Raw genomic sequence first — 978,403 nt, 5'->3', positions numbered from 1 at the left:
GAAAAAATACAAAATATTGAAAATATATAAATGGTACTAAAGAAATTGAAAATTATTAATGTATCGAATCGCGTATAAAAAATTTGTGGACTCTTTTAAATTTTATTAATTGCAGTAAAAGTGTTCTTCAGTATTTTTAAACGATTTCTTTAGTGTTAATTTTTTTTTTAAATGTTTACTTTCAATAAACTGAGATAATAATGAAGCAACAAATGCAATAAAAGTACAAATAGTACAAATGAAACATAATTTTAAATTTACCCGGAAAGAAATATTATACATATAATTATATATAATTATATAAAATATTATATAAAATTATATATATATATATATATAAATGTTATATAATTATATAAAATTATATATAATTATATAAAAAGTTAATGTATTTTATATACAATTATATATAATTATGTATGTAAAATATGTCCATATATAACATTTTTTCTCGGGTATGTAAGTGTCAAATGGAGTTTATAAAGTACCAATCTGTCACCGTTGTGTTTATAAAAAAGATTTTATATGACATGTTTTTTGTTTAGTTTTTATAAAAAAAAAAGAATGGTTGGAGTTACCTTTTAGTTTCAGATAAAAAAAAGGATGAATAAAATGCAGCTAATATTTTCTCTGATTCAAACTGCCGTAAGAAGCGACCAGTTCCAATATTCATGTAAATTCATTTTAAAATGCGTTATAAATTTATCAGATGATACATTGAGCAAAAACATAACTAAGGGAAATAGTTTAATGGAATTGGTGCACGGAAAAAAAATTAATTGGGTGGTACAGCAAACCTATAATTTACTATGCGAATTCAACATAACTAAGAAGATTTGGTTTAACATCGCTAATGCTATCAACTTTGCTATTTTAACATAGAAAATTAACTCTCTGTATATTACGATGGTAGATTTGCTGAATCAATGAAGTTTTCAGCTGTGTTTTTTTCCGTGTAACTGTTATCATCGTTTTTTCTTGGCTACTTAACTAAAAAGAGGACAAAAAATTTAGTATCTGGCTCTTGTTAAACAGTTTTCTTTTCCACAAAATATGAGAAATCAGATATAATATAAATATTTTGAAAAAAAGAATTTCATTTTAACATCAGAATTAACATGAGAATTCGCATATACTGTAGCTTACTGGAAGATAGTAATTTACACTTAAATGAGAACATAAAAAGATATATTCATAAATAATGACAGAAAACAAATTATTTCATTAAAAGATATTTTTTTCGATATGCGTTTTACATTTCGTGTATGCCATCATTTGTCAATTTTTACTTTTTTATTTATTTTATTTATACAACGCGCGCATGTTGCATATGTGAATTATAGTACTCCCATTTTAGAAAAAGCTTCTGTTTTAAAATATCACGTTTTAATAGGAGTTTCTGTCTTCTTTTCAGTATTAGGGAAAGGGTGCGAGCTGTCTACATTAGAAAGAAAACAGATTGCGTTTGCCAAAAAAAGAATCTTTGAATAATAACGCGAAACATAAACTGTGGATTTTATATTCTTTCGAAATTGATTTAAATTAATTGAGAGTGAATTATAAAATTTGTTTGTTGATACAAAATTATTGCTTTACTTCTCATGTCTGTTGATTATAAATTAATCTTTCGCCGGCGAACGCAGGATCTCGCGAGAGGAACTCGTGAGTTAGAATTGTTTGCTTTTTCCAATTGTAAAGAATTAATAAATATTTGATTCTATGATAAATATGTGTTTTTATTTCACCTTCTACATATTTGAAATAATTTACAATGTATTATAATAAAAAAAAATTGCTCTTCAAACGTTTTAAAATAATATCATTCTTGGTCACAACTCTGTATTCGCCATTGCAAGCGGAGCTACGCTGCGTCCGAGCAATTCGAGGGTTAACTATTTTTTATACTCTTTCAAATTTTTTTACTCAAAATAATGCAATCAACATGTCGTACACTATATATAGTAATATATTTAATTTTGATTACTACATTTCTACCGCTAAAATTTTTTATCTTTGCAGAATGTTTAAAAAATTTATAGCTTTAATTTTAATAATAGATTTTTTGAAAAACTTGAAATTTCATATGAAAACATTATTGTAATTGTACAAATTTTATTGAAAATTATATATAACATTTTAGAAGTAAATTAATGTTAGACAAAAAACGTGTATCTTAATTGCAATTAATAATTTTAATGTTAAAACATAATTTGTTTTTGTTAAAATATACATAATTTGGTATTTCTTAAAAAAGAAACGTAATTTATATTTATTGAATAATATTTAAAAAAATATATATTTTAAATAATGCATCATTTGTTAATATTTATCTTTTATTTATTTTACTTGCCACCATACCGCAATTTTGACTATTAAGCCAAACTTTCTAATTTAAAATGGCCAAGAAAAAATCGTACGGTAAAATACCGGTTCTATAAATATATTTATGAGAGAAACTAGCGACCACATAACAGTAGTGGTTAACGGATTCATAACCCTTGAATCATAACCCCGGAATCTTTCGTTAAAAGAAACTCCAGTTGTAGTAGGAAGCGAGGGTGTGGAACAAGGGGTGGGGATTTACTTGTTAAATTGTACGATCTTGCTACTATTGGACAGATGGATTCGGAAGAGAGGGTAACTGCTCTAGGACAGGACCTAACGTTGGGACTTATAAGTAATGTTGTTTCAGTTCGATTCGTTCGTTCGAGATATTCTGAGTTTTCTCATGTATTTTGATATGTGCTGAGATTTTTGCTTCCGGGAAGCAAACTCGATTCGGATTGTCTAAGTTCTCAATTTGGATTGTCAAATTTCTGCTCGCGATAATTTGATTCGTGTTAATGCGAATCTACGTCGTGTTAATGCGAAGTCGATCCAACATTTATCCAATCGACTTTTTGCATCCTTAAGAAATTATAATTTCAGATCTATTATCTTGTGTATTAAGATATTATTGTCTTGTTATAGACGTTAAATTAATAAAAAAAAAAACGTATACAAGTAAAGAAAAATCTTTGAAATGAGTTGATAGTTTGTGTCTTCTGAATATTTTGACAACATTATGTAGTATGATTTATCGTGGCTTTCATGGCATTATAAAAAGACGAAATATTTATTAAAAGTGTATAGTGAAATATATCAGTATTAAATCTTTATTTGGAGGCGAATTGAGGAATATATAGCATTTTAAAACATCTTGAGGACGACGAATTTAACACGTATAGTAAAACAAGGTATAACTGTAATATTATTCTATTTTGATTAAATTCTTTATAGAGAGAAGTCTAAATTTTTTACAGATAAAATTCTTTGTAGATTAAATTTTGTATAGATTAAATTTTTTTTATAGAGAGAAAAAGTATAGAGCTAAAATTGCTTCACAGTTAATCAGAGATTAGTTTCTGTTTAATTAGCATTTGAGAGAAAACTTAGTCGTGGTATAAGTCTCTTTTTTTTCTTATTTCTTACTTTTTGCTTATTTGTTTTATTTTTTTTTTACTTACACAAGAATGAATAATAGTGTGGTAAATTTCTTTATAGCGCGGTAGATATTTTTCATGTAAAAAATATATAAAAAATTCTTATTATTTAGAAAAAGTGTGTCATTATAATATATTAATTTTATTTATGTCTACAGATTGATATTCGAAGACGTACTGTTTGTACCTTTTTATCATCTTCTCAAATCAGTATACCATGCTATTGTAAAAAATAAATATGACTTATGTTCGAGATCGGTAATTCAAAAAAAAAGATAACAATTATTTTTTAGAATTTTTTAGCAACTTATGAAGCTGTTATCTTTTTTATTTTTATATAAATAAGATTATTTGATTGCACTGAGATACATTTTATTTATTATCTTTAATTTAACCATTTTTCAGTCACATTACATTTCAATATTTGACTTATCAGCGATTTTTCTTCACCACGCTCTATCACGTTGTTTCTATTCTATTCTGTATTGTTTGTCGATTGAAATTTCGAGTGTTATATTCATCGTTGCTTTGTCGTTTTCTATTTATTATTATGATCTTGACGTACGTGTCGCTCGGAATTTCGAAATACCAACGTCGTTTGACCTTTAGAGAATAATGATATTTGTTCGGATTTCGGAATTTCAAAGCAGGAAAACGGTTATTGTTAAATGTTAAATCGAGAAAAATATTCAATTGCGTATTAGCCTTAAGTTATTGGTCTTAAATTCGAAGCAATTGCACTTGCTCTCCAAGAAAAAGTACTTTCGAAGAAGAGAGTACTCCTTCTTTTTATTTTCTACACAATCAAAAAATGCATTTCTTAACAAATAATATTTATCAAATAAATAAGATATTTTTTATTATAGAATTAAAATATAAACTTTTATACGATCTGGCTCATTATTGTAAGAATTATTGTGAAAATTGTTATTATATAACTTATATTTAGATTTGAGCAACAATTATAATAAATATTAATTAAAAAATAATACTGTGCAAAAATTAATATAAAAAAATGAATCTCATTCCTATTTTGCATGTGCTCACATTCTTTACTACGGCATTATAGGGTTCGAATTCTAATGAAAAACCTTCAAAAATATATAATTACGCTTTATTTATTATTTTTTATTTATTACTTTTTTCACATTAAAACAAAAAAGTTACTTTTGCGTTTAATCGTGTTGTCGTTATCTATATAAAATCGCTCAGTTTTTGCACACTTTCCTTAAGAAAAAGGGTATAGCGGTTCTAATTTTTTTTGCGTAGAAAGGGGAACAATTTCAAAGAGACATCAAGTTTAATTTATGATTCACAAGTATATGTACCGGATCTAATTTAAATGAAAAATCAGTAGGGTGACTTTTAAAAGTAGAATCCTACATTTTTGCTCAGTTAAATAATGCAACCCTAAAGTGAAGTGTGAATCGTTTCTCATCGGAAGGGATACATATAAATCATTTTTTTGTTTTGTTTAAGAATACGAAATTTTCGTATTCGTAAAAGAGAAAGCGAAAATAATTTGTAAAAAATTGGTATCAATGAAAATGTGAAATAGAGAAGCATTACTCCAAAGTTGCTATTTCTCTCTATAATTATTTAAAATATTAACAATAATTGATGTTTGAACAACAATTGCATTTATATTTTCATAATTGAAAAAAGATAAATCAAATAAAATAATACAATGTGTAAATTTTGAACAAATCAAGCAAAAATAAAATTATTTTTAAATTTGAAAACATTTAATTTAATATTTTCCATACATTTGTTTTAAATATTAATATTATATTAATGTTATTATTTTTATATCTTCTTATTTAAAATTTTTTTTCGGATTTTAGATTTAATTATTTATAAGTTAAAAATTATGTACTATTAATGATTACATATTGTTCTGTACATAAAGTAATAGAGTAGGTTTTTATAAACAATTATTTTTTAATAAAGTTACATTTGATTCTAATTATTTGAGGCTTTAAAATTAAATTGTTTTTATTCGTTACACGCTGCAATATTATCTAAGAAAAAGGTCTTAGAAATGCGTAAGTGTTGAAAATTTACAAAAAACTGTCGAAAATAACATCTAAAGAGATTTTTACCCTAGAATTATGGTAGGTAGATGTCATTTTTTTAAATCTCTTCAGAATGCGATGACAACTAAAGTGAATGTACTAACAGGGCGTATAATGACCAGACAATTCACACGGCCATTCAAGTATATCCGACTATATTGAAAAATAATATTTATTATTCACTTTAACCATTACAAATGAATATAATAGTTACGATAAAAAAACCTCCTTAAAAAAATATCATAAATTATATTATTTGTTGACAACTTACGCTTAAATGCCAACCATTGGAACATTTACCTTAAGTTTTTTTTGTTTCATTCGATACAATTCGCTACAATTAATTAGATCAAAATTATTCGTGTTTTTAAATTTGCAATATTTTGCCAAGATTTATGCTGATGAGAAATTTTACATTGTCATTATCTAATGAGAAATAACGTGTTTCCAACATGCACAAATTAAAATATTATTCATAATTGTGCTTGCAATTAGATTTATCGTTTCTGTGAATGCAATCTAAAAATCTTGTTGAAAGTGTGTATATGCCGTTACGTTGTTATAATAATAACCATTATTATTCATTATCTCTCTGGTCTAAACAATCTTAACAATTTGAAAATCGTAGTTTTTATTTATAGTGGTTATGCATGCATAGTTTATCTAACAAAAGTGTGAATGGTATAATTTTTGTTAACAAATATTAGAAAAACGGAAAAATTTAGGAGATTAAAGTAGAAACAATAGATTCGACAGATTTATTTCAAATGGAGATTTTTATCTTAATAATATTAACTTATTATTAATGGAAAGCTCCGAAAATGCAGACAATTATTAACAACAATAGCGAATGAATTTAACTAATAAAAAAGCATCGTAATACTAATTTAGTATTAATTTAATAAAGTGTATTTTTTTCATCTTTATTATAATAAATAGTTTCAGCAAAGAGAGAGAGTTATGCCGAGTTATCACGCTTTTGTTATATATATTATGTGTTATTATTACTAAATTATTTATTACTATTTGCAGCGTTGATCAATAAATTATTTTATATAAAGCTTAGACTTACGTCTCTTGAGAAAAAGACTGACAAAATATGCGAATAATCTTAGATTAAAAAAAAAAAAGATTTAAGATTTTTTATTTCAAACATTGATTTATTGATTTTATTAGTCATTTTGTTAAATAATGAATATAAAAAATTAAAATTTTAATCGATATTTTCCGTTGCAATTTCTCACGTTTCGTTTAGGTATATCTAATTCGTTATAATCTCCAATGAATGTAATCCTAATCCTCGTCTTTCTAATCTTCTTTTTATCCTTTTTTCATGTTTCAAAGATCGTCAAAATGAAAAGATGCGAAAAAAATGTAGAATTCCTGAAACAACAACGGGAGCAACAACAAAAACAACTTCAAAAACGACAACAATATCAAGAACAGGCCATTGATGAACAGGCCGAGGACCAGCTATGTTCCTTCCTTCAGTCCACCACGCCCGTTTGGGGTGATAGAATGGTGAGTAATCGTGCAACCCCTCTCCGGATTGAGCTTCATCTCCCTACTTCTTTCTTCCTTTCCGCAATACGCGTCGTACTTTATTCATTCTCTCTGGATTCGTCCCCTTTTATATTCAACAAAATGTCGGCGATGGAAGTCGTATATCGATGTTGTATCAATCGTGTCTTCGAAGTTCAAACGTGAAATATTTTTTTTTGCTTGCACCTATTACGTTTTTTATTCTTTATCTCGCCGAGTATATGTCATTAATGAAATAGATACAAGGATATAAATTTTAAATATTGATTTGTAAATTACATTCAGAATATAAGATCAAATTTTAATTCATTGTCACTTAATGTTTTAGAAGATTTTTTAAAATATGAAGTTCTTTATCTTGTAGTATATAGGTAATTAAATCATTTAGCTCTAAATTTTTAATATATTTATTTTTTGTAAAAAAAACTTTCTAAAAATTATTATTTTTTTCTATAGAGTGAAACCGGTGAACAACCGGCAGAGGAAACTAATAATAATTTTAATTACTCGTTCAACCGTTCGATTCCAAGCACGTCCGATATGAAAACGTGTAATCTATCGTTTTTGAAGAATAATAGCTTATCATCTATATCCAGTTTAACCGAGAGTACTATGAACAGTAATCAATCATTCAGTGATGCACAGTTACCTAGAAGATGTAGACTATGTACCTACGTTGCGAATTCCAGGTATAGTATCTGATATTAATTTTTTTATAGCTTATTTCGATAGTTGTGCTATATAGAGCTATATGTAAAGCGCTATATGAGAAGATTAGTCGGTTGAAAAAAGAAAAAATTTCAAAGAATTGCGTATAATTGCATTCGCTATCAACCTCAATAAAATAGACTATTAGTAGATTAATTTGGAAAATTTGGGGAGGATTATTAATATTTCAGATTGATTGCGTTGAAAGTCCGACAACCATATCGGCACGTAATTCATAATTATCATTTCTGAAATTAATTCATTTATATGAATATATATATTATATATATTATATTAGTTCAATATCTCAACACTCAAATCGTAGTGGCGCTTCGTATTTAAAGTAATGTTATTTAAAATAGACTATTATTTAAATTTAATATTTTCAGAGTGGAGTATATCGAGCATATAATCACTCATTCCATGTTCACAAAACATTCATATGTGGAAAATGACAATTTAAATGGATACGTTGATGATGAAGAGTTCGAGGATTCCGGTAATGAGTTAGTCAAAGGGAAAAAGAGAAATAAAACTTCCAAGCCGAAACCATGCAGCAAATGTGATTTTATGGCGAAGACGAAATTGGCGCTTTGGATGCATTTACGTCAGCACTTCGTACAGGAAGAATGTTCCGGCTTCGTCTGCAACTCGTGTCCATTCGCCACCACGCTCAAGCATCATATGACATTTCATTGGTTTAGTGCTCATGATGATTTTAAAGCATACATGTGCTCAGAATGTTCCTATGCATGCGTGAGTAAATCGATGTTAACTAGTCACATGAAAACGCATTCGGAAGTCTACCAGTACAATTGCGGCAACTGCTCATACAAGACTAAATTCTGCAATGCAATGAAAAAACACCTAAAAGATAGTAAGCATCAACCAGGCTTGGTATTGAATCCAGATGGTACGCCAAATCCATTCGCCACCATTGATGTTTACGGTAATAAACGCGGACCCAGACGAAAGACGTTTGTAGAAGAAAAGAAAGAACTGACAGAAACCATCGAGGATATACCGACAAATTTAAGAATGACTCCCCCAATTTCATCGAGTTCAACTCCGTCAGCTTCGGTTTTATCAATTCCGATTTCATCGACTACCTTAGACTTGCCGGATTTAAATGAGGATCAGCCATTGGACCTTAGTATGTCCACAATGACAAAAAAACAAAATCAGTCACAATTGGTCACCATCAATCACTTTTCAAAACGTAAGCGTAAAGCGATAAAGTTAGAATATCCCACAATAACAATAAGTGAAAAAAAATTTCACATAGACGACAACGTCACACAAACCCAAAATATAGACCAAACCTGTACGGAATCTTCTCTTTCAGCACTTCTAACAGCAAGTCAATCTGATCTTCAGGAGACAAATATGACACATAATATAAATATATATAAAACATCATTTATTTGTTATCATTGTTGCATTATTTTTGCGAGTGAGATCATGTACGCAGTACATATGAGTTTTCACAAAGTTAAAAGTCCTTTCACGTGTGCAGTGTGCGATCGGAAATGTTCGGATCAAATTACATTCTTTTTACATCTTATTCAAACAAAACATGAGTAAATATTTAAAAAAATGGCACGCCATAAAGATTACCTAAGAAGAGAAGTAAACTAATCTAGTCAGAATGTATTAATTAGAGACATATAAAAATCATATCGATAAATTAGTTCCTATTTAAAACTATTTAAAAAATATTTAAAAAAATATTTTGTAAATGTAATATTGCCTTCTAATTTTGGCGTCATTAGTCGAAAACTGTGGACTGATCTGTAGATTACGGACTCATATTTTCATCCGTTGCCGACTGAGGATCGGAAATCAACATCGTTGATGTTCAGGGATTACCTTAGTAGAAAGATCTTAGTAGAAAGATAATCATTAGCATCAGTCGTGTTAGCTACGTGTTTGACATGTATATCATTCTATATCATTGAATAAATATCTATAGGCACAGGAAACCTGTTTATTACAAAATGCCTATAGATATTTAAACGGCCCCTGTTTCTTGTTATCTATGTTTGAACGTATTGCGATATTTTGGAATAAAAGGCGACATAATACGTTAAATGGATTATCTTTAAGCGACAATTGCCCATTAATGTTTGGATATATTCCGTTCTCATTGTTCATTTCATTAAACAAATTATTCAACGTATTAGCTATGACTAGAGAATGAAGTGTGACTGGAATTGATATCTGGACTGGCGATCTTTGAGTTGACACTGGGGACGGACAGGTATTCAAATCAGTATAATTACTGGAAATTTAATTACTTTTTTGTGATAATGGATAGATTTTTATTTGAAAAAGTCTCATAGATATATTTATAGAAATTGCGAAATTAGTTCCAAGCCTGATAATGATAATAGAAAAAGATATAAAAAGGGACTGGTTTCTCTTTTCTTCAATATTTTTTTAATAGAATATAGAAATTTCGCACAAAAATTTGTATAAATACAATTTTTAAAACATTAAAAATTGATGTACTCATATAAAATTAATCGATTAATTTTCATTAAAATTTGATTTTAATGACTATATGGAGCTCTATCAGCTTTCTCTGAAATTATATAACTTTCCTAATACCTATATCAAACTACAAATTGAAATTGAAATTGAGACTGAATTTGACTAATCAAAGCAAAGTTTACTAAACTTAATATTAGTTTTCTTTCTTCTAATTTGTTAATTTTGATCTCAGTCTCAATGCCAATATTTATTCTGATACGAGCATAGTCTGATACGGACATAATGTTATATAATCCAAATTTTTTGCACGAAATTTCTTCTCGTATCTTACGCAACATGCGTAATTATATACGTAGCAATAAAAAATGTAGTCACAAAACTATAGTGTATTATTAGACGGAATTAAGTTTATTTCTCTTGATTTCATACATATTATATTACTTTTTTTTTACTATTCTTTGTCTTTCTACATTATTACTATTATTATCTAATTGCTGATCTCTTTTTCTTTTTTCGCAATAATATCGATTATTAAAATAAGAGCAAATATGTAAATTATTTTAAAATGCTTCGACTTTTTTCTGAATAGAAAAACAGAAGAAATTTTTTGGACTTCTAGTATTATATTTTTATATTTCTTTTGATAATTCACGATTCAGGATAAGATACATACATCTATGTGGTGCAATTTATTTAAGGTATTACTTTTATTCTTTTCTGTTGAACTTATCGATATTATGCGAATTTCTCTGCATGTAAAGATCTAATAGCGAAATGAATATATAGTTTAAGTAGAATATTTTATATTATTCAGTATTTTATTCAAGTACGTAGCTATTCTCTCTTATCTCTTACTTTTCTTGTGTATCAACTATTTATTTTTGCCTTTTAGACTGTTCAGACTTGGCATAAAAATATTATTACAATATTATCATCAAGAGATTAACGTTTCTTTATAAAATTTATTGCACAAAGCAATAAAATTTAAAGAATTGGGTCTAATAAATATCTATATGTAAATATGCTATAGTGAGAGTGTATAGATTATAATCAAATGCATGTATATCTTGTGATAAATTTCCAAGTATTGTACTTATCAACAATTCTTTGGTAGCTAATGGACAGTAATGTGCAATTTTAAATTTATATAGATCGAATAAACTCAAGTAGTGATCAGATCCTATCTTTATCAAAATTACGATGCGTTTAGTACATTGTGTCATATTTTATTTAAAAATCACGCGATACATCAGGATACACACGATCAGGAACGTGGATGAATATTCTGTTTGTTAAGAAACGCTCAAAAACTTTTATAAAGACGGTGTATATCAAACATATAACTGCTTTAAACGTGCCGATGAATCTGATCTTCCTGACGGAAAATTGGTCTATAATTAGACAGATTGGATTAGATTAGACGCTAATATAAATAGTTGTTTTATACGTCACGTGCAATATAATATTATTGATATTGAATGCAAATTTTATATATTGATTTATAATCAATATCGTGCAAAAATAGGTATACAATGATAAGAAGAGCTCATGGCATGCAATGCATTAATTCTTTTTTTAATTTGCAGGCATAGAATAATCTAATAGACAGCTGCATATGTTAGCAAATACGTAAAAAAGAATTAAAATAATATTTTGCTGGAAAACTTTTACAAAATATTCAAGTTTATTTAATTATATAAACTGTTAATTGCTTTCGCATGTTACGAGCTAACTTTGAGTGAACAAATAATAAAATCGAACTCCCAAAATTGCAAAATATATCAAATCAGAATCAAGACAAATATAAATTGAATTTTTTTCGTAAAGTTTTACAAATAAATTAGATCGAATGTTCGAGCGTTATAACAAATATTTTCTGAGTTTCTACAATATTTTATTAGCTAGAATTCACATTGTCCATTTATTTACTCAAGGTATACCAATACAAATTTTTTATGAGTTATTTCCAAGATCAAATTAAGATCTTTTGCTTAGCACAATGGTTCATAATATATATCTACGACATTAATAATAACCGATTATAACACTGGTATAATATTAATTAATGTCGTATTGATATAAAATACAGTTAAAAGTGTTTAAGCAGTTATATGCACATAAAGTTATAGTTCTTATAATAGAGAACTATCCCGATGACATAAGTATTATTTAAATATCAAAATCTTCGATATAGTAATTGACATTTAAACAAATTGTAGTCGTAAACAAGAAAATTTTGACGCATTTTTCTTCCTTTATACATATACGTATATACCGAAGTATTAATAATATCAGAAATATAATGCCATTTAATTAAATATTTTTCTCATTTTTAATGATTAGTGGATTGGATTCAGAAAGCGAATCAGAAACACGTTATTACAACAAAATTAAAATTTACCTAATAAATCATTTATTTGTTACTGCATTCTACTTAAAAATGAGATTTACTGCATACACTTTATATCCATTTCAAAGTTTAAAGAATAAGTTCCTTAAGTCCAAAAAATTCTATTTTATATAATCAAAGCTTTGTATATATAATTATATTTTTATTTACTAATGAAATATCACTTGTTAAAATTTGCATACAAGATCTAGAAATTTGATGAAAATTATATATTATAGTCTTCGGTGTATACACACACACATATATATATATATATATATATATATAAATATATATATAAAGGATTATATTAGTTATTATAACACATTTATGTATTTCGATTTGAATTTAATACTACTTGTAGTTACGAGATTCTTTAATCTCAGTATGCTTTACATAAATAATTATTTACAAATTACATTTTTGTCATTTAAGACATTTTTTATTATGTTCATATATATTTTGAGTTTTTGTCGAAACTTTTCAATAAAAAAAGAAATTTAATACGTATCACAAAATTTTTTTCTTGTAAATGTTTTCCTAAAATTTAAATTAATATCCTTGTGATTAACTTTTATTTATAAACCTAAACATACATAATAATGCACGTGTATTTGTTTTTGTTTTGTATAATGTATTTCCATCATGTTTTGTGTGATATTTGGACAATTTCAATTTTATGTATTATTGATGTCATAAAAGTCTTACTTATAATTTATTACATAAATTGTTCTCAGTCATATCTTAAAAGACACAGAAATTGTGTGTATATATATTTTTAGTATTCAAATATATATATAAGGCAAAAAAATTATTTTAATTTTTGTTTGGACAAGAAGAATATTTTATTTACATATGATGTCAATGATACAAAAATGTATGTTGTTTTATAAATCTAGTAAAATATAATATATATCGAACACATGATAATTGTTACTGACCAAAACTAATTTTATCATAAAAATATAATACAATAGAATATATTTTTATTAATTATTTGAGATAAAATATTAAAAATAATTTCGTTTTTTTTAACGAAAATAAATGCAAGATATAGATATACTACTTGTATAATAAATTTTTTTTAATGCTTCCTGTTTAGACTCAAATTACTGTGTGGCTTCTTAACAATCCTTGGGGTCTATCATGTGCAACATCAACTGCCTTGCGTTTGGAATTGTATTGTCAACTGAAATGCTGAAAATCGTCACGAGATGGACGTTTTTTTGAATCACACATTTACATCATATTTAAATGAACAATCTATAAAATTTTATAGATTAGATAAAAACGTGCTAATGTCTTATAGTGAATTCGATCAGAATATTAATAAGGTAAGGTCGCCTATTATGGGATAAACTAATATGAGATAGCTAGGTTTCTGCTAAACTATTAGGTATACAACTTTGCTTTGTTTTCCTAGATGGCTTTAACGGTAAGTGGTGGTCGAAATAAATAGATAGATCATAGACGTCATACAATAAACTTGGGCATCTGTCAACATAATCCCATAGAAACATTAGTCGATTTGTGTCTGCATCATAAAGTTATTCTCGATTGAAAATGTTTACGAGCCAAATTCTCGTCATTTGTGGGAGGTTTTAATTTTCTGCTTCAATATGAACAAATCTGCAGCTGAGGCTCATCGAATGCTCTCAAATACTTGGTGAGACCACTATTAATGAAAGAACGTATCGTGAGTGGTTTCAACGCTTCAAGAACGGTGATTTTGACGTCGAAGATCGGCAAGCGGTGGAAGAGAGAAGGTTTTCGAAAATGCAGAATTGGAGGCATTACTTGATCAAGACTCGTGTCAAAATCAAGAAGAATTGACACGATCATTGGAAGTGATTCAATAAGCTATTTCAAAACGTCTCAAAGTCATGGGAATGATTCAGAAGCAAGGAAATTGCCGTACGAGTTGAAGCCGAGAGATGTTGAACGGCGTTTGCTTGCTTGTGAACAGCTGCTTGAAAGGCAAAGACGGAAGGGATTTCTGCATCGCATTGTGACTGGAGATGAAAAATTGGTTCATTAACCCCAAGAGCAGAAAATCATGAGGAGTTCCCGGCCATGCTTCCACGTCGACGGCCAAACCGAATATTCGGCTCCAAGATTATGCTCTGTATTTGGGAAGCGGCGTAGTGTATTATGAGCTGTTAAAACCGACTGAAACAATCACAGGCGATCAGTATCGAGCGCAATTGATGCGTTTGAAAGACAAACGGCCGCAATACAACGAGAGACACGATAAAGTGATTTTGCAGTATGACAATGCTCGACCCCATGTTGAGAAAATGGTCAAGACATACTTGAAAACATTGAAATGGAAAGTCCTACCTCACCCGCCATTATATTCTCCAGACCGTGCTGGCACACGGCCTGGCTGACCAGCATTTCCGGTCTTATGAAGAAGTAAAAAATTGGATCGATTCGTGGATCACCTCAAAAGATGACCAGTTTTTTCGATGTGGGATTCGTACGCTGCCCGAAAGATGGGAGAAAGTAGTGGTCAGCGATGGACAATACTTTGAATCATAAATGTATAACCAGTTTTTTACAATAAAGCCTCGAATTTCGGAAAAAAAACGGCGGAAGCAAAATTGTACACCTAATAATAAGCGCATATGTTTGATTCTATCATGAACTTTTTACTCTTAGCATGAAGCTTGTTTAGTAGAAAATTCATTATTAGATCATGTGTGTAATTGTTGCAAAAAAAGATTTGTAAAATTGAATGTTGTCAAATTTTAGAGATTTCAAATTTTGTTTTATAATATAAAAATAAATATTGCGTAATAAATCAGTACATGCAGTGATCGAGTAAGATCATATTCATAGGACAACATATATAGTGATTTGTTTAACTGTAAAGATTAGATTTGATGATCGTGAAACACATCGCAAGGCATGGAAGTCATAATATGAGATACTCAGAGTATTCCTAACTAATATGAGAGCATCTAAACAATTTAATATCTCAAAGTATATTTTATTGTTAAGATTACACACACACACACACACACACACACACACACGCACGCACACGCACGCACGCACGCACCACACACACATATACACATCGAAAAATTGTACGATTATTGTGTATAACATTTAAATTCTTTGTTCTTACTTATATATAATATAATAAAAGAATATAAAAAGCTTATCTTTATTTTTTTCTTAATTTCCTGTTATGAGATATCATCTCATACAAAAAAATCTTTATATCTCATATTAGGAATCCTTTTTTTAAATGATCAAAATCGACACTTTTGATAAAAGTTTCACATACAACAAAGTATAATTATTACCGACTGCTAACTATTGGCGATAAAATTTAAATATATTTCCCATAAATTTGACATGAAGGCAGAAATTCAAGTTACATTCAGATAAATTAAATAAATTATAAGCCTTTAAAAGAAGTATCTCATAATAGGTGATTTTATCCTATAGTGCGTACTGCCGTAATGCATATTAAAAATTGTATAGTGATTTAATTTGAGTGTAAAAGTAAAAGCAAAAATTTCAAATTATATTAAGACTTTCACGACTTAAAACGTTTCTATATATTAAATACATATCTTTATCGTCAATATTTGTGTACGATGGCTTTAGTATCGGTGCGTATTGAATGCGTTCAATTCAATTTGCTGCTCAGAAAAATGTAAAAGATAATTTTGAATATGGAAGAAGAATATCATTTAATTATACAAAAATTACACAGATTAGATTTAGTAGAATATTTTTTAGAAACTTTCCTGAGTTTGAAAAATAAAAACGTTGACAAACACATTTATACTTTTATAAATTATATAAATTATATACTTATTTATATATAATTTTATATATTTTAAATAGTATAATTATATAATATTAAGAAAAAGCAAAATGTGTTTTCGTTAAAAAAAATTACAAATATCAATTTGACAGCTTCGGAAGGATGATTTCAACTTTGAAATGAAATTATGTTGTTTACATTTATTCTTCGAAATGACTTAAAGACTGACAATATTTATACATACATGTCATATTTTAAAAACCATGGTATATGTTCCTATTTTTGATAATTTGCTTTTATAGAGAAATTAATGATTAACTCTTTATAATAATTAATTACTATTTGTTACAGTTACAATTGGCAAATTGTCATAGTAAGCCAGTACCTTCGAAACTATATCAATCTGTAACATTGATCTCCCATTTTAGGAGATTGATGATATCTGATGATGAGACCTGTATCATCATTAATATATATTTACCTGTATCATAATAAATAGTGATATGTTTTTAATTTATTATTTTTTATTGTTAGGTTTATCATTATAGAAATAAAAGACATTATTGATTAAGCGTGAATATATAACAAAATATGTATAAAAATATATATTTAATATATTATATATATTTAATATATTATATATTTTAATATATTATAATACTAAATTAATTTCATATTTAATATAATAAATTAATGTAATTTTTTTTTCCACAAAAGACATATGTATAAAAGACATAAAAAATTATATTTTATATGTCTATCTATTTTTCGATATGTTTATCGTTTCTCTGCTTATGCAATAAATACTTGCAAAATTAATACAATGTGTTCTAAATTAATGAATCCTTATTTTTTACAAATCTTTTAATCAATTTACAAATAATTCTTTTTGCATAGTAATGTTAGGACAATTTGAAATAAATTTATTTCAAATTTTCTTCAATATAAAATATTTCGGAAATAAATCGGATTAAATATTGTTTAAATATTAACAAATATTTTGATCTTTAACAACAAAAATTCGCTGAAAATTATCCGATTTATTTAAATCAATATTTAAATTTTATAACATACATAATTTAAATAATCAAACTAGATAAAAATCAACGAATTTTTGCATAAATTATGAAACATATTATAAAAACAAATGAGTTTATATTCTTAATTTATACTTGTGTGTACATACATCTTCGATATTTTCTAATAAAAAGGTTAAAATAGTTTGAAATTCAATTTTATTTGCAATTTGCATGCACTACTTATCTTAAACAAAAGCTGAAATGCGCAACAGTAGAATATATATCTGTACAAGAAAAAAAATAAAAAAAATAAAATTATGCAAATCGATCGACAGAAAATTGATTTTAAAGCAATGGCACTTAAACGAGGGAGAAACGAAAAAAGTATTGCCACAGCTTGGACGCCGGATTTATTTGGACCTGTTTTTAAGAAAAAGATTTTGACAGTAAAGCAGGTTAGATCTGACAGTTAAATAATCTGACTTCTTTACATAATATTTTGGTCCCTTTTTATTAATATAAACTTTGTTTTTAATTTATTAACTTTATTCACTTTACGTATTTTAATCCCAATTTAATTTTTTAGGCCTTGCATTTGCGTGATGTAAACGAGCTGATTCATCGTATGGCCACTTTCGTTCCCGATGAGATAATATACGGAAATTTATCAGAGAAAAGTTTACAAAGCTTCAAAGCTGTTTTAATGTTTTTAAACATTTCAGGTTAACATCATTGTTTTGCGTACGCATAAAAATTTGTAAATTTGTTTATATTAGAGTAAACAAAAATATTTTTTTAAATTAGTGTAGTAACACCTGATTAATATAATAGATTTCTCGACAATATTTAACAATTTTTTTCATGATAAAAACGGAGGATGTATGGCTTTAACTAGTACATTAAATGATTACATTCGTATCGTGGTTCGTGAAGTATACTGTAATAAAGGAGACATACTAAAATTTTCTGGTAAGAGAGAATACCGTTCAAAATAAAATACATCAAAATAAAATACATCAATAAACAAATAGTTTAAAAATATTTTTTTATAATAAATGTTTCTTTCCAAATAAACATATTATTTCGCACAATTATTTTTTTTTAATTTGTAAATTGAATATAAGAAACATTACAATTATGTATAAAATAAACATTCAGTCTAATTTGCTATAAAATAGACCATATTATATTTGTTTATTGATTATATTTTAATATAATCTATAATAATTTAAAGGAACAATTAAATCAAACATAAAATGTAAAAAATTATTATATAAAATAGATTTAAAGTAGATTTGCTGATATATATTGACTCATACACTTATATGCTCGATCACACATACATACAAATCATTTTATAAGAGCTTCTATTAAAATAAATATTATGTTAAAAATAGCTGAAGGGATATTAACAGCATGGAAAGTACACGATGGCGAATTCATATATAATATTGTGCAAAATGTAATAGCAAGAGCAATAAGTATACAAAATTCTATAGCAGGTTTAAAAGACGGTATTTATAAAGATATTTGCCATATATAATAACGTTCTAATTAATATGAAATATTCAAATTTACACAAAGTATAAATTTAAATTTAAAAAATTATATCAAAATTGCATAAATTCAAAATAAAAAACCAAGAGCACACATTTAATTTCTATTTAGCTTCGTGTATATCAGGCGAATTTATATAACGTATTTTTTTTCGTTGTGAATCACAAATTTTAATTAATAGCGAATGTGGCTATTTCTGCCGGGGACGTAAAGTTCTCGGTGATTGGTGACGATGAAGCTCGGCATTTCGTGATATGTGGTGTGCCGATCGAAGAGCTAAAAAATGCGAAAAAGATTTCTCTGCCGAATGACTTGATACTATCACTTAGTGCATGGCAGCATTGTCAACCAAGTCAATATGAATATGTCATCAAGAATCCGTATAATATAAAGGTATGATGACATTCTAGTTACAGTTCGAAACTCTTAACGTTAACGTTTTCTCTCTTACTCTCTGATATTTTATAAATTAGAAGCTAAAAACAAATACTATATCTCATTTCTTTTTACTCGGTATAAAATTGCGTAATTAATTATTTGTATTTAGATGCAAATTAGTTCAGATGTAAAAATCTATTATTAGAATTTAAAGATTTATTTACTAAAACAACAGTTATTGATGTGAAAAAATTTTGTTGTTGCTTTAAAGAAAAGAATATACTCTTATTTTTACAATACTGATTCATTGCCGATTGTGTTTTAAATTGAATTTTGTTATAAATTTATTTTATAAACAACGATTCTGTATAAATTATTGATTTTAAAAACAAACTTTTATATTATAATTTTAGACAGTTCTCAAAATAATCCCATTTCAAAATAATCTTATTTCAAAATAATCCCTTTTTTTTTTAAGTAAATGCTTCTGTAAATTTATGAAGATGCGCGTGTTTCAAATTTTTATAGATAATAAGAGTGTTAAAGTCAGACATAATATCAACTTACATGGCACCGATATTGCCGAATAATCGCGACGATCCAAACTATGAACCATCTATGGAGGAAAAATTGATAATAAATGACATCAGACCATCATCATTTTACAGAACACACTTGATATCTATTAACGTAGAATCTGAGACAGAAATTACTAAACAGAAAAGTACGACAGGTAAAAATAAATATTTATTCCATATTGCATTTATAATTTTATTATGAACTGTTCTATATCCTCTCTGTATCTATTTGTATCTTTTTCTTTATCTATCTCTTACTTACATTTCTCGTATTTTATTAGCTGTAATAAATATTAATGTGTTCTATTAGAATCAAATCAAGTTTTTCTTTCTCATTTCCATACAGCTATTAAAATATAGTGTATAAATCATGCGTTTAATTACTTATTGTAAATCTTTTTTTCTTTATTCCTAATAATATCTTATATGAATCTTAATCGCCGTTTGTTTAGAATGCGTAAAAAATAATATTAAATATTTTCACTTTATATTAAATATTTCCACCAGCGATCACGGAGATAGCAGCAATAAATCCGAATTTCAGCACACATTTAAGAAGTTATTTGATAAAGCCGGTGATCCAACAGGTATCATTTATCGTAAATCATAAACTATTTTAACTGATAAAATAAAAGAATTTATGAGTATGCCTTTTCCAGAATTATTTATTAAGTATGCCTTGCTTTTCGCAGATCGAAAAAGGTGAATCATTAAGATTCTTGGCGGAGATTAGACGAATTACAATAATATCTATTAATATTGTTCCCAATGAATGTTCAGACAACGAATTAATTCTTTTGATAGATAATTGCTTTCTACTTTTGCATAGGTACTGTCATAATACTATGATTAATAATAGATATTATTTTCTATATAAGAAGATTATTATTTTATAAATATTATAATAAAAATGCAAAATTTCTCTTTAAATTTTAATTTCAAAAATATTTTGTTATTAATTTCATGTATAATTAATATATTGCTGTCTTTTCAGCAATATATTACATAGCACTTTGTTACATTTATAGAAAGAATAAGAAAATAAATTGTTTCAATATTTATTATAGTATAATTACGCAATACGGAGGTTGTATTAACATAATGAATCTGTATGAGAAGAATATTTTTTTTTGCATTGGTTTTGGTATACGTGGATGCAACAACGAGAACCAATTTAAAATCGATGAAACTTGTAAAAATGGAATTATTTGTGCGACACAGATATTGCAAACAGTGCAAACCATCGTAGGGGTTCAAAGCATTTTTATCGGCATATCAACAGGTAATAATGCACTTTTGTTCGAAGATATATTAGTCCGTGTATAGTAATAGCCCAATACATCCTCAATGTATGCCCGGTGTATAACTAATTGTGCTATGACTTTTATTTCTTAAAAGGTACCTTCTGGAGAGAATTAGGACTAAAACAGAAAAGCATTACAATAACGTTAATCGTTTTAACATATCGTTTACAATATTTACATCGTGCGAAATTATGATTCTGTCGTAATATTATCGTAATTCTAGCATTGTGATACAAATATATGTGCCGTATTTGTATTACCAATTTAATTTCAGGAATAGCTTATTGTGGCGTGATCGGGCATATCGCTAGAAGATATTACGCAATTATTGGACCGCCTATCGATAAAGCTATAAAAATAATGGATATTTCCTGTAATAAAGTAATTAACAGCTTGACTGAGATACTTAAATTTTGTTTACAGTTTAATTTATTCGTTAAAAATAACCACATTATTTTATTAAATTACATTGATAATAACGTGCGTTTGTAAAACGATTTCCTAAAAATTAAAAAAAAGGTTTAATGATGTATTTTTTCTACCTATTCAATAATATTGTCGAAAATGTGTAAATATAATTAATTAATAAAAATATATAAGCATATAAATTTTTTCCTGAGTTATTTGCAATATCCCAAGTAGAACACAAAATCATAATAAAATTAAGATGACATCAAGTAGAAATTATTTTAGAAAAATCATAATTATGTTTAATTTTTTTTAAAACTCACTTGACATAAAAATAATTTTTATGTCAAGAATTCATCACAAAATTTTGTCAAAAGTGTATCAAATGACATTATTTTTCATAAAATGACTTTGACTTAATATCATTACAATGTTATTATAATTGTATTTTATCTGAGACCTGGTTTGCAGGTTTCCTGTGATTATGACACCATGTTGCATAGTCATTTTAGAAAAAATCAATTTCGTTGTCGAGGCATAAAAATTTTACAATTGGAAAAATATCACATCTTTGAATATCTTGGTGATGTACCGTGAGTATTTGAATTTATTCCTTCGTTTAAATGCGAATAATAATAAAATAAATAGAAGTGAAATTTTATATTTGTTTCTTCAAATACCGTGTAACATTTATGTTTGTGGCTGTAACTGAAAACAATGTAACGGAAGCAAATAAAAAAAAAAATTTATCCAAATAATCGATTAAATTTTTACTGCATAATTTTATTAAAATATGTTGATCAACATAAATATTACAAATCTGTGCGGTGCATTTCCATTTTCATAGTAGCAGTGCATTTCTATTTTATTTATTAAAAATTTCAGGGAAAACGATCAAATAATTAAAACTGTAACATTATGTTAAAACATATTAAACTACTGTTTTTATCATTTCTATTTATTTTAATATCGATCTTTATATGTTTAAAAGATAAGAAATAAGTAAAATTAAACTATTAAATTATACATATATTTAAAAATAAGATATAATTTTTATGCAAGTAATAAAATATGTAAATCAAATTTCCCATAATATCTTTATAGAAATCAGAAAGATGTACCTTTGTCTTTGGAATATGGTTATCCTATTTTGGGTAGACTGCAAGAGTTGGAACACTTCAATGAGATTCTGGACAATATTGGAATCGCAGATCGAAAATATTCAGGATTGTTGATCGAGGTTTGATTCAAAGTTCCGAAAATAAAGTGAGCGTTTGTAAAATAAAATTGTCACATATTATTGTCTAGTACATTATAACTCTGATAATTAATTTGTTTAATATTTATAATTATGTCACATTTTAAATAAAATTATTTACAAATTAGTATATTGTGCCTTATATAATTATAAAGATAAAAAATAAAAAGTAAAGGATTTGATATTATGATTAATTTATTATGATTATTTTTTGTAGCATTTGCACGCTTTATAAAATCAATTTAATCTGTTATTTATTCAGGGAATCGAGAGGTCAGGAAAATCTAGACTTTTAGATGCTTTCGTCATGAACGTTTGTAACAGACAAATAAAACCAATCAAACTTTCTCTTCATGTGACATACGCGGAGAAGTCTTATTCAGTTATATATCATATTATTTTGCAGGTACAAAATATTATTTGTTTTATTTTATAGATTTTTTTGTTAAAACTTTTTATAAAAATTTTATAAAATGGCTGGAACTAAAGAGAAGAATTGAGAATTCTGTTCTATCAATTTTGTTCTTTAGATTTTTAATCTACAAAACGTAGGATAAAAAAAAATTAATTTTAATATTTTTTAAAATATTCCTATTTTTTTGTTTTTATCTCAACTCTTTTTTAATATAAATATTATAAATATTAATGCTAATATATATAAAGAATAAGGAAAATTAAATATTTTAAAATTAATTCTTGATTTTAAAAAATGCAATTAATTTTATAGAAAATAAATATCTATCAGTTTTCTTTACTAAACTTAGTTTTTGTAACAGAGACAAATTGCTTCAAATAACTGAAATTCCTTGCAGATACTTGAAGCTGAAGATTGCGAGACTGTTGAAGAACGTGAAGAGAAGTTACTTAATAAATTGTGTGACGTTCTCGCCTTGGAAGATTTTTGCTATCTAAATATTTTAATGAGAGTTCGTTTTCCTCTTTCCGATTCTTATTGCTTAGATACCGATTCGCAACGTCATATGAAGACTATCGATATCTTTAAAATAATATTAAAGCAGGCAATGTCATTTTTATCTTATGAATAAAGGATTCGGTACTATTTCTAAAATTGCTTTTATATGAATTAATGTAATCATTTATTACAGTTGAAGAGTAAAATCTGCATTTTGCTTGATGACGTTCAATACCTTGATCACAGATCCTGGCAATTTTTATCGTCGGCTCTTGATAATTGTAATATCGTCATAGCGATGACGATAGTGAGGCATCACTCTTGGGAAGATTTGTCCCATGTGGAAGTGGAGATTTACAAAGATAAAAGGCTAACGAATCATAATTTGCTCGGTCTAGATGTAGATCTACTCCCGGTATTTGCGTGTCAATTTCTGAATGTCCTTGCAATACCCACAAAATTAAGCAGGTATTGCCGCCGTTTGTTTTTACTCGTTTAGCTCAATATCATAAATTAGTTGAACAATGATAGGATTTCTATTAGGATTTTGGAAAAATGCCAGGATGGTCATCTCGGGTGGTGCGAGGCGTTGCTGACGTTGATCCTTCAAAGTAATGGTCTGAATTTCATTCAGATATCGCCCAGCAAAGCGTTACAACAGGATCTTGTTTTTCCAAATGGCAGTCTGGTGACAAGGCTACCGATAGATCTGACACCAGAGGAATTGGCGCCACCTTTATCCTGGTTGCAAAGGGATCTTTTAGATGTCTGTGTCATAAACGAGAATTTCGTTAAGATTACCAACAAAAATCGCGACATAACAGGCAAATCTAACATTTTATTAATCCTTTCGTATTACTTCTTAAGGCATCATAAATCTTTCATTATTTAATTACTTTATTTAATTTTTCACGAGACGACGAATCATGACGTATCGAGTGCAAAAACAAAACAATATTAGATTCGAAAAGATATTTTAAAATATACGGAACGTCTTTGCAATTATATGAAATTGCGCCGATCATTCTACATTAATTTGTTTATTAGAAATTTTCTCTAGAATTAAGAAACGAGATCTACAATAGAATGAATCCTTATGAGCAAGATTTCATTAAGTGCGCTGCCACGTTGGGCAGAGTGTTTAAACGAAGCATGATAGAAAATGTAATGTTGAATGCGATCCCACTGCACACCATTAAAAGTGAGTATCATTAATTGCAGCTCTCAGATGTCTTATTATAACTGAATTGCATGCTAGCTTAGATGAATCTCACGTAATTTCACAGCCGTTTCCGAAATGATTCGAATACGGATATTAGAATGTGCTTCTCTGCAGCGACGGGCTTTCTACACTCAGGATCTTATCCTTTGTATAGATAAAAAGCGGCAAACGTTCTCCAATATGCATCATTCGTTAGACTGCAATTGTCATGATTCACGTTAGTTCCACCTTTGAAAAGGATATAAAATATTTAATAATATATTAAGTAACATGATAGCGTCGCAACGTCAAATATATAAAGAAGGCGATAAGCCATATAATATTTAATATTAAAATTATAATTATTAATATACAATTAATAATATTAATAAAATTTAATATTTAACAATATCTAATAATATTTAATATTAAACTGATGAAAAGGTGCGCTTTTTATAAAGTTCTTATTAATAAAAACTTGAATCTGTGAAAAATAAACAATAAAAGAAATTGTAATAAAATTCGCACAATTCCGTAAATTCGTGATTTATAATGAAACAAATAATTCTGCCTCTCTAGGAGTTATCGTTAGCCGTTATCTCTTGCCTCTTCATGGTCATTGTAAAATGTTAGAGTTCAAAGTCAATGCATTTCATCAGATGATGTATGACATACAAACAGATGAAGAAAAGCAAGAATATCATACGAGAGCAGCTAAGATATGTGAGCCGGACGCTCGAAAATGTAATTCTTGCGGTAGCGGTCGTTTTCTGAAAATTCTCAACGAAGATGTACTTACAGAATTGAAGGTTATTTAGAATGATAATTAATTAATTATATTTTGAGCATGTGCTCAGAAAATAGATTTTTAAAATTTATAGTAAAGTTTATAAATAAATTAAAAATTAAAGCACTTAAATACTTCTTAAAAATGAAGTTTATTATTAAATTTCCTAATTTATTATTAATTTTTCTAACTTTGTTGAAAAAATTGATTCGTTTGATATTCTTAAAAGGAACAAATTTCAAAACCCAAAATTGTGTTGGTACGTCGTCGAACGCTTATCGAAGATAAATGGATGAAACCTATGACAATACTTCCAGAATCGACAATACAAACAATTTCTGCAAAGAAAAAAAGCAATTCTGTTAATATTTGTAGGATATCTATTATGCCGTCAGATATTGATGATGAAGAAACTGAAGGTAATAATTAATGAATATATTTACTTTAAAATTCAATTTTTTAATTTTTTTAATTTTAAACATCAATATATTTTTACAGTAATTTTCAAAAACGGAGACAAGAATAAACATGACAGAATAATGTTTAAAAGGCGATCTAGTATTTTTCCAGAAATGACAGATCCTTCTGATCCAAGCTTATTAGAAAAGTTTAATCATATCGATTATCGTAATTGTCGATGCAATAATATTATCAGCTATCTTTTTTGGAAGTTGCGTGAGCATATTGAAAAAAGTGGTAAATTAATAATGTTTTAAAAACAAAATTTAAAAAAAATTAAAAAATGTATTAATAAAAATAATCAAAATATTTTAAGCACAATTTTACAATACGTAAAAGATTGATAATATTACATTAATTATTAGATTCTTTATTAAATTATATTCTTTAGGAAAAATCGACAAATTACTCGAGTTTTTTATACAGTACAGCGCCGGAATGATCCAAATTGCGCAACCTCTTTATGCCATTAAGTTGCTTTCAATTGCCGCTGAAAGAAGTAAGGCCGTCGAAGTGAACGAGTCGATCGATAAGAATACAGAAGACAGTAATAAAGGAATTATTCTAGCTTTAATGGGTCCGTAAAACTTTACGAAATATTCTGCATAAAATAAAATATTCCTATTTATTAGGCATCGTTCCGCGGAAAAATTTCTTCTAAAGAGAATATATCATTATTTGTCATATATTTTAATTATACTTAGGTGATGCTCACAATGCATTAGGAAATTATGATCAAGCTAAAAAATATTACCTCTTGGCGGTGAAACTGCGAGGTGGAATTCCATTTAAAAAAAAAGACATCTGTTATAACATAATGTTAAAAATGTTTTGTAAACTACATGATCTTCCTGATAATTATACATTTGATGAAAAATCAAATCAACTCATTATAAAGAAATTGGAATTGGCATCGTACTTACGACGTCTTTGCGTCGGATTCATAGTACATAGCTAATATAGCTTTTTATTTTTATGTAAAGGATTTAGTCAAGTAAGATAAAATTGAAAAGAAAAAAACGATTAAAAAGAAAATATACGCTATATAATTTTTAGGAATTTTTTTATTGTTCTAATGATTTTTATTATAAAAAGTGTAGTGAGAATAATTTTTGCGTAATTTTTTCTAGAGAGAAAACAAATTGAAAAAGGCGCAGTCGTTTGCCTTGAGAAGTTTCAAGCTCGCGTTTTTAAATATTAACAGTTTTCTAGAGAAAGGGGAAATATATCTCGCAACAATACGAGTTTTGCATTGCACAAGAAACATTAAGTTAATACAACGTATCGATAGACTAATGCTAATCACAATACAAAGAAAAGATATTTGGAATGATGTCGAGGAAGTAACGATGGTGGCAAATATTTATTTAACGATGTATCAATTTAGGTATAACGTCTTAAATTTGATGCATGAATTAATTTACATTTTTTAAATCATTATTTAATTAATTTATATTCCTTAAATATTTTGCACATGTGAAAATAGAGTATTAAGAGGTAAATTGGAAAAAGCCGTATTAATAGGTATAAAGGTCTTGAAAATATCTGAAACATTGCATCTTAAGAAACTAATGCTGATTATTATGCCCTCAATAATTCAAATAATGGTATTGCTTGAAATTAATATCTATTCTCATAAATCTTTTGTGTATCTATGTCATTCAATGTAAATTTCCTAAACAACGCAAAGATCCAAAATTAAAAAGAAATTAATCTTCCGTTTGTGTATTTTAATATTTTTAATTTTAAATATTTTTAATATTAATATTTTTAATATTTTATGTAGACATCTTTTGGATCTTTTCACGTTATTTAGGACGCATGTCGTTGTTCATTACGTATAATATTTTTTGCTTAATAATTTGATTAGCTATGGACCAGACGTGTCAATGAAGCTGTCGACTTGATGCGGGAATTATATTTTTTGGCAGACGAGGATATAGATTTGTCAGCTAAGACATGGTATTATGCTCTTTCTTTAGATCTCCTGCTGGATGCAGGAATAGTATTGGAATTGTACGAGACATCTTATAACTATTATGTGAAATTTATTGGTAATAACTGTAATGCAGTATGTATAGATATTATTAAAATTAATAAATAATTACCTATTTATAATTTTTTACAGAGGATGTCCCGCAATCACCATACAATATTCTAATATCATATTTTAAAAATTATTTATACGCATCAAAAATTAAAAATAACATAATTTTCAAGTTACGAATGATCAAATTAATATAATACCGCGCACATTCAGATTATATTTGTGTTTACACATGTATCAATTTGTCATATAATACTCTTATAACAATATTTTAAGATTTCCAATTCTCTAATTAATATTTTACATTAAAAATTCTGATTTTAATTAACTTAATTATTAAATTGTATTGTAATTGTGGAACAGTTCATAAGTATAAATTATTTTTAACACTTTGACTGCTAAACTGATTTCGGCATTGAGCTTAATTAAATCTAATAACCATTTTAATATTGGACTATTTTTTTTTAATATTTTAATATCTTTTACATTATTTCTTTGAAATGTCTTAAATTCTTAATAAAATTATTCTTAATGTGGAAAACGAAAACATCATTCATAAATGAATAATGAAATTCTCGTGAGTGTTACAAATTTTGCATCAACCAAATCTAAGTGAAACGGCAATTAAAGTGTTAAAATGCTGTATTATTTTAACTCAAAAATTGTACAGCTTCCAGAACCAAATTTCGCGTATACCGTGATCCACAAAGCCTGTGTCACTTATTGACAGGTCTGTGGATTTACCAGCTTAGAATGTAAGTATTTGTTTTTTATGCTCGCATTTACTAGCTATAAATCAAAAGCTATTTAAAAATGATAAACTTTTTCTTATTAAGAAAGTGAACCTTTATAATTCCTGTCTTCTAAAATTTCCTAAAATTTCTAATCCTGTTCTTAATCTTAAAAACTCATTAATTTTCCAAGAGCCTTATTTCGTCTTTGACTTTAAGATAATTGAATATATATTGTTTGAAGTGTTGTACTAAAAAATACATTAATATTATAATAGGAATCAAACGGTTTCTAATGCATTTGCATGCAGTGCGGAAAAATATGTGAAAGATGTCACTTGGGATGACTTTTCTCGAATTCTTATTTGTAGCAAGGTATGCCTAAACTTTCAAACGTTTACAATTTTATACTTCTTATAAATTAAATTCTACAATTCTTTTTCTTGGAATAAATTTCTTTTTCTTTGAATAAATTTAATCAAATTTCTCAAAAAAGTTGTAATTTTACAAATCTATCATAAAGAATCCATTGTCTTTTGCTCTCGAGATTAGTTATCAGATATAGTAATAATAATAATAAATGTATTACATACAATATGAGAAGTAAACAATGAAAATAATTGTAAATAAAACGATACAATTAAATGACGAAAATAAAAATAAATTATATTTATTTATTACTGCTCTTCTTATCTATATAACATGGAAAAATTATTTTGTTTCAATGCAATGCTTTAGTGCATTTTTTTTAGGGATTCGAGTGTTACTTGCTACTATTACTGCACTGCATCAATACGAAGTACTCTAACGAGCCATATAATCTTGTTCAAGATATTTCCAAAATTAGAAAATGCCTCAAAAACATTTCTAAGTATGCGAGATTTATAAAATCACGTTTATATTTGTTGATGGCATATTTGAATGTTCTTCGGAACTGGAAATCGAATACACGGATCTATTTGTACAAAGCACAGAAATTCGCGATTTTACAAGAAAACCAATTGATGAAGGCATGGATCATACAAAATAGAAGGGTAATAAATTTAATTAAAAATAATTAGGTTTTTTTAGTTGACAAATAAAATAAGTTAAACCTTTACTTTTCAATTAATTTATCTTTAATGGCAATATTGGTGGATAATAATGATTGATGGATAAATAAGTGTTCTATGTGGTATGACAAATTTTTTGTTGCAGACGTGGAAGGAGAAACTTTATGATAATATGGCGCGATACTGGTTGGAATACATTAATTCGACAGATATCGTGCCTTGGCAATATATTCGTAACTTTAACGTCGAAACGTGGTCCACTATTCTTTATTTTTTACCAATGCCTGATGCACACTCGTAACGAACAATGAAAAGCACAATCTCTTATGTAGCATATTATTCTCCTATCTATTGCAATCCATTATCTTCATAGATACTGGTTAAAAACGGAAAGAAGATGTTCTAGCGAAATATTTATTTATTAAAGGCATATTACATTTTTATGTTCTAAAAGATAAACACGACGATCCCCTCGTGCGCACGATCTTCGTGTCGAGGAAATTTTTTCGATCCTTTTCTATTTTCCACAAAATGACCTCCGCGCATGATGAATCTCGATCTCGTCGCGAGTTCCGCTTAAATACGAACGTTTCCGGTGACCAATTGTTTACACTTACATCTTGACGATTAATTATTACGTATTGCGATTTAATTAATTGCTCTATTTGGCCGAATTTGGCCGAGTACGCCAAGGATATTTGCGAATATTCGAGAAAAAAGAACGTAGAAAATGAGAGAAAAAGAACAAAATAGAAAAAGACAGAAATTGTGAGAAAAAAAATGAGGAGAAAATATAGAAAAGCGTAACAAAGAATATATTTAAAAGATAATTTATTGACTGCTCTACTTTCGTAATTTATTGACCGTTCTACATTGGCTTTGAAAAAGATAGAAAGGAAAAAGGATACAGGTTACAAAAGGGATACAAAAGGGATATTTTAAGTTTTAGGTATTGTCCACGCAATCTTACACACACGATCTCTCTTTTGTCGGTATATCATTAATTTAATTTAATTTATTCTTGACATTCCATCACTCTCTAATTCAATTGCTTCACTTATCAATATCAATCCACCGCCCAACTCGCAATCGCTTATAAAAAAAAATTTAACCAATTTAATCTATGTGTTATAATCACTTATAAGCTAAATATTTTTTTTCCTTCACAAAATGAATTTTAAACTGCTACTGATGAACTTCCGTTCAGTTATAAATCTGCTGATTAATAAATGTAACAATATTTCGATTTGTTTAAAAGTTCACGATTGCGAACGCGATTCTGATTTGATCCAGCGTGAAACGGGAACTTTGCGAGATCCTACTCATCGTCAGCATAAAACTTGCATCGGCGTACTCGGCCCGAATGTGTCCGTCGGGACACGCGCGTGTAATACTTGAAGTTACCTATCCGAACAGAAGAGTATCTCCCCTCGCGCGCTACTACAATGCTTCCCAAACAATGCGAAAGTCCAAAAGATGTGATCTAAATATTAGTTTACAAGGCTGTCTAAAACGCGGCGTGACCGAAAGATTCGGATTAGACATTTGTTTCTCAGATGTCTTAAAAGATTGGAAACTTCTTTCAGATCTTTGAGAAACTCTCACGTTTGGAAGATTAAGATCTCGTTTAAGCATCTCTTTTAGATATTCGCGTTGTCTGGGTCCGTTGCTCGTTCGATGGGACTCTCCCCGATCGCAACGAAATTTAAATCTTCCCTTCATGTAACTCATTCGTGGGCGTCGACTTCGTTGTCGATGCGACTGCTACGTATACCGGTCTTGCCTGTCCAAGGATAAATGTCCGGGCATGCTTGGCAGGTCTTCATGTATCTTACCCCACTCTTATGCCAAAGATTGCAGACCTTCGCGTTATTGCATTTCTTGGGTCGGTCCTGCATCATATTTGCCGTAATGTAATAGAGTTCTTATAGACCGCGCAAAATTACACGTAAATTAAAGCTAACTCAAGAATTGTTGTTGTTATTATTATATTAAAAAAGATTTATAAAATATTATTATTGTAAGATAAATAATGTTTATGATAATTTTAAGGTTAAATAATTATTAATTACTTTGCAATGTTAATTTATCACGTTTTAACTACAGTTACCGAAATGTAATAAAATTGATATTCCAATTTAAGAAATAATAAAAAATAATGTTTCAAATTTTTTAAATAAATTGTTTGCAAAATAGCTCTAGTAAGGTAAGAGTTAAAAAATTGCAAAAAATCTTACCGGATAATGGCATCCAAAAGGTTCGAACGTGTGTAAAAGCGCCAGAGGCGTTGGATTCCTGATCCATTGTATGGCCTGCCAATTAGTAATTACCCATACGTCATCCATCGCGACAATGGTGTCGAGAAACGATATGAAACCTTCTTTATGATGCGGCTGAGTAAACCATGCGGCATGATAGAACAGACCGAAAGGCGCCCTACGGATCGATAAAACGCATCGATAAAACGAGTTACGAGAATATTAGTACAAAAATAATTATCAAATTAAGAAAATTTATAAATTTATTTTACTTTAAATTATTTAAATTATATAAAAAGGAATTTTTTTTTATTCAAATAATTATTTTCCGCAACTTAAGAGTTTTATTGAATTTTATGAAAAGAAATTAGAAATTTGTGTGATGTGAAAGAAATAATGTTAAGAATACAGATATTGAACAGAGAAATTAATTCCATCTCATTTTTTTCAATTGTTGTCTAATAATCGCGTATACGAATAGCATGAATCACTTTACCAACCTATTAGTCGTGTAATGCCTTTCGAAGTTCTTAATGAGCATCTTATATACGCCGTCCGGAGTCGGTGGGTTACTACAAGCATCTCCCATGGAGCATCTACCTCCATTGAGATCTTGCCACATTACCATAGGAACTTCCCACAATCCTGGATAGGATCTCGTGGGACAGGGTGGTATCATACAGTCGTGGAAGAGCTTGTAATCTAGCGTGTACGGCCAACTGGGCGGTCGGTTCTCATAGATCGGCATGGAGGAGTCGTACGTGAAGTTTGTGTCCCAGAGCATTTTGAACATATTGTTTCCCCCGACCTGCGTCACAAATAGCGTACAATAGCGTTACACAGCCGCAACTTGCTCTCGTGAATGGCGAAGAAATCCTTTATGATCTTACAGAGAAGTTTTTGTCGAAAAGAGTTATTCTATGATTGTTACCACGTACATTTTACATAATATGTTTTTACGAAAATAAGAAATGATGAAATGATTATTACAAGATAATTACCGATAAGAAGGGTGCTCTCATTCCTCTGACATCCTCCAATTTGACGCCTCCGTATGCAGACAGAATTTCGCGCTGTCCAGCAACTTCTCGCGCCCACTTTCGCGCCGAAAACTGTTCGCCGAAACTGTGCCTATTGCAAAGATTTATCGTCGTGTCAATCACTTGCGGGTTACGAAGAGTTAAACTCTCTCACGACGCACCGATCCATGGCTGACAACACGTCGGAAACGCTTTTCTTTCTTTTCATTTTTTTCTATTTTGATTACGTAAAGACGTCTTTCATTCGAACGTTTGGCTTTTGCAAAATGACGATATCGACAGCTGACGCATAAGCAAAGTTGGAGATGATTTTGCAAGAACCAAACGAGCATGGTTGTTATGTCATTATGTTACGTACATTATGTGCCTTTTATATTTACGTATCTTTTATAAACTTGATAAAAGCGAAAAAGGTATCGAAATTAAATACAAGAATTTCCGAACGTGTGTCGAGCGTCACATCAATCATTCAACATTCAAAGCGGAAGCGATTTGTTGATTGATTCAATAAGCATGAATGTGACTTATTAACTTCTTCATTAGAAAACCAAGCTAGTGTTAGCTTCATTATGTAAAAAAGAATTATGTAAAAAAAGACGATAACTATTTAACGCCTTTAAGACGATTATAATTAATTTGCATCTGTCCGCGTGATGTTAAATGACAATATGAATGATTGTTGAATAAGCATGATTACTCGAAGTCGAAATGCACTTGATTTCATGAATAAGAATAATAACAAAATCTCAATTAACTATTAACTTTGCATATTTTTACGTATTTATTTATTAAATATTATTGTTAATATACTACCTACTAACATAAATTGCAATATATATAATGGGAGAAACGATTGATATTTAATTGTGTAATTATCGATCCGTTTAAATGCTAATTTATGTGTATATTTTCTGATTCAAATGTGTTACATGAAAACATAATTACGATAAATAAATATCAATGGCAAAAGATTGAAAAATCTTCCGTGAAGAAATATACATCGGGCAATACATTAGCAACCACGAGATTATGTAATTTATGTGCGCGTGGCGCTCGTTTAATTAAATGAAAATAAAAACCGTGTGCTACTTCGCCTGCCCGGCGGCGAACACTGTTCGCAGATCTTAATGACGATTCGATTACTTACGAGACCGTGTGGGAGGCAATCTCGTGGCCTGAGGCATAGAGATTTTGAACCTGGCTGTAGTCGGTCCATTCGTGGGACACGTAGAAGGTGGCCGAGATGGGACAGCCGTTGGGATTCTTTCGTCCCTTCTCGAACAGATCGGAGTAAAGACCCTTGTTCAAGTCGTTCACGGAATCGTCGAATGTCAAGAGGACGATTTGCGGTATTTCCTCCGGTAGGTAGTCACCTGTTCGTTACAGGATCGCGTTTAGGATTTAGGAAAGGAAGGGGAGGGGGGGAGAGGAAGGCGAATACAAGAGAATTAGGACACGCGTTCGAGATCGTGTTGAAATGTGTGTCATAAATGTTTTTTTTTTTTTTTTACGGACGTGAATATCGATGTGATAAGTTTTTTGAATGTTTTTTTTTTTTAATGACATACGTGTGAAGATGTGTCGGTTAGAGTGGCGCGTGATGGGAATGAGGAGCATGGCGAGGCGTGAAATGAAAGAGAGAAAGAGAGAGAAAGAGAGTGAGAGAGAGCAAGAAAGAAAGAACACAAGAGAAGGCGTTAGTTATGCATCATTAGTATACACGACACAGGTGTGTCGTACGCGCCACTGGCGTACTGGTGAAACCGCGGTTTACGGCGTGTTGCTATCGGACCTCGCGATCCCTCATTTGAAAGATCGTCAATCTCCTATTTGATGAAGGTACACTTGCGGTTTCACCAGTTGTACGCAGCAATATGCATTTTCATCGTCCCCACGGAGGATCCTCTAATTGCACGATGCCACTTTCGAAGAAGCTTTCTTAAATAGTAGGCAGAAATTCGCGAACGTATTTCGCGAACGGTTTACGGCTGAGAAGTGCTCGGAGATACAAAGATTCATTGAATCTTGAGCAATTGAAGGTCTCAAAGAAATTAAAAAAAAAAAAAATCTCTCCTTTCTAACAGTAGTTTAAGTATTAAGAACTCACTCCACACAGATCGGCAGATTTCAGAATTTAAAAATTCAAGGGAAACCAGGAGAGATTTCTCAAGATGTTTCCAATAACCGAGAAATTCGAAAAACTTGACGTTCAAGAATTAAAAAATAAATAATCCCGTGAAATATTAAATAGCCCGTGAAATTGACGAAGCTCGAATAATCTAGTTGTACAATCCAATCGAATTAAAGGATCCTTCGTGAACGAATGCTTTCCCGATTTAACGCCCGTTTGGAACATTCTCCAAGAAAAGATGAACAAATAGAAATCAGTACGTTAATTGTATACATGTGATCAACGGAGAACAGACGTTCGATGCGAGCTCTTTTGGTTAAAATAGTGCAATAATGTATGATATCCCCCGATGTTAATGCACTTGCTTTCGTAATACATTTTTATCGACTTACGAGACCGTGTGAGACGCCATTTCGTGGCCGTCTGCATAGAGATTTTGCACCTGGCTATAGTCTGTCCATTCATGCGAGACGTAAAAAGTTGCTGCGATCGGGCAGCCGTTCGGATTCTTACGACCGTTTTCAAACAGCTCGCTGTATAAGGGTTTGTTAAGGTCGTTTACGCCATCGTCGAAAGTGAGCAGTACGATCTGCGGCGTCTGCTCGATCGGAATACCACCTGTGCGTCACAGTTGCATTATGTAGCTCGTGATACGATCACCAAAGCTGTGTCATGTTCCTCAGCGAAATCAAGAAATATTATTTCTATAATGATTAATCACATCTTTAAAAAAAAATACGACGCCGCGATTTCTACAGAGATTAACTACAATTAGATTAACAAGATATGAAGTAAAACAATCGTTTAAGTACTGAAAATAGCAGAAATTAGCATTTGCTAATACATAATCTTGTTAGTATTTTAATGTTCTATCTTCGTTACTAATTACAAATGAACTATTTATACAAAATTAACAACGCCTGCAAATTAGTGCAAATTAAAATCTTGATTATAGCCAAAGCAATACTACTTGGTACGAAAGTTGAATTAGTTAACAGTCTTTCTTAGGCAATAATTCACTTGCAAGAATTTTATAAATCCACAATTCTTATGAACGAATGTTCTTCAGGTATTAAAATTTTTGAGAAAATCCGAAACTTCTAGCAGTGATCGTAACACGTGCTCCTTTATTCTCGAATGCAAGAAATCGTGTTCTCCAAACGTTATCTCGTCGAGCGAAAGTAAGGCGACATTCAATGATCCGATATCGAAATTTTTCTGCTGCATTTTATGCTTAATAAATAAAGTAATCGGGCATATTACGCATCTATTGATCATTTGATAGACACCTTCCGGAAATGCAAATTGTTTTCAATTTCGAAGGGCGACGCACGCTACGAGTGTATCGGGCGTAGATCTGTTTCACTTTCGAGCGTACTATGTAACGGTCGGTATGTATGTATGTAACATTAGAGAATCGGAGAAAGTCACGGCGAGGCCGTCTATGTCTAAACCGTTCGTCAAACTTAACATTCGCGGCGCGCGATCGTTTGCGTAATGCCCGGATTTTTCGCCTGACATTTCGCCCACACGATCAAATCGTGCCTCGTTACATCCTCGCCCCTCTTCAATCCTTCCGTTGGAAGGTGACAAAATTCGGTGACCTTTAAACAAGATCTGTTTTGCAAAACGTCCCACTTCCTCATTTACATTCAGTCGGCAAGCGTCCAGACTTCCGGCACGCGGAATGCAAACTTTTCCGTCTCGTGTTTCTCTAGCTCGCAGAACGTCATTTCCGGTCTACTTAAGTAATCGGAATGATCAAATTGATCGTTCCAGAAACGAGAATTTAAACCAGTTCGTGTAGCATCCATTGAAGATATTTGCAAAAAAAAAATTTCACGGTTATTATTAATTTACTTCGGTCGCGGACTTTAAACTTTAAATCACGTAATTTTGTGTTTATTTCTAGATGTAAATAATTACAAGCGAGTAAGTTGAGTCAATGTTTCCAGGCGAAGGTTTAATGAACTACACGAGTGGTTTTCACGGCAAGGCTGATTATCACCGTATCGCTAAATTACCTGGTATATCGGAGCCGCCGCAGCTGCAATCCGGAAGCAAACAGACATCTCTGCGACATTTCGCCGCCGGTTTGTCCACCTGAGGCGTTGGATAGATAGGCGCCGGTCTTATCGGAGGGTACCTGTAGATGTCAATGAACTCCTGTGCCTTCGAAACTATCTCGGTAGACGGCTTCAAGGTAGGTCGAGATCGACTGGAACGTTTAATTAAAGTTGAAAGGATTGAACAGTAATCCTTGGGTCATCGTATCCTACATATTTCTTATCTTCGAAAAACTCTCTTCTTTTCTTCAAAGGACTTTCAAATAATTAGTTATAAAATTTATATAAATTTTGTTTAAATACACAACTTTATAAATATTTTCTAAAGACGTAAAGTATATCTCTCAATAATTTTTGTATATTTGTTGAATTGATGAAAATTAACTCAGAATGATCCATCGTGTGTAGTAAAAGACCGGAAGATCATCGTGTGTACTAAGGATTAAAGAAATTGTCGGATAATATATACTGTTCTGCATTTAAAAAACAAATTGAAAGTGAGTAATCTCAATACTGCGGTGTCATCATGAAACGCTTGCGGATTTATGAGTGGCACGAGTTGTACGTCAGCTAAATCATGCCTCGTTGAAGAAAGTGAATTGACAATGAACTTACGGCGGTGCCGTGCCTCGATGAATCTGCTGCGGCCGATCTCGGCTGAAAAAAAGAAGAAAGAAGGAAAATTAGAGCGCAAGATAAGATCCGAGAATTTCCGGTGGCAGTGAATAAGGAAAATGTTCGTTTACTATGTCGCGGAGAAAGCGACGGACTTCGTTTTGCCGAGAGACCGAGAGGCGAAATCGGGTCTCGGCCGACGGAAATCGGCACAGGGCCGTCTTTTTCGTGCATTGCACCATGCGCATTAGTCCGGTATGAAGATTAAAGAAAATTGTTCGTCGTGTACGAACGTTACGTGATTCAACTCGACGAAGACACTTAAACCTGACAGGCGTAACTGGCGTCCTCGAAATGATATAATTCAAGAAGTTATTCAGAACAAACAAAGAGTTGACGAGGTTGCTTCATAAAGCACATGCAACGCGATAAATTTGTTTGAGTAGAAATGAATCTCTTTTACAACTTCATATTGAAGATCGAGACAATGAGTTCTCTAAAATTTATTCGTCCTTATATGTGATAGATATATAGTAAATTTGAACATGTTTTACACTATTTAAAGCACTTATTGTGGAAAAAGAATTAATTAAATGCTATACCTCGGTGCATTGATGGTGTAGGGTCTGCCAGTCGTGCTCGGAGTCTGCGTGCTCGTAGTCAGAGGTATAAAAGTGTCTACGATGACATTTGGTGTCGTCACGTGAACCACGGGATGACTGAGCACGTTTGTCCTGCATTTGCAAATGAATTAATGGAATCACGACATCACGTAATTGCGAATCTTCGATCTATTCCGGATAAAAATCGGCGGGACAGGTCTTGACCGACTTAGCCTCTTACACGCGGCGATTATTTTTAAACGGTGATTAGACGCGACAACCTCGCGCGATGGTGTGAACATCGACACTTTTAAATGATAAATCTCAATATCGCGCGAGAGAGATGCCATGTCCATTAGCGAGAATGCGGTAGATACTAGAGAAATCATTTCTTAAAATAACAGCGAGTTTTTAAGAGAAAAGATGTATATTGTTAAACACATGAATGACAAAGAAGACACGGGAATCAATTAAGTCAGGATTTTACTCGTATATACCTATATTACTTTAATCTTCTTGAAAAGAAATATGATTTTCTAATGATAAAGTTCGATAATAATTACTATATTTAAATGCAATATTAATTATATAAATATCAGTATAGGATAAAATCACTTTTGAATATTTCAAGTTGCAATAAAGTTTGCCAAACGTGCGAAATTCTGTGTATATTATTATATAATAGAATGAAGAAGCAATTTTCTTACCTGAACTGTTGACCATCGGAAATGCGGAATTTATTCTTGTTCAGCTGAGCCTGAAGTATGAAACAAAAGAAAGTATTCTTAGATATATGTGAAACATTCCTTCCAACAGGAACAAAGCAATTTTAACAGTCTTGTTTAATTCGTTGTTGCATGTAATACGTATTCATACCTGATTTTCATAGATATCATAATCTTGTATGTCGTGATTCAAATTATACTTGTCTGCCTCATTCACGGCGATCTTCTTCGGTTTCTGGTATTGCTTCGTGTTTACCTCGCTAATTTTCACGTTTGGCTGCTGCACCGGTACTGATTGATTGATTGTATATTGATTATAATCTATGTAAAATAATACAAGATCATTTAAGATTATGCCAGTAAGATTATTTATTTGCAAAACATTAAGATAGATCTCATTTATCACTATCATCCATATATTATGAGTTATATCTGACGTATATTTATCAATTCTTCCAATTAATAAAAATTAATTTTAAAAAAGATTTAAAAAATAAAATATAGATCAAAATTTAACAAAGATTTTTTGTCTTAGTTTTTCAAATTCCCAATTTTTGTTTAATTGTAAAACAAAGGTTTCGATATATCGACTAAAAATAATAAAACACAAAATTACTTTATACATTAGTCTTGAGTATACAAATTTTTCAAAGTAATTCAGAAGATTGCTTACCGTCATCTTTATAAACAGAAACATCATCGTCGTAAATCGTGTAATATGGATAACTCTGATCTGGATCACTATAGTAAGCCTTGGACAAAACCGGTGCCACGGTAGAGGCTAGTGTTTTAGCAAGCCTCGATGATTCAGTGGTTGGAACAGGCGTTCTAAAGTGTGGAAAGAAATTAATATAGTAAAAGATAACGTAAAGTACTCTGTTTGTGTTACAGTGCTTTCGTGATGAAACGTGCTACATATCGGAGTATCATTTTATTATGTAAAATTTTAATCAACAGAACGATACCATCAGAGAGATGGCCGATTATGCATTACTGCGGAGTATTAAAGTTTTGCAGAGAGAAATCACGGCCAAATTAAGAAGTCTTACTTCATCGCGATGAAAATTATTCTCTTTTCTCAAGTGATTTGTAACTTCATTACTAACCTGTAATGAGACTCAGCTTGGGCACGTGAGTTTACCAGACTATCCTTCTCCCTACCCTAAAACACACACAACACTGTAAATTCAATAGCTAACAGTATCCTTGAATCGCATATTCATGGCTAATTGATCAAATTCACTTCGATATTAAATGAAACGTATCACCTATTGAATGCAAACTTTCTATTTGTATTTTCTCTAAAAAAGAACCATTAATATCTCTATAATATATGTTTACGCAGTTAAATCACAAAGCATTAAATGTTTTTACTAATAAATCGTTTAATTTATTTAATTGTTTAATTGTTTATTATTTCAAACTACATTTCGCGCAATTAGAGAATGTTTATTTTAAGAAGAGGATTATTTGTTGTGAAGTGCACATCTTTGGATATTATTTAAATAACAATTTTATAAATTAACTTCTAGAATTAATGGACCGTCAAGAGACGTTAAATAATAAATAAAAAAATTTAAATCACGAGGGCTCAGTAATTATTGTAACTCACCGATATTATATTCCGTCGCAGACCATCGCGATCTCGCTGCACCTGGCCGATCGTCGAAGGTTGTCCCCGGTACACTCGTTGCTGCCGATCATTTTCGACTTCCGAGGCGGGACCGTACTCGTCATCATGGTAATTCGTCCTCGAGTGCTGTCGTCTCAGTTGCCTCTCGGTGATCTGCGAGACCGACGGCGATGCAGTTGTAACCGTGATCGGCTGTCTCTGGATCGGTCGTTGTTGTTGCTGCTGTTGCTGCTGATCTCGTAACTGTTGCCGTTGTTGGTGTTGCTGTTCTTGCAGCGTCTCGAGTTTCGCAGATCTACGATTGCGACGGTTCAATTTTAAGAGCAATTCGATCGCGAGAAAATTGATTTTTCAAGAAAACAAAATTGAGCGCTAAAGCAATGAGATATCTTCTTTGTCAACATGGAGAATTGCATGTAATGCCAATGCTAATGTAAGACAATTGCATATAAATATGTGGTAAGCGAGTGGACCTACATTTCCGTACAAGAGTCGCATAGAAATAAACAAGATAATAAATATACTCAGCCGAGGAAGAGACAATTTTAGAATTTCAAGTATCTGCTTTCTATGCCGTTTGGAAGCTAACAGTGAAAAACGATTCTCCTGTTAACATTCTTGCGGAAACGTCGCATAATAAAGATTATATGTTACCGCGTAGCTATCTTCCTAAGGATTTCTTTTTAAACGGTAAGGACACCCGGAATTCGAGACGAAGCATACAGTTGAGAAACTCTTTCCCGATTGCTCATGCACAATACAATTAATGAGTATCCAACTTGCGCGTTGCCCAACTTCGGTTTTATGTAACGAGAGACCTGGCTGTCGTTCTTGCTCGAAAAGATCTCCAATTTCGTGTACAAATACGTACACGTTTTATTTATACATGTAACAAATTAATTAATGATAAAACGAACAACTCGGTTGCCCTGTTTTGCCTTCTTTGCGTTTTTACCTGTCTAAAAGTAACAAGAATGTCACCTGTCTTGTTATATATTTTTTCAATTTTCGTGATCTGTGATAATGATAAACGGTGAGTAACAAAAAAAAAAACAACTATTCCTGCGATACTATTTTCTGGAATACGCGATTGTTCCGACGGTGTTTATTTTTATTCTAAAAAGTCATAATTAAATTTAAAATTAGAGTAATTTATGTTAGAGAGTAATAATAATAAGAAACGAAAGCGAATCCGTGAGGGTTTACAGGCGGAACGAAGTGGCCTCCAACAACAAGCCTGTCGTTTGAATGTACGTATTTTTTATCAGCTAATACTCGTCAATATCTCTCTTCTTTCACGTCGAATCGAGAGTATTTGAGGATTGCGAGCGAAATGCTTATTCGATGTGTCTGTAATCGCGAGAAAACGCGATCGCGAAGTTGTTCTATCGAAACTAATGGTTCTCTCCGCGGGTCTCCCCCGTACGAGCTACGCTATCCAATCCAATCGCCTTAATCGACTACGCTCGCGCTGTTTCTCTTTCTTTTCACTCTCACTCTCGCCTTTTTCTACAATTGGCTGTCGCGAGCGTGGGTGAAGCTCGCAAACGCGCGTGTGCCTGCGCGAGCGGACCCATTGTTTTGCAATCGTCTTGAAAATTAAATCTCACGTGTGGAATGCAATGCTACTACTCATATCATTTTTGTAGTGAAACACACTTTGCAAAAAAAAAAAACGCTTTGTGTACGTGACGTTCTTATATTTCCATATTGTGACGTGGCATGTAAGCCATGAGGAAATGCAAAAATAATGCCAGGGTACATATAGATATTTTGAAGACAATTTTATAATAAAATAGATTGTATATATTTTTGTAACCTTCCGAAGATGATATCAAAATCTATAACACAGGCGCTGAGTCTGTCAGATCCATTTAGTTTATACCTATATTGATAATAAAAGATAATAGTTTCAAAGAATCAAAATAATTCAACTTGTATAAAAAAGAATAATTATTAACAATAAGTTTATTTTAATAACGATAATTCAAATTTACAGACATTCAAATTTAATAAAGAATATAATTGAGTAGATTCAACTAAAGTTCTAGATATATTAAAGTATTCCATTTTCAATATCAAAGGTCCTCCATTTTTTGTCTTTCGATTCGCTGACTATATCATTGCATCTACCAATAAGCATTTATTGAATTACAGACTTAGATCCAAAATGGCTATTGAAATAGTCAATAAAAAAGTTGTCGGCATTTCGGCTTAGAAAAAAGACGTGCACTACTTTGGTATATCTAGAGTCTTAGGTTCAACCAACTCACCGTCAGTTCCGGAAAGTTAATGCAGGTTTATAATTATTAATATGATTAAATATTACACTGTAAATATTTTTCAAGGTATTTTATCGATATAGGTAGATATCGATATAATTATAACTCACCTTTCCAGCAGAGGATCCTCCTCGACCTCCTTGTTGGACGAATCTCCTTCTGGGCAGCCTACGTTTCGCGGCCAGTCACATGTCTGCAAATCGTGGCTGAGGAAAAGAAGGCAAGCGATTCGAATTTTTCAGTATCAAATCGTTAACATTCATTAGAATCATTAGCTACTTACAAGCACAGCTTTACCGGCGATCACGCGAGTTCTCGCACCCGTCGTGTCATTAAAGTTACATTTGTACAACGCGAGACGTATCATTTCCCATTTCGCTTATTTTACGTTACGTTCCCTTACACACAACTTGACATTTTTCCCTCGGTTACGCGAAAATTATCCTACATGGTTCTCTTCCGCTACTTACGCGTCACGCTAATTAAGACTCATTTACTTGCCATAAGTAAATGTACGTGCGACATACATACGACGTAAAAGAGCAAAGCTTTTATTTTCGAATTAAGGAGAATATTCTTGGAGTCATCTGTAATGTATGTGACATTTCAATAGCATTATGACATCTAAGAGTATCTATGGGAATTCTAACTCCTTTGATCTAATCGCTCGTTATAAAACCTTTTATTGGACGTGTAACGCCAAAAAAAATTAGTAATTAAGTGGTAAAATGTTCAAACGATTTATGCGAATGCAGAACAAGCGTTTCCCGTTTTCTGGACAGACACCCGTCTATCATCGAGAGCCACGTTTGGTGCGTCGTTCATGGAACCACCGTCAAGTTTACCCGTACTTGGATATCGCGTTACCATTAAACACCTTGGGCTGTATTAACCGGCTTCAACACGGCGAACTCGTTCGCGCTCGTTCGTATCGGGCAAGGTGTGGCTGATCAATTTTTTTCCTTTTCTCCAGGGTTACGCGTACGACCCCCTTTTACCGTGCAAATCCACGGTGGATTGAAAGTAATCCATTGCGCTGATATTCGGCAAGACATTCTCGAATTATTTGCAAAATGTATTAAGAGCTGGATTACGTTCTTATTTTTATTTTTATTTTTATTAAGATACATGATCGCGTTATATTTAGCTTTAAATAAAGACTTCATTTTATCGTTTAAACTCTCGCTCAAAAAGCGAAAAATTCGGATTCAATTTGCGGATTCTATTCGATCGCGCTTTCTTGCTATCTCAAAGAATAAAAGACTCCTAATCGTTTAAACTCCATTCTTAGCAGGTATTCTGAGGAATTTTCTGCAAAGCGTCGATTTTTCGATTAGCAATCTCGCACTCGCGGGAAAGTTCGCGATTTCGTTCGCGCGGCAACGCGAGATCTCACGAATCTCGTAACGTTCATGGGAGAGCGGGACGGATCGCGCATATCCGGCCTTCTCATATAAGTACGCTCAACAATTGCCTGATTCGGCGCATCCATTATCGCACTTGTTTGCCTAATTTCACTTCACCGCTAATCCATATTAGTCGATCAATCGTCAGGAGCGTGGAATCGTTTCCACGATGTTTTTTTCCTCTCTTTTCTCTCCAAGAGTCCGCTCCGCGACGCTGATCGCGAACGCGGGGGGTCGTTGACCCCGTACGATTATACATCAACAGAAACTTCGGTAAGCAGAAGAATTCCTTACGATCATCTTCCATTATCTCGCACGTAATCTTAGAACTCGCGAACGCTTACACGCGCGATTTTTAATGTTTCGTTAAATGTTAACGTTGATGCGGCAGTGTTTCGCAGCGAGATATCAGCGAGCAACATTTTTTTCTATGATAGAATCATAGATTTTCCATGAAATTTTCTTTCGCATAGGAGTAGAATAAAGACGAGACGCGTTCGATTTCTCCACGCTAAATATTAACTCTGAAAAACATTCCGATATGAAATGTTGAGTCGTACGCTTATTCGTAACGATCGTGATTTTTCTTTTCCCCTGCTTTCTCCATTCGTATTCATATTTCTGATCTCGCATACCTGTACATAAGGCCTCCCGTACAGGATTCCAGTAGAGCGCCGCCGAAAACGCACACATAATATTGTGTGCAATCACGTGGATGAGGGTAATATCCAAATTCTTCGGGGCATTCAAATTCCAGGACTGCCTCATTTCTGCTGGCTCTCGCACTTCTCGGAGTATTCCGTTGGCATCCTAAACAATAAGTAGAAAAACAAATTTAAAATGTTATGATATCTAAATGCAAATCTAAATGTTTAATTTTCAAATCTAAAACATTATTCAGAGCCCTTCAATCAATACATACATGATTAATTTAATGTTATTAATATTCCTAAAGACTAGCAAGATTTTTTTCTATTCCACAAATTTCAATTAAATTATCGTCAGATCAAAATTCGAGCCTGAAATCCCCTGAGGGCTCTATCCGATTATACAATATATATATATCCGAATCGGACATGCATCTGATCCTATCGGAGCTTATATGGCCTCTTGCATAGTTTATCCAATCCTAGATCTCCGCGGAATTGCGAAATAAAATTTTTATGCAGTCCATATTGCGAAACAGTAAAACAAAGAAAAGTTATAGAAATTAATAGGATTAAGAGGCCTCGTACGGATATACAAAACCAACAACCATTGTTATAAGACCGACAAAGATTGTTTTTGATCTTTGCGATCAGATTATCGTGCAAGATAAACCTTTATAATTTCACACAAGACTTAGAATGGGTGTAAGATTTTTAAAATCTATTTGTTCCTCTCCATAACATCTTCCTTTACCATAATAATGTATTTTGGTAAAATTATCATCAAATAAATTTTTTTTAAATATACATTACTTTAAAAAATTAATACACAATTAATAATAATAAATAAAGCTTAAATTATATAAGTAAATATACTCTTTCCCAACTGATGCACATTTTTATTACCATTCACACTTTTGTAGACTCGTACTCTAATTTGAAAATTCATTCCACTCTAGAAATTAAAGACGCGTTATCTATTAGCCAATAATATCGACTAATAATATCAGCCGATAATTTCACCTGAGAGAACTCGATGTATAAATGTACTTTCATTAATTATACGAACAAAGCGTGCGTCAATGCTGATGTGAATTATGATTACAATCTATTTATTCCGACGTTATGCAGGGGCGAGTCGGGCCGTGAAATGTCGTAAACATTTTCAGCTTTGAACGAGCGTGACATGATTGCCTGCCGTATATCATCGCGTACCGCATGTCGTACTTGCATGTTGAAACGCGAGCGCGATAAATGCAGCGATGGATTGTGCAATGGAAAAGTAGTCGGATTTTTGGTCGACCTTGTACTCACACGCACAAGCTGTTATGTACAACATATGTATAATGCCCAAACTTGTTTACCGGACTGCCCTAACTCAAAAGGACTTAACCGCTCATTTATGTGGAATCTACAATAGAAGTCGTAGCGGTCTTAAATAGAAAATTGATCAATTATAGTCGATTATTCTTCTCACATTCGATTGTAATTAATTAATTTTCTACGACCGCTACGACTTCTATTGTAGACCTCGCATTAGAGAGAAACGTTTTTACGACAGTAGTGTTTACTCAGAGAGGATATCGGGCGAGGTAAACGCGGAGAACGTGCAAGACATAGAAAATGCGTCGCGCGTGGAAAAGCCGCAACAATGCGGAGGCATTAATTTTCCCGAACGCAACGTAAGATATACGCAAAAGAAACGCACGAGGAAAAACGTAAGACGCGCGTGCATCTCGCGTTGCACAGATTTCGCAATCCGAGCCTCTCTCGCAAGAGGAAGTTCGAGCCGGGGGTCTTTCACGGCGAAGTTTTCCCTCTGATTATAGAGCCGGGTTGATTAATAAGCGCCCCTGGAAATCGAGATAATTGCGACTTAATGAGAAAACGTGCAATCGTGGCCGAAGAATGGATATCAGCGTTGTCGGAAGCGCGTTCGCGCATTCCATTCCTCAATCATCGGTAGAAAATAAGAAAAAAAGAATAAAAAAAGGGAAAAGAGATGAAAAGCGAACCAACGAGCCGAGCGAGAGAATCGGAGATAGGAGTGTCGTGAAAGCGAGGTGAAACAGTGCTCGAAGATGCGCGCACTGTTGATGTATCCGTGTTTTCCAATGTCTCGACGAGACGTTGGAACCGGAACGAAGCTGGATTTTTAGTCACGCGACACAAACGCGGGACAAAAGTCGCCATTACCGTTATTGCTCAACGGTTTTTCGCTTTCCAGAAGTCATCACCGGTTTACGCGCGACGCGAATTGCGACTTGCGGGCCACGCGTGGGTGCCTCAGACATGTCCGCGCGGTCGAGAAAAGCGAATGCACGTCTGCTTCCCATACGCATAGAGGACCGTTGTGTAATCATCACCAGGTACCCGATACGCGTTCTAATGACGAGCAATAACGAATCTACTAGGCGCGCGAGCGCGTATTATCGTAACGGCGATTAAAATTAGGTAACCGGAGTGGGAAAAATGGGAAGATCGCTCGATCGCTGGGAAGGAGAGATCGAGAATGCAAGATTGATTTCCAAAGAATGCGACTAATTAAGTGCGCGCGCAACCGAGTGCAATGAGCGAGATGGAATTAATTACTTCATCACCATCCCTCCTCTCTTCCAGCCTCGTTAATTCACGATGTCCCGGTATAATGGCGATGAGTTTCGTACGGTATAGCGTGAGTTAATGCAGTTATACATTTTACGAGACTAAAAACGTATGGTAACTATTCGCTTAACTTTCCGTGCAATTTAGTTTCTTCTTGCAGGAAAGTACGTCCGTTTACTAAATCCCTCTATAACGTAATTTCCTGTACGTATATGTACGAGAGCTTCTTGTTCAGAAGAAGGACGTTTATTATTCAGATTGCAAGTGCAAGTCGTGTTCGAAACAAAATTGCGTGACAGATACACGGGTGTTTATTTATACACGCCGTATAATTATGCATTTGGCGGAGCACGTTGTCTTCCTGGCGGCATTGAAGGCATCGGCCAGCTGAAGTATTCGGTTGCGAAGGTCGCCGGGAAATGCTGGAATGGAGGAAAGAGGTGGATTTGAACGGGATATGAACGTCCTCGACCGTACAGATGCAGAAGGACGCGTATACGCGGCAATTGACGTCAGGGGATTTAATTTCAATGCAGAGATCCCGATCCCATTCTCTCTTTCTCTCTCTCTCTTTCTCTTTCTTTCTGGTTATCGTTGGCGATTGCTCTCGAAATCCTTCACTCGTGACCTTGAAAGCGGCCTCGAGATCGCTACCTGTAGGGTGATCCAAAATCTTTCAGCTATTCTTGTTGTCCCAATTACTAATTAGGGCGATTCCGTTTTGAAGAATGCGATAAGAAATCATGAATATTCAATGATACTTTCAAGTAGTTTTTTTTTCATTAATCAATCATTCGTTACGTCAATGATATTTTGAATATTTTTTAATGTTAGAAACTTTTGTAATGTCCGGAATATATTAGATAACTATTTCTAATTTAATATATTATTTTTTATAATAATCATTTATAAAATTCCAGATAAAATCAATGACAATTCATAGGAAGCTGTGGCTCACCTTGAGGTCTCTTTTTTAAAAATATTTAAGCAAAATGTTACATATATATTTTTAGTATTTCTGAAATGTTTAATCATAATTTTAATATTCCAAAAATATTTTTTAATTTATGATTTCATTATATTCTCTCTTATGTTGATAACATTTTAAATAAAACGTTTTACGAATTATATATATTTAAATAATTTCTTTCAATATCAATAATAACTCAAATATTCTATTTTTTTATATTTAATCTTAAAAAAAATTTCACTTGTGGAGCACCAATGACTTTCTCCCTCTTGACAAATGTCTGAATCCAACAATGATAGAATGTATTAATTAATGTATTAATTTTTAAGTATAGGTGAGAAACTAATAAATTTTTCTTGGGAACATACCTTTCAACTACTTTGTGTGTACATATCTCATTACATAAAGAATTCACACTAACGCAATTTTCTATCACGTCACTGACATTTGACGGTGGAAATGGAATTATCTGCAAAATATAATGCAGCCAGATATCTTTGATGGGTAGCGACATTCTAGTACATTGTAGTCGACGTGTCATCTACAAATAATATGTTCCAAGAGTATGCCTAGCGAATAATGTTTGCGATGCGGACACATACAAGAACGTTGCACCCGGCGTACTAAATGTCAAGCAGAACTCCATGCAGACGCATTGTCGACCTAGAAATTCTCAAATGATGCGTCGCGATTGCTAAAATGACACAAAGTGCGTTGCAGCCTTTTACGGTTGGTAAATACGTATCCAACGGCAGTACTAATCCACGTTTCACTGAAATCTCTGATCGCTAATTACACGACCATATCACGTTTCACGTTGCGCTGATTGTTAATTGCACGATCACATGCCATGTCTCATATTGTATACGAATCACATTTTCCACTATCTCTAATCAATATTGCAAAATCAGTGCGTAATTTGATATCAACTATATTATTGTTCGATTTTCAAGTAATATTTCATTATATCGAGACATGTCTTTCTATTTTTTAATGCCAAAGTATTCATTAACTTTTTTTCAAAATGTTTATTAATTAATTGTTTTAATTCCTTTTTTTTATTGAATTTCTTGAAGTCCTTTAGTTCAAGACTTTTCTCGAACTATAATACAAGCAGAACTTTGAAGGCAAGCATCTTTTTACGATAATAAATGAAAATAAATGAGGAGTGCCAAGGCTCATGTAATGAAAAATTGCAAAACTTTTTTTACACCTAGCGGCTATTCCGTAAGAAACTGCGGTTTGATGTCGGTTTTTTGTAAAAGAGAAAGAGACAGACACTAAACAATTTTTACATAAAAGGCTGTGGATAAAATGTAAGCGCAAATCATTAAACGATACAGAATCACGAACGCAACTATACGTTGCAACTCTGTGATAAAGAAATGACAGGCAATCGTTTCACTATATAAACAGCTCTCTTGTAAGGATTTTTACGCAAGTCATATAAAAATATCATTTGCATATTTTTTTTATGGAGAACGTGTGATGTCGAAAAGACAACTTCCAACGAAAAGATGTTGCAAAAATTGGTCGGAAATTTCATGCACCTTACGCGAGCAATTATTTTACTGCAATTAGGCTCTTTAAATCCGGAACACCGGGGACGGGTCCTAATTTATTAGTGTTTAATATTTATTGTGCGTTTATGCAATAATGGCACCCGGAGCAATTCATGACCGGAACCGCCGCTATCGAAACGGCGTTACCAGGAAATCGTTCTGCTATTGGCGCGCTCTCCTTATATACTACTATAAAATCACCGCCTCGTAATGATCCATACGATTATACGTATATACGACATATATGAATATAAACACGGTTTTTTCCATAGCTTTTCCTGAGGCGGCCCCGCACGGTGGCAGTCCATACGGCGACAGAACGAGACGCGCGACGAAAAGAAGGACTCTGCAAAGCTAAGAGAAGTGAAAGTCATGCGAACGGAGAGAGAGAGAAAGAGAGAGAGAGAGAGAGAGAGGGGAGGGAGATACACGCGTAATGAGAAATAGAGACGGGAGAGAGAGAAAGAGAGAAGGGGACTCCCCGACATATAGGATAAAAGAGTCGACGAGTGAATGAGTGAAAGTAAGCTGGAATACCAAAGCGGTGCTCTGAAACTGGAGCGCCGCTTGCATAATATTGGACAGTTTATACAGTTTAAGGCGTTCCGTGTTGAACGGGCGCCCCGGTGTATATAATGTATATATACTGCGCAAATCAATAAATCATTGTGTACGCGACGATAATTCGTAATTATGTCGGAAAAAGAATATTCGCAGACTTTCGCGGTTTCGAGAAACGAATGATCAAAGAATAAGGCACCATATTTTATCCCTTGCTCAATATAAAAAGCCTAGTATTTGTATAATATTTTTTGTATTCAATATATAATAGCTGTACACAAATTGAATTTTTTATATTGAGATAATTAACGTTGTTATTTCTTTATTACTTTTTCTGTAATATTCTTGTAAATTTTATTAATCATACCTATAAAATTTTTCATTATATTAAAACGCCACGATTTTCCTTCTGCCCATAATATTTACCATATTTGAAAAAGAGAATTAAACGACATTTAAGAAAATATATCAGTTGCGAGCAATTTAACTCTTTATTCTATTATATAGTCGTCACTTTGTAGTTGCTCGGATCGATGGAAAGGAGAAAAAAAAAATGATCCGTCTGTCTATGGCAAATCAACGATTAGAGCAAACATGGGCAACGCTCGATCTCCATTAATGGTGGCAATACACATGCTAGGTATCACGTGGAAACTTGGAAGGAGATTAACGGGCACGTGACGAAGAACTCGTAGATCGTTTTAAATGGCCACGGGAAGCAATGTATTCGTTATTATTCGAGAGCGTCTCACGGTGCCGTTGTACTCGCGATATTCGACGATCAAATTTACAATCTAAAAAGCGCCCATTATCGCACCACCGTGGAATTATATGATCTCTCAGTTGCGTTTTCATCGTCGTACGCACGTGCGCGCACCGCGGTTTTAAGTTCCCATTCTCCATCGCAAAACCGCACCGGAACGACTTGATTACTCGTTACCTATTCGGGCGGGGCACTTGATTGTAAAGGAGATTTGGTTCACTCCGAACTCCGGTCACGCGTCTCATTACAGCGGTAAAAGTAGGTAATCAAAAATCCGACGGTTATAATCGACGGCGCTTTCCGCCGGTCCTGGCAAAATTTTTTTCGTGAGACCTTGAAAAGTCGGACAAAATCGAGCTTGCATAATAAGCGGCGAAAGTCATCGTAAATTAAGCCTCGAATATTTCGTCAATGATTTCTGCTTTTTTTTTCTTTCTCTCGTATACGCAGACTCCTCAAATCATTGGACCGACAATTGCATGCTTTCGTAGTTCCATGAAAATACCAGCGGCACTACAATTTGCCTCGATCCCTTTTTGTGCATGCGATTAATGAGATTGTTGGCAGTTATGCGTGGCATAGGCGTCTCAATATCTTTTACAAAAACGACATACCTTGGGTAATAAGACTAATAAGAAAAACTATGTTTCGCTAGCGGAATTCCTAAAAGGATTAGATCTGTGAAATTTAACGGCATGATAGCGACTTGATGATTATAAGTATCAATTAGGATAATAGAGTTAATGGGTTATAAAATATAAAATTAAACATAAAACGAAGTTTTTTTTCTTCCTTAATCAAACAATCTTAGAGAATTTCTTTGAGAATTCTAATAGAATAAATAGAAATTGTTAAAATACGAATTAAATATGCATATAACGTCTTATTTCACATAGTCTAATAGCTTTTAAAGAGCCTTCAAGCAACTATTAAATATTATTTGGTATTCGTGAAGAATGATTATTGCAATCGAATGAGAATTATTACGTAAAGTCGCTTGCTAATTCAGAGATTAAACGAGAAGGCGCGATAATGATGAGGAAATTTATTCGTACCGAGTCTATCGATTTTGTGAATTTCAGTGCCTACGGCCTAGGAAGTTCGTTCAATCTCGCCGTTCCTGACTCTAAACTTTCTTCGCGTGACTTCGACAACCGATTCCTTCTTTAAGTAGAGCATCGAATCGTAACCGCAACCGTAAAATCTCTATCTTTCGTGTTTAACAAAAGAAATGTTCCGGCAATCTCGGATATAGGATAAATTATGTTTCCGAGACCGTTAAAACTATAGAAAGAAAGACTGAGAGAGAAAAAGATCCTTTCTAAAAAAATATTTTCTCAAAAGATATTTAATGCGTTGATAGATTACATTAAATATAAAATCGGTTAAAGAGTGGAAACATTGGTGTTGTGATTAATTTATTGATAATCCCATAACGACTTATTGATTTTGACTTTTTCGTTTCGCAGGTACAAATTTACGACACATAAAATTAAAATAAATATCATTTGTAATAGATGATAATTACATTTATTTTACATCCTTAATGACGTTAACTATGACAAGATTACGTGTAATGTTTCGTGTATCGCTAGTGTCGTATTATTCCAACGTTTTCAATCATCGCCCACATGACATTACGTCACGCATTACGTATTCATCAATTATCATTCACGAAGATGCATCCCGACGTACTGGTTTGTTTTCTCTTTCGTCCATGAAAGGTCACGGGGGCTGTTTAAAGTATCAGTAGAAGTCGATGCGCTCCAAATTATGCCGTTACATTGTACGTCATACGACATTGTTATCCGAGACTGAAACCGCAAGATTGAACTCATCTTAACAACGAGGCGTTGTGCAAAAATTGTTAATGCGAAAAGCTCATCAGAGACGACAAGACATATTTGGTAAGATATTTTATATAAAAACTTTCTGTAAAACATTTTATATAAAAATAATGAGAGATGTAGAGAGATACGATAACGTAATTTAAACGTAATTTCGTTTTTTTATTCTATATATATTTATATGTTGTTGTACACGATGACACATCTCTTCGTAATATTCATAGAGGTCGATGTACAACAAATCCCGTATTCTTACGGCATCCTACACAATTCTACTGTTAGGTATTGTTACGTTAGAATACAAATTATTTTAAATTTTCTATCTAAAAGAAAAATTGTATTTCTGCTATGAAGTTATCATAATATTTTTTTAAATCAAGATTATAATTATTTAATTAATGATTGTATCATCGCATTTATTTGGCAACATTTAGTTTGTGAATTTACACTTCCTCCCTATATGGAAGGTAGCTCGCGATTTACAAAGATGTTTTGTACGGTACTTGTCTCTCGTATACAATGTATGGCATCAAGATCTTCTCCACAGGACATCCTGACACTGTTTGGCATTCAATGTCTCCGCTTGCACAATCTCTCGATTTTAATCTACCCCCATCCGAAATGCTCAAGCAACTCTCGAGGAGTACACCTTAACAGATTTCGATACGCAAACGCTCGCAATCAGCGTGACTTGACCTCGCCGGAATTACATCAGCATTCGTATAAATCATTATGCGAGTCAATTATTACAGAATCTTCGCAAATATTTTGCAGTACGATATGAAAGGACAATCGCGTGAACGGAGGCATTTGATAACGTGATGGCATTTGATATTACTTGTAATATAACGACATAATAATTGGCAAGAAAATCAATGGTTTCTGCAAATCATTATTAATGAATACACACACACACACACACACACACACACACACACACACACACACACACACATATATATATTAGCAGTATTATTGTGATAATTAGAGATTAAGAATATTTTTGCTATTTATGTAGATATTCTATATAGATAACAATTTCGTAACGCGGGTAGAGATCAGAGGTGACAAGATCGAGAGGTCTTTACATTAATCAGCGCCTCCGCCGATTGTGACGCGCGAATGCAAGTACGTAACGGTTCTTGGACGCAGCTGATGGCCTTAAGAAGTGAAAAGACACCCGGCCGGTGAAAGAGAGAGAATTCAGCGGGACTCTTGGACGCGGTGACGCGGTTGGATGAGCCGCGACTTCACGGTATCTTCACGATCATTCAGCGAGGTCGTCTGTGATATAATAAGATTTCAATTTCTTGAAGAAAGTCGAAAGAAATAATACGTAGACGCAGAGATGCGATTCGTGAAATTATGATTAGCCTAATTACAAACTGTATAATTCTCAACGCATTATCTCAGGTCGTAGAACATAAGATTATTTGATTGAAATTATTATTAGTCGTGTAAAAATTGAAGATATAATCAAGAGCGAAAGGACACCGGTTTGCTACGTCAAACATGCGACAGCTGCACATATAATACCTGTTATTTTTCTAGAACATGTAAACGTTTACCTCCTTATTTCAAATGTCTTCATCGCATTGAATTAAAATGTTCATGTAACAGAACATACAGGAGATTAAAGAGTTGAGAATTAAATAGGCATCGAGTCTCAAAGGATTGAACAGCTCCAGCATCGAAATTACGAGGTGATAACCTCCGGCGTTGAAATTGCCGGCATTGAAGTCCCCGGACGCAGCTTGTTAAGATCTGCATTGAAGTTGCCGGTACGTTGAAATCTGTGGTATTGTAATCACCAGCATTGAAGTCTTTTGAACATTGTAATCGGCGCCGTAACAATCGGCAACGGGGAAGTTGTGCAACGTAATATCAATTTTACATTTTATTCGAGAAAAAATTCAATACAACATGAATAGGTTTAGGGCGATTCCGCCACATCGTGAGCCAGAAATCGTACTTGTACTGTCTTGTACTTTTAAGAATATAAATATAATGGCGAAATATTGCTACAAGCAATGTGGTATTATCATGGCGAAATATGACTTCGTATGACGTGTTCGCCGTGTCGGATGTGCGACGAGCGAACGTGAGAGCGAGCCTCGCCTCGTCCTGCAAGATTAACGGCGCGCAAAAGTGCTCCGAAATGCCAAAGTTTACGTCTGACTTGCACACTAAACCGTTATCCACAATGCAATGGACTAATTAATCCACCGTTACATGAAATCAGAATGTACGAGTATGATGCGATGCATCCACGTTCACCGATGGAGGATTCCGTGGGATAAGATTCCCCGTTCCGTTTGCCCTTTCAGTCTGACTAATCGCTAGATTCATGAGAAAGACGTGCGGGAAGGAAAGAAAGGGAACGACGGTGAGAGAAGGTTCTTTTTTTTTTGCACGTTAAGAGCAACGGGAACTTTGCGTAACTTACTTCTGAGAACGAAGTGGACACGCGAAGCTTCTGACTTTTCCAGTAACGTCTGATGACAAAAAATAATTATAGATCTGAATTAAACCTGTTTCATCTTTCTTCTTGTCCCTTATTTAGTGCTCGTTTTTACCAATGTAGTTTAATTTTAATCTCTTAATTTTAACTCTTCATCCTTTTCTAGTTCTAGAAATAAAAAAAGAATGAAGAATTAAATTAAACCAATATTTTAAAGTTAATCTACATTAGTAGAAATATGATAGGAAATCTTTATGATGGTAGGCTCAGTGAATTAAGAATCGAACATATGGGGGTTAAAGAGAAAAATAGAGAAAGAGAGAGAAAGAAAGAGGAACAGAGAAAGACTGCTCGCGAGATTACTTCCACCTTTAGTCATATAACGGTGAACGCCCTGATATTCTGCACCCTGCGGATCAGCTGGGGAACACCCACTCACGATCGACCAGGTCTTTGAAGATTACTAAAGACAGCTCGCGACCTGCCTGGCATTCGTTCCTCGATCCCACGATCCTCTCCGCGCACACGTAAGAGAGGGCTTCTTATTAAGCCAAAGATGAAAATATCAGAAAGAAAGAGCGCGCGCACTCCGCCTGGGATAATATCCGCAATATCGATTATCTATCTCTGGATGGATCCTTAAGGATATATCCTTAACCCCGCGAACTCTCGCGTGGGTCGATCAAGTGGAAAATGGCTCGGGAAAGTAACGAGGTTCGTTAAAGCTAATTGAAGGGTCTGGAAATTAATCGAGCGTTTGGAAAGCCTCTAATATTTTTTTGTTCAATATCAAAATTCTCCCCAGCTCGAAAGTTCCGCTGTTTGTAGTTTAAGAGACACGTTAATTATACTATATAATCTTATGATCGGTAATGTATAAAGTTCTACACGGAAATGTATAGAACTATTCGCGAAAGTGACAGCCTATTACGTGATTATAAGATATAAATACCGCATTTCAAATCTTTTATTAGAGATACATATTATACATGTAAAAAGGAATTGATTTATCAAATCATAATGTCATTCTGATCAAAAAATTATCTATACTCAATCATAATATTTCCTTAAAATAAAAATAGAGTAACAAGTAATAATGTAATGCATTACAGTTTCATCAATTAATCATAGTAATACAAATAATAGTTCAATTTTTCCGAAATTATTCGCTAAGTTTTTATTCTTCGCTACACGATTACACTGCGGTGTGCCGTTATATTCTTGATAGAAAGTCGCATTGCGATATATACGTAGAGAGGTTAATTTGATCCGAAAGTAATTTCGCAAGAGATTATGTAATTATTTAATTAGGTATTCTTGATATACAGTCGTACAGCTATGGGAAGATTGATACGACTGGAAAAAATAGAGTCGATGAGGGACGTGCATTCTAAATTTGCGAAATGCAAGTCGCGATCGATAACTAACGCACTATCGGCCGTGAAGGCTATAGTTGATCGCAAGAGTGTGTGCCAGTAACGTGTACGACCTTTGTTATTTTGCGCGTGCAATTGCGAAAGCGCTGGAAAGGTACGTAACCGATAAGGCCCTGATATCATTTTCACGTAACCGCGCATTCCATGAATTGTTCATTTAATGCGAGAAAACAGAAATATTTTATATACGTGAGCATTGTATAGATGTAATAATTTTGAGAGACAGAGAGAGAAAGAGAAATTGCAATAAAATTTTTAATACGCATGAAAGTAAAAGTTCAAAGAATAAAAATTCTAAAATTTATTCATATAATCGGTATCGATCTTAGTTTTTATTTATGCACAAGTTTAAAGATGATCATTAACCTTATCTTTCTTAAACGTTTCAAACATGTAATCTTAAAAGGAAAATAAAAGATATCTCTGTTCAATCAAGTAGGATAATTTTAGACTGCAAAATTGAACAAGTATGACGCGTCAATGTAAATGGGCTTACGCCACGTTAAATATCCAAGTGGTTCAAGATTCCACGGACAATCTATGACCGGTTAAAGAGGAGGAGAGGTGAGAGACGTATGGAGATAAATTTATCGTGACGATCCCTTCTCGCGGTAAATTGACCGCGAGCAGCAATAGGATTGGAATCGCAGCGTGAAGGTTACGCGTTCTCGGGGGGGTGTGAGAGAGCGATGTGTGTAACCTTTGCTGTCGCTTATAGCCGGACGTTTGCTTTAGAAAGGCACGATATCAAATTCATGCACGGGGAATCGAGCGTTTTACTCTCGAGACGATCTCGGACATGGGATCTTGTAGAGAGATAGGAAGGACGAATCGGAGCAACCTCTCGGCTTCGCACGATTTGTGTCGAGTCCGCGAGGGAATGCAACATAGATTACACAGTTTATAGAATAGAAACGAAACGGACAGTGAAAATATAAAAATTAATCGATCGGATTATCATAATCTCCCTTTACTTCTTCGTCTTCGTTGCGCTATGAAAGTTCCTCGTTGCTGGAAGATTAAGTTCGCGAATAACGCTCGGTGAAAGATACGCAAAGGGGTGTGTACCGATTGTGAGTCTAACCTTTCAACGGCTCTCTTGCACGTAAAAAGGTGTGGCAATCGCGTGCCAGAAAAGACAAATCTCAGGTTTATTAAACCACCTTTTATTTATATTTACATTTTTTTTTCAACAAGTTTGAAGACTCATTTTTTTGATAAATACGTCAAAATTTTAGTCATATAAGTCATTAAGTAAATCACTTTCTCGAAAGCTAACCGTGAATGCTGCAAGCAAATGTATAGAGTGCGTAAAATCTCATTCATATTTTATAATTCCGTATAGATTTTATCTTTACGAAAGAGTTAATTAGAAAATTTGTGTAGCGCATTAATGTATAGACGATTTTTCTTCCTCGATTTATTATTATTTATTATTATTTTAACTATAAAAGAATTGATTCTAAACTGAAGATAGAACTTGTCGAAAAAACTAGCATGATAGGTCTGGGACATCGTATATACATGGCTGATAGAGCGGACAGTAGTACATGTATAAGGATGGCGTGGTCGGGTACGGTAAGTAGAAACAGGAGGTGGTGCTCAGACACAATGGAGCAGGCTGAGGCAACCGAGTTCTCATTGCGTCACGTCACGACCTAGCCGACTTTCCTTCTCTTTTCTGCTCGTTAATTGCAATGAGCGACGGACGGCAAACAGACGAATTAAGAAACTTGACGTGACAAATACATGACAAAATTAGAAATAAACATTTATTTATATATTAATTAACGATCACTTAACTTTTTTGACTGAACTTTGATATTTTTCGCAGAATTCCCTTACAGAAAGTGACCGCTTTAACTTCTTTCTTTTAATTAAGCCTCCGCTTAGGACTAATGTAAATTATAGCTTGTCTAGACGGAAAGTTACCGCCATACGTTACAAGAAAAAATGTAAATGCAAGATGTAAATACAAGTTAAAACGCTAATGAAATTTCTTGGAATTATAATAGGAATTATAATTTACTATTAATTAGTAAGTGTGAGACTGAAGCGACATATTTCGAAAGACATAACATTTTATAGAACATAAATCTTATGTTGTAAATCTTATGTCATTGTTAGAAATGTCATCTTCAATAAATCTCAAGTAATTTGGGCTCGTTTACTTCTGTGTGTCTGTATCAATTATTATAATATATCTACAATCGCTGTCCTCTTTCTTTATCTAATCGTGGGAAGGATATAATTTGTGTCGGGTATTAGTCGATAATGAAACAAGACGTGCACTGCGATTGCGAGTTCTGACAGTTGAAACGGCAGCGTGGGCTGCCCTGAGTAATTCCGCCCTTCTTAATCCGGATGTAGCCAAACGTGACCGCTGATATTCGCGGGGTGACGGGGAAAAGGAGGACGTTTCGTCACGAAGTTGGGAGTCGCTCTTTGTGGAGAATTTTCAAATGAAAGCGGAGAACAAGATTCCCGATCGTAAACGCGCCGCCCTCGTACCTCGCGATTGCGAACGCGGCTTGTCCTGCTTCGAACGAAAGGTCACTGTTAAACAATGATAATCGCACTTTCGACGACTGCCTCGTAAATGATATCGCGAGGCCTGCATCGACGAGGCTTCCCATGGAGGATTCTAACGGACAAACGCGCGCGTGACTCCTCGTTTGTAAAGATCACGTTGGCGTTTACATCGCCTCTGTATTGTGTCCGCGATAAATACATATAATTAATTAAGAAACACTGAAAGAATGTTTTACAGAGGATGTCGCGTTACGGTACGAAATCGCAGGTGATATTATAGTAATCTAGAAGCTCGATAATGATACCCTTTATGCTGTCGCTTCTGACGGACCGTCGATACGGTCCACACGCAATCGTGTCTACGTCGTTAAAGAGCCTTCAGTGCCCACTCTACCCGTATAAAATATGAGATTTGTGCATATACCTCGAAGAACATGAATATATCGACATCTTCGATCGAAACTTTTAAACTTGCCGGTTTGGTGCAACCTCCTTCATTTCTTCGTCGAATATCTCCGCGCATCTCGGAACCGACGTACGATAGCGTGAAGTGTGCGCGCAAAGTGTGAAGGCTACGAGGGGGCGTGTGGCAATCAGAGCTCCGTTATTCTCGCCTCGTATGGAGTAACGAGCGCCGATACAACTGTGTGCATGATGCTGTGCGTATGATGCGTGTGGGCCGTACGACACGTTGTCCGACGCGTGTCTCGTCAGAACGGATTTCGTTCTCCATCGTCACTGTGACGAGAGCCGCTCCTCGTTACGAGACAACATTGGAAAAGCAGCGTAGCCACGTACTCACCCGCATGCATACGCACAGTGTATATACAGTCGTACGGTGTACAAATCACGATGCATTTTGCTCGGCGAGCGCTTGTAAACCGGGCGCGAGAGAGTTCTTGCATCTCACCGCGTACCTCTCTCCATCGAACGTGCGAATAAACCGACCGACCGACCGAGGACAAGCTGGAAAGCCTGGCTCTCGATATTTCGTAGCTCGTAACACGAGCAGCCTTGCCTCGTGGTGTCAACAGAAAGTAATGAGCTGGTACAGCGAGCAGCCGTTCGGTGAAATTGTTCTCTCGCGTTAAAAGCAGCGACACGCGGCGCTTTAGTGTAAAGCTGTAGACATAAAAAGAGCAAAGGTCCAGAGTTTAGGTCCTCCATTTAGGTCTTCCATTTTGGAAAATCTAAATGGCGAATCTTCTAATCATACCAATAATGCTATGCTCTTATTGGACCACAGGCAAAAATGGATTAGGTTCAAAATGGCGACTGAAATAGCCAATAGGAAAACTTGTTGGCTCAGATTCACATTTCGGCTCAGATAAAAAGGATGCGTTACTTTGGTATACAGATTGTGTTCTTTGATTATTAACACATAGATTGCCAGTAGCCAACTTCGGGCGTGTCGCCAAGCTGAAAGATTAGGCTCCGCCCCAGACAGTAATTTTCTGCGGAGTGAGAAGCTTTGACTATATATATGTACGTTACAGTGTGCAACGGTTTGTAAAGATCTCGACTCTTTTGCATGGTATTCTGATTCTCTGTACTTGAGTCAGAAAACCAAATGAGGGGAAAACAAAAGAAGAAGAAGAATAAGAACGGTCAGTAATGGTCAACACTTTCGTATTTAAACTTGCCGATCTTTATTGTTCGGGGCGGAGCCTAACAATCTTCAGCCAACTTCAATTCGGCAACACCGAAAGTATGCTCTTATAGCAAAAATAAGGGACCAGCAGTTCATGTGTTTATAGTCAAAGGTCGCGTCACTTCATATATTTAAGAGATAAAAACAACTGCACATGATAAAGTTAACATCAATTTTTCCAGAACTACCGATGTTTCAATTACACGTGCACACATAGTTATATATATAGAAAATAATTGATTTAGGTAATTTTTCAATTGATTTAACTTGGAATTTGATAAAAACAGTTACTACACTGGGACGATTCATTTAATTTATATATATTAATAAAAAGGTAATAATTAATTTTTCAACAAACTAAAATAACATAATTCGTATAAAAAGGAGTGAATATGAAGTGTATTTTAATAAGAATAATTCAAATTTGCAGATGTAACAAAGAAAATTGAATTACATTTTTGACAAAAAGATTTATTATATAATATAATTGAGTGAATCCAATAGAGATCAACCGTTAACTTTAGAGAGCTAAGAAGAAATTAATTCCGAAGCTCCTCGTAAAATCCGTAAAACATTCAACACGAGATCATTTGCACAACATATGAATAGTAATTAAATGTACAATATGGTTATATTTCTGCAGATCATGCATTTACAAGGACAGTAATAATCCCGGAAGCAACGATTAATCCACCAGCATTACTCGAGACTTTCGTAAGAACGTTTTCTTCTTTTCTGCGCGACATCGAGCGACGGAGATATTAATGGGCGTTTTTAAATATTAAACGCAAGACAATGGTTAATTTAAAGTTTCGCAAGGGGCCGCTTGCGACAGCCTTCGCTTCCATTTTCTACAAACCCCGTATCCTTAATCGCGTTTCGTCGTGCCACGTCGCGCCGCATGAGCGGCACGATTCGCTAACCGACGACGGCGCGAAAGGAGCGAATTATATTTTAATAATTATCAGCGTGAAGGACGTTCGGGAAACACATGGGGAACGAGCGCCCATGTTCCTCCCTCTCGATCCCCCACCCTTAGAAAGGTTACGCGCTCTCCCGCACGTAACACGAACGCGCGGATTACGCAAGTGACGCGTGTGCGTTAGCCGGCTGTCCCAGACGGAGAATGGTGGTCAGATCGCTGCCGCAACCGTATCGATGGCCGATCGTTAATTTCCAAGAGGCAGCCCCGGTTACACCCGGCACACTTTGTCTCGTGGTGGGCCTATAATTGAAACCGGGCCTCTCCTTCCCGCGGTTTCTCTCGCTTTCGGCGAGACGGCTTTCCGACGTGTTACACTGTATCAGATCAATCATTAACATGACGGAATTTTCGCCTCTCATACGCGAAATTGCGCAAATCGTTTCTTCCGCTGTTCCCTTTCCCTTTGTCCCGGCGCGGTATATGAGTTCGCAATAACGGGGGCGTTCGTTTTTGATACTCGAGAAAACGGAAAAAATCTGATATCGCACTCAACTCGGCTGTTGTGATTCGCAAGAGACTTGCGAGAATGGACTTTTTCTTTTTTCACGGTGTGAATTCGCCGTTTCTGTATTCATCTCTTATACTTTTTTTTTTTAATAAATCGACTTTGTAAGTTAAAATGAAATGTAAATCTTACAATTTTATGTACCCGAATATAAACATGTTTTATGTAATATATCACGGGATTTTATATTATCCTTATATTTCGTTGATTATATAAACATTCTGGCCTGTTTACTTTTGGAAATATATCTTCTGTACGTTATATTAAGAATTGTTTATATAATGTTTCTTTCTCGAACTTCTTAATAAAGAGACTCTGTTTGATGTATTATGTTATGTTATTGTATTGAAATTAAACCATGATGAAAGTTTGTATTGTCCAATGAACCGAAATTGTATTTCTCAATCAATCTTATACCAGTGCTCGATCTCAAAATTAACAGAGCATGTCACCTGGATGAAAAAGAGATATGCAAAGGGAAAGCGAACAGAAAGAATATATCAGAACATATCAATGTTGCAGCAAACGTCTCTGAATTTCGTACAAATTTATATTTCTGTTGTAATTTTATGCGACACTTCGCTTTCACTTATATATATTGGGACTTATCGGAACTTTCGTTTTCTATCACGAACGTGCGTCGAATTGAATGAAGCTCTTGTTTTTATCTATATTTTTTATTTACGCGCAAAAGAGATAATTTTATTGTACATGTGTTGAAAATTCTTCGACAATTTCGGTACAACTGGTGATATTCACGTCATAGTTTTAAACTTTCAAAAAAGTATTTCCGGTTTCTCTCCTTTACGGTTGCATTAATGCATTAATTAATACTAATCAATTGTTTTTTTTAAACCAGATTAAATGCGATTAGTACCGGACATTTCTGGCGAGACGTACAATTTTATTTCCGTTTTCGATCGAGTAAAGATTCTCATTAGCCTCTCGTAGACATTCGGTCGGTCCGCTTTTCCTCATCGTCCCGCTCCATTTAATCCGACTACGTGCCTAAATATGCGTCATCGCGTTTCACGCGTTTTGGAGCACTCGAGAGGGAAAGTATATTGTAAGGCCCGTTTCTTATTTTGATTTCGAAAGTTCGCCGCGAAGGTTACCCAACCCGTTTGATAGCCGACTTTTCTTCGCGCCGCAAAGAACAACTTACACGCCCCTCTCAACAAGGAAATTTCTGATAGGAAGAAACGCCAACTTTGCGGAAAAAGAGAGAAAATATTTACTAAAATAAATAAATAAATAAATAAACAAATAAAATTCTGCAGCATTGGAGAAAATAAAAAATTCTTTAAATTGCTTAATTGAACAACAACACGGATTTGTCGCAATTTTTGACAAAAAAGATTTCTCTGTCCTGGCAAGATTTCTTTGAATATGATATACGAGGACTCCCGAATATATTTCGAAAGAAAAAGTTTGGGCGTGTATTTGAAGAAGAAAGTTACAATTATGCTGAATATCACGGCAGGATCCAGGATTATGTAAAGAGTCGCATTGCGAAATTTACTGAATGACACTCACGCTTATCGCATCATTCCATGTTCCTTTATTCCACGCCGTGTATTAAATCATTCCTAATGCTCTCTCCGATTGCGTTTATTATTTACTTGAGATTGAAAATGTTGTGGGATCGATCGTATTAACCATATGCGTGATACGAAAATAAATTGCGGTACCAATAATTAATGAAAAAGCTCGCCAATCTTATATCGCGTGCGCAATCATGAATACGCGGAGGCTGAAAACCTCATGGAAGAGCTATTATTTATCCCAAGTAAAATCTATCCCGCCTATATATTTTCGCGAAGGAGGAACTCATTTCGTGAAAACGCGGCGCATGATCGAGTAGCTCGCTGCTCACTTTACCAACTTTCTCTGCATCACAGAATAATGCGCTATATTTTCAATATGGATGCAATTTCAATCGTATTAAAGCTCGATCTAGTCGTAATTTCGATGCCATTGAAGAGATACGCGATCATTTTCGTATATACCTATTTAAGTTCGAGTATACGATTGGAAACTAGAATCTAGTTAAGGAGCACGTGCCAGGAAAAAAAATAAACGTATCCGGGGAAAAAATCACGTTTCAGAGATCGAAAATGTATAAAGTCTATAACGATAAATAAGAATCCTTTTTCGCATTCGAATGTGTAATTTCTCCTCGTTATGACACGTTCTCTTTCTAAACCGACTCAATTATGTTATACGGGATCCTTTTTTGTCGGCCGGCTTGACAGGAGAAATGCTCCAATTACGCAATGATATCGTTCCGGTTGGCGGCGCGATATCGGACGGATCGGAATCGCGATCGCGAAAACGTTATCATCTCGTGCCGTTTCCAAATCGGTCGCGACCTTCGACTAATTTACGACGTTGCGTTGGAACGAGCTCAGACTCACCCATATCGATCGACAAGCTGAAAATCGTGACCGGATTTCTTCAGCGGTCCACTTTCAATTGCGTTACGTCGCGGTACTTTCGAGCGCGTACAAATCCGATCGTGTTATCTTAAAAGTGCATTATCGTAATGGTTTTTGCTAAGCGTTATCGGCATTGCGAGTTTCGTGAAACCTCCCCTCCATCCGAGAAATTGTGACACGCAATTCCTCGCACGGCACGGAATATCCCGTGAGACAAAACGTTCATTTTCTTCGTTCTGGCATAACACAGGTAGTCATCTCGGTTATGCTAACACAATTATGCCGTAACTTTCGCAGTACAATAGATCATGATGCGAATAAAATGAATTTCATGCTTTTGTTCGTAACTGTATCAAATTTTGAAAGAGTAAGTAAATAATTACGAGACTTATAAGAGCATTTGACTTGCATAGTAAAAAAGTGTTTTCTGTAATTTTTCGAGATACACGATATCATCACTTTGTAATTTTAAAAAAGCATTTTCTATGGCAGACAAAAATTTCACTCTCGGTTTTCATATTTTTGAAGTGAAAATAATTTTATAAAATATATTTATAAAAATAATTTATAAAATAAGTATCAATAAAGAAGTCCGCTTTGCACTAATAATACACGCGAAATGATGTATCTAAATTACGAAGAACATAAGAAACTCAATATAAATTTTTGAGATAAAAAATAAGAGAAGCATCTTACAAAATTCATTGCCAAGTTTAAGGTCAATTATCTTCTTCGAGATTGCGCGTTGTTCGTATTTTTCCACGTACATCCGCATTACTCCCTGAGGGATCTTTACACGCGCAAAGTACAACCCCCCCGGGGCGTCGGTACACGATCTACAAGGGTAAGGATCGATAAGACGTCGCCGCAAACACGCTCGGTTACTGTTCGTCCGCGTTAACACTTCGTGAAGAGATACGATCGTGTACGTATTCTCTCTTTATCTCTCTCTTGCCAGAGCTGATTTAACATACCTCCCGGGATAAAACCCGGGTCATCTCAGAGGCCGAGAGCTCGCATTGCCCTTCGCATCCGGCTGACTCTCATTGCATCGTGTTTGCCACGCAGGAGGAAGACGCGAATTTCTCACGGCTCGTCCGAGCCTAATTAGACGGGAATAGGGAAATAAAAAAAAATCGAGATATTTTGTACATCAAAAGAAAAAGCGAAATTTTAGAGAAATATAAAGTGTGTCTAAGAGAAATATAAAGATTTTTACCACGTTTTTCATATGAAATTTATATTTAATGTTACTAAAAGTGCAAATATAGTTTGAGATATAATATTTTAATAAATAAAAAATATAATCGGAGGCGTTACTTTGGCGCTCTACGCTGAAATTTGCTTTTGCGTTTCATTACAAGGATTGTTAAATCTCTGAAGCAATCCTCCGCCAATGGCAATGAACTAACAACTGAAAAAAAAAAGGAATCTCTATCAATTTGGAAATAATACAGGAATACAAATACAATAAATTTCATATTTTCTTTTGTAATAATATGTATATTCGACGCTTAATGCAGCATACTATTATATTTTCTAGCTTTAGCTTTTGAAGATATTCTGATTACGTCTTTAATTGTTAGGTAATTAAAATTGATTACGTATTCGCCAATTCTTTTTTAATTGATATCACAGCTAAATCGCATGACTGCGTCTGCGTCGTTTCTCAGATAATTCTTTATTATTTTTAATTTTAAAAAAGATGCTTCTGCAATTGTCACAAATATGGCACAGTTAATAAGATCCATAATGCTATTGCTAAATTTAAAAAGATTTCCAGAAAACCACTTTTAACTAATTCATTTAAAATCAAGTAAGATAGAACTTTATATTTATAAGAGTAGCATTTAATAAGCCTATTAAAATTTTGTGCCCCTCCAAATTTGGCGTCCTACCTGCTTAGTGCCTCGTAATGCCTCCGAATATAATGAATATAATGAATATCGTATTGTTAGTTTAAATAAAGCATCAGAAAATTTTTTTACGCGAATAAAAGTTAATAGTTGTTGCACATATTATGAACGTACATCCTGACAAGCAAAACAACGCTAATTAGGAGAGTAGGTTATTCTCGAACTCTACTTAAGCAACCTACTAATCTATCTTAAACATAATTATTGTAGTTTTGTTCGAGCTACTGCGCATAATAAACTGCAAACGGTTCGGTGAACTCTCGACAACTATCATCCTTATAAACATCAGAACATGCGAGAGAGCTTATGTAACACCTGTTCGTCTTTTCAAGATGATGTGCGCAGCTTAGATGATTGCGATATGGAGGATTGGGAAGACTAACGGTGTTAAAGAAGAAAAGATGCGGGACATAAATTTGTACGCGTATCGAATTGTTACGTCATCGAATTAAATTAAAAACTTAGCGAAACTTAAGAAATGACGTAATCCTTCTTTTCACAAAATATTCAAAACATCGTGTTTTATGTATGTTTCTCGATTTTTATTTTAATTTTTACAAGTGCATTTTTCAAAAACAACTATCAAAGAAGAAGAAAAAGAAATGCAATGAATATTTGCAGAAATTTTCTTCAACATCTAAATTCATAACAGATAGATTATAAATAAAATCCTACAAAAAAAATACATCTCTTTCACAATTAATCGGAAAGTCAAAGTTGAAGGTTTGACTAGCAATTCGAAGAGTCCTTCCAGTGACATAACAAAGTGGCGTAAGATACAATAGCATCAATAAAATACCCAAAGTGTATTATTTTCTTCACATCTCGACAATTCGGCGCTCGTTCCCATCGCGCGTTTCACAGTTTTCGCGCTCTAATTTTATTAGGCTGTACACTTAAACGTTATATCATCAGCGTTGGTGAGCGTGGCATCCTCGGTGTTCCTTTCGCGTGTACGACGTATGCAACGAATTAATTTGCATGGCACGCACTATACGCCCACCTAAGCATCGTCTCTCCTCCATCTCGTCATCTCTCGAATGTAGACTTACATATAAGCTTCATAGAAACTTCGATCGAACGGAGAGACATCGTAGATCGCGGATCTCGCTTAATCATCGTGTTTACTCTTCTTGAAACGGATGTCTCTTCGCGCCCTTTCTCCATCGTCTGAATCGCGCGAGCGCTCTTGTGGCACTCAATCGCTCCAGTTATCCCAATGAAAATCCCTTTTCCTTTCATTTGCGAAACGAGGCCGCCCGGATAAGAATTGTATCACGAGTGCAACACGTCTGGGAGGGGAAGAAAAAACAGGCTTGCGGTCGTTATACACCGCGATAGCGTACAAGCGCGCACACATTTTGTTTTTCTTGTCACTTTTTAACGTACACGGCGTTATGCAGTGGAGACTTTCCGTGGGAGTGCAAGCGATCGGTCTCACGGAGCGATCAAGGTTTTGCATTGCCGATTGTGATTGTGAGCCGCTCGAGAAAGGAGCGTCGGTTGTTTCTCGATCTCATAATCCTTTTTTTATTTCTCTCGTCGCGAAACTATCGACGATCCTGCGATAAGATCGCGATATCTTGGGCCTATGAGTGTAAGAAAATAACGGTTCGTGACGTCGATTTGCCGGAACGTGTGAATCGCGCGAGCGCGTGAGAGCTTAACGCTGACTTGCGCGATTAAATTTGCGGAGAGATCCGATCAATGAACTCTCTATTATACAGTTTGATTGTATATACTTTCCTTGGTAATGTAGAATGAGTCGCGGTAATTACGATAGGAGAGTAAATGTTTTGCGTTTGAGGCATTTTTCGATTCAATAAACATTATATACGAATTACGAAACCGTCATAAATCATACTCTTATCTCACGGATATTGAATCACTTATGCCCGTTTCTGCCAATTTAGATTAACTTTAATCTCGGTTCAACTTCATCTTCTAATTCTTAAAATTAGAAAAAGATGAAGAATAAGTGGAGATTAAAGTTAATCTACATTAGTGGAAATGGGTATTAGACTCGATTTTTCATTTTCTGGTTAACTTGTGGTTTACATTTATTTAACCTGATGATAATATAGAGATGTTTTTCTATATTTGATTAATCATTAAACTGATGATTTTGTAGTGATAACTTTAAAGGTTACTTATTATCAAATCATCATTTTGTTATTTTTACCATAATTAGAAAAATACTATTTTTTATATTATCATCAGATTAAGGCTTATATATAGTTCTACCAACGTAAGATTAACTCTGTTTAATTTACTCTTTACTCTCTTTAGAAAAAAAAAATATGAGGTAAATTAAAGCAAGATTAAAGTTAATCTACATCGATAGAAATGGACATGAGAATCTAATTGCAACTTAACTAAAAAATGAAAAACCGGACTTTAAACGACTATTGTGAGACAGCCAGAGACGTTGAGTTTCGTTTCGAGGTTTCCGCGACGCATTCGCGAACGTAATAAGCACGTAGGTGGTTCCGGGTATGCTATTCATAATGATTGAGAACGATGATGGAGAAATAGTCAGGCTTCGCGATTGTATCTGGAGTGAAGGTCGTCGTTGGCGTGGTCGATACGAAAGGAAAAGATAAAGAAGCGAGCGACGTTTGTTGTGCACAAACTCGTGCTTTCACATAACGACTCGACCATCAAGCTTCTTGCGACACGGACGCTTTTTACATATTAATAATTAATGCTTTTTGAGCATTATCATGCTCGTCAAGGTTGTGAGGAAAAGAAATATAGAACGGATGATTGACAAAAAAAAAGTGAGCGCGAGAGTCTATAGACAACTGTATATAAGACCTATAATCGAGGCTGCGAATCGTAACAACCTGTTACGCAATAGTGGAATTGTCGACGGGCACACCCACAGCATCCGGAAGCGGGGTCGATCGCCTAGTTTCGTTTTGTTAACGAAGGTCGACCGGGTTTAATCTCTCGGGCTTGTCGTCGCCGATAATTGAAGATTGATCGACGAGGTCATTAAAGAAAGCAGCAAAGAGAATGTTGCTGTCTAGGTACGAGGTATGACAAGTGTTGCAGACCGAATACGGTCTGACCGATAACCATATTTTGAAGGAAAAAGAATCGAATCAGACGAACGAGATCCGTTGTGATCTAAATATTTCTCTCAACAGATATCGGAGGGACATGCAAGAGTTAAGTCTCTTAAGAGTGTCTAGATAGTGATCGTCTCGTTTCAAATAGAACGTTTACGGAGAAAGCGAAGGCCGTTCACGAGACGTCGACCTTGATGGCATTTTTTCCCCTTCGACGCGAAAATAGCGCGAAGAAAAGGGGGTCGACGCGAGTCTCACGCCTTGAAAAAGAAGCGGGTTCCTAGGTGAACGCCGACTCGACGGCGCTATGTTCTGAATACTGCAGGATTTTGGAAACTGCAGGTTCTTCTGGCCGTAAAATTTCATTTTACGTAGGAATGCAATAAAAGGAGCAGTGGCGCCAGGCGACACTCGCATTGCGCTCCTTTTATCTTCGCGCGACCCGACATTTACAACCGCGCCGAAATAAAATCCCGGATTCGCGCGGGGAATTCTGCATTCTCTTGGGTGTAAAGCCGGGTTGATGTCTCGCTCTTAGAATTTTGTTCGTTCCTCGATCTATTTCTTAACTTTTTGCAGACTGATAAAACGAGATTGAGAGGCCCGTAAATCGGAATAGCACTTGAAACGGTTTGAGCAGTCGTGGAACGGATCGCGAATTGCACTGCTTCTCGTTATCCTGATTGTTTCGAGTAATGCGGCCGTCTTGTCTCGAAAGCGAATCACAATTAATCTAGACCGATTAGATCGTAACGGACCTTGAATCTTTTAACGTAGGATGAATCCGACATGGCGTGGCGTGCCATCGACCAATTAGAATATTATGGCAATCCCCGATTATGCACTGGAGACAGTAAGTGCATAAGTACCTTAATCGCACTATTATTACTCTCGATTGTCTGCGAGAGACGACGCGCCACGGTAATATTCGCGTCGAAGGCAAAGTGTCGTTTTTCGAAGCTTTCTCTCGTAACACGCCGACATCTGCAGACACGAATCTCTCAATGCTCAGTAGTTATCTTTATCCCGAAATACTATAAGATTATATTATCTGAATTAGAAATTGTAAAAATTCATACATATTATTAAGTACTAAGACCTGGATCGAATGTGACTTTTTTTATTCATTTGTGTTGAACATTTCTCGATTTATTTTTATAATATATACATATGTATAAGATTATAAATTATAATTAGAGAATAATTAAAATTAAAATAATTTAAAATAGAATTATAAATTATAAATAAAATTGTATAGAAAATTTGGCAATTCACAAAAATATTGCTAAAAAGATTATAACAAATTACAGAATAATGTTATTTCAATACTGACATTTTAAAGTCGAGTCTTTCTCACGCAAATCAATTCGATGTAATATCTAGATAAATAAACACAGACAGACGAAATCGTGCTTTAATTACACAAATTTTGCGAGGCATTCTATTTTGCAATTGTATGAAATCGTCCGCATTCTTCTCAATACGGATAAAAGATCCACAAACGCGTTTCTGTTCTTCGTTTCGGATAATAATTCATGATTCGTCTTCACCCAGAGATTTTCTTAGGCAATAACACAATCCATTTTGTAACTGGCAATCTTACCAATTACCTCCCAACAACCTTTCGCGTTTGCTCTCTCGGGTTGAGACGTTTGATTACGCTGCTGCTAATAATCGGTACGCAGAGATCCATTTTCCACCCGCACGACCTAAACGTGAATTTCGTCAGTGAGCGATTTTCCACAATAAAAGTGGGCGATGGATATCTCTATTTCCAGCATGTAATTTTTTTTTTCAAATGCCTTAGGTATAAGAATTTTAAAAACATCAACCTTTATTAATCTTTATTAATGTGTTATTAATGCCCTGCACATTTCTTTTCTTCGAAAAACTAACCGCATCAAGTAATTAGTTATATCATTTATATGACTAATCACTAATTACTTAATGTGCAGGACATTAATAACCCAATTGTTTTTTAAACACGCAATCTTATAAATACTTTCTAAAAATGTTTAAGTATAATCACTTAATAATTTGTCAAATCACTTAATAATTTTTATATATTGAAAAAAAATAAGCCGGAGCACGAATGATCCATTGTGTGTGATAAAGGACTGGAAAACCATCGTGTGTACTAAGGGTTAAATTAAGACTTTTCTTGTTGACAACCAGAAACATTATTATGGAAAATAATGCCGTATAAAACCATCGTCCATTCGCCACGACGTTCCCGTAATCGTTCACGCGCACGTGCGAAAGTCGCGTAAGCCGGATTTCGCTCCAGCTGTTCTCGATGGAGGTGGACTTGGACGCGAAGCAGCCTACGGGAAAGGTGAAACCTCGTTTCTCATCTGCGCTGGCAATTTCGAGGGCACGCGTTTTGTTTACTCTTCTAAAGCATGATGCCTGTCGCCGATCAATCGTCGGATGAGACGCAGTAAATATTTTATTAACTCGTATTGCCATAAAATTATACTGGATAATAAAAAAGGTTAAATGCGTCCAGAATTACGATCGTACGTCCTATTAATTTGAAATTAGTCTTCTGAAAGGCAAATCATTAAGCCACATAAATACATGTATGTTGAAGAAATTGAAAAAATTAGGTCATTGATTTTTCAAGTCTGATATATTTTTAGTGAAGAAAGAGAGATTTAAACAACTTATTAAAATGCATGTTTAAAATGCAGTTTTAATATATTTCTGTTTGTTTTCTATTTATATTTGATATTCGAAATATCAAGTAATCTGTGTTAAACTCATTCACGACCAACTTTAAAGCACGGAATTTAAATTGCATTATTTGCATTTAATTTCAATTTACCCAAAATACGATCTTCAAATGTCATTTCAAAATTAAATAACTCATGTAATGCAACTGATTTCGCATGACGTGGGAATAAGGTGATGTAATAACTAATAAGCCGAGGTTGCAAAATTAATTCGATCAATGAAGCGTAATAGAAGAGGCGAAACCTCATTTCTAATTACGGCGTGAATGTGAATCGCGTAACTATAGGAGCTAATAAGTTACAGCCTTTAAAAATATGAACACGTAACTTTTTACATCTGTTATAATTTTATTATTTATCCGCGTGACACGTTCTAGTAATAACATTATTATGTATGAAAGTAAAATTTTAGATCCTGCATAGTAAAAAAAATTGAAATACTTTGTATTGTAATTTTGTTTACGTCGAATTTCGAGTAAGACTCGTTGGTGTAGCCAATCCTCCTTTTCATTTTCTGCGAGGTGCTCGTGCAGATGGATACTTTAATGTGTGTTTGGCAAGCGTAGAAAACAAGTATACATCATAATTTCGCTTCGGTAGAAGTATGCAAAGGAGGTGAAGAGTTCCGTCGAAGGAGAGTGTGAAACCTCGTTTCTCAATGCGCCATAGTTTTGAGGGCAGTGGGGAACGTAGAGATGCAACTACGTTACATTGACGTAGCATTTTTATTGAGAGTGCACGCGAAATTAGATATTTTCGCAAAATTCTTTCATACGATAGTAAAAGAAGAATAAAATCGACTTAACATGTCAACGAATTATATTCACTATACAGGTCATCTTACAAATCACTTTCGTTGATATAATATAAATAATAAAAATTTACAAGATATACGTTATTTTCAAATCTCTGTTGTACAAATTTTTCCATCCTAAATTTATCTATTGTGATACCATTTTATCACACGAACGCATTATAGTACGAACAGAGTACTCTATTTTCTATTTCAAAATAAATTCTCTTTACGTAATTTATATGCCTCTTCGCTTCGAAGAACTCGTAGTATTTAAAAAAATAAATAAATAATTTCCAGCGCGCAGAAATGTTACGCAATTAAATATAGTATACATAAACGAGTTTGCGTAATTAAATAATACTCCGCTCCTTCGTTGACGCTTTCAAAGATCGAAAGCTTGATTCGTTCCCAGGTAGATCCCCATGTTTAAGGCGCGCAAGATCACGATAGTAAGGTATTAAATCATTACGCTGCCGAGGCTACGAGCGTAGGCGGCGGCCCTACTGCAAAAGGATTTCTGACCTACGACACGAGGAGCCTTCGCGAGGATCGTCTGCTGAGGGCAGTAAACTCTTCTCGACAGCAGTAACCCTTCGCAAGTACGGGCTACGGGCTTTAACGAGAGAGAGCAACTCGCGCATCTCTTTCGCGTCCGTCTAATTTATGGTAAATGAAAACACGGTTGGCGGGTACGCACATCGGATGAACGTAGTCTCGCACAGTGTTCGCGATATGATCTATGGGTTTCCAATTAATTTATAACAAACGCCTCCTCGTAATACACGCCGATTTTTCAAGAATCTCCCGGCGAAAAATCCGAAACTTGCTTTATAAAAAAAATTTGGAACACGACATACCCGCTTCGAGCCATTGATCTTCAAAGTCTCCGATTAAAACGCTCTTATACGCGCACGATCCGATAAAAGTAATTTCTTCAATAACAGAATATCCCAGAAGAAAAAGAAACATAAAAATATTCGTTCTTTCGTATTTTTGCTGGAAAAGAATAAGCTCCTGTTTTAACGAAGTGGAAACGATCGATTTACACATTTCCTTTTGTATCACCGGATTGTTTCCGTTCGCTTTTCGTTACGTACTTTCCGTGCATTCAGATCGCGAACGATAACATTCGACGCCAAATATCCGTTCAGTCCCATAGATGTATAGAGAGAATTATTATTTCGTCGGTGTATGTAAGAATCTAACAGCCGCAGGGCTACGCTCGCGTATCAGGCATTGTAACTCTTAAGGATAACGACCGCGCAACTCGCGTTATTACCACATTCGGTATTAACAATTAACCGTTTCTCAGAGAGTAATGATCGTTCCGAATAGTTTACGACGTGGGCAGGGAAGTATATCGCCTCAGAGCGGCCACTTTCGTACGATACCGGTAAAGAACGATTGATTATCTACGAATTTACAACGCACTCGTAATAGGCGTTAATACGTTATTGGTACGCCATCACTCATTGCCTCACTAAAATTACACACGACGGTTCCGTAGTGAGCCTATAAACAATCCTTTTATTCGTCCCATTAAACACAAAAGTATACTACAAAAAGAGAAAGAGAGAAAAAGAAAAGAGACTCAAATACATAACTATACGTTTCTCGTGACCCAGATAATAAAATCTTATTTAACTGTCGACAATAACATAGCGTAATATGTTCATTAACGCGCGAAAGAGAAACAATTACAGTTTCGTAATATTTTGCCGTAGTCCCGCGAGATAATAGATCCTTAGACGATAACATTTTTTTCTAGAATTTCTTTTCAAAATGTTAAAGGATGAAATGACGTGATGAAACGACGTTCGTGCCACGAAATTACGATTTTTAATGAACGCGATCGTATGTCGTTGGATTTTCACGAGCATGCTCCGCGGTTTTATGTTTTCTCCTTCGCATACCGCGAATGTTTCACGTTGGCGGAGTGGGAAGTGTGGCCAGTCGCTGGCCAAGGATAATAGACGGGCGAGCGGAGGAACCGATATCGGTGCATTGGCTACGGTAAATTCTCCGGGTAATTGCCAACGGGGTGAAACTCACGGCGGCGGAGTCGCAGAAGAACATAATGGGCAATGCGTATAGCGCTCACGCACGGTAAATCCTCTAATTGCGACGCGTGGAGGAAGGCCACCCTGGATGCCGATATGTGCGATCCTGCGGGATCTGCTGACGTAACGGATCAACACTGATTCAAAAGACATGATTAATTAGAACCGCGGCTGTGCCATTTTTTACTCATATGATAGATCTTTCTTTCCAATTCGTTGGGTTTACCCGTGGAGCTTTAAATTTTTGTGATTTTTTAATAAATACTCGTAATTAATTATCTTGAATCGCGATTGGATTAATTTATCAGCGGTTCTAATGTTAATCTTTCTTATCAATGAGTATCCAGGTATATTATGTATCGAATTTTAAATAGAAAATATTTTATGTTTTTGTGCGAATTTCATTGTGCTTCAAAATCCCTTTGAACAACATTTTACGTAAGTTTTACCCCGCTTTCATTTTTATATTTTTAATTGAAATTTTGAAACAGGTAGTGAAAAATTATATGCATTGACAGAAGGGTTAAGTTTAGCAAAAATAGAAAAATCAGAGTTAGAAAGGTCAGCTGCATAAACGACATTATTTAGAATTTCAATCATCCAATCAGTTTTATCCACGCTACTTGCTCGTTAGTTTATAGATACATTTGAACGAATAAAGTAGAATTTTGTACAAAACTACTTTGAAATTTATTTATACGTTTATTTATACGAAACTTTAAGGATAATAAACGAGGACTAAAAAGTTAAGCTAGAAAGATATCATTGAATTACAATCTCTTTATCTGCTGTCTAACCGTTCGATTTACGCACAGCATTTACGGAATAGACCGAGAACATAACAAAGGAGATGCCTGTGGAATAATATACGTGCACACCCCACGGTAAATTCTTCTGGTAATTGCAACGCGCGTATACGCGCGTGCGTTTACCGATGGAATCCTCCAGAGAAGGGTAATAATAATCAAGGAATGCTTTCAGCGACATAAACGGATAAAGATTGGATGAAACGCGCCGCCATGGAGATCTTTATTTTTCCTCGTCGTGTATACTCGTTTTCTCAGCATAAAGTACCGACCGGAGAAGGAGAGAGAGAGAGAGAGAGAGAGAGAGAGAGAGAGAGAGAGAGAGAGAGAGAGAGAGAGAGAGAGAGAGAGAGAGAGAGAGAGAGAAAGGGATCTATAACTTAATTCTGCAGTGCAGTCTATTTCTGCGCAATCATCGCATCGTTGCGTCATCGATTTGCTACAGCTCATCTTTATGATTGCTAATTTAACATACCTAATAGAACAGAACACAACTGAACAAATAGGTAATAGAGTTGTAGCGATTAAACGCAAGAAATGACTAATTTTCGTATAAAGAGAACACAAATTTGAAGCTCCTAGGAACCATATATTTTACTTTCAATTGTTTACGAATTATATTTTATCGCTTTCTAAGTATTATTTACGCACTAATAAACCGCAGAGATTTATATAGGCAATTTACTTATGTTTGATTTATTCATCGAGCCACAAAACTATTTTTATTTTAATTTAATGCTCTTGAGTTAAGGGATATCCTTCGTGAAATTCATTGAAGCTATTTCGTTGCCTGCGCAAGCGAGGGTGTGTCCGGCAATAGATACCAACGAAAGGGAAATCTCGTGTCTTACGAATATTACGCTCGTGTTCGATAAGCCGTGTCCAACGTCGTATTCCTCGGGCTAGACGCTTATGCGATCGCGGGAACCTGAGATACATATTTGCGCTCACGGTAAATTTTCTCAGTAATTGTGGTGCGGCGCGGCCGCTTGCGTGGGTGCTGATGGAATCCTGAGCACAGGATAATGGAACGGGGCACATTTCCAACGGAGTAAAACTGTGAGAGCGAATTCGTAAAACGAGGAATGCGAATGTGTCTCATGGAGACATCAGAGGCGAATCTCCCTCTCGCTCGTTCAAATCTATTTTGTATAATCCGTTGCTAATAATAATTTTTAATCATTTTTATTATGCATGAAATTAACTGGTCATTAACATAGACATTTGTCATGCTTCGTTACACTAAAAAAAAAAATTAAATTAAATTAAGTTAGTTCGTCTTTACTTCTTTCGATAAACAATGTAAGTATTTAAGTCAAACATATCGTATAGTGACTTAAATACACACATTATCCAACGAAAGAAATACAGAAAAACTAAATTAATTTAGTCAAATGAATAATTTTTTTTCTCAGTGTACATCAATCTTTTGATTACAATTACATATTAAAGCTATCTTAAAATAGTCTCGAATTCAATATTATGAATCGATTCGATTTTTCTATTCAAGGAAAAGAGTCTCCCAATATTTTTTGTAGTCAAGTCAAACATTTTTTTTTCATCGACCAACACCCATAGATCTGTCCCTTTCAACCGCAAGTGGGCATTTGGAAAATCTACAATTGAGGAGATATAAATATAAGCCGCTTATCCTTCCTTCTCATTTCGAGCCGCGGAATATTTCCACTTCAACACGAACATAGTTGGGAATGTAGCGGTTTTTACGTGTCGACGTGCAAAACGACCGAGGGGTTGCCCGTAATATAAGAGAGGTACGTATGCCGCCGGTAAATTCTCCTGATAATTGCGTAGCGGCGCGGGTGCTCTTGGGATCCTGGAGAAAGGATAATAACTGAGGGAGGTGGTTTTCGAGCACACGGCTACGTGTGTAATGTATGTGTGTGTGTGTGTGTGTGTGTGTGTGTGTATCCAACGCGGGATTACGAGTCCACGGGAGAAGTATCGATTTTATTACCCTGCACGATCGTAGTTCCCTCCACTGGAGGACACTGACGTCCCGCTTGGGTAACGTTAAAGGATGTAAATTTAACTGACTCGAATAGCGGTGATTTATGTCCGTGCGTTTGCGATGGGTACGTCTACGGATTGGTCGATATGCATTACATAAATTATATCGATTTTATTTGCCAATATAGTCTTCTCGAATAGCGAAGTCGGTGTGAGATTGTCGAAACTTGGAGAACGTTGATAATTCAGATCAGAATCGATCGTTGATCGAAAGCTAACAAAATGGCAGTGCAATTTAATTTAAGAAAGCAGCATTAAGAAAATAACGTAATTTGAAATACTATACGTTCCATAATCTTTTTATAATCTTTAAACAGAAGAATCGATCATAGTTCGAGGATACACGACGTGCTCTCGTGTTGCTTCGCGAGCTATAACTCACGGCTTTTAGAAAGGATAATGCGAGCACTTCGACAGCAACTGCAATTCGCAGAGCCCTTGACGCTGAGATATCTCGGCGACGTGTAAATCATGGGGCGTAAACTGCATTCCGGCTGCTAAATTACTTCGCTGATGCGAGCTGACGGTATCGCGAAATGGCCCGCCTACGCACCAAATTGAGTCCGCCTCTCTTATGTATATGTACGTGTATATCCCTCTAATGGATATATGTAACGCCATACGAGAAAGATTGCATCGTATATTTCAGACTATCGAAGTGGTTGACAAAAGATTATTGCAGGATCGTTGTATAATCTTATCGCAATACGCCATTCATCCTGCACTACTTTAATACTTTTAGATAAGTCTTTTTTTAAATAATTACATTTAAATAGAAACACAAAATATAAATACTAAAGAAATCTTACTTTTAATTCATGGAATGTTTTTAATACATATTATATATGTGAATTAAATTACATTTCTTGGAATTTTATTAATGAATAAAAAAAAATATGCGATTTCTATTATAAGTCACCATCGATTTGATTAATGGAGAAAAGACTGAGAATTAAGAATATTTTTCAATTAATCCAAGCATTAATCGCAAAAATCGCACTATCTTATATTTAAAAATAAATACAAGATGTGCGGCCATGAAATAACATAGAAATACCTTGGACGAATTTCGATCAAAAAGCCACTGACCTTCGTCAAATAAAAAATTCAAATAGAAAATTCATTCCAACTGATAATGTAAATGAGATGGCGTCACTATGTGTGATAATTGTGTAATTCATATATATTTGTGAATCGCGACATCACTATTTAAGGATATGGTTATGTGAATTCAACTAGTATTTTCATTAATCGATAATTTAACTAACTATTGAGAAGTAAGTGGTCATCGCACCCTCCGCTATTTAATTTATTATCCGCTATTTAATTTGAATACTGGTCAGATGCTATTTCCATAAGTGAGATATTTTTTTTGTTGAAAAAACCGAGTAACGCACAAAGGAATAATTATTGATCCTAATTATTGATTTCATCGTGGCTTAAGATAGTACTGCCTCTCTGTTCTTACTCTCTTACGCACATCGATGCAACTCGTGAATCAGAAGAGAATATGTATCATATAAACGGTTCGAAATGATTTTCGATCGAAATTATTTCGTTTTCCCTACTCTCTAAAATTTTTAGAGTGAATCTCACTCTAAAGAGTAAAATTTCACTCTTAAAAATTGAAAATTGAGCCACTCTTCTTGGCTCAATGTTCACTCTTTAAAATAAAATTCTATTCCAAAGAATTTAGAGAATATACGGAAAGAACGGTTTTGCTGAAATATCTAAAAATGTATCTCGTATGGAATGTTAAAGATCCGGGTTCAACTACCGGCCGAGGTAATATTTTTCGTAATAAATTAATTTATAGTTTTTAGCACATTAACATCTTTCTAATAGGATGCCTGACTGAGCATTAAATTAAGTAATGTCACGATTAAACTGTTTGTCGATTTAATCGTGACATTACTACAATAGTTTAACTGCATTTACAAGTCCGAAAAACCAATTCGGCGCGCAGTTCAAAATAACTACATATGTGATATATAAATTCACATGAAAATTATTTAAGCATCTAAAATCCAGCTTCAACCGTTATAGACTTGAAACTCTTATTTGTTGTGTATTCACATATACGGTCTTAATCAATTGTTTATTATTATTATAAAAATTTAGCTAGATACAGATCTGAAAATAATTTTATCAAATAATTACGTATAAATTTCAAACATGATAAGCAATGCTTCGATTAAAAAGTTTTAACGCTCTAACAATCAGTTTGAGCATCCTATATATAATTATTTTGGTGAGCAAACAAAATTATTACAGATCTATATCTATAATAGTTACATTTTTAATAAAAACGTTCGTATAGGAAACATAATAGAAATCTAGGAAACAACTAAACAATTCCAATCGAAATCCATTTCCAATAATTCCACAATACCTAATAATAGTACTCGTAATAATTCCATAATAATAGTTCAATAATAATAATTCCATAATATCCTATTCACGCGAGAGAAAAAGGTCACCGTCCGTCAGCGTAATCATCAATCCCGTAATACAACGGAGCTTAAGAGCCTTGTAACACCTAGAAAAACTGACGCGTTCTTCGGCTAACGTTTGTGGACGCAAACGTGTTACGGAAGAACAGAACGCGAACAGGGCAACCTAACCCAGGACGCGACGGTCGATTGCATGTATCCGCGAGTCTCCTCTTGCAAAGAGATCGGTATTTCTTTCTTATTATCTTTCATCTTAACGCGCCGCGATCTCTCTCGCGACGGCGGATACACGTCTCTCTTGCGAGACGAGACGAGTCCCCCTTGTCCCCGGTAACCGTCTCGTTAACCGATGGGAACAGATTTCTGATTACGTCCCCTTCCCGTTGCCTTCCGAACGCCGTCGTCCTGCCCGCCTGCGGTGTACACGGTGCAACCGAGCACCTCCGGGTGGATTTCGCAAAGGGACCATTTCCACGCCGAGCCGGGTCGTCGTGGTTATCGAAATATAGCAACAATACCGTTCGGTTAAAAGCATTCTCCTTTTGTTCGGATCCACGTCGCGCCCGCTTCGCCGAATGATGAATTCTGTTTTATATCTGATCCGGCCGAGATACGCGACCGAGACCGACGTGGATCACGACAGCGTTATGGTCACTTTCGGATTTCGCAAAATCGTGCAGGCTGATTCTGTTCCGCGAGAAACCTGCGAGAAGCTCCGTTTGGCACAACTACTCGTCGGTGGGATGAAGCGGCGCGATTCTTTGATGAGAATGCACGAGCGAAGATGCGATTGGAGTCTCCGACGGTACTCTCAGTAGTTGCCACTTGTAATGTTATTACGTAAACTAAATCGACAGGCATAAGCGGATTTACTAGCAGGAGTACTAATCGGTTGCTTCAGGCAACCGTTTTACTACTTGAGAGCCTCCTAATTGTTTAGTCAATTGGTAGCCATTCATCTAGTAGTAAAGTTTATACTTATATGTACATAAAAAAATAACCGTTAAGCAATCAAAGAGTTGTAAATCTTATCCATCGAACTGGCACGCATCATTGTTTGACAATTGCGCAATTATTAATTTTATAAAGTTTCGTCTGCCTTGTGCTGCAATCAGTCAACCAGTAGATTAACTTCTCTACTTGATCGATATTTTCGATCTTATATTTTTCTTTTTTTCTTTTTTTAATAAATAAGTCGAGGCTTTCCAAGCAAGATCTTCTGATGACCAAATTTTCCCCGAATATACCACGAATTTCCCGAGAGACTCGCCGTTTCGCAATTTCGCCTTTTCAATGAAATATTCACCGGAGCGCTCGACTCTATCCAAGCTCGGCCACTGCTGCGGCGAAGTTTCGCAAATCGGTCTTTTCGCATGCGAAACCGACCTACCGTGCTACCGGATTGCAAAAGGCTTCTCCTCCCTCCCCGAAAGTAAGAGACGAACGTGCAGTACCGCCCGCGGGAGATTTCTGCATTTGGGAATGTTAAACCGTCGCTGTGTCGCGGGAACGTTTCTTCGGGGAAGGAACCTCTCGCGGATAATTATGTATTATGTAGACACGTTTAATTACTCGCAAACACAAACAAAGCGGCACACACATTCACGCACTCGTTCCACACACTCAAGATTCTTCACTCAGATATCGTAAATCTCATAAACGAGATAATTATAATGAATCGTTTGCTTTTATCATTTTTCTTGGATCCGAGTGACTTACGACGTGACAGTAAAGTATGAAGATGCATTAATAAAACTTTAATTAACTAACATTCCATTTGATATTACTTTGTCTCTACATACAGAGAGATTTATTTGTCCTAAGCATAAATTTATCCTAAGCATAAATTTATAGAAAGAAATATTTATTTTGAAGAAATTATGTTTTAAATTTAAAAAAAAAAGCACAAATGTTCAAATTACAGAAGTCAGTCTTGCGTACGCGGAAAGACTAATTTTGCTGAAATATCTAAGAATTTAGTTAGATACAAATCTAAAAATGATTCAATTGGGCCATCAAAATAATTATGTAAGAAATTCAAACATAAATAAACAATGCTGCAAAAAAATGTTGATATTCAACCAGTTCTACATAATTATTTCTACATAATTTAATAAAACGATTCCAGATTTATTTCTAGCTAAATTTTTAGATACTTCAGCAAAATCGTTCCGTATATAATTATACAGTTGATGTATTCAAATCGAAAGTAATAATTAAGTAACATCCCACTGAAATTAATACTCATTAATTTTACGCTAGTACCTCCATATATAGTTTTGCTCGAAATAACACTACTTATACGACATTTATCGGTCTCCTGGAGTAATTAACTCGGCTCGAAAGACAAGGCGCCGTGACAGCGCGGATTTGAAAGAAAGAAAAGTGTATTCGTGCGTTTCGGTGCGCAGCATTCGGTCGCCCATGCGGGACATTCCTGTCAATCAAAGGATCAGGCGCGACGGGAAACGAGCTCTTGGAGAATATAACGCTACCCTCGGGCGCACCCCGGGGGATCGATGGGCGCGATAGCTTGATTTCCGCGTGTGCCAGTTATCCAACGGCGCGGACATTACGTAAACTGACATTTTCGCAGCTAATACGAGCGAGCGAGCGAGCGAGCATGCGATTCCAGCCCGAGTTAGCAGCGAGTTTTACCGCGATAGCCTTTCCCGCGCCGCGCGGGAACCCTCTCGAATGAAAAAACTTTGTCTCAATAAATTGTCCTGTCGCGCGAGACCGCGCAATCAATTCTCCGTCCGGTTGATCTGCAATATTCCTTATTCGTTACGATTACCTGTACACTCTAAAAAATATCGGTGTGGTTTTAACACCATGTGGTGTCTACATAATTCTCACCGTGTTGGTGTAATATTACATCGACGTGATAGGGATTTATGATCCCTGGTATTTACATCAGAAGTATATTTACGTAAAACTCACATGTTTTGGCGTTAACATTAACAACAATTGTGAGAATTATATAACGCATACTGAAAAAAAAAAAAATAAATTTTGATGACATATTTCTTTAAATAGTATAAAGCAATCTTAGAGTGAATAAATATTTACTCAATGAAAAAATGATAGTTAAATTGAGTTTTTGTATCAAATAAATATATGTTTACATTTACTTAGAAATATTCAAGTATATATTTAATTTTTTTTCAGTTCATCGTTAAATTCACACTGAATTGTTTAGAATTTACCGTTGAGCGAAATGATCGATTGAAATATTCCATTAACATTTTTATGATCTTGATAAGAATAAAATTCTTATAAAAGATTTCTGTAAAAAATTCGTTTCCAAGGATATCAACGGATGATTTTAACGCGACTGTACATTAAAAGTAAAATTTTTAATTCGGTACTCATTAATAATGAACTTGTTAAATTGTGAATACTAAAGATTATATAAGAGGTAAAGTGCAATGACACTTGTGTTTTGGGTATCAAAGACCACCCACAAAAGAGAGGCAAAGTGCGACATTCAACGACTTCGGATGTATAAAGTTAGTTAGCTTGACCGCGTTTATGTGTGGTCTTTAAACGTACATCCTCCCGGTAAAGAGGAGCAGGCACGCAACGATTAATCAGATACTCACCCACTCTTGACACGACCGCCAGGATCAGCAGCACGCTGCTCACGATTATCATCTTCCCTCGTAGTCGTTGGTCGCTGGCGTAGGAATCACGACGTGGTATCGGTGGTATTGGTCGAAGACGAAGGGGTGATTGCGACTGTTATCCTCTTCTCCTCTTCACGCGGACTCTCACACACCCCGACCGCACCGAAGGGAGGCGAAACCAGCGCGGGGATTTCAAAATTCGTTCGAGTCCTCGGTGTCTCCGGATCCACCGGACTCGGTTACCCGCGGACTGACCTCGCGCGGGTCGATCGTCACTCCGAATCTCCGTTTTTTTTCCTTTCCTCTTCCTCTTCCTTCCGACGAGCGAGTCTACGAGAGCCACAGCAGCAATGCAGCGTCGTTGTTCAGAGCCGCGAATGCGCCATGGACGTCGCAGAACATATGCTACGGTCACGAAGAGAGAAAGGTGACTGCGAGTATATACGCGAGGCGTGCACGATGCCGCCCGTCTTCATGGCATAGTCACCTTTCTAGCAGAGCGAGCAACAAAGAAGGGAGCCTTGGTGCTATACCCACCACCGCGCGCGTTGCCCACCACCTCATCAGTGCGATAGACGTTCGCGATCACCAGGGATGGAGTGGGGACCAGGTGGTGGACACTGGTCGTCTTCGACGGTTGTCCAAAATCCGCGTCACTCGAGCTTTTCTTTCGACGCCGCACTGCGATTTTAACCCCGAATCCGTTCTCGGTTTCATGTGGCCAAAGGGGCTGCGCGATGACGAGATGCATTTCAATCTGATGCATTCAACGTGATGAGGCCAGTTTCCTGTTAGAATAGCTTTTTAGAAACAAGATAGAATCCTTGCTCGTTGCGGAAGAAAACTATAGATTACCGATAATGAAAGCTCGAAGAGCGACAGCGTGGAAAAATAGTAAAGTGAGTGAACATAGTAAGCAGTAAAGTGACTGAACATAGCAGTAAGCGAATTGGCCAATCATAGTTGAGGTAACTATTTTAAAACTCGCGGCTCTGATTGGCCGCGAGTTTTAAAAATGATTCGCTTACTGCTTAAGATTTACCATGCTTGTGTTTTTCCTGTTATGTTATATGGTACAGATAACAATTATAAGTTACAATCAGACAATTATTATACGGAGTTATAATCATTCATTACGGTATAAATGAAAATGATTAATATTATTTCTTTAAATATATACTATGCTTCTATATCTTGGAGGACGAATCAACGTCCTCCCAAAATTAGTAAGATCTATAATCACATCACGGGATCTACTACTGAATGATCAATAAAAATAATTATGTTATCTTCAATAGCGTTTCTTTTTGTACAAAACAGTTTATTTTTTCCCCCATATAAAATGACTAATACTATATCTTATTACCTTACATTATTTTTTTCCGCAATACGATTATATGGAAAATGTTTAACAGATCGGAACCATCACTTCATATCGGATAGAATCAAAATATCTATGGCCACTGTATAGGACTTTTTTTTTTGTACGAAGAATTATGCTTGCCTTCAGTGACCGGTAACGATTGGAACATATTTGATTAGGATTGTTCGCCGAGCAATTAAAGGATACAGATTATCCTATCACTTTCTATATACACCCAGATACTAATTTACATTTATCAATTGATGCAACTCAAGGACAATCGTAAAGTAGATCAATCATTAGAATTAATGACAACACGAAATTCTGGATAATAAGAATTTCAATTAACTCGCAGTCGCTTTTGATTCTAACGCATACGCATACCTCCTCAAGTTGCAGAAATATATTGTGCATAAAAATTATGGAGCTTCTTTAATATTTCTCTAGAATAATAATGGAACGCACAATAGAAAAAAAACGTATCATATATATAAATAACTTTCCGTCTTCAAGACACATGCAGATGCCACATTATTGTACAATCCTTCTAACCGAGGGGATTACAAATTATCTTTCTCATCGTGTAACAATGTATTGCATATCGGTGTAAACGACTAGATATTGTTGCGACGCCTTGATAAAGAAAATTTCTTTTTTTCTTCTTTTTTTTCAAGCATGTTCCTGAGAACTCGGCAGTATTCAAATAGATATGCTAAATAGATATGCTGAACTGAATAAATATGCTGATCAGATTCATTAAATATACTTGTAAACCAATGCGATCGGTAGAACGTGATTACCCATTAAAACAATGCAGCGTACACAATAGTTGCACATAAATAATTGTGTATAATTAGATAAATTGACAGAATCTTTTCGGATATAAAATTTTATCAACTTTAAATATGTGATATATATATTTTAAAAAGAGATTAAAAAGGGTAAAAAGGGGAAAGAGGTTAATAAGGCGACGCTTAAAATTATATCGTATTAAATTAAAATTATTTGATAGCAAGAAAAATCAATATCGATAATCGCATTAAACTCTAACATCTTTACAATCATTTTAAATATAAACAGATCTTGCACCTCGTCTCAATATAAACATTGACTTTCACGTCATTACTATCAAAGCACTTGACGAAGTCCGCCTTAAAATTTTAGATTTCTTACGTATCCCGAATCTAAGAAGAATTACATGAAATACATTTATTCAAATAGAAAAACATTCGCAAATCTCTATGATTAAAAATATTGTTATACATACAAATATGATACCTTTTTTGCTTCTGTTTTCCTCTTCAGCTGCAAGATAAATTACGTATGAAAACACGCGCGTAAGAAAAATTTGATTTTTCTATCTTTTTTTACATCAAATCGTTTAAACGATTTCAATGTAGTATATGAAAAATTCAAGTATTTCTTAAACAACTTTTTCTTTTATTAATAATTACGAAATAATTTGTATGTACATCAATTAAATGCCCGCAGTTAATAATAGCTGCGCAAGACATCGTCAAATTGAAACGGCGTCGTTACGATTCTACAATTTGTACAAAATTACTACAAATAAATCGCAGGGATATCACCGTGCGTCCTTGCTGGATAACGGACTTTGATTTGCTGCCCGACAATACCGATAGCTTAATATGGCATAGCACGCAAACGGGCAAACGTGTCCCGTACAACTGTATATGCACATTCGCACGGCAAAGACGGTAGATCTGTTTTTTTAGCTATATTTATTGCACTTATTCACATTATTCCGCTCTTTCCTTTTTCATTCTCTAAAATTATGTACATACATAACTTTTTTGACTCAACTTTTATCGTAAGTGCGCTAAAAAAATAGATCTAGTATCGTACGCAAAGATTTTGCGTTATTTGGCGCGCTTAAAAAATTAAATAGTCATGCGTAATCGAGCAGTGTGTACAATTCTAATTACTAACTAGTTCAATTTGCCTATACTTCTTGCGCAAATTGCTCACGGAATCTTTGAACAGAACGGGGTCCAATCGCATGTTAGATCGCAACAACGGCATATATCCGAAGACAGCGACAAATGTATTCATGCATGTTTGTCGCTGTATAAAATGATCCGGGTCGTTCCACGGAGATCTGAAATCCAACGTGAGTCAGAAATCGATAATGATATCGTATATATATGGTCTCAACGATATCTACCTAATTCCAGCTACCGTGGTATCTTTGTACAATTTGCGCTGCGTCACTTTGATAGGCGGCCTTCGAGTTACGTGACTCACCAGGAAATTCATGAGTATATCCTCACAATTCTGTGACTGCTCCACGGTCTTATGGAGAGTCGAGCTTAACAACTCGGTATATAGAGTATTATAATAACGGTGGTAAAAAGCGGCACCGGTGAGAATGATACTGTAGTCGTTTGTCCACTTACTGGTATAACCCCAGGAACGCTACGTACATAAAAGCCAGATTAGTTCGATTACGAAACAGTTACAGACTGAACGGAAATTACTTAACGCAGACTGCATAATACCTACCTTTGAATCATCCCAATAGTGAGACCTCGCTGGATACCCTACTATTCGATCGGGAAATGACCGCCAAACAGTAAAAGCGAAGTCAATCTCATCGGTATTTAGAGTGGCGTCCTCGTCGAGCGACAATATGGCACTAGTTTTGATTAACGGATGAGGATAAAAACGTTGAGATATGCCGTCAACCGCAACAACGTGGATTGACGCTCTGATACCTTGCCAACGTGGTTTTCTTGGCACCGGAATGTCCGAGTTCCACATAAGTATTATCTTGAACAAAATAATTTGTTAGCACAAAGATATATCGCAAAATGCATAGCAAACAGAAATAATAAGAAATTAGCAATAAATCGGCTTACCTTATCTAGGTACTTGCTTTTCGCGAGACTCCTAAGTAAACGATAAAGTACAGCGGTGGATCCCAATTGCGAATAGATTATGGCAGTGAAAGTGTTACCAGGATTACTGTTCGAAAAGGGAAGTTCTTGCTGGCTATCAGTGAATTGTGGCAAAATCGCCAATGCTCCAGGACTAGTATTCCAGACGATTCTCTCCCGCGCACCTTCCCATGGCAAACGCTCGCGAATATTCTAAATTAATAATTATAATTAACGAAAAACTGAAAATAAGGTTCTGATAGCTCATATAAGAATAGGCAATTACCTCGAACACGGTGAATACAATTTTTTCAATAGAGGAAAAATATCTCTCCCATAAAAATTGTGTTTGTTGTCGTAGTTTAAGAATTTGTACATTAGACACGGATCGTAATATATCTGGAATCTGTAAAATTCATGAAATTTAATCATTCACTTTAAAACAAAGTAACAGTGAAATTAATTCAAAATATGCATTTATGTTCCTTACTTGGAGTAATAATCTTTCATCGGAAAATATTACAGCCTGATTCCAATCAATACGTTCATGAAAGGGAAGAGCCCAACTATTACTTAAAATGACTGGAATACATCCCGATCTCAGAGCTTCTAGAAACCGAAAGCTACCTAATCGTCGTCCTCGTGGAACCAGACAAAACGTAGCATTCATTAATAAAATTTCATAGTCGTATCTGCAAAATGAAAAATATGAGCAATTACATTTTGAATAATGTCCATGTGATTCAAACAATTTAACTACTTATAACATTTTTGTTACTTACGTATCATATTCTTGATTATCCTGCTGACAATGTTCATCTTGGAATTCTCTCCAGGTCTTCCCATGCCGGCAAGTTGTAACAAACACCAAATCTTTACCATTATGCAGATGATAGAGAGCGTTTCTTGTCTCAGATCCAATGCCATGTACATATCGTTTTCCCTTAAAAGCTGCCACATACTTTTTATTATTAGGAAAATTATTTTCTAACGCTTGGCCGGGTTCTCCACCACGTTCCGGATGTTGTTTGCCAAATAAAGGTATTGACACATCAAAGTCAGGTCTGTGTTTAAAAATGGACATGCTGGCCTTAGCAAGCATGGCATAACCCACGTCGAAAGCCAGTGATTCTTCAGCATAATCGGGCCACGTACCAGAATATAAGTTAAATATCAGATGATTCCTTCCGTTATTCCAATATGGCAGGTGTAATAATTTCAAGGGAAGATTGTGTACAAATTCAGTCGATAAGGGATCTCTATCTAACGTATCCAGGGCTAAGACAAATATACATGCCCGTGCTGGGTCCGACGTGTAATATCTCGACTCCGTGATAACATTTAATATTTTTTGGTATAGTGGACTTATCACATCCTCGACCGGGTAAACATACACGGTGAAACCTTGCTTGCATCTTGTAAAATCGAAGCAAGTTTCCATGCGGCAATACCGTGTACGCTGAGACATGACCAAAGCCCCGCTGGATGTCTTTAAATCTTTGTCATAGAACTCTTCATTTAGACTTAAATATGAAGGCAATCGCTCATAAGGCAACTGAGATCTGCCTGTCCATTTTTCGCTTTTTAAACGATATCCACCGAAATAGCAATAACCAAGAAACGCACATGTTACAAATAATAATAGATAGCGTTTCTTGGCTTGCATTTTTCGATACAGTCAGGTTATACAAAGATATATGATAGTTCTAAGCATTATTTACTTCAATGTAAAAGGTCTATTCAGTCACAAACACATTGTAATAGTTAACTATATTATCTCAGAAATTTCTCCAGGATATAATCATGCCAGTTCTTTCATATTGCTGTAACAAAACAAAGATTCTATGTGTCAATTATAAATAATTTTTCATTAAAAATAATAAAAATATATTTACAACAAAAGAAAAAATATTTTACTACTAAATTTGAGGAATATTTAAATAATAAACTTAACAAAAATTTAAAGAGAAATTACATATGTTACTAAGAGAACACTTGTCATAGTGACATAGCATCTCGTGACACATATCTGCGATATCACACAATTCTCTCCATTCCAATAAAATTAAACAGAAAAAAATTCAGAAATTTAAATGACACTCGCGAAGAAAAATTATCACCTGTTCAAAACTAAGACAGAAGGTAGCTATTGACAGAAAGGGCTGCTCGATCTTCACAAGATGCATGATGGATCGGCGGGACGATATATAAATCCGTTGACAAAATTCTATCGGTAGTGCGCATAACGCGACGACAGATCGTGCAAATAGATCCTACGAATCCGTGGCGACGATTCGGTCGATCCTCCAGTCGACTTGGGATAACCTATAAGTCGCGCGAACCAAATCCCACGCAATCGGCGATCGGCGACCTCACTGTAATTCCACGTCGCGATCAGATTAAATGGCACGCGCAACCCATAATGATATCCTACGCGATACACCCGTCTTACGACACGGTCACGTATCGCCGACGCGACGGCACCACCATCATCCTTCTAGGTTATCTACGGCGCACAGCAATTCCGTCGGCCTCGGCGGCGACTTTACGCCCACTCGCATTTCGGGCCGATGCCGGACGGACACGCGTGGCATCGATCGCCGAGCGCCCACGAGTGCAAAATCATTGCACGCCGCGGCGCATTGAAATAATTGTTCTAAAAAAGCAAACGCGAACACTACTGTGACGTCGCGGATGATTAGTAGACTGGCACACCGCCTACCGTCCTGCACTTTACTTCACGTCACGCTCGCGAGTCGCGAGTCGCGAGAGCGGCGGCAACTCGCAAACAGCGGCGAACTTAACGATGCATCGCGTCGCGGCGCAGAAAATTACTTTGCTAATTAACGGACGAATGTCGCATATGTATATGATAATAAAACTTAATGACAGAATTTTCATACTTATTTGTTTTATATAATGATTTATGTAAAGTACATTATATAATAATTTATATAATACATAATGTCTACATAGTGTTGTGTGCGTTCGCAAAAATGATCACATTTATGCACAATATTACATGCGTGTGTTCCAAAATTTTATTGTGTAATTATTTTATTTAAATTTTAACATATGTAAATACGCGAAAACTGTATTATTTGTTTTGAAATAATTTCTAGCATAGAAAGAGAATTGTGAATGTTTTTAAAACTCTGCTTTTGCGTGCAGCTTTTACATTTCGCATAATTTGCAACTTTGCACGCATGTGCAGATATTACACAATGTGTCGGGTATGCACTTTATTCTTGTCAATAATGTTCGAAATATCATTCTATAAGTTTTCGTAAGTTGTTAAGAAAAATTAGAAAGAAACTTTAATAAGCAAATAGTAAGCGAAAGCAATAAAGTTTTATTTAAAGATTAAAAAAGTCACAGAAAAATTAGTATTCTATTTTTTTCTTTCAATTACTAATTTTTAGATTTATAGATATTTACTCTTAAGGAAAAGTGTTTCAATATACTTTATTTAACTATTCAATATAACACTTTTTTGAAACACTTTTTTCTAAGGGTACTAATTTATAAATTTATGGATATTTAATTACTAACTAATAGAAGCTATATTAGAATCATCGCTGGAACGTATCATCGATTAGTAATATTATACGAAGTTAGATATAACACCTTATTAATAATCAAACATATGTAAATCGATGTTCCAAACTGGAATAGTCGGTATATCTTTATCGATCGACTCCCAATTTCTGACCAACTTTGAACTTTATAAACAGAGTGTAATATACAGTTTGTAGCGAGAGAGAATTTCCGTAGGAGTGCAAGGCACGTTTCTTGGAAGAATGCAATACTCGAGCGAGTTATACAAAGAGCTTTCGAATCGAGTCGACAATGCATGAATTCACAATCAAATGCAAGACGTCAGCTAAAACAAGAGGACAAACCAACTGGAGATGTTACACATATATACACATTTAATGTCGATCAATTCTTGACGTAGTTCATTATTGGTATCATTATTATTGGTATCGATAATTATAACTTTTATGCATACACGAAAAGAACGAATTTGCAGAGGTATCAAAAAATTTACAGATCTGAAATTAATATTGTTAAAACAACATAATGCAGGAATCTCAAGCATGATGAGCAACGCTGCAAACTTTGACATTTCAGCAACCAATTTGGGTGACCTACATAATTATTTTGATGATCCAACCAAATGATTTTCAGATCTGTATGTATCTAGGTAAATACTCGAGCAAAATCGTCCTTTCTATGTAGAGGAAAGATTATTCTCGTCAATATCTGCGCTAAACTTTATATGCACTATGGTGGTGTCACAGTGACGCATAAGGCGGCCCGTTGTTCGCAGAAGCGGATGTGGACGATTTGCAATTTAATAACCATTTCTCGTTAGCGCGTCGGAGCGAATCGCGAACAAGTTCGAACGATTTCGGATGCATGCCGACGCGCGATCGGCTCGCGAGAGTTTCAATTGACTACTTACTCATGAAGACGATCAGCTCATGAAACCGATCGAATCGGTGGCTCATCCCTTATACAGTGTCCGTCATACCTTCGCTCGCGAGTAGTACTCTCGCGAAAATAATTTAAACGTCACGAAAGAGCAGCGCGTGAATCAGTGAATCAAACGAGATAAATTAGAGATCAGCACCCTTCGGTATCACTATGGATATAATAAATCCGACATTTCTTTTATTTTATACGTTATAATTTCTTTATCAAGCCTACAATGCTATCCCTATTGAGTGATATTGCTATCAATATGTAATTTTTATGAACAAAAAAGGTTGCTCTTAATTAACACGATATATCAAGTTTTTTATACATTTCATACTTTTAATGACAAAATATTTATAATCTAGATTTTTATAGACACAAAGATTATTACATTTTATTATTAACTTCAAAGGAAAGAAAGAATAAGCGCATTATTTATTAAATTCAATGTTGAAATAATACGGAATATATATAGTTCAATTATATGTATGTGTGTTTCCTCCTACACTCGAATAAAATATATAATACAAAGTTATAACACAAAACTGTTTTTAAAAAATTGAACTCACTTATCACTGATATAATATTGACCACCTGGCAGTCCAAACTGACGTGTGTATTTGTGTGTGTATATAATGGAGAGAATTTTTGAAATCATGTCTCTGTTTGTTCTACCTTTTAGCAGATATTAGCTCTCCTATTTCATTAGGAGATATACATGTAACTATAACTTCACTGAAGGTATAGTTTAACACTCAATAAGCTCGCTCACTTATACGTAAAATTTACGTATCGATAGTATTCTAGGGTTAATAAAGGGTGCTTTTTAGCAAGAGGTACAGATGACTACATATATATAGTGTAACACACATTCTACAATAACCCATTAGTAATAAATCAAAAGTTAGAAGATAGAAATTGACCAATCATAGTCGATTATTTTTTTTTACATTTAACTGTGATTGATCAATTTTTAGCTTCCGATTTATTACTAATGGCTTGTAGAATAATATAGTAAATTATTATATCTTAGCGTTTGCTAATATTAATGAAAAATGAAATAATCACTACGTTGCACTGTGTTTCTTGCTGAAAACCATCAATTAATACTATATTCGTTCGTTACTTTTATATTCCTTAATATCTCTGTTAAAAATAAATTGTTATAATATATTCATTTTTATACGATATTTTTAAACAATATGCAGTATGTTATATATGTGACACGTATGTGATACCGAAGAGTTAAAAAGTCGAAAGAAATAAATAACACTCCACACAACATGAGAATAAAAGTTAAAGAAAAATTAAAGTAAAAATACTTCCGGCAACAGACTGACGCGGACGCGACGATATCGATTCGTGAGTTCAAATGTTTCTCTATTCAAACTCATTCGGAGAGGCTCATCTTCCCGATCGTGCAGCACTGAACATCGTGTTCCTTGATGAGTGGACGTCAAGGCATCGGAATTATGAAATTCTTACCTTGACCACACAAGATCGTTTCTCGGCACACATTATATATATATATATCTGTATGTGACTATGTTACTCAACGTTCGCGAAGTAAACTTTTTTTTACCGGCCGCGCGAGGAATTTGTACCTTATTGTTATGCATACGCGAATGTTGATCTTTTGCGTGACGAGACTCTCTTCGCACATTGGTGGAATCCTCGCGCGATCTTCCTGGACTCGGACGACAGAGAAATAACGAACGCTATTGATTTTATTATCAAATGCTTAATTATCACGATAAAAATTAACATCTGGATGTATGCAAGCTCGAGCCTCGTCCTGAATGTTATCTAATGTGCGTCAGAGTGTATCGTTTAACTGAACAGTCATGTTGGAATATTTTTATTTAAAAAAACCGTTACAAAAAGAAAACTTATATTACAATTAATAGTAAATTATATATATCATTATCAATAGCCTTCCGTGATCTTATAAAAAATTGCGTTCGTGTCAAAAGTCAATTATAATCTATGATTTCCGTGAATTCAAATGCGTCAACATTATTTATAAAAGAGGCAATTATAAAATCTTTGAAAAATTACTTATGCAATCGTATTGAAAAATAAATTTTTTTTGCTTGCTCGAACCGACGCTTAAGAAATTAGGCAATTATTGTAATTATTGTAAAGTATTCTTATCAATTGCTTAGATCTATCGAGTTATACAACAAGATATTACAATTTGATAATATTCGATTGATATGTTCTTGAATCACTCGCTTGTGCGAAAGTTGCCTCACTAATATTTGAGTTGTCTTTTTTTTCTTCTTTTATAGCTTTTATAGTATAAATAAAGTATCTGTTTAGATACTTAGAAAATATTACTTTAGGTCTTTATCTTTTCTTTATTTATACTTATTCCTATTAGCCAAAACACAACAATTTAATCATAAAGATGATTTTGTCCCAGCAAACGAGAATGGATTGAAATGAATTGAAATGGATTCAGATTTTCAGAAATATTGATTCACGAATGTTAAAATGAATGCTTTTCAATCCTGAATGCCTTTTATTCATTTATAGGAATTGCATGGAGCATATCTCTATGCCTTTCAATCTAAAAATAATATTATTATTATATTAAAAATAATATTATAATATTTTTCTGTGCAAAAACACACAATTGTGAATACTGTTCGATTCAAAATTTTGAATAGGAAATGCAGTTTTTCAATTGTATCCAATTGAATCTAATTGAATCCAATTGAATCCAATTAAATCCAAAAAAAGTATTCGCTATTTATAAAATACACATTTGGATAGAAAAAAAATTTCAATTCATTTTAATCCATTCTCGTTTATTGAATCATTATTTGACATAAAAAGAAAGATTGAATTAGGAATTGATTAAAGTTATGCATATACAAATTGTGCTACAACTAATTCTTTTAAATTAGTAATCGTCGACGTGAAGTTAATCAATATTTAGTCATTTCTAGGCATATATTATGGAATTGTCCAAAATAGATTCCGATCCGGAATTGTTCAATTATTTCCTAAATTTCTGTTGTATTTTTAGGGAAAACGGAATAATTCTGATCCATTTTAAACATTTCCATGATACGTACTTTTGAGATATCATTATTCGGGAACGTATTGTGAAAATTTTTGGGAAAGATTCTTACAGCCGCAAAGAAAAGTTGCTAAATTAAATTCGTAATGTGTGAATCAAAGGTAAAACAGAAATCGACATTATCGACGAATGAGTCCAACAGAATTTATTTTTCATTCTCGTGTTCTTCAACCGATGGCGACGCGGTATTCGAATCGAGCAATACAAAATCGTCAATATCGATTAATATTCTTCATCGAAGTAACCATAGCGTGACGATTACAGTTCATTAAAGTCGTGACACACAAAAAAATTTAAACAGTAAAACGTACTCTCTAAATTCTTTAGAGTGAAATCTCATTCTAAAGAGTAAAAATTGAATCAATCTTGAAAAAGAGTGACTCAATTTTCGATTCTAAGAGATTTTACTCTTTAGAATGAGATTCACTCTGAAATAAAGAATTTAGACAGTAAAGAGTAAGCGAATTGGCAATCACAATAGAGACTGTAAAGTCATAACGTTAACAGTAGTAAACCCAACAGCTGTATGTTGATTTCCTTACTGATTATATGTCTTAGGCTCGATTGCACCAACTTACTTTGATTTTAATGGTTGTTGTACAATGTGCTCTTTCTTGTTTCCTGTTTCTTACTTTTTACCTTTTGCTTTTTGCTTCTTTGTGATCGTTTTATCAACAATTATAATTCTTGATATGTGTTTTCTGTTTTTTCTGAAGTTCGTCAACGTTTATCTCGAGCAACAGAAAAATAAGAAACGGGATAAGAAACAAAAAGAGAAAATACAATAAATAGCAAAAAGCAAGAAACAGGAAACAAAAAGCACATTGTAGATCAGGCTTAAAATGAGGCTTAAAAGTCTTTCTGTCTCTGTCTCGTTTTGGCTTTAAAACAAGACAGATAGAGTTTTAACTTTCGCTTAAAGTCAAAGCGACATCGATGCAATTAAACCCTTACTGTTTAACTGTACTATTTTATGTATTATGGCCCTTATACGTACGTACGTGATGTGGAAAACAAAAAATAGAACTATCGTCGTAACGCCGCAAGTGATGAATCACGCATCCCTCTTGTCCAGCGTATCGTGTAGGCCTCGTGACTCAGGGGGAAGTATCTACATCCCAAGGAACAAATTAAAGGATAGCTCTAAAACTTTTATACTACATTCAATGGCGCTTTATTGTTTCATTATTAGCGAGGGACGCGTTATTTTTAAAAAGTTTCTTTTGCCAACACCGAGTAACACCGTTTACGTTTGTACTTCCTCTGCTTTCAGGCGAGCTATTACTGAAACAAGGGGGGGAAAAAAAAGAGAAAGAGAGAGAGAGAGAGAGAGAGGCAGAGAAGGAGAACAAAGAAGGAGGCTGTGTTGACGTTAAGATATTTCGCGCGCAACACAGTGTTTTGATGGTAATCGGTATATCAGAAGGAACGTTCGAAAGGTGCTTAGTGGCAATGAAACATCCGCGTACTAGTAATCGCAACGTATACGAGATACGATTCATTTCAGCTCCGTGATTTCGCTCTACCCTTCCGGCAGTCTGTTCTCTCCCCTCGCTTCCGTATCCCACCCCCGAATGTCCGCGAAAATATTTCGCTGACGCTTCTTCCCTGATCGCCGGCGATGGCGATCCCTCCAACCCCCGCCGCCCAACGCGATACAGCGACGGACAGCGACGCCTCCGCACGGCGTCGATCAATAACACCGCCGTCGGCGACGCCGACGTTGAGAGCGTCGTCGCGCTTGCGAGGGAACGGTGGTGCGACGCGAGGCGTCGCGTTATCCGCGACGATATCCGTTACGCCGTGCGTCGTCGACGGTTCAGCCGTGCAGCAGCGTTCCGGTGTGAGCCTTTCGCGTGCGGGTACACGGCGATGGATATGTGACTTGGGACACTCCCGTTCGAATCAGTTGCAAACGAGGAACGCACATCTGGGAACGACTGAGGGGAGCCGAGTACCGAATCGTCGAGGTCCCACCCACGACATGGCCAAGGTAAATTTCCTTCTAAAAAGGGTGAGAGAGAGAGAGAGAGAGAGAGAGAGAGAGAGAGAGAAAGAGAGCGAAGGAGGAAAAAAGAAAAAAGTGCAGTGGAAACGTCGAATCTCTCTCTCTCTCTCTCTCTCTCTCTCTCTCTCTCTCTCTCTCTCTCTTCCTCCGCCAATCGTAATATCGCCGATTCGCGGTAAATGGATGTTTGTTGTTATCGAGAGTATCGTTTTCCCGGGTAAACTCGCTTCCGATAGAACGAGAAAAACCTTCGGCGGCGTCGAGTGAAATAGTTGTAAAACTATTGACGTTGTAGGTCGCGAGCTCGAATTAATGCGAAGAGAGGAAGAAAGGAAGGCAAATACTTGGATGAGCAAATAACAACGAAAACATTATTCATTACTTTGCTCGTATTTGTATTTTTCGTGTTTCGCTGAATCGCGTAGAATCGTTTGCCGAGGAAAAGGTCACTTTGCGATTTTCGAATCGCATGATCGCGTGGATTCTCGTTACAACGGTCGTGTAGAAGGTGGTTGTTCAATTTCAGTACGTCTCCGACGTCGCTGAATCGCGTTTCGTTCGCGCGCAATCCGAGGTGCTTCAGGGAAGAAAGAACAAGGTAAATGGCGATATGTCGTGAAATAATATCACAGCTGGATCGTATGCACGAGCGAGGACGAGGTACGATGCTACTTTTACATAATTTAGAGCACGTTCCACGGCGCAGACGCGGATAGATAATCTGGACACTGGCGAATTTCCCAGTGCTCCATTTACCGCACGCGAGAAATACGCACGATACACGCGCGCCAACAGTCCTCCAACGTGACAGACGCCGGATAATAAATGTGTCGGGGCCTCGGAGATGCGATCAAGGAAATCGTGTTTCCTTTTATTTATTTACTTTTTTTTTTTTTTTTTTTAATTAAACCAAAGGTCGACTTTAAGAAAAGTCCCGCGCGCTTCGACGACTAGATTAATTTCACAGTTAACGTCAATTTCACAGTTAACGCGTGGGAAGACGTAAAGAAGATTCTTGAAGATTCCCGAGACTTTCTAAACTGAGCTATAGATGCGTACATTATAGCACGAAATTGCTACAGGCACGCATCTCGCGAATTCTCTAATCTTTCCTTCTCAGCTAAAATAGATAAATGATGCAAGAGACACAGATAATTCCGGAGGTAAGCCGAAAAAAAAACTTTACTTTGGCGAAAATAGAAATCGGAGTAGAAGTTAAATGTAAGAGCGATATAAGGCACACTGAAAAATTTGTACAATAAGTGAATTGGCCAATTATAGTAAAGACCGTAAGGTCACAATGTAATGGGCTGTCTACAATGAGAGTAATATTGTGTAGTAAATCGTTAAGCCGTAATCACACTAGCGATTGCGCGATTGGATTAACAATGGACGATTACTTCTCAATCGAAGTAAGGTAGTCATCGATTGCTTTGCTCTAAACTTATTGAAAATCGTCAATCACAATTGCGCCATCGCTAGTGTGATTATAGCTTAAGCTGTAAGAAATTGGCTAATCATAGTCGATTATTCTTCTTACATTCGACTGTACTTGATCGATTTCTTACATCTTATTATACCATATTACTCTCATTGTAGGCCTCAAGCAATAGCAAATCCAACATGTTAATTTTCTTACTGCTTAGTTTTTTTTGTGTCTTATAAGCCTAAGGGGAAAGTGACAGAAGCGTAAATGAAGGATTCTAGGACTGGTATTCATAGCCGGTTCTTATATTTACTTGTCTTAAGTACATAGGCTTTTTACAATAAGCCATTACCTAAGTTTTAACTCTTAAGCCATAAGAAATTGACTAATTATAGTGGATTATTCTTCTCATATTTGACTGTGACTGGTCAATTTCTTACGGCTTAAAACTTAAAGCTTAAGTAACGACTTGTTATAGAGCATGCGACAGACTTAAGATGTCATGAGCCAATCAGAAGGGTCGTATCAGCATCTTAAAAAATTACCTAAAACAGTCTTAAAATAAAAGGAACTACATATACGAATATATGATCTAAAGTTCCAGTTTTACAACTCACGGTTAACTTCTAACCGAGGTTCATCTTATTTCTCATTTTTTTTCCAATTCTAGAATTGAAAAGAGTTAATGAACGTGAATGAAACTGGGCCTAAGAGGCGAAAATTGAGGCAAAACGTATTATATTATACAAAAAATTTCTTATCGTGTCTTCGTATCATTATCTCAATTTTCGCTGTTTAGAAATTCTCATGTACATTTCTATTACTCTCCCCTTACACTCGACTTGCTCCAGTTTGTATTTTCGTCAGGATGTCCTTGAAAACTGCCACGTACGTCGCGATGCGACGATATCGAGCGGTCAAGCAGCCTGCTTCGCATAATGACGATAATTCGACGTTGCTCGTGTACAGTGTACACAGTGGCCACTCGGCGGCGAGCGACGCGACGCGCGGATTCACGGCTTGGTGAATGCGAATACCGGCCGTGTTCCGACAGGATAGAGGATAGAATAATCGTCATCGTCTCTCGCTCACTCGCTACGCGCCTGGCGGTCGCAACGGCGGCGGCGGCGGCGGCGGCGGCGACGGCGGTGTAGGCGGTGGTGGCACGCGGCAGGTGTAACCGGGGATCGCGAAGCGAATCCGAAACGTTTTATTGTCGTACACGCCACGCCGCGTCGACCGCGACGCGATCGCGGCCTGTCGTTTAGTCGCTATCGATCCTCCGACGCTTCGCGAGCTCAACGCGCCGCGCACCGCGCGATTGTTTTGCTTTCCTCGTCCTCGCTTCTTCTTCTCTTCCTCCCGTTCGTTTCACGCCGCGGCGGAAAAACGGAACTCGGCACAGCGCCGCGTTCAGCGTGTTGCCCGTGGGGAGATCCGCGACCTGGTCCGTGGTCACTGGTCAGTGCCGCGCAGTGAGAGATGCCAATGACACAGAGTACGCTTCTTCCTCTCTTCAGAATATCGCGTGGTAACTTGTTGCGAGTTTCGTCAATGAGAAATAGTGACGCGACTGGATAGGATAAAACAAGTAGCTGCCTCCTCGCATATGGACGATCTCGTCAAGAAAGTCTCAATGGGTTCTATTGAAATTAATTACGATTTTACGGCGCGTGCTTATAAATGCACACTGTGTCTTTATATGCATGCTCGGAGACGAGCCTGGCAGTCGGCAGTCTCTCTATCTATTGGACGGTTGTCGATTTTATTTCAACTCGTGACAATCGTAGACACGCGAAGAATGTTAATAAATAACGACAAACAACTTTTGCGATAGCTTATCTCTACGAAGATTATATGATTCTGATTTATTTTATTTACGTGCAGTTTGAAGTGTAGTACTCGGTTAGGTGTGTAAAATTTTGCCACGCTCCCAATTATTAACTGCACAATGATGAAACTATAATATTTAGTGTGCATTGTTGACATTGACACCGATAACGCGGTTCAACACTCTGTCTTACGTAACGTCTGATAAGTGAAGTCGCTAATATACGGAGACGCAATCCTCTGCCAAGATTCTGGAAATAGACACAACTTCGAGCTTATCCGTTCAGCAGGTAGACAAATGGTGTTTTTCAAGAGACAATGTAACACAATGGTCGTTTCATCTTTCTTCAAATTAGCAAACAAGGATATAATGATTCATTGTATTACACTGAGTTTATTCTTTTTTTATCTGATCTTACACAATTAATCTTTTCCTTTTTTTTCCTCTTCAATGTGAAAAAAAGAGGAAAGATGAACCATGCAAAATATTCAACTAAGAACAGATTGAATGTATTCTCTCTGACGTGACAAGAAGTTTTTTTTTCAATTTTAAATTGCTTTTCATTTAGTGACACAAGTCAACACCAGTTTTATTCTGTCTTTGTTACTCATTGAATGTCAAAAAACATAGAATGATTTTATGTCATCAACTTGTTGCTCATTAATATCCATTTCTAATTCCAATGTAATTTAATTATAATTTCGATTCAACTAACTCTTCATCTTTTTCTAGCTCTAAGAATCAGAAAAGGATGAGGAGTAAGTTGAACCGACATTAAAGTAAAAACGGATATACATGGAAAGCACTCTCTGGCCAGTATTCAATATTTTGATTCTTATATAAGACTCTTAAGTGCAGTCTTAAGATGTCATGAACCAATCAGAGAGTCGTATTAGCATCTTCATATTGATTCTACAATGAGTTGGAAGTCTTGATCGATGAAGTTGGCCAATTAGTCGTACAAATTGGTTATTGATTAACTTCACCGATAAATAACACTTAGGATTACCAACTCATAGAATCAGTATAAGACATTACTTAAGACAGTCTTGAAATAAACAATGGATCTTGAAATAACTCTGAATACCGATATGTCTCTTGCTGGAAAGTACTGAAATTTAAAACGGAAAAAAAGGAAGCTATCACAACGCTACTCGCGTCGTGGTAGCTTTCAATCTTTGTTGGATCATGGATTCATGAACAGGGCTCGGCGGTCGATCGTAAACGCGTGCCACGGACGCGGGAATGTATTCCATTGGAATTATAATCAATTGCCGTGGTACTCCGCGCCGGCAACTACGCCGTCGATATATAACCAGTGTTACAAGTCACGCTGCCGCGCGCATTATCTTAATTGCGTGACATACAAGTCGATAATTGCGGCATGAGAAATTCCGTAATAAAATACGGTCTTAAGTTTCTACCTGAATAGAAATATGTGGTACCGTGTACGCACGATATTATTTTCTCCGCGATTTCGCCTCTGGGCATGAAAGGAGAAGAGAAATATTTTGTATCACTCGACGACTTTTAGTCGCTGTAAACTTGACGAGTGACGTAAAAATTAGATTGCCTTGTAATTCCATCCAAGAGGCGCGGACGCACTAGGCTGCACTTGGCACATCATTAAAGGTGGGCGGTTTTTTTCCTCGTCTTTTTTTTTTCGTCTCGAAAAGTAACAAACCACGACTGTTGAACACGCGTCGGCACAAATTGGCTCGAATTAAACTTCGTGGATAAACCCGTGCGAGATTTAACCTTTTGCCACTTTATTTTGCATACCGGGCATGGCCGGCTCCTCGCTCGGCATGCAAATTTTATTCACAATTTTTTAATTCGCGGCTCACACATTCGCTCTCCTTTCCTCGCGATCGCGGCTCTACCATTACGCTGACTCGCCGTCAGCGTTTTTTTTTTCCGTCTTAGCATTTTATTGTCGTGACAACATGTCGTCGCCTCGTGCTGCGGCGCCCGCATATATTATACTTAGGCACACCAGCGCGCGGAGCACCGAGAAAATGGATATTTCGATAACGATGGAGAATAAAATCTAAGGATGTGAAAGGCGCAGGCGGGAAACAGGTGTGACCGTGATGATTGCTGACCCATTACGTTGCCGCTCTGCGTAACTTCTGTTGAGTCTAAATGTATGTACACTACAGCGCGGATCATTCCAGTGGTATTGCTGCAACATTGCCAACGTTCGAACAATGTTGCAGCAAACTTCTGCACTATATGGATGGACTTATCAACTGCAATTGTTTTTATACATTGAAATAAATGCTACGTCAATAGCATTATTTTAATAAAAAATTAATTAGTTATATAATTCATACGCACAATAATACTGTTAATGAAATATGTCATGCTCTTATTTTAATTAAATTTTGTTTATTTCATTAATGCTATTAGTGAATCCGTAAGATTATTTTCAATTGAAATAATGCTATTGATGCATCTAACATTTTTTCAATGTAAGCAATTTACTTATATTTGATTTGTACTCTTTGATACATCGCTATTTTTACTTTAATCTATAACTTTAAGATTATAGATAATACAGTCTGGCTAATTTTGTCAAAATTCTACGAGAGAGAAAGATATAAATACTTTCTCCCTGTATATATGTATGTTAATTCACTCTAACTTTTACTGTCTTACTTCGTAATTAAAGTTATAGATTAAAGTAAAAATAGTTTTGTAATTCCAAGAATAAATCAAAGATAAGTAAATTGCCTATAAGAGCGAGTGCAATTAACTTCATTGATAAGAACATTTCAATTTTTTGCAAATTATATCTTATCGCTGTATAAATGTATTATTTACGTATTAATAACCACGGAGATTCTTACAGGCAATTTACTTACATTCAAAGTTATAGAATGAGACAGTATAAATTAAAGTAGGATTGTAATATATATGCAAGGTAGAAGTATATATACCTTTCCTTCTCGTAGAATTTTGATACAATCGCTCATGGCCGGATTCCGTTAGAGTATCCAGTAATCTGATGTAAAGAGATGAAGAGAACGTCACGCTCGTGCGTAAGCTCGAACGAAGGATATGTCATGATATTAAAAAAAAAAATACGTACTTCCGCTACGTTGTTTACACTTTGGCGCCTCTAGATAAATTAGCCTGATTACCTTAGATAAATTGGATAGATTATTCGACGCCGCTGCGTGATGAGCAGAACTATTACCACTGTCATTTATATCCGTGCGTTGTTTTTTTTTCTCTTTCTACCAACGGCACGGTGACGATCGGTTACGAAAATTTTAATTTAACGCACGGTTCGGCAATAGGAAAAGAGAGGATCCGTCAGTAATTCACGGTCGGGAGCCCGACCTGTGTAGCGGTTCGCAGTAACCTAGTTCTCAGTCTCGTCCACATACTCAGCGTTCTATCGTTGGTGAACTCACGCACGCACTCGTCGATTACGTGCTGTCCCGTTTCTCGGAACGGGGAGAGCTATCGACGATATCTGCTATTATTCGTAGACACGCTAGCACAGTTTTGCCTCGTTCTGATGGTACACTTTGGATCAACGGGGAAGAAAGAAAAATAACTTTGACGCCGAGTTATTGAACATTTAAGTGGCGACATTAATATATCTCGCGTCTCTCCGAGAAAAGAAAACGAGCTTGATAATAAGTCTCGTAATTATCTCGTGTTCATCGTCGCTTAGCGTTACATGTATCCGTTACATAGCGAAAAGAAGGCGCCGCAAACAAAATCGCGCAGTTATCCGCGTTTACGAGAAAAAAGCACGAAAGCAAAAGAGAGAAAGAGAGATATGCGCTGTTATGAACTCAAATTAAATTAACCAACTGTCAGAGACATTTCTGATTCATTTCCACGAGGATAGAGTTATTATTTTGGAGGTAGGCCAAGGGCAATTCACTTCGCATCAAATTGAACCTGGTTTTGAAAAAAAGAAATAAATAAATAAATAAATAAATATATATATATATATTTCTAGTAGTAATTATATATATATATATATATTATTTATATATATATATATATATATATAAAATTACTACTCTAGTAATTAAGCAGTAATTAATTGTAACTAGGGAGAAATTTTTTTTTTTTTATCATTTCTACCATGATGATCTTTGCGTGACTCAAGAAATTGCGCGCTCATACCTCGTTTGCTGTTCTCTTGTTCGCAGAACGTAGGGGAGAGTCGGATACCTGTTCCACGAGCAGCACGACCGTCGTTCTTCCCGAAATCGAGAGTACTCGAGGCATCAAGACTCCTGACGGGAAGTCGCCGATCAACTATCTTCTCAGGATGCTTTCAATTTAACAGCGAGGACGAATCCCCCACTCCGCGGGAATTTGCAGGATTCGCAACGTCTTCGCCCACCATCAAAAGTAATTCACATTCACATTTATAATTAATTAAATATGTAGATATATGATCTGATGTAGTATTAACACAAACGAAACGCAATCTCGTCTTTCAGCTGATTCGGCGATAGACATACACGATCAGACATACACGATCTCACCCGCATGGGACATCGACAAGAATGATGTGCAACAATTGGTGCATCTCAGCGAGGAGAAAAGCAGTTTATTCAGGTATGAATATCATACACACGTTTCAAGTGCGATTCTATTACGAGACACACGAATGCTTCATGTTGTACATTGTTTCGTTGATGACAGGCTACTTGAAGAATCTCAGCTGAGCATGATCGAGGATGTCGGTGACACCTGTCTCGTAGAATCGACTCTGAGCAGTTACAATGATGCGAGCGCAGCTCCGCATTATTTGATGCTGAACAAACAGAACTCCTTCGAACACGACGAGAGTCTCGGTATATTGACGCCGGACCAGATGACAGATTTCACGGTGGCGTTGGAATGCTCCAGGACACCATCCTGTGAGAATCTCACTGGATCGGCTGGCTCGAAATTGGCATTAACCCGAGCGTCCGCTTCGACGAGACCATTAGTCGACGTGGAACCCGCCGAAGAGGGCTGTACCGAGAGAACACCATCGCCGGAAGAACTACCACTCGATCCTAAACCCGTGGAGCCGATCAGAGGTAACACCGTGCCGGTAAGCTTCGTTACATCGGTCACAAGCATCACTAGTTTGGAAGCGGGCTACCAGGGAGACGGCGAGAATTCGAGACCAGCCAGCCGCGGTGCGGATCCACCATCTATGGCAGTGCCGCCGGTCAATCTTCCTGCACCTTGCCGACAAGATCCAATGACTGATTCGGATTTCTTTACCGAGAGTGACGCGGATGCACACGAGGAAATTGTGCGGGGCGACAGGAAAGCACAAGTAATCGATGGCACGCTATTCTGTGCACCGGGCGAACGCGTATGCCCTAGTTTCACCGGAGAAGAAATGGATTCGAGCGGAATTTACTCGGACTTGGACAAGCTACAGGCGCCTGGTGAACAAGCGCCGGAAGAGAATGATGACCATACCCCTGATACCGGAGATACCGAACTCTCTCAAAGGAGCCAGCCTTCGCCTATTGTGGCGAACGTTATCATGGATTACTTACAGGTACGTTGACGTGAAGGCGAGGTTTAAAATTAGTTATAAGAAAAGAATTTTTAGAATTTCAAAAAAAATTGTATGTGTGTGTACGTGTGTGTGTATATATAGAGTCCCGCGAAGGCATCAGATGAAACAAGCAACATGAATGACACAACGACCTCTGCTGAAGTCACAACGATTGAAAAAGTTGAGAAGAACGAAAACATCAGGCCCAAACCACAAAGCAAAGCCGATACGATGCCTTTGAAAAAATATAAAATGCCAAAGAGAAACGTTGTCTCGAAAATCAAGGCTATGATCGAGTCATCTTCGAAAGACGATGCAGAAAAGGAAGCGAGACGTTCTCAGAGATCCGCCAGAAAGGGTGGTCGCTGGGACGCTGTGATGAACAAGATAGAGGCTGGTAAAAATGAGCAGAGAACGAGATCAGTTAGAAAAGAAGTAAAATCAAGAGTATTGCAGAATCTCACTTTGTCACCTTCCACGAGACCAGCGTCGAAGAAAGCAGGCGATGCGAATAATAATAATAATAAGGATAAACGGTGAGCCCAACTGAAAACTCTATAATAAAACTCCATAATAAATATATTATATAAATATAAATTTTATTTTTATCAATAAGCGAAATATTTTTTGATATTAATAATTTTGTCAATCCAATCCCAAATATTATATAATTGTCGAGCAGTGATAAAATAGCATTTTTTTTCTGTATCATGAATTATATTGGAAATATCTTTGTCTTAGGAGGATGCGTGGTTGGCAAGAAATGAAATCACCGACGCAAGAAACAGCCAGGAGTTCTGTTCGTAGTTCCATGAGTGACCTCAGTAGTGGCCCAAGTAAGGACATGCCAAGTAAGTAGCATCGATATCTATATTTGAAAAATTTGCAATGTGCTAGGTGACATAGTAGACGTGATTAAAATTATATTATATTTATTGAATGAATTTTTAAACATAAATTAATATGCGAGATACGTAAGGTTTTCTCAATGTGACTTATTATTAGTACAAGCTCTTTATTTGCATTCGGGAAAGTAGATACAAATGTTGTCTTGTGTGAACTTTATGAACATATTTCTGGCTATTGTGAATAATTAATACTAATCTCTTCGCAATAATAAAAGCAATCTTAAAATCAGTCTCTTCGCAATAAAGCGATCTTAAAAGCGATCTTAAAATCAGTCAAAACGAATTAGAAATTAATAGAGCCGATTTTATCTCGCATTGAAGATATAGTAAATAAATTAATGTGATCTCACGGGTTGTTCATACAAATTCGGAAAGCGGAATTGTCCCAATTTGTAAAGGTCAATGTTTTACCCCGACAAGAAGGATATGCGCGAACAGAAGAGATCTCCAGATTCTCCTTTACGTGCCGCTTACCTACCGGAGAGAAAGGCGAGGTCTCTTTATCGACCCGAGAGTAAAAGCTCGAGTCATCGAGGACGCTGAAGAACTTTATTGCCCCTTTTGTCGGCGCCAATGGGGAACATAAGGCGTCATTTTGCTTCCACTGTAGAATAAGAGGAAACTGCGTCGAGCCGGCGCGCATCGCGCAGCTTCGCCGCAGTCGCATTCAACATCCACCATCCGGTCGGCAGTCCTCGGTGGCTCTCGTGCTAGGTCGTACAGTGTAGTGTACACATGTGTACATATATAGACGGACATGTACGTACATGTATGTGTATTTTCCAATGCATTAGCCGTCTATCGTCGTCCTTCTTCCGCGAGACGCGCACCTATCGTTCCTCGCTCTCATACGCTTAAAATCGGGTCACCGGATAGTGCGTGACGGTGCGTAAGGAACCCATATACGGGGGAAGGAAAGACAGAAAAGAGAGAGAGAGAGAGAGAGAGAGAGAGAGAGAGAGAGAGAGAAAAAGAAGGGACAGCCGCTGACAGCCGATGTCTCGTTAGCGAACGAGTTACCGGAGTGCGCTCGGTACATCCAGGCGGTGGCCCGGATTGAATTGACTCTCGTTCTCTCGTTTGGACACATTCTCGTGGTAACACCTTCGACCAGATTTCGTTCCAGTCGCTTGTTCTTCGACGACGCGATTGTGTGCGAGGACAAGAGTGTTTCCAAAGCCTCGCCTCTTCCCTGACCTATTTCCCCGTTGCGTTCCTTTGGCCCTTCTCTCTGCTCGCGCGCGCGCGCGCGCGTGAGCACGTGCGTGCGAATTATACATGTGTGAAAGCCTACGTTCTTGCCTATCACCCGTTTTATGAATTTCTGTTACGGATTTTATTCCTCTTAAACTCGATCAATCATCTCGCACGGTGACGATCCGACTTATCCACTACCTGTCGCATCGGAAACGACGTCCCCGTTACACAGCTGATTATTTATGTGGCCATATCGCGTTGGTCTCACTGTGAACGGTAAAACGGAGGTGTCCGTGCAAGGTGCAACCTACACTGGTGCATCCACCTGCGCCCAGATCCAACGATATCTGCCTTAACGGCACCACGTCGCCCGGTCGACAATTGCACAGGTCAACGCCACTCGGCGGCGTTATTTCCGGCTACCTCGGACCCTTTTTCGTCGTGCTTTCTTTGCACCTTCGCGATTCGCGATGCATCGTCGTGCACCTCCGTCGCTCGGTGAGGATGCCTGTCACCCTTCTTCACCCGTTTTCCCATCCCCACTTTCATCAGCGGCGGCAGCATCAGTGGCACCAGCAGCAGCAGCAGGTGTACCCGACCAAGCGACGACCACGTGCGTTGCCAAGGTCGACGACTGTCGATACGCGACTACCGGTCTCTCGATCCGCCCCGCGTGGTCTTACGCAATCGCCATCGGAATCGGCAGCCGCTGAAAACCCACGCGAAGAAAATCGTAGATCAAACGTCAGAGTCACAAGCTGTTCGTGATCTCTTGCACGCTGGAATTCGCCGGGGTATGCTTGTAAGGTAGGACACGCGTAGTTCGACGCGTGATCGCCGTGTGACATAACGGAGCCACGCATACGATCCTCGTCGATCGGTGTCAGGTGTCCGGAACGAGATAACGCTCGACGTGGGATACACGATACGGGACCAAGTACAACATAATAGCGGCGGCTCTCTCGCGTGCCGAAGGAGAACGGCAGCGTCGCGATCGATCGGCGCCAGCGGCGGCGGCGACGGCGGTGGCGGCGGTGGCGGCGGCACTCTGAAAGGCGGAAGATATACTCGTTGTATACCGTTGTTTATGCTGATGAACAACGTCGACACGACGGCATACACACGTACGATTGTGATTCTCATGCTCGGCTCACGAGTTACGACGGCGAAAGGATGAAGGTAGCGCGCGCGGGGCCAGTTGCGCCGCCGTCGACGGGGATCACGGACGACCTCACTTATGGATTGTAATGGATAGATGGTGAACGGAGGGAGCTGACGAGATGGGCCAACAAGGATCAAAGGACAGGACCGTCCCGATGAGGACGAACTTCGCCCGAGACTCGGCGAAGATGCGTCTTGGCAGCTTCAAACGAGGTAGAAAGAGTTGGATTTGGCATAACGGTGATCTTTCCGGTGTGTATCATGCGCGGTAAAATCGACTCTATCGACGACCACCTGCTGCTTTCTACAACCAGTTTAATCGCTTGTGATCTCCCGTTTTCCCCCGCGGATAATATTAATCTCTTCTCTCTGAGATTCCGCGCATTTTCACTTCGCATAATAGGTCTGTTTTTTTGTAGCTAAACTGTAGCCGTAGAAAATACACTTTTAGAACTTAACGTGAGATAGATGTATGCTTGATATTTGGCGAAAGTGAGAAAGAAAGTTCCAGCGTAGTCTGATACAGGAATAAAAAACAGACCTTATGTTTCACGTCGCGAATGTTCTCGTTATTTATTTTCAGAGAGATCACCGACGTCCGCGAACCCGCCCCGGAGATTCGTCTCGAATGGCCATGTCAATCACCATCAGGTTCGCGTCAACAGTTTCGACGCGAAGAAGAACTGCATCGACGTGGCGACGGTGGAACTCGGTAAATATATACATTATACACTCGCCAGTCCTGTCATTCTAGATTATTAGGTAACTACGCCGTGTAACGCGCGTATATATGCGCTTCGGTATGATAATCAGGAGAGGGGAGGGCAAAATGCGCGGCGAGGAACGGGAGCACCGTCGCGTATTTCCGGTTGGAGCACCGCTGCCGTGACGAGCGACGATGAAAAGGGAGAAAGAGAAAGAGCGTCTCTTTGGGACTTGACTACGTTTACCTGTTTACGATTCACGAAACAATGCGTTAGAGTCGATAAGTAATACACGTCTTTGAACATTTTCAAAAAATTACTCTCTTACGACCATTTTCCTGTTATTCGCTAAATAGGAAGGCGCCTGCAATCATCGTTACGGTCATGTTAACAAAGTCTACTCGTGGCTTTTCACCTTGCTACTTTCCCCCTCAAGGCACGGCGAAGACCAGGAGAAATCCTCTGACAGGTCTGCCGCTTGACGCGATGAATATTCACGCTGAATGAACGTTTCAGGGTCATCATTTCGCAGATTAGATTTTAAGGGCGACTCCGAATTTAATCAGCAATTAATTTATTAAATAATCTGTATTAATTTAATAACTGTTTTATTTGGACAGATTACTGATTTTTTTTACATATGAAAAAGTTAGGAATAGTAGATTATGTAATCAGAAATTTCGCAACAAATATCTTAATCAAATAAATAATAATTAGTGTTTGTACTATTTTGTTACTGTTGAAGGATTTTTTGATTGTTTAACAAATACGAAAAGATTACACTGAAAAAAAAAATGATAGTAGTTATCATAATTTAATTATAATTTATATAATCATTTTCGTGCCAACTATATATTTTTTGTAGAACTATAATTATTATTATTAACATTATTAACAGCAGTAATAACCATAAAAATGGAGCTTCTAATCATAATTATTTTGTTATAGACATGTCATAAATATCAAGCACTTACAATGTAGATTGGGGGCAACGAATTATGTAGTTAGAAATTTTGCAGCAAGCGATTTCCCTGGCTGAATTAATCGCTGATTAATCGTAATTTCGTCAAAATCACCCTTAATAATGAAACCATTTGCGTTATGTTAATTATAACATTAATAACAATCTAATCCAGTTACTTAAAACGTAGTTAGTCTCTCGCGCGTTAAATCGTATATATATTATTAAACGGACAAAATACAATAATAACACACGAGAAAAAAGACCTTGGACAGAATAAACGTTCGTACTTTATATTTGAACTTCAATCTCGCACGAACGATAAAACGGTTCTCGCCGTACGGTACTCGGTATGCTCGCTGGCAAGTACGCAGGCTCAAGTACTACCGTTTAGTATTTAACATGCTCTCGTTAACGCAACACATTCTCTTTACAGAAAAAAGTCCGCCTTCGGCGCGAAAGCCAACAATAACGAGGAGATTAGCAGCCAATACCAGTGTGAAACAGAAATCCTCCGTGACGTCGATAAAAGGTACGTTTTTGATTCTACCTTGACATGGAGTTCCTTTCGCGAGATCTTCTTCGTCGTCGACCAGTTCCACCGGTATCAGGAGACTCGATCAGGCCATTAAGACTTTTGTCATTTTGTGAAACGACAATTAAACTCGTTTTACAAAAGGATAAGATAAATCGAGAATTCACGTTTCGCGCGTTGTACTTTCCAATCCATGAGCCGTGCCACTTTAATGGACAGCCGGTTTCTAAAAAAGTTCCCACGTTCATATCTGCGACGCACGCACACACGCACTCGCAGGCACGGTCAAGCGCATTAATTCGCCGGTGCAATAAAACGCATCGCACGCGCTCGCCCGTGCATCCGGATGAGCCGCCGCGATGTCCTCGCTCGCGTATTGTAATGCGTATATGTGCGTCCTCCTCAGCGTACGAGTCTTTGGCGTTTCGAAGAAAGTCACGGCTTTCACCCTATACAATCCTGAGCACTAAAATCAACCTGTTTACCCGGCGCCTTGGTGCTTTCTTTTGGAAACTCTTGAAAAGTTCATTTCGACTTAGTCTATCGCCGGCGCTGGAAAGAGCGAGAGAGGGATTGCTATCGAGAGCAGCCGGCTGTTTGTCCCAAATAGTAATGGAATAGCGAAAGCAGTGTTTTGCGCGTTCAATTCCCGCGTCTGTAGAGCGGAAAAGAGCCTGAAGAGATGCGCCGTGACATGGGATAATCGATCGCGTAAACCTCGCTCTCGCGTTTATCGCGGTATTCTGAACATAAGAGACGTACGTTTATATACGATCACATCGACCATCGCGACCCGCGATGCTCGACGACCGTAAGTAAGCGCGAACACGCGCGCGTCTTCTTCCATCTAAGGACGGCTGGTTCCAAATCGGAAAACTTGAGTTACTCGACGGTTTTGGCATCCAAGAACGCCGGAAGTACAATACGATCGTCACGGAGGACTTTATTGAGCGACGAGTAGTTTTAAAAGCACTTTCGATAAACCTAGCGAGAGAGTTTTCTTCAAAGAAGGGGAGATCTTTTATTTTTTACAATAAGCCATTACTACTCATACTAATGGTAAGTTAGAATTATAAATTATAAATCTTAGGAAACTTACACATTCAGAATAAATCATATTAAATTGTTACGTCACAATATTTTAGCCAATCAGAAGGGTGATAGTTCTCAGGACACATAATAATAAAGTTTTAATCGTAAGATTTGGAATTCGGTTATCTTCACGTAGTCCCTGGATGGCGAAGACGATGGACAAAAAATGGTCCATCGTCTTCGCTTATTAATTCTGGCGGTTCTACCTTGTGGGGAGGTAGGAGAGTATTTAGGAAGATGGCAAGGCGGAATGAGCGTTGGGGTGGGAGACATATAGCTCTCTGAGGTGGCCCGTGGCTCGTGCTAATTCAGTCGAAGCGCGAACTTGGCCAGCAAATTGTTACGAATGACAATCCTGATTAGAATCAATCAATAAGTCTATCGGTGAACCGACCGTTCTTGCGGATAGCCGTTGAATGTACCGTTCGAATGTCGCATTCATTGTGGAATCGAGCGTCAAGGATAATTGTTGATATACGGATCTGTTTACGTCGCTCCTTTCTTGCGCGCGTCGGGGATAAACATCCCGACGCGACGTAGATCCGTTCCCAAAATACTTGAGTTTTTCTGACGGATGACGTGACGAAGGAGACGGCAGGTGCTAGAAGGAACGTGTAGGAAGCGAATTTTCTTGGCCCACAACTCGCAGTCTTTTGGCAGTTCCGCAACTAGAACTGCGCGTCGCAACGGTTGACCTTAACCCGGTGTCTCTTCATTGAGCGGTGAACTTGAACAATAATCACACGCTTTGATTCTTGAAGAAGAAAAAAAGAAGTCCGCTTCTTCACGTGAAATCTCATAAATCAAAAATGCAATGTAAACGTGGGAAATTTATCACTTAGATGTCGTTGGACGATTGTACCGTTCGTTCTAATTTCTCTGTGTGCGCGCGTGTCATGTCGTCATGTGTCAAGTTGATGGGAAGTTGACATCGATTGGACTCGACGGCGGCAGGACGAGTTTCGACTTTCCAAGTTCTTTCTTCCCATCGAACTTTCTGCCGAACTCTCTTCGATATGGGATACAGTCTGTGCGTTTAAAAATTTGCTAAAGTATCGAGTGAACGAGCGCAAACGATTTATTACCGTCGGGATTATACGTTGACCTTCCCGCAATAATTAGGGTGGTTGCGGATGATATAGAGGGTAATAGGGACAGCGCGGCGTCCACGTATATTACGATCAAGATACTTATGTAGATTGACGGCACGTGGGTCGGTTTATTGATACGGCAGAGCGGGTAGGTCAGTCTGGCCGACGACGGACGACCGTGCCCGCGTAGCGATTTTCGGGAGTAAACCGATCAGGGGAATAACTGATGCACATCCATGACGACGCTGATTGCAGATCGTGAGTCCAAAGAGACTCCTCACAATAGCACCTACACAGTGACGGCGAGGACATCGCTGGAAACGCGAGATCAGGCCGCGCAGACCATCGTGCCCTACGTGGATTTCCGCGTGGAACAAGCGGAGCGGGCCGCACAAGCACTCGCTGTGAGCGTAGGCTACTTGGCGTTCGAGGTATGCATTTTGTATACACCCATGGCAAGGTTATTGCCTTAGGTTCTCTATTGTGATTGATTAATGCCCATTTTCACCAACGTAGTTTAATCTCGGTTCAACTTACCCTTTGTCTTTTTCTAATCTTTAGAATCGAGATTAAAATTAATCTAAGTTGGTGGAAATGGGCATAAGACCCAGTTCCTCATGGTTAACTCTTAGTCGAGGTTCAACTTATTCCTCATCTCTTTCCAATTTTAGAATTGAAAAGAGATGAACAATAAGTTGAACTTCGATTAAGAGTTAATTTATGAATTGTAGAACTGAGTCTAATTCGCTTACTGCTTTACGTTTTTCTATGTATTTCTGAGTTTTATTTTTCATTAATGAATTGAACAGAGCATTGAACAGAGAAAGCAACTGTTTTGTAATTGTTCTAATATTTTTTAATATGATTGGTTCAAACATTTAAATTGAGAAACTAAGGGCAAGATTAATCAGAAAATTTGATTTGAACAGTTACAAAGTTGCTTTTTCTGCTGAACGCTGCCGTTGTTTGCCATTTAACATAAAACGAGAGAGATCTTCGCGAATCAATGGCGTAATAAAACTGCGTGTCTTTCAGTTGGACGCTTTTGCCACTCCTAAATTGAAGAAGGATTTTGAGAAGTTGAAGGCCGATTGCGAGGAGATGAAAAACGAACGATCGGCTTTGCTTTCGGAGATCGACGTTTTACGCGCGAGATGTGTCAGTATGGAGGAGAGACTCGAGGTGGAAAGGGAGGATCATCGTAAAGCTCTGGACCAGCTACGCGATGAGTGTAAGTCTTATGTAACATATCTATTTATTTTCTTCGGATCTTTCGCGGATATATACATATGTATATATACACACGTCGCAATGATGCAATATGTGGTTGAAAAAAAGATAACTGAACTGTTCACTGGTATGTGCGCCACGAAACAAATACGAGAAAGTGTATTGTTCAACAGACACAAAGCGTCGCCAGTAGATATTACACTTAGTGTTACTCACGTGTTACTCAACGAGCGTAATCATCCTAATGTCGGTGCACGACACGCCTGCACGAAGTGGAACAATTATTAATTAAAGTGGACGACTCAGTAGTGCCTACGCACAACTCAAATATTTGCGATTAATCCTAATAATATGCCTGTCGTCTTTTTTCTTTTCTTGCTAGAAAATATTTCGAACTCTTCGCTGAAGGATTTGGTTCTTAATTTAGTTCTCACGTAACGTTCGACGTTTCGATAGCCGCTAATTATAGATTCAATGTGTGCTCTTCGCTTAGCTTTGTATATACTTTTGCTTTTCAACTCTCAGGGCCAATATAAAATATATTTATATTACATTATAAAATTAGAATCATATTGAAACATGAAATTTTTATTTATTATTTATTTAATAATGGGAAAATTCTTTTTTGGTGCATATTTAACGTGATAAATAAATACTAGTAGACGAATTAAAAAATAAAAGAGATGTAAGCTAAAAATAAAAAGAAGAATAAGAAAGTAAAGTGTGTGTGTGTGTGTGTGCGTGTGCGTGTGTGTGTGTGTGTGTGTGTGTGTGTGCGTGTGCGTGTGCGTGTGCGTGTGCGTGTGTGTGTGTGTGTGCGTGTGCGTGTGTGTGTGTGTGTGTGTGTGTGTGTGTGTGTGTGTGTGTGTGTGTGTACACATTATATATGCAGATAGCATTAAATATATAAAAATAACATTGACTCTTTATCGGCAACATGAATTTTAATTCTTTCATCAGTAGGTCTTCGAAAAATAGAATAAATTTTTTGCTCCGAATTACATAAAAAGCTAAAAAAATTCTATTTTTGTCAAAACTTTAGCAATGAATTGTTATCATTATAGTCGAATTGTATTGTACTTATCTTTTTATAGATTTGTATTTATTCAAAATTTACAATCAAAATATCAATAGTGTCTTTAAACATCGGAGTCTCACGTTGTCGGCAAAGATTATTAATGTGTATTAATTTGTTATAAAAAAATTTGATTAGGAATACTAGAATAAATTATATATTTAAATTTTCCATAAAATATGATAAAGATTATAGCAGTTTGCCATCTGAAAATGAAAAATTCAAGTTAATATTTTGATTTTCCAGTGGAGGCTCTTAGGACAAAACAGGTTGCCACACTCGTCGAAACTTTAAAAGAGGAGAGACACAAATTCGACATCAGGCTGGATGAAGTCACGAGGGAACATCGTGCGACAATTGCGAAATTACGTGCCGAGCAGATTAATGAGCTGGCTCGCAAAGAAGAGATGAGAAGATCCGTGGTTCACGATCAGGGTGCCGCGCTGATGGCGGAGATTGAGTCACTGAGATCTGTGCTCGAGCTGAAGAGTCAAGAGAATGCGGCTCTTCGATCAGAGCTAGACAGTTACAGGCGAGATATCGAGGAGAAGGACGCTTTGCAAATACGGCTTGATATGGCGGAAGCCAGATGCGAGGACTTGAAGGCTCAGCTTCAAAGGAAAGACTCCTTCGAACGACAAATCTCACACGAGAACGAAATGCTTCACGAATCGATTCATCAAGTCTCAAAGCACAACAAGCGGCTATCCCAGCGGAACGAGGAGCTACAGTGGAAGCTACGAAACAAGAACGACTGGGTGAGCGTTCTTGCGAATCAGCTTAATCCACGGTTAACTCGATCCGCAGGTTCGGAACAAATGGAACACAGCTATTCGCTCGAAAAGAATGGCGCTCATTCGTCGTCATCGATGGTGAAGTTCATGGTCGAGAAGGGCGCCTCCGTTTCTTGGACGCTGGAAATCGACGATTTATCTAAGGGGGGGACGTCTGACTCGCTCAGCACATTGCCGAAAGTTGCCAGGTCCTCCGAGGGCGCAACGACAGTGTCTAGGCAAGGATCACTAAGGTTGACGCCAAACACTAGACCTACCATAGACACCAGAGCGAGATCGAAAAGTATCTCTACTACGTGTGATTCGGCGCGGACCACGGCAGTGGAAGAGGCGGCCGCATGGTCGCCTTCATTCAGCTCGACGCCGGTCTCGCGGCGACGTCCTAGGAAAGATCAATCATCACCTTCCTCATCATCTTCTTCATCGTCTTCCACGTCGTCTACGACACCTGCCGTAAATTCTGCAGTGGCCGCCGCAGTGGCGGCCGCTGCAGCGGCAGCAGCAGCGGCGGTGGATGATTGCAACGTCGGCGGCGGTCAGAGACCACAGGAAGCTGGCGGGGAAGCGATGATCTCCGAGGAAACGTCGGCGTCCAGCAGCGAGGACGAATCGTCCACCGGCAGCGATATCCCCCGGCTGGGAATACAGTTTGCTTGGGGCAAGCCGATCAAGTAACACTCGAGCGAACAATCGCGGCCTGCTACTAACTGTTTACGTGTTCCTTCTCCCGCGTAAACAACAGTGTTGTTTCGAATCGCGAATTATCGTACGGCCGCTGTCTCTGTTCTCTTGCCTACAGTGGAGCCGTTCCTCGACGTGTATTCGTTGCGGATCTTCGTTGATCATTCCCCTTCGTCCGTTTGCAGATACGTTTCATGTTGTGTAACGCCGGCACGCCTCTTTCGTTTTTTTTCTTTTCCAATCGATACATCTAGCCGAGATTTAGAGCGAGAAAAGTGGCGTTTATGTTTTAAGCAAGCAAACGTGCCGCACGATAAAACGTTGTAAGTTAGTGAAATGTTTAAGGATGAATTCCACGATGTATTTTAATGTTACGACTGTATAAATTAGATTAGTACGATTGTTTCCGTGGTTTTTTCAATTACGAGGACGTTTCATCTTCCCCGACACACGTTTTGCATTGCGATTTAAGGCAGCGATTTTTCGCGGTGGATTTAAGATTAGGATCTTCGAAATCCATTACGTAATAATTTTCCGACATGCATACAACGAAACTGCTTCGTTTGCTGTAATCAAGGCAGCCGTGCCTTTCTTTCAGGCAATATTCGCCTACAAAGTTCATAACGTGCAGAGTCACGCAGGAGTTTTCTTTTTTGTTTGTCTTTTTTTTGAACTTTGACGGACATTGAAAAAGGGAAGTTCAATGTCGTTTTGGCTAACAGCTTTTATTGCGATTTTTCCGAGAATTTTACCGAATGTTATTCGGGTACTTTTATAATTACGTGAGTACGTTTTATAAGCGTCACCTATTTTTTGTTTTTGGTACAGAGACCACGTAGTATTGCGAAGATTAAATATACATATATTATATATAAGAACATGACAAAAGAAAAATATTCCTCGTTCCTCGCGATCATGCCGATTTTCGTACTTGTAAGTCGAATTCTTTTTCAGATGATGCGCGTCGTCTCTTGTGTTTTCCGTTTGTTGCGTTCTCGCAGAAAAAAAAAGGAATCCGATTGCCGATTCTTGCCGGCACTTCGGACGGCGTTTGTTTGTAACGCATTTTCGCGCGCAATAACAACCGAATCATGGATGATCTACCTGGTAGATGCAGCAGAGCAGTGATAACCGTTAGCAACAAACTTGTAGCACGTTCCGATAAGAGCGTTAATTTCACAGTCCGTTCCATAGACAAGTCGTAGCTTTTAGATTATAATGAAAGAGAGAATTAATCATCGCGCGCCCAACATACGGAAGCCAAGTATTACTCATCGAGAAAGTATGTTTTCTTTTCTCATGTGTGCTGATAAGATCGATGTATTATATACTTCTCGAATAAATAAGTATCATCTAAATTGTAGAGCAATCTGGGGAGATTTCCGTTTGCCTTTATCGCTACTGCATTAGTTAAGTCAGAGATTCGTATTTCGATTCGACTTTACTAATTAATCCAAATTTAAACAAAATTCAGTTTAATAAAAAAAATGTTAATATTAAAGAAATTTAGTGAAAATTTATGTTAAATTAATCGGCAAAAACATCGCGAGAATTTACGCGTAATATTTTTGCGAATAACGAATGTAAGGAATCGTGAGATGAATTATGCAATTGCATGATTTATAATTCACTCGCACAAGTAGGAGATATGATTAGACTGTTGAGATCATTATTAATTAGATTATCTTGTTGATTACACTACTGTGATGTCCTTTTTGTTTGAAGATTAATAAAGCGTTTTGTTATGCAAGTCGCACGCGTTATCTCATTTTTTTTCCCGCGATACTTAATACAGAGATATCGTTTATATGTATAATTTCAATTTTATTTATTACGAAGGAATAAAGTAAGAATAAAGATTACAAATAAAAATAAACTTAAAATTTTGTTATTCGTATACGATGAGTTTATCGAAATCACATCTCGATATTTATAGTCCGATTTTATATTAAACTCATTTTCATAGTGCTGGATATCTGGAACGTAGTTTTGTTTACTGTTTCAAAAGTTATTAGTAAATTGGCGTAAAATTTAAAACATACGTTTGTGTTAGCAGACTCGTTAAAAGATGACGTAAATATACACTTAATTATATAAGAACGCTATTCATTTAATTTTGTATTTAAAATCATTTTAGGTGATAATTGATTTTAAATGGTGTTTTTTTTTTATTCAGATAATTAGTAGTCCAAAGTCGAGATATTTTACGATAATTGTCTTAGAGCTGTTTAAGGTTCCAATTTTAGACTTTATTATTGTATTAATTATCTGAGAAGATAATTTATAATTGAAAATAATCATATAGCTTCTCTTGAAATGATTTAAAACCCTTTGGTGTCTATGGAAACAATGTATTTTGAGTATCGCACCCAACTAACTTGATTGCTTTCATAAAAATGAATGTATTGTAAAAAAAACCTTTTAATCGAATGCAGGTGTTAAGGAACATAACGGTATCAAACAAATGTATGTATCTTTACTGATAAAAATGTGATAAACATGGAAAAAGCATCGTAAAAAAAATTTTTTTTTTTAATTTTATTCAAAGCGATATCGTTTCTCTATCCTCGTGTCTAAGCTTCTTATCTCGCAGATTTTCGAAAATCGCTTGTACGAAACCAAGCTTAAAATCCATATCAGATTACTGAACTTGCATTGTGATTGGTTGAAATAAAATTGAGTCACAAGTCTGATACGGGCTTAAGGATTGTCCCCGGTGAATTCGCGAACGCTCCATCAATCGCACCATCTACGATGGCCGACAGTCGAAGACTCCGATACACCTCGGTTTTGTGGTTACCTTAATTTATTGACAAAAATGTAATGCTCTATTTTGAATTGGCCATGCTACCGCCTCACATGGCATGACGATCGTCTCCTCAACCGTGTTTATGTTATTCTTGTTTCTATAAATACCTGCACGCGTGCTCTTTACTTGAAATCTCCGGGTCTGACATCGACGCGAAGATGTCTTCAAAGAGGTACATTTCGATTGTTTTTGCATCTTTCTTTTTCTTTCTCTCTCTCGCTCTCTTTCTTTCTTTTTTTTTTATTTTTCGACACGCACTGGTTTGACTGTGCCGAATTGTCTTTGAGATATTATTTATAGCGACGAAATGGAATGTGGATCCTCCGACGAATGATTTTTAGCTCCCCGACGATTGACCTCTCCAACTCTTTGTCTTTTTAACCTGCAATCAAACGATTGTTTACCACATTACAATCCTTTCTTTGGATTCTTTCTCGTGATGAAGCAATGAATTTAATTCACTGAGATTTTGAATCATTCCAGCCTTGAAAATAAGTCTTTTACAAAATATATAAGAAATTCTTTTGCAAATTCTAGCAGCATGAACGTAAACATTTGTTGCAGAAAATCATGTACATTTTTATTTATATTTTTATATTTTTTAGTGAATTAAAAAAATTATCGGAAGAAAGTCTGACGAGACAGCCAGAAGAAGTGTTTGATGTTATATGCAAACTAGGAGAAGGGTAAATTTGATATTTGCTTTAATCTGATATTTAAGCGGCAGCTTTTTTTCATTATTTCCAAATATGTACTTCTGTACAGATCCTATGGATCAGTTTACAAAGCATTGCATAAGGAAAGTGGACAGGTACTTGCTATTAAACAAGTACCGGTGGATACCGACCTACAGGAGATTATTAAAGAAATTTCAATAATGCAACAATGTGATTCTCCATATGTTGTTAAATATTATGGAAGTTACTTTAAGAATACAGATTTATGGGTAAGTCAATATATGCTCTGTTTTATCGTTCCAAACAAATTGGACTATTACTTGTAGATCGTGATGGAGTATTGTGGAGCTGGTTCTGTTAGTGATATCATGAGGTTAAGAAAGAAGACTCTTCAAGAGGATGAAATCGCAACAATCCTGAGTGATACTCTAAAAGGGCTGGAATATCTTCACTTGAGAAGAAAAATTCATAGAGACATTAAGGCTGGGAATATCCTTCTTAATAATGAAGGCCATGCAAAGTTGGCTGATTTCGGTGTGGCGGGTCAATTAACGGTGAGTTATGAGAAGATACTTTTAAGTCGAAATTTATCAAATCTAAATTGTAAATTCTCTGGAATAGGATACTATGGCTAAACGTAACACAGTCATTGGTACACCATTCTGGATGGCACCAGAGGTAATACAGGAAATCGGTTATGATTGCGTGGCGGATATATGGTCTCTGGGAATAACGGCCTTAGAAATGGCCGAAGGCAAGCCGCCGTACGGCGACATACACCCGATGAGAGCAATATTTATGATTCCTACTAAACCACCACCTAGTTTTAGAGAACCTGATCAATGGAGTCCAGAATTCATCGACTTTGTCAGTGGGTGCCTTGTAAAAAATCCTGAAGAAAGAGCTACTGCAACCGAGCTTTTGCAGCACGAATTCATAGGTGAGTAAAATATTAAAATTTATATTATGATACTTTATCAATTAACAAGTTTATGTTACATGATATAGGCAATGCCAAACAGCCAAGTATCTTAAGTCAAATGATCGCCGAGGCTCATGAAATACGAGAAAAGCAGAATGCGCATAGAGCTCACATTATAAACAATGTGGCGATTAAAAGTCAAACCCAGGCAGAGGATTCGGTACACACCTTTAATTAGATACACATGGACTGCTAGTTTCATTCTGATATGTTGCACTCTTATTATCTAAATGTAAATCAATAATATACATCAAAAAATATTTAAAAGTACCTAAAACATCAAAAATATGTATCCATTATTTGACTAAAAATGATTTGAATTTATGTGATCTAACTGTGCAATATGGGATATATGGGAAATATGGGAAAAATAGAGATGCTAGTAGTTCATATGTTATATATATGTATTTCTCGAATAGTTTCGGGTCCCGAATCAAGTATTTTATCTCGACATTCGGGTACCCGAATTTGGGTACCCATCCGACTCAACTCGATTATTATCCGATTCGACTCGAGGCTCGGGTATCTGAATTTTATCGCATATCCCTAATATATATATATATATATGTATACATATATATATATATTAGGTGTTGGAATTAATTCGTAGCGTTTTTAATGAAAGAATGTTATTTATTTCACATGAGCATTAAAAAATACATTAATGAAAGTACTTCCCATCACTTGTAAAACGCTACGAATTAATTCCAACACCTAATATATATATATATATATATGTATACATATTTATCTAACATTGTATCTCTGTGTAAGGACGAGGACGATTGTAGTGGAACTATGAAACCATTACCGGAAGATAGTAGGACTTTAGTACCGAGTCATGATCTTCCAGACACGGGTACTTTAGTTTCGGCGATGTTGGACTTGGGTACAATGGTTATTAATAGTGATACCGATACCGAAGCTACTATGAAGAGTTAGTAGGTCTTAATTAATCTTCAAATCTCCACAAAAAAATGGTTCACAACTAATTGACATTCTTTTCAGGACATAATACTGGTTCTGTAGAATCCAGCAAAAAATATCGACCATTATTCTTAGATCACTTTGATAAGAAAGAAGCGCCTGAAATCGGAAAGGTGATCTTCCTTTCTCATATTCGTTTAAGTTACCTAGATATGATCTACGTATAAAATATTAATAATATTGAATAATATTGTGTTTAGGGTAATGGACAGATATTGGGAGCACACAATATGGAAAATGCGAACCAATTGGAGCAACAAAGTCCAATCGAATCTCATAGGTTTCAAAGTCATCTGCAACTACAGCTACAGAATCAGATCTCTCATCCCGTGCCGGAACAGCCATATAACAATATATCAAAGTTTCAAAATGTTTTCACGGAACGTGATTTTGACTTTGTGAGTAAAATTTTTTCCAACATTCTTATTTTAAGAATTTATATAATTGATTTACGCGATATGTTTCTAATTATTGATGTAATGGGAGAAAGTGATTTATTACTTTTCATTTTATAATAACAATACACATTCTGTGTACAATTCACATTCTGTGTATCAAATTATTTGGAATAATGCCACTTCAGGCATTATAAAAAAACGATAACTTGAATATATAGAGAAGCCGTATCCTGCAGTTGAAGTTTCTCTCTTACGAGGAACTACAACAACGAATGGCTAATCTGGACGCGGAAATGGAGCGAGAGATCGACGAGCTGAGAAAAAGATATCAAACGAAAAGACAGCCTATTCTGGATGCCATTGACACTAAGCGGAAACGTCAACAGAACTTCTAACAGTCCTCCTTTACGCGAATAAGTGATGACGAATAGACAAAGGGTGTACAGTTGTATAAATGAATAGATTTTATTCGCATCATCTCTGGCTTCATCAAAGAAAAGAACATTGTTCCCACACCGTGAATATTTTACCTCATAAATGGACAAACGTTTAGCGATTGTGGTTTCCTGTTTACTCGCAAATCACAATGTTGCTTTTCTTTATGAATTCTAGGGTATTAGAGTAATAGCTAATAGCCTTACGTCATCAATGTAAATTTTACGTGATTTAGGTGAAGAAACAATCACAATACTTAATTTTTGTATTATGTTTACCTACATTTACTGTTAAATATATCCTATTCTTGTAGGAATATTCTGAGAGACTCCTCTAGGGTCATTAGAAAATAAAAAGAAATAGGAGTGCAGAGATAAATGCATCATAATTACAGTCATTTTTATCGAGAAAGAAATTTTATATTTACTTGAAAAGAAATCGGTATTTCGTATCGTGCTACGCTAGTCATTTATAATGCCATTTTATCCAGAATATAAAAAAGATCATTAATTCATGTAAAATGCACTTAAACAGCTAAGCAGTTTCTTGAGTGTGAATGCTCTATTTAATCATGACAGTTTGAAATAAGCGAACAAGGCTGTAAGATTTAATTTACTTTTTATTCTACTGCCATAGATAGACTCTCTACTCTCATTCGTTTACTAATACTAACCACTAACTTTAGTTTATATTAATTCTCTAAATGATTATATTTACTTTTCAAATTGCAAACATGTCCAACACCAATATGATCGCAATTCTAAAGTAATGAATAGTGTTCTTCGGTATGCAGCACCATGACGAAAAAATGATGCCGCATTCTATGAGATATTTCATAAATGAACTTACTAGTATTAGAGTCTTCCGCGCACTATATATTAGAAAGTATTCTCCAGTATGCTCTAATTTACTTTGTCACGATATGAAAATTGTTGAAACTGAAATTTATCAGATTTCACTAACAATAATGATATTTTTAGAATAATATAAAAAGTTCGTATGGGGTAATGCCTTAACAATAATTATTTTATGTATAAAGCACTAAAAATTTTTGACCGCATATTTTTTTGTGATCGTTACAAAATAAATATATTTGTAAGTGCCATTAATACATATGGCGAATAATCATAGTGGAAGAATAATTCCTTGCTGACGTCTGGGCTATTTTGCAAGTAGTGAAAATAGAGCTATACTTAAATGCGCTATAGCCAGAATTGATCTTCAATTTTCTTTTAGAAAATAATACAGAATAACATATTTTTGATATAGAAGGTTGCACATTGTCAATGAAATAAGGTCCGAATTTGAAGCATATATTATTCATAATCTTGATACTCGTAAACAGAAGTATAATATTAATAAGATTTTTAAAGAAAAAATAATGAAATTGTTTTACAAATAAAATTATGCTCCAATATCGTTTTATATACAAAATGCAATATGTAAACTGTATATATTTTTTTTTTAGAAATCCTTTTAAATAATTTGAATGGTCGTATTCGTTCCATTATTTGTATATTTGTTAAAATTGTGATGTTATTATACTCTCATTTTATAATTCATATACAATATGAACATGAAAATGTTTGTAAATTCTTTACATTCTTACATAAAATTATAGCTTTACAAACTTTATATTTCTACATTTTATGCTGTTATAAAAATCTTCCTTGAGCTTACGATGTATGTTCATAATATTCTGCGCTATCTATTCTAAGAGTAAAACAGTAAAAATTTATAAAAAAATGTCACAAAGAAGTACACTAATGCATTTTCTACACGATTGTCAGTCATTTAGCCTTAGCTCGCAATCACTTTTCAATACAGATTTATAGTTATATATTTTATAGGGCAATAAATCCATAATAATTCGTTTTTATTTTTCCACTTGAAAATATGGCTTTGTATTCATATCTAATCATCACGACAATTTTATAACTCCATGATTTTACATTCGTATTGTGTATTGTATAATCTATTACAGTGTTTGGCTGAAATATAGAGACTGAAGACAGAAGTATGTTTTCCGAGTGAATGATTTAGTGAAAAATATAGTCTGATAATAGAATGTAACAACATATAGAACGATTGCTGTTTAATATCGAAGCGAGAATTATTAATAGTTTTGTTTAAATAATAACTAAAGCAAATATTAACATGCTGCCTTTTCAATCAGTTTGTTTAATTATAATAAAACATTATACAAACTATGCGCGTTTGATCTCTTTAGTTTGATTTTTTTTATTAATGATACAAACGTATTATTAATACTAATCCTATTATTAAGTACTTCGTGCACAAGTATTTTTTGTATATAAAGTTTTGATGCAAGTTTATTTCCAGTTTATATCAGATCGGTTATCACTGAAATTGGACGGTATATAAAAATGTATAAAGAATGTTTTATAAAAAGTTATCAATAAATATAAATGCATTTTAATCACATACAAAACACACTAAGCACGCATCATTCAACAAAATCTTGAATACCCGTACCGTTAATTTTTTAATTGGAAAGAGTATTTTAACGATTTGTAAAATATCTTAAAATATATATATTTTTTATATTTTAATAAGGCATATCCTGTTACTTTTTATTACTGCTTTCACGTCAATCTTTAAAATTTATTTGGCTCATAAATCGTCATCTCCTATCATATGAAAAACATTGTTTTCCATGACATCAAGATCAGTTGTTTGAGTTTTGTCAATAACACTTCGTGAATCATCTGATTTTTTTGATGTCACAGCCGACCATTTGTTAGCAAGTTTTTTTATAATTGGTCCCGATTTAGAATGATTATTATTCACACATTCTTGCAACGGCGATCCTGTGATGGTACGACTTTGGCCGTCCCTCATAATATACGTCCACGATTTTCCAGACTCTGTCTATAAATCATACATTTATGGATGAAGAAACTTGACAGTATTTACGTAATTTAAAACAGTTTATGTAACAACCTGAGTTTTACTCCCAACTACACATTTCTGCAACAACTCATCAATCATAGCTTGTAGACAAACAGACATTAAAATCGCTTGTTCGGACACAATTGTAATCCATTGCAATTCATTTCTAGCAATCAGATATTCGAAGGATAATTCCAAATTGCACTCGTTATTATCTTTATAATGCTCCGTTCCCTAGATATATTCATTAATAAATGTTATTGACAATCTAAATAAACTTTCCACTTTCTAAAACATTCATAACACTCACATTTTGTATAGTAGTTATACGCCAGCATCGCATTCGTGATACTTTAAACGCAATTTCATGCTCTTCAGACGATAATACACGTAAATTCAATTCATTTTCACCTATAGCAAGCAATACTTTCGAGCTACGTTCGGGATAATCACAGTAACATGGTGCAAATTGTATGTAGCCATAGTACTTCAAGAGACGGACTACATTCAGGTACTGAAATAATGAAGATAACATCATAAATTACTTAGATATTATTTGAAGGATATTATTTGCCTTTCACAATGAACGTACCTCTTTTTTACTCTCAGATTTTTGCAGATTTTCCAATTGATGCTGTACCTCCTTCGTAATTGGAATCCAACTGCTGCGAATTTCCACAGCCGCTTGAATGTATAGTAAATTTAATGTTACCGGATCGTTCAATAACTCAACATCATATGCTGTATCCCAGTAATTTTTTCTGAGAACAATTCGCGTATTCGTAGAACTCATATATTTGTACGTTATAAATGGTGATTCAAAATTTTGTAGTTTTCGCAGTACTGATAAAAAAAAATAAATATATAATAAAATACATATATTAAAACAGAAAACAAAATATGTAAATATATTACACTAAACTATAAAAGTATATATACTTACTTTTGATACTACCGGATGACTCGTCTTGTGTAATAATAAACAATGCAAAATGAAAATGATATTTTTCTGCTAACTTTATATGTTTGTATACCCTCTATAGAAAAGAAAGTATTTTAATAATTGTCATATTTATGTAAAGTTACCTTTTTTTATGTATATTAATTATGCAAATAGTATACCTTTAAAACTTTACCAGAATGCTCTTCTGGCGAAATATTTAATGAAATTTTAGATCCACTCATAAGAAATATATCTAAAATTTCTTGCTCGGACAGGCCATTTACACTTTCTTGTTGAGCACTCAATAAAAATCCATTTAATATTTCCGAGTTATTGATGGCTATATTTTGCCCAATGGACTGAATATATTTCTCTAAAGCCAGCCGCCGTTCTTCTTGCTGTGTAGCAGTCAAAGGAAAGAATTTCTTTGGAGGAAATATAGGTAACAACATGTCTAGGTCTTTTGACAATTGTACGTGCAGATTGTATAGTTGTTTGTATCTTGCAGTACAATGAAATAATCCATTGATATGAATATTATATCCCTATAATTTCATGAGATATTATTACATAAATCTATAAATTAATTAATTATTTTTATAATAAATTTTTATTCTAGAAATAATTAAGCACACAATATAATATAATAAATAACAAACAATTATATCACTTACGATATACGTGTTCCCAGCACTATCTATAAATTCCTGAGTATCTGGTATGGAAAAGTGCATCTTGACAGTACAAGAATATATTGAAAAGATATAAATATTATCATAACATTACATTATCTGTGGCAAAATTTGTTAACTTTGTGGTCCTCTTCAACATAGCAGCATCTGTGAAGGAAAATGAAGTATTAAACTAAAGAAAACATAATTTTCAAATCTTCCGATTTACTAGAATAAAATCTGCGACTAAAATTAACATGTGGGATCTTGCAAGTCGCTGTACAATGAGTCATTATCGTTAGGGAATGACGTTTCCGGATAAAAGCGATTCAATCCGCCCACCGGCCGAACGTGTCTTGTCTCCTTATTTTCTTAGAGAGGAACGACTCCGAGATCCGGATCGCGACGGAAAGATCGTAGAGAGAGATGTCCCAATAATCTCAAAGCTACGGTGGAAGTCATGGGATATTCTTTCCCGAACCGGAGACATCCGTTCACATCAGCTAGTTCACATCGACATCCGTTACGGGTTCCCGTACTCACATTGCTGTGTGACTTTCGTCGTTTGCGGGACCTCATACGTGACAGCGGATCACTCACGCCCACTCGCGCGTTACGTTTCACGCGATTATTACTACTGACATGCATTTAAATCCCAGGACAGCTCGCGGCTACTCCGCCGCGAGCGAGAAAACGTGTCATATGTGCTCGCGAGTTTGCGCATGAATGACGTGCGTTCGCTTCGCACTGTTTCTGTTCGCAGCAATTTATAGTGTTCGAATTGCAGCGAATGCGGTTAGCGTGTCACACAGAGGAATGAACTCAATGAACCGATATAGTCGATAAATAGTGGCAAAAGACTCTTCTCGTATCAACATATGAATTAAAAAAATTTATTAGACAATATGCAACGAGAATATCTTACATTAGCTGGAATACGCGTTTTTCGCGAAAAATATTGTCACAATTATTTTTGATAGAATATATTAATATTAATAAATATTGGGTCATCTAAAAAATATCCGCGGTACTTTGTCACTAGATATATGACCATCAACACACATCTAGTGACAAAAAACCGCGGATACTTTTTAGATGACCCATATATCTTGATCCAATAATTAATTTTGCAATGAAAATGTGATGAATGGCGATATGTTAATTTTTATACCATATGAGCTCTTAGTGCGTTTAAATTTAATTTATTTGAAATGTAGTAATAATTTAATGTTAACATTAAAAAATTATTAATATTCAAATCGGATTTCTTTTTAAATCATCAATCACGAATAATGAATATTTAGATGAAATTTGATATAAAAAAATTATTTATTCGAGTATTAAAATCACTGAACAATAATTCATTTTTAATTCTAAAGTTACCTTATTTTATAAAATTGTAAAGAAAAGATTGAAGACAATCGATCGGAATTAGCGAGTGGCGATGATGGACTATGGAGGATATTATCAGAGCGATATTATCAGAACTCTTTTTTACTGATGGTCGAAAACAGTGTTACCCATGGAAATATCTGTGGTTACGTAGTTCCGTGTTCACAAGGCTGGGGCACTAGTAAACGAGTTTCATAAAGCAATTTTGAACATGTTCTTTCTTCTGTTTGCCACTGTTTGCTGATATTTGTATCTTTTGTGAAAGAATTTAATGAAAGAACGTGATTTTTTATATATATACATGTATATATAAAATACAAAAAAGAAATTGTTAGCTGAAGACAGTTGATTTGATAAAATAGATAATATAACGTTTATATGAAATAAATCTTGATATATGGAACTATGCTTGCACTAAAAGATTATGGTAGCAGCGATGAAAGTAGTGAGACTGAAAACGTCGATTTCGCACCCACGTTTCCCGGTGACAAATTCACGACTAATCTCCAAATTTGTTCGGCCCCAGAAGTCATACCTACTGTAAGTATTTACACGCGTTTGCTCCGTTTTTAATTGTCGTTTTTAAGGTTATGAATGACGGTGTAATGAGTGCTTGCCATTTATCGTTCTATCTTCATTATTCGCTGAATACCAAGAAAGATAGAATAATATAATAATAATTATATAATATAATAATAATAATATAATATAATATAATATAATAATAATTTGTGTCAACTTGTGTCTAAATAGAAAGCACTCACTATTATTATCCGCACTATATAAATATTTTTACTTTTTTTGATGAAGAAGAAATAAATAGTCACTTGATATTATTTAGGGAACAGAATTGTGTGTAAAACACGTAGATCCGACTGCAACGGAAGTTGCACATAATCCGAAGTATGAGGAACTTTTTGGACCTGAGATAGGACCAGAAAATCCATTTAAAACACAGCAGCAGCGCGCAGTGAAAAATATACTGTCTGGATATGTAGAACGCGCGCATATAAGTGAATTTCAGTTTGAAAATCAGAGGAGAACATTTGCCAGTTATGGTACATATAATATAATATACAATTGATGATTAATATTTTTTTATCTCAACGAAATCTGGATTCTCGAAACTATTTTTACTCTATAACTCCTATAATCAAGCAAAATATATTTATTTATATCTGAATATTTGAGATATTTGAGCTTAAATCAAATAAATTTAATGTTGAAGTTTTAATTAATATGTCTTAAATTTTTGTTATTAGGGTATGCACTTGATCCAACTGTGGACGGTAGTGCAGAGGAAGGTAGAATTATGATTGGTGCAACGGAAGCTGCAGAAGAATCAGGTGGTAAGACTGTTTTCGAAAATACTACTCTGAGACCTTCAGACAAACGAAAGAGACATAGAAATAACAATCCATCAGATATAGAAGGTTTTTTGGGTCCTTGGGGTGGTTACATTGATGAGAAACGAGTAGTTAAGCCAAGTGATGAAGAAGCCGCTGAATTGGAAGAAATCTTAGCCAAACGAAATAAACGAGGAAAACAGACAGAGGAGAAACCACTTGAAGAGAAGACAGTATTACATAGTAATGTCTTTATATATGCCTCATATATATTACAAATATATTAATGTATATATTAGTAACAAAGTTGTCTCTTATAAAAATAGCTTTTAGAATTTAATTATCTAGTTTTATTAAGATAACATTTAATCAATATGAATATTGTTTTAAAATGTGTACTTATAATATTTAATTTACATTGCAGTCAAAGATAGTGTGGATTATCAGGGACGCTCATTCTTACATGCGCCTCAGGATGTTGGCGTGAATCTCAGATCAGAATCACCACCCGATCGTTGCTTCTTACCAAAGGCACAAATTCACACGTGGGAAGGCCACACAAAAGGCATCTCGCAAATTCGATGGTTCCCACGTACAGCGCATTTATTATTGTCTTGCAGTATGGATTGTCGAGTAAAGGTATTCGACATAACGATTATTTTAATTTAATCTATGTTACGTATTATTTATGTATAAAAATATCACTAATATGTCTTATTGTATAGTTGTGGGAAGTATATAAAGACAGAAGATGCGTTCGTACGTACTATGGACATCGACAAGCTGTACGAGACATAAGTTTTGATAATGACGGGAAGCGATTTTTATCAGCGGCTTATGATCGCTATGTAAAACTTTGGGACACAGAAACGGGAGCTTGTATTAGTCGCTTTACGAGTAGGAAAATTCCATATTGTGCCAAGTTTAATCCTGATCCAGATAAACAGCATCTCTTTGTAGCTGGTACCAGTGATAAAAAGATTATTTGTGTAAGTAAAAAAATTAATTTATCGAAAATAGTGTATTAATAAAATTTAAGATTTCTATTCTATTTCTGATGTGAAATGCATAAAAATGATCTTATTCTTGGTAATAAAAGTGTAACACCAGTATAAAAACACAACGCATTATTTAGTAATATATAATTTATTTAAATATTAATAATTTAATATCTGTTGTAGTGGGATATACGATCTGGCGAAATAACACAAGAATATGATAGACACTTGGGTGCTGTGAATACTATCACATTTGTTGACGAAAATAGACGATTTGTTACAACCAGTGATGATAAAAGTCTCCGAGTTTGGGAATGGTATGAATCCATTAATGATTTATGCATAAAAAATTATTTCCGAAAAATGGATTGATCTATTATTAACAATAAATTTTCTTTTATAGGGACATTCCTGTGGATATGAAATACATAGCTGATCCATCCATGCATTCTATGCCGGCGGTAACACCGTCACGAAATCAAAAATGGCTCGCTTGTCAAAGTATGGATAATAAGATCGTTATATTTTCTGCGTTAAATAGATTCAAAATGAATCGAAAGAAGACCTTCACAGGGCATATGGTTGCGGGATATGCTTGCGGTTTAGACTTTTCACCAGACATGAGGTAATTTATTTATATTAAAAAAGTGTGCGCTTTTTTTAATGAAATAAATTTGTAATAATATTTATAAAACTTGATTATTTTTATAAGAAATTTTCAGTAGTATTATACGTATTCTCTTATTTCAGTTATTTGGTATCGGGCGATGCAGATGGTAAATGTTACATATGGGACTGGAAAACGACAAAGTTATACAAAAAATGGAAAGCGCATGATGGAGTGTGCATTGATGTATTGTGGCATCCACATGAGCCTTCTAGACTTGCTACTGCTGGCTGGGATGGCAAGATCAAGTATTGGGATTAAAATATTTCCAATGAGCCGTAAGCCACAGTTAAACAGCCTTGTCAACAATAGAGATTTTGTACATTTGTTAATAAATAGATAATAATTATAGCAAAATATTTTTAAACATTAATTAATTGCTATTGACAATGCTTTTAAATGTTGAATATTTAAGTGCTTTTTCATATTATAGATTATATATAAGTAATATTAAATTATTTTTCTAATCTAAAAAAAAATTGCTTTTATTTCTTAATCCTTTTATCACCTATTCGCTATATATCTTATCCAATTGAATATACAGAGTATTTGATAATTCTGCTGACAGTAGATAGTATTTGAGTAAACAATTATTAAAAACCAATATTCAGTGATTTTTAGTAAATATTTTGGTAACTATTGCGAAAATAGTATTTGCAAAATAGTAGAGGATTTTTCGATTCAGTTTAGTCCGCTCTACCTACCTACGAGTGTTGCCGGCAGAATTATCAAACACCCTGTATAATCAGAATATATCATAAATATTGGGTTAGGGAAAAAGTATCTTTACAAGTTGGTAAAAAAACCTTTTTCAATATCTTTGTTAAAAATAATCAAAATTTAAAATTAAAAAAAGGATTTTAAAACTTGAAATCTCTACTTTCGAATGGTTACTATATTTTTTTAATTTATGTGAGTTTTGTAATTTTTACATATAGAAAACGAGCTGAAAAAAATGAAAAATTTTCTTTTCACTTTGTAGCGTGCCCAAAAAAATTTGAGCAAATTTTCGACTCTATCGTGAACGGTTGAAGCTTTCCCTACAAAATTAATTTTTTAAAAATGTTCCTATGATTTTTTGTTCCTGAGTTGCTCGCGGATTAAGTAAAGAGGAACATTCAGACTTTATTGCTCGTAACTCCGTTAAAAAATTGTATCACAATTAAAAATACAGATTCTCAAAGCCGAAACGTTGCTCGATCAAATGATGTAATTGCAAATTTAAAAAAAATAGAATATATGGGTTGCTAAAAAAATTTTTATCAACTTGTAAAGGGACTTTTTCCCTAATTCAATATATGTAATTAAGTTTGATTATTTCAGTAAAAGACTCATTGCTATATGACAATTTATTGCGACATGTATAACGCGCAATATCGAATCCCGATATCTAGCTACATGAATATACCTGACATTACTTATTTAATATATCGATTGTCTCCCACCCTCTCCAATATTAGCAACCCCTGTTCCGTGGGATGTGATGAAAAATCAATAGAGCCAGCGTCAGGGTACGTCGTACGCAGTACGCTTGTGCAGTCACTCCCATATTTTAGCTCCGGTTGGAAACGCGAAACGAACGTATCGCCGAGAATCCTTCTCACCGTCTTCCGTGCCGGACGCAGCATCCCACCCATGAAATCGCTCGTGAACTGTATGCATTATGCAAACACCAAGTATTTTCTTCAAGACTGCAGGTAGAAGTAGTGTCCATTACACGCAATAAAGTGGAAGGTAAGTTTCCCGTTTACATCTAACGCATCGTACGCGTCGCAAATCCAACATTTAGAAGCGTATTTCGCTTTATCAATATTTATTGAATAATATAATATTTCATTTTAATAAATATTGATGAAGAAAAAAATTCTTGATTAAAAAATGGATTTTCCTCGTATCTAAAGTATTAAAGTAACATGTATCTTCTCTTTGTTGAATTTTCTTGTTTTAATATTGCGCGGACAAATTAGATGAAATAATGGCTGCGTTCAGCAGAGAAAGCAGCTTTGGACTGTTGTAAAATTCTTTAATATTGATTTTGCTCAATTCCTTAGATCTAAATATATAAATTAAATCATATAAAGAATTTTATAACAGTTACTGCTTTCTCTGCTGAACGCGACTAAAATTTATCCTTTTTTTATGAAGAGCTTAAATTTCGAAGTTAAAAGATATTTTGGCTTCATTTAAGTCATTTATGTTCATAAAGTAAAATATTCTCGATGTAAGTAAAACTTTTTATAAAAAGGAAACTGCACGATAATTAACACGCCCACAGATATATTCAAATTGTTGTAAATCTTTGTATTTTTTCTTTTTTAATATTTTCACGATTTTTACTTGAAGTTATGATATATTATACTTGCTCAATTAAGATACAAATATTTTTAGAATGTCATATGAATATTAAAAAAGATAAATAATATTTATATAATATTCTAGGAATATTGCATGCGCGCGCGCGTGTGTGTATTTATAGAGTATATGTTCATTAATATTTAGAAATAATTTTCTGAAATTTCGTAGAGTGTTTTCCTATAATATGTCGAATTTATATTTTCTGTAAGCTTTACAAAATATATTTGTGCTCTAAAAAAAATTAATACTCAAATATATATTAATAAATATATATTAATACATTGATACAGAAACATATAAAATATAATATATAAAAATCAAGTCGTATCACGTATATTTTATTGAATGTAATTATTGAATTTTTTGGCTGTGAAATAAAAGAAATCATACAATCGGTATGTTAAAATGTAGGAAAAGTATTCTTAAAGAATGGACGGACCCGGATTAGGATACTCGTATCATCTTCCATCTGCTGGTTGGAATCTCAAAGTCAGAAACGCATTGTCGCAGTTTAGTGACCTTTTTAGCGAATTTAACAAATACATTGCGCCGGCTTATCATCATGATCGCTGCGAAAGGTACGTGATCTTTTTGGAAGATCGCTTAAAAAATGAAGATTAAATAATAATAAAAAATTACGACACAAAAGCTGTTTCATTAAATAATAACTTTACTAAAAATATCTCAATTCTAATCCATTTCTTTTCTTTTCTATTAATAAACGAGTAGAGGAATTATAGAAAAAAAGTGAATAGACTTTTTAAAATTGACAATTTTATAATTATTTGTATTTATACAGGGTGTTTCTTAAATAACTAATTACGCTGAATGCATGGCATTGAAAAAGTTCGCACTCAATCCGCAGTCTGTCGAATTCGCTATAATATTTCGTTAATCATTGCGAAAATTGTAAAATTGTAGAGAACTTTTCGACTCAATTTTTAATCAGGAATAGGACTACGTAATTAGTGTCCGTTATTTAAAAAACACTCTGTATATATAAAAGATAGAATATGCTCTTTTTATTATTAATAAATAATAAATATGTTCACTGTTAATTTGTGTGAATTTGTATACACATAATAACAATTTGTATGCATCAGTATATTGTTAATTTGAACTGTCATACATTTGGCCTATAGATCCGTGCAGATGCGTTTGTACTCGATGCATAAAAGGGAATTTGTGATGGTATTTGTTGCCTTTTTTGCGTGTTTCGGATTGGCAATTTTTATCGGCCTCGCCGGTGAGTATCACCGCAATAATTTACCGCTTACTTCGAAGTAAAAAAAAAATCGACGGCACTACTATCATTAACCTCATCAAATATACTGAGAGATATCGTTGTATTAATGTTTTTAAAGGACCGCCTATAACGTCGACTAGCGAACAGAAAGCACATTTGAACGGTAGCGAAATGGCCACTGGTCCATTCATCATGAAGACACCTTTATTGTCCACGTATAGCCAGCAATTATGGGTGATTGCCAAGTTATCGACATCGAATAATGATGGTACCGTGTAATTTCTGATCATTTGAGCTGATAATATAGAGAAAAGCATTTATGGAACGTAAATTTTGTTAGACAATAAAGATGTTTATTTCTTTATTTAGATGTTATGATAATCATTCTCGGTATCAATTTAAAAATAATCTTTTCTTTTATATAAATGTATTCAGTAAAAAAGAAAATAGATTAAAGAAACAAATTTTTTCATTTTTTAATATTAAAGTTCTTAGGACTATGATTGAGATAACAAAAATCCAGATATACATGCATCATATATCTGTATTTTATTTTAGATTATTTACTTTATTTATATTTATTCTATCTTTATTTTACAGCTTTGTTATGTTTGAATGTTATTTATGAATAATAATTTGTAGATGAGAGGTACGATAAAGGATTTCAAGTTAGCGTCTCCATAGATGGTATCACTGCTGATCGCAAGCTCGTGTCCGTACTACCTCCAGAGGGTGGACATAATCGGTAAAGATGCAATAAAAATTGCGTTCTCGAAATTTTAATTTAATTTAAAACATAAAACGAGAATTGTAATTAATAAAAAAGATTTTTTTATTAACTATACATTTATTGCTTTAATAATAGACGATCAATAAAAACTCATTAAAAAATCATTAAAAAATAGAGTTTATATTACATTATTGAGTGAAATGCATAAATTAATGCAGATAGATCTCTCGTGATCCAGCAATAATATACGAAATTACGACTGTTATTATTTTCTAGAACCAGACATTTGAAGTGCGAAAGGCAATCCTGCGAGGAATTGGTTGTCGCCCACCTAGGATTCCTCGATTATAGCTACTATATAATTACTGTCCGCTTCCATGGACTCGAGAGCTTCCATCAACGATACACGATACGAGAACTCACATTCTACGTCAGTAAGCACTGCATGAAATGATCACATTCGTTTGGATACGATAATTCCGAGATTCGAGTGTCTCGATCTTTTCTTTACGTTTCTCCTATTTTTTCCTGTTCACAGTTCAAGAACTACAATCCAGCATTCACGCAAATAGAAATCTGGTTCCGACTGATCTTCTTGTTGACCACGTTTGGAGTAATGGTAATCCGTGACCGCTATGATAATGATGTAAAAGCTAGATTAAAACGAGTCGAAGGTTTTTCGTTTCTGCGAAATTGAACAAACAATAGATTAGATGATTGATCGAAATTAAAGATTAGTTTTAAAACGATGCGTAATTTTATTTCTATTATATTATTTTAAGAGTAAATATTATAAAAAAATTTAACTCATTGTATCGTGTCGATTTCGAGTAACAAATTGAATACAATAAATATATTTTGCTAATTAATTAACTATTCCTAATCCCTGCGATTTCGATGATCGAAAATTTCATAAAATGGATTCCTCTCTATTGCTTTTTAATTTGACTCGTTTTTTTCCGCGAATATCTAGAGTCTGTTCTAGAAAACGAAAGGAAAAATGTATTGCTTTCAGTGCTGGTTCGGCCATTCGCTTAGAAAGTATCCACTGCACGATTGGTCGATAGAGCAAAAATGGATCTCTATACTTCTTCCATTACTGATTCTGTACAATAGTAAGTTTTCCAGATTCAGATATTTTTTATCAGTATACATGTATCGACGTTTTATTGAATTTAAATTAAACATTTTATTGAATTTATATTAAAGATCCACTATTTCCTATGACGTTCTTGGTGAATTCCTGGGTACCCGGAATGCTGGATGCAATCCTGCAAACAACTTTTTTGTGCGCTATCCTTATGTTCTGGCTTTGTGTCTATCATGGCCTTAGACAGGTATCGTAAAAAATTGAGAAATATTGATTGATAATTCTAATGACAAGATTATAATGATAGAAAATTAGTTGATCAATTCATTATATATTATTTATTTATTACTAATAGAGTATTAACATTTGAAATCACATTTTTGTTAAAGAAATAAAATAAAAGAATATACTTTTTATTTTTAATATTAATATATTTTATTTTAAATTGCATAATCTTATATCTTATATTCTGTTATCTTATAAGAGTTTTACAATTAATTAATTTGTTTAGAACGAGAGACGGCTCATCACATTTTATTTGCCGAAGCTCTTAGTTGTTGGTATGTTATGGGGTGCGGCATTGACTCTTGCTACGTGGCTCCGTTGCACCGAATTGGAGGACCCCACTTATAATTATGTTCTTGATACATCGAATTATTACGTAAGTTGAACGTGCTTATTAATATAAATTATTACAATAGAATATTAATTCATTTATAGATCATTACAATACATTACTAAAAATATACTAATGTTTATTATGTTAATGTATAAAAATGCCTTCTTATTTCCTTTATCCTTTTTTGACAAACACATAGATCATGATCGAATTTTTTTTATTTTTAAAACTTCAAGGATTAATTTAAAAAACAATGCACCATGTTTTTCCTTACGATCTCAGCAACTCTGACAATTCGAATTGTAAGGCCAATTGCATACCTTAAGATGTGGGTCAAAGTGTAATCCGGTAGGACACATTTGCAATCGAAGCATTCCCCAATTACACTGATAGAATCGATCACACAAAAAGGGATGTGGTAGTAACAGCGGATCCGAATAATGAATTGGACATTGTGGAAACGGTCGAGGGCAAACGATTCTGGATGAGTTGCAACCGCCTTGCCAGGGCCAGGTGCACACCTGGAAATCGGAGTTGAAATGCATTCCTTCTGGACACCTGAAGAGCATTGGCTTGCCCCAGTTGCATTTGTAGAACTAAAATTATAAAATTATATTCTCTATATACGAGGGAATCCAATATTTGGAATATCACAGATAAATCTCTGTAGTCTCTATAATCAAGAGGAAAGAGCGAAATTTATAAAAGATATTAGAACATTGATAATATAATAAAAAATGAGGCAGTCACAATCGATTTTTTACAATTCATTTGGTTCTGTTCTACCAGAAGAGAAAACTTACCAAGCTACAGTTAGTTGAATGAGGTAGCAATACTGGATGTTCGTCGTATGAAAAACCAGAGCACGGATTTTTCTCTTCTATTTTAATTGTGCTTATGCTTCTCATGACATTGATCTTAAGCTTCACTTCGCATAACGTCCTGACGTCAGGGTCATTCTCATGCATCTGGTAATCTCGATCACAATTCTCGTGATTTGTCGAATCTTTCGGCGGACACAAGAGTTGCATTGTGCAGCTTATTTGCAGTGGCTTCGGCTTGCTGTATTTCTCAATGTCTTTTTGTAATTCCATCGGACATTCGACGATCGTGTACAATCCGCTGATCTTTAGCGAAGTTTGTAGTATAATAATACCAATCGCTAATTGAGTAAACAGCTGTTTATTTGTTGATACAAATGATTCAACTTGTTAATCAAACGATTAAGCAGAGCAGTAATATAAGTTAGTTCTCTTCATTTTGAGAAAGAAAAAAAAATTCAGAGCAATTACTGAATTAATGTAAAATATTTCGCTATTTTATTTTAATATCTTTTTATAATTCTATGCGGAAGAAAAGAATATATATATATATATATAATATTTTTTATTTTAAAAAAAAATGTTTTATATTTACTTAAAATATATAAATTTAAAATATATTATATGTCTAAATATATGTCTAAATAATAGCATTGCACAAATTATAATATATTATATAATATTTTATTTTTATTAACTTTTATATATCAAGATTAAAAAATTTACTGATTTAAATATCTTTCCTCAAAGAAAAAATTGAAAAAGAGTTAAGGATAAATACTCACTGAATTGTCTCATGTTTACAGATGGATAAGCCAAAGATAATTTTACTGTAACTGTTATCAAACGCTTACTGTTTCCATACATTTAATGTACTTGCAACTCTTTTCTTCTTGTACGCACAGATTCGATCGCAGTTCGATACTGATATAGATAATTTCTCAACGGTCAGTAGTTCTCACATTATACTTCAAGATTACCGGTTCTTGATCTTTATTTGGCATCGTATTGAAAGTGGTATAGAGATCGAAACTAGTCTCTATTAAAGAAGAGCGACAAAAAGATGTGATATCGCAATAGAGAAACGATCAATATACGATCACTTTTTTTTTTATAATGAAAAAGATATATAAAAGATGTGTTAAATCTGTACTTCTTAACATATACTTCTGTTTCCAGGGCTTCAAGGTATTCTTCTTCACGGTGGGTGGTTTCTACATCGCGTATCTGTTGCTTCTTATATTAAGAGCATATAGCGAACTACGATCTATGCCATACTTCGGTAAGCATATTTCTTAATTATGACTAATAGAATATACAATATTATTTGGGTGGAATATACATAATATTTGCGTACAGTTGAAAAAGCTGTTGAAGATTCTTATATATTCTTAAGGTTATACTTAATTCCAGCGAGGAATTAAGAACCAACTATTAGAGAATTTTATAATAGTTGTAAAGCTGCTTTTTGTGTTGAATATAGCCATTCTTTTGTCTAATATTTATGAGCACGTAAAGTATGTGATCATAATTATTAACATTGACGTGCAATTTGAGGAATTTAAATATAATTGTATATCTATATAATTAACCAATTTTTAACCAAAATATATGTCTCAAAAATTATTCGGACAAATGATGAATATTTTTGTTTTATTTTTTCGAGAATTGTCTTGCTGTGATATTTTGATTTGCGAATTTTGGGACATCTTGTTTTTATAGGTATATAAATAATATTTCAAAATTGAGCTGGCAGTAGATGATTTTTATAAAAAAAATCTTATAGTAAACTATTATTCACCGCGTGTTATTTATTTATTTTAAGCGAAACGAAGCGATGCAAAACGAAAGACATTTATTATATTCATTATTAATTTTATTATATTCATTTTTATATTGCTTTATATACAGAATCTTCTCAATCATAAATTGATCTTAAGACTTTTAGTATAGTCAATTTAGCGTAAAAATGCAGTTTGTTACATGGAATGAGTGTCACGTGATTTTTAATATATTATAAGAATCGAGGAAAAAAATTATTCCCGAAAAACTGATTTTTGCCGTCATTTTTACAAGATGACGGAAATTTGCACACACCTAGGAGATCGAAAACTTGGAATTAGCATTAAGACCTCGATTCCTATAACATATTAAAAAATCACGTGACACTCATTCCATGCAACAAAAAATGCTAGATTGACTGGATTAATTCATTTTCGAATAATCTACAATTATTTAAGCGTACGATTCTTTTTACAGATTTACGTCTGCGATTTTTGACATTGCTTGCTGCGGTGGTTGCCGGCGTCTGCAGTTTGGTCACTGCACGTCAATTCGGAGCTGGTGTATTAGAAGATAGCTTTGCTTCTCGCCTCTCCACTTATTACCGCACATCCGCGCAGTTTATGGCTCTTTACGGTCTCCTTAATTTTTACTTGTATACCATGGCGTATGTTTACGCACCTGCATTGCAGCAGGTTTATGGGCAACGTGAGTATCTACGAAGAAACAATTATTGCACTCCATGCATTTAATCTTCGATATAAGATTTACTTATTGGCAGCATTAAACTTTAAAATTTTACGAAATAAGATGAAGATACTAACAAGGAGACTTTATGAGGTGATCACATCAAGGACATTGAGAATACACAAATTCTCTGTTTTATAAACACAAATTCTCTACTTTAAAAACAAATTCTCTGTTTTAAAAACACAAATTTTTTGCTTTAGAAATACAAATTTTCTTCTTTAAAACACAAATTATTTTTTATATAATTTTTGAAATTTTCAACTTTGATTTTCTCGCAAACGCTTGAGAAGTGACTATTATCGTTTTACCTAGTAACACTCGACGTGAATACCTATTGCTACAACGAGTTTCGTTAAAATCGATTAGTATCACATCGTGAAGTCTCCTTGTAAGAATCAGAAAAAAATTAAAAAATTTCTAAGTAACATTTATTTATTGAATGAAAAGAGTATGCAGATTTATTCAGTACTTACATCACTAACGTTATTTATAAAAATTTATAAAATACGTTACACTTGTATCGTTTTTTATTATAATTGGCCTTATTACTGGTTTTTTTTCTCTAACTGTCCTCAATTATGAAGTATAATTGTAGAAAAGAGTAATTATAAAAAGATTTCATAAATATAATTTTATTTTTTAGTTTTTTCGTTTCTTGTGTAATACACTTATAATTTATATCGTTAATTCAAATATGTGAAATCATATTATTCGTATTATGAACTAATTATGAAATAATTTCTTTGTTACATTTATTACAGATTCATCGATAACGAAAGATAGCCCTGCGTTCTCGATGTTCAATGATTCGGAGGAGGAAGTAATATACGGATCGGATGAGGACAGTCGGCGACCATTAACTCGCGCTCTACGAAATGCAGAGGACAGTGATTGAGGGCCTTAAAAAAATTTCATATTTTATGCTAGTCATTATCGAAAGATAAATCGTTACATAAAAAAGTCATCGAGGAGACTTTCGATTTATATTTCTATTCTGATTCGTAGTCATACTGCCATCATATTAAAAGTTGGAAAAAAAACAAACTAAAAAGTTCATGTAAGTAGCTTGTTGATCAAATGTTAATTGTAAACAAAGACTTTGTGTCATGTTTATGCAGACTCTAAGGAAGAGAGGCATATTGTACATAAACTGTGAGTATATACTAATATGAATTTATTAAGATTGGAAAGTAACGCGTTACTTGTTTTTATTATAAAGAGAAATGGATACGTATCACATTATTATATTGAAATTCAGATTTTCAAAAGTACGCATTTGCGAACATTGAAATGAATCCTTTTCAATCTCAATATATTTTTATTCATTTATAGGAAATGCATAACAGCACATTTTTATGTCTTTCAATTTAAAAAAAATTCAGTTCTATAAATATATTATGAATAATACTGCTTAATTCAATATTCTGAATACAAAATGCAGTACTCCAATTCAATTAACTAAAACAAAAAATGAAAATGGACCGTTCTCGTTTACTAAGTTACGTTGTCGTTTACTATTTCTTTTTGGTAACGATTGTTGCTTTTTTCTGTCTATAATGGTAACGATAATAGGGAATTTTTGCAATAACGTGAATCCAAATGTATTATACACACACATATATATATATATATATAAAGAATTATTGAAGATTTATTAAAGAATTTAATGAAAAGAAAAGCTTACTATAAGACTAGCTTAAATTTTTAATTTTAATATTAATATTTCACGATTAATATTGGTTATTAAATAACGTAATTTTTTAACTTAATATCTTACTTTAACGTACATTAATAAAATAAAGAAAAAGTAACGAATCGTTATCTTCTAAGTCCTAAGTAATGGTAACATATTATTTTTTAAAATTGGTAACGGCAATCAATTACTTTTTACAAAAAGTAACGGTAACGCGTTACTTTTATGAAGTAACGTTCGCAACCTCTGGAATTTATGTAGTAAGAATTGATTGAATGAGGAAAACACGAATGGAACGATAGGAGTAAAAAAAAATTTTACAAATTTATAAAATGTTAAATGTTGAAGAAAAATGTAAGATAAAATTTCTATTGATTTGTTTTGATTTATATTTTTATGATAAAATTTTACAAATGAATAAGATAGCTAAACATAACAAAATTTTATGTTTCGCAATATTAAATTTTATGTATTAGTTCATTTATAACTCTAAAACTATACAAAAGTTATTCGCGGGTTATTTTCATGTCCATTTTTGTCGAACTTAGTGAACATTTTATATGTATCTTTAATTGTTGTGATTATTTTATGGTAAGACTTTTTAGGAATCCTGTCTGTAGATATTCTTTGTCAGAGATGGTAAATACTTTACAAAATTTTGTAACAAATTGATTGTTGACTATTTTTATGTTGAGTGATGGTATGACTCAGCATATAGATAAATCTTTATAGCAACGTTTACATTGAAAGATTGCAATATTTCGTAAAATATTGCTGTATAATATTGTATCAATATTTCTATGTGCTAAAATAAAATATTGCTACAATATTCTACGATATTGTTGCAATATTTAGAAAAACATTGTAAATATATTGTTGCAAAATTATGCAATATTTTAACATTACTGTTTAGCATCACATTTCAAGGTACACACGATAAAGTTATGATCAAAAAATACTTGGAGGCCTAGAAAGCACATTAGAAAGAGCTTGGAAATTTCTAAATTCATTTTGCATATGCCTTTTATAAACTTTTTATAGACTTCCTGAACGTTTTCTTTTTACGAGGAGCGCATGTCGTGGTGAAGCTCATGTATTTATGTATTAAATATAATATTGCAACAATATATTTCAATATTTCCTAAGGTATTGTTTTTAATGACAAACATTCAAGAAAGGGAATCTTCCATTTCTTTCTATATTTTGAATAAGGAAGATATTGAGATGTTGAGGAAAATTTTTATTTTTTGTTGAGGAAATGCTTTTGTTACGTCCAAACTCTGGTTAGCTGTGTGGTTAAGTAGAGTGAGAAGGAATGTGAGAGAAAAAGAGAGTATGGAAGGACATTTATAGAAGAACAGATGCCCTCGCAGGTATAAAAGTGAGTTCTACTAAGGCACCATAATATGAGTATTCGCATCCGTTATTTTTAGTTTTTTCACTCTCTTGTTCGTTTCCTCAATCCCTTGTTCTCTCTCCATTCCGCTGCTAAACTAAGAAAATTGAAGAGAGAAGAGAGAAGGTTGAAGAGACAAAGAGTGAGGAAAGGACTAGAAATGGCGGATGCGAATACCTATTATATTATAATGCTCTACTTCTACGAATTGAACGCACCTTTTATTATTTTGGAAAATGGGTTAACGCCCTGAAAAGGACATTATGACACCTCTTCCCATGAGCTGTACAATCGACGATCCTACTTCTGTAGGATCAAGGAAATCTAATCCTTCTGACTTGGAACAAGATTACGTGAAAACTCAGGTAGTGAGAACTGAGATGAGAGGTATTTTAACTCCACTCTTTATCCAAGATATTCGTTTAAAAGTAATAAATTTACTCTAATATATTTAGTTTACATAAAAGAAAAATTAAAACTAAATATAAAATCATACATTTAAACGTGTTACATGAAAATGCAATTGATTATATTACAAATACAATGACATAAGTTTACAGGGTATTAAAGATGCCAACCGCAGAACTTGCATAAAATTATTTTATATACACAGTGCATTCAAAAAGTTCCGGGACTATTTTTTAAAACAGAGAAAAAACGAGATAATCAAAAGATATTTATTAGTTTTCTACATATAGGCCTTCTCTTTCCACACAAATTTTTGAACGTTCGTAGAGGTGTCGGAAGGCGCGTTTAAACTGCTCAGCTGGTATGGAGTTCATAATACGCGTCACATTGCGTTGAATGTCTGGAACATCGTCAAAACGGCCCCCTTTCATAGCGTTCTTTAGCTTGGGAAACAAGAAAAAGTCTGCCGAGGCGAGGTCCGGAGAATAGGGGGGATGGGTGATGACAGTCACCTTCCGTTTGGCTAGAAACTGCGCTACCAAAATCGCGGTGTGCGCGGGCGCATTGTCATGAAGCAAGAACCAGTCTCCGGATTTGTACTGGTTGGGCCGCACGCGCCGTATCCGTGCCAATAATCGTTCCAGGACACTTTTGTAGAAGACCGCATCCACTTTTTGCCCTGGAGGCACAAATTCTCTATGGATGATGCCCTGAGTGTCAAAAAATGTGATCAACATGGTCTTGATTTTCGATTTCACCGCGCGAATTTTGGTTTCACCACTCGAACACTTTACTACGACTAAGACATTCATTTCCATACGCGGTTTGTAACAATTCGAGGGTTTCACTTGGAGTTTTCTTCAATTTAAAACAAAATTTGATGGCGGCTCTCTGCTCCATAATTAAAATTGTGACGCGACAAAAAATCACAGCTTTACTCTATCAGCCAAAACTCGCTACTGAATCGAGATAGCTGTTTGAAATTTTAACAGTAGCTAGCCAGAAGTCGGCGGAAAGTAGTTCGCGCGTTGGAGCAGAGATAGCGCCACTTCCCGATTTTAGCGCGCGGTAGTCCCGGAACTGTTTGAATGCACTGTGTATCTTAATGATAATACATAAATTTAGATGTTCGAACCTATCCTCTTGATATGTTTCGGCTGCTTGATTGAGCATTCATCAGAAAATCCAAAAAATTTTTAAATTACAGTTGTGACTTCTTCTCAACATAGAACATTTTTTCGCATTGTTTCCATAATAATTAAAGCTGTTCACAAGACGGTTGGAAAATCGTGTGAAGAATCTGATTAGACGATCGTGAATAATTATCAGTCAGTCGAACATAACAGATGTATACAAAAAAGACTTAAAGTCAATCAGTGTAATAATCATATAAAACTCAATATAATAAATAAATTAATGAAAATGTGTCAAATTGATAAAATTGTATAATAAAAAATAAAAATAATAAATAGTATGTCCGTAATCGGAAGATAAAATCGATTGTAATAAATTAAATAAGTTGTAATGAATAACGTGAAACACGATAATAGACAAACGCTATGATAGTTTATAATATATTTAACATGGGTATGATAAAGGGTAGAGGGAAATGATGATATATTTTCGTTGTCAGATACAGGTAGAAGATGGGGTCTGAATAGGATTATATCATATAGTTCGGGAAAATTTTGAGATTGAGCGGGTTGGAAATCAAGGAGTTCTTCAAGGTTGTGGAAATATAGATAGGGGGGAATTAGGGGCCATTTTTTCAATCGTATTTTAGACGTGGTTAAACAATACAAATTTTACATATCAACAAGGATATAACGCACACGAGGCGTTTCTGTAACATATTATCAATGATTGTCACTATTGTTAACAGGAAATAGAAATAACTCGTTATTTGGATTCGTTCTCCGATCTCGCCTTCATAAGCTGAATCGTCAGGATCTAAAAGGTAGCAACATATTTTTTAAATGGAATGCAGTCTACACAACCAAGCGATTGGCTTTTATTTGACATTTTATAAAAGCGATGACACTATCTCTATGTCTTTATGTCTTGTCTCCTTGTCAGTCAATGTTATACCGACTCCATAGTATGTTACTCCATAGTTAATCCCTCAATATGGCCATGTTACGTCATTACATGTCATAACATGGCCATCGTGTCGTATTTGCATGGGGCGCCGAAGGCGTTGATATATTGTGTCAGAGAATAATATTAATTTTTTCAATATTATCAGAGAAATATTTATATATTGAATTACGAAATATATATGAAAATAATCCATGACGAAGGAGCGATCTATGACAGCTTGGCTGGACGAACTTTGAGGCCTCCTTTATGGCCATCAGGTAACTGATTGTCAAATTCACTGGAATATCATTACTTTTCGGCCACAAAAACCTTCTTAATGGATGATAATTGGGGTGATGATAAAATGACAATGTCATTATATGATCTATCGAGTACTATCTCAAAGGGGACGCTGCAAAAAACATACACAATTTTTCATATTTTTCATTGGTTATAGATTTATCGCAACATTAACGCAAAATTTCTGGAAAAAGAAAGTTCTTGGATATCAGGGTCTAGGATTATAATTTGTCGATAAGGGGAGAATCTAGAAAGCTCTGAATATTTAAAATTGTAAGAAAATAGAAGGTTTTAAATTTGAAGGAAATAATTCTTCTAAATCATTTGAATTAGAGAGAAACGAGTGAGAGATATAAATTTTTATTGGAGGAAGAAACAAAGGATTATTTTCAAATGGTTTGAAAGTGGATGATGGGCTGGAAGGATTTATGTGAGATGAATGGTCATTTGGAGAAGGTTCAGGGAAAGTTGACGGAATATTGACATGTGTGGTACTATCTGGGTTTAAGGTTGAAGAGTAAGAAATTTCGAGAGGAGATGAAATCAATTTTAGCCGAGAAATGGAACTAGTGGAATCAAAAGAGTTTCTAATTTCGTGTTCTCAACTTGATTTTCTGTTTGTCTAATTACTTGCAATAAATTAAATTTTTTATAAGTTTTAACTAGACGACTAGAAGCTCGCGACTTTCTAGACGTCGCGTTTGCTGGTGTTGTGAAATTTTGTCGTAGTATAGGAAAATGCAACCTTGAATTTAGAAGTTCGATGTCTGGGGAAGAATAAGAAATCATAATAATGAGTGCGAGGAGGTAGACACTCAGTGGAGTGAAGATCAGAATTCAAGTACAGAAGACTGTACTTATACTGTACTTATAGACTGTACTATATAGGTTTATTGGTTACAAATACTTGGGTTGACCTTCAATTTCTGAAGGTAGCATTAATATTTTCCGAGTGCATTCTCCGTGATGACGGATATCACTAACGTATTTAAGCGTGGAGCGCCGAAGATGTTGAAGTTGTGTCAGCGGATAACATTTTTTCAATAATATCTGGGGAGTGTTTTTCATGTATATCGAAATATAGTTCCATTGGTTGTCATTTCACAGGTGGATGTCCATTTTTTGTAAGTGGCATTAATATTTGCCGAGTGCTTTCTCCGTGATGAAAGATGCTGCTAACGTATTTAAACGGGGGACGCTGAAGGTGTTGTAGATGTTGGAATTGTGTCAGAGTGTAACATATGTGTATTCTTAATAATATCTCGGTCGTTCAGCTTTTGGCGAGCAATTTCGGTTCCTCTGTAGAACATCCAATTGGTCTCTCGTATTACGTATATAATGAATATAGTATTTGAAAAACGATATAATATTATATAAATTAATTATATAAAAGAAGCGTCAAAGTTAGATTCTAGAATAATAAAACACGTATCTTCGCAATTCTTTACAAGTTTTAACAAGGGCAGGCTCCGAAGTGGTTGTCACCAATTTCAATGAAATTAGAATTATAGGGGAAACAGAATTAAAGAGTGTGTTCCCCTGAATATACGTACATACACAAATGCACATACGCGCAAATACAGAGCTTTTAAAAGGAAAGTGATGTTTCAAGTTATTATGTATCAATACGTTTGGGTACAACATATATGTGAGACAATTCAATAATTATCAGAGTCCGGATCTTGGTGTGCTAATCATCGGCTGGATCGTTCTCTGGGAAAGTTCTCTGAAAGTTTTCAATCCATCCGAATACGTATTTGAAATCCATAAAAATGGATTGGATTCTATATAAAAAAAATTTTATACATGTAAAAGTTTAAATAAATTAAAGTAATAATTATATGAAATTCTATAGTTATTATTTTAAAACTTTTACACAAAATATATATCTCAACTGTTTAATAATGGAAACGTATTAATATGTATATAAGATATACATAAAAGTGATTAATTTATTAATTAAAAATAAAGAATTTATATGTGCAACATTTATTGTGCATATTTACGTAGTGCTTTTTATGTTTCTTTTAACTATTATACTATATAAAGCAGATTTAATTTTTATAATATATTTCTTAATTCTTTGGAAACGAGAATGGAATCATGATAACGAATGCCAGGAGTAAACACTCAGCGGAATGGAGGACAGAATCCAAGTAGAAGACAATATATAGATTTATTGGTTGCAAATACTTGGGTTAACCTTCAATTTCTGAAGGTAATATTAATATTTTCCGAGTTCTTTCTCCGTGATACTGCTAATGTATTTAAGCGTGGAGCGCCGAAGTTGTCGATGTTGAAGTTGTGTCCGGGGATAACATTTTTTCAATAATATCTGGGGAGTGTTTTTCATGTATATCGAAGTATAGTTCCATTGGTTGTCACTTCATAGTTGGATATACATTTTCTATAGGTGGCATTAATAGTTGCCGTGTGCTTTCTCCGTGATGAAAGATGCTGCTAATGTATTTAAACGGGGGACGCCGAAGGTGTCATAGATGTTGGAATTGTATCAGAGTGTAACATATTCTTAATAATATCTTGGATATCTCGGTCGTTCAGCTTTTGGCGAGCAATTTCGGTTCCTCTGTAGAACATCCAACTGGTCTCTCGTATTACGTATATAATGAATATAGTATTTGAAAAACGAGATAATATTATATCAATTAATTATATAAAAGAAGCGTCAAAGTTAGATTCTGGAATAATAAACGTATCTTCGCAATTCTTTATAAGTTTTAACAAGGGCAGGCTCCGAAGTGGTTGTCATCAATTTCAATGAAACTTGAATTATAGGGAAAACAGAAATATAGGGTGTGTTCCCCTGAGTATACATACAAATACAAATGCATGTACGCAAACAACTTTTAAAAGGAAAGTGTTGTTTCATGACTCAAGTTATTACGTATAAATACGTTTGGGTACAACATATATGTGAAAAAGTTCATTAATTATCAGAGTCCAGATCTTGGTGTGTTAATCATCTGCTGGATCGTTCTCTGGAAAAGTTCTCTGAAAGTTTTCAATCCATCCGAATCTGTATTTGAAATCCATAAAAATGGATTGAATTTCATATAAAAAAATTTTTTATACATGTAAAAGTTTAAATAAATTAAAGTAATAATTATATGAAATTCTATAGTTATTATTTTAAAACTTTTACACAAAATATATACCTCAACTGTTTAATAATGGAAAGTATTAATATAAAATATACATAAAAGCGATTAATTTAATTAAAAAATAAGGAATTTATATATGCAACATTTATTGTGCATATTTACATAGTGCTTTTTATGTTTCTTTTATCTACTATATAAAGCAGATTTAATTTTTATAATATATTTCTTAATTCTTTACAAAGAGAATGGAATCATAATAACGAGTGGAGTAGGCACTCAGCGGAGTGGAGGTCAGAATTCTGTATACAGAAGACTGTATACACATTCATTGGTTCCAAATACTTGGGTTGACCTTCAATTTCTGAAGGTAATATTAATATTTTCCGAGTGCATTCTCCGTGATATCGCTAACGTATTTAAGCGTGGAGCGTCGAAGGTGCCGAAGGTGTTGAAGTTGTGTCAGGGGATAACATTTTTTCAATAATATCTGGGGAGTATTTTTCATGTATTAGGTGTTGGAATTAATTCGTAGCGTTTTTTTAATGAAAGAATGTTATTTATTTCACATGAGCATTAAAAAATACATTAATGAAAGTACTTCCCATCACTTTCTACTACTTTTGACCATCTTTCGGGCAGTGAATGAATACCGCGTCGGAAGAACTGTTCATCTTTAGAAATCCAGGAATCGAACCATTTTGTACAATCTTCGTAAGATGTGAACTTCTGCTCGCACAAGCTATGAGCTAATGATCGAAACAAGTGGTAGTCGCTAGGTGCAATATCAGGAGAATACGGCGGGTGCGGTAGCACTTCCCATTTAAGTGTTTCCAGGTATGTTTTTACCGGTTTTGCAACGTGTGGGCGAGCATTGTCGTGCAGCAAGATGACTTTATCGTGTCTTTCGAAGTATTCCGACCGTTTTTGCTTCAATGCACGGCTCAAGCGCATCAGTTGCCGTCGGTAGAGATCTCCAGTAACGGTTTCATGCGGTTTTAGCAGTTCGTAGTATATGACACCCTTCTGATCCCACCAAATACAGAGCAGGAGCTTTGAGCCATGGATATTGGGCTTTGCCACTGATGTTGATGGTTCGCCGGGCTTAACCCATGACTTTCTGCGCTTTGGATTGTCATAATGGATCCACTTTTCGTCACCGGTAACAATCCGATGCAAAAAACCTTTTCTTTTCTGCCGTTGAAGCAGCAGTTCGCACGTGAGAAAACGTCTCTCAATATCCCTTGGTTTCAATTCATATGGGACCCAATGTCCTTCCTTCTGGATCATGCCCAAACTTTTAAGACGTTTTCCTATTGTTGAGAAGTCAACTTCCAATGACGTAGATAATTCTTTAAGTGTTTGACATGAGTTTTCATTGAGCAGTGCCTGCAAATCGTTATCTTCAAATTTTTTCGGCTGACCAGGTCGCTCCTTGTCATCCAAGTCGAAATCACCAGCTTTAAAACGTGCAAACCACTTCCTACACGTTTGCTCAGCCAGAGCATGTTCACTATACACATCCACTAAAATACGATGAGCTTCAGCTGCACTTTTGTTCATATTAAAGTAATGAAGCAAAACTCCCCGCAAAAACACTTTATCTGGCACAAATTTTGACATATTCAATGAATTATACAGTATTGTTATTTATGATTTCAAGAAAGGTTATGTACGGCAAATGACGTCCTATGATAGATGTTTACAATGTATACAGAACTATAGGTAACAACGAAATAGTGTACTGCTTGTGCCATCTCTTGTAAAACGCTACGAATTAATTCCAACACCTAATATATCAAAATATAAATAGTTCCATTGGTTATCACTTCACAGGTGGATGTCCATTTTTTGTAGGTGATATTAGTATTTGCCGAGTGCTTTCTCCGTGATGAAAGATGCTGCTAATGTATTTAAACGGAGGAAGATGTAGACGGAATTGTGTCAGGATGTAACGTTTTCTTAATAATATCTTGCATATCTCGGTCATCCAGGTTTTGGGGAACAATTTCTATTCCTCTGTGGAACATCCAACTGGTCTCTCATATTACGTATAGAATGAATATAGTATTTGAAAAACGAGATAATATTATATCAATTAATTATATAAAAGAAGCGTCAAAGTTAGATCCTGGAATAATAACACACATATCTTCGCAATTCTTTACAAGTTTTAACAGTGACAGGCTCCGAAGTGGTTGTAACAAATTTCAATGAAACTTGAATTATAGGGAAAACAGAAATATAGGGTGTGTTCCCCTAAGTATACGTATAGACACAAATGCACGTACGCGCAAATACAGAGCTTTTTAAAGGAAAGTGATGGTTCACGAGTCAAATTATTACGTATCAGTACGTTTGGATACAACATGTATGTGAGACAGTTCAATAATTATCAGAGTCCAAATCTCGGTATGCTAATCATTGACTGGATCGTTCTCCGATCTCGCCTTCATAGGGCTGAAGCGTTAGTCTAAAAAGTTGCAACATGTTTTTTAAATGGAATGCAGCTTATACAACTGAGCAATTGGCTTTTATTTGACATTTTATAAAAGCGACGACATTATCTCTATGTCTCTTGTCTCCTCGTCGGTTATTATACCAACTCGATACTATGTCATTCCATAGTTAATCCCTCAATGTGGCCACGTTATGTCATTACATGTCGTATCTGCATACGAGTTGCATGGGGCACCGAAGGTATTAGAATTGTGTCAGAGAATAATATTAACTTTTTCAATATTATTAGAGGAGTATTTATATTGTATATTGAATTATTAATATATTGATTTTATACATTAAATATACATGGAAATATTCCATGACGAAGGAGATTGGCTGGACGAACTTTGAGATCTCCTTTATGGCCATGAGGTAATTGATGGTCAAATTCACCGAATTGAATATCTCTACTTTTCGGTCACAAAAGCTTCCTTATTGGATGATTACTAGGGTGAAAATGAGATGATAACGTCTATCGAGTACTATCTCTATGGGGACGCTTCAAAAAACATATACAACTTTTCACATTTTTCAATGGTAGTAGGTTCATCATACGTACGTATATTAACGCAAAATTTCTGAAAGTTCTTGGGTATCAGGGTCTAGGATTATAATTTATCGATAAAGGGAGAATCTAGAAAGCTATGAATATTTGACACTGTAAGGAAATAGTAGATTTTAAATATGAAGAAATAATTCTTCTAAATCATTTGAATTAGAGATCGATGGGTAAGAGATATTATTTGTTTATCTATTGAAGGAAGAAACAAAAGATTATTTTCGTATGCTTCGAAAGTGGATGATTAACTGGAATAATGAATTATGTGAGATGAAGGTCACTCGGAGAAGATTCAGGGGAAGTTGATGGAATATTGACATGTGTGGTACTATCTGGGTTTAAGGTTGGAGAGTAAGAAATTTCGAGAGGAGATGAAATCAATTCTGGCCGAGAAATGGAACTAGTGGAATCAAAAGAGTTTCTAATTTCGTTCTCAACTTGATTTTCTGTTTGTCTAATTACTTGCAATAAATTAAATTTTTTATAAGTTTTAATTAGATGGCTGGAAGGTCGCGTTTCTAGACGTCGTTTGGAAACAAGCTGGCGTTGTGAAACTTTGTGGTAGGAAAACGTCTTCTGTACTTGAATTTAGAAGTTTGATGTCACGGGAAGGTATCATAATAACGGGTGCCAGAAGTAGGCACTCAACAGAGGTCAGAATTCAAGTACAGAAGACTGTATACAAGATTATTGGTTGCAAATACTTGGATTGACCTTCAATTTCTGAAAATAACATTAATATTTTTCAATGCTTTCTCCGTGATGTCGAATATCTAACGTATTTAAGCGTGGAGCGCCGAAGGTGCCGAAAATATTGAAGGTCAGAGGATAACATTTTTTCAATAATATCTATTTGAGGAGTGTTTTTCATGTATATCGAAATATATTCCATTGATTGTTATTTCATAGTTGGACGTCCATTTTCTGTAGGTGGCATAATATTTGACGGTTGCTTTCTTCGTGATGACGGATGTCGCTAACATGTTTAGGCATGGGATGCCTAAGGTTTTGCTGTTGGAATTGTGTCAGAGGTTAACATTTTTAAAGTAATCTTTTTTTAATATCTTAGATATCTGGATCATTCAGTTTCTTGACGAGCAATTTCCATTTGTTTTTGGGAACTTCCAACTGGAAAAAAAATTCTCTCATATTACGTATACAATGAAGATAATATTTGAGAAACGGGAGATAATAATGTATCAATTAATTATGTAAGAGAAGCGTCAAAGTTAGATCCGGGAATAATAAAATATATATCTTCGCAATTCTTTACAAGTTTTAACAAGGGGAGGCTCCGAAGTGATTGTCACTAATTTCAGTGAAACTTGACAGAATTGTAGAATATGTTTTTATTAAATACTTGAATATGAACGTTTTAATAAAAATCTAAAGAAAATACTATTAATCAATCATGTTTAATATTAAAACATCTTGGAAATGATAGATCGTCTCCGCCTAAATGAAGATTTATATACTCAGAGGAGTGTTTATCGAAACATCTTTTGTGTTTTAACACACCTTGATCGTTTTGCAGGTCTATACGAGTTAATCTTCAAGAAGATTCCTCGGTGATGAGTAATGGGAATGTATTTTGATTGGGCGCCGAAGGTATTGATGTTGGAGTTGTGTCAAGGGGTAACATTTTTTCAATAATATCTGGGGAGTGTTTTCCATGTATTTCGAAATATAGTTACATTGATTGTTACTTCATAGTTGGACGTCCATTTTCTGTAGATAGCATTAATATTTAACGAGTGCTTTCTTCGTGATGACGAATGTCGCTAACATATTTATGCATGGGACGTCTAAGGTTTTGATGTTGGAATTGTGTCAGGGGTTAACATTTTTTAAATAATATTTTCTTAATATCTAGGATATCTGGGTTGTCCAGCTACTTGGCGAGGGATTTCCGTTTTTTTCCAACTGGAATTTCCAACTGGACTCTCATATTACATATACAATGAAGATAGTATTTGAGAAACGAGATAATAATGTATCAATTAATTATGTAAGAGAAGCGTCAAAATTAGATCCGGGAATAATAAAATATGTATGTTCGCAATTCTTTACAAGTTTTAACAAGGGGAAGTTCCGAAATGGTTGTCACCAATTTCAATGAAACTTGACAGAATTATAGAGTATGTTTTTTATTAAATACTTGAATATGAACGTTTTAATAAAAGTCTAAAGAAAATGTTATTAATCATGTTTAATATTAAAACATCTTGGAAATGGTAGATCGTTTCCCGCCTAAATGAAGATTTATATACTCAGGGGAGTGTTTATCAAAACATCTTTTGTGTTTTAACACAGCTTGATCGTTTTGCAGGTTTATATGAGTTAATCTTCAAGAAGATTCCTCGGTGATGGGTAATGGGAATGTATTTCGACATTGGGCGTCGAAGGTATTAATGTTGGAATTGTGTCAAGGGATAACATTTTTTTCAATAATATCTGGGGAGTGTTTTCCATGTATTTCGAAATATAATTCCATTGGTTGTCAAGTTCATAGTTGGACGTCCATTTTTTGTAGGTTGCATTAATATTTGACGAGTGCTTTCTTCATGATAACGGATGCCGCTAACGTATTTCGGCGTGGTCGATGAAAGTGTAGATATTGTAAGTGCGTCAGTGTAACATTTCAGTAATATCTTGGATATAAACTATTGGTTGGTGAAGGTATTGATATTAGAATTATGAAGGTAGGTAACAATTTCTAAAGGTGACATTAATCTTTGTCTTGTGCTTTCTCCTCGATGATTGATAACGGGTGTGTATTTTAGCGTGTGGCGCCGAAAGTATTGATAGTGGAGTAGTTGTGTCAAAGGATAAGCGTAGTTTATCGCATAACTTTCACATTGTTGTTACATCCAACCCCTTGAAAATTTGGTCAAATAAACAATGAGGGAGAATGGAGAGGGTATGGAAGGACGGTTAGACTCAATCTCTGCATTTATATGCACAGAGGCGAACAACTGTGAGTAGTACGCACCTTTTTGGAAAATAGATCAACGTCCCGAAAGGGTGCTATGATACCTGTTCCAAACGTCGGTCCTACTTTTGAGTCAAAGAACAATCCTTTTGACTCGGGACTGGACCTCGTGTTATCTCAGAGAGATATGTGCTATTAAAGAAAATGGGCTATGAGTGGTGGTTTAAAAATAAATTGAAGCTAGAAGGATCTTTATTTAGAATATAAAAAAATTTACATTTATTCACAAAATAATTAAATCTAAGTTACATTAGAAAGATGATCATTTATATTTAATATTAATTACAAAATTTTATTAACAATATGAATTAGTGGCTGTATGTGTAGATGTATCGCATTTTACATTAGTTTGGACCTGGAATTAAACAAGCAAAAATTTATGATTGTGTGTGTGTGTGTGTGTGTGTGAGTGTGTTTTAAAGAAGAAGAGAATTGTTTTATTGATTCGATAAGATATTCCAGAGATTGAAATATCTCATTGTAGGACCAGTGTCTTCCGGAGGGAATAGGAAATGGGAGGGAAATCCAGTGGGGAAGGTTCTAGAAAAATTGGAACTGTATTGAATTGATTCTCAATCTTTGGGCTAGATGAGGATTCCTGAATCAGAAGGCCTATTTTGATATTGAATCCGTTTATAGGCCCTTCGCAATTGGCGGTCTCTTCGGTAATTAAGATTTCTGACTGAACCCTGATATATGATGATGAGTATGTTTCTGTTGCATAGAACCTCGATCTTTGCCCTTTTAGGTACCCTGGTCCGCACGATACCGTTTACGTTTGTCCATCTAAGTTAGAAATTTTTTTTATGTAAGGGTCACGGTATTGAAATAAGTAGGGAGCGTTTACATGGGAAGCAGATGAATATGGCTGGAAAAAGAAATGGGAAAATGAGAATTACTCAAAGCATCTTACAGCTTCAAGTAATCACAAGAGAGAGAGGGGGAGAGAGAGAGAGAGAGAGAGAGAGAGAGAGAAAGAGAGAGAGTAGTGAATTACTCAAGCGCTTTACCTCTTCGAGTAATTACGGAAGAGAGAAGGAACGTGACTTACTCGAGTTGTTACTCACGTTTGACCGCTTCAAGTAATTACAGGAATAGAGAGAAAAATAAACTACTCAAAGCGTTTTACCACTTCAAGTAATTACAGGAATAGAAAGAAAGATATCTTACTCGAAACGTTTTATCAAGTAAACATGGAAAGCAAGAGTGAATTACTCGAAGCGTTTTACCGCTTCAAGTAAATACGAAAGGAAAGGGAATTATGTCAAGAGTGGGAATATCTCAAAAATTTCTATAGATTTTGCAATAGAGATGAAAGGCAAGAAATGTCTTAGATGGTCTCTTCAATAAATAAATGTTTAAATGTTTTCAAACGGTTGAAAGATTAGTTACTCACTATTTCTGCGATAATTTCTTGGAAAACGGTTGAAAGTCTCGGGAAATTGGGTCAGGTGAAGAGCTACTAGTAGTGAAGCCTCGAAGGTGATGTTTCTCCAGGTGGGCAGGATACCTCAATTTGATCATCTCAGAAAGTCTCCTTACATTTCGCCGATCACGAGAACTCCGAATTAAGAATTTACACGGTTTAATCGAGCTAGATCGAGATTGGATTTGTACTACGACGAGTCCTCTCAGAGGGCATATATTTATATTCGCGGGGGACGATATGCCCTTTTCTTTAAAAATTTTAAATTATTTATTTATTGGAATAACATCCAAATCCTAAATGAAGAACCACGTTATAATAATTTAATTTTGGAGATGTTAAATATCAAGAAATAAACAGTCTTCAAACAGATATGAAGGACTTCCATGAGACATGTATATATATATGTTTACTGATTATAAACAAAATCTGACTTTGCAATAGAAACTTTGTCAAGACTATTTTCAGTCTTTTATTTTTCTTCAGTCAGCATTTGTCTGCCTTGACAGTTACATATTTTTACAAATTCTGGACAAATTTCAATAATACTTTAATCTAATTAATGTTAATTTAATTTTACTATAGAAATATTACCTTTTTTTTCTCTAGAAAATTAATGTTCTATGCGATTGTATTTGTTGGATTTTTGCCAAATTTTTTGTATGTTAATTCTAAGAGGAACTTTTATTTTTTTCTTATAATCTAAATATTCATGTTTATTGTTGCCTTTGCCGATTGAAAGCATGATATGACGTCTTTATTTTTATTCAATTTTTTTTTATTTGTAGAAGAAACATTTCAGTAACGAGATCATTAGGAAAATAGATGATATCTGAGAGAAGAAATATCCGATAGTGCCGATTCAGCAGGTCAATTAGATTTTTCTCCTTTATCGTATTGACATTCTAATAATAATGTATTTGGACATGGAAATAACTTGCAAAACGCTTGTCCTCTATATAGAATATTCCCATGAAATTTCAAAAGTATTTTAAAGTTATATTTGAAAGTTTATTAGGTACCGGAAAAAGTTCATGCGGTTTTTTTTCATAATAGAATCACTAAATACAATATATAAAGTTCGTAATGTATGAAGTAGATATCAGTAGAAATTTATGTCGTATATCGGTATACATGATGCGCAGTTCTCAATTATTGTTATAATATTTCATTGTTTGTATGATGTTAAAGATAGAGAGCAAAAAGTTAAAAATTCATACTTTCATGTTCTACTATATAAGTTTAAATTTGAGAAAAGAAACCTGATCAACAAGTGCAGCAAACCGCATTTGTAGTGTATGTATAGAAGATTTAGAAACATCCATCTGTGTTGAAGATGATGACATGAATATATATGCGTTCAAGCTCACAAGATGTGCAGACATCGCACAAGTACTCCAAGTACTGTGATGAATCTATAGTTAGAAAGAGATTTTTTTTTTTCATTCATTTGATTTCCATAAAATATTAAATTTTTATCTAAAAAATCTGCACACAAATCTTTTCCACAAATTTTTTCCGATACCTAATATTTATTTATTTTGATTTATCATGACATTTATATTTTTTACATCAAATTACAAATGTACTTTTTACGATGTATTATACGTACATAAGCATTAAAAAAATGATAAAGATTATTAGAAATCCAACTATTATTTTTAAGTACTTGTAAGACATTAAGATAGTTTTTATACGAAATGTAATTTCTAATAGATTTTTCAAAAATCTATTTTCTGGGGTCTAACCATCCTGACTCTAAAATAAGCATAAATTTAAGATTTTTGTAAAAGTTATATAGTTACTGCGTAGAATTAATTAATATTTTATGAATATAGTAAACAATATTTAATATAAAATTTGTAAATTTGTAATAAATTACAAATTTGCAAATTTTTAAAGAAATTGATTAAAAAGTTAAAACTGTGGAACAATTTCCACAAAGAGAGAGAGAGAGAGAGAGAGAGAGAGCACTTTCGTCACGAGATAAGACGGTAAGTGTAAGACTTCGGGCAGAGATGATCTCAAATCTAAAGTAAAATATTTTCTTAAAAAGATGTAATATCTATCGTGTAGTGTAGGAATTTTTTCTGTTGAAAAATATGGAAAATAATTGATTTGGAAAAAGAAAACTTTTTGACCTTAAAATATGTACTTAAAATATTTGTTATAAGTAAATGGATTAACAATTGAAAAAATCATATACTGATAGATAATTAAAAATATTTCTGCCAGAAATGAAGTCAATCGGATATTAGTTTTGAAAAAAAGTTTACTTATCTTGAAACATGATTTCGAAAAGAACGCAAAAGCAGATTCAAAATGACTTTTTTCAAATAAAATGCTCTTATCTTTAATCTGCTATGCTAACACTATATTCTTAAAAGTTCAAAGTTTAAAAAAATAGAAAAAACTTTGGCGAAAATTTTTCTTATAATTTTTATACGAATTGGAACATTTTTCAGAAATACTCAAAAAATATTCGGAAAGTTTACATCTTCTCTCAGAATTTTTCATACAAGTAGACTCTGAAATGTTCTGAAATTTTTCATCCTATATAATTTTTAAAAAATATTTTTAAATTTATTAGATTTTACAACATTTCATCAGAAATTACAAAAAATTTTAGAAATCTTATGATATTTTATAATTAATATATATGAAAAATTCTGAGAAAAGATGTAGATTTTCTGAAAAATATTCCAATTCGTATAAAAAATGTGAGAAAGTTATAAAATTATATAGAAATTCTGAAAAATTATATGAAAAATTCTGAGAAAAATTTTCACTAAGAGTCGATTTTTTTTTTAAATCAGGGTGATCAGACCTTTGTTTGATACATATGACAAGTTTAACACAAATAATAGATTAATATCTTTACATATTACCAATAAAATATTATTATTATTAGGTAAGAAATATGCGCATAAGAATATGGACATAAATATGTGTTTTATACTTGGAAATCCATTACACTTAAACAGATTTATAAGGACAAGATTTTTATGAATTTGCAATATTACACAACTATTTTATTAATAATAATTATCGTTTTTCAGTTTTTTGACTATGACAAAAATGTATCATACAAATAAATATTTGTAAAAAAAAGATGTAATACTATGCATTAATGACAGTCATTTGTTATATTGTTCACATGTCTAAACAACACTTGCTATATATTTAATAAAGAAATCTTACAAATCTCACTGGAATGTTTATTATATCATCGTTAAATCTATTTGCGTTCATTCAACCAATACTCCTATCTGACTTCTTTATTTTATAATCCTGTTACTTCCCATTCTCATACCAACCTACAAACGAAACGTAGAATTTCGCAAAAGCAGAATAAAAGAAACAGAAAAGTAAAAATTTTATAAAATCTTAATATCTCAAGAAAATATTATAATAAAACTTTATTTCCGAAGAAATAATTTCTGTATCATTCTGTAACACATCGAATATATCTAGCGCATTAAACTTTATGAATTTTAAATAATAATAAACTATAATTATATATTTCTGCATACTATAACACGAATCTTTAATGCTCAAACTTTAAAAAAAAAATAGTACTCGAATTCTTTTTTAGTAAAAAATTTTAACTGGAGACCCAATTTAATCATTCAAAACTTTCAATCTTCTAGTTGCATGCGTATTTAATTTTTTAAATAACTTCTATTCTGGTCGCAACTCTGGATCCATCATTTTGAACTTTCAAAAACACCATACGGCATCGAAAAATGGTCGCTTCAACAAAAATTTTAAGCCTTTTTTTAGAGCATTTTATCTCAAAAATTGAAATGGATAAGATCCTTTTTGACAGAAACGCCCTACACACGCGCGCACACGCACACGCACGCGCTCGCGCAGCCACACACAAAATATAGTATTGATATTTCAAACGACGTCAATATAAGATAATGGGGAATAGGAATAAAACTCACATACTTTTGCCATTCAATGTATGGTTTTATATCATAATGTTATTACAGAAATGGTATTTCATAATTAATTAAAAGTAATAGTAGTTTTATTGGTAAATCACTCGCGCGCGCGCGCGCACGGGTGCGCCGACGAATTGACTTTATCGCTTTCGAAACGTCGGCGTTCACATCAATCGACGCGCACACACGATTTCTTTTCCATTTTTTTTTGTTCAATTACATTTTTTTGCATCAAATCTTCCCTTTTTTTCACCATTATCATTATCATCATACATAATGGAAAAAAATGTTACATTTGTACAGCCATCATATACATGTTACATTTAGAATACCGTTAATCCATTATCCACTTTTTTATCTCGTTAAATGTGTATAGAGAGTGTCATGTGTTTCCTTTCCTTTTTCTCTCGGCATGTGTATGATCTTGATATATGTGGGGGGATGTGAATAGGTGCTTTTGTGTGTGTGTGTGTATGTGGGGGTGTGTGTGTGTGTGTGTGTGTGTGGATATGCCTACTTAATGAGTGAAAAATGCTATTTAGTATCAATACAAACTACCAGTATGGCTGTCTGCATCGTATCGCTAGGAGGTAGATCCTCAGAGAAATTTCCATGAAATTCGGAATTACATTTTCGTATCTATGTATACGTATATACGTCCAATACATCGAAATGGGAAATATGAAAAACTCACTTTCGCAATACGGGGAAATCGCGACCTCCTCGACCTCCCGCTAGCAATGTAGATCGCCCTACGTGTAATTTGTATCAAATTTATAAAATGTGGCGGAGAGAGAGAGAAAGAGAGAGAGATATGACAATAAATAAGATCTAAAAGTAGATAGATATTTTCCGCTGCGTATAAAAAAGAAACAAAACTCAAGCAAGACGAAAGCAATACATGTGTGTAATTATTTGTAAACGATTAATCAATACAATAATCACTGCATCTACTTAGTCGTAATACGTAGCCATTTGCAGAGAACAAATAGTATTTATCGCTATAATCAAGTATATGTATAACCTTTCTTAATTGATTATTTATAACTTTATTTACTTCATTATTTCAATGCGCGGCGGACCGCTACCGAGACAGTTCTAAGATAATAACTCGATAGATGTCTAAATCCTCAGTGTTTTCTGTGTGTGTGTGTGTGTGTGTGTGTGTGTGTATAAGTGTATAAAATGCAGTTACATTGTCGCAACATTTTTTTTAACACGAGAGGGCGAGAGAGAGAGAGAGAGAGAGAGAGAAAAATAAATTAAATCAATTAAAATTAGAGGGATGTTCGCTTCTGCGTGGAAAAAGTTTTGCAATAGACAATTAAATTGCTAAAAGGAATGAGATCGAAACGCAAATGTATGATAAAACGTTCGAGTCGATGGATAATCGTAAAACAAAACGAACGAAATCGGTTTATTAACGATTCATGACAACGTATGCAAAGGATTCGCAGCCGATTATTACGAAAATAAAGAAAGCAACTCTTAATAACTGCGATGGAAACCGACGCGAAGTTATAAATATCGAGAAATTTTTTCGGCTCATAATATTGAATAAACATATTCAATATTACGAGCCGATGCTATGCGTCTGAAAAAAACTGACACTTAATAATAAGACATTAAAAGCGACAGTTAAAATTGTAAATTTCCATTCAGGTTTATTCCAGAAATAAATCCACATAGAAAAGAAATCCGAATAGAATTCACGCTTTTATACAACGAAATCTGACCTCTCAACTGCGATTTTTATAAGCTCGATTGAACAACTTGACAATTAGATTCCCGGAAAATTGAAACTTTTTTGTATCGCAATGCATTTTTAAATACTGCGACCTTACTCGTAATGAATTTTAATGTAAAACATTAAATTAAAATTGATGTTAAAAAAATACTCAAACTAAAATTGCTATTGATATATCACGTGAACTAGCTAAGTCATTGATGATGTAATTTCAAATGAGATATTCACATTCAATACTGCTTAATATTTCTCCATTTCTGTTTAATTCTATATACATTCTCAGAGATGATTACAAACAGATTACAATTGCATAAAGGCGTGATAAGTGATTATTATATATAATCACGTGGCGAATCATCGCGCTAAGAATGATTAACAACTTTGTTTCAAAGTAAAGCGAAGTGTAAATCAAACAGGGACAGAATGAGAAACAAAATTGAAAAGAAACATTCCTTAAACATAAAATAACAATAGCATTTTCTTTGTCATTCTCAAATAATATGTTCGTTAAAACGTGTTTCGGAGATTCTGTGAGTGTAGTCGAGCCCTATTGTGTTTCCCATCAAACGAATCTAAAGTTTTTTTTGTGTACGCGTAATTTGCTCGTGGCTTTTGTAAAGTAGCGGAATAACGTAGACTTCGCCCATTCTGTTTAACGCATCTGATGAGATTGCCTCGGAAATGAATGCTCTCTCTCGCGCGCATGTTCCTTCTTCCTTCCTTTCTTTTCTCGCTTTTAATGGTACAATGACATTTTTCTCTCTTTTTTTTTTATTTCTTTTGTTTAATCTACTTGCACTGTTCTGCCTGTTTGTAAAAAACATTGTCGAAAATGATTCTTTTTTTTTTTCTTCAATGGCTATTTCATCGTCTTCTACGTTCTATACACTAATATACAAGTTATGTGATCTTGCGTTTTTTTTCTCTTTTAAATCCGTATGTCTGTCCGTCCCACTTATCTAATTATGTTCTAACATGGAATACACTTCTTGCGACTGATTTTTTTCTTTTATTTCCCTCTGCATCTATCGTGTGTGTCTCAGACAGTACCACCGGCTCGTATATCGTCGTACGTCCTGCACGAGATATTCCTCTCGGCGAAAGTCCCTTTGCTGATGTCGAAGTATTTTTTACGCGAAGCAAATTCGATTCAAATTACGAAATTTCATAATACCGGCATTTCCGATCGTTTCAAAGATAATTTTTTTTTTTTTCGAAATATCCCGCGTTTTTTTCGCGGGATAACGCCATGTTTTTGGGTCGCACTCTTATAGGAGCCGGTGATTGATACGAACAGTGTTACGCGTTACATATATGACATATATCAGACAAATATATACGAGATATTTATATATATATTCAATATATATGTTCTTTTTTGGTATATATACGAAATATATATATACTTAGTTTAGCCCTGCGATTCCGTATTGTTGTGTTCGTGTTATTCGCGAGTGTGTGAGGCGAGTGATGTCTCGGCGTAGGGAGAGAAGAGCGGTGGAGGAGCATGACTCGTGAAATGATGAGAATAGCGCGCTACTGTACATCAGTCTTAATATCAGGGCGCACCATTCCCGCTGATGTTCGCTTGCTTATCCCTCATTGCGGTTTTATGTATCGTCGGTCTCAAGGCGGAAGCTCCAAAAGCATCTGTCCCTCTCTAAACGGATATTCGTTCACGGAGCGAGGGATAGACCAATATCCTAAGGTCTTTGCAAGTTTGTCTTTATAGATCAGATACAATCGAAACAAAAACTGATTCTTGAGCAATTCTATTACGTCTCTTCCATTATATATTTTATAAAAAAATCAATTAGACGACAATTATGCCAGTCGAAAAAATGTAAGATACGCAACGACAGAAAGACAAAATTTCTGATGTTGAAGTTTTAGGAATTAAATTTATAATTGAAATTTTAGGAAATAATTTTTGTCAACAAGCTTTCCCTTAAGGCCGATGATATTCCAGAAAGGGCCGGAGAGGCCCTTCATTCGAACAAACAACTGTTCATATACCAGCGCCGTGGCAGTTGAATCCGGTGGGCATGAAGTGAATACATGGGCAATCGAAGAATGTCCGCGTGTCGACTTCTTTCTGTTTTAAAATTGCACAATCGTCTTTTGCAAGTATATGCGTGTATGTGGTACCGTGTGTACATGTCTGTGTGTTAAGCGTTTGTGGTCGTCTATGTGTGTACGATGTGCCCTGTATGTAACGTATGTGTGTGTGTGTGTGTGTGTATGTGTGCGCGTGCGTGTGCGCCTGCTGTTTATGTACTTGCATGTTTGTCTGTATATGTCTGCAAAGTGGGAGGTCGCAGATCCTTCATATATATATGATACAATTAGCGTGTAGTATTAAAATCATATACAATTGTTACAATATTTAAATAGTACTTATTACATATATATATCATACCGATAAGGCTTAGATATACATATACAGATATATATATGTATACATATATTTATATATATGTATAATCAATATTTATAGGGTTGCTTAATCTGCTTATACTTAACGTTTTAAATGTCCCGGTGAGAAAGGGTCTTCCGGTCGTTTTGCAAGTCGATTCTCAAAGAATAGAGCAGAAAGAAGAGAAAGACAGACAGACAGACAGAGAGAGAGAGAGAGAGAGAGAGAGAGAGAGAGAGAGAAAGAGAGAGAGAGAGAGAGAGAAAGAGAGAGAGAGAGAGAGAGAGAGAGAGAGAGAAGGAATGGGAAGAAAAAGGAAGGAGAAATAGCAGAAAGAAGAAAGTTTATCCAGAAGTACAAATGTTCGAAGAAACAGAATGATTTTACATAATAGTTTGGTCACGGCAATGCTGCAGCTTTTTATGCAATATTGTCATATATACAACGAATTCAATATTTCATTAAAAAAAAAAAATATCGTGTAAGTATCGAAAAAATTAGTATTATTGTCAAAAAGTTGAGGATTATGAAACTCAAAATATTTTGCAATATTTAAAAATATAACTTCAAATACATAGATTTAAACACACATTCAATAAATCTCTAAATAATTAGATTTATCATCCGTGTTTTAACACAAAGAGTGACGAAAAATTGTAAGATTCATAAAATTTGTCCTTCCCGTAATTCTTCTTTTTACTGGTTTTTCATATTGGTGAACATCAACTGAAAGTTCGTTGTATAATACGGCGATATTTCATGGATACAATTTTTCTGTTTTTTTCACTCAGATATACCTTCACTCTCGGAGATGCGCCATTATGGGAGTGCGATGCTCTAAAGTGCTCTCGTTTCGCAAAAATCTCCGCATATCATCACACCAAAAGAGCAGCAAAGACGTCCCAGAATTTATGCGGAAAAATTGGGATAAATCGCTTCTCTCTTTGCTTCTCTTTCGCAGATGAAAGTTAGATCGAATTTACAAATCACGGTGTTCGAGACTGCTGTCAAAAGCAACAAACAAACATAACACAACGTCATCATCAATTTAGACACTCATTAAAAAAAAGAAAGGAAACGAATTTTTTTTACGAAGTCGATCATAATTTGAAAACTGGACCCAGTCTGGATCAACGTGATTCATAAAATTCACTTCTAGGAAGAGTGTACAGTTGACAGAAAATAATAAAGATCGGATAAAGATCGAATGAAGATCGTATGATTTCACCGGTCACAAGTTCCTTTCCTTTTTTTTCCGCACTCCATATCTTTACACGCAATAAACGCATTTGCTCGGACAGCGTCTCATCAGCGATATCGCATTTTTTTTTTGCACTATATAAAAAATTTACACTATTTATAATTAAAAATCGATAAATTCTTTTACTTTTTTTTCGTCTGGTACAAGAGGGAGGCTTAAGTAGATATATGACGACAGACTGCTAGATTAATGCGATTTCTATCCCTAAACGTTCATACCAAATTTTCGAGAGATTTTATCATGGGAAAAGGAGGAGAAAAAGAGAGAGATAGGAGAAATGTGGATCGGAAAGATTAATGACAAGTGTACTTGGAACATGTTATATCATATTTATAAATGTGTGTTACATGTGCCGAGCTTATACATGCGTATATGTATATGTATATGTATATATGCGTGTGCTCATACGTATATATATGTATATACATGCGGATTTATATGCATATACATATATTTACATATGTCTAGCGCGATTAGTAATAGCGGAAATGAATAATCAAATAGGGAGAGAAAAGAGGACCGTTAATCAAACAATATTCGATAGCATAATAATAATAGTAATAATAATACAATATCATAATATAATGATAATAGTACTAAAAATACGATAGATAAATCGATAATCTTACGTTAGCTGATAAGACATGAGATATTTTGCGTTCGACTTACGCTTCGTGCCGTTTTTCCTTTTTCGCAACATTTTTCTCGCTTAATTTATACCTTGCTTCCCTTATGCGCAATTTTGTCAGGTTCTATCGATGGAATCTATTACAGATGAGAGGCGTGGTCTTCCCTTTAACGACTTTTAATTTACAGATGAACGCGTGATCGCGATTTATCATTATTACGGATGAAGGAACTATTTTTTTTCTTCTTGTCATAGTTTTTTTACAAGCACGTTTTACACGTTTCTCGCGTTTTACGTAATTCGTTACTTTTTTATTTTTAAAGCGGTTTTTACAGGTCCGGCGTCCTGTCGATTGAAGATGAGGCGGCGACTGGAATGTCTGTCTATATATTCACGAGAGGTCTATCGTACTTTTTGCCTCTTTACAGCGTGTCAATTACATATGCATGTGTCACTCTGCGTGTGTGAGTATCGTGTAAATATGTGTGATACATAGAGCGAACGTGCAGCCTCAGCGATTTTCGAAAGGGTCACCCGCTGCAAGGAAGAAGCGAGAGTCAAGCATTTCGTGAAATTTACGCATCGTAAACGGCATCGAACAATGAAATACCGCGTTTACTTTCGTCGCGTGTTTGTCCGTCACCCACCCCCTTAACGGCATTTTGACAAGGATAATCTTTGTTTCGAACAAAGAGAAAGAAAGAAAGAGAGAGAGGGAAAGAATGACAGCTGAGGGGGGGGGGAGGGAGAGGACAAAGGGAAAGAGAGAGGGAGAGAAGAGGTACTTAAGAATTTGTCAATTTCGTTAATAAATCGTTATTTACAATATCTTACAAAGAAAGCTGCTACGTTCTTCCCTCTTCTTTGCTTTTTCTTTTTGTACAGAGTCGTGCGACGGGCGTTTAATCTAATTTGCTGGCGAGTTTTGTGAGTTCTTTTATTTTCCTTTTTTTCCTTTGATTTCTACATATTTATCATCTATCTCGAAACGAAATATATCACATCATTATACACGAGAGGGCGGCTGATAATCGAAAGAAAGAAATACTAAGTTATGTATAAAAATTTATCTGAGAAAAGAGCATCCTTACATCACAGTAGCATAAAGTACGCGCGATCCCAATGAAAATGGCTGAGTGTGCGCTCTTTGTCCTCCAACGGTCTATAATACAATTGAAATATTCAAAGTGTGGTGTGTGTCTGAATGTATATATGTATATCCGAAGAGATAATGGGGAGAAAATGGCGCGAACGGATTATAGATACACATGCGTTGTGCACGATCTTCTGATATTTTTGTTTCTCGAGAACGCGTTTTATATCATTTATACAATGTACAATGGTTTTCGTCTTTTACGTTCCAAGAATGATAGCTGCAAATTATTTAAAAGGGAGGACAGGGAGGGATATCTCTCTCTATATATATATATATATATTTATATTTATATATGTATGTATATATAATTTCTTTTTGCCTAGTGCAACTCCATGAAATATGTTTATATCTTACAATTGGATACTTCGGAAAAATGTGAAATCGAATGAGTTTGGTTAGAGGGGGAGGGGGAGCGTAACTACGGTTGGGACAGCAGCGTTTAGAACGTAAATCATAAATTTAATATAATTAGTAATTATTATATAATACATAATATTCACAGACTCCGTCAAGAAATAAGGGAAAATAAAATATTCACTGAATTTATCGGTCCTCGCGTATTTCGGATATTTGTACCTATACACATTTGTTATTTATATCACAATTTACAAAATTCGAGGATCTCAAGAGGGCTCAAGGGACGGGAGAAGAATATACGGGAAATGATAGAAATAAAAAAAAGAGGGAAAGAGTGAGAAAAGGCCGTGTTCCTTACTCCGGGAGCTACGAACGTGAAAAAATTAACAAAGGAGAACGCGGTAGCGTGAACAGTTCATCTTGTTGTCTCACTTTGCTTTTTCGTATCTGTTTTCACTTCCCTCTGTGTAGGTTACGTTCATAGAAAATCAAGGCGAACAAAAAAGGAAAAAAAATTAAACCTTTTTTTCATTTTCAAGAAACTTTTTAAAGATTATTTCGACGTTAAAAAAAATAAGAGGAAAAATAGAAAAGAAAAAAATCGAATAACGAAATAATCGCTCCTTGTGTGAACGTTCCTAATAGTCTCAAGGGGACAGATCGATGGTCAGGTCAGAGGTCCAGATCCAGGGGTCTATGCCTGATTTTTTTCATTCCCATGTCAAACGCTACGCTACATTTAAACAACATATCTATAACTTCTAAAAAAAACTTCTATTTCTCAAGTTTTAATCTTATTTTCTTGTCTGCTGACTCGTCGATCGGGCGCATACCGTGCGTTTAAAAATAATACTAAAGCAGGAGCAGTTGCGTGTAAAAGAGAGAAAACGACCCGGTATACGCGAGATCGGGAACGTCACACATTATTCGCGGCGTGTGTTTATCTCTGTGTGTGTGTGTGTGTGTGTGTGTGTGTGTGTGTGTGTGTGTGTGTGTGGTGTGTGTGTGTGTGGTGTGTGTGTGTGTAATGTGTTACAACCCTCGTACAATTCGATATAAATGCATGCAGCACTAAGACCTAACTGTCTCTAAAACTGTCCGTGATTTTATCGCGTCGCCCTCGTAGAAGCTTGTTATTAACATTCTCGCCAAATATAATTTTTGACGAGAATCGCGCTTCGCACATTTGTAATGCTCCATTTTATTCACTTTTACCAGAGAATAAAACCCTTACATACTTTTCCTTTCTATGTGCTGAATTGAGGGGACGTAACGTATCTAATAAAACCAGCGTAACTGCTCTGCACGATAATTTAATAATCGAGTGATCCTTTTTTATGGATCTGTACGAAATTTAATGCATTTTTATGCGGCACAATAGCTAATAGCTTAGCTCAATGTGCACCGATTGGTCATGAAATGTACTTGAAACTCGAGCCGATCGTGAGAAACATCATCGCTTGTCAGAAATCAGAAATTATAGTGCAACACTTCTATTCAATATGCTCGATCGGTAATGCGAATATCTCTACGTGATACTCTTCCAAGTAGGGGTACATGTTGCAAACGATAGAAAAATGCGCTATAACGTATCTATCCTCGTTTCTACAGAAGTTTTTCGTGGGATTCTCATTAGAACGGATTTCGCCATAATTTGATCTCGCATTGCCCGAGTCCCGAAGAAAAGCTGGTTTACTGTACAAATATCGTCGACTTCTTGATTGCAAAAATAAGAAAAATCGTTACATTAACAAATTTCTCACGAGAAACAATCGTTAGAACAGTTTATTTTTCCGCTTCTTTTTCTCTTATCTTCGAAGGACATGGGGCAAAAACGAGAAAAGAAACACATGTGGGAAATTCGTTGAAATTCGTGATTCCCGTCGATAGGTAGAACAGATCTCGCTAAGGTAAAAAGATAAGGTAGTATTTAACGCGACATGCGGTTTTTCTTGCCTACTTCGTGGATCTTTTTTCTTTTTCCACGGAGGGAGGCTATTCCGTGCATGCGCGTTTATAAAACCTGCGTTGATTGTTGATTAGACGTCGAGACTGGACCAGACGCGGCGGACGCGGGCGGTCCGATCGGGCCGAGATCGCCACCTCCGCTGCTTGTTGATGTACCAGCAGACGTCGCTCCTACTCCCATTGCTGAAGCGGTCTTCATGAAGAACTTTTCCAATTTAACAATAATATGCTTGCCATAGGTGTATTTGCGTAAACTTCCCAAATGCGGCCGGATCTTATGCATCAGCACCTTGCGCTGCGCTGGCTCCGCAACATCAATCATCTTTTGGACGACGTAATTGGCATATTGATCCTTCATCATCACGTTTAGTGCACTGTCCGATGAGAAGAGAAAAATAAATAAACAATAAACATTAGACTCTTGAGAATATGTTTTAGATCTTTCAAAAATGCACTCACTTGTCATTGAAACCGCAAACTTCTTCAATCAGTACAGCGCGTTCCTGTCTTGTAGCATGAGTCACGCATTTTTCGACGACGTTACTCGCAAACTTGTGCTGGGAAAGAGCGAGTACTTTACCTCTAACGCTGCTAATTAATTGTGCTTTGTCCTCTGGCTTTCCGTGCTCTATAAAATAGATAATTTCATTATTAATATATTAAGAATTTTAAGCATTCATTATTAATATTATCATATTTACTACATAATAACATTTGAGTTAAATTAATAGTAATATAATTTTTTTTTCATTAATAATAAAAACAGTACAAAATGATAAGAATAGATAGAATTGTAAAGATGATACCATTATATACGATCTAGTAATAATCCGTTTATAGTCAATTATCAAAATTGGCAATGTGAATTGAAATTTTTTAACTAATTTCATTTAAAAAATCTTTAGCTCTTAATGATAATCGCATCGATATAAAATAAATGATATTTACCAAGCACATGTTGAATGACGTAATTGCCATATTGATCTTGAATTAGTTGATCAGTGGCAGCGTGTAATTCTTGCAAAATTCCTTGAGTTTGTTCAGCGGTGCAATGTTCGAGGATACGCTGGATTACTCGGCAGCCATACGGATGAGTACTCAAAGAGTACACCTGTCCCGCAAAGGCTCCTATCACAAACTGCAATGCTCGGGGTTCAACGCACTCGATGCATTTCTGCACAACGTGATTCCCGTTTTGATCCTTAACGCACTTCAACACATGCCCATCCAGTTCTCGTACGATTTCCTGCTGCTGTTCCGGTCCGATCGACTCGAGTGCCTTCTGTATAACTCTGCAGCCATACATCTGCAGCGCAAGTGGTAAAACATGTCCTCGAACCTAATATAAAAAAAAAAAAAAATAAAACAAAGGTACTCATAAAGATATTTTTAATATAATTAATTGTTAAATTATCAGAATATTTCATGTCTAATCACATTGAATCAGATGACACGCAAAATTTTTTTCATCATATTTAATATGAGTCATAATAAAAAGTAATAGTAATAATAAAATAACAATAGCATTAATAATCTGAAACTGATCTTTCGAGAATGTATATAAAAAATGTTTTGCATGAGATATAGATAATAATTTAAAAAAATGAAAAGACTATTCACAAAAAACAATATAAAATCAAAGATATGATTGATAAAACCATTTATTAAAGCGTTAAAAAACGCTTTAACACATGGCCTGTTCAGTATTAAATTATCGGAAATTATTAGAATCGGCTCTAATCAATTCTTCTGGATAAAATAATTTTTTCAGGTATAACTGAAATTTACCTTTTGTGCGAGAGTCGATTTCTGTTCTTGTGTACCATATTCAAAGAACTTCTGTATAACATAATTTCCGAAGACATCAGTCATGAGAGAATATGCGGAGGAAAGGATCTCTTGGAATACAAGCTGTTTCTCGCTGGCCGAGGCCCGCTCCAATTTCTGTTGAATGAATCGTGAACCATGTTGATCTTGACTGAACTCGACTATGTGATTAGCCAAATCACGCAACTGAAGACTCGGGAAACTAATGAGAAAAGAACGTGTATTAATTTATTAGCATATTGTTCATTTGCGCGCTGGGATAAAGCTACTGATTACATCGTCAGAAGCAAGAGATCATACGTAATTTTTTCTCACAATATATATATTAAGTCATTTTCTTTTTTCTCATGCACCGTTTGTGCTTGAATTTAAAGTATATCTCTTTCTTAATTTTCTTAAATTAATAAATATCTTAATCAATTGTTATAGAAATCTATTTTCAGAGAAGACAGAACACATACACGAAGATTTAAACTTGATTAAGCAAGATAATCCAAAGAGAGCCTGCGTCATAAATTTGTCTGATCTATTCTATTTATATATTACATATCTTCAGGAAATTAATTTATTTTAATAAAAGTACGAAAAATTGTATAATCCTTCGTTGTAGACATTTAAATACTGGAAAATTGTGAGAAAGTCCATTAATTTTTTACCGATTATTTCGAAAATCTTCCAGTAGACGAGATCGTCCTCCAGAATTTTTGTCGTTGATGTTAGCGGCACCTCCACGACCAGGCTTGCTTACGAGATTGGGAAACAGAGAGCTACTAGAGCCAAACACTCCGTTGGCTGTTAGGGTGGGTACTGCGCTGGCGCGGAACTTCGCTTCGGCACCGGGGGCCGCTGATACTCGACTGGCACCCCCAACAAGACCACCCAATGATCCTCCTAAAGTTGGCGGCGGTGTTAATGACAAGCCTAAGGGACTTGGTGACGCAGTAACTGTACCTGCATAATAAATCAAAGCACTTAATGACAGATTCTTTGATAAATTTGGAGTCGATTCTTCCTCGAATATCAAAGATCGCTATCATTTGCAGCGATCTCCGATTTCGAATATCACATGTTTTAATAAATAAAAATTTTGCTATATTTATTTTAAATCAAACAAAGAAGATTAATTATTTTAATTACTAAAAAGCTCAGTTCTAATAAGTTTCTTATCTTATATTATTAATTACTCAAAATATTGTTGATTCTTGGACATATTCGTTAAACAAAAATCGACTCCAAAATTTCTTAAAATTACATGAAGAATAAGAAGCCTAAGCGCTCGTATCTAATTATGCTCGATCTATATCTGTATATACCTGTGTCTGTATATTCTTTGCAGGGAGTACCTGCATTTGTAGCTAAATACACTCTGTCCCAGGTACCTGTATCTAGAGAAAATAGTACTTCTTATCTCACTGATTGTGAATGATGCGCTGTACAATTTTGTACAGAAGCAATGTACACTGTATAATGGCTAAGTCTAATCCCGTGTGTTATGTTAAAATTGTTACGGATTGCAGTGGCGACACTGATCGCTCTCTAAACCAGTCGTCCTTGCGGACGTTTACTCACTCCCAATTAAGACGTTTTCAAGCATCAGGATAATTTATACGTTGGAATCAGTTTAGAGAGAAAGGGTAGTGTTGTTATCATAGCTGAGTTATGTATACAAAAGCACGTGTACAAATGGATTACGATATATTATTAAGACACAATGTACAACATAGATAATCGAGCGTCTATGACGATTCCGAGATGCCTCACAGCCGTCGTGTACAGGCGTCTAAAGTGATACATTTAAATTTTTGAAAGTATCTTTCATTGCGTGTCAACGTATGGTGAAAAGAGAGACGATAAAAAAGTTGATAAGGTGAAGATAATTCCTCTTTCAACTTTCATTATAAGTGCTTTCCATTTAGTGTCACAAGTTGATACAAATCTTATTCTATCTTTCTTGAAATTCCACTATATAACAAAGATAAAATGATATTTATATTGACCTGTGTTATCAAATGGAAAGCACTCTCACTTACATTTCTCTGTACGTTTTCTACACAATGAGAACATTCGAACATGTTTTTCTAGACGCCTTACACCCCGTATATCGGAGTACATTTCACACACAGCAAAACTGTTCTTACCGAGGGCGCCGTAACTCTGAGGCCACTTCGCCCGGCTATATTCCAAGCTTGGACTGAAGGCTGAAGTATTTCTATCAAAGGAATCACGTCTGCCGGTTGAAGACGCACCGAGGCCTAAACCTGCACACAAGACGGACACCGTCATCTTAACACGGGATGCTCGAAGGCAACCGGTATCGAGCATACAAAAGACGTGACGGTATCAAATAGATTACTATCAAATAGATTAGAATCAACAAATCGGCACAAACGCTCTATTGAGAAAGGCACGTCGCTGAACGAAAGTTGGCTATATTCAACACGAAAATACAAATCAATTAGATTGTATGAAGCATGCAACACCTTACGTTATTCTTTATTTATTTTTTTGTACATGAAAATCCGTACACACCACCACTGTAGAGAGCCAAAAGGAATTTCTCTGGTCCCAGGAAAAAAGCACTCGAGTTGAGCTCAATATTTCAAAATGTCTTATTTTCCATAACACAAGATAAAGTAAAATATACATATCTCCATACAATATTTTTACATAAACTTAATCTAAATATTCCTACGAGAGATATTATGTACTAAACAATGACAATTATCTTACTATTTTCTTCCATTAAAAAAAATTTTAATAAAGTTGTGCAGGTTTTTCTCATAATTAGTACTTATCATACATTCCTCTGACACTTTAGAAGTTATCGCTATTACATTGGTTTATATGTACAAGACTTCAAAAATTGAGGAGCTCGTTTCAATCTGTATGCTTAAAAACAAGATGTATGTATATATATGTGTGTATATATATATATATGTTATAAATTTATGGAAAGTTCCGTAGTTTTCAAGAGCACAGATATGAAACTTTTTTGCCTGAAAACAAATTCGCGGATTTAAGAAATCAAGAAAGCGCTGTTTTCCTGGAAAATAGAGAATTCACCGGGAACAAAGGTGCCCGAGGAGAAGGAAGAGGAGGATCGAGCACGATCGCGGATGATATACCTGTGTTTTGTAGTTGGGCAGGCGAGCCCAATGCTCCGAGCGGGGAGCCGCCATATCCTAGAGCCGCTAAACCTGCGGCAAGTCCTGAACCTTGCTGCTGCGCCTGTTGCACCGCAACTGCCTGGGCTTGCGCGACCACTGCCGCTGCACTGCACGCTGCCAGACCTGCACCAAAAGCCCGCAACCCACACGCGCTTTCTTAGTCGTCGTAAGTGTTGATTAGCGTATGTTACCGAGCCTTATACCGTCTACGGAGAAGCCTGGCGGTCTACATATCGCAATCGCGTGTCCGTTCCGTGTGGGCGTCGGAAATAGGAAAGCCCGAAAGAAGTCGAATTTCAGACCATTGCGTGCGAAACATCGATTCTGCGCCGCGATCGTGATTGTGATTGTATCGTAGACGATTTCCGAGGAAAGATATGTGCAATCGCAAGCGGTTAGTTGTATTATTCATATATTTAAAGTAATTGAAAGTAATTATAATAATTTTATAAAATAGTATAATTAAACGTAGAGAATTTAAAAGCAGAAAGGATTAAAAATAAAAAAAAAAACGCTCTTAAGTTCGTATTCTGAATGTTGAATTCTTTGTACAGCAATATTTATTTTTTCACGTTAATGTAATTACTATTCTTAATTTATATTATTTTTCCTATATCACATCTGACTTTAAATCATAATGTACCACTGTAGAACCTCTTTTTTTTTACATTTCTGTATTTACTAAAAAGAGTATTCGCAAAAATTCCAGAAAAATGACACCGTAATTTTATGAGAAAATCATGATGTAATAATCGATTCTAGAAGATATTAATTTATTTGTTACATTTAATTTAAAATCCGACATTTCTTATATGCGATGATTTAATAAAATTATCCTCTTTTTTTTCTCTGCTATTATGTGCAGTATCCTTTTTGCGGTGATGGACCCAAAGGCGTTGATCCTCTTTACTACTCGCGCATATCCTTATCTGCGACTCGGAATCGTGCCGTCAACAATAGTATCTGTCCTCTCGTTTTTTCTTAAGTGATGTTACATAGGTAGTGCCGGGCGTGTTTTACGCGTATTTACAGGGAACGAACGAGTCAATCGTGAATGGCAAAAGTGGACGTTAACGATAATAGCACATATTTACGTATCATAATCGAACGACTGTCATATAATTTCGCATCACACAGTCATGCATTATACACGTATTACACGATGAGGGAATAGATAAGGGAGGGATAGATTTTTACAAGATACTACACACAGCATGACTTTACAAGACTTCTTACAAGTATGTTTACAAAGAGGATCATGGTCATACGGCATATTGGATTCCCGTTGGACTCACCTAGACATTCGCCAGGCGTAGCGTTGCTGTGTGATGTCGGAGTTGGTTGAGAATATAAATTTGGCGGTGGCGGTGCCGGTGGACCCGGTGGTGGTTGAGACGGAGCTCTGTTTACGAGAACTGGTGCGGGGCTGACTAATCTCATGGGGGTCGCTGCCGAACTTAATCCGCGCACGCCTCCCATGACGATGGAACCGTTCTGATCGTAGTAAGCCGGTATCACCTGATACTGACCCTGTACCTGCGGAAAGATTAATTGCTACATCAATTATCCGTACTCTAACAAAAATATCATTATATAATAATATATATATAAATCAATCATTAAAAATAAATCAATAATAGAATTTGGGGTAATTTATATTAAAATTGAAGAGATTGCATTTATAATAGATATTGTATAATAGTTAAAAAGAAGTGAATGTACAACAAGTTTTATCTTCAGAGTTTCAAGGTTTGAGAGACTTCATTCAGAAAATATGTGACAATCTGAAACATCCGATCTTAAACGTCCGTTTAAGTAAACTCCTCATTTAAATCGCCGAGATTTCTGTCGCTTTCATTTATGTCGTTGTACATAAATACAATAGACGTAAGACTTGCTCCAAATTGAATCTAATTTTATAAGTTGGGAACATCACAGTGCAGCGCGTTCCTACCATTTCCTCCACTTGTCACACTGGTAAAATATCTAAGAGGACAATGTGGCAATCTCTAATTGGTACAACGAACGGTCTACGTCTTATGTCAAGCATAAAAAACAATCATCGGCCACTCGCAGAACAGGCGAGCGAGAAAATAGCTTTACAGAATTAGAAACACGTCTAATTCGCGGTACTCGCTAATTCGTGAGCACTCTATCTACCCCGCCGTCAAACTTAAATTTAGCCTTTATTTAACGATTATGCATGATCACGATACTCGTAATGTATACGCGCGGCTTGATTTATTTCGAAACATCGCACATCGGCACGCACACCTTCGTTAACTCAAAGATATCAGAACGAATAATCAATAAAAAAATTTCTTAAAAAATCGCAAAATTCTCATTTCTTGAATTTTCAAACATTTAAAATTAAAAATAAATTTATGTCAATATTCTCCGAGAATATTTGCTCGCAACCAAGTCGTGACAAAGAGATCTCTTCTATTTTTTTTTATTTACAAATGCGTAATTTATAAAAATTATCCATTTCTGTTCTTTTGTATTTTTTACGGATTTTGACGATTATTGCTGGCGACTGCCTTACCGTTTGTGCCAGATTGTTGGCGGTATCCTGCGCGGCAGCAGCCGCAGCCGCTGCCGAAGAGGGAGTGAGTGGTCGTCGGGGTGGCGGTGGTGCGGCCGCCTGGGGTGGTGCCTGCGGCAGCAATCCAGCCGGATAGACCCAGGGCCCGACACCATAGTATTGCGGTACTACAGGAGGTGGTGCGCCAGCTATCAGCGCTCCTACGTAAGGTTCCTGTCCACTGATAACAGTATAGGGGGCAGTAGGAAAGTTTTGTTGCTGTTGCTGCTGCTGTTGTTGCTGCGCTTGGGATGCGGCTAGATACTGTTGCTGCTGTTGTTGTTGCTGCTGCTGTAGAAGTTGTAGTTGTTGTGGTGTCGCACCTTGCGCTTGACTACGGAACAATGTCTGAAAAAAGAAAAAAAAATTGAATGTGACACCAAGAAAGAATTTTTTTCTTTGATAATATTAACGTTTTCCAAATAATGCCATAAAAATGATGAAATTAATAAACATTAATAAAATAAAACGAAAATAGTCTTGATCTCGATGTTACATTTTTTTTTATATCATTTATTCAATTTTTATTCTTATTCTGTTAATTTCTGTATAGAAAACATGAAATTAAATGAATAAAATTTATAAATTATCAAAATGGAATTAGAATATTGTCGACAATATAATACTGTTGATTGTCTCGGAAGATTTGTTATCATTATTTTTGGAATGGAGAAAAATCTGTCAGTAAAAAGTAAAACAAATACAAAGATTACTAAAATATTATTTCCAAATCCAAGAAAAAAGATAAAGGTAAATTAAATAAAAATTAAAAGTAATCTACATTGACAAAAACGAGTGTCATATCAATTTGCTAAATTCTAAATGTGAGTTTTAAAGTGCTGGCCAAGCTACTTAAAAATTGAAGAATCTTAAGAATATATAGAGAACTTATCTCAAGAGAAAATATTCTCACCCATCCAACATTACAAGCAAAAATTTTCAAAATTTCATCATTCAAAACACTAACATGAAAATGTTACATGTTATAATACAACAATATATTTTCTAGTATTATTTATAATGCTCGTCTTCGCACGTCTCTATATCATAAGTACGAAGTTGCCATATTTATTACGTAAGACTAAAAAAAAAAAATAATTAATCAAAACTTGATATGTTAATATTATGACGGACACAGATGATAAAACTAAAAGTTAATACCTTTGTAAACCCTTTTGTTTTTTCACGACGATTTGATACCGAGCTTTCCTGTTAGAACATTATGTATATTATAAGGAGGAACCATATCACGCGCAAATCACGCCGGCGGTCGAGATGACCTTTCGGCTTCAAGGCTCGGTGACGGCATCATATTACTGGGATAATCATACAGACCAGTTTTCAACATGAGGATCAAGGCCGGAGGCAGGCGATGCCATTGCCTGAAAGCGGCGGAAAAGACAACTCGGCATTAAAGTCGAGGAAGACGACCGAGACCATCACCTCCTCCTCCTCCTCCTCCTCTCCCTCCTTCACCGCCTCCTCCGGTTGGTCGGCCTGGGTCGACGACCCCCCGCGGACGTTCACCGACATGCGTTCGCTTCTTCTTCTGCGTTCTCCGGACCGGTAAGATCGTACCGTGGACTTTTTAATTGACCGACAAACGTGCCGTGATTCGGCACGACGCGACGTAGAAACAGCGATAAAGTTACAACGGAAACATCAAATAATAATACTCTTGTATGATAAACACGTATTAAAAAAAATGAGACTCTTCTCTTAGTTATTTTTTATCGTGCGATTTATTTAAATCTCTCCTTTCGCATAAATTAAAATCTTTTAATCTTTTTTTTATCAAAAAAAAAAAATAAAAGTAAATTTATAGAATATCGTCACTCCGTCATTAAGATTATTAAATTAATGAGTGTGATCAGCGGAACTTTTTTGAACTTTTTTTCTCGATACTATCGGTCATCTACGACATATTATGATATGAGTTACACTGTTTGTGTTTACATACACGGTTTGTATTTACTGACGATCGATAAATTTAATAACATTATTCGAGACCGAGTTCCTTTGACCTTTAAAGTTACGAGAGCTCGGAAATAAATAGGAACATCAACCGAATAGTTGATTCCTTGCACGAAGCGAAGAAAACTTAAACCATTCACGACACGCTCCAACCTTAAGAGGCAACGATGCGTTTCGGGTATTAACCTCTTCCGGAAACGTCGAGCTTAAGTCAAGGCCATAGTTAGCACCTGACCATTGCTCTTTACAGGAGAGCGCTATTTCTCTTCGGACATAAGATATTAATATATAGAGCAGAATTTTTTAATTTATTAATATATATATTTTTATCACACATTTTAAAAAACGAAAGTAGACATTTATATATTTTAAAACATAACTTGCTAAATTAGTTTATAATTATTAGTCCAGTAGCACATTTAATATTTAATTTATTTATTTTACACAAAATATATTTTATTTGTATTCAATTAATAGAAAGAAGAAAAAGATAAATCACAGGTCGTTTATTCACTTCTTATCTATCGGTTTTATATATTCTTATATATATCGATGCATTTTAATGTAACAAAAATTTTAGACAAAAAGAATAGTATAATAAGAAATATTACATTGTAAGATGCACACGTGTGAGATGCGAACAGCTCATTAAGGTCAAATATCGTGTTCAAAAGATTTTTTCCCGAACGTTGAACCGTTAATCAAAGAAGCTTCGTCATTGATTGAGACTCGAATTGATATACAGCGCCGACAGGAACAGTCTCATTAAAACGCTAATAGTATATCCTATCCGAAGCAAGTCTGTGTTTATCTCATCGCTATTTGTTTAATAAAATCGTTATCTTATCGTCGACCGAATGGTTACCTCGGAACTAGATCGTTATTTCTTCTCTATATCATTCTTCTCGAGTATCTGATTAATTACGCATATTTCTTCTTGTATATCTGATTGTAACAATTACCATTCGTTTGTAGTTTGTTGCAAGTATTTTAAAAATCTGAATTTTCCGAAATTCAAATTTTACCGATTATCTCTTTTTATTAGTGTATTATTTAATGTCTTATTTTTTAAGAGTCGGAAATATCACAAAATCACTCAAATGAAATTTCACCTCAAATTAGTCTCATACGAATCGTTACAGTCATCACCGCTCTTGAGAAATGAAGAGAACCGAAACAAACGTCTAAATAAAAATTGCGGTGATTTCGCGTAAAAATGGCGGAGTGTCAGAGAAGAGAAAAAAAGGAAGAGAAATTGGGTGAAGCACGTCATATCAGAGGGACAGTCGATCTCGGGTGAAGAGGCGAACAATGGCGCGGTACATTGTCGTGGGTGAGAATAGGGGTGAGTTACACTCCTGGAAATGTGAGTCATTGTTGAATATGTAAGGTTTCTGCCGGCGGCTGCAAATCGTCGACCAGCGATATGGAGTCTGATTTCCTAGCTGTTAAAAATATCCGTCGCGATTACCGTCGCGCTTTTCGAAAATACTTCGACGGGAATAAATGGAATGCCGCACTTTTAATTAGAACTATGTGACGTGTAATAAAAACACTTAAGACATTCAAGAAAGTATAAAAATATTTTCTTATTAACCAGAATAAATTCTTATCGAATCTTTTCAGAGATGTATAAAATGAGAAGTATTTTTAGATTAAATGTCAATTAGTGTCAGTTGTATAAAATCATTAAAAGCTCAAAAATATCGCACGTGAAATGATTATCATAAAAACTAATAAAATAAATCTATATCTTTGGTAATAAAATAAACATTGCATAAAATTTTATCAAAATTTGCTTAAATTAATAAATTAAGAATAAATTGTAATCGTATTAAAATAAATATAAATAAAGCTAAATCAGCAAATAGTGTGGAATAAAAATATTAAGTTTGAGATAAATTCTTCGTCAATAAATAAAGAACATCCATAAATAAAGAACAATTTCAAGTTTTAATTTGTCATTTTAAAAATCTAAAACAATCATATCTAAAACAATCGTAGCTAAAAACATATATTGTTTAGCTTCGAATAGCATCCTGGGAAGCCTTTATCAAGTAATAACGCATGGAAAGTATACGTCATTAATTTTAATAGAAGTTACTGCGAAGGACTTTCTAAGCGAAAAAATCGAGGAGCGTATCCGATTACGTAATCAGAAAGGAATCAATTTTATATATATATATATAAATATGTGCATATATGTATGTATGTATGTATATATGTATATAAAGTCTCTTATCAAGGTATTATTGTCCCGCAATAATTAACAGAGTACTGACTTTTCTCCTGCACTCATCAGTATCCGGATAGACTTTCACTGATCTGCGATAACCTACTTATTGTCTTTATTTAACTACTTTTTGCACTCTCCTTCCAACGAGTGCAAGATATCGCATTATACCTAGCACGTGTCAGTGTATTTCCGCGATATTTTAATTGCCATACGAACAATCATGCACTTTCTTTCGTTGAAAAGAAAATCTTTCCAAACATTTTTAAGTCTCCAAACTAAGAGAAAAGTTCTTTTTCAGAACAAAATTTTCAATCCTGTTTTATCAATAAATTTCTTCTTTATATTTTACTTATATAATTGCTTGTTACAAATACAATTATTGTAATGCTATTTAGGCGAGGCACAAAAGCCGGATTTTTTTCGCGAAAGCGTCAAGCACAAGTCGGAAGGTTCAGCGAAAGGTTTTTGATTACAGACTTACGAAAAAGCGTAGCGTAACGAATGATATAAGAACGATTAGGTAAGAGATATTCCGTTGCTGAATTCCTTGCGAGTCATCCGCGGAAACGAGTTTGAGAGTGACGAAGGTTCGACGACCTTTCTTCTCTCTGCCCGTCTCTGTCGTTTACCTTTCATAACCGGTGCGTTTTAATATTTATCGTTGATTCATCTCTATCGTGTCGCGTGCATACATTCTCGGGAACGTCAAACATTTCAATTCCGATCGGCTATCGATTCGTCCGATTTTTTATTGTTGACTGCCAACATGATCGTTTCCAAGAAATTTGATTTCGACAACACATTTTTTTAAATTGACAATAAATAATCTCTTTTTAAATTTGAAAATAACGTGTCTACTTTCGTGATACATGTTCGCTACTTTTTTTTGAACCTTCAACTACTGCTATAAATAATCCAAGTTATTCCAAAGCGTCTTATTTGAAATATAGAATGCAAGCGAATCTCTACTTTGCGGTAATTGATAGAAAAAGGTTCAAAGTTTTTTTTACTTACAATTTAGAATCTCATAGTATCAATCATACAGACAAGTATACAATCATACAGATAGTATCAATCGTACAAATTGTACAATCGTCTAAAAATTTTTGCTTCGTGTCCAAATGACCCGTTACTGTAGTCAAGAGTTAAATACGAATTTATAGGCAGTCTAGAAAGGATAAAGGATAAGTTCTTCAATAATGGACAAAAGTTTCTTATTTAGACTGTCAGATATTAATTATTTATAATATTTTTGTAATACTACATATTACTGATATTTTAGCGCGCTGACAATGATTTATCACGTAGATTATGTTTTATTCGGAAGCTTGATTCTACGCTCTATATAATAAGGCGTCGCAGCCACTTGGAGATCAGGTCATCAACACCGTGTGCATCCGATGTAGGTATTGTTACTAATCTCGCATAGGGTATGCATCCGTTACCGCGTCTTATCGCATCACATTGTCACAATCGCGAAAATTAGTAATAATAACGCGGATGTTTCACGAGCAACGGAGATCGTGGCAACAAGATTCCGAAAAAAAAAAAACTTCATCCGAGAAAAATTCCATCCAGTAAAAAATATTAAACATTTGAAGCAAACTATTTTTCTTACTCAAGAATGAAGCATACGTAACACGAATACGTAATGATGCGAAAATAAAAAAAATATCAATATAAATTACGCCATCGAGAGTAACATATAACGTATATTGTCTCGATCAATGTTTACTTTTTCCTCGAACAAATTTACGATTCTCTCGTGAATTGCGTCCCCTGTCATTCACAAACGTGTACAGACGCGTATAGACTTTTCGCGACAGTACCATGTGAAAATCAATAATTTGCACGTGAAAGATACGGGGTAATGTATACAACGAAATCTGGATTCAATTCTAATTCAACGTTATGGAAAGTTCTGCCGACTAGTTCTCGGTGCATATTACCGCTCACAGATGCATAAACGTTTCACCGCCATTCATTCCGAAAACTCTGGCTCGGTGGGCGCATGTGTGCATGTGAACGCGTCGCGGAAGAACAGTTTAATGCCTGCAAACGATTTATCTCATTCACACAGTGTCAAACAATCTTTGCGCATTTTAAGCTACTATTTTTATCTAAAAATTTCTCCGATAAAATGATTCAACATATATTCGAACGTGTAATTTTATTAAGTAACAAAATTCTACTAGCTACAATGTAAATATTATTTATGTAATACGATTACGAGTATACATATAGCGATTGTCGATGTAAAGCAAGAATAAAATATACGACTCCATTCCACCTTCGGTACATCTACGTGAAACTTTTATTAAGTTCCAAGAGCGACCAAACTTTCACGCCAACATGTGTGTGAGGGAAATTAAACAGTCCTAATCTCTCTCTAAAACAGAACGGTACCGTATATCAAAAGATCGTTTGGTTTTATGAGAAACGAATGAGGCACGATATACATTCTCATGAAAGTTGGGGTATCCGCGTGAAATAAAAGTACAGCGACGACAAACCGCGGCGGGAGCCCGTTATTTCACCGCTCCGGAGCACCGTTAGCTCACCTGGCTGCGTGTACGGAATATACAGGGTGCCGCGAAGAGAAAGAGGTCCGCAGTTCGTCGTACGAGATCCGCTTTCCGCTTGCATGACGACGTGCACCCATACATCGTGCGATTCGTGTCATTTTGATTGCGACGTGGAAAATGCGGGCTGAGGGGAACGACATTAACCCGCTTGACTATGTCTTTCCTCTTCCGCATGTATTGATGTACTGATTCGCATTGAACACGGTTTCAGTCCGGTTCTCTCTCTTTCTCTCTCTCTGTCACGACCGCCTCCTCTATGTGGCATTGACCTCCGCAAATGACAGATTGAGAAGCAGTAAATCCGACAAGTCATCGAGTAACGATATAAATTGATTTTATAGAACGTGATATGTAATAATATTGATGGAGTACGGAATTTCATGTATTTCTCACGTTGCTCTAGTAATAATTCTTTTACAATATCATATAATTAGCTCTCGATTCATCTACAGAGGTATTGTATCGTTGTGCTCAATTTATTGTCCTAGTTGTCATGATTGACCTCATAGAATGCAGGAACAATTGACGATACTCTGCATTGAGGACAGTACGAATCTACTGGTATATAAGCGAAGGGACTATACATATCCGGAGATGTTTTCGTTTCCATGCGAAGCCTTATGACGAAAATAACGAGGGCAAACATTCACGTTGCATTTATTACGACAAAAAGAGGTCAAGGGTCAAGGCGCGAGGCACATGGCAATTTTGAGATGACTTGATGCAACTGCAAGTCACGATGCAATATGCCTCAGCTTTTCTCCATTGTCGAGACAGAATTACTCAGAACATAATTGAGTTTCGTTAAAGACGTCTATAGAGTGAACTTAAACACTCGCATTAATTGGATTACTAATATAAACTTGATGTGTGATACTATCAAGTCAATTGTATCGTTTAAGTACAGAAACAAGTCACTAGAGATATAAGTAAAAGCTACTACAATTCAGCAACGTTTGAAAATATAAAGATATACGTAAATATATCTGCAAAAAAAGATACTAGATACAAGAGTAAATCTGGCTTTTATTAAATGAGAAATTGTCAAGAAGAAACAAGATTTGACCGAGTCACGAACATCACGATTCCCTACTCTGCGTATATCGATCGAGGTATTGTCGACCGTGCTATGACCGTATTACGAACAATAAAAAGCCAATCTGATCACATTTTTGAAGCGCACAATCTTCTGCACGAAACGTGTGAGTCAAGTGAACATCACGAGATTTTGTGACAAGCCATCGCACTACAGTGGCACTGTTTTCGCGTGAGCAGGTATAAATCATAATTCTGAAGAAAGTCTATCATATATGTATTCGTTATTTCTCAACTGTCGCGCTATAATTTATCCAACGATTTTTATATTAATCGTACTTCGTTAATTTCGAAATCTCGTTAGCTCTATTCTGTTTAATGAAAATTCTAAAACACGTATCTGTTTATACATTTAGTTCGAGTTTCATGGTCGAGTGACGGTTCGCTTCTACAGAAATTTGATAAAATTCCGATGGATAAAATTCAATTATTTTAACATTTCATTGAGTAACAAATCGAATTTAATTTGTGTGTAACGTTTACTTTTAATTGTTTTAACTTATTTCATTTAATCCCAATTTTGTAATCTCTGTATATCGGAATTACGGATACATATTCCATATTCCACGTAATATCAATTATGATCGCTAAGATATATATTGATTTCGTACGTCCTCGCAATACTTCTTCCTTCGGTTTTACAAAAATCATCGATGCATCACTTTCCGTTGCGCTATTACATAAAATTACGCTATCACAAATCAGCCGAGACCGTAAATCGAATTGCTTCCCCGGGGATATCCCGATTCTCATAGCGCGCCAGGAATATCGTCGTTGGTTGAGCGCGGTTTGCGAAATCGTCTATCGCGGCGCGTTCCAGATTACGTGTCGCCGGCAGCGGCGGGACGGCGGCAACTTTCTAAGTGTACAGGTTGCGACGAGAGCACCGATCTCGTTTTTTTTTTTTCGAGCAGGTAGATAGCGGTCGTTAATCGCGCGGGCGATGGATGGAGAACCGCTGCTGGCCGCCAATGCTCCATAGCGGAAACCGGTTCCATCGGCATCGCGAACCGATCGATTTGACCCGAGTACACGGTCGATGTACAAACACCCCTCCCGCCGTTCGTTCTTCCCGCTGCCGGCGGTTGTACCGTTTTACCGGACCACCGATGACTCGAGAACTCTAAGAACGGGAAGTTTAACGAAAAATGCAGTAAAAAAATAAAAAAGCGGTGGATGACAGGGAACTATGTCCTAAGCGTTTATCGGCAAACAGAAAGTCTGATGTATCCTGACTGTTAACGTTATTAATATTCCGCTTATAGAGCTTCTAAAGATATAAGTACGATATAAGTAGGATAAATAGAAAATACGAAGAATTATAAATGAAGGAATTATCGTAAAGCTAACGGAGATCGTAAAACTAAAAGGTAACAAAGATACCTACACACGAATTTTTAATAGTATATACTTCGTGTAATCTTCTTACGTAGAGTAACTTGTCTTTTTTTCTCTTTCTTTCTGCACAATATTTTTTTCTTTTCTGTACCAAACCGCAGTGAGAACTATGGAGAACCGATTTGCTCCGAGGAGATTTTTTATAGTCACGGGTATATCGAGAGAGGCGCGAACGTTCTCTTTTGTAATAGGTGCCTCGACCTGAACGTTCCGATCAAGCCAGTCGGTTCGAGAAATAATAGCAAGAAAAATTTCCGCATACAACAATCTCGTCGTAGCTACTACAACACGCGTGTGAACTTACAACGGATAAATACATTTGTATCTTTTTAGGAGGCCTTTTACTTTTCCCATTGAACTGATACGGAGTATACCGCGTCCGCAGTATCGAAATTTCCGTCAGCGACAAAGTTCTGCGCGGAAATATCTTAAACGGTATCCGCGCGACTCGTTTAAAAATAGCGGGAAGCACCCAGCTTAAGTATGACGGACTCGGAGCCAATAACGGTCAGAAATACGAAGCAATGAACAATCAGCGGCTCCGAATGGAGAACAGAATGGCCAGGAAAAGAATAGAAATTCGCGAAAAAGATAATCACGAGGAAGGAAGGGGAGAAACATCCGTAAAGTGTCTGCGGCATTAACGAGCCAACCCCCGTGGTGGACGCATCGGAGACTCTTTGAACAATAGCTATTGTAGTCGTTTATATCATCAACGCAGCTATCCCTGTTATACAGAAACGCTAGCCTAGTTGCAAAATTCAATTATAATAAACTGACCGTTCTCGCGCGCGCACGCATTTACCCCGTGGGGTAAGAATGAAGGAGAGGAAAGGGAGGGAAAGATACGTAGGAAACATGGTTCGTGCAGGGTGGGTACAGGTCGCGTGATAAGGGTCGCATTGCCACACCTTGATACTAGATACCCCTCTTCGTGGTAGCTTTTAACCAAATGACGCGGATTTTATTATTGGATGGTGCCTCTTACAAGGGTGCGGCCGAGCTATACCGTCATCCTCCCGATATTAATGCGCCTCCACCGTCGCTAACCGGCCTCGCCTTACTCGCGTTTTTGCCCTCTTTCTGATGAGTGTTATCGTGAAGTCCGACAAATAAACTGTCTACACGCGAGTCCGTTAGAACGACTCAAAGACTGACCGATGTGGATGACCTGAGATAATGTTTGGCGACTGCAATGATGTTTGGCGTATTCGCAGTGAATATCTACCGCGAATTTTACGAATTATCAGAATTATAAGTAATTTATAAGTAATTAAAAAATTAGTACAACAAAAGATATGTACAGATCTGTATAAAAGATATTGAAAATATCCTCTAGAAATTAATAATAATAATAATAATAATAATGATGTTATTGCATGCACTTACAAGCTAGATTTAAATGTTTAAAATTATTTAAAAAAAAGAAAAGAAAAAAGAGAAGAAAAGAAAAAAATTAAGTGCTAGCAAAAGGCAAAATATTCCGAGGTCTCTAAAAATACATCTCGCACTAATTATTGTCGAGGAGTGTAAGAGATCACTTTCGCGTGCGTCGAAACCGCGATTATATCGCAATGGTATATTAAGACCCACGCAATTGCGCTCTCGAGACATTACTCTTACGAAAATTTCTCCGCGCGCAATGCTCTACGCTGCGTAAGAACAGTGGATTTAAGAGCATTCTCGTGAGAATCCGCCGAGCGGGAGAAAACGAACGTTCGACGAATTTCCTAAAATTCTCATGGCGGAGCAACACGCTTCACGGGTCCTCTTCATCTTCATTTAATGAAAATAAACGCGTGGAAAATTGCTCAAGAAAGCGTGTCGGTGCACGAGTGCCCCGGGCGTTTTGTAAAGCGTCAACGATTTTCGATTCGACTGATGAACAAAAAAATTGGAAAGTTCAAATCTCTAGGCTCAATAAACAAGACGAAATAATGGAAATGCAAAAAAAAAAAGAAAGGATAGGAAATGCCAGCGAGAAAGCGTATAATCGCATCAAGCATTTTTCTCATTATCAACGAAATCGTAAGTCGCAGCCTGTAAAAAGTAGTTCATCGTCATTAAATAATTCATAATGTATTTTTATAATTTTAACGCTTTTTTCTTTTTCAACTCGTATATCTTTGCCTTATAGAAATCGATTCAAGAGCTAGAGAAACTAAGGACAAGGAGAACGTAAAGTTTGAGAAATAAGTTAAACAAATGACGCGTAAATATACGTGTGTCTAACACAATTCAAGATGGAAGAAGCCGTGTTTAATTTTCCAAGAAAAACGCCACTTCCCTTAAAATTCTCTCTGAGTGCTGAGTGAGTTAACTATTCCTAGTGACGTACATGCAGAGAGGCGGGGGACAGACCAATTAATTTTATTAAAGGGGACGAGAGCCGCGTGACGTGGGCGCGCGGTGTAACGTTATATGGCCACGCATCTTGCAACGACGCAACGTCGATTTTATTAGGCCGTTATCGTACAATAATGAAACGCTCTCGTGTTCACCATCCCTGTCGCCGTTTCATCGTAGAGACAATACATTACCGTCCTTGCGAACTTTTACTGCGCGCGTACACAGGTGTATCTCAAACAAACCTACGAAAAAAAGCTAATCACAAAGCCGGATTATTTCTAACAGAGAAAGATATTTTCTATTTTTCTTTTTTTTTTATATAACACGTCTGTTTCATTAAAACAGAAAATCGAAGAAAGAAATCGTACGTATTTTAGTACTTATCCATATTTAATGCTAAAAAAAATAGGGGAAGAAAGGAAATTTAAAAACTATGCGAAAAATACGTTCGCATTTTTCAATATCATAATTTACGTACACCCTGTATGCGACACGCGCGATGTACCTATCACCGCCAGGCGATATGATTCGATTTTTCCGGCAAGAGAGCACCGAAGTTGTCTCGCGTGGCGATATCAGATTTATCATTCGCCACGGCAGGGGCATGTCGATAGATGGGATATATGTAGATGGCCAGGTAGTGGATGGATAGATGGATAAGGACGAGGCCAGGATAGCGTTCGCATTCGCGCGTAGATCCACCAGCGATCAATACGCATAAAGGCGTCATTACGTCTCACGGAGCATCACGTGGTCCCTTATCAATTTTTTTTTCTTTATAACAGGAAAGAAAGCTTGCCGATCGTTTTCTTTAATTTGTTCGAAGCCGCAAGCTTAGGGATTAAAGAGCTTCTCGAAAACGCGATACTTAATTCTTCTTCTCGCTATCTACAAATTGAATAAAGTGTCTTGTTTAGAAGTAATTTTAAGTTGGAAAAAAATATTATAACGTATTCGGTTGAATAATGTTGCCTTCGACATTAATTCCTGTGAGATCTCAATATACAAAATCCCAAGAGGGTATATAGTGTTGTTACACGCTATACCACCCTCGTTTCGTCAATTTATGCTTGGAGGAATAAATATGCGGTTTTATACGCGCGTTTGTCGTGACGATAAGAGTATAAAAATATAGATGCGATAACAAAGAGAGAAAAAGATGAATAACCGATTACGAGCGAAAGATATTGACGTAGTTAGATATGCCAGAAAATGGAGACCGCTGAAGAAGAAAAGGCCGGCCCGGCCGCTCGCGCTATGCGCTAAATGCGGCTGTTGGGGGTTGATTTTAATACCCTCTCTTGGTAGAGAAACATTGTGACCTTTATGAAATGCTACAACCTTTGTAGATCCTGATTGCACTTCTTCACGCACACGAACACATGTTCGTGGACATGTCTCACACACACACTCATCGCCTATACATACGAATGCGATGCGCGTTCATTGGCGAAACGTAAATGTATTCTAATCGCACTTCCACATATCCGCCACGTAGGCAAAACGAACCTGCACATACGCTGTCTTACGGATGCCCTGACAGTATAGGAGCCATTGTTTTTGCAGTTACATCCGTGCGGTATACCGAGCGATCCGTTATTAGCGGTACCTAACCGGAAAGAGGACTTTCTCCACGAAAAAAGAATCAATGTAAAAAAAAAGATCATTTTTTTACATAAAGCTTTATTTTCTCTAGAAGATCAAATTAAAAAAAAAAAAGGAAAATTGATAAGATTTTTCCTTTATTTCCGACTCATTCTATCAATAATTTATTTCTTTTCTTTTTTCATTATATAATAGAAATATAAATGAGATTATCCTTACAATTTAGAAATACTTTATCCATTAATTTCAATTACTGCATTTTTTTTTGAAAAAAAAAACAGAATTAGTGTGTTGCTCGATATTTTTCTCTTTGAAATTTAGAATATCCTCAGCGTGAAAAATCTATAATTTAAAACGCAAGGCTGCACTTTTCCCTCCGTACAGTCGTAAAGAGAAACGTTAACAGGAATCTATTGCATCGTACAGATAAGCATCGTTTACATTTTCCACTTCGTCCTTTATCACCTCCCGCCGCGATTGATATTACCTTTCGATACACCCCGTATATATAGGGCGTACATATATCACGCTCGAGGCGTTAGCACACATCATGAGAGAAAGAAGGCGAGAGCACGCCCGCACATGTGTACGTGTCTATGTATGCGTGGGGGAGGCTTTCGTGCCAACCCCCGATGTATACTCGTCCCGGAACCACCGACGTTAAGTCTACCATGTTGCTAGACGTGGCGCAAACCGTTAGAGAACCATCGATCGATGAAAATGTGGCTCCGCGCACGATGCTAGCCGTTTACATACGTTTACGTAAGTTTACGCGCCGCCGCGAGGAGCCGGGGCTCAGTTGGAAATTGCCGGTCGTTTGTAACTTAGCCCAGGGGGTGGGACTCGGTAAATTCGATTGCACCGCAAATACGGACTGAGTGACTTCATTCTCGTGGGCGCCGACAGATCTGCGAAAATTTCTATGATTTCGATCACGATCGAGAATGTTGAAAGATTTAAGAAGTATTGATGGCGACGGATATAATACGTGCTTTCAACTCGAATAAATATCGGAGGAATATATCGGAATAATAGGCGGGATCAAATGAAAGATCGAAAGCGATCTAAGCCCGTGTTACCGATTCATCCAATACCTCATCCAATACTTCATCCAATACAACTTATGTTGCTTCATAAAAATTCGGTAATTCGTCTGTCGTCTGTATGCCACTTGTATCATCACGCATGAAATAACCCGGCGAGTCTCGCAGGAAACGGAGAACATGTCGATCGCCGTCGAGTAACGGTACTTTGTTGGTCATAAATGTTGGCTGACCGTTAAGTCGACTCTTTTCGAGTCTCCATTACGTCGCGTCGAGACGTTTCATCTCTTTTCGTATTTTCTGCGTGGCCAAGTCTTCGAACTAAACATAGTCAGGAATCAATCAGGGAAATAAAAATCCTGATTTCATAGATCGGAGTCAGATGTGAGATAAATCATAACCGTAACACAAATGAATTAATATATTACATACCGATGTGCGTTTTTGAATTCTTATACGATTATGTCACGTTATTCTTTAACAAATTGGGATTTTGAAATTTAATAATTTCCTGACGTCTCTCGCTCTCTTCCAAGTAAAATTAATCGCGCAGAGAATGTACGTATTGTATCTCATATTTTTTATAAGCAAAGAGAACATACGGAAAAAAAGAATTTTTATTGTTTTGCATTCTTCTATATATTCATATTATGTAGGTATTATTTCAAATGTTTTATGTAACATTAATCATTTCTCGTTTCTTTTACCACATTTATCTTGAAGCAAGCTGAATATAAAACCCATAATTACGTATATAAAATTAAGCACAATATTTTAAAAAAATATAAAAAGTGTATTTATACATTGAAAAAAAATTATCAAATCATACTTTTTAAATTAAAATTTCTTTGAACAGTACTAAGTAAACATTTACTTGTAGTAAATATTTATTAAAAAAAAATGACAGTTAAATCAAATGAATGGTTTTTATATCAAATAAATATTTATATTTAATAAATATTTACTTAGAACTATTCAAACAAATATTTATAAAAATTTAATTTTTTTTCAGTGTGTTTAAATGATTTTTAAAGAATTATTTGTATTCGTCTCGATAATAAAAAGTCACAAATTTTTTTACATCTGTCCTTTTTCACTCGAAAATTCTTTAGAATTTGTTAAGCGTTGAATTATACACTATGCGATAAGTAAGCAGCTGTTTATAAGTCAGCCTTTGACACCGTCGCTTTTGTAAGACACACCGTTTCGAGCTGTAAATTCATGCGATTCAAGCGGCAGAATCCCGCGCTTGTCCCTTAGTAGTTCCCTCTCGTAGTGAAACCTTGCTCTTGATATTTACCACCTGACGCAATATAATGCGCGCGCGAGAATTAAACGGAATGTGGAGCAGCGCGGTGCGGTGTCGCGCGCGCCAAGAAAAGCGATCGAATTTCACGTGCAACGGGTAGTTTACGCTACTCTGCTGCATCGAAATCGCGAACGGCGATCAGTGGCTATGAACCTTGATGCGAATTACCAACCTGCTAGGGTTATTCAGCGTTAAACACTAGCAACGGACCCGTAGTTAGCTGGAGTTTTGGACTAACAAATTCCGTGTGTGATACACTGAAACGTCAGAGAACAGAATGTCTACTAGAAAATGATAAAGAGGATGTACTCTTTCCCAAATTTTATTAAAACTGCATAAAATAATATTTACAACGTATCGTTATTATTGTACGTTTATTTGTTATTTAATTACCGTTTTAAATGATACAAATCCAATTTGCGAATGCGTGCAATAAAGTTGTCATTATTATCATTATATTCTTCTCTGATGAATAAATGATCCCTTTTGTAAAATCCACTTTGGACATGCTTTCGAGTTAAAAATGACTCTCATTATTACGATCACATCCGTGCCATATCTTTTATTCCAAACTGCTCCGACCGCTGATGAAGCATTGCCGAAATCTCGTGAAGACAAGGAGAAAATGCCGTTTCGGCATTTTGGCACGGTGATAAAATTCCTGACCACAATCCTGACCGCCAACGTCGCGATTATCGGTCAGTTCGCACACGAGCTACCTCGGGCGATCGTTATGAATTATCGTTGCGACGCTGCACGATGCCGCGATGGCCTGACAATCCCTCTCTCCGTTTTTACGCCCCTTGTCGTTTATTGTCATGTTGTGTGACGCGCGGTCGTATGGTCGCGCGATCGACATTTATTATTTATACAAATCGTGCTCGTCGTGCATGCCGCAGCTCTTTTATTCGAAGAAAGAGTTTCGCCCGCGTTTGACCCGACTCTACTCTCCTTCTGGTCCCTTCGTAAAGTGGCGGAAGAGGCGGTTTCCGGAGAAAAAGAGAGAGACGGCCGGTCGTCGGCGGAAATTCGTCACGATAAGTATAATCGTAGATCGCGTTGTCGTGACGTACCGAGAAATGCATCGCGCTTTGCGTGGCTGAATAATATTCAGAAGTTCGGCTCAGATAATGTGTAATTCGGAATAAACTCTATTCGTATTTTTTTTTTCGTTTACACGTCGTAAGTTGTAATTACAAAAAACTTTTTGTTACACTAATGGCAAATTATAATCCATTTACATGCGAATGTATAATTAAATAGTCCTATCGCAGTTTATCGCTGTTAATCCATATTTAATTTTATCTTTTAATTTTCCGGATTAATTCTCATTTCTATCTCGTAATATCTCGCCTATTAGTGCAACGTTGCGTTTGAGTAGATTATGAAATTCACTCGCAGTTGGTCTTCTCTAAAATATCTACTCTAAATTGTCATTTAAAAAGCATTCCTGTTGATTAATATCCTTGTACTTTCGATCGCGTGTTGGCATAATATTTCTTCCATTTTTCATGCAAATTTTATGACCTGTCTTGTCCTTGAGAAACCGACATAAAAATAAAACAGCGTGTTAAAAAGAAAAATTAAAATCACTATAATTTCGCCAGAAAGTGATATTTCATCACAGAGAAGTTATCAAACTGCCGAACTAACATACAAATCATGAAATATTAGGGTACGTAAATTTTCAGAAAATTACGTTTCTAAATACATGAAAGGACTCTGAAGTCCTAGATTCTTCGTGATTAAATTTACAGATGCTAATATCAATCAATTTTATTAATATTTTTCTCAAACAACAATTTATCGCCAAATGATAATAAAGTAAAAAAAAAAAGAAAAAAAAAGTTATACGAACGAAAACCGTAAAAATCACACGGTTCATAACGGAAACATTATATGAAGACATTTTCCGTTATAATATATCATGTGATTTCACGCTCGTTGTTCGTACTAATTTTCCATACTTATTTTACACGTACGCCACGATATCTACGTGACTTTAATCGCGCGATCCTCGCGATTCGCGAATCGTTCACATGGCAACAAAGGGATCACCGCACGCAACTGTGTGTTAAATGACTAACTAGGCGCGCCTGATAGCTGCATCTCACCGTGCGTAGAACAGAAGCTAATGCGAGAAGCGAGGGGGATCATCGCTAAGGCATGGCTGGCCCGCGCTATCTCATCGCCGTGCGCCGACTACTCAGCGGTAATGCGAGACCTCTAGCGTAATAAGAGACGCCCCGGTAATTATTACATTCCCGCGCGTTGCGAGACGCGACCAAGCTAGAATCCGTGGAAGGCAGCGCGCGCGTCGAGCACATCCCCCGAGAGGAGAAGTAATGCAACCGTATGGGCGAGTTTCGCCACTGCACACACGCGAGGAATGTTTTCTCTCTCCTTTTTCGTTATTCTCTATTCAGTTCCACCCCCTCACCACGCGCAATTTAATTAGACGCCTCGGGGAGAGAGTGACTTGCGTTCTTCGTACACAAGGCGAGACCGACGACGCTTAATCATCGCTCTCGATTCACCACGAAACGAAACGCGCGGATCCTGTCGTATTAAGGAACGCAAACTGGGTACGGAAACTGAGAATAAATCGTGAGACTGGCATGAATTCACGTATAGGGTGACACGTTTACCGAGGGCGTGACTGACTTCGCTTGCGCGTCAGAAGCGGAAAGTTAATATCGCGGAGTTTGTGTCTCCATGGAATTTCCCGAATTCGGGACGGCGACGTGATCAAAGCTCGTCGGGTCATAGCGTACAAGTATCAAACTTCGTAACAAAGAGTGGCATCGAGATGATGCTCAACGCTCAACGCACTTATTCACAAGCTCTGTTAATTACACGAGCGACAGTATATTTGAAACGTTCTCGAAGTAATTTTCACTTTTGTGAAAACGTTACGATTGAGATTCCTCCCTCGTCGAAACAGCGGAAAACGCAGCTGAATTAAAACCAGCCGAGATGGAGAAAAGTCACGAATTTTCGGAATCGAGGATCTCGCGAAACATCCGAAGAATGCGCGTGATACACGCCTCACTGTTCCCTAGAACATTAATAGAAAAGCGTTGGTCTCTGTACATTTAGTTGTCCGCCTATATTTGGCCAGGAATTTCCTGACAGCGGAGCTTTTGTACTTTCCGTATAAATTGTATAATTAAAATATACTCGCTGTGACTCGCTGATGTTACGCGAGAATTTATTTAACTGAGATACCTGAAATTATGGGGAAAAAAACTTTGGGCGCAAAAAGCGAGCGGAGTATCTGAAGAATGTTCGCGGCTCGTACCGTATCGCGTGGAGTCGCGTTCCGTGGAGATTACACTAACCGTGAAAAACAGTGGTGAAATCTCAGCGCAGGACAGAAATTACATACTCCTTGGTGATATCGTGACACGATTGAATTGCACGAGAGGAAACAGGAGCCGCGAGAGTTGGCCGGCTGATTCGGTCTTACAGACGCGCGGCGTCTACGACAGGATGCGGAGTAAAATGTAAGTAAGTCTCGTTGTAAATCTGTCGTATGCATAATAAAAGCGTGCGCACTATATCGAGTACATTCGCCGCGGCCTCTCTTGCGGTCCGACGTTTCCTGAAGAATAATCTTCCTCGCATAGCACACCTTTTACGCTCCGGCGTCAAAATGAACTCGACACCAGCACTTCGTGGCGGCCTTTTTCCGCATAGTAGTTCTTCAAAATATTCGAAACAGTATGTAATTGTATTCAGCCAACTGCACCTGCTTTTAGAATTTATATAGGTATATAAATTCCTCGAATAATATAGATTAATCATTTTATGTTAGACCAATTAAGTTAAATTGACGACGAAATACTTGAACCTAGCTCGTTTATTAGAAATAATGATCTAATAATGAACTTTAATCTTAATATATAATAACGTTATTATATAATAACGTGTATTTTGTGTAACGTTATCATGTAGAACGAAAGTAACGTACTATTACTCTAATAATTAATAATACACAGTAACGTTATTGCAATTTGTATTCATATAGAGGAAAAATAATATACTTACTATTATTCTAATTAAAATTTTAATAATCACATTAAATAAATTAAATATTATTATTTTATATATATTTTATTTTACATTGAATAATATATTATTCATCAAACTCAGATAAGAATATACATGAATCCAGATTGTCGCCTAAAAGAGTGATAAAATCGACACTGACGTCGTCTTAAAATTAAAGTATTCTAAATCTTACAGTCATTCAGTATCTACCTACATACATCCCATTTCGAATACTCCACTTCACTGAAGTACGATAAGGACATGTCAAGCGAAGACGAGAGACGAGTATGCAATAGAAGAGCACTGGAGCTGATTTTCCGCACGTGTCGATGTTGACAATGAGCCATAGAAATCAGCTGATGAACCCAGGACAAGAAATGCTGGACGATAATATTGAATACGCGACGGAACGACGTTTCTCTGTTGCATACGAAATACGACCGTCCCACCCACCCTCGCACGATTTCTCACCGCCACCGACGCCTTCTAAACGACGAAATGTTGCGTCCCGTGAGTTCGCAAGCTCGACGCCTAAATTATGGACAAGATGGTCGTATATTAATGTTGCCGCGCGCAAACAAAACGCGAACAAACGGAGGAGCGTGGGCGCGAGAAGCTTCACTTTACTTTCGTCGGAAGAAGCGCGAGCCGTGAGAATTTTGAGTACCTGCTGCACTGGAAGCGTCAGGCGAAATAATCTTTACCGCATTTTAAGCGCGTCCGTTCAAATATTAAACGATACAAAATTTGCAGGACAAAATTAAAAGATAAAAAAAAATGACGGAAGAAAAATTAATAACGAAAATAAGAATTCGGCACAAGTGTAATGAAAGAAAAAGATTCTATCGTTAACAAAAAATAAAATAAATTACACGGATAAACATGAAAGGAAATAAATATTCATAGAATATCAAATTCAAAAGAATTGAAAGGAAATAAAGAGATTCACAGAATACCAATTTTAGAGAAATTCGAAGATAAAAATACGTCTCGAAAACTTTTAAGATCTAAATCTTCCATTTACACTTGATATTTCAAGTTGGAATACATTTCATTCATCGAAAACATTTTTAACTGCGCTGAAGTGATGTCGCATTGCTTCGAACCGCCACTTTTATCGGTTTGTTTTCTCTGCTATCTGCAATTGTAGCACGTTCCGTATGTGCATCCGACAAGTGCCTGCACGACAATCGAACGCGTCGACATTGGCAGTCCCTGCATAAATCCACGCTGCATAAATAGGACACTCATTTACATGGGAAAGATTGTACACGGGATATACTCGGTGTACCCAGGTGGTAAGATCGACTGGCGGAAAGATGCACTGGTCGTTTTACTTCGCGATATACACCCTGCATACACCCCCCCTTCGAAATATAACACTCGGATACGCTAAGACTCCAAGACCTTCCGACAAGGATTCATTTACAAGGCATCGTGCGCAAATGTGTACTCGGCACAGCCTTATTTTCCGCGTTTAAACTACACATGCTGCGATATTGCATTAAACTTTTAACGCCGTTTATTAAACGTATCTCTCCCCATTTTGTACATTTCGAAACAAAATTATGAAATTTCAAATAAATAATAAAATATTATTTTTGATAAATAATAGATAATAAAATTATTTAGGGTAACTCCGATATATACGCCACACCTATCGCACCTATCAAAAACTTAATTTATTAAGTATTATATACTATGTTTAAAGTAAACGAATTATATCAGAAAAAACTTTGTACTGTCTACTATTATAAAAAAATGTTAGAAATCTGAAATATTTTTATTTTATATTAAAAAAATGAATTTTTTTTAAACCCTTGCATTTTTGTCCTATATCCCATAAGGGTGGGATATATGGTTACTCATAGGGGGAGGAGGATATATATGGCTTATACAAAATTTACAAATAATGCATATAATAAGACGTAAAATGATACAATAACTTACAAAATGTGTTTATAAAGTTTTATTAAGGAATAAAAATGATAAATATGTATATGAAATAATAAATAATAATCTTCCCAGATGTATTACAAGTGTGACATAAGATATATATTTCATGTAATGCGTTTATTGTATACGCGCATGTTTAATGCACTGAATTCAATCTGTGTACTTTGTATTATATTTTTGGGCATAAATCTCGCCTGTTAAAAATGCCATATATTTCAAACAGGTGGAATATACAAGACTACACAAAGAATACAAAGCAAAGTATTGTACTTGTATTTTGTTATACAATACACTTTACTACTTCTCTATACTCATGTATCACGAAATAACCATTAAGACTTTAGCATGTCCTACAGTAATCATTTTATGGAGATTATAATTTATGGCGCTACTTAACAGTGACAAAATCGATTCAACTCACAATAATTTCATTAATAGTAAGAAACTGAAATAACACAATGTCATAATTCTGATTTCTGCGGCGTAAATCCCAGCGCGACGTATTTGCCGGAGTTACCCTATCAATTATTTTTATATAAATATTTTCTTTTTATCTTTGCTTTTAAATATTTAAACGCTCTCTTATACGTAGAGAAATACATACTAAAATAAACGGAAACGATATTAATAAAAATTAAAAAGAATTAAAAAATAAAATGATTTCATTTAAAAAAAAATGTTATTATAAGAGATATATTTGACATTAAAATTAAAAATATGTATCATTTAGTTTCTTGATGAAAAGAAGAATGTTATCTTTTATTATAAACTAATTTGTATGAAATTTTTTTTATTATGCATTTATTATTATGCATTTCTCCGAGCTAAGTATTTAAAAGTGCAAAGTACAAAAAAATCTATATTTGTAGCGTTGATTAAGCTCTAATTATAAAAGAAGATTGACTATATCTTTCAGTTATCTTTTCATCGGTATGCCGGTCGAAACCTCATTTTCGATATCCGTAGCCTCGCAGGCGCATCACGATGGTTTGTGCCAACAGTTGGTGCAACGGTATCGCGGCATCATGGAACATGAGGATAAAGGGACGAGAGAGGACGAGAGAGAACGAGAGAGGATGGACATGGAGAAATCTCGTACTGTTCTCAGCATTCCATCAAGAATCACGGTTCGTGGCTCGTCTAACAGTTGAGTAAAACGGCATGCTGGCACGAGAAGAAGAGGTCACCAACGAAAGACGATGATAGAATCACATTACTGCTGACATTACAACGCGCCATTGACGCCACTAAGTATTCCGAACTTCCGCAAATTCTCGAAACGTAATTGGCCTTAAAGACGATCGCGTATTTCAATAGCGATTTAGAACGTTTCCGATTTAGAAACATTTTTTCATTTCTCTTGTCATGCATGCCTAAAGATGACACATAATGTTAAAATTTCACATAATTCCAAAATAAATAATATGTCAAACTTATACGCTGCTATCTCACGCGAACTCAATCGTAAGAGTTTAGTAAAACAACTAATGAACGGAGTTCATACGAAAGCAACGAGTACAGCTCATTATCGATATTACTTCGTCGAGGAATGCCTTTCCGCTCGACATGGCAGGAATTGACGGACAAAGCTACGGCCGCTATCACGACTAAACTCGATACGCCGTCCACCTCGGCCATCCGTTTCCTATTCTGACATCTGCTTTGAATCATTGACCCACTGGGAAACATCACGATCTGTTTCAGCTCGTCGTTATTTAAAGACAATACTTAAAAAAAAAAAAATCGTCCCTGGAGAAAAATAATACCGCGATACATTCGTGAAATTACTTGCGAAGGGAAGCTTCATGTTTTTTTATTTATAATTTTCTTGGCGTAAATAAAATCAGTCTAATTAAACATTTCATCTAAATGTATGTCCTCTAATATCCCTTCTTGTAAACATATTCTTTGCACATAATATGAAAATAATAGTCGGCACAGTGCCTCACGAGAAATCCTGGTGAAACCAAGCGGTTCACGGCTGGTTCTGTGTGCATGAGCGACCAAGCTCGGTTGACGCGATAATTAAATTTTCACCAACGTAGAAAAACGTTGGAAAGAGACGTTGCGACCGCGATATCCATGGGAGGACGGCTTGAAATTAGAAAGAACATTCCGCGAAAGCTCACGCGTATCCGCAAGCCGGCGAGAAGATGCGTTAACCAGTTAGGTAAACTTACACGCGCACGCAATATTCCTGCGCAAATTGCAAACCGGAACAATTTTTATGTAAACCATTCAAACAGTTAATTTTGCAGTTATAATTGATTTAACCGTCGATATGACGTAATGAATAATAGAAAAAATATGATAGTTTAAAAAAACAGGGAACAGATTTCACGTTTCATGCACATTTCACGCTTGATTCAAATTTCGTAAAAGACAAACGTTTCTTTTTAACAAGGAATATCGTTCTGTACGTATGCAAGAATTCGGCGAGTGTTAATAAATAACTTAATTACGATTAATGCATTGTTCTTCTCTTATATTGTAATTTTATCATTACAAAAACGTATTTGATATCCTTCTTATTAATCAGATATTAATACTCGTAATATGAATCAAAAGAAGAAACTATCAGTTGTCTAAAAGAAAAATTAAACAAATATTTATTTAACAATTTCGGCTCACATCAAATTAGGAAAATACAAGAGACAGAAAAATGTCGAACGAAATAAAATACACTGTTGTTTATATATTTGCTGGCGTAAGACTACTTGGTTCCAACAATGTAAGATTAACTTTGATCTCAGTTCAATTTCCTCTTTATCCTTTTCTAATTCTAAGAATTAGAAAAAGATAAACAGTGAATTAAACCGAGATTAAAGTTAATCTTACTTTGGTTAGAATTAGGTAGCCAAGCGTTCTTTCAATTAAAATGACTAATATATTAAAGAAAAAAAGATAAAAGGAAAAAAAAATGACTGAAACAATTAAATATTTGCGTCGTTGGTTGGTGTTAGCAGGGCGTTTCTTTTCTCTCGATTAAGATAGCCAGTATGTTAAAGAAGAGAATGGCTTAAGACGGAGTAAATTAGATTTTCAGGGTCGAAAGAAGCCAACGGCGGTAGGCGATGGGCTTCACGTATTACGCCACTGCGTTCGCTGCGTACAAAGATTCGAGAGAAAAGAGAAGTCGAGAAGCGAGCGAGAGAAGTAAGCGTATTGCTATTTCGCCTCTCTCCGGACTGGCGGTATAATAATTTTTGCGGTCGGCAGAGCGGCGTACGACACGAGGGAAAATCATTAACGTGTGTATCGTTCGCCGAGCGTAGCGACGTCGACGAGATAATTAAATTCCTATTAGCCGAGGTGCTATTGGATGAAACGGCGAGCAAAATAGAGTTACTAAAGGAAAAGGAAAAAAAAAAATGGAGCGTCGCAACAAAATAATTTTGAGACGGTTTTATCGGGCGATCCTTTCACCGCGCACAAACAATTCCGAGCACCGGGCTTGACATGCGGAAGATGCGGAACGTTCGAAAATTTACCGACCGGGTCTAAAATCGCGTCGTGGAATACGCGTACCTTCACAGTGGCGTAATTATTAGTTTTCTAATTACTCTGCGCGCAGCATTTCGTGCGCAACTTTTCAGACCGAAACGGCGCAAAATAGAATTGTTGTTGCACAAAAAAAAAAAGGATCAGGGACCATGGCGAAACAATTTTTACACGGTTTTTCCATCGTGCATGAATAATTCTAGACGGAATTTGGAAACTCTCTGAGTTTCGCTGATTTTCCTAATTAGACAAAACGCCCTGTTATCCTTAAATAGCTTTTAGAACGTTAATGAACAAGCTACTATCACTACTACTTCTCATGAATATCTCTCTGATGCTTTTTTAGAGTAGTAGCAATTTCAAGATCGGTCCATCGCCTATCACAGATTTATGCTCTCAGGGAGACGATAACCTCGAAGAAAAGTGGGTGTTGTTGCGCCTCGCAAAGCTATCATAGAAGCGTGTATCATGAACGTTTGCGAGCTTACCAAAAATTCTCATCAAAGTCTGCAGGAGCGATAATGCACGCGCGCTTCATGGCCACGTAATTAGAGTTTCCTAATTTTTCCACGAACGTGTGCAACGCAGTAAACGAGATTACTCCTGTGCACGGAAAATTTTCTGTGTACGAAGAGGGTGGAAATAAAAGACTGTGCGAAGACGTGCGCAGGAAGATAACGTATGTGTTGTTTGTATTTATTTATATCATATACATGGTTGTGTGTGTGTGTGTGTGTGTGTGTGTGTGTGTACGCATAGAGAAGATAACTATGTAACCATCTCCGTGTGTGGTAACGGCAAAGAAACCGGCATACACGACAAACGATGTGCATGTGAGGCAATCTCGATAAATTATAGGTGCAACCTCTACAGATACTTAAACATTTACGCCTTAATGGAATATGTTTTGCTCACTGCCGGGGCATCCCGGACGACCGGGCAGAACCGGCCACAGTGTGCCAAATAATTCGCGCGCGCGCAGAGCGTCTTAAAATTTTATTACGGCAATAAAGTAAACCTCTCGCGGAGTCTGTGAAAAATAAGGCAAGTATAGAGCTGTGTGGTAAAAAGGTACGTCGGTGTTATTATACGGAGTACGTACGTCACGTGATGCGTAGGAGTACTCTCTGGATATAGAGAGAAGAGAGGAAGAGAGTATATCTGTATGCTGGAACAAATTTACGTGATTTGAACGTCCAACGCAATGTAGAATTTTCATTATTTTTATCCTGAATATTTTTCGGAAGATATGTACGAATCAGCTAATATAATTCATCAAACGCATACTATACTTTCTTCATACCTTGAATACTTGTATTATTATGCGACATCTTGTATCGTGTAGAAGCGATGGAATGGAAATCAAGCGATTGGGAAACGTACCGAAAGTAATTTTCTAGTTTAACATTCAACGTTCTTCTCGATAGCGACGATTTCTTTGCATATACAGGGTGTATGAAAAATTTATTGATAAAAAAGTAATAGAAGGTATTATAGTTTCAAAAAAAAAAAAAAAAAAAAAAAGTAGAAATATTCTGCATTTATTTCCTATTATTAATGTAATACTAGACTACATTATAATATAAAGATTATTATAAATTAAATTTAAATATTAAAATTAACCGAATATTTAAAGCACATCTACCCAAGTGACAAACAGTACGAAAAAAAATTCACAAACATTTTTTTACCGTAAAGTTCCGCGCTATCTCTTCGTTGGTCAACTTTTGGTATTTCGGAGGCGGAAACTGGAGGTATCACTAACTGCAAACCGATGAAACCACAGCACGCGCAATAGAGGAACAATTCCGTTGCTGAGAGAAGAGGACGGCGCGTGCGGTAGTTACAAATGAAATGAGAACAAAGCGTGGAAAGCGCTCGTACAATTCGAGAGCTTTGCCGCGACACCACAAACCGCAAACGTTGCGTCGCGTCGTCTCTCTTCGTGCCCTCATGTCGGAAGGTATTGGAAATATTAGCATATCGCGTGCGCTTTCACCGAGGTTATCGGCGATAGTCGTAGTAACCCGGCACAAGTTCGCGGGTTAAAGTCGCGCGAACCTGTCCGAAACGTATATTGAGGCACACGATCTCGACGTATGAGCTGTAAACTTCAGATCCGGTAGCACGCAAAAATAATCCCTCTACCTTTCCACTTGTGCGCCGCAATGTTTCCGTGAAAATGACGCTCGTCTCTATTCGCGATTCGACGTGAAATGCATTCCTCCGCCGAAGGGAAACTAATTTTACTTCCTGGATTTGTTGACTCCATCCCGCCAACACAGTGACAAATTTACGAACAAAATTGGACATATATCACGATATATCATGATATGTCATACGAATCGGATGCTATTGAATTAATTTCTGTTTGTATGCTAATATTAGTTCGCAAACTAATTGTCAAGTTGTTTAGGCTTACAGTTTGTGAAGAATAAAAATTTCAATATATATATAAATACATTAAAGAATTCATTTAAAGCAATTTTGAAGTTGCTAGAAATCTACTTACTATTTAATTTTTGTGTTTTGAATTTAACGAACCAGTGTAATCATAATTATGTCATAAAAGTCATAAAGTTATCATTAGTGTGTAGTTAATTTAATATTATTCAAAGATATATTAGCAGACACTTCATTTTGTTTTTCGTTTCTCCATCATAAAAAATTAAATTCACTCTCTTGTAATTACTGATGACTTATTTAAAAGAGTATTATTGGTTTAACTAGAAATCTATCGTGAAATTCGATATTCCATATAAAAACGCATATGTAATCGAGCGATCAAATATTTATCTTGCGAATGTAGATCGATCGTGTCGCAAAATTCCTCGTTTCAGCATATCGAGTGCGAAGCTCCAAGTAAAAAAAAAAATTATATATATATATATATATTATATATATATATATGAGCAGCGCGCTGTATTCAGCAGTGATTCGCGCTCTCGTTTCCGGCTGGTCGAATTCAAGCCGAATTTTGTGGCGTAAGACCTTTTTAAACGATGTCTAGAACACAAATACGAATTAGAATGGACGGAGCAGCGGCTGAGTTTCTTAACGTTATTAATATTCGAGATTAAAAAGGATCAAGTTGCGCTGTCATCGACAAAAAATTCCTACGGCCGGGTACGGGAGGACACTTGGTAACACGATTAGGGAACTCTCTTTGCTGGCTGGCGAGCCGAGTCAGCGAGAATGAATGCCGGGATTACACGTACTGTTACGCCATTACTGTACGGCATGTATCACGTCCACCTAAATATTAGAACGTAACAAAACGCAATGTAACGCAAAGCACCGTGCCATTCCTATACTCATTTTCTCGCTTAATTATCAAGAATCTCACGGGTCTCCCCTCACGGTTCGCAGCGGCGGCTGCGCTCTCTACCTCACGTTTTCTCACGAAGGGTGAGAGAGAAGAAAAATGTCTGTGGACGTCCGACAGCCAATCTTCTTTTCAAGGGTAAATACGAGTAGCGGCGTCTACCTTCTTTCGTCGACAGCGCGAAGATTGCCCTTAAGGCTACGAGGATACTGGCCTTAAAAATACTGATCGAGCGAAAACGAAAGGGCGCGAGAAATAATATATCGCGGAATGCACGCTTACGTTAATTTGACCATCTACGGAGGTTTTCTATGTCAAGGTGGACTTGGTATGATGATTTTAAAGCAATCGATCGCGCATAGTTCTGCGAACACGTCAAGTGGAAAATAATAGCGTTATATGTGGTTATAGTTGTGATCATATAAATAGATTTTATATATATATATATATATATATATTATATATATAAAACATATAATTTTTTGTAACTTTGTATATATATGTATAATTTATATAATACAATTATATATATATATATGTATATATATATAAGATTATATATATATATACTTATATATATTTATAATTATGTATATTCTCAAGATTAATAGAAGGACTTTCAAATAACGGAAAACAATTCTTATTAAAGCACAATCAGCTGATAGAGTAGCTCGCCCACTAAATTCAAGTAAAATGCACATACGAGGGCTATTTCCTGTTTATTAGATCTCTTAAAATAAAAATCAGACTTAAAAGAAGTGGAGAAAGGATAGAAGGCGAACAAAAGTTCCGTTTGGGGCGCTGAGTTTCTTGCAGCATTGGTCCTTGCATCCACGTATACTCATGAATACGTGCTCGTGCACCTTTTCAATCTCCATCGTTCAGTCTCACCGCGTTCATTCATTCTCGACCGACGTTATCGTCAAACTGCGATTATGAGGAAATTTCAACGTGGTTTCGTTTGGCAGAATTTCCTCGACGGGTATTATACATTCGTGTGGATACGCGCTGAAGACGCTGAAGACTTCAAAACGGACGTTTTTAAAAAACGAACAAGTGGACAACTCGGGAAAAAAACTCAAGTTTGCAAAACGACGTTAAACACAACTATACCAGTCTAAGAAATGCGAATGGCGTCAATGCGCAATCAAGAATATTGAATAAAAAAAGAATTTTTAGTCAAAAAATTCCTTTTAAAAGATAAGGGTAGTTGAAGAATAAGTATTCGATTAAGCATTCCCTTTAGGCACTGAAAGAATCGTGCCGTTATTAAAATCAGAGGAAAAGTTATTCGGGAGTAAATTCGGGAGTTTTTATCCCCGATTATATCTAGCGTAGTATAACTAAAAGAGGTACAAGCGATGTTTCCAACCTAATGCGAATAATGCACGCAGGAATGTACGTAAAAAATTGAGCAACATCAGTAAAAGTTTAATATTTATATAAAAACACGGAAAGTTTTTATTACGTGTCCGACTAAAATGGTTAACGTCCGATGCTTTAATGGAAATCGACCTATCGTACCTAGTCTCGGATCCTCGAATAGCATCGATTCATCGTGCTCAATTAATAACGGTCCACTCCGGAAATCAGGCAACATCGTAAAAAATAACAATTGAACGGTTTAGTCGATCCCTTTTCGATAGGTGAACCAAAAATCTGTGAAAAAAATTCTACAACAGAGTATCAATTTATATGTCGATTTGCGAATCACGAGACGATTGTTAACGACGATTCATAGTTGTGCACGAACATCCACCGAATGTTGAGGTCGACGTAAAAATATTTAATTTTCAACGTATAAATACAAAGCGGCTCATGCATAAAAAAATGAATTAAAAGTATTTTTGTAGGGAAACCAATCGTCGCGTTTTAATATCACAAATAAGCATCGAAATTATTTCCGCGGGTCTATCTTTGTGATTCCAAAATCGAAACTTGTAAAAAAATATTGGATCTTAATACAAGAGTGAATTTTAAGCGCAAATAATTTCGAAGCTTCCTAAGATGTTAATTAATAATTGCCTAATCTTTCCTCCATCTTTTTGCACCCTCGTTTATATTTTAATTCGTATCGATCTTATGTCTAATTTTACACGTTAGTATTTATTTGTGTGTTATACGTGCAACCATGTTTCTACCGAAGCTGAAGAATGTGGACCTTTCTACAGACGGCGTAAAAGAGAGACCGACAATTAAATTATTTTTAAATCCTTAATACGCAATCCTTTCTTAAATGAGTAATAAATTTTCATTTATAATACTACCTTGATCTTCCTTATCGAGATTTTTCAGCAAAACGAAACATAACGAATAAACTAAATGCCTTTCAAAAGTACATTATATTATATAATCCTTTTACGCAATGATCGGTCGTACGGTTAAGGACGCCCGGAATAACGAAAATGTTAAATGACCATTCACAAAAACGTGTTTCAGTATATTATCGAGAGTTGGGAATGTCACTGATTAAAATCTCGGAATCAACAATCGACGTCGGTTCTCGATGCTATAGAAAAATGTTTTCAAATTTGTTCAAAATATTCTCTTCTAATTATAAATCAATATTAAATAAATGTTTCTCAATAAAACAGACACATATCTGTGGCTTTCAAATAATCAATGATTGAAACACCTTTTTGGCGAGAAAATAAATGATAAAATTATATTCCTTAATTTCAACGAGTGAACGTTAATGGAATGGAAGAATTTTGAAATTTTAATAAAAAGAAGTGATGTGTTATTATTGCCACAGTTCGATAAACATGATCTCATCTGAAGGAGAAAAAAATAACGGAGAAATTGTCTTTAAGTTAGTCGCTGTTTGATAAAACGAACGGAGGATTTCTTGTTACATTCAACCTGGTGTTTGCATTCACCGCGAAAGATCGTAGAAAATCAACGAATTTTCAAGATTCGTAAACAACGACACATAAAAATCGACTTTGATTACAGGGGCTCTCGTACCTTGTCAGCCGCGAGTCGCGCGACGAGAGCCTCCTTGAGCGGTCCCAGCCAATGGTGGGCCCCGACGAAACGCTTGTTCAGCAGTTTCGTGTGCGGGGCTGCCTGGGCATAGACCGCCTCCAGCTCGAGCACCACCATATCTTCACCCCTAACCTCCTAGTTTCCCTCCTGTTTCTGGAGCTGGTCAGCCGGTTACGGTGGCCGTCCCGCAACGCACTGACATTTATCACGCACTCGACACAATTCTTCCTTCGTATCCTCGTGCACATAAGTCGTTTTATCACACGTGGAGGCGCACCACCGCGCGACCTTACGTTATACTGTCAGACGTCCCACATCATCCCTTCGGAAGGCGCGCTATATGCGAACCTGGCCGTAGCCACGCACCTCGTTAAATCGCACCATCATCACGTGTCGATTTCTCTTCCGGCCCAGATCATCGAAAGAAAAGAAAGAAGAAAAAAAAAATCACATTCTCATCAAAAATATGTCACGTTGAGAATTCGCGTCGGTGGTTGCACGTGCTTCGTGAAATTTCTAATCTTTCGACGGTGTCGTTGCCTCCACGATTATCTACACTGCTATCGCATGCACACTTTCAGAAATTCTTCGTGATTTTCCTCGTCAATCCAAGCGAATCGCAAATCCGGAAAAAAATATCGAACAGATTTCCTCTCCGTCGCCGAGGCAACGTTCGATGCGATCTCTCTTATCCCGTCGCACGAATCACTGCGTTCATTCGGCACGATACGGCCCGGTCGATTAACGGAGAGGAGGAGGGAAGGACCGGAGAAAAAGCGGATGATGTAAAAGCCGGGGTGAAGAGAGACCGCGCGGCGAGTAGTTAAACCCGGCGTGATCCGGTAAACCGCGCGCGCTCGCAACGGCTGCCGCGTAGAAAGGCAGTTGAGAACTGACTGCCTCCTCTCTCAACGAGCCTCTTCGCTCCCATAGCCCGAGCTTTGAGTGACGCGAGGCGACGCGAGGCGACGCGAGGCGACGCGAGGCGACGCGACGCGCCGTGCGGCCGGTGTGACGTGTACATCCCTCTCTCTTGTGATCTCACTCTCCCTCTTTCCTTCTATTCTATTCTCTCGCTCCTGCTCGCTCTCCTCTCCAATCTTTCTCTCTCTCTCTCTCCCCCTCTCAGTTCGCTGCTCCGCTTTTCTCCCTCCTTCTCCGTTTCACGCACTCTTTGACCATCGTCTCGTCTCCGTTGCTCCTGCGCTTCGAGTGTCTCGGCTATCTCTGTCCATCTTTCAGCGTGCACCATTCCCCCTTAGCTTGCATCACGGATGTACATGTGTGTACACGTATATGTATGTGTGTGTATACATGCACCATGCGGCACGGACTACTAGAGCTCTATTCGTCGCAGGACCCACCGAGAATACGGACCTGTCGCCCTCAGCTTCTTCACCCTCGACGCCTACCCCGGCTCTTCTGGGGCTTCTATACTCTTAGTTGAGCAGCTATGACAAAGCCTAGAGCTTCCACAATGTCGATTTGCCATCTCTCTTACTCGCATCCGCCGTCGCCAGGATGTGCGTTTCAAGGATCTCTCGATGATTGAAAAGAATAAAACATAAAAAGAGAAAGAGAAATAGTTTCGACTTCTCTTTTCGCGTACCGTGGGATTACTCGGAAAGTTATTTACTTGTACAAGAAGATTTGCTTCAAGTTTCTGAAATCTGTGTCTAAAAACTATTCTCTATAAGAGTTTGTGTCATTTTCGCCACTTAAATAGCGTTTGTTTAATGTAGCATTCGAAGTGATTACGTTCACCTAAATCTAGAGAATAATATTACAACTTTCGCGTTAAACAGGTTTTGTAAATTATACGCAATCGAGGTTGTGGGGATGATGTAGAAGCTTATGGTAAAGTATACGTTCCAGGTACTATTTACCCTCTTAGTGTCAACGATACAACTAGCTTCTCGAGAAAATAATACGAAAGGAATTCTCGTGATTTTATAAGTATTTGTCTTTCATTAAACCGTTTTCGTTCTCTGTCTATTTTATTTTTATCTTTCCTTCCTCTCCTCTCCGACTTGCTCGCGTTTAGATACATTATTTAATAATTGAAATTGATTGGCAAAAAAAAAACGAGATGAAAAATGTAATATATTTTGATTAATAAACTCAAAAATTTTTAAGTTAAAAAGAATCTCGTCATAATAATTAAAAAATACGATTGTTAATTTTGTAACATTGATACAAAGACATCCTGTACAATTCGTTATCATCGTCATTAGTAAACTGATAATTAAAACTCCGACGTTGTGTGTGTTGCTCGAATTAGAAAAAAAATACATTTCGAAGTAAAAATATTGCGCAAAAAGTATATTTTTTAAAATGTTTAAAAAACATTCGCAAAATATTGTTACAAGTCGCAGTACAGCAACAAAGTATGCTTCATCTGTCATTGCCCTGCAATTTTATACTATATTAATGTTTATGTATGTTAATATACACCGGATAATTTACACGATTAACGATTATCCGTTAATTAACACTTAACAGCTAAAATCCATTTCCACAATTAATATAACAACCGAACGATTCTCAATGCAAAATGAATAACGGGATCCGACGAATTGGGGTACATCGTCGAGAAATTATTGTGCTCGGTACTCTTGCAAAGCCTTCACAAACGAATCGCTAACGCGAATCGTTTCTTCTATGTGAAAGTATGAAAAACGATATACTCTTTTTCCAATAAATCCGCAATTCACAATTCGCGAGTAATTGCTTTAATACGAATGACCTAAAATGGCTGTTGGAACGTAAACTTATTTATTTAACGCGGCGTAAGCGACCACGCAATGTTCTTGGATAATCTTTCGCTATCTTGCAAGAAAATACATATATTATACGTGCGCACCATCAATTAGATAATAGAATTCGTTATAATCGCGAATTAATACGCGCCTATTCGTAGTACAAAGCACTTCGGTCACCCATAAATTTAAATCCTCTGATACGATTATAAATGCGCGTGTAAAAGGGAAAAAAAGAAGAGACAATTGTGGCGTTCGTTCAAAACCAACACGATCAAGTCCTTAATCCATTTCGATTGAGAAGAAAAAGCCACCTTATCTCAACGTAATTTACTTATGTTTTAATTAGGAACGTCAAAATTATTTCGTAACATTTTCACAAATTTATTTGTGCTTGAACGAAATTTTCTCAAATTTGAAAAATCTTTTTATAAACAACTGACGAGTCGCCATCGCCGGATCGTTAAATTATCGCGCCAAATAATTCAGACTCTGAAATGAAGCTGTTACGTATCACGTATCCTGCGTAATTTTCAATATTGACAGATGTGCCTCGAGACGCCTTAGAATGCTTCTTCTTTCGCTCCCTTCGTCGGAGCACGTTCTCGTTTTCTCTTGCTGCTTTCATTCCCACCCGAAGTGCCTTTGAGAAGCGTACGTACCTCACCCCTACCTGTACTTACGAGGGAGAAACACGAAGGCGCGAGAGTTTCACGAAATTCAAAAGAAGATGGCTAAATCCTTCTTGCGTTCTCCCCTCTTCGTTGAAGTCTGTATTGCTGCATCGTCGAGTGGTCTTGTGCCAAAAATTAGTAATTTGCTCACAGGTAAAAATAGTAATGACCAACGTCGTGGTGAAAATCGGTAAAAGGTTAGTCGGTGATCGATCACCCGTGTTTCTCGTCGGTTGCAATTTCCACATCTCTTCTCCCCCCCCCTCTCTCTCTCTCTCTCTCACCAAGTTTTTTTTTCCTTCTCAACATTAGCGATTATCGCTTTAGAGACATGCAAGAGCAGCGTGATAAATTAACTAGATGACTATTACGTGCATAAAACGATCTTAATTAATGTTCGATAATTTTTGAATATTCGCATCCAAAAGAAAAATTATTCGAACGAAATTATCTCACGAAAGTTCTTCTTTTTTTCTTTCTTTATTATCAATAGGAGCTCAAATGAGTGACAAGTATTATACGAAAGTGTGTGACAATAAAAGATTTAATCAAATAAACGAAAAAATTTCGCTTTTTCGTAGACAAATTGCAGTTTCCTCATGTCATGTAATTTCAATAATACGACGTATTGATCATACAAAATTGCAAAATCCTCAAGAACAAAGAGATGTAAAGTGACAGTAGGGCACAGAAGGGAGTGAGACGCAAATGCACGGTCTCGCCCCCCCCTCTCTCTCTCTCTCTCCTTCTCATCATCGATATATCTTGTCGACCATACGCAACAGTCTATTGTCTCTCGAGAATCCTCCCCTTTCCCTCACGAGCGTGGCCTCATATACATCAATATAACGAATAACCGCGAGATGGACACAGCCGCCATGAGCAAGCTAGAGCGATGACGTTATGAAAGGGAAGCAAAGGATACTCATGGATGGAAAAATTAGAAAAGAGAACAAGAAGTATGGAAGGGATTATGTATGTGTGTGTGTGAGAAGAGGTAAAATAGAATACGTGAAACGGGATGTAGCAAAAATGAGATGAGCAATACATATTTTGACTTCATAAAAAGAATAATAAAAATATTTCGAAAAAAGAAAAACGAATTTTGGAGCATATAAGTTTAAAAATCCCCGAGCTTCCCTCTATTTCTTTCTAAGAACTAATAAACTTTCGCATTGCGAACTGAAGTCTTTACTATTAAAAATTAAAACGCTTAAAAAAGGAAATGCGGGGAACTTTAAGATACATTAAAGAGACTTGTGTACACAAGAAGGAAACTAACTTCATCTCTTTTCTTTTTCTTCGTCTTTTCTACAGTTATTTTTATTAAACGTGGCTCCTAATGGCGAATAATACTACCGCAGCGAGAAATTCCAGAAGTTTTTCGCAATTTCCCGCGCCCTTCTTCCCAGGGTGTTTTCAATTTCCCCGACTCTTCCCGATTTCCTTGCAGCAGCCTCGATAAAGAACTCGGAGTATCGTTGGCGTGCATTGCGTTGCAGCGCCGACGAAAAAAAAAAAAAAGGATGATGAAGGGATGAGACGAGATGAAACGTAATGAGAAAGGAGGGTGAGAAAGGTGAGGGAGGGTAGGAAGGGAAGAGAGGGCGAGACGGGATGCCGCGGTCGGTCCCTATCGGTCGCAACTACTCCATACCGTATTATTTACACGTCGGCAACTTTGCAGTGCTGTGCATCGTCGACGAAGTACATAAACGCATAAATATGCTTACCCGCGAGAATGCATCGCGATGCACACCGTGTACGAGAGACGCGAGTCTGATGTATGTACGTGCATACTGGGCGACGACACGTTTAAATTCCAACATGATTTCTGAAAGGCGAGACATTCGCGACATCGGAGATACGCCCATCCGATACGCACACGCCGGACTCACCGAGGTGTGGTCATTGATTCCGGGCCACCCCTACATGACGCACGGGGGAAGTACGCTTGTATACTCTATTCCAGCGTGCTTTAAAGGAGCAAATAGATATACCATCAAAGATTGTAAATATACAATTTATAAAACATAAAATTAATCAAGTTTACACAAGGCGCACTATTTTGCATGTTTATCGCTCTATAAATTTCAACCCGCGAGATTCCGCTCCGTAAGAACGATGGTCCATATCCACGGAATGTACCTGCTTTTAAACAGATCTCAATTGAACAGCAACGCGATATAGGAGACGTCGCCCTAAGCATCGTTCACTCCTTGTCGATGGATGATTAACCATCCCAGAGAGATGAACGTCGAAAGTTGAGAACCCCCGCATTCCGAGGGATGGATCAACACGCTAGTTCGCGTGTTATATACCAGGAGCTCTTTGTTTCTCTCTCATTCTCCCGATATCTCTTTCTCTCTCTTTCTCCCCCAGCTCTCGGTCGACCTCTCCCTTTCACGTTCTTTCTCTCGGTTATACCGCTTCCAACCCTCACGTGAGACACGGCCCACCAACAGCCGCTGCTGCCACCCTCTAGAGTCTCTTATTATAATAAAAAATTTCCACGTGAGCGCGGCTCGCGTATATAAATATACTTGGTGGTCGCGCTTAACTTAAAGTACCCGACTGTATCTACCTACCTACCTACCTATCTACCTATCTACCCTAGCTACCTGTGCACATGCACCCGTGGTGTTGGCGTAATAAACGTCCTAGCTGGAACGCGCAGCGGGAGTTTTAATCGTGCACGGAAAAAGGGATCGACGTAAAACGGCCGACCGATATTTCCCCATCGTTTTCCCCCTTTTTCTCATCGTTCGTCGACGACGTTATCACCGACGACGTGTACAAATTTCATCGTATGCAACGAGTATTGAGGTCGTAAACTAGTTAGAAGAGAGGATCCCAATAACATCAGTTGAGTCATATATGGATGTCAGCGCGTGATCAAGATATACATTCACTTAAAAGGATGTGATAAATTTTTCTGATGTAATTTTTAATCATTATCAATATCAGCATTAATATTATTATATATAGGGGAAAAATTTCGTGGAATAGTAATTAATTCGAAAGATCTTGATTATATTCTTACATTGGTTTCTTGCTTGTCTTATTTTTAATTTCTCTAATATTTCAGTCTCAATTTATGCAACATATTTAGATTATAATAAGAAATAATGTATTTTGCAAAAACAGAAATAAAAACAAATAGACATAAGAAATGTATTTAAAAAAAGATCACAATTAAAAATAGTTAAAAATAGTTTCAGCATAAAAAAAGCGATCTATTTACCGTTTCAAAGATCCTAAACAGATTTTATTTGTAATTTTTAATTAGTGACAAAAAAATCTTTAGAATCCAATTTCAATGCAAATTAAAGCGCCTTTAATCGGACTAAACGGATGCGTTACTCGCAAAAGAGAGCCCTGTTGAATTAGAAACGTAAAATCAACGCGCTTGCCGCAAAGTCAATAACACACGCATTCTTCCACGAGCCTCAGATTTAACAGAAAGAGAAAGAAGCAGCGCGACGGTACTTAGTCACGATTTCCGAGGTCTTTGTCTTTCGCCGAAGGGACAAAAGAGGACGCGAATATGGGATCGCGACCGAAGAAGGGTTGGAATGAAGGTGACTGCGCGGCTCAAGTTGGTCTCTAGCCTAGATCTGACTCCGCGGGTGATCCAAGGTTTTAATTAGGATCCAGCCGTGGGAGAGACGCACGCAGTCGTCTCACGTTCTTTCGAGACTAATGATCTTTCCGTTTTGATTAATAACCCGTAGGGTGACGCTCTCGTCCAGATCTATGACACGTTATGCAACAATAATGAAGTTGTATTATCGATTCGCCGATATTTCACTGCCGCTTTCCAAGATTAGTCTCGAACGCAGACAGCAATTAAATGTTACTAATCATATATTATCAATATTTCATCCGGATTAAAGAATTAATTTGACACGAGGCTGCACAAGATTTGTTCATAAAATAAAAGTGTTTCTTCCACGGTTATGGTCAGTTTCTGGTTCTATATAAAGTTCCTCCCTCCCCCCTCCCCTCTCTCTCACTTACAAAACAATCCCTTATTCAAAATCTGTAAATGTGTAGAGATAGAAGAGACAGCTAAATTTGAGCGTTCGGATTCTTCTACATCGATAATGCGTACAATACAGACCCATCAACTTTTAAATTTGTACGATTTGACTAGGTGAGTCATCGGTCGATTTTCCGCGCGAGAAAGGTACCATGGCAAGGTGATAAATTTCAATAAGGTTCAACCTTGACCTTCCTTCATCCGTCCCGTCTATCTGGACGCGAAAAGCCGGCGAAGAAGTTATATGACGTGATTTCAGTCTGGCAGATCCAATATTCGATGTAAACAAACTGAAAGAACTGATATTGCAACAGATCTATATAAGCAATATTTAAAATTTCTTTTGACGTTACAGCAGAAATATTTTTAAATAGAAGCCTCTTCTTCGCCGAAGAGACAATAAAATATTTCAATGTATTTTCTATTTTAAAGTTCAAAAGCTCAAAATGATGAGATAATCAACGACTTCAAATAAACATACTTAAATATTTTAAAGCGGACTTTTGTGTATCATTTGTTTCATAATCATCGATTGTGACGATAAATATTTTAGCAATAATATTACTCAAACTGAGGAAGTCTCATGAAATAAATAACGAGCGCGTTTGTAAGAGTAAAAAATAATGAAGTAAGATGGTACATGTTTGTGTCTGTGCACGTGCAGCTAAAATAGCATACGTCAAGAACATCCAAGTTTCCAATCCCTGTGTGTGAAGCCGTTGTAGCGGCTCAATATAGTCAACAAAGACCGTCATAATAAAGCCTCTACAGTTTGCTACTCCCGCTTGATTATTTATAGAAAAGAGTTCACGAGGGAAAAAAATTATATCGTTACTTTCCAATTCTCTCGCTTAATAACAATAAAGATATAGACATAAACGTTTCACATTTAATCGTCGCGAATTGCAATCTCTGCCGAGAGACTCGTTTCTATAATAGAGAAGGGCTTCTCCTGATCTTCGACTCACTCCCATCCCTCCACGGTCGGTTTTCGCGTCGGCAAGCTCCAAGTGCGTAAATTTTCAAGACGATGACAAGTGCTACGATGCTGGAGCATTGAGGCAGGTGCCGGAAAAATGAAGAAGCGCGTTTGTCTGACTCGGTAAAAATTACTGCATACAGCCCGTGGAATGCAATCCATCAACGACAGATCCTTGGGTGCATCAAAGGGGGCGGAAGGGGTAAATGCCCCCGAGCACTACAGGGATACAAGCAAAACGCGAAAACACTTCACGCGCTTGCGCATTTTTACATTTATTTAATAAAACCTACCACTAACAAAATGATAATGTAAATTTATTTTAATAATTCATATATGTGTATCATGTAAAGAGATATGCGAACAACAGACACATTTAAAATTTTCATTTTTGTCGCGATAGCATGAATCAAATTAAGCGGCATTTCTCTCGCGAGTAAAACTTCGCGAGGAAAAATTAAATATCGTTGATAAATTGAGAATGGCACGAGGAAACGGCGGCACCTCTCGGTGGCTCTCTTCCGGCCACGTCTATGTCAGAGTGAATCACTCAGCGTGAAAAATGGCGGAACGGCGACGAAGGCGCGAGGAAAAGAGAGCCAGCTAGCTTTACCGTAGTTGAGGTATGGCCGGTTATGTTATATAAGGACGCCAAAAATATCACCGAATGAGTGACAAGCACTTGGCTTATTCGTTTGTATTCGTTGTCAGACAAATCGAGACACACAAGACGATTATTTGCAAAGATGTGCCGGTTCCTGCCTGGACCAATCTAAAGCCAGGTACAAAATGCATTTGTTAGATCTATACAAGAAAATCGCTTGTTTATAGAAAAATATCTTCTCTAGTAGAATTAGACATTGAGATTAAAGTAAATCTTTTTATTAAACCTAAAGAATTTGATGAAAATTAAATCGATTATTTCAAAATTGAAACGTGAAAAATTTTGACAAAATTTCTTTAAACTGAGTATCCTTTTAAATATAGCTTTTTTGAGGACAGTTTTTCCTTAACGAGAATGTCAGAAGGAATCATTGTTCCTCCTCTATTTTTCAAAATTTTTAATATCATTTATATTTTCAACGCTAATATCGAAGTTAGAAGTCAAAATTTTGCATTTCAAGATAAAATTTCCTTGGAATCGATTGAAGAATGTGATCATGTTAGCTGGTTTGAAACTTAGAAGTATATTCGCAATATTCAATTCAAATATTCCGATTCTTTTATTAGATTAACTAAATTTTACATCGCACACGACGGATCCAAAAATCGCCTGACACTCGTAAACTAACGACAGCAAAATTTAGTTCTGACGATGCACGACGAACTTCATGTTCGACTGTCAATCGCAGCGACTGGTTTGGCACGGTTTGAATCCAACGAAAAAAAAAAACTGAAGGTTGCGAAAATTAGTTTGTACTTACAACTTCTAACAAAAAATATTCGCAAAGGGTAATACCTGATTTTCATAAACCTAAGTAAATTATAACAAGCAAGCGAAAACAACGATTTATCTTTAATTATGCTTATATTTAATTATATAATACTATATATTATATAGCAAATTTTCAAAATGTAATGTTTTTTAACATAAATTTATAACAAAAAAGAAATTATATTTCCAGTTTCACATTTAGGTAATTATATTTCAAAGAAAAAAGAGAAGAGGGGGGGGGGGCGGCGAAGAGAATAGAAAATTGTAATATAGGAAGAAAATATTACGAAATTATATTTGTATGTAAAAAAAAAGGGATGTATCTATACGTTTACAATCTGTCGATGGTCTTAATCGATGCGACCAAAATTATACGCTTTACAGAATATCTCATGATGGAAGACAGATAAAAATGTCAAACGAGAAGAGGCACGAGCCGACGATCTACGAGGCGATAAATAAAAATCGGTGAGTATCCAGCAAACGATGTAAGAAGCAGGTCACGCGGAAAATCTAAGATCGATGGGAGAAATGCACGAGCGGAGGATATGTTCAACACTTCGAGATAGAATCTTCGAATTCCCGGACGCAAAATGCGGGATAAAACGCTGGTAAATGATTTCGTGCCCTGAAGATGGTAACCTTCGGGCGATGATACAAATTTTCATCGGGAAGAGGAGTCATTGCACTTTATGCTGAATGGGCAGCGAGTCAACAACCCGGCTTCTCTCTCTCTCTCTCTCTCTCTCTCTCTCTCTTTCTCTCTCTCACTTTGTCCATGTATGCGTTACACCACATCTTCATGGTCTCTTCTTTCCTCTCTCTTTCTCGTTCTCTTTCAGAGAGGAAGAGGAAAAACGCAACGTGGAGACGGAAAAGGGAGAAGAAGGAAAGGTCGGGGGGAGTTGGAACGGGGGTGGAGAAGGGGCTGGAAGAGAAGGTCTGGGAAACGCTTCATGCATCGGAGAGCACAAGCGCTCACGTAATAACACGATCGGAAAGCGAGCGAAGCACCGTCTCACGCGTGTACGCACTTTTCGTGCGCCGACACGCGTGGCTCTTCTTCACGTCGTATGTGCCGGTATCAGAAAGAAAGGCACGAGCGTGCGCGGCTCCGAGCGTGCTCGTCGAAACGCGCGTGTAATATTTATCCTAGTACGAGCGCGAACGAGCATCCTATTTTTATATGTACATCGTACACAGGACGCACGTCGCGAAAATCTCAGCGCGCTTCGGCGAAGGGAGACTCGAAGGTCGACCTTTTTTTACCGAGTGAGATAATTCAAGATATGAGGTACGCGGTTTGACGATTAAAGCTCGTGGACAAATCTCTTTAAGCTCGTGATCACAATATCCATTGGAGATCGAGGATTGCGAATTAGAGATTAGAATTTGACCATTCAAATAATTTTAGTCCATCTCATTCTGATTGATTAAATTCTCATCTCCAATTTGTAATCTTCAATTTCCAATGAGAGAAAAGTGTTTTTGGAACTTGTTACTATAATTGGATGGTAAAATCATTATAATTAAAACTTCCATTTTTATGATTATTGCTAATGTTAACAATAATAATTACATTTATAATCCTATGTACCAAAAAGAATATGTAGTTGTTTCCTGGAAACGATTATAAAATTGTTAATAATAATTACTATTACAGTAATAATATTATTTTTATCAACATTACAGTAGTAATAACAACAAAAATGGAATTCTTAAGCATAATTATTTCATCATGCAATCATAGTAATCACAAATATCAAACTTTTCTCTCAATATAGTGGGCTCAGTATCTCTATCTCGAATTATAACGGTGATGGCGATTCTTCTGAGAAAGTATCATTACGAGGAAGAATTCACAAAACATTTTTAAGAATATTCTCTTTTTCACTTTTTATATAAAAGAAATATTTTTGCATTACTCCAAAGATAATGATTATTGCAATTCAATGTTTTTTAATTACAGGAAAATAAAATATAATTTTTTGTTGAACTGACTTGAAGTAAAAACATGTGTTAAAAATTCAATATTTTCTTTTCCGAAAAATTCTTGATGATTGAGTTGAGAAGATTTAACGTCGTGTCTCTGACTAGAAAAATGGGCTTCCCTTACTCTAAGCAATGCGTGTATCCACGGAAGTAGAACTCGCTCGTCGAGTAAAATTAATACCGAGTGCTGTGTCGTTCTATCTTTTTCCAGACATCTAGTCTCGGCTCATGGTCGCCGGCAACTTTACGCCGCATTTTGCGTTCTCATCGAGGCGTAAGACGTCGAGTGAAGAGAGAGAAAAACCGGGAAGATCGACAACGCGAGCAATTTGCTCTATGTTTAGCAAAGTATCTTAAGTGATGATATTTTCGAAACATAATTACGGAAGTATATGTCAGATCAACAGATAAGATAAACCCTTAAGAATTGTATTCTATATACAACATGTCTTAATAGTTAAGAGAGAAACCAACAAATATTCCCAACGTAATGCAGGTACTATTGCAGACAGTCGACTCGTTGCGCATACGAGTCCAGTTCTTCGCGCGGAAGCCGCTGTCGCGGCTTTTTCTTGAGAACAATGGTCGCCGGTGGTATCATTTCCGTAGGCGGGAAAGCGCGTTACAACTACTGCTTCCCCCATCTCGGTCTTCATTCGCGACGATTCTACCATTTCAATTCTCAGTCAATACGAAAGTCTCTGGGATACTTTATGAAAAGGAACTCCGAGCTTGGGATATTATCGAGAGAAAAGCCGCCGATAAGATTTTATCAATTTTCAAAAAGATAATCGCTCTCGGAAATTTAATACAATTTAAAAACAATCAAAATATTACTAATGATATATAATAATTAATATCGCAACAGGAATGCGCGGATCTGCACATCCTCCGCGACATGTCTGAGTACGAGCACTTGACGAGATGCAGAAACGATCGGATGGTACCAATATATACTTGCCGTTCTATTTTCTGAATAGCCACTCAAAGTAGACACGTCAAGAAGCTGTCACTCAATGATTTATAAGTTCGTCCACAATCGCCACTCGGCGTTTCTCTCTTTAAAACCCGTGCAGATCGTCACCCATTATCGACACGAGGTTCGCTTTTGTGAAGGTAGAATAGAAAAAGTATGCCCTCGAGAATATACGACATCAAGGTCGTAAGGATATCATTGTATTCGCCTGCCGATCGAAAAGATGGGCAAAAAGCATAGTGGCCGAATGCGGTCCTAGTTAAATGTCATAAGAAGCCTATCTCGTTTCTTACGTCATTAAAGCACAAACAATGCATATGCTAAAAATAAGATAACGAGGTAGAACAAAGCATTTTCATTTAGAAACGCGTGTTTCAAATAACTAAATAAATGAAAATAAATGCGAGAAACGTATAGTCTTTTGATAATACAGCCTGATTACATGTGAAAGACGAGGAAACGGTCGGATAAAACGCGCGAGTCGAAGCCAAACTAGTCGGTTCTGTCATCGAGAACGGACGAATGAACAGGACGTCACATGACGCATGTGCGCAAAACGACGTAGCTATTTTCTCTGGCTTGGCTATACTCGAAAATAGTAATGCTTTAATCACGTCTCAATTGAGTGCGGCTAGAGACTACAAAGTAATTCACTATTTGAATTCTACAATATTTTGCATTCAAACTGATAGAATCAGTCATTTTAGTTATTTGTTACAAAAGAACAATGTTAAAGTGAATGTCATTAGAATACGTTGTATATTGAATACAGTAATGATCTTAAGGATTAATAACAATTATATTGTGCAATTTTTTTATAAATGCGTAATAAAAGAAAATAAAAAGACTAAAAAATTTTTTCTTATCAAGAAGATTTGCTGCTGTTTCTAGAATAAATTTTCCTAATTTTATAAGTGTGTAACATTCGTGATAAACGTTCATTGCAAAATTTAGTTTTATGTAAAAAAAAAAAGAAAAGAAAAATACTAATTCAAACTGCAACAAGATTACTTTAGTTGCAAATCATTTTTTCATTCTGAGAAATGAAAAAAAGTTGATAAAAATACCTGACATAAAAACTAGATGCTTTATAGGAAGTTCTGCAATGTCTTTTGCATGATTACATTTGAAATCTTCAGTAACTTCGGAGGATTGCGCAAAACTAGGAAAATTTTCTCGGAAGAAAAATCTTGCGGAAAAAGTGCGACGACAAAGCTAAGCGGTACAAATCGGGAGTATGCTTCTCAAGAATGGGGGAACATTTACTACATAATCGAGATTAATCTCTCCGTAATAACCGCATTATGGAACTGCAACGCGGCATCGTAACCGTTTTATAAGAAGTCTGACAAGAATTCTTTGTAAACTAATGTTATTAACATTCACAGAAAAGTTCGTTTAATCGTCATATAAATACTTGGAAAGATATTTTTGATCCTATCTTACATATACTTATAATTATATTGATGTAATTGCGCAAACCTTGAATTCTCTTTTCGAGTACCAATAAGCATATTATAGCGGAGAAAAATTTACAGGTTTCCATTTTTAATAAACAACATATGATTCTAATAAGAGAGTGTTGAAACAAGGAACGTTAACGATCGCGAGTGTAAGTATAGGTTTGATTCTTAAATAAATACAAGTTACGCAGATCTGAACTATATAAAGGAATTTTAAGCACAATCGGTATATCCTGCAACATTCATTTAAACATATTGCATCATCAGTTTAGTGTTTCGTTTACAGTTGTGTAAAGAAATAGAATCATGATATTCCCGCGGCAGCAACACAGAGAGAGAGGGGAGGGAATTAGTTAACGACAGGCCATGGGCATCACGTGTATTGAGAGAGTAATAAAGATATAAGTTATTCGGTGTTGCTCATCTACACACCCAGACACATTACATAACAACAGTAATATTTCAAACTTAATGCATGGTAAATTTTATTTGCAAAAAAGATTTGCATGAAGATAAATTGAACGATTCTTTTTGTACTAAATTATATGACAATTTATGTTGTCAATCCATTCATTCAATCTCGACTTTTCATTTACTAAAATAGAACTAAATAAAATTCTATTAAAATAATTTGATCAAGCTTTAGAATCTTTTATATAATGTGTTCTCCAATTTAGATTTCTTTAGATTTTCATTAAGTATATTAACTTCATCGCACGTTACTCTCTAAATTCTCTGGAATGGAATCTCACTCTAAAGAATGAAAATTGAATTAGTCTTGAAAAAAAGTGGCTCAATTTTCGATCTTTAAGAATAAAATTTATTTTAAAAACTTTAGAGAGTATTCTTGAAAATTTGTATATTTTGAATTTTTATAATTTTCCTAACGTTAATTAGCAGATAGTGTCTGAATATTCTAATACGAATAATATAACGTCAAAAATTCGCAATTTGTTCAACAATTGGTACAAAACTAAGAAATTCGAAATCTGCGTTTGCAAAAAATATAACAAAACTTCCTTGCAGTTCCAAATGATATCGATAACATTTGTTACATTTAGCGCTACGACGGACACACAAGTCCTTCTCCGTTTGGTAGTATCTAAAAAAACGAAAAGTTGACAACTTACCCCGACATCAAAGGGTGCGGTTTCTTGTGGTTGCGGAGGACCTTGTTGTTGTTGCTGTTGTTGCGAGGGTGGTGGACCTTGTGGCGGCGGCGGGGCTTGCGCTCCGAAGAGTTGCGCTGCTGCGTGTGAATGCGGATGTTGTAGATGATGAGTCGGTGGCGCTTGATGATGCTGCAGATGATGCGGTGGTGCTGGAGCAAATGCTGCCATAAAATGTTCCTCATTGCCGACAACATCAATCCCAGGTTTTAACAGAACAACGTTATTGTTCACCAATGCGGGACCAGCGTTCTTCTGAAACTCTTCTTCGCCTGGTGACGGTTGACGACTACCAGGTGTGCGGCTACAACATAAATGAAAGAATCAATCAGATTAAGTAAGAAATGTAGCCTAGCTAATTTACAAATTAAAATATATATTTTATACAAAATAATTACGTAATAGCTTTATCTACAGCTTTGATAATGAATATTTAATAATAGTTGAAATAAACCTAAAACCTGAATAAAACTATAATTTTATTTTCTATATAAAAAAATTGATATAATTTTCCTAAGAGTGATTGAAATTAGCAACCGTAAATGTCAAGGACCTCATTGTAAATAACAAACGTGCACGATATGCTCAGCGAGCATAAAATTTATTTTCAAAATTCTTGATTTTTACACAATATATTTTTAAGATGTGCTTTTTTCAGATTCTACCTCTTTCAGATTTTACCTTAAATTTTGGATTTAGACTAAAATTTATTTAGACTACAATTCTCTTATAAATATTTAATTTTAAGATTATATTTAACAGAATCATTTTCTAATTAAAATAAATTTAGAATGATTTATTTTCATTATGTATGTTAAAAATTAAAAAGCTTCTAATTTGCTAAATAATTTCACAAAAAAACGCTAATCCAAAATTCCACGTATACGCAATCAATTACACGTATAACGGTGTACTTTGCATAATGAGACGCACGTAACAGGAAGCAGTCCGCTCGTTAGACGACTCGTGTTACTGATCTCGTGAGAAAAGAAAGTATAATACATAAACATCAACAGCGTCCGTCCAACGATAGAGTTAAATATCATTATTAAAATAATACAGAAATTAATAACCATTCCCTTTGCTCGTATTATTTTCCTTTCGAATATATCGAGAAAATCCAAATAAAACGCAAGCAAGTTTTTCTTTATTTAAATCTGAAATCCTTATGAAAAAAGTCAAAAAATCATCATCAGAAACTTCATGTAATGTTTTTTTTCCTTTTTATTATTACGATATAGAAGTAAAATTTAGAACTGCTTAAAACTCTTAAATGTTTTGTAAAGACCCTAAATTACTGAGAATTTAATAAAAATAGTAGAAGTACTATATATGAAATGCGAGCAAATACACACGCGGAGAGACACAACAAAATAGATAAATAATGTCGGTAACGTCGTTGTCGAATGTGCTTTCTATTGTACGCTACTGAGGGCGCAATATTACTGAGACTCGAGTGAGGAGCTATCGCGAAAGGAAACGAGAATATACGATATCATCAGGCGCGTGTAGAGTATACCTTTAACAGCTATCATTATTTCACTATTACGCTATTTCACTATGATAATTATAGTAGACATAATACATTAAAAAGTTATATATCTCTACAATAGGATATAATAAAAAATATAATGAGAAATCATATTCTTGCTGCGCTCTATACACTTGTAAATTATTCAACTGCTTATAACTAGTACTATTAGGTCATTTAAAAAGTATCCGCGGTTTTTTCAATTTTTGAATGAAAAAACCGCGGATACTTTTTAAATGAATTTAAATATTATAAATTCCTGTAATTTCTGTTTTCTAATTTGTTAACTCTTTCTAGATTACATATAATTTTTCCTAGAAAAGTTAAAGTAAACCATTAAAAAAATTAGCAGAAAGATAAAAATAGATGTCAAAAATTAGTCTTCATTTAACCACTTCACCAAAATTTCAATTTTAAGATTAAGATAATTATAAGCTTTTAAAATATTGAAAAAAAATTAAATTAAATTAAAATTTGAATATTGGTCTGTTTGAAAAAAAGTTAAGCAATTAATTAGACATATTATAATATTAAATTTAATATTAAGTAGTTCGATCTGTAAAATAAAACTTACTTAAACCCTTTGTCGTCGTCTAAACCATTTTGGGACGCTAATCCATTTCCCTGTGGTCCAGCATCATCCTTTGTGTTATCAAAGGGACTTGCTGAACCTTTTTCTTTTTCTTTCTTGTCTGCATCAGTATTCTGTGTATATAAAAAAAAATCAAAATAATATCGATGTACATATAAACGTAAACTGATAACAAACTTTATGCTATTATGTAGTACTCACCAATCTTAGAGAAACCATTCGTGGTTCTAAATCTTTTGGTGTAGTGGGACTCGATCCAAGAACGTATTCAACCATTTTAACTCCCAAACCACCTGTTTCGCTGCAAGAAAGAGAATACATTGTTAATGATATCGTTATCGAAATAATACAAGTAAATATAAACTGCTAAAAATATTACACAAACTTCAAATCTTTCTCTCGGTTATAAACTTTTTTTTATCAAATCTATAAGAGTATTAGTAAATAAAAGTTTCATTAATATTTTTGTATAATTATAATAATTAGTCATTTAACATTTCTTTATTAAAATTGTATTAGAATAAAATCAACTGGATTAAACAAGGTATAAAACTTATTGTCTGTATGTAGATGTCATCTTTAAAGTTTAATTCGTACAAATTTTTGCGTTCTTACAAGTTGAAATTATCAATGCCTCGACATCGGGGCAAATGTCGCGTGTTTAATCTGGCCTTCAAAATCTATCGACAAAGACGTGTAATACCCGGGAACAAAACAACATATAAAAACACACGAACCTGCTTCTAGGACTAAGCACTGTTCCGACTTCTGATGCTTGGTGGTGATATCCCGTTCCAACTCCCACACGTCTGCCCGTACCCATTGAAATTGGCTGTGACACGGCATGATCTGTGAAGAACAAACGTAACAATATTTATGTAGATTACTTGTGTAATTCAGAGCCATCTCTCTTCAAAAAAGAAGAGTTGGCACGATTCAAGTTACGAGTCCTAATAGTGGCCGAACCACTTTCCTTCGATCGATTTGTATAGAAACCGAGAAATCAATTTTTCGTCCTTAGATAAGTTTTTCCGTAAGATACCTTGGCATATATTTAAAGCTCTTAATCTTGAAAATCATCGAAAAACCTCTACCCAATTCTAACGGTTAATCAAATTAAATATAAGATGTATAAATGATGATGAATAATAGTGTTCAATATACAAAAAATCCGAGTGTATATATGATGCTTCCGACACAGCTGCGAGTCAATACAAAGGAGGATCAATAGATACAAATATATATACATATAACAAAGTTCTCCCTCCAACGGAATATATATTTCCGTCGAGAAATGGCCTTGTCATAAAATTTATACACGATTTCGCAACAATTTTTTATTTGAATTTTACATTTCCACGCGCTTTTACCATGCGTCATTATATTTCTGTGTTTTATAAAAACAGACGCTAAGAAAAACGTGAATAAAAAGATTCGTCTTTTATTTAAGACGAAGAAAATCACACGTTACAAAATTTTTCGCAATTTATTTAGAACAGAAGTAATCTTCATTTTCCATAAATTCAGAAAATCATTCTTTACGGTTGTATTGGATTATAAAATCACAAATTTTTTTTCGTTGGCTTCGATAAAGGAAAAATAAGCCCCTCGATGAATTGCGATTCTAAGACTGTGTTTGATTTGAATACTCATGTTCTTTAAACTTATAATCATCTTTATCGTTTATTAGACGTAAAACAAGGATGAAAGTGTTAAAAGCGTCCAAACCAAACATAGTTTAAATTTCGAAAGATATTTTGATAAATCTAAATCGTTCACACCCATGTATATGGATAAGATCTATTTCAACTCTGAATCTGACAAGTTTCTCTATCAATATGAAAAGACAGGAAAAACAGAGAGAACAGATGGAATTTATTCAAACAGCAATTTGCTATCGCCGAGAAGCAGCTGCAACCATGAGCATTATCGAACGAGATTCCGTTGAGGGTATTCCCATATAGATAGAAAAGTTTTTTTCCGCCCTTTCACGCGCGCGGCCCCACATGACGCCAATACAACAGTGCGGCAGCCCAGGTGGACGATCGGTTGAGAGGGTTGGTGGTCGGTCGGGGTGCTCGCTAACGGGGTGGATCAGTAGGTACGATCCTGACGTTGGGACGTTGCCCCTACTGCCGCCTCTGATGCCGGGCGTCTGTCGCCATAGCAACAGCCGCGTTGCACCCATCGCGGTGTGACGCACACACGACGACCACCATCACCGCCGCCACCACATCCACACATCCATATCCGCATCCATATCCGTATCCGTATCCACACTCGCATCAACTGTTGTATCCACGTCGATATGAGTATACATACATGTTCACAGCTACAATTACGATATCCATATTCACATTAACATCCTAATCCACATTCACCGCCACAGACACAACCACAGTTACAGTTGCAACCATAGCCGCAGCCACAGTCATCGCTGCCACGATATTATATGTATACCTCTAAATAAATACTTGTAAAAAATCAAATGTTCCGCGCACACCCGGTGTATACATCGCGTAAGTCTTAATATCATTAAATACGCATTAATTTAATATTTATTAGATCAGACTGTGATACTTGTGTATTCAGAGACATTTGTATTTGTGGCATTAATAAAAGAATAAAAAAAATAATTGCGTAATGTTAAATTGATAAATGTACATATCTAGATGAATCTATCCGATTTAAAATCCAAAAGTGTCAAAATGCATGTAATGCCCGGTGTGCATGAATATAATAATACATTCGTTCGACGTGTTTTTTTTTTTCTGAAAGAATTTTGTAAATATGCATAAAATATTTACATCTTTTCCATATTTCGTAACTTTAAAGTTCATTCATTCAAACTTAATTCATTAAATCAAAAGATTCATTGAATACTAGGCTTTTTTATATTTTGTGAACTTTTAAAAAATTTAGAAATTCATAGTAATTAAATAATAAAATTTGAATGTAGAATTACATACATATACAAACAAATACACAGAATTATATATAAATATTTTCAAATATTTTTTTTCAACTTTTACAGAAACTTTATATTAAGCAATCAATCGCCTTCCTCTTTTTCTCAACTGAGTTCAGATTTTCAATATTTTATGTTCTACTCGTAAGAGAATTTGCAATTTTAAAAACCAAATCTCAATTCACATAATAAACGTTCATTATATTAGCATCTGGTAACATTTAACACGTAACATATGCAAGCAATTTACATATTAGTCATTACAAACAATATGCGTTAGAATTGTTAAGATATCAATAAAACAGAATTTCCTGCAAAAAACTTTTCTATACATTTTATAAGCAAATCAAGAAGTTTATGTGTTAGTACATGTACGTATATAGGTATACTTCCGTTTATTAACGTATCACGTGTTTAATCGATCAAACGAATTATCTGGTAGCTAAACCAATTACAATATCACACGAAACGATGGTACCAAGCTATCAAGTATAATTATGATTAAATATTAGAGATAATGATAATTATCTTTGGAAATGACGGGCATCTAAATATATTAAGATTTCGTAAAAATCTCCGTAAAATATTTTTTTCACATTCAAATAAAACATAAAATTTTCTCCAATATTTCTGCCTTTTAGGTGGTAAACTTGTTTAAGTTATAACATATTTTTAAAAATATATCAAAAACATAAAATAATAAAATAATTCTATTTCAAAAGAATTAAAGTAAAAATGATATAGGAAGAGCTTTCAAAATTATTTTCAATTTTAGTCGGTGTTGTCATTTAATCGATCGAATGCGCTGTGAAAAAGCTTGGTTCTATCCCCTTCACTCCATTCTAACCCACCCCTCAACGGAAGGTGATGGCGACGGCGAGCGAGTTGCGTATATGTATCTACGTGTTGTTCTTTTACTGCTGTATCAATCAATAAGCTTGTACGACGTAAAATACGCGGCATCGTATCTCATGTTTCTTACCCGGATACATCGTCTTTTGCAAACAGAGACATCAGTCTATGATCGATCGACACATACGTCTAACACCGAAAGCGATTTTTCTGATCCAGTTTGACAACTTTCCTTTGTTAACAACTGTTAAACTAACAGTCAAGTTTCCAACGATTCGCACCATTAAAAGATACGATTCAATTAGCACAATTTGATTTTTGTATAATAAATTAAGTAAGAAAAATCTTATTTTCAAAGTGAATCTTACACTGAGAGAAAAAAATGGTTGTAATTATTATAATTTAACTATACTTTATAATTAAATTTACTTTTTTTAACAACTATATATTTATAATTATAATTATTTAACAATTGCAAATATAATCAATTGTGCTATTAATAATAATCACACTGTTTACATATTTTTAGTTTTGTCTTAATATAATATATTTTTTTAATTATTACTACTACATAAATAAAAATGAATTTAAGAAAAACATTATTATATTTATTATAATTGCGATTGCATTTACTGAATAAAAATGTTATTTTTATTTACTATTTATATTTGGATATTTTACTATATTAATATTTAAAATTATCATAATTTATAGAATCATTTTTTCATGTTTGAAATATACATGATTATTATTATTAAAATTATAACAATAAAAATCAACTGCTAACCATAATTATTTTGCCGCGCATTTAACCATGCAATTATAGTCACAAATACCAAACTTTTCCCTCAATGTAGCGCTTAAATTTTTTGAAGTGAATTTATATACAATTCTGCAAATCGTACGTGTCGAAATAGCTATTTTTTTTAACAACCATGAACAGAATATTAGAGTAGTAATATTATATAATTTATTAGTATCAATAATTAACTTGCCAAGCAATTTAATACTGATGCTAATAAATATCTTATAAGAACATTATTGATGTTAATAAGAATCTGAACAACTGTGAATAATTTATTGCGAAAAATATTACCTCAGCTGGGATTTGAACTCGGATCTCCGATTGATTTTTCAATCATTAATACTTGGAGCAAGTAACGCATAAAAAAGAAATATCATGCTGTAGGAATACATGTGCTGTAGGACAGCATGGAAATTATTCGAAATTATCGTCGTTGTTACTATAATAATTTAATAGCTATTGCATCAATGGTGCTGTGTACTCGGATTTAACCAGCGTAGACGTTCTGCGTCGGCTGTTTGCGACCCTTGTGCTTAACCAAACGGTTTCGATTACTCTACTCGACATGCTCAAGCTTCGTAAGCACTTCCGTCGTCTGTGTCGATCGAAATCCCACTAACGAACGATGCATGGGCAATGTGATTGAGCGCAAATCGTACCTGACGTCGTACTCCAGGTGGAATCCCGCCACATGGTGGTCGGGTGGTCGCCCAGGTGAAGCAGGGTCCCACCGCCTTTTACACCCCCTTCGTCCTTGGAGCCACCCTCGTCCACGCCCCAGAGCTTTTTTGTTGAGGGAGCGATCTGAAACATGAAAAAACAGAACAGGTCGTGAGCCTTTGGAGGTCAGTGAACACGCTGAAACGTGTGTGTTGACACGAAACTCCCAAGAGTTCTCTCTCTATCTATCTCTCATCTTCCTCCCTCTGCTGCATAAAGGGATACGAGGAAGCGCACCACTTACATTAGAAAATTAAAAGTTCCCAACAAGATTAACGGTTTCATAATGCAGTACTCAGTCTATTAACGCATCAGCAAAATTCTGCTTCCGTGATAAGTGCGATGTAATTAACATCGCGTCCTACTGACCCATCGTGCACGCGCACACACGTTCATATAGCTCTGTTCTTGAAAATATATATTTACGTTGTATATTTCGGAACGGGGATAATGTTTCAGGGACAGATGCCGCTCCAAATCAATACCTCCTGTTGACGCAGTTGTCAAGGTATCATTTACGAATGATAAGTCCATACGTTTCTACAAGAATAAAATTCGTGAAAACTAACAGATTTGTAAGAAAATAATTTCAACACATTACCATTATGTGTGTTAGACTTTCGTTTAATTTTGCTAATATCTATCTTTATACTATTAAAGAAAAATTAATTCCATGGATTTTTAATTTATACCAATTAATTCTTCATATATTGAATTGTAACATCAGAAATAATAAATTGAGTAAACGCTTTCTTCTGCGCATCGTGTTAAAATCGTTTTAATAAACAAATATTTTCATCATCTTCAAAATCATTTATCAAGAATTTATTTCACAAATCTTGCCTATATTCGCCTATTCTTTATAAGCGTCTGATAATAGCTACCAAATGTTGGGTAAAATAATTCTAATTAAACGTTCAGTTAAATCATCAAATATAATTTCAACTTTTTCAAATAATTAGTATTATCAAACAATTGGTAATTATTATGTTTTGTAACTTACTAAATATTTAGAAAAGTAAAATATTTTTTGTTATATTAACCGGACATTTTTTTTTTATTGGAATTATTTCACTTAGCATCTGGTAGTTGTTACCAGATTCTTTTTCCAGTATATATATATATATATATATATATATATATATATTTTAGGTGTTGGAATTAATTCGTAGCGTTTTTTAATGAAAGAATGTTATTTATTTCACATGAGCATTAAAAAATACATTAATGAAAGTACTTCCCATCACTTGTAAAACGCTACGAATTAATTCCAACACCTAATATATATATATATATGTATGATTAAAAAATTTCTCTAAGATAAAAAAAATTCCGTGTGAGATACGTGCATCCATATCTAATATCTTGTTTAATATAGATAAGATATTCTGTCTGACGTAAAATGTTTAAGCTCTCCGAAACCTGACGTTCAAATTATAGGTTCGGTTTCCGAGATATCAACTTAACCATGAGTGTTCCACTCTAAAGTGGATAAAGGCGAATCGTGACCTGGAGCCCGCGCGCTGCACTGATCCCGACCTCGCCTAACTGAATGCTAGTGACATAATCTCCGGGGAGATGAGGACAGGGGCTAGCGCTCGCGGATCGCAAGACACGAGTGCAGCGAACGCATAATGCGACAGCGAGTTCAAAGTCATGATACATCATTCCTCTACTTACAATCGAAGAAATCATACCGATTTTACTTCTCGCAATTTGCAAAGCAATTCCATTTCTCGCGAACGACTGGAACTTATAAAACAGAAATAACAGAAATTGAACTCGATTCGGAAAAAATATCGTGAAGAATTAATTTCTTCACAAATGAATTCAGGACATCGCCTTTTTCTCTTTTTTCCTAGAAAATATTCCACGATTTCAGAATCTAGAGACGCGTGGAAAAACATGAAATCCATAAATTTATCGTCATATTTTTTTTTATTATAAATTAAAATTCTATAAATTAAAATAATATATATGTTTATTTATTCGTTTCAATACATGTTTTGTAAAATTTATTTAATTATGCTACAATGGAAAATACACAGATGATAGAATGAAATTCACAGGTATATGATAAAAAATTCAGATTTTACTATTTAATGGAATTTGAGAAATTTGCACGCAAATAAAACTGAAAAATTGAAGCAATAATAACTGCTATTCACATAAAAAATCTTATGGAATTACAAAATACATATATTTTTATACATATAATATTTTAATTGTAAAATCATAATAATAAATGTAGTAACTATACGCGGATACGTTTTGCATATTTTTTTATAGTCATCATTATAATCTATGAAAATACAGGCAAGTATTATCTCTATCTAACCTAATCTAGTATTTAACTAGAGAGATGGAATTATATTTAGCATAAAAGTCTTAAATGTATTTAAGTAATGCAGAGATTAAAAGGGTCTATATTTTTATTATTAATTAAATATTTATTTGACGATTATATAAAAAATAACATTTATAATATAATAGCAATCTAAAATAAAGCTAATTAAATGTAAATTAAACTATAAATAAAATTGAAAAATCTTAAAATTTTTTAATTAAAGTTTTACATCTCTTGAAAAAAAAAATGAATTAAAAATCATACATAAAAATGTCATGTCTACATCATCACTATAGAATACAGTTAATTTACAATAAATTAGATTTCGCATACTATAAAATTCCAAATTAATTCTTCTCATGTAAACAAATAACTTTATCATTGTCAGAGATGTAAATGACAAGCTGTCCGAAAAAATCATTATCGAAATAAAAAAAAATATTCCGAAGTTTCTATTTCTGTAACTTTTTAATAGGCTAAATTAATTCCACGATAATCAATTATTTCAATTAAATTGAAGACGAATCAATGGCAATATGCAAATATAGTGAATTCGAACGTGTTATTGCAAGTCTGGAAACCGGTCGGACGTCCCACGAGAGAAAAGACTGTCTAAAAAGAGCGATAGCGAATGCCAACGAGTTCGAAAGCGAATCTCCTTTTTGGCTTTGTCATTGAACAATGCTATTAGCGGCAGATTCACTGATCTAAGTAAAATAATCTGGTCTCGCTTAAGATCAGATTAATAAATTCTTTCAAAATATTCATCCCTTTTTTGAAAGTATATATATACAAATATCAAATCGTTTTAAAAGTCCTAATATATTTTTCTGCAAACCTTTGTATAAAAATAGATATGCAAGAAAAAAATTAATCGTTACAGTTACATTTATTTTTATTCCTCCTATTATTTTTACTAGTTAATCTATATTTCCTTTAAAAAATTTAATGGATTTCGAATAAAAAAATCTTTCATAACGCGTATTTGAAATAATAGTTAAAAGATTAAATGTCATAGATAAGCAAAAAGATAATTTTATCAAAAAACGAACAATTTGAATTCACAGATATCGAAGGTGTCCATAAAGCTCATTTATCGATTATCAACAATTTATAGCTTCCCTATATCAAGATTTACTTCATTCAATCAATGTTTGTCATGCATCCTTATTTGTTTTTCCTGCTTAAATCCTATAGATACGAATTATTTAAGTATATTTAATTGTTATCTTGTATATTGGCAAAATTCTCTTTTTCTGTTTCAATTATATTTTTAATTCTATTTATTTTAAATATTAACTATCTTACGGATTGTAATCGATATTTTTTTATCGATATTTAAAATGACGATTATATTTGTGAGATTTCACATGGAATTCAAACTGTTTGTTTTTTGATAAAATTATCTTTTTATTTACCTACATTTAATCTTTTAATTATTATTTCAAATACGCATTATGAAAGATCTTTTTTACCTGAAATCCATTAAATTTTTTAAAGGAAATATAGATTAACAATAAAAATGATAGGAGGAATAAAAATAAATGTAACTGTAACGATTAATTTTTTTTTTATGGAATTATTTTTAATTTTATTTAATTTGTCAATTTTCACATGCGTCGTTTAATTATATAATCTTCAGCATATCCTGAAGTCCTTCCCACACGCAGTCGGTCAACGACATGTGAGCAATACTTTGACCAACATTGGAAATGATTCGTCACAACCTATTAATGGACTTACTTCAGGAATATGTATTTTGCGAGGAAGTGTCAAAACGTGAACCGAATATATAATCGTCGAAGTGTGAATTATTCTTTTTTTTTATTATATTAAATGTATTATAATATATTAGTGCTAAGAGTCAAGTATGGAAATTATCGCATAAAAATCTTTTAAAAAACTATGCGATAATTTCCATACTTGACTCTTTTATCTTTTATTTAATCAAAATAATAATGTTAATAACATTTTATACCGCTCATTAAGACCGCAGATTATTTCTCAATAATATTTAATATTTTAACATTTGGTGAGTCATTAATTGCTTCAGATTCAGCAAGATATTTCTTTTCTATGAATTCTTAGAGAAATTTGAATCTTAGAGAAATCAACGTTTCTTCTGTAAAGAAAGAAAAGAGAACGAGTTACCATTATAAATATGTAATTCTCATTATTACCTACATAAAGAGTTAATTCGATAATCGGAGAAAATAATCGAGTCTCTCTCTACAATTTAAAAAATTTCACTTATTGCTAATTTCTTGTATTTTTTTCGAAAAAAAAATTCTTCAAGTGTTTCCGATTCCTTTCTAGAAAAATAACTATTGAGAGATACCAGCTGGGTACGTCGCTATATATATCATTGCTTCGCGTGCAGGCGGAAGAGCGTTACGGTGAAATGATGCAAGGAATAAGGTGGTGGATTTGTCTAAAGGTTCGGTAAGGTAAGGGTGAAGCTCGGTCAGCCTCGGGGGCGATACGCCATGAGTATCGACCGCGTCGACGGTCGCCAGAGACGCTTTTGTACGTTAAGCGCAAATGGAAAGGGAGATCGGGAAGAGAAACGCATGGCACCAAATGAGAAGGAGACGGATATATATATATATATATATATATATATATATATATATAGAGAGAGAGAGAGAGAGAGAGAGAGAGAGAGAGAAAGGAATAGGGTAGAGGTAAAGAGCAAAACAAACGAAGATAAAGGCCGTTTTGCGCAAAGTGATTTGTATCATTCAACGTACAAAATGATATCTCTCAATAAAAAAAAAGAACTCATTAATTGTAAGGTCGAAAAAATTCCAACCTTATATTAATCAAAATTTTCAGATTGTACTCTAAATTCGAGTTTGAAAATATCTTCAATTTTATGTTTTCGACAAAATCTGCTGATGCAATTTTAAATTTTTTACAAGTTATCTGAGGTATCTGAGGTATCTAAAAATAAAGTAAAAATAATATTGTAGGGGAAGATGAGAAGTATAGAGTCTCATAAAACATGTAATATAATTTGGGAAGGAGAAGAAATCCTTTTACTTTTTAAAATTTGAAGAAGAGTTGGATGGAATACAGAACAAGTGATTATCGTGAAAAATCTAACAGTCATTTATAAACGACATAAATTATTCTTCCAGCAAAGAATATGACAAAAAAATATCTTATGATTTATAAATCAACTTAAAATTTTCTGAATTCTACAGATAGCGTTTGAAAACAGTTTGAATTCTATTGAAAAGTACAAAACAAGGAAGTTATCACCAAATTTCATTTAAATACGCATTTATTTATCTGGAATTCTTTTTTGTCAAAAATTCTTTGGAAAGATATACAATTCTATCTTATATCGAAATTCTGAAAATGTTCTAACTGTATAGAACGTGACAACGATCGATCAACCTCTCGTATATCACGGTGTTCGCTTTGTTATGCAACAAATGGATGAGGGGTTAGTCGTCCTATTGAAAGTGACCTCGCTAGAACAATCCGTATGTTAAGCGGAGAGGAACCGCAAGATCGACTCGTGTAGAGAAAGAGAGATAGCGTTATTACGGACACGTGGACAAGATGACGTTCATGCAGAAAATGAGGGAGCTTTAACGGATAGCGAATCTAACGTTCTCAAATTACGTGATCGATTTCGATCGTTCCCCTATCGCTAAGTATTATCGCAGAAAAGCAATCATAAAATATCAGCTTCCATTATTGACTCTTTTCTACTTTTAACAATAATTGAAATAAAATGTATTCTATTGTGTGTGTAATAAACATGTATTTTCAAAATTTATATTTCTTATATATGTATATCTCATATATATCTTATGCAAAGATACACGAGCAAAGAATGAGACTGGAATTTTTGATCTACATTCAATCTATTTCTCCAACTTCCAATCGATCAATTTAGACCTCAATTAAACCTTTTATTTAATTTGCGAATATTACGTGCCTCCTAAAATTCTAAATTCTTTTTTTTTTTTAATTATCCTGTGTAAAGTGCTACGTGTAATAGTCGGAAAAAGAACATATAAGACGCAAAACACGAAGAATCGTCCGTGTAAAAGTTAAAAACTCAACGACACAGTTCTTGAACCTAATTTTCAGTGGTGTTCTCTCTTTATTTTGGTTTTTAACGCGCAGTGCATTATGTATACAGAGCTCGACTCTAATCTCAACTTAGGGAATGACGCAGAGAAGAATGCTAGATATCTATATGCTAGAGTGCGAGCTTGCCGGCTCGATCCTCTCTCTATCCAGGCAACGACCAGACCAGACGGACTCACGCCGGTTCGTCCCACTACTACCCGCACCAGCCGTCCTCGCTCACCCCGGTCCCCCTTCAGGTCTTCGCCGTACTCCCACGTTCTCCTCGACGGTGTGGCGCGGCGTGGACGTCGTTAAACTGCCACGGGGCCACCGACTCCTCTCCCCGGTACCCTCGGCCACGGGTCACGGCCACTGTCCTCTAGTCTACTCGCGGGGAATCCGTCGCACGACGAGAGAAGATGAGTCCCGCGCTCTATGGGTCAATACGCACGCACAGGATGTCGTGCGTATCGTACGTACCTTATCGCGAGGGATACGCGTTCACCCGTCACCGTGCAAGGTGTATTATACGTCGCGATGGAAAGTCGACGAGACGGGTAAAGTAATTTTTTCCGCTCAAATTAAATCAAACTTCACTCATAAAATGAAGTTGACTTTGATTAATTAGTTGTACTGTCTACATTAATATTAGATGTTCTATTTAAAAAATATATAACGTATTTATACTACGTATCCTTATTTTAAATGAGCCAGTGATTTATTAGAAAATCATAATATTCAGTTTCTAACGTTCTATAAAATTTCTAAAAGATCTTAAGCTTTTGTCTGATAAAATTTTGTATATATATATATATATATATATATATATATATATAGTGAGTACAAAAAGTATTCGTACAGAGAAAACATTTTTAAAAAAAAACTTTATTTTTAAAAAGTTAATTAAAATATTATCCAGCGAGAAATGAGTCATCGAATTGATGTCGAATCGATATAAATTCGATGATTTTAATACCAATTTGATGTCGATTCGACGTTTAATTAATGATCATTTCTTGTTGCATAATTAATAATTTATTCATAAAAAATAAAAGACTGTATGTTTCTTAAAATTATATATACCAAAATTATGTGTATTAATTATACAAAATATATCATCCGAATAATCGACAATTAAAAATTGTATTGTTTGAATGCTCAAAAAGTATTCATACAGACAAGAAATTTAGCTTCTAAAATCAGGGATACATGCTAAGCTCATTTGTTTATATTATATTAGAACGGAATGTATTCATTGTATAAAATTGCCAATTAATGTTTATTTTCTATAAATAAGGCTTTTTTTAATAATAACATATTATATTTGTGTTTTGTGTGTGTGTGTGTGTGTGTGTGTGTGTGTGTGTGTGTGTGTGTGTGTGTGTATTGACAGTTCCTATTATTTTCCAGACTGAAATGTTTGTATTTATATCACGCGTTACTTTTAGAAAAACTGAAGCTTTAAGACAACAGAAGCTAATAAATTTTCAGTTGTGACAGTCTCTTTTTCAAGCCAAACAAAATATTTATCGAATGTAACATAGTACTTCGTAAGAAATCTTTAATATTAACATAGTTTCTAAGATCAAAATATTATTCTAATAATAATCACATTAAATTCGATCGTGCTAGAAATAATTCACAACTAATAGAAAGATAAGAATTTTGACTTATGCTACTAAAATTGCATTACTAAAGACGTACAAAAATAGCGTAAAGTTTCACATCCTAGAAATAAATTGTCCATCATAAAAATAGATAAGTTCACGTAATTCGATCGCTGCAGTAAGTAAATGTGAAAAGGGGGGAATGTACCGGATGACAGAATTTACGGGTAGATAACGAACACCGCGAATGCTCTCTATGTATACCGGTCAGCAAAGAGTCCCATGTGCATTGAATTCGCGCTGATAATGAGCACGCGACTCGTCTCTCTCGCCGCCGAACTTCGAGACTCCAACTCGGCACAACCAACTATCGATTGTCGATACTGTTACGCATAAAGTTCACTGACACGCGTCTATTCCGCGATAAACGAACCTTTTCGCACGATCACACGGAAGCACTCTCAGAGGTACCGTAAATTTTCGCGAAAATTTAGAGTCGGGGAGAATTTAAGCGGAATTTCAACGCGAGAAATGACACATAAAAGTAATTCTTTCGAAGCGAAGACAAACGTTCAATAAATACGTTCAATAAATATATTTTTTGCAGCAAACTACATTTTTTTCGCACTCTCTCAAATGACTCTTTTCGTAAAAGTTACACAAAAATAAATGAGATATAAGATTATATTTATAAAAACGTGATATTTGATTCGCTTTATTTATGCAATTAAAACTTTCGCGTTTATTTTAAGATTTAAAGTTCGTTTTCTGTGACTGAATTAGTGTACATTTTTAGAAATTAAAGTGAAATAGGTGATACATGTTTGCTATTTATCGAAAGCAAAAAAAGAAAGTTCTGGTGCAATCTAATGCAGAAACAGAAAATAGACCAAAGATTTAAAATCCAAAGCATTTGAAAAAGTGCAGCTGTAGATTCAAATTTATAGAACCATGACACTCACAAAAATTTAAGTAGTTTAAAACATAAACAGTAAAGGAATTTAGTCAATAATATAAATTGAAATTTTTATACAATTATGAATGGCGATTAACGACTACTTTTCATCAATTAGAGCAAAGCAATCGGTTATTGTTTCGTTCTGATTAATTGAAAAATAATCACCAATCGCTGGTTATAATTGCGCAATCGTTAGTGTGACTTATGAGTTTTCTACGATAAGAAAAATAATCGACTATGATTGGTCAATTTCTTATGGCTTAAGCCTTAAGCTTAGATAATGGCTTATTGTAGAAAGCCTATTAAGGCCATAACATATGCAGTAGTAAATTCAATATGTTGATTTCCTCACTGCTTTCCTCTTGTTACTAAATTTTTCTGTATGTCATGGCTCTTACACGGAAAAATTTCAAATTTTGTTTCAAAGAGCTTAAAGTATCACCTTACATTTCAATTTTAATCGTAACTACTCGTCCGAAATGTGTACATGACGATGACGCGATGACTCAGATTCCTTTCGGTCTACTGTCCCAGATAAAATGAGGAAACGATTATGAAACAACGTAATCGGAGAGTAATAGTGATCTTGTGTAATGTTTATCAGACGTAAATTTCTCTTTTTCGCGCGACGTAACAGCTGACTGCGTAACTGTCAGTAACGACCGTCTGACGTCGTAACGAACCTCCATCAGTAATAACCAACTACGTCAGAAAGAAAGTTCGTCTCGGAATATCTCGGAATACAAGTATCTTTCATTTCACCGCAACTTTTACTTCATCCTCCACTCCATGCCTTTTCTCTTTGTTCTCCGATAGAGATTAAAATGAAATTATTCAATTTAAGATGCAGAATACCCGATATTAATTGCATTTAATATAATTTAATATACAATTTATATAAATTGCAATATTTATTGCGTATTTCCATTGAAAATGGAGATATTAATAGTCCCGATAATTTCGAGAAAAACGAACATGAAAGAAAAAGAATTAAGTTCATTTCTTGTTCGTTCTCTAAGAATATTTATTTCCTTTTAAACGCTTCTTTATAAAATTCAAGAATATAAATACGTGAATACTTGAGTCTCATTTCGGGTGATTCACCTCATATGATTCATTCAGAAGACATTATCAATAATGAATTTGACATTTAGCCTCTAATATGTGCGACTTAAAAGTCACGGCAGATAATATATTGCAAATGACCAGGGTAAGCGAAATCGGACTATGTCTCGAAGTAGAACATAAAGATGAAGCGGATCAAGCAAATCGATATCTTCCCCCAGTTGTTGTTTGTCACTCATGCGAACATATGCGACCAGCAATATTGTATATTTGATCCTGCATGTATATTGGTTACGTCTCGTTTCTCCTTATATTAGTGTTTAAATTCAAAAATATTCGAAAGCTATTTAAAATCGTGATCCCTTTTTAAATATCTCAACATCTCGCGGCCTTTTTTTAATCTCTGAAATGTATAAAATTGTAACTGCATAAAAATAACTTTAATTTTAGTTACAAAGACAAAAATTAAAAATTTTAAAGAACGATGTGAAAGATATTTTAAGAATTTTATTTTTATGGATGTTTAACCATCTATATGTATCCATATTTGGCCATAATACATTCTTCATTTACGGGTCAGCGTATTTAAATTGTAAATAAACACCGCATTTTCAGAAAAACGTTTTCTTACGCAAGAATTTTACACAAAGAATATTGTTACGTTATAAATAACTGTTCATTTTTGTTTTTAGCTTTTTAAAATAATATATAGACGGGTGTTCAATGTGTGTATATAATCTATACATATATTCTATATCCTGTTTTCAAATAATTTTCATGAATCACAATGTAGATTAATTATAAACAATTGTGTATGAAATAATAGGAATAGCGTATTTATGCCATGAAAGTAGTAACGAAATAATTTCGGAATAAATACGAAAAATAAAAAAAAGAAAAAAATGACGCTTGGCTTTCTAATGACCTTCGTAGTTACAAAGTAATATTATTAGGTAACACTGTCACTAACTATTAATAAATTACAAGGTTAATGGAATATGAGAATATTTGTAATATGAGTAACTCTGATTGTGAGAAATAGTTCCGCCTAATCTTAAATGTTTGTAATTCTAAGTGTAGTAAGACTTTGTTTTTTAAAATATAGTCAAATCCTTGTACTCTTTTAATTCTCTTGTATTCTTTTATTCTAATATTTTGAATATATTTTTAATATTTTCTGTTGTGCTGTCTCATTATTCTATATTTATTTCTAAATGATTTCCACAATTCTATATTTTATTTCCGAACAAACTATAATTTCATATTTATCTTTAAACTATTAAAATTTTATATTTGCTAAATATCACCACTATCGTACTAACAGGAGAATAATTCGATATATATTGTTAGCAATTATCAATATAACAAATATTAATAGCATCAGAATAATAATAATGCATTATAATTGGCATTTTCAATATTAGCAAAATCAATAGATTAATATATACAGTCAATAATTACAAACATATACGTGACCATATTTTGCGATTTGTGTCTTCTTATTTTTTACTATTATTTGCTGTTTGCTTTTCTGCATTTTTACCTTCGCTTTCGAAATTACATCAACTTTAATATACAATAAATTATGCACAATAAACGTTAAAGTTCTACTATCTTATATTTTCTTACATACATCTCTCAATGTCAGTAATTTATTGGAGTTCCCTTCTTATTCTCTTCTATGAAAAAATTTTTGATTTTTTCTGGAATGTTCAGGAATGGAAACAAACTAAAACGTAGTACTACAAGAATAAGCTACAAGCATTAGATCTGTTTTCTATACATTTTTGGAACTTAAGATAGATATACGTTTAATGTTTAGATATAATGTTTAGATATGTTTTATCTAAAGCAAGAAAGAGAGTTCTAAAACAATCTAGTGCAGGAACAGAAAACAGACCTAATTGTGGAAAAAAACAAAAGAGCATTTCTACTGGAATAAAATTTTTTCGTGTGTAAGTTAAAAAGTTATGTAGAATATTTATGTAATAATAATAATCTGCGTTTCAATCGTATGATAGGTTTATGTTAATGTATACACAATTATTTTTCTTTCTGTTCCAATATTTATAAACAATACGTTCGTGCTATATCTTAAGTATAAATATAATAACATCATCAAGAAGAGTAGATTTCATGACTAGATACATATCGAATCGATCGAAAAATAACATTTTCGTCAATCACATAACGAGATTGTAGAAACGTAAACACGTGACGCTACACGCTTTCATTGCCACTCTACGTTTCTCGAGACGAGAGGTAAGTGTACGGTCGAATTGTCAGTGGAAAAATAACGGAAGAGAAGAATCTGGAACAAAGAAGATGCAGGCGAGAGGAACGGATCTACGGACGCGCACAAAGAATACACCGAGTATGTCGCGTTCATTGGAACGCACGATGAACATAACCTATAAATGATCAGCCGGAGGCTACGAAATGCGAAGGTAGGCTAGACTACACCAAACTAGTGCTAGGCTAGGCTAGAGATACTCTGTAGTTTGATCACGAGCGACTCAAAATCCTACGAAAGAGAGAGAGAGAGAGAGACGGATACATATACATTCCATGTACCGTCTCACTTTAACTTATACTGTTTCACTTTGTAACTTTAATTAGGGTAAAACAGCATGAGTTGGAGTGAGATAATATGTGTACATGGAGAAAGTATATATATCTTTCTCTCGTAAAATTTTGATAAAATTTCCCTCATAGCTTCTCTAGGGGTTCTGGCTAGGCCAAGCGACACGACGCCACGGCGCGGAGCTGCCTGGCGCGTCGCGACGAGGCGGGCGCGGTTTCGAAGTGCCGCACGACGTCGAGACTCGAGTCGCCCGGCGCAACGACAACGGTGGAATAACGAATAATGTTATGACGATGATAATAATTATAATGAAGATGATGATGATGATGATGATGATGATGGTGATGATGATGATGATGATGATAATAATACCATGTCCTCCACGGATCCCGTCAGATCCTTCATGTCTAGCGTAGGGTAGAGAAAGAGATTCCCCGGTGGTTTCATCCAGTTGCCTGTGCTCTCGCCCGCTCCCTGGCCGTAACCGATTCCGAAACTCTCCACTGTCTCCAAGGTCGCGGCTGTAGCGGTGGTGGCGGCGGCGACGACGGCGGCGGCGGTGGTGGTGGCAGCGGCGGCGTCGTCGGCGCGGTGCGTCACCTCCGAGAGATTCACCGTTAACCCCGTGGTAATACACTGATGGCAACGTGTAATACGGAAAACTCGCGGGTGACACGCGGCGGCACTTTTTTCTCCTCCTCCACCTCCCCCCGATACTCCACGTCGTCGTTGTCACTACACGCGCACTACTGTTGTGCCCGGCGGATCGGTGGCCGGCAATCGATGGTGATACGACAGCGACAGCGGCGGTGTCGGCAACCCCCGTCGCGGCGCGCTGAACACCAAAGGCGGCGGCGGTAGCGGTGGTGGCGGCGGCGGTGGTGGCGGCAGCGATCGACGACGACGACCACACGGACGAACGAATCGCACGGATATGTCGGTAGCGGCACAGCTACTACCCCACCCCCAGAGCGCCGCCGTCTCGCGTTTTCGTCTCGTCTCTTCGATCCTCCACGCGATTGCCCCTATACGATGTTGAATCGTCGTCGATGCTGATCCTTCCTTTCTCTCTCTCACTTTTTTCTTTTCTTTTCTTTTCTTTTCTTTTCTTCCTTTCTTTCTCTGTCGCACAGTGGACCGGAGCAGAGCCGCGTGCGAGCAATGTTGTATCACCGCCGGTCAAACAATACGAATCGCAGCGCAAACGCGCGCGACACCGGAGAGAGAGAAAAAGTCACAGTATCACCACCTCGCGTACGCACCTCTCTCGACGCGACTAGATAACGAGGAGAGAGAAAAAGACAGCGAAAGAAGGGAGACGGAAGGAAGAAGGCGGAAAAGCGTCGAGACTCCCGCTGTCATACGCGCGCGCCCTTCGTCACTTCGACACTTCCGATATCACCACCAACCACCACCACCTCCTCCTCCTCCTCCTCTTCCTCTTCTTCTCCCGTGACGCCTAATCCACGATTCTTCCCTCACCCTCTTCTTTCTCCTCTCGCGCACACTTTGCACACTCACTCGCGAATAATACTCGGCCGTTGCCGCTTATTTACAGAGGGAGCATTCGATTGTTATCGCGGCAATGCAGTTCCGTTCAAGAGCATTCCTTTCCGCGCGGAGACGCGCCGTCCACCCAGGGGACCGAGCTCTGGGGACAGGCGTCTCTTGATCGGCTCCGGTCGTTCCGTCCCTCTCGCTCCGATCACTCGTTGCCGCGCGCCACGAATTTTCGTCAGCCGGGCTCTGCGCTTCGTCGGACGGAGACTGCGCTCCGAAACCGAAACAAAGAACGACGCTCCCGAGCGAGGCGCCCCTGGCGGTCGCTCCGCCAATCCGCCGGACGCGCCGCCGTCTCGTATTCTCGTCCAGCGAGCGTAGAAGCGAATAGAACCTTCACGGCTCTCCTTACCGCATGTCGCGCAACGATATAAATCCAATAATAAATAATACAGAGTACCTCTTGATCGAGAAACGCGAGACGAGGCAGTTTTCCGTTGCTGTACGATTAATCGCGAAAACATTTAGATGATCCATCTCATATGCAGCATTGCAGATCCGAGATCGAAAACGCGATCGATAGAATTGTATGTTTAAAAAATATCCAAAAATAAACTTACTGATTTTTTTATTTCTTTATCCCAACACCTTGTAAGTCTATTTTGTATTCAAGAAACACAACGGACAAAAAGAATAACGATGAGAATTGCTCCATATATTTTTGCACCTCCATAAATAAATCGAGAGCGTATTTATAGATTGGAGATGTAAAAGAAGATATAAATGCGTAGCTCAAAAGGTCTTTTAAAATTTTCAATACCTTCTTCTTTTGTTTGATATTACTTTTCACAGTGAATTATGGAATAGAATGATGAAAGATAAACTGTTGGTAAACATTTGATACAATGACATATTTAAATGGTACAATAGCTATTAATAAACAATAATATATCATTAACATGTAAATATACTTCAATTAATTTCTATTGCACACAAATAATTTACGTGCAGATTATTTCAATTTTGATTAAAATTTTTTAAAAAGTAAAAATTAAACGAATTTATATGATAAAACATTTTTTCTAAAAAATGTACCGTCTAAATAAAAAGTCAAACGTTATTGATCAATTAATACCGCTTTTATATTCCATTAAAGTATTAATTGTTACTAATATAAATTTTATAGAAGTCCATCAATAGTTTATCTTAAACTGCATTAAATTCAATGGAAATCTGTAAAACATCGATGCAGTCTTCACTTCCTATTCTGAATTGTATATAATTTTTCACACATTTACAACGATGACGTAATTCTCGTTGCAAATTTATATTTCAGACGAAGCAAAATATAATTCGATATGGTAAATAGAATATGAGACATGTAATATCAGGAATGATGGAGGATTTATTCATAAGCTAAGTGATTCGCTTTCCTCGCATTATTCAACAGAAAAGAAACGTAAACGCATTCAGATTGGGAGCCAATATTGCTGTCGAAGTCTGACATTGTTTTATATTACGAAGATAATTATTTCAATTATAAGTAATTTTTTAACATAATAGCTTGATACCGAGGTAAATGTAACAATGTAATATTTTTTAACTGCTCATTACTTTCAATGTTTTAATAATCATTGAAATGCATTATTTTTAAAAAATTTCATAATTACTTTAGTTATTGAAAAATACTGCAGTATCATATACGAGATTATATACGATGACTATTAGTTAATCTAATTGACCCGTAACATATTCGTGTCAATAATATTAAATATAACATGATTGAATACGATTGATGTCAAATAGAGTAATATGTTCTCTGACAAATTTGTTAATTAAACAACTGGACCTTTTACTCAATTTTTCATGAATATCTCAAATAATAATGCTGAATTTAATCGCTGATTGAAATTCTATTTTATTAATGTTAAGTAAAGACAAATCACTATGCTACAATAAAATGAATTTGAAATTATCATGTAATTTTATATTTTGTTGACGAGAGATCATAATAGCTAATATACATAATCATAAATATTTTGATATTCGATACTGAAATTTGTTAATCCACATGTGAACGTATAAACAATGTAAAATAAAATGAAATAATTAAACATACAATGCTGTGCTACACTTGATATTAATTATTTATGATCTAATGAATAAAGTAAAAAAAATTGTCGCGATATTTTTCAATATATCTTCTATTTTCATTACAAATTTGAAATACAAACAACAAAGGTCATTAAAAATGATAAAATAAAAATTCATTTATATCTGTCAGAGTCTTAACCCTGACACAGTTTTAGCAAAGCCTACAGTATTTAAGTCTATAGTACAAGGTTCGTTTATTAAATGAAATTGTTGAATTGAACTCCTTCAATCGAAAGATATAACGTATTTAGATTAATTATGTATAAAATTTTTATGTAGTCATAAGACGTTATAATTTCATATTAATTAGATAATTCTTAACGAAATTGTATGTTGATTTCGGATCTTCAATTATTCATAATCTATGTTAGATATTAATTATAAACAACAGAAGTTTTTTTAAATATTCTTCTGTTTAATTATAATTAAATGTTGCGTATATTATTTTTTGCATGAAGCAAGAAGTTGATTGTATTTTTCTTTATTGCGCGTTATGCGGTTTTGTGTATAATAATCAATAGGTTTCAATGCAATTTTTTATTATATGGAAAAACTTACCTGTCCATTCCTGAATTGTTGTTGCTGCTGCTGTTGGTGATGAAAGAGAGCAACTTGTTGTTGAGCAGTCATCTGATTATTTAGATAGACCAAATGTTCTGCACCAGGCGCACCACTCTAAAAAGTAAATGTAAAAGATTTGTATGAGTGTATAGAAAAATATTTATAATCATTTAGAATAACTTTACAATCATGTATAAAATATAATCGTTGATATTTATTACTTACTTTTAATTGCATAGGATGTATCTCATAAGGTACATTACTCAAATGTACATTGTTCATAGTCAATCCCAGTTGTTGAGATTGACTTTGTTGAGGTACACTAAGCTTAGTCATAGAATATTTCCATTTTTCTTGATTCTGTAAAATAAATTATTTTAATTGTATAATTTACTGTATTATCATATCACTGCCTCAACGCAATATATATGTACAAATTACAATTGTATTTAACACTAAATGCATAGGTTTCATTGTCTTCTTTAGATATACGCTTGAGATATATGAAACAATATAAACATATTTGGGGTGCTAAATAACTTAGAATAATATAAAAGTTGCATGTCATTAAAAATGTTTCACAGACTTTGTATCAAAAAATGGAATATATTACCAAACTTAACATCCCGAATATAGAAGATTCTTAGAAAAATTCATATAAAGTTTTCTTAGAAAATTCTTATATAATGTCGTAAATATAGAGATAGCCCAAGTCCAGAAATAATATTCCACTTTGATAAAAACAAAATCTACAAAACATATAAATTTTGAATTAGGAAATAAATCGCAATATCGCATTATCTTTTGAAGAATAGAAACCTTTAAACAATAACAATAATTTTAAAAATAAACTTTGAAAATAAAGATGAACAAAGAGCTGAATTCTTTTAAAAGTTGTAATTATAATAAAATCAGTTTGTAAGTTCTGATTCTACATGTAATTTAACAAACTGAAGACTACATGTAATGAAACAAACAAGTACATATTTTTATTTTAAAATTATAATGAAAATTATCATGATATCATATTAAACTGATGTGTATTTTGTCATACATACATTATCAACAATAACGTCATCCGCCAATGCCCAAGCTCTTGGAGCTTGCTTTGCTTGGAAAGTCGAAGATTGGGTGTTAAATTCTGGTTCTGTAGGTCGTTGAAACACATAACCAACCATAGCGTCGTCTTGAGTTCTACTCACTCCAATTTGATGAGTCTGACCAGGTTGGATTCGCATATTATCGCCACCAGCCATAACTTGCCCACACTGTTCCGTATCCTAATAAGTCATACATATCAATGTGATCAGTGATGATCATGGCACATTTTTGAAATTTAAAAATATAACATACAACTATAATCTTAAACTTCATATTAGTGATTGTCTCAGCAAAATTTGGTTACTTTTGTATTTTTATATATAACTTGTTAATTATTAAATGTTACATTTAAAAAAAATTTAAATTAAAGCCACGTCAAACGTCATTGCAATTATACTTGGATCTTTACTTTATTCAACCAAATTTGATTAATCAAGATTTAGGGTCTGTTTTCTGTGACTAAACTAGTGTACACTTTTGGAACTTAAAGTGAGACAAATATATGTTTCATATTTGGTAAAAGCAAAAAAAAATCCTAGTGCAAGAATAAAAAAACAGATCTTTAGCTTGTTAACTTAATTCCTCTGTTTTTCAATTGTTTACAACTTAAAAGTTATTAATAGCTAAACATATATTAAAACAAACAATTTTTCCCCATTCTTGTCTCTAGAATTTCTAGTTCGGAGAAGATATCAGATACATTATTTTCATACGATCTTTACACCTTGTATTTGAGCCACTCGGCACATTCCTCTCGCGCATCGTACAGGACCGAATCAACATTCCTATCGATACTTTAACACTCATGCTGACATTAGCAAATGCTCATATTCTCAGCAGGGCTACTTGTCGAGGTTATGGCGTCTCGTGCGCCGCAATTGTAGTCACATTCGATTCGTGATCGGCGTATTCTCCGTATCGAGGAAGCCGATCGCGAATGGCGAGGAGACAAATGATAAAGAAAAAAAAAAGAGAGAGAAAGAGAAAATAAACGGAGGTTGTACCGTGGGTATGTGGCCGTTGGCGGAGGTGTGATGCAGCTGCATGGAGGATGCCGGTTCGCCTCCGGCGCCTCCGCTGCTCGCGCCGAGCCACTTCATGTCCTCGTGGTGTCAGGCCGCGCCGCTGTCCCCGGGCACGGCGAAGGCGGTACGGCCAAACGTGCTGGAGGGGAAGGTGCACCCTCGGCCTCTGTAAAGGTTAGCTCTCGCACGGAGAGAGCCGGCGGCGTCTGGCGAGATGCCGTAGAGGTTGCCGCTTGCTACGGCCGTTGCGCGAACATGATCTGTAGACGCGTGGTTGTTAACGGCGGCACATCCTCACCAACCGTTTCCACGACGACGACGAGGAGGACAACGGCGAGGACAATGACGAAGGCGACGACGACTACGACGACGACGGCAGCGACGACGGTGACGGTGACGAAGCGGCTGCGGTTGAGACTCGAGATTGCCGTTGCGGTTGCGACAGCGGCGACGACAGCGGCAGCGGCGGCGGCGGCGGCGGCGGTGACGGTGGCGGCGGTGGTGGTAGCGGCAGCGGCGACGATGACGGCGATGATGACGAACGGCACGCTGATATCAGCCCGAGAGAGATCGTAGGAGCGTATTTACCGAGCTGCGAGCGTAAACCAGACAGTTACAGCAATGGCAGCTGCGTGCACCTCCGGCGCGCTGCTGCCGGATTTTTGACAACACTGTGTGTGCCTGGTGTGCGCCGGATATGGAGCGACAGAGAGAGGGAGAGAGAAAGATAAAGAGAGAGGGGCGAGAGAAAGAGAGAGAGAAAACACAAAGGAAACCGTCGTGAACGGCGGGCGCGCACGATGACCGCGGGCTCGCTCGCTCGCTCACTCGCTCACTCGCACACACGCTCGCTCGTAACACGTCCGAGCGAGATCCTTGGCTGAAGCGATGAGGACGGTTCTGACGCACGCACCAACTGACCGAACCAACGACAACACCACGACTCGCGAACAGATCGAGGAAGGAAGAAAAGATGAAACAAGCGAGAACTGCGTGCACGAGAAAGGAGAGGGAGCGAGAGAAAGGGAAGCAAATCGTATATGAGAGAAGGACAGGGGAAATGGACGGAACAAGCGAGCGAATGAAAGAGGGAGAGAGAGAGAGAAAGAGAGAAAAAAATTAGAGACTCTGAGATCTCGTTCTCGAAGATTCGAGAACGTAGCAAGCTCGAGATCCCGGTGAACGTTTACCTCGCCCTCGACGTGTGGTCGCTTCTCGACGACGAGGATCGTTCCGCCGTCGATCAACCGTCTCTCTTTCTTTCTCTGCCTGCGCCTCCCTCTTTCCCTCTCTCTCTCTCTCTCTCTCTCACCCTCTTTCTTTTTCTCCTGTCTCGACGTTGCACTCACGTTGCTCTCCGTTTCACTCTTCCTCACACGTCTTCTTCCTTCACACGGTCATTTCGTTAAAACTAAGGCTTAAAATACACTATTCACAGGTATGTACAGCCACGCGAGCCACAGACACACGACGTGCGTCCACCGGCGTACGCGTGTTTCGCGCGCAAGGATGCTGCGTGCGCGATTTTCGTAGTGGGAGGCGTCGGCGCGACGGAATAACGAGGAGGGGAGAGGGAAAAGGAAGACGGACGGCTATCTATGTGTCATATTGTCTCGCTTTAGCCTCGTAATAACGTGCTCGTATAGTCGTATGTACCGCGTCTCCTATGCGGGCCCTTCCCCTCCCTGGTCCCTCTTTACTCCCTCGCTAATTTAGAGTGAAGAATTGAGATTCTTCTTCGCGTTCGATATCTCCTTTTGCTTCGGTTTACCTCGATTAAACGTCTCGCATTTGCGTCGACATAATGCATCAAACTTGTTGAGATAAATCAAGATAAAATCGCGTCGTGCTTGGCTTCCCTTCGTGGCCGTGATGAAAATTCAATTTTTATGCTACTGAAATGCGACCGAGCGACGAACCGTACAGCGCCACCTGTCGTCGTGCGTCCGTCATTATTTTATTCCGATTGTTGGCGTGGCGGGGCGGGACGGGGGAAGAAAATGGCCGCACGCGCGCGAAATTTTTGAACGTCGATTTTGTGACGTTGATCATATTCGACTATAAATGATCCAGATGTTGGTCGACTATTCAATAATCGGTTTTTATTTTAAGACCATCTTAAGCAGTGCTTTAAGATACTAATATGGCTTTATAATCGATTTATGATATCTTAGGCGATATTTATATTATAGTTGATTCTTATATATTTGAGGCCGCCTTAAGTATCTTAAGATAGTCAATCTCGTAAGCCAATAAGAAGGCTATATTAGCATTTTAAGACGATCTTAAAATAAGAACTGACTATAAATACCGATCTTAGTCCCGAAACACAATAGATATATAGGGTGCTTTCCATTTGATAACAAATCGATACAAATATCATTTTATCTTGTTACTCATCGAATGTTAAGAAAGGTAAAATAATATTTGAAAAGCACTTATAAGTCTTAAAAAAATTCCAATCATAGTCGATTATTCTTCTCATATTCGACTGTGATTAATCAATTTCTTAAAATTTAAATACTTACTACATTTATTGTGTACAGGACATGACATCAAGATGTCAGTTATTTTTGATCCATAAAAAAATGCAGCTTTGTAGAAATACATAAATTACTATATGTACACTATAAATATCTAAATATTATTATTATTTATTACTATGTTAACATATTATAGTTAATATCATTATTGAATTGTATTATTCTGTTTATTACTTATTTATCATAGTTATTATTAATTACTAAGTATTATGTTGTACTAATAAATAAAACAATAAATAATCAATTACTATATTACAATAATAAATAATTCATTACATATTATACATATAAATTGATATACCTATGAAACATTGTGCGCCAACTATTACAATGCAATTCGATAAGAAAATGGTATGAAATGTAAAAAAACTTGTCAATCGACACTCGAAGCGAAATCACTGAACTCATGATTCTGGCGCTCGTGTAACGCAATATTTGATGTGTTATTACGACAAACCTCGAGTCGACTTTCCCAGACGACATTTTACGACGAAATAATTTTTCGCGCGTGGGAAGATTCACTTTTAGACGACAGCAATCGCGTGAAAAGTAGAGGAGCGACTCTGGCTGGTATTCATAATCGGTTCTTATTTTAAGATTGTCTAAGGTTAATACGATTCTCTGATTGGTTCGTGATTTCTAAAAATTGTACTTAAGATCGTCTTAAATATAAAACTATGAATTCCACTCTTTGCGATGCGTTTGGGTGCGTTTTTCGTAACCGACGCGACTCAATAATTGTTTGTTGAGAAACGACATTGCGAGTCTCGAAGTATCGAAACCATCAAACAATATTAACGCCAACTTCATGCAACGGTTCTGTTCAATACGGAAACGAAATTTCGAAATATCTCAATACAAAAAAAGATTATTATAATAAAATATTATAACAAAATAATAAATTAATTGTTACAATTTGTATGATTTTTTTTGTATGGAATGCATTGAATAATATTGAAACGTTGGAGCATTGATATTAATATTGATCGAGAGATTTCGTAATTAATTCATACGTGGAAATGCGTATAATACTATAATATGTCATATCATAAATATTAAATATGCATGTATTAAAAAACATATCATTTTTCATACTTCTTGTCATATTAAAAAAGTTTTTTCAAGGAAAAAAGAATAAATTGTGAAATTTATGTTTCATTATGAATTAAGTACTCAGATAATATGACAAAATGTGTTAACATTGACATGAAATGATCTTTAATGAGCATAAATGCCTGTATTTGATCACTGAATTCGTTCTATTCGTTCTATTCATTATACTCATGTTGCTCACGTGAGATGTTAAGGACTTCGCTTTATAAATTTATTGTAAGCTTTATAAATATATAAATGATATTTATATACATAATTATTATATCTTTGTTTTATACCTAAACATGAAGATAGAATGACACAAATAGCGCTAATATATCTCACCGAATGCACCTTATACTTAGAGAATTTTTGCAATGTCGTTTATCCAGATACGGTGAACGCTAAGGTCACACATTATCTTTTTCTTAACAACTAATTAAGAAAAGAATAACGTGATTTTACTATTTCACCGTATCTGGATCCATATTCATTGCAAAAACTTCTTATTATTATACAATACATATTTAATGCAAATTCTTTCACAATTTAGAAAAAACTTTTGTATTTATCTTTATCTATTAAAGGATGTAGATCGAATGTTATTGATCTTTATTTAAATGTGAATAATAAAAAACAGAATTTGTTATTAGTCACATGAATATAAAAGAAATGAATGAAGGATTAAATTAGGAATTAGGAATGTACAGCCAGAAATGTTGCAATTCCACCTGTTCGAATTAATCAATTCGAATTAATCATCTGCCAAGTAAATCGGAGTTTTAGCCAAATTAAATTACCCTGGCGTTGAACACACGGTAGCCAGCCCTCCCTAACCCGACTTGTCAAGCATCAGAGTAGCGCGGCAATGGAAGGGAATCAAGTCAAGAATAAGTGGCACAGCGGACTGGACATCTCTATTCGTGCGTTCACAATCACGCAATAGTAGCGGACAGATGATAGATAATCGCCATACCGTCTTTCATAAGTCAGCGAGTCGCGCGGCGAGCGGTCGACACCGACACGTAAGCGTGAAAAAGTGGTTGGACCGGATCGCACGAGGAGGCCGAGGAGGCCGGAGATCGAAACCGGTAATTGATATCCCACTTCCCAGTTTCCCACTTGAAGTCTCCCGAGACTCGAGGAGACTTGGATGACGTTGGCGCGCGCGCGGCGACGATGCCGAGCGTCTTCGAACGATCGGCGTGAGATCTTTGAATCTCTCTCGCGTACCTGCGCCATCGAAGATCGTCACTCGTGACGATCTCGCCGTCTTGGTTAACTCTCCGATCTTACACGCATCCGATCTCGCAACGGTACACGTTACGCACTTCTATATATTTTCTCCGCGCAGTGTCTCTCGTATAATAATCGCCAATCATTTATTTTACTGTTTACGTTATTCGCTTGCGTGCTCGTCACACCGGACACGAAAAGATCGAAAGGCAGTGATGCAGAGGTTGGAACGATCCAGAGATTGGCACGAAGCGATTGCATGTAACGGAAGTAATTAACGCTGATCCGCTCCGTTGGCTCGTTTGTGTCTCGAAATCAGCTCGCGTTAGTCATCAATTTTTTTACCTCGCGACGATTTTTGGTATAGTGATAGTTTCAGTGAGACACCGTGCGAACGAAAAACTATTACGTCATGATTGAGATCTCCGAAATGTCAAGAAATCGTTTTCTTCATTGAATGACACTCGTGTAATTATTTATTTCCGTAGGAAGTGATTCGTGTTTAGATTTTATAAGTTGTATGTCATTCGAGAACACTGAAGTTACTTGGACTGCTTTCTTTTTAGGAGACAGTCGACATAAGTGCTGTTCTGCCTCTTATTCATTGAATGTCAGGAAGAATAGAAAGACGTTTGTGTTGATTGCCTTTTAAAAAGAAAGTAGCCTTAGAGTAAAGACTGTTGGTACTTTCTAACAAGAGATACAAAGCCAGTTCTTTTTCCAAGTCCTAAACTTCTTGCACAGTTCATCTTTCTTCTTTTTACATTAAGAAGAAAAAGGCAAAAGATAAAAACTGTATAAGAAGTTCAGTCCTGGAATATGGAAAAATAATAAGTCTACATGATGTTATAATAACAGGTGTAACATGATGATCGTTTCACTTCTGTTTAACATTGGCAAACAATTGGATGTAATAATTCACTGTTGTATTGTATTATACTGTCAACTACATTTCTTGTTGAAAAATATTCTGTACAAAATTTAAATACGTAAGTAAAATATCTTCATGTACAATAAACTTTGACATTATCTATTATATTTACAGATTTCGTAATGTGACACATCGCAGATAGAAACAATCTGTTCAAAATGGCAGCAATTTGTTCTGGACGACCTGGCTGGTTAGGAAAACTTGGCATAGCGTTGCTAGCCGCATGGTTTTTAGTACTGATTATATCCATGATACATATATTTAAATCCAACTCATTGTCAAGCCGCGATGCTGACACTGCCAACAAAGAAAATACACAACGCTTAGCACAAATGGTTAACGACTTTGAAATTCTAAAGAAGCAGAATGACGCGTTAAAAAACTTTATATTAGGGTACGTTTGCGAACAACATATTGCATATATGAAAAATTCAGCGATGCTGAAAATGCGACATTTGAGACATAGAGTACTGCGTTCTTTTTATTGTATAGGCTAACATAATTTCCAGAGAAGGGTCGAAATCTATACAAGGGGATCATTTAGGCTCCGTACAAGACAGACTCGAAAAAGCATCGGTCTATTATGATCTAATAGATCATCAAGATGGATCAAAGCATGGTGTTCCTTCCTTGGAATATGAGGAACTGCGACGGCGATTGAGGAACGATATTCAGGAGATGTGGTAAATATGACTATCAAAATTGAAACAAATTATGCTTAACATGTTACATGAAAGATTACGTGCTTAGTTTTAAACTACAGGTATTATATTAACGCTGAGTTAAATAAATTCAAGAAGCACATTGATGAATTCACATATGATCAAAGAGAAAAAGAGATACAGGATGTGATAAAAAATGCATGGGAGCACAAAAAGTCACTTATAATAAATATCGATAAGTTGAAGAAGTCAGATGGTTATGATGAATGGCGAGAAAAAGAAGCTAAAGATTTATCCGATCTTGTTCAGAGAAGATTTAGGTAATGCAGCCTTGATATATAATTTAATATATTAAAGTATTTAAGAAAAATTATTTTAGTCTTACTAATCTAATTTATCTCATATTTACTTTGAAGATATCTACAAAATCCTACTGATTGTAATAAAGCAAAGAAGCTAATATGTAGCTTAAATAAAGGTTGTGGTTTTGGATGTCAGGTAAAAAAATTAAATTAAATGATAATAATCGTTAAATGATCAAATAAAAGAAGTGTATATATTTTGCAGATTCATCACATCACGTATTGCTTCTTAGTGGCTTATGGTACAGAAAGAACTTTAATAATGAAATCTAAAGGGTGGAGGTATCACAAAGATGGTTGGGAATCTGTTTTCAAACCTCTTAGCGACACTTGCTTGTCTACATCTGGTACTTCACATTCTAATTGGCCTGGAGATCCCTCTAAACAAGTAATATCTCTACCAATTGTAGACAACGTTTATCCTAAACCAAGATTCCAGCCACCCAGCGTACCTGCAGATTTAGCGCCGAGATTAGAGAAGATTCATGGTCATCCTTTAGTTTGGTGGGTAGGCCAAGTATTAAAATACTTAATGAGACCTCAGGATCACGTGAGGAGAACGCTAGAGAAAGCGAAAGAGAGGCTCGGTTTTAAAAAACCTATCGTTGGTATTCATGTGCGTAGAACTGATAAAGTAGGTACAGAGGCAGCTTATCATGACATAGATGAATATATGATTAAAGTCGAACAATATTTTGATGAGCTTGAAACAAAACCGGACGTGAGAAGAGTTTTTTTAGCTAGTGACGATCCGAAGGTGATAACAACAGCTAGAAAACGTTATCCAAATTACGAGATAATAGGTGATCCGGAAATCGCGGAGACGGCATCCGTAGCGAAACGATATTCAGATACCTCGTTGCAGGGAATAATTATTGATATCCATCTTCTGTCGGAATGCGATTATTTGGTGTGTACATTCAGTTCTCAAGTATGTCGCGTCGCGTACGAGTTAATGCAAACCTTTTACGCGGACGCGTATGACAGATTTGCATCCCTCGACGATATATATTATTACGGGGGACAAAATCCACATCCCCACGTTGCTATTTTAGGTCACAAACCGAGAAAGAACGGGGAATTAGAATTAAAAATCGGAGACCTGATCGATGTTTTTGGTAACCATTGGGATGGTTTCTCCAAAGGTTACAACACCAGAACTAGCATGACAGGATTATTCCCCAGTTTCAAAGTTAAAAATCCCGTTGATGCTGTAGATTTTCCCAAGTATTCGAATATTCCTTTGCTGGAAAATAAAGAAGATTAAATTAGAATGGCCGAGCCAAGTCATTGTCTGACAGTGAAGTCTCGAGTGAATCGTTATTTCTTTAGATCGATTTCTTAAGATATTAGCAAAGATGACATGTATATATTTTGCTATTGTAAATTACGATTTTAATGCTTGTAAATTGTCACAAACGCCATGACTTGTCAAATAAGAGATAGTATTTGTCTTTTATGATTACATTGGATTTTAAAAAGATTCCAAGTGTAATTTTAGCATAATATAGCATAATGTGGAGACACCATTTTTCTAACATTTAAAAGATTCCTTTTATATGAAATTACATTATAAATTAATACTGTGTAGATATAGCACTTATGGATAAGATAAATTTGCAAATATATAGCAGTATTGTAATATTTTAATATATTTTCATTGAAGTTATGAAATGTGATTGTTAATTTAATCAAAAAGATTTAATTAAGAGAGATTGGTTATGCTGAGTCATTATATTTGGAAATATAATTATTCGAAATATATAATATTTCGATATTCTATCGGCAAATCAAATTTGTTCCATATGTATATAATATAGATATGATAGACTGAAAAAAAATTTATCACTGCGCGTATTAAAATAGCTGATATTCGTGCCAATGCAATATCGTGGAACATTGTTTACATTGACTGAAATTTAATGTCCCTGAAAAATACGTAATAATGTAGAAATTTCTCATGTATTGCGCGCTCCTTTATACTTTGTAAATAAGAGCCTGAAAATACTAGCGAATAACTTATATCAATGTTTGTCACAAAAAAATGAATTGTATAATATGGGATGTTCCAATGAAGTATTGTATATTTTGATGAAATAGGAGATTCATAATGTCGCTAAAATGTACAGACTTTTGGGACATTCTGTATATTTTACATACATATATCATTTAAACAGTTCTAGCTTAATGTATTATGCCATGTAAATACATCATATATATGTATATGTATACATATATGTATATATGACATTTTACATATGTAAGTGTATATAATAAGACATTTGCGCGTATAACATTGAGCTAGGCTTGAGGCCTATATTCAATATAAAAGAACTTTCCTTATATGCATATATTGTAATATATTTTATACGCAAAACGCAAACGAGAATTGTTATTATAAAATTCGAATTTGATTTTGACTAATAAATATTTAATTCATGAAATATACTATGTATGTTTTTTTAATGTTAAAAACCGTGTAAAGTAAGTTGCTTTAAATAAGAATAATCTTAAAACACGTTTATTTGCATATTACATTCCAAAATATTTGATAAATTTTAATTATAGTATTGCGACTTTTATGAAAAAAATCAAAATTTTTTATTATATTGCCAATTAATTTCTGTATTACAATACTTTATATACATAAAAGATAATCATTAATAGTAATTCATTATACACTGATATAAAACTTTTTACATTTATTTTTAAAGAAAACTAGATTAGTAATCACTTTTAGTCGTGCATGTAAGCTATGCCGGATGGGATATTTAGTGTTACAAATCATTGTATCTGAAAATATGCGTCGAATCAAAAATATGTTTGAACAAAAGTTATATGATTTTTCAAGGAAACAAATTCGATTCAATCAATATTGATAAAATCAATTTTTTCAAAAACGACTTTTCAACATAGAGGCTTCTGCTTTTTTGTAATGAAATGATCTTTTTTTTACATAATTTCCCTAATTATTCTGTATACATAAATACTAAGATAAAAATATCGAAAAATTAATAGTTTGTGAGATATATTATACTTTATTCTGACACATTTTGACATGAAATAGAAAGTACCTCATAAATTATTTTTTGATAAATATATCTTACCTTTATGCACAGAATAATGAGGTGAATCAATTAATGTAAAAAAAAATGGTATGTAGTTACATAACTTGTAACATTTTAAATTTCCTACTTTGTGTAAAGAGAAACAATCTTATATTCTTCTTTTCAATCAAAAAACTTTGAAAATAAAATTAATTTCAATATTAAAAGTAAGCAACGAAAATTATCAAATAAAGAAGCACGTTTTCGCAAATAATTTCGCTATATTAACCGAAAAAACCCAGTGCAGGTCTAAACACATGCGAAAATAGGCAACACTAATCATCTCGTGCACAACGTGAATATTTATATTCAATTATTATTAAAGTATTCAGTATTTTTTTCTCTCTCTCTCTCTCTCTCTTTTTCTTAACTTGCGATCGATATTCATTTATATAAAGCTCGAATTACAAAGTCCTTGCAATACAATAAATACAATAATTATCTTTACTAACACTTTATAATTTTCGTTTTATACATTGTTCGATAATAAATGGCAAATTAATGAGATCATAGTGAATTTAGAAATATTTACATCTACTTTAAGTCTTCAACTCACGATAAACTAAATTTTTAAAGATATAAATAACTTGTATCTCAATATAGAAAGTATCCTTATAATGAGCATATAACGATTTTACTTCGAATTTATGTAGATCAACATTCCTCTTTTAAGAGTAAATTCAATCGAATTATTATTCCCAACTGCTTTCAATTGTATTTTCATTTGTATTTTCTTTTAATATTCAGTCATGTAGTTGCAGTCATGAGCTCACGTTCATCAATAAAATAATTTATTTTATCAAGCGGAATTGAAACTGTTTTTTGTAGACTTTGTATACATTTTGATCGCGGTACATAAAATGATGTAATTTTATCGATAAATCATAATATATGCAATTGAAATAGTCAGATCAATTTCCAGTGTGAAAGATGTAAATACCAAATACTTCACAAATATTGACTAGGTTTTTTTACTTTTACAAGATATGATGCAAACATCGAGCTGATCATAACAATCAGAAACAAGAATTTTATATATATAATTAATATCATTTTTTATTTAACTTATTTTACAAATTCAAAATATATATATATCATCCATCGCAACTGGATATTTTAACGATAGATACTATACATAAAAAGGACCAATGATTATTTTAATATCGAGAGATTAATATATTTTTTAATCAAAAGCGATTAAAAGGTTTTTAATGGATTCTAAGTTTTGGAAATGTAAATAAATAACAAAACGGTATTCTCTGCTTATTTAACTTTATTTAAACAGAATTATTTAATATTTGTTTACGCGATAAGTGATGTTAAAAGGTAAATAATTCCGATAAATTATAATCAAATTTTTATTCAAAAAAAATCGATTTCGAAGTTCCAAGATCTATCATTAAAATATTTTTCGTTGAAGTTAGATTACTTCGTAGTGAATTACAATTTATTGTCACAATAATACTACTACTAATTTTGCAATTTTCTATTTGAGTCTGTATGTTATATATACTGAAAATGAATAATTTCATAATCCTAAATTCTAAAACTTCTGATGATTTTGTAGAATCACTGATAACATGTTCCTACAAAATCCCCGACAATTTTATCACAAAACTATAATATAACTAATTATCATTATAATGTATATATATCTATAGATGTACATGTATTTTTTACTATATAAAGATAATTTTACGAAACAATCATGATCAAAAAATAACTGCAGACACGTTAAAAATTAGCAATATTTGTTTTCAATCAATTTAACATAAAAAGTTTTTATGTTAACATAATACACGGAAAGTGTAATATGTTGTGTTTCATCCGTTATAATCCACATTACATGACTTCCATTTAATACGGCTTGAAAGACAGTTTGGTAAATCATAAATTAACAGAAAAAAATAATCTACTCTGATAAGATAAAGGTCAATGAGAAAGGAATACTGGAAATTGAATTCTGACTTCGCATTAAATAAGATTTACAAACAACATTATAGCATCCTTACATAATGTGAATGATACATTATTGGGCCCTTCCAATTTGCTAGAATGACTATACCTGAGAAACGAACGTCTCATATTTATGCTAAATAGCCAAGAGATTGGCTTTCATCTGTTTCATATAGATTTCTTCGCTTTTTGCAAATCAATTCATATACAAATAAAAAGCAGATTGAACACACTTTTCATCCTCATAAACTTTAATGTTGTCACTCTACCACATTCCGCTTATTGATTTTGCGTTCGTCGTTCTCCAATGATATTTTCTAATTTCCGTGCAACAAAAGTTGTAGTTTTTTTAGGAGGAGATGTACTTTCTGTCATTTCTACATCCGTATCATCAGAAAGTAATCGTTTTCCTACACTCTTCTTTTTTGCGTCTACACATATCATCATCTTATTGATAGCTTCTAAATCCTGAAAAACATTAATCATAAAGAAGAGTTAATTTTCAGATACTTAAAGAAAAGCTAGTTATAAAAATTATATTTTAGATTATATTTTTAAATTATATTTTTTACAAAATATTATTTTACCTTGGCAGGGCTACGACTGAAGCAATAACTTAATTGGGGCGCCGGTGACGCAATTATAGCCTTTGGATCTAGAGTACGTGTCATAATACTACCAGTAACACGTCTTACTGGAGAATTAGCAGGTGCTTTCCCTTTCGGTAAAGGACTGAGCGAGAGATTCATGACGCTACCGCGAGCTGATCCAAATTTGTTTGCAAATTCCTTGACTTGCGGGACATACATCGTGTTATAGAACTTGATTAGATCGCCGCGTATCTCCCCATCGAAGTTTTGCGATGTCCCGGCCATATTTGTTGGTGTCGGTGGAGTTACATTTTCCGCTACTGACGTGCTATTGTTTTCCGATCTTTCGTTACTATTTGTCTTCGAATCTCCGTCATTAGAAACTTTTTCGATAAGCACCGATCTATATATATGCGATTCAGCCTGCGGCTGTAGACGATAACACCGCATGATTTCAGTGAATGAGTTTCTCTCTATCCTAACCAGTTTACATATTACATAAATTGCACACATTAAGATCTGATCAAGATGCCGATCCTTCATCAATTTGGTACGTTCTTTGACGGAGTATTCGAAAATCGTCCAGATCTTTTTCTTATCATTGTCCGATATTTCCAATGAATTGCACAAATCCTGCATGCGTACACACGCAAGATTGTAGAACTTTCGGAAGAACAGTGCGACAGAGCCCGTTCTCTTCGGCTTAGTCGCGTCTTTGTTCGCTTGTGTGGAATTATTTAACGCTTGCGTGCTTGATGGTTTAGAAACGACAATTTGTTCAGGAAGCAGAAGTATCCTATGACCATTGTCTACTAACATTCTGTTAGTGGATAATACACTCTGTCCGACACGAAGGACACTTTGACCGGTGACCCTAGTTTCGGAGAATAATCGCTTCTTTGCTGTACCAGATGCTGGGACAGGAGACTGAAATCTACATATATAATACAATATATATTTATAAAAAAAATTTTATGGTAAAGAATACTCAAAAGTTTATAATTTTTCAAATCGTTAGATTATAATTTGAAGAAAAAAAGTTTAATATCTATATCATTATTATTATATTATATTAAAACAATTTTCATAATCTTTCTCTACGTCGTGTATACGTTTATTTATAATTTTTGGTTAAGCACAGAATGATTAAGTTATACCTTTCAGAAGCGGATGAAATCGGACTTTGTTGAACATCATGTTGAGTACGTTCTCGATCTAAAGCAATTCGTCTTAACACAGGTTGGCCAGGCGCGTTTGGATCAGCAGTTTCCAATGTACCAGGTAAAGAAACTTCCTCGCAGCTTGGCACACCATCCAGCAAAGATTCGATGGTTTGCCACAAAGGGCTGTCACTTTGCCACGCCAGAGACTCCAAAATCTTTTCCTCGATATGATTCAAGTGCTTAACAACATCTCGTGACAACTGATCCTCGGCTCTTACTATAATTTCTATAACTTTATAGAAATAGTAAGCATCCAGATTCAGAGCCTTCAGTATCCAAGGAAATACCTTATCGTTACTTTTATATGAATATATAACTATTTCCAGACAGCAAGCAAAAAGGCATTGGATAAAAACTGCATTCAAAAGAAGATTCTGTAACAAATAATTATTATGATATGAATATACTATACTTCAATACTATACTATATACTATACTTCATGATCTTTTAGTCTATAATTATCTTCATTTATATATACATACACACATATATACATGTGTGTGTGTGTGTGTGTGTGTGTGTGTGTGTGTGTGTGTATAAACTTACAGTTATATCGTCATTCGGCTTTTTACGTTTCTCGTCGTTTAGAATCATTTCTAAAAGCTTGTAAAACAGGGTTTGTCCCATGAGAAGACGCTTTTTTCCAAAATCGGATGCTGAACCATCATTTACATTGGTGATATTTGCATTATTATTATTATAGTTTGCGCAAAATTGCTCACCAATTTGTTTAACTTTTGCCTCGAGTGAGGACTTAACATCTTGAGAGCAATTGTTCAATATCTGTAATAAACTTTCACTGGGAGCAGATTGCCCAGCTATCAAAGCTTGTAACTTAATGACGCTTTGAGTGGCTGTAGTCACTGGTGTTATATTAGACATATCCTTCGATCGAAGATATTTACGTCCAGTTAATGGCGTGGGAGGTGCCAGATTATATTGCTAAGAACAATAAACAGTTATACATTATACATAAGAAAATACAATATGCTTGCACTAATCAAATAAAAATAAATGTCTTTAAAACTTACCCCAGCATGCTGTTCTCTCTGCATTTGCAATTTTTCATGAAAATCATCAATGTTCATCATTTGTGTAGGGGAACCAATATTTTCATTAGCGTTGTGGCCTGAAACAAAAAAAATCACATATTATAAAAATTTCTGCTTGTAATCTGAAAAATAATAGGCACAGGGCAAGTTTGTTTAAGAAAATATATGATTAATAGAAATTAGTTCGATTATTTACAAAACAGAAGCATTCGCAAGATATAGACCCACCTTGTAAGATTTCATACTTAATAAATTGACCATGCTTAGCATTGTTTTGCCCAAATATATTTGAAATTGATATATTGTTCAAAATTAATCTCCTCCATTCTGCTACAAAGCAATCACAATAAAGCAAATACACAAATTTGTTAAAAAAAAAATAAATAAAATAAAATAAACTTAACAGACTAAATAGGTTGCTATTATGAATCTTCTTTCTTTATCTACAATCTACAAGTTCAGCTTTAGTGTAAAATGTTAATGTTATTAGGTGTTGGAATTAATTCGTAGCGTTTTACAAGTGATGGGAAGTACTTTCATTAATGTATTTTTTAATGCTCATGTGAAATAAATAACATTCTTTCATTAAAAAACGCTACGAATTAATTCCAACACCTAATATATAATTAATGTATGTAAATTTTTATTTGACATCAATTGGATGCACTAAGTGTACACTGATGCATCCAGCAAATGATGCATCCGAATTCGCTATTAGATTCAAACTACTAAAACTGCGTTTGGAGAATACATTATCAGTATTGTCACGTCATTCTATTGTTTTATGTCCTTGTACATCTAAATGAACGATAGACTGGACACAATAGTATTGACAGCGCACTCTCTAAACGCAATCTAAATTAGTTACAATTAGTAATGGTGCAGTATATACATTTTTGCTTATCAAGTCACGCAGACATTTACAGAAGCGAAATAAGCCAGTAGAGACCATGCAAGATTATAACATAAGCACTTACAGCAATGTATATATATATATATATATATATATTTTTTTTGTTCTTGCGTCAGTTATTACTATACATAAAGCAAAAATATATCTTAACTTAATTATAAATAATTAGCATACCTAAGAAAATTCTTTCATCAAAGTCTCCAACACTTAGCATACGCTGTTCATAAGACTTGTTAATGGCTTTGTTGTTACCATCAAAATTCAATGACTCTAGCATACCAGAGAAATTTGACTGATCACCACGTAAGATTTTCTCATTAAATAATTTGTTAATGTAATTTTTCATGCAGTATTCTTTTATAGCTTTAGCTTCAACAGCTATTGCATCGTGACGCTCACACAACAAGTTAACAATGCAATTTGCTGCTTGTGGCGGGGTATAATTGTCATCGTTAAAATTTGTTGGTAAGCCTGCAATACAAAAAACATGAAATGAAATTGTTCTTATTGAATCATGATTATTATATATATATATCCAATTTAAGACTAATTCTGGAATACTCACCAGGAAAATTAGGATTCAACAAATCTTTTCTGTTAGATAACAGAGCATTACTATATATAAGATCGCAGCAGACTAGTAAGAGATGATAAGAGTTAACAAGATCGTCCGAGATATCATGAATTGCACCTTTTATGCATATAAACAGTGTCCAGCAAAATTCAAAGACCCTGGTGGGTGTACAGGGCATTGCTTTGTGTCTTCTAGATCTATGTGGTTTCGAGGTATCTTCTCGTGGATCTTTGAAGATATCCGCAAATATTGGCTGATATTTTTTAAAGATGACCATAGATACCGAAAAATTAGCCTCTAGCTTTTCTATCCTGGCTCGGAAATCCTGAGGCATATTTGCCATATCTGCCCATGATTTGCTCTTTGTAAAGAATTGTATCAATGGAAGATTACACAGTTGCAGGAGCCGAGTCAATGACACACAATTGCCCTCCACATTAGTACCTGGTCTTCCTACAGTGGGTATAGAGAATTTTCTACAAGCGACATATACTGCACACCCTATCCAATGCAACTGATCACCCTGCAAAGATACATTTACAATATCTTTCTTGAAATAATCATACACAGACATCAAATATATTAAAGTATTATTTGGGACTAAAATAAAGTGAAATATTATTAATAGAAGTGGGATTCTATGAAATAAAAGAACACAATGGAAGATTGTCCCTGTATATACAAGCATTTACACATATTGTAAAAATAAAATCAATCGACAATTTCTACGAAACGATCTTTTTGTAATTCACGGGCTAAATAAGTCTGTCGCGCTTTGAGTAATCGGTCGAGAGGTGAATGAACGCCCAAACGTCGCCCGCTTGTCTCGCAGGGATGATCGGCGATTCGAGGACATGCATTAGGACATCGTCTTCGACATCTTATGCAAAGCAATATCGTATTTGCCGTCGGGACGGCTGCACTATCGAAAGGTAAATATTACCTCGAGGGTATAATTCTGCCGAATAGTCTCATACGATTTCCAAGCCTCGGACGCGGCGGCCGCGTCCATATTCAGCTTTTGGCAAAGATCCTGGTGCCGACCGTACATCGAATCCTCAATATCATCCGACTGCCCCATTTTTTCACGACGTTATCCAGCCAGATGAAAAATCAGAAGAAATACTGCGAGAAAAACACTCTTTACACCGCCATACAAAAACTTCGTCGCGCTCTAACGGGGTTGTGCTGTGAAGGATTGGCGGGAAACGACCGAAACGACACAAGCGCCGACATATTTGCCATGTTGGCGGGAATATAGCGCAGAAGTGTACCAAGTGCACCAAGTGGCACCACCTGTACACCTGCGTGCATAGGACTTTTAATTGGACATCGTCTTCCGATTGGTCGGAAAATTCGAGATGTTGGCGCTATTCGTTTGATTCGTTTGTCTAGTCTGATCAAACAGGATAACGACCTGTTATCCCACTTTTTCTACGATTGACTTCGGTTGATGACGAGTTTCGGTTTTACGATTTCCTCCAATATCTCTTCCTGTTTTTTATTTAAAATGCGCGGATGCAATGATAACCGAGATATGCGTGCGATTAGGAATCATGAATCATGAACATTTTTGCGGAGTCCGTTGAGACTCCTAGAATCTTAGAATGCTTCCTTATGATAATCAAAATTTCGGAAAATGAAATATCAGAAAAGTCATACGACCAATTAGAATCTTTTTAAGTTCGCAGCAAACGAGAATGGATTAAAATGAATTGAAATGGATCCAGATTTTCAGAAATATTGATTCACGAATGTTAAAATAAATGCTCAATCCTGAATGCATTTTTATAGGAATTGCATGGAGCATATCTCTATGCTTTTTAATTTAAAAATAATATTAGCTTTTTCTGTACACAAACACAATTGTGAATACTGTTCAATTCAAAATTTTGAATAGGAAATGCAGTTTTTCAATTTAATTATATCCAATTGAATCTAATTGAATCCAATTGAATCCAATTAAATCCAAAAAAAAAGTATTCTCTATTTAAAATATGCATTCGGAAAAAATTTCAATCCATTTTAATCCATTCTCGTTTGTTGGGTTTAACAAGTTATACGAACTAATAATTCTGATGGTCGTATGATTTTTTTGAGAGTTTATGTTTTTCGAAATTTCTGTTTTTCGAAAATTTATAATATCCTGAATCAGTGAAAAAGTTCATGATCAATTCGTACAAATTGAACTGATGAAGTAGCATGGCGACTCTATTATTATTTATGTATATAATATATAAAATGTATTATATATCGTTGGAAAGATAACTGTCACAGATATCGTTTAAGTAGAAATCTTATAATCAAAGTTTGGCGAAAACGAGCACAACTTCTGATTGGTTCTTTGAATAGCTTCGTACATTGTCGAATAACAAATGCGAAGAAAAAAAAATAGATAGCTACAAATAGACGAGTAAAACTTGTGTCAAAGAGATTAATAATCGTTCTGAGATCTCGAACAAAAAAAAAATTAACAAATTACAATTGCACAATTCGGCCAATTGATCAACTCGATTGGTTTCGTCAGGTATTGTCGTCACGTATTGCCTGTTAGGAGTTCTGCACAATAAAAGGAACAAGAAACAGAGAATAGAGAATAAGAATTTCAACCTATCAGAAATGTATTGTGGAATACACAGTTTCTAATAGGTTGAAATTCTTATTCTCTATTCTCTGTTTCTTTTATTGTGCGTGCGAAGCCTCTAACACTTTTTGCGCATGTGTTCATAAGAAGAGAAAGCAATGGCTGCGTTCAGTGAACGCAACAGTTGAGTGAACACTCGCTGTTATTGGTGTATTCTTTTAGATCATCCAATCAGCATTTTAGATCTGAAAGAATACATCAATAGCAAGCGCTCACTCAACTGTTGAGTCCGCTGAATACAGCCAGTATCTATTATCTCTTTAGGCCTGTTCTTTTTGACTGAACTTTTGCATTAGTTTATCTTTCTTCCTCTTCTTTCTTCCTGGAGAGAAAAGGATACTACATTTGTTATTTACAAAAGACAAGAAAAAAAACAATGCCCGAGCTTGGTTAATCGTAGAGGTGTCATATTCCACCGCCAAACCACACTTCGAAAATGACTTTGGACAAATTGAAACAGTTGAAATGGAAAATCTTATTTCATTCATCATATTCTCCGAACATCGCATCTCCGATTATTTTTTTTTTTTTAGTTGTTACAAAACTATTTAAATGGCAAGAATTTCGATTCTGTCGAGGCTATCAAAAATCACATCATCGCGTTCTTTGACATAAAACCACGCGATTTTTTCGTGGTATTTATAAATTGATTAAACGTTAGAAAATGATTGTCGAGAACGATGGCGAATATATCATTGATTAATAAAGAAAGTTTTTTACAAAAACAACTGCTTGATTTTTATTTACAAATCGAGCACGATCCAATATGTAACGTTCGATTTAGACACTCATGCGTTTTGCGCATATAACTTTATCATTCTGTATGGGCTGCGGTCAAAGTCTCATTAACAAATTTGTCTCATTAACGCTCTGAACCGTTTGATTGACCAATTAGAAAAAAGAATTTTACAAATTGACTAATCAAAAATTGCTTTAAAGCATTTGTAGCATCTCATTGGTCGTATTTTTATTTTACCTTTATTATTCATTAGACGCGATAAAACGTAAAACAATAGAAGTTGAAAGCATCCAAATCGAATGCGAGATGAAAATGACAAAAGTTAGCAAATTTTATAGGTCAATAAATTCTATTAACCAATAAAACAATAAATATTTAAATAATTTTGCTCATTTTTTTTATTTTCATACTTCAATTTCAAGATACACAATAATCGACTCCCACATCTTCCTCTTCTCGAAATTGGCTTCTTTTTTTCTAATTTAGGATTTTCAGTATTTGCATTCTTGATGTTACTCATCGCTATTTATCGTGATTACGTATTAAAGCGAGAAAGTAATATAACCACAAAGTAATATAAACGAAGATCCGAACGTCCTACGTTCTTATTCGCATAAATAGAATTTGTGAAGAGAGATTTGTGAGAAAGTGAGAGAGATTCTATTCTAATATTTATTTAACTTATATATTTACTTAATATATTTAAAAAGTTTATTATTTTCCTACATTTAAAGTATTATATAATTATTAATTTTTGTAAATTTTTGTTAATTATCATCGATATATTTTTATATAACAGACATTAATTATAATGATAAAGTATCATATACAATTTTTTAGAAAAACATTTTACCTTTTTTAAGGTTTATTTTTAGTGATATTTATTTCAATAAACTTCTTTTGAATAAAAAATCAATGGAGATAAACAATTGCTGAACTCTCGGAACAACTTTTATCGCACCGGAAGTTTTGGACAGTGCGGTCTGCTTAGGATACAGTTGGTTTTTGATAATAGATATTTATATAAATTTCTTTAATCGCACGTATGTCATCCTTTTATGAACAATTTTCATATTATATTCATACATACAGATTATAACATATCATAGCAGCACAAATAGAAAATATAAATTCAGAAAATAAATTTCCTTATACATTTTAATATAAAAAAATAAGATTAAAACATTAAATGTAACATTTGAAAATTTATCTTTAACAAAATTTCGAAAAGGCATCATTTTCTCGATATTTAACATTAAACTTTGTATTTAAATGTAATATTAATTTTTATAATAAATTAATATTTTGCACCGATAAATTCATTCTTTTAGAATTGATTGTTGCACGATTCGATGAAAGTTTCATTTTCTTTCTAATTCCATTATGTACAATAAGAATACGTTATCTGTGGTTTTTTTATCTTAAAATCGCTTGATTCATTCCCTAACAAAAGATAAATAATTTCGTGAATTGTCCTCAGTGACGTTCGCAATCAGCGGAAATAAAAATAAAAAGTCCACTGATGCGGAACTTCAAACCGGGCGGGAATTACGTTTTTGACGCACCGCGCGATACACATTTATTCTACGAGGCGTGATGTGCAAAATAAATAATTCAAACATAAAAACGATGTATCGTCAGAATAATATATCACATAACATGTTTTACTCCGAATTCTGAAAGTAGTATATAATATAAATACATACATATGCACATGGAGTAATTGATAAGCGACATTACGCGGCGATAACTTATTTTCTGTGACGTAATAATCTATGGAATTTTATTATAGATACTCATTTCTTTATCATCGCCCGTCTCTGCGCAATTTATTTGCCGTGTTATCGCTATTACGATATTATAATCTAACGTTTGACATCGTTTGCAGGAAAATTGTTTTCTCATAAAATACACGCAATCGACTAATGATAAATGATTCCTTTGCCCCTATTCTTTACCAGGGTGCCTGCATGAACTCAAAGTGGATCGAGCATTATGCAGAACGAGTACGAATGTTATTGAACCTTGCGCTTAACATTCATACAGTGTCCAAATAATCTTATTTTAATATATATTTTTACCAGCAATTCTTTAATCGCTTCTCTTTCGATTTCAACGGTGGTATCAAACAGATGCGCTGAGAGAAGAAAGCATTGTTCAAACCAGGAGTAAAGCGCGAACGGTGAGTCAATGTCAGTATCTGCATTCAGTTATGCGTGGTGTGCATGCCATTCTTTAACGTCTCTCCCCGCTAACGTCTCATCACGCTCTTCATCGTCGTCGTCACATCATCGTCGGTTCGGCTAACAATAAAAGAGATCGGCGAACTTGTGCCCCGTTAGTATCCGCGTGTTCCCCACAGCGAGTGAGACGTGTTTCTCGGCTGGAGAGTACCGCTTTTGAAGATTATGCCCACACGATGCTCGACACATTCGCGTCTATCAAGTAGAAACATCGGAATCGTGTGATTCTACAAGGCGATTAAGTGAAACTGAACTTGACCTATATCCAGGGTACACCGAAAGCGTTAGCGTCGAAGTAAATCGATTGAGACAATCCCATTGAGCTTCGATAACTTCACGAATACTGTCCTGTGCTTTCTCTCCTCGTATTTTTACTCAGGTTGGTGTTAATTGTTACCTATTCAGATTTCGATTGGCTTAAAAAAAGTTGCACTGTCGAAGAATATCATAATTATATTTCTTTTTTACGCTTTCTATCGGTTGTATGTAGAGAAAATTTTTATTGCTGATACAAAACCGATAATGAAACATATAACAAATACGATATTTTATATATAACTTATATGTAATTGTAAAAAAATGAGGACGCTGGGAATAAAATGCAATAAAATTATTACAATTTACAAAAGTATAATAATTTGTAAATTTTAATAATTAATATTATGAGTTTTTCATGAACACTAAATTTTGGAACAGTACTCTGCTTTTCTAAAACTGATTGACGTAATTATTGTTCCTTATTTATTAATTACCAATGCTTATCAACTAACAATTAAAATTACACTATTCTTTCACACAAAGATTTCTCATTATTAAGATAATTATGATGTACTTCAATAATTTTCATAATTATTAATAATTACATTGTCGTAATTATTGAGAAGTGTTCCACTGAAAAATAAAATATGTTAGTATTTTTTGATAGGATATATTATTATACGTATACATAAATACTATTGTATACGTAAATCAAAGAAGACGAAAAAAGCTATACGTATAAACTATTCATGATGATTTCACTTTTACATATGGCCTTCGGGATCAATTCCTGTCTAGAAGCAGCTTTTGGTAAACGATTGGGCATCTTTTTTTTTAATGAATTGATAACGTCTAAAGATTATAAATATAATATAAAATAAAGCAATCGAATAAAATAAATATTATGTATTTAATAAGGAAGCTGAATTTATATATATCTCTAATATTTAAATAATATACAATAATTTCCTTCAATTTTGTTTTATAAAATGTTAATTAAATTAATAGTTGTAATTATGAATATTCTGATCAATTAAAGTAACTCTTTAATTAAGATTATTAATTGATAGACGTAATGATTATTAATAAGAAACTTTAATATTCTTATAAAAAATAATTGATACAAAAGAAATTTCATTTGTAAAATAAATACATCAATTAATTTGTCGTCTTTATACTCTGTAAAAAGTCAAATCTGCAGTGTTATATATTTAGTGAATTTAACTTTCACATATTAAAATAAATTTAACAAAATTATATTATTTTTAGTACAATATTAATGAAAAAATTTGAAACGTTCCAAAGTACGAAACGTGTTAAATGTCATCTGACAATATACATCTTCGCATGATAGGAAATATATATTATAAATATTAATATGCATTACTATAGATAAGTATGAAAAAAACTAGCTCAATAGAGTGTAATTGTGAAAATAGCTAGTTTGTTTGATTATGAAACGGAAATTCCAACTATCAGAAACGTCACTATTTAATGTAAATGATATGCGTCAGCATATAGTACTCGATAAAAAATTCATCTTGGGACGCCACATGGAAATTGACTTTTCTTATCTTATTTGATCGTATATATATATATATATGGAAGATCAACAAACTTTCCCCTTCCTTTTAAATATGGATTTCTTACGGATATACGAATATAGGAAATTCATATCTGAAAGGGAAAATCCACATTACATTTTTAACAAGACTTTTCTTGGAAAGATTATTTTATTTAGACGTCCTCATCATTCGAATTTTAGGCAAATGTACAGTATTTATTAAAGTAAATAGAAAAATATTAATATAAACATAAGTTTGAAAACTATTTATTTTCTGTCGAGAACAAAAGACATCTTGAGAAAATAGTTTGATAGAATATTGAAGTATTGTTTATATGCAGCTAAACCCTAATCTATTAAACGTGTCAGCCACTCCCTTGGGAATTTCCAACGATTATACGTGATGTTTCTCTTTTAAAAGACACGCAGGTATTATTCTCACTCAAAGACACTGCTATTCGATATGCAGCCACAAGATTCGCCTTAGTATTAACACAAAAGAAGTATTGTAAGTTTACTAATGGTTGACATTGATTCATTGTAAATTCTAGGCATAAAAATATCTTAAAGAAAAGACCTACTTAAAGACAATGTTATAGAATATTGTAATAAAAAGATGAATTAAAATTTATTAGAAAATATTTTTTAGATATGAAAAAGTTTTGTTTTTTTTAAATTGATTTAGTTTTGAACAATATTTTTTTTAATTTTCTTTTATTATACATATATTTATATTTTTTCTATTTATATATTATCTAATTTTTTAAAATATTTCTATAAATTATTTCTATTTTCTAAGTTCATGTATTAATAATATTTAATATATAATAGTTTTAGTGAAATATATATAATATTTTTGACAAAAATTAAATGCACACAACAGTCGATGTTACATGTCCATAGTTGTTATTTCTAAATAATTAGTATTACTCGAAGCAATAGAGTAGATAATTCTACTACGTTGAACACACTGGATGAATGATTATTGGACTATTACTGTAATGAACACTGAAAAAATTAAACATAAATTTTCTTGCGGTTGCACAAGATTATAGGTATCTCATAAATTATACAGAATATTTTTGGTTTACCGATGAAAGATTTAAATTTTACCATCAATTCAATGTTGCTTTTCTTCCTTTAAAAGAAATAAGCTTCTCTTTTGCTTCAAATAAGCTTTTGATATTAAATATTTCATTGATTTCAAAATATGATCTAAAATACTTAAAGAAATAAATTGAAAATTGCATAAAAATTATTAATCGTAAAAATATAAAAATATAAAAATTATTAATCGTAAAAGTTTATAAATGAAGTTAATATCTCATGGGTTTATACATAAGTAATAAATTGAATTAAAATTAAGTAATAAATTAATTAATAGAAATGGAGATTTGTTTATCAATTTGATTGTATTCAGTGAAAAATTCTACTTTGCGGATATTTCCTGCCTGATATTTCTATCAAATTGCTTCCTGACTACATATCTCATATATCTATGTAATTAGCTAGATGCACTTGACATAGTTGATTTCGTTATTCCAAATTAATATCACTTGGAAATACGTATCTTGTATGCAGCGTAGCGTATATATATACAAAGTATTTTTGCACATTTGTGTCGGATTATTATCTGCATAAATGTATCGCAATTCTTGATGATATACATCAATGATGCGAAATGAATTGTTATCACGCCTACAAGTGAAATTGTATGTTTCTCGTAACGGTTCGTCGCTCGTTTATATACGCACATAGCAAGTAATTATATAAAGTACATTAGATGTTATTATGTTTACGAGACTTCGCTATTCACCATTTGCAATAAATGCGGTATTCGTATTCATGGTCACGAACCAGTAACTGTGATTCCGCAATCGTTTTTTTGGGAAACGAATGCCCATTCATTCTATACCTCTAAAAATATCTGTACGATTACAAAATTGTTTCAATCTATAATTAGAAATTATTGAAAGAAAATTGAAAAAGAGGAGAAACAGAAATGCAAAAGAAATAGGAAATATAAATATCTTTAAATAAACTTTGTTTCTCTTTTTCAAAAATCAATATAATAAATGTGTTTTTTTGCAGATACTCGAAAGTATGATGCGAGTATGGTTGTTGTTGGGTGTTCTGGCGTTGGCTAGTGGCCAGATTGTTTACCCGGGTCAATACAACATAATGACGCCTAACTTTGGTCGTGCCTCGGCATTATCTGCTAATTATCAAGCGGACAGCAGTAGTCAAGCCATCCAAATCAATCAACAATTCAATCCAGGATCCGCTGTTGAATCAAAGCCGGTAGAAGGGCAATTTTATCCTACGACTACACACTTACCTTTGTACTCGTCAGCAAATACTGTGCTGACAGCCAGCCCGCAATCGACGTCGGAAGCTTGGCGCAATCATGTAAATTATTGCTATTTGCACACAGCATCATGATCATTAAATCTTTCATGTATTCTTCTAAACTCTTTGTATCTCATATTTCCTTGGGTTATCATATGGTTGGATTTAAGTCTTCTAAAAATATTAATGAATCAAAGAAATGATATTTGTTGTCAAATAATCATTTCATTAAAACTATTGATTTCAGGTAAACAATATTATATATAAGGGAATCACAAAATTTGCTCTGGATTTGGATAGAGCGATTAATAAAGCCTTAAGTATGACAAATAATAGTCGCGAGAACGTGATCTTCTCTCCGCTCAGCGTTTCTGTCGCATTGTCATTAGTCCTATTGGGTTCCGCTGGCAAGACCTTCGACGAAGTTACCCGGATACTCGGCTTAGAGACTGGTATCGATATATCCCAACATTCCGAAATTGTTCATCAAATGTTTGGTCAGCTCCTGGGTATCTTGAATCATAGGGTTGAGAATAGCGACATGCCGCACGTGAATTCTGCCAGTGGTATCTTCGTCCAGGTAAATTTTAATATTCTGATTATTTTTATTATAGAATAATGAATTTGCATCTAATTGTAAGCGCAACAAAATGTCGAAGCTGATTAAATAAAGTCTGTAATAAAGAATTCTTCTTCACGAAAGAATATATCGAAGTATTAATGATCTTTAAGTTATATTAAATAATTAAAGTTAAATTATTAAAAATGAAATTCGCGGATTGAACTTGAAGAACGCAAATAAATAAAAATATTTTTCTTTATTTCAATACAAAATGAAAGTTTCTTTTTAATATACTTTATGAATTTTTAATTCTTATTCTAGCAAGGATATCCGATTCGACCAGAATTCCGCGCGATCAGCGAGAATGTATATAATAGCGAAGTGATAAATTTAGATTTTCGTACAAAAGCCAGAGAAGCGGGAGATATAATTAATGCATGGGTGAAGAAAAGAACAATGGACAAAATTGATAGTATATTGACCGAACCGCCACGTCCAATGACAAATGTAATTCTTTTATCAGCGTTGTATTTCAAAGGAGAATGGAATCAACATTTCTTGGAAGGTATGACACGGAGGTACGTTTTGCTATATATTTATTTAGTCCGAATAACAAAAAAAAAACGTCTTTATTTTTATACTTTTGATAATTGAAAAATTTTTTTATTGCAGGAGACCATTCTTCATCGAGCCGAATAATACAGTCGAAGTAGATATGATGTATAACGGTGGTAATTTTCCCTTCTACGAGGACAAATCGTTGGGCGTTAAAATAGTGGCTCTGCCTTACAAAGGTTTAGAGGTAAACAAAAATATTAATTGTATTGTTATTCTTTAATTTAATAATGAGATAAAGTTTAAATTTACAATATCTCTCAAAATCTTTCAAATATTAAATTCCTAGACTGTTTTCTTTAATATTATTATTTACGCGTTAATGAATATAAATATTTCGCTTCTGAAAATTTCCTCTTTTAAGTAATAATTCATATGAAAATTTGTTCCTTTTATTTCCAGATGTCTATGTATGTACTTTTGCCGAAAGCTGAAGGACTCGACGCATTAAAGAATTTCCAGAATCAGTTGACACCCGATACTATTGAGTACCTAATAAACAGTACGAAGAACGAGACATGTGTCATCGGTTTTCCCCGTATGAAACTTTCTAGCAAATTGAATTTGAACAATGTGCTTAAAAATCTAGGCTTGCATTCATTGTTCAGTTCGAAAACTGCGGATTTAAGCATCTTGTCAAACGGATACGGTCAAGCGCCACAAGCAGCAGCAATTCCACAAGTAGAAGCTATGCCGATTCCACAACCATTTGCCACATCGATTCCGCAAGGACAAGCTGTACTAGATCCACAATCATATGTTGCGTCGATTCCCCAAGGACAGGCTGCGCCAGTTCCACAACCATTTGCTACATCGATTCCACAAGCGTCATCGCAAATGCCACGGCAAATTCCTTCCGAGCAATCGCTGAATACCAAGACTGATCAGATTTTAATTTTCTCGCGATTTGGGAATAATAACAGTCAGAATGCAAAAAGGAATTACTTCGCGTACGACGATAAGAAACGCGGTGTCAGCGTAGAACAGTGGAACTCGGGCTTCAGTATCCAAAAGATTGGTAGAACACGTCGCGACGCTGAGAATGTAAGACGACGTAATAACACGAAGTCATCCCATGCGACGTACGCCGTGGAGAACGAAGATCTTAAGAAAGTCGCGTCAATGGTTGACGATGTAAATACGAAATACGTGAGCTTGAAGGAGAACAGACATCGCTTTGAAAATGTCGAAAAGAAAAGCAGAAGGAGACGGCAAAGTCGACCCATAGACCAGAACTTCTTGAGATTCATGCGGACTCAAAATTTCCCTTCTTACGGTCTAGATATTTTGCGAAACAGCGCGAATCTTGTAAATCCAGGCCTATATGCTGACGAGGTTCTACATAAAGTGGAGATGGATATAACGGAGAAGGGGACGGAAGCTGCTGCGACGACTGCGGTGGTTCTACGCCGAGATGGTAATCAGAAGAAGTTGATTGCCAACCGGCCTTTCATGTTTTTCATCAGGCACGATCCCACGAAGCTCATCCTTTTCTGGGGAACGGTGAACAAGCCGACTCCACACTACGTCGTCGTTAGATGAAATGCACTATGAACGTTTCCCTTAGACATATCAGAATTTGCTTTCCACGCAAATAATTCCTACTTATTTTTTTTTATATATTTATATATTCGTCCTTAATTCAAACAAATGCGGTTATTTTATATATGCCTTTTTTAAATAGATTTTGCATTGCTGTAACGCCATTTCCATGCAACATATTACGGTCACTGAGTACTGCATTGCAATATATTTGTAACACGTGTGCGTTGAAGCTTATTTCGCGTAGTATGTTTACTGTAAGTTAAAACGATATTATAATTATATTATTTAAGTATAAATAAACATAATATTGCATTTTTAATGTAACGACTATTGAAACACGATTTATGCAAGGAGATAAATGACAATGACTTGAAATTTACAAAATTATGGATAGGTAAATCTCCAATGCACAATGACACTACAATTGATTTAATAGAATTGCTGTTGATGCGTACGTTTTAAGTTTTTAATACTCCGAATTTAGTTTTCGAGCCATACATCTTGCTTGTAGTAATAAATAATGTTCCTTCAAATTTTTGAGAATAAATATCGATAATACACGAAATCAATAAAATCTTTCTTTCTTTCATATTTCTTTCTTTCACATTTCTATATTATAGATATTAATTTAAATACTTAATTATAAAAATAAAAATAATTGTAATTTAACTAACACAATTTTCTTTAATATAATTCTCATTGTGATTACATTTTACCAATGAAAAAAATTAAAATTAGCAAATAGTGGCTTCTATTTTACTTATAGCAACTTTAATTAAATATCTATTGATTTGAACATTGCAACAAGAATTGAAATAATTGCATATAATCACGTAATTAAAAATATATTAAGACATATATATATAATTATATATCGCGATTGTCAAACGACATAATCGAAAACTCTCAATTATATTTACACTCTAATCTGGATTAGATAAACTTTGCAATAATCTACAGAGTGTGCAAAACATTTAAAATTAACACATAGGACAACTATAAGACATGCTTAAATAACTTAAAGATTTTTCGTAAAGATATCTTTTAAAGATATCTTAAAGTTGTTTTCTTAATGTCGATTTTAGACGTTCTACTTATTGGATAGAATTTACTCTAAAATTCAAATAATCATCTATAGACTAAATTGTAAACTCGAAATCGCTTGTTTCTTTAACATTATTTTATTGAACGAGCTTTTAACAGACTTGTAAAGTTTTTGAACGATAATCACGTAACATTCGAAATCGAACAAATCATATTGTTACTCAAAGATATCAAAATAATCATGCTGATCTATCGTCGATTTTGCCAAACGCACCTGATTGTGACAATAAATTTCATAATCAGATGCATAAATCTTGAGACTCGTTTAAATAAACTAAAATATTTCGCACTCATTCGAAACACGTGCGCAAGACTAGCACGTATATCATTCGAAATTAATTCGTTAACGATATTGTTGTTTAGAAATCGACAGTCGTGTCCTAGCTATACATAGATCATTGTGTGTATTGTCGTCGTCGTCGTCGCGTCGTGCCGGTGTGAAAATAAGGGACCCCGACCAACGGATCCGAATATCTCGCGATTTTCTATCGCATTGTAATTAAATCCACCGTGCCATTGTCGCATCGCGTTAATTACCACAAGATTATAATTATTTGCTTTATTTATGTGATAACCCTATTATCTATCCAAATCGACGAACATGTCCGATAAAATGCAGAACATAAAGGACGATGGAGACAAGCAAAACATAAATAAATCTATAAATAATACAAGTTACCAATTCCATGGAATGGAATTACTTCCATATTCACCCGCGCTTACATCACCGTTTAATTACATGCCTGTAGTTACAAGTAACTTTCAACCACCACTTCAACCATTCTTCCAACTTATACGTAAGTACATTAAGCTCTATCATAATCATTTATTATGATTGTTCAGTTATTCTATGCAACAATCGCATTTTAATTCAAAATAAGAAATTTGTTTTTTAAAATGAAATGGAAGTCTCTTAATTGAAAGTCTCGAAATCATTAAAAAAAATTTTTGTGAAGTTTCGAGATCATTTTTTAATTTTTCTATGATCTTCCATTTTGATTTTCTCCAATCAGGATTCAAAATAAATCGCTAAATATAAACGGAATTACGATTATATCAAACCTCATTCCTTTTGCATATTTGACGTTTGTTTAGAAAAAAAATCCAGAACTTTAATTTTGCATAAATATGGCATTTACAAATGTACTCAGTAAACGAGAATGGATTAAAATGAATTGAAATTTTTTTCTACCCGAATGCGTATGTTAAAAATAACGAATCCTTTTTTTTGGATTTAATTAGATTCAATTGGATTTAATTAGATTCAATTGGATGCAATTGGATTGAAAAATTGCATTTCCTATTCAAAATTTTCAATTGAACAGTGTTCACAATGTGTGTGTTGTGCACAGAAAAAGCTAATATTATTTTTAGATTGAAAGACATAGAGATATACTCCATGCAATTTCTATAAATGAATAAAAATGCATTCAGGATTGATTCATTTTAACATTCGTGAATCAATATTTCTGAAAATCTGAATCCATTTCAATTCATTTCAATCCATTCTCGTTTGCTGGATAATTAGTGGTTCATATAATGCTGGTTATAGTTGATGGCTTTTACAGTTTTTGTAGATTCTCAATAAAATATCTCCAATATTATATACTCATTCATTGAACGACTTTATTTCTATTAATGTAGATTGATTTTAATCTTTTTTTAATTTACTTTTTTCTAAGAATCAATTTTAAGACTAGATGTTTATTTCAAATTCTTAGAACCAGAAAAAAAGTAAATTAAACCGACATTAAAATTTAATTCTAGTGGTAGAAATAGATAAGTAGCAATTGAATATAATTGGTTGGATTCGAAGGTAACAACCAATCATATTTGATTGTCGTTTAGCCACTCGCGAGTAAAGTGTAAATGGTGTAGTATCGACTGTACCACAAGTGCTAATGCCGCCATGAGCTGCTACCGACAGAATGCAACACATAACGACATAACCTAGAACTTGCTTGCGTTTATCTTTTTTTTTCTCGAGAGCTGTGATATAAATTGAGAAAAATTCGGCAAATCTGGAAACACGGTAGTGTCTTGGCGCTAAGATTGTATTGACTTAGCAAATCAGCGGAATATACTGAGAGACGCATCGATGCCGAAATACTATTGTGACTATTGCGATACTTATTTGACACATGATTCACCGAGTGTGCGGAAGACCCATTGCCAGGGTCGCAAGCACAAAGACAACGTCAAGTATTTCTATCAGAAATGGATGGAGGAGCAGGCCCAGCATTTAATCGACGCAACAACGGCTGCTTTCAAGGCCGGTAAGATTGCCTCCAACCCTTTCGCAGCCAACAAAGGTGCGGCAATACCACCGCCACCGAACCTCGGCTCCAATCTTGGCTCGAGATCCGGAGTACCACCTCAGGGACCCCCGGGAATGATGCCACCACCGGGTATGCATCCAGCTGGTCCGATGGGTCCAGGAGGCCCAATGATGATGGGACCACATGGACCAATGCCACCTCCTATGATGGGCATGAGACCACCTATGATGGGACCGATGGGGCCGATGGGTCCTATGATGGGTCCTATAGGCCCTATGGGACACATGAGACCACCAATGAATGGACCACCACCTCCAATGGTTGGTCCACCACCAATGAAAAAATAACATTTAGACTAAGGACTTTTATTTCTCGTTTGTTGTATTTCTCGGATATAACTGAAGCAAAACCAAACTTTGTTGTGGATGTGCTTATTAGAGTGTCATTAAGAATAATTACATACATTATATATTTAAGAATTGTACAAACTGTAGAAGTAATGATTAGGAACTTTCTACAATTTTCTTTGATTTGTATCTAAATGATCTATAATTTTTTTTTAGTAAATAACAGTAATATAACAGTTTTCATGTAGTATATTTTATTTTACGCCTATTATTTAATATTGAGTTATAAGTAATTAAAAAAGTATGTTCTTAAGTATCAAATACAATATATAATTTAAATTTTAAAAAACTGTTTTAAATTTTATTTTTAAATGTAATTTTAAATTTTATTCATATTCTCAAAGTGACGATGTAAATACAATAGTATAACATTTAATAACCGAATTAAAACATTATAATATTGAAATTAATTGTATTGATATATATATAGAATTTTTAAAATACGAGACAAGTTTTTTTGTATTTAATATTAATTATTTAACTTGTAACAAAAGTAAAATGTTACAAAATAAATATTTTAAGGTAATGTTCATTATTATAATAATGAATATAATTAAATAAATAAACTGGCAGAATTCTTCAATAACTTGTAAAAAGATACAGAATTATGAAAAATAATTTTTATTTTATAATTATTATAAAATTATAATATATAAGCCCATATAATATACTAAAATGTTATTCTAATTACAATTATCAGGACAGAGCAAGGAATGTAAAGATAATGGCAAGATATATTTAAAGTTTTATTATAATACACATATTTTATTTTCTTTCAAATATACTTATTTTGAGTAATTCAAAATATCATTTTTCATAACTAAATATACACAATGGGTACTTTTCAATTATTTAACATATCTTGACATAAACTTGCCTAGAAATGCACAAAATGTAGCAATGTGCACGATTCAATTGATACAGAAGTTGTACAGTTTAGGATAGTTAGATTAACTGTAGCTTTTTTCATTTGTATTGAATTTAAGAAAGTACAAATATCAGCCATCCAATGTCTTCCAATCTCATTTATAATCATCGCGATTAGTAATATGTAATTGTCTAGAAAACACAAGTTTACATCGTCATTAGTAGTCTTTGGGCTAAATATGTATATGAGTATGTATAATTTGGATGATTACGGCAATTGAAACACGATTATCGCCGCGTGTCTAGTGATTTTACAATTGGAAAGCACCCATTATCTTCTCAACAATTTCATATATTATACGGATGCATGTCAGATAATGATACCATCGTATCACTGAACGCGTAATTAATTTTTACAAACTATTTCTTCTTTAAAAAATTGCAAAAATTAGTAACGGCCTTTTGATGATTCTGCTCTATACGAATCAATTTATGCAATGACCGGAGATGCTTAGCTTTAATTGTCCGCTTGTTAACTTGTCTTTGTATTTCATCTGCTGCCTTCATCATATGTGGTACTTTAAGAGCACGAGCTGTTTTTATAATATTTAACGCGGCATCATATATATTTTGGCTTTTTAGCATTTCATTCAATTTGAAATAATTTAATTTTTTCTTCTCCTTTTTCGATAAATATGGTGTATTATTTACGTTTATATTCGGTTTATTTTTCGATACATTGGAGTCAACCTTTTCTTCGCTTGTTGATAATTGAGTGAAATCTTCATTTGGTTCAAGTTCTTTTGATTTAACCGGCGACATTATTTGTGCAGTATTTAATGGTATAATCTCAGAAATCTGCGCTAGAGGATTTTCTATTGTTATTGTTATGTCATCGTAATTGCAATTGGTTAGTTTGTTTATCTCAAGCGAAATATTATTCACATTTGGTTCGTCACTTAATATCTCGTTATTCTGTTGATCAATTACGAAGAAATTATCGGAGTTGATATTCGGCGATGTGCAAGGTGTCGCGGATAAGGTATCTGTAGAGGTACATATGAGGTTTTCTTGGTTTGCTGGTATGTGACATATTTCTGGCTCCTGTTGCTTTTCTGATACGTGGCATATTTCTAATTCCGGCTGCTGTGAATCTTTAAACTTTTTTTCTTCCAACTCGATGCGTTGTAACAACCCGTGTACATTCTCGGATGTGTGAGGTACAAACAGTTGATTATAAAGTAGATTAAGTCTAAGATAAGTTGCAGTATCCAGTTTTTCATTCGTTTGATAAAGTCCTGATTTGAATCTTCTCATTATGTCTTGAAATGCACGTACGTAAACATTCGGTTCAGGCTCGGTATTGGTAATCACAAGAAGTTTAGTTTGCAAACGAAATAAGTTTCGACGTAAGCGATTATACGATCCTCTGGCTTGTTTATTATGTCCATGCTGCTTGTAATGATTTTTCACTTTGATTTTTTCGGAGTTTATAGATGTTAAAATCAATCGCGGATGATCTAGTCCTCCTATATAGTGGATATAACGTCTGAAACGCATTTTATTCAGTTGTGCTTCTCTTGATTGCAGCACGTTCAACATCTTCATACAACTTACAGGTAGATCCACGTCTATCCCATAATCTTTTTCATCCTCTGGGAGATTAAGCCAATATTTCAACAAGTCATACAAAGGCTCTATGTAATCTTTCAATGCTATTAGTTGTAATGATAGAATTTTGCGATGGATATAGCCTATATTCACTTCAAATTTTATGTTCACTTTCGCTAGCAATACTGTCAAAAAATTCGGAGCAGTCTGATGCTCTACTAAATTCCTTACCATAGTAAAATCTTTTTTTGTATGTGAGAAGAATGTATTAAGAGTAATCAAGACCATCCGTGCATTTTTGTCATTTTTATTGGAAAAAATACCATAAGAATATATTAGCTTGGAAAATTTTATATAATCCACTTTGGTTGGTTTGAAATTTGTTTTTACTGTGGGCCAAATAAAAGGAGTTTGTGAGATATGCTCAACTTCTTGTGAAATTGGTGAAATATAGAAATTAATATTTGACAATGTGTCTACATTTACAGAAGATTCCACGTCTTCAGTAGTTATTGTTTGTTGTGTATCAATAGTATATTGTGGAATCGATGTTTCGTTTTCCATCGTCTCAGACAACGAGAGATCGAGCTCAGAATCAGGTCCAGGATAACTTGATATATGAGGATTTGATGAACGATATATGGGTCCATCTGTATAATTTGTGACGGCAGCTGGAGTGGGAAAATTCTCAGACCATCGATATTCCTTGCATGTAGATGATTCGTGGCCACGCTTAGTACAATTACAGCAGTATAACAATCTCGATGGTTTCATCACATTGCCCGGATCCTGCGGCATGCTACTCATGTCGGTCGTCTGATGATACCGTCGCCAAAGATCGGGACATTGATTTTGCTCGTGTCCTACTGAATCACACATAGTACAGTAAAGAACGCGACAATATTCACAAGTGTTACGAAATGTGTTCTGCGGCTTACCACATGTCAGACACATCTTCTGTGGACATCGAACCTCTACATGGCCTTTCGTGCCGCACATGTAACAAGATGGTGATCTAAATGGTGTTGGACAATCGTACCGCCGATGGCCATCCTGCTGACAGTTAGTGCATTTGACATTCCAGAATCTAAAACGTCTGCTAGGGGGACATGGCATTAAATCTTCATCCAGAATTGTCCACATTCGTGGATCCTTCGACATACTTTGTTGCAACTCTCCAATATCGAAGTTTTCTTGACCGCGACTCAAATTATAATAGTTTTTCATTTCTTCCGACATTGGCTCGAAAAACTCATTCGATATATTTCTTTTCTCCCCAGTACTGTTGGATTGCAACACAACATTTTGATTATTCTGCTGATTGATGCATTGTCGCTTCAGTTTATATTGATCATCAATCTCGTTGTTGCGTCTCTTTCGGTCAATTACTAGATTGTATGGCTCTATTGAGCTATCTGAGCTTTTGTTTTGCTCTAAATGCATAAAATATACATTATTACTTTTGTCAATATTTTGTTGCATTTGCAATTTTTTTCCTGTCACAGATATTTCTTGCTGAAGATTAGCATTTTTGTTATTTCCTTTTAACAGTAAAGTTTTTTTAGAGTTTTGACTTGTATTTTCTGTTGATTTACTTCGTTGTTTTACCTCTATGCTTTTAGATAACTGTTTAATTTCACTTATATTTTTAGCACCTCTTGGAATTGTTGTGCAATTCAACACAATATCCATGAAAATATCTTCCTGTGTATCCGTTGATGTTTGGATACTTTTACCAGAATTTACAGTATCCTTAGTATATGATCTAGAAGTAGTCTTGCTTTTGGAAGATGTATCTTGAGGATTACTCTGTAGAATTTCTAATTCGTAATTTTTTAATGGGGGTGCTCTTAAATATGTCTTTAATGAAGCACCATTCCAGTTTTTTAAAATCAAATCATTATCTATCCTAGAATTTGAACCATTTTCTTCATCAGAATCTTGCAAGTCTATAAGTGGTGGCTCTGGTTTCGGTGGAACAGGTACTTCAAATATGGATTCTTCAGAATCAGAATTATCTTCATCTTTATTTATTTGTTCAGCTAAAAACAAACGTACCTTTTGTTTTGTGTCTTTTGAAACAACATTATATTTTGAATGTTCTATATCATTGTCATTTTTATCAGGACTTTCTTTACGTGCAGTTTTTGCATGTTTGGAAGATTTGTGTTTCTTGGAAGAATTTTCTTTCTTCTCTTTTTCTTGTATGACTGAAGGATCTTCTGAATTCTTATTGCCATGTGCAGAATTCATTTCTCTACTCGACATAGTCTCAACTTGAGCAAATTCTGACTGATGTGTAGAGGGCATCTTCTGAGAATCTGCTGAACATTGTATACTTATATTATTATATATTGATATTTTTGTAGTGAAACTCTCTTTTGGAGTATTCAAATCATGTTTTATCAACACTTTAGATTTATTTTTAATTTTATTAGATTTACCTCCAGTTGTCTTAGATATCGAAGGTTGTTCCAAATATTGTTCCTCTGATTTGTGTTGTATCTTTTTTAATTCAACATTCGTCTCAGTGGTCATGCTATCGAATTTAATTGTCCTCGAGCTATCCGTGGTTTCTGACTCACCCTCGATATTCGATTCGTAATAGATTTCTGCATACAGTCGAGCTTGCAATTCATTAAAATTATCGGTGTTATAATAATCTGTAACATAAAAAAATAATTATTCACATTGTCATCAAATAAATAATGTAACAAATCATAACTTTTAACAATTAAATTATGATGAGATTTTTAACAAATTTTTGTTAGTTATTCACCGTCGAATGAATTGTTCTTCTCAATGTTGTTTGACATGATGCCTGTGTGTGAGTGTTTCTTATATTAATCCTGAAATAATTAAAATTTTTGAATGTAAGCGACTGACGTGACGTGCCGTTGAAAAATAACAAAAAAATTTGCAGCGAACAAAGATGATACCCGCAAAAACTGTGCACGTGCTACAACGGGTAGGAATATATCTCTTATAATCTTTACGTTCTTTGGTCTTTCGTTATAACCTATTTACAATAAAGCGAGGCAACTGGAGGCAACATTTCCTGTGATATGGGTGTAGCAACTGACGTGATTAAAAATTCCTAAGATGCGTTCCACTTAACGCACTGAGCGCTCGCTGCTATTGATGTATTCTTCCAGATCTAAAATGCTAATTGGATGATCTAAAAGAATATACCAATAACAGCGAGCGCTCACTCAACTGTTGAGTCCGCTGAACGCAGCCAATCTGTACGCCCAGGACCTGCACGAAAAACTAAGGAAATTCCATATGTAACACATATTACAATATAATATTTCCCTAGTTTTTCGTATGCGATATTTTTCAAGAATAGGGACCCAGGGAGTCGATTCTGTATCTTCAAAGGTGAAAATTACAAAAGTGAGCAAATTTTTCTAGGTATTGACCAATAAAATTATCAGTATTCTAGTAAATTCGCTAACCTTTGTAATTTTCACCTCGTTTCAAAATACAGAATCAATCCTCAGATCCTCATACGGATAACAGCGCTTTGACACTGAACGTTAATTGGTGAAAAACGATGATAGGGATATTTTACCCTCAGTTTTTCACCAATCAATGCACAGTCGAGTATTCCCTTGTTACAGTCGAACAACAGGGGAATGCTCTACTGTAGTTGGTTGATTCTTACATGCTGATCTGGTTTAAACCCTCGGTGGAAACTAGGTCATTGATGCAATTGGGCTTAAGCCATCAAATAAAGTTTTAAGCATCTTAATACGGTCTTCTGATTGATTCACGACACATCTTAAGACAGTAAAATATAAGAATTGACTATAAATACTGGCCTGTGATTGTGACTTATGTTGTGTTAAGATTTAAGACGGTTTTAAATGTATAACACTAATTATGAATACTGGCCATAACAATGATAAATGGAATATCAAGTTTTGTTTAGAACAGCGTAATTAATATCATTTATCAAGGTGAGTTTATTATCAAGATGTATTAATTACATTCAATTTGCTTGAATTGAGCTTTTTAATATGCATCTTCAAATCATTTTATCTCTTAAAAATAATATAGAATAAATCCTCGTTTAAAAATAAATTAATTAATCACGCGTGTAACATAAGAACGTAGCTCTTATGTTGCATAAGTATGAAATAAAATTTCTTATTTTCTTTTAATATTAGAGTTACCGATTGATTTGCATACGTTTTATATAAATTCTCTAGATCTAGCTGCGCAAAATAGCATCGCAAAATCGTTTACAAAAATTTCTAACTGTATATTACTCGATAAATTAATTGTTGATTAATACTATCTTAGTCTTTTTTTGCATCTTATAGATAATTATGCGGACTCTACAGTATGGTCGCATTTTAAAGTCGAAACTCATTTTAAAGTCGAAAAAGCGGTCGCGATAGTCAATCAGAAGCCGTAACATTAACTAGGTTGCATTCAAAAACTCATTTAGGAACTTTGCACGGGTATATCATTTTATTTTTGTTGTCACCGAAACAAAAGTCAAACAAAGATAAAATGATACATGGGTGACCCGAGTAAAGTTCTTGAACGAGCTCTTATTGACTCTTCTCTGATTGACTCTTCTGATTGGCAAACTGTTCTTGTGGCTTTAAAATAAGTTTGCGACCAATTGTAAATTCCTGTGTAAAAATTAAATAATTTGTATGTGATTTATAAGAAATTATAAATAGTGTGATATATAATAAATAATGTGAATTATATTAAAATTAAAATTGAAAGGTTGTACAATAAAATAATAATTTTAATAACGTTAAATTTCAATTCTGTTTCGCGTAGTCACTCAATGTGTAATAAACCAACAAATGTCGCAACAAATGTAATATGAAGTAGTGCAGCAAAAAATCAAAGTTTGAAAAAGTTAAGCTCTTTGGTTTATCCTACATTTATTTAAAAAATTTTATTGACCTTAAACTTTGATCTCTTATTTATGCAGTTAATTAATTTAATCTATATCTTGCCTCGATAAAGCTAATTATTGATCCTTTGATATTTATTTTTGGAAAATCGGAATTTGAAACCATTTTGAAGAAATTTCGCCGACGAACAAATTGGATGAACGAACAGACGGATAGACAGATAAACAAACGGACAAATAGACGGATGGACGGACCAATATCTTGAAATTATGAAGTATATAATTTGTTACGTTGTATTATTTAATAATGCACGGAGAAAACAACTAGGTATTCAAAGAACATGAGATTTAATTAAGAAATTTTTTTTATTGTAGCGTTTCGTCCATTGAAATATTCTTTTTTGATTTTTTCGTGCATTTGTATTATGCAAGTCTATTTGAATAATGTCTTTCAATAATAAATGCTATTATAAATTTTATTTTTAAAGGAAACCCGATAAACATCGATGTACATCGACTACAGGATGAATATCATTTTGCGCATTCTATACAACAACGGAATATGTTGCTTGCGTATAAACCAAAGCCATCATTCATCAACATCACACCATCTCATTTGTTTCCATCTCTCTCGGTACCCATGATAGAACCTGCACCAGGACCATCAAGTAGTCAACTGCATAATTCACAGTTATTGGAAGTGGTTCAAGTTACAAAAAGCAATAAAAACAATTTTGAAAATGTTAAAAAGAATAAACCGAACTGGACGAAGAATAATAAGCTAAAACTGTTGAAGTTTGTAGCTAAACCTCACAATATCACAAGGAAACTCAATGTAGACGCTACAGGTAATGAAGATAAATAAAAATTGTAAAAAGCCGAAGTTAGAAAAATTAAAATCGAAAATCTCAAGGGAATCGAAATTTATGTAGAAGATAAGAGGTCGATATTCACAGTGTGTTCTTATTTTAAGTAATGTTTTAATTATGCTAATATACGGCTCTGTGATTAGCTATTATATAATATATTAAGACTGTACTTAAGACAGTTTTAAATGCAAGCTCAAGATTGCGTTAATTCAAGATCGAAAAAGATTTCGGTGCATAGTTTGTAGAATGAAATATTATAAAATATAAATTTGTTTAGAAATATTTAAGTAAGATCTGTTTTGACCGAATAAAGGATTTCTCTTATTTAATTAGATTTATCTCATCGATTCTTTATTGTATCATATTATTAAATATAAGAACCCACTATGAATATTGACCCTAATGAATTTGTTCACTTTTGTCATTTTCGTTTCGAAATACACAATAATTGACTCCGAGGTCTTATTATTGGTCGAATAAAATCTCTTAGAATTCCTAAGATATACCTAAAATAATCTTAAATAGAAGATTAAAGTGTAAATAACGCTCTAAGAAAATTCCGAGTTTGAAGTTGCGGTCGACGCTGACGCGCTTTAAGCGCTTGTAATTATCATTTTGTCTTTATCGTTCATTAGACGTAAAATAAAAATAAGAAATAAAAAGTGAAAAGCGTCCAAATCGACCGCAGCCAAAGTGTCGCGACAACTTCACACCGCTTCGACGCCCTTCCATAGATTTTGAATTAGTAACGAACGCGTCGCGACCGATATGGATCTGATTTTGAACCGCTCCGTGTTTTTCGCGATTACTGTCGTCCGATAGCGAATTTCTCGTACGCCAAATATCGGAAATGTTTGCCGTAATGTGTCGGAACATCATTATAATACGCCATGGGCGATCGAAGTCACCGCGATCTCAATCGTTGGAGATACGTTTTTTTAACCGTCGGAATTGATCGAAATCGTACGCCATGTTACTTTTCGATAGGAACGCAAATTCGTGACTACCGCCAGGTACATATTTCTTCTATACGTTTAGCTTATATGTACATTATACACATGTATATTTGTATGTAATCTCTTTTTTTTTGCAAATCATGCTGATTATATATTTTGAGATTATTGTTTCAAATATCTAATGTTAATGCGTGATTACTTTCAGAATTCAATCGCGCGCGATTTATTATTTATTATATTATACCATGTCATCTATGTATTTTGCTGGAAAATTAAAACGCTAAAAACATAGAAAGCTTGAAAGATCGTTCGTTTCTGAAAATATTTTATTCGCGATGAAATCGTCTTCTAAAGGCAATGGGTTAATCGTACTCTAATTAATTGATTGTCGATCAGTTCAATTGGCGAATCACAAATTTCTAGGTGTGTGAGTGTGTGTGTGCGTGCGTGCGTGCGTGCGTGTGTGTGTGGTGTGCGCGCGCGTGCGTGTGCGTGTCGTATGTATGTGTGTACGCGTATGCGTGTACGTGTGTGTATGCGAATAATAGAAAGTCGATAATTCTATTTATCTCAATAAAATAGTGTAGGTATTATTTGAAGCTGATCGCTGATAAGTTAATTGGAACTATCGAGGACGCCCAAGAAGATACGCGTAGAAAAGTAGAAAGTTCGCCTGATTCGCCATGAACATGGCGCCAAAGAGAGAGTCAGGGCTCTCACCAGTGTCTCCGTCACTCGCGAATTTCCCCCAGGGACCCCAGACTCCCAGACCCAGACATCTCCTGATCTTCCCTAGCGGCGCGCGCTTGTGGCGGCGCGGCATTCGCGCGTGTCTTGTGCAGTTGGCGCGACGTCGCGTCGGCTGCTTCGGGAAGTTTCGGCCAATCGGGCAGCTCCGTTCGGCGCACGATCGGTGCAGTTGATAAATGGAGGATCCGTGTTTGTCAAGGTAGTTTTGTTTACGCGGAAATTTTCACTCGGTAACAACTCCCCGTGCGTCTCGTTTGTGCGGAAGGGGTAGATGAAGGTACGTAACGATCGTCGCGCGTATGAAAATGCCGCTCTCGGCGGCCACCGTCACGTCTACGGTGTGGAAATTGGTGGAACGCGTCGGCTCGTCCTCGCGAGCGTACAGGCCCTCTCGGGCAGGATGAGTGGTTGACGGTGAAAAAATTCGCCACCGCCTAGCGAAATTTGCACCCACGTGCGACCGGACCGTCCCCGGTTGGTCCGTCGTCGCATTTCGCGTCGAAATCGTCGAGTTTCTGGCTCGTCCGGCCGGAGTGGCTCGCGAAAACCTTGTTTCACCGTCATAGGTTATGAGCTTGTATCTGATGTGCCTGTCGTGCGGAACAAACAAAATCCGTTTTCTTATGATCAACATCGTTCTCCTGCACTAATTTTGCGAGTTCGAGAGGTCTGCTCGTGCCCGATATGAAGTTAGAGTCACAAGTTGCTACATTTTCTGTTCTCTTTTCTATGAGACTGAGGCACAAGCCTGGTTGTTCTAATTGACTGATCATATCAAGAATATTAATCCAACTACGTTGATCCTGTTATATATCTTAGATACACATCTTTTCTTTTTTAATTTCTTCAAAATAATATAGTCTACATACACTAGTATCTAATATGCTGTATCAAGATATGGGAATCTTTACGTCAACTGTTTAAATTTTAATAAATGATACTTGTAGCAATGTGAAATAACTTCTTTAAAGATCCTTTTATTTTGCCGTCATATAAAAAATTGTATCTGAGAGATGTGCTTTGACGTGTGACATTAAAACTGCAACAGATGACAAATACAGTATTTCTACTTTAACAAGTCTTTTGTTCTTTTTTTTTTAGAATTTAAGATGTCCCGCAATCACAAGGAAAAGTATGAGAACTCCAACCCGCGTCGTATGTATACACTCATGTGCCCTGAGGACTATCAATCGGGGAAGAAATCTCATTGGTCGGAGTTGGAGATAACAGGCAGTATACGAAATTTGAGCCCCAATTTGTGGCAAATGACTCATCTAACAGCTCTGTATCTGAATGATAATAGTCTGCAAAGGTTGCCATCTGAGATCGGCCGTCTTGTTAGCTTGCGTATTCTAGATCTGAGTAGCAATAAGCTGCGCAGTCTGCCTGCTGAACTAGGAGAGCTCATCTATCTCAGGTATGATAAAACAGAAAGTATAATGAGAAACATTTACTTCAATAATGAGCTTATTCAATAGATCTTTTCTTTTTTATGGTATAAATTTGTTATTATATTGTTCCAGGGAGTTGTTATTGAACCAAAACTTCCTTCGCGTGTTACCATACGAACTAGGGAAGTTGTTCCAGTTACAAGTGCTAGGACTTCAAGGAAATCCACTCAGCAAGGATGTGATGGCGTTATATGGAAATGGAGAACCTACGGGGACGAACAAGCTGCTGACGTACATGTTGGACAACTTACAAGGTAAGTGGAAGGCTTTTATTTGTTGAGTGAGTTTTCGAAGACATTTGAATCTCTTCCCATAAAATTTCTTTTACGTATTTTCTATTCTGTTAAAGTAGTAAGACATGCACCATCTGCTTGATAATAATGATAATAAATATTGAGAGAGCAAAGTATCCAAATGATTATAAAAATTAAGAATTTAGAAGAAAAATTTCTTCTCAAAGAGTTTAAACTTATTTGATTTATAATTTCACAAATAAAATGATTTAATTGTAATCTTTTAAATATAATAAATCGGCATGATTTGATGCACACACATGTATTCACATAGCATCCAAGAAATCAATATCGAATGGTCTTTTCTATTTATATTTGCAATGTTTTTTTTCTATTTGTGCTGAAATCGTGTATGGTCGTCGGTATAAAAAGCGACTGTTTTATCTACGTGACATTCGACATATTCTCATAACAGTTTAATGTCGTTTGTGACAGATGACGCCACGTATCTCATTTAGATGCTTAAGAAAAGCTTAAAAAATTATTTAAATCTTCTGATTTTTATAATTTACATATAATGTTACATTTGTGTGTGCGTATTAATATCAATTTCATGATAATATATTCTTATTAAAGTTAGAAAAAAAATTCTTTTTGGAAAATATGTAAAGGAAGTTTATATTTCTTACTTGAATTAAAGTCTAGAATGTAATTAGTTTAAAAGATATTTATGTATAAAAAATATCTTGTCAAAATAGATAATATTGATGTGAGATTAATTTTTCTAAGAAAATAATTAGAAAAAAGCCAATAATGTTCCGTAAATGTTTAGAGACCTTTGCAGTACTTCCAAACTTTATAAACGCTTCTTTGAATATCAGATTAGTCTTTATCAAAAGAAAATCTAATTATCATCGGATAAGCGAGCATTAATCTTTCGATTTTTTCTTTTTTACGCTCAAATGGGTGGATGGGTGGGTGGACGATTGAGCTTGAGTTTACGCTCCATGGAAAACGAATGTTCATGAGAAGGAGCCGCGATTAGAGAAAGAGGTGGGGGAGGGAGAGGGAGAGGGGAGAGAGAGAGAGAGAGAGAGAGAGAGAGAGAGAGAGAGAGAGAGAGAGAGAGAGAGAGAGGAGAGACTCGTCGGAGGGCGTGATCCTATCCATTGTGTTGTGCGCATTTTTGCCGGTTACCCGATCGCCTGAAAGGTCTCGGCTGTACCATTCCGTTTATCCATTGTTCTCTGGAACTTTTACTGTCTGATACCGCAATACCACCGTATATCGTTGCCAGTCATTTCCCCTTCGTCGCTCCTCCGCGGCATCGAGATGTTCTTGCTCGTCATCCTCTTCGTCTTTCCCCTATCCCTCCCCAAGTCTACTCGGCTCTTCTCTTCCTCTTCTTTTTTTCATTTCGTATGGAGTCACCCTCTTATCTGAAATCACGCAGAAAGCATCTGAATTTCACCGTTGTCAAACATGTCTTGTACACCTGTCTTCGTCGGGATGATCTCGTTTCCGTATGTTGTGTGAGATGAGTGATGGTACGCATTCGAAAAGGATAAGTTGGGAATTTCTGTTGGAAAATTCGGCATTGCGAATACACATTGTCGAGATGAATTAAATAAAGAGTTTATATAAGTAAATTTAGTTAAAAATCGAGATTTATTAGATTGACTTATATAATACTTTTTATTTCTTAGATGCATAATTCTCATCTTCAATACATAATTCTCTCGTCATGAAACTTTTCGCTTTTCCGATTATTACAGGATAAATAATATTAAAATTAATACATGTTTTGGACATAATCTGTTAATATATTAGGTGTTGGAATTAATTCGTAGCGTTTTTTAATGAAAGAATGTTATTTATTTCACATGAGCATTAAAAAATACATTAATGAAAGTACTTCCCATCACTTGTAAAACGCTACGAATTAATTCCAACACCTAATATATATTGCAGATATAGAATTATATTAGATTGAAAGAGGCAACTATTATAAAATCGAGGAACGTTTGAGATGATCTTTTAATTTATTATTCATAAATTTATCATTCATAAAATTTAATACAAAGTATTATAATTTTTATAGGTCCCTCATGAAAAAGTTAAAACGTTCTATAAATTTTTATAGTACGCGTATAGCTCATAATTCGTGACAGCTTAAGAACGAACTTGAACTAAGAACATTTAATATTAATGGTCTGGTATTTAGTGGCTGGGTCGAAGGGGTTAAAACTCGCTCGTAAAAACGGCGGTTCCTTCCCCTAACGGTTAACGGGGTATCTCTCATATAAGGTTGCATGCAAATTTGTTTGCCTTTGAACGTACGCATATACATGGCAGAGTTCGCGCATTGTTACGCGTAGTTTTCCGCGAGATCAGCTGAATACGAGTGTGTGAAAGTGCATACACGATGATTTATATAGACGTATTTGGCAGAGCACCGCTGCGTTGTGGGAGCCCAGAGTCCCGGAAACAAATTTATGCACATTGTATCAGCGAGGATCTCTCGACGGCATCGTTGTCACGACTTCCCAGAAGTAACGTGACTACAATTGCGCCATAATTGGCCTAAGTGTGCCCATTGTGTTCGTGTCACTTGCGTGTCGCCTACAGGTGTCTCCTCCACTTTGTTGTGTCTCGCGATTTATGTTCATCGAATTGCGAAACATCGGAGACCAGTTGCTTGCATCGAAGTATCTTTTTGTACTGTCTTCGTCTATTTTCTATTTATATTTCGCAATGATTTATTGTAAGTAAAAACCTTCAATGTCATCATCAGGTAATTGGAACAATTTTTTATGGATATAAATAAGAGATTTATCTATATTATAAACAAAAAAGAGTTATTAGAAATTTTTTAATACGATTACCTGAAGTCCAATGAAGTTTTTTTTAACATTTATGAGCGAGTTATTCTACGTTAAAAATCTTTTATTTAATCTTTTTCCTTTTATTTTTTTGTTATATAATATATCGATTAATATTTAAGTTTAGTACATACATATATATTCAGGGTCATATTTATAGCTGTCTGATAACATTTGTGTAACGAAAATAATTCTGCTTTCTTGGGTTGAAAGGAAACCGGGTCTCGCGCCAGCGGGCCCAGTGAAAGGGGTCTTTGGACCCTCCGAAAAAGAAAATTGTTATCCGCGATTCACTTGGCTGCCCGCGGCCCATCGAGTCATCTCACCGTGTAATTACACAGGGGCCCGATCCGGGATAATTGAGGACGAAACTGAGGGGAGAAAGTGAACCGCCGTCACTTCGCGTATACGGCATGATTCATTCGTTATTCGGCGCTTACGGTGTGTACACACGCAAGGAGATGGGCCCAAACAGGTCCATAACTAGGGCGTAACGAAGATGGCACCTGCTGCGATTGCATAACTCCATCGGGGCGCCAATCTGTCGATAGCATTTTGATCTTAATATAATACAATTTTATGAGAATGCTATATACGATTATGTACTATATATTTTATAATGTTAGTTGCATATAAATATTCAACAATATAAAGTAAATATAATAGCATGATCTACAAAGAGAACTATTTCTTAATTAACTGTTGAAAAGAGTCAGGGTTTGATTGCCATACTTTGTGTGTTGTAGTTGATTTTATTTTTGAATATATTATGCTTTTGAAAACTTTATTTAAATTTATGTCCGTCATGGGCTCTGTCACAAAAAGAGAGAGAGAGATTGAAATGACACTGGGCTTCTATTTTTAAAAAGTATCGTGTACAAAAAACTAGGGAAATGCTATAGTATATACGTAAAGCATATTATAATATTTCCTTAGTTTTTGGTATGCGATATTTTTCAAGAATAGAGGCCCTGATCTCGACTTTGAAAGCAAACACGAGCATGAATTGCAATTGCACGCTCTAACAATTCGTATTACTTGGATGTCCTCATTAACTCATATTCGTCTACTTTTTCCTCGTGCATGGAGGTGTGATTCAAGTATCGTGTTTCTTTAAAAAGATAAGCTTTTTTAAATAAAAAAAGAGCTCAATTCCGACGTCACGGTATTAAATAAACCTTCGTAACGTTGGTAAATGAGAGCTTTCATAAAATTAAGTAAACGTTAAGGACCTCAGATTAAAAAGAGATTTACATTGTCCTTTGACACAGCTGGGTTTATTAAGAATCGTCGCTGCAAAAGTTACTGCAAGCGGTGTATAATTATTTTCGTATTTCCACGTAAAGCTAGAAATATATTTGTTTCCTTAGTTTATTTTCGTGTAATTTTGAACTTAATATGAAACATTGTTGAAGAAGACGTAATACTTTGCGAATCCATTTTTTCTTAAGGGAAGATTAATTTAGAAGAACGTGATATTTTTTGTCAAAGCGTGGGTTTAAATTATAGGACATTCTACTCTGTCATCGTTACGCTATTTTAATCCTTATAGAAACAGTGAGTATAATGGCACGTCCATGAAATAAATTCGTCACTGTTTCCGTTATGAAAAGGAAAGCATTTGACGTGAAAGTAATTGAAAGTAGCGTTACTGGTACGTATTGTTTTAGGTCATCGATTAATATTTCAAAGTCACGCGTACTCCTCCGGACATGAGTCATGTATAAATCCGAGAAAGTTTCAAATCATTTTCACATGGTACTTAAAGTCAACTATATTTTTTGAATGCATTATTAGAAGTTACAAAATTATTTTATCATAATACAGATATTTTATCGATCCGACAACTTTTTATTATCCAACTTTTTTTTTATTATGTATTATTAACTATTGTAATTATTTATTGTTATAATATACTATTTGCTGTTAACGCGCAGTTTGTATATTAAATAATTAGATTTACTATTCGACTTTTATTTTTGAGACAATTTGATATTCGCTCTGTTCTATATATATCTGTTCTATATATTCTTTTTTAATTTGTTAGGTCTCTTAGTATACGCAAATGACTGCTTGTATTTCAGTTCATGTTTATCCATTGTTTGTCATGTTTGTCCTTCGATTATACTGTTTGTCGTAGAATGACACGGCTATTTCAGTCTCGAGTTTAGTTATATACACTGGCACTTTGTAATAATTGACGACTGCCGTTTTTTTTTTGTAGAATTATGTAACTCATTGTGCTTAAGGACATCGCGATGCGCATCGATTACGTTTCATTTTTATGAACGGCATTGCGCGATGCTATTTTTGGCTCAACACTTACAGCCGATGGTTCTTCGCGTACTCGTCGAACGATTCGGACGTGGGAAAGCATGGAGTGTTTCCGACGAGAAAACTCGTTTTTCTGTCCGGTTTACTCCTCCGCAAAAGTTTCGTTCTTTTTATAGCGGCCCTATACTCGGAACCTCGAACGAAAATTACTTCGTTCGTTAAGATGAAAGGTCTGCTCCTAGCAAAAATTGTATCCGCTGCTCTACATTCTACCACTTACTAATTATGCAGGAGGTTGGATTACATTTCCAGATACTCGATCCTTTATCGAAGATAGATAATGAAAATTTGATAGCATGAAGAAATTTATTTATTACGCTTATTGATTTAATGTTAATAAACTTTCTCACTTAGGCTTCAGGTTAGTGATCTATTAATTTATTTTTTGAGAAATTTGTGTGATATCCTGCTACTAAAAAAAAGCACATTAGTATATATTCGATTTTTATTTAGGACAAATTTTATTTGTACATATAGCTCAAGATTTTTATGCATTTTATCCATTTTATTCAAAATTTCTTTATATTTTTTTGTAACTTTTAATTTATTTTTGTCAGCCAAAATGTGTCACTGTAAATAGATTACAGTTGTAAAGTAATTAAAGTAATTAAAATCTAATAACAATAAATACTTTATATTGGGAAAAAGATTCACACAGATTTTAAAATTTTAATAACCTATATGCTATGTAAAAATTGATGTCTGTGTCTTAATTTGATTAAGTCGATTTACAATATTAATAATTGTCAACCGAGTCATTCTGGAAATTTTACAAAATATATAAAAAGTTATATTTTTATGTGCAATGCATTATTTTAAGGAGTAAATTTTGTAACGGAAATTATATTTTGAATGATATAGATTTTTGACATTTGATGGTTGAAGTAGTTTTATTTAATAGAAAGAAATATTAATGACATATAATTTCTCTTAAAAAAAAATATATATATATATATATATATTTTTTTTGTAAAATTATTGTTATTTTTAAAACATTGAAAAATTTCTAAAGAAAATCATTATTACTTATTATAATTATTTTTTTCAAATATTAAAAGACTTTCTGTAGCTTAATTTATTGATTGATTTTATTATTAATTTTTTCTAGTCTGTTGATTCTATATTCGCGATGTTGAATAATTTAATTAACTAAAATTAGCGTGTTAATGAATAATAATAGAACAGATGACTATCGAAATACTGATGAATGAAAGAGAATTAATGCTATCTTAATAAGAATTATTTAGCACTAATTCCCGTCTACGTATTTCCGAAATAATCTCTCGAAATCAGTTCTCTATAAACGTCAATCCCAACGAGAGGGAAGTCGATTCCTCTCCCCGCGAGCTGAGTAACCCGAATTCACGTTTAGCACGTCGACAGCCCGAAAAAGATTCTTTTATTTTTTAATTCCCCAATGTATGAACGAATCCGCACCTACGACACACGCTCTCATTCGCGGAGAGGTCTCTTTATGTCGGCAATAACATCGGGACGTGCCTTCTTGATTATAGTAGGACACGTTTCGAGTCAGTCGGATCCCCTTCTTGTCTTCCCCTGCTCTCATCGAGCCGGACCGACTGGTTACGTTCTCGTTCTCTCGCGAGTTCCAAGTACACGGTTGGTTCACTTTCTACCGAGAGCACCTGACCCGCGTGCCACCCATTGGGCCCCGCCGCCACCGCCGCCACCGCCGTCGCCACCACCGCCGCGAGTACTTTCCTCGCTCGGGCTATCATTAACCCGGCCGAGCAAACCCGCCGTTAAATCGTTCCGCGAGCGGCGGATAACCACTAGCTCGTTTCCTCTCGCGAGTTATCGCCGCGCGCTCAAAGCCGCCGACGTCCGTGGTTAAGGAGCATTCGAGCTCTTTTTCCCTCGCCCCCTTTCCGCCCCCTCTCCGCTCCCTTTGCCCCTCGCTCGCGCCATTATGAACCGGTGATCGGTGTTCTTTTCTGGTCACCGTTCTCCACTCCTGGCTGATGGATTCATGATCAAATCGCTAAACTGTCATCGAGCCTCTCCCATTCTTCGTCGGAAAGTCGATCCGCGCGAGACAGGTGGTTGTTTCTGAAGAAGAACATTCGTTTCAAGATTAATACGTTCTGCATTATCAAATGGATAATAGATATAGACAGATTTGACATATATTATTTGACATTTATGTATGTATGAATCTAAAATTCGCGCTCGAAATCGACGTGTGTTCGCCATCGCTTTCGAAATATTATGGAAGATCTTAAAGGTAAAATTTCTCGCGAATATCGGCTTTGAGCCGGATATTCCGTCACGGGCGCTTCAAAATTGTACTAGCGGAATCGCATCGGCATACACCTCCCGCTACTAAACAAGTTTATCGAGGTGAACAAGACTTACACGGAGTGTGTGCATCCGATCTGCCAATCGAAATAGCTTCGGCAATAATGAAAGTAGGGCAGTCCGTCGTTTCGCCCGTTGCTTTGGCAACGGAAAAATATGAAAGGAACGAAAGCAGCCGCGTCTCTCTGAGGTTACCAAAGCTTTAAATGGATGTCGTGGCCTCCGTGCTAAAAAGAGGGAAAAATGATTAGGGTATGGAAAGCATACTTTATGGTGAGCGCGTTTGGCTTTTTCATCTCTTTGACGAAAAGAAAGCCGTCTGCTATGTTCGATCTTTCGTGACAAAATAAAATAAATAGTGAGCAGAATTTTGTGGCTTCTTACATTTTAAATGTGTAAATTACTATGAGTATAACTGAATATAAGCTTATATATTTTTTATATTTTAAATGTAGCTTATAATGTTTAGCTTATTATGCTGTTAATAATCGTAAATGTATCAGACTTTTAAATTATTTATATCATAAATATATCGAATTTTTATGGATGTATTTTTATTGGATGTATATCAAGCTATAAATCATTTAGTCTCATCGTTTTAATTTGTTTATGTAGGAAATAATGATTTATCAACAATTCAGTCGGCCTTCGATTTCCTATAATCCTTAGCAATTCATTTCGTGAGAAATATTTATGCGATGACCTACTCCACGCTTTTTTTGTTAATATCCATATAGACTTTAGATTTGTATTTTAATAAGGGGATTCGAGAAATCGATTTACGATTTTTGTTCAGGTTAATGTGTCAGTAGGTTTTTATTTCTTCAACATTTCTTGGGATTACGGGCCTAATTAATTTAAATGAAAAATGCTGGCTTATTAAATGGGCTCCTTTTAATGATGTTGTATAATGCAAATTATATTTACATCTATATATAATGCTATAAATTATACCGTTATATAGACGCAATAACATTGGAAGCCTATACCTAAAACTTTATTGAATTATTCATAGGTACGTTAAAAATACTTTGTATTTAGACATAGTATCTTGTTACGAGAAAGTATTATCTTGATATTTCCTTAGTATTATGCAGGCTAGAATTATTCCATAACATGAAACTCAAAAAGGAAGTATAAGATACATACGCAATATTGTGATAAGATATTGAAATAATAATGTCTTCGTCTCTAAAGAAAGACCGGTAATATTTCTGCAAGAAGTTCTTCATAATGCTCAAATTCTGCTGTATCACTTGGATCCACTTCAATTTCTAAATAAAGGAATAAATTTCTATAAGGTATTCGTGGCAAGAGCATTAGCTTAACTTCAGCAACTGCAGCGCATGTATATTCAGCTCTTCACCGATTGTACCTACTATGCAGACTACCTACTATATGTATTATGTATGGTTCTGCGTTTCCCTGCGAGCATATTGCGTGATGTCGAAGAATACTCACCTCGGGATATCATTGTTCCGGCAGTTTGCGTACGAGTTACAACTTTATTCGTCGACCCATAACCTCGAATCTATTCTGATCGACAAATCCGCTCGCTTCCCTGGTCCCCTGTTTCTCTCTCTCTCTCTCTCTCTCTCTCTGTCTTTTTCTATCTCTCTGCGCCTCTCTTTGCGCCCCCGTGAATCACGTCGATGTATGCCCTAAGTACATGTGTACGCAAGCATAACGCACGCGATTTCCTGCCTTTCTCCAGACGTGGTGGTTCAGGCAACAAACGAGGCGAATCAAACGATAAGGCATTCACTTGCAGACTCGTGCACGAGAGAAGTGTGTGGGCAGTGAGCAGCGTGCCTATTATAATGAGGCTCTCCTCCTTATCTCTATGAACTTGCTAGCCCTACTCTTTTTTACGTTTTGTCGTCTCTAGCCCTGAACATTTACGGTTTCAGGAAGTAGAGTATAGTCCGAAAATATAGCCCAAAGATTTAGCTGTGAGAAATTTTGTTGGGAAAATTTCGTAAGAGCTTAAGAAGTTTACTTCACGAAACATTTTAATTTCTGAAAAGAGAAGAGTAAAGATAATTTATTTTGCAGTAAAATTTTTTTAGATGTTAGTAAATATTTACTCTGTTATTTGTGTTTAAAACGCTTCTCGATTTATTTTACTTAACATTGTTTGTCATACGTCATCTGAAAAAACATTTTTCCATATATTACGATATATCATCATATGTTTCGATAATCGAATTGGAAGGATGCCCGCTCAGAATTTGAGAGATCCGGGTTCGAATTCCATTTGAGGTGATATCTTTTGTAATAAGTTATTGACAAATTTTTCAAGATACTAATAAAGGAAATTCAGCAAGTGTAAATTGAAAAGATCTGAAACTTTGCATAAGTTTAGAGTAGACAGTAGATTTAATCATGAAAAAAATATTTTATCTGTTACAATTTGATTTTAGAGGTGTAACACCTTCTTAATAAAATCGATTTTTATATTTCTAATTGAATATTTTGATTTTTTGTTTAACATTTTTAAAAAATCCGAATTTCCCTTATAAGTGTTATTTATCATATTATTAAATCAATAGTCAATTAATTTAATTGTGAGATTATTATTTCAGTTTATGATTGTGTTTCAAGTTCGATAAACCGAATTGGCATACAGTCTATAGAACTGATAATTATATTTGTACATTTAGATATGAATATCGTTAAGCCAAAATCCGAATTTGACCGAAAATTAATAGTTTTCTATTGTCCTATTTGTGTTTAAACACTTTTTGGTTATTTTACTTAATTTTAAGTATATCTTATCTTCTTTATACTTTTTTTGGCTGAACCAGAGTTAGTTTGTTCTAGTTTTTTTTGATGTTTTGTTGTGACTTTTATTTACGGAATTCGGTAATTTAATATGTGCTTATCTTATTTTTAGATTTACGTGGAATAACTTTAATCAATATTGAGAATTTCATATTACTTCGTAATAAGATCATGTTGATTGTAAAGTTTTTTAACATAATTATGAATAATTTGATGATGTCTTAGGTACATTTTATATTAGATTTTCTTTTTCTACTTTTCATGAATTTCGTTATATTTTTAATTATTTTATATTTTTACATATAAATGTATAAAATATAGAAAGATACGAATGTATTTGATTAATATTATCATAGCTAATAGAAATCCATTTGAAATTAAATGCACTATGTATGAGAAACGGACAGATTAATAATAAAGTAATTATTGCTTTAGATAATGAAACTGTTATATATTCTTGATTTATTTATTATTAAACAATTTATTTTATTATATAAATAAATCATGAATTAATTTAGTTCGACTATTATTGATTAAATTTTCATCATATTATTACAGTGGTGATAGTTTGGTAATAACAGGTATAATAATTTACATTAATTATTTGCATCGAGAAATTCATTCAAGTTCTCAATGGGGGTATCGATGACCACAATAACCGCCAGTAACTAGTTGTTTGCTGCATAAGGAAGGTTCAAATTTCGCTCTATTCTCTCATTACCGTTTCTTCTGCTCTGCCCGCCTCGCTCTTTTCCTAAATTCTTCCGATCTTCCACGAGACCTCGAGTTACCACCCTCGCCGACCTTTTATTCCAAGGGGAAAGTTTAATGAGGGGGTTTTTCTCAATTGCATACCAGTCGGTCTCTCTAAATTCGAGACCTGCTTAAGTTTCGTCTTAATGACGTTACTTTCGCAGAATGCCGCCGAGTCGATCGTGAAGAGGAACCGCTCGCGAGCTCGTAACCGTTAATAGTGCGGCGAGCGATGGAATACGATTGGAGAACCTTTATGAAGTATTCATTTGGCGCGATCGATTCAACTCGCTTCCATTCTTGCCGTAATAAAAGCAATCGCGCGCAATCGAACGGGTCGGAAAATGGTTAGAATTCTGCCTATCTTTACGTTTTATTGTTATTCTCGCTGTTACATCTATTGTATTTGTTATTGCATCACATAAGAAAGTTACAATATTTACTTTTTAGATTTGCGTTCTGCGTTTAAAAACATTTCTTGCATACACAGATAAGTTCATTCGGATTTTTTTCATACTTTGAAATTGATTTAAGAAATGCTAAACATATTTTTGTTGCATTCTTTTAATTGGAAATTACGCGCGATGATGTTATATATAAAATTCTTGTTTGTTTTTAATATACTCAATTTTGGGAAAAAAAGAAATCATCATTTTATAAAACTTTATGTGCTTCTTTACTGCACCTTACTCGCAATAATACGCATTGCACTTGAATTAAAACGTTGAATTGAAACGTAAAATGTTTTTACTGTATGCTTCTATAATCCTATTGAATGTTCACCTCTTTTATCCCATTATCGTTCTCGCACTTCTTCATTAAATATCGCACGATAGAGTACACCAAGTGTCTTGTTAAATGCAGTCGAGAGATCCCATCGTCCTTAAGGCGGGATTATTAATTAATAAGTTTCGGGACGAGAAACTTCTCAGAGTTTCCTCTCGCCGCTGTACCATAAATTTGCGGGGTATTCCAAGAATAACCGACTGTTCCGAGGAGAGATTGCGTCTACTTTCTATTCCATAGCCGTCGCCATCTTCTGAATCCGCGTTAGGAAGACCGGAAAGATCCTAGAGCGCTATATGTATAGAGAAACTAAGAGTCTGTCGCCATAATTTCAATCGTGCGCGTTTCTCAACTTGGCTGAATTCTCGTGAAACAACGCGGATTTATGTGGATTATGTTGAATAATTATTTAACAGAATATTATAGTACAGAATATTATAGTATTTCTATCACTAATTACAAATTTATGAAAGTTATAAAACACTGCATTAAAATAAAAGTAGGATAATTGAAATTGTGACTTAATAACGCATATTAAATTGTTATGTTGTCAGAAACAAAACAAATTTTAATTTAATTTCAAATTTTATTATTTTATTGAACTATATTTTTATCCAAATTTTACTCAAATTTTATAATATCTGTGAAGTAGTTAGCATGGCATTTTTTATTTTTGATTTTTTGATATTAAAAATGTAGAACATTTTGTTATTTTTGAAAGATCAGTAGAACAATGGAAAGTGCTACCGAAATAATCATTATTTTTTGAAAATTAATAATAAACTTCACAGATACAATGTTATATGTATTGAATTGTAATAAAAGTTTGTAATTGAACTTCAAATTTAAGCAGTAACTTAGTTAAAAATAAATAAAATTTAAATAAAAAAACCGGTTTTAAAACTTGAAATCTCTACTTTTGGAAGATCATTACGTCTTTTAAGATTCTGTAAGTTTGGTTATTGGCACATATAGGAAACTACGAGCTGGACAGAATGGAAAATTTTGTTCTTACTTTGTGAGCCTTGTCACGTGCTCTCTCTCTCTCTCTCTCTCTCTAAAAAAAACTCACAAAAATTTTGCTTTAAGCTTTCTAACTCTGAAAGCTTAAAGTTTTTTCTATAAAATCATATTTTTTAATCTTTCTAAGATATTTTTACTGAGTTATGTGGGTTAAATAAAATGAGTATTTTTTGACTTTTTGATTGCTCATAACTTTGTTAAAAATTATTGTATTCCAATTAAAAGGATAGATTTTTAAAACTAAAACTTCTCCATCGAACAGCACAATTTGAAATTTTTTTTAAAAAACATGTAGACAAGTGTGAAGTAACATTACAAACTTTTGTTTCAACGCGATAAAAAGTTTGCTTATATTAAACTTTTATTCTTATCACGTTATGGCAGATAATATTCCAAAAGAATGAATAAAAATTTATGTACCTGTAAATATTTCTTCTTTTAACCTTTGAATATTTAGACTTTGAATTATTTATATCTAACCAATAATATGTGGCACGTATCTGTAGTTAAAATAGAAACGAGATTTTCTTTGTTTTGACCTTGTCTGGCGCGAAATTTCATTATGAAGGAAAGACACTGCAGTAGGGCTTCGGCGACTGTTTGCCTTAATACAGGCTGATCTTGTTAGAGACGTCGGTCGATTGTTGCGAGTAGTTTTCGTGTCCGGCAGCTCCCCTCCGGAAACATGCTGAATCCGGAGACACGGTAACTCCGTTACTAGCGCGTCGACAACGCGACTAGAATTACCGATCGTAATTTTCCAACAGTGCGACACTAACGAGGCAAAGGGAGACAGACACGTCTTCTTCGCGAATATCGCAACTCCTAAATCGAAATCTCTTATACCGAATATTAATAGCATGTTGAATAGATACGGTGACCATAAATGTATATACACTTTTGTATTTGTGGCGAGACGCTTTCTTTGTATAATTTTTTTTATTAAAACAACTATATTCTGCTTTCTTATTAAGTCGAAGACTCAGGCTTTTTATATGAAGCAACAGAGTTCTTTAATTAATTTTTACATCTATTTTAATTGTATAAAATAACTCAAGATTTTCTTGATTCAATTTTGCAATTAAATTTCGCTTTATAAAAATATTCGAGTGTCAATAGTTTTTTAATTGCGAGGACTTTTTGGAGATTAAGTTGCAAGATTGTTAAAAAAAAATAGACAGGATCTGTGTGTTAATGTTTTCAAGTATATTTTAATATATACATAATTATTTTCAAGTATATTTTAATAATCATTCAATTGAAATTTAAATTGACGGTTTATTCAATGTTAAGAACCAAATACTTTCAAGTGGAGGTTAGATTAGTTATTTGTGGACTGTGTATACTACAACTACATAGTACGATAAACGTGATTGGAAATAATTCCTGCTTGGAATACGTATAAAAATGCGTGACGAGTTTGATAACGAATTAGTCGCACAAACGGATGTCGCACAAACACATTTTCTTCGCTGGGTATTCGTTATGTACTCAGCGTCATGTTTCTACTTTTTACGCTCTCTGCAATTATAATGAAGTGAATGTAGTTCACGCCTTTCGAAAGAGAAACAAAGGATTGGAGTCTCCAAGAAAGAATACAAGTTTTTGTTTTTTTAACATAAACTCTTATTTTTTAATTACCATTTTATTCTTCATTATTATGCATAGCATTGATACTCTACGTTTTCGTTTTATTTTGCATATTTTTCTATTTCCTTTTATATACTTAAATATTTATTTATAATAGACGAATTAAAAAAACGTAATAAGAGCAACGTATATATTTTATTAAAACTTTTTTGCACGCGTTAATTTAATTTGTATTATTACTTTACGACGATTAATATGAAAATAATAAAGCTGACAATGAATAATACGCAGCATAATGGCGATAATTTCAACACATCTTCACGTGTTATAACTAAAGGATTACGGCACTGCGAGTTTTCCATTCTCTCATTTAAAATTCCATCGAGAAGGACACTTAATCCCCCGCGTATCCTGCTTTCTCTCTTGTCTCTGGCGCCTCTATTATATCTTTTGTAGTTATTACATGAAACATAAAACCGCAGGTAAGAGCATCGTCGTATTTGCGCTATGAGGAACGGCAATCCAAGCGCGTCGGAGAGGCAGGTCTTTCTATCCTAATTTCCGCGTTGTCTCTCGTAACTAAAAGCCGATAGTTTTCTCAGGACGACGTGCCATCGTTGCCTTTGTAAGACGATGATGACAATAACGACAATGATGACGACAACGACGATAACGACAACGACGACAACGACGATGACGACGGTGGCGCGGCGATGCAAGTGGTCGGAGTATCATGAAGCTCGTTCTTACCGCATCTGGATCGATTACCTAATCGGATCATCACTCGTAATTATCGATTAGATGAGGACGATGCCACGGATGCGTGGCAGCTCTTGAACTTATCGCTGTCGAGAAAGCGTCGATGTTGAGTTGCCTCATTTATAATTCACGCTAAAACGCTCCGATCGCGATCAGTCGCGACGTGACGCAGACGGCGACGCGATTTTACCGGGTTTCACCTGCCACTTTAAAGCCCTATTCACACCGTGTTGTGTCCTGGATGCGCCCCATCGCTAATCAGCGATGTCTCCTCGAAATTGATGTCGAGGGACTATAACGGGGATCTCGACCTACTCGGATTCCGACTATGGCTGAATATTTCGCGATATGTTTCGGAGAATTATGTATATATGTGAGACGTTGCTGGGATTCTATTATTCTTTCTTCTTTCTCTCTGATTTTTTGCAAAGTCATATTTTCTTTATAACTATTATATAATGCAGCAATACACGCGACTCATTGATGCGCGTATAAAATGTAGAAATTGATAGTTACACGCACCAGCGATGCAGAATTGATTGAATAGCGATTGAAAAGCGAATAAACGTATGCTAGAAATTGCTTTTATATTGGCATACGAGCTGTTATTTTTCTATTAATTTCTGTCTGAGATTATATTACGTTTTTTTTTTAAAAGGAAAATAAGAAATATTTTTTTCTAGAAACTGTTAATTATTATAGTTGATTCATAAAAATTAATTTAATATTTATTTCAAAATATTAATCTTATTTTCAATTTTGTTCAACTAGCAATGTTCTTGATTGAGCTTCTGCAATATTAATCGTAGCGATCCATGTTTTACATCAGAGATTTAGAGACTTATTACATATAATATCGAGTTTCATCAGGTACGGATCGCGATGATTACATCGATGCGAGATTATTAACAGGAATTTGAATTTCCCGGAAGACCTAAAGCAATTTTATTATTTTGCAAAAAAAAGAACAAGACTTTAACATAGATATTGATACTAATTTTGAGGTGGTTTTATCACAACTAATCGACGCGCTATCTTGAGAATTTTCATTTGTTAGCTTATCAGCATGCGCGTTTGTTGCATCGAAATTGCCTCCATCGAACGTAGCTAATTTGCTTCGCATTTAACGAACGGAGAGTAGCGCTCCGCGCATAAAAAAAGAGTCAATATTGTGCGTTGTTAAAACTCACGAGACATTCTCGTTCCACTATGTCGCCATATCGCTTCATCCGTTTTGCTCTGTTTGCGCATTTCCCTTTTTTTTTTAGCCCGTCTTTCTCTCTCGTTTTATCGTATTCTTTTTTCGTTCGTTGGACATTTGTCGGTGTTGCAACGAAGTTTATGAGACACATTCTTGTTCCGTTTCTCCCCGCTTCTCTTCTGTTACAAAACGAATCTCGCTCGTCCGCAGTTGCAGTCGGTGGCACGTTCGCATTGTTGCATCGAATTCCCGTAAAACTAATTACAAGTGGCGAACGGGCACTCGGTTACTTGATTCGCGCGACGGATTCGTGACCGGCCTTCCGAGCTCGGTTCGGTCATTCGAGATTCGACCTGCACCCGTTATCCGTGACCCGATATGTCTATTGGATATCAAGCGACACGCTTGCGTGACGTCGGATTAACCTCGACGCACGTCGCACGCGCGTTTAATTGATTAAGTTCACTGAAACTATCGGTGACGCCCAGTGAATATAGACTTAATCCTGAATGAATGATATTCGAGATGAGGACTGTCTAGATAATACGGGGTGCATTTCTCTTAAATATAAAATATAATTATACTTAGAGCTGATTGTTCCATCTTTAGATAAACTACGGTAATTTTTACTTTTATTTTATAAACAAAAGAGTAAAAGAGTAAGAAAGTAAGACAGTGAGCTGAAGTTTACCGAAAGAACAATCCAGCCTTAGACTGCGATTGTTTCAGAGGTATTGTTGTAATCTTTATAGGACAGGAAAGCCACTATAGTGGCGCTGAAACAATTATATTTTAGGGCAATGAGTACAATGAAATAATGAATTATAGAAATCTTATTCAAGAAAAAGCTATATAAAATTTAAAAAAATAGATCCCCAGACTCCAAAAGTTAAATACTGTATTTTTATAGTAGAAGAAAGTATTATTGTTTCAATTTGGTTGGAAATTTTAAAACTGCCTCAACTTTACGTATATCCTGCTTTGCATGACTAATTTAAATTGAATTGGCTTTGAATGCTTTTCTATTTCTCCAATGTACATAATTAATTTTTTGCTTCAAGTTTAAATTGTTTCAATCTTCTATGCGGTCAAGAACATCTCTTAAATATACGATCAGACCAATCTTTATCTTTGAATAAAAAATGTAGAATGAATTGTAAAAAAATGAATATTATAATAACCATGGATACCATTGGGAAAATTTTTACGAGTTGAGTAAATAAGACGAAGATTTTTGTCGAACGATACTATGGAGTTTTCCCCGATCGATGTGCTATTAGGAATATCGTCACGAAGATCGCATTTGGAGGATCGAAGGACCGCGTTTTACCGTGTCCTCTTTTCTTGAAGTTTCGATTATCCTGCAACGGAAGAGAGCTCAGAAGATCCGACAATATGGATCATAAAGTTTTTCGGTCCGTCACGTCTCGTGCGCATTGATGCAGTGCGTAATCCGGATCGCAATATCATCCTTTCTTCTTGACCAAAGTTGGAAAGGACATCCCGGGAAAGAAGTAGTCAGTTTCCATTCGCGGGAAGATCGTGCGTGTCCAACTGAAGGGACACAGGGGGTGGTCGACCGTAAAAGTCGCAGTACGTTCTCCCGATCGTCCTCGCGATGCAGAAGAGCCTCACGTGCATAATAAACGCAAGACGTACGTGTATGGATTGGCGGATATCGGTTTGGCCTGACCTTGGCATTGGTAAACAAATTGTGAAAAAATAGAAAGACTTCGCCTCGTTGTCATATGAGATAGGCTTCCGAGAGCTTTTTTTTCACTCGAGGTTTTTTTCTAATTGCGTTCTCCAGAGAGAGGAATGTATTAAACGCTAGGAAGAGTTATAGAGTAGAAAAAAATACGGAGGAAATTTTTTAGAAAAAAATAAATGAATCTTAGACGAGATTTAATGTAACGTTATTGTAATGGGGACTATTAAAAATATTTAATTTTTTAATAAAATACGTTTTATTTGAAATAAATATTTGAAATATAATAAACTAAACTAATATTATAAAGTATATCCTTGATACGTAGTTTATAACTTTAGTTAGTAGGTTAATGTAATACTGCACTCTCTCTGTTTCGAGTAGTAGGGTAGTAAAAAGTCTTTTTTAGACTCGAGCGCGTCGACGACGCTTGATCTTATCTTGAGACATTGTTGCACGTCATTGTTCCAGTCAGCGTTATCGTGTTTTACGATACCTCCTTAGGTGTTACGATACCATAATCGAAGTCACTTGCGAAACTCGGGGCTATTTACCTCGATTCTGGCAGGTCGCATACGTCTGTTCACGTCGTCTTCGTTGCGTCGGTAAAAGCAAGTCGGCGCCATTGACGGGAGAATATCAGTATCAACGCACCAAGGCATGGCATCTATCGCGTTGCTGTTGTGTTGTCATACATATAGGTACATCGTGCCGTCGATTCTACGGTACCGAAAGCAAGCGTCTTCCGATGCCGCGCTACGTGATTTCAATATGAAGGAGACAGTCAACAGCTCGAAACGTGTCGCTTCGAGATACGGGGAAGCTCGCGTGGCTGACTGAGGCACGAATGTACATGTATGTATGTATGTATATATACATATATGTACAAGCTGTTTGTATCTGTATGAGTGCATTGCCGATATTCCTGGGCTTCCTCGATATAGTGTCCGTTACAGGCTTCCGGAATATTCACATGCGCTTTTATTCGCGTGCTTTTCTTCGCGCGTTAAGATCACCGTGCAAATATTTATCCCGACCTCAAAAAATCGCTTGTGACGACGTTTACGAAAAAGCTGTTAGATTTGAGAATTGCACTGTGTGGAGAAAGTTAACAACATTGAGAAAATTAAATGGTATAGGAGTATAAAAAGGAATGAAACCTGCAATGAATCATTTTCTTGTTTATCTTATCTGTATCGATTTAAGTTTAGTAATCACATCTAAAAGAAATCATATATTTATAAAAGAAATTCATACCTCCAAACCTGTTTAGAACGTGTTATCTAAATTGGCTGTCACAAATTACTCGGAAAGTTAGACCTAGTTTTTCTACAAAGAGAGTTTATGTAGTGCTAGCTATATTAAATTATATCTTATAAATCTCAGACTTCAGAGATAAGAGGGAATACTTAAATTACCAACGGATTTGTAAACGCCGGCTTTCCATCCATAGACAGACTTCTGACGTTTGCGTTGCGCAAATCTAATATCTAATTAATACCAGGCTTCGGACGTACGAGAGAGTGGCTTAGGTTATTAAGCGATCTGTAAACCGGGCGCCTCTCTTCCACGGCGGATTTCTCGCCTGTGCGTGTTGCGCAAATCCTTCTCGTGAAAATCGTTCACGTGTAATTTCGTAATTTCTAGATAAGGCGGAACGGCGGGAATTTTTTGATCGCGGAATGAAACATGAAGCAGATTATCGCCCGATGAACGAAATAACGAGCATCTTCGAGGATCCTCTCGTGCGCTCAGGATATCCTTTCGACGTCGAACTATGTCTCGGCAACGTTCTCGAGGATCGCAACATTATATCGGTGCGCGAAAGCGAGCGCGTGATTCTCGTATGCGCGCGCTCATATGATGTGTATGAGAGCACTCAGGTAACAACTCGTTGAGCGGTGGTGAAAGCAGCCAGGTTAACTAAGTACGCTGACATATGTAGGTGCAGCGCACCGTGCGATAGAGAAACCCGCGCAGCGGAGCCGCGCGTTTATGCTCTTCTCACCGGAACGTTCCTCTCGCTCCGGCGGTCTTTTTTGAAGTCTTGCTTTGTTCCTCCTCGTGACAGCACATACTTTTCTTTTGAATTAGTTCTTGCTTTCCATTTTCACACTGGTGACGCTGTGTCTGAAGTTATGTATTTTGTACTTAGATAATGTCCACTACTTGCTTACTTTGGTGACAATTATCACATAACAGTAGTTTTATAATATGTAATGTAAGTTAACAAGACTCAGTAAAATACGGTCTTGGGCAGATCGCAAGTAAAAACTCAGTTGAGTGTCACTTGTCAGTATATAAAGGAATTAAATTGTATTAAATTGAATTGTATAAATGAGAATTATCTGAGATTTGGTATAAATAGAAAGCAAATTACAATCATCTTTGCAATTGATTTATTTTATCCTATGTTTCTTTTACGAAACAAATGAAGATTATGATAATCTACGATATATATAATTTTGGATATCGAATTTGGTTGCACCAACAATTTCAGATATAACTGTCGTAAATAAAACGTGGCCAACATTTTTAATTTTGTAGTGATAAATTTGACTAAAGAGAAAATTTACTAAACTAAAATTATCAAACAAAATGGTTGTTTCAAACAGTTATTGCAGTTTAAGCATTTAACTCTTTAATTGGCATTACACGTTCGATTGTAGTCGTAACCAACGTATTTTGAAAAGTACAACGTAAAGAATTTTAAAATGGACATAAAATTAATACGAGCGAGTTTATACTCGAGCGCAACGGGAAATTTCTACAATTCTCGGCGTTTTTCCCAGCCGACGAGCGCATCGAGAGTGGTGCGGTAAATGTTGGGAGGTTTAAATTCCTCTGCCGAGAGGCTCCCTCCCCTTCAAAGGAAACTGCATTTGTAGTTGCAGCTCGCTGATTTACAACGCTGCAGTCTCTCACTGACGTTTAATCCTTTCACTTAGCTCGCCGCGATAAAGACGCGCGCGCATAGGCGCACGGTGCGCCGCGTCTGAAAGCCGTAGCGTAGAAAATTACTTACATTCAGTTAGAAAGTAATACAATGACACACTTAGATGGAAACTGTGCGTAAAATATTGCAGGAAAGTGCGGCGCGCGCGTTCCAGTTTGCGCGACCGTGTGATGCAAATTAATTTTCGGAAGTATAAAACGAGAAATGTCTCCAGGGAACAATTGTCTCTTCTCTTAACATTTTTTACGATTCGATACTTGTAATGATGCAATATTTATACACACTTTGTATACACAAATTTCGCGCAACGACTTTTCAGTCTTTTGGAGTAATTATATCTGAATGCAAAAATTGTGCGACATTGAGCAACAGAAAATACGTTTTTTCCGGTATTTCCATACGTGGAATGCTAAAGTTAAGAGAGAAAAATATTCCTATAACCTGACAAGGCAACATCCTGCGGGTAGCAAACATTTTTTTATTTAAAAAATTTTAAATTTTTTGTTATGTACGTGAGACACATAGTTCTTTGTTTTTATAAAAAGCACTTTGAATGGGAAAGTTGAAAGTTTACTGAGGCAAAAGTTTCGTTGTAATAAAATTTAAAATATTTGTTGTATGCAAATATATTTTTTTTTTTTTTACAAAAGTATAGGATTATGAATTTAACACATTCAAGTTTTTTGTTTTTAAAATCTTTTCATGGAAATATTTCTTTTTACAGGAGTTTTTAAAGAAAATAAAATATGCCCTTTTCTGTGTTGTATACTCTCTGAATCAGTGGGATACTTGGCACTGATGTCAGTGATTATCCACTGATTCAGATTTAGAGAGTACAAATATCAAATATACGTAAATACAATAATTTCTGCATGTAAATTGTCTAATTTTGTATTTTATTTTTTTCATTTATTAGATAAAATAAAATAGTACGACGTAATAAAGTTTCACATCTTTAGTGGATTTATTCGATATAAGGAGACAATGAAAAAAGAACTTTTATCGCTTGAGAGATCACATCTTTCCTAAATTGCGAAACGCGTGACGTGGAAGACGAGAGAGAATCGTTCGAAGCTTTAACTGATTCCCGTATGTGGGGGTGACTACTTGACGCCCAAGATCTTCCGCGTAAGCTCGATAGAGTTGAAAACGAATGGCCATCGGACGTTACGAAGCGCTTAGTCAGCCACTCAAGGAAGTGCCCGCCTGCACGTAATGTCGAACGTTGTACGATTCGTAGGTGGTTGACTTTTCACAAAGAAAATTGGGAATATACTAGAATTCTTTCATTCTATCTTCCTCTCCCCGCTTCTCTCTCTCTCTCTCTCTCTCTCTCTCTCTCTCTCTCTCTCTATCTGGCGACCGAGACACGTCCGACCGTATCTTGTCCCTTTTATTACTGGTCAGGTCGATAAGCGACCGCCACTTCCTTCTCCGTCGTAATTCTAACGAGTCCTTGTGTTTGAATCTTAATGACCTGCCTTCGGAATCGCGCCATACTCGCGAATTACGTCGACAGGAGACTATTGAGTCGTTGGGTCGAATTGATGGCGAGCATAATACTCGTAATTCGTGCGGTTGGCCCCGAGGAAAATGTTAATAGCAAGTGTAGGATGATGAAGGGTTTGAAGAGAGGATTTTAAGCGTGAGAACGAGAAAGACTTAATCAGCACATTGCTATTTTCAATGGAAAAAACGGTCATTTGTAGCACCATTAGCGAAATAAATCGAATAATGAAAATAAAATATATTCTTAAAATATTATTATGTATGCAAGTCTGTGTTTTTATTTATATATAGAAAGAGAGGATAATTATGGACGTTTGAAGTAATAAATTGAAACAGTAATGAACAAATAATTAATGAAAATCATTGCATTTGTCAGAAATATTTTCTAGTATTAAAAATTCTTCTAATAATTCATATTTTTATCTATCACACATAATTGTAATTAAACATAATTAAATAATTAAATATGTCTTAAATAGTTATATGTTTGTTATTTATTAGAATGTAATTTAATAGTTATTTACAAACGCAATGTACAAAAAGGAGCAAAACAGTCATAAAACAGTTAAATGAAAAATTAAACAGTGTCAGTTGAATTGAAATTGACGCTTAAATTGAAATTGAAAACATTTATTGATCAAAACATGCATAGAGACGTACCCAAACAAGAATATTCGTGTATCGCGACAGTAGTGGGGCTGAACACGTAAATAGCTTCGCTTAAATTGACGAAGTTTCATCATCCGATTACAATTCTGTTCGTGGGATATGCGAGCGGATCAAAAGTTTCCGTACGGCGCGTGTAACTTTACGAGCTACCACGGTGGTTCTCTTATCGCAAAGGAAAGAGAGAGACCGAGACCCGCATTGTACATACTTAAACTCATCGCGCGCTGCCGCGTGTTTAAACATTCCAGTCATCTCCTTTCAAAATATTCCGTACCGTAGCCTTATGACGCAGTTAACCAGCATAACCGACGCAGGTCGACGATGGCGAATGCCGTTGGATTTTGTGTTCTCACCAGATGCGTTTCTGTATATCGCGAGTGTTGCAAGTTGAGCGGGTGACTCGGTCTCGCCGAATTATATTCTCTCACAAACGAGGGTTGCGTGTAATAATTCGTATTATACGAAAAGCTCTGTAATCTGAGACGACATTTGATTTAAACCGTTTTGGAACTCAGACGATGCGATAGATGCAGCTTAAATATCCTTAATATCTAGGATTTAATCATGATTTAAGTGCAACTTCTCTGGATGTTATCCGGTATCTTAATCGTAAACTTGGAATTATTTTTCTGATGAAATACGAGTCTGGATTTTTTTTTTCAAACGATCGAAACAACGGATATTTGACATTTGGTTATTGCACGAGATATGACGTAACCGGACTTCAACTCGTCAACCGACGCGGGGAAGGCTTTTGAGAAATTAAATTTCCTCGCCACAATCGCGTTCCAAAAATACAGATCGCACGCGAAGAGTATAGAAAGGTCTTTATAAAAAAAATATATAAAAATCTCGTGTAAAGCGAGGCGCTCTTTGAGCCAGGGAAATATCTGTTATTGTCATTCGAATACGAGAGGGATTGGTGGCCGGGAGCGGATGGTTCGTTGGTGGTCGGTGTTTTTGGGACGCAAGTGCAGCTGCACCCCGCAGGCGCATGCATATGGAAAGGCTCGCCGTGGCGCGCGGTCGTGCTGGCATTTGGCATTGCACCGCATATTATCCAAGGATGCACGAAATACCGTGGTGTTTGTACGCGGGGCACACGCTTGTTTGCCGCTATCGCACGTAGCCGTTCACCGTCATTCCTGCATGTTTCAGAGGCCTGTGACACGGGCTCTCTCTCTCTCTCTCTCTCTCTTCCCCCTCTTAAGAGAGAAAGAGACGATCATCTGTGTCTTCTTGTGATAGTCGGCGAGGCGACACGCGTGCAAACGCGTAAAATTCTTCTAAGAGATCCTTGTGAAGTTTTAGATTCGTGGACGTGTTCTCTTTAAATAACTATGAGTGATTTTGCAAGCGCCCAGAGAAAAGGTTGCTTCGATTTAAAGAAATTTTCCTTGTTACACGGTTAAAGAAACAATTTCTTTGATTTGTGAAAAAATTTCTCTGATTTAAACATTATTTTTTTTTTAATCAAATAAAATTTATTTGATTTAAAGAAATTATGTTCAAGTCCAAGAAATCATGATTTGAACGTCATTTCTTAGATTTGAACATAATTTCTTTAAATTAAATAAATTTTTTATTTGACTTTAAAAAATAATGTTTAAATCAGAGAAATTTTTTTCTTTAACTGTATAGCAAATTTCTTTAAATCGAAACTACCTTTTCGCTAGGTGAGATATACAACATAGATTCCTGTTTCTTTGTATCTCAGGGATTTATACGATAAATTGTCTGAATTTATATTAATATGCAACACAGTACAGTTATTACAGACGCGAAAAATCATTGCTCCTCGATCAGACGTTACGGTCCTTCCTATTTTTATCAGATATGCCAACTAGTCGGTAGTACGTGGTCGTAACGCGAGAATTTACTGTATTCATAATTCAACTTCTGTAATCGGCGATATTTTTCGTTGGCAATAAGAACGAGTTACTTTTTCGTTGGCAAGTTTGCATATTGCGTTTTGAGTTTCGTTGTAACTTCAAATTGCGCTACTTTATGCTGCAAGTTGACGCAAACTTATCGGATAAGAAGTTATCGTCGTAATTTACCTGCGCGAGGCTATAACCTTCGTCCGATAGATATTGTCGTTTAAGCTCGGTGTTGATCAAAAACGATCGCCGCTTATGTTCCGTGAGGTGTTAAGCCTGAAGTTTTATGGAGAATTTTATCATAATTATGCTTGCGTTTGCCGCCCAACACAGAGAAAATATTTTTCAAATCAGGACTTACAAACTCGCGCTACTTTTACAAAGTACCACGCCCCAAGCGTATACAGAAGCTAAATAAATTAATGCGATTAAGCTGTTTAAATGCAAATAGTTTTAATTCCTTAAAAGGTTAATTTTACCAACCACTCTTGCGCATACAGACCTTGTGGAATTTAAGATGTTACTCCCGTTAGATATGTTGCTAACAATCTTCGGATAACTAGTCGTCATTATTTTCACGAGTTACGGGCTTAACGAAATACGATGTTGCCCTCGGGGAGGGAGTTTTACCTTCAGCAGGCGGTAAAATTTACAAGGAACGGCCAGGACGCGCATAAATTCTCGGTGGCGAGGAAAAATTCTGCATAAAGCCCAGGAAGAGAGAAAACGAGAGAGAGAGAGAGAGAGAGAGAGAGAGAGAGAGAGAGAGAGAGAGAGAGAGAGAGAGAGAGAGAGAGAGAGAGACAGCGTAGTCGAAAATTCTAAAACTCATGGCGTAGAAGAACCCTTCTTGCGCTCTTGGCTTTTTATCGCAGATAGATAGCAGTCGAAAACGCGGACTTGGTAACCAATTCATAATGTAAATTCGTTCGCGCAACGACGAGGCAACGCATTTTCGCAAATTGTTTCGTAAGGAATCCATTCCCTGTTATTTTACGCCACGCGCGACAAATTTGCATCTGGTTAATTATAATAGAATCGCAGGAATCTTTACATTAAGAAACAAAACGTTTAATCAATTGTCTGTAAATTGTTGAAATATGTTTTTTAACAGCCGTCATAATTTGTCGTATGATTTCCATGCCATGTTGAATTACGGAGACTGTAACGTTGGCGGGTGGTGAGAGAATAATTCTGTTTATTGAAAACGTGATTTATATTGACTAATTTTGATGCAGCACGGCGGCAGCATGAAGAATACATCGCCAGATGCAGAAGTTTTCGAAAATCGCGACTGTTGTTTAGATCGTCATTGGCACGCGTCACTGCTGTTAATTACCACCCTCGAATCGCAATATTAATCAGCCCACAACTACCTATCCGGTCGGGCAATCAATTTTGAATCGATCAATCATCATACCGTCGTATTGATGAATACGTACTGAATGCATTCGCTTAGCGCACCTGCGTTATGAATACAAGCGTTAACTATTAAAATGACTCACTGTCTATATGTCGATGGTATTAATAATATGTCGATGCTATTTGCTTACAAACAGGTCTGTTGACTGTTTGATGCTTGAATTGTGTTTATAAGTATTTTTAATGCAATTTTTCTGGTTAAAGATAATTAGTGGTTTTTTTTTTCATATAGTACAAAAAATAAGAAAATATAAATCTTTCTAAAATTTCCATTCGTTTCCAAAATTTTTACGAATTTTTACATTTTTATTCCATGTAAATCTTTTAGGATGGTATTGAAAATGGAATAAATTGAAATTTAATCTGTTGTACACATCTGCTGTACACAATAGAGGCTAAATAGAGAGTTAAACTTGTATATTTTCCAATTTTTTTTCACATTGAGTTAGGAGTGTAACTTTATTCCATATCTCGTTATGCGTTATTTCCAAGTTAAACTGCGCATTAATGTCTAACAATTCACACACGCGATTTCAATTATAAAATGAAAGAAATCAACTTTATCAGAGATCCTGGGAAGTGGAAAATTGGAGTGGAGCTGCGCTTCTCTGTTACCTCTCAATTAGACTGCGTTCAGCGTCTCTCTTGATAAAGAAGATTGCCTCTAAACGTTGATAACGATTAAGAGCAGATTTCTCTCAAGATAGAAGATTGCACCACGAAAGGAAGCCGCACGGTGGGAAAAGCGGGAAAAGATACTCGAAGTGGCTCAAGCGGGAAATCTATGCTAGTCGTGTAACTCGAGGCACGTCATTAACCACGCTCAGTTGTCGGCTATGGTGTGCGTTTTTTTTCTCCTCTCGTATCTTCGCCTGGGGCTGCTCGGGAGCTCGGCTGGCATGAATCCAGTCATTAACGACTCCGTTCTAAGACGCTTTACCCCGAAATAAGACGAAAACAAACCATTCGGCGCGAGCTGTCGGTCGTTGCGTAATTAGTATCATTCAAACCGCCGGGCCGAGTGCTCGTTTCTCCTCAGAGATACGCCGAGAATAATGATCTGCCTCATTGCCCGCGTAATCATGATATCTTATATGCAAGCATGATAAAACGTGAGGATCGTCGACGTAGGCGCGATTCTTTAGTCGCCACCGGCGACGATACGTTATTTCGCCGCGAGTCGTTGTGTTAGCGAAATAACAACTCTAGAAATAATCACTTAATTTACGCATCGATGGTAAATTGATGCTAGAATAATTACTTAATTTTATGAGCACAACGATAATGATATCATCGAACTAATTTATTTGTTTAATAACGCCAAAATAATTATTCAGTTTATAGACTGGAGATAATAATGCTGAATGATTAACGTTTGCAAATTGGTGGCGAACATAGATATGTTATATCTAATGTATGATATTCGAGGCATTTACACTGAATATATGTGAAAATTTATCTGAAAATTTAGCGGTAAATTTCACGATGTAGAATGTACATTTCGAGATCTCGTTATATGAATTACATTCAACCTCTTCAATTTGAATCCATATATTACGAGAATAAAAATATGAACTCTCTCATATTTTTTCGAAAGTTGACACGTGACACTTTGAAAATAAAAAGTTCTTACCACCTTCGAGCCGCGGAGTGAGATTGATCGTTCCAGCCGTGAAACCACGCACGTATGGCGCAGTTGTGAAATATTAGTGGCTCGCATTTTCCGTCCCTTGGGTACCCGTGTGCCAGTATCGCCTTGCAAAAACGTAGTATCACTCCAACTAGCGCAAATACCGGTGCCGTAGTGCACTCCCAGTTGCCACACTACAAAAATCCACTCGAACGTTGCATGTGTCGTTTGAATAAAACAAAAGACGACGAGGCATCCACAGCTATTCATGGCATCGGGCGCAGTTTACGTCAAAATAAAAAAAAAAATATATATATATCCAAGCATGTGTTACGGAAAGCGGAATACCAAAAACCGCGCGATATCCGATTTGCGTATGTATTATTTGGAAAAATACACGTGGACGCGCGCGTTACCGTAATGTTCCCCGTCCGGTATTTTGCGAATTATCCGTGAGCTCCTCGATCATCTATCAGCCCGATTATCTTTCCCCCGAAATACAATAGATAACTGACCTATTTCCTCGCGTGACCCTAGACTTAAAGTATTATATCTGGCTTGGTATCGCATGCACATGCCGGATTAGGTCAATGCGTTGGAGTTTCGTATTTCGAGCAATTCAACTGCGAACGGTTATTACCAAAGTGAATACCACAAATATCGTAATTGATTATTACATATATAGTTGAGTTAAGACCGACGTTTCGGGAACCACGTCGCGGGAGGTCAGTATTGGATTTACATTTGTTAACGCGAACGCGGATAAACAGTAATGTCAGTAATGTCAGTAATGTCAGTATGCTCGGTCAATGGGAACAGTGCGAATTAATGATGCGCCGGGACAAATGCATCATCTACATGTTGATTAGCGGTCGGCCTATTGCCCGCAGCTTCCTTTAGGACGCACTGGAGCTGGAGCTCATGTGTACGGAACGGGAAGCAGTATTCGCCTGTTATTAACATTCTCGATGGTGGCCATGAGTTACGTTTACCGACAACCTGTGTTGGCTGACGTCTGGAACACGAGTATATGAGTATACGTCCATCGACCGGCTAATATTTTCATTGTCAGTCAATTATCGCGCACACGAGCTGCATGAGCGCGACGAACGAGCTACGCGAGCGTGCATTTGGAATTTCATATTTGATGATTGGCATCACTTAGAAAATTCAACACGTTCGCGCCGGAAGCGGATACAATTATGCTGCACATTTTGCCCGTGGCATTGTTCGTAAATTTTTATTCGCAACTCTCTGCCCCTACCAACGTTAATAACAATTTTGCGTAGTTTTTTTTTTTTCACGAAATTCACACGGTTTCGCGACATATTTAATTATATATTCACGAGCTTTTAAGTGAATGATTGGCGGTAGTGTAAATATTTAATTACGAGTAAGTTTAATTAAAATTATTTCGAGTTGATGGATTTAAAGGTATTAATTTTTTACTCTAATGGAATTGAGATAATGATGAGGAAGAATATATTATTTGAAAATATCTATAGAGAACTTTTTTAAAGTAAAATATCAATATTTGATAAGTTAATGCTTTATAATATCATATATTTAGTCATATATTTAATGGAGAGATTTTTTCTTAAATATGCTATCTTATTTATCATAAAATTGTAATATCTGAATTTTTTATTAGACCGCATGCTGTTATTATAAATCGTTCTCATTTCTCTACATTGATATACTGACAGGTACATTTAAAATGTCAGCATTTATGCGAGTAGTAAAACCATCCTGGCAAAATTCCGGGGCACGCCTGGCGAAAGGATCTACGACTCTGGGAAATTCTCTCGACACGATTCCGACGTGGCGGGGCGTAGGAGAAAAAAAAAACGATTCCGAGAGTATATCTCTCGAAACGCCGAGGTAAATTAACCGTTAAATCGAGGTTTCGTCCGTGACGTCTTCGAGAAACTCACGAAACGAGAAGCCACGCTCGTCGTCGCCACGAAAGAATTCTCTCTTTCTCTTCCAATCTCTCTCCCTCGTCGGGAAATGTATTTTCAGACCGCGGAGAACGTTAACGACCACGTTGTTCCAGAAACAGATTTATTCTGTCAGCGCATTCAGCAACAGTAGCAGCAAATCTATTTCGAAGTTTTGCGAGCGCGCGCGCGTGCGAGCGTGCGCGCGCGCGCGCGTGTGTGTGTGTGTGTGTGTGTGTGTGTGTGTGTGTGTGTGATGCGCATCGAACAATATTTTGTTTCTTTTTTTGTAACAACTTGTCTATTATGGATAGCGAATGACGATACATGCGAGAGCGATTACGCGCAGTACCGTGAATCAATCACTGTTACGAATTAAATTTTGATAGCTCATCAATATATCGTTAAACATGAAAATTTACTGAAGAAGCAGTACAATATATGAAAGAATTAGTTTGATACAGGAGATATCTGTGAATACTTAATTTATGTATGTACACTCATTTCACATTACTTTATATCTGACATAAGATATCCAACGTTTTTTCTCTCTTCTTTCTCTCTGTCTTTATTTATTTTTCTGATAAGCAATTAGATGACTTTTTTTTATAATAAATGAATCTTGATGAAAGAATTATGCGATATCAAAAAAACATGGAAAAAATATTCAGTTATACATTTTTTTGAAAAAATAAATTTTTCGCGAGCCATATATACGATATCAGGCAGATGAATTTAACCACAATGCAATGCGATGGTTTTGATTTCTCATGGAAACCGCAATAATTTCGATTTGAGTATTCACTAGAAGAGAGAGAAGTGGTTGTTTATTTTTTTATATTTCACGTGTACGTGTAACATATTTTGCATGTCAAGGTTAACGATCACACTAATCTTGTCACACGAACGAGAAGCCGAGGAAATATCTCGCATAGCTAAGCATACCGTTTTTTTTCCGCGAGTAATAGGAGTCATTACGTTCGTCCGCTTGTTCTAACTTGTCGCGATCGCGCACGAAATTCAAACTCGACCCGCGGCTCATCCTTCACTCCGCCGGGCCTCGGTGTTTCATTAGTCACAAAACCGAGAACGGTGATTCAGCAGCGTTACTGCGCGAGAGACAGCGAAGTATACGGTATCGGGTGCAAAGGGGTCGTGCGAAACGGGCCTAAAAGACCCGCGATCAATTTGTAGACCTCCACGGCACGTTCCTTCCCCGCCTCTAATCCCCCGTCTCGCACCCTCTTGTCAATCTATCTTGTCTATCTTTTGCTCTGGCACGTAAACTTACATTGAACCTACTTCGCAACGCGATGTAATTTTCTTGTTTTATACTTCGCATTTGACTAGTGACTTTAGTTTATCTTAATTTTATTTCATGTCGCAATACTTGCAATAAAATTTAAATACCCGAGCTATTAATTATATCTTTTTTAATTGATATTATTTCACTTATATATATTTCGTAACTCGTGTCATTGATCGTTAGGAATATGGAAAAGTCATTGATTTAATCTTGACATTTGAAAATATATACAAGCCTAATTTTTTTCTAAATATATAAACATTAGCAAGAGTCACATAAATATAAAATAAAACATCGTTGAATATATGAATGTAACTAAATTCGTAAAATTGAATTTTTATTTCACAGCGAGAATTTAAATCAGTCCTTCTAATATCTTAAGAGTTGATAAATTTTTTTTTTCCCGACTGACTTTTCCCGATTTAATATTATAGTAAGGAAGGGAGGGGGGATTTTTGTCTCAGAAGATATAATAAATTCTATTTCATTCAACTCAACGAACGGTATTCTCTATTCACGAAATTGTCACGGCTATAACGGTGTCGGGATGATCCTGACACGCGAGATTAATTGCCGGCAATCTCGCATTAGATTATCGCGCGCACGTTAAAGACGTGCGAGCGCAATATCACAAGTCCACCATTATCGCTTTAGAAAAAAAAACAAAAAAAAAAAAGAAATGTTCGCTACATAAAGAGCAGCTTGGTGCGAGAACGTTTCGTTCTTAGAACGCTCATCGCCTTGATCGCCGCAGAGTATATACTTACGTAAAGGAATATCGCGCGCGCAACACGTAACTAATGTCGCCGCCGTGTGTCACTTTACGTCTCCTTAGTAATGTCTTTCATGCAAGTCGTCGTCGTTACGTGATTCCTCGCGCGTTTCCTCACAAATTTCTAAACAGTTCTCGCTCTGCTCCACCAGCGATATCTCTTTTCGCGTTAATAGCTCTTTATATAATTGTCCCTGGCTCTGGTGGGAGTATTGAGCTGTCAATTACACGAGGCTTACCCAAGTGTATTTAATATCGCTCGAGTCGTGCGAGGTGATGCAACAAAGGCGATCCATAGGAGGCGAGGTATGCGGTAATTAAGGTTACGCGGGATTACTCACGCTTAATTTGGGTCCCAACCACAGACATTTGTCAGATCTTGTCCCGAAGGGTCGCGGTCCTTCAAACTCGGCATCGACATGCCGCTTTGCTCGTTCGCTTCGGAATTAATGCCGGATCGTTCACAGCATATGAAATTCCACGGCGAATGGATGGTACCTTCCAGCTGATTTGCACTGCTATCGACCAAGTGCATCCTCTACGGCGTCTAATATCGTCATGACCGAAATCGAGGTATAAAATAGGCGAATTTGCATGGTTTTCGGTTGACGACCGCGTTCCTTGATGAATCATCCATGAATAAGTTGTCTCTTACTATCTTCTATCTTCGCCTCTTCTATCTTCTTTTCAATCAGAAGTATTCTCGCTTCTTATACATTCGTATTATTTATAATGATGTACACCTACGTATACTGGACGGATAACGTGGGTAGAGCTCGGTTCATGGAATAGATTACGAGAAGTTATGAAGTGAGAATCATCCAGATGCTATACATATAAAATGTGAATAAATTTATAAGATAGAGGAAGATAAACTATAGAATAAGAATTGATTGAGTGTCGTAAAATATAAATGCGTCGCGTTGCATATTACAATTATAAACTGAAGTGTCTTCTTGAGGGTCGGTATTCCTAGCTCGCTGTTTCCATTAATACGTTAAGCGAACGCAGCGATGGGCGTTACAATCCCTGACGGAGGTCGCTATAATTAGAGATGACCCGGCTTGATATCGTACTGGCGAAACCCCCGAAGATTCTTGGCGATGTCTTTCCGTGACTCCTTCGCTCTGCTTTTCCAATCGTTCAGCTTGGAAATTAATTTACTTTGAATTATTCCCTATAGGATGGCGGTTATCTTCGAATTGATACTCGCCCGCTGCAATTAACACAGATTCTGTTTGATGTTGATGCTTTAATAGAAAATTGTTGAATTATTTGAGAATACAAGTAGATGCACCAAAGAATACATAAAATAAGTGCACCAATAAATAACTCGTTTCCCAATAAGTTTTCTCATTAATTTTAATAATATACACTTCCGATTGGAAATAATTATGAAAATTCTCGAATATGTAAAAAAAATTTAATCACGATGACGCATGACGATAATTATTAAAACCTCGTTAAAAAAATCTACGAGTATCGAATCTACGAGTATTGGAAACCATTATTCACCAATATTCCTTCTCATTATACATTATTAAACAAATTCTATAATATATACGTGAGATCTTAAAATATTTTTGAAAAATCTCGTTTTCAGCGCACATTTTGTGCGAGATTAAAATTACTTTTCAAAAACACATTTTTCGCTTCGGCAGTATGTTATCGCAAATTGAATACATGTTATACTCCGTCAATGGCGTTTAATCAAGAGACGTGACAGCATCTCGACACCGAGTGCATAAATCAACTAGCTTAATTAACCTTTTCTGATACGCTTTACCAGGGCTCTCTTCAAATGTTCCGGACGAACGATCAATATCGTGAATCCTAAACACAGTGATTTATTCAAACTCCCAGTACCGCGCGCAGCTTTATATGTGGCGCATGATAAACTACGGAGATATCCCCTACATATACGAGGGGGGCGTGTACTCGAATCGCTGATCCGCATGTTCGCTTTGACTCTGCTAATTCAAAGGCCGCTGTTTATTTTCGAGCTACACCGACGTAGACGCAAACTCGATTATGAACAAAATCCAGAACGAGACGGACGCGTTTAGCGTCAAACGAACGAGATAAAATGCACGCTGCATTATACGTAGTTGTAGACCTGCAGGCTTATAATCGTTACAGTTTTTTAGTTAATTAAGCGGCCCTTTTATCAACTTGGACAGTTAACCCGAAGTAACGAAAGCTCCATTCCACGATGAAGAATTAAAACTTTTTTTTTTTATCTACTTCTTTCCCTCGAGGGCGCAGAAAACCACAAAGTGCGATAAGAACTACTCGAGAACGGCCGATAAAGTACTCTATCTTTGTTTTCCGGTAATTTTCTTGTAACTTAAAGTATGGGTGCGCACGTAAAATGAGAAATCGTTAGAAAATGATCGCATGATGATGAAGAAGGTCAGGAAAGTTGTTTATAATCGTTAATCAGATTTCGCTGTTTTGATCGATCTTTGATGCAATTAACATGACTGCTAATTAAATGCCTGCTTTCTAAGATAGTAATCGGGACAAATGGACATGACCATTCACCGATTAATATTTCAACGCGTGAACGAAGTGAGTGAGTGAGAGAGAGAGAGAGAGAGAAGAGAAGAGAAGAGAAAAGTATTAATGTACTGCATTATAAGATAGTGACGGTAATGATAATTTTCACGACGGCGACGACGCGAAAGTCGGTGCGACCAACGTATTCATTATTTCGAGCTTGGAAAGTGGACCGGCCGTTATTAGCTTTCCACGTTCTTTCACAACCGCCTACATCAGATGTCTGTTACTACGTTTACGTGCGCACTCGGCCATGAAAGCTGTGGACATCCCGTCTTATTACTGTATAAACCTCCGCGGTAATAGAGCATACCCGCTGGCTTAAGCTCCTTGAATTCGTGAGTGATGTTTCAATTACACTCGCCAATACCGCCTTCTGATCGCATTAGATGAGGCATGATGAGTTATTTCAGCTTTCTAATTGAATAAACGTTAATTTAACTTATTATATAGAGAGTATTATTTCCGTGACACAGTGATAAATCAATATTCAGAATGTCTACAATTGTTCAACAAGTTTTTCACGTATAATTAAAATCATGTATCTGTGACAATTTAATATTTCGTCATATTTAAATAATTTACGGGTCCTGATTTTTTTTTACAAACGAATCTATAGATAATTTATATGCCTTAACATTTTTTTCATTTTCTTTTAAATAAAAATTAATTTTCTTTTAGAAATCTTTATTTTTTGAGTATTATCTTTGATGTTTTAACTAGTACTTTGTATAAAATTGGTTAACAAGAAGAAATTGTTTTTTGTATTTGCATTAATTACGCATTTCTATAATTAGAACTGTAGTTTCTACAATTAATTGGTCGTTTCAGTTATTATCGTGCGGCGCTCTCTAAGTAAGTGAAAACTTGGGAGGATGTGAAAAGTCAGCGGAAAATTTCGTTTAGTTAAGTAAGTGGGCGGAGAGAAGATCGTCTCTTTGCCCAAAACTTTGGCCCTCTTCGCAGTTATTTCTTTGCTTCTTTTTCCTCTTTTTCTTTGCTCTTTTTCCCCACTCTACCAATCTGTGAACGATGTCGTTTCATAGCCATGTACTTCAAAATCAAAGGCACCTCGGGGAACAATAGTCGACGTCCGAATGTTTATTTTTCCCTTTCGTCTCATTCTCTTCAAAAAATAGAGAGACATCAAGACGAAAATTGCTTCTAGATGTATCCTAAATGTTACAAATATAATGTACTCAGAACACATTTTTATTATATTACGAAGCTGCAAAATAGTATTATTCATCGCATAATTGATGATTTATCTCAAAACATTTTAAATGGTAATTTTTCAATTTAAATCAAAGATGAAAAAGCTAGTTGCAATCGTATTATGTTTTTTTTTTTAAAGATGTTTGAGATTAAAAGATATCGCAAAATTGAAAAATAAATTCTTTGTTTTGACAATGCGTTATCGGAAGTTTAATGTACTCATTGCGCCTTGTCGATAATATTTAATTAAACTTTTCTGATATGGGCTGGCGTCACGTATTTATCGCTCATGCGATGCTTTGACGCATTATTTATGCGTTGTATATCGACTGTTGTGTTCCAAAACGTAACGTCATACAACGACATTTTATTTTATGTAACATCAATATCGGCGCTTGTAGACATACAGTCAATAACATCCGCGCGACTAGAAACGAGACAGATGATGTTTCGACATCATTTGAAAATCCATTCGCGAAACGCAATATTTTTTTTCTTCTAAACAAAACGAAATACGCAATATCACAACATGAAAGCGGTAGTGAATATGTCAAATACATTTCCTACTTACTCGCTAACGTGTGCAATAATATTTGATGATAAATAATGTGAACGTTACTACTTGCGAATGTCAGCGGCGTATAAACAAAAGTCAATTAGTCATGTATAAGTTCTTGATTAAAAATATGTACAATTTTTCAAATAAATTTAAATAATAATGTAATATATTTATTACAATAATCGTATTCTCTAAATCTGAATCACTGGATAGTCACTAATAAGTAACCAGTGGCATACTTGGAATTGGATAATCAGTGAAATTCGACTAAAAAAAGAAAAATGTAGCATTACATAATTAAAATACTGATATTTGCACACTAATTTCAATCTTCCAATACCATATTCGTTAAATTTATGCTAAAGCAAGGTTAGTTAGACACAAAATAAAGATTAACTAAGTTAGGGATCTCACATTTCAGTCACTAAATTACCAGTGGCATACTTTCCACTGATATCTCAGTGATTATTCACTGATTCAGGTTTAGAGAGATACAAAGTAACATAATTTGTAATTATTTCTTTTTACATAATATTTTTATTAGAATATTCCTTTCATATACGGACATGTGATTTATTTTAGAAACGTTTTTGTATAGGAAACATGTCTGCACGCGCAATCACAACTTTCAGAGTTAACAATAACACTGTGGCTCGTCGTATTTGTTCAATCGGTCGATTGTGCGTTTGTACTTTTCGCTGTAACGAGTCGCGTTGCAGCGGCGAGGGATGAGGTGCATTCCTCTTTGCTCCACCGAATCCCCGAATCGTAGCGTAATCCTGTCGAAAACTCACGACTACGCTCGAGCGCTACGCTTTCTCTCGGATAAAAGATAGGAAATGGAGGTCAAATTGAGTCGCGACGGAAGACAAAAAGAGTCGCTAGAAGGGAAAAGCGGTGAGCGGATGTAGGAAATAAAACACACATACACACACAAATACGTGTATACACACACACACACACACACACACACACACACACACACACACACACACACACATACATATACATATATAGAAATTCTCGACTCGATAATATCGCGGTTAGTAGGACAATCATCGGAGAAAGTTTTCTCCCTCCTACTCTTTCTTTTTTCTCTTCTCTTTTTCCCAACCGACTTTTGCTCTTTTGCCTGCTTCTTCAACGTGTTCTTTCAATTCTTTGTCTGCTAAAATTCGAAATAATCTATGACAAATAATCTTTGAGTCTCAATGTATTATTAACGACAAAACACGAAAAGCTTTTGTCCACGGTTAAATCAATTGACACCGAATATACATCGATATTTATGTTATATGTTACATAAGCAAAGCGAAACTCGTTTCGTCGTAACACAATTAGATCGTGTTTCGTTTTCCGCCGTTATTTATATTTACTTGGGGCATTCAAGTGGGATTGATTGAAATTTGGTGCGAATTTAAACATAAAGCGACAGAATTGCAATTCGTAGTTATTATGTACGCAAATATTTGAGACGAACGTTGTTAATTTTAACCTTTACGAGAACGGAGAAAGCCACAGTGGCGCTGAAATAGTATCATATTTTGAAGCAAGAGATGTGAAGGACAATGAAAAATAATCAATTATAACAAATCTTACTCAAGTAAAAATTGCAAGATTAAAAAAAATAAATCCTCGTCCTCTAAAGATTAATAACGCAGGTTTAAATAAACTAGATGAAAAGAAAGCGTCACGAGCAAACTCTAAATCACTTACATAAATGCTACTAAATAAGAAAAATGCTGAAAAAAACAGGAAAGAAAACTAATAACCATAAAAACTAACGGTTACAATGTATGTTGACCAGATATTACAGCGATTAGATGTCAGCTACGGATGCATACTTTCCACTTTCAAATATTAAACGGCCCATTTGTTAACCGATCGCATTATTGATTTTGAACTTGTGCGCGGGAATGTAAACCGCGAAGGTAAATCAGACGCGCAAGTTTCTCAGCGATAGAGCGGAATTAACGCGATAGAAAAGTGAAAGTAAGTAAAGCCGTCGTGTTTGGTACTCGATCGCGCCTCGCGATTGGAACCCGCGCGGAGAGTCACGGAGCAATTAATAATTATTCAGAGGAATTAGATTGTGATGGTCGGTCGTGGTGGATGGTACTCGCGTCACAGGCGGGTGAGTAAAAATAAACCACGGTAAAACGAATATTAATACGCTGTGACATTATAAAAGGGGTCGACCGTTATTTCGTGCGTGGGCGGGAACAATGCGTGCCTATCAGATGGATTTTCAGTTCAGCTCTGAAAGGGAACCATGGAGGACGAAACCTTCCTCCTTTTCTCCTTTCCTTGTTCCGTGAGAACGATATGTTTCAGGACTTAATTGCACGGACGTCGTATGCCCCTTCGAATCGATGGTATCTAAATTGAACAAGGTCGTCGGAGGGAATGGATAAGGCGCTGTTTCCTGTCTAAGCACCTTTCGCGATTCATCTTCCTTAGGGTAACTGGCGGGGAGGGAAACAGAATTTCAAGCGTCTTTACAAGTACCCGTGAATTTGTTGAGTTGAAGAGTATACTCGCGAGAGATACATCTTAAGTAATGTTTCTTATTTCTTACATAGCGTTGCTGGCAGAGCTTTCTGACTCTTCATTTAATCATACCGTAGCTATTCAAACTTTTATACGTACTTGCAGCATTGTGAGAATTAATAATAGAAATATTTGTTTTTTTTTTTTATAAATTTGCAATCTCTTTTATTTTAATTACGAATTTATGTTTTACATCTTCTTAGACTATCGACATTAAATTTCTTTGCGATTAAATTCCAAATTCTGAAAATTTATTTAAATTTATATCCAAAAAAGATTGAAAGTTTTAATGCAAGTGGGGCCACGATTCATAAATAGTTGCTGTAAATATGAAGACATAAAATTATAGATTACAAATTATAAACTCGTCTCGTTCTTTTGTTAGAATTTTAATTAGCAAATTAAATGACTTGATTGATTAAATGACTTGAAATTAAATGTCTTTGCAATAGGAGAGAAGACTGTCAGGTTAATTCAAATCTTTCTTGTCGCATAGGATGAAATTGTCGAATAATCTGAAGATAAATGTTTCTTTAACGAAGTGAAATCTAAGAAAAGTTTGAATGAAGAAATACTGTAGGAACGATTGGGATTTGTAAGCATTCGGTTACGCGAGTCGTACCATTTGTCTGTCTCGTTGATTATTTTCGAACTATCCTTGGATTGTCCGAAATCCTACGATCGACATATAGAAAACCCCTGGAGGACGATATATTTGCAGACTTAATTGAGTGCACGTCGCGTTTCCTTTGCTCGTTTAGAGACCCAGTGTTATCTAAACGGAACAAGGTAGTCGATCGATAACACATCGCTTGCGGATTAAGCCCTTTCCCTTCCGGTGCGCACGTGCATCAAATGCAGACGAACAGTTTGCGGTCAACAGGAAATTCGATGCTCACCAATAATTGACAATGCATATTTCGCGCGACAGTTAATATTACGTTTCTCATTATTAGAGAGAAATGTATTTCAATATATATATATCATGTTATATTCACAAGTTATGCTTATTAGATAATGTCACAATGTTTATTTGTGATTTAGAACCATGATTTAACATGACTTTGTAATCCGATATAATTTGATGTATAACTTTCAATGCGTTTATCAGATACATTCAATATATCATCTAATTGTAAGTATCGATTTTGTTTTCCATTAATATAATACATAGTATTTACGAAGTAAAACTAATAAATATTTTATTTTAGTAATTTACAATATACCTATTTAGAACGCTTTACTAATTTTCTATAATTTGTTAATTTGTCATTTTGTCGATCATATTTAAGTAATATCATATTCTGCATTAATTAAATTCGTTGACTTATAAATTATTTAAAAATGCGGCTTGAAAGCAACATATAATGTTACATCTTTTAATTATCCGTACAATATCTACAATATTACTCCAATTTGTTATTATCATTATCGCAAATCATTATTTTATCGAATACGATTTATCATATTGAATCTTCCATTCATTATTCTTCTCAAGCTATTTCAATGTTGTTAATTTATTACAGCGAATTGATGCGGTTCACAATTTCTTTCATTTTGCTAAGTGTACACAATCAGTTTATCTTTGTTATTACAACAATTGATACATTTCAATAATTAAAGACGCCAACAAGCTGTCGTAATATACAGTTACAGCGTGATATTGAAAAAAAATTTGTGTGGTTTTACCCTTTCAGCTTCCCCTCTCGAACCCCGTCCAACTTGCAAATGCGAGGAAAAAACGTATATCACAACTTAATCGCGTCTACGCCCCTCTTGACAAAGCGCGCACGGTCTTCGATAAAACTACGTTCTTGTCGAGCTAAGTAAGCGCCTACCTACCTATCTACCTACCCTCAACAGCTTCCGAGCAGCCAGCCCGTCGAGCCAGGAAGTAAAACGGGGATAAGATTACAGAGGAGGTAACTCTGTGCGTCACGGAAGTAAAAAAGCTCTTAGAGCGATTTAAGTATCCGGGCGAGTAATCCATAAGCTTTAGTTTCGATTCCCGTGGGATATCTTCTCTGTTGGCTTGTTGATTATTTTCCTGGATGGAGGAACCGCCCCTGGGGTCCGCTTGTTCGCTGCACTCACTTTGATTAGCGCTGCTCCGTTCCTATCCAATTCTACCTCCCTTTTTGTGTCTATCCGCGATAATCTGCCACTGCCAGCTAAAAATTTAATTTATGTGCCGTAAGAAGATATGTCATGTGTGTTGCGTACGTGTGATTTAAACTTCTCAAGAGTTTTATTTTTGATACTAGCGGTGACAAAATTACGCTTGTTGGTACAATTTTCTCCTACCTTCTAAGGTTCCTTCTAAACACATTGGCAGACTTGGCGCTATCATGAATCTCCGTCTAGCTTAATTGGAAAAGTCCACCCTGTACTTATGTCGAAACGGCGGGGGGGGGGGGAGGGGGGGAGGGCGATTGAAATTTCCGGGCACGTAGCGCGTTTGTTTCCACTGGGAAAAATATCCTGCATTTGCGCTACCTTCTTCTTGTCCCGCTTTTTCATCCAGCGCGTCGCGTTCTGACGCATCCCGAGGATTTTGTGCCACGTGCCACGATTCGTATTCAGCGTCGTGAGACGCTGGGAAGGATCGGAGGATCTGCCTCTACGATCCTTCCGATCTCGCCCTTCGCATGCCCGTCAATTTTTCGAGTCTCTCGTTTCTTTGTCGCTCTCTCGATTTGTACCTACCTTCCTTTGCCTTTGGAAAACTACTGGAATTCAATTCCACGTAGGTAAGCTTTTCTTCGAAAGCGAAGAGGTTGCAACATTAAGCAAACACTTGCAGATAACTACACCTTTGATATCTTCTTCTGTGTCGATTTTCTCGTTCTTGATAGCATCCCCAGCAGAATTCGAAAGTTGAGCGTGTATATTTTGAAGGCATCAAGTGTATCGCTATGTCACAGGAAGAAAACTGTTTTACCTTCGATTTGATCTACCAAATTTAATAGACCCTTATGAAATTTCAACAAAAATTAATTTCTGAAATAATTTATTAAATCTACAAAATTCTAGTAATTTTCGTATAAAAAATATTTATGTATGTTAACATATTAAATAACTTCCTCTTTTTTAGCAACCATAATAAGTATAGTTTGGAAAATATTTGAGAGATATTTTATCATTTTGGATTGTGAATTATTCGCTCGGAATTTTGCTCCACAATTCATGGGAATGTCTAGATCGCATGTAATTGAAGTAATCTGCACTGTGCAGCAAAAACTTTCTTTTAGACAAATGATTGCCCAGCCGAGAAAGCGGTTAACTGCCTTACTGATTCGTTTACTTTCATAAAAACGTTTTCACGCGGTCTAATAGCTGTTCGAGAGAAGTGTAGACGGATAACAAATTGCCATCCTTACTGTACAAAAGAGGTACTTGTTTGTTGTAATAAATCAAAACATTATATCCGTATAAGTTAATCTCTTAGCGAAACTCGACCAATAAATCGTACTTAATGTAGATGAGAAAATAATGTACTCGAATCCTATTGCCATTTGTTTAATTCATCGGATTCTCTGTTACCGTCGTATTCATTTTTTACATGAACAGGAATTGTATTGAAAAATTGCCAATAATCTGCGGGATAAGCAGGGCGAGAATTGTGGCGCGAACGCGCGAATGTCGATACATTGGGAAAGTTTCTCCCGCGCGCGGAATAAAATTTCCTGCTTCTCGTTCCTTCTTATTTTCTTTAAATGGGAACGCTTTGTCCTCCCACGTGTGCGTCCTCCCCTCCCCGCGAAGAAAATTAAACTTTAGAACTATCGTAGTTTAGGGGGATTATTGGGAAATTGCGAAAGTTCGCCATTCCTCAAAGTTTACGACTTCACCACCTTAGTACGATTCGACCGGGCAATTTAAAAGTGTAATAGTCTGTTCGCGAATAAGAACTCGGATAAGTGAGAAATGCATAGTAAAGTAGTATCGACAGCTCGTGTGGCAGGCTAATAATATTGTCACCGATGGGTTTTAGCTGAAATTTTTAGCTCGAAATCGATCACCGTGCGTTAAATAAAGTTATCGGACGATTGTTATTACGGCAATATCCAAACATGTCGTTTCGAATCATTTTTTCCGTCGCATTACGTTTTTTTTTTTTTAAACTGTGCAACATGATGCACAGGCACGAAAGATATATTGCGTGAAATCGTCGATCCCCCTCGGGGACACGCAACAACACTCGTGACGTATCGTGTATCGATCGTCAGAGACGCAACCATCACCGCGGCCAAACGTATCGTCACGTTCGACAAACAGTCATCCCTATCTTTCCTCCCCCTTGAACTGATGATCCGCGACTGCTCATAGAAATTCAAACGAGTATTGTCTGGCGGACGATCCCCTCCTCTTCAGCTTCCGAAGGTTCTGATTTCTATCGGTTTCCCGGACGTAATTACCGCGTAACAACGACGCTAAGTGAAGCGTTTCAGGATTCAGGATGGATGAGATGAAAGCGGGTTTACGTGTTCGTTTCAAGATTGCGTGAGTTAACAACGTTAGTTAATGCACTGTTTACAGTGTGACTAGTTTTCAAATATCTCCCGAAATCTCTCGTCTGTGATGCAACCATCAGTTTTCTCCGTTTCATACATTATGGAAATTACTTTACAAGTACGCACTCGCGACTTTAAGTCTTTTCTGAACGGTTTTAAGACAGTTTGAAAAAATGAACTCTTTTAACTGGAAGAAAAAAAAAAGTCAGACTAAAACTTACTTCATTAGGTATTGTTACCGAGTGTATACATCTCGATGCAAATTAGCTAAATGCAAATTCGTTCATCCGTGCACTCTGAACGACAAGCGTCGAGAACTGGAATATTCACATTTACCGTATACAGAGGGAGTGGAATTACGAGATGATCATACAAGAATAGCCCATTTTGTTAGCTGCTTTGTTAATTTATCAGGATAGCGTAGCCGTCTCTTCCTTTCTCTTAGCATTAGCCTAAATATACTAACGAGTTTTGATACGGCTCTGCTGGAAACTTCCTCTTAATAGTCTCGGAAGTAGCGCCGATCCTTTTTACCTTAATGGATCCGCCCTCCGATCTTTGTGTGCTGGGGTGGAAATTACTCGAGTTGATAGGGATCGCGCGTTTATCGCCACGTTCAGAATAACGGAGGGCACACACGGGGCCCTCCGGAAGACAAGACAGCGTTATTGCTGTGTGTTGTTTGTTTGTTGTAAGAGAGACACCTCGAGAGGAACGATACTTGGCGAAAAGTGTGAGGCCAACGCGCATAAATTCACCGGCGAGATGCGCATGTCTCCCGATTTACATAATCCGTTTTCAAGTGGCGGCGCTTTGCTCCTTACAACGAACGGAGCTCTTTTGTTATCACGGTTAGGACGGTCTGTAATGCGATGCGAGCTGAGCTCCGTAGAACTTATTTTAACTTTATTTTTAAAAAATGTAAAAGAGTCACGCGTAAATGATAAACGTTTGAATACTTGCGCATGATGGATGTTAAAAAAGAGAGGATACCAAATAATGATCATGATCGCATTATGAGCTTCACGCTTCATTGTTTGATACCGTGAGATAACTTTTTTTTCATTGAAATGTTGATTTTATCGATACAAAGGCAGATACAACGGCGTTACGTTCGCGAAATGAAAATGGGAAAGTCGACGATCAAAAGAGGGAAAGAAAAAGAGAAAGAAGCCACCGCGGGAGAAACGCGGTGGTGTTCGAATGACAGGTGGGACTTTCACGGAATAATGGTATCACCGGAGGAAGAGCGTCTCGCTCCTTCACAAAATACGCGTTCCAAGATTCGAGACTGCGACAAACAATAGTACGAATCGTGGAACGCTGAGAGCAGCGAGATACGGCGGCGAACGAGGAGGAGGGTGGAAAATAATGATCGCGTTATAACGGTTATAAGGATTAGACTACAATCCTCGAAATCTCAGTTGGAATGTCCCTTGCAGTTTTATGCGCACTTTCACTCGACATCGCGTGGCTGTTAACGATGTGTTTGGTGCACGTCGGAATTTGTAGAGGCGATATTTTTTTGTCTACACAAATGGTTTTCCAAACATTAAGGAGATTTCGAAGTTGTCTATTTTTTTACCGATTACCTTTTAAATTAGTATTTTTTTGATGATGTTGTTGGCAACAATCGTACGTATGTAGGTCCTACTTCGGTAAAATAAGATGACTTTAAGACCTTAAATCTTTATATCTTTTTTCTATTTTCTATTTTAACTTTATAAAATACGCCATTTTTTCAAAAATATTTTGAAAGTTATCTATGACGAATTTATATTTTATATTTTCTGTATTTTATATCATCGGGTGATTCAAATATTGTTTTACGATGTAATATTTGAAGTCAATATTTTATTTATTGCTTTATCTTTTTTATTCCTCTTTGACAAGACGTTTCGTAAAAAGGATGTTTGATACGATATTAATACGTTTTGTCGCTCCCGGGCTGCAATTTCATCGATCTGTCAAGTTGGTGAAAAAGATGACGCCCGTATCCGTCCCGACATACGCGGAGGAAAAAATGAATATTCGGCCTCGTCCATAACAGTCACGACAGTTTTGTCGATCGAGGATTATCGATTCGCGTCACGGAATGGAGCGGCACCGAATGGAGGCAAGGAGGAAACGGCGATGATATCGACGAAGCGATTGTCGTTCGGCCGAGACGTGGAAGAAGGACAAAGAAGTAAGCGGACGATGAAAAACGCGTTATCTAAAACGTGACGTGCGATATTAGCGTGATACTTTTAAGATTGATCGGTCAGAAAATTTACCATGATTGATAAGGCGTCGCGTGTACCATCGCGATTTCGTTGTGAAGTATGTAAAAAAGACGTAAAAGATGCTGCTTTTCGGTTTTACTTTCGCAATCGTTATGTAATCAATGTTTAAACTTTGATTTTCTTTGAATATATATATATATTTTTTTTTATTACATAGAAATTTGTAGTCTTGTCTGTGAATTCACATAAATATTTCCGCTCAATTTTTATTATCTCACGGTCCTTATCGACACGAATATAGAAACTGTATAGTCCACGTTCAACGCCAAATGTGAGCCGAAAAACGTCGATGTATTTCCATTCCTTCGAATAATACATAATTTATCGTTTCGCGCGATTCGTAATATTGCGATGCGGCAAAAAGTGAAGTGCGACATTATCAAGAGTGCACCATGATTTATTTAACAAATAGATATAGGCGACTCAATCGCATTAGCCCGCTACTGCAGTTTTCCACGCCACGCTCGACGGTCGCCACGTATAAATAGTGATAAGGTAAATTTAATTTTCTATCGAGCAATCCATTAACCAGACGATTCTGTGGCCGATTCTGTGCATGATGCTCGAAGAAAAGCAGATCGGGACCAAATTTCGATATCCAAGGAAAGGAGATTGCTCCAATTTATATTACAAAAATTTTACTTCGACAGGTTGTTTACCTGGAAATTATTCAGCAGAATACAGTACTCATTGGTATCATATTTTAGTGAGCCTTTCATTGCGCTATCTCATATTTTTCACGGCTCCAATTATAGAAAATGATTTAAGCCTCGTGCAGGAATTGTCTTTTATTAATTTTTGTCTTCTATTAATTTTTAATATAATTTGTATGCGTTGCTTGCACAATTTATTTTACAGTTGCATCAAAAAATTCTCTAACCTATCTGAAATCTTTAACAGAAATATCGAGAAAATCCGGGAATTCTTAAGGAATTCAACTTATTTAAACTGGGAACAAAACACGTGAATTAAACAGCTAAAAAACATAAATATAAAGAGCAGAAATATAAACACGCAGGATCGACACACCACAAATATCAACAGCAATAAAAGAATCGTAAGATTTAGACAGCATTACGTTACTTTCACGTTATATATGGAAGAGTTTCATATCAATGTTCGACATGCAGACGCGCGTTCTCGAAAGGACGGTCCTCCATCCTGGTATCCATAGGATGATTTCGAGGCACGTGCCAGGGTACGCGGTTGTCGGCCATCGATACGGCCATCGTCAAATGCATCTTCCACGAGGGTGAGAGAGGTAGACGATTATTCGTCCAAGTTATGCGCCGTTCCGACCGCGGAACCATCGTCCGCATAGAATTGCGGAGTCTCCGTTCTCGCATCCCCGACAGTTGTCTCCGTCTCTACCGTATTTCAATCTCCGCGTGGATCGATCGATCGAACCTGTCTCTGAACAAGGCTCGTTCTCGTACGTCCAACCCTACTGTACGTCTCTACAGTAATTTCAACCGCACTTTAGCGGATGCAGTCGAGAGTGCGGCGACAATCTGCGCACGAATGATGTACCGCGAAATGTCGCCACGACGTCGACATGGAGATGTGACGGGACTGTTCGATTAAGCATTGACGTCGATCCTACGATGTACTGGGTGTCATGCAAAATTTCATAGAATAAAGATCGTGAAATTTCTCTAAGTGAACAAAAGAAGAAAACCGTTTTTTTTTTCTATTGAATTCGGAGTAATAGTCGGTTGCCTATTTACGCTCGATTGCATTACAGCTTTGCGATCTGCATTTGTCATAATTGCAAGAGAGATTGTCGTAACGGTAAGGCTGTCAGCCGTGTCGTGTTAATGGCCATTGTAATCGGCATTAGAACTCTCGTAATAGTCCGTGAGAGTTTACAGGAACGAGCGCGCTACGCTCGAGCACCGTTTAAATCGCAGTTCCGGGAAATTAATATGATGTGAAACCAGGTTGAGAGACAGAGAGATAGAGAGATAGAGACAGAGACAAAAGCAGAGAGAGAGAGAGAGATAAATAGACTGCGCGTGTAGCTGCGGCTATTCAGCTGTACAAACGCATTTGATGTAGCATTGTCGTCGCATCAACACCGCTGTGCATTGCGTGGTAGCCCAATCATTCGAAGTCATTCAAGCTCATTGAGCTCCGCAAAAACAAGCAAACTACAACCGCAGCTACATCGATATTTATCGCTTCTGAGTGAACGATTCACGTTCAGTCTCTGAATTGAATTGTGAAATGGCTTTGAAAGAATAAAATATTATATGCTTTAATAATATATGCTTTTAAGCTTTGATGAATTAAAAAAGTATATGTACATATAATATAATTTTTAAGCCAAACGATAAAATAATATTTAAACGCGTAATGTAGAATTGATGTAACGTTATTATTATCCATTTGACTGTTCATTACTCATTTATTTATTGTTTGTTAAAACTGTATGTTTATTAATGATTGTATATATTGATGATTTATTACTATTACTATTATTATTACACGGAAAGGTAGAAAAATCCAGTTTCGCAATTTTGCACTTTTATTGCGTCTTTTAAATAAAATTTTTAGCATCAAGTATATCAGACGATCGTACTTGGTGTACATCTTAACTAAATATATGTTATATATTTATTTCGGCGAGATGTGCGCTAAATGCATATTCCATTAAATGGCTCGATACCATCGAGGGTATGACGTTATACGACATTCTTCGCGATGTCAACGCGCTCCCGATTCAGATTACAAAAGCATTTTCCCTCGCGCGGAAGCTGACGTCTACATAATGACGGACGCCGCGAGTGTGGTAGTCGACAAGGGAGGAACAGACAAAAGTATAAAACGAGAGTAAAATGGGTTTAGAGAAAGAGGAGAACGCGGAGGTGGAGCGTCGCGCATAAAGAAATCCCATCCCGACAGAAACATAGCGTGGTGAAGGCACTCGCGGAAGCTTCTTTCTCTAGGGAGATACGTCTTCTCGAATCAGCCCGCGGAAAGAGAATCGCAATGGAAAATGGTGCTCGTAATAATCCACGACGCAATAATGCCACTAGACAAATCGTCTCGGTCGAGATTTCTGTTTCTGATGTGTGTCTCGTTAAAAATCCGATGGTTATGCAAATTACGAGAGCGGGAAATTTTGAAATTTTTTACATCATTTTTGTTAATTTTCCGACTACTGTGCATTTTCTCGTATGAATACATAATCGAATTTTTATTTTATTATTTTTTTTATATTAAATAGAACGTCGTGCTAACTTCACAGATCCATGTATAAATGGATTGGATTGTGAAGTTATCACACAGTTTTATTAATATAAAAAAAAAAGTATAATAGTTCCAGTGGCATTTTTCATATTTCAGTTTCTTATCAAAAAAGTTTTGCATTTTTTTTATTCTAAAACATTAAAACTAAAAACGACACTTTTTCTTTAAAATACGAGACAAAGAAAAACATTTTCACTTTTGACTACAGTTAATATTTATTTACTGTAAGAGCAAATGTTTACTTAGTGCTATTCAAAGAAAAAATGTATCAAGAAATTTAGTAAATTTCTTTTTTAATATAAAAGTCTATAAAAGTCTTGATAAATTTTGTAAGTTGTATGACAAGAAAAGCTCTTGCGAGAGAGCAAGCAGGATCATTTTGATTTTCGTAGCGCGTCAGTGAGTTAAATTTCAAACTTGAAGACACGACTTGGAGAAAAGACGGATGAGATAGACACGAGACGGGTCGAAGCTGATAAATTATGCGAATGAAACCGCATGCGCTCCGTAAAGGCAAAGAAAGATTCCGTAGGGGGTGTAGAATAGAAGCAGCTCACACGGAAAATCGCAAAGTCGAGCGGCGCCTTGTGCCTTACGTTCGCAGATCGTGGTCGCGATACGGGCTATTAAGCGTATGCAAAGCGGAGTTAATTTCATTGAACTTTCCGGGCAGCAAAGTTTCGCGCTACCATGAAATGTGGCGGCAACGGTGGTGGTGGCGGCGGTTTAAATGGGCTGGTGGTGGAATACGTAATGAGAGACTGCGGGACCGAAAACTATAGATATTCCCGTCGCTGAAATGTCTCTCGCCGGGCAACGCATCGCACTTAAACACTGATTTGCATCGTGCGTTTTGTCGAGGGATTCCGTCCGGATAACATTGGGAACCTGGGAAGCATAATCTTTTTGTTCGCAATTGCGCGAGCTGTAAATAAATGCAACTTTGATGCAAATTAATTTCATACGCGCGAGCGTGTGGAATGAAACGTGTGGAACGTTGCGTTGAAACGTTTCAAGATACGCGTGTATTTCTCAACATTCTAACTTGAATTCGCAGATTTTTTTCTAAAATAATTATATTTATAATTATTTTTATTGTTAATGCACTTTTTTATAATATATATGTATACAATACCTTTATTTTTTTCTTTCTTTTTATATGGGTGCCATATATAATTGTTATTATATTTGTTTAAAGTATTTTGTATTACAAATTAAAATTTTGCTTTATATTAGTCATAAATGTCCAGACTTATTGGATTTAATACTCTCCGAAATATACCATGTACATTGACGTGAAAACAAGAAAGCACCAGGAAACTCGTTTGTGCTGGGAATTGTTTGGTGCCGGAAAACAACATCTCGGGTTATAGCGTGCGTTTCTTTCTTTCTTTTTTTTTTTGCTACATAACACAGTCGCGACTTATTTCCTCGCCTGGGCGACTTACGGCTTCAACTCCGTTTTCCATGACGTTCGCGTAATACATTGACTGCTTGCCGGTATTATTCCATCCACTTATGTAAATGGGATGCGACTCGCACTCGTTCTCGCCGCATTCGCGGAAACGGGAGAAAAAGCGCCGACCGCGGAAAAGCGATGGTCTCTTAACGCGAGTACTTGTATAAACTTCGATCCTCCTCGTCACGTCGTAAATCGAGTGACTCGCGGACAGTTTAACGCATCGTGCGCACTTCGTTGCCGCCACTGCGCTATATCGGGTTCACGTTTTATGGACTGCGAGAGTTCTGCTCTGGCCCGCCCGCGAGTGTTTTATGCGTTCGCGCTGCTTTATCATCACTTAACATTTATTTAATACTATAGCGAAGGAAAGTGAGAGAGAGAGAGAGAGAGAGAGAGAGAGAGAGAGAGAGAGAGAAAGAAAGAGAGAATTTCCGCGAAAATGCAAGTCTCGTAAATCTCGAAGAATTAAAAAAATGACGTTCATCAATAATTTCCTCAAAAGTGATTTTTTTTTTTAAGAATATAAAACTGTATGCATTGTCGGATGTTGCGTTTAAATCATATTTATAATAGAGAAGTAGTTACCTTTGTTGTACTATTTATGATGTCACTATTTCAATGGCAGCTGTGCATGAAGATGTATTTTAGTTCGTTCCAGGGGAGTTGTTTCACTCGCAATAAAATTTGTCCTCTTTCCATCCCTTTCCCTCCTTGCTCCATGTAATAAATATTTCGTCTTCTCTCCCTCTCTCTCCTATTTTTGCCCCGGCAATTTCCATAAAATACTCGGGCTGGTGCTATGCAAATGGCGGTCAATGCGTTTCGATTATACATACATACCCTTTGTATCGTCGCGTGCCCGAGGGAGCGAGAAAAAATAGGTTGCGTTTAGCTTGCGGTACATGCGGCCAACAATACGTGCGGCCATTGTATTTTATGGCAGCAACGGTCGACCGACCGTTGTAGCTCGGACGAGTGAAAGTTATGTTTTTGATTATCGCCAGCGAAGTTTACAATGTTGCCCGACTATTTACAGTGTGATGAATCGCCGTGGACAACTGCCGGGAAACGTCGTTTGCTTCCGTTTTTTTATTCAACTCCACGCTACTTTGATCGCATTCGTTTTCCACAGGTAATTACATGACGGCTGTAAATCGATCTCTTATTAATTTTCCATCGAGAGCTCTCTTTTACACATCAATCAAATATATCAGTTTCATAAATTTGTGTGTATTTGTATTATTACGCCTGCGCAGTCGCACACATTCTCGTTACGATTAATTTCCAACGAAAATTTCACGATTTTATGAGATAAATGACGAAGAACTGCGATGGAAAGAGATTACGCATTTGCAAACGAGTGTCCTAATTTTGGTACTGTAAATACGGATTTTACGGAAAAAATTCATTTCTCAGAGTCTCATCTTGATTCCACCTGCGATTTTCCGTCGATTCTGCGCATTATGCAGTATCGTATCGCTCTTCGATTACTATCCTATTCGTATAGTTATAGGTGGAACTGTGTTAAGGCGTGCCGGAGCAGTTCAGTTGGGGTTACGTGCGCTGCCAGAAAATTCTGCAAGAATTACCGACATCGAGTAACTTTAATAGACCGCATCGGGCGGGTGCGGTCTAACAATCGGTCGTTCTTCAGCAAGGCGAAACGATTTTTTGTATTTCCCGCTGAATTCGATGTACGAAAAGACTTGACAATCAGGAACGACTGATATTTAATCTTGTTTAAATTTATCTTTCTCAATACGACGATTTTTGAATTAATAAGTTTGGCTGGTGTTTATCAATAAGTTTTGAACTTATTCACAAAAATATAAGTATAAATATAATATACTGAAAAAAGTAGTAATAGCTATCAAATGTTTTTGAAATAATGCCAATTAAATGTTTAATTAATATAAAAAAAATTATTGTACCTTTTTAAATATTGAAGCATTATCAAACAGTCTAAATATTTAGAAAAGTAAAATAATTTTTTATTATATTAACGAAACACTTAATTGGCATTGTTTCACTAAATATTTGGTAACTATTATTAAATTCTTTTTTCAGTGTAAGTATGAGATTAGTCAATCATCATATACAGATTAATCAATTACTGATTTATCCATCGACTTAGATTAGTCAACCACGCATAACGTACGCTGGAAAATTTCAATCTTGTTGAGCGATCTAACGATTATGCCGAATGGTATGGCGATCGCTGTGGAATGCGAATTTACTGATCGAACCGGTTAATTGAACAAGGTTGAATCGAATGAGGCGGTATGATTTTGTGCTCACTAGGATGCTTGCTACATTGCTTAGAGAACCTTATGCCTAACTCGTTTAACAAGCCGCATAGACCAAGGTATGCATTATCGATGACAGTCCTGAGACGTGTAATTGCTGTAACGACTGACAAAAATAAAGGAACGATCTTGGCCAGTCACTGCTTGCGCTGCCCTGTGCACTTCCGCGGTGCGTCCCTACGCAAGAACGTTCGTTCCTTCGACATCGAATCCTATTCGCGATGTATCGACATTCACAGCAATAAAATATCGTTCGGTTTATGTTCCCTCGGTTACATCACTGGGATATCTTCCGACCTTTTCGAGGCATTCGCTTGCCGCGTCGTGGCAAAAGCGATACATCGCCCGAGGTCGATAACTTTCTCCTTAATGCACCTCACATTCAGGTTCGAAAAACCTATATTCACAAAAATCGTGAGTGTTGGAGAACGTTAGGAGAAAAATTAATGATCTGTCTGCAGGAACCACGAGAAGTATCTTACATGTGTGTGCGTTTTGATTAATCAAAAAATGTTCTTTATGTATTATATATATACACTTTATGTATTATATATATATGATTGTTACAATTTTTCCTTAAGAGAATATCTTGATTAAATATTTATTTCAATTTTGCAGTAATTTCATTCTTTTAACAAACCGTAAATTTAGTTATTCATTCTCTACATCACTTTTACTTTAATGTGGTATATGTTTAATTATACTTTGATATATATATTAATATTTAATAAATATATATATATGTGTGTGTGTGTGTGTGTGCAAGGCTGAAAGTTTCAGAATGATTGCATAATTTAGTCATATACGATATGTATAAACTTCGAAGCGTTAACGTCTGATATTCTATTACTTAACCACAACATTACTATTAATTTCATCTAATAATCTCTGTTTCAGGTAAGTTATGATCTCTGGCTTAATCACGGCGATGGCGTATGATTGACCTCGTATTGGGTGAGTAGTTTACGCGTGGCGTATACACGGTATCGATATTTAATAACCGCAAGTTACTCCGGGGATATTAATCCTAACTTTGACGCGTCCAAAACGGATCGTTTTCTCCGCAAGTAGTATGGATAAATGAAGGTAATACCGCTAATTACACGTATGACTCTTTGTAGCATGCGTGAATTGTTATTTTCTTGCAATTTTTTTTTTATCGGGTGAGTGCAAAGTCTATATGTAGGCGTACAAGTACATATATGCATACATATATTTTATATATATATATATATGAAACTTATATGCAACAAGCGTTTGATGGTACTATTAACTGACGACGTACAAGTGACATGGATTTGCATATGCCACGAGATTACGTATACACTTCCCTCTCAATTAGCGTCAAACGTTAAATTCAGCAACGGCACGTAACCGAATCAATAATATGTAAACATCATTCTATTATCGGCAAGAGTCCCACAGGACCGAAATGTACGGATAAACATCGGTTAATTTTCAATGGTTTGATAAGCTTGTTAAATTAGCTGGCCACTTCAATTTATATTATATTTTACTCTCTTTATTATGATTTTATGCTATTTAGTCTTTAATTAAGGGGATGGGCGGAATAAAGGCACAATTCTACTTAGATTCTTTTTTTTCCGGCAATTAGCTTTTTCATATATTATTGATTGTAATAGAAAAGTATTGTAACATGTAACTTCTTAAAGACATTACATAGATTTATTTAATATTGTACTTATTTGTGTATAATAAAAAAGTAGCAAGTTATTTAATTTTTATTAATACTAAGATTTTGTAATTAGGCTTTTCCGCTCATCCCCTCGATTATTACTGACTTACTTATCGGTAAAATTATTAGTGACTTATTGGGAATTAAAGTAATACTCCTATATACAGATACATTCTGTATCGCTTTGGTATTGATGTCTACTTATTTCGTAAAGCCGATGAGAAGTTTCGCGTAGTATTAATAAATCTGCCTTACTTAGTTAATATTAAAATTCTTTCTGTGGAAAAATATCATATCTTCATCGTCTATCGAAAATGGATATTGAAAGCTTGCATAAAAACGAATTTAACTCCAAACGAGAAGCAACTCTCGGCGCTCGTCATTCATGGCAAATCATCGTGCATTTGAGTAATGTATAGAGCTCGATATATATAGAGTCTAATTAATAAACTATGTAATGATTTTTATCGTGATCTTCTCTAATTATTCTAATTATTGCAATGTCGGAGCTTGATTAATTGATTCTGGATTTGTCTGTCGTCGATTTTTGCCAAATCTTATTTTAATAAATCTGATTGCCAAATAAATAAATAATTGTTCGCTAATTTACGTAGCAATTTGAACGTTACTTAAAGCGAAAAAAACTTTCAAAAAGTTCTAAAAATTCAGTGGAAATAGGTTATCAAAAAATAGAGTAAAATCTATATAATAATAGAATTATAATAAATTAAATATAATGTTAAAATAGAATATATAAACCAAAGCTATTATTATTATATACTAAATGAAAATTCTATGAATAAGTTATTATTCCTATTCTCTGCATTACCTCATTTGAGAAGTAATTTGAAATTGAAATGCGTTACTATGATGGTAAAGTTTGATATAAAAACTTGTTATGAATGATGAAAGTAATAATAGATGTTATTTCTTAAAGTTTTATATATATTTATTAATAATTTTAATCCTATAAAAGAAGTAATATCAAATCAATTTTTAAGATAATCATCAAATAAATAGCGTAGCATCACGTTGCTTTCTGCCGCAATATTAAATCGCTCCTCGAGGCATAGATTTTACGCGATATTCTGACGGGGTGGGTGTTTCATGGTTCATAAGTCGAGGTTTTATTTTTTTTCCTTTCACTATGGGTCATGAAAGTTGCTTGATTAAAACGAGGGATTTAGAATATTTCGCGGTGATGCCGTAATTGTTGATGAAAATACGCCTCATAGAGCTTTTAACTTTGAAATTTTCCGCCCACTCGCCTGACCTGTTATCCCCATGCAAAATGAAAAAGCCCGCGTGATCGTTAACCCGAGGAATTAGACCGTGTTAGGAGAGAGGCAGTGCATCTTACGTGAAGCTCGGAAACTCGCCAGATTTTTCTGGAAAGACAGAAAGAGCATGATCTCTTGCCGCAGATTAGAGGTAACGAACGATAATGAAATGATTGATGGAGAATGCCGTAAAATGGAAAAATATCTCTTTTTCTTTGTTATTTGATTTAATTATTATCCTCGTGAGTGCGTTTAGCTGTCGTGTCGCTTTCTCGAATTGTTACGATAACTTTTAATGATCGTTCTTTATAGTAAAATATATATTTTTTATTCAATAGCTTTATCGTATCTGGTCAAGTCCAGCTTGCAACATAATTGCAATTACGTGTCCAGCGTTGACGTCATAACGGCGATCTTGAGTTAGTTCTTAAATGGAAAGGTTAATATCGCGTAAATAACGGTAGATGAGGCAATTTCATTAACTCGGGATGCGCACAAATCGAATAATTCTTACAATATAAAAGTCACGAGATAGGAAGAGAACGAAAAAGGGCGTGGATGGTTATGCGAAAACGTTAATGGCTCGTTTTCTCTTTTTTATCCGTTCATTTGCCGCGTGCACGTATTAAGGGTGGATCGTTACTGTATGCGTTTTAATAACGACCACAGTAAAGCCCGCACGAGTCTCTTTTTCGCTCTTTGTATGTCTCTTTCTCTCTCTCTTTCTCTCTCTCTCTCTTTCTCTCCCCTCTCATTTTCTTTTCTCGTATCGCGTTCTTTTAACATGGAAAAATGAAGGGAAGGAAAACAAGACAAAATGACTTTCGACACTAAGCGAATTGGATGTGCGCTTTACCGAGGAATAATGTTCACCAATCGTGCGCGCAATTCGAGTGTGTTACACCACCCCCGTGCGCTGCTGCTGCCACCGCCGTTGTTGCACGGGGATGGTACGATGTTTATCGAAAATCGATAATAAGGCGAATGCGCGTGCGACGTAGTTTTGCTCGTTTTCGCATCGTTTGTCGCGGCTTACGATCCATGATGCTCTTTCTCTCACGAATTATCCGCGACACGAGCTTTGAGAAACGATCCCGAGTTATTTCAAGAGAAAGAGAAAGAGTGACTCGAGTCAAATTTTAGCGCTACGTATTTTTTAAAAAGAAAGTAACGCTTGAGATCTTTTTTTTTTATTCAGGCATTTTCGAATACATCGATGATATTTGAAATATCGTTTATAAAAGCGACGCAATAGTTATGTTTTATTGTCTTCTGCGAGAAAATATTTCTCTCGTAAAAAAGAAAGAGTGTTAACAATTCAAAGAGAAATCGAATTAGATTCGATTTGTTTACAAGGGAAGTGCATGTTTCGGATTGATCTATAAATTTCACCCTGTAAAATTGAGTCGAGCTAATATTTTTTATCCGCGGGAAAATAATTTCGCCATAGCGAAGACGCGCTGTTTGCATTGCGTCATTGCGATGCACATTTTATCGTCGCGTAACAGCACCTCGTTATTCTCGTTATCTCGGGCGCACCATGTCAAAATGCGTGATACATGTCTCACATTGTCGCACATTGTTCAAACAGAGATTTCAATTAAAAGTGGTATTTTTTTCCCCCGGTACTCTCCAAACAATGAACTCAATATTTGCATTTGCTTTACGCAAATCCCGCCATTTTCATCGTTGTTAATACGCGGTGAGCGATTTATTCGGATCTTATTAGCATGTATGCTAAACGATCACGAAATTCAAGCGAATTTGGAAATCAACGCACTTATGAGTTCATTTTTAGTTATATATAATTCCAATCACGACTCTTCTGCAACTTTGTCATTACTGTTTTCTGTATATATTTATCTCTAAATAATGTTTCCGAAATAAGTAATGGAATGGTATAAATTTTAAAGCTTTTAATCAAGAAAATGAGCGAAGCGTGAACTAAAGTAAAGTCTTATCTGATGGTTTCGATGTCCATTATCGTGATGGCAATATCTTTATTTTCCGATCGGGATTACTATTTCTATCTGCAGCGATAAAGTGCGTTTCGTTAGGGACTCGCGTTTAATCCCGTGAGGAAGTTGGATCCATCATCTCCCGCTGAATCTCGCGTTCTCGCGGGTGTCGTAAACGTCAAGAAGGATTATTGCAGCTGTGCCGGGCGATAAGATATTGCGAACGCGTGAAAACCCTGGTCGTCGAAATGCCGCCTACACAGTGTTGGTTGATCGCCGACTCGTTTCGTCTTTCCGGGAAGACGCGTGTCAGCGAGGATCACCGGAAAATCACACCTCCGTTCACTATTTATCATCAGTCAGCATTAATTGACCATTGCAATCGCGATATCGCGGCATAGTTGCATCCAAATTCTTAATAGATTATAAGTTAATTTCTTTTCTTTGTAATACGTCATTATTTATATCCACTTACTTTTTACGTAATATATTGTGTTTTATTACTGTAGCGATATTTGACATTGATTTTATGTTGATCTTTGTGCTGTCAACGTACATCTACTTCTCTTCAAGAGAAACTTTTTATAGAAGTTTTGTAACACTTGCTTTTTTTTTTAATTATTCTGCGATCTATCAAGATTTTTTGTGCCATTAAACTGATAATTAATCTTCACTTGATGACAAAGATTAATGTGGTGATAATTAATGTAATTGTACATCGATGCAATTAATACAATTAATATAATTAGCTTTTCATGTATTGCATGTTAAGTATGGCAGTATTAAATTTTAATTACGGACGCTTCGGCGAAGTCAGCAGCTCTTCTAATTACGGAAGATCTCGCTTCCCTCGTTAGTTCAAAATAATATCGGGTCGTCTGTATTTCGGGAGCGAAGTTTGCGCAGGAACTGGCGGAGTTTAGGCTATTTATCCGCCGTGAAGCGTTATCCGCAGTTTCGTCTGTGTGCACATTTCGCCGCGATTAGCGCATGTTCGTTAGTGCTTGGGCGTGAACTTGTACGGAGGCCTTCGGCAATCGGTCGGCCAACAGATATTCCTTCCCGAGAGATCCTCCGGGATCCTCCAGATCTTTAGGCAAAGAGAATCGGTGTCCTCGTGACGAAAGTAGAACGCGGAATAGATTGTCGTTTATCGATTTTGCGTCCGGCCATAGATAGACTCGTTATTTTACTTTATAAATATTTAATTAAACACACGGGAAAGTTACTCGGTATACACTAAAGATCGCGCTCGATCGATTGGCGTGTAATGGAATAATGAAATAATTCGTGAATGTCATAAATCGCATTTGAAATTCCCTTTAGAGGAATGTCAAGCGAGTTAGATTTTTACGTCGCGTGAATACTTTTTTTAATTGAATTTATAAAAGGATCATATATATTTTTATATTTTATGTAATTTATACTATATTTCATATACGTAGATGTAACATGAGTACGTAGAAGTCTTTGACAAAATAATTGCAGAAGAATGATTTATTGGCTCGAATTTTTATGTTACTTCTTTGAAACACTTTTTCCCTTTTGATATTGCGTAGTACAATTATTATAATTTATGATCCACGTTTCAGTGCCTTGATAAGAAATGATTTTGCTGATTAAAAATATTTCGCGATCTGCACGAACACACGTTTATGCATAATACGTCGCTATTATGTCACTATTGTGATAAGCACGGCCTCTTAGTTTCTATAGGGAATACACAACATCAATGAAATGTCACCCTCATTTCTGTTGTCCAATTAAACATGCCAAAATGTTAAACACTATCGGAAATATTTATTAGATGAGCGTTTGAATGTATTGTTATTTAATTTATATTATTATATATCCCCGTCGATTATGCCCATAGCGACTGATCGATTTGCGAGCGAATATATCACGTGTCACTTCGAAAATTACTTGTAATCTTCGTGAATCGATCGTTCGTTGATAATCTCTTTGATTTGCGTCCGATGAAGAATTTTTCGCTGGAATTACTTTTCAAACCGACGAAATTTGCCCAGAAATACTGTCATTGTTGGACAATAAAATCTCTGGTTTCCACGTGTTATGAATAAGGACGGAAAATAAAAGTAAAATATCATGCTTTAACACGCTTGTCAGAATTATTCGCATTATTTGCGTCATCAGATTAGTTGGATTTCGTAACAAATAAAATGTTACGCAAACTTATAATCTGATGTAGTATATTTTATTTTAAATGGAATATTTTACGCGAACACGTTACTTATTCACGTCTATAAGCCAGATCGAGCCGAGAGGAGCTTTCTAGGACGATGAAAACTGAAATCCCTATAAGGGCTGCTGCCCTACGTTTCTCTTCGTTTCCTCTCTTTGAGAGGATTCGCTAGGTAGTTGCACCGCGTCGACCGTAAACTTGCGAACAATCACGATAATGGATGCCTTCTAGGAAAAGTTATAGTTGCGGTGGCGTAATAATCGACAGACCATCTGATAGGAGAGATCCTTGAGAGAAGGAAAGAGGGTGAGAATGAGAGACGAGTGGTGAGAGGGGGAAGATAAATCTTTTGGGCGGACTCGGAGGAGACAGATTCAAGAAAAAGCGGAAACGTGCGCCATGGAAGTTGTTTTCGTCGGAGATACAAAATCGAATTGATTTGCTCTCCTTGTTCTTTGTTGCAATTTGGTTGTACAACGATTGCAATAGTAGCTACCAGTGTTGCGTGTTTCATTTAAAACGAGAAATATTTGTTTTTGTATGTGTCTACGTACGTTTGTTGATTCAAGCTGAAGCTCTTGATAGCACGTCACACATGTCGCGCGTAATTTTAACATTCGAGCAGTCACGTGGAGATCGAAGGCTTCGTCGCAGGAAGTGAATCTCATAATCTGTGGAGTTGATTTTAGATAGGCTTCTTCCTCCTCTCGACGTGAATCTGAAATGAAGTTGTATCTAAAATTAATTCTATGAATTACGAACTCGTGTCTTTACAGTCCTCCAATCTTTAGTTGTGTAATAATAGTTGTATGAATGCGGCTCTTTGATGTTCACTGTTTCTTAATTAAATTTAATTTATGTAGGATTATTCCTTTCAACTTGCAACATTTGCCTAAAATATAACTTGAGAAATATTAACGAGCGTTATCTTGTAGTAAAATTTAAGCACGTACCTTATTACATAACTTGTAATAAATTTAAGCCATGTCTTATTATATAACGATTATTTAGATTATTTAGATTATTGCCATTAATAATCGATAGCTTACAAATCACGGATTAATCTGCCTTCCTCCGGTTACTATTTTTGTCGTTAATTTTTCACGTGCACGCTAATCTTCAATTTTCCAGGCGTCCGGAGTCTGGTGTAATGATCTAGAAAAACGACCTCCACGGTCTCAGGTACACATAATGGGCATGGGATGTTAGTTACGTATTCCCATTACAGAGATGCCCGCGTGCATGCCGCGGCCATAATGCGCACAGTGGATTTCTCATTATCGATGCTCGTGATTTATGCTCTGTTATCGTAAGGGACATTGTACACGTAGAGTAGGACCTAATTCGGATTACGCTAAGAAATTACCGTGTAGGTAAAGCATCGGTTTCTGTTGGTAGTTTCCTATTGATCGTGAACGCCTTGTATCCTTAGCGTTCACATCGGCATGATCGGTCGAGCATATCGATTGGAAATTTCCAATCTCAAGTGGACTAAGTCATACATTTATTACAATTAACGTATTTGAGAATACAAAAAAAATGTCATATCTGCCTGTACTTATAACAAAAAAAAAATAAATTTTTTTGCCTTCACTCATTTCTTGCAAATCTAGCATGTTTGTGAATGAATATATTAAAAAAATGTACGTAGAAATATTATTATAGATTTTAGATAAAATATTAATTGTGTAAGTCTTTTGCTTGATTAAAAAAAACATGTTATATATAAATTGGGTCTTTATAGAAATTTGTAGTACTACATGCGTGTTGCGGTCAATATCGCGCTGGAAATTGGAATTGGATTGGATTATATTGGAATCGTTTTGAACTGACAAAGTTACTTTCGTTGAACATCAATATTTCTAAATGAGGTTTCCGTACTTGAAATAATGGACATTCCTGCCATTTGTGTTCGACACAATGTATTTTCCAGTAAGCGAACCGCAACTGTATAAACTGTTGAAAAAAAAAAAAAAATTATCGCTCGAAAATATCGCTGCGTGATCAAAGTTATTTCGCGAGATCAAAGCAACCCCATTTTCCGCGGTACGTGCACAAGTTTCACTGTGGCTCGCTGAACGTTTTTGTTCCCGTCTTTAGCGAAGTTGCGAATTTTTCTCGCCATTATCCAATAAATTCCTCGGTGTCGAAACTGTTTGATGTTTATCTACGATGGCGGCCGCGTTTACAGGATGTATATTCGCACGCGATACTGTTACGAGATCTCGCGACGAGAATCATCCTGTAAAGCACCCTTGTAAAGCATTATTAAATGCTTCTCCGATCTATGTGCGTATATACTGTCGTTTCTATTACAATTATGTAAAATCGTTGCTTTCGTCTATTTAAAATGGAATTTTCTTGCAAGATGTTCGATGTCTTAAGAGGTATTCGATGTTTAATGAATTTGAGGTTTTGCTTTGAAATATTTTATAAACACTTACTTGTTATGCATTAATCTAATCTATTTAATAAATAAGATCGATGAATCGTCAAGACATCTTACATGAATGATAGATTTTATTCCTTTAATGGAACAATGTTTCTCTTATTTATCAAAATTCGTTCGCTGAAGCAGTTCTTATTTTTATTATTTCACTTTATCTTACATCTCTATCTTTTTTTCCTTCCGATTTTTATCGCGTATAAATCATTGTTGTAGTCGCTTTCACTCAGGAATCGCTCATTCAAGCGTACTTATCGACCAAGATTTTCTGAAGTACGCTTGTAGCGCACTTTCACGTCGCGCTTCGTCTATTTTTCATTATTTCCCGACGCGCTTCGTTTACCTTCGACAAGAAAAGCGCCTCCGCGTCTCTCCTTCATCCTGAACATCTGTGATGGAGAGTCACGGTGCTCAATTTCGGTCAGAGCTTTTCTAGTTTAACCGAGAATCAGATCGTCATATTTATCTTTAATTTAAAAAATGTTTCGACTTCTAGAATTTTGTTTTAATTTATTTTAATGGACAGAGACTTCACTTTTTATTTATATTATGTATTCTGCGACCCCAGCAAAAGAAATTTACTTTGATTACTAAAATATACATATTTTCTGAATATTTTCTAAATAATTCTTAAACAGGATTTGATTTATCTTTATAATATTGTAGAACTGATATCAATAATAAAATGTGATAAATTCACAAATAGTTTGCTTTTAACCTGTTTTTTTGATACCATAAATTTATTACGCTGTATACTTGTCTGGTTATTATCAGCCAACCGATCAAATAAAAATGAGGCAATAATTATAACGACTGTTTGTTTCTAGCGTGATAACAATGTCGCGTTGTGATTTAATGGTTCGACACATTTCACAATAATGCCAATCTATGGTGGTGCTAATCGCGGATAGTCACTTTATCGAGCGACTGATCGCGCGACGGGACATCAAAATCAGTTTGTAACAATCGCTAATAGCACATCCTCGATCGGGACGCGCGATAGCTCGCGCATCGCCATCGCATCGCAATCCTCTTATCTCTGATCAAGAAACACAATTTATCGTACACTAGGAAACGCCGTGACCCTAATCTAAAAATAAACCATGCCAAGAGAGAGCTCCACTTTAGACTCTATTTCGTTTATACAGGTGCACTTATCATTGAGGCAACACGAAAAAACCAATATATATTTTTCCACATTATTTCTTATAATGTCTATGATATATCAGGAATAAAATTGAGAACATACTTATGATTACATTTTCTATATTCGTAATAGCTGATAGAAAATGTTTATTGAATAATATTTAATAAAATGAAAAATATATAGCATATATCCTATATTAGGTAGAGTTTTAATATATTTCCAGGTAGAGAAGATATTTCAGCGAAGAAAAAAGATTTAATCTACTTCGGAGCTAACGGGAAAAATGCTTGCATTCGAGTTAAAGGTGGAATTTTCGGAATTTTGCATGCAATATACTTCATTTGCGTTCGCTTGAATGAGAAGTGTAATAATAAAGCGCTAGGCAGCGAACTTTTTTCAGACGTGTGTAATAAACGTGCTATTTGAGAGAGAGAGAGAGAGAGAGAAAGGAAAAAAAGTGCTTTCAGACTTTTCTTTGACGTAATAATAGAGCGATCGTTCCAAACACACTCTTTCCTGATGTATCTAATAATAGAGAGAGCCAATTCCGAACTTCTTTCTCCGCAAGTGCAGTAATAACAGGCAAGCGAAAGCCTAAAACTTGCTCTTAATGCGTGCTGCAGTAGAGAGGCGCTTTTAATACGTGTAATAATGGGGAAACGTAATGCCAAACTTTCCTGATGCATCTAACGATGGAAAAGTTTCGAACGATGAGAAAGAATTGAACCACCCTGCATCGCAACAGACGTTTCGGATAAGAGAAAGTGGGTGGAAAGAGATCCAACTCGAGTGGCGTGCTGCGAGGGATTGATGACTTGTGACCCACTTTTCGAGCGGTGACCCAGATGTGAAGATGCCTTGGTGTAAGATATTGGAGTTCTCCTATCTACCTCTCTTTCTAACGCGCTCCTCTTCCGCACTCTCTCCGCTCTCGACTGCCTCGCGGCTGACAGTAGTCGGTTAGTTCGCTCCGACACCGAGAATGTATAGCCGATTTCGTTCCTCGGGTTGAGAACGACCTAAGTTACGAGATTTTCAGGAAACCGATAGCCGATTGTTTCGAAAGTGACATATGTCAAATTCGGAACGCGCGCCTAATTTACTTTACTTTTATTTAAAATATATTCGAATATTTGACTTGAATCTCACTTCAAAGCAAACAATTTACTTTTTGCACATTTTTTAACAACTTAGATAAGACTTTACTTTAGATAATTATTTAAAAAGTGACATATAACGATATATTGTTAAGTTATTTAACGCTATTGCGCGACAAAACATGAGTTTGCGTAATTTTCCTGAGAACTGAAGTTACGTCATGCTATTAGTCCGACCTGTTTGACGTGAACTATTTAAAACTGGCGTAAAATAAAAAACGTCCTTCGATAGCACCGATGTTTTGCATGCGAAGAGTTATTACTACGGATATTTTAAGCGAAGTGCATTTTAAACGAGCGACTTATCGCTCGATGAATCATCGACATGATCGTTACTCCATTTTTCTCTTATGATTCATTGTATAAGTGAAGGTGATATCGGTGGAACGCATGATGTACATTATTGTATCACATAAAAATAGCCTTGATATTGAAGAATTTATGTAATTGCCCGCAGGTCTATGGAATGTTAAAATACCCTCGGACTAATCGTTTCTCTTTTGATATTTCTACGAGATTACATCATTTTCCTTGCCTCTTTCTAAATTTACATTTTCTATCCAATAGTCCGCGATAAAAAGCTAGCAATTTTTTTTAATTTAAAGAGAAAATCTATCAAAATTTTTTTTACTTTATACATTCCATGGGAATTTGATTAGACTTTATCCGCTCGAAAATAAGATCAGAAAGTCATAAAATTCTTCTTTCCCTCTTTGTAATCTACCGTTTTAAATTCACTCATATTTCACGCTGCAGCAAGCGCAAGAGAAGAGAGAAAGGGGGGGGGAGGGAAGAGAGATAGAGAAAGCAGGTTTTGTCCAGGATTTGTTTATGAAATTTATGCTAAGTCAGAGTATATATGAAACCCGGATAAGCATCGGGCAGACAGGTAGGCAGGTAAATTCGTCTTTGTCAGTCAGCGTTGCGACGGGTATACGACGATGCTCTCCGACTTGTCTCGTTCCCGCTCTCCCTCCCTCGCTTTCCTAGCTTTCTCCTAAGATCCTCTCACCGAATTGTGACAGCGTCGTCGTTTGCCGGAAGGATACGACACCGTGCCGCGCGTTGTATATACCCGCTGTGCGCGGCGTCATATCGAAAGAAGGTAAGGAGTGGGAGATAGTGCCATCGACGGCAAGGGAGGGAGTCCGATGCTCGTGGTGGTGGTGGTGGTGGTGGTAGCATCGAGAACGGGTAGGGAGACCTCCACGTCGCAGAGGACCGAGAACGGTGTAACGTTGCTCCGGCCAACACCACCAGCTTCAGTGTCGTTTCGGCCGCGGTCTCGTTCGGTCGTTCTCTCGGTGAAGGATCACAAGTTTATGCTCCTTCAACACATCACCGCGACCGTCTCTCTTCCCGGCCTACTTTCGATCTACGGAATACGTTGCGGATCTTGTGCCGAACTTGGTTGCTCCAGCCATCGTCGTCAAAGCTTATTATGAATATGGGCTAGTTTGTGATTATCCTTATCCGCTTAAGGATCAGGATCAATGGAGTAATGTGTCACGACAAGTAGGAAGAGAATCTGAACGGAGTTGATAGTGCTCGAGTGCAGGTGTCGTATTTATTTCGTATTGTTGAAGATTATCGCGATCGTGCGCCTGGTAACATTAGTGGCGCGGTCCGCGGATATTGTAAGATGAGCCCGGCCTCCCAGGGCGCCCTGGAAGTGGAGCGTTACATCGGCAGTTGTCTAATCTCGTCCAACGTGCGCGCCGGACTGCACGGCAAGCCCGTGTCCGTTTGCCGAAAGCAGGAACAATCAGTAACGGTACGCGGCGGCAAGACGCGCGGCTGCTATAATGGAGGGCAGAATTACCCCGGGCTGGCCGATCAGCAGCAATGTCAGGTGCAATACGGCGGTCCGGGCGGCTGGACGGGTGCGCCGTTGATATCAATGACGTCGAGTCCGCGCAGGTGTAATCAACGCTCATCACCGTCGCTCGGTCAACAACAGCAGCAACAGCAACAGCAACAGCAGCAGCAGCAGCAGCAGCAGCAGCAGCAGCAGCAGCAGCAGACGTGCACTGATCAGCAGCAAGTGCCACCGGGGGGCGGTCATCTACATAAAAGTCCTCTGTCAAGGTTGGCGATTCATACGCAGGGCGCACCCCTGATTCTGGCCGGACGATTTTACAATCGTGGCAAAGTGCACAGCAATAACAGCAATAACAGTGGTAATTCTAATGGTAACACTAATACGCCACCCTGCGGCAACATCACCGGCAATTATGTTCATAATAACGCGAACCCGTCCATGACGAGCAACGTGAACGGCACGACGAGGTGTCCGGCGTCGCGAATCGCCCCTCAAAGGTCGATGGAGGCTACCGCCAAGAAATCACCGACGACGGTATCTTCGAATTCCAAGACAGCGGCGACGAACGCCGATTGTTCTTCCGCAACGGCAAAAGAAAACACCGGTTCCTCGAATATCGCGAACATCGATTCGCTGAGTATCGCGAGCGACGAGAGCTCCGGCTCGAACAATTCGGAGAACAGTTTGCCTCGCATCATCAAGCCTCGCAAGCGCAGAAAGAAGGATCGCAAACCGCCGAATAACGTTGTCGCGAGTGGCGTCGACGCAGCTAAACCGGAGGAGTCGCAGGCGCACCGGCAGCAACCTGCCGGTTGCGGTGTCGTAGCCGGGGAACAGTCCAGCGTCATCGGTGTAAAATCGTACGCCCCGACTTGTTACGAACCAAGAATCTATGAAGCGGTCACGCCGCATCTCAGGAACTATCGGAGGCCACCGGTCAGCCATCGTGAGAATATCTACGGCGGCTGTAGAGCGCCGTCGATGCAGGCAGAGATGGCGGACATTAGGCAGCAACGGTACGCGCATCACCGGCATCACGTGCAAGTGAAAGTGTTAGACGACAACCGTAACGTGATCGCGGCGCCGATTCGTGCCACGGCTCCGCCCAAGGGCTACCGGCATCATCACGCCAACGATAGCGGCAACCTGTCGCGACGTTACGTTCATGAATACGCGGGAGAATCCTGCGAGACCGTTGCCAGAGGAGACGGTTTGGGTCCGTGTCAATGTCGATATTGCGATCCGGCCGGTCTGATTTGGGACGTCGATCGGAACGGGTACTCGCCGTTCCTGACGACGACGTTGCCACCGCCACCGCCACCGCCACCGTCGTCCGGCGTCGAGTATTGTCGCAGTAGTCATTTCGGCCAAATACCGCTGTTTTTGACGTCGCCGTGTACGAATCTTCAGGAACGCGCGCTCGACAGATTGTTCGACGAGCACTCTCGACTGCACGACGACAATAGGGACGCGGGGCCCGTCGCCGGGCCCGGTGGTGTAGTGTTGAGGCGTAGCTGGAGCGATCCGACGAGTTACTTTAGTTACGGCGAGGAGATCACTGCGCCGACGAAGGACGTTGGTGTCATCGGCGATCGAGGAGGCCAGTCTGAAAGTGGGAAACACAAACGAGCTCTTTGGCGTGGTGACAGCATCGGCAGCGCGCCAGCGAGCTCGCCAGCGAACGCGAATGCGGTGGGCCCGAATGCCGGTGGTGGGTCCATCGCGTCTCCGAAGGGTCTAGAGGTATCTACGGAAATCATTACATCGCCCAACGGTCATCGGGATCTGGAGATCAAATTCTACTCGTCGCCGTCGCCCGCCGAACGTCTCGCCGAGGAAGACAAGTCGTCGTCGAGTTTCACCGGGGAGGTCGACGACGACGACAACGGAGATGACGACTTCAGCGATATATGGAGTTACCACGAATCGAAGTTGCAGCAGGATTTCCGTACGTTGCTGCAGGCGGAGGAGTGATGGGTTGTCGTTATCTAATCCCGAGCGCAACGACCGCTTGCGGTCACACGCGGACTCTCCCGGTGGAGTGTGAAGTGAGAGCAAAACGGCGAATGCCAGAATGCGAACGGCAGTAGAATCACCGTGGAGAAAAGGAAGAGGAGAGTGCGTGGGTGTTGTCGACGATTTGGTATTTGGCCCCATTTCCTAAACGAAGTGACACGAGAGAGAAATACGGACGATGTTAACCTGGTCGCCCGTCATGCGCAAACGATTCGATTGACGTTCGCCTTAGTCTTACGGTGGTCGCTCTTACGTGTGGTCCGGGATCTCAAGGGGGTCAGAGCCAAGCGTCCCCGTGCGAACAACGGTGCCGCTAAGCCTCGACAACAAGACGGCGTCAAAGGCGACAACGAGGAGGGGCTTCTCACCGCTAACGGTGTTCGTAGTATACGTGACGTGACGCGCGTGCACGCAATGCCGCACGCGACTCACCGTCGCGGCTCACCATCGACGCTTCATCTGATGTTCCACGTCTAGCGAAGTGAAATGACTTCAGCAACCGAGAAACGGTGTCGATCAGCCTTGTCGCGAGCGTGTTAGTCTTACGGGATCGGGAGAGCGTGCACTTGCGCGCGCGCGCGCGCATGTGTGTGTGTGTGTGTGTGTGTGTGTACGTGTGTACACCGGAGCGTGCTGAGATGTGCTAATACACGTGACCATGCTGTCGGGTCTCTTTTAGCACATGAATTTTCCTTGTAGTAGGTTGTGACACGATGATCGGTTAAATCGGTACTTTCTTCGTATTTTTATAAGTGTTTTTGTTCTCTCTGGCACGCGCAAGAGTACTCGCTCGGAGATCCGAAGGTGACGGAACGTTAATTGAACTAAAATGCTGTTGAGAAAAATCACCAGAGAATAATAATACGCTCCGTATTTTTAAAACACGGTCCGTAGTTTTCAAAATCAATTCGTAGAATTCGTGCAATCGATCCATTCAATGTTTCTATTTGCACCGACGAATTGGAGGGCACTAGTCGATTAATTCTGTTGATTTATAAATACCTATCAATAGAAAAGATTTAGATGTTTAATCGTCTCATTGTTTTTTAATCGTACGCACGATTCTATGTGCGAAAATTAACAATTTTCTCTCTTATTTTTGTTTCTTCAACGATATTCGTGGTACGACCTACGGCGAGAGATTATATGTAAAAGAAGTCTGTGAGCCACAAGAAACAATGAACGTATAGGAATAAGGCGGAAGGGACGAGGAATAAAATGTGTATAACGTTCCTGATATTTTATGTATTACCAATCGGAATATCGGAATGCCTTTACTGTGCCCTTCTGTAGACGTGGGACCACTCATCTTTCTTATGCTTCGACTATATCTGTTTTCCGATCGATTGCCCCTACACAATGATTATCTTATCATGAATTTATTCTATCTCATTCCGCGATCCCACGCCCAATTCTTATACTCCATTGTGTCTTGGCTCCGACCCGACGTAGACCCGAGATCGATGCGTAGAATACTAAACTATCGCTTCACGCGTAATTAGACAGCGGCTATTTTTCCTCGATGTCCATCAATTTGCAAAATAACGATTCATGCGTACTTTGATATTCTCTTCTCTACATTCTTTGGAGTAAGGTACACTCCAAAGAATTTAGTGAATCCTTTTGCCGTTTTGCGGCTTGACTGATGAGCAACAGTTTAAAAATGCTAAATCGTCAATCGAATCTAACTTTAATCATGAAACATTTAGAGATATTTCTCGGTTACGCATCGCGCCATTCATGACGGAAACGCGAGACGTCGCGTGCAGTGCTTTACAAGGCGCGTCCGGGAAAAGTAGTTTCGACCGCCGTACTAGCCACAAGGGGTTAATCACGAGGGTTAAGATGTATACTTGCACGTGAACGCATGTCTCGTCCAACCACGCACCAACACGCTCGCATGATTGCGATATACGCCGGCTTTTTCTCGCCGTAGTCGTTGCCGCCGCCGCCGCCGCCACCACCACTACCACCATCACCACCACCATCACCATCACCATCACCATCACCACCGCCAACTCAAGACGAGTAGCGGCGACGTGACCGTTTAAAACGTAACGTAGCAATTAATCGGAAGAACGATGAACGGTTCGGTCCATCGCTGGCCGCCGCCACCGCTGCCGCCGATCGTAATCGACGTCTGCGCCTTCTACCTCGCTTCTCCCTTCGCGCCCGATCGCGCGTGATAGTAGGTCGAACTATTCCCCCGGCGGGAGAGAGAATCTTCATCATCATCATCTTCTTCTTCTTCCCGCTAAAGGGGCCCGCCTCGCGTGAAAGGAGCTACCGTCTCTACTGGTAACTGCGTTTAATCGCGCACTATCGCCGCGTTTTATCGGATAATTCGATGCAACGGTTCAGCCTCGGAATCGAGCACCGATAACCGAGCAGCTAGCTCACCGAGTTCGTAACATTGTTTCGCTTTTCCCTCTATCTCCCCCATGCACGTCGTTTACCGTTGTGTCTGCTAAATAACGGCAAGCGGACCAGATAAACGCGTTATTGATTTGTACAATATCAATACAATCAAGTGGAACTATCGTTGCCGTCATTTCGCTTCGACCCGCTGGAATCGGACGGCAAGATATTGTCACGCGTTCCGTTATGCGATGTCCAGAATTGACGATCGGTAGCTTCGAAGTTGCATTATTCACTCTCTGTCTCTCTCTCCATTCTCAAATCTACCTCTATGAATTAAATTATAGTTAACGTTAGTTAATCTCGATCCAAATGAAACCTTGCGAATGTTTGATATTTAGACTTTCTTTTTTTCATCTCATTAACGAAACGTCATTGGTACTCAACATACTGCCTAAATAAATGCGAACTTCAGGATTCTGATATTGATAGCGATTTTAACTATAGTTATAAAAACTTGGGTGAAGGATCTCATCGTTAATTCGTTAAATAACTTTTGTCAATTTTTTCCGGTAATGTTACAATCGATTGGTCACCGCCACGGAGCGATTATCACGGCGATCGAAATGTGACGGGTCGAAGCGCTCGAGACCGAGCGAGGGTGGAAGGCGCGGCAAGGAATTACGCGGCAGGATTCAGGCGTTCTAAAGATATACTATATATCTACATTAGCGAAAGGCCATCGCGCAGATTTACACAGAGCGTAGAAGCGAGTAAACGTAGAAGCGAGTCGGTCGGTCACACCCACACACATACGCGCGCACACACAGATATGCCGTGTCTATTACGAGTCGCGTCGTGATAGGTCGACTTGTTCTTCTGTAAATCTGCGCTCGATGATCGAGAGAGCCTCAGTCGAGAGGACTGAGATCGCGCGACGAATCCTGTGAATCCTACGTCGTTTTGTATGCGTTATACGAAGACTATACCACCTGTACCCGTTTCCCTGCGACATTATACGTCAGCTAAACTGACAAGACACGTACCACGAGCCACCCAGCGTTATTACACGGCGTTACATAGGATACACGTACACACATGCACACGACAAACTCAGCAAGCCACCTATCGTTAGATAAGTCTAGAATCTAAGGCGATCCATTTAGATTATTATCTCCGTTGTCTATATGTGTATAGAAGAAACTGCGTTTTGTTGTCACGATTTCGGAGCGCGCGATGGAAAAACACGACGACGATGACGAGGTATGATTGGGGAATACAATGGGTGGATATTTTGAATGGGTGTTTTTGCGTATGATACGCGTTTCGTTTTGGAGAAACGGAAGAAGATGAATACATATTCACAAATAATGGAATAATAGAAGTATTTTTTTCGTTCGTGCTAAAAAAAGAAAAGTTCGAAAGAATACCGCATTGTTTTTCGTTACAGTTACAAAACGTGCAGTTACTAAATAGCTATGTATATATTACAAATGCAAACGGCAATCGGAGAGACACAGGTTTGGTGTTCCACTTTTCCGAGATATATAACGCGGTGGAATTATTCATGAATATTTATATATAGTAGCCGTTTCTCCAAAAAGAAGCGCACGCGGATTAAACTAGGAGGAAACCGATGAAATCTTGTTAGTATTCAGTACGTTCGCGGTGCTGGGCATACGAAGGGCAGGCCATAAAAATTCGACAATGGCGACAACGACGACGTCCGTTTGGGTTATAACGGGTGTGCGCTTTGTGCCGAGTTTGACGTACGTGGCGAGCTCGTGTTTCCCGAGCGAACACGAAGAATGATATTAGCAATATTGCTTTCCTGCCGACTAGTCGCACTTTGCGTGGCAAGTTTTATTGCCGAGTGGCGACAGATAAATATTGTTCTTGGTTCCTTGTTAAGACGTAGCGCGCGCACAAAGCATCGATAATGCGTAATCGTGCAATGCGTACACGAGGAAATTGCACGCGAGAGAGAAAAGAGAAAGCTAGAGAGAGAGAGAGAGAGAGAGAGAGAGAGAGAGAGAGAGACTGCTTTAATAACATCGTCGTTGATTTTTCTTCGAGGATTCCTACAAATCGCATCCGAAGAAAAAGGCCTGCCATTCGCAAATGTTCGTTTATGTTTTGTCCGATTGCGTGCGATGTTTGTCGACGCTGTTGTATCGACGTATTTTCGGTTGCTGCATAAATGCGCTATTTGACTTTATCGGACGTAACGTACGGCAGGAAAAGTAAAACACTCTTGGGACTGATTCACGAGCGACTACAACCAGGCCGAGCCTATTTTAAGACTAAGTCGTAAAAACGTTCGTATTTATACACATAAGCAGCCTTTCTTAAAGGCCTTTCTTATCTAGGATTTTTAATAAATATGCCCGAGTTGTCTAGTAAATGATAATTGAATGAAAAATTGAATGGAAGGATTAAATGAAGGAAAACGTCATGTCTTATACGTACTGCACTTATTCATTGTCAACAAATTGTCGCTTTTGCTACAAATGTTTTTGCACAGATTTCCTTCGTTAGACCAAAGTGTGCAACTTTGGTTTAGACAATCTTTCTTGATTACTCAACAGCGTAACTTATAGCACTTATTTTTGCGCATTACATTATTGTGAAAAATATGCAGCTTCTATAACGCATCCACGTTCTCGGATGACGAACAATGCAGCGATCGTAAAATTTTATTTGAGAAATAACGAAGAGATAATACCGCGTATTTGTTCTATGTACCTCTTTGCAAGGAATGGCGACTTTAGTCCGGGAAGATTCAAGTGTTTTTCGACGGATAGGAACGGTGAACGACGTCTGCTGATTTAGCCGCGGAACCTGTTACGAACAGTTTTCTGGCGATGCATCGGTGGAAGTGACCTAATTTATTTACCGTTCTCTAAGCGCATAAAAAATTTGTTAAGACGCTTACGCGAATGTCGCGGCAGAGAAGTGAGAATTGACAAATAAACAAAAGAGAGAAAAAGAACGATGCGTATAGTCGTGTTTTTGAAAAACAATCCCAACGTCATCAAAGATGCTCTCGAACGGAATCCTCACCACCTGTTGACCGACGGAAATCGCGATGTACGTGAAAAAAAGAAAGAGCAAAAGAAATTTTCTTTTTTTTTAAACATTATTGTTCTAAATATTTAGGATTTTTATTTATATTTACCGAATGACTGCAAAATACGAGGACGAAAAACTGGCAAATATTAGTAAAAAAAAAAACAGCCGCAGCAAATATTAGACAAACGAGGAACATGGAAGGGATTAAAAAAAGGATGGAAAATATGAAAATATTGATGAGAAACGTATGACAGCGAAACACTTGATCGACATATCTTATGGTTATCAGAATTTTAATTTCTGACATTAAGAATCTGTAAAAAAAAAACCGTATTTTTTCCGTTTCTCTTATGAAACCATATGATTCAGTTTACTTACTATGCGTTTATAATAAAATTCTAGAAACGTAAAAAAAAAAGCGTTAGAGAATGGACTCGCTGGATCACATCGACATGTGTTTGTTTCGTATTTTTCTAGCCAGGATTTTCTCGGCTTTGATGATTTTGCCTTTTCCGATTGCCTGCCCAATGTGATCGCTTCAGAAATCGTGCTTTCCGTTTGATTTGATCTCTGACGAAGACAGAGGGAGAGACTCGAAAACAGCCGAAATGGAGGGAGTTCAATGAGCGCGGTTTTAATGATCCTAATTTTTGTTCTCTTTGTTCCGTTTCTTTTTTTTTGTTCCCCATGTCGGCCGTCGATTGTTTTTTGATTCTCTCTTCCTCCTGCTTCTCCTTTATGTATTTATTTCACTCATCGTCAATTGACGTTAATAATGTATTGTGATAATGCAACGATATAACACACCATATACACACACGTAAATACACACACCGATACTCGGCTCCGCTTCGTCGTAATAGACTGATCAACCAAGCCGACTTACCAGCGTCGCCCATAGTGCTGTGTTGCACTAATTCGAATCACACTGTTTGGAAGAATCAATAAAAACGTCTTTAATTTATTCGTGGTTACTACTTTCATTGAGTCCCGTTTACAAATCCGTATTATAATAAATTATGTATATGCAAAATAAAATATAATAATATCTTTATAAATATCTTTTTTAAGAATAATATTATAATATTATAATAATAATATCATAAATATCTTTTTTTAAAAAGTAATATGTATAATGTATTACAAACTGTTTTATTATTATTTTGGATGATGAGAGATATGATAAGAGACAAATAATTTATAGGTACATGAGAAATTTATCATTGCTGTTTAAACATAATTTTGGACCTATTTGAATAATAATTATAAGTAAGGAAGATTTAAAATTGTGCGGGATTTGAGCAAGTGGCACTTTCTTAATTTTTGTTTGATGAAACGTGTAATATACTTCTGATATTTTCTTTCTATCAATTAATCCGAATGTTGTCTTCTCTTTCTGTAATCCATTATAGTTCGTTAAAGTTGGTTATAATTTTCCTAAATGGAAAACTAATTTTGAAGGGCAAAAATTGAGTTACCGCATATCCTATTTCTTTTTCTTTTGGACCGCGAGCATCAATTCACTTGCGAACGAAGTCACGCAAGGATAACGATAACTCAATCATCTCCCCCATGCGTTTCTTATTCGTTCACCTTTCTTTTTCTCACGAGCGAACGGAGGTTGAGTGAAAATAACGCAAGGCATTCAATTTACTCGTTTATTCAGATGAAAATTACTGAGATGGCAATTTTGCTTTCCGCTCGTTACACGACGAAATGTACTGAACCGCATGACGTAGCGCGTATTATAACGAGTTTGACTTATGGTAAGTACGGTAACAGAGTTTGATACGTATTTAAGATTATACGTATCCCGTTGGCGAGCTGATTTATCACGCGAACAGCGATTTAATATCCCCGACAGGAGTAATGATATAAAACACTTAAGTCACGATCGCTCGACATTACAGCATAAACATAACGCTTAAAGTAACATAAGTATTAAGCGAACGGCCGGAATTAAACATAAAAACGTCAAGTATTATTAGGATGTAAATTAGCCATTTCAAGCAGATTCTCATAGCATTGATGCTACTTCTTATCGATCATACATGACTGAAGTATGGATCTTAAAACTCCGCGTAATATCCCGTAATGCGAGGCATTGCGATAAGGGATTCTTAAGTGCAAGATTCCTGGTTAATTACTCTTTTTAGAAATGTCTTTCTGTGATGATTATGCAATTGCGATCTCTCATCGTGGGTGGTGCGATATTATCTATTCAAGTGCCGTTTACGCGTCGTAATTCCTCGAGAAGTCCTGCCGACTTCATCGCCGGTGGTTTTGCATCGCCGCCCTCGACGCCTCCGCGTTAACGAACGCACTGATTCTCTCGGTTTCCCCGGGAATCGGTTTATGCACTTGACCGACGCTAGACCGTCATTCGACGGCGGCGAACGTAATCCGACAATCTCCTCTTCCTTATCTCGGAATTGAGTAATGGCCCCCCTTGGTCGGTTTGCGTGTGGGTTGGTAAACTGCTATAATTCGCCCACGTTGCCGTATATCCACTCCCTGGTGCTGTTAACATTGACTCTTCACGCGTCAAGTGTGTTCTACCGCACCTCTTTTTGTCATCGATGATCCTTATGATAGTGTTGATTCTTATGATTTACTTGTTGCTGCAAGTATTGTGTGAATCTCTGTCTTTAAGGACTAGAGGAAGAATTCCGTTGGATCTCTCAAACCTTGATCGCAAAAGGGAAAGAAAAATGCGAAAATTCATATTTGCTTTATGCTAGGCAAATGTATTTTTATAATTTAGTCTTGTTTGATTTAAGAGAAACAGAAGGAGAAAATTTTCCACTTTTATTGAATTATATTATTTAATTTTCTTTTTAAATATAAACGATATTAAGTTGAAATATTCTAATATTTAAGTTATTTTAAAAACTTAAAAATTTTTCTACTCAAATTTTTTGTTGGAGATAAGAGACAGCCGTGTAAGTTACGCCGATTTAGGTTACGCTTATGATTATAATCTCTTGTCTTGTGCCAAAACGAATGTTCGTAATCAATGACATCTCATTAGCTGGTCGACGCTTTGCCTAACAGCCTGCGGCATGCTGTGTCGATTGAATTAGCTATCGTCGACGTCTGTACGTGTATGTGTGTATACGCGACGTAATCCGTCTGTCTTATCGTGCGCGCCGTTGCTGATGAATCATTATACCAGTTGAGATTAGGGACGTCAATCATGATCGGAAAGAAAAAGGAAAGAAAGACATCAGAAATACGGAACCGGTATGCCGATGTCTACGACAGATTCTTCTGAAGAGAAGTCAATTGAACGAATCGATCGAACGTGGCGTCGAAGTTTGCAAATGACTAACCATGAGATTCTTGCAATTCACGCTTGTTATTGCATGACGAATACAGAGCCGTTCGTGCTGCTATCTATTAATTCGAGTTCCCTCGTGAAAAAATTCATGAAAAAGTACCACACGATGTATCGAATTATTCAAAGAGCAGATTAAGATGCGTCCATTGCGACTTGTATTTTCTGTTGCACGCAGTGCGATATACAGTCGTTTGTGCAACGTCGTAGATTTAAATAAACAAGATGATGAAACCCCGGTGCTAACGTACGATTTAAATTTATACGCGAAAACAATTGAGATTAATTTATCGACATATATCAATATGTTACTTTATATGCACATTGTAACATATATATATATATATGTTGATTCTAATTTATTTTTCAGCCACTGATCATTTAATTATTATACTTGACGCTTCGTATTAAAATATTCTTTATGGTATTTTTTTATTAACACATTCTTTATGATATCTGTACAATATTTTTAGATTGTACACGATGTTGTATGAACAACGCGCATTAAAGACAAGTATAAATTTAATGTCATAACGCAAGAGGAATTATATAAGATGAATATAATTTATATCATTAATTATGTAAAAGTGGAATTAACGCGGAGAATTTTAAACATTTCGATTCCTGTGGCATATAATTATTTTCTGCTCCATCTATATAATTTGCCAGTGAAATTCAGTGATAGTTGATCAGAGCATTTATATTTCATTACATATATAAGTATATAATTTTGTACTATTTTAATATTATTGCATGACAGTTGTCATATATTTTGACTTTGTTGTATATTATTTCTGTGGAATTTAATTTCTCTCTTATTTATGATTTATTTTTGAAAATCTTAATCAAAATTTTATCGCTAATTCTGCATTTATTAAGCTGATTATACAATATTATGAATTCTTATTTTTCTGCCTTAGATTATTTGTATAAATTTTCTCTTTTTATAATTTTTTAATCTAATAATAAAAAATCAATTACTATTTCAATCAGATACATATATAAAGTATAAATAAATCCTAATTACTTTATTAATTGACACATATAATGTTGTATATATATATATATGTTTTACCGAAGGAATTAGTAATCTTGAAATCTTCACCATTTTTCTACACGTAAATTTTTTTCTTGAAAGAGAAAATCGAAATTCGTACGTATGGTTACGCACCGAGAGATCGTTTGAGGATCGTTAGACAGAGTTTCACAGTGCGCTGGCGTAGTTTCTCGCTAATTATGCGGCCTGTCATTAAGACGCTCGCGAAACCCACCGACGTTGCACCGCATAGTCTTGCTGTTTTTCATTCTCGGTCATAATCACGCACGCTTTGTATCGCCGCATTGGCACCTTCTGTACTCGTTAGTGCTCCTTCGTTTTCACTCGCTCATTCGCGAAAAGGACGGAAAGAGAGAGAGAAGTAGAGAGCCGTATCTCGACGACGCATTCGCGAGTCATAAGTATATTTTAAGAGACGCGCCATTTCCAGCCAATTTGCATCTGAATACGAGCGTCATAATGACCTGAACTTTGCATACGTGACCTTGTCGCGTGTATCACGGGCAGAATATGCCTCGAAGAACATCGTCGACGTTCTACCGCCGGTACGGTTGCTCTTAATTACGACTATTAATACAGAATGGAAGCATCCTCGCCGCGCGGACGAAGGAGTTCGGTTGCTCGATAGAGTATACGTGCTTTATAATTTATAAGATGTTACACTAAGATACGGTTTCTAAAGATAATTAATTTCTGATTTTTAATGTTTCTTATCTAGTAGTCGATAATATTTCTCGTCAAGTCATAACATTATTTTACGTTTCAATTTAATAATGGATGGCCGCGCAAGCTTTATATTCTCATGTATTTTAGTATGTATGTTCCGTAATACTACAACGTTCGCTTCGGGCATTACTCGCGAATAATTGATATCCATTAGTTATTCTGAGTAATTATTTGAATAACTATTGTTAGGTTGGATGATATATTCGGATCATAAATATTCATTATATCCATTATTGTCCGCGAAATGCAAAAAAGTGCGTTGCCGCAAATCACATTCGCGATTTATTTTTTTCACGAGAGATTACGTAATCTAATCTTTTTGAAATTAAGTTTAATTCATATAAATTGCTTTCGATAAATATGCGAAAGGTCCGCACGCAAATTTACGCACGAGACAGCTCGTATAAGCGCACCGCAATCGAAATATAAGCAAGAAAACTTCCCTCTGTAACGAGCGGCAATTATTATAAAAGCGATAAGTATGCGGTGCTTGGGCAAGGTGGATCTCAAAGCGGCGGTGGCGAAAGAAGTGCTTAACTTCCATAAAATAATCGGCGAGTATTCTCCGGTTCTACTTTACAACTTTGAATGCCGTCATGTTTTTTTTTAGCCTCGTACTTTACCATAATTGCGAGTCAAAATTGAATTTTGGAACAACTGTTCTTCTGTTTTACTTGTTAAAAATTTCGAAAGTTAAAGGAAAAATTGCTAAAAGGAAAAACCGCAAACACTTATAACATCTTTCATCAGGTTTTGCTTATCTATTAACTCTAATATTAAGATATTCAAATAGACGTTATTCGCATTTGTTAATTACCACCGACGCTCGTTCACATAGTGTGTTAATTACCGTTACACACATTTACTAGACTGTTAAATAAATTAACTGTACCGAGTTAAAGTATAGACCTGCTGTAACTTTCAGCTTTTTCGCTGACTCCTCGCAAATGTGTTATTTCTCCGGGGGAAAACTTCTATCCGGGGATTTTGCGTAGAATTTATTGCCACCGCACCGTTGCTGGCATAAATCGCGAATTTAACGGGCACGTTCATTCGTCGAAATTCGTTCGATGAGCCTCGGCCCGCGGTGGAAAAAGTATCGGGTTTTAACATTTTTTTTCCCAAGAGGCGGAAACGCTGTTGTTTCACGCGGCTTGTAAAAATAAGGTTCGTCTAACAGTATTGAAAAGTTTTTAACGATTCATCAATGGAGCCGTCAAAGCCGTAATTCCTGCCCGTTTTACTCCTCGATCCCGTACTACTCCCGTCGATACTATCGAATGGGATGCTGTCGGATTAAGTAGATCGACCGCGGTTAACATTGCACGGCAAGTATTCTCTGCAAGTTGGTAGGTATACAGCCGCGGCTAGAAGTAACTTTGTAGCTTGAATAGATTGCATTAAGTCGAGATATTCTATTCTACAAATCAAAAGATATATAATGAAATTTCGTATGGATTAACGAATAAAAACATTGAAATGCGATGCAATTATTTAAAAAAAAGAAGAAGACATGTTTTTTTTATTTATAATGTCGACTATTTCGTTTTCGTTGAGATTTATCACAGAAGGAATTTAACACTTTTGGCCAAGACTGTATCTAATATCCACATCTCGAAGCCTATCTTGATGGTACATTAGCGCATTATCGAATACAAGATAATAACAAGATATTACAGTCAGTTTAGTTTACTATAATTGCAGATAAGTGGATTAGAACGTTCGTATTAATACAAATGCTGAGCGTATGAACGGAACAATTGTTGAGAAATATCGAATTAAGCGGCTTAGGTACTTCCTTTCATTATGAAATTTACAATGTGGAAAATAACTTGAGAATATTCAATTCAATGATTTTAAATTCGGTGTTTGAATTACGGTTGAAGCCTCTTTAAACCAGACATATTTTAATTAATATTAAATACGGTTGTTAATTTAAAATTTTAATTAATATTAAGTAAGAGTAATCCGTTAATATCTCGGCAAGTAGGTTTCTTTTTTGTGAGTATCGAATTTAAAAAGAACCAGTAGATGCAAATTATAAAAGCTGATCCTTATACAGAATTAAAAATCTGTTTTTAGAATTTTATCATATTTAATTGTTCGTGATGATTCAAGTAGCAGAGTTAATAATTGAATAGTTTTAAATAAACGAACAGCGTGTTCACACGAGATGAGAAATTCTAGAAAGATTACATTAACGTATCTGTTTCTTTTTTTTTTCTTCTAAAAATTAAATTCCTGCATTCAACTGAACGTTGAGAGTAAATTATCAAACATACCGAGAAAATTGTTAGGTGAATATTGACTGTTATGATCGAGTTTTCAGTTCGGAATGGGTCCGAATATCAACTTTACGCAGCTTGGTAGTATTACATAGCAGAGAGTCATTGGATGGCACCAAGCACGTTACGAAAACCGACACAGTTTACGAGCGCGCGCGACGATGCACATGTTATTACAACGCGCGGTAAACTAATGGTAGCGGAACGTTATCAGGTGGGTCGCGTCGCGTCGCGTTGTTGGCCACGCTCGTCGTTGCACATCGTGCCGCACTTATGCCGCCGGGGTTATCGTGTTACGCATTCGCGTGGCATTCCGACCACCTGGCTCTCTGTCGGTGGCACGTTAGTGACGTTACACGTAAATCATCACGCGGAGAATGGACGGAGTCACCGCTGTCGCTCCGTCCACTTCAAATGTCGGTCTGTAATCGTATACCCGGCGGGTAGCGAGCCCGCTTGCGGATTCTGTAAAAGTGACTCGGGTTCAACTTTTCTCATCCTGCGACGGTAAACGTTCGGTCAGAAGTATCATGTTGAAGTGGCAAAAACGAGCGATCATTTTGAACCCATAGAACGAGGATACTTTGACAACCTACAGTTTTTTCGTGTAGTAATTTTCCTGGTAATTTATTTTTTAAATAAAATAAATTCTTGAATTCACATTTTTAAAAAATGAAGATTATTCAATGAATTACAAAGCAATTTATAATTATATTTGTCAGAGGTGCCGAATATTGTATTCTGAAAATTAGCTGTCGGACAATTTGAAAATGAACCTTTAAATTTCATTTTTGCATCACTACTCTGTTAGATGTCAAAGGAACAATGGTAATCTAATCCCTTCAGTTAAATAACATTTCGTTATGTTTAATTCATATACGTCAAAATGTAAATTAAGCCATTTCAAACAGAATTCTGTGATCAGAAATAAACTAATGTCTGTATTTATACTGATTAATGTATATATTTATACTGATATGAAATGTTTTGTGATGATATGTGATTTGTAAATTTTTCTTCTTACCTTTTAATTTAAAAATGTTGTTGTTCTCTGATCAAAATTTGATCAGAACAACAAAATTTAAATGTTTTAATTAAAAAGTAACAATGTTTTTGTAAGTCACGTATCATACAAAACATTTCTCTCAGTAGCAATAAATTAAATTTGAGTCTAATTAAATATATTTTTTGAATTAAATTAACTTTATTGTTTCAATTCAATTAATAACATATTAGAATGGGAGCAATGACGATTTATATAAATGTTTAAAAATACAAAGTTTAAACTGAATCTAATTTGGCATTATAAATTTAACAGTGTAAAGTGACTAAAAATATATTGCCAAAGATGACCTTTGTCATTTATTATCTAACAATTTAGTTTCATTTTCTTTTGTTAGAGAATTCTTAAAGTTAATTTGCTGGACGAGGGAGAATAAAAACAAGTTATCTAATATGATATATCACACGCTTGTAAAAGATGTTATTTATATGTTTGTAAAAGATATTAGTATAGTTTCGCTAATTCTAGCGACGTATTATTATTATTATTCCTACGATATTTCTGCCTTTCTAGTGCTCATAAAACCTGGAGAGATTTGCATTATAGGACGCAAAGAAACATTTGACGCATACGTCATACTTTACTGATACGTATCTTATATTGTTGCGAGTGTCATAAAATTCCGTTTGACTCCTCATCCGCTTTTGTCGCGATTCGCTTTCCTACCGTTATCGTTCCTCGATTCTCTCAATAGTTATCAACGGGATTATACTCAACACATCCGCGGATTTCCGAGCGTGTCGATAATCACTCGACACAATCTGTACGCATTAATCGTCGCTATTGTCGGTATCGAAATTTCGTGCGGCTTTCGGCCTTCGATTTGGCGGTTATCTCGAAACATTCATTGGGCTGATTTCATAATTCTTCAGTTTTGCGGCCGCACAATCGCGGGAATATATCTTCCTTAGCACAAGGTAGCAATGAAACGAACGGTGGTCGCGCGGACTTTATGATCGCTAGAATCTCCTTCCTCGCGCGATTCCTCTTAATTCCTTTCCGATATCGCGAATAGGCATTTATTTCTCTTTTGCGCGTATCACCCATGACTTGCGGCTTACGTTCCTCGTAACCCATCGATTACAGTCTCCGTCCCGTTGGGAAGAGAGAGAGAGAGAGAGAGAGAGAGAGAGAGAGAGAGAGAGAGAGAGAGAGAGAGAGAGAGAGAGTGTTTCTCATCTAAGGGGAGCGACGTGGGCTCTCCGCGCTTGCTGGTTAACTTCCAAACGATTGAATCCGCGTGCCGCGCCGACTGCCTATTAGTTTCTCATCGGCGTATTCCTTGAAAATGCTACCTGCACGCCGAGTATCTTACATGAGAATTTATGACCGCGACTCGTAATTCAGTGAGCTCGGAAATGCGGCGAAGGTGGCAAGCCATTTATAATCGGGGAAATTACGAAGGCGGTGAATCATCATCATCAGCAGATAACGAATCCGTCAATGCATCGCGACAGACTCGTTCGTTCGATGTACCTGTTTCCAGTATATACGAGTAACTGCAAAATTTATTGGAAATAGCGATAGGCATTAAGGAAGTTATATGATACTTTAGAGAGATTGTCATCTTCAATTTCATATCGCACAGAAGAATGGTATGCCGCTTAGATTGAAAGATGCGGAGAATATTGCAAGAAACCTCTTGGAAAGGAGAATTCTAGGGGAGATGAATGAGAATATTTTTATTTTTACAAGTTTCAAACATGCTTTCCTCCATGAAATCCTCGATTGAAGGGACTTACCGTAGCTCGTCGACGATGGTATTGAGCACGATATACCGATACAAAATATGGTACATTTGATTAAATTTACTTGTCTTTAATTTAGTTGTCCTTATTTCTTTTGTTGGAGAATATAAATATTTAAATCAAGTATAATCTATAATAAATGTATTTGACTTAAATATATACATTTTTTATCGAGAGAGATAAAAACAAATTAAATTAATTTACACAAATGAATAATTTTTTTTCCATTCTGGGCAGGTCTTCGTTTAACCGAGAACCCGGGGCTTGTTCTTTCCCGCTGTTTCCGTGATGGCTTTCCGCGGTATCCGCTGCATCAGGAATGTAACGGGCGAGGATCAGGAAATCGACCGTATGGCTTTTTAACACGGTGAAGCGGTTGAATTATCGAGAAGGCGCGAATGCAATGCGCGGTCCGATTACATGCCTAGAAACGTGCATCTCGAAATGCGTGCGCTCGGTAAACGAAACGTAAAGCCGTCATCGCGCCGCAATTTCCGGCAAGTGTCGAACGGTGCGTCATGCCGGCACGTACGAGCTTCTTCGGCGTGTTAATCGTTCCTCGCTTCTGTAGATAGATCGTAAAAATAAAAGGCATACGCGCATGGATGTGCATATACATACCGAGTGCTTTTATGCGCCGCATCGGGGCTCGTCGCTGTTTTATTACTGAGCCACTCTATCGTATATCACTTTTATATGCATCGGTGCATATCTATTCTCTTTTCCGTGTGTTGTCGAACGACGGCGGTATAATCGATTCAAAGGTGGCATGGCTATCGAAGTAATAAAATTGTCCTTTCTTTTTCGCTTTGTAACTGCTTCATGTTTTGTTTTCATAAGTGCATTTTTTTACGTCGCATATACACTCCACTTTTTTTCGATTTAATCTATCAAAAGTTTATGGAATCATAATTTTTATTTTTATTAAAGTAGACTTGTATCGTTACGCAATTAGCAAAAAGGTATTAATAATGTTCGCGTTTTCTAAGTTATTAAAATTATTTAACATATCGAGGAATGAATTTTATAATGAAAAAAAAAAAGAAATATTTTATATATCGTTTAGTTTGAGGCAAAATTTCAAGTATTATTTGAGTATTTAAGGTAATAATATATTGAAAATAAAATGTCGATTTTGAGATTTTTGTTAGCAAAAATTAAGCGTAGATTTTACAAGAGCGAATATTTGTGCTTTTTTCATCGATTCTAGAATTCTATTTCGAGTTTCTAGAACATTGTATAATCAATCAACTTCGATGAGTGCTTTCGGGTCGATGTAAACTTGCGCAAACAAATATTTCCAAATGTCGATCGGTTCTGCTACAAAACGAGATAACGCGAAAATGAATAGCGCACGATTCGAAGGATTAATCGGATACGGATTCAAGTGAGAGAGACAGAGAGGGGGGAGAGAGAGAGAGAGAGAAGTGCTTCAGTATTCGATTTTGTCGAAATCGTGGTCGTCGAGGAACGGCGGGGAACAATATCGTGGGAAATGTCGGTAATGCTACGCGAAACAGAGGTTTACAATCGTAAACACGACCACTCCCATTTGATCAAATTTTAATTCCGCTCGTGTCTGTTTAGCATAAGCGGCGGCAATGCCGTTACACAATACGCTGGTTTAGTAGAGTCGAGAGTGGCTGATATTCATCTCATTTACTCGACGATCTCCAGATTACCAATCCACTCCGTGCATTGTTTGCCGCTGCAGGAACCAACAAGTTGCATTATCGGGAGTTGCTGCTGTACAATTTAATGTTATCATGAGAGATAATGCACGGAGTGCCTACCATTTCTATCGAATGTACTGTTAATTTCTTGGCAAATGTCAAATAAATAGATCAGTAAATTTTAATGTGCTAAGCTATTCTTTTCTTCGTTAAATATCTAAATTGGACAAATTTATTTATTTGGTTTTCCGATCTTCTTCAATTTTAGATGAGCGTGATTGGATTTTGGATAAAAATATGATATTTCTTTACGCTTAATTGATTAATTTAAAACAAATTAATTATAAATAGATTATAATATATATTTATTAATAGTTTCAATATATTAACATCTTTATAATATGATGATTGACAATGTTGGTAGCATCAAATTATTAAAATTGCTTGTCAATTTAATTCGCGATTACTAGAATAGTTTTAATTGCGTTTATAGTCCGGAAAAACAATTCGGCGCGCGCAGTTTAAAAAAGACTACAATATGCAAGTACATATACAGGATTGGCCATATTCGACGGAAAGATGTTTTTTTTTCAATCGTGGGAAAAAAACACATTTTTTGCTGTTCATTTTAAAAATCATTTAATAGGGTTCAAGGTCTTTCCGTCGAATATGGCCAACCCTGTACAGTGTATATTAGTGATTGAATTATTCAAGATTGAATTATTTAAAGCAATGAAAATCCAGCTTCGACGTAAGAGACATTTTAAATTTCTAGTATTGATTGTGTTTCTCACATATGCGGTCTAAAATAAAGATTCTTCATATTGCTTATAAATAGATTAATTTTAAAAGGAATAAGCTTAGAATATTGATTATTTTTTTTAAATTGAAAATGAGGCTCCTTTTTAATGGTCCTTTTTAATGGTTTTATTTCGAGATAAGCCAAGGCATCACTCGCAACTAATCGTTGCGCAAACACAGTCAGTGAAGGAACGCTAGGTGGCAATAAACGAGAAGGGTGAGGGAAGTGAAGGGATATATCAGCGAGCTAATTAAATCGCTTGAGGTCGCAATACGAGTTTAGACGCGTAGGCGCGTTACAGCGAATTCTTGGCCTCACCTTAGCAAGTGCAGCTTATTTACCAGCGGCAACGAGCGAAAGCCGGTGCGGCTGCTTCAAGAAAGGAGTTTGCAAATAGAGCGAAAGACCGAGACGCCGAAGCGAAAGAAATTTATTAGAGGTGCGCTGGAATCTTAGGATTTTCCTGAATTCTAATACAACGTCGTTTAATTGTCGAGATATCTAAAAGTGCACGTGTACGAAGAAAATCGATAGACAAATTTGTCAAATTAACTGCTACTCGAGGTAAGCCGCGAGCTTCTCGAACATTCTGTATAATCGTCGATGCGTCTTTATCCACAAATACGTCGACTTTGCGTTACTATGTCGGCCTCGGGAACAGCTTCGTCGCAATTTGAATGCAGATTATTGTGCATTATCTAGACCATTATCGTCCTCCTCATATCGTCGTCGCCGCCGCGTAGAATTTTTCCGGGAACATTAAATGCGACCATTACGTCTACCTCAAGTATAAACGAGGGTAACGATCCAGCACCGCTCGATTATAGTCCTCCAGGACTGTGAGGACGTTCTTTTCGCGATGTCGATCGCTTCCGAAGCCGAAACACGTTATAATTGAATTTTATCAGCGCGTTCTTATAAATTCAAAGTAATCCGTATAATGACAGTAGGAGGGACAGTATTTCCGATGAAAATAACAACGAGAGGAAGACCATTACTTGCTAACCGTCAAAAAATTACTGAGCAAACTTGATCAAAAGTAGAAAGCGGGACAAAAAGTGCTCTTATGAAAAAAAAAGTGCTTTCTTCGTAGAATTTTATTGCTATGTGAGATTAGTTTTAGATTCTACTTTAAAAAATGTATTTTATGGTATTTTATTGATTGATGACGGCATTTGAAACGCTCTTTTCTTCGCAATTTTCTACACATTGGCAGCAAGAGAAACGTGAAAGTTCCAAAAATTCTCAGAGTCAACTGCGGGACGAAAAGTTGAAGATTTCTCGCAATTACTTTGTGCACGTCGCTATCACTCCATTATCTCAGGTCGCTTTCAAAAGCGGAGAAAGTTGCCGATCTCAACCCACGTGTCTTGATCTTTGCGTGCATCCTGCCTAACATGCGTGCGTAAATTCACGCGTTTCGGCCGTTGCTGTCTCTAACATTTGAGCTCGTTGCATTCGTTTTATCCAACTCGCCACATCCTTCTCTTCGACGATAACACGAGACACTTTTGCGTCGCACTGGTTGGTTATCGCAGACTCTTCGTCTTCGTCTTTTTTTTTTTCTTCCTGTAATTTTTTTGCTCGAGCAACACTCGGCCTGCTTCTTCAGGAATTTTATCTTAGGTTTACCTTTTATTAACGGATTCTATCCTCGGAACGATGATAATTGCTAGGTAATGAAAATATCGTCTACCTTATTAAACTGAGAATCTAATTATTATGTTTTATGATAGATCGAGACTCTGAGTTATAGTCATATTAAGACAAGTATTGTATTGACAGGCAGAGAATCTGGTTCCTGCAGCAAAGAGCTGCGGATGAGATTAATCCGGAATTATCAGTTTAATCTATCTATATTTGATTATAATTATTGGGAAACAAACTTTGTGAGTCATGCAATTAATAAGTGGAAGAATTTAAAACAATATAATAACGAAGCAAAATGTTACATTAAAGCATTGCTATGACTTTATACAAACGGACGCATTTCTTTTAAACAGAAATTAAGTCAACATCAAAGATCTATGTTATTTTATACATTTTTTACACATTACATATTTTTCTTATTGAAATTTTAATTTGTTAATTCCTGAAAATATGCTTTTAATAATTTTAAGTTCCTATTATTTTTCTCTCTTCTGAAGATGTACTGAATTTTTTATCTTTACGTCTTTATTTTTTACTTGAAAGTAGATATATTGAAGATGCTTTTTTACCCACTATATACTAATGATTATATCAGACAGTCTGAAGCTTTAGGGTCAATAAGGGATGACTGGAGGAATTAATTTTGAGAAATGGTTTGTCGGTTATCCATGAGATACGGGCGACAAGTGAATCGTGTTTGCATTGCCGGCTTCTCCGACAATACCCGCCTTTCATTCGAATTGATTAAGCGAACGATGATTGCATATTGATGCAATAACGGTGGATTCCTGAGACAATGAAATCTTTGTTCTTAAGCAGGGAAAGGTAACGCTTGCGAAAAGCGATCTTATGTAACTACTACGTCGTACCCATCGGTTTACTCCCATTTCATGAGTCGTATTTTATGCTCTATAAATAATCGTGAGCGCTTTCTCTCGATGATTCATCGGCCAGGTTATTATTAGGAAATGCAATTCCGAAGCCAAGTGAATTATTGGAAAATCGGAGATCCCAAACAAGTTGGTAATATAAATGATTCCTTATTTATATTATATGTTGAAACATGAATTTATAGAATCCATATTTTACGAACCAAAAATAACTGCAGGACAAGAATACAAAAATAAGTAAATTGATAAATCGATCTTTTTTTGAGAGATAACTAAAATGTTTATGTATTGTATATAAATGAATGATTAGCATATTTCCTGATAATTTGTAAAACTTTAATATTTAATTTAGCGTACTCTCTAAATCTGAATCAATGAAGTTCAACTAAAAAAGAATGTTTGATTATATAACTAAAGTATTGATATTTGCACGTTAATTTCAGTCTTCCAATACCATATTCATTGAATTTAAATATTAATACAAGCTTAATTAGATCACATAAACTATAAAGATTAGCTAGGTTAGGGATCTGACATTTAATTCACTGATTACCTTGACACTGATATCAGTGATTAGCCACTAATTCAAATTTAGAGAATATTAATTATTTTTGAATCTCTCTTTTGAATTTATCTGACGTCATTAAAATTAGAACATCGTTTCTTCGATTGATAATCAAGGTCTTCTCGCAAAGCAGACATTTAGGAATGTAATCGATCAACGGTAGAAGGGAGAAGACGACGGTAAATGGACGTAGTTAACATTTTTTTGTAAACCGTGTTTCGAAACCGGATGAGCGTGAAAAACATTGCGGCCCTTCATTCGTATTTTATCGGCGTGTAAGAACTTTTAAACGTAAAGCAAATGCTGAATTATTCCGATCGGTTCGGTATGCGCTACTTTATTCGAGGCGCGTGCCGTCGTTGACGCTGAGGTTTTAATTCTTCGTCTTCACATGACGCACGTGCGCACACGCAAGATTTATGGCTGCTAGCGCTGCACAGAGAAAATACAATGCGGTGGCTATTATCAATTCGTTGTTTGCGTTGTCGTGTTGCTTGTTCCGCGAACTCGTCTCAAACTTCATTGGAGTTTATCAAGGTTGAAAAACAAAACGCGATAGCACGCTTATCAATCGTGAATTCATTTTACAGAGCTTTTGCTAGAGCCGCTTTTCCTCGTTCTCTAAATCCACGAGTCGTTCGCGACGTTCGTCGCGTTTAAATCGACTTTATCGGCTCCGGATCGGATTTCGGGCCGGAATTATCTGAAATCAGACATGGGCGCGACGCGATGCAAATGATCGTGACGGGCTGCTGCATCGGCGATTTATGCTAACTCGTGTACGGCTCGCGTCAATCTCACGTCACGATTCTGGATCTCTGTCTGCCGATTTAACGAAACGTCGACTCGAGTGTCGACCGCAAGGTAGACACTCCGCCAGCTGCTTTGTATCATTGGCTTTCCACGTGTGACTACTCGCCGGCGAGAAAGCATTATACTTTAAGTACGCTAATGCCTCGGCTCATGTTTTATTCAGACGAGCGAGCAAGCGAAAAATGTTAAATGCGCCGCGCGGATAGATAGGTTATTTATTATTCGCGCCACGATGTATATCGACTGGCTCTATCGAACAATGTCTACACACGCCGATCGTGCAGTATTTAATAACAAGTAGGCATTGCGACGTAATATATCGCATGTAATATCGACTAGAAACGACATATATATAGGAATATAACGATCATAATCGAGTGAATAATCGTTGTGATACGGAGGATCGTAATTGTTTATAAAAATGTTTTAAAAATTTCCATGAATGTTTGAATTAAATATAATTTTATAAAGTGCATCCATGACTGTATGAGGAAAAATTAATTAATTGAAGCACGTTTCTGCGCTAAATACGGCTTATGTTTACCCTACGGCGATTTAAAGTTTCCAACTTTGAAAAATTTGGGAGAGAAAGTATCGCAGTAAACGCCATGATTTACTTTCCCATGTCGACGAAGTACGTATAACTTCCTCGTCTGCCTCTAACACCGCTAGCAGACATAGTAAAGCACTGAGCTTTACGCCGCGCCGTTTCTCTTAAAGCTCCCAAGCGTTCTTCTCGTTGTAATTCTTCGCTGTGTTGCTCGAAAAACTTCGCTTTAATTAATCCCTCTCCCTCTCAATCTCGCCACACGTGCTCGCCGCCTCTAAACCGTTCTGTACAGAATTCGAATGCATCCCTGCGGCTGTTTTCTTGTGCGTTTCTTAACACACGCCAGCGGATACATATTTCACTTAAATAAGAAATACTTCGAGAGAAGCGCTCATTGATACGAAAAATTTTATTTTTAGAAATGCAAATACGAGATTGAAACATTTCTCCATTTTAACCTTTTAAAAATAATTTTTTCGTTTTAAACTGACAGTTGCTTTGTTAAATATACTATGTCATGTTTAAGTAATAAAATAAGAAATGGAAAAGAAATTGCGTAACAATATGCGAATAAAAAAAAAATTGTTTCAGCAAAAATAAGCTTCTAAAAATAATAATTATTAGAATAATTATTAAAATAATTTCTCTCTTGAATTAGTTAATACATCATTTCTCTCTTAAATTATTTATTAAACTGAACTTTGTAATCTTGTAAGTTGGATATATTATACTATATATTTAATCTTGCATGTATTTAATCTGCAAAGTTGATGTAATTTATATCTCTATGGTTAATCGTATCTTAGCGTCTGTTTCTCAATGAGGAAACATTATCATTTTGTAGTTTTACTACATTTTGCACGACAATGTTTATAGTCGCGTTTACCGGTATTGAGAAACACGGTGCCGCCGTTAACGTTCCGTTCGTAATGTTGGCGCGTACGGTAAATAATTCGCGCGGGCAAATTATGGCGGGCTTCATATATGGTAATGCATCATGCGTTGCACTCCCAGTTCTTTTACATACACTCTTGTATTATCAGGTGTGCAGCATCCACCGCCCGCGCCATCTTCATCGTTGCCCATCGCCGTCCATTCTCGCTGTATTCGTCGCGTATCGCGCGCAATCACCTTCGTTTCATTACCGTTCCATTCAGCAGCAATTTCGTGTTTCATCGCCGATGGCAGCCGACGACGACGTGGATCCAATCCGCTTTAACAGACGATGAATTCCTCGACCGAGGGGACCGCATTTGCATCTCGCCGCGCTTTCACGCGAGAGGGAAAAAATTCTACTTTAGAATGAAGCAGAGTCGATTTTCACTAACATCCGAACTATTAGGATATATTATTTGTACAAAATGTATAATTAACATATTTGATTTTTAACGAATCAAAATTCTATTCTAAATTTAGTAATGGAATTTTTTAGAAACTTAATTTTAATTTTTGAGATATATCTCTTATATTTTTTTTATCATGGACATTTTACAGATAATTTTTTTTTTTGCAAAAATTACAAAGTTATAATATAAATTCAAACATTCTTAAGAAACTTGTCATAAGTATACGTGATAAAGTGTAATATAAATGTATAATTATTTATATTGATTATGCAGAGACAATAAGTGATATAAAAAAAACGAGAAAAATATAATTTATTGAGAGAATATCAGATATATATATATTATTTTAATATCTATTCATTATTAAGAAAATTAAAAATTGAAGTCTGTGATATTTTATTAAAAAAGTGTAATGCAAGTATACTTGAAGGATATCAATTATTATATCGACTCAATCAAACATGATTTCGTCTTCACGTCACGTTTATTTTCGTTATTGAGACTGGATGGAATGAGCAGGATAATGGTTGGTAAAATATTCCATTCGTATATTTAAATGAAAGCGCATTCACATCAATCGGTCCGGTTTCCTGCTGACCCGACCTATCCCATTCTGCCACCATCGTGATGTGTGAATGCTCTCATTTAAATATATGAATGGAATATTTTATCGCGATGCATCTGAATAGTTAAGTTTTTTTTTTAGAGTAGAATATATTTACTACACGGTTGTGTTTAGAAACTGCGGTTTCTCTTGGAATGCAATAAAAACGCGAATATATTTTTTGATTGTGGTACAAGAATCAAGGTATCATTTACTTCACAGAGAATACGATAGAAAATTTATGAAAGAAATGTTAAAAAATTTAAATATTAAGTAGTAGTGTAACTTATTGAACGTAACGTCTAATAAGTTTTTAATTTATGATAATTTATTATAATAAAGATAAATCTTTTAATCTGTTTTGAATTAAGCAGATCAAAGTTCTTTTTATTAAATGTTAAGAGAACTAATGGACAAATCAAGAAATAATATATCGATGCAATTGATAAAAGATGTTGCAGACTTGAACAAAATTGATCCATAAATGACAGGACGTAACCGCGGGGAAATTGCTTTCGCAGAAAAATCTATAATAGTTCTACGAAGTATAAGTAGGATAATATTGAAAATAGTAGAGGTCATCTATTCATGTAGTCCGTAGGAAATGTAAATACGCAAGCTAGTAAATAGTCAGCAGTATCTATAAATACATAATCTCACATCTATATTTCGTTTTCTAGTTAACGACTTTTCAGTTCCTCTTTAAAACGGCTTCCAAACATAACAAATAGTAATAATCGTTGTAAGTCAAGATTGGAGGGCGAATCGGAACCTAAATTAAGCACTCACTTGCTGACTCACTCGTGCTCGCTTCGAGAAACATTCCGTTAACCCTGCTGGTCACCAGGAAGAAGCGGTTACTCGGTTATGCTCAGTCACTCTGTATCTTTTTCCAGCCCTTTAATCCCGTACTCCAATCCCTTTTACGCACCATTACTGTACGTTTCCTTGGTTGCTTTCCGCTATGCGGTGAGCGAACGGCTCGTTCGACGTATCATTCGCAAGAAACGTATAATGAAACGTAACGAGCAACACAAATACGATAAGACGAGGGGCAAGCTCTCGATTTTGCGGATCGTACGTACGTTGCGTGCTTATCAACGAGATCCATTAATCTACGTTTCCACGATGAGCCATCATAGATCACGCGCTCGTCAGAGGAAGGAAGAGAGAGAGAGAGAGAGGGGGAATGATTTCTTGTGGTTCGTTCTGCATCTTCTAATAATCCAAGCTTCCGGTGGGCACCACAGCGAATCCCATTACTATGTAGAGAGTGCTTTATTTGCACGTGCTACGTTAAACGTATAGAAGTTGCAAAATTGATTCCGCAAAAGGATTTCCAGTAGGAACTCAAGTTTGGATTGTACGGGAGAAAAAATGTTAAATTTACTGTTAAAAAACAGAAAAAATAAACCCCATTAAAATAGAAATGTATTATATGTTAGAAATATCTAGTGTATGTGTGTATGTTATATACATTATAATTACGCAGAAGCAGTTATGTCATGAAAATTACAAAGTAGTAAGATTAGTAGAAGATCTCGACGATACAAATAGAATGTCTGGTATAAGGATAATAAATTTGAACGGATTAAAGTTAATGTAATGAACGACAAAAAACCGTCCCTTTCGGCGCGTTTTCACTCCGAAAAATGCAAACGTCATCTAAAGTCTACGACTTTAATCGGTGCGATTCGACGGACCGGTTACGTCTACATTGTTATCGAATATCGTAGATCAACAGGGACGCGCACTGTTGTCAACGAACACGACAAAATGCGAGTATCGTGTTACGCAGGAAGCGACACGCTGCCGGATGTGTCCATCAATACCGATTATAAAAGTTTTTTTTTATCTGCGATGTGATTTGCATGCATTACACTAGGTGCACTGTGATACGCGTTGCCGACTCGCGAGATAAAACGAACCTGTTCACCTGCCCACCGCTGCTGCTGGTGAAGTGATAGGCATCGGTCGCTATAGGGGAACGTGTAGCAATCAGTGCCGATACTTATATCGATATCGACCTATTAATGCGAGCATATCATCGTCTTGTATATCGACGATCGGCATGCCGTCAAATAAATGTACGCGTAATGCGAGCGCGTTTATTTTAAAGCCACGACGCTAAAGTGCATCTCCATCTTTGCCGTAATCGACAATTGCTACTCCTCGGTATAAAACGAAGGCGTCGTCTTACATCCAAAGTAGCTTCCTTATTTTACAAGCAGTCACATTCATAGAGGAGAGAGATATTGTAATTTTTATTTATTTAATCGTTTTCATTTAATAATGTAATAAAAATAATCGGATAATTAATGCTTTATTTTATATAATAACTATTATAATTATTTCTCTTCAACATTTCTTCTCTCTTTAACAGTTCCTTTTATTTTACATACTGCGAAACAATGCTTGATAGTTTTTATTCTAAATTCAAGAATTAACGGTTAAAATTATGCTCACAGAAAAGATTCTAATTTGGATCTAATGTTATTACTTTTCAATCTATCATATATTTTATGTTTTATTCTTAAATGGAAAATTCTTAAATCTAGAATAAAATGATCTTGGACATCGCGGTTTAGTATCAAATACTCTGGCGTTAGAATCATGCATTATAAGTAAAACACCAGGTAAAAGTTTATCTTACGTAAGAATATATCATAAACTTATATTTATATGTGTTACTTTTGTTTCAAGATAATAAATCAATTTCACTTAATTCAAGAGGGGAAAATAGGAATTATTGATCTAATCTTTTAATATTACTTTAATTTTGCACTACATAAGATTGTGAGAAGATAAGATCTACATAAGATTTAAATCAAAGATATTTTTTATCTTGTTATTAGAAATTCTCTTTGAGAAGATATATTCACTGATTCTAAAGAAAAAAACTTTTCCTGCACACTGCAGTGAAGAAAGTCGCTATCACTATAATAATAAAACAAAGATAAGCGTGACATCGAATATACAATACACAAATATTGGCCATTTTTATGCTAATGATCCGATATCGTTACGCCAGTATTGTTACCGCTTGGTGGTGAATTAGAGTAGTTGTGAAATTTAAGCGACATTGTACAATGTCCATTTTAGTTGCGAATTTAGTTGAACTTAATGTTATCCCCACACGCGAGAAGGAGGAGGAGGAGAAAAAGAATGAAATGAAGTAGAAGGAAAGAAAAGGAACAGCAGAGATACATGGAAAGAGGGAAAACTGCTACGCTCTTTCATCGATCGCTATGAGAATTCGCGCTCTCTGGGCTCTGTAATAAAATTAATGGAGCGTGGCGAACGTCGCGAGGAGCACAAGACAGTATCTTACTTTCTCTCTCTTTCTCTCTTTCCTTCTCTTTCCTCTTTTCCTTTCCACGATTTCTGCTTAAGCAATTCCACGCTTCGATTTCCACGCTGTTTTCGGTGTGTGTGTGTGTGTGTGTGTGTGCGTGTGTACAATCGCGCGCAGAATGTTCGGTGATATAGTAGCGTAGCGAGATACGGCGCCCGATCAAACGAAAGCAATTGCGGGCTTTGATCTCGATTTAAAACCGGTAGACCTGATCGGCTATTAGCGCGAGCGTTGTAGCTTTATAAAAGAATTCTTTAAACTGATTGCTCACTTTTGCGACTTTTTTCTGCAGCACGTCTATTTCGCGATGCCGCTCCAAGGCAAATCGTATATCGTTCGCGCGCGCGTGTCCCTTTAGCGAAGTAGGAAAGCGTGTTGGCGTTACAATCACAGCGCAATTATCCGGCAATTACGCTGCTTTCTAGCGATACCGATACATTGTAATTACATTTGCGCGACGATCGTTAACAAGATAGAAAAGCTTTGATTAAGAACAAATTGTCGTAACCGAAGGGGAGTCTGGAAAAACGACGCCACCGCCGTGCTACTTTCGAACTTCGCGTTACAGTAAGAGCATCAACTCCGGGAAATATTTTGTTGCGCTCCGACAGTGAGAAATAACAGACAAGCGTAATAAAGTAGAGTGCAATGGAATAAAATAGAATAACAAAATGGAGTAAATAACAGAGGAGATAACTGAACGGAATAAAAAATTTCAAAATTGCACAATCTTTTGGATATTGATATTAAAAATGTATACAGAGAATATAGTTGTACAAAGGATTCTCGTTTCAGAGGGGATTAAGATTAATAAAGACATTGGAGGAAGACGTGAGATCGAGACGCGGAGAACGATATCAGTGATTTATTCGCGAGACGAAAATTAGATGAGGGAAGGAGGGAAGGAGGAGAGGACGAGAGGCGTTTCTTACTCGTTCTTCTTGTTTTTTTCGGCATCCGCTACTGATGTTACTCTACTTGACGGTGATTTTAAATCACGACGCGGCGGCGTCCAGTTTCGTCGTAAGTCACTTTGCGGTCGCCTTAACAGGAAAATCAGGTTTTCGAGTGCACGCGCGTTGCGTAATGTCGCGGACGGGAGCTTCTCGCACGATAATAAATTGCACCGTGGACTGCCGAGTTACGTAAATTCAGTAATTGCCGTCGACCGAACGCAATATACCAAATGCAAAATATTTATGTTATATAGATATGCATATGTGTGTACATAGCTGTAACGTAAGAACGTTTGATGAACTCGATTTATTTTTCTGCAGTGTTTTCCGAAACGATTCCACCGTAATAAACATACGTGAAAACATGTGAAAATATAAACGCGTTAATAAGATATTGGCTCGGAAAAATATTGTGTGGGAGGAAAAACTAATTCGTTGCAATCTATCGAATCAATAACAACCGCCGGTAATTTCTGCAATTTTCTCTTGAAAAGAGATACGTATTGTTTCTGGATGGAAAATATGCATGAAAAATAATGTTCGCCTTCGTGAAATATTAGATGTTTGTCTCGACAATTCCGGGGACGTTTCTGTAAAATCCATGAAAATTGTATAGTCTTGCGACATGAACGGTGACGAAACGATGCATTAAAGTGTAAGAAACTCTTCTGTACCTCGTACTAGCGATGCTGATATTCTGCGAGATGATCATTATCGAGACACTTTAAGATTTCCACGTCTCTGCGGCTGGAGAAGAGTGCGGTTAAGTCGCGGCTGTAACATGAATAACAAACAACGTGGATAGCCCGGCGTCGCAAAAAATGCTAGTCGACCAGTAATGTAAAATAAATAGCAAAAGTACCGCTCTAACGTTGCAACATTTTTATCGCGAGTTTCACACGTGGCAGGAAGACGAATTTAACGCGTAGAAGCAGCTTTTGCCTAATATAAGCAGATGAATAAATAAACACAACACATTTTCAGTAAAAACAGCGACCCGTTTTGACATTTGATATTCCAAATTAATTAAATATAAGTAAATGAATAATAAAAATAATAAAAAAGCTAAATAATCAAAAATGTATTTACAAACAATACTTACAAACACAATATTTGTTAAGTATTGTATTTGGTTTTTCGACAAGTGAAAAGTCTGCACAGTGCGTTTCATCATTCACCCTCCCTCTACGACGTCCGCATGAGAAACTGTTCAGGTTTCGCTTTCGTGCCAACAAAGTGGATGCACCGGTATAGACGGAAATGTATTCAGCCACGTGCAGCCTGTTTCAAAGCAACATTGACGTTTTATGGCCGGCGAGCTCTTGCAATCGTGTGCAGTCGGAGTGAAATCTAAGTTTCCGCATATCGTAGCTATTCTCTCTCTTTTGAAAATTTTGCCGATTAATATATACGCCCACGCTTTTATCGATTAATATCCGGCCGGTTCGATATTAATTGCGAAACGGTGCACAAAATTCAAACATCGTTTCGTAGCCATTTATTTTAATTAACGCGCACGTATTACGCGGCAGAAATAGCTCGCAGCATCTCGCAATCTGCATTTCGAGCTCCATTGTTCACGTACAATGTGAATGTATTTTAGTTAATATTGTTGACAAATGTAATTTGCGTGAACAACTTTTTAAAAATGGAATTTTCATTAGATTTCAGACTAAATTTTAATAGACTCTATAATAATTTTTTGGAAAATTTCTAAAATACTTCCTTTTCAACCGAGGAGTACATTTTTAGGAATTAAATTTTACAACAGATAATTAATTTACTTTTAATTCCAATGGAGATTCCGTATATATCTTAGATTGTATTTCTGTCAAAAGATTCAACATTGCGGTTTGTATTTCCAACGAATAAAAAGCAATTTTGCATTTCGCTGCTTCCTGACAGTAGTTTTTTCATTGGATCTGGTATATTCGGTATTATTGCGTTACCGTGACGCGAGAGTAAAATTTCGCGCGAAATACTCCCCATTGTTCACCTGTTGCTAATAACTTGGTCACGCTGAAGAATGACAGTGTCGAAAAAGCAGCATTTATGCATGCAACTTCATTCTCGCGTGTAGACGCTTTTACATATCCTTGCCGCTCGTTTGTCCTCACGAATCGCATAAAAACGTGTGTTTTTAGCGCGAACACCTTCATAAGGATATGCGCAAAGAATTAAGCTACGCTTCGCCGCGTTCTGAATTAGGCTCTCGACATGTGTACGCGCCAACACGTGTACATAAACGTACCCTACACGCCCGTGTGTGACACCCTCGTGCATAAAACACGCTCGTATGTTCCGCATATCGCATTCGTAGCATGGAGCGCGTTTCTCGTAATTCCAAACGACATTCCCAGCGTTTTTTCCTGACACTGTCGCATATGTAGAAAGTGGATGTGATAAATAAACGAAATGGAACAGCTGAGAGCGGCTTCGTCGTGGCTTTTGCTCGTCCTTAAGGTTTTCAATGGTAAATCGGACGCAAAAGCTGGCTACTTGCTCTTTAATTTTAGATCTTTCGACATTTGAATTATTAATGAAACCGATTCAAGAGAGAATCTTTAACAGCACTAAGACTTCAAAATAATTATCGCGTAAGAGGCTTCGAAAGAATTACGATCAATTTTCATAGAAGATGTATAGTGAAGTATAAAGGTACTTGAAAACTCTCTCTCTCTCTCTCTCTCTCCATTGAAATGCAACAAACTTTCCCTTTTTCTTATTTCATTTTATTTTCATTCTTAATTACATTAATTCATTATATCTCTGTTAATGTAATTGTAACTATCTATAATATTATATTACATATTTTACTTTCTCATGTAAAGCATAATGAAAATGACATATATTCCAGATTGTAAATATTTATTAAATCATCTGATCTGAGCTGTCTGCATCTCTTACCTCCTTCTCTCTTTCCATTTCTCTCTTTCTCTCTGCCGTTTCTTCTTTTGAACGGATATACACAGCGGTATAAATATGTATATACGGTTATGATGAGAAAGAGGAGGCATAACTGGAGAGCGGCACAGTTATCGTATATGGGCACAGATCTCACTCATAATAACCGCGTGTACAGCTATCGTGCGTTCCACATACGGGGTGCTGCCGTGTAGTAGATGTGAACGGATGATCTCTCCATTCCCTTCGTTGCAAAAATTAAAATGGATTTTACTGCAGAAAAGTATAACAAAACGTACGTTTCGTTGAAAATTAATATTGCCGCGAATGAAACATTTCTATCTCATCACGCGATGTAAATTTAAACTCGCATCGTGAATATTTTTGTTTGTAGCTTTAGCTTTATATTTGCATTTAAAATTTTTGACAAAAAGGGGGCGGGAATATTTAAATAGCGTTATACTTTCAACAATTTTAAAAGCTTACTAAACCATATATGAATATTTTGGTAAACATTATAAATTTTTAAATTATGATTTTATCAAGTTTTATTTAATGTGACATAAAAAAAAATAGCATTTTGTTATTTATTCAATTTTCAAAACGCTCGTTTGTCGGAAGATCTTTTTTTAATTTTTCTCGACTCGAATTTTTTATTTTTCGTTGAGAAACTTCCGTTGAAAAGAAAAATTGGTGAGAAACTAACTACAGCCAATCGCCGAACATTCTATATATCCGCTACAAACCACGCTTGTCCATCTCTTTCCATGTCTCCCGCGTGTCATGCCTGAGGACGATGATGAACGACTGCGATTGTAATTCCTATTGGCTGGCAATTACTTAACGCGAGATGAAGCGGTCAATGTAGGCGTGTATAGTCCGACTTTGGCTGTTACTTAGCGAAATTAACGACGTGGCCGCGGTCACGTACATGTCCGCCTTCTGCATAAGCAATAGACAGAGCACTTCGTTGTCGTCATCGTTCTCTTCGTCCTCGTCCTCGTAATTTACACGTACGAGATAGAAGTGTACTAAATGAATGTTGATCGTGTCGTCGGTAACGATTAATAAAACGAAACGAACCAAGATATCCGATATTCATCTCTTTTTAGAACAAATATAGATTTCACACGATAAAAAAAAGTAACTCTTCAAACGCGTCATTTCGTATTCCGAAGTTTCGATATTTGAGTGGTATTTAAATTTGAACAATAATAAAATTGACAATATGCTCATTTAAAACTGTCACTTATAAACCTACAGGTATTGCTCTACTTAAAATTTATGGATTTTTGAATTTACGATTGCTACGCGCTAAGAATTAGAAAAAAGATAGAGAGTAAGAATTGAATCGAGATAATTAAAATTAATCTATATTGATAGAAATAGACATTAACTTATTTTCCTTTGAATTATTTATGTTTAGAATGGTTATAAATGTTTTACGACAAAAGATAAACGAATAATAGATTCAGTGTTGTATTTATAAATTACTATTCGATTTATGATCGAGGAACGTAATCCCGTAAGTAGAGCGATACCTACAGTATTGTATGATGTAAAAAATTATAAATGGGGCCATATTAAAAGGTTTAATAATGGATTTTTGTTTTAAAGGTTATTTTATATGAGATATATGAATATATAAAAAATGATATTCTATAAATCTAAAAGATAAAAAGTATATTGAAAAAAATTGGCTGCTAATTTGGGTGTAGAATATCACGTTACCTTATTTTTTTATTTTACTTCCTTTTCTTTCCTCTCCTTTTTTATTGTTTTTATATGTTTTATTTGTTTGCTGCCAGTTGTTATACAGTGCACAGGTCTATGCATAGTCAGAACTTAAAATGAGCTTTTGAGTAAGAAAGACGAGCTTGCGGACGTATAATACGAGCATAAGCCGTTCTTCAAGGTATCGCTTTAACTCGTCCTTTCAGAGCTCATCCAAAAACACAAAGCGCTTTATTTACCTTGACAACCGGAAAACAAGGTTTCATAGTGGCGTCTCGCGAAGATAGTGTAAGAACAGCTAAGACGAGCTTAAACGTCAATACTCTGACCAAGTGCGCTCCTCCTTTTCGACGAAATTAGAAATGATTTAAGATAAACCTTTTGTATAAAAATAAGTCTTTTGTAATTATATTCTCAAGATTATTGTGTGTAAATCTTTATTATAAATTTTTCATTTTTTTTTTAATAAAATAAAAAATGTCTTAATTTGCAGTTCTCGCGTTTGAAAAATAAATCTATTTCTCGAGCAATTTTCGAGGATTTTTTTTCGATCGTTTTTTTATATCTTATGTACCATATTTGAAAGAGCACTTTAATAAACTTTCAAGTCTCGACGTGTTTCGAGATTAAGCTTTGCGTGATTTAAAAAATAATTCCAAGTCGGTGTTTCCCGGCTGTACAGAGCGCTCGGCACCGGCCGTTACGTCGATGGGGTGTTGCTGGATGCAGAATGCGCGCGTGTCATAAAATACCGCGCGCAGCACAAGCGCGTAATTACTGAATGTTTAAGCTCGCCCGTATGCCACACGCGCGGTTCGCGCGATTTTTCCGCGTCTCTGAATATTCCACGATCACCGCTACGTTCCCGGAATACGTCGACGAAAAACCTGTGTAATGTCGGCTCGTAACTTCTTCCACGTTGAATAATCCGACCTGTCAAAATTATTGGAAAGTCATTCGGCACCGGCGCTCGCAAAAAAAAAAAAAAAAAGCAAATTCGCCGAGAAATGCAAAATTCGCGTCCTCAAAAACATGAATTATTTCGACTCGTTAATCGTACTTTTGATATCTCGATGAATTATGACGTTTTGATGAGCTCTCCCGTTAATACCATCTGCAAATCGTTTTGTATACTTTTCACAAAATGCCAGGAAAATTCTAGAGAATAACAATTTATAGGAATATTTAAAATTAAAAAAAATATATATATATATATATATATCCACATGTATATATAATTACGTATAATTTACAGAATGATATTTTTCTGAAAATTATATAAAGAAAATCAAGTTTTAATATAAAGTTTGTGCTTTTACTATATTAATAAACGTGGAGAGGATGATTCAAACTTAGTTGAAAAATCCGGATGTGTCTCTTTCCGGTCGTAAGTTTCTTTCTCGCTGCTTCAAATGCGGCACTTCTTCACGTAGTTTTACAGTGCGATAATGGCACACTCCCGAGTACCGAGTGAGTACCGAGTATCAGGCGTTCCTGCAGATAAGACCGATCGTATCTAAAACGTCGAAACATACATTCGCAGCGAACATACAGCGTGTGAACGAACCGCTCGTAAATCGCTGTTATCATCGGTAAAGGAGCGCGAGTCATTAATTTATAATTCTAAAGAAAGCGATACTTATTCGTGGCTTCTACCTTCGACATTTCGCTTCTTCTCTTTCTCTTCGCTTGACACAAATTCCGGCATAGTAAGAGAAAGAGAGAGAGAGAGAGAGAGAGAGACAGAGAAAGACTCCTCGAGGATACCGTGGATCAGGATGTGTCTCGTTTACGACAGGATAATCCTGAAAACTTTTATATAGTCGCTTGAACGTGCACCTGTCGTATCTTCGACTCACCTTCGACGCCATTAGTCGTCCTACCAGTGATGAAGCTCATTAACCCTTACGCTCATGGTCTTCTCTTCTTCGTATATAATATGCAAATATATTGCGTAAAAGTCTAACAGATATCTGAAAGGTAATTGAACACGTCTCGATATATCAAGTTTTTTGTTTTTGTATGTCTTGTAAATGCAAATAATGAATTAAAATGATCCTTTCAATCTTCTTTCAAAGGAAATATTAAATCTACAACTCATTAATTCGCTACAAAACAAATCTTGCTTATCTCACATCATCAGCATCTCATTTATTCAAAAGAGTATTCTTTATTCAAGAATTTTTTTTGCAGTTCGCAGACTTTCATTATTCACGAGTAGTCGAACAACATCCAGCGATTGTATGATACGAATGCTCTCGAGGTACGAATTGCTTTCGCAAAACTGCTCCAATTTGCGCGCTGGGAGGATTGCCCTTTAACTCGACCGCTATAATAAGAGCGGAGCGACGGTGTATAGTCGGTATTATGGCGAAACCTTTCGTGATATGTCACGGCGAGGAAACCAAAGAACGGGATCGCATTGCACTCGTAACTCTCATTTGTGCGCGTGTGTATTTGTGTCGATCGAGAGCTTTGTGTTTTCATTATTAGGTCTCTCTCGACCGCGTCGTCCCTCTCTCTTTTCATCGTTTCATCCGTCAACAATGCGGTGAGCGCAGCAAGCTGTGCATTATTTGCAGTAAGATAGCTGCCATTATCGCTGGCCGAGTTGATATTATTGGCCAGCTCGGATGGACATCGTATCCAGCAGGGTCGATATTAATTACGATCGAATACACTGATGGCTCGAAAAACGCCTGTTTACGGAAGCACCTGCATGATGTGTCGTCGATCTACCTCGCTTGGCGTTGCTCAGTTCAACGGGTATTGAGTGTGGTTTAATTGCGACTTAAAGAGCTCGAGATATACCAACGATGCACTTCATTCTAGCCGGATAACGAAGAGTTAAGTCTTTAGGTCGTTAAAGTTTTCAAACACTTCTTTCGTTTTGTTAAGTTATCTCTGCACTTAAGACAAGATGCAAAAAATTAAATACGCTTAATTTAACGAAATCCGGTAATTGATAAACGATAATTGCACTTAATAATATATATTTTCATCTTCTACGTTGCAATATAAAAATGATGTCCAACGTATTTCTCTAAATGGTAAAATTATTTTGCAGCCACGACGTTCAAGGCAGTAAGTCAGTTCGTCCTAGTTCGCTGTAATATCCAAATACACTTACGTGTTGCAAGTTACAAGACCTTGCGCTAAGTGCAACATCGTCGATGTCATAATGTCGGTCACGGACCAGTTTGAGAGTTAATGATTTATGGTGTTTCTGGCGTTGCGGTGGTCTGTGTAAAATTCGCCGCTCTCGTGACTTAGCACTTCGGTGCACGCTCGCCAGTCCCTCATCTTCGAGAGGGCCGTTACAAGATTACTCGTGCGGTCGTTTCGAAATCACGGAAATTTCTCGCGTGCACCGAACGAAACCTTGCTGCCGTGCACAGCCATTCTATTACATATGTAATGCCTCGATCAAAGCTCGAACCGCGTCCTTTGACGGCTACGTGTTTTGACGTACCGAAACTCGGACGTTGATAGAGTCCATCGATTACCCTAATCTCACTAATGGCGTTGCAAGAAACAAAAGCACGCGTTTTTAACACATTGTTGCTAGGATGATGTTGACGCTTTTTTAGACTGCTTAAAATATTGAATAAAATCGTTAGTTTCTTCGAAATAAAAAAAAAATAAAAATAGAAAATGTTATCTTAATTAAAAATCCAATTTGCAAGATTTGATACAACGATATATTCTTCTGTTTTTTTTTTCAATTTGCTAATTATTGCTAATTACTTCGGTTTCAAAACGGATGAAAAACTCGATGGTACGAAGTAGACTAAAAAAACATCTCGTAATGAAGAATTCATTCAGTCACGAATACGAATGCGAAAGAAAGATTCTTTCCAGGTCACGAAACCACCACGTTTCAATGCGTTTATCCGAGTGAGGGGAAACGCGGTACGCGCATTATCGCCGTGCGATTTATCGCGAAAGTAGGTGCGGAAACATCGCGATGAGGCGCCGTTTAAGAGACCTGGTACACGAACGTAAGGAGGAGAGAGAGGAGAGCATGACTTTCTACTCCGTGATGCATCGCAAGACGCGTATACGAAACGCAGGCACGCGCGAGAAAAATCTTCGTTTTCGAGCTATCGATCGTCTCAAGTGACAAACGAGTTGCAATCTCTTTGTCTCTTTTTTTTTCTCTCTTTTTCGCGCCGAACGTTTCTTCCAGAGAATATAAATATTAGTCGCAGTCGTTAGAGATTAATTGCCGTCAATGACCGAGTGATAAATTGCAAAGTTGTACTTTTTTTCTTTTTCTCTCGTCGACTGTTTGTCCACCCGAATTTATTACGCCCTTTCGACCAACGGAATGGTTCGTATTCTGTTTCCGCCTTGGAGCATAACGCGTTTAATTCGCTCAGCGATAGATAGCTAGGGTGTATAAATGTGGGTGCCCGCAGTTACGTGTGGAGATCGAAATCTGGCTCTTTACTCTAGATCGACTGATCGATTAGAGTGCATCCGGGCAATGCACCGAGCTGAAAGATTCGCGATACGAGATATAAGCTGACGTAAGTTAAGTGACGCTGAAATATTAACTGGAATTTATGATAGGAGACGAAAAATGATAAAGCATATTAGTTTATAATTTTAGCGATAGAATTTTTATCGCTTATATTGGGATGTAATAACGTAAGGACAGCTAGCACGTAATAAAGCAATATAAATGAATAATACAAAACGATTGAATTAATAATTATATGTTAATAAATAATAATTAGAAATCTCTCTGAATTTTTCTGTGTATTATTAAGTCAGTTATATTAAAATCGGTTACTTTGTGTGCGATATTTTCTACAATTATAAAATAATTCTTACTGTAAAAGCACGAAGCATTTCTAAAAAAAAAAAAAAAAAAAAAATTTTGTCCAGTTTTTATCATGTCACGACAAATTGTTTCATGTGCAGAACAGGATCCGATATAATCAAACTCTTAAATGTGTATTCTCGTTCATTAATGTCAGCAGTGGATGCCTGTAAACATGCACATAAAAAGCTCGCGGAATTTAATTAGCGACACGATTACATGGATTACGTTTCCGTCTATAAATGGGACTCCATTTAGATGTTATGTCGGAGGGTTGGCGGCGGCAATCGAATTGTCGCGTGGAATCGCTGAAATATCAGGAGATCCTGATAAAAGAACATGTATCCAGATTAGAACTCCATTAAATAGCCTGCTCTTGGAGCTTCTAAAAGCTTTGTCCCATTTATTCTATGCCATTGAACACTTTAAGAATCGCGGCGGCATTTCTTTATTTTTCGCACAATTGAAGCTTGCGCAGTGTCCCTTTTTATAAGAATCGCAATTTGTACCGAGTCCAAGCTATTATTTTAAAGTAAAAAAAATCTTGACGTATATATTGCTACATCTAAGGAACAGTAAAATTTTATGACGCCTGCAAACTCTAGAATTGTGAATGCGCATCTTGAAACACAAATTAAATATGAATAAATAAATATACAGTCCGCTTGGAACTGTCATATAAAATAAATTCTCGATGTCAGATTTTTATTATTAAACACGTGAATATTAAACTCATTTCCTTTGATGTCCGAAAAAAATCTTGATTGACCGTGATAGTTAAATTTGCGACTTTACAATTCTCATTTCCTCGAGCGACTTGTTTTTACGCGGAAAATTTTTTGTTCGGTCTGTAAATCGGCGTCGCGCCTCCGCGAAACCACCATCGTCATTAAGCCACCGCAAGGTTGCATATAAATGCCGCCGGCGCGGCGGTTTCGAGTGCAACTTACCGAAGAATCATTCGACAAAACAGCGTCGGCAACGAAGAGCGTTCCGCTAAAAGCGTCCGCCGTCCTCGCCTTGCCGTTAAAACGACGCGAACTTCGACGCCAGCCGTTTATTAATGCTAATGATCCGTCCACCTTCGCCTCTCTTCTTCGGCTCGAGCTCTCGAGAGTTGTAAAACTGACGCCTCTCTCGTGAATGTTGATATCGCGTTCACCGAAAGGGGAAAGCCGCACGCAATAAACTTTATTGCAACTTCATGGCGCTCCTTTTATTGAACTTTATCCTTTCGATGCCAAGCTCAATGTACAAGTCTTAGAACCTTTCTCTTTTTTTCCTTATTGTTATCTGGCTCACCTTCCGGCAATCTCAAACTTTTACTCGACAGTTTGGATTGTCTCGCGTAATTAATTTAATGAGAAAGGACTCGTACGTATACCTACGTAGAAAATAATAACTGTGATATGATAAAATGTTATTATATCTTCCCTATGGAACTGACCTTCTCCTTTGGCCAACGAGCGTGGAAGAATAGCTCCGCGTTTCAATTACCCAAGCCAATTCCATTGTGGATTCGATGCGCGAGAAAGTCCCGCGGCGAAACGCGAAATGAGGCGTTCGTTCGCCGACAACGTTGACCAACCCCTGTAACCCCGGTTTGGTTGCAATTCGTTCACTTCGATATAGCAGCCGTTGCGTGCTCGGCATTCGATAACGTCACGGTTATTATACTCTGATTAAATTTCACAACGTTGGGGAACGTGAGCGAGAGTCAGAACGAGAATCACGAAGAAAGAGAGCAAGAGTGGGAGAGGAGTGAGAAAGCAAATGAAAAAGTGAGAGAGAGAGAGAGAGAGACCCTCCCGGAGGGGAGAAAAAAGAAGAAAGAGAGACAGATGGAGATGTAGGACTTTGTAACAGTCACTCTATTAGTTTTACGAGAGGGATTTTCGTTACGAGAGATTGGCCGTTAGAAAGTTCCGCGGGATGAACTTGGGGGCGAGTTACAATTTGGATTCCATCCGTGTCGCGATACAACCGGATGAGTGCGAGTTAGAGCGGATGTACAACAAGATGTGGTCGCGAACGAATGGGAATAGGGACGAACTATCTTTGGATTTACAATGTGTAACAAGAGATCGATACATATGTGTGTGTGCCTGTGTCTGTGTGTATACATTAATGTAATTTAGCATAGTAAACGCGGTCATTTTAATATAAGCAATACCAGCGATGTTATAAAAATTTCAAATTTATTCATAACTGACATAAGATTTCACATCAGTTACTGCTAATTGATAATTGAATTAGATTTAATTGATAAATTTCGTAATTTCATCAATATTCTTTATTGTTTTTATAAACAAACGTAAAATTTTATGCTATTTTTCAAAATTAAGTTTTGTAAGTTTACACACACACACACATTCGTCGAGCAGCTACTTTTGGACTTTCTCCGATTTCCAATCCATTAACCCTGTTTAAAACGAGCGATTCTCAAACATGCCATCGAATTTCGCACGTTTGATCCAATGAATAAACAAGTGACACTCTTATCCCGCCAAGAGAGACATTTGTGACATGAATTATAAAGCGAACAGTCGCGATTGTCTGTTGTAGATCAGGGCAGAAGCAGATGTGTTTATGTGGGTCGAGGGTAATAAGTTGCGTTCGTTCATGTCTCGTCTGTACTTAAACAGCGTGAAGGAGCGTGAATCGCTCTCGCATACGTAAAGGAGAGAGCTAGAACGAATAGCTAGCTAAAATAATAACGAGCGAATTACCCTCTTCTGTGACGGTATAACAGAATTCATCGCCTTTATGTCCCCGTAAATACTTGTTCCATAAACTCGCCACGTTTGTGTTATATGCCAAGTGCCATTGCGCCGCGAGCTTTTATAAATGCGAAAATATTAATGTTTCATTTCCGCCTACTACCTGCCTGCGTCATGAATCCGACGACAACGACGATAACACAACTTTTAATTTAAGCCAAACTGCCAGATATTATTCTGCCGTGACCTCTGACCTCTGATCTAGAAATCCGCTCTTGTTGCCGGCATGCCGGTTCGATCGTGACATATATATCGAATGCTTCATAAAGACGCCGATTGTTTGAAAGTTGAAACATCAGTCGCTATTGAGTTAAACCTTTGTGGAGCAGCAGTGTAGCTACAATATTGAAAGAGAATTTCTCGCAACAAACAATTAATTTCTTGAATAGGTAATTTCTTTTATTAGAAATATCTTCTCTGAAAATTGTATTTGCTCCTCTAAAAGAGTTAAACTCGATTGAGAATTAAATAATGAATTTTTTTAGTTGTCAAATTGACATTCTGAAATTGGTTGTAACAACTTTTATTTTTTAATAATTTTTATAATTACAATTTCTTCAATTAATGAATTAACTTTTGATGAACTGATTTTTGATAATTGTATTTTGAATGAAAATTTCAATAAAATGAATAACGTTAATCGAAAAGTAGGTATGTGTGTAATTTTTGTTTATTTGAAATGTCTATTAAAAAATAATTTCTATCGATACTTAAAAAATGAGAATAAGCGAAAAGTATGAGAATAAATAATAAAATTCAGCTCCTCAATTAATATACTTTACTAAAATAATATTTTTGTTGATTTTTCGCAATGAGATGAGATGAAAGAAAACTTTGCTCTTCGGCTTCCAAGTTTACCTTAGTAAAACTTCTCATTCGAGACATCATTACTAAGATACTTAAATCGTCGAGGATTAAGAACCGTGTCGACAGATCCTAACTGAATCATAAAAGTCACCACTGCAAGAATTTCAGTTCATGCGTTGCAATTAATCCGGCCTGATACCAGCCATTTTCGGTATCAATTAACGAAAAAAAGAGCACTCGTCCATCATCGCAGGCGTTCGTTCTGCAGCAATCGTTTTTCTTGTCTCCCGGACACCGGGAGTGCGCGTTTTTCTCGGCGCGTCCTTCACATCCTGAAATTGAAAAATTAAGCGAAAAACTCTCGCGGCCCCGAACAAATGGCGGCTCTTCGGGACTTATGACGGCGGGCGTCCCGGCCGGCGCGGACGCGAGCGACGAAAGAGGAATTCGAGGCGCATTATCCTTGACCGCGTGCTGCGAGATAAACGAGCGATGTACCAGGCAGGATGAGGCGAAATGGCGGGTGTCGGAGATTGCAGGAAGAAATTCGGCAAGAAAGTTTGCCTTGTTCCCGTCGGCTCCGTCGATCGACGGGTTATACGTTTTAATGCGGGTAACGGCGAATCCCGAGCGAACGATCGATGGATCGTTTGATCGGGATCGATCGATCGTGTACAGGGGACTGCTCTATGAAATAAGCAGCTCCTGTGTCCGGACGGAATCATCGTTCCGACGACGGTGGTTTCCCGACCGATAACGAGAAAGAAACCAAGGCGACAAGACTGCAGTTGTCCCGACTGCAGTCGCGGCGGCGATCGATTGCGTGCAAAAACCGCTCTATCGCCCGGAAAGAAAGGACGCGAGCGGGCGCCAATAAAGTAATTTACTCCGTGAAATCGCCAAGGAGGTTTATGGGTCGGACATCGATTCCCGCTCTCTGCGCTCTGCGATTTACCGGTAATGGTATATCTCTCGACGAGGTGTTTCTCGATCAGTTGCTTCCGTCACACTTTGTTCTCATACATTCTTATTTAGAACAATGATTCAGTAAATCCTAAAACGCATCGTCGCGCATCGTATTTTGAACGAAGTTCAGTTACGACAGTTGGAACTTTCTATTTGTCTTTTTGCTTTACTGACGAGAGTTTAGTAGCGTTGCACGCCATGTGAATAATTACGCGAGTGGTGCATTGCGAATGGCGGCCCGGGCACTCAAGGGATGCCACGGGTGCGTGTATGAATATTCAAATGTCCGCATAAATGAACACTGGGCTGTGTAATTAGGTCGTCAATCGCCGCAACGCACAGAAGGAAGTCTCTATGGGTCATTCGACGTGCGACCGGCCCATATGGTGCATTAAAGCGACCGCGTCCACGCTCCAGGCTGAGCTCATAAACGCCGCAATATCGTCAGTCAACGCTTTCCTCATAAACGTCCATGAGTGAGCGAAAGAGAAGTGCAGTTTACTCTGGAACACGAGCTTCCTAAAAGCATACACAAAAAGACAGAGATACGATATCATCAAAGTAGATATGCACACGTTATGCTTATACAAGGAAGTAATTATAGAAGAAACTTCGCAAAAAGATAATTTTTTTTTAATATAACGAGAATACTGTAAAAAGCAACTTACCGAATATTTTCTTTTTAGCTTTTGGGAAATAAACTCCTTATTGATAGGACTTTTACTACCGGACGCCGTGTGCCAAATAAAAATAATATTTTTATTATTATGTGCTTTTTTGGGGCGAGGTGTCGAGATTTGAAAGAAAACGAAGAAAGGGATTTGCCAGGAGAAGAATTGTGAACAAGTGAACATGGACAAAGGCGATAAAACGTAGAAAAGAAAACGCTGAGGGAGAAAGAGTGAAGGTTGGGAATGTACCCTCTTGCGTATCTCTTCTCGTTTTCTTCATTTTATCGACGGCGTCTCCGAGAAGGAAATCTGACGTGGAAAATAGAAATAGGCGCCGATATCATCGCCTTCGGGCGATAATCGAACACATTGCACCGAGCGGGTCGTAATCGACAATCTGCTCATCGACCAATGTTCCTTTTTTTTTTTAACACAAGAGAACAAATAAATTGCCTTTCTATCGGCACGCGCGATCACTTTTCTCTCTTTAATTTATCGAACGTTCCTCAGCTCACCGCATTCTCGTTACATAGGCTGTTTCGCTTTGTTCATTAAACGCAGCTGCTGCCGATTCATACATCGTCGAAAAAAATATAAGAAACAAAATCGAGTGAAGTAACAATAAGAAAAAAAGTAAAATTATATTATTTATTCGTATCCGGCGAAATGAAATGGCACGTAAACAATAAAACTACAATTAAGCAAAATTAATATATATAATAATGATAATTGATGTAATGTGTACTTTATGCTATAGTGTTTCTTGAATAATATGCCTTACGTTGCTATAAAATGTTTCTAACCGATCATTACAAATAAAAGAAGCAGTAATGTTAATTGCGATACGTTGGAAAAAAAACAAGATTCCCATCTTGCGTCTGTATACAAATTATTTAACATTTATGTAATGAATTTATGATCCTTCTTTGGTGATAGATATACATGGATAAAATCATGCGTGCCACAATTATTCTTGACTAACCGGTACTTTCTCTTTCCACTTGGCACCGTGTACATCTTGTTGCCACCGCGTGACCAGTATGCAAAACCAAAAGCAATAAAGCTTATTTGAAAATTCCTGAAACGATATAACGCACTCTGTTATTCTAAATAATTCTTTAGGAATAATAATTTGTCCGCGCGTATTTTGTGGTGCTGTTACAATGACCATTCATCAAATTCTGTTATCGTTGCTTTCGCATTAGCTCTCTATTGTATTATTTCGCATGCATGTTCAATGCGCCGATATTAAGACCTCATCTCTATCTTCTTGGTTTCAGGTGAGTTACGAGCTGTTCTGGGATTATAGCTGCGCGTTGACTTAAAATTACACCGACGTAGTTGGTGAGTAAGTAAGCGATAGATAACATCGAGATTTATAGTCGAGAGTAAAGCGCCTGAGAGCCTTTATCGGTGCAACGATTCTATCGCTGATCGTTCGGCAGAATTTCGAACGGCAGAGTCGGGTCTCCTCCCAAGCCTGTAAAGCCACGCGAAATTCTCTTTATTTGCCACGATCCGCCTGCTAAAAGTATTCATGATGCCGCCCGCGACAACCTGCGGCGAGGAACGTCGGAATTTTCGCGTTTTGCAACAATCAGACCCGAGCCAAATACGTCAATCACCCGTGTATTTTTTCGCGAATGTCCGTTGAATTACGAGCGATTACCGAGCGGCATTCGAGCGAAGGCCCACGGCGAAATACGGTTACCGAGATTCTTTCCCGTCCATATGTTACACCGGCAGATTACACGGTTGGCGGTTTGCGAATTGATAGTTGCGTCAACGGAGAATCGTTGACGAGTCGTTGGAAACAATCAGTTTCTTCCGAGTACCACGGGTTTCGATGAACAAAGTACGAATTTCATGGAGGAGAAATACGCGATGCCTTATTCTCGACTACTTAGTGTTAAGACGTTCGACTTAATCTCGACAAATTAATGATGTTATTAATGATACTAAAGAAACATATTGAACATGATAAATAACACTGAAGACGAATCTCTCTTTTATTTCTCATTATTCCGAGATATGAATAAGAAATAAGTATAAAAAAAAATTAAGAGACCGAGGAAATTAATGTTTCTGAAGATCTTTGATCTTTAAAGTCTTAATTTTTTTCTATGGAAATCAAAGATAGATTTTAAATTGGCTAAAGAATTTGTCGTTGAAAAATCCACTTAAAAACGGAATGTGTACGCCACATATTCTTACGAAAAGAAAGAAAGAGATACGAGCTGCAGCTGCATACTTATTACACGGGTCACAAGAAGCGTGATCACACTATCAGTGGAATGGGCGGCAGTGAGGACAACAGTGAGTCCGTCTTCCTGCATTTATTCCTAATACTTAACGTCTTACCGCGGTCTCACCGTCATTATCACCATCGTATGTATCCACGTAGGAAAGAGAAAGGAAATGCATGCCGGGAACCGCGGCGGTAACGAACGCTTAAATCTACAAGGCTGATTATCGCACTTCACAATGTTGCGTGTCCGCGTATACCCGACGATTTCCGCTGCGGAAGAGGCTGGACTGTCGTATCCGTCGTGTTTTCACAGGAAGTGGCTCACCTCACTGTGATTATACGAAGTGATTTCTAACTACAAAACATTACGGGCAGTATCCTTCCTTGAGTCTGAGATGAAAATTTTTACGGAAGAATGTCGAGGAGAGATACGATTTACTATCGTCTCTCTCTCTCTCTCTCTTTCTCTCTCTCTCACTGCACTTTCTCATTTTTGATATTAATTATCTTGACTTTGTGGGGAATTAAAATTATTAAATATATAACATTCGCTTTTTAAATTAAGTGAAAAACGGAGTTTTAATTGTCTTTAACTTAAAAGCTCTCTACCGACGTCTCAATATTTCTCCAAGAACTTCTATTTTAGATTTAAGTAAGAAATTTAATGTGAGCTCTTTCTTGATATAATCTAACTACATTCAGCTAATTACGAATTTTTCTTTATAATATAATCTACATCCACGTTTTATAATTTTTCTGTGATAGAAGAATACGTATCAAATATGTATTCATTACATTTCCGTTATTGTAATTTAATTTAATTATGATAATGTGATGTTTCAGAACTATTGTGGAAGCTTGTAAGCCTTTCAATATACGCCAGTGGCAGTTTCGATTTCGATCAATAATTGATTTTAAACTGAATCACTACGTTAGTAACATACTGATAATTACCAATTAAAGCATCCTTTAAACTGGGCGAATTCGACATAAATTGGTAACTCGATACGCACGATCGTGATTAACCCACATCGTAATGCTTCAGTATGACTTAATTAGAACGTGTCCGCATAGTGCGTATTTGATATTTGACGCAGAGTATACGTTGCGCGTGAGCGATCGCGACTATCGTTACGTTGTACGAACGTAAAATGTTGAGCGAGCTAGCGAGAGCGAGGTAATTACTAAATCTGTGTTAATTAATTTCACGACGATCGAAAAGCCGGCAGATGGGAAAATTAATCATTTTCTCTCTCGCACACGTGGCTTCGATAACTTTTAAAACGTTCACGTTCTAACGGAACATTCGCATTGCGAAAGTAAAACGACAGTTATCTCATCGACCGATTCATCGCTATCGATTCTTGCAAATGTAATCAAAAAATAAGAATAGCAACCAATGTGAAATTTGACCGCATTTTTCAATATCAATTTTAAATAAATCTTCGTTTATTAAATTTGAGTTGTTTTCCAATAACTTTTTTAATCAAATAAATATTGTTAATATTTGCAAAAGTTTTTTTGCTTTGACATCTCATCGCTGAAATATTGAAAATTATAAATTGAAAGGTTACGACGAATATGATGCGTTTTAATAATATTTTTACAAAGAGAAAATTGCTTACAAATATTTATTGGAAAATCGATCGGTGATTCGAAATACTCGATACACTTTGCCATTATGCCGTTATGAGCAAAAGGAGTCGGATTGCATTACTAATTAATTACGCATGCTGTGTATTCGTGAGAAGTAGGTTCTGCCTATGAAAGTCGAGAGGCGGAAGAAGAGATGTGAAATGGAGGGAAAGAGAGAAAGAGAGAAAGAGAGAGGAGGAAAAAGTAATAATATTGCTTGATCCTGGCCTGGTCCACTTTGTGGTGGATATAATAGTTATTGTACGACGACAGGCAAGATGGATTAGCGCGCGAGAAGCCAGCAGGAAGTCCGTGATCTTCTCCGTTCCAATTTAACTGTTCCGAGCGCGCGCGAACACCGTTTACACATAATAATTACAACGATTTCTACAAGCAAGCGAGCTACATGCGCCCGGCGGCTCCCTTGCTTTAGCTCTGACTAGTCGCACCTGTTTCCACCTTCCTCGTTCATCATCGATTACAGTACATCGGATGCATTACGCGATGGTTATTATTACAATTGCCTCTGCTACTATGAATATTCTTCATCACAGTGATTATCGTTATTACACTATTATTATATCATTAATCTCGTTATTATGGCGAGTACTTTGGTGAGAGTGAATTATAATCTTTACACAACTGGATCTCTTTTGAAAAAATGATCTTAAAAAAGTATATATAAAAAAAGTTTTATATATATATATATATATGTGTGTTACATATTTTTTGTGATTTTACTTGAATGTAACAAAATTATATTATATACGATTTTATGACTTTTATGGATGATTCGTCTCGGCATCCTTAGGCATCCTTAGACAAACGTATCGCCATATACACATCGCTAATTCAACACCAACTCGCATTAGGTCTCTGGCGTGTGATCGATGAAGCGCAAGTGTACGTTAGGCGGTTATATAGGCGGCCGATTGAACGGCCGTCGTAATTGCCAAGATGACCGCGATAGCTCGTTCACGAGTCGTTACGTCAAGCGGGCGTTATGAATACCGCGAGCCATTGTAAATATTCCTGTTCTTTGCGCGCGCTTCTCATCCGGTCGGCAGCGTGATTTGTAACGCTTATCGCGTGTATCGTAAGGTAAAACGCGCCGCGCGCCATTTGCGAAAGTCTTTTCGCTATTTGCGATATCTTACAAGCTGTCCGTATAAATACCGGAGATTCGTAAATTTGTTTTTACTATCGTAGTCCATCGATGTAATAAGAATAATCTTTCATTGGCTGTACATAAAAGCTTTTAATAACTATGATATTTATCACTTTTAAAATTACAATAGTTTCTATTATTTTTTTTTGTGAATTTTAGAAAAGACACGGATAGTTTTGCTGAAAAATTGAGTTAAATACAGGTCTGAAAATAATTTTGTTGGACCATCAAAATAATTATGTAGGCTCAAATTTGCTAGAATGTCAAAACTTTTTATAGGTCACCATGCATTACTCGTACTTGAGGTTTCTACATAATTATTTTCAGATTTGTATTTAGCTAAATTTTTAGCTAAACTTACTCTTTTCGTGCAGTAATCTATTTTAATTTTAGTTTAAATAAATTATATTAACAAACGTTGAAATGTTATATACGTTTTTAGCGTTTATCATAATATAATTTAATATCTTTCTTGTATACTTTATTTATTTTTTTCGCATGTTATTTTGATCAAAGTTAAAGTTAGACTAATTTTTGTTTAACTTTAACTTTGATCAAAATAACATTAATTAAATTATTGCATTTTCTAGAAAGAACATGTTTGGGTATATCAGTGTATGTATCAGTCTATTTTAATTCCAATTTATTTTGTCCTTTCTATCGATTGAAGCTAATTAAAAAGATCAAATTAATCTCAGTTTACAATAGTTACATTCGCACAAGTAGAACAATCAGTCTAAATCTAGTTATCGATGTCGTGGCGTCCGCCAATGCGTCTCCGTAAAGGGTACTTCGTGACACTTTGAGGAATTGTGCCTCCCACGGGCATCCTCTCCGAGTTAACCTGGTTTCCGAAGTTAATAGGTCTCTGTTTTTATTCTTTATTTTTTGACCTGATCGGTCCAGTCTTTTTATAACAATGAGATTTTTTTTAGCAAAATGACTCACTACTGTTTCTCTCTCTCTCTCTCTCTCTCTCTCTCTCTCTCTCTCTCCAAGAAAAGTTTTTCTCCCTCTCGAAGGAGGGTCTATGATTTTCTACACTTCCACGCGGCAGCTCTTTCATTAAACAGCGAGCACGGCCAAGCGGAAAATCGTCCGACGGCACAATAGTCGAGAATTCTACGGCGATTGGAGAAAAATCCGATCCATGTAACTTCCTCCTCCCCCTGATGTTCAAAGGGTATTGTTGTTCTTCTGTTTGGCTGAAAAGGCGCGTCCCCTTTTGTCCCCTTATGAAGCGACACTATCAAATTGTTTCCCAATAGCAGCGACGTCGACGCGAAGTTAACGTAACTTTGATCTCCTTTTTTATTTTTTGCAACAACGTTATTTCCGATTAATGTTCGGCATACAAATTACTGATGACTGTGCTGCGCAGAATCTTACGGCTTTCATTGCGTCTATTGTAAGTCAACGAATGATTACAAGAATCTATGAAAACTGAAATCTTTTATGAGACTTACAATTAATGTAATATTAGGTTACACTTAATTACGTAACACCATTAAATAAAATTGTATCCATTTTCCAAGCTTTTTATCCTGATGAGAATTATGAGAAAATAATTGATTGCACACGTTATATAATTCAATTAGGTATGGACTTGATATTTTTCTCGTAGGATAAAAAGTTGGTTCAACGATGATTCTCTTTGTATATAATTATGAGAAATAATTTACGTTTCACGATTTGTTTTTATCTTGTTTTGAGGAACTTAAAGTTCGGGATTTATATTATGATAACTTTATCAAGTTATGTTTTCGAATAGACATACATGTGCATTAATTGAATTAATACATAACATTTATATTCCTAAATGAATATTAGCTCACAAAACTTTGTATCATTTAACAAAACTTTGCCGAGTATTAATACTGAGATTTGCCAGAAGATATTTAGAATAATAATAATTTCGATGTGACCAAACACTGATGTGACCTCCGGGCCGAATTTATTGCGGTATAAAACTGTGCTCGTTTAATGACAGCATATTCTCTCTGCGAGAGGTTTTAAGTCGCTGTTCGCATTCGACGTCGTTGCTCTTTAAAGACGTGCCGTCCGGTTATCCGGCAATAAAAAGAAAAAGACGAGAGACATATCCTCCTTTCTTCGATTGCTCGGGGCGCATCGATCTCGAGGCTCCTTGTGGAACTGGGTCGACGACATCTCTTCGAGGAGAAGAACCGAGAGGACGGGTTGTTGTTAGCTCCGCAAGACGGATAGGATTTGTGATAGGATTTTCGCCTACAACCGGCTGCCGACAAATCTTCTCCAGTAGCTACGAGACATTTTAGACATCGAAGGGATCACCTTTTACCGTGCACTCTTGTCCACATGGCTATGTCTTCACCACGTTAGCACTCAGTACTTCGCCTCGGAAGGATGTACTGACGCGACGACGACACGATGTGCACAAAGTCGTCGGCTTTCGAGCCACGAGAACAGCCGCTCACTCGAGGTGTTCTATTTCCAATGTCTGAGATCGCTGGGTTGTCGTCTCTTTTACGGTAGACGTCCAACAGAAACTCTCGACATCTCCGAGGTGTTCTATTTCGAAGCCAGGTGGACTCGTCGTTGAAGACGTTCTATTTCAGTTGTTCGAAACCGATCATTTCGGCGAGAAAACGTCACCATTTTGAGCGCACAAAACCGCTGAAGATTACTGGGATTGTCAGGTCTGCAGATTGCGGTCCGTCGACAGAAGTGCGTTCTATTTCAAATGAATCGATGAAGTCTGGAATAGTTTTCCATCTTGCTATCCAAAGCTCTTTTTATTTCGGATTTTCGCAATATAGTACGTCGCGCGCGGTGCGTCCTAGAAAACTGATTGATTTTTATTTAAACTTGGCAGCGAAATGATTCCGACTCTTCGAGACGATCGATAAACTCTGTCGTACTATTATCACTTTTGTAGGAATATTCTTAACTATATTAGATATTCTAAATTAAAATTTATAATTAAAATTTATAAATGTCTCATATCTTTTATGTGTGTTCCGTAAATGTCAGTATTTAGAGTAACAACCGATTAATGATAAGTCTACGATACGGTTTTCTAACGGTGCATCGTGTAACATCTCTGCAATTATCATTCTTTCTTACTTACTATTTTTGCGAAGGATATAATTATGTTTGACATACTAAACTATGTTACGATATTGAGGACGCAATGCATTAATTATTGATGCATCCGGGAATAACGATTTCGAAGAAATTCATGTAATTTCTTCATTTGATAACATCGATCATTATTTTTTTATTAAATGTTCATTTATAGAAACAAAAATAGGATACATATTTCTTGCAACCAAAATTTTGAGAAGATTTAAATTCGAACATATTTTATCTCGTAAAATAAATGCTTTTATTATTTATTTTTACTCGTATATGAACGTAAATGCACAATCATCTATTGTGAAATCTGGATCAGTTATAAGAGGTATCAATTAAGCGACGAATTCAAAGATAATTGCAAGAGACGAATTTGAACTTACCAGGATGCATTTCGAGATGCCACTGATGAAAAAATAAGGGAACTCATTCCGACCCTTCGTCACGGATGATGATGGAACTGGTGAGATGGGTCCAATTTCCTGAATGGCCAGACTGACGACGACTTCTACGTGCATTACGTACGGGTCGCCGGAAGTAGGTCCGTGGAGGCCTGGATTAAGGACGGAAATCGCTTCGTCGGTGACTACCATCGTCACTCGCGTAATGATGTCCCTCTAATTTGTTCCCGCAGCAACCCGAAGGCCCTTGTTGCTATCGTGCGAACTCAGGCATCTTAGATTATAATGTCAAATAGAATTTAAGAACCGTCCAAAATGTCCTCGACAAATTAGATCCTCCCCCTTTTTCTGCCTGTTTCAGACCGGAGAACATTTTTTTATGACGACTATTAAGTTTGTGAGCGAATGTCAGTTTATCTCCTTCATTCTTTCTATGCGTTGACCAATTCTCTTTTCTGAATTTGCGGTGTCTGAGTTTCTCTACAAAATTTGTGTACTGCTATAAAAAAATTAGATTAAAGATAATATTATGAGTATGTATACAATATGTACACACACACACACACACACACACACACACACACACACACACGCATGCACGCACGCACACACACACACAGAATTGGATATATGTGAGTGCAAAAAGTATTCGTATACAGAGAGAAAATATTTTTTAACAAACTTTATTTTTAAAAAGTAAATATTATCCAGCGAGAAATGAGTCATCGAATTGATGTCGAATCGATATTGATACGATGATTTCAACCAATTCGACATCGATTCGATGTTTAATTGACGTTTATTTTTTACTAGATAATTAACAATTTATTCATAAAGAATAAAATAGATTGTATGTTTCTTAAAATTATATGTACCAAAAAAATGTGTATTGATTATAGAAAATATATTATTTAAAAAATATAAATCGAAAATTAAAAATTCTATTGTTTGCGCGCTCAAAAAGTATTCATACAGTCGAGAAATTTAGCTTCTATTATATTAGGTGTTGGAATTAATTCGTAGCGTTTTACAAGTGATGGGAAGTACTTTCATTAATGTATTTTTTAATGCTCATGTGAAATAAATAACATTCTTTCATTAAAAAACGCTACGAATTAATTCCAACACCTAATAGAATTAGGAATACATAGGAAGCTCGTTTGTTTATGTTAGAACAGAATATGTTTATTGTATAAAATTGCTAATTAATGTTTATTTTTTACAAATAAGACTTTTTTTATAAAAAATTTTTTTGTACGAATACTTGTTGCTCTCACTGGATATGTACAATTCTCTCGCGACATTAATTTTAATGGTAGATTAATTTTCTCCAACTTTTCTCGTACACTTAATTGGAAATTCTTAATTTCCTTTTTATTTTCAAAATATGTACTTTTACTAATTACATATTTATATTGACAGATCATTCTGTTTAGAGTGAAAAGTAAAAAATAATTCAACACACATGAATGGAAAACGTCATATTTGATCAAGGTTCTTCGTGAAGTAATAGTTCTTGTGAATTTATATACAATTTCCAATTCAAGCAAACTGTGCGCCAATCAGATATAATTATTTACTTAATAATAATTATTTACAATATCTTTTTTATGTAAACTATACTCTTCCTCTTTCTTATTTCCAACTCCGATCAAATTGAATTGATTTTGTAAGGACACTCTGTATTTCCGGGTGAAATCCCATGCCAGGGCAATGCCAGTTGCTCTGGTTTGATCCTTGCGCCTCTGGGGCCACACTATAATTGAGTGGTTTGCATCTCGGTCGGCGAGACTATGGTTGCCCCTGAGCATGGAGCACGCGAGCGGGAAGAAGCTCCCGTTGCGTCTAAGAGAGATCAACAGAGATGAAGGGAAGGGAATCTCGAGATCGAGAGAGAGAGAGAGAGAGAGATAGAGAGAGAGAGAGAGAGAGATAGAGAGAGATAGCATGACCGAGTCGGAGGAGTAAGAAGGGAAGGGATAGGACCGTGCATCGGGCGAACATTGATTGAACCGGGAGCACTTGCCCCCGCATACCAGGATAATGCCACGAAATTACGGGATGCGCTGTGTGCCATAAGCCGCTAGACGTGTCGCAATTAAAGGGAAATTCGAGAGAGAGAGGAAGCGAGAAAGAGAGAAAGATTGATAGCTGCCACACGATTCCCCGACCACCCAGCGATTTTCGGGAGAAACATTTCAATGAAACGTAATATTTTTCTTCCAGTGATATCGCAAATAATATCAAATAATGCAGTGAATTATTATTGCCTCTCTTGTGAAACGCGCATGTTTTCCTGTTTTGGTAGGATTAAGAAAGGATTAAAATAATTTAATTAATTAATCGAGGTAGCATTTTCAATACACTGATTATTTAATTGATTATTTAATTGATTATTGAATAAATAATTGTGATTATAAAATATTTTTAAAGCGGATATTGAAGGATTTCGAATATGAGTTTGAGAATTGAAAGGATTGAATGGGTACTGTTTGAAAGCAAGACATGTTCATGTTAGATTGGATTGTTTGCAGGAAACAATCGATACGCAGAAATTGAAGGGTGCAACCGCAATGCAGTATTATTTTGCTGTAGCTGCTTTCTGGTCTAGAAACGTGGAACAAGTTTTATGGGTCAGTTTGTTTGTACGGGATTTTTATCCTGTTTCAAATTAGACAATTCCAGCATGACGGTAAATTAAATCGATTTATTATTAAATTAAATTAAAATTAAATTAAATTAAATTGCTTGTTTAATAAACATCGTATATTAGGATGAACTTTATTTTAAAAACTAATGGAAAATGAAAAATGAATTTAATATTTTTTAATATCACGGATTTTTTAGACGCATTACGCCGCTGATGGATGTGATGAAATGAATTAATACGGAGAAATGCGCGCACATTTAGATTGATATAAATGTCGTTAACGGAATTAACGAATTTAAATTAATTATAGGAGACGGCTAAATCGCCGCACCGTCGACACACGTTTGACGCATGAAGCGCGCGAATAATGACGTGACCGATTTTTAATCTGGTTTTTAACCGGTTTTTTAATATCTCTCGGGAATTGCTCGAAAATTGCATCGCCGTGTCATTTCAAACGTTTGATTCGGCGAATAAAAAAAAAGGAAAATTTTCCCGACGCAAACGGGAATTGCTTTAATCAGATTAAGGTGGAATGGCTTTTATCAATTAAAGTGTATGGGGATGCACCGTGCAAAAATTGTGCCGCACACGCGTGATTCGCCTGAGTAATCAACGACGGTGCGGAAAAAGTACGCCGCGATAGATGTTGTTTCATGTGTCGTTGCATACATTGCTTTTACATTAACCAGAACGCGCGATTAAACACATTGTATGCCTCATTTTGATTTTAGATTACTTTTCCACGCACGTCCTCCGTCTATATCCGCAATTGCGTCACGCGCTCCATTACGACGTTCCGATTAGGTTGTCAAGAATTGTGGGATTCGACTTTGTAGTAGATTATTGCCGTAATACCCGGTAATTGTAATCAAGTTGTGCCAAGTAATGAAACGAATGTTGCACCATCGTCTTCCAATTATTTTACATTCAATTTTTATAGCATAATTTGCTCACGTCCTCTTTTTTTTATTATGTTTTTTATTATGTATCAAAATAAATCGCGTATTAGTTTTTTATTTTAAAATTTACTATTCATTTATTATCTTTCGATTTTGCATATAATTGTGAGAAAAAGAAAGAATTGCATTTCGATCAAATGGTATAACGATAGTTTTTCTTGCGACAACTTGCGAGCTTGCAGTTTCGATGAATCGGATTCTGCTTTGGTGATAAGAACTCATGGTTCTCCAATAACCATTCTTGTTCGATCAGGCGACGATGACGTATAATTCAGTGATCTTGTCTTCCGATCATCGATTTTCAGACACTGCAATGCTAAGCATTTCAGTGATACGAGTCCCGGGAGAATCCTCTAATTCCGACTCGCTCTAATACGCCTGGCGCCAGCTGGATCAAACCAGCGTGCGGTGCAAACTTTCGAAATGTGGCTGAACCAAGTCGGCGTGTCGGGCCCGTGCTAACGTTACAACTTTTAGGCAAAAACGCCGGTCGAAAGAAGTCGGGATTAGCTGCCGCTCTTCCAGAGCAGTTCCGACCAAAGTTGCTTATTCACCCTTAATATGGGAAGAGTTAGGGAAAATTTCATGTCCGACGAAAACGCAATTTAAATGTAGTTTTGATTAAAATGCAGTTTACAAAAGCAATGAAAAACAATTTTAAAAAAGGACGAATCGATATTCAATTTTGAACTCAGAAATTTAGTTAGCGTTACACATTTTTTTTTTTGTTGAAGCTCTTTGATGAATTTCCTGGAACTTCTCATTGAGAGTACACGTTACGTCACAATGAAGACCAATGAAAAATGAATTTTTATTAAAATGTTCACATAACTGACGCAACACATTTTGAATATTTTTTTTTTTAAAAGCTCTTGAAAATATCGTAAAATCTGTGAAGGCTCTTCTTTATGAGCTTTAGAGTTCGCATTTCAATACGCAACATTCATAGTCGAATAACGAATATGAACAAGTTGCCTCACAATTTCGTAATTCACAGAGACAAGATAGAGAGATGACACAATCTATTCGCGTAATAAACTTATATTTACGAAATAATAAATTTATTGATAACTGATACAGTAAATTCTAACTCTCGACGAGGAACGACGATTTATTTTTACCACGCACTGTTAGATGTTAAAGGAGGAAATCCCATTCCTTGAGTTAAAAAACAAATTTTATTATTTTTATGTGTCAAAATGTAAATCAATCTATTTCTGTGTTTCAAAGTAAACATCGTTTATATTAATGTATGCATTAGAGTCAAATTTAATACATTTTGTTAAGTTAAATTGTTGACTACATTATTTTAGTCAAATTAACGACACATTGGATAGGAGCACTGGTGACCTACAGAAATAATTAAAAATAAATCATCAATTTAACATTATAAATTTAACAATATATTTCTCTATTTATGGATAAGAAAATGATTTTTGCGAAATAGCGATGCTTTTATAATTCAGAGTTAGTTCGTTAATATTGTATTATCCCGCGAGTAAATCGAGAGTTTATTTCATTCCAGCCCACAGACGACCGCTTCGGTTATTAACGACCGAAGTACAAATGTTTCGGGTATGCGTGACGGAGAATTAGAAGTGGTTAAAGGTTGGCGTGATCTATTCTCGTTGGTATCTCTCTTATTAAACAACATATGTTTAATAAGCATGGTGCAGTGTATGATAAATGCGACGAATTTACAACATAATGCCGCGGGAGAAACTATGAACTGAACTTCAGTGTTTGTGGTATAGGAATATTATTGTATATAATATACAATATATGTATTAATTCTCTGATTAATTCTCATAATGCCACAGAGAAACTATGTTAACTTGTGTTAATACGATAAATAGTTAATATTGAATATACCAAATGTGTTCTAAATCCTTCATTAAGAAATATTTTGCAAATTATTTATAACTTATTTATACATAGCCGTTTGTCCTTTTTAAAAAAAATTTTTAAAAGCTTTCCAAATAGATGTATCTATATTTTCTAATTTATTTTATATAATTTATAATTTGATTAATTTTTATATCCGTCAAGATAGACGTGCTGATAATATAATATATAGTTAATATATAATATATAGTGTAATATATTAATAGATAGTTGTAGTACATATGAGATATTCCAAATTTTCGATAAATATTTCGTAGACTTGCTTTCAACCGTAATGTTAGTGCACTTTACTCTCAGAAACTTTTCCGGAACGAATTTCTTCAGTCGCAAAGATGCGAGGCGAGAGATCGCTCCGCGAATTTCGCCGGGCTGAAATCGTTCACACTTGGATTTTGTCTCTTCTTCCAAGAAATCTCACACAGATAATCTTGTGCCAGACGCTCTATTCCGTCGCGTTACGTTGAATTCTTGCCAAAATCGCGGCGGGCGGTATGCGAAATCGATATCGTACCGATTGTGAGGGCACAAGTGATTGTTTGCGATTGTACAGCTTTTATACCTGCGTATATTAAACGAGTTTTTTAAATAATATTCACAAAATACCTTTCAAAAATTTATTGATTTTATCGTCAAAATAAACATATTTTATATGTATACCGATATTTATTGCAAAAATTATTTACATTCTTTTGTGTATCAATAAACAAATATGGTTGAACAAAAATGTTTATACTACGAAAATATTACATGTCAATTAGTTTCAATATAATCATTTCCGATTGAATTACTTTCCGATTGAGATATTGGCGCGATGTGGAGCTCAGCCTCTGAATTTCATCGTCGGTGATAAATTTTCATAGGCTTTTGTCCGACAAGGCGATAAGAGAGGGTAGATTCTCTCCATCTGGACCCCGACTTCGCGCGCATTAAACACGTAAAGGTAGATGAGAGAGAGAGAGAGAGAGAGAGAGAGAGAGAGAGAGAGAGAGAGAGAGAGAGAGAGAGAGAGAGAGAGAGAGAGAGAGAGAGAGAGAAAGGGGCGGTGGAGGGGAAGGAAGAGAGAAAAAGCTCTGGTATATGTTAACCGAATGGTAGTCATGTCTTTCTTCTTCTTTTTCTTTCTCTCCTTCTAGAGAGCATTCTATCTTCTTGCATACCCCTGACTGCTTTATCGATTACTATCGGGCCTCACATATCAATACTCGTAGCCGACACATCTGGACCAGCCACCAGCGCGAGGCTGCGTTCTACTCCCCGTTGCTTGATATACTCGCGCCCGGTTAAGCGAACCGTTACGTACGTTGGATACATAATGATTATCTCTTGCATTACACCGAAACTCGCCGACATTATAAACAACATTGATGTCGTACACCCCGATATCTTTCTTCCCGGCCAATCTTTCTTCATTATTAACGATAACGCGTGCACTCTCCTCGATTTCTCTCAAGTTATCTCTCTATCATAGGTAAAGGTTTACTGCGGTCTACACAGGAATTACTCGCCAAGAAAATAAGATGTCGATAAGGATATTTGTTATAGATCGTTCGCCATGCATTTCCGCTTTTTGTAGATGCAGATAAATATGAAATATCGACATATTAATTCTGCTTTTATCTAAGACGGTGCTACTTATACCATAATTGACGCTTTTTATAAAAATACATGTAAAATGTTTTTTCTAAAGGAAGGTGTTAAAAGCGGGTGGACAAAAAGATGTAAGTAAAAGAAATATTTTTTTGTAGACCTTCTATACGATGAAATTATTAAAAATTTTGTAGCGTCTGAGAAATACCTCGAAAATTAAGCAAATTGAAATATTGATAAATACACCATGTTCGTACTTAATTTTTTAAGTATTCCCCAAACGCTATGAACTTTTTAATAATTTTATCATATCTATCTCAAAACTTACGAAAAAAAAAACACTACTCTTTTTACTTAAATTTTTTTGGACAACGGTCCTTTTTTGTTAATATATATGTTCTTTGATTTATATTTATGTCGCGTCATTTCGATTAAGTGTGCTTCTTGACATGGATTGAACACGACAGTAATGCAGAAATATAAAATGATCTGGATCTACGATGGTATCATTTCTCGCGCAATCTACGAACCCACGCAGATCGCAAAAATCGTAAGAAAGTTCGCTGTTGCGGAATGAATTTCACGCAGACGATTTTATTCGATGAAAACGGTATCAGGTCCTGTTCGGCGCCCATGTATGATCCCGCAATCTGGTTAGCCGACGTGAGATTGCGCGGAAATAGCGAGGAGATCGGGATGCTGCTTGAAGTGGTGCACAACGACGACGACAAGGATGATGGCATCGACGACGATATGCATATATGAGAACGCCGGAAACGTCTCTGAAGTCAACGCGGATGTCTTTTCCATACTAGAGAACGAATCAGACGTGAATCAATTATGCGGCTCATTGTCATCCGGTAATTTCCGTTCTTCATTTGAATTTCTCTCGTACAATATCGTATTAATTTTTTTATTTAAAATTACTTTTGCACAATATAATTTTGTAATCTTATGATGGTTCGCACACATGGGTTTTCTTTTCTTATTAATTATATCTAATTCTGGTTTAATATAATATAATTTATAAAAAGAGTTTAAATATTATAACGTATACAAATTAAGAAATAGGTTTTGAAACGCTATACAAAATATATATATATATATATATATATAATTTCCTCATTAATATTTACAGCAGGAAATAAAATCGGCCGTTATTTTTCTATTAATCTAATTTTTATAGATTATTATTATTATTATTATCGTATAATGTCTCCGATTTAATGAAACGTGTGCAAGCGTCACTTTGTTCACGTCTTTATCTCAAGTTAAGTATCTCGACTATTAAGGATCGTCTGATAAGTCAATTCGCTTCTTAATTAACGCCCATTCACTCCCCATTTGCATCTCATCACGCCCGCTTATCCGATCGTACTCCAACGTCACTTTTATATCTCGCGTTATCTATTCATGCTGGCTTATCGGCCTACGAATGGAGTGTACACAGGCTCGCAAACATAAAGAGCCGCATATTCAGGCCATCATTAAAAGGTCGATATCGACATAATGTTTCTCCCCCGATCTTTTTTTTTTCCCGTGGGTGGCTGACTTGTTTCGCACAAAGGGTCGATTCAGCATCGATTCAGTATCCTTTCGCTTCTCGATCACGATATTCCTCGCTTCGCCTCGCCTCGCCTCGTCTCGCCTCGCCTCGCCTCGCCTCGCCTCGCCTCGCCTCGCATCTCGCCTCGACGACTCCATTTACATTCGAGCGACGAGCGAAGTCCCGGTCGTAGAGAGGAATGAGTCGTTGCACCGCTCACTGCTTGCATTTACGCGCGGTGACAGGTATGATGGATGTTTCGATTTTACCCATGGCCGCCGCCGTCGCTGCTATGATTACGGTTAACAGTACGTACACGCGCAACGGGCTACGAAATATTCAATCGATATCTCTCTCTCTCTCTCTCTCTCTCTCTCTCTCTTCCTCCCCCTCTTTTTCTCTCTTCGATCTCGGCGTTCCCTTCGAACTAATCTGTACTAAATTATATTACAAACATTGGCCTTGTTTCTCATCTCCGCGAGTTATTCTATAGCAAATAAAAATTTCATACAACAGAGATCTTTACTTAAATTAAAAGTACATACGATATATATTGGGTCATTCAAAAATTGAACAAAAAACCGCGGATACTTTTTAAATGACCTAATATATATATATAAAATAATATATTTATGCCTTTATCATGCTATATATACAGAAAATTAATTAATTTTGAAATATTTATTTTTTTTAATCGTTCAACTATCAAATTATCCTTTTATGCACAATGCGATAAAAGTATTTTTTCTGTAGAATGGGAGAGACAGAAAATTATTAGATTCGCAAGATATCTTGCACGATAAGAACTCACTTTCTACACAGGATTCCTCCGCGGCTGTCGCCTAAACTCGTCGTTATGTAATCGCGGGAAATTACGAGGAGGAGCGTCGGCAGTCCCAGTGACAGGAAGTACTTACCGGTCGTACGATTCTCTAGCAAATGCTCGTTCTGACTACCGCGGCGAGCTAATAGCTACCGACAGAGAGATGCATTGGCGGCGATGCGGCGTGCAGTCGTCGCCTTCTTGCTCCGTTGATTTCGTCGGCGAAAGTCGATGTCTGGCGACGATAGCACATGCACTTGTCCCGACGTCTCCATCATTGGACTCCATAATTCTGCTGCATAAGAATTTATTCTACGGAACGAAGGTTCAGTAGTCTTAATTTATTTCACATTTTGACTCCTTTTTTTCTTTGGTTAGGGTTCAAAAAAAATCTATTTGGGAAAAAAAGGAGAAGGTAAAAAAAGACCGAAATAATCAGCTTTGAAAAGATCTATCTTTTCGAAATCGATAGAACGAATTCTCTCTCTCTCTCTCTCTCTCTCTGTAAGATGCAAAATAAAATCAAACTACAGGAGAAAATAAATATAATATATAAATTATATATTTGTATATTTTATTTTTCTTGAAGAACTTTGACGTGACGTGCTCACTCAAGAAATCGTCTTGACATCGATTCGGATTCAAGTTCGTTTCGTCGAGGCACGATCGAGAGCACGTGAAGATTCACGAAAGTTGGATCGCGACAGGTCGATCTGGTCGCGGCAGAACGATATTAAAGTTTGTCAATGATATTCGGTGTTACTCCGTCGCGCCCGGTGCTCCAGAAGTTTTGCGACCAGAGAGCGACTGGTATACATAAATACACCTCTCTCGCTTCTTCCGCAGCATCATTGCGGAGCTTGAGAAAAGTTCGGGCTGTCGCTTTCGAGAGAGATGAAAAAGGAGGAATATCCATGTGGGACGAGGATGTGTAGTTCGAAGGAGATGATTCGAGTGAGACAGGACAAAGTTTCGAATGGAGCGAGAGCATATTCTCGAGATTGAATTCGGAGATACGAACGTCTGCGAGCCAAGAAGAATGCGAGCGTGTAATTTCTCGCGACACACACGACACGCGAAGACCATCGCTCTCGGAGAAGTATGACGTGGACTTTTTAAACGAGGAACTGCCGCGGAGGGAAAACAGCTCCGCAGTGATGCTGTGAGACATTCTCATTGGCTTGGATGGGGAGACGACAGAAGGAGACCCAGAAGCGAGAGAGAGAGACAGTTTGAGTTTGCTTTGATCGGGGAGGTGCAATTGAAAATATATGTTCCGCGTTTCCTTGCTCCAACTTTTCCCTTCGGACAAGACGGTGGTTAAATTCATGCTCACAGTCGAAAAGCGACGTAAATCTTGGATCGAGCGTTCCAATTCACTCAAATAACAGTACAAGATGTATTACAAATCTATAATTTGTATTTACAATTCTTCTTTTTGAGGGAGAAAACGAATTATTCTATCTTTATTTATATTCGCATCCAAGCTGTCTCGTCGTTTGACATTCTTGTCGGGTCTTTGTAAAATGAAATATTCATTTAGCTTACAAGTAAGAGACACACAAGTTGTCGCGCTGCGATGATAGAATCTCCCCTTCACTCGTTGAGTTTTCTCGATGTTTGTTAAACGTTCTAATCCATTTTTCACAACCTCCTTCGCACGACGACTAACGAGAGAAAGAAAGAGAGAGAGAGAGAGAGAGCGTCTCGCTCTTAGACGAGATTAACCCTGGCGGGCAGCAGGAAACCGCATTTTGACGTAACGCACGTAAAATGCACTCCCGCGGCTTTACAGCGTCATAATGCGCGCGTTTCCCATCTACCGTTATCCTCGAGAACGCGCGTGCTCTCTCTTTCTCTTTTTCTCGTCGCCCTGTTTGCTTGCTTGCCGCCCGCTCGCTCTTGTCCAAGGAGATTTACATGCCTTTAACGCGGTAAATGGACCTTTTAAGACCGCGCTTATTATTTACGAAAGGCTGCGTCCCTCTCGCTCATCCTTGTGTATAACACACGCCGCGATCCTAACGAGCTTTTTATCAAGCGTTACCTTCCGTGACACGTGCATGTGCATGTTTCACTTTTGAGAGGGTAAATGCAAAGGATAATGATGTGAATTGATTTTCTACGATGGGAATTTGCTCGTTTGACTTTTATCCGTATGTTTATCCGTTCACAATATATTTTTAAGAATGCTTGCTTGTAATTTTGTGAAATGTACAATTAATTTATATAAATCAGATTTGATGAGACTTTGAAATAATTATTGATGTTGATAACATTGTATGTAATAACAAAAATATTGTTTATATTTTTTATAATTACGCTCACTGAAAATTTAAATATATTTTGTTGAATCTGCATTAAAATTTTGTTGTGTTTTTTTTTATTATTATGTTTATGTACAAACATAAATTTATTGTTAATTCACTAGCGATTCATTAAGTTGCTGTTTTCGCAGGATGAACATCGTTATTGCTATCATAAAATTCTATAAGCCAAAAGCGATTAATATTTCGATGAGCTCGGTAACGTGTTCAAACATTCTCGTAATTATGGAATAATATTTTCTCGTCCGAGCAATCGCACGACCGCGTATTGATCGATAGCGGATTGAATTACAATATGCGCTGCGGAAGTTTGCGAATTATAATTATATAACGCATATCAAAATTTATGTCCTTGATCCAAACAATATGTAGAATTTGAATTTTGACGCAGCCGCAATCTAGAATTATCCGGAACTATAACGCATTAACTGTTGCATCAGAAATTTGCGTTTATCCTCTCAGTAATGATGATATATAGGGTATATTTGAAATAATGCCCACTAATCATACACTGCTATTCCTAATAAAAAAAACTGAACTGAAAAGTTCTCTATTATTTTACAATTTTTGCAATATTTTTTTTAGTTATCCAATGAGCAACATATCTAAAAATCATCGTATAAGTCAACTTTAAGATATCTATAAGAGTTCTTTAAGAAACAAAATATTTCACAAAGAACACTGAATGATATCTTAAAATTGTCTTATATATTTTATCCATTTATTCGATAATCTTTAGAAATTAATATCTCGTTAAGTATTGCGAAAATTGCAAAATGATAGAGGACTTTTCGACTTAGTTTTTTATTATTAGGAATAACACTGTATGATTAGTGAGCGTTATTTCAGATACACCCTGTATATTAATACACTTTAATTTCAGTGTATTTTATAATAAATATTTACTTTTATAAAAATTATCGATCTTTCTCTCTCTCTCTCTCTCTCTTTCTCTCTCAAATCTTTCATTTACCGTGTTTGGAATAATTTATTATAATCGACAAGATTCATTAGAGATACATAGTTTAAGGGAGAATTGAGTTCACTGTGTTTTAAATACATAAATATTGTAGATAACCGGCTGCGACAACATACATACGTAACATATACGGAATATTTTATTCATATGATGATAACGCTATTTCTAACGCGCGGTTATCGTTAATCGCCTTTCGAAAGTTGATACCGCCTGTATTATTTACGAAATAATTTTAACGAATCAGATTGCTCAATCTGATGATGGGTAGGAACAAGCGATTATTGTGGCTTCTACAAAGTTCAATCCGCGATAAAAAACGCAATGCGCGCGAATAACCGAGTTGTTTGCCTATCAGATAGATATACCCAGGCCGCTCGTACGAATTTCATGAATTCCGATCGCCCGGCCCAATTCACGGCGTAAAATTCAGAAACGCGAGCACACGCTCGGTAAATGATCTGCTCTGTTCGAGCTAGTCGCCGCCGGCCGGTTGAAAACACGAACGTTGAGTATACACGGTGCATCGACAGCAATCTAGCTTCAAAATAACTAACGCACGTATAAACAACGTGTACACGCGATATCTATGAAACTTCCATACTCAAATTTTCATCATCTACAGAATCGTCGAACGGCGTTGAAAATACATTCGCCCTTAACGAAGATATAATAGGTCGTCGTTTGCGCTCGTGATTTCTTAAATTACAGTTATATACACGACGGTTTTCCTGAATAGCGAATACTAGCACGTCACTAGCACGAGATACTTGCGTGCGTTTAACGCGTTCTTCAGCACCAGAGTTTTCCGACCGTAGATTGCGTTTTACAGGCGAACGGACGTGCAAAAGGATTAGCGGGAATGTATAATTAAAACGATACATAATTATATTCCGCACGAGCGAGCAACTCTTTTACGGACGTAACGTAGAATTAATTTCATTATCCGCCCGAATTGCGCGGTACTACGTTAATGGAAAATCCCCGTAAACGTCATAATCGCGCTACGAATGCACGGATTTACTGGCGTTTAATATAAATGCGGGTGGCTTTTAGCAAAACACGCAGCTCGGAATACAAGCCAAAAACGATTAGCTCTCGAATCGATTCCGCCATTTTCTTTTTCCAAAATTTATGCGAGTAACCAGCATAAATTTTACGCGTTGTTCTTATTGAAGTAAACTAAAAATTGATATTCCACATTACGCTATCACTCGATGAATAATAATATAGTGAAACGCATATTTTTCACTGACAATTTTTACGAATAGACAATCGGCGTTAGTTTTTACCGCGGAATAATAGCGAGGAAAGGCTATGTTTCTCGACACACTCGCATTTCGTATTTATATATAAATAGATATTGCAGAAGACATAAACACGGAGTAAAAGAGGGCGAAAGGAGGATATTGAGAAAACACGTGGTGCTCTCAAAAGACCGGATATTATGAGGAAGAGCGAGAAGAAGAAAAAAAAAGGGGTGGGCAAATTTAAAGGGGTGGGAGGGGCAGGGTCGGTAAGAACAGGGTGCATAACGATAAGTACAGTCGCGAGTGTCATTTGCGGTTTGTTCTGAGCCATTTAAAATGCATTCTCAAAGGGAATCGCAAGCGCCGCTGTAATTTTCCGCGCGAAACGGAGCATGAAATAAAACGGGGGGTGCCGTACAGCTGCAGCACATTCCCTCCCTTCCTCCCTTCCTCCCTCTCCCTCGCTCACCCGCGTTGCATCCTTGCTGCACCATCCGGCTCTCTGATACGTCCAGGTTTATTCTTCCCTTCGGTTGCCCTCGACGCTCCTCGACGAGGAGAGCTTTAACGATAATCTTTCCGGGAGAGGCGAAACATCCCCTCTCTCCCATTTTTCCCTTTTCGCTCACTCCTTTTCCTGCGTGCAATCCCCGGTACGCTATACGCGGTAACGCCGACGAAGCGTTCCGAGCTATCTCCCGGCGTTGAGTATTAAAGATAGAGAAGAATGCTCGACGTGAAAATTGCGTCTCTTTTTCTATTTTCTTCGAGGGGACGAGGAAAGTGCACTGACCGAGAAACGCGCTATTTCCACGTGGCACGCGCGCGAAAATACGCGGCGAAAAATTCAACAATCCCATAAATTTATTTGATAAAATTTTAACTATTTTTTTAAACATATAATATGTGATAAATTATGTCGAATTAAATTAAATACAGTTTTATAATTTTGTTATTCGCGAATATTATTATTGTTGTTGTATAATAATTTTGATTAGCGATATGACTGAAATTGTAATAGAGTTACAATTATTCACGAAATATGGTTCGTCTAAAATACAAAAATGAATTATAAATAATTTATATTAACGTTACAGCTAGAATAGTATTATAATATGACATCGTAAGATATGTCAATTAAGAAATTCTTATTCTTTGTCAGAATAATAGTACCAATTAATGTTTCCTTCTTTATGAATAATTTGGCGCCACTCAAATACGAGCTCGCGCGAGCGCGAAATAATGGCCTTTCTCCGTGGCCTAGTGGTCCATTTCTACGGGATTTAACGTGCAATTAATAAGAATTACCGTGCAATCTCCAGTCCTCTCGTGAATGTTCATCCTTGCCTTCTCCTGGATATTAAATCCTTTGCGAGCGAGCGAGAACGATTGTATGTTCTTGAGGATGAGGAAGCGTAAAGAAGTCAAAAGCGTGGAATATTAGCTGCTGTGAATTTATCCGTCTTTAGCGAATATGAGACTCGCATTTTTCGCTGCTTCTGCAATCCGTTTTTACATCGAAATTTTTGTCAAACGTATACAAAAAGCGGCAGAAGTGGCACATTAACTAAACCCCCATAATGCTTTTCACGCGTCCAAAATGACACTGCTGTTCGCTGCGCATAATTGAGAGGTTCGAAAAAGCGGCGGCAGCAATTTCCATTTGCCGACATTAAATAGAATATAATACACTGTATTTTTTGTCTCTCCATAACAAGTCTATTTTGATAACTTAACGTAAAATTGTCTAATTATATTGCTGGTATTTAAAAAAAAAACTGATATTTTTAAAAGTTTTTTTTTTTTAATTAACTGATTCATCTTTCATTGTGTGAACTAAAAATTGATTTGTTTCATTAATTGTGTTTTAATCAGTTACATAACTTTTACATTGAATGAAAATAACATGAAATGTTATTTTATTTCGAAGAAAAGATACGTGAAATTTTGTCTACATCTTTTCGTATATAGAAACAAATTAACTTGCCGATGAGTTAATCCGCCGGTGAATAATTGCACTTCTTTGATGATCATTTATCTCAATGGGATTTAATATGCAATTGGGACGGCTAAAAGTAATTCCTTAATTCAGTGCGACTATTAAAGCGAGAGATGGGATGCATTAAACGGAAGAATTGCTCTTGTCGACTGAAAATACCGACAACTAAAAACGGTTTTCTAAAATTTGCCGATAGAATTTCAATTGTATAGTACTTCGTAATACAAAGCAGTTTATAATATTACGTATTTATTCACAATTCGAGATTATTAAAATTATCCTTGTTGCTATTACATGATTATTGTCATTAATACATTCATTGTAATTATTACATTAAAATATAAGATAATTCTCTCTCCGGATGAACTGAATATTATTTAAAATAAAATTTATGTCGCAAGTACATGACTGCACAAATATTTAATAATACTAAATCCAAACACAATAGTGCCAGAACTATAGATCTAACTGCCATAATCTATTCACTCGGCAATCTGATATCGCGTTTCTGTTTGATGACGCACAATCGATGATTTCGTTTCGAAAAGAATGTCGCAACATTGCTTTAATGTTTCTAGTCACGTGACATAGCTCCGTTTTCTTTTTGGTTCTTCCCCATATATACGCTATCCGTGGCGCGATCCAAGTTTATCGACGCGCGATTCGTTGAATCTATTATTTATTTGTTCGGAAACATTCACTCGGCGCGATTTCTCGCGGGCGCGGCGGCGCGTCCGCCTCTCTGCGAAGGATATAAAAATAATCCTCTTACGTGTGTATGTGTGTGTGTGTGTGTGTATGTGTCTCATAATGCGCCGGCCTTCCAATATCGGAAAGAAATTTTCAGCACGCCTTACATTCTTACTCGTTACATTTTCTGACAATAATATTCTCATCATGAGGACGAGAAATTCCGCCGTGTATCCGGTAAAATTCTTTTGTATGAACAAGCTTGAGGATAATGCACACACATACACGTACATATATTAGGTCATTTAAAAAGTATCCGCGGTTTTTTATTCAATTTTTGAACGAAAAAACCGCGGATATTTTTTAAATGACCCAATATTTAGTTTTTTTTAATTTTGAAATAAATTTATTTATTTCATTATTTTTATTTCGTGAATTTACTAATGTGAATTATTAACTCAAAGAAAATTCATTTATTTATTTGACAGCAAATTGTTTATTATTCTTTATTATATTTTTTTGACAAACATTTTTATTTAACAACTCTAAACAATTCACTAAGCTAAAAAGCTAATTGTTTTGTACAGCTATAGAATTTTTAGATCAGATAATAGTTGCCGTCGTCACTTATTTACTCACCACTTCGCAATTGAATTTCTGTCAATTTTACGTTCAAGCAACTCAATGTCGATCGATAAGACACCACACGACACCGGGTAACTACGCGAGGTTTATCATAGTCTGAAAAGAAACTGTGACACGTGGGAATAGGGCATCACCCTATAGACGTTGTTTTGCATACCGAACACTGACAACGTCTCTTCGTCCGTCTGACACAGCGCGAGCTGTTATCTCTCGCCACCGCCGCCGTCGCCGCCGCATAATCGGCGGAATAAATGTTTCGTACTTCGTACAGCGATGTCTGCAAGCCACCTTAGATAAGAAGCGGCAAAGACGTAGAGTTTACGCGAGCTTTTCGCCTTGTGTGTTACCGAATCGTCAAACGACCGACGCAATGTTAGCTTTGAACATTTATGCATTATTCATAAGCGGTTGCGCCATCAACGATAGCCACAAAAAGGCCTTACGTAATCGCGCGTCGTGAGAATTGATATTGTGCAAACGATAACAAAAAATAAGCGGCAAAACGCGTACAACCAATTTAGCTGACAAACATTTCGAAGTTAAGCAGGAAAAAAAACATAGTATTTTATTTATTCTGTCGCATTATATTTTAATCATTATTTGTATATCACAATAAATGTACTTTATGTAATAAAATATATAAAGTCTGTCAGCGCATTTTAGATCTTGACATTGTAAATCTATGCTTCTCGAATTTGCCAGCAAAAATATTGCATACGGGGAATATGTTTGAGTAATATATCTTTTGTATCGTGAAGTTTAAGATTTAAGTTAAATCTTTATCATACGTATGTGTGTGTGTATATATATGTATATATATATATATGCTGATTCGAAATACGCTTGTTACTGTCCTTTGCATATTGCACGTGGCGAACGTGTTGCATTTGCATACGTAGTATATGATGATACAAATTCATTCGTATGCGTAATTCGCACATATTTATGCGCGCCTCTTGCGCCATCGCGAGTACATCGGTATGCAACCAGCATATCAGCACTTTCAAGTTGCCACAATGTGCAAGGAATTAATTCTCACAGATTTTATCTTTAACTTTTCTCATATATGGACTCTGTTAACATCTTTTACGATAACATTTTACGAGACATTTATTTTAACATTTCTTTTAACACTTATTGTATAATATTTTTTTATAATTATTTATTTGTAATTAATTTATAATTATTTATTTATAATTTACTTATAATTAATTATGAATTAAATTTTAATTATTTATTTATAATTATAATTTATTAGTTATAAATTACTAGTATATATAATACATATATGGAACGGAAAGTATTGAAAGTCTCAATAATTTAATAAATGCTCGAAAGCAAACAGTTTTTGATAAATAAATAAATGTTTATAGAAATTTTATTTGTGTATATATACATACATATATAGTCGTCTTTTTTTTATAAAACTAAATAAATGATTATATAAAATCAGTCGATTTTATATAAGCCCTTATCAAATTATTTCGTTACGTACTCATCGTACACAACTCTCACGCAAATAGTTTGAGGATTTCAGCTTATTCATCAGCAAACAGCGTGCAGTTTCTGCTCGATGAACGACGTTGACACGCGCATTTGTTTGACCACCATGACACAATGCAACGTATACAACACGCGGAAGGTAAAAGCGTTGCATAAGTGCGCGCGCGCGCGCGGTAAGTATAATAGCTCTTGCGTAAGGTACAACATTGTTGATTACGAACAACGCGGTGGTACATTGTGCTCGGCTTCGGGATAAAGTCCGCGAGTGAGTACTGTGGCGGCGACGGTGGAACTTATTGTTCCTCTAATTAGTGCATCTCTCGTGATGTTATGAACGTGCGCGCGCGTCTGTTGAACGTAATTTGCATCTCGCCTGCGAGAGAATCGCGTCGACGAGTTCTCTCTCCATTCTCAATGCGACCAGCAGCCTGTATTTGTCAATAATCAGCTAAGCGCATTTTCCCCGTAATAATTTGTGTTCTCCGTTCAGGTTTAGCGATATTCGTAGCGGTACGCCTGGAGTGTTTATTGATCCAGCAATTGGAATTAACGTTAAATTCCAAATCTGCAGATAGCTATATCTAGTGATAAACATGGCTGTTTGATTTTTTATTTGCTTTATTAGATAAATTGTATAATCGACGGCAATAATTTATATTGCGTTTAAATAAGCAAAACTATATTTATAATATATATCGACAGATATATATTGACGCGCGAAACAAAACAAAAAAAATAGTGATAAACGGGCATATAATAATGGAGAATATCAATTTAATATAATTATATAACTGTATAACATAAGCATTATGTATATAGGTATATATATTAGCATTAAACGTAGATCAAACAACAAATTGCGCAAGTTTGTTAACTATAAAAGTACGGTTAGTTTAGAAAGTTGAAAATTTGTAGTAACTTGATATAAACACGAATATAATCATGCGATGAGAGTTGGAGAGTTCGACGCCAAATGAAAGCTTAGAATTGAGTTTTAGATTAAAACTGTCAAAGTAATTGTGCTAAAAGCGCAGACGAGACGTTTATGTAACATAGAGCGCTAATTCGTCTCGCATTTTGACTTTACGATTCTTCGAAGGACTTTCAACCGTTATCGAAGTTAGTTCTCGAAGCATAACGGAAGTTTGGAGAACGGTCAGGCATGCGAGTCATTTAATTGAACGAGAAAATACTTAACAACACGAAAAAGTTTGCTCATTTATAGTTTACTAATTGACTAACATTATTCAGCGGATCGATCATTGTGATGAACACCAATTCAATGATTTAAAGATCCGCTTGCGCAATTATTTTTAAATTCTCTCGTTATTATAGAAAATCTTGAATTTCTTGCAATTAAATTGTTAGAATTTCATAGCTGTTTGCAAAAAAATTTGTTTTTGCGATGCCGTAATAAAAGGAGAAACTTGACCGTTTGGAGATGCATTAATCGATTACGAGGATACTATTCTGTATCTGTCAACGAGTTAGTGTACTTTCTAATAATGCACTCTCTTTCTCTGACGTTACGCGACAAAATCCTAAATTGCATAATCGTTCGATCGAATTTCAAACTTTCTATTGTATCGTTTCTTTTTCCTTCAGAATCGTTAATTTACAGTTTAATTTAACATTTATGACGTTTTTGTCAGAACTTTCGATCTGTTGACACAGAATATTTCGATAAATGAAATTAAATTGCCGGATTTGTGCGAATAAAAATTTTATTAAAACAGTATCATTTTCTTGTTTCAAAAGTTACACAATTCAAAGATCAAATTTTCCAGAATCTAATATGATAATTTTTTAAAGTACAAGAAAACGATAAATATTTTTTTTTTGCAGAGTTCTTGATAATATTCTTTCTATTTGAATTCTGTATATACAATTTAAAAATAAAATTTTACAATTAATTTAACAATTATCAATTTTTATATACACAGAATTAAGGAAAGTGCTGCTACCATCATTATTTTTTTTATATTAATAGAATGTGCTTTTACTTCATAGATCTTTATTTAACTCATACAGTAATAATTATAAAGTTATGTTTTTTTTTATTTGTATCATTTTTTAAATAAAGGAGCGATCTTTTTAATAGAAATGAAGACGGAGTTACTACTTATTGTTAGAACAGATACTATATTTTTTTGTAGATGTTTCAAAATTTTTTATGATGTAAGAATTATATTGCTTTAAATTATTGCAGTTGAATTATTATTTCATCATACTTGCGATCTTTAATAGTCAAGAAATAATTATTACGAGGCATTTTGTGTCTCTATATGAGAATTCTCTCGTTAATATAATATGTTTTGTTAATCGAGAAGTGAATGTGGTGCTTATCAAGCTTCTTACAAAGCTAAACAGCGCGGAAGTTGAATTTTGCAAGCAGTTACTTATCATTTTCCATGAGGGCTTTGAAACTACTGCCAGGCAAATCTAGATTGCAAGATCAATGTTAATGGAAAAAACCGCTATTTACGCTACTCTCGGCCAGCCGTCCAAGCGAAATACCGCGAACATGCTTAACGTTTACCGTGGAGTGCGTATCGGAAATGAGCTATTACGCCGCTGAAAGGCTTCCCTTTAAACGTATTCACGTTCAAATATTCTTTCAGACTATCCCGCGACATGTTCTTTCCTTCCATGGCCATTTCCTTTCTCGTTTCCTCTGAAAACTTCCTCGGAACTTTTCTATCCTCTGTAATTTCTTTGAATTGTATTTGCATTGTCAAGTTAATTATTCGCACATATTATTTACCACTAAATTTTCATATTTTTTTTACTCGCTTTCCTCTTTGAATATCCGTTGGAAGATGCACGATTTTATCCGCGGCAAATCATGTACCGTATCTCGTAATAAACAGGTAGCAAATATGATCCTGACTTACTCTCTCGCTTACATTTCAGAGTATAAAAGTAGCGATACGGTATTTCGCCCAGACAATGGCCGCCTAATGTAATTGCGTAGCATCAGGCGGGCGATTGTAAATTTCAGCCCAGTTTCTCACAAGCGCGGAGAATCCCATCGACTAATTAGCGGTAGAGCGTCGAGCGATTGTTTTCTCATTTTCTTTCCTCTTTTTGCGCTCAATTAGCCGGTCGCGCGGGAGGATAATTGAAAATCTAATTTCATTTATTTCTTGTTGTTTCAGGTAAGTGGCTGCCAAGAGAGACAGTTAGAGACATAGAATTAGAGAGATAGAGACAAAGAGAAAAGAGATGTAGGAGGGTAAAAAGAGAACCAGAGACGAGAGAGTTGTAAGTAATCATCGCCCTTTATCTCCTTTTCGTATTTGCCTTTTCCTTCGTTGTTACCATCTACCGGCGCGTGGAGTAAGGTACACGAGAGAGCGCAAGTTCTCCCTTTGGGAATTATTAGTAAGCTAAATTTGCCTCGGCGATTAAGTGCATTTAATCATCGGCAAGGTAATTTCGTTACTTCCGAAGTGCGCGAGCCTCCGCCTTAGAGATATTTCCTTCCGTCAAGTTTAACGAGCGAGCGTTTACGCCCTTTTTCATTCCGATCCGTTTCTACTGAAAGTGAAAAAGAAGGATTCAGGTGCTGTCGTCTCGTCTTTTGCCACTCGCGTTTGTACTCGTTCGGATGTTGGATCATCCATATTTTAAGATCTTTGCATTTTCTCATATTTCTGTTTCTAAATGTAAAAAATGTTATCCTTTCTTTTTTTTTTTTACAAAAAATATTCTTGTACGATACGAGATATTCAGTAAGCTGCTTTTTAAATCGCGGAATCTTTATGAATTTTTTTCTTAATGGAAATTAGCACATTCGCGACGCGTTAAAACGTTGTATAAGCGATATATTTGTTGATATGAATTTTGCTGTTGAAAGCGCGTTCATTAATCTTTCCATTTATTTCGGATTCATTTACGTGGTACGTTCTATAGTATGTTACTCGCAAATTGTAAAACGACGAGAAAAGCGCAGGGAGGGTCGCGAGGAATCAGAATCGTCGATTTTCCGCGATTTTTCCATCTATTTTGTACCATCCCAGTCAGATCCGGCCCGGCCCGGCCCGGCCCGGCCCAACCCATGGATAAATACAATTAAAAACGCGAATTCGTTCGTGATAATGTATCGCGCGCGGTTTGCGACCGCGACGAAAAATCATTCGTTACTGTACAAAATTAGTACCGTGTACATGCGTGTGTACGCGACAGCAAAGAGAAAGAGAGAGAAATTAACCGTGTTAACCAGATATAAATTACATTCCCGTGTGGACATGGAGTAAATTCTACCGGAGCGGTTTAGCGCGTGCTAGCGATAACTAACAAACGTCCAAACCGGTGCCACGTTTTGTAAAATGCTTGATTGTAACTTATGCAACTTCATTACACCGGCCGACGCGTCGTGATGCGATTGTGTCGCGCGTGCTATTTTTCGCAATTTTGCATCACCGTCGACGGTATCCGTTGTCATAGATTTTTTTCCCCCCTCTCCCCCTCCCCCCCAGTTTAATCGTCACGTCGGTGCGATATCGCGCCAGTCTCGTGGAAAATCCGATCATTTATTAACATCTTGCTTTACGATGTGCGCATCCGCTTGCCCCCGGTACGCGTGATACATCAAGTGAGGTATTAAAAATTATCCTATCGGTCGTTTGCGTCGTTTGCGAAATATATAACATTCGCAAAGTGCTTCCTTCGCGGTTAACGCGCCATTTATGCGCAATATTGATGGAATCGCTTGTATTAATATCACGTTGTTTATTTAAAACACGCCCTGTTATCAAAGAAAATAAATACAATCGTCGTCGGCGCCATGATAAAACGATAAAAACCACAGAGCATGATTAAACTACAAAAATTCACTACTCAAAAACAAGAGACTAAATGTCTGTGAAAAAGTTCGACCGCGACGCATAATCGGAATTATAAATATTTATAATTCCGATTATTATTGAAATTATTAAATAATAACTGTATTGCCAGTCATATAGGCATAAAATCGTAAAACTAACACAATTTGCGATATAGTTATGAGTTCATATTAGAACCTTTATTTCGCCTCAACTATTTCATTTTCAATCTTCCCTCGCGCAAGCACATAATGAACATTTGCTCCCATCTTGACTTCCCTCTCTAATTACTGTTTAATTAATGTACAATTCTCGTGTTGCTCGGGAAGGGACTAATGTCCTGGAGCATAATAAACGTTCCGTCTGCATCTATGTCTCCCTCTCCGCCTATTAGGCACCCGCCAACTTGGCTTATACAGGGTGGTCTGAGCTATAAATCATATTTAGCTTTCAGTCGTGTTTAATTTTCAACGACAGAAATAAATTCTTTTTTTTTTTCATATGATGACGTTCTTTTCTGAATTAGATATTTTAAACTATAAATTTTTATAGGGGAAATAACGTCAAATTCATACAATAAATAGAAAATTATAACGTCAGGCATCGATTAAAAGTATGAATAATAATTTATGTAAGTGACAGTGGCATAAATCAAAGCTTTCACGTAAATGCAACACCAGCTTCGATTTGTAGCTGTAAATTAAATTCCTGTGTTACGGAAATTTCACTCGCCGCGTCGCTTTCAAAATAAACGACCGATATATATGTTAATGCGACGCGGTCGCCTGCGATTATCGCCAGCGCCTAATTCGCATGATCGAGTCGGGGGCTTCCGGTGTTTTCGTGTCATCGGCTGTGTTATATTGCGCCATGCTATCGGACGACGCCATGGATAAATCAATCGAATTATCCACACGCCACATACGAGGGCGTCGCGACGATCGTTACTGCCAATATCGTCACTCCGTCATTATGATGGCTATTTCGTCGGAAAAGAAGGAGGAAGAGGAGAGAGAGAGAGAGAGAGAGAATTATTAATTAATAGGAACACATAGTTCTTTGTGCTTTGAATTCGCGCGATAGTGCCTCTAGCGTTAATTACAATATTTACTTTTAATTTTTCTTATGTAAATAACAAAGTACTGCTGTAATATAAATATAACACAGGTAGACAATCTGGATGCATAGAAATTACTATATAATATTTCTTTTAGTCAAATTATGACACAGATTATAGAAAATAACATCATTTTTATTTTCTGTACAATCTATTTTTTAAGATAATACCAAACTGTTTAAACGCAGATTTTATTGATTGACTTTATATTGTAAAAAAAAAACAAATGCTATAGAAAATTTTAATTTTTGATTTTTTTGAAACAAACGAACAAATAAAGAAATTTTCTCATAAAATCTCTTTGATATTCTCGTTGATATTAGTTTTTAAATTATTCGTGTTTGAATTATAATTGCAAAAATAACAATTTGGTGATATTTTTAGCGCGTATATTCATTTTTTATTGCATATAAACACTATCATATATAGAGAGAATCGTCAGCGAGATCGAAACCTTCAAATGATTCGTGGTCTATTTTAATTGCGACAATAATGCATTCAGCGGCACCGTCAGCGATGAGACTCGATTATCGTCATTCATCGAGGGCGATAATGTTATGCCACAGTGGCCAGTCGTCTCTGCGAAATGGCCATCGAAATGCATCGGAAAGTCATCGGTCGATCGTTAATTTGTTATTGGCCGTTCGCTCGATTTATTTTTCATACAAACGTCGAGCTACGAACGGATGATAATCAATCTCACGTAAATCATTTTTCGCACGAAAATCAGATATTCCATTCATAGGGTAAAATATGAGAATGCGAATTTCATAATGAATGAGAAAAATTGTATGTGATATTTGAAATTGAATTAAGGATGTTGATTTTACATTATTAAGTGTTTCTTAAGTAATTATACGTTATTAAGTATTTATTGTATGAATATATTCTGAGAAATAATAGATATTATATAATTCAAAATAAGATTATATTTGCAAGTAAGATTACATCGATCTGATCGTGAGTCGTCGACTTAATTAACTTAATTAACCAGAATGTTTTATGTTTCTAATTTAATACTGTAATAAAAAAATCAGTTTTTTAAGTTCTTTATATTAAAGAGATACTAAAAATTTCAATTTTGAACACATGTATATATGGGACAGGTGATTGCACTTTTTAATGGAGAAAAAAACATCGTGGTTTAGAGAAATTAAATCGTCACGCAATCATTGAGCTCTAATTTTTGGAGCAATTCGCTGTCATTTCGTGACGCTTCACGCTCGCTCTTCGAGGCATCGTTTCATCTTCGGGCTAATAAAAACTTGGAGTATTACTCGAAGCCTGACAGATTTATTGCCTCGATCCTCCTTCTATCCGCGTTAATTACGAGATTTTACCTTCACGCGAGCTGCCGGCGACAGAGAACTTTGGATGACGCAAAACTTTATCCAAGCTTGACGATTTCGCAAGATTCATCATCCCATCTTGCTCTCGTTATAGAGCAAACGCTGTCGCGTTTTATTATATTATTCGCACGCATCCGCTCGTTGAATCGCTCTCGAAATTTTCTTCGCAAGATTATTCGGCAATTTTTTCTCCTCCTATTCTTCGTTTCCATATAAGCGGAATGATAAAATTTTGACTCTAAGGCAATACTCAATAGAGCCTATTTAACGTATACAAAATGATTGCCAATCATAGAAAATGATTTATAATTGTGCCATTGTATAATAAGACAAGTTTTTTTCGCGGTAAAAAACATCTTTTTTGGAATGAATTATGATATTGAAATTTTATGGATTTTACATATTATTTAGGATTGTTTTTTATTGCCGATTTTGTTGCCGATGTTGGTGACAGCATTTAATAATACAGGAATAATGAGATTCTGATACTATAAATATCTCCTCTTCACTTGATTGAAAAAATATTCTTGTATGAATAGAAATCAATCATAGTTTTAACGGCAGAATATATTGCCGTCTAAACTAGACTTAAAAGATAAAAATTTCGAAATACAAATGACGCTTTATTTATTTACTACACACACGCACACACACACACACGCACGCACGCACGCGCGCGCATAAAATATATCGCAGATATCTTCATATTTCAAAATCTGCTTAAAATAGTAAATAATGTATCTGTATGATTATAGAACGAAAGATAAAGTTTTGTCAGAAAAAAAGAATAATATGGGATGGAACGATTAAAATAAGATTTCCGATTCGGATCTGTATTTATAGTCGATTCGATCGCTTAAATTTAACTGATTTATTAGCGCATCGACATATATGTCATTTGTCATTCCTTTCGCAATAACGCGAATACGTTAACGTGAAATATGTATAGATCCCCTTATTTTTGAATTTGCTAGTTTTATATATACAATAGTGGGGTACCTGCATATCTGGAATTTGAAATTTAAATATTAATACTGAGACTTGCATTAGCATACATTAGGCGTGATCTACAAATTCCAAGTCGTCGTGAAACATTTGATACATTTTTGTCGTGGGCGAGAGCGTACGTTAATGGAAACGTCGACCATAATGTGGTTACGCCGCGTGGGACTCGCTTCTCACTTTCGTATTATCAAGTCTAATGTATCATCCACACGTGCGGGCGTACAGAGGAAATAAAGGATTGCTTTGCATACTTCAAGCATCGTGTTATTTTTCTCATGTAAAGTAAATATTTGCTTGAGAGGAAATCGACGGCATCTCCGTGGTATCCAAATTTATATCTGGAAGCATAACGAGTTCTTCATCCAATATAAATATAAATATTTGTTCGGCGGAAGATCTTTTAAAAACATATTTCAAAAAACGTGTCTTCCTATTTAAAAAAAAAAAAAAAAATCTTGTATGAAACCTTATCTTTTTATATACGCGAGAACAAATCTAGAGTACATATTTTTTTTTCAAACAGAGAATTTCGTCGACAAATATTCCTGATACGAGCGAATTTTTAATATTGCAAGGCAATAAAATATAAAGATGTGCTCTTTTAGCTTGGACCACAGTGCACGTATCTTTTTTCATTCTTTTCTCTTCTTTCAACCGCGTTTGTCGGGTAAACGAACGACCGAAAAATTTCGTATATTCCCGTAATATCGGAATGGGATACCCGAAAGTTTCGCGCGGAAATTATTCGGCCACCTTTTCCCTCGCATTTTTCGCGAGCCGGATGCCCTGCGATTGCCGCCACTGGCGGGGCTGAACTTTTTTATGAAAATCCAGTTGCCGAGTCTTATTGGAATTGGCAAGCGATCGCGCAGCGTAGTAGAGCCCTTCACAGCGCGATACCGCTCTCCCGTTTCGCAATTTATAAATCGAGTGGAAAATGGCGTCATGCCGCGCATAAAAGTTCGTTTCGGCCGAATTTTCAAGCGGTGGTAAATGACAGTTTCGTGTAACTTCGCGCAACAGCTCGGAAGGGTTGCGATTTTAATTTATTTTCAGCGGATGGAAAACAAATCGTGCGCATCATTTCGTGCGTAACATCCGCACTTGTCGTTACGCATGATGTTATAAAACTGCACGACACGCCACATTTTCGGTGGAATTTTATGCAACCGCTCGCGCGTGTATTTGGCATTTGGTTGAGTACGCTCAAATGAATTATATTCAGTGATTTGCAGCTGTTAGAAAAGCTGTTAGAGATTTCTCTTCATTTCGAATAATATGAATTTTTATTCTCTTATTAACTGGAAAATATATTCATCGTCCTTTTATGTGATATTGTCAATAAATACTGGAGAATTAAAAAATATTAAATGTATTGTACGATTAAAGGAAAAATGAATGTATGTAACTTAATACATTTTAAAGTGCATGTATTTAAAGCAAAAACTACAATAACAAACATGAGAATCTATATTTTATTTACATTTTTTTAGCCTAAATCAAATTTATCTTTTCATTACATTTATTCGGGAAGCTAAATAAGAGAATCGCCAGTTATGGTCAAAGTTAAACGTTGGAATAATATTTCCATTTGTTTTAAATACATTTTATCTCAAACATATGACTACGCGCTGATTACTTTCGAACTTGCAACACAATCAAACTAAAGTAATAATAATTTAACAAGTTAATCAAGTAAATCTGACAGGTTAACATTTACAGGTTTAACATGCTAGGTTTAACATTAATTGACGAGCAAATTTAATTTGTGAGATTATTATTTCAGTTTAATTGTGTTGCAAGTCCGAAAGTAATCGGCGCGCACACAGTCATTATCTGAGATAAATACATACAGAGATATTATTCCAACGTCTAACTTTGATCGTAATTGGCGTTTCTCTTGGTGTATTCAGATAAGCGCGGTTTTGTTTTAAATTTATTGTTTATCTGGAGAGGTCATTCGCAGTTTTGTAACTTGATTCAGATTCTCCTCGAAAAAATATATGAACATACGTTCGTTCTTCGGTCTCGCGTGCGTGCATTTGCCATACGGTCGATTATATAACTGGCAGCAAGACGGCATCGGGACGTCCTCGAACAATACTCGAATACGCTATTTCACGGCTGCGATACGCAATTGTTCCCCAGAAAAGGTGACGAGCGCTCATCGATCCATGTCCCGCGCCTCACGTGCACGCACACGCGCACACGCGCACACGCGTACACGCGCACACGCGCCGCCAGCTCGCCGATTAATTATCGAGATATCTCACGTCGAACGCGCGCGTTTGCGGTCGCGTTCAGCACGTGAACCCCGCAATGCAACGTCCGCGTGATGCATTCATGCGGGCCCGCGTATTCAGTCCGACTTGCATATAAACTTGCAGCAAACGGGGTCGCGCGCGTTGAGTCCCGAAAGCCGTCTCCGCCACGTAAGTCTTTCGAGCTTCGAGATCGAGGTGAAATCGAAAGAAAAAAATGGAGAAAATTCTGTGTTCGCAGTTACGTCATCGCGAAGATTTTAAACTAAGAAAATTATGTTGTAAGATGATCCTACGCGCTCTCGTCAAGTATTAACGACGCTCACGTTGCGGGGTAGATATGTATTGAATTTCCCTCTCAATCTGATTTACAGGATACTACCGAGGATACTATAGAGTAGTTAAAAGACATAGACACGCGATGCCTGTCTCGGAAAATCGAATTCTTTGCATTAGCAAATGGACCGTTGCGCTCATCGACTCGTTCTTCGTTTCCGATGGGCGTCACTCGTCGAAAACGAAGGACTGTGAATCAGTTTAATTAGATTAATGGATCTTCCGCATAGTCCAATGCCTAGTGTAGGCTTTAGCGTTTTTGTCATCGACTCGTGCTTTCCATACGTTTTTTTTATCAGTACATTTACATTTCCTCTCGTTGGTGGGAAAAAAATAGCTAATATTATTCGTATTTTCTACGTAAAGATCAATATCTAACGAATACATTTTCTCTTGAATAATTTTCTCTAATAACAGCGAAATAACAGAAATGTAGAATAATATTTTATATCTAAAATAAATTACTTTAATTAAAATAAAAGTTTTTATTTATGAGAAAATAAGTAGTTCAAAAAGTCTATAATATATTACGCTGTGTAATAAAAGGCTTACAAAATAAAATAATATTACTCGTCTACGTTTGGAGAATACTTTGCCTGAAGAGTTAACTGGCGGTACATATTATATGTAATATCTGAGATATAGTTGAATAATGTCAATATTAGTTGTTCGGACGAGGCAAGCTGGCAACGTGAATGTACGGTGAACGTTGTGCGTGGATCTAATTTAATTTCCAAAACGCCCAGGAGCGAACAACGGGCTCAGGAAACGAACGGCTGTGTCACACCGACTAAACTTCGGTGACTGTCATTAAAACTTGACGGAAAACGCCGCTTGTACGCCGACGGCGATAGTGACGTCATTGTAGATCTTGATACCCGACCGTGGAATATCGGCGGTTTATTGTAATGAAAATTGTGACGGAAATTTTCAACCTGTAACTTCACGAAGGACGATGTAATACGAGAAGAAAACGAAGTCGAAAAAAATTTTTCTCAATCCTATTCATCGAAATACAATTTATATTTATTTTATAGGTATTTTATATGATTTATTTTATTGTCAATTATTCTCGCAGTGTATGTCTCACTTTTCGTAACTTGAGACATAATTAAGTAGAAGTTAATTAGTCCTCTAATTAATTTCACTGCTACTTTATGGCGCTTTAAAAAGTTATATCATTTAAACTCGTTATATTACAGAAAAATTAAGAGAGTCAGAGGAAATACGATAGCTACGTGGACATAACCGAGAACTCGCCACAACCGTTAATGAAATAAATTCCTATTTAAGAAAGATAAACTGACAAACGAAGACAAACGAAGATGAACTTTTATGTTCAATACTGTTTGTATTTTATACTCCCGATGGCTATATTTATGCGATTTGAATAAGAAGTGAAAGAGGAAAATAAAGAGTTGAAAAAAGAGAGAACGAGAAAGAGATATCTTGGAAAAAGTACCAATGAATCATTTGGGGAAAGCCTTTTTCTTCGAGATTTAAACGTTATCTGATATTAAACTGGTCGGACAAGGCGGCACAGCGCTGTTCTTGGAAAATGTCGAATTGACTGATTTTAATATCTATCCTACTGATACTGGTTCAAAGGCACGATACGTATTTATGCAATTAGTCACCGTGATTCGCTCTTTGTACGAATTTGTCAAGCGGTATCCTGAATGTGGGCTCTGTCTCGAAAGTCCAGATGGTTTCTCAAGTATTTTATTGAGAGGATAATTAATTAAAAGGCAGGTGCAGCGGTAAATGAGCGCTCGTCAGTAGAAAATCATATAAATGATTACTGTGAAGCCTATTATTCGCGATTTATCTTCTTAAATGAATAATTTTTCCCGGATATAAAAAGATATTAAGAGTATCGAACGGTTACACTATATTAAGCTATCAAGAAAGAGTAAATAAACGTGAAATTTTTACCACGTCGTTTTTATACGTCTAGTAAGTTAAATTTATAATCAAGTATAAAATAAGCAACGAATGATAATTCTGTATTGTTTACAAAAATATAAAAAATAGAAGAATTCGAGTTAATTTATAAATAAATAAATTAAAAAATGGAATTCACGTTACAATCTAAATTATAATCTTTATTTGACGAAATAGCCTTTCATCTATCGGATTGTTGCATGCAAATTGCTTATATTTTCAATTGCAGTTTCAATAGCGATATTGCTCAGCGACGCACGTTAATCCTAGCGATACGTCGAGCTGAGTTATCGTCTAATTCTGAGTTGCGCGCGCGGAAATTTAATCCCTCAATCGGTTGTTTGTCAAGCGGCGAACGGGAAGAGAAGACACGATCCGGAAATTATTGGACGCGTGTGATTACGTTAATTTCTGGCCGAGATTATATCGTGTCTGTATTGTGCGCCGGTAATAATATCACAATCGCGCGAGTTCGGTCGCCCGAAGTTTCCGTAGAGCGATAAACTCTAGGATTAGATTTATTTTCTAATTGCATGTACATGTTTGCTGCCCGCATAACATTCTGCCTGATATGCATATTGAGATATTACGTACGCCCGATGCACAAATTTAAGCCATACGAAATCGTATAAATCTTTGTAAAGCACAGTTTATAAGTTCCCTAATAAATAATTACTTTCAATATACCCATACATATAACTGATATTTAATATATCAGTAGTATAAATATTGTGTAGTTAATTGTTATTAATTAAATATTGATAATTAAATATTACTATTATTAATATTATATTTATTTCCAATATTTTTAAAAGTAAATAGTGATTTTTGTCAAAGATAAAAATTTTGAACATTTCTGAAATTTCTAAGATTCTGTTCTTGCACTTTTTTATTTAATACGAAAGCTGCAAATTTTTTTGATCGACATAACTTTCAAATTTATAAAAATATTTCATAAATTTTGAAATGTTATTCGCTTCTTATCGATACGAACATATCAGGATATATATATATATATTTTGTTTATCACAGCAAAATATGAAATTACCGAGTAGTATTCGAATTTATTTTTACATTGACATCACATAGACGATACTTCTATTTATGTAAACCAATTTTAAACTGACGAATCAAACAAAAAATTACAACCTCTTTTCCTCCTTTCTCCCTTTTTTCCCCTTCTCCTTTTTCTGTTTCTCTCTCTCTCTCTCTCTCTCCTCCCTTTCTCATTCAAGAGATTTAAACTAGTAGATTTATAATTAGAGAGTCTATATACAGCTATGACATCCGCTTTTGATGAGACGCGACGATCGCATCCTGAAATAGAATACATTTTTAATTGCGAGAATCCAGAAACACAGGTCAAGCCGCATCGTAAATTATACGAGTGGAACATCTGCCTGCCGAGATGAAAACATCGCGCGTTCCGGGCGTAAATTTACGAGATATTATTTGATACACTTCTCGTGCAAACTCCGCGCACGCTCGCATTGCGATTATCGCGGTTGTAAAATAAGAGAAATACGCTCGTAAAAGATAGAGCACGCGCGACGCCAGGCGTGAGCACGCTTTTTTTCCTCGTGTATTTCGTATAACTAGACAAGAAAGAATGATAGATCTTGTGTAACTGCCGTATGTCGTGCGTTATATGTTTATCGTACAACAGTCTAGTCAATCTTGTTATAACGAGGACTATTTTTTGAGAATTGAATCAAATTTTTAGAAGGAAATTAAATTGTCACCGAAATGAAATATTCTCAGAAAGAACTGAATAAACGGGCAAAATTTATAATCTTTCACAATAATTATAATTTATGATAATTGAATATGAAAGAATATTTAATATTTGTGATGTATTTCTATGATTATATTGTAATATTTATAATATCATATTTCTATAAATTAAATTAAAATGGTAGCTCACGACGTTTTCTTCCTTTACATTTTGATTGTGTATAATATTATTTTTCCACTTTATTTAAATTTCACAAAATTTAATTTATCGAGAATTATTAAAAAAAGAAAGAAAGCAGATTCTCTTTATACATGTTATATCTCGCAGTTAACGCAGTATATAAATAAATTTATAAACAGGACGAGCGCACAAATATCACGGGATTATATCTAAGGAAAAATTGCCTTCTATACTTTACTGTATTACATGACCGGCGACTATTGCATGTAATTTCGGTGCTTTGCGATTTGATCCACATGGCTCCGTTGATGTACACATTTTGGATAACAAACACGATGCCTGATATGCAACGAGAGTCGTAATTCGAGTCGCTTGTTTACAATACCCACTAAACATTTTTTTTTTAATCCTCCCTTTATTTTCTGCGCCATTCTTTGCGTCGGAAAAATAGAGGGGGAAGGGCAAGACAAAGGGAACGACGAATTCCCAACAGTGTGTGTAACATTTCCAACGAGGCTATCTGCGAATAGTCGATCTGTTTGTTCGTCCATGCACAGTGTATTTACGTGCGCCTTTGAAAGCGTGCTCATTTGAAAAAGTACGAATGAAAGAGGGAGGGGGGAGAGAGAGAGAGAGAGAGAGCGAGAGAGAGATCGGAAGAGAGAAAGAGTTGAATCGAATGCAATATACCGGATCGCGGATTCGAAGCGAACCCGCGAAAGAAGCTACATAACCCAAGCTATTCGGATGTATATATGTGAACGAGCGTGGTCGAATGAATATCGACACGCCACTTTCGATCTTCGATTTTCAGTCGCATTTAGCACCATTGCATTCGATAAATGCAACAGCGATGAATGCACCACTCGATACGGACAGAAGCCCCTTCCTCCGCTTTCGATACGAGGCGTAATTCCGATTCAGCCGCTTTTAGCAAGATCGAACACAGAGCGGAAACACGGTGTAATTTTTCCACCGTTGCATTTTGACGTTAACTCGAAAACTGGAAATAACATGTAATTAATTCTAATGATAATAATATCAAGAGTTATCCAAAACGTAATTACACACATGAAAAGATAATGCAAAACAATGAATATAACTAGAAAAAGGTTATGATAATACATGTAATGGTGGAAATAATTGCTTCACGATTAATAAAATGATTACAAAAAATAATAAAGTTTATTAGCTGGAATTATAGAGTGATTAGTGATTCGTACTGTAGAGTGAGAACAGGTGGATTATTAGATTTAAATTATTTATAACGTATAATTGTACTATTTATGAGATAATTATATGGAATTAATATTTATAGGATAGTTATAACAAATAAATATTAACAAGAACATTAATTATCTCTTTACCCTATATTCCGTTTCTTTTTTTTACAGTCTTTTTAGAATCTATTTCTATGTGTCGCATGTGAGAACGATCTATCCATTAACCATTCTCCACCCGATCTCGATCAAAGCAGTTTTACTGCCTATAAATTCCTGTTAATTGCCCGCGACTCATTCGCGCTGTGTAAAAAAGTGTGGCACATTTACAATGGGCTGCAATTCTTCTACCATTTGACGTATTCAGACCGAGAAAAGTGGTTACATACATAAATCGTAGGAAACAATCTTTTCCGTTCAAGTTTTTACGAAAATTATAACTCAAATTACAATTCTTCCTAATTTTTTTAAATATTAGGTGTTGGAATTAATTCGTAGCGTTTTTTAATGAAAGAATGTTATTTATTTCACATGAGCATTAAAAAATACATTAATGAAAGTACTTCCCATCACTTGTAAAACGCTACGAATTAATTCCAACACCTAATAATTTTGAAATAATTTATAATTTCAGATATTATTAGTTTAGTATAATCCGTTCAAGTATAATTTTAAACCAAAGATTTTTAAATCGTCCATCCTCCTCCTCTCTTTAAACGATTAATATGAAAATATCGCAGTCTTCATCTTAAACCGGTTGACAATTTATGGAGGGGAAGGGGAAACGCGCTCGCGGCAAAAAGCGCTTATTTAGCAACGTAAGAAACAAGAGTGGACCGCACCAGTGGCGACGACTCGATCAGGAAGTAGCGCTATGGTACAGTAATCGCCGCCAGACTTTTTTCCATCTAGCCATATCCCGTCGCGTATTTTGCGTAATTGGCTTCTCCGAAGAGAAGCTTCTCGAAGCTGCGGAATGGCACGAGCCCGAAAAAGACGCAGTTTTCCTACCGCGTCTCGGCGATCAGCCCTTTTTACGGTAATCGCATAACAACGGGAGCGTAAAATTCATAAGCGGCGAAACGGTCTCCAGGCTTTTTAATATAACGACGTATAATACCTAAGAAGCGTCTCTCTTTTTTTTTAGCACACTTTTTTCCTCTTATTTTTATTTCTGCAACTGTTAAATGTCAAATTTGCATGTTTCAGAGAGCTTTTCGCGATTATAAATTCAATCGTAATCAGTATTATAAAAATATTTCACAATCTGATATGATAAATTTTATGTAGCAGTAACTGTAATATATTTCTCAATAAAACTTGCTTGATTTTACAAAGTTCGACGCAAAGAGCGAATCTCCGAAGAAACTCGTCTGAGAAACGTTACTTTTGCGTAGAACGACAAACTGGAATGACGTCAAACTGTCGACGACGTTTCCCTCCATTATATGCCTTTCACTGACATGTGTCTTTTAGAGGATCCATTCCCCAAGGTCATTTCTCCTCGTTGACTCGCACACTCGGCTGCGCGATAAAACGCGATAAAGACCGAAACTTACGTACACTTGCGTGCGCTTTATATTGTCCCCCGGGACAATTACTCGGAAGGATCCATCTACCTACTCGGTACACGCTGTCGCTTTATTATTCCGTATGTTCACGTATATAATACGGCCTTAACCCAAAAAAGTACAACCTGAAGTGAGCCGTAAAGATATTATACTTCTTTTTAAAATTTTGATTGCGTAACAGGAGAGATGAACAGTCATTCAATTTGAAAGTTAAGTTATAAATTTTTTAACAAAGCACTTCATCTGAAAAACTTCATCAGAATTTTATGAATAATTAATAATTTTATATACTTCACATGAATTTTTAATGCCAAGGTTACAAGCAATCAAATTCAAGTTCTCTTGAACATAAATAAAATTGATTACGTGTCATACGAAGTTTTGTTTAGATTAGAATAATTATATATTTACAAGAAATAATAATATATGCAGATTATTTCACTGTTATCGCATGATTGATTTCTTCACTAAATATACTTTACCGAAGTATTACTCACAAGACAACACGTATTCTATCGTGTTACATTAAATTTCATTATCCTTGTAAAAACCTAGTGCCGAATCTATCGTTAAAACATAATGCGGATATCCTGTATCAAAGTGTCTTGCTAATTGAAATTAACGAATGGACACTGCTGTGATTAAAGACATCCATTGAAGGTACGAAGGCAAATGTGTTTCTCGTTAAAAACCGAGGAACACAGGAGAGGGAGGACATTTCCATCTCTGCGAGAAAGATTTAATTTCTTTTCTCAAGAGCTTCAGATCGTCTTTCATTCAGCGCGTCGCTTTCTTTGTTAAGTCGCGAGATATTATTTAACACGTCGGAAGAGAGACTCGACTTCTGTCCGGCACAGAAGTTTCTCTTGAGCTTGAAGTCACCTAGGCGAACCGACACTAATCTCTCCTTACATAATTAGAAGTTAGAGTATGCAATCCGTAAAACATATACATTGAGAAAGAGGGAACGAAAGAAAGAATAAGAAAATAAAAGAAAAAAACGGTAGAAAATGTTGCGGGAGACAAAAATTCTGATGAAAATGTAAATTGCGCAAGCGAAACTTTTTGCAACCAGGATTTTTTCCCCACAACGCGCTAAAATAGAACCGAGAAAATAATAACTCTTAAATTTTTTTTTATTTAAAAACTTGTATATCTGAAAAATATTTGTTTTGTATTTATAGATACATTTGAAGCCTATAAATCGATCGTGCTTTGGTGAAACGAGAATTATCTAACAGAAACCGCGATTCCATGCAACGACTTAATAGGATCGAAGCCCGAAATATCGGAAGTTTTCCGCTCCAATTCCAGAACGCTTTGACAAAGTAAATGTATTTTTATATACTACATAAGCGGCAATCGTAATATTTTCAGGTATAAATCGTTCTACTATGTTGCGAAACTGAAAAAAAAAAGAATAATACGGAATCGAAGTATTACACAAAATAAACGTTAATTCTCAAAGAGGATTAAATCGATTTGGTCAAAAATATCGAATGCCATTGGTTGATCCTGCCACTGCTTATCTTGCGGATATATAGGATGACATCGATCGATATCTCGTTTATCGCGGCTCTTCCTCCAAGCATACTGGCAAGCAACGGGGAATCGGAATGTCGTTATCGAGCGAGCGATACACCCCCGCAATATGTTCGATAAGATCAGGACAGCACTAACATTCTTGCTCTTTTCATATTAGTTTCTCCCTCTCTCTCTCTCTCTCTCTCTCTCTCTCTCCCCCTCTCTCTCTCTCTCTCTCTCGCATTCACTCTGTTGATGTCCCAGAATCGCAATTTCAGCAATTCAACGCACAATGGCGATCGAATCCGTGCGCTCAATCGTTCAGCGCTCAAATCAAGATAAGACAGCGTAATTGAGGCGACGATAAGGAAGTTAATTTACGCCGCTCAGAAGTGTTTGCGGTATAAGAGTCACAGACCCCCCGTGAAGAAAATATAATAAAATGCTCGGTTACGATCGTCGATCGACACGCGACGTTCGATCTCGCTTCGTTATGCTGATTAAACGGCTCTATGCTGCGAGGAATCGCGATTTCTTTCTTATTTATCGCTCGTTGCTCACTCGTAAATGTCTTCATTCCGAGTATTTGCTCGATGCCTGCTTCGTTCGATCGAAAAATTAATTGCGAATTCAATTGGAATATCCTAGTCACTCTACTGATGATTATCGATATTCATCGGTTATAAATAAAATAACCTTCTCTAAAGTATGACAATATTTTTTATGAATTCGAATTTTTTTTTATTTTTATTAATCAAAATGTTTTTTCTATTTTTATGAATTGATATATTTTTATAATATAAATTCGAAGCTGATTTAAAAATGCAAAAATTGATGACGAGATTGTCGAAATTTAAGAATGTCGGATAACTCATTATATTTGCAGAATCACAATTGCATTTCTCAAGAATAATGATTTTAATAAAGAGAAGTTAAATAGTGAAGTCGAATATCTTGATAACTGTATCTTTGATTAAAATTTTTTAAAAATTAGGACAGCTAATTTTATATGTTATAGAAATGCGAAATAAAAATAAAAATCTCACATAGAACGATCTCGTAAATGATTTAAAGTAATTATGTTAGTAAGAAGTGTAACATTTATTGATCTAGAAACTGGACACGGCATGCTTTTAATTCTTGCTTCTTGGATAGCATACTTATTAATGATACTTATGACGTATGTTCACGAACTAACATCATTCATCATTGGTCACCGTCATTGGTCACCGGGAAGCATTTTATTTTTCTTATCAACCGCCTGATACATATGACGACGCATTGCATGCGATTGGCGATCGGCGGGATGTTGTTAACAAGTAATTTGCGGCACGATAATGACCATTCTGCTGTGGTAGCCTTGAGCCAGCGATTCTGATGTCGCATTATACCTGTTCCATGTTCGTGGTAATTCATGTAACACTCGTATCTCGAGTTTACAACTGCGAGTTTACAAGTACGAAAATCCTCGATATAGGATGTAGCTCGAATCGACGGATCTGTTTCGCTCTGTTGTTGCATCGATCGAAGCTTAATTGTTGTTAGAAACCTTTATACTTTTAAAAACTATCGAACTTGAAATTAAATTACTAATTATCTTGTTGAATGAAAATATCGAAAAGCCAGTTAGAAAAAAATACGCGTAGTCTCATGAAATCCTGCGTACAGTAGTACAGCATTTACATCACTTTTTTTTTTTTCGATTGTTCAAAGTTTCCCATACGGAGGAATGAATTTCTTTTTCGCGTGTGATAATTTTCTAATAGCAATCTCATGACAACACACCGTAAATCGTCGTCGACAGGATGAGAAAGAGAGGAAAAGAAAAAACGCGTGCCGAACGCGCATGAACGAGCGAGCGTGTTGCGCCGAAGGACAAAAATGCCGAGTCTGAGAAACGTTTCCATTATCGTCCGGAAAAAGGACACGCGATTCCTCAGCCCGGAAAGGCAGGCAAGGAAAAGCGCGATTCGCACGTAATGACGCGCTCACAAGTCGATAATGGGGGTTTGCGAGCGGCGTCCTTGAGTTAATGAGACCTCACCATGGTACCGGCTGTATCCTGCGGCACGGATGTAAGGAAGAACGACTTACGTCCGTCGTCGTATTCGAGAACGGCTCCAAGCATCCATTTTAATCTAACTATTTATATTCTTGTGCCATAATAAAAGAAAAAAAAAACAGGACGGTTATTTTCAACAGAAATACACATTGAATACTGCATCCAAGAACAAAGTATTAAATTATACGCAGGTTATAGTAAAATTGGAATGTACGTCAAGGCATGAATAATTCAAGTAACAATTCTGCTTATTTTTTCAAATGAAATTCACGATTGACAGTTTATTTCAGATAAAGAAATATTTTGAGGACTTTATCGAGTTTCTCAAAGAGAATTTTTCTATATTCTACCGTCACTAAATCTAATAAGATTAATGACAAAAATATATGGACATTTTTAGAGCTTCATATATGATCTGTTTTCCCAGAAATTATAAGAATAAATTGTCGATAGTACAGTTTCAATTTTATCGATTATGATTAAATACGATCAAATTACGCTTCGAAAAGATTAAGCCGGCCCTGGATGTACCATTCGTGTATGTTGTAAATCTCATTCACTGAAAAACAAAGAAAAAAGAAAAAAAAGGAGGAAGAGAGGCTGAGAGGAAGGAAGCAAGGAAGAATCGCTTGTCGATTCTGCCGGCGGTGCGCTGTTGGTGGTAAAGTGGACGTGTTTTTGCGGACGCGAGCCTGCCACGCTCTCTCCTCTTATCCTTTCTCCACCTCATTTTCCCGCGCGCTTCTTCCATCTCCTACTCTTCTCGAGGCATCTCCTCCACCCTCTCGTCTTTCTTCGCATCCTTACTCCATCCTCTCGTCTCTTTTCCAGCATTCCATAACGGCCGAATGCTCTTACGGTGATCCTTTCGCAGCGCGAGGCACTTTCGGCCTAACGGTCTCTTCTCGCGCGCCATGGGATTATGCAAATTAAACGAGCGTGACGGCCGATCGGCCCGGCTCGCGAAAACGGATGGTGGCTCGTCTTAGGTTTGAATAGATGAGGCCGCCTCCAGCCAGCCGTTGGAATCCTGCACAGGTATACTTATCGGCAGCACGCTAATTATTACTACAATGTCAACTACGTTTATTAATCAATGTCATTTTCGCAAGATCGGAGATTAAAGCTGGTATTTCCGTACCTTCCCCCTTGGGACATTCATTTTCATCTGTACATAGATCACAGAGAATCGCTGGGGTACAAATCGTGGGTGAAACCATCGCGAATGAGGTTGTGCTTGTTCAAGATATAACAAATTTACCGTGGAAACGTGGGAAGCAACATGGATGAACGGTGTTTTATTGCCGCGTCCGCGATGGTTAATAATCAAATGGTGATTAATGGCGCCGAAATGATGCTGATTTACGGCGATTTGTCATGTCTCGGGGATAAGGATTGGTCGCTCGGTAGAATTGCCGAGTCTGGTGGTCGGTGATGCGATAGCAATGTGTGTGTGTGTGTGTACGTGTATGCACGGTATGCAATTCGCTGACTTTGTATGGCAATCGGTCGGAGCGCAGGGGAACGGAGTGACGTTTGCATGATTACAAAGTAGAAGTAGAATAACGGTTCGGCGCACGACGACAATGACGAGTGACGTTCATTAGAAAGTTAGGTGCTGAAATTAGATTGCGCTACTTCGCGAAGTCATACCGTAACTTCCTCCGATGTTGTTACTGTTATAAATCTACGAGGTGACCGGAAGGTACTCGACCGTAGGTCACCTCAAGTATTTTTAACATTGAGTGTCTTATAATAATTTAAACGTAATTAAAATTTCAAACGAATATTCCTGCCACAGATTTCTGAAATACTTGCGATAAATCACGAATAGTCATTTTCCTTTCCTGCATTGTGCTTAGTTTATTAATAAGTCAGGTTCTATCAAATAGCAAAGTAGGATGTTAATAAATCGAAGATATATTAATAATAAATTCTATAGTTTCCGTTTAATTGTTATACTCATATGTCGAACCATATCGTATAAAATTGACAAATACCCGTGGAAGAGAGGTTCTTTATGCATCATTTATTTGCTCCGCGGGAAAAGAGAAAGGTGCGACAAAAACGAAAAGAAATGGCAAGAGAAAAGGAGATATGGATAAAGAAAGAATGGGCGAAGCGAGGGACGATGGAGGCGGATTACTATGTCTACCAGTGTGGCACGTGCCTGGGTCCCACGACGTAAATCAGCGCACGTGCCTCTCTCGCGGCCGCGAGCTTTTCCTCAGACAGGTTCAACGATCGATATCGAGAGGTATGATCGATGCCCCCGCGGCTCGTAATAGCCCCCGTATATCGTCTCCGAGGATGAGAAAGCTTCACGATAGAGAGAACAATTTGTATAAACCCAAGGATTTTTATATAGGATGTCTCAAACATTCCGAATGTTTTTTTTTTTTCAAGATTGATTAACCGTTTTAAAATTATTCCTTGATGAAATCAATTTATCCTGAAAATCACTTGTATTAAAATTTTCGGTTAAATTAAATCTCTTATCTTGAGATATAAAATCTATAGTCAAACATTCAATTGGAATATATGTTTTTATCATTTTAATTTTTATTCTTTCGATATTTAAATAACTTGAATTCTTTCTCACACATTGTTGAACAATTCATTCTTCGACGTCTTGTTGTCTTTAAAATAATCATTATTTTTTACAATCCGCTCATTATTCTGCGGGATTAAGCAAGATACGTGATGGTTTTGGGCCACCCTGTGCAGACACGAGCAATCTGTGTACAATCTGTGGGACCTACGTATTACCGGCTATTACTCATAATTACTAAACACGATGCGCTTGATCGTATGTATCCATAGTGTAACGCGATATAACACGTCTCGTAATGAGCACATCTAGTAAACGCCGATGAAGGAAGAAGAAGTCGATGACGAAGTGAAGGAGATATTTTGTTGGCAACGAGCCGTCGTCGGTCACGTGCCACCGAGTGAATCAAAAGGTTGCCGTGTACGGTCATTGAACGAGAGAGCAGGTTGAAACTCTCACGTGCTACACACACACACATACATGTGCGCATGTATATGCATATTACTGATGGAAAGACGTAACGGTGTGTGTGCGTGTCACGTGATTCACTCCTCTGTCAAGCAGTGCCGAGATGTGCGAATGAGACTGTTACATAAGAGGTGTGTTAGACTGCGCAAGTGCAATTGTGAAAGAACGAGAGAAAATCGAAAAGGAAGAAATAGGGTGATATTAAATGACCCGGAATGAAATTCCCTTGTGAGCGTAGAAGTCAAATGCGAAGCGTTACAGTTGCGGCAAAGATCGCGACCGAGAAGTCCAAGAGTTAATGATCGTGTCGAGCTACGAAGTTGCATTTGAATAAGTTATATCACGAGAAGCAGAAACCTACTGTTAATTTAAAAATAATGTAAGTACCGAATATGAAAGAAAAATCTGACAAAATCAGCTGTGTCATTTTTTTTACACAAAGTTATCCAATTTCTATAAAATTTGTTTACCATTCCTCGATTGTGATTTTATTATAATTACAAAATGTTGCATATTCATTAATTGCGTCAATGTGATTTTTGTATTTTCCGGTCACCTTGTAGAGTTATAACAGTAGCAGTAGCGGAAGTTACGGTACGACTCTTCACGAAGTAGCGCAATCTAATTTTTGCACGCCTAACTATCTAATGAACGCCACTTGTCATCATCGATGTGTTAAACCGTTATCCTACTTTTGTCATGATCGTTTCTTCGATCACTAATTTACTTTGAAAAGAAAATTAGAAATGTGCGTGCCCAGAGAGATTTGTGGAGGAAATCCGTAGAGGAAGGATTGCTTTACTAAAAATAGCGAAGAAAAGAAGCAGCAACAGAAACGAATGATTAACAATAAGTGAAAGTAACGAACTGTATAAATCCTGAATACATGAAATTGGCATGGAGCAAGATAAATGGACAGGGAAAGAGGATGCATACCGTACGGAATGCATGTGCAGAGTGGTGAGAGTGAGAACGAGAGAAAGGAAGAGAGCGGCGGTGGATAGGAGGAGAGGGAGGAGAACGTGTGTATGTGTGTGTGTGTGAGAGAGAGAGAGAGAGAGAGATATTCGAGGGAAGTGATTTACCGCAAATTGCCCCGTTCGCTGGAGTCACATTATAAGCATTGGGCAATCGCGTGCATACGGCCGATGTCATGTGCGGCGAAAGAGCACGTGAGTCCCAAGCGACTCGCGAGAAGAAAGCTTCTTCTTGCCCTTAGGAAAGGAGGCGAGAAACCATCTCCCAAAGATGTGGAAGATGAGAAAAGTATAGCCCAGAAAATTGTCGCAAGTGATCTCGAGCGTTGCAATCGCATTGCGGTAAATGTTTCATTTATATGACTGCAGAGAATTGCGGCGAAGGATAGTTAAGCAAATATTTAATACTTTCAGTTTTTAGATATTCATTAATTTAGCATCGAAGATAGAAAGAAGATGTATTTAATGATTGTAAGACGATGATTGGGCAAATTAGCGAGAATTATTATCAACGTAAAAATATATAATACATAATTTCGTCTCTCTCTTTTTTCTTATATAAATGTATGTATTTAAAAAAAAGAATTATTGTACCTCTCTCGATGTGCTTCTCGATTCTTTCCTGTGAAAACTGACGGCGGACGGCTTCTTATCAGTTATTCACATCGACGAATTTCAACGCGTAACGACGCGCTCGCTCGATTCCTTGCGAGGCTGTCGTAATTTCTTTACAATGCTACACAGACACGTGCTTCATGGGCGTGTTCCGTGAAAATAAATCCAAGCCTCGCAGTCTCAAGCGAAATGCGATTTACTACTTCCGAGTGTGTGTGCGTCTGACCCGCAAAGAGCACGGAGGCCGTGATCCTCCGCTGCTGTCTTCCGGCATCTGGTTGTATTGCGAATCTGGTGCAACTTAGATTCTTCTCACGGCAATTATGCGTTATTTAACTCTCTCGTTGACCTCCTCGTTGTCCTCCACATGGCGGTCCTACTTGCAACGTCGTGAACCACTTAACTTGGCGTCGGCATAGCTTTGGAAAATCATTCAAAATTAACAAAAATTAATAAAAATAAAAATTAATTTCATTACGAAAGCATGACAATCAAACTGAACCGTGGATTACGAATTGAAAATCGGCTAGTCATCAGAAAAATATCGAACTATGAGAAAAATGTTTTTATTTAATAAATTTTAAAATTAAATCCTCTATAACTTTATAAAGAAATATGTGTAGAAATTCATACAGATTGTAAATAAGTATTTACCTGTCGAGAAGGTAATTTAATTGGAAATCACAGGATTTAATAATATATAGAAAAAAAAATGAATAATTGGCATTTCATGATTTTCCATTTATTATTAGCTTTTAATGATGTAAGTAACTGACTTGGAGGTCACGTATTGCACACGCTATACCGATGTCAATTATTATCGCCGACACAGCGGCACATATGCAAGTGCAACGTCGACTAACTCATCGCCGAGTATCTCGATGCCTTTTACGAGGACGTATTCATCGGGTCGGATAGACCGCCGTCTGTACGGTACGTGCTTGACGAAACGAGGTCTATCGCTACCGAGACAGTTTGCAAGTTAGCAAATTTCCTCGGTTGCAATATCAAAAGCGGCGAAACTTGGCTGGATATCACCGAGGCGACGACATTTGCCCTCGTATTACACGAGGGCTTCTCGCACACTCTCTCTTTCCTACACACACACACTCTCTCTCTCTCTCTCTCTCTCTCTCTCTCTCATACACACTCTCTTTCTCCCACTCAGCTTTTACTACTACTTCTCGCTGAATATTTCCGCGTCGCGTTAAAATGCCCGTCTCCTGCCGTATCGCCCGTGGGCGATATACACTTCTCAGTGGCCCTAATCGCCCTGTACGCGAGGTTAACACCTTTAATCCTTTGTACAAGCGGACGTCGTGCTAAGCTCCCCTCGAGGATATCAGAATTCCACGTTGAAATTTATCGTCTTCCATGCTTTCTCTGCTCCATTCTTTCGTCGGTATTACATTCATATATTAATTGTACGTATAAAAATATTGCACAATTTATCTGCTATTGATTTTATTGTTTTTCGATGGAATTCAGCTGAAAGAAATATTTAATATTTGTCAAAAGTATTAAAAGATTTTAGTGGAGATTTTTCAATTAAAGAAATTAATTTCAAATTGTTATTTTCAAAGTTGTGCAATTTTTTTATAAATAAGATTTAAAAAAAAATTAATTTTATTTTTTATCATTAATATAGTGATGACATTTATACGTGTAACGTGATTTTATATAATACATATAATATAATTATATAATTATAAAGTCACTTAACAATTATAAGAAGTATATTAATTATAAGAAACGTAGAAAGTCCTTATTAGAGAGTGTAAATAAATTATGAGAGTGCAAACGGAAAAATTTAAATTTCTTCAAATAATTGCTAGCATTCATGAAATTAAATTCAAAAATTTTAATTATTAAGTTTGTTAATCGTAAATATTACAAAATCACGAACGCCAGCCTCAGTTTATTATGAAATGTGTGAGTGTCGAAAGGTAGAATGCGATTCCCATGCCGTGATACGCGACGGTACTCTTCTGATTTGTGAAAATTGCAGCTGACCGTTCGTGCGAATAAAATGCGAATAGTAGTTTTCTGGTGTGAAAAATTACTTCGCACCTCGCGCGCGAGTGCGAGTTCTGGCAGATCTGTCGATACATCCCGAGCTCCTAATTAATGGCCGTAGTTCGCCGAGACCTCGCGTTTCATTCGTCGATAACGTCACGTAAGTCTGAAGTTTCGCTTCTGTAGTAATTCCATTAGAGGGAGTGAAAAAAAGGGCATCATTTTCTCCACGTATAATTACGGAACGCTCATTTCGCTTCGCTTCCGGGGCTTAAGACAGCCGAATGACCCACGCGAGAGATTTATGTCGCGTCAGCATACGACGCCGCCGCAAGGTATTATACTTCCTCTGGGAGGCCAGCACGTGTCTTGATGACGCTGACGCTACCAGGCGAATGTAACAGGTATTGTATTACGTGAATAAAGCGAAACGAATTCCTTCGCGTCTATTCATTGAAGTGAATGCTTTGAGAAATATGAGCAAGGACATTACAATACATTCGCTTAAAACGCAAACACTTTACTTTGAGTAAAGAATTATGCCTCAAGAAGATATATTAATATTACAATATTATATATATTATAATATTCATTTCATTTTACATATTTTTTTATTTTATTTTTTTATTTTGTTTTTTTTTTTGTAGATTAGTGAGTGATATATATTAATAGAGATATACCTTCTTCAGCGGCGATGAATAAACGAATATTTTTAAATATAATACGAAGCAAAATGCTACATACTAAAAGCAAGAGATTGAGATTCATGTGAAATGCACAACGTGCTTCTATCTTCGTGCTTTTATCTTAAAACAAATGTTCCTGGCTCCGTTTCTCTAAGCAGTATTTTATACTTAGAGGAACATATTTTATTTCATTTATAAAACTTACCATTTTTCTACATAAAACCGCAAAAAATCCTAGTATTGCATTGATGCAAAATTGTCAAATCAACTAACTCATCAAGTGCAATCTTCAGTCTCCATTACGCGGAATTGCTGTTCGTTTCGAAAGATAAAAACTGTCGCTTTCCACTTTCGGTCGCTCACGTGTCGTCCTAATTGCAATCGCGTATCTCGCGATCATCAAAGAAGTTTCTCCCTTCGTCAAAAGCGTGGAATGCAATGACGAGCAATGACGATGTAGAGATGCGCATGGCGGTCAGTAAATATCGAGACCGACGCGGCATGCCGCAATCTCTCTCAGACGGGAACCGGGCCGTTCTCCTCAAAGCTTGATATCCTCGGTATAATTACAGGTAATTAGCTGTTACGCGCAATTGGTAATAATAGCCATGTCCAGTCCCTGGCATTCCGTGACTGTCGGGATGCAGCGCGCGGGGGAGATGCAGTTTTCTCCGTCGACTGCGTCGCCGCGATCCTCGTGGATGTGCAGACGTGATTTGCCGATTTCTTCTTTCTCGCGTAGGAAGAGATCCCCTGCGATTTAACCCGGTCTTTAGATTCACTAAATCCTTTGAAGTTTAACTTCTTCGCTTCGACCGCCAAGCGAAACAGCAGTTTTTCACCGAATGTTCGAATCCGATTATATCGTTCTTGTACAAGGGTACGTTTAAGTGATATTTCATCTCGTGGAATCCTGTGCGACAACAAAGCAAGAAGCGAGCTATTATGTGACGGTACGAATAAAATTCTTGACGGCAATGGCAGAGTTTAATTTAATTTCTCGAATGCAAGTGCAATGGATGAGAAAATTAAGTAAACTTGTTTAATTTTTAATAAGAATGTGTAGGTCGATTTCATGAGTAATTCTCAAACGAATTTCAGAGCAACGTAATTTATGCTTATCTAATGCACGAAATAACAAGCGTTTGTAATTCCGCGATTTACACGAGAGGCGTCAATGGATAAATTGTAGACAGTCCTCGATAAACTCTTACTTACTCAGAAAGTCTGGTCTCGATACTCAATTGGAATATATCTCCCCGATTGCTTCTGAAAGCGAACTACGAAACTCCACCGTGCCGGCTATCCGGAAATGCGCGGCGAAACTTTTAGCACAGAGAGTTACTTTCGTGTTTTGGTTTTTGCCCGATCGTTTTGCTCTCACGCGGCTCGACTGCCACGCCGCTTGTAAAGATTTTCCCGGTGGAACTTCCGGATCGCTGTACATGCATTCTCGCGAATTCCAGTAATGGCATTTCTGACAACTCAATCCTCCAAATGCGAAATGCCATCTTTTTCGGTAGTGCAGGGAGTTATGAAGTTTCATATTGAGAAAAATCGGTTGAGATGAGTTCGAAAAGTATCGATTTAAAAAGTAGAAACTTTGTCGTTGGAACGAACTTAAAATATATTATATAACAATAGGATAAGGGAAAGTATTATCGATCGTAAGCGGTACCGAGTTTAATCTTTATTTTAATGAGGAAGGAATGGAGAGGAAAATTCAGTTATTGATTTATCGGAAGCGAAGTATACATATTTTCGCTAGCAATGCTAACTTTTTCGAAATATCGAATCGACAGAATTGTGGCGTTATATTATCGAGGGTAGCGTAAGACGGAAATTACGTAGTGTCTGGCGAAAATTGAGAATTTCCATATTGCGGGAGTGCGGAAATAAAACACACCCGGCGGTATGCTTCGACATTTATCGCCGTAACTGTTCTTGCTTTGAGTACACCGTCCGCCGCTAACGTTGCCCGATTCGGAGTCGCGTAATGTCGGGCCGCGTTGTAACTTGCCTACTCAACGGAAAAGCCGGCTTAAAAGTCGATAAGTACCTTGCTAGTGGAAAAGCTGACTCGATCCACTAGCTAGAAAGCAAGTATTACTTCTGACACATAATAGATGTAGTAAGTTTTAAGCAGTAAGAAATCTACCAATCATATAGTCGATTATTTTCCCCATATACGACTGTGATTGGCCAATATCTGATCTTACGACTTAAAGCTTACTACATCTATTATTGTATTCTTTACCAGAACTTACTTCAACCGAATCGAAGGCTCTTGTTCCCAAGATATTTTCCTATATTTCTAACAACGAAATAAGGATATTTTTAAATAATTATAGGCGTATGTTGCAAATACATCTCTATCAAAATTATCTAAATTTTTTTCTTGCGTTTATCCGTAATATTAATATTAAGTACGAATGTACGAGAAAAGGTATATATTGCTCAATTTCAAGTTTTACGTCGTGCAAACAACAATACAGATTCTCAAATAGAACTTCTCGTATAAACTTCGTTGTTGTCTTTAGGTAGGAAGTACAATATTATTCCAAATAAAAAATAGAGTAAAAAACGGGCAATTAAGAGCCTTAATACGCGGTAATTGATGCGATTATCACATACACATATATTTCGATTGTATCTATTAATCTGTTACATAATATACGAAATTGAACGTTTCGGCTATATTCAAGCCATCCTCAGCAGTCTCCAATCATAGCAGTGATATAATTACCACGTATTAAGGCTCTTAATTGCCCGTTTTTTATCTGTTTGAATACTTCAAGAGCCCAATTTGAATTATTCGTTTTTATTTACAATATTATTCATTAGCTAAACGTTTATTGTCGAAATCTTGTGTGGATCAACTGAACGTATATTCCTTGAACGGGTTTTACCCGGAACGGGTAAGCTTATTGATTTGGAATTTAGGTCGACGCGAGCAATTATATAAGCAATGACAAAAAAGCACGCGGCTGTAATCTGGTTACGAGAAAGCAACGAAGTAGCGGGTGGATCAGAGTTCGTCCGTGTCTTGTATCACGGCGTTTGTCGAGGCCACAATTCGCGCCACGATTTCCGGTGATACCGTTACCACGTTTCGCATTTCCGCCGTCGCCGCGCACGCACCATGTTTTGTTTCGAGCGGAGTGTGTAATTTATGCGCGACGGATAATCCGCAAGCGGGCGATAAATCATTCATCGCGGCTGAGTCGTGTCACGGCGCTGCGCTGGTCTCCTCCTCCGTTCGTACTCTCTACTTGCGCCGAATCGTACTCGTTTACATGACGAGTACTCCGGAGAGGGCGGAAGTTTCAGTCGAGAGCGAGAGAATGCATTAGAATAGAATGGAATAGAATAGGTAACTATGTGGAAGTTAAAGTGATTCTTTTGAAATGCAACCAGTCGAAGAAGATGTTTGAAACGACAAAAATATTTAGATACATGAATAGATATTTTGAATAAGTTCTTCAAATTTTTTATAGGTATATACATATTAGGGAAGATGGAAATTAATTTTTCACGAAAAATGGTTAATACATCTGTAAATATATTTACTACAATATTTACAACTAGATAAAACAGAAGGAAAATTCTACTAGTTTAATGTTTAATCTAGAATTTAGAATTATAGAGAATAGAAATTTTTTAATAGACCTCTTCAAAAATATTTCTATAAATCTAAAATTGAATCGGATAAATGAATCATTAATGAATCATTATTAAATTATAAACGTGAATTAATAAAAGATATATAAATTTCATTTTAAAGATATTGTCTTAGGTGTGCCACATTTCGTATAAATAATTTATTTGGTATAAGCAATTCAATTTTCAATGAAAATTTTACTTTTAAACAATACTTTTAAAAAATACGAATGAGATATATTTATATACTTTGAAGCTTTGATAAATTTGAATAGAGCTCAGATTCGCCTAGGGCCTTCGAGAATGCTTCTAGAAACATAACGCGTCCTCGGAAATCCTGATCCTACATGCTTCGAAATTTCCGGGATTGATCAGCTCGGTGCGTTCGCGGGTCATCAGCCGATCGCGGGATCAGGGCAATTTGACCGTGAAGAGAGGATGAGAGCAGGCGGAAATTGTGCTCCGATTGACCCGCGAGACCCCCGTCAACAACGAGGGAGGCGGAAAGAAGAGTGAGAGAGAGAGAAAGATTGTCCCTTTTTTTCTCGTCGGAAGTAGCAGCGTGCATGCACCTACCTACCTACGTATGCAATGCGCGCGTGCAACAACGTTGCTGCACTCGTCGAGCTCGTCCTCTCGCTCGCGCCGCGCCGTTTCAGATGCTATCGCGGCGCCGACCGGCGGGATAATGCTACTCTCCGAGGATCACGTAGAAGAGTTCTCTCCCACTCTCACTCTTGTTATTTCCCGCGTGGACCGTCCCTAGCGGTTATTTTAGAGGCCAAATACGAAGTGCATACATCGTGCGTGTGTATCTCTCTCTCTTCCTCTCCGTATCCCTCTCTTTTTCTCTCCCTTTCTTGGCCATCGTGATCTCTCACGATATATTCTCGTCTCGTATAAAATTCCCACGAGAAAAGGCTCGTTATGTCGCGCGTTTATTCATGAGTCTCACGAATTATGACTTTCGTACCCGTGCGCACTACTGACATCGATGTTTTTGTCTCCGCATTGTGTTTTTGTATTCAGTATTAAGTGAGCCATTTATGTTGTTCGACGTTGGAATATTGGCCTTTTTATTTTAACTCACGGCTTTCGTCAATTACTTATTTGAAAATGAAGCGCTTCACTATTTTTAGACGCTACATAGGCTCTGTCTGAAAAGAATAGATTGAAAATATGTCATTATCTTAGATTAAAACCGCCAATGTCATTTTGTGGTTCGGAAGGAGGAGAAAAAGGAGGAGGGAAGTGTCCTAGATGGAATGTAGAACGTTAAAATCTTTTATCTCTAAACCGCAAAATGACGTTGATTACACAATACTACGTTTTCAAGGCACTGAATTAATGAGAGTCATATCCTATTTATCAGAAGCACGTATCTATCAAGATGTAACTGAGAATGATAAAACCCGTTACTTTGCTTACTATCATCACTATTGTGAAAATTGCACAATCATAGATTATGGTCTAAGCAAATCACGCATTATACGCTATAAGTGTAATTCTACTTTGAATTTCATTTGAAAATAACGAAATGCTAAATGGAAAAAAATCGAAAGTACATTATTAAAAGCTATAATTGGTAAATAAATAGTGAGACTATTGAATAAAACGAATAAAAAGATGAAAATGTACCTGTAATGCAAAGAAAATGAATTTCTCTGGCTTATAAAATGTCTTAAAGAAAGGTCAATAAAATTTGCTTATCTTGAAATTCGACGTATTCGAAAATCTCACAAAATCTCTATGAATTTAATAAAGAATTTTGCAATCGATGTTATCGTAGTACGAGCGGCATCAAACGACGCATTGGCGTTTAACGACAATCATCCTCGCGCGGAGACTTGCTTATCCCCATTGTTTGTTCGCACTTGTTTTCCCCTTTCATTTATATCGGCGAGGTTATTGTCATTCAAAGGGTGGCCGAAACGAGTTGCCAAAGTACTTACGGGCTGCGGTCGTACGAGAGCGGAATTCATATTGGTGGGCAAATCCAAATTCCTCTACACCTTCCATCATTCTTGGGAAGAGATAATATCTCTGCCTGCAAGAGATTACGACGAATTTCCCGACCTGTGTACGAGATTTATGTATTAATCGATCTCAATCGTTGTTTCGTGCACGTTTGTGTGTGCGCGCGTGTATGTATGTATATGTGAGGATGCCGATCTTCGAGATGCTCTTCTCAACGAGAATTCCTCGAGAACTCAAGAAGAGAGAACAGTCGAAGCGTCATAATACGAAGGGAAATCGTCTCGTTCGAACTCAAATACTACTTATTTCTCCTTAAGACGTTTCCTTTTCTCTCGAACTTTCAAGAAGTAATATAGTAGTACTTGTACTCTACGTACGTGCCTTTCAAGTTGTATGTGTGTGCCTCTGTTTCTGTAATATGTAGAATATCATATATATAATATGCAGAGAAATATTGTGCACCTCAAATTATTTTAAGAAATTTTTTTAATTCACCTTCACCGAGTATATATTTGATATGAGGTCCATTATAATATTTTATCATTTGTTAAATATTTGCAGATCTCTTTTTATTACTAATTATCTCGCTAATTAACTTCTAGATGAAAATTCTGTTTGAAATTAAATGGATATCAGAAATTAAATCTAAAATGATACTCCTATAATATTTTATCTTTTACATTATTCTTTAAAAATAATATATATCACTTTGCGCAAATATTAACATCATTTTGAAGATAAATAAATGTATATTTTTTTAATAACAAAGCACGAGTCTGCAAAATAATTAAAAAAAAAATGTATTCAAACATTGAAGTCTAAAATGCTGTACCGTTTTGTTTCTATCGAAGGGATAGAGAGAAAGATTTTTTTTTCAAAGCACAGAGTCATTATAACTGACGATTTTCTCATTTAAGCATGAAATAATAATAATCATCATCACCTTTTCTTCTCTCTGTTTCAGGTAAGCTTCTCTTTTATCCATTAGCCGCGAATGCTGCCAGATACGTCGGTGAGTCGGTAAGTTCCGGCCAGCTGTTACAGTTAATTAAATTTAATCGCCGCTCAGCATTCTCATTTTGCGAGGCGGACAATCAAAGTGGGAAGGAGCATAACGCACAATGATAATCTCGCGGGGGAAATAGATGCGAAGCGAGGTCTTTATGCGAATAAACGATGCACGCTGATGATTTTGCGCCTGTTAAAGATCCTCCCGTGCCTTATATGTAGATCTAATTGTTTCTCTCTCCTTCGCTCTTCCACCTTAATGCCCAGTAATGTTTAATTGCGAGAACAGAGATAGCAGGAGGAATGGTATCGCAAGAATTGGCCGTATCTTTTATATCGGATGCATCCGATAGCATCCCTACTACTCTCATTCGTACGCCGTTACGCACTTTCGAGAACCGACGATTTATCGGAATTGCAACGGTTCAGAAGGAACGTGCCGCTCGTTATTTCTTCTCTTCGACTGAGTCGAAGAGTACAATTAACGCGGAAATAACAGTCTCCTGGAAATTAAGGGATAGCGGTTTGCCTTGCTCCGCAATGTCACTCCCGAGATATTCCTTCGCGAGCGCATTGACCCCCTTTTTAGCGCGCGGTCTCTGCGTCGTACTTTCGCCACTTCTACATTCGCGAGAATGTAAATGAAGCAGACATTATTAAAGTTGAGCCGTACTTGAAAATGCAACGCCTACCGCTATATAGCCACTTTCATTAATATCATTAAACTTTCCGTATTAAGAGCGCGTCCCCCGCCTCGTCCTTTGCCACTGCCTTTCATTCTTTTCCTCCTGTGGAGTTTGCATTGAAATTGCCGACCACTGCCTCTTCTTAATTTCCTTTTTCCTAGTGTCATTTCCGCAAACGTGCAATTAAGCTTTCCTCAAATATGCACAAATCTTTCCGCTTTACTCTTGTTTTTTTTCTTCTCATTTTCCTCTGCATTGCGTACTTATAGATTTTTAATTTCATTTGTGCACATATGGTTAATAATTTTCTTTTTAGTTTTCGTGTATAATCGAACTATTTTCTGATGCACACGTATATTTTCTCATATATACTCGCTTTATCACCGATCTCATTTGATGATTTAAAATTTTTTTTTTTTATATTACGCGAATATTTAATTTTATGATTGATATAAATGATTAAAGATAATAACGAATGATAACGAATAAAATTTTATTTATCGACTATGGCTAATGATTCTCGATGAACAACGCAGCGATTTATAAACAACCACAGATATAACTCGTAATAAATATCTGATATTTATCGAACGATCGAAATTGATATTACATTATTCAAGCCGCATTGCATTTCTCGTTACTTTCGAAATAGATTCTATCTCCTGTAGAATTCAGTCTCTCGGCCATTCTCTTTTCATGATTCATCTCTCAAGTTTTCCGTAGGCTACGTTCAGTAAATCGTTCGCGTAAGCGGGTCTTTACATTTCTCGTGAATCCACTCGACTCCTCGTACACCTCATAGAAGATAAAACGCGCGAAAGTGCACACCGCTCACCGTTCGCGAGTTTATGCGCGCCAGCAGCTCGCGTGCGACTTCCTCCGTAAAATAACGCGATGGTAATATCGCACGTATCTTTCCTTTCCACAATATAGCCAATATCTAAAAAGTATACATATTATACTTTAAGTTCCAACATGGTAATAATAATCAACTCAAATCTTTGGTCTTGCATTCGGTTATATTCAGGCGAATTTAGCAAAATGCACTTACGAAATGCTTATAAAAATGCTGATGAAAATCATTTGTTACATCAACTTCAATTGTATATCTCCCGATTGCTCACCAATCAAGAGATATTTTTCCATCTCGCGATTATTTATCATTAAAATTCTAAATAGTTGTCAATGATGGAAAAACAATTTTTGGCAACAGTCGGAAGATAATAAATATGAAAAATGAAGTAAATGTAATAAATAAAAATATTTTTTTTTAATATTTTAATATTTTTATTATTTTTATCAATTATTTGTTAAATATAAATTATTAAACTTGAATAATTATTGAAAAAAAGTGTCACCATGTATTTTATAGCCAGTTTCTTCTCTCTCTCTCTCTCTCCCCCCTCGCTTCTTTCTTCGTCTATATTTATGCTTCGATGAACTGTATCGCTCGTAAACAAGACTTCCTAGTCTCGAACTCCATTAATTCGCCATCCATCGGAATATCGCAGAGAAAGAGAGAGCTCGCCTCTCCGTTAGTGCCTCAATAATTCGTGGAGGCATTTCTCGCGAGTAACCGTACATCTAGTATACGCTATCGCGCGAGTTACCATGCTTTTTTCCGTCGTCTTTTTTTGAGGGAGGGGGAGGGGAAGCAACGACAAACAACGACAACGAAGACGGTGACAACGACGTCGGTGAGTTGCTAATTAACGGCGCACAGCCCGGAAAAGTATTCCCTTACCGTTATTTCCGAGACTGCGAGTAATATCGCGTTGCGATCGGCTTGTAGTTTCCTTTTTTTTTTTATAGCACGAAGTTGCCAAGCGCTTTCTCTTTCTCTTCCCTCGGCGTTTACACTCTACGTATTGCCGTTGAGTGTCTTCTACCTTTTCTTAGATAAGAAGCATTTTCCGACCGACCGCGTCGCGCTTAGATAATTGTACCGTTCGTAATTCGATAAAATAACAACATCGTCTTGGAATAATATAATAGCTTAGCGGTCTCGAGACGTTCGATATAAATACAAAGATACGGTTTTTTTTATATAATGTTAATTTTAATCGATTTTCTATTGTACGAGCGGACGGGGATGTGAATAAACGTGGTAGCGAATGGCAATTGTAAATGCAAATACTATTCACCGTTGTCTTTATCGACCCTATCTTTAACGATGAGAACAAATGCCACGATGCATGCTTCGTTGCTGACTCTTATACTTTATAATATTAAATGGAGTATCTTATTCCAGCTATATCTGTAGAATCTTTTAACGAAACTCATTCTCTTACGAAGAAGAGAAATTTTTATATAGAAAGGAGAGAAAGAAAAAGAGAGCGAGAGAAAGAGAGAGAGAGAAAGAGGAGTGATGAAAGTTGGAAAATAAACAAATATATTCTCTATTGCAAAGTATAATGTGTTTCATTAAAATAGAAAAGACATGCAACTGTTTCATTAAGTATTAAAAAGCACCTATTCTTACAAGTAAAATAGCGAAATAACAATTTATTTATTAAAGTTAATTTTTTTGTAACAAATAAAAATGCGTAAATTTTAGGATTTTATTTGCATAAAAAAAATTGATTCAATTTTGTAGAACGAAAAATACATAAAACTAAAGATTGTAGAAAATGTAAATTATTCATCGAAATACATATTTGACAATTGGCAGTTTAATTATTTAGGATAGAAAATAAATACTCGCAAGAATCGGAGAATTGGTAACCGAACGGGCATCAAACTCGTGTAGTGACAACCACAATACAGTGTGAGAGAGAAAAAAACGGTACAAATTTATATCAGAATCCCTGGTGAAAACTTTACCGTTCTGAACGAAAATTGATTGCGCTGGACGTTTCGCCGTATAAAAGCCGGCGCAGCTGGTAATTTCGAATCGAGCCTTTTCCGAAATCGATAGTGCCTTCAACGCAACGTAGAGACGCGAGGTCGGTGGCATTTGACGTGACACTTGTCACTTGTCAAAAATTCGCCCTCACGTTCAATCGATGGGACGCGCACGTGAGAGAAAGTCGAACCGTCTTTCTCTGTTTCAGCGTATAATAAAAAGTCGGTTTTTGTCCGGCATCATAGTCTCGCTGTCATATACATTTTCCCGTAACATAATTCACACAACCGCATGTTATGTCCATCGTCTATTTTTTAATAGCACAGAGGCGACAGAAATGATCGTTGTTTCTCCGGAAAACGAGACGCTCTCACTGACACACACGTATACATTTTAATACTGTCATTTCGACATGAAACTGACTTGCTGCGGCTTACATTGCTGGGTAACGAGTGTTTTTATTAAAACATTAGTAAAACTGAAAGATATTTACATTTTTTATCGTGCTCATATTCCATGGTCATTGATGTACACTGCACCAGCTTTAAATGGTTTTTCGTATTTACGTATGAAAGGTGGATTATTAAATGTTGATCTAGAGAGTAATTTTACGTTAATAGTGAAATGAAGATTTCAATTTAATATAATTCTGAGAAGATTTAAATAAAGATTTTATAATGTGAGTTTTTAATATTTTAAGTTTTGCATTAATACGAAAGTGAATGTGACATTGGATGTAAATAGATTGTAAAAGAATTTAGCATTGATTTAATTTTTTATCTTAAAAATTGAAGTTTCTATTAAAAAATTATATCTCTCTCTTTTTAAATTTCTCTCTTTCTCTCTTTCGACATATTTTGGCACAACTGGCCCGGAAACTGCCGGATTAGGGTCCGGCTGCATTTTACGTTTATTCAGTTACGGCACATTGCTCTCTCTTGATGGGATAAACGATTTTATGTTTCGACGATAATTCATTTTAACGTAATTTCGCCATATATATATATATATATATATATATACACGTGACTTGTCGTTGTGTAAACAGAACCGCTGCCAGATTATATCGCAAAATACATACACGATGAACTTTTATGAGCATATTAAGTTTATGCGAAAACGATATATTAATGTTTTCTCCAGTATTCATTGCACGAGCGTATACTTTGTAACTGATTAAAAACGTGCCTATATCGATGTTACTCTACTTCTCTTATATAGCATCGCAAATGATGCATTTTTTTGTTTTTCATCCGCATGCGACAAGCTTAGATATATTTATTTGATGAAGTATGTAACGGGAAATATGAGATGAGAGATGAAACGGCATCAAAGGTAATGCATAGGATTTCATTAACGCGTAGTAGACGCTATTTCTTTTTAAAAATGACGCAAATGCGTCGTAAGTGAGTAAATATGTCGATAAGAGCGTAAAATAACATCGTAAAAGAAGTTGTGAAATAGGGAGATTACGATGAGGAAAACATAACATTGCAACACACTATGAATGCTCGAACTAAACATTTAATTACATTGCCGCTTTTTTGCACGAGAACAACTCTTGAATAACGCAATCTTAGAATTGATTTAAATGATGTTTTTAAGCAATTGATAAAATGCATTTATAGAAAAAGCTTTACACTTTTATAAAAAAAATTTAGAAATTTTAATTAATTTGCAAACATGTTTAAAATAGCAATTTTGTGTACACTTCTTCGTCGTGTATAAAAAAATAACTCGCATTACATTTTTTTGTGAAATAATTGCAAAAGTGAATAATGTCACTATTATTATGAGTTTTTTAAAAGACAAAACTAAGTTGAAACAAAATATTAGACACGATAAATAGTTTTTTAAAAAATTACAACTTTTTTAATATTTCTTGAAAAGACTTTGAACATTTGAAAAGTACTTTCGTTGCATATTTAAGAGTTGGCAGATAAATCAAAGATTGGCTTTTAGAAAAGAAGCACAAGTCACGATTGTCAAGGGTAAGTAGAGAATGGGTAGGAGGACGAGAATTCAATCTTTCCTAACGGAAGATTTAAGGAAGAGAACGCGATATTTAAAGTTTCCCGTCGTCGTTGTCTTGAGGACTTTCTTGTCGCAAAAGCGACTATTCTGCATTGATTCGCGAGGTTGGACGATCGATCGTGAGATCGGCGATTTTCCAAAGCGAGCGGAGACAGTTCGAAAAAGGGAAGAAAAAGAAAAAAGAAAGAAAAGAGAAAAAGTAGAGGAAAGAAGGAACAAGTCGCCATTCAACGACTTTTTCTTCGCGCCGTTTAAAGCCCGGGCTCGAATCGATTGTGCAATCAAAACGCGAACGGATCTTAAGAAGTAAGTCCTCGCGAAGAATCCTCGGAAGTGCTTCGGTGAACTCCTTGGCCCTTCTACGAGGTACTTAGGTTCTCCGCCTCTTCCTTTCGATAGTCTCGTGCGCGGGAGAAAAACCATCGCGGATCACCGGAAACTGGTTCGTAAAAGTGGGAAGTCAGCGATTATATACTTTAGCAGTCACGGAGATGACTGGCATGGTTTCAATGGACTTTGAAGTTGGAGTATTAATGTTCCATCGATATCTTCTCACTCGCGATACTCGTTTCAATCTTTCGTAGGTAACTCTAAATTCTAGCCTCTTTTACACTTTTCTTTGTCTTTCTAAAAATTTTGACACAACTGAATTGACCAAAGTGAATAAATTCTTCTACTTACACAATCAATGACGACCGCCCGTGCGACTTCTCGTGGAAAGTACAATCGAACGTTTCAATTCAACTTGTCAGAAAGAAACAGAGGAAGGGGGGGGGGGGAGAGAGGAGAGGAGGGAGAGGGGAGGAGGAGGTCTCTCAGCATGCTGGTGGTAGCCGGGTATTCTGCGATTTACATAGCGGCGAGTTCAAATATTGATTCGCCGCGCTCGCGCGCGGCGTCCCCCGGAATCGACTTCGTCAGCAGCAGCCAGCCGGCCGCGACCCCCGGAAAGCCCGCCCTTCCGTCTCTGATGTGGGGCCTTCTTCGGAGTAGAAAGCGTTCTGGAGCGTATCATTGCTTGTTTGCAGTGTACGACGTCGAGAAGGTACATATATATATATAAAGGAACATATATAGGAAGGCGCATGTGTTTATACACACATACACACACAACACATCCGAAAGAAGTAAAAAGCATTCCGACAGGGTGACTTTCCTGGCGACTTTGCTCCCTCGCACAATTACTAATTACTCGTTAGCGAGTGATGTACAAGTAGAAGAGAGCGAAGAGAAAGAGGATGGAAATGTAACGACCTTTTATTTTAACGACTCTTGGAGAGAACTGGGTCCCTTTTAACCAACTTCCCCTCTCCCTCTCTCTCTCTCTCTCTCTCTCTCTTTCTCTCTCTTTTGCTCAATCCTCTCCTTTCTCCCTTTTGCTCTTTTCCACCCTCCTGAGCTACGTATCCGTTTGCTTTCTCCTCGCTCGACTTACTCGCTCCTCTTTCGTCTCTTCTCTACCTGCCCTCTCATCCTCTCTTGTATTCTCTGAGCTGCAGCTGCACGCTCGATCTTTAGTTATCTTCGAGCGAATTCCTCGCGCCGCCAAGAGATTTATGGCGGCCCCGCGTAAGAAGAAGAGAAGCACGCTGTAGTCATCTTCTCGTTCCGTGGAGGAGTCTTATCTACTATTATGTGCTATTTCATTAGCTATAGCTGTGGCGCGCTCGAATTGTGAATTACGGCTTTTCGAAGCGTCGTTTTACTTTGTTCTCTGCCGTGAGAGATATACACGCCCTAAAAATATTTATTTTCCTCGTATTTTCTCTCTCAGTACATTGAGATATGAATCGGAAAAATGTGCATAATAATGGAATGATTTGCTAGCGTTTGGAAAACAAGGTATGTCATAAATTTAGATGTTACGTAATCTTGGACATCGTATTACGTTACGTAATCTTAGACATCGTATAAATTTTGAAAAATTTTAAACATTTATATGGTTTCAGTTTAGGTCCATTAGAAAAATTTATTAATAAATTATTAATTAATTTATTTTGATTGTTTCTTTCCTAATTTTGTCAGCGTTAAATACACACACATACACATTACAATAAAATTTTATATTAAAACTATTGTTCAATTCCAAGATGATAGGATCTTTTATCTCCCACAATTTTACCTGAAAAGATTAGAGTAGTGTTATCATGTTAATTTTATCTAGCATGGCCATTCGCAGGACATATTTGCGTTACGAGGCGTCATTCCGCAGGAGAATGCGATTCGGACGGTTTACCTGGTGGCATTACCTTATCTTTAAATACGCGTACTTAATCGTGATATGCATCTCGAATTCCGACGTGGGTTCGCGAGAAAGAGAGAGAGAGAAAGAGCAGTAACCGAGATGCGTCACATTATCGCCGTTCGAGGAACGTTAAGCCGACATCTCACGGAATGTAAATGTACTTCCGGCATATCTAGATTCAATCATGAGCGTGTGTATACATTTGTGCTACTTTACTGGCTACGTTACATTACGTTGGCGACGGTATTCTCAGGACCGTCCGATCGAACATGATTTACATTTTTATTCACTATGTTTAAAAATGAATGAAGAGAGATGTGCATCATAATGCCGTGATGACGAAATGTGAATGGTTTGTTTACAAAATAAATATCGATTCGTTTTTCATTAATTTCGAAAATTTATTTGCATACGTAATCTTGCAAATTAACTTATGAATAATTTTAGAAAAGAAATTTTAAAACTTACCTCTGAATTCCCTATTTCTTTATAATTGTTTAAATTTAAGAATTTGTGAGAAAATATTATTGTTAATTGAAGTTTATTAGAAAATATTATCAACTTTTGACAATAATTATGGAGAACGTCAATGCAACGCGACTAATAAATGAGGAAATTATATCTCGAGGTCGGCTTATCACTGTTGTACGTGTACTAATCGATGTAGATAAGCAGCATTAATTTGATCGTTGAACATTTGTCAATAGAATAGCAACTATGTGCGCATGGATATTCTTAAATACACGCAACGGCTTTTCTATCTTTACAAGTTTCCGTTGCAAGATTGCGTTAAATAGAGCAAGAATTCGCTGGCGGGCAATATAAATGTCGCTCCATCCTGTACAGGATATAACGCTACAGCTAATAGCATTACGAATATACTTGACAGGAGAATTTCATTATTCTCCCATTTAATATTTGTGACGATGTAATATTTTGTTAAACGTTCGCTTTTATTATTTTTACATTTATCATTTTTTTAATTTTTATCACCGTATCATGCATCGTTAAACGTAATAATGTTTGGCTGCAAGTTTTTTCGATAAGCGAATTGAGAGCTTCCGCGGATCAGCACTTTTCTTTTAAGCTTCTCTCCAATTTTATTTTCTATAATTTTTCCGCCAACATGTGAATATTATTTTCAGATATATTTACGCACAAGATAAAATATTTATTTTAATTAAATTAAGCATGTTACAAACACTTGATTTTACAGTTATTTTTCAAAAAAAAAAAAATAATATGAGCAAGATAATAATCTGTAAAAAGCAAACGAAGTTTAACTTATAAAGAATTATTTCTTTGGATTGCGAATGATCCAAATCTGATAGAATTGATATTTTTGTAGATTTCTTTTCAGATACAGAAATAATTTTTAATAATTTCTCTCATCTCGTCAGCGCTATTATTAATTGCCACGCGAACCGACGTCATAATTTATTTTAGAAATTCTGGGATAAGAGATAAGTCTGCCCATCTTTGAGCGACTACGCACCGTTCTTGCATTTATTCGCGATCAAATGGTATTATTATAATCGTCTTAGGATCACCGAAAGAGCGTCCTATATACAATATGTATATCAGGCAACCGACATTTCGCCGGTCGACATTGGATACGGCTTTGCTAGGTGGCATTTCTATATGCACAATATCACGCACTGATCTTTCATGCAATATATCCGCTCTTCGGAGACGTAAGACGACTTACCTTTGTCCTGATAAATCCAAAGTTGCTTGCCGTTTCTAAAGGACGCACAAAGAGCGTCGTGGCATTACGTCGTTCAGGATAGACTATCGGCTTCATTCGTATTTTTCGTTTTTCTTTCCTTCCGTAGCTACGTCTATTAAGCGTAACACGAGCACTTGGCCTGGGTAAACATCATTCTGTTATTTTCTCGATCAATAGCATCCCCAAGTCGAGTCTGCACGAATCGATTTCGGTCTAGCCTTTTTTTTTCCTTTTTTATCCCTTTTCGCGTTACATGTTCGCGCGGCATGGAGCAGTTTTTCTAATATTTTTCTGCGATCTTTTTTTTTGCACAGTTGGAATGTCATATGTAAAAATATATTTTTTACATCAAAATATATACACAGAAAGGATGGTTTTATTGAAATAGCTATAAATTTAGCTAGATATAACTAGATATTTACAATATAGGTACACAACACATACAAAGTCTGTACACACACGCACAATTTTTTGCATATAAATGCGTAAATTTTTTTATACAGTAAATGATGATATTTTTGATTATTTTATTTACTTTAATATTTCTTTCTTTCCCTTTTAATCGAAATTTTGCTCATTTTTAATTTATTTACTCTCGTTTCATCTATAAAAGGCGGTAGTTTTAGGTAGTAACAGGCACGTGCGTGCGATAATGTCTTTAAATAATAATTAGTTATGACACTGATCTTCTCTCATCCGTACGAAAACGAGCGTGGATGCGAGATAAGCACGGTCGTTTGCAATTTCGGGACAAAGAGAACGGTGCGTCGTGGTACTTACGGTGCAACTTACGGCACCGCTGCATTCGCGGTTTACGGTAGTCGCATTCCGACGCGTATCTAATAATGTTCAGTGAAAGTTCCTCTCTTATGCATGGTCGCCCATGTTTACAAGAGTGCCCATGCGGACGTGCTTGCAATTCGCGCGCGCTGGTCGCTCACCATGTAGCTGCAGCCAATATATAAACGCGTACGCATATGTAAATACGCAACGTACAATATAAGCACACCGTATCCCTTTATTAATGTAACAGGAGGAAAACGGGAGGGGGGGAAAATAATGGGTGGGAAGGGGAGACACGCGCGGGGGGATCATAATTTTCGATGTCGCGGTATTTCGCGCTGCTGTCTCGTAAAGCCGTTGGATTATTTTACGTCGGTAATAGAATATTATTTTCACTAGTCTGCTTTCCTTTATAACACGCAAGGGTTGAGATATAAAAAAAAACACATTAATCAACGATGAATTACGTTTATTATTTCGATTTCGATCGGCTCGATTTCGTAAGAAATAATTCTTCGACTCTCACTATAAGATTGAATTTCAAATATATCCCATTCACCTTTCATGTCACACGCATACCGCGCGACACAACAAACTGAATTATTCTCACCTATTTCCCGTCAGTCCGTATTCGGCATTACTCATTCTATATCGCGTTTTCTTGCCTCCGGATGGGGGGGGGGGGATATTAATATTTAATGCGGGCCTCGTAATTCAAAACCGACAGTATTGAATAATTTACGTTCACGCATCTCATGCATTGCCGTGACGTCTTCGATAGGATGGGGATCGATAAGACATTACACGGAGATGAGTAATGCCTCCGTGCACCGATATATGTACAACGACAGTTTCAATTGACTATGACGTATCGCGTGCAACCGAGCATAGATCGAGCTTTACATTTGCTTTGCACGATACCGTTCCGTCGACAGCTGGTACGCGCATTTTGTTTTTAATCTCAATTCTCACTTGATAGCATATATTTGTATATACTAGAGATAACGTCGAAAAATATTGACTTTGTTATTTTCTAGATTAAACATGAATGATTTCAGTTATTTCTGTATAGAGACTGTTCGGAAATTGCGAGAATTTGCCAAGGAAAATATTTTAATGGATATCCATGAATATGCTTGTAAATTTTGCGACAATTGCTTCGAGAAACATCACGTGTAAATATTTGACAAAACATTTTGCTAAAACAATTCTGTTGATTATGTTCATTTTCAAATAACTGAAACCGCCGCTTGTTTCTTTTTACGTAAAAACCATGCGATTGTATGATACTTTTAGCATACCGGGGGATAACTTTTATTTTCTGTTTTTATTGAAGACCTCGCCAGAGAAGTGTCGTGCGGATTGTAACTTGAACGAAGCATGTAAATGCGATAAAGGAAACGGGTGTTTTTCTGCGATCGATTTTCCATCTCTTGTGCGGTACTGATCGTCTAAAGTCTCGCGAGCTTTCCTTTTTCTTTTTTTTCCTTTTTTTTTCACGCTTTTCTCCCTCGCGAAGTCATTGCCGCTCGATTCTCGGTGAACATCGTGAGCAAACCTATTCCCGATGTGGTATATTGGATGTGGGGGTATCGAGACCGAGGCATTTGAGAAGGGTGGTACATAAACCACGATCGTCGCCACTACCGTTGATGGGTTGCGCCCAGAGACCGACGTAACTGGCTTTGCGAAAGACCGATTGCGAACGCGCGCGATCGATCGCGTTTCTGCATCAATAGCGGCCGCTATTTTGGCGGAGTGCTTGATATCCTCTTCAATTTAACATAACCGCAAATGTAAATGGAAGATTTTTCGCTTTTTCCGAGTGCATTAGCTCATTTCGAATGAAAGCGTTCTGATGAAAGCGTCTACATCTAAGCTGACAATACCGGATTACAATTACAATTATAAATGTCTCAATTTTTGAGAGTACCTTATACACGAAAAACATTGCGAGACGTGATATATCATAATTTTTATATTTTTCATAATTTATATAATAAATTTGTCTATTATATTTTCACACGCGGCCAGGATCGTGACTTCTATTTCGTCCGGTAGAGATTAACTCACGCATCCAATCAAACTAGTCATTTGTAGAGATTAAGTAGTCGAGTTAAGAAACTGAATCAGATTTTAAATGTGTGTGCGTGCGTGCGTGCGTGTGTATTAGCTGATATTTTTCTAACTTCGCGGGTTAATTCGGTTCGCGAATCATTTCTCCATCGGTTTTTTTTTTTTTTTTTTTTGCGAAGATAAACGCGGCGGCGGAAGATCATGTCGATGCATGATCGATGGCGTTTACGCGCGAAAGTGATTTGACTTCATGGAAAGACCTCTCGATAGAGAATGTGGGAACGGTCGTGTGTGTCCGTGTGTTGCATCGGTGAACGAGTTAATGTTGCGTAATCGACGCTTGTATACTTCAACGCCAGGTAATTATAGTTAAATTATCGGCCCGCACGAATGCTTAGTCAGAACAGTTTCTACATACATAAATAGAAAATACGTTGAAACTAATAAAGCTGTCTCTTTTTATTATGGCATCGATAACATTCCTGCAACCCAGAAATGCTAATAATCGTAAAGGTATTGAAAGGTTAATGAAATAATATTATTTCTCTAAAGAAAAATTGTAAAGCATTCCTCAAGTACGTAGAATTAAATCTTCTGTGTGCTTATAAACATTTTGCAACTATAATTCCGCGCTCCATAGCGTAATTACATCATATAAATTCTTGTCCAAGTATAGAAGTAATATTTTTATATAGAGATTAGTCTACACACACAACATGTTACGTGTTGTGGTTGTACCAGCTTAATTTTCAACAAGATAGAAATCGACGAATTTCCCGCAGTTGGAATCCTCACGAGATTGACTCGTTTGCTCGATCGCACTTCGATCGAGATCGATTGTGTTCGCGGTGCCGATGGACGCGCTCGTTAATTTTCAGTCGCGATGAACGCTTGAAACACTTCCTCTCAGGGTGCCGATTATACGAAGTGTTCGTTCAGGAGAGGGCGAGAAAGAGGTACAGTCACGTGCAACAAGTGTGACTGCTTCATCAATCTCTCCGCGTGCGTGGGCAGGCGTGAGAAACCGTACTCTCGAGCTCTCTCGGTGGTTTGGTCGGTGCCGAGAGAAAGAGAGAGTTAAGAGAGACTCACGCGAGAAAGGTCACATTTCTGAGATTTTCCCTGAGTTCTCGGTGCTGAGACCTGGAACAGATAGTGGGAGTCTGAGGTCTCGCGTTGAGGGTGATGCACTATATATTCACAGGGTTGTCACAGACCTGGAAAACCGGGAAAACCAGGAAAACCGGGAAAAGTCAGGGAAAATGTAAAAAAATCTGGAATTTTGAAATTTGCTCACAATTTCCTTAAATTGCTCTTATTCCAGATAATTGTTATAATTTTTTAATATTATATCTGCCGTTTATAGTGAAATACGTTCAAAATAATTGAATACGTTCAAAACTTGCACACTTTAAATATGATTTCAATATAATATTTAAAATTTATATTTTATTCAGTATTTTTATTTGATCTTCTTTTTCATAACTGAATTCTTTTTTCTAATACTAATTTATTTTTTGTTGGCTTGAATTTGTACCCAAAATTTTAGTATGCTATTAAACTTTTTTTGCGTTTTTAATGATATAGCTTTCCTACAATGCTTGAATCAAAATGTTAAAATTTACATATTTTATACATATTAAAGTTTTCCATTTTTATCAGGAAAACCTGGAAAAGTCTGGGAATTAAAAAATTTATTTTCTGTGGTAACCTTAATTCACGTATACAATGTCCACGTATTTATTAACGACAATTTTTGTGCAATCTCGCCTGCCTTACCGCGTCGTCATCCCCACAAATCGAAAATAAAATCGAAAATAAAACATGAACAGTAGAGCGATAATATAATTTTTCGCAAAAAAATTATATTATTTCTCCTAAAATATATGAAACAAAATAGATTTCATCGGTAATATTTTATATTTTGTATTAATCTTGCTTTGCATATATTTGATAACGGAGATGTAAATAGAAGACACTGTAATAAATATTTTAAGTAATTATTAAATTTTCACTTAAAATATTTACTCTAATACATTAGCAAACACGCGACTTTAAATATGATCATCGTGCTCGCTCGCTTCGGTAAATTCTTGACTTTCGCACTTGACAGTCGATTACTTGACAGCGAATAACCATCCAATCATCACGAAAGTCTGTTAATCGTCAGTCGTGAAGCATCAATCGAACACGTCCACTTAATTCGCGAGTTATACGAATCATTTATCACTGTAACGAAGGGAAAATACACTTTACACGACAATAACCATGAAGTACCGTGTCCTGCAGAGCATAAATCCCTGTAAACTCGTGTAAATATAGTTGCATCACTGAGACAGAGTAAAAAAAATATCTGTCTTTCTCTATTTCTCTTCCTTCTCTTTATCCGCCTGACGTTACAATAGGCAGCTGTTCGCGAGAATCGATTCGCATCAGCATCCGTTCCGTGAAAAGGCCGCGAGCGTATTCGCGATTATTTCCATAAATCTGCGCTTATGCCGTCTGCCGTCTGCCGTCTGCCGTCTGCCGTCAGCCGACGCATTTGTTTTGCAGATGCAGCCGGACACGTGCGCGTGTTACGCGACCCAGTTTTACCGCCATGGAACACGTCGTACAACAATCAAACACGACAAACGATGTTTTTTGCTTTACTTCCTTTAGCATCCTGCCGCGGCATCTTGATGATGTTAAACTCACGAGCAAACCTCGGCATTAAGATCGTAAAATGTGAGCGTGCAAATTTGTGCTCCTGAGAATATCGCAAATAATTTTGCATCTCGCGAGTTTAGTTTCTACGTGGAAGAGGAAAAAGCGACGCGTTCAACCGTGCGAAACGGCTGAGCATAAATGCCGAAAGTAATTAGATTCGTGTAACGGTAGGGGTCTCGCATCTTCTGGATTTATGGATCGATAGACCCGTTAAATTTGTTAGACTGTTAGCTTCATAAATCGCTAGATAGATCTGCAGATTGCCGGCTTCGTAAATTGCTAAGATCTATCGGTCGGTCAATTACAAAATCATTGATCCATAAAATCCTCACGCTTTCTCACTACATTACGTGTGTTTACGTGCACAATGATCTGAAATTGGATCGATTACATGCTCTCTTCCTCATTCTTCGCTTTCTATTTCTAATAGACGAATGTAATGATCTATGAATGTACGTATGTATGTACGTGTATGTGCGAGAATTCTTTAATGTTTTTCCAAAATATGACAAAGCAATGAATTGTAAAAATAAATTGAAAAATTGATAAATATTGTTTATATATGAATTTTAGTTTTTTTTTTACAGAAAATTTTATTGTAAAAAGTTTGTATACAAAAAAAATTAATAACAATATTATTGATATGAAACCTACTATAAAAATTGTTTGCATCACTAAACTTAATTTTTAGAATTAAAAACGGTGAAACTATATAGCGTAGGAAATTAAAAAAATTGTTTGATTTATATAAAAATTATTCTCGATGAATTTTTGTGATTTTCGAATAAAAAAACTAAAATTTAGATTAGATATCCGTCAAGTTCAGTGTAGTAAAAAATTTGAAAAATGATAAAAGTAATTGAGATTATAATATAGCTTCACAAATACCGCGAGATGTAGAAGATAAAATGTTATTTAAATTGTTAAGTTTTGAGAGACGGAACGTTTGTAAAAGTTTCATTAGCGTTTCATTGTAAAGATCCAATATTGTGAGTATTAGATCGAGCGCGAGATTTCGCGGTCGGAAAACTCGGTATTTCGCATCTATTTTTCCGACGACACTCGCGCGTAATCCGTCGCTGTCACGGCGCGCGTCCAGATGACGATCGATGGCGATGTGCTCTGATTGACGTTCGAAACCTAATATCCGAAATGCGTCAGAGAGACGAGCCTGGAAAATGTATGAGGCCGCCAGTCGCGCAACTCGAGAGAAAGGGAACTTTTCTACAGGGTGTTCCAGAATGAATGAGTCGGATTTCGACTCAACTTCATTTTTTTCTTAATAAAGATCTGATGATAATAGGTTTTTCTCAATAAATTTTTTTAATCACTTAAGTTTGCAGGCGAATTGATAATAAGATTGTAGTTAGATTTTAAACAACGCTTTAATACTAAAACTTGTTAATACTTGCTGCCAATAATGTCGTCTCATGGAATTTTGTATTTTTTTAGGAATTTATGTATAAATCGCTCGAAAAAAAATGCAACATTATTAATATCGATGTATTCATTTTGAAACAACCTGTACAACCGAAGCTCTATAAAGACATCCCCGCGACAATAATCGACTTTCATGTCATTTTCTCGCACGGATACTTATATGACGAACTGTCATTCGAGAAAACTCGATTCAGCGTCTCAATTGAGAGAAGTGTCTTCGGATATAATCTTTCCAAGTTATATCCTGTGTCTCGTTGCCATGTCGCGTCGTATCTTTGCCGAGAATAAATTAAATTGATAAATTAAATGAGGGTAAAATGTCCAATAGTTTCCGAGTTGAATTTATAATATGCTAGGTGTGTTCAAGAAAATATGTTGACGCAATAGAAGGACCTCTCTCTTTCGAAGTCATTGCAATCTAACTACGAGCTGTTCTTTATTAAAACTTATTCTTTTAGAATCATTAAAATTTCTTAAAATTTCTTAAAATTAATAAAAATTTAACATGAAAGTGTAAAATATAAGCTCTTAACATGCTATAAAAATTTTATAGGTATGTTTTATAGGGATCTTACAGTTTCGATTACGCAATTGAGCGGTATTGAGATTTTGGCGAAGGTCAATTGACAGACTGGTTAAAAACATTTAACACTTTAAGAACGGTACAATGTAATATGATGACAAAAAATGACACAATCAGTACAGTATACATTTGTTCCCAAGACCCGAAGAGATTTGTAATTCCTATAAAGAGAAAGAGGTGCACCGCACTATGAAATGTGACGTGACGCAACACTTGCTCGTAATCCGCAACCAATCTCCCTCTCAGCTCCAGGAACGTGTTCGACGTTTTCACGTGCCTCAGTTCATCATTAAAGTATTGGGTAAATAATCTTGAAAAAACATGGGACATGCAAACTTACACTTATTTTTCAACGAGATGTACGCCTTAAAAAAAAATTACTAATGATCTATTTAACATCTAATGCATATAAATGCATATACATATATATAAATATAGATATAAATATAGATATAAATTGTACGATTGTACAGTTTAATTGCGTAGCATCTGTAATTAATTAGAGTCACCTTGGTGTGAAACTTCAGATTGTTTTTCCGCGATCGCATAAGTACGTTAGTGCGATTTACGTGTCGTGTACTCACTGCCGTCGTATGACGATGGTGCGGCGCACGACGACAGGTTCTGTCTGTGTAAGCACGTTTACGAGAGAGGTTGGCCAACTGAGACTCGTAACTCGTTGGGAGTAACGTAACACGTTACCTAATCGCGCTCATGGCCTCACCACGCTCCGTCTTACCTCATTTCCTCGCGTTACGATGTGTTGAGCTTTAAGTTACGAGCTCGGTCAGCTAAGCTGATTAATTTTATGAAAACAATTACGACCCATGTAATACACGTTATAGGTACCAGACATAGATCATATCAGATCTAGATATCGCGCGTCTGAAAATGTCCGAAAATTAATTTTTGAATAATTGCTAATTTTGGATAGACTATTATTGTATCGCAAGTGCAAAATTGTGTGAAATTTTAATCTTATTGATTTATGTATCCATACCTAAATTTATATACTTATCTTAATTTACTTAAATTGTAACTAAAAACTCGTTTTTCCTCATTGTCATTTGATCGTCATAAAAGAGAAATGTTAAAGTTGAAATTATTCTGAAATAATGTGTCTTCTCTCTTGCAAAAACAGAAGTAATCTGGAATAAAAACTTTCAAACTTCGAACCTGAATTGATTTCATTACATAATTTTATAAAAAGTGCTCTGTTTAGTAAGAACTGTGAAGTAATCCTTCATGCTGAAAATTTTTAGCCACGATGCGATGTAGCTGGAGTAATTGTGACGACTGCTCATTGGTGGGCGGTAATAAAGATCAGTGCAATACACGAATTGCAACCGCAAATAAATTCTGCATGTATTGTCTCTGAGTCACCGCTAACTAACCAATGGTCAATCAAAGTCGCGATAAATTCTCTTATGCCCGGTAATATTTCCGCACTGTAGCTTTTAACTTTAATGCTAACAATTTACGTTGATTATTGGACGACCGCGACATGCTCAACAAATTTGCGTGTATCAAGCGATACGAGGAGCAGGAGGTTTCCTTCTGCTTCTCTCGTAGCAAACTCTCAACGTTGTGTGTTGTTACAGACCGCAAAATGCGATAATAAGTTATGGTCGCTCTTGTCTGAAGACGGGAAACTGATGTTGTATCAACGCAAGTCAAGCATCAGGCTCGCTTGTGAGAAACTTGCAAACTTGCATTAATATGCTGTTACTTGTGCAATTAGCGGCGCAATTCTGTGATGCGAGTATCATTGTTGGCACAGTACAATTGTACTGTGTTGCTATAATAGTTCTTGTGTAATATTCCAAACTTTTCAATAGAACGACAAAATCATTTTCATTCATTATAATAAGAACAAGAATATTTTTAGATTGATCGAAAGTAAATCTGTATGGATAAAATTCTTGTTTAAACACGATGAATATGTCGAAAATGAAATAATATCTATCTGATTATCACGTGAATTATTCGCTCGGATCTTTGAATAGGATTGATTCCCTAGTCAAGTGGCACGTATATATTCGTTACAACACCACGCTGATAGCATCTAGCACACAGGAACATGCGTTATGGAAATTGCGATGCGGTGTAAAAGGTTAGGTATTGACTGATAGAGTGTGTGGTTTTCTGATAGGATCAGAAAGAAAGGTACGTATTATCGAGCTGATGTAATCGGCGCCGGCTGACCGTTACTGCTAAGTAGGTTAACAGTGTGTCTAATGGTTTCGCTCGGCTTTGACAATAGGCAAACCACCTGTTGTAGGAAATCGCCTATAAAGAAATGTGATCGACATTGATATCTTGAATACATTAACTTGCTTTTTCTGTTGTGAAAACAAATTTTGTCGAGATATGAAAGTACGATTTTTTTTCGAATGTTTGATTTTCTTTTTGTCTCAGAAGAATCAATTGGATTCTTAGATTGGAAATAATGTAAAAGTGGAATTATTTATTAAAAGTGAATTATAATATTCTATACAAAGTTTTTCCCGTGTTTGCTTTTATGAATTTAATCACAAGATAATTTATCTCTATTTTTTAATTTCAGTAAGTAAATGCTAATTGAAACATCGCAGTTGATTCTTAATGGAAGACATTTATTTTTATTTTTTACGAGTTTTATATTACTTTTATGCTAATTATCTGGAGATTTTATTATCCATGTGTATATAATTACAAAAATCAGAGCATGGAATGTACATGTCTGGAATTGAACTTTGTTAAATCATTTGTTGATTACCAAGTTAAAAAGTAATAATTCGTTCGAATTTGCATTACACAAGTTTAACAGCAGTTGCTGGACAATACAGATCTCATTGAGCGTGTTGGCCTGTTGAACACCGTGGAAACAGTTGATTGACTACAATAACGAAAGCATCCAGTCTATCTTTCTTTCTTTTATTTGAAAGTCGATACAACGTATTGCAATAGACTGGACAAAATTATTTACTGATATTATCGTCACACATATTGCTGTAGATGATATTTTGTGATATACGATATTTTTCTTCTTACTTAAATGTACTTAAGAATAAATCAATATGAATATTGCAAACGTGAAACTTCTAGTAATAGCTGTTCTCAAAACTTTTATAAAGGGAAGCTTGATTTGAAATTATAACCAAAGGATTTATCGTTGAAAAAAATAATACAGTGGGACCATTCTCTCTATTACAGCCTCATAAGCCTTCGCGTGAGAAGCAGCCTCGGGATCATTATACTTATCAATTTAATCTTTCTGCCTATCCCTATCAATTTAATTCTCTTTTCCCATCCTAAATCGAATACAACGATGTCATCCGACGTAATACCACATAAAATTTTTTGCTGAAAGCGTCAGGAGATAGGATCCATCTGGTCATATAATCGCGGTCAGTAGCGACATGTACACATCTGAAGACACGTCGTGAGAACGGGAAAAACAGAAGTGGAGAAAAAGAAAGAGAAAGGGAGAGTCAACGACGTTGTCGGATGGGATAAATTGGCGGCTGTCTCCTTCGAAACGGCTCCCCGGGGTCTACTGCGACGTGTTACACCGCATGGACGAAGAAAGACGATACCTATCTACCTATCTACCTACCTACCTATCTACTTACCTACCTACCTACCTACCTATCTACCTACCTACCTACCTACGTACGTACCTACCTACCTACCTACCTACCTACCTACCTACCTACCTACCTACCTACCTACCTAGCTACCTACCTATCCCTCACCTGCACTTCCGGCGCCACAACAAGGGTCGAAGACATCGGCATCCGTCGCGCAGACCAAATGCATCCTGTTTTTTTACCGTTTCTCGGCGTACGTGCGCTCAACTACCAACCGTTTCCTTTCATCCTGCCATTTGTCACGTTTTTCGCTTTTGTTCTCTTGGATTTTTTATTTCTCAGATTTTCTCTCATGTAGTTATCTTTTCCGAGTGTTCAGTCCGTTTTCCTTCCAGCCATTTCTTTATTTCCAGCCATTCTCTTTCGAATTCTTCCCTTAGTGACTATTAAATTAATGAAAAAGAGTGAGAAATAAATTTTTTTTATTTATTTGTATTATAAAAAAAAGTATCAAAATTTAGAAAGCAAAATATATCTATCACAAGTCTTGAATAATTATGAAAATCTCGATTACTTATTATAAAATAATTTGCCTTTGTTCAAATTTTTTTACCTAAGAATTTGATAACTTGAAATATCCGGAAAGACTCTTTTCGGCAACTCATGAATAAGAGAATGAAGTTGAAGTTTTTACGATGAAAATGGGTGAGATGTATATTTCTCACAAATATCTCTTGGAAGTAAGAGCGAAAGAGGATCTTTCATGTCTACGAATTGCCGAGTGCGAGCGTTGACTTGGTGAATTCACTGAAAAGCATTCGCAGAGACATTCCACGGCGCGGCTGGAGGATAAGTCAAAGACTGCAACCGCAGAGCATGACAAGGACTCATCAGAGCCGTGCGAAAGTCCTATGAGCGGGAGATGCGGAGGCTACAACGCCAAACAGATAATGGAGAGAAACGCCCGGCGGCAAGGAGCAAACCGCTTGCTTTCATTCTATCCTTCCGCTCCGGGCTTCCCTTCCTAGGGTGATATGCACAAAACGAGGATTTTGCGAATTGAAATTGTAAGGAAGCGACTGGATAGTTGCATCCATCTTAGAGATATACGATTGTATTATATACATTAAGCGTTTTGCTGAAGACCAAGGATATTTAAAAATCAACATATCTCAACAGGAAGAATGCCCTACGCCCGGATAATAAATACATATATTCAGGATTTGTGTTATGTTTTTGTTTATTATAGTTAATTCGTATATTTAGCATAATTAATTAACTAATTTATATATAAATTGATCGTTGATCTTCATTAACATACGTTGTTTTGCGCTACTATTTTGTTAATACTTGTCGACAGCATTTGAAAAGCGTCATTTTTCGTTATCGTGGGAACAAACAGCCTGGAATAGTATACCGACCCATCTAGAGATTGTGGTTTCGTGTTTAATGGACGAGGCAACTATTCCTCCAGCTCCACCTTCCGCGCGTTCGTCTTTCTCCCTCTTCTCTCTGCACACGAATGAAAAGGAATTCGTAATTTCATTATTTCGGAATTTCGTTACCACGCCGTTCTCATGCTATACGCGAAGCCGCGGACTTGTTGAAATATCGCGTGCCTGCAGGAGCTCGGAACTCCTCACACTCTCTCGCGAAAAAGCGTCAGGATTAACGAATATTTCGTTATGAAGTTTTATTAGATCCACTTTGTCCGAAACTGAATTCAACAGTTAATAATTAAATTGTTAAATTTCATAAAATACTGACAGTATATATATATATATATATATATATATATATATATATATATTTACTCTTACCGTATTTCTTTACATATAATATCACAATTTCTGAAGATTCAGTCTCTGTAGTTATAAGAAGATATAATTTTTTAAAAATAATTTTTATCATATATATATACATACACGATTTTTATGTGTGTATATATTTTTGCATATATTTTTTTACACATGTGATACTTGTTTTACATTTTCAATTATATATTTTAAATTTTATTTCTTTCTTTTTCTTTTCACATTTTATATTACATTTGTGTGTACATATATTTATTACTTCTATTATATATTTATATATTTTTGTCTGATTTTGGCGAAACTTTCCAGCACTGAAGTAACGTCTTTTTTACAACTGCTATTAACAATAGCAATTAGAGAAACTATTACAGTATCGGTGTAATTACCTTGAATTGTATCAAACATTCGTGATTGCATTTTACGAATTTCACATGATTCTTAATGTAGACCGGCACGCGCGCAGAATGTGCAACTCCAAAATCGCCGCGGGAAACTTATTAATTGGGACGCCGGAAGCATTTGCGTGATTCGCCCGCGATGCTGATTGAAGTAGTTTACTACTCTTACTCTTGTTGCAACTTTGGAAAGTACGAAACTGATGCGAGAGAGAGAGAGAGGAGGGGGGGAGGGGGATAGCAGCCGCTGGTATTCATCGTATCTAATACCTATCGTAACTCCATAATTTCTCGATTCGGCACGCGGAAATGCAGATCGATCGCAGTTTTAACATCAGATTTCAGGGATTCTGCGATTCCCTTTCTCGTCAAAATCGCGGCGGCCGAAAATAGCACTCCAAAATTCATTTCAGTGGATTAAGTAACATTTCTCACGTGCGTTATTTTTTCCCGCGATTTTATGCGCTTATCAGGGTAAGAGATAAATCGAAAAACGCGATCTTCATAAAAAATGCTGTCGATCACATTAGCTTTACGTGCATTATCGGCTTTCGCGAGCGCTTTAGTGAAAGTCGGTTAATGCGATTGTGATTTCGTGATTCGAATCCGAGAAATTTGTGACGAATCCGTGGAGGTCCTCCATGTCGTGCTTGTGTCCGTAAATCACGCGGGAACTTCCGTCCGACATGTTTATTTCGTTGCTGCTCGCGTTAAGCGCGGATTCATAACTCAACCGCCGACGCAATATGTTCCGTTGGACGGATAAATACGGATCGGTTATACTTCTGATACGAATGCCAATCGACAGAGGCCGAGCGAACAAAAAGTATTGCGAACAATCCGCTGCCCCGCGTGCATGGTTTTTTTATCACGCTTATCCGCTAAATATCGATTTTGCGTATGTGCTCTCGCATATGTGTTTACTCGCGTCCTCCCCTGCCTCGTTTCGATTTGTCATAGGCGATATATTAACCACTCGCGTTCTATGAAAATTATACAGAATTAATGTCTCACGAGGGAAAATTCTTTCTCAACATCTCGGTGAGAATCCAGTCCAGAAGTTAATTTTGAAATACGTTGTATTTTACTGCAGATTTATCTTTCAATGGTTGTTGAAGTAAAAATTTTTTAAGTGTATAAACACAATTATAATTTCGTGCAGTTTGTTATTTTTCTACGTAATTATGATTTCGTGTAATTTCACGAGAACTTGCGTCATTAAACTGAGAGACTCCGGGTACTTAACCACTTGGTTACACTTCAAGCGAGAGGTTTGAGATATTTACCTCGTTGTCCGGCAAGATACAGATTACATTTGCAATATAATGACGTCGAAAGCAGCGTTCCTTCTTCTGAGTCGAGTGGAGTAATCTCTTTCGCGTATTTCGTGTTTCTAATCTTCTCTCAGCTCTCGGTCTTATTAAAATTCTGGGACGATCCCAACGCCATCACTGTTATCTCTCGCAATGAGTATTTGCGAGAGGCGTGAATATGCGTTGAAATTTTAATTCACGACGGCTTATCATAAATTTTTGAACTCTGAGAGATCTATTTTAATTTTTTTTTTTTGTAATTCGCGACATGAAAAACACGACAGTAAAAGAAAAAACTAATTATAGTATAAAACGTTAAAACAATAATGTTTACGTTATTTCACAATTTAGTTTGTGTTTATTGAAAATGAGAAAAATATTTCGGTTTTTAATTTTTTTTCAAAGTATGCTTGTAAGATATTACAGTTTCTTCATATTCAGTCCTACATGTATTTTTTTTTAATGTATTGGTAAAATATGTAAAAAGTTGCATTGAGTGCGTTTAACAGACTGCATTTGGCCGTTTGAATTGTGCATAAATACAGAGAGATAGAACCGGAAAGAGAATGAGAGAGGGGAGAGGGGGAAGGGAGGACTCAATCAATGGTAATCGGAACTGCAGACGGGAATAGTCCGACAATATATACATATTTGCATAATGCGCCGAATATTACCAATAACGGGACCAATCGACTGATCGTAATTCTATAGCGTAGAAAATACCGTGCATTAACGAACCGCCCACCGCTGACTATGGCTTTTGAATCAGTCTAATCTCACCTGGTACGTCGGTATTACGATGAAATATTTAAGCGGCACTCAACTATTTCCGTTACGTCAACGTTGTGCGAAATATTGTAGTCAGTTTGAAATTTTGAAAAGTGCTTTACATTTAAAAGCTTTACAAGTCTAAAATCTATTTTCATTTTTTATACTCCGGACACTGTGCCGCGATGATTAATGAACCATTGTAAATTACTAGGAACTGTTATGTCTTATGCAGTCATACTTTCCTATTGCATACTCAGAAATATCGTGATTAATACCATTACCGACATTACGCGCGCATACGCGGGCGTAATTTTTGCATTGAAATTACGGCACGGTAAAAAGATCCCGTTGAAAGGGCAACGCGATAATCATTTCCTCGGGTCACATGCCATGCCAAAAGTCTAATTAAATATACGGAAAAACCGCAGTTTACCGTCCCGGATGTTTTCTCTTGTAATGAACGCATATTGTCTGAAAAGTCACATTCGGAATGCGAGCGCTTCTGTTTTTTGTTATAATACGAATATGTATGTCATAGCCGCTTTGTGTAACAGGATTTTCAAGTTATATGCTAATACTTTGATATTGCTGGCTGCTTAAAAGCAGATTTTACAGCGACATTATTAAATCTTGATATAAAAGGATTGTAAAAGTGGCAAATATCATATTTTATTAATTTGAAACAGTATTGTTTTGTATTCCGTAATTTTGACTGCAAATACTTTAAATTGATAATAAGATTTCGCTATTTGAACGTATTTTGTGAATATGTATGAGAGAGATAGAAATAATTTCAGCTAGATTATTAAATAGATTATTAAGAGAGTGAAGCAAATGATGGTTACCATATAGCAGAAATTATTGAAACGTTCCTACCTCATATTCTCTTAGACGAGAACAATTTAATCGGATTAGATGGAGATTAATAGAAAGAAAATTGGTTTGTATTGAGTGCTGATATAGCTTATCAAAATTATACGTTATAGTCATACGCTCATTAAAGGTCGACGAGAGGATAACGCGGGAATAACGGGGCCCTAATGGCCGCGGGCTCATGAATTACATTATAGTTGCGGCAATAATGTCTGCTTTTACACAGCTAGTCCGTAGACAATAAAACTTTTACAAACGACAGTTAATTTCCACAGGAAGTACCTTCGAATCGATTTATGACTCATCACCCTGTCCTCTGGCGCAGCGCGGCGAATAGGCCTCGTTTGTGGGCTTCGCGTAGTTGTTATAGCTTAATAAACCACAAATTCTAGCATCTCTAAAACAGAAGGGACAAGCGATGTGTCGTTACCATTTCGAGCTCTCGTTTAACCGTTCAAATAGCAGAATTATCTTCGACCGAAACGAATATCGCCATTATTTGTGATTTTCGTCCGTGTCACAGGCTGTCGAAATCGATCGACGTGACCGCGATAAATCTTTCAGATTTAACATCCAGCTACGATTGTCAAATATCTTATTTTGATCGTACAATTTATAATGTTTTTAAACGTATCGAAAGCGTATTCCGCTGATGGCACGCGATAAACCATGTCGAGAGCCATTAACGCGCGTGTATTGACCGTGGAACCGTAAATGTACCATTGCCGATAAACGCCGAAACGTATCGAACTAAAATCTGGCGCGATGATGGTCTGCGATATGAAAATAATGCGAAAATTCCAATGTATCGAGCTTTATCATCCCGATGGGTATCCCCATTCGTTTCCTCTCCTACGGTTTTGCCGCATAAAAAAAAATGAAAAAAAAAGAGATGCAACCTCTGATCTGTGGCCTGACATATTGGTTTAACGGTCATGGAGTGAAAAATATGCGCGCATAAATGTACACGCGAATCGCGCAAGTGAAGAGTTACGATCGTAAGCGCGTGCACGATGGGGAGTCGATGCATTTCCCAGCAGCTCGGTGGATGCTCGCACGTAGCAAATCGGCGCAACATCGGATAATCGTAATGACATCTTCATCGCACACCGGTGTGTTACTATCCTCGGCGATGATAATGTACCGATTGATATAATTTATGACGCACGCTGCGTGACTAATGTCAGTTTCATTCACGTCGTCGCGTCGTATAGCCTTGAGTTTTATTTTTACGAGACACTTTGCGACTTAATATTCTCTCCGAAAAAGATATTCAGTCAGATAGTAGTCCGATAAATTACACGTACGTTTCCAAAAGTTAAGATTTATTAAAATTATTTTCTCGCGGAATATGATATTTGTTGAAAATCTAGTTTCCATTATTTAATTGTATTTTTACACACCGTATTTTCCACACATAACCAGGAAAATTATTAAATTACAAAAATCTAAAATTTAAGTATCCAACATTAAATTAATATTCCAAGCTTTTATTCCAATCAGATATAATTTTGAAACGATGCGCGTATTTAATGCATATAACATTAATTTAAAAAAGTACTACCATTAGCGCCATTATGAATGTCTCATCACTCGTCGCCTACCATACGCGAATGATTTACAGAAGTTTATAACAGTCTCCCGTGGTTGGCTGTATACGTGATGTATTTTTAATGCCAGATACGCGGTCGTTGCTTCACCATGTTTCCCGACGGGCGAAAGTCTTGCGGAACTTTTTTATCTGCACACAGTTATTCGCTCTCGTGAAACTTTCGACATACTGTGGTGGATTTTAAGACAGATTCCATTTACCGCGCGTATCTTATCGCGCGATCCCTCTAAGGGATTAAGGCCGGTATATCAGTTTTGGTCGACGAAACATAAATCTGTATCCCTTTTAGCCGATGCGTTTTTATCCTATCCTTGCCATATAAAAGTACATGTATTTTTTGTTTCTTTGACATATATCTCATTGTATAGGAAACACATCGTAATATATGGGATCATTTCCAGGAAGAAAAATTGAAATCAACTTTTTCTCAGCGAAAAAAATCAAAGCGTTGGTAATTTTCGAATTACAAGCGAAAGCGCATAACGTTTCGTGAATTAAATTTTAGCAGTATCTACTCTCTAAAAAATATGGATATGGATTTAACATGTAACTAAATAATTCTTACTGTTGTTGATGTTAATATTAATGCTGCAAAGAGTATTGATATTCTATCGATTTGAGTAGATGGTCGATTAAGGGGGAGATTTAAGTCCGGACGAAGAATAGAAATACGTTCCGATCCGAAGAAGACATCCCTTTCTCCCTTCCTCTTTTTTTTTGTCTTCCTCTAGATACGGAGACATAACACAAAATCTTTGTAAGTATGGAAAGAACGACACGCCAGTTTTCACGCATCGTTTAGAATAATTTTGATAGTTTAATAAAATTATTTTTAAATCTTTATCTAATTAAATTTTGAGATACTTCCGCGAAACTGTTTTTTCCATGTGAATGCCCAATATGGTACTGATTGGTTGCTTAAATCGCATGATCACAATATGAATCTTATCTAAGATTCTAAAAAATCTTATTTATTATTTGATTTTAAGCCAATTCCATTTTAATCTTAACTTAAATCGATTAAGATATCGTGAAAAATAATCCAATAATCCAATTTTATATAATAATATTTCATAAAATAAAATATGAAGATAAAAATGTTTCTTACAACGATATAGAGTTTTCATAACTTTTACAGAGAATATTTAATTTTTTGATGTTGATTTTTAGCTGTGTATTATTTTTTAATTATCTCACTGTTGGAAAATATTTCATATTTTTAATTGCCTCGACCATGTTGGGCTAGTAATTTAATAACTTTCATCGGTTTCATTTAATAAATTTCGCTGAGATGACAAAGACGGCTGCAAAAGCTGTCCAATGTATCGACGTTTCAAAGAATCCCGATCTACGTTCCAGTTATTAATTGCACTTTAGTGGAAGTAGTATGAGGAGCAGCATCGACATATTGGCGAAATAATATCGCGAAATGGTCCGCACAAAGAGACAGAGTTATCTTGTGGTAAAGCCGGTTAGGGGATGGATCTTGTCTCTCCTCTTGTCCTCTATTTGTCTATCCGTCTCGTTTTCCTTGGTCCTTGTTCAGCGACCAGGAAAAATCAATATAGTCTCGTTGTGCCTTCGAGAACGATGTCGATACACTAGGTAAAGCGTGAAAACTGGCGTGTCGTACTTTCCGGCGTACTTATAAAGTTTTTGTATTACGTCTCCGTATCCGGAGAAAGATTAAAAAAAAGAGAAAGAGAGAGAAAGAGATGCCTTCTTCGGATCGGAAGGTACTTCTATACTTCGCCCAGACTTAAATCTCTTCTTTAATCGACCGTCTACTCACGGAAATGCCCGCTTCATATTCTGCGCGAACTTCTACTTACCTCTGTTTGGAAAAGTTCGTCTCTTCTTTCGATCGCAGTATTGAGATTTAACACAGCTTTCGTCTTTCCGATAGCGAATTGAACTTGTTATATTTCTTGACGGAAAAAGAGACGAATTCTTCTTCGCATAGTTTATTATATTAAACTCTAGAATTGGAATTATTTTTCCTCCTACACAGAGAAAGAACGGTTTTGCTGAAGTATTTAAAAATTTAACTACACACACACATACAGATCTGAAAATAATTTTGTTAAACTATTCAAATAATTAAATCTAATGTAGAACGCTCAAGTTAGTTGTTAAAATATTAAACTTTTTTTACAGCTTTGCAAATTATACTTGTGATAAATTCCCTACATAGTTACTTGGTCCAATAAAATTATTTTCAGACTTGTAACTAACTAGTTAAATTTTTAAACATTTTAGTAAAATCATTCTTTCCTGTAAGTACTTATAGGTCTCTTTATATATTCTACGCACGTATGTTGAAAAAGTTTGAATAAAACTTTTATTAAGGAATCGTGAATCAATCCAAGCAATGTATTGTCAAGAAGAAGTAATTAGGAGGTACGAAGAAATATTTTTCACGCATTGCTTACCATTGTTCCTTGACACGGCAGTCGGTGCACCATTATCTTCTTATTTTCGACGCAATCTCTGAATTGCAATTCCGTTTCTCATTCATCGGATGTAAAGCGGAGAGTGGTTTTCAAGAGCGCGGCTTTCAAAGTTCGGCCGGTGGCAATTAGCGATGGCATAAATTGAGACAGAACGCGACGGATGTCGGCGAGCATGTTGAGCAGCACGGCTCGTTGCTGAGGAAATAGGAGCTCATGAATATGAAACGAATATGAAACAAGCCCTTTTGTCTCCCGCGTGTCCTGCATCGATCGTCATGCGCATCTCATGAACTAGGTAAGCCTAATCTCATTTCGTTCTTTCACGGTCGAGGTTGGTCTTATGCCGTAGGCGATAGGCACAATTCCGGTCGAATCTTTCGGTTTCGTCAAACGTTTTCCCGATAAAGATATCTTATTATTTTAAACGTGTTGTGTTTGAATATAATAGAAAAAATATAAAAGCAATAGAAAAATAAAAATAAGTTTATAATACAATAAGATAATATATAGTTGGAAATGAGAGAAAAACGCCGAAATAACCAATTGAGGATGCAAAGTATATTTTTTGACATTTTACAGTTAAGAATAAGATGTTAATAAAAATGGCTATTTTTTTCATATTAATTATACTATAATAAATGTAACTAAAAATATTTGCTTTTAAAGCTACATAATTTTCTTTCTCGATCCCGATTTTTATAGGGAATGTACTTTTTCTGGAGCATACATTTATATCCCATTATGGAAGATTGACCTAGATATCTTTGCCATTATGTATCTCGTTTCTCTAGAAAATGCCCTTTATCGTTTCGTTGAAAGGACAGAAGAGTCAAAGTAAACCACCTCGTCGACCGGGGGAATTTCGATTTTACGTTTATTGCTGGAAAATAAGAAACCGAGGTAATAACGCCTTCAGGATGATGATACCCTCGGGTAATATCGGCGTGAATTTGAGCTCCGGCTGTTATCGTTAAGATGGTAATTAAATCTCGCAATAGAGTCCTTTTTATATTCTTTCCTGCAGGAAATGCGTTTAATAATGGCAGTCGCACTGCACAATGCGCCTGCAAAATGTAATTGCAATAATGAGTAAATGGTAACTTTAATTAAACAGTAAATTGGATGATATCTCTCTTAAACCCAACATTTATTTTACGCCTTTAGTTTATTTGAAAAAAGATTGGCAAAGAATTAAAATAATTACAATGACTTAATGTCATTTGTTTAGCATTTTATGTAATGAATGTCGCCCGTTCAAATTTCGAATCAACCGCGAATTAACTGAGATAACTTAATTACTTGACCGACTTATCTCTTAATCAGTATTCGTGAAACGTTTTGGGGGTTCCGCAGTGGTTTTAGGAGCTTCTCTAGGAGCTTCCACGCTGATAGAGATGTGCGATATTAAGAAACCCCACCGCGGTCATTAAAGGCGTGTCTCTTTCGTGCGGACTCCAATGTCTTTAATTACAAGATACGATTAGTACGCACGGCGTCGACGGCGGCGGTGTAATTAACGCAATATACCCGGCGACTATAATTCCGCGAGTCATGGTGGAACCATCTCTTGCAAGAGGGGATAGTTAAACAGGCGCGGTCATTACCGGCGATGACTGCCGGCGATAAAACTTTGATAGAGCAATATTATTCGGGTAATTTCGCTTTCGCGTATCAACAGCTATTCGTTTGTGTGCTATGGAACGGAAAGTCGACGCTCCGTGTATTTTGTCAACAGAGCACGAGATACTCGTAAAAAATGTTCAGACTTTTCGCTTCAGTGTAACAATTTATCTTATCTTACACGTTTACTCAATGTAAAGAGTTCGACGTTATTCGAACAAATTTTCACCGAAGATGATCATCGCCATACTTATCGCGGAATTTGCGATAGAGAGAAAGCGCACGATTTCTGTGAGGCACTTTTGAAAATTGACGTGTGATATGGGTTGAACGGATTAAAGTCAGCACGACGACACGAGAGAGAATCACGGTGAATAATCGAGCGCGAAATCCACGACTTAGAAAAGGATGATCGTTATTCTTTGCGAACGATATTCCTTCCCGATAGTGACTCAATCCCGATCGCGATCACGATTTTGTCTATTTCCGCAGTGATTCCTATGCAAATCGGCTTAGGAACCAACCGTTGCTTCTTCGCGGACGATCGTTGAAACGACAATCCGATATCTCTCGTCTTGTCATGTTTTTTGATAGGTCGATCTGATGCGAATTTTAACAGTGATTTCTCATCATTCTGTATTCAATGCAAACTTATTGCCGCTATTATTTATTTTTTCTAACATTAAAATTTATAAGAGTAACTAGTTCGGCACAAATATCATAATTTTTATCTTAGTAAGTACATTTCCTTTCTTATAATTCGCAAAAAATTGAGGCGTACTAAAGTAAAACATTGTGCTATATTTTTTAATTTTTCAAGTGAAAGAACTTATTTTCTATCATTTTTCGAATTTACAAAAAAGGTTATTATATTTTAATTAAGTTCTAATTGAAAAAAAATTACATTAAAGTTGTAAATCTAAGTAAAAATGCTCCAATTAAACAATAGACTTTCAACGTTTTGAATTATGCTATCTATTTTTCTCTTTGTTTGTTGCTGCAGCACTTTCCACATTACAATGTTAGTACGTGATAACACACAGCATTTACAACTCGATTATATAATAAAACGCACAATTTTAGTACGTACAACGTTTCATCGTGGCTTCAATTAAATAACAGAAAAGATGAAAAATTTATTAAATTAAAAAAAAATTAAGTTTATTAAATTTTTATTAATTTCTGTTATTACTTGTTATATTAGTTATCATCTTACTATGATTTCGTGAAATAAATCTGTATTCTTGGATGGCTTGTCCTTAAACGAACGATAGTTTAAAACTATCAATCGATTTATCCATTATCTATTATCTACATCCGCAAGACTTAAAGCTGAGAAACCGTTTCCACTTTGTAATTTCATTGCCATTAGGATCGTTTGATGTGACACAAGACTGTCGCGTGCTGTATCTAATTTACACAGATGGCTGACGACCTATACCGGGATATACGTCGTAGGAGTTTGCACAGTAAATGACGCACGGTATCATCGGCGTCGACTATTGCAGATAAATCGCGAGAATTAATTGGTAACGGTTGAAGTATTACTAATTGCGTGCCTAAAAGCCTTCTAATGACAAGAAGGAATTTCCTTTGACATCTGAACCCTTTTGAACTTTTTATCGCGCTTTATGATCGTGTACAGATAGGAAGTCACCCGACTTGATCCATTAGATTTTTAAGATCGTCTCGATCATACATTCAGGCATGCTCGACTTCCGTCATGGATACCGTATCAACAGCGCCATTAACCACTATACTATGGGATGCACTGCAGTTTCTATTCACTTTAATGCACGACACAATTCACGACTCACTCGTAGACCTGCAGTCGTAAATCCAGAGATCCGTAGACATATAATGGTAATTAATAGCGTAATATACATAGCCTTTCGTCTTGAGTTTCAAGATAGCATATCTTGAATTCTAAAACATAAAAAAAAATATTGTAGGAAGAGAACTTTTATTCGAATAAACTCGCAGTTAACTTGAAGTAATTTAGAGCAGAGAGCATTGCACTAAAAATAGGTTATCCGCGTAATATTGCTTTAATTTTGATTTTATTTATTAATATGTTTTGATATATGAAAATAAACAAAATAAAATTCATAAGACAATTCGTTAATTCTGTTAAATACGAAATGTTTTATCAACAATTATTACAAGTTAATTATTTTTGCATCATGTTTTAAGCATTTTTGTTATACATTTTTATTATATAATTCTTAATAAATTGGTTAATTTTATATTTAAATATATTAATAATTTTATCTTATTATTCTGTTCTCAGACAAAATGCATTTATACTTGAAAGAAAATTCTCTTGCATGAATATTTCAAGTGTGTATCATCAGCATTTACATACTTACACATGCATAAAATTTGCCGCGATAAATGCCAGCCACGTACTCGTATATCCTTGCGTGCGAAAAAAAAAGCCGTTTCGTTGTGAGATAGCTCGAAAAGCTTCATTTTACGTTTATGCTACTTTATATGGCAAATTTTTTACGAGAAAGCGAGATTATTGAGGAATCCTGATGCCAGCTTCATAACATGACCCATCAATCTAATCCGAGAGCTCGACATTTTTCTTTTGCGGTCGTGTCACTGTCCACACGAGCTGCATTATTTAAACAAGGCCGACCCGAAAAGTTGAGCATTGGAGATTAAAACGTCGAGACTGACATCACGGGAAACTGGCAGCGTTTGTAAACTATTTCGCCGCGCGATAACGCGCAAAACACGGCGCGGTCGAAATTTTTATCACGGCGCAACGAAGCGTCCTAAAATTTTGATTACTCGGGCTTTTTGTGGAACGCGCTGTTAGCTGTATCGAGGTAAATTCGATCGGGAAATACGCCAGGAAACATATGTACGTAACTCGATGGTGCGGGATGGTGATCACTCTTCACTCGGCAATTATTTTTCCATTTGATGGCATCGAATCGGATCAATCTTTAATACTTGCTAATAATTCTGTTAGTTCTATCTTTTACGAATTAGTATATAATGATTTTTTTATACATGTATACATTTATTTATACATGTGGAGCTGAGGAAATTAATTTGAGAATTTTATTATTTTTAAATGACAATAAACGTCATTAAATCGCATATGAATACAACTAATTGTAAATAATGCGAAGGCCCAAAGCGAAAATTAATGATAATAAACATCTCAAAAAGTTGTAAATAATTTATTACAAAAAGCATCAGATATATGTAAACATATTGTAATATTATTGTACAATATTACAATATTTCAGTTTCAATTTAAGATGGCCATCCAGTTTCAAAACTGGAAGTATTTCGGTGCGTAGTTTAGAACTACTAGATATGTGTATAAATTCACATAAATAATCGAAATTTTATTTAAAATACTTATCCAGCTTAGCTAGATAAGGCTTTTTTGCTACTTATTGTTTATTTTGTTATCCTTGAATAAAAGAATGAGAGCTTATAACTCAACGAGGAATCTTTATCAGTAATAAAATTTTGATACATCTTCAATTTTAAGTAGATTTTCTAGCGAACCATAACAACAAGAATGCCATTTCAAAGAAGGCACGCTACGTCACGCAATAATCCTAAAGTAAACCCCACGCAGTGTTACACTATGCATTAGAAATTGAGGATTGCGAATTGAAGATTAGAATTCATCTAATCAGTTCCTGATCGAGAGACTGTCTCGTAAAGGCTCGCCTAGCGGAAGGGTGCGAATCTTTCTTAAATGTAGTGATAATGCCATCTCGTAAATTACACCCGGCAATTATCACTAGACCTCTCGACCGGATGGGCACGCCCGGTTCCAAGCCTACATATCTGGTTGCTCGGTTGGTTGCATTCACGGTAGTAAATCGTAAACATAAGCCGCGCGCATGGCTCATTCTGAGAACATTGTGTACGGAGTACGAAGGCAAGGACTTTCATTCTCGTTTATCCTGATCCTGGAACGACGGCGCAGAAAGATGGATACGCACGTATTTCTCCGATGGCGCGGATATATATATGCCGAGCGAGGTTATCATTTTCATAAATCCACCGTCGTCGGCCGTAATTGCAATTTGCTACCATGCTAGTCGCGACGACGTTTCGGTTAAGAATGACACATCTCATTGCTCACTACCAAGATGCTGTCAAGAATCCGGCTTTGGATGCGCTAAGCAAACGGGTGATAAGCACGATTCTAGTTACATCAATCAAACGAGTCGCGATCAAGTATTACATCCTAATGATATTGCATATTTTATATGAATTGAAGATATGGAATACAAATTAGCATCGACGTATTCATTGGCACTATATGAATTGTATAATATCTAATGATATTATAATACAAGACTTTTAGATATGCAACGAGCGAAAATGAGAACATTAACTTAACATAATTATTTTTTTTATTTTACGCCAACAATTAAAATCTTTGTTTTTTTTTTAAACAAATAACATTTTTTATAGTGACTTTTTAACACTCGAAAAAAGATTAGAGTTTACTCAACTTGAGATAAGTCGTGAAAAGAATGTTACTTGCGAAAAACAAGAGTAGAGCTATTTTGAACAAAGATCTAGCAACATAACGTACGCGAGTGGTGCGAATGACACAGTGATATGCGACTGTAGTATAAATCGGACAGGTTGGCCCTAAGGCAGAGTCATTATGTCTGAGCTCTTCTCTTACGAAGTCGAGGTCGAGTTTTATGCGCGCACCCAAGTCGCGTTAACGACGCGCGGATGAAACTAACGTTCTTATAATACGACTTCAAAGATTCACGCGACTCGTCTATAGTTGTGTCCTCTAAGCAGGTCAGGGAATTTTTATGGATCCACGGGAGAGTAATCATGTCTCGCGTAATCTCGCGGGATAAGTATACTACTCGTGCTCGTCCTTCAGCCTTTCATGACTCTTACGGCATGCACGTTTATTTGGTGTAAAGAATGCCGCGAGGAAATTTTGATTGAAGGGAATCTCATGAATTTTTTAGTTTTTACATCTAAACTTTTGCCGCACTCGTAAAAATAGATTTTATTTTAGGGATTGCAATCTCTCGGTATGAAAAATTGAATTACAATTCTTGATGCGTGCTATTTAACTTTTAATATTATATATTTATACTGAAAGAAAACTTATACGAATACAATTATACAGATTAATCTTGATAATATAACTTTTATGTGTTATCAAAATACCTTGTATCGGTTACTCTCGCAGTACGAAATGAGTAAAGCAAGAGAATCAATTAGAGTCGCGGAAAACAGGCAACAATGAATTGGACTATTGATTTAACACGTAAATTTTATTTCATAGGACAAAGAATCGAGCGCTTATCGCTATATTTAATCCAAAGTCTAAAAAAGATATATATTCCTGATTATTACATTTAATTTCTTTGTTGACTTCCGTCAAGTAATTTTGTACCGCAACGTTGTTTGCGACCTATTTCGAGTTCGTTGAGCTCCTCGAGTAAACCTTCATGAGTCTGTTCTGAGACATTAGTACGTCGTTGCAAGTCCAGCGACCAGTGGTGCTGCGTAACGCAAGCTAGTAAGCAACTGGCAAGCAGCAAATTATCCTCGGATCATTTCCAGGATCACTGCCTCGCGATATATGGGACGCGATTTTGTCCGTCCGGATCCTTAGCTGTTTTCTTGCCGCGAAACACGCCCAAGTGTAGTAAACAACCGCTATGCTTTTCTCTACCCTTTTCTTAGCCGCTGCAACCTCGTTAGTGTGCACGCGTTAGATGCAGTGCATCTAGATCCGGACTAGCGTGGTGTTAAATCGTTACTTTGATTGCGTGCGTGCATCCCGGACGCGTGCAACTCGAGCGGGGCGCGGCGTTAAAGCGAATTTACACGGTTGCATTCTGAACGATGAATCGTTCAGAAAATGAAATCATCGCGAGTAGAGGAAAGATATTGTGAATCAGGTGGGTAGGGCATTTCTTCGAAAATGCGATCAGCCTGAGGGAGGCGTTTATTGTCCTTCAATCAATTCCTCAGGAATAAATCATCCAAGTGAAGTCATACAGTTGAAGTAAACGACGATGAGAACATTACAATTGCAGAAAATAGCGGCAACGAGATAAGATAATAACAATTCGCAATACGATATATTTCTCGGTTATCCGTAATACAATACAATTACGTTACGTAATATCTGTTGTACTGGTCACTTGGCATTTTTCAATAATTTGAGACACTGCAGTAGATATTACGTTAACAGAATTTCGCAAAACGAAGGTGTAAAAGAGCCTTAAAGGACTTAGCTGATCATCTCCGGTTATGCGCGGTCGCATTTTCACGCGGTGCGAATTTGAGTAACGCGCCGCGCCTCTCATTCCCGGCTTCTCTCTGAAGTCGTGCATGCGTCTTCTTATCCGGCTTCTCTTCTTGCCTTAACGAGATCGAAAGTGCGCGAGAGAGGATAACGCGGGAATTAAGAGGAATAAATGGATATGAAGAAGCACACCCCGGTCGTACTTCTAATAAAGGCAACATATACGGAAAGCGACATTTTTATCGGACTCCTTTTATTGGAGGCTCCAACTCGTAATATGCGAACTTGGTGCGCAAATACGAAATGCGCGGATTACACACGATTATGACTGGAACGCAGCACCGCCTTCATTGTTGATTACCTCGCTACTGCAATCTTTGCTACATATCGGTATAATGCATAAGGAAGATTGATGAAGGAAAGAAGTTGTAGTACCTAATACTTTCTTGCAAGGACTGAATTATTACTGTGAAAATTTACATTATTATATCTTTAATTTATAATTATATTTTTAATTTGTTAATGCGATTTTTTTTTACAACGTATTGATTTTAACAATTTTATACGAAATAATTTACTCTTCTTCCTTTTCGATGACTTTGAAAACAAAATTAAAAGGAACAAAATTAAAGGAAACAGAATGCTCCCGAAGTCTTTTACTATAGTTCTTTGTCATATAAGAGAAAAGAGAGGACTATAGTATCGAGAACGTGCATTATCCTTGTAGCCGGATATAATTGCTGTTTATCGCATGCAAGATCTCGCTATTATATTGTATCGATTGCAGTGCTTCCGCATTGCGTTATTATCGCATTTTAACGCGTTTTTCCCGCAAAGATGTTTATTGCGTTCACAGGATAGCGATAATGCATCATTGGCTGCGATCTGGTATATTCTCGCGCGTATAAACACACGAAACTGCTGAAGCTCTTGCGAATCAGCCAACTGGCGACGATATTTCTACGTGACGAGCGTACAGCATCGCGATACGCAACCGTCAGTGATTTCGCGGTCAGTTCGCAGGATTAGATTCGGCAGATTAGATTCGCTCGCGCCATTCCCACGGAATTATACAGAATGATTCTGGCACAAATGGAACCTCTGGTATCTAAGATAGGAGAAACGGTAAAGAAAGATATTGCATGGTTTAGTGAGATGTAACTTCTTACGACACTGTTCTTCTCGCAGATGTGTCTACAAGGTACAATTATTGCTTTTTTTTAATGTAACCGAGTGTCCTTTAATGTCCAACGAGTCTTGCTGTTTTTTTTCTCTATTACAGTTAAGTTATTGTTCAATTATTTTTGATTTTAAAAAGATTAGATTTTGATATAAAAGAGGTATAAAAAGAAGCGAAAGGTAAAGATTTTTGAAAAAAATCATATATTCACGCGCGTCTCGTGATATAATTATTAAAAATCGTAAAAAATTACAAGCTCAAAATATCCTTTGATAACTGACAATTTAATTTCCAAGTGATTTCGGGCATCGCTCGCCATCTCTCGACGTATATAATCTTTATCATCATCATCCGCTAATGACGCTCACCCGAAAATACCCGCGTTAAATTTAGCGGGGAAGCAATTTCCGACACGTCACATGTGCGCGCTGCTACTGTTAACGGGCATGTAACGGGAGAAAACATGGGTAGCAGGAACTTCCCTCGGTTCCCAGCGGTATGGCAAATGTTTGACTAACGTAGAAATAACAGCGCGGACAAAGAAAACTCGAGCGAAACTTCATCGCTTCGGCAAACATTTAATTAAATCAACAGCCGTTTTCTTAAATCAACAACAATCCAAGTTGAAAACAAGGTAACGCACACCGCCGGCACCTGCCTTCTTCGCGATATTGTAGTTTCCTTAAAACAAAATTGGAGCACGGACGTGTATCCCGAGTTAAGTTCTTTAAGGTCTTTCTGACGAGCAGCATGATGCAAATGTATCGATCGGGGAATTTTTGAATAACGATTTATGCGAAAATTCATTTATTATTTAAGACTCGGAGCGAAATTTTATAAAATGCAAAAAAGCTCGAAAAGAATTAAATCGTTATTTACAAAACCATTTATCGCTTTATGCGAGAAATTAATAAAAGAATTCCAGCATAAATCAGAAATTTTCTTCCGCGACAAAAATACCTATCCGTGATTTATATTGCAATTGGCAAGAAGAACCTTTCCTACCTTCATCTCATCTTTCCGACGTCAGTAAAACTCGACGTCAGTTCAAAAAAAGGGTTCTATAGATAGAAAGAAATTCACTCATGAAAGGTTGCGATACCTCTTTTACCGCGATGGACCGTGCGAGATGCGGAAGATAGAACTGGAGGTGATCAGAAAATACGGTACGGACATTCCGGCGTTACGGGTCGCAAATTCGTTTTCAATACCGCAGAGCCATGTCCGAACGCATTAGTGCTTTTCCCGTGGCCTCCCTACGGGAACGACACTCGGGGGAGGTTCTTTTATTTTCAGAAGCACGTATAACACACAACGGCCACCGTACACGCGGTGTGTCGCAGTTAGCCGGCCACGGCGATCCGTTATTCCACGCTACCAGCTGGCCGAAACCGTCGTGCACTAACGACTCACTAAATTTCATCGCGCTCGCTTCTATACCTGTGGCGCCGTCTCGCTTTTTTAATTCGTCTCGCTTTTATTTCGCCTCCCGTAACTCCTCGCGATTTTTTCCTGTCGCTTTTGCGGCTTGTTCATGCCGTCGTACATCTTTCTCTTCTCTGGCCGACGTTTGCTCGTCTTGCGCGTGGACATTCAAGATTTTTTACTCGAAATTTTTCAGACGTGCTGACGTACATAAAAAGATACATATTTGTACATAAAATATTTTGTAAAATTTTGTTAGTAACAACTTAATCTTCAATTTAATTGTTAAAATATTTAATATGGAATTTTAAGAGATTCTGATAACATAATGTTTAACTTTCGTGGAAATTAAAATTTATAGAAATTATAAGGAGAATTAAACATCATCCAAAGAAATCTATTATTATGAAAAAAAATATTTTCTGTGGCATTTTATAATAATAACAAAAAGTAACACTTACTTTGTGACTCAAGTACTTTTTCTTCTCTTCCTTCTTTTCCTTCTTAGAGAATGTTTTCTTTCCACGCAATTACATCGGATGTCATTTTACGGTATATTCAAAAGAAATATTTAGAAGAACATTTACATTTAGCATCACCCGCTACTACAAAAAGCCGCGATGAGACTTACTCGTAGTCTTCCAAGCGAGAGAGACGTCTTATTTTGGAAAGCGAACACAAAACGCGACTAACGTAATTTACGCTAGCAAAGCAATGTGTTTGTGTGGCGCAAAAAGACCTTCATCGCGCTGGGGATTACCGCGCTGCCTCATATCGTCTGTTGTTAGCAACATCTTCCGCCTTTCGCATAGAGAACGCAGCTCCGCCGTTGTTACTAACGTTGTTTAGTTTTTTCTTACGCGCGATCTTGTTTTTCACCCCTCTGAACTTTGAAGTTCGCCGACCCATGAACGAACGGGGAACGAAAAAAAAAAAAAAATTCCGCTTCCCATTATGAAATAAAAGTAGCCGCAAATTTCAATGACCGTCCCCAGCACGGAAAACCCGGAGCTTCCTGATATCGCGGCGCGCCAAAGCTTTGTTCCATAAACCGGAATACACGTTTTGTCATGAAAATAAAGTCTGAGAGGCGGAACGAAAATTTAACTCGGCCATTTTTGAGCGCACGCGTGACGGGAACCTTCCCGCGGAAATGCTTCTATCGGAGCTTTTACCGTATACAGCTGCTCTCGTTATTTTTGTGTGTGCGAATTTTGTGTATCGACTCTATTCTTTGCGCCTTTAACCTCACGAGTGTTAGAAAATATATTCGCTTTTGTGTCAAAAATGCTTTCAATAAACGTGTTAGTCTATCTATACGAAATCTAAAAATATTTTCGGAATCTTTTAGGATTCTTGTTGAATTTATATTTGTGAGCAAAGCGAAAATATATTTTAATTTAAACTTAAATATGCCTTGGTTTTATATTGCGCGGAAAATTCTGTACTATGTATCGTCTCGATTTTCAAGTTTAAAATAGCTTGAAAAAATATAGAGTGGAATGTCCGAAGTCGTGAAAAATCTTGATCTACAATTTACATTCTCCAAGTACGAAATCTCGTCTATATACAGAAAATTTGTTTTCTTAGTTTAAATTGTAAGTGTCCCATGAGAATACATAAAAATTCACGTAATAATTTTTAATAATATTAGATACATAAACTTTTTTCATATGTCGTGTACAAAATTCAGCAAGAATTCTCTATGACGACGGAAAGAGCTCGATAAACTGATATGCATTTACTTAGAGCATCGTAACCTTTTTAATCTCGCCGACAATAGCTGTGTCTCTATGGAGAAACCGGCAACCTTAGGACGAGCAAAGTCGGACGTCGGATGGGACGAGAGATGAGCTCATTTTCCATTTTCACGTCCGCGCCGTTACGTATACACGGCCGTTGGCTCACTCGTGAAACAGAATATCCACTGCCACGATATAACGCCACGATGCCGGTGGACTATAGCGACGGGCAATGTTTTTGAACAGTCCCAGCATGAAATTTGAGCACACAGGTCTCGAGCCGCAGTCTGTCTCGAGCACTCGTGCTGATAATTCCCGGGAGATAAGTTAGAACCGGCTTATCATCGTTTTATCACTCGCGTAACATTGTTACGAATTAACCTCGTGGATAAACATCGACCGCCGCGAACGAGCCTAGCACGACTGGTGTTTCGCTATGCGACTAGATGGATAACGTCCCACATTTCGTCCTGCTGGTTTTCCAGTCGATATACGACGGAACGTGGTTGTGATCGTGCAGATGTTATATTTTTTACGTTAATATCAAGGACGGAAAAAATAGGAGTAAAAATAATATTATATATATATATATATATATATATATATATAGATAGCAGTTTATTATGTTAAATATTTATTTATTTGTAACTCTCTTAATATCTATGTTTATGTTTGATAATATCAGAAAAATATGTGTTTAAATATAAAAAAATTATTTTTTCTTTCTTTTAGATTTTAAACTAATTTCTTATGATTTTTATATCAAGTACTATGAAAATTGCAAGGTGCAATGTTAACTAAAATCCATGTTACACATCTGCACTGATCAGATCAATCCACGTTTTTCATTTTCTTGTTGGAGCGTTAATCGCTGGCTTATAGATAAAATGAAAGAAAGGATTTCATTTCGGAAAGCTGAGAAAGATCTCTCCTTCCGTTCAGATAACCGCGATTCGGTCCCGGCAAGCCGATTATCCGTGGTATCCACGATTCGATCGATGCACCTGAGACCCACAGGAACTGTGAATGTCGCCGGCGGCTTAATGAATGTTACCTCTCGGTCTGTGTCGAGCGGGAAGAGAATGAGAGGTGGAGAACGAGAGTAAGCGAGACGACAGATACGGGTGAGCGGGCGGGTCGAGCTTTGCCACGCGCTGGGGAACAATAACTTGGCCATCGTGATCTGACGTGAATGCGGCCGCGGCTATTAATGTCCGATAATACGCTGTCATTGAATCGCGCGCGGACAATCAGCCCGCGGCTGGCCGTAATTTATGCGCGGCATTATGGCCGACGTGTGCGGGAAAGAAGAGGGAGCCAAACGGCGCCTTCGCCAAGCACACGTCAATGGCTTGCTAATGAAACAATACCGACCGATGCATCATCGGGATTCTCTTCCATCCTTCTCTCTTTCTCCCTGTGTATCTATCGCTCGTATGTGATCCGTGTCTTTGTCTCTCCTCGATATTCCATTCCTCGATCTTTCATTCCACTTCTCGTAAGCTCAATGTGTCTTTGTCCGCTGATGGCAAATTCGAGCAGTTTAACTGCGCATTTAATCCGATATATGATTACGAAAGGTGGCGTCTGGGTCGAGGCAATGGAGAATAACATTGTTTGATACGCGCTCAACCATATGAATTATTAACAAGCATTTTTTCATTTTTATTAATACAGGAACGAATACAGGAACAATTAATTAAGTAATTATTATTAAAAACGAAATTATACATAACTTTTAATTAAGTTTTACAAATATTATGATTACTAAATTAAAAAATTAAAAAAACATATAAATTAAAAAATTAACGTATGTAAATTTTACAGTTTGTTCTACATGTAATGTCAATAATTTCGAATTTTCTCCCTTTCCGCTTCTCGGGATAGAGATTTAATCATCCGATGCCTCCTATCGCAATTCGATGGAGTAAGCATGACGGGCATCCCGTTCCGTTCCACTCGTTCTTACTGTTCCACTGTTCGCGATGAGCGAAGTCGTTGTATGCATTGCAGCATCAGGCCGCACACATTCGCCGTAATGACGTTGCAGCTCCGGGTTGTACCCACCGTCACGTGTGCATCGCCGCCGCCGCCGCCGCCGCCGCATCGCGTTGTATGTAATACATTGTTGCATCTCGCACGTATGCCGGGAATCGTATGCATCGCGCCGCGTAATCCTTGGAAACAGCGGGTGCGCCCGCTACGAAGAAACGAGAAAAAGGAACGTGAGAGAGAGAGACGAGAATCGCGTCGTTGCTCGTGCATGCATCTTTTATATATCACCGTCCATTCTTTCTTGTTGTACATCTTACTCGAGCTTGAATCCCAAAGTGGAGCGTTTCGCTTTTCCATTCCCCCTCATTAGCTCTTTATCTAATTCAAACTTGCGGGAGGAATTCCTGCATTATTTGGATTCTGAAAATAATTTTATGTAACATTTTGCATATATTAACCCTAGATTCTAGCCAAATTTACAAAAAGCGTTTTTAAACGTTACCAAACAAAATTAGCTTGAAACTAAATGTAAAAGGTTACAATTTTATTATAATTAAAATAATTATTAAATTTTTAATAAAATAATTTTAATATTAATTAAATATGAATTTTGTCAAATAATTAATTGTCAGATCTTGCGTTACTAAATTTGTTTGGAAAATGTGCATATTCGAGACAATTATTTTCTACAATACTTTTTTATCGTTAATTATATTACGACAGAGTAATTGTTCAGTCGTACGATAGTTGATGGCAGAAGCAATAATGCAATTTCTACATGCCGTAATCATAGTCATCAGCACCATAAATATGTAAATGTGCGCGATGTAGATGCTGCATTTTGTACGAAGAGATAATTATCGTCGCGTTGACTTATTCATTGCAGGACCACTAATTAAGGCAATTGTTATGTGTTCAATTAAGTTCAACGAAGAGTCGAGCAATGTTCGCACTGATTATGTTGCGATACATTATCGTTGTTGAAATTATTACTGATTGATTGCTGCTTCAATGTGATAGCTAATTGGATGTCGTGATCGATGTTTGCGTTTTTATTGATTTACCATGTTGCATTTATTACCACATGTTGGATTACTGCCTACGCATGTACTTTGAAATTCTACACGAATCGATAATAAACCATTACTTCATCTTCACGTAATAACAAACTCACTCGATAATAACTCACTTAAAATCATGAAACATTATTTATGTTACAGACATTTATGTATACCTACATATTTTATAACTTGACATTAATAGGCCTATAATGGCGTAAAATACATATATAACTATTGTATAAATGTAACAATGTGTGTTTGTATGCGTTTGTGTGTTTGTGTGTGTGTAGGAGGAGGGAGGGGGGAGGGAGGTAAAAAAGCTTTAACCTTCTGTTCAAACTTTCTTCAAGTCTCTCATCTTTTTCCTCTCTTCTTTCTTTTCTTCGTTTCAAGAAGTGTGTTCCTGGATTACAAGGCGAAGTTTACGCCGAAAGTGAGCTTAGCCAAATGAGGATTTACGATCTGCCGTACCAAAAATTCTCGACTCGCCGTGCTGGAATCTTTCTCACCGTTGACGGTATTACTGTTACATGCGGCGAGTCTGCATACACATACTCGTGCACACATATTGGCGCACCGCTTTATATATCCGCGAATCTAATTCCTTTTCTCTCTTTATGAGAACAAATGGATACACCACCTCACTCGCTCGTTTCGCGAGCTTTCGCCGAAAGTGAGCCTTAAAGAACACCACTTCCTCAATTTGGTACGAATCTTCCTTTTTCTCATTCTTTACGAGCCCACCTGTACGCCTTTGTTTCCTTCTTCTTGTATACATACATATTCTAGAAAAGCCGTTTATAGGAAGAATTTGCTCTTTAATGAATTTGGAATTGACCTTTCTTTCGCTAAGATTTAGAGTCCTTTTATTTGTTCACTTGAACCTTTTAAAATTTTTAACACTTTACGTGTCTTGGAAGTTAAATTCGCTATCAAAAAATTCACTTAAAATGAATCCCAGGAGAACGTCCCATATAAACTCTGGAAATTTATTTATTCTAAGAATTTTTAACATCTACGTAAATACAACGGTATGAAGAATTATTATTTTCTTTCAGGAAAATAATAGCTCTGCAACTTACAGCAATTTAATTTTCAAAAATTTGTTAATATTAGATATGCATACGGATAAAATAACAATATAATAACTCATTCAGGAAAATTTTCTCTCTTGGGAAACAATTACTTCTAAATCTGTTAAATACTCCGTCGCGCTCTCATTTCTCGTGACAATCCTCTAAAATTACGGATGAAATTCCATTTTGTCGCGATAAGAGCTAGCGAAGCATCTGTAGGGAACATTCCGGTTGTAGAGGAAATAACGTCGAGAGGGAAATACTGTTCAGAAGCTGAGAGAGGCTTTCTGTTCCCTCCTTCTCATGGAGGGAGTCTTGGAATCCTTCGTACTGCTTGCGGGGCGACCCGTTCTCGTTGCTTTCATCCGCCATCGCCGTCGCCGTGATATCTTCTAAGGCGAAGTTTTAAATGACCAAGTTTCGCCAAGGGAGACCGATGCATATTTACGCGGGCGTTTGTCGTAAACTTGCGAACGAGATTACCAGATAAAAAGCAATATCGAGCGCGATCGTGAGCGCCCGCCCGCGCCTAGCCGGACGCTCGCCGGTTGAGTACAAAGTTATCCTGCAGTGGCTTCCGGTAACGATGTTAGTTTATATCGTCGTGGTAGCTGTGTAGCGTAGTAAGTGCCTCCTCGTTCCTCACGAGAAAGCGGATATCCGAGCTGCCATGGAAAAATGGAAGCGTGAAAAATGCATGCGCTGATGCGCCAGCAACGGGATAGATTTATCGACCGGTAAAGATACGAGGCACCGCGCCATTTAAATGGTAATGGAAACGCGGTTTGTACATAATGTCGAGCAGAGTGCGGATCATAAATTTTAGATAGAGTCGAGTATACGAGATGTTACGTCACGTCGAAAGAGCTAGGTGATATCTTAGCCACGAATAATTTGACGAATTTGAACATTTTTAGGTGAAAAGCGAAGAAATCGCGATCAAAAGCGTAAATACTAATTTCCTTTCATTTCGAATTTTATTTTTCAACTTTTTTCTCTCAAGGAAAATTAATAAACATCGGGGCAACTTGTATTTTTGGAAATTGTTAGTTATTCTAAATTTAATTAATTAGTTGTTCGACAAAACGCGATAATTAATTAAGCTTGAAACTTGTAGATATTGATTTCCTTTAATTTCGAATTTTATTTTTCAATTTCTCCTTCAAAGAAAATTAAATATTGGGGCAAATTGTATTTTTGAAAATTGTTAGTTATTCTAAATTTGACTCATTAATTATTCGAAAAAATGTTAATTAATTAAATTGTTTTTGGAATGGGCGATAATTTATACAACGAATTCTATTATCTTCTTTATGAAGTTTATCGCAGATTCCGGCGACAGGTGAAAAGATTTAAGCGAGGGACCGTAGAGACGTGAAAGAAAAAAATCGGCGGTTTTTGCGAATTCGCATCGCGCGCAAATCGCGCGAGCGTTAAACGCTAATAACATTAACGGTCCAGCGAGATTAACAGTTATTAAGAAACGTGAGAAAACCGATGTTCAAATAGTACGCCGTGCGTCGGATATCTTAATAGGCGGGATATGAATACGGCCTCGTCGCGGCCTCACCGGTAAATCCCGTCGTTCCGTCCCGAGGCGAACAGATAAAAAGGCAAATCTTTCAAATGGGCGCACGCACGACGTGCATATATCTTACACGGCAAGCTGTACAATATATGTGTACACGCACGCGTGCCTATATCCTTTTCATTCTCAACAGGTCACACAATGAAAGCCCGCGTTCTATTCGAGTCTATTGAGAAATCAGCTCGGAAACGAAGTGAGAGAAAAACTCCGTATTCGCAAGCTCGGAGTAATTAGAGTCTTTTTCAGAGCGAGACTTCCGTACGAGATATTACGTGACATTGTTGACGACGGAAAATCTCGAAGGAAATCCCTATCTATGAAGGCAAGATACACTATAGCTTTCGTGAAGAGAGCTTGCGCCGAGTGAATGCGGCTAACCGTAATCTCCGGTAATATTCGAAATTGTTCGAAAGCGAGGGCCTTTCCGCTGGAAATTTCAATCTTGATGCTCGAAGCTTGTATCTAACGGAGGATAATTAATTTTATACGGTGCCTATGAATCGTTCAATGAAACGTTTATGTGACATTTATACCGGAGAGAAATTAAATTTTAGATTAAATAATACATTATACGCGTGCGGGCGTATTTGATCGATATGCTAAATATGTATCGTGTGTCGCGGAAATACATTTTCTCTCGTGATATATTAATACCAGATTTTCATTAAACATCATAGCACAACAAATTGCGATTATCGGCAACATCGTTCGCAGAGAGCCCAGCCGTTCTCCCGATAAAATCATCCTCGATGAGGCGTCATCCGAATTTATAACAGGCTTAAGAACTTAAGCGGTTGAAAAGCCGCGACTGCGCGAGAGTAGCTAGTAAAATAATATCAAAATAATACCCAACTAAATTCTGAGCCACGAGTTTTACGCTCGCCATAAATAAATAATTCGGGGAAGCTTTCCGCGCGCGGCGACGTATCTCGAGGGAGATTTCACTTTGTCGCGATAGAAGAGAGGAAAAAGGGAGAAACAGAGATATAGCTTCTCTTTCACCGGAAAATCTCGTGTATATATATTTTCTACGCGAACCGTAAAAAAACTGGCGAGTTCATCTCTGTAACACGAACGTATGAATGTACGGACACGTGCAGCATGGCGAAATGAATTTCAATGAGCCATTCATCAATGAAAACAAAGAGATAATTTGCGAAAATATTTATGCCTTATAAGCACTTATTACGCCGCTTCTTCGGCTCGGTTATTCTTACAGCAACTTGAACAACATCTCTAATTGTTTGCTAACATGTGTTAATATTTCAACCGTGATAATATTGCAAATATCGTAACATTGGGACAATAAAATATAAGAAAGAATGGTTTTGCTGAAGTATCTAAAAAAATTTAGCTAGATATAGATCTAAAAATAATTTTATTGGATTATTAAAATAATTATGTAAGATGCTAGAGCTAGAATGTCAAAACTTTTTGTAGCACTGCTTATCATGTTTTAGTTTTCTACATAATTATTTTAATGATCCAATTAAATTATTTTCAGATTTATATCTAGCTAAATTTTTAGATATTTCAGCAAAATCATTTTTTTCATGTATGATTGTTGACTCGTACAAGAAATGTGTAATGAAATTGTTTTATTACAATTTAATTAAATATGAAATAATATTCTTACATTTACATTGCTATCGTATTGACACACTCCCGTTTACAAACATATTTTATTTTTCTATCGTCCATATTTTGCTCAGGAAATACGACATAATAATCTAAATTGTAGCAGCATCAAGAAAATAATTGAATCAATTTTTATTGTGAACAACAATTGAAGAAATAACAGTCGCGTTTTATTAAAATATCACTTCAGGAGCACAGCTTTGTTTTCGGAGCGCGATTGAGAGAAATGTGTTTAAGAAAGCTTTTTGTGCGGCATTCATTTCGACAGTTACTCGAAGCAAGAAGCGAGAAATATCGTGTCTGTCACATAATTCCTAAAGATAAGGTCGCTTTTGCCGCCAGAAAATATATTCTGTCATGATTCGCGGAAAATTCCCGCAAGTATTAAAACATCTTATCTCGCAGTTGTGCAAAAGTGTCGGAGAGACATTTCGGTTTGAACGGCTTGACGACATTTCTCGCTTGCTTCGAGTAATTTTCACAACGGTGGAGCCTAAATTTTACAATAATTCGCTTCAAGACAAATCGCTCTTTTAATCTCCCGTTTCTAAAATTATAACAGTTCGAACTGAAGTATAATAAGTATAGAATATAAGTCGAAAAAAAATTCTTGCTCGTGACGTGATAGTAATGTATTGACGTCGAGCGCGATTCTGCGCGAGAGACTTTTGTAATCAAAATATATATTGCCGATTGTAATAATAATATTTTTTTCGGGCCGACTGCCGCAAAGTTTGTCACGAGTGCGATCGACAGGTATATACGCGACTCGGTCCGCGACTTACAATGTGCAGGGTGACGGGGAGGAGGAGAAGGGAGATTAAAAGTCACGCAGCGTGTACGACGGACGGCGATGTGCACGGTGACTTGAAGCACGACGGATGTCGAACGTCGATATCGACAAGCATTAATATCAAGCGCAAAAGTCGAGGTCGTTGCGCGCGACAAAACACCCTTTCTCTCACTCTTCGTTCCTCCGCGCCCGTCGCTGATCGCGAGATGGGTCGTTGATCGGGAAAATGTCGATAAGTGTTTGTAACTTGCAGCAGTGTTTCCGTGAGCGTGCCAATAGCACGTCGGAGACGCAGTATTATAAGATAATCGACTGCCAACCTTTCTGCAGTGTCTCGATGCCGACGTCGACGTTTAAATTGCACCTGCACGAACGTGAGTTTCGCGTCGCGAATGACGTGCCAATACCGGGAGCGAGATTTTCGCGAAGATTAACCGGCCCATAAAACTTTCAATCCCGCGAAGGAAAATATGAAAAATTTCCCTGCTCTCCATCACCTATTTCTATCTGCTAAGATATTTTATTTCTCTGCATTTGCCTGATATAACGTAGCTCTTTGTATCTCTCGAATTACAATCGATCACGAAAGTATAAGAAATGAATGTTAAATTAAATCGCAGAAATTTAATACTAATTTAATGTAATTTAACCGCGATATTGAAAAATGATATTCAAACTCCTATTTTAAAAATCCTGAGAGTACAACAAATATTTGTAAATGGTAACTTCGGGAGCTTCCATTCGGGAGCTCTTATTATTGCATCGATCGTCATCGAGAAACGGAGATTTTATTTATTTTATTTTTTTTTAATTCGAAAGTAGACGGAATGCCGATTTATCGATGATGGGAGCGCGTTATGACATGGATGGGGAATGGAAAAAAGAGGACGGGAGGCCGAGAGGTCGGAATAGTCGAACAGACACAAAAGTGCATTGCGGACCCCTCGTTAACGCCGGGCGGAGACGATGGAGGGCCATTAGTCCGCGTAATTGGCCGTCCCGTTCGTTGTCTCCCCATCTTCCATTCGGCCCAACATTTTCCAGGCGACGCCGTGGCAAACATAATATCCGCGTGGGCTTCGAAAGAGGATAAAGTGCTTACCCCGATTTGCAGCACGGCCGGCTGGATTAATTGCCGCGCGTATTTGAACGTACAAACGGCGACGGTGGGACGAGACGGTCGCAATAAACCCCAGGTGATTTGCAGGTTTTGCGCGTAGCGGACGCGGATTGTTTTAATCCGTCGCGCGAGTGGGAAGGCATAGTCTTGAAAACCGCGGCGCGCCTCTCGTCGCGTGACGGGACGATCATCGCAGGTGACGTATCGCTGGCTTATTCATTTGCATATTACAACCAGCCTCCCACGGTTGTAATCGCGGGTAACCGTAATGGCATGCCTTCGAAACGCAACAAAGTGTACACAGGGTTATAAATTATTCCGCCGTTAAATCCGCGCTGTGTGCTGCGCAACGAGAGAGGCGGGTCTATACATTTATGCGAGCGCAAATTGTATTTATTTCGTCCTTTAAATATTTGAGCGAATTTGACGCTCGATATTAAAATCCTCTAAAAAGTCAACCTGAAATAGCGCATTCGAATTAAATCGACGAAAATCAATATTACTCGCGAAACGTTAAATGTATAATTTTTATTTTTTTTTGGATGGAAAATTGGATTAAAGATAGCATGGAAAATTGGCTCCGCAATTTGTAGCGAGAACGAAGATTAATTAATAGCGGCAAGTTTAAAGAATCCATAGATAAAAGTTAGACTACGTTAATGTCTGAATACGTAATTAAGCTCAGCTTTAAATGATATAATTGAAATTTTAAGTATCTATAATTTTATATATCGTAATATTTTAGATATACCTATGTGTGTTTTCACTCTGAATATTTTTCATTTTACACAGCATATAAAGTTACAAATGGAATTTTGTCTTGATTTTTTATCGAAAATGGATTTTGATTACGATATCTGATACCGACACAATGAATGGTACTCTATTTACATTATGCACGGCGCAAAGCCGTAAAGATAACATAATTAATTTTAAAGTAAAATTTAACTTATCGAGGCGTAAAAGTGTTATTACATGAGAGAATTAAAAGAATTGAGCATCTGCGTATAAATTTATTGTACTTTAATATTATACACTATCCTAACATATAATACTCCAAATTTATATTTATGTGCATTATACAATGCACAAGATTTCATCAGCAGTGTATATTAAATTCAATACAGTTTATAAAATTATTAAACATGCCATAAAATTATTAAACATGTCACTGCGCATGCTTTAACATACAATGCTTGACGCATGTAAAGACACCTTCATTGTCAAGAAATGACGTAGAGCCGAGAATATAAATGTCGAGTCGGGTAGCAGGAAATTGTTATAAGTCAGGACAAGAACACACGATGGACAAAGCCACTATTACATCATTTTTGGAAAACAAAATTTAAATTGCGTTGCACTCATAAGCGCGATTACATAAATTGCTATGAATTTTTCATAAACGACTCAATAGTCGGTCGACACTTTATCTATTTTATACTCTTTGCCTTTAATTGACGCGATTTCGGTACGAGACAAGTTAGTTAAATTTCAAAATTTGGAGGGTTGGCGGTGCGCGACCGCCAACCGCCTGAAGTAAGCGTCAATCGCCTGAAGTAAGCGCTAAACGCGCCGCCATTAGTCAGTCGCCATTGCATCTCGCTGCGTATTAACGTCTCTCCGTCTTTCTCGCGGAATATAGCCGACTAAGGTGAGTCGTATGTGCGAACTGATATCGAGAGTGCTCGATGAGGTACCGTGTGATTGTCGTTCGATGTTTAAATGAACTTATAAATGCGCAGAAACATTCGAGCATTAACGAGTGCTGACTCATCGGTTGATCGATAACAAACGAACCTCGCCATTGATTGTTCGCGAGTGTCGCAACTCACACGCACGTCCTTCAGGCACGGAGACGCCTTTGTTTTTTCATGGATTTCTTTCCGAGAATGAGCAGCACGCGAAAATCGATCAGGTAATCCGAATTGTGTTTATCGAATATTTGTTGGTAAGATCGTATTAGTCGCGAGTCGCGACATAAACATACGTGCGTGAAGGACGCAACGTTCGTGTCGCCACGCGATGATTTCCGTTGCTCTTTGTCATTTTATGTCAGTCTTACGCTACACGTAGCCATTCGTAAGACGTAAATAACGCATAAAGAACGTAATGTAAGAAGTGGCGAGCTTATACTGTGTTCTTTGTACGCTCTGACGTAAGACGGCATAAAGCGGCGTCTACAATGAAATTTTAAGGCGTAAATCTTAAGCTCTAAGAGAGAATCTTAAGCTGTAAGAAATTGAACAATCAATCAAATATGAGAAGACTGATACATAATACTTGACTGTGGTCAGTGAAATTCTTACGACTTAGGACTTAAACTTGTTTTATACCTTAAAATCTCGTTGTAGACACCACTGTATACGCGTCGTAATGTCGTAACCGCGGGCTAGTCGATATCGGGAGCGTCGCAAATTGGGGAGTTCGGCTTTTCATCGCGCAATTTTCATTCGCCAACGGTAAATCGCGCGTGCGAATATCGGGAGTGCTCGGAATACGTGAGGAGCGATCGCGCGTGATTGTAATTGGTCACGAACCTGTTTACACGCGCGGAGTGTCGCGTAGTGTTGATCCAGTGCTTCCGAGGATTACCACTTTCCACGTCCCGAATCAACGGATCGGTACGTCGTGTGAATCGTCGAGAGATCTCCACGTCGTGTTAATTAAGGTAACATCAGCATTAAAATAATCATTTTCACCGATTGCGAGAGTGTTTTATTCGTTTACTTGTTAAACAACATAGAGTGCAGTCCAAATGTAACTAGAAAGCGTTTGAAGCATTTAATCGACCAAGCAGAAGGAAAAATTTTATAAAATGATCAATCGAAGAATGCTTCAAAACATTTGTTGTATTACGTTGAGCGTAAAATAATATTTTCGTTTATTCTCTCTTGAAAAGATAAAACAAAAATATTCGAGGGGAACGTTAAAACATGACAAATATAAATGATTTCGTATAATAAATTTCATTTTTTAATTGAGTTTATAATAATCTCTTCTTAATTACCTTCGAAATGCATTACAACGAAATATTATTTCTTCTCTTCGAATTTGTATTTAATTATTTTTCAATGGAGAAAAATGTAAATTTATAATATTATTCGAGAATATCTATATTTCTTCGAGGGAAATATTTTTCAGAAACATCGAACAAACATATTGCAAATCCGACACTCTTGTGGCTCGTGAATTTTTATATCTGTGTCGATACTTTAATTGTACGTTAAAACATGTTATGAATTTTTCTACCATGTCGATTCTCAAATAACACGTTGTAATTTCTCGTACGGTGGAAAAAAAATAGAACAACGGATATTAAAGCAAGGGAAGCTCGATGATTGATGTAAAATCGCCATTCCGCCATTCCGTTCGATCTCGTTTTCAACGCGTAATAAAGCGGTTTTCGTGCTCTTCCGGAGGAGCAATTCATTCGAAACAGCGAGGACATACCGATCAAAGTGCGTTTAACCAAAGACGCTCCATTGATTTGCGTCGATCGCGGGATTCGAATCGGTGGCGCATAAAAGTTCCCAAGTCTCTCGCGCGTTCTCTCAGCTCCATCGCGGTCGCCGATAAACGACGAAAGTTCCAGCAGGTTGCAGTTTCCAATCAGTCAAGCGAATCCGGAGCGGCGCGGCGGCGAGTTCGCAAATCGGCCGCAGGTTCCCATGCCATTATTTCGCCTCGCGTTACTTTTGTCTCCGACCAAGCAGAAAACGGGACACACATTCACGAAGATCATTTCATTGTAAAGAGAATTTATCGTGTATACACCGCGTAGGCGAATTGAAATACGTTGTTAGCTTAGGAGGTGTTGCGCGAGAGCAATTTTACGAGGGCACGTGTTATGTCGCGAATATATATAATTCTGCAGAAGATATATTGGATAGATATATTGATACATAATTTACATAAAAATAAATGTAAAAAAAAAAAGAAAGGGAATAATATATTTAATTTCTATTAAATAGAATAATTCAATCTTATATATGTGCAATATAACGAGAGATAAAATTTATTCCTTGTTTTTTATTTCCAGAGAGAAATATAATCTGATACAGCTTAAATAATAATTAATTACTGTGATATTACAGTTGATATATATATTATATGTGTATCTTTGTCGTATAATAAGTATTTAATGCTTAATATGTTATTAATTATTATAAATTCTACATTTATTCCTATTTTTAATGGAAGGATAATCATATTCAAGCGCGACGTTTTAAATTGATTTCTGATTCCTTATTAAAGACCCTGTAATAAGGAGTGGAACACATTTCTTTCTCTCTCTCTCTCTCTCTCTCTCTCTCTCTCTTCAGAGCGGTACTTACGTTGCGGTATTATATTAACATTTTATTAAACGTCGTCTCCCCGATCCGACTATAGCCGGTGAGTTAAAGCGGTCGATTTGCATAGTCATGCCGCGTTATAAGCTCGGAAAGCCGCGCCCGGCAACCGTCGTCGCTATGCTCATCGTCTCCCGTTGCTGGCCTGTTGCTAGTTCGTATCTACGCTCGGCGAGTACTCGCATTACAATACCGTTTGCAACTAGCGCGTGACTTATTACTCCAAGCCAAGAAGTCATTCCGAAGTTCAAACGTTCCACCCATCCGGCAGCTGCCACGACGGCAGCTTCAAGATCGCGATTAGGATATGCTGCATGTCGAGGCAATCTCTACATCGGCGATGATATCAGAAGGAACGTGTAACGTGTCGAAACATGATCTTCAATAAAATGCTTGCAAAAAAATTCATTGTATTATTTTCAGTCCAAATTCGTATCATATTGTTCATTTGTGCATTTTCATTTGTGAACTTTCATTAATTTGATTCGCTAATTTTGATTCAATTTTGATAAATTATTACTTCTCTACATTATACTGTACATGCGTATAACATAGTAATTGATTAAAATCGTTTTTCGTTCTTTACTAGACTATACAGATTTGTTAAGTCTTAAGAAACCTTATATTCACGATGAAACATGATTAACAGCAAAGGCAAACGGTTTCAAATTCTAAATAACGATGAAATTCTTAAAGCTGAGATACCGTAATGTTAAAACTAAAGTTTCAATTAACATTTCTTCAGTGCTGAAGTATCGTAAACGTTTCAAAATCGAATCGTTTTCGCGAAATGGGCTCCCGACGAAAGTTTCGATGGGAGTTTTGCTCTTTGCCATCGTTGTCGAGAACAGACTGTTTTTTGAAGCGTGAATTTAATCGAGCTTCCCATCGACTGGCCGGATGGACTTAAACGACCAGATCCGCCGTCTTCCTGGTACATAAATCCCGCGGCAATCCTCTTCCACGTCAGGTTGTAACCCTGAATGCGCTCTATCGCGAGATACGCTTCACTACCACTCTGGGTGAGCACAAGTGGTGTTATACCCTGCAACGGTTCCTCGACGGACTTACTTTCCGCGCGTGTCCGCGTCCGGAAATTGCTTGTCCGCGGTCGCCGACACCCGCTCGACCCGAAAGACGACACTTTCTGATTATGAGTGATATTCGTAATGACGGATATTCGGAAACCTCTAACTGCGAGAAATCCAATTTATAATATCTCAATCATCATGCATTGTCGCGGTCGCCTTTTATTCGACAATTAAACATTTCGTAAAATATAATTATTTTATAAATAAGGTGAAATTTATATGCATATTGATATAAATATTATAAATATGTAATGTATCGAAAATTTGAATTTTATATTAATTTGAGACGGCACTGCATAATAAATATCATTCTTAGTTTTATATTGAATATCAATTATTTTATAAACGGTAAAGTTTGGAGTAATACGAATTTAAAAATTTAATTAATCTTCAATTATAAAAGATTCTTAGAACACATCTAAAATGCTCTCAATTTATTCATGTATTTGTATAAATCAATATTGTAAATATAATAATCCTTATACTCTTTTCAATATATTTTTCCTTGCAAGATTAAGAAAAAAAATGATATATTTATATATGCAGCTCTCTATTTCTAATAATCAAATGTCGGAAAACTTGAATATAGCTTTTGCTTGAAAAGAATTATAAGAAATTACAAGGAAAGAATTCTGGAGAACTACAATCTGTAATGTTCTAAATATTGTATTTTCGTTCGATTCCTCTGCAAAAATTCTATCATTTCTTTTGATATTTTAAACAAGGACAGATTAAAGGCTCGAAATGCAGAACTTCACAGAGAATCCATTACTCGGTTCTTCTCTAGAGCGAGCTTTCCTTTAGAATCGCCTTTCAGAAAGTTGGAAGCCGGTAATGTCTAACAATCAATTACCATTCCAATCGTCATGCAATCTAAAATGGATCCGCAGCATTTCATCATTAACCTTTTCTCCGCGCGATGAATAAAAATTCTTTGTTTCTTTCAACATTTCTGTTGTTGCGTTTTGCCTATTAGTCGTTGCGATTGTTTTCGAGAGAGAAAAACTGTGGGTTTGTTATTGTTCTCCTCGACAGTGCCCGTCGCGAAAAAAACACCTTCAAACATGGCTCGTTGCAGTTTACCACAATCAACGTGTCAGCATGCTCTTTATTCGAACCTCTTTTCTCTCTCAATTTACGATTTTATTCTTCAACGTGAATATATGCAGCTGCACGCTATTATGCGTCGCTTGATTAAGCGCCAGAAGCAGATTTATTCGGATGAATGCGAAAAATCAGATGTAATATTTTTGAATAATGTTGTGTGTGAAAATGTATAACTTATTATAATATGCTTAAAATACTTAATACTTAATTAAATGAGATAATAGGATATAATATATATGAATATGTAACGAATATAATGATACAAAACGAATTTCTTTGTCATGAGACGTGAATATTAAACTATTCGTCATGTGATCCAGATTTGTTCTTCTCATCACTCAGTTCTCTTAGATGTCTCCATTACCGTCGTACAATTAGGTGAGAGTGTAAGCGGGTCGGCGTTTGTTTCTGCTGTTAATTGCCGACGAGCGTTTGACGTAACGGGAGCAGTACGAGATGTCTCGTGTCTCAGAAACCGCGCGAACTTACACGAATCAACGGAACACCTGTAGTACGTTTGTCCATACATAAGTTCGGGATTAGTTAATATATTTTATAGAACAGATGAATGTTTTAGAAGACTAATAAAAATCGAAAGATTATTCAAAATTATTTACTTTATATTTCATACTACTTTAACAACAGTTTTCAATTTCGATTTAGATGAATAAAATGATCAACTTAATATATCCATTTGATATAAAAATTTTCAAAATACCTAATTTCTAAAAAATTAAGTTACATATGAAAAAAGAGAGGTCACTAGTGTGTTTTTCAATTACAGTTTTAAAAATCTAGTTTGTCATTTTTGAACTACTCGGATCACTATCTTTAAGAGTTCCATGGATAAAGGATTAAAAGCACATTACATGTCCCTGAACGACTTCCTTCATTCCTCTGCTGCTCCTTGTTTCTCGTGTCTTTCTATTGGTCGCACATCTTCCTCTCATTATCCTGTCGCGAGACTTCTCCCGTGCTACCCACGCACGACAGGGAGGACCCGTTGGCAAACGTTAATGCCCGTATAACAGTATTTATTGCCCAGGCTCCGTCTTTCTTTCTCTTTTTCTCGATCGTCTCTTCTCCACCCATAAATACATACGCACAATACGTCGTTAGGCGATCGCTCGGCCCCGGAAATAGACCGTGACCGAGTGCTGCGCCCGAGACAATCCCCGGAAGAACGTTCAGACGACCAACACTACACCACCACCATCACCATCACCATCACCATCACCGGAAGATTAACCACCGACGGCGTGCCTACCTGCATGCGCGCAGAAGTACAAGTCTTTCCTCTCTCTTCCACTTCTCCTTCTTCTCCTCCTCGTCTTCCCTTATCTCCGGCTTTCTGGATCGTCTAACGGAAGCCCGTATTAAGTTACGCTCTAAAGATACCGCTGGCCATCTCGTGACGATGATATTCGCTACGTGAACACTCGTGCGATCAACAGTAGTAGCCGCGTCCGCCTGATTATTGCGGATGGGATAATACCGTCGGCGTATCGGAGTCGAGTAACTTTAATGCGACGGACCTCTCTTTAAACGGTATTTCGTCTGTTACGTTATGCTACCGATAGTGAAACTATGCCGAGCGGAAACTGTATCGTGAAAACGCGTTAACTGTTATGAAATTAACTTCTCAGTTAGATATCGGTTAGAAAAGTTCGCGGAATTAGCAATGTAGTAGGTATCTGAAAATAAATGAAATTTTGCATGAATAAGTTAAAATTTATTAGAATTTAAAATAATATGAGAGAGAAAATAATTTGAGGGAGAAAGAGAGGGAGGGGGAGGGAGAGGAGGATGAGGGAGATTTGTTGTTGCAAACGTGTAATTTCGCCAATTGTAGCGGTTTCTCTTAGCCGGAGAGATATAGAACAAATAGAACGCTCTTTGTGAAGAAGTGTTCTAAGACATTAGGCTGAGCTGCGATCTAGGCGCGCTACTAAAAGGTAATCGCGAAATAATACATAGCGGAATTACATTCCACTGTACGGGGCCGTGCGGCTTTTGCCGGTGTATTATTACGAATCGCCCGGAGAAACATTGCGCCGTAGTAACACCTATTTCCAACGTAGAGAACGAAAGAGCGTCCGTCCGCGCCCTTGTTCTTAATTAGCACCCTGGAGGGATGCTTATTACCTCTCATTGTGTATCTCGACGAGAAAGGGACGCGAAATCCGTGCCAGAGGACGAACGCTGTGCGGGCTGCAATTTCTTGCTTCAGCAACAACACTCTTCAGCGCTCTCGTTACTCTACGTTTTGTTAAAACATAAGCGCGCCTCGTAATTTTCTCTGAACGCGATATCCTCATATAATTGTGCGAGAGACTGCGGCAATCAATGATCGAACTCGCAAAATGCATCACGTACAGGTTGCGGCTCGAGATCGTTCTGTTCATCCGATCGAATTCTGTTTCATCCGTCAAGATAAGCCGCACATGTAGCTTGCGCGAATAACCGCACTTTCACATTTATCGCGTCACTTACTGTACTCTGATAAGGCTCCTTTCCTGTTATCTCCCTGTCGTCGCTTCGTCATGCAATTCCATGGTTCGGTAACACATCGTCATGTAATCGCGAGCAGCACCATAATTATTATAAACGTGTTTAATCAGTGCAGGTGCATTCTGAAAGAGACTGTCATCATGATCGATGAAGACAGTACCGACTTCAAACGGTTGCTGAAGAGGAAGAGCGAGACGATGCGTAGTTAATTAATTTCTTCTCGTCTACATACCTCGCGGCTTCGTAGTTACTGTTGGTTTTATTATATACAGCGGTCGTACTAGTCCCCCTAATTAATATAGGAGAGCCTGCGTCTTGGATCAACGTGGGTGCCGCCGTCGCCGCAATTTCTATTTCTTTCCGCTCGGTGTTTAATGTCGACGTTCGTAGAACCCTGGGACTCGCCACGCCACATCGTGCAGCTCCCGATACACCACCGGGCGTAATGCGTGTGTTATTACGTTTATCATACGAAGATTTACCCGAGGCAAAGGCGAGAGTGTGCATGCGCAAGTCGCGTGATGGTAGAGAAACAATTTCTTATCCCAGGTCCTAATTAATGCGCGCCGCGGCGGAACGCCGCGCCGCACCGGCTGGGATCTTGATCGAAGATGCCGCGCCGCGCCGCGCCGCGCCGCGCCGTCGCTGGCATGTATGTGTGCGGTCGCGCGGGCGAATTAAACATTGTTGCTAAATTAATGCCGCCTATCCGTGTAATTAATGCCCGACGGAGCCGGACATTTTTCGCCGGGATATCTCGTGTCGAGCAAAGCATAGCTCGACTCGGGGCGTCATGTTGCTTGCGTTATCGCGGTCGAACTCGTGCAGCGTGTCTGCGTAATACTACCCGCACAGCGCGTTTGCCATTAAACTCGTTCCAATTTAATTAAAGTTTGTGTTTCGATGCGGTGTTTTCAAATCCACAATGTGTAGATTAAACCTTTCAGTTTGGAGTGTAACATCTAACGAAATCCAATCTGCAGATCCGCATTTATCATCTTAAACATTAAATTTTATCTTAAATCGTATTGAAAATATTGTTTCAACTTTATTTTGAGCTTTAATAAAAATATCATATACGGTTTTCGAGCAATTTGTTCATTTATTAACTAAAATATTTGAAAATTTTATTTATAACAGATTTGTATGATCTATTAAACGTTCATTTACACGTGCACTCGTGCGAAACAATTATGGAGAACTAAACGTTGATTTTCCACTGAAAATCAGTCACTCTTGGAATTTCAGCAACTTTAACCGCGCTGTATTAACATTCAACGGGCGGTGCTGCGTCGCGACGGCGCTATGCTAAATTACTCCAACAGGAAATAGCAACTAGGTCAAATCGCTAAACGTGGCGACGGCTAGTAGTCCAAAAATTCGATGGAAAAACGCGTTCGTGCAGATATATTCGTAATTGTTGTTTTACATCCACGGAACATAAGATTTTTTAAAATTTATATATATATATAAAATACACACACACATTATATATATATATATATATATATATATATATATATATATATATATTTATGGATAGATGAGGAAATGAGGGTATAGAGGATGATCCTGGCAACTTCCCGTGAGAAGTTTCGGACGCGCCCGAAGGCGCGGTTTTCCGGAGGAACTGCTTAACTATAACGCATCCGCAATGTTGCTCGTATATGCAAGTAGTGTACTGCTTCTGTTCTCTCTCTCTCTCTCTCTCTCTGTTCATCTATCTATTTCTCTTCCTTTCTCTCTCTCATTCATTCACTTCGGAGTTCCGTACTTCGTTATGGAACTTGGACGCTCGTCTTTCCGAAGTCGCTACAGGCTTTGTTTTCAGTTAACTCGCGGAGTAACCGCCAAAAGTTGAAGCTCTGTGCGAGTTTAAAGAGGCCGCTGCCACCATGTCGGTGACGTAATGTAAACTTGAGAGTTTCTTCTGGTTATTCCGATTATCCACGTTACGAAAATCAAGTCATAGATGTATATAGTGCATAGTGGTTATTATTATGCTAAACGATTTATTATGAATACAAGATAAAAGTACCTAATACAAAATACTTCTGTACATTACTTCAGATAGTTTAATTTAATACATAATCTTTTATGTATATCTTAATGTTAGTCTTGGATTTTAAAAAATTTCTATTTTATTTCCTTCTAAATGAATTGAATATATATTTTGATTAAAAATTAAAAATGTAAAATAAAAATTAACACTTGTTAGAAAATTAAATTTTCAATAAAAATTATAGAATCCTAAAAGATTATAAATTTCAAAAATCGTGAAATCCTTTATAACAATGAAAAAATATTTAAAATTGAGATGTTGGACTCAGAAGTTTAAATAGAAAATAATACAATAAATTTTAAAAGTGCAATTACATTGGTTTAAGTAAAATGCATAAGTGAATCAATAAGATACCAAATTAACAACATTCTGAGGATAAACAGTAATATCGCACACACATGATTGACAATTAAATAGGCGAGAATACTTCACATGAAACAACTCATTTAACTCATGTTCGATAAATAGAACGTAATCGTAGCGTGCAAGTGTACGGTATTAAGTTTCATCATTCAGTAGTGAGAGATTTATGCTCAATTCGAGGTTAAGATAGCAACTATTCTGTAGGCGGCTGTCCTAATTCCGGATATAATTGCTTTTCTCTCGGGTATTTAACCGGAATGAGTGGTGGAGGAGATATCTCGCAGCGCAATGTGAAAATTCAAGGCGTGGGCGAGAAATGCCAAGACAATACGTTTTATTGCGCGCAACGTAGACGAAGCAAGGCAACTCGACGTAGATGAAGATTATGCCAGTAATCTTTTAATTACCTTGTTTTATTTTTTCCTCTGCATTGTTGCTTTAAAGAGACGGCCGCCAGAGATGCATTATAATAATGGAATATGCACGCTTGCTCTTCCGACAATGAGCCATTTTTGAAATGCGTGTGTAGCGAGCCTTAAAAAACTGCTGAGATTTTGCAACAAAGACACCAATTATTTATTTTTTACGAGTTTAATCATGGTTGCCACAGACCAGAAAACCGGGAAAAGCGGGAAAAGTCAGAGAAATTGAAATTGGTGACCGTGGAAACTGAGAAAAGTCAGGAGAAAATGTAAAAAAGTCTGAAATTTTGAAATTTACTCACAATTTCCTTAAACTGCTCCTATTCCAAATAATTGTTATAATTTTTTAAATATTATATCTGCCATTTATAGTTCAAAACATGCACTTTAAACGATTTTTAACAAAATAATTCAAATTTTTATTTTATTTAGTATTTTTATTTGATCTCTCTTTTTCGTCGTAACTACATTCTTTTTTCTAAACTAATTAATTTTTTGCTGGCTTGAATTTACACCTAAAATTTTAGTATGCTGCTAAGCTTTTTTTGCGTTTTTAATGATATAGCTTTCCTACAATGCTTGAGTCTAAATGTTAAAATTTACATATTTTATATTAGTCATGGAAAATTTTCCATTCTTATCTAGAAAAGTCAGGAAATTTTTTAATTCTTTTTCTGTGGCAACTCTATTAATGTTGAGTTGAAAAAGTCAAAATATTTTTAATCTTTTATGTTCACGGCATAGTAGATTACAGACATTAAAGCGTAAAATATGTTAAAATGTTTCTATATATGTTATGTTTTTATAAAAACAAAGTTGTAAATGTATGCATTTTTCTGTTTCAGGTACGTGACTGAAAGAAACTTTTATGGAATATATGTGGTGAGCGAATTATCATAGTTTTTGTTATTGCATATTGTATCATTTTGTAAGAGCATGATTGTGCGACAGCGATATGCATTTTTATTATTTCATTCGATCTGAATAATGTACGTGTGACCGGTACATTGTGACAGAAATATTCCTAAATTATGAATCATGTTTGATATCCTTTCTTTTGTTGCTGCAAGAATCCTCTATTATTCTTGCACAGCGTTTTCGTTTCATGACGGTTTAATTTCGAATTTGGCACAGTTTCAATGGCATCCACTGTCGCACATGGAGAAGTCTTTATGTCTCAATTTTCTGTGACAACATATGAATATCTGGCTTTTAAGATCGCCGACCACTCATAACTGATTTCATTAGTCGGAATTTATCACTGCGACGTAAATGACATGCCGATTTCCAACGAAAACACTTTGCCACAGAATTTGAGCAGTTATCGTATTTTTAACATAATTTAAACCACGAAAGTTGGAATTGTGATAGTAAGAGTTTGATACAAGTTTAAACTGTAAAATAGAATTTTTAAAATATAAATAGATAGAGTTACCGTCTACAAAATACAATAATTTAATAATAATAATGAAAATGATAATATAGATGATATTACAATAATGCAAATCTAATTAATTATTTATATATGGATTGTCTGAAAATTTTATTGGACCAAAAAAAATCATGTCGAACACTGAAATTGATTGCTAAAATGTTAAAACTTTCTGTAACATTGCTTGATATTTTCATGTAATATGTAATTATTTTGATGGTCCAACAAAATTATTTTTAGATCCGTACCTATAGCTAAATTTTTAAATAATATTTTTTTCAGTAAAATCGATTTTTTTTGTACGAAAGTATCTGGAATTTTAAATTATAATATTATATATCTTTTAATTTATAAAGCAGCAATAAAAATTTAAAATATTTTCTTGTAATAGATATAATTTTATAACTATTTAATTAATGAGTTATTAAATTTTGAAACTTGAATTGATAAAAATTCTCTTTGGACATATTTCCCATTGTGGAAACTTTCATGCTATGCAGAAAATGTCTAGTCGAATAATATATTCATTAAAACGCACTTCTCGTCGCAAAGATATTTTTTTTTAGTTCTCGCACGCGGAAAAACGCAAGATTTTTTATGCCGATGTTTATTTTGAAGCAAATGGGCGTTCTGTTTCTTCACTTTTTTTTCTATTCCATTTCGGCGTTATGGCAAGCTCGACGATGTGAGAGAGCATCTTCCCGAGTTTTTTTTTTCTTTTTCATATTTTTTTTTGTCACGAGCATCCACGCGTTTCAATATTTCTGTCTAGAGCAACGTTACTTCCTATGCATTCGAGAGCCATGCATCGCGTATATACGTGTACTCGTGCCGCACTTGAACTTGCATTCCACGCATGCCACTCTACGGTTTCCACACAGGCACTTCCTTTAACTTTCCCAACGAAACCCGATTTTCATTTCGCGGGTGACATGTCGAGTCGAGTGACGACGAGAGCTACACTAGTGGAATTAAAAATACATAAATTATGCGAAAGAGAAAGACGGAGATAGAAAAGCACATTTATTAGTGTTTCAGGAGAATTATTCGAGGACGCATCGACAAATTATAAAAGTATAAGAGACTTTAGTAAACACGAGATTTTTAAGTGAATTAAATTTTGCAGCAGTTTTTTTATGAACGTAATGTAAAATGTTTGAAAAATCCAATAATCTACGTTAGAAAATTGTAGAAGGAAAATAACATTCTAAATAATGGTAATTAAAATTATTTTAAGGTCGTCTTGGTTCATAACTAAGCATCGTTCATGATTAATTTCCTAATTTGGAACAATAATTTGATTGATCGAAATTTAATTCCATCTCCAATGACGTTCTCCAATTTTGTGCATAAACTGATGGGGTAATTTTGATAAATTATTACTGCAATATTAATCCGGTTGCCTACCGGATTGTGAATTGCAAATATAGACGGATATAATCAATTACATTAGCAACTAATTAATCTTGAATCGTGCGCGTGTTCACGTATCGTTATGATTAAATACGCAGTCACGTCCAATAGGGGGAATTAAAACTCAATAATTTCCTTGTTATCGTTAATCTACAAGAGATATTAGAGAAGAAGAAGAATGTCAAATTGCAATATTAACGGATCAATCGAGTGCATGAAACTTAGGAGATGAAATGTTACACATTAATGATGAAAAATCTGATTTGAAACGTCTGATTTGAAATTCATTTAATTTTTGTAATTTCATAAAAGGCTCATCGAAGGCTGCTTTCGCGCAGTGTTAACAAATTAACGTGACCTCGGACATTATTCATGTCACGTGGCATAAATAATAGGATCGAAAAATGATAAAGTTTAAATTTGTATTCGCGTTTCGACACTAGCAAGACGTAAATATATACGAGCGCGATACGCCCGCGCCGGCATGATGTATTATCGGGACCATTCGGGAACGCGACACCGAAACATCTATCACGACAGGGTGGGGGCAGGGCAGGGCAGGGCAGAGGAGATCTTTGGGTATTATCGAACAACGCCATTGTCCACGTTTATAATGATCGAACGAATTGGCCAGCGGCGATGTATTTTGTCGCCCGGCCCAGCGACGCACACGCGCGCAGCTGGCTGCACGTAACGAGCCCCGGGGTCAGCGTATTTTTAAGCAGCCTTCATTTATCACGCTACCGTAAACAACCCACGCGATCCGTGATTCAATTTGAAACACGATGCGTATTATAGATTGGTTGCGGGCCAGTTCATTCCGTTTCGTATTCGATCTCACCAATAATGGTCGCGATTGAGGGGGACTGATGTATTGGATTAGTATTACGAGGAAGGGAAGATATATTAACGGTACACTAAATAGTATAGTAAATATTTATTCCACTTTGGGAATATTTTTGTAAGAATAAAGAGAATTATTTAGATATCTTTTATATCATATGTATTATATCTATGATAGATTATAGATTATAGATATTAATAGATAATTATATGTCTTGCATAATTAAATTCTTGTTTTGTATCATATAATAATATGATTTAATATATATGTTAAATTATATATTTTATACATGAGCGCCGGCAGAATCACTTCCAGGGAGGTGCACTCAAAAGAATTTAAATTCGAGCGCCGACTGTAATAACTTTTTTAAACTGGAAGTGTGCAAATGAAAATTCGAAATGTGCAATCGAATGAGCTATAGAAATTTTATTTTTTTTTTTATGTTGAGGGACTAACTTTACAACGGTAATATGACGAACAAATTTGGACAGCAACCAGATGATCCGAAGTTTTTGTTTCAACATTGATTTTTATAAAATGGATTTCCCAAAGTTTTATTACAAATGTTAATTAATATTTGCATTGAGTTTCTTGTTCCATTCCAAAAGTTATTCCATGTTACGCGACTTCTTTTTTTTCTTTGGATCTTCTTCTCTCTTTCGAACTTATTTTATAAACCAAGAAGTGCAAGCACACCGCCTTGTACCCCCTCACGGTGCCCATGATTTGATATATACTAAATTATTGTATATATATATATAAAATAATAAAATACAAAAATAATAAAAATAATTTCTAAATGATATTTTTAAGTAAAAATAAATGTCTTAAAATTAAATGTCCGATTATGTAGTTACAAGGTTTAATCAACTTTTCATATCGTTACCTTTTCTAATTGTTATATGGAAGATATCCTGTTTTGATTATCTCAGAATCGCGTTTCCCGATTACTTCTCTTTTTCAGACACGCGTATTAAAGTACGAAAGTGCTCATGTGAGAATTGCCACGTTTGCCCTCGTCGTAAGAGTTCGTTCAACAATTCTTAGCGTCGTCGGCACGCCACATGTCGTGTCGCTCGCTCGCAAACTCACTGGCTCGTGTTAATAATCCACGGAAGCGTGCACTATCGCCAAAGCGAATACCGGACCTAACGCTAATTTAAATATTAAGCCATGCGAAGCCGATGCTAATAACAATGGCGGTTGTTCGCGCGTGTGCGCGTGTATACGCTGTTTCCTCCCGCAGCAGTTACATTTACATAATTGTATTCTTTTTTTTTTCTCTCTGTATTTATTCGTTCTTTCCGGGCGCAACGGATAACGAAGACCGCGTGTCTATGAAGTTAGCACGGTATTTTATTAATTTTCAAAAAATAATGATTGCTTCGATAGCACACATGTGCCGATAGCGATAGCTAAAATTGTTTAAAAAATGTTTATAAGGCGGAGCAACCTTTGATAATAATTTATTCATATAGAACTGAAGCGGAACATGTCAGAACTATTGTCAAAAATTCTCAAAATTATCGACAGAGTTCCGTGGAGTTCGAATATTCTAACCTGTGAAAAAATTATTAATTATTGGAATTTTGTTCTGAAATAATAATCATATAATAATCAATCTAGCTTAAAAGAAACGGAAACATTTGACAGAATATTCGATGGCATCTGGTACTTTAGAGGAAGTTATGGTCGTGCTGGAACGTGAAGTTAACGCGGCATTTCTTTATTTTTGATTTTTTTTATATTAAAAATACAAATTATTTTGATTTTTGTTATTTTTGAAAGAACAGTAGAACAATGGCAAGTACTACTGGAACGATCATTATATTTTGAAAATTAATAAAATGCTCTCTTCTGTGTGCTGTCAAATGTATATCACATAGGTCACGATTCATATCCGGTATCCCATTATTTCATGCAGTTTTAAACCTGGATTTAACTTCTTTTAATTTATGAGAAACATGGGATTCTGGTAATAGATTCTGCGAAATATTTAAAATCGATTTTCAGTCTTGTGAGATATAAGCGTATAAGATAAAAAAAATAAAAGATATAATATTGCTGAAGTGCAGTCGGCCATGAGATATTCTTCGCTATTCGATTAATAATAATAATCTTAATAATAATCGCATCCATTCTTATTGAAGTGTCGCGATTGGGATCTCGTGATTGAAGTAGCCGCATTCCCCTTTGAATGTGCGAATAGGAGAACCAATCCTCGCCATTGATCTTGTCATATTCTCATTGTGTCAGTGTGGCAAGCTCATTAATATCTCGCGATATTACATCGGCACATCAAATGGCATCGAGATAAGTAATCTGTCAATTATCGATCCCGTTGTTCGTTCTAAACAGTATGAATGTTTCCTCGCAATACGATCTCGTCGCGACGAGAGTGAACAGCAACGAAGCTTCCGTAGATCAACTATATATCTTACTTCATTTCATTTTATACAATATAAGAATATGTCTAAAAATACGTGCTTACATATTGAAATAACGACATTTCGATATTTTGTACGGAATTCTATCTAGAAAGAATGATTTTGTCGAACTATTCAAAAATTTAACTGGATATACAGATCTGAAAATAATTTTGTTGGATCATCAAAATAATTACGTAGGAAATCTCAAGCATGGTGAGAAATTCTGCAAAAAAACTTTAACATTTTAGCAGTTTGACCGTTCTACATGATGATTATTTGATGATCAAAATTATTTTTAGATCTATTTAGCTAAATTTTTGAATGTTTCAGCAAAATTGTTCTTTCCACGTAAAGTTTATGCATAAAAGTCTTGAAAATTAGAACAAAGACTGTATAATTAAAATATTTCTCTCTCTTCTTCGTAACGACGATTTTCATACCGCGATGCACGATATTAATCATTGGAACGATTCCCGGTCTCTGTATACAAAAGCAGCCTGATTGCGATCCGATGTATTGAGCCGCGTCGACAAATTCATTAGTTTTCATTCGACGATCGTGAGTGGAACGTTTTCATGTCCCCTCATTTCCCTCCCTCTCTTCGAGCATGCATCACGGCCGTATTTAATGCGCATTAAGCGAGTTTCGCAATATCGTATCTATGGGAATGGGTGTAACGGCTATTAGTAGCGGTATTAAAGACAAATCCTTCCGATATCTGGTAACTGCGATTGCATATGAAATAACGACAGGGCGAGCAATCCTGTGAGCCTTTCGATTTTGGTGGATGGCAATTTGTGTGCGTTATGATCGTTTTTTAATCGCATCCTGCGGAGATCACACATTGGTTGCATGTACACAAGACACAAGACACAATATGAAACAAATCCTGGAATCGGCGGATATCAATTTGCGTGGAATTATGATTGTGGACGACATCGATCGGCGAAATTATACTTCGCGGCCGACCTCGCTCTCCAGGACGCGAGGCCATTAATTAACGCCGCAACAAGGATCCTTCCGATAAATAAAACACTTCCCCATCTTCGTGCGAGATATATGTGATACGCACATGCAACGTGGTAACTTTCGGTTATGCTCGCGTGATAACATTTAACGTACGACGTGCTTCGTAAGCCTTCGAAATCTCAGATTTAATTTCTCATTTAATTCGAAATTTCTTATTTTATCAATTTTCTTATTTTTTTTCGTATTAAAAAGTGTAACGATAGAGAGAAAATCGTTAGAGCTTGTGGATTGTAAGTAAGTTAAGCGAATATCTATAAATTTATAAATGACAAAATATATTTTACAACAAATGAGCAAAGTTTGAAATTATTATTTGAATTATCAAGACATTTAATTTAATGTCGAACATTAAAATATTGTTGTGCGTGTTGTATTGTTCTCTCTATGAATATTTTGGTCTTTAATTTTGATAAATAATCTGTTCTTAACTTCCACCAGACTAGATTCCTCTTGTATACTGCGTTGTGAGATATATTTTCGAGAACGATTTGTTACTAATTCTGCGTCGAAACAATTGCGACGAGATGAGAATAATCGAGCGGTGGGAAGTTCAGCAGCGTCATAAACGTGCGGAAATGAAACACGTCTGCGATTGTAGGACTTCATCCTTTGTTTCTAACGTAGAGGTATTGAGAGAAAGCGTCTAAATGAACCTCCCAGTGAATGAGTTGTAGACTGAATACATGCACATAAAACCGGTAGATACCAATGTTAGTCAGTATATAAGCGTACATGTGTACGATTGCACGATTAAGGTTACCAGCATATTTGACTTTCGATTTTCACTTTGGCAGCGGATTTAATAATTCAACTTCTTAATACAGTTCTTCCACGCATAAAATTTTTATCTTCGTCGAGCGTCTAAATTCAATAGTCATTAGATTTTTTTGCTCGCTGCTTTTTTGATTCTACTTTTTTTCTATAACAACAACACAATAACAACACACAGCAGTTTCATAAATGTTGCCGTGATTTTTATTTTGCCTTGATCGAAAATGCCTCCTCGACTTTACGTTTTATTGTATAGTTTCCAAATTTTTTGTTGATAAAGTTGTAGCCGAGTGTAGCTATATTATTTATTCATCTTGATAGGCTGTCTCATGTGACCAAAATATATTACGTAATGTACATAAGTATAAATAATTGATGTATACAAATTTACCTATGAAAGTTGTACTGTATCCTCATTTGCTATTTATTTATGCTTAAAACCTGAAAAAAAAAGCATTTTGTTATTACATCTATATTGACATTTTTACTTTTGTTTGTCATTTTTTAATAAAAATTACGAATGTCGTTTTAAAAGATATAAACGACAATATCTACAAATACATGTGACTCGGTAATACTCGTTGCTCGTTGGTCCCTGTTTCTCGATTAATCTTGTGAGATATTTTTTTTTATCGAGAAAAACAGCCGTGGCTATTGATACGTGTGTAAGATACACTTCGCAAGACACCGTGCAAAAGGAACGAATCGTCTCGGGATCGTGTCTCTTCGTCATGCCGCGTGTGTACGACAGATCGCTCGGTTTTATCTGATGCAAGCATGACATCTCGTCGTTGATCCTACCGAACGCCACATCTTCGGACAGACATGTCTCTTACGAGGGAAAACTACCGATTGTGGATAGATAGATTGAACGAAAGGACGAGAAAAGACGACAATTAATCTCGTCGTCGCCGAACGTCGCAATGTTACTTAATCTAATCTATAGCATTACTATTACTATTAGCTTACTCCGTACGAATCGATAATAAATTAATCCTCTCGGATCGTTTCTGAAATAAGCAGTAGCGCGGTTGCGTTCGACATGCCGGCTGATTTATTATGTCGCCTCCAAACGTATAGATATGTGCAGTGTGATTCATGACGAATATGTCAAATATTGATAACAGATATGTTGCTTTTTTTGTATAGGTTTTTTTTGTGGAGAAAATTTAGACACAAAAAATTATTTTCATCCAGAAATTTGATCATGATACTTTTATGTATTTTAACGTTCTGAAATTGAATCCGATGTTCAAATTGCTTCATTATATTACATTTTTTTTTATCAACGAAAAAGTAGTTCGTTTTTCTATTTTTAACTTATCAGCTTGCATATTAAAAACTAGATCATAAATGGTTTTAAAAATACTAAAAAATTAAGCTAATTTTCGTCAATACAAAAAAATTGTAACGTGATGGAGCAATTTAGACATCGCATTCAATTTCAGAACGTCAGAAAAATATATAAGAATGCTATGATCTATCTTCGGTCTATCGTCAAACAAATTAAATTGTTTTAATTAAATTTTGTTTTATTAAATTTTGTTTGTGTTGTCGAACGAGGTTATTGTTTATTTTTTAGTATGCCTCAGTATATCTTAAAAGTCAACCTGAAATAAACATTTGATTGAAGTAAAATTAGATCGATCAGCTAAGTTGTTATCGTTTTCTCCAATCAACCTGAAATTTAATTCGCAAAAGAAGAAAAATTCGCGATATATCAAGATCTCCGCTTATCCCCTTGTAAACATTTTTTCTCTCTTATTTAAACAAAGAATCTTCTGTTAGTATTTTATAATTATCTCTCTCTACAATCTCTATAACCCTTTTCTCTCTTTTTCTCTCGAAGACATTTTGAAAAGTTTCTGACGTGAATTAAAAGCGCGAAACTTGATTTCGCGATCATCACTGGTAGTAATAACGTTGTCGAGTCGACATACAACTTGTCTGGTTCTTTTTTTTTTACAACGTCAGTTGTTTGTACATGTTTCTCTTTCAAAATGCGAGAGTCGTAATGACAGAATCATCTTTCAAGTAACGATTGCTTGGGTGCTTTGAAGTGAAAGGAATCACGCGTGTCGCAGGAAAATGGACTGCGATATAGACTCACGAGATAGTCGAGAATTATAGATGTGAAAGCGATAGGTATCTCGGAACCGAGCACCAATCGGGAATTATCTGGCCATCTTCTTATTGAATGATAAGCGCGTTTCACACGATTTCAATAGTGAAATTATTAATTAGACTGATAATTAAGCGCAGTTAAACGCTATTATTCTAATAGCGCGTTGACAACATAATGTGCATACGTTATTGTCAATCGAGGTTAATGACTAGGCGAGACCGATGCGCGTAACGAGCTGTTATGCAATACAGCCACGTTAAAAAGCTTCGGATCAAATAATTGGACGTGCTCGGATAATCATTGGTCACGATATCGATGTGCGCGTTCGATAAGCATCTCTAATTACTATTGAATAATAGGCGCACTTTAATGATAGAGACGTTACATGAGCATCTTAATTAGGTATATTACATAGGCAACATGTCAAGCCATATGCTAATCCTGAACATATTGGCCACTATCTCCTTTTTTTTTTTCATTCATAGAAAACTCGTCGTTAGCCAACGATGCGTGTCTTACGTACGTGGATATCAAAGGAATAATCTAATTGACCCGTGATGAATCGTGTAGTACGCGCAAGATCTCTTGCACGAGGATAATCGTCTGCGTGCACATATAAATATTTTAAAGATATTTATAAATGCGTCTTTTTACGCATCAGTAGCATTAATGCAACTTTCTACGATAATACTGCTGAAGGATGGTAAGAAAATATTTCAAGGAGACTATTTTTATTTATTTTTTTTATTAATTAATGACAAACATTAAATCAGGATTATATATCATAAATGTCTTCGTTAACGGCACTGATTACTTCTTACAGTAATATTGTCAGGAAATGTATTTTTTAGTATATCGTTATTAGTCAAGATTCTTATTAATTAATTTACAATTTTCTTCGCAAGATCATTAGTCAACCGACTAACATCCGTTTTAACATGCGATAAAGTAGGCGCGTTTGTTTGCACAAGATCCGTGATAGCATCGCTATTCTCTACTTAAGCATTCCTGACTAATCATTACCGATGATATCGATGATCGCTAAAGTCGGCGTAGACGAAGAGGATAATTTATCGCGTTTTCACGTCGTCTTCTCAACCGAAATTTCATCTTGGCGATCGCGCTCGCTATCCTCTCGGATTCTGAGCTCGCGCACTCGTCCCTAAGTGGTTGATTTATGTACCGCGTTCGCGCGAAGTACTTCGAATCATGAATCAAACGGAACGGAACCGGTGATTTAGACTGCCGTGAAGTTATTTGTTTATTTATGCGCGTTTCTATCACACGTGGATCTTGCGCGAGAGCCGATTTCCTTGCCGATTATCTTGGGGCCGCGCTTAGGCACATTGCGCGTTATCGGCATATATTACACGCTCGAAGTACATCTTCCCGCGTCTTCGCTCGTCCGGGAACAGGAAGTGCCGTTACTCCCCGAGCGGCTCAAGCCGATTCTGATCGTCCGGCCATCATCGAATTCCCCGGAGAAGACTTTCCCAGAGAGTCCGAAGTGAGCGGTGCCTTAAACCACCGCGCATCCCTGTAATTAAAGATGTCGGACGCAATGTCTTGTCGCGTTTTTCATCGTGAAACTGTAAATTCTCTCTCGATATGCCCGTGAGATTTGTCTCCGAACGTTATCCGTAAGACGACGTTGTCTTTATTAATAAAATTTTATTATATAAAAATACAAAAATCTTGTGCGAGCTGGAATCATAAATAATTCTTACATTTTGAGTCTTATAAGCTTATAATTAACTTCAAAATTGTTCGGTTTCGAATAAACTTTTTTTTCGAACGAAAACAATAATTTTCATTAATAATATCTCGTACACGAGTACTAATGATGTTCTTTTATTTTTCATTTTTTTTTGTACCGTTACGCGTACATATGCATGGAAACGAGCATATTGAAATTTTCGAGCTTCTACCGCAAATAGCAGGATCAGGACGTGCTAAATCACTTGTTACGCGACACTGGATTCAATAATGAAGCCAGAGCAAGAGGACGACACGCTACTGACCCGGGGATATTTCAACACAATCGTGTTACTAAACAAATCTCTCTTTCTCTGTTTCTCTTCCGTTAACCGTCTATCCATCTATTTATCTTTCTCTTTAGATTCCATCATGATTCATTAGCGAGACAAAATATCGTTGTGACGTCCGAGAGCGACATTCCAACGCCAGGCGCGATCGAACTATGCGAACGTTGCTTCATATCTCATGTGCAGACAATATTATAATTAGCCACACAGGCAGATGCGATGTGTGTACCCAGCGTGTGTCCGATGCGTATCTCGACATCGGCATCTTCACGTTGTTTTAGTCATTTTCACATTGGCGAAAACGAACACGAGATAAGACTGCTACCAGGACTTTGCAATTCTTTTAACTATTGACATTTAAATGATATGAAATATATCTAAGAAATTTAAATTTAAATAGAACGGAATAAGTTATCTACCTATATAAATCTATGTTAAGTTTGATTTGTGGATCCGCATTACTAGGTATCTGTTATTTATATCCGCGGTCGTATGCGCCTCTGAATTCTTCGACCTGTTTTTAGATCCCGCAAATATATGTATCGAGGAATTGCACTTGGAAGTCTTGGGAACCTCTTAACACCTCCGGTTTGAGTCGCGTGTACAGCTTCTCCTTCGAGATTACAATTGATTTATACGCGTGTCGCGTGGCGCGACGAGCACACGCCATCGTCAGGTGGATGTTCCGTGGAGGAACGCGGGCTCGTGATTTAACATGCTCGCTTCGCTCCCTTATTCGCTCCGCGGACGCGAGGAAAAATGCGCCAGGACATTTTCCCAACGTTTATAACGAGTACGCGTTAACCGCCGCGTGAGTAATGCGGTTGCGGCCTCGAAAGGGCGTCATTTTCGCGCGCCGCCGGTTCCCACCGGCTCTCCCACCGGCTCCTGCCGTCGCCGTGACGGTGCATTATATTCTGTCGCTCGTCCGCGAAAAATGGAATCCGCGACGGTGATGATAACAAACGCGAGAAACATGCGGTATTCTCGCTCGTAAAATTCTTCCTCCCCCCCTTCTTTTTCTCTTTTTTGCGGCTCCATCGCTCTTAATGCGGCTATAACGCATTTCTCGGTGCGCATTCATAAATCGTTCGGATACAGAATGGCCACAATCAGGTGCAAACTATGTTTAAGCGATTTTTTGGTTATCACATCTCGTTATCACGTTATTTAACTAAGAATTGTGCGATAATTATCCTTTAATTCCAACAATTAAGTATTCTATCTCAATGGGAACAAGGAACGATTGAAGTATCTAAAAATTTAGATACAGATATTTGAAAATAATTTTGTTGAACTGTCAATTTAAAAAATGAGGATGCTCAAGTAATGAGTCATACTGCAAAAAGTTTTGATATTCTAGCTTGAGCATAATAAATCCTACATAATTATTTTGATGATATTATTAAAAAATTTAATAATATTATTAATATTATTAAAATAATATTATTAAAAAATTTGTAGCTAAATTTTTAGATACTTTAACTTTTCTTTTCATAAATTTTTGAAAGTTAACAATTTGGAAATTTTCAAATAGTTTATATACATTTCTTTATTGCTCATGTAGTGTAATAAAAAGAATTTACGCACGAGTTCAATTCGATTATCGTAAAAAGTGCTGCGTCCTCTTTTATCTTGTCTCTTCAATTCGCCTCGATTTATCCCTCTCTGTTATTTAATAGATCGCATTGAAATCTGCGTCGATCGTTCATCGTGAATTTATTTTAGCCGTACGTAATAGTCGTTGATAATTTTATGCCAAAAGGGCATCTTTTTCATCGGATCGTGTGCGCCATACCTGATAGCTTGCCGTTATCGTGCGTGCCCGTATAACGCGAGATCGATAAATCTTCGTAGGAACATACAAATTGCGCGTACAGATGGCGAAATTAATATCCAATGAATAATGCGCGCGTCGCGCGCGCACGTATCTCTGCGCGCTTACGATGCCGATCGACGCTTCCGTATGTAATTTATTCCGAGTTAGATGTCGCCTGGACGAGACAGTTACTTCGAGATACCTGCACGGTGATATGACGTTTACGGAGGGGACCGACGTTCTCTGGAAAGACATGTTCATCAAATATAGTAACACGAGTAACACGAGTACTTTCTGCGATGACATCGTGCGCGATAATACATAAGTTACGGCTGCGTTCAAAGAATGAATATGTAAATAACACGCCTAGTTATACACGCATAAGTTTAGATAGACTATCATCGAGGAAGACATTTGTTATCCTTGGTAGTCTTACTGTAGTTTAAAAGAGATTTCAAAGAATTCAAAAGAATTCATGTAACCTAGCGGTTGTTCTCTCGCATCATCGTTTCGCTATAATCGTAGTTCGTAATTTATAATAAAATATACGGTAGGTAAAATATACCGTAATAAACGATAACGCAATATAACGAGTCCTGGTAACGATGTACATATTTCGTGTATAATCATAGGGTTACATTACAATAATTCATCGTGTCAAAGTTCGTTTGCGAGATCCGAAAAGGCCGTCTCGAAGGTGAGGAGAGCGAAGGAACGGAACGAGCGAATGTCTATACACGCTATGTCTTTCTCTTCGCCAACTGATTGTGAGTCGATCACAGGGGCTACGTTATTAGTAAATAAAGACGCGAGGAAATTCTATTTGCGGGCAAACACATTGTGGCGGCTGCGGTGTGTACAGAACCCTCGACCGCGACCATCTCTGGCCACCTCTCCTATTCGAGTAATGCACTCGAGGAAGGCGCCCGCGTCTCTATGCGCTTTCTCGGTTTCTTTATGGGACGCGCCGATTTCCAGGGATAAGCACGGGAGAGAGACACAGCGCGAAAGAAAAAGAAGGATTCTCTTTATCTATCGTTACACGACTAGCACGATGTAAACGTTTTTGCGAGGGCTCTCGAGAGAACGTTCCGCAACTTTTCTCTCGTCTGACCAGTCTCTCGTACGAACCACTTACACGTCCGAATAAACCGACGCTTTTCATTCGCGATCAACGGGTGATTTGAGTGTTTACGCGACGATCCGACGGTAATTACTGGATAAGCGAATAATTTGAACGAGCCTTGGTAATGAGACATATTTAAATCAAATAAACAGGAAATCGTAGGCATGCAAAATGAGTAATGCTTGGACGATTGTCACTGAGAGAAATGATTTTGTTATAGGAACAAATCAAGGGAAAACAAATGTGTTTGTTTAAAAAATGATCGACTTTTTTACAAATTAATTCGTCAATGTAACAAATAATTAATAGTATCACTAGCAAATAAGAGGCTCATATATATATATATATATATATATATATATATATATATATATATATATAAGTCGTAGATGGTTGCAGAGTCTCAAATCGTAAAAAATTGACTAATTCTAGTCAAGTATTCTCTCTATGTTTGACTGCGCTTGGTCAGTTTCCTACGATTTAAGACTCCACGGTCTTCTATATAAATGAGCCTAAAGTCTTTCCAAAAAATAGGTTAGATTCTATATAGGTTGCTTCTGTTACTAATAATTGGTATAGCAAACTAACAGCAATCACAACAAACAAAATTTGTTGTTACACATTTACCGATCACTTGTTAAAAGTATTGATGGCTTGTTAAATTAACAAAATCCTTTCTCTCGTAAACTAGGCGAGTATAAAATTACGTTTATGATGATAGAAGAGAATTTATAATAATTTGAAAATGCCTAATAAGGACTGGCTTTTTAAAAGTCATCTAGATGAATACATATCATGATTATATTGATTTTTTTTCTGTTTGAATGTTCTAAGTCATAATATATTTATAGTTTTCCTGAATATTTCTACTGAGAGATCGTTAAAATTTAAATATGACCTAAATCCTTTGCGCCGATTATTCCGTTATCGATCATTATGTATTGCGGCCATGTGAGATACTAATTTCTCGGTCCATTCTTCACTGTCGTTCGTTGCGCAAAAATCTTGTGCTCTTGGCCGAGTAACGAGAGGAATAACGCGCTCGTTAATATGCGTCTTCGGCACTTAGTTATCTTAAACGGTGCCAGACGCACCGAGCCGACTAGGAGCCAACGATAAATTCTCCTGTGGTTTTAATTTGCCAGTGAATTCTCGTTGGAGAACGAGGGATAAAAAGTGGGAGATGAGGGAGGGTCAGGAACACCAGGGTATTATTAAAACGGTCTGGGCATATATAGCTGCAGTAAATTATATCGTTTTGCACGGCGGTTTGCGTTAGTGCTTGCAAAAAGTGTGCCGAGAACGAAACTTTCGGATAGAAACGTATAGCCACTTGAGATTACTTTTCCTCTCTAGAGCTGCGTGTCGCATCCAGGGACACATGTATTCCGAAGCAAATTGCTTTTTTTTGTGTAGTTTCTCCCGTAAAAAAGTTAAATTTAATCAAAAAATTTATCCACGTTATTTGTTCTTATTAATCCAATTAATTTTTAAATATTCTTTGCCACATAATCTCTTGATACAAGAAAATAGATCTTTTCCCTTTCAAGAAATAATTAAATTATGTAAATATTAATTTATGCTAACACAAATTTTGAAATGCTTGCTCATTGTTTGAAATTTGTAATTTTACTATCAAATTAATGAAGTTAATTTAAAAGTTAATCATTTTTTTTAAATTAAAATTGTAATATAAAAAGAATAAGCTTAACTAAACACTTTTTAAAATTAATTTTACTAATAAATTTTATTTGCGACACAAATTAATATAGTTAAATAGCGTGATAAAATTTTTAATTTCCCGTACGATCCAAATTTCTGGGGATTACTAATTGATGCGGGCTTTGTCGGAAGGTTTTCAAAAGAAAATGCACCAAATTTAAAATTCTCGATATTGACCGGATATCGGATTTTAAATGAAATGACGAGATGAGTCATAAATTTACAATTAAGAGGAGAGCGGATCTTTTTGTCCGGATGTTCCTCGCTGCTCTACCACACTGGATCAGCCCTGTTTATTACTGGTAGCTCCTCGCTTTATTTCACACTTCACTGCATTGGAGGGACTTCTGTTTGGAGCAAAAAATCCAAGGGTTTAAGAAAGAAAGAGTCGATATAGGAGCCATTATATAGTAGCCATATTTCCAAGCCATTAAAATCATTTTCTAAATATTCGAAAGAAACAGAAAATGACTAGAATTGATAAATTATTCTTTCGGAATTGCTATATAATACAAATTCCTACATCAAATAATAAAAATTCCTTACATTCTGTCTATATCTTTTCAAGTGAAAATCTGTCATTCTTGTTCAAAAATGAAAATATTTTTATACTTTTTTCAAGACTGATTTATTTACAATCTTTTGGAGTGAGATTTCTCTCTAAAAGATTTAGAGAGTTATTATTATTTATTAGATTATGCTGTTAAATTTTAAACAAGATATCTATTTGCACGCGATGAGATTTATTTGAATCATAATTTAATTTATGAACTTCTAATTTCAATTCTCATCTTTCATTATGCATGTCTCGTCTGTATCTATCATTATCTTGATTGTGGGAAGCAATGTTAGATGATCCAGCTCTATATTTAAGTATGATTTTATAAATAATTTTGCGATTTTTATTGCGTCCGTTGCATACATATAATATCCTCAGGTCATTAGCAAACCTAAATGTTTCGTGCTAGCGTTGTCATCGCAGGATTAATTAATAGAGCACGCAGGTACATGACAGACGTTAACGGATGGCCCCGCTGTCATGAGAACATGACAGCGTCACGATTAACGTAAGTGGAGACAGACAAGCTGCCTGTGATGCTGCCTATCAAGTGCGTTATCTTTAACTATACATATAACGATACATACGTGAAGATGCGTCGAGGAAATAATGCATGATGCTTCGGAATTAACGTTCAAATCCCGTTAAGAAAGAGTCACACCCGTTATATTGCGGTACACCAGTTTCGTGCCTATAAATTATGTTATAATAAAATAACGTTTTGCAATATCATAATTTATCTTATGTAATGTCTTTGGTATAGATATATCCATGATATATAAATTCACTTTAATGCGAATTTGTTATTTCGTTCAAACAATAAATATCGCGAATCAGATGGAAGCGTACAGTCGTCGGTTTTATATTTCATAGGATTACAATTATCCGAACAATTTATAACGAGATTTCCACGGAATCATATATGCACGATATGTACATCGGAGAAAATATCATAGTAGTAAATATCGAGAAAAGATATTGCGTTCTCCAATGGATTAATAAAATGAAATAATAGATTTCGCGTAACAGAGATTCTTCAACAATTTGTATATATATTTGTATATATTTTGTAAAAAAAAGCATATTTTCCAAAACCTTTGGAAATTAAACTTTACTAATTATAGAACACGATATTATTTGCAAAATCATACCAAAATAATATCTTCCATTTAAAGCGAAGAATCGATACGACACAATACACTGTGTGAAGAGAAAATATTTTTGAGCGGTATTATATTCATTTCTCGATGAAAATTGCTGTCAATAGATAAATCTGTATACCGTAACGAAATTCACAATACTTATTGTATATTTTACAATGCCTCTCCTACTTTTGTGTATAGTAGTCGTGGAACAAATATTTTTACCGCGTGATTTCGTTCGTTGTTTTTCGACTCTAGTAAAAAGTTACAGTGACGATAAAAATCCGGCGATTGGCGTAAATCGCTGGCGATAAAAATCTCATAAATCGCTATAAACCGCGAGATCAACTCTCCATTTCTCTCTCTCTCTCTCTCTCTCTCTCTCTCTCTCTCTCTCTTTCGACACAATGTTCATTGCAGCTTACGGCTTACAGCTCAATAAATTCGTTGGATGGAAACGTAAACGTAACGCTCGCGCGGACGCGATTTAATTAACATTCCCGCTGCGGTGGAATGAACAGGCGGGCGAGCGGTGCAAAGTTTGATCGGAAAAATATGTAGGGAGAGAAAATGTGCCTCGCCTATGTCCGGATGCGGTCTAATGCGAACGATCGGACGGGATCGAAGATCACGGTTTATACATATATATATATATATATATCTCTGTCTGAAGATGCGCCGCGACTCGGATATACTGCTATTAACATCTTGCAAGTCTTCAGGGTTTTCGATTAAAGAGACATCTTCAGACTTAATTTTTAATAAGCAGCGAGAATTACAATAAAAAAATTTTTTCTGAAAAAATGTAATTTTTCGCTTTATCTGTATGTGCTTTGCTTATAAAAAAAAAACTAAACTCTCAATATCTTCTTACAATATTGATCACAGGATATATAATGACTTATTAGACAATAAACAGTCGAGCTTTATGTATGAGAATAATACATATATATTTAATATTGACGAGCTAAACTTATATCTAAAAAATCAAAATTATCGTGAAAGACACAAATAAAATCTACAAATGAAAATCCATAGGCGAAGTTTATCAATGTTGTTCAAAGACGTTTTGTAAAGTCATCGGGTCGACTGAGACAGTCATTCTCGTCGAGGGCGCTGAGAGGCTCTTCTCTTTTTCTCAAGTATGGGGGAGAAGAGTCTCTTTTTGAAGATTCACACGCACATTGTATAGTTCTTTTCAGTCTCTTTTCGATCCGCTTCTAAATATATATGCACATTCCGTACTATAAATAATAATCATGTCTACACATTTTTATAGGAAATGCTAGAAGGTAATATATTTGTTTAACGAATTTGCAAGCAAATTGTATCTATGTCTTGAAATAAGAGTTTCAAAGATAAAATGAAAAAAAAATGTTTAAATTTGATTAACGTATTATTAATATTCTAGAAAACTATTTTTAAAATTTTTCGCGTAATAAATACAATAATACGTTATTATTTTTTTTGCATTTTATTTTTAGCATGCTGTTTTAATCTTAAAGCAATCTTATCCAATCTCGCGATACGGCATACGCATATACATATAAGGAAGTGAAATTAATATGAATTTACCACATATGTTCAGCTTCACTCCGCGCATAAACCAACAACGGCAGTCGGCGCTGTTTAGAGCCACCCTCGTATAAATCTCTCTCTCTCTCTCTCTCTCTCTATCTTTCTCTTTGTCCCTCCCTCTCTGTAGACAGGCGGTATCGATCCTGTGGCTTGTACGGCCCGTGCTTCAGCGTCAGCCACTATTGTTCCACTAGATACACGTACACGTATATATACACACGTACCAACGTCACGACGTCTTTCCAAATTATGTAAGTTTCCGCGCGAGAGACGCGAGCGGTTCTCACAGCGCAGAAACGAGGCTCCTTTGTGCATTCTCTACCAGGTCGCTAATTGTTTCCGAAACAAAGCGTCTTTAATAAATAAGAGTCACATTGCGTAGGGAAATGCGCTGAACGTCGCGGTTTGTACGATAGCAATTACCTCCGCTCTGTCTTCAACTCAAACATTCCTCTACATCGCAGCATTTGACTCGATACATTGTTGCAGAAGACGCGCAACGCGCGTGCGCACTGTGAAAGTCTGTTAATCCAAATAGATCTTGATATGTTCAAATTAATTATACGATTATTATTGAAATGAAGTTTCAGAACTTCAATTGAGATTATGATATCTCCATATGAGAAACGGCTCATTTGCTGAATAATTAATTATTTTATAGTTATATGATGTTACTATTAACGTTCGTTTAACTAGATTTATATGACTTATATTAATGAAAATAATTATATATATTTGATAAATTATTTAAACTCGTTTCCATATTTTGCATTCCTAAAGTAGTGTCTTCTTATCATTGCAAGATTAATTATACATTTTAATTATAATAAATATTGTAGAAATTTCGCAACATAGTGCTCATTCTCGTGATGTGAAAATATAATTTATAAATGATAAAAATACTTTTCTCTGTAAATTAAACTTTATTCAGGAAATATAAATCAGGTTCTATGGAATATTTGTGGAAATATGAAAAAGTTATTGTTATGAGAATTTAAAACACGTTGATCCACCGAATATCTGGAACGCTTTTCGCCAATGTCGTTCTTCTATTAGACCTTCTCGATGTTTGTCCGCGGATTCTGGATTCCTGCGAAAATTCCTCGGGCGCGTTCTGAGTGTCCCCTCCATTCGCATTCCGTGGATTGATCCCTCATCGTCATTTCTGTGAACGACGGCAATCCTACGCTAACAAGCCGTGGCCTGTAAACCTGGCGCAAGCTTGACGTAAATTTAATGTACATTTAACGTCTCCGGTTGCCAGTTGCTCCGACTCGGAGCTAGGCGACCTCGTCGATGAATTAACTTATTTACGTGCTTCTCGCGCGGAGTTGAAGGTCCGCATATTGTTCGAAACGATGTTGCATCGTTACCGAGGGATAGCTGGAGGTAGGAGTCATCATCCTAACGAGACGCACGATGTTTCATCATCGCCCAACGCGACTGCTACACAAGCATACGGATAAACGGATAAACACGTCGATAAATAGACAAACCGCTACCGAAAAATTCTAATTGGTATTATCGTAAATTCGAAAATAACATTTATATAATTCATAAACGTCATTACTTTTCCTTTTTATCTTGCGTGAGTGATTTATACACTTCTTATGGGATTTTATTCGTATTTCAAGAAAATCTGATTTTTGTTGTGAAATTTCCATCAATAATTTATCATTTATTTATAGCTATGTTTAATTGAAATACAATAATCATTGAACACAGATTGACGAAAAAAAAAAGACGGAAAAAAGATTTGCAGGCGCGTTTGAGTGCTTGGAAGCATTTGAAAAACTATCATTTTACGTTTCATCGAAGCTCGATTGGCGTTTCTTTTGTCGATTGCTGAATGCAAATTGATCGCAATCCGACTCTCGCTTTCCCAACGAATCTCTTTCTCTTGTCTTTTCTTTCGTTCTCACAAGCTTGTCGCGACGTTTTTCATCTGGGCAGGAAGAGAGCACTTGGAACACCGTCGGTCTGTAACTATGACCGCTCCAATGATAGCTTCGCCATCGATGCTTTCTGGGAAGGAGGGTGATCGGGCTGGAAAAATACTTCGGCGGAAGTCCGAAGGAATCGACTCCGATAGAACTGACATTCCATGCTTGAGATTCGAGACCGTAATCGTCGGAAGCGAACATGATTTTTAGTGTAACAATAAAAGTTATATTCTGAAAAATGTATCCTCCATGCAAACAAAATTCCGATTAAAAATATAAGATGTCAAGGATTGAACGATAATTTTCATTAAATAATATTATTAAGAATGTCTTCTTAGCCTGTCTTGAAATTTTTTTATTTTTTAAAATAAATTTTGAAAGCTGAAATTATAATTTTTAAATATACAATTATTAAAATTTACAAGACAACAAAGGCATAAAAATATGTAAAAATAAGAATGAATTAAAGAAGTTGAACTGCAATTTTATCGCTCATAGAGACGCGAAATATGAAACTGTGCACTTTGTCGTAATTACTTTGTAAATATTATGCAAATTTTGTGTTTGTGAGTTCATTGCTGACATAATTTAAAACATCAGCGTGGAGTTTTCATAGTAGACGGTATTTATTTGTTGTATATTTTGTGGTTTTTGAAAATGATTATTATCTATTATTTCACTGTTTCTACTATCGTTTACTTTCGTAAACGTATTCGGGTAAACGTATTCGGGTTCCCGCAGATGCAAAATCGTTTGCATCCTGCATCGACAGTCGGATAAATACACATTAAATGGTAATAATCTTTTATTAAAATGAATCGGCGGACGCAACTTCAAAGCTATACGTTTCATAAGGTATCGCCAGCTGACAGAACCTTTTTTAATTACGGATATTACATTGAACTAACAAATGAAAAATATGATATTTTATGCTGCCCGTAAAATACTTAGGGAAAAAAAATTTATTTCATTCTTTATGTTCTTTTGTGTCAACTTCGACCATCGGTGTTACGGTTTGTTATGGTCTATTTAGAGAGGTAAATTGTTTCCGCTCTAGCTGTGTCGCGCGACAGGAAAGAAATCACTCCGAAAAAGTATCAGAGCGCGAGCGGTGCGCGCATTTTGCGGTCGCGATGCTTTTCGGACCGCAATTTTCCGCAGCTCTTTCGTAACCGGCCGTAACCGTTGTTCGCTAACGTCGCGGATATTCCGGCGTCTTTTATGCAGCTCGTTAACCCTGCACCCGGAACGGCAATGTAGCCAGCAGCCAGTTGCAACGTGCATACGTACTTTACATCGAGCATTCGTGTTCTCAGGAAGCTTGTCCATCGACGCGAGGATTCTTATCCGCTTAGATAAGGAGGGATTTAACGGATCAACAGATAGCGTCTCTTTCCCTGCTTCTTTTTTTGCTTTTCTCCATTCCGCAAAACTTATGGGTCATTTTATGTACTGTTACTGTCAAAAAAATTGACCTATCTAAATTTTAAAAATTATACATACAGATATTCCACTACTTACGACGAGGATACGTTCCGTGTTGTAAGTCGAATAGTGATCATATATTATTATAAACCTATTATTTTTTTCTCTGTTAGTAATAATATTTGTATTACTGTAATAGCCATTCTAGGCATAAGTAATTATATAAGATTATGTGAAAAAGTAAGCTAATGCTCGTTTCATTGTAGATTAATCTTAGTTTTGATTCAGTCGACTTTCTATCTTTAAGTAATTCTTAGCGCATATCGATCGTAAGTTCGAAAATTTACAAATCGCAAGTAGAGGAATACCTCTATTTATACCTACATGGTTTAACGATAATGATATCCACGAAGACGTAATTCCTTAATGTCGATATACAATCAAATATGAGCAAAGTGCTTTTATACTTTAGATCTTTTCTAGAGAAGTATGCAATCATCTCTAAAGTTTATTCTATATCTTTTTCCTCTTTCACCATGAATCATATCTGTGGATTATCGCTGACTGTACAATTCTTGGAAAGCTTCCTTAAAGGCGGAAGCCAATTGTAACCGAAGGGCTTCTCCGATTGTACTCAACTTCTCGCGTAGAAAAGACTAGAGCGAGGATGCGATCGTGAGATACACGGAAGAATGCGTCACTTTATTCCGCGATAGTACTCTTGCGAGCGGCGGCGTTATTATGGAACGTATTTCCGACTAATTAATGGGGATGTATATCTGCTTAGAGATAGTTGCATCATCCGGTTTTAACCCCGATAGTACCGAGGGTCAATGAGCAATCGACGTACAGGATAATTATGAATTGTTGAAACGTTATTCCCACGGACTTGGAGAAGGAGGAAATATTTTGTGCTCGCAGAAGTAAAGTGAGATATCACTCACGAAATACATACGTAGATTATTACAAGATATATATGTATTTTGTCTCGTCAGCTGAATTTTTTTCTAAAATTGCGTAACATTTAATTATGTAATATTCCGTCTCCTCGCTAAAAACAAAAAAAAAGAAAAAGAAATATTTTCGTAGAAAACGTTACATCTCGTTGTCCAACTCGTGAACACGATTCCTCACCGCGCTGGTCAGTGTTGCGTTCCCACCGTTTCCGCTCTGCGGAAAAATTCGCGCGCGCGTCAAAACGTCGCGCTTGTCGTGCGCTAATCGCCGGGATAAACTCTGCAAGTTCTCGCAGAATCTCCTCCTCCTTCATCTCCTTCTCCCCCGTCATCCTCGTGGCAAACACTTCTCCGAGAGTGCGAGCCTAAATAGCAGCTTCTCCGGCGCGAGAATCGCCGCTTTCGAGCCGTTGTGGGCATTAACGTGAGTAACTGTACGGCGGACAGCTGATGCCGTTATCACGGCCCACGTAGACTAGACTCCACCGTAGGTCCCGCATAGGTCCTCGTAGAGATTTTTCGCAGCCCTGAATAATCGTCCCAGGTGGGCATGCGTGCAAGACCGGCCGATTCGTCGTTTGTCACGCGGTGCATAACCGGCAGCATAACACCGTCCAGTAATGACATTACACTGCGTGCATTCGCAATAATAATGATCGCCGTGGCGCGTGGGCCCGACAAGGAGACTCGCGCGTATAACGGTAAAGACCCTCATGTCGAATACATTTCACTTGGCATTTCACTTCTATTCGTTTCCTGAATCTCTCGCCTAATGGCGATGTAAAGCTTTCTATCTTCAGTGAATGCGCGCGATCGATAGACGTGTTGATTTGCGTTGAGCGATCTCGCCAATGTTTTCGCAAAGCTTATCGGTCACTTACTTCCGATCGCTAGATGTCATCGGCGTTAAGTCTTAAAAATTCCAAGTCTTAAAAATTTTTTGATTTTTTTTTTTTAATTAAAACTAACTTTCATAAATTCAATATTTATTCTCCTTATTTTCTTTCTGTAGGTATTTATACTATTAAGAATTGTACTAGTTGTATCTCCGATTAATTCTTTTTTTAATATTTATACACTTCTATTTAGTGTATCATGCTGCAAAGTTAATTATTATTATAAGCAGGTATCGCAGGAGTTATTGCGCGATAAAGAGGAACATTGTTTCCTCCTAATTAAAATGCTACTGTCACGTTTACGTCAATATTATGCCATGCGACGTTGTAATGAAATTGTGAGGTTTTGAGACGTGCGCCGTGCGGCAAATTCCGAAATTGCGTTAATTCTGAAATTATGTTAAGTATGCATATATCAGCTTTCACGGTACGGAGAGTTGATATTGCAGGCTTTGGCTGGTATAACTATTTGCACCACAACACGGTACGCCGCCGGCGCGTAATTTTGAGCCAACTAGTTTACTAGAGTTTCTACTAAGCCTTCAGATTTCCTACCGCCCTTAATTGCTTCGCTTTAATGAGTTTTTCGTTATTGTGAGTTTTTCGGTAAACAAGGGGTCAGTATATGCCCACATATAATAAGCACCTTGTTCGTATTTTATCACGAATTACGCGAGATGAATTGAATTTTGTTTTACACCAACAATATTCGCTGATATTGCGGCATCGTCACAAGAAATGACTCTCGTTAGTGCGAATATTGTTTTAAAAGGATTACAGAAATATTTTATTAAATATAAAATTGAAAATTTTTTGACAAAATCAAGTTAGGACAAAATTAAAATATAAAGGAAAATTATATTTTCAATTTTCTAAAAATATTCATGATAAGAACATATTATTTCGTGTTATGTTGACTTTTTTTCCAAATGGAAAAAATGTGTACGTTACAAATGTCGTTTATATTTACAAACACACGAGAAGGAATTGCATAACATAAAATTACGGAACATCTGAAGCTTAAAACTACATAGAGACATGGAGGTGAAACGTGTAATCATGATTTTCTCGCTTTCGCTACTGCATAACTAGATAGACATAGATTGAACAGTCAGTATCTTCAAAATGAGAGATACGAAGAATTATCTGTCGTCATAAAAAAAAAACGTAGATATTAAGTATCTGACGGAACCTAAGAAAAAGAGCAATTTTTCTTAATGCAGCAGTTCTTTATTTATACAAATGATAATCGTCACACAAATTTTTTTGCTTAAAAAAAAAAACCATCTACAATTGTAACAGAAAGAACAGTTTTGATGGAATAAATTTAGCTACATACAGATCTGAAAATAATTTTATCATCAAAATAATTACGGAGAACGTTCAAACATAATAAACAATGTTGCAAAAATTTTTCACATTCTAGCAATCATCATACATAATAACTTTTATGGTCCAACACAATATTTTCAAATTTATGTGTAGCTAAATTTTTAGAAATGCTTTAATAAAACTGTTCTATCCATGTAATAGAATTTCTGTCCTGAAGAGTAGTCTTCTAAAGCTTCTGTTTTGATTGATCGCAACTCAAGAGCTATTCACGTCTTAACATCTCGTCGACAAAGAACGTTATCCACATTTTTATACATCAGTGTCAATGCAAATGCTTTCCTGGCTCTGTCCCTTTACGTTTGAACTTCAAAGTTCGTACGTATAAGGAAATGAGCGGACCCTGTGGGTTAACGGTAATCGGACCGTGTCGAGCCCACTGTTGGAAGGATATCCCATGTATATGGCACCCGGTGTTTCATTGATAACTCATCCCGCTCTCCCCCTCCCTCCTTCCCTCCCCCCTGATCTCGGCGAACCACTCGGTGGTCCCCCTCTTCGCACACACGTGATGGATGCGCCGCGGGGCATCTCGCGCGGCACGGCACGGCACGACACGGGACGGGACGGGACATGCACGCACGCTGCATTCCGGGAGCAGTACGGGGTCAAGTGCCTAACTCTAACGGGGAGGAATCATCGCGCTGCTGACGCGAACTTAGACAAGCTTACGTCACCTTGCCAGTTTACCAGGCAATAACATAAGGGAAGCTTTGAGTAGGTATGTGGTTCCTCGGGGTCGGTTTACGTCATAATCTCAATTTCCATTTTGAACAAAGCAATTTTAGCTAAGTGCCGCATGCAGATTTGCATTCGTGTATCGTTCACGTAAATACAAAATTATCTGTGTATATATATATGTATATATCTGCTAGGAATATATAACTTTCGAATAGATTTTAATGAAATTTTAATAATGTGATATTGATTCATTTTCGAATACAATTAAGCGGATGTGTTGTTTATATTGTATAATTTTGAAATCTGAAAGCAGCAGTTAGTTCAACTGAAAATTATTTCCAACGCTATTTAAAGAACATTTGTCATGTACTAATATAATTTTTAAGAAACTTATTTGGATGTCATAATGACTGCGTTTGTGAAAAGGCAAAAACATCGTCGGTGTGAAATGAGTATGAGGTGAGGGTATGATTCGTCACGGTACAGCGATTGCATTCAATTATGCTTGGTTATTACGACAAATGCAACGCGGTTTCTGCTATTTCGTGTACTAACACGTTTTCCGCATTATGGCGTCGTGACCTGAAAACTGCGCCGAGATATCCTCCCGCGAATTGGCCGCGATCCAACGTGGGCGATCACATAGATTGAAGAAAATTCTAAATTCTTCGTCCGGCGTGGTCTGAACTCTAATATGTCTGCAATATGCAACGAGAATTGGAGTAATCTTCAAGAATCGCTGGCACGCTCTGCCGTGCATCGATACTACCTATGATTTAAAAGCTTGCGTGGCTTCAATTTTGGAATAGTGTATTCCTGGAAGGTACCCTTGGACAAAAATATATCTCCTAAAAATGCAAATATTTAGTAAGTAAATCACGAGGCACGTTATTTGCATCTACTCGTGATGATAAATATTTACATTATTATTACCATTCAATTATCTTTGATTTAATAATTGTTTAGTTTGCAAGTTAATGTCTTGAAATTTGACGATCGGTTAACAAATTAAACATAGTTCCGTGTTGTGCTTAAAATCATTTACATTCGTGTAAAGCCGCTCGTTATTTCAATTGCCGCGCCGGTTATGAAGATGAATATGTATGCACTGAAGAAGAAGATAATGATATTTATAATTCATTCTTACGTGTGTATATCGCGCATTTGCGAAATATTTAGGAACGTGGGAATCGCTTTGCATGTCACTTTTCAAGAATGCGGTAAGGGAGACTATAAATTTGTTAGTTAATCGAAATAACTTGATCTTATTTATACCACGAGTCCTCTCTCTAAACTGAATATAAGTTGGCTTGATCTACTTCGTGGCACGTACTATCCTCTTTGCTTGCAAGAAAAATAAGAAGTAATGCATTGTCAAAATCTCTCTTTATTTCTCATTATTATTTATTTAATTAGGTATGTTATTGTCATGATAATTTTTATTTCATACATTATATAGAAAGTTTCTAGATACTATTTTTAAAATTTTACTCTTTTATCCTTTCTCCTGAAAAAAAAAAAAAATGTTTTATCAAGATGATAAAATAAATTACACGTAAAATTTGTTCAAATCCTTCAATCGTAACGATCATTTAACTTGAAGTTTGCCTGAGAGCGGGAAATAACCGGTATCACTAACAGTACTTGGGATTATAACCGCAGAAATGAAAGGATCATTTACTGGTGCACGTATGCTATATGTATCTCTCAACATCGATGATCGAACAGTTTACGACAAAGTATCTGTTGTCGAAGCTGTCGTCGAAGCTACTGTCGCCAGGTAGACACTCGCTCAATAACACGGCGAAATGACAGTTTCCAACATCGTATCAGTCGCCGGTCGCTCGTTCGCTGCGAATCGTTTATGGATTTATAAACGTCAGATGGATACGAGTACGTCGATTCGAAGAACGTGAACACGCGACGTGACGCCAACGGATGACCGGCGATTACATCTCCCTCGCTGATGATGTGCATTACCGTCGTCCGTGCGCGGCAGCGCGACGAAAGAAACCGGCGGCGCCCTGTTGTGCCGCGAATCGGCCGGCGAGTGCATAAAAGCAGCGGGATACCGCGCGCTTTAATTATTCCCCTTGTACGCTTATTCCCCTTACGCCATCGTGGAACCCAGATTACAGCCGCCTCGGTGATTAACCCTTCCGCGATCCGCCTGGGAAAGTTCTAATAGCATGTTTACTCTGTGAACCATTTTCAAACCCCATAAAATCGGCACACGTAGGTGTGCTTGTAGATCGTGTGTGCGGAAGGATGTAAATCTGAAGCGTTGTTTCCTACAGTATCCGAATTCTTGGAATTTTACAAAATAAACGAAACAAAAAATGATGAACGGGACATGGAAAAAAAGATAGAATTAACGTAAATGAAAAAAAAAATATATTACTTTTGAAGTTAAATACGTAGCATACAAGTTCAACAATTGACATTGATCGATCATCACTTTCGATGAGCTGAAATTAATATTAGCACAAGAAATGTGAATTTTATCGTTGTATTAGAGTTGCTTGCCAGCGAAGTCAAGTTAAATCAGGTGGAATATTGACTCGGGGAAGATCGTCGTCGCTAATGCGTCTCGTCTCGCAATCCAGCCAGGATCACAAGTCACACCGACAATGCACTTGGAGACTCTGATCTAATCTGTAAACAGAGAAACTGGCGGTGTACGCTACGTGCACATGAGAATCACGTGCGAATAGATTATGCGAATACGCATCGCCGGACGCAAATGTTTATTTAGGAAGCGGTGCGTCCTCGCGATATACGGCATTATGATAATCCGCCATGCCTGGCGTGAGTGCATGCGGATGCACTCACTAACGCCAGTCACGTGAATGAATTTTGAAATTGTTTGCTAGTAAAGCAGAAGTGAAGAAGACACCAAACTTTTACTATAGAAAACACTGAAGAAGTATAAAAATTATTTACCTATGTACTTCGCGCCGCGATGCGTGGACAAGTAGAATCATCGACTTATTGACTCGAATTGTTTGCCGATATTATCGAAGCTTCAATGTATGCGTTATTTTCCAAGATATGTACAAACGCATTTTATCCAAGGGAGGAGAAATACGATCGAGCAGGTGGTTATATGTTTGCGCACGGTAATATGAGGTCGCAAGACTGGAATAAGGCAACGAATTTGAATAAAGAATGCGGTCCATTTTTACTTCTATATTACTCGGGACTCAATTGTACTTCAGGCAAAGGGATGCACACACACGCACACATACACATACACACTGACTGCGCGTAATTCTGCTTTAGGAAACAGAGATGAAGTGACTTGGTCTGGCTTACGCAAATGCGGGATATAAAAAGTAATGTCGCCAACTGCGAGCAAAAGAAATTTAATTAAGAAATTTGTATACAAACTCCCATCTCTTTTTGCAAAGAAAACTTAGTGATCCGTACATCGCGTACCTTATCAAAATTTTATTTTACATACGCTTCGCTTTTACGCGCTGCCATCGCTGTAAAAGTTTATTGACATTGCCTAACTTTTGTTAAATAAGTTCAAATAAGTTAAATAACTTTTGTTAAACTTTTTTCTAAATTATTAAGAATATGTTTGTAACTTTTTAATAATTTTTACGCAACTGTAGGAATATTGTATTAAGTAAATTATTTATTAACCTACATATATATATATATATAATTTTATTCTGTAAAAAAATTTTAATTTTTGCATAACATATATCTTTTATTTTTTCTCTTTACATAAAAGCAACGAGAATCTAATATATACATGTCTGAGAGTCTAATATTGTATATATATGACGAAAAAATAATTAACCTAATAAAGTACATAAAAAGTTACTCTTTTATGATGAAAAAAGTAACTAACGTGATAAAATATATTCAGAGTTACTCTTAATAAAAACATATAGAGCGCATTGCGTTGTCGCGTCATCCCGTCGAATCTCCAATGGCAACGAATGTAGCAGCGGTAACCGGATCGCGTTGCGCGCGTTATTCCGTTGCGAAATAAGAGAAAAAAAAATGGAGACAAGCGGGGAGGCCGGGTCGGACCGGACACACGCGTGTACGCACAATGGCGATGACCGTTAAATTCAAATCAGCTGAGATATATAACGGCCGATGGTTGCATGAACGCGCGCGTTCTAACTAGAATGAATGCGGTCTGCTCCGACAGGGAAGTTAGCGTAACGTTTTGCAGGAAGAGCGCAGGCGACGATGCGACGGGACGATGATGCCGCAATGGAGTCCGGTCTCTCCTTTTCCTCTTCTTCTTCCTTCTCCATAACGAACGGGAAGGATCCCGGATCCCGCAAGACACACGAGAACGATTTATAAACGCGTGGGCGAGAATGGTCACGTCGAGAGCGATACCGGTACACGGTATACGGTATACATGAACACTTGGTGTATCTTTACCGTACGTGTAGTATGCACAAATACTCGGATCGATTCCCGCGTTATCGCATCCGAGAATTGCGCGAACAATTTGTAAAATTAAATAAGAAAAATAAAATGAAGTAGAGACACGATACTTTGGAGATATTCTGATGACGTAAATACAAGCAGAAATTTTGAATTTAAATTTTTGTTTCTTATTTTTAGAAATGTGATTTTTGGCCACATATCTGTTTTTTTTTTTATTTCTATACGTAGGTATGTATATTCTCTTATATTCGAATTGTAAGCTTGTATCTTCGATGAGCGAGAATTAACTGCGGTAATCCGATATTTTTAGACCGTAAATCTTCCGTATCGGATACTTTTTTTGATATCGCAAGCGATTTGTACGAGAGACCCGCGAATTCCTCGACCGGAAAGGGGAATTCACGGACGAAAGGGTTAACGGATGGCGGGATACCACAGCATAGCGATAGGGTTTGTAACGACCGTATTAATACTCATAGCATGGTTCGCGTACCCCTCCGGTTCGGAATTCCGGCTTGTGTGTATGGAAATCCATTAGACTCGCTGACAAATCAATAGGCGCGGTCGTTACAGCGAGGCGAGCGTTATTCCTGCCTTGCGCTACCATTAGAGAGAGGCGGACAGGTGGACGATTAAGAGATACCGAAACACGCGCACGGAACCACCATTATCGCACAAGATGAAGGGGGAGAGAGAGAGAAGAGAGAGAGAGAGGGGGAGAGAGAGAGAGAGAGAAAGAGAGAGAGAGAGAGATTAATATCCTTCGGATCGGATCGCCCGCTACATTGTGCCGATACGGTCCGACGGACACCACCAGCGAACGGCCTGCTATTGACAAATGAACGTGTAATCGACATCCGATATTCGACCGCGCGAGAAGATATAAACGCTACGCTCACGGGGATGCGAAATTGCACGCAGGTTAATTAGCTTCGCAGATTTTATTAAGATATTGCAAGTTAGTAGTATCGCGCAATAATTCCCGGAACGATTCCCGCAATGGTTCAGCAAAAGGTGCACCAACTGCCAAGTGCAGAGAAAGACTTCTTCTGCTTATTAAATTGTAATATATCTTGCGACTTATTGGATTACTATGTCGGGAGAAATTGTTATTTTACTATTTTTTATTAAACTTTAAGTAGGTAGATTGGTTTAAAGATACACAAGTTGGTAAATGGAATGCTCAAACACTCCAAAAAAACTTTAACTTTGCAGTTATATTTTTTAATAGTTATACATATGTATAGAGTTAAATGTTGACTATAGATTGTATTATGAGATAGAGAAATGTAATGGACTTTAGGTAATTTTACTTTTTGGCAATACTCTTTTTCCAGAATAAGGTAACTGTGCCTGAGGTATTGTGATTATCTACCTACTTAAAAGCTTAAAATATGCTAGTTAATAGATGTGATGCTCAGAACACTCTGAAAATTGTTTAATTCTTTAATTACATTTTTTTTTACTAGTATAATATTTTATAGTTAAATTTACAACATTTAGTTTAATTATAGGAATGTAAAAATAATGAACTTTAAGACTTCTGGGCATCTGAGCAATATTTTTATTTTATATTTTCAGCACAAGGTTTTAAAGAAAATTATAACTGAAATGTTCTAGCCACCTGTCCATTTAAAAGTCAATACTTCGTTGAAATTATTCTTTTCTCGCGTCAGCTCATTTTAATTTTCTATTTTTGTTGACTTAATGCCGTTGCATGAAACCATCCTTATCTGAAAACGATAGACGTAAGTCGGTGAGGATTTTACTTCACGAACGAGGAAAAGCGAAATGAGACAGGCGGTTCATTGCCGCGAACGGCGCTCGTTTCGAACGAAGACGACCGTCAGCGTGCGCTCGCGACATAACAATTATTTGAAAGAACCCGCCGGATGGAGAATACAAAGTGCGTTCTTAGGTAAATGCGCGATGTCCGCTTCTGACGACAATGGTTGTCCTCTGCAGATACGAAGACAACCTATTGGTCGTCTCGTGTCTTATCGTTATTCCTTTGTGCTCGTTGCTCTTCTTACCGTCTTCGTGATCCTTGTCGCACATTTATTCTACACTCTATTTCTGGTATCTCTGTCTTAAAGAAAATACAAGATCTTATCTTTATAATTTATAGAATGTTATATACAAGTTTGTGTAAATATTTTCACAAATTTATAACATATCAACTTATAAATACATTTACATGAAATTGTATGTAACATGTATGTTGCTATTAATTTATACATGTCACAGTCAAAGTGTTAACTTAGTAAATGTATATACTTACTGTAGTCTGCTGTAGTCAGTGTATATATACATTTACTAAAGTTAACACTTTGACTGTGACATGTATGTGCGACGTTATTTTGCTTGAGAATTTGTATAATCAACATCGTGTCAATTTGCTCCTAAAAAGATATAATCTTTGCATTTTATTTGTGGATAAGTCAGAATTCGCTTAGTATGCCTGTTATCGGTACGCAAATTGAATCAAGTTACGCGCCATCACCATCTTAGTTAAGGGGAGGGAATATAAACTTATGAAAGATTGATTTATGAAATCTCCGTGAAGACGATTAATAATCGCAGGGCTCTGCGAATCGATATAAGATTTTTTTCCGCGGTCTCACGATTAATCATCCGTTTTCGCGCGCGCCAACTGAATCTTATTGTTGGAAAGTTTTATCCGTCACTCGGTTTCCCCATCGTCGATTTTCCTTCAATCGATCGAAACTTTCTCTCCTGTAAATCTAGGAATTTACGTGAATTAAAAACAAAGTGAAACTGCGACTCCTACAAGAGTGATGGATGAAATTTATAACTTCTTGATGTCGCTCCGGGACCACTCAGAATTTAGACTGCTTTATTACTGTCTTATAAATTTGGACGCACGCGATTGTCGATTTATTTTTAAACATTATAAATGCGACGAAACCTTATAATACAATATTCATTAAAAAAACACAAAGTCAAGGAAATAACTCGTTTGGTAAAATATTTTGTTAACATTTTCCTCGAGATCTCAAGTCGCTACGAGTAATATCGACGATCGAAAGTAAAGAATACAAAAATTGTGGAGAAAGTAAACTGCGTTATATATACACAATGTAAAATTATTCATTTATTATGTATCTTAGTGAGACTTAAAAAAATTGTTGGAGTAGATGTTTAATTTAATTATATTTGTTAAAAAAAAATAAAAATCGATCATGATTGCAAAATTTAAATAACTTTATGCAAACGAAATAATATTATTTTTATATACCCTCTTAGAAATATCTTCTTCAAATAAATCGGTTGGAAAGAATTCGACCGTTACTTTTGCATTAGCCTGAGACTCCGAGTGTAAAAGTATCATCATTGTCATGATCGTGAATGATACAGACTATACAACAAAGTTCAAAGATCCGACAACTTCACAGTTAGACGCAATTACACGATCGAATGGACCGCATAATGGACGGCCAAGTGTTTCTCTGTCCGACCGGGTAATTGAAATCCAGAGATGCCGCCGGTGGGCGCGATTTTATGGGGTTTCCCGGTAAGATCCCGGCACTCTACCGATTCCTCGATCGTAAAATCCCCTTCGCGCCTACGTGACAAAACCACGAGTGAATGGCACGTCCTGTAGCAGCAGGCTATGCAAATAAAATCGATCGGGCAAGCATGAAGCGGTAAATTCCGGGGCGCCTAGCGCTTTAAAATCATCTAATAGTACACGCTTCCGTCCGAGGGCGGTATTCGATCTCGGTGTTCGAAATACCGTTAGAAGAATTATTTCGGAGAAGATCGGTGAAATTCAAGACGTTTACGGCTTCACGCGTTATCGATTTCGCTAATACTAATAGGGTTTCGGTAAACCGAGAGACCGACGAAAAATTGCTTTTAAAATAAATTAAATTTTATGCCGAACAATTTTAGTTTGTAGTTCTCGGGATATTTTTTGAAATTTTTAAATAATCAAAAATTGATTTTCAAAACGTCAGAAAGCAGAGTTTTCAATCAACTGTGATTGAATGTTCAAAAATTAAAACTTATGATTTTTTCAAAAATATTAGAGTATTGACACCAATTTCACCATTTTATATGTTACTCATGAATGTATTTGCGCTTGAAACAAAGCTCACTTTATGAAGTTTAGACATTGAAATGTTTGTCAAGCTGTCAAGAATGTTAAATTACTATTGCACTAATTATAATATATTTTATTTTATGGAATATAATATTATTATTATATATTAATGAACAATCACGAGAACATTATTAGAAAAAAGTGTTCATTTTTTAAATTAAATTAATGTATTAGTTTCATTGCTTTGTTATGTAGTAAAGATAATTGATTATTCTTGAGAATCAATCAATCGATTATGTGGTTTTTTTTTATTACGGTTTTATTACGATAGTAAAAGGCATAGCGAGATCGTGTGGAAATGTAATTGAAATGTAAAAACCGTGCTCTCCTTCTCTTGCAGAGCAAAGTGAATTGTCTTGATTCCGCCACGGTTAAATGCAACGTTAATTACATTTCTCTGTTATCTGCATACTTTTGCATAGCGAAATGCTCCTTTGTTTAATGCAATTTCATTAGTCTTTCGTGAACTTTAACGCGCTATACATTTTATCCCCCGCCGCGCCGGGGATAAGCGTATTTCTCTTTTCATTTTCCCGTTTCTCCTCAGAAGCGGTAATTTTAGACTAACAAAAAGTTATCCCAAATCCTGGCAAGCTGTCGTTAAAAAGTCGAGTAAATAATAGTAGTGTTCTTTTAAATTAAAAAAATCTCTTTCAGCAAATATCTAAATAAAAATATTTTTACAATATTTTTTTATATTAATCAAATATTATAGAATAAGCATTAATTGAGATTTCATTCATTTATATTAATAATCATTAAATCCTGTTTTTTTATTAAACATTCTATGTAAATTTACTTGTCAAAAAGCGAATCTATTATTTCGCTTTCGATTCTATTTTAAATTAATTGTGATAATTTTCGTACGTTGTCTCGCTTTCGAGTGAAAGCACGGGATTTTAAAATCGCTTCATTAAGCAACGAAAGGATGTTATAATACGTAAATTCGTACGCGAATTAAATTAATTGCGCGCTTGATTTCGCATAGCTTTCGCGCCTTTGCTCAATAATGAATATATCAAGCCATTTGAATTTCTCTTAGCATAATTATAATCGCATAATTATAATCCGGTATTTTTATAGAAGAACAACGAGTCTTTGGGAATGTTAATAAGTAATTGCTCATTCGAGTATAAATAATGGGCATAACTATGACTTTTATTTGTGGAAAACTTAACTATAACGACTCGATATTTTTGTCATTTGCTGTTCTCGAAAGATATGAATAGAACTGACGATAACTTGGTTATTTTTTTTCTTTACTGAATTAATCAAGGTATTATATCGTTTTTTTAGATATTAGTTTCTAAATATGGGAAATTTATTGAATTGATAATATTGATGCTTATTTTACCATTATTCAATTTCGATTGTAATTATCATTTTTAATTTCCCTTATTTTCTTTTCGTATTCTTCTTTATAAAATCTTATCTTTCTTTTCTTGTATCTTAAATTCCGAAATAACTTAAGATACGAATAAAGTGTGCTGTATGCATACGTTAATAGGCACCCTAAGGCTCTTGTCATTACTTGCGATCGCAATGGCGTACAATATTGACATAAACATATCGTGGAGTTTAAAAAAATTTGCATACCGTTGCCTGTCGGCAACTCGGCGCGATAATTTGATATTCAGTGTATTTTGTTAGCATCTTCGATCTCGTACGGAGTGAACTTTGACTGCATGCGCGCAGTTATCTGCTACCGTCTTTCTGCGGCGAAGTGGGTCGAATTTCTAACGAGGCCTGCTGACTGCCTGACATAAACTTTGACGGCAGATATGATTAGCCAATTAAACGGGTCCGCGTGTAAAAGGCGAGTGCCAATATCATGTCGTAACTTCCATCAACGAGTTAATAGGAACATCCTATCAGCTCGCCATACTAACCTTAGAACCTTACCTTACATTCGATTTTATTACGAGTAGCAGTACTGTAGATTTTAACTTAACGTCATGAACTGCTCGTTCTCACATTAAACTTTAATCGTTATTACGTAGTAACTTTTTCGCGATTATTGTGGTGTGGCTGATATTTTTATCGCTATCTTTAAAACCGTATTCCCGTATTAAAGTTATCGTCTTTATATTAGAACCGTTTATTGAACTATTAATTATTTACTATATCTAAACTTACCTCTCTTTATTATTAGTTTTTATCTCGCTATGTTAGTATCTTTATATCTTCGTAATATGTGGTTTAAGGCTCGCGAGATCTATTTGTTAAAGGGATTTACACATTTGCGGAATAACAAATTAATTTCCGTGTTTAGAAAGCGTAGAATGCGTCAGCATTCCTCCCAGCTCCTTTTTAGGAAGGAAGAGAAAGAAAGAGAGAAAATTCCTGTGCATTCAGTGGAAGACAATAGATTGGAGAACGTGACTGTACTGTCGTCCTCTCTGAGCGACATTTCACATTGAAACAATACGTCTGCGCGTCGACAATTTTCCCTTTTCTTTGATGTAGCACGTCACGTACCGGACAAAAAGTCAGATTTCCGCTTATATGATTTTACGTCGTAACGTAGATGTTGCACAGAATTGTTACGATTTACGGTGACACATATCCTAACGCAAACTCACGTCGCAAAGCAAGTGAGGGAGTTACTTTATATCGAGACACTTTCTTGACAGCTTTAATACTTTATTTGACAACTTTGATATACTTTCTTTTCTTGTTCTAATATATAGTGTACAATATATAAATATATTTGTATGAAAATGTGAATATTTCCTAAATTAAATATTTTTCTTACACATATATATTTGTGAAACTCTTTGCACGCAAAAAAAATATTTTGCTGCTCCAGCTAGAATTATAGCTGTTTTTTTTTTGTATCTGATAGAAAATTATGTATCATACGCATAGAATAGCACAAATCTAAATTCTATCTCTATCATCTCTATAATGCAATACATATCGCAGTACTTTCTAGAAATTTATCTATTCCAGCTATTTTTCGTACTTAGATAATTTTCGTTGTAACTGCAAGATCATTTTTTTTTTTTTTTGAGTGCGTGGAACGTCTCATACATTACGCAGATGTTGACGGTCTTTATGAAAAGATTTCTTAAAAAGACTCGAATGCCGACGGTGCACGCTAATATCTCCACTGTCGCGTAAATGCGATCCACCGACTAAGTATCCTTTCGCTTGCGATTTATGCGTCAGCAACAGGTGTCGAGAAGGCGCGACGCGACGGCGATTCAGTTGCATCGCTCGAGAAAATCGGATAAGAGCCGGGGAGAGCGAGAGAAATTCGCGACTGGAAATTTTCGGTAAAGGGCGAAACAGGGTAGAAGCTTCTCGTTAGCCGATGCTTCTTGCGTTTATATATATAAATGGTAATCCTGGTTTCTAGACTGGATCGCCAGGTCGGGGGAGGAAAGAGGGAAGGAAAGAGAATAGGACGAAGACATCCCTCGACGACGAGGAGCTAACAGTTGTTTCGGTCTAAATGGGAAGTCTGATTGCGCTTTTGTTTTCGGATGTCTCCCTTTATCGTTTTTCGTTTCTCTTCAGCAGTCATCGTTAGTTGCGTTGTTACTGTTACAGTATTATATACATCTCTCATATTCATTCTCTCATAGTATTTTATTTATTTATTTTATTATTAAAAATGGAAGAATTAGCGATTTTTAATTGAGCAGTTTATTACATTTTTCTTTTTTATTATGTATTTTATGTGAATGTAAATATTTTTAGACAGTTAACTGACAGTTAACTATCATAAATAGGATAAGCTTAATTTATGAATAACTTCGGTCGATAAGAAGAATATGCTTTAGCGAATGAGATGGTTTTTCGAGGACGTGTGAAATATATGCGAAGATGAAGGCACAGATGGGCAGAGTCCGCTTTTTTTACCCGGCCTGCAACGGTGAAGTGACCTGCCAGACACCCATCAACGCCTCAGACATAGACGAGCCGTAATAATCGTCCTCCTCTCGCTCTGTTCTGCTCCCCTTTCCGTTTTTTACTTTTCCCTCAATTGACCTGACTTGACTCGACCTGTATTTAATTCTTTGATTCTTTTACGTCTTGTCATTATGATTAGCGTTCAGAGTATATTACAACGCATCGATGTAAAAGAAATTTTTATCTCATTTAGAATCCCCTCTTCTCAGTCTTCTCCCGATGCGTTGATCAAACTTTTCGTTTTGTTTCTGTATTTGTTATTACGTTCGAATTATTATTATAATTAATTAATTTAATAAGAGAAAAACAGTGTTTCCATAGAGAGAGAGAAAAAGAGATAAAAATAATGGGAGAATTAAAAAAAGAGGGAATTGGTACGAATAAATTTTGTCCTGTCCAATTTGTATGAAAAATCAATTATGAAAAAAAGTCTAAAAAGGATATAAATGCAAATACGAAGTCTCTTTAAATTGATATCACAAATAATTTTTTATAAGAATATACTAGTAAAAATATTAATTTTTCTCTACTATTCCTGATCTATTCTTTTGTACAACGTGATTGTACAACTAAGATGATAATCAAATCTCTTTGTTAGCTATGCCTTTATCTAGATATAATAACATAAAGAATCAGCGTTCCCACCCACGTCCGTTTGTGCGAATGCATAAAAGTGGGCGATTTTTCAGACCGTGAAACCGGGTAGGCGCCACTTCGTCTAGAACGAAACCTCGAGGCGATTATTATACGCGTTGCATTCTTCTCGTATGTAGGCTAGTAGTGATTTCCGCCTACCCTCCTCCTCTCCTTCTTTCGCGTTCCTATCCCCAATTAGACGTTACATTTTGTAATTGTTTCCTCCAGACCCCGCTCGCTGAAGTTAATTATTCGGATCCGTTATGTTCCCGTTTGCCTTTACTCGCTAGGAACGAACACGCGGAATGTGGTGCAAGCCCCGCCGCGCGCATTATGTCACGATCATTACCTCTAACAAGCATCTAGTCTAATAATTAGCACCGTGCGCTAAATTGCGCACTCATGAAACTTATGAAAAAACTACATTCGTACGTTTAGTTGCGGTATTGAAAAAAAATCAGACCTTGAAATGTGATTCATTTAAAATCTTTAAAAATATTAGTACACATTTTAAATTAGTAATTAGTAAACAAAATTAATAATTGTTTTTAATGTAAAGAGCTCATATAACAAATAGACATAAATTAAATTTAGAGACTATAAAATATATGCATGTTTACAGAATAATTTTGATTTATTTGTTGAAGATGTCGAGACTGTTTATGCTTTCACGCAGCATGAGGAATTACTTAGCGAGGTATAATTTACAGACAGAGAATAGGTCGTGTCTCTGTGCTGTGTGTTTTCACGTATTTATCTTTCGCCGAGAGATGAAATACAACCATGTATCAAGATTTTTTTCACAGGGATCAAAGAGCGAAGCGTCTTCTTCGATGGTCCCTCTCGTGGGCGTTGTCGATATATGCGTCGTTGCAGATATTAATCTAACTGCTTAAGCTCGTGCTTTACGATTCAGTTTCGGGACCGTAGGCGAAACACAAACATTATTCGTATATATTCGCCTTTCATTGTATGGAGATTGCAATCACTGGGACATCAACTTGAGAGATGATCTCAACTTGGAGCTATATTCTTAACATGCAATTAACGCCAAATACCTGATCTACATTTCTTATTGGTGTCGAATTAAAAAAATAGATATTTAAAAAATAAACTATAATATATATAAGAAATTAACATTAAGATTTAAAAGTGGAAGTACATAGACGGAAGTACAATCACTGAGAGTCTCAAAAGTCACACGTTGAATAAATAAAACTCAGAATCTGTATCTTACACACGATATATTTTTTTTCTTCTTGATTGCGTTTTAATAAATTAGCAGAAAATCTGCGTTCTGTGTTGTGCAATTCTCAAAGTATCTAATTTATTAAATTAATAAACAAGGAAAAAATGCACTGCAGATACGGGTTCTGTTTTATTCGACTTGTGACTTCTTTTCAACTCTATATACATTTCACAAATATTTCAATATTAATTTTTTATCTATATATTTTATTCTTGTAACTTAAATATATTTTTTTTAATTTCTACCTATGTTTTTGATTGACATTTTTCTTTGACGCCAAAGAAATGATAATTAGCGTTAATTGCGGTATTAAGAATACACCTCAAGTTGATAGCATCTTTTAGATAGAGAGATCAGCCGGAAAAATATATATCGTGTTCCGTAGGCTTCAGATAAGTAAAATTCATATCCGGAGTATTTAAAAGTGTTATGAGAATATTGTGCTTCGTTAGAGAGATAGAAAGAGAGAGGGGGGGAGGGTGAAAAAGGCTATAAAAAAAAGTTACACGTAACTTTGTTCGTTGCGATCGACGATTCGCCGTCGATGCGGTTTTCCGGAAATAATATCGGAAATACGTGACGCTTATTTCAAGCGACGGCGCTTAAAACCCATCTCATCGAGAATGTGGGCGAACTTTTAACGCGTTGTTTTTCTTGTTTGTTTCAGGTAAGCCACCTTCCTTCCTTCCTTTCTTCCTTCCGGTCGGTTCTTCTTCCCGAAACTTTCGTCATGCTTTCTTTACTTCGATTCTCCGAAGTATATATATCTATATATGGCCAACCCCCGGGTAAGTTATCGTATCACGAAGTTTCCTGCATCCCTTTTTCCACTATTTTCTGAACTTTAACACGCTACATCGTTTCGTTTTATTAAACTTTTGATAGAAAATCGTGATCGGTGATATTAACGATAGTTATGACGATTCTCGAACGAAAAAGAGAAAGAGATCTCGGAACGCGTCGAAGAGGCTATTCCACCTGAGTTATTATTAACCCTCCGACTTCGAAGTATTTCCTTGATAAGACACGACTATACACAATGTTGTTGCTGGAAATTCAGTTCTTGTTTATTAAGCAAGATAAAATGCCAGGAAACTTATTTATATTCTGCAAACGAACTTGCTAGAATTGAATCAGAGCGCCATGAATAGAGATGATAGAGAATACTGGTCGTTACTATGCATTCTCTCGGTGGCGTTATTAAATAAGAAAGCTTTCTAAAGAATCGCAATGAATCCGCGACGTATAGAAAGTAAAGATTCCGATGGTCCGTGTCGAAATTCGAATATCATGTGAAATGAAAAAGTCCGTTATTACTACCGATGAATTTCACTTCAATTGTAATAAGGCACGAACGAATGTAGAAATCGTCATGTTATAAAAGTATAAGGGAGTTCATTTTTACGTGAATTTTAACTAGTATTAACGATTTCGTTTAAAACGATTGGAGTTTTTAATTATACGATCATATAATCGGGTACGATCAAGTATTTTAACTGTAATCATTAATTCTCGCTTTAATTTAATTTCGTTTAACTCAGATGAAGAGAATCTGATGCGTATGTACGAGATTCAGGTCTTTAATCACGTCGTGTCGTTATATTAACATTGCACTTCCTTGCGGCGAAGCTTTTGTAATCAGTTCATAATGACTGTGCGACAATTTTGCGTCGCGTCCGATTAATGACGGATTAAATGAGCATCGGTATCACACGCGACACGTAATCGCGTTACCGCTTGTTCGCGTTATTAGCGAGTATCCATTGATTACGTCGGGCGAGGCGTTATTTTATCATAATTACGTTGATCCTGTTATTGATTGGTTATTCAATTATCGATGTGCTTCAATTAGTGTATTCGCTTAAGTTATATGATTTATCTCTTCTCTAAGTCTATATAGATTTTTTAAGATATTTTTAATGAATGATGATTGATTAATTATCCCGATATGGTGTTTCGCTGTCGCGAAATTGTCCGTCGATTTCTCCGTTCGCCTATGTTGTTACACTACTAACAGAAACGATGGGCACTCGCTAGTTTCGCGAGAGTTACTCTAATAGCGGTCAGAACTGCAGAACTGCGACGTGCTCGAGGGCTTGCTAATCGCGGGATAATTGCATTCTCCGACCTCCGGCCAAAACAGTAATCTGATTCCGCAGCTAGTCGTCTTGAATCGGCTGTATCTTCTACTAGAGGCTAGAGAATTTGTCTACTTGAACTTTGTGCATAAAAGTGGAGTCATACACTGAGAGAAAAATGCTGTTGATTCAATTAAAGTCTGTATTACAGGCTGTCACTAACATAAGCGATTAATTCATGTATATTTTTATTGATATAAAGGCCTTGATTATGAAACAATAATTTATGCCTTTATGTCAATAAAAATATACATGAATTTGAATTAACAACATCTTTTTCTTAATGTACTGAATAAAACTTGCTAAATTAATTTTTTGTTGCATATTTAATTTCACAATTTATTTACAAAAAATGTATAATATGTTTTCAATATATTTTTACCCGTGTATACTTCTCAGTTATTTGTTAAAAATATTATGGTCATCACACACCCACCTCGTAAATAGATTAAATTTAATCTCAAATTCTATAAGATTGATTTCATAATGCCGTAAGAAAAAATAAGTGTCAACACATGGTTGAAACTTGATGTTAATTACAGCAATTCGATCGATGTTGACGTTGACCCAAGGCACATATCGTAGTTTCCGGCGCGTCGTCGTGATCGTCGTGATTCATCAGAGAAGAGCCGAGGTGCGGAGCGGCGGTTAGGTTGTATCTCGTCATTGCGATAGTGCAAGCGAGACTCGATTAACTCCAACAACTTAACCGCCGCTATACACGTGACAATAAGGGTTGGGTCCTTGTCGGAATATTGTTGCGAGGGGAGACAGGGAATACTAACGCGATTACCCTCGTGTGTCATATCTTTTCTGGGTCGCACTTTGTATTAAGATGTTCTTGCTAAACAACGAGATTCACATCTCAGTACAATTAATAGCAAATTGCAGTTTTGTTTTAGTGCGATAATTTTCAGATTCTGCTAATTTTTTTTACCTCTGGACGTTGTTTCATGAAATAACATTTCATTCTTTTCTTCTCTTATTCACGCTTTCTTACAATACTTAATTAATATTAAATAGTACAATACAACTTTTGCAGAAATGGATTTTAATTGCAAATTAATATTAAATTATCTCAGTTGCGTGAGAATGAGAGAGAATAGCGATTATTATTAATTTATTATTTAAATGCAGTCTACTTGGACTACCTGGTATTAATTAAGTATCACAAATGGATATAGAAAAAAGATTATTTTTAAAAATAAAAAATTTTTAACTTAAAAATATTCATAAAAGAATATCCAACATAAAATCTATATATATAACCACACCTAAGACTGCGCAGTTTTATCGATTATATATTTAAATATTATTTTTATGATATTTATAAATATTTTATGTTATAATATTTTTATTTGTGAAGAGCACATACCTATATTCTTATTATCTTTTACAAGATGCTGTTTTTGGGATTACGAGAATTAATATACTTATAATAGTGATATAAAGCCTTGTATCGTCGGTTTAACATATATCTACGTAAGTTTATTAGTGTGCTCAAACTAGATTCAATTAGGGACAACGTGTATATACTCCTGTGCTCATCGATATTCATCCCGCGGCTAATACCTGCACGCTTCTCGATGGCGTGTAGCGTGCATAAGAAACAACATAGCACTGTATGCATTACTCTGTGAATCCGTGTTAACATTACAAAGATAACAGAACATTCGAGAGACAACTTTCCCTTATAATGCATAAATGATAACTAAATTTGCATTAATTTTCAGTTAAAAGCATAAATTCATTACACGTTATTAATATAAATAAAATTTAATAATCCGTTTACTCTAATCAATTTTACTTAATTTTTTAATTTAATTAATTCTAATTAATTTTTCGCGGTATTTTGCGAGATTTGAGCAAAAAACTTTATTTGTTTTTTTATAATAATACAATAAATAAAAAATTATCAAATAAATAAAAATTATCTAATAACAAATCAAAATAATGCTCAATCAAATATAACAAAAATTAGTAGAAAATCATAATAAATGTTCAAACGCTATTACTATAAAATTATCTCGAAAATAATTTTTTTATTATTATATAATATATTATATAATTATTTATTCTTTGTCTATTTGTGGAAGTTGGCTATTTATGAGAAACGGAATTCATATTCCTTGCTAAGTCTATGTTTGTCTTAATTGTTAGTATTCATTTCACGACTAATAATATTTTCATTTGATACCGTATTTTGACAATAGCATTGTGTGCATAAGAAATAGCATAGTATACGTGATGCATTATCCCGGCAATTCGTGTTAACATCACAAAGACTTGATAACAGGGCACCCAGAGCAGAACTTCCCTTACTCGTCCGTATCGTCACGTTTAAACCACAACCAGTGTTTGCGGTAAATCACTTATTAAGAACCCACCCTCGGCTAACGAGAATGTAAAGCAGTGATATCACGGTAAGTATATGCGCATAGTAATCGCGCGCGCGCGCTGAGATTAATGGCGTCTAACGAACTGATTTGTAACATTGTTGTATCAAGCGAAGATAATTGAGCGCAATACATCCGCCCTGTGCGCATTCGTGTAAACAGTGCGCTGCGATAGATAAATTATCGATGTACTGCGCCGACGTACGAGATATTCAACTGGCTTGTTAATTGACTACCGCCACTAACGTGGCTTATCAAGACAGAACAAGGTACTACTGTATCTAACCATCTAGTCATCGAGTTTAAATTATGCAGCGAGATAGATAATCCTGCAATCGAATAGATCATAGATATATCTTTTAGCGCTATTGAAACCTTGTAACTTCAAGGATCAAGATTAGACGTTATGAAATGGTAAGCTCAATCCTGTGTTCTCATTATAGTATGGAGATAAAAGAATGAAGATTATCTAAATGAAATGAAAATGTGAAAACTTATACGATTATTATACTGCAATTTTTATATTTAAGACTAACTTAGACAATTTTCTATGTTAGTTTCATATTTAACTATTTCTTTTCAAAAAATTATAAATATAAAAAGTAAGGATACAAATATCATGTCAAGCAATATGGAGATAGAATAACAAATCTTAACTTAATTAAAATAATTTCAATATTACAATCAAGATTACAATAATTTTCAACTTAGACGTAGTGAACTTAGACGTAGTGAATATTGTGTAAAATTCAATTTGAATTCATAACTATGTTAAATGCATACTAATATGTAGTTTGTTAATTTTTACAATAAATATAATATAAATTTTTATTGCTTAATTGATGTTATCTTTTGGGTTTATTTTATATTTAATCTACTATATCTACTATAATAATCAATTAATATTGATAAATTGATTACCAATATCAAATTTCATATTACGTGCAATTTATTTAGTTTCTCTCTTTTAATGAAAATTTGAATGAATGAGTAAATTAATAAAAGAATTATTAAATCTAATGTTAAATATGAATCTGAAAAATAAAGTTTGTCTTTATTTCGCGATCGTGCAGAAAATGAAAATTATTATAATTTTGTATTATTTTATCTCCAAATTTTTTTTCACGTTCCGAGTTGAATGAGAAATTCTGAATTGTTGATTTTGATAAGAATTCCAGGTCAATTTCTGTTTCATAATTTATTGAAATCGCGCAATTTCATTTCTTTTGAAACGTGAAAATTTTTTCATAAAATAATAAAAAATCAATTAACGTAAATATCTTTTTTCAATAAAACAATTCTTAAATAAATAATAAGATTGGAAATAAAAGACTGTTTATGTTAAATACATTACTTTAAATACGAAGCACTCCTACGATCTGAATATTAAGATGTTGAACTATTATATATATTCATTTAAATGAATTAATTTAAAAAATGATAATCGCGTGTCGATATGATTGTCGGACTTTTAATGTTATCAATCTGAAATATTAATTATCCCCCCAAATTTTCCAAATTTAAAAAATTGTAATAAGTTCTTAAATAAATGTTAGAATGCACGATAATAATTAATTAATTAATTGAAATAAATTTTATATAAATGAAGGCACACTCAAGCGCATTTTACAATATAAGTATGCACTTTACACAATATTTTTTCTAACTATTTATAATTCGAAATACATATTGTAACTCTCTGATGTAGCCGTATTAGAATGTTCAACATGGTCAATCAATTAAACTGGCAATAACAGTATTCGAGATTGAGTCGTTTGTCTTCGCGACGAGTAATTAAGATGTTCGATCATCCAGTTGTGGGTTCTATCTTGTTCATGACGGCGGAAGAGCTTTCTGTGGAGAGCTGGCACGATGCCGACCGTCGTTATGCACGATCGACGACGAGGAGAAAGACATAATCGCGATTCCTTCCATTCGAAGACGCGAGTAAGGACACGCGTGTCTCAGCGATCCCACGGAGTAGACAATGAGCCTACTCTTCATCCTGTCGATTCACGTGCTCCCTGAAATAGTCAGCCCATTATGCTCTCTTCCTAGTCTTACACCTCGGTAGTTTTCTTCCAGAATCTTGTGAGCGGGTGGAAGGATAAGGAAAAAAGAAAAAATATAGAAAGACCGATACCGAATCGTTACATTCGTATAAATGTCAGTTTTATATTATAATAACGTCCTATAAGCATATAATTTTTGAACGAATAAAATATACTTAATGAAAAGATCTTATACACTTAATACTTAGAATAAAAAACCGTTTTCGTAATTGTTCTGACTAAATATAAATATAGTTTAGCGAGTGAAAAGGAGGAGAAAGGATTGAAAATTGAAAGTTTTCTCTAAAAGTGAATCAGTGTATTATTACTGAAAAGTAATAAATATTCACAGATGATTATATCAGTTATAAGTGTAGCATTGAAGTCAGTAATAATACATTGATTTACTTTTAGAGAGTAGTATTTCTGGCTTCGCGTCTCGCATGTTAAATTTCGAAAAGCATTTGCGTCACCGTGACGTTTATTAAATGTACAACATAAACTGTTTTTATAATGTCATGGAATAATGTCACATGAATTTATTAATTCCCTAAATTTTCAGTTTTACTAAAGATGCATTTTTAAAAAATTTAAGATATTTTTGTAAAATAAAAGCTCTATTTTTTTCTATTTTTTGCGAGATTGTATTGCTTGAGTATCGGAGAAATTTATTTTATAATAATGTTTTGTGAAATTAGTACTTTCAGAATTTGACATGCAACGATCCGATGTAACGATGATACATTTCTAATGAGTATTATATCGCGACCTCTCTCTCGTTGATATCTTTGTACAACAATGGCGATGATGACTCACATCGTTTGAGATCTTTCCCAGGAAGAGCGCGGCGGAAAATCTGGATTGCACTCTTAATGCGGCTCGGTTAATGATCGTAGATCATTATTTTCTTTTTGGAGAATGTACTTGTGTTTCGTGAAATAAATTTCCCACGGGGATATCCAATACAAATGCGTTCGTTTATACTACATGAGATCTTTTATTTAAATTTACTCTTTCATTAATATCATTATATAAATAATGATAAAAGAATATATCTATAATTTTCTGATTTAGTATAATTCTTATTATATAGTATTATTTTTTTTTATTATATGGGACATCGATTTTTGCTTCTTATCTTCAAAATATTCTTAACATGTTTCCTTATTTGAAGCCTTATTTGAAATTTTGTAATAATCAAATTTAATATCTTTTTATATTATGAACATTTTTTAAGTATCTAGTATTGTAAGATTTATTTAGATCGTAAAGCTAACAGATTTATCTTATATACTTGTGCGTAATCTGTTTTAAAAAATCTTCTTTCACTTTATTTGAAAAGTGAGATATTTGGACTTATGTCTTGTATACCATACGCCAAGATTTTCTTTATTTCAAAAAACTTCACTTGATCGTCCGTTTTCGATTCTTTAATAAAGAGACTGTCTCTTCACATCGATGTGAAAAGAGATAATTCGAAGGATCCTCGTGTATTGTACGATGACCTCTCGAGCAAGCGAAGCAACCGATACTCCAGAGCTAACAATGGGCGATGAAGATCTATCGTGAGAGCCATTATAAAGTTCTTATTGTGAGCGCTCTGTCTCTTTTTTGGTTGGTATCAATACCCGCCCCGCGAAAATCGACCGCGAAAATCAATAAATCTCGTGGCTCATTGAACATCGACGGAAAAAGTCGCAATCACAAATTCATTAACATCTTGAAATTTCATTATTTCTATCTGACATTTATCAGTTCATCCAATTGTGTAACTTGTATGTTACTTTTCGTACGTGATGTACGAATAAAAATGAAAAATGATTACTTATTATATAAATACAAATTCAAGAATTATAAGAAAAGATCTTTCATTCACTAAACATTATTTAACTACTAAACTTTTTTTTTATCTTTACTCATAATTCTGATAAGAAGTTTACAAGATATAAACATACAGTTTTTAGACTCCAACATTCTGACAGTAATTATTATCAGAAAGAGAAATAATATTAGATGATATTTTAATTACAAAAGAAATACACGTGATTACATAAGTGTATATAATAGCAGAACGCGATAAAGAAAGCAGGTTAAAGGACACAAGAGTTTACGATAGTCGGAAATTGTCATCGCACATTGCAAGTTTTAACGGTTGCACCGAAAGCTATTAGCGCCAGGGCAGGTGCGGCGATTCGAAGTTTGTTGAACCGTAGATAACGAAGTGGCGCGACGCGTTGCAGGTTGGAAAGGTAATGACGTGTGATGCGATACGAGTGACACGTGTAAACGGGCCACATAACAGCAGCCGACTATGCAGCCGCTATGCATTCGCTCGCTCGCTCGCTCGCTCGCTCGTACGAGACACGTCGATACGATGGCACGCGTACAGATCTCACGGTGCAACGGCGTTAAACAGAGCCGTAACGTGCATTCTAACGGACCCGATGAGGTCCACGCGCGGCTCGTTAAACGTCTGTGAATCCAATTATGTCGTCGCGAGCCGCGTAATCGAGGACGGAAGGTCTTGACGGCGCTAAACGACGCGTTAAAAGCTTTACTTGAGATACTATGTATCGTGAAATGTACAGGAATGACAGAAAGAGAATACTCACGGGATTTGTATATAATATTTGTATCCCAAATTATTATATTTATATATATTTCTAATTAATTAAATATTTGTAATTTAATGTAATTGTAAAGTATAAGCGTAAATTTTTAAGTTTTATAATATTTTGTACAATATTTGTTTATGTTTTTAAATAATTACATATACAGATTTGTATCATATATTAATTATAGGTATATAAAATAATGTATGCATTATTTACGACATTTTAATGACGAACATGTAATAATCATATGCATAAATCTTGTACATAATTTGCACGTTTCGATATAATATTATTTCCATTATTTTTTTTCACAGCTACGGTATTTTTACCGTTGCTTCTCTCTCGCGACGTAATTTCCGTATTTAGAATTAAAGCTGAGTGTTGGTAATTAGAGCGGGTATGGTTGAATTAATTTCTGCATTAGCGCGCACCGGTTTTTTAATGCATTTTCGAACGCGTTATACCTGGAAATGTTGGCCGATCTCCGTTATTTCGGTCTATGGTCTATATTTCGAACAAGCTTGTCGGCGTAATTAAGTTGTTATGTTTTCGATGTGCTCTATGTTGGAATTTTAATCTGATTATCACTCTCTCTCTCTCTCTCTCTCTCTCTACTACTACACTACTACTACTACTACTACTACTACTATTACTACTACTAAAGCTAATGAACGCACCATTCGTTACATCGTTTGTACGTGTCCTCTGAAATCGAAGATAGATGAGATCCTAAAAAAGCATCTGGAGATACTATGACATTTTATTTGATAAATTTTATTAATTAAAAACAGCAAATAAATTTAATTTATGATATAATTAATTAACTCATTACGATATAATTTTCGTAATAAATGTCATAATAAATTTACAATTCTGTTCTGTTATTTTGATTATAAATTATAGGAGATTTACAATTATTCTGAGACACATATTTAGAAAATATTGAAATACACATTTGATTTTAATTTTTCATTATTAAGTAATTAAAAAAGAATTGTATTTTTTAAGAAAATAACTGTACAATTTTTTAGTTCATCTCGATGTAAAAAGAAATTTAATGAAAGCATCATCAACTAGATATCGTTGGCTAGTAAATTAACATCATTTATCATTTCTTAATCATTTCTCAAGTTTTTTTATACGGCCTCAGAATCACACCGTCATTTCAAAATCGAGGAAAAAGTCGACGAAGGTAAAGTAATCGATCTTTATGATAGGCCGACGGCTTTATGATAGGCCGACGTCACGTGAGGCGCGTTTAGGTATTATTATTATTCGTGCATTTGATGGAGTCTTTTCCAGCTCGTCCCGCTTTGATCTCGCGGATCGATTCCGCAGTCGTTAATTATCTTCGCCGACTGCAGTTGATTGACTTTGCCGCAGTGAACCGATTAATTACGCTGCCAAGATCGAGGGAATGAATCATCTTGCTCCGAGGCTTCATTACGAAACTGCGAAGTTTAACAAACTCGTCTCTCGTTCCTTCTCTCTTTGCTCCTTCTCTCTGTCTCTCACTACTGTAAGTGTCACCTTTGAAGTTTCGCTCAAGTACTCGATTCGTCATATTCGATCGTGGGAAATTCCTTTTGCATTGTGTAAAATTGGATTTATGCATTCGCTATTATTTAAAACAATGTATCCGTCTTCGCTACTATTATTCTGCTGCCCACACAACGTAATATATTTATTCCCACTATTATTTTTGTTATTTTGCATTTAAATAACACGGTTGATATAATATCCTATATATATATACATTTAGATTGGAATATAAACACAGAAGGTGTTTGCGTTAAATATTCTGAACCAGTTTCCATGCAATAATACAAAATTCCTACGTAACGTGTGCATACTTATTCAATTTCGAGAACCGAGGTGAGGTGCATTCCGCTTAATAATGGTTTAATTATATACAAATCTATTAATTTATTTCTATACTTCTATGAGAAATTCAGGAAATAGGACGGAAAGTTCTCCATTTCCGTGGTTCTGTTTCTCGTTAACTAATAATTAGCCTTCCTGTTATACACGTAACGCAACATAGTGGCATTTCGTTTCCATGAACGCACACTAATGCGAACCGCGCATCGCACAGTCTGGCATTACATTCGCCCAGATTCTTGATTTCATTCATAGTCAGCATCGCGTGCGGCCTCGCTCGCTCGCTTGCTGGAAATTCTGGACGCTTTGGCCTCTACCTTTTCCCTTCGCTTCTCTCCCCAACCCAATCCCCTCTAGCTTCAATGCTACGGGCACAGTATCGTGTTTCACGGCAGAAATACGCCGACCCTATAACAGAGAGTACACGCGAGCGAGTTAAAGCGAATCCACGCGATGCTTCACTCTCGATAATCCTGCCGAATGAATCATACGCATATATCGGATGAGCAGATTTCTACTTTTGTAGAGTCGATTATTTAATGCTACTTTATTGGTATTTGTCGGTTTTTCTTAGAAAGAAATTAATATTTGTATATACTATAATAAAGCGTTTTTCAATTAATTTAAAATTTATAAAAATTTTATCATTGCAAAAATTATTATCCAGTACTATTTTGCTTTAGTGATTAAATACAATCTTTTTTAATCATTTTTCAAATGTAATTACAATGATTACTGAAAATGCGGTATGTAAAGTGAGTTTTACGTTTGTCGAGCTCCGGCATGTGTGTGTGTGAGAGAGAGAGAGAGAGAGAGAGAGAGACTGAAAATCACGAGTGTTCGTTCCGGTTGCAGCGCAATGCAGCAATGTCGCGTTTGTTCCGCTGCGTTCGTGCACACGAGATGTAACGCCGGCCGCTGTGCCGGAGAGGAAATATACTACTTTGCCCATTAAGCAACAACAACGAACGCGACATACCTTTTCTACTCTCACTCTTCTATAATCAACGTTAACCAGGAACGAAAATCAGATGCACTCTCTTTCTTTGGACGCGAGCATAATCAAGCTAAGATTCAGACTACATGTAACTTATTATTATTTGATGATTCTATTCTTTAGAATAGAAGCCTTTACATCTTTTTAATGAGAATTTTATAGAAAAGAAAGTTTTGAAAAAGTCTAAATTATTCAATTTCAAGAGATAAATCACATGAATGAATTTATCATTGATCGAAATTCGTATAATAAATGTGGATTTCCTTTATTATTACGTTATTTATTTTTAAATAATTTTATTTAACTGTTGCATTATATTTATTTGCTTTTATTATATTTGTAGAATTTCTTTAACAATGGTAGAGAAATATATGAAAACTGACATATTTTTTAAATTAATAATTAGAAGTTATGAAAGTGTAAAGTATGAAAAAAGTAATGTAAATTGTTGGAATAAGTGAAAAACTGACAAAAGCTGAAACGTCTGGAATTACTACTAAAAATAGGATTAAATGGAGTAGAAAAAAATTGGGGCATTTCCATGGTAAAGACACAAGCTTTCCATGTGATAAAAAAGTTATAAAGGATACAGAATTATATACATAAAGAATAGCGCGGGAGGTACGCAAATGACTTTCACGCAAATTTGTAGAGAGATTCTGCTTAAAAGAGAGGAGCATCATTAACCGGCGAGTGGCATAACTCGACGATGTCATCATGTCGCATGTGTGTATGTACAGTGGATTCGAAATACCGAGCTTCGTACTTATGTATGAAATTAAGCCGACGAGGATGTCTCGTTCCCGCAGCAAAGGGCGCGAGAAGCTTTATGGTATTATTGGAACAGCCTCGTGTTCGCTCATGATACGCTTTCTTCGCGCGCAAGATATGCTTTGCAGCCTTCGCAGACGCTTGCTACGACGCATGAGGGTCACGTATATATACATATTGTGCGTATCAAAGTACATCGCGCATTTTTTACAAGCTGAAGAATGCTGGTGAGTCATACGACGAACGCTTTCCGCCGTTTCGGAATCGCGCGAATGCACACGAGACGAGCTTTTTCCCTCGCATCCCCCATCCGCGGGTTGCCGGTGTGCCGGTGTACCGGGTGTGGATCTGCCACAGGGAATGGATGGTGTCGTTAGGGACGCGATATTGGTGCCTCTCCGAGTAGGCACACGTACGGTCACGTGGAAGGTAACATATTTAGTCGTGAATAAAGATGTTTGCAGCGTATATCGTATCCCACGGCTTCAGAGATTGCGCTCCGTATCTAGGCACAGAGAGAAGCTTTATACGCTCTGTGTGTAAACCTATTGGAAAATATTTTTCCGCTTATTACGGGGAGTACGATAATTTATGGTATATATGAATTGCACGTGCAGCAATTTTACGTCGTAAATTATCGCGATATTAAAGTCTCCGTATGCATGTACGATTACTTGGAAAGAGTAACGTATCTGGTCGTGAGAATAAAGATGTTTGCAGCATTGTATCAGTGAATTGAGAGAATCTTCTAGTAAGCACTTTTGGAATTGAACAGATATAAATGTAAAAGGAAAATATTAAATTAAATATAAATATTAAACAGAATGGAGATTATATAAAAACGAGAATTAATCTGATCTTTTATCGTAAAATACAGCACGTTGAAATTAGGGATAAATAATTAATTGGGATAATTAATTGCCAGTCAATGTACGATTGTTTAATTGGTACAGCTTGATGCATTCTTACGGAACGCGAGCGCTGTAACGGTTCCGACGTTTAACAACGAAACGCTAATACAGTCGACTCTTGGGCTTCTTTTATTTTTTCCTCTTCACGCCGCATAACGAACGGTAGCATTGTCGTTTTCGACTTACTCTTATCCTTCGTCGATATAGCAAATAGAGTGGAGTGGAATGTCGTTAAGTCGATACGGTGGTAAGAGCGTGGGCGCGAAAGCATCGGTTGGGGCAACCGAGCGACGGCTTGTAATTGTACATGTTTTCTGCCGTGTGCTGTACCGTTAATGTAAGTGGACGGCGTCGTCGAACGATCGCCGATACGCTCTAGAGGGTGTCCCGGAAATTATGCGCCGGATTCTCCGCTGAATCCAGAATTGATCTTCTTTCGGCAAACATTTTATCTCCGTGTATTCGTAATTTCCATTGAGCATGAAAACATTAAAAAAAATATTTCACTTCAAAGGAATATTCGACAACAATAAATAATAATTAACGATAATTATTGACAACTGCAAGTATAATAATTATTAATTAATGTTGTAATTTTTATACATAAATATAATTTTTTCGTACAAAACTGTAATATTATTGAAAATAAAATACAATTAATGAAGTATAATTGAAATGAAAAGATTGACTTCGTCAAAATAGATTTTTTTTGATATTTTCTTATTTCTATCCATTCTTAAAATAAATTAAGTGTCAATTATTACATATTTAATTAAGTTTTTGATAAAAACTTGATAAAAACCGTGATTTGAATAAATAATACAACTTTTGCAACACCTTGTATACGACTTAGCCACGAAGCACCGTAATTTACGAAACGATTGACTGCATCGAAAAACTCGGCGATTGAATTATTATTATTACTTACGAAATCTATCGTACTTTAAACGCCTAGTCATGTCCGTTATATCTGGCAGATATATCGAATGTATTATAAATTCGTATTGATTTAGGACTTTGAAGGGAGGAAATCCTATGTAATAATCGTAATAATGATAATAATGAGCATAATGGTAGCGAGAGATTAATCGTTCTGTCTTCACATCTATGCATCTCATGCTGATTATACAACTGACTTAAATCCACACGATCTCGACGTCTCTTCGAAAAAAATTCAAAGTGAAGTAAGATCGATTAACCCTAATCACCGTACGGCTGATCAATCATATATTACGAATTAAACTATATCGCTTTATCTTCTCATTTATTACCGCTACTTTGCATCATGGCATATATCGCTCTATCTTTCAATTATCGTTTCAACGCGATTATTCGTCCACCGCCGTTAACATGCTCCGCATTTATCAACCCTCGCAAATTGTTGTATGAGATCTCAGGGGACCTGTCACATACCATAACGAACTGTCCGCCCATCTGTCTATTAGCGAAATTCTCCAGGAAGGGCATAAATCTCGCCTCCTACTCCCCGCGGTTTCTTCGTGATCTTCCGCCAATGATCGCTAGTCGAAGTTTATCATAAATACTTACGCTCGCTGAAGTATACCAACGAACGTTGTATACCAGTGAAGGAGGCGCTTTGATCACGATCGTTAGCGAAGTTGGCTCTCGTATGGTAGTCGCGTTGAACTACATCGAGGAGGGGTGTAGTCGGAGCCGATAGTCGATCTAGGAAATGTATCGCTCGCGATAGGTAGCTGGCTGATAACGGCTTCACCATCTTTGTCTCTCTCTCTCTCTCTCTCTCATCTTCCTCCGTTTTCTCTATCGCTTTCTTTCTTTCTTTGTCTCGCCGCGCCTCACTCACGCTCTCGGATCGCGAGATAACTCGTACGTGTTGCGTATGCATAATGTCCCTAATTACTTTACATTGTTGCTGTTGCGCGTAATAAATGCGCGGCGACTTGCGCGCGAGCGAGTGTACTCGGTGTCTTCCGCGCGAGATTTACTGCCCCGAGATTACGAGAGTCCGAGAGACCTTCCTACCTCCTTCTCTCTCTCTTTCTCTATTTCTCGATCTCTCTGCTTAGACGGGCGTTTCTCGGGGTTCCTTTTTTGCTTCTTTCAGTTATCAGCTATATCAGTTCTACACGGAGCTTGACCGCGCGCGCCTCTCGTTTCTGTCGTTTTCTCTTCACAATTTTTTCCCACACTTCGTTCTCTTGGAGAACGAAGGGCTGGGAATAAATCCTCGTTTGATTGTTACACATCACGCGTTAGAGCTTGCAAACCCAGGGTGGGCTTACTTTATTTGCACTACGCAACTTTCAATATTTGCGACATTGTTACATTATGTCAACGAAATTCATCAATGTTCGATCCGTGGCGTTAGACTGACGCATCACTTTTTTCTTATTTTATTTTTTGTTAATCTATTTTCAAGAGAAAAAAATAAATATACTCTTAAATGTTTTCCATTATTTATTTTAGGAGTAAAAGAAACTTTTTTTATTTAAGTACTATCGAATCGTAATAATAAGACATGATTTGCAATTTCTATTTAAGATAACCGATAAGTACGAATTTTTTTGAAAAATCGATTATATTATTTTTGTGAAATTTATATGTTCCGTGCAAGGTATTATCTTTCAACAAGGACAATACAGAATACAATACCTTTGTACATCGCCACAAGCAGTGGCACTCAAGGGGCCACGGGACCCGCTATTCACGCGTGTGTTATTTAAAACGCAATTTACGTTTTATTCGCATCAACATATTCGCATTTCCTACGAGACACATTTGCACGCGCACGAAAATAACTTTACGGCACGTCCAGGCCACGCTGTAATCGCGCTCGTAATTATCGCCGCGCTTCCCGATCTCGTTCCATATTCCCAGAAGATCCGTCCGTGTCATCGCGCGGGCCGTGCGAAAATAGATATGCCGTATAAAAAGCGATTAAACGAGCAAGAACACGTGGGGCGAGTGGGGCGAACATATAGAACTCATTTTAGCTCGCATGTGGAAACCGCCAGTAATTTCGAACTATGTTGCCGACTACGTTTTCGACTTATAAAAAAAAAAAAAATAGGTAAAATAAAGTGCTAGAGATATAAATATGAAAAATATAAAAGCGAAATTCACATTTTTAATTTTTTTAATGAATTAATTTTTTTTAATCTGTCTTATCGCGCGTCATTGTTTAGATAGAAATATGGTGGAAAACATTTAACATTTTTTCAGAATTAATTTTGTCATATAGAAGCGTCCAAATCCCAGTAATTCATTCAAATCTACATATACAAGAGATTTTTAAAAAATGTTGCAGCAACAACGTGAATTTTGCTTTTTTATATTTTTTAATATTTTTTTATACAGTATATTTTTATTAACGAGAGTGTAATACTATAGCTATACGAACGGATGTACGCGCATTCGTCGAATGCAGCTGGAAACGGAGTTAAGCAATGTTCGATAAATTAAAAGAGAATATTCGCAGTGGTTCCACGTACAAAGCTCGCGATGACGGAATTTTTCGCAATTACGACGATTTTAAGCTTCCCTTTGGCGCGCACGTTCCGTATCACCAGGGGTCGCGTTTCCCCCTTTAATCACGCTAATCACCGCACGCGCGTGATCCGCGCAAAAGAGAAGATACACGGGTTACGTTAATGAACAGATTAAAATCGCGATGTTGCCAATCCGTATGCATCCGTTTTTCTATTGAACATCGCGTTTGATCTTCTCGTTGCTTGCGCGACCTGTATAGATCATGACGTTTATGTGTATTACACTCAAAAATATTAGAAATAATATTTTTTGTGTTCAATAATAAATGAGAAGAGGAGATTTGATAAAGATAAGTACAATCGGTTCACCTTTTGTAAAATATTTCGTAGTCTTTGTGAGAGAGACGCCGTGTAAACATCACGTAGACAAAACGCGACGAAACCATTGGAAATTGCGAATTTATAGCCTACAGAATTTATAGCCATAGAGCTTGGTTGCGAAACTCACGTTGCGTAGCGTTGAAAGCGAACTGATGTCGTCGTCCGACATGCACTTAGCTTACTTGCGACGCTAAGGACAGACGGAAAGCATAAGGAGAGGGTGGAAAGACGGAATTAAATATACCGGTCACGTAGAACCATCTCCGACCGTAGGTCGGAAATTTAAAGAACCTTTAAGTGTTCCGCGAAACGATTTGCCCGACCTTGCCTATAACAATCTCTACCTATTTAAAGACGCTGATATTGAAGAATGCTTCTTCAATAGCATTTTGACGACTATATCATTCCGAATTGGTCGGTTTGTCGAGGAAGGATTTGCATCGAATCCGGACGCAGAAACGCAAAAAGGCCGAATGGTTAAAATTGACTATTAAGATAACGTACAGCGTGCATTCATTCGTTTTTCGCATTAATTAGAAGAACTTTTTGCCGCGCTGTTCTTTTTACTTCGAATATTATGCTGCAAATTTACTGCTGCAATTTACGGTGTTAATTAAAATTATCGGGTCATTGAATATGAAATGTATACATGAAATGTCATCATAATATTAAAAAAAAATATTAAATAATTTTGGCGAGACAGCAAGAGCTATGTTTAATGAAAAAAGTTTGCGCGTACGAGGTTTAAAATAAGAGGTTCCTCCGGTTTAATAAAAAAAAAAAAAAAAAAAAAGAAAGATCTTTATAAAGAGCTATTAACCATCACGTTGCACTTAGGTAATAGCTAGCTCTAAGTCCAGAGATAATCGATTTGATAGCTCCTCTCTGACATCTCCATGTTGCTAAAGAGGAATTTAATGACGCCGAAGAGTCTGACGTGTTTTAAATCGACTCATCCATCCAGCAGCGCTCGATCTCTCTCCTTCGTAGCGTGCGCTATTATTAAAGCCTGTTGGTCTATTTCGAATAGCTACACCGCGTGCTGTGTTGCAGAGTGTGCGGGCAAAGCAAACGCATTGTTGGCTTTATTGTAGGTATTCCGCTCGCTGCGAAACGCTCGCTTGGGCCTCAGCAGGCACCACCTGAGTACACTAGCTGTTGGAGAAACAGCACAAGATCAGTTGAGATCTAGCATACCAACGAACTCCTCTCCCCCCCTCCTCTCTCTCTCTCTCTCTCAACCTGTTAGATCAGACGGGTTAATATTCGCTCAATGTGGGGTAATTCGCTCAATAGGTTACGTTAGATATGAAGACAAGGTTAAATCGCTGAGACGGATGCTCTTTAATGGCTATTCTCTCTATTTCTCTTTTTCTCTCTTTTAGACGTGTAATGCGTGTTGTAAAAGCGTGAACAACACGTATACTAATCATAAGTTACGAGGGCATAGATCGTAATGGGAATCTGATTGAACGCCACGCCTTTTTTCGTAGGTTTTTTTATTTTTAATTGATTTTAATCAGGTATCTCCTAACGATAAAATAAAAATTTGTTGAAAAGTTTACTTGAGAAATTGAACTAACAATAAGAGTAACGCCATTTATTTTTATTTAAGTTTAATTAATAAAGATTGTTAAAGAACAATTGTCCATTCGATTCGAGAAAAGAATCTTACGTTAAGAAAATATTGACTTTAAATCGATCAAAAAATACATTCTTGTATACCTTCTATTTCCTTTCTTTACATTTTTATATGAACCATTTTGTGGGGCATGATCAGGAAGTGGAATCTTGTTCGCGGTGAGGATGACGTATCTGTTAAGGACCGGGGCTATGATAGGGACAAGGACGTAGACTTGCCTCGTGTCCTGGACCGCATCCAAGCCACGAGGAATTCGGGAGTTCGCTTTCCGCGCGCGCAATGCCGTCTGCGGAGTCACCATTATGCAAAGCATTCCATTCCGCGAGGGCCGCAGAATCCTCGAACTCAACACCTAGCTATACGCGCCCCAAACTCTTGTGGCGACGCAACGTCGACGACGAGGGCGACACATCGATGCTGTCACATTGTCTTTTATAGTACTTCCATATTTTTGCTGAATATCGCTTCCTTTTTGCTAGAAGGATCAAGTCAAATCTTTAACACATTTAAATTATCATATTCACGTTTTAGTTAATTTTTCGTCTTCTTATAGAGATTGTCCATATATACAATTTTAATTTATTTAATTAAATTTATTTCAACAAGATATATATGTCGGACCAAATAAATATTTCCTTAGAAATTTATTGTATCTCGAAAGGGATTGTATCTGAAGGGATTATCCATCGTAATTATCTGTTATTGATCATTCCTGACAGCATTCTGACAGCTGCATTTTCGATGTACATGTGTAAACACAATTCTGATATCAACGCTGGATATCACACTCGAAAGATCCGTCGCTACTCGAGTTGCTCGACTTCCTGTAGGAATTAGCCACGCGTTGACATTTGCAAATTGTAAATATTTCGACATCGTCGATACAGTTCGCGCTCCACGGTGAGATCGTAAAAACTTAACGTGTTTAATGCGAGGGAGCATAGCACGGTGTTTGAAATAAATATTATATAGTGCACGATGACCGTTCGACCATGCGTGTACCCGTCTCTGGGTGCATCGTAGGTCAGTGCACCGGTTGGAAATGTACATGCAAGAGAGAAAGAGCGAGTATTGCATTTTTGCGCCCGGTGACGATGCTGGCTTCAACATTTCCCGCGACACGAATATGAATACTACATAACGTCGCTAATATAATCCATCTACGCACTCTCGTAAATCTCTGCGCTGGAATAAAAGTTTACCGGAATTGTAAATGCCGTTTATCTATTATTTCAAATTAAGTAACGTTACAATTCATTACATTTAGATGTTTCTAAACGATAATCCGATTTAATTTATCATATTTATTCGACTGTCATCGATAAAATAAACGATATTTTCAGAAATCAGATATTGATAATGTTTGATGAAAAACAATTACGGGATCACGTAAGTTTATAAATAATTTTAATTTTTCTCTGAACATATATATAAAATAGATATTATAATTGTATTAAAAGTTATATGAAATTATTTTTCGAAAAAAAAAACAGAGATAAAAAGTATTTTCAGTGGGAAAATATTGTTAAATGTAAGAACGATTGCAGAAATACTAATATTTATTCTATTACTATTATTGAAATAGATTTTGTCGTTTGATATCAATTTCAAGATGGCTTCGAATAAAGATATTTATTGTCAAAGATATTGCATACTTCCCACGCCAAAAGATTCGCGTTTGGTTGAAGATTTTCTGCTATGTCAGTGCGATAGTCTTTTTATATTTTCCTACGCCGATTTTCACAGAGAGACGTTCATCCTACGTTGCTTTTTCCTCTCCGCTCTCTCGCGCGTATAGACGATAGATACTGGTCATTATTATTTTCCATTTATCTCCTAATCGAAATATATATCACCATCTTTCCAGAAAATATCCAAGAAAGAAAACCTGCTCGCGAACGTGCTTCAGCACGTATAAATCATTCGCTTCTTCGCAGCGCACCGTATTCCTGCCCATCCATTTCAAGAGCGATGCAGATCAGATTTCGAGAGTTCTACTGAAATATATATATATATATATATATATATTTCGCAGCCGTGTTTCACCTATATATTAATTACGTTTTAGAGATGTGCTATCTTTCCTTTCCGTTAAAATGTTAAATATCCTTAAAAAGTATCATTATTCTTCAATTTTTTAAAGAATTATTCAGTCTTTTGCGATAAATTATTTTTGCGTAAATTATTTTTGATCCGCAAAATCTTTTCGGTGAACCATAATAACGAAAGCATAATAGCGAAAAAGACGACTATATTCGTTGCGAATACCTACCGGCGCTGCGGTGTTAGAACGCTTTTCGCAGAGGAATAGTTTCGCTCTTTCGAGATATTGGATATCGCAGCTTCTGACTCTCGCATGCTCGAAAATGCGGCAGGAATAATCGCATAATCGGATAGCGCAGGTTGCTCTCCATGCATCCTCTCCGGTATCCTCTCGTTTGGTTTTCATGCCGGTCTCGCAAGTTCGCATGTGATCCGGCAATTACGAAACTAGTTTAACTCCGTCCTGTGGAATTGTTAAGTAATCTCTTATCTGTGCGGATTATTCTCCGATTGTTCCTCGTTTTTTTTTTCTATTTGTCGTGAACAAAAAAGAAACATTTATTTATTAGATCCTGCATATACCTATATTGTGATTTGAAATCTCATCTTTTTGATCTGTCGAAAAATATATAATCAATTTATAACACACATATTTAATTTGAAATAAATATAATGTTTCTTATTTCTTCTTAATTTTTCTCGCCAAGTTATTTAAAACTTGACAGTTTATACTAGAAAAAAACTAAAGACGGAAGAATATTTTAATTCCAACTTGATTATCTTCTAATTGTTCTTTCCAAATTAAACATGATTTTGCGCAAGTTAATACATTTTATTCTAATTATCTTAAAGCTAAAGGGATAAATATATAATTGAACAATTTTTCTTGCTTTCTTATTTCAAGATATAAAGAGTGTATGGTAGGGAATTAAAATGCAGGTATATCTTCGCTACAAATTTCTACAATATTATTTGTAACTACCGTACTGCGAGAAATATCGACGTCGTCGTCATCATGGCTCGAAGTTTCGCGCCACGGGAATTTCATGGCGTAATTGTAATTAGGGACAGTTAATGTTACATGGTAGGGGGACAGCTGGCGGGGTTATTCGGAAATTATGAGGCGGTGGTATATTCCGGTGAATCTGGTCCGAGAGGACCTCTTGCCGGCAGCGAAGAGAGTCTTATGAAGAGCATTCTCGCGGCTCGGAAGTTGGTGAGTTACCAAGTACTCGCCGCCTCAATCGACCGGATAATCTGCCAGCCTGTCTCGTTCCCTCAGGGCAGTAGTCTGTACCAGGTAACTACGCTTACGAGATAACGAAAGAGAAAGAGAAAGAGAATGCGAGTAAGCGAGAAGACGAGGAAGACGGGGAAGAATATGGTTGTCAGTGAAATACGCAGACGACACCGCGATAAGTCCTCTCCGTCGTCGTACTATTTTAAAGTTGGCTACTCGAGGGATTTCGTATTTAAATGGCATGTGAGAAAATCTATGCGAGGCATCCCTTGCGTATCTATAAGACTTTAGTAGTATTATCAATGATGCGGCGAAACAAAGGGAAGCAAGACAATGATTCTCTGTTACATAAATCCGTCACTATCGAAATTATCTTTAGTTACTGTTCATTATGGATGTATCGTTCAAGGGAGGTACTTTTCTTTGAGCGAATGCGCACTTGACTAAGCTAGTGCATCAGCGATAGTGATGAGTGGCATAGTGGTTATTGTTCGGCCTCGGAGCGAGGCTATTAAACGACTAGAGGAGGATTATGAGAACCCGCCTTTCCTTTGATCCCTTGAGCATGACCGAGAAGAGCCTCCTCACCTTCTTCGCGTAGAGACCAAAGAGTTAGTAACGGAAGGACTCGTCGGTTATACGTCACGGGCCACGGATTTCATCCTTCTCTTTCTCCTCTTATAATTCGCGGCTGCTATTATTTCGCCTTCAACCCCGTCTTCGGAATAATGGTGAGACGTCGATTCTTACGATGACCACGCTCGGATGACATTGGAAGAGATTACGTATAACGCTGACTGCATATTTGATAGCAGCATGCATGAGTGGTATCGGATTTGAATTTGCTGCGATGCTATATTCTATGAATAGAACTGTATACTTCTTAAAAGTAACATTATTATTAACTTTACATTATTTACTTTTTTTTAATGTATATGTTTATAGTCGCGTCGAGTATTTCTGACATCCCAGTATTATATTTAAATTTTCATTATTCTTTTATACAACCGAAGATAAATGTAAAAAAAAAGATTTTTAATCGTGGAACAATTTGTACTAAATATAATAATGTGTATAAATATGAAAGCATTTATTAGGTGTTGGAATTAATTCGTAGCGTTTTACAAGTGATGGGAAGTACTTTCATTAATGTATTTTTTAATGCTCATGTGAAATAAATAACATTCTTTCATTAAAAAACGCTACGAATTAATTCCAACACCTAATATATATTTAGAGCGAATTTATAAGGCTGGAATATCCTACACGAGTATAATAAGAAGTAAATATTTTAATTATTAGAGTATCACACGAGTTATCGAAACTCGAAATTAAGATATTATTAAGATATAGAAGATATCTAGATATACAGAAAATATATATTTTATGATTATTGTCGGATCAAACGTTCGTGTGCTAAGATCTTTCTTTTTTGATCGAAGACATCGCAAGTTGTCATGCAACGTCATCGTGCGTGGCGATGTCTGCCTATAGTTCGAACTTCGATCTCCGATCTCGTGACCTTGCGAAAATAAACACAGACGGTACCTTTGTCTTCCTTTTCCCCGGGCTATCATCGAAGAAGCTGGTGCAAGAGAAGCGCGGACGTATGTCGAAGGCACGGATACAACGCGCGAATTGTGTATTATACCGCATTGAATCCCGAAGGAAACCTCATTGTCTGACGCGAGGTCCTCGTCTCCACCGGAATCTTGAATATTTATGATATTCACTTAAGCGAATGCAAAGTTCCATGGGTGAACGCCGAGGTTCCAGCGAGTTTCGGGTTCGTCTCAAAGGCGGAGCCGAGAGAAATTCTGTGCTGCTAGGATCTTGGATACGGCGAGCCTTAGACGACGATTTATCACGGTCTAGGGAACCTTTCACGTACGATCCTATGATCTTTGTTGATACAAGATACCAACGCACGAGAGAATCTAGCGAATGTGGGTCTTAAAATACGGAAAGAATATATCTTTTATTTCGAGAAGAATTCCTTAGACAAAAATATTCTGAGAACCTATTTAGAAAAAATAGGAAACCCCTAAACTTGTTTGGTTCTTACCAAACAGGTAAATCTAAATTTCGTATTTTGTATTTACCTTATAATATCCTGGGAAAAAATGTTAATATATAATGGTGTATAAAATATGTCAATTTTTTTTATATAATTATATATAATTTTATATAATTTCATGTAATTATATGTAATTATTATATATGAAACATTTTTTTCGGGATTTTACATTCATATTTTTTATAACATTTAACCCTTAAGCGCCACACTATGGCAAAAACATACACTTAGAATTTTCTACGCTATAGAACATGCTATCCCTATTTAATAGCTGATAATTTTCATAAAATAAACAAATAATAAACAAAAATAAACATAATAAATAATTTTTCAATTAAAATGCTAGATATTAAGGAATATAACGATACTAAGCAAATTTATGTATCGTTGTTATTGGTCAACATATTGGGAATACAATTTTTGCTCAATATTGAGAAATATTGGAAAGACAATGTATAGCCAATATTGGCCAAATATTGATTCAACAATATTGGGCCAATATTGGGAATTCAATTTTTACCCAATATTGTCGAAATATTGGAAAGACAACGTATAACAAATATTGAGTAAAAATTCAGAGTATCACTGAGAAAAATGGTCTGATTGAATGGTCTGAAATTAAATAGTAATTCTGGTGGAAAATGGACGAATCAGAATTTTATGATTTAATCTACCAGAATTCTGGTTCAGATAACTAGAATTCTAATTGTATAATTATTCTGGTAAAAATAAGAATTCTAGTAAATTTTACCAGAAATATCAACCAAAATTCCGATTATCTCAATTGGAATTCTAATAAATTTAACCAGAGAATTCTCATTCGTCCATTTTCAACCAGAAATTTTTTTGATGCAATATTTGAAGATGGAAGCCGCGCAATCTTGCTTAGAAAGTCACAAAGTTATTCTAGAATACATAAAGAATAAGTTATTTATAAATAAAGATTAAATATTATTTATTTTTTGCTAAAATTTTTCTCATTCTTGAATTAATTATTTCATTTGATCGTAAAATGATTTTTTTGAAATATAAATATTTCCGAGTTTTTAACTTTTAGTTTTCTGGTTCTTATTTTCTTTAATTGTACACCATGGCACTTTTATTGAATTGAAATTTCCATAAATTGCCGGAATATGACTAATTAATTTTGATGGTAGAAAATTCGTTTTATTTTTCAAAAAAATATTACTCAGTTCGTTAAGTATTCCTATTACCAAACATCTTTCCTATTCCTTATTACTTTCTCTCTTTCAGTACTAAGACTGTGAAAACACGTAAACAAACTCATCGTGAGAACGAGCGGAAGCTTATAGTAAATGGTTAAAATTTAGCGCTAATGCCATTCCCTGGAGAGTACGCGAGAAAGCGAAGAGTCCACGGCGAAGTTTAGGCGGCATTAGCTTTTAAGCCACTTCCGGCAGTAACGTAACGTAACATGGGCAGCGGTTTGCGCGGGCATTTATATTTAAAGTTCCGCCACACAGCAGTTTGCATTAATTACGCTTACGAATAAACGCCCATCGAGAGGACGACCATGCCGTTCCATTCCAAGGCCGAGCCAAGTAAATTCATTAATTCCCTTCTTTTATGTGTTCCTCGTCCGTTGTTTGGGAATTACAATGTTACGAGCGAACTTTGTTTCGTCGCCGGCGATCTATCAGTTTTATTACAGGTTGGAAAATATAAACCGGGTTGCTGCGTTGACACTTTTATTCCGCGATACGACACATGTCTTATTTTACATGCGCGATTTAACCAATTTTTCATCGTTCTTCCTATGAATATGAAAAAAAATATATATTCTGACTTCTAAAATGACTATCGTATATTTAAAAAATTAAAAAAGTTCAGTTATTTAATATTATGTGATCATCGTATAAATATTTTAATATTTATTTTATTAATATTTATCTTTTTCTGTTCTTTACAGGTAAGGTTTTGTTCATCAATGGCCACATTAGTATTGTTTGCTACTGGGTAAGTGAAACTTTGAACGGGAATTTATATACAGACTTCTTGTATACAGAATTTGTAGCTCATTGGGCGACGAGAAAATGATTTTTTGTGATTTCCGTAATTCTGCACGCGATGATGTTCTTCCGTGAAAAAGTTGATCGTTGCCGGTAGATCCGCTCAAATGAATCGTAACTGGCGCTCGTCGATACGTCTCCGGAAATGGCCCATAATGAAGCGCATCGTCTACGATGTTTATTTTAAGCGATACTGATTTATCAAACTAATGACTAGGAAGCGATGTGGCGCTCCCTTCTTCCGGAAACGCGTGATTATATTCCCGTACTTATCTCAATACGATTACAATGCGACCGCGATCTTCTATATTTAATCACGCCTAATTGACACGAGCAAAAGGAGTGAAGTAATAAACGTGTTATTTCAATTGTACAGTTTTTCCAAAAATACAATATATTCTTTATTTTTTGTTCTGTGTAAAACTCAACAAAAATAGAAATGGAATATTTTTCATTTAAATATCTAAAGAACAATAAAAATATTTATTCTGTTTATAAAAATAGAAATATTAATTTTGTATATTAACAAAAATTATCGACAATTAATATTTCTATTTTTATAAACAGAATAAATATTTTATTTTCTTTAGATATTTAATGATTAAATGAAAAATAATTTTAATAAAATTTCATTGAAGTATATATATATATTGAGAATTAAATTTTCAATCACATTTTTATGTGAAACAATCTCACATGATATCATTTAAAAACTTATTTGTGTTAATAATTGGAAAATATTAAATGCATTTGCATTTTATTCACATGATTTTGCTAGATTACAATGAAATTAAATATAATTTTCATTCTCCTTGTTTTTTATTGGAAATAGAGTAACTGCTGATGCAATTTAAAACTAATATAAAAATATTCTGGTATAAAAATATCAAGTAAAGCATAAAGTGAGGTATAAATGTATTCAAAAATCTTTAATTAAACATATGTTTGATAATTAAGACAAACAATGTTCGTAATGCATATCAAATATGTGTCTAATTAAAGATCGAGTTATAAAGTTCGTCTCTAATTGTTGACAGTCGAAAACATGCAAATGGAAAACGTGCATATCGTCGATACGTGGTTTTTGACATGGTGCTTTTTTTATTTATTTATTTGCGCGAACAAATATTCACGCGTCGTTAAATTACGTGGACTTATAGGGGCATCATCATCCCCGTATCTGCATGAGAATGACCGCGATTCGTTACATATTCATATCGTATCAACCCCTCCGGTTTAAGCAAATAGCTCGCCAACAAAACACACTGAGCGATAGTTACGATTATAGGCGAAAAACGCTACCGATAAAATGCACTCCTGCGAAAAATCGTGGTCGCGTAAATATTAAATCCGCTCTGAGCGGCGAACACTCTGCGTCGCCACTCTTTTAAAAACGTCGGCGTATTTTCACGCTCGCCGGAAGAGTGTTAATTTCCGCGGTTTTCGCTTCCGTTCGTCATCGCGTTACGTTTATAAATAATACTGTTTATAAATAATGATATATTATTTCAAATCGATATTTTCTTTAAAAATGTGAATATGAATATTATTACAGTAAAATGAGAGGAGAGAGAGAGAGAGAGAGAGAGAGCGAGAGAGAGAGGGAGGGTAGAGAGAACAATTGATAATAACTACTACTTATAACTATTAATAACTATTAATTGATAATAACTATTACTTAATAACTATTACTTAAATACATAAATGTGAAACAGTTTGAAAGAGCAAGTTTTCTGTGATTTATGTGTCTATCTACCATATTATTACATGGGGTCAATAATAAGATTTGGAAGAGCAACATTTATTCAGCATTGAAGAACGTTACAAAACACGATAAACCTAGAGATATATTTGGATTCGCCATTTTGCGTAATGTAAATCGGAGAATTAAATCGGTGGATTATCCCGTTTCCGGGTTCGCCGCACACCGTGAATTATTAATTATGACAAAATTTCGATTTGCTAATTCGTATTGTTACGTTAAGTGTGCGAATCCATCCACGTTGGCAAACGCACAGTTATTATACATTACTCTTTGTTCGTAATCCGCGAAACTATCGCAATATAATTTTACAGTGCTCTTATTCTAATAGCTCAATCCATTATGTTTGGTTTACATTTCGATGGTGATTCACGTGACCGCAGGCGATAAACTGCGAACTGCAGTATTTATCTGCCGATATCAGCGAATATGTTAAATTAGCATAATTACGTGCGCCTGTTTATACAAATGGCTCGTGTATGTGTGTGTATATACATTAATACTGGAAGTATCAAAATATCGGGAATGAGTACGTTATGTTTATTACAATTTCGGAGTTGATGGTTGTGTGGTGTTACGTAACACAACATTTAGCTATTATAATTTAGCTATGGCCGAATTTCACCGAAAGCTATTATCACACCGCTAAGTTGATTGATGCCACCAATGATCAAACATCGCGCATTCTAAACGCATTCCCAAATAATTTAACTTTGGCGGAAATTACATTATCGTATGACATATTTTCATCAAAACGTGATGTTATGACGCTCCTTCCTATTTTTTTCTGTATTGGCTTTATTTTTTGTCAAAGTCGTTTGATTAATCACTACAAGAGAATTTACTGCGAAAATCGATAAGGAATTTCGTTTTGTACAAGTTAAAATGTGTAATGTATGTAGCAATGTTAGATAGCAATTATATGCATTAATACGATTACACACATTATAATTGATATTAAATAATAGTTTATTGTTTTATCAAGACTTTATTTTGAAATATAGTAAATTTTCGATAAACGAGAATGTTACGAGACGGTTTTAAAATTTTTTTTATACTGACAGACACGTTTATTTTTTGTCAAAGCCTTTTGATCTACCCATGTTTTACTGTAAAAAAAAGCTTGCAGAAATCGATAGAGTTTCACGACGACGTTTGAGTTGAAATCTATCAGGCATTACATGGACGTCAACCAGCCGTCCGAAACTTTTGTAATCAAATTCTTTTTTTTCGCGCGACGTTTAATCAATGCTCAGTTGGAAAAAGGTCATAGAGAGAAAGAGAAAGAGGGAAAGAGAGCGTGCTTATTAATTAAATTATTCCTTAGAATAGCACTGCGGGCTGATTCGAGCGTAAATGTCTGCTTTTCCATTGAAACTCGCTCTAGAAATAGCGTAATAGCGTTACCGCGATTTACTCGATGGGGAACCATCTGGCGGGTTCATCGTAAATTCGGTCGCCTGATTTATGCCGTGCTATATATTTCGGCGTGTGTTATATGGATACGGCGAACTCGTCGCCGTAATCATTTATGGCAATGTGCAATTTATCTTAATTAGGGATTAAATTAAAAAACGATTACAATAAAACATGGTTTTTAATCTCATTTTATTAAAAAGAATACGTCCATTTGTTGACGTATTCTTTTTATTTGTGGACAACTGTCATATATTCATTTTTGAACAAATATAAACACAATAAATTATTTTTATTTAATTGTTTTTAATTAATTTTAGTATATTTAAAGATTATTTTTAGAAATTTTATGATTGATTTTACAAGATAAATCATGCAGATTATAATAACAAATATAACCCGAATTCTAGTAATAACAATATATGTAAATATATTATTAATTCAGTAAATTAATGATATATTATTCCAATAATTTGTATTATTTATACAGTTACAAGTTCGAGTACATAGAATTCTTTATAATTTTCTATTCATTTTAGTAGTTATGCTACATAGTTAAACACGTACGTTTGAATAACTTGGGAATAATTACAAATAATTTAAATATTATCCTAATATTTGTAGTCTAACACAGCTGTTATAATATTGATATAAAGAAACAGATTCTGAACAACTTCAATATATTATCTATATATTTATAGCCCTAATGTTACATACAATATACATATAAAGGGACGAATATATAATAAAAGAAATTTTAATATTGGTGATACTAAATTAATTAATAAATAATTAATGAAATAATTAATTACATGCTTATAAAAAAATCAATGCTTAATTCATAATATCACTTTACGTTACGTAACAACGCAAATTACTCGTTAAGAATATTTGTTCATTCTATTTAAAACCAAAGTCATTGCTCTTGCTTATATTGCTTAATCAGCATTGATGGTATCTGCAGTAAGAATTTCATGTTATTATGAACCTTCAAAGAAATTGATTAAATTTTTATTTTGAAATTTTTTTTTCTTTTTCTATTTTTATTATTTATATAACCGACTAGAATATCGCGAGATTATTCTCACTATCGCCAATGTAAATACGTATATGTGTGCATAATCATGCGCAGGATAAAATAGATATTTTTCGAGAGCGGGATATTGCCGATGACGTTTGCATATATGCATCGTAAAATCGCGCGAGTTTATTCGCACGGAAATCCTACAAAATCGTTGGAAGATTAAAATGCCACCTAAATCTAACGGATGGGTGGTCACTTTATCTTCGAACAGAAATGACCGTCGCAATCTTATGGGAAAATGTCTTTCTGCGGATTTGGCTAATTTTTGAATATCTAGTAGTTCTCTTCATTCTGAACAAATATCTCAATGGACACAACGACTTGGTCCTATAAGCCATTTCCGTTACAAGCCTTGAAGAGTTCAGATTTTACATGATTACTGGACCTTTCAATGCTTGTAGCGCAGAAATGGTTCATAGGATCAAGTTATGCTCATTGAGACATTTGAGAATGAAGAGAACTACTAACCAAAAATTAGCCAAATCCGCAGAAAGACATTTTCCCATAAGATTGGTGCGGGATTATTTATATTAGTCTTTCTTTTTTTGCAGCGCGCACAGCGTATTATCGGTAATGAGAACAAAGCGCGGCCGGCGTAGGTTCATTTATCCGTTTCGATCGGAACGCTGCATTATTAACGAGGGCATTATCGCGTACCATTATTTGAAACACTTCGCGCTGCGCCGCGCGACCGGAAATCGACGTTTGTCGCGAATTCAATGAATGAATGAATGAATTTATTCGCCGGTTGCACACGCTCGATTTGTCATCGCCGGTGTTTCAGTCTCGCAAGCCATTATTTCCTTTAATTCGCTTTCGCGATCGGATTTAAATAATGTCGGATTTTCTGACGATTACAATGAACGAGAGAGTTAATACGTATTTAATTTAACATTATGTGGAATCATGGAGGTTATTTTATTTGAGATTGTCTATGAAATATAATGTAATCATGCGAGCACTGAATATTTCTGACTGCAAATAGAGATATACCATTGATTTTTTTAATTGCGGTTTTAAAGCTGTCGTGTATTAATATTTAAATTTAACACTTTTTAGCCCTTGAGACGCTGGATTTGTTCGATTGAATTCCGAAATTCTCGTAAATCCGTAATAAAATTTTTATATTGTACTTTATGCTTTTATTACACTGCCAGTAATTCATTGAAAAAAAAAATCAGTCGCGAAAGGATTAAATAGATTAATTTACATTATTTTATCAGTAATTTGATTTCTCTGCACTTTCACTTTCCCGCTTTCGTATTGTATTTTCATTTATTAAGAATGACATCTTGCCAGTCGGTGCGTTTCAAGCAGCGTGAAAAATCCTTGCATGGGCTTCGTTAAACGTCGACATGCCTTTATTCTTTCATCGCCCGTAATTAACGCCGTCCATTGTTGCTTTGAGACAAGATATTTCGCGCGATTTATCGCGCAGTCATTACCGACAATGGACGGCGCGGAATGAAGACAGACAAGAGAGAATTACTCGGCGGCGAGACATAACGAAAGTAAAAATTTTGCTGGAAACGTCACTCGACTGGGAGCAATTCAATTTGTCGTTACCCGTCGTAATTTCGCACGATAACGTCGAATTTACATTTAATGACAGCTTTGCGCGACATTATTAATGCGTCTCTCATTCGGTTTCTTTCGGTCGTGGATGGGTCCGTTAATTCTTGTTATTAAATTCGTGCAGATGACTTGTCGTCTTTCTAAAGAGATATTAAGAGGGATTATATAAAATCTCAATCTACAATAATTTCTCTTCCATTATTTCCCGACTGATTTTACCGTTTCAATAATTTTCCCCCTTTCCGAGCTAAAATAAATTTTATTTGACATTTTCAGCGTAGGTAACGAATGTAATTTAAATTTTCTCGCGATAAAGTCGTTTCTGTTACATACAACTCGACCCATGATATTTATAATAATTGCAGCACGCGATATCCGTTGCAGTCCCGGCATTATCGAAAAAAAAATCTTCCCCGCTCATCTTTTTTTTTCACCTTTTTTCCCGCATCACAGCCGCGCAGCCGGAGCAACTCTCTTACGTCACGTTATCTCTTATCGTTAATAAATTTTCCTCTACGCTTCATCTTCCTTTTTCCACGTGTCTACATCCGGTGCACCGATGAGAAGCGATCTTTCGATGAAAAAAGAACGAACAAACTAGCAACGTGTACCGGGATGAGTTACCCGTAAACCTGCCTCTCAGATATCCTCCAAGCCGATTTTTTCGCTGCTTTAATTGTAAACGCCATTTTTATTGTTCGTCGCTAATATTGTACGATACGTATCGCTGTAACGTTGATTTATGGTAGACCTAGAATTATTACCAATGTTCTCAAACTTTTTCCCGCCGTATTCTAAATTTTTTTATTCTTTCGCTATACTCCGATAAAAATTTACAGATGAAAATGTTTCAAATGAAAAATTTAAATTCTAAATTTTCTAACATGATAGATTTAATTTTAAAAGCATAAATTTTTTAATGAAAGCTGACGTTTTTAGCTTTTTCTATAATCGTTTGATAAATATTTTGTAAAAAAAGATAAAGAAGTAATTAAGATGAATTTAATTTGATGTATTTAGAAGTTTTTTAGTGTTTTTAATCGTGTGAATTTATATTTGATATGTAGAAATTTTATTTATTCTCGCAACACCGTGTACCCTTTCCGGTTTCTTGATTGAAGATACACTTAATTTAATGTTTTCGAAATTGGTATGAGCTATAATTGAGGTCTTGAATTAGTGATAGGCAAGTAATAATGAATGAGAATATCAGGTTTGCGAGCAGCTTCTGGGACAGTTTGTATGAACGTCACGGGAGAATGCTCATCTCGACAATACGACGTCGACCGAGGTCGCTGCGTCATTTACGAATATCTAATTACGGGGAACGGTCCGTCTCACTCAAGGGAGGTAACTTCGCTGTCCTCGGTGCTCGCTCGTAATGGAATTGTTGGCCCGGTTATTCCACTGCGGCTGGTAGGTGTAATGACGAGATACACGAGATTCCGACGCGCTTGTGAATCACATCGCTCGACGTGAATACATCGCGTGCGTTAAGAATCCCAACGGCCCCCAAATTTCTCTCGCTGTGTGTATAAGATATTCCGACATCTCGTCAGATTTAAATGTTGATTATGTAATGTCCTCTGAATGTCCCACAAATATATATATTTTACTACTTGCTCTACTGGAATAATTCGGTATCTCCTGAAGATCTGGAGACACGTGTTAAGCGGCGTATTTTACATATAAATAAGATTAGCCAAGTTGAACGGCGGATTAAGTTGGTCAGAGAAAAATCATGTTTCCGCCGTTCGAATTATCAGCTCTTACGATCGCCTCGTTCGCGCGCGAACCTCGAGATTTGCCGTGAGAACACGTAAATGCGGCAGACGTTTCTCACTTGGAGATCACGGACGTGCCCCGAGTCTAAAGTCGTCGCCGATTCTCATATAAGTTTGGATTTCTTTATACGAATGACGTGGCGACTTTGTTTCGAAATGACTCGGATTTTAAGTCTTCTGATGGACACACATACGCGTTCTGAGACCGCCACGTTCTCTTTTAAACGCGTAAAGAAGAATTTTCTGAGAAATTTTTTTTACTGAATCGTGGATTTTCAATCCTTAGTACACTCGATTAGGTTCATTCATTCCTACACATTTTTCTTCGAAAAACTAGGATTGGATAATTATTTATAATATTTATATATAATCTTTTTAAATACACAACCTTATAGATACTTTCTACGTTAAAATAAGACTCACTTAATAATTTTTGTGTATTTGTTAAAGTGATGAAAATTAATCTGGCGCACGAATGACTTATTATCGTATGTAGTAAAGGAAATTATTATGTATGCCCGATTTTTCATTATCTGATTAATTTATTTAAATTTAGATTTAACTTTACTTGATAATAATTTAATAATTGTGTTTTTCTGTAATTAGTCACTAATGATTAATTACTAAACTAATGATTTTGCAATGGTAACTTTAAAACCATTAGTTTAGTGATTAATTATAGACGGAAAAATACAATTTTTACATTACTACCAGGTTAAGCTTAACAAGTTAACAAACAAATGAAAAACCTGGGGCCTAATGGTTAATCTTCAATGAAAATATACACGTGAATTAAAAGAAAACAAAGGAGAAGGACACTTGTCCCTCGACAATATTCTCTGTCTTTGTTTCCGTAACTCCACTCAGGGGGGGGTGCCAAGTAATTTAACGTGGAAAAAGTCGCGTGAGCGCGCGTTGTGTTGGCGTCACCGTGAAAAGTTGTTCATTCGCGTTCTCTCGCGTGCCATGCTTAATGGACGTCACAATTTCTCCGGAATTCAATTAGAGAAACGACCACCGGCGTCTTTGCGAGTTAGCGCGAGTCTCGTGGCAGAAATGGGAATTCGGACGACGAATATAACTGCTTTACGCGTCGTTCCCCGATAATTCGACGAACAAATAACAGTGGGGGGGAGAGGGGGGGGTATGAGTTTACGTCCCACCACGGACGATTATCCGTAGCTACATTTATGATCCTCTCTCACGCTTGTTGTCGAACTACCGCTTTAGCGAAATCATAAATTAACCTCGCTAAATTCTGTGCGAGCGAGTGAATTATACGCTCGAAGTGTCACTAATGAATTAATTACTACGTAAATTAATTACAGGTGATACTAAAGTGATAGGAAATTGATACCATTTAGCTGTTACCGTTGTATGACCGTAGCAACTTTCTATAATATGTTAACTTTGTAATTACGTTTTCTTTCACGACGCCTTCTTAAAATTACTAGAAATTTATTTGCAGAGGATAATATTTCACACAGTTGTATTAATGTTCCCTCACCTTTTTGCTTCGCAAATTTATTTTTACGCAAACCTTTGTCATGTCGCGCGATTCAATGGAGGCATAAAATGCTTATATAACTCAAGTTGTAGTTGAATCACTTACATTGTCTTGACCGCAGAGACTTTCCGGTCGGCGCGGATGGTGGACATGCGACGCGCCCTGGACCATTATCTTTTCCTTTCTTTTTATCCTTCTTACACAATGTTGTCGGTAGGCGGTCTCGATGACAAGATCTAGAAATGTAGATATATATCCGACGCGTCATGTCCACGCACTCCTAGTAAATAATTCATCGACATCTCGCAGAGCGAGACCGCCCCCGGCGACGTCACGCGGATGTATCTACTCGTACTGAAGTCCGCGGGGAGTTTGTATACAGGGTGGTCGTCTGAAAGGGTGATATTTATGATTCCTACCTGCTTTAATCATTTAATTCGAGACTTTATTAACTCTTAAACAATCGTGATTTATTGCAGGCACATTTTTGATTCAAAATGCGGCATATAATGAGAACATTCTGTACCTATATGATTTCTATTTTATGCATGAAACAATATCGTAAAAAGATATCTTGATGCTATATTTATTTATTAAAATATATATAATAATTAAAATCTGTCTTAGAAAATGTTCTGATATGAATTAAGTGCAATAAAAGTCGAAGGTAATAAAACAGCAAAGATGAATTAGAGATTATATATTTCTTATTATTGAAAGCTTACATTTTGATAGTTTCCATAATTTGAAATCGCTGAAGTTTCGAATTATCTAACTAAACTTGCATTTTTTCTAAAATTGTTAAATTTTCTAACGATGCATTTCTTGATACCGACCGACGTATGCTCGCACACTTTTGTTCAACCGTTTAATCAGCACACCCAGTACAATTGGGATTTCCTCGTATCGCTTTTTTTCGATCGGATGCCGATACAGCATACGATCTGTAGATAGTAGATCGTAGTCCTAAAGGGGGAGAGAGAGTGCTTGTTTCTCGAACAGCGATTCTCGCAGAGACAACGAGGAGAGCCGTTTCGTTGTCCAGTCACGTCGTGGACACTGGAACTCGTACTGGGACGTAAAGCAAGAAAAAACATCGCGAGTTATCTAGCCTACACGTGGAAAAAAAACCGGAAGGCCGATACGCGACGTGCATAGGCACTCAAGAATCGAGAATTAATCCTTTGTTCCTCGACGGGATGTTCGTAGTAATCACGAAATTATTTTCGGCTTTTGTGTCGTACCGTCCATACAACGAATAACAATAGCGAATTTGAAATCAGTAGAGAATTAGTTTCCGGCATGATCGAAGTGATGAGAAATTCGATCATAATCGTCGTGATGGCGCGTTGAATAGCGCACGTTGAAAAATTTGGTTGAAAAATTTTACGGTGTGCAGAAATCTATGCTTTGAATAGGGCCATATTTTAAAAAGCGTTCGCAAAATAATGCGGCATGTGAAATTTTCCGATACGCCGTTATCATATTTATTATCTCATGTAAATCCCCGGGTTCGCATTATAATATGTAAATTTCTCTTCCGCGCAATACTTTTCTTTAGCAAGTCCGCTTGGTGGATGCAGATGCAGTTTGCTGAAACTTCCTACAGCTTCGTCGCCCGAAAGTTTCCTCGATTTTCCACTCGACGACCTTCGACCTGACAAAATCTCGCACTGCCTATGCACAATCCAGCGACGCGACGGATCGATGCTTCGGAGAGAAGTCATTTTCCGGCGGCACGCGTCTGTGAATTAAATTGAGGAAAATCCGAAAGAATATCTGAAATTCTCATTGTAACTGAAGTTTAGCGTGAAGCATGAAGAAGAAGTGTAAATAATAGCGCTTTGGGAAAAGAATTCGTGAAAGAACTCGAGAAAAAACATTGCATTTTGTAAGAAACTATTATATGCTGATAGAAAGAAATTTCTTAAATGTTGAAATTACAATTGAAGAATAGAAGCAGAAATTAACTAATTAATGTATCAGAACAATCTCAGTTACATTTTTATATAAAATTTTAACAAATTGTTCATGTGTTCGTGTTCATTATATAATTCTACCATTCATAAGTTACAGCTTCAATAATTATCTCCTTTAGTGATTATCGAACTCGCTTGTCACTTTGTCGGCATCTGCGTTAACGAATGCCTTAATTACGTGATAATCATTTCTGTGGTACAAAGTAATAATTAAATCGGACTGGCTCAATGTTGAATTGAGAACTTTTTTATTGAGGAGGCGGGGAGGCATCATGTGATGCAGTAATCATTTCCGCGTGAAATTAATGCACGACGCTCGTCCGAAACTGTAATTCAGAATGCTGTTTTAATAATATGCTTTCGTTAACAAGTCTGTTACATTGAGAAAACAGTATCCGCGCATCGTGAATAATTCATATAATTTTCATTTCTCAAGTAAAATTATCTCTCGCACACGCCAACTATATAGATTAGCTTAACTATATAAACTTAAAAAAATAAATTCTAATTGTAAGTTATGTACAAATAAGTATAAAAAATGAATGTGATAAAACAGGAACTCTTGATATTGAAATATGAAGAAAAATGTATAATTCTTAATATATATTTTCTTAATATATATTTTAATATCATTTCCTTGGATATAGGAAAAAAATTGTTTAAGTGATGATAGTGATTCTTTCGAAGTATATCGAAAATGGAACGCTATTCACTCGCTTTTTTTATCTCGCGCTCTCACTTATATTGTTGCGTCGTCAGCGAACGTTCAAAATGGCTCGAGAGGGACGGACTATTTTCGACAAACTACCGCAACTAGCTGCTCGGGGGCTGCTGGTATAATGCCCGCGCAAATATGGGTCGTAGGGCTCATAAGTCACGTTTATCTTCGAAATATGGCCCTATTTTTGAAAGGTCCGCCGGAGAAGTTATAAATCCCAGATGGTAATTCGGCCGTACACAGCCCCTTTTTCCCCGCCTCTCTCCTTTTCGGGATTTATAATGCCAGTTTGTAAGTGACACGCCGACTAACAACGCGTCGACTACAAAATCAGGTTGGGAGTGAAAATTTGGTTAACAAAGAAGACTTCCTTCTGCTCCGGGGCATAAAAGATACGCGCGTTTTCGGATGAAAGATGCGCTTCAGCATGCTATTCTTACCGCTCGTGATGCTTTAAGTCCGGAAATGGCACCGCATTACAATACCCTTCTACGGTACGGTAACATCTATATTATACAACTAACAGATTTGGCATCGCACAAAAGATTACCTATTTAAATGTTCGATTTAAATGTTTTAAAAGAAAATTTAAATAATAATTTAATTTAATTTAATAAATTTAATAATTCTCTTCAGATAGAAAGAATACATTAAGATTGATTATAGAATCATTTTATATAACAATAATTCGAAATCTTATAAATTGCGAAGTATAACGATAATAGAAATAAGAATTATATAAATAGTCGACTTAAATAATAAACCAACCACATAATTCTAATCCTAAATAAAATATTGATTAAGAATTCAAGAGGATAATAATAATGTTCAACTGGGATTATTTATTATCCAAGATATCTTCATTCGAGATAACTGGATTTGGTATTTAATTTGAAAATTATTTAAATCTAATTGAACCGCTTTAATGCTAAACTACGTTATTTAATTTCGTCGTTTTCTGTAATGTAATTTATTCAGTAAATTCATTATTTCGATAGAACGAATTCGTAACATTTGAATGAATGCAAATTAATTTCTCGGAGGTACCTAATTGCCGAACGCTTCTGACGTTGCAGAAGCGAGGATCACAGTCGATTCACATTATATAATTAATACTAAGGAAGAAATAGACTGGTGGTTATTGAAAATTTTTAACGGTTAGTTTTTACGCGAGAACAACATTAAAATTGAAGTCTCGGTGATTCCGAGACTATAAAATTAAGGGTTATTCAAATTCATTTTAATCCATTTAAACGCATAGTACCTATGTTAAACGTGGTCGTTTCGTTCCACCATCTTCGAGTAATAATGGAATTCATTATGCGGATTCATTATTGCCAAGGAGAACAGACTCATGCGCGACTATTTAATGGATCATAAATTAATTCCTCGTGGGAAAGTGTCTGCGTCAAACTTGGCGGATAGGCAAACTCGTGTTAATCTCGATCTAATAACAGAGATTAATTTATAATTAGTCGGGGAAATAAATTGTCTCGTATATCCGATCGGAAAATATAATAACTCCACCGATCGGGAAAATGTTTGCTTCCGGCCAGAGTGAGCGAACGTTAACAACGGCAAATGAGTATATATGCACAACGTAACCACGTTTCCCGATGCAATTCACGTGCGATATGATGCGATGCGGGACGCAGACGCGCGCGCGACTGTTTTCGCGGTGGATCGAACTTATCGAAATTCAATATCGCACGATAATAACGGGCGACGAGCCCGCTAGTTTCATTCACATTCTCTATACGGGGAAAAATTGAGGCTTACGTCCTCGTGGATGAGGACGTAACGGCTGCGTGCCCGTAATGAAAGGGACGAGGATACCGCTTCCGCCGTATCTCCGATACGTTATTCCAATATTTGAGAATAACCGTCGCCACTGTTGCCGTCTTCGCCGCCGGCATGATTTTCCTCTCACAGTCCACGTTCCAGTTTCCGTTTAGCACCCGGTATTCTCGACAACCAGGTCGTCGAGCTGGTTAGGTTTCATCCGACGCGATGAGCACATCTAGTAGTTCCTTCTGATTTTCTGATACACTCCTTCCGTCGCAATTATTAATGCGCGTCGCGCGTTTATCGTCGCGTATATGACAGTTAATACGTTACAGTCCGCGCGCGACATGAAAAGCTCATTTCAGGAATTGCCTATCGTCGCCTATCGGACGCTCGCTCTTCGCTACTATGCAGTATTGAATTTATTTCTGATGATTCTACGTAATGTCAGGATTAATGGAAGCTCTCTTCGTTACATATAGATTTTACTCGGAAATAAATCATCTTTAATTATAGAACGGGTAATTGCGCGAAAATTTTTCCTCGCAATTTCACGCATCTCTTATTTAATCGCGGAATTTTCGGAAAATTGCGTCTACATTATTAAAACTTCTCTAAAACGCGAGATATTTTGTAATATAGATTTTATATTAACGCAGTTAAAAATTGAAAATTAATATATTTATTAAATTTATAGAAATTTGATACGTGAAATTCGACATTTATGTAAAAACTTTATATGAAAAAGATATGAAAATATATAAAAATTTATATAAAGAGATATTTACTTTACATGATTATTTGTATCAGTTTGTTCTGCTACTGAAATTTCTTGTAAATTAAGAGAAGATACATCCGCCGTAGGAAAAATCGGAAAAACCTTATTCAAGTTCGGACAATTATTCAAGTTCGGCTAACAAGACAAATCACTGCTAGAAAATCGAATTGGGAAACGCAACGCGGCGCAACGAAATAACAAGGAATTGTTTTTCGCTGTCGAGAGTTCAAAGAGCACAAATTACAGAGACACAAGCAATCGAGATAATTTGCTTCTGGGCAATAACTGATTTCTCCAACTAACAAGGAGCACGCTTATCGACCCGTAAATTCAAGAGAATTTGAAACTTTATACGAATGCAGAGCATGTAATCATTTGTTATTACGGCTACATTTTGTACAAGCTAAAAAAAATTAAAAAAATAAGTTTCTAATAACTAGAATAATTTTTGGAATTTTTTCCTTAATTAACTAGAAATGCTTAAAAAGTGCTTAATTGATAGAATTGCTTAAAAATAAATAATAAATGTTTTGACGCCTGTTATGAGAACGGTGGCAGAGATCGGAAGCATCTGTAGCAAGGAAAGTGAGTCGGCGACAATCGATAAGAAAGCTGGCCATAATTCCAACAATCGCACACGACCATAATCCACCTCTGAAGGAAAATCGATCGTGGTAGAAACAGCGAAGAGCCTTCTGCGATGCGCTCTTTTACGAGTCGTCCTCCGATCCTTTATGTCTCCGCTGTTACGCCGCGAAATCCAATATCGGGGGGTCCGCCTCCGCAGTCGACGGTGATTCTGTCTGGGGAAAAAGACAGCGTAGTCGAAACAATTATGTAAATTCACTCGCAAGATCAAGATACATTTCAATCCCGTTGTTTCTTTTCTTCCTTTCTCTTTTTCTTATCTTTCTTTTTCTCTCCTCGTTGCTGTCGCCCGTCTCTAAAAGCAAACCTCGGGAAAACGTTCAGCCGTGCACATAATATAAAGATATTGTTACGACCGTTTCGTTTTCTCCTTTCTTCGTGGCTGACTTTATACACCCTCCTCGGTACTCTTCTTCACCGTGTCGTCTGATTTTCCGGTATCCTCTCCTTCTACTCCTCCACTGTAAATTGCATAGAACTCACGTATTCATCATTTTCATCGGGGCGCGCAAGGGCGAGTAACGATGAGGAGTATTCCTTCCTTTTTTTCTTTTATTTTCGTCGCCGCGGAAGAGCTCGTTCTCCTGTCTCGAATGGAAAACGCACGTTGACGCGTTCGACTCGCGGATTACGTCCCCATCGCGTGTATTACGATCGTACGAGGTTCACTCCCGTTTCCTCCTCTCTTACATTTCTGTTTACAGCTTTTTTTTTTACGACTTTAGCAACGACGAAGTTTGCTGTCAGTTCCCTGGGGTCGAAACAGAAATTACGGAGAGAGCCGCGAGTTCTCGCAGAATTGCGACGACAATTTTATTTTCCGCCTATGTCGATCTCCGAACCATTCCAATTTCTGAAAGTGTCGATAATGTGAATGCACTGCGCATGCAAGGATATTACTTAACGGATATACCGTTTATTTAAGAGCATTAAGGTACCATACATCGAGGGAATATTTTATTCAGAATAGAATTAAGGAATTAGAATAGAGGAGACAGTTATCGAATTATCTTCATTATTTGTATTGTCGCAAATTACAAATTAAATTCATTTTCTCGTGACTCTTAGACTACCTTCGAATTACATAAAGTCTCCATAAAATCATTATGAGCTTCCGTTTCCCAATTACGATGTTTATCCACTTCTCTCTCGAAGTATGACACGTGTACGAGCTGCATGGTATCATTTTACAACTTGGCGTTTCAATCTTGGCCGGCTATTAGCGACTGGTTGCCTCCGTTATGTAATAAACGCTAGTGAACGCGCGCGCGTTGTCGGTAACGTCTCTTAACATCTCGTTACAGTTGTAATGATATAATAAGTATCTCGGAGCGGGCGCTAATAACGCGAAGACGAAGGTATTCGAAGTGCCGAGGGCAATAACGCGCGAAACAACCGCGCGAGTTGTGCTCCACTCCTCCTCGTCATTTTTCAGCACGTGACGCGAAAGCGTAAGACCTCCTCGAGTGTTGCTCTACTTCCGTGTAAATCTCTCCCAACCGCGCTCGTAAGGACTCGCCGAACGATTCCTTACGCTAGGTGAGAAATGGGATATTAACTCTTCTCTTTAAAGATGTGGCTCGGATTCCTCGTCGATTGTTCCGTCGGACAAATGAGAATGCCCCGCGAAAATAAAATGCTCTCTCGTTTTTATTACGGTGTTATCATTCTTATATTCTTTTGAAATTACCGATCTTTCTTGTTCTGTTCTTATATTCGACTATCGCTCGGAAATATCGATGTGCACCATAAAAAGTATATAGCTCGCATCCGTAACCCCCATATGCAGCCCTGATGCGAGGACGCGCCCTTCATGTCGGCGATACAAACGGCGCCTTAGGTTCCTCATTGCCCGTAACAAATGGCGTCGTATAGCGGCGGATCGATTCGTAGCGCTCTCGAGCGCCGCGAGAGCTCTTTATCCTCGTTGATATCTTGTCGCGATAAATCATGGGAATCCTATTCAGCACGGACGGGGAGGAGCGGTTCCTCTACGATTTATCACGCTCGGTGCACCCTTCTCTCGTCATCTTCTTTCGCCATTTATCGGCTGGCCTTATTTATTAATGGCATCCGGAAGCGGTCACGTGGGTAACATGCTGCACGAATAACTATCCGAATCCTAGATGTGTATAATAAACAGGGATATGTCAATTGTTGATGTTATCTACGATTGATACAGTTTTAAAGCTTTTTTAATTTTCTGTTATCTAAATGATTTTTTTGGAGTCTCTCTAGAAAGATTTTTGTCCAACACGTGTATATTAATTAAGTAGAATAGATAATTTTTTAAGGTTTATAATTATATTACGAAGAATTTTAGTCTCATCGCGATTACGTTTTTCACAGGTCCTAATATATTAATACTACATAGAATGATAAATAGGAATTTTTCATTAAATTTGTATACAAGAAAACGTTATTTTATCTTTGAGATATAGAATAATAGAGTAATCGAAATGGCAAAAAATATTTTTTTGTCTCAAAAATGAGATCGCGGTCGTTATCGTATTGAGTCATCGACAAAAATATTCTGTGAGCGAAACTGTATTTCAACCGTATGTGTTTTTAAATAGTCCATCCGGGCTGTATGTGTGCTCTTCGCGCGACGGCATATCGGAAGATTTGCATTCTACTCCGGTAACACCGGCTCGTTGCGCGAACGCCGGGATTTACGTTATTTTCTGAGCTCCCCTAGCCGTTTCATAAACATGAAAGTTTCGTGACGCAGGTGGAATAGCGAAACGAGTCGAAGTGAAATCTCATCCGCCCGCTCGGCCGGCGGAGACAAATGATGGCGATGATATCGCTCGCTCGGTTATGGAGAGGCATAATGCTGCATCTCGCGCGACATGGAGTTTTTTTCTCCACGTTTTTTTCCTTGTCTCTTCTTTTTCTTTTTACTTTATGTAATATCTGTATAGTTACAAATAAAAACAATTGTTACAAGTTGTTCGATCGGACGATAAATACTCCATCCGCTGTATTCAAAGAAATTGAATATTTACTTCATGATAACTTTCCTATATAATTTGAAATCTATTTATTTTTTTTTTTTAATTAAAGATTATTGGTCAAAAAAAGTTGCAGAGAATTTTTGTCTAAATAAATAGAAATTTAAAAAGATATAAGAAAATTATGGATATACATAGAGTGGTATAAGATATGCTGAGGTAGAGTAAGTCGGAAATGTGAAATAATTATCAAATAATTACAATCAAATTATAATATAATGTAATAAAAAAAGAGTGAGAAGCAAAATTTTTTAACAGATTTTTTTTTTGCCTATTCGAGAGAAAATCTCTTGTACCTACAATATTTCTTTATATATCGTACATCGTATCGAAGCTATACAGCCGCAAAAAATTGCAAAAAAGAAGCACGATGGATTTCGGCTTCTCTAAAATTCCAATATTCCAATATCCGATAGCTCGCAAGCGATACTTGAACGACCGACAATTCAAGAGCCATCGGCTTGCCGAAATTTCTTGGTATACATGAAGTATCTCGGAAATTCCGGCTGTGTGTGATGGATCTCGGATTAAACTTGGCACAAGTGGGTCATTTGGTGTATACGTAGTGTACTGGTAAAAACTTGAGTAATGGTAATAGAGCTCTAGCCTCATCGTCCCGGAGTGGCCGTCGAAAGGGTTAACAGGAGAGAAGGGGTATAAAGGACTACAGTGTGAGATAAGCTCTACTTAACAAACAACGCCGCGCGCGCAGGACGTTTCTATTCGTGCCGCCACATCGTTAATTTCGGAGCATCTCGCCAACCTTCTCTCTGTATAAACCCTGCGCGAATAAGTACCTCTCAACATGATTTATTGGGCTGTACAAATCAAATCTAGTCGTGATTTTATGTTTTCTTTGAATGTTTTTCTAATGATAATTTAGTAAGAAAATATCTAATTTTTTATTAGGTGTTGGAATTAATTCGTAGCGTTTTACAAGTGATGGGAAGTACTTTCATTAATGTATTTTTTAATGCTCATGTGAAATAAATAACATTCTTTCATTAAAAAACGCTACGAATTAATTCCAACACCTAATATATTAATATGTTAATTATTGAATTCCTATTTAGAAATTATATTGTTTAAAACGTTGTTTTCTTTATCTTTTAAAAGATATGTACTCCAATTTTTTTTTCAATATATTTACTTATAGAAGTGGTTTAGTTCTAAACCATTTTACATTTTGATCTCCAATTAAAACTCATTTTTAATTCACTTTTGTAACAAAAGAAATTTAAATAATTAAGAATTCTTTGAACTCGGAAATCTTGGAAAGTAAATAAAATTCTACACTTTTCGAAATTTTATTAGTTTTAGAATCTTCTAAATGTCATTAAATCATTAAGATTATAAAATAACTAATTTTTTTATCTTTAATTCAGTTTAATACTAAGCGAAAATACATATCTCTATTATATGTATTCTCGAAAATACCAACGCGATGGCAAGAAATAATCGAGAAATAATCGTTATAATTAACAGGCGCGGCGTGTCGAAGCGTATAACAACCGTAGTAAGAAACTTACCCAACTACGAAAGCACTCGGCATTAATTACGTTGAAACGCCAGCAAAAAAACAATGGAGTTCTTGCTGTGAATTCGCGATCTCTAGATTCGAATGATCGCGTGGAGCGTCATTTATCGCGGGTGCAAAGTCCCAGGTGACCCTACGTATGTCTTTTTGCCCTGCCGTCGGCTGGATATCTCTCCTTAGAGACCGCGAATTTTCATTAAGCGCGCAGCGGAATTGGGGCGTCGTAGGGCACAAGAAGAAATTAGGTTACGCTTACGCGAAGAAGGAAATTTACGTCGGCGACATAGTTCGCGTCGCGCGCCGCCGCGTATTACGAAGCTTGGACCGGGAATTTACACGCCTCGTGAGCGTTAAAGTCGTTATCTCGCTCTATCCAGCTAATTCCAGCGTTTGCGCCCTTAGTCTCTGGATTCTTGCATTATCTCGGACTTCAAAGAGGAAGGAATTGGATGTTTCTTCTTTCGCGTTTTTACCCATTGCTCGCTGATCGACTTTCAAGCTATAGCACGAAAACTCGTTTCATGTGGCAGATCTATTTCTCTTTGACTTTTATTTAATTTGTTTCTAAACCCTCCTTATTTTAACCCGCCGCTAACACTTAGGATCTTCAAAAACACCACCAATATTTTTATTCGGAATTGTGATAAATAAAATTTAATTCTGTAAAATTTAATTCTGTAAAAAATAAGTAAAATACAATCCAATTTCTATGATGGCAAAAACTCGATGTTAAAGTTTCAACAAATATACCAGAATTTTTATGTATATAATCTGGAGCAATAAAAAATTGTAATGTTTCTCGAAGATTCCTACGTTTATTGACGGAAGAGTTAAATTTTATATTATCGGTGGAGGATAAAAAGTTCTACATAAAATTAAAGAGAATAGTTCGATGAAAGATTAAATTTATTATGGACTAAACGACTTATGGACGGCGCGCAGCTACGGTGCAGAGTTACGCGAACTGTTCCGGTAACAAAATCCATCCATATACTTGTCGTTGGATAACTTCTGATTCCCAGCTACTTAAGAAGCGAGAAGATTAGAGTTGACGTTCTGTATGTGTGCGAGCAGATTAAAACTCGTCGGTAACGGTACGGTATATGCAAGTACAAGTACAAAGTGGAAAGCAGAGAGTCATCTTACATTTACGGAAGCATGGATTACGCGACGCCGCAGTGTAATGTGATCGAAAAAAACGTAAAATCTACATAAAGACCGGGCAGGAAGATCAGAAACGTCGGCTAATGTGTCAGGTGACGCTAAAAGAGGGATTATCGCTAACAGTGAGAGATCATTGCGCAATTTCAAGACCGTTAAAGTGTTGGCATTGCATCAATTCGAGAAATGCGAATTCACATTGATGTATTCGAATTCTTTATTTATTGGAGCATTGCGGAATGTCTTGCAATATCTATTAATGTTATTACCGGACAGTGAAATATGAAAGGTATTCTGAAAGCCTCAAATTGATAGAATTAAATTTATACAAAATTATGTATGTATACATGGTATATCTATTATATTATAGAATTTGGAATTATACAATTAAAAAAATATCTTATTGTTAGCTATTTGTCCTTTTATAAATTAACATATACATTGAGTAAATAAATCAGTTTTATATTATTTTATTAGTTATACAATAATGGAAAAGATATATATATATTTATCAATTTAATCTATTATTTTTAACCAACGCATTTTTTATTTAAAGTGAAGCTCTCGTGATTTAAACAATAGATAAAAGTTTTCAAGTGTTCTTTCCGACTTTAGAGCAGATTACTTTGTTAGTGAAATTGGTCTACTTCTGACCTCTCTCGACTAGCCAGAACGAATATCTTCGAGGCTCGAGCAACCGGGACGGCGGAAATCTCTCAAAGTTTCCGTGAAATCACGCTCGTGAGTTCGTGCCCGTACATGCGTGTGTTGCAAGAATATGTACACACGTGCAGTGGCATACGCACACGTACGCACGCGTGCACGTCTAGACTGTGAAAATTACGTAGGTAAGACAGCTATCCGCTGCAGATGTAACAATCTTTCGTGGACGGCATCTCGCGTGGGAGGTAATTACGCGGAACTGATGAGATCTTCATCGTGCGGCTCTCGCATTATCTATTCAGAATCTGCGAGCTTGTCGCCCTGCATCACGCAGAGTGGATTCTCCGCCGCCACGCCGCCCACGTCTACCTCGCTTCCGCCTGGAATCCGCGGGATACGCCCCGACATGAAATTAATTTTCCGATTTTACCAAAACGCTTGCGGTGGCCTGAAGAGAAGATCCCGTATGCCGGAAAACCGCGACGGCCGCGGCGTGACAGTACACCGCGCTTCGAATCGAAAACGCGGGAATTATTACATGATATTGACCAGAGAAGCCACCATTGCAATATTGCAAGGAATGTTAATAGAAGCCAATGCATCAAAGAGATCGAAGATTAAAAAAATCGAGGAGAGAAGCATGAAGGCCGATACGAGTCAGATGCAGATGAAAGTCCAGTGAAAAAGTAATAAACATTATCTATTGATGTTGTCGAACATTCGAGATCTTTTGCGTCACTTTTATTTACTACGACTCTTTTGACAAATGCAAAATTGGTTCCTCTTTTTCCCTTTTTTTTTTCAAATTGCTGAAATATAAATAATTTTCAGCGTTCTGAAAATTATATTTAGAGAAGTGCAATTAGATGATTAAATTACGTTCATCGTTTAATTTCTTTTAAAGCTTACTTTAACGGACTAATAATTTTTTAACGTAATTATATAAATTACGAAGTAACTTATTGGAAATTGAAAACTTGCTGTGGACGTACAAGAAACTTCTCGGCGATTTTATAAAAAAAGAAAAAAAGAATCTTTACAACAGATGCTTGTCGATATTTTTAATTTATATAGTGAATGTTTATAGTCACATAGTTATTAAAGTGCGATTAAGTCATTTCGGGATCGTTTCTCTCAATTTGCAGCGAACGGCCTTTATCGGACACGCGCGAGCGTTTATTGCGCGAGATTGCGCGCTTTATTATTATCACGTGCCCTAACAAGCGATATATAATCCGTCGTTATACCCGGTGTGCCATCTGCTTTCCGGATTGTTGCCTGTGCCGACCGGCTCTACCGTTCGACGTGGTTGTTGCGTCGGTGAGCGCATAAATATGCTATCTGAATGGTTTCATTCATTCGATCGCGGCACTCGCTCGCATTCGCATCTCATTCTCGCTCGCTCAAATCAGCTTTTAAATTCCTTTTATTTATTTTTTATTATAATTTTGATATCACTTAAAGCAGCCTCTCTAAATCGGATTAAATTATTATTTAAATTTATCTTGTCTGTACAATTTACGTTTATTTATAAAAAAACAATCATAAAGGAAATTACTTTTTTTATAAATATTATACATGTATAACGGAATGTGATAAAAATTTCGAACTTTTATATTTCCAGTTAATAATAAATAAAATGTGATATCTTTGAATATGTCAATCAAAGGAAAGTATTCGATAAACAGCCGATATATGTACAATTAACTAAACAGAAACTAATTAATTTTCTAGACAATGCGTCATTATATCGATGATTTTTTTCAAATTATTATCCGAGTTGTTAGAAATTATATGGTTTTACATATTTATTACGGCATTAATAGTTAATATTTTTATTTAGATGACTAATTGCGAAACTAATATTATCATTTTATGAGGAACAGTCTGAAAAAATTATCGCACCGTCTGGACAATTTACGTTTTTTCAATTTTTTGAAAAAGAATTGACAATAAATCACGGTGAACGAATGGATTAATAAACGTGTGTGTCTTTCCGAGATGCATAGAGATTGGCGCGCGCAAAGTCGACACTCGCATATTCGCTTGGCAGCGTGACGAAGAGCACGACTCACGTTGCTCTCTTCCGAGCTCCGAGCGGGTGAGAGAGCGAGTGCCTTCCCTTTTCCCGGCTGTAGATCATACGGTAATGATAAACGGGATGTAGCCTCGAATGGCCGTTGACCCGCGACCTATTTGCGCGATGTACACACTCCGTCAATGCTTACGGAAAGCTCGCCTCGACACTCGAGAGGCGCGCACACTTGCACACACAGAGACACAGAGACACCGTACCGGTGCTCGTTGCGCGAACCGTCATTCGCGCATATTCGTCACACCTAACGTGTGTACATTGTGAACCTACACGTTCCGTACATATACATATCCCTTACATATCCCTTTTATACAGGGTGTTTCGCGAGATTTGCATTAACCCTTTCGTGATTCAGCTCGCTCGCTAATGAATTCCGCATATAATTCTCGCTCGGAGAAACTTTTACGTCATCTCTTTGTGTGCTTCAATTTTCATTAGTGATCCCTTTAATAATTGAATTGAGTCTACACACTATTCAGTTTTGACATTGTAACTGTATTTAAACATAGAATAATTGTACAATTATATGTTTCCTGTTTAAATTTGTATAAAGAAAAAAATTGTTTTCGAATATATATTCATTGAAGGATATATCTCTGTTTATCAATGACGTGTAAGGTAATATTTTTTATTATTTACATTTTATTTACTTGGCGGAAAATTAACAAAATTGTAGATTATTTAGTACTAAATGGTGAAGGACGTTAAGAAGTGAAACGCAAATTAATCCAAAGGTGAAAGCGGATTGGAAAAATAAAGTGGATTTTCAAGATATAGCGAATAGATTTTACAATTTCCTTTCTTCCCGAGATGCAGCTCGCCAAAGCGCTTAATTCAGAAAATTTACACATCCGCGAAAGCAGGAGGGGGAAGGTATCTTGAATGAAGTTTCCCCTGAGAAAGAGTTCGCTTGAGAGTTTCCCGCCGAACCAGTTCCAGCTGCCACTGGCGCGTACTTTTTTTGGCGACACCCGTAATAGAACGAGTTGCAACGGCGGCAGTTGATCCGCCTCTCTCGGAGGCTGAGCCGAGAGCGCTACTTGAAATTTTCAGGGGAGGATGATTTATGGGGCAGGCCTCGACCTCGCCACTAGTCGACTCTCCACGTGTTCGAGAGGCATACATTTTAATCTTAGTCACACCATGAGCCGCGAGTCTACGCGAAAGACGTGTATACTCGGCACTCTCGAACTGACCCGCTCGAACTCTTCCGCGTCGTATCTCGAAGAAATATGATACGTTAAGGGCGGCATAACCCTGCAGTTGAAAATCATCATATGTTATCCATTCGATATCTGATTGAAAACATAATTAATTACGGACATGTTTACGTAGCAGTCCGTTGTCGGATTCATATCCCCAGTGAATTTCTGTTTATCATTGTTTTGTATTCATGGTCGATCGATCTTTATTTATTGCCCAGAATAATCGCTGATTTATCACTTTAAACTTTGATTGATCGGAATTTATTTTGACATTTATCAAATCGCTTATTTATTCTAAGCTTTCAATCAGTTTTTGATACGAGTATATTGTATATGTCGTTGCAAATAAATAACATATTTATTGATATATACGTATCATAAGTAAAAATATTAAACGAAAACACTTCTATAAAAATCCAATTTTTAAAAGCTATTCTTCACTCTCCAGCAACACCCCGAAATTTTCGATTATAGTTTACGCTCTGCCATTGAGGAGAACAGCATATATCTTTTATGATTTTATCTTGTTAAATTTAACCTTTAATAATAAATTTTTATCATAATAAAAATTGAACTGTATTGTATTTATTTTTTACATATTGAAATTTGAATAGGAATTTTGAGGAAACGTGATGTCGAGTGTTCTTTAACAGGCACAAAATGATGCTGGAGGGTTAAACCCAACTAAGATTGTCAACTAGCTGTTAATTAATTAAGATCACTAATCAATCTTTTAAAACATTATGAAACATGGAAAACAGAGAGAAATGAAGTGAAATATTCTCTCTTTCTACGTGCGACTGTTATCGACGTTTTATTAAATAGCTAAAGGCGTGTTCTTCTCTCGAGAATCTTGCAAGGCGCGCATTCGCTTTGATTCCCGGCCAGTTTTGACAAATGCTTAAGCCACCTGTGATAAAACGGGGGAAGTCGCGCGTAACCGAGTAAAAATGACGTGATGTATGATACCCGACGTCATCAACTGAGGGTTCCGAGATCCGACAGCAGGAGTGGCTCTAAAGGACCGCGTTGTATCGATAATGATCCCAACAATACGGCGTAATGAGGCGAGCAAAGACGCGCCACGGAGAGAGAATAACCCGATAAGTTACTCTTTAAGTGACTAGTCGAATGACGAAGTTCGATGCGTTAGAGAGAGAATAGACAGTCACGTGAAATAATGGATAGGTGAGAGATTGCGCTTGGAGGATGAAAAATTTCGCATACGCTGGTTGTGAAAAGTGTTAAATCTTGCATCAAAGAATATTAAAGGTCATGTGAAGTATCTTTTGAATATTTTATCTTTATTAAATAGGTTTTTTTCTTAAATACGCTTTATATAAAATGTACGTAGCTTTGTATATAAAGATATTAGAATAAAATTAAAATTGATTTTTATAATTAATTTCGACATATTTGATTGTTTGGTTTTATCTTAAATCATTCTTTTAATTTAAAATTAGTTCTAATAGTATCAAATTTTCTCTATCCCTCTCTTTTCTCTTAAATAAAAATAGGTCAATAAATTTTGCTTATTTTAAGGTTTTATTTTTGGAAAGAAAATTTTAAGTAGGTTTCAACAAATTAATGATAACAGTTGCTTTTTATGCGTTAACTTGAAGATTAAACGTACGCGTGTATCTCGGATATTGAACAGGCACCTCCATTTATTTTCAAGATTTTGTTTTTTCGACATGACATGTCGTAATTCGCAGGACAGTACTTCTCATCTCGTTTCGTCTAGTCTCGTCTCGATGCGGCGCCCTGACCGGACTTTCAATTTGATTACGATTCCGCGGTGTGTGCGGTTTACGATGCACCGGCCGCACGCGATGGTCCCTGATGAGAATTATATTGCGCTCGTCGTCGCCGTTCTTCGCTGGAACCGTATGTTCTCGTATTTTCCCGAAATGGTGCAATGTGAGCCATACGTTACGCGCAAACGCGGTGGTACTAGAAATACAGTAGTCTCTATGGTTTTATTTGAATAGAGAACCGCGGAACGAGAGCTCAGATAAAACTCGAATTACATGAAATAAAAAAAAAATCTGCAAAATGAGAAAAAAAAGAGAGAGAAGAGAAAAGGCAATAACTCAAAACTATTGTAAGTACAAAATAGAGATTATTTCTATTAATAATTTAAATTATTTATAAAATTCTGTTATTATTTATGGAATCATTTGGTATTTTATTAATAATAAAATTATTTAAAGTTATCGTAAAATCGTATTTATCAACTTTTGAGTCGTAAATTGCACGAAGCTTCAAATTTGGAATTACTGAATTTCAAATTACTGCAATTTAAGATATCGACACTTTTGTTTTTCCAAAATGCAGGATGAGAAGGAAAGATGCAATTTCATAGGATAGAAAAGATAGATGTCTTCTATGTAAGCTTCTCTCATTTTCCGCAATGTAATTTAGAAAATTGGAGGCACACAGAGATAAACTGCAAGCTCCTGCTGGTGTCGCTGCGTTCGTTACTATTTTTATCGCTTTTATGGTCGATCATCCACCGTCTATTCCTTCTTCCCCTTTATCGCGCAGCCGGCGTTCTTTTGAATTAATACAATATAAATGCAAATTGAATCGCAACGTTCAATAGCCACGGCAAGAAGATCCGTCGACTAATCGCAGAAGCCGCTCTGGACCGTCGATCCTTCTCAAGCTCTTGCTTGTCTCCTTCCGATAATCATGTAACAGAGGATTCGAGAACTCGCAACGACAACCGAAGCGATAATCCAATTAAATCAGATGTCCGATATGAATCGACAAATGATGACACGTGTGTGAAATTAGAATAATTTAAGATAATGTTTCGGAGAGATCGAATGTTACTTGTGGATTTCAATTTTTTGTGCACAAATAGTATGTGCAAAATATATAATACAGCTATCCCTTTGTTTACGACTATTTCGATTTATGGATTTTTGAACTTACGACCAAAGCTAAGAATTAGAAAAAGAATATATATATATATTATATTAAAAAATATAATATATATATATAAAATAGAAATATTATTAAAAAAGAAAGAAATACGATACATTCAGTATTATATAATTATTTCGACTTAAATCGAAGTCTCGGAATAACCTCGTCGAAAGTAGGGGGATACCTGCAGTGTGTTTACGTATTTCATGTTTTGTTGAATTTTACTGTTAGTATCCACTCCCCATGGATACTATTAAAAAGCTGAGGGAGCGCACAGAGAGGTCCGCTGGAGTTTACTTTGTAAAATTGTATGCACATCGTATTTTAAAGCACGTTTTGTCGAAACGATATTGTTGACGGACGTGCAATGTGAGCTTTTTATCGAGATTTCCGCGCCGTAAATCGGTCGATCGGAGCGACAAGTTTTTCCGTGCTTTTCAATCTTTATCTGGTTCCTGGTCGTTCTGTCATCAGACGATCTTCTCGTAACGGGAGGACAACTTCTTCTCGCGAGTTTGAATCAAAAGCGATTCAGAGAGTAATCGCACCCTTGCACTAATACCATTTAGCTTAGACATTCTACCGTATTATTACCTTCCACAAATAGCAGGCAGACGAACAGCTAAAACACTAATAGGACAGTGACCGTTGCGTAGAAACCAGGGCATTCGAATGCGCGTAGTAACCTTCCCCCCCTCCCCCCCCTCTCTCTCTCTCTCTCTCTCAAAGTGTCAGTATCGAACGGGCACACATCCCACTCTCTTTCTCTCTCTCGTTTCTCACTTGTCACGATCAATCCTAGCTAGCAATCAATCTTGCACCAACCAATTTCCCAATGTCTAATTAACCCACGATCTTTGATGGCTCCTCTCGTTAACTCGTATCAAACTACTCAAATACTTTCCTAATTCAAAAAGTATTTCAATAGTTCATCGTTTCTTGACACTGAAGATATTGCGAATTAGCAATGAAAGCAGAAAATTAAATTTAAAGTATGCTGTAATAAATATATAATTTAATCTGTCTTTAATTTTATATAAAGAAATTGATAAAATTCGTAGATTTAAAAATTAATCTTGTAAGAGAAGATTTAATTTTAGTCTAATTTTGTTTTATTGAAATAATTGATTTAAAAATAAGCAGATTTTTCTTTCTAGATTAAAAGAAAAATCTGCATATATATACATTACGTTATTTGAAAAAAAATTTTTGAGTACGTTTTTATTTTAAGTTTTTTTCACATTTACAGTATATACATAAGAAGAAAAATTGTGAAAAAGTAAGATTGATTCTTTCGCTTATCATCATTCATTTTTTAAATTGATTTCTTCTTTTTTTTTTCTCTGCATATAAATCTTAATCGCACTCGTAAGAAAGAGAACTAGAATTTCTCTTCGAGTACTCGCGTATTATATACGTCGCGACGAGTTTCCAGCTGGTCGTACTTGCGCGTAACTCGTGCGCATACCTATTATCGCACCCATAAATTTTTATGCGACGCTGGATAAGCCGTCGTCAGTTGGCAGAGCAAACTTCCGCCCTTATTGTAACTCCGAGCGCGAGATTGCGAATGCACCTCGGCTTACTTACATTGGAAACAATAAAATCGTCCCGCAACGACCGTCAGTCATGAATTTACTTACGTTATATTTCGAGTAATGCAGTGAATAAAAAAATATATCGAATAATCATAATTTTCTATGACAGTAAAGATAGCCGCGTTTGAAATGCATACTGTACGAGACAACTAGCTTCGTGAAGAAATGTACATTTACAAAACTTTATCGGACTAATCGCTGATTGTTGAAATTTTACAAAGTTTTTAATAAAGGCTGTATATACGTAAAAATACGATAGATAATTGTAAAAGTTTCTTTCGTTTCAGATATCAATCTGTTTTAAAAATTAAAGTAATTTAATTTTCTAACTGTATACTGTAAAAAACGCTTTATATATCGCGATCAAGTACTCTTGTAATTTTATTTCGGATTTGCATTCCCTTAATTCTTTTTGTAAAAATTTGAAATATTATTCGCTCTCTTTCCCTCCTCAAACTCGATCATTTACAATGCTTAGAGCATCGGCGAATTTTTATCGGAAGACCGGAAATTACGGGGATGACTTTCGCTGGATGAACGAATGAACCTTCCATCGTCATTGTCGGCTAAACGGTCCAAAAGAGAATTTCGATCGACTCACGGATCGTTATTAATGATCGCATATCGCGCGACGAGATCTTCTCGCTCGAACGCCTCGGCGGGCGCCGATATATGTATATGCATAAATCGATTTACGGGCCGCTTCGTTGATCACGTTCGTGCGTTCATCTCGTCACGCCCCCGAGCGAGTGTGATGAAAACATTCACTCGGCATCCGTCTCGTATCGATCGCATTACCAGAGCTGTGCCACGTGGTAACGAGATTATGCGCTGTCGATTTTATTCATCGTTACTCGCCAACGAAGATTTGCGAGAGCAGAGATACGTCACCTGCATATTCACCCTGCACGTTCATACCGCGATATCGTGAGAAAGTGTTATTTGATCTCGCGATCGGTATAAACCGGGTTTGATTGATATTCTCCTCGCGATATTGTTACGTTGCACGATCGCTGCTCACGTGAAATCTTCATATTTTTACTCGAATTTCACTTTTGTCATTTTGCTTTTCTTCTCATCGTATTTCCTGTTTCAATTCATTAATTCTCACGTCCGTGCGCTGTCATATACGTTAATGTGACTATTTGTTAAATAATAATTATTTATCAACTTGACAAATATATATGTGCTGAAGAGAAAGCGTTCTTTTCCTTTCTGTTTTCATTGAAAGACTTCGTATAAGGTAGCATGGTCATCTGCCGATGCCATCTGCGTTTCCCAGGGTTAAGGGCGACACTGCGTGTGAGAGTTAGAGAGTGATAAGAATCCGTTAGATTGGTGTGTGTGTGTGTGTGGAGAGGACGAAAGCATTGGAAAGAGATATGGATAGGAGAAAAGAGAGGGATGGCGAGAGACAGGCAGGTTGGATGGAGTAGGTACACGCGTGGCTTATTTGTATGCTCGCGTAAGGTGCTAATTTGCGAAGTACACGGCGTATATGCGCGCATAGTGTGCATACGAACTACATGTGTGTCCTCGAACGAAGCGTGCACAGGTACCGCAAACTATGTGAAACCAGAGGTCGAGTGGAGGGAAGAGGAACTCTCGACAGCGAAAGAAGAGATGCAGGAGGGAAATATCGAGAATTGTGCGCGCAAACGTGTGACTGCATACTCTCGCCACAGTTAGAGGTGCTTTGCCAAGTCCCGATATCGCACATACGAGAAATTTCCGATTTGCCGATGTCTGAGGCCGGAAAAGTTACTACTTGACTTTTCTTTTCTGTGTCGTTATCATTTTTGCATCAAAATCGGCGATGTAACATCTGATAGATTGAAAGGTAGTCCATAAGTAGAATCAAGCTTAAATGAAATGAAAATGATTTTTTTTAAGTCGATGAAAAAATATATTCAATCGTATCAACTAGTTCATCCTTATGTATATCATAATAAGTCGATTTATAATAAGTCTTGTTTGTCGTATTTAATTTTGATTAATATAAGTACGATTATTAAATTAGTTGAATATGGATTATAATTCTGTAATGTCTGACAAATTAATTTTTTGAGTTCGAAAAAATTGAATCTCGAGAAAAATAAGTACAATATTTTTGCTTTGATTTCAAAGTAATCTTTCTGCGAAATTATCTCAATGATTAATTCGCCAAATTTAATTCCGATATCATCTCGATAGATCGACATTGAAACGACTATTGTTATTCCTAGCGAAACTTCTTGAATTCTAATATCTATAACCGAGGAAACGCGTGCGACTCGTGTACATTGCCGATCAAAAGGAAGAAACGGAAGGAAATGACCAGTGGCGGATATCCATATCGCGATACATCTGTCGCTGACACGAACGTTTCTGTAGTTTCCGTTCTGCACCGTCCAATCTCGTTTCCTTTTCTATCTATGCGCATTTCTCTCTCTCACGTACACACACGCACACTTATATATATATATATATATATATATCTGTGCCACCGCTTCTTTTCGTACCGTTATGAACTACGACACGTCCGCTCGTAAATCCCGTGGATGTCGAACGATCTACTAGCGGTTATCGATCGCCGATCCGAGACTCGTTGATTACACCACCGCGAGCTTAGGTCACAAACCGAAGTAAATACACCTCCTGTTCCTGACCCTCGCAGCCTTTTCACACGATTACACGGGGGAGGGGAGAGAGATAATTACCGATGAACCGGGTACATTAATGCATACGACACGCGCGCGCGATTCTCTCTCTCGTGCTGACCCTCTTCATTGATCTTTTTCTTCTCAAATTAATTGCAAAGAGCGTCTCTCTAATGATTAACCAATCTACGGATCGTCAAACCGGTCCATGTCGAATCACGGTGTACTTTTTTTTTATCAGGGATCGCTTACGCTAATTATTTCTTCATGAACCGGGAACCCGCGCAAACTTGTCTGACAAATTAAAGGGTGTCGTGTCGACTATGATTTTGATCGATGGGTTTCTCTTGAAAGTTAACTCGCATACCTATTGACGTAAAGACGATGTTCCATATGCAACGACCCAGCATATTCCTCTATCCATGTATCCCGGATTTCTACTAACAGCTGCCTACTTATCTAATTTCCTTTACGACCTTAGATGATGGCAGACACATTGCCAGTCAATATATTAATACGATTCAGTAACTAGAGACTCGATTTGACTTCTATCGAAGCTAACTGTCATTAAATTCACTGTGCGAGCATTAATATGCACGACAGCGTCGCATTCCGACGTCGTCGTCTCAACGCATGAGATGCGCAGTTAAACGGCCCAATCTCGCGCGATTATGCATCTCAGTCAAAAACACGTTTCCCGTTTCTACCGCGACTTCTCTCGCGGACACGCACGTACAATGACGGCGCGACGACAGATTTTTTTTTTTCCGACGTCCCATCCGATTATATTCTCGATCCTTTATGCGCGCGTGCCATAACGGCCGCGTATAAGTAGCACACAATGCGGTAACCGTCGGAGACCGCAGTTAGGGGTTAAACGTGCCTGTGCACCCATCGCCGTCGGTCCATCGCCATCGACCATCGCCATCGCCATCGCCATCGCCATCGACCGTCGTCGTCGCGTTCTCGCTGACAAATCGTTTGACACCCGTGTACACGCGTGCGCACCTTAATGATATGCTGCCGAGCGCAAGATGCCTCCTTTGCATCCGTGACGTATCGTAGCTGCACCATACCGTAATGATATGACCGTGGTGTGCTATTAATTTAGCCGCACGAAATGTTTCCGTCTAAGGCCGGTATTCATAGTCGCGGTTCTTACATTTGAGATCGTCTTAATTACAGTCTTTAAGTCATAAGCCAATCAGAAGATTATATTAGCATCTTAACTCCTTCAGACCTGATTTTATTGGACCATGTTAAAAAAAAGAAATGTGTTTTTCATTCAATTTATGCGCACTTTAATCAGAAATTTATATTGTATTGAACGATTAATTTTTTTCAAACTTTTTATTACTCGTTTAACATATACATTGTTACGTACGTCAGGTGGTGTCGATAAAGTTAAATAAATTCAACGGATAATGTCTTTAAATTTGATGCATGTATTATACATTACAATGTACACAGGTACTAAAGAGTCAGTCAAGACATTACTTAAGACGTTCTTAAAATAAGAACGGGGTATGAATACCGTCATAAAGCATAAAGCGAAAGAGAGAAGGTGAGCGGGAGAAGGGAAGATGACAGAAAAGAAGAATGACGGTGCACGCCGCGACGCTTAATTGAACGGATACGCTCGTGTTCGCGAACGAGGATGAGAATTCGCGTTTGACGTTCGTAGCAATGGACATGTACACACACAGTATATACTCGCATTATTCGCGATCTTTTGCGAAACGGCAAGTACGGGGGGTCACGCTCTCCTCGGCGTCTTAGCCCGCTGGCACACTATCGTTCTCCGAGAGTTCTTCCTCGAGAGCGTCTCTATCCCGCGCCTTACGGTATTCCTCCACCTCCTCCTCCTCCTTCTCCTCCTTCCTCCGACAATATGAACCACCGCCATTACTCATCTTGTCTCGTTGACGATTATGCGCTCTAACAAATTGTACACGGCGTTATACGCTCTACTTCTCTTCCTCCTCCCCGCTACCCTCTCTTTCTCTCCTTGACCAAGATTACGACTCCGTGCTGAGAATGAGCGCGTTGTTTGTCAGTTATTTGCGCGGTAAGTTTTTCTCCTTGAACGAGCTACAATTCGAACGCACGGATTCTGATTAACCCTGCAGTAGTGACCGACGATCTTGTTGACCCGCGTGAATTTTCTTTTTTAACGAAGAGAATATTATTGAATAAGAAAGAAAAAAATTTCGAAAATGATGATAGAGAAATTAGGCACATACATATTTATGTAATTTATTTATACGCTATAAAATAGGAAGGAGAGAGAGATTTTCTTTTATGAAAGAAATACGAAAGTTAAAAAGCATGAAAAAGAAATTTGTTAAAGTAATTTTTTTTTAAAAGTCATAAGTGTTTATTAAAGATTTATTTTCAAGGTTGAACAGAAAGGCTCGAGATACTCCTTGAGATGCATGATAAGTACAGGTTCAGCTTTTATCGAATCGTTCTAGCAATTTTCATTTTTTTAGGGCATAGGGTTCTCAGAGTCTAAAATTCTCAGAGAGAGTTAACTCACAAGTCACTTCCGTCATATTGAACGCGACTCGATTGCCTATTATTATTATAACAGCGCGCTGGTTGTTGGTCAGCGGATAACCGAAGACATTTCGCGACCGCCTCAGGCCCGCCGCGAAGAGATGTCGACTTCGGGTCCCTAATCACAACGCGGACGTCATCTCAGCGAAGCCAAAGAGAATCTCCAAGATACTCGCGCCACCGATGCCTGCCATCCCGGCGATTTTGTTGTTGGACTCTCGAGCTATGGCGAACGTGCGCGCGAAATTGGCGTCGGCTTGATAAGCTGAACGCGAAAAGGGACGTGCGGACGAGTGGCATGCACACGTCAACAATCCACACCGTTATAGAAAATCCACACCGCGCCCAGCACCGCCGGCCCACATAACTTCACCCGGACAGACAGGGATTGTCTTATTACCGCAAACAACCGTGTGGCCACGGGCGGGCGTGCACGGGTTCGCGCAAATTGTCTCCGCAAGAGAGGCGCAGCCGTATGCGGGTCACCGCCGTTATATACAGAGAGCTGTGTACCAGGCTGGCATTCAGTGAACTACGGCATTCCCGACCGACTCCGCGGATTCCTTAACGAATTTCGAGTTGACATTTGATAGCGAAGTTTAATTGTAATACTACCTGCGGCTTTGTAAATCCAGAATTGCAACTGTTTACTCTCATAGTTGTGCGGTTACGACATAATCTCGTGACCGTTGATTGGGTTACACGCTGGTGGAATATACTTTCCCATTTATTATTCTTAGCGATAGAAACTAATACGTACTTATATAGTAGTTTCTTAAACTTTGGTAAATTTGCCTTCTGAAGAAATTTCAAAAGTTTACATTTCTTTTTGTTTTAGAATTATTTCTCCTTTCAACTCTGCATACTCTTTATACTGGCTTAAAACAATCTAAAGAATCGTTAAGTTTAGTTAACGCAAGTTAAGTTTCTGTGTATATTTCACGCATACATAATTATCCAACTAAACTTAATCATAAATTACGTTGAGACGCGATGTCTATACTTGTAATTAATCGCAATTACTATTATTATTCTATATCACATAGATGTATATATTTTTGTATCCTCCTTATAAATACTTAGTAAAACTTTATATCCATCTAGTACGTAGTAAAAGTCAAAGTGTCGAGATAAAATCGCAGCAGAATACAATAATGTCACGCGGTCCATTAGAATCGAATGCTCCCGGGCACTTTTTGTCCTAGATATTTCTGAGGTTAACGATACCTCGCGGATCGCACGAGCAAATGGTTAAACGATCGTCCGATCGCGGTGAAGAAAATTCGGCTTTAAATCTCGCCTACGTCGTAAACTTTAATCTCGGTACGAAATGTACAGCGGCACGCTAACGGTAATCGAGCAATTACTAGCGAGCTGTTCGGTTCCTCGCGCTCCAGCGACTCTTGTATATCACATGGCTCTCCTCTCGTCCTTTTTCCTTTTCGGCTTTTTTTTCACGTACGTCACCTTTGCCACGACGTATAAACTCGAGAAACTACGATGCACTTCTTCTAAACCCGTCAAACTCGTACACTTTACGCATTTCTCACCGATTATTCCTTACTGCAGTCCAAGTAATAAGCTAATCGCATAGCCTCAGTCGATATTCGAGTCTCGAAAGTCTTAAAACATATTAATACTTGCGACAGAGTAAAATCGGTCTCGACGTTAATGATTCTCTGGGGGCGGGGATTTAGATACGAATTTGGAACCGAATGTAGAACGTAGACGTAAGATAGATTTAGAACATCTGTACTTGTAGAAGGCTTTTCTCTATTCGCAGATAGAATTTGCTTTATTTGTGGCAATGTGTGCACCAATATTAATTTTCTCCTACTCTCGTAACCGGTGAGGACAGAAATTTTCGTAGAGCTCTGGCCGTGCGCGCTCTAAATCAGCGTTAAGAAAGCTGTATAAAGCCGCGCCGTAACGTGTACCGTAATCGGTTGCTCTTTGTAAGCGCCTAATTAATGGTGATGCATCCTAATTCCGGGGCTTTGCTCTTAGCACGTAGGTACCTACCAACTCGGGCAGTTATGCCCGGCACAATTGGCGACCCTCGCCTTGCTGTGCCACGCCGACGGCTGCGAAAGTTACGCGAAAGATTAATGCCTTCGCAACGCACGCTAATTGTATTAGCCCGCGAGCATTCGCGTTATGAGCGCCGTGCGCTCGTAAAGAAAATTATTTTTATTGTCGTATTTATGTGTTCCTTTGCATATTCTATTTACGTTTTATTACATTTTATTACGCCTCGCAGTATTGATCGTAAGTAGTATCTTGCTTATCCCGCTTAGTAAACTTCCAGTAATGAAAATAGTGATCACTTCATTTCGCATAGCTTTAAACCACCCCTACACCGTGACAAGTTTAAACTCTCCTCTGGTTTTCAATTATTCCGAGATTACTGCTATAAATCGTCGTGTGACAGCAGAATCGCGAATTCTACGTCCCCGAGTTTTACAACATCGTTGAATCCGTGCGGTGATGTCACTGGCGATGCCTTTTATATTTGTTTCAACGAGTTATTAAAAAAAAAAAAAAAAAAAAAAAAAATGGGCGAGCGAAAAGACGAAACTGTCGGGAATTCTTCAGTGACTCGCTCCTGCGATATGAATGAGCGAGTGGCTCGTAAAAGGTTATTTCTCGATGCCGGCTATCACCACCGGATATCAGATGAAGATCCACCGTGGGCATTAAAATTTCCAAGTGACGTTTACGTGATGGATCGCAATACTCGAACGAGCGAATGAACGTATGAACGAGTCCGCTTCCGTTGTGCTGTGCTTGACATTACGAACGCGTTCTATCTCTCACAGAACCCGACGCTGCCATTGTTACGATTCCGAGCGATAAGCGAGCGGCCTGTGAGAAAAATCGTTTTTCCGAAAAGCCTGAAAAATACGATAAAAATACTCCCCGTATCTCAACGGGAATCAAAGAAATTGGCGTAAAAAGAACCCCTAATATGATTTATTAACGTATTTATTATTATATATGTAGCTCGAACAAAAATTTCAGCTATTCAATAAACATTCCCGATATACCTCGGCACGCAAATAAATCGATTTGCATTTAACGTTTTTTCGATAAATAGCTCGGCGTTTGAATTATCGTTTGCAATTCTCGCAGTTTGTTGCACGCGATAAAATCCTTTGTGTGTACGAGACCGCATTCTTTTTTTTTGGCATGTCATCCGTGTATCGCTTTACCACTCGCGCTTTTAAATCGCGCTCGATTCCATCGACACGCGATAAAGCGCTCTGTTGTAACTTAACCCTCTGGAGGCTGGCGGCCACCGGTGTTTCACCGAAAGTATCTTTTTGAAATTCTAGTTTACGCGCGGTGGCCTCGCTCGAACGAGAATGTCACAGTGGTGGTCTCAAAGCGTAACCACCGAACCTTCAACTGTAGCGATATTAAATTTAAATGGAGTAACAGAGAAATTGAAGAGAAAAACGTAATAATAATAGCGATCCCTATTATTCTGATATAATTTTAAAAATACTCGACTTGAAAATATAAAACTTTAAAATATTTTATTATCCTAAAATCGCTTTTAAATACTACGAGGATAACGCGTTTAATTAAGTATGGATGCATAAAAAAATACATCGGTTTTTCAATTAAAAACATACCTTTGTTCGTTAAGCGTACGTATTATATACCGAACACCCCATATGCAATCTTTTCTCTCCCTTCCTCTCTTTTTATTTCTGTATCTTGTCGAGAACGATAATATCAAGTCGTCAAGTCACGAGATAAAGCCGTTTTCTCCTTTGTCCCCAGTAGCTGCTTCGGGACCTCGTTTCCATATCTCATAAGTTACGAGCGTGCATCCGCTCGCGGATACAGATGAGTTTCAATACGACTGGTGACGCGACATCCCGGGAGAGGATCAGAGAGTGAAGGGGGAAGGCTATTAGTCACGTTTATGGACTCGTTGTCCAGCGAGCGCGATCCCGCAATGAGAATCGATTTGCGCAAAGATGAGGGGAATAAACTACGTCGCGCTTATCGCGAGGCTGCCGGTGAAGGTTGAAAGGATACTTCGTGTTGACCCTGAGATCACTGGACAGCAACGGAAAAGACAGAATAATAAGTAAGATAGGATAGAATGGGATAAAGTTTATATTGCGTGTTCTGGGACAAGCAATCTTCTTAAAATACAAAAGGAAAGTGCCACTTACAAAGTAGATATTAACAAAAAATTATAGACGTAGAAAAAATTGTAAATATACGTTATGAGATATAAAAAGATAGCGTAAATACAGACGTTGGAGTTAGACGGAAAAGAAAAAAGAAAAGAGGAAAAATACATGGAAATTTATTCTTATTATTCGTTATCTTTTTTCTTCTGTTGTTAAACTGATTAGTAAACAGTGTCAGTTTATATTATACAATGAATGTATTTCTCGCGGATATTTTCGTCTATGAAAACTGATCGCATACATTTCATCGGGATCGAAATGCATAATCCTTTATTGAGCGACACTCCGATCAAAGTCTCAAATTCTGAAACTCCGATGAAATGCTGACTCGATTGCAGACGAGTGAAAGTCGCGCTAATTGGAGAACTCACCGAAACGCGTTTGAATCGTCCGTTGCAAATTAAGCTGGCGCACATTCAAACAAACGTGGATTTGTACAAAAAATGGGAGAAAAATTGTGACAGGTATTCCTGATTTTTGTGAGTTAAGCTTTAGCTACTGAAAGCTCCGTTCCGGGAAAGATCCAGATTAAAAATTAAATCTTTTATAAAAGTATTACGAAATTATATATATAATTATAAAATCTATTATTCTTTTCAGTTTTATAAACTTTTCTATCTTTGAATATTTTCAAGAGAAAAACTCAACATCACAATTACAAAGCTGTATTCTTCAAATCAATTTTCGAAAAATGTTTACGTGACGAAAAATTTTAATTGGATGCTATTGACCCGGTCTGTGGTTCACAGAGAAAGAAGTTAATTCGAAAATTTAAATTAAATTTTCGAACGCGTTTAATATCCCGGGGAAATTAATTCTAATTATCAACGTAGGCAAATTGTCACCAATTTTGTTCCTAATTTTCATCCTTCGCTCTTGCTCGTCCCGTTAACGGTGTAAGTAACAGATGCTTGCGATATCTTGCCGGCGGCGAGAGCAAGTTCGAAACACGCGGAATGATGTCAGTCAACGTCGGATCGCCTGTCACGAAATCAACCGCCGCTAGGCTGACGCCGAAAAGTTAGTCGAGCGCGTTAGTCGATAGTCCACAACTACGAGACCTATTAGATCAAAGTACCGTGAGTTCCCCCTCCCCTTTCTCTCTGGCTCTCTCGATTTCTCTCTTAGTCTCTTAGTCTCTCGCTATTCCTCTCTGTAGTTGGTCTGTGCAGTCGTTGGTGAAGTTTACGCCACGTCGGTTATCAATGGCAGTCGCGTCGGAGCTGCCGCATTATGAACTTATCACGGAGACAGTCGCGGACAACTTCGCCATTAAAGTTCCAGCACTAGCAATGTTACTGACTCTCCTCCGCTTTCTCTTCTTCGTCTTCCATGGTAGTGATACGCCCTTCCTAGACACCGCCACGAGAATCCCGGTGAACAATAGGAGGTACAAGCGTGCAGCTGCAGCAACCTAATCTCGGACCGTGATGGAGCTATAAATGTTCTGGGGAACATCAGACGGATTCGCTTTTCAATACTAAAGGGAAAGGAACAGATGTTTCTTAGATACTTAAACTTTTCTTTTCCTGAAGATATTTCTATTTAAAAACTTTCTTATTATCTAATATGCTAATTTATTACTTATTAGATTGACTGACGATGATAGATTAACTGCCGATATAAATTATTAAAATGTGTTCAAGTCTTCATTATATTTAAAGGAAAATCGAAGAATACTTTAACAAGGTTTATTAAAGCATTTTAATGTAAATATCGCTTGCTTTTATTACATCTGTTTTATATCATTAAACATGTCTTTGAACATTCTTTCAATAATCAATAAACCGATGTTCAGTCAACTAAATAATAAATAACTGATTTGTTGAAAAAAGAGGACTTGCGCATAGACAATTTCCATTGTCGACGGAGTGTCTCCCGCTTCATCGGCGATCCTCTGCTGTACTTGCCAGGCCGCCGGGTCGATAAAAAGTTGTTTTAATTGGCTGGGAATCGTGGAAACTCGACGACGCGACGACTTTTCAGCTTTGTCGTTGCTTCCTCGAGCGTAAAGCGCCGATATAAACGCGCGATATTGCCGTATCGGGCGTGCATTTTAATCCTTTATTGCCGCCGAGAAGCTAAGTCGTTGACATGGTTCCGTTATTTATTATCGCGTCGAGCGCGCAATTTATACTACATGACACCCTTCGTAATTTTTTACTCCGATCATTAATTTATTTTGTCTTCTTTTTTTCTTCCAGGTACGTAATTCCGCCATCGGCCGCTTTTGCATGCAAGATGCAGTTTGCGTTATCAAGGGTATGTTTTAACTAAAATACGAACATGCTTTTAACTTTAACTGATACATCGCGGGATAATACTGTTGCTAATAATGTTACATATACTTCACTCCCTATACGAATTACTATATTTTCTGATCGTCCGCTGGATAATTGGCTGCTGAATAAATGGTAAATTATCAGGCTAAACTGCCTGCCTTATTATCCCGGCAAGAATCGCGCGTTCACTTCTTTTTTGCGATCCGCAGGGACCTCTCCAGAAGAAGGTAGAGTCTAATTAAAAACTTAGTGCCGCGGAACGAACCTCCGCATGTTTCTGGACACTCTTTCCTTTTCCTTCTTCGTTTCCAGGAAGCCTGACTTAATTAACTTCGCGAAGAATGAACTGTGCGTTATCCCCGTAGTACTCTTATATAATACATCTTTCAGCGCGTTTTAACTTTATCAGGTATTCGCTCGCGGAAAGTCGCGCTTTCGCGCGATTTATGTATTCCCCGCCGCGCTTTTCGACTTCCGAGAACGGCGGCGATGTTTCTAATTGGCGCAATTACGATTGCTTGTATTACTTGATATCACGCGCCGCGTTGCATACCGAAGAACAGGAAATTCGCGATTCACGCCTGCGGTTATTCCTGTCGCGGTGGTTATTCCTAAAAGCGGAATTTTCTCCAGTAAATGAACCGCGTGCGCGCGAAATAATTCGCGCGGCGCGAGACGGGAAATTTGCGGCGTGCGATTTCATTTCGCGAGAGGAATTTGTAATCTTAAAATTTTTGTGCAAATATGTCTTGACGCCACAGACATTTTCTTGTATTTCGCTCTGAGGGAGAAATATGCAGATTTCCATATTACATCAAAGACCGATATTAATATTAAAATATCTCGTATAAAAGATTCGACGACCTGAATACTTTTGAACGACATTTCTCGAAAATAAAAATTTTTCAGAAAAGTTCTTAGATTACATTAGCATAGCACGTTATATTACATTACAAAAAAAAAATGAAGTTTGAAAATAAAGATAAATTAGCTTGTCGTAGGCTGCATATACATATATATTACGCAGGAAATTGGTTATGTAGAAGATAATGTAATTTTGAAAAATTTTTAGAGAATATATTCTATCAATGTTCAGTGATATTCAGATTATAAAGTGCTTGATTATACTCTTAAATATCGACATATTTAAACACTTCTTCGAAGATAAATATATAGATTTCTCTTAACTTTCCCTTTGATCTTTCCGTCTGCCTTTTCTAAGGCAGAAAACTTGGTTACAATGAGGATTACGTTCCGCCGACGTGGTCGACATATTTTACATGTCGAACTTTATATACCTTGTTCGCAGTTTCTCTTCTACTTTTTTCTATTCTTCGGACTCCTTTCTAGTTTTATATGAACAGTGAACTCCATCGAAGAGATTCTTAATTTTCTCCACGATTTTGACTCTGCAAGCTAAGAAACGATCTTAAAAAAGGACGAGGGTTCAAAAAATTATACGAACAAATTTATTCGAGAATTTATTCTATTTGAGGGAAAAGGGGAAGGAAAATGTTGGGGAACAAGTCCAGAAATCAATATCTCTCGCAAAACAGTGAGCTTTCCTGTATTAACTGCGAGCAACGGTTTTCTAATAAAGCACAGTATAATCCTGATACCCTGCAGAGTTAGTCGGCATATATATTCGTCGCGTATGGCGAAATCAAAGCATGAAAACCGCCATGCAACATGCGGCATTACCATCTCATATTAATTCTCCAACGAATAGAAAATGGTTTCTCGAGGGGTTGACTCGTCCTCACAAAGCGCGAGAATCTTGCAGATTGCAATGAAAAACGTTATTCACAACTGAGAGTTGAATATTGTGATAACTCGTGATTTCTTGATTATATAAAAAAATTAAAAAAGTATCAATGTAAACGTGCTAATATAAATTAAAAATATAAACCTGACGTAAATATTTTTTTTCTTGATAAAAATTATTTTCTCCTGGAAAAGAACATTCTTTCATGCACGAAATGTAACTTTGGAAAATAAAACTGTAATTGTGATAAAAAAAACTACATGAATATGAAAATTAATAATTTTCCGAAGAATAATTCAAAGAAAGAATAATGAGAAAGAGTAATTTCAAGTTTTCGTATGAAATCTCTTTCAGCATTAATTTCAAACTGGACGTTCTTTAAATTTTCAAATTAAAGTTTCATTGAGTTTCACATAAAAAGATTTACTTGGATAGATCTGGACTATCGGTTATCGGTTGTAGAAAGTTGTTATCGGAAAGCAGATGTGTCTTGCGTGCACGCCAAACTCGAGATAACCTTATCTCGAATAAAGCACGAGCACATACATAATAGTGCGTGTTACGTCGATTCTTTTCGTCGGTATAGTACAATGCGCAATTCTGAACAAACTTTTCTAATCTCGATTAAACACGCGAGCTATGGTTTCGTGTCGTGCGTATCGGTTTTGCTTCTTAACTGTTATGGGTTAGTATTATAAAAATACAGTAAAGAAAAACGATAAAATTAAAACTTTCTGTAAAAATATAATAATAAAAATATAATTCGCTTCTAAAATATGTATAAGATAAAAATTCTTTCAATTGAAATTATTAATTATTTCACTATCCTAGCATTAAATGGCTTCTAACTGATGACGTAATTAACTGATGAAATTAATCACCCCAGAAACGGATAATTTGCCAAATAATTGGATTCTGTGTGGATCGAATAAAACCTTTAATTAAATAAATAATTTGTTAAAATGAAATTATTGTACTACATAAGTTTTCTCTATTTTTTCAAATTGATTTGTTTTTCAATTGATTTATTTTTAAATAATTCTTCCAATGCTGCTTTTGTTGGAAAAGCCATCATCACTGGTTAGACACCACCGTTCAGATTGTTAGTAATAGCATCTCGAGAAAAATGCATTCTCGCGAAAATGCGAATTAGCCTGCGGTTCTTTATCTTGCGAAGCTCATCTTCGCGTTGATGGCAGTGACAGGTATAGCGACAATGCAAAAGCGGGCAGGCCATTTTCCCGTTCTTTATACAACGCAACGATCACTGGGGCAATATTCACAACGCTCGACGATGACACGATAGATGGTTGAGTGCGGTGAAAACACTCAACGCCGTATTCTATCCTCTTTCCATCCTGCTGCAACACCCTCGAAAAGATTACACCAACGCGAGATGGCTCGGAAATGATTGTATTAAAATGCACGTTACATTATGAAAATAGGTTTCCGATTTCAAATGCAAAACATGTACTGTCGGACACACTCCTAGAGTTCGAATTCAATGGAGAGATAATACTATCTTCATATTAATTATTACTATTATAATTTAATAGCATTAATATTACTGCTAACTGATATTAATTAATTGTAATATTAACAAAACACTGCTTATGATATCTTTTCATGCTAATTAAAATAAATTATAATCGACTTTTTTGAAGTTATTTGAGATAATTCTTATTCCTTTTATCATTTGATATTATATTATAGTAAAATAATAAAAATTTTATCAAATTAAAATTTTGCCAAAATTATGTTTATTTTGAATTAATTGAGTAATGACACGATTTATGTTCTTTTTTAATTCGGCGAAAGGTTAATTTCTTAATATTAAATTAATTTTCTTCGTATATATTTTAATCTAAAATTAATGTTTATGTTACTCGAAAGTTATGTTCATATTACATGAAAGTAATCAATATTGATGTAAAAAAATAATTTCGAATTATAATTAATAAAACTGCCATTAGAAAGTAACGCGGTGCAAGTGGAACACTTTACATGATAAATTGCTGTAAGATCGCTTAAAGCCGCGCGTCAGCATAGCGACAGCGATTTCAACCGCGACAACGTGGCGTTCGCGGGTTCGCGAGCATCCCGAGTGTGCCGTTAAAAGAACAGAGAGGAGAGTCGAGAAAGACGGTGACTCCAATAGAATAACTTAGTAGCCTCGTTTATATCCTTCCGCTGGTACTCGCCGCTCCCGCTTCGTTTGTTCTCGAACGCGACGGGCGATTAATTAACGAGCGCTCGACAAACGATCGAAGTGCCGTGTCGACTACGACAACGACAACGACAACGACGACGACGACGACGACGACGACGACGACGAAAGAGAAGGCGTCACGAGGGTGTCGTTCAGGCTGTATACTCGGGCGTTCGTCCCGCTCCTAATTAAACCGGAGTTGAATCATTACTACCGGGAAGTAGTAGTCTCCTAGGCCAGAGGAAAAGAACGAAGGACTTGTCCTCTTTGCGCGGATAGGATAATGTTTCTAAGCGCAACTCGCGCAAGATCATTTAAATTCCAAACATTTTATAGTCCTTATTCTATAATTTTAAATCATATCTTTTAAAAATATTCACTTTATACATAAAAGATTTAATTTCTTCATTCAACACCTGTTAAATTCTGAACGGTAGATAATTAATTCACTTAATAATCTTATGGCATCTTCTAATATTTGTATATTATATCAATCTGTACAATAATTCCCGCAAATCATCGTTAGCATTTGTCAGCTAATAGTATCTCGTATATTAGCATCATCCCATCTTTGCGAATCTATCCCTCGTTCATTCGATACGCCGTGGCAGGTTGGCGAATTATCGGCTCGCGTTCCTCCCGCTAAAGTGCTAATTATCGCAATGCAATTGCCGACGATCTATTCATAATCCACGAGCGCCTAATCTAAGCTCAATTACGCGCCAAGCGGATTATATGCACTCACTTGAAACCGAATTAGACGTAATCTCCTCTCCCTTTCAGCACGATCTTTGACGTTGATCTGCGAATCGTACTTGATGTACCTTACGCTTCTCAAATGCGGCTTAATTAGACGCGCGCAAAAGGCTGCCACGAATCCTGAATTTCGATGCGGCTGGGTTACAGTTTCCGATATTGCGTGTAAAATAAGGGCACAATTTAATTTGCTGTCATGATTCACATTTAATACGTAATTAAGCGAACAATCGAAATCAAGAGTAACGTATTACAAATAAAATAGATAAGAAAATAGATGAGACTTTGTTCGAAATATCGAAATATTTTTTACCTAAACATTAATAAATTTCTAGGATCAGTAAGTATCTTATTTCTTTCAGTAAATATGTTTTTATAAAAATATATTTGAAAATCGTGTCTTTGATTCGAACAACATTATTAGCGCTTAAGACATCAGTTAATAAAAATTTCTCATAATGTAATGAAGAAAATCGTAATTCTTTAAGTATAATCTTCTCTAAGATTTAGAGTTTGACCGGTTGGCGACCCGAATCGTCGTTCTAATTAATCTGTGCTCCATTTATAAAGCTGTAACACCGAACGGAGACTAAGTTCGAAAGTGGCCGCCATTGCGAAGTTACGGGGGCGAGACGGCGCGAGCGGTGGTTGGTATATTAAAGGGTGCCCGATCGTTCGTCACGGGGGGGGACGATCGTTTATAAACCGAACAGGTTCATGATTCTCCTTGCAGTTCTCATATTTCGTCGTGAAATTGAATCTTCCAGTGGATCTAAGACATTTTTTTTTTAATTATTATATTGATAATTTAAAAAAAAACATAAGCTTAAAGGTGATGAATGAGAAATAAAATAATAAAATATTAGGTCAAGGAAAAAGTTCCTCTGTATTTAAAAAAAATTTTTTGCAAAAGTTTTTCATTTGTATGAAATTTTCGTTACAATTATTAGGTCATTTAAAAAGTATCCGCGGTTTTTTGTTCAATTTTTGAATGAAAAAAACCGCGGATACTTTTTAAATGACCCAATATATCATTCGCTAGAACAAAGTTTCAACTTTAAGAATCTGTTTTTCAAATTGCAATATGATGATTTTTATCGGAGTTATGATCAAAGTCAAAATGCTCCTTTACTCGTGAATAACTCAGGAACAAAAAATCAGGAATATTTTTTAAAAAATGATTTTGTAGGGAAAGCTTCAAGCATGTTTGTAAATTTTTTTTTGACACGTGAGAAACCCCCAAAGTGAATAGAAAATTTTTCATCCTTTTCAGGTCGTAGTTTTTTAAATGAAAAAATTACCAAACTCACAGAAACTCAAAAATATAGTAACCTTTCGAAACTAAAGATTTCAAACTTTAAAACCCTTTTTCTTTTTAATTTAAATTTCGTTCATTTTTGACGAAGATATTGAATATGCAATTTTGAATTAAAAAATACGAAGAAACTTTTTCCCTGATCCAATATAATGAGAATTAATTAAAAAAGTAATATTTAAGTTACAATTAAAGTGTATGTGACGTATGATGATAGTAAGAAATAGAGTAATATTTTTCGGATAGGTAGAAATGTATTTAATCTACTACTCTACCATAATAAAAATTTATAAATAAGCTAATGAATTTTTATTAAATGAAAATTAACTTAATAAAACTTATCATATAATATATTCATCAAGTAGTGCTCTGGAAATTGATTGTCGGAATATATGCTTCAAAAGTTGTTGGTTATACGAAACGTTCTATATGTACCGTTAAAAGAAAATGTAAATTTTCAAATCTTTGGGAATTGTTCAGAATCTCTGAGGAAATCGAAGAGATTATGTGTTCCTACGTCGAATAACGTTTCTACCGAATCTTTCTCTTATTGTCTTTTCTCGAAGTGCTGTGATATTTCGATTCTTCGAAATTCAACGCTAGGAGATCATCAAAGAGAGACCAAGATGTCGAAAAGAAGAGACTCCCGGAAATATATGCGAAGCCGCCGCGAGGAACAACGGTCGTAAAATTCGATGAGGAAGAGGATTGGTATCGTAGGTGGTCATAACGATGGCGATAGTGCATTGATTACAGGACGGTCTGCGAGTTAACAGCATAGGATCTCGATAGGAGGAGAAGTATAGAGAGAAGAAGGCGGTTAAGGCTCCTTGTTGTGTGATCAGTCAAGCATACCGAATGGAAAAAAAAGAGAAAACACTGTTACCGCGAATGATATTCCAGTGAAACGAGAAATATCGCGGGACGAAAGTGGGAGTAGAATACGAGATACTGAATGATGCGCGAAAATATTGTGTAATGTCTAAATAAAATAGATTCCATACCGAATTCTAGAATGGAAGTTCCAAAAATGTCGAAATATAATTTTTTAATCAGTTATAAACAATAAAATATAAAAATATTTTCTCGAATTGGATTTTCAGGATGTAGATGAATAATATCATCATTTCTCTTTATTCAACTTCGAGCAGAAATAAATTTTTAATGGAAATCTTAATTAAGGAACTAAAATTTCACTGCTGAATATAAAAGAGGAATGATAACTCATTTTTTTAAATAACATTTAATTGCTAGTTTCAAAGTAATATAGATGATGTTTATATAAATGCACTTAGTAAATAATAAAAGTCAAATTTAATAATTTTCTGAAGTTAAATTGTTAAATTCCATTCTTTGTTAAATTAATATTTAGCAGCCATAGAAATGATTAAAAATATTCAAATTGTATATAATTTGATATTAACAATGTGTGCAATACATTGTTGTGATACATATTAGCATTCTTCGAACGTTTAAATATACATTTCTTTTGTGAAGACAAAAATCAAATTGAGTTAAACTACAATAAAGCTCCATGGACTAATTAATTTATTCGTTAGGATGCAAAATAGACTACGAATGGTTGAATTTTTCTGAAATCGGAAATAGAGGTAGAGACCGGCATTAAGCGAATTCTAAGAGGAACGAAACCGGAAGGGAGTGGGAGCGAGGAAACGTTTGCAATGCTAATTATATGGCTTTTCTTATAACGCTCGGGTACCGCTTTCATGGCCTAGTTAAACTGACGATCTCGCATTGTGTTCTTCATCCCCGCGCGATCTGCGAGCGTATCTTCGCGACCGATATCATGCAACTCACTCAACTCTCTCTTTCTCTCTCTCTCTCTCTCTCTCTCTCTCTCGCTCTCTCGCTCTCGCTTTTTCTCTTTCTCTTTCTCTCTGGCATATTATGCACTCCCGCGGTAGATTGAAGTTCGAGAGTACAGTAGAAGATTCATATTTGCGTATGTTGTATACTTGTGGTTCATTATTTACATTTCGTTTTTCATATCACGGTCCCTATAGAGGGACGGCACATAATTTTTCAAGGATACGGATTTAAAGCGAGTCAAAAATAAGCTTTTCAATTGTTGATTGCCACTTGCGAGTTAAATTGCGCTTTATTGTATTAACGCAACGTGTACTATAGATTTATATCCTCGTTATTATTATATTCATTACTATATTGTTTATGATGCTTAAAATTTGTATTTGTATTTGATGTAAATTGTTGCAAGCATTAGCTAAGTATCTTCCTCTTTCTCTCTTCTTTTTTTCTCTTTTGGTTGTACGATATTTATCATATTCGAAGATTACGATTCATAGGTTTTACCATCTAAAGATAAGCTGCAACGACACGAAGACAATAAGAGGACTAAACTCTATTAGGAGTAACGTGAATAGAATGGAATCAAGTCGTCTTTACGGGCGCACTCTGGCGTATCGATCGCCGATTCTGGTAACCGTCTACGAGATCAGAGCCGAGATTACTTTCATCGTTTTATGCCCGTTACGTGCCACGTCGACGGCTAGCTGGCGGCTGGCCGCGTTCTCTTTACACGGGGAAAACTTTCCTTCCGTGAAGAGAGGACCTTTCGTCCTTCTTCCTGTAACTAGCCAATCAGCGCTCACGTATTATTGGCGTCAATAAAAGACGGAGATGGCAGCCCCGACGGGAGTGACTCATCTTTTAAGCTCAGAATGGAGAGAACTGCGCTGAGCCACGCGTTTCCCTTATGTGCTTCAATATGACCGTCACTAATTACAGCGCCGTTAACTGACTCGAGCAATAGATGAACTCTGGACTATTAAAGGTATCGATAAAATTTGGTTTACTTCCATTTAATTAACTGTTGTTGTTGAGGACAGTATAGTTAATTTTTTCGATAACTCGTAAAAATAACTCGTGTTCAATTGCGGTTAATCTTGAATATTAATTTTAATGGAAATAACATTAAGCGCACTTATATGTCGGTTTTTTTTTTGTAAATAAGATGTATGATAATAACTTATACATTACTCACGCATGTACTTCCAACTGAACGAACGCGTAATCGCATTCGTTTAGTTATGCGGTGCGATATGCTACGTCTATTACGGAGCATAACGTATGCGGTTGTGATGGTGCATACTAATTATTTAGATAAGCGCGAATCCGAGCGCTCATTAGAAACATCGGAATCGGCGGCTGTATGGCTTGTCGGTGCTTTTTTTGCAGTTTTTTTTTCGCGAAGATGCGATTTGCATACGTTACTCGCATCCTCCTGTGGCGCACTTTTTGCTTCTCTCTTTCCGAATAATTCGAAACACATTACGCAATCGAGCGTACCTTTTCCAAGGGCGAACATTATAGCGCGATATAATGTGTGTAGTGAATAGATAAATTTGTTGGAGAAAATTTACAACTTTTTGATTAAATAAAGATGCATCGTATGATTAAGTTTAACTCTGTTTAAAATCTGTATGCTCAAATTGAGAAAGTTTTAATGAAAATAAGAATGTATAAATAAAATCGTTACGTTAACAACCTCTACAACCTTAAATTGCATGCGATTTTTAAAGATTTTTAAATATTTTTTTATTATAATACTATTGCCTCATTTTTTATATAAAAAGAAATTAAAAATCACAAGTAAAATCATTTATAGAAAAAGGTACAAATGTAATATATAATAAAGGTACAAATGTAATATATAACATAAAATAGCTCTTTTATATAATAGAGATATTAATCTAATTATTAACGTCAAAATGCGCTTGATAAAATGAATTATATATCACACTTTGATCCATAATTTGTAAATGAATAGCTGAATTTAAATTTTAAAGAGCCTTTGATACTTTATCTATTTATTATTAATAAAGCGGCCAATAGTAATTATGGTGTAACGCGCGCGATTGCACTTTTGAACCGCGATTTCCGTCGGTATAAGTTGCATTTAGCGGGATTCGTGGTTTGCGCGATGTTATTCATTCCACGCGCGAATTTTTCCCGTTTTACGAGCTAAAGCCGCAAAGAATTCCGGGAAATTATTATCCGGATGTACATGGTAGACAAGTCGGTCGGCGTAAAATAATAAGGTAATAAGAAAATGAATGTCGTTCGATGGACAAAAAAGGAAAGATAGAAAGAAAGTAGAGAACCATTCATACGTCCTGGCGATCCGTTTATTTTATGTCTTAAACGCGCCGATAAATTGAAGTACGCCTATTAAATCTCCCGTTAGAGAATACCTTGTTTATCCGAAATTCACCTCGCTTCAGTATAATTTGCAGGAACGTTTTTGTATTCTTTGTAACAAATAACACATGAAAAATCATGTTAATAATTATTTTCAAATTTTAAATAATTACAATAGCGAGATGAAATAATTGAAAAATATTTGTTACATGCTATCATGTAGAAATCCTCTTGATTTATATACGATTGAAAATGAAACTATAGAAGCTTTGGAAAAAAGCATGAAAAATTGAGATAAAAGAATTTTAGATTTTTAACACAAAAATAATCACTGAAACGTTATTTCATTCAGAAACGAAGGCTTCAACCGTTTTTAGAGGCATTTTATTTTAACGTTCGATATTACAAATTTCGTGAAAGCTCATCTAAAAATAAATGAATAGCTGTGTAAATGTGTTTCAATAAAAAAAAGGATTCCGTCTTTGTTCTCACGAAAAGCGAGTTGTTCTAAAGGACAAAAAAAATGGAACGTGTACTCAAAAATCTATTAACGGTGATTAATAAAGTAATAATACGACGTGTCGCGTTTCGTCTCGTCTTGTCTTGTCTTGTTTCGCAAAGTTCTCCACGAAATTGTCAGTCAGCCGGGAACGCAAATCGTGTCTCTCGCAGCGTGAAACTGTTTGTGCCGCAAGTTTCCATTTAAGTTCTACGTCGGGGAACTCACCTTCCCTACCACGGAATTCCGCAAAATTGAATTTACACGGAATAATGAAGTAACAGTTCGCGTTTCGCGAGCGATGTGCAAATACATTTGTTCGTCCACCGTTCCTCGTTCGACCATCTCTTTATTCGTTTTAGCCGCACTCCCGACAGCAAACCTGTCTTGCATAAAAATTGTCCGTCGCCATCCCCGTGTTTTCTTCGGATTTGCTTTGTTCCCAAGTTTTTGGAGTTTTCGACTTGTTCAAGTCGCGCCAACGATCCCATTTTTTGTCCACGCAATCGTCACTACTACACTCATCGTACGACGAATCGCGATTCTGTACACGATAAAAATTGTGAACATTTGCAAGATGCGATTCGGTCATTCGATTTAAGAATTTCAGAATTAGTACGATAATAATAGTAGATAAAAGATATCAACAATACTTTACTTTACATGTCTTTTGCAAAAATCCAAATAACGCTAAGCAAAATAAAAATTGATTACAAATTACATTTTATTATTTTTATACTAATGTATAATAATTATTGTTAATATTTTGTAATATTAAATAAAAATAATTGGATCTCAATGATGCACTTTTCGCGATAAATAAATATAATTATTTTTTTGGTGAATTTCGGATTGATTCTTTTTCAGCGAATTTTTCGTGAAAAATTTCTAACTAAAAAATATTTATTATTTATAAAATCATTTTTAAAATATATAATATGTGTGCACGCATTTATTGATCATTTTTAAATAAATTGAGGCGTACTATTTTTAACACTATTTCAACAAAAGCTACAACTTTAAGATATCTATTGTCATGGGGAGTATCAAATTTCCGCCGCGTGAAAATCGACCTCGTCCGAAAAGCCCTGAAAATATTTTCCGACAACGACGGTGGGCCTTATGTAGAATATCGCGATAATGACGACTCACCGTGACCTGGTTTGCACAAAAGGCGTATCCGTGCGATAACTTCGATTGCGACCGGCAGTGACGAGATCCACCTTCTTTTACTTCTTCTCTTCGCCGAGGACGTTCCTTCAAGACCCTGAGAGCTCTCGCGGCCTCGTCATCCATGGAAAGTGTTTTCTTTGTCATACGAGAAACGTCGTTGATGTTAGCACGTTATCTGTGTATCGCCTTTCAACCGATAGACGGATAAGTATCGATTTTTTTATTTCCCTCTACGACAACGTAATGACGCGTAACGAACATGAGACTAATGAATGAAGCATGTAAAGCATATATGACGCATCAATTTCTCTTAAAGCATTAATTTTAGAGAAGGATGTTTTTTGAGTGAAAAATTAATGAAATTTTAAAGATAAATACGAAAGTAATTATCTTTAAAATTTCATTAATTTTTATTTCAGTTTATGAAAATAGTAGATGCAATCTTCCATTTATAATAAAATTATTATAGCTAGCAGATGTTATTTCAAAATGTTATTTCAAATGTTCAGATATTATTAAAATTAATTCACTGTAAAAGCGATGCTGTTAAAAAATTTAATCTGATAAATTATTTCCGTGTTTTTTAATGAAAATGTATCGTCAATACCAGTATTTCGAAATTATAGTCGATATTTTAAGGTTAACTGGTAAATAGTGTACACACATTGGAATTAATCTGTTGATGCGATTAACGTAACGATGTGATGCTGCTCACCTGGCGATATCTCGATTGTACTCTCGAGTCGCATTCAGTCTGAAGATGACACAGTCGTGAATTTGCAAAATTGTTCAATTTCCCTCGACTAGACGTGCATTTGGGCGAGCAGGCAACCAGCTTGCTCTCTGCTCGCGTACAAATCCCATAATCGTGACCGCAACACGGGCATAGCGTGCGCACACTTTTGTCCCGTCTCATCAGTAACGGTATGAAGCAGAAGGGCCAACATCTGCAAGAAGAAGAGTATCAATGCTACGCTCGTCCTAGTTTTCCGTTAATAAAAAATAATGAGATACTTGATTTCGCGAGCAAAATTGTGTAGGATATAGAATTGTGAACTTTATGAAATTAAAGTTGGAAATAAGCGTATATTTCTTTCTCTTTTGTTGGAAAATGTGAAACTTAGCATATTGCAATTTATTCTTATTACGATTTTAATATTGCTTTTAGTATTGTGTACTTTTCTAGATTCTCGTTCTAAAAAAAAAAAAAAAATAGATTAAGATGAAGTGGTAAGCTGTGAATAAATATACGACAAGTGTATACTTTAAAATAATCAGCAGACAATATCACGTGCGTCTTGTTTCTTTCATCATATCTATCAATTAGCAAACAATCACAAGTGAACACCTTGTTTCTTTCATTATATATCTATCAATTAACAGACTTACGTATAATTAAAAGTTCAGAAATAATAGATATAATTATAAAAAATAATAGATAAAAGATTATATTTAAATACATGGGGAAAAATCCATGTAAATGCATCGCAAAGGAGATTATTTCCTGATGAAGCTTATATCATGTTGCACTTCGCTAATCAGATTTAATGAAGTGAATATATTTCATTTTGAAATACGGTATTACATGCTTATCGGCAGTCACTCTTCGTGATTTATGAGAGCGAGTAATTTCACGATTTCCGTCGCGAAATTATGAATTCAATTCGTTGAAAACGGACCCGCGACCAGGATTAAATTTAACGAAAAGGATTTAATGATTACGATTTGCGACGATTCGCGCTTTAACCGTTTTGCACTATGGCCGCGCGTTGGTCTTTTGAAAAACCCGTATATTATAGGGGAGAGACTATTCAGAGAATCCGCAGGTGCGCCTCGCTAATTAGCGTCGTTTTTACCGCCGCTAATAAGTGATTATTGAAAACTTGTTTTACTGATATTGCTTTATCGGTGCGAATTTGCGTGAAATATGCGAACGAAATCCCTCTTTTTTTTTTCCTCTCCATTGCTTCTATTTATTTAATATTAAATTATCGATTTGTCATGACGCTTTTATGGCGTTGAATAAATAAATATGAATATTTTACGCACGCACGCATTGCGATTGATATTAAAGTTATGTAACCAGCCATTAGCATCCTTTTTTTTATCACATACATATTAACAAGGTGCAATTGCAGCGCGTTTTTTCGCCACTTTTATTAAATAGTCAATTATAAGAATTTTTAATTACTAACCCCATTAAGCAAAATGCAACCAGACGATTACTCGTGAATTTTTGTTGTTTTAGTATTATCGGCATCTTTTCCACTCCACACGCAGGACAACGAATTGATTTGTCGTGATATTTCCATGTTTCAACTGTAAAAATGTATAAATATTAGATTAAGAGCTATGAGACATACCAAAAAAATATGCAGTAAAACATAAACAGCAATAGTAAACATGCTGTAGCAAATCCAAAATAAGGATTTGCTATTACTTATTGCTTAAGTTTTACTGTTTAAACTTTTTGTAGCATAGCCTTTACATAACCTTGACTGTATACTGTATACAGTTTGTGTAAAATTTGTGTTAAAAATACATATTACTGTCCCAAACTCTAATTTTTGTGTTGATTTTACACAAGATGAATATGTTAGAAACACAAATATTATATAAAAATTAACAAAAATATAATACTAACAATGTGCAAGCAAACTGTGAAAACATATTTTCCGATAGAACTAACAGTTATAATGTATTAAATTAACATTTATTTCTATATCTCAGAATTTATGTTTCCAAATGTATTATTTTTATGTTTTTTGATCACAAATTGTGTTATTTTGATACTAAAAAATGTTGAATATCAATTTAAATTTAAATGTTTAAATAACATAGTCATTATGTAAAATTAACACTCGAATATTTTAAAAATTTAACTTAATTTTAACGAGGATTTTAGTGGACCAGTTTTAATGCAAATATAAAATATTTTTTACCGCATTTATTCAAATACATATTATTTATGTTATATTCCATAATAAACTTTTTTTCGGTATTATAATAATAATCGCAAAATTTTAAATTAATTTAGGATTGACAGAAGCGAAAAAGAAGAAAAATGTAAAACTCCCTGCTTTTTATCTTTAATTATGTTCGTATACTTCGTATTTTTTAATTTGCTTAAAATTAATAAAGGCTGTTGTCTTTGTGCAGACCTTTCGTGGAGAAGACATTGTTCGGTCGTTTCGGCGCGCGAGCTTTACCATCGGTTGCTTTCAGTGTCGGAATCCACGGGAACAACATGCCACTTTGTGACGGCCCGCTTCGCTTACATTCCGTCCTTTGTGATTTACAAAAGCGTGCTGCTTTCTAGAAGCATAAATTCATTGCGCGCGCGATAAACATAAACCGGTGCATGTGCGCATTTTACAGCGAAAACGTACACTTGAGGCGTAACACATTAATGAACAGAATTTACGAACGCATTTCTAATTACTGTTTTAAACGCGCGGCGCTCAATCGCGTTGTTTGCGGTAAACCGATTCGGACTGCCGCTATGGCCGCTGATTACAACAAAATCCGCGGTTTAATTACGGGCATAATAAGTCATTATGGAAATCACCCGGGAGCTGATGATCTCGCGTAACTGCATATTGAAACAATAATATATCGTATGGGTCGCGTGCCAACTTGTGGCTTTTTCCTTTGTCGAAATTATAAAATAAATTATAAATTCGGCATTATTCGGAATGGATTTTAATCGGAATTATTTCGTTTTCTCCAGAAAATATAATAAAAATCTAGGAAATAATTGAACAATTTTTCAAATCGAAATTCATTTCGAATAATTTCATAATACTCATATCTTGCATTATCTTTTTCAACGATTCAATATATATCTTATCACTATATCAATTTGATAATTCAATGTCCGCTAATGGATAATTTCTCCGAAATAATAATATTTTGATGTTACGTATAATTGTAAATTTACGAAATAGTATTTAATTATTTATGTTTCCGGGAAATATTATATACATTAGCGTAGTACAAACAAACCTTTAGTCTGTCTACATATCTTTGTTTTCTTGTAAATAAATTTGCTACATTGAAAAGTTTAGTCTTGTAAATTAATTTCTCGTTTTCGAAATACATTCATTAGCAGAAACGTATAAATTTTAGCTGGATGGTAATCCATTTGTTATTTAAAATATCAAGCGGGTCTTAATTATTTATGTAGATTATGTAAAACAAAACAATATATTGATAAAGTACTTTATTAAAATGTAAAATAATAAAACGTGGTACGTTAATTAAGCTCTCTCTTTCGCGATGAACATAATTGTCGTTGACGATCGATATCGAAATATTGTTATCGAAATAAGCGTAACGTTGAAAACACTTTATTCGGAAAAAGCATAATGACGTTCGTTATCGTCGATATGTTAAATAATGAACGTTCACGAATGGTCTTTATTAATTTTCCAACGATTCTTCTCTTCGTGGCTCGCACACGAAAGTTCGCGGGTATGGACGATGCAAGTCCTGCCGTTTTCGAATTCTCGACGTCAATGGGCTTGCCGGGCGTCAGCTTCGCGATTTTATACTCGAAGTTGCGGTAAACGTGGCCGCATAATGGACAGATCATGCGAATCCTCTTTGCACGCTTCATCATTAACGGAATAAAGCTAAACGGTCAACATCTGTTGCGAATTACCATGCGGTGAGAATCTGATAGCACGAATTACGATTGTGCGCGAATTACGAGCATAAGACTGTTCATGTAGAAATTGCAGTGTTATAGTCCTTAAAAGGACATAGTCGAAAATAGAAGGGGATATTTTTAGAGATAGAAAATATTTATCTTGAAGCACTGAGAAGCTTACGTTGAAATTTTTATTGAATTTAGAATTTTCAATTTTAATTTCTCGGATCTCTGGAATAGAAATTCTCTAAATGACATAGGAAATCAGTTGGACATCGGGAGCTGCGGAGTTTTAAATTTCGTCTGGCCGACCATTGTGAAAAGGTCAGCAAAAAGCTATCTCTCGTTAAAAGTAACGAAGGTTGCTGCAGAAGAAACAGTATTATATATATATAAGGGGCAAAAAGTTTTATCAAATAAACACAAGAGTTCTGTAGTCTATGTAGTCGTATTCAAAAGAAACGTGATAAATCATTAGAGATAAAGCAGCAGGACGACTTTCTATCTGTCAGTAATATTACGCTACGTATTTATCAGCTCTAGAATTAAGCGTACGATTCATTAAACGAATTGATTATTTAACAAATTAAATAAAAAATTTTTCATATAAATTACTTTTCATCATAAATTATAAAATTGTTTGAGTATCTTTCAATAATGATTATTTTAATTTTTTTTTTTTTTGAAATTCTTTTTCTATTAATTTTAATTAAATTAATTGATTCGCACATACCTGAAAAGGCGAAGGGCTCCGATATGTGAAGTCGTCAGTTTGTTGCCACGCGTATGAAGCGTTGGCACAGCTTCCTTCTGGCATTGAGAACAGACTTTTCTCTCGCCGTGCAATTTCCACGTGTCTACTGTGAATAGCGAAAACGAGTGTTAAGCCTTTAATAGATGCCGTTGTAATCCTGTATTATTGATCAGATTACTTTGGCATCCGTTTAACGCTTTCACATCGACCACAATCGGAACCACAAACTATCGTCGCGTTGGATAGACCGCAGACAACAAAACACTTCTTCCAAGGACCGGTTTTACCGACATCGCTCAGCTTTAATCATATTTCAACCGTTTTTCTAAATACTGGATGTCTGTACATATTATATAAAGAAAAAGAGAAGATTCGATTAATCGTGTCTAGAAATTCCGACCGACGTCAGTGCGACCGGACCTATGTGAAAATTTTAATAACAATTTGCAATCTCTATTAACATTATAAGAAAATTCAGATCCTATAAATTATTTATATAGTATAGGCATTTCCTAAAGCAGGCTTTTTTTTCCAAATATTAAATTAATAATAACAAGAATGAAAAGTGATATGTATATGTTCGTAATAATATTTGAGAATTAAATATTGTATTAATTTCTGCTTAATATCGTATGACTTGCTCCATAATTATCCGAATGCTTGTTAATCAATGACTCTTTTTGTATTGGTCTACTTCAGATATGGTGAACGACCGCATAAATCCAAGGCGGAAATAACCACGGCGACTCGCGCCAAACTTGAAACTTTAGCGTTTATCGTATCTGAATTAGGATATATCGCGAAAGCTCTCTCTTCTGTCGTGCGGCACGTAAGGTTTAATCGCATCGGTATCTACCACGAGTAGCGTAAACTTTCTTCGACTCGTTCTTCTTGCCGCTCCTATCGACTGGCGTGACCGGAGACGAAATCCGATTCAACGATATCCTTAAATCCTCGTTCTTCTGAAAAAAGTTAAGAGGAAATAAGGGAAATGCAATCGTCGTCGACCGTTTCGTGTACGTTACGTGATTTTATTTGTGCACGAAAATGTGCGGAATTTATAAAAAGAGCAGTTGTAGATAATTATAATATTATTATTTCTTTAAAAGTTAATTTGATCTTGTGATAAAAGAAATTAGGGATCTGACTTCATGATCAAGTGATGTAAGTTAAATGAGTAAAATTGTGATACCGACAGTATCTTTTATCAAGACAAACTCTTGTTTGAGATTAATCTGTTGCAAAATACAAAGACTTCCGTAAGTATGAAAATCAGATAAAAAATGGAAATAATTCTCATAAGTAATCGATTAATTAAAATAAATCATAGCTAAAAATTCTTTCGAAATTCTGTTATACATTACAAAGACTGCGTTTATCACGCACACGAATTTTCGGTATTGTACTTATTGTAAGTTTATTTCGAGGATTACGAGAAGTCACTCTTATCCCTTTTAGAAGCTTTATATGTTCTTGACCCAAGAGACTCATGGGTTGAAGGATCGACTTGTGGGATGGATAAGAAGAAGGTTAAAGGTTGAATGCGAGACGATAAGGCCACCACAAACATGAACGTGCAGTCTCCGCCTTTTTTTTTATGATCCTCCCATCTATCAAGATATCTAATTTCTCGGTTAACACCCCGAAAAATGTGGAAATTTGAGAACCAAAATTGACCGAAATTTATGATGCAGATTCTTATTTGCCATCAAAAATAGATACTTCAAATATGAGATATTAGAAGAGCGAATTTAAAAATACGAAAAATATAAAATTATAAAAGAACATAATTTTAAATAAAATAAATAGTATATACAACACATATAAAAGATTAATAATATTTTTAAATAATATTTTTCACTTTTGACGTGCGTTGATAAAATCGTATCAACATTTTCAAACATCTTTATTGCTATATTTTACGTTTACTTGATATAGAGAAATTGAAAAATATTCCTGGAAAAAGCAAACGTTTATACCTGATTGTTCAAACATTTGGCAGTAATCTCGGGATGATATTTACGGATATGTGTGAGAAGTTTATATGTGTCTCTTTCCTCGACGCTTACTTGCTTGTCACATATTGGACACCAGGTTGCTATATATGACTATGTATGTTAAAAATAAACGCTTGGTTAGGACGTACATGAGCTAAATATTATAATACGTTCTAGTAATTATTAGATAGTTATTTTAGTTATTTTATTATTTTAGTAATTTAATTTTATAATTTTAATGAAACATTTTTCATTTGTGGTAAATTGAAAATTATTCATCTCGTTGTGATAATTTGATAACTAACCTAATTAACCACGATTAACTTTCCTAGAATGAAAAAAAATGCTGTATGAAAACTGAACCGACCTTCTCCTCTATCATGTTCTCGAGAGCGTATATTTTCGGCTTCCTATGAATCCATCGAACAGACTCAAACTTTCTGACTATGATTGATGTACAGTTACATTGACAAACTGAAGGTTCGCGTGTAATAGCGGATCGATAACAGCGAATCGTAGTTGTTTCTCGAAAGCGACTCCATTACATGCATGAAATTGCTTCAGCTTTTAACTTGAATCCTACTTGTAAATATTTAGGCTACATTCCTAAACGTCCTCTCCGAGGAAAATTTTACTGAAATATATAATATACGTAACGTATACTATAAACATCGAGTAAAATTTTCTTCAAAGAGGACGTTATGTGATGTAATCTTAATATATAAAATAAGGAAGTTGATGATAAGGAAGGTAGAATTGATATAAATACGGATAATAGACAAATTTATTTGTACTGAATTAATAAACAAATTATAATAGATTAGAACTATAATAAATGAAAATACATGAACTATTAAAAATACAAACAGAAAGATACACTTTTGGCAGTTAATTTTTTCTTGTTATTAGAGTAAATATTTTGTACATGAAAACGTACATACTGAATATAAAATTATAGATATTCATTATCGTAATAAATAATCACATCATATGTTACACTACTTGTGCAGTAAAAGTCCTTCTCGTTACCCAGATATTTTCGTAGCGTGAAGCAGAACATCCTGAGCCCTGTGAGGACTTTGTCACGTTTTACAAGTTTCTCACCGGCGCGGAAGTGCTTCGCGAAGGAAACAATCCACGAGGTGTCGCCGGCGAGGTTACGAATTAGAGAAAAAAAGGAGCTTTTCCTGAATGCGCTATGAGAGGTTGAGTCAAAAGTTTTCGCAAGCGGGAACAAAGGTTTGGTGTAAAAGTCTCGCTTCCGCTCGCCCGCAGAAGGAAACCACTAGTAGTCGAGCGCTTGCTTCCTTCGAACTCTTTTCGTATATATACTCTATTGAATCATAGATAACGTCACGTATAACTGTATGAGATTTCCCACGGTATTTCCTCGACCGGACGTAGAAATTCTCCCTTTCTTTTTTGTCGGCTCTCGTAATGTACTCTTGACTTTACGACAAGGCGAAATGAATTTCTGCCATTTGCGCGAAGATAAAGGTAAGGGTAAGAATGTGAAGAAGCCGCTTCATGATAAGTATTTGATACCGTGAGAAGTGGGGATATGTACAAAAACTCATTTTTTTTCTAAACAAAATCTATTATACAAAGGTCTCGAATCGTTGAGTTTCGTACGTTTTAGAAATAAATCGAATAAAAGTATAAAATAAAGATATTTGAAGATAAAATTTATGAATGTTTCCCATATTTTGACTAAAATAATTAATTCAAGGTTTAAAATATAATGCATATAAGGCTCGCACAATGTTATACTTTGATTTTAAGTGAGGCTTAAAACTCTTTCTGTCTCTATCTCTTTTTGCTTTAAAATGAGACAAATAGAGTTTTAAGTTTCGCTTAAAGTCAAAATGACATTGATACAACTGGGCCTTTCATTGTTTAGAATATAAAAATAGAAACGATCTTACTATCTTTTCTCTTTCTCTCTTCTGAATATTTCTTGAGTGTCTCAGCTAGTCTTTCAATTTTAGTATTTTGACGTCGAATTTGCACTGAATTTGTATTATGTCGTGACTTCGCAATATGAAAAGCAGCGTTATCTCTTTCCGAGAGATATAGGATATTATCTCCGATTATTCATCCCTCAACTACAGAGACTGACATTGTTGTTCTCCATAGCAATGTATTTATATAATGTCTTAAATATAATGCTACAGTATTATATTTAACTGTGTGTCCGCTTTTCGAAATCGAACGGACTAATTATTGAAAATTAACAAAGATCGGATACAAAAGGCTATAATTGAATTAGTGGTCGGGAACACGTTTCTCTCATTCCGGTAGTGGGTCAGGAAATGAGGTCAAGTAAAGGAAGAAGAAGTAGTGGCAGGCGGACGTGGATGGAGTATACCAGGTGGTGGTGGAGAAACTCCTCGCGAGTACCGTTAACCGCGTCTGAACCGTCGGCCGTTTCTTTATGCGGACAGACGTGGGCACACCATGGTGAGGAGACACCAAACCCGCACGCCATGATGTGGGTGAGGGACGCCCACGTAGATGATCATAAACAAAAGCTTCGTCGCGTAAAAATCTCAGCCATCGCACGGAAAAACCGCGCGGCTTAGGCGGTCTCTAATTGAAAGATATAATAGAGGGAATGATATAGACCTAACACGTACATGATGGCTCTCAATCGATACAATGAAGAGCTAACCATAGCCACTGTCCGGATATATTACAATATGCTTATGCATCGCTTGGTGAAAGGATTTCTTCTTAATTATATCATTGTTTAATCAATTTAAAATGGATTTTTTATGATCGCAGCTTTTCAATTTTTAATAATAAATATTTTTCAAACCTCTCTGCAAGGAATATTGAAATTTGGAACGAAGAATATAATTTTTAATTTTTGAAATTGAATTCAATTTGTTGAGTTGTCTTATTTTTCTCAATACATTTTATAATGCTATGTTTTTTTTCGTGTATACTGTTTGTTAGATAAATTTTGCTTTCTTATACATGTTTGTAATGTAAAATTTTTTTACCCAAGCACTTTAGTAACGTCCTGTACTCCTTAGATGTTTATGGTCTTATCAGATATGACATTATCATAACATCGTCTAGTTTAATCGTGTTTTTTGCATAAAGACTACCACTCACACCGGGCCGGGCCCGACGTATGATGCTTTCTCGATGCAAATCGTGAGAAAATATGTTTACGTATGCCGCCCAGAGCGTCATTGTCGACTGGAAATGTGCGTGGGGTTGCGATCTGAGATCGTGACCCGATCTGAAAGAAGCTCCGCCGAGCTGAACGTAATATTTTTACATAATTCGCTATTTTTGCATATACATTCGCTACATCGAAAAGGATCAGAGAATCTTGATGCGTCGATTTACGGTTAAGCTCAAGCTCGTACATCACTGAGTCTCCATTTAACGGTAATGCGATTCTTATGGGAAGATCTGTTATATTATAGTATTTTCTAAATTCTATATTGATATATAGATCTTTTGTTTAAAAATATGCACGAGAATATTAATTTACATTTATAGCAACGGATAATTAATTTAATAGAAAAAAATAATATTTATTCTACATATTATTATAAGGAATTTGAAAAATGTATAGATGGGATAAATCTATATTATAGATAATTAAATTAGATAAATTATTTCAACGTCGCTTGTACTCTTATAATTTATGTATTATTACATAAGTTGTAATAAGAATATATCTATATTTTTATATTTAAATTATACATAACTTGTATATATATGTGCAATTAAACATCTCATAAAAATGATTATTTTTGTGAGATGCGGAATTTGAGTCAAGATTTTTAAAACGAGTAAATAACGACATGAATACTTTGTTTCTTGCCGTATCGGCATCTTTGTATCCCTTCACGCTACTTCGATAGCTCGACAAAGGAAAATTTATCGTAATTAGTCTCTCCCGCCCAGCTTCGACGAAACGAAAAAAAATATCCCGCGCCTTACTCCCAATAAATATCGTCGATAAAGTGCCGATAATCTCAAGTCAATTACTTGCAGGAGATACTTTGCTTCATTTACAATGAATCACGTGTTATACACACCCTTTATACTCTGCCATGTAGTCTCGAGATCCGGCGGATGCATTTCGCAGGCGGATGTATGGGCTGTATCGCGATAGTGTCAAGTTACTATGAGAGGAGAGAAAGAGATATATGTGTATGTATGTATGTATGTATATATTAATATATATATATATATATATATATATATATGACATTCAAGTTTTTAAAAAATGTTCTATAAAGTTACAATCTTATTATTACGAACACGTCAAATTTAATGCTTGTAGAAATTGTTACAGGTATATTTCATATATTAATAAAAACTTGATTAATGCAAGGTCTTTGTAAAGCTGTGTTTATAGGACAATAATGATTTACAAATTTCGAATTGCGAATGACACAAATATAATTTTATATTAATATCATAAATTTAAATTTCTATAATGTAAATGTCATTAATCAGACAAGAAAAGTATTACCACATTTCTCGTTAGTGAGAAACGAGTTTTATGTCGCGATGTAGGTTCTCAAGGCTTTCGCAATCCGCTCTCGGTCGTTCTGAAAAAAATCAGAATAATTGCAACCCCACGTTTAACAATAAGATAGAGGTAGGCAATAGCGTGGCCTGACCAAAGCCTCCGTGAATTAACGTACACGATTGTGCTGCACGCAAAAAGCGGTTGCACATCCAGTTGTGGATGTAATTGCGGTGGCGTGCACGACCGCGCGCACTGTGTTTTGCCGAGTTTAGATAATTGTGGTAACTGGAGATTAACGTGTCCTCACAGTTTACAATCTTTTTCTGCCCTCCCTGGGTGAAGGGATTAAATAAACAATTAAAAGTACATATACTTGCTGTTGTCGATCGACGGGTGACGTTTTGTATTAAAGCAACTTAATGCATTAGCCAGCTATCAGCCATTTATCAGAAGCCTTTCGAGTAACATAGTTCAAGTTTTTCACAGAATGCAATAAAGTTCTTTTCTATCTGTCAGTTTATACTCGAAATCCCCAGTATTTTATTATCGCAACTGAACTACGTTGTCGACGTGAGATGGCTTATCTTGTCGGCTTACCAATGATAGATATTATTATCGCTTATCGCGTCGGTAGAAGCGGACGTTTAAGCCAGGATGACACCATTAGGACCACCCTGTGCCTTCTTATCGCATGAACGCCAGCAACTTTGTCGTCCTCGTCGTTTACGCGTGCCGTCATCGTTGAGACCCAAACTCGAGCTCAAAATTATCAATATACTTGAGGCATAAAATTAGCATAGCGCTTTTAAAGAAAATATTGTTACAGTTGCACAATTTTTGTAATATATTACTGAGAGATCATAAAAGATATGATAATTATTCAATAATTGTATTGACAATTATAAAGATTATAAAGCAAACAGTTATAATGAATAAAATAACAATTAACATGATGGTATTCTTAATTCTTTGGTGCGATATATACTTTAAAAACGACACATTTGAATATGGCATATCCAATCTAATTCGATTAATTATAACTTTTATAACGATGAATAAATTGTGAAGAATTTTTCTTAAAACGCGCCAGACATTAAACAACATAACAGTATCAAGTAAACGTGTATTTTAATAAAAAAGTTACAAGCATTGGAAAAAGAAAACCGGATATGTCATTCATCGAGAAATAGCAGCGAAGTTAAAAATACTGCAATAATGCAATGATAATGGATATCATGTAATGCGAAAGTAAGATTTTTTGGGATATCTTGTATAAAGAAACGCGTATAAATGATAGAAATGGTACGTTTTAATATGCAGCGTCTAGCTTAAGCAGAACGCTCGGAGGGAGTTGTCGCTGGAAGACAAAGCATCGTGGAAGACGACGCGCGAAACAGGCGCGAGAAATATTACGGTACCGAGAGCGTGCACGCGCCGCGTCGTATATCTGTAATAATCATTCCCCATTCAAGGCGAACGTTTCATTCGCGTGGATGCGGCACGCTCGCGTCGCAAATTGCGATAGAGGATGCACGTGGTTGCAACGACGACGGCGACGGCGGCGACGGCGACAACGACTCCCATAATCAATGCTCGCTCTCGCAACGACATACTTTCCGGCTTTCTTCTTCGTTTCTTCTTATCCGATCTCTCTCGGTGGGGTGCTGCCCAGTACTCGTAACGTCGCTATAACTAACAACGAACCAACGAGGTTGGGTCGTGTATCATCTCGCCGCGTTAAAGCTGCCAGGACGCGTGTGCGCGCACGCTTGGAAACTGATAGCGGAGCGTATTGCAGCACATTGTAGGCGACACAATTGCATTTTTCCGCGGTGTAATTTACCGGGAGATGCGCGATATTATTAGTTTTCCTAAGGGATAGCGATTTTGCTTGGCGTTTTACCGTTCACTCCCTAAAGAGAATGCGTGATAAAGTAAAACGGAGCAAAATCTATTTATCTCATTTCAAGTATGTATATGGTACTATTATTTTTTCTTCTATTTTGAGCAAAAAAAAATTAAATGTTTAAATTATTGGTTATTGTTATTATTGGAGTTTGAGAATTATTACGACATGTATTTTCAACATTGAATTAATATTAACGTTTTCGAAATATATAAACTATTAATTATTAATCTATATAAATATGTAAATTTATTTTTATTATTATAATTTTAGTCACTTTATTTTACATTAAAATTTTCTTCCGTAATTTTTCAATTGTGTTGAAAGATAGATTTCTAACGATGTATCAAAAATTGAATGTTCCACACGTCGATTGATTCTGCGATTCTGACAAATATTGGTCAAATTCCTACGCTTCATATCGAGAAAAATTTGATACAAAGTACAGAAGTTCATACGAGCAGAAGATGCGGAATCAATTCGTTGTAAAGGATAGAAAAGAAAGAAGACCTGAACACAGTCGACTATCACAAGATCAAACCGAACGAACGGATCGAAACTTTTCGAGACTTATCAACTATTGCTGTGGAAATAAGATTTCGACTCGTCTCTTTTACGCTGTGCGGGGATTTTATGACTGGGATGGCTCTTGCGTTACGGCTTGAAGAAACTCTTGAATCTTCTGTTGAGTTTTACGTATCGTTCCGACTTATTCTTTTTACTGCTCTTCCGCTATTTCGGATAGGGACTTCAGAATTTAAGATGAACATTTCCCGGGTAGTTCCCGCCTTTTTTCCGAACATGTCGCTCCAGAATAACGTGTGAAAAATTCACATCAAGTTATATCTCGCAAGTTATACAACCAAGTATCTCCATCATTTTGTGAACATTCAGGATGTGACATACGCCGTAAAAAACCTAAAACTTTCATTTTTTTTCTTTATGATATTGACAGTTAAATTCATAAATTTATATGTATTTCTCAAGACAGAATTTTAAATAGAAATTGGAAGTTACGTTTCTTAAAATTAATGAAAAAATGTTTCTTCATATATATTTTTTAATAATTTGTGTTTGGCAATTTTCTTATTTTTATCCATATCAGAGAAACAGATAATATTTATATAATAAATATTTGTACATGAATTTATGATTTACCTTGATATATTTCATTTTATTTGATTAATTATTCAAGCTAAATGATTATTGCTAAAACGTATCTGAAATTGTAACAAACAATGAAATAGATTTTTTTACTTCTATTGGGTCATTAACAATGTTAACAAAGATAAGTCATTCTGCATGGAATTACAGCTAAAAAGAAATTAGGACGATTAAAATTTACAAAATATATAAAATTTTAATTTTTTATGTAGCTTTGCTGATGTTGATTATTAAAACGAGTATTAAAAGATACTCTTCAAAATTGTTTTTTTTTTCTTTTATTAAATAATAAGTAAATATATTATTTTTGATTGTGTTACATGTAATAACTGTGGATATATTAATAATTTGTGTTCAATATTCTGTTTAACAAGGAACAATTTACTCAACGTTAGCAAAACTTTTAATTGTCGGTGTCTCTTCGGTATGCCGACATCCGCATTCGCTCGAACCGTCGTTACGAGCAACAAAGCGAGATTTCGTCCGCGGTCAGTGACGAGATGGCGAGAAATTCAGTCGTCGACACGTACCGACTTCACGAACAATCCGCCATTTCAGCCACGAAATCCGGTGCTTTGATCGCTACTGCGTGATATCGAATTAAGCTCAAAGGGAAGTCTGTTGTCGCGAGAGAGAGAGAGAGAGAGAGAGAGAGAGAGAGAGAGAGGGGAGGGGGAGGGCTAACGGGAGAGTAGATAGCTGCGGAAGCGGGCTTTGCGTTCACAAATTCATCTGTAAAAGATGTCCGAACATTGAACTATGACCCTATCATGCGACGTCATCCTCGCCTTGTCTTTGCGCAGACTGAGAGAGAGAGAGAGAGAGAGAGAGAGAGAGAGAGAGAGAGAGAGAGAAAATAATTAATTATTATCTGTATGCTGGTGAGGAAAATTTGCCTCGTATCATCGCATAGTAGGTAGAGAATCCGTTAAGCCTCTAATAATAACCGTCTAAGTCCGAGCAAGAGCAGGTTTGGCTAAAGCAATGCACACGTAGAGCGTAAAGCAATTGAAATTACTGGATTACAGAATTGTGAAATTCACATTTGGATAATATATCAAAGATCGTACTGATGCACAAAGTATACCTTTTTTTCTCTTCTGATCTCTTCTGATTCTAAAAAAATATTGCGTTCAAATAATACCTAAATAAATATATAATTTTTGGAAATTATTCCTCAATAGAACTTCTGGAAATTTCTATCTGATTTTTAAAAACGGGCGGATGAACTGTGAGAAATTTCCCGTTGGAAAATGTGAATCTATGGTGATGAGAGCTTTCAGTTTACCGGTACGATTTCTGCCGTTACGAAGAACACAGGGCCCGTTTTAATTTCCGAGGCCGGCACCCGATGATCGACCACCGTCCGTCGGTGAAAAATACAGGCCCGTAAATAATGCCGCCTGCGAGACGGAAGGCCATAGCCGTGGAGCGGTGATGTGGGCCAAGGGAGGCCAACGAACCCCGGCCCTGCCGCGCCGCTTCTGTCGATGGTTGACTCCAAGGATCGACACGGCCCTCATTGTGCCACCTACACAATCGGTATCCGATGCAATCTCACTGTACGATGACGATGATGACATTTTTAATAGACATTTTTCGTGAAGCATTTACAATTTTTTTTTTTTAGATAAACCTTGTTATTTGGCTGAGTAACTGATATGTGTCAGATATACATAAAAATGAATTTCTATGTTTATTTATATGCGTAATTTAGCATACGATAATTGATACAAGATAGTTAATAAATTTTTATTAAATTGAATAACAAAATAACATCTGATTTAAATAAATTCATAAAGCTTGCTTGAAAATTGAATATTAATTCTAACTGTTAGAATTTGCGATAATACCATAAATCTGAAAATATTACGGCCTCAAAGAATACAAAGAATCGTGACACTTTAACTTATCGCAAAGTTATTAATCGCAAGAGCACACGTCTTTCCGTAACGTTGAAGTGATGGGAGAGGGAAAAAAATCATTTTGAAAAAGTTAATGCATCGTGAAGCGCGTCTTTAATACGGGACGAGCGTCTTTTCAGGTCGCTCGTTGAAAGAGACACTCCTGAGGGACGGGGAAAAACCGGGAAAATGGAGGAAAGGCGATCCGGTGATACGTAGACACGTAGTCGGGAAAAGAAGAGCACGCGGCACAGAAAGGGGAATTCTTTCCGCGAGAATGCAGGCGCTTCGCGCTCTCTTCTTATAACCCAAGGACTCCTCTTTGTTGGTCGGCAGCAATATACCGTGATATGACATTCTTTTCCTACTCGCGGAAGCGCTGCCCGACGGCTACACGTCGGAAAAGACACGCCATCTTTAATCGCGCCGTCCCTGTTTAAGGAAAGAACTATGAGCTTTTATTCCACCAGCTATGTACTCATGACTAATATAGGATTAGACTTCGTCGCGATGGATTTCTTCCGGTTCACTTTCTACTTCGTGTCGTTTTAAAGAAATTTCACAGTGCTAGGGAAATTTATTATCAGCATGTGCATTAAATAAAATAAAAGCGAGAGATGTGCGAATCCAGTTTTTTTTTACAACGATTTGTACGTTTTATAAAAATTTACGGTTGTAAAAACGTGAATCAACGATATATTTGCGAAAAATTTAAATTAAAATTTAATTATAAATTTAAATTTAAATTTTTAATTAAAATTATAGGTATATATGACCATATAATTTTGACATAAAATGCGAAATCCTACAATTAGTGATAATTTATGGATTTATGGATTTTCTCCTTTTTAGTGAAAGTTATGAATTTGCATTCTGATGTTTGTAGCGAAAGTGATCGAGAGAAATATTATTGTGGCGTTCGTCGATATGGGTCAGTGGGACGACTGAGTATAACCGGAACACTTTTTCCTCCGTCATCAACGCATGCTAGATGGATGAATGCGTCGCGCGAGCGTTAAATGGAACAGTCCTTAAAGGCCAAAGACTGAGTCATCAATTGACATCCGTCGTGACCCTGAATACTCGTTCTACTTCTACGATGAATTGAACTTACTTAGCTCTTTGTCGACGAGAATTTTTACATTTTAAACAAACAAAACAACAAAGAATAATCAGCACATATATTTTATCTGGGAAATATATTTATAATCTTTTGACAGATTATATTTATGAAAGAAGTATTGATGTGAAATATGGACGCTTTGCACATAGTCAGCCTCTTGATACTTTCAATGTAGCAAAATCGCAGATACGTGATGTTAGATTTCACAATATATTGATTTATCTTCATACAATTCTACTATTTGATCTACCACCTGACACCGTCTAATACGGCGATGATAAGGGTATTTTATTGGCCGACTGCGCGTTTTCTCAAGAGGGAAGGTAGATATATGGGGAATAGTCTGCAAACTTCATACTCGGAATATGTCAGCCCGTCATCATCATATATGGAAGAGGATGTTAAATCGATATGAGAATGAATTGGGTGATTTCGGGCGTTTGTGCATCGTTGCCTTTTGAAATGAGACAGGGGTTGAATAACGCGTTACTTTATCCGCTTGTTTCTTCAAACGATCCGCTTGAGATCTCAGAAATGTAATCCGAACGAGAAAAAAAGACAGTCGAGAAAAATCTTTACAGTTTCACCTGCACAATATCACATCGATAAGATACGGCAGTCGAGATATATAAAATGCAGTATAATATAATATGATACGAATGAAAAAAATAAGATACTAAAAAAAAGTGTCTGTTTTAATTAAACAAAAAATTCGAAAAGACTGTATAAAATAATAGTCACGAAAAATTTGTATTACTTTGTTTTTCTCATAATTTTTTACTTCGAAAGGAAGACTCCACTTCTTGGGCAACTGATCGCACCGTTCTCTGTAATTTTCACCACGTCGACTAGCGAATTTAGTGGGCTTAGAGGCGACGGGATTTATCGCAACAGCATTTTCCGCAAGACGAGGTTCAAAAGCCACAACTCAGGGAAAATTCGAGAGGGACGAGAACATTCCGCGCGCGCGATCCGCGAAAATCTCACTTTGCGCTCTCAGGCACGAGAGAGGATCTTTCTCGCGCGGCGTTCAAAGATTTTAATGCCCGGACCTGTTTCCTTCTTTCCTTCCTTCCTTCCTTTCGCGAAGACAGGTTGCGCGATTATTTTTCGCTCCGTCTTTCATTCGTTCACCGACTAATTCTTCCACTTGTTCGTTTTTCTTCCGGAGTTTCTTTCCCGTCGAACGATTTATCCCGTTTAAAGAAAGCGGATGAACGCCCTTGTCGTTCCGAGATCTTTTCGCTGAGAAAACCTGGAAAGACGTTCGGGGATGTTTAAATATAATTGGATATTGAATTTTTGCTCCTCCAATTATACACATAATTTCATATAACAGAATAAAATCAGACATTGTAAATAAGAAATGAAACTAACATGCTCTGTTTTATAGGTTTATAATTAAGCTAATAAAATCTATAAATTTATTGGAGTGTTATTTTTAATTATAAAAGGGATACTACTGGCAATAGAGAATGATTTCGTTCGAATCTATGTATATATAAATCACGTTTCGTTTCCGCTGTACATTCACTCCGCGGTAAATTCGTTCGGCAGTTAAGAACGCATAGCGATCGGTTCATGCGAGGCGATTCCGACAATCCATTGTATTCGGCCTGTTACGACAGTCTTAATTGCTGGATAAATTTACTATCATGTCCAAATCAAACGGACATTTATTGTTTGCCGCACGTACAACAACTGGCTGTAATATCGTGCTGCCAGAATTCTATTTGAATCGATTGTTTCAAAGAGAATATGCAAAAGAAAGTAACAAAAGAAAGAGGTTGAAACCAGAAGCTCTTTTAAACTTTCTTATTATTAAATTTCTTGTTTCACAAAATGTAAATCTAATATTTGCGATCTAAATCTTTTTCGCAGCTATTTCTAAAAATCTTTTGTATTGAAGATAAATATTTTTTTTGATTTATTTATAAATTAATTAACGTTTTTCTTCTGCAATGACTTAAATTCAGTTCTATGCGCTTCTAATATATTTTATGATCATGATGAAGATTATAATAGAATTCACGTTTCACTGAATATAAGAACATAATTCATCAATGCGTGAATATATAGAAAAAATTATGTGCAATATTATTTGAAGGTGTTTCTTAAAGATCTCATGTTTCTTAAGCTTTGTATCCACGATATTATAAATCGATCCGAAATCTGGGACAGAGACAGACTTAACAAATCACATTTGAACAATTCAGTCACATGACCAATACAATTGATCAATTCTTTTTTCGTCCAAGGTCTCGGACCGATGTCTAGCATTGTAGACACACAAGACATTGCGAGGAAGAAGAGAAAATAAAAGAGAAATCTGGATTTTATAGCTGCGGGCTTTCTGCGAATAAGTTGGATGTTCTCGGTCGGTGACAAATTTGCAATAACGATGACCGTAGGCGATATCTGTGAAGACGCACAGCATCATAGCATGTACCGGCGATATTGATCACGAGAGTCGAGGGCTAATACGTACTAGCTGCGAGTCGGCACGCGAAACGGCAAAACCAATTTCGGTGATGGCCAAACACTTCCGCCTCGCGGGCTTATTTGAGCGTGTGCCGCTGTCCGCGCAGTGCTACACAATTTCATTCGCACGTCGAGGGTATCCGCTGTATGCTGTCGGTTCCGTCGTCGATACACACTGCCGAGCAAATAAAATACCGTGGCTGTATACTCTCGATCGCCGCTACCGCCGCTGTTGTGTGTACCCAGTTCTGGGTGTATGCACGTATGTATATGCAAGTACGCACAGATCCCGATTAAAGGCCTTTGAGCTTTTGCGCGTCTCATGCATACAGTAGTCGCGTACAGCGATTATAGCCGTGAGTGAAATCAAACGTTAGAGCGTGGGAGAGAAAGTCCTGCCACCGCATCGTGCATCTATACTATGCAAATGATATATTTACAGACGATCGTGTGTGACTTCTATCCTACACTTTCATCGTACGTTTGTACCGACGCGTTGCATACGTAAAGCATAGGTTTCACATTAATGACTTTTTTTTTTATATGATATTTAGGAAAATTTTATTTTTGTAATTTTATTTTAATCAAAAGAAAATGTGACAATTTTGTGAAAAGAAGAAATAATAAAGTGTAAAAAGTTTCTGACAGCGATATCTCCATTATTGCTACTGTAAAATGTTAGAAATGTTAGAATAGTATCACGTGGTGCCGATACTACTATGGAACCGAAAAAGTAATTTAAAAAAAAAAGAGTATTCTAGAGAAAGAGAAAGGATGGGAAGCTAACAGTCCCATCGACTTTTTTACACTCGGAGATTTGGTTTCCTGCAAGGGGGGAAACCTCGATATATCTCACACCGTGAATTTATCTCCTGTAACCGAGATAGTCGGGTAAGAAATAAAATGAGAGACGCAGATCCCTGGCGAGCCCCAATCTGCAGTTTGGCAGGTTCCGCGCTACCGCGCTCATTGTTCCCAATGAATTATCCAACCCTGCATCCGTGCTTACACACTCCGTACATTTGCGCACTCCGTACGCGCGAGCGAGCTCACACAAATGCATCCTCCCTGACTCACGATATGCTTCACGATGCCGCCTGGAAATGGAAATGGAAGTAGAAATGAAAGTGTGCCACCGGGTCAATGGACCTTTCTTTTCTTCGTTCTCCTTCTTCTCCTTCTTCGGCTTCCTCTTCCTGCTTCCAGACCGCCTAGTTTCGTGACCCCTCCGGGCTCCACGGATGCATTAGCCTCGGACACGAACCGCTACCTTTTTGTCGGGCCCTCAGTCTGCCTCTCCACTTCCTGCACTTCTCTCTCCTCGTCTGTTCAGCGTTTCTCCAATCGCGCCAAGGACGCGATGCTGGTCCCCTCGAGCAGCAAAAGCTCTTTTCTACCAAGTGAAATCTCGCTGGTGAACGAGCTTTCCGACATCCTGCACGTATCGTGATTTACCACGATTCCGGTAAACAGGTTCGCTATACATGGGGATGACGCCAAATTCTCGTTCGTACAGGAATATCGTTGAAACTTGCAATCGATATCTTTTATGTAGAAAACTTTTTTAAAATAAAATGTCTCTGTTAAAATTTAAATTAAAATTCCATTGAACAAGATGACTGTAAAATTAAATATAAAAGCAGATTTAACTGTATAATTTTAGCTTCGCAAGGTGTATCGGATTCATTTCATAAAATAGACTTATACTTCCTTTTTTTCATAATCAGCGATTCTGTGTCAAACGAGAATTTTTTTAGCGTCCGAGAATAGATCGTTTGTATATACGCGCTAAAGAATAACTCGAAATTAAAGCTGACACTTTGGACTTAGTGTAAAACACGTCGAGCTACTCCTCGCGCATAACAGACACGGGCACCGGAATAAAACGACGTGACGCAAAAGAAGTCATCTGTTTTCGTAACGCAACGCGCGATACATTCTGAAGCAATATTTTTCACTTAAAATGCATTACGCTCGGCGTGATGCTATAGTATATCATTCTTACTTTAGGTGACTAACCAGCAGTCGCCGTCTTGAAAATGCAAAGTCGCGCGATGCGGATAAAAGCAGATATATATACCGCACAATATATACAAATATAATATATATTCACAAGATATCGATAACGTATGAATTCATTAAATATTAAATTATGAAAGATTGGAGTGAGAAAAATCTTAAAATCACCGCGGTCTACACAAAGAACTATTTTCTAAACAATTTATTTAGATATCTATTTATTTATTTATCTATTTCTACGATATTTAGGATCTAGTTATCTCTTATATTAAACGCCAATATATCAATCGTCCAAACAAGCAGTCTCCTCTTAATATTTTACGAGATACATATTAATGGCTCCGAGATATCGTAATGACATCACGCGAACGAACTGCACGTTCGATTTGTTGGGGAATTATAAGTAGATATTTGGTCGAAGGCGATCGTACACTCCTTGACAAGGCATTCGTCTCGAAAGCCTCTGCAGAAACGGTTTGCCTTCGCCGCATTACCCTCACCCTTGGCTATGTCGTACATAGGATTTATACGATTTTTATACTCCCTTTCCGCGATCGGATATCCTCTGGGAGGGATCTCGTATTCACAAGGCAAGAAGAGCGTACGAGAAGTGAGAGAGGAGGTGGGTGCCGACGACCCTCGGCACGGAAGTCTGGCGCGTTCCATACACTTTTCATGAAATACATTTTCCAACAAAACTCCTCGACGACGTGCACGCAACCTCGTTCCGACAAGATCGACGGGAACGTCTACATATGGGGTGACGTGAAAAAACTACCCAGCAAAGGTAGTAGCGTAGTTTATTCTACAACGAGTCTCAGGTCAGCGATTTATTTCAGCTTGTTGCCCTAAATTACATGTGCAAAATGTTTTCTTTAGTAAGACATTGATGGAAAAATATTTTAATGATAATGGCATCGATACATGAATTAAATTTAAAATAAAAAAAAACTAAATCGAATTTTAGCAATGACGTTAAATAGCAATGAGTTGAAAAGAAATTATTTGTATTTTAGTTTATAACTCATTTACAATTTGTTTAGCTTACTATTTATACTCTCTAAAATGTTTAAAGTGAGTCTCACTCTGAAAAGTGAAATTTCATTTTTAAAGGTTGAAAATTGAGCAATTTTTTTTCCAAGAAGTGGCTCAATTTTCACTCTTTAGAGTGAGATTCTACTCTAAAAAATTTAGAGAGTATATAAATGTGGTTATATTCGATGATTCTCGCAATGAGAAACACAGCAAAAAAAATGACTAATTTTACTTAATCTCGATTCTAATTGATGAATCTTCAAAATTTGACATTGCAACACGAAATTAAATATTTTATCATATTTATTGTACCATGCAACTGACGTACATCTGTTTTCAAGCGAACGATATATATATATATATATATATCGTTCATATATATATATATATATGTATATATATATGTATATGGTCCGCGAAATATCGCAAATCGATAGGATGCGGCCATAAATCTCTCGCCTCGCATACCCAGCGAATAACAGTTCCCTAGCGAACCGGCCGACGTATGCTACCCAGATATATCGAGTGTCCTCCGCGGAAACATCTTCGTCGGACATCAGTCACGACGCTTGTTGTATAACCGAGATTGCGATATGAAACTTTGAACGTGTACGGCAACTGTGGCAAAATTGATCGTGCCTTAATACGCTTTTACACGAAGACGTCAGCTGAAAGTGCACCACTACGTGCACGCAATTGCGGATAGTTGCAAACAGTTGCGTAGGTAGGCGGCTTGTAAAAGTAATAAACTTCCGTGATCTTCCTTACAGCTTACTTTCTATGCAACTCATTCATCTCTTTATAAATCCAGATCCGATTTATTCTTTTAAAAATTAAATTATTATTAGAGACTTATTTTTGAGCTGATATTTTTAATACTAATTTTCATGCTTTATTATAAAATAAAGAAGAAAAATAGATTTGGTAATATTAGTGATACGTTGGTTAATATAATAGCTACAGCAAAGTGAAAAATATTAAAGTGAAAAATGCACATTTCGTGGTAGATGCAATTTAACTCTCGTCTCTTTCACTAGCTTTATGCAAGAATCAGACAAGAGGCTTCCGTCGAGCGACGTCCTACGTGAAATTCGTTGTTGCGGTGCGCGACGCTGCACAATGCGCATGCAAGGGTACAACAAGGGCACACTACAGGACGGATCGTCCTTTATGTGCCACCAGGCATTTTATAATTCTTAAATATGGAGGCGCGCGAACAATGGAGAGACGACTGACTGACTAGTGGACGTGTCTGCACGACTCGCCTCTGTACTATTAACTTCACGTTGTCTCGTATTTCCTTTTTTTCGAGAGCACACCCATTGTACAGGATACAGGGTCCATTGTCGATTCAAGTAGAGCTTGATGTGAAATATGATTATGAAGGATTATTACGATGAATAATTTTAAAGATCTCAAAATTTAAATGCTTTTACACTTTGAAAGAAGACATTTCGAGTCGGATATCGGAATAGATGCTACTGTTATGTTAATGTAATCAAAATTTTTTTGTAGAAACTTGAATACATATTTTTTTTTTTATAAAAGTAGGATTATGTCGGATATGTGGCTTTTGCCTTGCGAAGGAAATATAACATGGCGAAAGTTTGTGCGGCGTTATGGAGTTTGTGTCGAAAAGTTTTCACGTTATTATGAAGTTTCTCGCAATGGAGTTGTACGTTTTTTCAGGATAGTCAGGAAGGAAGATTGATTAATGTTTGAAGTCAGTCTCTTGAAAATATTTTTCCAACATCGTCGAAATTTTTACTCGATTGTTTAAGATTTCGGGTGTAATAACGAATATAGCGTAATGAGAAGAGTAGTTTTTAATTGAAAAAGAAAAAAATGTATAAATATATATCGGTGGTAAAACGCGCGAAAATATACTCGTTACTTAAATAACGAGAAAGATTGATTGCTTTTAACGAATTGTATTTGTCGCAGTGCATTCGATTTGCAAGTTTCATAAATTTACTACGCTCGCGATATTAACGCTTCAATTTCCATATTTCCATACAGTGTCATAAATGTATGAATCTTAATTAGCAATATATTCATTTATGAATCAACTTTAACAGTAAATATTTACCGTTTGTAATTTATTAGAATATTTGTTCACATTTTTTTTCACCAACCAGGTTCAATTTACAAAATAGAACTGTAAATCCGCGAACTGTAAAGACGGCTGCTATTCAATTCATATACATTTCCTATTATTTGTTCTTTTTTTATTTGCTTTATCTGTTTACTACATTTTTTTTTATCTATTTATTTGCCTACTCGTTATCAATTTATTTCTCGCAAATTTATTGAGGCAAATGCAAGCGTTTCACCCGGCAAACTTTATCGCATACTGATTTATGTGCTCGCATCGCCTTTGATCAATCATGGAATTCACTGACGGAGAGAATCGCGTCCAATATTCAACCCGCATCGATGATTGCGCCTCATCCAGATGACGCGTGGAATTATCTGATCGACATGTGTTGGAGTCGCAAAGGGATTAAGGGTCCGGCAAGGGCAGCACGCATTATCGCGCCTCCTCGACCGCCAGGAAGCTTCATTTAGTCGCACTCACGCCGACAAAAAAGAGCAGCGCGACTGCGGAAGCGCCATGGACACGTAAATGCATCCTGTCTCGGTGAATCTATCGTAGAGAATCGCGGTATATTTTATTGAGCGGCTGCTTGAAAATAAGAGAATAAAATGCATACAAAACGCAGATGAGTTTTTTTTTACCCTGGAGGACAATACCGGATAAATATGTGATTTGTCCGAAGGTTACATTGGATGGTAGAAGGCTCTAATACATTTAATACGTATTATTCAACATTTCTCGTTACACTACCGTTGCTCGTAGAATCGATCCCAGAAAAGCATTGCGATGTCCACGCCATTGCGTTTTGCGCCGTGGAGTCTCAAGTTCACCTTGCGTCAATAATTCCTGATTCCTCGGTGGTAGCCGAGGACGATGGGGCTGAACATCTGTCGGTCTTCTCACGATTCCTCTTCATCGCTGGGAAAAGGGAGGTCTGCTTTTCGCGGAATTATTACAGGCCGCCGAAGAAGGACCTCGTAAACGACGACTGGCACGAGGACGGAGGGAATAAAATCCTTTTGAGAATAGGAAGAAAGATAAAGAAAGAGAGGAAGATATTCCTGTCGTGGTCGTCGTTGTCGTGTCGAGGCAAACGGAACATTAAAGGACGTCCTCGAATTCGCTGACGCGAATGCGGCTTTGAAATGCATCGCGTAATGTATACATTCGCATGTATACACATCGAGTACATGAGTCTGTATGCGTTACGTGAACATAACGTCCTTATATGAATACGAGCCACGACGAAAGGAGTGGCCGGATATTACTTCCATGCAAAACACCCGTCTTTCTTTTTCACTCTTCTTGTCAGGGAGAACGACTTTGTTTCTGACGGCCGTCTCGCTTTTCCGCGCTCAACTTGGCTCAGCTCCATTGGGTTTTCCCTTATCGGCGGACTTCCTTCCTCCGAGAAAACTCAGCAGAGAAAGGGAAAGGCATATGACGGAAAGAATATCAGGAGCGGTGTGGTTTACGACCAGATCGATACCCACCGGTGTTCGTTTCCTGCTTGCCCTAAACGCGCCAATCGAACGAATCAAGTGATGACTGCGCACATTCGTCGTACTTATACAATGCTATTATATTATTTTTAATTTAAACTGAAATTTATCCAAGCATGTCAATGGCATCTGAAAAACGCGTAGGCTAGCCTGAAACTTTATATTAAAATCCGTTTCTATTTCTTCTTGGATTTTTCACCTGAAAAACAGAGACATTCAAAGTATTTCTTTCTATTAAATTAAGAAAATTTAAAGAATAAATATTTCTATTAAGTTTTTTTTCTTTTAAATAAATTCTAGAGTAAGTTCTTATATTCAATTAAATGTAAATTTTACCGTATTAGTCATAAATTCTTCTGGGACAGCCAAGCGAATTTCTTGAGTACAGGAAAAGCTGAAAGTTTAATTGCAATACGATGTGAAATCGTGGCATTATTTACGGCACATTTAAGTTCAATTTAAAATAACATTTATCGCGATTAATAATTGTTGTTCCGCATGAACTCTCTGTCTTTCATCGTTTTGCTCATCCGAAATGAAGCCGCTCAAAAATATACGCGCTAGTGGATAGTAGTGATGAGATCGATATCGCAGTTTTACGTGCATTCATAGCGTGATGCTGTGTGACATTTTGCACAATGCCCAACCTGAGGGTCGAAAATGCGGGTTTGCATGCACGCGGCTCCCATGCATGAATTAATGCAACATAACGAAACGATAGGAACATAGAAATTGGAACAAAGGGCTCGCGAAACGGTCCTGATAATGGACTATCAGAGGAACAGAGAAAGAGAGAAAAAGAGAGAGATAGAGAGATTCTGAGTTTCTGCACGCTAGTCTGATCTATTTTCAAAGCGATCTGTTGCGCCGTAATACGTGCCTGCAAAGCGTTATAAGCCATTGAAATTGGTATAACTCGAACTTTCACAGATATAAATAAAATATGGACTTTAATAATTGCGACGTATCTATTTTACGAGACTTGTTAATATATCCTTTATATATTTCTTATCTCAAAGATAAATAAAAATGAAATATAACTATGAGAACCGACCGGAATTCAATTTCCTCGATTAAGTGGGTAAATAGCGTGAGATTATCAATTGACTTGTATATTAAATATCAACGTATAATTGAGTAACTAGTAAATAAATTTTAATTATTCTGGCACGAATTGGGAGCTTTAGACCGCTGTATCATAACTGTCGAACGCGTGCTGAATATGCCTATGGCCATCAGTAAAACGGCGATATATTTTATTGCACGAACACGCACGGTGCACATCGCGCGTGACGTCACTGTTGAAAATAATTGTTTCGCAAGCGCACAGCAAAATAATGAGAATATCGAGAGTCCCGCTGCTGCTGGCCGCTTAATCGAATGCATATTTATGCATAGCGCTCGGACGCGTTGCAGTGGATAAACGGCGCGTCTGCCGATGTTTCATGAGCGATATTTTCATCGGCTTTCCATCCCCTTGTGTTCCGGTATTAAGCGTGACGCGACACACGTTCGGCGTGTGTTCGCAATTTCAGTCAGCAAGTCATTCACGGTGGACCACTCGCTCGAGACCGGAATTCGAAAATCGATCGCGAAATTAATCGCGCGACTTTGCCTCCCCTTCATTTCGAGCTTATGATCCCCCGTATCTCCCGCCGTGATGCAGAGGGAACATTTAAAGCGGGGACGAGCTCACTCGTGTGTATCGCCGCATCCATAAACGCGTCCATTACTCATGCACGCGGATTCGCATTTGAATAAAGTGAATGGAGTTAACGCGCATCGTTTCTCTACTTCTGCCGTCGCGAATGCTCGCTGACCGCGAGAGTGATCGATTATTAATGGACACGGCTCGCTTCTGGATTTTCCAATATCCAATCGCTCTACGATCGCAGTCTACAAGATATCGCAGATAATACGAGTGGAGAAAGTCGGATTTTTTTCTCCCTTGACGAAAATACATCAAGCTGAGTCATTTATATTTCCGCAGGTTTTTTTTTTTTTTTCGAGTCTACATTCGGCATCTCGGTAATCAAGTCTCAAGCTAGTTTCTCCAAGCAGAACGTTCGGATATTCCGACCAGCCGAATCTCCCACGAGTCGGATCCACTTCGTCGCAGTGCTCGCGGCGAAATGGCTCTAAATCGACCGGCAGTCGTTCGTCGACGAGGAAATATGAGCCCGGCGACAAGTGAGTGGTATTCGCCACCGTTTCGCGCGCCAGGAGATTCATTCTGGCCGTCGGCGATAATTGCGTTCCGCTCGATCGCGCCGTCGTGATTGTTCTATGAATATCAACGCGGCGATAAGTGCGTCGAGACATTTGTCGCTCGTTACAGTGATCGGTGGGAGAGAAAACGATAGATAGATAGATAGATAGAGAGAGAGAGAGAAAGAGAAAATCACTATTGATTGTCGATGAACGGCTACCTGATAATCGTAACGCGACTGTCTGACGTTAATTGCTGACTTCCTTATCATAAGAACGCCCTCGGCTCACGAAAAGCGGCTCGTTTGCTATCAGCCGTGTTGCAACGAGCGGCGTGTATCTGCCTCGACGCATTTATCATTCTACCAAACTAAATTGCTGGTCATTTTTCAGCACATTTTTACGCCCGTCACAGGGATTGTATCGCGAAGAAAACAGCCGACCATCCGACGTCATTTATTGGCTGATTATTGACAGACGTAACTGACATATTATGGGATAAATTATTATTGAAAAAGTCAAACGCGAGACTATAGAAAACATCTTTCTTTTTATAGTAAATTTTTCAACTTTTGTTGAAACAAGCGACGTGATACATTCAGCAAATAATGTGTATAGTTTAATAAAATAAATCCAATTTAAATCATAAAGAAAATTTGTAAATTTGCAAACGATAAACTTGTTAAAGATAGCAGCTGTTCTTTTTTTTACTACTATCCTAATTACATACACACACACACAATCCTGGATATTAACATGTCAACATATAATGACAAATGCATTAATCTTGCTGGATAAAATTGATAAGCGAAATAGATGGTTTACATGAAATATTATAATTTATTACATACGACAGAAAACGAACGTTAAATTAAATTGTTTTTACAACTTGAAATTTCATAAGAGAAACGTGCTCTCATATATTGGAAAAGATATCGATAAACTATTTGAGATGAAATGGACGGTTGCCACATCTCTACGAAAAATAAGAGTATTTCTTACGAGAGAGAGAGAGAGAGAGAGAGAGAACTCGCTGATAATTGTAACAAAAAAGAAATCTTATCCACCGGCACAATCGTCGGAGATTAATCGCGCTGAGTGGCTGGGAAGAGTTAAGATGCACAGCACAGTCACGGCTAATCCCGGATAAATCGATGTTACAAAATCATTACGTTGAAATTAATATCGACCATTCGGATCAGTATTCGCGGTATTGATGCTCCGCGAAACGCAGGATATTACTTTCCTCCGTACCATTCGCTCGTTGTCATTCAGGATTGTACGCGCAATTATATATTTTTGCGAACGCATGCCTTTTTACGCAACGTGTAGACATCCGATTGAATCATATCTAGAGGGTGCGTTTTTTTTTGCACAGGAAACGGTTGCATCTGTGAGATGCGGCGAAGGACTTGGTAATCCCTGATGTTATCGGACGTAATTACAAAGGCCGCGTATCTTGCGTATGCTTTTCAGCTCACGCAAATATGTCATCGTCGCTCGTATGAATCGACATGTATTCATTCTTTATGCACTTGATATTCGTATCTTTTTCCATTATTAAATCTGACGGCGATTTCATTTATAGATTCACGATATCTCGAATTCATCTGAAAGCTTGAAACAGGTTTTTATGAATATTTTTTTTTCTTTCAATGCTTACTTGAATTACTATTAGAAAAAATAGGCAGAACACATGGAAGATATTGAATCCTTTTCTGAATTGGAAATAATGTAAATTTTTTTGCATATTCGTATATTCTGTACTTCTCATTCTAAAATCGATATCTATAAATATCACGGTTACTCTTTTATTCTTTGGGATCAAGTGGGATGCGTTTCCCTTCGCTTTCTCCCGCTGTTTGATCTCTAATTCCAAGTTGTCGCGAAGCTTTTCATCCTTTGATTAATTGCCGATTGTCGACGATCGCGGATTCCGGCGGCGGGCGGGACAGCCGGTTAATTGGTTCCGAGTCATTCGCAAGACTCCCACAATGTTACTATTAACGGCGTTACACTACGACGGTTCAAGGGAGAGATGACAGACGACGAGCGCGATAAGATTCATTGAGTTATGCCACAACGCAAATTAAAGAGATCCTCGGACGCGCTCTGTAATTATTGGCATTCGATTAATCTCCGCGCCATCGTTTCTAATTGCAGGTTTCACGCAATAGAACGCGCGCTTAGATTCCGTCATACATTCGTATTCGCCACTATTTTTGCATTGGATTTCGAAGAAACGTTCTTGCGCCGATTGCAACCTACTTAAGTTACCTCATGGCTGATCGTCGCAGATCAAATGTAAATTAGGTAATTAATGATCTTTTTTCAAGTAAAACAACTTTTTGAAAATGAATGTTAATTTATTTATGGCACGTGTGAAAGAAACATTTGTTTTTGCCTTGAAATAAAAATTACTACTACAAATATGCTATAAATATGCTACTTATATATACATATCTTGTATAAATAATTGAAAAAAATATAAACTCAATGTCTATTTGTCGTTGTAACGGCGAATGGGATAGCGTTGAGAAACAATGGATAACCAAGCGAGCTATCGTTACTCCTCGGTTTGTTGTGTGAACTTGAAGCGCATCCTGTACATCTCCCGCGATTACGTTATCAGCGATCCGACACCATATTGCGTCGGGAATCGACGGTGAGCAGCGTGGAATTCGCGCGTCCGATCCCGATCGGCGTGTACGATCGTAACGAGAACGGACACCCGGGTGTTCCGCTGTGCTTGTGGGAACGAGAGCCGACATTATGGCGAGGCGCGGATATACATTTACCTCCTGTGTAAATCTACTATTCGCGAGGGATCGGAATCGGGCGAGTCGCCGTTGCTGCATCCACGACCGCATTCAATTGTTCGCCTCCGCCGCGCCGTCGACGTCGCCGCCACGAACGGACGCGCTTATAGTGTTCGGTAGTCGAAGCCCTATTGATCGTATCGTATCGATAGAACGAAGGGAAGAGGGAAGCCTCGCGGGAGCTGCGCAAAGTAACATGTATATAGCCATGAAATAGTATAGCACGAGCATAGGTGCCCCGGTTGATTTAGCTTGACGGCTTAGCGAAATCCGCAAGCTACCTGCCTTCTCCCCTCTCTATCTCTCTTTCTCTTCGACGAGTTATCGACCGGAAGCACCGATCGATGTGTATGCCGATATATCGGCTGGAATACCACGAGAGGAACCGTGTACTTTAACCGGCGAGAAATTGCACGGCTTGCGAGTCATCGTCGTTCTCCGTCGCCGGAAATTTCACGGTGACGAGCTAGATTGCCAACCGCGAACGTTAACGTCGAAATTGGAAACGTTACAGAAGTGTGAGCATATTTTTTTATTTCGCCATATATTTTCTTACAAAATTCGACATGTATATAAATTTACACCGAAAATATTATTTAAACTAAGATCCAGTTTAAACTGTTGAGGTTTTCGTTACTCAGTCGTGTTTTTACATTCCCGGCCTTAAGACACTTTGTATATTTTTTATTATTATCTCGTCTCATTATTCATTATTAAAGTTTCTTACCATGCATTTGGTAAATTAATTGAAGTCTGTTTTCGCGAATCTTTCGCGAATTTTTGCAATCTAAGAAATATCAGGGTGAATTTGAGATTAATGCAACGTCTATAGTTCTCACCGTGTGATGTTAATATCAATAGCATGATGTGGATTTAATATTTTATTTATTTATTTCTTAATTTTTAATACTTGCGAATTTTACATCCATATCATAATGGTATTAATATAAACATCAGGAGTTATAAATTCACATCATGTTGGTGTTAATATTATTTATGATGAGACACCACGTTGTTAAATTCATACCGGTATTTTTTAGAGTGTAAAAACAAACAGGTGAATCTCGTGGAGAATCAACGCCGCCATCCCGTTGTTCGATTCGTATATACGGTACATCTTCAATGCATCTCAGCGGTCGGAGTTAATGCTACAGCATCATTGGGTGCAGGTGGGCGCACATGCCACGATCCATGTGTCGTGATAACACCGTTTTTCTCTCTCTCTCTCTCTCTCCCTCTTTCTCTCTGTTTCTATCTTCGACAACTTAATTCTGGTATAAGAGAGCGAGCCGCTCGATGCCGCACACAAACTCGCGTATGTTCTCCTGGAATGAAACGAAGACAAAAAAAAAGAGTAAAGTAAAAGTGTACGTAATAACTAAAATATCCTGAAAGTTGTGATTTTTAATTAAGATTATTAACTTTATCTCCCCTCATGATTGCATAATTTCATCGGTTATTTTACCGACTTAATTTCATGCCATGTCATCGATTACCGTTATTTTATCGGCTTAATTTTCTTCGGAGAGAATATTGTTAATACTCTGCTAATCCGTTTGACCCAAAATGTAATTTATTTTTTTAATAACATTTTATTTAAGAAATAATATTTCATTAAAAATTCTTTTTTCGCTAGTATTCCTGGTGTCACCGTAAAATCTTTTCTATGATTTTTTTTTTTATTTTCTAAACAATATGATACGTATTTTTTTTATTCTTTAGAACTTTTTAATCATATTAATCTAAACGATCGTATTAGTAAATGTAAACAGACTAGCAGGATTAAAGAAAATACGTTGAAATTTTCATCAACTCTTTCGACAAGATACGCGTTGACATCAACAGCGAAAAATCAAACGTTTCGATTTTTCCACGATGCAATTTGTTCCACGCCACTTCGTTTGGCGCCGTAGCAGAGCTACTCTATTTTATCGCGACATCCCGCGCGACAGAGCGCGGAGTTTTGAAAAATTCAGGACATAGTACAAAGTGCAGCAACGCGCGCTTTCCGACTGGATGCACTCACTCGTTTCTTTCGCGAGATGAAAAGCCGGGACGCTTTTTCGTCGAAAGGATGAAGAAAGCGGAGGCAACGACGCTACATACGTATCTATAAAAAGACATCGACGAAGCGCACTCCCTGTACCGCACGCGTGCTCATAGATTAAAAATCCCAAACTTTTCGCGTCGCATCACACGTTGTATAAAGTTATCCCCTGATGTAAACTTTGGCGAAACTTCCGGGGATCTCGCCCGGTAGTTTTCGTCGAACTACGTGCGTCGCAGTCCAAGCGGGGCGAATAAGTTCGGATCGACTTGAAATTTTTACGGCACTTTTACAACGTTTGTTCGGCTTCCATCCTGCGAAGCTGCGCATAAACGCAAGAGAGCATTTTCAGTTTATATTATGTATAAGAACAGCGTGGAAGCCACCGTCTTAACGGTGCACTTCCTACGTGGTATCACCTCCTTGGAAACGCCCCGTCGAGAATTCTTTTAATCGTTCGAAAATATTTATCTCTGTTTCTCTTATTGTGTCCTGAAAAAAAAATGTCTTTTTTTTGCTTTTCAACTAGATATCGATGAATTTCTTCAAATTCTATTGATGATTTTATTCACGTGTGAAAAGTGTCCATATTTTTCCTCTCTTGTTCTCACTTTCATGCCGTGTATCTGCGAGACAACACATTTTTCTTCGCACGCCGGTATTAAATTTCTGAATCGTGCAATTTCCCTTGAAATTCGCCGCGACATCTTCGGTAAATTCCCCGTACCGGCATTCTACGCCTCGTCTTATCTCGATTAATTTGTACCGGGAAGAAACAAAAGTATACGAAACCTCGAACACGGGATGCGACAACTTACCTTATCTCATGGTGAAGCTGCGTGCTTAAAGTGTTTTGCGTTAATCAGATGACTGGCCGATTGAACATATCGAAGCGGCGAAACGAGAAACGAGCTGCATTCGTGAATAACAAACCAGAAAGTAGGGAAGTATCTACTTTATATAAAAAATAAATAAAATAGCAATGGTAATTGTAGCATCTTTCTATTCTCAGTAAAGAGGAAAAAAATAGAATTAAAAAAACAAAAATGGGTTTATTAGGGGTTTATTAAGGGTTTATTTAAATATTAAATCATTAGGGCATTTAAAGATTTTTTTTCTTCATATATTTTTATATATAATTATATATTTTTTTGCAGGATTATAAACTTCGAAATTTTTTTGACATTATTTAAAATCTACTATAAAAATATATTAAAAAAAAATATAAGAACAAATGAGAACTCTACAAATGAAGGTCTAAAAATTTCAACTACGTCGTTGCAGACAGCCGATACAAACGAGCCGCGATACGAAAAGACAGCTTTTGCGGGAATTCTTTGCCATTCCAATTCTCTTGTTATTTTCTCAGAAGGTGAATAAGGGTTAAACAAGATAATGGGACGGCGAAAATGGAGGTGTTGTTCACGGCAATGTATACGCTTAGCCAGACATATTTCAGTCGTCGACTATGTGCCGAATCGGCACTGCTGATAACATTTACAAATTATATGTTCATAAAAGAGACAATATTATTTTCAGCAAAAATCGAAGAAATACTTGCAATTAAAATAAGTGACAAATGAAAATTTAAGTAACAAAATTAAAATTGACTAAACTATAAATGTTGTATATTATTTTTTACTAATAGATTTTATATAGTTATTTTATTAAATTTTTTATTTTTACTTCAATGTTTAAAAATTATTAAAACAGTAAGTTTACTAAGAAAGCTTTTCACATTGCATCAAATAAAAAAAGCGCTTTTATATTTTTTGTTTATGTATCTTATTTCTTCTCGGTATTTCTTTCTCTCTTTCCTTTTACAACATTCTATCTAGATTTAGATTCCATTCGAAAAGAATAATTAATGCTTATGGAAGTTTCTTTTTAATAGAACAAGAAGCGAACAATGTATTTTCAGTTTTGCCATTTTACAATTTTTCCACGTCTTTCACCGAGAGCACATCTACAACTTTTATACCTAAATTTTTTCTCTCACAGTAACCATATATCTTTTCTTTCAGTAACGAATACAACGCTAATCGATATTATCAGATCTGAACCAGACGGACATCACGTGCTTCAAAGAAATATCGTATTGCCAATTTATGCTTTTCCATTGTCTCGTTTCACAATTACGATTTAATTGATCGGCTAAATTGTGTCTGCGTTGAAAATTGGTCAGATTTCAATTAATGTCTGTCTGACCGAAGTGATGGATGTCGCACGATTTACCTTTTTTTTTTTCTTTTTCTGTTCATCTCCTCTTCTCCCTGTCTGAACCTTTGTTTCTGCAGTTCAAATGTATAGTTTAAATATCGTTAATAATCAAAAGCCACAGTACGTTGTAACGCTAAGTTGAACTGACATATTGGTAATAAGCGCAGGTATCGTTTGCACACTTCTGGTAAAAAAGTTATTAAAAAAAACAAATTTTGGAGAGTTAATTAACGATGAACAATCGAATGAGTTATAGAAAGTTAATTTTTTCAAAAGTTGGGGAACGAACTTTATGCGGATAAAAATTATTTGAAAACTGCTGGAGAAATTGCTTGAAGAATTTTTCGACAAAATTCTCGATCAGATAATTTCTGCGATCCGACACAATTTCATGATTAACAATTCATAATGATAAAATGATTACTATCATATTTTCCAGACAAATTAGATCTATGATGAAGTCTAGATTTCTGTGGTTAATATCTGATTCACGGATTTTCATACGATCTGCGAACGTGTGTATAAACTCGAATACACGATCTCTAACACGCTCAGAAGCTGTGAAATCTTTCTCCTGTCTCCTTCTCTCTCATCGCTTGACTTTCAGCAACGAAACCGCATCGTGTTTCTGGCGTTTCCGTTCATGCGCTGTCTGTCTGTCAACAGTCTCGGAAATTACGACCTAGATATACGAATAACGACACTGACACCCATGCGAAGAGTATCGAACCATATTCGTAGTACATACATAAGACGTCACTAAAATGCCAGAGAAACTTGACAGACGTACGTTAGCGCAATTCGCATAGTTGAGCTTTCCTTAATGAGAACGTCGAAGTGTCAATAATTTCTGAGTTATAAGAAATTTATAAGAAAATTTATAGAGAAAGTCTTGGGAATTGAGTTTTAATCCCCGTATTTCTAGTCAGGCCTTATTATATTTAAGACTTTCTTAAACTTATCTTTAGATGCTTTAGAAATTATTTAATTGGATACAGAGTATCCAAAGGTGAACTTACGAAAGTCTTAAATATAGAGCCTGGCTATAAATAGGCATAAGAAGATGGAGATAATAAATAAAAATTTTGACATCTTTGACGCATGTTTCTTTGCATTTCACCACTTCGTGATATACCTACTTTTGTTGCGGATGATCGAAGTTACTACGGTGTCTCCTCTTGGGCATTCTGGTGGCGATAACGAATGTGTTCCGGCGTTCGGTGGTTCAATCCCATTCCGCGGCTTTAAATCAAAGGCAAAATATTCCCACGAATAATTTGCCGTACTCCAAACTCGTCCACCGGAGTGCAGTGACTTGTCGTTCGTGATTTACGTTTGTACGCGCGACCAGCAGTTTCCTTCGTCCTTTACCCTTTTAACGGATCTCTTCCGTTTAGTTCCTTCCAAACGGTAATCGATATTTTATTCACCATCATCGCGAAGAATGTCATTTAATCGATACCTGTTGCTTCTTGCTGAATAATCGCCACACACATTTTCTTGTATTTTTATTAATAGCGATAGAAAATTTCTCAAGGAGCATACTATTTTAGAATTTTGTTTAGAAATATTTAAAATATAGGGGAAAAAATTGAATTTTCTAAAACATACCGAGCAGGTTCATGAAATTCTGGGTATATGTACATGATCTGTTAAAAGCACTGAGTAATCTTCCGCCGACAATATGAAGTCTTTTAAGGTATTATCGATATTTTGATTGTGAATTTTGATAGATGAATTTAAAGCTGTAAAAAATAAGTAAAATCCAATTCGATTTTTACACGGAAAAAAAAAACGATTTTGTTAAAGTATTTAAAAATTTGGCTATGACAGATCTGAAAATAATTTTATTTAGACTATCAAAATAATTATGCAAAACACTCAAACTAAAATGTTGCTAAAATGTTAAAACTTTTTGCCGTGTTATCGTCAACGCGTAAACATTCTACATAATTTTTTGATGATCCAACAAAATTATTTTCAGATCTGTATCTAGCTAAATTTTTAAATATTTCAGCAAAATCGTTTGTGTATAACGATAAAAACTCGTTATTAAAGCTTTAGCAGATATACCAGAATTTTTTCAGATTTTTAATCTAAAACAATAAAAAAATTTGCTCTATTTCTCGAAGACCCCTGTTGCTGATGGAAGAGTTAAAATTTCTTATTGCCGACGGATGGTTAATAATCTCCTGTGTTCTATTTCAAAAATATTTAATTACATTGAAATAATAAGTATCGTAATGGATCAGTTGATTATCGATACGGTTTTTAAATATCTTTTCCTTGACACACACTTACATGCACTACAAGAAAGACAAGGAGAGAGATTGCGGGTGATAGAGACGGGCGGCCCATCGCATCGATGGTTGTGGTCAGCTGAATGCCAATTATCTGATCCCGCGTATTGGCTGTATGTACTCCGTACGCCATTCGGGGTACGTACGCAGAAGCAATATCCAGATGATTATCGTGTAGCCGGTGTGGCGTAATCTCCGGACCGGATCACCGACGAGCGTGCCATTATACGCCTGCGGCAACGCACCGCTTTGCGCAGCGAAGCGCCGATTTCGGAGAGGGATATCTTTGCCCCTCCCCCCCCTCTCACTCTCTCTCTCTCTCTCTCTCTCTCTGTTTTTCTCTCTCGGGATATATCGGTTACATTTTATTAACGCGCAATTACGACGAGAAGGCGGATAGCGGCTGAGATGCCGACGGTAATGCACGTTGCGCTCAGCCAGATCGAATGATCTTATAATCGCATTAATGATATATACCGCATATACATGTGACAGCTTTGAATCCATCGAGATAATTACGCAAAATTGATCTCGTCAAGAGATCGGATTTAATATAAATTTAAAATTGATATCTGTGAAGAGTTGATCGAATTTTATCTAATTCCATAATTATATTATTCTTCTTCTTGTTTTTTTATAATTTTACGTATTGTTCGCCTTTTGATTCTCCATTGGAAAAATAATCGATAATGTTTTTTTTATAAAGAAATAATGAATAGGCGTTTTATTACAAATAAATTACCTAAAAAATTTTATCGAATAAAATTTACATGTATAAGCATTTTAGAATTATTACTAGTTATTATATATTTTACGAAATGTACGTTCTACTTTGCAACCAAAGTTTTATATAAAGTAATCTTTAATCAAACTCTTACAATTTTCTTAACTTTTACAATTAATATTTTATAATTAGTATAATCAGCAAGCGTATATACTGATTAGACTGACATTGCATACATTATACTGATGTTAAAACTGAACTACAGGTAGATGCTTTATTTACGTTTCTGCTTATTCTTTACAATTTCATTCAATGACCGTTTAATCCGCTGTAAATTCTATTTGTCCGGAATTAAATTAAATTAACTTAGACTCTCGAAAGCTCCAGTCGCAAGAGTTTCGTGTAGAGAATGTAAGATTAAACTGAAACCCGTGAACAGTAGTAGAATAACGGAACAAACGTGCGACGGTACCTTTTGAGTAGTATCTTCCCCCGTTATGCCGAAGTAGTCGCCAGTACTTAACCCGAGTTCGCCCATTCGTAAAATAAAGCCCGACGGAGAGGAGAATCAATGGCGGCATCGACAATGTAATCGCATTGTGACCGCTCCGCGATCGCTTACAACTTGCAGTTAACCGTAGCAAGATGAAGCGGAAACGAGGCGCAAGTCGTATATAGAGCGAACGACTTGAACAAGGGATGCTTGCTTGCAGTCCTCTCTTCTCTGTTCCATTTTGTATATAACGAAGAGAGAGAGAGAGAGAGAGAAATACATCTCTTTGACTGAAACTTCCCACATAAAATACTACGACTTCTTCAAGTTCGTCTTTAATTAAACGTTATCGTCCGCCATTTGAGAGGATCGAACGTTTCACGAAGACGTTGGAAAAGTAAAGAGCGAACATTTAATTTGCAGGAAGTTTGGCCCGTGAACGGAAATTAGTTGGCTTTCATTTGATTTCGTCGTTATATACGTGTAAGACAAAATTTCGTTACAAGTAGAGGGCTTCGACTATCCTTTTTGTTTGAAACTCCTCTGTATTAAGTTGCAAAAGAGAAATTCATCAAAGTGAAAACTGTTGCATCGAGTTATTTTACTTATCTAAGAATAAAGATAGACAATTAAATTTTGAATTTTGTAAAAATTTTGTTAATTTGTTATGTTACATTATACCTGTTAAATTACATTATATGTTACATTATACCTATTAAAACGAAGTTTAATAGATAAACATGCTTTTAGAAATAATTATTCTTAAATATGATTATTTTTAAATAAAACTGTTGTGGAAGGTACATTTAATACAATTTTGTTAGCTAAATTTACTTTACTGAAATTTAATTATCTAAGCTATCCAAGGTATTCGCGCGTTTATGTCGCAATTAAATGCCATAATACGACTAACCGTCTACCGTATGCTTCGAATACGCTGGCGCGCAAAATGTGACATCTAATTTTGGTATCCAGTAAATGTAGAAAATTTAATTAACCGTAGCGATGGAAATATCTCACAAACATAAATAGTTGTAATAACTTAAATAAATAAAATGAATGAAGTCGTATATATATATATATATATTAGGTGTTGGAATTAATTCGTAGCGTTTTTTAATGAAAGAATGTTATTTATTTCACATGAGCATTAAAAAATACATTAATGAAAGTACTTCCCATCACTTGTAAAACGCTACGAATTAATTCCAACACCTAATATATATATAAAACAAGAAAATAATGGCATGTTAAAGTTTGTAAATTTTTATTTAATATTCACTTAGAATAAATATAGATACTTATGTGGAATAAATATGGTCATTGAAATACGTCATCATTGAAATCATTGAAATAAATAAATGTAGATTTACGTAATTGAAATATAGACATGAAATACTGAAATGAAGTACTGATTTTGCTATAATTATGTATGATATATGTACTAAGATATAATTGGCGAATTGTAATCTTAGCATTTAACACGTTTTGGAGTATATGATTAATTACGTGTTCTCGAGAACCGGGCCGTCTGGATATTACGCGCGTATATACGCATACGTGTAAATGCGTAGAGAGAGGGTAGGGGATGAGACAGAGTCTAAACGTTGGGCTAAGCACAGAGAGGGTCAATACGATGTAACCGCTGCGTCGTTTGTTGCTTACACGCTTGTGCATTGCAGCCGGATGCAATTAACTCAGTCTCTACAATTGAATGCACAAATTACACGTTCCGCTACATTTGTCACGAAACGAGACTGATATGCGAATCTACGAAGGAATGGAGCAGGCATTCGCGAGAAATTGATTTGCATTGTTAACGATATTATTGTACATATTTTTATAAGATTTTTTCTTACGTTATTTTATTCAGTTATTTTCTCTTTCGCATCTGCTTCCTCCATTTCGTTTTATTAAAATTTTATTGCAATTATTATTTGTTGAACTCTATAATTGATTTATAATTAATTATCAGATTTCTAGATAAAACTCTGTAATCTTGCGTGACGTGTGTGATATGAAAAACGAAATTGACGTTGATTATTAATCTTTAAAAAAAAACTACTATTTCTTGTAATTATCTCAAGTCAATAAACAGTATAACGTCGTGATCAGTTATCGAGAGATCTTCTCACGTTTTAATTAACTTGGACTAAGATAGATTAATTAAGACATTTGTAAATAAAGCTTAACGAAACCACGTTTCAGAACGTATTAAAAAAAGGTAATATATCTATAAATAAAATATAATAATTTAGAACGTATTAATAATTATAAAGAAAATAATAATATACCTATTTTAAAATCGAAAACTTTCGACGAAAAAGTATAAAACCTGGGAAAAAATAAACTATAATTGAGAATCTTTATTTCCTCACGCAGAGATTCTCGTGTGAAAAAGTGAGCAACGAAGCGAAAATGTGAACTGAAGGATGTAAAAATAATTGAGTTTGCGATATATGTACTCTTTATTTGTATATCGATTGGCTGTTTGCACTTACAAGTAACCTGAATCTAATTCTCGCTCGTTGAAATAAGATAACGGAGAAAAAGAGCGCTTGTTTCTTTCCATCGACCGAAAAGAAAATTCACATCGATTCGCGGTGAACCATCGCTTTTTCACGAGCGTACCTGCGCTGTTCGCGTTTAGTCGCGCGCGCGTGCTTCTATTTACATACGCAACACGAAACGGAGAATTCTCGGGGCTTTCTGCGAGATCGGTCTACCGTTATCTTGTAATCATATCTTCCTTTGACCGCACGCGGCATCGATTGCCGACAAACCGACCAACGGCCAGCTCCAGCAGCTCCACGTTCTCTGTCTCTCTCTCCCTCCTTCACATTTGTATGTGTTTTATATATATGTAGGTGCATGTGTGTGTATTGTGGCTGTGCATGTATGTGAGTGTATATGTGTGTGTGTGTATGTATGCGGGCTGAATTTAATTCACTTAACTCGAACTATGCGCTGCTCCTCATGCCACCTGCCCGAGGATAGAAACTCGCGCAATTCTCGGAGACCTGGTTACCTCGAAAGGGAAAATTAAATTGGTATCCGAATGTAAAATATTGGATTCTAATAATTTGTTCTTATTATCGTGATGAATATCTCGAAAAAAACGAAGTCCAAGATTAATCAAGATAATACAAGTTTATCAAGGATGATTTACTGCCGGATAATTAATTTATTTACCGATAGTTATTCTTCTACATCAATAAAAACATTTCTATTGTCATATTTTATAGTCTATTGTCATTATTTCATTTTAGAAATTTTAGACGAATATAATAGTAGCGTACATACATTCTTACGTTATATTATGTTTAAATTACTATGAATATTTCGCTTTTTCATGAATTTTTATGCTACGTTATCATGAATTTAGGGTAATTGTATATAAATCAACTAAAATAGTTTCAGTTTCAGGATGATAGAGAGAGAGCGAAAGAGAGAAACTATTCTCAGAACTGAACAAACTTCATCTTGCATCTCGTGCCTTTTATCTCTTTCGCTCTATCTATTTCTCTCCCCCTCTCTCTCTCTCTCCCTTCCTTTAGTATTTGCATAGGAAAGTTAAACGATGAGTACGATTGAGTTACGTTATCGTATCTCCCGTTGACCACTTCGACAGCATCGCGGAGACAACCCGTACATGGAGGTGCCTTACCGAGTGGATTTAATTCACTTAACCCGAGGTCCCGGTTTAATTGCGTAAGCTAGTTCTCTTGTGCCCATTAAAAGCTCGAACGCAAAAGAGGGCGGAAGAACGGAAGGGCCGAGGTTCATTCGACAGAAGGGAACGAGTTCGAATCGATTGCTTCTCCGAAGGTGCCTCGGTTCGAGAGAGGTGCCGCGTTCAAGAGAGGTGAATGGGAGGAGAGTGGGAGAAAGAGGAACGTACGTTATCGCGATGGAATGGAACACCGATCCTTTATATATTGCTAATGGAATCCCGCTGGTCGACCAATTCTATTAACGATAGGATTACCGTTCTCTCGCGGCGGTCACTTGTGTCCGCATTGCGTCGGCATTCGTTGCGTCGCGATGATTAACGAGAAAGGCGGTTAACGCCCGTGATATCTCAAATCTAATATCTAGTTCCTTTAAAATCCTTTTAAATCGACGATTTACACTGAGGGGTGCCTAAGTTTCCTAAGATTCTTGATTGTATCTTTCGATCCTAGAATTCTTGAACTAATCTTTGTTAACTATCTCGATACTCTCAAGCATTTCTATATCCTTTGTATTACAATTTTTAATGTTTTTTTAATTTTATTTATAAGATCCTCATATTTTTAAACCTTGTATAAGAGAAAACAGTTAGATTTATGAGTTTTTAGTATCATGAATCTGAGAAATACATATTTAATATATTTATTCGAATTTTAATTTAAATTCCACTTTTGAAAATCTACTTAAATTCAAAATTTAGATATGCCAATTGAGTTTTGATTTTTCTATATATTTTCTACATATTTCGAGATTTTGTGGCAACAATTTTGAATTTTCGGAAATTTTTCGGAAAACCTTTAAACACGCAAAATGTTACATATTGCGTTTCCATAACCACGGCCTATTTTCACGCGCTCGTTAATTCGGCAGAGCTGTTCGTTTGAGCCTGACGTGATGAAAGACTGATTCTCACGCGTGGTTGACCATTTTTAAACTTTTTGCCTGTCGCTTCGTGGTTAGTCGTGCACGTGCACCTGATACGTGTATTGCACGTTATTTTGTCGCCCGAGCGCAATGAAGTTTCGAGTAAACCGCGACGAATAGAATCGCTGCGCGATGCGCGAACTTCTTTCCCAGAGACAGAATCATCGGATATTACAGATATTAGGTCAGAACATGGAAACACGTATCACAACAAAACGTATACTTAGGATCCTCTAATTCGAAATAGTGTAGCTAATATCTCATGGCAATATTTTTCGCGTTCGTGAGAGTAAAAGTTCATTGATTCTAACATTTTTTTATATTTTATCACACGCGTTTTTATATTTATTTTTTATTAATGTATTTATTACGTAATCTTATCGTTTTTCTGTTTATTAATCCTTCGTCTGCAATCTGAATCTTTTTTGTCAAGTTTATTTCTTTAAGCTTTCAAAAAATGTGGAAAAATTTAGAATCACTTTTTAACATCTCTATTACATTATTAAATAGTTAATTTAAATATTATATAATAGTTTAACTTAAATATTAAAACTTTTATTTAACAAAAAATGAAATTTTAACAAGGATGAAGAAGAAGAGAGATTTGAGAGTATAAGTTTCGCTTGCGTCAAAAAAGACCAACATTGCAAATGGAGAATTAAGTTTATCGAAATATATAAGGAAGATTATGTTTAACGGTACACTTATATTTCATTACATACAATATATACAAAGAATATATTGTACAAAGAACTGTTAGCTAAGTACTTTGAATCTTCCTTAGTTTATGCCTAATTTTAAGTTCGGCATCCAATTCTTACATTAGATCCTGATTGGAATCCAAATGTGCTTGGAATGAATCACGATCTCGTGGGAATTGGCCGTAAGTGCGAGCCGAAAGCGCTATTAGACACGTTTCCGTCTTTCGGTTCGTGCTGTTCCGCACTCGGATCACGTCGTATTCGCAAACGTAAAACGCTACGTACACAATCTGCGTTTGGATTTAGGTACGCGAGAGATACACGAGGGTATCATTCGGCAAGGGAAACGTATCTTAAATATTAAACGGTTCATCGACCGTTATACGCGACTAAACACGAAGCACGAAGAAAGGGGAAAAAGAGCGAAGTTTCAAACAGCTCTGGATGATACCTCAAAGTACAAAAGAAATTATTCTCTCACCGGGTCGCAAATTTATCCCCTCTTGCCATTCCTTCATCCTTCTGTGCTTTAATCCTTCCCTCACCCTTCTCACCCCAGAAGGAAAACCATCCTCGCTTTTACGTGAATGGTTTATACATTTATGGAATTTCTAAGTGACTTTTCGCGATACAAACCATTTCATCTACAATAAAGGAAGAATGCACGAGGGGAAGTACAATGAATGAAAAAGAAAAGAGGAAAAGAGAGAAGAAGATTTCATAATTTTATATATCAATTTAATGTTAGCTTTATATATTCTGTAATAAGTTGAAAACTGAGGATATTAAGATAGGAAGTACAAATTTGCAAGTATTAGTAGAGAGTCTGTAACGTATATATAATATATATTGAGCTATTAAAGCTTTTATTCCATTTTTCATCTGCCTGCTCATGTTAGCATCGACAGACATCGCGAAAGAGCGTTAAACTCTTCAACTTTGACGACTTGATCTAATCTATAATAAATTGTGGAGCAACCCTTCCGACGGAACCCATTATGTTACTCGATGTCTTATCGTCGAGGAAGCTAGCGAGTGGCAATCCACCTTTATCGCGTGTGAACATGTACCGTAAAACGTTTTATCGATAATATTCTGGTTTACTTGTTTGCATTCAGACGGAAGTTTGTAAAATGGCGATATACGCCGCGCCGCGGAAAAGCGTTCCTTACACAATATCGCCTGCAAGAATTTAAAAAGCAAAATTCACGTTTTCCGAGAGAAATTCCGACGTGCCACGAATGCCAAACGGGAAGCAGTGCATTATGTAGACGTAAATAATTTTGCAATTTGTAACAATTCTGTAATACTTCCGATTTGTTCCGCATTCTCGATCTTCATTTCTAGTGATCGACAATACACGGAAAGAACGGTTTTGTTGAAGAGTATCTAAAAATTTAGTTAAATATAAATCTGAAAAAATAATTTGATTCTCGCATCTATTAAAATAATTATGTATGTAAACAGAAAGAATGTTTTTGTAGGATTTCAAATTTTAGCTACGTACAAATCTGAAAAGAATTTTATTGAATTGTGAAAAATTATGCAAAAATGCTCAATTTACTACAATATTAAAACTTTTACATCGTACTGAAACCTACATAATTATTATTCAACGAAATTATTTTTAGATCTATATCTATCTAAATTTTTAGGTACTTTAGCAAAATTGTTCTTTCTATGATGTTAAAGAAAGAAAAAGTTATACAGGTACAGAAATCAGTGAATTTTTCAGATTTTAAATAAATAATATTTAAAAGACGTTGGAAAGGGGATTAAAGTTAAAGGATTGTGAGGAGAGATCTCGTGAAATGTCATTATATGGATTATTCTGAGTAACTTTTCTATTCGTGATACTTTTGTGCAAGGATTTAAAGTGAAAGAATTCTTATCTTTGATTTCCTATTCACGTTGTCGATCAGGAATAAGTACCGGGACATCGGCACGAACTATGAATTCATTTGCATATTCCTGGCTTCTCAGACAATCGAATCCAATTATGACGCTTCGGTGACCACGATCGTAAGATTGCTCCCGGCAAACGCGTTTGAATCCGGTTTTCAGGACTACCCAACGGAAAGAATATTACTTCGCGTTCGGAAATCCATTTCAATTACATTCAATAGCTGTCATACATGTATCAGTTTTTACATCGCCATCATTAATAATAAGTACGCATATTGATATTAACGTCGTAAAGAGAAATTGAGCCAGAAAATAAAGAACTTATTGAATATACTACATGAATATAATGTACTGTATGATACATGAATATAATCTATAATACATGGAGTTTATTAATTTTTAATTTATAATTTTATTTTTTATTTCAGATGTTTTCTGCTTTCTCAATCTGATAGTTTTATATAAAAGTATTATTGTATTGAACTTACCAAACGTCTTAAAATTATTTTGTTGGAGTTTTAATGAAGCTATTAAATCTAAAATATTGTTGTAAATTTTTTCCTATTTTTTTTTTCTATATATGACAAGTTAGTTTATTTTTTCCTTTTATTGTATGTCATATATTGTTTATCTGTTATTTGTTTTTCTATTGTATTTATATTTATATAGATAAAATTTTGTTAAAAAATGACTAGCTATTGATGTATTGCGAAACATGCTCTAATAATCAATCTCATGACGAGGGATAATCGTTTGAGAAATACGCGTGACGGAATGTCGAATTGGAAAACATTTTTTTATATAGGATAATTTTATTGATTATTAGCGGTTGTCTAATCTATATCAATATATGTTTGTTATTAATGTATCGTTACTCCGCGACTGGATAAATCGTTGGCCAAAAACCACAATACAACGTGACTGGGTTGACGGATCGATTCTGAAATCGATATTGAAAATTAATCTTTCGCGTTTCATCTTCTCAATACGCAGCTACATCGTGTTTTCTGCCGCACATTGATCTTAAAAAGGAAGCATCGATCGAGCTCTCTATTAATAAACCTCGTTCACTTTATACATATAGTAATTTATAATAAATCAACATGTTCTCTCATGTATACAGTTTTTGCCTTTACGCGACGATACATATTGATGCATGAGCTGCCAGTTTGAATGGAGAAATATTCACTCGCGAGACTCGCACATCCTCTGTTAAATCAGTTAAAGCAGTTTTTCACTTGCCCGACAGGCATTTGCATTTTGATTGCCGCAACTGGAAGGCCGCGAGTTACGCTGATTAAGAATATTCGTGACTCGATCTAAAGTATCTTTTTGAAATATCGCAGTTGATTAATAGGCATAATTAAAATAAAGCGTACGTGTATGCGGCCACTAGTCTATTTTCTTCATTAAAGCGCGATCCATACAGATAAATAAGTATCACGTAACGGTGCGGATATCCTTTTACATCGTAACATAAGAATTCGCCGTAAAAGTGACGAGTTACGCGATACGCTCTGTACTCGAGTAACCGATCCAATGAATTAAGATTCATACAAGCCCATCCACTGATTGGGTGTTAAAACGCTGAAGCTGCAGTCTGACAAGATAATATGCGAGCCCATAGTAAACGTAATCGCGATCTTCTTTGCCTGCATAACGATAGTTGCGAGTGCACACGTGAAAGCACGCACGATAGCAATAGCGAATATCCGGTAAGATACATAATTTAACTTTTTCGTGAAATAAAACTCGCCTGCATATATTTCTCAGAAATAAATACTAAATTAATAATTTTAAGATTAATAAAATTTGATTATAGAATCATGATTTTACGAATTCTACGGGATTTGTTATTTAGATCTAAAAAAATCGATATATGTTTTCAATTTTAAACTTTGTACCTACCTATTTTATGATTTTAAGTTATAAGTAAATATATTGTAGGAAAATTACACACTTTTTATGTAACTGCAACGCTATTTGAAAATTTATTTGCACCACTTCGTGTCGATCGTAAAAATAAGTACAGATTCAGTGGATGTACCTATCTTGCAGTGGCGTGTTAAACTTTATGGCATCTTTAATGGCGTTGCACGCGAATGCGTACACACGGTCCTGATATCTTCTTCCGTTATTCGCGAGCTTCTCGCAAAACTCCTGCGAGAAGCGCGCACATGTAATGGCCGGGAAGTAACGACAACCACATCGTCATTTATGTCGCAACAAATAATCTTGTGCAGTCTAAGATGTAAGAAATGAAGTACGCTCGCTCGTCGCTTTTCGAAAGAAAAAAAAATTGCCCCTCTTAAACGCTATAAACGTATTTGTTTACGCACACGACATTTCTATTTACGATTGGTGCGTGAGACTATTTTCGAGTACGGCGTCATCTTCACAGAGACTGACTTCGAGACTTTGCTCGGAAATCATTTTCGTCCCGAAGGGTTTCAGCGTTTCAGCACGAAGTTGCCCAAGTGCAATAAAGCCGACAATAAACCTTCCAAGAAGGATATCCGCCGTAAGTACAGAGATAATGTTAACGCCAATGTACGAAGTAAATTACATGGATAACTTCAATTTTCATCTCATTCAATCTTTCAATTGTCTGTGAATATCATTTATGTAATTTTATTTAAAATTGTATGAGAGTTATAATTAAAAGAAATTTTTCTGGGGAAAAAAAAATATCTGTCATGCAGCAAATTTAATTAACGTAAATATAAATTTAAAATAATGGCACATTAAGTACATGTGACATTAATATATTTATTTGAACATCTGACTTTGTTTACAAAGTGTTTAAATATATAAACGAATATGTATACTTGATCAAGAACGTAACGACTATTTAATATTAACCGTATTTCAATACATGCTAACAACGTCTACATAGCGGAACGAGTCGAGAATACCGCATAATATCATACTCGCGATAATGTAGCGAGTTCGAGCTTTTAATTAACGAGCAAATTACTTTGGAATAACGCAACGATGTAACATTATGATCACCAACGATTTTGTAAACAGTTGTCGCGATCTGCGACAACGCTAACATTGATGAAATCAAATTTGGTTTCTGTATCGATGTTACCGAGAGAGCAACTATCTATATAAATTTCATGGAAAATCACGAATACATGTAACGAGTCAGTAAAGCGATTTCATAAAGACGGCAAGCGAAGTGTGTAAGTACGTAGACAGAGCTACCGGAGTTACGACCCGGATGATTTACGACTAATAAAGCTACCTCGCGCCTGCACGAAAACAGCCGCAATGTAAATGCAAGATTATTTTAGCCTTATTTCACAGATCGTCATCATTGACGTCATATTTGCCCTTATTTGAAGCTACTGCTTCTAAGTATAGAAGATTAAATTTATAGTCGAATTGATACAAATAATATGATAACACACATTAATGTTCGATATAAAAGGATATATATGTACTGCGTATATTTACACTGAGAAAAGAGTCTGTAATAATCAAATGTTTGAATGAAATAATTTCAATCAAATGTTCGGTTAATATAACGAAAAATAAATTTACTTTTGTAAATATTTAATAAATATTACGAAACATATAATGTAAACCAACCGTTTGGTAATAATTAATAATTATTAAATATTTAAAGAAGTCAAATTATTTTTATTTATATTAACCGAACGATTTTTTATTAAAACTGTTTCACCTAACGTTCGATTGCTGTTAGCCAGACTTTGTTTTTCAGTACACTACATTAAAATATCACTATCATTTTGATATACTTTTTATCCTTCCTTTTCTCTCATCAAATACTTTTTTGTCTTAAAGATAATATTTGCGGATCTACAAAAACATTCACGCACGCGTTATTGTTCTTCATCTTAGATATACATACTTCCGTAAAAGAGACAGGCAGATCGCATGTATGCGGGTGTGTGCGTATTATGTGCGAAGAGAGAAACGGGTCGCCCCACACAACACACACACGGCGTGCGCGCGGAGAGCATGTGGCAAAGTGCGGTAGACACTTTGGTAATGGCGCTGGGGCGGCGTGACGAGATTGGCGATGCTATCAGGTGTATCTCCGCTGATGAAGGTTGTAACCTCGCGCGGACCCCATTTATTAAAGCCGCGTCTCTGCCACGGCAGATACAAGGTTACCGCTGCTGCCAGCATCACCGGTTACGACGTAGAGCCGAGAGCAGCTACGGCAAGCCACCCTGCAACCCGCATAACAGGGATGGATCGCCAGAGACGTTGCCTTTCTTCTCTAATACAATTTTACGCTACTTTTTTACTTTACATTTTGCCCAAGCTAATTTACCATCCCACACCAGCTCACTCATTTGAGCTCTCGGCTGTACTTAAAAGATTGAGGCTTACGCATGGCAAAGATTTTGTAATTAAGAATGATTAGAGGTCTCCGGTTATCGTAATCACAAAAATTGCATACGAAAATTGCCTTGAGTTTAATAGTCGAGAATTAAAAATTTAATTTATTAATTACTAATTTTTCATTTTATCCATCGCACCTTATAATGAAGCTTGACCCTGAAAATAATTCGAATTTTTAATGAATGCGGACGTTAAGAATAAAATTCTTTAATAACACTATATAAATTCTTTCAATATAATCTCATGACAATAACAATCTAAAATTTTGAAATTATCATAATTGTGGGAAAAACTCAAAAATTCCAAAGAATTTTCTTTGAATATTTATAATAATTAATTATAATATGTTCTACAATATATGTATACGTACACTGCTTATAAATATTTCTCTATATTTGTAAATTTTATTCGCCATGTAAAACTACCAGTGGTATACTACAAATCGAAAATTGCTTTGATTAAGTACTCTCTCTTGTCTCCATTAATCCTGAATTAATGATAGAATCCCTAACAACGTCCCGCGTACGCGGAGCCCTACTCCGGCCCTACGTCTTACCGAGTAGGCGTCTCTCGCAGATTGCAATCAGTCATATTAGCTGGACACACCTCGGATATGTGCGCGACCATCTGGCACGTAGAAGCTTGGGGTTGTACGCGTCAGGAGTAACGGACCACCTGACGTAATCACCGGTGCCGGCGGCTCGACATCACCACCGCCGCCACCGTCATCATCTGTACCAGCATCGTCGCCGTCGCTGAGTTGGCTGCCCCCGGAGACCTAGCTCCCGCTGCCGGCTGGCTTATCGGTCTCACGGCCCTCCGATATAGATATACGATATCGCGGAAAATCATTTTCGAGAGATAGCACCGACGAGAGATGTATCGCCCGTGAGATGCATGACCCGGATCGCCTCCGAACGTATTGCCACGCCTTCCTCCAGACGTGTCGGTATTCCGAAGTCTATTCCTCTTTTTCCTCCGAGTTCTCTTTTTCGCCCTCTTCTTCACGCGCTTTTGCGCCGAATGACAACTGTATGAAAGTGGAGGGATATCGACTATGGAGTGTCGGCTATCGATCATAGATTCGATGAGAGAAAGATTTATTCTGTAATCAAATCGTAGAAAACGAGGCAAGAGTTATTTGAAAAATTGAAGGTGGTCATGAATACCCCATAGTCGTTGGTGCGCGAAAGACGTCTTGACGTTGCATTGGAAAATTATGACGAGGATGGACGATTGCCGTCACGAAATCTGTACGTTACCGAAGGCCGGCCGGCCCTAATGCATAGAGCAGTGGCATCGCCTTCATTAATCACTTTCAATTAAGAGCGCGATAAAGCCGCGGCGTGTCGGACATTCGGTCAAGTTAGCGGTGCCGTCTTCTCGTGAGATAAAATGATCGCGAGCTACCAGCGAGCGTGCGCTTTGTCATGGTTCGCCGCTCGACGGACATTGCGGTACGCGCCCTCGCAACGCACCGTTCTCTTATGTCTGTCTCTCGGTACCTTGAGAATCCTGAAGAGGCATCCTCCTCCTCCTCCTGACATACGACGGCGATACGATATCGTAGAAAATCGTTTTCGAGACCGAACGCGAGATAAATCATGACCCGACCATTGCCGCCACGAGGCGGCCACGCCTTTCCTAGACGTGCCGGCATCCATTCGCCTGGTATCGCAGGATAGGCAGCAGCATCCCGTTCTCCTGGTGGAGAACAGCTCTCGCGAAAGGTTCATAAGGTCGCCGCTGGGTGATACATGCGCCCGGGGAGATGCGCTTCTTCTTTCTGCACGGGAGAAAAGCTCTCTACGCGCACCTGCGATTATATACTTAGTCGGGCGGGTTTATAATGCCCGGGCGCGTACGCTACGCCAAGGAAATTATCGCGATAATTTCATCGGGACGAGGCGGGTGCGATTATGATCGGCTCCGCTTCGCGCCGCAGGTGTAACGAATCGAAAATTGCATCGCGCCAAGTCCAAATTGCACGCCGTTCTTTTTTCGACAGTTATATATTATTAGCGTTACGATTTAATTATCCTTCCTTATCGCGCTACTGCGATCTGCACGCTTCTGTATCGTGAATTTTTTTTTATGTGTCTCACTTGTTACGTGATAGTGTACGAGGCATCGCAGTTACTATTGAAATAGAGAGGGAGAAGTCTCGGAGATACCAGATAACGTGACGTCGAATGAAATTCTCGTTAGGGAAAAATCCACTTCGAATTAGACGGACAGACAACGCGACGCTGTAAACGAGGAGCGACAGTTTTAGGTCATCCTGTATCTCTTCCTTCCTCTACCAACGCTGGGAATTCTGGTCCATTCTATGTACATGCATTTAGATTTTATAGAACGCGATAGGTATCTGTTCCCTTTTCCTCCCCTGCCTACCGTCGAGATAACTTCGCGTTGCGAGCCACGTTGGATGACACTCGAAATGAGAAATCTTCCAACGACCCTCTTCCGAGGTCATCTACGTCGGAAAAGACGGTATCCTCGAGGACGCCAACTCAACGGATAACGCAAAAAGCTACCGCGCGACTGACTCGACGATCTTGTTAAAATTCACATTATCCGCGGATCAAGTTACGGAACTTTCACTTTAATATCCTTGTTTGCTCCCGTTGCGTAACGTCATTCAGCGTGTCGGGATTAAAAATGAAAAATGGAAATTCGAAAGAGCTATATCAAAAAGTACATCTCGATGTGAGATGCAAACATGCTTTTGTCATCGTTTTGAAATCGTGTTTTCGTTACAAAAAATTCCAAGATAATCAAATGCAGCATTTAATCCTGAAACAGAATTTTCTAGTAATTTATTATACTCCGAAAGAAGAAAAAAGTTATCCGCAAGCAACGATACAGTTTAACATTAACGTTATTAAAATTGTCATGTAGAGGGACATATCGTGCGTATATAAATGGTAATGCTGCTACTTCCAGCGGGATTAATTTAAAGCCACTGAAAATATCCTGATAATTGGTCCCGCTTTTGCTTCAGTTTAATTCTTTGACGACTCTGTCACATTGAATTCGTTCCTTTCTCCATAATGAAGAACGTCGGCTTATTCGCTTAACTCGATTATCATATAATAGGCTTACGTCCGCCGATGAAAACAACGTTTAATAAAGTCCGCCAAGCGTAATCCAGCACCTTTTTCGATCGTCTGGCGAATATCCCGATTAAGTATTCTCGCGAATTAACATTATCCATGGAATTATATGCTAATGTACGAGTTACGAGCCGAAGAGAGATAACTGATGAATCCGACTAATTGTACTATAAGGGGTATCTTGCAAATAAAATATTTTGTCTAAATGCAAAATATGAAGGTGTAATTAATAACAATAATGATTGTTTCGTTTATACTAATTATCTTAAAATTATTTAAGAAAAGTTTAAAATCTTTTTAACATAAATATGATTAAATCATTCAACGTTTTATAAATACTTTCGTAAATACTATTATTTCTATATATTTATGTGTATAAAATATAATGTGTTTTTATTATAGCAATATTTATAATTATAAATATATAATTATAAATTTAAATATATTGCAAAAAATACAAGGAAGAAATTTTTAATGATCTTTTAACAGCGAAGTAAGAGACTTGGTGATTTCGGGGACACCCGGTGTAGGTGAGAAGCGAAGATGAATTATGCAACGGCCAATTAATAAAATTCCAATCACACTCGTTGGTCGCGCGCGCCGTCGCCTCGTAAAAACGATTCCATCGATCGAACGCCTCGAAGCATCCGGAATGAGCCCCAAGCGGGCTTTAATTCGCTCTGGAATCAGCTACGGAAAATTCTACGGGCATATTGAAGATAGATCAGAAAAATGATTGGTTCCTCTGTTAAGAATGTGATAATCTCGTCACTTGATGTGACTTTCATAGTGGCGTAAAACTGCATTGCATTAAATTAACTGACATAAACAAATATACTCACATTGTATACATGAAGCGATCAATATTGTTTTAAAATAAATTTTTGCTACATTTACTCTTCTCTTGAAAATCTTTAAAAGATATCGTGCTAAACGGTGATAAATATCCATATTATACGTACATGTCTTTACATGCGTATCCACGATGGACTCCTCGATATCGACGCCGTTCAAGTTTACGCGGCATTCGAGTTTACTTTTGTGTTTTACGCGGCTCACGTTTGATCGAATCATAAGAGAGAGAGAGAGATGCAGTGAGTTTTTATCGAGTGCTAGAAAATTTACCTCGGCTGCGCCTGAAATTAGATCGAATTTCAGATGCGCAACGACGAACACAAGGCCGCGCGGAATCCGATCCTGGTATGTGTTAATTAACGTTTCTCTTGCGTCTCTGGTTGCTCACTTCGTTATAGATTTAGATAGTGGGTGATTTCAATCATTATTAATTAGCACTCTTTGCTGCTATCGGTAATCCTGCGAGATAAAATTCGTTACAAATTTGCAAATATGCTAAAAAGTGTTGTACCCATTAAAAAATGATACGAGTTATTTTATTTTAAGTTAATTGTGTGTTATTAATATATACTACTTATTTATATGATTTTTTTTTCTTACGATTAATACAGAAATTGTCGGCACATCTTTAAAAAAAATTACAGCATCTGCATCTTGCAGCGTTATTCCAAACACATTCTTATACCTTGTCACGCAAGCGTATAATAACCGCTTGTCATAAATATTTAAGAGAACATTTCGACCATTATTCAACTGATATCTAATCCAATCCTCATTCGTATGTTCCAGGTAAGAAACAGGGCATAATGCTTTGCTGCGCTGCGGTAACGTGCTGGTCCTTCGCTGGGTACGTGCCACGCTTGCATAACAGGATACATTTTCGTTGCCTCACACTTTTCGTCATACTCCGCGATCTTAAGACAGGTCTATTTTGACCGAAAAAAATAAATGAGCTCATTTTCACGAGCGTGCCGTAATAGTAACATTCGAAGGCTCCGCAGTTTGTGAAAATTGTGGAACTTTTTGCGAGCGAAAGAATGTTTCGCAAATTCGAAGAACGAGGTTCAGAAATGAGATTATATTTCCGACAGCTAGTAAATTCAAAATTATGACAGATAAATCAATCACGACGCGATGTAGGAAAGCCTTTTGTTACGCTCGTGCGCAGACACCCGAGCAAATCGCGAAATCATTTCCGGGAAGGAAATAAGAAAGATCAAAGCTTTAATCATCCACCTTAGAGATTTCCGAGCGCGTTCACTGTCGGGTTAAGGTCGCCACGCCAGGAAAAGAGACCGGTGAGAAGGGGAGAAAGGAAGAGTTGTCGGTATTCGAGTCAGGTGAAAAAAAATCTCTCTTTCTCTCTCTCTTCGCAGCAGGGCCCGGACGGGGCCCGGACGGGGCTCGGTCGGGCCGGGTCCCTATTGTCGGCGGTCCATGGAGCCGCCCGCTCACCTCGTGTCGGTAACAAATGACGCTGCGTGTTCCTCCCTGGATGTCACTCGGTATCAGCCGGTCAGATCGTCTTTAACTTGAGCAGGCGCGGGCACTCTTGCGAGACGAGATTCCACAGTGTTCTCGTTACGCGAAGAATTCCCTAGTCGTCGTGCTTTGGCGGGGCACACTCTTGATGATCGCGCTGAATGAGTCATGCGAAATGCAGAGTTATAACTATGCTCTCTGACTGTATCAGTGGATAATCGCTTTAATTACTCAGTGGCATACTTGACATTGATAATCAGTGAAATTTAACTAAAAAAGGAAAAATGTTTAAGCATTTTGTAACTAAAATACTGATATTTGCATGTTAATTTCAATTTTCCAATACTATATTCATTGAATTTGTGCACTAAAACGAGATTAGTTAGATCACATAATAAAGACCAGCTAGGTTAAGGATCTCACATTTTATTTACTGATTACCAGTGGTGTACTTGGCACTGATATCCATTGATTCAGATTTAGAGAGTAAATAAACAAAGAGTCATTTCTCTAACTTTCGATCCACCGTGAAATTCGTTCGATTTCTCGATGTTGTTATTCGTGCGATTTATTTGCAATAAAAAAAAATACGCGACGTAAAAATACAGCGTTAGACTATACAGATATTTGATTATCGTTAGTTTCTATCCTTTTTTTTAACGATGGTCCATTATTTTCCCGCGGTGCTTAGCGTGTATCGCACTCTACGTATGCGATACTTGAATTGCATATACTTTTACGTCGACCATTGTATACAGTTTATGGACAGGTATTTTCTTTTATAACTCGAACCGTAAAGACTTTACGAGACGCCGTGTGTACGTAAAATCATCTCAGCCGGCCCTCCGTAGAGTTCTTTTTTAGGTTTATCTCTTTCCATCAGTCAACGATCCTATTAATTTCTTTCGAGGCTCCATTTGTGCCTTCAGAAACTTTATTCGACGATATATTTGCATAGGTCGATTAAAAGTTTAGGTTAATTAAACATTCAACTTACACATTCCTGTGATCATTCCTAATTAGTAACTCCTCTCTTTCTTATCCTAATATTCACTCTATCCTTGAAAAATTGTGTATTATTCACATTAAAAAGTATAACGACCAGTAACTAGGGAATAATGAATGTTTTAATAAAAAAAGCTCTAATTTAATTTTCAATTAATTTGATAAAAAAAATAAAATATAAAGCTCATAAATTTACAAAGCAAAATAAGAAGGTCTATTGTGTATAATTATTCTATTAAATTTTAGTGATACCTAAATTATTTTCCATAATTCATAAGATACTCGAAAATATCTCACCAAAAAATTTTGTCTTACATCTAAACGTTAAAATACTAACTGTAAGATCCTCGCGATAGTGTCTATTTATGATGTATGTAATTCCTTTAGAAAAAAATTTACATTCAATTTTATTTAATATCGACTTTACAAATTGGTATAATATATACCGTTTAAGATATATTATTGCAACATTAAAGAATATAGTATATATCGTTCCCCGACGCCAAGTTTCATGCTATAGAAGAGTTTAAAATACCACCTGCTACTTAAAGCGTGCAAAATGTTGGGGGTCTAAAGAAAGAAAGGAAACAGAAAGAGCACTACCATTGGTTAAAGAAAACGCGTCCCGCGCGGAATTTTGCCTGCACACAACAAGGCAGCAACATTTTAACACGCTCAAGCGACAAATAACCGCTATTAAGCGCAACAGCTGTACCGCGATCGCGGTGCAAGTATGTGCCGCTTGCGGCTTTGGTTGTATCCCCTCGTCTTCTAAAGAATAAGGGTCTGCCGATCGAGAAGGGGGTCCCTCTTCTACTTGTGTGGCCGGATCGACGACGACGCCTATATAGTGTCCAGAAACCACAGCAGTACCGATACGTGGGATCGATCGATGGATATCAGACATTAAGGCAGGTATACGCACTGTCGATCTGTTCGGTTTGGTTTGAAAAGAGAGGAAAACATAATTTGTATATTTTTTCTCATTCTTTAAAATTTTTAGAGTAAATTTTACTGTGAAAGCTGAGTTGTTTTAACTCACCATCTTACCCTCTTACTCTCCTATGCTCATATTCTTTTACTCTTTTGTTTATCCAGTAAATAAATTATCATATAGTTTATCCGAAGAATGGAACAACCGGCTCTTCAAAGCCACTCTTTTTCAAGACTAGCTCAATTTTATTTTTTAGAGTAAAATTTCATTCCAAAGAATGTAGAAATTATATATTTCTGTCATCTGTTAACTTAATACTATTTTTTTATGTTATGAAACGTTTCAAAAAGCAATCTTTTTTTATTTGAGAGAAAGAGAGAGAGAGAGAGAGAGACACATATTGAGAATAAGAGTTTTTTTAATAAAAGATACAAGTACTACAGTGTGAATCATTTCAGCATTATTTAACATTGACAAACAACAAAAATATTTACACTGTATTAACTGCGTTTCCTTCGGAAATAGTCATTACATTCAATATAGTATAAATACAATAGAATGCAATTTTAAATTTTCATAATTAAATAAAATAAAAAATTAAAATATAGATATAATAAAAAATATTTGCAAGTAAATTGGTCTGTAAATTTGATATGTTTTTCTAGAAAAGTTACTGTACTTTCGAGAAACAAAGAAAATATCTACCTTGTTATTTTTTATATCTTGTTGACAAATTTTTTTTATTGTAATTTTTAATTTAGAACTGTGATTCAAGTGATCGATCAAAAAAATCGTGGAATTGCGAATAGTAGAGATGCGATTCTAAATGATCAGCCGTGAAGGGAATCCTGTATTTTCATTTTTCTCTAAAAAGAGAATTACTTCGGCATAGACCGCAGTAATCCGCACGACATGCTGCACCGTGTAAAAGAAAAAAATGGCAGTTTCGAGACCGCAACGAAGCTGCGCGCCATTGCTCTTTACGCCATTTACTCTTATATGAGTCCGATATATGGTTCTGATATGGCTGGGATTTCGTTGACGTATTTTTCTTTGCCATCTAACTGAAATGAATCCATAAATATACTGAAAAAAAAGATTAGTTGCTGCAACAATTTAGATAAAATATGGTATAGCATTTTTATATGGCTGCAGCAACCAGTTTCTGGTTGTAGCAGCAAATTTTTAATTGTGTTAGCCTATCGATTATCGAAATCATATACTGACATTGCAGATAGGCTAACGCAACTAAAAATTTGCTGCTACAACCAAAAACTAGTTGCTACAACCATATAAAAAAATGCTGTGTCATATTTTACTATCTAAATTGTTGCAGCTACCAATCTTTTCTTTCAGTATATGTTTCGACCATTGATTATTAGTTATAAAAGAAATATTATCAATTGTGAAACGTAAAAAATAACCGATCGATTCTTAGCATTCATATCATTTTTATACATGATAATGTTATCCATAAAGTTTGACTACCACGAATGTGCCACAAGAATTTTTCATGAATTCTTTGACTAAACCGGAGACTCAGGTTTCATTAACAGAAACTTTAGGGGACATCGACTTCCTTCATAATTCTCTAACTCTTCGTCATTAAATATCTTCGTAACTAAAACTTGAGTTGAAATTTTATTAAAACAAAGTTTACTTGAGATTAATTTAACATGTAACTGTCACATGGCTTTAGAACAGTAATTTTATCTGCGATGAATGAAATTATGTATTATATTTTACGGACACAGAAATTTATTTAGTAATAATGACATTCGTCATCATTTTTGTGTTATCCATAACTTGACATTTCCCACAGACAGAGCTCTAAGAAAAAATTAAGACTAATTTTATTCAAGTCTTTCGTACATTACAATAATCTTCATCTTTGCTTTTGAATTTCAAATATGTATAAGATTTTTTTATCATATGGATGCGTTGTCATTTTTAGGACTTTTGTGTTTAAGAATTCATTAAAAAATATAAAATGTTACATCAATATGTACATCACGTGCATCTTCTATCATTCGTCTCATCTAGGCAAGAGCTTCGTGATTTCTCTTCCTTATGATCGCGCGCAGATTGGAGAGACAATTAATTAAACCCACGCGCTCGCAGGTACTTCGATGCACAATAATTATTACTCGAAGTGACGATTTGTGTTGCGGTCGAGCTCGCGCGCTCTAGATTGATACCACAGACGCGGCAGGACAAATGGGTACAATTCCCCGTGTGTGTCCCGTGAAAAGCGTAATACGCGTAACGTCCGGTCCGGCGACTACTCTCTATGAGATACATGTTATACATGGATATACACGCACGCGCGCACGTGACAGAGTCCCGGCACGCATGCACCCCGACGACTTCTGGGTGGTAGATCGTAATTACCATAAGTCGTGAAATATGACTTCATGATGACGCGCCCGTGCACGACAAATGGAAACGGCCGGTTGGCTTTCCGCTCCACCTTCGTTGCTCCCGTCTATGGCCTCCGCCGGAGATTACCTTCGGCTCGTTGGACAAGGAAATATACAGGATATTCCGGAATCATCGGTGTTGTTGCTGTAGATGTGTACTGTCGGTTAGGAGACATTACGTTCTAATATTCCGTACTGGGATAAATAATGGTCTCCTCGGACGATCTTGCTGATCGTCGCGCGTCTTCGATAATCTTTACGAAATTGCGACCATAATCCGTAATCAGAATACGAAGTACTTTGACTACCGTACAATTTTCCCGCCGCCGCCGCCGCCGTTACCATAACCCGCGTGCACGATAAGTTCCCTAATCTTCTCTCTGTAGTCAAAGTTTATGCGCGATGCTCGCCGCTCCCAGAATAGCTTTCTATCGTCGATAATAACTAGTTTATATATAATGCTCGCAGTTTACATGAGCATAAACGAGCTGCTGGGATGGACAAGTATAGCAAGGCAGCATCAGAGAAACTCGCTCGATCGCTCATCCATTTTTTTTTTCTTCGACGCGAGCAGATATCACTCTCTTCGATAGAGAAGAGACGTTTCAGATTCTTGTCCTGTGCACCGTAATCGAGTCAACAATCAGCCGCCGCCCCGTTCCATGCCCCGTCGGCTACGCGTGCTATGATAGATATCTCGATAATATCTTCATTGTGATAAATGTCTCCCCTCACGAGACGATCCGTTTGGTCCGCTGGCAAATTAATGAACGCACGAGCGCGCAACAAAACGAGAACTGTGACGCAACAGTCGCTCCGGCAATTGAATATTTTAAATCGTAGCATTATGAATAAAGAGGAACGTTTAGTTATCGGTTATTAGATTTTATACTTGCAAATTCGCTCGATATAGAAGAAATATTCACGGAAAGAATGATTTTGCTGAAATATCTAAAAATGTAGCTACATTTAGATCTGAACATAATGTTCGACTATTAAAATAATTGTATAGCCAAATGTAATAAGCAATAAAAAAATTTTGATAGTTTAGCAACCAACTTGAACATTCTACATAATAATTTTAATATATCTTGAAAACTAACGTGGTTATAATTTTAAAACATATAAAAAGAAGAGCATAAAAAACCACAGCACAAGTTATAGTTTGTGATATTTAATTATTACATTAATTAAAACATATTAATTTAAACGTTTCGGCCACAATCTGGCCATCTTCAGTAATTAATAATATTCTTAAAACGCAGAGTTACATCTAGTTGACATTAAATTCAATAGTCAGATGTTGTAATTAAATAAACATGTTCTTTTCTATATGAAGATGCTTCATACAATGTTCCAACGCCAGTTGTCATATCAAGAAAAGTACAGAACAAGAATTTCCAGATTCTAATTTAAATAAAATTGTATATCATTAATATCTTCTAGTCGGAATATAAAGAAATAGAATCATTACCTGTTTTACAGCAAAAAAACTAAATGAATCTCAAGTACTTCTTTTGCACAATTAGAATTTTGTCGTGACATTATGTGTTGTTATTTGTCATATCATGTATTTTACTACTATTTATATATCTCAGTCAACAGTTTAGAAAGTTCTAGAATTATTTATTAAAAGAAAGAGAGATCCTTCTTAAGAAGAGGAAGATAAACATCAGGCAAACCTTCCGTGTCACTTTGCTTATTGATACCTCTTGTTTGTCTTTTTATATGTATCACTTCTGAAATTCTTCTTTTCATTAACGATTGTTCTGTATCTAAAATTCTTATATTATCCCAATCTAATTCATGCATCTCATTCAAACGGTGACGTGAAACCACTGAAATTTCAGAAGAAGGTTTTCTTATAATAATTTTAATCCAGCTAAATTTTTTAATACTTTGGATCTTAGGAAAACCATCCTTTCCATGTATCTATACGACAGTGAGTCATTTATCTGATAAATTTAATATAAAATCGGTTCAATCAAGCATTGTTCGCATGAGGCTTTGTCATCAATCAAGAAGCGCACTGGCGCGGCGACTTTGGTTAATAACTTCTTGCAATTTCCCGTCGATAATTTGTCAGATACTCGCAGGCAGAATATAGATAGACCTTCTCCCCCTTTCTCTCGGAAACTCGACAAGCCAATCCATTGTGATTGAAATGAACTGGATTCTCGCGTGAGAGTAGTGCGGAAGCATCAGCAGGATGAACATCAGTTCCGAAAGCACCTCGTGAAAGCGTAATCGAGGAAAAAAGTCGAAGATTGAAGGCTGAGAAGGAGAAACAATTAGTATGCTTATCGCGTCGTCACCGATACATCCCACACACACACACACGCGCGCGCGCGCGCGCGCGCACACACGCACAGGTGCACGCAGAAATTTAAATATAATATCGCGAACGCATACAATGACAGCGCATGGGATGACAAAAACCTCGGACGCATTTTACGACAACTTGATATTACTTGCTGGTAGCACCGATTATTATTCAGTTCTTTGTAATATGAAGGAGAAAAATGGAGAGAATTTTTATTAAAACGTAACAATGCGGAAAAGTAAAGTTTGGCATATGCGAAACGAATCGACTCGTCGAATCTGTCGATTTTCGTCGACTATCTCGGGAAGTTCTTCTCTTCACACAGAATGCATCGACGCTGCAACAATGTCGCTCGACAACAGATGCAGCATGTGGTCTCAAGATACGTTAACGATGTCTCGTCCGTTCGAGTTTAATGTATCGGGTGTCAGCCAATCTGCATTCGGAATAATGAGCGTCTCAAGTTTACGATTGAATGGGATACTTCTTCGAGAATATATTTACCTTGCTTTTACGTGCGTTTTCACGTTTGTGAGTTTCTTCACAAAAGCGCGCGCGTGTAAAAAGAGTTCTAACTCGTTAGAAACTTCAACAGTAATTTGAAAAAATAACAAACTCTATTCTTTTATCTTATTTTATCCGTTTATCAATTAATCAAATTAATTAATTTTCTGAAAAACATATAATTTTATTAGATGAGAATAATATTTGAAAATATATAATAATTATGTCTAATTATATTGTTTTTTTTTTTTTTAAGAAAAATATTTTACTGTGTAATAAACATAATTATGGTTGGAGTAACGAATATAAATATAAATTATCTTGTATTAATTCTATGACAAATGTTATGTAATTTTCGTTACATAGGAAAGGTTGCGATAATATATAACGTAACGTCAGAAATCGTTTTCCGAGCGGAAGTAAATAATTCGGCGTTGACGAAGGAGAGCAATCGAGAAAAGTTATTTGCCATACGGAGATTCTCCTTCCTACTTGTAGGTGTAATTTCTCCTTCGCATGAACAAATTGAATTTCGGCCAAGTTTGGAAATTATTCCGTTACCCTAACGGGACGAACCCTTTTAACTGTAAGGTAATTTGCGATCGCCGATACATTTGGTGAGATGCCTTATCCATCGCTCTCGAAGTTCGTCATCGGGTAATTTCCTCTCCACTTAAGATCCAAAAATTCACACATTCATTCAAATAATCTAACTTCTGGATAATACATTTTCTGTCTTTCGTTAAGCGGAGTTTATTTTTACCGTGTTAAATATTGTCCAATTTTTTCTCATCTACGCAGACGGCTATGATCGTACATTACAAAACGCGTAATACACGCGACATGATGAAAAATGCGTCTCTGTCGCGGAAATGTCGCGCCAAGTCTGACAGATAATTTCGCGCGATCCGCTGTCCGTTTTCCATTTGTTACATGACAATGTTTATGAAATAATACGAGCTCGGACGTCTCTCTTCTCGATGTGAAATGCAGCGAAATAACGACTTTATTAATCACTTATATATAATTTTTATTAATATTTTATAATACATTTGTGGAATTTATACGAATAACAGAGATATACGATACATCTTTCATTTTGCCTTACGCATAAATATAACAGATACGAAACGTTACATATAATTTTACATAAATAAATCATATATGAATATGCAAACGAACGTTTTGCATATAGAACACGTCAGGGTCGCCGGGGAACGGAGTTAGTAATTCGCCGTTGAGATTAATTTCATTCCGCAGGATAATCTTCCATTGTCGATCATCATACGCCTTTTTCGAGATCGTCCCTTTTTTCCGCGATGTACCGTATTATCATGCTACTATTTCCCGCGATCATTATCGGAACGGATATTCCCCAAGAACCGCGTATTGTACGCCCGCCAATTTTGTCTGGCGCACACGCCGCGCGCGATATCTCTCCTTTGCAACGAGAGAGGTTTGCCCCCGGACTCACTCGAACAGGGATAATCAGGTTGCAGCAGCCGAGGGAGGTATATTGTGCTCGAAGGGGGATATATTGATATTTAATAATCGGTTGAGAGTTAAGTCGGCTGCAGAAGAAGATCCTTGAACTCTAAAACGCTTAAAGGCGCGCTAACCGAAACCGTAAGCAGCCGAACGACGATCCGTCGTGCTGCTAATCATGACAATGATACTATCTGTTGGGCTTAAAGTTGGAAAATTTTAATTAAGTCGCGCATGCAGCGTATCACATTTCTACCGAGTGCGCGAAATTAGTCGCGGCTCCTGCTGTTTGGCATTGTGCGTTACACGCCAGTTTGCGTGAAGTACAATAGTTTCTCGAAAGGAATAATAAGAGAAACATTACGTTTCCTTTTATAATCTTATAACAGAGCTTGCTTTTTCATTATGATGATGTATGAGGAAACTTGTGATTTCCGTACGGAAAGAACGATTTTATTGAAATATCTGAAAATTTAATTTGATACAGATCTGAAAATAATTTTATTGGACCATCAGAATAATTATGTAGAAAATTTAAGCATAATGAGCAACGATGTAAAAAATTTTGATATTTTAGTAACCAGCTTGAGCGTTCTACATAATTATTTTGATGGTTTAATAAAATTTTCAGATCTGTATTTAGCTAAATTTTTACTCCGGTAAAACCATTCATTTTGTACAATTTTATTAACTATTCTTACACGTACATATTTCAATGCCCTAACATTTTATTTTGCGAATTATTTACTCTTAGCAAGGTCCGTATATCAACAGAAGAGAAAATATCTAAATAATAATTTTACTGCGAGTAAATAGTAATTTTACTGCTTCTTTTTTTCTAAAGTTAATTACGATCGATATAACGGAGCCCATATGAAGATCCAATAAGTATTTCGAATTATTACTGGTTGGTACTTACAGTAATGCAGTTGTTAATGATTGGTTTGGTGGCTTTGAGGATCACATTATTAATGATCTGTTAAAGTTTTATGATGTAATAACTGTCTCGCTTGTTATTCACCGGAGTTACTTATCAACGACTGCGATCGCTTTCTTAATTATATCTTTCTGCTTTATTAATTAAAATTAAGTTATGCCTCCTACGTGATCACGCAGCCACGCGACAAATCACATAACTACATCGGAACTCTCACCATTTCATTGTTCATTTTTTTTTATTTTTTTTTTATTTGCGAAAAATATAATTTTCTTCTTAAATATTCTTTATGTAATAATTAATAGACATTTTCATATCCTTTAAAAATTACATTTAACTAGCAACGTTTATCTCACTAATAACTTATTTTTAATAAAGTTATATGAATTCTAAATTTTATATACCCCCCTCCCTCCCCCCATACATTGGGTATCAAATTAAATATCTCTGAAGGCAAAATTTGTTATAAATTATATTATATTTTGTTAACGTTTTTTAACTCTGATCATAGATATCAGATCATAACCACCACATAACCAACCCAATATCCTCGTAATGGTTCTCAAAACGACGGAACGACGCGCAGTTACAAGCGGAATATTACAAAGGGAGGAAGATCTTTTATGGAGGGGGAAATGAAGGGGTCTTTACAACTGGCGACATTTTACAAACGCGAAATGGCGGAAAGGACATTGAATAGGACGATGCGGCCATTGCGGGTGTGTACGAGTCGTCGCGTCGTTTCTCGACGATATTCTTTCTCTCTTTGCGTGAAGAGAGCGTGTTGCCCTTTACGGTCGGGACAGACTCGTATTTGCAAAACGTCCTTCCGCCGTTTTATCCTCGTACGCCCCATAAAGCACGAAGATCACGCGCGAATCGTCCGACCAGCTGCGACCGACACTGTTCTTCCCGTCGTCCCTTTGATAGTCGCATTAGCGACCGTCTCGCCTGTCTCTCGTCGTGATGCTCTGTCTCCTCTCACGACCTTCGTGCGATCGTTCATCCTGCAATCTCAGCTTTCTTAAAAGTAAAGAAGTTACCTTATACTTAATAAAGTTAAACAGCATTTACTGAGAGATGTTAGACTTAAAATAGGAATAATGAACCAGGGAATGTCGCGTGTGGGTTGATTTGATCCGTCCACGGTAGTTAACGATGTTAAAATGAGCGACTTAAAAATTGTATCTTACACAGCGAGCAGTGTGTTCCCATCGTAATGAGAAATTACATGGCTGGTCGTCGAATGAAAATGCGAGATCTACGTGAGTGGACTACCTTATCTTGCTGTTTGTTCTTCGCCCGTTTCTCTCTCTCTCTCTCTCTCTCTCTCTCTCTCTCTCTCTCTCTCTCTCTCTCTCTCTCGCCCTCTCTCTTTCCCCCGCCTATTAATTAAGTATCACTTCTCGGAAGAGCGGTGCATCGTCGACCGGCCAGTCTATACGCAACGGCTAAGAATAATAATCAGGGAAGAATAATAACACCTGGCCCCGAGAGACCGTGCACACGATAACGCACTCTCTCGCTTCGCACGCAATTGCACTTCGCGACGTGTTACTCGATGAATCGCGTACGACGATGCGAGATAATTATCGTGCCAGATCGCGTAATCATACGTGCGACGTGGATGCCAATATGATAGAGCGAGTGTCATGGTCTCGTGCAATTTTTCAGGAAAAACGTACGACAAGTCCCACCGATCATGAAAGAAAGATTTAAAATGAACATGAGAATTATTAAACAAATATAATATTTTTTTAATAATTGCCAAATAAAATTTACTCAGAGTTCTCTGAACTGCCATACGATTTATGAATAAAGAAGCCGTCTTAAGCCGTGTCCACACTTGCAACAGAATATCGTAATTGCATTGTCAAATATTAAAGGATTTTAAAATTAATTTCTCAAGTTAAATAATATTTTATTTTTGACTTTCAAGTGTGTCAAAATGTATGTTTTAAAACACATGATTAACAACATTAAAACGATCACGTCTAATCAACTCTCTCTGACATTGAATTTCTTAGTTTCAAAATAAACAGTGTTCGTATTAACAAATAGACGTAGTAAATAATATAATAAATCAAATTTGAACTGAATTCATCATTTTTTAGACTGTTTAATTTCTTGTGTTCGTTAAAGTAACGATATAATAAGTAAGACTAGTGGCAACTTATAGAAATGATTAGAAATAATTCAAATTGGACATAATTTGATGTTATGAATTTAATAGTGTACCTCTCGTATAATATCGACGCGATGATGTATCTCGCGACATATCGCGCCGAACATTTAAGCGCAACACAACCGTTCGTAGTGAACATTTAAGTGCAATGTAACTTCGCCACGAACATTCGTTGCACTTAAATGCTCGGTGCAATGTTACGGGAAATCGTTGTCCACACGATATCGCGTCAAGTATTACGCGATATAACACCGATGTTACGATGAGAATTACGCGACGACGTTGCAGTTACGATGTTCAATTGCAAGTGTGGACATGGCTTTATATTTTCCAGGTTCTACAGATTCTCTCATTTATGCGATTCTCGAGCAAGGAATTAGAAACTATTGTATTGTGTTCGTCCGCGGTAGTTACATTCGTCTCATTAATTTTGCTAATTCGTTCCCTCATTTCCCGAAGGTCCTTTTATCATCTGGTACATTTTACTCTCGACATTTACATTGTTATAGCACGGTGGAAATCGTAAAGTGGTCGTTCGAGAATGCGCCAAAGATGTAAAACAAACTACAGTGAAAACGTGATCACCCTAAAGGACTTTCCATATCCTTCTCACCCTTCTATCTGCCTCTCATACTTTTCCGGTCGTTATGCAAATGACACGCATACGATAGGAATACGAAAAAAAAAAGAAAAGGTTTACCTCTGACTCCTCCTTTTCCCCGGGGAATACTTATTAAGAGGTACGTGAAGTATTCTAAATATCTCCCCCTAAGAGACTCTTCAACTACCTCATTCCTCACTCTGTTCCTCTTTTTTCCTACTCCCATCTTTGAAGTGTAATAAGATCGTTTCTTGAACCGATAGATCTTTCGCACTCCTTTTACTATTTTTTCTTCTTTACGAAGTGTACACATCCTAGGAATTTCTGTATAAATTCTGTATAATTCTGTCCTTCAATCGTTTATTCACTTTCTCTGATTTAGTATTTAATTTTCCATTAAAACAGGTACATTTAGTTATAATTCGATTTGATTAGTAAAAGAGAATTATTTAAATTAATTAAGTAAATAATAATTTGTTATTGTGATAAAGTAGGAGACTGTTAGAAGAGAAAAAAAGAAATGGGACAAAATAATTTCTGCATTATTAGATTTGTACAAAAAGTCAATCTTGGGAGTCACAGCTATCGGAAAAAAAGATATAAATTTATAAATAATGCAAATCTTTCTCTGATTACATCAGAATAGATTTTCTAATCTGACAAATCGGAAAAAATTTACTTTCCTCTAACTCTCCCTCGCTGTCTCTTCCTCTGTCCACTCTTGATCTTGTTTATCGTTACCTTCAACTTTTCCGTCATGTTCTGGCTTTCGATTTTGTCGACCCGCCAGCTAGTTAGTACTTACAATTACAGACGCACCGTACTTTAAACGCGTTATTACCACGAACATGCATGAGACCAGAGAGAAGTAAGTAGAAAGAGGAAGAGAGAGAGACAGAGATAGAGAGAAGTATGTGGGACGTAAAGTGGGTCTCGGTAGACACGTCTAGATGGATAGATCCAGGTTGCACGCTCGGCGAGTTCTCTTCCACGAAATCGTTAGCATACGCCGGGATAAACATGCGGTTATTTGCCGGCGATGTGAGGCCTCTATCAAGTTTCTCAACTCGCGCGAGGCGATCGAATCGTACACCCAATCGGCTCGTATATTCCGCTCTTCTTATATCTTTTTATTTCTGTCATCCGGTGGCGACTCGCGAATACCGTTCTCGCCAAGCATAATCGATTAAATCATCGGAGACATGATGCGAACGGCAGCCGCGGGTATATAGCGTAACTTTGTTGTATACGTTGTTAGCATAATAGAGCCACTCTATATGACGGTCGTCTTATTCGTGATATTTTATAACAGCCTGTTTTAAATTCCTCGCTATTAATTTAACGAGGTTCAAACGGCCCCAAGTGCTCAACAGTGTTCATGAAATATCGTGCTTATCTGAGAAACATCCCACAGATCATGTTCATAATTTTAAAATTACAACACAATCTTATTTTCTTAATTATCTTGTTGAATAATGACACGTATTTCATAAATAATTTTATATATGCAGATATATATATATATATACATGCAATGCATTTAAAAAGAATATTTGTACTTCCTGTTTACTTCTTTATTCGATGATATCTTTAAATGAAACTTTCAGATTTTCGTTCGGTGGAATACACGATGCACTATATATTGAGAAAAATGGTTGGATTAAATAGTAGTAAGACGCTGGTAGAAAATGGGCGAGAATCAGAATTTTCTGGTTAAATCTGTTAGAATTCAAGTTGAAATAACTAGAATTCCGACTGATAATTAGTCTGACAAAAACTAAGAATTCTAGTAGATTTTACCAGAAACATTGTATCAACCAGAATTCCGATTATTCGTCCATTTTCAACCAGAAATTTTGTCTAGCGTACCTTAAGAAGAACGCGCGTGCGTTGCGCTAATCGTAAATTAACGCAGTGCGCTTCACAAAATGCCGCAGGGTTTAACGATCTCGTAGAAAACCTGCGCGCGGGAGAAAGATCCTGGCGATATTTGGTTTCCGTTGCCGTGTTCCAGCCGATAGAAACGATTGCGAGCGGCCAATTAGACGGGAACGCAAAACATCGATGCGATGTTACATATTTATGCATACGATCGGCTCGCGCTCGCGCTCGCGCTCGCGCGCATCTTGTACTCTGTTACACGGGGGCAGTTTCCTCCTTCGCGTCCCGTGTAATCCGATATGCAGATGCGCACGCGAATCGCTCAGTATGGCGCGGGGGACACGCGGAATTGCAGTGATTTATGGGAAGGTCACGGCACCGTAAATGAGTGAAAACCTTGAAATCGCCAGCAAGACGCCGCGCCGTGGCAAATCATTGCAAGAAAGCTCGAAGATCGCGAAATTTTTTACGTGAAATTATGGTGGACAATTCAGTTTTTTTTTTAATTATATTATTGGGTCATCTAAAAAGTATTCGCGGTTTTTTGTCCCTAGATGTGTATTGATGGTCATATATCTAGTGACAAAGTACCGCGGATACTTTTTAGATGACTCAATACATACATATATAATATGTTTATATACATAGATGTATGATTTTGGAAAAATTAGAATTAAAAGAGATTCTATATGAAAGATTAAAAGACCGTAAAGGAGATAAAGCGTTTTAAAAATAGGAATTGATTTTGAAAAATTATTTGAAAGATTATCTCGGGGATATTGTAACCGATAATATGATATTTTAATGGAAATGTAATGTATACTGTGATCATTTTAATTCCTCGCTAAAGATAGTTAAAAAATTAATCATCGTTAATTAAAAACGTACGTCTTATTATTGGAGTAACGATCAAAATTGTTTGATTTATTAATAAATTTTTAATAATCTAAAGACAAAAGATCTTTTTTTAAATATCAGTATACGGTTTTCAGTTAATATCCTATTATTTCCTCTTACTCGTACTTCTTATTTTGTTTTGAATTATACGGAATCTTCATATTTGATTTAAATCATTATTTTAAGGATTGTTGATTTTTAAAATAAACAAAAATGGAAAATTATTTTATTTTTATTAATCACAGGATATCTCCATATCGTTCAGGCAAGAATTAAATATGCCATGGTTTTTACGTTCGGCCGAAAAACGAAGAAAAAAATATACGAATGGATGTGCCGACGCGCATCGCGCCGCTGCTTCAGGGCGTAGCCCATGATGTAAAAGTGAAAATTACAATGAAAGCCGCCTTTCGATGCGGAACACAATAGGCTGTACGATGTTTTGCGAAACGTATTTCGGTACCGAAGTAAATCACGGCTGGCCGGCCGGCCGCTGGTAAAAATAAGCGATGACGAATGGAGCGGCGGACAACCCGTAATCCAGAAACAATGTGCTGAATGAATAAAAATGAGATAATAGCAGGCGGGCCGGGTTGTGGCGGTGGTTCCCTCAACGAAGGGAGAGAAGCGAACCTGGGATGTCGGACGCACTCGACGCATTCGGGAGAGAGATGCACTCTCCTTTTTCTCTTTTCTCTTTCTACCTCCCTTTCTCTGCATCCGTTTCTCGATTCATGATCACTTCCGCTCTTCCTTCTGCTGCGCATGTATTGTAAATCGACGCTTTTCCTCTTCTAAGACTCAAATCCTCGTCGTAGCATCGATTTTTCCACGCAGAATATTTTATTCATTCCAACTGCAGAATCGTTTAGCGTTGGAAATTTATTTTAAAAGATGATAAGAAAAGAAGGTACATTTTCTCGGATGTAGAATACATTTAATTTTATATTTGATCAGTGTGCGATAAAAAATTAGTAGCTGGAATAGAAAAAAGAAAGGACGATTTTCTAAGATATCTTCATCGATTCATTTCTTGATGGATCTCTAACCGAATGTGAAAAGACGGCAGCGAGACGCCAGGTATATCAATCTTCACGTACACGCGATTCTCTCTTTTATTTCTTGCCGTAGGTCTGAAAAACTTATATCTCGGAGCGGACAGCACTTATAATTTCATACTTCATACTTGCGAAGAAATGCGCGATCAAAGAAGAATGGTCGCTTTTTTTTACAGAATCGAACGAAACTTATAGCTCTCGTCTTTGGCTGGGGCAAAGTTTGTACGTGAAGAAATCGCGCGTGTTCGCGCAGTCCTGAACATCTTTCCCTTCTTTTTTTCTTTACGCTATTTCCCTTGCGCCTGGAGTTTATTTACGTCAGGGTGAAACGAACGCGCCGGATTATTTTTCGCGAATATACGCGAACGTGTTTCTCGATCGGATGCGGTATTGGTTTTCCCGCGAAAATACACAAATATTGATACAGCTCGCGGAATAAGCTCGATTTAGATTCCAGTTCGGGCTATTTACGCCGCTGTGAGGCAGATGGGATACACTAACGATTCTGCAGTTCGATATAAACCTTCGACAAATAATGCAAATTTTATAAATATTTAACTCAATATCCGTCTCTCTCTCTCTCTCTCTCTCTCATTCTTTTGAGTGAATACTTTGCGTGTCGTATAAAAAATTCCTTCCGCGTATAATAGCGTGACGTAATTTTAGCTACGAAAGCCGTTAATCAAGATCCTCCTCATTCAGGTTTTATCAAACTTGTCATTCTTTCTTCTAGCGTTACAGCGGTTTTGCGATGCTAATGTAATTCCAGCGTTAATCAAAGCCCAAATTAATGTTTGTATCGGATTGAACCGAGCTCGCGCGCGTCACTTGTTTCACTCGGGGGGATAATAACGAGCGACGCGCGCTCTCGCGCATTTTTACAAGTGCGCTCCGCTCGTCGTATCTCCGTCTATCGTCCTCGGACGACCGTGCACTGTGATGCAAATGTAATCCGGACACTGATATGGGAATTTCACGGGTGGCATCGGAAATTCAAATTTATTCCGCCGTCTACTCGCCCGTCGTTGATAGAGATGCGTGTGTAGCTGTGTGTGTATGTGTGTGTGTACGAGCGCGCATACACGATCACGTTTTGCACGGTTGGTCGTGCATTCTGCAGGCCGAGAACTCTCGCGCGGAAATCACATCTGTTCCGTAACAAAGTATTGCGTATCTTGCATACCGGACTGACCGCAACGGTAACATGTCTGATATTCAGACAGGTAGGGCGCGTCGAATTAAAATGTGCGCCGCAAAAAAAGGTTTTCGGTACATTCGTCGTGAGGCTCGCTCGCGAATACATACGAAGTAGTAACGGGCAATAATACAGCGGTAGCGCAACACGTAACAGCGGAGTTATAGGGAGTTTATCTTGTTCGACTCCCTCTATATGTAATTTTGAGAAATTTTCATACTTTCTAAAGGTACGAATTACAGAAGTCAGTACAGTTGAAACGGTTTCAAAACGCGTTCGCACTCGGAAAAATGCTGTATCGATGGTTACCCTAATCGTCTTCGATGATCACAATTTCCAATTCGGTACGGGATAGAGAGAGAGAGAGAGAGAGAGAGAGAGAGAGAGAGAGAGAGAGAGAGAGAGAGAGAGAGAGAGAGAGAGAGAGAGGAGGGGAGAGGAGGGCGGAATCGCAGCGAGACGACCCTGCTTATTTGGCCTTTGCGATGATGATCGTGCCATGGCACTGCCATGGATCGGACCCGACATCGTGAGTGCATCAAGCGGGCGATTATCTCTTTGTGAGATTACCATTCGACGCGTCTGTCCACCACCGGGTGTGCAAATGTGCACACCGTACCACGCATGGTGGCGGCGATGGATCAATTGCGCGTTCGCTCGCAAGCGTTTACCCCGCTAGCTAGACTAGCTGGACTAGCTAGAAAATCAGCCACGCTGAGCAACGGATGAGAGCGCTCGAGCAACGTGCATAACTATGCGGAGTGGCCGCATACGAAACCGTTAGCTATTTTTGCGGTTCCGCACGATGCCTGCCGCGAGTGGTCCGCCGATCGGCGAAACTGCAACCGCGATGCGCTTGTTTGCATAAGCATCTCGTCCTGCGATCGGGCACGGCTCGCACCCGTCAAAACGACCGCCAAACGACGCAACGACGCACGTTGGTGCTAATGTCACCGCAACTGTCGTGTTCTGTTCAGCCGCATGACATTGCCGTCGTTGACATACGTTACATCGTTGAAATAGTTGACTGTGACCACGCCGTGTCGCGATGGTTTTTCCACTTGAAAAAGAAAATCAAATCGAAAACAATCGATTTTGATCGACATTTGTCTCGTTGAACTACGAGAAGCAGAATAAGTTTGATGAAGCAGAAAAATAAGAAAATATATACAGTTAACTTTATATACAAACTATTTGTATTGTCTAAAATTATACATGGAAAGAATAATTTTGTTGAAATATTTAAAATTTAGCTAGATATAAATCTGACAATTTTATTGGATCAAAATATGTATAATCATATAGGAAACATGAGTAACAAAAAAGTGTTACTCTCTAAACTTTTTGGAGTAGAATCTCACTCTAAAGAGTAAAAGTCAATCTTAAAAAAGAGTGGTTCAGTTTTTACTTTTTAGAGTGAGAATTACAAAAAAAGTTTTAGAGAATAATTATAGGAATTACTTTTCGTCGTACATAATTATTTTGATAAATCAACAAAATTATTTTCATATTTGTATCTAAATTTTTAGAGATGTTTCAGCAACATCGTTCTTTCCGTATACGAATCTGCAAAATCATTATAATTGAATTTACCTCTTTTATAGTTATTTATCTGATTTGCTCTCGAAATCGTGCAGTTGTGTTTTTGACATGTCTCTTATAAAAATTGAATCTCTAGATTTATATGTTTTTAATTTTTTGCAACGATCTATTGAGATACTTGAATAGCGTATTGTCTTTCATGGCACAATTTCGCTACGCATAATATAAGCCTCACAAAGCCTTCGATCGTCATATCCAATCGCGACATATGAAATTTATCATTGGGAAGAATCGTTGAGCTCTTTGCAGCGAATTTCTGAAATTCCGCTGGTACATCAAAGGGAGACTTTTAATGAGGATTTTCCGACGGTATTGTCTGTACCGCCTTCAATTACATTTCCTACATGAAAAAACGTGGTTTTCCGCAGCTGCGCCGCTATAACATATTCTGCGGGAGTCGACAGGAGGAGTAACAGGATTTTAATCTGAGCTGAATGTTCTCTTGCGGAAATAAAAAATCCTAGTGGTAAACGTTCATTGGTGTTTCATGACGAGATACTGAAGTCGCGTCCGCTTCCAACGAAGAAAAAGGTGCGTGCGTATACATTTCCTCAGAGATCGGCGCTTTTCATTTATGCAAATGCATCGAGTAATTGGCATGGCACGACTAGTACTGTCAAGTATTTAAACACCAGATATCTAAGTGAGCGGCGTGTCGCGATCTAATCTTGACGTAAACTTCCGAAGAACGCTACATTGTTCGATCCGATGTAACTCCGGATTATATACCTATTCGTTAGTATTTTCTCAGGTATATCGAATCCAATTAATCTTAATCATCGCGGCCTCCTGTTTTCATTTGGCTTCATTTTCCATAGATATATCGTCTCTTGCATTAATCTTTCTGCCATACTTGCATTATTCCGCAACGGACACCTCTTGCTTACCTTGATCAAAATATGAAAGAGGAAAAAAGATTTAAATCACGATGGTAGTAAAAATTATTCGCTAAGTCGAAATAGGAAGTGCTTCACTCTCTCGTGAGGACTGTTTTGAGGAAATATGGCGGAACGTACACGCATCGCAGTGTCTAGACAGTCGTACGAAAGGCGAAAGCTATCTGTATCACGAATCATAACGCGAATGACGGAACAAAGTATACACGGATCATAAAGCATGACAACTATTATACCCCGCGGTCAATAACGTCTCATACGAATGCAATGACGCATACGGGGAAGTGCATCAATCGCATCAAGTATATCTCAAGAAGCGCAAGTTCCTTCTTCCTTTCCTCCTTCATTTCTTAACTGTGCGTCACGCACAATCGTTTTCAGCCGACAAACTGCTTCGCTTCTTTGTGACGTATGTCAAAGGTTCTAGCGATTGTATATTATTCATGATATTTAGACTGCATTGAAGTAAGACAAGCATAGTTATTTCATAATATGTATTATTTTTTAATACGTAGAAAATTATTTACATTTTACGTGAAACTGATAATGTATATTAAGTTACAGGAAGAGATACTAGTAAATACTGGTAATGTACATTGAGTTATATATAGAGAGACAAGCATTTAGGATAAACTTTATGCGTTTATAATGTCAAGTTATACCCAATTTGAATTACTTTTATTCATTTCTATTGATTGTCATTGCTCGTATTCAATACGTTGTTAATTTAACTAAATTAAAACAATGGAACAGTTTAGTTTGAGAAAATGTATTAAATTTGACTAAAATTTAGTGTATTATTTACTAGGTGTATACGTTAATATAGACATTGTTTACTTTGAAACTGTAGAAACGAATTGATTTACATTTTTACACACATGCAAGTTAAAAATAATAAAATGTTGTTTAACTCAGGGGTTGGGTTACCATTGCACCTGACGTCTAACAGTGATTTAACATTTAATCGAATTTATTTAAAGTTGAGAATTTTTTTTACTGCAAATATTTATAAAATGCATGACGTGCGATAAATGTGAAATTCAGATTGCGTGTAAAGCACAACGCGATCGCGTGCGTCGGAGAATGGATTATGTTGTGCGTAGTTTTGATGCAACTCGGATGCAATAATATTATTCTGCCGTGAGAAAAAAGGTATACGTAAATTACGACGACAGTATGTGGCAGCGTTTTTGGTCGAGGTTTTACGTATCTCTTGTTATATCACATCGTAATGATTGCATGATCCACGTTTCTGTAACGAGCTGTAAAGGAAGCGGCAGAGTTAACAACGAAAATATCTTCTAATTTAATTTACAAATAGTAATATAAAACAAATAGAAATCAACAAATATATATACAATTTCAGTAATAAGTGAGAATGTAAAATTTTAAAGGGAAGAAATTTTCTACACATTAACGGTGCAAATCCCAAAGTGGAAGCTCAACTCGTGAGATTCAAATGGAATTTTTTTTTTGCTTGAAGCGCCGCATTGCACGAGACGCGGCATACATCATTTATCATCTCTCCAGACAAGTTACAGCTTGCAGCTTTAATTCCCGGTTTAGCGTCGAAAAGCGACATTACGTACTAAAGCACTTCTTTTACTTCCTTCTTTTTCTTCCTTCTTGGCCACATGTCAGATTTGCGTTCTTCCCATCGCATCTTGTCACATTCTCATCCACCGTCTAATTTGCTCCTGGATTCTCTCTTCCTCTTCCAAATGTCGGAGAGTGCATTACCGCACCGTCACGTATTCATTTCTGGGCGACGACGACGACGACGACGACGACGACGCGATTCAAGTACCTATATATCCCTGGATCCACGGGAAAGTACATCCCGTTTCTCACGCCCCGTCGTCACCGAGATGCATCGCGCAGCGCAGACCCCAATAATAGAATCGTTTGTTACACGATGATTCCTTCCGCAGCAGAATTCTTGCGCGAAAAAGCCTGCTAAGCTTCTTCCAGGAATATCGAACGAACAGAGCCAGCATGATTACCAAATAAAAAAAAAAAAGTTTCCATTTGAGATGCAAAGTTGAATCGTCTTTTAAGTCATTATCTGACTTAAATAAAAATATTACATAAATGATATAATGTCTTTATTTAAATGTATTTTGACACAATGGTACTCGGTTTAAATAAACATTTAATTTAACTATTGTAATAGCAGATTCTTTGACGATTTTACAATCATTATTTTGTACAAGAAAGTCGAGGATGTTGATAGAAATATTTTTGGGTGGTTAGTTGTGAGACTTGTGAGTAAAAGGCGTCTCTCTTTTCGCGAGGATTTCGCGAAAAAGGATAGCAATGATGTAAAGTATATGTTGCGGAAAAATGTTTACATATAACGGAGGAGACGCGGAAAATGGAGCGCCATCATCCTCGACTTATTATCCGTAACAGCGGACGTTCCTGACAGGGAATTCGCGAATTTGTTATCCGCTTGCTAGATCGTTGAGTAGACTACCATTTTTATTATTTTCTGCTGCTTTCACCCGCGTGCGTTCACCAATGAGGAACAATATTTTCCCGGCCGGCGCTTTCCCATCAATTTAGAGTACATCACCTAAGTAAACTTTGATGTTGATAAGACTGCACGGGCACTAACAGAGCGAACAGGGTAAACCCATTACGGGTATGGTGAATGAACTTGCATTATCGTGAGAAACATGTCATCATCGAGTGGTGCAACACCTTGATAAGTGCAGAAATCTCGATATAAACGATTGCGACGTATCACAGCGATTAAATATGACGTAATTGCCTAGTATTGATCGTTAAATTTAATTATAAACTAATTACGTGAATATTCCAATTTCCAAATTCCAAAAATTGTAATCTGTAATATTACAAGTAAAATATATATCTCTCTCTGTTTAATTATTTATGTCCTAATATTCTGATTATCTATAAAGAAATTTAACTATAGTATTTAATTAGAAATTAATTTTAAAAATCTAAGGTCTTTAATATTACTATTTTATTTTATTTTAATTACCATAAATCTTCTATTTAAGAGAAATAATTACAGTGGTTGTGCTTGTTTAAAATACGTTGCGTATATACAATAACGTTTGATATTATATAAACATACGTGGCGTGAACACTTTTCCAATTCTGAGTTCGATCAGTTTTCATTGTGGTACCTTTACCATTCACTTCCGGCGTTATGGCTCTAGCGAGGGGCGGGCTCACTTGCGAGTTATCGTAACGGGACGCGGCATATTCAGAGATTTCCCTGAGGAGGGTGCTCGTAACACTGTTACGTCGTAAAATTTCAAGAGCCACCGATCCGAGGCGAGATGGGAACGCGGTCGCGTGCGTCCGAGCGATTTCTCGAGGAACAAAACCTGTCTCCCGCATTTTCACCGTATACATGATACATTTGATGCGATAGTGGCTCTGACTTGTAAAAAGTGAAAAGAAGCAAACTAGAAAGTTTATTGTATGAAAATTTTTATATCAAGATCTACGAGTGTGACAAATATAGTTTAGATGATTTTATTTTAAAAAAACGTAGGAAAATCAAGACAGTGACATCTTACAATTCTTCTCAATTTACTGTTTAATATTGCATTTAAACAGACATTGGAATGATTCCCGAATTCTAGAATGACGAGTGCGTAACGCAATAATGCTTTTCCCTTTGTGTTCGAGGAATCAAAAGATCCATCTAAACACGGCTTCCACATAAAAGCTTTTCGGTTAAAAGACCTAAAGAGACACGGAGAGAAAAAGAGAAAGAGAAGAAGATCAGAGGCTCTGCCTAAGAGAAACCTGTAAGAGATTGAAGAAGTAAACTGGAAAATTCACGGTCTCGATTTGCCATTCCTTTCGTGAAATAAATTTCTAGGCGGTTACAGGTTGCTCACGGCTCGTATCTCGTGTATTCGTCCCTCGGGCGCATCGTTTCCCGTGTCATCCTTGTGCAGGACACTAACTTCTCCCCTTCCCGACTTCCTTTCTACTTCTCTCTGCATCCCCTCTGTTTTCTACCGAGACCACGAAGATTTCCAAGATTCCCCGGGAAGTTTATCGACGATCGACCAGCCTCCGGGTGTTCCACAAAGAAGAAGAAGAAGTGGACGAAGGGTGCTCGCAAATCGAATCGATCGTATCAACCTGGAGCAAGTCCGAGTCAGCTCGGCGCTAGTAGTTAACGGCGTGCCGATGTAATTCATCGATTGGCCATCGATATATCGCGTTTTAGACATATGGGGTGTCTGAAAATACCGCGTTAATTCCTCGATCAATTTGGAGTCTTTATTAGAACAGATTGAGTCGATTGAAAATAATTCATCCCCCATTAATTTATTTTATTAATTCACATTTATAAAAGAAAGCTGTATAATTGTGTATTGGAAAATAAACTAAATTAATTAATAACGTATATTAATTATGTTTGTATAATATATGTAACAGCAAAAGTGCTTGAATAAGAAATAATCATAAAACATATTTTCTTTTTTGTTTCAGGTATGTACTTCATGTAAATGCTGATTTATTGAACGGCAACTGTGGGATAAAATTTGCCTCTTCAGAGGTAATTATTATACTTTACTTATACTTTATGTCATAAAAATATTCCGACGATAGATGCCCAGCATTTCTGATAAGAATAGAATCAAAATATTCTTTTGAACATTGGGGTGATATCGAACGGAAGTTCGGCGAATGGCGGGACACCCTGTATATCAATATTCCTCAGCGGATGGGTTGTAGTTCTGGGACACTGTCGCGACCGACACCCGATGGGGCCCTCGACTTATGAGTCGAGTATCGATCTCTCGCGTCCATTGCGATGTTTCTCCCTTTATCGGCGCGTTAACCGGTTGTCGCACCCTTTCCAAGAAGGGGGAAGGTAAGAGGGGACAACCTCGACATTCTGGATTCGTTCCCCTTAATCGTCCAGGATAACTCTCTGCTTTTATCTCGTTATGCTGATCTCTCTCGCGTCGGCAGATATATATCTTTCGCTCTCTGCGACCGCCGCTCTCGACTTAAATTCTGAAAAGTTCAGCGGTTTTATTGTCCCCAATCTCGTATTTACAGCTTGCTTCTGCTGGTTCTTATCTAAATTGCGAAAATTTTCGAAAAATATTCCAAGAAAAACTTTCCCAATTTTATTTCGAGCACCGTTGTTGTTTGGAAACGAATGTTACGTTTTGCAAAGTCAGTATTGCAAATTTATTTTAATCGCACTTAATCTTCAGTACAGAAGAATTTCTGTGGCGTAAAAAATCATCGTAAAAGAATAATGTTGCTGCGCTTGTCTTAGTGTCAAGACACTACCGTGTCTCCAGATTGATATAATTAGTATTAGTACACAATATAAAAAGGCATAAACTTTTTAAAGTTAGCTTTTCAAAATGATTGATTAATCATTTGATTACATATATGTATACATCAATCTTGTGACTTTAATAAATTTTTTTTACGAATCGTACATATATCCCATGGTTAAGCAAACGCTTAACAGAATTTATAATCTGCCGAGAGTCAAAGCAGGAAGAATAAAAAAGACAAAAAAGATTGTGTGTACAAAAAAATATCATAACTCTTCATCTCACGCGAGTCATATATCTTATGTCTCTCAAAGAGAATAAATGAATTCATCTATTCATCTATATACTGTATATATATATATACTCGCAATATAGCTACAGTCAACCAACAGCAACGGCTATTACACTTTTCAAAAGGCCTCGATCATTACAGTGAGCTGAGTCCCTGGCGCGTTCACTCACTTCCGTTCGATATTCCTCGTTTATTGCTCATGTCCATGGAAAATGTTCCGCGAATGGTAAACTCTCTCTGTGCATCGATCCCGAGAGGCATCGATATCCACGGCAAAGCCGTTCATGGACACAGCTATACCGTGCGGCGTTACAACGCAACACAACTGATACCTGTACAATCGACACGGCCCAGTCGTTCTCCACTCGAGACGAGAATGGCAACCGATTCGGTATTCACGGGGGCCCGGAATAATTCCTTGTCCGCGTCCCCGTCCTCTTCGTTCACCCGAACGATATCAAGTCAACGTGAATTGCGCCATGAATCTCCGCGGGAGCATTTATTCGCGCGGCGGCCGCGTAACTCTCGTAGATTTAGTACGTTCGTCGTCGGACACACCTGACTAAGGCTGGACATTGCGCCACAACCGGTTATCGTCCGGCCGATTCCGCTTTTAAGTCCCACCAACGGACGCGGAGACCGAGACTAATTTGGGTCCCTCGACGACGCGCGACGCGGAGGTTTCCGGCAAGGTGTGCGGGCGGCCGATATCTTCCGATAAATAATTTCATCACATGGTACACGTTCGCGTGTATATTATTATTTTTTTTTATTATTATTATTTTTCCATGTTGAGTTTATCCTTTTGAAGTTACAGTCGTAAATTAAAGGTACACACTTCGTGTAACGATAAAGAGGAAGGTAGATGTAGTTGAATGCCGAGGTGTTAACACGTTTGTTTGTCAAAAAATATTTTAAAATTTATCATTAAAAAATATTTGTCTGAAATCAATTCTGAAATCAAGCTTTTTTTTTTATTTAAATGTCTTGCCGCACATTTTGGTTCATTAAAATTGAGCGTAGCTTCCAACGTATAATATGAATCCATGATGTCTGCACGTGAATCGGCAGAGATACCGCGGGTGTCTCGATTATCGATCGCATTTGACTAGTGGTAGTTGGAGTCTAATTAAAAGTGGAAGTACGTCACGGATTCCGGTTCGTTTTTGCTAATTACACGGGCGTAAGAGTATTATCGGCCACTCGTACAATGACCAGCGAGAATAATACGTCGCTCGTAAAGCTCGTAACTCGATTCTTCGTTGAGGCGAGGTATTGTTAACGGTTTTAATCAGCATCTCGCCATGCACCCGTCTCGCGAACACAGGTAGCGACGTGGCACATTAAGGGGAACGTGACGATAAAGCGGACGCGAACTATAAAGAGGCGATCGGTGAAAGTGCTTAAAAGAAGGTAACGAGCTTAGCGTTAATTTGCCGGCGGAACAATAACTCTTTGTTAATCAACAATACACATACGTTTTTATTAAACGAAAATAATGAAAGTAACGATCGGTAACGCGAATTATCATTCATTTCGGCTGATTTTAAGCTTGTATTATGTAAAGTTTCATTCGCTTTTTCTCTGCTTTTGTAAATAAGACATTTGGTAAATAAGGAATACACGCATTTTCGTTAGACAGTGAGTTATATAAACATTTGAAAGCACACTTTGTTTATGACTTTGTTTAAAACTTTGTATAACAAGTAATTTTCAGACGTTAAGTTTTAACAAATTAAAATATTATGATGCATCACACCGTTCGTTTTCGCAGTATAAGCATAGTAATATCGGGAATTAAATATGAGAGATTAAAGCTCGAGGGAGAGGAGGAGACGTCGGTGCGGTCCTCCGGTTTCGAAGCATCGTAGAGAAAGGAGAAAAGGGAGAAGAAAAAAGGCGTGGAAAAAAGAAGACGAGGATGAGCCGAGCATGAAAGTCGAGCTCGCCGACGGCTCGTTTATTATGCTTTTCGTTTTTTCCTGCTTGCGAACTTCATAAAGAGAATATGTATACTGTGATACCGCCGCTTTCCGAATTGCCTTCCCTTTTACTGAAATTTCTGAAACCCATAGGTTTCCTCGACGTAACTCCGTGCTTCGTGCTTTCCACGGAGAAGCCGGTATAGAAACTTTCTTATTATCTTTACCTTGACTCGCGAGAGAGCTCGACATTTTTCTTTCTCTCTTCTTTCTCCTTCTAAATTTCTTTTCGACTCGGTCTGACCAATGCAAGGACTTATCCACTTCGGCAACGTTGTTGCCCTCGCTCGCTCCTTTCTTTCGAATGACTCCCCGTGGACTCGCTCTTTCGCTCGTTTCGTCCATCTTTTTTCTTCACTGAAAACCGGGCTTGTCTGAAAGCGCAATTCCCGATGCAGCTTCCGTTTCGCGGAAGACATCCGCTTTTCTCAATGCATCCTACAGCGAGGATATCTCCGAGGAAATTCGATTTGTTCGCGAGAAGAAGCACCTCTAAAAGATTTATGATTCTTTATCTTACACATTACAGAAAATAAATTAAAAATAGATATAGCTCAAATTTAAATTTAGAGATTAGTATATTTTTTTATTTAAGAGAAAAATTTATTTTGTCAAGAAGTAAATGTGGAAAATGCTTAAAGTGCTCGAGTTTAAACACATTACGTGTAATTCTTATCTTACTCATATACACGTACATATAATTGTAATTAATTAGCGCTGGAAGTTTAGTCCCTTCTCGCTATCCATTAGCTTTGGAGAGGAGGCGAGTTGCGAACGCGTCTCGTTTTCACGAAACTACAGGCATTAATTTTCCGACTAATTTCTCGGAATAGTTCTGGCCATTGGCGGCGGATATCCCACAGGAACAAGAGTAAGTCGGTGCTATTGCACGCTGCTCTACCTGCTCTGTTCCCACAGAAACTTAGGAAACAGTCTTCCGAGTATAAAGCCGTTCGAGTTATCGTGAGATATTTTCCTCGCGACCCGACGACACGAAATGTCGCAGACACGCTGGTTGACATTTAATAAAATATATTTGGACTTGGCCGCAGTATATCAAGAGAATTAAATGTCGAGATCACGTGATGAGTATAACACGTATGTATTTATATAACATGTTTGTATTAATTAAAACGGGGCAATTTAGAATATAATGCTTGATTAAATTAATGCATTAATTGTACATAACAATGTGTGTTTTTCATATACAGTATAATTTCATCTATTAAAATTTTACCTTTAAATTCACGTGATGAATTTCGGAAATATCAGTACATGAAAATTAATTACGAGAACATTTAATAGTCTCGTTGGCTAAAAAAATTAATCTGGGAATTGTTTCTTGATTTTTTTTTACGTAAACGATTCTCGAAATGTAAGCAATTTTTCTGAAAAAAAAAAAAGTTAAAAGCCAAATAAATATTAAATGGAATAAATACATTAAGTAGCTTATTATGACAGTACTTCTTAAAAATAACTTTTGATTAACATAACATTTTTTTATTACAGCTTTTCGATGAGATATTAAAGATTTGTAAAGGACAATTATTAAAAAAAATTATGTTAAACAATCTATACAAAACAATATTTTACAATTCATATTTTTTCACCTGGGCTAAAATGATAAAAATGGTCTCAGATGGCTATTTCCGAATTAATTAATAATGATCCCAAAAAACGTGATTTCAAATTAAAGAGAGAAAAGGCAAGAAATTATATCAATTCTTTACATTCTAAATCTTCATTATTAATCCGTTTTCAATAAGTGAAGTTTCCAGCGAGGAAAATAATTATCTCCGCAATGGGGGGTTAATATTGATATCCGCACGGATCGATTTCCTCACGAGCATCCACTCGTAGTCGTCTATAACGTGCCACGATGCACCATGAGAAAGTAAGGAGTTCACAAGCAGGGCTACCTGCAGAACAGGGAGAACAAGGGGATTACAGGGGGAGAGTAGAAGGAGAGTATCGTATATGCTGCGACTAATTCATTACGGTTCGCCGGCGTGACTTATTGCCCCGGTGCCAGAACGCGCGCGGCCACCATGTATGTACACACACTCGTCATGGACTGCCCTTCTGCATGCATATGCTGCTGCATATACTATGCGAGCTCCTCTATTCCCTGCAGCTGCAGCAGCAGCAGCAGCAGCAGCAGCCGCCGTCGCCGTCGCCATCGCCGCGCGACGTATTCACTGAATCTACCAATTATTTCGCTCAATCTCTAGTCGCGCGCAATGTCGTCGGTTTATCCGGGAAATGGATATCGATTCTGTTTCGCTTAGCATTTTCACTCGTGAACGGCCGAGCAAACGCTAATCTCGCGGAAATATGTCATCGATTTCTCATAGACCGTCTTTGGGACTTTGTAACTTCTTCTTTTTTTTATTTTATTATTTGTATACTCGAATCACGAAATACAGATAATCGGGATAAATTCTAAGCGGCAAAGATATACAATGCGAAATTTGCGTTTTTAGACGTGCACGTATGTTTCATACTTGGTTAATTATTATCGTTTCATTATTTATTATCGTATAGTAATTGGTTTTGTTTATTGTATGCTCGTTTCATAATACACGCTGCTGAATTATCGCCTGCTTTTGTGCCCGACGAAAGGTCGACACGCACGTTAATCGCATTTGACATCGGTTGTTTGGTACATACGGACGGCAATGTGACCCGGCGCGGTGCAATATATTGCTCGCAAGTTCGCGAGTTGTTACTGGACATGGGGTTCCGTAAAATAATAGTTTAAATTGCTTTTGGCGCTCGCGCGCGCAAGTAAATAGTAACGAAAGCATAATGGCGTTCCGCGGTGGACGGCGCGGCGGTACCAGCAGCATCTATATCAACTACGTGGTTAATGAAATCGTGGTTAATGAAATATGTTGGCACGAAGAAAAATGACTCTGAAGAGCTGTTACGCCGAGTGAAAGGGCTGAATGCGCCGAAACGGACGAGACAATTAGTCAGCTATTGCCTTGTAGCGGTAATTAAACTTATGGAAATTACGCGCGTCGGTGCTCGGCAAGTGAAAGAAAAGTGTAGGGAGCAGGGAAAATGAATGCGCGGATACTATATGTTTTACAAACGTGTTCTGCAAAACGTGATATAATAGCGGAATCTGGCGTTAGAGTAATTAGTTACGTGTAAAATGGCATTGTAATGAAATTTTGAAAAACACGTTATTGTAATGAAATGTCCATTTAGCCAGCGGTCGTCGTGAAACAAGAAAATTCATTACATCATTTACATTTTTCGTGTCGCAATTATATAGGCGTATTGTTCTCTAAAATATCAGATTGTTAGTTAATTTCGTTTTCGCAATTACATAGGCGTATTGTTCCCTAAAATATCAATTGTCATTCATGAGATGCTCTCATGAAGATAAAAAAATTTATAGAAAGATAAAAAGATCGTGGCGCAAGAAAATCATTTCTGATATGCAATCTTTAATTATCCGAAAGCATCGTTGGTAATTAATACAGATAAAATGCCTATGTAAAGTTTGGTGCGTATAATATATATTCCTGACGCAAAAAATAATGTACATAGATCGCCAACAAACTAAGTTAAAGTTAAATGGTAAACGTTTCAATTTTAAATTTGAGTCCTCCTTTTTGGTAGTTTGTATTTGACTTGCACTGAAGAAGACTCGAAACGTTTGCGTTTACTTTAACTTCGTTTAGCTATCAAATTAGAAATATATAATTTATATATGTGAATGTTTATTTAAGCATTTTACTTGTTTATTTTTGAAGCATTAATATTATTATACTATTTTATTTTTATACAGAGTGCCTGGAAATAATCGCCAAATATTTCATGGGCAGGTAGAGAGGATTAAACTAAGTCGAAAAGTCCTCTATTATTTTGCAATTTTCGCAATAGTTAACAAGATATTAATTATTAAAAATTGCCAAATATTGGTCTTGAATAATTTTTTACTCAAATACTATCAACTTTACAGAAAAACTGCAAGAGACAAAAATCATTTATTTTTTTCTCATAAAATTCTGAGAATTTTTTTAGAATTTTTACAGAATTTTTTAATACCGTATTTTCTCATGTTGATAAAAATGAGAAAATGCAGTACTAAAAAATTGATAAAAAATTCTGAAAAAATTCTTAGAACTTTATAAGAAGAAAATAAATTATTTTTGTCTCTTGTAGGGTAGTGATAGTAGTCATAAAGTGATAGTATTTGAGTGAAAAATTATTCAAGACCAATATTTGGCAATTTTTAATAATTAATATCTCGTTAACTATTGCGAAAATTGCAAAGTGGTAGAGGACTTTTCGATTCAGTTTAGTCCTCTCTATCTGCCCATGAAATATTCGATTATTTCCAGACACCCTGTATATAAATTGTGTGTATAGAACTGAATCCAATGTCTTGCGCGCGACTTTACATTGCGTTCTATTATAATACCTTCTCGGCGTGTTCGCTTATCCGTATCACAGCGCATCGTTAAACTCTCAGCATTACCGTGCATCGCCGAGCGCAGCGCACATCCTAATTTTGACGTGCACCGTGGTAACAGATTGATTCCTCCTTCCCACTTCTCTTCTCCTCGGTCCATTCCGCGTTGCCTGGAGACGCAGAACTAACGTGGTTGCGGAAACCCGCTTGGGTCAGCCCAGTGGCTACGTAACGCGCGCTGCGGCGGTGCATCATACTTGTACCAAGCTGGACACTAACGAGCATCCCTGGAAGGTTAGTCAAATGCTTGGCTGACTGGGCGCGCGCAGTTGGCCTGTCGGTCAGTCGCTCGGTTGATCGGTTGGCCTTTGGTTAGTCCATCGTTTCGGAATTCGCTGTTCGCTAAGACGCAAGAGCTGATGCCGTCGGGATTTGATTGAACGTTCTGTGTGCGCACGTTCCTCAGCCTTTTCACCGCCGGACGTCTCTCTCTCTCTCTCTCTCTCTCTCTCCCCCTCTCTCTCTCTCTATAGAAACGTTGCGAAAGAACTGCGCATTGGCTGCTTAGAAAGATATTCTTTGAAGGTATTTGTCGGATGATCTGTCTTCAGCGATTCGTATCTCTTGATTAAAAAAAAAGAAAGCTTGAAAAAGCTGCGTCTTTTTCACGGAAAATTGCGAGAAAGCTAAAGCATAATTTCAGCGTCGTGAATATAAAGCTATAATAAAAGTTAATAAAGTCCGCAGTAATGTTGGAGTTCCTTGGAAGAAAATTTATTGAAAATTTCTGCTTTATTGTAGATAACGTATTATATAATATTCGAGAATACAGAATGGTATAAATCTGTTTAATAAAGCAATTGTGTCAAAGAAAGATTCTTCCACAAGGTCGACTTTGTAAATCATCGAAGCAGATGTACTCGCGGGATGCAGAAAGTCTCGTATAGATGCCGCGAACCAACAATGCCCACGGCGGCGTGTCTTTAAAAGCTCGGTAAATTACGACGCATCGTAAAAAGTTCATGATGCAGTCATCAGGTGGTCATTAGCGACAAACCGCGCCGGTAACGTAGTAAAGAACGAGATCGCGGTCATGTCTTATACGTATACAGGGATGTACTAGCCGGGGCTTTTCTTTTGTCCGGAGATAGGAACGCGTCGCTACGAAAAGGATGAGGGAGAGAGAAGGGTGAGCGAGAGCGAGAGCGAGAGCGCGTATCTCGATATTTCATCTTGTCCGACTTTAATTAGCCCGCGTGGCATATCGCCGCTCGAAGCGAGCAACCGCACTCGGGACTTTTTCGATGAGATTAGATCGCGATTACTGGACCGCGCGCGGATAGTCAATAGAAAGCGAAAAAAGAAGGGAAAAGAGAGAGAAAGAAAGGGAAGGAAGTCTTGTGTTAACGTTTTTCAGAGCTCTTCGCTTTGCGCGTCGAGACGTACGTTTCTTGCGCTGTAGAAAACGAGGTGTGTAACGCGAGAAATGCGTCTCTGGAAAAGAACCGATGTGCTGTGTGCCGGTAGAATAGGATACCGAGTTTTGCTCAGGAAACGTTTAAGAAACGCGCGCGGTGTATACGCAAAACTGTAAAGATGCCATTCATGACAAGCGTCTAGCATTTCTGCAGAAAATTATTACGCATGATTCTGAATCCTCCGATTTCCGCTTCATGATGCTAAATGCATCATGTAAATTACGAGAGAGGTTTTGGTATATATTACTCTTTTAATATGTAGTACTGAAAATTTACATTTATTTACATTATATAATAACTGTAAGATTTCACTAGCTAGTAATGTATATTGAAGTGCGTATTTCAGTAAAACTGTTAAACATATCACTAGGCGTACTTTAACGTTAAATGACACTTGATGCTTCTATGTAAAGACTTCTCTGTAAACCTTGAGAGTACCATATGTCCTCTGAGAATTTTCTAAAAAGGATGTACACTTTTGCGCTAAAAGTCGAGAACATGGAAATTGCTCTTTGAAGATCTTTTATTTTGATAGTTTCGCAACTTTGCAATTTTTGCAGCATGCTAATGGTTTGAAAAATTAAATCTGATTTATATTTTTTAAACGTCTAATAAATTGTTGAATCCAATATGTTATTTACATTTCTTTTTACATATTGCTTGTCTGAGAAAAATGATGCAACTAAAAAATTAGCATTTTTTCAATAATAATAAGGAATGATATTCAAAGACGTATATTTTTTTGTCGAAAAAGCAATTTATAATTCCTTCAATTTATCGTTAGAGGGCAGAAGTGTCGCTTATCTAATCAAGTTCGAAATGATTAAAGAAAAGAGAGACATTTCTTGAGTTGAATATCGTGATCGAAAAAATATCGTCGATACTGAAATATAGAAAAAAACGTTCCATTTGAAATTATGTCATTTTTCCTTAATAAATATCGTAAAATATTATCCTACTTAAAAATCTTTTAAATGCTTCTGAAAAATTACTTCTGCCAAACGAGCGATATATATTGTTCAGATTATGAAATTAGAATACCTCTGATACGTGCGATTATAATCGTGTTTTTTGAATGAAATTTAATTGTTCGTTAAACAAAGAAACCTTCAAATTACATTTAACACGTACATTTTACCCTCCAAACACACCTCCAGCATTTATTTAACCTCCGCTGGTTTCCTCGTCGAAGCACTGTGATCTTCGAACTTATTCGACCGTCACTGCAAACGCGGCCGGCTTGTTTCTGTCATATGCAAACATATTAGCATGTATGTAAATACGTGGATAAACAACGGAGAGTGGCTTCCGCATTGCGCGATTTATGCAACGAGCACATCGCGCAGGATTAATCGCGGGATTTTGCGTGTATTTCGCGTGACTCGAGTAAATCGTCGCGCGAAATGTGCGCGCGGGTGGATAGGAAAACGGAGAAAGAGAACAAGCGATAGAAAGAGGAAAGGACGACTCCGAAATAACGCGTCTCACGTTAAAGTTTTATCTCGCGAGTAATTTACGATCGCACCACGGAATGACCGCCGCGCCGCGCTACGCCATCGGGTTTGTTGTTATGAGATTTAGACATACGCGTGTTGCTCGGAAGTGTTGCAGTGGTGCTATCTCTCCGCGTTGATAAAAGTTTGGTACAGCCGCCAAATATACTACGAGCTCCGCCGAATATGCTAATACGCAACTACATTACGAATACAAAAAGCGGATAACAACATAGAATCTGCATGTGCGTGTGTCACGTGAAGTACATTAATTGAGGTTAGTTTTATAAAATGGCGAAGTTAAAAAAGTTGCAAGTTTTTTTCTAACGTATCTTTAGTCTAACGACGCTTTGACGCGTCTAAATTCGAAAATTTTAACACGAAAAATGAAGTTCGTTTCTTAATAATCTTGTTAGCAAAATATTACAAAATTACTCACTGAAACGATTTTGTTAATTTATCACGCCACCTTTAACTATGATCGGTATAATATGTGACAACACATTTTGTTGTTGTGTTTGCTGCTAGTCTGCTATACCAACCATTGGCTGCATTTAGCAGAGGAAACTAATCAGTTAACGCTTAGTGATAAAACTAATTAACTAATAGTTTTCTCTGCTGAACGCAATCAATTATTAGTAACAGAAACTATATAGAATCTAACCTATCTTTTGGATAGACTTTAGGCGCGTTTACGTAGAATTCGTAGATGATTGTGGAATCTTAAGTCGTAGAAAACCGACCAAGCACAATCAAATGTAGGGAGAATACTTGATTAGAATTGGTCAATTTCTTACGATCCTGCAATCGCTACGACTTTTATATATGTGTGCGTGTGCGTGTGCGTGTGCGTGTGTATGTGCGTGTGTGTGTGTGTGTGTGTGTGTGTGTATATCAATCGATTTGTTACGATTGCAAATTAATTCGTCAATGTAACAAATAATCAATAGCATCGCTAGCAAATAAGAGACTCATATGTATATATATTGATTATTTGTTACATTGACGAATTAATTTGCAATCATAACAAATCGATTGGTTTTTTAACAAATAACACATTTGCTTTCCCTTAATTTGTTCCTATAACAAAATCATTTCTCTCAGTGCTACAGAAAGATTACTTAAAATTCCGAAAATGTTTTAATTTTCTCTTGAAATAATATAGACTTCCTACGGGAAGGTTTGTTTTAAACTTAATCAGCTGTCATTTTCAAATATATTTAATTATTGAAAAAAAGCAAAAATTTGCGTTGAAAAGAAGAAATTTTCTGCAATTTTTAATGAATATAAATAAGATTTACCAAAATATTTACACAAAATTCAAATGGTATGTCAACAATTCTTTTAACGAAAATTCGTGATAACTTTTTGTAACATTCTTTTTTTACATCATTCGAAAATGATAATTAATTAGTTTTAACATCTTATCGAAGGACATCTAGTACTTTAGGAATAAATAGAACTACTATATTTCCGTGTTTGTCAAGAAGTTACGTAACATACAGAAAGTCTTTTCCTCGTTCAGTAACAGACACATGGTCAGAATGTCACCAAATTACACGCTGTTTACGATGCCATCAGCTTTAATCTTACGGGTGGCTAACAGCAGTGAAGGAAGATGTTAAACTCTTATACACGTAGAGGCAGTAAACACAAATTTGCTCCTATTAACAGCGAGTGTTCGCTACGAAAAAGAAGGTGATATCACGCTCGCTCTTTCCCCATACTTTCTGCTTCCAGCTTGACCAAAATCAACCAGAAACCGCTGGTATTATTTTGCGTAACTTTTCATTCGCAGTCAATTTAGTACAGTAAAAGTCACAATCTTTTGCACTGCTCTGCTCCGTTAAAAGTTGTACGCGAAAATTGCGAAAGCATACACGGAAAAATAGGTACGAATGAATGTGGGGGAAAGTATTTTAATTGGGGACAGTTGCAAAAAACCCCCCAAAATATACTATCTTCGTATTTCTTTTATTTAAAAATTTATATTAGATTAGACATTTATATATATGTTATTCTTGGCTCTCCATTAAAGTATAAAATTAAGACACATTTCTAGAATTCAATAAATTATAAAATTAATAGACGTACAGAGTCAACATAGGCGAGAAGATATTAGAGAGCACATGTATTACTTCAGGTGTTGCTCCAAGTTATTATCCGACAGATAAATCGTTTTAAAGTCGGTCACCATAAAGCCTCGAGTGTGTCACGCGGAAATGTCAGTCTTCCGAAACACAAGAGACGAGTAAGTTCCAATTTCGACGCTCGAGCCTCTCGTCGTATCTTCACGATGACGCGTAGCCTCCGGGGATCATCGTTATTGAAGGGTTAGAAAAAATTCTGGCTGTTCGCCACGACGGCCGTGTACGACGAAATCTTCGCCGTTCTCGTTTGGCTCGTGTCGCAATCGCGCGCTGCCACTGCGAACAAAGAATTTTACAAGGTATTCTCTTCTTCTCCACTGCCCTCGCGTAATCTCGTCTATAAACACACCCGCACGCGGACGTGCCTTTATTCGCTAGCTCGCCGTCGGCTATTTTGCCCGTTTCTCTAACAAAGGAACCCACCACCGATCCGGCTTATCTCGTGTGCAGCAATAATGAAATAATGGCTGATGCTCGTCGATTAACGAAACAATGTGGATTGTACGACGGCCGTTTTCCCTCCCTCTCTGACAAGCGCCCCGCGAGCTCAGCCGTTATCGCTTCATTTTCCACGGAAAATGAAGAGCAGGGCTCTCCCTGTTTCTCTTCGGGTAACGCCCGCCCTTGCGTCTCTAAGAGTTACTAAGACTAAAGAGGAAAGGATAATGTCTCGGGGATGTCTTTGTTGGAAGTTTGTCGTCGTTCATTATGCATAAATAACAGACGTTAATGGGAGAGAGAGGATTTACCGAGGTCCGTCGAGCACGTTGTAATCGGGAATGAGTGCAGTGTCGAGAACTTGAAGTGTCTACCAGTTAGCGCGATGAGAGGATACTCTGAAAATATTTTCAGAACGTGTGTGCGAGAACAGGGATATACTTTGAAAAAGCTGTAGTATTTGTAGAACATTAAGGGAATGTTTCATTTATCATCTTAATATGCATATTGAATTAAATTAATTAAATTATAATTAATTATTAAAATTAGATTATTTATATTACGGAATAAACTGGTTAGTGTGTTGTTCTCCCTTAACGAAATGTTCGCGTAATTTCAATTGCGAATTATTAAATAATTGCAAAAATAAGCCTTTGCATTTCCCCTTTTGTGTTTTAACTGTTTTAAGACTTAGAACAAGATTAATATTTTTTGCTGATTAGAAATGGTGAGATTTTGGAAACTTGCTACGAGAATTAACAATTCAATCATCACGAAATTATCAGGGCGTTCCCTGTCAGGAAGCGCACAGCTGAAGCAGACTGTGCAGCGTTGGTTGGTGTATATCTATGGTCGAATGGACTCCCTCTGCCCTGCAACCCTCCGGGCGGTCGTCGCCCGTCTGTACGTGGAGCCATCGTCGACCGCAACAGCATACAATGGCTGATTAAGCCGCTTCCAAGCGTTTACAATGTCCACGTGCTGATTCTCCCTCCGTGCTGTTTCTCTTCCTCTCGGTACTTCAATCAGACAACCAGATCTAGCTGACGGGTGCTGGGAACACAGACTCCCAGACTTTACCACCAATAAAAGAAGATGGTGCATTACAGTTTTCCATAAAACTTGGTAATTAATTCGAAAATAAGATCTTCAATTTAAAAGATAGTCTAATATGAAATAAATTTTCGGAGTCATCGTTGTTAAGTAGATGATGTTTGTAGGATTAGAATGTCTCGTTAACGCTTAAACCCATGATTCTGAGAAAATTAAATATTTTTTGATGGAAAGAAGTATTAATTACATTCTCAATTTTCTTTCGAAACTGTATAATAACCTAAGTTTTTATTTGTTTATTATATTAAATAGATTTATTATATTAAAAAGATAATAAACTGAGAAATAATTAAAATTTAATATGATCGGCATTGAGAAAATACTAAAGAAGTTTGCAAAAAAATATCATTAGATTCTAAAAAATACAAAACGTGGAGAGACAGGGATGTGACAACAATTATCTTTTAATCTCCCTTTATCTCTCTTTTGCAATTTTTATTACAGAAAATTAATTAACTATTTTCTTTATTAATATACTTCGTTATTTTTTATAATTTTCAGCAGATGAGTTTGAAATGCACACATCACGAATTAATAAAAGAAAAAACAAAATCTGAAAAAAAATTCTAAACAGAATTTCAAAAGTCAAATTTAATTGTTCAAATTCTGTTATAGTATGTTAACGGTGAATAGAATTGACGAGTGAATAGAAATGCTATTCGGAAAACTCCCTTGCGTTTTAACTTCCTCTCCTAATCCTTCAATCTCGTTTACCCGGTTTTACTGTAGTGTCGAGAGTTAAATACCAAGCATCGTGCGCCAGCTTGTATAATATCGCGAGGCTTGCCTTCACATGGCGGACGACGGAATTGCTCTTCTGACAGATTCAAAGCGGCTTTCGCGTTATCCGCAGCTGCGCGTATTGTCGTCTCCGCTCGTAAGCTCTCGTCTCCGAGAAATTTAAGCCGACCGCAATTATTCCCGTATTCTATAGGTTTCGGGCCGACATATTTATGACACGGCGATGTATCGTGCGTTATCGCACGTTAACAGATATTTACTTACAAGAAATAGTTTATAAATCAATTAATAAATTAAATATAATTATAGCTGTAATCTTCGTAACTTTATGTAATAAATATTATATTATACTCTCTAAATCTGAATCAGTGGTCATTAATGACCCAGTGATATACTTGGTACTGATAATCAATGAAGTTCAACTGAAAAAGGAAGAATTTTTAAGCATTATATAACTAAAATACTGATATTTGCACGTTAATTTCAATTTTCTAATATCATATTCATTGAATTTAAGCACTAAAATAAGGTTAGTTAGATCACATAATAAAGATTAGCTAGATTTGGAATCTCGCATGTATTTCTTGATTACCAATGCCATTCTTGGCACTGATATTAGTGATTATCCACTGATTCATATTTAGAGAGTAGATACATAAATAAATTATATGTATTTTTACATATAAATATGAAAAAAGTAGTTTAATTTCATCTGAAAAAATATAGAAAAATTTTGTGATTATTTTTACTCATTAATAATGATGATGCGAAAAAGCGGAGATAAAAATTTCATTCTTTTTATTTAAATAACGTGCGAGCAGTAGAAACAATTTGTGAAATTATATTAGTTGAAAAATGCATATTTCAAATGGAATGATTGGTTAATTAAAAAATAAATAGGACTTTGTGTAATTTTAATAATTTTTTTACAAAATTTTATTAGCAGATACATGAAATGGATTTAAATAATTTTTGACTTTTGAACTTTTCGAACATAATGATTTGAGAAATTCCTTCCCCTCCTCCCCCCTCTCTCTCTTTCTCTTTTATATCGATATGATAAAATTTTAATCAGCATTATTGAAAAATCTAATCCATTATGAAAGCTGTCGATAATGCCACAAAATATTTTACACAAGATGTCTATAAAAATTCTTGTATAAAAATTTTAATATTTTTAATACGGCGTTTTAACATTGAAAATTCTTTTGCAGTATTTAATCTGATAATTTTTCTGAAAATGATTCCACGAAAAAAAGAGAGAAGAAAAACGTTAAAGAAAGAAATTAATCACAATAACCATCGATTTGAGAGCAACCAAGTCCATGAGAATCCTCTGTTTATGTCGTCTGACATTATCACAGAATTGTAACAGATACGTGTGTCGTTAATTTCCGATGACATGTGCATCATACCTTTAGAAACTTTTCTGGCATGATGTACCTGTATATATACCGTGCATACCTCGAAGTTCCGCCCCGATGCTTTGTTGGCATCATGCTGATAAAAATCCGTCCATCCATCCATCAACTCGATGTTCGCTCTCCTGACAAATACATTCGTCCCGATAATAACGCGGACATATCTGTATCTATCTAGAGACTGACAGCGTAATGGCGAAACCGCGAAACTATTCTCCATGGATGTAGATTACCGTGAACGGTTCTATGTTCATACCGTAAGAGAATGACAAATATATTTTGCAGGGAGCAGAAAAGAGTTTGCTGCAACTGACTTTCTAACATTCGCAGTTTTCGTAGTTTTGTATGATAAACTACTAGCAAATAATTGCGCATAATTATTTAAATAATTGTTTAACTTTCTAAATATTCCTCTACATATAAAGTTTAACTGTATTTTTAATTAATTAGATTACATCAAATGAAATTATTTTATACTGAATTATACGGAATGTCCGAGGATAATTCAACAATATTTATATTTTAAAAAAGCCTCGACATTTTAATTTATAATTCAACAACTTTCGTTTCGAGCTCTACGTCGTAGTATGCTCGATCATAAATTTCAACACTTATAATACGACAAGCATGATGTATCATTTAGTTACGTAATGATGTCTGTATGTGCATACAGGATAATGTATTTCACGGACTAATAGAATAACGACAATTAATCCTAGCATTCTGAGAACTCTGTGTGTTGATGTTCATGCGACCTTAACTTAAATACGTCTGATGTACTTCCTAGTAGTAACTAGTATTTTTGTAACTAATATTTTTTGGGAAGAAAAATCGTTTAATTCTTTTCTTCTAAATAATCGTTAATTTAACGAAGACTCCATCATTAAACGATAACAGGATATATAAATAAGATGATAAGACACGATGTTCCTTGCATGATTATGAAATTGTAATCTCGCTATTTCCGAAATTCCAGAAATTTTGTGCAAAAATTTCAACGTAATTCCGTTTCAAAAGCTCGTTTTGAACACATAGCGGCTATTGAATAGATTTATTATTTTGTTTTCATTCACTTTTTGTCCGTATAGCGCAGAGTATTCTCTCTGCGATGTTTCAAGCAGATTTTACGTATTAATTCTGAAAAATTACTATCTATTGTAAATGAAAGTTTGTTCTGTAATATTACTCCGACAGAGTTATCTCTTTAACGAGCCGCTTTCCATTTATAACAGATTTGCATTGATGGCCAGCGTGCGTTTCGCTGGCATTGATATGACACTTCAATCGATTTATCGTATTCATTGCACAAATATACGAACGCTTTTATCTTAATAAATTCGATGCAGGAAGCTCTGTTTCCGCGAGCTCTGCGGATTATAGTTGTAAGCCATTATTGCGGCAATAAAAAAAAAAGAGCAAAACGCAGCGATAGTGGATAGCAAATTGGAAATCAAAAGCCACCGATTTATACAGTCGGTAGCGTTTCGTATGAAATTATACCGTTTATTATTAATAAATCCGTGAAGCTTTTTAAAACGAAACATCCAAAGAAAGATGGATTACCTGGATTATCTGCCAGATGAGGAAAGCGATCCTCCCGTACGTTTTTTTTTATGTTGAAAATTCTGCGCTAATCACGAAGCGAACATCCGACCCTTTAACGCCGCTAATTAATTGGACGATGAGTATAAACCGTGTTCCGTAAACTGCCTTCGCAAACTACTTATATCTCAACCTCGCTGCGAAATTAAAAGCGATTTCAAGTTGTATCCTATTTAAAGAAGTTAGTTCGAATCAGACGGAAATCTCAGTTCCTTTCACGATCCCTATCTATCGACTTCCGTGCTTTTTTTGCACCGTAATCCCACGGAATTTCAAACCATTAAGTCGGAATTACTTCGATTTCTCTGACAATCGTTTTTAGAAAGTTTACTTTGAATTCTTGATTCACTTATAGAAATTCTTTCATTAACTTTTATTCATAATAAATCGCGCATTTAACTTTTCCAGAAAAGAAAAAAAATATTATTGAGTGTTTCATGACTTTTAAATCAATTTTGTGCCATTTATTTCTCTCGTGCTAATTAATATTATATTATATTATTATAATATTAAATACAAATAACAATGGTCGATCTGTTGTATTATACTTACAATTAATATACTTTGTATGTACACACGGTTATGTTTTAACAATGCTATTCATTCATTCATATCGACTATTGTGTTATTTCGGAATTAAATTCATTATGATTTAACGCGATATTCTACCTTTATCTACCGGTTATTTTACAAAGACTCGCGGATCATCAGTTCAGCCAGATCATTCAAAATTTTAATTTTTTGTTTTCCCATGTGCTGCCGTTACCGGCTTAGTCCAAGTACGAAGGGGGAAGTTTGCGGGGTGTACAGGGTACACTTAGACACCCGCTCGTGCGGTCGACATGAGCGACGAACACGGCGCGGTAACATCCGTCGACTACATGGCGAGATTAATAAATAATCATTAGACGGCAATAAATAGCTCGCACGTCCGACTGGAGACCGGACCGCGCACGGGTGTCTCTAATTATTAATGGCGGAGCCAGAAGCACCGTGGCATTGCGGACCGCACGTGGAGAGAGATCGTCGTCGAGAAGCCGCGCTTCGGGCCGACCGACAATTTATGATTTCGACGCGGCCGGTCCGAGCCGCGATTACGATTGGACCTGTGCCGCGTATACATACGCATGTGAAATACGTCTCTATGCTTTCGGTAGTGCATCGCGCTTTTGACATTCCCCTGTCGCAACCGCGGCTGAAAGCTGCCGAGATAACGGCCACGTTCATTCATCTCAGGTATTAATAGGCGCGGCGGGGGAAGTTTTGCGCGAATGCCGAAAATGCTTGCGCATTGATTGAGGTCCGTGAGGTGATCGGCGAGAGTTTCTCATAAGGAATGTTGGCATAACGGCTAAATTCTAACGGAATTGCTGTTTTATGGATTAATTTCTATTTCTGCTAATGGAATTCTAGCTGTAAGAATTAGAAAAAGATGGAGAGTAAGTTGAACCGAGATTAAGGTTAATTTACATAGAAACGGACGTAAATGTTATATATACGATTTATGATGCAAACATATGATTTATGACATCCATATAAATAAATAAATACAGATAATAATCTTTTCAAATTAGATTTCTAAACTTAATTCTAACGATTTACCATTACTCATTTATTGTACATCTGACTCTGCCTTTATTTCGCGCGTTATGGTTTATATGTACATCTTTCCACGAAATATCTAAATGTTTCAGTGAATTAACAGTCATATTGAGATTAAAATTAATAAGAAAATCTGTATTTTATTTATTTTTTTCTGTTTTTGACACAAAATCGATCAGAGTGTATTATGAAACTGTTTAAAATGCATTTCAATTGGAATTATTTCGTTTTCCCCAGATAACACAATAGAAATTTAGAGAATAATTGAACAGTTTCGATCAGAACCCATTTCGATATTTCCATAATACGTGTCGAGCCAAATGTATATTAGCATGTATATTTTAATCATGAAGGACGAATTTTAATTTCGTGAAATCAATATTTCACGCAATAAAAATGATATTTTTGTGAATAAAGCAAACAGTAATATTCCTTTAACTGCAATGCTTAAAACTTTACATATGTAAACCATAGTGATGTTATGCAAATAATTTAGAGCAATTTTGTTTTGATGGCATTTACAGAATAGAATTGAAATGGAGCGCGGTGATATCGGTCCGCTTTAACGGAATTCCTCTCTTCCGTTAAACTCGATGTCAAATAATTCATACCGCAACAATTGTTTGAGATCCGAGAAACTGTAGAGGAATCGGCGAGGGGCAGCTCGCGATACCCCCGTTCGTCTCCTTTATGTATGTGGCCGCCATTAGAGGAACTTCATTACAATTTGATCGAATTCCACGCGAAATTACGCTACATTACGTTCCAACGGTATAATTGATAACAACGGCAACGGTTACATGGCTATTAGTTAGTTTCCGCCTAATTTACGGAATATCTCGAATTCACCGTCAAAATCTGTACGTGAATACGTGTATAGGTACGTTCGTGAGGTAATAGTAGCAGTATAGACATCATGATACAGATTACCATTTGTTATTATACAACGGAGAGTAGCGAATATATTTCGGCTCCGTTATCGAGGCGCCATCGTTCCGTTATCGAATGCGTTGTATGTTCGCTATGTTACCGCTAATATAATCGCGTAAATTATTCTATTGTAGTTTGTTAGTAAAATACGAGATGCGTATAATACGTGTAACACGCAAAACGAACCATTGTGGGCTTTAGCGCATTCGATGCGCCCTCAGGGGCCGTTACAATCGTTGAAATCGATGCTCTGCGATAAACGCAATTGAACATGGCTGCCGAATGAGCGCGCAGTACTGCGAAAGAGATTTTCTATTAATATTATTAACGGTAGATCACAAAATCTCACTCTCTTGTACAAAGATATTTAATTTCAATATTTCAATTTGGGAGAACGATATTAGTTAAAGATCTTCACGTATTTTATACTCCTGTTTTTATTCTATGAAGGAGGAAAACTACTGAGAGTTAGGTTAAAAGTTCTCGAAGGATTAATTATGCTTTCGGTACTTCTTTCCATGTGGAGTACAGGTGAGGAAAGGAGACAAACAAAAATTGCGTTTCCTACAGTAGCGCGTAGGTTGCAAAGCAAATTTGTTTATCCTATTTACGTATGAACTTCTTGTTTGCGTACTTCCCGTCGTGACGGGATGTACTCCGTGAATGTGGTTGTCGTCCCAGTTTCCGATTTCAGATTACTTTAGCTTACACTTCTTGAAAGCTTTGTACATTCTTTCGTATAACTTGTTTTTAATTTGTGTCACAGCGAATTTCACGGATCGCTCGGCGTCGCGAGATGCTAAAAATCATAAACGATAATTACCCGCTATATACATTTGCATTAAAAAACTTTCATGTTAGCAAATTTTTGAAGAAAAGTCATAAATAATGAATTCTTATCCTAAATTTTCTATGAATTGATAATCGACGTTTTGATTCTGCTGTTTCTCTGGACTGTTGTCGGCTTTCCAAAAGCTCATCAATATCACTATTCCGCAAACTACCGAAAGGAAGGACACACGAGAACTGTCAGTGGACGGTCACTCGACTCTTTTTTCCTCCTAGCTTGATTGCCGAGATCGTTAGAACGTGTTTCTGGCAGTTTACAGCTTCAGGTATCATTCTCTCGAAACATCAGTCGGTTAAACACAGACTACGATTGTTGGGGTTTGCACTACTGCGTAACAACGACCAATTTGGCTTTTGTACTGACGATACTTTGTCTATGTCACATCGAATGCCTCTTGACTTGACTTTACACGAAACCCATTCGAAAGAACGAATTAATTCTCACGAGAAGTAAACGAAACAGAAATAATTTGAAGTTTAAGCAAAAATATTTAAAATTCGAAGAGCATAGGCAACTCTTAATTATAATTACCTTCTTAAAGTTACATTATATATAGTCTTGTAACTCTCTGTCTGCAATCATATTTTTACTTTCTCCGTCTGCAATTTGCATCTTTTTTGTCCAGTCTAATTTTTTTACTCTTCTAGGCTTCCAAAGAAATGTGAAAAATTGAAGGCAACTTGACTTTTCAGCAATCTCTATTATATTACCAAATAACTTGTTGACAAAATATTCTAGAAAAGGAAACCGAACATCTTCCTTTATTTCGAAGAAATTTGAGAGTTGAAATTTCGTTGATGCCAAAACAAACTCAAATTGCAGATAGAGGATTAAATTTCTCTGCGTGATTTACAGATCGTTCTTTTGCGTGTTTTCGACGATACTCTGAAATTTTGGTGTTTCCTTCATTCGTTCTGGATAATCCATTCGATAAGTCCTTCGGTACAATTAAAATGTTAGCGTCACTGCGAGGCGCGCGTTAATACGTAATGCACTTTTTAGAGCGCCTGAAGGATTTCTTTCGTACATGACGTGTTCTCGTCACCGCCCCGTTTCGCTTGGTAAGAATTCGCTTATTCGATAAGTGTAAAAATTAGCGGCCTCGTAACTCTTAAAGAGCTGCGACGCGTGATCCACTGAATCTCCGGTTACCTTGTACCTACATTCAGCTTCACACGGTTCTCCTTGAGCCATCGTGTCCGCGTAACACATTTTATATGGACCGTTCTATTATAGCCAAACATAAGTGTAACCTCGAAACTTTGCTGTTACAATTTGGAATTACATATTCAAAGTTAAATTAGTTTATCATGCAAAATTTGTAATATTTAACATTAATTATCTTTTAATTACCTAGTTAGTACGATCTCGATAGAATTTTCGACATAAAATTTACCTAAAATTAACCGAAAAATCGAGATTTTATTACATATTTGATTGTGAAACAACTCACTTTACGAAAGTATCCTCAATTTTCAATATTATACATTTGTTATTTGAAATTTCTCGGAAAAATTCTACGCAGTATTTTATCCTCACAAACTCGGACATCAAAATTTCATGGATTGCCAACGGAACGCTTTATAGAGACATGATTGTGAACACTTAACCGCGCGGCGAAATCGTAAAAAACGAAGCGGGACAGTTGAAAAATTCGATCATGTTTCCGCGCGATATGATAGAGAACAAAAAAGGCCGCGTGTTACAGCGTTTAATTGATCAGACGAATTGCATTACACCGATCCGCACGAACGCAAGGTATCATCAGTTGATTGTCACCGACCAATAAAACTGGTCACTACGATTTAGTCGTGTTTAACGTAGCGATCTCCAACCCTATCAATTGCTCTTTGCGCGATTCGGTTTTGTTAAATCGTAGTGTATGAGTATCGAATAATATCGACACATATTCCCTTTGTTCATCAATGTTATGATACGATACCTCGACCACCGTCAATTGTTCAAAGTGATGAGACCTAATGAAAATTAATGCAGTTTGACATTATATTGACAGTCGGTTATGCATTAATTCGCTACGACTGTGAATCATTTCAAGCAACGAATGTGATAATTTGTATGGAACAGATAAATGTAATGAATGTAGTTATGAGAGATATTTTGACTCTAACAGATTATTATGTAGAGAAAAAAGTCTTTATTGAAATCTCGAGATTTTCCAAATAATATCAAGCGTGAACATTCTTTTATTTTATTCGTCATACGTTCTTCCCTACAGTTTAACGAAATACGTCAGAGAGAAGCGGGAAATAATATACACTTGTCATATTTCAACAATCGGTTATGCATAGCCGCGCGAAGCGGAAAGAATCCCAGGTGGACGAACAGGCGACAAGTAATTCGACGTTAATCCGTGCTTATCCTCACTCCTAAGTTCGACCTGCGGTACGTATTCAATTTATTATCCGGCGTGAAATGATCAGGGTGAGAGAATCGCGCTTGTCGTTTTACGGATGTTGCGAATGTAATTCAGGACCGAGCAAGCGGCGGCGTCTGTAGCCGTGGCGGATTTAATCGGGAAACCCCATTGGAAACGTTTCTGTAATTGATCTTCGGTCTCGCTCTTGAAGTAAATAGCCGCGCGCAGCGTAACGCGGTTACTTTGATCTGTTTTCAAAGCTTCCCTTTACTCGAACGAAACGAGCTATCTCGAACCGCTGCACTGCTGTTGCTGCTGCTAGAAATTATATCAAACTAACGACCACTGCTCATTGCAGTCAAGCATATCCCTGCCATCCTTTTGAAGGATGAATTTTGTTTGCTAAAACTTCGCGTCCAGACGACGACGACGGCAACGACGACGACGACGACGACGACGACGACGACGACGACGATGACGACGACGACGACGACGACGACGATGGTCGGAGGCAGTATTAATTAAAAGTTGGAAAGAGCCTCTCGCGCGTCCGCTCGTTATTCCGTTTTGTTACTGAGAGATATTAATGCGATGCCACGTGCATTCGCCGTAAATTTCTTTTCCAAGGAATTTCGTTAAAGTCATCGTTGGTAGTTTACATCTCGAATCACTTTCGCAGTTCATAATTTATATTATTACTGCTTATATCTTAAATGCCTTTGAGAAATATATTGTATACCTCTGGCTGCGTTTGAATGTTTTATCGTGCTACTTGATTTTATATTGTAACCTGAAATAAAAATAAATTAAGACATAACAGTTGAAATAAATAACTTAAAATAAGTATGTATACACATACATACACACACATATATATATATATAAAATGTATATCAGTATGTATTTCTCGCGCGTAGCTCATGAAATAAAGATGAGACTTGCTCGGCGATAAGCGAACGGAAATTATCTCCGCGTAGGATATCCACCGTTCCGCAGAAAGCCGCGCAATTTACGCCATAATGCCGATCCTAAGCGCCGTACACGCACACATACATAATGCGTGTACGCGTGGCGAGAAAATTATTTTCAAGAATTGAAGCTCTTCATCTACAGTAATAAGATATTAAAGCGGGGCCGTAGATCATCGTCGGAACGACGTCCTTAACGTAATGCCTAGCGTATAAGCCAGGCAGAGATGGGTCGAGACGTAGATGCAGTCAGATGTCTAAGATTAGAACAATGAGATATGCCAGCTTACTAAACTCGGTCGAGTTTAACGGAGGAGCTTCGTTATCTGATAGCGGCCGGTCGTTTTCTCACGTTGAAATTCGGAATAGATGGCCGACTTTACGTCCGTTTTGCAGCGGCGATGAAATTCGATCACGTACTCGCGCTAAAGTGCAAAACTACAGTAATTTTAACTCACGAGTACATCGGTGCCCAAATTTACCATCTAGAACGATCTTTTTCAGCACGCGAAAAAATTTCAGAACGTCGGTCTTCTTCACGTAACTACAAAAGGACGAGTATTGTACGATCCTTGTCGACACATGTTCGCGTTACAATTCGCCATTCGCATTACGCGCTCCCGAACTGCGTCAATCATCACGCGCGAGCTCACGGTTGCCAAACGCAACGCTCGGCCTTTTGCGCTGAAAGAGGCGACTTTACCTTACAAAACGCAGGCCATAAATCGCACCCGTGAGACGACAAAGCGAACGGTGGTCCTGCTGTCACGTGAATTATTGGATACGCCGCTTGCGAACGGCAGCAGGAGACCCGCACGCCTCCTCCTATTGCTGTTGTTGGAAAAATCGACGTGGTCCGGATCCTACCCTCTTCCTTTTTTCCACTCTCTATTTTTCTCTGGGGACGAGAAGGAAGGGGAATGGCTCTTCCTATCCCCGGCACATCGGGGCTGTTGTTTCTCTCTCTCTCTCTCTCTCTATTTTATTTCTTTTTTTGCACAGGACGCCAAGAGCACGACATGATAGGCAGTATCGATTATCTATAGGCCGCGACCTGGCGTCGTGCCATTAATGTCCGGGAAAATCGCTCGTTGATTCGTGGAAGAAGGAAGTTGAAACTCGGCCACTTTGAAACTCCGTTTCTTATGCAAATGTTCACCGTCGCGTGGTCGATACATCGATTCTCCTTCCTGTTCCGGAAGGGGAGTCGACTCTTCCTATTGTCGACCGGAATAAATGGTGATCTTCTTAGCTCCGTCCAATCGTAGCTCGTCAAGCTTCTTTACGTCATAGACGCGGAAAAACATCGAATTTTTCCCATCACTTCACTTTAGATTTTATCCTTGAGAGTTTTCTATTTGGCTTCGAATATCGACGGTAACAAGCATTTTCCTGCGGGTTCTTTTGCTTCTGCTAGAAGATTTTAGCTTACATTTTGTGAAAGATAATATACTAAAATTAGAGACAGCTTCGTAATGCGAAAACTCCATATTATTCTCTGCCATGTTATATGTTTGATAAATTATATATTTTGATAATTTTCATTAAAATGTATAATTTTGATACCAATTAGTAAGATGATTATCGGACAATAATGATTATATTGAATTTGTATGATTAATAGTATAATAATCATTATAATGTGTAGCATATTTCTGCGCCGCGCCACTCTCATTAAAGTCAAAAATCGTATCGCTTGTATTTTCATTAACGTATTTTTCCATAGTTTTTTTGTTATTCTATTTCTATTACATTTAAGTTATTGCTCTCTTTTGTTCTATTTCTTATTGAGTGTACTTTATCTCTTTTTATACCAACATATAATAAAATGACATGATATTACTATATACACCCTCCTATTCGCAATCCCTCTTTTCCATCTCTCAGACAGTCTTTTTATGCCAAACTACATTTCCGCGATTTTCATCGCGAACGTTTTTACTCACCGTGCCGGTGTGTGCATTTCGTGGCTGAAGAGAAACGTACTGTGTCGTACATTGGACTCTTATCTCGCAGCCAGTCCCGAGGGCTTAAGGCTAACCTCCCCGTCGTACTTTGTTCCAACCGGGACTTTATCTAGCGCCGCTTAAATTCCGTAGAAAATCGCCACCGCGCAAACGATTTCGAATCGGCAATCGCAGTGAAATTTCGTGACCTAATAACTGCTACTGCTAGTCTCTGATAAGAAGAAAGACTATCTTTAATCTAACATCCCGAAATGAATGAGAATCTCCGAAATTTCTCGGAGATCCTCCTGTCAATTCGTAAAGATTGTCTCCGAATTCATATAGAATTGACTGATTCGATCGAAACGTCACTTTACAGTAAAGGTTTTTTTAAAAAAAATTTGATCTTAATCTTAATTAAAAACTCATCGAGTCGATCAAGAGTTAAATAAATTAATTCGTATTTCTTCGTTAGTCAAAATTAATGAACCATTTTATTTCTGTTGCAGGTAAGAAATCATTAGAGAACTTCTCGACTTCGGAAATTGATCTTTTTGCGACATCATTCAGGACAAGAACACTCGTGAGACACATATAATGCTATTACATTTATTACTACTTATTCGTAATTTCATTATGCGTTACATTAACTAAGTAACATACGTTCGTTACACTGTAATTAATGCGTAAAGTGAGGAAGAAAATTCCATGCAGGAACTCGTTAAATACTGATTATCTCTTAACCGCGACCACTACTACGCTTATAGAATACATTCGCGCTTTTATTACATACTTTATCATAAATAAAAGCCTCTCATCCTGTATCACTGCAAGAATTAAAAAAAAAAAAGAACTCCTTAACATCTACCGGTCTTTGATTACGATCTCGTTTCGTCTGTCTCATTTTACTATTTCGGCAATTTTTACTTAATGCAAGAATAGTATCAAGGTCCGCGAGTGTCTACGAGTGTAATGTATTTCTCCAAGTCGCTCGATTAGAATCGCTCTTTCGCTCGAACAAGGAAATTGCCCGTAATTTCCGCGTTCCGTACCTCCTGTAGCTGCGAACTCGCATCGACCTCATCCGTTAGATTATCGTCAACCCGAGCATGTTTCTATTTTAACATCGTAGTTTTTTTTTTTTTTTTTTAGAAAAGGAATCTCGCGCTGGAAAAATGATTTATCGCATGTTGATTTATCTGCTGCCATTCCAAAAATGCTCTAGTTAATTATATATTAATGTAATTAAGATTCTGTTACAGAGGCTTACATTTTATTAAGAATGAGATGCATATCGTTAGGGAACGACATTTAGAAGCAGAATATTTGCTTGATATATTTTATAAAAGATAACTTTGCGCAAGATGTTATCGCGCTCTTCTCGCGATACAAGTATTATATAAAATATTCATGTATTTATAAAGTCAGATCAGTGGCATCAGCCAACTGATCGCTGATCATCATCGCATCTTCGACATACTCGCGCGAATCCTCTTTGATCTGCTGGTAAGGACGACGGTCCCTCGATCAGATCTCTTATCATGTCCTGCCGCTAAGATTATTAGCAATTTAATGAGACAAGCCTAGAGTAGCATTTTGTTCTAAAAACCTGTCGTTCGTCGTCGGCGTCGTTGTCAGAAATGAACAAGCTATAATTAAGATCAAGATTATCGATACATTTTGTTATTTATCGCTTCTGTGTTTTTTTTTTTTGCGTATTATTTGTCGTTAATATGATGAATTGTATATATCGTAATTCTAGATTCATAGCATGAGCCGCATTAATATTCCCTGAACGTTAATAATTCGCGCGATAGATACGTTGATAGTGTTATAAAATCAAGTTTGTATTCAGTGAAATATACGTGAATAGCGCGAAATTATCGAATATCGTATATATAGTATTACAAGCCATAGAATTATCAAACGAACGATTCAGGATTTCTCTTCTTTTTTCAAATTAATTTTTTATCATCTTTTATCAGCAAAGACGTTTTATGTCCCCCTTATCGCTTTGTGTAAAAGCTGAATCGAATATATCCTGCGGTTTCAATCTAATTGACTCAATAATTGCATGCTTTGTTGAAGTAGTTGTAGCTGTTCTTTAATCTCGACGTCTCGAACGAGACGTCTTTGATACTTTTATCTCGATATCCCAGTTGTTATTCAACAGCGAGAAACGCTAATGATCACCGAGCGAAGCTTAACGAGATAATGTGTTATCATCGACGATCAACTGGACTGACATTAATTCGAGGTTTGCTTTTTTACACCGACACCTCTCACGGGGCCTGATCGCAAGTTAAAGCGCTTAATTATGTTACACTCATTCGTAGGGGGCTTTCCGAGAGCGCATTAGGTTAATGAAACAGGATTTGCGAGAGCACATTGACAGATCGACAAGTTACCGCGATCCGCTGAGAGCAACCTGTAATTGCATTTCTTTTTTTTTTTTACATCGTCAATTTGTTAGCAATTATATTACAATGATGCTGTCGGTAACTACAATTAACATCAAACTACAATTGGCAAAAGGTGCAAATTTACAAAATGAAAAGGAGAATTAAAGTCTGAATTGATTCCAAGTCTGTCATTAATGCGGTAGAATTGAAACAACTCAACAATATCTTTATCGATTCTCGTACTCTGTATTCGAAAACATATCTTAAAATTGTGTAATTATGAATTCAAGTTTTCTCTCATTTAAAACGCAATCAATATCGAGACGTGTTTCTTTTTTACTCACGAATGACAACGCAGAACACGTAGATTATATTCTGTGTTAATAGAATCGTCTGGTGATTATTATGCAGATATCGCGTGATACAGTAGATCGATCGATCATCGTCGTTAATGGTTGCAAGAAACGGTCACTTCTTTGCGAAATCTCACGTGTTTATCACTGCAGCCGCGTAAAGCCCGTTTGTAACAAGTTGTCGCATCAGGTTGTTGACTTATTTCGATCGTAATTACGCGCGCGGCGAATCGATCAGATATGCGCGAGATGCATCTCTCAGGATGCGTCGAAAAAAGGGACTGTTCGGCAAGCAATAGAAACGTACAATGTGTATGTAAGTTTATCGCATATAGAATATTGCGCTTCGTGATAAGCCTCGCGTGACGTACGTACCAGGAAAATTAAGTCAATTAAATCGAGATAATTTTTACAGAATTTTGAAGCGACTGCTTCTCATTTTGTAGTTGTCTCGCAGCTGTCTTGTAGATACCTACTTTTTTACATTGCATATTTTTATATAATATTTTTTATTTTAATAGACCCCTGTTATATTCTACTTTCAAACTATTATATTTAACAGAAATGAAGCTGACGAGAATTAATTTTATATTTTACAAGTATTGATTTAATTCTTTTGCCGAAAAAAAGCCTTTTTAATATCTAGATTGATTTTAATTGCTTTCCATCACACACACATAGATATCTGGTTTCATTTTATTTATATAATACTGATATTAATGATAAAGCCTTTTATTTCTTCTCTTTCGCCTGTAACGATATTGCTGTCAGAAAAATTGTGTTCAACGTGCTTTCGTATAGACAGTAGCGGGAAAGAGTGCAGGCAACGGAGAGAAAGCTGAAAAACCCGACGGAGAAAATAAAAGGCTTTGAACTCACGGAGGAATGTCGGCACGCCATGTAAAAGCGAAGGCGGAAAAGGGGCTTGTAGAAAGGAAAAATATGTCCGCTCCTGGGAATACAAAAGTCACCCCATCCATAGCTATCATTCGCCACTCGCGGCAGCGAATCCTCAACTAACCGAACGCGTTCTCGCCATACTCGCTTATTCATTCCCGCCCTAAAGCGGTGCGAAAACTTGATAAAGATCTCCTTGCAGCGAGGATCGATTCTAAATGGCCGAGATGATACGGCGCTTTTCGACTTGTCGGATAATATTTTGTGTATATCCCTCTCTCACTCTCTCTTAACGTTAGACGAGTAAGTTTTCGAAAAAAACATTTTCGCTCAGTGGTCACGAAACGCGCGGGAGATAAGCTGAAAGTAGCGAAATCGTTTTTGCGCGGATATTTTTTCAAGTACTAGTCTTTATGCCGTTACCGGTATTTTTTTGCTGGAAACTGCGAAAAATATTTTTTGAGGATATCCGATGATAAATATTCTTTTCTTTTTAGAAAAAGGATAAAGAGATAATTTTTTTTCTTGTTTTTTATTGAATGTTATCTTCTATGGAAGTGTCGCAAGGCAATCGCGTACATTTTGCGAATCTACGAGTGTTTTCGTGTAAGAGTACAGGAAAGTAACAATATCCTCAGTCCCGGAAATGAGAGAAGGGCGCAAAAGGGGAAAGGGAAACTTTAAGTGAAGCATTGGAAGTCGAAAGAGAATCGTGTAACAATTGCAGAAGTATACAAAAGTTCGGGAAGGCCCCACCGACTACAAGCGAGACTCTGTGTCTCTCGTTAAAACTTTCAAACTACTCTGGATGATGCAAATTACGCCTCCGTTTCCGACACGGGAGACGCGGAACCGGTCGGTCGGTGAGAGCGAAGAGGATTGTTGCAACAAGTTTGCGAATTATTCGAAAGAAGATACGAATTACGCTTCCGGCATAATGTCGTTCAGTTGTTGTACACAGAAACAAGGAAATGGTTAGACAAATATGAGAGAATACCCTTATGAAGAAAATACCGTGCAGCTTCAAGCATTTTCTCCACGATGCTTCGCTCTTTTTACATTTGCATTTGTTATATACACATCCAGAGACTGTCGAGCGTATTTAAAGGGCTCTTTGATATTAAATTATTATTAAATTACATTATAAAAGATAAAATATTTATAGAAATAATTTTACCGAATTACATGAATTCACAACCGTTTTCTCTCAACCATTCTTTCGTGTTATTACATTAACAAATATTTATTGTTAAATAATTATTATTATTTGAATTATTTATCGTTTGTATTATACAAGAGTTTCTCTTTTCTTTCCTCAACGTTCTTGTAGTATATTATAATGAGAACCGAATATTACGAGTCGCTGCAGTAGTTACATCTTCGCGTGCATCATGACGTTTGATGTTGCGCGAAAATGAGCCTTTAAATTCCGTGCAGCGCCCTTTCGGCCTTGAGGCGCGACCGCTGCTGCTGCATTAATATGCCGCCGTCGTATAACTCGAGCTCAGCAGCCCCCCTTCTTCCACGTTGTAAAGCCCGAACATTATTCTGAAATATGACGCCGAATGCCATTCGCCTCCGGTTACACCCGTAGCTCACTTACTGCGCCGAGCGAATTGCGATTTCGCATAAGCGAGACGCGAGGCAGTTCTCTTCGCGAGAGGACTTGCGAGAGGACTAAATTACCGGGAGAAAAAGGATGAGGAATTACATAGAACGCACGATTGTTCAAAACCCTAACTCTTGAATGCGATTAGCAACGAAAACGCGGTTGCGTGAATATATGTTGTTTATCATTGCAATAAGTGGGCATGTTGATTGGATATCATTATGTGTAATTATAATAGTCATATACATTGCTTTTTTATTTCAAAGATACACAACTAAAAAAATTGAACTCAAAATTATAATTGTTTAAAAAATTAAGTCTCAGAAAAGGGAATAAACCATATTTTTCAACTTGAGAGAAAATTAATGACTAATCAAATAATATCGGAATCTATTTCTAAAAGGAATCAATTAACCTGATCAAGTATCATTTTTGAAATTCGTTTTCGTTGCACAATTCTTAAAAAGTACACCTTTTAAATTGTGGTTTTTTTTAAATCTTTACCATCTTTTTAGAATTTGACGATGTTTTATGAAGTTAGTTATTTTTTGTGATTGATAAGATAATGTTTACTTAATTTATTCATGGTAATAACTAAAATAAAATCACGTTTTTTTGAGTTGTAAGTTGTTATAACAAGCATTCAAAATTAATAGCGCAGCTGATATTATTCTTTCTTTAATGAAATTTTGTTAAAAGTAAACTTTTTTCTTCTATTAAGATGATTTTATTACACTCTGAAGAGTATATTGTAGAATTTATTATTTGATGGCAAATAATTTTGAAAAATGTTTGCTAAATTTACTTCTTTAATATTTTTCCTCCAACGTGTTATAGTCCAAAGACGCGTTCGTGAACTCTAGAGTGACTTCATTTGTTTTCCCGGATTACGGTCGAGGACTCAGAGAACCAGGATCGTCCGTCCCGGGAAGACGTATCTTTGCTGCGTGCTCCTGATAATCTGAGATATAACCGCGAATGAATTTGTAATATCCCGGAGGTTTAGTGCCCGTCAGTGATTGTGAAGTATGGCTGCAGGCCATTAAGCTGCTGCCGAAAAGAAACCCGGCAACTAACTGCGATTTGATGAAAACGTAGCCCACGCGCATTTGTCTCTTTTTGTCTCGTTCGAGAGATTTATATGTCGGACCTAAAAGTTTTGTTAGTCGCAAACTGAACAATAAATCGGTATACCTTCCTGCCGTCCACGAGGCCGCTTTAATCCGTGTGAGTTTTCATTTATCTTTCCGAAAGACTCGGCGAAAACGAAAGCGTAAATGTTCAATTTCACAATTAACAACGAGAAAACACAAATAAAATCGATCGTCATGTTTATGCCTAATCTAAAACGGCGCGGTATACAATGAGATTTTAGGACGTAAAACTTAAACTTTAAACCTTAACTCGAAAAAACTGATCAATCATAATCGATTATTCTCTTCAAATTCGATTGTGGTTGGTCAATTTCTTACAACCTAAGACTTAAAATTTAAATTTTTAGTCTTAACTTTTTTAATCTTAACTTAAAAATCTCATTGTGCCGCTTAGTACAATACAGGAAAAATATTTGTCGTAGAAGAAAAGAGATCGTTTCGTGCCGTTCCAAGTCAAATGCGTTTGAAATACGTTCATTAAACGCATCGACGATGAAATCGTGACAGAACGAAGTTGCATTATCTGCGAACCTAAGGCGTTCACTCTCAGATCGCATGGGAAAATTAACGGCTATAGTATGTCTGAAATAGTTGAGTTTACACCTGTGTGCAGTTACTCCCGCGGATTCGATACGCCGGCTTAGTCCGACTTACCGGGAGTTACTGCCGAGGCGATACTACTTCTCGATATAGCAGTAGGTATACGGAATATCTCTCTCGCGGGATAAGACCATTTCATAATACAACCTCGATATCAGAATATCTTATGTTGTAATATGATACAATTACCAACATTTAGCTATGTAGGTGGATTTGAATCGCGGTATTCGCGATAATATTTATTTTACGGCGACATAAATGTACAATAAATTCAGAGAATATTTATCGATTAACAAATAATAGTAATATAGATGATTGCGTGAAAACGTATTTAATATTGTCAACGAAAAACAAAAAGGGACGTCGAAACAATAGTTTTTCCGTTCGAAAAAATGCTCGTAAGTATAAAAATAAATACTAAAAGTATAATGCAAAAGATTACTTCTTGGACTCATTCCAAGCAAAGATTTCGGAAATAAGATTTCGGGGGAATTCTAGTCCCGAAGAGATTCGACGAAGGAATATCGTCTAACGAGATAAAGGAATCCGTTCAGTCGAACGACTATTACCAAATCAGCGACTGAGGTTCATGTCCGCTCCATGTTTTCCATTTGATTTCCAATTATTATCCGCCTGAAACACGCGTGCCTCCTTCCGACGAGACCAATCCCGAAGTTCATTCTCGGGTCGAGTAGTTCGCTTCCCGATTCCACAACCAGAGTAATCCAATGCTTTTATCGCTCTAAGTACGAATCGCAGTGGAAAGGAACGCATAATTTTCCCTGATTGACGTGCAACGAGAAATGCATTATGCATCACCAGTACGTGATGTCGTACATCACGATAAAACATTGAGAAAAACAGCTTTGATGGAAATTTAATATCGTTTAGTAGTAGAAATACAATTTAAAATTTTTATATATAAAATAAGACGGAATAAATAAAATTACACACGTGCAGAATAAATATCACGTTTCATTTTTTCTTGAGCACGTCAACATCGTCACATCGACCGTGGATACATTCGAAGAAGTTGCAAATTGTGCGTTATCGCGACTCCGCTGTGCCGAATTTAAATATCCGTATAATCTTTCGGGGTGTGCCATTCCGAACGCAATACCTAACATCGGATTCCTCTCCCCGGGGAAAAGAGGCGAGAGCGGAATCGATAAAAACGCACGTCTGTATAACCGGAAAGCGTACCCTATCTCGGATTTTCAGATAATAAGGTGCTATAGTATGCCATGCGGCGCGGTCTGAAAATGGATCGACCAGTCGAGAGTAATCTCATAAATACGCCACCTCGTACACGAAGTGATTGACGCTGAGATAGTGAAGGTGATACACGAGACAATGCGGAAGGAAAAGAGAGAGAGAGAGAGAGAGAGAAAACGAAGAATAGTGGCATTCGAAACTATTTGTCTCGAGATCCCGGTAAACGTGACTTACGTTAAAAGCCAAGGCCGCACGTGTGATTCAATATTGACGTTACTCCATCTATGTACGGTGTATCTTTAAACTGTCGCTGACAAAGGAGAATATACATGTGAAGGATAAAGGCGGAAAACGCGAGCGACAGCATTTCCCTCGACGAGAGCCTTCTTTGTCGATCCCTTCTTTCCCTCTGCCTCTCCCTCTCCCTCTTCCTCTTCTTCACCTCCTCCACTCGTGAGAGGCTAAAGAGAAAAAAGTGCAGAGAACGATAGAGTGTTGCATTTTTCATGCCTCTCGTGATCAGTTCTTTCTATCCGAGGTCTTCCATTACGAGTATTCGTTATTGATGCGCGAAGAAGATTGGAAGGTGTTTCAGTTATAATTATAATGGAAAAGAATTTATTTATTAAAAGAGAATTCTCCTTAAAAAAGAAAATATTGCAACGATCTCAAAGCAAATTCTCTGTTTTACAGGTATAATCTATAATAGTGTTTTAAAGTTAGTTTTATTTTAATTTTAAACTTATTTTGAATTTTAGAACATTGAATACCTTAGAAAGCAAAGGTTCCTCTGTTTCTATGCGGATGAAGTTTATAATTAGTTTTCGTAATATAATTTTCATGGATTGTTAATATTTAGAAGAGTAATCTTTAAAAATCCCTTTAAATAAATTTAATTTCATAAATATTATTTAATAAATAGTCAAAGTTTTTTTATATATTATACTGGATCACTGATCAATGATCCACGACACGGAGAATTAATTGAGAACGAAGATTGAGAAGTATATTCTCTCATTTTGAAAATATTCCTTTTCGGCAGGAGAAAAAACTGTTTTATTTTCAGCCGGAAACTTTTCCAGTTTAGCTAGTAATCAACAATAAATGTCGACTGATTATTGTCGGCAATCATCGTCACCTTTATTGAGAAAAGAAAAAAAAGATTGTTAATTTAATATTTTTTCTACAAACTTCTTCTATAAATTTTCATTTTATTAACGATTATTCAACATAATTCTAAACAATGGAGTATATACTTACAATTAGTATACATAGTACTAGTTGATACGTAAGGTAACTCCGGCAAAAACGCCGCACTGGAATTTACGTCGCAGAAGTCAAAAAAAATAGAGGGAGTATGGATAATTTTCCCGCAACTATTCTGTGCCTTTATGTTATATTAGTAACGTGTTATGATTTCAATTTCTTACTGTTAATATTAATGAAATTATTGTGAGTTGAATCGATTTGTCATTGTGTTAAGCGCTATCATAAATTATAATCTACATAAAATAATTACTGTAGGATGTGCAAAAGACTTAGTGGTTAATTTCGTGATACATGAGTGTAGAGAAATAGTAAAGCATGTTGTTTACAAAATATAAGTATTTTGCTCTTGTATTCTTTGTTTAGTTTGTTGTCTTGTATATATCCCACGTATTTGAGATATATGCCATTTTTAACATGGGCGGGATTTATGCCCAAAGCATACAAAGTGCGCAGATTGAATTCAGTGCACTAAATACAATAAACGCATTACATGAAATATATACTTCATGTCATAACACTTGTAATACATCTGGGAAGATTGTAATTATTATTTATTATTTCATATACGTATTTATCATTCTTATTCCTCAATAAAACTTTATAAACGTATTTTATAGGTTATTGTGTCATTTTACGTCTTATTTATATGCATTATTTGTAAATTTTTTAGGAGCCACAAATATCCTCCCTCCCCCTATAAGTAGCCATATATCCCACTTCTATGGAATATACGGCAAAAATGCAAGGGTTTAAAAAAGTTTTTAATACGCGAAATATAAATATTTCAGATTTTTAATATTTTTTTCGTAATAGTAGACAAAGTTTTTACTGATATAATTCGTTTACTTTAAACATAGTAAATAATATTTAATAAATTAAGTTTTTGATAAGTGCGGCGTATATACCGGAGTTACCTTATAGTATAGTATTAGAACGCATTATAACATTTCTAATTTTTAATTTTAAAACCTTAGAAATTAAATTTTTAATTATCATTTACATTTTTCATTATTGCGAGAGGCAGAAATAACTCAGGAACTCATACAAAAGTCGCGAATAAAACAAGAGAACCACTGAATTACTATTTTGTCCGTTACACTTTTTTCATACATTTTTATCGTAAAAAATGTTAGTTCGCGTGCGTGCGTGAAAATAAAATCTCGAAAAATTAAAAAAAATTGTTACACCTATAAAAGAGAAAAAGCGGAACGTATGGGAGTATGACGCAACAAATACGACGAGCTTTCCGGCTTTCGCATCCGGTATTTAATCCGCTATTCGGTAACAATTCAACGCGTTTTATCGAGGCCGCCAGGGTAACTCTTATCGCGATTTGTCAGGGGTCGTTTATAACATAGGGGGAGAGACATCCGTATCGCGGGAAAACGTTTCCGTCTGTCTGTTTATCGCAGGCGGGAATGTGTGTTCCATTCCTGGCCTCGCTACTGCCTACGATGTCCGCCGAGTGCGTGCCACAAATTACCGTCGAGGCAGTAATTACCGTCAGCAAAAAGCGAACTCGTATTTTAATCGGCGTGCAATTAAAGTTTATTGGACTACACGCGATACAATTTATCGTATTGGGGCCTTCCGCGCTCGCGTTTATATTAATTCTACGACTGCAGAACCGTAACTAGAATTGTAACTAGCTCACGCATCCCCGTTCGTAATTCAAACGTGGTTGTATTTCTCCCTTGCAACGCCGTGTGTAACGAAATAAAATATTACAACAACATATTACAAGAAATTTTAACAATTTTTCCCTTTAAATATATATTTTATGTACAAATTCTATTTTTTAAATAATCTATGACGATTTAATTTTCTAATTAAGGAAGATCCTATAATGATAACAAATATTTATACGTAAATCCTCCTAAAATAAATAATTACAAAAATTATTAGATGGAAAATAAAAAATGAATAAATAATTAGAAAGATATTCTTTTGAACGAAGATTGCATGAGGAGAAAGGGTTGTTACACTGATTTCTTTCCGATAAGTGCCACTTTCACCATGTTAGAATTACGGCACTGAATGCAATAATAATTTTCGCTGATGCTGGACAAGCCATTCGTTTCCTTCAGCAACGAGGCGAGCCCTTTAATAAGGTAGACGGCGCGTAATTACGCACGATCAGCATACCGAGGAATTGTCAGTGTTGCCAGATGGTATTTAAGGGCATGCATGTCACAGGATGCACACGTCGATAGTTTCCTCTCATTGATTCGCACTCGGGAATCTACTTTGTGCAGACCTCAAAAGGGATGTGCCCCAACAATTTTCTCTGTCCGACTTGGCGAAGGATATTTATGAACGGTGATTACGTAGAAATAACATCGGCCAAGTCACGAGTCGCGATTAAAATATCTAATTGAATGTATGATTAACGAACGCTGTCAATTTGCTGTAATCGATTATGTTTCGTGAGACCACCGCGGAATCGGCATGAAGCCTTGCAGTTGTGTACACGAGATATTATATATTACCCTTCAATGCTTTTTTTATTATTAACATTAATAAAATTACTAATGTTAGACTTTCTTTACACTTTATAATACAAGTTATTAACAATTTTAAGTTAAATTAAAAATCTCGAGAGGGTTTTGCAAGTTAAATTTCAGGAGTGCAAATAGATTATTAGGTCAACTCTTGTTTAATTCAAGACGGTATTCAATTTAAAAGGTAAACTAGGTTAAATAAAAAAAACGTATCGGCTTCTTTGCATCGGATTGTGTTGTGTTCGATGCTTTTATATCGAATAATAAACTGTGCCATAATTATTTTAAATTTTTCCCACGATTCAGCCATATTAAAGAGAATAATATCGTGAATGCGATCTCAGAGGAAGCTAAAATTACATTATTGAATACGGACGCGACGAAAATTGTAATTCCAATAAAACAAAAAAGAAGCAGAAACAAGGTACACGACAACGGACGCGCAGATTTAGACCTCCTGTTCCTTTTATTTTCCTTGAATTATACGGTCCCACGAGCTTGATAAAAAGCGTCATGATGGAGCAATTTCTAGATTAAGGAGACACGAAGCCGCAAACTGTTTTGCGAAATTTTCAGCAGCATAGTATTAAGAAAATTTTATATACGCGCATGTACTACGGCGGAGACTTGAGAAGGAAGATTAAATGCATTCTAAATAAAATAAAAGCTCGCATAAATTAAAAATGTCGCGACTGTAAAAGCTTCAACAATCTTTTTTCCAGTCGTAGAATAAGTATAACGCTTTAACGTTATACGTCGGGTTTAAGTCTCGACTTAACCCTTGTCCAAATTGTTGCTTCAATTAATGATTATTTATTGAGGAAAATTAACGAAACAGAGAATAGATAAATGAAATTTTACATTATTAAATTATATTTTTGTAATCCTTCATACATTATTTTTTTTCTTTTATTATATTATGTTATTTCAATATATTTAAAAGTAGAGAGAAAAGGAGAGGGAGGGAGGGAGGGAGAGAGATTTAAACCTTCGAGTTCATGGATTTGATAAAGTCTCATCAAATTAAAAACATGCTAGTTTTTCTTTCGTAAATGCGCATCTTCGTTTGTCTAATTAATTGTCTAGAGGCTTTTCTCTTCCTTAACTTAATCGGCACGTCAATTTGCGAAACCGAGACGTCTCAATTCGCGGGACATTAATTATTAAGGCGAACGAGTTTAGAGAAGCGTGGATCGCTTCCCATGACAACGGCGTGAAGGTTCCGGGAAAACGAGCGTGTAAAGGGAGAAAGGGACAGACAGGGGGTCTCCGACACACGATAAGCGAACACGAAGTGAAGAAGCTCGAACATGTTGCATCGGGGAAATTACGAGGGCCGTCTCGCGTATCGTGTCTCGACGGGAGATCTTAATTGGGTCTGTAAGACCCGGAATGCGAACGACGGACGGCTCTCGCGTAATTGTTTCCGCGCATACCTAAGCTGCTGTGAATCGTACGGCTGTAATGTGCGTCGCACTTCTTCCATAGATCTGCTGCGTAAGATTTCTGTGCTCCGCAAAAAGATTCAACGCAGTCGACTGCGATCGACGACGTCTAAGGCTCAATTTTTCATTATCTGGTTAACTGGTTGTAGTTAAGCTTAACCTGATATTTCTATCTAATGAGTTTCACCTATGACATTATTATAGATGAAGCCCATTGGATTAAACAGCAGATTAAGCCTAATCACAAGTTAACCAGAAAATGAAAAACCTGACCTACAAGATTATTAATTCTTCTCATTCAGATGTCTGTTACATGTACGCACAAGTACGTAATAAATATAGTGTCTTTTATCTTATCTCTGATTTAATTGTATAAAATGATGCTTGTCCCATAATTCACATTGTAAGGAGCTTACGGTCATCGCAGCCATCCAGGAAGAGAAAATCTACCGCGAAAATTAATATACGTATATGTAATTATGTAATCTCACGATCTCCGGGTTGATGGCTCAACTTTAAACAGATACTCGTCTCATAATTCACATTGGTAAGAGGCTTACGCTTAGAAGTGACTGTCAAGAAACTACCATGAATATTAAAGTCCGCAGGCTTTCCCTCTATATACAATTAATGATAGAATACCGCGATCTTCGAACGAATTTTGTGTAAAACGGTCGTACGTGCGTACGTGCGTACGTGCGTGAGAGAAACTCAAGATCAACGTTCAGGGAGCCAGCCGCTGTTAGATACTGTGACGCTCTCGTCCTAAGCTCTACGCATTTAAATTCATTGAAGCCAGAAATACAACGTCGAATAAATCGCCGCGACGTCAACCGCGACGTGAAATACGCCCCTTTGCATGCCGAGCGCGGCCCTCTTTCTCATCCTCCCCCTCCTCTCTCTCTCTCTCTCTCTCTTTCTCTCTCTTTCTCTCTCTTCCTCTCTTCACCTTTCTCACATGTCGCCTATATTATCCCACACCGATGCTCCCAGGAGCACTATCTCTATCTTCTCGCCTGCGGCTCCCGAGGGAGCGAAATAGAATTCTCAGTTTCAATTCTACTATCTCTTGCTACCTCCCCTTGCCGCCACACTCGCCACACCTTCCTTTTTCTCTATCCCGCGTCCCTCTGCGTCAGAATAGACCAAGACTCGAGGATCTTCACTGGCGACCCTCGTCAGAGTATCACCTTCGTCTCGCCTTCGTTTCTCTCTGCTCCCGCAGGGCAGATATTTTATCGGGATCGATCGATACGATGATCTCCGAATTTCTCCTCGAGCGCGCTCTTATCACCAAGTGCGAAATATTGCGCGAATAATGACAAGCTTTGCCTGAAACGAGGCAAGCGCGAACGAAAAATTCCATGCGGGAATAGAAGGAAAAGATACATATTTGGATGTTGTATTTTTTCCTAACGCGTTAAAGTGCAGAGGTATTGATTCTAAAGGAAAATGTGGACTCCATTTCCTTTTTCACTCTTGTTTATTTCTTTTTTTTTTTGCCGTTACAATGAGTAGCAAGGAGCAAATAGCGTATGAAATTACGAAGATGTTGGAGAAACACAGATTGAACGCGAGTTCTTCTTCTCTATTACTTCAGCAGATATCCATACTGAGATCTGAGTAAAATCGCCGTGGTAATTGAGGCTTACCGATGAAACGTCTCGTTGACACTTAACGTGTACAGAAATTTCCCGGGTTTCGATTATGACAACGGAAAACTCCTGCAAGAAGTTTTGGTTTTGGTTCCTCGTTTTCGCGCGCGTTCAACGCCATCGCGCGCGAGTTATTCCCGTCCGATTAATCCCTACATGCCCGCGGCAGCGACGCTATGATTGGCACGCATGATTGTAACGCGACGTGTTACGGGCTTTGAAAAGCGTCGAGATTAATCTCGATGGACAGTGCGGTGCGATTGAGTTGGTCATCCGCGCGCGCGCACACGAGATAATACGGCGACTTAATGACGATAATCAGTGGAAAGTGACTGCAAATTGCTCACGCTCTGCTGCATTCGGAAAACATGTTATTACCATTATTTATACATATATATATATATAAAAGATATATTTATAATGAAAGGAAAATAGATGTGTGTATATATATATATATATATATATATATATATATATATATATATAGTAGTAAAACGAAAAAGTGTCACTTTAAGAAGAAATAACGACAAGGAAAATAAAAATAAAGCGATACATTAATTAATCAAAAAAGAGATAAAAATAACAGTCCCGTATTAATTAAATGTGAATGAAACTTAATGAGAGGAAATACGGGAAACATATGTTATATGTATGTAATTAATATATCGTTGTATTTCTGTTTTCTTCTTAGCTTCGTTTCCTCATAAAATCAATTTTTCGTTTTACTTTACGCAGAATATTGCACCATATATATATATATATATATATATATATATATATATATGTGTGTGTGTGTGTGCAGTGCATTTCGCATATAATTTAAATGTTATTTTCTTAGCGATAAGGGAAAGCATATCTTGAAAGATAATTCCATCTTAATGGGGAAAAAGTAGGAATGTCCAAGAGTTATTTGCGAACAGATCCTCGGTGAAATATCGGCGAAAGATCTCTCGCCTCCCGGGAAGATTTCGCGCAGCGACCACCGAATAGATTGCAAAACTTCTCCCGTGCCGTAAATAACTCTCCTGTAGTCCAGAAACAACGAGATTATTCTTGAAACTTGGAGGATATTTCAAGGGGGAATCTCGAGAATGCCGAACATAAACGTCGACCTATTTTCCTATTATTAAACCTCAGCCTGACACACGTCCTTCTGCGTGAACGGTCGCGTCGGGAAAAGGAAAGCTTGGAAAAAAACAAGTCATAAAAATATGTTCGAAGACAACAACAGTTACCTAGGATGAAAATAACATTAAATTCCGCTTGTGGTAGCTTTGTAGAGCATTTCTTGCACGACTTCCGACACTTACGCTAACCGCTAAAGGTTAAAACAGATCGCACGGTCGAACCACAGAATCATGTATCCTTTCCTCATTTGCGGTGCGTGTCGTGTAAACATCGACTCATTGTTAAAAATTGATCGAGAGGAACGAATGTTAATACAATTAAAAAAAAAAAAATCTCGACGTCCGATATTAAAACGTTATATGATGTAATAATAGTCATGTCCGACCATTTTTTGGTGTGACTATGTTTTTCCTGTTGGAACGTATGACGTTTGATATAAATTTGGTGAATCTCACGAGAACATCTTCCATTAGTTCTCGGGGATAAGTGGCTAGACGAGGCCATGAGGACACATGGTATAAACTCGCTGTCATGTGCAGGCAATGCGACGTGGCGTGCTTTCTTTCTTTGCGTTTCACGTGCACGCGTATTTCTTGACTTCGTATTCTGTTAATAGCCACGGAGGCTCGTGCAAGTGACATTCGGTTGGACGATTTAATTATCGGACCACGCGCTTCCCGTAAGCGCCATTAGACGTAATGAACCGGGATGTAATGAACTTTAACGAGACCGCGATTCGCGCAACTTTCTTCCTTGCCCCGTCAATTTAGCGATTATAACCACGATCATCACTATCTTTGCTTCGCCGTTCAATTAGATTATACTTAGGATAATAAAACGTCGCTTTATCTGAAGAAACGAGGAGAAACTCAGAAGTTGCGTCTTCGGAAGAACATTGTTGACAAAGTCTGGAATAATCAATACGAACTTCCAACATAAATGAAACAATTAGAGCGTAATAGATTTACACGAACTTGGACATTTACTTCGATAATTTTAAATTTATTTAGCTACTTTTGTGCAGCTACTGAATTACTTAATCTTTTTTGTTTCGCAGTTACGGCCAATCATCCGCCCCAAAGACCATGGATTCCATTGACGAGGCCGAATAGGACAAGACCAACATGTAAGTACTCATCCGCTTCATTCTTATTCAAGTTGCTTGTAACATCAGATTTGAAAACATTTTTCACATTGCGAATAAAATAAATGAAAGATAAATTCTTTATTTTGATTAGTAGAGCTCATTTATTCGATAAAAGAAAATTTCGTTGAAAGTTTTGCATGATAAATTATTTTATTTATAATTACGCTACAATACAAAGTACCGTTTCCTCGTAATCCACAGAAGCATCAATCGTAGCTCCGAAACGCACTTAATCTTCTTCGCGTTCACGTTATAATGCATGATAAGATTTTCATTAACGGACTCATCAACGTCGTTTCGTGCCATCGTACATTTGTTAAAATGCGCGAGCCGCGGCGCGCTGAATCAATATGTAATCTTCACAACGTTGCACGCGTTGCATTGGGAAGGTAACGGGCGAGCCCGAAGATAATGTATGGGAAAACATACGGCTGATAGTGAGTAATGTGCCGCTGTGACAATCGCACATGGCGAGTCAAAATATGACGAGCGCGCGAACGCGACGTAAAACAAATTACAATTTACGTCCAACAGCGTAATAAATTCACGCACTAAAGGCCACGCGGCGCCTGCCTTCCCTCGTGTCGCGATATTGAACTTCCCCGTTACTTGGGTCGTTACTTAAAGCTTAACACCGAGTGCATTTATGCCTGTATGAGATCGTAACTACGTTCGTTTCGCCATCAAATTAACGAAAACCATTTCGTAAAACGCGATCACGTTTGAAACAAAATATCTGTTTCAGAAGTAAAATATCAAGAGATTCACTCTTTTCATCTTTGATAGCCTCGGAAAATGATGACAAGGATACGTATTAAGCTCATATCTCCTTTGCATTTCTTTGATTTTAGTAATCGTGTTATATTCTCTGTAGTATTTTCTTGATCTTATATTTCCTAAAGTGCTTACTGTGATATCAGTACCTTTGAAGATGTATAAAACATATTTTTTAAATTAACGAATCATCTTCTAAAAGGATATATTTTCGGTCTTTTCCAATATAAATCTAAAATAGAAGTATTAGCTATATTTCTACTTTAGACAGTTACATTTACTCCGCTGAAAAAAATTTCTCGTTGAAAATGGAAGAATCAGAATTTTCTGGTTAAATTAGAATTCTGGTTGAGATAATCCGAATTCTGGTTGATACAATATTTCTGGTAAAATCTACTCTATTCTTATCTTTTTTTACCAGAATAATTACATCAATCAAAATTCTAGTATGTTCAACTAGAATTCTAATAGATTTAATCAGAAAATTTCGATTCGTTCATTTTCCACTATAGAATTACTGTTTCATCCAACCAGACCATTTTTCTCAGTGTAGGTATCACCTTTAAATTGTTACATAGAAGTTACTTAGAACAATTTAACAGAAAAATTCCAAAATAAAATAGTATTATTTTCACCTATGTTTAAACTTGTCACTACTTTATCTTAAAAAAAAAAAGAAGCTAAAAACAGATGCTAGTAATGATACATTCACTGAAGATTCGCAAAAATCCTACCTGTACACGTTTATCCTCTCTTATCCCAATTTTCCGAAGCAAGGGACTCGCACGACGATATCATGCAGGGTGAATCGCGTAAATTCGCCTTAACGTACCCCGGGTCTGGACGATAGAGGCACCTTGACCATCGGTCAACGCCGACGAGTTTCGCAGCCCCGGGGTACCGCATCCCGCCATCGCCGACGGCTGTATACCGCACCATCTGGACAGATTTATTGCACGACACACGGGCACGGCGGCGGCGGTCGAGGTAGCAGGAAGAGGGTGAAAGAGGGAGAGAAAGCACACACCGACAGAGAGAGGTACAAACGGCTGGCTAGCTGGATAGCTGGATGGTTGGCTGGTTGGTTGGTTGGCTGGCTGGTTGGCTGGTCTGCCGCCGTCCAAAAGGAAGCCATTGTCGGCTCGCGCTGAACGCGATAAATCATTTCGCTACGGTTTACGCTATTCATTATTTACGAGGAGCCCTATTATACTTACGACGGTCGCTGATTAGTCATACAGTTTGCACGCATATATGTAGATGCGTATTGTGTTCTCTATAACAAACTCGCGATTGACACTCGCAATTCTAGTAGGCTCCTTTAATTCTTTCCTTTCTTTCTTTTTATTTTATAAAGCAGAGGAAAAGTATCTCGGTTTAATTTGTATTTTGTAACTCGTTATAGACACAGCGCTCGTTTTCTTGATTACGAAAGTTTAGTTTACGAAAGTTTAGATATAAATGTGATACTGAACTTATTTTTAAACTTAATTTTATGTCACACAGACGCAGAAAATTATATTTAACTTGTGAAAAAATTATAAGTAATAACGTAAATGTTTATGATATGTGCACAGCTATTTCTCGCATAAGCATAATACTTGCTTCTAGCTGTTAAATTGCTAGTCTTGATCACGTGTACGATAAGTAGTAATTTATCAATAATTTAGAGAAGCACTAAAGTAGTAAATGACGAATGATTTGGCGTATCGCTGACTTTACCAGAAAACATTTCACTTTATTTTAAAGAAAAAAAAAAAACGAAGCGGGCTATTAAATTCTGGATAAATTACAGGTGCTTCTATTACCTCTTCTAAAAGGCGCTCGTCGTAATTCCCGCAAGTGAACCTCACGTACGGGGTGTATAGTAAATTGCGGCAATCAACAACGGAAATGCATTTCCCGATGAATTTAAAGACGATCTTCTCGTAGAATCGAAAATTCCATTCTAGATTATAATTTAGATTAAAGTTCAATTAATGGGAGGTTTATTTAATAGAAGGAGAGAACGTAACTTTTCAGTCTTTAACTATATGTAGCTTGAGAACCATAATTTGTATAATATTATGAGTGACATTATTATAATGAATATATAAAAAAACAGTTGTTATATTTATTTATTTATGAATTCTATAAATAGTCTAAATTCAAAATAAATAGACAATATAAATTTTAATTAATAAATAATCGTCATACAAATTATCTTTTTCTAATTATAAATTATAAAGGATGCTGCACATTAACAATTCAGTGTTAAATAATTGCTCAACTAGATTATTTACGATTTTCTATCATAGAGAATTTAATGTCAAATCATTCATCCCTTTTAATCATTGTACTTCATGATACATCCTGTATAGGATCATGCTTATCTCGTTGCTCGAAGAAAGATACGTTGAATTAAACCGCAGACGTATCATTAATAAACGATTGTGATCGAGCATTGCGTATCACGAGGTTATTACGTTAGAAGAAAGAGAAAGAAAAAGAGAGGAATCGAAGCGTGCAATGACGCGACGTTATCACGGTGGCTGCGTAATCGCTCAATGCACGTTGAATTCGGTGAGAGCTGCCGCTTATGAACGCGGTAATTTAGGAATTACGCGTGTGCAAACGCTTAAAACCAATTTCACTGAGAACACTGCAATTATCGCGGCGACCGGACATTACGCGATTCCGCTGTACATGTTCAGGGTGGTGGGTCTCTTCGCTGCCATCATCACCGTTATGCCACGGGACCTCTCGACGAGAATTATCTTCGTATATGCGTTCCGGAACGCGCGGAATCCCTTTCGCTTCAACGATGGGGAACATGTGTGATTCCGCCGAGCATCAATCGTACCCGAGCCGTTTCATAGTCGGTATGAATTTAATTTTCGAATGAGCGAACTCGATACTCTCATATCTCATCTTGATTTAGAGAATAATTCTACTCGATCGCTAACACCTATAAATATAAGAATTATTTTGTTTCTAATCGATTTAATTAATATTTATATTATCTATTTATTTTGAATTTAGACTATTTATAGAGAATTCATAAATAAATAAATAACAATCTTTTTATATATTCATTATAATAATGTCACTCATAACATTCGTATTATACAAATTATGGTTCTCAAGCTACATATAGTTAAAAACTGAAAAGTTACGCTCTCTCCTTCTATTATTTTGTTTCTAATCGATTTTACTGAAGTATCTAAAAATTTGAAAGCTAGATATAGATCTAAAAATTTAAAAGCTTTAGGTACAGATCTAGAAATGATTTTGTTGAATCTCACCAGAATTATGTAGAACGCTCAAGTTTCCCCACACAATTATTTTAACAGTCCTAGTATTAGGTGTTGGAATTAATTCGTAGCGTTTTACAAGTGATGGGAAGTACTTTCATTAATGTATTTTTTAATGCTCATGTGAAATAAATAACATTCTTTCATTAAAAACGCTACGAATTAATTCCAACACCTAATATATTTTTAGATACTTTAGCAAAATCGTTCTTTTCTTATAGACAATTGAAACATTCATTTTGCCGATTTCTCGATTCGTTACCTCGTATTAATTATCTTATCCGAAAGGATGGGCGTATCCTGAATGTTTCGCACGTCGTGCGAAGTTAGCGCGATGCCGACCCTGACGGCAGCCAGACAGGCTCGTGCAAATTACTTCTTGCACCTCGCGACGACCCTCACAATCATACTCATTACAGTGGCCCATACATGGCCGGGTCGGGTTCTACAGGACACGGAGCAATTACGCGCCATTATCATTCCGACGCTTGTAACTGCTTGCGCACGCGCGATTATATTCTTATTAGAAATCGTTATTGCCGTGGCGCACCGGTAATCATCGCCGTTGCTGCTTTTGTCGCGATTATTACCGTCATCGTCGATGCAACGTTACACGGGCGAGCGAGCGAGTGAACGAGAAAGCGGTGCCGAGTTTGTTACTGTTAATATCGTGTGAGGAGCCGACCATTACTATCGCGTTCGCCTCGCCGGAAGATCATCGTCGTTGCCTGTTACTTAATTACCGCGATTATCCCGATCTACAACGATAAGTAATGAAATAATGGCGTTCAGTCGTGAGATTCATTTAGATTCTAGGACAAGGCTCTGAGATGCGTATATATAGCTGACGTGCGCTTCGTTCATTAAGCTTAAAATAGTGCCTAGCACGAAAGTGTGAAAGTCAAATTTTTGTTTATATTTATAATTGTTTATACATTTTTTTTATTAATTAATAAATAGTGTTATTAAATGTTATTAAAATTTACATTATAGCATGAAGTGAATTAAAATTTTATTTACTATGAAATTTTTATCAGATTGTGAATATATTTCCAGCAGTCATAACGTACATATATTGCAATGTAAAGCGTATATACGAGTGTTATAAGAAAAAAGATACGTTCGTATCTCGCGATTGCACAGAAATGTGTGCTTTCTCAAATATACGTTTAGAAGAGAACTCTCTTTCCGTCGATTTATATCGTTGCATTTCCGCGAGGCACGCTGCGTTTATACATTCGCAAAGTCGGTCGGGCACGGTATTTCGATCTACGAATAACTCCGGTTACTATGGGCACGCAAACCGGGTCGAGCTCTTGAATTTCGACTTTCAGTCGGCCAATTACTCGCGGGCAGATTTTTATGTTGTAAATATCCCGCCGTTGCGGACTGGAGATTCGCGGTAATACCGATTTACGAGCCAACTATTTCGGCGTGCAGCTGCACGGGTTTGTTGCACCGCAAAGTCGGTTATTTATCGTCGCGGGGATCTTCGCGGAGTTGATCCTCGCTCGGAAATTTCGGCTCAGCTCGCAGCACGAGACACGTTTGCCTTTTATAAAATACTTCGCAACGATCTTCCGCGACGTCTTCCGCAACTTGATTCGAGAGAGTCTTCGGTCTATTTAAAACGTTACTTCGATCGCTAGAAAATACGACGCCATGTCGAACTTTTACTAATTTATTAATAATTTTAAATCTCTTTAAGCTATACTTAGCTGTTTGTCGAACGGGACATCCGGTACGAGACCAGCTTTACGTGGCACGCGAGAACCGAGCGGTGGCTTGGCGTGTGTAAATTAGGTAACCTGTTCAGATCTTCTCTCGCAGACTGGTTTGGCGACTCTTGAGGCAGGTCGCTGCTTGACGCGACATCGTTGACCTCAAAGAGGATGCCTAGTCCGTGAATGGAGCACTGCTACCATTGACTGCCGTCGCCTTCTACAACGTAGCATTTATGGGCCGACATAAATTATTGTAGCTAAAAATGAAAATATTTTTCTTTTTCTTTAGATGTACGCTAAATTCGCGCAGTCACGATATCCTATTAATATTAAAAAAATAATGACAGGTTTGGTAACTAGTGATAATGGATTTATTTAATAATAATTTATTAATAACTTATTAACTATCTTCCTTTGATAATATAATTATTATAGTACTGTCTGGATAGTGTCATCAAATTAAACAAATATTTAAACAGACAGCTGATATCTAATTCTCTCCATGAATATTAAAATTATAATTCACAGATGACTTTCCTAGACTTGTGAAAAGTTCTTCTTACCGTGATGCCCCTTTATCTTTACGTGAATCCGCAATGTGTGTAGCATTTACAACAGGTCATCCGTTTGTACTTGCTCGGTCGAGAAGTTCGGGAAGTGTTCCTTCAAGCATATTCCGTCAAGCTGCTAAAACACTTCGCAGATTAAAATGATTAACAGGTTGACTACCGGCTGCCGACTATATCCTGAGTAGATCGTCAAACTTTAACTTACGTCTTGCGAAACACCTTGTCGTGTTGGCAAGTTCGCTTGCACGCACTCGCAAAATACTTTTAGTTACTGCAAGTTTCGCTAACCACTGAATATTCACATTATTATCGTCCAGGAGTTGATAACGAAAATTAGAACCCTTTATCAAGAGGTTGTATTTTAAAATGGAAATTAATGGAAATTTTGATGGATTTTTCTTTTTTCTTACTTATGTAGACACTTATAAAATGCTTATTTGTCGGATTCGTCGGAGAATTAATTAGGCGATTAAAATTGTTATAGAATTGCATGATTAGAAAATTCTTTTTATCGAAACGTACATAATTTAACATTAGAATCATCATGATGAATGGTGTCATTTTGCCTCCACCAATTGTTCCAAATTTTTTTCTTTTTTGTATTAGATATACTGGATATACAATACAGAAGATACATGAATATAATAAAAATAATTCTAACAATACAAACAATACCATAATAATTTTTCACTAAACGGAAACAAAGAAATGATTAATTTAGTTTGGAAGTTCTAGCGGGATCGGTGGTTCTAGTGTTAAACCGAAGAAATATCTCCGAAATTTGCATTATTTCCTTGACACAACAGCATTTATCCCAACAGATGATACTGCAAGTATTATATCGGTTCAGATGCAATGCTGGATGCAGAAGCATGAATATATATATATATAATTAATATTGGTCGGAAACTTGAGCTTGTTTGACTTAGTTACCAATAAATGCGCCGTATTTCAAGAAGTGATCAGGTTTCGCTACCTCAGGGACATGATCGTAGATCGTAGCGATGTATACTATAACTATTCGATAACTTTAATTATTATCAATTTGGACTAGTAAATCTCGGACTGAACTAATCCTCTCTAAAACAATATTTCTCCGACAAAGAAAAATATCTATTATACAAAGAGACATACACTCCATCGATATTATAATTACAATAAAATGTTGAGATTTAAATATTTAGAAAATTTCCTTTATAACTGAAGGAAAAAGTAAAAATGAAACGAAAGAAAAGAGGAAAAAAAAGTTTTTTACATTGTTGCTCTTTCAGATAATTTTATATTTTAAATATTTGAAAAACTAAGAACAATATTTTACTGAGGATAGAAAAAGAATAAAGAGTGTATTCAGAAATTTTTTTAGTATTATAGACATTCGAGAGCTCCGATAAAATAACAAACAAAAAAGATTTACAATAAAAGCTAGCTATCATCTTTCTTATCACGGTTGTCGCGAGCGATAAAACCACATCTCTCGAATCTGATGTATGCGTCGTTGTCTTCATCAAAAAATCACGGAGGGATAACTGCGGGGCGCCCATTAACGACGCGTATCTCACGCAAGATCGAACCAGAATAATGCTCTCTTAAGATCATCGACTTAGTTGGCGGAAGGACTCGTCGAGATGGTCGTGTTAACAATCCCTCGCGAACGAGGCTCGAAGGAAACAAATCGGCGAATCGTTAACGATCGTATTTATCGGGCGGAAACCAAATTAAAAAAAAAAAAAAAAAAGTATCAGCCTATCGGCTGGGTATATCGCCACGTCCGCTGAGGAACAGATAATTAAAGATTAAAAGCGCTCCGCCCTGCGTCTAATACGCAATCAATGTTGTCTCACATTTTACATTATCTTACATTTTATATCTTGCTTTAATGCTAACAAAAACTAGAAATAATCATGGACGTATCTCATTAGGCGTTTCAACGTAAGAAAAAAATTAGTCATGCGTTATACTATTTGCAGTAAGGGGCGAAAGATCAATGTTTCCCGCTACGAAGAGCGAATTCGCGTTCCACTGAATGATTAACGGTGTTTTGGTAACGGCGGTTTGGGGCGAATCCGAGATGCCGATACCTTAACCGTTTCTCTCCTCGTCGGCGGCTGCGATATCGTGAGGCACTCTCGTAGCGGAGTTCGCGTACGCGTTATTGGATTGCGGCGGATACCGCGGCTCAATTATTTACACACCTCTCTCTCTCTCTCTCTCTTTCTCTCTCTTCCCTCCCTTCTCTGTCTCCCTTTTCCACTCTGTACCGCGGCGATCGCATTCGCGGTAATAGAACCGCTGATTTACTGGCTTGGCTCGGCCGTCCATCGCTTGGGTTGCGTTCAAATTAGTTCCAGGGTATCGACGGGAGATGTGTTCTTCGAGGGCATCGATGCGCCCTGAGATCGCACCCTCGCTGCCAATACCCCTAGGATATTAAGTGAGAAGATTCGGCAATTAGTGCCTTGAGCGGAAAGATTGACCTGTTAACGAACCCGGATCGATAGCATAAGCTTTCCCAGGTTAGATGTATCTGAAATGGAACGAGATAGATAGGGGAAATGAAACAGCCGCCGTTTCTCGAACTGTAAATGCGCCAGATGACGAGGGAAGGCACGTCTCGATGTGCTCGCGTCCGATTCATACTCGCGCATTTGCTCTAATCACGGTATTATATTGCGCGCCGGCGGATAACTCGCGGAGTCGCGCCGAGACTAAGTAAAGCGCGCCAGAGAGAAGAGAGACGTCGGGAATTTATGCAGACAGCCGGGCGACGTTGGCAAGACAGCTCGCTTTATGCTGATCCTCTTATCCCGAACCGTGAGAATCCACGCGCGCGCGAGCGTATCTGAGCGTGCAACATGTATCGCATTTATGGCACGTGGAAACAGGGTGAATCGGAAGACGAGGGAGCTCAAGGAAAATGGAACGGCTTACGAACTCGAGGTATGGAGCCGTCGAATCAGGATCGCGAAAGAAACGAGCGTATCGATCCATGGAGTAAATCAAAGCTCTCCATTATTATTTGCGTCGCGATGTAAACGATCTGTGGACGTTCGAGAAGGTCGTTCGAAATTCGCTGCATGCGAGCGAACGGAATAACATTTCCGGAACGTGGAAAAAGAAGGATGTATGGGAGGAGAAATACACGCGGTAAATTTATCCTTTCATCCGCCAAATGGTAAAGATATGTCAGCAATTGATCTCTCTGGATTTTCTACCGTTACATATTTGTGTCTGAAAAATGTGCAGGGATATATGTGCATATGGGTATATATATTTCGTTAACTGTCGCAGGTATATTCACGGTGATGTGCTACAACGTGCTGTGCGACAAGTATGCGACGCGGCAGATGTACGGCTATTGCCCGAGCTGGGCGTTGGACTGGGAGTACCGAAAAAAGGGTATCCTCGACGAGATACGGCACTACGCCGCGGATATCATCAGCCTGCAGGAGGTCGAGACGGACCAATTCTACAACTTCTTCCTGCCGGAGCTCAAGCATGACGGTTACGACGGCATATTCTCACCCAAGTCCCGCGCGAAGACGATGGCGGAGAACGATCGCAAGTACGTCGACGGCTGCGCAATTTTTTACAGGACCGCCAAGTAAGTGCATTCCCCTGTATCTCTCGATTCGTGTCTGCGACGATAATGCGTTACGTGACCGACGAAAACGGCGGATACTGTTAGTATGGGTTGCGATAAAACGCAGTCATAAGCGTCACTTCAAACAGATTGATATTTATATTAAACGAAAAATTTATGATTTATCGCGTTAGCTTTTCCCCGCGTCGAAGTCAGACAGAAAGTTCAACGTGCCGAGAATAAACGTATCGCAAAATCTGCCATATAAAGATAGAAATATTTATTCCTGTGTTTTATTTTTCTTCAGTTATATTTCTAACAAACTTTCCTCTTGTACGATAAACTTCCTAATTTTCTATATTTTTATAAAAAGAAATATAAAGGTGTATAGTATTATAATATTAACGAACAAATGTCTGTAATATTAGCAGATAATTGTTCGAACAATCGATTTAATTTACAGACAATTGAAAGTCATTACACATGAGGGAATTTTTTTATTACTTACAGTCCTACAATGTAAGAGGACATCACGTTAATTTGTCATTTCCCTTTACATATTTTCTTGTCACGCTGAGCGTTCTAATTGGCTCACTGGAGAAAAAGAAAAAATGATTATCGATAGTCTAGACGCTCCGGCGATCCTTCGATTTATTAAGAGGCGTGGTAATTTAATTAATAAACGTAGGACGGTGCAGTAGAAAACGTTGTTCAATGTAATACAGTTATCGATCACGTGCAATCGAATGCTTCGCAAGTAAATGCACCGTGAAATTTCTCAAAAGATCAAATCGATAACATCACAACGCGTAAATAAATTACGGCAAAAGTAAAGCAGTAAAATGTTAATAGTCGATTGATTTTTGAAACAGTTTATTACTCCAATTTATAATTTTGCCTTTTATCATATATTATATCAGCGCGTTTAATTTATCTCTGCATTTAAATTTTATTTTTAAGGAAATACAAATGACAAGCGATAATTTGAATATGAAATACTTGGTACGCAAACGCTTCGATTGCTTTGATGTAAAAGCCAATGATGAAACAATTTTTTTTTTTAATTATTCGATGTTACCGTTTTCACAAGATCCCACATATTCGATATTCAATTATTTTGTCAAAGATTATCGTTACCGCCTTTGCGGAATCAATTATAGAGCCGCTTATCTCTCAACGCTTCGATACTGAAAACAACGGAGGCCTTCCAAAGCGCGACATTTAATTCCGAACGGGATGAAAGATGCATCCGCTCGTAATTTAACAAAGCGTCGCGCGCGTGTCTGGCGTGTAATAACGTCATGTAATCCAATATCGCGTCAGATAGTAACGCCGCGTCGTAAATCGCCGTCTGTGTTTAATAGAAAAGCGAACGCGACGCTTTCGCGAACGAACATTTTCTCGTATTCGACGAACAAATTAACCGGAAATCGATGGATCCCCTCCATGACGAAAATAATATTCGTGCTCGAGAGAAATGGAACAATATCTTCAAAATAAACTCCCAAGAGCGAAATAACAGTAACGATAACAATAATAACAATAATAATAATAATAATAATAATAATAATAATAATAGTCAGAAAAAATGAACGATATTAAATATCCAGTAATCATAAAGTAACAGGAACATAACATTGTTATAATTTACATTTTAAACAAAGTAATGTTATGTAATCATATGTTATATTTTACACTTATATTGTAAGTATAACAGTATAACACTAATGTTATGTTATTGCTAGTTGATGTTGACTGGGAAAGCGCAAATAAAAGAAAAATTTGGTTAGCTCGAAATTTAAATGTAAAATAACGCTGCTAAGATTTTAAGGACGATTCTAAAACTACCGGATATTCTAAAAAAAAAAAATTTTCTCAGACAATTATTTGAATAATTTCTTTTCGCGGAAAAGCGAAGAAAATCTGTGCAAGACAATTTCGTGCTCATTTCCTCCTGCACGTCGTGCACAGACGCGACACATTTCCGATTTCAATGAACCTGATTTCGATATCGTCGCGCGTGTTACTGCATCGATACGCACAAATTGCCTTCGCAATGGCCACTAACCGAGAGCGTCCCAGCTGCACGTGCACATTGTCTATGACGCATTAATCATTGCGCCCGGCCGCTCTTCTGCCCGAGATATCTATTTCGATTAATGTTTATTTTCAAAATATCTCGCGGCATATTGGAAGGTCTCCACGATATTACATTTGTAATGCCGACCCCAGAGCTATCGAGACGCGATTAATGCGCCGGTATGCATGCGTCGTGCATAACAGTTCCCTTTATAATACAACATCGTAAATAGATGAAGTAAATGTCTCTCTACGTGACAATATTAAGGTCAACGGCGGCAAACGTGTCCTCCCTTGATCCCATCCCTTAAATGTTCTGCATTCAAGTCGTTTCAACTAACCGCATCGTTTGCAGTATTAAACGTCAGTTGATTTAGGAGAAGCTCGTAAACTAGAAAATATGGGCGTAAAAGTTTCATATTTTAATTAGTAAAATTATTCAACGAAACTTAAATAAAAGTGTCTCTTTTTAAAGATATTTTATTTTATTAAGACGTCGAAACCGAAAGTAACTCGACAATATCAAAACAAAAGTTTTGTAGTTTAATTAGTAAAATTATTCAACGAAACTTGAATAAAAGTATCTCGAATAAAAGTGTATTTTCTTAAAATATTTTATTTTATTATGAGACATTATTATTTAAAGATACTTTGTGTAATTTGACGTGAAGCAGAGAATCACGAATGCTATGTACATCGAAATTCGTGATCGAATAGCAATCACCGCGTTCGTCTGACTAAAAACGATTCGTACTACTGTGACGAGGAGACTGCTGTGCAGTTCGCATGGAACTTTCTCTTCGTTTTATCTCCTTCTCTTTTCCATCTCATTGTACTTGACCGGTCGAAGGTGAAAAAGAAAAAGAAAAAAGAGGAGCTTACGGTTTTACGGCTTGCAAAGACGTGGCCGTCGATTTCAATCCGGCTGCACAACGCGACTAAATCGACCGAACCAAATCAGCGTTCACGCGATGAGCGTAAAGTTCAACTCGCGTTCAATTTCCGTCTTCGACTCTCACCCCTCGATCATTCCCAGCTTTATTGCCTCGTCGTAAGTTATACGGCGAGATGTCGAAGTGCTGTTTAAAAAAAAAAAAGGTCAGACGAAAAGAGAAACAGGAAACTTGCTTCGCGCAGTAACAACTAGTAAAATTCTGCAAACTATTAAACGATACACTTTTTTAGCGCGCTAATTTCATTTTAAAATTGTGAAAGAAAAGTCATAGTCAATCAACTACATATAGGCAATTATAATTATACGAAAAGAATGATTTTGGAGTATCTAAAAATTTAACTAAATATAGATCTGAGAATAAGTTTGTTGAAATCAAATCAACAAAATAATTGTGCAGAACACTTAAACGTTAATGACAATGCTACAAAAAGTTTTAACAATATTCTAACAAACCAGCAGTTTGAGTGTCCTGTACAGTTATTTTAATAGTCAAATAAAATTATTTTCAGATTTATATGTAGCTTCAACAAAATCGTTTTCTCTCTCTCTCTCTCTCTCTCTCTCTCTCTCTCTCTCTCGTCTATTATAAATATAATTATATTATATGTATTTTATAAATTATAATGTAAGTTTTAATTATACAATTATACATTTTTATTTAACTCTTCGTGATCTTTGTATTAAAATGACGTTTTTTCAATTTCAATAAACAATCGAGACCGAGTCAGAGAGCTGTTTTAGACAGCGGAGAAAAGTCAATTACGTATTTGGGATTTCCGCCGTCAACCCTGTTTCTTATTTTTGGCCAGTCCTTACCACACAAATCCTCTTTCTGCTCTCTTGAGCGACATTGCAGATGACGTTGATTCAATCTTGTTTACGAGCGAAGAGAAGCTCGCCGCGGGCAGAGGGGAATAATAGTTCATATAATAGGTCTTCGGAGAAGAATATATTTCTCAAGCATACGTGCCTTACATATTGTACTGCAGGGTGGTCAGGAGAGGGAGAAAGAAAAAGAAGTCCGGGTATTCTACATCGCGTACGTGGTACGCTTCCTTCACGAGTCCTCTGGTCTTGTGACGAAAATCGCTTTACACCGAGGACGGTGATGTTGCGTCCCATCGTATTGCAAGCGTCAAGTTCTACGTTTTCACGAGACAAAATTGAGTCCCATCGGTCATTTACCCGGACTTGGACGACCGATTGAAGAAGACCCAGGAATTCCTTTCCCCATCGACTCGCAATGCCAATCGACACTGCAGTCTTCGATGCGACGATAGAAAAGACGATTCGAACTTTTAACCCCGAATTATCTCTTCTGTTTGATCTGCTGATATTTTTCGATTCGGCTCTTGAATATAGTTTATTTTCTATCGAACAAATTTAATTTTATACAAAATATTGTATATCGAAATGTATGTGCCCAATATTGTATTTTTTTTTTTTTTTACATCTGTTCTTTTCGTTTTCTTTTGCAGATTTTCTTTGATAAAGGAGCATTTAGTTGAATTCAATCAATTGGCGATGGCAAACGCGGAGGGTTCAGACAACATGTTAAATCGTGTTATGCCAAAAGACAACATTGGATTGGCTGCATTACTTAGGACTAAGGAAGCCGCTTGGGATAACGGTGAGTACATCGATATTTCTAAATTTAAGTATTCATCTAAACGAGATGAATATTTCTTCTCAATATCGTATTTCGCAGAATGTAAATAAGTAGATAGTAGTATTAGAAGTGTGTGATATTTACAGCGAGTCAAATATCGTATCCAGTCTGCGATTCGAATTTGGATGCTCAATATTCTCGGTTTATACAAATGCATAACCTTGGCTGTTCGAAACTGCTTTTGGTTATATAAACAATATGTGAGCTATACAAAATATAGAGAATATAAAATAAGTTTTACGTTTAAAAAAACGCCGTGATATCAAATTTGTTTTTTTTAGAGAGGAAAACTCGATTCGGTCTAATGAGTATTCGTGTAGCTTTTAAAACGTAAATCTATATATTATTATACCCACATGGCTATGAGCATGAATAACGTATCCATTTGGATATTTCAGCGTTATCAGCATTATCTAGAAATAATCTCGAAACGCGCAAGAGGGTAAGATAACGTGAACCATCCGCGGAAGTAAAAGGAAGGCGGAGAACGTAGTTTCGATGCTAACTGAAGCGTCTGCTCGTTTTGCACACATCCAGGGTGAATAGCGCGTATCCAGCTGCGTGTTTGCACACCCTGAAACACGAAAGTAATTAACGCGCCGGTCTCCCGATGAAGCTGCTACTACCGGACGTGCAATATACAGAAGTCCACGTTTTTCCCGCGGCTCGAGGAAGTACGCGCGTTCGATGATTGAAGCGAGCAAATCGAGCACGATACCCCGATCCAGTGTATGTGCACAGGGTGAGCCGATAATACCATGCTTCTGCCAACTGATTTGAGCTACAGTCGATTTTTTTCTCGACAAAAGTATCAAACCGTTGATACAGTTTTACAATTTTAATTTAATCAGAAATCTTGGTGTTGCTAAATTTTAAAGCTGTATTTATTTTGCCAAAATTGTTGCAGCAATCTTTTTTTTTTAGCGTGTCATTAAAAGTTACGAAATAGAGACTTAAGGGTCCATAGAGGTGTCATTCGATCGAATGTCTTCAAAATTGGGTTTGAACTTATCGGAGAGAGCAATAAACCCGGAACACCCTGTATAAGCGACGTATCGCGGAATGCGCGAGCAAACCAGGTCCGAGATTTATATAGCAGCCCAAAGGTCGAGAGCGGCTCTTACGGCTCACTCGGACGCGTCGGAACGTGCTCTCGTTAATGAGCCATTACCTACGTTACATTAATCCATACCGGGCGCAACGACCGGCTGGGAAAAAGCGACAGACTCTTCTCGCTCTCTGGCATAGGAGGATAATCGATCGCGTCTGCGAGACCAGCGACTCCTCGCAACCTCCTGCGCGCTTCCTGCGCTGCGGTTAACACCTGGTTAGCTTCTTGTATATCGCAAGTTATTACTTTGAGATAGACCGCTGCAGCGAACGTCGGATTATCAAATCGTCTCGTAATATTTCTAATTTATACGCACGTGTACGATTGTAGATATCGAAATAACTCTGAGAAAATTCCTCGACCGTTACAAGTAAAGATTTTTATAAACGTATGAAATTAAAAATTTCTTAACGCAACTTAAAAGACGCTCGTTATCGCGAGTGATCGTTCGTTAAACATCTCATTAAAAACTCTCACTGAAAACTTTTTACTCGTTAGATACACGAGCAGATTGAACATTTTTAATTTTCGGCACTTAGGAAATGCGCGAGTATAAATATTTTTGCGGATATATTCACAAAAAATGTTCATTCGTAATAGTCACTGGTTCTTCGATATACTCGAAAATTAGGGAATCCCCGATCTTCATCGTTCCCAGAGAATTTCTGCGTAAATAAGATTAATCCTATCCGGCATGACTCACAGAAGTTCGCTGAACTTCCCCGAATATTCGCGTTACATTCGCACCGTGCATTTCTCGCTTTGATGCCGTTGCTCAGCTTCTCTATACACACATGTTTAAGACTTGGCCAATTGAGTAATCGTGAATAATCAGAACACGTCGTAAATTGAACCAGACTGCCAGCGTTTAGATGAACAAACAGCCTAAGTCAAATATAACCGTACATTCATCATTCTCTCGATGAATCTCAATGCTCTCAGCGTATTTCTGTAATTCTGATATTTAACCAACTCCCAGAACGCTCTGCCTTGTCTCCACTCCGCTAGGCAACGATGTTGCAATCGTAATTGTTACCCCGTGACTAATTAAAACACTTGAACTTCAAATATTTCAAAAATCTGATGTGTTAGGCCAATTGCGCAGTCTGATTTCAGCAATTTGGATTCAGCGTATAAAATTACATAGAAAACCACTCCTACTGCTCAAACATCTTCTAACCCTCGATTTCGCAGGCCTGTGTTGTTATTATTAATCCCGTGGAAAATATATCGGTTTTATATCAACGATATTTTCAGTAAATTTTAACAGAATATATGATATATAATTGGAAAAAATTCAAGGAGCGCTTAATGCACGCGATAAGAGGACATTCGCCGGTCGTTTCCTCGCGGAGATAGATGCGCCCGTGTCGAGAAAGGATATCGAGATTAGATCTCGATCGAAGAGCTAAAATCCATGTAACCATGTCAGTGGGGCGCGATTAATGATCCCTCACGTTCGAATACGAGCAAACTCGAGACACGTCCCAAGCCTTATGTGGGACCGAGCTGATAGCCTCTCGGCTCGGCTGTTGAAAAAGGATCGCCCGTTCCTTGAGAGGGAACATCTCCGGGATACGCGAGTCTCCATCGCTCGGATTAATAGTGGTACCATCGGCAGTACTAATAGTCCGATATCAGCTGCCGGCACGATGAACGATGTGCCGCCGTTCAAAGATATGAGAGGAGCAAGTGAGCGGATCGTTTATTCACCAGATTCTTTTCCGCGCGCAGAAATTTAAAGGCGATGTCGGAGAAACGTTAATCATTCGCCGCGCACGAGGAACGTCTTCTCTGAGTCTCCGATAGCGTCCTCGGTTCTCCAACCGATAACGTAACCGCTATAAAGTATAAAGACATCGTACCGTTCCTTCCTGAATTTTATACGTTATACAGTTTCGCGATGTAATCATATATATTATATCAGGCCTGTCCAAAATTTAGAACTCGAATTAAACACTTCCTCCTCTCTATCGTCTTATTGAGCGAGAGAAAAGAATAGATGTTAGAACTTTGTTCAGCGTCTATCCTTTTTAGTTTTCTATATGGAAAGAATGATTTTGCTGCAGTGTCTAAAAATTAATTAGATACAGATCTGAAAATAACTTTATTGGATTATTAAAGTAATTAGTTACAGGACACAAACATTTCAAGCATAATGAATAATGCTGCAAAAAGTGTTGACCTTTTAGCAACCAATTTGATCGTCTTACATTATTTTGAGGTTTCAAACAAAATTATTTTCAGATCTATATCTAGCTAAATTTTTACTTTAATAAAATCAAGAGGGAGCATAATATGAGCTAAATTTTGGACAGATCTTTATTATATCAAATGCGAGTGATGTCAAAATTTTAATTGAATAAACCTTTCAATTAAGTATCATAGTTATTGTAACTGTGCTTCGCTTTTGCATTGTTTACTTTGAAATCACAGCTGAATGTTCTTTAAAAGTTTACGTTCATCCTTTTTTCTCGAGGATAGAAAAGCAAAGCGCTGGCTTTACGGGCGGTTAACCGGATGAAAGTTTTCACCAGCTTAAAACACCGACGAACTCGTTCAGATCCCACGGGATTATTCCTCCTCGTGCCGAGGATATAGCAACCGTCCGGCGAACGGAATGCATTTGGATACGACGAGGCGATACGAAGTATCGAATTTCTCGGAGGTGCGTGAGAAAACACGAGAAAAAGAAAAGGAGAAGGAAGTTTAATTATTCGTGGAATAATCAACTGCTGCGCGATTACGTCTGGAAAATTAAAGCAGTTACGCTTCTAAAAGCGTGATATAAATGTTATTCGAATCGAGTTAAGATAAAACATCATCAAGGAAACTTCAAGGAAGTTTCCTTACTGAGAAATTTCTGTAATGCCGGATATGGAACAGTTAAGACGAATTATTAAATCAGCATTTAACTGTAATTTTGCCTTTTTTGTCTGCGATAATTAATATCTGTTCTCATTGCTTATATTTAGGTATATAGATGCATTATTCTGCATCTTTATTAATTATTGTATTTAATAAAAAAAATTTATTATTATAACATCTCTTAAAATATTATTGCTTTGATTAGAGGATGATCAGAAAATCGAATTTTTTTTTCATACACTGTTCAAAAGAACAATAGTAATCAAATCCCTGGGTTAAATAATATTTTATTATCTTTAACTTCTATGTTTGTAAAAATATATTTAAATCAATCTCCATTTTTACAGTTTAAAAGTAAATAACGTCCATGTTAACGTATACACTTCGTAAATAATGTACTAAATTTGAATCGGATTTAAAACATTTTCTCAAGTTAAATTATTCTACTCCATATTGTTTTAGTCAAATTAACAATATATTGGAACGATCTACAGAAATGATTCAAAATAATTCAAATTCTGAGTATAATTTAAATTAACAATGTATATATACATACACATTCCTGAATGACTTGTGACTCAAAATTGTTAAGAAGACAAGTTAGGACTTTTTTTCTAGTATGAAAAGACACCCTCGTTTGAAACGTGTTCGTGCGTCTGTGTCGTGTAACGTTACACGGATGATTCGTATTTCCACGACCTCGTCCGCTATCGGCAGATAAATCGTCGGGTAATTGAATTCGCGAGTGAACGAGTAACCACGAGAGAGCCCCACCCCACACGTCGTCCGTTACACATGGGACAGCTTGTCGCTTAATTAATCGCGCTCGAACGCAACGTGTCCCGTGAGAAGAGGAGCGCGTTCGCTTCGGGAGCACGTTCAGCATCCTCCGCCCGAGGCGAAGCAGAACTCGCGAGCAGACTCTCGTATAGGCTTTATAATACGCACATATTGCAGAGACGCCAATCCTATCTCGAACGAGTATCTCGGAAACGTGTGTTCCTTCACGTGTGTCACTCCGCTCGATTTTTCACAGATATATTGAGCCGCCGTACACTGAAAAGTCCGTAACTATGCACGTATGCATGCATGATAAGTAAGTGCGTGGTTTTTCTATTTTTCAACGTAACTTGAGGCAACCTATCCTCCTACAGACTGTTTCATATACTCATACATTACCATTTATAAATTCGGAAACATTGGCCATTTTTTCGCATCTTACGAAAAGTTAAATATCTCGGCGAAAAAGAAGATCGCAGAGAAGGTTTTATAAATGCATTTTGAAGAGGAAAGGCAGAGCTATTTTTTGTTCCTAAATTACATATTGAAAATTAAAACTTTTATCAATATTTTTATTTGGCTTTAAAGCGTTGTGACAAGAATTAAGGAAAAAATATTCTAAAGTAAGTTTTTAAGTCATAAAATAATTTTATTTTAAATTAGCAGTGATTTTTCGCAGAATATTGAATTTTTGTGTAAAAACTCATTTTCATATTTGAGCAATGTTTTTAACTTGGAAAAGAGTTTAAAGGAAGAAAGAAGAAAACAGTATTTGTTAGAATGCTTTCGCATAAGTTTAGCATAAAATTTTTTAAAATTATTTAAAAGTCATTTTTAACTTAATTTTTGTAAGATACATGAAAATCGCAAATGTATATATGCAAGTTTATTCGCTTGAACTTCTGAACGATGTAGGTATATTTTATTAATACCAATAATAAATAAATAATATAATAGTAGAATAATATAACCGATATTTATTTAATTTATTTAAGTTGCTTAATTTTTATTTGATATTATTTATTAGTACAGCATATCACTTTATTTATACATACGTAGATATTATTATTCACTATTTTTAGAATAATAATAATGAAGTAGGATTTCTATCAGTAATGTGTGAGAATATTGCGTACATAAAATCTTATCATTGATTTGCATTAAAATTTTCACGATAACATTTAAAATCTATCCTTTCAAAGATATCCATGAATGTTTCTCTCTTCAATTAATTCCTTTTTTAATCTACAATGACATTCCATCTTGCGTTTCATCGATACTTTCGAGGAATCACATCTTCAGTGTGTTTTGAAACGTCCTGTGGATTCGTCGGAGAGTTGACGTATCGATACCGAGTGTCTCATTAAACACATCAGAACGGTCTAATTGGATAGGTGATTCTTGAGCAATGTTCGCAAAGACGAAGCGAACTCCTCGCGGAATGACGCTCGTAATCATTCACGAGAGCGCTTTAATACCGGACGCATCATTCTTCGTATGAATGTCTATGCAAAGCAAGAAATGAGAGAGAAAAGAGAGCGAGAAGTATGCGCTCTAAAATGATGTGGCACGGTGCAAGTCAATGCACAATTATAAAAACGAATCTGTTTTAATGACATACATTGGCATTTAATTATTTTAAACATTCTGCAATCAACTGTCATTTCTTCGAATTTCTCACATTACAATTGTTTCTGTATATTCTTTTCTCTTTTTTACATCAAACACAAGAAAAATATTTAAACGCTCAGTTTCTACTGACAATATAATAATTATCTTCATTAATTTACAATATAAATATATTAATATTAATAACAATATATTTTTAATAATATTAATTTTTATATAACTAATATTATATGTTTTTTTTTATCTTATTAATTATGTGTTTTTTTATATTTTACCAGAAATCGAAGTAAACTTCTATTTATTATTATTAAAAATATCAAATATCAATATAATTTTTTTTACTGTCACTTCGGAGTTTCGAAACGCTTCGAAATTAGCTTCGGATTGTGATCCTTCGTAAAAGCCAGTTCACAGAATTGCAGAGTTCCTTGTACAAAAGCTTCTCTCCAGAGGATATTCGGTGGCAGAGGGGGAGAATCGATATTGATTCCTTCAGTAATTTACGAGACGGCCCCCGGCTCGACCTGGCGACTGCGGGTTCGCGGGTTCGATTGTCGTACAATCGCTATCGAAGGCATACCTTAACCCTCTATTCTAATCTGGCTTGATTTACGCTCCGGAATATCCGTATTGCCGATGGCGAGCAGCCGCACCGGTTCTCTAATCTCATCGTGTTACGCAACATGAAATCGGATAGTAATGTTCTCGCAATGAACTTGGAGTAAACAATTCTGTTGGCCATAATTCAGAAATATATGTACAGAAAGAACGATGTTGTTAAAATATCTAAAAACTTAGCTAGATACAAATCCGAAAATAATTTCGTTGGACTATCAAAATAATTAGGCAGAACACTTGAACATTGATGACGTTGCTGTAAAAAGTGTTAACATAAGCAATCAATTTGAACAATATTCATCTATTATTTTATACAATAAAAATTTAAATAGATAAGCGATAAAATGTAATATAGTTTTAAATTTATATAATCAAAACTCTTCCAAAATGTAATTTTCTTTTTCTACGGAAAATCGGCTGTCTTCTTGTAGAGCAAGGTGATTCTTGAGGGATATTGTTTATGAAAGAATGTAGTGCAAAAGATTAGAAACGCAAGGCGAAACAGCTGTTTTAAATAAGGCCCCCTGATAGCGGATCCTCGCGGGTGCAATTAAATGGTGGATTTACGATATTGTGTTTGAGGACAGTATCCTCTCCCCTTTTAGAGTTCACACGGGGGTATTAAATAACGATTTTTACATCCGATAATCCCAGAGGAGAATCGCCACGGACTCGAAAAGCAATGAAGAAGAACTTTAAGAGTTGTTCAATCCTCAGGGACGATCATGATTTTTGCATTAAAGTCGATTGCTCGAGGAATTTGAAAGTTATATTAAAAAGTTCCCATAAAATATCGTGATTAGATTAAAAATTATATCGCGAAAAGTTTAAATAAAATATCGAGTTAATGTAACAATATAAATATAGTAGAGAGCGCCTAGGATCGGTCAAAGTTAATTGTTTCAAATAATATAATATTCTTGGTTCACGAATTTAATTTATCTCAAATGTGACTGTGCGTCGAAACGTTCGGACATTTAAATACAATCAATGATTAGAGTATCTCAGATTGACTGTGTACAGTCCCATTTGAGATAAATTAAATTCATGAACTAAGAATAATATATTATTCGAAACGTGTAAGTTTGATCGATTCTAAGCGTTCTCTATTATACTTATATTGTTTAAATAAAATATCTAATTTATGACCTAATCCGACACAATAAACAAATTAATTCTCCAATTTTTTAAAACTATCTTTTTTTTTAAAAAAAGATTTATTTTTCGCTTTTATACATTCTCTTTTAATACATTCTCTAAAATTTAGATTCGTGGTAATTTTACTCGCAATGACTTGAATAATTATGCTGATTAAGGGATAAATTAGCTTAGTATTAAATTCTTTTCTTTTCCAACTATCATCGAAAGCGATGAGAAATCATTTCACGGAATGATTAATCGATTGAGAAGGTCAGTAACACGGGTTAACACACTGATTTCCGGTAATGGACGCACTCAGGCGTTAATTTCGAATGACCATCTCAGGATCGTACCGTTAGCATCTCCTTTATCGCAAACAACTTGACTTCCTACCACGTGCCGGGAATTACTTAAGTCACGAGTAAGTTAATATACCGTAAAGGTTGAATCGCGAGATATCAATCTGCTCGGGGGCGAAGGAACGATCCTATACAGGAATTATAGGATCCCTGAAATCGTGGAGCTTTTTACTTCGAACTATCGACTTTATCGCGAAGACTTTATTTTTGAAGAATTTATTTCCAGAGTCACGTAAATTCATGCTTTCAAAAAACGGAAATTACGTGTCGCGGTATTGAAAGGTTCTTCATCATTCATCATTGTCATTTTTTTTTTTAAATACGGACTCTGAGAAGGGTTTGAAAAAAAAAATCAACCCATTCCTTTGTTTATGGAACACTCTATGTAACTCTAACGCGCGTACTTGTTGCGGCAAAGTGTTTTGTAGTCCGACGATTTCCAGTCGGCTAACCGGTGAGGGAATTTATCGGTACCGGAAAATAAATACGGCATTAATCTGCTGTAATTGCGCAACGGGAGAGTATCAGCAGTGCTAATTTACGAACCTTATTACAGACTTGAGAGCCGAGCTGAGCTGGCTCTCCGAACGGAAGATTCGGGATTTACACTCTCTTAACACTGATGAATGTTCTAATTGTGTACTGATAACTTGATATTGAAGCACATACTCGCTTCGTTTCACCTTAATCACCCTTGCAATTAATAACGAAGGGAGAGATTGTGAATCGAGCTGTGAAAGACGATGAGCTTCCGCAATTTCACGTACATGAAGTTCTTTTGTGTATGTGTATGTATGTGTGAAGTTCTTTTAATTATATTTGAATACATAATTAAATTATTGTTGAACTATATATGAAAAATCATCACAAAAAAGAAAAAAAAACAAAAAATACAAATAGGAAAACAAAGATGCAAAAAGAAATAGATTATAGAAAGAAAAGAAATCTTTGCTTCAAAGTGACATAATTTCAAAAATTAAATTTCTTAGAAAAGAAGAAAAATTATTTTTCAACTTGACAGAAAAATATTGGTTAATCAAATATCGACAAAAGGAATATGTTCTAGCAAATTCGATTGGATGCATCTGATATGCACTGGTACATATTAAAACTGGCATACAAATTGACTTAAAAATATGTGTTTAATACAAATATAGAAACATTAGGGCCATAGAAACGGATAAGTTTCTATATTTATAAATGCTGAAATAACAGTTGTTTAAGTAGTCATATATTATACATGTATTTATTTATTCAAGCAGAGATAATAGCACATTTTTTTATAGAAACATTTCTTCACAAATTATTTAAAAGCAAACTATTATTTATCTAACGTCGCTAAAGAAACGTGCTGTTATATCGATGCTACTTCGCAATAGCTATTGGTTGGATGATTGGATCATTAATAATCCAACCTAACCTGAAACTACCACACACAGATCGATGTGTTATTTCGAGTCACTCAAGTTCAGAAAAAACAGGATTTATTGAAGAAGAAGCAGAAGTACGATTACGACGTCAGGATGTCCGGATATACCGGTCAGGATAACAATTATTGGGCCCCGCCACCGATGCCACAGGGCCAGTTTAACTTTGATGCGTCCGGTTTTGGGCAACCTAACCAACAATTTGAATTTCAAACATACGAGCAGATGCCCGGCGATTATTCGTACGGGCAAAAGAGTTTCCTGGATCCTACACAGAGTCCCTACGGTGGTGATTTGTTCACGCAAGACGATTATGCGAAAGGTAAAGAAAGAGATTGAAACGGCGCGCCCGCAATCATCTTAATTCTCGAGCTGACAGAATTAATATCAACGCGTACGTGGCATATGACATATTCATAAATTGGAAAGTAAATAGTTTACGACATGGAAATCGCCTGAATATAATTTAAAGGACATTTATGAAAATTCGTTATCATCCAATCAGAACGAACAGCGTTATATTTGATGTATCAAGACATCCGCTCGAGAATTGAGATGTTAGTTGTTGTATGAGAAACCTTGAAGAACATTCATGATATTCTTTCAGGCACCACTGGTTTCGGAGAGGAAGAAGATGAGCCACCTCTGCTGGAAGAGCTCGGTATTGATCCTGATCGGATAATACAAAAGACTTTGGCTGTGTTGAATCCCTTTCATAGGAAGGGACAGATCGATGACGCAAGTTATTTGCTGCAAGATTCAGATTTGGCGGGACCTGTGGTATTTTGCTTAGTCCTTGCAGCATTTCTTCTGTTAGCTGGTTCAAAGGCACACTTTGGCTATGTATATGGATTGGCCATGACTTCCTGTATACTCATGTATATTCTACAATCTCTAATGAGTAACAGCAGTAACATCACCATGTTATCTGTTGCGTCTGTACTAGGATATTGTTTGTTGCCCGTGGTCGTTTTGGCAGGCTTTGGTGTTTTCACTACATTGCGAGGCCCGATGGGATTGATTCTCGCAATTCTGGCTGTTGCTTGGGCATCACTTTCTGCTTCTAGACTTTTTTCCACTATGTCGGGAGAAGAAGACCAGAAACTTCTTATAGCTTATCCGTGTCTACTTCTTTATGGCGTATTTACATTGATAATTATATTTTGAGGAAGGGATCGAATATGTATATAACTTTTATCCTTGATCAAACAAATTTCTCAGATCTAAACAAGAATTTTTTGTTTTCACACATATTAGTGCCAACGATTATATACGATGAAGCAATATTTATATTTTTTTGCACATTTAGTAACATGATAATCTATATTATCAATAATGCTATAGAATAATATACAGTTAATTAGTTTTCTGGCATCTTTAATAATTTTCTAGATTATTTTAATAAGCATATTTTGTCACATACGCTTATTTTAAGAGTAACATGTGAGCATATATTATATTTAGTGCTAAAATTATTAGATTAAGCCATTTGTTACTATTTCTAAATAAAGTTTGTGATATTAATTTGTGTTGTCCTTATCAAATATTGTTAGCATGTAGACTGTAAATCTAATTTAGTTGTACGGTATTATTAAACACTAAATAATTTACGAAGTCGATATTTCTTCATTTTTAAAAATACAATTTTTTGTATATATATTTCCACTTAAAAATTTTAATTTTTATAGTTAGGATTTATTTTAAGTTGCTCTTGATTAAAAATGTATTTCTCAATATACATGTAAAAATTTGTAATAATAAATAATCTGGCTGCATAACACTTAAATAACTTTAAAATAAATTAAAAGCAGTATAGTCATAAGAATTAATAATCATTCAATATCAAAATCACATTCAAGATCAAAAATATTTGATTTTTCGATATATCAATAAGATTCTGTAATGAATTACGCTGATAGCACAATATATTTTTGTAATGTTATTCTAAATATTATTGCAAATAAAATTATCCAAATACAATATGAATTGTTGTTTTTTTTATTTTCCTGTCAGTTCTTTTTCCTCTTAAATTTCTACTTGAAAAGTTTAGACTCCTAGAAAATGGTACGATCGTCTGAATGCGCTCACTTGATCTTTTTTTTTTGTAGGTGTTCCATCTGACCCGGCACAGGTGCAACAACCAATTTTAGTTTGTACGGCGCACATTCATTGGGATCCCGAGTTCTGCGATGTAAAACTAATACAGACGATGATGCTAAGCAATGAATTACGTTCCATTTTGGACCAAGCTGGCCAGTCTTTCAGACCCGGCCACAAGCCTGATTCTTCCAACGTTCAACTGTTGCTTTGTGGCGACTTCAATTCTTTACCTGATTCTGGTAACGCATGTATTAATGATCTCATTTAAATTTTTCTTTAAATTATCTATTTTGTTATGTATTGTAATGATCACTAATATGTGTATGTTAACTGGTAAAAACGAAACTAATAGTAGTAAATCACTGACGCAGGTGTGATCGAGTTTCTTACATCCGGACGCGTGGCGGCCGATCATCGTGATTTTAAGGATTTAGCATATAAATCGTGTTTACAAAAGATCTCTGGCTGCGATAAACCCAACGAATTCACGCATTCTTTCAAGCTTGCATCCGCCTATAGCGAGGACATTATGCCCTACACCAACTACACGTAAGGATACTTATTTCTTTGCGCAATATTTTATACAAGTATAATGTGTATAATACATAAATATCTAATGCGTTTGTTTTGCTCTTGCAGATTTGAATTTAAAGGCATAATAGATTACATTTTCTATTCGAAACAAAGTATGGTGCCGCTGGGTCTCCTAGGTCCATTGAGCCCAGAATGGTTTAAAGAGCATAAAGTGGTAGGATGTCCTCATCCTCATGTTCCATCGGGTGAGTTTCGTCTTATGTTTCACATCATTGCTTATATTCCGCTAAGGATGGCACTGACGTTTTGTTGTTTTATTTTAGATCACTTTCCTCTGTTAGTGGAGTTAGAGATGACACCGACAGTAGGAACAAGCAACGGTTTGATCTCACGCAGGTAGCAGCCGCTGCGATCTAGGCCCAAGTAACCGTAAGAAGACGAAAAATCAATAACGAAAATAAAAAGGGGGGGAAAAAAAGGATTTGCATCACTTCTTCTCTACTTCTGGCTCTAGCAATATCACTCGCATTACTCTTACTATAATAGCGAATGTTACACACAAATACTCCATTGCCGCACATTCAATCAACAGCGATCGCTGTCGACGGGATACCGACGAACACAATTCTAACGACCAGGTGAAGGGAGCCGTGTTGTAATGCGTTTAGCTAGCCCATGTATAGTGTATTGCATTTTTAAGAACTATCTTACTCCCATGCCTAAAGATTATTGTAACCTCTCTATTTACCATCGTAATATGTGTAGATACCTATTTTCCTACAAAAAAATAATGAAAATGAAAACGACGATATTCCGATCAAGAAGCCTCTGTGATATCGACATTTAACACAATTGGAAACACATTTACACATTTATTAGTAAACTAGTAGTGGTATACTAGAGAGAGAGAGAGAGAGAGAGAGAGAGAGAAAGTGAGAAAGAGAGAGAGAGAGACACATACCTTAAAGGGAATCTCCCTTCGCCCCTTCCTAAATGTCATTACAACATTCTCCAAGCCAACCTTTTGATAAGAATGCTGCCATCCACACAATGAGAAAAAAAAAGAAAAAAATTGTATTTTTAAATGAAACGAAAACAAAAAAAGATGTGAAATACATGCTATACTGGGCTGTGCGAAGTGATTGGAGTGATCGACTTAAAACAATTTCAATGCAAGTACAAATCTGTTCTTATTGGCCACGTATATATTGATATAATATGGTAATGTTATATAAGGAGAACAAGAAAACATATATAGATGATAATATAGCGGGTGTATTTGTAAGTATAATATAATGTAATGATGTTCATCACACACGTCTGTCATAACATCAAGTGAGATCAGTTCAACATTCGCCCCGCACTTTAGGTATCCATTTGAGTCCGATTAATGTATATGTGCTCTGTATCATAATCTACTACTTGTTAATTCAGTTGCCACCGAGGAACACGAGATAATTTTTTTTTATATATAATCACGCGCGAACGTCTTCGCGTTCTTTCCACCACTGCATTTCTATTTGCATGATATCTTGCTTATCTTTAGTCGCAGCTACCAAAAAAAAGAATATGTAGGCTCTAATTATTTTAGTTATCGTAGAAAATATCTTATTAGACAGTTTTTAACAATATTATAAAATAGGCAATATTTTGAATACATAATTACAGTGCAAATGTACTTGCACGTTAAATATCTATTTCCGGATTTACCTCATTTGCAATTTTTATTTTTCATTAATTTATTTAATGCAAATGATAATGAAAACGTGCAATCTGTATTTACAACACTTTACACAGATATACACTGATTCGCTAAAAGTTTTATCGAAATAAGGAAGATTTTTTTATATTGCTGTATTTATATAACCTATTCTTTAATTTTATCTCCTGCAGCAATAGTTAATTTCTAGGTATTAGGCATGTAGATATAATTTTTCTCATGTATGTGTTGTAAATATGACGATGGGATTTTGCAATTAATTACACAGCTTATTCTTTTCTTTGAAGAATACATAATTTGTAATAATTTAATATATGCATATATTGATATATTCTGTAATATTGTGTTACAGAATTCAATATCGTGCATTGTATATTATTTCATAATTTTGTTTTTCAAAATTGTTCATTAAGATGCAAACATATTTAAATTTTTCGTATATCAATTGTACATGTGTGCAGATCTCATGAAATATTTTTTAAGTTTCTATAATGTGCGATAAACAATGTAATTATAGTCGCATTGATTCAAGCAGGATAACAATTTACCAATGTGAACGACATTGAACACGATCAGAAAGATCACATAAGTTCACGGCACAAATTATTATTAGGACCCGGACGTTCGTGTATGATGGAGTGCGCGCGGAAAACTGTTGCGCAAACAAGTTGCGCAAATCGTGTTTGCTAATGTGAGATACAACAACATTTCGACTTGCACAGCTTATTCAAAAATAAACAAAGTGCGTGGTTCTCCGCACGAATATTCGGGCCCTAATTATTATTCGTAAATATTTTATGAATATTGTAGTATAGTAAATTGATCTCGTTACACGGCACAATCGACGACTAAGAACATAATAAATTTTCCATTTGAAAGAGTGAAGTTTTTTAGTTTATGCGTTAATTCGGGATTCCAACAACTGAATTATACAAGTAAAAGATTAGTTTATCAAAGACATGTGTGTAGTAAATGTTGTATAAAGTAGATAATTACGCTATAGTTTATAATTATCTCGATGAGAGAAAAGAGGCGGCATCTCTTTGGTATTTGTATATTTCTTCGTATTAAGCATGTGTTTTCACATGGTAAGCGAATGACGTGATGTATTAAAATCCATTGCCGGCTGCTCTGGGCCTAATTTTAAATCATCGGAACAAAGACGAATAGGTGAGATGGCGGATTTTTCTCCGATAATAACGATGAAAATATCTGGAAAAATCTTATAATTTGTGCTATCTTATAAAAAGAAAAACGAACAAATATGATAATGATCATTTTTAACTCGCTCCTCTTTTAATATTATGATGTATCACGTAGCAAAAGAAAATTAGTACAATTCGTAATGTCTCTTAACTAATATATCGAATGTGGAAATGTATTTTGCAGCATGAAAGTACCTATGTTTTCTTTGCGATAAATGAAAAATCTTTTATGGCGAATTTGATGATCACTAATGCACGAAAATTCTTCGGATTAGAAACAAATTGCGATTTCTTTGAAAAAAAATTTATTACCCCAACAGTTACAGGATACAACGTGAGAAGTAACGCGAAAAATCATAATTTTATCAGCAGTATTTGAGATTGCATGGGTATTTTCATCGCTTCGTCCGTAAAGATCATTCTGTAATTGTCTCCTAATCTATTCTAGCAAAGAAAAAAGAAAACAGAAAAAAACAGTGGTGTATACGTTGTATCGATTCACTATTCTATTCTTTTTAAATACGTGAATACGCGCAGTTTGCGTTTTAGGGTAAATGTAACGATTAATTGTAATGCGAATGGGAAAACAAGCGCCGGGGACTTTGTTCGATCAGTCCGATGTCTCCGACGTATAATAAAAAATCTTTTACGTAAAAAGAAAAGGAAGAAGAGGAAGATGATGAGGAACAGGAAAAACGTGCGGTTACGGCATATATACAGCGGCACATACTTTTGCTTTGTGAATAGGGAAGAGCGAAGCAAGTCGGGTAACACACAAACACACGTGCTCTCATGCATTTTTGGCTGTCGCGCGAAGCCGCCTACGCCATAGTATTTCAGATATATTAGCTTTGGAATAACGGAAGCTCTCAAGAAGATTAATGATTCAGATAATATACTTTAACTTAAGTAACACGAACACTCGCGTAGCATTCGTCGAACGCGATGATTTTACAGAACGACGATTCTTAGCCGATCCTCTGAAATTAACATTTAATAACATCATAAGGAGAAACTGAAGAACTCGATTTCTTTTTTCGTGAAAAAAAAATCTCGCGACAAGTACAGTATATTTAATACATACAGTACATTTAATACATACAGTACATTTAATACATACAGTACATTTAATACATACAGTACAATTGATTTGTACTTGAATGAGAAGGACGTCTATCTATAAAAATATGTAGATAGTAAATCTAATTCTTTACACGATGTTGTAATTATGTTTACCAGGGATATTTAATTATATTTATCAGCTATCATCTTTCCAGAATCGATCATCGAAACTAATGTATCTGTAATCAACTGAGTTTATTGAATCCATCATTGTGGAATTCATGTTTTACAGATATAATAATATCGTGCTACTTCGCTTTCTGAAATCATCGCCTTCTCAGAACGTTAATTGTTCAATATGAAGAATAATTTTATCACGCACGATCGACACGCGAAAATCATTGCGAAAAATGGAACATTTAACTATGAATTTGAATCGCGAGAAAAATTTTACGCTATAACATTATCTTATAATTAGGATAACGTGTTCTCTTGTTTCTTCTGCAAGATATATATAGCAACACTTTAAAGGAATTATCCGTATGTACTGTAACGAAGGTTTGATGAATCCTGATTGAATTTAGTTTTCTTCTCTCTCCAACACGATCAATGTGTGTCAATCAAATTGTACATATGTTTTTATTAACGTCATTCGCGAAAATTTTGTAGAATTTCGTGAGCGTAATACTAATGATCCCGATGACAAAGCTCTAGGATATACTGGAATAATGCGTGACATAATGCGCGTATTATATAAAGTAGACGTAATAGATCTATATATCTCAGAATAAAGTTGATAGTAATGGCAATTGAATTGTAAAATATCACAGCACGTTCGATTTATTTTTATATTTTCAAATAATTAAATAATTAGAAGATTAACGTAACAACATTTTTAATTGCTTTCCGTATAAATTAAATACAATTTGTTAATGTTGTTTTAAATCATAAAATTTACCCAACATTTTGCAATAGTAAATTGATATTTCGTTTTAATAATTTCAATATCACTGAAATTAAATTTGTTCATAAATAATATATCATTTTGTTTTTTTGATAAAATTGATAATAGATGACGTCACTAGCGAGGAGTAAGATATTTATCTCTAAGCTTGACAATAAATGGATATAATTGTAATAGACTATCTTTTTATCATTTAACAGATCTTTCAATAAAAAATTTATAGTGCTCTTAATAGTGTCGGCAATAGACTGCTAGCTTACGTCATTTTATTATTTTATTAAAACGTTACTTCAAATATTATTTATCACATAAGAAACACTTGTACTGTTCTATTTACTCTCTATTTTTATTTGCAAAAGGTACACGGAATTGTGATTTGTGTAGTCGTATATAATCTCGTAAAAGACAGTAATTATATCCTCTCATCAATATTTTAACAGTATCAAAAATTTCCATTCCATTCTGCAAAAAGAAAACAAGGTGCCAATCTCGGGAATATAATGCATTTTGAGACACTGTATTTTCGGAAATTGCAATGGCGCATTTGCGAAGACACACGATAAAGTAGCTTTATAGTATTATATTACATTTAAACTTTAAGAATCCAGATTCGATGAAACTGTCGATTTGACTTAGTATTATTGCTGATATTCAAAATATTGAGCGAACAAGCGATTAATAAGGATTCATCAAACTCAGTAGCGTAACATAATAGTAACGTAATCTTTATCTATACATTATTAAAAAAAGCCGTTAAATTGTTTTAAATCAAGCTAGTGAGGGAAAACACCATTTAAGCTTCTAAAAAAATCTCAAATAATACATTACATGTTTCTCTGAATACATTAATTTTCAATATTCTGAGCTTCTATAGTAACGCGTTCAAATCTTAATTCTCTCTTTTTTAGATATTACTTAATATTAAGTAGGTATTTTTACTTGAATCGATAAGTATAATGATTTTTTTCAAAGTCTTGTACAATGTGAACGCTGTGTTCTATTGCTTTTGGAGTGTTTACCTATACTTTCGATATAATTAGGATTAGTGCCCGCGATTTTCTTCATACACGGGCACATTACGTATAACGACTTATAAGAATATATATAAATACATAAAAAGAGACGCTGTACGCGTAATTTGACATAGAATAATACGTAATTGTCGATCTCATAAATTCAATAGTTTTTGCTAACATTTATCAAAATCAGTATCCCAAATAAATTCTTATATCTTTATTTTTAATTTCCGGTTATTAAAAAAGATATAATTATATGATTACAAATAATTCTGTCAATATTATTATATATATTATTATTAATATACAAGTAGTATATATAATAATATGATATTATTATATATATATTTTTATTAGTAACGATATTGTAATAATTAAAAATATATAAAATATATAATATGCAATATATATGTGTATATTGTATATTTTATAAATTTCTTAATTATTATACACAATAATATGATTAATGTTATAATATTATAATATATTTCACAGTTAATTATTATGTCATTATTCAGTAAACATTATCTCTGATATCGAATATTACAGTATCCAATATTATTATTAAAATTATATTTAATTAAAACAAAAATAAGAAAAAGCATACAGCCATATACGCAAGTTGTTATTCGCACAAGTCACATTTAAAATTAAATTTCATGTAATTTTATTTTAAATATATGATTTGTGCGAATAACAACTTGTGTAAGTGGCTGTATGCTCTTTCTTATTTTTGTTAGCGAACCGTCTCTAATAACTTTGTTTAAAGTTTATTTATATTTAATTAATATCCGGAAATTTTTAGTGTATATTCTATTATAAGCAATAAAACATGTATGGTCCTACATTAAATGTTACATTTTTTACTTAAAAATGCATTGAATTAGAAAGTTATTATTCTATAATAGTATTACGATATAGCGTCAAAATTTGACTTCCATAGTTAAGAATATTAAGTTCCCAGACAACATAAAAAAAGCGACATAAGACGTCTTACAGACATCTTGAAGATATTTTTATGACATGATATCTAAAAGACACCTTGATGATATCTTCATGGATGTCTTATGTCCGCATTTTGGACATATTGTTTTCTGGGTTGTATTAGAATATGAAAAAAAGGATAAGACGAGCACAGCACATTTCAGCCTGTACTTTTATAAAAAGAGCGATCAAAAAATTCGTAGATATTGGAACACTATTGTTGCGTCCATCATATAAAATCAATTACATCTTTGCGCTTAAAAATTCGTGATGTCAATCAGGTTTCGTGTAAGTTCTCTCTTTTCCGAGAATACCATTCGTATAAAAAATTTCTCATCTGCCAGAAGACTTATTACTTGATCCTCGTACGAAGTAAAGCTTTAATTGGCAAAAAAACAATTATTATGTACATAAAAATATTTCGAATTAAATTCATATCGCGTTATTTTATAAGTTATATTGTAAATAATATATGTAATATGTTTAATTTATATGTAGTACGATAGTTACTTATAAAATAATGTATTAATTCGTTTTGTCGATATTTCAGAATAATGTACGAGAAAGCGATTACGTCTTAAGCATATTTAATGTGAGACAGTTCTGTGATTACATCGTCACATTAACATTAACATACGCACACTACACGGTTTTTTACACAATAACATTCAGTTAATTAATATATAATTATTTGTAATAATTCGATTAATCAGGACAAATATAAAATGGATATCAAGTAATAGTATTCTTCTTTACACAAACATTCATGTAGAATATTAATACTCAATGAGAAGCAAATAAGAGTACAAATGCAGCAGGAGAAAGCTACACGATCCTGATCGAACGCCGAATGAATACATAAGAGTTGTAAAGGCATGTAACGAAGGAAAGAGAATGTGGTCTCTAGTAGAAAAATATGTAACATTATTATACTATGTCACGTTTGAATGCTCTGTCTGCTCTTGAATATCCTTTTTAGTTTTACTTGAGTAACCCTTTTGTGGTATGATGTATGATTTCTCTTTTATCATAAAGATGCAATGATTGTATATGGGCTGCGTTTGAGTCATGATCGAATGTAACGATTTATTATAAGTAATGCAAAATAAATGGATGACATGCAAGAAATAAAAATAAAGTTTTTGCAATTTTTTTACTACACCTTTGCAAAAAAAATAACGAGCTGCGCAACACTAATTTTATTTAATTTTATTCACAATTTAATTAATTTATTATTATTAATTAATTAATTATTTATTTATTTTGTATAGATTTATATTTCTCAAATATTGTATTATAATTACTGTAATTAATTGAACAATTAAATTATAGTATAGTCATCATATCATATTAAAAAATTATTGTCACACAGAATCGATTATAATATAAACATTGGGATTATTATAAATTCTGGTTTATTAATAAAAATCTAATTTATTGTATTTACATATATTGAGTTTCTATACATATTTAAATATCATTTCTTTCTTATTATCAATCGTGACTAATTCCACTTTAACGGGACACTGAAGCCAATAACTCAAAAGTTCCTCGGTATAGCCAGTTAAGAAATATATCTTGTAAGGTATTAAAGTACGAGTGATGATTCCAGCTATCCTAATAATATTGTGTTGCCGCTTAATAATAATTTCACTTGCAAATAAATTAGGCCATGTTCCCCACATAAACTGTCGAATAAACATATCTTCTAAAGCTGTCTCAGAAGGTCTATTACCATCCTTTATATTCGCTGAAAAAATTAATGCTATAAAATTACAAGGAACCAAACATACATTTCTCATTAAAAAAGAAACATACAGGTGTTCCAAGAGTTCCAAGATTTTCTATGAGCGATGTAATGAGGCGGATTTGCCATTTCATATGTTAATGGTTTGTTTTTGTTGATTGTGATTTTGTAGCGTCCAGATTGCACTTTACTGACTATTGTACTCGTATGAAAATACCTTTGCATAAATGTCTGTTGCACAGCCGGTAATATCTGAGGACCAATAGTAGTAAAATTATTATTATCATACATGATTTTCGTACAAATGTAGTTTTTAACAAAAAATTTTGATATTTATACTGATGAAAAACTTAAAGAGAGGTTATCTCAGAAAAATTCGTCAGTTAGTTGACTACAACTACTTGTGGAGGTAAAACTTAATACATTTCTCATATGTTCCAGTAAAACCATCTTGCCACGCAATTTTTTACTTCAAATTTCGATTAATTTGTTATAAAATAATCTACTTCGTTTATTCCAGCTTACTCCGATGTTACAATAACATAACCAACATAACTGAAGTTAACGTCACAATTAGCATTACCAACATCGCCATCTGACATTCTAACCGACTCCGCCAGTCGCCACTACACTGCCACTAGTAGATATCTAGTATGTTATCCATCAAAAGTATTCGTGGATATGACTACATAGCTATATAGTTCACGTTCACGTTTTGTGCACGTAGAGGTGCTATCTGCTGAATGCAGCTAATGCTGAATACAGATTTTTAAAATCACTAAATATATATTTTGCTATATTTACTTATTATTAAAATATAATTGAATGCATTAACAATTAAATTATAATACAATCGTGATATCATGTTAAAAATTATTATGGTGTGCAGAATTATAATATAAATATTGAGAATTATTGTAAAATTTGATTTATGCAATAAAAATCTAATTTATTATATTTACATATATTGACTATATATATATATATTAGGTGTTGGAATTAATTCGTAGCGTTTTACAAGTGATGGGAAGTACTTTCATTAATGTATTTTTTAATGCTCATGTGAAATAAATAACATTCTTTCATTAAAAAACGCTACGAATTAATTCCAACACCTAATATATATATATATATATTATATATACCTATATATATACCTAAAAAAATATAATTTCTTTAGATCAGATATATTGGGTCATTTAAAAAGTATCCGCGGTTTTTTCATTCAAAAATTGAACAAAAAACCGCGGATACTTTTTAAATGACCTAATATATTTAGTGACTTTAAAGGTCTCTCCAAAAACACGAACATGACTACTCTCTCTTTGGTACATACATATGATGTATGTTACATTCTATCTAGATACTCGTGTATCAATTGGCTTTTATATTCTAGAAATTAACTTGACATTGTAAAACAGCTGTTTTTGACAGCTTTACACTTGACATACATCGATACATCGCTAACACAAATAATAGATCGTACATTAAAAAATATTAATAAGTGATTCTGGATTAAAATTAAATTTCATTTAATGCTTTTTTCGCTACGAATCCAAGATTTCTTAGCATTCAGGAGAGATCTCAGCTTTATTTATTATTTTCTCTCTTTCGCTTGCATTGAAGAAAACTATATCCAAAAGGAAGCAGGATAAATTAACTGTACTACTACAACTCGTCCGTCAGTCTTCACAAATAATCACTGTACAATTTACAACTACAAGCGCTCGGCAATGCGGACAAGTTATATTCTTAAGATGGAATCTAGAACGAGGGAGATAAATCGGCGATTGGCTTTTGGTTTCATTCTCCGTGAGGAACAAGCACTTCTTCGACGTTTTTCCCTCTTAATGGCTTAGGCGATTTCACAAAGTAACAAAGAATCCCATCCCTCGCTCGTTCCTTCCCACCTACCCCTATTCGCCTCCCGAAATAATGCTGCAGCGAAACACACTGAGTCGGCTGGAGAACAGGATGAGAAACTGCATGGCTGCGATTGTCAGATCATTCCTCGAGCGCAGGGACGCATCTAAAAAATACAATATAAAAGATCATTACTATAAAGATTAAATTTCTTGGAAAATACAATAATAAAATTATATCATATTCTTCGTAAATATACTTACAAAAATTTCCCGCCATGATGAAGAAAAGTCGATGGCTTTGATAAATATTATTAGGTGTTGGAATTAATTCGTAGCGTTTTACAAGTGATGGGAAGTACTTTCATTAATGTATTTTTTAATGCTCATGTGAAATAAATAACATTCTTTCATTAAAAAACGCTACGAATTAATTCCAACACCTAATAAATATATATAAATATTAGAAATATAATAATAAGATACACGTGTAAATTAATTATTTAGTTGCATAACGCGTGAATATGCGTGTGTTGAAAATTATATTAGAGTAAGAAATGCATGTTTTAAGAGATTTCGGGGAGATTTTGTTCATACTTATGAAATAAATTTCGAAAGAAGGGGTTCATCGGCGTCTATAGCCTCCCCTTCAGAAGCGTCAACGGGCGCATGTGCGTATTCGTGAACAGCAGGTAGTTGCACGCGTACCAGAAGATGAGGGGAGGAGAAGGGATGGAGAGAGAGAGAGGAGCTTGAAGGGAAAAGTGGGCGGCATTGCGTGGTTAGAAAGAGAGAGAAAGACAGGATACTGTGATCTTATACGAAGAGCGATGAGGATAGAAGACTAAAGTAGAGTGGAACGTGTCGTGGAAACATGAAATATTGTGCTGAGAATGGAGAGATGGGGGCCGAAGGTACACACACAATTCTAGGATGACCCTAAGATATTCGTTATTGATATTTTTTTCATCCAAGATATGATATATGTGCGTGTACGTGAGAATTTTGTAGAAATTATTAACATACTTTTGTCAAACGCATTTTAATTTTGTGAAACAACCATTTTCCTATTTAATTCTTAATTCTTTAAAATAAAGGAGAGAAGGGAAATGAGAGTTTATTAATTAATATACATTACGACTAGTACACATGACATATATAATTCATCTTTCCTCTTTTTTTATCTTGGTAATTAAATTATTTTTATTTCTTCTTTAATTCTGCTGCGTAAAAATAGCTTCGATGATTCGTGAATGAAATGAAAAATATATATGTATCATATTTCAGTGTAAGAAGAGGAACGATTTTTAACAACCGCGATCGTTGAACGTTGAAAATAGATATTGTTAGCTTTAATAACTGTAGTTGTTTCGCGTTGACTTAAGTAAGATAGAACGATATAAGTTAATTCATCATCATTAACACAAGGCGATCACTCTGATAAAATTGCTCACGTAATGTCCTAAAGACGAGCTGTCACGCTACTGCGTACGAGGACAAAAAATATATTACGAGACCTTACAATATTACATTTAATGTTAGACATTTAACTATTATGTAAATAAAACAGAAATTTTTAATTTTTTACTTACACAGAAAGATAAATGTAAGATTATTTCACATAAAATATCGAGAACTTGAGTAGAAAAAGAGATATATTGTATTAAAAAACATACAAATTCATAATAAATCAATGAAGAACAGAACTGCGTATAAAAAATGGACAATCGTATGTAGCACAAAGAAGATTTTTATGCCGTCTGATCTCAATCGGATCGCAAACTCAGTGTTTATATACTCGGAGATTGTAAAAATGACGCAAGAAAAACAAAACAGTTCAAAATCACGAAGAAACGCATCGTGTAAACGCGCAAAAGGACATTAATGGAGATCTTAAAAATGGGAGAAAGAATGTCAAACGATAAAGAGAGCGGAAGAGATGCGTGAGGGAGAAGAAGAGCAAAGAGATGGAATGAGAAAGGAAACAGAAAAACAACGAAGAATGTAGTTGGGAGGGAAAAGTGAGGAGAGAAAGAAGCAGAAGGCCACCGAGTGACAGGAAGGACAAGAGAAATAGAGGAAATGAGACGGAATATAAGGGAGACAACAGGACCGGCTCTCTTCTTTCCATTTTGAAAGCAGATATTTTTATCAAGCAGGTTTTTTCATATTTTAATGCTCCAATCTGTTTTATGGATTTAAAACAGATATTTTATTTTATTACGATATTTACGATTTGAGTGTGAAGGAATTTCCATCGACAAAATATTATGTATTTACTATCCAATACATTATTGCGAATGTCCTTTCAATAAAAAATAAAACAAAAAAATTGCTGCACAATCATTATTATATTTCTACTTTCAATTTCTAAATTTATTAGAAATTTATTATCTAAGAAATTTATTATCTATCGTCTGATTTATTATCTATTCTATAAACTTATTTTTAGTTTCTCACGTTGACAAAATAACGAATGAATACAAATGAAATAAATTTAATTTTTAAATACCTTTTAATACCATTTGTATGTACCTACCATATTTGCAAACCAAAATAAGCTTTGTAACAAAGTCAAACACGTGCTTTTTCCATAAACATCTAGTGCCGGCCCTGGGAGAGGGAGCGATGGATAGAGAGGGGCGAACTGCTGGGTAGGGGGAGGGTGGCGAACCGAGTGGGGGGTCAATCGCACGGAGGAGAATCGCGATAGGAAGAAGGAAAGAGAGAGAGGAACCGACGGGATCGTCCGAAGGTGGGAGCGCGAGGTGTCCGAGCGACGGAGGAGAAGCAAATGTCCAAAGGGAGGGGGATGACGCATGGGGGTGGCGGAGCGCGCAATGTGCAGCGCGGGGGCAGGCGGTGGTCACGACTTGCTGGCAGTCTCGTTGATCCGGCTGCGAGCAGTACGCGCCGTGACGTGACAATGGCGGTAGTCGTAATTCCGGTACGGTGCGATACTGTGATCAGCTGATCAACCGAAGAGTCTCTGAGAGAAAAAGGGTTAGAGAAAAAGAGGTCGCGAAATCGAGAGCGAGAGAAAGAGCGCGTGGGCGATTCTTAAGGAGGCAGGCGTTTTCGACGAAGAGAAAAATAGGCTGAAAGAGTGTTTGCCCCCTTATCGCAAACCACCGCATACCACCTCGCTTAGTCATGTCGTCGCTCTCGTGATCGGGCTCGAAGGTGTTCTGTTGTCCCCCGGTTGTATGTGAATTATACAGTGTATTGCCCCGGCGCTCTCCCCGCTATCCTCCCTCCCTCCCCCCCCCCGTCCACCACCGTTCGTCGCACGCGTGTACATCCGCTCGGTGTGTTGTGTCTGTGTGGCACATATGCGTGGGGTTCACACGACCGGTAGATAAATGTCTCTCAGTCATGCCCGCCGTGCGGAAGTACCGAAGGGATACCAGCGAGGTGAGCTGCTGCCTCAAGTACGTGATCTTTGGATTTAACGTCATGTTCTGGGTGAGTACCGCGCGAGAGTCGCAACATTCACTTTAGTCAGGACCTGCGAGATTTCGGATGTCACCTTGCCGGAGGCGACGATCCGTCATCTCCGAGACAAAAAAAAAATTTGCATGTCTCGTCACTGAAAACTCTCAGATAGCAAGTTAGAACTTCGCAAGGCACATAACTTCATCAGCCATTTAAAACTGAAGAAACTTTGAGTTTTATCCTAAAGAAATTCTGGTCATTACTTCCAAACAGATCTTTCGAACAGACTTTTCCCAGACTTTACCCGTTACGGACGTTGCCCGCAGGTAGATTCCGGATGTTACGTCTGGACACATCTCGAACACATTACTGCCGAGGGATATTTGAATATCGTCTTTAAAAAGAATTGGAGAATATTGTCTTTTAACGAAACGATATTATTCTTGATGAATGAAATCTGGATAAGACAGTTTTAACATAAAATCTCGTTAGCTTAAAAAAATTTATGATATTTTTGGATGTTACGTTCTAGAAATTATCAAACATTAATTTTAAAAAGGTTATAACTTCATTAAAAAAATGGCATAGAGCCAGAAGCAAGATTTGGTAGTTGTAAACAGTTCAGTAAACGTAGTAGTTTCTATGTAATGGAGTTCCTTTTAATTTATACAGGTTTCGCGCTTTACAAAGTCATTGTTAATTTTCTGTGTGCTTGTGCGAAAAGTGTAACGCGAGCGAACAATATATGTTTTAAAGATGGAGTAAAATTTGCGTTACCTTCCGCTCGCTTTTGTTTGCATCGCAATGAGAGTTTACTGTCGCGTTGCATCCGAGTCCTTTTTCACGTTCAAATGAAGTGTATCGCGTTGTTTGTTAAATGACGCTCATATGTTGTTTGAAAATGTTTATGGATCATGGCTACACACTATATACACATTCAAGGATAAAATACAGACTAGTCTTGCGTAAGCACATTTACGAAATCTTGACTAAAATACTACTTGTCTCTTGATTCACTATGCGTCGTCGTCCTTTGTGCTTTCTTATCTTAATGATGTTAAATGGCAAAGTCAGTGACGCGCGAAGCACTCGTTTCGTTCTTCCGTCCCTTCGTAAAGGTCTTTTCTTTTTCACAATAGAATCTCGTTAGAATGCGATTACATTTGTCACGTCAGTCGAAGAGTTTCCACGTAAAACATTATTGGACAATTAGACAGATATCAATTATTGATATCTTATAACTAAAGCTCTTGTTATTATCAACAGATACCTATAAGAAACGTAACTTTTATCATGTTAAATTATTCAACTTTTACATCTGATATATAGACACGTAAAGATTAAATCTGAAATTGAAATATTACTAGAATCGATCGATAATTTACGGTTTGTCCTATTATTGTTAATGAACGAAACTCAATATTGAAATAAATCCTTTTGTAACAAATACAAAAATAAATTAAATCTAATTATATCTTAAATTACAAATTACGGAACTGTTTAGTATTCAACAAAACTGTTTTATTATGGTCAGAGTAAACTTGTGCTAAATTAATAAATACTAATTAGACTTAATTAAATTTGTAATTTAAGATACTAGGTTTATTGGATCTTAATAATCTTACTTACAAATTTATCCTGATCATAACAAATCCGCTTTTTTTTTTACGCTCAATAGTTGTTTAATCTTCGATTCGAAAAAAACATACTCTTCGTATCGACTTAACGTACAATGATGATCACAATTAGTGAATCACCGATTAAACACGAGGTGTAAATATGGGCATTTTGGACATCGTTCGAATTTACCGTGAAGCTTTTGGGTAAAAGCGAAACGGTGCTTCAGAGAATCGATTTTTTTTTTTTTTCAATGGTGATAAACTTGTTTGTCGGCAGGGAAATTTGCGGGTCGCGATGTTGCATTTTTGCAGGGAAAACGCCGCGGACGACCCGCAATGCAGCTCGCGCGCGCTGCGAGGTGTCCCAATTGCGAGGACCGCGACGGCGCTGTGCAACGGTGCACGTGTTACGTTACGGTCTGCATATTGTTCCAACGAGCGCGGTGTGCATTAATTACAAAAGGTAGAAGGAGAATTTGTCTCGGTTCAACAAAGAGCATTCGAAAACTTAAAAAAAAAAAAACATAAAATAAGGTTTCCATTCTCTTTTTTTTTTCTTCATTTACTGCGATTTTAGTTGGAATCTACTTTGTGCTATCGCGCCGTAACCACGCGATTCAACGTACTCGAATTGTTGATTTGTCCATTAATCTTTGAGTAGTACAAATGTATATTTACGGTTTCAATTCCAGAGTGAAGCAGTATTTCTGTTTCATATTATATATTCCTAGTTTTACTTAAACCTACTTACTCGTATAATTGCTATCATTTATAATTATTATTATAATTTATCATTATTAAAGAAACTCACAGAGATGTAAAAAATCACTTGAAGGATTAAAATCGGAGGAACAACGAACAAAGCAGCGTCTACAATGAGATTTAAAGACGTAAAACTAAACTTTGAGCCAACCGTAAAAATTGACTCATAGTAAAATGTGAGAAGAATGATCGACTATGATAGATCAATTTCTCACGGCTTAAAGCTTAAAGCTAAAGGATTAAAATCGGAGGAATAACGAACAAAACAGCGTCTACAATGAGATTTAAAGACGTAAAACTAAACTTTGAGCCAACCGTAAAAATTGACTCATAGTAGAATGTGAAAAGAACGATCGACTATGATAGATCAATTTCTCACGGTTTAAAGCTTAAGTTTTACGCCTTACAATCTCGTTATAGACGCGAACGCTTTAAAGACGCGAACGATTTTTCGCAGAAAAAAATGCGTGAATCGATGCATATTGATGGCACACACACGACGTTCTCACGTTTAAAGGGGATGGTATGAGTCGGTTTCTCGTCAAACAGATTCAAGATTCCTTTTGCGGGATACCGTTTGCGTTCTCCTTTGATTTAGGTTCCATTTGATCGAACGGCTGTCACCCCCGCCGGTGGATAACGCGATCGCGACGGACAGTCGCGATAGATCAACAATAATCGCCACGCTGCGCGACCGCACGCTCCGTTTACACAAATCGTAATTTTATTTCACGTACGCGCGTTACGACACAGGGGATCCGTGCGACGCGCGTTACCACGTTTGCGAATTGATTTACGTGCCGTAAAATAGGCCAGTCTCGAGCCCGTCGCTTGGATTTCCGGAGCGAATCCTATTTCTCGACGAGACTTGCGTAAACCTTATTATATGCTTTCGGCGAGACACGAGACGCGAGATTTAAGATCTTCCTCGACATAGAGCCGACTTATCATCAACGAAGAGCTATCAATAATTCTGTAGTTAAAGAATAGACTTTGCATGAATTAGTATAATAGTTATCGTGACAAAAATTAAAAAATTAACAAAATCATAAATAAAATTGTTTAACGTCCGACGTCGATTAACAGTCGAATAAATGGAACTGCTTGCGCTCTGCGATACCGAATAGTGAAAAATGCGTACGAGTCCCACCAAATAGACTGCTCTTGGACTGGTTGAAGTAACCACACGGTAATGAACTCTGTGCGAGCTTATTTCACCGGGACGGATTAAAGGTGTTATTGATTTTCCTGCAGCCAGGCGGCTGGCTCGATTCGGGGTTTTCGCGAAATGTAGCACTGGCCTAGTGATATGTGGGAAGTTCTTCCTGCCAGGCACTCCGCGTAATTAAGTAGTGCGGTCGTGCCACGAAAGACTACGTTCATCTGAGATCCATTTCGCGATTTACAAACGAAAATAAAAAAAAAATACTTAATATTAATTGCGATCGTAGCAATTTATTTTTACCCTTGATATATTTTAATGGATTGAATTGGAAATGGAAAACGGAGTGTGTAAAAATAGCGTCTATAGAAAAGAAATAGAGACCATTTATTAAACGAAAAGTTTAATACTTAAATCAATAAATTCAAAACAAACCTTAATTTAAATAACAGATTTTATGTTTTTAAATTGTTTGCAATATAATAGCAAGTAATGATTAATTATTCATTCTTTTTTTTTTTTAATAGAGATTTAAGAGATTGCACATTGTTCAATTTATCTATTATATATATAATATTCTTTTATCGAGCCAATAACCAATTATCCATTTATCGAAATTTTCATACAGATTTTCATATATACAGATTTTATAATATAGAAAATAAAACGTAATATTTTTATTCACAAGAAAAGTGCTACGATTAAGCTACACAAATTGTGTACTATATATTGAGCGAACGCGTGAAAATCTGCGAAATCAGTTAATCAAGATTCTCGACTCGCTCTGAGCTAATAAAAGTTGCAACTTTGGTAGTGCGATCCTGATACTCTTTCGGCGAACTACAGATATTCGCCAAGGCCCTAAGTTTTGTAGTTCAGAAGTCGCGGTGAGTTAATCCGGGGACTACCAGTGTTTCTCGTGGTTCGTCTCTATGGTGATGTGGTTATGAGATATGAGAGAGAGATTGTGTGTATATTTTAGAAGAAAAAGGACAAGAGAGAGAGAGAGAGAGAGAGAGAGAGAAGGAAAACTTCGTTTTGAGAGAAACGCGCGTTTCGCACAACGCCAGGCTCGTAAAATTTTTACGCGTCGCTGAAAAATAATAACGACCGTCGCGCAAATAATTTCATCCTGCAGAGTTCTTCCTCCTGGGTGGAATGGTTTTTCTCGCGCGAGCGGAAACCCGAGCCGCTCTGTTCGTAAAGTTGGCGCGCGGAAAATGAAATACCGCGCGAAGCATTTATGGCTTGTCGGACGAGCGCGCCTCCAAGATCGTCGTTCGCAATCCCGTAACAAACTCATAACGCAATTTTTTCCGTACACTCGCCCGCCTTTTTCGCTCTTTGTGAAGGAAAAAAAAAATAGAATAAAACTCCTTCTGCATTTACTTTCCTCTTCGCGATTTTAATCGCTAGTTATCGGCCGATATTTCCGTTTCGATTGCTATTTGTCTCTAATTGATAATATCGTCGCGATATCGCACTGATGCAGTCATTGCGCTTATCGTGCTTGCACAGCTGGTCCAGTTCCGTTGCAATCTGTTTGAATTAACAACAACCGCTTCAATGGCTAGTTTGGACATTTGTTTTCGAGTAAATACGTGGAGAAACAAATTATATTTCCCCCGTTTATTCTTCATATTTTGTTCGGGAAATGAAAATAAACCGTGCAAGCGACAGATTATTGAAATATGCGCGCTATGTATTTATCACATTTCGCTTAAAAAATAGAGATGGTCCGCCTGAATAACAGATTGGAAAATATGAGCTACCTGTTTTTATGATTTTTCAATGTTGTTTTATGATTTTTTTTACTCTAAATGAGATTTACGGTTTAAAAATTATACGAAAAGGGATGACTTTTTTAATCGAATTGTCCTTTGGCCAAAAGTGGACCAATTCTGAAAATTTATTTCATCTGTAACTTTTTTTAAATCTGAAATTTCAATATTAAAATATTTAATAAAGAAGCATTGAAAAACGTCCGAATCGGAGTTAACGAATCAACAGATGTAGTTTATCGCCGGACACCTCATATATGAAAACGTCCGAGTCTTCTTCGGCGGGCAGCCACGTTCTCGTATTCGATTAAAAAGGAATCCGGCTACGGGATCGGCATATTTCACGAGCCGAATCCGTTCACCGCGCTTTCTGCATGGCTGCCCTCGAACAGATGATTGGCCTTGCCGGCTGACGATGACTCCAACCCGGGCGGCATTCTCCTGCTTCACACGTCACTCTCGTGCGTGTGAACGGCCGCGAGCGTGCGTGTCCTGCGTGATTCCCGAGGTGGCCGACTACACGAAACGATACGCCGATACTGTTCTTCGCGAAAACGTCAGTCTGTCATCCTTGCGTGGTATTATATTCCTGACTTGGCAGAAATTTATACGCAATAACATTTGCACTTTTTGCGCATAATTATTGTACTAAGATATATAACGTTATATTATAAATTTCAATGCATATCCAACACATTCTAAAGAGTACGAAAGTAAGAGTTTATACGTCAAAACCAGTCTCTGAATATTCATACGTTATTTTACAATCAGAATTTTATCAAAATTTATAGGAAGCAGATTGAACTAAATGTAAACTATATGTAATTTGAAAGCAAGACGTTGTATAACGTAGCAAGCACACATTATAATAATATAAAGACACGTTCTTAACATCAATAATCCGTATCTATGCTATCTTCTATAAAGTACCTTTGAACTGAGCGATCTTATTCATACCTACTTATTTGTATGTACAAGATTCCGTTTGAATGAATTCATTCATTCATATACTTGTTTCTTTAGTCTGCCTGATCTCTTTTAATGTGAGTTCACGATTCATCCAAACTTCCCTTAGAAAAGTAACTTTTTCGAAGGCTTATATCTTCTCAACTTCACAGTTAAAGAAATAACGAAATAATTTTATTTCTCCAAAAGTATTCCAAAACTAACGATTCTATCACGCGACATGACGCATTTTTAGGCGCCGAGCTCTCGGTATAATCTCTCCGAGAATTCCCTAGATCCGTCCCTGCCAACTTCCTCCCTTCACCCGCGGCCCTCACTGCCGTCCTGTATCGCCGTCGGCGGCGTTTGAGGAATCTCATTACAAAAGTTGCTCGTACAACCGGTTTCTAACCAGTGCAACCGGCCACCATGCCACGGAGATCCGCGGAGAGAGATTCTGGATGCGACTCCTCATTCGATACATCCTTTACCTGCCAGGATGTACGAACTTCCGGTAATGGCGGACGAGAAGAGGACGTGTGCACGTAGAGTTTCCACGGGGATTCGTTTGGAATGACGACGATGACGTGATCAAAGCGATCGTCGCGATATACTCGTCGATTCGCTCCGGGCTCTTTGCGGTTGAGAGTGACAATGTGGAGTGGTTTCAACTCATTCCGCGGCGATTTAAACGTGATGAACGTGGACTTTTTATCTGTCCTATGATTTCTTTTTGCCTATCCGTCGACATTCAATTCTAACAAAATTTCAACTTGTGAAATATGTCGATGTTAGAATAAAATTTTGTCAACTCGTCAAATGGATCGACAGGTCAATTATCTTAATTGTTTAAGAACAAATTATCGGGACGAACTGTGGACGCTTTTTTTTTTCTTCAGAAAAATAACTTCTGCCACCAACTCGGCGGCATGTCTCGTATAGTAGATATGAACGTCCGTTGTAAATTAATTTTTCGAAGCGTTGCGTGGAGATATGATAGAGAAATATAATTTCCTCACGGTACACCTCATGTATACGGCGATGTAATCGCGGAGATTCACCGTGCGGGAAAAACTATATCACACAAGCGTGTGCGAAAGACGTCGTTAAAGCAGTTTTGCCTCCGTCGGCCGATGCTTGAATAGAACCGCGGCACACACTCTCGCGTGCGCCGCGGTCCTTTACAAAATTCTCTCTCTCGAGAGAGGAGAATTTTGAGATAACTTCTTTCCCCGATATTTCTCAAGTCGTTGCGCCGTGTGTGCAACCGCGGAAGCGGAAGTCGTCTCGTTATTCGCAGCGCAGACTGTATTAAACCCAACAAACGACGCCGCAGAGAATCCTCTTTATGAATAAAATAAAAAAACTGTACGACGCTACAGCGATCATCAATAGGGGATGTAAATCTTTCTTGTATTAATAAAAATGTATATATGTATACATTTATATGTAAGTGTAAACAACATTTGTGATAGGAATGGTCCACTCAGGTCCTTGTTAAAATTTTTTTGTCAAATTTTTAGTATGTCTGAATGTTAATTTAACATAATATGATTGAGTTATTTTGAATATTTTGTATTAAATTAATATTCAACATTTTTTAGTATTAAAATAATATAATTAATGAATAAGTGAACAAGTAATATAAAAATAATGTTGTTTAAAGCATAAATTCTAAGACTGAATAAAATGTGTTAATATTACAGACGTTAAATTTATTCAAACATGTTAATTTAACAATATTAATTTTGATGAAGAAATATGATTGCTGAGTGTTGCATTTTTTTGTGTCAATTTTTTACGTAATATTTTACATAATACCTTTTCATCTTGTGTTAAATTAATCCAAAATTTAAATAGGTCGTTTAGGATATGAAATGTATTAAATTTAACACAAATTTTTTAATTGTGTACATATATACATATAGATGAGATGCGTTCTACATTACGCATGATACGCATGATGTATATTTTATTCGTGTTATTCATCGAATGTTAAACAAGGAGAATGATATATCATACGCATCATACATAAAATGGAATGTACTTATAATCATCTGCAAGGCATACATTTGAATTACATTATGGTTATCAACAATTCTATTTTGCACTCTAAAACTAATTGAGCGAAACTGAATCTCCAGTTAATACGATAAACAAATCAAATTATTGTTTGGCTGCACGTAACGAACAACAAGGAGCATAAATATATTAATATCGATATTAGTAACAGCTATGAATCCACATATATGTCTGATGAATTAATTAAACGTTCATAATTAAATTAATTAATGAAAAGATAAATGTTTCCGCGACATTTGATTGTAATATATGTTTTATTTATCTTTTAGCTAGAATAACCACATTATTTACACGCAATTAAGATAACGCAAACAAGCGAAGGATTAAAAAGAGATATTTTTATGATTGATATATCATAATAATGAATTGCTCATGATTCTCAGTATTTGATGTTTAATGGAAATGGTAGAAGTAATAAATATCTGTCATAATTTAGCTGCGGTTGCGCGAAATCGTAATTGAATCAGCAAAAAAAAATCAGCAAAATCTCGTATCGATTGTAATCTGATACGGGTGGCTGATACCGAGAATTTTATACCGACAGAATCGCATTAAGAAGCTGCGAGCTGCGACCTGCGACTGAACTTTGGAAGACAAAGGACGAATTTCGGGTATTTGGAGCGAACGAGCGGCCGCTGACGTCGGAGATGCGCGGCCGAGAAGTCTTCTGGGAGGCAGCGGGGAACAAGATAATGGCATTCTAAGGGATGCGCGGTGGATGCGTTGAAACGGAACGTGGCGGTGGTAGTGTTCGCGCATTCTGCCGGAATCGCGAACATCAAAGACCGGTCGCGCAGTAGCACAAAGGTGCACATACGACCGCATCGCGGAATCCGGAATAGTTCGCGGTATAGACCGAATGCAAAGCGACTGTGCTCCCTCTCTTCTCCCCCCCCTCCCCCTCTATCTCTCTTTGTCTCTTTCTTCGTCCCATCTTGGAATTTATGTTAATGTCAAGCGAAGATAGCCTCAAAGCAAGAGTCCGCGAAAACGATAGAATGCAATTGGGCTACTTTCATTCCGCATCGATAAAATTGTATCTACTGTCTACAAAGGAAGATTGCAAAAAGATGCGCAAAAGTATTGCACTGTATCGGTTGGCTCTTTTAAAATTTTGATATAACATCCATTGATTGATTTACAAATGAGTTAATCAAAACGTATAAGTAAATCATTCATTTTGCAGCTGACTAGTCTGAACAAATAAAACCTCGTAAAATACAAAAATTTATCTCATTTATTATTGCACGATAATCTGCGCATCCTTTATATTTTAATAATATATAATATTATGTATAGAATTATATATATATTTTTTAAATTAATCTTACATACAAATATTAATAGAACAAGGCGCGAAGGCCACAATGGCATAAAAATATGAAAGACCGCACAACAATTACCCACGCTCTGGTGCAACTTTGACAAAAAAATGCACCGAAGTTACAATCTGCAAGATACAGAGAGAAAGAGAGGGAGAGGGAGAGAAAGAATGCTTAACAAGCGGCTACTCGGAGAACAATTTTAAGAATTAAACTTCTCGCCGGTACTCCGCCAACCGATCTCCGGAGATTTCCAAGGAGAAGGGAGGAAGGAAAAGCAACTCTTTGTAATCTTATCTCACCGGTGTAACGCGAGCGGTGTGTTACACCGCCGACGCGACGCCGAGATTATTAAAACGAACTCCCAGATTTTAACTCTCTGCCAGGTCGGCGATCCGGGACCGCCGTTACTTACTGAAGTCCGATGAGAACTTTAACAGGTGGGCGATACGCGCCCTCCGGCATATCGCCATCAGCTTTTACACGAGTACTTTTCTTCTCATAAACAGCTCGACTTTCATCGGCGGTACAGCAAGTAATTAGTTGCTAATTGAACCGTCGATCGAGAGCATGTCATATACATGCATAAGAATGTTGTTCTCCCCAAGTGTTGTCTCAGAAATGCAGAGTCTTTTTTATAGCAATAATTAAGCGTCGATTAAGCCGAAATCCGGGTTTTTATTTATTGAAAAAAATTTTAAACTTCTTTTAACAGATTTAAAATTGTTCTAAAGTCCTAATGCACAACAAATAAATAATTAATGATTACATAATTTCGAAACTGTAAGAAATAAATATAAATATCCTCTAATATCGTTTATTCTTTAAAGTCGGCAAAAATGTTTCAAATATCTCTTTTTATTCTCTTAGCAACAGATTTAATATGAATCAATTTATAAAAAAATAATTTCAAATATGATCAAATACTATCTCGTATTTTTTTTCATCGAGAATCTATAAAAATCCGTGTAATCTCCAAATTGTAAATACTGCAGCCGCTACACTGCCAGTCCACGTCGACCAATCTACGCGTAAAACGTTACTCGTCTATTTTGTTGAAATAAAAAGATGCAGAAAGAAAATACGCTCGATTCCAGCGGCAACAATATTCAGTGGGACCGTATTACATGCAACTCGGAGTTGCGGCCGATGAAATCGTAGCGGAACCGACGTTAAAAGCTTTCAATTACTGACGACTAACTGCGCCGGCGGACTTTATACCGATCGTTACGCCGATTACGCTCGACGATAATACTTTTTATCATACGCGAGCGAGCATACATAGCCATGGTCTCCGCCGTGCAGTATAATTTGGCGAAAGCATAAATGCCGCGTTAATAGCGTGCACAATGGTTTACACGCATTTGCAATGTATATTCTCGAGTCTCTCTCAGTTTCAACGCGCAGTAGCTCGTAAAGTTCATGACTGACGATATCGTATCGACAACGGTATCGTATCTACCCTTCAGAAATATATATGCAAACGTAATTTCTATTTTTAAAAGTACTCGTCCATGTGGAATTTGCGTTCTTTTTATTGCTGTTGCACTGATCGCAAACCCATTCCTGGGCTACGTCACACTTTTTATTCACGAATCTGTCCTGGATTTTGTCGCTGACTTTCAATTTCGAGTGAAACACAGTGATCGGCAGTTGTGCAATATGGAATACGCAACTGTTCAGAATAATGTTAAAAATATTCAGAACGTCGGAAAGTTATTCATCGCCTTACAACCTTACGGAGTTCAAAGCACAGCGAAGGACAGCGGAAGTCGTGCTTGATATTCTCTCACGTCCTCACGTATATCATCGACACCCATCGCGCGGGATAATAAGAGGTACTAATTAACAACGCAAATAAAGACCGTATGCACACGTTGGTATATACGGATTGAGGTCCGCAACACTCAAATGAATGTTACATCGAGACAAGGAGTAACGCCGATTCGCTTTCTAATCATTACATAACCCGATATTAGAAGCCCGATGTAGTTACGATATGGTTACCTTGCGATCTACGTGTATGACATACGCTTATGCAAATCGCGAAATTCATTATCGGGGATGAGATTGTTTAATTATAATTTTTTTATAAATTGTTTAATTATAATTGTTTTTTTTTATTATTGTTTAATTGTAATTATAAATAAAATAAATTAAAAATAATTAAAACGCATTTAATCTCTTATCACAGATTCTCCTCTCATGTAAAATTCATAATTTAATTATCGCGTTTTGTACAACAAAAAGTATTACGATTTAATAGAGATACGTGTAACATATAAAACAGAGTGCTTTCCAATTTATTCGCAAATATAATAAATTTAATTCGCGCAATGCAATTAAATCAAACTCAAACGATCGAGGGATTCGTGGAAATGACGATGTACGTCGACAGACGGCGTTCTCGTGTTTCTTCTTAAAAGAGAGAGAAACGATTCGTTTCCTGCCGCGTTCATACGCGTATTTTCATTCGATTTATCGTGGGGAGAATGACGCCGCTCGATCATCTCCGCCGGTCGGTCAATTTGCGTCTCTATTAACGCCTTCCGGCTAAATAACGAGCCGAAGTGACGTTAGTTTGCGCGCGTGTGAATTAACGGCGATGTTACAGAAAGGATATCTCGCCCAAACGCAGCATTCAAAACATTTCGCGATAATTATAACCGCATTGGGACCCGATAACGCACGAATTATTATATTCACTGCGAACACTTGCATTGTGTACATTGCTGCCGATCGCGCAACTAATTACGGCCGGGTAACTATTAATTTCCAATTGACGTTGAGGGCCGTCACCGTCGAGAAATTAGCAGCGTCGCTAATTGATCACGTGGAGATGCGTTATCTCTGCGTTAATTATTAAACTGCGTCGTTAATCATGGAGATTATTCGCAGTGTTTGCATTATTTGCGACGAAATGAAAGCAGATTAGAAATTTTTACGTAGTCTTCCCCTAATATTAATGAACTTTAACGTAATATATATATATATATATATATATATATATATATATATATATATATATGTATGTATATAATCGCGAAAATAATTATATTAAAAAAACTTATATATATATATATATATAGATTTTTTAATATAATTATGTTGAAAATATTCAGACTCTTGATGGTTATTAATTATGATTTTCGCGATTCATTATTTAATCATGTGGTGAATCTGTGTATGCATGTTTGTATGACTTATGCATTATATGTACCGTACAACCCCGCGATATTCTATTGAATCGCGACGAATCGCACGAAGAGCCCAGGGCATTTCGGAATACGTTTCATATTAACTCCCCTCATTAATATTCCCTGTAATTATTGCAGCAAATTACTGCCGCATAATATTGTCGCGAGAAGCCCAAAATTTCAATATCGAAATTCCGCGTGATATATTCTGTGTATTGCATGATGTTAAATGCTGCATCACCGCGATCATCACGGGAAAGCGAAAACACGCGTGGCTGAAAATCGGATGTATTTTACACAACAATGTTACCTCCGCAAATAAGAGGAAAGAGATTCGCGTGTTGTGCATTCATCGTATTAGTGTATTGTTGTTAACGTGCAACGGATATAGCGTCCTCTCCTCTCGAGCTCAAAAAGTCTCGCGGACTTTCCGCGTCTTTTAACTAAATTGCCTCGTTGAGACAACGGACGGTGGTTTCCGTCGCGCTCATTTGTCTCGTGGTTGCGGATTAAGAGATTTTCGCACAAAATGCATCTTCTTGCGGGGACTGTGCAATACAATTTACCTCTCTTCCTTCGCTCAGATATCTCCCTCTCTCCGCCATTGTATAATTGTTGTATATTGTTGAATACGTACGCAATGAGATCGGTGTTTCATGATAGATTCATGTATGATAACATTGTAAGTGGTAATAAAATAAATGAAAATTGCAAATGAATGTCGTAATTCTTCTCGGCTATTTATATAAAGTCACACGAGAAAACAATATAGTTTTGTATTCTACCGGAAGTTGAAAAAAACAGCTAGTTATAAATATGTAACGCTGAGTAACTCGTGTAGATTTTAAATATTTAATAAATATATATGAGCATGCAGTTTCTCGTTTCGGTTCGTGCCGACTACACTTCGTCTTTATTACGGCATGACGAATGTTGAAGTGGACGGTAGAAAATCGCGCGTTCTTCTCTCGGACAGTTTTATTTGTTTGAAAACCGGCCTGTTGCGTTGCCACAACAGTTGCGAGCGAGCTCACACTAAGAGATGCAGAAAGGAAGAAAGTGAGAAAGAGAATGAGGGAGTGCGAGGGGTTCGACGACCCTCTTTCGCTTTGTCGTGAGTCACACGGATGAATAAGTGTAATGACGTGAGTGCGTGAGTGCGTGAGTGCGTGAGTGCGTTGGTGGGTCGGTGCGTGCGCGAAACGTACTTATCTTCCGGCCACCGGAAAATGTCATGAAGAACATTATTATACCGCGATCCTGCCGTCCGCCTACGCTCACGAACGCATCCTAAACGCATTTCCCACCAAGGTAATCCCTTTGTCCCGATTACTTCGGCGGAAGCCTTTGATCTGCGAGATGAACGGCGTGACGCAACGAACTTTGTACGCGCCGTCGACGACGGCGACGACGATGATAGGATAGGATGCTAATGCCCCGGTTATCACGCGCGAGTGAAGCTGCAGCGGTTTTAGCCGACACGCATAATTGCCGCTGTAAGAACTGCTCGGCACGATGATGACCTTTTGATGAATATAGTTCAATGAAAAAATGTCAGTTCAAATCCCCTTCCGTTTCATCCATTTATATACGCTGAGAAAAAAAATGGTTCATTTGACTAACAATTAATTTAATTCATCTCTTTTGATGAAGAATGTATGAATTTGTTTTAGTTAAAATATAAAATATTTGACTATATACATTTTTCAACGGAAAAAAATAAAGATAACTAAATTAATTTAGTCACATGGACAATTTTTTTGAGCAGTATATGTGTACAAATATATTTTTTTTGTATTTGTATATAGATATATTTTTTTAAATATAGGACTTTTTTAGAAATATAATTTAGTATTCAACTCAATCTAATATTTTTTTGTTTCAAGTTACGACTTTCCGAAAATTACATTCTCGTTTCAGGGGCCAATGTTTCAATAAAAAATACATGTATAGCCTAAGGTAAACGCAATATCGTTAATATTATATTGCGTAACAATTTCTTCAATTATGATAATAACATAATTGAAGAACAAATATTTGTATGATAGTGATCTATCATAAATTTTTGGTCTTTATCGATTTGTGTTTAGGAACACCCTGTCTCTGCTTTCTCAGGTGAAACTTTCGAAGCGGGTTCGCTGACTGACTCGAGAAAAGCGACTTGTTTTTGCGGCGAGTTCTCCTAATCCAGAGATGGCTGAGCTTTACGAGATCGAGGGTTGCGTTTATTTTTATCTCTCAGACCGATCGATTTCTATTCTTCTGCGAAAGCAGATATTTTGTCATTGTCTCCAAAACAAGATAGAAATACGTTGGTCATACAAACGAAAAGAAAAAAATTTTTAGGGAGAAATGATACTTTACTTTATTTTAAAAAAATCTTATATATATATATATATATATATTCATATAATACGGGGATACGAGAATAAAATTGCAAGAATTTACTATCGAAACGTTCCTTTTTGGTGGGCCATCGTGTATTGAACGCGTTCCTACCCGAAGTAAACTTCGGTTGAAGATGTAATGGAATCTCATCGTTCTAGTCGTGACATAAAAGCGTACAGGCACTTTCATGATGCACTCGAGAGGGAGAGAAAGGGGAAAGACTGGAACATAAAAAGGATAAATCGATACGCGGAATTACCATACTCTCAGGACGTTTACGTCTTGCGGTTCTTGTTCGCCAGTATCCACTACACACTCGGTAATCCAATATTCATGAAAGCCGGATGTACGTTTTAGCTTCGATAATAAAACGCCAGTAAAATATGGATGCTCGTCATCGGCTGGTCCTTTTTCACCCAGTCGACGTCACCTCGACGTGGCATGCGCTCATCCATCGACCGGTGGACAATTTATCTCCGTGAAGCTGGACCTTCTTTTTCAAAATTTGGAAAAAAAATAAGCAGAGTTGTCCCCCGAAGAGTTCTCGAGTTCTCGATCGATTTTAGAAAGGATTCATTAAAGCAGTGAAAACAACATTTGAAGTAACGGGTGGATCAACTTTATGATTTTAAAAATTGAAGGGCTACTTTTTTATCTTTCATTTTAGCATTTTTAATTCATATAGGACAATCGACAGAACTCTCAAGAAAATATTGGATTTTCCAAAAAAGTTTTTAAAATTTTTTTCTAGAAATCCGGCATTTTGTAGCTCCTTCTCCTCCCTCGCCCGAAGAATTTTAATAATTATCCTTAACAATCGACAGTCCTTAACAATCAATGTACAGACAATTCAGTGTTCTATATGCTAACTTATTGCTCTAATCCTGATTTCATTGCTCACCGTTTATTAAAAAATCGTTTTAATCTACCTATAAATAAAAAAGTTATACAAACTAGTGTATATTAAAAGCACATATAATTAGCACAATGAAAGCAAATTACAATGAAAGTGTTTTTAACAGTTTCCTTCAATGGGCACTCTAATTTTTTGAAAAAAATAGAATAAATCGATTTCTTGATAAACGGTTCAAGCAATGAAATCGAGATTAGAGCAACAAGTTAGCACATAAAGAGCACTAAATCCTTCGTACATTGAGACCTGATTGTGCTCATATATTGGCATGCCTTAATAGACGTTGATGTCCATTAAGGTAGCACGCCAAGCTGAGTAGAATCAGGTCTCAATATACGGAGGATTTAGTGCTCTTTATATGCTAACTTGATGTTGTAATTCCGATTACTTTAACCGTCTATCAAAAAAATCGATTTTAATCTGCCTAGAATTGAAAAGGTTATATAAATTAAGTGTTAATTATAGTGTATAAACAGCTTCACAGAGATGAACAGTTTTATTAACGCACAATGTGTCTCGTTACTCTTCCGTTAATTGAGTTTTCGATCTTCCGTGACGCAACTGTGACGACACTGCGTAGCGATGGACATTATTGTCACACTAGTCGACGCATTGATTACATACTCCAAGCCGCGTTATTACACAGAGAGCAAGAAGAGCGAATCTCTTTGATTTTAATTAATATTCTTGTTTACGTTCGCTGCTCTCGCGTTACGCAGATTATTGTCTCGTGTATCTTTCTGTATCACCCGTCAAAGCCCTGGACGAGAGGCGACGTGGGCGAGTAAATCCGTCGGTGATAGATGATAACACTCGAACGCGTACGTCGACGTAACTACATAAATAGTCTGTTGTTCTCTCGCTATCTTCCACCTTCGCAATTTGACGATTCGGTCAACCCTTTTATTACGCAAATACGCTCTCCGTTTGTACTACGTATGTAGGTCAGGTCTAAATACGGTAGGGTTAGATGAGACCCGTTCGGACGCTCAAGAAGGATAAGTGCACTTGTGTTGTTCTTGCATCCACGTTCTCAATTGTTGCGCCCAGAATGGGGTTCACAAAGGGAACTTTAAGCTCATTCCCCACAAGCAAGACCCTCATGCGAATCCTTCTTCCGAAAGAATGGCATTTCCCAGTAAACATCAATTAACAGTAATATAAACATCAATGTTATAATTTCCCACTCAACAATATAAATGAAATATTATTACATGTGTGAAATTATAACATTGATGTTATGTTACTGTTAATTGGTGTTTACTGGGTTGATGATGTACATCGACGACGCTGACGCCGTCCAAATTAACTTTTTTGCATCGATGGCTTTGGCTCCGGAGATCAAATTGGACAGGCCTGATTTATCTAAAAATTCACCCTTGAGCCTACGGAGCAATTGCGTGGCGAGATTCGGAGGAATGAAATTATCGGATGCGCTTATATAAGACATTCCGCTCGAGTATTTTGAATGTTTCTCTGAATATATATCTCCTAAAAGAGACCCTTGAAGTTGAATCGCTTCCCAGAAACTATTGCCGTCTTATACTAATTTTATATCAGAATGTCATGTCATTTTATCTACACGCTCAAGAAAACTGCTGTAAACTGTCAATTATAGCAAAAATGAAAGATTTCTATGTTCAACAGGCTCATTCAGGAATTTTTGTAACTAATTACTTCGTAATATTAATTATTTCATACTATAGCTACACAAACATTAATTACGCTCTGACACAATTAATTATTTAATTATAGTGAACTCAAGAAGAACGAACTTGGTGCATTATTCCGTTTAAGCTCAGCAACTAGCTTTTAGAGCGTACCGCAGCCAGCGGGCTCCCTCGCCTCTGTTTTGTGCACGCGCAATTATACTGCGCGTTACGCACAATGCCGTTCGGTCGACCCCCATTGTTTTCCGGCACGTCACGCGTTAGCCCCGAACCCCTTAACGCAAATTTCACTTCCCTTCGTTCGCCGTATCCTATCTCTGCTCTCGATGCCACCTCTGTAAATGCTCTATCGATGGCACGCAGATGGGTGGTGCAATTATTTTCAAAAACAGCGAACAATAAAACGCTCGCAATTAATATCCTTGGCGCTCGGACGCGGAACGGGAGAAAATTCGCAAATGAAAACGCGATTATCACGACAAACAATACGAGATAAAATAAAAATGGTAAATCTCTTGTTTTTATGAATATTGCGAAAAAATAAGATATTTCTCGGGACAATGTCACTACGGGAAACATCTTTTTTATTATGCGTCTTCGTGTGTTGTTTGCTACCAATCTTAGAAGATAATCAAAAATATTAATTGGTAATTAATAAATAAAGATCGGTTCGTGTCATTATTGGACTGTCTGAATTATCAGCAAATTGTCTGCTCTCAACAGCTGCTTCTGTCCGGCACTTTGCGTCAATCTTCATTGATAAATTGAAAAATCTTCACAAGTTAAAGCGCTTTTCGCTCAACTAAACAGAGAGTACAAGTGTACACCTACGTACCAATCAGACATGAAACTATTGTACGAAAGGCGGTGAAAACGGTGTCGTAAAATTTACGTCGTCACAACCACTCAAGTGATTTAAAGCATCCTCTTGACTCGACGAGCTATTAACTTAAGCAATAACGAGAAAACAGCCCATTGAAAAGAGTCGTAAGTGTTAAAAAAAATGTATAAATTAATCACAATTCTAATTGTTAGAATTCAGTTACAACAAAAATGCTCTCATTCTTTATTTATAATATATTATACACAAGAGTTACATTATATAAAACGAAGCGCCTAAATTGCAGAAACACCTGAGAAATCCAATTAAAAAATTTTTCGATTTATTTAATAATGCAGAAATATTGTAAAGGAATCTTTAAATATTGAAATATTTTTGAAAAGCTTTTTTTTTTGTATTGTATAAGCATGCATCATGCTTCCATTTAAATAGTTTAAATTGTTTTACGTAGACATACAAAATTGAAAAAGAATATTTTTAAAAATTACCTTCGCTCCATTAACTTTCACAGATCTCTGAATTTTCCAACATTTTTGCTGCTGTAAATGAAGCTACATTTTTCGTTCCTCTTCGCAAAATATACGATGGTAAAGATTTTAAGTTATCGTTGCTATTAGAAAATATATATTTATAATTTCAACGGGGAAAAAGTGGAATATTTATATGGAATGTTTTTGTTACCGCATATATATATATATATATATATATATATATATGTGTGATACTTATGAATGTATGTCCTCTAGATAATTGAGCGCAAATAGCTAATGGATGTTCCGATAATCGAACACTCGGCTAATGGCTGTTCGAATAATCGAGATTCTATCATGCACCATGTTAAAGTACTCTATACCCCATTCTACGCTGATTTACTTAAGCCATTGACTTTGCCTACCCTATGACGAGCTATAATAAAACGCTATCATGTCAAATACGCATAAATAATAGAATAACTATAGCAAGGTTCGAACGAGACCTTCATATCAAATCATACAAAACATTTTCTTCACATATTAAGTGACATATTAAAAGTACACATAAACATTCAAGGTTTTCGCAAGAGTCGCAAACAGATACTATCCATTACGATGCTTACATTTAATTCAATATAAATTAAATCGTAAATATAGATGCCATTAGCATATTATACAAGACGATTTGCGGTTACGCATGAAATATCAAAGCTTTTCTATTTAAATCGAATCTATTTTATTTCGAAGTATATTGAAATATTTAAATGTAAGAAGATTCCGTTACATAAAAAGATTCCCACAGAGTATTGTGCATTATATATTCTTCATTTTTTTGAAATACGGATTTGAAAGAGAATATCTAAAAATAAGTTCTCCGATTACAACATTATACAGACATTACTCGTTATCTCGAACAATTATAATTTGCTGAAGATATCTGACACCTCAAAATGATATTGTTATACCATCGCGACTTTGCGCCTTTTACGAATCTCTGTTTTAAAAAGGTCGCGCACAGCAGCGGTATTAAATTCCTTTCGAGTGTTGATTTTTACACGTCACAAAATCGCAAATGCATTCGAGAGTCTTACGGACCACCGCGTCGCATCGTGCTGGAACGTAATGGGCGGTTAGGGTCGGCTTAATTGCATCCCTGGAGATTTATCGTGAAAGTAGCATCTTCCATCCGTGTACGGTCCACGGGCTTTTCGACTTCCTTCTCTGGTCTGGAGATATACCTGCGAATTTTGCGTCTGGAAACGAAGGGGAGTCGAGAGGCCGACCTTTAACGTCGTCAAGAAGCCGAGAGATGCTTTGTTCCCATTCTACCATATTATAACAAAGACTTACCCCCCTCCCCCTTATCGTTCAAATAGAAATATCAGGTTTTCGGTAATGCTTATAGAATGGATCCCTCTCCAACATGAACGGTATAATACGAGTATTGTTTTTATCTCTATTTATGAAATTGCATAAATAATTCAAAGATCCAGTTATTCGTTATAGAAATACTGAAATATCCGAAGGAGTGATCTTCGATATTAATAGGATAGATAGGATACTAGTCCTCCCACGAATGTTTAACGGAAAATGTGAAACGGTTAATTTCGTCGGAAGATGTAGGCGAGTTTTATCGGCACAAGGTGAGTTTTGCGGATGCAACACTTCTTCTGATTCATAGACTGATTGAACAATTCTGTATCGCGGAGACTAAGTAGGCGTCATATCGCGTCCCGACATCTACATCATTGGAACTACACGGTCGTCATTCTGGCGAAGAATTACATTGACACAGAAGAAGAGGCTATTATCAACGAGAGATCGCTATATTCGAAATCATTTGCGTGAGATTTCTCGAAAAACATATTTTCCTTTCTTTATGGGCGCACGTTATTTACGGATCTTAATAAGGTAATTATAAATATTAATTGATAATTAATAAATAAAGATCGGCTCGGCGGACGGATTGTATTGTCGTTTGAATTATCAGCAAATTGTTTGTTCTCAACGGTGCCTTCTCATTTCTTGAGCTCATTTCTCGGGAGCGAAAGCTGCAAATTTTACGTTATCGTCGTATTCCTGCAGAAAATTATTGGACGTTCTTGTTAATGTATCTCTCATCGCGCATGTGCCTCTCAAATCGTTCGTATTCAGAGCTCATAAAAATCGCGGAAAAGCGTCTGCTTATTATTTGAAGCGAGTAAAGATCGCCGAGATTCTCAGACGAGTATGCGACGTTGAATACGTCGAATAATTTGCGCATCGCGCATAATTCGCCGACGGTGAATATACATAATACAACGATAGAGGCATACCTCTCTTGCTCTCTCTCTCTCTCTCTCTCTTTTTCTCGCTCCCGATGAAAGAAAAGGAGGAAGCAAAAGCAGTAGCGAGCAACCTCTCAGGGGTGGCCGACACTGGAGAGATGCTCCATTTCTTGGCTCGGTTTTCTACGTCGACGAGCCTCGTTAAACTCCCATTGGGCCCGTTCCAGCTTCCGGCGCGGCGCAAAAGTGACGCGATTCACGTGTAGCGTACGAGAACTTCCTCTCTCTGCCTCTCTCCTTCTCTTTCTTTCTTTCTCCCTTCTCTCCTCTTTCTCGCTCTTTCTCTCGTCTCTTTTGCTCCTTTATTTGGCGACACACATCACATCCATACATAAGCACATGTCTTTTGGTAGTTACGACCCATCTCGAACGTAGAACACGGTGAAGTTGCTGCCGCGTGACTCATAAGGACGTTTCTCTCTTTCTCTCGCGTATGGAAGAGCGGCGACTATCCATATTTTGCATTCGCCACCACGGTTGTTTTGCCATGTGAAAGTTGACGCATTACTCAGAAGCATTTGGACGCCGGAGCAATTACTTGCGACATGATACATCAGCCCGGAGCCCCAAACACTCCAGGAAATTACTCACGTGACGTAATTTTGTGCAATTAAAGTTACCCCTCTTCTAACCATTGACTTGTCTGGTGCGGTCTGGTCTATCCTGGGTGTGTGCGATAATAATTTCGGTGAATCCTTCAACGCGAAACGTTCTCGGGTGTAGCCCGACGTTTGAAACTAAAAGTAGTCCGACCTGAAACACGCCTGTACAAAAAGGTACTATAAAACATAAAACAGTATATCGTGTTCTATATACTCCGAAAGGATTTGATTAGTCAATCAATGAAACGAATAATCGCGAAAATCGATCAGAAAGCGAATACTTGCCGGCATTAGATCGTGCACGTTGCCGTCGTAATTTAATATCGCAGGATGTGTTTTCTTGTTGATTAAAATTCGATAACGTGGCGTCACAGATACCCACTCACTGCATGACGCAGCATCGATACTCGTTGAAGCTTCGGTACGTAATAACATCGACGTAACACTACGCACACTGTTATATAAAACCGTGTCCATTTCTCTCTCTGTTCGTTTAATCGCGCGCGTTCCACGATCAGATTTAAATCGTGCGAGTTCGCGCGTACGCACGATCCACGCATGCCGTCGCACGCACGACGAATACCTTTGAAATTATTTCGCCAAGGTGCGAGTAAAAAATCTCGCCGTTTCGCGTTTACAGTCGAAATGATTTTCATTCCGATCGAACGTGACACGCGGGCGTGTCTACGCGCGTGTTGGAAAACTGGGATAACAAAAGCGGGAGAGAAAATACATTTCGACCCGCATAAAGCTCATAGCTGGAAATTGTGCTTTATATCAATATTATGCCAGTACACGTCGTATAATGTATATCCCTGCGAGCTGTAACGAATATTGGAATTTCCGCGAATGTATCGGCAGCTCCGGCCACGCGATCGGCGCAGCACGTGTTTTGCCTTTTCCCCGTGTATTACAGGAACATTTCCAGCCTCCCTCTCCTCTCCTTTGCCCTCTCCTTCTCTGCGAAAATTTTCCGTTCGATACTTCTTACAATTTTCCGCGCACGTAACAGCAAACTCTATATTGTTGTTATCGGAAAACAGAGATATGGCTATATAACATCGCAAATATTTTGTTCATGGAAAAATAAAAAAAATACAGATGGCCGATTATTGCGAGCCGCACAATTGGGACAGTTATGCGTTGTAATCAGTTAACGTAAAATAATTTTTTTCTTCTTGTGCCTACGCACGCGATTGAATTTTGAATGAAACGTGTTTGGACTACCGAAGTACGTTAGTTGCACCAATACGAGACCTGCGTACGATCAGGCTTTAGCTGCGTTTGAGCGTCTCGTGTAAAGACCGATTCAGGATTTTTAACCAGAGACCAGAGAAAATCTCCGACTAGCCGCAGTAAATTTTGATGATTTTCTTTTCTAAGTGCACACATCAATTTTCCTCCAGTTTCGAAAAGAAATTTCCGGCAGGAGAATCACATCTAACAGCATGGATACAGCCAGAAAGAAACAGGAGCGTCGTGGCTCCTTAAATTTTAAAAAAGAATAAAAGGCATTACAAAAAAATTACACAATATAATAAAATTGGAGATGAAAGTTATAGAAAGATTTTCTGAGAAACCAAGATGGCTAATATTATAAATTTAAGTTTTTCTAGTTTGAAGAATCAGTTTACAATTTTAAGAAAAAAATTAAGTAAATTAGTAATTAAATGTGATGTGCTTAGTAGTTAATTAAAAATAGTAATATAAAATAAAAAACAAGTCCAATACGGGAGATCCGGGTTCGAATTCAAGCAGAGGTAATATTTTTCGCGGTAAAATTATTTACAGGTTTCAAGCTGCTTATCAGCATCAAATTATTAAGATCTTTGTAAAATTCCTATGAACATCAATATTATTAAACCGCTTGTCAATTTAATGATACTACTCTAGTTCTTTTAGGATTGCGTTTCAAGACTGAAAATTTAATTCCGCGGGTAGTAGGACTGGATATGTAATATATAATATAAATTCACACAGAATTATTTAAACAATAAAGATCCAGTTTGATCGTTTAGAACTTTTATTTCTTAATTGTTATATATTCATATTATACGGTCTTAAAAAAAATAACTTAATTCAATAAAATAAATTTGATAGTACCAATCTCTCCGTACCATTCGACTACTTCCTTTCTGGATTGAAAAGTTTCAATCCAGATTCCAATTTGTCTCCCCCTCTCAAACAAAATCCTGACTACATTCATGTCTGAATAAACAATTTCGAGTAATAAACGATCGCCGGAAGAAGAGTATTCTCTGACAAAAGAATCGTGTCAATCTCTTTTCGGCGGAACACTAGTTCAAAGATGAGCAAGCGTATACAGGATGCACGTCTCGATCGTTCCTAGCGAAATGCGTGCGATGCGGTTTGGGAAAAAGCTGTCCGGTTGACAGTCACGCTCAAAGCCGCGACGTCTCCGCTCGGCGTGGGAACGTCAAGTGCGTTTACGAAGTCGCGTGCAGCATCGGGGATTCTGAGATACATACGACACCATAGCGCGTTACTCATTGGGCAACCGACGTAAATTGGTATCGACGCGCCCCCGGTAATTTCCCAGGGGCGTTAACCTGTGACTTACGAGGTGGTAATACTACGTGGAAATCCTCTGACACGCGGAAGATCCCCACCGCTTTTGCGTCACGTACGATAATTTACATCCTCCACGTGGCATCGTTGAGATAATACGAAAAGCGACGAAAGCGACGAAAGCGACGATAGGGGGAGGGGGAGTAAGATGTACAACCGGAAGACCGAGGAATGTATATTAACTTCTGGTGGCTGCACCGAGTATTTTTACTCGTTCGATACCGAAAGGTATATTTAAATCTGCGACTCTCTGAGAAATCCTGTACTTCTACATTCTTGCGATATTTTCTCTGCGAAATAAAAACACTAGGAAATTAGAAGCTCGTTCGTTACATGGGACACTTTATTTGCAGTGAAATAAAGTTGTTTTATATTCATAATCGTGGTTAAAATTGATTAAATATGTAGAGAAAGAGATATAGATAAAGAATGATACGAGAAATATTTGGAAAAATATTTTTTTTGTTTTTTTTTTTTAAATAGAAGGTGAGTCAAGTAAATATTTTCAAATGCATTTTGGAACTATTTACTTGACTCACCTTCTATTTTAAAAAAAAAAAACAAAAAAAATATTTTTCCAAATATTTCTCGTTAATAATTTAAAGCCTATAAATCTATGCAGATTGAGGATTAGAATGCAAGCAATTAAAATTATTTAATCGATCGAATTTTAATCTTTAATTTGTAATTTTTAATCTTCAATATGTGGTTAATATGGGCTTAACTTTTGTTTCGTTGAGCCTTTCTCGCAGGATGTGTTATATAATATACATATGAAATTCATCACCGATTATTTTACGTGCCATGGAAGGTCCAAGAGGGGTAACACGCTTCCATGCTCGAAACGTTCTCGGCTCGTCGCTGAAAATGATTGTTTAATGCATACCACTGAAATTAATTTCTCGTGTCGTGCCACACCGACGAAATATTCGTGGTACAACGAAGGGAGGGGGTGACGTATGTGCAATGAAACCGCATAAACGTCACCTCTCAGAAGTGCCTTCTGCTTCTAACCCTCTCTCGGCGGTCGTGTTCTGCTTACTCACAGATTTACCATCCATTTCCGAGATGGCATATCCATGTACTTATCAGATTGTCTACCTTGTAACAGCACGGCAATACCATCGCTCAAAGAAGCCGGTGCGCACGATTGTGTCACGCTCTCGAACCCGTAATATTCATCTAAAGAACGTTCCTGAACATTTCCCATTGGGCTCTTTCGTCCTCCTTAAATCGATAACCACTGCCAACGACAGTAAAGAAGTGTTCCTTTGAGATTCATCTCGGGCGGTCCATGATAAAAATCTTCGACTCAAATCGCGCGTGTTTTTGCACTTCTTGCGCTTTCTTCTTTAAACACCATTCGAAATGTCTTCTTAATATCGATTTCATCGAAAAAAATTAGAAATTTGGTATCTTAATGTACGTAAATCTCGATGTAAATCAGTGTTTTAATGATACCCAATATTATTATATATTTGACTCTCTGTGTAAACAAATCTTCAATTGTAATAAAATATTCTGTATGTATAAAAAAAAAGAAACTAAATTATATATCACTGGCGAATTAAATATAACTTCACTGACGAAATTCTTATTTTCACCTTGTTATGTCATTGTATTTATTTGCGGAAGATTTCACAAAATTTCCAGTTTACAGTTCCTTCGTACTCGCGAGGCGTGACGGAATCGAATAAAACAGAATTTCGAAACGAAAAATGCCATTTCCGTCGAAACGTCAATCTCGAGCGCGGGACGTGGAAGTTCGACCGATTACATTACGCCGAATTCGTGTGTACCACGCCATTTGTGCGCATAAACGTCAGGAAAATTTTGAGCGATACGCGAGGATGAAAGGGCAAAAACTGGCTGGGAGGGAAGGGAAGTTAACAGTGAAATTTGCCGATCGTATTCCACCTCGTTGAACGAAACGTTTTGTATAACATTTGCAATGGCCCACGTTCGAAAATTTCACCGATGGAAAGGGGGCTCGTATTACGGCCACTTGGTATAATACACGAATAACTAACTGTATTGCTTTTCAAAAGCGTTTTAATAAAATCGTTCGAATGAGAGACCGTTGTCAAAAACGCGTGAAATTTCTATTAAAAACATCAATCCTTTTTAACTCTCTATTTAGCAATCGTTATTTCTACTAATTTCAATGAATAAGCAACGATCAATACTCAACGTCCAACAAAATCTGAGTATGATATAATCAAATTTAAACATTTTAGTGAGATCTTAGAGTTCTAAACTTTAATCTTAGAATTCAGACTTTAACTCACTCATATTTTTTCGAGCTTACACAAGCATTTGATGTTATCGAGTCTGATGCGATTGGCATAATTTTCAGTATGACATCATCAACTCAATTCGTTAAGTGAAACGATCCAACCAATCGCAGCGCAGCGTCAATGCAATTCAGCCGGAAAAGAGATTCCACGAATCTCGTTATCCCAGCGATTATCCACGCATTAGTTACCTCACGTTCAAGAACGCAACTGCTCGCAAAGTGGCTGAGGCGTAAAAGTGTTTGCGTAAGCATTTGATGGCAATGAGTTTTAAGTGAGTTTCGCCTTGCTAGCGCGATCGTGATCGACGTTACTGACCCTGACGTTTCTACGGTGTCAAGGCTCGTCCGTCATCAACGAGTCGGAATCAATTTATCCTTAGTCATTTGAAAGTTGTATAATAAAAAATTACACAATGGAAATTTCGTATTCTGTTAGCAATTGTTACCTATTTGCGCCTTTATATTAGTTCATATTTCATGACTGTTTTTGTAATTAGTTTATTATAAGCTTAGGCGCTTTAAGACAACATTATGCCGATGCTTCACCTCTTGTGAGACGCATTTTTTTAATTACATTATTTTATACTGTACATTTATTTATATTTATCTTGTTAATTTTGTACTTTAATAAAAAGATTATTATCATTATTATTATTATATCTGAAATCTAAAATTTCATTTTTTTCACGAAGGGACACTTATACATTGTAATATTATACTGTATCCATCGACAATTATTATATCTGTTAGAATAAAATGAAATATTATATTTGTGTTATATGTATAAGAAGACTGTCATTAGCGTTCTAAAAGATAGAACGTTGTCTTATGCTCGGTGCGAAAAAGAGACTTCTTTCACACTTGGCAGTTCAGAAGGGGAATTTTTTTCACATTTGGCTACGATTGCCTCTTTCCTCAGACATATCCGTCCCTGTAATTTTTTTTCGCCGTAGCGTATCTGCGCGAGATCTCTTTTCCTCTCTCGATCGTGAGGGATTCTAAGAGTCAGTCACAGCAAAAAAGGGCTCATCTCAGGCGGTATCTCCGCCCTTAGTCTCGCGGGCAGACAAATCGCCAGACCAGGGGGTGAATTAACGCCCGGCAATAATTTATGTCCGACGCTACGTTCGTCTCACGGTATACGTGCATCCCTTCTTCTATGTCACGCGACAAGGAGGTATTTAATATTTATGCATCATCGGTATTTTATGGTGTTGTTGGTCCACCGTGTATATCTATCGTCGCGACCGATATCGGGAAAGAGGGATAGCCGACACTCCAGCCATTTCGTTCGACTTTGCCGAGGAAACTACGACGCGCGACATCCACGGGAAAATATATCGCGTCGTCCTGGATACTACCCGTTACCGGAAACGCGCTGTAATATCCATCGCTTCGCCTAAGTAACGGCCCTACGTGACGACGTTAGCTCTCGTTCGCCAACCAAGTGAAACGCTGTCAAACGAGCGCCGACGTTGTACCAAAATGACGCACGCGAATCTCAAAAACACCGAAAAAATAAAAGTACATAAAAATCTGATGCGCTTTTTATGATGCTCTTTTATGGACACTCGAAGGTAAATTCCAAAAAATGCTTTAGATTTCAAATTAACAACGCATACACATTTGGAAATTGTATTAAATTTAATACATTTCACTCTAAATAGTCCACTCAAATTTTTGTGTTAATTAACACAAGAATGAATATGTTGAGAAACGCAATATTATATTAAACGCAAATATTATATTAAAAAATTAACACAAAAATGTATCAGTGACACAATTTATAAGCAATCATACTTTTTCATATTAAAATGAACATTTGTAATATGTTAAATTAACATATTTATATATATATATATATATATTCATTTCTTTCTTATAGAATTCATATTTATTATGTATAAAAAAAAACTCATCATCGATCGAGAATTTCGATAAAAAAAAAACCAACTAGATTATCGAGCAAAGCAGTTAATAAAACTTAAGATTTTTACTATTATTTCATGTAACCACTATTTTGCATTCATTCATTCACGGAGTCATTTCTTATCTTTCTCGTCATTAAGAACGTAGAGACGCACAGTCATACAATGAATAATATCCCGCATCGAGTCGCTAATTTGATAGATTAGAATGGCGTTTAAGCCATTCGGGCGAGCTGTTAAATCCGACAGCAGTGGGGCAAGTAACGGTACGTGTTCTATTGTGCAAACGATCGCGCTTGCTAATTGTAACGGGCGGGCTAGTTGAATTGGTGCGGCGGTCCGCTACATCCCACATGCATTTGTCGAGGATGCGGGGCCCGCCCGCTCGCTTTCGGGGGCAGCAACACATGGTGGAATCGGATTATGACATGAAAGCGGCGCGACGCGGCGTCGGCGACAGTATAACGCGTAACTGGAACACGGCGCGCGAATCCGGCCGCGTCGCTGGACCATTAGCATTTATATGGTCGTTCTGAGAGCTCGGATGCGTCACGCGTGCGTCGAAAACGCAGCGATGCAAATCGCGCCGATTAAAATCGCGTCACGCGCTCTGGCGCGCATCGCGACGCTGGCGCCGGTCATCCACGTGTCGCCGCACGTTCCCGCATTATGTGATGATAGGCTTGCGGAAGTTCAACGACCGGTGACGGCAACAACAACGTAACTAACCCGTGACTTTTCTCGTATTCGACTCTGTCCTTGAAAGTTTTGTGACCTCCCGAAAAGTTCGAATGTCGGTAGGGCTTTTGTAATTATCTTTGAACTTTCATAATAAGTTACTTTTGAAATATTTTCTACATCAAAATTGTTGTACCTCTTTCGTCTTATTTTATCCCGTTGAAACAGAAACTTTTATCGTTTTTATTTTATTAATGTAAGTATTCGTAAGCTTTAAATAGACTTACTCGAGAGAAAAATAGAGGAAATGTCTTCCTTCCATACGTCTCTCATTTCTATTCTCATCTTATTGCTATAGTAAGCCGTTTGCGCGAAATTTCGCTGTTTTCGTGGAACTGAGAGCTCGCGTAGCACACACGCCGCTTATTCCGAACGTGAACGACCGCGCTCACGTGAGGCGTACGCCTGCATAGTCTCCCGCATCGCGGATAGGTAGGTGGATAGGGTGCTTGTTAAAATCCAATTTCGGTGGATTTGAACGTCAGTCGCTCGCTTTTGTTGAATCAGGAATACGCGTGCGAAGTTGTGCTTTGCGGCTGGTTGTGTGCGTGGTCCGTATGGAATAGCATAAGCCAGCATCCTCATGCGCGAGGACGCCACGAGAGAACGCCTCAAAGACGTTCTCGAGGATCCTGCTCTCAGCTTCGTATCCAACTCGACGTTGCTCCCTCTCCCCCTCTCTCTCTCTCTTTCATCGGGATATCTAAGGTGCCAGATTCTCGGAATATCACGACTGCTTGTCACGTCCGTCCTCAGCGCGAAGCGCGCGAGCAAAAGCCGACTGTTACCATCGCGAAATCGCGATCGCTGTTGACAGTCGTCAAATGACACTTGACTGGTTCGGGTTATGTAGACGTGCCGCTCTCGCCCCGCAGCTTTTGCACACTTTCCTCCTCCTACATTCATTCCCCGTTCGTATTCCCTGTGCGAGTGAATTTTCAGCGAACGGCTTCCTTGCCGGGGATCCTTGCGATTTCGATGGGAGAACGTAAGCTCTGGGGCTTATCCCGTCGATTCTTCCGCCGTATGCCGCATTCACGAGCGAATATAAACGATCTCCCGATCTCGTTGACCTGATTGCATTAATGCTGCTATCGTTTCGTTCACGTGGTTCACCGTGCTCTACGACGAAGCGAAAAAAAATCGTATAAATCGGTATTCCTACGAGCGTTATAAATCAGACTTTAAAAACCGATTCACTCATTGCCAGTTATGAGCTAAATACGAGGTGATAGCAAATTACAACGTTAAGCAGCCTATTAAGCTGTAACATCTGAAATAGACTGTATAATTTTCTTTGCTGTATTTTATCTCTCAATTATTTACATTAGAATTGAAAATTCAAAAGTATTTAAAAAAAGAACATCCCGAGAATATTTCAAGAATAGAATAATTACCCAGATTATATTGTATTTCATGAATAAAAAAATCGTTCATTCATAAGACGGTGAGAAAAAGAAATACAATTCCGGCGAAAAAACATTTTTAATAATCGAGCGTTTTAAATCCACCGATCCGAAAAAGATACGTAATTCTCTCCATTATTTATCCTACAAATTTTTGCAATTTTGATATATTTTGTACAGTTTGACACAGATCTTCCAATTATTCACATTAGGACAAATTTTGAAGAAAGAGTACTTAAAAAAGAAAGTATTCTGAAAATATTTCAAGAAATTAGAATAATCATCCAGGTAATTCCATGAATGGAAAAACCATTAATACATAAAACGGAAGGGAAAATATAATTCCGTGGAAAATAACATTTTTAAGATAATCGAGCGTTTTAAAGCCGCCGATCCGAAAAAGAGACACGCAGCTCTCTCAATTACTCATCCCCCGCGAGAATCGGCAGGATAGCTGCCATTCTCTTCGGGATCTCTCCACTCTATCTTCTTCCTCTCTTTCTCCCTCTCTTTTATTTTCGACGCTGCCGCGTTGCTCGATTCGTGAAATTAGTCTGCGTCAATAATTGTCCTCTCTCGTCCCGGATTTCGATCAGGACGCCACTTCCATCGGAGTACTCCGCATTCCGACGTTCCGGAAATTATTTTATCCTCTCTCTCTTTGCAGAGCCTGCTCGTCCTCTCGTTTCTCCCTCCATCTCTTGCCGTCCTGCTAGACCGAACTTTCATTTTCTCCTGGTTTCCGATCGGTAGTTTCTATGGGGTGACCAACCGTTACCGGAAGATATTTTAATGACAAATACTTGGACAAATTTGCGATCGGTTTTACTCGACGAAAATTTGGATGATCACAGCTTAGTTATCAAGATAGTTGAACAATTACTTAGACGTCGGTAAAATTAAACGTTGTACTTGAAATGTTATTCAATTCGTGCTTATTGAATTGTTTAAATTACTATATGAAAAATATATGAAATTAATAAAAAAGTAAATAATATTAATCCTATCATTGTCTCTCGTAAAATTGTTATAAAAAATTCTGTGATATAAATATATTTATTACGAAACGTATTTATTATGAAATTTATTTTTATCTAGCATGAGAGAAAAAAAAATCTCGATGAAAATTCACAATGTATAAATTGATCATCACTGAGCTTCATTTTCGACTAATTTCGATTTATTATTGAAAACGTTTTGCACATAACGCATAAATTGAACACCCTGTGTATCCAGTGCTTGCGCTTTTTGATCTCTCTTTTTGCGTATCCGCGCGCAGACAATAGATCATTGTTTCCGCGGCTATAGGAAAAGCCTTTCACACGGAATGCGAAAGGGATCCTTTATTGGCGCGCACATCGTGCCGACATTTTAGGTGTTAATAAAAAGGCCCAATGAGGACTGATTGCTTAACGATCGCGAGCGAAAAATCGAAAAGTTAATCAAGGGAAGTCACTCAACGTTACGTATACTACATTTCCACAATTGGTCGCTTAAATTTGTTTCGCGTAAGTGAGTTTGATAATTTTTCCTGCAATTTAGGATTATATATTATAGATACCGAAAGAGAAAAAATTATATTTTTTAATCAATTTTTTTTAGTTTATACCTAAATAAATTTTCAATTTCAAAAGATACATTCACGTCTTCTCCGCTTTTCTTTACCGCCCGTTATTCAGCTTTAAACGTATCGGACAATCGCTGTATTTCTCCCCGTCGGCGGACAATTATTATTTTATCCGCCATCGTCGTAATTGCACGCTTTTACTCTCACTTCCATCAATTTCCTCCTTCGCGTCTGCGGTTATTAAGCGCGAAAGAAGGGGAGGGAGGGGAGGGGTAGCGCATAAATCTTTCGCAGTTTTCCAACAACGCGGCAGCAATTAGAAGACGCGCGAAACCGGTCCGGTTTCATGATATCGAAGGAGCAATTACACTATTATTAGAGATAGATTGAAATGGGTATTTCCAAATACAATATTATACTACAGTGTGTTATTTTTTTTTTTACTTCTCGTTGATTAGTCTGATATTGCGAGCGTTTTTCTCTTGCCAAGTAATTTGATACTTTTGATATCGTACCTTCTTATCGAGTATCTCGTAACAAGATGCTCGGAGATCAACGAGTTAAACTGGACTATCGCGAACACGAAAAGCGAGACTAGCATGTAAAATGTTCTGAAACTTCGTCAGGACGAAAAAGAGAGAAAGGAGGTTTAGCATTTTAAATATCGTATGTGTATGTAATTATTACACGCAGGAAATTAACACGCAGGATATAGAAAGTGTCGAAATAACAATTTTCCAAATTCTTTGAAGTAGAATCTCACATTAAGAAGTGAAAATTGATCAGTCTTGAAAAAGAGTGGCTCAATTTTTAATCCCTAAGAGTGAGATTCGCTCTAAAAGTTTTAGAGAGTATTTGTAAAATTTCTTGATGGTGATATTGCGTATCTTCTCACCGGACGTCGCCATTCTCTACCACAAAGTGGGATAAGGAAGGGACCGAATACCTTTTTTAAAAATTAGGTCACGTAAACCTCGTAGTAACTGAAAGCTTAACGAGATTTGTGGTACGAGTAGAGGATTAAGCGTTCTAAAAGTGACATCTCTGAAAGTTCTTTTGCAAAATATATTACTGTATATTTTTCATATTTCTATCTCGGTCACTTTGTCCACCGTTCTGATCCCACGTGACGTTCGCCATCACCCTCATCGCTTTCCACTTCCCGAAGGGAAGGGACGCGCGATGCGGAAGAACGAGAAAATCCCGGGGATATTCTGCTTGTCGTGGGCTCCGTGGATGGAGGTTGCCTGCAGCCAACCGTTTTCTCTCGCGAGCCGCTAATTACAAGAGCACGCGTAAAAGGCCTTTGAGAGGGTGACACGGGACGCTTCGGCAACCGGATTACAGAAGAGCTATAACCCCTATTGTCTTTCAAGCTCGTTAGAGAAATAACTCGACGAGCGTTCCTACTGATGCCGCGGTGGCAAGTCTTTTTGCCGCTCTTTTCCGCGCTGAATTCTCGCGAACATGCGCGAGCCACGTTCTTACGTCGTTCCGACGACGCTTTTTTTTTCGTCCGGAACAGGCAGGAATCTTAATTGGAAATTTAAGCGGGGTTGCGGAGAGTTCGTTCTTCCGCCATCGGCAGCGTCGAGGGGCAAAAAATCCGTGCTTTAAATACCAATAGCCGTTCTTATTTCAGTTCGAAAATGAAATCTATCTCGAAATACCAGAACTTCGTATTATTAAAGAAAACACGAAGTACGTTAATTACGATATTTACACATAAAAAATACGATAACTGAAGTGAAAAAAGTAGGACTTTGAAATCGCTCAGAATACACAGATAAAAATTGTGTTTTAAAAATGTATTTAAAGTAAATATTTGTTCTATTTCACATTCATTTAAAATATATTCAGAGACACATTTTGTGATTCTATTAACGTAGTCATAATTGTTTTCAAGTATCCCGTAAGACGAAATAAGAGCTTTAAACGTATTTTCCTCAACGTGTTTTGCTTATACACGTCCTCTCGGCGCTCTGCCTCACTTTCAATTCTAATTTACATGACTCATTACCTGTAGCGCGTGTGCTTTCCCTGCAAACAACGCAGGCATGCACTTTTGCAAGCGTGCGAAATTGCGCTACCCGGTGTACGGGGAAAAAAAAGGAAAATATTCTCTTTACGGCACCCGTAAGTAACCGGTAGTAACCGGTTTTACCGGGGTGTGATCTTTTTCTACTCGCACACACATATATACTCTCAAAAATTAGTCCGGCTGCCCGGCTCCCTTTATCAACGCGATGACGCAGCGAAACTTAGCGCAACGGATGACCGGACGTCGCGATGAATCGCGATATCATCGCATCTCGCTGAACACAATGGACACGTACACCGACACCGGGAGAAGGGTGCCGGCTCGGCAATTAATTTCCTACCTGGAATTAATCGCGTCCCCTTATCAAGCCAGCCACGATACTTCGACCATCCCCACCGAGCTCCTGCGAATCTGTCGTCGCTTCTGCGGGCGCTCGATCGCCTCGCGGCTCCAATTCCTCACTCGGTAAAATATGCACGGGCAACAGGAATATAGGTATATCTGACCATCGTCTCTCCTATCACCGGTCACTGAAATCGGGTTAAGCCTCGCGCGACCTCGAACTCGCCGACGCGGGTTTCCAATTTAATTGTCCGCTCGATATGACGGTGTATCAAAGGCTGACCCACATCGTTGATTTCGCCAGAGCAGCGAACCAACTATCTATCCCTCTCGCCCAATTTCTATCCCCTATTGCTGCACACCTTCGTATCTCCGTTTCGATGCGCTTTGCCAAGTTTGGACTTACGTCATTAGCGATTCGAGACACATATCTTGTTATCTTGCCGTTGCCAGTCGCAGTTGCTGCAGTAGAGTGCACGTTCGACGAAGTGCAAGGGGATTGCAATATGACGACATCGCGATAATAACATCGCGCTCTCTGGCTTATGTATATATTGTTACGTTGAACAATATAATATATATAATATATATAATACTGTATACATTATCATTTTGCCATTATTTCGCATAATATCATTTTCGTTTTAATTTAAATTATCAACCGGACGATAGATATTAGACATGCGGGAAAAAAAGGTTCTTTGGAGTAATTGTATATTTTACGTTATTTATATATAGAAAATTTTGTCAATTATTAACTCTTAAATGTTATCACTACGAAAACATTACTGTACGGCATATCAATCCGATTCGATTGCTTATACCTTCCATAAAAATCGAAGTATTGTAAAAATTTTCTTTCAATTGAAACGCCAAACATCAAGGAACCAAACAAATGTAAGCTTTAATAATAAAAAGTTATAAGCAATAGAAAAAACATTGTTATATCAAAACTGAAAAGGTGTTTGCATATCGGAAAAAGAATACGAATATAATTTTATTTACCGAATACTTTTCTCTGGAATCGTTATAATATAATAAACTGACGCTTATTCTGAAGCAGTGACACTTTTATTGTAATAAAAAAATGCATTTGTTAAAAGACCACAAAATATATATATATCTACGAGAAAATTTACCCAGTAAGATTTTTTTCTCCTTTCGTCGTAGTTTCAACGTAAGTGTTTGTGGAATAATTGGTTACGACAGCGATCGTTCTTGTATGAAATATACAATATACGGTTTCCCCGCGATGGCGAATTTCCTTTCTCAGACGATGTCACGTCAAATACAACGTAGAAAATATGAGCAAAGTCCACGCTGGACGGGAGTCACCGACGGGGGAGTCTCGTAATTCTCGCATGCGGCACCGGCAGGGTGTTGCCGTTGTAAACGCAAGGAACACACAGCGCGATCAATCTCGTGCGGTTCGCCGGCGATCAATCCGCGGTTCGCTTCGTCGGCACGAAAACCGACAGCGCGACACGGCTACCCGGTCTCTTCCGTGTGTGTTTTCGTTTGACCCTTCGTTCAACCCGGCGGTACTTCACGACCGTCCATCAGTCAGGCCGACACCCCCAGGTTCCTTTTACGAGCACGAAAGCGGAGATTACACCGCGAATTTTATTTTTTCAACTCATACTCTTCCACAAGTCGCGGAAGTGCCAGACTTGCGGAGCTGCCGGAAGTAACAGTTCTTTAACCAGTCCACCCAAGGTCGGACTCCGCTGGATATTCTTAGAATTAATATTGGAAGTAGAGATAGCAGGAAGATAACGTTACTGTTGTAAAGTTGCACGTTTTTGTTTAATTAAAAATCCTAAATCCTTGAAAAAAGTTAATATATCGTTAGATAGATGAGAGAACGTGTGTGCAGCTTTTATCGAAATTGAAAGGAAAAAGAGGAAGTGTAATTCTTCTGAAAATTGAAAGACTTTAAAGGAAGATTTACGATATAGATGTGATAAAACAGATGATTCATCTCTTTAGCTGTCTATCTACGTCAGAAAAGCGTTAAACATCTCCAGTTAATTATTGTATGTCTACCGCATATAACCAGCCTTGCCTTGCAAACGTTTACTTTCTACGTCTGGAGCACTAGCCGGAGCGTTTGTTACTATCTTGTTCCTCGACTCTTGTAGCGCAAGCGTGGCTTTTAATAAGAGGATTTGCTCGTGACACAAAAGGCTATTGTTCTCAGGGCTATTATCAACTTACAGGACTTCCGGGCGCTCACTGTATGGCAATTTACGCTACGTATTAAAAATTATCTAACATTTTGTTCTGGCCGTCGTGTTTGTAAAAATCGTGCGATTAATTTTTATCGCCGCTTTACAACAAACATGCCTCCGTATAACGTGCGATGAAAAATCAATACTCTTTGTGAACTAATAATTATTAATGTACGTAGTTTGAACTAGTTTTTCCAATGAATTCAAATATTATTATTAATCGAAGAACGGTATGTTAAAAAAAATGCATTCCATAAACAGTATGATTTAATTAAATATTAAAAGTAAATTATTATAAATTCGTACGTATGAGTTTATGTGACACATTTATTTCTCATGAAACCCTTTTCGAACATAATTTAACGTAATACGGAAAATGGGGTAGACAAGAGAGAACGATAGCGACTCGATGCAGGGCAATTAGGTTCGCTTCATTAGGGCTAATTAACATCGCAGCATTCCCGCGAGAATGTGCTGCTATGAGCGGGAATTAAAAAGCATTCGCATAAACGGCTTATATTTTAATATGCGAATCTATTTCGGTCTGTAATCTGCGCCCGGCAGTCCCGTGTTTTTTTAATTAAGTCGTCTCATCGGGTCGTTTCTCGACTTTCTCGTCTTGCTTATGAAGTTATTACATGAAAAAAGGCATCGGGGTAAACTGAGAGAGCGAAAGGGGAAAATGTGTGGCAGCGACGGCGGTAGCGGCTATCTTTCCGCGGCCTTTTAAAATCCACGGTAAATGTTTAATCGGTTAATATCAGAAAAAGGTGGGTAAAAAGTGCTGTGGCATCTGCGGCATATCGATATCGGTCCTTGGTTCCTTCTTCCGTATCGTTTTTCTGGTTTTTTTTTTTTTTTTTTTTTTTTGTTATACCGATTCGATCAAGAAAAGAGAGAAGAAGAAACGGCAAATGAGGAGAGAGGGAAAGAAATAGAGAGAAAGAGCAAAGAGAAGGAGAGAACAGGGAGCGAGAAATTTTCAGGGAGGAAATATTTGCAGAACCACGAAGAATACTCTGCAGCTTCCGTTGGCCGTATTTTATCGCTATCTAGTTTCTCTTGCATTACGCTGATACCCCCACTCCCGTTATTGTACGGCCGCTATTGTAACTATATCGCAAATAGCGGTCTACTTGGAAGAGAGCAGTCCGATACATTGCATACTTTTTTGTATATTCCGATAATTACGGGGCAGCAAACGAGCAAAGTTTGATAAATAATTTTCATAGACGAAAAATGTAACGGTCTGTTTACGATAGTAAAAACCGGCAAAAATATACTGACGGTATTTTCGACGAAAAGGTACTTACAAGTCCATTTGGTACTACATGATTCTGCTCCATTTTTATTAAAGCAGATACGCTCGTCCAGGCTTTTTCCCCCCTTCGTCAAAGCAACGAGATATCACCGCGAGGTTAATTTCGCAATGAAATATGCCACGGTAACCGCTTAATGTGTATTGCGATTCCCGCAGGATGGTTTTCTTTTGTGATGATGGTAAATAGTTACCGTGCGCCCGGTGACGAGTTACTTTCGACAATTGTTAGTCTCTTCTCCAGAATGGGAATCGTTTATATTCAGGCGAAGCAAAGCGCGGAATTATCCAAAGTGTAGACAAACATACAAAGAGATATCACAAAGCATTGTGCGAGTGAAGAAAACAGAGTGAGCAGAGTGTTCGAATGCAGACAAAGATATGAGAGACAAGAATATAAACATAATATAAACCTAATATAATTATATATGATACATAATGCACCCTAATAAAAAGTATTGGATACAACATATTTCATAAAAGCACATTTTTGCATGAATTAAATATAAGATAAAAAATAATTATTTTTAAGTTAAATATTATTATTAAATCAAGTTGAATAATTTTGATAACATAATGGATGTTGTTTGTAAAATATTTTAATTATTTCTACGGCAAAAGTGTACATTAGTTTTAGCGGTTTTCTTGCTTTATGAATTTCAGTGCAAACATTTGATTTTTCTAAAATACTAAAATATCTATTTTTGAGAGAATAAATGTACTTCTATACGCTCTACCATAACGTTCTTTTCTTTGCGTGAGATTTTTCTAAAATCCAGTTTTCCTGGAACAATCGTGCACAACTTCTTCTATTCTTCGAATGACATTGCGGTCCGTTCGCGCATGCATGTACAAAAGTTCCGCATGTGAAGGATAAAAAGTAAATAAAAACAGCCAGAAAGTGCAGTTTTCCGGATTGCAAGATGTGCTTCTCAAAGCACTCTCCCTCTATTGAGATGAGCGAAGCGACAAGATCAATGGACCTGAAAAAATCTTCCGAAAGCTAACAACCTTTCATTTGCAATCTGAATTTTTTGACATAGGCAAAATTTTACTCGTCAAATTCGTCATTTCTTTCTTATTTTTGCTTAAATTTCAATGTTTATATAATAAAGATTTTTATATAATAAATAGAGATTTCAACTTTTGAGTTAAATAACTATTTGGAAATATAATAGAGATGTTGGAAGATAATCTTGATTTTTTCCATATTTTTAAAAGTCTAGAACAGTAAAAAAAACTTAGACTAATCAAAAAAGATTCAAATTGAAAGATTAAATCCGACCTCTAGATTGCTTTTCGATATTTATCAACAAAAATATATGCATACGTTCACAATTGTGATTCTTATCTAAAAAGATGAAAATTACATCTGTTATGTCTCTCAAAAGCAAAAATATGTGAAAAATGTTTATCTTTTTAATCTTTTTGTTTAGGAAAAGGTTATAAAATACAGAAAATCGAGCACTTTCAGGCTAAATTTGGTTTCACTAATAAGGACATAAATTGACAAATAATTGTCAGGTTAACATTTATAAACATATATCTTCAGATCTGAGACTCATTGAGGTCTCTGAAAATAACGAAAACTCTCGCAATCGATAGCCCGTCGTGTTTCTCTTCGTGCTCCTTGCGCCTTTTCTACCTGGCGATGAAACAAAAATATCCGGCGCGCATTTGCGCGGAAACGTGCGATTTTACGGGTCGCGGCTCACCCCCGTGTGTATCGCGACTCGGCTTCGAACTCTCTCTTGCAAAACTGAGCGAGGGCGCGAACCTGGAAATCAGCCGTGTATCGACCACGTTTTTCTTTCTCATGGACCACATTTCGAACAAAGTGTCTCGGAATCGCTTTGATAGCTTTTCGTAGCTCGTTCGAGTCCCGCCCGCGCAATACTCCGTCGCGCTCGCACGTACGTTTGAATTATAACCCGCGCGTGCAGAGAGTTCGTAATAATCGCCAACGTTTTATCGCCGCTGTACAGGTCACCCAGTGTACAACAGGATGCGTCCCAGAGGGAACGCAACGAATCTCGCGTGCGATACCGAGCCTCGCGTATCGAAAGAGCCATGAATTTATATCCGAAAACAGCTCCGTTATTCCTGATAGTTTTATGGGGTTATTAGTCAGGGAATAAACTACTGTTGTTGATATACTTGCGTATGTTATTTAGATGTTATCTGAATATATAGTGCACGGTATACGTATTATTCTATTATTTATTTTGCTTGACTTTTTTCTCACATTTTATTTATATTAACCCTCTGGCTATTATGCATAACTATAGACTTCCAGGTACAGGAAGTAACGCGTTAGTTTTAACACCGTTGTGCTGTTATTTTTTTATGATAACGATTTGATAATGACTTTACAATTTTCCATAACGATAATGATAGCGCTAAGATGAGAAAGAGTCATCACTTTTGAAAAGTAACTCGTTACTTTTTTAAATGAATAACACGTAATGATAATAAGTACTTTTTAAAAGTACCTGTTATCATTACGTGTTTTTCCAATCTTGGCGTAACCGTTATGATAAATTGTAAAATTATTATGACAAATCGTTATTTCAAAAAAAAAAACATAACGATATTATAAGTAACGTGTTACTTTCTACTGTGTAAATTTCCTAATAATCGATTTTTTTTTAATGAAATGTCACTATAGAGATTTGCTTCTAAACAATCTTTTAGAACAAACAGCCACAGTGATTCTTTGTGTTATAGAAATGTTCATATTCCGAGTTTGTTTCGTTAAATAATGTTTGCGTTTTTCAATCGCATTCTATAACCGAGTTATTCAATTCCAGCACAAGTCGTAACCAAGAGTTAACAGAAATTATTTGAATTACTTGAACTATAAACTGAATTATAGCGATTTGATTAGTATCTACATGCAATTCAGAATTGTGTCACCTACATAGCTCTAGAATTTATATACCATACGATCTGCATCCATTCTGAGATCGAAGGTCCTGAGTCGTAAAGTTCCGGTGGATGCTCTGCAAACGCCTTAGTACGTCACCCCTGTGGGCGATACTTAAAAGTTTACTCCAGAAAGAAGCCTGCAAGCCCGCCGGTCAAGTACTCGGACACTCGTTCACCCGTCCACCAAACTTCAAGTGTAAGAAGACGCATTTCCGAGCGTATTCAAGCCCCTTTTTACGGCACACTTCGTCCCGGGGCGTAGTGTCAATCGTTCGCTATTCAAGTTTCACGCTAGACTGGCCGGTAGTTTACGGTAGAAGTGTCGGTGCTTTTCAAGTATTAAAATTTCCAGTGGGGATTGCCTGCGCGATTCTCTCGCATCTCTCTTCCCCCTTTTTCCGAGCATCGACGCGCAAAGTTTCTCCCCCGCGACTTTCCGCTGAAAAATTGCACTACGATTGGAAGGCTCTCGCACGTTAAAATGTAATCGGACGTTACGGGCAGAGCTACGATAAAGCTAGCTCGCGGGGGTGGATAATTACATAATACGATAGCTACGGCATTACTTATGCGTCGGATGTAAGGGAGATTTATGGCGCACCGATGTGACTCCGCGCGGCATCGCGTGCGCGTGATCAAATTAAAAGTCCGCCGTTTAAATACCGCGGATTCAATTAAAAATGATGCATTATACCGCGCGTATTTATTATACAGAACTTGTGCATCGACACGTAACGATATTTCTCTTCTAATTAAAGTGTGCTGAAAAAAAATGATCACAGTTGCGTTCACCGAAAATACTGCTATTACGGTACGTACATTCCGTGTAAACTCAGACACGTGTCTGTGCGCGCGCTTTTTTTTATTTAATGCCATATAAATTAGGACCATCCTGGTTCTCTCATTTCTCTTTTCGCCGGTGGTGAGAATTTTGCTCTTCCACTTGGCGAATTCATGGAACGCGTAGAAAGTAAGGGCTTTTCCGTGATATGTTTCTTAAATGCCGGTGGATGCAATCATAAAAAAAGACCACAGCGATACAAATCGTCGAATCAAATTTTTCATCGTGAAAAAAAAAAAGGAAATAACTCGTTCACACGCCACAATTCCTTTTTTTCGTTGCTATATTTTTCCGTTTGGAATCAAATTACACATACGTTATTTTTTTGCCTCGGTGCATCTAATTAATGTTATAATTTTTATTGTAAATACTTTTTCAATAAATTAACTATAGATCAATATTAAATTATTGCTATTCGCAATAAAGAGACATGCAAACTGCAATATTGCAATACTGACTGATGCAACTTTATTCTTCAGTAATTATACTTAATTAACGGATCCTTAACTCTCACTTAATTTCAAGTTAAATAAACTTAAGATGTAATTTATCGAAACATATTTAGTGGCAAATATGCGAGATGTTTCACGTTTTGCTGCAGCTTTTAATAGCGAATTGATTAAGAAGTTTCGATATCAATTTAATCACACAAAGATATCAAAATATCCTGTAATTTACTATATCCTTGCTATTTTCCATGTCATTTGCCATTTTCGGTATCAAAAGGAAAAGATCTAAAGAGAATGCAGATCATGCAACTTCGTATAAGTACTGCAATATTGTCAGTCGTCTCGCGTGAAAGTCGTCCATTTCATCGCCTATTCTCTTCCCCTGTTGTACCAGCTGTTGAGACAATACAGTTATGTGGACGCCACGTATCTGGCAACCTTCGGATTGTCTGGACACTGACTTGTACGAGATAGAGAGAAGGAATCGTAACTTAAGCGTTACAGAGCGCCGGATGTCGCGCATCTTACTGCCTGTGAATTATTGCGTCTATGCACAGGTCACGAAATGTAAATCGCCGAGAGACGGTTGGTTCCACCGAGATCGATGTTACTTTTATAGCCGAGATACATTGTACAGTCGCTGCGTAGCCACAGAGAAAGCGATTAAATTAAGCGAGGACAAATGACAAGATGCACATGTCCAAGATGGAGAGAGAATGCAAGAATACATTCGTGGATGGACGTAAATAAGACTTGAAGCCCTGCGATCATGAATTTTCGTGCATTTTCGCGAATAAACCGTGTCAAATGTTAAATATCTATTTATCTGGCCAGTATCGCGCAAAGACGAGTTGAATAAATATAGATGAATGTATAATGTCGAAATACTGCATGGTTATTCTTTTCTGCATAATAATCGCGTAGAAATAAAAAATATTTATCTTGGTTAATAGCTACGATTAGATATGCACATACAGATAGAAATGTCAACAACTTCCATAAATACATTCGAATCAATGTATTATATATAAAGTTTTATAACGTGCAGGAAATTGTATCTCTAAAAATGGATTTAAATTTTATCTAAGGGACACTTGTGAAATATATATTTGGCAGAAATATTTTAGGATGGACTGACAACCTCAGATTAACGAGAAAAGATTCGCATGAACATATATAATGAATATATATATATATATATATATATATATGAATCTATACGAAAAATCGCTCTTCGAACTTTTTCCATTTCCAAAAACAGTCTTTCCACATAGCCTTTTGCACAATTAAAAAAATGTTGTAGATATTATTTAAATAGTATAATGATGAATAAATATATAGTATAGTTTAAGAATATATAGCTTCATGTGGTACACATCTTGACGGTGCACGCGAGTCGAATAAACCTAGCCAAGCGCGTCGCACACGTTTCATGAAAGATGCACGAGTGCATATTGTATTAGGGTACACACATGCGCTTAAAATAACGCGCTACATCGTCGAGAGCTTTCGCACGACGAGAGAGTGCAACATCTGAGCATGCAAATCCGCGCGAGAGTCGCCCTGTGAAAAGTTCGGTGCGAGAGAGATGAGACTCGTGCGAGAAAAACATTATCAGCCGTCGGCCTTTAACACATTCGAACTGCAAGCATACTATCCATCTCACTTTTTATCGCGATACGGTCATAATAATGAAGGATTTGACGCACACGTCGGCTACGAATCGTCTTTTTTCTCCATCTGCGTCTGCGTGGGATGGATACAAGCGCCCTTCTGGTATCAGAAATTCACGAGCCGGAATTTCCCACCCATGTGCTTAGAAAATTGTCACAGATTCTGTAATAAACTAATTATTACTAGTATGATTATTACTATTATTAGCAAGAGAATTTGAAATTTTTTTTGATTTTTCGAACGTAGAACAAAATGACATACAGTTTCGAACATGGTACATTTCTGAACTAAAATAAAATTTGAATTCAATTTTTGTAGTTTAAGTTTGATTTTTTTCTGTTTGGTGTCCTTTAATATCTCCCACACAATGAAAAATTAAGGTTACCAAATTTAAACCTTAAAAATTAAATTATTTTATTTCGTTCACAGATTGGAGCACGTTCGAAATTGTATACCGCCATCTATGGAGTATATAAAGATTCTAAAAAATTGCGATTATTTTGATAATCTTGAAAACTCTCGAAAGTTTTGAATGTCTCGAAACTTTTGAAAGTTTCAAGACTACAAAACCAACCAATGTTGGCTATATTGGCCATAACATTGGCCATACCGTAACTGGTTTAATAATAGTTATCTTTCACGACTCTTTCAAGACTTTCAACACGTTTCCCCAGTGCTAAAAACTTTCAAAAATATTTTTGTTTCAAATAATATTCTGAAAATTTTGTCATATGTAAAATGATTCCGATGTGTCTTAATCATATCATTAATTAACCCTTCATTACTCGTGTGGAATATTCAGAACACTTCAGCCTTATAAATTCGCTAAATGTATAATAATCGCTATTTATACATTAGGTATTACATTTAAAAATTTTTAATTTATCTAAAGAATGTACAATATAAAAGATTGTCAAAATTTTTATTTAATTGTAAAATCTGTAAATCATTGAGATATGATGTTAAGATGTCAGACACACTCCACGCGAGTAATTACGTCGAAAAAAATCACGCGAGTAATGTAGGATTAAATGTAGAATTAAATTGTTGTAAAATAGCTTGACAGAAAAATAGAAAGGGCTAATAGTTTATATATACATTTACTCCAATATAATATCGTAGAATGCCGTTTTTTAAGACTAAAAGAGAGGAAAATTGTTTCCGAAAAAAATGTAAGGACAACTCAGTTATTAATGAGACTGTGCCGAGACCAGCCGTATTATTTCGTCTTGCGATGCAATACACGAATGTGCCGACGTAAATTCTCGTTTGCATTGCATTGCTGTGGCAGGATGCAAGTGTTGATGTCGCGTGTAGGCGTGGGTGCATGCGTGCGTGCGTGAGTGAGTGAGCGTATGTGTAAGTTCACGCCGGGAGCTTTACTCTTTTGCGTTGATATTAAAGTTGTAACCGAGCCGCAGCGAGAAAAGAGGCCGAAAGGGAAAGAAAGTTGATGACGCGATGTTGAATGCAGCATGTGGTAAGGGTGAATGAGGAAGAGAGAGAGAGAGAGGGGTGGGGGTGGGGGTGAGGGGTGAGAGAGGGGGAGAGAAGCTGATGCACCAGCCGCAACCTGGCTGGTTGGCAAGCAGGGGTAACTGTCGAGCTATGTTTATTGCAACCCAGTTTGTAAAGCCCACTTTAAATGGAAATAACGTACCTCTCTCTGCTTCCTTTCTATCTCTGTCTTGACTCTCCTCTCCCCTCCCTGTCTCTTTCTCTCCCTTTGTTGCGGAAACAGAAGTTTTCACGTTCGAAGCGACTGCACCGACGCGTTCCATATATGCGCCCTGCATCTGCAGCTGCATCTAAGTTCGGCCGTTTGGGGACTCTTGGCGGCGGCTACTCTTCACGCGGGATCTGCTTTCTGTTCTCACGAAACAATAAATTGAGGGAACTAATTGGATAAAAGAGCGAGAGTGTGTATGTGCGAAACAAGTTCTACTTTTATACGATTTCTTTGTATATATAAGCAGAATGCACTTACGTTTCATTTAGAATTTTATTTCTAAAAGGAAATACAGTATGTACGAGTGAATTATTATATAGATATGTATATGTATTCCATTTCATTTCATAAATTTATATAAACAAAACGCACTATATTTCCAATGTTTCATCACTTGTTTACGAGCCATATGATTACTTCAGTTAAATAGATTGAAAAACTACGGTGAAACCAATGTCTCTTTATGCGTAGCGGTTTTCAAGCTATCGCCTGACGCAATTTTACGTATTTTGTGTATTGTAAGTTGCACATCGTTGCGCCGGTATTACCGGGGAATTTTGCGGGAAATGTAATATCGCGGTCGGATGCCGCGACGGGCTTGTCAGGTAGAGGTAATCCAACAGCAGGCTCAGTGCTACTCGTCTCTTTCTCGCATCAAAGGACGTCTGTGCGTCTGTTTGCGAAAAGTAAATTGGAGAGCGGATATAGCTGATAAAAAATTCCGCGATTCAAAAACGTCGCGAATAATCACGGGGATGTCACCGTTGCGACTTGAATTCTTTTATCCCCTGTGGTCTTCAATTTCGCTTGATATTTTTTCGCAATATGTAGCGAAATGCCTTTAACTTCTTTCGAATTTTTGAGAGTGTTAATCCTTAAACGCCTCAATGCGGAAATAATATAGTAGCGTATATCATAGCCAACAATTCGATCATTTATGATTTTTATAAAAATTAATATCTATATTGTAAAAATGTTTTTTTCAATCGAGACGCTAGATATAAAGTTAATTCTACAATGCGCTTTTTATTTTCTGTTTCTTGCTGTTTGTCTCTTGTCTTATTGGCCAAAAAGGTAAGAGATAAACAGAGACAAACAACAAGAAACAGGAAACAAAGAGCACATTGTAAAATTAGCCTTAAGGAACATAACATAGATAATCGAACAAATGTATGTGTCTTTAGTTATAAAAAAAAGTTTGTATTCAATGGAAAAAGCATTGAAAAAGCATTGAAAAAAGTGCTATATTGAAAAGGCGTTTAAGGATTAATATTTGTGCACATAAATGCACAACTTTTAGGCCAGTTCAAAACTTGTGTATTATCATTGATACGCATGGCTGTAGTTCGACATGACATCACCGTTTCAAGATGCGAAACGACTGCCGACCATGACTATAGCCGTCAGTGCTGCGCGATGTGTTAATATCGTTCGTGTTCGCGCACCGTCGTAATTATTTTAACAATTCTATAACACGCTAGTCGTTGCATGGGTACACCATGCCGGTTGTTAGAAAATTGCGTGCTTTTAATTATTGCGGTTGCGCTAAACCATTTCGTTAGCGCAACTTTTCCCTCGCGAGGCAAAGGTTCTTTTCTGGAGCATGACCAAGCTTGCGGGTTTATGACGAGCGAACATAAAAATACATGAACTACAAAAGAACGTCGCTACCTTTCCGCACGGTGAAAGAATCTTCTTGAGTTGCGCAAACCATGTTGTTATGTCGCATATATGGTTGACGGAATATGCACAAATATTCCAAATGCGCGTTTTGTAATATCTAAAGGTCTTCCTATATATACTCTATATGTATATATAAGTGTCTATATACATATATAGACGTAAATTTGCCTTGCGTTTATATAATATTTCGATCGTATGTGATTTCTTCAACTTTACGAATCGATAACGCCAAAACGTGTTAACGTGAAACGGTAAACGTCTTTTTTAAAAAACATGTTTAAGAGAAATTGATGGGAAAAGTGCCATAATTTTCGAGAAATCGCACGGAACTTCTGTCTTCAAGGAAGTAAAGTAATTAAAATAAATAAGTTAGTCAAAGTTTTGCTTCATAATTAGACCAGAGTACGATGATTAAAAAGTTACATTTCCGCTAAAATATTTCTTTGTTCGCATATTTAATTTCGGTCTCCCTACGGGAGTCTTCACATTCAATTTAAATCGTGTCCAACATTATGTTGAATAGACTTTTAATCGAAAAATGATTCATTCACTGCAGAACGAATATTGACTTGAAAAGTATTGTCTTCTGAGTCTTCTCTCTGACTGGCTTCTGATCTTCTTTCACTATTCGTATATGGCCAGCAAGCGTACACAAAAATTAATCTCAAGCTGACTGTTGGATGTGTAGCAGAAGAGTGTAATCCAGCTACAAAGGGTTAACATATCACGCGAGACGTTTCTGACAAAAAAAGGAAGAATATAAACTAACCGGTCGTATTAACCGCGTTGCAGGTGCTCGCGAATTTCACGACATTAATAAAAATACAGTGCGACTGCTGTAATGCAGACAGTTTCTCAAGTCCATTTACATTGAGAATTACGAAATATTACATTTTGTCGCAATCTGCACTCAGATTCACCTTCTTCAATGTATATAAAAAAAATTGATAAAAATACGCTCCTACATCTATCCTTTAGTTTTTTTTATCCACAAAATATTATATTATTTCAAAATTGATTTGTCCTTACAAAGATCGAAAATTCAAATTGCAAGAGATTGGAAACAAATAGCTTGTCTCATAAATTAAATTAGAGGATAATAAGTCATTATTCTCCTCTTTCGAGTAGATTTTATTAATATCTAAGCCAAGTTGACATATTTACTTATATTTATTTATCTATTACTTTTGTTTCTTTTTTCAGGTAAGTTTGCTTAGTAATCATCACACATATGTCGCTCTATTTGTATGGTAAGTGATTAGATTTGCAACAAAATATAATATTATTCTAATTTTGAGACAATAGTTGTTATTAAGTTTAGCCATTTCAGTACGATTTAAAAAAAAACATGTAAAATGCTTTTCGGGTTTGATCGAGCGATTTATATAAATTTTTATTACTACGTTTTTATTAATGACTCTTCATATTTTTTGTATATACATATGTATATATACGTGTAAACAAATTGTGTAAACAATATTAAAAATCTTTTAAAATAAATTATGTAATATATTAAAAATCATAATTAAAAATTAGACGTTACCATAAATGTATTGAAAAATTACAAGACCTAAAAGTATTTCGAAATAAATAATTGGAAACAGAAAACTTCTCAGAGACACGATAGATAGTAAAACATTTATCTTCTTTTAACCTCAAACGGTTTTTAACACGTATTTGTAATTTAAGAGATAGTTTACAAAGAGATACTTGATATTAAAAATTAATAACTTGCGGCGGAGAATGAATTTCCTTCGATGTTTTCGCTGAGAAAACGTTTGATTTCAAATTGATCAAAGAAACACATAAATAAAAGGTATCTTCACTAGACCGGAAACATTCAACACACAAGGAATTTTTGTCGGTAAAAAGCGCTGGGGTCTGATTCCGTGACTTCGATTGAGCTTAACGAGCAAACTTTCGCTTTGATAAGAAACGCTTGTGAATCGTTATACGACAACTGTCCCAAGATAGAAAGGAGGCACTGTGCCGAGAATAACGGGAAGGAAGAGGAAATTCATCCTATCATTCCTCATACCCTTTTTTTCCCTACTGTTTCTCCATCCTTATTTACCTCCGAGCGCACGCGCGTAACTCGAATGTACAGCGCAAAACTGGCTATTCAGAGCTTTAAGAAGATTCTCATAATCCAAATCACACAGGTGAGCCGTCTACTCGGCCGCGAATTGGATATTCAACCTAATTCTTGCGCGGCGAGGGACGCAATGTAACTTCGCTTAATTCCCAATCGGCTTAGCCTACATGCATCGCCCTCGGCACCGTATTCCCAGGACCATTCGGAGTTCTGCGATTTACAACTAATACTTGTAGGATTTATCACTTCTCCACATTTTGTTTTAGATTCAAGAATCACAGGCAGCGTCTTCGTGTTATCTTCTTGCGCTAAGATTTCTCTGTCGTTGACAGAGAAATATAAGGCACGCCCTGGAAATTTCGTTCGCGTTTCCCTCGTTTTCTTCTCCGTCCGAAATTCGCTCCTCTATTTGAGCGATTCCAGGGTGTTTCGAGAGGCGTTGCGCGCGCGAAAGTCGGCGGGATAACCGAGTTTACGATGCAAATTCCAGCAATAATTCACATCCGACAGTCGAACAGATATTTGCAATCCGCCGCTCCATTATTTATTTACGGATGGGGATATGAAGGAAAAAGTGCACCGAGGACTCCCGCACCGCCGGGCTCGTGAATAACGAAGCGCGAATTGGAAGCACCCGGAGGCGGTAGAGGATGAGGGTTGCGCGAAAGAGGCCAGATGAATAGAGCGGAAATGCGGGTCGAGGTTATAGCGCTGCGGTGTGCAGCCGTTGTTTCGACGGAAATGGAATTAACGTCTTCTCTCTCGCATCGAAAAAGAAAGAGAAGTTTTCTCGGACCCCCGCAGGACGAGAAACCGGTAATTAAATTCGCGATGGTCCGCTAGCTGCCGGCTGCTTTCGGGATATCTGATTATGTTAGACCGCTATTGCCGCATCTCGTCAGTCGTAATGCAAGGCAAAACGCCCGAGACGAAGCGACGATAAAGTGCAAGCAGAACGAACAAGGTACTCACCGTCGAACTTCATTTCTCGAGCTTCGCTCCTCATCGTGGGCTGCGGGTCGTCATTTACCGGGACGAATCGCTCGTTGAAAGCGCCGATGATCTCTGCAACAGATTTCACGGTTGCAAGTTATCCTTCGATAAAGATCTGATCGTTGCAAGCATCTTGAAGCGATATACAGGGTGTCCCAGACTTCGCATGACATCGGTTAATAGCAGATTCCTAAGGTTATTTCGAGACGAAAATCTTATTATCGAAACGTCGAGGCTACAATAGTTTTTAAGTGAAAAAGTAGTTTAAAATTAGCCATATTGAACTGCTCGAAATTTGCGCGCCCTGGTATGGCACATCGTAATGAAAGTGTTTAGGAGAATAGAAAAGAATAGAATTAATGCTTGAAAAGTTTTAGTATTAAGATTTTTGTCTCAAAATGATCTCAGAAACCTGCTATTAACGGATGTTATACGAAGTCTGGAATACCCTCGGTATATCTCGGTATATCTTGCGCACCCGTTCAACAATTCGGGTCGTTGTTATAAAGCTCTAGATATATCAAAGTAAGCGCAAAGATTCCCCATTTCGAACTTACTAACTACATCATATACCAATAATACTAAGCGCTTATTGGACTAATAGATACAGACAATTAGGTCGAAAATGACGGTCGAAATATAGTCAACAGGAAAGTTGTCGGTATTTCGGCTCAAATGAAAGGATTGCGCTACTTTGATATATCTATTCAAGCTTAGGCTGGCAAAACTCGCAAACAATTCGGTCTGTTTTAATAACGTCAATTCGGAAGTACAAATAAAGTTTGCTCGATCTCGATGGCTGTTAAAACGAAATCCAGCGAGAACATTCCAGCACAAAAGGGAGACCTGCGCGCCATGATTCTCGACAATTGAATTCGACACGACGACGACGGACGTACACGTGGTTAATCGCGTTAGGCCCGTGAGGAAAATTAAGTTCGCAGTTTCCACACGTGGACATGTGTGCCACATACATTGGACACATCGTAAGCGGTACATCAAAGGCCGCCAATGTGGGACTTCCATTAGGAGTGGTGCCGTTTATCGCGTAACAACCTCCACTATCGGGAAACGTGGCGCGCTGTTATGCGATTCCCCTCACGCGGAAACTTTGCACGACGATCCGCAAGAGTTTATCGTCGGTCCTGCCCGCGGCCGACAGCGTGGCCGGCAATTAACTTCACAAAAGTTCTCTCCTGTCGATGTGATCGGCAAAAAGACAACCGCGTGCGCATCGGTTGAAGTTTCTCTTCACGTTCAAGTTCTATCCTCTCGTAACTCTAAATCCTTTTTAGATCGCAGCGCAGAGTTTCTCTCCGACTGGTGTCCGTCGATGTTTGCTACACGATTGTATTTATAAGAAAAATTTTCGGAACACAGACGAGGCGCGTCCGTGTGTGTGTGTGTGTACGTGTGTGTAGGAACAACCCTGATATTCCTTTCGTCAGGTTCCAACCTCCGCTCCCCGGCGTGTACCAACGTCGTATTTTCCGGTAGGTAACAGCTGGAACTCGGCGACGATCTTCCGGTAAAGTTCGCGGGTAGATGGGTTAGCTAACGCGAAGTTGGCCGCTCCCTTCTTATCGCACGGCAACGATAAGTTTCAGTTAGGTCAGCGGGGGATAATCCGTGCGGCGCGCGGGGATGTATGTATATACATATATATACCATAATATATGTATATATACGTATGTATAATGTGTACGTATGTACATGTAACGCGACGCGGCGCGGTCGTATAACATAAGATTCGGAATGGTGGGCGACGTTGCATGCGCGACATAAATCATTAAGTTAGTGGTTCCTCGCATATCTAGCCGCTTTACGAGGGCGCGGCGACGTCGTTGCTCCTTTTGCGAAAGCTTTCCGCCGGACTTGCAGTTCGTTTCTATTTTTACGTCGTTAACCGCAAGCCCGATATCGCGACTTAGTGCACCGTTCCATTATGCTTCGCGCGAAATTTATTATGCCCGCGCGACTATCTCACCGCTGCGTGCCGGAAGGCCGGAAGGCCGGAAGGGCTCGACGGTGAGATGACCTGGGAAATCGGTAGCTAAAAGTGTACGGTGCTCGCAAAGCGCGCGGCTAAATGTAGTCCATTGTAAAAATGGAATGAATATAAAAAAAAGTTAGGATATATTCGTTTTCGTTATAAACGTTATAACGTTCAGCGGTGCGATGGTGTGTCTTATGACTTTACAAACTGCGTTTGTAAAGAATCGTTTTAATCAACTCGTTTTGTTTCTACGAGAAGACGATTATCGGCAAAATATATTATACTTTACATTATTCTTTAATTAAATTGATAAAAGTATAAATTAAAACGACTTAATTTGATGAGAAAATATATTATCATGAAAATTAAATTTCTTTACTTTATATTAATGAGTATAATGAATTTATCATTAATTATAGTGATATTATAAATGAAATTAGAAAGATAACGTTACAACTATATAAAAATGTTTTTTTAATTTAGTAAGTAATTAATAATATGTTATTTCCTATTTATACGCAATAATTTTGTAAATATTACATAATATTACTGTCCTTGAATTATTTCAAATCGTCGTTAATATTATATATGAAATGCTTATATATGAAATGCATATATAATGATATTAAGAAATTACTAAATAGATTCTCTTCGATATCAAGCGAAGTCGAAATTGGCTCGCAGAAATTTTCAACGAAATTTATTTCGGCGAAACTATTTTTCGGAATCACGATAATTTAACTCCCGGTCATGAAGGTTTCCATGACTGATCGAGGTGCATCGATTCTCGAACCCATCAAATCGAATGTAATATGACTGGCAGTCCCGAGATTGAATTAGCAGTCCCAATTAGGGATCTATTTTTATCGACAAGAGCTGGTTGCTAACTACGTTATCCTTCCTATACTACACTGTACTATAGCGAGGCGCGGCGATACGGATTTTACAACGTGTCCTCGTGTCGTACAGATCGAGTGGGCGTAACAGCTATGTCGTGTTAATTAGGAGTCGGTACGTTCTCGCACCCAAACACCAGCCAGCGGTAATTCCACTTTGGTCGTTTGCCGAGTCGCTATCTCTTCGTTGTTATATATTGTATTAATGTATATCAAACGCTAGACTGCAGAAATTATTGAAAATTTCAACTACGCTTTATGCTGATTTAGAATTAGTCTTTAACATGTCTACAAAGAAATAATAATCACTCTACATCACTAAATTGTTTCTAACAATTGACTTAATTTATGATTAAAAAAAATGATTTGAAAAAATGTTACAGAAGAACGATAAAATATATTCTTTTCAAAAATATATTAGAGCAAATCATACGAAATGTTTTTTTTTTTTATAAAATGCAACAAGAAAAAAGATTGTTGTTCCAGTTCACTTCCAGCATAAAAATATAATTCTACGTTCTGATCGTTTAATTGCATGTGCATAATTTCAGATATTTATTTAAAATTAATTCACCCAGAGTTGTTTTGTTTAATCTACAAGTAACTACGAGAAACATGCAGAGAAAACTGCGACAGTGACCGTTGCTACTTGCGGATTGATATGCGGAAAATTTGCATTAACGCGACGTGTGCCGCGACAAGTTAGATACCGGTTATGTTACGTTGGTTACATATGCATTTTATGGGGTTAACAAGTTACACAAGTGAATTGTTCGCCAGTACGGCATCGCGTTAAATTATTCCGCAGCGTCCTGCCATTATTCCTAAGCTAGTTTATCCAGCATCCATTTCATCAGGACCATTGCTTTCACTGAATTTTTCACCTCTGTCAAATTAAAGCAAATTCCTGTTTTTAACTCTAAAAAAAAAGTAACGTGATTTTTTTGAAAAATCCTCTCGTTATCAAAATGGTGCAACTGTCATAATAAAAATTATAAAACTAGCATTTAATAAATCGGAAAAAAAACATCATTTGATTTATAAAAAAAAAAAGAAGACATTTCTTGGTGTACAGAATCAGAAAATAAAGAATGAAAAACAAAATTAACGTACGAAATATTAATTATAAAATATTATTTAAGAATTAACAAAAATATTTGAATGAATTTTGTGCCCTTCGACAAGCCAGTCGTTCCATAAATCGAACTGTCGAACAATACTGGCCGTAATTGCAAACTGTGATTCAATTCTCGCGTCATACTCATCGATCGACTAGAAAATTGCATTAGGCAAGATTGTGTGTCTCGCCGTTAATACAACTGCAGCATTATTTGGAAACGATGCATGACGCTCGCGTCGATCACGTCGAAACAGTTTTACAGGCTTGGCCGAACTTTTCGGCCGTTTCCGTTCGGCACGTAAACGCGAATGTGAATGAAAACAAACGGGACACGATAGCGCCGCGCATCGAAACCATTCCACGTGTACTTCCGGTTGGTTGCTCTCTCGATTACGGCGAAATTCCACTGCATTGTAACGTGCACGTCGCATTGTAAGCGATATACCGTGTACGTATACGCACACTCGTGTATCGAGGAGGCACTTACGCATCGCGCAAGGTCGCCTTGGCGTACAAGTATGGGAGTTGGGTGAATCGCGTGCTCCGGCGACGATGTCGTGTTAATTACTCTACAGCCCGTTTCGTCGCCTTCCCAACACGAGGAGAAGCCACGACGGTCTCCGCTTCGAAACCCGTTAATCCGTCCGCTCATTGTTCCCAGCGGCGCACGTTCCCTAGTATTCGAGCACCCTGCTAATCCGCGAAAGTCGCGAACAAGGACGTCGGCCCGGGAATCGACAACGAAGGGGGAACAGGGAGAAAGGAAGCGACTGCAAAATGCTCTCCTCGGTCGACGTTAACCCTCGACTACTCACAACCAGCCTGGTTAACCATGCTCAAATTGGGGCGGCTTTCGCAGAGGATGATAGCGCCTAAAGCGACGGCTTTTAGACTAATACTTCCATGCAATTTCGATGGTGATTTCTCTCTGAAGGCATTTTCACTACGATTTATTCGAACAATTTAGAGTCATTTCTTTTCAGTGAAAATATTAAAAAATGTATATATGTATTATATATATAGATATGGATTAAAATAATATAAAATATATTATTACATCCGTTAAATTAAAATATATCTTATCTCATTTAACTACTTAATTAAAAATATTTCTCGTCACGTAAAAATGACACGGTATAAAATGGCCTTTTGTATAATATGTGCAGTTAAGTGAAAATTCGAATAAATAAATAAGCCATACTATAATATTTATCGAGAATGAATCATTAAAATTGAATATGTAACTAACTAAATAATCTCTATTTTCTCAAATTTTCTTATAAATTATTAAGCTAGATCGCTGTTGCGCTGAAGCCTCTCCAATTGTTAAAGATTAATGACGCGTATGTCTTCATGCGCGTAGGACGAAGGGTAGAGGGTGAGAGGAAGGGAAATCGTTAAACGCGGTGTTACAAGATAAGCTCGACAGGCACGGATGTACCAAACTCGGCTATAAATTCAACGAACCATTAATTTTCGGTACCTTCACGCTCGAATATGCCTCGAATCTGGAATGTAAATCTCGACAATTTCTGTCTTCGCGAATCTCCCACGGACTTTTTGTGCACACGGTCGTTCTATGCACGTGTGTATGTAACTGTCTGTCTACGAAAAGTGCGATGTATATACTTTCCATGCACGTATCCGACGACGCGCGGAATGGTAATATGGCTTGCATATAATGTTTCGATCTTGCCTGAGGGAAATAATGTGAAATATTTCCGATTACCGGTGTCACCCTTTACAACACTTTATCGTACTGTATCGACTTTTAATCCCCAAAAGCACCGAAATTGTACGTCGAGATTACAACGTTACTCGCATTGTTCGTGTCGAATTTGAAATGAAATTTCCAAGCTGTTAAAATTGTCCAGATCGTCATCGAAAATAATAACTAGGCGAAATTTTGTTTCAACACAAAATACGGATGTATATATATATAAACTCATAATCGCTTCATTGTTTAACTACGTATAATGCGGACGCCAATCGAACTTCCACTTCGTAATTTTTAACAAGGACTCCAAGTATCCAGTAAAAGAACAATCACAAACTTAGAATCTCTTTCATCAACGATAATTTCTACGTTTTTCCAATGCATAATTGCGGCGCATCGCGATCGAAAGTTTCCGGAGCGCAAGGAGACTTTGGTCGGCACTTAAGAAGTAGGAAGTCCGGAAAGCAAAGGCGGAGTTCTCAGTGAAAAGAAATCTTTTTCCGGTGGAGAGGGTTCGCGGGAAATTATTTACTACCTTCATTTACCAACTATAATGACAGTCGCCGTCTTCTCGATCGGAACTTTCTCGTTCACGCGATGTATCCAGACTGCAGCCTTCACGACGACAAAAGGAGCGATACTTTTCCCGATACACCAGCCGATAAATCATTCCGTATCCGACTAAGGTCTGGAGAACGTTGACATTAAACGATCATCCGTTTCACAGGGATGTACCGATTAGCAAAGTCCCCGTAAACTGCAGCGTACAATGTAATTTTATCAATTTATCTATTCGCATTGATATTCAACGATCTATTATCATCGGTCTCGATATTTTCTCAAGATATAATTATGAATTTATCGCATCTTTCCTTTCTCCTCAATTATATAATCGATATATATAAAAAGATCTATAAATCTATAACAGAGTCTGGCTGCGAACGATTGTTCTAAATTCTACGAAAAAGAAAGATATATATATCTTCTTATAATATTTTATCTCACTCCAACTTGTACTATTTCACTCTATAATCTGAATTACAGTTACAAAATGAGACAAATAAGTCAAAATGAGAGTATACATACGAGGGAGAATTATGTACATCTTTCTTCTCGTTGAATTTTGATAAAATCGCTCAAACTTTGTTATAGGATCTCTATATAAAACTAAGAGTTAAATTCTGTGGAAAAGGCTTGTTGCTTTTTAAATAATTAAATGTCTAGACTGTTTTGACATTGACTAAACGATATGATGAAAGAGTTTTGTTGAACGGGGTTCTCCAATTATAAAAGATACTCATGTTTCTCTCGTGCACCACGTTTCTTCTTCCCGAGAGATCTTCCTAGATTCGGCGTTCCCTTTGAAAACATCGAGCAGTGAAGACCGATCGGTACAGCGAAAGGTATATATCCGCTGCACCTGCAGCATAACGATTCCGCAGAGTTCGCGGATTTAATAAAACGTCGACAAAAGTTTCATGACGGCGCTGGTACGAGTATTGATATATATTGATACACCAAGTATGACTCGTCTCTGTCGTAACGTAGACGCCACGTGGCTCGTAAATTTTAGGCGACCATCTTTGATGGTATCAATATCACCGCGCTCTTCCGCTTAACCCATCCATTCGATATTGGTTTAATAACAAAAGCGATAAAGATTTATCGGCAGTCTCGCAGAAAAACCAGATAAATACACTATAAAATATAACTCTGGTTTAAGAGACGTACTATAGAAAAAAGTCTCGTATTAATTGAAATTCTCGTAGATTCAACCAGAAAGGTACAAATCAGACATTTATAATTAAATTTATTAGACATTCTAATCGAGATAATTAGGAATTCACTTATGATCGTCAGAATTCTGATCGCAATGATTAGAGCTCTGTTAAGAATCGATCAATAAGAAATTTTGGAACATTTAAAAGGAAAGAATTAATCATCTGGTAATTCCTACAAGAATTCTTTGATTCGTTCTTTTTCGACATAAACATATTGATTGAATCTATCAGATTTCCGATAAATGCAACCAGATCTTTTTCAATGTACGTTAATATAGACGTTGTTTACTTCGAAACCAACCACAGAATCATGGATTGATTTATATTTAAACACGCATGAAAGATAAAAATAACAAAATATTATTTAATTCAAGAGATTGGATTACCATTACTTCTTTGATATTTAATAGTACAAAAAAAAACAGATTGATTTAATAAAAGCTTGAAATTACAAAGTGAAAAATGTATAGAAAAGTTGGCAGTGTACAGTTACTTAATATATTCTGTTTGCCTTGAAAATGATGTAAAGAAAATTTTGAAGTAAATTGAGGTAAAAATGCGGATTTACGTCGCAAATCCACTATAATAAGATCTTCAAAACCTGCGCTTCCCGATAAAATAAATGGTTCATGTATGCGAACGAACATCAATTTCCAGTCGTCGTTTGTATCTCGAAGATAATAACTTTATGAAACTTCAATTATTAACGTCGCTTCTTTCCGTGTTTATATGAACCGACCGACAACCGAATTACCGCTTTTCGTCTGTGGACGAGCACCGACAACTGAATTATTTCTATCCATTCACGTCGGCCGAAAGCCGACAACTAAATCGACATCAGCGACAGATTCGTCGGGACGATGTTAAAAGCTCCAGGCTAAAAAAAGAAAGGTTTTCGCACTTCAACGAAAGAATTACCGTCCGCTTGTAAATATATACTAGATGGAAGTTCGCGCGCAGACTTATTGCCACAATCCCGGCTCCAAGTGTTACATTATATAAAATTATCATAGCGTGCAAGTGGCACCCAGTTTAATGTACCGAAAAATTGAAATAAATTATTTGCGCTAACCATGTTTATTGACGCGCCTAGAAATTAAAGGGTCGAAATTTCATTGAAGAAGGGTAGAATTTCTTAAATGATTCGTTTCGCGTCAAGAAATCGCATCGAATCGCCATCGAATCGTAACGTTCGCGTTTCTGTACAGTTTTATAATCTGTTACAAATTACGTCTTGTTTTTTATGGGAAGAAGTTCATCTGAGAAGAGATTCGTGATATTTTTGAAAAGTTGATGTCTCGACTTTCGATCTCGCTGAAGGCGGAAAACGTGAATCCAGCCAGACGATCCGGCTCTCGACGGAGCGAATTATCGTTTCCATTTCCGGGTCCGTACGTTTCGGTGCGGCCGTTACCGGGTAGTATTAAATATGCGAGTACATAGCGGAGCGCGGGGGGGATGCCACAAAGGCGAATCATATTTCACGACTTAATTCGAGGGAACTTATCTCGCGACGGCGAGAGATTAGCTTTAATGGAATCGAATAAATTCTCGCTTTTCTCTCGCGCAGCTCGCGGCCGGCGTTTTCGCGAGCGCGAAACGCGGAACTCGGAAGAGTCGCTCGCGTCATTCCGCAACGGCGTCTTCCTAATGCCACACGCCAGTTTCTGAAATATCACGGCCATTAAAACGTGCGCTACCCACAGCAGTCGACTCGTTCTTACTACCCGCGAAGGAAACGTCGCGACATTTTCGTTGTCGTTAGAACGCAGGATGGCCAGACAGTTACAATTCGCGCGCAAATAATTGATCGGTCCGGCTTGAAAGATCTTACGTGCGGATTAAATTATTTGCTGCTGTTTGAAAGGTATGAGACTTTGCTAATTACGTTTGTAAATATTATTGCTAATGATAATTCACTTTATAATAAGTTTTAATAAAAACTATGATATGAATTATGACTGATGCGAATGGCAAAGGCAGTTTCAATGGCTTTCAATTTCAGACAAATAGAAATCTGATCATAGAAACGTGACGACGAGGTGCCACTCGTGACATTGATATTGACGTGACGTTGACACGACGCACAGCGTGACTTTAATACTTCAATGTCAACTGCCAACGCTTGAAATTCATGATAACCATAGCTTTCTCTTGGAGAATTCAATGTGAAATATCAAGAAAATGGGTATAAATTAAGAATCGAATAAATTTTATTTTCTTCAAGCTGTACCTATTCAAATAACCGTTCTTATTTAAGATTTGCTTTTGTGTTTCTATTTTTTCCAAAATACTGCATATTAATTAAACACGATATAAACAAATGTAAACTGTTGTGACGATAATTAATTTGAAAATCCAATTTTCAATCTCGCTGGCTACTCCCTCCCCTCCCCCCTTCCAATTTCCGCTCAACTGCATGTCATTTATTCTCGCATATTATCGCTCACATCCGCGACATCGACAAATTTGATGTCCTCCTACGTAATTCGCTGGAATTGATCTCGGAGGGCTCGTCATGCCCGAAAACGATCTCTTGGAAGTTCCGCGAGGTGTTCCACGCCAGGGCGCGTATATTGCGCGAGATATTTCCTACGGATGTCTGCTACGTCTTGATTAATGCTCGCGCCTTAACCCTTTATTACAAGCCTGTCAGCTCAGACCCGGTAAGAGAGAGAGAGAGAGAGAGAGAGAGAGAGAGCAAAAGCGGCAACGGGATCAAAACTACTCCCGACCGTCGGAAGCAACGATGACGAATGCTTTTCCTGGCGCGGACTTCCGCGCAAGAGAGAACAGAAGGTGCCGCGATTCTTCCTCGTTTTGCTTTCGAGGTCCGCCCCGTGTCTATACGTGACAACGGAGTTTCGACATTCTCGGAATAACCCTTGGGAAATTAACGAGTCGTAGATTCAATGTCAATTTGCGCCAGGAAAACGCGCGCGATGAGATTCTTCCGTGAATCGAATTATTTCTGGAAGAGAATTGTAGACCTATTCCGAGGAATTCTCTCGAAAAAACTAAAAAAAAGTTACTCTCTGAGACTCGTTCTGGAAAAGAAAATTTTTTTCTAATTTTGGAATGATCCATCGATTGGCTTCGATATATCTTTGGAAATAATAAAGTGTAATTTTGATTAAATCTCTGTACATCTAAGTAAATAGATGACTTTGCCTATGAGAGTAGCAGAATAATTAAGAGATTACTACTTTAGAAAGAGAAGGTACTTTAGGAAGCAAAAGATTAAAAACTCTTTTCTAACTTTCCTATATATGTGTGTGTGTGTATATACGCAAGAAAGAATTAAAATTGCAGGACGATTGTAAGAATAGGATTTCTTTCGGAAGAATTTAATAGTATTTTGCCTCTGCATGTATATTAAATGTATATTCGCATCTAACGGAGATACTGCGACTCTCTTTCTCTCTCATGTTAATCACTCGCGAAAAACAAAAGTGAAGAGATATAACATGAAGGATATAACATGACGAGACACTTACAAGAGCTGTACGAAAGAAAAGGAAGAAGGAAAACTTTCGTTCGACCGTCATTACTGGTGTGACTCGTCAACTGTTGAACGTAAAAATTCTGGAACGGAAACAGTAAGAAAAAAAATGATAATTAATGCACGTCACTTACATGAACACAGTGCGTTAGCGCGTGAGAACGATACCTCTATTTTCCTGCTTCAGCCCTAGAAGCGTAGCTTCGTGTCAGAAGGCAGAATTAATGTTGGAAAATGAGGCACTACCTTGATAATAAGGCCAGGTACCCGGCCCAGTCGTAAATCGATTCCGCGATAGCGTGCGATAACCCGCGCGCGCCCGCAATTTTAACCCCCTACGCTCCAGGAATTTATCCTCCTCGGGGATAATACCGGGCCGCATCGTTTTAATGAAGAGCCACGAGCGCTGCTGCCTCGAACTCCATTTTTTTCAATGACCGAGAAACCGATGCTAATAACTGCGGCTATTCCACGTGGCCGCCGCGCCGCGCCGAGCGAAGCACGAACTCCTGCGAACTAATTAGCGGTCGACTTCGGAAGCCCGACGAAATTTTTCAGAGCAACGGTCTTCCTCAGAAACGGATAACGTTACTCGTTTAGATTCGAAAAGAATAAGTCGCAAATGATTAAATGACGTTCCCATTAGTGTCGCGGGCCCCTCCATCACTTTCTGCGAAATCTTTTCTCAAATGAGAAAAAAAAATGAAAGAGGAAAATTTATAATAAACCGGGCGCGGCATTTTTCCCTCTTCTTCGCCGATCGATAAGGCACTGCCGTTATGCCGAAATTTAATCCCGACGATCCCCTTCTCTCTCTTCTCGCTCTCGTGTACTATCGCGACGAAAAGGCGAATCGCCTTCCTCGGAGTAGACTTTTATGAAGACACGTCTTGTGGGTTTCCTATACTCGACTTCCCTTCCTCGCGCCGGTATTTTTCACGCGAGTCGACTGCTTCGTACTAAAGGTCGGATGCGACGTACGTCACGGGAAATTTTCACCCATGCAATTCCTGCAGCTCGTAAATTCCCTGTCCCTGCGCGTTCGCTTCACTTTGCTCCGCGGAGATGCGGTTAAGGTAGATGCATGTGTGAGTGCACAAAAGTATTAAGCTGTAACGAACCTGGCACTCGTCTCTTCATCGAATGAAGACCGCCAGAAACCGCCGACCGCCTATTTGCGCCTTTTCGCATAAAACATGATTAGACTAAATTTCCCTAGAAATAATAATTACATATTGCGTTTACATATTTTAAATGCGAAAGTGAATTAAATAAGAAGCTAACAACATACTTAAGCTCGATGATTATTTTGAAAAATATTATGTCAATATTATATATTGTGATAAATGTTTTAATTTAAACTTTACTCCGCTTTAATATATTTTCGATAAGTATGATACACGTTAATTTGATTTGTACTCTCAGCGTTTCAAGTAGAGTCCTAAATTATGCAGCAAGGTAAAAACAATTTTTATTTTTCAAGAGCGTTTACTTTTATATCCATTGTGCAGACATTTGTTAAATTATAATACAAGACTCAGATCTGATAAAATTAAATACGACGCATATAACGAAGCGAATTTCACTGGCGAGGATTTGTGTAACGATACAATGCGACGATTTCCGAGAAGAAGGAACTGCACTATTTCCACGTCATTGAGTTTCACGATTGTCTCTTGCTCGCTACAACGATATTTGAAGACAGCTGAAATTGTTCTTGCTGGTGCGGGTGTCGTTGTATCGTCGCATGCGAACAACAGCAATTCGAAGCTGAGACTTTCTCGAAACGCGGATTCCCGAAACTCCCCTGTCGGCATTTCAGCCTCATAAGCGAAATACTTCGCCATGCGTTCGAACTTCTCGCTTTCGCCTTGGTCTTATTGAACGCAGCATGTCGATGCGACATCCCTAAGGAAGACATTTCTGGTTAAGCAGATAGCTGGGGAAATATTTCGGAATTATGGAAGACTGTCAAGATTATTACCGAACGAACGCAACGATGAAAAATCTGTCACATCAACTTCGTTCGTTCCTTCGATCATTTCGATTTAGCGCGCGTGAGCGGGCCACGACGATTAATCTGCCGTCAGATCTTGTGAAATGTAATATTTATACAGAATATGCCTGTATTTCCGACGTAGCGTTACCGGAAAGCGAGATTACTTTGTAAAGCCCGGCTGATATGTCGATACTCCTGCAAAACGTACTTCCCTCCCTCTCGCCTTGCCCAGACTGTAATACTCGAACGAGAAAATCTACATGCGATACCGGAGATGGAATACGCAGAGTTTCATTTAAAAATATCGAAACCTTCAGAGAGAGAGGAAACCTTCATGGCTTCAAATTGGCTCAGTCAATTCTCATCTTCGCTAATTGACGTTCGATAATTAGAGATTCTCTAACCGCACGATGCCGCTCGTGATTTCTCGTGCGATCCGGTAAACAGAAACTCTTTCGCAAATCGGTTTAAGCGTATAAATCTTTAACCAGACACGACGTTTCCACGTTGCTCGATTGCGTAGCTTCGGTTCCACGGTTCTGCTTACAAGTATGTAGCAGATGTTTGCCGACGCCAAGACAGCCAATATATGGCGCTTTCGTCTACTTCTCCTACACTTGTAGGTAGTTACGCTCATAAACGAAATACTGCACCTTCTGTGCGGGCAAGCCCCGTGTTTAATCTCCAAATACGCACGAGTGCATCATTTAATCCCTAAAAGCCTAGCGTCAGAGAGACTTCAATTTCTGTAATATCGTGGAGGGCTGATGGCACAAAACCCACATAAAATAAAAGAAACATAATGATTATAAAAGAATATACTTTAATAAAACAGATGAGCTAGAGAGAGAGAGAGAAAGAGAGAGAGAGACAATTCATTGCTGATTCACATGACAGTGATAGGAGACAATAACGTCCTCGACGTAGAGGGGGATGAGAATCCTACGTGATTGGAGAAACTCGGGTTCATTCAAAAATTCATGAACATCCCTGCGCGATGCATTCAACGAGTTGGGTGCGTCGTAGATCCTAGTAAACTCTCCTCGTGTACTCGTCTCAAAGACTGATAATCGATTTTCTCGGGCACAAACGTGGCATTCAACTCGAACTATCACGAAACAGCAGCATTGACGAGAGTCGTAAAGAGGGAGGGAGAAAGACAGGGAGAGGAAGCAAGCGAAAGGAGAAAAGACGGACGAAGGACGAAGGACGAAGAGATAATCGAAGGTGGGTAAAAGGGGGCGCAGCCTCCATTTGTCATTCCGTTGATAGCATGTCTAGAGAAAATCGCGAAATAGTCCGAACCGATCGTGCTTGAATTCCCCACGGGACTCTCCTCGAAAAGCTCAGCGCTTTCGAGCCGCCTCCTCGTCTTCTTTATGCCCCTCTCTCTCTCTCTCTCTCTTTCGTTGCAAAAGTTAGCCTGTTATTTTTTTTATCCTGATGCGTTTGCCTCTCAAGAGTATTCACCCTCGATGGCCTAAACGATACTTCTTTCCATTTCTTTCCCTTCCTATTACGGATAGCTTTCGTTGAAGGTCAACGTCCGTCTTTGAAACTAAACTATAAGTTCCAGATGTAATAGAACATGAGGAAAATATATAGAAGATAAAGAGATTATCGTGACATGATAATAATTTCCAAAAAATAAAATATTGGATTGATCATACGTGTACAAATTTTATTGTCATGACTAGTCCGAGTTAAAACAATTACATTATGATGGACACGATAAGAAACCCATTCAATTTTCTCTCTACTACACCATTTCCGATGTAACGTAGCCGAATGGGAAAGCAGAAATCCGTAGCAAACGATTGTGTTCTTTTAAAGAGTTGATTGCGTTTCTCGCAATGCCCAATGGCAGTTTCCGACGTTACTTGCACGTGTCTTCCGCAGTCTTTTGTTTCGGTTTCTCTATTTCTTCCACTCCTAATCCCCCTTTCGTACTTAAATCGTATGTTATGTAATTTCATTGTTTTTTTTTTTTCAGAAGTACAATTCTTTCCGAAGAAGTCAGATCTCGATAAATAAACGAAAAATTCAATATATAAAAAAATTAGTACCCTATCACAGTAGTATTATACATCAAACGAGATATTTGTATTTGAAAATAATCAAATTTAAGTGTCAAAGTAGAGAAAAGTATATTTTCGTTTACGTCATCCTCTATAACAAGAAAAAGTAAAAGTTTCATCGGTTTATTTTAAGTCTGTCTGATGTCTAAGAGTGATTTGACCCCTCAGCTCGCAATTTTAGTTTGTCTGGAACAGTACCGGTAAAGTCGATTAATGTCATTAATATCAATAAATCAAGCTTCGAGCAAGTTCGATTAGCTGTAAGCTGTTAATGTAGCTGTAAATTTGATTAAGCTCACGCGGAAGGTTTATCACGCGTCCCTATGAAACGACGAAATTAAATTTTCATTCGCGCACGTCCTCGTCGAAAATCGATAGCGGCGCCGATCACAGCAGCATTTTTTCCAGTCAACAAAGGGACTCGAAGATTTGCATTCTATCCGACGCTGCTACCGTTCACCTTTTATAAACTCTTCCCCGTAGATTTTCCTCTCATTCTCCCAATGTTTGATCCGCCAGTTAAGTTTTATGGTAACGCACTTGGGAGGAACACAAAATCCGGCAAAGTCGGGCCTACCTTAATCAAATTGATGAGGAAAATAAAATGAACAAATGTTCCAAGTTCCTTTTATTATTCCTTCTACTTTGATAAATCCCTAATCCATCTCCCTCCCCCCCCCCCCTCCCCATCGGCATACTAGAGTCACTGTGGCCTTTACGGGTTCGTGGACGGACTTTACCGAAATGCTAGAAAAGTAATGCTGTCGTACTCAACCTGGAAAATATGTTCAATGGAGAAGAACACGGTGAAAGAAGCGAAACGGTCGCAAACCTGTACCTGAGATTGATGCTATCATTAATGCTATTATTTATCGTGCAACTTGCTAAAACTGCGAGCTCACATTTGGTCTATTTTTTTCTATGACTGAACTAGTACATACTTTTGGAACTTAAAATGAGATAGGTAGATAGGTTTGATGTTTAGTAAAAACGAGAGAGTTTTAGTGCAGGAATAGAAAACAGACCTGTTATTATATAATGATGCGCGTCTTGTCCAACTTCGTGCTGTTGCTATGGAATTCTCCGTGCGAATTCATTCCCATAGCGCAACCGCGTAACATCGATAATTAAATCCGAAAATTGACGAGTGTCAATTGCGAAAAGTGGAAAGTTACATGAACACGCCTGGTCCGTCGAGTAACTTCGTTACTCGACGCTCTCATTAGGGAATGACAGCCGCGACAGAGTTTTCGATTCGATCTAAAAAAGAAAAAAAAAGCGCGGATCGCGCTTTTCTCGCTCGGAAACAACCGTGCAGTATAATGAAAAGACCGAAGGAAACTAGGACAGATTTTCCGAGTGTGCGTTCGCTCAAAACGCGGCGAAAATAAACGAGTCCGCCGTATCGCCGCGAGCGTTTCTACGGTATTGTCACTCTCGTGCTCTCACAATCGAATCGTGCTCGCGACGTTCTAATTATTTAGATATCATATTTGAGAAATCGAGGTTGGCCTGATAATGAATTAACGTTGCTTTGAAACAAATAAACATTATCATTAATTGCAAATTATAAAAATGGAAGTTGTAAAAATTTATGAATAATAATCAATGCAGAAAAAAAATTATGTTAAGACTTGTGCATCGATCGTTCGAATAGGGACTGAATATCGGCAAATGTTCATAATTTGAAAGAATCGTCTGTAAAAAATGTAAATTAAAATTAACATGTGATGTGATTGAACGCAGACGATCTTTATCGCGAACAATTCAGAATGGCTTCTTGTCGAGTTTATATTTGGTATCCGTGACATTAAGGATAAGTTAGTATAACGCGGGCAAACCAACGAGGTTTGTTACATTTTTGAAGGCGCTTGTTTAATCACAACAAAATTATATAAAGAGGCTGAAACTCTTAAGGTAAGAACTGCGACAGCTGCGCGAATAACTTCCATCAGCCTGTTGCACGTCTCGCACTTTTGCTGAGACATCAGAAAAAAGGATCGATATCCCTCTGTCGACAAGGTGATAGAAATTTCAGAGTAGGCGTTCGACTGTAACTCGACATTTCTTATCACGGTTGCAAACTTTGTTTTAAATAATCTATTCATGTTGATAAGTAGGTCTGTACTATCTAAGCGAGAATAGAATGAAACTAGATGTCTAAACTAGATCTAGAAATATACATGCATACAAATAATAATAACGATTATATCTATTATCGTTCCATGTAAATTGAAAGTGACAGCAATAGTTATCAAATAGAAATCAAATACACTAAATATATTTATCACAACAGAAGCGTTATATAATTACGTCATATATATAATTATTATATAAAATTATTATACTACATATTAATAAAACTCTCTCTCTCTCTCTCTTTTATTTTTTATTCTTAGCAAACAAGTTGAATTTATTTATCACAATTTTAACGTCAAAGTGACGACAAATAACGTCAGCTTATTTGCTAGAAATTTATGTACATATATTATATTCTAATCAACCTCTGATATACTCAATGTATTAATTTTCTTGTTAAGATTCTCTCTGAAGGATCTCGTATTGATCGCACACAGGACGTTTTTCTTTCGAGTTCTTCTCGCGTTTTTCTTTATCTCTCTCCTGTAATTACCTCATATATAAACCATGTGCTCTATAAAACATGTATCCGTCGGCTGCATCCCAATTTTTTATTCAAAGCACTTTGCGACTTCACCGCTCCTAAAAACTTCTCCGGCACGTACCACGTTCCACGTTCGCGGCAGCGGAAGTTAGCCTTCCGTTTGGGCTCTCACTTAAAACTTATAAATGCAATCCGGTCATGATGTTTGCCCGTCGATGACTTTTCCACTCGCGTTTCTCTCTGGTACCTGAAGATTATTGACCCGACCACGGCGAGATGTATTCCAAGTCTTCCCAACTTTCCTCTAGAAATTCTATTTCCTCCAAAAATGATTTCACTCTTCTCCCTCATCCCTCGTCTCGGTCGAATCGTGGAGAGCGATGGCGAACGGGGAAAGCGCTTTAAACCATCCAGAGATTTTTTCCGGTGAAAAATCTCCAGATTTTTAATTCAACCTACGACCCAGAGAGTTGCAACAGTAAAGCTATGCACGTGACTCTTCTAGCCAACGGGAGTTAATTTTTCGAAACGTCGTCCAAGCTTCTTCTCTATTTATATCTTAACAAAATACAAACTCCCACATTTTACATTTTTTTTTTTACAAAAAAAAAAATTTTAATTATTCTAATTATTATTTTAATTATTCACACAAGTATATTCGTCTATATTTAATGTGTTCATAATTTATTTCAAAATATTTCAAAATATTTTAATATAATCGCATTTTATACGAAATGTTTCTGAAAGAATTTGATATCACAAATAAATGAAAATAACTGAAAAACTGTATAGAAAATTTAAAACTAATTTTCTTATCGAAAGGTAAATAATTTGCGTCGATTTAATTTATCTCGATTTTTACGCGTATATAGATAAATACATATTTTTAACATCATCCGCGTTGTATTATTTTAAACAGATATATAAAAAATATAAATGTGTGAATGGGATTAATCGATCTAGTTCCAACATTTGCGGAACTAATTGCAACAGCGTCTGTGGCGACTGTGATGTTTGTTTATTAAGCAGTTGGCGAAATTCATTGGGCTTTTGGGTCGCGTTTACACACGAAAACTGTGCACAAAGTTCAGTAACGGGCACGTGCGAAGGAATCGATGTCGCTACATTCGTATGCATGCGCCGTTAGCGAACTGCGTCCCAGGCTATGCTGGGGCGATGTGTGTTTACACGCTGATATAAAGCACGACTGGTGAGACTGCCTGACGGGGCGTACTCGTTCGAATTTGCGAGAATTACATCGAAGGATAGTTCGAAATCGGAGATTTGCACAGCAATTCTCGGGGGTGCCTCCGAAGTGCTTCGATCTTTTTTTACACAAAATTCTCCCTCGATCTCCCGTAGCTACGTAACGTAGAATGAAACTGTTACGATACTGTCTTACGTAAAACAATCGTTTTAATAAACCACCGATTCCGTTACTATTCCAATAAAATATTATGTATGTATCTATATGATCGCGCAATAAAATACGACAGCTGCAGTTCTGATATACACATGACTGACGACATGAATATCATGTAAGATAACTCTTCTTCTTCCTTTTATCGAGCGTTCCATCGAATTTACAATCGGTTTTATTCGATGCCTGAATGCGGATGTGGACGCGAAGTTTATACGAGGGAAACGAATATCTTCAATTTTCTTACGGCTGGATAACATTCGCTTCACGGCATGCAGCGATAAAATAAAAATCGGCTTAGCGCGGGAGTAACGACGGACTTCCGTGTAGCCATCGCCAGTCGCATTTATCAACCGGCTATTTCATTTCGGTAAACGCGCGCACCGCATTCGTAATCCTTTAAAGTAATATCGGTACATCCGCGTTACATCGGATTTTCTGAAATTGATTTACAACGCTCGATGCACGCACGTTGGCGAGGATTCGTCCCGAATGGCGTGACTGTTTGCACCGAGTTGCTAAATAAGTAAAAGTGGATACACCCGCACACACGTGAAAAAGACTTCCAATAACGATACATTCAATGCAGAATCGAATCGTTATATATATCACGTTATAGGAGATATAAAATATTTATGAAATATCTTCTAAAATATTAACGTGCGTGTAAGAAAGACAAATGAGAGCGAAAATTTCCCGGCAAACAAGTTGACATTATTTGTCATTTTGACGTTCGAGACATCATTTTGATGTCCAGCTTATTAACTGGTTATACATGAATAATTTCTTTAGTTCTTAATTTCTTTAGCAAAAAATTTAACCCTGCTGGTCTGTTTGACTCTCTCTCTCTCTCTCTCTCTCTCTCTCTCTCTCTCTCTCTCTCTCTCAAAATATAATTTATTCTCTTACTAATATTTTATTTAAAAAAACTTTTTTTCTATTATTTGATATGATTTCGTTTGTTGTTGCAAAATATATTTTCTATTTTATATTTTTATATTTTAAAAATTTTATATTTTATATTTTTTAAAACTTTTTAATTATATTAATCCAAACAATATGATCATATAAGTAGGTTTAAAGAGACTACGAGCTAAAAGTAACGTACGCATTCAAATATTATAATATTGTATTTTTTACTATTATTTTTCGCGAATATTTGCAACGTGACTGACCAGAAAAATTAATTCCATAGCGAATAATTTGATCGTTGCACGAATTATGCGTAACGAATATTTCCGTTGCGATTTTCATCATAGTTCGACGTGTTGTTCATCGTATATATGTGTAATCCGCTAGAATACATTTCAGTCCCGGATGTTCTCCGTCCGGTTCGCTTCTTCAATTTATGAGAGAGAGAGAGAGAGAGAGAGAGAAGGTAACGGAAGAGAAAGATATTGACAGAGAAAAAGAGAGAAAGGGACACACGAGCAGCAAAAAATGGAAATTCATTGAAACGGTTATCCAAAGCGGCGGTTTCGCTCACTCGACGACTCGTATGCTTTTCAGCTTACGTCAAATTGAATCCACCAGAAAATTTTACACCGACTATGCTATTGCATTTACGGTTTCCAGTTTCTAAACTACGAAGAGAGAGGAAAAGAGAGAGAGAGAGAGAGAGAGAGATTTATTCGGTTTTATAGCGTAAATAACTCTCGTGTTTCTTTTTTCATTCACCTTTGATCGACTTCCATCTTATGAAGATGATATTCCGAAGGCTTTGTCAATTTATGATGATCTGATAGCAGCTGAGGGACGATTCCTCTCTGCAACGATGATACGAACTTTGAGCTGCGTTCCCCGCGAACCTGTCGCATTTCTGAATCGACAACGCGACGAGAATTTGACAGTCACATCGAGCATATTGCACGTTTCCGGGTCACACACATTATTAGAATATCGATTAGATTATTTGACGTATGTAACACGCTCGTGAATATCGAGCAGACAGTGTGAAAGCTGAGCGATAGTAAAATTTTGTAACTAATAGCAAAACGAATCTGGAAACTATCAATCAACGCTTCGATAAAAAATTGCTTTTACAAGATACAAATATTGATATTTGTATCTCTTGATATAATACGTATATTTAATAACACATATATATATATATATGTATATTATATTTACTTCTAAAAATAGATACATATAATATACATATTATATTATATAACAATCACATTAATTTATATTTATGTTAATATAAATTAATAATATTCAATAATATATTAAATTATATAAATTTTATAATTCAAATTAATAATAATATATATATCACTTATAAAGTTCTATATTTTTCTAAAGTTTATGAGTTTGTTCGTCACATAGACAATTAATAAATAACGATGATATAAATGTTAAATTAAAAGAGTCCCGCTATGTAAAATATTTATATAAATTTGATATATACACTATCACTCAAAAATTTAGTGTTTCTAAATCTTGAAAAGAAAATTTATGTTATTTCAATCAAATTTTATTCTAATAATTATACATTCAAAATTAAAAATTGATATAGTTTCAATAAAATAATTATATATATATTTGTGTATATAAAGAAGTGTTTTTTTTTTCAAACTACGCAGAGTTCTCCAAACTTCTGAGTGATAGGTAGTAAAATAGGTGCATAAATTCTGCAGAGAGCTCCTTTATAATAATTTATTACATACAAGCAATTATGACGCATGCGATTCTCCAAAGTCATTTGCATGTCGATTGTCATATGTTGTACTGTATCTTGTTAGCATATCTGGTTGTACCGGATGATATATGTATTAATGAGTTACACGTACATAGTTATTTCGATGATTTTACAACGCCAGTAAAGGATGCTTGCAGCAAATACGTTTTCGAGATTTAAAAATATTCAGAGACAATTAGGTAATTAGTATTCGCGACAGGAAATGCATGGAAATTTGTTTTATAATTTACATAACATTGGTGACATTGGCAACACCCTGGCAACATAAATTTTCGGTCGAATATTGGCTTTAATGCAATAATAAAAAATATACTATTGATAATATTCAATATTCTATTAATGGTCGCTATCATAGTTAGTTTCGTTGCGAGAAAATGCTTGTAATTGCAATTTTCTGAGTTAAGAGTAGCTGTGACATGATTTTTGCGATCGCTTAATTAGCTAACATAATTTGATAAAATTATCCCAAGATACGATTCCGACATCCCGAAATATACAAATCTTAATAAACTCGATTACTGCTTCTGATTGACGATTAAATTTTGTGTAACAAACTACCGTGACACCATTTCTGTTGAGCTAATTCCAGGTATCCTACTCTGTTATCAGTCACCGGCGCCGTAAATGCTACCAATTTGTATCGCAATGGAAATTAATGATTAACAATTCTACGGCTGCGAATCGATTTTACATGTCGTTCCAAAATCGCGCAGGCGTAAACGTGCCCACGGGGCATCTAACAAAGGATGAACAGTGCAAAGCTCCCCTCGATAAGCCCGATTACATCCGGAGAATGTCGCGGAGACGCGATACATGATTAATCACTTTCCGGCATCTCTTTTGCATGTTCCCGCACGCGCTTGCGCCCCATTGATAGACACGGCATTCAGCATTTCGGGAAAATTCATTCGGAATTTCGATCCGCCGCATCGTTGGAAGGCCTGGCTGGCGAACCTGCACGCAAGTATCGTCGGAAGCGAGTACGTTGAATAGATTGAAATACTTAATCGCGGTTGGGTGGAACATCAAAGCCTTACAGCTTTGTTTCCGCGACTGCTTCCCGTGGTTAGTGGAAAGGGAAGCAGAAAAAGTTGGAGAAGAGGTGAGTGATCGAGTGAGGAGACACATGGAGGAAAAAGAACGTACATCTAACCGTACGAGGAAGGAGATGGAACGATACTGCATCGTCGAAGCTGCGAATATACGATTGAGAAAAAAAAAGAAAGGAAGAAGAAAAGGAAGTGGTGCATCGCCGAATAGGAATCGATTTGAATCGTCGAGCCAACTTCTACAGACGTCCGTTTTGCCCTGTCTATATTGCGTTCGCAAGAACGACGGGAACATCCCGAAGAAATTCTCACACCGAATACACTACGACACCTATTGTTAGTCGTAAATTCACAGTTTCCAGGGAATACGAGTAACTTTCTTAAAACCGATTAAAAGTTTTTCCGTTTTTCCACTTTTAACGTTCCTATAATTTTATTATATTTTTATTAGTCTGAGAAACAGAGGGAGAATTTCGAGATATGAAGATTACTAAAGACTTAAATATCTGACAAATCTCGTTATTTTTACAATCCTTAAACCACAATTATAATCCATATAATTATACAATGCATGTGAATTAAGAATTAATTAGAATTAATTAACTAAACTGCGCAACGAGTAATTTTAATTATATAATCCGCGTGTTTTGTGTGTGTGTGTGTGTGTGTGTGTGTGTGTGTGTGTGTATATATATATAAAATCTCGCGCGCGCGACAAACATCCTTTTTTTCCTCTTATTTTTGATACAACGGTGACTCGTTCGCGTTGTCGTGTTGGTTGGTTGTCGACGTGTACGCCAAAATCCATGTAGCATGTTTCGTAACTTATTCTATTTTTGTTTATATTGCACCAAGAGAAAAACGTAAAACTCGTAGCTACAATTACGATACATTTGTGTAGGCATCAAATTTTTCAACAAATTTCAGGTCGCCAAATATTATGGAGGATTAGTCGCGAAACTCGCGAAAAATTCGCAAAGGCACGCGCGCGTTGAAATGTCAAGCTCAGCAAACTTTATCGTTATTTATTTTATTTTTTAGTTAGATTTGTTCGAAAGCGTCAGAGACATAAGGAAAAAAACCTCGCGCAAAAAGAGGCGCATATTCATTTCGCGCGGGAAGCGCGAACTCGCGGTGGTGGAAACTTATGCGAATAAATGAAAAAGTAATGCACTCCGTCGTCGGATGCATGAGGGCTGCATTTTGCATGGATGATGGTATGCAGCGAAGAAGCGAGTAATTATACAATAGCTACACCTGTCTGTTCCGGGATGCATATCATATATGCACTGTACGAGTGCGTTTCGCAAAAACGGTTTAAGGAGATAGAAATAATGAATGAAGAATGTCAACACACAAAAGAAGAATTTTAGCTAGATAGAATAATTACTGAAGCATCTAAAAAAATTTAAATACAGATCTGAAAATAATTTTGTTGGACCATCAAAATAATTATGTAAGATGCTCAAGCTTGCTACAATGCTCCAAATTTAATTTTTACACCATTGCTTCATCATATTTGAGCATTCTTTTGAGATAATCCAATAAATTATTTTCAGATCTGTATCTAAATTTTTAGATACTTCAGTAAAATTATTCTTTCTATGAAAAAAAACCAATGATATTGTATATCATTGATTATACACGTACATTACTAAATGTGGATTAGATTCAATACTCATCGCATTTGGACTGCTTTTTTTAGAAAATGTTCATGTATTATCGTTAAAAACTGTATTCGCAAGTTTCGACTTGCGACATCGATATGAACAATGTCAACGTATCGCCTCGAAGCAAAACGACGATAAAGGAATAAAGGCGAGATTCATTTAACGCGCTAACTGTTTAATTTGCGAACACTGTAGGAAAATTCTCACATCGAGCGAGCGTCAGTCGGAAAATGGTAATCGGTAAGCGAGTTGGAGCACACTCAGCATCATAATGACACGCTAGCTGTCGTCCCGTTCCATTCCGTTCTTTTTATCTCCTAGACTTCCCGTTTTGTTTTTATCGAGAAATTGGCACCGAGCGAACCATGCAGACAACTGAGAGGACACTCCCAGAACCGTCCGTTCGTTCTCATTGCCGCGAGGCGTCTCCAAGTTTGTTCAAGTTTAATTGAGCTTGAAAGTTTCCGACTTGTTGTCCGGGTCCACCTTCTCGATATCTCCGTCTTTTGCCACCTTTCGTCTTACCTCGTATCACGAACCTTGTCTCAATGCTCAGAAACCGAGCGCAATGTTCTCGAGAACGCAAAAAATAATCCGAATCTCTCAATTCAAAGTAAATTGCTAATATCAAAATGTTTGATACTTTCAGTTGACACATCTAGATAAACAAGTAAATCTCTCAATACCGGTATCACACTTACCCTAAATAAAATTTAACAGCTCGCTGCAAGAACAAGGCTTATTTATCCATTTTTCAGCGAATTTATAGACAAGACATTCGTTCGTGCTGTGAATTGTTAAATCCTGTTTATTAATTTAAATTTTCGATTAATAAACGGGATTTAATAGTATTAATCTAAATTTTAAATTAATAAAGAGAACTATGCGGTTTTTACATCGAAACGAGGTCGGTGATACCAAGTAAAATGAGGGTAATAAAAAATGAGGGATGATAAAAAAATGAAGGTATCGAGATTTAGATTAATAAAAAATTTTTGATTTGTTGTTCAAGTCCAACTTCTCTCGATACCTCGATCTTTTACGAGTCATTTTACTTGATATCACAGACCTCTCGGACGCAAAATATTAGGTTTGTTTTTTTATTCCTGCACTAGACTGCACTAGAACTCCCTTTCTCACTTTCGCCAAATATCAAACATGTACCTATCACTTTAAGTTCCAAAAGTATACATTGATTTAGCCACAAAAAAAAAACAGATCTATTACCTGAATCTCTTGATGATAAAATATCAGTATCGAACTTAACATTTTGGGTTGACACATCTAAATGAACAAGTAAATCTTTGGATCCCGATATCGTACTTGAACAAAATTTACCAGCTCGCTGTGCAGACGAAGCTTATCCATAAATTCACCGTGCGTAGCGATATAGGCAATTTAGATTAGCAACTGCGGTTGATCTGCGGTTTAAATGTCAGGGCCAACGTCAACGATACATCGACGCGTCCATTAATGACGGGGTGTCTGTGGGGTGTGGCGAGCGCGATAAATCAATCGCTTTCGCGGCCAAGTTTTGACAGGTTATTCACATACATTATCCGTACATATTTTCTTAAGTAACGCGTTGTGCGTGGCGATCCGATACATAGCCATTATCGAATTGCGCCGTGGAAATTGGATCGCGATTGTAAAACATGTCGGCCAGCGAATAACTAATAGCCATTTAGCGTCTTGAGAAAAAAGAGAGAAAAAGAGAGGAGAGAGGGCAGGAGAAAGAGGATGATCGTTTCCGAAAGACGCGGCGGGGGAGGTAGTATTAATTAAAACAGTGAGAACAAAAATAAAACGCAGTCGATCGACCGATGCGAAAACGCTTGAATAATTCAGCACCGAAATGTCACGGACGGATAAGCTTCATCGCCTCGTGCGCACTGGAATAAATTAATTCGGGATCAATTAAAGTCGCGCTGAATCGCAACGTGCCGGGTCAGCCGGTTTGTACGATCTTTAATGCAAGTCTTGTTTTTCTCGCATATCCGCTACGAAATAAATTTTCAGATAACTGAACGGTCAATTATTCTTTTTTTTTTTGCTTTCATAAAATGCGTGAAATTCTACTCTCGACGCATTTTTATAAAAAATTTCCTAGCTTTTCAGATTCCTAATTTGATTTCGCACGCGCGATATCATTGGTGGACTTGGTTTCCCGAAAAGAGCTGCAAATTTTCCGAACTTGTTACACGCAATTGCAACTATTGAATTCCGCCGGTTCACCAAGTCAATTGTTCGAGCACACTTTCAAATTCAGACAATGGGACCGAGCCCAGCGAGAAACTCATTAAACGAACCCATTTATATAAGCAATTTGTGCGCGCGGGGAAAATGCACTCGCGAGGCCAGAATCAAACCGCGCGGATAAAGCGTATAAATATTATTCAACGTCGACGATAATTACACTCTATTCACAGCACGCCGTCGAAATTACCGTAACTAAGCAATTGTCATGTAAACTTTGTGATTGCGCATTTGGACGTGTAAAGTAAATGTGATCATGGTCGGCATTTAATTTATTGAGACTTGTCTTACAATACACATCGCGCATACGCGATTATTATTGCCTTACAATATGCTGCGCATTCCATGCGTGATTATTATTTCATATCAACGTTTATTCATAACGACCAGATGTTGTCGATTCGGACACCGTCAAAGGCTTTGTAGTCAGTTCCGGCGTCCATGATTCGTGAATTTCCATATTTTCATTGCTGCTCGCGCCTGCACTGGCTGCAACGGCGGTCGTTGTGAAAAAAAAAAAAAAAAGATAGAGAGAAAAACGGGACATTAAATCCGCCCCGCCTCTGCTAAACGCTAGCGAAACGCATTTTATCGTTAATATCGCTCTATACGTGACACGTACGTATGCACCGCGAGCTCGTTCGGTCTCTCAGTCGAAAGCAGGTGCGCGTAAATTTATTTATTACCGCCATTAAATCGCCTCGCCATTAAACCAACCGCGAGATATCTCTTTCCGACTGCGCTCTGCGCTATGGAATGTGCAACGGAATATCAGCCATCCACCGATCGATTTTCCCGACGCGAGACACGCAGCTTTTCAGTGGCTTTAAAAACTGAACGAATGCGCACAGGTGTCACCGTCTCAATTATTTGCGTGCTTTTCCCATGTCGAGCGATCTACTCTCGTAGAGCATATTACTAAAATCGCCGTTTCCTCTCGCGCAATATGCACTTCCCGCTGTTACAAATATTTGATGTACAATGAAACAGAAAAACGATTTCTTTATATACTGCTAAAAATCAGTACATTTATACATCAGCATAGATGAGCAGGCAACATTAATCGTCATTTAGAATTGCTTTTAACTATCATTTTGTCGAAAATCCGTATATTAAAAGTATAATATTTGAACTCTCTTCTCTCTCTCTCTCTCTCTCTCTCTCTCTCTCTCTCTCTCTCTCTCTCTCTCTCTCTCTGTCTCTAATTGCTGCGGATTTATTAATTTATGTGGACTCGCCGCGAAAACGTGATGCGAATTCCGTTTAAATCCGGAATGCAGCGAATATTTAAAATACTCGACGAGAGTATGCGCTCTTTACGAACGGTAAATGTGATCATCAGTTTTAATCGCTATCAGGACAGCATGTTAAAGCGTGTCAGTCCTGCCAACAGCGTCCCACGTTCCCCAATTTTTCATTGCGCAGTGCAATGAAGTGGATATTTATCGATAACGAAGGGATAAATTGGACGATCAAAATATTTTATCAGAGTCATGCAAATTGAACGCATTACGTATTCACGTGTTCTATATCAAATGTTAATACATCATTCAAATAAGTTTTATCCGTATACATGACTCCAAGTTTCATGGAATCTTTATCTCCTTTTTTTTATCGCTTTTTCTAACAGTTTCTAATTCCAGAACGCATAGCTTCTGAAAAATTCTGATAACACATACCATGAGCCTAGAAGATCCATTGTAACTTTGACAGAGCTGTAATTTCGATTCAGATTAATATTTTTACACTCTCTTTTTTTTTATTTGAAAGAATTCTCTGAATTTTTAGGAATGTATCTGCTTAGGTTATAATGTCAAAAAGTTTTATATTGTTATGTTATAAAATTCTTCCTTTTATTTTCTTCATGTACGAAGCAAGAGAAATCTCGATTGGGCCTGGGAGACCCATGTGTGTTGATAATAATACAATCAACCGATTGCTGTATCACAAAGTATATACGCGATAATATGTGAGAATGAAATCTCAACATTCTTACCTTTTTAGTAATACACTGAGAAAAAAATGCTGTTGATTCACTTAAAGTCTATATTACGGACTGTCATTAATATAAGTGATTAATTCATGTATATTTTTATTAACATAAAAGCCTTGATTGTTAAGAAATAATAATTTATGCCTAATAATAATACTAATATAGACTTTAATTGAATCAACAGCATTTTTTTCTCAGTGTAGAAACAAAGAGTCGTTCGCGCGAGAAAAAACTTGGACATACTCGTATCTGTTATAGAATTTTATTTTTTCTTCGCCCGAGGATGATCACGTGTACTCCATTGACATTTTTGTTGGAAAAACTAGGAGTAAGTGAGTGCATCCCGTGTATAAACTTCCAAACAAGGACATGTATTTGTAAAAGGAAAAAAAGAAAAGATTTTTCTTTATCAATTAAAACAATTTGACAAAAATCGATCAATATTGATCTTACATCTTTCTGTTACTCGAGTGTACCGAAATATAGATTTTACCCCTCAGGACTTTTATCGTAAAATAGCTGGAAACACCGTCTGTTAATGTTTGTTATTATTAATCACATAAAACTTTCGAAAGGAGTAGCCCGATTACACTCACAGCATAATCACCGTGGCTCGTGACATCGAACGACCGTGGTTCAGTCCTCGTTACTGTCAAGACATAACAGAATTACCATCGATTTTCCGTAGTTGCTTTTAATTAATACAATTAATGAACCCAGGGTAACCGAAGACACACTCGGACTATCCGGCCAGACCGCGTCGCGACAGTGTTAGTTTTGATTGTTCAACGAGAAATTGCGAATTTCATATTTATGATGCGTTTGGTCGAGAGATCCGTTCGAGAACTTTTAAATAATGCAAATAGCTATTTCTATTTCGTGCAATGGCCAAGTCTCCATGGCGAGCTCTTCAGCTCTCCAACGAGATTTTTTCCTTTTTAGAAACGTCGCACGATCTCTTGAATATCGACGTATTATATATGAAAGTTTTAGCGTTCTGATCTGATGACATAATATCATGAAATAAATATGTCGCTTGGATTTGAAATATTTCGCAGACAGATTCTTTAAACGGCGTACGAGCGTCGAGACGATGTAGAACGACGAGACGATGTTCTTCGCAACACCGAAAACGTAGAATAGACTTAATAACTTGATTTAAGCCACTCATGTTTACCATCGTTGTTGAAATTCCTCGCTCGGCTTTACAATCCTCCCATCCTCATCATCTGTCGCTTTGCTTTGTCTCGACTTTCTCGTCCGACCTTTTATTTGCGTGAATTCAAATTACGTCGAGCGGCTTTCCGCAGTTTTCGCCCAGACAAGGATCCTATTGCCCTTGGAAGATGAGATAAACGCCAGGCCGATAAATTCCACTTTGCCCTCTTCTTTACCGTCCCTCCCCCTCCGTGACCCCCGACACTCTACTGTCGGTCCATCCCTTTGCCCTTCTATCTTCGCCGGATGATACTACTTGATTATACGATAACATCGGACCGGCTGTGTTTAACTTTCGGGTCGGCAAGAAAATGAGAATCTCGATTGCTGACGTCGTTGGATTTATGTTACGCCCGTGGTGATATTTCTCTGCCTGTGTCGAGTCCATCTTACCGTGAATCCGGTTACCGATAATTACGAGTGTTCCCTTCGTTAGACGAACGTCTCGCACATTTTCCGCACGCTGGTTGCGCTCACAGATTTTCATTTGCCAACAATGTCTCTAAGATCGAGCTCGAAAATAAAATACACACGCTAATTAGACGAAAAAGAAAATCTTATTAGAAAGAGACGTATTGATGTCTGTGATCGAGAAGCTGCATTTTGTTACTTCAATTATAATTATGAGAAAATTAAAAAGTTAATGATTATTCTACATTTTTATATGGAACATTTCTAAAGAAGACTGGCACTCCTAAAATTCTTATCGACAAGAGTGATAAATATTTTTAGCATTTAACAAATTTTTTAATGGCTTTTGACACAAAAAGTAGCATAAAAGTTAAATTGTTTCAACATTAAATTATATCAAATGATATAATTTAATTACTTTAATAATCACAAGAAGACACGTAAATATAGATTTCAAGCGGATAATAAAACTAAGTTATTCATAACTCTATCAAGAAATAATAATGTCCGCGTGATGTGTATGCGGTACGGTTAGTCACTTATATACAATGTATGTGCACTTATTTCTAATTCAGAAAAAAATCACGTCTCGCTACAGTTTAAAAAATTAATATCGTAAAAGCGAGCACTTTTTTTTACCGGTGCTGTATTCGTAGTGGATTTCGACCGCGTTTCCTACGAAAACATCCCCCGCTCCGGATAAAGAGCCGTTGGGAAAATATTAACTTTACACAATAAACATTTTTATTTACTCGTTGCTCGGCCACGCCAACATGAGCGCATGCGTTCAAAGGAAAAGTTTTATCGGAACTACGTTGCCGATCATGTTATTTTTTTCCGAAACTTGTTTTCCAGTTGCACGTTATCGCTCGTTTTCATCGTTGAAACAGTTATGATAAAATATATTATCATTAATCGTCCCGGGGAGAATATTTGTTAGCACTAATTGCTCGGATAAATTAATTAATACATTTTTCTTTCTCAGTACATATTTTTTAGCCAAATTTATAAACGTACGAATTATTGAAAATTATTGTTTCTCGCTGTTGGCGAGTTCCTATTTTCTTCGACGATGCTTGTAACTAATTTTAATCGTGGTCGATTATATAGACAACATTAAAATTTATAAAACATTGCTCGATGTTACGGATCGCAGAATAAGGATATATTCGAACTATCGCACAATTCTTGCGAGGAAATGAACAATATATAAATAATTAATAAATACAATCAATCTCTAACAGAAGTTGTTGATTGCAAATTATGTTACATCTCCAGTGCTAAAAAAGGATCTGTTTACGCGAAGATGCGAGGAATGTTATTTTATACAAAAATACATACGCGGAATAAAACATCGAGTGCGTCATTGCATCTCCGCGAGAAGAGAATCTGAATATATACAGCAGGTATATCGATTAACCGAGGAAAAAAGGCGGAAGTTATAAGTGCACATGCGATCGTTGAAATATAAATATTTCTTTTTATCATGTCATTTCACGATGTCACTGTGTGAATGTCGAAAGAAACCTCGTGACAAAATTAATTCGGAACTTGAAATGTTTCAAAATAATTCAATTTATATAATGTAATTCCGTACGACGGGGCAATTAATTTTCACCTTTTTTTCTTGCACACATTTGCAAATTGTATTTTTATCTTGATGTAACGAGCGGAAAAAAGAGGACATGCGTCATTCGTGTCATCGACGTCACCTCGCGTCACCTTCGCACCTCAACGTCACGAGCGTGATCGCGCGAGGGTCATTCGATCATGAATTATGCGCCGTTGAGAAATTGTTTGCGGCCACCGGGGTTGACACACGACGCCCTGGCCACGTTTATGACATGTATTCAAAGATGACGAGAAGGGATGCAAAATTTGTTGTCGCGTCACAGGGGAAAACATTCGCGAAACCGAACGACCGTCGTGGTTTTCCTCTCTTTTTCTCTCGCGGCCTTCTCTCCCGTGCATTAAAGTTGTATCGCGCAATTGCACTGCCCACGAGGCGAGAGAGCGAAATATCGTCTCGAACGACGATTTTTATGAACAGGTAGTCGCTAGCGCAAATAAAACATCGTCCAACGAACCGCGATGAAATGGAAAAAATTATTCATACGTCTTTCTAAAAATAAAAAAGAGGAACTAGGTGCGCGCAGAATTCGACGGAAGACCATTTGATTCTTGCTTTTTTTTTTATTTGTCAATACACGTCGATCGACCAATAATTGATGCGCCTGACAAAAATTCTAGCTTTTTATCAGCACCTAGGATAGATGTGCATTTATAAATATAAATAGCGATAATTCAGTGAAAAGAAAATAGGACGTATATACCCAACAGTAAAACTCTGCAAATTAAAGTGACCATTTAACGCCGGTGATAATTTATCCGATAATTTTGCGGCTCGGAAAAAAAAGGGCGTGCAATCGGTAGCCGCCAATAATAAAAAACGCAAACGTCGCAAACGCACCGCGTATTTCAAGTTATATTTACGAGAAGCCGCGTATTTGCGCGCACGCGTGTGTACATTTCGACTTCGGGATGATTTATCGCAAATGGATTTCAAACAATTCGAACGGGTCCAACGATTCTTTTCGCCCGCTTCCCCTTTTCAGTCAAATCGATCGTAATGGGAAAAAAAAAATCGGAAAAAAGAGACCGTCCGCGCATTCGTCGAGATATTATCGCCTCGCGACAGTATAGCGTGCACGGATCGTTTAACTTTCAAAACCTGCGACACATAATTTTTTTTTTATGAATATCAGCATTCGATGATAAGCGCCGCGACGTGGATTCGTGCACCAAATTTTTATAAAACTGGGATGATCGCCGGCTTGCAAATTAAGTTGAGAGCGAGATATCGATCTCTATCGTGCATAGGTCCAGAATAGAACAACCTGGTTAACGGCGATACATAATTATAGCATGTATATCATTAGACACGCAGGTTGATTTTATGTGATAATCTTATAATAATTTGTGTAATATACAGTACTTGCTTTTAATTCGCCGCATTACGAAACCATGACCCATTTATTCCACCTTGCGCGCGACGTACGTGAAAATTATTGGAACGTAAAGCAAACAGAGAATAGTTATGCACTCCGTCATAAACTGAATTTCTCCCTCTCTCCCGCTAGGAGATTAGAACCGATTATCCCTTCCCCGAAATACATATATATACGTTATCAGGCGCAGCCTCAGGTGTTGCAGCTACTTCGAGCTAAGTCGATCTTGTCACGCGAACATCCTCTACGTGTGTCATCGGTAATTGCGTGGATTTAATGTCAGTAAATGCACAACACCGAATATCAATCTCACCGCAAATGCGGTTGCCATGTCGGCCAGACTAATATTAAAGCTGCATTGTGATTAACACTACTGCACATGAACGGTGTTAAATCGTGTGTTTTGTATTGACGCGTGCGAATTGACAAGTCGCTTTCGATGTAAATTGATAAAAGCGATTTGTGGGGAGAGAGAGAGAGAGAGAGAGAGAGAGAGAGAGAGAGAGAGAGAGAGAGAGAGACATGAGATAAAAACGTAAAATCTGATCGCAAATGAATGAAGAGGACCATATTTGGTCCAGGTCGGTAATATATTCGTGTGAATTTTTACAATTTCCAGTTCAAGCAAATTGCGTACCGATTATTTGTCGATTTTGAAATATAGTCGTAGATTGAAGTTGAAGTACACAAATATCATAAATAAAATTGATAAGCAATTTAATATTATTGATGAATAAGCAAAAACAAAACTTCAAAATTTTAAATAATTTATTGCAAAAATATCACCTCAGCCAGAATTCAAACTTGGATTTGATGATATTAATCACAATAATAAAGGTAAAGTCCTCAGTGACTGCCGATCCTATCTAAGTCCGGACTCTTATACTCTTAAAATTTATCATTAATCTAATGCTCTTTTTATTACAATATTATAATTAATTATATTTAAAGATTACAATTAAATTATAATATTATATTTATAATAGCATTTTAAATTAATAATAATATAAATAAATATATATAATATAAAGTTTTGTATAAATACTCGGACATAGGAAGAACGTCTTTAAAATTCGAACTAAAAAAGAATGGAAAAAAATATCTCACGAAGGATTGGAAAAATTCACTTAAAAAGATGAGAGTTTCAAATTCAGTTAATACATCGGCGACGGAGGAAATACGTGGTTGCAACGATCGATCTCGATGGACGTTCGAGAACACGTTGTTACGCTTGGTCTACCAAAATCACGATCTCAAAGCTTTACGGCCGGTCTTAAAAACGTGAGCGAAAAGAATCGTCGACAGAACGGCCCGTCAGAGGGGCACTCGGTAAACGTTTGTCGTTTGCGAACTATTTGAGACGTAACTACGCGTACACGAAGGAAAGAGCCTCCACGAGACCGTTAACGGTTGAAAGCCGTTAGACCCTCTAACTCTTCGATTTTCCCTCTTCTTTCGCTCTTTTCCCCTGACGCTTTTCTCATTATCCACGGGTAATCGTATCCGTGGCGCAATCGCACACGACCGGATCCGTATAATCGAGACCCAAGCTCGCAGTTTCACCGAGTGGCTGTCTCGCCCGAAGTGCACAAATCGTGCGCATTAACTTTTTGCATTCACAAGCAATTACGTTTATTCAATGATTAAAAGCGTTCTATCAAATGATCCTTTTCTTTCAACCTCTTTCTACACGATAAAATTATCGAAGCTAAAAGCAACGACCTTAATTGACAAAAAATAATTTTCAATTTTTTTTCTCACAATTTAGCAAATTTAGGAAAAACACACGAATCGTATTGCGCCAATCTAATACGTTACTTACTATACCACATCTCTCATGTGAAAATAATCGAAAAACTCCGTTCGCAAATATGGCAGACGGCGTGAAAACAGTTCGGAGGAAGTTTCCGGTTGGCTGAAACTTGCCGCCGATATTCGTCTTCACTTAAGCCAATCTCTAACCCCCCCTTTCTCATCCCCCTTTTTCTCTCGTAGTGGCTCGGTCTGGGTATCATGGCAGTGGGCGTCTGGGCATGGACCGAAAAGGACACCTTCAACAACCTGTCCCGCCTCACAAACGTCGCACTCGATCCAGCATTTATCCTCATTCTAGTCGGTGAGTACTCGTCTTTTTCTTCTTTTACTCCCTTTTTCTCTCGCGACTCTCGAAAACGCACGGAGAGTTATAACTCTCTTCGAGTGCCGAACTAAACTTTAGTTTTAGGATTTCCTAAAAGTGATCTTGGAAAATTCTGATTACAAATATAATATAAACAATACGTTATCTTGATAGAAAATTATCAAGATTTTAATTCTTTACGCGAAATTATTCCTATAAATATCGAAATATTTTTTCGAATATTTGGAGAAATTCCATCAGACCATTAGCGAAATTAATGCGTGAATAATAGAAACGTATTCGACTGAAATTTGCTAACTTTTAGAAATATTCAAATGTAAATTCCGATTATTTTGGGGATTTAAGGATTTAAGAGATTTATATTCTGTTTTTCAATTTAGAACAATGTGAAGTAACATTAGAAGCATACGGGAGATTTTCATAGGGTATGTGAAAGTAAACGTAATAAAAAAGAAGGGAAATTACCCCAATAATGCGTCGGCTGATTGCGGTGAGAGTTTCGCAGTTTTCCGACATTTGGTGCGTTCCCTTGGCAACAAAGACGGTAATCGCAATTTTTCCTCAGAACTATCAGCGAAGAGGCTATCGTTTCCATCAGCGGAAACATTTCGCACGACCGCGCGGTCGTAACTTAATTTCTATATTAACGCCACTCGGGCGTGCGGTGGCCTCGTAATGGTTGCCCGAGGACGGCATTCGTTCTAATTCGTCCGCGATATTTCGCGCGTTTCCCTCGCGCGGAAGTCGCGTAATGCGCCGTCCGACAATAGCACGGATTTGTAATTTGGATAAGGTCAGAGGAGCTATAGCTTACCTCTGCGAGAAGCAAGCATGACGCGAGCCGGAAATTAAGGTGTCTGCATAGTCGTGAATTTTCCGAATAGTTTAAATCCTCGGAGAAAAACAAATTCGTTAAAAATCTCATACTTTTTAACTTTCCCTCTTTCTTTCTTTTTTTTTTACTCTTCAGACTCGGCGGAAAGAATCTGCCATCGAAGTTAAGGTCGCGAATTCCAGGACGTTCTATAAGTACCTTTCGGAAACGAGGGATTTAAGAGAGCAATGTAACGGTGTAGAGATAGACTATTTACCATTTCCACTTCTTATAATCATTCAACCGAGACTCCTAGCAAGACAGACAGACAGACAGAAATATACTGCGGCACTTTGAAGTTCAGCCTCTGTCTGAAGTTGAAATTCAATATCTCGTCTTATATTATTCGGGCACGCGCTTCTGCGCTTTGCTTCTCAGAAAACAATCTTCGTACAACTGCGCGCGTTGGAGATTCGAAAAATTTTCATCTCGCTAGTCTGATTTACGAAATACTTTTTTACAGATGCGTCAGAGGCTAATATCAGAAAGTCAATAGAACATAAGTAATTTGTTCGCTTTAATGTAATTATTTGGAAAAATTGAAAGGCAAGATAACACGTTGGCATCCTGTCATTATTACGTCAAGAAAGAACCAGCAATTATTCTTAGCGCCTTTCACGTTAATGTGATATCGTGTAATAAGCTTTTACGTTCGCGTCAAGTAATTTTATTCATTTACAGCTATAACACATAATTAATAATTACATATTAATTTTTTTTCCACAAGGGATACATAGTTTTGCTTATCATGCAAGTAAATATTTATCAAAGTGTTTCATAGAGCTTGTTTATAAGATAATAATTCCATTTCAATTAACACAACGACTGCACTGAATGAAAAGGTGAGAATAAAAAAAGTGAGTGAGAGAGAGAGAGAGAAATAATCAGTATTACTTAAATCATTTTATATCGGTGAGAGAAAAAATACTCAGTAATTTTTCGACCAAATCGTTCTTTCGTAAACTTTAAATTAGACGGAATGATGAAATGAAAAATAATTCAAGTCCATTCCAAATAATCGTAATGTATAAAAATGATACGTGATTCTGTTCAAACGCAAGAACTCTTATGAATCGAAATCTTAAAGGTAATGACACAATTTTCTCGCCACGAGGGTGGAAGATAAGTTACATGCACGCGACATTATCGGCCATTAAAGGGTGCGTTTTGCCTAACGCGGGAGAGGAAGAGCTTTTTGTCGGTCGCGATCTTGATAACCTATTTTCACATGATGTTCGCGATCATTAGTATGTACAAAATATATTTCAGTATATAGATGCAAAGCAAATACAGAGATTCTTCTTGAAAAGTAAGAATCGAGTTTTATGATAACACTAGAAATTATGATTCAAACGTCGAAGCATAAAGCAGTTTTATCTTCGAATCTGTCAGACTCTTAATTTTCGTCAAAAAACATACCCTATTTTTACGTTGAATAACTAAATATCTCTGAATCATGGAGAGAACCTTGCGGGATTTTGGAGGGCCAACGGAACACTAATTAAAATGGATACGACGGATACGGAAGGGTTAAGGGTGCGCTGACAGAAAGCGCATTCGCCGTCATCCCCCTCGATACGTTTCCATTAACTACCACAGACTCTCTCTCCGTTTCGCGACGCGAATGTAATATTCTGTCTAATACACGTACTCTACCGGCAAATAGACGCAGATTGTGCGCTTCGGTCCTTCCACTTCCGTTTTCCTCTCTCCCTCCTCTCTCCTCTTTCTTTCTCTTCCTCTAATAGGGTGCCAAAGTTTTAATTGGATACGAGCCAGTGGTGAGACGACAGACATAAAATTAGAACGAGGTCATCTGCGTCCGATTTATTTCGCCGGGTCCTCCGAGTTGCGTCCCCCGCAATGTTACGAACGTCACGTTTCCGCAATTGCGGGAGGATGACATTCCCAGTTCGTCGCCGCGGGATGTGATGCCATGAATCGAATTACACACCGAATGTGTACACGTGGATTCCGGGAGAGATTCTGCGCTCCGGAAAGCCGGCCGCGCGTTTTCGAAGCGGTCAACCGCGCGCGCGCCATAATAGCGAGAATGCTTCCGGGAATGCCCGGCGACTGAATTCAAGCCGTTACGATTCGGAGATACGACGGTTGGCCTGCGGTACGGCGACGTTCTCTGCGGGACGTCGCACGGCCCAAATCGAATTTGCACGTGATCCGGCACACCGGAAGAACAACGAAACGGTACTCGAGTAACCGATCGAGTACAAAAGTGGGAGTCGATTTGTGGGGGCTCATCCATTTGTTTACCCCATGTGTAGAAACAATTCTCTCGAAGTTTGAAGAGAACGGCGACAAAAGATTAGTGTGTGCTCGTTCTATTCGTCACCTTAGTCGAATTCACTAGTAGCAGTACTTACTTTCAATTATTCGTTTGACGGTACTGGAAGATATTCATTAAATTTCCATTGGAAATTATATTACATTGAAGATAAAGAGAAAAGAGCTCCCTCTTTTCTCTCTTTATCTGTAATGTAATATAATTTCCAATGGAAATTTAACGAATATCTTCCAATACGGTACAGTGCATAAAACAGCGAATAAGTTTCTGTATCTACATCGAATATGTTATTATCAGTTTTCCTCTCCTCTCCCCCAGAAGGAAAACTGCTAATATCCGATGTAGGCACAGAAACTTATTCGCTGATTTATGCACCGCTCCTGTTTTGCGAAGATAAATGTATTCGGTTAATTTTGTTCATTGGGCTACGATTGTAATACAAGCTAAATATTAATTTAATATTTACCATTCGAAACGATATTTACGTTAATATTTAAGTGAACGGCGAACTATCCTGTTGTTTGACTTCGAGTCATTAAATGTTTGTTCAGTGCGGTAGTATTTGAGATTACAAATATTCGCTGCAGCTGATCAAATGTCAATAGAGCACTGCTGGCTGAAAATCTTAATACAACTGTACGTGTACAATGTAGAAGAAAATTTGTTGAAAAAATGCTAGAATTATGTCGTCATTCAAGCAACATTTTCATCGAAGTAATCGACGTATTCTATGTACCTTGTATATACTTAGGAAAGCGACGCGCTTGTTAATTATTTCGTACTTGCGTAGTATACTCTATCGACTTGAGCCTGGCTTTTCGATTATCCCATGCTCCAATTACTTCCATTTACTTTGACGAGTAACTCTGCCTCTTCCGGCTTGCGCTTAATTTAGCGTAACGGTTACCAGATAACAACGATTTAGACTTAGCTACATTACGAAAGTTATAACGACGATCGAAAACAGATTACATTTTTAGCGAGAACATTAACGCTTAGAATTAAAAAATTATGCTGTAGGCAGATATTATAAACCAACGTCTTATCCGTCGCGACATAAATCCACCATTTAGCAAAATTAATCTAAGTTTCACAATTATTCTTCAAAATTCCTTAACAACGTAAATACATTTCAAAAAAATTATTCCGTGCTTTCCAATGTTTATCAATCTCGAAACAAAGGTTGGAAAAATACGCGTTCGAAAATCCGCCTAAAATTATTAGTACTGTTGCCTGCCAAAGTCGCGAGATATTCCAAATAAATCGTAACTTGTGCAAAGAGAAACACTAAATCCCGGATTACATTTATTTTCCGCGCTTAAACAAATGCGATCGCAATTGAGTACTGCGTTTTGATTTCTATCCGAGTATACGTCCTGATCGAACAATATGAATCGTAATTTCAAATGATTTTAATGAAACATCCGTAATTTTGGATACCGCGAATTAAATTAATTGCAAGAAATCGGATCTAATTAAAATCACACTACAAAAGAATCCACTTCTATTACTCACGGAATACATAGATCAGGAAGGAAAGCACGAAAGCCTAGATTATTCTGTATACATCGATCCTCTTTTTTTTTTAGTCAATGAAAACCTACTAGAATCGAAACAGATATTATCGATTCACCGTTATATTCGCGTGTTGCGAAGCGAGATCAAACGTATACGTTCCTCTATCCTGCAACTTTATTACCATACGACATAAAGCAACGTTGCAATATTGCAAGAGTGGCAAAGCCCTTTCGTCTGCCATTGACTCACACCTGGCTCCTTTACGAAACATTGATTGCGTACCAAATATTAACCCGAATGCGAGTTGAGATACAGCGTACAAAACAAAATGTCTTTATAGTAAAAAAAAAATGTGTATTTTTTTAATAACAATAATTGCATTCATCACTAATAAAAATCCATGTAATTAAAAAAGTAGGTATTGTACTTTCATATGCTTAACATGTTTAACGTACAAAATGCCCTAATAGTTTCATCCTCTATAAAAATTTTCCAACTGCTCTTTCAAGTAGATACACGTTTCTACATTCGCACTTTTCGTTTTTCTTCATCGAGTTTTTTATCCGAGCGCAAAGCGTTTCATCGTTGCCATTTTCTTCTAGTTCGTGGCAAGGCTTAACAAAAGTTCCGAAAGTAAGTCTGGACTAATTATTCAGTTACTTGAAAGAGCTCCGTTCCACGTTCCCCGTCTCTGCTTTACCATCGGATTAAAAGTTACCCCCTTCCGGAGCACGTTCTAAAATCTTATAACTTTCGATGATAGATAAAATTTATTAAGTCCGATAGCGCGGAGTTTGACTTATAATCGTTTTCTCGATGCAACTATAAATTCTTTAATACACCTAAATCATCTCTATCAATGCTACTTTAACAAAATCTGCTTTGAATCATTTCGAACATTTAATTTACGAGAACTATATATGTATATGTAGAAATATTACCTATTTAAACGAGAATACATCGCTAAATCTTTGCCAAGGATTGATAAATGTTCTCAGTTTTATTACACTCTCTTCAATATAAAATATAAAATTCAATTTTTCAGTTCTTGCTCTCGAAAATTTTGTTGCAAATTTATGTGTATAATATACGCATGAAAGCTCTCATAATAGTTTTAATGCAAACGTATTGTTTTATACAGAAACTAATAACATTTTGCATATTAAATAAAAGGCAAAAAAATTGCTTGAATGCACACCGATTAATTGTGATAACAATGAATTTCGAACATTTGTGCTCGCGTACTTTTTGTTAGCGGAACACACGGAATTGATTTAGCGCTCATTACGCGGCACGCTCGTCCGCAGGTAGCAGATAATTTCATAAATATTCCGCATTACCATCGGCGCAACACGGTACTGTTGATGACGCACTCTCGGTAAATTCAATTGGAACGCAGAGGAATTTTAATATAATTACTTGTGTAAACTACAAGCGTTCGCAAACCTACGTGTAATTAATATGTGGCGTATGTTCGTAAATCAGAGTTGTTACGCAAGTGAAATTCCAGAACTACGAATTTCCTGATATTGCTGGCTGATAAAAATCTCCTCTTTGTGAACCAAAAATTAAAAGAAAGAATGGTAGGCAAATAAAGAGGTCAAATAAAAGAAAATACTTTATATATTAAAATTATATGTGTAATAATGTTTATATATATATATATATATATATATGCACATAATTTTATATATTACTACGTACATATAATTTTTTCATGTAAATATGTACATAAATTTCGATTTATAATCTATCGATTTAATTAGAACGTCAATTACTATCTAATAAATATAACTCTTTGTCCTGATTTTCTCCGATGTTCCCGAATCATTTCAATCCTTCTGACTTAGCTGTGATTAAGTTTTTCCGGTTTTCATGGTTTTTTCATGCACTTCGTTGCAGATCTATAAATGTAGGAACCTGGGAATTCACACCGGCATAGCATGTCGATGTGGGAATGAATTCACCGGTGGGACCCACCGCTCATAACTCACGATTATACGATACATTGACGAATGCATTCGTGTTCTTCGCGTTACATTTCGTGCGATGACGAAGTACCCGATACTATTTATTCTGTTGCAGGTACAGTGACATTTATCATCGGTTTCACGGGATGCGTCGGCGCGCTACGGGAGAATACGTGCCTCCTCGCCGCGGTGAGTGTCCTATGGGATTCAATTAAATTCTTTCTGAATTACTTTAATTGCCCAACATCTTTCGGATTTTCGAACTTTGATCAAGCTTTCGATTCGTTATATGATATCTATGGTCTATCATTGGCTGACCGCACGCGATTGAACGAGAGTTTGCTCTTTGAGAAATGTAACGTTTAAAAGTACTTAAAACGAAAGACTCTGCTTTCTAAATGGTGAACTTTTGAAATTTAGAGCTTCCCAAAAAGAAATGAATCGTTGAAAAGATGGTTCTAATGGACCATCAGTAAGTAGGACAATGATAAGTATTCTCCCTTTCGCTCTTTCCCTTTCCTCCTCTCTCTCTCTCTCTCTCTCTCTTTAATTTCTCAAACAAATCTCGACAAAATTAATTTTAATTAAATTAATTTTATGTTGCAGTACGCGATATTTTTAGCACTATTGCTGTTAATGGAAATGACTGTCGGTGTTTTGGGATTTATCTTCAAAGATTGGGTAAATATTATATACTTCGTATAATTTTAATAAAGTCATCATATACAAGTTATAATACAATAATAATTACAGGCAAAATGTGCCAAAATATAAACGTGTATAAATCATGTTTAAAGATATTTGTAGTATAAACATATAAATTTAGTGAACATTAAAATAAGATATTATAGGTAATTTGTAACTATACTGATTTATAATAATATTATTTGCATATTGCTCTGTGCGCATTTAATTATTCATGATATTTCGCAGATGATATTTCGCGGAACAGACAGCTTTCCTAAAATTTATCCTGCACAATTATACGCAACATTTTCAAGGCAAGTGTTTCTCGAGATAGTTCTACTGCGTTTATTCGTAATCGTTTCAACTTACCGCATTTATTAATTCAGCAGTTATGAGAAACGTGGTTATTTTATCAAAGCGAATATGCCGAATGCATTGTACAATATATTCGTCGGTGCATATTTCACAATCTAATTCGCTGTGAGTATATGTATACACCCGCGCGCGAGGAAGACGAACACGTATATAGAGTACAGTCTAGGCCGGGCGCCGACGAAGTTTGCGTATAATTATGCAGCAGGAGAGTTCCTGGGTTACTAATTAATTCCATTAACCGTATCCTTTAAACATGACGAGAATTTTCTCACGGTAGAAAATTTCGGACAACCAACAAACGTGCCATCGTATCCCCGTACTTGTACGCAGCTCGCGTTTTAATGCGCGCCATTCTACTTTACGACCGGAAAGTTAAATTCGTTCTTGAGTAATTGCAACACTTGTGACACTCGTCGATCATCGAGAGGAAATATCCTGAATTGGAAATTACTGATCGTAATAAGTTACTTTGTAAAAATTACGAAACTTCGATGCACGATCTTATCAGATATTTTTTTCTTTTATTTCGGGCGAAAAAATTGAGACAGATAGATTGAAAAATTTTAGAATCGATCTCAGAATGATAATTAATTAATAAAAAAATAGACTCAGTGACGTTAATTAATGTAATATTTTATTCACTATGCAGATAAAATCACAAGCTACGGGGGGCTTCCAAGCGTTCATTATCCACTACAGAGAGGATCCTGATCAGCAGAATCTCATTGATTGGATTCAAGAAGATTGGGCAAGTTGATTATATCAGAATTCAATTATATTACTATAACTATTAAAGTAACTTGACATACGGCGCTTCCGTCGCGTTTCGTTACCCCGCCGGAATATCGAATCACCGAAACCGAACGTACACCGGCAGCCTTTATAAGCAGGCGCACTCGCATTTCTAAGTAGTGCAGGAAGTCGTGCGGTCAGACGGTTCCCGAAACGCGAAGCTCGCGCAAACTTTATCGAATAGCCGCAGCACGAAAATCTGGCCAGGTTCCGAATGCCACGCGGCGGCATCCAAATGGCGCGTAATATAGTAGCATTCGACAATCGATATCCAGTCATCCAATTGTGGTTTATGAGATTTCAATAGAACCGCTCGGGTACACTGCCGCAATTTCGGTAATCCTATCAGTAGAAGCTAGTCGATGGTAAACCACACACGCGCTCGCACGTTGCACCGCGCGTTACCGCCGAACTAGATCTACCGAAAATTTCATTCGATTCGCTATACTTTACGAGCACGGGGCGCGACAGTGATTTACATTCGGCCAAGTATCCAGCAGAACGTGAACCGCGAGAATTAATTTAACCAACGAATCCGTCGCGCGGTTAGTGGAATTCAGTTTTGAGTAAAAAGCGAACGTTCGCCACGAGAATGAACGAAGTCGATATCGAAACATGCCGCGAGAGGTTTGTGTCGTTTCATAGCCATACAGACGTGACGTAGATTGTCGGATTCATCGATCAATATGTACGTACACACATAAATTATTACGCGACGCGAGCACATACGGAAACATTTGCAAACTGATTCGGTTAATGTTTGAATGCGCGGGTTTTGGAACCGCTGATGAATCCGCAAGCGTCGAATTACCACCACAATTCCATCATCGGTGGACCATCGTGTCTAACGGATTCTCATTCCATGATCGTTAATACAACAATTCGCATTTTAACAAACTATACTGTAAAAATTCACAATTATACCCAATTGGATGTTACGTCTAATCATTTCTATAAATCTGCCTCTACTCAATACGTCGTTACTAAAACAATAAACAATTTAACTCAAAGACATATTATAAATTTGACTCAAATCTAGTATATTATTTACTAAATGCAAATGTCAATATGGACGTCGTTTATTTTGAAACTGATTAGTGATTACAGAAATAAATTGACTCATATTTTGACATATATGGAAGTTAAAAATTACAAAATATTATTTTTTTATTGGAATTGAGTTGCTCGTTTAGATATCTCCTGTTAACAGTGTAAATAATATAAGATTGATAACAATATTGTATAACACTCAGGGTTGCCACAATGAATTTTAAAATTCTCTGACTTTTCCAGGTTTTCCAGATGAAAATAGAAAATTTTCCATGAGTAATATAAAATATGTAAATTTTAACATTTAGACTCACAGATTGCAAAAAAGTTAGCCTATATTATTAAAAACAATGCAAAAAAAACTTAGTACAATTTTGGGTTCAAATTCAAGACACAAAAAATAAATTAATTTTGGAAAAAAAAATGCAGTTATGACGAAAAAGAGGGATCAAATAAAAATATTGAATAAATTTTAATTATTTTATTAAAATCATTTAAAGTGCACAAGTTTTGAACTATGATATATATTTGACTATAAACATCAGGTATAATATTTAAAAAAATTATAATAATTATCTGGAATAGGAACAGTATCAAGGAATTGTGAGCAAATTTTGAAATCCCAGACTTTTGTACATTTTCCCCTGGCATTTTCCGGTTTCGATGATCAATTTTAATTTCCCTGATTTTTCCTGGTTTCCCCGGTCTGTGGCAATCCTGAACACTTTTTCAGTCTAATTAAAATTTATCAGAAATTATATTAATTGAATACATTTATGAGGACACTATTCTTGAATTCCGAGGTTAGAGACCCTCACAGAGTATGGTCACAAGCGATTCTGTCAAAATCCTACGAGAGAAAAGATATATATATATATATATATATATATATATATATACTTTCTCTCTGTACACTATTTTACTTTAGCTTATATTGTCTCACTTCTATAATCTCTTAATTGAAGTTATAGAGTGAGACAGTATAAGTTAAAGTGAGATATGTATATACGGGGAAGAAATATATATATATATATATATATATATGTCTTTCTATTCCGTAGGATTTTGACAAAATCGTTTAACCAGACTTTGTCAAATATCACTACGGCATTGCAAATTCTGTAGGATGGATTTTGCGAACGTGTGGCACTTTTATATATATATACATATATATATACACAATATCATGATTCACTTCGGATTCAATGATATTTTAGAGGAGTAAGGTGATTCCGTCTTATCTAAAGATATGATTGTCGATTTCGGCGCAGTATCATCGAACTCGTTAATCGATGGTCGGTCGACCAATTGTGGTTTACGAGATTTCAATAGAAACGCCCGGTATGCCGGTGCGCAATTCCGGCAATCCTATCAGCCCTAGGGAAACCGAGGCACTACCGAGTTGCCATATACCGCATTGTCTGATCCCGTCGGGATTCACTCGGTACCATTTATAGGCGGTTAATGAAATGCTTAGTACTTCGACTTCGTGCGGTGGCGCGGAGCGTATTTACCGTCGCCATCCCACTTATCAATTGGCTTAACTTGGCCGGTTTGGTCCGATGCGATCGATATACAGGATGTATCAAGAGAGATGCGTAACGATCAGCAAACGAGAGAAATTCTATCCTCAAAAGAACTTCGAGTCGATTTTTCCATAATAAATATTTCATTCTATAATACCTCTCTATACATTCTATTCTTCAATATTGATCCAAAAATCTAAATTAACTTTCTTGTTATCATTCGGAGATCGTATAATGACGATAACAAATTGAAATATGTAGTACGAAGATTCTGTTACATTCGCCTGAATTTCGATTGTATTTCATCGTTATATGTTCTAGGTCTATAGTTTAAGCGTACGGCGAAATTCTCGCCCAAAGAGAAATCGATGGCGAATCGCGCTGAGCTTGTTGTTGATCTCTCTTGATACAACCTGTACAGCCGTCGAGCGAATAATAATTAAATCCAGCTACAATCGGAAACTCGTATCTCGTATCTCAATACTCAACTCGCATTCGCATCTCGTATGAATATTCCGCGCGCCAGCGTTTCGTATTATGAATATTTGATTGAAACAAATTGAAACGTTACCGCACGAATAATTTAAATAAAATAAAATGAGTACGCTGAAAACAAATCAGTTAAATTACGTAGTTGCCTGGAATCCGGGCTTGATATTATCTTTCAATGCTCAACATCGAGCTTTCCCTTTCTCGATTTCCCTCGATATCGGCTTTGCGTGATAACCACTTCTTCTTATATCGTGATAAAGAGAATCATCTAATTAATCGAATTCATAGGAAGCACGTGCGAAACGACAAATGAGGCACTCTCACATGCAACTCCGTTATTAATAATTGAATTCGTGATATTCTCCCTATCGATTTTCTATTTTTAACCCTATGCAAGAATCTAATACACTTCGCGCCGGGTAATTCATTTTTATGCCGTTTAATTAAACGTGAAATATCCCCCATCTCGCGGCGACTGTCGTACCGAGAAATACGAATATTCCCATGGTTAATTAATTATACGATAGAATCGCGAGATACGTGTATGTTCGCTCGCTGGCTGATTAATCAAACACATATAACATTATATTAACTAGCGATGTAATGTACGTTACACTTATTATTGGCAAGAGATTTTTTCCAAACGAATTGACATTTGCAAGATCGATGGATTAATTATTGCAGACAATCGATGCAAACGCTATTACACAGTTATATGTGGAATTAATGTCACGTTTAAAGGAAAATTTATCATTCTTTATAAAAAATTCATCTCTTTGCTGATTCTTACATTTAATGGCCGGATTAGCGTGAAAAAAAATTACTGAATCAATGGGGACATATACGGGTAGTCGAGAAAGAAGAATAAAAGTTTCAGGCTCGTATAGAAGACAGATATTGGGGTTTAATGAAGGTCGGAGACTTCGATTGCAACCAAACCTCCTTGCCAACTGAATCCAACTCACGTCATTCCACGGCCTTTTTTCTTGCCTTAATACCCGGCTCCTTACAGCGAGATCTTTTTTTCTCTCACGTTTATTATCTCGGTGACTCCGAACCGGACGCTTCCTTTCTTTTATCGAACGATCCTTTAAATCGCGTATTTAATATTACTCCGGTTGAATATCCAGCGCCGTCGGAATTATTTATGACGCCGTTTGAAATTCATACTCGCTCGTGATATTCATCGCAAATTCGACCGCGATTGATCATATCGCCGCCAATGATGCAAAATATTCCGAACCTTAGAGAATATTTCGAACGCGATTCCCTGACTTCACGGTCTCGCACGGATAATGTTCTCGTCTGCGAACGAAAATTGCGGCGAGTATTTTCTGCCCAATTATCACGCAGAAAACGACGAAATCCTGTAGATGTATGGATCATAAAATCCGTATATATATATAGCTATCCATAAGAGACTAAAAATATAACGGTTTTATTAATGTATATATATATATATATATATAAATGCATTATGTCGTAATATTATAAAATTTGTCGTTTTATTTTTCAGTTGCAATGTTGCGGCATCGAGGGCCCGAAGGATTGGGACCGCAACAATTATTTTAATTGTTCGTCGAGCGATATAGGCTCGAGGGAAGCGTGCGGCGTGCCTTTTAGCTGTTGCAAGCGAAAACCTAATGTAATTCTCTCCATACTGATTATAGTATTCGCGTTGCTACTGTATTGCAGAATCATTTTCCATCGGATACTAATTCTATCGTTGAAAGTAAAACCGTCTTCTTATTTGTTTCAGGAAATCATAAAAAATAAACAATGCGGTTATGATGTAAGAAAGCCCAGTTACGTAAGTATAGCACCTTTATTCTATCGCTAATATCAATAAAAACATCTTCTTAATTATTTCTTAATTATTTTTAATTTCTTAATTAAAATAATACTTATTTTTGTCGTGTGGTAAATAACGTTTATCGTAAAAAGATTTGAAAAGTTAATGATCATGAATTAAGTAAGATGCGAAAACAACACCTGTTTTCCTTACGCAAACATATTATTTTCGATCAAATATATTTTCGTCCCTTCTTACTTTATGTTCCCCGTTCTTTGTGTCGGTCTTTCTTTAAGTTCATCCTATCTCGAAGTCCTTTTATCATAATTATATCTAACAAATTCCTCTACTCTTCAAGAACTATTGTTAACTTATATACTCCATACACCCACATATTACGAGTAACACCGTGGCATCCCGACCGTTTCTAGTTTCGCCTTGTTTCCGATTCGAAACTTGCGTCATTTTGTACCACCGTTACGAAAGTACGGTAAACCAAGTGGAACGTGCCTCAGAGGGGCCGAATAATTTGTCTTTGGAATCGCGCTCTATCGCGCGAGGCCAGATTCGAGATAGCGAAGTAGTTCTCCGGGGTAGTTTTGCGCGGGTCGCGCGCGCACGATTACACAATGTCTACAAGCGCGGGCAAAAACGATCCGGGTCAAGAAACTGTGGAACTTAATTAGAGAGAAAATGGTCGAGTCCAGAGGACGAGGAGAGAAAAGGGAAGATAGGTTGAGGGCAGAGGGATAAGAACTTCTGTGGAGGCTTTATTTTAAGAGTAGGTATATCATTCCCGATGTAATGGCACTAAGCCCGCCCCTTCGCTAATTACGCTTTCATCGAGAGAAGCCCTCGCCTCGTCGCTTAATTATATTTTTTTGTCGGAGAACCATTAAATGCGCCGCGATGCGTTACAGGCTGATAAAACGCGAGTAAATAAATAATGATAAAGCACTTTTTCCGAGCCAGTGTATTAAATGTCACCGATATTATCTACGTATATCACGGCCATCACGGGTACGTCGTACGTGTCGTAAATTAATAACAATTAAATTCGAAACGATTATCATACTCGGTCAGTTTTAGTTTGCAAATCGAAATAAAAACTCCAAACGCAAGTCGAATCACCGCGTATGGATCCCGTAAAAATCTGCTACACGAGGAAGAGAATCGACATTCCATGTATACCATCCGCGAATACATTCAGTCTCTCAATCGTTACACTCCACACTTCACATCCACACACGCTTCACGCAACAATGAGCATCACAAACACCTTATTATATTTCTCTTACTTTCCTTCTGTGGTTTAAACCGCTAAGTTATGCCCGCGCGTCAATCGATAAACCCTCTTAAGTTTTTCTCTCCCCGGGGCTGTGCTTTGTGGGTTCTCGTGGCATAAAAATATATTTATACGTTCGTTATGGGTAGCGATTAAGAAGAAAACGCCACTGTCGTTTTCTCATTCACGCCCAAAGAGCACACTTTTGTTGTCGTCAAGGGAGGGAGCGAAGCGTAGTATCGATGTTTACTCTCGCGTTATCGGTGAACCGCAGCCACAACCAGTGGCGTAATTTCGAGTCTCTGAGCTCGAGCAAGTATCCTTGTGTGTTGCTTTTTAAATTATTTCTATTTATCCCTTCGGGCCAACACAGACGGGAGAGAGGAGTATATTCGAGCGGGGTTGCCTAAGAGCGGGTGAGGAATGGCTAGAATTGAACCTCGTACCCGTCGCTGGTACCGTGGTCAGCACCATGGTTCTACAGGTACTTTTATCCTGAAAACTCTCGTCCGTTAAGCTGGGAAGTCTCAACTTTCTTCATTCATTGATCGACTTATTAATAATACATCGATCACTTTTTTCCGCAAAATATTCTACTTAAAATAACTCGGAAATCAAAATATACGATGCTTTTACGTAAACAAGTTTACAAAAAAAAAATCAAGCTAAGAATATTATTACTAAAAGAAAATCTTAAAATGGTAGATAAAAGGATGTTTAGATACTATGGTATAAGATATGGTATAATACATATTTTTCCAGATTTCAGTCCTATCATATTTTTCCAGATACAGTTGTCTACGTAAACAGCAATCCTCGAGTGATATTTCTATTTCCGCGAGTGTTCCTATTTTATTCGGGCGGAATTGCGCGGCGACGAAGAATCTCGCGAGAAATACGAGGCAACGCGGATTTTCAGAGGAACCGCCGCGCGTATGAATTTCGCGGCGGGAGAAATACCATACCAATATAAGACGTTCGCGAGATTGATAGCGCGACCGCCGTCACGGGAAGGGAAAGGAAAGTACGCGGACTATCGTTCGTTGCACTCGGCGTGACATCCGCGCGAGCGTGTATATTTCCGTCGTCTAATACGTAACGCGCGCTATTACACCTCAATGGCGTTTGCCTTACTTACCTTTCTAAAGGCGTACCTACGTGTGTGATGAATATTCTAGACGCGCCGATCGATCCATTTTTACACCGACATACGGTGCAAAGACCGGAAAAAGTAAACTTGGGCAAGAACCGGCGGGCAGACGGAGCGATCGACCGAGTGCGATGCAAAGCGGTTTACCGTTAAAGCTTTAATTCCATTAAGCGCGATGCTTTCCGCGCGATATGTCTTGACGCGACTGGCATTACGTGCAAGAAAGTTGCAATTTCCCAGCTTCTCGGTTACTTCAGTAAAGATGATTCGCTGTTTTGCGAACATGATGTTAGATCCGCATGTATGTTAGATGTGTAGACGTAACAAAAAATTCTGCACAAGTCTCGAAAATCATCGCCGAATGCCCTTTTTTAACTGAAGAGTTGATTCGAGATTATCTGATCGTGAGAAATTTAATTTCGAGTCGATTTATTATGAAAAGAATCAATGAAATGAAAAGGACATTCGGTGATTCGTGTTTATCTGTCTCGGTAATGTTCCACGACATGTATATTTCATATATATCGTTTCAATTTCTGCTTGATACGTTTTGTTCGGTAGCGTACGTTCGTTGCATTATCAAATTTAAAAATACCATTGTTATATATTCGCTTAAGCATATCTCTCCGTTATATGGGTCAGATAGCAAGTAAGTATCAGGAATGACGTGTACATCGTGTTTCCGATGCATTTTGTATCAATATGCGACAGCTGAGGGAGAATCGATACGGTAAGTACTACGTATATCCCGCTTCTAAACAAAAACGTCACGCGTATGGTACAAAACTCGCGGTATGGTATAGCCATTGAAGCGTAACTGTCCGAAGGAATTTTGTGTTCCGCATGACAACACACGGTTCGTATTACAGTATTCAGTTGCGCGTGCACAATGTGCACCAAGCATCTCCACTGAAATATGTGTACTTGTGCAGATTTGATTTTGCAAAAATCGAGTATGCCGAGTAGCCAATTCAGATATCTGCCAAACTTGTGGTCAACATTTATGATAATGATTTAAATATCTGCCAAACTTGTGGTCAACATTTATGATAATGATTCTTCATAGGTAAAATTTTAAGAGATAATATTTATAAAAGTACCAATATTATATAAAATATAATATGGAAATTTCATCTATTTTAGTTTTCATATTATATTTTACGAACAAATTTTTTTACTCAAATATTACGATATTTGCCTGTTGAAATTTTACCTAATTATTGTTAATTTTCTAAAAAATGTTACATGATTTCGTTGTCTCGCTTTTTTCATCTTTTTTTTTCTCTTTCGGAAACGCTACTTTCTGTATTGTTAAGTACATTATATACCTTAATGAAGATAGCAGCGTAAGTCATAAGCGCGTACACCGTACAACTATTCTATAAAAAAAATGTTTATACGAAGCTGGCACGCGATGCAATAATATAAGTTTTTCCTGTCTCATAATCAGTATGGTAAATTACCAACCCACTGCATAATCTTGACGGCTAGAATTGTATTACCTCACTTCGATGCGCAACAGACATCCGAAGAACCAGTTTACGCATCATAAACATGAGCGTTTCTCTCCCCCCCCCCCCCTCTCTCTCTCACAGAACGACTATATTAATTCCATGCTAATTATTCAAATTTCAATTTCGCGGCCGACGAGTTTTATTGTTATTTCGACGATGTTCGCATCCAATTACATCGTAACAAGATTGCATATTGACATATCGGCTGGTAAACTGGCATACATTAATGTTACATTAATTGACACGTTTAATCGAAAATTATCGAGAAATTCATAATTAAATTTGCTATTAAAATGCGATTAACTTAACCGTTGGTTTGTCAATACGTACATAGGTACGAAATTAACGATTCAATGGGATGGTAAATTTGGAAAAAATGTCGTATTGCGCGAAAATGTCAGAAAATGTAAAATGTACGTAAAATTGCATCTGGCAATTTTTCACGTATCAGAATATCTCAGATTTACGTTGATTCTTTATATACTGATTGAGAAAGATTATCATAAAGTATATCGGGCCATAAAGTAACATCGCTCGAGCAATTATACGGTAGAATTACATACGAGGCCGGCCGACCGGCCGAGACCGGCACAGAATCATATTACGTTAAAATCACGGGATTATATTACTACGCTAGAGCCCGGGATTATGCTACGCTATAATCGCGCGCTTATCTATACGCTAGCGCGCGCGATTGTACCGCGCCAGAATTGCGATGTTATCTATGCTAATACAGCAGATTATAGTACGCTAAAATAGGGAGGCTGCCATCGCCATCGTGTTGTTCCGCGCGGCGCCCGAAAAACGTCCGGGAAAGGATCTCGTCGTGAAGTGAGAAATGTTGGCAAGTAGCTGAACGAACAGTGGAGATGAATAGAGAGAAACGAGTGGCACGTTGGCTTGAAAGGCTTTTTCCACCGTCAAATTAATCTTCTCTCGCCCGGCGCTGAAAAATTTTCGCCACTCGTAGCTTACACCCTGTCAGAGCCTCAATTAACTGCGCTTAACCAAAGTCACGTTGGGTACACACCAGACCGTCGTCGTCTATTTTCCGCCTTCGGTCTTTCCCAATCTCACCGCTGTCATCGCGCGCATCGTCGGCCGCTTTGACACGCGCTCGCGACGTTGAAGAGCCAGAATAAATTAGTAATTTCCGCGCCCACGAATCTTTCGGTAGGGAACGTGGCTGGAAAACTCTTAAGTAATTAGGGCATCTAACGTCCCGCTAATGAGAGAGTCGCACAATATCGCTCGTGTATATCGAGGAGGAGAGGGAGACGGAGGAGGGGGCGATATTGAGGAAAAGTTGGGTAGCGAAGAGGGATAGAAGGTGTAAATGAAGTAGCAGCTTGAAAGCCTTGCGTAGTTACTCCTCGGCTCCTTGAGGGTAAACGCGAGAGGCACGGCGTAACAGAATGGGCTTGTTACTTAGGCTCTTTCTCTCCGCCCATCCCCCGACCCCGTAAATGCCCCCTACATGCTTTCCCTTTCCGCTTTCCGCTCACCGATGTATATGTATATATATTTTATATATATATATATATATATATATATATATGTGTACTATGTTTTCTCGAGTACGTGCCTTCCACTCTCTCCGCTTAAAATCTTCCTCCGTTTTCTTCTTCCTCTTTCTTCTTTGAATTACACTTTACGATCCTGGCTCGATTTGCGCCCCTCCGGCGCAGTCCGCGTATCCCCGTCCGTTCTTAATAAATTAAGTTGCTACCTTTATATGACTGGAAATTGAAGTTACCGGTAGGAGACTCGCTAGAAAATTTAAACGGCGAAATTCATTGTTCGGGCCGCGACCGAGAGTCGGGATATCGCTCTTTTAAGAACGTCATTCTCGTATATAACGTACGTTACCGTTCTTTCGCTCATCCTGGACAAGCTTCCCTCCGAGTGATATAGTTCTCGTGGTGGAATCGTGAAAAACTCCGAGAGGAAACGCGTCGACCGGACCGAGTACCTTATTGAGTTTTCACTTAACGGAACGAAGAACGAGGTCGAGCTGGCGGGATGTAAAAGCGAGGACGGTCTGACCTTTTCAGTGTTCTCGCGGATTCTCGTCGTTTCCGCGACCGAGAGTTATCATCGGTGATTTTATTCTCGCTCTCGTTCGTAAACGGTTTTTGTGCTCCATTTATGGTTATACGAGCGCATTGTAATCTTTTGAAACGTTGATGCGTCAACGTTATAATTCGTTCGCCATAAATAAATCTCTTCTTGCAAGGACAGACTAAGATTACTGTAATTTGGTTTAAAATATATCCAACGTGCAGTCGCATTAAAGTATTGTAGTTGATCAACTATCGTTGAACCCAGCATTGATTATTATTGCCGCAATTCGCGTAAATGGCGAAACGCGCGTCGCGACGAACGTTTAAATCGATTACGACACGCGCGCATTAAAATAGCAACCGATTGACGCGATCGACGGTAAACCGGAGTTACATAAACAGCGGTGCAGCTATCCTTTCACTTTCTCTACGGAAACCTTCACGGAACTAACTAATGGCCATCGAGAAATTGTCCTGGACTAACAACTATATAATAGTAGCGTAACATCGGGGAAGGGGGGATAGCTGATGGTAGGCGAAGTAGCAGTTTCCTTTTCTTTTTTTACAGAACTTTGAGGTCGCCAAAGTGATTTACGAAAAAGGTTGCATACAGGCCGGCGAGGAGTGGATAGAACGAAATCTCCTCGCGATTGCCAGCGGTGCAGTTGGCACAGCATTCACTCAGGTATACGTTAGTAAAATGCATTACCATAAGTACAAGCTCCGATCTTTGGCACGCATCGATAAACTTTCAACGAGTACATGAAAGTACGTGGAAGTACTTTGACTCGCGAGTAATTAACACTTTGAATCTCTGTGCGTTCAACTTAACACTTAACGTTCAATACTTAACTAACAATAAATTAAATAATGAAGCATCAATTGCGGAACATCAAGATGGAAATCTTGGTCGTAAAACGTTATTTTGAAACGTCTGGACGTTTTGCGGTAGTTGAGAGTCTTTTAAAATTCAGTTCGTAATGGAAAACTCAAACTCTTGGTACAACTCTCGCTTAATTTTCAATTTGCGATTCAGATATATTCTATGTCGCTCAAGATTGCCGTCATTGATTCAAAGTGTTAAAACGAGATTTTAGCACGTTTCTCGCGATGTATTCATCGATGCGGACCGCTGTGTTATGGAGCCGCCGTTGTATTGCCTTAAAGGAAATAAGGTGAGACTTTACCAGCACTTGCAACGTTGACTACCTATTTCATTCGCAGTGTTACATGCGGAAAGACGTAAAGTAGATGCGAGATACATAATAACACATAGCTAGACGTAGCGCAAGTGCGTTTATCAGCGTAATATAGAGCCTCTCTTGAATTTCGTTAAAGGATTTTAAATTCGTGCTTACTTTGCGTAATGAATTTTCATATGTTAAGTGTACAAGTAGATGCCACCAAAGCATGTTGATATTGCTCGTTATATTAGAACTTATCGATTGCATCTTAATGTTATGTTACGATTCAATTCTTCAGATTAATTGTATTTACTAATTATGCGTATTTTATATTTAATTGTTCAAAGTTAGAGATGTATAAATGTAGCGCATATATTGACAATAAGCACAAATATTACCAAGTAGTAGTGGAAATTTAATTTCAATAATTTTCTTCAACTAAAAAATTTATCGATTCTTCGATAAATTTCATGTGTTGTATCAATATTTTATATTTAAATTTCTGCAAATAAGTTATAAATAATACTAATATTAGCATTTTCGCAAATCTAAATCATGGCATTTTCATTTATTCATCAATTATTTTAAACATAAAAACACATAGGCTCATAAATACAATAATAAATGATTAAAGCAGACATTTAAATTATTCTATGGTAAATTAAAAAAATATAATACTTTATAAAATATTCTTGGAAATCGGTTATTTGATAGCAGCAAGAGGAATATTATTTATATTTTTGGAAGATCATATTAGATATCAATTAAAATGACGTTTCAAATGTTCATGAATATTTTGTGAAAATGCTGAAAAAATGTTTCTAATTATCGTGGCTATTTTGCGGCAAGCAATGAACGGAGTGTCCTTGTTGTTTTCAGATTCTGGGAATCTGCTTCGCGCAGAATCTGCGCGCGGATATATTCGCGCAAAAGGCGAAGTGGCATTGACAATCGCGTGCCCCCACGGCAGTCTAGCATCTTATCTTTATAGATGCTAACCGGTTACGTTGATTGAATTACAAAGTCTCGACGTAAACTCAGAGCTCTGGCGAGTGGACCCGGATGTTTTCCCGGACGAAGAGAAGACGGATACTTCGAAGGATTTTCACGATCGAGGCAACAGCGCTGACCGGATGCCGAATGCGATTCTCTAACGATAATCAGATCTGCTCGATAGCGCTGTGTTTCACACCGCTCGAATCCTTCGACTTGTAAATAACCGAGAAACGGTCGCGTGCGATGACCCCGTCTTGCTCCTTCCATACCGTCCAATCGATTAATCATCTGATTTGTCGAATAATGAGAGAAATTGATTGTTTTCAAAGTTTATTTTTGTTCATTCTTTGCAATCGTGCGCTGATTAACATCGCTCTTGAATAGATTTCTTATCGTAAATATAGACGGAGTAATCTTTAAAAGTAATGAATTTTTTAAAAATATTTATATGTATTTTTTATATGCACATATCGTTTTGTTGTATTGTAATTTAATTATTTACATCTAATTTTAAAATATATTATACATTTATCTACATTAGAGGCCTGTCCAAGCTCCTTGCAAAATGCAAAGGCATGCAAAAAAATTCAAGGGTAAGATTTCGGAGACTGTAAAGTGTTGATATACATCTGAGTGAGCTTATCATTACTTTAAAGTCTCTAAAATCTTACATTGAATTTTTTTTGCATCGATGACTTTGCATTTTGGTTCCGGAGCTCAAATTGAACAGGCTTAATCTACATTGGATTATTTCTATACAAAGATTATACAAAGATATAAATTTGTACATGCTAGTATACATCAGAATCAAGTTTATATAGAAAGGAATTTATATTTATATTGAAATCCATTTAGGTTGAATATATTATACTAACTTAAATTTAGACCGATATTCATGATATTGATATTCGTTCTTATTTCAAGATTATCTTAAGTAATATGATTACCTCTGTGATTGGTTTATGATTTAAAAGCTGTGCTTAAAACGATTTTAAATATAAGAACTATTATGTGGATATCGGCTTAAATTTAAGTTAGTATTATAATATATTTAATTTCAGGGAGTCAATATTTGACAAATTATTATATCATCATCCAACATTAGAATAGAAAATTTACAATATCTCGCAATATATTTAATTAATTAAGATCAATTTCTCTCACTATCTAACATCGACGAGAAGATGTTGGTTATCGCAACGCGAGCGTTCAGAAGGAAGATTTTTCGACGAGTGTATCGTAGAAAATCGTCACGAAATGTCCGATGTAACGTTTGTCTTCATCATCGGAGCGAAACGTCTCGATGTTTCATCTTGACGTTGCTGCCTGCGAAACGTATTTACTTCTTTGCGAAGAATCGTGCGCCAAAATATTTCTCTTAAAAATTGCGAGATCCAGGCATCCACTTTCAAATGATTGCATCAAACATTTCATATAAATCTAATATGTCGGAATTGAATCTTTTAAAATCATGGAAAAGTTTATTTATTCAATGAGCCATTCAAATCTGCGAAATATTTCTCGAACAAAAATACTTGTACAGCATTAATATATTTTTTGCTAATATTTCTTTCAAATATTAAATTAACTTTCATTTCAATATATATGATCTACGAATTTCTTGAATATCAAAAATATAGCTTGTTTTATTAAACAATTGACCGTTGATTGATTGAATTAAACATTTGATCGTACGTATAAAATGGATATTCTGGAATCGGATATATTCTGGTATATCCGGACTACTCAAACTAACAAGTCAACAAGCGATCACAAGTGACACTCAAAGCGAGGGACTCGATTCCATGGAAAATCGATACTCTTAGGGCAAACAATGGAATCTCATCCGGTGCCTGGTACTCGCAATTCGATCTCTCTCGAGACGCCTTAAGGTTGATTGCATCAACATCGATTATCGTCGCTAATCACAGTTAACTGCATTTTCGTTTTTCTACGTAAGTCAGGACCACAATTAAAGAGACAGGAGATTGTCAACCAGAATTTATTAATTCAGCCTGTCGACGTAGTTAATTCTTAAGGGCATTAACATCAATTATTGCTAATCTCAATTATTGTTAATCGAATATTTTCTACTGAAACTCAGTTATACGAAACAAGAAATGAATGCATTAGCGAAGTTAAACGATAGATACAACCAGCTCCTTCCGGGCTCGCACGAAACCATTCGACCGTTGCAGGACACGGTCGACTGCGGAATCCCGTTCTTCTCTTCGGAGACGAGAAAAGTCGATACGTTTCGTACGTTTAGAGTAGAAAAAGACGCACGAACACCCTCGTTCAGAATTTGCGAGCTACAATGTGTCGAGCCATTATAAGGTTGGTCAACGTAACATCGTCGTGGGGGCGCGGTGAACGAGAGAACTTCACCGCACAAGTGAACCATTAACAACTCTCCGCCGTGACAGAGAACGGCAGCCATACAACATATACATGTATACAATAACTTTTCCCTGTTCCCAATCGGTCGTCAAAACGACACAGTAATCCACCGTGCCACCTCGGGCATATCGATTCCTTCTAATTTGCATACATTCCATCCCTCCATCGATGGACCAGGTGTCCGTCATACACCGTGTCTACCGCACGTATCGTATCAATATTTTGGAAAGCACGTCGAAACTGTCGAAAACCTCCTTCGACTCTACGATCGTGACTGTTTATTGCTATGGAAACTACGAAACACAAACAGAAATAAGTTTATCGAGTTCATTGAGAATGTTAACGTAATAATTCCTCGTGTTTTACTATATTTTTTTGAAAATTTAATTATCAGAAAAATTTAATCTTTAAATTTCTTGCTAAATTTATACGCGATGGAGTTTAACATTTCAAACTAAAAAAAAAAAAAAAAAAAAAAAAGTGACAAGCGCAAACAAACATAAATTACGATAATCCTTTGAATGTTTATCGATTTGGAAAATATTTCATGAGAAATGATACCGAGGGATTTCGACATGTGTTACTGAAGGGTCGATAGTAAATACGACCAAGCCGCATTTTATACCGTGTAGTAAATTACATGGGGTACGTGTATTACATGGTTTACGTGTATTATTCTGTGCGAGTAGACGCGGGTGGCATAACGTGCTAACTTGGGCTGTTAATATTTATAAATCTTGTATACTGAGAAACGCGACGTCTCTATGTATTTATTTATGCTCGAACTTAACAACAACGGGGCAAAAGTTTGTGGAAATAGTTTGAGGAAATGTTTCGCTAGGCTCTCCCGAATCTTCGAAAATTTATTTCCTTGTTGCGAACGAAGAAAGTAAAAGACACTTTTTTGAAAAGTTACAACTGGTTGATAAGGAATTTTAACGCGGCTAACCCGTACTGGCAAAACTGACTTGCAATAACCGTAAACTGCCAATTTTCATGACGGAACGCAAGTAATTCTTAATTAATTCAAAATACGATTGTTTTAAATACATGTTAAATATATATATAAAAAAAACAATTATAAACAAACTTGATTTTTCAGATGTTTCAGTCTTTTATGTCAAGAAAACTTCTGAAGGCAAACTGTAAATGTATTTTTTTCGGTCAATCCACGTGCTAATCAATGATATAATCCGTTGATAAATGGTTCGAGCATGAATGAAAAATATATTTATCATTTATTATTAAGATATCATTCCGATATCTTACGCTTTTGCGAAATTCCCTGTAAATCTCGTCGCGTCACGATAGATAGTCGAATATATTAATACGATTAACGTGACACTTGGAGGAATGCTGTTGTTATTTAACAAAATTTGCGAATTTATTGTTAACCCCGAGGAAGTTCTCTATCGTGAATTCACGGTGCTGTGATCCGTGACGTTAATTAGTCACTCGTTTTGCCGTATAAAGAAGTTAAGTTAACCGACGATTTTTTATGAGCCATCGACGCGAATGCGGAAGCGGGTTTAGCAAAGGCTGTGCTATTTAAGACGAAGACTCAAAATAATACTCTCCTTACATATAATTGTTTTTAATGTCGTTCTTTCTCTTTCGCTCTCTTTCCCTGTCTCTCATGTGTTCAATGACGACGATATGAGCGGCGGATGCGTATATATTTTAATGACGACTATGTACATACAAACTTACAATCATCTATTTTGCTAAGATTGAAATGTAGAAAAAAGAATCGCGATACATTCCCTAGATTAATAAGATTTACTCATAAAAATATATATCTCGATATACGTAACGATGTGCGCATATACGAAGTACATCGCGGTTTCTATATTTCATTCGCAAAGATGCGTGACAAGCAGATGCATAAGTTTAATATAAAATCTTCGAAACAATTTGCTAAACCCGACATTCCCGATCTATGTATCGTTTCATTAACTCGAGTTGTTAACCTGATCCGATATCCTCGTCGAGAAAACCGCAACAGACAATCTCGTCAAAGAATATGCGGATCATGTGACACGAATTAAACCAGTTTCAATTTGAAGATGTACTGTAGTGCGTCGAGCGTTAAGTTAGTATGCGATTTAGCCCGTTTTATGCCTTTGTAAGATTGCCTTGTCAATCTTTTCCTCCTTACATTTACGCAAGCCGCAGATCAGGCACGTCGATCATCGTGATTCTCCATTGTTTCACATTGTGTCGTTAAATATCAGTTATTTAGGTTTATAAGGTATCTAATCGTTGCCACAAGGTCGAGCCAGTAATCTGGTTTAGCAATTTAATTTTAATTATTCGCAACAATCTACGCTGCAGCCGTCCTTCCAAAATCACGATCAGAGATCAGCTTTACTTCCAAAATTAACTTACTTCTAAAATTATAGTTTCTCATACCTCGCGTCGTATTCAAACGAATTGACAAGTTTTTAATCTTTGTACACGATTCATCAGCGCATCTTTGTAATCTTTCATAAACACTTGCACATTTTGTTTTTCAGTGCGATGAGATTATTGCGTATAATTTCTTTTTTATTAACGTTTTAATAAAGATATAGTTTGCATTTTTGCTTTTTTTGTTCTTTTTATTCTTTTCCTTCTTTTGTAAATTTTATTTAATTTTTATCTATACATATTTGTACAGATGTAATCTATGTTGATATGCTTATTATTTCTCTACATTTTTTTATATTCTACGTAATTATTTTCAACAAATTCATTTTTATATTATTAATTCACAATTTTTTAGTGTATCAAATATTAAGAACAAAAGCTCTTAACGATTTTATTAGTAATATCTAAGATATTTCTCACAATATCAACGTAGTAAAACTTAAATGTTAATAATAAATATTCGTCTCCAAGTAATGATAATAATCCAGCAATTTAACTCACTCAAAATAAATGATAATTTAAATCTTATTATTCAATCCGTATGTGTCTTACGGGCAAAATTACAACGTTACATTCCTTCTTTCGAATTTCCTGTAAATACTGTACATGTACTTGTAAAAAAGAAAAAAAAAAGAACTAAGGGATAGTCTAATCGCTTGACCAACACCGTTATGGTGAACAAAAATGATGTAATATAATGTTTTTTCCGTGTAGAATAAAAAAATGAGGTTTATTATCCGGCAGTCTCAATCTTGTAAATATATAACCGCGTACGATTGTATCGTGATAATCCAGCTAAATCACTTATCGTGCCAAAAACGTGCAGTCAAAGGCGACGCTTCTTCAGTGAATTTGAAAAGATAATCACAAAAAATGTACGATCGAATAGCCTATCTCTAAATCGCGTTACATCCGTATTTTTAAAAATTATCTTATTTCTTTTTCAGCTTTTTAATGCATATTCTATGATTTTTTTAATGTGGATTTAAAGCGAATTGAAAATCTTCAATTTAAACTCGATGTACGATATTATTCGCCTCAAAGTAACATAATTAAGAACTGAAAAAATTCATGACGCCCGGCCACCACCGCAATTATGCTGCACGATTATACTCATCTGTACTTTATATGACTCGTGTATATGTACAGTACACGCGCTGATGTACACCCAATGTAAATAATATAAAAGCGAAACACGTCCGAGTAGACTAACTGATCAAACAAAACCGATGTTCTTACTGTTTCGATCTTACTGATCCTCGCTTCGTTAAACTGTAGCGAAAAATTCTGAAGGAAGCGAACCGAGAGCTTCGTTATTTCAATAGTCGATAGTGAAATCATAATGAAGCATAACCTTCGTGCCACGAATGCGTTCAAATAATGCTCGAAAAGGCTTCAAGTTAATTGAATGAAAAAAGAATACGTTACACATGAAGGGAGTTCGTATAAGTTAATTACGGTTTATGTACTGCCTTGTTTTTTAATATATAACCTCGATTTAATAATTACGAAACATATACGATTGTTAATCGCGCTTTGAACCGTCTCGACGACCACACTGCCATTGTGGTGTTTGACCTTTTGATAATTTGCGATTTATTGTATCGGTGCGACTATATACATATGTAATATAGGTAAATAGCACATAATACTAAGTGTAATCATTGTAATTGAATTAATGTAAATACAGCCACATACTTTTCTTGTAACGGCTACGAGACTACTGTAATGTTTTTATGGGCAACAAATTGACATTTATATCCATCAACGTGTGAGTCAATAAAAATTACGATAATTGGTATTTTTGGCACAATTTCGTTGGGGACAATTTATGCTTATTTATGTGGTACATGAATTGTTATTATAAAAAGAAAGGAAATACAAAAAAATTTTTAAATATCAATAAATATAAAATAATACAGAATGCACATTTTTCTTACATTAATTATGTTTGCTGCATAATTTGCTTAGCAATTTTATACGTTATAACATTTTGTTCGTGTCTTATTATATTTCAAATATCTTTATAATTTTTTTTTTTTTTGTAAATAATAAAGTATATTAAACTGTACATATTTTATCAATATTACATTGTTCGTGTATATCAATATTGACTACACTACAATAAAATCGTTCTTTACTAAATAAATAATATTACATTCTTTATTATTTATCGATCGAGAGATGAACACAAAATAAAACAGTTTCGTCGGTTGTAGCATCGAATGGTAACCGGACAAATGTTAACCAGTCATACCGGCTATTTCCGCAACTTTCCAGGTAACCTTACTCACGTTCCACTAGATGACTGCATGTATTTTTTTATTACAGAAAAAAGAAGAATTACATAAAATATGTAGATATATAAAGTACCTATCAAACCAATTTTTCTGTTTTTATGAAAACATTATTGAAAACATTATTTGCCCTCCTCCACATAATAAATTTATTATTGTAACGAAAGTGATGTTACTTATTGTAAATATCAGATTGATAAGATTTACAACCGTCCATTGAAATCTCTAAATCTTTTATTGATCCAGACGTATTTCCTTCCGGGAAATCCCGTGTCGTGCCACGATCGTGCTTTGCACCAAATCTTCGACGCTCAACGTCGCCGTTAGAGGATTATTCGCACGGCTCTTCATTGTCAAAATACGATAGCTCCCGCCGGCGCGCGACCCAGTTTCTGACAGAATTGCTCGAAAGTCGCGTTGTGCATATATATTCCGCAAATACGTGAAATTCGTTCAATCTAGGACGAGAGTACGTCCGACTCTACGTAAATATAGGTATGGCATTTAACTGCCAGCATTAATTACACGATTATTATGTTGTTTTCATATACGCGGCTACGTGAAAACCGGTCGAGAAAACCATCTCAAATATAGCATTCGCGCAATACATGTCAATATGTGAACGAGGGTCTACGTGAAAGTTACGACGTAGACTATGGTGGAACCAGGACAGTCATTATGCAGCAATCACCGTGATTATTGTTTACCGAGTCAAACGGAGAGGGAGGAGAGGGTACTCAGGGTTATCATTTGTTTTCTTTGCGTCTCTTCACGTAGTCACCTGATACCGCTCCAATATTTCTCTCGACGTTTCATGCCGATTCAATTATAGATAGACCTTTCAATATTTTCACGAATGAACATGGACGTGTTTTCGATGAAGGGTAGAAATGGACAAGTTTAATTTTTAAACATTTTCTAGATGTCTGCTTTCGTGTTCGATCAGTATTCGACTATAAAGAAGGCTATTCCTAATCGATAAGATACGTGAAAGCCACGATTGATATCGAAAATGTCAAACTTATATGGGATGGCGACATACGTAGGTATTTCTGATCTCTGAATAACGGTTACTACGCGAGAAACGTTAAATTATAAATTTAACCCGATTCCTTTATCCACGGAACTCGAGAAAATGACGACACGACAAGGATACAAATATCAGGAAAATCTTCACATAAAAATCAGCTGAGACAAATATATATGCGACCGCGGCTTCGCGAAATCCTTTCGGCCTACTTTCGCGTTTTCTTATCCAGGACGAGGCGACCTATAAAGAGAAAGAGGATTCGCCGACTTTTTCCGACCGTATGATATCACAGATTTCTATACTGGTTAGCTTTATCTAATCTACATGTCAAGTTCAATCCCTTCTCATATCAGAAAATAGTCTCTTATTTACGGATCATCTGAAAGAGTCTGATATTTTTCGACAGGTGTAATCTGCAATTGATAAAAAAATATCATATTTCATGTCGAGAAACGATGGTTTTATGGTATTGCATTTTTGATATATGCTTATTCATTATGTCACTATTGTACATTCTCGCGCAACAGCAATTAGAATAACCATTATTCTTTGTAACGACGATATAATATTTAAATAATGAAACATGATGAAATCATTCATGTATAAAAATACGACTTTACCTCGCGATCCAAATAAGATAAATTTTATCATTACTGTAAATATATATTTTAAGATAAAATTTCTTTTAGACATTAACATAAATATATGTTCTTCTTTTTATTTGTATAATACCGAAAAATCTAAAAATTATTGCTGATTGCAACTCCTTATCGTTAACTACAACTTACGTGGCTTTCAGATCTTTATTACGTATGATACTAGTTTATGGTTTAATACTTTATAGTATTTTATAGTATTAGTATTTTATTAGTATCAAAAGTATTTTTTCACTCTATGGTTTCTGCTAACGTAATAAGTGAATATATGTTCATATCATAAATAACTGCAGTTATTACTAACACGCACTAGAATAAGCCTTATGTTGCGAACGTATGTTCTTATGTTCTTTTTCCATCGCGGCGGCACGATATGACCATCGTATGTAAAAAGAAAATTACACACGAGCGTGGGGCAATCTGATGCAAACGTGATAACTCCGTTGGATAATTTAATTATTTTCTAACATCGAGTAATCTCGAGAATCATAGATTACTTGTCTATCGAATGAATCGATAAGCTGACGCTAACTTCTAAGGTACATTTTTGTGACGCGAGTATTCATAGAATGTGGAATAATTATTCTTCCTACGTGTCGTTTTTATTCTTCGAGGTAAGTAATTATTCTACCATCAATGAATCCTTCTTGTGTTGCATCACGACGTGCAAGAAATCACGAAACGAAATACTTCATTAACTCTTTGCGAGAGGTATGGAATTAAATTTCATCTTCTAATTCTCATTTGTGAAAAGAAATTATTAAATATTTTAAGTGGTACAAAAAAATATTTTTTTACTATTTTTTTAATAAATATAACAGGACGTTTTAAATAAATAACAGGATTAATAAATTAGAAATAAATTATGAAACGTTTGAAAAATCTATAAAGGATATAAATAATTTGAGAAACCCTCATTATCAAATGCTTTTAAAAATTGATAATTATTAGAAATATATTATTTTTACGCTTTATCAAGACATTATAGCAATATCGGCTGTTTACATCCGTAGGTGTGGTTTATCGCCCAAGCGTTAGGCGAGGATAAAAATAGAAAATACATTTGCTGCGACAAACACGTCGCTAGATCCAAACAACTGCCAGATATTATTTAGAAGAGTTTCCTACGTTATTGTAAAATAAAGGTTGCAACATTTTCCAGCTTGAGACGATTACATTTGATATGATAAAAACAGATATTAATATCACTCATAGATTAATATTTAAGTATCGACCGGTATAAATGTTCAAATTGGGACAAATTATCATCATGTAAATAATGAAAGCAAATATATATCTATGTACGCACTCATATAATTTTAAAGCCATATAATCCGAACGACAAAAAACTTAGAATTCAACGCATTGTTATTATCACGGCAATAAAAACAAAACAAGTTACCTATCATGCTAAGCGATAAAACAGCTTAGATAAGTTGAAAGTTGTTGGCTCTCACCATAGATAATACTAGCAATAAATTAAAAAAAAGAAGTTATAAGCTTGTGTTTAGTTCCTTGAGAAATAATATATGATTTTTTTTATTTATTTTAATCCTGGTAAAGGAATGCCACATTCGATGCGTAATGTAATGACATTGATAAGGTCTTTATCATGAATATATCAAAATACAGAAAAAAACAATTGTGATGTCTGAAAAGTCTTATCGCAAATAATCGTTTTTGCTTGGAGTTTCCAGATTAACAAATGGTTCCCGTTTGCGGATAACGTCTTTATCGTGTTGAATATTTAAAAAAGACAAAAAAACAGTATGTGTGATATACAAAAAATGTAGGGTTTTTTTAAATTCTGTAATTGTAAGTTTGGTTGAAGAACTTCTTTGGTGCCTGATTTCCGTATATTATTAAATCATTAATAATATAAATTTAATTAAATGTAAGATATTCGAGAATTAAATTCGAAAGAAAAAAACTATTATTTTTTTATTGCTTTAGAATTAATTAATACATTCTGTTCATTTTAAAAACGTCTTGTTCTTTACTTCAAAAACTACTATTAGAAACAATAATGTTGTTATCACTGTCTATAAAATTCACATTACATGAATTTTATATAAATCGTGAATCGTTTATATAAAACGTTATGTAAGAGTTCGTTTTCTTAAACATTACGTAAAACCTTACAATTAAAAAATCTAGGTTAGAAAATACTGAAGATAGTAACTATTTAGTTAATATTTGAAATGATAATCGCATATCGAATACTTAGATAAAGTAAATAAAATGCTTAATAAAATGTCTTAAATAAACATAAAAAACCGATATTCACTGATGTTCTAATAATATATGAACAGTCATTGCAAAAAAGTTTGATGTTTTGAATTTGACAAGTGTAAATGCATTTTTATGTTTTTCGTTCATTTTGACAGATAAGTTTTTATCAAAAAATGTTTTGTGTGTAAGTATCACGACAAGTTTAAAACGTCTTGCTGATAAATTGAACGAGAAGCATAAATGCGATATCGCGAAGTATATTTTGAGAGCCGTATTATTTTTAGACTAAATGTTTCAGTGCTTTTCAAGCGTGATGAAATTAATTTTAAATATTCTCCTTCACTTCCTATTATTAACTTGAATTCTTTAGTTTGAATTCTTCCGATATAATTTTTCTATACTTGATCATTGACGTAAATCAGACTGATTTTTCAAATTGCACTAATAACGTTTACCAATATTTTTATTATTAAAAAATATCGCATAAAACAATACTAATATTTTTCACATACTTGCTAAAAAGTAGACTCCATATTAAATGTCAAATAATTAAAAATTACAATATTAGTCTTAAGACAATTACATTGTCTTAATTCTATAGTTATTATAAGTGTAACATTTAATAACATAACTGATAACAATACCGATAATCATAATTATAACACAGAAAGCTATTGTAGTTCGATATTGAATTATAGCGCGACTAATGAATCTTCTAACGAAGCAGATCGGTATCGCTCGAACTGAATATTTTGACGTACGTTTTGTCCGTCCGTCACATCAATCGAGAAACACAGAAACACAGAAAGAATTCACGATCTCCTACGCACGAGAAAGTTCAGTAACGAATTTTGTAATTGCGTCCATGTGAAATACGCAGCTAATTATCTTTTTCTGCCGTAAAATAACTGATACGTACAATTTCGCAAGAATTAATGAGATTCTTATGGACAACGTCAGCAAGAAAAAAATCCCAAACGTTTATTTTGAAAAGTTGATGTGAGGATACTAATTGCGCGTCTTCGTAATTAAAAGTCCTCGTTGCAACGTCAGCTCATATCGATTCCGTAAACATCGCTCTCTTGACGGTAGAGCTGCAAATACTACTCCGAGGAAAAAATATGTGCGTGCCACTTTATTGTGCTTATAAGATGTTTACATTTTGCTTTTAAAACAGGAGTGATTGAACGATATAGAAGTGCCGTTATTACAAATATGCGATATTGACAAGATCGAACGACAAGTAAAATAAATTTTTAATTTTTTAAACTCATGCTTGTTTTATCTCAGATATACAATATTCTCTATACAATAGTCTAAATCTTCAGAAGCTTCCATAGAAAATATCGCGATATCAGTGATACATAATTGCTAAGCAAGTTTAACAAGTGCATATTTGACAGGCATGTATTTGCCGATCGGATGGAATAATATACGGTACATCGCGTGCGAGAGAGAATTTAGACATCATGCGCGAGAATTGCGTAATGCGAAAATGTCAGGTGTTCAGATTAGCATAAGACAACAGTAGATGCAGAGCTGAAACGCCGCGGTCCAACGAGCATAAGTCCGATGCGCGAGAGAGAGAGAGAGAGAAGGAAGCCACGAAACTATAAGCCTGACGAGAGAAGCGATATATTCACGTTAAATTTTCCTCCATCACGTATCGCTGAAGTTTAGTCAAGAAAATCAGCTGCAGACAAGCAATACGTTACGTTGCAAAACTCATATGATCCTTGTCTATCAATACTAACACAACCTTCGTTAAAATAAAAGAAAAAAAGCAGATATATAATACTGTCTATAAATATTTTTCTAATCATCTGATTACCGAACAGTCGTGTGTAACGCAAAACGTACGACAAATTCCAATGGCAGACATCGAACATCAGTTAACGTACAATATCTTGCGCTTAAACTTCTCGTTTATATATTTACATATTTCCGTTTTACATTCGTAAATCAACAGAATACAAAGTGTAAATAAGAAAAAATAAGAGAGAAACTAATAATAAGAGAATTAATTGGGGAGAATTAATCGACGTCCGTTTAATGATGAATTCTTATGTAATCTGCGTATATCATTAGTTCGGTGATATATCGGCGCGTCAATACGTTCTCTCTTTTTTTTTTTTATATCGACACTACGAATTATATCTGACAGTCAATAATCGAGACTGAGTAACGATGAGAAACGTTCTTTCGCGCTGTCCGAAATTCTTCGTCATTGCAGCGGATGATACTGAAAAATCGTGATGAGTCATCGCGGATGTATCGCTCACTACGTTAACATCACGAGATTCATCATAGAAATGTGAGATGCTTGTTAGTCTCGTTCCAGGTAGCTCGTTACCGCCAGTAGTTCTGTGTCAAGTATCGCATAAGTTAGCCTCGACACGTGACACTCACGTAATACCGCGTAAAGGAGGGAAGAATTATGAAAGAATGAAGAAGAAAAAGGGAGTCATCGAGAAAAAGTGAGAAAGAGATAGAGAGAGAGAGAGAGAGAGAGAGAGAGAAAGGACGCCGATCATAAGCCGTTATATGACTTTGACATATTTTCTTTACATTGGTCTCTATAGTTAAAATTTTAAAGAACAGCTTCAATCTTTTCTATTTGATATAGCAACACGATAAAAAAAAGTATTCCATTATTCGATCATTCATTTTAGAGTAGAATTGATTATTTATTTAGTATAAGAATACCAAAAGTAAATTCCCGTTATCGAAAAAAAAAAAAAAAAAAATTGTTTACAGTCAATTTTATTCGTTTTATTATATACATCACGTTGCAAATTTAGCGTAGATTCTTTCCGTCAACAAATCGATAAAGCTTAGAAGAATCAATTTAACGATGCATGCCTCGTGCTGTATGCGTAAGCAATAATATATGTCAATCCATTCGTCGCCTGCTGGGAATAGCAACAAGTAGCTGCGTACCATAAACTGAAAATACTTGCTGCACATGGAACTGCATAGACAATGCATTGGCTTGACGCATATGCATGTACACGCAGTTCCATGAATTATTATTTCATACAAGACTATGTTACTGTGTATTATGCGCAACGGCTTATTTTAGCCAGGCAAATGTGAGTTTCTGGTGTTGCGATAAGGTATATGAAACGTTAACTCTTGGCTTTACTTGTAACGGAAATACTTGGTTAGGAATTAGCGCGTACGGGCGCAACTGTACACAGACGAGAAGATTATGCTAATTCAGTGGCAGTGATTTGTCGGCATGCGGTGACGACATTTGGATTTGCGGACGACTAAATGCAACTTAGAGAAACGAAAATTCAATTCAGCGTCGAAGTTCCACTTCGTGGATAAATAACGTAACGTAGAGTGGATAATTTAATTCAATGATTTAATTTCCGTCTTCGTCTTATTCGAGGACAGAAATTACCGTTTTCTATATATATATATATATATATTGTGATAAATAGTAAAGTAACTAGGTGTACAAAACTACTTAGTTTTCTTACGTAAATAAATTGTGTTGCCACGAACTTTAGTCAACAAAAAGTTCTACAATTAATTTGAAACTTATTTTTTATGTACAATAGGTCGACATTACAAGCATATGCTATCTCTATAATTATCTCCAAAATGGATAAAGAAAAATTGTTGGAACATAAAAACTATAAAAAGAACTGTAAAACCTTAAGAACTATAAAAAGAAAAGATAAGAGAAATTTGTGAACAAAATTAAAAAAGACCAAAATTCGTCTAGTTTATCAGATAAATTCAGCTTTATCTTAATGATTGATGATATCCCCGTGATTGTATACTACATCATTATAAGAATACGTGATACTATTGATGATTCAGTTCCAATAACACGAAAATGATCCGATCCGATATGACATTCGTTAAAGTTTGAAAAAAAATGACCGGAACGAAACGACAACTATAGTTGCGCAAATATTAGTCCATTCCTATATTAGTCCATTCAGTCGTATAATTCTTGACACAATATATGTTTTCTATGGTACATTTTTCATGTTTGCCTTTGATAACAAATAAGAACGTCTACTGTCTGTTATTAGTTGAAAGGTGACTAATGTTTGTTTTTTTTTTAATTTGTGCGTTATTCTGTAACATTTGTAGAAATGCAGAATTTAGATATCTTTAGATTTAAATCTCCTGTTCTTCCGATTCTGAAACACGAACATCCTATCAATCTTCTTCTTGCAACTCGTATTCAACGGGTCTTGGCCATGGCATTAGATCAGCGATGACATCACAAGTAAGACAACAATGACATAAGAGTCGCAACAATGAAGATGTGCATTAATCGTCAAGGTCTATTTAATAGAAAACGTAAGCATTTTCGATCAACGGACGTGCCTATAAAGATATCAGAGTACCGAAAGTATAATATATTTTTTTCAAGGACACAAATTAATGAGAAAAAAATAAGATACACAAAACTATAAAAGAAAACTATAAAACTATAAAAGAAAAAAATATATAAATGTATTAATATCATATGGAAAATATATAAATGTATTAATATCATATGAAATTGATTTGATTCTTGTTTGTTACATGCATCTCACGTCTTGCTGTGTCTCAAATATTGCATCAGGACGATGACCTGAACGATGAATTCTAAAAATGATACTAAATACGATACTAGTGATATCGCATATCAAGGTCTATTGCTCCGATTTTAAGGCTACGGTAGAAAAAATTGTTTGCGAATCTTATCGCGTGGATGAATGATGATATAGAAGAACACAACACGTATCAATATCATATTGATATTTTTAGTCGATCGTCACGATCGTTCGCGGCCGGATTAGCACGATTACTGGCAGAAAGTGAAGTTTGAAAAGTGGTAAAAATACCTGATCGCAAATCAGTTTTTCATTTTTTCATTGCAGCTATATTTTCATGGATGACGCGGCAGCATAAGATAATACACGTATAAGGTAAAGTACGCAAGATCATTATTACGGTAATTTCTTCTGAGGAAAACTGACGTACTGGATTTTCATTGAGTTTTCATCTCTTTTACGTAGTATCTGTCATTTCGTAAAAGATGAAATCTGTTCATTATTGTGATTGAATGATTTTCTTATCGGTGGAAACATATGATTATCATTAATCATTATTTCTCTAATGGATTACGTCGTATCGATAAAATACGTTAAAAACTTATCCAGAAACTATACATATAATTTACGTACATAATGTGCATAATTTTTATTATTCATTTACATCGAAACAAAAATGCACATCTTCTCTCGGAAAATTCAACATTATTATCGATGACTTATTATGTTTGTAAGAATTTGAAAAAAATTCTTACTATTTTTATACTAAAGCAACATATACGAAACTTTCGTTAAAATTATTATAATCACCGCATAAGTTTCTAAACTCTTTCCACTATTTCTGCGCGGAGTGTCACAAAAGAGAAAAAGGCAAATATTTATAGTTCCGGTAACTTTATATAATTATAAATATTTGTTATCTCTCGTACGAACTCTCTCCGTAAAAGTACAGCCGTAAACTGAAAAAAAAAACATGACTTGTGAATTATTCTTGACGAATTTTTTCAATCTGATAATGATACTGTAAGGAAATATAGGTGATATTTATTACACGACTTCTCGAAGAGCAGGTGCATATATGAATACGTGAGAGAAGGCTTACAGAAACGTTGGTAAGTTGGAGAAAGAGGATTTCGGATAACGTTCGCACGTTCGATGCGAACGTCTTTAAAAGATCGACTGCGTCTCCACGATTCCACGTTCCCTCAAAAATCTGACGTCCAGTTCGGCGGGATCAGCGAGCGCGAAAGCATGTAGTAATCGTATTGTATGCAGTGACGAGAGGACTTCGAACCATTTTATCGACTGATTATTAAATGACCTTAACAAACTGACAGTGTTAATATTTTCAGCATGACTGAGAGAAATTGTGCGACTTTTTATGATACAATCAGATCTTATCGATCCAATCTTTTTTCATCATTTAACAATCCACATGCCAATTATCAACTTGTCGAGTTACCAACTATCAACGAGAGATCTGTTAAGTGAACATCCCTACGCCATTGGTATATATTTAAACTTACATACCTAGCCTTCAACATACCACTCCTTACTTTGCACGTTTTTATATTTCAAAAAAGAAGAAAAGAACGTTGTGTACTTTAAGAATCTAGATATGAAATGAAAGGTATATCAATTTATGAAAACTGATTCAATCCGAGAATACAAAACGTCATTAGGTGTTATATAATACTTAAAATTATGTTAACGTTATCTATTTTTCGATAAATGCTACATTAACCGAAGTATATTAATCAACGAAGGTGTGAGTAATGCTAATTGTAATCACAATGAAGAATCACACAGTCACGTTGAAGAATTACAAGCGTCGTGACAGCTTATCGTCCTACAGAAGGCTGGAAAAGGATGGAAGGAGAGACGAACGGAACCACGTTGTACTTCACATCGAGAGGCGAGGATTTCAAGCTCTCTTTAGCGGCGCGCACCAAAGAGCGAGCAGGAACGGGCCGTCCCACGACGAGGCGCGTCCGTGGTGGGGTGTCAGCCGTGGCTTATCTGGCGACTTTATGTATATTACGATACCCGAGGCAGGAACACGAGCAGTTCACTGCTGGCTAACCGGTCGGAGAAGTCGGCGAAGCCGAGTTGTCTGCGCGACGCGAGTTGTCTCGTGCACGAGAGAAAGAGTGGAAAAAACGTGTTTGAACTAGAAACCCTCTTTCTTTCTTTCTTTTCTTTTTTCTTTCGTGTTTGTCGCGTGTGTGTAATAAACATCACGTGTGTCGCGCTCACGTCCGCGAAAACAACCGCGTGAATATCAACGTGGTGCACAGTCGAGCAGCCAATTGAACGGAACGTCTTGGTGTTGCTCAACGATCATTTTGATCATTTTCCAGAATGATCGTTTTGGCGTGGTGCCTCTTTGTTATCGTTTCGTTTCTTGTGGCGAGCAACCAGGCCTTCCTCAGTGCGCCCTTACCAGGTACGCGGTTTTTACGAAGTTTTATGACGCATTTATCTCATAATAATAATATCTCGGAATCGACGGAATAAACGCGAAATCTTATGATTCATTGTATAAGTTTTTCTTGTCGAAAGTTACGATACTTTCAGTGAATTTACGCATTAATGATAATTATAATTGTGATGGAATGAATATATCGAATTTTTTTTTAGTTTTCTAATATATCCATCGAAGGCATAAATCAGTTTTGCAAGATCTCTTTGATCACTTTTGGTAATAACCTGTTTCAAAGTGTCGACACCAGTACGTACGTGAATCGCCTATCGATCGCTTGATCGCATTTAAATTGTTAAAACTCGTAAATGACTTCAAACAGCGTTACGTATTTTGCTTGAAATTAATCGTAAACATTTTTTTTAATATTTTTCTTAGATCTTTAATTATGAACAAATATGATGAAATAGTGTTCTAAGAGATTGCATTAATCATGACTGTCTCAAAAGTGATTACACAAGATGATAAAATTATTTTTCATAGAAAAATATTCGATTACTGATACATCCTCCGAAAAAATTCATTTTCTAGATTTTTCTGAAACTTACAGAATAAGCTTATTTTAATGTTTTGAACATATGTGCTTTAAAATTTAATATCCGGAACGGGATTAAAAATCGAAATATTCTACTTTAAAGTGTTTAAAAAAAAAACACACACACACACACACACACGTGTATGTACACGCATACACACGCACACTTATATATACATAGGATCCCTATCTAAAGCTTATTCAAAAATGATCTTTTTATCTACCGTGGAAAAGTTTTTTTTAACAATTTTTTGAACCAATAAGATAGAAAACTTGATATCACAAGGAATAATACGAAATTTGTCTGAACAGGGTTTCCGGTATTCATTTTTAAGAAATTATTAAGCAAAGTAAGTATCACAGTAAGTAAAGTCTATTTTTTCGACCAGTGGCAGTAGCGAAGACGGGAGGCATTTATATAAAAAACCTTGTATAAAAACATTAACACTTATGGAATATTTTATAAAAGTGAAATAAATTTTCATAAAAATTTTCATAATGGTGAGCACTGATGTGCTCATTAGATTGAGCACAACTGCAGTCGGAGAACGTCTTTAATTTCCATAATATAAGTTTTGAATTAATAGAGAATTATATATATATATATATATATATATATATATATATATATAATTATATTCTATTAATTCAGAAAATTAAACATTAATAAAATATTTTTCTATGATAAACACTTTTATCAGTAGTATTATCCAATTTTATATATATATATAATAAAAAAAATTAATGTAAAATATCTATAGCTTTAAAGCTTCCCATAATTTTAAATTTTACTTATATCTGTTTTATTCTTAGACTATTATGAACTTCACGTTAGTACGTGAATAAATATCGCGTCAGATATTTCATTGGATCTAATACTCATAGGTCATGGACCTTAAACTATTTAGGGTTAAATCTGGTGTCATTTCCGCTTTGAATATTGCAGTTGGATCACGGAGTGCTATATTATTGAAGCACGAAGAAGAAACATGATCTTTGCAACTTGAAGTAATTCATGTACACTAAAATGAGGTAACAAAAAATGAGATAACAAAAAAAGGAAAGCTATAGCATGAGATTTTATCAATAAGCTTGAAGAAGTCTAGTTCGTTGGACCGCGTTTCAATCGATCCAATTCCAAATATAGATAACTTTATATTATTCAAAGCACGACGCAATCGATATGATTATGAAATTTCAATAATTCGATTTAATCCTTCAGTTTGTAGCTTTCCACTATTAATTAACCTAAGTCTAATCCATCTCGTGTCGGACCTTAATTTCTCATAGCCAATTAGTGCATATCTTAAGCAAGCATTAATGCATATATTAGCCAAGTTCCTTCCATCAAGGAAGACGAGAGATTTTCCAAGAATTATGTCAAATCATTCTTGATATTACTCGTACTGACGTGAACTACACAATAATCTAAGAATAAAATATCGGGGAAAATTAAAATTTAAAATTAAGCAACGCGCTTTAAAATTCATATATTATTTTAACATTTTATATATATAATTTTAATATCAATAATATATAATTTCATATATATTAGATATTGATATCAAAATTATATTAAAATTTAATTGTATAAAAATATTTAAATTTAATTATAAAACTATTTAGATACGACACACACACACACACACACACATATTATAATGAGAATAAACAATATTTTTTTCAATTTATAAAACTTTGTGCAAACAAATATGTTACTTGATTTTAATTTTCAAAATCTCCTTTTGAAATCATTAAATTTCTTAATACCTTATATAAATTGCAAATAGACAAATTTCTGGAGAAAGGAACACATACATAATGCTTTTTCCATCAATTTCCAATTAGCGCAATTCAATTTATGCGTCTTTTTTCTTTCTCGAATGATGTTCTTATCGAAATAGCTTGTATCGAATTCGCATTCGAAGGTCGCACAAACGCGGTAGGAAAATCACTAATCGCACAGGCGGTTCTCGAAAGAACTCGAATCGCAAAGCTCGCGGTTAAATTCGTGATTGCATCCGTGTATGTTCTGTCGCGCGTAGATTTTGCATACTGCCGTTGTGTGAATGACAGATTTATCTGCGCGCGTTCTCGCAGTCGACGAGAATTTCGCTTGAACTGTTTGCCTGCCAGAGTCAGACAGATTTGATCCGCTTCCAGTATACGAAAGTTAGATCGGCACCAAAGTTTCGATCATTCTCCTGTAACTTCTGCCCTCCCTTTCCCATGCATTTTTAAACGAGAAATATCTTGGATATATTCAATAGTTGTGATATAAAGCAGTTAGATTAGATACTTGACTGCCTCCGCTTCAGGCTTTTATCTGACTAATATATCGATAATCAACGCTCTCACGTGACTAAAAATATCACATTTGATAGCGTTGTAATTGCTGCGAGAATGCGTGATTAGATCAAAATTATTAGATCAAAACAAACCTGACTAATTTTCGTCTAAATAGAATAATATTTCAGAGCAAAACTTGAAGTAAATACAAAATGGACCATTCATTTAATATTCATCTCGTGATCTCATTCGGTGATCAAAATTTTCTTCGCGGAAATTTAGATTTCGCGTGAAATGTCGAGAAACCGCGCGCGGAGATTATAATAAAACGTTATTTTATTAATGAGAATACGCCGTAATAATTCAATAGCGTCTGCGCGATACCAATGCAACGACTTTTTTCGATCTCACTCGACCTCACTCTTGAATAATCGAGATCCTAAATACCTATTCAGAGAATGTGATCGTTTTTACAACGACACAATTTGTAAAAAATTGATTGCAGCAGAATTTCTCAAACGTTTTTGTTGGTACAGATTATTTTATATTATTATTATTAATGCTAAAAAATTAACAGTATCTCGTAATATGCAATGATATTAGTAAACCGATATTAGTATGTCGATATAGATAATCATAATAAATTCTGTTGAAAATATTACATATTGCCATTAACCGTGTTATGTGTGTAGTAAAAAAGGTCAACTTGAAACTTTCTAATATATAGATTGTAAACATATTTGAACCATGCCAAAGTCTTCCGAATTTTTATCCAACCGGTCGAATAAACCCGTCTAGACGCCCAGTTAACGGATGTACATACAATTGCACACATAATGTTCATGTTACTAAATATAGTACAAAAGCGACCGGGAAACCGTTATATCTACCTCTAGCCTCGAATACATCCTGTGGATCCTTCATACAATTATGATGAAACTTCCTACATTTAAGTAGACTTAAAGACACAAATTTTCTCGCTACTTTGTTCCGAAGGAAAAATTAGTCCTGAACTTAACAAGAAATTTAAGTCTTTATTAAAGTTAACATCGCGATAATGTGATCGTAGATTAAAAACGGATTAAAAATACTGGAAAAAAATTCTGGTTGCATTAATTGAAATTATAAAAACGGATAAATCAGAATTTTTTGATTAAATTTATTAAATTCTAGTTGAAATATAACCAGAATTCGTATTGATATAATTAGAATCTTCTGATTCGTTAAGTTTTAATCGGAAATTTTTCTCTCTTGGTTTAATTGTAACTGAATATTGATATTAGTAATATACGTCAAGATAAATGCCGCCATTTATATTAATAAGCAATTAATGTAAATGGCGGCATTTATCTTGACGTATATATTACAAATGTCTGTGCTGTTTGGAGAGCTAGGTTCCAATATTGCGACTTTTATACAATATCTGCCTATAGATGACATCATATGAAGTCTTACACATACTTGACTTTGAAATATTATATAATACTTCAATAAAACACACTCTACTTTAAAACTATACCTAGACGAGAGCTGAGTGGGAGAGAAGAGAAGAAAAAATAAAGTCCGATATTCTCTCCTGAAAGAATAAGCAATAACGACACTCGTCGATACGTATTCGCTGACAATGCTCTTGGTACCCTCTTAAACCTGCCTAACAATACTTCCGATAATAATACACGGTGATCACGGAACTTGAAGCGACGCCAAGAACACTCGTCGGACTTGGTCACAAAAGTACAGTTATGGAGTACGAAAACTTCCTGGGCGGGTAAAGTTCCGGATAATTTCGCAATTCTTCGGATACAATTGTACTCTTCAAGTACAATTAGGCGCGTTTCTACGTCTATTTCGGAAAACTACCGCGATCGAGTCATTAAGTAGAATCACGAAGCAGCACTCAGCGTAACATTTTATTAGCTACACTGTGAAAACTTTTCTGTGAATGTAATAAAAGGTTCGCCCCCTCCCCCTCAAAAAACTTAACCTTGTTCTTATCAGTGGTGCACGTGAAATAAAATAACATAGAAATTTCTCTACATTCAAATATAATTCTGTACATTTCGAATTAATTAAGTCTAATGTAAAAATACTATATATATGACAATATCAATGAAAAGGGAATTCCGTTTATATCGATATAATATCGCAGCGATAACAAATATATCTACTTTATTGATCGTATCCTAAGAGGCATTAAATTTGGAACAATGCCATTAATAATTACTCAATATCAATCGATGCACTTGTATATACGTATCAGTCATCTTAGAGCTCGATTTTTAGTTAGACTCAGCCTCTTAACAAGACAAAGACCTGAAGTATATTCAGACATGAAGCAAGTTAGCAAGAACGTAAGTTAGCGCGAGCGAGAAGGGCAAGCAGAAGCTGAGAGACTGTAAAAAACTAACTCGAACGCGAACGATACTCTCGAAGGTCATAAGAGAGACTCCCGATCGAAGGTCACACACTGTAAAGGAATCGAAGGGAAATCCAAATCTCGTGTTATTATACGTTGCCATGATTTCGTGAGCACGGTCGGTTTGTTTTTCATCGACGTATCTCGATGATTACGTCACTTGTTTACACCATCACTGTCTGATTTGATTACCTATTAGGGAACAATTACGCATAGCACAATTACTGCGTACGCGATCTTATTTTTCGCTTGTTTTCTCTTTCTTTTTTATATTCTTTTTGTGCGCGAAAGTATGTTAAAAGTATACCATTTTAATACAGTAACGCAGAGATGGCCGATGCGTTGATTGTCGAAGCGTCGATTCCAATTATTCAGTTGTTACGTAAAAGCGCCGGTTATAATTGTTGATAGAGCAAACAATGTTATCACGATGGTGCCATTGAAATTAAAGTAGCTTTAAGAAACGCACAGAATCATTGCACATGTAATTATAATTAATTGGACCAATACCGTTTATTTATAGCTTAATAAAATAATTAATTACGAAGTTTCTACGAATCTATTTGTTTAATTCTATCACAATAAGACTCATTATTAATCGATTCTGATGATATAGTTAATTAGTATTTTTAATCTGGAATCTCATAAAATATTTAATATTACGGAATTTTATATTGTGTGTTTGCGAGTCAGATCGTCTTCGCAATATGAAATTCTGCAATATAAGATTCGGTCTTTGATCGTTATAAATAGAAACCTTTTAAGTACCGTTACTTTTTGCAATAAGAATACAATTCCTGAACAGTAACTTTATTCCGTTTATAATTAACAAGTGTGTGAATGCAAATATAATAATTTGACTTACCCAATACGTTCCATGGCTTTCCATGCGCTATTTTATTGACGTAGTTTCCAGTAACCTTCTACTTTTGCCGAAACACGTGTACAAATATTAGCTCTAATTGTTGCATAACGTTGTAATTAACACACTATAAATAATATCACTCAATACTTCAAGACCGCACTCCCGAGACTTTCCTTTTAAGTATTCGTTTTAAACTCGCGATTTCAAACGAATGATTAACATTCTCTGATAATCGCACGATATTTAAATCGACACTCCCGCGATAGTCACTCGCGTGATTAATTTCATGAGACACGCGGGATATGTGATAACGATTTTCATCGACGATCGAAATCGTGACTCCGTTGCGAACTCCTACGGCCATGTAGTAACCATGTGTAGTCACCTGTAATCATTTTACATTGTTTATGTACATATATCATTAAAATATATAAAATGCATATATAACTTTTCGTACGTTAGATTGCCGCGTAAGCTTTATCCAATAGTGCTTTTGAAATATAGAAATTTTATCGGTTCTAAGAAACTTCTAATACAAATGTTATCTGTACGATGTAAAGAAGAAGGAGATATTGTATTTTCTATTGTCGCCTGAATGACAATAGAATTCGAAACGAATGTCGTATAAATATGAAGTAGCTGTTAAAATACGACATAGATAAGATATTGCTTGCTTTACGAATTTTTCCTTCGTTGATAAAGGAAAACGTAATGTAAAACGAAGCAAAAACTCATTTGTACGACACGTAATGAAAGTACTGTAAGCGTTCGCACTTGTCATTAATGATTTGAAAAATTTTATGCCACAAATACGAACAACGAGGACAATATCCGATAAAGATGAAAAAAATGAAAATTTACCTCATAAATAACAATGACGATATATTGGATTTTGATACAAGATATTTTAACTTGATTTGCATCATATCAGCATAAATAGAACTTACGCAGCAATATATTCACAAATGAGACGTTATTTTAGAAAAGATATGAAATTCAGCTTTATAAGTATCTTATTAAAATCGACGCGACGTTAGGGTCTCAGTTTATGTTCTCATTTCATTTTAAAGTGGAATTTTTACATCACTTTGAAAAAAAACAATTAATATTAATGAATTGCATAGTGATCATAACGACTAAATGCATGCGTCTAACGACAACTTCATGAATTAACAAATCGTTAGTGAGTGATATCGTCGGATTTATACGACTTATTCATTAAAATGTATATATATATATATATATATATATATATATTATATATATATATATATATATATATATATTATATATATATATATATATATATATATATATATATATATGAAACCTCGCTTTTGAGCGTGCAAACGTGTGTATCTTTCCACGTTACGATAACGCACGTACATAAATGCATCAAAAATATTTCATCACGCAACATACAGTGAGTGCAAAAAGTATTCGTAGAAAATATTTTTTTAAATTTTATTTTCAAAAAATAAATATTTTCCAGAGAAATAAGTCATCGAATTGATGTCGAATCGACATAAACACGATGATTTCAACATCAATTTGACGTCGATTCGTTTAATCGACGATCATTTCCTGTTAGATAATCGATAATTTATTCATAAAGAATAAAATAGATCGTATGTTTCTCAAAATTATATATACCAAAAAGATATGTATTAATTATACAATATATCATCTGAAAAATAAACGAAAATTAAAAATTGTATTGTTTAAATGCTCAAAAAGTATTCGTACAGATGAGAAATTTAGCTTCTAAAATCAGAAGTACATGCGAAGCTCGTTTGTATATGTTAGAACAGAATGTATGCATTGTATAAAATTGCTAATTAATGTTTATTTTCTACAAATAAAATTTTTTTTATAAGAAATTTCCTTGTACGAATACTTTTTACTCTCACTGTATACTTTACAAAAGATGAAAGAAAGATATGATATCCGATTGCTGCATTAATTAAGTTTTAAAATATTTATCAATTTGATATCTTCCAAATCTGTCAATCGAAAGATCGATCTTCTTAAAAAAAAAATCAAAAGAAAAGTAATCTCGAAAAAATTAATTCAAATATTACGGGAAGACAATCATGTTATTATAACCTGATTATAAAAGAAGAAAAAAGTTAATCGAAGATATGAATAATATTAAAATTAATTTCTATGTTATCTCAAGATGTGATTTTTGAAGTTGATAAAATGTAAAACAGTCTTTTTTCTTATCACGCTTGATTTATATAATCTTCACGATCCGGAAGATATCATAAAATATTGCTCATTGCAACCATTGGCGATTTATCTCGATTTTGTTACTGCCTGGAGTTTCGCAAATATTTCGATCAACCCGATGTCTCCGTAACCACGATGTACTACAGCACCGTACTTACGTCAGGTAAAACTTTACAAACAACATCTTTGCGACAGAAGGAGTCGTTTTCACGAGGAGATGCTTGAACGCGAAGACTTTAAGCAGACTTCCGTTACAAAGTTCAAAAGTTTGCGTGAAGAGTTTATCAGTGCGAAGCGACATGAAGTATATATATGATGTTTCTTAACAATGATACAATAAATATGCCTCGGCAATGTCAACACTGACATTTCTAGTGATTATTTTCTCTCTCTCTCTCTCTCTCTTTCTCCATTTGATATAATGAAATTTCAGTTTGTATTATCTAAAATAAAATCTTTGATATATTGTTAAAAATGATATTAATTTTAACTTAAAAACGTACAGTAAACCTTCCGAGCATGCAAAAATGTTAAACTTAACATTTTTTTATACAAAAATGTAAACAGTGTACTTATAATATTTAGTGGCAGATATTTTCGAGATAAACATAAGTATGAAGGAAACCGGTCTTGAACTCCATTTAGAGTACAGACGTCAGGGAGTATACAGAAATGAAGTTAACAAGCCTTAAGTACTTTGTCAGGCATAAATAACAATTTCAGTGTCTCTTTTCGAATCTCGATGCGTCTCTTTCTTAGAACAGTTGCATTTCGTATTACGACAAATTAGCGGAAAGGGATCATGCGATTATTGTCACAGCAGACAGAGACTATCAACTACCAAGTACCGACAGATTGTCACATCACATGTTTCAACATGTTGAAACATGTGATGTGACAAAAGTGAACTTGTATGTGCCCAGAATAAAACTTCACATCGTAAATAACATAACCTTGCGAGCTTCACCGGTCATTGGTCATAGGCAAAAGATTTACATTTTGGGCGTAGCCGACTGCGTTGCGTTCGAACATTTGAACATCGATCGCTTGGAACATGACTCGCAATTGCGAATAAGAAACAGAGAAAAAGAGAGAGAGAGAGAACTGTTACATAAATGCAACACCCGTCGCATAATATCGTAACGACGCTAATGATACCGTTTGCCATATGCGCGTACGACGCCCCGACAATTGTAAATCGTGAACAAAGACACATAGTATTCGAGATCTTTCATATATGTGTATGTATGTGTAGTTGTTTTATTGCTAGAGATTACATCAGCCGCACGCATCCTGTAAAAATCGAGATTTTCATCTGTCGCGATTCTTAAATTGCCCCTCTGTGTCTCAACCGATAGGAATTCGTTTTTGTAACGGATTTTTCTTTAACGGAAAAGCGTACGTGATCTGCGAAACATAGACTCAACTCAGATTCTAATGAACTAGCGGGAAATAATGAATATATTATTTACACGTATAGAAGTGTCGAGTTGCTCCTCCTCTCTGTTTCTATTCTTTTCATTTGTCTCTCTCTCTCTCTCTCTTTCGACTTCGTCTTAAATTACACGCAACCTTCGATGACGACCTATATAAATCACAGACGAAAAACGAACATGTTTACAGATACGTGTCATCTTCGACATTATAAATCAAGTATCATAAATCTTTTAAGTATATGTCAAATTATATAATATAATATATAAACGTAAAAATGAAATTTATCTGATTTTGAGAAGCTAAATTTTTAATCTGATTTTATCAAATTCTTATTTAATGCTCTCTCTTAATATTCGATATGTTATTAATGAAAAGAAATTAAATTTAAAACTATAAAAAGAATTATTTATCGGAATGGTATTTTTCATCCTTTCGATTATAAATATTTAATATACACAAACTTGATATATTATTGATTTAAATGTTTGTACAATGAAATTAACACGTATCTTAATCTGCCAAAATATTCATAGCCAATTAGAAAATTATAATATATTAAATAGTCAATTATAGCACACTACAGTATATTAAATTGGATTTGCACTTAACATGAAAGTAACTCTTATAATAAATGCTTCGTCACACGTTTTTACACAGATAATTTTGTCCATAAAATCGAAGCGAAATCTAGTTGATGTTGTTAATTGTAAGTAGCGGATGTTACGGATAATCATGTCAGAATAGAGACATGAGATTCTGGAAGAACTAAAAGACATCAGCCACGCCTCACTTTAAGAAATTGTAACAATATCGGCATTCTTTCTTCCTCTCTCCTCTCTTTCTCTTCCTCTTTCTCTTTGAAAAGGAAAGCCCGAGCTTCGATCGATTTCATGCTTCACTAGTTTGTAAGGCCTAACAATAAGCTAAAAATAGCACAAAGCGGTTGTAAAACGTTCTTCATATGTATAATTCAATAGAAAAACGGAGAAAACTGTTTTATTTATTTATTAAAAGATAACAATAATAAAACTATGTAACTATTGGCATAAACACAAATTAAATTATAACAAAACTATTAAGACTTCATTAAACCATTTTTTATTTACAATTACTTTTTTATATGTTTAAAAAAAAACGAGTGCTATTATATAGATAAAATAAAAGTTAAGATAACGCGTAATTGTCGACTTTTATGAACTCGCGAAACTTTCCTTCAGGATCGTTCATACATAATTGAAGATACTTCACGATAATTAATACTAATATGACTCCTTAAGAATGGATTTAACTTGCCGAACGAAGTTAACTATTTAATCCCGATAGGCAGAAATGGCTTTCGAACATGCTAGCCATACATTGTGCACTATCTCGTTACTTAAGAAAAGGAACCATTTAGAAGATTGCGTGGAGATAGAACATCTTTATTATACCAATCGAATTTGTTCGATAGTCAGACTCTATATGTGTCTCTCGGCTGACATTTAAGAAAACTTGCTACGAGAAGTTCTCGTCTATAAAATCGCCAACTTAATATTCATTACTCCGAGACAATTTTTCAAACAATATAACCAGCGACATCGCTAACTCATTAATTATCAGGTACATCTGTCTTCGCGCTGAGTCTGTTCTCCCGCTATCATTCGTATTCACGATAAAAGATACGCATTGCTAACAAGACGGAATAAGACTGGCGCCGACAACGCAATCGAAGCTGCGGACGGCATCTTCTTCAACGTATATTGACTTCACGGCCTACGCCTCGTAATAAACGGCACATGAAGTACCTTGATGCAGGTTAACGAGTGACAGGCGGAGTTGTTTATTCGGTGTTAACATCTTTAGCCCTGAGATTTTGCATGATATGATATACGCGTGCAGTTACATTTTGTTCGGGAATGCAATGTGCTAGAACTGCTAGATAACGGCAAATACCTGTACTATGTTTCAAAAATTCTTTTAGAAAAATGAAGAAAAAGAAACTAAAAAAGAAAAAAAAATAGGCAAGGAAGAAGAAAACAAAATATTTTACATCTATTTGTGACTCCTTCCTTTTCCTATCTTTTTCTCTTTTACTTTCTTTTTCTTCATTTTTCTAAAAAAATTTTTTTTTATAAACTTATAGTAATAACTTTCAATAAATATACATAATTTAAATATACATAATTTAAATAAAATATTAATGTTTCAATTGGATTGTAATAATCATCTTTTACTTAAATTGAACGTTTAAAAATAATTATTGCATCAAGAGTATTAGAAATAACGTTTAGAAATTTATATTAAAAGACGAAATAACGCAAGAAATATTCAGAAAGCATAACATATGCATTCACGCGCATTAAGTTAAGTGCAATTAATTAAGTGATCATAATTTTTCGTTCTCAGCTCATACAGTGTCGAGTTACATCGGTGCTGAAAGGCGAATGGAGAGCAATAAAGCAACTCATAGTGTAAACGACAATCGTCACTCGGTCGACTCGAAATCCAACGACGACGACGACGACGTCGACGGCGGTACAGTCTACGTGATTGCATTCGGGGGGAAAGAGGAGAACACGGAAAAAGAAAGAGATACGGAAGAGAGTGGTAAGAACATGAATCATATTTACTGGTGCACGAGAGTGACTTCATAGTAATAGTATCGCGCACCATCCTCGTGTCACCACGAATCATAGCGTATTTCCCGTTACAATTCGAGATCACGTTTTCGTGTATCACATTCGAATATAATATTTTGGTATACATATTTTGACATCAAATACGTCGAAAAATATTGATATATTCTTTTTACATCCGTTCTGTATTTTACATTAATATAAAATCTTGCGCAAAGGTCAAAAATCATTAAAAGCATAGTAATTATATTCATTATTCAAATCGCAACCTTCAGCGTTTTGTGAAATATTGCATATATCGATAATAACGAAAATTATCATTATTACTTTGCTCCGTCAATATCGCGCTATTCTTGACCTTTGTAATATTTCCCTGTGACAAATTGTCAAATTCAAGTTTATCTGTCATGAAGCGCGACATAACATTTCGTTTTTATGACTCGATGCTAATTTAATGCACAAACAATATCGAGAGATACGACTTCATTAATCGGAACTATAAAATACCAGTAGAGGAAAATGTTTAAAAGTAGAAACTGATGTAATAATAATCGAAAATAAAGTAATAGAAAATCTAATGTAATTTTTCGGACATTTAGCTACGTCAAATTAAATAATAATAGTGGATTATGATTCACAGTACAACAATATCGAAAATATCATGTAAAAAATAAAAACGTGTGTAATATACGTTAAAGTTGTATTTTACGTGATATTTTCAATATTATTGCACTGTTTACAGTTCACAATATACAATACTATAAAGAATTATATATCCATAATAATGATAATAATAATCGCATAGTGCAAAGAATCGGTCTTATCACTTAGTGCATAAGGTGATACAAAACTGATATTTGAAATCAAGTTCTCATGTTCGCATGCATCTTGTTAAAATCACTTGCAAAGAACAATTCTCGGCGCCGCATGCGCCAAGGATTTATGCAAATATGTAGTAGTTCCATCTTCATTTGCATCGCCTTTCTGAGTTCACATTATACACATCACGCATTAATAGTAATCGAGAATGTGCGTTTTGCACACACACGTCATTAATCGGAAAAAAGAGTATAATTTTTGTAGGAAACTTTCCATTCATATCGCGAGAATATCGAGAATAGAAAATATGCATCTGATTTTATCGCGCAAACTTGAAACATGAAATCAACATGAATTTTTTATATTCCTTGCCGATTTCTTTGAGATATATATATAGAGCAAAAAACTGACTACATATGATAACAAACAATATTTGCAAATGTAAATTTGAAAAATAGATAATGTTCTTGATAACGCTTTTGATTCCACTAGTACTTTAGCGACGAGCATCAAACTAATTTTAGATGCGACACTCATCGTCTCGTATTTCCATCGAGAATGGCATCTTAAAGTAGACAACAAAGAGTAACGTGGATCGCAAATAAAAACTCTTTTGTAACTCACATCTTTTGTCACTCTTTTGTAACTCAAATATATTTCTCCCTATTTTAACGCGAACAATATGTCAAAAATACCTTCTCGTAATTCCATTGTAGAATGTCCGATCTTCTCTAAGAGAAAAGAATTTTTCAATATTACTTAAATTTTAAAATATTTGAAATAATTCGTACTACGTAAAGAGAAGAGTTCTTTCTTAATTTTTTTCTTTTAATTCTTGCATGAATATACTATTTTATGATACTCATTAAGTGCCAGCTTCAGACAACATGGTCAATGTATATATTAGCAAATATTATACACATACACACGCATACATAATTATCTATACGAATATATGCTAATATTTGCGAATGTACGTAAAAGTTAAAATTAAAGTAGCATACATTGGCCATGTCATCTGGAGCCGCTTTACATGAATGCCACTCTAATTGTATCCCCGTGATTCCTTCGCATGAGCGTAGTTTGCGAAATCAAGACATTTCTGATTATTAACGAGCTCCTCGCTCACAGGTCCACATTTTGTTGTAGTCAACGGCGACATGCAGAACCCACTGGATCCATGGTCGATAGTATGGTACATCGGCTCATTTGGCGGCTTGGTGGCGTTTTTTCTCATCGTCAGCTGTTCCGAGTGGTGCTGCCGACGAGGCGGTCGACCTCTGACAGTGCCCTATGCACAACGTGCTGAGACGTTAAATACAACCGGAGTTACAGAGACCCCGCCGCCGCCTTATCATCTGTTTGCCCCACCTTCTTACGATTCCGTCAACTACAATGAGATCGTCGACAAGACGTCCGGCGAGAAGCTGGACATCTATGTGATTTCAGTGCCGATCCACAGGCCGATGGCGCAGGCGCCAGCGTAGGAAACCTTAGAAAGGCTCATCCTTTTGACAAGGATGCCCGATTCAACACTGTTGACGGTCAACAGTCGATCGCGGAAAAGCGATCTCGCGATCCCTTCATTAAAGTCGCCAACAAGTTCGACGTTGAAGAAGACTGGCCGAGAAAGAAGCGCAGCTGTTCTGGACGTCGTCGTTGCAATTGTACAAATATAGTGACAGGAATGATTATACGTGTGTCTTTCTTGTTATAGCTGAGGAATTAACTCACTTGATGCCATTGACAGAAATGTCAAGACATTGACGTCATTCCGAAAAAAAAACGAGTCGTTTTTTGTGTTTCCTTTAAAAGATGAAGGATACTGAGACCGAATTCTGAGACGAAATTGTACGAAAAAATCATCATTGTACATTGATCTCAAGAAAGATCATGATAATAGAGAAGTGACGTCGATCAAAGTTTCGATGTAGATAGAATTTAATTTTATATTATTCCGGAAAATTAAATCAATTTTTCACGCTTTTACATGAGATCACCAAGTTGCAGAAATTAATATCAATATCTTCCTGGAAACAACAAGAGAAAGAAAAACAATAATTAACGATACTAAAAAGATCTAAGTCAATATGTGTGAAGAAATTTATTGCAACGGTACAAGAAAGGATGATTTTGCTGAAAATCTAAAAATTTCTCTAGAGCTGAAAATAATTTGGTGTATTGTCATCAAAATATAAATTACGTAGAAATCTCAAATACAATAAATGATATTGCAAAAAATTTTTTAACCCCAACAATTAATTTGAGAGTTCTACATAATTATTTTGATCGTCCAATAAAATTTTCAGATTTGTCTAGTTAAATTTTTTGTCAGACTTCAACAAAATCCCCCTTTTCATATAATATATCGAAATGATATTTAGATAATATATTAGCTATATGGTCAAAGGAAAAAAAACTCGAATATTCTCCAAGACAAAAAGTTGATAAAAAAATTGAAAAAAAATTAGAAAAAAAATTGAACAGTTCTTACAAGAAAAGATACATTCGTAAATTCCTTGAGCTGACAAACAATATAAACTTCAAAATATACTGTTTAATTGTAGAGCAATAATTAATGTAATCCGGCCTGCGGAAAATAGCGAATCGAATCACGCGAAAAATTCGTGAGAACGTTATTTCTTTTGCATGTGTGATGTTAAAGAATGTATAGTTTGATAGACAGAACACATTTCAATATATTATATATAATTGGAATAAAAATGATTCAGTCAATCACTGCCATTCCGAGACGAAATAATCGCGATTTAGTTTAAATGTAAATTTAATGTTATCATTCTTTTTTATTGTATTCTTTATATGCTACTGCGATTTAAAAATAAATGTTAATGAATCTACTTATATACACATATACACGTATATACACATACATATACACATACATAAACACCAACTTTGAAAAATTTTCACTTTACTTCTCGTCACAATCAATGATATCGTCGTCTGTCGTTGGCGAAATAGCATTATATACGAATTAAGAGAACTTTACACGTGATATCGTTGTATGCGATTGGCCCCGATCGCCTATCGACTCCGTCAATTAAGGACGATTAGAGTAGATTACAAATCGACTGCCATGAGAAGCGTTTTCCCGCGAGCGAGGCCGAGAAAAATAATTTAAGATAATAAAACAAGCAAATGTTTGCCGTGGAGCAACTATACGCGAATGCAATTAAACGATAAGGATGAAGGAAGACAGACATCGTAGATTCTCCCCTGAGCAGCGAATCGTGAGATATCAATTACACATTAATTAATATTGCATTCACGACTGAGCTTTCGCGCGGCTCCTCATCGTCAGAGAATACACTTCTGGCGCAAAATTGAAATCCGTAAACACACGATACGTCGGCGAATATCGACGAATATCGGCGTGATTCCGTTATAACGGCGAAACGAAACCCGATCGAATGTATCATATAATCCTCTGGACTAGAAGGGAATTTGAATTCAAGTCAAATTGATCGTATCGTTTACGCTAATATCAAGATAAATGCGATTAAGCATATAATGAAATCTCGATCCGATGCCGGAGTTAGTTGTAGAAGATAATTTCATTATGCTTATAATAAGGAGGAAAAAAAGGGGAAAGATAGATTTTTTTTCTCAGGATCAATTCAAGAGAAGGATTATTGTAGAATTTTGCATTTACAAAATTGCAATAATGTAATAAAGATTAAACTGTTTATATCATACTTTGGAAACAGAATGAGGCTTCATTCATCCTCGGGAATCGTCTTTCTCACAGTTCACATTTTTAATATCAGAAGGTTGTAAAGAAATAAACGGTATAAAAAGTAAATTCTAAAATATGTAATACGAAGATAGATCAAATATAAACGAGAATTTTTTTTATTATTTATTGAACAAGAATAAAAATATAAAGGAAACAAATTATTTTTGTACATAATTCCCTGCTCCATTAATACATTTTTGCCAGCGGATAGGCAGTTTGGCGATCCTTTTCATAAAAAGTAGTAGGTTGTATCCGCAGCTAATTGCGCACAAATTCCTCTATACTGACATCCTCGAATGATAATTGCATTGAGACAAATCTTTCTATACGATTATCATTTGTTTGGACTACTGATAGAAGAATTGGGAGGACAATACGATTCGTAGACGATGCAATAAGTGTAGATAAATTCGTGCAATTAGCTGCAGACACAACCTATTACTTTTTATGAAAACGGGATCGTCAATAACTGTCAATATTCATTGGCAAAAATATATTAATGTAGCAGGAAACTATGTGGAAAAATAATTTATTTTCTTTATATTTTTATTCTCGTTCAATAAATAAGAAAAAAAAATTTCGTTTATATTTAATCTACCCTCGTATATCTATTATAGATCTTCGAGTTTAATCTTTCGAACATAGAAAACTTTTGCGGGATGCAATTACTAGATATAAGTATTCATAGGTATGTGTGAGAGAGGTATGTGTGTTAGAAATGCTTTAATTAATTAATAGCGAATTAGTGTATAACTTTAATGCAAAGTTAATTAAAATTAGCTGTATAACAGTCACAATTATCACGACTGTTATTGCGATTAAATTATTGCGATTGAAGTACTGACCACTTTGAAGAGAGTGTACTGCGTACTATCCCAAAAATCGAAGTAATATTTCGTAATATAATATATAATATATAAATAATATATAATCTCGATTTGCGATCTGCGATAGATCCTCGGGAATCGTCTTTCTCACAGTTCACATTTTTAATATCAGAAGGTTGTAAAGAAATACTGTGATTCATATAAGAACAGCTAAATAGATAATACAAATAGGACCGTAAAAGCAATCTCGTTCTCAGCAGCGTGTTATCTTTTTCAAAGTGAAGATTCGCCTATTTTCCCTGTTGCTACTGTTAAAATTATTATTACTCTTACTATCGTAGCTATATACTACCGTACTCTTGACTGTACTCGCGACGTATTCTCAATTGCGTGGTCAAGAGTACATCGCGACCCCGACTCGTTATTCATAAGACTCACGAAATAACGGCGCGCGTGTGCGCTGTTAATATTTATTTTTTATACTTTTATACACGCTGTTTATATATTTGGACGTTCCTACGTTACCAATAAAATTTCTTTCCTCACGTAAAAAACAATTGCGTTACTTATGTTGATCACTATGCAGGAAAAACGATTCTTTTTCAATGATATTGACAATAATTAATTAATTAATTTTGCAAAAGCCTTCATTATATAATTTTCTAATTAGATTCTTTACTGATATCTAAGAATATATTTAAAGAATAATTGAAAATTATTAAAAATTTAATAAGGCAATATTATTGAAAATTAAAGAAAAAAATGTTCAATAATATTGATAATAATTTCTTGTGTAATTCTAATTAATTAATTAATTAATTTTGCAAAAACTTTGACTGTTATTCTCTAACCAGAAGATTTTTTACCACAATATCTATCTGCGATTATATTTAAGAATAAAAATTGACAACTACATCCCCAAGATTATTATATCCTATTCCAAAATAATTTCATTTAGCTCTAAAATTGTATTTCTGAATATTACAAAATTTATTTTCAGCTGTATTGCTGCATTTTATTTACAACAAAATTTTCTCATAGGAATGAAGAATATTGGTCATTAATATTTAGCATCTACCTTCTCTCGTTCGTCGTTGCAAACAGGATTTCCGACTTTCAGTCGTGCTGCTTAATTAGTATTCGATAAAGGCTGCCGGATCTCGTGGATTCTACGTCCTGTCTCTCTTCTCTCTTTCTGAATCATCACGACGCGAATGTCCTGAAACACACGGCCGGTAGGCGGTAAAACGCGATCTTCCGCATGGAACAAGTACATCGCGATTTCCACGAAAACTTTCGACTTTCCTCGATCTCGCGACATCTTGCTTTCCGAATTCCGCACTCTTTTTTAGCCCAAGGATTTCAGTCTCCAAAAAGCTCAATAACCATGCAGATGATATTCATTTGAGATTCCCGCAATGTGAACTCAACACGCGACAAAACTTGCACGACGCGTCAATAGCCGTTACACGTTCTCAACTCCAATTACACTTATTACACTGCACGGCGGTGCGACGGTTACGCGTGCAATTGACATGAAGTTGGCCGAGACAGCGCGACATGTCATGTCCTCCTCGTCGTCTCCGATCTAAAAATTCGAAACGGCCGATGCAAACTTCATCGTATAAACTTTTTCGAAGCCGTGTGCGCAAAATTACAAAAATAAAATACATCCAAACAAACATCACGGCATGTGACGCGAATTATGAAACATAACGGTTATAATAAAAGGCGATCTATTGTATGTGCATTGTAAACCTTGTCGTCAACCGTAATGCTTGACAGATAATTAGATAATTAGAAGTGATCGATTCTTGAAATATTTCTCGCATATTCAATGTCGCGTGTAAAAGTATTAATATAATTTAGTAATATAGATAATAATTATTGGATACCTCGTTGGTAAATTCCAACGATCCTTCCGAGCTGTTTTTCTCATGATTTATCTAAATTCGAAGTTCGTTTCTTCTGAAGGAATTAGACTATTCGGTTTTGAAGGAAGAATCATGATGCTATGTGAAGTCAGGATTATGGTTATAGTCCTCCGTTCAATGCGACACGACGCATCGCAGGTGGTCGAAGCAGCTCCGAACCGATGAGAATGACATATATTCGCAATAGCCCGGGCACGCGATTTATGCGCGATTTATATAGACTTGGCGAGCGTCAAACCCCACCACTCGCGCGCCAGCCAATCAACGTGGTGCCTCGCTGCGGGCGTTGAATTCGAGCGCTCATTGGAGAACGCTAGCTTTCGGGATATAGTATATAAATGAGCATTACGCAGCGAAGACTTTACTTATTTTCGAAAACTAGGCGCGTGTGGTTCTCGGAAGATGCTTGTATTCGAAACGCGCTTTACGATGTAGCGTATATTCTAGTTTTGAGAATTCCATTAACATATAATTCATGTTACAAAACAATATTATAATTTCGTTGAATTTATTTTTCGATGTACGTACAAAAATCTAATGCCGTTTTCTATTTTATTTATGCATAAATAAGCGTAATGTTTATTATCATAATGCATTTAGTATTTAACAATAAATAGAATTTATATTGAAGTTGCATTGCTATTAATATTTCAATTTGAAGAACTTTTATTATAGAACTTTAAATAATAAGTATATTTCTATACTTGCACAATATGTTTAAATGATCCACAATTTTTAATTTATATACCTTTTCTAAAATTTCAATTGAGATAAAAATTTGTAAGCAATTTTTTTTTTCGATTTTTTTCGATTGTTATCTGTTATAAATGACGATTTTGATTGTAAATTTCGATTAACATAAGCATTTAATTTTTTATTATTAATTTATAACTTTATGTATTTTTTTCAAGAATACTATAATACTAGCGTATTTATAAGTTCGATCTTTTTCTTTATATAGTCTTTTCAATAGCTATTAATTATTCTCTCTCTCTCTCTCTCTCTCTTTCTAATTTTCTTTAATTTAAAAAAGAATTTAATTTCTAGCTTATCGGACAATTTCGACAATCCTATATGTAAAATGTCGAGATAAGGTTTCTCTTTGATATAGGTAATAGAAATTATGTAATTAGAAATTTTGCTTCGAGCAATTCAGACACGGTTGAATTAATCGTCGATTAATCTACATGTAGCAAGTTAAAACGAAACAGTTACATCATTATTAGGAATTAAGAGAAAGAGGAAAAATGAAAAGCATAAAAAGTTGCATTAATGAGCAAGTCTATTTGCTGTGGTAACCAATGACGACGCGAGGCCGCGACAACTTTCGAGTCGTTCTGATAATGTTGGCAGCGCCGGATAACCTCATTTCCGTGTGTCTAGCGTCTATTGTGACAGCTGTCATAGAGGAAAAGTTAGACGCTAGTTAGAGTCGTGATCGTGCCAGTTGCGTGTAAACAATTCTTTCGTCGTGACCGTATCTTGTAAAACAGCTTCAACTTTGCGCCTCGTCTCAAATCCACGACCAAATTGTTTTCATTCTCAGTGTCTTGAACAACAACATACGCGGTGAAGGATGACAATGGGCGATGAGACCCCGGTTACATCACTGATTCTTCCCGTCATATTAAGGCCAATATTAACCAAGGTATCGGCTGAATATCTCTTCTAAGACAATCATGTCTTTCCCATAATGTATCCAATCATGTATTTCCATCTACGTTTAACGTCTTGTATTGACAATGAATAGTTATCTTTTAAATGTGGAAGAATGAATGGACTTGAAAAAAATTGTGCGCAATTGTATCTTGCATTGGGCTTTGCACCTTTTGATAAAGTTTGATAAAAGTTCTTATTAAGATTGTATCACCTGTGTGTTTTCTCCCGGGAGACATGTTTGTGTCTTTTCTATGAATAATATTTCAATCTTCGTCTTGTTCAACGTCTTACAGAATAATTATCTTTTAATGGTAAAAGAATGAGCGAACTTGAGAAAAAAAATTGTGTGCAATTGTATCTTGTGAATTCTATTTTGTATTGTATCTTTGAGATTTTATACTATTAGATACAGAACCTCTTGTTAAGAATGTCTATCAAATAGTAATATGTTAAATTTTTACAGCTGGAAAGGCAAAATGTTATGGCGGCACAGACTCTGCGTGCAGCTCTCTCAAAAGCCGAGAGTTCGCATCCTGGGATTACATACGATTTAATTATGGGTATAATACGCAGAGCAGAGCTGAATCTTGATATGAACGAAAGTGTCTTACGGTTACAAGGCACTGCTTCTGATTACGATGGTAATATGTCTTTTATTTATATTTTATTTATCTTTTATTTATATAAATTATTTTGTGTTTGTAATATTATCGTAACACTCTACTATTTACATCTGATTATTATAAGATTGAAAATAAGCAGATGCGTTTTGCCTTTGATTATAGCTGTGGAGTATCGTTCAGCACGCTCAGAAGATGCATTCCAAGAATTGAATCGTAAATCGATTTCTTTGAAGAGAATACTTAGCAGAATTCCCGATGAAATTACAGACAGAAAGACTTTTCTAGAGACAATCAAGTTTGTATAACATATTTATATCTATAATTTTTATATAGAATTCCATAACTCTATCAATTATACTTTCTTTCAGAGAAATTGCGAGTGCAATAAAAAAACTTTTAGATGCTGTGAATGAAGTTACTGCATTTATACCTGGTTCAGCTGGTAAACAAGCCTTAGATCAACGTAAAAGAGAATTTGTAAAGTTTAGCAAAAGGTTCAGTAATACATTAAAGGAATACTTCAAGGAGGGACAGTAAGTACACAGTGTCAAAATGACCAATCGAAACAAAAATAATAACGCAGTGAAAAATTAGAAACATTACTTATTCGCTACAATAATGACATAATTAAAAATTGTCATTTTTTTTAATCGCTTGCAGAAAAAGAATGGAAATATAAAGAACAAAAAGAAAGAACATACTTTTACTCCTTGAAACAGTTATTACACCAAGATTATATATTTCAAAATTATTATTACAAAATGATTTAGAACATTGGAATTTATTTTTTAGAAAATTTTGTTTTCTTTTTAATTGTGTCATGTCGTTGTAGCAAATGAAGGGTATTATTTATGTTACATTTATATCTCAAACGAAATTTATACTTCTTACAGAGCAAATTCAGTATTTGTGAGTGCACTGTACCTGATACATCAAACAAATATGATTATGCTCACAGTAAAGGATAAATGTGAGTAAACAGTTTTACAATGAATTTCCAGTGTTCAGAGTCAGCTAAACTATTAATATTACAATTAGCATAACATCCTAATCTCACATATTCTATTATACAATGATAGAACCTAAATATCCGGTATAGAGGATTTAACATCATTATGTTGCCGTTAATCGGTTGCACTACAGTTTTTGTTATAAATATATATATATATATATAGATATATATAAAGTAATAAAGATGTTGGGGTATATTATTCCACAAATTATATATTTATACTTTTATTTTGTGCCAACTCAAATGTCATATTAATCGTCAATTCTTATTATAATGGTCAATAATAATATTGTATATACAAGAAATGTTTAAAAACATGAAACGATCTTATTGTTGTTATATAAAAATAATATATCATATATATATATTATGTTTCTTTTTATCTCAGAACTCTAAAGAGTATAAAATTTAAGTAAAACCTATACAAATCTGGAGGTAACATTGAAATTTATTGTAATAGTGTTCAGTTTAAAATTCAGGATGAAAAATACATTTGGGAAAATTGAATCCTCATTTAAATAATTTTCAACAATCTGTTTATACTCTTTAGAATGAAACAAGGACAGAACGGTAGAAGTATGACAGAAAGGAATTTACTACTCCAAATGTACAAGAAATAAAAATTACTTTATTGATAACAAATGTACACAAATTTGTTGTATTTCCCATATGGAAAATTGTGAATGGCTTGCCTATCTACATCCTCATCGCATTAACAATGACGATGAATAACAGTAAGAATTAATGGTAATTATGATAATGAACATGTTACTGCAAAATGTACAAAACTCTTCAAGCCCGTTTGCTGTCAGAGAATACACGGACAATGCAGCCGACACCGCTTATATTAAATACTTTTTCATGCCAAAGTAACAAGTGACTACTGCTACCTTCTGTCGGGATTTCAAAACCTCGATAAATATACTTCATTAGAACATCTATTAAGTCACGATCTAATTGTGCTAAACAATCGTCCACTTGATTCGACTTTATACTTAGAAGCACCTTCTGTGTTAAGTTTCGTGCACTGTCCTGCAAATAGAAAAATGTTTCATGTACTTACTTTTATATATATATGGAAATTTATATTCAATAAAATATATAACATTGTGAAATGATATTGGGTGTATTCAGCTTGTGATTAGAGTATTCTTGATTTATTCATAGATCTAAAAGGTCTACTTCAATCAAGGCAATAATTACTGAGCGCTTACTCAATTGTTATGTCCACTGAACACATCCATCAGGAGCATGCTGAACTATCAAGCTTGAAACTACATACTTTTATATAAATCGTATATGAACTCTAACATCTATATTCAAATTTGCAAGTGGTCTTCTTAGAGAATCATATATAAATCATAAAATAAAAACAAAAGTAGACAAATTGCGAAGCAATTTTCATTAATAAAATATAACATGCTCCTTTAATTGTGGATCTCAAGAAGTTCTTAGTCACAAAATTTAAATCGATTTACATTAGAATAATGATTGTTTTCCACAATTAATTTATGCAATTTTCAAGTACATTGCTGCCATTCCATTTAGCAAATCACAAGTCGCTTCACGACAAAAAGTGAATCACCGTCTCGCAGTTTGAGGTTACCTTTACTTGCTGATTCTTACACTCCAACGGTGCGGACTTTAATACCGATATTAGGGCCTCCGCATTCTTACCCTTGATAATTGTGTTAAGAAAAATCTCACGATGGAATTGCTGAAAAGTAAAGACTCCGCGGAACGCTAAAGTATCGCAAAAGGATATTGGCTAAGAAGTGTCAAAATCTCGTTCTCGTCCGGACCGGTGGGCGCACCTACGCCACCGTCCGCGTCCTCCTCTTTAAAATTGTTATCGCTGTATTGGTCTACGTCGATCTTACGGAACGCGGACGCTGAGGTATCCTTCTTGCCGTCGTTCCTCGACATCTCGGCTGTGTGCTTTCCTGTGCGTTCACGTTCACGCCCGGCTTATCGAACAGCGACAACAGCGTCAACAGCGACAGTCTCGCCCACAGTACTTAGATACGTTCGGATGCGGGTCGCGCGCATCAGCGCGTATCGGGCAGCGCCATATTGGCACCGATCGGCTCGTCCATATGAGTCCACATGAGTCTCTCAGACTTGATTTCCATGTATCGTTTTTTGTTATCTCCAAACATGGTCAATGGTTGCGTTCAGCAGAACACAACAGTTTTATGATTCTCTGCTGAGATTGGATCATTCCTCTTGATCGAAATGCATAATCCAATCAGCGCGAAGAAAACTTCCAACAGATACAAAATAAATGTTCTGCTGAACGCAGCCAATGCTATACTTTATCCGAAAGATACTTTATCGCACGACATACTTTATCCTGGAAATATCTTTAGGACATTCATAGAACATAGAGACATCCTCTGGACATCCTTAAGACATCCCTTGGAAGTCTGTACTGTTATAGATAATATCTTCTATGATATGAAGTATGTTATATTTTATATAATAATAATAATAATAATAATACTAAATATAGCACAGAAACTCGCAGCAAATTGTTGCAACGCTTGCACGTTGCTGGAATGATTTGTATAAAGCTGCGATCTGATTCATGCTTACAATTCTTGTATTATTTGCATTTACATGGTAAAGCTCTATATACGGTTGATTGACATTGCTATAAATAAAAATTATGCATAAACGCGTAAAATCCCTTTCTATTAGCAAGCGCAAATTGTATATTATGTCCAATCTTAGTATGTGACCTGATCACAATGAAGCTAATTAAATTGCGTGCTAATTAAATTCCTACACATAATAAATAAGAATCATATGGGAAAAAATACACAAAGAGCGCAGCAATTCGCTTGTGCGAAGTGAGTCACTAAAATTGGACTCCAAGGTGAAAATAAATGAAATGTATTTTTGACAGTACGATTTTGTTTAAAAATTAATTCAGGAATCGCAGGATTTGGAATTTCTTGAAGAATTATAATTTTGCGGAATATATGTATATGTATAGAAATGTAACGATAATGACGTGAATGAAATATTTAACGTTTATTTAAATATTGCTCTTATATTCTGAAATATTTTGCAATGTTATTTTGGGATTTTATGAATTTCAGAAATATTTAACCTTAACACGTGTAAGCAAAAATAATTCTAGAAGTATCATCCTTTGACCATTAATCTTACAGAATCTCAAAATGTCTAAAATAAAACTTAAGAAATGATGAATTCTTTGAACAATTTTCCGTTTTCAAGGAATTTTTCTAATTTGTCTGTTAAAAGTATGACTCTAAATCAATATTTATTTGTTATGACGTAACAGAAATGCGAATGATGCCTATATACAACTCATAATTTTTTATCAGAAACGAAATCCAGTTCGACAAAATGTATATATGTATATATTTATATTAAACTAATACAAAGTTTTTGTTTTATAAATAACCTTGAAACTTTATATAGGCATAATGCGCAATTTATTTATCTTTTTTTTCACACACGCACTGCACACAATTTTACATTTTTTTAGAAAACGATTTGAATCTTTCGAATATGAAAAACGGACTACAATGGATGCGTTCAGACGCCTATTAGTTTTTTATGTCAAACTATCTTTGTTTTACGTCTAATGAGATCGATAAAGATAACACAAATAGCACTAATAGCGTTCAAACGCACTTAAAATCAATTTCATTTCGCATATATTACAGACCTGTTTTATTGACCCACAGTTCATCGAGATTGATTTCATTTTTTGAAAAATTGTATAAATGATAATCTCATAACTTTCCTCGGTTCTAACGTACGTCATGCTCGAGAGAGCTGACGTATGTTAGATTCTTAAAGAACTCACTCGTGCGTGAGGATGATGTAGGAAGTACGAGCAGGAAATCAATATCTCTGTGAACGTGTGTAAAAAAGAGATAAACGATTTGTTCATAATTATGTATTATATATAATTTTCAAGACTAATAGCTCTTGTCTGGATGTTATATAGATACAATGATAAAGAGAGGATAATGCATTTTTCACTTATTTTGCGAAAACGCTGTTATTTTATCTCTTACAATATTTCTGTGAAATAAAATTATAATGAGCGAAATCATTTATCGTGTGACAAACCAAAAACCAAAAATCAGATTATTCAAAATTATGCAGTTTAATGACAGATTATGCTGTAGTTAAATTGCAATAATTTGCAATGATTTCGTGCGCATTACGTGATTAAATATATAAGTTATAATAGTGTTAATAAGCTATA

At 36.3% G+C, this 978,403-nt stretch overlaps 27 protein-coding genes, 2 long non-coding RNA genes and 1 pseudogene across 85 annotated transcripts; 18 read left to right on the top strand and 12 right to left on the bottom strand.

The window, feature by feature from the left end:
- Positions 1-1,377: 1,377 nt before the first annotated feature.
- On the top strand, positions 1,378-18,316 carry Hb (hunchback). 3 transcript variants are annotated; one of them, XR_015546098.1, is made up of 6 exons: positions 1,378-3,236; positions 6,902-7,078; positions 7,556-7,788; positions 8,197-9,026; positions 13,792-14,023; positions 14,113-18,316. XR_015546098.1 is itself a non-coding variant. In XM_011068168.2 (5 exons), the coding sequence occupies exons 2-5, from the start codon at positions 6,911-6,913 to the stop codon at positions 13,815-13,817; spliced, it is 1,257 nt and encodes a 418-aa protein (XP_011066470.1). In that variant the 5' UTR covers positions 1,378-3,236; positions 6,902-6,910; the 3' UTR covers positions 13,818-18,316. The 3 variants fall into 3 exon arrangements, 2 of the variants coding, with proteins under 2 accessions (XP_011066470.1, XP_011066469.1); XM_011068168.2 differs by having other exon boundaries at positions 13,792-18,316; XM_011068167.2 differs by lacking the exons at positions 13,792-14,023; positions 14,113-18,316 and having other exon boundaries at positions 8,197-10,367.
- Positions 17,846-24,973, top strand: LOC105153492 (adenylate cyclase type 10-like). The gene is made up of 15 exons (XM_087409696.1): positions 17,846-17,947; positions 18,079-18,214; positions 18,315-18,461; positions 19,231-19,442; positions 19,956-20,160; positions 20,513-20,592; positions 20,698-20,834; positions 21,073-21,287; positions 21,584-21,690; positions 22,189-22,310; positions 22,822-22,957; positions 23,238-23,381; positions 23,788-23,994; positions 24,082-24,356; positions 24,432-24,973. Exons 1-15 carry the CDS (start codon positions 17,846-17,848, stop codon positions 24,778-24,780), a joined length of 2,574 nt encoding a protein of 857 aa, XP_087265822.1. The 3' UTR covers positions 24,781-24,973.
- Positions 24,815-27,768, top strand: LOC147908619 (uncharacterized). The gene is made up of 9 exons (XM_087409694.1): positions 24,815-24,826; positions 24,936-25,089; positions 25,175-25,327; positions 25,669-25,898; positions 26,106-26,295; positions 26,375-26,572; positions 26,727-26,912; positions 27,040-27,281; positions 27,466-27,768. The coding sequence occupies exons 1-9, from the start codon at positions 24,815-24,817 to the stop codon at positions 27,766-27,768; spliced, it is 1,668 nt and encodes a 555-aa protein (XP_087265820.1).
- Positions 27,769-28,238: 470 nt separating this feature from the next.
- Positions 28,239-30,466, top strand: LOC147908618 (uncharacterized). Its single transcript, XM_087409258.1, has 5 exons — positions 28,239-28,389; positions 29,053-29,137; positions 29,392-29,488; positions 29,866-30,147; positions 30,311-30,466. The coding sequence occupies exons 1-5, from the start codon at positions 28,242-28,244 to the stop codon at positions 30,464-30,466; spliced, it is 768 nt and encodes a 255-aa protein (XP_087265384.1). The 5' UTR covers positions 28,239-28,241.
- A 99-nt stretch (positions 30,467-30,565) lies between these two features.
- On the bottom strand, positions 30,566-86,561 carry Cda5 (Chitin deacetylase-like 5). Of its 4 annotated transcripts, XM_087409251.1 has the most exons (18): positions 85,870-86,561; positions 85,359-85,787; positions 45,559-45,733; positions 43,628-43,723; positions 43,055-43,120; positions 41,215-41,530; positions 40,709-40,764; positions 40,276-40,430; positions 39,754-39,923; positions 39,585-39,634; positions 38,878-39,009; positions 38,276-38,317; positions 37,619-37,812; positions 34,611-34,836; positions 33,425-33,554; positions 32,924-33,231; positions 32,403-32,601; positions 30,566-32,057 (listed from the first exon to the last, which is right to left on the bottom strand). In XM_087409251.1, exons 2-18 carry the CDS (start codon positions 85,408-85,410, stop codon positions 31,893-31,895), a joined length of 2,532 nt encoding a protein of 843 aa, XP_087265377.1. In that variant the 5' UTR covers positions 85,411-85,787; positions 85,870-86,561; the 3' UTR covers positions 30,566-31,892. The 4 variants fall into 4 exon arrangements, with proteins under 4 accessions (XP_087265377.1, XP_087265378.1, XP_011066472.2 ...); XM_087409252.1 differs by lacking the exon at positions 34,611-34,836 and adding an exon at positions 35,987-36,212 and having other exon boundaries at positions 85,359-86,561; XM_011068170.2 differs by lacking the exons at positions 34,611-34,836; positions 43,055-43,120 and adding an exon at positions 35,987-36,212 and having other exon boundaries at positions 85,359-86,561.
- Positions 86,562-86,682: 121 nt separating this feature from the next.
- On the bottom strand, positions 86,683-95,557 carry ttv (exostosin glycosyltransferase 1 ttv). 2 transcript variants are annotated; one of them, XM_011068174.2, is made up of 9 exons: positions 94,694-95,557; positions 94,111-94,290; positions 90,425-91,465; positions 90,133-90,334; positions 89,929-90,048; positions 89,625-89,855; positions 89,269-89,535; positions 88,931-89,181; positions 86,683-88,864 (listed from the first exon to the last, which is right to left on the bottom strand). In XM_011068174.2, the coding sequence occupies exons 3-9, from the start codon at positions 91,306-91,308 to the stop codon at positions 88,684-88,686; spliced, it is 2,136 nt and encodes a 711-aa protein (XP_011066476.1). In that variant the 5' UTR covers positions 91,309-91,465; positions 94,111-94,290; positions 94,694-95,557; the 3' UTR covers positions 86,683-88,683. The 2 variants fall into 2 exon arrangements, with proteins under 2 accessions (XP_011066476.1, XP_011066473.1); XM_011068171.2 differs by lacking the exons at positions 94,111-94,290; positions 94,694-95,557 and adding an exon at positions 91,763-92,496.
- A 3,098-nt stretch (positions 95,558-98,655) lies between these two features.
- On the top strand, positions 98,656-121,195 carry toc (toucan). 2 transcript variants are annotated; one of them, XM_011068175.2, is made up of 11 exons: positions 98,656-99,205; positions 106,656-106,860; positions 106,953-107,070; positions 107,158-108,016; positions 108,119-108,552; positions 108,758-108,867; positions 111,866-111,994; positions 113,384-113,479; positions 115,921-116,096; positions 116,701-116,896; positions 118,217-121,195. In XM_011068175.2, exons 1-11 carry the CDS (start codon positions 98,834-98,836, stop codon positions 119,437-119,439), a joined length of 3,918 nt encoding a protein of 1,305 aa, XP_011066477.2. In that variant the 5' UTR covers positions 98,656-98,833; the 3' UTR covers positions 119,440-121,195. The 2 variants fall into 2 exon arrangements, with proteins under 2 accessions (XP_011066477.2, XP_087265372.1); XM_087409246.1 differs by lacking the exon at positions 98,656-99,205 and adding an exon at positions 100,132-100,383.
- Positions 121,196-122,160: 965 nt separating this feature from the next.
- hpo (serine/threonine-protein kinase hippo) lies at positions 122,161-127,365 on the top strand. 4 transcript variants are annotated; one of them, XM_087409256.1, is made up of 10 exons: positions 122,161-122,426; positions 122,555-122,940; positions 123,020-123,200; positions 123,258-123,485; positions 123,553-123,871; positions 123,940-124,073; positions 124,688-124,850; positions 124,922-125,013; positions 125,101-125,298; positions 125,535-127,365. In XM_087409256.1, the coding sequence occupies exons 2-10, from the start codon at positions 122,825-122,827 to the stop codon at positions 125,691-125,693; spliced, it is 1,590 nt and encodes a 529-aa protein (XP_087265382.1). In that variant the 5' UTR covers positions 122,161-122,426; positions 122,555-122,824; the 3' UTR covers positions 125,694-127,365. The 4 variants fall into 4 exon arrangements, with proteins under 4 accessions (XP_087265382.1, XP_087265381.1, XP_011066479.1 ...); XM_087409255.1 differs by having other exon boundaries at positions 125,517-127,365; XM_011068177.2 differs by having other exon boundaries at positions 122,162-122,426; positions 122,860-122,940.
- A 227-nt stretch (positions 127,366-127,592) lies between these two features.
- Snx17 (sorting nexin 17) lies at positions 127,593-131,078 on the bottom strand. 5 transcript variants are annotated; one of them, XM_087409257.1, is made up of 8 exons: positions 130,518-131,075; positions 130,264-130,428; positions 129,769-130,134; positions 129,590-129,683; positions 129,239-129,489; positions 128,957-129,160; positions 128,698-128,880; positions 127,593-128,625 (listed from the first exon to the last, which is right to left on the bottom strand). In XM_087409257.1, the coding sequence occupies exons 2-8, from the start codon at positions 130,321-130,323 to the stop codon at positions 128,368-128,370; spliced, it is 1,416 nt and encodes a 471-aa protein (XP_087265383.1). In that variant the 5' UTR covers positions 130,324-130,428; positions 130,518-131,075; the 3' UTR covers positions 127,593-128,367. The 5 variants fall into 5 exon arrangements, with proteins under 5 accessions (XP_087265383.1, XP_011066482.1, XP_011066481.1 ...); XM_011068180.2 differs by having other exon boundaries at positions 130,603-131,075; XM_011068179.2 differs by having other exon boundaries at positions 130,804-131,074.
- Positions 131,079-131,842: 764 nt separating this feature from the next.
- Positions 131,843-135,142, top strand: LOC105153387 (pre-mRNA-processing factor 17). Its single transcript, XM_011068183.2, has 8 exons — positions 131,843-132,192; positions 132,494-132,710; positions 132,915-133,241; positions 133,423-133,637; positions 133,724-133,987; positions 134,180-134,313; positions 134,400-134,621; positions 134,747-135,142. The coding sequence occupies exons 1-8, from the start codon at positions 132,058-132,060 to the stop codon at positions 134,922-134,924; spliced, it is 1,692 nt and encodes a 563-aa protein (XP_011066485.1). The 5' UTR covers positions 131,843-132,057; the 3' UTR covers positions 134,925-135,142.
- Positions 135,143-136,169: 1,027 nt separating this feature from the next.
- On the top strand, positions 136,170-145,533 carry LOC105153388 (transmembrane protein 181). The gene is made up of 13 exons (XM_011068184.2): positions 136,170-136,397; positions 137,430-137,596; positions 138,161-138,264; positions 138,383-138,532; positions 138,907-139,009; positions 139,271-139,424; positions 139,533-139,613; positions 140,010-140,109; positions 140,204-140,331; positions 140,596-140,745; positions 142,704-142,806; positions 143,784-144,014; positions 144,818-145,533. The coding sequence occupies exons 2-13, from the start codon at positions 137,448-137,450 to the stop codon at positions 144,949-144,951; spliced, it is 1,587 nt and encodes a 528-aa protein (XP_011066486.1). The 5' UTR covers positions 136,170-136,397; positions 137,430-137,447; the 3' UTR covers positions 144,952-145,533.
- Positions 140,752-142,528, bottom strand: LOC147908617 (uncharacterized; annotated as a pseudogene).
- Positions 145,534-164,484: 18,951 nt separating the features above from the next.
- pum (pumilio) lies at positions 164,485-256,822 on the bottom strand. Of its 7 annotated transcripts, none has more exons than XM_087409247.1 (20): positions 256,269-256,822; positions 254,936-255,548; positions 253,889-254,110; positions 253,056-253,190; positions 252,828-252,944; positions 235,905-236,049; positions 231,358-231,469; positions 230,822-230,921; positions 230,603-230,733; positions 228,459-228,801; positions 181,553-181,939; positions 180,303-180,543; positions 178,966-179,130; positions 177,979-178,098; positions 177,154-177,225; positions 176,497-176,791; positions 175,802-176,042; positions 174,962-175,352; positions 174,473-174,641; positions 164,485-174,387 (listed from the first exon to the last, which is right to left on the bottom strand). In XM_087409247.1, the coding sequence occupies exons 2-20, from the start codon at positions 255,029-255,031 to the stop codon at positions 174,060-174,062; spliced, it is 3,810 nt and encodes a 1,269-aa protein (XP_087265373.1). In that variant the 5' UTR covers positions 255,032-255,548; positions 256,269-256,822; the 3' UTR covers positions 164,485-174,059. The 7 variants fall into 7 exon arrangements, with proteins under 7 accessions (XP_087265373.1, XP_087265374.1, XP_011066489.1 ...); XM_087409248.1 differs by having other exon boundaries at positions 256,306-256,822; XM_011068187.2 differs by lacking the exon at positions 256,269-256,822 and having other exon boundaries at positions 254,936-255,560.
- Positions 256,823-259,392: 2,570 nt separating this feature from the next.
- On the top strand, positions 259,393-264,226 carry FucT6 (alpha-(1,6)-fucosyltransferase 8). Of its 5 annotated transcripts, XM_087409253.1 has the most exons (7): positions 260,170-260,295; positions 260,394-260,737; positions 260,873-261,152; positions 261,268-261,441; positions 261,522-261,740; positions 261,837-261,918; positions 261,988-264,226. In XM_087409253.1, exons 3-7 carry the CDS (start codon positions 260,917-260,919, stop codon positions 263,047-263,049), a joined length of 1,773 nt encoding a protein of 590 aa, XP_087265379.1. In that variant the 5' UTR covers positions 260,170-260,295; positions 260,394-260,737; positions 260,873-260,916; the 3' UTR covers positions 263,050-264,226. The 5 variants fall into 5 exon arrangements, with proteins under 5 accessions (XP_011066495.1, XP_011066494.1, XP_087265380.1 ...); XM_011068193.2 differs by lacking the exons at positions 260,170-260,295; positions 260,394-260,737 and adding an exon at positions 259,393-259,682; XM_011068192.2 differs by lacking the exons at positions 260,170-260,295; positions 260,394-260,737 and adding an exon at positions 259,704-259,907.
- Positions 264,227-266,233: 2,007 nt separating this feature from the next.
- LOC105153392 (retinoblastoma-like protein 1) lies at positions 266,234-272,469 on the bottom strand. 3 transcript variants are annotated; one of them, XM_011068195.2, is made up of 9 exons: positions 272,142-272,469; positions 271,190-271,721; positions 270,799-271,095; positions 269,940-270,041; positions 269,691-269,788; positions 269,206-269,601; positions 268,593-269,032; positions 267,433-268,369; positions 266,234-267,313 (listed from the first exon to the last, which is right to left on the bottom strand). In XM_011068195.2, the coding sequence occupies exons 1-9, from the start codon at positions 272,277-272,279 to the stop codon at positions 267,125-267,127; spliced, it is 3,129 nt and encodes a 1,042-aa protein (XP_011066497.2). In that variant the 5' UTR covers positions 272,280-272,469; the 3' UTR covers positions 266,234-267,124. The 3 variants fall into 3 exon arrangements, with proteins under 3 accessions (XP_011066497.2, XP_087265376.1, XP_011066498.2); XM_087409250.1 differs by having other exon boundaries at positions 269,940-270,038; XM_011068196.2 differs by lacking the exon at positions 269,940-270,041 and having other exon boundaries at positions 272,142-272,468.
- A 4,064-nt stretch (positions 272,470-276,533) lies between these two features.
- Positions 276,534-284,291, top strand: LOC105153393 (uncharacterized). 3 transcript variants are annotated; one of them, XM_011068198.2, is made up of 6 exons: positions 276,534-276,763; positions 280,738-281,055; positions 281,243-281,575; positions 281,879-282,135; positions 282,230-282,359; positions 282,575-284,291. In XM_011068198.2, exons 2-6 carry the CDS (start codon positions 280,750-280,752, stop codon positions 283,712-283,714), a joined length of 2,166 nt encoding a protein of 721 aa, XP_011066500.1. In that variant the 5' UTR covers positions 276,534-276,763; positions 280,738-280,749; the 3' UTR covers positions 283,715-284,291. The 3 variants fall into 3 exon arrangements, with proteins under 3 accessions (XP_011066500.1, XP_011066502.1, XP_011066499.1); XM_011068200.2 differs by lacking the exon at positions 276,534-276,763 and adding an exon at positions 276,790-277,203 and having other exon boundaries at positions 280,738-280,947; XM_011068197.2 differs by lacking the exon at positions 276,534-276,763 and adding an exon at positions 276,790-277,203.
- Positions 284,292-286,708: 2,417 nt separating this feature from the next.
- On the top strand, positions 286,709-287,686 carry snRNP-U1-C (small ribonucleoprotein particle U1 subunit C). Its single transcript, XM_011068206.2, has one exon. It carries the CDS (start codon positions 286,920-286,922, stop codon positions 287,445-287,447), a length of 528 nt encoding a protein of 175 aa, XP_011066508.1. The 5' UTR covers positions 286,709-286,919; the 3' UTR covers positions 287,448-287,686.
- Positions 287,687-288,244: 558 nt separating this feature from the next.
- LOC105153396 (Zinc finger CCHC-type containing 7) lies at positions 288,245-293,111 on the bottom strand. Of its 4 annotated transcripts, none has more exons than XM_011068204.2 (5): positions 292,925-293,102; positions 292,765-292,834; positions 292,430-292,648; positions 290,924-292,309; positions 288,245-290,851 (listed from the first exon to the last, which is right to left on the bottom strand). In XM_011068204.2, exons 2-5 carry the CDS (start codon positions 292,799-292,801, stop codon positions 288,795-288,797), a joined length of 3,699 nt encoding a protein of 1,232 aa, XP_011066506.2. In that variant the 5' UTR covers positions 292,802-292,834; positions 292,925-293,102; the 3' UTR covers positions 288,245-288,794. The 4 variants fall into 4 exon arrangements, with proteins under 4 accessions (XP_011066506.2, XP_011066507.2, XP_011066505.2 ...); XM_011068205.2 differs by having other exon boundaries at positions 288,245-290,848; XM_011068203.2 differs by having other exon boundaries at positions 288,245-292,306; positions 292,925-293,111.
- A 2,444-nt stretch (positions 293,112-295,555) lies between these two features.
- Positions 295,556-656,574, top strand: LOC147908614 (CCR4-NOT transcription complex subunit 6). Of its 13 annotated transcripts, none has more exons than XM_087409730.1 (5): positions 295,610-295,715; positions 298,544-298,859; positions 298,966-299,147; positions 473,790-473,845; positions 605,405-632,283. In XM_087409730.1, the coding sequence occupies exons 2-5, from the start codon at positions 298,552-298,554 to the stop codon at positions 605,453-605,455; spliced, it is 597 nt and encodes a 198-aa protein (XP_087265856.1). In that variant the 5' UTR covers positions 295,610-295,715; positions 298,544-298,551; the 3' UTR covers positions 605,456-632,283. The 13 variants fall into 13 exon arrangements, with proteins under 13 accessions (XP_087265852.1, XP_087265853.1, XP_087265855.1 ...); XM_087409731.1 differs by lacking the exon at positions 605,405-632,283 and adding an exon at positions 538,032-538,058 and having other exon boundaries at positions 295,614-295,715; XM_087409726.1 differs by lacking the exons at positions 473,790-473,845; positions 605,405-632,283 and adding an exon at positions 363,005-363,222 and having other exon boundaries at positions 295,556-295,715.
- LOC147908616 (uncharacterized) lies at positions 364,747-414,954 on the top strand. Its single transcript, XM_087409725.1, has 2 exons — positions 364,747-368,154; positions 412,597-414,954. Exon 1 carries the CDS (start codon positions 365,581-365,583, stop codon positions 367,732-367,734), a length of 2,154 nt encoding a protein of 717 aa, XP_087265851.1. The 5' UTR covers positions 364,747-365,580; the 3' UTR covers positions 367,735-368,154; positions 412,597-414,954.
- Positions 467,152-473,836, bottom strand: LOC147908615 (uncharacterized). Its single transcript, XR_015546217.1, has 3 exons — positions 473,769-473,836; positions 472,801-472,924; positions 467,152-472,005 (listed from the first exon to the last, which is right to left on the bottom strand). It is a non-coding gene; the product is annotated as an uncharacterized LOC147908615 (long non-coding RNA).
- On the top strand, positions 526,889-819,077 carry twin (CCR4-NOT transcription complex subunit 6-like twin). Its single transcript, XM_087409740.1, has 8 exons — positions 526,889-527,949; positions 783,690-783,758; positions 793,428-793,740; positions 798,232-798,383; positions 810,463-810,693; positions 810,826-811,003; positions 811,094-811,233; positions 811,312-819,077. The coding sequence occupies exons 3-8, from the start codon at positions 793,442-793,444 to the stop codon at positions 811,386-811,388; spliced, it is 1,077 nt and encodes a 358-aa protein (XP_087265866.1). The 5' UTR covers positions 526,889-527,949; positions 783,690-783,758; positions 793,428-793,441; the 3' UTR covers positions 811,389-819,077.
- LOC147908613 (uncharacterized) lies at positions 566,609-713,161 on the bottom strand. Of its 5 annotated transcripts, XM_087409742.1 has the most exons (9): positions 678,823-713,161; positions 670,238-670,316; positions 669,798-669,884; positions 663,719-664,701; positions 661,496-661,649; positions 660,530-660,653; positions 659,050-659,281; positions 658,314-658,469; positions 656,715-657,705 (listed from the first exon to the last, which is right to left on the bottom strand). In XM_087409742.1, exons 4-9 carry the CDS (start codon positions 663,800-663,802, stop codon positions 657,520-657,522), a joined length of 936 nt encoding a protein of 311 aa, XP_087265868.1. In that variant the 5' UTR covers positions 663,803-664,701; positions 669,798-669,884; positions 670,238-670,316; positions 678,823-713,161; the 3' UTR covers positions 656,715-657,519. The 5 variants fall into 5 exon arrangements, with proteins under 5 accessions (XP_087265871.1, XP_087265868.1, XP_087265869.1 ...); XM_087409743.1 differs by lacking the exons at positions 669,798-669,884; positions 670,238-670,316; XM_087409744.1 differs by lacking the exons at positions 669,798-669,884; positions 670,238-670,316; positions 678,823-713,161 and having other exon boundaries at positions 663,719-663,845; positions 664,596-669,791.
- Yip1d1 (Yip1 domain-containing 1) lies at positions 808,302-810,334 on the top strand. Its single transcript, XM_011068201.2, has 2 exons — positions 808,302-808,676; positions 808,962-810,334. Exons 1-2 carry the CDS (start codon positions 808,451-808,453, stop codon positions 809,519-809,521), a joined length of 786 nt encoding a protein of 261 aa, XP_011066503.1. The 5' UTR covers positions 808,302-808,450; the 3' UTR covers positions 809,522-810,334.
- A 276-nt stretch (positions 819,078-819,353) lies between the features above and the next one.
- On the bottom strand, positions 819,354-820,403 carry mRpS24 (mitochondrial ribosomal protein S24). Of its 2 annotated transcripts, none has more exons than XM_011068209.2 (3): positions 820,270-820,403; positions 819,758-819,938; positions 819,354-819,689 (listed from the first exon to the last, which is right to left on the bottom strand). In XM_011068209.2, exons 1-3 carry the CDS (start codon positions 820,279-820,281, stop codon positions 819,400-819,402), a joined length of 483 nt encoding a protein of 160 aa, XP_011066511.1. In that variant the 5' UTR covers positions 820,282-820,403; the 3' UTR covers positions 819,354-819,399. The 2 variants fall into 2 exon arrangements, with proteins under 2 accessions (XP_011066511.1, XP_011066510.1); XM_011068208.2 differs by lacking the exon at positions 820,270-820,403 and adding an exon at positions 820,110-820,263.
- A 568-nt stretch (positions 820,404-820,971) lies between these two features.
- LOC105153401 (uncharacterized) lies at positions 820,972-971,071 on the bottom strand. Of its 4 annotated transcripts, none has more exons than XR_015546223.1 (6): positions 970,822-971,071; positions 970,005-970,514; positions 957,240-957,624; positions 875,895-875,987; positions 871,076-871,282; positions 820,972-821,715 (listed from the first exon to the last, which is right to left on the bottom strand). It is a non-coding gene; the product is annotated as an uncharacterized LOC105153401 (long non-coding RNA). The 4 variants fall into 4 exon arrangements; XR_847095.2 differs by having other exon boundaries at positions 970,005-970,145; positions 970,822-971,069; XR_015546225.1 differs by lacking the exon at positions 871,076-871,282 and having other exon boundaries at positions 820,989-821,715; positions 970,005-970,145; positions 970,822-971,069.
- On the top strand, positions 824,399-938,042 carry Tsp26A (Tetraspanin 26A). Of its 3 annotated transcripts, XM_011068214.2 has the most exons (10): positions 824,399-825,013; positions 911,349-911,469; positions 918,273-918,346; positions 918,764-918,838; positions 919,869-919,967; positions 924,596-924,724; positions 924,839-924,889; positions 926,530-926,640; positions 931,452-931,568; positions 932,947-938,042. In XM_011068214.2, exons 1-10 carry the CDS (start codon positions 824,924-824,926, stop codon positions 933,013-933,015), a joined length of 936 nt encoding a protein of 311 aa, XP_011066516.1. In that variant the 5' UTR covers positions 824,399-824,923; the 3' UTR covers positions 933,016-938,042. The 3 variants fall into 3 exon arrangements, with proteins under 3 accessions (XP_011066516.1, XP_011066515.1, XP_011066514.1); XM_011068213.2 differs by lacking the exon at positions 931,452-931,568 and having other exon boundaries at positions 824,400-825,013; XM_011068212.2 differs by lacking the exon at positions 926,530-926,640 and having other exon boundaries at positions 824,401-825,013.
- Positions 950,621-969,483, top strand: LOC105153400 (uncharacterized). Of its 2 annotated transcripts, none has more exons than XM_011068210.2 (3): positions 950,621-951,098; positions 963,294-963,494; positions 965,474-969,483. In XM_011068210.2, exons 1-3 carry the CDS (start codon positions 951,014-951,016, stop codon positions 965,827-965,829), a joined length of 642 nt encoding a protein of 213 aa, XP_011066512.1. In that variant the 5' UTR covers positions 950,621-951,013; the 3' UTR covers positions 965,830-969,483. The 2 variants fall into 2 exon arrangements, with proteins under 2 accessions (XP_011066512.1, XP_011066513.1); XM_011068211.2 differs by having other exon boundaries at positions 950,642-951,098; positions 965,492-969,483.
- A 1,120-nt stretch (positions 971,072-972,191) lies between the features above and the next one.
- Ccm3 (programmed cell death protein 10 Ccm3) lies at positions 972,192-975,541 on the top strand. 3 transcript variants are annotated; one of them, XM_087409408.1, is made up of 6 exons: positions 972,192-972,508; positions 972,983-973,160; positions 973,305-973,437; positions 973,511-973,675; positions 974,036-974,112; positions 975,322-975,541. In XM_087409408.1, exons 1-6 carry the CDS (start codon positions 972,437-972,439, stop codon positions 975,351-975,353), a joined length of 657 nt encoding a protein of 218 aa, XP_087265534.1. In that variant the 5' UTR covers positions 972,192-972,436; the 3' UTR covers positions 975,354-975,541. The 3 variants fall into 3 exon arrangements, with proteins under 3 accessions (XP_087265534.1, XP_011066519.1, XP_011066518.1); XM_011068217.2 differs by lacking the exon at positions 975,322-975,541 and adding an exon at positions 974,705-975,272; XM_011068216.2 differs by lacking the exon at positions 975,322-975,541 and having other exon boundaries at positions 972,193-972,508; positions 974,036-975,272.
- Arpc5 (Actin-related protein 2/3 complex, subunit 5) lies at positions 974,763-976,261 on the bottom strand. Its single transcript, XM_087409409.1, has 3 exons — positions 975,921-976,261; positions 975,761-975,834; positions 974,763-975,186 (listed from the first exon to the last, which is right to left on the bottom strand). Exons 1-3 carry the CDS (start codon positions 976,078-976,080, stop codon positions 974,947-974,949), a joined length of 474 nt encoding a protein of 157 aa, XP_087265535.1. The 5' UTR covers positions 976,081-976,261; the 3' UTR covers positions 974,763-974,946.
- Between the last annotated feature and the right edge of the window lie 2,142 nt (positions 976,262-978,403).

This window comes from Acromyrmex echinatior, chromosome 9, assembly GCF_024713525.1.
Source record: "Acromyrmex echinatior isolate Ae372 chromosome 9, ASM2471352v2, whole genome shotgun sequence".
NCBI lineage: Eukaryota > Metazoa > Arthropoda > Insecta > Hymenoptera > Formicidae > Acromyrmex > Acromyrmex echinatior.
Note: the sequence above shows the minus strand (reverse complement) of the source record. Positions and strands in the feature narration are given on the sequence as shown.

Bases quoted from the DNA above. Each gene is read 5' to 3' on its own strand.
- LOC105153400 (XM_011068210.2), top strand. From the start codon at position 951,014: ATGATCGTTTTGGCGTGGTGCCTCTTTGTTATCGTTTCGTTTCTTGTG. The intron at 951,099-963,293 runs GTACGCGGTTTT...TTTCGTTCTCAG, and splicing joins CCTCAGTGCGCCCTTACCAG to CTCATACAGTGTCGAGTTAC. The intron at 963,495-965,473 runs GTAAGAACATGA...CCTCGCTCACAG, and splicing joins AAGAGATACGGAAGAGAGTG to GTCCACATTTTGTTGTAGTC.
- Snx17 (XM_087409257.1), bottom strand. From the start codon at position 130,323: ATGCACTTTTCCATACCAGATACTCAGGAATTTATAGATAGTGCTGGG. The intron at 130,135-130,263 runs GTAAGTGATATA...ATGAAATTATAG, and splicing joins GTGCTGGGAACACGTATATC to GGATATAATATTCATATCAA. The intron at 129,161-129,238 runs GTACGTTCATTG...TCATTATTTCAG, and splicing joins AATCTGAGAGTAAAAAAGAG to TACCTGAATGTAGTCCGTCT.
- Yip1d1 (XM_011068201.2), top strand. From the start codon at position 808,451: ATGTCCGGATATACCGGTCAGGATAACAATTATTGGGCCCCGCCACCG. The intron at 808,677-808,961 runs GTAAAGAAAGAG...ATATTCTTTCAG, and splicing joins GCAAGACGATTATGCGAAAG to GCACCACTGGTTTCGGAGAG.
- ttv (XM_011068174.2), bottom strand. From the start codon at position 91,308: ATGCAAGCCAAGAAACGCTATCTATTATTATTTGTAACATGTGCGTTT. The intron at 89,856-89,928 runs GTAATTGCCTAT...TTATTAATTTAG, and splicing joins TTGTATTCACCGTGTTCGAG to AATATTCGCGAGCGTTTGCC. The intron at 89,182-89,268 runs GTAGGTATTATG...TTATGTACGTAG, and splicing joins ACTATTGGGATGATTCAAAG to CGTTCCTGGGGTTATACCAG.
- LOC105153392 (XM_011068195.2), bottom strand. From the start codon at position 272,279: ATGGGGCAGTCGGATGATATTGAGGATTCGATGTACGGTCGGCACCAG. The intron at 270,042-270,798 runs GTATGCTAATTA...ATTGCTTTGTAG, and splicing joins TGATGAAAGAATTTTCTTAG to CAGAATGGAGGAGATTAATT. The intron at 269,602-269,690 runs GTAAGTTTTAAA...TATTGTTCTTAG, and splicing joins AGAGAGAACAGCATGCTGGG to CAATATAATCTGGCACCTCC.
- Hb (XM_011068167.2), top strand. From the start codon at position 6,911: ATGAAAAGATGCGAAAAAAATGTAGAATTCCTGAAACAACAACGGGAG. The intron at 7,079-7,555 runs GTGAGTAATCGT...TTTTTTCTATAG, and splicing joins CCGTTTGGGGTGATAGAATG to AGTGAAACCGGTGAACAACC. The intron at 7,789-8,196 runs GTATAGTATCTG...TAATATTTTCAG, and splicing joins ACCTACGTTGCGAATTCCAG to AGTGGAGTATATCGAGCATA.
- Arpc5 (XM_087409409.1), bottom strand. From the start codon at position 976,080: ATGTCGAGGAACGACGGCAAGAAGGATACCTCAGCGTCCGCGTTCCGT. The intron at 975,835-975,920 runs AATATCCTTTTG...ACACAATTATCA, and splicing joins GATTTTGACACTTCTTAGCC to AGGGTAAGAATGCGGAGGCC. The intron at 975,187-975,760 runs GTAACCTCAAAC...TTCTATTTGCAG, and splicing joins GTAAGAATCAGCAAGTAAAG to GACAGTGCACGAAACTTAAC.
- LOC147908619 (XM_087409694.1), top strand. The intron at 25,899-26,105 runs GTTATTTAGAAT...TATTCTTAAAAG, and splicing joins ATGTACTTACAGAATTGAAG to GAACAAATTTCAAAACCCAA. The intron at 27,282-27,465 runs GTACATAGCTAA...AATTTTTTCTAG, and splicing joins GTCTTTGCGTCGGATTCATA to AGAGAAAACAAATTGAAAAA.
- snRNP-U1-C (XM_011068206.2), top strand. From the start codon at position 286,920: ATGCCGAAATACTATTGTGACTATTGCGATACTTATTTGACACATGAT.
- Tsp26A (XM_011068214.2), top strand. From the start codon at position 824,924: ATGCCCGCCGTGCGGAAGTACCGAAGGGATACCAGCGAGGTGAGCTGC. The intron at 918,839-919,868 runs GTAAATATTATA...TTCACTATGCAG, and splicing joins GATTTATCTTCAAAGATTGG to ATAAAATCACAAGCTACGGG. The intron at 926,641-931,451 runs GTACTTTTATCC...CTTTTTTTACAG, and splicing joins TCAGCACCATGGTTCTACAG to AACTTTGAGGTCGCCAAAGT.
- hpo (XM_087409255.1), top strand. From the start codon at position 122,825: ATGTACATTTTTATTTATATTTTTATATTTTTTAGTGAATTAAAAAAA. The intron at 123,486-123,552 runs GTGAGTTATGAG...TCTCTGGAATAG, and splicing joins GTGTGGCGGGTCAATTAACG to GATACTATGGCTAAACGTAA. The intron at 125,014-125,100 runs GTGATCTTCCTT...TATTGTGTTTAG, and splicing joins AAGCGCCTGAAATCGGAAAG to GGTAATGGACAGATATTGGG.
- LOC147908614 (XM_087409726.1), top strand. From the start codon at position 298,552: ATGTCCCGCAATCACAAGGAAAAGTATGAGAACTCCAACCCGCGTCGT. The intron at 298,860-298,965 runs GTATGATAAAAC...ATATTGTTCCAG, and splicing joins GGAGAGCTCATCTATCTCAG to GGAGTTGTTATTGAACCAAA. The intron at 299,148-363,004 runs GTAAGTGGAAGG...ATATATTTCCAG, and splicing joins CATGTTGGACAACTTACAAG to GTAGAGAAGATATTTCAGCG.
- LOC105153387 (XM_011068183.2), top strand. From the start codon at position 132,058: ATGCTTGCACTAAAAGATTATGGTAGCAGCGATGAAAGTAGTGAGACT. The intron at 132,711-132,914 runs GTACATATAATA...TTTTGTTATTAG, and splicing joins GAGAACATTTGCCAGTTATG to GGTATGCACTTGATCCAACT. The intron at 133,242-133,422 runs GTAATGTCTTTA...TTTACATTGCAG, and splicing joins AGAGAAGACAGTATTACATA to TCAAAGATAGTGTGGATTAT.
- LOC147908616 (XM_087409725.1), top strand. From the start codon at position 365,581: ATGAGCCCGGCCTCCCAGGGCGCCCTGGAAGTGGAGCGTTACATCGGC.
- LOC105153388 (XM_011068184.2), top strand. From the start codon at position 137,448: ATGGACGGACCCGGATTAGGATACTCGTATCATCTTCCATCTGCTGGT. The intron at 138,533-138,906 runs GTACCGTGTAAT...AATAATTTGTAG, and splicing joins ATCGACATCGAATAATGATG to ATGAGAGGTACGATAAAGGA. The intron at 144,015-144,817 runs GTGAGTATCTAC...CATTTATTACAG, and splicing joins GCAGCAGGTTTATGGGCAAC to ATTCATCGATAACGAAAGAT.
- LOC147908618 (XM_087409258.1), top strand. From the start codon at position 28,242: ATGCGGGAATTATATTTTTTGGCAGACGAGGATATAGATTTGTCAGCT. The intron at 28,390-29,052 runs GTAATAACTGTA...AAAATTGTACAG, and splicing joins CTATTATGTGAAATTTATTG to CTTCCAGAACCAAATTTCGC. The intron at 29,138-29,391 runs GTAAGTATTTGT...ATATTATAATAG, and splicing joins TGGATTTACCAGCTTAGAAT to GAATCAAACGGTTTCTAATG.
- pum (XM_087409247.1), bottom strand. From the start codon at position 255,031: ATGAAGTGGCTCGGCGCGAGCAGCGGAGGCGCCGGAGGCGAACCGGCA. The intron at 236,050-252,827 runs GTAAGTTTTTCC...TTCATGTTTCAG, and splicing joins AACAATTCAGGAATGGACAG to ATCGCTCCCTCAACAAAAAA. The intron at 179,131-180,302 runs GTGAGTCCAACG...CTTTTGGTGCAG, and splicing joins TACGCCTGGCGAATGTCTAG to GTCTGGCAGCGTGCAGTGCA.
- Cda5 (XM_087409252.1), bottom strand. From the start codon at position 85,410: ATGATAATCGTGAGCAGCGTGCTGCTGATCCTGGCGGTCGTGTCAAGA. The intron at 33,555-35,986 runs GTAAGTCGATAA...TCTTTGCAATAG, and splicing joins ATGGCGTCTCACACGGTCTC to GCACAGTTTCGGCGAACAGT. The intron at 32,058-32,402 runs GTAAGATTTTTT...AATATGATGCAG, and splicing joins CTTTTGGATGCCATTATCCG to GACCGACCCAAGAAATGCAA.
- LOC105153396 (XM_011068202.2), bottom strand. From the start codon at position 292,801: ATGTCAAACAACATTGAGAAGAACAATTCATTCGACG. The intron at 292,649-292,764 runs GTGAATAACTAA...TTTATGTTACAG, and splicing joins GAAGAACAATTCATTCGACG to ATTATTATAACACCGATAAT. The intron at 292,310-292,429 runs GTAAATCTAATA...TACAATGTTCAG, and splicing joins GATATCTAAGACAACTGGAG to CAGATTCTCAGAAGATGCCC.
- FucT6 (XM_011068193.2), top strand. From the start codon at position 260,917: ATGGCAGCAATTTGTTCTGGACGACCTGGCTGGTTAGGAAAACTTGGC. The intron at 261,153-261,267 runs GTACGTTTGCGA...CATAATTTCCAG, and splicing joins TTAAAAAACTTTATATTAGG to AGAAGGGTCGAAATCTATAC. The intron at 261,741-261,836 runs GTAATGCAGCCT...TTTACTTTGAAG, and splicing joins CTTGTTCAGAGAAGATTTAG to ATATCTACAAAATCCTACTG.
- toc (XM_011068175.2), top strand. From the start codon at position 98,834: ATGGCGATCCCTCCAACCCCCGCCGCCCAACGCGATACAGCGACGGAC. The intron at 108,017-108,118 runs GTACGTTGACGT...GTGTATATATAG, and splicing joins TTATCATGGATTACTTACAG to AGTCCCGCGAAGGCATCAGA. The intron at 113,480-115,920 runs GTACGTTTTTGA...CGCTGATTGCAG, and splicing joins CTCCGTGACGTCGATAAAAG to ATCGTGAGTCCAAAGAGACT.
- twin (XM_087409740.1), top strand. From the start codon at position 793,442: ATGTGCTACAACGTGCTGTGCGACAAGTATGCGACGCGGCAGATGTAC. The intron at 798,384-810,462 runs GTGAGTACATCG...TTTTTTTTGTAG, and splicing joins GGAAGCCGCTTGGGATAACG to GTGTTCCATCTGACCCGGCA. The intron at 811,004-811,093 runs GTAAGGATACTT...TTGCTCTTGCAG, and splicing joins ATGCCCTACACCAACTACAC to ATTTGAATTTAAAGGCATAA.
- mRpS24 (XM_011068208.2), bottom strand. From the start codon at position 820,136: ATGGTTTTACTGGAACATATGAGAAAT. The intron at 819,939-820,109 runs GTATTAAGTTTT...ATTGGTCCTCAG, and splicing joins TACTGGAACATATGAGAAAT to ATATTACCGGCTGTGCAACA. The intron at 819,690-819,757 runs GTATGTTTCTTT...TAATTTTTTCAG, and splicing joins TTGGAACTCTTGGAACACCT to CGAATATAAAGGATGGTAAT.
- Ccm3 (XM_087409408.1), top strand. From the start codon at position 972,437: ATGACAATGGGCGATGAGACCCCGGTTACATCACTGATTCTTCCCGTC. The intron at 973,161-973,304 runs GTAATATGTCTT...CTTTGATTATAG, and splicing joins CACTGCTTCTGATTACGATG to CTGTGGAGTATCGTTCAGCA. The intron at 974,113-975,321 runs GTGAGTAAACAG...ATTTATTCATAG, and splicing joins GCTCACAGTAAAGGATAAAT to ATCTAAAAGGTCTACTTCAA.
- LOC147908613 (XM_087409742.1), bottom strand. From the start codon at position 663,802: ATGCCAGAAGGAAGCTGTGCCAACGCTTCATACGCGTGGCAACAAACT. The intron at 660,654-661,495 runs GTCTGCACAAAG...ACATTTTTACAG, and splicing joins CAATGTCTTCTCCACGAAAG to TTGAAACATGGAAATATCAC. The intron at 659,282-660,529 runs GTTAGTAATTAA...TTCTTCTTGCAG, and splicing joins GTTGCATTTTGCTTAATGGG to ATGTTGGCCCTTCTGCTTCA.
- LOC105153492 (XM_087409696.1), top strand. From the start codon at position 17,846: ATGGCACTTAAACGAGGGAGAAACGAAAAAAGTATTGCCACAGCTTGG. The intron at 22,311-22,821 runs GTGAGTATTTGA...ATATCTTTATAG, and splicing joins GAATATCTTGGTGATGTACC to AAATCAGAAAGATGTACCTT. The intron at 24,357-24,431 runs GTATTGCCGCCG...GATTTCTATTAG, and splicing joins ATACCCACAAAATTAAGCAG to GATTTTGGAAAAATGCCAGG.
- LOC105153393 (XM_011068198.2), top strand. From the start codon at position 280,750: ATGATGCGAGTATGGTTGTTGTTGGGTGTTCTGGCGTTGGCTAGTGGC. The intron at 281,576-281,878 runs GTAAATTTTAAT...TTCTTATTCTAG, and splicing joins CCAGTGGTATCTTCGTCCAG to CAAGGATATCCGATTCGACC. The intron at 282,136-282,229 runs GTACGTTTTGCT...TTTTTATTGCAG, and splicing joins TTGGAAGGTATGACACGGAG to GAGACCATTCTTCATCGAGC.